The 1153433-nt window shown below is 46.2% G+C and overlaps 1 protein-coding gene and 1 long non-coding RNA gene across 2 annotated transcripts; one reads left to right on the forward strand and one right to left on the reverse strand.

The window, feature by feature from the left end:
- Positions 1 to 144461: 144461 nt before the first annotated feature.
- Positions 144462 to 237026, reverse strand: DNAJC22 (DnaJ heat shock protein family (Hsp40) member C22). The gene is made up of 3 exons (XM_086964090.1): positions 236924 to 237026; positions 149989 to 151560; positions 144462 to 145707 (listed from the first exon to the last, which is right to left on the reverse strand). Exons 2-3 carry the CDS (start codon positions 150832 to 150834, stop codon positions 145528 to 145530), a joined length of 1026 nt encoding a protein of 341 aa, XP_086820216.1. The 5' UTR covers positions 150835 to 151560; positions 236924 to 237026; the 3' UTR covers positions 144462 to 145527.
- Positions 236909 to 739796, forward strand: LOC147748838 (uncharacterized). The gene is made up of 5 exons (XR_015309778.1): positions 236909 to 236972; positions 427005 to 427072; positions 427892 to 427955; positions 738414 to 738476; positions 739722 to 739796. It is a non-coding gene; the product is annotated as an uncharacterized LOC147748838 (long non-coding RNA).
- Positions 739797 to 1153433: the final 413637 nt, after the last annotated feature.

Below are 1153433 nucleotides of genomic sequence, written 5' to 3' on the forward strand. Positions count from 1 at the left end.
GTAGCGCTATAAAAAATGAAATGTTTGTCAGAAAGGTGCTATAAAGAGATGAGGTGCATTGTTGGTGAGTGGCAGTGAGGGAATTCATAGAGAAGGAGGAAATGGGGGAGGGGCGCCAAAAAAGACTGTTACACCGTGTGCAACCAGTGCTAGGGCCATCCCTGGCTGGGAGTGTTGGCCCTGCCCGCCCCCCCCCCCCCATGTTTGGGTCTAGTTGTGCCCCTGATGTAATCAGACCTATGTATGTGCACTCTCTGACACTTCGTCATCACCCATATGATTGTGCACTCTGCACAATCTGTGATTTAATCTCTAACAGGCACATGCATTAATTGCGACTCGCAAATTGCGAATCGCAATTAAGGAATACCTCCCCATTCATTCCTATGCGCCTAGAGGCCCATAGGAATGAATGGGAAGACATTCTCAATTTCCGATTCTCAATTAGAGAATCGCAAATTGAGAATGCAATTTCAAGGGTGCCAGGGTGTCAAAAGGACACCCTGTTGCACCCCCTGAAATTGATCTGTGCACATATGTTGCGCACACACATACCCTAAGGGCAGGTGTGTGCGCAACATGAAACTTTGAAAAATGCAAAAAAGTGCATTTTTCAAAGTTTTTGCAAATTACCATGAAGTTCAACTTCATGGTAATTTGCTCCCCCTATTTGCGAAATCGCAGATTTTTTAACTTTAATGCATTGCATTTAAGGAATCGCAAAATGCGATTCCTTAAATGCAATCGCAATTTGAGAACTCGCAATTAATTGCGAATTATCAAATTGCAAGGGCCTTGACTCTTGATGCATCGCAGAAGCTAATTTTGTGATCGCATACGGCCGATTTTTGCGATTCGCACCGTTTGCGATCGCAAAAGGCTTTGATGCATGTGCCTTAATGTGTGAGCTCTGTGCAACCTGTGATGTCATCACCACTGTGTTTGAACATTCTATACAATATGTGGTTTCACTACCCATATTGTGAACGCTGTACAATCTATGATGTCACCAGTTATGTGGTTGTGCACGGTTTATAATATGGGATGTCATCAGCCTTGTGAATGTGAGAACTGTACACTATGTGATGTCATCTGGCCTTGAAACGTGAGCTCTAAAAATTGGATACGCCATCTCTGCAACAGTGCACTGCACCTTAAACCTCTTTTATTCGGAACTAGTCTTCCTGGGGTACCAGGCTAGAGCCCCCCCCCCCTCTCCCCCCATAGCCCCCATTTGCCAGGCACTAGCTGCTGCAGGACTTAACAAGAAAATAGCTGTCTTAAGTTCCCGTGTGTATCAAGCATCTTGGAGTAAGAAGAAACGCAAGACACCTCGGAGCCCATTGTCTTTATTTCTCTTCACAAAGCTTTTAGCGCCGCCTCCTGGTTACATGTGAGATTGCAGCTCTTATATGCTTTTCTCAAAATTCTCCTCAATAGAAATTCATCATCTCCAAAGAAAAGGGAATTTTAAACACTCACTCTTGGCCATAAGTTGTCTTCCACTACGTAACCTTCTTTCATAGCCAACAGGCGTATCTCCATTTACAATATCAGGAAGACAAGGATTCAGGCTGCTGAACATAGCATTAACAACTGTCCTCCGCTTCAAAACCCTCCTCAAATCCTTCCAGTATCTCTCATTTTCGTCTCCAGCACCCCACGACTCTTCCTTTTTACCTCTACTTCTTCAGATGAATCGGAACTTATTCTGGACTCCTGTCTCAACCACCGTACCTACCTCCCCCCCCCCAACCAGTTCATTTAGATTTTTGCTTCCTCCCCACCAGGCTCCTTCACATCTATTTCTTCACACTAGAACCTCCCATCCATCTCCTTTACCCCATCTCTTCAGGTACCTCCTCCACTCAGCCCATCCTGTCTCCTTGCCAATATCCCCATTATCTCTGATGCTCCCCCTCTATCACCGTTTCACCACTTCACCCCTTAAGAGAAGCATCACCAGTACTGCCACCCAGGCCCGGTTCTAGAGGGTGAGCCGGGTGGGCCAGGCCCACCCAAACATGAGCCTGGCCCACCCAAACATGAACCTTGGCCCTCGCAGTGACGTCAGGCTGACCCCTTCAGCTGTTTATCAGATCCGGCTGTGGCACAGAGTTTGAACAGAGCAGGTAAGAGAATGTGTGGCTATTGCTTCGTTTTTCTAAAATCTGTGAAGGCCCAGCTAGATATATACTTTGTGTATGCTTCGAGGATGTGTGTATATTAGTTAATATTCTAAAAGTCCGTGAGGGCCCAGCAAGACACATACTTTGTGTATGCTGCATGTATTTAATTTATATTGTTGTATCGTTATCATGACGGATGCAAGACATAACTACTAGTCAGCCAGTCAGTCAAAGTACTTTATACGGTTCATAGCAAAAACCATAAAAGTATGCTAAACATCAAAAGTCAAGACCACAATTAAAAATAAAAAGAAAATTATGCAAGTTTAACAATTCATACAGTACATTATCATATGTAAAAATATACACCAATGATATGGGTAGGAGAAAATGTCTGCAAATATCATATATAAAAACCATTAAAACAGACACTAACAATATAGGTAAGGGCAATATATCTGCAAATATCGTATAAAAAGACCATTAAAACACGAAGAACAATTTAAAAAAACGGAAAACAAGTTCATCGATCGCAATCCAAGAATTCACCGCTATGTACAATTGGTCCACTTAATTTTCCTCTTAAGTCTCATCGCTATTGTCAAAATATTTGCTATGTTAAAAATCTCCCAAATGTTCGACAACAATTGTAGATACAAAAGGGCAGGTTTAACTTGTCTAAAGCCCTTGTCTTTAATAAGAGGAATAATGAACCTTTTGCGAATGGGACGAAGGTGTTCACAAAAGAAGATAAAGTGCACAGTGTCCATAATGGAAAATCCGTCACGTAACTACTAAAAAGCAATATTTTGTCTGTTCATAATTTTTATGTTGAAATTTTGTTTATTGTGCTGCAAGTCCAGTTCAAAATACACTTTACACACTGGGTTAGCGTCATGATTCGGCCCACCCAGCGCTTATACAGCTTTTAGTATTAAATCAGGTTATTGACATTAAAGAACAGACATAAGCAGTTAGTTGCATTTTCCGGGACCATAACATTTGTACCAAGTGCGGAGAAAAGAATTCCGGAAGACAGCTGGCGGCAGTGTAAAGTGCGTACAATATCATTACGAGCCAGTTGTTATGCAGGCCAGGTCCATGTAATGCTTCATGGTGGTGTCCATTAACCCCTTCAGCGCGGCGCGAATTTTCGCGCTGTGCTGAAGGTTCTATTGAGCCAACGGACTCATGACGGAACGGTTCCGTCATGAGCACAGGCCAACCGACGCTCATGACAGAACCGTTCCGTCATGAGCACCGAGGGGGTTAAAGAAAACAACAATTAAACACTTTACCCCAAACCCCTTCACCCCCGAGCTACCCACCCACTACCCCTGTTCCAGGTTCAATGCCATCCACTTGAGCACTATTGTCTAGCTAGATGAGTCTGTTACATCGCTTTGCGACAGTCGCAGCAGGCGTAGATATCTAGGGCAGGTCACTTCCCTAAATTCTTTGGCTAAGAGCGTCAGGAAGGGTTGCCACAATTCTGGGTACTTGTCCCACTCCCCTTTCGCAATCAGAGACAGCTTCTCCATTCCCAAGACATTCCAAAGACGGTGCAGCCAGCCCTGAAAGGTGGGAATGTGTGTTGTGCGCCAATAAGTGAGAACATTCTGCAGCGCGGAGCCCAGGGCTATGGCCATCAGTCTACCCCGATGGGAGCGTAGGGGATAGGTAATGGGATTAGGTAAACCCAGCTGCACATAAGCAGGGAATCTCGGAAGTGTCGCGTCAAAGTGTGAGTCCACCTTATCTAATACTTGTTTCCAATAACCCTGTAAGTGAGTACAGTCCCACAATAGGTGCACCAGTGTACCTCTCTCTACACAGCCACGCCAACATAGTGCGTCGCGCCTGCGATCCATCTCATTGAGCTTCTCTGGGGTGTAGTACCAATCTGTAGCGATTTTAGTGAGGGTATCTGTCAAGCCCATGTGATGGGCGAAGTGACGGGCCCTGTAACAGATGCCTTCCCATTCTTTATTACTGAGTGTGCCTCCCAGGTCCCTTTCCCACCTCGCTCTCCCTGAATTGTGGACATGAGTGTATCTACCTAACAGCATGCGATATAGATCTGATATTAATTTTCGGTCAGACTTCCTCGAGATCAGCCAATACTCGTACTCACTGAGTCTGCGGTTTGCTCCGCCCTTAATACGTGCATGGAGTGCCCAGTGTCGCACCTGAAAATAGCGGAGGCGTTCCTCCTCGGGCAAGTCAAATTCTCGTTGGAAGGCGTCAAAGGGAATAGCCCCTTCTGCTGCATACATGTGCAAGAGCACCCTACATCCCGCCGGACCCCAACGTGCAAACGCCACTGCATCCATACCAGGGCCAAAGTCTGGATTGTTCAGTAAGGGTGTCAGCGGAGACGGGAAGGATGTCAGCTCGTGTGCGACACCCACGAGGTCCCACACCTCCAGAGGCGTCCTCGTGATAAATAAAGCGTAGAGGTTAGGGGGTCGATGTTGCCGCTGCAGGAAAGGAACCTCCTGTAGTGTGCGGCCCGCTACTGCCTGGTCTTGAAAGAGCCAGTGCTTCTCGGACTCCCATTTGCTCCATTCCACCAATGTTCGCAGTTGCGCCGCTTGGTAGTACAACAACAAATCTGGTAGGCCCAGTCCCCCATTCTCATGAGGCAGCATAGCCAAGCGAAGCTTCATCCGTGATAAATTATGCTAGTTTGGATTGGGTCTGACGTATCCATCCCTCTGGGGGTCTCATAGGGATGGCTCGGAACACGTAAAGGACCTGTGGTAGGATCGTCATTTTTATAGCCGCACCCTACCAAGCCTAGATAGCGGAAGGTGTCTCCATCTGCCCAGTTCTGACCGGATCGTCTGTCGGAGTCGTGTATAATTGAGGTGGAACGTGCCCTGTAGGGTGGCCGCCAGTTGAACACCTAAATAAGGGATAGCTTCCGAGGCCCACGGGAAGGGAAAGAGCCCCTGCAGGTGTGCCCTCGTGGGCATCTCCAGGGAGAGGTCGAGTGCCACTGATTTGCTCAGATTGACTTTAAAGCCTGCCACCTCAGCGAAGGTGTCTAGTATAGCCACACAGGCCTGTAGCGACTCCCTGGGAGAGGATAGCGATAGCAGAACATCGTCCGCATATAAGCTTATGGTATGTTCGAATGCTCCCATTTTGATTCAATGGATCTCGGGAGCGAGTCTCACGGCCTGTGCTAGGGGCTCCATATAGAGGGCAAAAAGCAAGGGCGACAACCGGCATCCCTGTCTCGTGCCACGCTCTATAGGGAAGCGGGGCGAGGAGCACCCATATACACGGACCATCGCTGATGGCCTTGAGTAGCAATTCAGGATCCAGGTGCGGAATCGGTCTCCCAGTCCGGCCCTCACCAAGACCCGCTCCAGATACGGCCAGTGGACTCGATCGACCGCCTTTTCCTTGTTGATTGCGAGCATCATATATTCCCCTTCTGTACGCGTGGCTTTCTCGATTAGGTGTAGCGCCCTCTTTGTGTTATCTACGGTTTGCCGCTCCGAGATGAATCCGGCTTGGTCCGGAACAATTAGTCTCGGCATAAGCGGGGAAAGTCTCGCCGCAAGGATGCTTGTGTATAATTTCAAATCAATGTTAAGCAGCGAGATAGGTCGATACGCTTTGCACCTTTAGTGGTCCTTCCCTGGTTTGGGGATCACGGAGATGGTGGCGTCCAGTAGATCCCCCGAGATCGCGCCCGGCTCCGAGAGGGAGTTAAAGAGAGTGGTGAGCAGTGGCACTACCTGTGCGCAAAATGTTTTATAAAAAATGGCTGTGAAGCCATCAGGCCCCGGGGCCTTTCCTAGCTTGAGCCTGGAAATGGCTGAGATAACCTCCTCGGGTCTGATGTTGCATTCCTGGGCTGCAGCTTGATCTGGTGTGAGTACCGGTAGTTGGGAAGAATCCAGGAAGGCTTTGCCCGCTGCATGGTCTAGTGTTGACCCCGCATATAGTGAAGTATAGAAGTCGCCGAAAGCGGCTGCGATCTCACCATCCTCTGTCGCCAGGCTCCCTCACGGTGTTCTGATTTCTTTCACAGTGTGACGCTGCCTCTTCTCCCTGAGCGCTCGTCCCAATAAACATCCGCACCTGTCCCCCCCATGTAGTACATGTGTCGCAACCTCACAGCAGCGAATGCCGCCCTATCCTGGTCTAGCGCGCTCAACTGTTTCCTAACCGTTGTTAGTTGCCTCCATATCCTGGGGGCGCACGTCCTTTGGTGCATGCCTTCCAGCTCCTTAACCTTTTGTGTCAGCTCGTCCATTTTCTCCGCCCGTGCTCTGTTCTCAGCCGCAGACAACACTATGAATTCTCCTCTTAGCACTGCCTTCAACGCCGCCCAGTGTGTCGCCAGAGAGGTGTCAGAGGTGTCGTTATGGAGCAAATAATCTTTTATCGTGCTTATTATTTTTTCAGGTACCTCTTTGCGGTGTAATAGCGTGTCCCTGAGTCGCCAGCAACGAGACGATCGCTGCACCGGGGGGAAAAGGAAAGTCACGGAAATAGGGGCATGATCAGAAAGAGACGCAACCCCTATATCCACAGCGGATGTCAGTGCCTGGAGAGAGGTAGAAGCTAAAAAGTAATCCAATCTGGCGTATGTGCGATGTGCGCTCGAGAAATATGAGTATGCCCTAGTGCCTGGGTGGAAGCTGCGCCAGAGATCTACCATACCTAGTTCCCCAAGTCTCGCCAGCCCCCCCCCCCCCTCCCCCCCCGGATAAGGTCCCAGCCTGTGTAGTGCGCTGCGCCGATCTATCTAAAGTAATGTCTAATACAAGGTTGAGCTCCCCTCCTACAAGGATGTGTCTATTTTCGGAAGCTGCCATTACGCTGAGCGCCTCGTGAATAAATCGTTCCTGACCCTCATTAGGGGCGTACACTGAGCAGATCGTGAACTCAGACCCTCCCAAAGAGAAGTGGTAAGATAACAACCTCCCCTTTATCTCCGCTCCCTTCCGTAACACCTGCCCTCGAAACGTCTGTGCAACTAAGATCGCAACCCCAGCTTTCTTGTTCGGGCGGATGAAAAGAACTGTTGTGGAAAGTTACGCGCCCTCATCCTTGAGCAGTCCTTCTGCAATAGATGCGTTTCTTGTAAGAGGCAGATGTCAGCCTGCGTGTGTTCAAGGCAAGATAGCACCGCTCTCCGTTTGACCGGGTTGTTGAGTCCTCTCACATTCAGTGAGATGATGCGCAATTCAGTAGGGCCCATGTTTCACCCTCACCCCCTCCTGCTCCATATTCCCGAGGCCAACACCTGAACCTGTCCCCCCCCAGTATGGCTCACCCACCCGTTCGGATCGTAACCTGATGCGACCTGCCTCAAAATATTGGGAACTCGTGTCAGCCTTCCGTAGTGGACCCCCCAGGACCAGGAACCCCTCCCCCTCCCTGCCACAAAATTGTGCGCCCCGATCTCTACCCTCTTTCTGACCCCAACTCCCCTCCCACCCCCACCCCTACCCCCTCGCCAAAACCCCTGAACTATCAACTGAAAGACAAAAAGACAGAGAAATACCCAATTGTCCATCATCTCTCACAGATGACTGGTCACACCGTATCACGGGGAAATTGAAGTCTAGTCTCTCAGTCATCCCCCCCTGCCGTCGACCTCTCAAAGAGCACATGAGACCCCAGGCAATGCAAGTCTTCAACTGATAATGAGCCCGGCTGCTGTGAGGTTAAGTCCGTGGATACTGCTTCCACTGCCGCCCTGCGGCCGCTTTCGATCTCCGTCTTCGGGGGCTTCTTGACGCGGCGCCGATTCTGTTGTTGGCGCCATTGAGATGAAGATTTTCCCGCTTCTTCTTGGCAAGATGGGTGCTCATCCTCCTCTTTCGGCAGATCTATACCCAGCACCTGACAGGCTTCCTTTAGGGAGCGAAGTTGATAGAGCTTGTTATTTAGTTTGAACACGATCCTGAACGGGTGCCCCCAACTGTACGGTATAGCCTGCTGTTGGAGATAGGCGGTGACTGGTTTGAAGCAGCAGCGTTTCTGCAGTGTAAGTGCAGAGAGATCCTGGAAAAGTGTCGGAGAGTGACCGCGAAAGGAGATGGGATGCATATGCCTCGCCTTCTGAAGGATCTCTTCCTTAGTGCGGAAATCCTGGACACACACCAGAATGTCTGCGGGGAAGGCCGACCCAGATCGCTGGGGTCCAGCCCTGTGTGCCCTGTCAATCGGGAGTGCTGTGTCTTCCGGCCGGCCCAGGACATGGTTGAAGAGCTCCCTGGTGAATTTGAAAAGGTCTTTATCTTCGTCTGAGCGAGCCACTCCCCGAATACGCACGTTATGCCGCCTTGAACGATTTTCTAGATCCTCTAAGTGTATCTGCAGATCCACTTGTTGGTCATGTAAGCGTATAATTTCCTGTTGGAGCGCCTCTGTTTCGATGTTGCGGTTGTCCTGTTTCGTCTCGAGCTCTGCCACCCGCTCTCCAACGCCATCCAGATCCGATCGCACTGCTCGGATCTCATCCATAAATTCTTTTTTGAGGGTGTGTATGTCCTCCCTTAATGACCTGAAGAGCGACTCGAGGAAGGCCTTTGTGATGGGCTCCGTGCCGTCCGTCTCCGGCGCGCCCCGCATTGCGCCAGCCGTCGAAGCGTCCTTAGCCATCGTGGGCGATTGGGCTTTAGTGAACATTTCTTTCATCGTCCTGTCCTTACGGATCTTTGATCCCTGCGACATGGCAGTATCTCAGCGGCAGGCTCTCCTCCGGGAAAGTCACCAAAACCGATGTCAGGGCGTATGAACACCCCAATAGTAGTATGTGTAGGCTGCACCAGCTGCCAGGCCGCGTATTAATGGCCAACTCTCACCGCTCAACAAAATGGCGCCAAACCAGGCCCTCGACCTGGATAATTGCGTTGGGACTACACTTCACTCTGTTGCGGGCCCCGTCAGTAGGACCCTCTCAGGTTCCAATGAGCTCTATCTGCTCCGGGCAGGGACCGCGTCCCCTCTGTTATTTACCAGTTCCCTCCTCTTCCCTGTGGCCACGTCGCCGCCGGTACTCTTAGTCGTATCCGCCGCTCAACACCCAAGTCCACGGCCCCCACCACAGGCCACCCCCCGTGTGGCCCAGTCCGGGGTCGCCGGTATGCCCGGCGGTGAACACTATGGGCAGCGACGTGGCCCTCTCCGTAGCACCGGGCTCGGGCTCTGTGTTCACATTCACCCCAGGGCAGTCCTTGCGGCAGGCCCCTTTGGAGAGAGGAGGGGCGCTGTTGGAAGGTGATAGGGAGGGATTCCGAGGAGGAGGTCATGAGGAGGAGGGCCTTTGGAGGAAGGAAGGGCACTGGTGGAGGTTGGCAATGAGGGGATCCAAGGAGGAGGTCATGGGAGGAGGGCCTTTGGAGAGAGGAGGGGCGCTGTTGGAAGGTGATAGGGAGGGATTCCGAGGAGGAGGTCATGAGGAGGAGGGCCTTTGGAGGAAGGAGGGGCACTGGTGGAGGTTGACAATGAGGGAATCCAAGGAGGAGGTCATGGGGAGGAGGGCCTTTGGAGAGATGAGGGGCGCTGTTGGAAGGTGGTAGTGAGGGAATCCGAGGATGAGATCATGAGGGAGGGTGGGAGATACAGAGAGATGAGGGGCACTGGTGGTGGGTGGTAGTGAGGGAGTCTGAGGGGTAGGGGCTACGAAGAGATGGAGTGCACGGTTGGAGGGTTGTAGTAAAGGTATCTACAGAGAAAGAGGTCAGTGGTGGGGCACCAATAAATAACTCTCCACATGTTCTGTATACACACAGAAGCAATCCTTGTATCATAGTGACTGTTGGCAAGTAGATATGATGTAATCTATGGCTTGTAGACTACCTCCAGAAGCAACAAATTGGGACGGTAGTGGCCCACCCGAATGTACCCTTGGCCCACCCATATAAAAATTCCTGAAGCCGGGCCTGCTGCCACCTTACACCCTAAAATGATCTTCCCAGTCGCCTTTCTACAGCTCAATGGAGCTAAATCAGTTGGTACACCTTCTTTCAATGTCTATGAACTTCTTTTCCTCTCAATGTATGAAAATGTAGCAGAGATGGCAATTTTGATCGGATTACTACCTGTAAGAAAGTGAACTATTAAGGGTTTGGATGGGGCCACCAGAAGAAATAAAGCCACTAACCGGTTCGGTGTAATCAGAGGATTCAGTCATTTAAACCTGAACTCAATCGCTGGTAGCTGAGGCACAGAGCAGACAGGCTTAACTTAAAGAAAATATGTGAACCATTTAGAAGTACTAAAAACAGTAAAAAAGTCAAAAACATAACACAATAGAAATAAACTTTAGAATAGTAGAGAAAATTAGGAAGCAAAATGGCACCAAAACTACACAAATCCGACTGGAGTCATAAATATGAGTTTTAGAAAATTTAAAGTAAAAAGTGCCATGCAAAAAGTAAAGCACCAATGATTTACTATGGATGCAGTTGACTGGAGCCTATGTGCGATTTCAGGCTGACCCCGAAGGGGCATGGGTCAGCTATACCAAGCAGGTTCGTCTCAGTTAGAGATTGTGCCATTGGACTTAGTTGAAAGTCGAAATCCTTCAGCAGAGCCAGGTTGGAGGTTTTATCCAACAATGGGTTCCATGAAACTAGATTCCTTTTTGTGCCAGCGCAAGGAGAGAGCAGAAATGTGTCATATCTTTCTAAATATGTAGCATTTCTGCTCTCTCCCTTTCATGCAATGCAGTGCAGCAAGTTTCCTTGGCACTTAGCGTTATGTGAAAAAATGGTAAATGTGGCCCATGGGTAATTTCTGCTCTATCTTTGCGCTGGGGCACTGTGTGCTGCCTAGCGCCGGTGTCTGCATTTATTTATTTATTTATTTTTAGAGTTTTCTATAGCGCGAACTTGAACCGATTAGGTTATCAGAGCGCTTTACATAGCACCAGTTCCGTTACATGTTATCACAGCAGTTTACATAGAATCAGTTACGTTGCACATTTCAGGATCTAGAACCGATTAGGTTATCAAAGCGCTTTACATAAGACAGCATTCGATGTCCAGTGCCCTCCTCCGCCGTGTAGCGGGGGACCTCTTCCAGCCCTCCGAAGTCGTCGAGCTGTCGGGACTAGGCTCCTGGAATTTCAGCTGCCCCTTTACAACTAATTTGTTTGAAGTCATGACGGAAATCTCAATCCCAGCAGCAACCAAGTGAGCTCTCTGTCTCCAAGTTTCTCTCCGCGCTTGGTGATAGTCTAGTATTTTGGATTTAGGCGGCTCGCACTGGTCATGTCACGTGACAGACTTCAGGAAACCTCGTTGTTTTGAAAGTTTTTCTCAAGGTCATAAATTCCCACAGCACAATATTTCCATCTTAACCCCTTAAGTGCTGCTGACGGCCAACGGTCGTCAGCAGCGCTACCTCCCCAGTGCTGCGCACGACCATTGGACGTCCATTCAGCACTGGTTCCAATGGACAGCGCAGCACTGGGGAGGGATGTTTACACGCAGCTAAGGTGTTAATTCTTATGCGTGGAAATAACAGGAAACTAGCAGCAGGTCGGGAGGCAGGCCAAAAGTCCAAGAGAGGGCAACACAGGATTAACAGGAGGCCGGGGAAAGGTTGGGGCGTGCCAGTGGAAGCGGCGATCGCCATCAGAAGTCGCCTCCGGCCGCCATCTTAGGGTCAGGCAGGCGCTGGGAGGATTCCCTCGGTGGGGGTCTCCACCGAAGTGAAGGTAGAGGAAAGCAGGATTGTTTTTGTTTGGGAGGGACACCTTCCTGCACAAACGCTATTCTTAAATGTACATTCCTAATTCTGTGTGTGCCGATGAGGAAAGAGGAATTTAAGAGGAGCAATAAAGATATTGCTCCTTGTTATGCCTCTGTTGAGTAGGTGCACCATTTTGGCACAAACACAGGTTTGCAAGTCTTTGTAAATCTGTATTTGCATACAAATCTATGTGTGAATGCATGAGAGCACCCATGTACCACCCATGTAATGCCTCCCTGACGCAAAATAACACAAGGCAGTGCAATGTGCTGACGTGCAATACTTTGCATTTACTAAATCACACAAAGTAGCTTTGCATGGCTTAGTAAATGGCAAAAATGTTTCTGCGTCGGGACTGCGCTAAAAAAGTAATGCAACCCTGATACGAATTCATAGTAAATCTGGCCCAAAGTTCTTGCTCTGCTGAAACCTGCAGTACTAAGGTCATAGAGCAGTCTCCATCAGCCCTCACCTCAATCAGATGGAAAGCTGTTGATTGCACCCACTGCCGAATCAAACAGGGCACGTGAGCAATGCCTGATCCACAGGCAATATTAGGGCAGCTGACTTAGGGCCCCACTAAAAGAGGATACCATAGTACGATAAATTGATTCAAACATAACCATCACTAGAGCAGGATGAGCACTGAAACAGCAAAAGGTAATTTTGCCATGGCTTCCAAAAATATTTTCACCCGAGCTGGTCTAGAGGAAAAGTTAACCAAGTGGTGGACCTGGCAGGCATTGCATCAGTGACCCTAAAATCACCAGATGGTCCTTAGAGGTCTATTCTTGTTTTTTACTTTGTCTCTTCACACATTTTTCTTAAAAGATATATTTTGTGTTTTTCATCAATTTTATAGCAAAGAAAAATCAACATCCACTTAAGAGTTGACTTACAGATACATCCACACAAAACATCCACAGTTCATTAGTTCAGTGGCATACAGACCCCTGAAAAGCTGCATCTTTCCGCCCTCTTGCCTTCAGTTTCCATGTGAGAATGCTGATGGGCAATATACCACAGGCTAGAGTAACTAGAAACAGGCAATAGTCTGATCTGCAGAGAAGTTTCCCGAAATGTCTGTGCCACCACCAATTGCCAATGAGTTGTCTCCTGAAACACTGATGCCAGCCATGCTCTAGATCCATGGAGTGCCAGCACTGCTACAGCAACCCTCTGAGCTTGTGCAGAGCAGAGGAAGCTCTGCCAACCTACTGCGGTTTTCCCCTTGATTGCGATCTCAATTGTGCTCTGTAATGGGATTGGCGCATAGGTCTTTCACGGTTTGTCAGTGCTACAGCCCATGTCAACCCCGCTGATGCATCTGTGAAGAAGTGAGATTTCCTATTGCGGAGGACTTTCAGGTCTGCTGGGAATTATAACATGTACTTGAGGTGTGATTAAGGGAGTAGTTTCTTAACTTCCAGAAACAGTCTCTGGAACAATCCATACTTCTGCATCACCAATTGTAAATGCAATCTATGCAAGTCAGAGGTTTTTGTGGGGCCTAAGGCAAAAACTAGTTGTGGTGCCCTGACCGGAGGAATCTAGTTTCCCAGCTTGACCAAACCATGTGAGTCTGAAAATTGCTTTCCTTCATTGTTACCCCTTTTCATTATCATCACATTTAGGAGCACCTTGAGATAATTGACTTCAGGATGCACACTGTACCAAAACCTTTTATGTATATGGTTTAATTGACCATACATTTTCTCCAGGTATAACAACAATAAAGATCTTATGCTGGAGGCATAAGATCTTATGCTAAGAGGCAAGCCTCTTAGGACTTGCCTCTTGGGTCAATAATAAAAATGTCATCAAAGCAGAAGACGAAATAAATCGATAGCCATCCAGTGTCATAATTGTACACTGCACAATATGGAAACCCTGTTTCTATCCCAGCTTCTCAGTTTGACCAAAATATGTGACCTTAGGCAGTTATTTATTTAATTTCCCCTCGTCATCATCCGTAGAAATCCCCCCCACAAAACCCGGCCCCACCGCTCTTACCTGCATGGGCCGCTGCTGGGAACAGTTATCCTGCACCACTATTAACAGGCAGAAAGGATGTTGGCATGATGAGGTGCGTATGAGAGCTGTTCTCCGCTCTGGCACTGTTCTGTTGTGGGAAATCATTGGACCCGTCACAGCCTCAGAACCAACTCCTGGCGCTGGCTGATAGTAAGGTGGGAGATCCTTGGATGTTGGTCAAAAGATCTATGAATGCTTGCCCTGCACTTTTTTGCAGGGTGACATCTCTGTCACTAGTTTAATAGTTTAGCAATTATATGTGTGATTGGCGCTCCAGGCCCACTGGTGATACCAGGGTCCTGTGTGCCCATTCAACGGAAAATAACTTTTTGGGACATTGGTTGAAACTGTTGTGCGCAGTTACTCTTCCAAAAGCAGCTCAGTGCTAGGGATCTCTGCTCGCTCAGGGAGGCCCATAATCTGATTGTTTCTCCTCATACCTCTTCTTTCTCGATCTTTGGCACAGCATTTAAGAAAATGAAATTATGTCTTAAAGTGCTTCCTCAGGGCTCAAATGCCAGGTGTCAGCATTGTCAGTTTTGTTTCAGCTTCTAATTTTAAGCCTGCCAATTTCTTCTGATCTGCTCCAAGTAAACCCTGTATCAAGCATTAGAACATACATTTTTGCTTCTAGTGCTGCACGAATATCCCTATTGCAGCAATATGTGGCTCAATCTATCAGCAGTGTCCACAGCTGCAGGACGCTCTGTGACAACAATCTTTGATGCTACAGTGGTGAGTGACTGGCTCTGAAAATCTCCAGAAAAAACGGAAATGGGTGGCTTGATCAAGGACTTTTTTGGATTGCCATGTGTCTGATCTATGCAGATGTTCAGTAGTGCTTTACCTCTCCCCAGTCTCTCATCTTCTGTAGCTGGTTCTGCTCATCATGCACCCATCGCTCCCTTTCCTCGTTCCCTCTGCCTATTACTTGTTAACCCTGGCTCTGCTCCTCATACACTCATCTCCCCCCTTGACCCTTTCCTCGCTCTTCCAGCTTCTCACTTTGTCTCAGTGGTCCTGCTCCACCGACATCCAGTTTTTCCCTCGATGATGTACTCTTCCCATAGGAGTGCCACCTGCACAATCTAATAGTAAATGGATTGCATTTTTAAATGTAGGCAGATAAAAGATAACCTGGAACCTCAGCAAAAGCTGGCATTTATTTCTGCTTGAAATAAAAGGTTTATACAGTTAATATAAGCATAAATCGCGTCTAAATTATTTCCAAGAAATATACATAATCACTAAAGGATTATTAAAGCTAAGAGAGGCAGAATTGGGAAATAAAAGGCATACATATTTCCACAAATTGATGCTCAATTAGCAGCTCTGTGCTCATATTTTGTATGAAACTGGTGCGTATAGAACGAGTATCCATATATTCGTATCCAAGTATGAGTTTAATGGATAGCAAACAGGTACACCTTATCCTGTCAGGCTTCGTACAATAACTGACTACTAACTCTACGTTCTGGAGTGTGGTCGTAGTGCATCTTCCAACACTATGGAAACCGGAGAATGCATTACGACCAAGACACCACATCTTCCCTCTTTACAATAATAGAAAAACAAAAGCAACATAATACCATACATAAATAAACATTGCATATTGACAATAGCAATATTACCCACACCCTCTCCTTACAATAAATAAAAAAATAGAAAAAAACAGTAGTAAGGCAATGACTACTAAAAACATAATCAAACTTACATCACATAGCTCCTGAACCGAGCAGGGACTTTTATCTGTCTACCAGTGCGTGTTGTATTCTGATTAAGGCAAGCAGATGAAGAAGGCAGCAGTGTGGAAGACCTAAAGGTAGGTAACTGTGTAGAGGTTGCAGAAGCAGGTAACTGTGCAGATGATTCCAAAACATCATTGGAAGAAGCTCTAATTACTACCTTCCCCTCAGTATCACCCTTCATGACCTCATCCCACATCCATTCGAAAGATGGATCAGACTCAAGGTTGGCTTTTGAACACGAGAAGTTCCCTTTACATTTCGCCATTCTATTATGATGCCAAACCTTGTTATCACTCAATCTAGCAGACTTTGCATATAGTTCTACTACCTGCAAAGGATCTGAAAATTTGTTCTCACTTTTCTTGACCTTAGTATCAAGTTTAATTCTGACCCAATGCCCAACTTTGAGTTCAGCCTCTTTAGTAACATTTTTCCTTCCAAATTCTCTAATGTGTGAATTCTGGATCTTTCTTAACCTTGAACGTACTAGAGCTGGCGACCACTTCCCACAAATCTTCTTTGAGTTCCAAGCAACATTATCCTTAGTGAATGGCTCCCTTCCTCTAAGGATCCTAAACGGGCTGTAGTTGGTACTAGTGGGAGTAATTCTATAAGTTCAAATGGTTTCTAGTAATTCCTTTTCCCAATTCTTATCTGCACAAATGGAGGCTTGGATGCTTCCCATGACTACCCTGTTGAATCTCTCAACGATGCCGTTCCCAGCAGGATGATAAACAGGTGTTTCTTTAGGAGTAATGCCATTCTTTTCTAAAAAAATTAAAAAACACTCAGATCTAAATTGTGGTCCATTATCAATCAAATTGTTCCTCGGAACACCCTCTTGTAGAAACAATTTACAAAGAAAGGCAACAACAACCCTGGTATCATACTTCTCAGTTATTTCAACCTCCGGCCACCTGGAGTAATTGTCAATAACAACTAAGAAATGTTTAATATTACCATCACAGTCTTCTACTGGACCTAACCAGTCCATGCTTAAATCCTCCCAAGGATAAATGGGAATATGTCTAAACCCAAGATCAGGTTTAAATACACACAAGGATTTATCTGCATTAGCACAAACAGTGCAATCCTGAACAAACCTTTCAACGTCCTTATCCAATCCAGGCCATCAGTAAGATAACTTTACTCTTGACTTCAATTTCATGATACCCAGGTGACCTTCATGGTTGATAGAAAGAATTCTATCCCTTAAGGCACGAGGTACAACGACTCTTTCACCTCTACACAAGTGATTAGCATCATCTATACAAAGCTCATCTTTGATTTCCCAAAATGGTCTTAACTCTTCCTTCAAATTTGATTTATGTGGCCATCCTCTAATGATATAACTACTGACAGAGCTTAAAATCTCATCTTTGTCACAACTCACTTCCCAGTCTTTTTTAGAAATGGCCACTAATCTTTGGTCATTGACCTCATGGATAATAGCAACTTCATTACACTCAAATGAATCATACGAGTCGTCATAGCCAGGTAAAGGAGAACAACTTAAATAATCAGCAATTAAATTCTTTTTGCCAGGTAGATATTCAACATCATATGTATATCCTAGTAACTTAAGACTCATTCTTGCAAGTCTTGGAGTGGCCTTCAACATCCCCTCTGAGGTAAGAATTTTAAGCAGGGGCTTGTGATCTGTTCGTAAGGTAAATCTAGTGCCCCACACGAACTGTCTAAACTTCCGAATACCTCACACAACAGCTAGCATCTCTCTCTCAATAACTGAGAATTTCCCTTCAAGAGTAGTTAGAGACCTGGACGCGAAGGCAATTGTAACTTCCAACCCTTCACTCCCAGTCTGTGAAAAAACAGCCCCTAATCCTTTACCACTAGCATCTGTGGTGATTATGTTGTGCAAAGTGTGATCAAATGCTTGGAGAGGGAAGGCATTGACAATTTATTTCCTTATATTATTGAAGTCATCCTGTAACACATCATTCCAAATGAATTCCTCTCTTACTTTAAGTAATTGCCTAAGATTAAAAGTTTTATCCGCAAAATTCCTCACGAATTTTGAATAAAACTCAACCATCCCTAGGAATGATCTAAGGTCATCTTTTGAATTGGGAATAGGAGCATTTTCAATTGCTTCAACCAACTTTTTTTTTAGGAAATATACCCTTTGCACCTACTTCATGTCCTAAATAGGTCAAAGAGTTCATTCCAAATTTGCACTTTTTTAACTCAGCTGTCAAACCATTTCTTTCAAGGATTTTTAGAACAGAAACCAGTTTTTTGTCATGATCTTCTCTGACTTTACCCATTACCAGTATATCATCCTGGAAATAAGTTACTCTTTCCATACCCTGGAATAACTTATGCATTAGGCGTTGAAAGACTGCCGCTGCCGATGCCAGTCCAAACGGCATTCTTATAAACTGATAACACCCGAAGGGAGTTATAAAAGAGTTCGTTTTTGCTTGACTCGTGCAGGGTAATCTGATGGTAAGCTGATACCAAGTCTATAGATGAGAACCATTTTATACCGCAGCTTTGTGCCAGAAGTTCATCAATCCCGGGGAGAGGAAATTTATCAATTACAATGTTTTTATTCAGGTCCCTTAAATCAATGCATAAGCGGAGACGGCCGTCAGATTTCCTTGCGACGACCAATGGTGCCAACCATTCTGAGCTTTCTATTGGCTCAATGACTCCCTTCTTTTCCAGGGTGTCCAGTTCTTTCATGACATCACTCCTGACACTCAAGGGAATATTCCTTGCTTTATGGCAGATTGGTTTGGCACCATCCTTTAAGATAATTTTGTGTGTGAAACCAATCAATGTCCCAATTCCACCTTAGAAAAACTTTTGGGAATTGCAAGGTTATTTTATCTAGGAATTCCTTGTTATCCTCTTCAAGAATCAAAACCTGAACATCACTGCTTGCATTTAGGATAATGCCTAATGCACCTTGATCGATCCAGCCAAGGACGGAGGGACCTACCTCAGCAACATATAACTTCCCCATGCATTTCCGCCCTTCAAATTCAAAAATTTCCTCAACAAACCCCACCATAGGAATTCTTTCACCAGTAAAAGTAACAGGTTTAATATCAGGTGGCAATAACTCTTTTTTTAAAACATCTGCGAATAACTTTTTCCATATTTCACGTTTAACAATTGTATAGGGTGAGCCAGAATCAGGTACGATGTTAATCAAAACCCCCCCTATTAAGATGTCACAAGTAGGTTTTTTAGATCTATAATTTACATTTAGTACAGTGCTCTCATCCTCCCAATAATCAAGGATACAAAAGATGCTATCATCACTTGATGCATCATAATTCTCAGTATTCGGCTCACAAGAGTCTTCAATGCATTTCACCACTTTCTTATCCTTGTCAGATTTAAATTTACAAACTTTAGAGAAATGTCCAATTTTATTGCAAAAATTGCATTTTGATTTTAAAGCTGGACATTTTGGGTCATTAGCATAATGTCCATTGAAACCACTTCTAAAACAATTAGGAGTGTTTTCTTTTTTGTCTTTAAAAGATGGACCAGGATGAACGTTCTTTTTATAAGAGAAGGAGGTTTTATAATTATTCTTTTTTGGATAATTATGAGATACTTTGCTTACTGTTAATCTGTCTTCTTTATCATTATCTTTAAGAGCAACTTTAGCACACCTCTTAGACATCTCTGCCTTCCTAACAATTGCAAATATCTCATTAAGTGGAGAATCTCCACAAGTCCAGAGTTTTTCTTGAATGGAGGGGTTGTTGCAATGCATCACTAACTGGTCCCTAATGAAACTATCATGAAGGGTGCTAAACTCACAATTGATGGCTAACTTCTTTAGAGAAGACATGTAATCTTCAACAGACTCTGACTTCCCTTGTTTCCTTTTGAAGAACTCGTATCTACTTATTCCTAAACAAACTGGTGGATGGTAATGCGTATCTAAATCCTCCAGTGCGTCTAGGAATGCAGTATTACCATCAGGTCTAACCTTTTTTTCCATCTGGTTAAAAATTCTATTGCCCTCCGGTCCAAGACTATGTAGAAGCATTTTTTTCTTTCTATTTTGTGAAAATTCATCATCCTGTTCTTCTTCTAAAGCTTCAATATAATTTAAAAAATACACTTTCCAATCAGACTGAGGTTCCGTGAATTCTGAACCCATTTCATAAAGGTCATGGTTTTGTGACGAATTTGATAGTAGCGAACTGTAACTAGTGAGTGCGGCAAGTAAGAGTGTTTTCGCCATGTTAGACCGATGGATTCACTACGTATTTAGGGATTTCGTTCTGAACCCTTGGGTTCCATTTTGTGTATGGCAGCCATTTTGTGGTTGCCCTCACATAGGCCGATGACTACGGCCGAACGAGTCTTTAGTACACGTACACGTTAGCTGACTTCTGAATGACCTGAGTGAACTGACCTCGTTGCCTGAAGCTGACCTTGCTAAGCCAGTTCCTTGCCGGGTAGCTGATCAAGATTAAGGATCAGAGCACAGGAAATTGTAAAGTTTGGTATGCACACACACACACACCCCTTATCCTACTTCTCATCTGTTTCTGTTCCTTCCTTTATGGCCTATTTATGGTATGGGTTGTGGTCTTTTATTATGAGTTTGTCCGGCCTGTTCGAGAAAGAATGTTGGGCTTTCCTGTGTAATTGATGGTGGGCTGGACAAACTGAAAAGTGGGTTTGTCGATATGCGATACCTTTTGCAATGTTACTTATGATTGGACAATTCGTAAATAGTGGGTGTTTGTTCGGAATGTGATTTTTAGCATAAAAGACGATGTCTCGCAATACGAAGATAGAGCAGTCTCTGACGAACCTACTTGTGTCGTACTTCGTAGACTTCTGTTCCTGGTTGCAGCCAATAAATGTGATCTCTGACGTCACCGAGAAGTATCCCGTGTCTCTGTATTCTAAGACAGGTGAACCCGAAGACTTTGGGCGTGCCCCTGGCGCCGCTGGGTTCTAAAACCCGGTTCTTCACTTGGCGCCCAACGTGGGGCGACTTCAGGTCCAAGCCTGAAGATCGTGAGGAGCTTCGTGAGGAAATTCTGGAAGAGGGCCCCCACTTCATCGACCCCGGCATGTCGAACGTGGACTGAAGGTTTTTGCTGCGAGGCTTCCCGCTTTCCGACGGCTACGAAGGACTGCTGCCCTGACTGTCGCCCTGTCTTGGACCCTTCGTGACGATTTGTATGGCGAGACGATAGACGGGTCTTCTGGTGACGTGATTGATACTTCAGATAAGTATAAGTGGGTCGCTCCCAGTCCTTAGTTTTTGGTTTCATTTGGATCTTTGATTTGGAACTTGCAAGTGCCAAAGCCGAGGGACTCGTATATTTGCGAGACTATCGTTTTTGGTAATCCCTTGAAGTTTGAAGGTAGATTAGTGAACGAAGATGCCTGGTCTTAGCAGAATTAGGAATTTGTTTTGTTGTAGTTGTAACAGGGATTCCCGATTGGAGAAATCGTGTCCGATACCTCCGGTTGGAACTCCGACTTATGAGCTTTATTCTAAACATGGGGTGGGCCCCATTACGTTTAATGAAGTATGGGTCCGATAAACTAGGAAAGATGGTGTCTTAAAATGGCCACAACATGGTAGTTTCAAAACAGAGATTTTAGATAATTTGGAAGTTAAACTATTTAAGAAGAAAGCCCGGCCGGCGATGTTTGACACTTTCCGCCTTTGGCGTAAGGAAGCCAAACAGAGAGCAATTAAACAAGCTAAAAGAGATAAAAGAGAGAAGGGTATATTGATAATGCAAGCTGCTAGGCAGTTTAAAGATAATGAAGAAGATCAAGTGAGTGAAGAGTTGCATAGGCAACATAAAATGGCCATTGATAAATGTTATCCAGCCTTGCCACCTCTTCTACAAGGTGCAACGAAGGACCCTGAATAGGATCCTTTGATGTCACATTTGTTGAGTTCACCACCCCCTTATGTGCAGAGTGCTACGGCACCTTCGCAACCTCCAGCTGTTCAGCCTCCTGTTGTTGCTCAGCCGCCAGCTCCTCTTCAGCTGGTTCCTCCTCCTCTGGGGCAGCCTTCTCTAGGGCCGCCAACTTTGCTATCAGTTCCGCCTGAAACTCCTATGACTTTTTCTCCTGTACTTGCTACTTCTTCTGTTACTACTCCTACGTTTGTTTCATCTCAGTCTGCTTTGTCTCCTGTCCTTCTGACAACTTCTCCTTCTGTTCGACAGAGAATGACTAGTACTGTTACTTGTCTTTTATCTCCTTTCTTTCGGTCATTGAATGTGACCCCTGTTTCTGCGGGTAAACAATTGCGTAGCCAGTTTCCTGGTCCCGAAGAGCGGGCAGTGTTGGATCATTTGGCTCGTAAATGGGTTACTAATTCTTTGAGATATGATTTAAAGTTGTTTATGGATGTCTTCCGTCAATGGGAAGCACCAAAGCAGAGGTATGTCTTCGATATCATGTGTACTTTCCTCCGTGAGGAATGGAAAGATAGTGAGTTGGGTCAGACCCCATTGGAGTTGTTTAATGTACAGTCCGAGTTTGCGAAAGGGACGATAGTGGGTTCCGATGTCGAGAAAGCAGTTGCGACATTGCTTGCGTTTAGGAGTGTGTTTCCTTCTCAGTCGTTGTTTGAGCCTGATCCTTCCGTTAGGAGAAAAGCGAGACAGTACCCTATGAGAGAGGTTCCTCCGGTATGGAAGGAGGCAGTTCAGGCTGATGTCGTTAATGGTATTCAAGCTGTACCGGCTCATTTTCAGCGTGTCTGGGTACATGTTCCGTGGAAGAGAGCTGAAGTTTTGGCCCTTAAGCAGACTCTACCTGACCCCTGAAAGAATCCTGCAGAGTATTACAAAGAGTTGTCACAGACAGCTGACGCATGCATTATGAATTTGGCCGATATAGACATGTTGTTTGGTAATGTGGTTCCTCAACCATTATGGGCGAAGATTCGTCACGAGAATCATGCGCAAGAGTTAGGTGATACGTGAGCTAACATTACAGCTGCAGATGGTCTTGAAGGTGGAGGGACTAAACCTGAGGCTTTAGTTGCAGAACTCCCAGGTAGGATTATTAATTATATGAAGACTTTGATGCCTGCAATGCGAGTGAATTGGAATAAGTTGTCTGCATGCAAGCAGAAGAAAGATGAAAGTGTGTCTGACTTCTTCACTAGGTTTGAAGAGACGTTTATCGATCACAGTGGTCAAGATATGAGTACAGAAGGTGGCCAAAGGTTGTTTGTAGATAAGTTTGTTCATAACTTGCTTCCCGAGTTGTGTAATAAGTTGAAGGATTCAGAGAGTTCATGGGCTGTTTCTTCGTCGGCCCAGATATTGGCTACTGCACAGTATTACGAGAATAGAGATAAGGACGAGAAAGAGAAAGCAGAGAAAAAGACTAAAGATTTAAAGACGAAGGTTCTTTTGCAACAGGCGTATCCACCTCGTTATAATCAGCACGAGTTTCAGCAACCTCAGCAGTTTCAGAGAGGATCGCAAAGGCCCGAGTCTTTTCAGCAGCGTGTTCCTGTAGGTCCTAATCAGTGTGCGTATTGTAAATAAGAAGGCCACTTTAAGAATAGTTGTCCGGTTCTGCTACGGCGTACGAATGGTGTGTCTGGTGTGAGAGGTCGAGGTGTTCAGCAAGCTCCTAGAGGTAGAGGACGTGGTGTGTTCCCCCAGAATGCACGATCCTTTCCTCCACAGAATTCTATGAATTGTTTTGATCAACAGAATGTTGCGTCTGGTCAGTCGACTCAGTACTATGCTGATGATTACTATGTTGAGAGTGAGAATGCTGACGGTAATGATTGCTAGGATAGCCATAGACAAAGAGAGGGAGTAGTGTCAGTTCCAGTAGATCAGAGTGGACCTTATGTTGAAGTGATTACATCAGGTGTGTCAGAGCCTTTTCTGTTGGATACTGGTGCAGCGAAGAGTTCTATCATGCACTCTAAACTCCCTGGCGCACCTTTGTCTGGCTTGACGAATGTTACAGTAGGTTTTTCTGGCGCCCCAGTTCGTAATCCAGTTTCTAGTCCTTTGTCTATTTCTGTTGGACCTTGTGAATTGGAAGCACCCCTAATTCTGACGACAGGTTGTGGTAAGAACCTGTTGGGATTGGATTTGTTGAAGAGATTGTATGCGACATTGCATTGTTCTCCTTCAGGAGTACAGCTTACATTGGGTAAGAGAGTGATCTCTCCGATGTATTTGTCTAAAGATCGGCTTCCATTGGAATTGCGTTCTCTCCGTGATACTCTTTGGGCTACTGGTCCTAATGATGTGGGTCTTTTGGAGATTCCACCATATGTCGTGACGCTGAAAGCGAATGCTAGATTGCCACGTATTCCGCAATATAGGATTTCTAGTGATGGTGAAAGAGCGCTTTTAGCGATCATCTATGATCTGATTGAGAAAGATGTGATTGAAGAGACAAGAGGTAATGTGTGCAATAGTCCGGTTTTGCCTGTCTGATTCTTCTCAGCCGCCTGTATATAGGTTTGTGATCGATCTTCGCGAAGTGAACAAAATTGTTGTGCCACAGTTTCCTGTTGTTCCGGATATTACTGCTTTGTTGACTATGATTCCTGCTTCAGCTGCCTAGTTATATTTTTGGCTTCTCTTTAGGAGGACGAAGCTTCCGGTTTAAGCGCGCTCCTCACGGCTATTGTGAAAGTCCATCCATCTATAGTCAGGCTTTGAAAACACAGCTTGATACGATTGTCTTGCCTGATGGTGCTGCTCTTATTCAGTATGTAGACGATTTGTTAGTTGCTGCTGATGATGAGGAGTGTATTACATTGTAGGTTGTCTTTCTAGTCTATTTAGAATACTTGTACTTGATGTTCTACATTCTGTATTCCTTGTATGTTTGTTCGTTGGGTTCTTCACTGTGGCAGTTGGTTAGTTGCTGCTGCTGTGGAGGGTCTGCTCTTACTCCACTGCTTAACCTATAATAAAGAACTCTGCCATTTACCTCTTCTTGATCAATGGACTTATTTACCACAATATTTTGGCGACTTAAAACCGAACCCGTCAACTGGTCAAAGAAGTAAGAGCGGACCAAATAGAGGTGAACCTGATATCGCATTAATTTGCGCAACACTACCACTCCTCAACAAGGCGTCTACAGAGGTCTTCCGTAAGAATTTCATTATTCCTCCAACTACGGGCAAGTAACAAGCAGTTTCGTACTTGTTCTCTCCTCCTTTCACCTACCTTACTCCGCGGCATCTATCTCTCTCCGTCTTCTGCCCTCGTCTCCTCCTCTCAGAGAATGATGACGTGATAGAATGCTCATGGGGAGTTGGTGAAAGATTGCTTGACGTCTTACTGCTCGTCGAACGTCCAGCGTCAGCCTGACGCCACGCAGGAAGCTTGTAAGCGACGATACGACAGGAGCAACGTCCTTGCTGCGTCAACACGCAATAGGCAGCCATTTTGTGTTACCGAGGAAACCGAGGAAACCGATTCACCCGATTCACCTCCAGCAATGCAACGACGATGCGCACGTCTTTTGCGCATTCATACTGAGTAAATATTAATTATTTATGAATTTCACTTTCATGTACTTTGAATCGCACTGTACGTTTGTCAACATTTCATAGATTTTTTTTTTCTTCTTTCTTCATACAAACTTGTTCTTCTGACTGCTTCAAATGTTCTAGAAACTACTAATCGCCACAGCTACTTCAACTTTATTACAACCAGTGACTTTACATATCTAATCAATTTACCCTTTTATTCAACGATGTCTGAACAAGTTGCTTTACAAAGTGGCGCTGTAGTCCTACCACCTAGCTTTCTTCCCATGCCAGGTCAACCAAGCATTTCATGGGAAGATTGGTTTCCAATGTTTGAGAACTATCTAGATGCGTTAGATGCTCAGGAGTACTCTGCTAAACGGAAAAAAGCTCTACTTTTGAGCTTACTAGGTAAAGAGGGCCAACGTGTTTTGAAATTATTACCACAAGTCCTACAAGCAGGTGCACAAGCTTCTTTAGACAAGTATAAAGAGGCTGTTACGCGATTGGAAGTAAGATATGCCAAAGAAGAAAATCTAGTGATGAACAGATACAAATTTTACACTAAAAGTCAAAAAGTGGGTGAAACTATAGATGACTTTGTATCTAGACTGCGAGAAATGTCCGTCAAGTGTAAATTCGGCAACATGACTGATGAGTTAATTAGAGACCAGCTCATAGTACAATGTAACAATAAGAAAATTCAAGAGCGTCTATGGGCAGCGAAGAATCCCAACCTTCAAACAGCAATTGATTTAGCTAAGATTGTTGAACAATCAGAAGGTTGTATGAAGGAACTAGAAAAGAGAGCAATCTCAAGTGATGTCAGTGAAGTGTCCGGTCATTCTCACATGTGTTGTCCACATGAAGAAGATGATCAAGACGATGTTGCTCTCATTAAGCCGAAGAAGTTCTCTAACAAGAAAATGGGGAATGTGAAAAGTCAGAACACTTTTAAACCAATTGTTTCTAAACAATGTTTGAGATGTGGTAGTTATGGTCATGCTTCCGATTCCAAATTCTGCTTTGCAGCCAAACAAGAATGTATGAAATGTGGCAAGTTAGGGCACTATGCTAGAGTGTGTAAAAGCAGACCTCGTTCTTCTGTATCTTGTGTAAATGATACACTAGAATTGGTTGAAGACTCCAACAAAATGTTGGTAGTTGGGAGTGACGATAGTTCTCAATACGAAGAACACAAACGGAAAAACAGGCCTAAAGCGTTGTTTACCATAAATGAGAAAGAGGTTCATTTAATGGTGGACACTGGTTCACGCTACACTATCATTCCCAACTGTGCTTATGTAGAGGTGTGGGGCATGGGTCCTCTTCTCCCAAAGGATATTTCTCCAGGTGGGTATCAGGGTGAACCTTTAGACATCCTAGGGTATTTTGAAGCTACCATCTAGTTTTCAACGAGACAAATTCATGGGAAAGTCTATGTCTCTGAGTCTGGTCCTGCTATCCTGGGGTGGGTTCACCAGTACGACCTTTCTATTATTGTCAATCCACGTGCAGATCCTCAAGTCATGGTTGTTGATGACATAGAGTTATATTCTATACTTTCAAACTTCAAATCTGTCTTCAGTGAGTACTTAGGCCATCTTAAGGGTTACTCCCATAAAATCATACTTAAAAAAGACTCAATTCCTGTCCAGCACAAAGTGAGACGTATTCCCATTGTTATTAGGGATGATGTAAAAAGTCTTTTAGATGAATTGTTGGCTTCTCGAGTAATTGAACCAGTTGAAGCTTCTCCTTGGGTTTCGCCTATTGTCGTCACGAAGAAATCGGATGGCAAGCCCAGTTTCTGTGTCGACCTCAGGTCCCTTAATCAGTGTGTTGTGGCCGATACCTTCCCCTTACCCAATATAACTGAGCTTGTTACCACGCTTAATGGCGCAAAGTTTTTTTCCAAACTAGACCTCAGGAGTGCATACCACCAAATTGATTTACATAAGGATTCCAAATGTTTGACAGCCTTTATCACTCCATGGGGTACCTATCAATTCACTCGACTCCCTTTTGGCCTCATTTCAGCAGCGAGCGTCTTCCAACGAATGGTTTCTAGCATTTTTGAAGGTGTACCAAAGGTTGTTTATTTTCAGGATGACATTCTGATCTATGGTCAAACTGAAGATCAACATAATTCCACACTCAAAGTTGTTTTGGAAATGTTATCCACTGCTGGCCTTACCTTGCGTAAGGATAAATGTTTGTTTGGAGTAGATCAAGTGGATTATTTGGGTTATACCATCACTTCCTCAGGCATTAAACCAAAAAAAGACTTGTGTGAAGCCATCCGTTCTGCACCTCAACCATGTGATAAAGATCAGCTATGTTCCTTTATGGGACTGATCGAATATTATTCAAAATTTGTTAAAAATTTCTCTGATAAGACTGTTGGTATCAGGTCTTTACTTAAACGTGGTGTGAGTTTTATCTGGGGAGTTCAACAACAAGAGTGTTTTGAAAACATTAAGAGAGACATTTGTGATGCCAAAGTGTTGTCTTCATTTGATATACATAACAAGTCAATTGTCACTGTGGATGCCAGTGCGCATGGTTTGGGGGCTATGCTTTCCCAAATGAAAGGAACATCTGAAGTTACTATTGCCTTCGCATCAAGGACTCTCACAGATACTGAGAAAAACTACTCAGTCATTGAAAGGGAGGCGTTAGCTGCTTCTTGGACTGTTGAATACTTTCGTACGTATCTTTGGGGCATGAAATTCATTTTAAGGTCTGATCACAAACCCCTCATCAAAATTCTTTCACCTGGAGGGGCAGGCAAGGGTTCAGCCCGACTTATGAAGCTTGCAGCCAGACTACAAGAATTTCAGTACTCTGTAGAATATATTCAAGGTTGGAGGAATGTTCAGGCCGATTTCCTTTCAAGGTTGTCGTTGGACTAGCGTTCTTACCATAATTCGGATGTGTCCTTAGATTTGGATGATATTGCTGTTGCTTGGGTTGAGGATGCTGTTTTTGTTGGTGAAGGTGTGTTTTCTTCTAGCGATTGGTTGAAGGAAATGGCTGTTGATGTAACCCTTCAAGAAGTCATCAAACTCATTAAATTGGGATCAAGGCGTGAGAGTTCTGTCTCTACTTCTGTGAGACCCTATATCAAGGTTTTGGATGAACTTTCGATTGTGAATGACTTTCTCCTGAAAGGCGAGAAATTTATACCAGCAAATCAAAATGGAGAGAGAGGACTAGGTAAGCTAGTCCGGATCCCCTGTTTTATATGTAGTATCAAGAAAGGACTAGCTTAGTTGTGTTTTTGGGAGACTCAGTGTGTACGTCTGTCGGTAAACCAATTGGTTTGGTTGTGAAGCCCTCACCCACCAACCTAGTTGGTGGCATGCTTCATCATCGGGCCCACCACAGTGACACCGAATGTGTCCCTGGTGTGCTTCGACTCCAGATTACTGAGGAGCTGGTGTACTTACTGAGTGTGCTGTGTTGTGGGTGTGAAAGTGATTTAAAAGCTATGCAGTGGGTCCCAGTTCCCGAGGGTATATGGATAACTTTAATATCTGGGCCCCTGCTAGCAGATAAAAAGGCAAACGGACGCAGTGGAGTGAGTTATGGGCTCCCACGTCCTATGTGGTCTACATGTTTCAGCCAGGCCTTTTATTTACATCTGGCTTTCCTCAGGACCAATGAGTATGTGTGGGTGAAAATAAATAAATTATATTAAGTGATAGGTGTTGTTTATAAAAGTGTCGCACTCGCTAAGGTGCTATACGTGTGTAGAGGGGGATTCCCTCTGCTTTACTGTACACATAACATAGATACACAAACAGACATACAAGGTATAGTCAATGAGAATGGTATTCTTATAACACAACATGATGCCGGCTTCTAAGGTGTGTGAACGACCTAGACCGGCAGGTAGAACGTGGCCATGTGGGTTACATGGCAAGTGCGGTTATATAGCGGTTAAAACGGGGTGGGAGTGGTGGGCTAAACAGCGAGGTGAGCATAGGGTGAGATACAGGTAAGTATTATACATTTTCCTCACACTTGCTGTTTGCTGTTAAAGCCTCCTGGGTCACCTGGCAGGGGGAGAAGACCCTAGGCGTGGTAAAAGGCATTGGTTAGAGCCGAGCCTGTAGGGAGAAAGATTCTGCTGCTTACCTAGATGTCAGCGGTGAATCAGCTTAATTACTCACGGATTTGCCGATCTACGTGCTCCTTTGACCTATCGTCCTGCTGTGGTGTCCCGAGTGAGAGTGTGCATCTCTCGGTCTGGTATAAATAGCCCCTTTAATTCACAGCACCTGTAGCAGGGTAGGAAAGAGTGGGCGCGGTCGCGCAGAAAGTGCCCAGTCATCTGCTACACTGAGCATGTGTGTGCGATTAGTGCCGGTTCAGCGCATGCGCAGGTTCAGTGCATGCGTGGGGACAGTGCAGTGCGTAGGCGTCAGCGCATGCGCGATGTGTGCGGATGGAGCGCTGTTGAGGCGCATGCGTGATGGCAGCGCCGGGGAATGATGGCCATGTGTTGAAGCCAAGTTGAGATTAAAAGAAGGAAATTAAAGGGATAAAAAAGGAATAAAAGGACTACAGACTGGGGACAGACCATGAGTCGAAACGGGTCTGAGGATTCAAACACATGGGTTCAGAGTGTTCTGTATAAATCTCGCTGATTAAGTTGTCAGTGAATTCCAAGGGATGGAATCATTGAGCCCATTTATGTGTGTGGAAAGGCGGTATATCCACCGTTGTTCTTTGGTGAGGAGGCCTTTCTCATTGCAATTTTCAAATTGTTCAATCACAGTCCATGTAAAATCATTTGGGGTGTGATTGTGGGTGAGAAAGTGTTCAGTCAGTTTGCTTATGTTTTTGCCGCAGCGCATAGTGCTCCTGTGCTCAGTCATTCTGGTTCTTACTTTCCGTGTGGTCATACCGATGTATCTGAGACCACATCGGCATGTGATAAGGTACACCAGGTTGGATGAATTGCAATTTGTGAACTGGCGCTGTATCCAGGTTTTTCCGTTTTCTAGGGCCAGTGTCTTAGAGGGGGAGGTCAGATGGCAGACACTGCAGTTGTTACACGGTTGGTGCCCAGTCATTTTTGGTAGGCCCCAGGCATTCAGGATCGTGTTGCCTGTGGGGCGGGGGTTTGTTCTTGGTCTCGTGGACACCAATTGGTCTTTTAGATTCTTTGCTCTTTTATAAGCAAAGCGTGGGGTTTCCCACTCTCTTGACCCTGAATTAATGATTTTCCAGTTTTTACGGATTATGTTGGACACTTGATTTGAGGCAGTGTTGTAGGTGGTGACACACGTTAGGATAGGTGTTTCAGGTGGTTTGATGATGGTGTCGAGGAGTGCCTCTCTGTTCTGATTGCGCGCCCTCTTGCAGGTTTTGGAAATGATTCTGGTGGGGTAGCCGCGTTCTTCAAGTTTGTGGACTAGTGCCTTGGACTGTGATTTGTAGTCTTGAATTTTACTGCAATTGCATTGTATGCGTAGAAATTGGCCAAAGGGTAAGTTTTCCCTAAGCGGCCTCGGGTGGAAACTGTCAAATCTCAGCAATGAGTTCCGCGAAGTTGGCTTGTAATGTGTGGTGGTAGTCAGGCCATTTTGTTCTGCTCTGATGTTGAGGTCCAGGAAGGCGAGTTCAGTGGGGCTGCTGGTGCAGGTAAACCGGAGGTAAGTGTCACGGTTATTGAGAAATTTATACCACCTTTTGGGTTGAGAAACAAGTTGCTAGCTTTGGCACATGAGGGGCACATGGGTCAGACACTCACTCAAAGACGCATTAAGGATCACTTTTGGTGGCCAGGCATCGATTCCCAAGTGGTTGATTGGGTTGAAAATTGTCCAATGTGCAGAGAGGGTGAAAAACGCTTGAAAACTGGTCCAAGGGTAGCTCCTGATGCGCACGTACAAAGTCCAAGTCTACCTTGGCACACAATTTGCCTTGACTTCATTGGTCCCATGGGTGAGTTAAATGAGAGGGACAGATTTGCTATAGTGGTAGTCGATATTTTCACCAAGTGGTTGGTGGTCCATTTTACCAATGATATCACTACACCAAATACCATAAGATTTTTAGGTAATCTTTTCAAGGAAGAGGGTCTACCTTCTGTAATTATTACAGATAATGGACCTCAGCTCACATCCAGAGACATGCAAGTATTTTTGAAAGATTGTGGCATCTCTCATCATCGCACGTCCTTGTATAATCCCCAGGGCAATGCGATATGTGAGAGGGCGAACAAAGTGGTCAAGGGCATTATTCAGATGGCTTCTAGTGGTGGGTGTATTGTCAGAAAGATGGTTGATGAAATGTTATGGGCATACCGCACTACTCCCTTAGTTGTTGGGGATTTGTCACCATTTCAATTGATGAGAGGACGTGATCCTGGTCTGAAGTTGTTTCCTTCTTGGATGAGAGATGTGGTTACTTTGCAGACTCAGTGTAGTTCTTTTGAAGGGAAACAGGTTAATCCTTCCTCTTCCTATGTTCCTGTTACCTCTCCTTTTTCTGTGGGAGATTTGGTCAAAGTTAAGTTGGGTAGGCTGCAAAAAGGTTTGTCCAAATTCAAGGGGCCTTTCAAGGTTAAGAAGATACTTAAGCATTGTGTTATTCTAAATAATGGAGAGTGTTGGAACTTCAGGAGGGTTGCTCTCTATAAGAGAGTGAAATCTGCTTTGTCTACTGTTTCTCTGCCTAATTGTGTTTCCACTTCCCTTGTTCCTGATGCTAGTGCTCCTTCCATGAGTGGTTACTTGTTGGCTGATAATATGTCCTTTGAGTCTCCAATACATAGTGAGGTTACTAGCTCTGGGGGTGGTGATGCTCCTGTTCCTTCACAAGTTCTTCCTTCCACTCACAATCATATTGTTTGTACACGTTCGCTTAGGTCTCGGCGACCTCCTGTTTATTTGCAAGATTTTATCTGGTAAGTTTTTTTTGTTGTTTTTTTTTTCACAACAGAAAGGGAGAAGATGTGTAGTACATTGTAGGTTGTCTTTCTAGTCTATTTAGAATACTTGTACTTGATGTTCTACATTCTGTATTCCTTGTATGTTTGTTCGTTGGGTTCTTCACTGTGGCAGTTGGTTAGTTGCTGCTGCTGTGGAGGTTCTGCTCTTACTCCACTGCTTAACCTATAATAAAGAACTCTGCCATTTACCTCTTCTTGATCAATGGACTTATTTACTACAAGGAGGCTTGTAAAGAAGCTTCTCTTTCTTTGTTGCGACATTTGTCTGACCTTCATCATAAAGTGTCACCTTCGAAGTTGCAGTATTTTCGGCAAGAGGTGACCTACTTAGGTCATCTCTTATCGAAGGAGGGAAGAAGGTTGACCCCAGAACGAATTCAAGCGATTGCGAAAATGAATGTGCCAACCACACAGAGAGAAGTGCGTGCTTTCTTGGGTATTACTTCGTTCCGTAGGCAATGGATTCCGAACTTTTCGCTACTTGCGAAACCTCTGTTAGCACTTACTCTTAAGGATACTCCGAATCCTCTTCCTTGGTCTAACGAATGTCAGAAGAGTTTTTCTGAATTGTGTGATGCTTTGTGTTCGGCTCCTGTGTTGGGTACTCCCGACTACAGTAAGCCTTTTACACTCTATGTCCACGAGAGAGAGGGATGTGCATTGTCAGTCCTGACACAGCAGTTCGACGATAAACAGCATCCATGTGCGTATTTTTCGTCGACTTTGGATCCGGTAGCTTGAGCGTTGCCGAGTTGTTTGAGAGCTACAGCGGCAGCGGCTGTTTCTATTCGACAGTCTGCTGGTTTGGTGATGGATAATACGTTGATTGTGATGGTTCCACATGCAGTGGATACTTTATTAAACAGGACTAAAACACAGCACTTGACTAGTGCTCGATTGTCAGGTTATGAGTTGACGCTTTTGGCGAGTCATGTGCATATAAAGCGATGCAACACGTTGAATCCAGCTACATTGTTGCCGATTTCTGTAGAGACGGATGTTCAGGAACAGCATGATTGCTTTCTTAGGACAGAGGAAGAAACAAAGGGTAGAATTGATTTGAAAGATACTCCTCTTGTGAAGTCTGATGGTACCTTATGGGTAGATGGTTCATGCTTTAAGCTTCCGAATGGCGATACGACTGCAGCATATGTGGTTACGACTTTGCATACGATTGTTGAAGCTGCACGTATACCACAAAATTCAGCTCAAGCAGCAGAGTTGATTGCACTGACGAGAGCGTGTGTGTTGTCGAAAGGAAAAAGAATGACTCTGTATACCGATAGCCAGTATGCGTTTGGTGTTGCTCATAGCTTCGGGCGTTTGTGGAAAGAGCATGGATTTCTTACTTTGCATGGTACGAAGATTCAGCATGGTCAGTTGGTGAATGAGCTTCTTGAGTCACTTACGTTGCCGATGCAAGTTGTGATCGTGAAATGCAGTGCACCTAAGAAGGTTACCGATGACGTTGGTCGTGGTAATGCGTTTGGGATGAAGTTGCGAAAGAAGCGGCGAAAGATGTGACGAGTCGAATGTATGTTGCGGGTCCAGCGAGATGGGCTCTGGATAGAGGAATGTGTGAGGATACAATAGAGAGTGTGAAGTCAATTCAGGCTGAAGCTACGGAGAAAGAATTGAGTGTATGGAGAGAGAGTACGGGACAATTGGGTTCAACTGGTTGTTGGATTGAGTTGTCGGAACATCAACGATGGTTGTTACCAGATACGTATGTGCTTGCCGTGGTTACGATGGCACATGGAATGGCTCACATTAGTGCGAAAGGGATTTGTAAGTTGTTGGCTCCAGTATGGCAGAATGCTGGAATTCCTAAGTGTGCGGAGAATCTGGTCAAGAATTGCATCGTTTGTCTGATGTATAATCCTGACAAGGGAACTCCAACTCCAGCTGGTCACTTTGCACCTCCGACGTATCCGTTCGATGTGCTGCAATTGGATTTTATACACATGGAGAGATGTAATAATTTAAAATATGTCCTTGTAGTTGTTTGTGCCTTTTCGAGATGGGTAGAGGCATACCCCCTGAAAGATAATACTGCCTTGTCCACAGCCAAAGCCCTACTCAAGGAATTTTTCCCTAGATTCGGATTGCCAAGGATGTTGTGGAGTGATAATGGAAGTGAATTTGTGGGTCAAGTTATGAAGAGTGTGTGTGAAGGTTTGGGCATTAGGCAGAAATTCCATGCTGCAAATCATCCCCAATCAGCTGGTCTAGTCGAATGCTACAATGGTACTCTGAAGTTGAAATTAGCCAAGATTCAGGCGAGTTCTGGTCTCCAATGGCCCGATGCTTTGCCGCTGGCACTTTTGTCAACAAGAACTACAGTACATTCTCGAATCGGTCTTAGTCCTTACGAGATAATTTTTGGTCGCCCGGCTCACATATGGGGAGTGCCGAGGCCGACAAAATTTAGCGAAATTGAACATCCTGTGCTGATTGACTATTTGTATGATTTGACGGCTAAATTGCGTGTCTTACACCAACAGGTTTACGATACACTTCCACAAGTATCTGAAGATCCAGGACACGCCATTGACCCTGGTTCATGGGTGTTGGTGCGCAACTTTCAGTGGACAAAGAATGATCAGCCCCGCTGGACTGGACCCTTCCAGGTCCTTCTGTCGACGCGTACCGCAGTGAGAGTTCACGGCAAAAAGAACTGGATCCACGGCGTACATTGTAAGAGGGTATCTTTACCTCTGCCGTACGACCAGTGGGTCCAGGAGGGTGTTGGTGATTCAGAGACTGATACAGTGCCACGTTTCGTTCCATTCAGGAACGCATCTTTGGTTGGGACAAGCTCTGAGCGTGAGGACGACAATATTTTGCAAGAAGCTGTGCCCCCTTCTTTTTTTTGTAAAATTGTTATTTATAGTATGCAAGGTGAAAAATAGAAAAGGGGAGGGGAACAGAGCAAGGGGATCAAGAAAGAAAAAAAGAGAGAAGAAACAGGCGACATTCCGCCACAGAACCCCACACAGGGGGTGCCAAAAACATGATCGCAGAGGGAGGGGCAATAGGGCATCAAAGCCTGCATCAAAAAGGGCGGTAGTCAGGTAGAGCAGCAGAAGTGCGGACAAGAAGGCCCGTCCACCACAGTGTCCAAATTGTGCCTGGAAATTCCAACAGGTGATGCAATGTCCCCAACTCGGGAAGAGCAACCCAAGCCCCATCTTAGTCATAGTGTCCATTCTCGGGAGTACAGCAAGTCGCAACAAGAGAAAAAACAACTTCCCCAACTACCACCCCCTACCCTCCTTCCCTCCCCACCACCCACCTACCACCCAGTGGCGGCGACCAACATTCACACAATCCGCAACAGTCACATCTGTAATCAAATTTGGAAGAGATGAAGTGCCCGCAGCGCTGACGGGCAAACTGCCGAAGGCAGGCCTCGGGACAAAAATCTCACCAAGGGGCCCCAGTTAAACATAAAGTTTTTAAAATTCCCCAGGAAGATGTCTGAGAGCCGCTCCAAACTCAAAAGGCGCCACAAAGAGACGGCAGGGGCAGATGGGCTTTTCCAAGCAGCTGCCAGAGTCAACTTGGCCGCTCCCAAGCATAACCACATAATGCGCTTATCAGCCCTAGTCTGGTGTTCAAGCAGTGGGTCTCTAAGGCCCAGCAAAACAAAGTCCATGGAATTTGGGAGTGGGTACCCCAGTACATCTTTAATGTGGGAGAGAACCTCGGCCCAGAACGGCCGGATGGTGGGACAGTCCCACCATATATGGCTGAAGTCCCCCAACATCCCACATCCCCGCCAACACCTATCTGAGGCCGTTGGAAATATGCGGTGTAGTTTAGATGGGTACAAGTACCAGTCGAATAGGAGCTTCATATGGGCCTCCCTGAGGTCGGTAGAGTGGTTATGCGCTGTCACGTCCCGCCATAAGCTCCTCCACTCGCTGTCGGAAATGTCCCTTCCCAGTGTGTTCTCCCAGTGATCCTGATATCGAGGCCGTGGGGACATAGCAGTGTCTAACAGCAGCCCATATAGAAAGGAGATCGCCCCCTTCATGGTGGATGTGCGGAGGAGGAAAGTTTCGAATTTCGTCAAGGGTCTGGTAGCGGCATCCACCACTCCAGGCGGCGTCGCCCAGTGCAGGAGCTGAAGGTGTCTAAAGCGCTCCGTCGGCAAAACACCATAATCCCTCATACAGTTATGGAAAGTGAGGGGTTCGGCACCATGGAACAGGTGGGTGAGGGCTCTACAGCCACCCTCCCTCCAAGTCTCAAAGGGACCCTCCGTCAACGCCGGGGGAAAGGCCGGATTGAAATGGATCGGGGTGAACGGGGACGGGAATGTGGTCCACCGGTCATCGCTACTCACCGTGTCCCAGACCTTTAATACCGTGCTGGTAGGAGTGCTAATGTACGCGTTTCTGGGCCGGTCCACCTTAGGCTTCCAGGCCAGGTCCCAGATGGAACGACCCGCAACGCTCCGATCCATGTGGAGCCAGTGCTTCTCCGAAAGCTGTTGGGACCACTCCACGAGGACTCTCAGTTGGGCAGCCTTGTAGTATAAATGCATGTCCGGAAAGCCCACTCCACCCTTCATTCGTGGGCGTCGGAGAACCGTAAACGGAAGCCGCGCCCGACCGCCTTGCCAGACATACTTCAGCATCACGGTTTTAAGCCGACGAAAGTAGTCCAGCCCTATCGGGATAGGCAAGGCCTGAAAAAGATAAAGGAGCTTGGGTAGGAGAACCATTTTGAGTGCATGAATCCTACCCAGCCACGAGATAAATTTGGGCTTCCACCGGTCCAGTTCCGTACGAATCGACGCCAGCATCGGGGGGAAGTTAGCCTGGAACAAGGCGCCTATGGTAGAGGTCAGCCGCACGCCCAGGTAGAGCAAAGAGAATGACGTCCATGAGAGCGGAGTAAGCAGCCGGATCTGTTGCACCTCCCCCGGTGGTAAGGTCAAATTCAAGATGTAGGACTTGTCAAAGTTAACCTTAAACCCCGCCACCGTTTCATACTCAGAGAGCACCGAATGGACATGGGGTAGTGACAGCGCCGGGTCTCGAAGGGACAACAGGACATCATCGGCGAAGAGCGAGATCTTATGCTGCTCGCCCGTAAAGGGGAGCCCTAGGATCCGCTCATTTTCCCGTATCGCCAGCGCCAATGGTTCTATGCTAAGGGCGAAGAGAAGGGGCGAGAGTGGACAGCCCTGGCGCGTTCCTCGGGAATGACGAAAACTCCCGGACCTATGGCCGTTAACCAACACTCGGGAGGTAGGGTTATTGTAATTGGCCTCAATCATTCTTTAAAGTGGGGCAAGAACCCGAAGGCTACCAGCGTTCGGTGCAGGAACCCCCAATCCACGCGGTCAAAGGCCTTTTCCGCGTCCAGCCCCACCAACACCGCTGGTATGCGGAATCGCTCCGCTTTTTCGATTAAGTGGACGACGCGCCGCAGATTGTCATGAGTTTGCCTACCTTTAATGAAGCCAGATTGATCAGGGTGGATCAGAGCAGGCATCAGGTCTTGCAGCCTGCCCGCCAGGATGGAGGAATACAATTTAGCGTCCAGGTTAAGGAGCGCTATCGGACGATAAGATGCACAGGATGTAGGGTCCTTGCCTGGTTTGGGGATAACAGTAATCAAGGCCTCGGCCATGGAGTCCGTGGTTCTACCGTCAGTGGCCATCACGTTGAAGAGGGAGACTAAGTAGTCGCAGATGTCGAGCGCAAACGTCTTGTAGAACAAGGCCGTAAAGCCGTCAGGCCCAGGTGCTTTATGCAGTTTCAAGGCCTTGATAGCATCTAAAACCTCCTCCCTAGAAATGGGGGAGGACAACAAACTCCCAAAAACTCGGATTGAGCCTCCGGATTGAGAGCGTCGCTCGAATAGAGCGCTTCATAGAAGCGACCAAATATGGCCGCCTTGTCCGCGTCTTTATGCTGAACAGAGCCAGCGTGGTCACGCACGCCCACTATATAATCCCTTTCGCGTTTGTCACGAAGCTGCCGAGCAAGGTGGCGCCCAACCTTATTGCCCTGGGAGTAGGAGGCACGACGAAGGCGCAGAAAGGTGAATTCCGCCCTGTTGTTATAATGGGCCTTTAGTTTCCCTCGCACCGCCGTCAGGGGGCGCAGGGTCACCCTGGAGGGGTTCGCCTTGTGCACCTGTTCCAAAGCGGCAAGCTCCGTCTCCAGAGCTTCCCTCTCTTCCCGCCGAAGTTTATTAAGGTTCGCGTTGAGGGCGAGGCACGTGCCCCGCAGGGAGGCCTTGCACGCGTCCCACGTGTTATACACCGACGTGTCAGAAGGCGGATTGAGGACAAAAAAATCACCAATTGCCTTACCACTTTAGCCAGTCGTCTCCCCGCGGCCCAATGCAGCCCCAGGACCACCAAGCTATGATCCGACAGCGAGAGCGGAAAAATATCAGTCATTCGTATATCCCCCCTGAGAGCCTGGCTAACCAAAATATAGTCTATGCGGGAATACGAGCGATGAACGTGAGAGAAGAAAGTATAGTCCCTGGCCTGTGTGTGGACAAAGCGCCAGCTGTCTACCAGTCCCATTTCCCCCACTTGACGCTGTGTCTCCTCCGAGAAGACGCCAGTATCTGCCCTGCGTGCCCCAGAACTATCCAGGTCCCTGTCCCACACCATGTTGAAGTCTCCCAGCATGATTAAGTGCCCATCCACAAAGTCCCCCATCTTATCTAACAAACATTGCAAAAAGCCATTTTGACCTGCATTCGGAGCATACACCACGACAAAGGTACACAAGCGACCATACAGCGTCCCCTTCACCATTAGCCAACGACCCTCCTTTTCAACGCTCACCCCCAGGGGCTGAAAGTGGAGGGAAGCCCGGAAGAGGAGGGCCACCCCTCTATGCTTTGTGGGCGCGGACGCCCTGTAGATAAGGGGGAACTGCCTATGGTGAAGTCTCATTTCGTCCCTCCTAGCCAGGTGGGTTTCCTGAAGAGCAACCACGTCCAGGTGGTGGTCCGAAATGTACTTCCAAAGCTTCTGCCACTTCTGCGGTGAATTGAGGCCCTTCACGTTCCAGGTGCCTATACTAACAGGCATAATGGGGATCTAAAACTCCACGCTATGTACGCGCCCAGACATCCACACTCCACCCCTAGATCCCCGTCACACACCGGATCCCAATCACATCGAGGGCAACTACTCATAGGGAACCAAGGAAAAGTCCCTAGCCACAACCGCACAGGAGGGACCACACGCAATCCCCCCCAGCATCCCAGGAAGGACTCTCCTCTATAGAGCACAAGAGCTGAAGGAGCACCATCATAGAACCAAGGAAAAAACGCAAAGGTGAATAGCACTGAAGCCACCAACATCACGCATCCATCACACACGGTCGCCACCACACCACCCCCTCCCCCCAACCCCAACCCCAACCGCCCTGCCACCGTACCCACACTCAGAGCACCAACTGTCCCACCCCCCTGCAACAACCCGAGAACCAAAAAAACAGAGCACAAGGCCCGTAACCTGAACCAAGCATTCAGCAGTTCCAATGGGCCACAGGTCACAAGGTCCACATCAGACTGGAATCGGGGTGGGGGCACCAGTTCGGGGGCCCCCAGGGCCAAGGCCCGGGGTGTCTTCTCCAAAAGTACCATAGTACCCCAGGGCCGTAGGGACAGAGACCCTCCGGCGCCCGACCATCGAGGAAGTCAGGGATCATGCCGCTCCAGAGCTCTGCTGAGTATCTGCAAGCATGGCCGAGGCCACCGACGCTACCGCTGATCCTCTCTCCTGCAAGCTAACAGAGTGGTCCGGACGCAACCGGTCCGGGGAAGAGCCAACCCGGTGCCATGATGAAGAACGACGCCGTCGTCGCGATGGTGAGGACTGTGCCGTTTGAGAAGCAGGGTCGTCCTCCAGCCCCAGCAGCTCCCTCGCGGCCTTCAGGGAGCGAATCTGTGCCAGTCTGTTCTGCCACCGAAATATAATATGGAAGGGGTGTCCCCAGGAGTAGGAGATTCCACGCTCCCTCAGAAAAGCAGTCACTGGCCGGAATTCTCTCCTTTTTTGAAGCGTGGACGCCGCCAGGTCCTGGAACAGCTGCGGCCGATGGCCACGAAATTGCAAGGTGGTGATGGCCCTAGCCTTCCGGAGGATGCGTTCTTTTGTTTGGAAGTCATGTACACACGCGAGGATGTCCGGGGGGGGGGCCACCTCCTCGCCTAGGCAGGCCAACTCTGTGCACCCTATCCAACTTGATCTCCTGAACGTCTTCCTCATCCAACACTTGTAGGAATAGGGCCTGCACATATTCTCTCAAGTCTCCAGCCTCCCCCTCCCAAGGGACCGCTCTGATACGGACGTTGTTTCTTCTGGAGCGGTTTTCCAGGTCCTCGGCGTATGCTTGCAGATTCAGCATCTGGTCAGTAAGGCGAAGAACATCTTGTTGCAATTGGTGAACGTCATTCGCCATACTTAAGTCATGATCTTCCAAGGTGGCCACCCGCTCACCAATTCCGTCCACATCTCTCCGGACCTCCCGTAGATCCGACGCCAGCTGAGCTCGAAGCTCGGAGATATCCTCCTTGATAGAGGCAAAGAGCTCCGTCATGAACGCCTTGGTGGCGGGCGCCTCCTCGTCCGATTGTCTAGTCGAACTACTAGCTCCGGGGGAAGATGGCGGCTGCAATGTTTTAGAAGCTCCGTCCTTCAACGTCCTCCCCTTGCGCGGCAAGTTCGACATCTCGGCGGAGTCGTGGATTCAAGGCCACTGGGGATGTAGGTCGCTCAGGAGCACCTGCGTCACTGGCCGCAGCCGCCCGATTACGATGGCGGCGTGGGAGCTTCCCGCCAGAGACCCAGAATGACAGCGGCAAGCCCGAAGTCCCCGTCAAAACAGCCGGGCCACGAACGCAGCCACTCGATACCGCCAGAGCACAACGTAGTCCACCAGCACCGGACAACGTGGGCCGGGCAGTTAGTCCGCAGGGCAGGGTAGGCCTCTGAATCCAACCAATGTCCAGGCCTGGGTGCTCTGCGCAGGGCCAACAACTCCGAGTCGCAGGCGGTGCAGGGCACGGGTCCACACCAGGCGGCACGGTACACACAGGGACGAGAAGGACCCTCCGACCCAGCAGTGGCCGCCGAGGGCGCCGCCGCGCCGTCCAGAAGTAGCCGCGATCAGATCGCACGGCTCCGCTAAAGATCCGGGGCTCACCCTCCACGTGGTCGGCCGTCTGCGGGGCCTCTCAATCCCTTACAGCAAGGAGCTCGCTATCAAACCAGTGTCCCGGCGTAGAGGAGGGACCTCGATGGCGAGGGGAGGCGGAGGGCGACCGCCACTCCGTGATGCCACGCCCAGCCGGCGCCGAGTCACTGCACTCCAAGGCGGCTTCTCTCCCACGCAAGGCCGGTGCGCAGCAGGCCCGAAGATGAAGTGCACCTAGCGGCGTTGTACGGTCACTCTGGAACCCGCCGGGAACACCGGACCACTCCGCTCGATGCTGCTGGCCCCTGCGACCGTTTCAGAGCCGAGTGGCGCCCCGAAGGCGATGCTGTACAATGCTTAGCAGGTCGGGCGCTGGAGCGACTCGAAAGCACGTCTTACTCCGACGCCATCTTGGCCATGCCCCCGTGCCCCCTTCTTTGAGACTGGACACTACTAAGCCTGAGTTGTTGTTTCGTGATCAGACATTGCCTGGCAAAGACCACTATAATCTACGACCGAGAAACAATGGACAAATAAAGTAATTTCTTTCTATTTTTGAAACTACGCTCTCTCATCCGAAAAGCTGTTTTGACCTATTTTTCTTTTTCGAACCGCCATCCGGGTTCAGCTGTACGGTCGCGGTATAAAGCCTTGGAGTGTACAGCCGTGTAGACACAAGGTCGACGGTTCTGGTTTGTTCTAGGGCGTTCCCTGGACTTACAGACGTACATCTGAGCGAAGAGAACCACCTGCCGCGATCAGCTTGGTTAGAGTATGGAGTTTTTTGAGATCGAGAGAGCTGTCGTAGAAATGAACTTTAAGACGAGACTAGGCAAACTAATGAGTAGCAAATGTTTTTTGATAACGTGTCTTTTAATGTTACTTAGTATGACGATGTTTTTGGTGGGATATCTTGTTCTTTCTTTCCAAGTAACTTTTGCACCCACCACACAACCTATGTCTTTTCCTACTACTACTTCTTCGCATTCTTTTCATCCTTTACCTGAACATGAATCTATTAGAAGATTGGAATTCGCTAATAATTCCTTTGTGCAACTTCTGCATCAGCATCAGTTAGTAGTGAACACCACTAATTGCTGGGTGTGTGGTCTTATGCCTCATACTACGGATAAGGGTATTCCTTATTTGGTTCTGCCATTTAGCTACAATGGATCTGTATGGGCATATAGGACGATGTTTATTTATGCCCATGAAGTTTACCCCCTGGGTTCTATGAAAGATAGTCCGAGTAATAGTGCTCTAGTGAAGGGAATAGTGGATATGATTAGAGGAATCGATTCCTATGAGACTATTCCTGAAGATGAAACACTAGCTCATATTGGATGGAACGTGACTGGATATGGTGTTAGTCTGAGTGAAAAGCAGCGAAGGGAAAGATCATCTCCGATTTGGATCGTACCCCATCGTAGTCATTTTTGTCTGCAAGGTAGTGGCAAGAATCCAAGAGCTCAGTTAGGAAAGAGTGTTTGCACTGAGACATATGTTTTTGTGTCCTAGACTTCCCAACGTTTTTAGCAGCTAAGGGTACGTATTTTGTTTGCTATGATAGAGCATACACATGGTTGCCCCCTGATTTTTCGGGAACATGTTATGTTTCGTATCTGTTGCCCCCTACGTATACTGCAGCCGCAGATTATCACAGAACGAGAGTAGTTAGAGGTGTCTTCAGTAAGGAAGATACTGCAAGACAAGAATTGAGAGATTTTCTTAAGGGGTTCCTGCCGTTTTGGGGACCTATGGTTAATAGTGGGAACATACGGCAATTGACGAGAGTGGTTGAGTCCACCATAGTTGAGACTGCCGGTGCCCTTAGTAATTTGACTGCTGAGCTCCAATCGGATCGTCTTATGACGTTGCAGAATCGTGTTGCGTTAGATGTCATACTTGCAGATAGAGGAGGGGTATGTAAATTGATTCAATCGAGCTGCTGCGTTTTCATTCCAGACAATGCTCCTACAGTGTACCAGGCCATTTCCAAGCTACATAAGATCTCCAAGTCTGTACATATGGACGAAGAAGATTGGCCGTTGATGGGATGGTTTTGGGGATTGTTATTCACCTGGGGAAGGAAGATTCTGATGTTCATTGGGTTGGCTTTAGTAATTCTTTTCCTGTTCTGTCTTTGTGTACAGTGTGCTCCTGCTATATGTGGCCTTTGTGCTACTACGTGTGCAAGGAGACCTGTCTCGACAGAGTTACTAAGTAATAGGATTATGCTCCAGCAACATCTTGATGATCTGATGAATATAGACCTGGATTCAGATTGATGTGAGTTTAGGTTATTGCCTATGTAAGGGCAAAAGGAGGGTCTGAGGTTCCGTGAATTCTGAACCCGTTTCATAAAGGTCATGGTTTCGTTACGAATTTGATAGTAGAGAACCGTAATTAGTGAGAGCGGCAAGTACGAGTGTTTTCGCTATGTTAGACCGATGGATTCCATTTTGTGTATGGCAGCCATTTTGTGGTTGCCCTCACATAGGCCGATGACTACGGCCAAACGAGTCTTTAGTACACGTACACTTTAGCTGACTTCTGAATGACCTGAGTGAACTGACCTCGTTGCCTGAAGCTGACCTTGCTAAGCCAGTTCCTTGCCCGGTAGCTGATCAAGATTAAGGATCAGAGCACAGGAGATTGTAAAGTTTGGTATGCACACACACACCCCTTATCCTACTTCTCATCTGTTTCTGTTCCTTCCTTTATGGCCTATTTATGGTATGGGGTGTGGTCTTTTATTATGGGTTTGTCCGGCCTGTTCGAGAAAAAATGTTGGGCTTTCCCGTGTAATTGATGGTGGGCTGGACAACTGAAAAGTGGGTTTGTCGATATGCGATACCTTTTGCAATGTTACTTATGATTGGACAATTCGTAAATAGTCGGTGTTTGTTCGGAATGTGATTTTTAGCATAAAAGACGATGTCTCGCAATACGAAAATTGAGCAGTCTCTGACGAACCTACTTGTGTCGTACTTCGTAGACTTCTGTTCCTGGTTGCAGCCAATAAATGTGATCTCTGACGTCACCGAGAAGTATCCTGTGTCTCTGTATTGTAAGACAGGTGAACCCGAAGACTTAGGGCGTGCCCCTGGTGCCGCTGGGTTTCAAAACCCGGTTCTTCTAGACCATTTAATTGATGGTTCACCAGGCCGGGGTAAAATGGGAACAGAAGTATTCAACCCTCCCTGTGATGCCATTTTAATCACAAATGTAACTTCTTTTCCTTTTAAAACAACCTGTAAATAGAAGGTTTGTATTAGAGATGTACACTACTAATAACAATGACTGAAAGCATAATAAAGAAAATAATGAAATATTCTTAATACTAAGGAAATACGAACAATTCCACAATACGTAGAACTATAAGTAGAACTGTGAGGTGTGCCTGTCACCGAAATCCCTCCGATGTAACATGCAACAATGGTGTGCACATCACCGCAGAATAAAATCTTTCAATTACTTTCTCCAGTTTTCAGTACTTCACAAGGAAAAGTTTAGAATAGTTCCTTCTGTGTCTTAGCGAACCAGTACGTACCAATGAAATCCTTCCGTTCAAATAATGAAAAAATCTTCTGTTTAAATAAAGCTGAAACACAGAGAACTTGTAGATGAATTGACAAAAGTGTAGTGAAATTGACGAAATAAACAAAATGGAGTCACGTAACGTGACCTTCATCACGTGATGACGTGGAGCATAACGTGGGGTGAATTCGATTCATCTTCAATGTTCGGTAGAACTCGCATAGAGACTCGTCACGGAAGAACGGAGAGCTTCACAGCACGAACATGTCTCTCGCTCAAGAACGCTCACCACATTTGAAGAATGCACAAAGGTACCGTTGCTCTTGATCAAGTTAACTAAGTTTTTAATGTAACTTGAATTGGCCATAGTAGAATCACAAGATCTCTAACCAAGATAGCAACGTCGAAGAGGAAAGTAATATAAGCCTTGTGCCAATCAAATACACTTTAAATTGTTTTAGCAAATATTCTTGCGATCGGTGTTCCGAGTTAACTCCAAGGAACAATTGCAAAATGAGTCAATTCTAAGGAACGATTGCAAAATGAATTTAAATATCATCCACAGTATAGAAATTCCAACATCCACTCAGTATGTAGAACACTTTCACGACGTTAAGATTAATTACGTTTCTAAATTCCACAGGTTGTATCCCGAGTGTTTTCCAAATAGTCAATTCTTTTTTTAAACACGAACAAGTCAAGCTATTAGTACTCACAGTACGCAAATGTTCCCAGTAGAATTTCCGATGCTCAATAATACGAAGCTTCTTTTTTTTAAATCCAGGAAAGTAGTAAAAAAAAATCCTTGCGTAGATTCTTAGATCATCCTGCTTGCTTCGAACAAATCCCGAACTCTGTCGCCAAAATGTAAAGAACGAGTATCCATATATTCGTATCCAAGTATGAGTTTAATTGATAGCAAACAGGTACACCTTATCCTGTACAATAACTGACTACTAACTCTACGTTCTGGAGTGTGGTCGTAGTGCATCTTCTAACACTATGGAAACCGGAGAATGCATTACGATCAAGACACCACATGGTGGTAACTCGAAATATGTGTATCATCACTGTAAAGATGGCAAACAGTCCAAATGATGATACCTTTTATTGGTAAAAGATAATCCTTATATACAGGTGAGAGCCAGGTGAGACGCTTTACAGGCAAGTGCTCTAGTACAACTGACACTGAATAGAACATTACTTCATCATACATGTCACGTACATTCTAACAATGTCCTAGCCACGAGCATTAAAGAAATACCATACTAATAGCAATTAACAATACAACAATCACCCCACTTTAAATTCGCCCCCCCACCCTTCAGTCTGTGTAAAGGAAGCAATACCCTTGCGGATGGAGCATAAGCCCTTCCTTTTCTGTGCAATTTGCAGGATACTCCATCGTTCTTTCCTGGATGGGGATGTCTGCCTGAACTTCTTGGTAACACCCACTGCCTAGCTAACTTTGAGCCCATCTCATCGTGGTTGTCATGAAGAGACGCAGCGATTAAGCCACAAAAGGGCTCAGCAGGGGGAACTGCTAAAAGAAAGAAAAAAAACATAAATGCCTGCGTTGTGAACACCAGGGCTTTCTTTACAATGGTGTGGCATCTGAGACTTGTTAGTATCTGATGTCATGGTACTACAATGTCATGGTTACGCAAGGTTCTATGACATGTTTGTATTCTGTTTGTAGCGTTCTTGGTGTTAGAATGTATTGCTTCAAATGTGAGGAGCTGGTATCCTGACTGACTGTGGCCTGGATGGGTTCCTTCCTTCTTCTTAGTATAAACCTGAACAACTTAACTTCATCATTGTGCCCAGTGTCTTCTTTTCAGCTGCCTAAGGATTCTACACTGGCGTAGTTGGCAGCTGAAAAAAAGAAGGAGGACCCAAAAGCCTCAACATCCCATCAACCTTATGCAAGGTACTGTGCTGCTTCTCTTCATTTTGGGGACTGGGAGCTTTCGCTGCGTTTATACACCTTTACTTCATTGGGGTTTCAGAGTCGACACGGGCTCGTCCCTACCTCGACTCTTTCTACTGGCTTCTGGCACCTGTGGGTATTACAGCTTGGTGCTCTACTTTAATAGTTTTACTGGAGCTGAAGCTGCACTACACTTTTGAATGTACTTTTATAACTGCACCTCGTTCTATGCCTGATATACCCCTCAATGACTTGAGGTGCTAGTGTGGATGCTGCTCTTTGTGTAACACTTTGGTGTCTTTTGTCATTCGGGCGGTGCTGCACTTAATTGCCGCATTTGTTGTTATTTAAAATCTCTTTCAACGGCCTCACTCACCTTGTCTTGTGTCACAAGTCATTTGGAATCCTGCACTCTTCCATGATAGCGCGTTTCTTCGTGCTGTGTTCCTTCACTTAAGCTCCATCACGCTGGATTTCGTCATTTAAGCTGCGTTCCATGGTGGTCTTGACGTTTGACGGCACGCTTGTCACGCAGCGTGCCACCATTTTGTTTTCCACAATCAGCTCCTAGCTTCTATGCATGTCAACACTGTGACACGCACACATTAACGCGTCCTGTCCATTTCACGTTTACCTTGACGTCTTTTCTTTCTGCTGCAAGACATCCTATGGCTGTCTGAGAGTTGTTTTAGCTCTCACTCTCACCAGTACTTGTTTTACATCAGCAGTTCTCAAGGTAAGCCCCGCCTGCACACCGGTGACAGGCACACCTTAAATTATTTATTACTACTACTCGCTGCCTGAGCTTCGGTGACAGGCACACCTTTATTTTTACTTGCCAGTTTATTCAGTGACTGGCACACTGTTATTTCAGGTTTTACATATTTTTGAGTCTGACACACATACATTTCTACTCTTGGTTTGTGACTGTGCCTGGAACTCTGTTATTCTCTTTTTCAACCACATATTCCTGCACTTGATTTCTGCCTGTTAATTCTGTCATGGACATTCTTGTGTCTCTTTTGATTTTTGTTTACACTTTTTGTGACACTTTTAGAAGCCATGCAAAATGTGACAGCCCCTCCCTTTTTCCTTATGTCACCTGGTGTACCAGCCATCAAATGGAAAAAGTGGAAAAAATTATTTGAGCATTATACTAGGGTTTGTGGTGTAAGTCTCAGTGCCGAGCGCAAAACCTCCCTTCTTTTGCATTGTCTCGGCTCAGAAGGGCAAGATGTTTTTGATCACCTGCCGGAGTTAAGTGATGCAGTAAGCAAAGATCTTAATGAATATGAAATCTGCCTATTTAAGCTTGACAAGCATTATTTACCTAAAGTGAGCACTACACTTGAATGGTACCAATTTGTTAAGAGACATCAAAATGATGGTGAATCTGTTAAGGTGTATGTCACTCATCTTGAAAACTTGCCTCTTCTTGCAAATTTGCTGAGCTACTTGATGAGAGAATAAGGGACCAGTTTATGCAAGGGTGTAATATTGAAAAGGTTCGTGAAGAACTGTGGATCGGAGATGAACCTTCTGTGGATGAAGCGTTGCAAGTAGCAAAAAGGATTAAACACTCTCTAAAGTGTGTTGATACTTTGAAGAAAGATAAGAAAATTACTGTTCAAGTTGTCAAGAGGCTGAAGTGGTATCTAAAACTGATAGTGTTGTTAAATCAAAGAAAGGTACGTTTGTTCCCAAGTGTTTCAGATGCAACAAAGTAGGACATTTCGCCAATGATAAAAAATGTTCTGCCTTGAATGTGGTCTGTTCCAAATGCAAGAAGAATCATCAACTCTCTGTTGTTTGTAAGAGTAAGGGTTTCACATCGAATGTTAAGCGCGTTGAAACAGACATTCCTGCGGAAGATTTGGTCTGTGGACAAAATGTTTGTCAAGTTGATTCTGCATTAGAACGAAAATCATGTCCAGTTGACACAATTCAAGTAGAAGGTGAATCTACTAAAGTTTTATTTGATTCCGGGTCAAAGATTACTATAGTCTCCAAAGCATTTTATCAAGCTAATCTTGTCTTTAAGATTTCCCTTCTAAAACCAGACATACGTCCCTTAGCCTTTGGTGGTGAGCCTACACCATTATGTGCGTACTTTTTGGGTCTCATAGAAAACGGTGGGCATTAAAGTTTATGTCTCTCAAAAAGGTGACAGCATCATCAACTAGTTTCACCAGGGGGACTTAGGTGTTATGCTGGATCCCAGTAGTTCATCTCCTATCATTATAAAACGTGAAGTTCAATCTCTTTTTGTTAATTCTGATGTCACTGTTGAAACACACATTAGACAAAAATTTCCAAAGGTTTTTAGAGAAGGTCTTGGTTGTCTTTAAGATTTTAAGTTAGACATTCCCTTACGCCCCAATTCACAATCTTCTTGCTGTAATGTTGGAAATGTGCCGATAGCTGTGAGGGGAGAGATGAAAAAGGAGTTACACAAGCTCAAGGCTGGTGGAATAATTGAAGAAGTTACTGGTATAGATTGGCTTGCTCCAGTTGTGGCAGCACAAAAGGCCAACGGGTCACTTTGTTTGTGTGTGGATTTAAAGCAACTCAACAAGTGTGTGGTGGTGGATCGCTATCCCCTTCCCAATCTAGCTGAATTGTTAATGTTGTTGGGTGGTGCCAAAGTCTTCAGTTCCATCGATTTGGCATCCGCCTATCACCAGATTGAGCTGGCAGAGACCGCAAGGGATTTCACCTCCTTCATTACCCCGTTTGGAACTTTCATATTTGTTTGGATGCTGTTCGGACTGGTGTTGGCATCTTCCATCTTCCAACGTGCAATGGAGACTGTTTCAAAGGTTGTGATGGTGTTTGCGTCTATCAAGACGATATCCTTGTCTTTGGGAAGGATCATGAAGAACATAGAAATTGTCTTGATGTTGTTTTGGGTAGGCTTGAAGAAGCCAATCTCACTGTAAAATTGGAAAAGTGTCAGTTTGCCACTTCTTTAATTCATTACTTGGGACACACGATCTCAGGGGATGGTATTGCTCCCAAGTCCAATCTTGTGGACACGATTTCTCACATGCCTCCTCCCTCATGTCGAGAGGAACTTATGAAGTTCTTTGGCATGATCGAGTACTACAAAAGGTTGGTTGAGGGTTTTGCTGAGCATTGCGTCTGTGTGAGGGGGCTTTTAAAGAAAGGCACAGAATATAAGTGGAGCAAAGAATGTGACCTTGAATTTGTTTCTCTCAAGGAAAAACTCTGTGATGCTCCCAATCTTAGAAGTTTTGATCCCTCCAAGACTTCCATTGTTACCACTAATGCAAGTCTGAAGGGCTTAGGAGCTGTACCCCAACAGGAGGGTGAAAATGGCATGCAAACCATCACATTTATCTCACAAGGCCGCAAGGACCATGAGTCACGTTACTCCGTGATTGAGCGTGAAGCTCTTGCGGTGTTTTGGGCCATCAGAAAATTTCTTTGGGGGACGAAATACTTGGTTAAAACTGATCATAAACCTCTATGTGAGATTTTCTCAAAGAAAGGTATAGACTTGGTCTCTGGTATAATAACAAAGTGGGACATAACTCTCCAAGAATATGTTTTTGACATCAGGTACATTCCTGGGTGGAAAACTGTGTGGCTGATACGCTTTCTAGATTAGTTGCTGATGAACTCCTTGATTATGACTCTGATGATGAATGGTGTACAAGCGATGTTCATGTGTGCCTAGTTGGAGAAGCAATCATTGACAAGGACCAATGGCGCCTCAAATTATCCCAAGATCCTGTTTTGTCTGAAGTAATGGACCTCATCCACAATGGCTGGCACACTAAAAAGCAGGCTTCTGAAGAGGCTTCGAAATTCTGGGGAGTCAAAGATGAATTGGCCGTGTGTGATGAGATGCTTTCACGTGGGACATGTCTCATATCTCCCTTTGGGCTGGGCAAAGAGTTAATAGATTTAGCTCATTAGTCTCACTCACGTATGTCTAAGACCAAGGAGAGACTCCGATCTTCTTACTGGTGGCCCGGCATGGACCTATGTTTAGAGAGGGTCATAAGGGACTACATGGTATGTGCTACGAGTGATAAATCAAAGGTTTTGAGAGTTCAACCTATGGTTATTAGAAACTCCCGCATGGCCCTTGGAAAGAAGTGTCTCTTGATATTGTGAGTCCAGGTCATTCTAATGAACAACAAATTTTCATTTTTGTACTCTTGGACTTATTTTCTAGGTGGCCGAAGATCCACTTTACCTCCAGTATTGAGACGGTTCAGGTGATAAAATTTTTGAAGGGTCTCGTAACCAGAGAGGGTTATCCTGAATCGATTCTCACTGACAATGGGGTGCAGTTAATCTCAAAAGAAATGTCCTTTTTGAAGAACAGGGGCATTAAACACAAGAAATGTTCCCTTTACCACCCGGAAACCAATGGCATGGTTGAAAGGTTTAACAAGGTGTTAAAGGAAACTATTTCCTGGGCCAATAACTCTGGACTTAACTGGAAGGAGGAAGTTCTAAAAAAAGCTGAAAAACTATAGAGTAACTCCTCACAGTTCTACTGGTCAGTCGCCTTTAGTTCTCTTCAAGGGAAGGGCTCCATGCACCTTAATCGAACCCTCGAGGGTGAGGCGTCTTGAGGAGTCTATGCCTTGATCCTTTTCTCAAGAGTCTGCATTGCACTGGCGCAAGAAGGACATTTTGATTTCAAGAAATCCACTAAAGAAACGATGGTCAAAGTTGGTGACTTGGTGGTTGTCAGACTTTCAGGTCACAAAGTTAAGTTCTCGAAGCCCATACTAATGGTTAAGGTGTTTAAAAATGCTGTCAGAACTCAGGATCACAACATTTGGAATTTGAGTAGAATTTCTGTGTGTCCTGACCCAATTTTAGGTAAAAATATTTCCTTTGGACCTGTTTCCACTTCTAAATCTTTTGCTACTCCACGCATATCTTCTAGGGTCGTTGTGAAACCTCGTTACTTAACTGACTATGTTCCTAAATTATTGTATTAACCAATGTACTTCTTTGTTTATTTTTATTTTTTTCTCTTTCTTATTCACCTTTTCCTTCTGTGTTTACGAAGGAAGGTGTGTGGCATCTGAAACTTGTTAGTATCTGATGTCATGGTACTACAGTGTCATGGTTACGCAAGGTTCTGTGACATGTTTGTATTCTGTTTGTAGTTTCTTTGGTGTTAGAATGTATTGCTTCAAATGTGAGGAGCTGTTATCCTGACAGGCAGTGGCCTGGATGGGTTCCTTCCGTCTTCTTAGAATAAACCTGAACAACTTAACTTCATCATTGTGCCCAGTGTCTTCCTTTCAGCTGCATAAGGATTCTACACATGGCCAATGCGATCCACTTGGGCCTGATTTACAAAGATCCTCCGCACTCACGGCAGAGGCTTCGCACTGGTAGGGCTGGGAACTCGGCACTCGTGGCGGGATCTCCTCAATGGTAAACAGCAGTGTAGTGCTGCAGAGCCTCTGCCTCAACTTCATAAATAAATAAACTGTGGAGGCTCTTTGTGAATAAGGGGCTCGGTTACGGCCTGGCACTTCAACATAGGTGCAGTGGGAGCCCCATGGCAATTGCACACCTGTATAGTGATAGCTGATATAGTGGTTGACATGTTTTAGATGAACATGTGCTACCCCTATACAATATAGTACAATCGATTAACAATCCTGTCCATCTTTTTTTAAAAATTATTTTATTTATTGCCATTTCAAAAAACAACATTGCATACAAGTACAAAGGAGGGGTAAACTACAATCCTGTCCATCTTTAACCTGTCTATCTTTAACCTACAGCTATAGGATGGTGACCTGGCGACCCTAAGCAAATCATACTTGCCTGCCTCTCTACATTGTTATTTCCTTATAGATCTATCTAATAACCCCTGGGCGACACTTAATTATATCGAACAGATCTATAAAGCGATCCCAGTTTTGGAAATAGCAAGTTTTTCTTAGTCATTTCATCTTTTAAACCAATTATTGCCACACAGATGAGTAATGAACAGTATAAATATCCCTGTATATGGGATACATCTCCTGTATCCCATATTGTAGTTTTTCATCCAACAGCACTCTTTACAGAAGAAGAGCACTACAAACCATTGTCCTGTGTTGTCATGGAGCGATATATTGGTTTGTGGAGCGTGGAGTGCTGTCGTGAGCTAGATAAAGTCCAGCTGTATGGTGTCTTTGAGGTGTGTAAATGTGTGCATATTGTGCTGAACATTGTTTTTTGGTTTGGGGCTGGAACTGACTGTATAATATTAGCAAAAAGAACAATTGATGGACAGAATGCAGAGCAATGTCATACATTCACCACAGTACAGAGATATGGGTCTAAATCCATAGTTTTTTTGCTCCCCATGCCATTCCAGTTTAAACCCAGCCATATGCAATCCAGTCTTGACCCTGCACCCAATGGGAACAGTCCAGCCTGAACTGCCAGGCCAGGTGCTCCCTGTACTGGAAGCAAGCATCCTAGGACCGGTTTCGGGCTTTCAGCCCTCATCAGCCAGGACAGCTTGACTCCAGTTGCATGGAGTGGAGAAGTGTGGCTCAATGATTAGAGCAGTTTGGGAAAACAAGGGTACCCCAATAATTAAACCCGGGGTTAGAGAAATTTTGAGAGAAAACAATGGTTTTTGGTGGCCTAAAGAGGTCCTTGTGTTTATGAAATATAATTAATGTTATTTGAATTAATCAATCCTGGGAGAGAGGCTTTTTAGTAGGATAGCATATAAAAGGGTACTTTATTCTATTTGCAAACATATATTTCAAGTGCTCACACTGGTGACAAAGTGCATAGGGTGACTGAGTGAAAAAATACAATAAAAACTATATACAAATGTCACACAAACAAGGATATATTCCACAAAAATATATACAATGGGGCAAAGGAATTTCCTTGGTAGGGTCAACGGCGTTTCGATCTATTTCATTTTAGATCATCATTGTCATGAAACAACAAGTCGCAACTCCTCCTGTGGGCATATCACAGATTTCCATTCCTCGCAAGGAGTAAATCACCTCTCTTAAAACCCACCCCTGTCCCATGCATCCTGCACTCCAGTTATTTCAAGTACATAGTTTGTATAGTAATTTATGTTACTGCCTGTGCTTGACTGTATTTGGTAGAGGGATTATAGGTCTACTGTTTTCGGAAATGATTTGAAACTCAATCAGGGCATTTCGAGTCAGATTTCAGAAAGATCAATAAAATCGGTAAAAGAAAGACGCGTTTAAAAAAGTAACACTCGTCCGCTTGGAAAGTCCTCGCGCTGTGTGTTGTTTAACACAGCGTGAGAAGAACGTTACTCTTACGGCGCCCAGAACATCTCAGGGTGTGGCGCGTACAGCTTCCAGGACGTCCCGGGGTGTGGCAGGACTATAAAAGCCACACCCGGGATTCTGGAAGATGCTTAGTCTTCTTGTGCCTTCGAAGAAGCATCACGTCAGAGGAATCTTATCGGTGGACTTCGAATTCGGAATCCAGGCCTGAGTCTTCGGTTGCAGGAAATCTCCATGCTTCTGTTTACAGCACGAAAGAGAAAGAGCTAAGTACTTAATTTAAGAAAAGGCGCCCAACGCTAGCTAAAAAGTAATTTTTGGACAATCTTAGTAAAGAGGGAATTTTGGACTCAGATTAATTCAGAGACTTTATTTATTGTGAAATATTGCAGCGCTTGTTTTAAGAAAAAGATGTTTAACTAAAATAGCAATGTTTTAAAAAGAAATGTTTTGAGAGTGAGAATTTAACTCTTAAACCCCAAGAGAGAAGTCGTTTGGACAACAAGAGAATAAAGAAAAGTGAGTAAGTTTTCAAAATAGATTAGTTTAGCACGGATAACCAAAGATAAAGGAAAGTGCAAATGATTTGCTGTTGTTTATTTTAGAAACATAAAAATTCTGGGGCGGACAGTCCAACCACCTTCGACACTAGAGAACAGCAACTCTTCAAAAGACACCATCAGACAACGACTTCCAGGACGCGAAGCCAAGTCTAGTAGATCGCAGGTAGGAGTTTATCGACAAGACATAAGAACAAGTAGAAAGAGGTAGAGAGTAAAAGAAAAGGGTAAAAGGATGCAATCTAAAGAGTTTCTTGTTGCTTCGCAGGTCGACTACAAGAACATAATAGCGTCAGATCCGGCCTCTCTCCCTGACTGCTATCCATCACCCTAGTGTATAAAGAAAGACCACAGGTTGTAAGGTAGGGTTCTGGTAGTTTGGCCCATAGCATCTCTGCAAAATCGATCAAGCACCTTACAGGTAAGGGTTTGTGTTCAACACAGGTAAGAGTGCTTGATCTCTCTGACAGAATACTAAGCCCACGAAAAAGGATTTTGCCCAGACGCTATGGATGAAAGTCCGCAGATCACTTTGCAGGATATAGCTACAGTGTTATTTGAAATTAGAGCAGAAAATGCTGCTTTAAGAAGGGATTTAACTGCAATTCAGAGTAGATTACAACCTCCTAGTCCTACAATTTGGACCTTCAGTTCAGACAAAAAATCTTATTTAAAACCACCAGTTTTTCTACCAGCCATGCAAACCTTGTATAGTGGGAATACCGCACCTAATACTTCAGCTAATACTCAAATTCAGGTAGTTACTCCAGTTGCGGTACCTTTAGCACCCCCAGAGAGATTCTATGGGGACTGCAACAAGTTCATGATATTTTTAAATCAATGTCAGTTACATTTTGTGGCAAAGCCCACAACATTTCCCGATGATTCCTCCAAGGTTGCTTTCATTTTGTCTTATTTAGGAGGTGATGCTGCCTTGTGGTCTGTACCATATGTGAAAAGAAATGATCCGATTTTAAATGATTTTAGATGGTTCAAAAGAGCCATGAAAAAATTATTTGCCAAACATGTTTTCGTTCAAACAGCAGATCACAAACTATTAAATCTGAAGCAGGGTTCTTCTGATCTCTTGCATTATATTTCTACCTTCAATAGATTGGTCATTGAAGCAGAATGGCCAGAAGAAAAACGTGTGTCACTGTTCTATCGTGGTTTACGCGAAGATTTAAAAGATATGATAACACAAATTTTAGATCCACCAACAGATTGTGAGGACTTTATTGACCTTGTAGTAAAACTTAACCATAGGATTTCAGAAAGAAAGGGAGAAAGAGGAAAATCAGATTTCAGGATGATGATGTTCAAAGAAAGGGGGAATTCGAAAACAGAATCTTCCTCAGCTAAGTTAGACCCAGTGGAACCTATGCAGATAGGGACAGTTAGAGGACCTCTTTCTAAAGATGAGAGGGACAAGCGTAGGAAATTAAATCAGTGTATGTACTGTGCAAAAGCTGGACATTTCATAAAAGACTGTCCCACACGACCTGTAAGACCGAAAGTCAAATCCTCAGAGATAGCAACAATGCAGCAGTCAGAAAACTAACAAACTCGGTAGACAATGAGGTCAATCTATCGAGTTCACATATCACCTTGGCCTCCTTAACTCCAACTGCCTCTCATTGTCATCTCAGTATGCGTATTCTTCTCCAATCTCAAGAAGATAAAAATCGGTCTTGGTCCATAGATGCTTTGATTGATTCTGGGGCTACAGGCAATTTCATTGACACTCAGTTATTCCAAAAACTAGGTTTACAAAAGGTAGTAAAAGACTCCCCTGAAATGGTTAGAGCAGTAGACGGAAAAGAACTCACCTCAGGACTAATTCAACACCATACTGAAATCTTAAAAATGACTTGTGCTGAGAAACATGTAGAAAAAATAACATTTGACATAATTGATGCTCCTCAATTTGGTTTGATTCTGGGCATTCCTTGGTTAGTGCTTCATAATCCTTATATTGATTGGACAAATAGAAGTATACTATTTAAATCTGATTATTGTCATGCCAAGTGTTTTCAACAATTCCCAGGTTCAGAGTTGTTAATACAGGGTTATGATTTCCCAAAGAATTCCAAAAGTGTTTTGGTGGTTGCTGGAGTACCTGATGAGTATCAAGATTTGGTGGATGTTTTTGATAAGAAAAAGGCCAACACCCTACCACCGCATAGAGATTTTGATTGTCAAATAGATTTACTTCCCGGGGCATCTTTGCCTTGTAGCCGTATTTATGCCCTAACTGAGAAAGAGAATGAACATTTACGCAATTATCTTGACGAATATTTAGCCAATGGTTTTATTAGGCACTCCAAGTCTCCGGTCTCTTCTCCTCTCTTTTTTATTCCAAAAAAGGGAGGTGAATTGCGTACATGCATAGACTATCGTGCAATTAACAATGTGACTGTAAAAAATCGACACCCCTTACCTTTAATTCCAACATTACTAGACCAAATCAAAGATGCCACCATTTATACTAAACTGGATTTGCGTGGAGCATATCATCTGGTGGGTGTCCGGGAGGGAGATGAATGGAAGACAGCATTCCGTACCAAATTTGGATTATATGAATATCAGGTTATGCCTTTCGGGCTTTGCAACGCTCCAGCCGCATTCCAGTTTTTTATAAATGAAGTGCTAAGAGATTTCTTGGATATTTGCTGTATCGTCTACATTGATGATATTCTCATTTACTCAAAAGAAAGATCTGAACATGTAAAGCAAGTACGAGCCATTCTTCAGCAGCTTTTACAAAATTCTTTATTTGTAAAACTTGAAAAAAGTTTATTTCACGTAACCACAGTAGACTTTTTGGGATACATCCTTAGTCCAGCTGGCATTGAAATGGATCCAAAAAAGGTTTAAGCAATTATAGATTGGCCCAGTCCTACTTCTGTGAAACAAATCCAGAGTTTTTTGGGATTTGCAAATTTTTATAGACGATTTATAAATAACTTTTCGCAAAAGATAACTCCCATCACAAAATTGTTAAGAAAAAACATGAAATTCGAATGGACCTCAGAAACTGAATTAGCTTTTCAGGATTTAAAAAACCAATTCGTAACAGCCCCAGTTTTAAAGCATCCTGATCCCTCTCAGCCTTTTATTGTAGAAGCTGATGCCTCCCAATTTGCAATAGGGGGCATTTTGCCCCAGAGAAGTAAAACTACTGGACAATTACATCCAATTGCATATTATTCCAGAAAATTATCCCCCACTGAACAAAATTATGCCATAGCCGATAGAGAATTATTGGCCATAAAAGCTGTGTTCAAAGAATGGCGACACTACTTGCTAGGGGCTCGTCATCCTGTAACTATATATACTGATCATAGAAATTTACAGTCACTTAGATCCGCTAAAGCTTTGACTCCTCGTCAATTGCGTTGGACTCTATTCTTTAATGATTATGATTTCATCATCACTTATCGCCCTGGAAAAGATAATAACAAAGCTGATGCATTGTCAAGAATAGGTTTAAGTGATGATTTGAATGCAAAAAAAGAAACACTACATGCAATTATTCCTGAGGAACGTTTTAGGATAGGACTTATTGACTCCGAAGTTTTGTCAGACATTGAAAAGGCCCTAGAAAAGCAATCAAAAGAAGAGTCGAATAAGCTTTACCCCTTATTGCAATGGAAAGAAAACATTATGTATGAATGATCAAGTATTTGTTCCCAACGAATCATTACAGAAAAAGGTGTTACAAATTTATCATGATTCAATTTTGTCAATCCATCCTGGGGTAACAAAAATGTACCAACTTATTAAAAAACAGTTTTGGTGGCCGAATATGTTAAAAGACATTCAGAAATATGTAGAAACTTGCGCTGTTTGTAGTCAAAACAAAGCAGTTCATCGGTCACCGCATGGTTTACTTTTGCCTTTACCAGTTCCACCTCAGCCTTGGCATACTGTGTCTCTTGATTTCATTGTAGAGTTGCCTGGTACCAAATTCTGGTTTTACCAACATTCTCACTGTTGTGGACCACTTTTCTAGATACGCTCATTTTATTCCCCTGAAAAAGCTCCCTTCAGCTTTTGATTTGGCACACATCTTTGTAACACAAATTGTCAAATTGCATGGGATTCCTTCAGTGGTACTCTCGGATAGGGAATCTCAGTTTGTGTCAGATTTTTGGCAAAACCTTGGAAAGTCTCTAAATATGGAAGTGCGTTTATCATCTAGTTATCATCCACAAACTGATGGGTTAACAGAACGTACGAATCAAACAATTGAACAATTCTTGCGATGTTTACTAGCCACCTATGATCAGGAATGGTCAGAAATTATTTGGGCTACAGAATTTGCGTACAACATTTCAGATCATTCTTCAATTGGTATGTCTCCTTTTTTTTGTGTTCATGGTTTTCATCCAAAAGACATGTTAGGTGTTGGTAAAAAGGTTACAGTTACGCCAGCAGTCACAGATTATGTAAATCATTTGGTTTCTATTCAACAAAAAGCCCAACAACATTTAGTTCTTGCAAAAGAAACTCAAAAGAAATTTGCTGACAAACATCGTTCTGAACAGCCAACCTATTCAGTAGGTGACAAGGTTTGGTTAGCCACCAAAAACTTAAAATTGAAATGCCATAAAATTTTTCGCCCACGATTTAGAGGTCCTTTCACTATAGAAAAAGTTGTTAATCCTGTCAGTATGAAATTGAAGTTACCAACTACGTATCGAATTCATCCCGTATTCCACGTTTCTCTACTTAAGCCATGTAATCCAGAAACCCGAATTTTGAGTCATCCTCCAGCATTAGAGATAGACGGAGTACCTGAGTATGAGGTAAAAGCAGTTCTTGATTCCAAAAGAATGAAAGGCAAATTGTTCTATCTGGTAGATTGGAAAGGTTACGGTCCTGAAGACCGCTCGTGGGAACCTCTTGTTAATTTAAGAAATTCTCCTCAAATCCTAAAAACCTTTCATAACAGATATCCTGAGAAACCAAGACCAGTTCCAACAGTATTAGGGGGGATTCTACGGGGAGGGTACTGTCATGAAACAACAAGTCGCAACACCTCCTGTGGGCATATCACAGATTTCCATTCCTCGCAAGGAGTAAATCACCTCTCTTAAAACCCACTCCTGTCCCGTGCATCCTGCACTCCAGTTATTTCAAGTACATGGTTTGTATAGTAATTTATGTTAGTGCCTGTGCTTGACTGTATTTGGTAGAGGGATTATAGGTCTACTGTTTTCGGAAATGATTAGAAACTCAATCAGGGCATTGCGAGTCAGATTTCAGAAAGATCAATAAAATCTGTAAAAGAAAGACGCTTTTAAAAAAGTAACAAGCGTCCGCTTGAAAGTCCTCGCGCTGTGTGTTGTTTAACACAGCGTGAGAACAACGTTACTCGTACGGCGCCCAGAACGTCTCAGGGTGTGGCACATACAGCTTCCAGGACGTCCCTGGTTGTGGCAGGACTATAAAAGCCACACCCGGGATTCTGGAAGATGCTTAGTCTTCTTGTGCCTTCGGAGAAGCATCACGTCAGAGGAATCTTATCGGTGGACTTCGAATTCTGAATCCAGGCCTGAGTCTTCGGTTGTAGGAAATCTCCATGCTTCTGTTTACAGCACGAAAGAGAAAGAGCTAAGTACTTAATTTAAGAAAAGGCGCCCAACGCTAGCTAAAGAGTAATTTTTGGAAAATCTTCGTAAAGATGGAATTTTGGACTCAGATTCATTCAGAGACTTTATTTATTGTGAAATATTGCAGCGCTTGTTTTAAGAAAAAGATGTTTAACTAAAATAGCAATGTTTTAAAAAGAAATGTTTTGAGAGTGAGAATTTAACTCTTAAATCCCAAGAGAGAAGTTGTTTGGACAACAAGAGAATAAAGAAAAGTGAGTAAGTTTTCAAAATAGATTAGTTTAGCAGGGATAACCAAAGATAAAGGAATGTGCAAATGATTTGTTGTTGTTTATTTTAGAAACATAAAAAGTCTGGGGCGGACAGTCCAACCACCTTCGACACTAGAGAACAGCAACTCTTCAAAAGACACCATCAGACGACGACTTCCAGGACGCGAAGCCAAGTCTAGTAGATCGCAGGTAGGAGTTTATCGACAAGACATAAGATCAAGTAGAAGGAGGTAGAGAGTAAAAGAAAAGGGTAAAAGGATACAATCTAAAGAGTTTCTTGTTGCTTCGCAGGTCGACTACAAGAACATAATAGCGTCAGATCCGGCCTCTCTACCTGACTGCTATCCATCACCCTAGTGTATAAAGAAAGACCACAGGTTGCAAGGTAGGGTTCTGGGAGTTTGGCCCATAGCGTCTCTGCAAAATCGATCAAGCACCTTACAGGTAAGGGTTTGTGTTCAACGCACGTAAGAGTGCTTGATCTCTCAGGACATGGTGAGCTTGTTTAGAGCGGCGCCGGAGCAGCAAGGTAGACACTTCGGACCCGCGGACGCGGTGATCAACTCCCGCCGGGATGATGCATAAATAACGGATTGTGGCCGTCATTAAAGACTTAGACCTAAGAAACTAATAAATATATTTGTTTGAAGACACTGGATATCAATCTTCAGACTCGGCAATCAAACTAACAATCAAACTATCCATTTGTTTAATTGGATGGAAATGTATTCCACCACTCTAAACAAGCTCAGCATGTCCTGATGATGATCTAAAATGAAATAGACCGTTGACCCTACCAAGGAATTTCCTTTGCCCCATTGTATATATTTTTGTGGAATATATCCTTGTTTGTGTGACATTTGTATATAGTTTTTATTGTATTTTTTCACTCAGTCATCCTATGCACTTTGTCACCAGTGTGAGCACTTGAAATATATGTTTGCAAATAGAATAAATTACCCTTTTATATGCTATCCTACTAAAAAGCCTCTCTCCCAGGATTGATTAATTCAAATAACATTAACTATATTTCATAAACATAAGGACCTCTTTAGGCCACCACCAAACCATTGTTTTCTCTCAAAATTTCAATGATTAGAGCGGCAGACCCTGATGCAGAGGTCTAGCCCGGGACCAGGGTTCAATTCCCCGCCTCGGCGGGTCTTGGGCTCAAAATTCCATGGACCTGATAATTCTCGCCTCGGTGCCTATTCCAATCATGGAGTCCCACTCTGCAACTCTGGGCAATAGCTTGCTTAATCTCCACAATGGCCCCCACAACGCTAAAGATGCCTGGCCTCCACCTTGGGGGTGCACAGGAGTGGACGCCTCACAGGGAAAGCCAGGATGGGTTCCACAGCGGTATTCGTACAAGCGCCTTGAGACCCTTACGGGTGAGTAGTGCGCTATACAAGTATCAATTTACAATTTACATGGAGAGCAAACATGTCAAAATGTTAGAAGAGGGAAGTGGGAGATTTTAGAAAAATAATCAGGAGATTGTTTATCTCCATTGACTTCTATTGAGTCCTGAACCGGGCCTCCTGTCAAGTATGGGACTTAGTGTGCTGCTGCAGGATCGGATATTAGAAACACAGATACATATTTTATTCGATTACCTGTCAAGAGCACAGAGAAAGTGCAGGCAGAGAGGCCTTGACAAAAATGTTGTGTACTGGCATGCAGGAGCAGGCTACTGCAGTGAATACTACGAGTCTCACTAGGCCAGTGCCGGCTTCAGCCTGCCGAGAATCTGTTTTTTGAGTGCACGAATCGGGAGGTGGAATACTAGCCTTGAATTCTGCAGTCTCCCGTCAGGATGGTTGGCATATATGTATTAGGGTTGGTACTTATAGGTGCTGAGTGCTACCAAGTAATCTGAAACATCAACACTGTGTTGGATGTGACCCATTTAAAGAGATTCAACTTTTTCAGAATAGTCCTTCAATTTGGGATCATCAGCTTTAAGGTTTCTTGTGCCTTTGGACATTTTCCTCATACAGCCTTTAAGTGGGGCATCCTTTTTTTCGTTTCTGGTACCCCGGACTGATGCTGTAAGACACGGCTCTTCTCTGGACACATTTCAAGACAAACATCTAATACTTTACCACGATATGTGGATGCATTGGCATGAGAGCACCATATAATGTATCAAAGTATCATGTACCCCTTTGAATGTGAAATGCGTCAGAGAATAGCGAAGGGAGACAAAGATGGCAGCCGCCGCATGTTAAATATCAGTTTAAAAATTTAGAAACTTTCAAGAGGTTACAGTAGAAACAAGCATTTACAATGCAATAGGTCTCGCAGTGACATTATTTTGAGCTATTGATATTGTAAATGACATTGTTCTTTTTTTGTTTTTCTTTCGGAAAACATAAATAAAAGGCATTTGCTATTGACATTGCAAATGACTATGCCTTTTATTTGTGTTTTCTTTTTTAAAATATTAATAAAAGGCATTGGTATTAACAATGTCAATAGCTTAAAGTAAACATTTAGCTATCGGCATTTTAAGTTACAACACCTTTTATTTATGTTTTACAAAACAAAAACAAAAACAAAAAAAATGTCATTTACAATGTCAGTAGCTCAAAATAAAGCCAGTGCGAGACCTATTGCATTGTAAATGCGCTGCCCAGTACCTGCAACCACCGGCACAAATTAAGCACTGTATAGCTTCCTAGTACATAGGCTGTGCTAGTTTGGAAGTGTGTGGGTTCATAGTGCGAACCATGTGAGAAGTGTTACTCCACAAAAGTAAGAGGAGAATGGAAGGGCTTAGCTTAAGCTGAGACATAGACTTTTCCACCCATCAGGCATTGTGCTCCCTCGAAGCCTTGCAGTGTAAGACCTGAGCCTTACAATAGGTAGCCCGCCACAATGAACATTTATGCCTCTGGGCTATGAGGCCATTCTTCATCCTTGCCACGGGTATTCTGTAGAGCTGAGTTCGACAGGCTGCAATCTTGCACCTGGGCCTGTGTTCCTTGACTCGGCAGATGGCCAGGTGTCATTAAGGTAGTGGGAGCCTTACCCGCTGTGCCTTTTCTTATCTTTTCCCACCAATCAAGGAGGTGAGGATTACAACAGTGACGCTATCTAATTACTTCACTCGCCCTTTCCACCACCTGGTCCTGCAGACCCAAGCCGTTTTGACCTTCTGCTCTTAGCAGAATCCCACACCCCCTCCCGCTGCTTCCTGAAAAGCACATCTGTCAAACTCAGAGGATTGTCATAAACATGTGGGTGGGGGCAGCAGATATGTTTGTGTGGGGAGGGGGTGTCGGAAACCTGGTGATGAGAGGAAAAGCGGGAACAGGGGATGCCAAGCTTTGCTGACTAAGCGTATTTCATGTATGGCTTTTGACTCTCCTCGTGTCATAATAGGGGATTTCGGACAGTGCTGGTTTTAGAGAAAAAACACAACGCATCCTGGGAGCTGTTGAGTAATCATTCCTATTGGTAGAGTTAACAGGTCCCGATAAGCCCAGACTGTCTATATCTCATCCTTGTGACCTGTGGCCTTGTTAACAGTCACACACTTCTAGGCTGAGCAGCAATCCTTGTGTGAAGTCACGCACTCTATAAAACTCTTTACAAAAAAACAGTATTAAGCACAAATGCATGCCTCTCATTACTGCCAAAACACTTATACAGGATGTGGCATAAGGACCGCAGCTGCTACAGAGTCGCAGTGTCGGCCCAACATCCTGTGATTCTAGGCAAATCTCTTATTCTCCCCGCGCCTACCAAAAATTTATGTAACTGATGCTCATGTACAGCGCGTAGAACTCGGACTAGAAGTGCCCAAGATCAGAGTGTACTAGCCGACAGCAGGGCAATGATAAATGCTCACATCAAAGTGAGACAGGAGCATAGTTTCAGATTGACACACAACTTCTGCTGCGTCCTGAAAGAGGTCCGAAGAGCTTGGATTGCATTCAGTCTCTATCAAAAGCTATATTACATATGAAGGTTCCCCTTCCGGGCCCCTCCCACTTTTTTCCACCACTAGATATACAGCACCAAAGCAGAACACGGTTGTATGGTTCAATATCTGCGTTATGTCATTGATTCTGGTATCTCTCCCTTCAAACATGCGTGTTTTTACAGTATGAGACCCGCACCCGTTAGAAGCGCAACAATCACTTAGCAAAAACTGGTATGTTGAATGCAAAGCGCCTGAGGGAAACCTGAGAGTTAATAATAACATTTCATCAAACTGAATAAATAGTGTAAATGGAAAAATGAAAACCTGAGTTGTTGAAAGGATGGACCTGTGCACCACGCGTCTGTGATCACAGCCCTTTGAACTAAATGAATTGCGCAGAAAAAATGACACACAATCTTAAAACAACAAGCCCCATGTGGAGAAATCAAGCAGGGACATTCACTGCCTCTTTGTATGAACTGCTCAGAACTCCAGGACAAGCCCGCGGTGAGGCAGAGAAGAGACACCATACGCCTGCACATCGCCTGTCCGTGCGCACACATGGTTTGTCTCCCTTCGCTACCAAAAGCCACAACAATAGATTTGCCAAGGCGAAGCAGCGCATGCGCTGCGTTCGCTAGCCGAGACCGAATAAGGGGCTGGTTTGAGCACTTTTGTCAGGACTGCTTTTGGTTCCCTAGTCTAGCCCTGTACATAAAAGGAAGCGCTTCTCTGACTGCTATTGTCAAGTCACTTGTATGTTATGACAAAATAAGACACAGCACTTAATAGTGTAACGTGCAGATATATCAGAATAAAAACGTTCTTTGGAACTACTCATCAGGTGATGCTTTCTAACCTAAGAATAAGGGAGCAGGAGACCATATACCAGGTCTTTGCACAGTTGCAATTAGAACAGTGAGCATTCACTGGTTGTACATTTGGAGAATATAACTCTATTTGCACTAGGGCAAAACACAGAGGAAAATCATGTCACATCTTTGGTGATGTTGATAAAATACCTCTACTTTCAAATTTGTACAATGGATCCATGTTTGAGGCACAATTATTGTTTTGTTTTTCTCTTACATAAGTACTTATGTAAAGCTGCAACCTAGTGTAGCATCAGTTTATGGGATCAAGATTATAAATTCCTTAATGAATCGGGTTCTACATTTAGTTTTTCCCTTTTGTCTCTTTTGTCCTTCTGCAACAACTTTTATGGAGGAATTACGATCCAAAAATGACGCCAATTTATTTACCTTTTTTTTTTTTACCACCAAATGGTTTCTCTGTTAGGTACAGAGCCATTTCAATTATGCACCAGAGGAGGAACAAATTTTGCGCTTGGCTGACTAAATTCAGCAGGAAGTAAAAGCAAATGCAATGTGATGTGGTACATTTTGTGTTTTTTTACAGAGTTTTATGTATCGCAAACCTGACCCGAAGGTAGCAGGTATCAGAGCGCTTTACATGAGCACCAGTTGCGGCACATGAGGAAACATTTGTTTTTGTTAGACTCGGGGAAATGAAGTGATTTGCTCCAAATCACAGGATGTTGTGCGTCCGTGCCAAAACTGGAACCTGGCTCGCCAGATTTGAGAGCGACCTCCCTAGCGTTAGGCCAACTGCTTGCCTCTGTTGGTATTACTTCATCATTTTGCCATGTGTGCAAATGAAAACACTGTATTGCCCATTTTTTGACCTTGTTCATATCAGTTGACCACCTAAATGAAGCATTCTGCAACTGAAAGGTGAACAGTTAACCTTTACAAAGGGTCTTCCACTACGCTGCAACACACGTGGCAACGTTTTTAGTAACTTTGGTGCATGTGAGCGAGAAACACTTTTTTTGTTGGTTAAACTGCAATTTATGCAACAGATGATAGATGATCTAGCCATAAATAGGCAAAAACTGCAGAGACCGTGGAATAGCATAAAACCAGTAAACATACTTATATGTACTTTGGCCATTAAGACAAATGTTAGGGTCCTAACATGTAAAAATACATATTTTCAGATATAGGAGCAAGTTTTCAAAACAGTATGAGAACGCAGAACATTTGGTCGTTGTTGAATTAGCAGGGGCTTTCCTTTGCACACAAGAATAAAAAAAAAGAAATGAACCATGAGTGTAAAGGACGTGGCTAAGAGGCTGGGAAACTGTTTATCTTTGAACAATACAAGGAATCTCAGCAGGACAGGAAAGTGTATTTAGAAAAACAGAGGGATGTAGGAAAGGCAGTTATGGGAACTAAGGCTTACATGGAAGACCAATATATTGCAAATAGAAAAACAATCAGTATTTACGAAGGACAATGAAACAAGGTAATGACAAATATGGGCAAGGAGTATGCGGGGCTTCAAGTCCATACTCCAATATAGTAGTCTTTGCAGAGCAGCACATGCGCTGCCCACTTTCGACCTAAAAACATCAGTATAATATAATTCACTAACCATGATGACACACTAAATTTGCAATTGAATGAAATGTAATTGCAGCCCTCCTGGGTTAAGGGGTCAACGGGTCAATGGGTCAACTATCAAACTCGGCTTATACTCGCCACTGCAGTACAAACAGGAACGATGTGGGAATGACAATTGGCTAATGAGGTGATGATGACCAGTGATGCCTAAAACAGGAGAGGGAGGTGCACAAAAGAATCAGCAGCTGATATGTGTACAAAGGCCGCAGTGCAAAATACTCGGGCGTATGCCAGTTGTCTTTATTACATTATGCTTTGGTACGCAATGTGAAGATGTCTGACTTAGAAAAGGCCTCTGAGGCGCTATTGCCACGCTAGAGGTTTGCCGTACTATTGAGAAAACTGCAATAAAATGTGTTTAAAACAAAAAAAGTAGTGCAAAATGCAAAAAAGTGTATAACCTTTGAAAGGAAGATGAGAAAGGAGTCTGAATAGTGCTAAATGCAGACAGCCCGCCTCAGAAGCAACTGAAATGCAAAATGCAGAAAAGTTCATAACCTTATAAAGGACAATGAAGAAAAGTGTCTGGATAGTGTTAAATGCAGACAGTCCGCCTCAGAAGCATTTGAAATACACGTGCAAGGCCGATTAATACAAGCAGAGGATTCAGATATCAGGACTGAAAGAAAGCAGGCAACATGACCAGAATTAAAGCAAGACTTTAAACTGCAATCCATTAAAGTGCCACTTGAACACGGATATAACAAGTAAGTGTTAATTGTGGAGAGCGACGAGTTGTGTAGTTGATGTGTCCTGCACTCTCAAAAACACATATTTTTGCCATGGGACATATAATTGGCACCCTTGGCTTACTTGGTTCAGTCGGGTTTGAGCCAGCTCTGTAGGTTGTCCAATCCGCTGTCGGTGCGGCTTGTAAACACTCCACATGTGACGTGTCACCGCTCGCTGTACACGTAGAGCCTCTAAATATGATGATGAGATGGAAAAGCAGAAAGTGAAACTTGGACTGGATCGACTGCACTGACAGTTGTAATCCTTCCCCCCATTATTTTAAAGAAAAAAACGTTTTTCAGAAAATGCTTATACTCTTATTAAGTATGCGTTTTGGAACCCTGAATAGAAATTCCAAATTGACATAGCCAATTAACCCAGCTGGAAAGAATGCAGCAGCCACGGTCACATGTTTATATTGTTTGAGCAGTGAATCCTGGATACTATGGCAGACCTTCTGTTTCCCTACAGACAAATCCAGGGGCAGCGCACAAAAGCAGAGAAGTGCTAATAAATCAAGCGCTCGGTGGGCGCGTGTGAAAGCTCCTATCACTACAAAGGAGACGCCAGAGAGGAGACGCCATGCGCGCGCCCATCGCCTGTCCACGCGCACATGGTTTGTCTCCCTTCGCTAAGGAAAGTGACGACAATAGAGGCTTGCCAAGCGAAGCAGCTGCGCTGCGTTCGCTACGCGAGGCCTAAAAATAATGTGGTCTGGTAATTCTAGGATTTTGGATTGTGGGCCAGTCACTGTCCAGAATGACGTATAGCACCTCTCCTTTATGTTATGTTATGTTAATTATTTATTTCTATAGCGCACGGCTACTCAAAAAGAGTGTCCCGGCGCTTTATTGGAGAAAGAGACAAAGCTGCAACATACTAACATAACACCAGATAAAAAAACTAAAAGAAGTGTGGGCCAGAGATTCACGGAAGACCGGCTACTGAGTGAACAGCCAAGTTTTAAGGCCTTTCCTAAAAGCCAGCAGGCTGGTGGCTCCCCGCAGGGCCAGTGGTAAAGAATTCCATAGCTGAGATGCCAGCAGTCCGAAAGAGCGGCCTCCGAGGCGCGCTTTCTTTACCCGGGGGACAACAGCAAGGTGCAGGGATTCCGACCTCAGAGACCTGGTCGGATGATAAAAGACCAGTCTCTTATGGAGGTGCTTAGCTCCCTCCTTGTGAAGAGCTTTATAGGCCAAGGTCAGCGCCTTAAAGGCGATCCTCTTGCGGATAGGAAGCCAATGTAAAGTTGCCAACAGGCCCGAGGCCCTGGAGCGCCTACTAAGGCCAAAGATCGCCCTGGCAGCGGCGTTCTGCACCACTTGAAGCCGCTGCAGCAAGTACTCTGGAAGGCCCAGGTAAAGAACGTTGGAATAATCCAACCTGGACCCAATCAGAGCCTGGACTGTCAGCGTCCTATGTTCCACGGATAACAGAGGAAGGAACCTCCGCAGCATCCTAAGGATGCCAAAGCAGATGCCCGATACCCCCAGGATCTGGGATTTCAAGGTAAGCCTGTTATCCATCTTCTTTATATATATATATATTTTTTGAGTGATAAGCAAGTATGGAACATGCCTAAAGAGTTGAGGAATCGCATGCCCATGGCACCATCCAGTGAATTTAGTGAGAACTGCGCATGCTTAAAATTCTTGCCATGTATTAGTTCCTGCGTGCTTACAGAACGCACTTGTCTGTTTAGGTGTTGTAGAGGTAGCGACCTAAAAAATTATCAGTAAGAGCCCAACCAAAGCGAAGACAGTGATAGGTTCTGGCTCTAAGAGCCTGTGCACGAGAGGGGCCCTGAAAATATTTGCCATGAAAATAAACGTCACAGAGTGAGTATGGCAAGGTGTCTTCAAAATTCAAGAAAGCGTACTACTTTAACACGCAGAAGCTTTTGAACTTAGTACATCGATGTACTTGAAAAGTATTTCTTAAAACTGTTTTCAAACTTGAACTAAGAAACGTTCCTCACCCTGTCCTGATAACAATGCTATTAGTGAACTAAAAGGGCAGTCGTTTTCATGTATACCTTAAATGCTACTTAGATTCATATTCTAGAACAATAAATATTATGACTATTAAATAATAATAATAATAATACTGGATTTTATATAGCGCGAACAGCTACCTCGGAAGGAGGTGTCCTGGCGCTGGTAGAACACAAATGAACCTGGGCTAAAGAGTAGGAAAGCTAGCGTGGCTGGGTGAATAGCCAGGTCTTAAGTAATTTCTTAAAGCAAGGTTCAGAAGGGGCCTGTTGGATTGCTTGAGGCAGTGAGTTCCACAGTGCGGGGACGTTTGCTGAAAAGGTACGACCGCCTAGTCAGGCCTTTTTTGCGCGAGGGACGATCAGCTGGATACGGTTGGACCGTAGTGAGCGACTTTGGAGATATCTCGGGAGGCGATTTTTCAGGTATTGTGGGCAGGAGCCATGCAGAGATCTGAACCCCAGCGTCAGAGCTTTGAATTTTATTCTGTTGGCTACTGGCAGCCAGTGCAGGGTACGGAGATGCGGAGAGACTGACTGCTTGAACGGGATTCGCAGTAGTAGTCTCGCAGCCGCATTTTGAACTACCTGAAGCCTGTGAGTCAGGTATTTTGGGAGGCCAAGGTATAAACCATTGGCATAATCCAGTCGGGAGGTGACAGTCGCGTGGACAACCGTTTTTCTGCAGCTTTTAGGTAGGAGATTTAAGATTTTTCGGAGGTTTCTCAGCTTGCTCAGGCAGCATCCGGCGACTTGTTGGATATGGGATGAGAAGGACATGTTGTCATCCCATCTCACACCAAGATTTTTTGCCGAGTGACTGGGTGAGGGGGGGGGGGGCCATCTCCGTTGGCCACCAGAATTCTGGGGGGGGGAGGGCCCCCTGCTGAAGAAGATAACTTCGGTTTTATTGGCATTAAGTTTTAATTTATTAGTGTTCATCCAGTGTGCTATGTCCTGGAGACAGCCTTTGAAATTGGAGAAAGACTCCTGTGTTATCTCAGAGTAAGGAAATACCAACTGGGTGTCGTCGGCATATGAAATTGCCTTGACCCCCCAGTTGGCAATAAGCGTAAAGAGAGGAGCTAGGTAGATGTTGAACAAAAGGGGGCTGAGGGCCGACCCCTGCGGGACTCCACAGCGCAGGGTTTTAGGTGTAGACGAAGTCGTTCCAAGTGCCACCTTCTGCGTTCTCTGAGATAGGTAGGAGTTTATCCACCCCAGCGCTCTGCCCTGAATACCTATCTCAGCCAGCCGGCTGAGTAGTCTGGCATGGTCCACCGTATCGAAGGCAGCCGACAGATCCAGGAGTACCAGCATTGTTGAGTTTCCTGCATCCATCGACCACCTCACAGACTCGGCGACTTCAATGAGCGCTGTTTCGGTGCTAAAGCCGGGGCGGAAGCCAGATTGAGTTTCATGCAAAATGTTGTTGGTTTCTACAAATTTGCTGAGTTGGCGCTGAATAACTTTTTCCAGCATTTTTCCCGGGGCCGCTAATAAGGATATTGGGCGGAGATTCGTAAGGTCATCTGGGTCCCCATTAGGTTTTTTCTTTAGGGGTAGGAGAGTAGCGTGCTTCCAGATGTCCGGGAATATGCCCGACATGAGGGAGGAGTTCCAGATACCTTGAAGTGTGGGGGCGACCGAGTCCGCTATGGCAATCCATAGTTTGGCTGGGCAGGGGTCGTCCGGGGAGCCGGATTTGCAGCGTATAAGTTCCTGCCTTACCTCAGTCAGGGGGATATGCCTGAACTGGGTGAGGGTCTCGTCTGGCCCACCATTATTCGCCCGGTCCTGCTTCACAGTTTTTATTATTGGACCAAAGGAATCATATACTTTCTTAATTTTTTGGTCGAAAAACTCTGAAATTTGTTCGCATAGCGTAATTGTGGGTGCGACCTCTCTTTCAATGCATTTAGGTTTGAAGAACGATTGTACCACTTTGAAGACCTGTTTGCTAGACTGTTCTGCCTGAAGAATCAAGTCCGCATAGAAACACTTTTTACTTTTTCTGATAGCTTTCCGAAATTTTTTGGAAGCTTCTTTATACCTAGCCTTTTCTTCCAGACCGTAGCTTGCTCTCCATAGTCTCTCCAGTTTTTTACAGGCTGCTTTCTCATTCCTGAGTTAAATAAGACACAATACATTTTTTTTGTCCAGTGCCCATCTTAAACTCATATAGTTGAAGGTACTGTCATCACGGATAATGACAAAAAAGGAGGCTTGCTGAACTAAAGCATTTTCCTAAGATCACACAATGTGGTCAAGCGAGTTTTGATCTCAGATTTTCCAGTTTCACACTAAGCAATTGATTCAGTAGATGGTATATCTTTCTGACATCAAAGGTTAATGCTTTATTCGTAATTCTTGGAGGATGAGATTTAGAGTGTGGGTGACAGGCAGAATTCACATTTTATTTAAATAGCGCAATCGTTGCCCACAGACATAGCCATGCTTCACTTCAGGCACAGGCTGCGTTACAGGATTTGTTTGGGCACAGGGAGAATTGCTGGGATTCTAACCCAGTTTCTGATTTTTTTTTTTTTTTTTAAATATATTTTTATTGCAGGAATCAGTACAACAATACAGTAACGACCAGCATCATATTATAGCCAACTCTTACAAGATATAGCCCACCGACCCCCTTCCATAGCATTGCTATCCAGCCAAGCGGCCCATATTCCTGGGGTTGGGCGGCGAATGTAGCTGGGGTCAGTAGGATGCTGGAGCTGGTCCGGATAACACACTGTCCGTCATCTGCTTTTCTAAACAAACCCCAACCCCCAAAAAGATACCCCCCCCTCAAACTACCAGTCATTGTGAAACTCCCCCCTCCCCCCCCCCCACCATCAGCGCCAGGGAGTTTTATCACTGTAGGATCCACTGCTTGACCCTCGGGGAAGGTAATAGTGCTGTTAATGCTAGTGTCTAACGGGACTCGGGTCTAGTTGCTTCTTCGCTTTCGGAGTCGCTGGGGGTACAATAATCCCTGAGGGCCTGCACCAACGTTTCCCATTCTAACGCGGCCTCCTGCGCCTTCTCATTGCTTTGCCTCCAAGCCAACTGATATCGCAGCGCGCTCTCACCCGCCGCCCATTTCAAAAGTTCACCGTGCCATCTGCTGCCCGTAGGACCAGCACGTGCCTTCCAGTTCCTGGTCACCTCTCGCTTAGCCAGTAGGAGCCCCAGGTCTATAAATTTACTGGTGATTTTATTCCGAGGGGTATGGGGGAACCAGTGCAGTAGCCCTACCGCCGCATCGAACGATAAGTGCCTCCCCGTCACCTCTTCCAAAGTCGCCGCCACCTCCTGCCAGTAGGACGTCAATCCGGGACAGGCCCATAGCATGTGTAGGAGGTCCGCCTCCTGAGCCGGGCACCTAGGGCATTCCGCCGAGGCTGTGGCAAAATAACGCCTGATCTTAACCGGGGTCAGGTACGCCCTATGGAGAACATAGTAGTGGACCAGTTGGAAACGGGCGCTACGTGTACCCTTCCATGCTCGCCTCACCAGCTGGGACCAGGTCGTCTCCGGGATCTCCCTACCGATGTCCTCTTCCCAGCGGGACTTCAGTGTGGTGAGAGGGACCAACCCCTCGGTAATCAACCTGCCGTAAAGGCAAGTGACCGCCTTCACTGTGCCCGCCGACATCATTACATACTGGCACACCTGAGACAACTGAGGTTCCTCTGGTCCGTTTTGCCAGTACGCCTGGATCACTCGCACAATGGCCGAGTGCAGCAGAAAGTCGCCCCGGGGGATCCCAAAGCGGTCAATGAGATCCTGAAAGGACAGGAGCACTCCGTCCTCATACAGGTCCCCGACGAGCTGTAAACCCGAATCCTCCCAGTCCGCCAGTCGCGACCAGTCTCCTCCGTGGGGGAGGGCCGTCAGCATCCCTAATGGTATTTCAGGTGCATATGGGGTCCGCAGGTGACCTCTGTTATGAGCCCGATTCCAACAGAGTCGGATAGTCCGCTCCTCCATCGACAGGTCCCGAAGGACTAAACGCTGTCGCAGCGCGATAAAGGAGAGGACGTGCCTGGCTATACCCGTCCCTCTACCGTCTTCCGGGCCTCTGAACTCCCTGGCTATCTCCTGGGTGTATGTCTGGAGCTGCGCCGCCAGGTAATACTTCTCAAAGTCCGGCACAGCGAGCCCCCCTTCGTCCTTCGGCCTCATCAGGGTATTGAGGGCCACCCGCCGCCGGCCCGTGCCCCAAAGGAACCCGACCACCATAGAACGCAAGCGGCGAAACGTAGCCGGTGGGACCCAGATCGGCAAAGTCCTAAAGTAATACAATAGTCGGGGGAGCGCCACCATTTTGAGCAGGGCGATGCGTCCTGCCACGGAGAGCGGCAGCGTGGCCCAAAAATCCATGCTGCCTCGGAGTGCTCGTATGCAACGGGCAATGTTTCCGTCTAGGAGGTCGGGCTGGTCGTGGTACACAAATACCCCAAGGTATTTAAAGCAGTCAGGTTCCCATCTGATCTCCCTACTTAGCGCCGGAGTGGGGACACCCCTACGCATCGGGAAGAGGCAGGTCTTAGACCAGTTCACTCGTAGGCCTGAGACTTCTCCGAACTCCGTTAGCGCTAATTCCGCTCCCCGTAATGCGTCGACCGGGTCCTCCAGGAAGAGCAACAGGTCGTCCGCATAGAGCGAGACGTAATGCGGGCCCGCCGCTGTCCATAAGCCCGTATAGTGGGCTCCCGAGCGAAGATGCATCGCTAGTGGCTCCACCGCTAGTGCAAAAAGAAGCGGGGATAAGGAACACCCTTGCCGCGTGCCACGCTCCACCGGATATCGCGATGAAATCAAAGGGCCTGATCTAACCCTGGCTGAAGCGGAAGCGTAAAGAACTGCTGTCCATTTGATAAATCCCTCCCCGAGGCCGAATTTCCGCAATACCGCGCTTAAGTAGTCCCACTCCAGGCTATCAAACGCCTTCTCCAGGTCCACCGACAAAACTACCGGGGACGGGGCATCCACGAATGGTTCCCCAAGCAAGCGAAACAACCTTCGGATGTTCATGGTCGTATTTCGCCGTGGGATGAAACCGGCTTGGTCCTCGTGTACTAGGGAGCCCATATGTCCTAACAGCCTCGAGGCCAAGATGCTGCTCAATATTTTGTAGTCCACCGTCAGCATTGAGAGGGGACGGTAGGACCCCGGGTCAGACGAGTCTCGGCCTGGCTTGAGGAGAGGAACCACCAACGCCTCACACATCGAGCCGGGGAGGCGACCCAGCCTCTTCGCCTCCCTGTAGACCACCAGTAAACGAGGGGCCAGAAGGTCAGCATAAGCTGCATAGAACTCCACCGGCAGGCCATCTAGGCCCGGGGTCTTGTTCCTCGCCATCCGTTTGATGGCCCCGCGGATCTCCCCCAAGCCTATGTCAGATCCCAAGGTGTCTGCCACTTCTTGTTCCACTGTGCGGAGTTCCAGCGGGCGAAGATAGTTATCGAGCCGGTCTGGGTCACGCGCGGAGCGACTGCGGTATAAACATTCGTAATAATGCCGGAAGCAAGTAAGAATCTCCGGTTGGGTGCACACCTCGGTCCCATCCGCCCTACGCATCCTAGTCGTCGTTTGGGACTGGCGCGTAGGGTTGGCCAACCACGCCAGTAACGCGCTCGACCTGTCGCCCTCCGCTATAGATCGGACCGTGTAGGCCTTATAATCGAAACAGCGGAGCCGTTCGACCTCCACCGCCACCTTCTCCCTCGCCTTTGCCGTTTGTGTTTGCAATTCCGGGCGTCCGGGTCGGCTAATTTCGAGCGCGCGGAGCGTTCGGTCCGCTGCATCCAAATCAGCCAGGATAACACGCCGCATGCCCACCCTCTTAGAGATACAGTACCCCCTCACCACCACCTTGAAAGCGTCCCATTCGAACGCCCTAGTACTCGCGGAACCGCCGTTGGATGCAAAATAATCCGTGATTCTCTCCCCTAGGTCCGCCTTGAAGACACTGTCCTCAAGGATCTCGGGACGCATCTTCCAGGTGGGTACCGCTGGCGTCCCAGGGAACCAGCGAATGTCTAGCAGGAGGGGGTTATGGTCCGAAATGGTCCGCGATAAATACTCCGATCGGACCGCTGCCGAGACTAATTCGGACGAACCAAGAAAGCCATCCAGTCTGACATGCAGCTCATGAAGGCTCGAAAAGTACGAATAATCTCTAGACGCGGGGTGATGCGCCCTCCATATGTCCGTCAAACCCCAGCGGGTCTGCCAATCTTGACGGCCCTTTGCCGTCCGCCGGACCGGGGAGTCGGGGAGCGGGGGATGCGAGCGGTCTATGTCTACATCTACCACGGAGTTAAAGTCTCCCCCCAGCAGGAGGGGACCGGTGAAAAAATGGGCCAACGAGCCCGATAACCCGGAAAGGAAGGCAGTCTGGTCCACATTAGGGGCATACACACAGCAAACATTCAAGTCCCTCCCTCCTAGCGTGCCTGATATGGCCACGAAGCGCCCCTCTGGGTCCAACACTGTCCTCGTGACCTGGAAGGGGACTCCTGCCCTGATCCATATTAGCGCCCCCCTGGCATAAGCAGAGTACGCCGTGGAGAAGACCTGCCCCCGCCACCTACGCTGAAGCGCCGCCCCTTCCGCCTTGTTCAGATGCGTTTCCTGCAGCAGCGCCATTTGCACTCCCCTACGCACTAAATAAGCGTGGACCTTGTGACGCCTAGACATAGTGTGAAGCCCCCTCACGTTCCAAGTAATACATTTCAAGTTAGCAACATCAGCCATTGTCCCAAAGTGTTCTTGCACAGTCTCCCCGTCCGGGTCCCCACAAAGAAAAAACATCAATCCTCCCAGCGCTGTCGGCGGCCATTTTCCCCAACCAGAACCAAACCCCCCAAAAACCAACAAAACCCCCTCCCAACCACCCCAGAACAGGACCCAAACTGCACCATCTAGATCCCATCCAAACTTCTACGGAGAACAACCCCAAAAACCCCACTAGTCCTACGGTCGCCACCGTAGGAAGGCCTTATGGGCCAGGTGCGGGCTGAGCGGAGGCAGTGGGCCCTCGTCGCCCAGGCTACCAGGACTAAAATAAGCCCCCCTGTGTCAAAATCTTTCGGGGCAAGAGTAGAAGCCTCCCAACCCTCCCTCTTCCATTGTCAGCAATAAAGAACGGCAGCCGCCTCCCCCCTGCCGGGCCCCCACCCAAAACAAGGTAACCTATCCCATTACCCTTGTCCGTCCAAAAGGTCCTCCACCGATTTCGGTGTGATCACCGGTGTGTGGGTACTGTCTGCCACTGAGTCTTCCGAGTCCGATGGTGCCCCCCGAGCACCCGGGTTTTCCTCCTCCTCTTCGACGTCTTCGCCCCTTGCTCCCGACAGTTCCGACAGAACTTCCAGCACTCCCCTCCGCTCAGATGATGTCTCCGCTGTCGAGGGTCCTCCCGTGCGGCCGCGGCGGTTCCTGACCCTTTTAGATCGCCTCCTTTGTTCCGGCTCCTCCGCCTGATGGGTCGAGGCGTTGTAACCATCCTTCCCTGTTCGGTACAGTTCGAGCCAGTCACAGGCCTCCTCCGGGGTGTCGAAGAACTGGGTTTTGTCGTCGACAATGACTCGGAGCCTCGCGGGAAATAGGAGTGAATATTGGATGCCCTCACTCCTGAGTTCACGCTTAACCGCCAGGAAGGAGAACCGCTTGCGCTGCGTCTCGTAGGTATAGTCAGGGAAGATATTCACCTGGCTGTTCGCAACCTGGAACGGGCCATTGTGTCTGGCGGCATTTAGGATCAGGTCTCTGTCCCGGAAATGTAACAACCGCGCCACCACCGGCCTCGGGGCTCGTCCCTGCTGTGGGGGCCGCGCTGGAACTCTGTGGGCCCGTTCTAGAGTGTAAAAGGAGGACAGGCTCTCCGGGACCACCGTGTCTCAGAGCCAGGTCTCCAGGTAGCGCACCATATCGCCTTCCTCAACCTTTTCCGGCAGGCCCACTACCCAAATGTTATTCCTCCTGTTTCGGCCTTCCGCATCCTCCGCCCTCCGTTCGAGGGTCTCGATTCGGGACATGGCATCCTTTATCGTCGCAGCCAGGGTTCTCTGCGCCGGTTCGATAGTCTTCACCGTGCTCTCCACCTCCTTGACCCGGTCCGAGAGTTTACCGTGGTCTGCCCTAAGGAGGCCCAGGCCAGTCGCCACCTGGGCAATGTCCTGTTGTAGGGCCGACCGAGTTGCTTCTATGGCTTCCAGTACACGGTCGAATTGTTGCTGGAGTGGTGCGCCACCAGGTCTTTTAGGATCTCCATGTTCTTCCTTGTCCTGGGCCTCAGAGTCCGAGGTGGCCTGGCTGGATCCCTTGGCTCCTTTAGGTTTCCCCATGCTGCCAGGGGCTCTCCGCAAAGGTCCCGGAGTAGTCGCCTCCGTGTGCAAGTGTCCAGCACGACTTTCCCGGGGTTTCGCCCTCCGGTCCGGAATGGGCGATCTCCTTCTCCAGAGCCTGTGGAGACTCCGCCGTTTCGGCTCACGCCACCGCCACGGCGTCCGAGGGCACCGATAAGGGGGCGGAGACACCCGTCTCCGAGTCGGGCAGGCCCGTTCACCCACTATAGCTCCGGGGGAAGGGCCACCAACTCCCCCGGTTGTCCTGTGGCGCCCGAGTGTCGCGCCATCCATGTAGTTGGGGTGGCCAGGAACTCGCAGCTAGCTGCGGAGTCGCGGTGCCGACCACTGCCTAGAACTGAGTGCACCCGTGCCCGGTGCCCTCTAACGCGTGGGCACCCGCACGGTCGTCTCAACGAGTATGGTCCCGCTGTAGAGGGTCCGAACCAGCCAATGTCCAATGTCTAAAACAACTGAGGCTGGTGAAGCTGGGTGCCGGGCGACACCCGCGAGACCTCCTCAACTCCGTAGGTTCGATCAAGGGGACAAAGGGGTCCGGGCGCCATATTGGGTCGCACTCCGCCACTCCGCGAACCTCGGCACCTCCTCAAAGCCACCTCCGTCCAAACTCCACCAGGGCCCTCGGGAGGGTGTCGTCGCCTCGCTCAACCGAATGCGGGGTCTGGGGTGCCCCTCAGCCTCCGATGTTCAGGATAATTCCGGGCTCAGTCCCGGAGCCGAGCTCTCAGGCGACCATCGCCATCGGCGCCCAAGCCACGCCCCCCCTAACCCAGTTTCTGATGATATACTGTTGGTAGATGTAGCCCCTGTGCCATGTTGCGTCCTGTCAAAGCTCAGCTTATTCTGGCCATTGAGGTTCCTAGAATATCTTGAGCTGAGCCAGAGCCAGGCACCTGACTTGAGCCTGGCTCAAGTTACAGTGGCTCACCCACCTCTAGTTTTATATAATGCTAACATGCTGCTGTTGAATATTTGAAAACACTATGAGACATTCTAAATATACTGAAATGTCAAAACAAAGAATTGACCAGAAAGATACTTTTAATTTTTTTTTCTGAAAGACGTTGATCATAGTTATATGAAAAATCCCTTGACATTCCATGAAACTACTCTAAGTACCTTACTGAAACAATAATTTAAAACCTACAGGACTATACTTCAAAGAATTGATAAAGAACAAACATAAACATTAAACATATCCATCATGAATTCATGACTATGATAAAATAAAAGCAAAGTAGAATTAGCCTAGATGTAAATGGGAGAAATTGGTAAAATAGATTAGAAAGGGTGATATAAAAGAAAAGAGAAGAGAATGAAGGATAAAGAAAAGCAGTAAATGCAAGAAGGAAAGGCACATATCTACAAACATGACAAAAGGTGAGGGTGGTGAGGCCACATGATGAAAACGACACGTCTGCACTCCATGATGGATCAGGATGTCACCATCTATGACAGAGCATACAGACACAGTGACTAAGTTTAAAACTGAAATTACCTGCACGAAAAAGGAGAAAATGTCATCATCATGTGTGTGCACAAAATTAACACAACTATCAGTAAATAGCATTCAGTCAGTGACAAACTTTAAACTTATCCATGTTTTTTCCTTTACAGTTCCTCAATTTGGTAGGATCTTCATATGTTTTAATTTTGTTTTTATATGTAACTTTGAAAAGACATTAATGAAAAAAGACCAAATCTGGCATTAAGAGCTCTTAGTTCTTGTCACATTCTTAAGAATTGCTTTAGTCTGTCAGCAGTGGCTTTAGCAATATCTTGAGGGAAATATAAGTTGCAGCCATAATGACCTTGAGTAAGTCAGTATATTTGAGAAAAACATGAAAAAATGTCTGGGCCTTTTAGATGGAACAACAGAATTCAGTTTATGCCCCAATCCATGTGCTCTTTAAATATTTAAAGAAACTGATGATGGCAAGTATTACACCTTAGGTATAATGGTTTGAAAAAACTGAATAGGATCACTCCTTTTTGATCCTTCTGCCAGACCTTAAATTCTAAGATTATTCCTCCTGTTGCAATTTTCCAAATCCTCTGTTTGTTTTTGAAGATATTTGTGACTGCATTTTGATGATCTTTGCATTAGAGTCCTCTAGGTGGCTCACCCATTGTTCAACATCATTCACCCTTTTTACAAGTGAGTTTATTTGTCATCCAGTATTTGCAATCTCTTATTAGTTTCTTCAATACATGGTTGCAAAGCTTTGATCTCTTCTAGGAGTAATTCCATTGATATGGGGGGAAGGTGTTTTGAATGGTGAAGGAAGATCACTTTGGGTGGCTTATGCGTAGAGCTTCTGGGGTTTAGTGACACTTTAGGTATATGGCAGCTGGAAGTATTTGCTGCTAGGGATACTTTTGGGAATAAGGAAGAAACATTTGCATTTTGCTTGCGTACTTCCATATTTTCAGAGTTCAAAGTATTTCCAGAAGATTGAGGAGAACAAATAGTTTTAGTTAATATTATTTTTCTTGTTTTCCCCATGTAGAAAACTGGCTAACAAAATGTTGGTAAAAATCTCAGAATTTGAGAAATCACAGGCTGCAAATGACAAAAGATATCTAATTTGGAGCTAAAGTAATCTGAAAGTAATGCCTAGAAACGTGTTGATATTATCAGCTCTCACTGAACCAATGTCATCCACATGAATAAAGGTGTTTGTCAGTAAGCATGGGCGTAAAATCCGTTCCGCTCGAGGAATTTGCGGATTTTCGGTAAATTCGCAATCCGCGAACTCTCGCGAATTTGCCGAAAATTCGCAAATTCACACGCAGCGGACATTTTTGCTTGGTGATACAATATTGCGGCGTGCGGCGTTTACTTACCGTCATTCAGCGTTTGCAGAGTTATTTTTCTCGATATTTTGCATGTGCTGCGCCATTTTGGATCTTGCTGCGGGATCCCGCGGGAGTTTGGCGACCGCGATTACGTCATCGCGGCTTGCCACATCGCACAGCACGCATCGCGAGAGTTCGCAATTGAGAACACGTAGATGCGGCGGGCAGCAACAATCTCGCACTCGCGAAATTGCAAAATTTGCAATTCTGCACAAGAAATCCACCAGCAAGTAGCATAAACCTTCTGAAAATGATGATTTTTATCAGAATAACTCCTCAGGTTGACATTTGCCTGCACTTTTTTTTGCAAGGAGTCCATTTGGGGGGCGGGGGTGGGAGGAAGGAAGTGCCCCACAGTCTCCAACTTCCTGTTCCTGTCCAGCAGGCTCCTCCCAGTGCTTTCTTCATGTGTTGGTCACTTTCATTTGGATCTTGACCTGGAAGGATTACTTTTTGTGGATGCTGCTGTATATTTGGATTTGAGGCCTTTTTGACTTTCTTTGGATCACTTTTGGATTAGAAATTTCACAAGTAAGTTTGTTTGGGGCATTACAGTTGCTGCAACTACAATTTTGGAATTTTTGATTTTTGGGCTGTTGTTGGGGATTTTGCCCAGGGGTAGTTAGTGGTGCATGGACTGAGTCTTTCTGTGGGGTCTCTTTAATGTAAACATCATGGAGGGCATGGATGGCATGGGATTGTGCTGTTTTTTGTGTGTTTTTCGATTTTCTTGGCTGCTGTTGGGGACTGGCCATGTGGGTGGAGGCCATTTTGAGTGCTAGTACAGGCAGGCCCTGGCCATGTGCTGGGGGGCAAGGGGCCATTTTGAAGGCAGGCAGTGTTCTCAGGCCTGCACCCATTTTACCTAGCTTTCATCCTTTATGCCCAGGGGTAGTGAGTGGTGCATAGGCCTAGTCTTTCTGTGGGGTGTCTTGAATTTAAACATCATGGAGGGCATGGATGGCATGGGATTGTGCTGATTTTTTTGTGTTTTTCGATTTATTTGGCTGCTGTTGGGGCCTTTTGCCCAGGGGTAGTGAGTGGTGCATGGACTGAGTTTTTCTGTGGGGTCTCTTTAATGTAAACATCATGGAGGGCATGGATGGCATGGGATTGTGCTGATTTTTGTGTGTTTTTCGATTTTTTGGGGTGTTGATGGGGACTGGCCATGTGGGTGGGGGCCATTTTGAGTGCTGGTACAGGCAGGGCCTGGCCAATGGCTGGGGGGCAAGGAGCCATTTTGAAGGCATGCAGTGTTCTCAGGCCTGCACCCATTTTGCCTAGCTTTCATCCCTTATGCCCAGGGGTACTCAGTGGTGCATGGGCCTAGACTTTCTGTGGGGTGTCTTGAATTTAAACATCATTGAGGGCATGGATGGCATGGGATTGTGGTGATTTTTATGTGTTTTTCGACTTTTTGGGGTGTATAACTGATGTTCCTCTGTCTTCCATTGCTTTTAGGTGCACAAGAGAACCACCAGTGCCAGGAAGAAGCTCCTCTAGCAAGAAAGTTGCCAGTAAGGAGCAGAAGAAGCAAGTTACCAAGGAGACTGGTGTGCCGCCCGCCACATTTTTTGGGAATAAAAAAAAAGTACGCCTGCAGCAGCAGCGGGATCTGCTGGGGACCACGCTGGGAGCAGCATCCCGCTCCATTGGGCTCAGTGCCACCACCACCACGCCAACTTAAGTCCAAGCCCTTGAGTGCTGCAGAGGCACTTAGTCTAGTTGTTCAATCACCATCGACCAGTGATGTTGGCTCATCGCAAGAAAGTAGCAGCAATGTCCCTCAATCAACACAGGTTGTTGTAACTCATCTCATGAGTGTTCAACAACCACAGTCGCAACAACAACCACATGTGCAAGTACAAGCCCAAGTACATGTGGAAGGAGAGGCAGCGCAAGGAGATGCGCAAGCAGAGGTGCATGGAGGGGCACAAGTGCCCACAATAGTTGTTCTTCCCGAAGTGGGGGCACGTCAGGAAATCGACATTCAAGCCGAGCTATCATTTGAGGAAGCCACTCCTCCTGATTATTCATTGTCTTCCACATCCCTAGCAAGGAAAAGATCAAGGATGGTGTCTACATCTTCTTCAAGCCCCCTTCCTTCTGATGATATGGATCCAACTTGGGAACCACCACTGCCGTCTGAGAGTGAGGCACACCATGATCTGACAAAGGTAGCTAAGCGTAAAAGGAAGGTCCCCGAAAGACTCATAGTTATGGGGTGTGATGATGATGCTGAAGAAGTGGTGTATACTACTCCTGCTGATGAAGACTCTCACGACGACGACGCAGTCATCATACACGCCACTCCATCCTCAGCGGGCATGCAGCAAACAGACATTTTGACCCGAGCCCGAAAAGCTGCTGAGCGTGATGTTGTCGACGAGGAGGCAATGGGACCACCATCATTGGAGTTAACTAGCACACCACCACCTACCGCTTCCATATTTTTTTCTCGCCAGAAGGGACCTACATCCACCTTGAAGAACCGGGTTTTAGAACCCAGCGGCGCCAGGGATAACGCCCGATGTCATTGGATTCCCCTGCCTCGGCAAACAGAGACACGGGACACTTCTTGATGACGTCAAAGACCAGATTTATTGGCTGCAACCAGGAACAGAGGTCTACGAAGCACAAAACGGGTGGTTTGCTAGAGACTGCACAAATTCAATGAGCGGAGCATGGTCTTTTATGCCAAAAATCCCATTCCAGGCTAGCATCAATTACGTACAAACTGACCAATGGAGAAACAACATTTCAAACATATCGCATGACGACAATCCCACTTTCCATTGTCCAGCCCACCAGAAATGACCAAGCAAATTCCAATATCCTGTTCGATCAGGCCGGACAAACCCATCATAAAACCTCAACCCAAATCAGTGATTAAGCCATAAAGGAAGGAACAGAAACAGATGAGAAGCAAAATAGAAGGGTGGGTGCAGTGTACCATAAACTCGGCAATGTCCTGCTCTTTGATCTTTATCTGACCAGCTGCTTAACAAGGCACTGACTCAGCGAGGTCAGCCTTGGGCAAGGGAGTCAGTTCGGCCAGGTCACACAAAATTCAGCTAAGGTGTACGTGTCCCAAGGACTCGTTCGGCCATAGTCATCGGACTATGTGAGGGCAACCACACAAAATGGCTGCTGCACACAAAATGGAACCCGAGGGTTCAAACGAAATCCCTGAATACGTAGTGTTCTCATTGATCGATTACGACGAAAACACTCGTACACACCGCACTCGTGATTTGCGGTCCGCTGATACCAAAATCGTCTATATCCGATGACCTTCATTGCACGGGTTCAGAATCTACGAACCACGGACCCATAAACTACGGAACCACAGACCCTCCTTTTGCCCTTACATAGGCAATAAACCCAAACCTATGTCAGTCTGAATCCAGGTCTATATTCATCAGATCATCAAGATGTTGCTGTAGCATTATCCTAGTACTTAGCAACTCTCTCTGGACAGGTCTCCTTGTACACGAAGTAGCACAGAGGCCACATATAGCAGGAGCACACTGTACACAGAGACAGAACAGGAAAAAGATAGCTAAGATCATCCCAATGACCATCAGAATCTTCCATCCCCACGTGGATATCAATCCCCAAAACCATCCCATCAACGACCAATCTCCCTTGTCTATATTTACAGAGTCGGAGATCTTATGTAGTTTGGAAATGGCCTGGAAGACTGTCGGAGCGTTGTCTGGAATGAAAACGCAGCAGCTCGATTGAATCCGTTTACACACTCCACCTCTGTCTGCAAGTATGACATCAAGAGCAACTCTAATCTGAAGGGTCATAAGTCGATCCGACTGGAGCTCAGCAGTCAAGTTACTAAGGGCACCGGCAGTTTCGACTATGGTGGACTCAACCACTCTCGTCAACTGGCGAATGTTCCTGCTGCTAGCCATCGGTCCCCAGAATGGCAGAAAACCCTTAAAGAAATCTTCCAACTCTTGCCCTGTGGTATCCTCCTTACTGAAGACGCCTCTAGAAACTCTCGTCTTATGGTAATCTGCAGCAGCTGAAAAAGTGGGAGGCAACAGGAAAGAAACAAAACACGTGCCCGAGAAGTTAGGGGGCAACCATGTATACGCTTTGTCATAGCAGATGAAATAGGTACCCCTAACTGCTAGAAACGCTGGGGAAGTCTGAGACGCACATTCATAAGTCTCAGTGCAGACACTCTTCCCTAACTGAGCTTTCGGAATCTTACCATTACCTTGCAAACAATAGCGACCCTGATGGGGCACTATCCAAATCGGTGGAGAACTTTTCGCTCACTGGTTAACACTCAGACTAACTCCATATCCAGTATTGTTCCAACCAATGTATGGTTGTCTCTCATCTCTCGGAATAGTCTCATACGAACTAGTTCCTTTAACCATGTCGACTATACCCTTGGCCAGAGCACTATTCTTCGGATTATCTTTCGCAGAACGTTGGGGATAGACACTATGGGCATAAATGAACATCGTTCTATATTCCCAAATAGAACCATTAAGACTGAAAGGCAAAACCAAGTACGGAATACCTTTATCAGTCGTATGGGGCATTAGGCCACAAATCCAACAATTTGTCGTGTTCATAACTAGTTGGTGTTGGTGCAAAAGTTGAATAAAGGAATTTTTGGCAAATTCCAATCTATTAACGATTTCATGTTCGGGCAGAGGGTGAAAAGAATGAGAAGAAATATTGGGAGGAGGTGTAGGTTGCACAGTGGGAATGAGCGTCACTTTAAAAGAGAATGTCACATAACCAATTAAAAATATCATTAAGCTCAGCAACATAAATAAACACAGTATTAAAAATCGTTTACGGGACATTCATTTACAGATTTTGCTCTTAAAGCTTATTGTCTCAACAGGTCTCTCCATCTCAAAAAACTCCATCCTCACTAATATGCTGCTCGCGGTGGTAGGGTGTTCTATGCTAAGGAATGCCTCTGTCAGCCCAGGGCAACTCCCTTAGGCCAACCAGAACCGTCGACCGAGTGTCTCCGGCTTGCACTCCAAAGACTTCGGCAACCGCAACCCTACAGCAGAACCCGGATGGCGGTTCGAAAAAAACAAAAATCAAAGTAGTTCCTCGGAGGAGAGTTAACCTGCAAACAAAAATCATAAAAAAACTTTATTTCTTTATTAGTCCCGCGACTCTCGGTCGCAAATTATAACGGTCTTTTCCAAGCAATATCTGTTCACGGAATAAAAGTTCAGGTTCAGTAGTGTTCAAACGGTTCACTGGAGGCACAGCTTCTTGAAGAAGATCGTCGCTTTCTTTCTCAGTGTTTGTTCCAATCAAACGGGCATCGCTGAATGGCAGAAAACGAGGCACGATCTCAGTCTCAGAATCTGGAAGTCCCTTCTGGACCCACCGGTCGTACGGCAGGGGCAAAGGAGCCCTTTTGCAATTCTTTTTACGGTGCACTCGTACTGCTGAACGTGTCGACAACAAAACGAGGAAGGGTCCTATCCAGCGGGGCTGCTCGTTCTTGCTCCGCTGAAAATTCTTGATAAGGACCCAGCTCCCAGGTTCGATGGCATGACCTGGATCTTCAGAAGCCTGTGGTAGGGTATCGTGAACCTGTTGATCCAAAACACGCAATTTAGCCGTCAATTCATACAAGTAGTCGAGCAACCCAGGATGTTCAATCTCGCTAAATTTTGTCGGTCTTGGCACACCCCAAATGTTCGCCGGGTGGCCAAACACAACCTCATACAGACTCAAATCCATTCATGAATGCACAGTCATTCTAGTGGACAAAAGGGCTAGAGGCAAAGCATCTGGCCATTGTAAACCAGAGCTCGCTTGAATTTTGGCCAACTTTAATTTGAGGGTGCTGTTATAGCACTCGACTAAACCAGCTGATTGGGGTGATTTGCAGCGTGGAACTTCTGCCGTATTCCTAACCCATCACACACTCTCTTCATCACTTGACCCACAAATTCACTCCCATTGTCACTCCAGATCATTCTCAGCAATCCAAACCTAGGGAAGAACTCTTTGATAAGGGCTTCGCTGTGGACAAGGCAGTATTGTCCTTCAAAGGGTAAGCTTCCACCCATCTAGAAAAAGAGCAAACAACCACTAACACATACTTCAGGTTGTTGCACCTCTCCATGTGGATGAAATCTAGCTGCAAAGCCTCCAACGGAAACGTTGGAGGAGCAAAATGACCAGCTGGAGTTGGAATTCCCTCACCAGGATTGTACATTCAACACACCATACAGTTCTTAACCAGATTCTCTGCATATTTAGGAATTCCAGCATTCTGCCAAACTGGGGCCAAAAACTTGCAAATCCCTTTCACGCTGATATGTGCCATTCCATGAGCCATTGTAACCACTGGAAGCACATACGCATCAGGTAACAACCATCTCTGATGCTCTGACAAATCAATCCAACAACCATTCGAGTCCAATCTACCCTTACTCTCTCTCCATTCATTCAACTCTTTCTCTGTAGCTTCAGCTTGGATGGATTTCACACTCTCGACCGTATCTTTACACATACTTCTATCTGGAACCCATCTCGCCGGACCTGAAACATACATTCGGCTCATTACATCTCTTGCAGTTTCTTTCGCGACTTCATCTGCAAACGCATTACCGCGACCAACATCATCCGTAACTTTCTTATGCACACTGCATTTTACAATCGCTACTTGCAATGGCAAAGTAAGAGATTCAAAGAGTTCATTCACCAACTGTCCATGCTGGATCTTCGTCCAATGCGAAGTCAGGAACCCACGCTCTCTCCACAAACGCCCAAAACTACGAGCCACACCAAATGCATACTGGCTGTCAGTGTACATAGTCACTCGTTTACCTTTCGCCAACACACATGCTCTCGTTAATGCAATCAACTCTGCTGCTTGCGCTGAATTATGTGGGATACGTGCAGCTTCAACAATCGTATGCAAAGTCGTAACAGCATATGCAGCAGTCGTATCACCATTCGGAAGCTTGAAGCACGAACCATCAACCCACAAAGTACCATCACACTCTGGAAGAGGAGTATCCCTAAGGTCTATCCTCTCTTTCGTTTCTTCCTCAGTTCTAAGGAAACAGTCATGTTGTTCTTCGGCATTATCTGTCTCAGCTGAAATCGGCAACAACGTGGCTGGATTCAACGTGTTGCATCTCTTAATATGCACATGACTCGCTAGCAAGGTCAATTCATAACCCGACAACCGAGCACTAGTTAAGTACTTTGTCTTGGTACGATTCAACAAGGTATCCACTGCATGTGGAACAATCACTATCAGTGTATTGTCCATTACCAAACCAGCAGACTGTCGAATCGAAACAGCCGCTGCTGCTGTAGCTCTCAAACAACACGGCAACGCTCTAGCTACCGGATCCAAGGTCGACAAAAAATAAGCACATGGACGCTGATTATTGCCAAACTGTTGAGTCAAGACTGACAATGCACATCCCTCTCTCTCGTGGACATACAATGTGAAAGGCTTACTGTAGTCGGGAGTACCCAACACAGGAGCCGAACACAACGCATCACGTAATTCTGAAAAGCTCTTCTGACATTCGTCAGTCCAAGGAATAGGATTAGGAGTATCCTTGACAGTAAGAGCTATCAATGGTTTTGCTAACAACGAAAAATTAGGGATCCACTGTCTACAGTACGACGTAATACCCAAAAACGCACGTACTTCTCTCTGTGTGGTAGGCACACTAATTTTCGCAATCGCTTGAATTCTTTCTGGGGTCAGTTTCCTTCCCTCCTTCGATAAGAGGTGACCTAAATAGGTAACTTCTTGTTGACAATATTGAAACTTCGAAAGAGAAACCTTATGATGGAAATCAGACAAATGGCGTAACAACGACAAGGTAGCTGCTCTACAAATCTCCTCATTGTCGGCAGCAACTAACAAGTCGTCAACGTACTGTATAAGAGCAGCACCATCAGGTAAAACCAATAAATCAAGTTGCGTCTTCAAAGCTTGGCTATAGATCGATGGACTTTCACAGTAGCCTTGAGGAGCGCGCTTAAAGCGAAAATTCGTCCTCCTAAAGAGTATCCAAAGATATCTCTACTTTCCACGGCAATCGGGATGCTGAAGAAAGCGTTCTTCAAGTCAATCACCGAAAACCACGTGGCTGTAGCCGGGATCAAAGTCAGTAAAGCGGTGATATCAGGTACAACAGGAAATTGCGGAACAGCTATCTTATTCACCTCGCGGAGATCGATCACAAACCTATATACAGGAGGTTGTGAAGAATCAGTTCTCTTCAGAACAGGCAAAACCGGACTATTGCACACATTACCTCTCGTTTCCTCGATCACACCTTTCTTAATCAGATCATAGATGATCGCCAAAAGTGCTTTCTTGCCATCACTCGAGATACGATACTGTGGAATGCGTGGTAACCTAGCATTCGCTTTCAACGTCACAACATATGGCAGAATCTCTAAAAGGCTAACATCGTTCAGACCAGTAGCCCAAAGAGAATCAGGGAGAGAAGACAATTCAGGTGGAAGTCGATCTTTAGATATATACATCGGAGAGATCACTCTCTTACCCAACGTAAGATGTACCCCTGAAGGAGAACAATATAGCGTCGCGTACAATCTCTTTAACAAGTCCAATCCCAACAAGTTCTCACCACAACCAGTCATCAGAATGAGGGGTGCTTCCAATTTACGAGGTCCAACAGAAAGAGACAACGGAGTAGAAATCGTATTCGTAACCGGGGCGCCAGAAAAACCTACTGAAACATTGTTTAAGCCAGACAAAGGTGCACCAGGGAGTTTAGAGTGCATAATAGAACTCTTCGAAGCACCAGTATCTAACAGAAAAGGCTCTGACACACCTGATGCAATCACTTCAACATAGGGTCCACTCTGATCTACTGGAACTGAAACAACTCCCTCTCTTTGTCTATGGCTGTCCTAACAATCATTACCATTCACTTCCTCACCTTCGACGTAGTAATCATCCGCAGAGTACTGTAGCGTCCTACCAGACGCACCATTCTGCTGATCAAAGCTATTCATAGAATTCTGTGGAGGCAAAGAACGCGCATTCTGACCATGACCTCTACCTCTAGGAGCTTGTGGAACACCTCGACCTCTCACACCAGAAGCACCATTTGTGCGCTGTAACAGAACCGGACAACTACTCTTGAAATGACTCTCTTCTTTGCAATACGCACACTGATTAGGACCAACGGGAACACGCTGTTGAGAAGACTCGAACCTTTGCGAGTTTCTCGGATATTGCTGATTCTGCTGATAATCGCGCTGATTATTACGGGGCGGATAAGCTTGCTGTAGAAGAACTTTAGTCTTCAATTCCTTAGTCTTCCTATCCGCTTTCTCTATCTCATCCTTGTTCCTATTTTCATAGTACTGGGCAGTAGCTAAAATCTAAGCTGACGTAGAAACAGCCCAAGCACTCTCGGAATCCTTCAACCTATTGCACAATTCCGGAAGCAAATTATGAACAAATTTATCAACGAACGAACAATCTCTGACCACCTACAGTACTCATGTCCTGACAGAGGTCTATGTTAATGCTGACCCATTGGCGTATTGGCATGGGAAAAAAGAATTGTGGGCACAGATCTCCAACCTGGCTATAAACTACTTGTCTTGCCCACTCGCAAGCGTGTCTTCTGAACGTGTTTTCAGTGCTGCTGGTGGCATTGTAACTTCCAAACGGTCCCGCCTCTCGCCCAAAAATGTGGAGAGGTTAACAATGATCAAGATGAATCAGCACCTCATACCACCAGATTACAACGTACGAGATCAAACGCCGGATGAAGATGAGGAGGACAGCAACTTAGATGAGGGAATTTGTTCTCTGTTAGGTGACACTGACCTACTCCTGCCTAAATTCGCAGAGTATGAGGACGAATTCTTATTCTTATTCCCTGACACCGAGCCCTGAAAATGAGCCAATGAATCAATCACTTTTATTCCTGTGTGTCTGTCTTTCTTTGTTTTGCACAGTTAATATAATTAAAACTTTAATCACCTAATCACAAAAACAAGCCCATCAGCAGAACTGTCTTCACTTATTTGCTTATTGATTTGAAGGTGCCGCAGTCTCCATTCCTCAGGTTCACAAGCTCACAAGAACATGCTCCTCTATCCTCCTCCTCCAGACTCCTATTTCCCTCAAAGCAGAGGGCTGGATTACGCCCAATGAAGAAAGACTCTGCACTTGTGGGGGTGTTCTACTTCTTTGCGGGTGAGTTGACGGCTCTGGGGCCATTGCTGGGAAGGTCTATTACCGGATAAAAGTGGTTTGGCGAAAATCAGACTTGAAAACGTTTTTGTCTGTTTGCTAACTATCATGTTTTCGGGGGCCTGTTTGGGGGGCTTCCTGGTGTTTGTGGGTGGGTTTCGGGGTCTGGGAGCACTGCTGGCACAGTCTAATGTTGATTGCATTTGTTTTCTAGGACATCCATGGTGGAAAAGTGGAGTCATGACCTAGCTGCACAGCGCGTTTGGACAGAAGGCCGAAAAATATTGTAAGTATGAGATTTTCCATTTTTGCTTTTTGCCTGTTTGGGGGTGTTGTGCTTTTTTGCGGGTGGGTTGGCGGGTCTTGGGGCATTGCTGGGAAGGTCTAATACCGGATAAAAGTGGTTTGGACAAAATCAGACTTGAAAAAGCTTTCGCCTTTTTGCTCACTATCATGTTTTCGGGAGCCTGTTTGGGGGGCTTCCTGGTGTTTGTGGGTGGGTTTCGGGGTCTGGGAGCACTGCTGGGTATGGATACTTTTGATTGCAAGAGATTTGAAGAAAATCCATGGTGGCAAAGGGGAGTTAGGGCCTAGCTGCAGAGCGCCATTTTTGAAGTTTTGCTTTTTGGCTGTTTGGGGGTCTTCTACTAGTTTCGGCCTGGGTTGACGGCTCTGGGGCCATTGCTGGGAAGGTCTAATACCGGATAAAAGTGGTTTGGCGAAAATCAGACTTGAAAAGGTTTTTGCCTTTTTGCTCACTATCATGTTTTTGGGGGCCTGTTTGGGGGGCTTCCTGGTGTTTGTGGGTGGGTTTCAGGGTCTGGGAACTTTTCTGGGTATAGATACTTTTTTTTTGTCCTCATATATGCCACCAGATGGTATGACTCTAGATGGGATCTCTCAAATCCGCCAGCATAAATCATTACTGTGCGCCCTGGGATTTTATGCTTGGTGGTTAAAGATCACCCAGAGGTAGGCTGTCTACTAGTCTAACTCCCATATTCGATGTCAGTAAACCTTGCCTCAGGGAGGACCAGACCACAAACCCCTGGCATAATCATTGGACTTTTCATCGTCTATCTGTCGGACCATTTTATCAACGGAGCCCAGATCTTCGCCGCACCCTCTCCACTACACAACAGATCTAATTTACTTATGGCCATGATATTTCTTAGGCAGTCTGCAAACCTTGGGGGGGTTGGAGATTTCCATTCTCTGCACACCTCCCTCCTAGCGATGACAATCACCTAAAATATATACTGAAAGATACAGTCTCTAATATCGTAATCATATGGTAGACCAAAAAAAAATCAGTCTTAGACTGCAATTAACTGGTCTTGACAGTACCTCCTCTAAGAAGCTGCAAACCTGTTGCCAATAGTTTTTAATTTCTGGGCAGTCTGCAAAAATGTGTCAGTCATCTGCAGCTAAAAGCTTACATCTAGGACAGAAATATGATTCTCCAGATATTTTTGTCAATTTTGAAGGGGTCCAGTCAACCCTATGTGCTGTGTAGAGATGGTTCCTTCTAAGATTGGCAGGTTTTATTGTGTTTTGGGATATTATAAATGAATCTATCCAAACCTCCAGCTTCTTTTCTGTGCTATCTACCAATAAGTCACCCCAGAGTTTAGAGATTTCTTCCTCCTGCCATCTTTTACCCCTATTAGTAAAATGTACCAAGAAGAGATCTCCCCCTTCCATCCTTCCTGTCTGCTGGCTAATTCTAGAAATTCACTTCCCTCTTCTTCTAGCTCCCAGTTTTGACTTCCCCACCAAGATGATAATTGAAAGTATTTAAACCTTGTAAGAGATCTTCCTGTCATATTAGATAAGGATGTCCAGTATAGGAGATCTAAATTGTCATGCAGGTCACCCCATCTTACAAAGCCTGCCTCCCTCAAAGGGGAAGAAAGGCAATCTGATAAACATTCCGGTGTTCCGGGGGAGTCCCAAATTGGTGCTAGGGAGTTGTAGTAAGGAATTTTCCAGATTTTACAGACTGCTTGCCACAACTTAAGAGCTGTAAGTAGGATTTTTAGGCGAACTTTCTTATAAAACTTCTGGGCACCGAATTTAAACAAAAAAAATTCAAGGCCCTGGGGGAGGTCGGATAGCATTGCTTGGAACAAACGGCCATGTGAAGATGAATCCAACTTGTTAGCCAGGAGTCTGACATTTTTTAACTGGAACGCATAACAGTAGAAAAGTAAGTCGGGGAGGGCCAGGCCACCTATTTTCAACCCCCTTCTCAGCTTCCTCCAAGCAATTCTTGGTGACTTAGTAGCCCAAATAAATGAGCCTATCTTGCCCTGAAGGCTGGAGATGTCTTTATTATGGAAGGTCAATAGGATACTGTTAAATAGGAAAGTCACTTTAGGCAATACTACCATTTTGATTAAATTGACTCTACCATATATACTAAGAGGTAGACCGGCCCATCTAAGTAAAAGTTTAGTTATATCTTTAACCACTATTTGCTAGCTTATTTTGGGGACATCAATCAACTTTTGCGTAATGTAAATACCCAGATACCTAATCTTGGTTTTCACGCCTGGTATAGGGACAGGACTATTCCAACTCATTATATCTGTTTTGTTTTGCTCTTATTAATGCTGTATCCCGAGACTGCTCCATATTCCTCTGCTAATTGTAATAACGTAGGAATAGCCTCTAATGGGTTGGTGGTATACAGCAATAAGTCGTCAGCATATAATGCGGTTTTTAGCTCCAGCCCACCCATTTTAAAAGGAATGATTGTTGGATCTGATCTCAACAATGAAACAAAGGGCTCGATGTACAGATCGAAAAGGAGAGGAGACAGGGGACAACCCTGTCTCGTCCCTCTTGATATCGTAAACCAGTCAGTCAGGCAACCATTAATCAACACTTTCGCCCGTGGATTCCCATACAATATTTTGACAGCCTGAATAAAGGATGATGGAAAGCCAAACCTGGTCAAATTACCCAAAGGAACATCCAATTGACCTGATCAAAGGCCTTCGCGGCATCAATTGCCACGATGGCCAATGGCAGTCCCTTTTCTTCTGCAAAATCTATTGCTCCGATGACCTGAAAAGTAAACTCATTTAATTGTCGACCTGGCACAAAGCCCCTCTAATCGGGATGGATAATGGTTTTAATAACTTTAGATAGTCTCTCAGCCAGAATTCCAGAGAATATTTTAAGGTCAGAATTCAGAAGAGAGATAGGTCTGTAAGACTCTATTTTCACGGGATCCTTATTAGGTTTAGCTATTAAAGTAATAGCCTCTAACCATGAAGGTGGAATACCCCCTCCTGTGGGCCTGTTTGGGGGGCTTCCTGGTGTTTGTGGGTGGGTTTCGGGGTCTGGGAGCACTGCTGGGTATGGATACTTTTGATTGCAAGAGGTTTGAAGCAAATCCATGGTGGCAGAGGGGAGTTAGGCCTAGCTGCAGAGCGCGCGCGGAGTGATTTTGGAAATTGGCCTGAAAATGACTAAGTCCCCATTTTTGTAGTTTTGCTTTTTGGCTGTTTGGGGGTCTTCCACTTGTTTTCGCCTGAGTTGACGGCTCTGGGGCCATTGTTGGGAAGTTCTAATACCGGATAAAAGTGGTTTGGACAAAATCGGAGGCAAATTCTTTTTGCGTTTTTGCTGACTTGCTTGTCTTTGAGGTGCTCTTTGGGGGGGTTCCGGGTGTTTGTGGGTGGGTTTTGGGGTCTGGGAGCACTGCTGGCACAATCTAATTTTGATTGCATTTGTTTTTCAGGAAATCCATGGTGGAAAACGGGAGTTATGGCCTAGCTGCACAGCGCGTTTGGACAGAATTGAAAGAAGGCCGAAAAATATTGGAAGTATGAGATTTTCCATTTTTGCTTTTTGGCTGTTTGAGGGTGTTGTGCTTTTTTGCGGGTCGGTTGGCGGGTCTTGGGGAATTGCTGGGAAGGTCTAATACCGGATAAAAGTGGTTTGGACAAAATCCATGCTGAAAAGCCTTTTGGCATTTTTTGTAACTTAGGGTTCATTAGGGTTAGCACTAGCAGCAGTATTCCATGTGTTTGGTGGTGTTCTAGATTTTTGCAACTGGGTTATGGGGTCTTACAGCACTCGTGGGAATGTGTAATCTTGGTTGCAAGTGGTTTGAAGAAAATCCATGGTGGGAAAGGGGGGATTTGGCCTAGTTAAAGAAAACGTTTGCCACTATTCTTAACTTAGGTCTCGTTAGGGTTAGCAGTATTGTATTGCATGTGTTTGGGCGGGGGTTATAGATTTTTATGACTGGGTGGGGTCTTGGAAAACTTGTTGTAATGTCTAATTTTGATTGCAAGTCGTTTGAACATAATCCATGGTGGGAAAGGGGGGTTTTGGGCATACTTTCTGAGTGCGTTTTGACACGATTTGAAATTAGGCCTCTGTGAGGTAGCAGCAGTATTCTGCACGTTTTTGGGAAGGTAATGTGGGGTGCTCTAGATTTTGGGGATTGTCATCTTTGAAAGTGACAGTATAATTTTTGCACTACACAGCGTGCCTTACATATTTTTTTTTCCGAGGTGTCTTTAACACTTACTGTTGTATTTTTCCATCATCAATTACAGGCAGGCTTTTACCCTGTGCCATCGATGTACTACTCAGGCTTACAATTAGTGATCCGCAAATCCGCATCAGGCAGGCAGTGGACAGTGTGTCTGGTCACGAAGATTGATCGACGGAGCATCCGATGGAATGAAGGAGTTTCGCGAATGAGAGGAATGGCTGGATGCATCGACTTCACAAATTCAACGGGACAACTACAAAAAACAGTAACAGTTTCCAAAATTCTCCTTATCTTTTAAATGATATTGTTGTGAACTTGAACTTACTTCTACGAGTGTGACTGTGAGTTTGTTTGATCTCTGCTTCCAATTCATCCCTCCCTCCAGCAATTAGATACAACTTTGCTATGTTTAACACTAATTTAATGCTCTAAGTGTTTATTCTCTCTGAGGGTAGAGAGGCAAGTGAAATTGCGTAATGACTGCATCCCTGAACTGTCAACTTGTTTCTTCGTAGTTACTAGTAAGTTGCAGTAAGTAGTAGTACTACTTTTCAGTAACCTAACCATCCATTTACTACTTATGGCATGCAGTAGTGCACTTCCTTTATGTCCCTTTCAAGATTTATCAATATCTTCTAATCCAAAGATTTGTTTCTCTTCATTTGGTGTTTGACTGTCCATGCTGTGTTTTTTCCTCGCTACCAAACTTTCCCAAAAACCCGCATTCCCACCCAATTTTCAAACCCTAACCCTCTTCCCCCCGGGCTGTGTGGTATTTAATTGAGGTGTGACTGACAACAACAATAAATTCCACACACTTGCTGGGGAGGATAAGGTCAAAGTAACCAGAAGTTCATGTGCGCCATCGTGGATTGATAAGAACATCCTCCTCCTACACGACGTTAACAACAATGAAATGATTAATGCTTACCTTACGTTGGCACTGCTTAGGCTAGGGCACTGTTCTGTACCGTACTATCTATTGTACTGTTTCTAATGCTATGCTCCGGCCACAAATGTTTAATTTCCTCTTTTTTTCATATGGTGATACTGCCAGTGTGTACCACTACTGCTACCAGCACAACAATGATATTGCATCCGTCAAGGATTCAAGTCAACAACCAACCTTATTCACCAACCGTGATTCGCAAATCACAGGTAAGATAAGCATATTGTGGAGGTAGTAGAATAATGGGCTAGGACTAAGTTTGGAGGAGAGCAGAGACTAACAGTACTACTAGTAAAGTACAGTAGTAGGGCTACTGAATTGTCTAACTCGGTTACTTGCATTTTGGTACATTTCAGGACAAGATGTGTCATTCATGCTGGTAAGTTTGAAAAACCAAACGTTCAGTAACCACCGCCAACCCCCACACAAAATAATATGAGCGCGTATACTGTGTTTTTGAATGAAAAATATAATTATTAAGAAATATAAATTATGGATGTTGTTGTCGTCACAAAAATAGAATTACCCTAACTCTCCCCCCCTCCCTAACCAAACCAATGTCCAAAAATCAAAAAGTACCCTTTCCCAAAAACCCAATTCCCCCCCCCCCCCAACAGTCTTTAAAAAAGGGACAAGGGACAGTCACTTCCTCCGGTGGCGTTTGGACAGCTGGTGCTGCACATCCCGCAGCTCTTTGCGGAGGTCCAGGAGCTGGCGCTGATGTTTTTCGGCCAACCGCTCCACGTAGTCCACTCGCTTTTGGAGGCGGTGCTGGTGTACCATCCAGGCTCTGGGGGGGGGGCAGCTGTTGTTTTCGCTGCTGTGCGGCGGTGGCGGGAGGCTGTCGGGCCACGGCTCAGTTTGGCTGGAGGCTTGTGGCTGGTGGACCCGGGGGCAGTGGAGGAGGATGTACTGGAGGTTGTTGTAGTTTCCTCCTCATGCTCCCGAGCCCACAACCGTCGATACTCGACACAAAGTGCCTCCAGCTTACGGGCCCTGGCCCGGACAGCCATCTCCTTACGGGTGAGCTTTTTGGGAGTAGCATCTATGAAAAAAGAAAGAAAAATACTGTAGCCAAGAGTCTTTAACATAAAGTCAAAATAATTCAACAGCAAGTTGACACTCAGTAACACCAGCATCAGTAACATCAGCAAGTAGCAAACACAGTATAACATTTTGAAGATAACGGACCAGGTTTTTTTTGATTGTCGATCCACAACTGGCGCCTCCCGTATGTGACGTTATTTATAATTTCTAACCACTATTTTGAGGGTGCCCCAGATAGGAGGAAGAACCTAAACCTCCAATTAGGACCAAGATCCAAACATAATTGATACAGCAGGTATCTGTGCACACGTCGCCTTTTACAGAGTAAATGCTGTTGGTAATCAAACAACACAACCAATAGACAAACAATGTGGAAGTTTTTCTTCAATTCAGATTTTATCTACCACGCCCAGCCAACACGTGTTTCGTCAGGGCTAGTAGCCCGCGACTTCATCAGGGCTCCCGCGGGCAGCGGTTCCAAAGCTATTGCCACAATGGCTAGGTGCTCTGAGCCGGTTCTAATTCCGACCCGGCTACCGGGTACTGTCGAGGTTCTAGCTGATTCGTCTCAGCCGTCTGTGTGATTGTTAATACCAAAGATGCGACACACCATAGTATCCGTGTGAGCGGCAGGTTAAGCCGTACTGCTTTCCAGCGTCTCCGCGTGTAAATGCGGAAGTCATTTACAGTTTACACGCGGAGACGCTGTAAAGCTGAGATGGCTGAGACGAATCAGCGAGAACCTCCAGAGTACCTGGTAGCCGGGTCGGAATCGGATTCAGAAAAGGGGGTGGTGATGAACAGAGTGTCTGAATTAAGCAGACCACTCTTACCCAGTCCAAAGATCAGGGCTTGATCCATCACCGTTATTTATCTAACTGCACCATCCCAGCTCAGAACCTGGCTATATGCAAATCAGTCTGTCCCTGGCCCAGTGCATCATGGGAACAGGGCAGACTAAACTACCAAGCCAATTCTTCACCAGAAAGGAGACAAGCTACCGGGGACCGGTTTCTGGCATTTCAGCCGTCTTCGGCCCGGCTTGCTTGAATCCTGATGGTGCAGTGAGAAAGGGACTCATGTCTGAGTATACCCTGCCACACCTATAGTGGCCAAAAACGATTCAAAAAAGGGGGTGGTGATGAACAGAGTGTCTGAATTAAGCAGACCACTCTTACCCAGTCCAAAGATCAGGGCTTGATCCATCACAGTTATTTATCTCACTGCACCATCCCAGCTCAGAACCTGGCTATATGCAAATCAGTCTGTCCCTGGCCCAGTGCATCATGGGAACAGGGCAGACTAAACTACCAAGCCAATTCTTCACCAGAAAGGAGACAAACTACCGGGGACCGGTTTCTGGCATTTCAGTCGGAATTGGAAGTGGCTGAGAGCACCTAGCCATTGTGGCAATAGCTTTGGAACCGCTGCCCGCGGGAGCCCTGATGAAGTCGCGGGCTACTAGCCCTGACGAAACACGTGTTGGCTGGGCGTGGTGGATAAAATCTGAATTGAAGAAAAACTTCTATCAAGACTAGTTCCACATTGTTTGTCTATTGGTTGTGTTGTTTGATTACCTACAGCATTTACTCTGTAAAAGGCGACGTGTGCACAGATACCTGTTGTAACAGTATAACATTTTGGCATGTATCTTTCCGCCGTCTTTGTAAGCCTGTGACATTACTGGGAGTTTCAGGAATTCCACTAGCAGCACTATGGGTGGACTCACTACTACATACATAGTCAGAGAGTACTAAAAAAAGGCCTTTTTTTACTTTTTTTCTCTTGGGTTGCAAAAGAAATCACTGGTACGTGAACTTGTGCTCGCCGCCATAATGGCAGCTCACTCTGCTTTCACCCAAGAAATACAGACACAGGCCATAATGATAGAGACTCGCAGTACTTTAAGCAGTACATGCAAGTGGGGATCTGAATGTCTTACTTTTCTATAGGGGTGGCACTGCCACTGGCCATACTTCTTCCACTCAGCGTCTGCTCTACTACATCATGCACCTCTGCTATCGACGAGGAGGATAAAGAAGATAACATCCAGGCTTCGAAAGTATGTCTATGATTCTTCTTGATGTTTCAAATGTACCAACATTTATTTTTGTCAAAAACCAACTAACAACCTTTTCATTATATTTTGGAAAGAGCTGTCTTCTTATGTTGAATTGCATTCAACAAAACCATTCTTTACAGTCATAAATATTAGGACTCGCTCGTCCTTCGTTTCACCCTTCTTTAACTTTTCGTTCTTCACATCCCTAAACTTTATCTGATATGACTTGGCTTCACAAATCACAATAAAAATTTGCCAGCTGAGTTGAAGTGAAATAGAGGGGGGCATTGGTTACCAGAGAAGTACCGCAGCTAATGCTATTAAAAGTCAAGGTTGACTGTCTTCTCCGTGATAGCCCAAAAAGTAGTTCTAAATTAGTAAATGTTCTTGACAGTACAGTGTACCTATACTAGTGTACTGTGTATTACTGTACAGTACATCATACACTCCTTTGTGAGGCTACTGAAAAAAATTTCAATAAGTAAGGAGTATATTAACTTACCACCGTCCGCCGCCGCTGAGTCTTCCCCCCCAGCTCCTCCTGTTGGCGCCGCCGCATTCTGAGTGGACCCCTCCTCACTGCTGGCCCCGGCACTGGTTGTAATTTGTGCCGCGTCAGATGTTGTGACGTCTAGGAAAAACATATCATATTTTCAGATGCCATACACAACCCCCTATCTTGTCTCGTAACGGAAGAAAATGTTACATAACACATTTTTTTTATTACTGGGATTGAAAAAAAGTAACGGTTTTGGGGAGGGTGTTAACCTTTTATATGCTTATTCCATTAAATGCTACACTTGTTCTTATGACAACTGATGAATGCTTGCTTAACGGGCACCATTTTTCTCATTACAGAAAGAAGATTCCATTGCCCTTCTGCCAGACAATTCTCCAACTACTAGTAAGTCATCACCAGCAGTACTTTATGTACTTTAAAGAAGGTGGGGGCTCCCGCACAGTTATTCTAATAATTTCATGTGTCTGTTAACTATTACTAATTTTGAGTCATACTAATTTCATTCATGGGAATGTTGTTGCAACTTTAACGTCATCTTCATCCATCAGAATATTACGCCATTGAAAATAAAGAAATAGTGTTTTCATTTCTTAATTGAAAATAAAACTTTAAAACTAACAAACACTGTGTGGTTTTTGTTTACGAGTAAGTGAGCGGAAAGGTTTGAACTACTGCAATTGGCAGTCATGTTTCAGTGACTCAGATAGGCCGGGACTCGGAGGTAGTCTTCTTCTGGGTCGTAAAAATAATTGGTCAGACATTCTAGATAGTCGGTCAGGGGATTGGGGGTTCAACTTCTGTTCGGACTGAGATCGAAAGACAAACTGCACCTATCATCTTGTCCATACTTCTTTGTGTGCAGAATAGTCCCTGAAACACTAGCGGTATGGGATGGACTCCTCTCAAATCAAAAAGGACACTGCTACCTTTTACTTGGTGTAAACAATTACATTTTGTTGTTGAAAATTGTCAAAGCACTTACATTAAGAAGACTGGAATAGACAGCAAGGGCAACACAGAGGACTACACTCAGTGCCTAGAGCTATTGCTGTATCAGAGTTTTGTTTCACAACGTTTGCCGAATGGGCAAGCTTATCTACCTACGCAGACCGACTCATAATTGTAAATAGTAGTAGCACAGAGAGTGATGGTAGAGGCAGGATAAGAATGTAGAAAGTAGTCTACATTAGAAGAAGATCCAAGACTATTTTGTAAAACATAGAATTATTAGGAACCAGTTTATAATAAATAGGAGCTGTAAAAGTTAGGGAAGTATAAGTATTAAGATAACAATAGGACAACTTACTGGGGCCAGCAGAAGAGCCAGGAAGGGACTGCTCCTGTCCAACTTCTGCCACCGGAGTCTCTGTCGCCGCTGTCGCTTGCCCCTGGGAGTTGCTGGTGATCATGAAATAAAGAAACACAACATGGATGATTGTTTTTGGGGAAATATTTGATTTCTTTGTACTCAATCTAAAATTATGTCGGGGAAACAAATTAACATCAATTGCATCTGATCTGGTCAACTAAGAGGATAGTAGTACAGTATTGCAGGATTCGCAGACCGTCTAATAGGAAAGTTATGTAATTCACTAACTACATCAACAACAAAAAGGTTCTACTACGACTGCCATCACTCAGCAGCATGAGACGTCGCGTGACAGACACAGTCCGTCATCATGATTGCAGACCACTAACAAATGTCCTAGAACAAGTAATAAATAGTATACTCAACGTATCAATCCACCACTATCTCTTCAAAGTGGCAGCAGCAGGAGTACAAAGAAGGACTAGACTTGAGTCTACTGTCTCTAGCATTACGTAGTAATGCTCTCAAATGACTAAAAAGTTGCAAACAAGTAAGCATAGTAGCAACGCCAATAACCAGGCGAGCACCTGCAATGACAGAAGCTATTTAAACATTAATTTACCTGCAATGTAATCTAATCAGCAGCATTCGTACACTTCAGGAAAAAAATAGATTAGCAATATAACAGAGCAGAAGGAAAAAAAGTAGTTATTAAATAGCTACTTACCAAGCCCAGGGATCTCTACATCAAGCAGGTCGAGCATGTCATGCTCCCGGTCCAAGATGTCAGTCCACCGGTGCGTCACTTGGTGGTAGGTGCGCCGGACCCCAGACTCCTTATACATGCGCCGGCACACCTTCTCCCACAGCTGGCGACGCTCCCGGAGGCCGTAACCGGAAGCAATCCGCCCACCTGCTGCCACGGTCTTAGGGAGGTGGACCTGGACAAAAACCAGCAAGGAGGACACCTCCACCGCAGAAAAGATCTCCCTGGGCTGCACTTCCTCCCCCCTCCAACGTCCGCAAGGGAGCCGGGTATGTGGGGCTGGGCCCTTCCCCTTGCCCTTGTCGCCTCCCTTAGCCATGGTCCTGGGCACAAGAAGAAGGAAAGAAAAATAGGTGTGAAAAAAAATAAGAGAGAGAGCAAAAGAAATAAAGTAGGTAATAAAGTAACAAAAAGTAAAAAAAACACAAAATATAGATGTAGGAAATTGAAGAGAGAGATAATAAGCAAAAAAAAAACCCAAAAAGTTCAGAAAAACATAGGATTGCAAAGATGTATGGTGGTTAGAAAGGTAGCATGCCCAAAACCATAGCAGTGAATGAAAAACAAGATGGCCGCGCCCAAAGAGGTCCGCGTGGGTAAGTTTGCGCGATATTTCCCCCGCGAGCACGCAAAAACGCCCACGAATACGTCATCGCACGCCACATACGACGCGAACTTGCAACGAGCGCCCGGAAACGGAAACACGTCACGCAAACAAGATGGCCGCTCCCGTACATGACTTAATGGGCAACCTCGGGGTCGGTGCGCTGCAAGCGGCCCGCGAATAAGCAAAAAAACGCCCGAACACGCAAAAAAAAAGAAAAACCGCCCGAACATGCAAAAAAAAGAGAAATCAGCAAATTCGCACAAATTTGCGGATTGCAAGTTCAATTTCGCGTCCCACAAATCTTGCGAAATGGAAGAAAAACACATTTTGGAAAACTGAAAGCACTTAGCAGGTGCAAAAGTTCAAACTAATTTGTAATCATTCCCTGTAGTGCTTCCTGGGGGGCCCCTCCAGAGTTCAGTTGCCTACTTACAACTATTCTCTGACCCTGCTCTGACCCTCAAAGCAGGGTCAGAGAATAGTTACAAGTATGGCACAATGCTCCTGTAAAAAAATAACTGCAACAGGAAGGTCTTACAGCTAAGGAAGCAGGTGTCAGACTTTTTTTTTTTTTGGGTAAGACATTTATTGCACATTGTCATAGAAATAGTACAGTCAATATCGCCTACAACCTGAGAAGGCCGGCTGTGCAAAGTACGCAAGAGTAAATCAGCGACTTATCCAGACACAGCCCATCAGCCGACAACCATAGGTCCGGCGGCGCGTGCTCGGTATCAGTGTAGGCTAGGTTTTCGACAATGCATCTGCATGGTGTATATGCCTGATCAGCCTTACATTTTCAGTATTTTCAACCAAAGCCCCCATAACCTAGGGGGGATGCTACAAACAACAAAGCAATAACCCCCTGTAAAACTCAAAGCACTGTGTCACAACATTCTCCCCCCCTCATTGCCCCGCCAAGTGTAGCCCAGAGTAGCAAGCAACCTGTAGCAGTTGAGCGCTCAGCACGCATCGTCGTCAGGGGCCACTGACACCAGATATTGTTGAAAGGGTTCCCAAAAGTCTCTGGGGCGGGACCCCATAGGCAACTCTTCCTCATACGTGACTAAAGTGTCTCTACAATAGGTCAAATCCTCTAGCCAGTTTTTCACTTTTGGTTTCCGCTTACTGTTCCAATGCAAGGATATTCTTCTTTTCGCCATCAATAGTGCAATCACACAAAGTTTACGTCGTCTCGCTCTCAAGTGCAGCACCAACCCCAGGAGACAGACTTTGGCAGTACACGGCAATTGTGCCCCCAAAATAGTGTTGAGTGTCCGCATCACCTGATCCCAGTATTGTGCCACCGCATCTCAGTGCCACGCCAAGTGTATGAAATCCGCGTGTTCCTGCCCGCACCTAGTGCAGTTAGAGTTGTCCCTCAGACCATATCTGTGTAGTCGTTCAGGCGTGTGGTACATGTGGTGCAAATATTTGTAATGAATCAGTCTAAGATTCCCGTTTGGTGTCAGCATCCCCGTTAGCATGCAGGAGGCCTCCCATTCCTCTTCCGTGAGGTCATCCCCCAGTGCTGCGTTCCATTTCTCCCTGGCTCTTGCAGTGTTACCCCCATTGCTAGATTGCGCGCTACAGTACAGACGAGACACCAAGTGTGACGCAGAGGGGGTGTTGAGCACGAGTGTCAGTGGTGCGAGTGCTTGTGGTTCTGCTGGGAAAGTCACAAAATGTTCCTTCACCGCCCTCTGTAGCCTGTAGTAGTTGAAACTAAACAACAGAGTTGGATTCTGGATGTATGTCAGCTGGTTCAGCGTTACAAATTGCCCGTCTCTATACAAATCCCCTAGGGTGTCTATGCCAGCGCGTTTAAGAAGATCCATCCCCACCTGTTCTTGTGTGACAGACAGTGCCGGATGGTGAGCCAAGGGGAGTGTTGGTGCGTAGATTGGTGTGCAACGTGCCATCTTACTCAGTGTCCTCCATGCTTCTATCGTGGTGTTCACTGGGTTGATGTCATGATCGTGTAATCTGGGATGTTTGTGCGTTAATATACTCGTCAGTGGGATGGGATCAGCATCTCCATGCTCTACAGCTACGTGCGTTAAAAAAGGAATCTCGTGAAACCAATAATGCGCGAATTGCGCCTGAGCGCACTGATAGTATAGGTAAATGTCTGGCACCTTGAAACCCCCTTTAGCGTATGGGAGTGTCAGAGTCTGCAGGTCCAATCTAGCCTGCTTCCCCGCCCAGATTAAGGAGAGCATGAGAGATTTAATGTTACGAAACACCTCCGCCGGGGGCTTAATAGGTATATTATTGAAAAGATATAAGAATTTGGGCAGGAGTACCATCTTCACAATGGCAAGTCTGTCTGCCAGTGAGAGCGGCAGACCAATCCATCTCTTGACCTTATCCTCCAGTGAGGAGACGGTTCTCCCGTAGTTGGTGCGGATGACTAACTCCGGATCTCTGTGGAACCAGATGCCTAGATATTTCGTCGGCTCCTCCTGCCATTCCAGGGGGTAGTCCAGCGCTGTGGGCTGGGTGCCGTCCGTCAGCGGGAGTATGAGGGATTTGCTCCAATTAATGTGGAGACCCGAGTATTGGCCGAATTTAATGTATTCCCGCAGTAGTGGGTTGAGATTTGTCTCCGGGTTTTTCACGTATAGGACCATGTCATCCGCATACAAGGCTATGTGTATGGGCCGTGTAGGTAACTGAATAGCTGAATAATGGTGGTGCTGTCTTATTTTACATGCCAAGGGTTCCAGTATAAGGGCAAACAGCATTGGCAATAGAGGGCATCCTTGTCTGGTGCCACGCCCGATGTCTATTGGGAATGATAGATGTTTGTTTACCCGTATGCGGGCCGACAGGCCCGAGTACAGCATTGTGATCCAGCCGATGAATAGTGGGGGGAACCCCATCCGGATTAGGACTGCGTGCAGGAATGGCCAGTCAATCGTATCGAATGCCTTTGCCGCGTCTAACAAGACAGCAACCGCTTTGATATTCGGGGCCAAGTAGTGTGCCAGAGCAAAAAGGGTGCGAGTGTTGTGCGTGGTCGACCGGTCTGGGATGAAACCTGCCTGGTCTGGTCTTATTAACATCGGCATTAGCGGCTTCAGTCGGTCCGCTAGAATGCTAGCTAAAATCTTAGTGTCTACGTTTATCAATGAGAGGGGGCGGTATGAGTCGCAGTGTTCTTCGTCTTTGCCAGGTTTCAGTATAGCGATGATCAACGCCTCTCTCATGGACGGTGGCAGTGTCTGGGCTTCATGTGCGGCCTCGTACAGATTCACCAAATGTGGTGCTAGCGTGACGTCATATGTTTTGTAGAATTCTATGACGAAGCCATCCGGGCCCGGTGCTTTGCCATTAGGGAGTCTTTTGATAGTATCGATGACTTCTTGTGTTGTGAGGGGCCTTGCTAAATATTCCCTGTGTCCGTCCGCCAGCCAGGCGATCTCCACGTCAGCCATGTATTCCATTATCTCCTCCCGTGATACTTGAGCCCTGGCCTCATACAGCGCCCCATAGGTTTCTCTGAATTCACCCATAATGGTCTGCATGTCGTGTGCACGTGTGCCGTGTTTGGTACGTATAGTCGCTATATGTTGTGGCGCCCTTCCTGAGCAAATCTTTTCTGCTAGGGCCCTGCCCGGCCTGCCCCCCTCCCCATACCTCCTAGCCGTGACCTCTTGAAGATGTATTTGAGTTCGTCATCAGCAAACGTGTTGTATTCCAACAGTAGTGTTTGAATGTCACTTAGTAGTGCCGTGTCCCCAGTGTTTGTGTATCGCTGTTCCAGGTCTCGGAGCATCTCCTCCCTCCTTTTAAGTTGGTGACGAATATCTTTCAGTATGCCAGCGGATGTGTTAATGCACACGCCCCGTATTGTCGCTTTAAAAGCTTCCCATAGGAGGCACGGGTCCTCCGTGGTGGGGGCATTCAGTTCAAAGTAGTCGGTGATCGCTTTTTGGACTGTATCTACATATAGTGGATCACGCAAGGCCTGCGCGTTAAATCGCCAGGTGTAGGGCGGCGGGACATAGTGTGGGATCCGTAACCTTAGGAGTACAGGACCGTGATCTGACAGTGTTCTCGGGAGATGTGTTATCTGCTCCACCCATGTAAGGACGTCCTGTGTGGCTAACCAAAAGTCTAATCTGGACCAGCTCCTATTTGCAGCGTTAATGTGCGTGGCCACCTGTTCCCCCGGGTGTAGTATCCTCCACAGGTCATTGACATGCAAATTAGACATTGCGTCCAGCAGCATTTCCCTCGCCTTGGTATGTTGCTCAAGTGTGTGTGTTGCTCTGTCGAGCCCATCTCTGAGTGTGACGTTAAAATCCCCCCCCCAGACGACATTGTCCGCTTGTATATCAGCTATAGTGTGCCATAACCTTTCAAAAAACCCTGCATCATCCACATTCGGGCCATATACATTCACGAGAGCTAGTTTTTGGTGTCTCGTCTCGCCTACCACTATAACATAACGCCCCCCTGTGTCAGTGTACGTGTCTTTGATTTTGAAGTGAGTTCCTTTCTTGATCAAAATACTGACGCCTCGGGAGTACGACGAGTAGTATGAGCCAGTGGCGGATTCTGCCCATTTGTTCCCCAGCCTGTATGTGGAAGTGGGTGCCATGTGTGTTTCTTGCAGAAAAGCCACATCCACCTTAAGTCTGTCAAAGTACGCAAACATTTGCCTTTTCTTTTTTGGGTTCCCCAGCCCCCTGACATTCCATGTGATGAAGTTGAGTGTGTCAAAGCGTGCCATTAACACGTGGTCAGGTGAAATTGTGCGCCACGTGATCTGTGTGGCCACCTATGAAACAGCGCATCCTTAACATGCGTAGTATAGGCAACAAAAGAGGTCGCAATGCTTCTCAGACACAGTGCAAACATATGAACTATATTCAGCTCCCCCAACCCCCCGCCTCCCACTTTAGCGCCCAAACTTTGCCAAAGCCATTCCCCCCCGAACTTCAAAACTGTGATTGAACTTTTTGTGGGGAACACCCTCCTGGGGGTGCCGCCCGAAGCACACATCTCCATCCACATAGTGGATGTGGACGAGCGCGATTTGTACATAATGACATCGTCAAAATTTACCCCCTACCCCCCCACCCCATCCCCAACCCACGGCAAGTATTTTATGACCAGCGTTATCCCCCCCGTCTCCCTCCGAGTTTCTAGAACACATGTAGGCAGTGCCGTACACCCTCATAGTCAGTGTCTCGGGGTTTCACAGTAATGGTGCAGGTAGTACAGCCTGCCGGCTACATGTCTTTAGTCAGTTGAAACCCAGAGCTCGTGTGCGGGTTCTGCATCAACGCTCCCCCAGTGTACTCACTGCGTTACTGCCATGTACGACTCCCTTCCAAAGTTCGCCAGCAGCGACGACCTCAGTCTCGTGGTTCGCCACGTGTAGATTCACTCTAATCGTAGTGTCCATCGTCCGCTGCCAGCTTTGAAGAAGCAATCCAATGTGACGCACATGTCAGCCATCGCGCTGTCAGTCGTTGTCGCTCATTCTGCCCGCATTCTCCTGATTTTTCCGACGTTTGGTGAGGGTCTTGACGTAATCCTGCGCGGCTTGCACCGTCGTGAGAACCACCGGCTTGCCATCCGTTAGGATTTTAAGTTTTGCTGGGTACAGCATCGCGTATCCAATGTCCAGCTCACGAAGTTTCTTCTTCACTGGAGCAAACTCCTTCCTAGCCTGCTGCACCGCCATGGTGTGGTCTGGGTAAAACTCCAGCGAGTTGCCCTGATGGGTAATGGCGCCCTTTTCCCTCGCCAGTCGAAGTATAGTGTCCCTGTCCCTGTAGTTGAGTACTCGGGCGATGATTATTCGAGGCGTAGCTCCTGGTTTCGGAGTGGGGGCCAGGGAACGATGTGCGCGTTCGATCAGGAAGACTTCAGAGAAGCTGCCAGCCCCGAAGATATCCTTCAGCATGTTCTCCACGTACGTCTCCATCCTGCCCGTGTTGGTGGATTCCGGCAGGCCCGAGATGCGCACGTTGTTGCGGCGGGACCTCGCTTCCTGGTCTTCCACCTTCGCCTTCAGGGTTTCCAGGGTCTTCTCAATGGCGCTGTGTGTTTTCGCGATGTCTCTGGAGTGGTCTTCCACCGAGGAGATCCTCTGCTCCGCCTCCACCAGTCTCTCCTCATGGTTTTCCAGCTTGTTTGACAGAGAGTCCACCCGTGCCACGACACTGTCCATTTTGCCATTCATATCGTGCAGACTCTGCTGGATAGCCCTTAGTACTGCCTCCATGCCGGCGCCATCCCCCAGAACCTGGTCTCCGTCAGCTTCTTGGGCAGCTCCCGTTTTTGCCGTTTGCTTTCTTGCCTCAAAGGGCAGTTTCGATTGCTGCTTGTCAGGCTTCCCCATCGTACCCGGGGATTCAGCTGGGCTAGCGACTAGCGGGCTCGTTGGGGCTGCTGGCTTGGTCGTTGTCCGTGTGCGTCGCAACTGTGCTCCAACCGCCCCCTGCGTTGAGGATCTACTCATTAGTTTGTCCACTCAGCCACATACTGGTACAGGTTAGCCCAGTGTGCTGCGTAGGAGTGTCCTGTGATAGTACATGCGTTGCGGGGTGATTGCTGTGCCTCTGTATCTCCCTGTCCGTGTGGGGCGGTCCCGTGAGTGATGGCGGGTCTGGTTCGCGCCTTCAGGTGCGGCGCGCAGCAGCGATGAGAAGTCTCGCACCTCCGCGCACTCCCCGGCGTGCCCCCAGCCACCTCTCACCCTTTTGCGCCTCAGCAGCTGCTCAATGTAGCGTTCCCGTACCTGGTGTCACGCTGGTGCATTAAAACGGGGAGCTGGCAGCGTCTGGAGCAGGGTCGCCGATTTTGCGTTTCACCGCCGCCGCCATTTTGGCCGTCTTGGAACGCACATAGTCCGCTGAAAGATCTACTTGCAGGACAGGCACATCGTACCTGATTTTCGCCGGTTCTTGTTCCCCACAGCTAGCGCGTTGGGAAGAGGTCTGCCCTGTGGTCGTCCGAGGGCGGCATCGCTCGGTTTCAGCTGCGGTCGCCACGGCCGCGCGCCGCCATTTTGGTCAGCCTTTCAGCGCCGTGAGGATATTTGCTGATTTCTTCGGCGTGCGGCACATCTTCTGGCTGATTTCACCACATTGCGGAGTTGAGACTATCAGCCGTCCATTCTGCCGATTTGTGCGGGAATCGGGGCGGATTTAGGGCCAAGGGGTCCGAGGAAACGCGCCCGTCCGGCGGAGCCGACTTAGCAGCCAGCCATCCCGCAGTGCGCCCTCTAGCGCCCCCCAAGCAGGTGTCAGACTTGAAGCACAAATTCAGTGACACATTAACCAGCCCCAAATTAATTCATCTCAGTTGAGGCTGGGAAGGTGTGCTTTGCTTTCCCCCCATAATCTACAGTGGTGAACAAGAGGGTGGTAGTGGTGAACCAGAGGGTGCTGTGATAAACCAGAGGGGGACAGTGAGGATCCAGAGGGTGGCAGTGGCAAACCAGAGGGTGGCAGTGATGAACCAGAGGATGGCAGTGATGAACCAGAGGGTGGCAGCCTTGAGCCAGAGGGGGACAGTGATGATCCAGAGGGTGGCAGTGGCAAACCAGAGGGTGGCAGTGATGAACCAAAGGGTGGCAGGGATGAACCAGAGGATGGCAGCGATCAACCAGAGGGTGGCATTGATGAACCAGAGGGTGCTGTGATAAACCAGAGGGGGACAGTGATGATCCAGAGGGTGGCAGTGATGAACCAGAGGGTGGCAGCCTTGAAGCAGAGGGTGGCAGGGATGAACCAGAGGATGGCAGTGGCAAACCAGAGGGTGGCAGTGATGAACCAGAGGGTGGCAGGGATGAACCAGAGGATGGCAGTGATGAACCAGAGGGTGGCAGCCTTGAACCAGAGGGGGACAGTGATGATCCAGAGGGTGGCAGTGGCAAACCAGAGGGTGGCAGTGATGAACCAAAGGGTGGCAGGGATGAACCAGAGGATGGCAGCGATCAACCAGAGGGTGGCATTGATGAACCAGAGGGTGGCAGTGATCAACCAGAGGGTGGCAGTGGCAAATGAGAGGGTGGCAGTGATGAACCAGAGGGTGGCAGGGATGAACTAGAGGATGGCAGTGATCAACCAGAGGGTGGCAGTGATGAACCAGAGGGTGCTGTGATAAACCAGAGGGGGACAGTGATGATCCAGAGGGTGGCAGTGGCAAACCAGAGGGTGGCAGTGATGAACCAGAGGGTGGCAGGGATGAACCAGAGGATGGCAGTGATCAACCAGAGGGTGGCAGTGATGAACCAGAGGGTGCTGTGATAAACCAGAGGGGGACAGTGATGATCCAGAGGGTGGCAGGGATGAACCAGAGGATGGCAGTGATCAACCAGAGGGTGGCAGTGAGGAACCAGAGGGTGCTGTGATAAACCAGAGGGGGACAGTGATGATCCAGAGGGTGGCATTGGTGAACCAGAGGGTGGCAGTGATGAACCGGAGGGTGGCCTCGATGAACCACAGGGTCGCAAAAAGGCTGGACACGTAGAAACAACATGGTCGCGACCGTTGAGACCACACAAGTAAGTTTGCGTTTCCGAACTTGTACAAAACCCTCACGAACTGGCAAAAACAGTAAATTCGCAAATTCGCACGAATTCGCGAATTTTGCGAATTGCGAGTTCGCAAATCCGCAAAATTCGCGTACCGCGAATTTGCAAAATTCGCCCATGCTTATTTGTCAGTAAGCAAAAATGAAAGAGTATAATCCCTCATGCAAAGAATCACTGAAGGGATAATAGAAAATGAAAGAGCATTTGGCATTTGTAATTCTCTAAACTTGCTGCAACAACAGGCAAATAAGAGGAAAAAAATAATGCTTACAAGCTATATCTTTCATTTTGGCACATTTTACTTGCGTACCCACAAATAAAATGCCATGTTGCCAGCCAAAAACCAAAATACATTGCCACATTATCAGCCAAAAAGCAAAGAAATGTAACAAGTATGTGAAGCGCCACAGGCAGCAGGTAACTCCAGGAGCTGACTATTACATTTCATTCCTTTCTTTCCTGGTTGTTTTTTTTAGTGTGAACTCATTGCAATTTTTATTGTATTTGTAGCTAGAAATGCTGTATCCACTGCTGGAGAATTATGGCCTGCTATGTCATTTAGTCCACAGCTTGTGAATATTACAATCTTTTATGTCTGGCCATATTTGCTTTTTAATTAGACAGCATATTAATCTGAGTAGTGTCAGAGCTTTCAATGTGGATGTCTAAAGCAAACAAAGTAGGTCAAAAGCAGTAATGCTTCAAAGAAAAATATTGGCAAGCTCTCAATGTATCATAAACAACATGCCGACATGAAAACACAGCTGATTGCTTCATGCAAAAGGCCTTTCACATAGGAGCAGCACTTAAAAACAGTTTCAGTTTCAGAATTAAAGAAAGGAATGACTTCAACCTTGTTATCTTCTAGTTTTGGTATGCAGAAAATAAATTCACTGTTGTCATTATCATTTCGGTACATGGAGCTTAATCAGCAAGCGACCATCTTCTCTCAGCGTCAAGCCACGCCCCGTCAAATATATTTGATGGAGCAATGTGTACCAAATGGTTTGCACCGGAAGGGGCTGCTTTTTGCCTACTATCTCCTGAAGATCTTCTGGTGACCTCGGAAAGAGTCAAAGGACCATCAACGGGCAGGTTTTATGTCAGTGAGCTCAACTGCAATATTGACTTGTGCAGCTGATGTTGATCTTTAGTCTGAGGGTCCCCTTAGAACAGATGCCATGACCTGGAGTCTGCATGGGGCAAAAGTGTGTGCTGGCAATCTTTGTGGTGACAGTGGGCAGTTTGGGTGTTTATTGTATCTGGGATTAAAGTTGGGTTCTTAGGCTTATACCAGTTCTTGGTGACTTGTGAATGCAGTTATGAGGTGATGATGGAGGCGGCTGAATTATGAGACATCTGTGCAGTATTTGATGCCATTGTTGATCCCCCCAAACAAACTAAGAATCATTTGCCCACAGTGAAGTTTGAAGGAGCCCTCAAAATACATTGACCATTACTAAAAACCTACTAGTTGCACACACACACACACACACACACCCACACACCCCCACACACACAGCCACACACACACAGCCACACACACACCCCCAACACACACACACATTTGAACAAAGGAGGGACTAGAGAAGGACAATATTTAACGGGCCCAGTGTACAAGTCTACCAGCTGCTCTGCGCCTTGATCGGACGCTGTTCGTGGGGTAGGTTCAATGGCAAGGACCGTGCGCCGCCGAAGGTACCATACCTTAACAGCTGGTCCCACGGGAGCAGACTGCGAGGTACCTTAGGGATTTCTCTGGGGTCGCAATACTTCAGCAGGACCAAACGGCCTGCGCCCCGGTATTACCAACCAAAAAAGGTTGTATACCATATTACAAGTTTAAACAATCTCTTCACTGTGTGGTACTATCTACTGAGGTCCTGAGGAATTGCCATCACGGCAAGAAACATGTCAACCTAATTAGAGGGTAGTAGTTAATATGCTCAGATAGTTTTAGGGCATTTATCTCCCCTCCCACCTTTTAATCAAGGGAGTCGACCACGTGAATAAATTAGATTGTGGACTGACCTACCTTTTTTAACTTCACCTTTTTCACGTCATTACCACACCCCCCGCCCTCTCACACGCATGCACCATATGGCCGGAACAAAAGATCTCCGATAAAGAGCCCCGGTTTCGGGAACCCGTCAGACATTGCAGCGCCAGTCTGACGAGGAGCAGAACCCATATGATGAAGCATGACACCTAGCTTGCTGGGTGTGTGAGGGTTTTAGTTCCAACAAGGGGATTCCCCCCTCCTTCTAATACACGCACTTCTTCACTCTTCCCGGGGAACTTTGTACCCTCTTTGTGTTACAGACACACACAGCCACACACACACAGCCACACACACACACACACACACACTTACTTCACGGCTCACCCTGCATGTCCACAAAGCAATGCAAACATGCAAATCTTGGAAACTATTTCAATGAAAAGTCCTTTCTGTCTTTGCTTCTTACCATCCAAATAGTATATACCATCGTCTCACCCTTATGCAATCCTGCATCAGAAAATCTTCTTATATGCCATCCTGAAGCTATGTGAGAAGGGCAACCAAACCTTAGTAAACATACATCCAAATCCTTTCCTTCTCCAGCGCCTCTCAGAGCGTTGGGTGCAAAGAAACCTGGGATGTGTAAAATCCCTCTGACGACTAGAGCCAAGTAAGCGTCTCTCTCCCTCTCTAAATCAGATTTTGAAGGATATTCTACCACAATATCAAGTGACAAAAAATTATCCTGCAGCAATATCGAGTGCAGGGTATTGAAAACAACCATATCATCAAGGTATATACATAGGTAAGTATAGATTTACTACTTTTAGATCAATATCTTTGTTTCTTGATATATTTTCAAGGTATGTAGAGGTTAGGGGGTGAAGTGTCCATGATTTGAAGCTGTCAAATGAAGGGTGCCCCACAAACCAGCACTTTTCTGTACTTTAAAGTATAGTATTATGTTGGGGCTTCAGTGGATGACACCCACATTCCACCCACTCACAGCCTATCCTGACTTTGAGAGTGTCTAGATCACTCTGCGGCTCAAACCAGCTCCAGTCTCTCCATCGTCACAAAGTGCAGGGGTGTTCATCATAGGCCCAGGAAGACCGGATTCATTGCAGATTTCCAGGGTATCCACATACAATATATTTACTTATAATTAATCAAAATGGACATCATTTACATAGGCAGTAGTTATCCAGAAAACCTGGAATAGATCTAGCTCTCTTGGACTTGTTTTGGACACCATTGACATTGAGAATGTTAGCAAATTTTCTCAAGTTCATTTGCAGAAAATAAAACATCCTTCTCATCAACCCTGGCTTGAATTTTAAGGATAATTGTTTTTTGATGGGGAATTCAAAGCACTAGGCTACGGCTATTGGTAAAACAAAATAATTTTGGGCATATTTAGAATCCCCTATCACCACATGAATGTCACCTTTAGTGACGTTTCTGTGGTGATAGGGGCTTTGCCTTATTCACCAGGCGAATGTGGCTTAAAGCCGCCTTTTGAATAAGGCCCCCTTTCACGCTATACTTAGGGTGTTGTGGTGGGCGTTCCACTGCAACACTCATGGATTTTGACGTTGCCACATATTTATAAGGGCGGCGTAAACTTGGGGCAGTGCCAAAATTAAGACCAGGGAAAACCTGGTCTTACCCTGGCGAAACGAGGAGAATTGCTTTATTTCTCCTCGTTTTTGCTGTTTCTATGTGTGCTGCTTTGTGCACCACACAAAGAAACAGCAAAATGCCATTGATTGTTTGTGTGCAAAAAGATGTCCCTTCCTGCACATAAACAATCATTTAAAAAAAAATGACGAGCTGCAACTTCTATGTGTGCTGCACAAAGCAGCACACGTAGTAGTTACAAATCATCATTTCAGACTGTTTATGTGCAGGAAGGGACACCTTTCTGCACATAAAAAATCCTTCCCCTCAACGCAGGCCCCCTTGTACTATGGTGCAAGGGTGCCTGCGTTGGTGCTAAGCAGCTGCAATTAGCACCAGTACAGGGGGAAACACTGGGCTGCACTGTAATCTAGTAAATATGGTGCAAACAGGCATTTCAGAAATGGCGGAGCGCAGTGTTAAGCCAACAAGGCTAACGCCACGCTCCGCCACTTCACTTGTAAATACACCCCTTTGACTAAGCCACACACGTTTTAAAGTTATTTCAGTGTCTTTCACTGTTCCAAGTGTTTTTTTGCAGGTGGCTTCTATAACACAGCAGCAGTACTCAAAAGTTCTTCCCGAGAAAAATGCAAAAAACTAAATATATCATCAATTAAACTATGGTCCATCCAGCACTGTGCATATACCCACCTCAGTTCAGCATATAAGCACTTTAATTATCTATAGGATCTATTTATGGAAACTCCAACTGCCCCTACGGCAATTTTGCACTTTACACATTAGGGAAAAAAATCAGACCCGATCAGCCATTTTGATCCATTTAATATCTGGATTTGGCATCTTTTCTTATATATTTAGGGAGGAAAGTTAAAAAAATGAAGGACAAGCAATAAGATGCACAATGGCGGAAGTAGAAGTATGACAAATGTTTTAGTCTTTTTTATATGCATATTTTTTTAACCTTGCTGACTTGTATGTTTGATCATGGTTATGGTTTTAATTGACTAATAAACTATTATTAATTATTATAATGAAATATGTCATCAATTACGATTTTAAAAGATACAAAATCAACTTCTCTTTGACGGTAAATGTACTGTTTTTTGGTGACTGTGAGGCACTTCGAGACCACCTCAGAGTACCACTGCCTGTGATCCTAGATATAACAGCACAATGTCACAGTAGAGTGGGTACGGATGTCACAAGACTTAAAGGGAGCATGCCATGGTGGCATTGGGTGCCACAGGTAAAGATACAGGGCATGAGAATGTGAATGAGATATGGAATTCAAAAGGAATATCCAAAAGTAACCAGAGAGACACCCAGAAACACATGTCCAAAATTGCACCGAGCACTGACTTTGCAAACAGTGGTGGCAAAAACTCAACATGTGAATAATTCAAATACACTGTAAATAGCAGCTACTATATTACTTAGGGAGAGCTGGTGTTGACTTGTGGTGGTGTGCTCCCCCAACCTTGCTTAGTGTAGCCCAGTCAGGTTTATTATTAATTTATTTATTTATAATTCTCATACCAGTTCAGTCAGGTGGCGGCGTTGACCATGGGTCTGCACTCAGTGGAATTATTGTAATCCTGAGGTGTTTTTTTTGATGATCATATTTTTATTGCTTTTAAAAACACATAAAACAATTCAGCAGTTACACGGAAATCAGTGGGTTGAATCTATTCGTAAAAGCAATGTAACCCCCAATCACGAACCCCATAACATTTACACAGATGGGATATAGAACCAGGTTAATCAGGACCCTCCACATTCCCCAACCACTTCCCCCACACTCTACGGTATTTCTTAATGCACCCCTTGGCCTTGTAAAGGGCTTTCTCTTGGGTTGCGCACCAGTCCACCTCACTAGCCACCTTTCCAGGTCAGGTGAGTCAGGGCTTTTCCATGCCGCCGCTATGTCCCGCTTGGCCACCATCATAGCTGTATTAAAAAATAACTTTTCGTTTCTGTACCCGTCCAGCCCGTCTGTGATCCCCAGCAATGAGTGGCGTGGATCGTGAGGAACCACCCAGCCCAATACCTCTGTTAGCTCCACTTCAATAGATCCCCAGAATTGCTCCAAGCGTGGGCACAACCAAACCATGTGGAGGAAGTCAGCCCGGGCATGGGAACATCTCGCACATGACGCATCTGGGCACAAGTCCGCTCGATAAAGGCGCAGGGGAGTGAGATACGCAGCATGTAGATAGTAGAGCTGAATCAGCTTGAGTTTGGCGGAGACGGTGACTATTCTGGGGGCCATGAGGGCATCGCGCCAATCCACATCGTCGAGGGGGCCCACCCATTCCACCCATTGCTCCCTAAACTTATCTAGGGATGTAGGGGTGTTGGTAACTAGGGTGCTATAAATGCAGGAGACCCCCCTTACCTAAGTCTCTCATCATCGTCTGAGCCTCAGTGCGGCTATATTCGTGGAGCCTCATGTCATCTGCAATATGCATATGGAAGACATGTCGCAACTGAAAATATTTATAAAATTAGGATGAATGTAAAGAATAGTGGGTTTGGAGCTCCTGGAAGGACAGCCCCAGCCCATATGTCCCCTAGCTGGGAGATGCCAATAAGGTCCCAAGTTTTAAACCCCTGTAGTCCGCTAACCTCCCGGAGCCAGGCCCCATGCCAGAGGGGAGTAAATTGGGTCAGCTTGCACGTCCATCCGGTGTGACGCAGCAAGGCCCGCCAGGCCAATAACACGGAGCGCGTCACATCAGGAAATCGGGTTGGAATGGGCCCCCCATACCTCATGGCCTGGATGTTAGTTAGACCTAGGTCGCTCAGTTCAAGCCTGTAGGCTGGGTCAGACCAGCCCCCATTGAACCAGTCATGGACTACCAAGAGACGCACCGCCAAGAAATACAGATACAGGTGCGTCATTCCCATACCCCCATCATAGGAGGGAATCTGGCAAGCAGACAGAGCTACGTGGGCCCTTCCTCCGCTCCAGAGAAACTTGGTAATTAGACTGTCCAGTTCCTGGAACCAAGTCCTGGGAAAACAGAACAGGGTATTCTGTAGAACGTAAAGGAATCTGTGGAGGATCAGCATTTTAAACAGGGCCACCCTCCCCAGGGGATTCAGAGGCAGCTCTTTCCCATTTATGGAGGTCTTTCTTGGCTTTCATGGCCAACGGGGCCACGTTGAGAGACCAGCCCAGCTCGGGAAGAAGGGTAATCCAAAGCCCCAGGTATTTAAAGGATTGCCTTTGAAGTGAAATGGTGGACTGCCAATCAAAGCATTCCCTAGAAAGATGCAGGGGGACCAGCACTGATTTCCTGGGGTTTAGCCGCAGCCCTGACGCCTGCTCATAAGAATGCAAGATCTGGAGGCAGTATGGCCCGGAGGAGGCTGGGTCAGCCAGGAAGACAAGGACGTCGTCCGTGTATAATGTTATCTTGTCCATTTCAGTATTGGGCCATTCCCATCCGCGGAGTTGAGCTTCAGCCCACACCAGGGAAGCCAAGGGCTCCATCGCCTGGGCGAATAGCAAAGGAGAAAGGGGACACCCCTGCCTAGTGCCCCTGGGAATGGGGAAGGCCTCTGACAGTACCCCGTTGACCAGCACTCGTGCTCTCGGGTGAGTGTACAGGACACGAACCAAAGAACGGAAGTGGGGCTCGACCCCCATCTCGGCCAGCACGCCCTGTAGGTATGTCCAGTACACCGAGTTGAATGCTTTTCAAAATCTATGGACAGGAGTGCCAAGTATGGGTTAAGCTGGTGTAGGTGGGCTAGAGCCAACTGCTGCCTCCGGAGGCAGTGGCGGGTCCCATGTTGATGCATGAACCCACATTAGTCCGGGTGTATCAATAAGGTTAAGTAGGGTTTCAATCATTGAGCCAGAATGGTGGCATACAGCTTAATTTCGGTGTTGAGGAGGAAGATGGGACAATACTCTGCGCAAATGCGGGAGGGAGGCTGGGATTTCAGGAGAACCACAATGGTGGCGATGTCCGTTTCCGGCGGAAAGCAACCTCTCTCCACAGCTTCATGAATAAGCTGTCCAGGTGGGGCGCTAGGGTTCTTGGTATGCCGCGTAGTACTCCTGAGGAAGGCCATTTTGGTCCGGGATCCTACCCGGGGAGGCCAGGGTTATCGCCTCTTCAATTTCTTTCAGAGAGATGAGGCGCTCTAGGTCTTTCTGAGCAGCCATTTCCAGCCTAGGAAGACGCCCCCTATCCTGGTCAAGGAGAGCGGAGAGAGACAGCTCGGGGGTGTGTGCTGTGTACAGCCTCCGGTAGTAGGCAGCAAAGGAATTTGTCATTGCCGTGCAGGCACGTTGCACAGCTCCATCCTCACCAACCACCTCTGGGATAATACGTTTCGCCCTGGGATATGTGGCCAGCCTGTGCAAGATCGTGCCATTCGTGTCCCCCCAACGATAAACTCTTGCCACCAAGGACTTCCAGAGGAGCTAAGCCATGTCCAGGGATAGTTGTCTAATGCCATCCCGAATGTGGGCGAGCTGTCGGGCCTGGGCGGCATCCTCTGATGTGGATAATAGCTGTTCCAAGCGGAGCGCCTGCGCTTCCTTGGAAGAGATCTTTTGCAACTACGATTGCCTCTGGATCGTAAGATGCCCTTTAGCGACACCCCATATGGTCACCTTTCCCGCCTACCATAGGGTGCCCGGGGAGGCTACAGAGCCCTCATTAGTAGCGAAGTATTGTTTAAGTTGTTTTCCCACCACCTTTTTTAATTCTTTATCTTGGAGAAACCAAGCGTTCATCCTCCATGTTTGGCGGGCCAAAAGAGGGGGAACCCCTGTGCTAAGGAGTATTGGAGAGTGGTCGGAAATACCTCTGGGCAAAATACAGACGTCTAGAATCACAGTACAGTCGAGCGCGTGGACAAAGATTGCATCTATGCGTGCTTGAGTGTGGTGAGCCGCAGAGGTATGTGTGAATTGGGTGCTGCGGGAGTGCCATATATGCCATGCATCGCAGAGGCCCAGAGATTCAGACCAGTTCTTCAGCTGTTTCGAACTCGGCGTTTGAGCGGCAGATGGAGGACCCGTTGTGTCGAGGGCTGGGGCCAAAACTGTATTAAAGTCACCAGCAATAACCATGTTGCTAGCAGGCATATTATTCAACATGGCTGCAGTGTGTGCAAATGTGGAAGCGAGCACTTAGGGGGGCATATACACACATGAGAGTGAGGGGGAACCAGGTAGCGATCCACAAACTGTCACAGATGAACCTTGAGGATCATGGATCACTTGGGAGAGGACGAAGGGCAGGGTGCGCCTCAGGATGATGGCCACCCCTCGTGAGCCCCTGGAGAAGCCGGAGTGCCATACTCTATCATAACCATAGCGAGCTAAGAAGGGGCAGCAGTTACCTAGGAGGTGCGTTTCCTGGAGCATGAGGATATCTATGTGGAGACAATGCACGTACCTTAGGACTGCTGTGCGTTTGTGCCGGTCCAACACGCCATTGACATTCCACGAGAGCACATGGAGATACGCCCTAGGCAAAATGTTATCCGTCATGGTAGGTGTTGCCTGGTCTAGGCCGTGTGTATTGATTTGGGTATGCAGACGCACTCGGGAGCCCCGCGGTGATGTGTGCGTTCCCTTGCTACAGGGGCACACCCTTCCCTTCCACTGGTAGCTTGTCATTACGTGGTAGCTGAAACAAAAAACAACAAGAAGCATAACAACGTATGGGAAAAAACCTTCCGAGACCCCCCTTATCCCCACCCCCACCCAACACTTCAGGAACAGAAGCATCTGTCGACCCCCCATTTTAACAATACCCAAATAAACAGGGTGAAGAACCAAACTAAAACGCTTGGGAATGGGGAAGCATGGAGGACCCCTCCTCATGTTTGGGTCGGGAAATTAGGAACTGTTCTGAGTCAGAGCGCTGTCTCCGGCCGCAGAGCAAGGCCTGGCGGGCAGAAACCAGCTCAAGCAGGGTCCTTCAGGAGCATCGGGCTACAGGAGAGGTCTGTGTCTGGGAGGAGGTGAAAAAACATTACATCATCTGAACGGCAATCAACTTTTTCTTTGAAAGTACAAACATACTAAAGGAGAAGCACATAAAACTGAAGCCCCCCCCTCTGACCCCCATCCCCGCTACCCCTGCCCCCCAAATCTCCCCCCAACTCCCTCCCTCCCGAGTCGCACAAACCCACCAGGTTCTACCCACACACAGTGATAAAAACACATGAAAACACATATTCGCAGTATATGCACACCCTCCTCCCAGGCCCCCATGCCCCTCTCCCCAACACTATCCGCAGCCATCATCCCACCCCAGGAAAATCAACCTGCTCCATGGGGGGTTCAAGCCACAGGCCCCTATAATCCGCCCAGCGCTTCCAGATTTTATAATGTTTTCGCGGGCACCCCCTAGCCACGAAGATCGGTTGCTCCAACCCCATACAAAAATCTAACCCCTTCTTCCAGACGACCACCGACGGGGCTTGTGGATCTTTCCACCCTTTAGCAATGTCTCTTTTGGCCAATATAAGGGCAAGTAACATCAGGTGTCTTTTATAGAGGTTGCCCCCCACCCCCTCCATAACATGCAGCACTTGTCTGAGGAACTGTTGTTGCTGCCTTGCCACAGGACTAACTGCTGCTGCTGTTCTTTGCCCCTCCACTTACAACACCTCCACTTACAACACCTCCACTTACAACACCTCGCCGGACCTGCTTCGCGGGTCCCGCAGCGCTGAATCCTTCAGCTGGAGTTGAAGCTGCAGAGGGGCTGTGCTGCCTGAAAGGTCCTCGGGGTGTGCTGAGTTAGGGCTGCGAGCATAGTATCAGGGACTCCATATCCCAGGAGTCCCTGTGAGCCCATTGCTTCCACCTGGGCTGCTCTCCCTGCCTGCCCCGCCCCCTTACCGACGGAGTAAAAGCGGATACCTGTGGCTTGTTCTGGATATTCTCCACTTGTCTGAGGATCTGTTGTTGCTGCCTTGCCACGGGACTAACTGCTGCTGCTGTTCTTTGCCCCTCCACTTACAACACCTCGCCGGACCCGCTTCGCGGGTCCCGCAGCGCTGAATCCTTCAGCGGGAGTTGAAGCTGCAGAGGGGCTGTGCTGCCTGAAAGGTCCTCGGGGTGTGCTGAGTCAGGGCTGCGAGCATAGTATCAGGGACTCTATATCCCAGGAGTCCCTGTGAGCCCATTGCTTCCACCTGGGCTGCTTTCCCTGCCTGCCCCACCCCCTTACCGACGGAGTAAAAGCGGATACCTGTGGCTTGTTCTGGATATTCTCCACTTGTCTGAGGAACTGTTGTTGCTGCCTAGCCACGGGACTAACTGCTGCTGCTGTTCTTTGCCCCTCCACTTACAACATCTCACCGGACCCGCTTCGCGGGTCCCGCAGCGCTGAATCCTTCAGCGGGAGTTGAAGCTGCAGAGGGGCTGCACTGCCTGAAAGGTCCTCGGGGTGTGCTGAGTTAGGGCTGCGAGCATAGTATCAGGGACTCCATATCCCAGGAGTCCCTGTGAGCCCATTGCTTCCACCTGGGCTGCTTTCCCTGCCTGCCCCACCCCCTTACCGACGGAGTAAAAGCGGATACCTGTGGCTTGTTCTGGATATTCTCCACTTGTCTGAGGAACTGTTGTTGCTGCCTAGCCACGGGACTAACTGCTGCTGCTGTTCTTTGCCCCTCCACTTACAACATCTCACCGGACCCGTTCGCGGGTCCCGCAGCGCTCTATCCTTCAGCGGGAGTTGAAGCTGCAGAGGGGCTGCGCTGCCTGAAAGGTTCTCGGGGTGTGCTGAGTCAGGGCTGCGAGCATAGTATCAGGGACTCCATATCCCAGGAGTCCCTGTGAGCCCATTGCTTCCACCTGGGCTGCTCTCCCTGCCTGCCCCGCCCCTTTACCTATTCTTCCTCCCTATATACTCAGGCCCAGTCCCCCGCCACGCGGGAGCGTCCCGGGAGAAGCCGGGACAAGGGCGGGACCGTCTGCGGCCGTCAGAGGCTGAAGTAGGCTGGGCCCGTCCCTTTGGCTTGTTCTATTAATTTGCCACACTTAGTTTTTTGCATTTTAAATCCCCTAGGCACTTCAGCACTCTTAGCCGTCACTGTATTTTGTCTTCTTATTTTTTTTCTTTGTTCATTGAACTTATCCTATTTCTGGTTAAGAGTGATATATTACTGTTTTGCTCTTTCTGTTGTGCTCTTCTGTTTTTTAATATGACGGCAAAAAAACTTCGTTCAGGCCGAGTATTAGTGGGGAGGTCATGTTCTAAAACGAAATCTAACCCCCTGCGGAATAAAATTAATTCTACCCTGCAATTGAAAGGTCAATGCCAACTGTACAGTTTATGGGAAAGGGAAAGGATAAAGTTGTGTCTGATGCCCTAAACTCTGATGAATTAAAGGGCAAAGAGTCAGAGGCAGTTTCTCTCCCTGTTAAGGATAATATCATTTAGATCGAGGTTCCCTTAATGCCCCATCCTGGGAAACTCTCCTCTGAAATAGTGGGGGGTCCGCCTCTTGTTTTGATAGATTTACAGAGGCAAATAGCAGTGCTTAACCCAACACATCCAATTAAGGAGGAATCAAAAGTCTCTCCTGGCTCACCTCATACCCCCGTAATCACGGAATGTGATTTTACATTACCTGATAAAGATTTAGAGTCCCAAAAGAGGTATTCAGAACTTGCTCATGCTAAAGCTCTGGTGAATACAAATGCTCGAGAAGTTCCTTTAACCCCTAGGCTTCATCTCTACAGCAGCACTCCCTCTAACAAATTAGATTTTTCACTATCTCAGCTAAACCTCACCTCTAGTCCTGGCACTAATATGAATAACATTCTCCCTAGTTCTCTTATTGGCAACGATCATTTAATTTCTAAATCCTTGTCTTCTTTAGAACACTTGTTATCATCCATTCTACTTTTACTGGAAAAATTTGTTGGAGGCTCAGATTGTGTCCTTGATACGGTAACCCAAATTCTTAGGGTGCTATTACATAATAAAGGTGGGACCGATTTCGGGTCGCATCTTGAGTCTGCCAACTTATTGGTGAACACGAGTAAAGACAAGAGGTTAACAAAGGAGATGGAAATTTTAGACCCAGTTAAAATGGACCTGAATCTCGTTTCCGAAGGTCGGATTGGAAATAAGATAGCGGCTATCCCGGCGAGTCTCATAGTCGACAATGCAGTTTCACCTGGAGGCAATTGTATCGCCATCCTTGATGAAGAGATAGAACCCTTGATTGACTCGGTTGATATGCAAAACACGGAAACGCCTCCTGTATTTCCTATATTTACCCCTCATATAAAAAAAGAAAAAGAGGCAAGTGCTGATCCCCCAAATAATGATGAAAAGGTAGTATCCTCAATGCAAAAAAAGAATAGAGCTAACAAAAGGAAACCCATCCGAAGCTTCTATAAAAAAAGACAGAGGAAAATTAATTTTGAAAGCAATTTAGAGGCCTCGCCAGAAAAATCCTGCCCTGAAGAGTTGTCACCTAACCTACCTGATGACACAACTGGTGCATCCAAAGGGGGCCATGCGAATATTATTATTGAATCTGCAGGACCCTCGAGCTATTCTCGAACTGTTGAATCAATTTTTCCGGTAAATGCTTTACTCCCAACCCTTAATCCTCTGGCTAAGCCATTTCAGGATTTACCTGTAATTGAGCATGTCCCCATTCTGCCTATTCAGCAGAAAGAAAGTGTAGATACCGCCTTCTTGGATTTTATTCCTCTTTTTGATACCGATCTTATCTTAAATAGATCAGTACTTCTCAAATGTTTCCGAGTGATCGAAAGTCTAAAACTAATTCAATCTTCCGATTTAGACTTGGTATCACTTCTGAACTCCACTATAGGGAAAACAGCAAGGGTTACATTTCATTCTAAACTGGTATTAAATCATATCTTTCACTGGACAGAGGAATTACAAATAAGAGGGATAGATGTTACCCCTTTCTTCATTGAGGAACGGGGTAACAAATTATCCATTAACTTGTCAACAGTCCACAGAGTAAATCCGGTTTCTACTGACTGGTCCTCAGCTAAAACTGAGGATTTAAAAATATGTGTATCAAAAAACGAACGACAAGTAATCTATAAAAATCCTCCTCCTTCTAAACCAGTTTTGAAGGATGACATTTCTAAATGGAGTTGGTTGCCTGGCGTTCTTTCAAGCAAATCCACCTCTACCCTTAAACCGCATTTAAATTTTTAATACTGATTTAAAAATTATTTCTTGGAACATTGCGGGTTTGAAGAATAGTCCGGAAAAATTGTCATTCTTGCAATCCCTAGAAGCTGATGTTATTTGCCTTCAGGAGACCTGGGTGGAGGGGAACTAACGATGGAAAAAGATTATTATGTTTTAGATGGTAGTCCACTCCCCTCTAGGAGAGGCCATGCGAAGGGTGGATTAGCTTGTTTACTCTCCAATAAGATTAATTGGAATTTTTCCCATTTTTTAGAGCCAAATAAATTCTTCCAGGCAGTAACTCTGAAACATTTGGTTAAGGATGGCCCAACTAAATCGCTTGTCTTGATAAACACTTACATTCCACCTGACACTTGCTTTAATGTTGACCTAAAGTCGCTCTTCTCCTTTATACTTAAGCTTATGGACGCTACATCCCCTCCGCATAAATTGTTATCAGGGGACTTCAACTGCAAAATTTCTAATTGTGGCCTCGACTTGTTCAGGAATAAGCTTAAGGAAGAATCTCTCCATATTCCGCAAGCTCAGTTCCCGGCGAATATTAAGTCCAACAAAAGAGGGAAATTTTGGAAGGTCCATCGAAGGTGGATTGCCTAGTAATAAATGGCAGGCTCCCCTCTGACATCCCTGCAGCTTTTACACATAAATCAAAAAAATTGAGAATCAATTATTGATTATGTAATAGCAGATAGCTCCTTCTTCCCTTTCCTGAAGGATGTTTTGGTTGTTAATTCGGAACTAAGCGACCACAAGGTGTTGACTGTCACAGTTGATCTCAAGCCCCCTCTGTCGGATTCCTGGTACATTGATACTGATTTGGTGAATTTTGGAGCAAAGTCAGGGAAATGTTACTGGAATTTTGGGTCGATCAAGAGTCTGCTGAGTACCTTTGTATCTACTGTGGGGAATTTGTCTCAATGGGATGGGAGGGAACTCCTAGGTTTTTCTGATTTTTTTAAATTAGTAACCTCAATAGCAAAGAAAGCCCTTCCTGCCAAAACCTACAGTAATCCCTAAACCCCTTCGGCAATTAAATATTGAAATAAATAAATTGATAAGAGATCAATATTTATTATTTAACCAGGAAAGGTACCATAAATTAGTCCTGGCAAAAAGAAGGAGAAGAAGGTTGAAGGCTAGACTGAAAAGAGATAAGTAAGATTCTTTATGGATCAAACTCCGGGAATCCTCTCATAAGGGTCAAGCCAGGACATTCTGGTCATTAATTGGCGAAGGTTGCGGTTCTAGCTCCAGACCCACGCCAATTTCTATTGATGAGCAGATCAGGGTGCAATATATTAAGCATTTGTATAGCAGTAATGGCTCGCAACGGGATAATGATTCTCTTTACGAGGACAATCTTCCCTATGATCCCCCGTCCGAAAAGGACATCGAATTAGCTATCAAGGGCAAGCGCTCTTCTGGCGCGATGGGTCCGGATGAGGTCCCTATTTCTGTTCTAAAACATCAGAGTGAATTATGGAGTAAAATCCTTTACCCAGTGTTTAAATTTTGTTTTATTAGTGGAAAAGTTCCTCCATCTTGGAAAGGGAGCATACTAGTCCCTCTTTTTAAAAAAGGGGCTAGAGACCTACCTCAAAACTACCGCCAAATCGCTCTACTAGATGCTATTGGCAAGGTCTTTGTAAAATGTCTTCTTACTTTAATTAACGATTGGGTGTCTAAGGCCGAAATTCTACCCTATGAACAAACCGGTTTTAGGCAAAGACACGGTACCCTAGATAGTCTGACTGCACTCCAGGTAATAACGGAGAAATATGTTAAGGTTCGTGGAGGGCGAGTTTATGGCGCCTTTATCGATTTCTCCACAGCTTTCGACAAAGTGGATAGAACATTGCTGTGGGGAAAGTTATTCGATTTTGGGATGCCATCAACTCTTATCAGATTAGTCCGAGCCTTGCATTCAGATACCTGGTGCAGAGTGTTGTTGGGTGGGGAAAGAGGACTGTCTAGAATTATCTCCACAGCTAATAGGTTAAAGCAAGGCTGCCTATTGGCTCCTTTGCTGTTTTCCCTATATATAGCCGATCTACCCCAGGTTCTTTTTGCAAGTACAGGTATTGTTCCGAACTTGGGGGGCTCCCCAATCGTATGTCTTATGTATGCTGATGACATTTTGATTCTTGACCTAACGCCTAAAGGGTTGAATAATCGCCTGCATGCTTTGTACAATTATGCAGGAAAGCATCATCTGCTGATAAATCTTGCAAAAAGTAAAGTGATGTGTTTGACGGGTAGGAAGAATTCTAAATATGCGAACTTTCACTGGACCGTGGGGGGCCAAAAGTTAGAAGTAGTGCAATCTTATACCTTTCTTGGCAAAATTGTTACGAGCAACTTAAGTGAAAAAGCTCACATAGCTAATAACACCCGCAAAGCTATTGTCCAGGGAAAGAGTTTGGTTTCACTATATAAGGCCACAGGTAGAAGACATTTCTCGATACTGCTGGAGGTATATCGAGCAAAAATTCCTGTCTCTTTACTTTACGGAATGGAGTTAATCGATATGAAAAGCTGGAGTTTCTTGAACTCCTCTGAAGGTAAAATCCTACGTAGCCTTTTATCTGTCAACACAGCTAGTTCTACAGCTGCTCTTAGACAGGAATTCGGATTACGTAGCAGCTGGGTTCAAGGTCTAGCGGGGAGTGTGCGCTGGGTCTTTAACCTGGCAAAGGGTGAGCCTGGCACATTAAGACATCTTCTAAAAACTGAACTGCTGGGAAATTTTAATGATTACTCTTTAATTCTGAATTTTTTTAGATGTGCTGTGAGCCAATTACAACTAAATGAAGCTGTTTTGTTCTCTTTATCTGCATATCAGCTAAAAACCCTCCTGAAGTCCGCATCTTGGGAATTAGGGTTTAGACTGGATAGAGAGACTCGTATTCTAAAAAAAGCCACCACTCCAGTTATTGATTCCTTTCTGGCGAGGAAGGCGCAACCTTATGTTTTTTGGAACATTCCTCATGGAGTCAGGCGTCTGTTGTTTTTACTAAGGCAGGACTTACTTCCTTTGAAATCTCTCTTATCCAGATGGTATGGTTCATCAGCCTTATGTGATCTCTGCAATATGAAAAATCAGGACTTGCTCCATGTCATCTTTGTTTGCCCAGCTCTAATGTCGCACAGGCGAAAGTGGCTAAGACCCATCTGTCTCCAATTGAATATTATGTCTGCTACTGCTTTTATTGCAGCCATTAACAACCCCCCTAATGAAATGTTCTGTTTTAAATTGTATAATTTTTTTAATGTTTTTTTGACTCTGTATTAGGTGGTTGTTTCGACGTCCAGTTCACTCTGTATTTTTATTCATTATTCTATGTAATGTAATATCACTTATTCAAGATTTTATGGCATGTAATGCTATGTCTTTTATGTGGATCTCATGAGAGTTCCGTAATCATAAATAAAAATAAACTTGAAAAAAACTTGAAACATGCAGCAGGGCAAACTGTGGCGTACGGGGAAGCACCCATCCCAACACCTCAGACATGCAGGCCGGGACCCAGCAAGACAGAAAGGTCCATAGATTCCCAAGTTTGAACAACGCTTATATAAGCTCCTTTTTGTAGGTGATTGGAGACACACTCGAAGCCCTGGACCTCTTGAGCTTCATAAAGGGAAACAGGTTTGAGAAAAGGAGAGTGTGAACTCCAAAAGAAATCAACAAGTACTTGTTTGGATTAATATCCGTTCTTTGAAGTCGTCATACAAGACCAGAGCTACTTTAGATTGCAATGAGACATCTTTATTGTTTGATGATAAAACATGGACAGCCAGGACCCCCCTGCAGAACCGATTCAGGGATTCGCAGCTACACACTGTATGCAGAAATGTCCCGTCCTCCCTGTTACAGCAGAGGCAGACCGGTGAGGCAATCACCCCCGCCCTCCACAGCCGAACCCTGGTAAAGTATACTCTATGTAAATATTTAAATTTGATAAGATGGAGACGCATTGCTATGGCCGCGCCCCTGGGGGCGGCCAGAGCTTCCCTCTAGTCCTCTTCCTCCAGCTCACCTACATCCTCTTCCCACTGCTCCCGGAGCCTCTGCAGTGTAGGAGAACAGTGGGTGACCAGTGCCTGATAGATGCAGGATATTTTCTTTGTCTCTAAATCCCCATGAATACTCTCGCTTCCAACGAACTAAACTCGGGGAGGGCCTCCAACCCCTCCAGGCTGGGGGATAATGCATGGCGAAACTAGAGTTATCTAAAGAACTGGGAGCGAGGCATATCAAATTCTTCCCGAAGTTCCTGAAAGGACTTAAGAGTCGTACCCCTCAGCACATCTCCCAAGGACGAGATACCTATGTTGTCCCATCCCCTAAAGCCCTGCAACACCGCCAGTCCAGGTAGCCGCCCATTGTGCCACAAGGGGGTTCTACCATCAGGGTATTCCACCACCACATCCGGCGCAAAGCCTGCCGCCAGATGCGAAACACCAGCTGTGTGGCTGCTGGTAACGCACTCTGTACCGACGCCGTATATAGAATGGTATAAAGTGTATGGGAGCCCATCAGGTAACGTCCCATAGCGTATGCCGGATCCCCCTTGTCACCATACCACCACTCATTCAGGACCAAAAGGTGGGAGGCCTGGTAGTAGGAAAGGATGTCCGAGGTCGCCAACCCACCACAATACGTGGAGAGGAAGCATGTGCATATAGCTACATGCACCGCACCCCCCCCCCCCCCAAAAAATTGTCCTAAGGCGGAGTTCACCTGCCGGAACTATCGGGCGGTATAGGATACAGGTGATTTTGCAGCTGATATAACAAACGGGGGAGTGCCACCATTTTAAAAATCGCTGAGCGTCCATAAATAGTAAGCGGCATATGTGACCAGATTTTGAGATCTGCTCAAACTCGCTCCCATACCGGCACCAGGTTCTGCTCCGATGATACAGCCAGGACCTCCGACAGAAAGACACAAAGATACTTGAGACCCCCCACTGCTACCTGTAATGCGGTTGCCCAGTCACCTACCCGTGTTCGCTCCCCCAGCACCCATAACGTGGACTTGCGAGGATTCATGTAGAGCCCCGATGACTCGTCGACGATCTGCATAATTTGTAGGAGATGGGGCCCCGACCTGTCTAGATCTGTAAGGAAAAAGAGGACATTGCCTGCATACAGTGCGATCCTATCGGACGGCCCCTGCGCCCACTCAAGGCCGCACAACTGCGCATCCATGCGTACCCACGCTGCCAGCTGCTCCATAGCCAGGGCGAGAGGGGGCAGCCCTGCCAGATACCACGCCAAATTGGAAAGGAGGATGATACTCCCACCACCTAAACCGAAGCCATCAGATCAGTGTAGAGAAGACGCAGATAGGACAAGAAGCGAGACCCTAGATTGAGCCGCGGCAGCAGTGCGAACAGATAAACCCAGCTCAGCGAGTCAAAGGCCCTGTCTATGTCAGCGAGAAGAAGCGCGGCCCGTGTCCCCGTGCCTCGTATAGCCTCTACCGCCACATGCGCCCGTCAAATATTGTGCCTAGTCGCCCTCTGGGGCAGAAAGCTGGCCTGGTCCGGGTGTACAAGCGTTGCAATATGAGGGAGGAGTCGGTTGGCTAGCGCCTTGGCCAGGACTTTGGCTTTAACATTCAAGAGGAAGATCGGGCGATAAGAGGCATGAAGTTCCGGCGGGCAACCCGGCTTGTGAAACACCACTACCTCTGCATGTCTCCAGTCCAGGGGGAGTCTGCTCCGCTCCCTGGCCTCCTCCAATGCCGCCCGATAATGAGAAGCCAGCTGCAAATTGTATTTTTTGAAGAACTCACTGGGGAATCCATTCGGACCCGGGACTTTCCCTGAGTTGAGCTCGCCCAGGGCCGTGGCCAGTTCCTCATCCGTCAGGGGAAGCTCTAACCGTCAATCTGTCGAGCCTCATCCAGTAGGAGGGCCGCGTAGGACTGTTGCGCCAGGAGGAGCTGACCCACACCCGGCTCCTATCAGCCACCCGACTCTATCGCTCTAGTTCCTCGATCTCTGCCTCTGAGCGCACTAGGTCTGCTCTAGGCTGCTTTTGAGTCCCCACACACCAAGCAATATCTTCCCCCCGTAGCGTGGGTTTCAATGCTTCCCATAGCGTCCCAGCGCTAGCAACGGAGCCTACATTCCTGACCAAGTAATCAGCTATTGCCTCACTCATATGCCTTCCATAATCTTCCTGCTGCAAGTGCCGCACTGAAAGGCGCCAACAAAATGGTTACCTTCCCTTGCCCATCCGGAGGTCCACGGAGATAGCTGAATGATCCGAAAGGCCGCGGGGGAGGATCGCTGCCGACTCAACCCTTCCTGCCACTTCCCTAGGGACAAAGATATAATCCAGTCTAAAAAAGGATTTGTGTACGGCAGAAAGGAATGTGTACTCTTGTTTGTCCCCGTGTATGCGCCACCACGTGTCCACCCAATCCAACCCCACTACCATGTCTCCCAGCCTTGTGGAATGACCTACACTCGGGCCTACCCCGGCCTATGTGTCTCTTTGGCATGGTCCAGAACATCGTTCCATTCTTCCCCAACTGCCTGGATCACGAACAGTTTCTCGATCAGCGACCACTGTAAGGGGGGCGGAGCGTAGACACAGCCCAGCACCAGGTGGTCCTCCCCGACCATGCCCCTAATAAACAAACATCGCCCCTGTGTGTCAGCCCATTGTTTGGAATGAATGTAGGGAATTCTGTGGTGCACTAGGATAGCTACTCCCCTAGAACCCCTCACAAACTCTACATGAAAGACCTGCTGAAATCCATAGCGCTGTAAGCACAGGGACTTAGTACCCAGTAGGTGGGTTTCTTGTAGCAAAAGTATGTCAGCCCCACCTCTCTTCGCCGGGCGCAGCACTGCTCCCCTCTTGATTTTATCTAAGAGTCCCCGCACATTCCAGCAGAGGATCCGAAGGGTTCCATGGGACCCTGAGACCTTTTCCGTGGGATTCGCTATCAGGAAACGGCCAAGGTCATCGCACCGACATCAGGCCATGCGGGCGTGCACAGAACAAATGAAGGGAACCCCTCGTGGTATCGCGACTCCTGCCCAACCAGAACAAACCCCCCTCAAAAAACTGACCCCCCCACTCCCCCACCCCATACCTCAAAACTGTTGAAGTACCTGTCGCGGCCATGTTGGCTCCCGACCCCCAAGGTGAGGCCCAGAGTCCCCCATGCCAATGGATCCCTACCCTACAACCTGTAACGCCCTAGCCAACCCCCCACGAGTACCAGACTGAAGGGGAGTCAGCCCATACCAGAACTCCCTCCCTCCAGAGACTGCATACATAGCAAGTGACCCCCCATGAGGAACAACAAAACATCATATAACAGTAGGTAACACAAGTCAAGGGTCCGCTATTTGTTGTCCAGTAGCTGGAGCCCCACGGACAGAGGCCTCACCAGACACAGAGCGTCGCCGGGATTGGGACCGCCAGTTGCCCCTTCGGCATGATCCCCTGGAGGATTTCGACTGTGCCTCACTCACCGAAAAGTCTGAGTCCAGCCCTGGCGGCGTGTAAGCCCGTACCTTTACTGTCTCATCCGTCCACTTAAAGACTTCCTCAGGCGTATCAAAGAAATGAGTGCGTGATTGGATCACTACTCGCAGGCGGGCCGGGAACAGCAAGGCATATGGGAGCTTGAGATCCCTGAGAAGGGATTTAGCGGCCATACACCACTGGCGCTGTTGCTGCACCAGGCGTATGTAGTCTGGGAAAATCAAGATGTGCCGGTTCTCATACAGCAAGGGTTCCTTGAGTCTGGCTTGCTTCAGTATGGCATGGCGGTCATGGTCATTCAGAAGCTTCGCAATCACCAGTCGTGGGTGGGCCCCAACCGGGGGGTTCTGAATAAGTGCTCTGTGGGCCCGCTCAATCACGAAGCCCCGGGACGTAGCCTCAGGGGGAGGCAGCTTTCCAGCCATGTGGTTAAGAAGTTCTTCATGTTTTCCTTCTCACAGCCCTCCGGAAAGCGGACGAAACGTAGATTGTACCGCCTCGCTCGCCCCTCTGCATCCTCGGCGCACAGCACCAGGCCCTTCTGAGTACTAGCCATGCTGGCCACCTGTCGCTTCGCAGCCGCCACGTCATCCTCCACCCAGGAGATCCAGGACTCAGCCTCCGTAATGCGGGTCACGGCGTTCCGTAAGTCTGGCCGCAGTAGGATAACATCGGAGCCCACTGCACCAATCTCGGCTTGGTGCACATCACGACACTGGGTGATCGCCCCCATCAAGGCCGCATTGTCCGAACCGGGCTCCTGCTGTCCTCCCGCAGCCCCAGCCCCGCCACCAGGACCGGTGAATTTGTCTATGGACCCATGTTTTGTGGCTCCACTATTGCCCTTGTCCCTCGTTATATCCACCAGCATCTGACCCCACACCGACGCAACTCAAGCCCGGCCCACTGTCCCACCAGTTCTCGCCAGCACCCTCACGTTCAGTGCTAACCGTTCTCCCTAGGAAGGTACCCCCGATCAAGGGCCCGCAATCCACCTGTCGTCAGCCAGCACTGCAGATATCTTCATCCGGCACCCTCCTCTCGCCCGGCTCACTGCAAGGATGATGCCTGTGCCGAGACGGGGCTATGGGACACTGCACGTGCCCCGCCTCCCGGCTCCGCTTCTCACCTGTGCAGCCGAACTCCTTCACTCCAGGGCTCCCTCTAGGCCTACGCCACCTGCAGGGCCTCCTCACGACCAGCACCAGGCCCCGGATCGCTGTCCTGAAGTCTCTTGGCTCTGCGGGCACCAGCCAACCAGGGAGGCCGCTATCCCCAATGCCGCCAAAACCACCGGGCTCCGCCACTCCACCTCCAACTACTGCGGTCAGCGCCAGGCCCAGCCAACAGGATCCGTGCAGACCGCCCAGCACGGCGCGACCCCGCCGCCGATCTGCGGGGAGGCCACAGACCCAAAGGAGGGGGCCCTCTTTCCCCTGGGGAAGCCGCCGACTGTTCAAAGCCCCCCTGCAACCTCCGCTCAGGATGGTATGACGATGTTCTGGGCCGGCACCCCGGGCCCAAATTCCTCCTCAGACTCCTGATTGCCCTCTGGGCGCACGATGAAGGCGGAGCCTGCCCCAGCTCGCTCAGCTTCAGTCGCACCACAGGATCCCCGGGGGGGGGGGGGCATGTGTACCGGGCCTGGAGACCAGTCTCCAGGCCCGCCGCCTCAGACACTCACCGGGCGAATCTGGTTACGGAGATGTTAGTCCACTACGGTCACAGGGAGCTCCAAAATCCACTCCCTGGCTCCCTCACTGCGCACCAGGCCTCTCCACGCACAGGACTCGCCAGCTCGCCCAGAGCCGAAGGAGTTGTCACGTCCAGCAACGGGCATCTCGCTGCCTCCCCTTGGGACTGCTGGGACACCGAGGGAAGACCAATACAGCCGCAGTGCAGGGACCTGTGTCAGGCGGCCGCGACCGCTACCTCGGGCCCCGGTCTCCGCTGCTGCCGCCCGATCTTTCCCGGGCAGCGTGACCTACCACAACTTCTTCCTCGGATCGCTACCTCTCTGGTATTACCGTTGGAGATCTCCCCTGGGAGCCGATATGCCCCCGACCTCCTGCCGCTGAGCCCGCCGCCACAGGGGCCAACCGTCCAAAGCGTCCGCCCCCGGTCCGCCTGAGCAGCAAGACCACCAGGATCACCAAACTCGAGGCCCTGGCTCCACTGCCTTCACCAGGCCGCACCACGCGGGAGGCCCCAGCACCGGCCTCCGAGCCCACCAGACAACTCAAAACCCCGGGGAAACGATGCAGCAGGCTACCAGTAAGTAGATGTCGCCCCCGGGGCCACAGAAATGTGGAGGAAGTCAGGTTAGTAGTAGGATATTTATCGGCCTGGACGCAGCACAGCTAAAACACCTCCGCCATGCTGGCCCGTCTCGTATTCAGTCCTTTTGAACTTTTGTTTGGTAGAAAACCCTGCACTCTTCTAGAAATGGCTGCTGAACAGTGGCCCAAAGAAGAGGAGAAGGGGAAACTCCTGTTTGGATACACCGCCTCTTTAAAAAAAACTTTATCTACACTTTGGGAAGAGGTACACCACAACATGGAGAGGGCTCAACAGAAACAAAAGGAGTACTATGACGAGGCGCCAAGTTAGGAGACCTAACAGTGGGAGATAAAGCACTGATCCTTCAACCAACCTCTGAAAAATACCTACCAGCAACCTGGCAGGGGCCTTATGTAGTCAGAGAAAAAGTAACCCCTGTCACGTATAGAGTGGCTGTACCACAAGGAGGATGAAATGGACAAATTTACCATATTAATATGTTAAAAAAATGGGTAGCCCCTAACCATCAGGGTGAGACCTCCTTAACGACTATTAGCCAGATCACTCTTACAAAACCCCTCGAAATATTTTTGCCACCCGCTACTGAGGTAAAGCCAAAAAGGCCACAAATCAACAGGAATTTATCGTCTCTGCAAAGGCAGCAACTGTACGACCTACTAGATCAGTACCCTGGACTGAGTTCCAGTAACCCAGGGCACACTTCCATGGTCACCTACAATATTAACACAGAGGTGGGAAAGGTAATTAAACTAAGACTTTACCGAATCCCTGCCGCCAGGTGACAGGCTGTGCAACAAGAAGTAGAAGCCATGTTGCAGGCCGACATCATTGAACCGTCCCAATGCGACTGGTGTTCACCTGTACTGCTGGTTCCAAAACCTCATTTGACAGTTATCCCATGCCACAGGTGGATGAGCTTGTAGAAAGACGGGGGGCGAGGGTAATGTCCACCATTTATCTAACCAAGGGATATTGGCAGATACCCCTCAGTCCCATTGCCAAGGAGAAAACAGCCTTTTCAACACCCTCAGGTTTATACCATTTTAAGGTCATGCCCTTTGGAATTCATGGTGGTCGTACCACCTTTCAACGACTAATGGATATCGTATTAAAACCCCATCAGGAATACACTGTGGTGGGGGCGTGGCTTAGACGCTGATGGTGATGGTCGCCTGAGAGCTCGGCTCCGGGACTGAGCCCGCATTTATCCTGCAGATCGGGGACCGCGGGGCACCCCGACCCCCATAAACCGAAGATCGGGTCAGAGGGGACCTGCTGGGACACCCGGAGACACTCAAAAATCAGTTGTTCCGACAAAAAAGCGAAGTTGCGAGGAACGCGGAGCGGAGCCCAAGATGGCGCCCGGACCTTCTCGATGGCTTTGCCGAGACCACAGACCCGTGGACGCCTAGCAGAGCTACATGCATCTTCTCCGCATCCTCTCTTTCCGAGCAACGATTGTCCGGTTGATGATGGTTTGGAAGAGTCTGGACACCGTGGCCATCCCTGGAAGATTGTTAGTCGAATTTTTCGGAGCAGGCAGATCATGGATGGCCGGAGGCCCTGAGCGGAACGACGATGCCGCGAGAAACGCCCGGCTGCCACCCACTGCGTGCCTGAACTCGCCGGAGTCCCGAGCACTTTATGGGCAGCACGGTGACCTGGCGCCATAGAGTCTCCGACAGCACTGGTGATTCTCATTCGAGGTCTTCCTCGACCCGACGGGCCTACCCGGATTGGCGCCGATCGCCCCCGCCTCCCCCTCGTTGGCCTCCGGTGACACGGCGGTGGCACGTCCCAAAGAGTCGGAAGAGTGGTAGGCCTTGGCGAAGACGATCGAAGGCCCTCTTCACAACGGCCACGTACCAGGAGTGCCATAGTCGACGCCCACATTTGGTAGTGACTCTACCGAACTTTCCCCCACGAGACTCAACCGCCATGGGGAAACCAAGGGGGCCCAAAGGGACCACCCCGGCCGCCTCGGACACAGAGGCGCCGGATAAGGACGATCGAGTGGACCCGGAGAGCTCTGGTGGTCCCCACCTACAACAACAATTCGACCGGGTCCTGGAGGCGATCGCAAATACGAGATCAGCCCTGCAGCAAGACATCGCCCAGGTTGCGACGAGCTTGGGCCTCCTCAGGGCGGATCACGGCAAGCCCTCAGACAGAGTTAAGGAGGTAGAGAGCTCAGTGAAGGTTCTGGAGCCAACACAGAAGACTCTGGTAGCGACAATGAAGGATGCCCTGTCCCGGATCGATGCCTTGGAAAAACGGGCGGAAGACGCTGAAGGGCGTAACAGACGGAACAATATTCGGGTGGTGGGCCTGCCGGAAAAGATCGAAGATGGCGACATGGTGGCCTATCTAGAAGCTGGACTCCGGGACACGGTAGCTCCAGAGGGTCTGTCCTCCTTCTACACCCTGGAACGAGCACATAGGGTGCCGGCGAGGCCGCCGCAACAAGGTCGCTCCCCACGCCCGGTGGTGGCGCGTTTATTGTATTTTCGGGACAGAGATCTGCTCCTCAACGCCGCCAGGCATAATGGCCCTTATCAGGTGGAGAATAGCCAGGTGAACATTTTCCCGGACTATACGTATGAGACCCAACGAAAACGGACCTCTTTCCTAGCGGTCAAACGTGAGCTCCGGAGCGAGGGTATCCAGTACTCACTCCTCTTCCCTGCGAGGCTCCGTATTATCATTGACGATAAGACCCAGTTCTTTGATACCCCGGAGGAAGTCTGTAATTGGCTTGAACTATATAGGGCTGGCAAAGATGGTTTCGGCTCATCATTCCAGTTGGCTATGGAACCTGGACAGCAACGTCGTTCCAAGAGACTCCGAAGCAGCCGCATCAAACCAGGCAAGCCTTCGACTGTGGAGACTATGGCAGAGCGGCGGGGAGTACTAGAGATGGTTTCTAATCTGTCTGGTTCACAAGGCGGCCCCATTGTTGAAGAATCGGAACCCGGTGGCGAGGGGGCGCAAACGGACACAGAGGAGTCAGAGACCGATAGTGTTCGCTTGCCAGTGGTTACTCCAGACTCGGCTGAGGGCATACTGGACGGGCAGGGATGACTGGGTGAGCTACTTCCATTTGGGTGGGGGTTTGCAGCGGGGGATGTAGGGGATGCGATCAATGCCAGGATCCGCTAGGGGGGTTGGGGGGCCCCGATCGGGCTGACGCCTTTTTCTTTTGACTTAGGGCTCGAATTAGTCTCGGTAGTCCGAGACTCGAAGGCCCACGACTGGCGCCCGGCCCGCACCTAGCCCTTAAGGCTTCCCTGCGGTGGCGACCGCAGGATTAGTCGGGGATCGAGGGGTTGCTGGGGACACGGTTTGGATGGGAACTAGATGGAGCTATTTGGGTCCTGTTCTGGGGTGGGTGGGATGGGGTTTGTTTCAGACGGGTGTTGGGTCTTTGTTGGGGAAGATGGCCGCCATCAGTGGTGACTTGACTGTAGCTTGTTTTTTGTTTGAGCATTGGTGGGAAAGCCCGGGACAAACAATGTGGGACAATGGCTGAGATCGCTAATGTGAAATGCATCACTTGGAATGTACGGGGGCTTCACACTATGTCCAGACGTCACAAGGTTCACGCTTATCTAGTGCGTAGAGGGGTGCAGATAGCGCTGCTGCAGGAGACTCATCTCACCAAGGCGGAAGGGGCGGCGCTGCAACGTAGATGGAGAGGGCAGGTCTACTACACTTCATACTCAGCTTACGCGAGGGGGGCGCTAATATGGATAAGGGCTGGGGTTCCCTTGCAGGTTACAAAATCGGTGGTGGATCCGGAGGGTCGCTATGTAGCTATTTCCGGCACACTGGGGGGTAGGGACCTGAATATTTGTTGTGTTTATGCGCTTAATGTGGACCAGCTTGCCTTCCTCTCCGGGTTGTCGGGCTCGTTGGCCCACTTTCTCTCGGGCACCCTCCTACTAGGTGGTGATTTTAACTCAGTAGTGGATGTGGAGGCCGACCGCTCTCACCCCCCCCCCGGACTCTCCAGTCCGTCGAGTGGCTAAAGGGAGGAAGGAATGGCAGACGCACTGGGGGCTCACGGACATCTGGCGAGTGCAGCACCCCGACTCTAGAGACTATTCCTATTTTTCTGGCATACACGAATTGCACGTGCGACTAGATGGGTTTCTGGGATCGGCAGAGTTGGTATCCGCAGCGGTGCACTCTGAATATTTGTCTAGGACCATCTCGGACCACAACCCCCTCCTAGCGGTCTTCCGTTGGTTTCCCGGGATCCCTAGTGTGCCCACCTGGAAATTGCGCCCGGAGATCTTAGAGGACATAGTCTTTAGGGCGGACCTGGAGGACAAAATCTCTGATTATTTTGCGACCAATGGGGGCACCGCTGGTTCGAGAGCGTCAGAATGGGACGCGTTTAAGGTAGTGGTCAGGGGCTATTGTATTTCTAAGAAGGTGGGTATGAGACGTGTCATCCTTGATGACTTGACCACGGCTGATCGGAAGCTCCGCGAGATGGAACTTCGCCGCCCCGGCCATCCTGAACTCCAGGAGCGTGCGGCGAGGGAGGCGGTGGCGGCGGAAGTCGAAAGACTGCGCTGCTTCGATTATAAGGCCTACACCACTAGGTCGCTCACGGAGGGGGATAAGTCGGGCGCGCTGCTAGCGTGTTTGGCCAATCCCTCACGCCGGACCTCTCTGACGACGTCCATGCCCACAGCGGAGGGCTTTGAGGTGCACACCCAACCGGAGATATTAGCCTGTTACCAGCGCTACTATGAACGGCTATATCGCAGTAACCCGACCAGAGACCTCGCCCTGATTGATGAGTATTTGCAACACTTAGAGATGCCAGCGCTGGAGCCCGATGTGGCGAAGGCCCTGGGCTCCGATATCGAACTAGGGAAAATCCGCAGCGCCATTAAGGGAATGGCGAGGAATAAGACCCCGGGCCTTGACGGACTTCCGGTCGAATTCTACTCCACCTACGTAGACCTATTGGCGCCCCGACTGTTGATAGTCTACAGAGAGGCGAAGCGTTTGGGACGTCTCCCCGGCTCGATGTGTGAGGTCTTAGTAGTTCCCCTCCTCAAACCTGGTAGAGAGTCAACTGACCCGGCGTCTTACCGACCGTTATCAATGTTAACGGTCGATTATAAAATCCTAAGCAGCATATTGGCATCGAGGCTGCTAGGACACATGCGCTCTTTAGTGCACGAGGACCAGGCAGGATTCATACCCAAGCGTAACACAACCATGAATATTCGCAGATTGTTTCGCTTGTTGGGGGAACCGCACACGGAGGCCCTGTGCCCGATGGTCCTTTCGGTTGATCTGGAAAAGGCCTTCGATAGTTTGGAATGGGATTACCTGCGCAGAGTGTTGCTGCGCTTTGGTCTAGGAGAGGGCTTTGTCAGGTGGACCACGGTGCTTTATGCCTCGGCGTCGGCCAGGGTGAGAGCAGGCCTGCTGATTTCCCAACAATATCCAGTGGAACGAGGCACGAGGCAGGGTTGTTCACTGTCCCCATTGCTCTTCGCGCTAGCGGTGGAGCCACTGGCGCTGTCGATCCGGTCCGGAGTTTCTTTCGGCGGTTTGCAGACCTTATCTGGTCAGCATTATATTTCGCTATATGCTGATGACCTGCTGCTCTTCCTCGAGGATTCGAATACCGCTTTGAATGGGGCTGCTGCGGCACTGACGTCTTTCGGGGAGGTCTCGGGCCTTCGGGTGAATTGGGCCAAGACTTGTCTGTTCCCGGTTCGCAGGGGAACGCCCAGGCCTGACATCAGCAGAGAGATTAGGTGGGAACCCAGCTGCCTCAAGTACCTGGGGGTATACATATACCATGACCCCGCCGACCTCCTGGATGGCAACATAGCCCGTTGTACTCGTGCGTTGTGGGGTAGTATGGAATTTTGGGCTACCCTGCCGCTTTCGGTGGCAGGTGCGGATTGCACTACTGAAAATGGTGGCACTTCCCCGGTTGCTATACTACTTTCGAGCGCTTCCGATTTGGATCCCGCCGGCCACCTTTCGGCTATTGCGATCCATGGTGGTGGGGTTCCTCTGGGGTTCGGGCCGCCGGAGAGTGGCTCTCAAGACGCTGATGAGACCAAAGTCAGAGGGAGGCCTTGCGGTGCCGGATTTTGAGGAATATTATCTTGCAGCTCAATTTCAGACCTTCACCCAGGAGGTCGCGAGGGAGTTTCGTGGCCCGGAGATTGGGAGGGGTACGGGAATGCCTAGGCATGTTATTTCTTTCATCGCACTGCGCCAGCGTCTGGCCCTGCAGGACCTGACACTCGAAGAAAAGACCATTAGATTATGCTGGAATCGCGCACACGCCCGGGGACAGCTGAGGCTTCCGTATGCACCAGAAATACCGCTGGGGATACTGACGGCCCTGCCTCACGGGGGAGACTGGTCACGCCTAGGACAGTGGGAAGACGCGGGATTGCAATTGGTGGGGGACCTTTATGAGGACGGGGTGTTACTGCCCTTCCAAGAGATTCTTGACCGTTTCGATGTTCCCCGAGGCGACTTCCTCTTGCACACGGCTCTGGTTCGTGCAATTCAGATGTACTGGAAAAGTGGGCTAGAGGAACCGCCTACGTCTCCGGTGGGCCAGTACGTTATGATGTCCGCGGGGACGGTCAAGGCAGTCACGTGCCTGTATAACAGATTGATTAACGAAGGATTGCCCCCCCTCACCACATTGCGGAATCGTTGGGAGGCCGACGTAGGGAAGGAGATACCGGAGACGACCTGGTCACAACTCATGCGCCGAGCCTGGAAGGGAGCACGCCATGCCCGGTTCCAACTGGTTCATTTTTACATACTCCACAGGGCCTATTTGACCCGGCGAAGATTCAGCAGTACTTCGCCACGGACTCAGCAGATTGCCCCAGGTGCCGAGCACCTGAGGCAGACCTCCTTCATATGTTGTGGTCCTGCCCGGCGCTGTCCTCCTATTGGCTTTTGGTCGAGGATACTCTAAATAGGATAACGGGGAGAACTTTGTCGGTCGACGCGGCGGTGGGGCTCTTACACTGGTTCCCGCATACCCCTAAAAATAAAATTTCGAGTAAATTTATTGATTTAGGGCTTGTCCTCGCTAAACGGGAGATAACCAGGAATTGGAAGGCAAGAGTTGGTCCGACGGGAGCTAAATGGCACAACGAACTTCTGAAGTGGGCTGCGGGGGAGAGCACTCTGCGATACCAACTGGCGAGGCGGCAGCATAACGAGAGAGCGCTAGAATCGGCACTGGAATGGGAGACTATAGTGCAGGCCCTTAGAGATTACTGCGCTTCTAGCGATTCCGAGGGTGACGATGCAGCACAACCTGAGTCCCGATAGTTGTCCACGATACGGATATAAATACTGTCATCTGGGGTTTTTCCCATAAGCTCTTCCTACACATACTACTACACACTGATGGCGGGGTTGGGTGGGGGGAGGGAGTTGAATCACTGGACTGTTGGGGGGGAGTTTTTTCTGTTAGGTTGATCTAGAAAAGCAGATGAAGCCCGTGGGATTATCTGGATCAGCTTCGAAGTTCTATCAGATCCCCACCTGTGTTCTCTACAAGAAGGCGCCGCCCGACCCTTGGGTTGTGGGCTGAATGGCTGTGTACCCACAATGTTTTCTCACGGGGGATCGGATGTATTTACCCTTTTATTCCTGCAAATGTGTTGCTGATCCGACATGTAACTTTGGCTAATTCCTGCAATAAAAATATATTTAAAAAAAAAAAATCAGGAATACGCTGTGGTTTACCTTGCCTTGATGACTCAGTGGGACTACTGTTTGATGGAGACCTTCCCCAAATGTGGGGAATATGGTAGCATGCCTCAGTAATAAAGGACATCTGCATATACAAGTCCCTCTTTCTTGCCCATAGTGACCACACCAAACTTCCCAGTTTTCAGTAGAGCCATTATGGTGCTGTGGAGTTCCTAATGACAAACTCCAGCACTATATACTCTTAATGGCATTACTGCACTTACAATGTTTACAAATTGGTCTAAACACTGTAGGGGTACAGGGCTCATGCACCTGTGCTCTCACCACTGGTATAGTGCACTCAGCTAGAGGGGTGGCTGACCTATGCCAGGGCAGTTGGTTGCAGAAATGACACACAGGGATGTGTGCCATGTTGACTCTTCACTTTATCCTGCACCCAAACAAGCAGCCTGCAATGGCAGTGTGTGTGTGTGTGTGTGTGTGTGTAAAGGTACAGGGCCTCTGAGGGTGACGCAATAAGTGCTGCACCCCTTAGGGGCCTTCCCTGGCCACAGTGCCCTTGGTACCCATGGTACCTTTTACAAGGGACTGACATGCCGGGTCTGGTGGCTCAGTGGACTAATGCGTCTACTTCAGGGGCCTGTGCTCGACCTCATGGTCATAGGTTCAAATCGTGGCGGGTCCACTCAGCCTTTCATTCATCTGAGGTCGATAAAATAAATGAGTACCATGGAGTTGGCTAACAACAAACGTCTGTTATTCAGTGCCAAGATACCCGTAGTGGTGAATGTGCGCTTTACAAATACACATGTTATGTTATGTGTCCAGAGAGGTGCCAATTGGGGGTGCAAGGTACAGTGTTGGGGGAAAAACACATGCCTATCTTCCTTAAGCACATATGCACTTTATATCACCTATTTTTGCAAAGTCACTTTCTTCTTTTTGTTTTACCATTTGTGTATGATACAGCCATATATAATCTCAACCATCATAAATAATACATACAACTTTTTTAAGCTAACTGATTTCTCGTTTCTGGTGTGTTTTGATCTGTGTTTTCATTTATAAATTTCTGTCTAGAGTAATGATTAGACTGTTCCTTGACATCTAGTATCGTCTAGGGCAAATACCGCCAACTAGTAATTAGTTCTGCTAAGCAATTGTTCTTACCTAAGAGAACTCACTATAGTTTTTATTGATTATTTACATCTTGACGGATGGAATACTTTATCACAAACGTGACTGACATCTCGTCCACCGTACTACGATCTCCATAGGATATAATGGAATTGTAATACGGTAGATGGGATATCCATTACGTTTATAACGGAGTATTCCCCTCCACCAAGATCTATATCAGGCCCTTAGTTTGAACACTCTAAAACAATAACCAAACTGTAAAGCATAGAGAGAAAAAAGCATTAGCAAAGTAAAGGTCCACCAGACCTGGCCCTGTAGTGATCTTTTTAAGCAGATGTGCGCATGAGATCAGGAGAAATGCCATGAACGACAGCGCAAGAAAGGCTATGCCAGATTTCGGATGTCCCTCTACTACCCCATGCTGTACACTGTGTAGGGTGAAAGCAATATGTGAATTTCAACTGAACAGACCAATGGCGGAAGAGAGTTGACCCAAAGACCCTCGATATATGTATTTTTATTTATGATCTTTTTTTAAATGTAGAGGCTGAAGAGATAACCGAAGCTCTCTGACCAGACCTAAAATCAACAATGGATTGCTCATTGTGGTAAATACAACTGTGGACAGAAAACACAAATTCTGAACTAAACTTAAGAAACCCATTGAATTCTAGTAAATCAGTTAAACTGCAGATGTTAGAACACTGTCATACACTTAATTGTTGTGTGAACTATTGACATTCAACAATACCTTTAACTTCTCACTCATCTGTGTGAGGCAATGGAATCAATAGTGGCTTTTTTGTACAAAAGATATCTTTAAAAGAAAGTATAGTCTTGGCCGAATTCCTTTTTATTACTTTAAAAAGGGTGAGGTGTTTAGGGAACAGGACGTGTGGATTGGAGTGCCTTCCCAGAACATTTCCGGGGCTCCGGTGGGGGTGAGAGATGGGTTACTCTTCAGTGTTGCAGAAGTGGGTGTCGCCATTTTCTTCTCTTCTGGCCTGTCTATTTGTTGTCACTTTTCTTTAATGTGTCTCTGTCGTGTGCCCGTTCATACATTAATACAAGCAGTACTTCACCAATACACTCTCCAGCTTCCCAAACAGCACTTTGCTTTTGAATTTGCGAGCACCTCACACAACAACATTAATAGGTGTTCAGGATTTTCTCATTCATCACAGTCAAGTACTTCTTAAGTGTTTTTCAATGTACACTATTGAGCTGATGTTATTTACCGTTAATCACAGGCTCTTTTTTACCACTTTGTTTTTCCCCACAAAAGGTTAAGTGGGCTTTTGTATCCTTACATTCAATATTTCTGCAAGTGCTAATTATGGCTTGGAGCACAATTCTCCAACAATTGCTGCTGTCTGAAGAACTGCTGGGAGATTCTGGGCGTCCATTTCCTTTTGGCTTGGAATGCAGGAAATGTTCTCCCAGCATGCTGCATTGCTGCCCAGGGGCACTAACCAGAAGAAGGTTTGCTTAGGTGAACCTCTTGCAGCCCTGGGAATGTTGAAGGCTTCGCTGCCGTGGACTACGGCTCAGAGGTTCTCGATGGCCCCTAGGATGGCTTAGATTTGCGCATCTGTGAGAGCATCTCGTAGGCCTCCTGGATCTCAATGAAGCGCTGCTCCGCCTCCTGCACCCTGTGACGGTTGTGGTCCGGGTGCCACAGCTTCACAAGCTCCCGGTAGCTGTGCTGGATGTCCTCAGGGTTTGCGGTCTGGTCTAAACCAAGCACCTACACAAAAAATAAAATTAAAAAATGAGCGCCATGATGGGAACAATGGTGTCCTCCCCCCCTCCCAGCGCCCCCCCCTCCCCAGCATCAGATTTCTCTCTGCAGCTCGCTTTGCATGCATGGCTCTGGTGAGCCTGGTCCTGTGCTTTCTGTTCCCCCTGAAGGCAAAGTCAATGATGGGTTTTTGATTTTGTGCCTCAATGAAAACGACAACCACACAGATTCACGGTTTCATGAAAGGCCTCCCCATCAAATGGATTAAGCATGGCTCAGAGATCAGGATAGTCCACATACATCCTTGTTGGAATTCCTTTGTCTACATTATAACCCAAAATGGAAGACAGAGCAGGGCCTGCCCAGATTCCTTGTTTGACCTGCAAGCGGAATTTGAATCAGTTCCGAGTCTTCTCTAGAGGTGGTACTGCACCTGGATTCTAGTAACTCGTGGGCAATGATAAGAATGATTCTGATCCATTAACATTGTGAGGCTATAGTAGTGAGCATTTTGCAGTACAACGAAAAAGCTGCACTTTGCATAATCATATTTTCCTTTGGTTGACTAAACTAGGCCCGATCTAGGACTATACTCCATCTTGAATTCTAAAACAGCCATGATGTGTGTTTTAATTTCTCCTGTCGTCATACATAGCAAAATGTGCACTGCTATAATGCTCTGTGTTGACATCCTGCAGTGGTGTAAGACAAAATGGTGCCCCCCCTCCTTCAAGATATAATGAGGGACCCCCGAGTCTCCTGTATCCTAGACATATTTAGTGGCTTTTGGCGGAATAGGGCCCCCCTGGAGATTTGGGGCCTCTCTGCGTCGCAGTTGCTGCCGGGCATATATTATGCACCTGTTGACATGTTTTTCTCAAGAACTAAGGAGGAAGCCTTTTACTTCTTTCAAGGCTTTTCCTGTTTGTGTAACTATGGGCCTATTCATAATATGAGACTGTCATTTTTTTAGTGCAAAGAGATTTTTACTGACATATTCAAAGACATTAGATCAAAATGGGTTGTTTTAATATTAATTTGATGATGCTGTATTACATTTTGTATTCTGGTTTGTCAAATTATGAAATGACACGACCATCTCATACTGACAATGACATTTTTCTCTGTATTTTCCTATAAAAGGTTTTTCTTCTGGAGGTGAGCTTTGAGTCTAGACCTATGTCAGTCTGTCACTTGCATTGTATTAAAAATATTATACTCTGAGACTTGGCGTCTTGTCCTTCTCTTTGCTGCATTTGATTGCGCCTTATGCTAATTCCCGATAATGATTTACAATGCAATTGACTGTTATTTGTGCCTTCTGCTTTGCACTTTAAATATTTAATAAAAAATTAATGATTTCAACCTAAAAGAAGTCTCAAGACTCTTCTTGTTACAAGACTTTTTTTTAACAAACTATGGCGATTTATTCGCTTTTAATCTGATATCTGTAGGGACACATTGCGTTATGCAGTTTGAAGTTAACCTGGTCTCCGATCCTGAGTTGGAGCTTTATCTTGGATTATCAGGTAAAAAAGCATCAACAGAGTCATGCTAAATCCTCTCCTTTGCGGTTTGGGATCAGTTATCAAACCTCCTGCCCACTTCTTCAGATGTTTCCCTTGTGGCCAGATTTCAGTAGCTACAGGCGAGGATGGCATATCCTTCCCTTTGAAGCCAAGCCTCCTATAGGTAGGCTATCAGGGCAGTCCTGCCTCTGTCCCTCTTTCTACAGCATCTACATAACAAAGGTTGTGCTTAATCAGCCTGAGCCCAATATACAAAAAAATAAGAAAATGACTCAAACCGCTTTAAATAGAGTTCCTGGAAATAACACAATGACTCCTCATGCCATGATTGGGGGATCCCCCAAAATTTGAACAGGGAGCAGAAACTGATTGGTCAGCCTGAGGATACATTTTGGGCATATACCCGACGGATGATGAATGGAAAACTCATTGATCAGGGACAATCTCCCAACACCAGTGTAGATAAGCGTCTACCGTCTCTGATTGCGAGCTCCCCTGCCGGATTGGGAACTGAACCAGAGGTTTTGTGTTGTACCTCAAGGACTGCATGATGCAGCCTTGAACGTTGGAGCCTCGTTTGCAGCGAAAGGAAATACTGGAGATGCCCTTGCAGAAGAAGACTTCATAGAAGAGAAGCTCCACATCCTAGCTGCTTTGTCTTGAAGGACTTATGCAGAAAGGAAATAGAATTACCACCATGAATCCTGCATGTGGCCTAGAGGAAGAACTGGCTCTGATAGGATATCTGTTGTGAGCTGCCTTTGTCCCTGAACACCAGACAGCCCTTCCTTCTGGCATGAGCTTGTTGATGTGGTTGCTAGACAAGGCTTTGCTGAATGGAACCTCATAATCTACATGAAAATCCATGCAGTGGCGGCGGAGATATTCAACTTTAACGACCCGACTCATGAGTCCTTTTGCTTTTGCCCATGTGCTCCTGCTTTGAGGGTCCAATCGGCATAGGGAAAGCCAACCATGAGTAGGACTTTTCCTGTTGGATGTCTTTGGAACCGTATGATACAAGACACCCCAATTGTTTTCAGCGGTGCGAGACACCCCAATTGTTTTCAACAGTTTCTCACTTTTGTTTTTTCACCACAGAAGCTCAAGGACTCCATTATGTTGGCACCTGAGAACATTTGTAATCCCCCATCAGACTCCTGCCCTGCCCCACTGTTGTGTCCTCCCCTTTTGACTCACTACCTTTGTGGTGCAAGGATCAGCGGATGGTGAGCCTCTCACTCTCGGTGGCGGGTTGTGCCTGGGCTTGAGAAAAGACTACAAGATCTGGTCAGCAGGGTGCAGGGCTTGACCATGCTGAGGGGACTTTCGTAAGACGCACAAGTCCACAGCTGCAGTGTGACACCATGGAGCTTGCTTGCCTGCCACTGTGACCACCAATCCTGATGGTGAACCTTATCTTTCCTTCCCCCTTGAGGATCTGTGATACGGTCAGCACGAATGGGACTTATAACATAGTGAAGGACCTGTGACAATGACAATAAGCAGGGCTTTTCAACTGCAAACATCCTGTGTTGATAACCGCAGGCAAGGGCTTGTAATATTATATAATCCCGTGCCAAAGACTGCAGGTACCGACAAACATATAGTGATAACCCTGTCTCAATTGCCATATATGAACTGTGTGGACTTTTGTTTCAGAAAACAGAAGGGGGTACAGTGTTTTATTCCGTTGTTCCTTATGTATTACTTCAGGTGTAATATTTAGTTGTATGTGTCGGCCAAAGTACTTTTCCAAATAAAAGGACTGACTCCACATTGATTTATTACTTAATATCGCGTGAAGTTACCGAGTTAGAAATTTGAGCCCATACCACCTCCCCGAGAAAGCCCTGAGCTGCTTTGCTGTCCTGAGGGTCAAGTGCGAAAAGGGCGTAGTTGATGCTCAATGGTTGGTCCAATAGAAAGTGGGCCACAGCCAAAGAGTTCTATCTGCACAATTTAAGCCCAATTTCCCCTGATTGCAGTATGACCCTTCAAACCATCTTACCGCAAACCATCATGTTTGTTTGTGGTTGTATCTTTGTATATAGTGTTCTTCAAGAACTGTGAAGAGTCAAGCTCCTTATTACTATATGCAGGACACGGAAGGTTTACTATTACATCCTCTTTCCTTTAATTCATATAATTAATCAAATTGATTAACTTACGTTTAAATCCACGTTTTTAATTATGCCAATGACTGCCTACTTTTGTTGCAGCAATCCTTTAACCTGCCAAATGAAACTGCTGCTAACCCTGGATTTCCATTTGGTAATCCTGTCACTTTCTTTACTGCCTCTAGTTTCATGGGTCAAGACAGTGCCAAGAACATAAAGTAACCAGAGTTCTTAGAGCCATGTTTACATATTATAGTGTACACTCATTGCCTTCCCCTGTCCTTTCTGCAGCAAATGAGAGGCCTTAGAGGGCCCGAGGGAGGTATAAGGCGTCAAACCTGTAATGGCATGGGGTCAAAGGGTACACAATGTCAATTCCGCTATCGCTGGTATTTTGGTAAATTGGCAATCCTGCTCGCAGCACTAGGAAAACGTACAACCCCATTTGAACACATCAGAAATGTATACATCAATATGGACCCAGGTTGGACAATAGGGGCCCAGATATCACCTATACCCAAACATTTCTTTTTCATCTATAATGTATTGGGGAAACAGTGGTATATTTAGTAGCTGAGATCTGCAAAGACAGGGCTGTGTAGAAGTGTGGAAGGCAATATCAGAGAGGCTGGACTTACCTTGTAGGCCATCTCTTTCTTCTCCTGCTGAAAACTGTGCACAAACTGATAGATGTTCTCCCACTCGCGGAAGTAGCCTGTTCCGAAGCCCCTGCCCCCAGTTATCAGCATCCAGCAATGGTAAGGCAGCAGGAGGACCCCCTCCAGCAGAGCACTAAGTGTAGGGAACACGCTAAGCCAGTCCAGGATGGCCCCAATACTCTCTGCGATGTAGTTGATGGTGACTGTGGTGTTATAGAAGGCACTGTATGCCAGTGGAGTGGTGAACGCCAGGTATGCTAGGCCGAGGCGGTAGAGGCGGAGGCTCATGTTTTCCTCAGTGCCAGTTCTGGGACGTTTGTAGCGTCTGCACTGCTGGGCTGTGGCAGAGGCCACAATGGTGATGGGCAGCATGGCGATAATGCGGCCATAGAATATCGGTGATGTCAGAAATGCAGCCACCATGGTTTTCCACAGGTCAGAGGTTTGGTCACCTAGACTGGCCACTAAGTAAACACCAAGCCCCACAGCCAGGGGCAGAGCAATGAAATAGAAGCTACCCAATGAGGATAGGACGATGACTGCCACAATTCCAAAGTAGATGCCAACAACCATCTGGCCAAAAATCCGTGTCACACTCATCTCTGGCACCCCATTCTGCAGTTTGCTCTGGTGTGCAGACTTCCTGTTGGCTTGGGCCACAAAACCAGGAATGCGCCAGAACTCCCACATCCAACCCATGCCAAAACCACCAAAGGTTAGCATCCAGAGTAGGGCATGACTGTCCCTGCCCAGGTATATGTGGTGCAGCCCGAAGGGTCCACCAAAAGACCAGAGGGCATAGGTCTTCAAGAGGCTCTTAGCCATATTGTATTCTTGAAGTAACTTAAATCATTAGCTTCTAGAGGCAAGATTGAATATTATAGGTGCAACTGGTGGTTCATGACGTGTAGAACTTGAATGATCAGGTTTAGACCTCAATGGCACATCTATGGCTCTTTAGGGATTTTCATTGCCTTGACAGAGTCCTGTGAGCTCTGGTGGATCACCTACAGCCCCCAATGAATAACAGTAGACCTTTACAGATGATCTTTGGTTTTTGATGGAACAACAGTTGGCCTGACCTATAGTCTATGACCCTTGGTGGATCAATTATAGCCCTCAATAGATCACTAGTAGTCCATGAAATATCACCCAAGGCTCTTGCCGGATCAGCTGTAGTCTCACCTGTAGTCTTGATGGATTATCAATGTCCACTGATATGCTGCTCTTGAAAGATCCCCTGTGCCACCTGATCCCCTGTGCCACCTATGTTCCCTTATGGATGAGCTATCACTGTTTGAATAAACAAATGTACTCTTTTATCACTTCAGACTGGAAACTCAGCGAGACTGTTTGTAGAACAAGGAGCATGAAGAAACACTTTGAGAAGAAAGATCTACCAGTCTATGACGACCCTGTGACACTTGTTTTCAATAGATCCAGAGTATTTCCTAGGTTTGGAGACTGGCTCAGGGGACCCACTCTGCTCTGCCAGTCCTGTGTGCAATTCGTCCGTACATGTGATCAAGGCCCCATTAGCTTCTGTACAATCTGCAAGAGAAAGAAGTGTGGATTCCATGAGTGACTCATGGTGTAAGATAGTCAACTTGGTGGCATAGACAATGGGTAACAACAGAGGGTAGCTTACAGGGTGAAAGAGGACTCCAGTGCCATGGAAAGTTGCTGAAGAGTGGCAGAAGGAGGACTATACCCTAGAACTCACACAGTAGAGGAGGAAGACAAACAGTGAAAGTTCAAACACATGGGGCAGATATGGGATACCTTGTTATACAATAGTGGGGCAATTCATTATGTGCAATGGCTCATGTCATATGCCACTCTTAGCAAAGCACTATCAAGTCTTAAGAGAAACTAAACTACTATGAAATTTAGAGTGATGCATACATTATTCAAAAGCAAAGAAGAAACTGTGGGTAAATTCAGATTTGTGGCAGAGATGCATGGTGATTGAGGTCAAACTGAGTCCCAAACTTGCTTGAGGAAACAAAGTCCATTTAACAAGTTACAAATGTAACGATAGGAGAGGCAAAAGTCACTAGCAAATGAGCAGACTCCAACTTCTAACTGACACAATAAAATGGTATTTATATTTTGACATTGTCGTCTGTATTTATACATATTTATTTTTGCTGATTTAATCTGTTTTTATCCGTATTTATTTTGTGATTAGTGTTAAAAACGAAGCTGCAATGAGTATATTTCGAATTTATTTCACCAACAAATGTTTACTCATGTTTTGGTGTCCAATTGGTTTAGCTATTTATAGTACACTGTAGTCATCTGAAAACATTTGTATTGTAGAACAGCTTATCTAGCTGTGCATCTGTAGTTATTTAAGCTTCACTAGGAAAAATATATATATTTTTTAACTACCCTACCTCTCTATGTATACAACTATTGACGTATATTTATACATACCACAGCATTCCTTCCACATCAACAAAAGAAATGGCACTCTGGGATGGGAAAAGATCAACTTCGGTTTATTGAATCAGGCTGCTCCAGACAAGGTGCGTTTCGGCTGTACCACAGCCTTTGTCACCCAAAATGCGTCCTGTCTGGAGCAGCTTGATTCAATAAACCGAAGCTGATCTTTTCCCGTCCCATTGTGGCATTTTGCAAGCGCTAGTGCTTTTATGTGCACCACTAGCGTTCTGGAAGCACGCTGACAGTAACCACAAACTTTGGCATTATTATATATGGCGGTGCATGGTGTTACTGGAAATAAATGATTTCATGCACGCAACTTACTGGGTCCGTGTTCGTCTTTGCCTTGCGATTTGGTATCCTGAAGACGGAGTTCTGTTTATATATATATTCACACAAAAAAACAAAGGTTACAGGTACGTTACAGTTAGGCTGACATTTCACTTGTACAAAATGAAATAAATTCAGTCGTTATAGTTAACTATAACTTGCGCTCCCGCAATGCACTGCTTATGACCTCACATATTACATCACTAATGACATGGTCAGTAACATCACTAGTGACATTACTGATTTTCATTTCTATTACCGAACTATAAAGTACCTGTAACCTTTGTTTTTGTGTGAATTTCTAAGTTTTTTAATTAGCAGTCACATTTGCAGAGTGGTGGAGAAAGCGGGCTGAGTCTACAACCAGCTCTCAGCAATTCCACTGCGTAGGACTTCCAGGAGGTACCAGGAGGGATTCTTTGCTCTCAAGGTCCATCTGGAGCCAAAGGGATTTTATCCTCCACCTGGTAGTGCACAGGGAGGCACATTTACAGAGTGATGGAGAAAGTGGGCGTGGCCTCTGATAACGTCTCCCCAGTCCTGCTGTGTGGGACCTACTGAAGGTAACAGGAGTGGTAGTTTGCCCCCAAGGACGTCCTTGGGGGCCAACTAGCCCTCCTATTACCTCCAGTAAGTCCCACACAGCAGGATTACTGAGTTCTGATAGCAGGCCACACCCCCTTTCTCCACCACTCTGCCAACGTGCCTCCTGGCATCCTCTGGATTGGGGGATGAAGTCCCCTCCACTGCTAAGGGTCCTAAGGGACCAAATAGCCAACCTGTTACCTCCAGTAAGCCCCACACAGTGGGATTGCTGAGGTAGTCACAGGCCATGCCCCTTTCTCCACCACTCTGCTAGTGCACCTCCTGGTGCACTAATGTTTGGTGGATGAAGTACCCTTGCCTCTTGAGGGTCCCTGGGGACCAACTAGCCCACCTGTTACCTCTAGTAAGCCCAACACAGTGGGATTGCTGAGAGGTGGTAAGAGGCCATGCCCTCTGTTAGACGGACCGGAAGGGTCGGCCGAGATTACGGGGAGAGGTCTCCGGGGAGAACCGTCTCCAACGACTGTACAGACAAGTAACTTCCCCCCCACAGACGGACACCACACAAGACTGAAGGTTAACGAGACTTTATATGCAATTCTTAGGTTACGATGGTATGATACAAGGAGGTCTGGACTCGGGGGTCCCCTCGATTCTAGTCTTTGGTTGAGGAAAGGGGTAGCGGGACAGTCTTAGTTACCAATGAGTACAAAATAGCTCTCAATCCTCGAGCTCGGCGTTCTAGATGATCGGGCCGTGGCGGAGCCAAGCAGGTCCCGAGATGGACGAAGGAAAGACGACGGTCCGCGGCGGAGCCTGCAGGTCCCGGTGAAAGATGACGGTTACAACGGTCCGCGGCCACGCCAGCAGATCCCGACGACGATGAAGGATGAAGGTTACGACGGCTGTGGCAGCGCCAACAGGCAGGACGATGGTGCACAGGACAGAGCTACGGCAGCGCCAGTAGTCCGTCCAGGATGAGTTCCTCTTTACGTCTCTCGACTCCAAGATACAACTGCCTTCCTGCTCTGGAGCTGCCCCAGTTATAGGGCTGGTGTCCTTTGATGTCCGGACCCTCGCACTTGGAGGTCGGGAGGTCCGGGATGGGGGAGTCCAGACACCCAGCAGGGGGGTGGAGCCAGCGCCCGGGGAGGCGATGGGCGAGCGGCCCTTGGCGGGGGAGAGCCATCGACACCTCTTTCTCCCATTGACTCGCCAAGTAGCCCGCTCACCTCCTGGGTGGAGGGTGGTGCCGGAATGTCTGAGGCCGGGCCAGGCCCAGGGTCGAGGTCGATCGGGGGCCAGGCGGCCTCGTGGTGGAGTGTCCAAGATGGCGCCCCAGGTTGGGCGCGTGGGCCAGCAGTGGATCGGACCCACGAGGTCGGCATGCTCGAGGGCCGGGGTCCCTGAGGGGACGGAGGACGGCAATGGTGGTGCGTGGTACTTGTGTGACGGGACTCGGGCCTGGCTGGGCCGGGGGAGAGTGGCCCTTCATGTGGCCTGTCCAACATGCGTCCCCCCCAGCTGAAGGCGGGGAGAGTTACCCATCTTCTTGGGGACTCTCCTCGTCGAGGCGGAAAAACCGGGACAGGCCGTCCGCGTTGGCGTGGTCTGGCCCAGGCCGGTGTTCAACAGTGAAGTCCATCCCTTGTAGGGAGATGGACCAACGTAGCAACTTTGGGTTTTCCCCCCGCATGTGCATCAGCCACTGCAGGGGTCGGTGGTCGGTCTGCACCCGAAAGTGGGTGCCAAAAAGGTAGGGCCGGAGCTTCTTGAGGGCCCATACCACAGCGAAGGCCTCCCTCTCTATGGTGCTCCAGCGTTGCTCCCGTGGTAGGAGTCTCCGGCTGATGAAGGCCACCGGTTGATCAAGGCCTTCTGTGTTCACTTGAGACAGGACCGCCCCAATTCCTTGGTCGGAGGCGTCCGTCTGAACGACGAATTCCCGGCTGTAGTCTGGGGCCTGGAGCACAGGGGCGGAACACATGGCTGCTTTCAACCGTTCGAAGGCAGTTTGACACTCTGGGGTCCAGTTGACTTTCCTGGGCTGATTCTTTGACGTTAGTTCTGTGAGGGGCCCCACGATGGTACCATAGTCTTTCACAAACCGTCGGTAATAGCCCGTGAGGCCCAGGAAGGCTCGTACCTCGGTTTGGGTGATGGGGGGTTGCCAGTCCTGGATGGCGGCAATTTTCAGCTGTAGGGGGGCCACTAGGCCGCTTCCCACCTGGTGCCCGAGGTAGGTTACAGACCCTTGCCCAATTTGACACTTGCTGGCCTTGATCGTGAGACCAGCTCGCTGAAGGGCTTGTAGCACTGCTCGGAGGTGGTGGAGGTGCTCGGTCCAATGGTGGCTGTACACAGCGATGTCGTCTAGGTAGGCGGCGCTGAACCCTTCGAGCCCCGCCAGGACCTGATTGACGAGCCGTTGGAAAGTCGCTGGGGCATTCTTCATGCCGAAGGGCATGACCGTAAAATGGTAATGGCCATCGGGGGTGGAGAAGGCAGAACGTTCTTGTGCTCGGGGTGTGAGGCCGATCTGCCAATAACCTGCTGTCAGATCGAAGATGCTGAGGTAGCGGGCAGCTCCCATACGGTCGACCAGTTCATCTGCCCGGGGGATGGGATGTGCGTCTGTTCTGGTGACTTCATTCAGGCCCCGGTAGTCGACGCAGAACCGGAGTTCTGGTGTGGTTCCGGGGGCGGCTGCTTTGGGGACCAGTACGACCGGGCTGGCCCATGGACTGTCGGAGGGCTCGATGACCCCGAGCGTGAGCATCTTGGCCACTTCCGCCTGGATGCAGGCCCGTACCCGATCAGGTACGCGGTAGGCCCGGTGGCGGATAGGGGGGCTGTCTCCGGTGTCCACATCGTGCACACACCAGGAAGTGACACCTGGGGTGAGGGAGAACAGACTGGCGAACTGTGACAGGAGGGCTTGGCACTCTTGGCGTTGTTCTCTGGTGAGGGTCTCCGAGAGTCGGACCCCATCCACGGAGCCGTCTTGCTCCTGAGTCCGCAGGAGGTCAGGGAGAGGCTCGGAGTCGTCTTCAACCCCATTGTCTGTGGCCATCAGGAGGCTGAGTTCTGTTCGTGCAAAGTGGGGTTTCAGTCTGTTGGTGTGGAGGACCCGGAGTGGGTTCCGGGAGGATTCCATATCGATGAGATAGGTGGCAGGACCCTTGCGCTCGATTACCTTGAAGGGCCCCGTCCATTTGTCTTGGAGAGCGCATGGCTCCGTGGGGGACATTACCCATACCTGTTGCCCAGGTTCGAATTCAATAGATGAGGCGTTCTGGTCATACCATTTTTTCATGTCCTCTTGACTGGCCTCTAGGTTGGCTTTTGCTAGGTCTCTGAACCGCCGGGACTGGTTGCGGAGGGTGAGGAGGTACCGGAAGACATCTGGAGGGTTCTTGGCCGGAGGCATCTCCCAGCCCTCTTTGATCAGGCTGAGCGGCCCCCGCACTGGGTGCCCGTATAGCAGTTCAAATGGGCTGAAGCCTAGGGATTTCTGTGGGACCTCTCGGTAGGCGAAGAGGAGGCACGGCAGCAGCACATCCCACTGGCGACGGAGGGGCTCTTCCAATCCCCCGATCATCCCTTTTAGCGTGCGGTTGAACCGCTCAACAAGTCCGTTCCCTTGGGGGTGATAGGGGGTCGTGAATCGGTAGGTGACCCCGCACTGTTGCCAGAGGGATTTCATGTATTTAGAGATAAAGTTCGTGCCTCTGTCGCTGACGACTTCTCGGGGGAACCCCACACGGGAGAAGATCCCCATCAGAGCCCGGCCGACCACTGGGGCTGTCACGGTCCGGAGAGGAACAGCCTCAGGGTAGCGGGTAGCGTGGTCCACTAGCACCAGGATGAAGCGATGGCCTTGTTTTGTGCGCGGGTCCAGCGGTCCCACAATGTCTATTCCGACCCTCTCAAATGGGGTCGTGACTACTGGAAAAGGTTGCAAGGGGGCCTTTAGTTTGCGGCCGCTCTTCCCACTGGCTTGGCACGTGGGGCAAGATCGGCAATGCTGGTGCACGTCGTTTCTCATTTTGGGCCAGAAGAAGTGGGTCACTAGGCGACTGTAGGTTTTATCTTGTCCCAGGTGCCCTGCCAGGGGGACATCGTGGGCCAGGTTTAGCAGAAAGTCTCTAAAGCGGAGGGCACTACTAGTACTCGGTTGGCCCCCAGCTCGGCGATTCTTTGCTCGCTGTACAACAGATCATTGTCCCAGTAGACCCAATGAGTTCCGGAGGTATCCCCTGCGCTTTGGGCGAGCGCTTGCTGGCGGAGTCCCTCGAGGGAGGGACAGGTCTTCTGTTCCTGGCGAAATTGTTCTTGTGTGGGCCCCCCCTCTTGGGCCCACTGGTCAAGGTTAGCGAGGTCGGAAGGTTGAGCAGGTTCGAGGGGGGTGTCATGGTCGGTGGTCTCGGCTGGGGCGACCGGAGGCGGTGGCGCCGGCCATTCTGGTTCTTCTGAGTGATGGTTGGCACGGGCGGCCATGGACCGGGTGGTGACGCACGCCCAGTCCGGGACGCCTAACATCCCCAAGTGTTCTCTTCGCTCCACGGCTGCCCACGGGGAACTCTCCAGGTCATTTCCGAGGAGGCAGTCCACAGGGGCGTCATCTCGGACCGTTACCTTCAACATGCCGGAGACCCCTCCCCACTCAAAGGGGACGCAGGCCATCCGACACAGACTTTCCGAGTTGTCGGCTGATCGCACAGGGCAGAGAATGTTCGGTAGATATTGTTCTGGGGTCACCAGGTGACAGCGGACGGCTGTTACACTGGCCCCGGTGTCCCGAAGGGCTTCGGCCCGTCGTCCATTGATGCTCACCCATTGGCTGTACTTCTGGGTGTTAGCGGGTAGGGGGACCCGCGGGACCAGGTCTCTTCCCCCTAAGCACGCGAGAGTCATGGCGGCTGGCTCCCACTCTTGATGCTCTTGTTCGTCTGTTTCTTGTTCCTCGGAGATCTGTTCTTCCCCTAGTGCCGCGGCGGCCACTTGGCGGGGTTTTGGACTCTGATACTGCGGGCAGCTTGGGTCGTTTGCATAGTGGCCGACCCGTTGGCATCGGTGACACGTGACATTGGCTCTGTACCCCGGTCGCGCCGGGGTGCTGCCCCGGTTGGCCGGGGGGGTGGTGCTGGCAGCGGGGGTGGCCGGAGTGTTGTCTCTTCCTCGTCCTTGGCCCCCTCCTCCTCCTCTGGGTCGGTGGTGACCATTGTTGTTCCTGTTCTGCTCGTAGGACCCATTCCGGCCCACTCTGGTGATCTCCCACCGGTCAGCTTCGGCTGCGAGCTGCCGGGGATCGGTTAACTTGCTGTCGAGGAGGTGTTGGCGTAGTTCAATGAAGCAATTGTTGGACAGATGCTCCCATACCATCAGATTGAACAGCTGCTCGTAGGTCGTGACGTTGTTTCCTCTGATCCAGCCTTCGAAAGCTCGGCTAAAGTACGTTACATAGTCCACCCAAGTTGTACCCGGGATGCGTGTGCAGTCTCGGAACCTCTGACGGTACATCTCGGGCGTGAGGCCATAGCGGGTGAGGAGGGCCGCTTTCATATGGTCGTAGGAGGTCATCTGGTGGTCTGGAAGCTGTAACAGGGTATCGCGGCCCTCATTGAGGAATCTGCCCCATAGACCGGCTCCCCAATCGTTTCTATCGATCCGGTGCGCCGTCATGGCGATTTCATAGGCCTTAAACCATTGCTGGATGTCGTCCTCTCGGAAATATTCTCGGACAACATCCTTGGGGATGTGTACTTTTTTCTCCGTGGTCCCTGGGGTGTGCGGTCTCTCGGGCACCCCTAACTCTTTATTCTGCTTGCGCAGGTTGATCTCGGCTAGGTTCCGTTCGTGCTCGTACGCCAGTTTCTTTTCCTCGAGCTCCCTTTGTCTCTGTTTCTCCTCTCTTTCTTCTCGGAGACGTAGGTGCTCTAAGTTGATTTTTTGTTCGGCCAGCTTGAGTTCTACGTCCATCTTGAGTCGGGCCATTTCTAGCTCGTGTAGTCGGGTTTTTTCTCTTTCTTGGATCTCGTCTTGCGAGAGACCGGTTCTTTGCCCTTCAGGGGTCGTGTTGGTTTTTTTCGCGGTGCTTTGCTCAGGGGCTTCGGCATCCCCGGTCTCTGCCCAAGATTCTAGGGCATGCTTAAAATCGTCCTTGGTGCTTAGTCCGGTGGTAGCGATACCTAGTTCGATGCAGAACTGCTTTAGTTCACGATGGCTGTACTCCTCTAGTTTTTCCATTTGGAACTTCTCAGTTGATCCGCTTTCTTTAGTTGTCATTGTGGTTCGTTGTGGGGTGAGCTACTCTCTGTACGTTATGCGGTGATTCGGATCGCGCCGCTGGCCACCAATGTTAGACGGACCGGAAGGGTCGGCCGAGATTACGGGGAGAGGTCTCCGGGGAGAACCGTCTCCAACGACTGTACAGACAAGTAACTTCCCCCCCACAGACGGACACCACACAAGACTGAAGGTTAACGAGACTTTATATGCAATTCTTAGGTTACGATGGTATGATACAAGGAGGTCTGGACTCGGGGGTCCCCTCGATTCTAGTCTTTGGTTGAGGAAAGGGGTAGCGGGACAGTCTTAGTTACCAATGAGTACAAAATAGCTCTCAATCCTCGAGCTCGGCGTTCTAGATGATCGGGCCGTGGCGGAGCCAAGCAGGTCCCGAGATGGACGAAGGAAAGACGACGGTCCGCGGCGGAGCCTGCAGGTCCCGGTGAAAGATGACGGTTACAACGGTCCGCGGCCACGCCAGCAGATCCCGACGACGATGAAGGATGAAGGTTACGACGGCTGTGGCAGCGCCAACAGGCAGGACGATGGTGCACAGGACAGAGCTACGGCAGCGCCAGTAGTCCGTCCAGGATGAGTTCCTCTTTACGTCTCTCGACTCCAAGATACAACTGCCTTCCTGCTCTGGAGCTGCCCCAGTTATAGGGCTGGTGTCCTTTGATGTCCGGACCCTCGCACTTGGAGGTCGGGAGGTCCGGGATGGGGGAGTCCAGACACCCAGCAGGGGGGTGGAGCCAGCGCCCGGGGAGGCGATGGGCGAGCGGCCCTTGGCGGGGGAGAGCCATCGACACCTCTTTCTCCCATTGACTCGCCAAGTAGCCCGCTCACCTCCTGGGTGGAGGGTGGTGCCGGAATGTCTGAGGCCGGGCCAGGCCCAGGGTCGAGGTCGATCGGGGGCCAGGCGGCCTCGTGGTGGAGTGTCCAAGATGGCGCCCCAGGTTGGGCGCGTGGGCCAGCAGTGGATCGGACCCACGAGGTCGGCATGCTCGAGGGCCGGGGTCCCTGAGGGGACGGAGGACGGCAATGGTGGTGCGTGGTACTTGTGTGACGGGACTCGGGCCTGGCTGGGCCGGGGGAGAGTGGCCCTTCATGTGGCCTGTCCAACATGCGTCCCCCCCAGCTGAAGGCGGGGAGAGTTACCCATCTTCTTGGGGACTCTCCTCGTCGAGGCGGAAAAACCGGGACAGGCCGTCCGCGTTGGCGTGGTCTGGCCCAGGCCGGTGTTCAACAGTGAAGTCCATCCCTTGTAGGGAGATGGACCAACGTAGCAACTTTGGGTTTTCCCCCCGCATGTGCATCAGCCACTGCAGGGGTCGGTGGTCGGTCTGCACCCGAAAGTGGGTGCCAAAAAGGTAGGGCCGGAGCTTCTTGAGGGCCCATACCACAGCGAAGGCCTCCCTCTCTATGGTGCTCCAGCGTTGCTCCCGTGGTAGGAGTCTCCGGCTGATGAAGGCCACCGGTTGATCAAGGCCTTCTGTGTTCACTTGAGACAGGACCGCCCCAATTCCTTGGTCGGAGGCGTCCGTCTGAACGACGAATTCCCGGCTGTAGTCTGGGGCCTGGAGCACAGGGGCGGAACACATGGCTGCTTTCAACCGTTCGAAGGCAGTTTGACACTCTGGGGTCCAGTTGACTTTCCTGGGCTGATTCTTTGACGTTAGTTCTGTGAGGGGCCCCACGATGGTACCATAGTCTTTCACAAACCGTCGGTAATAGCCCGTGAGGCCCAGGAAGGCTCGTACCTCGGTTTGGGTGATGGGGGGTTGCCAGTCCTGGATGGCGGCAATTTTCAGCTGTAGGGGGGCCACTAGGCCGCTTCCCACCTGGTGCCCGAGGTAGGTTACAGACCCTTGCCCAATTTGACACTTGCTGGCCTTGATCGTGAGACCAGCTCGCTGAAGGGCTTGTAGCACTGCTCGGAGGTGGTGGAGGTGCTCGGTCCAATGGTGGCTGTACACAGCGATGTCGTCTAGGTAGGCGGCGCTGAACCCTTCGAGCCCCGCCAGGACCTGATTGACGAGCCGTTGGAAAGTCGCTGGGGCATTCTTCATGCCGAAGGGCATGACCGTAAAATGGTAATGGCCATCGGGGGTGGAGAAGGCAGAACGTTCTTGTGCTCGGGGTGTGAGGCCGATCTGCCAATAACCTGCTGTCAGATCGAAGATGCTGAGGTAGCGGGCAGCTCCCATACGGTCGACCAGTTCATCTGCCCGGGGGATGGGATGTGCGTCTGTTCTGGTGACTTCATTCAGGCCCCGGTAGTCGACGCAGAACCGGAGTTCTGGTGTGGTTCCGGGGGCGGCTGCTTTGGGGACCAGTACGACCGGGCTGGCCCATGGACTGTCGGAGGGCTCGATGACCCCGAGCGTGAGCATCTTGGCCACTTCCGCCTGGATGCAGGCCCGTACCCGATCAGGTACGCGGTAGGCCCGGTGGCGGATAGGGGGGCTGTCTCCGGTGTCCACATCGTGCACACACCAGGAAGTGACACCTGGGGTGAGGGAGAACAGACTGGCGAACTGTGACAGGAGGGCTTGGCACTCTTGGCGTTGTTCTCTGGTGAGGGTCTCCGAGAGTCGGACCCCATCCACGGAGCCGTCTTGCTCCTGAGTCCGCAGGAGGTCAGGGAGAGGCTCGGAGTCGTCTTCAACCCCATTGTCTGTGGCCATCAGGAGGCTGAGTTCTGTTCGTGCAAAGTGGGGTTTCAGTCTGTTGGTGTGGAGGACCCGGAGTGGGTTCCGGGAGGATTCCATATCGATGAGATAGGTGGCAGGACCCTTGCGCTCGATTACCTTGAAGGGCCCCGTCCATTTGTCTTGGAGAGCGCATGGCTCCGTGGGGGACATTACCCATACCTGTTGCCCAGGTTCGAATTCAATAGATGAGGCGTTCTGGTCATACCATTTTTTCATGTCCTCTTGACTGGCCTCTAGGTTGGCTTTTGCTAGGTCTCTGAACCGCCGGGACTGGTTGCGGAGGGTGAGGAGGTACCGGAAGACATCTGGAGGGTTCTTGGCCGGAGGCATCTCCCAGCCCTCTTTGATCAGGCTGAGCGGCCACCGCACTGGGTGCCCGTATAGCAGTTCAAATGGGCTGAAGCCTAGGGATTTCTGTGGGACCTCTCGGTAGGCGAAGAGGAGGCACGGCAGCAGCACATCCCACTGGCGACGGAGGGGCTCTTCCAATCCCCCGATCATCCCTTTTAGCGTGCGGTTGAACCGCTCAACAAGTCCGTTCCCTTGGGGGTGATAGGGGGTCGTGAATCGGTAGGTGACCCCGCACTGTTGCCAGAGGGATTTCATGTATTTAGAGATAAAGTTCGTGCCTCTGTCGCTGACGACTTCTCGGGGGAACCCCACACGGGAGAAGATCCCCATCAGAGCCCGGCCGACCACTGGGGCTGTCACGGTCCGGAGAGGAACAGCCTCAGGGTAGCGGGTAGCGTGGTCCACTAGCACCAGGATGAAGCGATGGCCTTGTTTTGTGCGCGGGTCCAGCGGTCCCACAATGTCTATTCCGACCCTCTCAAATGGGGTCGTGACTACTGGAAAAGGTTGCAAGGGGGCCTTTAGTTTGCGGCCGCTCTTCCCACTGGCTTGGCACGTGGGGCAAGATCGGCAATGCTGGTGCACGTCGTTTCTCATTTTGGGCCAGAAGAAGTGGGTCACTAGGCGACTGTAGGTTTTATCTTGTCCCAGGTGCCCTGCCAGGGGGACATCGTGGGCCAGGTTTAGCAGAAAGTCTCTAAAGCGGAGGGCACTACTAGTACTCGGTTGGCCCCCAGCTCGGCGATTCTTTGCTCGCTGTACAACAGATCATTGTCCCAGTAGACCCAATGAGTTCCGGAGGTATCCCCTGCGCTTTGGGCGAGCGCTTGCTGGCGGAGTCCCTCGAGGGAGGGACAGGTCTTCTGTTCCTGGCGAAATTGTTCTTGTGTGGGCCCCCCCTCTTGGGCCCACTGGTCAAGGTTAGCGAGGTCGGAAGGTTGAGCAGGTTCGAGGGGGGTGTCATGGTCGGTGGTCTCGGCTGGGGCGACCGGAGGCGGTGGCGCCGGCCATTCTGGTTCTTCTGAGTGATGGTTGGCACGGGCGGCCATGGACCGGTTGGTGACGCACGCCCAGTCCGGGACGCCTAACATCCCCAAGTGTTCTCTTCGCTCCACGGCTGCCCACGGGGAACTCTCCAGGTCATTTCCGAGGAGGCAGTCCACGGGGGCGTCATCTCGGACCGTTACCTTCAACATGCCGGAGACCCCTCCCCACTCAAAGGGGACGCAGGCCATCCGACACAGACTTTCCGAGTTGTCGGCTGATCGCACAGGGCAGAGAATGTTCGGTAGATATTGTTCTGGGGTCACCAGGTGACAGCGGACGGCTGTTACACTGGCCCCGGTGTCCCGAAGGGCTTCGGCCCGTCGTCCATTGATGCTCACCCATTGGCTGTACTTCTGGGTGTTAGCGGGTAGGGGGACCCGCGGGACCAGGTCTCTTCCCCCTAAGCACGCGAGAGTCATGGCGGCTGGCTCCCACTCTTGATGCTCTTGTTCGTCTGTTTCTTGTTCCTCGGAGATCTGTTCTTCCCCTAGTGCCGCGGCGGCCACTTGGCGGGGTTTTGGACTCTGATACTGCGGGCAGCTTGGGTCGTTTGCATAGTGGCCGACCCGTTGGCATCGGTGACACGTGACATTGGCTCTGTACCCCGGTCGCGCCGGGGTGCTGCCCCGGTTGGCCGGGGGGGTGGTGCTGGCAGCGGGGGTGGCCGGAGTGTTGTCTCTTCCTCGTCCTTGGCCCCCTCCTCCTCCTCTGGGTCGGTGGTGACCATTGTTGTTCCTGTTCTGCTCGTAGGACCCATTCCGGCCCACTCTGGTGATCTCCCACCGGTCAGCTTCGGCTGCGAGCTGCCGGGGATCGGTTAACTTGCTGTCGAGGAGGTGTTGGCGTAGTTCAATGAAGCAATTGTTGGACAGATGCTCCCATACCATCAGATTGAACAGCTGCTCGTAGGTCGTGACGTTGTTTCCTCTGATCCAGCCTTCGAAAGCTCGGCTAAAGTACGTTACATACTCCACCCAAGTTGTACCCGGGATGCGTGTGCAGTCTCGGAACCTCTGACGGTACATCTCGGGCGTGAGGCCATAGCGGGTGAGGAGGGCCGCTTTCATATGGTCGTAGGAGGTCATCTGGTGGTCTGGAAGCTGTAACAGGGTATCGCGGCCCTCATTGAGGAATCTGCCCCATAGACCGGCTCCCCAATCGTTTCTATCGATCCGGTGCGCCGTCATGGCGATTTCATAGGCCTTAAACCATTGCTGGATGTCGTCCTCTCGGAAATATTCTCGGACAACATCCTTGGGGATGTGTACTTTTTTCTCCGTGGTCCCTGGGGTGTGCGGTCTCTCGGGCACCCCTAACTCTTTATTCTGCTTGCGCAGGTTGATCTCGGCTAGGTTCCGTTCGTGCTCGTACGCCAGTTTCTTTTCCTCGAGCTCCCTTTGTCTCTGTTTCTCCTCTCTTTCTTCTCGGAGACGTAGGTGCTCTAAGTTGATTTTTTGTTCGGCCAGCTTGAGTTCTACGTCCATCTTGAGTCGGGCCATTTCTAGCTCGTGTAGTCGGGTTTTTTCTCTTTCTTGGATCTCGTCTTGCGAGAGACCGGTTCTTTGCCCTTCAGGGGTCGTGTTGGTTTTTTTCGCGGTGCTTTGCTCAGGGGCTTCGGCATCCCCGGTCTCTGCCCAAGATTCTAGGGCATGCTTAAAATCGTCCTTGGTGCTTAGTCCGGTGGTAGCGATACCTAGTTCGATGCAGAACTGCTTTAGTTCACGATGGCTGTACTCCTCTAGTTTTTCCATTTGGAACTTCTCAGTTGATCCGCTTTCTTTAGTTGTCATTGTGGTTCGTTGTGGGGTGAGCTACTCTCTGTACGTTATGCGGTGATTCGGATCGCGCCGCTGGCCACCAATGTTAGACGGACCGGAAGGGTCGGCCGAGATTACGGGGAGAGGTCTCCGGGGAGAACCGTCTCCAACGACTGTACAGACAAGTAACTTCCCCCCCACAGACGGACACCACACAAGACTGAAGGTTAACGAGACTTTATATGCAATTCTTAGGTTACGATGGTATGATACAAGGAGGTCTGGACTCGGGGGTCCCCTCGATTCTAGTCTTTGGTTGAGGAAAGGGGTAGCGGGACAGTCTTAGTTACCAATGAGTACAAAATAGCTCTCAATCCTCGAGCTCGGCGTTCTAGATGATCGGGCCGTGGCGGAGCCAAGCAGGTCCCGAGATGGACGAAGGAAAGACGACGGTCCGCGGCGGAGCCTGCAGGTCCCGGTGAAAGATGACGGTTACAACGGTCCGCGGCCACGCCAGCAGATCCCGACGACGATGAAGGATGAAGGTTACGACGGCTGTGGCAGCGCCAACAGGCAGGACGATGGTGCACAGGACAGAGCTACGGCAGCGCCAGTAGTCCGTCCAGGATGAGTTCCTCTTTACGTCTCTCGACTCCAAGATACAACTGCCTTCCTGCTCTGGAGCTGCCCCAGTTATAGGGCTGGTGTCCTTTGATGTCCGGACCCTCGCACTTGGAGGTCGGGAGGTCCGGGATGGGGGAGTCCAGACACCCAGCAGGGGGGTGGAGCCAGCGCCCGGGGAGGCGATGGGCGAGCGGCCCTTGGCGGGGGAGAGCCATCGACACCTCTTTCTCCCATTGACTCGCCAAGTAGCCCGCTCACCTCCTGGGTGGAGGGTGGTGCCGGAATGTCTGAGGCCGGGCCAGGCCCAGGGTCGAGGTCGATCGGGGGCCAGGCGGCCTCGTGGTGGAGTGTCCAAGATGGCGCCCCAGGTTGGGCGCGTGGGCCAGCAGTGGATCGGACCCACGAGGTCGGCATGCTCGAGGGCCGGGGTCCCTGAGGGGACGGAGGACGGCAATGGTGGTGCGTGGTACTTGTGTGACGGGACTCTGGCCTGGCTGGGCCGGGGGAGAGTGGCCCTTCATGTGGCCTGTCCAACACCCTCTTTCTCTACCACTCTGCGAACGCGCCTCCTGGCACACTGCTGCTTGGGGGATGAAGTCCACTATAGTCCTGGGGGCCTCAGGAGGCAAGAGGTGTGTTTGCAGAGTGGTGGAAAAAGGGATGTGGTCTCCGATCACCTCTCAGCAATCGCCCTGTGTGTGTAGCCAACCTGTTACAGGAGGCCCTGAGCCTTATTAGGCCCTGGGTACCCCATTCCCCAGGGCCAGTATTTTTTAATGAAAGGGGAGGGGGGTCGAGTAACCCCCCTCCCTGAGCCTTATTAGGCCCTGAGCGCTTTTTTTTATTAAAGGGGAGGAGGGCCATGTGGTTATGCTGTTCTCCTCCCTGAGCCTTGTTAGGCCCTAGGGACCCCATCCATTGTTATCCCTAAGCTCCCAAGGCCCCAGCTGGCTCCCTGCATGCAGAAGGAGCCGGCATTGCTCCCACCCGCAAGGTGAAGCTACTAATGCTGCTCCCTCTGGGCAGCAGCAATATTTTGATCTGTTCCCCTGCCCGCATCAGTGGGGATAGGAAAATGGATCATGAGTCTGCTCCCAGCTGGCAGCAGCATTTTTAAAGCTCCCGCCCGCTGGGAGCAGACATTGTGTTTCTGGTGCAGGCAGGGAACCTGCTGTGTTCTGGGGTGGGCTACCCGGGACAAAGCATGTGAGATGGCCTTGGAGATTGAGGTCCTCAGGGACATTAATGGCTCAGGGAGGGGGGGTCACATGGCCCCCTCCCCATTTCCAGTAATTTCAGCGCCATGGGTGTGCTTCCTGGGGCTTTTCGAGACTCAGGGAATGCAGGCCGTGCAGCCCCCTCCCCATTTTTTGACATTTCGGCCCGCGGTGGGATGACCCTGGGGCCTCCGATGGCTCATCAAAAGGGGGGCACATGGCACCCCTGCCCGTATACATGATTTTTGGCACCTGGGATGGACTCTTCTGGCCTGACTTGGCTTAGGGAGAGGGGGCCCCTCTTCCCTTTATTATGGAAATCGGCCCGGGCCTTTAGAGGCTCATGTCATGGAGGGTGGGACACGTAGCCCCTTCCCCTTATTTATTATGGCCCCAGGGTTGGGCTCCTCGGGGCCTAAAATTAATGAATGCCTCCCAGCTGCCATTTTGTTCTTTTTTATTTTTCAATCCTGCGAGAGTCTTTCTGGATCGTGGCAGTTTTTGCTGGTGTTTTTTGTCTGGACCAGTTGGTTCCTCTGGATCACCCCATGCGGCCTAGGGAGTACCTGGGTCCTGTAATGGCTGCCAGCAACATTTTTTCTGATGTTGCTGGTAGACAATCAGAGCAGTTGCTCTAGTTGGAGTCTGACTCCTGTGGAAACAAGATGGCCCAAGGGAAATAAATCTCCCTGGGCCAATCAGAATGCTCTATTTTTATTTATATTGGCGCTACTGTTAGAGTCTCTTGAGGCTCTCATTGACCCAACTGTCCAGATATACATTTATTTCTTAACCTTAATTTCTCAAAAGCTACTGAACAAATTTACAACAAATCACAAAAATCTCAATCTGTGGACCAGGATCTAGCTTCCTGCCAAATATGGTGTAATTTCGTTCAGCAGTGTTTTCTGTAGCCCTTCTTAAAGAAGTCTACAGAAAATGCTTGGGATTTTGTGTTTTGGGATGCCCTTTTTTGGCCCCTGCTTTACAGATCACCCTGAAACTTTAAATGCACAAACTAGTCAAAAAGTAGCATCTTTTTGTAATGTTTTGTGGAGATTCGTCTAACGGGGCCAAAGTTATTAAGAACACAAAAAAGGCTTTTTCTATGGAAATGCAGACCTAACTATAACTGCCAGATGGCAACTGCCACTGGGTTATCTCTCTATCTATCTATCTATCTATCTATCTATCTATCTATCTATCTATCTATCTATCTATCTATCTATCTATCTATCTATCTATCTATCTATCTATCTATCTATCTATCTATCTATCTATCTATCTATCTATCTATCTATCTATCTATCTATCTATCTATCTATCTATCTTTCTATCTATCTATCTATCTATCTATCTATCTATCTATCTATCTATCTGTCTGTCTGTCTGTCTGTCTATGTGCACTCACGTGTGTAATTTCAGCAAAAATGCTTTATTGTGCAGACACTCCCTGCACTGACAGACGTGTTTCGCCTTGCAGCTCTTTCGATGTCAGTTTCCCCGCGCAAAACCAGTCGTATTTCATCAGTGTGTCACATGATTAAACAATGACATAGTTGATGGACTAACAATTAATTACTGTCCAAAAGCGTGGCGGCCATCTTAAATTATATTTTTTTAAATACACTGGTATTATACTGCCATAAAGTGAAGTATAAAGTGCATAGTGGGTAAATATTAAAACCTTTGGTTCCACAAAAGGGACTACAATTCATATATTAAGTAAGTGCTAATCAATCTCGACTTCATTTCATATTATTTTGTTGTTTAGCAGCATTACATGATTATACTTATAAGAAAACATTTCCTACTATAGGAAAGTTCCTCAACGCCCCTGAATGGGCAAATGTCAGCGATATTATTGGAGGATTTACAGCAAGCTGGATTTTATAAATTCCTACCCCAATATTACATTTTCACAGTTTATTTTAGACGATAAATGGTAGATACTCTTTCATTTCAAATTAACCCATAACTCCTTGTTGTTAGTTAATCCTGTCGGAGTCTTTCTCTGGAGATTTAATGATATATTTGGACTTTAAAACCCATCATTTATTCAGTGGCGTAACGAAACTTGAGGGCGCCCCCCTGCAAAGAATATGGAGGGGGCCCCCCATACTCCGGATTCAGTCAGGAGCCCTCAGGTCAAGGGCCTGCTGCGCGTGCACCAGTGGCGGCCGGTGGATCCCAAAAGTGGTGGAACGAAAAGCAGAGATCCAAGCCGAAGGAGCAAGTGAGTACAGCAAGTATACCAAAGTGAAAGAGGAGTTCCCAGGGCTGTCCTTCCCAAGTCGGCCCCCCAACCACTCAAATCTCAGCTCCAAACAAATTCAGTCATTTGTCTCCAAAACATCAGCCCGTCAGCCCATGAACGCAGACACGCCCTGCCACCAAACACTAGCTTTGCATTTTGAAAAACAACCCAGATTCCCTAAATCAAGAAGTCATCTGCTCTGTGAAAAAGTTCAACCACTGGCATGAACCACTGCAACACATGGATAGACTCTGCCCTGAACATCTATGTGTCAAAGTCGCATGTCATATGCGCCAATCCCAAGCCAAGAACCACCACCATCAAGCCGAAGCTAGCACGAGGGCTGTGCACCACCACGCAATCAGACAGGAACCACCACTATTATGCCAGGGCCCGCGTTCCACCCGGCCGGGGCACCACCATACCATGGCTGAGCACATTGGGCCGACATGTACCACCACCATGGCAGGGCCAACACTATGTCATGTCATTCCATCTATCAAGTACACAATCATGGAACATCGCTGGTGTTGAAATGGGGCAGCTCTGCAGAATCTCACTAGCGGCCGCGACAAGCTCCCCTCTCTAGCCAGTGATAGCCCTTTCCACACAAAGGCATATCGCAGGTACTATGGAAAAGAGAGAACAAGACATGAATGGCTTCCTAGCCTGTCTCTAACAGTCTACCCACTCCCATCACAGCCCCCCCACAGTACACAAGGTCACCCACATGTCACCTGTACCCCTCCACAGGTCAAATGCATATCAACCATCCTGGAATGGCTACCCACCTAGAAAAGTAAGGAAGACATCACAGAGAACAAAAACAGCTTGACCCATATGCGAGATGCAGGGTCTGCAATAGGCTATGGGGCACTGGCGCACAGCTCCCTGCAGGACAGCCGAGGTCACGACTTCAGAGCCCACCGCGTTTACTCCCTGCCCCATGCCAAATCATGGTCTATGTAGTCCAAGCCCATCTACGCCCTGTAGTATTTCATTGTCTTCCACTCACCACTGTCCACCCACTGTATTTACACCCTGTATTTCATTTTCTCGTACACCGCTGCCCATCCACTGTATCTACACCCCGCAGCACCTCACTGACTCTCATCCACCACTGTCCACCCACTGTACCTACACCTCACTGTCTCATACACCGCCGTCCACCCACTGTATTTACACCCTGCACTTCATTGTCTCTCACACACCGCTGTCCAGCCACTGCATCTATACCCTGTATCTCATTGTCTCCCATACACTGCTGTCCACACCCTGCAGCACTCAATTGTCTCTCATACACCACTGTCCACCCACTGCACCCACACCCTGCATTTCATTGTCTCTCATACACAACTGTCCACTCGCTGCCTCCACACCCTGCAGTGCCTCAATGTCTCTCATTCACCACTGTCCACCCACTGCATTTACATCCCTTCGTATTTCAATGATTTCTTCAGGTCTCTCTTTTCTCAGCCTCCACTAGCCATCTTGGAACAACAAAGTCACAATAAACTACAGCAAAAGAAACATACTTTGGCACAGTCAATAGCTCTGCAACCAACGTCAGACCCATTGGCTTTGCCAATGCTTATTAGATATGACATTCCACATGGATCCTCCCCTTCCGACCCACAATGTCCTTCCCTTCCCATGTGTGTCCCACTCTCTCCCATATGACTCCGGCGACAATTTGCTACACTCCAGGCCCATCCACTTCCCCGAATATATCTCTATCATTCTTGGTACACTGTTGCTGCTCTGTGGGCCCACTCCACGCCCCACTAGACTTTAACCACCAATCCATAACAAGCTCTCTATTGGATTCCTCAACAAAAAAACATTACCAATTTGAACACCAAGAATTAGAATTCATAGGAAAACAAACAAAACAAAAAGTGCACAGCATGGGCGGAAACCGAGTACCCAAAATGCATTAAAAAAAGAGAAAATGTGCTGTGGAACCAGGGAACGACCCTCCCCAACTCCATAGCACTCCGGAGGCCCCCAAAATGTGAGCCTCTCAGCCAAGCTGGAGTCAGTGGCGAAGCACGAGCCCCACGCGCCCAGTCTTCATGATTCAACAAGCGTCCTGCTGGCGAAAGTTACAGATCTGTGCGTCTTTCAATCCATGCTGCTGCTGCTGCGCCCTGATTGCTGAGCGTTAGAGAGGTCGAAACTTACTTAGCCACACATCATCCACAGCCAAAGCCTTACCTGTGAAGCGGAAGCAATTCCAGGGGCCTCCCAGGTCCGCTTTTATTTCATTTCAACTGTTGAATTCATCATCTTGGCCCTCGGCGCGCAGCAAGAAGTCAAAGTCCCTCGTGGCCCCGCCCGCCCGGGGCCCGGGCATACGCGTGTGCACCACCACTCCACCATTACCAACCAATTGGAGGAACAATGCATAATAAAGATGCTTTGCGGCTGGCCGTGGCGTGCGCTGTGAGCACCATTTAAGTTATGATTGAACTTCAATCATGAATTAAATGATGCGTGTGGCGTGCGCACACGGAGTCAGAGTCAGACTCGAGGCTTGTTGGGCTGAGTGAGGGGCCCCTGTCTGGAGCGTGGGGGCCGAGGCCCCCCCGCACTGCGGGGTCTGCGGGGGCCTGTGTTACGCCCCTGAATTTATTGACTCTGTCCCCTCCTCTCTCATCTTTTGCTACCTGATCTATACAGTAGTATTTCAAGAAATTTCGGTTGCTTTGGTGCAATTGCTCAAAGTGTTGCAAAACCGGATAGTTGGCATCTTTATTTGTTATGGCGTGCATATGTTCGAGGATGCGCTTTTTTTGCCGGGTGTATCGTCTTCCCAATATACCGTTTGGAGCATGGGCATTCCAAACAATATACAACGAAGTCTGAGTTACAATTCAAAAGTTTTTTGATTTGTCTGAGGGCCCTAGGATCCCCCGGTCTTCCCTTAAAATTACTGACTTTATTGCTGTTTTTACAGGCTTTGCAGGTAAGGCAAGGATAAAAACCCACAACATCAATTCTGTTTTTGGCTGTTGTAGAGTCTTCATAGTGACTATGTGTTAAATGGTCATTTAGAGACTGGCAGCATTTGTATGTTATTAAGGGGCGACTGGGAAGATGTTTCTTTAAGATGTTATCTGTTTGCAAAATATGCCAGTTCTTCTTGAAGATGTTCACAACTTAATTAGATTTGTTATTGTTGGTTGTGATCATCCTGGCATGCTCCTTCTCTGTTAGAGCCTTAGTTTTGGTGACCAACAGGGTCTTTCTGTCTACCTTTTCAACCCTTTATTCAGCTTGCTGGAGAGTGGTATTACTGTACCCTCTTCTTTTAAACCTCTCTATCGTTTTTAGCTGATACAAAGTCACTTTGGTTGGAGCAATTACATTTAAGACGCAATAACTCCCCAAACTTGATACTTCTTATGAGACTTTTGGGATAATGGCTGGCTGCGTGTAACACAGTATTTCCAGCGGTAGGTTTTCTGTGGAGGCATGTGGACAGAGCATCATTTACAACGAAGACCTCTAGGTCCAAATAGTTTACAGATTTGTCACTTATATGGCCTGTGAATGATATTCATTATCATTTAGAGAGGTTATGTAGTCCTCAGCTGAGGAGCAACTCCCTCTCCAAACGATAAAGAGGTCGTCAATGTACCTCGCCTAATTGACAACTTCTTTATCGCAGCCAGCCATCAACCCGCAAGGCGAAATACGTCTGTCAGTGCAGGGGAGCTCTGCACAATAAAGCATTTTTGCTGAAACTACACCTGTGAGTGCTTTCCATTGGGAGTAAGAGATGGTTGCTTCTGTTAATGAATGAGTAGCGACAGCAGGAGTGAGCACCCAGGGCGAGTAGAAGTGGCAACGGTGGTCTGTTTTTTGAAAAGAAATATATGTATGGATAAATATTAATTGAAAAAAAAATCAAAGGTTAAAGGGATGTTATAGTTAGGAAATAGAATTTAAAAAACCTTACAAATTCATTGAAAAAAACAAAGGTCACAGGGACGCTATAGTTAGGCTGACATTTCACTCGTACAAAACCAGAGAAATTCAGCAGTTATAGCTAGTTGAGCTAACTATAACTCACGCCCCACAATGCACTGCCTATGACTTCACATATTACATCACTCATGACATGGTCAGTGATATCACTGATGACTGCTGAATTTTTCTGGTTTCGTACGAGTGAAATGTCTATAACGTCCCTGAAACCTTTGGTATTTTTCAGTGAATTTTTAAACTTTTTTAAATTCTATTTCCTATCTATAACATTCATGTAACCTTTGTTTTTTCCAGTGAATTTCCAAGTTTTTTACATTCTTTTTTATAATTATAACATCCCAGTATTTTTTTTCTATAATTAGATATTGAACATTATATCTGCAGGGTGCACCACTTATTGTTGTAGTTGTCATCTATTTATTTAAAAATTACATTAATCATCTTATTTCGGGGGCGTGGCTTGGACTGCGATCATGGCGGCCGCATAGCTGCGAAGCTCCATCATGGCCCCGCATTAATCCTGCTGGAATGGGAGTGGGGCATCCCTGCTGTCCCACATCCTGTGGCCAGAAGGACAGGCTAGTCTCCGCTGCCGGAAAGATCCTGGGCCGGGGCTCGGAGGATCCGCAGACTTGGAGAAAAGAGCCGTGACCGAGCCGGAGTGGGTCTGGAGAAAACGGAGCCGACATGAAATCGAGGCCCTGATCGGAGGCCCTGGATGAATAAATTGGGTTCTTTTTAAAGAAGATGCATTGCAAATAAACACAAAAAGTTACTCCAAAAAAGCATTTGAATTTTTTCTTCTTCCTTTGTTTTTCCCGAAAATAAATGGAGGAGTACTTACTCAAAAAACTGTTTGGAGGAATTATTTTTGAGGCTTAAGAGGTCCCGAGCCTCGAGTAAATCTCCTCTGAAACTATTTTGTGCACGAATTTGGGCAATACTATCCAGTACTGGGATCCAAGGACCTCTTCATTTCAATATTTAGATTCTTAGGTATATTTCTAGCTTCTGTCCTTACTGTTTTGTTTGTTTTATCCATTTTCACTTTTTCATTCTTGTTTTTTCCTAGAACATTCTTAAATATATTGTCTTTGTTATACTTTGAATTGCGTATGCAATTGAGATGTTCTCTGTTAGGATTTGCGTATATTTATGTCAGATTTGCACATGACTTAATGTTGCAACTGTTCTATGTTGTTGGATGGTTTGCCTGGATGATTATCTTCTTCATTCATCCACATCACTGCCCATATGACCGTCTGGACCTGTGCCAACGCAGTCGCTCCCTGACTCGAGATCCCTGGACGTGCTCAACTGTGCAGCGCCCACAGCTGAAGCGCATTGCCGAGCACGCTGCTGCATGTGGTATCGTAGCCTAATTTATTCAATCAGCTTATGCAATACCGCAGCCTAATTTATTTAAATCAATAGCGCTTCTACTCGAATACTGCGCCTAGTTTCGTAGAGCCACCCTCACTGCCCTGCCAAGCTGCGCGTCATTTCACTGTCTCTCACTTTGGTATTACCTTCTGCATACTCTGTGTTGTGTTTACGTTTTGCCTGTTGACCCGATCTCGCTTCCCATTCCGACCACCATTTTTGCTGTTGTGCTTCCTACTGGCCCGCCTCCCCTCCACGCTACCGCCTCCCTTCTGCCCCTCCCACCCACGAATAGAGGGCTCTCCTCCTCCTACGCACAGCTGTGACCGTCTGGACCTGTGCCAACGCGGTCGCTCCCTGACTCGAGATCCCTGGACGTGCTCATCTGTGCAGCGCCCACAGCTGAAGCGCATTGCCGAGCACGCTGCTGCATGTGGTATCGTAGCCTAATTTATTCAATCAGCTTATGCAATACCGCAGCCTAATTTATTTAAATCAATAGCGCTTCTACTCGAATACTGCGCCTAGTTTCGTAGAGCCACCCTCACTGCCCTGCCAAGCTGCGCGTCATTTCACTGTCTCTCACTTTGGTATTACCTTCTGCATACTCTGTGTTGTGTTTACGTTTTGCCTGTTGACCCGATCTCGCTTCCCATTCCGACCACCATTTTTGCTGTTGTGCTTCCCACTGGCCCGCCTCCCCTCCACGCTACCGCCTCCCTTCTGCCCCTCCCACGCTCCGCCCCCTCCACTATCCATTTATGACAGATGTCCCAACGTGCAGCGTCCACGCGCTACGTCCGCGCCGAAGGTGCGCCAAAGGTAAGCCCGTCTACGCCTGTCCGCGCCTGGCCCGCGCCCAGCGCTAGACCCCCTGGCCCTCGTACCACCCTCCCCACCCGCATTACATACGACGCCACCACCCTCTTAGCCCTAAACCCCGACCGTCTCCCCAACTGCATCCAAGCCGCTCCTGGACACATCCATGGACCCTTCTCTTGCAACTCCTGCAAGTTCGACGGCACCAAAAACAACTCCTCATCCACGAATACAAAACAGTTATCTGACACCAATCACCTAAAATGCATCCTGCTCAACACCCGCTCGGTCCACAGGCACGCCATCGACCTCTGGAATCTACTAGACACCATCTCTCCGGACGTCGCCTTCCTAACAGAAACATGGATGAACGCCTCATCAGCCCCAGACATCACCATTGCCATCCCGGAAGGCTACAAGATCATCCGTAAGGACTGCACCGACCAAACAGGAGGAGGCATCGCTATCGTCCATAAGATTTCCATCCGCATCTCAACCAGCTCAGATGTCAACCTCGCTAGCGCCGAACACCTTCACTTCCAGATCCACACCGACCCCAAGACCACACTCAGAGGCACCCTCCTCTACCGGCCTCCAGGACCCCGTGCACAATTCAGTGACGACATCACTGACTTTATCACCCCACACGCCCTCCCCTCCGAGGATTACATTCTTTTGGGAGACCTCAACTTTCACTTGGAAAAGAACAATGACAGCAACGCCACCACCCTTCTGGACAATCTCTCCAACCTCGGACTTAAACAACTTGTCACTACCCCCACCCACATTGCAGGTCACACACTCGACCCTATCTTCACCTCCTGCAAACATGTCTCCTTCAGTCACACCACAGCTCTCCTTTGGACGGACCACAGCTGCGTTCACTTTATCTACAATAAGACCACAACCCACAACCATCCTCAACCTACTCTGCGAAGAAACTGGAACAAAATCACCATCGACCAGATCTCCTCATCGCTTCTTCAAAACCCCCCTGCCCACTCCTCAAACCCCGACCAAGCAGCAATTAACTTCACCCAATGGCTATCCAACAGCGCCGACATCCTAGCACCGTTGAAAAAACATCAAATCAAACTAGGCAGCAAAAACGCCCCCTGGTTCAACGATGATCTTAAGAAATCTAAGAAACTCTGTCGCTACCTCGAGAAGGCCTCGAAAAAAGACCCAAACACCAGCACCAGGGACACCTTCAAAAACGCCACCCGCATACACCACCAACTAATCCGGTCTGCCAAGAAAGCCGCATTCAAAGACCGACTAGATAACAACGCACACAACAGCAAGGAATTATTCAACATCGTCAAAGATTTTACCAACCCCTCAGCCAGCTCCAACGACATCACCCCTTCTCAAGCCCTCTGCGACTCCCTAGCTTCGTTCTTCCAAAACAAAATCGCAGACATCCACAACAGCCTCGACAACAGCCCCGGAGACCAACCCACCCAACCCTCTGCAGGACCTTCACCCCCCTTGAACATCCTTAATGACTGGAACCCAATCTCCACTGAGGACACCATCCGACTGATGAACTCCATCCACTCAGGATCCCCCACAGACCCATACCCTCACCACATCTTCAACAAAGCAGACTCCATCTGTAATGGCTGGATTTTCTGAGTAGGTGGGATCAGCCCCCAGGGGCCCCTCCAACCCAGCCAGAACGTACTCACCTTCCGTCCCCAGGACCACCTATATCCAGGCACCTGGTACCTACCTGAGGATGGGGAACTCGCAATATACAAGCTCATATTATTAAGAACACCACTAAATCTATAGGGATACTAAGAATACTCACTGATTACTAGGGATATCCATACCCTACACCACACTTATTCACATCAGTTGGTCTCGCGGCCACCCTGACCCAGACCGTTCTACCCTAGGGCAGATCTGACACACAATCTGGTGCGTCTACACACGGGCCTGCAGAACCCAATGCTCCCTTTTCCAAATTGTTCGCGATCCTGCGAAACTACGCGCCAGTATCCTTCCTGGCGTTCTCACTTATTCAAGCCACAATCCGGTGGGTTTCCACGTTGGTATCCCCCCCAACGCTCTCATTAACGCCGCATATCAACGACGACCACATTCCTATGAACACCTATACATATATATATATATATATTGGGATATTATCTCAGCTGTCTACTCAGGATGAAACTACAATAATAACTTTGAATATAGTTCCAGATTATATAATGTACTCTCTGCTCTTGGCATCAAAGGTCCACTCACTCCCTATTTATGTGATCACCACTTACCTGATTGGGATTACTCATCCATTCACATATCTAGTACTCACCTAGGAGATATGTTTACCTTCAGTGAACAAGAATAGGGGCTACACACCAGTTTGTTATAAACTGGGGATCGTTTATTATAGTAATATAAACATTTATACAAATCTAACAAAGGCTATAGGTAGAACACACCACTTGAAAGAGAAGGATTACACATAACAGGAACACTCCGCTAAAAGGGAAAAGATTAGGCATAAAGTGTAAATGTAGCTAATGTGATGAAAACAATATCACCTGATTAGTGTGAAGTCTTGTTCTAGCTGTCATCTGGGTTCCTCTCTCGTCTGTGCCTTGGCTCATCTCAGGCTCTCTCTCTCTCCTGCACTCTTGGGTACACCTCTGCGCTGATCACTCTGTCTCTGGACTCCTCTCCCCCACACGAACTGTCTCTCCACCTTCCGTCTTCAATCTTAATGGTTCCTGCCGCTCTGATCACCGTTCATTCCACTATCTTATTCACTCTGTCTCTGCGCCAATGTCCAATTCCATCTGCTCCCATAGGTTAATCCACGAGCTCTCCTCTATCTCTTCTAAAAGGCATTACTTCAGACTCCAGCTATTCACACCTCCTCCTGATAAGCAACTGCTTCTGACTGCTTCCTTCGGTTCCAGCTCACTATTCAACTCAGCTCTTCTCCAGATTGAACCCTCTCTCTCTCTCTGCCAACTCCACTCCACTGCTGGACTCTCTCCTCGACTGCCCTCTGCTTGACTCCCCTCTGCTTGACTCTCTCCTCGACTCCCCTCTGCTTGACTCTCTCCTCGACTGACTCTCTCCTCGACTGCCTGACTCCGCCTCTGCACTTCACAAATATAGAATGCTGTTTCCTCATGGAAAGTTCCAGCCAGCAGCTTCTTCCCACCAATCCCATGCACCAGGCTCCTTGCGCTAGACGCTCCCACAGTGACCAGTCTGCTTGTTTCGTCTAGAGACCTGAGCCCGGGAACAATTCCTGATTAGATTCAGCTCTGGCCGGTTCTCTCCGGTCCGCTTAGGGCGAACAACAGTTATAACTATAAACATTGCTTTTGCCCTAAAAAGCCTCTCTGCTTCCATCAAGATGGAGTCTCTCTAGCTTTAGGCCTGTAGGCCTGAAAGGGGTGAAATGCTCCTTAGCTCTGTCAGAATACCTACATAAACCATACCAATATGTCTAATATGTCAAAGCCAATAGGCAATAGACAGGTTAAAGTCAAGAATAAAGGCATATTAAGCAGCTATCCTCTTCTAGGTCTGGAAAAAGGGCTTAAAAGGGCCAACACAGGCTAAGAATACCTATACTAGATGCGAGCAAGACTAATGATCTATATCACTGCTAAATAAAGCCAAAAACTCTGCCATAACACCATCATAGCACCACACCTCCGAGACGTTATCAACTGCTCCCTCAACTCCGCCACCTTCCCGGAAAACTGGAAACACGCCGAACTCAGCGCACTTCTGAAAAAAACCCACAGCTGACCCCACCGAACTCAAAAACTACCGCCCCATCTCGCTCCTTCCATTCCCGGCCAAAGTCATCGAGAAAGCTGTCAACAACCAGCTCGCCGCCTTCCTCGAAACCAACAAATCCCTCGACTCCTCACAGTCCGGCTTCCGAGCCAAACACAGCACTGAGACCGCCCTCATCGCAGCAACAGACGACATTCGAACTCTACTGGACAATGGAGACACAGTCGCCCTCATCCTCCTCGACCTCTCCGCAGCCTTCGACACAGTATGTCATAGCACCCTATTACAGCGCCTCAGAAACATCGGAATCCAAGGAAAAGCACTGGAATGGATCACCTCGTTCCTCACCGGAAGAACCCAAAGAGTCCGCCTCCCACCATTCAAGTCAGAAGCCACTGAAGTCATCTGCGGCGTGCCACAAGGATCTTCCCTCAGCCCCACCCTCTTCAACGTATACATGATCCCCCTCGCGGCCATCGCACGCCAACACAACCTCAACATCATCTCCTACGCTGATGACACTCAACTGATCCTATCACTCACCAAAGACCCTAACACTGCCAAAACCAACCTACATCCTACATGAAGGAATGAAAGAAGTAGCCGAGTGGATGAAGCACAGCCGTCTAAAACTGAACTCAGACAAAACAGAAGTCCTTATCCTAGGTACCTCCCCCTCTGCCTGGGATGACTCTTGGTGGCCAGAGGCCCTTGGAAAAGCACCCATCCCGACGGACCACGCACGGAACCTAGGTATCATCCTGGACTCCTCACTCTCTATGAACAGACAAGTCAACGCCGTTTCATCATCTTGCTTCAATATTCTTCGCATGCTCAAAAAAACATTTCGCTGGATCCCCACCGAAACTAGAAAAACGGTCACCCACGCACTGGTCACGAGCCGCCTGGACTACGGAAACACCCTATACGCCGGTACCACCGCAAAACTCCAGAAAAAACTCCAACGCATCCAGAACGCTTCAGCCAGACTCATACTAGACATCCCACGTAAAGACCACATCTCTGGTCACCTGAAAAACCTCCACTGGCTCCCCGTTAATAAGAGGATTACTTTCCGCCTCCTAACCCTCGCACACAAAGCACTTTACGAACTTGGACCCGAATGCCTCAACACACGACTTTCCTTCTACACCCCCTCCCACCAGCTACGATCCTCCAACCAAGCCCTTGCTACTGTACCTCGCATCAACAAAACCACCATGGGAAGTAGATCCTTCTCCTACCTAGCAGCCAAAACCTGGAACTCACTTCACACTCACCTTCGCCTCACTCAGAACCACCTAGCATTCAGAAAGCAACTTAAAACTTGGATTTTCGACAAGTAATCCCCCACCCTTCTTCAAGCGCCTTGAGACCCCCTGGGTATGTAGCGCGCTATATAAATCATTTGACTTGACTTGACTTGACATATGTCTCTGAAAATTGTGTCATGGAATGTTAGAGGTTTGAACTCCCCCATTAAATGACGTGTTTAACACACTTATCCAAGTTAGAAGTGGACATTACTCTTTTAAAAGAGTCTCATTTAACGGCAGCTGAGTCCTCAAAACTAAAAAGAAATTGGGTGGATGAAATGTTCTTTTCACCAGGAGATGGTAAGCTTAATGGTGTAGTGACACTCTGCCATAAATCGATTTCTGTTAAACTAATCTCTCAATCATCTGATGATGATGGTTGTATACTAGATTGCAAATTGGAAATGCTCTGTTTTATTTGCTGAATGTATATGCTCCCACTAATGGTGGCCTTCCTTTTTGGTCCTCTCTATCCCAACAAATTTCATCTTGCATTGATGATAAATTTATCCTCGCCGGAGATTGTAATCAAATTGTTGACCCTTTCATAGATCGTAATTAATTAGTCTCCTTTAAACCACACTGGTCCCACAACATTTTTCTTGATATCATACATTAATATAGGCTTATTGATCTTTGGAGGATTTGTAATCCTGTCACAAGGGAATATACTTTTTGTTCTCCTTCTCACTAGTCACAATCTCGAATAGACCACTTTTTTGCCTCTCACAATATAGCTCAATCCTTGAGAGATGCAAATATTGGGACAATTTTAATATCTGATCATGCCCCTATTTCTATCAAATTGTACATTTTGTCGAAATCTAATATACCCAGGAGATGGCGTTTTAATAACTCTCTCCTTCTAGATCATAACTTTAATTCCTCCTTTACTTCTTTTTTTAATTAATATGTCTCTTTAAATCAGACCAATACTTTACCTTTTTCTGTTATTTGGTATGCATTTAAAGCGGCTGCTAGGGATTTTGTTATGGGTTTTGTGTATATAAAACATAGAATTTCACGTGAAATGACTAGAAATCTCTTGACAAAAAATAAAGAAACTGGAGCATTAATATTATTCCTCGAAATCCAAAGAATGTTTGTCTAAGCTTATTGAGGCCAAGCTTCAATTTAATAAAGATTCGACTGACAATGCTTCACTCTACTTTTGAAAGTCAAGTGCAAAATTTGATGGTGGCCAAAACAAGGCTGGTAAACTCTTGGCAAACTATTTGAAGTTTAAAAACAACAAACTTGATATCGAAGCAATTTTTGATAAACAGGGTACATTAAGATTTTAAGATTCTGAAATATTTGATGAATTCCTTCTTTTTTACAAAGATCTATACACACCAGAATGTACCTCCTCAAAGTTGGATATTTCTCATTTCCTCTCAGGCATTCATTGTTCCTTTGGTTCCCAAATAGATTATGATCCTTTAGACTCTGACATCTCACAACAAGAGCTTCTCAGTGCACAGTAGAATTTTTTACACACTTCTCTCCATTGCTCCTCCCCAAGTTGCATGCCCTCTTTAATTCTTTTCTGCAGAAAGGCAAATCTTCTGGTTCCTTTTCAGAAGCATTAATTTGTCTAATTCCAAAAGATGGAAAGGACTTGAAATATTGTAAAAATTATAGAACTATTTCTTTGGTTAATGTTGACTAAAAAATCCTTTCCAAAACATTAGCAATGGGGTTGCAATGCTTTGTTCCTCAATTGTTAGGTGCAGAACAGTCTGGTTTTATAAAAGGACGTCTCATCTCAGACAACACTCTCCTGTTTTTTTGACATCTTATCTAAGTCCTCACATATACCTCATTCCTTAGCAGCTGTTTCCTGGGATGCGGAGAAGGCATTTGACTGTATTAACTGGCCATATCTTTTTCAAGTGTTCAAATAGTTTGGGTTTGTTCCAAGGATCATATCTCTGATTTCGCTCTTATACTCTAATCCTTGAGCTGCAGTTTTTGCTAATGGTAATACATCCTCTTATTTTGACCAGGGAAGAGGCGTATGTCAAGGCCGCCCATTATCTCCACTCCTTTTTAATTTAGCTTTAGAACCCTTCTTATCCAAAATATGTTATAAAAACTGATATCCAAGGCTTTAAGGTTAATGATAAAAAAATTAAATTAGCAGCCTACACTGAAGACATATTATTATTTATATCCAACCGCAATCCTCTATCCCTGCCTTCTTAAATGAGGTGGAGCTATTTGCTTCTGTCTCTGGTTATAAATTAAACAGAGATAAACGCGAAATATTACCTCTGACTAAATATACCTTCAAAGAAGATTTTGCTGTTTCAAATTTTACTTGGAATTCTAAACATATAAAGTACTTGGGGTTACTTTTTGCTCCTTCCATTCCAACAACACTTTCTTTATGTTTAGAAACTTGCATACAATGAATTCCTGCATTAACTTTTAGATGGCACCCTCTTTGTCTGGCATGGTGGGGGCTTCTTGACACCATTAAAATGATGCTTTCCCCTACAGTATTGTATACAATTTCTAATATTCCAATTTCGATCCCCTTAAAATATTTTAGGAACATAAACTCTATATTGTCATCTTTATTATGGAGTGCCAAAATACCTTGTATGTCATTCCTACGACTCATAAAACCAAAGTCAGAAGGTATTTAACAACAAGGGGTGGTGATGAACAGAGTGTCTGAATTAAGCAGACCACTCTTACCCAGTCCAAAGATCAGGGCTTGATGCATCACCGTTTTTTAGCTCATTGCACCATCCCAGCTCAGAACCTGGCTACATGCAAATTAGTCTGTCCCTGGCCCAGTGCATCATGGGAACAGGGCAGACCAGACTACCAAGCCAATTCTTATGCTGGGGAGGAAACAAGCTTCCGGGGACCGGTTTCTGGCATTTCAGCCGTCGTCGGCCCGGCTTGCTTGAATCCTGATGGTGCAATGAGCAAGGGACTCACATCTGAGTATACCCTTCCACGCTTATGGTGGACAAAATATTTAACAACAAGGGGTGGTGATGAACAGAGTGTCTGAATTAAGCAGACCACTCTTACCCAGTCCAAAGATCAGGGCTTGATCCATCACCGTTTTTTAGCTCACTGCACCATCCCAGCTCCGAACCTGGCTACATGCAAATTAGTGTGTCCCTGGCCCAGTGCATCATGGTAACAGAGCAGACCAGACTACCAAGCCAATTCTTATGCTGGGAAGGAAACAAGCTTCCGGGGACCGGTTTCTGGCATTTCAGCCGTCGTCAGCCCGGCTTGCTTGAATCCTGATGGTGCAATGAGCAAGGGACTCACATCTGAGTATACCCTTCCACGCTTATGGTGGACAAAATATTTAACAACAAGGGGTGGTGATGAACAGAGTGTCTGAATCAGGCAGACCACTCTTACCCAGTCCAAAGATCAGGGCTTGATCCATCACCGTTTTTTTAGCTCACTGCACCATCCCAGCACAGAACCTGGCTACATGCAAATTAGTCTGTCCCTGGCCCAATGCATCATGGGAACAGGGCAGACCAGACTACCAAGCCAATTCTTATGCTGGGAAGGAAACAAGCTTCCGGCGACCGGTTTCTGGCATTTCAGCCGTCGTCGGCCCGGCTTGCTTGAATCCTGATGGTGCAATGAGCAAGGGACTCACATCTGAGTATACCCTTCCACGCTTATGGTGGACAAAATATTTAACAACAAGGGGTGGTGATGAACAGAGTGTCTGAATTAGGCAGACCACTCTTACCCAGTCCAAAGATTAGGGCTTGATCCATCACCGTTTTTTAGCTCACTGCACCATCCCAGCTCAGAACCTGGCTACATGCAAATTAGTCTGTCCCTGGCCCAGTGCATCATGGGAACAGGGCAGACCAGACTACCAAGCCAATTCTTATGCTGGGAAGGAAACAAGCTTCCGGGGACCGGTTTCTGGCATTTCAGCTGTCGTCGGCCCGGCTTGCTTGAATCCTGATGGTGCAATGAGCAAAGGACTCACATCTGAGTATACCCTTCCACGCTTATGGTAGACAAAATATTTAACAACAAGGGGTGGTGATGAACAGAGTGTCTGAATTAAGCAGACCACTCTTACCCAGTCCAAAGATCAGGGCTTGATCCATCACTGTTTTTTAGCTCACTGCACCATCCCAGCTCAGAACCTGGCTACATGCAAATTAGTCTGTCCCTGGCCCAGTGCATCATGGGAACAGGGCAGACCAGACTACCAAGCCAATTCTTATACTGGGAAGGAAACAAGCATCCGGGGACCGGTTTCTGGCATTTCAGCCGTCGTCGGCCCGGCTTGCTTGAATCCTGATGGTGCAATGAGCAAGGGACTCACATCTGAGTTTACCCTTCCACGCTTATGGTGGACACAATATTTAACAACAAGGGGTGGTGATGAACAGAGTGTCTGAATTAAGCAGACCACTCTTACCCAGTCCAAAGATCAGGGCTTGATCCATCACCGTTTTTTAGCTCACTGCACCATTCCAGCTCAAAACCTGGCTACATGCATATTAGTCTGTCCATGGCCCAGTGCATCATGGGAACAGAGCAGACCAGACTACCAAGCCAATTCTTATGCTGGGAAGGAAACAAGCTTCCGGGGACCGGTTTCTGGCATTTCAGCCGTTGTCGGCCCGGCTTGCTTGAATCCTGATGGTGCAATGAGCAAGGGACTCACATCTGAGTATACCCTTCCACGCTTATGGTGGACAAAATATTTAACAACATGGGGTGGTGATGAACAGAGTGTCTGAATTAAGCAGACCACTCTTACCCAGTCCAAAGATCAGGGCTTGATCCATCACCGTTTTTTAGCTCACTGCACCCTCCCAGCACAGAACCTGGCTACATGCAAATTAGTCTGTCCCTGGCCCAGTGCATCATGGGAACAGGGCAGACCAGACTACCAAGCCAATTCTTATGCTGGGAAGGAAACAAGCTTCCGGGGACCGGCTTCTGGCATTTCAGCCGTCGTCGGCCCGGCTTGCTTGAATCCTGATGGTGCAATGAGCAAGGGACTCACATCTGAGTATACCCTTCCACGCTTATGGTGGACAAAATATTTAACAACAAGGGGTGGTGATGAACAGAGTGTCTGAATTAAGCAGACCACTCTTACCCAGTCCAAAGATCAGGGCTTGATCCATCACTGTTTTTTAGCTCACTGCACCATCCCAGCTCAGAACCTGGCTACATGCAAATTAGTCTGTCCCTGGCCCAGTGCATCATGGGAACAGGGCAGACCAGACTACCAAGCCAATTCTTATACTGGGAAGGAAACAAGCTTCCGGGGAACGGTTTCTGGCATTTCAGCCGTCGTCGGCCCGGCTTGCTTGAATCCTGATGGTGCAATGAGCAAGGGACTCACATCTGAGTTTACCCTTCCACGCTTATGGTGGACAAAATATTTAACAACAAGGGGTGGTGATGAACAGAGTGTCTGAATTAAGCAGACCACTCTTACCCAGTCCAAAGATCAGGGCTTGATCCATCACCGTTTTTTAGCTCACTGCACCATTCCTGCTCAAAACCTGGCTACATGCATATTAGTCTGTCCCTGGCCCAGTGCATCATGGGAACAGAGCAGACCAGACTACCAAGCCAATTCTTATGCTGGGAAGGAAACAAGCTTCCGGGGACCGGTTTCTGGCATTTCAGCCGTCGTCGGCCCGGCTTGCTTGAATCCTGATGGTGCAATGAGCAGGGGACTCACATCTGAGTATACCCTTCCATGCTTATGGTGGACAAAATATTTAACAACAAGGGGTGGTGATGAACAGAGTGTCTGAATTAAGCAGACCACTCTTACCCAGTCCAAAGATCAGGGCTTGATCCATCACCGTTTTTTAGCTCACTGCACCCTCCCAGCTCAGAACCTGGCTACATGCAAATTAGTCTATCCCTGGCCCAGTGCATCATGGGAACAGGGCAGACCAGACTACCAAGCCAATTCCTATGCTGGGAAGGAAACAAGCTTCCGGGGACCGGTTTCTGGCATTTCAGCCGTCGTCGGCCCGGCTTGCTTGAATCCTGATGGTGCAATGAGCAAGGGACTCACATCTGAGTATACCCTTCCACGCTTATGGTGGACAAAATATTTAACAACAAGGGGTGGTGATGAACAGAGTGTCTGAATTAAGCACACCACTCTTACCCAGTCCAAAGATCAGGGCTTGATCCATCACCTTTTTTTAGCTCACTGCACCATCCCAGCTCAGAACCTGGCTACATGCAAATTAGTGTGTCCCTGGCCCAGTGCATCATGGGAACAGGGCAGACCAGACTACCAAGCCAATTCTTATGCTGGGAAGGAAACAAGCTTCCGGGGACCGGTTTCTGGCATTTCAGCCGTCGCCGGCCCCGCTTGCTTGAAACCTGATGGTAAAATGAGCAAGGGACTCACATCAGGATTCAAGCAAGCCGGGCCGACGACGGCTGAAATGCCAGAAACCGGTCCCCGGAAGCTTGTTTCCTTCCCAGTATAAGAATTGGCTTGGTAGTTTGGTTTGCCCTGTTCCCATCATGCACTGGGACAGGAACAGACTAATTTTCATGTAGCCAGGTTCTGAGCTGGGATGGTGCAGTGAGCTAAAAAACGGTGATGGATCAAGCCCTGATCTTTGGACTTTGTAAGAGTGGTCTGCTTAATTCAGACACTCTGTTCATCACCACCCCCTTTTCTGAATCGTTTTTGGCCACTATAGGTGTGGCAGGGTATGCTCAGACATGAGTCCCTTGCTCACTGCACCATCAGGATTCAAGCAAGCCGGGCCGACGACGGCTGAAATGCCAGAAACCGGTCCCCGGAAGCTTGTTTCCTTCCCAGTATAAGAATTGGCTTGGTAGTTTGGTTTGTCCTGTTCCCATCATGCACTGGAACAGGAACAGACTAATTTGCATGTAGCCAGGTTCTGAGCTGGGATGGTGCAATGAGCTAAAAAACGGTGATGGATCAAGCCCTGATCTTTGGACTGGGTAAGAGTGGTCTGCTTAATTCAGACACTCTGTTCATCACCACCCCCTTTTCTGAATCGTTTTTGGCCACTATAGGTGTGGCAGGGTATACTCAGACATGAGTCCCTTGCTCACTGCACCATCAGGATTCAAGCAAGCCGGGCCGACGACGGCTGAAATGCCAAAAACCGGTCCCCGGAAGCTTGTTTCCTTCCCAGTATAAGAATTGGCTTGGTAGTTTGGTTTGCTCTGTTCCCATCATGCACTGGGACAGGAACAGACTAATTTGCATGTAGCCAGGTTCCGAGCTGGGATGGTGCAGTGAGCTAAAAAATGGTGATGGATCAAGCCCTGATCTTTGGACTGGGTAAGAGTGGTCTGCTTAATTCAGACACTCTGTTCATCACCACCCCTTGTTGTTAAATATTTTGTCCACCATAAGCGTGGAAGGGTATACTCAGATGTGAGTCCTTTGCTCATTGCACCATCAGGATTCAAGCAAGCCGGGCCGACGACGGCTGAAATGCCAGAAACCGGTCCCCGAAAGCTTGTTTTCTTCCCAGCATAAGAATTGGCTTGGTAGTCTGGTCTGCCCTGTTCCCATGATGCACTGGGCCAGGGACAGACTAATTTGCATGTAGCCAGGTTCTGAGCTGGGATGGTGCAGTGAGCTAAAAAACGGTGATGGATCAAGCCCTGATCTTTGGACTGGGTAAGAGTGGTCTGCTTAATTCAGACACTCTGTTCATCACCACCCCTTGTTGTTAAATATTTTGTCCACCATAAGCGTGGAAGGGTATACTCAGATGTGAGTCCCTTGCTCATTGCTCCATCAGGATTCAAGCAAGCCGGGCCGACGACGGCTGAAATGCCAGAAACCGGTCCCCGAAAGCTTGTTTCCTTCCCAGCATAAGAATTGGCTTGGTAGTCTGGTCTGCCCTGTTCCCATGATGCACTGGGCCAGGGACAGACTAATTTGCATGTAGCCAGGTTCTGAGCTGGGATGGTGCAGTGAGCTAAAAAACGGTGATGGATCAAGCCCTGATCTTTGGACTGGGTAAAAGTGGTCTGCTTAATTCAGACACTCTGTTCATCACCACCCCCTTTTCTGAATCGTTTTTGGCCAATATAGGTGTGGCAGGGTATACTCAGACATGAGTCTCTTGCTCACTGCACCATCAGGATTCAAGCAAGCCGGGCCGACGACGGCTGAAATGCCAGAAATCGGTCCCCGGAAGCTTGTTTCCTTCCCAGTATAAGAATTGGCTTGGTAGTTTGGTTTGCCCTGTTCCCATCATGCACTGGGACAGGAGCAGACTAATTTTCATGTAGCCAGGTTCAGAGCTGGGAAGGTGCAGTGAGCTAAAAAATGGTGATGGATCAAGCCCTGATCTTTGGACTGGGTAAGAGTGGTCTGCTTAATTCAGACACTGTTCATCACCACCCCCTTTTCTGAATCGTTTTTGGCCACTATAGGTGTGGCAGGGTATACTCCGACATGAGTCCCTTGCTCACTGCACCATCAGGATTCAAGCAAGCCGGGCCAACGACGGCTGAAATGCCAGAAACCGGTCCCGGGAAGCTTGTTTCCTTCCCAGTATAAGAATTGGCTTGGTAGTTTGGTTTGCCCTGTTCCCACCATGCACTGGGACAGGAACAGACTAATTTGCATGTAGCCAGGTTCTGAGCTGGGATGGTGCAGTGAGCTAAAAAACGGTGATGGATCAAGCCCTGATTTTTGGACTTTGAAGGGTGGTCTACTTAATTCAGACACTCTGTTCATCACCACCCCCTTTTTTGAATCGTTTTTGGCCACTATAGGTGTGGCAGGGTATGCTCAGACATGAGTCCCTTGCTCACTGCACCATCAGGATTCAAGCAAGCCGGGCCGACGACGGCTGAAATGCCAGAAACCGGTCACCGGAAGCTTGTTTCCTTCCCAGTATAAGAATTGGCTTGGTAGTTTGGTTTGCCCTGTTCCCATCATGCACTGGGACAGGAACAGACTAATTTGCATGTAGCCAGGTTCTGAGCTGGGATGGTGCAATGAGCTAAAAAATGGTGATGGATCAAGCCCTGATCTTTGGACTGGGTAAGAGTGGTCTGCTTAATTCAGACACTCTGTTCATCACCACCCCCTTTTCTGAATCGTTTTTGGCCACTATAGGTGTGGCAGGGTATACTCAGACATGAGCCCCTTGCTCACTGCACCATCAGGATTCAAGCAAGCCGGTCCGACGACGGCTGAAATGCCAGAAACCGGTCCCCGGAAGCTTGTTTCCTTCCCAGTATAAGAATTGGCTTGGTAGTTTGGCTTGCCCTGTTCCCATCATGCACTGGGACAGGAACAGACTAATTTGCATGTAGCCAGGTTCTGAGCTGGGATGGTGCAGTGAGCTAAAAAACGGTGATGGATCAAGCCCTGATCTTTGGACTGGGTAAGAGTGGTCTGCTTAATTCAGACACTCTGTTCATCACCACCCCTTGTTGTTAAATATTTTGTCCACCATAAGTGTGGAAGGGTATACTCAGATGTGAGTCCTTTGCTCATTGCACCATCAGGATTCAAGCAATCCGGGCCGACGACGGCTGAAATGCCAGAAAACGGTCCCCGAAAGCTTGTATCCTTCCCAGCATAAGAATTGGCTTGGTAGTCTGGTCTGCCCTGTTCCCATGATGCACTTGGCCAGGGACAGACTAATTTGCATGTAGCCAGGTTCTGAGCTGGGATGGTGCAGTGAGCTAAAAAACAGTGATGGATCAAGCCCTGATCTTGGGACTGGGTAAGAGTGGTCTGCTTAATGCAGACACTCTGTTCATCACCACCCCTTGTTGTTAAATATTTTGTCCACCATAAGCGTGGAAGGGTATACTCAGATGTGAGTCCCTTGCTCATTGCACCATCAGGATTCAAGCAAGCCGGGCCGACGACGGCTGAAATGCCAGAAACCGGTCCCCGGAAGCTTGTTTCCTTCCCAGCATAAGAATTGGCTTGGTAGTCTAGTCTGCCCTGTTCCCATGATGCACTGGGCCAGGGACAGACTAATTTGCATGTAGCCAGGTTCTGAGCTGGGATGGTGCAGTGAGCTAAAAAACGGCGATGGATCAAGCTCTGATCTTTGGACTGGGTAAGAGTGGTCTGCTTAATTCAGACACTCTGTTTATCACCACCCCCTTTTCTGAATCGTTTTTGGCCACTATAGGTGTGGCAGGGTATACTCAGACATGAGTCCCTTGCTCACTGCACCATCAGGATTCAAGCAAGCCGGGCCGACGACGGCTGAAATGCCAGAAACCGGTCCCCGGAAGCTTGTTTCCTTCCCAGTATAAGAATTGGCTTGGTAGTTTGGTTTGCCCTGTTCCCATCATGCACTGGGACAGGAACAGACTAATTTGCATGTAGCCAGGTTCTGAGCTGGGATGGTGCAGTGAGCTAAAAAACGGTGATGGATCAAGCCCTGATCTTTGGACTGGGTAAGAGTGGTCTGCTTAATTCAGACACTCTGTTCATCACCACCCCCTTTTCTGAATCAAAGTCAGAAGGTGGCATTAATTTCCCTGACTTTCCCAACTATCATAAATCCCTCCTACTTCGTCAATCCTCGAGATGGCTTTCTGATATTCAATTGGATTGTCCCTTGTGGGTGGGACTTGAAAGTTCATATCTTTCTCCTTTCTCTTTTAAGGAATATATTTATTTTATTCGCAAACCACAATCTTTTTCCACTTCTATTCTCAAACATTTTTGTAAACTTTTAGAACGTAGCTCGAAATCACCTCCCACAGATTTTCAGTCTGTGATGCGGACGGAGAGTCAGTCAGGAACGACAACTGGAAGTGGGATATGTCAGGAAGAGACACCAGCGCCCACCCGGAAGCAGCTTACGGTGTAGCTGTTGTTCGGGACAGGCGGTCACGGACAGAGGGATGGGACAATAAAAGCCTTCCCCCAGCAGAGGACGGGCGGCGTGTGCAGGAAGCGGTATCTTGGAGCCCGGAGAAGACAGAGAAACTGAAGGAGCGGAGCCTAGCAGTCTCGGCGGTGAAGGAGAGGAGCCCAGCTGTCTCGGCGGTGGAGGAGAGGAGCCCAGCAGTCTCAGCGGTGGAACGGAGCCCAGCTGTCTCGGCGGTGGAGCGGAGGCCAAATGTCTCGTCGGTGGAGGAGAGGAGCCCAGCTGTCCCGGCGGTGGAGGTGCAGAGCCTAGCTGTTCGGGAGGAGGAGCTGAGACAGGAGGGAGCAGGTTCAGCGGGGACCGATGTCCAAGAGAGAACCCTCGAGGCAAGTACCACTAAGGGGTGCTTTTTGGTGGGGGTGGTGGGGTGGCGAGAATTAGCTCAAACCAAGGCACGTCGGCCACTTTCGTTCACGTACCATTCTCCCCCCCTTCCTTCACTACGTAAGATGGCGGTAGCACCAGTATTGTTTTATGAGAGCGGTCACAACCGAAGAAGACCTACCTGAGGACAACGCAGAAAACAACCCCGGGGGAACATCTGCTTATACATGTTATGTTTCATCCATTCTTCTGTTAACCCTGATTCTTGACTAAAACAGTCTACTTAACCCATTAAGACAAATAATAAAGATACCTGAAACAAAGATAACCCCAGACATCCCTCGACTCATTGTTAACCACGCGGACCAACCTTACACAGTCCTTTCTTAACACCACACTTTGGCATAATGATTATTTGCCGATCCGGGGCAACCCTTTTCATTGGAAGACATGGAGGCTGAAAGGTTTAATTTGGGTACATCAACTGTTAATTCAAAATTACATTATGTATTTTTCACAGGCTAGTCGTCTTTTTGATTTTCCACCCTCTTACCAACCTAAGTACATACTCTTAAAACAAGCCCTGCTGAGAGCTTATACTTAAGCTTTGTCTCTCAATCACTCCACGCCCCATTCAGTCAATAGGTTACATACATTTTTACGTTCATGTCCTAAAGCATCTACTAATTATACCTACCTTTGTACTTTACACGTTGGCAGGGAAAAAACTAGGGTAGAACTTTCCTGGGAAGAGGATTTTAATAATGGAATGGCCAATTTCCTTTTGGAACAAAATATGGTCTAAAACTAGGAAATCATCCAGAGAAGCTAACACCACCCAGACATTATTATTTATTTATAATAGACTCTTATTACATCCGGTTGTCTTACATGAGAGATACTCAAATGTCCCTGATACCTGTTGGACTTGTTCATCCCCGTCTGCTGATTTGAAACACTTGCTCTTTACATGCCCATATGTTCATACTCTCTGGAGAAGCATCTGGTCTCAAATTAACTCAATTTTTGGTACCAGTTGCCTTTTTCTATTGTTAACATATTTTAGGAAGTATCTCACCTGCTTGGGATAATCATACTCTTAATGTCAAGATTGTAGACTTGTTAATAGCTGCTGCCTTCCAGGAAATTACCAAAAATTGGAAAGATCTAACCAAGCTGTCTTTTCAGGCATACGTCCTTTGTGCATCCTATTTCCCTAGCTACATAGCGCTTAATTTTGTCGGCTTCAATCACAAGATATATTGAAGCAACTGCTAGACTATTTCTTACTAGGTCTACCATCCAGCAAGAATTTGCTCCACCTATGTGACATTCCTCAATATATTATAACATTATTATACATCTGTTTATAGTTCAACAAAACTACAATATTTCATGAATGATGTGATTATTTCTTATCTGTTTATTTAGGCATTCCATTCCAGTCATGTGTATTTGATATTTTTGCTTAAATAAGGTTTTATCTAATGTTTAATTGCTCTCTTATATGACTATATTGTAATTACTGTATTATTGTATATGTTTACTTTATGTTTTCTCAATAAACTCTGTATAGAACTGAACAAATACTAAGCAAGGTGTTCGCGGCCCGGCTTCTGTCCCAGATGAAGAGATTGGTCCATGCTGACCAAAACAGGTTAATCCCCTCACGTTCAACATCCAATAATCTGAGGAGATTATACCATGTGCTATTCCACCAAGACCTACGGAAATATACTGATGCGATATTGATGGCTGTTGACCTGGAAAAGGCCTTGACTCCCTGCGATGGGGCTTCCTACTAGTAGCAATGGGGAGAATGAGATTGGAAGACGACTGATTGAAATGGGTCCACCTTTTATATGAGAGCCCCAGAGCTGGAGTGCGTACGGGTGACAAGGTGTCTGCCCAATACTCCATTTACAGAGGAACTCGGCAGGGGTTCCCCTTATCACTGCTGCTCTTTGCCCTGGCCATTGAGCCATTGGCGGAGTGGCTTAGGTAGGAGAGTAGGAGCCTTGGAGTAGTGCTTGATGTGACAGAGCATAGATTCTCGCTTTATGAGGATGATATCTTGGTCTATCTCCCAAATGGATCCAGCTAGGTCCCAGCGGTGCTGTGCATACTGGAGGAGTTTGTGAAACTGTCGGAAGTGCGCGTCAATAAAAACAAATTGCCTATTCACACTCATACCTGACCTGAACAGGCCGCTGGACCTCTCGATGGATTTGGAGTGGACCCCGGGCTCATTCATGTGTCTAGGAATACAGGTGTACCATCGACAGACAGACCTGTTGGAGGGGAACCTGGGAAGTGCCTGGAAGGCTTTGCGGATGAATGTGTCCTTCTGGCGCTTGCTACAGTTACGAGTTATGGCCAGAGTAGCACTATCTAAGATGGTGGTGCTACTGAGACTGCTATATTTCTTCGTCAACCTGCCGGTAGTGATCCTGAGGAGCTGGTTTAAATCCCTGGACACTCTGCTGAGTGACCTGGTGTGGGACGGTGGACGCAAGAGGGTATCCCTGCAAACCTTAAGAATGCCTTCAACAGGGGGAGGGCTGTGCGCTCCCGACTTTGAAGCTTAATATTTGGTGGCGGAACTCCAGTGGCGACCAGATGGCTAGATGGAAGAGGGTTGAAGATGTTGACGCTGCTGGCCCATACTTCACGGGGGCATTGCTCCCCAGGATGCTCAACCCCCGCCAGAAGATCAAAAACATGGGCATACCATTCACAGTGGCAGTGGAGTTTTGGGACAGATGTATAAAGAGTGCTCCAGAAGCGCCGCTATATTCACCGGACCTACCACTCACGGGAATACTGCAGATGGGAATGGGTCCTCCCCTCACACAGAGGCAGCTACAGGGCTGGGAGTAGGCATGAGCCCTGTCTGTCCGAGACTGTTAGACTGTTATAAGGGTGCTGAACTACTTCCCCTAGATGAGTTTCTGGAATACCGCGACCTACCACAGAGGCCATTCTAGAATTATCACAACATAAGGGGGCACTGGCTGCACTATGGGGAGGCAGCACGAGAGAGCCGGACACTCACAAGGCGCTCCAGGCAATGGTAAAGTTGGGCTCCGCAGGGCATCTGGTGAAGTGGTTATACCTGGCAATAACTGAGCTGTGTAACCAGACTATCCCCAGGGGTCCCTGGGGGAGGGAACTAGAGGCACAGGGCACTGGGAGCAGGCCAGCTTCCAACATATAGGGGCATATTTACATGTTCTGACGCATCTCTGCAAATCAGCAGGGATGCGCCAGAACAGATGCGTCATGCAATCCTCTCCTTCCGCCATCACAGATGCGCCGCATTTACAATGCGGCGCACCATGGTGCAAGGAAGGGAAGATGCGTGACGCATCTTGTGGCGTATGGGCGGCGCATTGCTGGAGTCGCGTCGCAAGCGCTATGCAACTCCTGCAATGCAAAGGGGCCACCCATACTCAACGTGGTGCGCCACTCCTTATGCCTGCTTCAGGCAGGCATAAGGATTTGACGCAGCAGCGTCGTAAAACTGACTCCGTGAAATCTTGTAGATTTCACTGCGTCAGTTTTACTGGGCTTTCCTGTGAGGGAACGCCCACCCCGCGACAGAACGCCCACATGAAATCTGATGCAGGTTTCATGTGGCGCAGGGCTTTACAACGTGACGCATCTGCCTAGATGCGTCACGTTGTAAATAAGTCGCAACATGCGGCATTGTTTACGCCGCTGCTGCGTCTCAAAAGTGACGCAACGACGGCATAAAAGTGTCGCAAGGGGCTTGTAAATCTGCCTCACAATGTTCAATAAAAAATGGGGCCACTCTCAGGGTTGTGACCTAGGTGAAGCTTGAATTGTGAGTGTTGGCATCTCACAAAATGTGACGGACTGGTCTCACAGACCAAATGGTGTTATGCTTCATCATTGACCAATCCCCGCCCTCCAGAAACTCGGTTTGGTGGAGGGCGGGCATACACCTAACGACAGGGATGCACTTCTAAACTAAGTGGGGGCCCGTGACAACTGAGTGAGATTTTAAAACCGTTATAGTTATAAAATTAATTTTAATGTGCCTATATGGTATTAAAAACAAAATGAACGGTGCAATGGGGAAATTACTGTCCCCTCACCATTGTAGATGCGGCTGGCATGTTTCTGCCGTGTGGCCCATTAGGGTCCGTGGCACTCATCAGGACCTAAAATTAATGTAGGGCTCTATTCTTATCAGCCTTGTGGTGATAAGATGCCACTAGGTGGGGTGACCTATGTCGCACTCCACAAAGGAAAGGACTCTTACAACGTCTGGAGAACAAATGAAAAATGAAAATACAATGAAAAACCTTTATGGTCACTTTGCCAATATTCCATTCAACCACATGCACAATTCAATAATAGTGGGTGGCTATATGTGTTAGAGAAAGAAGAGAGGTGGGACCAGAAGCCAATCTTTAAGCAGGTCCTCCACCCGTGGCTCCAAGTGGAACATATTGAATACGTAGAGTACAGTTCCTAAGGGGGTGGTGAAAGGGGAAGGGAGGGGGGAGGCAAAACGTTTGTCTTGTTGTCCTCACACACCCTGAGAGCTGTCATGCTTCATCATTGGGCCTTGCTCCTTGCCGGGCCGGCGCTGCAATGCTCGATGGGCTCACCGTTTCCAGGGCTCTTTGTCAGAGATCTTTTCTGGAGAAGCCGTTGGGTGCTTGCGGGTGTGGGGGCAATGGGGGGTGGTGTGCACATGTAAGGTGGTTTAAAATAGGTCAGGGTCGATCCTAATAGCAATCAGTTTTAATGGTGAAGGTAGATCCTGCCTAACTAAAACTGGCCCTATGGGAATGTAATGTTCCTTAACAGGCCGTCTCTATAGTGGGGTCGACATGTTTTGTGCCTATTTGTTCCAGAGGAATCGGTTGGCACTTCATCAGGATCAATGTGAATTCAGGTGCACAAAATTAAAATTGGCAAAATGGGAGAACAGGTACCAAGACTTTTGGAAGTAGCCTGTTGTGGGGCCCTAGTAGTCCCGTTTCTGAGTGAAGTTGACACCTGTGAAAAGATTAAGAAACAGATTTGTAGGGCTGGAAGGGGCGGGGAGAAGAACAGGAGGGGTGGGGGTTGGGAGAGGTAGGAGAGAAGGGGAGGGGTAAAGCCTCAATTAAAAACTCACAATACATTATTGTAAAAGTTACAATGGACTGGGTAGCCCCTAAATGTAGGTGGAACCAAGGTTGAAGGCATATGTACAGGGTGCTTTATCTTTTCCAACCTATGGGGTAGTGGGCATTAGGTCAAATGTAACAGGCCCTCAATGGGCAATTACCCATTAGTGGTAAATCACATAGATCGAGAGAGTTCTATGTACATTTAATTCAAATTTCAGACAGCCGTGTTTAAGCAACAAGGCAAATCACAACATGGCCGCGTTATTGGTGCGTTCGGGAAACAAGAGGGGGGCCCCCTAGAGACCAGATAACTGAGATATGGTGATCGGTTGGTAAAAGAATATTTGTGACTGACTGACGTATTTGTAAAGCGCACTACTGCCGAGGCGTCTTGGCGCTGGGGTAGAAATGAGCTGAGACATAACATGCATACATTAGAGTTGGCAAAAGAGCCATGTTTGTACCAAAGTAATCCTCCTATGTTGTCGGGGCATTTAACGTGTTCATTTCTGACCTTACATGATCGATTGTCACAATGCGGCTGCGCCCCTTGATAAGACCTGTCCTCAACCAGACGAGCACACACACCTAAAAGGACAAGATCGAAACAGGTGCGATGCATAATGTGAGCAAAAATTTATAGATAACACACGTGGCAGTTGGCGGCGTAATCACATTTTTACATTTTGAAAAGCCCACTTTGAAGGTTGCAGGTGGGTGGCTCACCGCATGAGATTTAATGGCAAAGTAATTAACCCCATAAAAATGTCACACGGTAAGTTAACATGAAAGCAAAACCTTCCCGAGAGTACCCCATTCAGTCACTCACCCGTGGAACAGCAACTTCGGCCTGACGGGGTTGACAAGGAGCACGTTGTTGCTCCACTCCTTCGGAAGAAAGAAGAGTTTGGTTAAAACAGTAGCAATGTGAAGGTTCACCAGAGGCTTGCCGTGCCAAGAAAAGCAGCAAAGCTGGAATACTCACTGGCGGGTGGCGGCAAATTGCCAGTATGCCTACCCTCGCTCCGTTTCCCCATGGATTGTCATTGCAGGAAGCTGAGTAAATGAGTCCAAGTTCCGGTTTTTAAACTTTCTACACATACACGAGGCCTGAACTATGATATCCTGTGGGCAACATCTGTTCTACGAGTGAGTGACTGAATGCTTCCATTTCTAACGATAATGGCATTACTCCTAGTCCTACTCCCTCGCCTTCCTTCAGTACAATTGAGGCCCCGCCTCCCACCCAGACCCACCCCCAGCATAAAAACTCTGCCCGCCCCCACCTCCACCTGTACACAAACAAGCCGAGCTAGCACTCAGTTGAACCGCACCGGGAGGGAGGGAGGGTCCTTGAAGGAAGGCGAGGGAGTAGGACTAGGAGTAATGCCATTATCGTTAGAAATGGAAGCATTACCTCCCGTCCCTCCCTCGCCTTCCTTCAGTACAATTGAGGACATAGCAAGCAGAAGAAAACAGGGACGGACAACTGAGTGACAAAGAACACAAAACAGTGCCCCAAACCCAGCAGATCAACATCCCCGGCCTCGCAAAGAGGACAAGACTCCGAAGCCCGAACCCCCACCAGAGGAAAAGCCACCAAGACAGGGGACCGAAACCAACAACCCCACGGAGCAGGGGAAGACAAACACCAGAGCCGGACCAAAACGAACAAACCGAGACCTCCACCCGGAAGGACACCACAACCAGCAGGCATCACAGAAAAAAGAGGCCGGACAGTCAAAACGACCAAAGGAGCCACAGCCAAGGAAGGAGCAGGACCGAACACAGGCAAAACCAACCCGCGACAGAGCCAAAACGCCGAGACACCGGAGGGACAAAGGACGGAACCAGACCCAAAACCAACAGATCCGAACAGCCCAGACAGAAGGGAAACGTCCCTGACAGGGCCCACAAGACCCCCAAGCTCCCCACAGGGACGACGACAGTCCAAAGCAGATTCGCCGACCACGCCGACCCCCCAAGGAGGAAAGGCCAAGAGGACACGAACCGGGGACCAAGAACCGGAACACAGGCCGCCACAGTGCATGCAGCAGGCCAGACAGCCACCCGACCAGGCCCACGCGGGGGGGCAAACCCAAAAGGCAAGAGCCGAAACCCAAGACCCGCAAGGGGCCCAGAGGGAAGACCGGACAGGACAACCAACCCCAGGAGCAAAGACCCCGAAGGGAAGGACCGGACAAGGTGGGGAAACAAACACAGCAGACCCGGAAAAACAACCAGATAACAGACCCCAGGCAACACGCAAGGAAGACAGGAGCACCAAGAAGCCGGAAAGATGCCCACCGCACTCGCAGAGGGGCCACCGACAACCCCAGAAGAGCCCCAGCAGGAGGGAACCGCCCCACCAAAAGGAGGCCAGCAGCACGGGAACAACACCCAGAGCAGAACACCAGGCCCAAAAGGACCACACACACCAAGCACAGGTCAGCCAAGAGGAGGACCGACGGGAAGCCCGCAAGCCACCACCAACCAGACCGGAACCCCCAACACAATCGAATCCAGGCGCACAACCACCAGGCAGCAGGCACAAACCCCGCACAGAACCCAGGGGAAGAGCCCGAAACCCCAAAGGGCACGGAGCCACCGGAAGGAACCTCCACCGAGCGCAACACAGCCCAGACAGGAGAGGAAAACAAAGAGCCCAAGGCCAACGAGGAGCAGCAGCAACCCCCGAGAACAGACCCAGGGAGGCCGCACAGGAAAGGCCAGAGCAGCGGAAAAAAACCGGGAAGGGGAAGTCGTGAGAAAACCCAGGACGAAGCAAGAAACCAGCAAAGCAGAACAGCCAGCACACAGGTCACCCACCAAGGCAGAGAGCCGACAGATCCAGCACCCAGCCCACAGAAACAGGACCCAGGCAACCAAGGACAAGGACCAGAAACAGGACCCATCCAATCGAGGCAGAGGACCAAGCCACCAGAACGACCACGGAGCCAACATCCACAGAACCGCAGAGACCCCCGAAAGGGCACCAGGGCAAGCCCCAATGATACAACAGTCGCCAGCAAGAGGACCCTCGGGAAAGCAGCAGGAGCCAGAACCGGAACCCGAACCGACCTCAGCCAAGCCCAGAACAGGCCGGTGACCGAAGCCACCACAAGCGGAGCCGGAAGAGCCAGCGAACACCCATTCAGAAGGCAACAGAGGCCGAGCCACCAGGAGAGCACCCCCGGGGACGGACCGACAAGGGCAGCAGGGACATCAGACCCCGGAGACCAACCCAACAGGAGCCAGACGGACAGGCAGAGAAGAAGAAAACGAGCCCAGGCAACCAGAAACACCACAGAAGGCAGGAGCCCCAGCACCCGCAGCCACAGGACCGCCCGAGGAGCCCTGGGACAAAAAGGCCCAAACCCACGAAGGAAGAGAGACCAGGCACCCGGACAAGGGAACGGGGCAGAGCACAGCCCGAAGACGGCACCCCGACAAACCCCAGGCCCAGAGAGTGGATCAGCGAAGACACCCCAGGCCACCAAAAACCCGATCACCAGAAGAACCACAAAGGACCTCCTGAACAGACCGAGCAAAAAGACACTCCAGCCGCAAGTCGCAAGAGGCTGACCAGAGAAGGAAGAGGGAACACCCCCGCCGTAAGACGGAGAACCACGAGAGCAACCGGACATGCCGGAAGACCCAGGTTGAAGGCCCGAGGCCGAAGGGGAAGGACGCAACCCAGAAAACGTGCGTACCACACAGAGAACCACAGAAAACGCAGAAAAGAAGCAGCGTCAGGGAAGCGGAGAGAAGCGCCCCCCCCCAAAAACCCAGGGCACGCCAAAAACCACCAGGCAGAGCCCGCGGAAAAGCCGCCCGAAAGGCCAACACACGGAAGGGAACCGGCCGAAGCCAGGAGCAGACTCCCAGGAGAACCGGGACAGGCACAAAGCCGCCGGACACCCCAGCCCCAGCAACAAATCGGGCCGAAGCCAGGAGCAGACCCCCAGGAGAACTGGAACAGGCACAAAGCCGCCGGACACCCCAGCCCCAGCAAGTAAACGGAGCGGGCCTCAAACCCGGGCCCCACCGACAGGAACCCAGCAGAGGGAACAAAAGGCAAGCAAACAGGACACCCAGTCCAGGAGAGCCACCCAGCAGGAACCGGAGACGGGGCACCGGCAGAGGAACCCCCAACGAACCGGAGGAACCGGCACCAAGCTGACCCAGCACCCATGAACCACCGCACACAGGACCCCGCCAACAGAAACGTCCCGCAGCCACAGAGGAGGAAATGCCAAAGACGACCACCCACCGACAGGGAATCGACCAGACAGCAGTGACAGGAACCCAACAGGGCATGGCACCCAGAAAAGGAGGTAGCAAGCCCGGGCGAATAAAAGGCCAAAACCACAAACACCCGAAAGCCAGAGGAGACACCCACAGCGGGGAGAACGGAAAGGCCCCAGTGCAAGGCACGCGGGAAAGGCAGGACGCCCCAACCCAGGCAAGGCAAACAGAGGGCCCAAGGTGGCGACACCCAGCCACCACGAGCCGCCGACGCCAACTCCATGAAACCCAACAACAAGGAGGGCACAGAAGAAGCAGAGAACAGGCCAACCAGCGCAAAAGCAGCAGCCAAGGCTCAGACCCACCAAGCAGCACGGCCAGGACAGAGTCCGGCAGCACAACGGGAGGAAAGGGGCGACCACCACCAAGCAGCAAAGCCACTGGAGGAAGAGAGGGATGAGTAGCACAGAAGCGAAGCCCCAGACACCAACCGAGCGCGTAAAGAAACCTGAAAACCCTCCAGGACCAACACAGCGCAGAAGGAACACAGAGGGCAGAGGAGAGACCGCCCCGGCACGTCACACAGGCAACCGCCAGCCGGGCAGGCCACCGTGGATAGAGCAGCGCACAACAGTGGGAACAGCACGGAAAAATACCACGCACAGGCAACGCATGCCACACCCACAGCACCACACACCACACCGGGCATTAAGGTCAAGCCCTAACCAGAAGGGCCGGGAACAGCAAAGAAAGAACCCCACAGTTCCAGCCCGGCAGGAAAAGAGCAAAGCCCCCCCAACCCCCGACCAGCGCAGGAGTTCAGCGAAAAATCCATGACAAGAACCCAGAGCCCAACGCAACGCCAAAGGCGGCAGAAGGACCCCCCAAATCCCAGGAACCAGCCCCGAACAGGAGCCGCAGGACGAAGATGGGAGGGAAGAGAAGCCACCCGCCGAACCCCAGAACACTGGACAGAGCAGCCTCATCCAAGTCAAGCAACAGAAGCAGACACGAGAGGCAGAACACCCCCACACGGAGCCCATGCGGCCAGGGCACCCCAGGGGGACCGGAGAACCAGCAGTAGGGAAGAGGCAGCAGGCCCCAACAACCCCCAGCGACCCAGGGGCAAACAAGCGCCAAGGGTACCACCCAAGGAAACATGGAGCAGTGGCCGGAGACGCACCCCAGGCAGCGAGAGCCCGAGCCACCAAAGGCACGAGAACAGCCGCCAAGCCACAGCACCAAGGGCCGCCCCGCAGGCAAGAGAACCACCCAAGCAGGAACAAAATCGGAAAAACGGGCCGAAACCCGCCCTACCTGGCTTCCGGGAGGACAGCATACCGGGAGGAGGCAGCCACACAGCCCGACCCGGAAACGCAGCCCCAGCCACAGGAGGACCGCCGGACACCGCCGAGGATTCCTGAGCCACCACTCCGCCCCCACACCACGAGGGAGACGAGGAGAGGAGGCACCGCCAGGAGAACGCTGCTGAAGGCACCGCCGTAGCAGAGAACCAGACCGAAGACTCCCCGGCACCGCCACAGGGAGGAGCTGAAAGGTAAGTCCCACTAGGGAGACAGAAAAAAACAGGTGGAGGTGGGGGCGGGCAGAGTTTTTATGCTGGGGGTGGGTCTGGGTGGGAGGCGGGGCCTCAATTGTACTGAAGGAAGGCGAGGGAGGGACGGGAGGTAATGGGTGTTGGAAGGGGAGGTTCTCTGGATGGCAGGGGTAGCTACCTCTGACCACCCAGGGACCCACCTCCTCCAGGAACGTTGCAGAGTGCTTGGAGTCTGACCCTCAGAGGGGAGGGTTAGGCATTTATAGTTGTGCACAGTAAGGTCTCACCACCCCACAAAGGGACACCACACCGGTTGATGATATGAATAAAAGGGTTCTTTTTTAAGTTCAAGTAAAAGTTTATTAGAATAACAAAGGTGTCATTATCAAGCTCACACTATTCTAGAGTCTACTATACACTCAGGTCGGGGGTAGGGATTTCCCCAGGCACGTAGGGACTGTGGGGCAATTCGGTCGTGTCCTTTCCGTGGGAGCGTTGGCAGTACTCACAGTCCCAAAGTGAGAGGGGGGTCCTCAGTACACGGGCACGAGGTGTCCAACATTGGGCTCAGTTCTCTCGAGTGTAGCGGGGACGTGGCAGAGGGAGATACGAAGCGTACCTGGCAGCCGGCTCTCAATCCTCGAGGCACGGGGGAGACCAGGTGTACGGCCCACACTCCGGGGTCTGCGGTGATCTTTCCAGGCAAAAAGTATGTGTTGCACCGCCGGCTCGGCTCGCACTCCTCGAGCCACAGGACACGATGATTTGACCAATGCGGGGCGTACCACGTGTACAGCTCGCACTCCGGGGTCTGCAATGATTCTTCCAGGCGCACGGTACGTGTCGCACCGCTGGCTCGGCTCGCACTCCTCGAGCCACGGGACACGATGGTGGGACCAGTGTGGGGCGTACCACGTGTATGGCTCGCACTCCGGGGTCTGCGATGATTCTTCCAGGAGCACGGTACGTGTCGCACTGCTGGCTAGGCTCGCACTCCTCTTAGCCGCGGGACACGATGGGGGGGGGGGGGGGGGCCTGTGCGGGGCGTACCACGTGTACGGCTCGCACTCCGGGGTCTGCGAGGATTCTGTTAGGCAGAAAGTACATGTCAGGGTCAGGCCCAAGCCGCGACCAGGTCAGCAGGGCTCGAGTAGGGAGACATAGAGGGTCCGTAGTGGAGAGTGGAGCCGCGACCAAGTCAGCAGGGCTCACTTTAGGTGCCAAAAGTCCAAGTCTTCGGATCCAAAACGATCGAGCCGCAACCAAGTCAGCAGGGCTCACTCTGGGTTCCAGGAGAGATATATTCTCATCAACAGCAGGACGAGCCGCGACCAGGTCAGCAGGGCTCCCTCGTACCACAGTCCAGACCAGCCCACGAAGCAGACGGGCTACCAGTTATAGCCTTTTTAGGTCTCGTGACCTATCAATGCGCAAGCATTGAGGTCACGAGACTATAGGGCTTTAAACAGACTTTAACTGACTGGCGATTTGGTCCTGTGCCCGTGCGCTTTTAGGTCAATGCGCAAGCGCATTGACCTAAAATGCGCGTGCACAGCATCAAATTGTCAGCCATCTGTTGCCCAGCTTGGTGCCGCTCCACCCCCTGCAGCATCAAAGGCTTTCACGGCCGGCCAGCCGTGCTTTCAGTTTCACGGCCGCCCGGCCGTGTGAAGAGCTGCTGTGTCGCATTTCTCCTCCCCCCTCCCCACAGCAATGCCCTCCCTCTTGTTTCTCTCTCTCTCTTCAGCTCGTCGTGAACTAGAGGGGGCCAAGAAAATGGGTTCATTTGCTTCCTGAAAACACAGTGCCTGTGAACCGCACTCTCAATAAATTCCAAAAAACTATTCTTTCTGCTGAACTCTTTTTCAGTCTCTGTTACTTGATGGAATAAGTAACTCGCGGGAATGTCTCGAAACCACATATTTAATTGCGAATAAATCGCGTTCTACAAATCTCAGTTTGGCTCGCTTCTCCCCCTTCCTGTCACGCAGTCAGGCACATCTCTGGGATCTGGGAGGACTGTTCACTTCTCGTTGTTTTCTTTTGCAGCTTCAATCCGTTTAGTTATGGTATGCCGAGTTGAGGAGATTCCAGGGGGCGCACAAAAGGGAAACGAGTTTGACACTTTACGTAGCTGTTGCTGGGGGTACACCCCCTCCCCCACTGCTGTAGGTATCTGCACCCTCCTTACCCTTCCTGTTGCTGTCTGCCCCCCATTGAGAATGGTCGTGCACTGCTTCTGCATCAGAGCAGAGTGCCGGGAATGACCTGGAATCAGGTACCTGACAATGACAAGCAGTTTGTGCCAGACTATCAGGCTGAAAATAGTAAGTACCCCATTCAATGATGTCAGTGCATGGTCCCTCCGAAGTGGCACTGCACCCGCCTGGGTACTATCCCAGAACAATGCTGCTCTCTGCTTGCCACATTGCCGCTGTGGGGTCATTCTTCTACATTAGCCACAGGCCATGCCACGCTTTACCTACGTGGCCACAGTCTCGCTCTGCAGATGCTCTCTGCCGCTCTCTATCCCTCTTTGTCTCCCTCTCTTCCTCTGTACCTTATCTGCATTTTTTTCTCGGCCTCTACCTACGAACTGCGCTTGTTCTCCAAGTCTGTCCGCGTTTGCAGGGATTCTAGCAAAACCACCATGCTGTCTCGGTCTGCAGCCTCTCTAGCAACTCTTCACCTCTTTACCTTTGTGTTTTTTTATTTCTCTTTCTAGCTTTTTCAGCCTCTTTCCCTCTGTCCGCCTTTGTTTCTCCAACATTTTCTGTCTTGCTTTCTTTTCTCACTTATACGTTATCTTTGTTTGTTTCTTCCTTTGTCTTTTCTTCTCTTTTTCTCTCTCCGCTAAGCTGCCTCTGCGTACTATGAGTATGTAGCAAATCTTCTTTTCTTTGCGTCTCATACTGTCTCTATTTTACTTTATTTCTTAGTTGTTCTTTGTCTCCCTCATTATTTTTTCTTTTTCCTCTATTTTTTCTTAGTTTTCTATCTTGCTACTTTGATCTCTTGCTATTTTTTCTGTTCCACTTTTATCTTCCATAATTTGCCTCCTACTTCTTTTTTTCATCTCTCCATTCTATTTTAATTTTTCCGCTTTCATTCTCTACTTTAAATGAGAATTATGATGAGTGATAAAACATTTGTTGGCAATTTGTTAATCCTGTAAGCATCCCTATCGTTTTTCCGTTAAATTGTAAAATCTAACCTCTAATATGTACTGTTACATGTCTTTCCATTGATTTACAAATGGGGAACTCCAAGTCTAGCCCTAGACCTTAGCCTACACTTATCCTTTACCCTTATCCTGTTTACCAGGCCGGTCGCTCCCCTCACCGCCACGCAGCCCCCTGTGTGACCACTGACCGCTGCTGCATTGTGTCTGCCTGCGTTAAGATTGACTGTGCCCTCCTTCTCTTCTGTACCCACGAGTGAGTGATTCTAATGCCCAGCTCTGCTGATACAAGGCTTCTAGACAATATACACAACCACCCCATCCACCACCGCATCCACCATCACCACATCCACCGCATCCTCCACCATCACATCCAGCACCACATCCACCATCACCTCCACATCCACCATGACATCCACCACCACCACATCCACCACCGCATCCACCACCACCGCATCCACCACCACATCCACTACCACCACCACTCCATCCACCACTACCACCACCACCGCATCCACCACCGCATCCACCACATCCACCGCATACACCACCACATCCACCGCATACACCACCACATCCACCATCACCACCACATCAACCACATCCACCACCACCACATCCACCACCACCACATCCACCATCACATCCACATCCACCACCACATCCACCACCACATCCACCATCACCTCCACATCCACCGCCACATCCACCACCACATCCACCACCATCACATCCACCACCGCCACATCCACCACCACATCCACCACCGCTTCTACCACCACCGCATCCACCACCACCACTTCCACCACCACCACCACTGCATCCACCACCACCACATCCACCACCACTACATCCACCACCACCACCACCACTACATCCACCACCACATCCACCACCACCACCACCCCATCCACCACCACCACCGCATCCACCACCACCGCATCCACCACCACATCCACCATCACCACCACATCCACCACCACCACCACCACATCCACCATCACCTCCACATCCCCATGACATCCACCGCCACATCCACCACCACCGCATCCACCACCACCACCACACCCACCACCACCACCACACCCACCACCACTACATTCACCACCACATCCACCACAACCACCACCCCATCCACCACCACCACCACATCCACCACCACATCCACCATCACCTCCACATCCACCATGACATCCACCGCCACATCCACCACCACATCCACCACATCCACCACCACATCCACCACATCCACCACCATCACATCCACCACCGCCACATCCACCACCACCGCCACATCCACCACCACCCCCACCACCACCGCATCCACCACCACCGCATCCACCACCCCCACCACCACTACCCCCACCACCACTACATCCACCACCACCACAACCACCACCCCATCCACCACTACATCCACCACCCCATCCACCACTACATCCACCACCACATCCACCACAACCACCACCCCATCCACCACCACCACCGCATCCACCACCACCACCGCATCCACCACCACATCCACCGCATCCACCACCACCGCATCCACCACCACATCCACCATCACCACCACATCCACCATCACATCCACCACCACATCCAGCATCACCTCCACAACCACCACCACCACCACCACCACATCCACCATCACCTCCACATCCACCATCACCTCCACATCCACCATGACATCCACCACCACCACATCCACCACATCCGCATCCACCACCACCGCATCCACCACCACCACCACACCCACCACCACTACATCCACCACCACATCCACCACATCCACCACCCCATCCACCACAACCACCACCCCATCCACCACCACCACCGCATCCACCACCGCATCCACCATCACCACATCCACTGCATCCACCACCACTGCATCCACCATCACATCCACCATCACCACCACATCCACCATCACATCCACCACCACCACATCCACCACAACCACCACCCCATCCACCACTACATCCACCACCACATCCACCACAAACAACAACCCATCCACCACCACCACCGCATCCACCACCACCGCATCCACCACCACATCCACCGCATCCACCACCACCGCATCCACCACCACATCCACCATCACCACCACATCCACCATCACATCCACCACCACCACCAAATCCACCATCACCTCCATAACCACCACCACATCCACCATCACCTCCACATCCACCATGGCATCCACCACCACCACATCCACCACATCCGCATCCACCACCACCGCATCCACCACCACCACCACACCCACCACCACTACATCCACCACCTCAACCACCACCCCATCCACCACCACCACCGCATCCACCACCACCACCGCATCCACCATCACCACATCCACCGCATCCACCACAACCGCATCCACCACCACATCCACCATCACCACCACATCCACCATCACATCCACCACCACCACCACATCCACCATCACATCCACCACCACCACATCCACCATCACCTCCACATCCACCATGACATCCACCACCACCGCATCCACCACCACCACCGCATCCACCATCACCACATCCACCGCATCCACCACCACCGCATCCACCATCACATCCACCATCACCACCACATCCACCATCACATCCACCGCCACATCCACCACCACATCCACCACATCCACCACCACATCCACCACCGCCACATCCACCACCACCGCCACATCCACCACCACCGCCACATCCACCACCACCCCCACCACCACCGCATCCACCACCACCGCATCCACCACCCCCACCACAACTACCCCCACCACCACTACATCCACCACCACCACAACCACCACCCCATCCACCACTACATCCACCACCCCATCCACCACTACATCCACCACCACATCCACCACAACCACCACCCCATCCACCACCACCACCGCATCCACCACCACCACCGCATCCACCACCACATCCACCGCATCCACCACCACCGCATCCACCACCACATCCACCATCACCACCACATCCACCATCACATCCACCACCACATCCACCATCACCTCCACAACCACCACCACCACCACCACCACATCCACCATCACCTCCACATCCACCATCACCTCCGCATCCACCATGACATCCACCACCACCACATCCACCACATCCGCATCCACCACCACCGCATCCACCACCACCACCACACCCACCACCACTACATCCACCACCACATCCACTACATCCACCACCCCATCCACCACAACCACCACCCCATCCACCACCACCACCGCATCCACCACCGCATCCACCATCACCACATCCACTGCATCCACCACCACTGCATCCACCATCACATCCACCATCACCACCACATCCACCATCACATCCACCACCACCACATCCACCACAACCACCACCCCATCCACCACTACATCCACCACCACATCCACCACAAACAACAACCCATCCACCACCACCACCGCATCCACCACCACCGCATCCACCACCACATCCACCGCATCCACCACCACCGCATCCACCACCACATCCACCATCACCACCACATCCACCATCACATCCACCACCACCACCACATCCACCATCACCTCCACATCCACCATGGCATCCACCACCACCACATCCACCACATCCGCATCCACCACCACCGCATCCACCACCACCACCACACCCACCACCACTACATCCACCACCTCAACCACCACCCCATCCACCACCACCACCGCATCCACCACCACCACCGCATCCACCATCACCACATCCACCGCATCCACCACAACCGCATCCACCACCACATCCACCACCACCACCACATCCACCATCACATCCACCACCACCACCACATCCACCATCACATCCACCACCACCACATCCACCATCACCTCCACATCCACCATGACATCCACCACCACCGCATCCACCACCACCACCGCATCCACCATCACCACATCCACCGCATCCACCACCACCGCATCCACCATCACATCCACCATCACCACCACATCCACCATCACATCCACCACCACCACATCCACCACAACCACCACCCCATCCACCACTACATCCACCACCACATCCACCACAAACACCAACCCATCCACCACCACCACCGCATCCACCACCACCGCATCCACCACCACATCCACCGCATCCACCATCACCACCACATCCACCATCACATCCACCACCACCACCAAATCCACCATCACCTCCACAACCACCACCACATCCACCATCACCTCCACATCCACCATGGCATCCACCACCACCACATCCACCACATCCGCATCCACCACCACCGCATCCACCACCACCACCACCACCACACCCACCACCACTACATCCACCACCACATCCACCTCAACCACCACCCCATCCACCACCACCACCGCATCCACCACCACCACCGCATCCACCATCACCACATCCACCGCATCCACCACCACCACCGCATCCACCATCACCACATCCACCACCACCGCATCCACCACCATATCCACCATCACCACCACATCCACCATCACATCCACCACCACCACATCCACCATCACATCCACCACCACCACATCCACCATCACCTCCACATCCACCATCACCACATCCACCACCACCACCACACCCACCACCACTACATCCACCACCACATCCACTACAACCACCACCACATCCACTACAACCAACACCCCATCCACCACTACCACCACCATCGCATCCACCACCGCATCCACCACCACATCCACCGCATCCACCACCACATCCACCATCACCACCACATCCACCATCACCACCACATCCACCATCACATCCACCACCACCACCACATCCACCACCACATCCACCATCACCTCCACATCCACCATCACCTCCACATCCACCATGACATCCACCGCCACATCCACCACCATCACATCCACCACATCCACCACCACATCCACCACCACATCCACCTCCACATCCACCCCCACATCCACCATCACCACCACCACCACATCCACTACCACATCCACCACCACCATATCCCCCAGATCCACCACCACCACATCTATATGTGTGTGGCTCTGTGTGTGTTTAGGTGCAAATGCAATGTTCTTGGATTTTCGTCACAATAAAATACACTGAACATAATCTTCACAAAAGTTATTTACAAACGTTTAAGCTATTGCCATTATAAATTACAATAACTTTTATTTAAGTATTAATTATTTACAAAATTAAAAGCCATTGTTATTTGTAATATCAATACATCTAAGTCACGTAAATACAACACACATTGCATTACAAATGCTATAGGTGTCACATTTGCAAAAGTTAAAACTATTGACATTGTAACTGACAAAGCTATTAATTTTGCTACTTTCAAAACCAACACATAAATAAAAAAAGTGTCATTTAGAATACCAATAGCTCAAACTTTCCTAATGCGAGACCTATTGCATTTCCAATGCTTGTTTTCTTTTGAAGTCCGCAGCTGTCGCAGGCAGGTCCCTTGTGCCCCAGTGCTGATTGAGGGCTTCCTGCCAGCTGGTGTCTTGCCCCCTTTGAAGTTTTGCCACCGGGTTTCCAGACGGCCCGCGGGGAGCAGGGCCATCCCTGTGGGAGGCAGGAGGTGTGATTGAAACTACTCCACCCCCCTCATTTGGGAGAGGCTCGCTACTCTCAGCCTGGCATGGGGCGTTTGGCACCCAGGTTTTCCTTGGTTCGGGGCCCTGCATGGGGGGTTACAGAGTCAGGGGTCTTAGGACCGGATGAATCCTAAGCTAGGCCTTCTACTCTTCGGCTCTATGGCTAGGCTTTTTGAACCCGGGGGATCGGCGGTGCTACGCTGGGGTGTCTATTCTTTCCCTGGGGTCATTGGGGGTCGGTGAGGGCAGAGGCCCGGGGTACATCAGGGGGACCTCGCACGGGATTAGTGTGGGGGGCACAGGGGCGTCTAGCCTGAGGAGTGGGGCAGCACTGGGGGGCTAGCAGAGTAATGTAAGGAGACCCACGCAAAGGATGCCAGGTCTAACACGCGTCCCCCCAGCTGAAAGGCAGGAGAACTACCCATCCCCTTGGGAGTTCTCTTCACTGAGGTGGAAAAACCGGGACAGACCATCAGTGTTGGCGTAGTCGGTACCAGGGCGGTGTTCTACGGTGAAGTCCATCCCCTAGGGAGAAATGGACCACTGCAACAGCTTGGGATTCTCCCCCCTCATCTGCATTAACTATCTGAGGGAGCGATGGTTGGTTTGGACCCGGAAGTGAGTTCCGAATAGGTAGGGCCTCAGTTTCTTCAGGGTCCAGACCACCGCAAAGGCCTACCGCTCGATGGTGCTCCACCTTTGTTCCCTGGGTAGTAACCTACTGCTAATGAAGGCTACTGGCTGGTCTAGGCCCTCCTTATTCATAAGGCGGAGAACTGCCCCTATGCCATGCTCTGAGGCATCTGTCTGGACAAGAAATTCCTGGGAGTAGTCAGGAGCCTGGGGTACTGGGGCTGTGCACATGGCTGTCTTCAAGGTGTCATAAGCCTTCTGACAGGTGGGGGTCCAATGCACCTTCTTAGGCTGTCTCTTAGAGGTCAATTTGGTCAGGGGTCCTACTATGCTGCCATATCCTTTGATGAATCTCCGGTAGTAACCGGTGAGGCCGAGGAAGGCCCACTCCCCGGTCTGGGTCGCGGGGGTTCCCAAGCCCGGATGGTGTCGATCTTGGGTTGGAGGGGCGCCACCTGGCCGTTCCCTACCTGGTGCCCTAGGCAGACCACTGACCCTTGCCCAATCTGGCACTTACTGGACTTTATGGTGAGCCCAGCCCGTGCAGGGGCATCAACACTTCCCAGAGGTGTCACAAGTGTTCTCCCCAGTTGGTGCTGAACACTGCAATGTCATCCAGGTACGCAGCGCTGAAGTCTTCCAGCCCCTCCAGTACCTGGTTGACCAGTCTCTGGAAGGTGGCTGGGGTGTTTGTCATGCCAAAGGGCATCACCCGGAACTGGTAGTGCCCTTCGGGGGTGGAGAAGGTGGATCTCTCCTTTGCCCCTTCTGTGAGGGCAATTTGCCAGTACCTTGAGGTCAGGTCGAAGGTGCTAAGGTAGTGTGTGGATCCTAGGCGGTCAATGAGTTCATCCACTCGGGGAATGGGGTGTGCATCAGTTTGCGTGACAGCATTGAGCCCACGGTAATCCACGCAGAACCTCAGTTCGGGGGTGGTACCCGGTGCAGCCGCTTTTGGGACCAGGACCACTGGGCTGGTCCACGGACTGTCAGAGGACTCCACTACCCCTAGGGCAAACATTTTGAAGACTTCCTCCTTAATGCAGGACCTAACTCTGTCTGGGACGTGGTAGGCTTTGTGCTGCACCGGGGGGCTGTCCCCAGTGTCTACGTCGTAGACACACCAATCGGTGACACTGGGGACCAGGGACAATAAGTCTGAGAATTGTCTCAATAACTGGCGACAGTCTTCGTGCTGTTCAGGGGTCAGGAAGGGAGAGAGAACCACCCCCTCCATGGAGCCATCCTTTTCTTTAGCACACAGGAGATCGGGTAGAGGCTTGGTTTCCTCTTCCACCCCATCATCGGTGGCTAGGAGCATGCTCACCTCAGACCGCTCAAAGTGGGGCTTGAGGCGGTTCACATGGAGGACCCTTAAAGGGTTCCTGGGGGACTGTACATCCACTAGGTAGGTGACCACTACCTTGAAGGGACCGGTCCATTTATCCTGGAGGGCGCAAGGTTCCACCGGGGCCATCACCCACACCTGCTGACCAGGCTGAAACTCTACCAGAGTGGCATTATGGTCATACCAGAGTTTCATTTCTTCCTGGCTATCCTCTAGATTGACCTCCGTGAGTTCCCTGAATTTCCGAATCTGATTCCTTAGGGCCAGGATGTATCGGAATACATCCTGGGAAGGGTTCCGTGGGGCTGTCTCCCAGCCCTCTTTGACTAGGCTTAGAGGTCCTCGGACGGGGTGACCGTAGAGAAGTTCAAAAGAGCTGAACCCTAAGGACTTCTGGGGAACTTCCCGGTAGGCGAACAGGAGGCAGGGCAGGAGGATGTCCCACTTATGCCTCAGAGGCTCTTCGAGGCCCATGATCATTCCCTTGAGGGTCCGGTTGAACCTCTCAACCAGGCCATTGCCTTGGGGGTGGTAGGGGGAGGTGAATTTGTAAGTAACTCCACATTCTTTCCACAAGGACTTCATGTATTTGGAAATGAAGTTGGTCCCCTTGTCGCTGACTACCTCACGGGGGAATCCCACCCGGGAGAATATTCCCATCAGGGCCTGCCCCACCACGGGGGCCATCACAGTTCGGAGGGGGGTGGCTTTGGGGTACCTGGTGGCATGGTCCACCAGGACTAGGATAAATCGGTGGCCCATGGCGGTCCGGGGATCCAGAGGTCCCACAATGTCGATTCCCATCCGCTCGGACGAGGTACTGACCACTGGGAAGGGCTGGAGGGGGGCCTTGCGCCTTCCCCCACTCTTCCCACTTGCCTGGCAGGTCAGGCAGGACTTGCTACGGGTTTCCACATTTTGGCGCATCCGGGGCCAATAGAAATGGGTGACCAGCCGGTGGTACGGCTTATCCTGTCCCAGGTATCCTGCTAGAGGCACGTCATGCGCCAGGCCCAGTAGGAAGTCCCTGAAGCAGAGGGGCACCACCAGCACCCGGGTTGACCCTAGCTCAGCAGACTTAGGCTCGCTATATAAGAGGCCTTTTTCCCAGTATATCCAGTGGGACCCAGACTGGTCGCTGGCCGCCTAGGCAGCGGCCTGCTGCTGTTCGCCTATGAGGGAGGGGCAGGTGGTTTGTTCCTGGCAGAACTCTTCCCGGGAGGGTCCACCCTCTTGTCGCCACTGGGCTAGTCCAGGTAGGTCACTCAGTTCCGTGATCTGCTTGCCTGTAGGGCCCAGGGCATCCCCTTCAGGGCTTGCCTCCTCCCGGGTGGCGGGACTTGGGGGGTCTGGTTGCCCGTGCTCCCCCTCTTCCTCCTCTAAGGCGGGGATTTGGGCCATTCTCTCTGGTACCAAATCCTCGTGAGCACCCATCTTGGCAGTCATGGACCGAGTGGTGGCGCACACCCACTCGGGCAGTCCTAGCATTCCCAGGTGAGCCTTCCGCTCCACCTGCACCCACGGTGAACACTCCAGATCGTTGCCCAGTAAACAAACCACAGGCATGGCGGGTCTGACAGCTACTTGCAAGGTGCCTGAGACTCCTCCCCACTCAAAGGAAATTAGGGCCATTTTGCAGAGACTCTCAGAATTGTCTGCCAAAAGGACAGGTCAGAGGACGTGAGGTATAATTTTTTCCTCCGAGACCAGGTGACAGCGGACAGCCGTGACACTGGCACCGGTGTCGTGGAGGGCCCCTACCCGGTGCCCATTGATGGTCACCCACTGCCGGTATTTCTTCGTGTTGGCCGGCAGCGGGGTTCCGGGGACCATTTCTCCATCCCCTAGGGAGACCAGGGACATTGCTACGAGTTCCAACTTCTCGTATCCTCTAACTCCTCTCCTAGGCTGACATTGGCTACCTGGCGGGAGGGGGCACCGGAGGTGACTGGCTTTTTTGTTTCGGGGACACTGGGGATCGCTGGCATAGTGGCCCGGTTGCTGGCATTTATAGCAAGATAGGGTTGTTCTGGGTCCAGGTCTGCCTGGTGGGGCCCCGGGACTTGTTACTGGGGGAGACTGTGAACTTTGCTGTTGGTTCCCTTGGGGGATACGTTGGGGCCCAAGCTGGAATTCCCGCTGCCTACCTTGGCCTCCCCCTCCTCGCTGTCGGGGACCCTGCCCATTCCTGGCATAGTCTCCCACTGGGCCCCTGGGGACCCGGGTGTTCACCCAGCTGTCTGCCTCCACAGCAAGCCTTCTAGGGTTAGTAAGCTTGCTGTCAAGGAGGTGCTGGCACAGTTCTACAAAGCAATTTAAGGACAGGTGCTCCCAGGCTATCAGATCAAATAATTCTTCGTAAGTAGTGACATTGCTGCCCTTGATCCACCCCTCTAAGGCTCTACTGTAAAAGTTGACATACTCTACCCATGTGGTACCAGAGAGCTTCTTGCAATCTCTGAATCGCTGCCTATACATCTCTGGGGTGAGCCTATATCTAGCTAACAAGGCCTCCTTCATGTGGCTGTAGGAATTCAGTACCGTGGAGGGAGGGTCTGGCAAGGTATCCCTCCCCTAGCTCAGGAACCGCCCCCACAACCCGGTCCCCCAATCCTTCTCAGGGACCCGTGAGAGGTCATAGCTACCTCATAGGCTTTAAACCATTGTTGTATGTCATCATTTATAGTATTCCTTTACTACGTCTTTGGGGATGTGTACCTTGGCTTCTACAGGGGGGGGGGGGCCTTGGTTCCCTGGGGGCCCAGCTTCCTCACTCCTAGCCTTGAGCTCAAGCTCCCTCGAGCTCTGTTCATGTTCTAACTGGAGTTTCCTATCCTCATGTTCCCGCTGTAGCTTTTTCTCTTCCAACTCCCCTTGCAACCTCAATTCCTCCATAGCTAACTTCCTCTCGCCTAATTTTAGTTCCCCTTTGATTTTGAGATTAGCTAGCTCTAACTCGTGGGCTCTGCTTCTCTCTCGGTCTGCCAGCTCCTCTGGGGACAGGCCTCTCTCTGACGCGCTGCTACGCAAGACTCTCTCTCTCAGGGGCCCCGGGTTCGTCCTGCCGCTCATCCCCCAACGCCGTTCCCTTTTACATGGGAGGGGGTGCCCTGGAGTCTACAAAGGCCCTCAGGGCCTTTTGGAAATCTTCCTTGGTGCTTAGGCCAGTGGTCGGGATTTGTAAGTCTTTGCAGAATTGTTTTAGCTCCCTATGGGCGTAACTTTATAATTGGTCTTCCTGAAAGGTCGGGTTCACGTTGGGCCCGGTAAGACTCATGGTTGTCGGGGGGAGGCTCTCCTTCGGCCAGTTTTGGAGCGAGGGAGACAACTGAGTTTAGTTTCCCAACCTTAAGGCTACATTAGGGTCTGTCCTCGCTATGTGTTAGATACGTCACTCACTGTACAGTCACTACAAATGCCTGTTCTTATGCTTCTGCTGCTACGAGTGTTGGAAGGGGAGGTTCTCTGGATGGCAGGGGTAGCTACCTCTGACCACCCATGGACCCACCTCCTCCAGGAACGTTGCCGAGTGCTTGGAGTCTGAACCTCAGAGGGGAGGGTTAGGCATTATAGTTGTGCACAGTAAGGTCTCACCACTCCACAAAGGGACACCACACCAGTTGATGATATGAATAAAAGGGTTCTTTATATCACACTTATTATTAGGCTCACACTATTCAAGAGTCTACTATACACTCAGGTGGGAGTAGGGATTTCCCCAGGCACATAGGGACTGAGGGGCATTTCGGTCGGGTCCTTTCCGTAGGAGCGTTGGCAGTACTCACAGTCCCAAAAGGAGAGGGGGGTCCTCAGTACACGGGCACGAGGTGTCCAACGTTGGGCTCGGTTCTCTTGAGCCGTGAAGGGTAGCGGGGACGTGACAGAGGGGGGTACGAAGCGTACCTGGCAGCCGGCTCTCAATCCTCGAGCCACGGAGGAGATCGTTGGATGGCAGATACGGGGCGCACCCAGCATAGGGCTCTCAATCCTCGAGCCGTGTGCTACGCTGGTGCTTCCAGTGCGTGGCGTACCAGGTGTACAGCCCGCACACCGGGGTCTGCTGTGATCTTTCCAGGCAAAAAGTATATGTCACACCGCTGGCTCGGCTCGCACTCCTCGAGCCGTGGGACACAATGGTGGGACCAGTGTGGGGCGTACCATGTGTACGGCTCACACTCTGGGGTCTGCGATGATTCTTCCAGGCGCACGGTATGTGTCGCACCGCTGGCTCGGCTCGCACTCCTCGAGCCGCGGGACACAATGGTGGGACCAGTGCGGGGCGTACCACGTGTATGGCTCGCACTCCGGGGTCTGCAATGATTCTTCCAGGCGCACAGTACGTGTCGCACCGCTGGCTCAGCTCACACTCCTCAAACTGCGGGATATGATGGGGGGACCAGTGCGGGGCGTACCACGTGTATGGCTCGCACTCCAGGGTCTGCGAGGATTCTGTTAGGCAGAAAGTACGTGTCGGGGTCAGGCTCGAGCAGGTCAGCAGGGCTTGAGTAGGGAGACACAGAGGGTCCGTACATCTCAGTCGAAAAGCTAGGTCTTGAGTTTCTTCCTGAAGTTGGCCAGGGAGGGTGCTGTTCGGAGGTGGAGGGGTAGGTCATACTAGGACTTGACCGCGATGTAGGAGAAGGACCGGCCCCCGCTGCGGCTGTGAAGGATGCGGAGGGGTGTGCATGGGAAAGCGAGAAGGAGCACAGGTATCTATCAGGTAGATGGAAATTCAGTTGATGGTTGATGTAGGATGGTCCTTGATTGTGCAGGGCCTAATAGGCGTGCTTGAGGATCTTGAACTGGCATCTCTTCTGGATGGGGAACCAGTGGAGGTTTCTGCGTGAGGGTGATGTGGGTCCACAAGGGGACATTCAGGATGAGTCGAACTGCAGCATTCTGTTTGGTCTGGAATCTTCTGAGCAGCTGCGTGGAGATGCTGGCATAGAGAGCATTGCCATAGTTGAGGCAGCTGGTGATGAGGGCCTGAGTGATGGTCTTTTTAGTGTCAACTGGAACCCACATGGAGATTTGGAGGAGCATGCAGATGGTGTGTAAGGAGAAGGAGGTAACTGCATTGATCTGTCCTTTTATGGTCAGTTATCTGTTGAGGATAATGCCTAGGTTGCGTGCGTGGTCTGACGGTGTGGCTGTTGGTCTAAGTTCTGCTGGTCACCAGCTGGGGTCCCAGACAGAATGTTGCCTCCCGAAGACCTGTACTTCAGTCTTGTCAGAGTTGAGTTTGAGGCAATTGTCTCTTATCTCTTATGGCTATGTTGGTCATGGCGTAGTATAAGTTGGTTTGGGCTTCGGAGGGGTCTTCTGTGACCAAGAGGATTTTTTGGGTGTTGTTAGCATAGGAGATTATGTTGAGGCATGGGATCTGCCTACATCTGCAAGGGGGGTCATGTAGGGGTGATTACTCCAAGGACTACTCGGTATACAGCTTTTGGTGGAGAATGCAAGCAGAATTTCCAGCCGATAACGGATGGAGAACCTTATAGCCCAGATCAGAGAGAGCCAGACCAAACTGGAGTGGGCTACGGAAAAGAATGCCAGTCAAGCAGAGTTGGATTGGGCAGTTTTTTCCTCAGCTATACAAACCCAAGCAGACAATCTGACCAAGCTGGCCCAAGGACAGTCCCAACTTATGTTAGCACTCACTCAAAGTAAAAGACCTACACTGCCCGGAACAGTTATACCATTCCAGAAATTAATTCCAGGGGATTATCCTGTCTCTTTCTTTTTGAACATTGAATGGGCAGCCAGGGCCAGCGCATGACCAGCAGAGAGATGGCCATTCTATTTGGCTCCCCTACTCACGGATGAAGCTCAGGCCGCGTATCAGATGGCCAACAGGGATGGTACCGCCGCATATGGTCACTTGAAGCAGTTTATTTTGGACAGGTTGGGGGTTGACAATGAATCCCACCACCTAAAGTTCCGCTAAGAATGGGGTGCACCAAGAGACACCCCAAAAGCACTATTTTATAAGTTAAAAGATGCAGCAGATTATTGGCTCAAACCCTTAGAGTCTACCCCAGAACAAATCATGAGTAAGATTTACCTTAAGCAGTTTCTAGAAGCCTTACCTTATGGAACACAAAGGTGGCTTCGACTACATGCCAGGCTAACGATTGAACAGGCAGTGGAAATGGCCACCTCCTACACCAGGGCCCAAGGTCAGAACATAATGCGAGAACCTGAGAAAATCCTTTAGACCCCTCTTGCCACAAAAAGTGAAAGAAAACAAACCAAAACCCAGTCTGAACCCCTAAGATCACATTTTAGGAGAACTGAAGCCCTACCCTCTTCGGGACCTCAGTGCTATGAATGTGGCGAGTGGGGACATATCGCTAGGTTGTGTAAAAAGAAAAGAGAAAAAAATGAAGAGCCATGGATGTCAGCTACTTGCCTCATTCCGTCGTTTATGCTCAGGAAACGGGTCCAGTGTTCTATGTGAGTCCAAGTATGAATGGTCATCCGGTAACTGCCCTACTAGACTCAGGTTGTAGGCATTCGGTAGCAAGAAAAGAGTTGATTCCCCATAAGTATCTGGTCCCTGGGAAAATGGTAAGGATCAGTTGTGTTCACGGGGATATAAAACCATACCCAGTAGCTAGAATCAGTCTCCGAACTGAACTCGGCATAGAAGTTTTGACCGAGGTAGGAGTCCTGCCTTTTCAACCTGAACCTCTTATAATAGGCATAGACAACCCCTGCTTCTCTGATCTCTTGTTAGGGAACCTGCAGAATAACCCCGCTCTGAAGAACCCCTATGATGGCCTGTTAGCCTCCGAGCCCTGGACCATAGTGTCACAGACCCCACAAGCCTTACCGTCTGCCTGTAGAGTGGTCTTGCAGGGATGACATGAATAACCTCCTCCGTCTCTTACCTACTCCCCTGTCCTACCTTAATAGTACCAGACCGGGGGCGTGGTGACAGCCGGGGGAAGGAATCCTGGTAATGAGGGGTCTGAAGGTGTGGTTAAACAATAAGGGACCCTCCTGGGTGAATACTCCTTCCTGCCTCGGAACCTGAGGGAAGGACAACAATTACAATCCGTACAAGAGCACGCACATTGTTCTCAGGCATATATTTGAACAGGAGGGTAAAGTGAAACCATGATCACCTGAAGGAAAGGAAGGGTCAAGGCAATCCTTAGTTGTGAAGAGGAAGGGAACAATGCGCTCCTGCGCTTGTTGTGCGGCTGAACGGTAGAAGAAATGGGTAAGGTACCTTTGATACCAGGAAAATAAAATTCAGGGCAAAGAAAGACAACACGTTCCTGCACTACCAATTTTAACAAGACAAAGTACAGTCTTGTGCTCCTGCGCTCACCGTGTCTATGAGATACTAAAAAAGGGCAAAGTATAGTGTTGCGCTCTTGCGCTCACCGTGGATTCAAGACAAGAAAGGTAACGCGCCCAGCGCTTACCGGAACACTATGGTCAGGTACGGTGTTGCGCTCCTGCGCTCACCGTGCTGATAAAGAAGAAAACAGAAAAGCAAGGTGACGGTAACACGCTCCAGCGCTCACCGTGCTGTGCCAAGAAAACCCTAAGGCAAGGTGACGGTAACGCGCCCATCGCTTACCAGAATACCATGGCCAGGTACAGTGCTGCGCTCCTGCACTCACCGTGCTGCGCATGCAGGAACAGAAAAGCAAGGTGACGATAACGCGCTCTTGCGCTCACCGTGCTGTGCTGAGACAGCCCAAAAGAAAGATGACGGTAACGCGCTCCTGCGCTCACCGTGACTCGAGAAGCGGATCAGGCAAAGGTAATGGTAGAGCACTTGTTCGGGTACTAGGAATAGGGTCCGAGTGGAGTCAGAAGCACTGGGGTGAGCGTCCATCCGTTACTTAATGGCGCGACACCAGGAAGTGGTTTGGCGGTAACCCGTGCTACTGCGCTGCTGTAAGCGCTAGACCGCCAATCCACCATGTTCATCCGTAGTACGTTCGGGAACATGACACATAGACACACATTTTATGGTAGCCCAATTAAACGATAGCAGTCTCGTCAATGCCTGGCCAAATGCTAAAGAGGCACAGGACTCACCTCGACAGACCTACCCATGTTTTAGAAAACGTAATGACTGCTATATAGAATAGCGAAAGAGGGGGAAGAGCCACAGTTGGTAGTACCCACCGACTTCAGAGACCAGGCCCTTTTTTTTGCCCATGCTCATCTCCTTGGGGGGCATTGTGGGGCAGAAAAAACAGCCCAGTCAATACTTCAGAATCCATGCTCAAGTGAAGAAGTATTGCCAGGAGTGCTCAATATGCCAAAAAAAGAACCCCTACGTCCCTCCGAAGGTCCCACTAAACCCCCTCCCCATCATTAGTAAACCTTTTGATCACATTGGAATGGACCTTATAGGGCCTCCTCCTAAATCCACCAGAGGTTATCAGTATGTCTTAGTCATAGTGGACTATTCAACTCGGTATCCGGAAGCATTTACTTTACGCTCTGTTACCTCCACCACAATAGCACATCGACTGATAGAGGTCTTTTCACGGATGGGGTTTCCCAGATAAATCGTTACTGACCAAGGGACCCCATTTGTATCCCGTTTGATGAGACAGGTGTGTAGACAGCTAAGTATAAAACACATCAAAACATCTATCTATCACCCCCAGACTGATGGCCTTATAGAGCGATATAATGGTCATCTTAAAATTACCCTCAAGAAGATGTTAACTGGGGATGGGAAAAACTAGGACCAACTTCTCCCTTTGACCCTGTTCGTTCTCCAAAGCCAAGTACAAAGCAGTCTTGGGGTTTCTCCCTTCGAGCTTCTCTTTGGGAGAAAACCCCGCACACTTCTTGAGATAACTAAGGAAAGCTGGGAGACCGATGGAGCCCAGGATGCTCGTGCCCTACTGAATTATACTAACAGATAAAAACGTGATTATACAAACTCAGAACCCTGGCCTATGATTCTCTGGAAAAAGCCCAAGAAAAACTAAAATACTTTTATGATAAAGGAAAAAAATGGAGAGAGCTGGATATTGGGGATTGGGCTTTGGTTTTATTACCCTCCTCCACACATAAACTGAAGAAGGAGTGGCAGGGTCCTTCCAAGTTAAAAAGAAAATAGGAAAGACTACATATATATTAGCCCTTTCTAAAACACAAATGTACCACATCAATCGTCTAAAAAAGTGGTTAGGTCCCCTCCCTAGTAATACGCATAATTTATCCACTATGAAAGACGTTCCACATATGGTTGATGCCACAATCATTAATACCCAGCTGACTGAAAACCAAAGTAATGAAGTACACACACTTCTACTTTCCTTTAAGGACATATTCTCAGACCAACCGGGAAGAACGTCCCTGACCACACATTCCATCCCCACCCGAGAAGGAAAAATAGTCAAGCAAAAACCATATAGAGTCCCAGAATCCCGGCGTGTTGCTCTTAGGAAGGAGGTATCCCAGATGTTGAAGATGGGTGTCATAGTGTCCTCTCGCAGCAACTGGTGTTCTCCTGTGGTACTGGTACCGAAACCGGATGGTAGCCTCCGGTTCTGTATTGACTTTAGAGCTATCAACCGGATATCAAAGCGGGATGGATATCCCCTTCCTAGGGTTGATGAGGTGACAGAACGCCTTGGGGATGCCTGTTACCTCTCCACAACCGACCTCACCAAAGGCTATTGGCAATTACCCCTGAACCCAGAACCCAGACGACCAGGAAAAAAAACACTTTTGCAACTCCTGATGGGCTCTATCACTTCACAGTGTTACCCTTTGGGTTACACGAGCCCCAGCCAGTTTTCAACGGCTAATGGATACACTCTTGGCACCCCACCTGAAGTATTCCTCAGCATACTTGGACAATATAATCGTCTTTAGTAAGTCATGGAAGGACCACCTAATTCATCTTGAGGTGATCCTTTCTGCCCTCCAAAAGGCTGATCTGAACATAAATGTCAAGAAATCCAAATTTGCTTTTCAGAAAGTGAGGTATCTGGGTTACATCCTAGTAGAAGGCCTAATAGAACCCCAGGCAGAGAAAGTACAGGCGATACAGGATACACCTTTTCCCAATACAAAACGCGAACTTAGAGCCTTCCTGGGATTGGTAGGATACTACCGGAGATTTATTCCCCAGTTCTCAGAAGTTGCGGCCCCTATCACCGACATGCTAAAAAAGGGGACCTCTCCGAGCCACCTCCGATCCTTGAAAAACAAGCATTTCAGGACCTCAAAACAGCTCTAACCACCTCTCCTGTGTTAACCACACCTGACTTCAATACACCATTCATCCTCCAAACCGATGCGTCGGGGGTAGGCATCGGAGCAGTTCTATCCCAAGAAGATAGTGAGGGTGTTGAAAAACCTATCCTTTTAATCAGTAGGAAGTTGTTTCTTAGGGAGAGAGTCTATCCTACAATTGAGAAGGAGTGCCTGGCAGTCAAATGGGGAATTGAGAAACTTCGTTATTATCTCAAGGGTAGACCCTTTTTTGCTATACACTGACCATGCCCCATTAACTTGGCTCCAAAGGAACAAAGGCTGTAATTACCGTATTCTTCGCTGGTTCCTGGCCCTCCAACTGTTTCAGTTCGAGGTTCGCCACCGTAAAGGCATAGATCAAGGGAACGCCGACTATCTATCTTGTTATCCTCTTTCCCCCGATCAGGGAAATCCTAGGGGGGGGGGGGGATGTGTCAGGAGGTCCTTGGGGATCAGGACCAGTGCCCTGATGAAGATACTGATATGTTCCCGCTTCGCACACAGGGAATGAGTGGCCCCTTTAACCAGAACTGCGAAGGACAGGAGGAGGAGTGCCCAGGGATGACGTCACCAAGAACCGTCCTACCATGGAGTGAGACGGACCTCAAGGCAGAAGACGCCGCATATGGAAAGACGGTGGTAGAAAGTCCAGCGCAGAGAGCTTGGGGAAGATGCCAGGGGAGCTGGAGAGAGGCTGCCAATATGTCGGAGGAATTGAAGAGCCCACGGAGGTATCAACCAACTTTGAGAGTACCGGATGCCAAGTACACAGCACGACGCCCCGCTACTCTCCAGGAGGAACGTGGGTGGAGCAGGTACGTCGCCGCATACGGGGGTTTGTCTTGCCACAGGGAGGGAGCATGTAAAACGTTGAGGGTGGTCACCATTTGTTTTCTCCTGATTATTCACTCGGTGGTGGAGCTCGGTGAATCCCTCACAGTCCCTTCCTTACCATAACTTGCAAAAGGGGTTCCTTACTAACTCATGACTATCTTTTCTTTCATGCACCGCTTAACCAACGGAGGAAAAGGAAGCCTGAAACACCCCACGTGGACACTCAACTACGGGAAGAGAACACCAAGGAAGGAAAACCCCAAGCCTGTTTACTCCATTTCAATTCTTTAATTGTTTGGCACAATAAAAATCTAAATTCCAACTATTTAGTACTGTCGCCATATTTTTTAAAAGGGGACCTTATTTCTTGAAGGGAACCAGGATAGTGAATATTGATTACTCCAAGGACTACTCGGTACCATTGAAATGTTTCCACTTCCAAAGTTGGGGTGGTAACTTATTCGCAAAAGGGATGGGGTCCCTTATGGAAACTCTCATTTTTAACTTTGTGTAAAATTATTCGGGAGAATAGGCAGTGGTCCAGGGAAACCACTGGCAACTGTAAGTAAAACTTTTAAAAAAACAAAAAAATATTTTTTCAAAAGTAGCACCATTTCCTTTAAGACTGCTTTAAAAAAATGTGTTCTTTATTTAAAAGCATTCATGGTGGTCTGAAGACCCTTGCAGGCCACTATCGCTAATTGGATTGAATCTCGCAGTGAATATTAATTAAACAGGTCAGACTGTGAACCATTCTGATTATTTTGGGAACCAACCAATTAGTACAAAGTTGGATTTACAAAATAAGTTTGAGCTGCAAAAAGAATAGTGACCAGTTTTTTCGACCTGAGGCTTAGTACTTCTAGCACCAGATCTCCCCAAAACCCTGTTATCTTTTTTTGCCTGCTCCTCCTAACATGCTCACGACCTACCCATGTTTCTTCTTGGCCCTCCCATATCCAGAATTGCGAATCCGGGCATTCAGTATAGGACGCTCTGGGGTGAGAGGGGCCGTACAGGAGGTTGTTGTGGGGAGACAGAAAAGTACGAACTCGCAGCTGTGGGTTACAGTGAGGAGAAGAGACATCTCCAGGTGTACACGGTCAAATGTTGACTGCTCATGTGGGCCAGGAATCGAAAGCAACACAGATAGCTCAGTGGGTACTGGTGCAAGTACAGGCGGCTTTGGGGAGGTGAGGGGAGGGGCGGTAGCGCCAGGTACAGATTTGTATCCGGAATTTCGGTAGACAAGATGCAATAAAGACCAGTCTAGAGAGAGTGAGACAGAGCCTGAATACCCAAGTCTAGGAGAACAAAGACCGGTACAGACACCCGCTGTAGTTCTGCAGCTGCCCAAGGCCCCCGCAGGGGGCCACCTCAGAGGGCGGCCCCCCTTAGTTCCATTTGGGCACTTCCCCACCCCCACTCTCTACTATGGGACTCCAGAAGGAGTCCCCTTACAGGGCGGTGGATATGTCTTTTGACTTTGAGGAGCGATTCATTCAATGCTTTTCTTTCAAGGAACTATTCTTGCCAATTTAATTCAGTAGTTTCGATGGCGCCTATGTCTCGAATCCATCAATATTTCATTGACGTTCTGGTGACTGGCATTTAAGGGGATGTCCATAGTTCTTAGTGTGGTGAATTAATGTTTCCAGCCACAAAGACACCCGTTGCTTAAGGCTTCATGCTCCCATTGCTTCAGCCTTGGTTTGGTCATACTACAAGGGGGGCAGCACTTACGTAACGTATAAACCATTGGTTGGCTACGTTAGAAAGCCGGTTCTCACAATTGAGATTATCTGGAGCATCCATAGCTGAAAATTCAGAGGATAATTAGACAGACCACTGCCCCCAAGGGGTGGCCGCTCATTGCAGCAATAGGTAGATAGGGCATGGGTGCATGTGGCACATCTGTTAATGGTGCAGGATGATTATGGTTTTACTTAGGATACAAGGATCCCAGGCCCAGGTTCTGTCTTTTGGCGGTCGGTTACCAATAATAAATGCTTTGGGGCACCTGCAGCAGTGAGGGATGCTTTCTGATTGCCTAGGACTTGAGGGTTAGTAGCACTCCCCTCCCCCAGGCTCACAGGGCTTTCAGCAGAATGGCCACAGGTTCGAGCAGATCAAAGGGGGATTTATGCACAGTGATTGTAGAATGTCACATACCATTAGGGGCATGTTGCTACTAAAGTTGTCCCAAAGTTTTTGGGTCGAACTGTGGGGGCAATAAGTTAAGGCACAAGTAGGCCACAATGTATTAAGAACATTTGGCCTTCCCAGTATTCAAGAAAGGGCAGATATTGATACATAATGTTGCCCTCATGCTCCCATTGTCTTGTCTGCTCCCTGGTATACTAGCAGATGTTTTGGAGGGCAAGACCTCACTAAGGGGGTGACTGTCTTAAAGGGATGGAAAAATCCAATATGTTTCACATTTACTAACGTGTGAAAGTTTTCAGCTGCTGGGGCATAGTTTTATTCATATGCACAGTATTATTAATTTAAATAATCGCTGTATGGAGTAGTGCAACTACCAGGCATTTACGCACCAAGGCATCAAGCAGCAGTGAGTGTTGCCATGCTGTAAGGATATAAAGTTTCAACCTCATCTATGCTAATGGTTTTCCCCTCCTGTGCTGAAAAACGCAAATACCAGTGTTACATGACGAGCTGGGCTCGTCATCAGCGTGCGAGGAGGCTACACCATGACGAGCCCAGCTCGTCATCAGCCTGGAAGGGGTTAAAGGTTTAAAACAAAATGATTCCCTTGGGCCGTGTGCAGGAGAAGCTTAGATTTAGCTGTAACCACAATCAAAAGTACATGTAAATACACTAACTAAAAACATTAATCAAAAGGTTGAATTACATACCAATTTATTGAAGCAATAAAAAGACAATTTAAAAATTACACTGGAGAAGAATTCTAAAAAACAATTGAAGTTAAAACAATACTGTATAATTTTGTGACCAGCACAAAATGGAGGACAGACAAAACTCAATTGTAAAACATAAAGATTAGGATTTACAAAGCGTACATTCACAATTGAAATTTCACTGATCCCTGGTATTATAACCTTACAATCTTATATACACCAGGGGAGAACAGGAGGGTGAATTGTACTAAGACTTGCGTCGACGCGTTTCGGTGGTTTGAGTATTATTGTGTGCCACCTTTATCAAGACAATTATTTTGTTGTCTGTCGTATTGCTGGATCCTTATGGGTGTCCTGTTTTATCAGGTGGGATTCCTTGTTGTTTAGAGAAGATAAAATTCTTACAGGATGCAAGAAGATATTCTTATTAGATGGTAACTGTCTTTAAAATACTAATTATTCTCCTATCCGAATAGAATTTTGAAACGAAGACCCGACATGAACAGACGCTATCGTTAGAGCAGGGGATTTATTCAAACCATTTTAAAGACACTACCCCAGCGCTCTACTGAGTACAGGCAGCTCACCGCGCCTTACTGTTATATCCCACAGCGAGATCATCTTTCACCAATATAGCGAGATCCGCTCTGGTGCCTAAAGCTAACCGCGATTAATCGTCATCCCAGCAACAAATCAAGAACAATCGGATGAACAGTAAAATAGAAGTGTCTGAAGATTGACAAAGTCATATAATCCTATTCGGATAGGAGAATAATTAGTATTTTAAAGACAGTTACCATCTAATAAGAATATCTTCTTGCATCCTGTAAGAATTTTATCTTCTCTAAACAACAAGGAATCCCACCTGATAAAACAGGACACCCATAAGGATCCAGCAATACGACAGACAACAAAATAATTGTCTTGATAAAGGTGGCACACAATAATACTCAAACCACCGAAACGCGTCGACGCAAGTCTTAGTACAATTCACCCTCCTGTTCTCCCCTGGTGTATATAAGATTGTAAGGTTATAATACCAGGGATCAGTGAAATTTCAATTGTGAATGTACGCTTTGTAAATCCTAATCTTTATGTTTTACAATTGAGTTTTGTCTGTCCTCCATTTTGTGCTGGTCACAAAATTATACAGTATTGTTTTAACTTCAATTGTTTTTTAGAATTCTTCTCCAGTGTAATTTTTAAATTGTCTTTTTATTGCTTCAATAAATTGGTATGTAATTCAACCTTTTGATTAATGTTTTTAGTTAGTGTATTTACATGTACTTTTGATTGTGGTTACAGCTAAATCTAAGCTTCTCCTGCACACGACCCAAGGGAATCATTTTGTTTTAGGCCTAACACCCTAATTCCCTTGTACACTTCAAGGGGTTCCTCTCTCTATTTAAAATAGGGGTTAAAGGTTTCACAGCAACTGCCCGTGGGAGAGTGGCAGTTACCTGTGCATAGTTCTCGCAGATACACCGTATCATATTAATTTAAATGATCGCTTTAGTTGCAAGTGGTAGGCGTGGGTAGGCGTGAGATTCACTCAATTTTAGCTACTGGTCACATTGTCAGCAACAAAGCTGTCTGGGAGGTCAGGGTGCAGTCACCACAGATTAAACTGACCAGGCAACAGCTTGGTGAAAAAGATGGGTGTTTCTGGCCTTACGGCATTGTAGAGTATACAAAAAACCTGTTGCACACTAAATTATGAAAGTACAGAAAATGGGTGTCTCAATGGACACTTAAAAGTTCAAATTTCCGCCATTGGAAAAAAGACCACCAGTAGTTCGGCTCCTCTTTTATTGTGTTTGAATGGCCAGCCGACACGTGTTTCGTCGCAAAGGAATGCAATACTTCCGCGACTCCTCAGGGCTGGGGAGGATACAAGATAAAACAGATGGAGTGCATGGTAGCATCACAATGTACATAACGATTGCTTTGGTGACCTCATTTTGTGCAAGTACTGGGTAAGAGTGAATATTGTGACAATGAGCAAACAAAATGTAGTGGATGAACACAACACCGTACCCTTATTCCAGTGTTGATGTGGAGAGGTAGAGACACAAGCAGGATTGTGGTTCGATGGTGGATACGTATGTGACATGGTATAACATTGGTTCACAATGGTGAAAACGTTGGGTTTTAGTGACGCAAAAAGGGGAAAAGGTGAAAGTTTAAGTGCAAACGTGTATAGTTGAAGAATCCTTATTTTAAAGGGGCGTAGAAGTCACGATTTCAAGGAATACGAGGGAAAATTTTGTGAATGACTGTTGTTCATTCTAATCAGTATCCTTAAGTATACCAAAGGGCATGCGTCCTACCTGAAATTAATGGGTGGTAAACCGCAGGTCTTTAGAGTTACCAAAAAAGAAAGAAAAGAAGGGGAAGGAGGTAAAACAAGGGGATCCGGAAGGAAAAAGTGAAAGTTTTGAGACCCGATTAAAAATCGTGTCCAACATTCAGTGTTTACGCATGGTTGATTAAGTACTATGAGGGACCTCACCGCTGTGCCGGTGATAATTCCGACCCAGCCCCGGAGACCAGGTTAAATGGGTCCAAATCGTCGTCGATATTGATCCAGTGTTGTTCCTGCCCAATGAGAACAGGGAGATGCTAGAAAAAGGGGATTAAAAGTCGAAATTCAGGGGACTGCGACTGGTTGCAGACTACATGTTTAGAGTACCAAATCACCCAGAATTCAAAAAAGTTTTTTAGCATCTTACCTTCAAAACCAGGTATTGGTGCAGTGAGGTTTCTTCTGCAATGAATTATTTTGAATGGTATAGGCGTCCACTTGACAAATCACAGGGAGTGTGGAAGCTCACCAACATTAGATGCCCTGGATGAGTAGGTAAGTTGGCCAAGAAAGGGAATAGAAAGAAAAGGCGAAAGAAAGGACAAGAGCGTAAAATTGGATGCTCTTGCTGGTCATAATAATACATTTATGTATTAGATCGTTCAATCGATCGTGACACTTATAACTCTCTACTTGGTGTGGATTGCGGAACGATTCTGCTATACGATATATTCTATTTAAATCTAAGGTATATCCAAATGTATATTGTTGTATAGAATCATCTCTTACCCGTAATACGGGGAAAGCCGGCAGGACGAGTATTCCTGTAGAGTGGTTCCAGGTGCGGACACGTGTTCATTGACCCGGAAATGGCTAAATAGCCTGAGAAAAGGTCCCAGATTGATATGACTAGAACGTCAATCATGCCGGTATTGTGTATGGGTTCCCTAACCATTATGGCGGTGTCGTCGTAAAGGTATAGACAGCAAGGAAAGTATAAAAGCAGAAGAAAGGGAACCTGTCATGGGGAAGTGAAAAGTTTCATGCACGAACAGTTGGTTCACGTGTTGTGCGTGGTGCACATACCATGCAGAGAGCAAAAACGGTCATGCATCCGATCTGCAATTTAAAAACATGTTGATTGCCATATCAATTCGATTTACAAATCATACATCAAATTACAGTTTCCATTTGAATGGCAATTCTTTACAGAAGTTTCTGTGTTTTTTGATGCGAATTAGTAGAAATTCAGCAGTACATTTCTTAGTAATGGCATCTTAATAGCAAAGTTTTCAGTCGCCTTGTGTGGATGCTCAACCATTATACAAGTATTATAGTTATTAAATTGACATTACCTCATAAAGGTCATTCTTTAGAAACCACTCTAGGTGGTTGTGTAAACATTTCCTCACATGTCTCATTGAGGGTACATTTTAGAGTAGGGGAGAAAATTGGTTACAGTTTCAAAATTTGCTTGTTGACTAAAGAGTTGTTAATTCACAAACACAGAGGATGACAAATGTTATTGCATATGTAACCTGAACAAAGATATATGTGTACAGTTGCATGGTTTATACTACTGAGGGAGATGACGGGAAACGTAATATATTAGTCCCCTAAGAAGTATTGCATCTCCTGGTCAAAATTTAATACATGTTCCACCGTGCGAAGGCGGAGAATCCACATTGCCTCCAGGCGTCTTAGTTTCAATTCTCTATTCCCGCCCCGTATCCCCGGTGGTACAGTATCAATCCCAAAAAAGGAAATTTGTTTGTCCATACTTTGATCATAACATGCAGTCGCATGCAATGCTACCGGATACTTGGGGTACTGTTTGTGGATGGCTCTTATGTGCTCGGCTATTCTTTCCTTGAGAGGGCGGATGGTGCTGCCCACATAGAATTTCTTACATACACATTCAATAATATACACTACAAAGCGTGTTGTGCAATTGATATTAGTCCTGATAACATATGTTTCTCCTTTAGTGTCATGGAATTTGAATGTTTTATTGTTTAGCCCACCGGCACATGGAACAAAACCCACATTTAAAGAAACCTGTGTTGTGTGCCGTTAGCCAGGTATTGGTCATAGTGCCTCGGGTAATAGTGGGACTGAGACTGTTTTTAGGGTCCTGCCCCTTTTGAAAGGGATCTGTGGGTATTCTCCTACATATTCTTGAATGCTTTTGTCTGCTCTGAGAATGTTCCAGTGTTTAGCGAAACTCCTACGGATTGATTGGTGTTGACTATTGAAGTCAGTGATCATTCGAATCGCTGTGGAATTGATCTTTGTGTCTGTTTGTTTCTTCTTGAGTGTGCCAACTCTTTTGATTTTTTTTTTTTTTTTAAACCTTTCTTTTCGGTTTGCACAGTACACAGCGTCTGCCTACAACCCAATCGGGCCGGCCGCTATGACAATAACCATCTGGATGCCAGATATAGAGGCAGTACATCTAGGACAATGAATAGCAGCTTAGTGGTGTACCGGCACCAAAACACAGAAACAGAAAAGGATAAAACAGGTTTTGTTTTATGATTTTGACGAAAACATATAACAAACACACCACACAATCACATGGTAGGAGCGATTCTAAGGGCTCAAGGGGAGAGGGCGAGGGAATCAGACTCTAAAGAATATTGCGACATATGTCTAGGGACGGGGGAATGGTGAAAAGAATTACGCAGAATATCACTATAGACAATCATCTGGAAGGTCAACTACGGGGACGAAGGGACATCAATAGTATACTCAAGTGGAGGAGTGCAGATATCTCCATGATACGCATTCCACTGGGACCAAATCCTGCCCCACTTCCTAGGACGGCCGGAGCCTCATAGACCGTCTTCTCCCGAAACATGCACCAGTCCATGTTCTCCTTCCAAGCTGTTATCCCAGGCGGCCTATGGGAACCCCAGAGTTGAGCTATGTCCCTCTTGGCAACCATGTTACCAAGAGTGACCCAGAAAGTCTGATCGACTGTACAGTCCGTAGGCTCCCAGACGTTAAGCAGGCAACGACGAACCTCAGGCAAAAGAGAGACCCCGGTGACCCGTCCCATAATATCATGCACTCTGGACCACAAAGCGGATACCACAGGACATTCCCAGATGATGTGCAGAAAGGTACCACTCATGCCACAACCACGCTTACACAGCCCATCAATCGAGTAACCCATTCGCACCAGTCGCGTGCCAGTCATGTAAACTCGATGGAGGATCTTCAGTTGCACAAAACGAAGGCGAGCTGGAATGGCCACCTCTTTAGGGGAGGCGATAGCCATCTGACAATCCTCGTCGTCTAATTCCAGGCCGTCCGCGGTCCACGAGGCCCTAAGCCGTACGAGGAGGTCAGCCCTGGTGTTTATAAGCTTTTTATAAATCAAGGAAATCGTGCTGTCAGGCACGTGGCCATCCAGAATCCGGTCCTCGAGTGGAGACGACTGGGGGATCTCCGTCCCCGGAGGGAACACGGAGATCAAAGCATGGCGCACCTGAAGGTAGCGGAAATACTCATTATCGCCAAGCTGGTACTCCACCTTAAGGGCGTCGAAGGACTTAACTGTGCCCAACATACCACTGTTCACTCCAGCCTCTGAAGGTAGTCTGTTAGCAGAGGCGTAGAGCGGGACGTCTTGCGCCAGGGTGTGGTTATTGCACGGGCAATACTGCAGATTGTCTGCTGTCAGACGAGGGTGCTTGCGGGCTAGGAGGCCAGGCAATGTAGCAGAAACAATGCTAAGGACCCCCTCCCCCACTGGACTGCCTGAGAATGTGAGTGCAGTGGGATTTGCAATGTTACAGGTATTTTCTTGCCCATACAGGGGCAGAAGGGTACATTGCAGGAATCTGCATAAATAAGAGTGGGGGCAAGACCTATAGAGCATCAAGGGTGACAGCTGGTTAGCAGGTATGTGGGTATCTGTGATCGAGCCTAGTTAAGCAAGCCTGGTAGTTGGTGTAAGTTGTTGCGCCATATGTTTGCTGGGACTTCAATGGTGTGCGCTATGCGAACCTTCTTGTTCGCCATGTTTATTAATCGCAAAGTCTGTGCACATGTCTGGTCAACCCCAACAAAGTAGCAAAGTAGGTGCACTCTGCTCCCAGGGCAGGTTACGGGCTGCTTCAGTGATGCATGACATGCCTCGTCCGCATAGCCAGAGTATATAGGTTGGTTTGTGGAAGTGGTCTTCTAAGCAAGTGTGCTGCTGTTCCATAAATAGGGGAAACAGGCATTAGGGAGCACAAAATGGTAGAAGGGCTGCAACTACAGGTTACAAGAGGTGGGAGCCACATCAGCTTGCAGGGTACTATAGCGATGTTTAAAAGAGAGCTCCCTTCTAGGAAGCCATCACCATCTTGCAGGTCATGTGAGGCACTGGTACATTCCCAGAGAAGGATAACCCGCTCCATGCGCACGTTCGCTGAGCAAGGGGCTTTGGCTTCAGCAGGCAAGGGCTATGCAGGGCAAACACCAAAGGTTATTTTGACTAAGTTGGGGTGCACCTGGCTCAGGTGGGCATGAATCTGTTCTTACTGGACATGAATGAGGCCCGGGAAACTGCAGGTGGCAAGCAAGAATACAATTTGTTGGTGGGGTCTCTGTAGGCGACGGGGGTCACCTCCAGAGCTGTGGCGGAGTTAGAGGGCGATCTGGAAGCAGCTTGGGCATTCGGGCACTTCCCCACCACCCCCACTCTCTACTGCGGGACTCCAGGAGGAGTCCCCTTACAGGGCATGCAGGTCACGTCATGTCTGGCGCGCCGGGGGATGGGGAGGGTATTTAGGCCTCCCCCCTCCTCTTTGTTGCCTGTCACGCCGTCTCCCACCCTACCGCATACCCGGCATGGGACAGGCAGGCGAACTACAGAGGACGTTGTAATGTTTTCTTTGTCGTTGCAGGCGGAGTTACAGGGCAATCTGAACGCAGCTTGGGTACAGAAGGATACCTCTGCAAGAGCACAATAGGGCTGCCAGATACAAATCCCAGGAGCCTCATGGGAGGGTCATGGAACAATGACGTTGGCGACCCATTAGTCCTTCGGGCGGTTATGGGCCTGAACAACTGGGGGCTTGCTTTCCTACGCTCCGCCCTGAAAGGGGCGTGAGTAATAAGGGATCAATGTGTCACGTGATCCAGTAAGGGGATCACCCCTATAAGGGTAGCGCTGATTGGGTTTTCCACAGTGCTTGGCTCATCAGTGGACAGGGCAACATAGGTTGGTACAGCTGCCTGCCCTTGGATCGCCCGTGAGATAACCTACCGTATTTGCATACATTTGTATGGAATAAACCTGCAGCAATATTTTCTCCAAACAAAAGTTGTGTTGTGTATTTATTCATGCATACCCTTTCTGCTGTGGTGTGCGTGGGGTCTTGCGCCTATAATGGAACAAAGGGCCTGGTACCAGCGTCGGATTGGTAACAGGGGCATTCGGGCAATGCCCGAGGGGCCGGGGTCCGAGTTCCACCTGAGGGCTGCTTTTGAGCAGCTTGGGGGCTGATTTGGGCGGTGTCTCTGTTGTTCGACTATACTGCCAGCGGCCCAGTGGGTGTCTAAGTGGCCTTTCTGGAGGGAGATGGGCGATCATTACCTCCCTTATAGCAGCAACAGGTTGAGGTGTCACCCCTTTTCTCTCGCTGGGCCTCCCATTAATGTAGGCATACTGAGCAGGGCAGGGGGCCTGAGCAGAAGTGGCCTCACTTGTTTTCAGGGGTGTTTCACTAGTGTAAACTGATGCGTGCATATTAACCCCCCCCCCCCCCCCCCCCTCCCCTTTTTTGTAAAATTACGCTGAAGCAGTTAGTTGAGGGAAGGCATTATGCAAATGTGGGCCGATTTTTTTATGCGTGCACGGTTCGATTTTTAATGCGAATCCAACCCTGCCTGGTACACAGAGCTCTGCTGGGAAGGCAGTGGCGCAGATTGAGGTCGTGACGAGTCTCGGGGCAAGAATCGCTGCGGCTGGGTCCAGGACCGCTCTGAATGAGACACACATTACAGGGCGGGGGAACTAAAGGCAGCCCGGAGGACGAGAGGGTTCGAAAGACTCATCTCTGATGGGAGCAGTCTCGTGCAGGGACTTCGGCACAGGCAGCGGACAGAACCTGCCACACACGGGGCGTATGGACAGACAGACAGGTCTGGAGACATTACTCAGTGTATACAGCTCGATGCAGATAGAGCCCATGACAGAGAGCACTATGGGGAAATGCGGTCACAGAAACAGGGACCGCTTTAAAACTCAGGATATGTTAGGCGAAGCTCAAAGGCGCGTACGACACCTAGCACAGACATCTCTGGTGAGACAGAGCCCAGAACAGACAACGGACAGGGAGAGGGAGAGACAGACGGGACACAGTACAATAGGTCTGGGACGTCAGGGCCCTGTATATACAATCCTGGAAGAACGGGCCCCGCCCCCAAAGAGGCCTTGGGAGACAAGGTTCAATATATAAAATCTGGGAGGGGAGGCATGGGCAGTACAGTCAGGTCAATGGAGAGAGGTCCCAGTACTACACAGGAATACAATCAGGAAAGGGGACTGACGGGTCAAGGTCAGGGTGACACAGTCTGAGACAGACGTCTCTGGGGACATGGTGTTCAGTACAGTGGGTTCTGGTGGTCAGAGCCTGGTATAAATAGCCGTAGGCGGACAGTGTCAAGTACGGATGACGGGGCAAGTGAGATGAACTGACAGAGGCCCCGGTTCAAACAGGGAAACAGGAGCAGTGCCAATTTCCTGTGCTGCAGATATGGGGGATAACGGTTGTTACTAAAAGGGTGGCGTGGCAAGGTTCAGTATAGTCGCCATGCTGTGGATCACTTACTCTGCCCTCCTGTGCTCCGTCCTCTCCGCCATGCCACCTTGCAGTACAGGTGAGAGTCTACTGAGGTGTGCGCACTCTGGCCCCTCCCAGCAGGCATCTGTCAGCAGACTTTGCCCCTCTCTAGAGTTCAACGTCACAAGCAGAGATTGGGTCAAAGGGCATCGGCATCAGGCACCACATAACTCCCAGCTCCCCCCCTTCCCCTCTCGCTCTTCTGCACTAGACAGAGCTCCCTGTGTCTGTGCTCGCGACTGCTTCACTGTACCATTCCCAGCACCACCCGTCCTCCGTACTCGCCTATCAACCTCGTGTTTCTGTATTCTGTACTGCTTGAGCCGCTCTATATTTCCTGTGCCTCTCTATGTTCACTATGCCTCTCCGTACTGCCTGAAGCCCATCTGTACGCCCTGCGCCTCACCATATTAACTCTGCCTCTCCTTGCCGCCTCGAGTCCCTCTGTGCTCCCTCTGCCTCGAGTCCATCTGTGCTTCCTGCGCCTCTCTGTGCTCCCTCTGTGCTTCGTGCCTCTCTGTGCTCCCTCTGCCTCGAGTCCACCTGTGCTTCCTGCGCCTCTCTGTGCTCCCTCTGCCTCGAGTCCCTCTGTGCTTCCTGCGCCTCTTTGTGCTCCCTCTGCCTCGAGTCCACCTGTGCTTCCTGCGCCTCTTTGTGCTCCCTCTGCCTCGAGTCCACCTGTGCTTCCTGTGCCTCTCTGTGCTCCCTCTGCCTCGAGTCCCTCTGTGCTTCCTGCGCCTCTTTGTGCTCCCTCTGCCTCGAGTCCCTATGTGCTTCCTGCGCCTCTTTGTGCTCCCTCTGCCTCGAGTCCCTATGTGCTTCCTGCGCCTCTCTGTGCTCCCTCTGCCTCGAGTCCATCTGTGCTTCCTGCGCCTCTTTGTGCTCCCTCTGCCTCGAGTCCACCTGTGCTTCCTGCGCCTCTCTGTGCTCCCTCTGCCCCGAGTCCACCTGTGCTTCCTGCGCCTCTTTGTGCTCCCTCTGCCTCGAGTCACTATGTGCTTCCTGCGCCTCTTTGTGCTCCCTCTGCCTCGAGTCCACCTGTGCTTCCTGCGCCTCTCTGTGCTCCCTCTGCCTCGAGTCCACCTGTGCTTCCTGCGCCTCTTTGTGCTCCCTCTGCCTCGAGTCCCTCTGTGCTTCCTGCGCCTCTTTGTGCTCCCTCTGCCTCGAGTCCACCTGTGCTTCCTGCGCCTCTTTGTGCTCCCTCTGCCTCGAGTCCACCTGTGCTTCCTGCGCCTCTCGGTGCTCCCTCTGCCTCGAGTCCATCTGTGCTTCCTGCGCCTCTCGGTGCTCCCTCTGCCTCGAGTCCATCTGTGCTTCCTGCGCCTCTCTGTGCTCCCTCTGCCTCGAGTCCATCTGTGCTTCCTGCGCCTCTCTGTGCTCCCTCTCCCTCGAGTCCATCTGTGCTTCCTGCCTCTCTCTGTGTTCCCTCTGCCTCGCGTTCCTCTGTGCTTCCTGCGCCTCTCTGTGCTCCCTCTGCCTCGAGTGCCTCTGTAGTTCCTGCGCCTCTCTGTGCTCCCTCTGCCTCGAGTGCCTCTGTGCTTCCTGCGCCTCTCTGTGCTCCCTCTGCCTCGAGCCTGTCTGTACTTCCTGTACTTCTCTGTGCTACCTTTGCCTCGAGTCCCTCTGTGCTTCCTGCGCCTCTCTGTGCTACATCTGCCTCGGGTCCCTCTGTGCTTCCTGTATTCTCTGTGCTCCCTCTACCTCGAACCTGTCTGTACTTCTTGTACTTCTCTGTGCTACCTCCACCTCAAGCATGGCTGTACTTCCTGTACTTCGCTGTGCTACCTCTGCCTCGGGTCCCTCTGTGCTTCCTGTACTTCTCTGTGCTCCCTCTACCTCGAACCTGTCTGTACTTCTTGTACTTCTCTGTGCTACCTCCACCTCAAGCATGGCTGTACTTCCTGTACTTCGCTGTGCTACCTCTGCCTCGGGTCCCTCTGTGCTTCCTGCACCTCTCTGTGCTTCCTGTGCCTCTCTGTACCCATCTGCCTCACGGGCACTCGTGTCGTGCTCGGTACAGTTGGACCCATCTTGCACTAGACATTTGGCTCTGGCTCCTGCACACAGAAGCCTTGCTCCTGAGATATACGTCATACACTGGAGAGTTGGGCCGACAGTTGGGTCAAACTCTGGAAAGTTGCGTCTAGATTTGTACAGTTGAGTCGTGCCTAGCCAGTTGGGTCTTGCCCTGGAAATTTGGGTCTTGGCAGAAAGGACCATTGGGTCTGGCTCTGGAACCGTTGAGCCTTACCCGACTAATTGGATCTTGTTCTGCCCTATTGGGGCTTGCCCTAGACAGAACCTCATAGGGTGGGTCATTCCAGAATCCACACACAGCTCAGTGGCACTGCATACAGCGTGGTCTTGCTCAGGTCACTGGGCCTTGCTCCATACAGTGTAGTGTGTTCCTGTCCCAACAATTGGGTTTTGCTCCAGGATTTTACTGCTTCGGACAGTTGGGTTTTTCTTCACAGCTACTTGCCACTCCAGGCAGATGGGGTGATCTCGGGAAAGCTCACCTTTGCTATGAAAAGGTGGGTTTTGTTCAATTTGATTTTTCAGAAGACATTTCACCGGAAATGTGAAATTCCACCAGGACAATTGGCTTTTCCATTTTGATTTTGCCCAGGATAGTAATACATGCTTTGGCAGTTAGGTCGTTAGCCAGGCAGGCAGTTGGTGGGTCTGGGGTGAAGTCACTTGTTCAGACAGGTCAGTCTGGGGCCGCTGTTGTCTTTTCTTGAGAAAAGGCCTTTTGTGGGAACACAGCCTTTGATTTGACTTAGAACACGCCTTTCACACAAGGAAAAACCCACCAGACCCCATCCAATGAGGGAAGATTCAGAGCTTTGATTGAGAGCAAAGCTTCAATTGAGGCTTCGATCGGGAATTTATCTCCGGCCTGGGAACTGCGTAACGTGACTATAGATTTATGGGATGTGAACACAGCGGGCTTAAAGGGACCAGAGCCCGATCGATAACCCGATCTACGGGCCTTGTTAATCAACCTCTTTACAAACAGCACGGACAACACAGCATCAGCCCCCGGGGGATGTGAGGAAGGGTTGATCTCAGCGCCCCAGGCCTAGCAGCCACTGAGGCCTGCGCTCAGGCCCTGGAGCCCAGGGGGTCTCTACGGGTGCCGGGCCTGAAGTTTGAGCCAGGGCCGGACTGGGAACTCAAAGCAGCCCTGGCAGATTTATCGGACCAGCCCTTGGGGGTGTGGGGGGCAAGTGTGAAGCACTGATGCTTTTATCACTGGCGGCCGATATAGCAGCACCACTGCAAAAGGGGTCCCCAGTAAAAAAAAAGAGAACACCCCCCCCATTGCTGTAAAATCGCCCCGATCCTTCCAGCCTTCTGGCCTGTAACGGCCAGTCGGCCCTGGTTGGGACAGAGCCCATGAAAACGCACAGTTCCTCCGGACACGGCGCTTCACGGCGCTTCAAGCCCACTGTGCCTCTCACCGTCGCTGTCTGAGGCCTGGCCGGAGGCACTGTAACCCGCGGGGTGTCCGAGGAATCCGCTGGGCCCGGGTTTACCTCCTGAAGATACACATACATGGTTTGAATGATGATATACCTTGGCTCGAGATTGGTTAGCTGTAACCTCTTGACCTCCATGTTATGGACGAACGCTTATTGTACATGGTAGACACATACCCCTTTATTAAGGCAGCCCTCTCTAGCCCATGCAGGGTCTCATGAAGCCCTGGACCCCCTTATACAGAGCCCTGGGATGAGATAACTATCCAAGAGATAGGGCTAGGCAGGGCTTTAAGTGGGATGAAACATCTGGGGGGGTGGGGGGGGGTCTTTTCTTGGGCCGTGGCCGTTGTAATTAAGGGCTTGGTTTAAAAGCACTTACCCTAAAAATCTGTGCTTAACATAGTGTGCCGCCCAACTTGTATTTTGCTGTTTCTGTTGTTGCATCCAGATATATGATACAACAAGTAACATTACACCTACAAGAAGCCAGGACTATTGTCTTTGTCAATGGTTGTTAGTTGCATAAGAAAAATAAGCAGCAACTATGGCTTTGTTGTATATAATATTGAAAATGCTTCAGTTCTGAAATTACCAGACTGTGAAAAAACGAAAACGAGTCACTTTCAAGTCACATTAAAGGCTTTGAGCACTTTCACAGCTGCAAAGTTGAGAATTTTTTTTTTACCCTGAGGATGAGGGCAAAAATGGAGAGCCCGATAGGGACCCTTCTCAGCAACTGCTTTTAAGAACTGCCGGTGCTCAGCACCAGCAGGACCTGCCCTACTTAAAACCTTGGGGCTAGGTACTATTATGATTTATCTTATTTGTCACCCTTTATCGCCCCAGATGTATCTTCACAAGTATCTATAAATATATTGATTCCACTCTTGGGTGGGCTTCCTGAATAGAGAAGATTGCAGTATAATTTAGCTTGTACTCCTTTGTTTAAAAGAAAAAAACAACAACACATAGCTGTTTATACACATGGGCATACACCTGGAACAATCCATAACACATTGGGAATGACCGCGTAATTACATATGACTTCAATACCCAACGCCCTTGCCAGGTGCATAGTTATGTCATCACACACAACACAGTCACCTCCACAAACACTCATAAATAAACTAGGAGGGGGCTCAATCTGTTCTGGCCCATTCCAAGTCTACTAATTCGTATTGGATACCAGTATTCACAATGAATCCCTTCATGCTATACATACGCCATGTGACTTTCAATGACTAAATTTACCAGTCAGCCACGCGGGGTACATAGTGACGCTGCTTAAACGCCGCGTTGCAGCATACTCTCAAATAGTGGAAGCATACAGGGCCGGACTGGCCATGGCAGGCACCGGGTGTTTCCAGCGTGGGCCGGTTTTGTCACTATGGGCTGGGTTTGCAGCAGTGGTGCAATATCGGCTCCTTGTAACAAAAACAGGAGTGTTGCCTCTTACTAGCACACACCCCTAACCCCACTCCAAGGGCCAGTCGAGCAGCAATCTGCCAGGACTGGTTGCTGTTCCCAGTCCTGCCCTGGAAGAATACCGGCTTCAGTGACCGTCGGGAGGAGAATAAATGCACAAGTAGGTTGGCAAACAGGGAGAGAACTTTGAAGACGTAACTGGGTACATACAAAACATAATATCCATGTTTAACTACCTACATTGCCCTGTCTGGGACTAATGCAAAAACAACAGTTGATGGACAGAACGCAGAACAATGTCATACATTCACCCCAGTACAGAGATCTGGGTCTAAATCCATCGTTTTTTTCCACTCCACACTACCCCAGTTCAGACATGGCCATATGCAAATCAGCCTTGACCCTGTGCCTCATGGGAACATTCCAGCCCGAACTGCCAAGCCATGTCTTTCCTGGACCGGAATCAAGCATCCTAGGACCGGTTTCTGGCTATCAGCCGTCTTCAGCCAGGATAGCTTGACTCCAGTGGTGTGGAGAGCATGGGACTCATGTCTGAGCATACCCATCCCACTCGGGGTGACAAATGCAAAAACAACAGTTGATGGACAGAATGTCATACATTCACCCCAGTACAGAGATCTGGGTCTAAATCCATCATTTTTTTGCACTCCACACCACCCTGAAGAACCGGGTTTTAGAACCCAGCGGCGCCAGGGGCACGCCCAAAGTCTTCAGGTTCACCTGTCTTAGAATACAGAGACACAGGATACTTCTCGGTGACGTCAAAGATCAAATTTATTGGCTGCAACCAGGACCAGAAGTCTACGAAGTACCACACAAGTATATTCGTCAGAGACTGCTCAATTTTTGTATGGCGAGACATCGTCTTTTATGCTAAAAATCACATTCCGGACAAACACCCACTGGTTACAATTTGTCCAATCATAGGTAACATTGCAAAAGGTATCGCATGACGACAAACCCACTTTTCAGTTGTCCAGCCCATCATTAATTACACGGGAAAGCCCAACATTCTTTCTCGAACAGGCCGAACAAACCAATAATAAAAGACCACAACCCATATCATAAATAGGCCATAAAAGAAGGAGTAGAAACAGATGAGAAGTAGGATAAGGGGTGTGTACATGTGCAATAAACTCAACAATGTCCTGTGCTTTGATCTTTAATGTCGATCAGCTACTGGGCAAGGAACTGGCTTAGCAAGGTCAGCTTCAGGCAACGTGGTCAGTTTGTTCAGGTCATTCAGAAGTCAGCTAAAGTGTACGTGTACTAAAGACTCGTTCGGCCGTAGTCGTCGGCCTATGTGAGGGCAACCACAAACTGGCTGCCATGCACAAAATGGAACCCAAGGGTTCAGAACGAAATCCCTAAATACATAGTGAATCCATCGATCTAACATGGCGAAAACACTCGTACTTGCCATACTCACTAGTTACGGTTCGCTACTATCAAATTCGTAACAAAACCATGACCTTTATAAAACGGGTTCAGAATTCACGGAACCTAAGACCCTTCTTTTGCCCTTACATAGGCAATAACCTAAACTCACATCAATCTGAATCCAGGTCTATATTCATCAGATCATCAAGATGTTGCTGGAGCATAATCCTATTACTTAGTAACTCTCTCGAGACAGGTCTCCTTGCACACGTAGTAGCACAAAGGCCACATATAGCAGGAGCACACTGTACACAAAGACAGAACAGGAAAAGAATAGCTAAAGCCATCCCAATGATCATTAGAATCTTCCATCCCCAGGTGGATAACAGTCCCCAAAACCATCCCATCAATGACCAATCTCCTTCGTCCACATGTACAGACTCGGAGATCGCATGTAGCTTGGAAATGGCCTGGTACACTGTCGGAGCATTGTCTGGAATGAAAACGCAGCAGCTCGATTGAATCAATTTACATACCCCTCCTCTATCTGCAAGTATGACGTCTAACGCAACTCGATTCTGCAACGTCATAAGACGATCCGATTGGAGCTCAGCAGTCAAATTACTAAGGGCACCGGCAGTCTCAACTATGGTGGACTCAACCACTCTCATCAATTGCCGTATGTTCCTACTGTTAACCATAGGTCCCCAAAACAGCAGAAAACCCTTAAAAAAATCTCCCAATTCTTGTCCTGCAGTATCTTCCTTACTGAAGACACCTCTAACTACTCTCGTTCTGTGGTAATCTGCGGCTGCAGTATACGTAGGGGGCAACAAATACGAAACATAACATGTTCCCGAAAAATCAGGGGGAAACCATGTATATGCTCTATCATGGCAGACAAAATACGTACCCTTAGCTGCTAAAAACGGTGGGGAAGTCTGGGACGCAAAAACATATGTCTCAGTACAAACACTCTTCCCTAACTGAGCTATCGGATTCTTGCCATTACCTTGCAGACAAAAATGACCACGATGGGGTACGATCCAAATCGGAGATGACCTTTTCCCTCGGTGCTTTTCACTCAGACTAACACCATATCCAGTCACGTTCCATCCAATATAAGCTAGTGTCTCATCTCTTGGAATAGTCTCATAGGAATCAATACCTCTAATCATATCCACTATTCCCTTCACTAGAGCACTATTACTCGGACTATCTGTCATAGAACGCAGGGGATAGACGTCATGGGCATAAATAAGCATTGTCCTATAAGCCCACACAGATCCATTATAGCTAAATGGCGGGACCAAATAAGGAATACCTTTATCCACAGTATGCGGCATAAGCCCACACACCCAACAATTAGTGGTGTTCACTACTAACTGATGCTGATGCAGAAGTTGCACAAAGGAATTATTAACGAACTCTGATCTTCTAATTGATTCATGTTCAGGCAAAGGATGAAAAGAATGCAAAGAAGTAGTAGTAGGGAAAGACATAGGTTGTGTGGTGGGTGCAAACGTCACTTGGAAAGAGAAAACAGCATATCCTACCAGAAACATCGTAATGCTAGGTAGCATTAAAAGACACATTATCAAAAAACATTTGCTACTCATTAATTTACACATTTTTCTCTTAAAGTTTATTTCTAAAACAGTTCTCTCGATCTCAAAAAAACTCCATCCTCTAACCGTGCTGTTCGCGGCAGGTGGTTCTCTTCGCTCAGGTGTACGTCTGTAAGTCCAGGGAACGCCCTAGAACAAACCAGAACCGTCGACCTTGTGTCTACACGGCTGAACACTCCAAGGCTTTATACCGCAACCCTACAGCTGACCCCGGATGGCGGTTCGAAAAAGAAAAATAGGTTAAAACAGCTTTTTGAATGAGAGAACGCAGTTTTCAAAAGCAAAAAGGAATTACTTTTTTATTAGTCCATTGTTTCTTGGCCGCAAATTATAACTGCCTTTACCAGGCAATGTCTGATCACGAAACAACAACTCAGGCTCAGTAGTGTCCAGTCTCAAAGAAGGAGGCACAGCTGCTTGCAAAATATTGTCGTCCTCACGCTCAGAGCTTGTCCCAACCAAACGCGCGTCACTGACTGGAACGAACCTTGGCACAGTTTCAGTCTCTGAATCGCCAACACCCTCCTGGACCCACTGGTCGTACGGCAGAGGTAAAGGGACACTCTTACAATGTACGCCGTGGATCCAGTTCTTCTTGCCGTGCACTCTCACTGACGTACGCGTCGACAAAAGGACTTGGTGAGGTCCAGTCCAGCGGGGCTGGTCATTCTTCGTCCGCTGAAAGTTGCGTACTAACACCCATGAACCAGGATCAATAGCGTGTCCTGGCTCTTCAGATGCTTGTGGAAGTGTATTGTAAACCTGTTGGTGTAAGACACACAATTTAGCCGTCAAGTCATACAAATAGTCAATCAGCACAGGATGTTCAATCTCGCTAAACTTTGTCGGCCTCGGGACTCCCCATACATTAGCCGGGCGACCAAAAATAATTTCATAGGGACTAAGGCCTACTCGAGAATGCACTGTAGTTCTAGTTGACAAAAGTGCCAATGGCAAAGCATCGGGCCATTGGAGACCAGAACTCGCCTGAATCTTGGCTAACTTCAGCTTCAGCGTGCCATTGTAACATTCAACCAAACCAGCTGATTGGGGGTGATTCGCAGCATGAAATTTCTGCTTAATGCCCAAACCTTCACACACTCTCTTCATGACTTGACCCACAAATTCACTTCCATTATCACTCCACACCATCCTTGGCAATCCGAACCTAGAAAAGAATTCCTTGAGTAGGGCTTTGGCTGTGGACAAGGCAGTATAATCTTTCAAGGGGTATGCTTCTACCCATCTCGAAAAGGCGCAAACAACTACAAGGACGTATTTTAAATTGTTGCATCTCTCCAAGTGTATAAAATCCAATTGCAGCACCTCGAACGGATACGTCGGAGGCGCAAAGTGACCAGCTGGAGCTGGAGTTCCCTTGCCAGGATTATACATCAGACAAACCATGCAATTCTTGACTACATTCTCCGCACCCTTAGGAATTCCAGCATTCTGCCATACTGGAGCCAACGACTTACAAATCCCTTTCGCACTAATGTGAGCCATTTCATTTCATGCGCCATCGTAACCACTGCAAGCACATACGCATCAGGTAACAACCATCGCTGATGTTCCAACAACTCAATCCAACAACCAGTTGCATCCAACTTTCCCGTACTCTCTCTCCATACACTCAATTCTTTCACCGTAGCTTCAGCCTGCATTGTCTTCACACTTTCTCTTGTATCCTCACACATTCCTCTATCCGGAACCCATCTCGCTGGACCCGCAACATACATTCGACTCGTCACATCTTTCGCTGTTTCTTTCGCAACTTCATCCGCAAACGCATTACCACGACCAACGTCATCAGTAACATTCTTATGTGCACTGCATTTCACGATCGCAACTTGCGTCGGCAACGTAAGTGACTCAAGAAGTTCATTCACCAACTGACCATGCTGGATCTTTGTACCATGAGAAGTAAGAAATCCACGTTCTTTCCACAAACGCCCAAAGCTATGGGCAGCACCAAACGCATACTGGCTATCAGTATACACAGTCACTCTCTTTCCTTTCGACAACACACACGCTCTCGTCAGTGCAATCAACTCAGCTGCTTGAGCTGAATTTTGTGGGACACGTGCAGCTTCAACAATCGTATGCAAAGTCGTAACCGCATATGCTGCAGTCGTATCGCCATTCGGAAGCTTAAAACATGAACCATCTACCCATAAGGTACCATCAGACTTCGCAAGAGGAGTTTCTTTCAAATCAATTCTACCCTTCATTTCTTCCTCTGTCCTGAGAAAGCAATCATGCTGTTCTTGAACATCTGTATCTACAGAAATTGGCAACAACGTAGCTGGATTTAACGTGTTGCATCGCTTTATGTGCACATGACTCGCCAAAAGCGTCAACTCGTAACCTGACAATCGAGCACTAGTCAAGTGCTGTGTTTTAGTCCTTTTTAATAAAGTATCCACTGCATGTGGAACCATCACAATCAACATATTATCCATCACCAAACCAGCAGACTGTCGAATAGAAACAGCTGCTGCCGCTGTAGCTCTCAGACAACTCGGCAACGCTCTAGCTACCGGATCCAAAGTCGACGAGAAATCAGCACATGGACGCTGCTTATCGCCGAAGTGCTGTGTCAGGACTGACAATGGACATCCCTCTCTCTCATGAACATAGAGTGTAAAAGGCTTACTGTAGTCGGGGTACCCAACACCGGAGCCGAACACAATGCATCACGTAATTCAGAAAAACTTTGCTGACATTCGTCAGACCAAGGAAGAGGATTCGAAGTATCTTTAAGAGTAAGTGCTAACAAAGGTTTCGCAAGTAGAGAAAAGTTCGGAATCCATTGCCTACAGTACGAAGTAATACCCAAGAAAGCACGCACTTCTCTCTGTGTGGATGGCACATTCATTTGCGCAATCGCTTGAATTCGTTCTGGGGTCAACCTTCTTCCCTCCTTCGATAAGAGATGACCTAAGTAGGTCATTTCTTGTCGACAATACTGCAACTTCCAAGGTGACACTTTATGATGAAGGTCAGACAAATGTCGCAACAACAAGAGAGTAGCCTCGTTACAAGTCTCCTCATCATCAGCAGCAACTAACAAATCATCTACATACTGAATAAGAGCAGCACCATCAGGCAAGACAATCGCATCAAGCTGTGTTTGCAAAGCTTGACTATAGATGGATGGACTTTCACAATAGCCTTGAGGAGCGCTCTTAAACTGGAAGCTTCGGCCTCCTAAAGAGAAGCCAAAAATATCTCTACTCTCCTCGGCAATCGGGATGCTGAAGAAAGCATTCTTCAGATCTATCACCGAAAACCAGGTAGCTGAAGCAGGAATCATAGTCAACAAAGCAGTAATATCCGGAACAACCGGAAACTGTTGCACAACAATTTTGTTCACTTCTCGAAGATCGATCACAAACCTATGCACAGGCGGTTGAGAAGATTCAGTACGTTTCAGTACAGGCAAAACCGGACTATTGCACACATTACCTCTCGTCTCTTCTATCACACCTTTCTCAATCAGATCATAGATGATCGCTAAAAGCGGTCTTTCACCATCACTAGAAATCCTGTATTGGGGAATACGTGGCAATCTAGCATTCGCTTTAAGCGTCACAACATATGGTGGAATCTCCAAAACACCCACGTCATTAGGACCAGTAGCCCAAAGAGTATCAGGGAGAGAACGTAATTGCAGTGGAAGCCGATCTTTAGACAAATACATCGGAGAGATCACTCTCTTACCCAATGTAAGCTGTACTCCCGAAGGAGAACAATGCAATGTCACATACAATCTCTTCAACAAATCAAATCCCAACAAATTCTCACCACAACCTGTCGTCATAATGAGGGGTGCTTCCAATTCACAAGGTCCAACTGAAAGAGACAAAGGACTAGAAACTGGATTACGAACTGGGGCGCCAGAAAAACCTACCGAAACATTTGTTAAGCCAGACAAAGGTGCGCCAGGGAGTTTAGAGTGCATGATAGAACTCTTTGCCGCACCAGTATTCAACAGAAAAGGCTCTGACACACCTGATGTAATCACTTCAACATAAGGTCCTCTCTGATCTACTGGAACTGACACTACTCCCTCTCTTTGTCTATGGCTGTCCTAGCAATCATTACCATCAGCATTCTCACTCTCAACATAGTAGTCATCAGCATAATACTGAGTGGACTGACCGGACGCAGCATTCTGTTGATCAAAACAATTCATAGAAGTCTGTGGAGGAAAGGATTGTGCATTCTGGGGGAACACACCACGTCCTCTACCTCTAGGAGCTTGATGAACACCTCGACATCTCATACCAGACACACCATTCACACACTGTAGCAGAACCGGACAACTATTCTTGAAATGCCCTTCTTCTTTACAATATGCACACTGATTGGGGCCAACTGGAATTCGCTGCTGAGAAGACTCGGGCCTTTGTGAACCTCTCTGAAACTGCTGAGGTTGCTGAAACTCACGCTGATTATAACGAGGCGGATACGCCTGTTGCAAAAGAACCTTCGTCTTTAAATCTTTAGTATTTTTCTCTGCTTTTTCCTTCTCATACTTATCCCTATTCTCGTAGTACTGTGCAGTAGCCAATATCTGAGCCGACGAAGAGACAGGACATGAACTCTCTGAATCCTTCAACTTATTACACAACTCGTGAAGCAAATTATGAACAAACTTATCTACGAACAACCTTTGGCCACCTTCCGTACACATATCTTGACCACTGTGATCGATAAACGTCTCTTCAAACCTAGTGAAGAAATCAGACATACTTTCATCTTTCTTCTGCTTGCATGCAGACAATTTATCCCAATTCACTCGCATAGCAGGCATTACAGTCTTCATATAATTAATAATCCTACCGGGGAGTTCCGCAACTAAAGCCTCAGGTTTAGCCCCTCCACCTTGAAGACCATCTGCAAGAAAAATATTCGCCCATGTATCACCTAACTCTTGCGCATGATCCACATGACGAATCTTTCCCCACAAAGGTTGAGGAACCACATTAACAAACAACATGTCTATATCGGCTAAGTTCATGATGCACGCATCAGCTGTCTGTTCCAACTCCTTACAATACCCTGCGGGATTCTTGCGGGGGTCAGGTAGAGTCTGCTTAAGGGCCAAAACTTCAGATCTATTCCACGGAACATGTACCCAAACACGCTGAAAATGAGCCGGTACAGCCTGAATACCCTGATTAACATTAGCCACAACTGCCTCTTTGCATACCGGAGGAACCTCTCTCATAGGGTACTGTCTCACTTTTCTCCTAACAGAAGGATCAGGCTCAAACAACGACTGGGAAGGAAACTCGCTCCTAAACGCAAGCAACGTCGCAACTGCTTTCTCAACATCGGAACCCACTATCGTTGCTTTCGCAAACTCGGACTGTACATTGAGCAACTCCAATGGGGTTTATCCCAACTCACTATCTTCCCATTCCTCACGGAGGAAAGTACACATGATATCGAAGATGTACCTCTGCTTCGGTGCTTCCCATTGACGGAAGACATCCATAACCGAATCCAAATCATATCTCAAAGAATTAGTAACCCATTTAAGAGCCAAATGATCTAACACTGCCCGCTCTTCGGGACCAGGAAACTGGCTACGTAACTGTTTACGCGCAGAAACAGGGGTCACATTCAATGACCCAAAAAAAGGAGACAAAAGACCAGTAACAGTATCAGTCATTCTCTGTCGAACAGAAGGAGAAGTTTTCAGAAGGACAGGAGACAAAGCAGACTGAGATGAAACAAACATAGGAGTAGTAGCAGAAGAAGTAGCAAGTACAGGAAAAAAGTCGTAGGAGTTTGAGGCGGAACTGATAGCAAAGTCGTGGCCCTAGAGAAGGCTGCGCCAGAGGAGGAGGAACCAGCTAAAGAGGAGCTGGCGAGTGAGCAACAACAGGAGGCTGAACAACTGGAGGTTGCGGAGGTGCCGTAGCACTCTGCACATAAGGGGGTGCTGAACTCAACAAATGTGACATCAAAGGATCCTTTTCAGGGTCCTTCGTTGCACCTTGTAGAAGAGGTGACAAAGCTGGATAGCATTTATCGATGGCCATTTTATGTTGCCTATGCAACTCTTCACTCACTCGATCTTCTTCATTATCTTTAAACTGCCTAGCAGCTTGCATTATCGATATACCCTTCTCTCTTTTATCTCTTTTCGCTTGTTTAATTGCTTTCTGTTTGGCTTCCTTACGCCAAAGGCGGAAAGAGTCAAACATCGCCGGCCGGGCTTTCTTCTTAAATAGTTTAACTTCCAAATTATCTAAAATCTCGGTGTCATAGCTACCATGTTGGGGCCATTTTAAGACCGTCTTTCCTAGTGTATCAGACCCACAATTCATTATACGTAATGGGGCCCACGCCATGTTTAGAATAGAGCTCATAAGTCGGAGTTCCAACCGGAGGTATCGGACACGAGTCCTCCAATCGGGAATCCCTGTTACAACTACAACAAAATATCTTTCCAAGTTTGCTAAGACCAGGCATCTTCGCTCACTAATCTAGCTTCAAACTTCAAGGGATTACCAAAAATTATAGTCTCGCAAATATACGAGTCCCTCAGCTTTGGCGCTTGCAAGTACCAAATCAAAACTAAGGAACCAAGACAAAGGACTGGGAGCGACCCACTTATACTTAACTGAAGTATCAATCACGTCACCAGAAGACCCGTCTATCGTCTCGCCATACAAATCGTCACAAAGGGTCCACGACAGGGCGACAGTCAGGGCAGCAGTCCTTCGTAGCCGTCGGAAAGCGGGAAGCCTCACAGAAAAAACCTTCAGTCCACGTTCAACATGCAGGGGTCGATGAAGTGGGGGCCCTCTTCCAGAATTTCCTCACGAAGCTCCTCTCGATCTTCAGGCTTGGACCGGTACCACTGAAGTCGCCCCACGTTGGGCGCCAACTGAAGAACCGGGTTTTAGAACCCAGCGGCGCCAGGGGCACGCCCAAAGTCTTCGGGATCACCTGTCTTAGAATACAGAGACACGGGATACTTCTTGGTGACGTCAAAGATCAAATTTATTGGCTGAAACCAGGAACAGAAGTCTACGAAGTACCACACAAGTATATTCGTCAGAGACTGCTCAATTTTTGTATGGCGAGACATCGTCTTTTATGCTAAAAATCACATTCCGGACAAACACACACTAGTTACAATTTGTCCAATCATAGGTAACATTGCAAAAGGTATCGCATGACGACAAACCCACTTTTCAGTTGTCCAGCCCATCATTAATTACACGGGAAAGCCCAACATTCTTTCTCGAACAGGCCGGACAAACCCATAATAAAAGACCACAACCCATATCATAAATAGGCCATAAAAGAAGGAACAGAAACAGATGAGAAGTAGGATAAGGGGTGTGTACATGTGCAATAAACTCTACAATGTCCTGTACTTTGATCTTTAATCTCGATCAGCTACCGGGCAAGGAACTGGCTTAGCAAGGTCAGCTTCAGGCAACGAGGTCAGTTCGTTCAGGTCATTCAGAAGTCAGCTAAAGTGTACGTGTTCTAAAGACTCGTTCGGCCGTAGTCATCAGACTATGTTAGGGCAACCACAAAATGGCTGCCATGCACAAAATGGAACCCAATGGTTCAGAACGAAATCCCTAAATACGTAGTGAATCCATCGATCTAACATGGCGAAAACACTCGTACTTGCCGCACTCACTAGTTACGGTTCGCTACTATCAAATTTGTAACAAAACCATGACCTTTATAAAACGAGTTCAGAATTCACGGAACCTCAACCCCAGTTCAGACACGGCCATATGCAAATCAGCCTTGACCCTGTGCCTCATGGGAACAGTCCAGCCTGAACTGCCAAGCCATGTCTTTCCTGTACCGGAATCAAGCATCCTAGGACCGGTTTCTGGCTATCAGCCGTCTTCAGCCAGGATAGCTTGACTTTAGTGGTGTGGAGAGCATGGGACTCACGTCTGAGCATATCTATCCCACTCGGGGGGACAAATGCAAAAACAACAGTTGATGGACAGAATGCCGAACAATGTCATACATTCACCCCAGTACAGAGATCTGGGTCTAAATCCATCGTTTTATTGCACTCCACACCACCCCAGTTCAGACATGGCCATATGTAAATCAGCCTTGACCCTGTGCCTCATGGGAACAGTCCAGCCCGAACTGCCAAGCCATGTCTTTCCTGGACCGGAATCAAGCATCCTAGGACAGGTTTCTGGCTATCAGCCGTCTTCAGCCAGGATAGCTTGACTTCAGTGGTGTGGAGAGCATGGGACTCACGTCTTAGCACACCCATCCCACTCGAGGTGACAAATGCAAAAACAACAGTTGATGAACAGAATGCAGAACAATATCATACATTCACCCCAGTACAGAGATCTGGGTCTAAATCCATCGTTTTTGTCTGGGTCTAAGGCACTAATTAAACCTTTTCTACATTGTGTGAATACAAGGCTCCCCTCGATTCTCCTCCATAAGGCGTGAAAATTCCATAGTGCAAGGAAACATGTGGAATGAGTGGCATTTTTTTAAAGCTTTCTTTATACTTTTTTAGTTATAAAAGCCAGTCAAGCAGTACATATTATACATTGATATAAGTGAAGTTACTATTTCTGAAATCGATCGGTAATGCCCGGGGGCCCGGAGTGGGCCGCTAGCAGAACATCGCAATTATAAACAGCGGCGAGGCGTTGGTGATCGACGAGGCCCTGAATCGAAATAAACTGTGCACATTTCATCCCATTAGTGCTGCCTGGGATGCACAGTCTTGACTCCTGCACCGATCTCCCTGTCAAACCCTGCCATAGTTGCTGAATTAAGCGGCCGCCATTTTGACTCGCCATTGCGATAATACCTGAGGCAAGGTTACAGCACCCTCGGATCTAGGCGCAGCTGCTTGCTGCACAAGGACATTGCCCCACGGCTGCCTCACGCTTGCACAAATTTTCGGCAGTGCCACGCGCAGCTCCGTGCCCTGTCATGCTTGGGCATACTTGCTGCCTCCGGCAGCCATTTTGAGGAGGATGAGTGGTGTCCTCCATCAGCGGCACTCAGCCTCAGGGCAGACGCAATGCTGTGAACCCTTTGATATAACGCCGCCCCTGATGCTTATACTTTGATGCTCCTGATGCTTATACTTTGATGCTCCTCTGCCCCCTCAATTCAGCTGCCTGAATCCTAGTGCTCTTCAGTGCGCCCTTGGGACTCATTACCTCCTTTTATTGTTGCGCAGGTCTGAGTTTACTTTCACTTATGGACACCACGTGCAAGCGCTTGTAACTACCCAGCGAGGAGGTGGATCAGTGTGTATTCCGGTTGACGCAGGGGGAATTACAACAACGTACAGGTCTGCTGGAACTGCTCGCCCTGACGTCCACGTGGGAGTTGCACTCAATCTTTATCTCCTAACATTGTGCCGTGCTCGTGTGCTGGTGACCCCTCAGGAGGATCTGCCCTTTACTGCTATTCACCCCGCTGGCCTACGACATGGAGCGCACAGACACAAAGCAAACTAAGATCCCATTCGAAACGCGTAAAACACCCAGATCGCACTCATCGGAACAGGCTGAATTTGGTACCACTGATGTGCCAGAGCGGAGGAGGATTGGAGAGCGCTCCTGTTTGGAATGAAACAAAGTCTTACATCTATCGACGCTAAAATGGACACGATGAACTTGTGAATGGAAGCGGTGGTCAACAAACTTGATCAGCATGAGTTGCTACTTAAGGAAGCAGAGACCAGAGTGTCAGACCTGGAAGATGGTGCCACTACCAGTAAAGGGCAAATCACACAAATGGATAAGCTGCTCAGGATTATTGCTGAGAAAAATGAGGACTTGGAGGCTCGCTCCAGAAGATACAATGTACGCATCCTAGGCCTGGCGGAGTGTACCAACGTGGGCCGTATGGAGGACTTCATCGAAAAACTGTTTGTGGACTTGTTCGGCAGGGAATCCTTCTCAACACACCTTACGGTGGAAAGGGCGCATAGATCTCTGGCGGCCCACCCTCCCCTGGGGGTGACACCACGACAGGTGATTACCACTTTTTAAACTATCGGGATAGGGATGCAGTACTGCGCATGACCCATGAAAGGAAACAGTTTCACTATGAGAACACAACACTGGCATTTTCTCCAGATTTCACACCGTCAGTACAGGACGCCAGACGGAAGTTTTCTGCAGTCAAGAAAAAGCTCCAATTGCAAGAAATCCCCTACGCCATGCTGTATCCGGCGAAATTGAAGATCACTCATCAAGGGAGCAGCACTACTTCCAGAACCCGCAGCAGGCTAAAGACTATCTCAAGCTACAACGCAAGGCAACATCTGTGGAGTTGGGGGCACAAGAGCGCTCCAGATCTCACTCTCCTCTATTGGACCCGAGCTGAAGTACCTAATCCACTATGAACCTCCTAAGATTCTCCCAGACACTCTGCTTTTGACGGACTGACCTACGATGGTGATGTATAACTATGTTCATTGTATTACCAAATAACCTGCTCTGTAACTTACCTCCGTCCAGCCGTAGCTGTCCGCCTCATGGCGGTGCAGTGGGTGGGTGTGAGTATGGAGGTCAGTGGGCGGGTCATGTACCCCTGGTGTATTCCCTGCGAGGACGCACCCCCTAAAAACTCGTTAAGGAGGGAAAGTAATAGTTGGATTATGAAGGTTATGAAGGTGTTGTACCTCAAGTGCAAAGTTGCAATTTATTCAATCGCTAATGGTTAATGATGCATGGTTGAGATCTACACAGTGAGAAGAATGGGAAGCGTGAGCAGTTGATAGTGCCAATATTGAATTGAAGAACTGATGCAGTGGCTAAGTACCAATATGATGACGTAAAGTAAAGTCCTAGATAGTGACTTGTGATATAATGGCGATGTTTGCCCTGTATTGTGTGCTATGTTACAACGCAACCAATAAAAAAAATATGTTAAAAAAAACTAAAAAAAGGATGCATGGTTGAGTACAGTATATTAGAGTTATAGCAATGGCAGACAACACACGTGCTATGAATAGCATCAAGTTAATGTCGTGGAATGTGCGGGGACTGAATAACCAGAGAAAAAAAGGCAGGTACTGGGTTATTTAGATAGGCACCACATTGCAATTGCAATGCTACAGGAAACACACCTGTGCCCTGAAGCAGCGCCTTTGTTTGCCTCAAGATGGGCCTCACACTGCTGCTCTGCATCTTATTCTACCTATTCCTGTGGTGTCGCTATCTTGGTTAAAAGAGGGATGACATTTGTGCCTGGTGGGGCAGAGACTGATGCGGGTGGACGGTTTTGTCTGCTCTGGGGGAGGCTTCACTCTTATGATGTTACTTTTGCCAATTACTATGGCCCCAACACTGATGAGCCTCAGACTCTCCTCCGATTATGGAGCAGAATTCAGGAGATAGACACAACTTATGTAATATGGGGGGGGGGATTTCAATACAGCATTACTGCCCCAAATGGATAGGTCCCGAGCTTCCCCAGCACACTACACTAACTTGTGTAAAGCGCTGCAAGATCTCTTAGCTTACAATTATCTCCTCCACTCTTGGAGGCACATGCACCCTACATTGCTGGAAGGCACACACTACTCAGCAGTCCACACATCTTGGGCTAGGCTGGATTACGTGTTCATATCCGCGAAATGGTGCACTGGCTGAGACATGTAGTACATCTTGCCTTCACGTACTCAGACCATTCCCTTGTAGTGGCGGAGCTGCATGCCCCATTAAAACAATCCCCCTACAGTAGCTGGCGTCTTAATCCTCTACATCTACAGAACACAGTGTTTAAGGCAGAAATGGAGCAAGATATACAAGATTTCTACGAACGTAATGTGAAATCTGTCTCTAGCATCACAATAGTATGGGAAGTGTTCAAGGTCACGGCCCGAGGGTGGTGCATTTCCAAAGGGGGAGGCATCCTTAAAACGTTGCGTAATGACCTTTCCAAATTAGAAAAGAAACGTAAAAAGCTGGAAAATGACATCAGCACCAACCCTGACGAACATGCACTTAGAGCCACCATGCGCAATACGCTAACGGAATACGAAGAACTGGCTGACAGGGAAGGTACATTTCGGGGGAACCACAGATGGCAATTGTTTATGGTGAAGGCGACCAACCAGGGAAGGCTCTGGCAACTGCGACCAGGCCCCCAGAATTTTCCAACTGTGTAACAGAAATTCAAGATGCGCAAGGTATCATACATAGGAACCTCCCTGAACAACTGAATACATTTAGAGACTTTTATAGTAGCCTGTACTCTTCCCAGAGAGGCGCCCGCTTCCCTTGGCTGACTATTTAGAGGACACTGCGCTGAGCTGGTTGGGGGATACCCAGCGGAAATTCCTGAGCCTTGATTTAGAGTTGGACAAATTCACAGATGCTATCATGCAGATGAAGTCCGGGCGAGCCCCAGGGTCTGACGGGCTGCTGATAGAATTTTATAAAACATATGCCCCAATTTTAGCTCCCATTCTGAAGTAAGTATTCTATGCGGCATTGGAAGAGGGATGCTTGCCCGGGACAATGCGTGAAGCCCTAATTACCGCCTTACTAAAACCAGGGAAATCCCCAGTGTGTTGCGACTCGTATCGGCCCCTATCATTGTTAAACTGTGATACTAAAATACTTGCAAAAGTCCTGGTGACTAGAATTAACTTGCTGATGCAACGGCTTGTGCTACCTGACCAGGCGGGGATTATCCCGAGTCGGGCCACGTCGCACAATCTCAGAACCCTTGCCGCAGTTGTGCAGGATATTGACCCCAATTGCTCTGCGGTGGCAGTATTCCAAGACGCTACCAAAGCGTTTGATTTCCTGGAATGGGACTACCTGCTGTGTATATTGGGTCATATGGGGATACCCGTTACCTTCCTCCAATGTATACAATTGCTATATTGTCAGCCGGTGGCATCAGTACTTCTGAATGGTATCAAGTCCTCCCCTTTCCTGTTTACAGAGGAACGTGTCAGGGCTGCCCCTATACCCAATTTTATTTGCCCTAGCCATAGAACCCTTAGCTGCTAAATTGCGTCAACATCATAACGACAAGGCGCTGATCTACCCTTCCAGGCAGCTGCTTATTTCCCTATACGCAGACGATATGACATTATATGTTAAAAAAACCCAAGAGAAAATCTAAACCCCATATTACGAGAGGGTACTAAATTTGGTGTTATATCGGGAATACAAATAAATTGGTCTAAGTCTGTGATTTTCCCTCTTAAGGATAATACCCCGCCACACCAGTTAGACTATACGCTAGTCTGGGAATCGGAGGAACTCAAGTACCTGGGCATATACGTCACCAGGGACATGGACGTGCTAATGAGACTGAATTATGGTATCGCTATGGATAAGATTACTGACATCATTACTAAGTGGCTGCTCCCCTTTCCATGGCGGGAAGGATCTCGCTGATCAAGATGGTGTTGTTGCTGAAGCTGCTGCACCATTTCATTAATATACCATATCACCCAGGTAGCTTCTTCTTTAGTACACTCAGATCTCAACTTACGAGGCTTATATGGGGCGGGAAACAGGCACATCTCAATCTACATACAATGATGTTACCTTATCACCAGGGAGGGTATGATGTGCCTAACTTTGAAGTTTATTATTATTGTGCGCAGGCCCACTTCGCAATGTTTTGGTTCCACCCGCCACCCTTTGTGCCCCATCTGGGGGTCGATGATGGTTACAGGGCTACGACTCCCCCGGCAGCCTACCTTTCCACGGCAGTGAAGGAGTGCGAGCGAGACCCATCTAGTGTAGACTGTACCGTTGTGGCATGGCAAAGAATAGCCCATAAGTTAGAGTCCCCTATGTTATAATCTCCCAAAATTACCTTGCTGGGAAACCTCTTACTGCAGGTTACGTGCGAAGGGATTTGTCGAAAGATGCTTGAAGGCCTCAAATACTCTACCTGGGGGGACCTTTACAAAGGGGGGAAATTCTGCACCAAGGAACAGTTTTTTGCTACACGCTCACCAACAATAATGGACACATTTCTATAAACTTGACTCCGTCAAAGTATAAAGGCTGCCACCCCTGCATTTCCAGAAGAGCCAACTACGCTAGATCCCTTGCATGCCTTTCTGCAGGCGGGGCTCCCTAAGCATGCCATATCCCTCCTATACAAACATACACAGGCTGCAGCACCGTCTCACCCTGTTAGAGCCAGGCAAAAATGGGATAAGGATTTAGAAGCTCCATTAACAGATGATCAATGGGAACGTAGCTGTACGCACACAGTAGCCATCACTGGCAACAGTAGGTTATGTCTCATTCATTTTAAATTCTTGCACCTGCTATACCATAGTCCGACCAAGCTCTATAGATTCCGTCTCAGAGACAATGATAGGTGCGCTAGATGTGGCGGGGAGGGGGTGGATTTCCTGCATCTGGCGTGTAGTTGCCCCAGGGTGGCAGCTTTTTGGACACAGACGTTTGATGGGCTCTCAGTCATGTTAGGGGTCCAGCTGGCGCCATGTCCACTTGTGGCTCTCTTGGGGTTGTTATATAACAAATAGAAGGAGTACCACCAAAGATGAGGCTGAACAGCCAGTATTGGTGGAATGAGACCCTGATGTGGAAGAAGAAGTCCTTCTTTGTTTTTTAAGGAACCCCTCACTCACCGACCTGGTCGGTGACATGCTTCATCATCGGGGCCACCTTGACAGCCGAGTGCCGTCAAGGTGTGCTGCGACACCTGAAATACAGTGGAGCGGGTATGTGAGTGATGAATGTGAAAAAAAGGTCAGTGGGTTAAAAATTGTCCTGGTATGACTTATCCAAATATTATTTATTCTAAGGCTACTGGACAATGTTAAAATAGTGTGTGTAGATACAATGAAGGCTTTAATAAGACCTAGTGTATCTGAGGTATGTGATAGGTCTACATGTTTCAAACCAAAGGTGGGAGTTACCGGTTTTTCTTCAGGACCATAAAAAATTAAAGGAGTTGGGTGGTCAGGGTACACTAACGCCCTGCCATACCTGCAACCCTCTCAGGACCCTAGATAGCGAATTAGCTAAATGGGTAAAAAGAATTGCAACCTAAATGTGGTTACAATAAAAATAGCAAGAACCTGTGAAAGAAATAAATGATTATAAGTCACAAAAGGTTGTTTACATGCCTGTAACGTAGTGAAGTGACGTAGTCCGTTCTATCTCTGAGTCATTCCACAATCAGTAAAAGCGAATTATCCAAAGTGCGGTGTACCAGTATAATTCATAAATGGGAACAGAATGTTCCTAGGAAAGCACACCTATCAATGCTGGTGTGAAAGTGCACATATAATTCTATATTTAAACCAGTCATACACAGGCTACATTGTGCGTGCCTAAGTCATGACTATGTTTGACTAGTGTCAGGAAATTACCGACGTGATAATATGCCAACTTGATCCAAAATCACAAAAAACACAAGACAAAACAACACACAACACATATATTGCCAGAAATTCAAGGTTAAAAAATGCTCACTCCTCAGTGGAGAAATGTTTGCTGCACGGGGATTGAAGGGAGGCAGCAGAGCTCAAAAACGTATTCTGTGGAGTCAAGGAGAAAATAGGGGTAGAGAAAGTATCAGAATACCGACTGTTCTCCTACTCTCTTGGTGGAAAAAGTCCGGAAACGGACGCGTTTCCATAAGCGAGGGTTCTACTTACAGTTTTTCAGCATTGAGAACGACTTCTCACCTAGTCCGCCCCTCCGCGCACCCGTGTTTGGCAGAGGAGCAGCGCCGAAGTTAAAGGCAGCTGCCATTGCGGGCGCGGAGGGCGTGGCTGGCCGGCGTCGCGTGATGACGTCACGTGGTCACGTGAGCGTCACGTGCGCGCCGGGTTTCTACGGGGACCCAGTGTAAACAGAAAACTCCGTGAAACGGAGTGAGCCGCTTTCTGTAATCTGATTGGAGTATGGCGTAATGGTGGGAAAAGAAAGTATATTTCAGCATATTTATCTTCTGATTTTTTTGCACAAAAATAGGGAATGAAAGATTATTTCAGCAAATGCACCTTCAGATTAAGCTCACAGTTGGGGAACAAAAACGGAAGTATTCTACTTGTGCACTTCTGAACGAGGTGCCGATTATTCCATACTTAGGAGTCAACACGAGCACAATGAAAAGGGGGGTATTATATTACTGCATAAATATGTATGCTTAGGTGGTTAAGGAAAGTGCATTAGTACCTTATGAGTTTGGGAAAAGACAGAACACGAGCCAAAAGAAGGGGGAAATGTATTCTTCCTTATTCTTGTGAAGAGTCATAGGGGGGTGAAAGGTCCGCGCTTAGCGACTATTGTGTACCAGAATTCATTAACAGTGGGAACTGAGTCTTTTAAGAAAGTACAGAGGCCCAAGGGATATTGTCATTTAGACCATGTTTGTTGGTGGACAGTCTGTACACCCATCTTTGTTCTTTTTCATACAGGCGTTTTTGGATGTTCGGTCCAGGGGTGATTTGCTCAATGACAGTCCAGAACATATCATTCGGAGTGTGGCCTTTTTCGAGGAAATGGTCTGTTAGTCGGGTCGCATTTTTCTTGCAGCGAATGGTGCTGCGATGCTCACAGATCCTTTGTTTTACCTTCCTGGTCGTCATCCCAACGTATCGTTTTTTGCAGGTACATTCGATCAGATATACTACATTCTCGCTATTGCAATTAGTGTGCGCAATTTGCTTCCAAGTTCTTCCAACCTCTAGATCTAGAGTCTTTGTATTTTTGGTTAAATGGCACACACTGCAGTCGCCACAGCGGAAGTGTCCAGTCACATCAGGTAGGCCCCAGGTTCTGGTGATTGAAGCTGTGGACGGAGTCTTTTTTATCTTTGGTCTAGTATTGACAAGAGTATCTTTCAAGCTTTGCGATTTTTTGAAGGAAAAGAGCGTTTTTTCCCAGTGTAGATTTCCAGTGTTTATGATATTCCAATGCTTGTTTATACTCTTCGTTACTTGATTCGATATTGAATTGAAAGTAGTGACACAGGTCAGTGGTATCTCTGCATCACTTCTGGTTTTCTCTTCAAGAAGTGCCTCTCTGGGCTGGTTCCTGGCCCTCTTTTGACATTTGTTCACTATTCTCTTAGGGTATCCACGATTGTCTAATTTTTTTGAAAGTTCATCTGCTTGTGTTTTATAGTCAGATAGTTTGCTGCAATTTCTACGCAGTCTTAGAAATTGTCCGTAGGGCAAGTTCTCCCTAAGTGGTCGAGGGTGGAAGCTCTCAAACCTCAAGAGGTTGTTCTTTGAGGTTGGTTTGTAATGGGTTTTTGTTTCCAGATGAGGTTTGAGAGCTTCCACCCTCGACCACTTAGGGAGAACTTGCCCTACGGACAATTTCTAAGACTGCGTAGAAATTGCAGCAAACTATCTGACTATAAAACACAAGCAGATGAACTTTCAAAAAAATTAGACAATCGTGGATACCCTAAGAGAATAGTGAACAAATGTCAAAAGAGGGCCAGGAACCAGCCCAGAGAGGCACTTCTTGAAGAGAAAACCAGAAGTGATGCAGAGATACCACTGACCTGTGTCACTACTTTCAATTCAATATCGAATCAAGTAACGAAGAGTATAAACAAGCATTGGAATATCATAAACACTGGAAATCTACACTGGGAAAAACCGCTCTTTTCCTTCAAAAAATCGCAAAGCTTGAAAGATACTCTTGTCAATACTAGACCAAAGATAAAAAAGACTCCGTCCACAGCTTCAATCACCAGAACCTGGGGCCTACCTGATGTGACTAGACACTTCCGCTGTGGCGACTGCAGTGTGTGCCATTTAACCAAAAATACAAAGACTCTAGATCTAGAGGTTGGAAGAACTTGGAAGCAAATTGCGCACACTAATTGCAATAGCGAGAATGTAGTATATCTGATCGAATGTACCTGCAAAAAACGATACGTTGGGATGACGACCAGGAAGGTAAAACAAAGGATCTGTGAGCATCGCAGCACCATTCGCTGCAAGAAAAATGCGACCCGACTAACAGACCATTTCCTCGAAAAAGGCCACACTCCGAATGATATGTTCTGGACTGTCATTGAGCAAATCACCCCTGGACCGAACATCCAAAAACGCCTGTATGAAAAAGAACAAAGATGGGTGTACAGACTGTCCACCAACAAACATGGTCTAAATGACAATATCCCTTGGGCCTCTGTACTTTCTTAAAAGACTCAGTTCCCACTGTTAATGAATTCTGGTACACAATAGTCGCTAAGCGCGGACCTTTCACCCCCCTATGACTCTTCACAAGAATAAGGAAGAATACATTTCCCCCTTCTTTTGGCTCGTGTTCTGTCTTTTCCCAAACTCATAAGGTACTAATGCACTTTCCTTAACCACCTAAGCATACATATTTATGCAGTAATATAATACCCCCCTTTTCATTGTGCTCGTGTTGACTCCTAAGTATGGAATAATCGGCACCTCGTTCAGAAGTGCACAAGTAGAATACTTCCGTTTTTGTTCCCCAACTGTGAGCTTAATCTGAAGGTGCATTTGCTGAAATAATCTTTCATTCCCTATTTTTGTGCAAAAAAATCAGAAGATAAATATGCTGAAATATACTTTCTTTTCCCACCATTACGCCATACTCCAATCAGATTACAGAAAGCGGCTCACTCCGTTTCACGGAGTTTTCTGTTTACACTGGGTCCCCGTAGAAACCCGGCGCGCACGTGACGCTCACGTGACCACGTGACGTCATCACGCGACGCCGGCCAGCCACGCCCTCCGCGCCCGCAATGGCAGCTGCCTTTAACTTCGGCGCTGCTCCTCTGCCAAACACGGGTGCGCGGAGGGGCGGACTAGGTGAGAAGTCGTTCTCAATGCTGAAAAACTGTAAGTAGAACCCTCGCTTATGGAAACGCGTCGTTTCCGGACTTTTTCCACCAAGAGAGTAGGAGAACAGTCGGTATTCTGATACTTTCTCTACCCCTATTTTCTCCTTGACTCCACAGAATACGTTTTTGAGCTCTGCTGCCTCCCTTCAATCCCCGTGCAGCAAACATTTCTCCACTGAGGAGTGAGCATTTTTTAACCTTGAATTTCTGGCAATATATGTGTTGTGTGTTGTTTTGTCTTGTGTTTTTTGTGATTTTGGATCAAGTTGGCATATTATCACGTCGGAAATTTCCTGACACTAGTCAAACATAGTCATGACTTAGGCACGCACAATGTAGCCTGTGTATGACTGGTTTAAATATAGAATTATATGTGCACTTTCACACCAGCATTGATAGGTGTGCTTTCCTAGGAACATTCTGTTCCCATTTATGAATTATACTGGTACACCGCACTTTGGATAATTCGCTTTTACTGATTGTGGAATAACTCAGAGATAGAACGGACTACGTCACTTCACTACGTTACAGGCATGTAAACAACCTTTTGTGACTTATAATCATTTATTTCTTTCACAGGTTCTTGCTATTTTTATTGTAACCACATTTAGGTTGCAATTCTTTTTACCCATTTAGCGAATTCGCTATCTAGGGTCCTGAGAGGGTTGCAGGTATGGCAGGGCGTTAGTGTACCCTGACCACCCAACTCCTTTCATTTTTTATGGTCCTGAAGAAAAACCGGTAACTCCCACCTATGGTTTGAAACATGTAGACCTATCACATACCTCAGATACACTAGGTCTTATTAAAGCCTTCATTGTATCTACACACACTATTTTAACATTGTCCAGTAGCCTTAGAATAAATAATATTTGGATAAGTCATACCAGGACAATTTTTAACCCACTGACCTTTTTTTCACATTCATCACTCACATACCCGCTCCACTGTATTTCAGGTGTCGCAGCACACCTTGACGGCACTCGGCTGTCAAGGTGGCCCCGATGATGAAGCATGTCACCGACCAGGTCGGTGAGTGAGGGGTTCCTTAAAAAACAAAGAAGGACTTCTTCTTCCACATCAGGGTCTCATTCCACCAATACTGGCTGGTCAGCCTCATCTTTGGTGGTACTCCTTCTATTTGTTATATAGCTACTTAACCAGGGGACTGGGAGTACCCTTCCGTCCACTCCAGTGGATAAAATCCCTTTGCTCTCTATTTCTTGTTAAATATATCTCTTGGGGTTGTCCCAGGACATTAACACACCACATAAAAAATTCCTAGCTATGGGGTTACTACTCGCGAAACAACACGTGGCATGTCGGTGGGGGAGAGGACGTGCTCCCAAGTTCAAATGCTGGGTTCACACAAAGGCCACTTGGGAAGAAAATATGAGCTACTACGCAGAACTGCTGCCCAGTAAGTCACACCCAAAGGATATTTGGGGCCCCCTCACCTCCTACCTGCTCATGCAGGAGGCAAGTAGTGAGGAAGGGGTGGAAAGAGCTGATTTGTGGACGGGAGATGATACTGGGCCTGGGACTAGGTCCCAAACTTCCTAGGTGGGATTGGCTAAGATATGGTTCTGTACAATGTTAGTATCATGGGACTTTAGCTACAATTCTGAGGCGATAAAGTCTTCTCTACCACACTTGCAGGGGTGAGAGTCGGGGCTGGAGGTGGAAGTTCTGTTACAATTTTGCTCCTGTGAATTGTATTGCCTAATCCTCGTATATTATGCAGTTGATTGTTGCCTGTACTACACAATGACATGCTCTTCTAGTAAGGTCTGGACTGTACTACAAGACTTCTCAACCTGCATCAGTGACACTTGGGGGGAGGGAAGTTAATGTTATAGACACATTGTTACGGGAAGGTGTTGTACACATGTAATACAATGTGACTTACAATTTGCTGATTTAATATTGCACTGATGTACAGTACAATTGTTCAATAAAGGTTTTTGAAACTTAAAAAAAACTACAAAAAAAAACATGTGTCTAGAGATACACAGCACTGGCTGCATCAACAAGGGTGAAAACCTAAAGCCTGACACTTAATAAAGTGTTATCATGCACTGCATTTACTATGATGCGTCGGGGCAAACTGAGTGCTGGGATGTGGTGCAGTGTGCGCCCACCCTCCTCCTGTTGGAAAAGGCTCCCTTGAGCTAATGAGCTGACGAGCTCTGGTTAATGCACCTGCACCCAGCGAGTGGTACAGAGACCTGAGAAGACTTTGGGCAGCATTTCCAGCACCTCCAAAAAGAATGTGTTGCTCTCCACTGAAGGAGGACAACTATCCTGAAACACGTGTCTAGAGATACACAGTACTGGCTGCACCAACAAGGGTGAAAAACTAAAGCCTGACACCGAATCAAGTGTTATCACGCCCAGCATTCCCTATGATGCATCAAGGTAAACGTAGTACTGGGATGTGAGGCAGTGTGCGCCCACCCTCCTCCAGGTATTGAGAACGCACTGCGTTACCTTGTTTGCATTGTCTACACATGTGTTTGCAATTCGCACGAAGTTAGCACAGCATGTTTAAAGGAAGAGACACACGCTTCTCATGTTTTTGTTTGTCTGCACGTTCCTTCTGTCATTTATTATTATTTCTGCCTCAATGTCTCCATTTTATTTTTATATTTATGTAACAGGCCCTCACGAATTCTAATTGATGAGCAAATGTCCACTCCTTAGCAGAACTTTGTCTTCGGTACTATATGCATGTTTGCTGGTGATGTATGCATGTAGCTCAGATTAGGGAAAGTAGGGTCTAGACTCTTGGTAGGCCACTATGAGGGCTGAAACATGTTGACCCAGTTGATTGTAGGGACCAATAATGTCCCTTACACATCCTATATCCCCCTTTTAACAGTCTCTTCACCACTCGCCTAATGAAATAGAACAGCTTTACGGTAGGTGAGCAGGATTTTTATTCTCCATCTGGATCCTTTCACCTCTTCTTCCCTACAAGTACCATCAATGCAGGTTGAGAGTCGTCTGCCGTTCGAGGATTCTTTGGTGAACGCGGGATGACTGATGAGGAAGCATTATGTTTTTTATATAAATATCCTAGGGTCCTGTATTTTAGTATTAGGGGCATAGGATCTTCCTCGAGTATAGTGATATTATCCTATAATGAGGATATTGAGGCGAATGATTTAGCCTCATACTGGATAATTTTGCCTGGTGTGAGAGTGATATTCATTTGGGATAATACAAATGTAGTAAGTCTACACTTCCTCTCCCATTCCCTCTACCCTTTGATTGTAAGGGTTTGTTGTAAATTGAACAGACCAGTAAAGCTCACAGTGTGTCTCAGTGCATAGTATAGTAGGCCTGGGCAGTCACATTAGAGTACGCAGTGCCTCTCAGCGTGCACTGTCTGAGGCCTGGCCAGAGTCATTGTATACCTCAGTGTGTTTCACTGCATAGTTTCTGAGGCCTGGCTAGTGTCCTTAGCATACACAACGCCTGTCAATGCATGGTGGCTGAGGCCTGGACAGTCTCATGAGAACACACAGTGCCTCTAAATACATAGTGTGTGAGGTATTTACAGTCTCATTAGAGTATACAGTGGCTCTCAATGCATAGTGTCTGAGTCGTGGGCAGTCTCATTGGAGTACATAGGTTCTCTCAGAGACGCTGTCTGAGCCTAGCCAGAGCCATTAAAGCCCATAGTGCCGCTCAAAGTATAATGTCTGAGGCCTGAAGAACTCGTTCCTGTGAGAGCAACTGCCCCCCGACTCTTCGATGGCCATCATGTACTCTGCATGATGCCTGGGAAGAGCCCCTTAGAGTCTGCAGTACACCCTGGTAACTTTCATGTTTTTTCATTTCAGGCGCAATAAGAAACAGGCACTGGCAAACCCAATAGGTCTCACCTGTGCAAGAGCTATTTGTTTTACCATTGTGTTTCAGCTGGGTTGCACAACTGTGAGGCTGCTCTTCACCATAGCTAAAAGTTAGTCGCATAGAGAAGTGTGACATGGAGAGCCATAGGGTGCAATGGCGAAGAGTGGGAAGAGTGTTGTAAAGTGGAGTGGCAGAGAGTGTTGTGTACTGGAGTGGCATAGAGATGAGTTATGTAGAGTGGCGTACAGTGGAGTGGCATAGAGTACAGTGGACTGGTGATGAGTGCATTGGCGCAGAGTGTTGCAGAGTATAGTGGCGTGGAGTGCAGTGGTGTAGAGTACAGCTGCATAGAATTAAATGGCGTGCAATGCAGCCTCATAGAATGCAGTGGTGTATATTAGTGTTTCACAGTTGAGGTCTGTGCAAGTAAGAGCAGTGGGGCAAGACAGGAGTGGGGGGTGGAAGTGACAAATGATGGAATAGTGAAAATAAAATCAGATAAATAAATAAAATAACTTACCTTGCGCTCGCCACATCGCAGAGTCGTTGATGCAGCGCGCGCAGGGTGATTGGTTTTATTTATTTTATTTTGACTAATAAGTCGTTTGTCACTTCTAGCCCCTCAGCCCCACCTCACCACATTTACCTGCACAGGCCGCCACTGGTGTTGCGTAGTAGAGTGCAGTAGAGTAGAGTGCAGTGGTACAGAGTAGAGTAAAGTGGCGTAGAGTATAGTGGTATAGAGTACAGTGGCTTAGAGTATAGTGGCATAGAGTGCAGTGTCATACAGTGGTGCAGAGTAGAGTGGCATAGAATGAAATATGTGGAGTAGAGTGCAGAGGCATATAGTGCAGTGGCATAGCAGAGTAGAGTGGACTGGTGTAGAGTGTATTGGCACAGAGTGTTACAGAGTATAGGGAAATAGAGCGCAGTGGCATAGAGTGAAGCGTTATAGAATACAGAGGTATACTATGCAGCATTGTAGAATGCAGCACTATTATTAGACTCGTACATATTAGAGTGCAATGGTGCAGAGTGGAGTGGTGCAGAGTAGAGTGGCAAAGAGTGAAATGAAATGAAAATGAAATGAAATGAGGGTTTTTATAGAGCGCCTGTATGTCGTGGCATCTTAGCGCTTAACTATCAAAAATACAGAGTAAGGAGGAATGCAGCTGGTTATGTACAGTTAAAACAGCCAGGTTTTGAGGTCCCTCCTAAACTGAAGTAGATTATTTTGGGTTCTAAGATGCAGGGACATAGAGTTCCATAGCTTCAGAGCTAAAAATCGGAAGCTTCTACCTCCCCACTTCAGCGTCTTTATCCTTGGAACTATAAGTAAGGATGCCGAGGTGGAGCGGAGAACTCTCTGTGGAGAATAATGGTCAACATATTGTCTGATCTGTCCTGGTCGTTTTTCGTGCAATGCCTTATGTAAGATACACAAGGACTTAAAATGGATCCTAGCTAAGATAGGGAACCAGTTCAGCTGTTCTCGAATTGCATGACTAATGGCGCTGAATTTAGGTAGATTCAGTAGTAGTCGCGCAGCAGCATTCTGTAGAGTCTGCAGTTTATGTGTCACACTTTTTTTGGCTCCAAGGTAGAGTGAGTTACAGTAATCAATTTTCGACAAAATCAGCGCTGTGACTACGCTTTTCCTGAGGGGCATTGGGATGAAAGGTAGGATTTTCAGGGTATAGAAACAGGAAGAGGTAATGCTGTTGACCTGGTCTGATAGGGAAAGATGATCGTCAATTAGGACTCCAAGGTTTTTTACCTTTTTTACGGGTTGAGGGCAAGATCCCGCTGTATCAGGCCACCAAGCTGAGTTCCAAAGTGAAGAGTCCCTGCCAAACGTTACCACCTCCTTCCTCCCGGTGTTCAACTTTAAGCAATAGCTTTGCATCCAATTGATAATATGGCTCAAGCATGAGTTAAAACACGATGCCACGTCCTCTGATATAGCAGTCAGTGAGACAACAATTTGCGTGTCGTCAGCGTAGCATATGGCTGTAAAGCCAAAGGAGCGAATAAGCTTTGCTAGTGGGGCTACATATATGTGAAACAGGGTGGGCGAGAGTGCCGAGCCCTGAGGTACCCCACATGGTATAAAAAAGGAGGGAGATTTGTGCTCATCTAACATCATGTTTGTTGTCTATCGGCTAAGTAGGATTGAAGAATGTCTGCGGCCCTATCTGTGATACCTATTTCTGCCAGCTGATGAAGAAGTATATGGCGATCAACCGTGTCAAACGCGGCGGATAAATCAAGCAATAATAATATACGCCTTCCCGCCCTGATTTAGTTGCGCACGTAAGCTTTCAGTGGCTGCAATCAATGCAGACTCTGTGCTATGTCGTGGCCTGAAGCCGTGCTGTGCTTGGTCTAGTATATCGTTTGACTCTATAAAAGTTAGCAGTTCTTCATTTACTGCTCTTTCCAGAACTTTAGAGGGGAATTGTAAAGAAGTAATAGGCCAATCGTTTGCCATTTCCGAAGGGTCCAAAGTCGGCTCTTTCAGAATAGGTTTTATAATAGAGTTCTTCCAATACGTCGGGGAATGTTCTTGATCTAGAATGTTATTCAGAAGGGGTGTCAGGACCTTGGCAATGGCTTCCGGGGCCATATGAAAGACCATGGCTGGACAAGGGTCCAAAGGGGAATCTGAATGAGTTGTCAAGATTGAAAGTAATTTTCAATCTGTGTCTAAATCTATTTGTAGTGACACAGTCAACTTGCGACTCAATCCGTGTCTAAACCTATTCGTAGTGACACAGTCAACTTGTGACTCGAAGAGCTTTCCTTCATTTGTGCTGGATTGCTGACCTGAACCATTCATTGCTGACCTGAACCATTCATTATTGATTTGAAGAATCCAACAGGTATGAAAATTTCCAAACCTGATATAAAGTTGGCACACAGTAATACAATCACAATATGACACAATACCTTGCATTCTTCCCGACAGATCTCTGCTGTGATTTATATCCACTTATTAGCCAACTGATGTTAACAACCTTTTCAGCATTGTTAAGTAAGTCTATGTCCATTCCACAAATGGTATAATGAACGTTGGTGGTGTTCTTTTTTTAAAGGTTGGCCAGCTAGAGGCACCAGTATAAGCTCAAATTTGATTCATGAACCCCAAGACTGTCTAGCGATAATTGGCATATCTACCTTATTTATGAATGGAAGAATACTTGGGAAACGTCATTTTGATGTTATGCGCACGTTTTTTTGATAAATATTTGTCTGTTTATGATGTCATTAAATTTAGTTGGCACATAATATAATATTATTACATTGTTTCTATATAGGGGGCTTCCTCTGCAAATATACAATTGTCCTGATGATGGTCTTATAGACACCTGCAACAAAGACCGAAACGTCGACCTCGTCATCATCTCCAAAGCAATTTTTTTTCCTAAGAGTAACTTTTGTACATAAATGGACTTAGTTATTCACTGCTATTGAAAGGAGTTGATGTCCTGTTATGAACTGATTTGCTGATTTGCACACATATCTGTTTGTGACTTTTTTTGCTTACATTGATTTGTTTGTTGTATCCCCGTGAATTAATTTTTTTCTGACTGATGAAATACAATATTTTTTCATATAAATAGATTTTTACGTGTGCTTATTCTTCCTCTTTCATTCAATGTGACCAATATTAATAATTAGTTTGGTTATCCTATGGATACATTTGGGTTAGATTGTTGAAAACGAACTCCCAAGACTCATGCTAATAAATCAATTCAAGTAGTGTATAAACAAAATCCCTTGTAGCTATTCCCTACTCTATATTCTTCTTTGGTTGGAACACTCCTTTTATGTTGGAGGGGATAAATCAGGGTGGTTATTGGCTAGCAAGTTAAGGGCTCAAAGACAGCAGACCAAGGTCCACTCTCTTAGGTCCCAGGGGGACAGAGACCAGAGGGACGACAAACAGATAGCGCAGGAATTCCGGGACTTCTATGTGAAGCTGAACACAAGACAAGATTTGGAACCTCAGAATATTACCTCATATTAGGAGGGGGTGAATACCTCCTGTCTCGCTTCAACCCAGGCAGCCTTCCTAGACGCTCCCATCAGAGTTGAAGAAGTCATCTCTGTGAGCTTACTCCTTAAACTACTTAAATAATCCCCAAGCATGGATGGATGGGTACCCAGCAAGATTCTATCAATTATTTTGCCAGATCCTGGCCCACGTTTTAACTTTACTGTTTAATTCCTTTGTGGGTCTGGGGTTGATCCCTCCAAACACGCTAGCTGCATCCATCGTAGTCCCTAAACCTTGGAAAGATAGGCAGCTATGCAGTTCCTATTGCCCCATATCACTGCTAGATGTGGATGTCAAACTCATTATGAGTATTGTTGCAACACAGTTGGGCCCAATGATGCCGGGCATCATTGACCCTATCAGGCAGGATTCATTCAGTACCGGCAGAGCAGCAATAATACAAAACAAATCTTACTTAATCGACAAGGCTGACTATACGGATATGGAGGCTTTCATCCTAAGAGTCGACTTTGAAAAGGCATTCAACTGTGTACATTGGCTGTACATGGAACAAACCCTTTCCCAATTTGGAATAGGAGACCGTTTTTGGGCCTCGATAACGAGCTGCTATAGCTCCTCCACAACCACTGTTAGGGTTAACGGCATCTCGTCATCTCCCTTCCCTATAAGTAGAGGTACCAGACAGGGTTGGCCCTTGTCTCCTCTCCTTTTCGCTTTATATGTGGAGCCTCTGGCCCAGTGGATTAGGGACAACCCAAAGATCACAAGCATCCTCTTTGGTGGGGAGAGACACTCAGTTAGCCTTTATGCAGACAATGTCCTGGCCTCACTGGACGATCCGGACACATCTTTGCCAGCTTTCCTCAAGGAGCTCTCCACATTTGGTTTGGTTTCTGGGTTCCGAATAAATGCCGGCAAATCCCAGGCCCTCATATTGTCAACAACGTGTGAGGGCTTATCCACGTTAAAAGATAGTTTCCCAGTGCAGTGGGTTACAAAGGCTCTGCCCTACTTAGGGATCCTCCGCGCCCCTTCGATCCCACAAACCAACAAGAAAAATTCTAACAACCTACTTCGCCAAACTATTGGGGACCTATGTAGTTGGGAAGCCATCATCTCTCTCTACTTGGGCGCATTGCCGCCTTTAAAATGTCCACCCTACCGAAGATCCTATATCTTTTTTAGACATTGCTGGTCTCCCCCCTCCAGAGAGATGCTTACTACAATGCAGAGATCGATACACCGGTTTGTCTAGTTGGGGTCCCAACCACGTATGAGTAGGGAATTCCCAATCTACAAAGTTTCTTTCAAGCGACACAGGTGAGATACCCAATGGAGTGGAGTAGAGAGGAACCTGAAAAGCACTGGTTATTCCAGGACAGGACATTGCGAGGCTCCTCCAGTGGAAAGTACTGTTCCTTAAGAGATATACGAAGCCCCCAAAAATCTCCCTTCACATAGATGGGTATGGAAGTGTGGGTTTACGTTTCCTCCCGAAGGGGGCTCACCAAATTCCCTTCTCCCATCACACCTGTTTGAGAATGGAGATTTCACCCTGGACCTACAGAGTGGAGTGTTCGTGATTGGCTTCGGACGCTGTGGTGCGCTGCAGGCCCTATGTTTGACGAAGAGGGAACCATCCCCATCACACAATTGCGCCAACAATATAATAAGTCGGAGGCTGAGTGGCTACGCTATTTTCAGGTGTGTCACTGGCTTCTACACCCTTCTAATCACCCTTCTGTCGGTAGACAACTTACTCGTTATGAGAAGTGGTTGGTCACAAAAACCACAAACAATTGACTTCTGAACCCTATGTATTATTGCGCAAGCCAGCCCCTTCGCAGCCCTCACCCAGTCAAAAGCGAGAAGTTGGGAGAGAGTTATCTACTGAAGAGTGGGGCAAAATTTACTATAGAGCTAGACACACAGCCCAGAACACCTCTAGTATAGAGATGGCTAGTAAGATAGCCACCTATTGTTATCTGACCCCAGTGCATCTCAATAAAGGGAATCCGATTTGGAGTCCAGTTTGCATGGGCGGATGCGGTTCAACAGGCATGCTTCTACATCTGCTTTGGAAGTGTCCGATCCTCGCAACATACTGGACCCAGATATTAGATGAGGTCAATATACATTTTGACACGCTGACACCACGGTTCCGTGTATACACAGTCCTGGGCTTACCCAACCCATTAAATTATCCACTCAAATCCCGCAAAGGAAGAAAGATGGGACTGGCATTAGGGGCAGCGCTCCAGAATACCCTAGCTCATTGGGGGACCCCTACTATTCCTACACACCTAGGTTAGCTCCACAGATTATGGTAAATCCTGGGGATGCCACTCTTATGACCTCTAAGACCTCTTTCTACGAGGGGTGGCGCCCATTTTTCGCTCTATTTTCCACAGAATTTAGAGAACTAACATGCCCTAGATACTTACGTACCCTCTGACTTACTGAGCTAGATTAGGTCTTATCATAAGCAATGGAGGGGAGGATCGGCTACCTCTCTAGGCAACTGCCATGCGTTGTGTCTTCTCATGAGTCATGAAGGGAGGGTGGGAAGGAGGGGGGTTTGGGTTGTTCTGAGTTTATTTGGAATTTGTATTTGAAAATCCACACGGCGAGTGCTGAGACGCTCATAGCCTTGACTTGTATGTACATAGCGAGCAGTGAGCAGAGTCATATGTTGGATGTACTTTTATGCTCTTGATACATGTGAATAAAAGATTTAATGAACTGAAGCATTGGAAATGAAGCGTCGCAAGATGGCCGCCGAGACGCCGTAGAGGAAAGTCGTGCCTAGGCTCTCCTCCTGATGACAGGCTAATCAATCTACATGGTGCTCAACTTTTGGCTCGTTTCCTCCACTTTATCAGCCCACCAGATCACCAGATCACCAGATTATCAGCCCCGATTATTGCAGACAATGCACTAAAGAATACGAATTGTGAACAGCGTGGGCTGTGCTAATATCAAGACAAGTATCGGAGTAAACCAGAGAAAACGTACAAGGAGCCGACAACCGCTGGTCATTGGTGGATGAGCGTGATGTTTGGGGTGTCCACCCTCTGGCCTATGCACGGTGTAGATTTGCCTCAGATAAAGACAAAGACAAAGACAAAAGAAAAGACCTTATTTGAAATTATTTCCTCCTTAGTAGCTCGATCTCTTCAGTCCGGACGGGCTCATTGGCGAAATTTGCCAAAAGCAATGGCTCCTAAATTATTGCGATCCCCCAAGAAACCCTGTGAACGGGATGGCTGGGATAATGAGGAGGAAGAATCAGATGATCTCGGTGCTCCAGCCTCCAATCTGCGAGGCAAAGTAAGATCGAAGGCGCAGCAGAGACGAGAGGCTGCAAAAGAAATGAAAATGCGGAAACTCCGCGAGAAAGAAGCTGAGAAGAAGAAACCAGCGGCTTCAGCCTCGACTAGGAGAAACAACGAAGCGCAATTTGCCGTAACTGAAGCGTCAGGAAGAGACGTCGCACTCCGGCAGACCACGATTGTTGAAACATTCTCACCTGTGCCTGTGCCTGTGCTCACGCCGAGCGCTCAGCCGAGCGCTCAGCCCGCTCTGCAGCGAGTGGTTCCCACTCTGGCGTCCCTGTGCGGGGGGAGGCAGCTAGCTGAGCCCATGGAGGCGGTCGATCTAACTGGAGCCGCCGAGAGTGTGGAGCGCGCAGTGGAGAGGTGCATCACAAATGAAATTACAGAGCCCGAGGGGTCACCTGACTCTTCTACGGTCACGGTAGGGGGCGGGGCTGAGCATTTAAAGGGGAACGAGACGCTCAATAATATTGTCTTCGCAGCTAAAGAATCAGATATACCCTATGAAACAGTTACATATATCGATCTGAGCGATGGGAAACTCAATGAAATTGGAAGTGCGATGGCAGAACAGACTCAAGAAAAAGAGAAAGTAACCGATGAGATGATACTTCTTGAACCAGCAAAATCAGGAGTTGGGATCTCTATAGAGGCAAATACAAACGCTAGTCTAAACATAGATCACAACACAGACAAAATGACACAAGGGATCCCTGGTTCTATTCTCGCCTCCCCTGGTGAAGAGGTATTTTTCACAGGTAACGATGAGGCAGATGATGAAGACGAGAGTGAAAATCGCGGTTTGGACTTGGAGTCTATTTCCGACTCTGAGCAGGGTACATCAACAAGCTCTACAGAGGGTACAGGTTCAGAAAGTTTAGAAATCAACTTGACTGAATCAGATAGCACCTCAATTTCATCAGGTAGTGACACGGAATCTATCGTGTCGGCGCAAGAGACAGTTCAAAAAATCGCAAAAACAAGACCAAAAACAGCTGCTGTAGAAAACCAAAACTAAACACAAGAGCAAAGTTAAGAATAATTCTAGACGTAAGACTTCGGCTAGAGCATCTCGTGGAGCCCCTGCGAAGTCTGTTGTAAAGAAACTCGACTGGGACAATACATTGGAGAGTGGTGCACCATCTATGGGGGGGCCCGAGAATGCAGATAGAGGAACTCATGAGGCTATCTCTCAAGGGTCTGAGGAGGCCACCTCTAACTTTGAAGTATTATTCCTGACTCTAAAGCAAATGCAAACTGAGGCTAGTGCTGAGAGCCAGAAGGCAAGCAGATGGGCCAGACGTGCAACCAAAAAAATACAATCATCTTTGCATAAGGTTAATAAAATGTATGAAGAAATGGTCGGGAGAGTTTCTGAGGTGGAAGTCAGAACGGGAAAATTGGAGGATGACTTCATCAAAATGAAAGATGCCAGTCGAGACCAGGATAAGACAACGGCGGACATGCTCTGGAAACTAGAGGATTTTGAAAACAGACAAAGGCGCAACAATGTCAGATTACTGGGGATCCAGGAGGGAAAGGAGGGGGGGGGATGTACGGGGCGTTGTTGTCGATCTATTAAAAGGTGCCTTCCCAGAGCTGTCTTCTTGGGATTGGGAACATGAGGTGCAAAGAGCACACCGATTCCCGATGATGCCGAAGGAGACACAGGGTAAACCACGCGCAATACTGTTATATGTCGGGAATTTTCTGTTGCGTGAAGAGATAATCAGTAAGGCAAAACCCCAGGCCAAGCGCAGTAATAAGGATGTCGAGTTTTTCGCCCGCCCCGACTTCTGCCACACCACCGTGGAAAGACGGTGGCGGATGAGGCAACTCATCACCCCCTTTCAGAACGTAGGTTGCGAGGCCTACCTCATGTTCCCAGCACGACTGAAGGTTGGTTTTAATGGGAACTTCAAAGTTTTCTACTCTGAAATTATGGCACAAGAATATCTTAGCTTTTTGCGCGAAACTAGAAATCAATCCAAGCCTCACCATAAGGACCCTGTGGGGCATGACACTCAAGCTGTCGCTATTCGAGACATTCCCCGTAAAAAGTAAAATGAAAGAGAGAGGCTACTAATAATATTATTGAATAGCAGAATGTCATGGTATGTTTAAACCATCTGATGTTGGGTCCAGAGAGTTTATCTTCTATTTTTTTTTTCTATTTAAGGTCTTGCAGATTTGTAGGTTTGTCTTGGTGTTATGGCAGGCAGTATTGGTTACAGTCTGGTGGTTAAGGGTTACACAAGTTTTCGGAGTGAGCACCTAGAGGAGCATTATCTGGCTTAAGTAAATCAGGAGAGGGAGGGAGGGCGCGACATCCTGTAGGCAACGTCGCCAAGACATAGGTCCTTCGGACCTATTTGCCTGTAGGGGGGGTGGGATCCTGTGGGAGGGTTCTCTGGGGTGGGGGAGGGAGGTAACAAGGGCAGGGCACAAGGACATCGGAAGATACTGGGATTATGAAGATCTTATTTTGGAACGGTTGCATGAGAATGAGTTTTGTATTGAATGGATCGTAATCATGAAAACGTGAATCTGTGTAATCTGTGAAAATTATGTAACAGCTGCAGCGAAAAGTGAATCTGATAGTTTGATAAATAAATGTCTACAGTTAGACGGTAGTTTCTTAAGACCTAGATAAGTCTCTTAGATTTGTAACGTGGAATGTATGTGGCCTAAACGATGCTCAAAAGAGGCAAAAGATAGGAGTCCGTTTGCGACAGATGAGCGTAGACTTTGTATTTTTACAAGAGACACACATAATGAGCACCCAGGAATTCTGTCTCAAACAGCTGGGATTTCATGTAATAGCAAGAACCAAACAAGGGACAAAAAACAGAGGGGTAGCTATTCTCTCAAAGAATAAAAATGTGATAATTGGAAAAAAATTAGAGGATCAATGGGGTAGGTGGGCTATGGTCGAGGTCCTGATAGAATGAGTATGGACGACACCAGTGGCAGTGTATGGTTCAACCCAGGATGATCCAGAAATATTACAGTTCTTAGATTCTGAGCTGACAGCCTGGTCCCCTCAGGTTATTATAGGAGGTGACTTGAACATTAATGGGGCGGAAGGACTGGGAGTAGGCTCGACTGGAAGCTACAAAGGTAGAAAGAAAAAAATTCATAAAGCCTTGGTGGATCTTATAGAAAATAACACTCTGCGAGATGTCTGGGGCACAATTAGAGCGGAGCAAAAAGGCTTTACATATTATTCTGCACCACACCATATCTGTGTCAGGTTAGATTATTTTTTGATATCTAATGATTTAATCTCCAGAGTTAAAATTGATAGGCTCCCACGAATCTTTAGCGATCCCAATCCTCTAGTATTGACGATGAAGTTAGAAGGGAGAACAAGACTAAGTAGGGTGTGGACATTTGAAAGAGGTCTTCTTTTGGATAATAATTATATATCATATATGTCCAAATGGATTAGCGAGTTTTTTTAAAATAACAGAGGGAGTGCCCCGGTGGGTGTTATATGGGATGCTTTTAAGGCGGGTGCCCGTGGAGAGACATGCAGCTATAGTACGTATAAACGGAAGGCAGAACGACTTCGGCAAAGCGAGATAGAGAGAGCCGTATCAGAGGCGGAGGAACAGCTTAATAATTGTGTCATAAGAGGTGAACCAATTGAACAATATATTATAGATTTAACGAAAGTAAAAAGTGAAGCTGAGGAGGAACTGGCAAAAAAGGCAGCACAATACTACACTATTAGAAGGGAGAGGTGCTACGAGTTTAGCGAAAAAGTTGGACATGTTCTCGCTATGCGCAATAGACAAATAGCAGCAGACGGGACTGTCAAGGAAATCAGGGATGAAAATGGAAGATTACACTCAGACTCTGAGGGAATTAGAGAAGTGTTTAGGAAATTCTCTCAGACACTATATGATGTCCCACACCCGAGTAGTGCGGAAGAAATAAGGGAATACCTGCAGAACGTTCCAGTCGAGAGGATTTCTACTGAAGATGCAGAAGGATTAGAGAAGATGTTGGACCATATCGAGATTAAAGAAGCTATGGGCAATCTCCCCTCAGGAAAGGCTGCTGGCCCGGACCAGCTACCATTAGAGTTTTACAAAACCTTTTGGGGAAGTCTAGGGCAGGACTTAAGTAAAACGATCCAAGCTGCCCAGAGAGGTGAGTCTATCCCAAAATCTTGGGGGGGTGCAGATATAGTCTTAATACTAAAAAAAGGGAAGCCGGCGACTGAGCCAGGGTCCTACCGACCAATTACGTTGATAAATAACGACACTAAAATATATTCAAAATCTCTGGCAATGAGATTTGCTGGAGTAATTAGCACCCTAGTTAGCAGTAACCAACACAGCTTTATCCCCGGAAGAGGGACTACTCACCACACTAGGAAAGTCATAACTTTGTTTGACGCCGCTGAGGTCACAGGAGACCCGATGGCAGTACTACTGTTGGATGCTGAAAAAGCATTTGATCGGGTCTCCTGGGACTATCTGTGGCATACCCTAATATGAGCTGGGTTTAAGGGGGGTTTCGTGAAAGTCTTACAGACTTTGTATAAGGCACCGGTCGCTGCCTTAAGAGTTAATGGGTGCATCACGGGACAATTTATGATTAAAAGAGGTACACGGCAGGGGTGCCCATGCTCTCCACTGCTATTTGCCAGGTACATGGATCCACTAATTCGTAGGATAGAATCATGTCCAGAAATCACCCCGTTATATACATTATTGGGTCCCTGTAAGATACTTGCATACGCTGATGACGTGGCGGTGTTAACATCCAGCCCCACTGAAGCGACTGTCTTGGTAGAAACAGAGGCTCGTAGATTTGGACAAGTCTCGGGCTATGCCCTGAATGCTTCAAAGACCCAGATTATTAAAAATTCAGTGACCTTTTGCGATGATAATCGAGTGGTTCAGGCAGGGATGTACTTAGGAATCAAGATAGCAGCAGACTTGAATACACTGGTGGAAAATAATATTGTTCCGATTATAGATAAAGTGAAGAAAGACCTGGACCGATACGAGAATCTCCACTTGTCGCTAGTAGGACGTGTTAAGATCATTAAAATGTTGGTCTTGCCAAAATTTTTGTATATTTTTAGGGCAGTTCCACTCTTAGTCGATAACAAATGGTTTAAAATCTGTGAAAAGATGATTAATCGCTTCATTTGGGCTAAAGGCAAGACACGGAGAGCACTGAGGTATATGTCGTTACCACGGGAAAGAGGGGGCTGGTCACTACCAGATTTAAAACTATATTATTGGGCTGCAGCACTACAAAACATGGTGGGAATGATTGGAGGGGCTGAGATGGACGGCTGGGATAAGATTGGTTCACTCGCTATTTACGGTCTGGTTTTGGGTAGAAATGCAGAAAATGTATTCCTAAGATTCACGGAGGAAAGTTATTTTAAAAGAACACGATTCAAGACTATAATAGCTGCTTATAATATATGGAAAGGATTTTCTAAAAAGGTTGGAATTGGGAAGTATAATGCATATACTAGATTCAAAAATAACCCTTCCCTATCTAGTACGATTTTCTCTGGAGGTGTATTTCAAGAATGGGAGAGGCGGGGGATAAGAAAGATTGGAGATATGGTGGGCGGGTATGGTATACTACAATTTACGGAATTGCAAAATAGATATACCTTGAACACAAAGCATTTCTTCAAATACCTCCAAATAAGAAGTTGTATATCGAACAGAAAAGGGGGACCATTGGGCTTTGAAAGAACTATAATGATGGATCTTATAGAAATTGGTTCTGATTGTACTATAAAGAGGTTTTATTTGGAAATGACAAAATTAAAGAAAGATGATTTGGAGAAATGGATGGATAAATGGTCCGTAGACTTGGAAATAGCCAGGGATATCTTCATTGAGTCACTTGAGATGGGAAGTAAAATGCTGTGTTCATCGTCTCTTCAGGCCCAACATTATAAGACTTTATATCATTTATATTACACACCTGGGAAAATTGCTCAATGGGGTGGCTTATCCGGAACTACCTGTTTTAGGTGTGGCAGTGCAGAGGCGGACCTGATACATGTTTTTCCGGCCTGTCCACACCTAGATAAGCTGAAACAGGATATTGGGAATTTTTTCCAGAATGCACTATATTCAAAAATAGAACTAAACCCAGCTGTTATTTTATTGGGGGTCAGTCCTGACGGACACTTAAATTGTAAAAACTTTATATTCGTAGCCATGGTGATTTTTAGATTGTTAGTGGCTTCGGCTTGGCTTGACCCAAATCCCCCTACATACCATCAATGGCTGGGTAAAGTATTATCAGTACAAAAACTGGAAACCGCTATCTATGCTAGGAAGGGAAAAAAGGGTAAGAAATTGGGTATGCAAATTAGGGATCCTTTTATTCGGTGGAAGTTAGGAACCGAATGTTGAAAGATGAAGAATTTACTTTATTGTTTATTTGAGTTTTTGAATATCTAGGCCCGATTTTGTATTCTATAGTACTGTATTCTTTTTTTTTTTGTCGCATATATGAATTTGTGATCCATGATTGTGTATTCTATTGTGTTCTATTGTGCCCTGCTCATGTCTAAGGGGGGGGGAAAAAAGGGGGAACATTTTTTTTTTGCAATAAAAATACTTAAAAAAAAAAAGGAAATGAAGCGTCGCACTTGTGGTTAATCTTAGTGTAAAACAATGGCAAAAAAGTGATTTGGTGCTATATGAGTTCCTCCTTCTGAGTCTAGGAGGCAATGATTAATAACGTAGTAGCGTTATTCCAATCGGGAATGACGTCCTTAAATGCACACAGAACAAGAAGTTACCTTTGTAATTTGTACTTTCGAATAAAGTTTTATTGAAACATTCAATTCAAATGATTTTCATTGTTGCTTTCACAATGTCATTATTATTCATGTATCAGGATTTTAGTACATAGCCCAGAATTTTAGTACATGGCCCAATGCATTTCAAGCATTCTGCCCTTCCTCAGGGGAATTATTCAACTGTCGAAGGAAAATAAACACAACTGTATTATATTTGTTGAAATATCAAACATTAATTCGTTCAAATAGCACATGAATTTAGAAACCTTATATCCCTTAGGATCGTTGTGCACAGGACTTTATAATACATCACATAAGTATTGTGTCTTGAAAAATATATAGTTGACATCTCAATCACCCGTAGCTTCATATAATGTGTACTGAACATGCATTGTCAAGTAATGGATGCTGATGCACACTAATAACATTGTTGGTTAAATCATATAGCAACCATTCATATAACATAGTCCCCTGCGGGTATTTGAAAATCGTACCTTCCAAAGCTGTCAAATGTGTGGAAAATGCATTCGTGACAATATTAATTCGATGCGCGTGGCCACTCGGAATTCACCTAAAAAATAATCGTGATACCCTTCAAGTTGCAACGAAAATGTTACGAGTCTAAAGAGTATGTTTCCGTTAATATGGTCACAAACATACCTGATGTTTAACAATGTCTGAGACAGTTCAGATTCTTTGCGGTGTCATCAGGGTTCACGGACCGCGTTCTACAAAAAAGAACCCAAATATTGCTATATAATTGAGTCAGATCATATTGACTTTCTTAAATTACGTGTTCGAACGGGAACACACTCACCGGGCTGTATTGGTTTTGTCAAACGGCGATTCGAATCTCCGTGCCAAAGCGTGAAGATGCGATGCGAAGTGTTTCAAAGGTGCCGGATATTATCGCTCTTAACCCGGAAGTGTTACTACTCGTTGTTTCAAAACATTAGAAACAAAAGAGATACTGCTGAATATGTCACCCGAGGCAAAGTTAATAATATTGTGTAATATTGTGACAATGCCTGCATATGAAGATCAATGTTCGCTCGATCAGAACGGTGCTTTAAATTAAAAAACGGGCGTTCTGTGTGCTTGGAAAGTGTACTGATTTGTAAATACTTCTCGCATGTCAAATACACATAGTCAATTCATAATAACATTAGAACCATTATATTGCATATTTTTAGCTGAATATTAATAAGCCATTACAAATAACATTTGAAATGAGTCAAAAGACATTACTGTGCTCAAAAATACCAATGTAGTTACATATTCAGTGTATGAAGCCAGCTAGTCCATTTCATGATATGAAAATGTCCTTTCAATGTATAAAAAACAGTTCAGGTCAATTCGATCATTAAGGCCCCTCGGTTGTGTCGTATTTAGATGGGTGATCCAAAAAACTTCTCTACGTAGTAGATGTTGAGTGTTATCTCTTCCAGGTAACATGGGTACAGTTTCCAAAATGAGAAATCGTAACTGACTGGGAGAATGATTGTGATTATTAAAGTGAGATGCTAATGGAGATTTTGCATTTTTGGTTTGAATGTTACTTTTATGTTCAATAATGCGTGTCTTTATTTTGCGTTCCGTTTTCCCAACATATGCTAGGCCACAAGGGCATTTGATCAAGTAAATTACGTTTCGACTGTCACAAGTCGCGGTAACACGTAGCTTGATGGTAAAGCCTTGACTTGGATGTTTGATTTCTTTCCCTTTTATTATGGCGTTGCAATTGCCACAATTGTGGCAGGGTAAGGTACCTTTGTGTTTTTCAGTGTGAACTTCTGTTTTCCTGTTCAACATTTCCTTAATGTTTTGGGACCTTTGGAATGCAAACCTTGGGGTGTGTTGGAAAATGTTGTTGAAGTCTTCCTCCAATGTCAATAATGGCCAATTTCTCAATATAATTCTTTTGATTTTCGTGCTCTCTGTTGAGTATTTGGAAACAAATACCATTCTATCCTCATTTGATGTTTTCGGTTGGGCCTGCAGTATTGACCGTCGATTGAGTTTCATCATTTTTAATTTGGCTTCTTCTAGAATTCCCATTGGGTATCCTCGCTCTTTGAATTTGTCAATGCAAGTTTGGGTGATTTCTTTCAATGACTGTTCTGTGGAGGAGATCCTCTTTAGTCTTAACAGTTGTGAATACGGTAAATGTCTTTTTAGAGAGTGTTGGTGGAAGCTCTGAAAGTGTAATAGATTATTTCTGTCTGTACTCTTAGTAAAAACACTAGTCTCTAGTTTGCCTTCATTTTTCTGTATTAACACATCTAGAAACGGTAATTGGTTTGTTTGAATGTTGTAGGTGAATTTGATCGGGTCATTTACTTGATTCAAATCTTCAATGGCTTGCTCCAACTCAATCCGTGTTCCCTTCCACAAGACGAATATGTTGTCAATGTATCTCTTGTATATTATTAGGTTTTTTGACCAAAGATCTTTACATAAGATGTTATCCAGCTCAAATCTGTACATGAAAAGATTTGCGTATGCCGGTGCGGCACAATTGCCCATAGATGTACCAGAGCTTTGAATGTAATATGCCTCTTGCCGTGAAAAATAGCTGTGGTATAATGTAAAGTTCAGGAGCGCCATTATAAATATCTTCAATCCTTCTTCCATGTCAGACAACATTAGAAATTATGCAGTCGCATCTAATCCCAAGTTATGGGGAATTGAAGTATATAATGATTGGACATCGATGGTACAGAGCAACATGTCACTGGTGAATTGGGCCTCTTGTTCCTCAAGAATAGTTAAAAAATTAGTTGTACCCTTAATGTACGTGGTCATTGATTGTACTAATAGCTGTAGGTGCCTATCAATATATTTCCCAATCGGTTCATGGATGGAATTAACCGTTGATACAATTGGTCTACAAGGTGGATGGGTAGGATGTTTGTGCACTTTTGGTATCATATAAATATATGGCACTGAAGGATTTGATTTGATGAGGTATTGTTTTTCCTTGTGTCCGATTACACCCAATTCAACAGTCTTGTTTATAAGGGTAGAAAGTATCTCCATGAATTGTTTGGTCGGATCTCGCTATACTTTGTAGTAGGTGTTTGAGTCATTGACATGTTCATTCACGCGGTTGTTATAAAAGTCAGCATCCAATATGACAAGGGCTCCTCCCTTATCTGCTTGACGAATGATAATCTCTGGATTCCCTGCCAATTTTTTAAGGATGTTTTGTTCCTTGATGGAAAGATTAGTGGCTTTGGATTTCGGCTGTTTGTAAATTTTCTCTACCTCCTTACAAATGACTTTCTCAAATGCATCCAGAACCTTGTGGCTCACAGGGGCGATGGATTTACTCTTATTTCTGAGTCCCTTCAGAGTGTCTTTAGACGGCTCTTCCGCAACTGGAATAACATTACTAAAGAAATGTCGCACTCGTAGTCCTCTCATGAATTTATAGATACATACTTGTGTATCCAAAAGTTTAGAGTGAAATGTAGACACAAACGTAGTTCCTTTTTGTAAAACATTGGTTTCTGAGCGTGATATTCGGTGATTGGAGAGGTTAATGACTAAGGTTTTTGACTTCTGATGTTTTTTGCTATCGAATCCTTTGTTATTTGACCTTTTGCCCCTCCTGGTTCGTCTGATGATTTTTTACCTCTCTCTAAAAAAGTATTCCCGGTGTTACTTGTACCACTGGAGGTGGTTGGTTGTCCTTGCATTGTTTTACTTGTGGTGGTGGTTGGTTTGAATCTTGGAGGTTGTCTCCTATATTGTGAATCATCAGAAAGATGATGTTTCATCCGAGGGTCTATTGGAATTAGATGTTTGTTGCCTTCTCCTTGCATATATGTCGGCCCAGTTGTAGACCTCTCCAAGCTTGTAATCAAGCGTATCCCGTTTAAATTTCCTGATTTTACGTTTGTTTATGTCCTTTGTGTATGACTCCAGTTGTTTGGTGATGTCATTCAACATTTATTCCATTTCCTCAGTTGTGAGCATGTTACTAAGGTCCTATTTTAGTTGTTGTGTTTCTTTTGTTAAATACTCAATTAGTTTAGCCAGCTCTTCTACAATTAGAAGGAAGAGGTCGAGAGAACACTTATTTAATATCGCCTGCCATCTTTCAGTAAATTTTGAATTATTTTTACATAGTGTAGATTTGAGCGAGATGCGTAACCCTCGGGGAATTCTTTGAACTTTGTGATATCTTATAAGCGTACTTGCATGTAATTTTTGATTGACTATTTTCTTTGACATGTAGAGGAGTTGCTTAATATTACTTTGTTTGGATCCTGTGCTTGGTAATAAGGTTTCACTTTACTCTATTAGAGAATATATTTGTTGTGTATCCTCCTCCGTAAATCTGAGAGTGTCTGCTTTTTCATCAGTTATCCTTGTTATATCCTCAAATTGAATTTTGTTAGTTGATGATGCATTGTTCAATTGACTCGGAAGAGGTACAATGAACTGACGTATTGGAAATGAACCGTCGCACTCGTGGTTAATCTTAGCGTAAAACAATGGCAAAAAAGTGATTTGGTGCTATATGAGTTCCTCCTTCTGAGTCTAGGAGGCAATGATTAATAACGTAGTAGCGTTATTCCAATCAGGAATGACGTCCTCAAATGCACACAGAACAAGAAGTTTCCTTTGTAATTTGTACTTTCGAATAAAGTTTTATTGAAACATTCAATTCAAATGATTTTCATTGTTGCTTTCACAATGTCATTATTATTCATGTATCAGGATTTTAGTACATAGCCCAGAATTTTAGTACATGGCCCAATGCATTTCGGGCATTCTGCCCTTCCTCAGGGTCATTATTCAACTGTCGAAGGAAAATAAACACAACTGTAATATATTTGTTGAAATATCAAACATTAATTTGTTCAAATAGCACATGAATTTAGAAACATATCCCTTAGGATCGTTGTGCACAGGACTTTATAATACATCACATAAGTATTGTGTCTTGAAAAATATATAGGTGACATCTCAATCACCCGTAGCTTCAAATAATGTGTACTGAACATTGTCAAGTAATGGAGGTTGATGCACACTAATAACATTGTTGGTTAAATCACATGGCAACCATTCATATAACATAGTCCCCTGCCTGCTGTGAGAAGTTGGCCTGGTATATGATGCTCACTAGTTCTAGTGATCACCTTGTACCATGCCAAGCAACCCTTATGATGATTGGTTGTAAGTCAACCTTATAGACCAGCTATCCTAGTGGTAGCGTGGACAAAGCAGACTTAGGCTAAACTCTGAAAGGCATGTGAAGCAAGCTGTTATACCCTATACAACCCCCTTGAATACCAAATGAAAGGACACCACACAGATATATATTGAAAATATATATATATTTATTAACTACAAATATCCCCTATACTCTTTATGAGCACAGAAGCACAAGCGTTAAAACAAAACACAGTTAAAATACACAAAAGTTGCACAATATGGATGAGCCCTAGGGGCCACCTAAACCATATACTAAGAAAGTGGTATAAGAGATACCAATCGAAAAGGAAATAGACCTAGGGCCTTGGGAATCGCTGGAGCTGATCGGGACTAGCAGTGACTAAGTCGGGAAAGGCCCGCGGGACTCGGGTGCAGTGTTTAAAGTGCACGCATTCACCAATGCATTGTCTATGGTGCGTAAAAGTTACAAAGTTAGTGTTTTAGGAACCTTCCAAGTGACCTAGAGGAGTGAAACTTTAGACACAGACACTAGAGGTGTGTACCAGTGTAGGAACACCGGCGTTGTTGAGTTACCTCACCCACAGGAAGCGGGTGCACAGGTGCGAAGTAGTGTCGGGTTTCGTCACGCAGGTCGATGGTGCTTGGAGATGAAGATGCAGCAGGCGGCTCGATGTGAAGAGTTCCAGTGGATCCAAGGGTGGATATGAAGTGGTGAAGACCTGAAAGCAGAGGGGACAATGTCAAAATCACTAGCCAGTGACTACCGTGGAACCAGATTGGAACCAGGCGATGTCGGGTGCAAACAGGCGATGAGGTGTAGCTTCTCTCTGCAGCCAGGTGGACACGAAGAGGTCGAGGACGTCCAGACATCGGTCACGAGCTGTCCCACAAAGGTTCTAGCTGATGGCGGTGTCGGCAACTTGATCGGAGCAAACAGGCCTTGGCTAATGCAAGCCACGCAGGAATCAAAAAAGGCTTATCATTGATTGTAATTTTGAAATAAAACTTTGTATTACAACCAACATAGAACACATAACACTGAATGATATCATAACAAATAAAGAATAGAAGAAACCCATTGATGTTCTGTTATGTTAAGTGGTCTTGTTAAGTGCTCAAATGCCCTCCGGCATCTTGGCGCTGGCTGAGAAACGCAGAAAGAAGATCCAGGAACAATTTTAGCTGGTCATGAAGAGACACGTTTTTTTAGATTTCCTAAATGGCAACAAATTTGGCATTGATTTGATATGCAGAGCAAGAATATCCCAGGCTTTTGCAGCTCCCAACACAAAGCCTCTGCCTCCCCAAGAGGAGTGCTTAAACCTGGGTACTGAAACCAATTTAGCTGAGGTAGAGCGCAGTGATCTGGGAGGTGAATGCCACGAAAAGCTATTCTTAAAAAATTCAGGCCCTTGTTGATGCAAAGCTTTGCAAACAATGCAGAGAGCCTTACAGAGCACCATCTGCCTCACAGGAAGCCAATGATGCTTTCTTATGGATCCAAAAATTGAGTGGTATTTAGGAATTTTTTGAAGAGTATGAGCTGCTGCATTCTGCAATGTCTTTAGCTTATTTAGGGCATGCTTATGGGCATTAAGATACAGTCCATTTGCATAGTCAAACCTTGATAGCACCAATGAGGTGACCACTGTTTTTTGCAGATATGATTGTATATACGGGCTCATTTTTAAAATTAATCTCAAGGTGTAAAAGGCAGCCAAGGTGACTGCTTCTGCCTGATCATGAAAAAATATGGTATCATTTATGAGGACGCCCACATTTTGTTTGTTTTCTTCACCAGAGTGGGAAGTGGGCCTAATTCTACGGGCCACCATTCTGGGGACCAGAAAGATGGCTGTGAGTCGAAGATAAGAACTTCAGTCTTCCCTGAATTCAGTTTCAGGCCACTCCTGGCCATCCAGACACTGACAGCCAGCATACACTCACAGAACCTTGCCCCAAAAACATCAGCTTTACTATCTAGTGAGACAACTATCTGTGTGTCGTCTGCATAGGAGGTAAGGGTGAAACTGAAGGATCTGATTAAGTCTGCCAGTGGGATGACGTAGACATTAAACAGCGCAAGGCTAATTGCAGAACCCTGTGGTACTCCACAAGGTGAGGAGAATTTATGAGAAGAGAAATCGCCCATGCGATTGTTCCCCTCCACTGAGAAAGTAGTGTAAGAAATCCCATGCTGCATTTGTTAACCCAATCCTGCTTAGCCTCTCCATCAGCAGCCCATGGTTTACAATATCAAAAGCTGCTGATAGATCAAGCAAAACAGGAGCCGCTCTACCCAAATTGTCCAAAGGGCTTCTGATTTGATGAGAGTGAATTCCTTGCTATGGCCTACCCTAAAGCCAAATTGAGTGGCATCAAGAAGATTATCTATCAATCAATCAATCAGGGGGCTTAAAGCCGCCACTCACCCGTGAGGGTCTCAAGGTGCTAGGAGGGTTGTAACTCCAATTCAGCTGAAAAGCCATGTCTTGAGGTGTGCAGAGTAGGGGAGCGCCTGATGTTGACTGGGAGTTCGTTCCAGGCTTTGGCTGCGATGTAGGAGAAGGCTCTTCCTGGTTCAGCAGATTCGCTGGGTGTCTGCTAGGGCGAGGTCGGTGGAGCGGAGGTTCCTTTTGGGGATATGGAAGGAGATTCTTTTGTTGATGTATTTGGGTCCGGTGTTGTGGAGGGATTTATTGGCGTGGGTGAGTAGCTTGAAGGTTACTCTCTTCTCAACCGGGAGCCAGTGGAGGTCTCGCAGGTGTTGGGTGATGTGCTCATGTCGTGGGATGCTGAGGATGAGTCAGGCCGTCGAGTTCTGGATGGTCTGGAGTTTGCGTAGCAGGGATTTGTTGATTCCAGCGTAGAGAGCGTTTCCATAGTCCTGTCTGCTTGTTATGAGTGTGTGGGTGACGGTCTTTCTGGCTCCGGGGGGTTTCCACTTGAAGGTCTTGCGGAGGATGTGGAGGGTGTTGAAGCAGGTGGATGCGACGGTGTTAATCAGTCGGGTCATGGTGAGGGATGAGTTGAGTATGATGCCAAGGTTCTGGGCTTGGTCCGTGGGGGTGGGGGGCTGCTGAGGGCGGTGGGCCACTAGGAGTTGTCCCAAGCGGAGGGGGTGGGCCTGAGGACGAGGACTTCTGTCTTCTCCGAGTTGAGTTCATCCAGGCTGTGATGTCTTTCATTCCTTCTTGGAAGCTGAGTCTAGTGGTTTTGGGATTCTTTGTGAGGGAGAGGATGAGCTGGGTGTTGTCGGCGTAGGATGCAATGCTGAGTCCATGCTGTCTGGTAATGGCGGCGAGAGGGCCATGTAGATGGGAAAGAGTGTGGGACTGAGCAATGGCGTTTGTGGTGTCGCTTAGCCTGAACATGACTGACCTATTGCTCATTCATGATCTTTTCAATCAGCTTAGCTGGGAGGGGTAGCAGGAGATAGGGCGATACTTGTTTGTGTCCAAAGAGAGTTTTTTAATAAGAGGCAGAACTTGTGCCTTCTTACAGTCTGATGGAAACCGCCTAGAACAGCATATGCGGTGAAAGATAGGATTGAGCTTGGGAGCAATGGTATCAGCAAATAAGGCCGCAATCTTGGGTGGATATGGGTTGCAACCTCATCGGTTGGGGGTGGAGTGAAGTGACTGAGGGAAGTAATCAATGGTTGGCACGGAGGGACACTTAGGTCGGAAAGATGAGATGGCAGTGAGGAAGAAAAATTATTAAAAACACTCTCGACTTTAACTTGAAAAGCTTCGGACACTGGGTTGCAAAAGGGCTGGCTAAAGTCAGTACAATTATTGATGGTATTGGTGGTCAGTTTCTGAACTGTCGTGAAGAGCTCTTTGGTAGAATTGGAAGCTTCTTCCACCTTAGTGATAGAGAAGGCTCACTTTTCCTGTATTATCAGGATTTTATACTTGGCTAAACATTTTTCTATATGGATTTCTCCTCGTCTGAATAGTTAGCCCTCCATTTTATTTCCTATTTATGACAACGCTGCATCGCTGCTCTTAATTTATCCAAGAACCAGGGGGTAGATGGTTAAAGTCTATTTATTTTTTACCTCTCACCGGCGCTAAAGTATGAACAGCGCGTGTACTGCACCACTTCAAGTTCAAGATCTTCAGATTGATTGGGAATAGAACTTTGTAGCAAACTGGCCATCTTGTCTGCTTGTATATTATGCCACTGGCGGGAAGAGATCCATTTAGGGCGGGCTGCCAGTGCTTGGCCAGAATGAGTGTAGCTGATATCAAAGAAAATTGCCATGTGATTGGACCACAGTAGCTGCAGAATAGCGGCATTTGCCAATGATGTCTAGTTGGAAAAAATTTCATCTATGGTGTGACCCGCTTGATGCCTGGGCCCTAATATCCTCTGAGTTAAGCCCAGGGCATCTATATTGTGGAGCAAGGCGGCTATAGCTAAGCCTGCATAGGTGTCCAAATGAAAATTAAAATCACCTAAGATGGTAAAGTTATTAAGTAGAATATTTGCCTCCAAGAGGCTGTCGCATTCGTGAGTAAAAACTGGTGTGAGGGGGAAAGAGCCATTACAATGCAGCTGTTTCCCTGCATGCCGCTACATCATAAGCGTTATAACGCATGCGATGTACCAACATGTAGCAATTACTACGCATTTTATTACATTGCATGCGCTTTTACAACGTATGCGATGTAAATGAAAAATGGTAATCCACCTCGTTGTGAGGAAATAGAGGCTCTTCTGCTTCCTCACAACGCTGTGCACTGACTCTCAGAACCGACGGGAAGCAGGAACCAGGAGGAGAGAGGAACCATGAGGACAGAGAGGTATGGGGGATTGGGCCTGGGGTGGGGGGTACTTTTTTAGGGTAAAAGGGGGTGTGTGTGTGTAGTGCAGGGTAGTGTTTTAGGATTTAGGGTAGTGATCGGGAAGGTTGTGCAGGGTAGTGTTTAAGTGTAGGGAGAAGACTGGGAGTCGGGGAGGGTGGTGCTGGAGGTAGGGGTAGCTTTTTAGGGTGTAGGGTAGTGATCGGGAAGGTCATGCAGGGTAGTGTTTTAGTGTAGGGAGAGGACTGGGGGTCGTGGTAGGGTTATGCTGGGGGTAGTGTTTTAGGGTTTAGGGTAGTGTTAGGGGGGTCGTGCAGGGTAGTGTTGAAGTGTAGGGAGAGGACTGGGGGTCGGGGGAGGGTTGTGCTGGGGGTGGTGTTTTAGGGTGAAGGGTAGTGTTGAGGGTCGTGCAAGGTAGTGTTAAAGTGTAGGGAGAGGACTGGAGGTTGGGGGAGGGTCGTGCAGGGAGTGGTGTTTTAGGGTTTAGGGTAGTGTTGGGGGGTCGTGCAGGGTAGTGTTTAAGTGTAGGGAGAGGACTGGGGTTTGGGGAGGGTCGTGCTAGGGGTAGTATTTTAGGGTTTAGCGTAGTGTCAGTGTCATGCAGGGTAGTGTTTTAGTGTAGGGAGAGGAAGGGGGTCGTGGGAGGGTCATGCTTGGGGTAGTGTTTTAGGGTTTAGGATAGTGTTGGGGGTTGTGCAGTGTAGTGTTTTAGGGTAGAGAGAGGACAGCATCGGAGAGGGTCGTGCTGGGGGTAGTGTTATAGGGTTTAAGGGTAGTGTTGGGGTTTGTGCAGGGTAGTGTTTAGGTTATGGAGAGGAATGGGGGTTGGGGGAGGGTCGTGCAGGGGTACTAAATTAGGGTTTAGGGTAGGGCAGGGTAGTGTATCTTACCTTTCATACATTTGCCATGAGTAAACCTTTACCAGGCATGCCTTTGCATTGTAATGGCATGCGTGGTAAAGGCATATTTGTGGTAAAAGTATGTGATGTAATGGTAGGTCATTGTAATTGACAGCACGTAGTAATACCTGCATTGTAATGGGTCATATATTCGGCGTGAGGACCCGGAGGGCGGTAAACAAGCATGCCATTAAAATACTGGTTATCGGTTATTTCTACACCAAAGGATATGGCTTCACAAAAGGAGGGAGCAAGGGAGTCGCAGCAGACTTTTACATGAGATTTATATATAAGCGCAATACTATCCGTCGTGTCAAGTTTATAGAAAGCTTAACCTTCAGAGATAGCAGCTAGAAAATCAGGATCTGATGGCAGATTTACCCAAGTCTCTGTAACAAAGACCAGAGAAGGAAGAGGGGTATCAATTGAAGAAGAAACAACTGTTGTATCCTCCTTCTCTGTTGTACAATTAAAATAGATTGTTAGCCATATATTGGGCATGTGCTGCCTGGCCACGCAGTAGCAGAGCTTCAATATAAAGTCGTTTCTTCGAGGTGCGCCGTGCTGCATAAAGGACTTGCCTGAATTGCCAGTTCTCTCCCTCTCCATAGATTTATTTCAACAACCTACTCATCCACTACTTTTGTATTTATGTACATTTTCCAATACAATAATCATACAATGTACCATAAATAGCTAACAATGAAAACCGTGGTGAACAATCAACTTGATGGTGATGTCATAAACCATGGACAAGTAGAACTCGTCATTGAAACAAATACATACATGAATTTGCAATGTTCTGCATGTCACTTCACCCCTCTGAGTGACGTTGTCTCCATATTAAGTGCTATGTCATCTTGCTAAGCCATCTCTTAAATTCTCCCTCCTACCTTCCTCGAGTGGAGCAGCCCTATCCCACTAGGTTCTTCCCTGTAAGTGTGCCTGGCATTATTACGATTTCCCTCCATTACTGTTACTCAACTCATGCCATTGGAGTTTTTCCCTCTGAGCGGTATGCCCTTAGGAAGATCTGTCAATCCTTGTGTCATTACGGTCTATTCTCCCCGATCCTTCCTCAGCTTGTCCCGTCTGGAGACCATCCCTTGTCCCACCTAAGCCACTGTCCATTGTACCATGTCTATCCTCCGGGCATGCTTTGACGGTCCTTGTGGCTTCAGTCAATCCTTGTATCATTACGGTCTATTCTCCCCAATCCTTCCTCAGCTTGTCCCGTCTGGAGACCATCCCTTGTCCCTCCTAAGCCACTGTCCATTGTACCATGTCTATCCTCCGGGCATGCTTTGACGATCCTTGTGGCTTCAGTCAATCCTTGTGTCATTACGGTCTATTCTCCCCGATCCTTCCTCAGCTTGTCCCGTCTGGAGACCATCCCTTGTCCCACCTAAGCCACTGTCCATTGTACCATGTCTATTCTCCGGGCATGCTTTGACCGTCCTTGTGGCTTCAGTCAATCCTTGTGTCATTACGGTCTATTCACCCCGATCCTTTCTCAGCTTGTCCCATCTGGAGACCATCCCTTGTCCCTCCTAAGCCACTGTCCATTGTACCATGTCTATCCTCCGGGCATGCTTTGATGGTCTTTGTGGCTTCAGTCAATCCTTGTGTCATTACGGTCTATTCTCCCCGATCCTTCCTCAGCTTGTCCCGTCTGGAGACCATCCCTTGTCCCTCCTAAGCCACTGTCCATTGTACCATGTCTATCCTCCGGGCATGCTTTGACGGTCCTTGTGGCTTCAGTCAATCCTTGTGTCATTACGGTCTATTCTCCCCGATCCTTCCTCAGCTTGTCCCGTCTGGAGACCATCCCTTGTCCCACCTAAGCCACTGTCCATTGTACCATGTCTATCCTCCGGGCATGCTTTGATGGTCCTTGTGGCTTCAGTCAATCCTTGTGTCATTACGGTCTATTCTCCCCGATCCTTCCTCAGCTTGTCCCGTCTGGAGACCATCCCTTGTCCCTCCTAAGCCACTGTCCATTGTATCATGTCTATCCTCCAGGCATGCTTTGACGGTCCTTGTGGCTTCAGTCAATCCTTGTGTCATTACGGTCTATTCTCCCCGATCCTTCCTCAGCTTGTCCCGTCTGGAGACCATCCCTTGTCCCTCCTATGCCACTGTCCATTGTACCATGTCTATCCTCCGGGCATGCTTTGACGGTCCTTGTGTCTTCAGTCAAGGTATTGCCAGTTGTCTTTTTATAAGCAGTAAACCCAGTGAGGCAAAAAAAAAATTCAATTCCTCTTTTTGTAATTATTTTGGAAGTACCCCAATAAGCATTGCTTGATAATGAGAAAGGATACTTCTACTATTATTGAATGCAAGGTGGCAAGTGCATCTACCCAGACTTCCCTAGTACCCATAAGTTCACACCACATGATTAAAAAAGGCCACTGGCTTCCCGTAGTGCAGACAGGAAGATGGTCTCTTGGGTTAAATTTCATTGGGGTTAAATATATCCTGTGGAGATACTCTAATTGTACGAGCATAAAGCTGGATTTGCTCGAAACCCACCGCATGTGTGCAAACGCTTTCTTCCATTAACTATCTTCAAGGTGCTCCAGGTAGTCAGTGTGTCATTCGACTCTGGGTTTTAAGGGCTTACTACGCTTATCCTGCTGTAGGGTCTTATATAAATTGGTCAATTTTCTAAACTGTGACAGAACAACACAACTAGTGTCTCCGTCACCTCTGGGAGTCTGAGACCACAGTCTAGGTCTTTATTGTAGACTGTGCTAGCTTAGCATACTGCAGAAAGTGACCCGGCTGCACTCCGAAAGTTTCTTACACCTTCGCAAAGGTGAGGATCATATCCCTTGGGTATAGGTCACCTACATATTCACACCCACCTTACTTACGTTGCTCTAACAGAATGATTTTGCTAATGCGTTTAAAGTACTGTGACTGCCACAGATTGTTAAAGGGTGGTTTTCTGGACTAGCTTAATTTGAGCAGGGGTGCTCTATCTAAAATAAGGAAACACATGTGTGAGAGCAGGAACTGAGTCATAACTGAGTCAGAGTGGCACTTTAATAAATAACAATTTTAAGCATTAAATGTCAAAGACACATTGTTAATAAAAAATAGCATTGTGTAATCTAGAAGATAACAAGTTTCAGAGACACCTTGCTAGATGAAGAAGTAAATCATGCAATTTTGTAAGTTTAAAATTCACTGCAAATGCAGAGGAGAGAGAAAGAGACAGTTTCAATATATAATAAGCATTATAGCATCAGCCAAAGCCAAAGATGTTAGAGAAGATGGCTGAGGGAGACCACACACGTGTCATGACCCAGGGGATCAATTGTGCAAGTTAGTCCCCCAAATGGACTGAAGAGCAGATCTTTATACTCTTTTAATGAGGAACTATTGACCACAGAATCACGTCATTATCAGGTGCGTTGACTGCAGAACATGATGCACTTTGGTCACTTCACGGAAATATTAGGAAAACAGAAGTGACACTACATTACAAACGTTTACCAAAAGGTCACTTGATGTTTGACCGTAAATCATAATGAAATTGAACATTTATCTAAAAGGATTAGCGTCACTTCTCTGAAACTTTTTATAAGAAAGCAGAAGAATAAAATTTTTTAGACGTCACTTGTAATTTCTAAAGCAGTGGAAAGTCCCAGTTGGCCCAGTTGGCTCCCACTCCTACGCTTGGCGAATTTTGTTCTCCTAAATGGCAGACACACCCTGTTATTGCTACATCTTGATGTTCAGAAAGGCCAGTCTCCTCGGACGCATGGGGCCTACTGCCTCCTAGACACTTAATGCAGTGTTGACAATTTTCAACAAAACCATGTCTATGGGCTGGCAGGGAAAATTTAGACTCTTATACTTCAGATGTGGACAGAATGGGCCTGGGGCACTATATGGTAAAACTAGACCCTGCTTCAAGATCCATTTCTTTGGCCGAAGTGGGCCCTCCAAGACTTTTTTGCTGGTTCCTTCTCGTGGGTTTCGCACTTGCCTCACTATGAATGGTTGTTGACGTGATATGCTGCCACCCATCGCAAGAGGCTCCTGTTTGGGCACCTGCATGTGTTCCCATCAGCAGCCTTTTCTTCCAGTTGTCCTCTTCCTCTAAACTCTTTACGGCATGTTGGAGCTAAGCTGCTAAGAGGTATAGCTCCCACATAGGCACCTCAGCCGTGTGTCATTTCACTGCTTTGTCAGTGTTTTAGCTGTATTCTGCTACACTAACCTGCCCAGTCCAGTGAGATCAACGGTTTATCCAGCTCTGAACAGGTTTGCTGGTCCTGTCCCTATTACATTTTGCATTACATAAGCCTTTCAGCATGAAGATCATTCTAGCCATGGAAACCCTTCCCATGACCAAGAGTGGGAAGGTGTTCCAAAACTGCAGTCAACCTTCTGAACTAGTGAGACTCTACACAAGTTTTATTGAAACTGATCTGTCGTATGCACCACCTGCATACCCAGACAACAGACGCGATCCACATCCCATTGCTTCCACGCCCCTAGTATTGCTCTCTGGCATGGGAGTCCTGTTGTGCTCTCTCCAAACACCGCAGAGGCCCAACTAGTTAAGTGCAATTTCTAATCTACAGGAAAGTTCGTTGTTACACTTTTTGTTATTGATGCAGATGCTTTAGTTATGTATCAACTTGCGTCCCTAAATGTGTCTTTGTGATCAAAGGGGATCGAGGGAAAGGCTACTATTGTGTCGTTTGGTATAACCTTTCCCTCAATCCCAAAAGTAACATCTCACCTGCAATCATCAAATTGCACCAATCCTTCTTTCGTACATTTGAGATCAGTAAACATTCTAAGCCATCCAATCCTACAGGTGAATAGTTCCCATACATTACAATAAGTAAACCGAATCAAAGAGGCCATACTAATTGTGTTAGATTAACAGTACGTAGCTCTTCTAAATATTTATTGAATGAAAAGTACCTCAGTCTGGCTAAGGACCTAAAATAGGTATTGTAGCTTATTATCAGCAATTAGTTAAAATTGTAATGTGGTATCATGAATTCAAATAGTCCACAACTAGTACCAACAATAGTGTCTACTGTGCTAATGAGTCCTCTGTAGTGCCATGTGTTTGTGGCGTCCTACATGAACGCCATCTTGACTTGCGTTTAAGTACAAAGTAAAGGTGACGGCTTTACTAGGTACTGATGTCTATTCTGCTCAAGACTATCGGCCCCACCTTCAAGTGGCGTCTCAAAACCATTTTCTGTAGAAAGTAATTGCATTATCTATTTTCTCATTATGTCACTACCGAAAAAAAAGCACAATTTGGTCACCTATCCTACCACTATAATTCCAAAACGTTATCAAGATAAACACATTTTTGCACAAGGGCTCTGGACTAATGTAGATAACCTTCCTGATTCATTTAGTCTTCCCATGCCACATAACACTGATGCCACATTACGGATGGTAAAGAGCAGCAGAGACGTTTTGTTTTGGGGGCTGTCATTGTGATGATGATATCAATTTTCACAGTAAACCGTGAAATCTTTTGTATACATTTTTTCTAGAACTCACAGTTTTGTGTGAAATATGGATGTTATACTACTAAAATGGTCCACGCATGTAATATAATGCACTGCAATGTTATTTTATTTTTTATTTTGAAGGTTTTCTATAGCGCGAACAAGACCATTGTGGTTATCAGCGCGCTTTACAGGGCAAATGTAAGTGATAGAAACATGCATAGAAAAATATAGGTTAGACTAATAAAACACGCATAGAAAAATTTAGGATAGACTAATACATACTCTAGTTACTCATTCTGACTAAGCCCTGTCCTTTGGCATCACCTGGGATTTACAGCTTCTTTTTAAAAGTGCCCCTCTGCACACATCTCTCCCTATTATGCATCTCTAATTTGGCTTCCTTTTACTGGTTACTTCAAATTTTTCTTGTGAGCTGATAAATTCAATCACGATCTCAGCCCTTCCCCTCCCAAATCTCTCATCAATATCTAGGTCCCACTCTGCAGTCTTCACACTGCATGCTAGTTGTCCTTTGCCCTCCTTATTCACAGTCTGGCATTAGCTAAGACTGTTTAAATTTACTAAAATGATATATATATAATATACTACTCATAGAAGCTTTCAGCCAGCCCACTTCAACCATTGATGTGTTGTGTAATCCACATTTTTCTTCTTCCCACCACACTACAGCATGCAGCATGAGGCAATGGGTCAGCCCACTTCAGCCATTGACCAACTTCACTGTGAGTGATGGCATTCTGCTCTTTCACTAGGAGCACGTCACACAAAGTAGTTCCCTTCAGTACACAAAGTAGTTCCCTTCAGTACCAGGGAGTGATATGGTAAATCGTGTTTTGTGTGGCCAAAAATCATATTTTTACGCTTAGTCAATTCCTTTTATATATATTGACAAGGGGGCTGACAGTTCCTCAAAAAATTCAATTTGACTAAAAACAAGACAAAACAAAACAAGCTTTGACAAACCCAAAAGACTGTCAGACAACGTCTTCTCATCCCCGGGCTCTTTTCTGGCTATCTCTCTGCCTTGTTTTCCTTTCATTTCCTCCTTAAAGATACTTCAAATGATGCTTCTTGTTGGATGGTTAATCCCTGGCCATGATCTTGTTAGTTTTTCATTCCTCATTTATGTATCATTTTCTATATGAGTATGTACAGAGGTTTTGTGGCACAATTGTACCAAATTCAGTAATACAAGAAATAAAAAAGATCTAATTCAATTGTAGGTCAAAGATTTCTCACTGGTAAGCAGGAAATTTAATGTGAAAACCACGAAGGAGCGGATGTGTGTGACACTCTGGTTGCTTAAGTACTTTGAATGCGCTTTTATATACATTAGAGAGGCAACACAAAGAGTGTAAAGAAGGAATTGAAGAAAAAATTAGCTAAATGCACAATAATGATCAATAATGATCAGGCAATTTTCTTTTATCCTTTATATTCTTCTTCAATGTAGGGCGCAGCCAACACGTTTTGCCCTATCATGGGCTTCCTCAGGTCATAAATCAATTCAGATAATGTCCAAAAACTGACTATAGTCATTATTATTATTATTAGCGGGTTTATATCGCGCTAGGATCATCTCCCGGAGGAGTATCTCCGCGCCTTTGAGAAACCTTTCAGCTTGTAACAATGGGTAGGCAGATGGTAGTAATTAATTAGGAAATAAAAAGGTTTTTAACTGTTTCCTAAATAAGAGATACTCCTGACAGAGTCTCAAAGAGAGAGGAAGGCTGTTCCACAATCTTGGTCCGGCAATGGACAAAGCTCTTCCACCTTGTCTGGTCTTTCTGGCTCTTGGAACTTGTAGGAGACCTTGTTCACTGGATCTCAAGGATCGAGCGGGCCTATAGAGAGAGAATCTATTGTTTAGATACTCTGGGCCTTTGTTCTGGAGACTTTTATGTATAGTGCATCCTATCTTGTATTTCACCCTTTGTTTGATAGGCAGCCAATGTAGGGTGTTCAGGAGAGGCTTCGATGGTGTACGGGGAGGCTGATTTAGGACAAGACGGGCCGCCGTATTCTGGACTACCTGCAATCTCGCGATGACTCCCTCGTTGACTGACAGGAGCAGCCCGTTGCAGTAGTCCAGTCGACTCAGTATAAGGGCCTGCACTAACGTTCTCCTAGTTGTGTCAGGGAGCAAGGGGAAGACTTTCCTCAGCATAGCGATCACATGGAAACATGAACCCACTACTTGATTGCTGTTTTGTTTTAAAGAGAGTTCCTGGTCCAGTCGTACACCGAGATTTTTTACCACCTGCTTTGGCTCTGGGACTGGGCCAAGGTCTTGCGGCCACCAGTCTGGTGACCATAGGAGCTTTGCCTCACCGAACAGCATCACTTCCGTTTTTGCCACATTGCATTGCAGGAAGTTTGATGCCATCCAGTGGGCTACTGCCTTCATCCCCAAGGAAAAAGAGTTCCTGACCGTATCCGTAAGATGTTTAAACGGGAAGAGGAGTTGAGTGTCATCCGCGTATGACATAGGGATGAACCCATGGGATCTCATGATGTTAGCCAGGGGGGCCACATAGATATTAAACAGGGTCGGGCTTAAGCAAGACCCCTGTGGCACCCCCTTTGAGATCCCCAACTCCTCTGACCGGTAAGCACCCAAGGTGACAGTCTGGGTGCGGTCGGTCAGGAAACTCCTCAACCATGCCAGAGCTACACCTTCCAGACCGATGTTAACAAGTCTGGTGGTCATGATGTCATGAGACACGGTGTCGAACGCCGCAGACAGATCCAGCAGAACCAGGATGACGGAATAACCCCCATCCTGGTACATACGTAGATCGTCTGCGACTGACAGCAAGGTGGTCTCGGTGCTATGTCTCGGCCTGAAGCCCGACTGAGAGGGATCCAGTCCATGTGTCTCCTCAACAAATCTGGACAGATGTCCATTAACGAACTTCTCCATCATCTTGCCCATAAAGGGGAGGAGAGAAATGGGTCGCAGGTTGGCAAGATCCGTCCAAGGAATGGTGGTGTTTTTCCTTAGCGGTCTTACCAATGCCCGTTTCCAATCTCTCGGGACTTCTCCCGTGCTTAAAGACAGATTGATCAGTTTCTGTATATCTGGACCAAGAATATCAGCCAGCATAGGCATGATCCGGGCGGGAACAGTATCCTGCGGACTACCGCTCTTAATTACTTTTATAAGGGAGGTGACTTCTTCCAAAGAAATAGGGGGAAAGTTTTTTAAACGATTGGCCAGTGTGTTCTGCTGAATACTATTATGAGGGAGGTTGTTAGGATCGGCCACTTCCATAGATTTAGTGGCTAATATCTTAGCATAAATCGTGTCAATTTTATTCATAAAAAAGGAAGAAATCCTATCACATAATTCTTGGGAAGCAATCTCCGCCGTCTCGCATGCTACAGGCTTGGTAAAAGTTTGCAGGATTTGAAAGAGAACTTTAGAGTCCTTCCCAGCCTCTGCAAGTTGCATCGCAATGTGGCTTTTCCGAGCCATCCTTATTGCCTTATAATAGGATCTAAGGGATGTTAGGTAGCATTGTTTATCCTCCGGCTTCCGAGAATGTCTCCACACTTTTTCAAGCTTCCTGGTCTTTTGTTTCATGTGTCTCAGATCTTCGGAGTACCAGACTTCTTGTCTGGCTGCTTGGCGGGGTTTATACGTTTTAAGTGGTATAGTACCATCAATTGCTTCATTTATGGCATTTGTAAAGCGATAGAGCTCAGTTGGCATTATTCCCTCATGCTCATTAATTATAGGGGCTTGATAGGCCTCTCGAAAGGTGTCCTGTGTAAGTTTGTGCCATGGTCTTCTTTTGGTCGGCAAGGCAGTCGGTACACTTGATTTACACATGGGCTTAGTATAAAATTTTAAAATATAATGATCAGTCCATTCTGCTTGAATGGGGGATGGGCACATATTTAAAAATGAGTTGGAGAACACCAAATCCAACGTATGGCCTGCCTCATGTGTAGGTCCCTGATTCATTTTTTTCAGACCTAAATGTTCCATATCAGTGAGAAGTGTCCTGGCCTCCATGCAGGTCTCCAGTTCACTGTGGAAGTTAAAATCCCCAACTAATAGGAAAATCTGATTGTTTAAGATGAATGGAGCCAGGACCTCCATAAGTGTGATCGAAAAATCCACACTCGAGCCAGGGGGTCGATATAAAATCGCACCCCTTCTGTTCTCCCCGGAGGTAGAGCTAAGTTTAAAAATCATTCATTCCATCAGGGGAGTGCTAATTTCCTCCAATGTTGTAACAGTTAGATCCTCCCTATATACAATTGCTATTCCTCCACCTATTTTATATGGGCGGTCCAGTCTAGAGATCTTATAGCCCATCGGGATGCCCAAAGTAACAGCTGGGGCAGAATGAGGCTTGAGCCAGGTCTCCGTTAGAAAACAGAGATCAGGCTTCTCTGTAGATATCAGGTCCCACACCTGAGAAGCATGCTTTGATAGTGAACGTACATTGCATAACAAATGTTTGCTTCCTATGGGATTGGGATCCTTGGTAATCTTTACTGGGCCAGTATTAGATATTAGACAAGACATTGCGGGTGACACTCGCAAGGGGCTCTTGGCCACTAACTCAGAGCTGAAATGTATAGAACAAATAGGGCAAGTAAAAGAGCCTTCTAATTTCGAAGGGAGGGTAACGGCACATGTATAGGGCATACTGGGACATAAATCCCGTAGTACCTTAGATGGATATGTAATGCGGGCGACATCAGGAATCCTCGTAGAGATTGATGAAACAGCCATGGTGTCCCGCCCCTAGCCACGTCCAGGCACGGACGGGCACAGACGGGCTTCTCTCTGGCTTGTCTCAGGCGCGTCCTCAGGCACTCCCCTGCGCGCGACCGCTGCGCGCTCAGGGCGACGAGAGGGCTAAATAGCCCCTCCTTGTGGGAGGCTAGACCGCTACCTGATCCACTAGCGGAAGTGAGGAAGTTTGTCAGGCTCTTACCTGTCCGCCCTCCGCTCTACGGCAATAATTGCCGAGTCGGACCGGGGCGGGCAGGCTACAACATCGAGCACTGACTGCAGAGTGCAGGAAAGTATTTAAAATCACCCCCAATACACTACATAGCATACATGAGTTTCTGCAAGAACAGCAACCATCCAAGGTACACATATTTAAAAATAGAATCTCGAATTATAATAAAGGTAGAGGCACAGTTCGCAATATTGGTGCTCCGTACATCGGAGTGAGTACTTCAATCGTCCAGGCTGTATTTTGCGACGTGTCCAGAGTCGGTCTGGAAGATGCTGTCTCGCTAATGTAAATAAATGTCTTTAATGTTGGGCTGTCTGGTAGCTGGCCTATAGAGGCGGGCAATACATATGTGTACTTGTTGGATACTACAGGTGGCGCAGTAATAAGTTCCTAGCTGCCAATATTTGTTAGTACTTTAAATGTGCTGAGGTTGATATGTTGTGAAGCTGCACGAAGATCACAGTGAAAGGACTTCAAATATTTTCTTTTTATATAATTTTTTTAATTATTTTTGCATTGTGGGGCCTTTTCACGCCACGTGGTAAAAACAACAGTACTGGTGTTACAAGAAAAGTGGGGCCTAGGGTGAAAATTGGCAAATTGTAGAATCGATGAAGCCTCTGAAAAAGATGCCAGCACTCATGTGTATCATACTGCAGTTCTCATCAGTGTGAATGAAAATCGATGCTTAAGAAAACTAAGAAATAAGCTTTGCTCTGCTGTTCTTTTTGCATCAATAATCTTTAAGTGAAAACATCTTTATATCCCAATTGTTCTTCCCAAATATTCAAAGAAACTATATTTGTGAAAGATAAATAATGTAGGGCTGGTCGTGTTTTAGCACAGGAGCAACTGATGCAATAGCAGGGCCATAAAGCTAAAGGGAGAAGACATTTATTGTTTCAAGTTCAGAAGGTCATAGACCATAAAATGCAAACATAACTTCATTAACGCGCCCCTTTAAATGATGTTGGAAAGTAGACATCGATTCTGATATCTGTCTGAACCTTACACCCTGTTGTTGGGGAAAGGAGATGCTCATTTTATGATATTCAATTTAATTTCTTTGGTGGCTCTCAGACTTCCTGCGTGTACAGCCCATGGTTTCCATCAACCCTTGTGAGTGAATATGGGCAGGGTTTCAAACGAAATATAGAAGTGCAGGTACTCTTTGTCCCAGAGTACCCCTTTGCAAGGGCTTTAAGTGAGATTTTAAAAACTGGGGGCCTCATTTATGAGGCCTTGCGTCAGTTTTGCGCTGCGGATGCGTCACTTTTTGTGACGCATCTGCGGCGTAAAACATGCGCCTTGTTGCGCCATATTTAAAAAGTGACGCATCTAGGTAGATGCGTCACTTTTTAAACCCCTGCGCCACATTATACCTGCGTCAGGTATAATGTATGCAGAGGGGGCGTTCCCCCGCAAAAAGCCTCGTAATAGTGACGCAGTGAAATCTATGAGATTTCACTGCGTCACTTTTAGGATGCGGTTGCGTCAAAATCTTGCGCCTGCCTCACAGCAGGCGTAAGACTGACGCAAGCCCTTTCACATGGGGCTTTCCCCATGTGAAAGGACGCGTTGCTGGAGTTGCGTCACTTTTGTGACACACTCCAGCAATGCGTCACTTTTGCGCTTACAGATGCGTCAGAAATACTGACGTATCTGTAAGTCCTTGCGACATGATGCGCCATACATTAAATATGACGCATCATTGGTGTCACAAGGAGTGCGCAGTGAAAAGTGACGCATCGCTGTTTTCACGCAGCGATGTGTCACTTTTCATAAATGAGGCCCCGGGGGTCTATCAAAGGGGCGTGGCCGATGAAGTTAAGGGTGTGGCTTAAAAACGTGTAAACTAAAAATCTGTCCTTAGAATAGTGTGTCGCCTGACTGTCATTTTGCTGCCTCTGTGATTGAATGCAGCTATATAAAACAAAAAGTAACATTACACCTACAACAAGCCAGGACTATTATCTTTGTCAATTGATGTTAGTTGCATAAGATAATTAAGCAACAACTACGGCTTTTGTATAGAACATTGAAAACGCTTCAGTTCTGAAATGATGAGACTATGAAAGAAATTGACCGAGTCTTTTTGAAGTGACCTCAAAGGTAGTGAAGGGTGGTACTGATGCAGAGTTAAGAATTTGTTTTTCACCCAGATAGTGATGGCAAAAAATGGAGAGCCTAGCTAGCTACCCGTCTCAGCACCTGCTTTTAAGAACATCTGGTTCTGAGCACCGGCAGGACCCAGCCCACTTAAAGCCTTGCCCTTTGCTGATAAAAAGTGCCGGCACCCTCCCGTAAAAAAGCATTAGAGCAGTTCCGAAAAGTGCCAGTACTATCCCTTACAAATTAAAGAAGTGCAGGTAGTGAGTAATTGATGTTACCTGCTCATTTAAAGCACTGAATTTGAAGCTGTGCAATGCGCTAAAATTAATTTACCGGTGGTTCGAGGAACATCACAGTAAACCCCTTTTAAATGCTTTTTTGAGCAGCCTGGGAGGAGGAGGGGGGGGGGGGGAGATTGGAGGAGGGGGGGGGGGGCGGATTTTGGACCGGGTGGCTTCTGTGTTGTTCGATGCCGCCAGTGGGTACCTGAGTGGCCTTTCTAGAGGCAGATGGCCGTTTATTACCTCCCCTGTATCAACCGCAGAGGTGTCACTCCCTTTCTCTGGCTGGGCCGGCCCATTAATACGTGCATATTGAGCGGTGTCAGGGGGTCTGAGTAAAAGTGGTCTCACTTGTAATCAGTTGTGTTTCCCCAGTGTAAACTAATCCGTGCATTATTTTGAAACACTCTCCCAACCCAGCCCCCCCCCCCACCATTATTTAATAACATTTCGCCGAAGCAGTATTTTGCGGAAAGGCAATATGCAAGTGCGGGCCCCTTTGGGCCGATTCGTCATCCCAATACAACCCTGGACTGCCCAGCAGTGACAGATTCTTACATTGCCCACCATGGCTTTTCTGATAAAAGTATAGTTTTGTTCAGTTACTCTGAATCAAACACTTACGGGGTTTTCCGCTCGCGTTTTCTAGCAAGCGTTCGGCTTTGGGTGTGAATGAATGAATTTCCTGTTTCGTGTTACAGGTCAATCGCAGTCTCGAGACGGCAGGGGGCGCCCCTGCTCCACAGTCAAAGACGCAGCGACCAAAACATGCTGCTAAGGATGTTGTGCGGGAAGTGGAGAGAGGACCTGCTTGGAAGGAAGGGGCCTTCTCAGGTATGTGAATCTGTTAACTACAAGTAGGCGAGCCAACACATTAATAGAGAGAGCCGAGCCAAGCTTTTAACAGGCTGTACACGCGCCGAGCAAGAACATGTTTGGCGTATATATCGTACAACAAACGTCGTGTAAATATGATATAGTTAATCCAAAAAAGTGTATTTGCCATGTGGGAGCGTTTAATGTTAGTGCATGTGATTATAGCACTTAATTTAAAAGTGTCTGTTCAAAGGGATAGCTTCTAAACATGAACGTAGAAACATTAATTCGTCCCCTCACCCTGACGACAATGCCATTAGTGAACAAGGAGGTAAGCCGAATGTCATGTGCACCCTAGGATATATGTGGCCTAGATTCATATTATGTAAATGTTTGGAGTAACATTGCAGGCTATCAATTCACACATCAGGGTTTTTTGCACGGTGCACCACCTGAGCTTACGTATTTCAAGGTGCTCTCGCATGCAAATACGAAGAAACAGGCATAATACTTGATTAGGATCACACATCTGGTCAAGCAGGGAAGACTTGAGCAATTCCACCACTAGATGTGTATTACTTTCTCTCTCTAGGTTTACATCAAAGATTAAAGCTTTGTCTCAGACCTTTGATGGCAAGCAGCCGCCAGATGAAAGCTGGGCTCTTTTTATGGTTGACGGTCCAAGAGAAACGAACCAGAGCCAGACAACCGACTCAAGCCTCCAGTGACTCACCCACTGCTAATGCTAAATAACTCTAGCCTCAACGCCCCTCATTCATTGCGGGATACTTTAGGACACCGAGACAGACAACCGACTCAAGCCTCGAGTGACTCACCCACTGCTAATGCTAACTAACTCTTGCCTCTACACCCCTCATTCATTGCGGCATACTTTAGGACACTGTGAGAAGTTGGCCTGATATATGATGTTTCCAATTCTGGAACCACCTTGTATCAGTCCAAACAATCCCTTATGGTGTCTGGTTGTAAGTCAACCTTATAGACAAGCTATCTTAATGGTAGCATAGACTAAGCAGCCTTAAAGGCTAAACTCAAGAGGTCGTGTTAAGCAAGCTGTTTTACCAATCACAATCCTGTAATATCAAATGAAAGGACACCACACAAGTATATATTATAAAAATATATGTATTTATTTCTAAAATAATCCCCAGTACTCTTTATGAGCAAAGGGGTACAAGCATTAAATCAAAAGCACAGTATAACATGAAAGTTGCACAATTATGGATGAGGGCGGGTGGCCACTCAAACCATATATTAAGAAAGCGGTATAAGAGATACCGATTGAACAGTGGTTAGGCCTAGGGCCTAGGGAATCGCTGGGAGCAGTCGGGACAAGCAATGCTGAAGTCGGGAAAAGCCCGCCGGATACAGGTGCAGCGCTTAAAGCACACGCTTGCACCAATGTTAAGTCAATGGTGTGTAAAAGTTACACAAATAGAGTTTAAGGATACTTCCGCTGAACCTAGAAGGACAAAACTTTCGACACAGACCCTAGAGGTGTGTACCAGTGTGGGAACACCAGCGTTGCTGAGTTACCTCACCCACAAGAAGCCGGTGCATAGTGTCTAAGTGGCGTCGGGTTTCGTCACGCAGGTTCTTGGTGCTTCAAGCTGAAGATGCTGCAGGCGATGTGAAGGAGAGGTGTCCGGTGTGATCCAAGGTGGATCAGAGTAGAAAAGTACCTGAAAGCAGAGGGGAAAGAGTCTGGGTCACTCAGCAGTGACCAGGGTGGAACCAGGACGGAACCAGGCAATGTCGGGCGCAATCAGGTGGTTGTCGAGGAGCTTCTCTCCGCTGCCATGTGGGCTCTGGGGCATCTGCGACGTCCAGGAGCGGGTCACGAGCTGTCCCACACAGGGTCTCACCGTCGGCGCTGTCGGCTTCAAGATCAGAGCAAACAACACTTGGCAAGAGCAATCCACGTGGGATTGGAAGATTGCTTCTCACTCGAACCAGGAGGGTCAGAGCGGATGCTCCTTTTCAGAGGAGCGGGTGCAAGTCTGGAGCAACCAGAATCACAAGTCGTATTTTTGGTTTCGCCGGCACAGGGGCAACAAGCCTGCTGGCAAGTGACCGGGCCAACGCGTTGAGCCAAAGAAAGCAGAAGGGCCCCACGCAGCACTCAAGTGTAGAGGGGTGAGCTTCAGTGCAAAAGTGGCTCTGGGTTGGGGCTTCTCAAACCCCAGTGTACAGCTTCGAGGGTCACTCGTGGGCTGCACAGTCAGCGTCTCGTGGTCTTTTCAAGATGGCATGCCCCACGCTTTCGGTCGCCTCCACGGGTCTCAGCTCTGCAGGGACTGTGGATCGGGCTGTAAGAAGGCAGGCAAGCTTGATCTCATCGATCTCTGTCGCTCGAGTTCCGGCGGGAACGGCAACAAAGCAGGCGTCGAGGTGCTGGATGGTGCCTGTTTGCACAGGGTGGTCACTCCTTGACCACAAGGGAGATTCTTCAGTCTTCTACGTTGAGTAGGATGTCGAAGGGTCCAGAGTTTTGTTTCAAATGTTTTATCAGGATAATCTGAGTGCGTTGGCACTGCTCCCATTCTTATACCAATCTAGGGGGCTGGATTACCTGCTAGGTCCCCTCCTATGGGTGGGACCCAGGAAGGGGGTGGATACACCCCTTTCCCTTTGATCCGGGCCGCGCTGGGACAGGGGCTGGTGTGCCCCAGAACCGGTTTGGCCGGATTATGGAAGGGGCAGCCTTGTGCGCCCCAGGCAGTGTCTGGTTTCTTTCAAACCTCCTTGCTACAATCCACTATCTCCTGTCTGGGGTGGTGTAACACCTCCCTGCGACAGGAAAGCCTTTGTCCAGGCCTCCTCTGCTGAGTTTCGGTCAGCAGCAGGAGGTCAGACTCGTGTCTGTGGCAGAAGCATCCATTTTGTGGATCTGAGGCTCTTTTAAAATCAACCGCGTTTTAGCAAAGTAACATGTCGTCTCCCTCTAGAGGGGTGGAATGCTACCCCCGTCGCCAGGACTGGCGAGGGGGTAGTATTCCAAAATGTATGACACCTTACACAACATGTTTTGATAAAGCCAAACCAAAGTTAACATATAACCGCGAGGATTATAATGCACTTAATAGTATATGGTATGGCATTATCCCGGACCATCTTAGGGAATTGGTCCCGACAGCTGGAGACAGGCTCAGCTCATGCTAGAGCACCATCTCACATAAAACCAAGCACTATGCCTCCAGGATTGTTAAGGCCTTCCATAGGAGTGACTGATAGGTATATATGTGTCCAGTTAGGTTTAGATATAGGCATACTATATCTAAGCAAGGAGTGATTACACCACCTTGCCCCAGCTGAGTGATCAGCCAGTTGTGTCAATTTTAGATAGCCAGCCAGGGGTGTCAAAAGATATGCTGCAGCCCCTGGTAGGCCTTGGATGCACCTATGCCCTGGGCACCTATAGTGCTCTGTACAGGGGCTGATAAGGTGACCCAAGCCAATCTAGTTATGCACCTAGGGTACATGGAATCCATTTTACAGAGAGAGCAGATAGCCTGGGCCCTGATTAGCAGGGAACCAGGCCAGGCGTGAAGTAGTGTGGCTCACTGGTTAGAGGCGGCAGACCCGAGAGCAGAGGACGGCCCGGGACCAGGGTTCGATTCCCGGGGCGGCAGGTATCTGGACCAGGGTCAGCGGACTCGATAATTCTCTCGCCTCGGTGCCCACTCTGATCAGCGTTCACACTCGGCAACTCTGGGCATTAGCTTGCCTCATCTTCACTAACGGCCCCACCAGACCGCCGGGGATGCCTGGTCTCACCCTGGAGATACCCATTAAGGGACCATCTCTCAGGGAAGCCAGGAAGGGTTTCGCAGCGGTCGAAGCGCCTTGGGACCCTACGGGTAAGTAGTGCGCTATATAAATGCCTATACATACAACTAAATCGAAAACCAGCTAAACACAAGGCAAACAATCTGGGGTAACCATAGTCAGGTAGCCACCTTCCTACACCCCCCCCCCCCCCAAACGAAAGGAGATAAGGCTATCCCTGGCCAGGTAAGCCTATATTGCCCGAGTGGCCATATAAGGAACTACCTGCACTAGCATGGGTACCCCCTGTCTCATGGTCCACTAAGCCGTCCCTCACCCTTGGGGTATTAGAGGGTCTCCACCATAGGGAATCACTACCTTGGGTGTGTTTATGCAAGGAAAAAGGTTGGTTTGGATATGGAGTATTGAAGTGAGGCTCCACTAATTTAGGGCTCAGCTTCCTCCAATTATCTTCCACGATGTGTGCCTTTCTTTCTTCAACTGAGTTGCACTGTGCTCTCAGGGTCAGCCTCTGGCTACCTAAAGCTGGAGGCTGGGTCCCTCTGTTTGGCTTGCTGGAGGGACAGTTCAGGTTTGGGCCCTTTGGGTCCCAGGTTTGGCTGTGCCCAACAGAATCCATCTCTGGGAGGTCCCTAACTACTTTTAAGGGGGCTCCCTCAGGAGTTTTTAAAGTTTTCACCTTACTAGGGCTACTAGTTTTGGTGCCCCTAATCTGTTGATGGGGGTGCTTTATTTGACAGGGGGCCCTCTGGGTCTCACTGTCCTTCTAGTCCTCTGCAGCCCTGGGCTGACTAAGGCAAGGTAGAGAGGGGCAGGTTATCTGCTCCAGACTGGGTCCCACCTGAGAAGGGTCCACTGCCATCAGAGGCTCTGTCAGGCCAGACCTAACAACCTCTGGGGCAGTTCCTTCATCAGGGGTAAGATCAGTTCCCTGAGGAGGCTGATCCTGTCCTAATGTCTGGTGAGGGGGAGATTTCTCTTCCTCCTCCATGCTCTCAGTTTGGGTGGAGCGATCCATCATTTCAGGCTTCACAACACACATATCAGTTTGAGTTTGGGCTGTGGCCATCACAGCCCCACCAACCTTTTCAGGAGGAGACTCAGTTTGGGTTTCTGCTGTTATCATAAAAGCTTTGCTATTCTGTTCAGGAAGAGCTTCTGCTAAAAATGGGGCTGAGTCTTGCACAGCCCTACCAACCTTTTCAGGAAGGACATCTTGGGTTGGGGCTGTAGCCAGTACAGCCCCACTAACCTTTCCATTGGCATTTACCATTCTAGAATGGATTTCCTGTTCAACCTCAGCCCAGGCTGAGATTTCTAAATCGTTACCAAGTAGGCAGTCTACAGGCAAGTTTGGTGACACTGCCACTCTCTTTGGGCCAGTGACACCTCCCCAGCTGAGACTTACTACTGCCATGGGATGATTTATTTGGATTCCATCAATGTTTGTTACCTGGTATGTGGCACCAGGTAAAAGTTGCTTAGAGGGGACTATACAGTCAGCCACCATGGTGATGCTAGCCCCTGTGTCTCTAAAAGCTTCAACTTTCAAACCATTGATGATGGGTTCTTGTCTATATTTGCTTAAGGTATTTGGGCAATCAGAGAAGTTGGCAAACCCCATGCCAGTCTCATAAACAAGATCATTTGGTGATGGGGACCTGGATAGGCCAGGGTCCACCTGTGCTCCAAAGGTAAACCCACCCAGATTCCTGGGTGTGCTCCCACTTCCTGGGCGATTACTGCTGACAGTAACAGGAGGTGTTGGAGCTGGCTTTGGAGATATATTCTCTTTATTGCCATTCTTGGGACAACAGCTGTCTGTTTTCCAATGCCCAACCTGTTTACAGGCATGAGAATAAGGCTTTTTTTGAGTTGAAGAAGTGTCTTGGGACCCACCCCCATCCTTGGAGTTTTGGGGCCCTGGGGAAGTCTTTTCTTTACTTTTATCCCCACCCTTATCTTGAGGCTTGGTAGACTCCTTATTCTGGTTATTGTCCTGATTCTTAGCCCTAATCCTGGTTCTGACCCATTTATCTGCCCTCTTTCCCAATTCTTGGGGAGAGGTCAAATCAGATTCCACCAGGTGCTGGTGTAAGAGCTGGTTCTGACAATTACTTAGGATCTGCTCCCTCATAATCAAATTATACACTCCTGTGAAGTCATGTACTTTGCTGCCATGTAGCCAACCCCCCCAGAGCCTTAGTAGCACAATCTACACAATCAGTCCAGTCCAGAGTCTGTGTCTTCTGGGTGTCTCTGAACCTTAACCTGTATTGTTCAGTGGTTAAGCCAAACCCATCTATTAGAGCACTCTTCAGGACTTTGTAGTTTTTAGCATCCTCATGTCTGACAGTGAGGAGCTTATCTCTCCCTTTCTCTGAAAAGGAGTACCATAAGATTACTGCCCACTGTTCCTCAGGAACCTGCTGTACCATGCAGGCTCTCTCAAGAGCAGTTATCCACTTGTGGATGTCATCCTCTTCTGTGTAGGGGGGCACAATCTTTGTCAGGTTTCTAGTATTATAGGACCTGTCTTTCTCTCTAGGTATATTGTTGCTGCCACCAGTGGCATCTAAGCCACACATGTTCTGTTCCCTTGCTAAAGCAAGTTTAGCTTAAGCCAAGGCTATCTCTTCCCTCTCTATTTGGAGTTGGACAGCCCTCATCCTGGCCCTATGCTCTTTCCTCTTGGGGGAAGTCATTCCCCTTTGAGATTCTCTTGAGACACTAGAAATATGAGAGTCCCCTGATGGAGACCTCACCCTTCTGTTGCCTGGGAGAATTATGTTATGGGATCTGGGGAGGTGCTGGCCCTCTCCATTCCCATGTAGGTCTAAGTTGGCCTGGTTAAGCCTGGCAACTACAACCTGGTTACCCCTCTGATCCTGCTCATCAGGCTCATCTACTTCTGAGCCATCTTCCTCCTCTTCTTCTTCCTCTTCTGGAGTTTTCTCATTCTCAGGGGTGTTCACTCCATCTCCTAATTCTAAGGGAGCTGCACTTGCCTTATCTAAGTCATCCTTTTCCAGGATGGCTATCAGGGAAGTAATGGTGGGGTTTCTGCCCCTTTTTAGCCCCCTTGCAATGCCCAAGGCACCCAGGTCTTTGTGGCTAAGTTTGTCATAGCTGGAAGTTGCCTTGGTAAGGTCAACTGTCACAGGGGCAGAGCCTGAAGCTCTTCCTGTGTCAGACATGACTGCTAGTGAGGTGCAAGTGGTGCACTTACCTACACTAAGTGTTTTCCTACTGTACCTTGCTAGTGAGTTGTAGTCAGGGTGTGCTAATCCCTTTAGTCTACAACTACTAAGTTCAGCAGAACTTAAATATGCTAAGCTTTTGGTTTATATGTACCTAAGGTACTTGATGTGATCTTTCAATTTGATAAAAGATTGCAATGGCAAAACAACAGCAAGCTCAAATCCGCACCGCTGCACACCAATGCACACCAATGTGAGAAGTTGGCCTGATATATGATGTTTCCAATTCTGGGACCACCTTGTATCAGTCCAAACAATCCCTTATGGTGTCTGGTTGTAAGTCAACCTTATAGACAAGCTATCTTAATGGTAGCATAGACTAAGCAGCCTTAAAGGCTAAACTCAAGAGGTCGTGTTAAGCGAGCTGTTTTACTAATCACAATCCTGTAATATCAAATGAAAGGACACCACACAAGTATATATTATAAAAATATATGTGTTTATTTCTAAAATAATCCCCAGTACTCTTTATGAGCAAAGGGGCACAAGCGTTAAATCAAAAGCACCGTATAACATATGAAAGTTGCAGGAGTTGAGGAGCTTCTCTTCACTGCCATGTGGGCTCTGGGGCATGTGCGACATCCAGGAGCGGGTCACAAGCTGTCCCACGCAGGCTCTCACCGTCGGCGCTGTCGGCTTCAAGATCAGAGCAAACAATACTTGGCAAGAGCAATCCATGCGGGATTGGAAGATTGCTTCTCACTCGGACCAGGAGGGTCAGAGCGGGTGCTCCTTTTCAGAGGAGCGGGTGCAAGTCTGGAGCAACCAGAATCACAAGTCGTATTTTAGGTTTTGCCGGCACAGGGGCCACAAGCCAGCTGGCAAGTGACCGGGCCAACGCGTTGAGCCAAAGAAAGCAGAAGGGCCCCACGCAGCACTCGTCGAGTGTAGAGGAGTGAGCTTAAGTGCAAAAGTGGCTTTGGGTTGGGGCTTCTCAAACCCAGGTGTACAGCTTCGAGGGTCACTCGTGGGCTGCACAGTCAGCGTCTCGTGGTCTTTTCAAGAAAGCGTGCCCCACGCTTCCAGTCGCCTCCACGGGTCTCAGCTCTGCAGGGACTGTGGATCAGGCTGTAAGAAGGCAGGCAAGCTTGATCTCGTCGATCTTTGTCGCTCGAGTTCCGGCGGGAACTGCAACAAAGCAGACGTCGACGTGCTGGATGGTGCCTGTTTGCACAGGGTGGTCACTCCTTGTCCACAAGGGAGATTCTTCAGTCTATTACGTTGAGTAGGATGTCGAAGGGTCCAGAGTTTTGTTTCAAATGTTTCATCAGGATAATCTGAGTGCGTTGGCACTGCTCCCATTCTTATACCAATCTAGGGGGCTGGATTACCTGCTGGGTCCCCTCCTATGGGTGGGACCCAGGAAGGGGGTGGATACACCCCTTTCCCTTTGATCCGGGCCGCGCTGGGACAGGGGCTGGTGTGCCCCAGAACCGGTTTGGCCGGATTATGCAAAGGGCAGCCTTGTGCGCCCCAGGCAGTGTCTGGTTTCTTTCAAACCTCCTTGCTACAATCCACTATCTCTTGTCTGGGGTGGTGTAACACCTCCCTGCGACAGGAAAGCCTTTGTCCAGGCCTCCTCTGCTGAGTTTCGGTCAGCAGCAGGAGGTCAGACTCGTGTCTGTGGCAGAAGCATCCATTTTGTGGATCTGAGGCTCTTTTAAAATCAACCGCGTTTTAGCAAAGTAACATGTCGTCTCACTCTAGAGGGGTGGAATGCTACCCCCGTCGCCAGGCCTGGCGAGGGGGTAGTATTCCAAATCGTATGACACCTTACACAACATGTTTTGATAAAGCCAAACCAAAGTTAACATATAACCGCGAGGATTATAATGCACTTAATAGTATATGGTATGGCATTATCCCGGAACAGCTTAGGGAATTGGTCCCGACAGCTGCAGACAGGCTCAGCTCATGCTAGAGCACCATCTCACATAAAACCAAGCACTCTGCCTCCAGGATTGTTAAGGCCTGCCATAGGAGTGACTGATAGGTATATATGTGTCCAGTTAGGTTTAGATATAGGCATACTATATCTAAGCAAGAGGTGATTACACCACCTTGCCCCAGCTGAGTGATCAGCCAGTTGTGTCAATTTTAGATAGCCAGCCAGGGGTGGCAAAAGATATGCTGCAGCCCCTGGTAGGCCTTGGATGCACCTATGCCCTGGGCACCTATAGTGCTTTGTACAGGGGCTGATAAGGTGACCCAAGCCAATCTAGTTATGCACCTAGGGTACATGGAATCCATTTTACAGAGAGAGCAGATAGCCTGGGGCCCTGATTAGCAGGGAACCAGGCCAACTAAGTCGAAAACCAGCTAAACACAAGGCAAAAAATCTGGGGTAACCATAGTCAGGTAGCGACCTTCCTACAGACACCGAGACAGACAACCGACTCAAGCCTCCAGTGACTCACCCATTGCTAATGCAAACTAACTCTAGCCTCAACACCCCTAATTAATCGCGGCATACTGTAGGACACAGAGACAGACAACCAACTCAAGCCTCGAGTGACTCACCCACTGCTAATGCTAACTAACTCTAGCTTCAACACCCCTCATTAATCATGGCATACTTTAGGACACAGAGACAGACAACCGACTCAAGCCTCCAGTGACTCACCCACTGCTAATGCGAACTAACTCTAGCCTCAACACCCCTCATTCATTGCGGCATACTTTAGGACACAGAGACAGACAAAAGACTCAAGCCATCATTGACTCACCCACTGCTAATTCAAACTAACTCTAGCTTCAACACCCCTCATTAATCACGGCCTACTTTAGGACACAGAGACAGACAAACGACTCAAGCCATCATTGACTCACCCACTGCTAATGCAAACTAACTCTAGCCTCAACACCCCTCATTCATTGCAGCATACTTTAGGACACAGAGACAGACAACCTACTCAAGCCTCGAGTGACTCACCCACTGCTAATGCGAACTACCTCTAGCCTCAACACCCCTCATTCATTGCAGCATACTTTAGGACACAGAGACAGACAACCGACTCAAGCCTCCAGTGACCCCCCCCCTGCTATTGCTAACTAACTCTAGCCTCAACACCCCTCATTCATTGCGGCGTACTTTAGGACACAGAGACAGACAACAGACTCAAGCCGCCAGTGACTCACCCACTGCTAATGCTAACCAACTCTAGCCTCAACGGATGTATGTCGTTACAACGCATACTTTTACTCCGCGTACCATTACAACGCGGTATTTACAACGCATACCGCTACAACGCATAGCGCTTTGGGGTGCTGGATAGTGGTAAGTATAATTTACTATTCTAACTCCAGTCCCCGTGGACCCTAGGGAAGGTGTTGGATAGTAAATTAAACTTACCTCTTATCCTAGAGCGCCCCCCAGCGCAATGCGTTGTAACAGTATGCGTTGTAATGCCTGCGTTGTAGTGGTAGTGCGGAGTAAAAAATGCGTTGTAACAGGTGAATACCAGCCTCAACACCCCTCATTAATCGCGGCACACTTTAGGACACAGAGACAGACAACCGACTCATGCCTCCAGTGACTCACCCATTGCTAATGCAAACTAACTCTAGCCTCCACACCCCTCATTCATTGCGGCATACTTTAGGACACAGACACACAACCGACTCAAGCCTCCAGTGACTTAACCACTGCTAATGCTAACTAACTCTTGCCTCAACACCCCTCATTAATCGCGGCATACTTTAGGACACAGAGACAGACAACCGACTCAAGCCTCCAGTGACTCACCCACTGCTAATGCTAACTAACTCTAGCCTCAACACCCCTCATTCATTGCGGCATACTTTAGGACACAGAGACAGACAACCGACTCAAGCCTCCAGTGACTCACCCACTGCTAATGCTAACTAACTCTAGCCTCAACACCCCTCATTCATTGCAGCATACTTTAGGACACAGAGACAGACAACCGACTCAAGCCTCCAGTGACTCACCCACTGCTAATGATAACTAACTCTTGCCTCAACACCCCTCATTAATCGCGGCATACTTTAGGACACAGAGACAGACAACAGACTCAAGCCTCCAGTGACTCACCCACTGCTAATGCTAAATAACTCTAGCCTCAACGCCCCTCATTCATCGCGGAGTACTTTAGGACACAGAGACAGACAACCGACTCAAGCCTTCAGTGACTCACCCACTGCTAATGCTAACTAACTCTCGCTTCAACACCCCTCTTTAATCGCGGCATACTTTAGGACACAGAGACAGACAACCGACTCAAGCCTCGAGTGACTCACCCACTGCTAATGCGAACTAACTCTAGCCTCAACACCCCTCATTAATCGTGGCATACTTTAGGACACAGAGACAGACAACCCACTCAAGCCTCGAGTGACTCACCCACTGCTAATGTGAACTAACTCTAGCCTCAACACACCTCATTAATCACGGCATACTTTAGGACACAGAGACAGACAAACGACTCAAGCCATCATTGACTCACCCACTGCTAATGCTAAATAACTCTAGCCTCAAAACCCCTCATTAATTGCGGCATACTTTAGGACACAGAGACAGACAACCGACTCAAGCCTCAAGTGACTCACCCACTGCTAATGCGAACTAACTCTAGCCTCAACACCCCTCATTCATTGCAGCATACTTTAGGACACAGAGACAGACAACCGACTCAAGCCTCCAGTGACTCACCCCCTGCTAATGCGAACTAACTCTAGCCTCAACACCCCTCATTCATTGCGGCATACTTTAGGACACAGAGACAGACAAACGACTCAAGCCATCATTGACTCACCCTCTGCTAATGCTAACTAACTCTAGCCTCAACACCCCTCATTCATTGCGGCATACTTTAGGACACAGATACAGACAAACGACTCAAGCCATCATTGACTCACCCACTGCTAATGCTAACTAACTCTAGCCTCAACACCCCTCATTAATCGCGGCATACTTTAGGACACAGAGACAGACAACCGACTCAAGCCTCCAGTGACTCACCCACTGCTAATGCTAAATAACTCTAGCCTCAACACCCCTCATTCATCGCGGCATACTTTAGTACACAGAGACAGACAACCGACTCAAGCCTTCAGTGACTCACCCACTGCTAATGCTAACTAACTCTAGCCTCAATACCCCTCATTAATCGCGGCATACTTTAGGACACAGAGACAGACAACAAACTCAAGCCTCCAGTGACTCACCCACTGCTAATGCAAACTAACTCTAGCCTCAACACCCCTCATTAATCGCGGCATACTTTAGGACACAGAGACAGACAACCGACTCAAGCCTCCAGTGACTCACCCACTGCTAATGCGAACTAACTCTAGCCTCAACACCCCTCATTCATTGCAGCATACTTTAGGACACAGAGACAGACAACCGACTCAAGCCTCCAGTGACTCACCCCCTGCTAATGCGAACTAACTCTAGCCTCAACACCCCTCATTCATTGCGGCATACTTTAGGACACAGAGACAGACAAACGACTAAAGCCATCATTGACTCACCCACTGCTAATGCTAACTAACTCTAGCCTCAACACCCCTCATTCATTGCGGCATACTTTAGGACACAGAGACAGACAACCGACTCAAGCCTCCAGTGACTCACCCCCTGCTAATGCAAACTAACTCTAGCCTCAACACCCCTCATTCATTGCGGCATACTTTAGGACACAGAGACAGACAACCGACTCAAGCCTCGAGTGACTCAGCCACTGCTAATGCTAACTAACTCTTGCCTCTACACCCCTCATTCATTGCGGCATACTTTAGGACACCGAGACAGACACCCGACTCAAGCCTCGAGTGACTCTGCCACTGCTAATGCTAACTAACTCTAGCCTCAACACCCCTCATTCATTGCGGCATACTTTAGGACACAGAGACAGACCTTTCAAAGTGCTGGTCTAACACTGGAATGTTTTGGGCAGCATTAGCTCTGAAAGAGGGAGACAGAACGGGCTATTTCTGGAGGAAATGGGGCACGGAAGAGGCTTGTGGGAACTTTAGCAGGAGAAACAGTCAGAGGTTACTAGACTCGGATAGTATCAATCAGACACGTTCACCTCTGTGTCCTGGGGCTCACCCCTCCTATTATTACCACAACAGAGCAAGTACAGCCCTTTCGAACTTGACCCTCAGAGGAGGACGAGCAGTCCAAGGCTTACTTTGGGAGGTGGTATGGGTTACTGACTCAGAAACCAAGAAATCAATTAATAAATGTTAATCACTCGATGTCCAGCCAGTACTGAACACTAAATCACATACAACGTACTAATGTACATATGCTGGGTATACTTATGTTCCACTGCGTTTAATTGGTCCATAGGATAACCTCAAATGGTACCCTTGGTGCAAACAGTCCTGAAGAGTTTCTGTGATTGTTCTTTGGGGGAAGGGGCTGCCAACACTATGTCCTTGGGATGTCAACTTAGTAGAGGCCAGCTCCTCAGATTATCCCATACCCATTTGCATCAGCTTCATGTCATCCCGTTCAGATGTTCTCCCGGGTTGCATTGTACCGTCGTTCTTGTTGGTTTCTGTTTGTGTTGTAGCTCAGTCTTTGCCAACTTTCATCTTTATGCTGGTTTTTCAGCCCATATTTAGTCCCTAAAACTATAAGAGTCAGAAATGTTTATAACACCAAGTCTTACAGTCTAAAGCAGGTCTAATTCTTCATGATTTTCATAACAGCCATTGTGTGACCCCCTCAGCCGATAGTCCATCCAGAGCTTGAACCTGCAACCAGGAAAGATAATGAGCACTTGTCTTCATGTTTATTGATATGTACCAGAGCTGACTATGAGGTACTCTACTATATGAGAACGGCTGTGAATATTCTTATTTCCCACTTTTTAGGACCCTTTATCATCATGAAGCAGCCCAGTAATTCAGTGTGGGCTGAAATGCACCAGACATTTGTGGAGGACAACAATTACATGGATTTGAAGAGGAATTGCGATTTTGTAGAAAAACAATTTAGTGGCTTATTTACAAGCACATTGCGCCACTGGTGTGTCACTTTTTCCTTTATTAACCCCTTGTCTGCTGACGACGGAACTGCTCCGTCATCAGCTGCGGTGGCGCTGTGCTGATGACGGAGCGGTTCCGTCATGTCCCGCTCGCTGCTCATGCGCGGCGCGAATTCCGCGCCTGCGCTGAGCGTTCTATTGAGCGGGGCGGGCCGTGATGGAACCGCTCCGTCATAAGCACAGCGCCACCGACGCTGGTGACGGAGCGGTTCCGTCACCAGCATGGGGCCGCCGCGCGGCCGCCCCGCCCCCTTAGCACTGCGGCGGAATAGCCGCCACAGTGAAGAGGTTAAAACTGACGCACAGGCAGCACATACGTGGTATGAAAAAAACTCCCAATTCAACTAATACACACAAATATGATATTTTGCTCTGATAATAAGCCACAGAGAGACTATTATAGAATAACAGTTTATGCATGTGTATAGCAAAATATATGTACATTGGCAGTTGGAGTTTTAAATATATGCCAGTAAAAGATCAAATTGCATTTGTAACATGTGATACTGTGTGATTTTGCGTTATCAATATTAATGTGGGTGATGCTCTGTCAAATATATAAAGTTGTTATCAATTCTTCAAGTTTGAGTTTTTATGGGAAGATTAAAGGTACTATCTTAAGTATATATCAGTGGTCCTGCTGAGACTAGTAACTCACCAGACGGGGTGGCCCAAGAACCGGCCTCATACAATTATATACTTACCCTGTAATGCCTTCAGGTTTTAGAATAAGTGGGGATGCATTTTAACAACTCTCAACTCACCAAATTTTAAAAAGTTGTTTTAAAATTACGATTTAGTATACAATGTATCCCAAAAAATGAAAAATTTCTTTTCACATGCCATGATATCACTGTACAGTCCGATGCCATTGATTTTTACAGAAACTGCAGCAATAATTATCCCTACTTTCTTTCACAGTAGATCAGACAAAACAGGCTTTGGAGTAGCTTCAAACAACAAACAGGAGCACCATGGGGTAAGTAACCAGGTCGCCCCCCACTCAACAATCTATTTCCATAAGACCTGACCAACTCAGAACAGTATCTCATAATTCCAAGGACCAGGAGTATAAATTCCCTTTACAAGGCAGTACAATTATTATTTGCCTGTATATCCTACTGCTCATACTTTCTATCCAATCTCCCACAGCTTCCAACAAGCCAAAAAACAAAGACAAACTTATTGTCTCACCACATAATTTTGTGGAGTAGCTTCGACAGCCAACACATACTTTGTGGCATGTAGTTCACCACGTCTTCAGGGATGGATTAAAGAATCACAAGATAAATACACATCAAACACTCAAAAAAGGACATCTATACAACTAAGAATACAGACTAACTCATCTTGAAAACAAAAACAATACGTAATATAACCCAATCACAACCCTATATAAAATCTATCAATGTTCATGCAGTTATATATATTACCTACTGGCAATAGCCAGTAGGTATATATAGTTAGGATTATTTCTCTATGGAACTTTTGAAAATTCTATGTCTAATAACTTTGTCGTTTGTGGACGGAATCGGCTGAAATTTTCAGGAAAATGGCACATTTTGTTTCTGAGCAGCCCCTGAAAATTTGGGGGGGGGGGTTCGTCAAGGGGGGGCTGAGAAAAAAGGGGGGTCCCAAAACGCGTTTTTCCCATGTTAATTTCCATAGGGCGTTTGGCCTCACTTTTAGCTCGAACGGCTGAATGGATTTGTACGAAACTTGGCAAAATTGTAGGGACTGTTAGCCCGATGTGCCTTTGCTGGGTCTCGATATATGTGCTCCAGTGGATTTTGAGAAATTAACGTTTTAAAAAATTTATATATCTGTGACAGCGTCCCAGATAGCGCTCCAGATCGCGTACTTTTCGCGTCACGGAGCGTTGCGAAGCGATGCTGATTGGCTCTCCGGTGTCTGTCAACATTCTAAACAGTCCGGTGCGGCCGCCATCTTGTCTCTCGGTAGGATCGAGAGACAAGAAGAGGTGAAAAACGAAGGGGGAATTTAATGAAAGGGAGCAAGGTAGACCCCTCTTGACCCCCTAGGAATGATGTTGGGGTTATTAAAGGGTCCCGTGGGGAAAATAAAAAAAATTTGATTTTTCACGGTAGAAGCGGTTCTCGGTTCGCGAACCGGGTCGCAAACTAACGGCTGAATGGATTTGCACGAAACTTGGCAAAATTATAGGGACTGTTAGCCCGATGTGCCTTTGCTGGGTCTCAATATATGTGCTCCAGTGGATTTTGAGAAATTAACGTTTAAAAAACAGATATATCTGTGACAGCGTCTCAGATAGCGCTCCAGATCGCGTACTTTTCGCGTAACGGAGCTTTGCGTAGCGAAGCTGATTGGCTGTCCGGTGTCTGTCAACATTCTAAACAGTCCGGTGCGGCCGCCATCTTGTCTGTCGGTAGGATCGAGAGACAAGAGGAGGAGAAAAACGAAGGGGGAATTTAATGAAAGGGGGCTAGGTAGACCCCTCTTGACCCCCTAGGAATGATGTTGGGGTTATTAAAGGGTCCCGTGGGGCAAATAAAAAAAAATGATTTTTCGCGGTAGAAGCGCTCCTCGGTTCGCGAACCGGGTCGCAAACTGGTAGCGAAACGTGAATTCGCCATTTTGTGTTTCGATTTCATTAAATTACTAGGTATAAGGGGGTACGGGAGACGTATCCTGACCCCTTTTGTTTTCTGAGGGTGGCTGAGGAGGCTCATATATGTTGATACATGTCTTCCAGCGGCTGTGCGTGAGCGTTTTTTTTTTTTGCTGCGTGACGTCTGTTAACGTTCGATTCGATGGGCGGGTGATGGAACTGGGATTGTTAATGGAAAAAGATCTACAGAGAAAACTATTGGTGAATTATACTTCTCCGGAAATTTAAAACTCACAAATGTTTTATTTGTGTAATCGTTTCAGGTCAAACGGATTGTGGGACAATGTTCACAATGGAAGAGTCACCAAAAGGCATTTGGATCGATGTTGCAGCAGGCTGCCATTTTTATAGTTATTTAATAAAACGTTTTACCCTGTTACTTTGCTGGTGTGTTGTATATATTTATAATATTTGCATAGGGTTTGTCGTTATTTTGGGTGGGGTGGGGTGGGCGGCGGAGTCGAGCTGTCTTGCAGCCATCATGGTGTGGAGCTAAGTTCATCTTACTAGTTTCGTATTTCTCATGAGGGGTTGTTCTTAATGTTTCTATTTTAGCGAGGTCAAAAACAGATCCCATTAGTGGCCTACTGATTTTGCTCGATTCCTTTTGTTTTTTTAAACGATTTTTCACTATCTGCAAAGACTAAACAGAGTATTGCGACTCTGTGCTTGTTTGTAAATACAGAATGAACCAAAGAGAACCAATTCTAAAACAGTAAATGCTTGGATAGCAATCAATCAAATAGAGAGAGAAGCAGGCACGACGGATTACAACGGGGGCAAAGGCCTGCGTTAACTACCCTTCACTATCTGCAAAGAGAGAGTACTGCTAAGAGAAAAGAGGGGGGGAGGGGGGCAGCGTTCAAAGCACATCAGCGTGCATAAACACGAAAATGTTTTTACCTATCATGTACTTGACATTTGACAGCTTTTGATATTTGCTATTAAAAAACCATTGAAATTCAATGAAAAAACCATAGGTTTTAGCCCATATATAGTTAGGGATTAGCATTTACAAAACCTTATTTTACTCGCATAAAACCATTGAAATTCGCATATATAGTTAGTTGCGCTAACTATATATCGCGCACCCGCAATCCACTGCTGATGATGTCACATATTACATCATTCATGACATGGTCAGTGACATCACTGATGACATCATCCAGTGGCTGTCTGTTTCTGTAAAGTTAAAATATGTCTTACATATTGAAGAATGAGTGGATGTATAAGTGTCTGGATGAAGGATTTAGTAGGTGCATGACTGACTGTATGAGAGAGTGATTAAATGTGTCTCACTGAGTGCATGGGTTAGTGACTAAACTATCTTAATTTTAGCCCACTATATATGGGCTAAAACCTACGGTTTTTTCATTGAATATATATATATATATATATATATATATATATATATATATATATATATATATATATATATATATATATATATATGTATATATATATATATATATACGACATGTAAAAGCGCTGTTTACTTATATCAGCAATTTCAGGTACAGAAATTCGAAAGTGCATTGAGTGGCTGACGAAAGGCATGTTACACCAATAGCTCAACAAAACAACAGCATCTGGAGAGAGACTCATAATGGACCAAAATATCGGACAATTGTGAAAGGCATGAATATCTGATCCATCAAGAGGGAGGAAATTTATTTCCAAAGTCGACAATAAAAAGAAACATCAATTTAGATAGGACTTAAATGCACTTATTCACTTTCAAAGATGGCGCCGTCAAAACAACAAACAGGACCACGATGTAAATGCAGTCCTCTCTTGCTTGCCATGACACAGAAGCTGTGCTTCCAGAGCTACTTAAACCGTGGAATACGAACAATCGGTTTTCATCACACAGCATTTGATAAAGGCCTGGCGGCTGAAACGCGTCATGCGAGATGAAATAAATGTGTTATAAATCAAGCCTGCGTGTGCTCCTGTGGCGTTCCTGGGTGAAGGGACAATTGTAAGAAGTTAAACACGTGCAAGCCAAATGCACGAAGGAGGCACCCGTCACGTAAGGAGTTCGGCAGTTTGTTTGGCATTTGTATGAACATAATGGTAAACTGCTCGAACCACCCGAGCAAAAAGAATGATGTGCCTGCTGACCTTGGAGTTAGGACATGACGACATGTAAAAGCGCTGTTTACTTATATCAGCAATTTCAGGTACAGAAATTCGAAAGTGCATTGAGTGGCTGACGAAAGGCATGTTACACCAATAGCTCAACAAAACAACAGCATCTGGAGAGAGACTCATAATGGCCCAAAATATCGGACAATTGTGAAAGGCATGAATATCTGATCCATCACGAGGGAGGAAATGTATTTCCAAAGTCGACAATAAAAAGAAACATCAATTTAGATGGGACTTAAATGCACTTATTCACTTTCAAAGATGGCGCCGTCAAAACAACAAACAGGACCACGATGTAAATGCAGTCCTCTCTTGCTTGCCATGACACAGAAGCTGTGCTTCTAGAGCTACTTAAACCGTGGAATACGAACAATCGGTTTTCATCACACAGCATTTGATAAAGGCCTGGCGGCTGAAACGCGTCATGCGAGATGAAATAAATGTGTTATAAATCAAGCCTGCGTTTGCTCCTGTGGTGTTCCTGGGTGAAGGGACAATTGTAAGAAGTTAAACACGTGCAAGCCAAATGCACGAAGGAGGCACCCGTCACGTAAGGAGTTCGGCAGTTTGTTTGGCATTTGTATGAACATAATGGTAAACTGCTCGAACCACCCGAGCAAAAAGAATGATGTGCCTGCTGACCTTGGAGTTAGGACATGACGACATGTAAAAGCGCTGTTTACTTATATCAGCAATTTCAGGTACAGAAATTCGAAAGTGCATTGAGTGGCTGACGAAAGGCATGTTACACCAATAGCTCAACAAAACAACAGCATCTGGAGAGAGACTCATAATGGCCCAAAATATCGGACAATTGTGAAAGGCATGAATATCTGATCCATCACGAGGGAGGAAATTTATTTCCAAAGTCGACAATAAAAAGAAACATCAATTTAGATGGAACTTAAATGCACTTATTCACTTTCAAAGATGGCGCCGTCAAAACAACAAACAGGACCACGATGTAAATGCAGTCCTCTCTTGCTTGCCATGACACAGAAGCTGTGCTTCTAGAGCTACTTAAACCGTGGAATACGAACAATCGGTTTTCATCACACAGCATTTGATAAAGGCCTGGTGGCTGAAACGCGTCATGCGAGATGAAATAAATGTGTTATAAATCAAGCCTGCGTGTGCTCCTGTGGTGTTCCTGGGTGAAGGGACAATTGTAAGAAGTTAAACACGTGCAAGCCAAATGCACGAAGGAGGCACCCGTCACGTAAGGAGTTCGGCAGTTTGTTTGGCATTTGTATGAACATAATGGTAAACTGCTCGAACCACCCGAGCAAAAAGAATGATGTGCCTGATGACCTTGGAGTTAGGACATGACGACATGTAAAAGCGCTGTTTACTTATATCAGCAATTTCAAGTACAGAAATTCGAAAGTGCATTGAGTGGCTGACGAAAGGCATGTTACACCAATAGCTCAACAAAACAACAGCATCTGGAGAGAGACTCATAATGGCCCAAAATATCGGAAAATTGTGAAAGGCATGAATATCTGATCCATCACGAGGGAGGAAATTTATTTCCAAAGTCGACAATAAAAAGAAACATCAATTTAGATGGGACTTAAATGCACTTATTCACTTTCAAAGATGGCGCCGTCAAAACAACAAACAGGACCACGATGTAAATGCAGTCCTCTCTTGCTTGCCATGACACAGAAGCTGTGCTTCTAGAGCTACTTAAACCGTGGAATACGAACAATCGGTTTTCATCACACAGCATTTGATAAAGGCCTGGCGGCTGAAACGCGTCATGCGAGATGAAATAAATGTGTTATAAATCAAGCCTGCGTGTGCTCCTGTGGCGTTCCTGGGTGAAGGGACAATTGTAAGAAAATATATATATATATATATATATATATAAAACAAGGTTTCTCTCATTGAAGAGGCCACACAAGGGGGTAAATTCGCACATACACCAGCGGTGGAAGGGATAACATCAAGACCTCCCGCTCTCCAAATTGGCTGCCAAACGCGTTTCGAGCACGCCACGTGCTCTTGATCACTGGCTTAGAAGAATGAGAGAAGCAGGCGTGTTTGGCATACAGATATTTATTTAAATGTAGGTCCCACCCCAATGGGCGTCTGCAGCATTGCCTTGTGGGCATGGTAGTCCCAAAAATCTTCCTGCAAAGACCCAATGTGCCGCAAATCTAAACCCAAGTGGGTGCCTATGCCTCCTCATTAAAATGTTCTCCACAGTGTGTAAATGTTCACAATGTTCATAAATGCAGAAAGCGGCGCGGTCACTGCAGCTTCCCCTGCAATATATACCGCAGGCAAGGCACCCTCTGTTCAAGTAGGTGCGCGTGGTTCCACACACCCAGGACCCGCCATAGCAGTGGGGCATCTTCGCGGCAGGACCAGCCGCTCTACATCAAAAAACCAAGGTTGCCCTCATTGAAGACGCCACACACAGGGGTAAATCCGCACATACACCAGCGGTGGAAGGGATAACATCAAGACCTCCCGCTCTCCATATTGGCTGCCAAACGCGTTTCGAGCACGCCACGTGCTCTTGATCACTGGCTTAGAAGAATGAGAGAAGTAGGCGTGTTCGGCATACAGATATTTATTTAAATGTAGGTCCCGCCCCAATAGGCATCTGCAGTATTGCTTTGTGGGCATGGTAGTCCCAAAAATCTTCCTGCAAAGACCCAATGTGCCGCAAATGTAAACCCAAGTGGGCAACCTTGGTTTTTTGATATATATATATAAATATATATATCTTCACACAATTTCCCCAGATACGAGGCCGCACTCTGTCACAGGTAGGATAACAACCCTTTTTATTTAGGAAACAGGCAGCTTCTCATTCCATCATGGTGTTCCCCGACCTGACGCGTTTCAGGGAATCCTTTCCCTTTCTTCAGGGGCCAAATACGAGCAGCCTCAACATTGCGTGCAACTGCACTGTCCCCTGCATGCTATTTGAATGTCATTAGCCTCCGGTGTGCCAAGCAGTTAATTCATCCTGAAAATGCATATATATATATATATATATATATATATATATATATATATATATATATATATATATATATTACCTACTGGCGGTCGCCAGTAGGTATATATAGTTAGGATTTTTCCTCTATGGGATTTTTGAAAATTCTATGTCTAATAACTTTGGTGTTTGTGGACGGAATCGGCTGAAATTTTCAGGAAAATGGCACATTTTGTTTCTGAGCAGCTCCTGGAAATTTGGGGGGGGGTTCGTCAAGGGGGGGCCGAGAAAAAAGGGGGGTCCCAAAACGCGTTTTTCCCATGTTAATTTCCATAGGGCGGTTGGCCTCACTTTTAGCCCGAACGGCTGAATGGATTTCAACGAAACTTGGCAAAATTGTAGGGACTGTTAGCCCGATGTGCCTTTGCTAGGTCTCAATATATGTGCTTCAGTGGATTTTGAGAAATTAACGTTTAAAACAAGATATATATCTGTAACAGCGCTCCGGGCTGCGCTCCGGTCCGCTTACTTTTCGCAAAACGGAACTTTGCGATGCGAAGCTGATTGGCTCTCCGGTGTCTGTCAACATTCTAAACAGTCCGGAGCGGCCGCCATCTTAACTCTCGGTAGGATCGAGAGAGAAGAAGAGGCCAAAACAAAGGGGGAAATTACCATAAGGGGGCATAGTAGATCCTCGTTGACCCCCTAGGTTTTATGTGGAGGTTTTAAAAGGGCCCAGGAAGGTCAAAAAAAAAATTTTTTTTTTTTTTTGCGTGGTGAGCGCCAAGTTCGCGAACCGGGAAGTGTTCTGGGCAGCGGACTATAAGGATAAAAGAATGATAGACTTTTCTAATACTGTATGTTAATTGTTTGTTGTTTTTGTTGTTTTTTTTTGTTTTCTTTATTTTTAAAGTATTTTTTTTATTTTGATTGTGTTTCATAATTCATTAAATTTTCTAACATTTCAGTGTCAGAAATTTCAAAATTGAATATAGGGTGTAAATTGTCCTCATTTTGAAGCAGGTTATCCACTGCTTCAACACATTGTAGTAGTTCCTGGTCTCTACTTTGATCCATAAAATCATCAATTTTTTCTTGGCTGCTCTCCTCCAGTACAATTGTAAATTTAACTTGTTGCTCGCCTTCCATTTTGCCTGAAATTTTGATTAAAAAAATATATATTAGTAGAGATAGGGCACTGTTGGGAATAATTTTAGATAGGCAGTTTTTATCAGTGAATTTATCTTTTGGCAGTGTATAGTATCAGAGTGGAAATAGGACTATAAAAAAGTGTATGTGATTTAACCAAGACAAGCCTAACTCCATTCATAACTATAACAGAGAAGTCTATCTAAATCAATAACTACTATAGAGGGATAGTATATATCTATCAGAAAAAGTCTACCATATTAAGTTATAGTGCACAATATACTTCAGTTTTAAAAATAACAACTTACCTTCACAGTTTGATAGCTATTCAAATGTGATGTACAAGTACAACAAGAAGTAGCAGTCAAAATGGCTGTGTTTTCTTCTCCTCCTTTATATATATACAGGTATATAACCAATCAAATGTTAGATAATAAAAGTAGAAAATGAAAGTAACATTTTCATTGGTTGTCAATTCCAACACTTCAGATGTGTTTTGTGAAGTAATTTACCTCACGGTACTTAGAGAGGTCTACAGGCTTAATGGCTAAATGGAATTTCAATCAAATTTGTGAAAATGAAAGGGATTGTTATGTAGTATGAGCAAATCTATATTTGGTGAGAGTGTCTCTAGTCGTTTTTCTGTAAATTACTTTCCCACCTTTTTTTTGGACCGCTTCCCAGGAAGCGGCTCGGTTCGCGAACTTTAAGCGTCACGGGGTCCACCATTTTGTGTTTCGGTCGCATTAAGATACAAGATGGAGGACAAATAATGTTTAGAATGGGTAGAAGGGGTCATGGTAGACTTATCTTGACCTCCTAGGTTTTCTGAGGGTGGCTGAGGAGGCTTATATGTGCGGAAAAAAAACATTTTTTTTTAAAATTCCGCGAGGTTAGCTTTCGGTTCGCGAACCGGGTAGCGCCTCGGGGAGCGTAATTTGTGGAAAATTAGTGAAAAAAGTTAGAAAAAAATAATAATTGTGAGTGATCAGATGAAGGGTAGCTCTGAGAAGAGCTTTTGGGTTTATGGTACATTTAGGTACTTATAAGTAGGTACCTATGCACAGTCTTAAATTCAGAATGAAAATTCTGTTGCCCTCATCTGAGAAGTGAACTCCATCTCCTCTGTAGATATCTTGCATGTAGTAACGCAAGTTATTGTTGTACAAGGAGCCCATTCCATGGTCTCTCATGTAAGCTGAAACAGATTTGTTTACATGCTTCCTCGCTTTCTCAATTTGTGGACAAAATTGGTTGGACCACCTCCATTTCTGTCTTTGGCATATATTGGAATATACCAAGGCAGTTTGAGGTAAAAGTGCCATTAATTGCTCAAAGGTGTCCTTTAAAAGCATTTCCAGACCTACTCCAGTCAAAGTGCCCAAATCATTACCTCCACAGTGCACAATTAACAGGTCAGGTTTTGGCAAATGCATAAAGGTTTTCACCAATGGTATCAATTGGTGACATTTTAATCCTCTTTGGCCCAACCACTTAATTTCCACATCTTGTAAATTGAGGTTAGGTAAATTTCTGTTCTCAGCATACCTTTGAGCCCAGTGGATGTAACTATGTCCAACAATCCAGACTTTAAACATGGTGAGAGAAGGTTGTGCTGCAGTCAGATGAAGTGTGGTAATGAAAGGGCAGTTGAAACAGTAGGAGTTTGTAAAGAAAAAAAACTGTGGAGTTTCAGTGCTAATGATTCATTAGCAGTGATTGGTGGATTTCCATTTCTGAAAACAGAAGGTTAGGGTGCATGGATGTGTTCTTTGAAAGATGCAATTTGAATGGTCAAGGAAAAAACATTTAATGAAAGATTGCACTGGATACGCAGGTGCAGTGAGAGTTCAGAGTTCAATTGAAACATTGTTGTGTGAATTTGCAAACATGAGAGGTCTTCCAGGAGGTTGTTGCTATGGAAAAAAGGCAGAGAGGGCAGAGGGGGGAAGGGTTTTGATTTGAAAAAAGTGAGGGAAGAGTTATGATTGGCTAATATGAGAGATATGTGTAATGAATATCTGTATTTCTGTGCTTTCAATAGCTGCAGCCTCTGGAGTGCATCCTGTTTGATCTGCTCAAGACAATTTGGTGTACTTCTGAGACTGTTTTGAAACTCAAAAAGTATTTGCTAAGGTGAGAAAAGATTTATTTAATTTAGAAAGAGAATAGTATGATTTAAGGAAAAAATGATGAAGAAAGCTGTGTTTTTAAAATGTGGCTTTGTCTCAAGTGAAATACAAATAGATTTTGTTTCTTTGAGAAATTGTAATTGCATATTCGGTTTAGCATTCTGGCATGCAGTAACACAAGTTATTGTTGTACATGGAGCCCATTCCATGGTCTCTCATGTACGCTGAAACAGATATGTTGTGTTTAAAAACGATTTTTGAAAAGAATTACATTTTTGGATATGTTCTGCTAGAGCTTCATAGGTTGTTTGGGTCATATTTATAAGGCATTTGAGTGTCTAGGATGTCATTTTTCCCTTTTTAAATGGAAAGCGTTCTTCATGGGGCAAGTTTGTTGTAAATATGCTCCCACCTTTGCTTTGCAAATTTAGATTTTGATTATGGGAGTTACATAGCCATGTTAATAATGTCCCAAAAATGGTGCAAGGGCATTCAATAAAACGCTTTCATGTGTCTCAAGGACATTTTCAGTCATTACTTCTTGAATGCAGGTATACAATTGATTTATATGCTGTGTTTAAAAACTATTTTTTCAAATCAATTACATTTCTGGATATGTACTGCTAGAGCTTCATAGGTTGTTTTGGGTCATATTTATAAGGCATTTGAGTGTCTATGATGTTATTTTTCCCTTTTTCAATGGAAAGCGTTCCTCATGGGGCAAGTTTGTTGTAAATACGCTCCCACCTGTGCTTGGCAAATTTAGATTTTGATTATGGGAGTTACATAGCCATGTTAATAATGTCCCAAAATGGTGCAAGGGCATTCAATAAAACGCTTTCATGTGTCTCAAGGACATTTTCAGTCATTTCTTCTTGAATGCAGGTATACAATTGATTTATATGCTGTGTTTAAAAACTATTTTTTCAAATCAATTACATTTCTGGATATGTACTGCTAGAGCTTCATAGGTTGTTTTGGGTCATATTTATAAGGCATTTGAGTGTCTATGATGTTATTTTTCCCTTTTTCAATGGAAAGCGTTCCTCATGGGGCAAGTTTGTTGTAAATACGCTCCCACCTGTGCTTGGCAAATTTAGATTTTGATTATGGGAGTTACATAGCCATGTTAATAATGTCCCAAAAATGGTGCAAGGGCATTCAATAAAACGCTTTCATGTGTCTCAAGGACTTTTTCAGTCATTTCCTCTTGAATGCAGCTATACAATTGATTTATATGCTGTGTTTAAAAACGATTTTTTGAAATCAAATACATTTGTAGATATGTACTGCTAGAGCTTCATAGGTTGTTTTGGGTCATATTTATAAGGCATTTGAGTGTCTATGATGTCATCTGCAACCGTGTGTTGGCCTCACCTCAAACAAACAAAACAGGTGATGGACCGAATGTGGATCAATGACACCCATTTACCCCAGTCCAAAGATCTGGGCCCAAACAAACCTTTAGATAGGCCACCCTTTATCGTCAACCTGAATAAATCATTTAAAATGTTAGGGAGAGATTTATGATTGTTGTATGCCTGTTTTATACCACTGTGTGTCATTTTTGTGACGCAGTGGTGGTGCCAAAGATTTGCTATGTTATATAATAAGTAGGGTGTTAAGTTTATGATGACTGTTATTCATTTACTGTTTGGTAATAGTGGTTAATAACAGTTTTTTTATTATATTTTTCCACAGATTCAACTGCACATCATTTATAAATTGAAAAAATGCCAATTAAAAATCGTATTACAAAGGCGAGAAAACGTCAAAGACAGCAAGATCATGTATTATTGCAGCAGTCCTCTATCCAAAATACTTGTGAAATCACCAAGAAAGCTCCGGGTAAGAGCACGAAATCATTCATAAGAAATATTTGTAGTAAAAAAAGTATTTCTCCCAAAAATGTTTTAGTCCAGAAAAAGAAAAGCAATTTAAATGGAAAGGAAAGACCCATCAAAAATGTTACTGGTAGAGGAAGAGATAACTCTGTGCATGATAGTAGAAGGAAACAACAGTTTAGGGACATTCGAAAACGAATGTTCGGCAACAGAATAATAGTTAATTTATTAAAAAATATTAAAAAAGGCCAACAGAAAGTGGCATTTTATAAGAAGAAGAAAAATGTAGAGAAAACTATTGATCATGCTTTTGAAATTAAGCGAAAGTTGTTTATTTTGGTAATCAATAGAATTAGGACACTAAGCAAGGTAATTTCTGATTTCAAATCAAATAGTAGATGGAAGAGAGTAGTAAATCGTAGTAACTTTTGTGAAGTTTTTTCCGGAGAATGGATGCATAGTTCAAGTTGTGAGGCATTTTTTAATGAGGAGAGTTATTTTCAGGATAATGATTTGGTGTTTGCAGTTGACACCAGTGGTCGAGCTTATGAAGTGAAGGATGGTTGTCCAGTTGAAAAAGAAAAACTTGTGACAACAGAGACAGACGAGGTGTTAGGTAATGAGGTTTTAGGAAGACGTCCTAAGCGTCCTGTGTACACCTGGAAGTGTAGTTTTATTTGCAGTGTGCGACAGGATTCCATCAATTTGCTTTGTGATTTTGTATGGACATTTAATAAGAAAAGTTTGAAGCAGAAAATGAAGTTGTTGCAAGAATTAGATCCTTGCAGAGTGAGACAAGTGACAGGTTTGCGTGGTCATTCACTGGCTTGTCTTTCCAGGAGAGTATGCCAGAGTGTTTTTCATCATTTCAGGATGCTAGCAGTGCATCATAATAAAGTCAGGAAAATAGTGAGAATGTTGTATCATGCTAAGAGTCCAGCAATTATGCTTAAACAATTATGTGCTGCTCTTTTGCATGGTTCTGAAATAGATGTCAAGAATATTTGTGAAGAAATTGAGTTTTGTTACTTTGGAAATAAAGATGAGAATGTTCAAATTGACCCAGAAGTAGAGGATAATGTTGAAGATAATGTACAGGTTTCCAGTACAGATAATTTTCAGAAGGAAATTGCCACGTTTCAGATGAAATCAAGTGAGAGGCCTAATTTCACTTGTGTGTGTTGTCGACACACTTATTATAAGAATCAGACTAAGTTAGTGGATTTATATGCAAAAAGTGAAAGGGAAAATAATAGTGAATGGAAGGATTTTGCCACATACTTGATGGTAGAAAATTCTTTTAATTTGGGATCGGATCAACGTGTGTGTACTTATTGTTGTAACAAATTAAACAAAAACCAGATGCCTGCTAGGGCGGTTCATAATAATCTTAAATTAGTTGAGATTCCTTCTGAATTGAAGGATTTAAATACTTATGAATCTATTTTGATTCAAAGTATTCATCCCTTTCAGGCTATTGTAAGAATGGAGCCAAAGACAGGGAAGTTACCTCCATCAGATTTACAGAGAGGATTAAAGGGAAGAGTTGTTTATTTGCCTCTAGATTTGAACAAAAACATTAACACAATTGGAGTAGAAAAAGTTGAAGAGGAACCTTTGGTTATCTTGGTTAATGGTGTTCCGACAAAGAATAAGAAAATATGGCAAGATTTAGTGGATGTTGGGAAAGTCAAAAAGGCAACATTGTATTTGAAGAAAAATAATAAGTACTATATAAATGTATATGTTGCAGAAGAGGAAGTAAGTGATGAAGAGGATAGCGATTTGTGTGCTGGCCAAATTGAGAAAGTAGAGGCCTCTAAAAGTGAAGAAATATATGAACATTATAGTGTTCATCCTTTGCATTCCAAGGAAGTCATGGGGAATGCAATTGAGTTGTTTCAAATGAAACAAGCCAAAGGGAGTCCCATTAGTGTTTGGGAGGAAAGTTTGGAAGCTCGGTGTTTCCCACAGCTATTTCCAACAGGTCAAGGAGGAAGATATGATGAGCGGTCTCATCAAATTCCTGCGTCTGAATACCGGACTTTACGATTGTATGCAGAAGATCCTAGGTTTCGTCAATGCATTCCCTATTTGTTTCATCTCCTGTTTGAAAGCGATCTGTCTTGACTGTCATATGCAGTGAACCACATCTTAAAAAGTGGTATACAGATGCGAAACATCTTGGCAAGTGACTTTATGCATAAAGTCAATGTCCAAGACAGTATTTTGGATTCTCACCTAATTAATCTCATGGCGTGTCAGCGTGGTACTAATGAGTACTGGTACCGTCGTCATGGTGATTTAAAATTTATGCTGAGGAACTTAGGAACTCCAACTTGGTTCCTCACTCTGAGCTGTGCCGAGTATGGCTGGGAAGACTTACTTGAATTTCTACGAGAGGCAAATGGAAATATTGAAAACATTGAATTCAAGACACCTGGAGAACTGTGTTCTTTGGATCCAGTGAATGTATGCAGGTACTTCAATCATAGATTTGAAGCTATGATGTCTTTCATCACAAATAAGAAGAATCCACCTCTTGGAGAGGTGTTGGATTTCTTCTGGAGAAAGGAGTACCAAGCAAGAGGTGCTCCTCATATACATATGTTGCTGTGGATCAAGGATGCACCTAAATTTGGAACAGATCCGGATGAGTTAGTGATGAACTTCATAGAACAGTATTCTACGTGTGCTGTTCCAAACGCAACGGAGAAGAAAAGCCTAAGAGAACAAGTTCTACGTTTCCAAAGCCATCGTTGTGGAAAGTACTGTCGTCGTAAATTCAGAAACAAGGACAAGTTCTACACCAAATGTCGTTTCAACTTTCCACGACCGGTGATTTCTAAAGGAAGAGTGAACAGTTTGATGTCTTCACTGCGACATAATGTCACGAGGAAATCACCCAAAAATACATACAGTTTGAAAAGGAACGAAGAGTCCAAGTACATCAACGACTACAACCCAGTGATTTTGTCCATGTGGAATGCTAACATGGATATACAGTTTGTGGCTGACAACTGTATGGCTGTGGCTCGGTATGTGACATCTTACATCACCAAAAAAGAAAAGACAGAACTGAAGGATATGTGGGAGGACATTTCCCATGAAAAGAGCCTCAGCAAGAAGTTGTACAGTTTCAGTCTGAAGATGTTGTCGCATCGAGAAATTGGAGCTTATGAATGTTCTGACCGGTTGTCTTCAGCAAGTCTCTATGCCAAATCCAGGAGTATCGTTTGGGCGAGTCTTGGTCTTGCTGCAACGCGAAATCGAGTTCTAAAACCTGTCCGGGAAATTGAGTATTTGGCAGAAAAGGAACCAAACAGTACCGACATTTTGAAGACCAACATGTTGGATACATATTATCCAAATCGAAGCAGTCACCTTGAGAATGTTTGTCTATATGAGGTTCTACAAAATTATATATTCAAGAGGAACATCAAAGAAGATATTGAGAATGGAGTGTATGCTGTAATTGGAAGTGAGGGATGTCTGGTCAAGCAAAGAAAATGCCAATTAGTAAACCATCGAAAATTGAGTGGCGAATCTCCAGAAAAAAAGGAGTTTTTCTATTTAGCACTTTTGCAACTTTTCAAGCCGTGGCGTGCAGAAGAGGAACTGCTTGGAGATTTCCTCTGTTACGAAGACTCTTTCACTGCTGCTAAGGAGACCATAGAATGTCCTGCTTTTCCCAAATATCAAGAAATGCTAACTTTGGAAATTGAGCAGGAAGCAACGATTGCAGCCGAGATTGCGAGAGACAGTTCTCAGGACAGTCAGAGTTCTGTTTCATTGAGTCAAGATCCACTTGGAGGACCTATTATCGAAAATGAAACTGCCACTGCTATGAATGAAGTGGAAAGAGCCATGTCACATGCTCAGGAGGATTCAGTTAACTTAGAAGACTTGGAAAAACAACTCAACGTTGAGCAGAGGAAAATATATGATGAAGTTACCAAGCAAATTGAGCATGGATTAAGTTATGAGAAAAAAGAGTGCTCATGTACATCGTTGAAGCCTGTCCGACTGTACGTGAGTGGAGAAGCGGGAACTGGAAAAAGTTTCCTCATTAAAGCAATTTCTTGTTATTTGCAGGAAAGGACTGAGTCATCGCTGTCTTGTGTTGTCACCGCTCCAACTGGACTGGCAGCACATAACATTAAAGGTATTACTTTGCATCGTCTACTGATGCTGCCAGTGGAGCATGACAACAAATTACAATACCACAAGTTATCTGGGGATGCTTGTTTTGAAGTTTCAAGAGTCTTGAGGAAAATGAAACTTCTTATCATTGACGAAGTAAGCATGGTTTCCAATGTCATGCTTGCCTTTGTGCATTTGAGAATGCAAGAAGTTCTTAAAACTGAGTATGATGTGTTATTTGGTGGCAAACACATCATTGTTTTCGGAGATCTTCTGCAGCTGACACCAGTAAAAGGTCAACCTGTGTTCAAAATACTCACGCATGAAGATACCAGGAAGTGCCTAGGGAGCATTGGCAACGTCAATATATGGTTAAACTTCAATTATGCTGAACTGCATGAAAATATGCGTCAGGCGAAGGATGAAGATTACAAGAATATTCTACAAGATATTAGAATTGGAAAAGTGACCGAGCATGGGAAAGAAGCTTTAAATGCACAATTACTGTCAAATTTATATCCAGAAGAAGACGTTGTGCCTGAGAATATTTTTCAGAAAATTACTGAGAAGAAATCTGGAATATGTTTGATGCCAACTCTTGCAGAATGTTCCATCTTCAACAACAAAATGTTGAATTTAGAAAAGCAAGAGATTGTGAAACTTGAAGCTATTGACAAAATAGAGCATATGGGATCAACAATTATTTTGTCAGAGAATTTGAAATCAAAATTGGATTCATTAGAGAAGACTATATCTAAAACAGCGGGTTTTGAAAAGACTTTAAATGTGTGTTTAAATTGCCGAATTATTTTGAGAAGGAATTTACATGTTGAAAGAGGTCTGGTAAATGGATCAATGGGTAATGTTGTTGATTTTGAGAAATACAGAAATAGAGATGGAATAGAATTTTTAAAAATTAAATTTGATGGCATTGAGGAAGTACAGCTAATTGGTCGTTGTTCTGCTAGGTTTTTGCTTGTTAAAGACTTATATGTTCGCCGTAAACAGTTTCCTGTTTGCTTGGCATATGCGGTGACAATCCATAAATCACAAGGTTTAAGTGTAGATAGTGCATTGGTGAATATTGGCAGTTCTGTGTTCAAGGGGGGTATGGCATATGTGGCATTGTCATGAGTTAGAACTTTATCGGGATTGTACTTGATTGACTGTGATGTCACAAACATTTGTGCGGATCTAGATTGTGTTAAGGAATACAATAGGTTAAGAAGAGAGTATGCGCCACATTTGCCTCAATATCCTTTGATTGAGAAACGTGTGGTAGGCCGTAAACGAAGAAATATCAGTAATAGTAGGGAGGTTGTAGCAAAAAGCCAAAAAGTCGATGAACCGAAAATTGTAAGCAGAAAGAAAGTGGATTCTGTTGAAGATGTTGTCGGTTTTCAATTTGAAAACAGTTCTGGTGTCAACTGCTATGCAAATGTAGTGGTTAATGTTCTCTTTTCACTAGAGACTTTAAAAGAACAGATTGTGTTCAATTCGGAACAAAGTTTATGCTGTTTGTTGAATTCTGTGTTAGAGAAATGTAGCACTGATCGAACAAAAGTAGAAAGTGTGTCTGAAGTTCGTTATCTGTTAGATGAATGTTCAGGTCAAACAGACTTCTCTGAAAATAATCAGCAGGATTGTCGGGAGTTTTTAATGTATATGTTTGATGTATTGAAAGATGAGGGTGTAGATGTAGATCACCTGTTTGGGCTTTCTTATCAATGGCAGCATGACTGCGAGAACTGTAGGGTATCAAGTACTACTAGTGTAGACTCAGAAAGATTTATATATTTAACTTTGCCAGACAGTAAATCAGTCTCCTTTAATAAGCTAGTAAATGCAGCGGATCACAACATGGAGTGTAGCCAATGTAAATCTGAAATGCTGTCAACATTATTTATTCGAAGATATGGCCAGTATGTCATTTTAATGATCCAACGATGTAGGCCTGATGGATCAAAATTGTCAACTTTAATAAAAAATGTTGTTGCTTCTCAGCTGTCAATATCAGGAAGGACTTTTGTAACTGTAGCAATTATCTATCACGATGGTCCTTCAACAACATCAGGACATTACACAGCTTATTTAAAGTCTAAAAACGGCTGGTCATTCTGCAACGATTCTGTTGTAACTTTCAAAAAAAAATTGCAGTTTGACCTTAAAAATTCTTACCTGGTGTTTTTAAAACCAAAATTTTAATGAAAGAATCTCGGGATTTCCTCTGAGGAATTGCAAAAGGTTCATCAAGTAGAGGGAATGTAAGTCTGCAATGCTATCTAGATTATTGGTCCAAAACTTTTAATTATAATGTCGATTTAAAAATTCAACTATATAAACCTGATGCAAGTAAGTCTGCTTCATAGTAAGCAGTATCAGTGTCATAGGAAAAGGAGAACATGAGTGAGAAAGAAGGGTAAGATATTAGTAGTCCAGGATTGTGAAAATAATCTTAAATGTTTTCTTTTTGAAAGTTGCGAAAATAGAAAATGACGGGATTTGATTGGAAGAATTACAAGAGTTGTGAATCGCTGCAACATGATTTGGCCAAGTGGAAACATGTGGTAGAATGTGAGAAGTCTTTTCTTGTATGTAACATATTTTTCAAAACGATGGAGGTTTTCTTTCAGAAAGTGGCGGGCTGAAAATATTTATAGCACAACAGAGTGGACGCTGTTCATAGGACATCCTTCGACGTCATTGAAAGTAAGTTAATTTTAAGGAGTTTTGAATTCAGATTTCTTAGGTTGAATGGGTTTTTTAAACACAATCATTTTGATTGTGTTTTTTTTTCCCCGCTGTTACATGATGAATACCTTCAAGTCACTGATTTAAGTGAAATTTGATACATTCTGAGAACAGCAAAAATAAACCATTTAACATGTATAATTAATGTTCTGCTTTTTGTACTTATGATATACATTTAGAAATGTGAGGTAGATATGGAGAAACTGAGTCTTCTGTAAGTGTCAAAGTTAATGCTTACAGTGCAGTACTTCTGGGTACTGTTTTCTTAAAAAAAACTGAATATGCCTCACCTCAAAGAAACCTCTTGAAAGGACACATCTTATTTGCATCCTGAAATAATCATTTACAATGTTAGACACAATTTTATGATGGCTTTACATCTCTTTTGCGCTGCTATTGCATCACTATTGTGAGACATCAGCAATGCAAAAGAAGCACCATATTCCAAAATAGGCCTCACTTCATCAGCATGAAGATACTGTTTGTTTAAAATAAATATCTTTAGGATTGTGTAGGGGACGTAGAGAAGCAGAGGCTTCTGTAAATGTCAAAGTTGTTGAAAAACTGTTTCTTCTTGAACCTTTTCCCTTCTTTTTTCTAATTTTTAAATACATGTTTTAATATTTTTGGAAATGTTTGTTCTCTCTTTTACAGATTGAAAGTATGAAAAAATATTTTTAAAAGTTAACAAGAATTATAAGGTAAATGTTTTCTACTCTTTTTACCCGCAATGCACTGCTGATGATGTCACTGACGATGTCATGAATGATGTAATAAGAGGACATGACTTACTTCATTGGTAGGCCTTCACATGTATTATCTCCTCTGTATTCTTCAACAAGCGTAAAATTGATATGCAACCCTGAGTAGGCCTCACCTTAAACAAACCTCAGGAGACACCACACCTTATCGTCATCCTGAATTAATTATTTAAAATGTTAGGGACAGATTTATGATATATGTATGTATGTTTTGCGCCACTGTGCGTCAGTTTTGTGACACAGTAGCGGTGCAAAAGATATGTTATGAGGCGTCGAAATTACAAATTGATGCATTTAGGCAAATGTGTCATGCTGTTTTAAAATCGTGCCACATGAAACCGATGCAGCACTGATGAAAAAGATGCACCATGTTGCAAGACAGGCCTCACAAGGAGTCATATGTATCAAGCTAATTAGAATACTTTGGCGACATATTTCTGCTGATAAAAAAAGCAAAACTTTTATTGCCTATGTTGATGATATGGCTCTATGTTATTTACATTTCTTTGCTGTTTCAATTAATCTTTTTCAGTTATTTCTTCTTTTCTGTTTTCTATTTTTTCTCTCTGTTATTCCACATGTTTTAATCTTATTTTTAACATTCACTCACATTCTCCAAGAAACTCTTCTTTGTTATTGTTCTACTCTCTTTTTTTTCTTTCACTTCCTTATCCATTTTGTTTTTCGCAATTATACCCTCTTCCATCTTTTCTTCGTTAAATAGATCTATTAAACAGTATCTCTGGTTTACTCCCTATAGCTGTCTTTCTTTTAACATTACTCTCTGTTTACTTCCCTTATACTAACTCTTCTTTTTAAAAAAAAAAATTTTTTTGGTTCGCTTCTAGTTCGCGAACCGGGCAGCTAACTGGAAAGCGAACCAAAAGAAATAGAGCTTGCCAGAGTGCTAAACATTCTAGCAATTTTATTTGAAAGGGGAGGTAGTTCTGAAAATAACTTTTTTAATGTTTTTGTTGTTTTATTATTTTTTTTTTTTTTCTAAACATTTTTTGATTTTTTTTGTATTTTTGCACAGTTTTATATATTTTTTTGTTTTTGATGGAGAAGAAACAACAAAAAACAGGCATTGAAAAAGGCTCAACAGGAGCAAAAAAAAAATTACTGTTTGGGTGGGTTAGGGCAATTGTGATTCTCGTAAGCAATGTTCATTAAGTTTACGCTCATGTTCCCACTGAAAGCAATGCCCCACAATACAAGCAGGTTAGCTTCATGTGTTTGAAGTTCTTTTGAATGTTTGGCACGGTTTCCTGTGCCTCTCCTCCAGTCAGAGAGATATGCAAGGTTGACCTGGCCACAGGAGTTGTTGGGGGATTATCCTGCAGGTCACGCAACTCTGCACGGCTGTAGTTGAGTGGATGCCACCTGGTCATATGGCGATGCATGGTATAGTTTCCCATGCTATACTTTTTTTCAGTGCCTCTTGATAGCCTTTTTTTACAGATAAGGCAGGTGGCATATTTTGCATTGACTTTCTTCTCCCCTCGAGGGATTGAAAAAAACTGCCAGATAAACCTAGTTTTCCGACGGGAAACACGGGGCAACTCCTGTAAGAACTCTTGTTCTTCTCTCTCCTCTTCTTCAAGTTCATCCTCTTCCTCCTCCTCTGTGTTGGCAATAAACCGAGATGATGGTTCTCTCTTCTCATGAGGAGGTGAAGGTGGTGGTGGGGGTGCACCAGCTGAAGCAAGTACAGAAGCCATTGCTCAATTATAGGTAAATGGTCTTTCTCTCACCAAGATGAAAGTCAGAGTGAGGAAAGAAGGAGGGGTTTTCATCATTTGGGAAAAGCAAAAGTTATAAACCAATGAAAAGTGTTAATTTTAGATCACATGACCTAGTATTACATCATTAGGAAACCAAAAGTGAAATGAACCAATGAAAAGTTTTATTAACAAGTCACATGACCTGTTCCGCTCACGTTGCGCGGTGCGCGCCGCGTCCCGGATCGTTTCCGGTTTGCGGTCCGGAGCACTTCTGAGAGCGCTAACGCGGCGCGTCATAAGACGCATTACGCGACAAAGTGATACGTCGCGCTTCCGCAAAACGTCACAGTTGCGCAAACGAAACGTTTACCGGTTTGCGGACTAGGTCGCGGCATCAAGATGAGCTAACGGAAAGCTTCCCAGTTCGCGAATCGAAAGCAAAGCAAAAAAATATTTAAAAAAAAATTATTAATAAACATCTAAAATATATTTTTGGATTTAAAGAAGAATACATTTTACAGCTTCAGATGTTAGCTTTTCAAAAACCAATCAAATTCACTGAAAAAACCATAGGTTATAGACCATATATAGTTAGGAATTAGCATTTACAAAACCAATGAAATTCACTGAAAAAACCATAGGTTATAGACCATATATAGTTAGGAATTAGCATTTACAAAACCTTGAAAATTCACTGAAAAAACCATAGGTTATAGACCATATATAGTTAGGAATTAGCATTTACAAAACCTTAATTTACTCGCACAAAACCATTGAAATTCGCATATATAGTTAGTTGCGCTAACTATATATCGCGCACCCGCAATCCACTGCTGATGATGTCACATATTACATCATTCATGACATGGTCAGTGACATCACTGATGACATCACTGATGACATCTCAAATGACATCACTGATGACATCACTGATGACATCTCATTTGACATTACTTATCACATCACTGATGACATCATTCATGTGATTATACGATGAACCTCTTCAGACTCTGATATAACCTTAGATACACTCAGTGTAAACAGACACTCACAGACTGTCACTCATCCATGGAGTTACTCACACACCTAGTCAGTCATGCAAAGAATCAATCACACCTCCATTTCCTCAACTATACAGTTATACACACCTTACTTATTCGAACATATACTAACACATATTTACTCTTTTATACAATCCCTGATACAAGTTCACAATGATCCATACAGCCACTCACACATTCACTGGCTCTTATGCACAGTAATTTATATATGTGAACTCTCACATGTACTGTGTTTTACATATGTACTTACTTTGACATGTAGCACTGAGATATCCATTCACTCACCAATACACTCGTACACAGTCAACCACCCATACAGCTGTTTCAACATGCAGTTTTGAACCCATAGATCTAGTGAATAAACTGTTCACACATGTATGCACAGAGTCACACACCTCCCAGCCACCCCCACACACACACTCACTCTCCCATACAAATACTTGGACAACCAATCAATAACCCATACAGTTACTCATATAGCTACTGATCAACACATGCAGCAGTTTGTAGAACAACAGATATAATGATGCACAAATTAAGACAGTTTAGTCACTAACCCATGCACTCAGTGAGACACATTTAATCACTCTCTCATACAGTCAGTCATGCACCTACTAAATCCTTCATCCAGACACTTATACATCCACTCATTCTTCAATATGTAAGACATATTTTAACTTTACAGAAACATACAAACACTGGATGATGTCATCAGTGATGTCATCAGTGATGTCACTGACCATGTCATGAATGATGTAATATGTGACATCATCAGCAGTGGATTGCGGGTGCGCGATATATAGTTAGCGCAACTAACTATATATGCGAATTTCAATGGTTTTGTGCGAGTAAATTAAGGTTTTGTAAATGCTAATTCCTAACTATATATGGTCTATAACCTATGGTTTTTTCAGTGAATATATATATATATATATATATATATATATATATATATATATATATATATATATATATATATATATATATATATATATATATATATATATATATATATATATATATATATATATGCTTTTGTACTCCAAAAAACGCCACTTCCAAATCCACCCAGGACCGGCGAAGCAAGGTAGGAGACGGACCACTGAAATTCACAGATCCTTTATTGCACTGTCAGCTGGCAAAACAGGAGGGCAATACGCGTTTCGGGCTCCACGAGCCCTTGTTCACATGCAAAGATCTAGTCAAACTTTTTTGTTTTTATAATGCTTAGTGACTTGTTTAAGCCCCACCTTCAATGTCGTCACATGACCATAGACATAGAAAACATGATATGTTTTGAAATATTCCTTGTGCAAATACGCAAAATAAGTTAGATATATATATATAACTTATCAAGACAATTTTAAATTCATAAATGAATTTTTTTTTTTTAAAGAAACATGTCTTGTCGCGAAGTTTGTAAACATATGACTGGATAAATCCATAGAATTTTATATCATAGAGTATATAGTGAAGGTCTTCAACATTTACAGAGGCAAAACAAGATATTAAAGTGCAAATAACAGTGCTGCTAGATCAAAGTCTAGTTGTGCAAAAAGCAGTGACACCCGTGCTTCAGAGAGAACAAATATATGTAGTGTGCACGAAGCATGATAAAGTGACCTGTGTATAAAAATGCAATGATGCTTATTTCAGCAATTAGGATAAAATCACAATTTTGTCATTTAAAAAGCAATATTAAAACATTCCATACAGGTATAAAAATATTATCATGTTAAAAGTGCTAAAAACACCCCATAAAAAAGTGCTAAAATGTGTAAAATGTGATAAATATGAATATACAAAAGGAAGTGAAGAATTCATTGAGTTGGTTGCCGTGACTAACAAGAAACTTGACTAGCCACGGAAACTGTTATATGTAGAAACAGATATCATAAAGATCAATACAACGGACAATATGTCAATGCGAATGTTGTCTAGGTAACAGGGAACCTGACTACCTAGACAGATGTTAAAGGCAGCACTGTACAATCCAGCATCAGCGCTATATAGTAGTCAGAGAAAATTGCGTAGATCCTCAGTATTGTTTAGCCCATTCGGCCATTTACTGTCGTATTCGAGGATCATACTGGACTCTAACTGTCTGAGTTTCAGCTCTCGATTGCCTCCCCGCCTAAGTATAGGGACGGAGGCTACAACATAATAAGTTAAACAATTAACATCTTTGTTAAGTGTGCTTTGGAAGTGCCGAGCCACCGGGTACGTTTGATCACAGTGCAAAATAGCCCTGATATGCTGCAAGATCCTGACGTGCACCTGTTGTTAAGTGCTGCCAATATAATTCAGGCCACAGGTGCACGTCAGGACATAAACAGCATATTCAGTTTTACAGGTATGGTAGCCCACAATGGGGGTATCAACTAGCTTGAATGGGGTGCTGTAATGAGTTTTATTGATGCCAAATTGACATGCTCTACAATTGGAGCATTTGCGGAACCCCGATACCGGTTGTAGCCAGCTAGCTTTCTGCTTTAGCTCTGGACTGCTTTGGTCCAGAGCAGTTCCCATACTCTGTGCTCTACGAAAAGTTACCAGTGGTTTTTTTGGTAACATGCATCCCAAAACAGTATCCGTCAAAACCGTAGGCCAATTACGGTTGATAATTTGTCTGATCTTTTTGTCTTGGCTCCTGTATGCTGTAATGAATCTGGGGCACTCATTCGCTACTGCATCTATTGAAATGACTGCTTCCTGATCATTACTGGTCTGTTCTGGGAATAAGCTAGGTCTAGATCGTTTGTCGGCTTTAGCTAAAGCCCGATCAAACACTGGATCAGAGTACCCTCGAGCTTTCAATCGTGTTCTCAATTCCCTGATACATTTGAGATACTCATCTGGAGAGCTACATATTCTTTTAATTCGTAGGATTTCTCCTAATGGTATGCTTTCAATGGTGTGCATAGGGTGGAGACTAGAAGCATGCAAGGTCGTGTTTCCTGCAGTGGCTTTTCTATGTAGGGTCGTCTGTAACCTATTATATTTATCTATATAAACGCTGACATCTAAAAATTCAATTTGTTTGGCACTAATGTGAGACGTAAATTTAAGATTAAGGGCATTGTTATTAATTTCATCGATGAATTGACAAGCTTCCTTTTCATCTCCTTGCCATACTATAAAGATGTCATCTATGTAGCGTAAATATTTGTCAATTTTTTCTCTGACCCATACCTGGTGTGTGACATTAAGAACCTGCTCCTCCCACCAGCCCACGTGTAAAAACGCGTAGCTGGGGGAGAAGCAGGCTCCCATTGCCACACCTCTAAGTTGTCTCCATACCTCTTTACCAAAAGAAAAGTAATTGTTTTGTAAGCACCATTCCATTAAGCTAATAACCATTTTATTGTGCTCATGAAAATCCAATGGCCTTCGCCCTAAAAATTGAGCTGCTGCATTTAAACCACAACAGTGGGCTATGCTGGTATACAATTGCTCAACATCTAAGGTTATGAGAAACATATCATCTTGCCATTCCAGGTTTTCTATTTTTTTCAAGAAACCACTAGTGTCGCGAACATAGCTAGGCAATTCGCGTACCAAAGTCTGCAAGAAAAAGTCAATGAAACGTCCCACATTTTCCCCGCTGCTGTTAATCGCGGAGATGATTGGCCTGCCAGGTGTTGGCAGGATTCCTTTATGGACCTTTGGTATTAAATAAAAAACCGACAAGACAGTATATTCATATATCCACAAAAAAAGGTTGCCCCTGTAAGCACGACCACTTAGGAGAGTACCTCTTCCAAGAACGAGGGCAGCAGGCAGGTAAGCTTCAGACATTTATTCACAGGTGATAGCTTTACGCGTTTCGAACTACAAGTCCTTGATCACAAGCCATTTTTAAACAAGACAATTCCCAACTCTTGTCGAACTACTGCGTGATTTAAATATTAAAGTTCTTGCCTGGTGGGCGTGACTTCTTGCCCATGTGGGCTCGCTAAGCCTTCTGGAATCTGCAGTTAAACAAAAAATAAAGTGAAAACCCCAGTGGGTGTTGAAGTGTCCAATACAAAAGAGTTCATAAAGAAACCACAGTGGGCTGAAAAACGTTCATGAAAACTTCACAGCTGCTCTTGAAACCTTCGTGCGTGAGCTCTCCGTTCTGTTATCGGTGCCTGAGATCATCGCCGCAGAGCCGCTCACAAGCGGCGGGTCCGTGCTTGCGGCTGAGCAAAGCCGCCATTAAATCGACAAAAAAAAGGTTGCCCCTGTAAGCACGATCACTTCGGAGAGTACCTCTTCCAAGAACGAGGGCAGCAGCCAGGTAAGCCAGGTAAGCTTCAGACATTTATTCACAGGTGAGGGCTTTACGCGTTTTGAACTCAAGTCCTTGACAGTGATGTCATTTGAGATGTCATCAGTGATGTCACTGACCATGTCATGTATGATGTAATATGTGACATCATCAGCAGTGGACTGCGGGTGCGTGAGTTATACTTAGTACAACTAACTATAAGAGAGGAATTTCAACACCCCTAAAACCTATGGTTTTGTCAGAGAATTTCTAAGGTTTTTAAAATGCTAATTCCTAACTATAACATATCTGAAACCTATGGTTTTTTAAGTGAATTTCCAAGGTTTTTTAAATGCTAATTCCTAGCTATAATATGTCTGAAACCTATGTTTTTTTTCAGTGAATTTCAAAGGTTTTGTAAATGACAATTTTTAAATGTATTAATTGTTATATTTATTTTTTTGATACTGATTTACAAAATTTTTTTAAACAATTTATTTTTAGATATTTTATTTTTTAAATTACATTATAATTACACTATACATTACATTACAAAATATACTTTCTCAGAATGAATTACTTTAATTTAAATACTTTGTAAATACTCATTAGACTTTTAAGTACAGTAGTTACTGTTGTTGCACCGGGCAACACAATTTCAAACACTATGCAACATTGAGCTCAATGTGAATTTCTAGTTAAATGCAATTAGTTACTTTATGGATTACTTTTCTAACCACAGGACTGGATCCTAGATTCCTTGGACATCTCCTGTAAACAGTTGAGTAAAAGCGTTTTGGTTACAGTAGTGATTTTTAAGGAATATTATTGTATTTTCAAAATTGACACTTAGAAACTTTTTCACATAGAATCACCAATGTTATCCTAAGGGAGGAAATTCACTTAGCAGGTAAGTAGTGTTATCGTTACTTTTTCTTACTCAGTGAAGGATCCTGGATCCAGCACTTGTGCAGTTCTTGTAAACAGTTGAAAGAATGCGTTTAAGTCATACAGGCGATTTTTAAGGAATATTTTTAGTTTGTGAAAATAGACACTTAGAAACTTTTCTGGCGAAAACCAGACAATGGATTCCTTTGGAAGGAAATACAAGTTACTGGTAAGTACGTCAGTGCTGGGCTAAAAGATGCAGCACTGGGTTCTCTCCTGATAACAGGTGAGTAAATCGGAATTCGTTGTTCGGATGATTTTAGGTGAATATATTAAAGTTCCAAAACTCCACACTTTAAAGAATTTCCAAGTGAAACCAGTCAATGTTAGCCTATGGAAGGAAATTCAAGTTACTGGTAAGTATAGTTAGAATTACTCTTCAGGATCAGTACTGGGCTCAAAGATGCAGCACTGACGTCTCTCCTGATAACAGGTGAGTAAATCGGAATTCGTAGTTCTGCTGATTTTATAGGAATATTTTAAAGTTCCAAAACTCCACACTTAGAAGAATTTCCATGTAAAACCAGTTAATGTTACCCTATGGAAGGAAATTCACTTAGCAGGTAAGTAGTGTTATCGTTACTTTTTCTTACTCAGTGGTGGATCCTGGATCCAGCACTGGGGCATCTCCTGTAAACAGTTGAAAGAATGCGTTTAAGTCATACTGGTGATTTTTAAGGAATATTTTTAGTTTGTGAAAATAGACACTTAGAAACTTTTCTGGTGAAAACCAGACAATGGATTCCTATGGAAATAAATACAAGTTACTGGTAAGTACGGTTAGAATTACTTTTCAGGGTCAGTGCTGGGCTAAAAGAGGCAGCACTGAGTTCTCTCCTGATTTTTTTTTTTAACATCGTTTTTATTGCAGTACCAAATCTTTGCATATACAGTACGGTTTCAAGTATGCCATAAATGCAGCAATTAAATGGAGAGTCTGCCTGAGCAAATCATTTACACAGCCAATAAGCCCACATCCCGAAGGCCGGGCGGCGTCAGTTATACACTCAGTCTTCGCAATTACCCCAATTTCTTGTAGTCCGGATATCAGGATAAAAGTGGCCCGCTTTTGTATTTTCACCCCTCCCCCTCACCCTTTCCCCCTCCCCCTAACAACGAACCCGCCCCGAACTCCCAACAGCCCCCCCCTTTCCACCTCCCCCCGTGCCTGCGCCTATGCTTGGATTACTAGATAATATATGTTCTGGTGTTTGCAAGGAGGAATTTACCATTTGCTAAGAGTGTGTACCCGGTGTGCTAGTGGGATCTTCCATATCGGTGCCTGTTTGTCCCCCCTCCTCCTCCCCAGTACCATCGCGGAGCGCCTGCACTAGTGACTCCCATGCTGTCGCCCTTTCCAACGCCTTTTCGTCTGCTGCGTATCTAGCTAGTTGATATCGCAGGGTGCTTTTGCTCGCCGCCCATTTTAGGCATTCATTGTACCACCGCTTATATGTGGGCCCCCTCTTGGATTTCCAATTCCTAGTGATTTCCCTCTTCGCAAGTATCAACCCCATGTCTATAAACTTACTGGTCGTCTTATTCTTGGGCGTGTGAGGAAACCAGTGCAGTACTCCTACCGCTTTGGTGTATTGCAATTCCCTATCTGTAGCGTTATTCAGTGCCTCCCCGATCTCCTTCCAGTAGTCCCTCAATTGGGAGCAATCCCATAGCATGTGTCCCAGATCTGCCTCGATTGTATTGCATCTAGGGCAAGCCGCTTGCTCAACTCCAAAGTATTGCTTTAGTTTCCCTGGGGTGAGGTACGCCCTATGGAGGATGTAAAAGTGTATCAGTTGAAATCTGGCGTTTCTCGTGCTCTTCCTCGCCCTCCGCAGCAATTGTTCCCAGGTGGTGTCGGGGATCTCCATCTGGAGATCCAGTTCCCATTTAGCTTTCAGAACGGTGAGTGGCTGCAGAGTTTCTCGCAACTATAGGCAGGTCACGGCCTTATAAGTGCCGGCTGCCATCATCGTATATTGGCAGGCCATAGAGGTGGCAGGTTCTTGCAACCCCTCCCCCCAGTGTTCTGGCATGGCTCCGGTTACAGCAGCGTGCATCAAATAGTCTCCTCTAGGTAAGTTGAATCGTTCCTGCAGGGCTTGGAACGGGAGTAACACCCCGTCCTCATAGAGGTCACCCAGCATCTGTAGACCTGCTTCTTCCCACCCCTGCAGTTTCGACCAGTCCCCGCCGTGAGGAAGTGCCGTCACCATCCCCAGCGGAATCTCCGGTGCGTACATTCGCCGAGTCCTCGCTCTTCGGCGTGCTCGGTTCCAACAGAGTCTAAACGTCTGCTCCTCCATGGATAAATCTCTAATGAGAAGTTTTTGGTGGAGGGTAATGTATGCAAGCACATGGCGCGGAGTGCCCTCGTCTCTGCCCGGTTCCGGACCTCGGTAGACCCTCGCTATCTCTTGAGTAAAGGACTGGAACTGTGCCGCCAAGTAGTAGCACTCAAAGTCGGGCACCGCCATACCTCCTTCGTCTTTGGGCCGTAATAAAGTGTTGAGCGCTATCCTGTGTCTTCCTCCACCCCATAGAAATGCTATCACCATTGATCTTAATCGTCGGAAGATGGAACTCGGTATCCACACTGGTAGCGTGCGGAAGTAGTATAGCAGCTTCGGGAGCGCTATCATCTTTAACAATGACACACGGCCCGGCATCGAGAGCGGAAGAGTGGCCCAAAAGGTCATGCTCCCTTTCAATGCATTGATGCAACGGGTAACATTGCCGTCCAACATATCCGTAGCCGTATGGTATATGTACACACCTAAATAATGCAGACAGTGGGGTTCCCATTTGAGTGCCTGGAGGTTGGCAGGTTGCGCCTTCCCTTTCCGCAGCGGGAATAGACAGGACTTGGCTCAGTTAACCTTCAGGCCTGACAGTCCCCCGAAAATTCCGAGGAGTCGTTTCGCCCCCTCTAATTCCTCATCCGCGTTCGCAAAAAACAACAGAAGGTCGTCCGCGTATAGCGAAATGGCTTGAGGTCTGGCTCTGTAAATGAGGCCCTTATAATATCGCCCTGACCGGGCCTCAGCCGCAAAGGGTTCCATTGCCAACGCAAACAACAGGGGGGAAAGCGAACAACCCTGTCTAGTTCCGCGGCCCACGTGATACTGGCTCGAAATGAGAGAGCCCACACGGACTCTCGCCATGGCCGCCGTGTATAACACTTTGGTCCAACCGATATAGCCTTCGCCCAGCCCAAAATGTCGCATCACTCTGTAGAGGTACCCCCATTCCGGGCTGTCGAACGCTTTCTCAATATCAATTGAGAACACCAGGGGCGCCGATGCCTCCGGCAGCTGGTTTCCGAGTAACCGAGTTAGCCTACCGATGTTGTTCGTAGTATTCCACGTAGGGATGAATCCCGATTGGTCTTTATGTATCAGGCCTGTCATATGGCTCAGCAGCCTGTTAGCTAGTATTTTACTCAGGATTTTATAATCCGTCGTCAACATGGACAGCGGGCGATATGAGGACAGGTTACTGCTCTCCCTTCCAGGTTTCAACAACGGGATCATTAGAGCTTCCCGCATGGATTGAGGTAGTCTCCCTCTCGACTTCGCTTCATTATATACCTCTTGCAATTGCGGAGCTAGGAACTCCAGGTATTTATTATAAAACTCTATTGGTAGACCATCGAGTCCCGGGGTTTTATTCCGAGCCATCTGTTTCACCGCACTCCCTATTTCCCCTATCGTGATGTTTCGGCCCAATGCATCTGCTTCTTCTTGTTACAATTGTGGTAGTTGCAGCCCTCCAAGAAAGGCATCAAGTTCAGCCTCTCCGCCCTCCGTCCCACTCTCATACAAGCCTTCGCAGTACGCCCGAAATCTATCTAGGATCTCTGTTTGGGTGTGATAGACAGCACCCCCTTCCTCCTCAATAGACAAGATCGGGTGCCTGCGCCTAGTCGGATTGGCAAGCCAGGCGAGCATTGTCCCCGCCTTATCGCCCTCTGCATGCGTCTTAGTTAAGTAGACCTTGTGGGCAAAACTCCGCATCCGTTCCAATTCCACCGCCACTGCTTCCTTAACCCTACCAACTGTTTCCTGAAGCTCGGGATGATTTGGGCGCTCTCGTTCTAATTTCCGCAGCTCTCTTTCAGCTCGTTCGAGATCATCCAACAACGTCCTACGGGCGCCCGCAGTAGCTCCTATGCAATGACCCCGGACCAGTATTTTGAAGGCATCCCACTCCGTTGCCCTGGAGGACGCCGTACCACTGTTTTCCTCAAAATAGCGAGTCAGTCGCTCGCCCAAGGCTTCCCTGAATAGTAAATCGTCCAGGGTATCCGGTCGTAGTTGCCAGGTCGGGACTCGTGATATATCAATCATCCAGTTCAGGGACAGTAATAGGGGGTTGTGGTCAGACAATGAGCGGGTCAGGTACTCCGCGTTCGCCACTGCCGGGAGTATGAGGGAAGAGCACAGAAACACATCTAATCGGACATGTAGGTCATGTATACTGGAGTGAAATGAGTAATCCCTCACCGTGGGGTGCAATGCCCTCCAAGCGTCCTCCAGATCCCATCTCTCCTGCCACTCCAATCTGCGTTTCGCTAGTCTATGCACTGGTGATGTATGCAGTGGTGGATGAGACCTTTCCAACGTGATATCTGCTACTGAATTAAAGTCCCCTCCCATGAGTATGGGGCCTGTCAAATAACTCGCCAGCTTGCCTGAGAGCTTCGTCAGAAAGGCGGGTAGATCTACGTTAGGAGCGTACACGCTACACAGTGACACGACCCGGCATCTGAGCCTCCCCTCCACGGCCACAAATCTACCCTCCGGGTCTATCACCTGTTTAGTCACCTGGAAGGGAACCCCAGCCCGGATCCATATCAAAGCGCCCCTTGCAAATGCAGAGTACGTCGTATTGAACAGCTGCCCTCTCCATCTCCTTTGCGGCGCTATGCCCTCCTGCTTCGTAAGGTGTGTTTCTTAGAGCAGCGCTATGTGGGCCCCCCACGGACCAAGTAAGCATGTATCTTGTGCCTACGCACCATGGTGTGTAGGCCCCGTACGTTCCAGGTCACACATTTCAAAGCTCCCGTATTAGCCATTGCCCCCTGCATTCCCGAACATGTCAATAACATTCTTCGTCCATGCGCATAAAAAAAAAGAGTTTTATCATCCACCACTATCCTGAGTTTGGCTGGGAAAAGGAGTGAATATTTAATGCCCCCACACGCAGCTCCCGTTTAATCGACAGGAAGCTAGCGCCGGAGTTTTTGTGTCTCAAACGTGAAGTCCGGGAACAGGGTCACCTTGTTGTTGCCAACCTGAAAGGGGCCTGCCTCCCTGGCTCTCTGCAATAGCCAGTCCTGGTCCTTGTAATGTAAAAGTTTGATCAACACGGGACGGGGAGGCAGGCCAGGGGCGGGCGGCCGGGCCGGAACTCTGTGTGCTCGTTCCAGCGAAAAGAATGGGGAGAGCCCCTCCGGTGCTACTTCAGTTCGCAGCCATTGATCAAGATAACCCACCATATCGTCGCCCTCCGTTTTTTCCGGAAGGCCCACCAGACGGACGTTGTTGCATCTACTACGGTTTTCAGCGTCCTCCGCTCGCCTCTCCAGCGCCTGTATGCGGTCCAGGGCATCATTCAGCCGCCCTTCCGTAGTTTTGTGCGCCGGGGCCAGCTCCTGTAGGGTTATCTCCGTGCTCTTAACCCTATCCTTAAGCTTATCATGTTCTGCTCTCAGGAGCCCCAAGCCTGTCGCCACCTGGGCAATGTCCTGCTGCAGGGCGTCCTTTGTGGCTGAGATAGCTTCCAGAATGCGGTCCTGCATTTGCTGTAGGTCGGTGTGGCCTTGATCTGCTCCGTCCAATGTTTCAGAGCTAGCGGCCCGTCCCCCTTTCCCTTCGTCTTCCCCATCTGGGTTTGGTCTATGGGTAATGGGTGGGGGGTGCTCGTCAGGTCAGGGCCAAGGGCAGGGCCCGTCTCCGATAACAGCTAACGGTGCGAGCAGCCGTAGGCCTCAATGGTCGGGTAGTTCTTCACGCTCGACCTCTTCTCCGCTTATCGCCCAATTCTCGATCGGCCTTTTTGCGCTTCAGCACCGGCTGTCCCGGATAGTCGTCCAGGACGGTACAAGCTTTAAAGTCGGGTTGCTCTCAGGGTGCAAAGCACTGCGTGGACCGCTCTTCTGGGTAATCAGGAGGATAATTCAGCCCTCTCCAGGCTAAGCAGTGTGATTGGGATCTCCACAACCCCGGTGGGTCCACAAAGGTTTCAGCTTTCGATTCTGGTTCTCGGGACCTCCGCCATCTTGGGTGCGTCCTGAGGAAAACCACCACTCGGCCGTCACTGTCTCCTCAAAGCGGATAGTAGGATAGCATGAGCTACCCCTCAAGTATTGACCCTGGGCATCTCCTCCAGCGATCGCTGCAGGTGCCGGGCCTTTGGAGGTGAAGATCGTCAGGCCTCCTTTGTTCGCGGCATCACCGGGTCAGGTCTTGAGCCGCCATCTTAGATCTAGGTGTTTCGTTCCGCAGGCACTCTTCAAAGTCAGTTTTCGCGGTGATTCACGGTAGATATCTGCTAACCCGGGGCGCCGATGCCTCAGCGGTGTCTTCAGCCAGTAGATCGATCGCTTTCTGTCGGAATTCGTTCAAGTTAACAGGATTTTATCCGGGATCGGGCGCGGAGCTCCGGGCTCACGCTGCCTAACTCCTCGGCATCCAAGCCACGCCCCCCTGAGTTCTCTCCTGATAACAGGTGAGTAAATCGGAATTCGTTGTTTGGATGATTTTAGGTGAATATTTTAAAGTTCCAAAACTCCACACTTAAAAGAATTTCCAAGTGAAACCAGTCAATGTTAGCCTATGGAAGGAAATTCAAGTTATTGGTAAGTATGGTTAGAATTACTTTTCAGGATCAGTACTGGGCTCAAAGATGCAGCACTGAGGTCTCTCCTGATAACAGGTGAGTAAATCGGAATTCGTAGTACATCCAGTAAGCGCCACAGAGCTGCGTAGCGGAGAGATGTAAAAAGGGGCGCGGCCTGCACTACCTCTCTGCAACGCAGCGCAGTGGCGCGTCCTGGAAGCACCTGGTGGACGACTTGGCCTCCATGGTCCCTCAGGTTTGAAGTTGAATTTTTTCCTCAACCTAAAACGTGCCACAGGGCGTGTTCGCACACATCACGTCAGGCCCCGTCCCCTCCCTTCACCACTATGTAAACGCGCCCTGTCACCGTTCTAAGTTGAGAGATTAAGTCCCCTTCAATCCTAAGGGTCCCCAGGGTCAAACTAGCCCACTAGGTACCTCCAGTAAGCGCCACAGAGCTGCATTGCAGGGAGTTGTAAAAAGGGGCGTGGCCTCTGAGCACCTGTCTGCAACGCAGCTGCCTGGCGCATACTGGAGATACCTGTTGAGCTATTTTGCCCTCAGGGACTCTCAGTATTGAAAGAGAATTAATTTCCCAACTTAACACGCACCACAGGGCACGTTTGCACACTGGTGAAGGAAAGGGGCGTTGCCTGAGGTGACATGTCTGCAAACAAGCCCTCTGGCACGTTTTAATTTGGAGAATTAATTCCTCCTCAATCCTGTGGGTCCCTGGGGGCCAACTAGCCCACCAGATACCTCCAGTATGTGCCAGGTGGATGCGTTGCAGAGAGGTGTGAGAGGCCACGCCCCTTTTTACAAAACTCTGCAACGCAGTTCCGTGGCACTTACTGAAGGTACCTGGTGAGTTAGGTGGCCCCCAGGGACTCTCAAGATTGACAAGGAATTAATTCCCCAACTTAAACTGCGCCACAGGGTGTGTAAACTCAGGCCCTGCCCCCTCCCTTTACCACTGTGAAAACGCGCCCTGTGGCGTATTTTAAGTTGGGGGATTAACTATCCTTTAATACTGAGGGTCCCTGGGGTGCAACTAACCCACCAGCTACCTCCAGTAGGAGCAACAGAGCTGCCTTGAAGAGAGGTGTAAAAAGGGGCGTGGCCTCAGAACACCTCTCTGCAACGCAGTCCCACAGCGCATACTGGAGGTTGCTGGTGGGCTAGTGTGCCTCCAGGGACCCCCAGTATTCAAGGGGAATTATTTCCCCCTATGCAAATGCACCAGGGGGCGCGTTTGCAGAGTGATGCTGGTAGAGGCGTGGCCTACGGCGCAATGCCGTTTTTTTTAAAGAAGGGGGCTGTGTGGCCCCCCTTCTTTTCCTTATATTTTGGCCCTTGGGACCCCATCCCCCAGGGCCTGACACCTCTTTTTTTCATTTTTGCATGGGGCCTCGTTGCCCCCCTACTAAGGCCATAATTGGCTCCGGGGACCCCATCCTTAGGGTCTGGCCTTTTTTGAACATTTATTTTAATTTTAGGAGGGGGGCTGCTTTGCCCCCCTCCCAGGCCACATCTAGCCCCGGGGACCCCATCCTCAGGGGCTGGCCCTCTCCGTTGGGGACCGTGGGGGCCACAATCCCCCCACGGTCCCGCCGGCTCCCGGCCTCCTGCGGGAGCCGGCATTGCTTTTCCATATGGGGAGCAGCTAGCATGCTGCTCCCCATATGGAAAGGCAATCGTCTTTGGTATTTGGAAGAGAGAGCAGGTTTCCCTGCTCTCTCTTCCAAATACCAAAGCAGTTTGCTATGGCAGGGTGGGAGCTGCGAGGCTCCCGCCCTTCCATATCAAACTACAGTGCATGGGCCTGGCCCCTGTAGGAGCTGGCCCTGGGGGTGGTGGTCCCCAGGACCATCAAGAGCTCCACGAGGGGGGCAGGGCGGCCCCCCTCCCACCATTACTAAAGCCCCGGGGGGTGGTGGTCCCAGGGGCTGGGGGGTCCGTCACGGGCCCCCTATTTTGAATATTATAGCCCCGGGGAGGTGGCGGTCCCTGGGGCGTGTGAGGGGGCTTGGGCCCCCCAAAGGTTACATTAAAACAAATTTAAAGTGCATTACTAAAGCCCCAGGGGGCGGCGGTCCCTGGTGCTATGGGGGGCGTGAGCCCCCCGCCAATATTGTGATGAAGCCCCGGGGTGGCGGTCCCCAGGGCTTGGGGGGGCCTTTGTGCCCCCCCACCCATTCCTTATTTTAAAAGCCCCGGGGGTGGTGGTCCCCGGGGCTTTGGGGCCGCTTTGGACTCCCCACCCAATTCTTTCATTGCCCCCGAGATTTAGCCCCCCCGGGGGCTAATTACCACTGAAACGTGGGAGCCCGCGCTTCTTTTTTTGTTTAATTTTGGCCGAAATTTGCTCTGGCTGCGTGAATCTCGCTCATTTGTTTTTTAAAAAAATGCTTTTTTTGGCCCAGGGGGGTCCTTGTGGGACCCCCTGAGCAGGCATAGGGGGCCAGGGTGTGTCTACCCTGCCCCCTTTTCGCATTTTGCGGTGTTCGTTTTTGTTTTCTTCGAGGCACAAGATGGCTGCCAACACTTCCTGATTTTGACAGTTGTCAGCCAATTAGCATTAGGCTCGTGCACGGCAGGGTGCTTGTAGGCTGCGCTTAGGGTACGCGGATCCACCGCGCCATTAGATATATAAATGACTTTAACTGTCATTTTCTCAGGAACTACTGAACAGATTTACACAAAATGAGCAAAAGGAACGAGTCTGAACTAAGGACTATCTCTTTGCCAAATTTGGTGTAATTCCGTTCAGCCGTTCGGGCTCTAGCCGTGGCTAAAGGTCCTTTGGGAAATTGTATGGAGAAACAAGTTTTGGGACCCCCTTTTTTCTCGGCCCCGCTTGACCAATTACCCCAACTGAGCTGGCCAAAAGTTTGGAAAATTTCACGCACATTCATCAACCGGTGCCAAAGTTATTCCAAATAGAATGTTGCGGATTTCCTATGGATAATAGGTTCTAACTATATCTACCTACTGGCGACCACCAGTGGGTAATATATATATATATATATATATATACTAGCAGCCCGCCCCGGCTCGCCTGGGGCAGAAGGGGGCTGGGTGCAGCATTATAAGCCTCTGTGCACCACCCCCCCGACATTGCCCAGACCTCATCCCTCCCGCCTCCCGCCCCTACATTGGCCATACCGCCTCCCGCCTTCCGCCTTGCGCCTTGCGCCTTGAGCCTCCCGCCCGCCTCCCGCCGCCCGCCTCCCGCCTCCCGCCTCTCGCCTCCCGCCTCCCGCCTCCCGCCTCTCGCCTCTCGCCTCCCGCCTCCCACCTGCCTTTGCCTTACCTGATCCGCCCGCTCCGGACTTCACCGCCACTCCTCGCCGCAAGTCACCGCTCCTCCCCGCATATCGTCATTACGTTACGTCTAGGTTGCGATCAGCGCTACGTCGCGGCCAGCGCTTGTTTTAGGGGACTACTTTGTTTACAAATTCTAAGTTTTTTAATTTACGTTTTTTTTTTTAATTTAATGTTGCCTATGTCCATCTACACACCCTGACATTTTCATAGATGTATCGGGTGTGTAGATTGGCGCTGTGGTTCCCGAGTTTACCAGGCCAAAAGGTGCAAGTTCTCTCTTTATAATAGTAGTATAGATATATATATATATATATATATATATATATATATATATATATATGAATTCCAACCGGAAGGTTAGTGCAACGCCTTTTACACCAAACCCAGTGCGCAGACACAGCTGAATAAATCCAAGCCAGACTTTCTTCTGATATTCTTCCTTTTATTTCATAAGGTGCAGAGGTGCAACACACTGCCAAACAGACGCGTTTCGGGCGTGAACGCCCTTGCTCACTGTCAGCGGGTTAACGGTACAACATCGTGTTAAATACATCACTTAATTGCAACAACGCGCCAAAAACGTTCCTCAAACAAGTCAGTGCAATCGAAATAGGACTATAATAGGGACCCATTCTCAAAACCCACATATATTAGTTCCGCAGTTTTGGAATGGTGTGTGATTGAATTGAAACACGCCATGCTTTTGGATATTGACAACTATGCTATTTTCGTTGTCGAAAAATGGAATCAAGGGTTGTTGACTATGACAACGGCACATTCTATGAAAGAATAGTAAAATGTAAAGTGCAAATGCATAAACATCCTCAAAGTGCAAATCTTGGCATGTGCAAATACGCAAAGATTTATAACTGTGCAAATACGCAACATACTACCTGTACAAATACATTAATAGTCAAATGAAGATATTTCATATATATACACAAATTAAAATCTATTCTTTACACTTATTATCTTGTGCCACAATTCGTAGTTTGTCATACAAATAAAACCAAAATTCAATCAACAATTATGCACAAAAATATAGATTCCATATCGTACTGTATCATCCATGCCATGATTGGCATATTGTAGGCTCTGTAAATGTTTTGCATTGACTGGGTTCCGACAAATTTAGACTTAGAGGATCAATGCATGTACGCGATAGGTATAAAGCTGGTTGATGTTAAAGTATTGCTGTACCGTAAAAAGTGCAAAAATAATGTGAAGGTGAGGGAGTGCTGTGATGTCCTGCTAAACTCAACAGGAAAACATCAGGGTTATGTGAAACAAAACAATCAAAAAATCTTTAGCTTCGCTGCTTCAGTTACATTTAAAATATGCTACTGCATAGAATTTCAACATTGCCCAATAGTTGCACAGGTGGATATAAATGATAATGACCCATGATTAAAGCCTAAGGTCCCTGCCACAGACCCTAGCCATGCCTCTGATTAATTGGAATCATAAGATGAACAATGGAATGGCGTATACAGTGATAATTTCAGAAAGACAGCAAGAGAGCAACTATATGTACATTCAAAAGAGGTAGCCGGACTGAAACTATATATATATATATATATATATATATATATATATATATATATATATATATATATATATATATATATGTCAAAACGCCACTTCCAGATCCACCCAAGACCGGCGAGGCAGGCAAGTAGGAGACGGACCACGGAATTCACAGGTTCTTTACTTTATTGCAGCTGGTACAGCAGGAGAGCAATATGCATTTCAGGCTTCAAGAGCCCTTGTTCACATGTGTATATGTATATCCAAACCATTTGCCCTGATACGGGAACAGACAACAGCAGCTGTCAGGAAAACCTTTATTTCTCAAATACCGGCAATTTGAACTTCGTGAAGCAAAGTAAAATCAGACGCGTTTCGGAGCTGGCAAACGCTCCTTCCTCATGGATTGATGGCTTGCTGGTATGCTGAAATGCTCATAAACTGAACCTTCTTTGCATGCTGAATAAATAGTCCCTGTGGACTTCCGGGGTGGAACAATGCAAAGCATGCTGCTATCCGTGGTCTATAAAGTCTGTGAGCACGATAATTTCCAAGTGGAACCAGCCCACAACAAGTCAATATATCTCGCGGGGAGCAGACCACCAGATGAACTTTTTGAGGCCAGAAGGTTCAGAAAGTTCTTTCCCTTGGAGCGCATCTGCTCATTTATCGCACCGACAAAATGAACTTTGAGACCCACTGGGGGGATACTAAAGATATGCTTAACTACTTGTTAGCCTATGGTGATAGCCCTTCAAGTGAACAATGGGCCAGGAAAGGGAAGTGGAAACTTACTAAGCTTCAAAAGGCCTCGGTCTCCTCTACTCTTTGGCAAGCAATCTGACCCACTACAAAGGCTCCTTAAATGCCTTTGAGGAGCCCTGAAATTCTCTGTCCGTTATCTGGTCTGCTCATCTTAGATACCACATGAAAGATAGACACAAAATAGATTCCAGTGTGGCTATGGCCTCATGGCCACATGTGTCATGCACAATCCGACCATGTCTTGTTCTTGTAGCAGTGAGGTATACACATCCAACATCGTTATCCCATACAGAAGGGTCAAAGACCAGGTTGTAGGAAGCTACCAAATCAAATTTAAAACTATGGGAGAGGCCAGTGGAGAACTCTGCCTGACCGTGTCATGTAAAAAAGCTCGCCTTATCCCTTTAATCTAGGTCTCTCTTACAGATGGAGCGCTTAATTGCGGCATTACGGAGAGACCTCACAGAACAGAAAGATCGCAATCGTAGAAGTAATCTGCGCATTTTTGGTCTACCTGAGGATTCAGAAAAATCAGCTCCCTCGATGATAGACTTCCTGTACCAATGGCTTCCATCTAGTCTGCAGATTTCGTTTCAGAAGGATTTTGAAATTGAACGGGCTCATCGTGTTCCTACCTGTAGACCCAAGTCCTCGCCTCATCCTAGGGCGATCATTTTTAAACCGTTACGACACCAACACTCGGAACACATTTTGGCTCATATGAGGAAGGTTAAAGCAGTTCATTGGGAAGGCCATCGGATTTCTATATCACAAGACTTTGCCAGAGATACGGTCATTAGAAGGAAAGGTTTTCTTAACTTGCGGAAACGTCTCTTCGACATGAACATCCCCTTTTCCTTTGCTGGTCCTTCAAAATTCCATATTACCTTTAAGGGCCGTCACAGAATCTTCGACGAGCCTTCTGACCTTTCTTCATTCCTGGATAATCAGATGGAATCTCAGATGGACTCTTCTCCTGCCCTGGCCCTTCTGGTTCTTTACATCTTTCAGTTTCTCTGTGGAGTTTTTTTTCCTCCTTATGTTTAGATGTGCCTCTTGTTTTAGAGTTGCATGCTAGGATTTTTTAGTCTCCTTACTTCAGTTACGATTTCCGTCAGTTTTACAGTTGATATGTTGTAATTTGCTGGTGGACCGCTTTGCCCTTGTTGGTTGCTTTTAGTCATGTTCAATATTGTTACTTTATGTTGGCCTTTGGATTCTTTGTTCTTCTTTATGTTATTCTTCCTTATTGTTGTTTATTATTTCTGTTTTTGGCAGTGGTTCTTTTTCTTGGTACTTCTCTAGTAGTGTAATGTCTGCTCTTCTTTTCTTTTTTATGTAGCGTTTTTCTCTTATTTTTCCTTCATGCTTTCTTGTTGCGTGGTTGAGCTAGATATATAGTGATATTTTTTTGTGCTTGAAGCTCTGTTTTCTCATGTATGTTTGTTCCCTCAGTTTCTATATCTCTTTTTGAGTATTCATTTGGTTGTTCTTTTTTCCTGAAATAGGGAATGTATTACATGTTGGATGTTCTTTGTGATGATTATATGTTGTCTTCATATGTCTCTATTTCAGTTCAGTTCAGTAAATTTTATTTTGATGATTAAAAACCATCATAAAAATACATGATACAAAGTCATCAATTACATTACACTTCTGAACCATACATATTAAAAACGAGATTGATATAGTTATAAAAAATTATTAAATGCATCCTAAATCAGCCTCTGGTGTTTCTTAGTTTAACAGCAATTTTAAAAAACTCATAATAGAGCATAAAGTGCGTGTGTCAGTGGCTCTTTGAAGAAATGATAGAGCAGTTTTAGCATGACGAAATTTTGACTCTTTTAAAATTCTTACAAGAAATGTACGGCGAGGGATTCGATAAAAGGAACATAACAGTACAAAATGGAGGGTGTCCTGCGGAGACCTATTGTCGCAGCCGCAGGCACCCTTCTGCTCAATTGTTAAAGTAAAACCAGATGGGTAAGCTAAGATATTAGGTAACAAATTGAGCCTAAAACGACACATTAAAAATCTATCTTGCTGATTATACATTAAAAATAAATATGGCTATATACCCTCTCCGTTGCTTACTAAAGAGTGTGCAGCTACAGATGTTTTTGTGGAATCCAGCTGTTTCCTGCCCAGATCATATTTGCCTAAAAGCAGTTTTTGGATCCGATATTTACAAGAAGTGTCGATCAGAGACGGATCAGCGAATAATATTTGGTGGTCTATGCTCCCTAAAGTTTCTTTAACATATTTTATCCAGGGGATTTGTAGGCACTTGTCTCTCTGAAGACAGTCTTTGACTATTTGCCTACTGAGCTCTGCTTCTGGGTTTACCGAGATTCGCAGCCAGGTCAGGATGGGTCTCACTTTTATCTGGTCGGTAATGTATGGGATACCAAGCTCTGTATGAGCAATTGCTGATGGGATGCTCTGTGGTGTCTTCAGCATCTTACGTAGAAACTTATTTTCCTCTACTTGTAACTGGTGGACATCCCTGAAGCCCCATACCTGTGCCCCATACGTGGCTTTGGCGGTGCTAACAGCTCTGTACAATGTCATTATTTGCTCTGGTGACCAGCGACCCAGCCTGCGTGCAAAGTTTAAAATAGCACCGTTTGCTGAGACCAATTTCCTACACCTTTTCTCCAGCAAGGAGTCAAACCTAATCTTTCCATCAAACAAAAGACCCAAATAAGAAAATGTACTACCAGTTTCTAGCACATGAGTTCCTATTTTAAATATAAATTTCTTAGGGTTTTTTTTCCCTGCCACCATTACGAAGGATTTGGTCAGGTTCACGGACAGATCCAGATTCTCCATGAACTTTACAAATCCATTAACCAGATGTTGCAGGCTCAGTGCTGTTCGTGCAAGCAGGACCGCGTCATCCGCGTACAGTCGAACTGGTATTTGGCGCGATCCTGCTTTGGGGCAGTCAGTCTCCAGAGCCGTCAATGTGCTTTCTAGGTCGTTTATGTAGGGAGAGAATAGAAAAGGTACCAGGATACACCCCTGCTTCGCTCCGCTAGTCCACGGGAAGGGATCGGTACCCACCCCCGCGCTATAGGGAACCTTGGCAGTGGTGTTCCAGGGTAGTTCTTTTAAGATGTTTATAAGTTCAGGGTCAATTCCCAGTTTAAACATGAGGGCCCAGAGTTTATTTCTATTTACGTTATCAAAGGCCGCCGCCAGGTCCATAAACCCCATATACACCGTTCTGTTACTGGCTTTAGTGTATTTGGCAACTAGGAGGTAGAGATTGAGACATTGATCACTAGTTGATTTGCCCGTTCTGAATCCATATTGGGTGTCTGCTACGGTATGGTGCTCTTCTGTCCACTCAGTAAGGCGGTTTAAGACTGCCCTACCTAATAGTTTAGCTGACACGTCTATCAGCGAGATTGGTCTATAGCATTGCGGGTTGTCCCTACTCCCTTTCTTGTAGATAAGGATGATCAATGCTGTAGACCAAGATCGCGGGAGCCCAGATTTTATCGCTGCATTTAGTACTCTGGTCATGATCGGTGCCCAATAGTCAATATTGCTTAGATAGAGATCTGGGGGTGTGCCATCCGGTCCTGGTGCCTTATTTTGGGTCAGACCTTAAATTGCCTTAGTAATTTCCTGTAAGGAGAATTCTAATTCCGTGGGTCTCGCCCCCTCCCACGATTCAACCCTAGCTGTCTCACCCTGGTGGTTGTATAAACTCTCAAAGTGGGTAACCCATTGTTCGGGGAGTATATTAGTGCTGATAGCAGGGGAACTGGAATCTTGAAAACAGGGGCTATTGATGATTCTCCAAAATTGGGTATAGTCCCTATTTTCACCTGCTTCCTTCAGGTCTGCCCAGACTTCCTTTTGGAGCGTGAGCTTTCTCTGTTTGACCTGCATTTTATAAATACGCCTACACAGGGCAACTTTATTCTTGTCTCTCAGGAGCGTCTTAAGGCACAGTTTTAGCTCCCTCAAAGCCTGCGAGCAGTTAGAGTCAAACCATCGTGGATTTGGTGAGTCCTTTAGAGGGCGTTTGGTTTTTAATAGTCCATCAAACACCTTGGTTAAGGACTCAAATGCCAGGACCACATCTCTGCCCTCTATTGTAAGTTCAAGGCAGGCCTCTATTTGTTCTTTCCCTCTTTCCATTAAAGTGCTATAGAATTCTTGAGCATTGATCTTAGCCCATCTTAGGCGCCTCCCCTGATCCGTTGGGCGGATTTCATTGTCTTTGAGGGGGTTCCTTACTGTCAGCCCGTTGTATGGAATTTCGAGAGTTAGGGGATTGTGGACACTGAAGGGGCTCCAGTCTGTTCTTACCTCTTTAACCTGCTCTTTTGCAAAGGTGGATATTATGATACAATCTATGATGGATGAGCAGCCTCTTCCCTTAAATGTTGGTGTAAGAGTGTCTCCTACTCTCAGAGCCAGCAGGTCAATAGTGTGGGTAAGAGCTAACCTATCAAGTAGCTTCATAAGCAGTGTTCCCTCTTTATTATGTTTAAAGTGTGGGCCACTTTCTTCAGGGCAAGAGGACCAATCAGGACCCACGGGGAGAAGTTTTTGACACAGATGGCAGGACTCTCCTCCTTACAAAATCCAGTTAAAAAGTCAACCAACTGCACAAAGGCAGTACCCAAATAAACAAGAAAAACACTACAGGTCAGGGAGATTTTAGATCAACTTGAATACCAACGGGTGATTGAAACATGCACCTCTCAAATGAACAATCCTTTGTTTCCTGTCTCCAAACCGGACGAATCGTACCGTCTAGTCTTGGACTACAGACACCTTAACTCATGTTGCAAAACATTTGCAGTACAAAATTCGCATAGTGCTGCACTAATGAATAACATAGTTCGCAAAAAGTACAAAACGACATTAGACATATCTAATGGGTTCTTTTGCCAAAACATTGCACCAGAAAGTAGGTACTTAACCGCTTTCTCAATAATGGGGTCACAGAAAAATTTCTGTAGGCTCCCATAGGGATTCAAGAACAGCCCAGGACTATTCTCAGCCAGAGTAACAGAGTTACTACAACTATGTGATGATGAGGCATTATCTTATGTCGATGACATCTATCTCACAGACGACGACTTGGATACTCACTTGAAAAGGGCGAACACCATAATACTTGGGTTCGCAGCAGAGGGTTACAAATTCAACTTTAAAAAAGTCAAGAATTGCCCATCTGACAGTCTTATTCTTAGGATACAAATTATCAAGTGAAGGAAAAAGCCTAGCTGACAACTTCTTAGAGAAGTGCGCTGTACTCCAAGCACCGAAAACGCTGAAGAATTTACAATCGATTCTAGGCTTCCTGAATTTCTGAAGAACTTACATTATAAACTATGCAGAGAGGATTAAACCTCTCTACGAATTAATTAAACCTGATTTTAAACCAATCAACTGGACTCAAAAACACACGGAAATTTTGAGATCACTGCAAACAGACATGTTAGCAAAAACAAAATTAGAAGCACGTGACAATACACGCAATCTTGTAATCCGGGTCATCCCAGGAAGATGCGGATTCACGTACCTGACCTCTAATGAGGGAGAAACGGTACCAATAGCTTACAAATCACATTTGTACAAACAAGCAGAAAAAACATTCATTCTCACAGAAAATACTGTGAAGGCAGTGCAAACTGCTATAGCGAAAGAACGAGCTCTAGCACAAGGCAAAAGGATCACTGTTCTCACAGCAGAATCCGCCTTCGAGGCACTATTCAGCCCAGTGAACCTGCCTACAGTGTCACTGGATCCGAAATGGATACAGTGGGAAAATTCTCTTGCTGCAGAAGACGTGAAATACCATTTCGCCCCGCACATGAAAATGATTTAAAATATGAAAAAGAATATCCTCTGCCAATCGAAATTCTCCCTCTAGAACAGTTCTCCTGTATAATCTATACAGACAGATTTGTACAGCATTACAATGTAGAAGATAAATCCTACGATGCAGCCTGCGCGATTGTTAAAGGTCGCTGGCTTTGCAGTAAATTCAGACCGAAAATAACAAAAACTGAATCACTGAGAAAATGTTCGGCTCAGCGAGCTGAAATATGATCTTTAAAGATGGCGCTTGAAAATGCCGAATGTGAATTCCCGACACTAATCGTGTGCGATTCGCATTTTTGCGTCAATTCTTACAATAATGATTTGCAGAGCTGGGTTCAAAATGATTACAAGGATGACACAGGTGCCACAATCAAGCATAAAATGCTTTGGAAACAAGTAGTTCTTTTACAAAAAGAACTACAAAAGACTCACGTGATACACACTCTGAGTCATCGACGCAATGGCGTTCAGGTTGCAGGGAATTCATTGGCTAATACAGCCATAGTGGAAGCAAGAAAACCGGCTTCCGTAGCCACAAAAAAGCGTTCAGAAAAATACATAGACGGGGAAACCATGCTGGCAGTAAAAACGTCTTCAAAAGGCAACTGTGCAGCATTACCTGTGAACTATCCACTCAATTATACATACGTAATTGATGCAAACTCCGTTCCTTTTGCTCGAATCCCTGGAGTGGGGGATAGGGTAATTACAAACACGAACCGGAGAATCTTATAGTTAGCAGACGCATACATGGGTGAAGGTCCAAGGCACAAACAGATGAAGGAATCTCTGACCGAATTACAATCAGTATACTGGTGGCCGGGGGTGAGCCTGCACCATTATAAATTTGTAAAGAGCTGTCCAGACTGCGACAGAGACCGCAGTAACGAGTCAAGCGGAGTAATGCCATGGCCATGTATGAGGGTAGCATACGACATTAGACATATCTAATTGGCCACACTCTTGTGCCTCCATACAGCGCTGGTAGCCGCCTCCCATTGTAGCAAGGGGGTGGTAGGCATTTTCGGCACTTCCGGTCCCACTAGGAGCGGTTAGCGCTCTAGTGGCTGCACACAGGGCTATTTAGGCGGAGCACCGGAGGAGCTTGCTGCGGGAAGGAGACGGTGGCAGTGTCTCCGACCCGCTTGCCGGCCAGCCTCGCTCCAGAGGGTATTTTAAAACAACGACATAGCAACTGCATCGCTTTTATAAATTGTGTTTACATTGTGTATTTTAAATATTGTGTTTTGCTGAAACATTTAATTTCGCATTTCCCCGCATCACACTGCACCAAAACTTGCCTTTTGGCCACACTCTTGTGCCTCCATTGTCGCGTTACAGCGCTGGTAGCCGCCTCCCACCTCCCATTGTAGCAAGGGGGTGGTAGGCATTTTCGGCACTTCCGGTCCCACTAGGAGCGGTTAGCGCTCTAGTGGCTGCACACAGGGCTATTTAGCCCTCGCACCTTCCTGAGTGCGCAGCGATTGCGCACAGCCCCGCCGAAGACCCGCCAAAGAGCTGCCCGTCTGCGCCTGTCCGCGACAGGACGGGGCACAGGGGCCATGGACTCTGCCTCAGCTCGCCCAGCTCTAACAGGTATGAGCATACAATACATAACATATTCCGCTCAAACACTATTGGATCTAAAGCTACCAATTGAATGCTGCACCAAAATACCATGGCAGAGAGTAGAGGGAGGTTTCTCCTGTCTACAGTGTCGGCGTCATTCTATCAATAATATGACCCAATCAGAGGTAAACATTCCTTTAGATGGATTAAAGAGTTTCCTCCTAAATGTACGATCCCTACCGAAACCACAGCACCAGGTTTGGGATTTAGTTAACACTACTCAGCCGGATATATGTTTTCTCACCGAGACATGGATGAAACCCCATACAATCACAGCAATAGCAATGGGGATCCCATCTGGATATAAGTTTAAACATCAAGATAGAGAAGTGAAAACAGGCGGTGGTTTGGCCATAATACACAAGGACGAAATAAAGGTCACAATACTCGAGCAACATCACAGTCCACAACTAGAAATCATGATCTTTAAAATCGCCCTAACTAGCCACACTTCCTGGAAAGGCGCTCTGGTCTATCGCCCACCAGGATTAAATCCTGACTTTGCGCTCACTCTTCAAGAGCTTTTAGCTCCCCGTCTCAAATCTAAAGAAGACTTTATCCTCCTGGGAGATTTCAACATCCATGTAGATCAGCCAGCATTATCCAAATCCATTTCCCTGGTTACGGATCTTTCAAATTTAGGTCTAGAATTACAGAATAATGGACCTACACACATGGGTGGCCATACGCTAGATTTAGTTTTTTCCAACTGTACCAAATTAACTTGCCTTCCAGCAAGAGAGATTCTATGGACAGACCATTTCCTGTTAGAATTTAAATTACTGACTCCAAAGAGAACCACTAATAAAGTACCATCTCCTCCTACCTGGCGCCGTCAATGGCATAAAATCTCAGCTAACAAACTACAGGAAATCTGGATACAACCTGCCATATTGGCAGTGGACACAGCAGAAATAGCGTTAGCTAAACTTAATGATTCAATCAAGCGAGCCATTGATATCTTGGCCCCTTTAAAACTGCATAAACAGTATCCTCCCTCTAAGCAGGAAAGTTGGTACACACATGAGCTAAGAGAAGAGAAGCAGAAATGCAGACGAGCAGAGAAAATATGGAGAAGAAGTAAAACTGAGGAGACCCGAACAGTTTTCCTAGATGCTCAATCAATATACTATAAAAACATAAAGCAAGCTAGGAAACACCGCCTAATGCAACAACTTGCAGAAGCGGGTAATTGTCCTAAGGAGCTCTTTAAAATTCTGCAAAATTTTATAAAACCCGCCGCATGTGAGAGCTCTGATGATTTCTTGCAGACTTTATGCGATGAAATCTCGCTATTCTTTGAGGATAAAATAAACATCATTTACGAAAGAATAGTGGCGGCTAACAACAACATGGGTGACATTAATAAGCCCCTATCCCCGATCCCGCTAAAGCACAATAAACATCTTCTGCTATCCTTCCCTCCAATTGATAATGCAGAGCTCCTTCCTCTCATCGTCCATATTAAATCTGGGTCCCCAAATGACCTCCTCCCTGCCAAGATGGTTGCCCCTCTGATTTCTCTCTTGGGACCCTCTATACAGAGCGTCATTAACATCTCTCTTGCGAAAGGACAGGTCCCGGCAGACTGGAAAAGTACGGTGGTAAACCCAATAAGGAAAAAAGCGGCATCTCCATGGACAGACCTCTCAAACCTGCGTCCTATTTCACTCTTGCCTTACATCGGCAAGATAGCAGAGAGGCACGTGAACACCTATCTATCAGGACATCTAGAAGCAACGGAGGGCCTAGACTACTCACAATCTGGGTTCAGGCCCAACCACAGCACCGAATCAGCCCTTCAAACAGTGACCAATAACATCAAAATGGCACTGGATGAGGGCAGTTCTATGATTATGGTGCTGTTGGATCTCTCCGCTGCTTTTGATACGGTGTCTCACACAGTGCTTCTTGATCGTTTAAGGGACGTAGGCTTGGAGGGAGTGGCTCTGTCATGGATGAAGAGTTTTCTATCTGGCCGCTCCCAAGAAGTTAGGCTGGGCTCCCACAAATCCACCTACAGGGAGCTCAACAAGGGAGTGCCACAGGGCTCACGTTTAAGCCCGACACTATTCAATGTGTACGTGGCCCCCTTGGCCAACTTAGCAAGATCATTTGGGTTTACCCCGGTGTCGTATGCCGACGACACCCAACTCCTCTTTCCTTTTAAAAGTCTGACACCTGCAATAAAAAGATAATTTGCAGACGGAATGAGAGCAATATCAGAGTGGATGTCACCAAACTGTCTTCAGTGTAACGTAGGGAAAACAGAGGTCATGCTGTTTGGACAAGCGGCAACACACTGGTCACCTGAATGGTGGCCCTTAGAATTAGGACCTGTTCCCAGCCCCAAGAGCACGGTAAAAAACTTGGGAGTGTTATTAGATCAGACACTCACATTTAAAGACCACGTAAACCAAGTGGCTGGTACCTGCTTTTGGGCAATTGGGATGCTAAGAAGAGTGTTTCCCTATCTGCCAGATTGCCACAGGAAAACACTTGTGCAGGCGCTAGTCATCAGCAGAGTGGATTACTGTAACGGTCTTCTTTTAGGAGCTAATGAAGGTCAATTTAATAAGTTACAAGTAATCCAAAATACGGCTGCAAGGACTGTCCTGAATGTTCCCCCTAGGACTCCTTCTCGCCCCCTGCTGACCAGACTCCACTGGTTACCAGTGAGGAAGTGAGTACAGTTTAAGACTCTATGTACCATTCACAAAAGTGTGATAGGCGAAGGCCCAAAATATCTGGCCAAAATCTTTCAGCCATATGCTCCTGGGCGTTCCCTGCGATCCAGTAATCTGCAGCTATTGCAGGTACCCAGAATAAAGAAGTCCAGACAAGGAGGCCGAGCGCTGGCCCATGCGGGACCAGTGCTCTGGAACTCTCCACCTCTTGAGTTGAGATCACTCACTAGCCATCTGGCCTTTCGGAAGACCTTAAAAACACACACACTTATTCACTAGTAATTAACTCTTCCTTTGCAATATGTACTATCCCCCCCTGAACACGGCTATCTGGAGTCATATTCTTACTGGCAAAAGCGCGGAGATACCCCTTCGGGGGTCTATTCAGGCGCTATATAAGAATATAAAATAAAATAAAAATAAAATAAATAGAGTTATCTACACATGCAATCCAGCGTCCTATTAACTGTTCAAGATTACATTCACTTTAAAAATGTGGCCCCAGCGCTCGGCTGATGCCAGAACTGTTATTAAAGATTTGCGAGTCTTTATCGGCACATACGCAATTGCCATGCTTCATTCTGACCAGGGTCCTGCTTTTAGCTCTCGAGCTTATAAGGAGGCCATGACCAGCATGGGCATTGGATTGCGATTCTCTTGTCCCTTCCATCCTGAGGGAAACAGCGTAGTGGAAAGATAAAACCGAGACATAAAGCAATCTATAACAGCAAAGGTATTAGGTTCGGGTGATGGGTGGGTCAAACATTTAATAAGTGCCCAACGTAGTCTTAACAACTTGCCAAGAAATTCTCTAAAAGGTTTCAGCCCGTACGAACTATTGTTCGGAACTAGAATGCATGTTCAGGACTTAGATAGTCTTGCTTCAGTGGTAGAAGATAAGAATAAAGACTTTGACATCAAAGATTGTTTGGCTGTTTTACAGGACTTAAATGAAACAAGAAATGCCCTGAGCAACATAAAGTTAAAACAACAGCCAACCACCACTGAAGACACACCACCTGTCCCAGCAAGACTTGTCTGGATTCCAAAGATTGGGGATCTGGTCAGAAAGAAAATAGCAGTGAAGAAGGAATTTGGGCCTTCTTACAGAAAAGCAGTACCTGTCTTAGCAATCAACGGAACAAGATCAGTAGTACTACCGCCCCTTGCTGGTAAAAAGGAGAACAGAGTTGTATCAATAGACCTGGTAAAACCACAATCATGTGGCCTATAATCAACAGCAGGCCCAGTGGACTCCCAAGAAGTAACAGAATACCCAAATTTGCAAGTATCCAAGAGGTTCAAACTGAAAGACTAATCACATTTGATAAACCTGCAGTGAATAAAAAAGGACTATGCAGAAATGCCATGGAACTTATGCCTCTTGAAACACAAATTGAAACGGTTCGTCATGAAACACCAGTCTACAATGATGTGGCATCGGAATGTGCCAATGAAAGCCAAATGGGAAAAACAATTCCAACAATCGACAGAACTGCATGTGGCTACTTTATCAACTTCGACAACTTTTCTGAAGATCAAAGCGACCTTGAAGTGACGCCAGAAACAAAGACTTTTAAAGAAAAAGCAACAGAACTCTTTCATCAACTCAAAGAAACCTATCTTATTTCTCCATGGTTAGAATTTTGGATTGGGCTAGGTGTATTTTTCCTCCTGCTTTGGCTCATCATGGTACTTTGTTTGGGAAAATTAATTGAGGGAAAATACAGTTCAATGGACACAGCAAGTCAGAACATCAACTTAGTTCTGAAACCTCACAGATCATCTCACGTCAAGAAAAGAGAACTATCATCAGTAAATGTCACAGCCATTCCAATACCCGGCGGGGTAGTTTGGGACAAGACAGACTATGAAATATATGGCCCGGTCGAGATCTTGAAATATCCTCACCAGTTTAAGGTTTCATTAAGTGACTTTGTAAAACCAAGTACATTCTCTGATGATTGGGACTTTAAAAGTATAAATGATATGATGTCAGATTTGGTGTTGTCAGAAAAATTTTCAGAACATGATTATTTACAAGGTTCATCTAATTATGAACAGATGCACTGTTTTTCACATTACGCAGACCACTATTTACATAAATCTGCTCAACCTAGAAATGTTTTTAAATATAACCAATGGGAACATTGTGCTACTCCACCTAAAAGCAGTTCAAAAACATTCTATGAGAAATTCCAATACTTCTCAGGGTTTAACACGAGTAATGCAGAATCATTTTATTATAAACTGTTGGATAAAACAGGGACGAAAACCATGCTGACAAATACTAAATTGATATATTCAGAAGCATTTTATGAAAAAATGATTACATTTGGTTTTGATTTCTGGAAAAATAACATTGAAACAAAAACCATCTGGGATACAAAAGATTGGCAGGTACATGGCCTAGAAGCATTATTTTGAGCCTGCATGATCCCAGAACAAATAATGTTCTTGAATGACACAATTCAACAAACAACCTGTCTTGGTCTAGCCAAGATTAAAGACCTTAACAAACCGTCTATTCCAAAGCCAATACCTGATAATGCAACCACAGATATTGAAATAGACGTATCCCAAATTTTAAATGAAAATAGAACACATCCTGATTGGAAAAAGTGGTTAATCTGGCCTACAGACACGAATAACTGTCAAGATAGATTCCTGAACAAAATACAGGGGGTAAACATGTCCAGACCAGACCCTAGATACTCCCAGAGACAACATCCAGGGATAGTAACAACATACAGTATAGGGAAACTCTGCCTTGAATGGCTACAAACATTCTCACTGGCTCAAATTAAGCAACACTTGTCTTTACTTAAAGATGGTGCTGACTTGTGCGATTTCATTATGGGACCACGCAAACAGCGTCAAAAAAGTTTCATAGCGGCCAGCATATATGCGCATACAACGAGGCTTGGAAAGAAACTCAAATTGAAACAGCCGAGAAAATACGAGAAATTGATCGTATTAATTTGGAAAAATCCCTTTCTGTTGTGGACAATGGGTTAATGACTCTGTCCTCCAGAATATATTCACTGGACAGTATTGTATCATCTGCTATTGATATAATAGACCAGGACTTGCTAATGTTACAACATGGCCAGTCCCAATTACGTTCTATTGTACAGCTAGGCTGGACGTTGCAAAATCTCCGTTCGGGCTATGTGCCATGGCGTTTAATCAACACAACGTCATTATTTTCCATCTTTAACCTTACTGATAAACAAATCAGTTTGGCACAGAAAGGAGCAGACTATACAATCCTGAGCATCGAAAAACATGAGAGATTGCCATTGACAATGTCAGAAAGACCTGTCATTGAATGGATAATACACGGGATTATCACAATTCCGATAACAACTTTCCAATTTAAAAATTGCCTTGAGTATATACCGGCAGGCCAGTATGAAAAGTTGGGTAAAGGATACATTAAGTCATCATGGAAATTACCTTATACACACACATGTTATAGTGACAACAACAAAAATGTATTTCTTAGTGGTAATGAGTGTAAACATTCACTGAGCGGTATACTTTTGTGCCAAGGTATTAACTTACATGGGGCCTGTGAGGGTACTTCAAACAACCTTTCATGCCACCAGCATGGCACACCTGCAGCACAAATAGAGCCATTCTTTAGGCAACTTTCTACGTTACGTTCTAATAACGGATCACAGCTGTTGTGGCTTGGTTCCAGGGAAAGCATATCTCTTAAGCGTGAGTTCCATGGTCACTTGCTGTATGCAAGCATTGTATCCAAACGGCCCTGGAGACTCAGTGGCTGCGATTTGGCCTAATTTGAATATCTCTTCTATGCGAACTGATACTTTAAGCAGAATGAAGTCTGTACTTTTGCAGACAACAGTGCCCATCTCGTCATCAAAAGAGACGTATGGTCTCCAAGTTGCAAGGACGGCGGCAGAGATACATACACTTTTATCAACAAATTGCCCGGTGCATTTCACATAAATGCTCAGCCAAATCCTAAATATGTCGAATGCCAGTGGTATCTCGAATGTATTTAAGACAGTTTTTTCGGGACTGTTAACACCATTTGAAGCGGTCCTGGGTATCTTTCCAAATTTTGTACATTCGATTTTTGGCGGCGTACCACTACTTTTGGGACTCGTAGCAGGTATTTTATTTTTGACTCTCCTGCTCCGATATGGCAAACCAAAACGCAGACATGACTCCGGCACGGATGGAAGAAACGATCCTAGCAATACGCTACCGGGACCGCATAACTAAAGTCCTTGGGATATCCCGGCTACGAGATCTAAATATGACCTGGTTTCTTTCATTCAGACCTATATGGCAGACCTGCATCTTACCTGTGCTTCGATGTATGCTATGCGGAGAGGAATGCGTGTTAGACACCTGTCTTGCACTACCATCAGCAATACCAATGGACGTCGATACTTTGCTAAGTCCAGAAAACGGCTCACGCATCGTGTTGTCCCCAGCGGTTACCAATCCTGATGACGGCATTCGTTGAGACTCCTGCACTACGACTAGGTGGTGGCAGTGAAGCAAGAAATGAAAGCAGCATCACCCAGGTACGACCTTCTGTGAGCATTGCTGATCCTGAAATCGATGATAGCAATCATTCTCACAACTGCCAAGTTACAGCATTATCGAACTTGGTTGAACTGTCACCTGAATATATAGACCAATTCTTTGCGAGCCTGTCTGAAATGATGTTCTCCCCTGAACAGAAACAATAACTTTTTGGAAAAACATTCCGGCACACAGCGTTCCCATGAACTCTGAATTCGGCATTCAGCTTTGATAAACAAAAGCTACTGAAAAGCGTTTTGAACTATTTTTTTTTCCGCTCTCCATGAAATTATTTTTTTCCAAAATTTCCAAAATATTTACCTTTTTTTCTGGCACATGTCCTTTACTTAAAGTAGAACTATTCATAAAGAACAGATCTTCTATTTTTAGTAGATCTAGAGACAAAATTTTACCTTAGCCTCTAGCACATTTTACAGCAATTGTATTTATATGTGATGAAATAGTCTCGCCCTTCTTTTCTGTATTTAGAGACTTTTTCATGTGTAAATCTTCGCAGAATCGTTCAAATGATTACATATGCAATATTTTTTGAATGATTACTTTGCTTGATAACGTACAGTACCAATTCATTTCCATGTATTTCAAGTACACCATTTCAAATGCAAAATGTATTTTGGGGTGGGTAGGAATACACGTGCTTCTTATTGCTTTAGTTTTTAGTAATTTGATGGACATAAATTCGTGGAGGGGGTGTTGTGTTTTATCTAGGACCCTGATCAATATTGTGACCTCATGCCCCTATACGGCTATAATCAATACATATCCCTATAATGGCATAACGATCAGAGCCATATTTCAGTAACTCGTCTCTGCAGTTCATGACAGTCCATGACACAGCAGAAGCCACTTCCTTAGATTCCTAGATAGCACACCGAGTTCTTTCGACATCTTAAACCCCCAGCAACCTGGGAAAGCCCCGCTTGCTTTGTTTTGATTAGTAATAGAACTCCTGCGAGCACTGTAAGAACGACCAGTCCTCAGTGACATCTTTATTAACGTCTTATGTCCAAAAACTTACGTCAAACTCGGCACCTTTCAGGTATAAATATACCAACGTTGCCTTAAGCAAGCACACGGTGGTGGTGAATACTGGAGCAGATCGGCTGTCCCCTTGCAGAGCCCAGCAGATGCGAGAAGCCCACGGACGCCGCCCCTCCTCCTTCACGCGCTGAGAAAGACGCTGTCTTTTCTCCTGCCGGGAAAATCCAGCTCCGGCGTTTCCAGCCAACCCTTGTGGGTGACTGGGATATCAGGTCCTAAAGAGGAGATACCAGACCTCCTGCATTCTATTCCAGAGGTACGGTGCTGACTAAACCCTTAGAGAGAATTCTTGAAACAAACTCTTGGCAAAACCAACTTAACTTAAACTACTACTTACTCCCTCCCTTGTATTAGGCTTAGGTCAGGTACACTGGGGCAGGCGTAGTTAGAAGCACCAGTTGAGGTCGTTAGCCAATGTATATATGAATGTATATATTTTATTCATTTTAACTATCTTATGGCTAAGAAACCATATCACTGCTTTTACAGTATTATTTCGTAATACTCCTTTTACTGTACGCACTTTTCATAATAACAAGTCTTGCAATTTTGGCAATTCATTTCTCTTGCATGAGAAGGAAGACTGCTCAATAAATAATATCTTTTATTGAAAACGCCCATCTCTCTATTCTCTGCATCCTGGTGAAAGTAAATCTGCACAACTGACTGAGTGAAATAGCTGTCTATTGTTTCACACGACTCTAGAGATTGACTCTTATTCTGAGGAGCAAAGTTGTCATGTTAATGCGGTTGTCGGAAGCTGAATCCCTTCTTGTCTGAGCCAGGGAAGCTGATCACTTCCTATTCAGTCAAGAAAGTTTCCAGTGACCTCTGAGCTAGCTGGCGCAAACCTAACTTAAGTCTAACATAGTCAGTAGAGACCTAGAAGACCGCAGTCCTACGTCTACACTGCTGTTTATGTTATTCCAATGTGCAGGGCCTATAGGGAAAATAGGAACTACACTACAGTTCGGTCCCGGGGCCTTACTGGGATGCAGGTCCCCTAAGGCGGCTCCAAGGTAATTCTCCGTGAGCTGGCGATCTATCTCTACACTCATTTAATCGGAGAGGGCCTTAGGCAGAAGGTAATCTAAGAAGTGACCTATTACCTCTGCTGATGAGCATTCCTTACGAGCATAGAGACCTGATTAATACATAGCAAAGCTCTCAGCAATAGCTGTAGAGTTGGAAATAGGTGTCCCATTCAGTCCCACACTGCCAGGGAGAGCCAGGGGGCGAAGTTACCCCTGACACAGTCTATGCGGCAACTTACTAGATATATCCCCCACTGGTAGATCCTGCTACGGGTAGCTAGCCACGCCTGGCGGGCCTCAACCAGGAGAAGATGCGAATAGTCCTGTTGTGCTAGTGTCAGGACGAGTCGCCCCCCCTCCTGTCTGCTGCGCGCCCAAGGATTTCAGCTTCTGCTCGTATGAGGGCCTCCCTTCGCGATCTGCGGGCCGCCACACAGAAGGAAACATCCACCCCACGAATTGTGGGCTTCATTGCTTCCCATAGAGGTACAGCCCCAAGTACCGGGTGTAGGAAGGTGGATACCTGACTATGGTTGCCCCCAACTTTTTGCCTGGTGTTTTGCTGGTTTTTCGACTTAGTTGACCTGGGGACCTGCTATTCAGGACCCCAGGCCCACTGCTCTCTCTGTAAAATGGATTCCATGTACCTTAGGTGCATATACCAATTGGTACTGGGCCACCTTATCAGACCCTGTAACTCAAGGCATAGGTGTACCCAGGGCCTACCAGGGGCTGCAGCATGCATTATGCCACCCCTGGCTGGCCATCTAAATCTGACACAACTGGCTGCACGACAGCTGGGGCAGGGTGGTATAATCACCCTTTGTTTTAGATAGAGTATACCTATATCTAAACCTAAAATGGACACATGTATTCCTGTCAGTCACTCCTATGGCAGGCCTTAACAATCCTGAAGGCAGAGTGCTTAGAATCATGTGATATGGTGCTCTGGCATGAGCTGAGCCCGTTTGCAGCTTGCGGAACCAAGTCCTAATAGCTGTTCCACTGCCCGGGTCTAGTGACAGAGCCCTCTATTGTTCTTCCATGGACAGATCACCAACTTATCCCACTAACCTGGTGCATCCCTAAACCACCTGTTTTTCCGACAGGTTTACGGGAGGCTAGAGACTGGCCGAAATTATCATCTGACGAGTGGGCTCGCGAACTTCAAGCCACAATCCACCTAATTACTACTGATCCCATAGGAGCTAATGACACTTTCAATGACTGGATAACCCAGTCATTGGATACTATTCTCCCAATAGTAAAATCACGGACAAAAAGATCTAGGACATCAGCCCCTTGGTATACCATAGAGCTTAGGGAGACTAAACGTAAGTGTAAAAGGCTGGAGAGAAAATGGCGTCTGGGCTATACAGACCCTGATAAAATAGCATACAGAAACTCTATCAGGAACTATAAACTAGAGATCAAAAAAGCTCAATCCCAGCACTACACGCAAAAGATCAATGATGCTAGGTCCAATTCGAGGGAAATAAACAAGATAGTAAAAAGTCTCACTGTCCTTCCCCAGCCTCCTTTAACTAGTGATGATTTACAAGCTCGCTGTAATGAGCTAGCAGATAATTTTTTTAACAAAATTGATTGTATTTTTTCTGCTTTCCCAACTATCCACTCAAAGAATCAGGTAGCCATCTCTGGCTCTGCCAGTCATGGGGTAGTAGATAATAAATCACCAGTATTGGAGAATTTCCCTTTACTGCAGCCGGACCTATTAGATAGTCGAATGACCCAGGTAAAATCAGGCTCCCCCAGCGACTCGGCTCCTCCTGGCTTCTTAAGAACCGTGAGTCAGACTATTCTTCCGGTTCTGCTAAAGGTACTCAATGCCTCAATTTCCACTAATACAGTTCCCCCTAAGTGGAAAGAAGCCAGGGTGAAGGCACTCGCTAAAAAGCCTAATTTGAGTGTTACCAATCTTAGCAACTACCGTCCAATCTCCCTGCTCCCCTGGGCCAGTAAGCTACTGGAAAAATATATCAACAGCCTCCTGACCAATTTTCTGGAGGAAAATAATCTCCTTGATCCCTCGCAGACCTGCTTCCGCCCCAAGCATGGGACGGAGTCAGCTCTGTTGGCAGTCCTGGAGGAAACAAGGGGCATCTTGGATTGGGGAGGATCGGTGGCAGTCATCCTCCTCGATCTCAGTGCCGCTTTTGACACTGTAAATCATACCATCTTGTTGCAGTGCCTCCGTGAGATTGGGATTCAAGGAGGAGCGCTGGAGTGGATTTGTTCATTCCTATCCAGTAGACAATTTCTGTTCTTTGAGGGAGCAACCATCTCCTCAAGCAAGCCCCTGGACTGTGGAGTCCCGCAGGGCTCCTCTTTAAGCCCGACGTTGTTTAACGTCTATATGAGGCCACTGGCTGGTGTTGTGCATCTGTATGGTATTAAGATCGTTACCTACGCAGACGATACCCAGCTGGTGGTTTCCCTCACGCGGGCTGGAGACTCTGTGAGTACAGTGGACCTGGCGGGATGTCTGAGCGAAGTCAGTAGATGGATGACCCTGCTTGTCTTAAACTTAATGGGGACAAGACAGAGGTCATGATGCTGGGACATCTAGCACCATCTTCAATTAATCAGATCTGGCCCGCGTGCCTGGGCACCCCCCAGTCCCAGGGATGCTATTAAGAGCTTGGGGGTTTGGCTGGACAAGTCCCTGACGTTCGACCACCAGGCAGTGGTATTATCTGCCACTTGTTTTGGCCTCATTAGAGTACTGAAGAAGATTCTCCCTTTGTTACCGTTTGAGGCAACACAAATTGTGGTCCAGGGACTGATACTTGCGAGGCTGGACTTCGGAAATGCACTTTATCTTGGGGCTCCAGATTCCACACTAAAAAAGTTGCAGGTAATTCAGAATTGTGCGGCCCGGACCCTGCTCCAGCTCCCCCGCAGGACCTCTATGAGAACCGGACTGATAAAACTACATTGGCTTCCGGTGAAAGAGAGGGTTAGTTTTAAATCTCTTTGTGTTGCCCATCAATCCTTTTGGGAAACTGGCCCACTGATCAGTCGCCCGTTAATTACTCCCTATCTTCCTAGCAGACAGCTCCGGTCTACTAATGCCTTATTGGCTGTTGTGCCAAAGGTTAGGAGGTCTAGATCGGGAGGTCGTTCCTTCTCTCTGAATGTGTCTAAACTATGGAACAGTTTACCTTTCTATCTCAGGTCCAATCCAGACCTCACCTCTTTCAGAAAAAAACTAAAAACCTTTTTGTTCAATAAATAGCTGTCACCCAGTATCTAGCCTCACTGAGAACATCTGTTAGCTTTCAGCGCTGGGACGCCTCAGGGCAGCTATTATGCGCTTTATAAAACACATTTTCATTTCATTTCATTTCATAACGCATACCATATACTCTTAAGTGCATTATAATCCTCGCGGTTATTTGCCAACTCTGGTATCGCTTTATCAAAACATGTCGAGTAAGGTGTCATACGAATTGGAATACTAACCCCTCGCCAATTCTGGCGACGGGGTTAGCATTCCACCCTTCTAGAGGGACACGACATGTATGTAACTGTGAGCCCCGGTTAAAGTTAACTCAAGCCTCAGCATCACAAAATGGATGCTGCCACCACAGACACAAGTCTGACCTCCTGCTGCTGGGAGTCCTTTCAGCGAGGAGAGCTTGGACAAAGGGTTTCCTGTCAGGGGCGGTGCTAGCACCATCCCAGACAGGGTTTTGTGTATCCTAGGTAGGCAGGGCTGAATAGGAAGGTGACTGCAAGTGGCACCCCGGTGCTCACTATGCATAGGCCGGCTTGAACCAGTTCCAGGGGCACACCAGCCCCTGAGCTGGGGAAAGTCCGGACAGGGGAGAGGGGTGTAACCACCCCCCTTCCTGGTCCCACCCATGGGCAGAACCTAGTCGCGTACCAGCCCCTTTCTTTAGAATAAAAGGAGGAGCGGGGACCCTTCCAAAGTAGATCATCTGTGAATCCTGAAACTACTTTCTACGAAAGGAACTCAAGACTTCTTCTCAAGATTTCTCCCTTGTGACTAAGGAGTAGTCACCCTGCATCAGCGGGCACCAATTAAGTAACCTGCGATTTGCTGCACGTCCTTCCTCCGGAACCAGACCGACCAGCACGACGAGACCCGGCTTCCCTGGCACCTCTGACCTCTACCTACATCGTCAGCAACGCTGAGATTCGTGGGTGTGACGAGACCTCGAGGGACCGGCCATCTTCAGAAGTGCACTACGCTTATCCAGCACGACCGCCGAGGGATCCTCGAGTAAGTACTTTGGGGTTTGAGAAGCCCTAACCCTGAGCAGCTCCAGCACCGAAGTCCAGCCCCCCAGCATCCACGAGATCTGCGTGGGGCCCTTCTGCTCTTTGCTGCTCACTGCGTTGTCCGGCCACTTGCCTGCTGGCTTGTAGCCTCTTGACGACGAACTACGACACTTCCATCACTGGTCTGGTTGCTCCAGGCTGGCCCTTGCTCCCCTCCAATAGAGGAGCACCCCGGACCCTCCTGGTCCACTCCAGACGCCATTTTGAGTCCACCGCGTGGGCTTACATTTGCCAAGAGTTGTTGCCCCAATCCTGGGTCCAGCATCGCCGACAGCAGATACCTTCGTGGGACAGCTTGCACCTCCATCCTGGTCGCCGACAACGCCTCCTGGTCCGAGAGACTGCAGAGCCCAGCGTCGCCCACTCACCTGGTCGAGGTGACTTCATCCGGTGCCATCCTGGTGCCCATCTAATCACTGGCTAGTGATTCAGAACTCGGTCCCCTCTGCTTACAGGTATCCTCCATCATCGATCCAGGCTTGGATCACATCGAACATCTTCACTGGTCGCCTGCCAGCAACTTCTTCTTTCAGGCTCCTGGTTCGTCAACGAAGATTCCCGACGACACTTGAACCCTATGCAGCCGCAGCCCCTGGGCTAGGTAAACCGAGTACCAAAGTGCTCCAGCGTAGATCCACTCTCTAAGTGTCTAGATCCACTTTCGTTTTTGACCTACCTAGTCGGGTTCGCCCGAGAACACTAACTTTGCATTTACTAGTATCCATAGACTTTGTCCCGCATTACGCGTGAGAGTTTCCACTCTGCACACGACGTCCCTAGGCCTCCTGCTCCTAATCTAAGGGTTCAGCATTGTAGGCCTAGCGTTTCTAAAGTCTCTGAGAGTAGTACTTACCTGCTAGTAATTTCGCATTCCACTTCCATAGTATATGGTTTTTGGTGCCCCTCGGGCATTTGTGTAAATTGTGCGACTTTCAGTATTTCTTTAAGAGTTTTGTATTGTGCTTAGCGCCCTGTTCTCATAAAGAGCCCTGGGCTGTTGTGTTATAAATAAATATATGTTTATTTTCATAACAACTTGTGTGGTGTCCTTTCACTTGGTGTTCAAGGGGTATATGTGATGGTATAACAGCTGGCTTAACACGCCCTCTAGAGTTTAGCCTAAAGACTGCTCTTGTCCATGCTACTAGGATAGCTGGTCTATCAGGTTGACTTACAACCAATCATCAATGAGGGTCGTTTGGAATGATACATAGTGATCACTAGAATAGTGAGCACTGCATATCAGGCCAACTTCTCACACCGAGCCAACATTGAATGCCAAATATTGATCAATGGCATCCTCCATCCATTCCCTATAGTCCTCCTTCTGGAGGTTCCAGGCCAAGAGGCGCAACCTGAAAGGCCCATGAGCCCTTCCTGCCTGTATAGTGATGGCCACCGGCGAATGATTCGAAAGCCCGCGTGGAAGAATGTCAGCCGCCTCCACCCTGCTATCCACCGACCGGGGGACAAATAAATAGTCAAGGCGGGAATATGAGTCGTGCACCGCCGAGAGATAAATGTATCCGTGTGTTGTGCCATGTAACCTGCGCCAAGGGTCCACCCTGTCATGGCCTGTCACTAGGGAGTAAAGTTTATTGGGGTGTCGGGCCTCCAGTGGGCCCCCCGGCCTCCACCGATTTCTGGCCATGTATCCATCACATCGTTCCAGTCCCCATCCACAACTACGAGGCCATCTGGAATATCTGCCCACTGAGTCATAATTCTCTCCCCCAACCCCCAGGACAGAGGAGGGGGGCATACACACTCCCCAGTACCACATTGTCGCCACCCACTGTGCCCTGTACGAACAAGTATGTGCCCTGAGTGTCCCCCCATGTCTTGACATGTGTGTAGGAAACCCAGCGATGGATAAGGATAGCAACTCCCCGGGACCTCCTCACAAACCCTGAATGGAAGGCATGGACATAACCAAAACATTGAAAGCACAGCGCCTTCGTCCCCATGAGGTGCATCTCCTGCTACAACAGAATACCTGCTTTGGCGCGCTTTGCCAGTTTTAGAATAGCCCCACATTTAATCTTATCAAGCGCCCCTCTAACATTCCAGCTAAGTATTCGAAGGGACCCAGAGATATCTTGGGGTCTACCCAACATAGCTGCCATTAAAGGGCTCCATGTTGGTCAATGACACAGATGACAATATGCAATACGTGCAAGCTGTCTCTGGAATAATGTAAGATAGTGCAAACAAGAAACAAAAAAAAAACAAACACAACCCAACAGTCCCCCCCCACCCTATACCTCAATAACAGTGAAGTACCTGTCGCGGCAGGCAGAGCAGGTTGACCCCAACAGGAGGTCCCTGACCTGCCACTGGATCCCTAACTACCAGCCCATTGTCAGCTGGTCCCCTCTCTGTTCATCAAGTCCCACTGAGAGACCAGCCTTCATCTGTTTTTCTGCGGTCTAAGCAGTATATTCAGGACCTGTGGACCATATGTCCAGCGTATGGCTAGTCTGCCGACGCATGCAGTCGCGAGACCGAACCAGCCCGAGAGGAGGCACCACATGACTGGGAGCGCTGCTTGGACCTGGAGTGCCTACTACCTCTCCACTTTGGTATGGCATGATTCCAGGCCGCCCCGCTAGAGGAAGAGTCTGACTCCCTCCCTGGCAGCGAGTGGGGACGTAGTCGTACTGTCTCATCAGTCTATAGGAGCACCTCCTCTGGTGAATCAAAGAACTGGGTGTGGGACTGATACACCACACGCAGCCTAGTGGGATAAAGCAATGCATAGGGGAGTTTGAGCTATGGAAGGCGGGCCTTGGCCGGCATAAAAGACTCCTGCCGTTGCTGGACCTGTTTTGTATAGTCTAAAAAAATCAAGATGTGGGCATTGTCAAACAGTAGCGGTTCTTTGGCCATAGCCTGCTTCAAGATATCGTCCTGGTCATGATAAATAAGTAAATTGGCAATTATGGGCCTTAGGCGATCTCCCGGTGGAAGTTTCTGCATTAAGGCCCTATGACTGCTCTCCACCACAAAACATTTAGATAATGCCCCCGGGGGGGAAGTCAGCGCTCCAGCCACTCAGGGAGGAACCGCTCCATGTCTCCATTTTCACAACCCTTCGGGAATCCAATGAGATGTAAATGATTGCACCGAGCTCTCCCTTTGGCATCCTCCATTCGCGATGTAAGGCCTTGTTGAGTGGTCTCCAGAGAAGTCATCTGCTGATGCAGAGTGGCAACGACATCCTCCACACCTGAAATCCTTGTCTCTGTCTCTGTGATGCGTGCGACTGCATTCTGCAGGTCCTGTCGCAGCACCATAACATCGGAGTCAACTGCCCCAATCTTGGCGTCTAAAGCATACCTGGACTGGGTGATGGCGTCATGAGGGCGGCATTGTCAGGCACAACACCCTGTGCCTCCCCGGATTCCACAGCAGATGCCCCAGGGCCTGTAAATTTGTCGATCGTACTCTGCTTGGCCGATCCTCCCCCCGGTTTATCTCTCTTCATAGTGGACTGCACACCACCTCCCGCCCAGGACAATGGCCTGCCTGCGATCAGCATATCACCTTTCGGGTATTGGAGGCCATCCAAACTAGTCAGGAGCAACAGTTATAGGGGAGCATGGCCCCAGTAGTCCCACCAGACACCCGCGACCGGAGAAAGCACCACAATCTAAGAGGGGAGCTGAGAACCTTCCACCAAGGATCTATAACCACCCCAGGGAGCGCAGCGGCCCAGTTCTGCCACCAGGAGCCCTCGTGGATGTCTGCGCGGCCCGATAGAACGCTGATGGAGTCTCTCCGTGTAGTGGGGGGGGAGGACGGAGTGCAAGCTCAGCCTCGCGCCGGGCAGCAGGATACAGTGGGAGCCCGTCCTGCAGCCTCAGGCCTCATGTGCCCACCTCACAGCAGCCCCAGAGGGAACTCCTCAATTTGCACCCCGCAGAAGGAGGGAGGGGGTGGGCCGAGATGCCCGAATAGAACGAAGGGCGCTGCCAAGAGCCAGGCCCCGATCTTCAAGGGACACTGATGGTGCTCGGGTGGCCCTATTAGCCGCCGATACGAGAGTACTGCCAGGCCAAGGGGAAGGCACACACACGTTGGCACTCACTGGGGCCACCGACCCCACTGTCCTCACTCCTGGTGCCTCTCCCCACACCATTGCTGTTCAGTGCAGTTTGCTCTGCGGGCGCTAAATATATGAATGTGTAACCTGCCCCCAGCTGGAGACGTCAGTGTGGCCTGACTGACCGCTGATGTGTGCGCCCCGTGAATCGGAGGGAGGGAGGGAGAAAGCATGGCATCCGTCCCTCGCCCAGCAGAGGGATAAGTTGACGAACACTCCCGTCACCCGCAGGCCACACGCGCCCACCTCATGGCGCCTCTAGTTGGCTCACCCCACGGCCCGATAAGACCGCCGAACACCCTTCCTTATGTGTGCAGAGGGAGTGGAGGAGTAATGCAGAAGCGCCTGATGGGCAAGAGAGGCGCCGGCAGATGGTAGGCCCCGCTCTCAGAGGGCTCAAAGGTGTGCGCGTGTCCTGGCCAGCCACCAAGACAAAGACGGCACTGGGCGGGGCGGAAAACAGGCTCACATGTCGGGACCCAGCCGGGCTGGTGCCACCAGCACAGCCAGGGACCGGCAGCCTGCCGACTCAGCGCACCTCACCGCTGCGGCCCGAAACAGCCGCCGATCAGCACGGCTCTCCCTGTTGTTCGTCATGGTCACAGAGGGACCGTCCAGAGGCACCCACCAGGACTCGGTCTGTCTCGTTCACCCCACACACCAGCTCCACCACAGCAGGGTCGCCCCCTGCTGGAGGACCCAGGCAATGTCCCGGACTCACGCAGGGCCACAAGGCCGCGCCTCCAGCATGCCCCGTCTTTTCAGTAACACCTCACACCCTCCACAGGCCACTCCAATAAGCTGAATTCAGACCAGGTGAGTGACGCCAGTCCACGATGTCTGGGGGCAGCTTTGGGGCACAGAAATCGACCAGAGAAGCAGGATGATGCAGGATTGATTTAAGGCTTGGCGGAGCTCACTCAGCACGCGTCCGCCATGATGACTATCCAAGCCACACCCCTCTAAGGAGTCAATGTTTAGTTTTTCAAATGAGTCTTTATTTTCAATTAGTTCGTTCTCACAGAATTTAAGATTTTTTGTTCAGCCAACGCGTTTCGTTCTCATGAGGAGAACTTCGTCAGGGCTCAGTAGGCGAGTATAATTCCTTTGATGTAAAAAGTAAATGGTGAGAATTCCACACTTCACAAGTAGACTAGGTAACTTTGGCCTAGTTCCAACGTGACCTTTCATGTAGGATTCAAATACCCGATCCTTTAACCAAGTCGGTGTTTCAGGTAAGTATCATGGAAACACTCAGGATATCGCAGGGCCTCAGTCGGCCTAAGTCGCACATCTCAAATTCCGGGTTCTCCTGCCAGAATGAGCGAGCTAATGTGGGGTGCAGAAACAGCAGTCCGCCGTCAAAGTATCGTTGTTAATACCTGTTGGTTTGTGTTTACAGGCAGTATTCCAGGAGGGGTTCCTACATATCTAACCAGGCCTTCACACAGAAAACGAACCCACCTTCTTTTAGGATTCCTTCCCCTGGCCTCCACCGGATCACTGACATAATATCGACAGTCAAAATATCGACTTTCAAAAATATCGAGGTAAAAATATAGAATGCCAGAATATCGACTTCCTATCTACAAACAGGTAAGTACAAAAATTTCGACTCCAAAATATCGATAGTAAAAATATAGACTTTTTTAAATATCTTAAAAGTAATTTAAAAGTAATATAATAAAAAATATAATTAATTTAAACCTGCTTAAAATACTTAAATAAACTTAAAATTAATAAATAATTAATGTAACTTTAATAAAATATATCTATTTTTAAACATATATTACTTCCTGGCGGTCGCCAGTAGGTAGTTATAGTTAGGATTTTTTTCAATGTTTCAATGCAAAATCTCAAAATTCTATAGTGAATAACTTTGGCGCCGGTTGATGAATCTGCCTGAAAATTTCCTCAAATTTGCCTCGCGAAGCTCCGGTCCTTCCTTGAATGTTTGGGGGGGGATTCGTCAAGCGGGGGCCGAGATAAAAGGGGGGTCCCAAAACGTGTTTTCCCCATGTTAATTTCCATAGGACGGTCGAACTCACTTTTAGCCCGAACGGCTGAATGGATTTCCACCAAACTTGTCAAAATTGTAGGGACTGGTAGCCCGATGTGCCTTTGCTATGTCTCAAGATATGTGCTCCAGTGGATTTTGAGTAATTTAGGTTAAAAAAAATATATAGATCTATAGGCGCGCCCCGGTACGCGCACCGGGGCGCGTACCGGGTGCGCCACACGAGGTGCGCACGGAAAGCTGATTGGCTCTCGGGTGTCTGTAAACATTCGAAACAGTCCGGAGAGGCCGCCATCTTGTGTCTCGGTAAAATCGAGACACAAGACGTGACAAAAACAAAGGGGGAAATGACCATAAGGGGGCAGAGTAGACCCCCCCCGATCCCCTAGATTTGATGTGGGGGGCATAAAAGGGCCCCGCGGGGCAAAAAAATAAATTTTTTTTGATTTTCGCGGGGGGAGCGCCCGGTACGCGCACCGGGGAGCGTACCATGGGGAAAAAGAATGACAGTTTTTAAAAAATGTAGCTGTTTTAAAAAATATATATTTTTGTTATTTTTTTTATATATATATATATACATACACATACATATATATATAAATGCATATGCATATATGTGTATATGTGTGCGTGTAGAGAGAGGTAGAGAGGTAGAGGTGTAGAGGTAGAGAGGTAGAGGTAGAGAGGTAGCGGTAGAGAGGTAGAGACTAGTAGAGAGAGAAGTAGAGAGAGGTAGAGAGGTAGAGAGTAGAGAGTGAGTAATAGAGAGTAGAGAGTGAGTAGTAGAGAGTAGTAGAGAGCAGTAGAGAGAGTAGCAGAGAGTGAGTAGTAGAGAGTAGTAGAGTAGTAGAGTGAATAGTAGAGTGAGTAGTAGAGAGTGAGTAGTAGAGAGTAGTAGAGAGTAAGTAGTAGAGTGAGTAGTAGAGAGCAGTAGAGAGTGATTAGTAGAGAGTAGTAAAGAGTGAGTAGTAGAGTAGTAGACAGCAAGTAGTAGAGAGTGAGTAGTAGAGAGTAGTAGAGAGTGAGTAGCAGAGAGAATAGTAGAGAGTAGTAGAGAGTGAGTAGTAGAGTGAGTAGTAGAGACTAGTAGAGAGAGAGTAGTAGAGTGAGTAGTAGAGAGTAGTAGAGAGTGAGTAGTAGAGTGAGTAGTAGAGAGTGAGTAGTAGAGAGTGAGTAGTAGAGAGAGAGTAGTAGAGAGAGAGTAGTAGAGAGTGAGTAGTAGAGAGTAGTAGAGAGTGAGAAGTAGCGAGTGAGTAGTAGAGAGTAGTAGTGAGTAGTAAAGAGTGAGTAGTAGTAAAGAGAGTTTTAGAAAGTGAGTAGTAGAGAGTAGTAGATAGTGAGTAGTAGGGAGTGAGTAGTAGAGAGAGAGTAGAAGAGAGTAGTAGAGTAGTAGAGAATGAGTAGTAGAGAGTGAGTATTTGAGAGTAGTGGAGTAGAAGAGAGTAAGTAGTAGAGAGTAGTGGAGAATATTCCAAAGTTTGGCACAGCACCACTTGCACAATAAGTCCAATCAAATCATATTACTTAGAGTCCTTATTGAAGCGCTGAATATTGGTGTATAATCAAATGCTTTTCTTTTCCTAAATTTTATGTACCACCGCCAGCCGAAACGTTTCGTTCTGTACAACAGAACTTCTTCAGGGCGTTCTTATTTCTTTCAAGTTATGTCGGTATCCTGTTGTCATATAACTAGATATTTCTTCCAAATGTTAGACAAGACGTAAGTACATTCTTATTCAAAGTGACTAGGTATCAATTTTACCCACACAATTCGGGCAGACTTGAGTAATTTATAGCATCCTCAAAGTCAGTCTTTCAAAAATTCCAAAGTATAGGACATGATAATCCAAATCCAAATGTTTCTCAAGAAAAGTCATTTTCAATCGTTCGGAATATCGGTGTTTGGGCAGATATGACCCAGGGACCCCCAGTATGCAAGGGGAATTAGTCCCCCCTCTGCAAACACACCAGTGGCCTGTATTGCAGAGAGGTGTAAAAAGGGGCATAGCCTCATTACACCTCTGTGCAATGCAGCCCCCTGGTGCATACTGGAGGTTCCAGGTGGGCTAGTTGGCCCCCAGAGACCCCTAGTATGCAAGGGGAATTAGTTCCCCCTCTTCAAACATGCACGGGGGCTGCGTTGCAGAGAGGTGTAAAAAAGGGTGTGGCCTCATTACACCTCTCTGCAATGCAGCCCCCTGGCGCATACTGGAGGCTCCTGGTGGGCTAGTTGGCCCCCAGGGACCCCCAGTATGCAAGGGGAATTAGTTCCCCCTCTGCAAACGCGGCAGGGGGCTGCGTTGCAGAGAGGTGTAACAAGGGGCATAGCCTCATTACACCTCTGCAATGCAGCCCCCTGGTGCATACTGGAGGTTCCAGGTGGGCTAGTTGGCCCCCAGGGGCCCCCAGTATGCAAGGGGAATGAGTTCCCCCTCTTCGAACATGCACGGGGGCTGTGTTGCAGAGAGGTGTAAAAAGGGGCGTGGCTTCATTACACCTCTCTGCAATGCAGTCCCCTGGCGCATACTGCAGATTCCTGGTGGGCTTTCAGGTCTTATATAGTTAGGAATTAGCATTAAAAAAACCTTTGAAATTCACTGAAAAAAACATAGGTTTCAGGCCTTATATAGTTAGGAATTAGCATTTAAAAAACCTATGAAATTCACTGAAAAAACCATAGGTTTCACACCAGTTATAGTTAGGAATTAGCATTTAAAAAACCTATTAAATTCACTGAAAAAACCATAGGTTTGACAGCAGTTATAGTTAGCTGGAAATTTTACTGACATAAAACCATTGAAATTCCCACGTTATAGTTAGTTGGACTCACTATAACTTGTGCGCCTGCAATGCACTGCTGATGACGTCACATATTACATCACTCATGACATGGTCAGTGACATCACTCATGACATCACTGATGGCACCATCCTTGTGACAGAGTGACAGACCTCCTTTCAGTGTAATGTAACCCTTGAAACACATATTCCAAAATAGAAACTAAAATTTTCAAAAAAATAGAGATACCCATACCAGTTACAACAACCAATTCAGTAATACCACCATCTATGTACACATCCACTCATTCACCAACAGTTCTATATAGTCACTCATACATATATTCACTCATCATATGTAGTGAAACACCTATACATCCTGTTACACACTGACAGTCATCCAAAAGTTACTCACACACATAATCACACATGCAAATAAACTATTGAACATCCATCTATTTGCATATACAGCTATACACACACTACCACCTTACTTCTAAGGAAACTTACACATACTTACTCTCTTAAACAATCACTTATAGAAACACATACTTATTTAAACAAGAACTCTTTCAATCTCTCACTCTCACATATAATCACTTATATACATCGATACTCACATATACTAGATTAAAACATATGTAGTTACTGATAAAGACACTAGTGAGACAGTCATTCACTCACTAACACACACATATACACACTCATCCACCCATACAGTCCTGCACATATGCTGTCTTCAAAACACATACAAACAGTGAGTCAGTCATTGATGCATCTATGTGCTAAGTAACACCCCCACCAAAACCATACAGACACTCATACTGATACTAAAAAAACATCTAATAACCCATATACACACACATGTAGCTACTCACCAACCCATGCAGCCACTTATACACAAAGTGAAACACTGATACAAACGTTTAAATATTTAAACAATAATCGCTAATATATGTATTCACTAAGATACACTTAATAAGCCAGTTAACCAATCAATTTTCTTTTTTTTAAAACATCCATTAAGACACTTATTTAAACATTTATTCTTCCATCGACCTTTACATATACATATATAAAACATATTTATTTTTCAGAAAGACACACATTCACTGGATGGTGTCATCAGTGATGTCATGAGTGATGTCACTGACCATGTCATGAGTGATGTAATATGTGACGTCATCAGCAGTGCATTGCAGGTGCGCAAGTTATAGTGAGTTCAACTAACTATAACATGGGAATTTCAATGGTTTTATGTCAGTAAAATTTCCAGCTAACTATAACTGGTGTCAAACCTATGGTTTTTTCAGTGAATTTAATAGGTTTTTTAAATGCTAATTCCTAACTATAACTGGTGTGAAACCTATGTTTTTTTCAGTGAATATACATTGCAGCGTGAACAAGCGCACCTTTGCCCGAAACGCGTCGCTGGTTCTGTGGATGAATAAATAACATCTTGCTGACTTTGCTGGTCCGTTCCTCATTTTTGCTGGCGTGGAAGCGGTGTCTGCGAGCGCAGAGCGTGCTGAGGAGGAGCTTTGTTTTCCATATATATATATATTCACTGAAAAAACCATAGGTTATAGACCATAAATAGTTAGGAATTAGCATTTACAAAACCTTATTTTACTCACACAAAACCATTGAAATTCGCATATATAGTTAGTTGCACTAACTATATATCGCGCACCCGCAATCCACTGCTGATGATGTCACATATTACATCATTCATGACATGGTCAGTGACATCACTGATGACATCTCAAATGACATCACTGATGACATCACTGATGACATCTCAAATGACATCACTGATGACATCACTGATGACATCTCATTTGACATTACTGATCACATCACTGATGATATCATTCATGTGATAATACGATGAACCTCTTCAGACTCTTATATAACCTTAGATACAATCAGTGTAAACAGACACTCACAGACTGTCACTCATCCATGGAGTTACTCACACACCTAGTCAGTCATGCAAAGAATCAATCACACCTCCATTTCCTCAACTATACAGTTATACACACCTTACTTATTCAAACATATACTAACACATATATACTCTCTTATACAATCCATGATTCAAGTTCACAATGATCCATACAGCCACTCACACATTCACTGGCTCTTATGCACAGTTATTTATATATGTCAACTCTCACATATACTGTGTTTTACATATGTACTTACTTTGACATGTAGCACTGAGATATCCATTCACTCACCAATACACTCATGCACACAGTCAACCGCCCATACAGCTGTTTCCACATGCACTTTTGAACCCATACATCTAGTGAATCAACTGCTCACACATCTATGCACAGAGTCATACACCTCCCAGCCACCCACACACACACTCAGTCTCCCATACAAATACTTGGGCAACCAATCAATAACCCATATAGTTACTCATATAGCTACTGATCAACACATGCAGCAGTTTACAGAACAACAGACATAATGATGCACAAATTAAGACAGTTTAGTCACTAACCAATGCACTCAGTGAGACACATTTAATCACTCACTCATACAGTCAGTCATGCACCTACTAAATCCTTCATCCAGACACTTATACATCCACTCATTCTTCAATATGTAAGACATATTTTAACTTTACAGAAACATACAGTCACTGGATGTTGTCATCAGTGATGTCATCAGTGATGTCATTTGAGATGTCATCAGTGATGTCACTGACCATGTCATGAATGATGTAATATGTGACATCATCAGCAGTGGATTGCGGGTGCGCGATATATAGTTAGTGCAACTAACTATATATGCGAATTTCAATGGTTTTGTGTGAGTAAAATAAGGTTTTGTAAATGCTAATTCCTAACTATATATGGTCTATAACCTATGGTTTTTTCAGTGAATTTTCAAGGTTTTGTAAATGCTAATTCCTAACTATATATGGTCTATAACCTATGTTTTTTTCAGTGAATATATATATATATATATATATATATATATATAGAATTTATATGGCGAAATGAAACCCCTCATTTTGTTCCTTTTCAAATTAAATGTATTAAGTGTTACCACTTTATTCCAATCAAGATGACTTCAGGTGTGCCATACTTTTGTCATAAGTAAGACTGTTAGCGCTCTAGTTGTTCTTTAGGACACTCTGGGACATTCTGTCATTGGGCTATAGTTGGGCTACATCCGGCTGATATTTGGGCTACATTTGTTTTTTTTGTCTCTGGTGGCCATCTTTGGGCTACATTGGGCTACATTGGGCTACATTTGGGCTCTAACATATATATAGCCCAATGTAGCCCAATATATATTTTTCAAAGTTAATTTTCGGAAAAACCACTGGAGCATATATCTTGAGACATAGCAAAGGCACATCGGGGTACCAGTCTCTACAATTTTGCCAAGTTTGGTGGAAATCCATTCAGCCGTTCGGGCTAAAAGTGAGTCCAACCGCCCTATGGAAAACTCAATGTTAAAAACACGTTTTGGGACCCTCCTTTTTTCTCGGCCCCCGCTTGACGAAACCCCCCCAAACTTTCAGGGGACGCTCAGAAACAAAATGTGCCATTTTCCTGAATATTTCAGCCAATTCCGTCCATCAACGCCAAAGTTATTCAACAGAGAATTTTCAGAAATCCCTATTCAAAAAAATCCTAACTATATATACCTACTGGCGACTGCCAGTAGGTTATATATATATATATATATATATATATATATATATATATATATATATATATATATATATATATATATATATATATATATATATATATATATATATATATATATATATATATGTATATATGTATCATTTCTATGGCAAAATGAAACCCCTCATTTTGTTCCTTTTCAAATTAAATGCATTAAGTGTTACCACTTTATTCCAATCAAGATGACTTCAGGTGTGCCATACTTTTGTCATAAGTAAGACTGTTAGCGCTCGAGTTGTTCATTAGAACACTCTGGGACATTCTGTCATTGGGCTATAGTTGGGCTACATCTGGCTGATATTTGGGCTACATTTGGGCTCTTTTGTTTCTGGTGGCCATCTTGGGAGACTGCATATCAGAATTTTTTTCATGAAATATAAGAGGATTTGAGAAGTCACTCAAAATGTGCCCTAATTTTTCTTTCTTCAGCAATAATCATAATTTCTATGGCAAAATGAACCCCCTTATTTTGTTCCTTTGCAAATTAAATGTTTTAAGTGTTAACACTTTATTCCAATCAAGATGACTTCAGGTGTGCCATACTTTTGTCATAAGTAAGACAGTTAGCGCTCTAGTTGTTCTTTAGGACACTCTGGGACATTCTGTCATTGGGCTATAGTTGGGCTACATCTGGCTGATATTTGGGCTACATTTGTTTTGTTTGTCTCTGGTGGCCATCTTTGGGCTACATTGGGCTACATTGGGCTACATTGGGCTACATTTGGGCTCTAACATATATATAGCCCAATGTAGCCCAATATATATTTTTCAAAGTTAATTTTCGGAAAACCCACTGGAGCATATATCTTGAGACATAGCAAAGGCACATCAGGGTACCAGTCCCTACAATTTTGCAAAGTTTGGTGGAAATCCATTCAGCCGTTCGGGCTAAAAGTGAGTCCAACCGCCCTATGAAAGACTCAATGTTAAAAACACGTTTTAGGACCCCCCTTTTTTCTCAGCCCCCGCTTGACGAAACCCCCCCAAACTTCCAGGGGACGCTCAGAAACAAAATGTGCCATTTTCCTGAAAATTTCAGCCAATTCCGTCCATCAACGCCAAAGTTATTCAACATAGATTTTTCAGAAATCCCTATTCAAAAAAATCCTAACTATATATACCTACTGGCGACCGCCAGTAGGTAATATATATATATATGAAATACAGGCACCTCCTTGGATTTCACAGCGTTTCACACAGCAGCGCACGCCGCCAAACGAGGGAGACGGACCACAGGAATCAGCACAAATGGTTTATTGTTGCAACCACACAGAGAACAGCTACGCGTTTCAGGCTAACTCGCCCTTGTTCACACATATACATATTACTAACAAAACATATACAATATTTTTTCCGTAGGATAGCGAGAGGGTTAAATTTACTATTCACACTCCAGAGAGTGCAACAGTAGGAAAAGCGTTGGATAGCGTAGGGGTAAAAATTACTATTCCCACTCCAGAGACCGCAACAGTAGGGAAAGCGTTGGATAGCGTAGGGGTAAAAATTACTATTCCTACTCCAGTGAGTGCAACAGTAGGGAAAGCGTTGGATAGCGTAGGGGTAAAAAATTACTATTCCAACTCCAGGGAGTGCAACAGTAGGGAAAGCGTTATATAGAGTAGGGGTAAACGTTGGATAGCGTAGGGGTAATAATTACTATTCCCACTCCAGTGAGTGCAATAGTAGGGAAAGTAAATACTTCATATATAAATATAAATAACATAAATATTAATACCAATTACAAAATATTTAAAATAGTTTACATTTTTATAAAACATATTAATTAATCAATTAAAATTACAAATAAAAATTAAATAATAATAAAAATTACCTACTAATACTAATTATTTACCAATTACCAATAAATTAATTTACAATATAAAAATAAATAAGAATTAGACACAAAAAATAATATTAAAAAAATGCAATTACTTCCCAAGCTATTCCCCTATAACACACAACCCACTACAGAAAATAATGTAATAAAAGTAACATATTTATCAATTAATCAATTACAATAAATTACCAATTATATTCTAATTAATTACCAATTTATAAATTAATTAACAATTAATTCTAAATAAATACCAATAAATAAATTAACATATTTAATTAATTATAAATAAATTACTTCCCACCCTATTCACCTATAAACCCACAACCCGCTACAGAAAATAAATTACTAAAATTAACATATTTATCAATGAATCAATTAAAATTAATTACCAATTATATTTTAATTGATTACCTATTAATAATTAATTAACAATTCATTCTAAATAAATACCAATAAATAAAGTAACATATTCAATTTATTATAATTAAATCACTTCCCACCCTATTCCCCTATAAATCCACAACCCGCTACAGAAAATAAATTACTAAAATTAACATATTTATTAATTAATCAATTAAAATTAATTACCAAATATATTTTAATTAATTACCAATTAATAATTAACAATTATTTCTAAATAAATACCAATAAATACAATAACATATTTCATTAATTATAATTAAATTACTTCCCACCCTATTCCCCTATAAACCCAAAACCCGCTACAGAATTATATTACACAAAAATAAAAATGTAATATTAGCTTATCTTAAATTCGATATTTTTGTTGTCTATATTATGTTTTTTTTTTTTGTCCTCATTTGCCACAATGATCTCTGTTTCGATGATGAAGTTCAGTGGTGTACGAGCGGGATACTGTCTCAGCAGATATCTTAGCTGGTGGGGTTCAAAATCCACTATCCAAACTCAACCCTCAGCTCCTCATTCTCGACCAACTCCATTTCACCAGACGGAAACCGATCATTAAAAATAAGAGTGGAAGATTCCACAATAGTACCAGGCCCTGGGATGTATCCATGTGGCTTAATCATTGGACCCGGGGAAAAAAAAAACCCCGGGAGATCAATGTGCCCAGTTTAGTAGATGCCAAAACGCCTTTTTCTTTGAGTTACTAGACCTACCCAGGTCTAATCTGGAAACAGATAGAGTCGAGGAATACCAGTCTTCTATTGTAGGGGGCAAAGGGTCTTTCCATCTTCTGCATATCTCCCTCCTAGCAAGCAAGATAGAATAGAAAACTTGCTTCTTCTCTGAGCTTTGAACATTTTCCATAATGCCAAAGATGATCAGTGGGAGATCGAGGACTATGCTCGAGTTCAAAGATAAAGATAAAGTTCTTTTTGGTTCAATTTGTTCAAGTTCAATTTGGTATAACTTGATTATGGAGGAAAGAGACGGAGATTTCTCACTACCAGAGGACCTTTGGTCATCAACTATAATGGGACGGAATCTACAAACCCTCTGGGGCCTATCTTGTGGAATGTTGTGGGACGTAGTGAAACCATCTTGGCTCCGTAGAAATCACATCTTTACTATTCATAGGGCCTACTACTCCCCATTAAGGCTTTCGAAATTCACACAGGGGAGCCAGGTAGCATGTCCTAAATGTGGTGAGGTAGCTGCTTCGGACTGTCACATGTTTTTTGAGTGTCCCGTTCTGTCAACTTTTTGGGAGGGCATAAAAAGAACTTTGTCTCTATCTGTCTATATTATGTTTAGTCGATATTATGTCCATTCTATATTTTTGATTCGATATTATGTCCATTCTATTCGATATTAAAATTTTCTAGTCGATATTTTGGTAGTCTATATTATGTCTAGTCGATATTTTGTCTATTCTATATTTTTTACTCAATATTATGTCTAGTCGATAATTAAAACTCAATATTTTGTCTCTATACCGCCTCCACCACCACCCCAGTCAGGTAAAATACTAGGTCAGGGGAGAGGTGGGAGACAGTGGAGGTTGTTCATGTCATCCCTGCGAGACTACTCTACAAGCAGAAAGTAAGACTTGTGGGGTCCTGACACTGTTCAGTAGAAGCAACAGGTTTTTTTTTAGGATGCATTTACTTGTATGTACGCATGTATGTATTGGGAACTTGCATAGTGCATACAGAGCCAAAAATGTGCAGGGATACGTGTCATGCATCCAACATGTAGCTCGGATACACAACTTAAACTCTGCCAGATGGAATAAAGGCAGTCAGGGTGGCTGAGAACTTTGCCTGCAACCTTGCATTTACTCTGCCCACCACATTTAGGGATCACAGCCAGACCTACTCTGAACTCTCACCATTTGCATGAACCGTCAGACCTTTTACATGCTTGATGTGTCGCAATCATTGGTGTGGGACACTTACACGAAACTTTGGAATGTTTTTCTCTTGTTCAAAAACCAACTTTCAAAGTGGAAGTTTGTTTTGAAAAAGAAAATACTTCTACAGCAAGCATTGGCATAGCCAATAGGTCTCGCCTTTGGGACCTTATAAGTGTTTAGCCATGCAACAGTTGATGTTGTTGCACCAAGGATATTGTGCAATGGCTATGCCAATGCTTGTTTAAAGGGGCCCTCGAAACGGTTCTATATCAGGCTCTGTATTGTGCCCTGGCACAGGCAGTACCTTTTTTTCTGGACTGAAGTGGCAGCAGGCACATCGATGTGCACAAGTTCACACAACTCACTTCTCACTAGTGGAGAAGATACGGCATGACGTGATGCAAGTTGAGCGTTATAGGGGAAGGGAAATCCTTAAAGAGGATCATTTTCTCTCTGGATTTCCTTTCTCTTTATGAAATGCAGGAGCAACAGCATTGTTGTGGTGTCACCAGGGCTTTAAGTGGAAGCTTTTTCAATATTATATATAACAAGCCATAGTTGCTGCTTATTTATTTTATGCAAGTAACAACCATTGACAAAGCCAATAGTCTTGACTTGTTGTACGTATGATGTTACTAGCTGTATCATATATCTGGACGCAAAGACAGAAACAGCAAAATGCAAATCGGGCAGCACACTATGCTGAACACAGATTTTTAGAATGCGTGTTTTTGAGTCATGCCCTTAATTACATTGGCCACGTCCCATAGAGAAACCCCTCCAGTTTTTTCATCCTACTTAAAGCCCTGGTTTAGATGATGAAGTGTGAGAGACAGACGCAAAGTTTTGTTTTATGGTCTTCAGTGTGCTAGTAGCTTTGCACAGTTCTGCAGGTCCCTTTTCCCTTTATGATATTTTATATGATATAGTCGGCTCAGCTGGTTACTGCACTGGGGTGTCAAATCTGAGAGTGTGTGTATGGTTGTGGTTTTGAGTTGGCTTAGTTGTAAGGAGAGCGAAGTGACGAGATCTGTTCGGATGGGCATTTTAATTATTATCTCATATCAGGTTGTGTTTTGGGAAATGTAAAGTGAGCTTGGTAATGTAAAAATCATCACTGCAATGAATGAAAGCACCAAATCAGTTAAACCTATTAGCGTAGGTCCATCTTGGAAACTGTAGGTTGTAACAACAAAAAATGTGATGTGACTACTGCCAGCGCTGGGTGTTTATGGAATAACTCTAGTGTCTCCTCTTTTTTGGCTGCTGTTGCAACTTCAGTGTGTGCTGCAGTCTCCGGCTCCCTGCTCTTTCCTGGGGAATATTGGGGATTCGATTGACTAATTGGACTGCTCCATGCCCGGATTCATCGGGGTATGCTTAAACTGCAACATATCTCGCGTGCTATTATTGATTAATATGTGTCGTGCTTGGAAGCCTCTCCAGCCCTACCACAGAGGTGAAGCCAATAAAAAATTATTAGTACAGTAGTCCCGGGGATTTGGAGGGGGGACTTTAGCTCTTGTGGGATTTTTAGGCACTCATGTTCTTGTCAGTTACCTAACAACAATCTAACACAGGCGTAAACAGCGAGAATCAATCCAGAGTAGATTCACGGAGCGCGGACGCCTTTCAGAACAGCAGACATTGTCATATTTTCCAACAGATGCTCAGAGGACAGCTTCTTTCCACAGTCAGAGGGAGAATACAGATTTACTAAACACAGTGACGTAACTTTTTTTCACAGTGCTTGCTTGGTGACGTTTGTTTTATTACCTTTGCTGCCACCGTGTTAGCTCCTGCAGTCGCTCAGCGAAGGATGTATGGAAAGGAGAAAAACAGACAAAACCAGGTGAACAAGCAGAACAAGCCTTAGAAAGACACCAAAATGGCAGAAGGGGTAGAGGTGCGGCATGCGGTGTGGCATCGAATTCAAAGGCAACTGACACAGCCTTCATCCCAGACACACACAGCGTTCCCCTTGGGGGAGTGAGCAGGGGCACCATCTGTTTTCAAGATAATTACAAACAAATGGCGCCAAAGCTTGCTCCCGCAAGGGAAACCTCAAACGTGCACGTGTTGCAATAGAAAGCAATGCAAAACGTGCACGCTTTTTGCCAAAATTCTGATCAATTCCAAAAGGTCCCCTCCTATGCAGCGCATGCGCGATGCGTAGGCGAGACCTAAAAAACTAATAGCTCAACACTGTGGGAGATCCCTGCCATGGTATGAGGGTATTTCATTTTTTCCTGTCCATGAGGATGATGGACAGTAAACTAAAAACAAAATAATTCTGACCACCCACTCTAACTAGGCTCTACATCAGATGGCCGTTTCTACCCTGGGCCATCGGTGGAAGGTTTACATGGACGGAGTAAATTTTACTCATTGGGCATAAACTTGGCAGTGTGCCCAACCCTTTGACAGACAGGGCACTCCGTTGCAAGTAGTGAGGAAGTTTCCTTTCCACCAAACTCTAAATCAAACTCTTTGCTCTGGCATAAGTGATTTGGTTCTGCTTAAAAAGAGACCTTGTGTAGCAAGTGTTCTCTTATAGAAAGCCTATGTTCTGTACAGAAAGACTGAGTTGCTTATGGTGGCAACCAATGATTAAAGCTATAGGCCTTAACTGTTTATTAGGAAAAGTTACAAGAAAGACAGCAGGCCTGATGTACCTATTGGGAAAAGCATATGCAGAAGTTAGTGTGTATTTAGGGATGGGTTGTTATTACACAGTGTTAAAGCCTGCAGAAAGGTGTCAGGTGGAATCTCACTATTACTGTAGCAGGCAAGGGTTTTGGTGTTGGTAATCCTCTTCGACAAAACCTGGAGGTATCACTGTCAGGCCCACAAAGGAGGGCCTTACAGGTTGAGTCGTATTATATATATATATATATATATATATATATATATATATATATATATATATATATATATATATATATATATATATATATATATATATATATATATATATATATATATATATATATATATATATATATATATATATATATATATATATATATATATATGTAGATGTATATATATATGATTATTAATATTTTTTTCTGGCAAAACAATACCCTTGCAGGCATAGAGTGAAGCATAAGTTATGCAAAATAAGAAGCAGAGAACACTGGGTAGTTCCCAAGTTAAGGCACCTAAACTTGGGAACTACCCAGATTCACCCACTGAGTCACCAATACATCTTGGTATTTATATTTCACACCCATAAACTTTCTAAATACACTCAGTCACTGGATGATGTAATCAGTGATGTCATTTGAGATGTCATCAGTGTTGCCACTGACCATGTCATGAGTCATGTATTATGTGAGGTCATAAGAAGTGAATTGCGGGGAGCGCGAGTTCTAGTTAGCTCAACTAACTATAACTGCTGAATTTCACTGGTTTTTGTATGAGTGAAACCTGAGCCTAACTATAACGTCCCTGTAACCTTTGTTTTTTTCAATGAATTTTTAAGGTTTTTTTTTTAATTTCATTTCCGAACTACAAAGTTCCTGGAACCTTTGGTTTTATCAGTGAATTTCTAAGGTTTTTTAAATGCAAATTCCTAACTATAAAGACCCTGTAACTTTTTTCCCCCAGTGACATATATATATGTTTTTCCCCAGTTACTATATATATATATATATATATATATATATATATATATACTGCTTATGACATCATATAGGATGGAGTATGAGTCAGACCATTGCAGCCTCTGGCCCTATTGTACTCTGACAGCACTTTGCCTGATCAAATGTACGTAGCCACCTAAAAATGACCGCTTCATTGCAGGTATGGTGAACCAGTTCTTCAGTTTTCAATATCTTCTTTATATGTCCTTTTTTATTTCTTTCCATCTCCTTTCAATTGTTGGTGTGCTTTTTATAGAGCGTCCTGCAGCTCCTGAGAGTGTGCTACTGGATCACTGGGTTACCACTTCACTTGCTGGGCATTGCAATTTGTGTGGCCTAGTCTTATAAACCAGGCAGCCATCTTGGAATGTATTGTCCACAGTGCATCATTGTTTTACCTTTATAAGATGCCTGCCATGTTTAGAAGCATTATGTTAGAAATCTTGAATCCATGCAACAATTAGAAGTATGCAAAACACTATTTCAAGACTGCCGCCTATTGAGGTATTTACTGAGTGGCCACCAGGGTCGGATTGAAAGAGAAAATAGGCCCGGGCACCAAAATAAAAGTGCCTTATTAGCGCACTAGATAGCTAAAACAGTGGCCTGTGTCATCTAGCCGGAGCAGTTTTGAACTTGTAACGACACAATGTATGTGTATACGAGACTGCATGATGGACTTGAGCTTGCTGCAGGCACCGTTTGTGGCAATTTCAGAAAATCAGCAGTAAAAACTGGCCCACCAGACAATAAAATAGGCCCACTAAGGGCAGTAAAAACAGCCCACACACTGAGCTGTCAAACCAGCCATTCGGGCACTGCTTGATTGCCTTATAGGCCAGTCCGACCCTAGTGGTCAACTTGCACCAGTATTGTTCATTGTGAATCACTCTTTTACTGCTTCAAGGTGCCAATACATTGCTCTAACTTGGCAGTCATGTTGAAACTTTAAAACAATAATACACTATGTACAATTCCATTGTAAATGATCATCTGCTGCCTCTTTTCATTTTGTTGTTTATTACAAGTATATATATGCACCATGTTTTGCCAGCAGTATGTTTTCTTATTTCTACTTTCATTTTTTATCTTGCATACGCTTGCTGAATTTGTGTGTTTTACTGTGAATAAATGAGTTATTGCAGAAATAAGTCAGTGCGTGGATGAATGAATAAGTACAAGAATGACTTACAGAGTGCACGGATAAGGTTGACGTATCTAAACTCACCGGTCACCGAAGAGGCGGCTTCAATTACAGATAAGACATACACGCTTAGACAATCCTTGTTAGCCTGTGGGCCTGTAAGCGCATGTCTGTGATGGTAAAGAGCTAGGCAAAAAGAAGCAAAAATCGGGGTAGTGAAATAAAGAGGAGGGAGAAGGGAAGCAATGGCATAGAAAGAATGAAAAAGATGGGAAGATTGAGATGGCACGGAGATAAAGAAAAAAGTAATTATGCAGAAAAAAGTGACTAAGAAAAGATAAGTCAATGGGAAGAAAGAAAAATACACAATAGAGGAGAAAAAAGTGAGATGCAATGAAGGCCAGAAACGTAGAGTGAAAAGACGAAGGGGGGTAATAATATCAAGATTAACGAGTAAAGAATATATAAAGCAAAGGGGAAGGAAGACAAGAAAGACATGAAAAAGAGGTACTATTGGATTGAAATAAAACAAGAAGGAAAAAAGTAAGAAGGGGGAAAGAAAAAAGAAAAAGAAAACAAAGGAAGGGGGAAATAACAGAACATATGAACGACTGAGAATAGGGGCATGTAGCACAGAAAGAACAAGAGAGAAGGGCGGGTGAATGGAAGAAACACCAAGCAGGTAAAGAAGTACATGTAAAGGAATGAGAGTTAAGCACTGAGAAATCAAAAAAGGAACTGGACAGAGCTACGTGTAGGAAAAAAGAGGCAAAGTGACAGAAGTTCAGATGGGGATGAAGATGGGGATGAAAGAAGTGTGTACGACAAACCCTGGTTGATGGAGGAGGGAAACAAGGAAAGGGCTACTGAGGGAGCGGCAGTGAGGCTAAAAGTGGACACAAGATAGAGATGATGCGAGGTCAGAGATAGGGAAGAGAAGGGGGTGGAGCACCCAGGTGTGAGGGAATAAGCGCTGGAGATTAGAGGGAAAGGGGACGGGTGACGGGGGAGCGGTGAGAAGTAGAAATGATGCTGAGGGCGGAAGTGGGGGGGGGGGCAAAAGAAAAACTGAAAAAAGACCGAAACTGTAAGGAGATGAGCAGAGTTTGAGAGGATTGAGTGTGATAGACGAAGGTGAGAGAGAAAGGTGAGAGATGGTGGTGAGACCCTGTGGGACGTGGCACAGAAGAGTGATAGGAGGAGGAAGAGAGGACAATGGAACTGGCAGACAGAGAAACAGCTACGAAATGTGGAGAAGTAGAGGGCAGAGCCCCGGGGACAAGAATGAGGGACACTGGAAAATATGCAGGTGACAGCGCAAGAGTGGAGATGAGGGAGAACCAGGGAATAAAAGCGGTGCAGAGCAGAGGGAAAACGGGAAAGAGGCGGAGTGGCCAGAGCGGAAGTGAGAGCCAACGGCCACCTATTTCTTTATGGGAGATTTGGGAGGGAGGGGTGGGGGGGAGGCAGACCACAGACAGCTTTTTTGTGTGTAAAAGGCCGCTTTATTTGAACAGGTGCACATCACAATTAAAACTCCTTGGCCAATGTCTTACAAAACGAACCTCGCTAAATAAAAGCACATACCTAACCCTGACCCCCCTCCCCTGCCCCTAACCTTTATTCGAACCCGCCCCCCCACCCAAGCATTACAACATTGCAAAATTACAAAAACTATAATTCAATGCATAAACATATAAGCCTATAAGTCTAACACATCTATATCCAAAATCCCCTGCCTGACCCTTCACCCCTTACGATCACCCGACCTCTGTAAGTACCCCAACAATCAACCTGCCCAAACAATCCCTGTTGATGACCCAACTTTAAACTAAAGAACCAAAAAACTCTGCCAACCCTGGCAAACTTTCAATAATCCCCGCCACCCAGAAAGCCGGGGAGGGGAGAAACACTATCCCCCCTTTCTGCCCCCAAACCAAAAACACCCAATTATGCCTCTCTGGAACGCTCTTCTACATTAAGACACCTGGATAGAACTTCCCTGACCTCCAACAGATAAAGGTCCTTACCCATCCTGGATAAGTGGACCCCATCGCTCCTGAAAAACTCAGCTGACTCAAACCGAATGTCCCTATGAGACACTCTCCCAAAGCCTAAATTCCTGCAAAACCTTGAAATCTCCCTATCAATCGCCTTGGGATTCCGTGTGCCCCTCCAAATTCTACACGGCACTAGCTCCGTCCACAAAACATGGCAACCAGATCACTGTTCCCGCAAAAGTGCCAAGTCCCTCTTCATGGCCCTTAACAAAACAACACTTTTTACTCCACAAAGGTCATTCTCCTCTAAATGGATTAACAAAACATCCGGGCACTGGCCCCCAACTAACCACTTATTTAAGGCAGGAACCAACTTCTTCTATAACATCCCTCCCTTCCCTTTCCAAACAATTTTAAACAAGCGGTCATTAAAAGCCAACATTTTCCCGAAATAACAACTGCCAGCCTGGACTGCAGCCCATTTTACAAAGGAGTGCCCCACTATCCATATGGTCAATTCCGAGGAGCGAGGACTCGCTACCGAACCTGAAACAAGAAAAAACAATATGAGAATCATGTAAAAGAGGATGAAGCAAGAGCTTCTTCCGCAGTACTCCGCACATAGCGTTGAAAACAATTTGATGACCAGCGCCTAGCCACCTAATATCCCCCCTAGATCAGCCTCGATTGCAAGCTTCCATTGCTGCCCCTATCCTAAAAGAATGTGTCCCAAACTGAGACCAATCCATACCAATATGCCACAAGGCCTTACCCAGCACCATGCGCAGCTGATAGTCTGTAACCCGGCCCCCATCAGCATGACGAAAAAACCCTGTCACTACCATCCCCTCCAGACAGAATCCTCCACCACCTGGCCCAATGTAATGGGCATGTCGACACCGGAGTCGCTGCTTCCAGCCATACTCCCTTTGCAGAACCTCTCTGGTCTGTTTTAGCACTGGACAGCCAAATATGAATCCCCCTCTCTGAGAAGAAAACCTCCTGCCAAGTGAGTCCTATTTTCAACCTGGAACCTTAAAGTTCGGAGACCCTGAAGGCTACAAAAAACATCCAGACCATGAGAGTAGAAAACAAACATACTTCAAAACTATCACTACAAACAACAGGTAAGGCCTCTAACAAACATGCCAAAGTCTGCCAAGATAACGACCGGTGTGCTAAACGGTCCCCGCCCCTCTCCCTAGCCCAACCTTCCACCATCCTTCTCCCTACTTCCCCCCCGGAAGGGGAGAACCCCCAGAGCAGTTTCCCCATAAAAGAAATACCTGCCAATTTCCCTGCAATGGTCACCTTAGAAAGACCCGTCTCAATGAGGTCCAGCAAAAACTGTATCACATCTTCTGACTGCCTCCATACCTCCTCCCGCCTGCAGGCACCTGATGCTAGGAATTCTCTCCAGGCCAGAGCATAAGCTGCACGAGTGGAAGCCGACAATGAATCTACCACCAACTGTATAACCCTATGTTGCCTACATACAACAGCTGCTCCGGCATTGGTGTTGGTGTCCTTTCCGCCTCCTTGGCCAGCCCATGGAATCTCTCCGACTGCGAACGAGACAAAGCATCCGCAATGTCATTGTCCACACCAGGGATATGAAGTACCCTGAAAGCAATATCATATCTAAGACAGCCAAGAACAAACACCCGCAGCAACTTCAAAATCTGCTCGTCCCTTGCCGACTGCCTGTTGATGATTTCCGCCACTGCCATATTGTCAGTCCTGAACAACAACTTCTTATGTCCCAGTTCCTTAACCCACAGAGTCAATGCCACTAGCACCGAAAAACGCTCCAAAAAGGCGATGCTCCTTCCACCATCCTTCTACTGTTCAGGCCACTTTTCCGTACACCACCTACCCAGCCAGTATATACCAAAACCATCACTGCCAGCTGCATCCGAGAAAATGTGAATATCCCACTGAAAATCCTCCTCTCTGACCAATGGTATTCCATTAAAGGAATGCAGAAATGTTTCTCCACATACGCAGATCCTCCTTCACTCCAGCCGACCAGCGGACATGGTGGTGAGGCATATGGTGTCCTGACAATGCACATCCCAGTCTCCTGCAAACCTACCTGCCCTGACTACCCTGCAGGCGAAATTTAGATGGCCCAACAAAACCTGGATGTCTTTCACCGTTACTTTATATTTTGCAAGCATTTCTTCTAACATATCCAGCATTTTTTCTTTCTTATCTGGCAACTGTGCCTGTATTCCAGCTTCGATCGACCGGCCACGCCCTCGCCGCCGTCCCCCGCATCCGAAGAGCCACCACAGGGGGACGGTCCTTCTCCTACCTCGCCGCCAAGACATGGAACTCCCTCCCGACCCACCTCCGCCTGAACCAGGACCACCTCGCCTTCAGGAAGCAACTCAAGACCTGGCTGTTCGAGCAGTAGCGGACCCCCCTCCCCCAGCGCCTTGAGACCCTCTGGGTGAGTAGTGCGCTATATAAATGCTTTGATTGATTGATTGATTATTCCTACTGAATCAATTTCAATGCCTAAGAATGACATGGTCGTATATGGACCCATTGTTTTTTCTGGCGCTAAGGGCACACCCAGCTCTCCCATAAGCTTATGGAGCGTGTCCAGCACTACCTGGCACTCCATGGAGCCTGGGGAACCAACAAAAAAGAAGCCATCTAAGTAGTGTGTTACCAGCCCATGACCAGTGTGCTGTGTGAAATACCACAGTAAGAAAGTGCTGAAACACTCGAACAAAGCACAAGACATTGAACAACCCATCGGTAATGCCTTGTCCATGTACCATTGCCCTCGAAATGGATTCCCAAAAGACTCTAATCATCCGGATGTATGGGAAGCAAACGAAATGCAGATTTTATGCCGCATTTCACCATCTCTGCAGTTGCGCCGGCGGTCACAACCAGTGACATAGCAACATCAACTGAGGAATATGACACTGAGGCTGCCTCCTCATCAATAAAATCATTGACTGAAGACCCCTCAGGCCACGATAGGTGTTGTATTAGTTTGTACTGTTCAACTGCTTTTTTGGGAACCACACCGATTGGAGAAACAATCAAATCGTCCACAGGCCATTCATCAAAAGGACCTGCCATCCTTCCTTCACGAACTTCTTTGTCCAACTTGTCTTGCACCACTGACTTATGTTCAAATGCTGACTTCAAATTTTTTGCCCACCGCCTCTGCCGAGGCCCTTTGTAACCCAAACCAAACCCCTCTTCAAAGCCCTCCAACAGTACCTGTTTTGCTTCCAAATCCCCATAGTCCCTCAAACCTGTTGCCAATGCTGCCAGTCTAACTGAAGTAGGAGCTCCTGGGCCGAGGCCCCTGAGATCCTTTACTTCTCCTACCACTCTGGAATTGCTGTGATGGCCCAGATGTGCTAGCCCCTGTCTGTTGCCACTGCTGACTTCCTTGCGGCTTGACTCCCCAACATGGGGTGTTTCTTTCCACACTGAGAGCACTCGTGTCTGAACTTATAATACTCCCTTGTGCACATGCCTTTATTAAACTGCCAACACGCTCCTGACCCAGATGGTGTCGCTGTTGCACTCCCCACCCCTCCCCGGGTGGGTTTCCCCTAAAAGGGTTGGTACACTAAAGGTAAATCACTTGCTGTAAATATAGTGTTACCCCCCGCCGGTGCCCCATTGTGTGCTGCCATAAATCAGAGTCTAATTTCCCCCACTTTGCCTCTGGGTCCCAAGCCATACGGGCCCTGAACTCCTCATCATATTGCGCCCATTCATACCCACTACCCGTAATCTGCGCTTTCCAAATGACATCCATATATTTAAAAATAGCCACGCTGCTCTCAGGAAACTTTTCGCAATATACGCTGGCATATATCAAAAACGCTGCCGTCCAATTCTCAATTGTCAAGGCACCTTCGGCCGCTTGGCCAGCTCATACTCCTCCTTAGGCCCTTCCTTGGACCGCACTTCTCTGTGAAGTAACTTTAAAATTTTCACGCATTCCCCTATCCAAATGCGCTCTTTCGTGGCTAACTTCAAATGCGCACCCAGGGGCTTCGTCACAACCATGTAAGGCAGCTTTTTAAACGTTAACTCTTTACTCTGTAAAGGCTTTTTGCCTGGCACGTCTTGTTCCGTATTCATTCCACTCTCCACTTTAGCGCCCGGTGCAACTATGTCACCAGTCCCCATCCCTTGATTTTTAACATATTTACCCCTATGGAGCTTACCTCCCAGCTCCTCCCTTACTTCTTCGCCCCCCCGTCCCCACCGACACCATTTTTGGTTTGGTCCGTGCGACAACATTCTCGCCTGGCTCCAACAAGGCTGCCTGACCAGGCGCCGATCTCCATGCCACTTGCTCAACTGGGTCCACCGTCCGAGGAACCCTCACCGAGGGGCCGTGCTCTCTTCTGGGTCCCAAAGATACCGCCCTCCTGAGCTGCACTGCCTCTGGTGCCTGTATAACACTAGGAAACGTATGAGAAGGCACCCCCCCTTCCTCATCGTCCCTCAACTCCCCTTCTTTGGGGCTGTCCTCATCATAATCCAGAACAATTGCTTCCTCTATCTGTAGAGGATCCGTCACAAAACCAACACTGCGGGCCTTACCTGACCCCACATTGCTTACACCAGCACCAGCGGCCCCTAAAAAACCTCCTGGCGGGGGAGCAGACTGTACTCGCCGGTACTCCCCCCTGCGTTGACTGTCTTGAGCGTTCCTGTCCAGTAGCCCTGCTGACCATGGTGTCTGGCTTGATGTTGGGGCCAGCGAGGTCGCGCCAAACCTTCATGTGCTGGCTGTGCCGGGATCCCCCGCTGGTACGTAATGTGCTGCGCAAGGCTCCACCCTCCCTTCTCCTCAGCGCAGTTGGGCCGCACTTCGCCATTCCGAATCTGCTATCCCACGACGCTCCCTACCCTGTGAAGAAAAAGTTTGGACTGGTGTGCCGGGAGCTCCCAAAAAACTAACTGGCCTGCTGTCCCTCCTAACCCATAAACCACTGTCTGAAAAACCTATCACCCCCCTGGTCCGTGTACCGAGAACTCACCTTACTTACCCGGGGGGAGCCGGGGGGTAGGTGTCCCCCTTGACTTCATCCCCACTCCACTCCAACTCCGCCTGTACCCCTGGTGCAGAAGGGGCCAAAACTTGGCAACCCCTCCCCACCCCCCACAGCCCCAAGGGACCCAGACCTCACCCCTCCTCTCCCCCTATCCTTCCTGCGCCCCTCAAGGCAAGCTCGCTCCGCAGGGGAAAATAATCACACTGTGGCCCCCCATGCCCCAAACCCCCTCCGCCCACGCCGGAAAAACATCCAAACCCTCCCATGCTTGCCCCCCTACAGCCGGATCCAACTCTACCTCCGACAACCCAAAAGGCCTCACATTGCTCACCCCTCCCTCAGAGACCTGCCTCTGTGCCCCCCAAGAGGTTGCAACCCCGTCACCCCCCAACCTGTGCCCATTCCCCCTCCCCTGGAGAGCTGCCACCCCCCCCCCGCCAACACCTCCCCTCTGAAAGAAGAAGAAGGGGAGAAAAGAAGAGGGCTAATCAAATCCCTCCCCCTACTGCCTCCACACCAAACCCAACCCCTTAATGCCTGCCCCCAAGCTCTGACAAGGCGGAACATACCACCGACGGGGCCCTCACCTCTGTGGCCCACTCCCCCCCTCTCTCATGACATCAGAAGCCCTCATGTGCTACCCCATGCCTGTTGTTCACCCACTCTCCCCCTGCTCGAAGTAGACGGAACCAACCCACCGCCAAATGGAACCACCTGTCGGTGCTGCTCCCCCTCCCTTGTCTGGCAGAAATCAGGGGGCGCGCGGAGTCCCTCGTCAACAACCCCCTCCCCCCCCTCCCCCGCTGCCGCAGACATCTCCGGAGCAGCGGACAAAGAAGCCGAGCGCCTTTTGCTGCCCCGCCCCCGCGCTTACTAACGCGTGCGGGGGCAGACAACGCCCGCTGACCGCACAAAGCCTCATAACGCACCTCTGCCGGCACAGTTGAACCACTCCCACCGACCGCACCCCTCCCCCTTTCCCCACTCCCGGGCTTACCTCCGAGACAACGCCCTCATCGCCGGGCTGCACCCGCTGTACCGAGGCCGCCTTCCTCAACCGTGGGCGGCACCGCTCCACCACGGAGCTCATTCTGGGCCTCTTGGGCGAGGTGCAAGCAGCCACCGCTGCTGCCATGCCAGCCGAGGCCTGCCGCGCCAGGCGCGGCGGCCCGACCACTTCACCGAGGACTAGGTCCATGTGCCCAGCCTCGCTTAAAAGCCTGAGGGCTTCGAGCACACGAACATCTTCCGCGGCCATGAGGAAAAAAGGGGGCACAAATTATAGAATTAAGTGACAAATAACTGACTAAAGCTAAGGAAATTTTTCCCTGACTAAAGCTCCCAGCCACCAAAACCAAAATGGTGGCTGGGAGCAGTAGCCCAAAGTACAAAATTGAAGCCCAAAACAAAATGCCTGCCCGTTTGCAGCAAAGCCCCCCCCCCCTCCCAAACCACCCGGGGGGGGAGACCTCCCGGTGGTCATCCGCCGCCCCCCCCAAATCTCCTTTCTTGTCTGTGAGGGGAGCCACTCCAATGGGGTACGAGTAGGACACTGCGGCCTGTGAATGAAACGGAGCGATAGGTGAGGCAGAGAGGTGTTGAGTAAGTGGTGAGTAAACTGGCCCAGCTGGAGTGGGTGGAAGAGTGAGTGATGCAGGCGGTGGCGAGAGAGAACCAGAGAGACGAGTGTGAGAGGATGAGTGGCGGAATCAGAGGGAAACTGTGAAAGGGGAGGTGAAGTATGAGAGAGAACTCGGTGATAGCAGAGAAAAAGAAACTGGGACGTATGCATGGAAATGTGGCGCTGGTACCCGTACATGCAGCGCTGACTTGAAGTGCAGCGCCGATGTGAAGTGCAGTGCCAGGTACTTGCGCATCCCTGAATGTGTTACCAGGCACATGTCTCCAAACGCAGGATCCAGCATCGAGCGCATGTGCAGCACACGGTGCATGCTTAATAGAAAGGCTTTCAGTGGAATGATAAAACTAGAGGGTCTCTCAAAGCGGCATGGCCGATGTAATTAAGGACGTGGCTCATAAATAAGCATGCAAAAAATCTGTGGTTAGCATAGTGTGCCGCCCGACTGGTATTTTGCTGCTTCAGTCATTGCATACTAATATGTAATACAGCAAGTAACATTACACCTACAACAAGTCAGGGCTATTGTCTTTGTCAAGTTTTCAAGTTTCAAAAGACCTTTATTCGAATTTGTTAAAATTCATAAAAGTACCGACACATCAAAGAACATATACATACACATAATACAAAACAGTTAAATAATTTACATTTCATAGTAACAAAGCAATTCATACAGAGGTTAGACAATAAATTTCATTAACTTATAAGGTTTTAGCAGTAGTATTTTTTGACTGAATCTGATTACAAGGACTTTCCATAGTCTTGCGTGCACGTATGGCTAGTCTTAGAAAAGTGCTAGTGCGAAATGTCAGTTCATCATTGTCCAGGGTGAGCAGCAGCATATAGGATTCCTGAAGTGTAAGAGGTCTGAGTTTTCTAAAATATGGGGTTAAAAGCCATTTGGTATATCTCACATAAAATTTACAGAAAAACAGAAAGTGCAAATCGTCTTGAGTGCTTGTACCGTCACAGGGGCAGGGGGTAAGGTCGGTATGGTGTTGATACCCCAGAGGAAAAGAGAGCAGAAATTTAACAGTTCCTGCCCTTAGACGAAACAATAGAGATCGTTCCCAATTTGACATAGGCAGTGATAGGTAGGGTGGCATGATTTGCATACAGAGACCATTACCAATGTATTTTTTGACCCCTGATTTCTGTAGTTCAATTCCAAGCCGTTCATTACGGTAAAGTGCATAGAGTGCCTTTTGGACCTCATGTTTGTCCTTTGGTTCAATAGCCGTTGGGTCAGTAAACAAAATACCTTTTCCAATTTCATTAAATATTTTAAAAACTTCTTTAAACCAGGGGATCTGAATACCATTATCACTATTAAGGCAGTCCCTAATGATGTTTTGCGTAAGGGCAGCAGCCTCATTCCTCCAGATTCTGATCCAGAAGAGTGCTGGTCTTGCTTTAATAAAGTCGTTTATGAATGGGAGGTTGAGTTCGTTATGACAGATGAAATTGGAAGAGGAAATTGGTGCTCCCAGCAATTTCCTGCAGAAACGGTTTTCCTCTCTTTGAATACCAATGCTGCTGGCCGATCCCCAAACTTCGGCTCCATACGTAGCAACAGGGGAACACTGTAGTTTAAAAATTTTTAAAATAGCTTTAGTGGCGCCGATTTTCTTAGGGCGGGGGAGACTCAGGACAGAGTTGTTGGCTTTCGAGAACTTGCTCGTGGCGTGGGCCACATGCCCACTCCAGGAGCCGTTCGCAGCGAAAACCAACCCCAGATAAGGGAACTTATGGACAGATTCAAGTTTATCTGTTCCAATTTGAATAGTGCCGAGTTTCCTTTTGCCCGGCCCACAAGGCATAATAAAAGACTTTTTAAAATTAACTTTCAAATCCAGTCCCTCCATAAAATTTACAAAACTATGTACAAGCAGACGTAAGGCGTTAGGTGTACGTGCCATAAGGACAGCGTCGTCTGCATATAAAAGTACGGGCAAGGGATTTCCTAAAATGATTGGGACATCGGGGGTAGCTTTCTTTAAACAGTTGGACAGGCCATTAATATAAATGATAAACAGCAGGGGTGCTAAAACGCACCCCTGTCTCACCCCCCTCCCTATCTTGATGGCTCCCGATACCTCTCCGCCCATACCAATACGTACCCGAGCTTTCAAGTCAGTATGGAGATAGGCTAAGAATCTAACAAGAGTGGCATCGAGACCATTTGACAGGAGAGTTAACCATAGCTTGGATCTATTCACAAGATCGAATGCGGATGAAAGATCCATAAAAGCTAGGTAAACGGGGGATGAGCGAGCAATGCAGTATTTATCTATTATCAATTTTAAGTTTAGGCATTGCTCGACTGTTCCTACCCCACTCCTAAACCCCATCTGGCAGGGGTCTAAAAAGTCAGAATCAGACGCCCATTCCAGTACCCTATTATAAATTATTCGTCCTAGTATTTTTAAAGTATTGTCCAGGAGGGAGATGGGACGATAGTTTACTGGGTCAGATCTGTCTCCCTTTTTGTAGATGGGGACAATAATACTAGTAGCCCAGGTGGCAGGCATGGCTACATGTGGAAGACTATTAAAAATGTTTAAAAGTATTGGTGTCCAAAGATCAACGTTAAATTTAATGATATCAATAGGGAGGCCGTCTGGCCCGGGCGCCTTGTTGCCTAGGCTCTCTTTGATAGCTTTCCTGACTTCTAAGTCCGAAATCACTAAGCCTGCTGTTTGGTTCAGGTTAGGGAGAGGTTGCTCATCAGAGGGGGCGGCATAAATATTAGAAAAATGGGTCTCCCAGGCTGTACTGGTTATGTTGCAACTAATTTTTGTAAGCTCTTTGCCCATTTCCCTCGTTCTCCTAACCGCCGTCCAAAATGGGCCGCTGCCACCCAGATTGGCGCTGATAACCAGCTTATCCCAGTGATCGGAGAGCAAATTTGCCTTCCTTTTCGATGTTTTATCTTTATAGTTTTTCCTGGCAGCTCGAACAGCGTCCTTACACCTGGGATTGGCAGAGAGGGCCTTTCTTAACTCTCTATTGGCCACGGAGCAAGATGTATCAAACCACCGTGGCTCTTTATGGTCAGTAGAGAGTGGGACTGACAGGAGAGTTTTTATATTGGTGCATAAAGCTTCAAAATCAGTAATCAGTTCTTCATTATTTGTACTAGGGGAGGAGAGACGTTTCAATAGATCCGGGTGTGCCTCCTGAATCGTATCTATAATGGCCCCACAATCAATTCCTCTCCATTTAAGGCGAAGGCCATCAATTGAGGGTGTGATATCCCTTGCTCCATTTAAATTCATAAAAATCGGACTGGGTGCGAGGTTAAAAATAGCAAACAAAGGATTATGATCGCTGAAGGACGTTTGCACCACAGAAGATTTGATTAAACAATCCGTTAGCACAGGTGATGTAAAAATGTAATCGATAATTGAACCGTTATCCCTGCCCTTAAACGTAGGGGCATAGGGAAAATTCATATCATACCCTACACTCATTATATCAACAAGATTAAAATCAGAGAGTATGCTAATCAGTTCCAAACCCCTGCGGTCATTACAGTGATCAAAGTTAGTGGATCCATAGTTATCTATAAGTTTCACATTAAAATCTCCCCCGATCAGAATACTAGTCTTAGTATCTACTGACAAGGAACAATCAATCATATTTAAAACCTTGGATAAAGCAACAAAATTTTTGTTCGGTACACCATTAAAATCATTGTTGTAAAAATTGATTAAATAAATTGTGGTCTTTGATTTCAATTTATATTCCAGAATTTGAATGTTGGAATTAGCAAGGTTGTCTGACTTCAAAACATTAATTGTACCGCCTGCCAAAATTCTAATCCCCGTGAAGAGTCCACCCACCGCTCGGCCAAAACTGGGTTTTGGAGATGTCAGGCTGAAACAGTGGTAGCCTTCAATATACAGGTTATCAACAGCCCAAGTCTCTTGGAACATGAGTATGTCTATGTCCTTAATTAGTTCGGTCCAGGCAGGGTCAGAGAGCTTAGATTCTAAACCTGCGACATTCCAGCTTAGGATTGATAGGCCGTGTTTGAACCCCTGGTTAATAAATGTGCACCTAATATTCCCATTATCATAGATAGTTGGTTCGTTTGAAATGGCCGGAATGCTATCCGACAATATGATTTCTGGAACTACTGTTTTAGCATGGAGCGATGCAGGTGAATTTATGATTGTGGCATCCTCTTGGTTACAGGCTTTTGCATTCTTGCATAATTCATTATTAAGGGGTGTGCTCAGTCAATCCTGTTCGTCTAATGATGATAGATAGTCGAACCGATTGAAAGTTGGGATATTGTACATTGGCCTGACTTGTGTCATCTGTGCAAACTGGAATGGGTTAGGGATTGGGTAAGACCTATCCCTGTGATTGCTCTGGTGCATAGATGGGGCTTGAAAATGCTGCGGATGGTTGGGGGTAAGGATTGGCATTAGAGGTTGTGGATGCCAATTGGGGTTGTTGGAAAAGGCGGCATTTAGGTTCTGGTTTTGGGCAAAAAGGGGTGATTTGACCCTTGCACCAAAATTCATCTCTTGGTATGAGTTAATGGGGAAATTGTTGGGAAGGTTAACCGTGGCTTGTTCTGGGGGTATCAGGTGTCGGTAAAAATATCCTAAGGGAAGGAGCGTGGTGTTAAATTCCCATGGCGATGGTAAAGGGGCGTTGGCTAATGTTTTCTCTGCCCAATGTGGTTTTCTAAAACTAATAATGACACAGTCGCCCTCAAATTTTTTCCTAAGTGGTCCAATCCAACCCACCCGCTGTGTGTTAATAATCTCCCTTGCACCATCAATCGGGTAATTGCAGTTAGTAATTAGCCAGTGCAGGGTTTTATTTTTGAGTGATGTGGGATTTTCATCCTGATCCTCTCTTAGTTTAGTAACGTTTACTAACACTAATACATATGCACCGCATTCCGGAGGAAGATTAATGCGGGCCGGAACTTGTCTGGGTGGTTTTGGGATGGGTTGGGTCAAGATAGGATTGCTTGTAGAAATTGAAGGGTGACCTGTGGTACTCGCAGTTGGGAGTGTGGTATTCGCGGTGGTATTGGAGCCAGGATCCTTTCTTTTATCTGTGGATTTGCTATTAGTGTGTGGTGTTGCTGTTTTTTGTTTAGTAATTGGGCCATTGGCCAGCGCAACAGGTACGACTTTATCTGCATTATTTGGGGCGACTGGGGGTACTTGTAAGATAGTTGTTTTGGGACCTACTATATTGGTGGGGTTACTATTTTTTGTACTAGTTGCAGGACCTCCCTTTAGGAAAATCTTAAGAGGGTTGCTCAATTCATCTAGCTGTTTTTCTAATCGAGCAAGCCTATTTTCGATTGGGGATAGATAAATGCTTAATAAATCCCCCAGTCTTTCCAACAGGGGGTCATATGCCTTGTCTATATTTCCGTTAGTGTTCGTTGTTCTGCCCTGCTGAACAGTTTCACTATCATCCCTCTGGGATATTACCGTAACCTTAGTCGCGTTATGATTATTGTCAGGGTCAAAGTTGGTATTTTTCCCAGGTTTCCTTTGTGCCCGACCATATTTCCTGATCGTAGTTACCCGGGGCTTGGGTGCGTGTAACTTCAGTTTTTGAACTGCCCCCTCTCGCCTACCTCTAGCATGCCTGGTGTTATCAGCAGATTTTACTTTGGGAGAGGGGTTAATTAGTAAGTCAGGCGTTTTTTCCAGGTCTGTGCTAGTGTCGGTATCTGTGTCTAACAGGGGAATTGAGGCTGAGAGGTTAACCTCGCTGGGAATGGTGTGTATGTCAGCACAAACATCAAGTAGGGGTCTGATGTTATTAGGCATAGCTTGTGCAGGTGTAGTGGCGGTAGCAATGAGGCCAAGCGAGGAACGTTTGGCATGCGCCAAGTCTTGTGATACCCTGCGTTCTAGTAGGTTTATGCCCTGATTGATGGCATCATTGGCCTTAGAAATAAAAAGGTCAATGGGGCCAGTCACAGCGGCAGCAGTTTTGCTGCGGGTGCCTCTTGGGGACATGCTGACAGATAATAACCCCTGTTCTGCGGTTTGGGTTGTTACGCAGGACTACAGATACAAGTGTCAATGACACATAGCAAACATAATAGTTATAAGGCAGATAGTCCCGGAAATGATAGCAGTACCCACAGTTCCCAAATGAGGAATGGCCAGTGGACCAATGAACAGTACCTTCAAGTTGTAACGAATGGGTGAATAAAAGGAGGTGGCCCCGTCCCGTCCTCCTCGTGCCTCTGAGGGCCACAGAGGGCCCGCCCTTTGCCCGGGCTTAGCCCGGCGCCGCCCGCGCGCGTCCCGCGACGCGGGGGAAGCGCCGCTGTTAAATGCGCCTCCGGGCGCCAAAGCTCTCGTGTCGGTGGGCGTGTCTGTTTCGCCTGAGATTCTGGGGGCTGTGGTCCTCCCGCTCCGCTGCCGCTGAAGGTGTGTTTGGCGGCGGCGGCGAGGTCCCGCTACAGCTGCGCCCTCCTTCTGCTCCCAATCTGCCTCCGTTCGTCTGCAGTCGCCTCCAGGCAACCAGCAGGAATATCCGGTGAGTTCCCCGCTCTGCCGGGGAAGCGCCGCTGTTAAATGCGCCTCCGGGCGCCAAAGCTCTCGTGTCGGTGGGCGTGTCTGTTTCGCCTGGGATTCTGGGGGCTGTGGTCCTCCCGCTCCGCTGCCGCTGAAGGTGTGTTTGGCGGCGGCGGCGAGGTCCCGCTACAGCTGCGCCCTCCTTCTGCTCCCAATCTGCCTCCGTTCGTCTGCAGTCGCCTCCAGGCAACCAGCAGGAATATCCGGTGAGTTCCCCGCTCTGCCGGGGAAGCGCCGCTGTTAAATGCGCCTCCAGGCGCTAAAGCTCTCGTGTCGGTGGGCGTGTCTGTTTCGCCTGGGATTCTGGGGGCTGTGGTCCTCCCGCTCCGCTGCCGCTGAAGGTGTGTTTGGCGGCGGCGGCGAGGTCCCGCTACAGCTGCGCCCTCCTTCTGCTCCCAATCTGCCTCCGTTCGTCTGCAGTCACCTCCAGGCAACCAGCAGTAGTTGTTAGTTGTGTAAGATAAATATTCAACAACTATGGCTTCCTTGTATAGACTACTGAAAATGTTTGTGTTCTGAAGTGATGAGACTATAGCAAATCTCTTTTACAGTTACCTCAAAGGCAGTAAACAGTGGTACTGCTGCAGAGTTAACATTTTTTTCACCCGGAGGCCAAACATGGAGAGCCCGATAGGGACCTTCTCAGCAGCTGCTTTTTAGAACGCCAGTGCTGACCACCAGCAGGACCCAACCCACTTAAAGCCCTGCTCAATAGTACATGTCAAGTGAGAAGAGGTTAAAATCATGTGGTTCTAGGATATACTATGTACCAACTGTTTCGCTGGCCCAGAGTACATGCCTAGCTAGCATTTGGGCACGCTCCCAGCACAGAGAACGCGCAGGCACCAAGGATATGCCAGACATGAGGTACCAAGTGTAAGCCTGACACAGCACATGGGCTTAACATGCCCAGACAGAAATAATGCCTGGCTCAGACTATACGCACAACTAAAAATTACCTCTGTCACACAACATGCATGCCTGTAACAAGTGTGAGGGCCACGCTCCAAGTTATGTGGAATAACGGGGGCAATTATACTCAGTTCAAAGCTGTTCTGCAGGGTATTGGGCAGTAATGAAGCCAGAGTGTCATGAGCCCTGGTGTGGGGACGGAAATGTACCACTGGTTGCTGTTTTAATGATTAAAATCAGCCATAGAGAGGGCTCTGTGGGCCCCAGTGACACCTCACCTGCTGCGCCTACGGAAGCTGCGCCCCTGGCATCAGTTTAGTTTTTCCACAATCATATTTGTGGGAACAGCGGGAAACTGCTCCCAAAAGTGTTATTTTTGACTGTTTTTGCACATGGCTTTACCACTGCCCTACACGTCACTTGACCTTGCTGCAATATCCTTCAAGCAGAAACTGCAGAAAATTGAGGATTAAAAGGACGCTATTAGCGTTCATCCAGTAATCGGCGGAACATCAAAATCCGGCGCAAACCAGTGTTTCCGCCTACTCGAATTATAGCCATGCGTGTTTTTTGTTTTTTTAAACAAACTTTATTCATTTTCTCCAATAATAGTACAGAGGAAAGCAAGGATCGAAGATCCATTTCTACTAGCAGGATCATATACATATACATGGCGATGACAAATCGCGTACAAACATAACTTAACAATCATATCATATCTCAGCGGTGTACCACAGAAGCAGTCTCACCTTCTTGGTATCCAACATTACAGTTGTCATCCTAACATAACATCACTTCCAGTCGTGTTTATAATAATTATACTGTTGTCCTGGACAAATAACGAATCATTGATATACATTTTATTAACTCCCCACCCCTGCTGATGAGCCGTCACAAAGTATTGGAAGTTCTGAATGATAAAAGCATGTCTGGGATCTAGAGTACACACACTAAAAGAGTTGAAGCAAATCCTACGTAGGAAAAATCTTTATATATGGGGGGGGGGGGGGTAATTGGGAATAATGGGAGCATTGGACCTGACAGTTACCTAATCTAGGGTGCAATAGTAATGTCTATTCTTTGTGTAGGGGCTAGATAATGGAATACAACACCTTATTTGGAGTCCTATAGTGCGATCTGATCTGAGCTCATTGCGATTTGGTCCTTTCTTGGGCCTCTTTTCTCCTCTCTACGGATCACCACACTCTCCGCCAGACGTCACCTTTCCACCTCCTCCTTCCAACTAAGTAGTATAGGAGGCAATGGGGATTTCCATCTATACCTCGTTTGGCAAGGAGTAAAGCCAGATCTGCAAATCTCACTTGTACTTTACGTCACCTGTATAGCCCCAGTATACATGCTTCGACTTTGCGCCATCCTGGGTCCCCTACTACCTCTTTTAAAATAGTGGCTATTCCACCCAGTGCTTTAAATGGGGAAAAAGAAGTGCAGGTACTCATTAAAATAGAGGTGTGGCAAGTGGGCGGGGCTAGGGTCCGGGCTAAGGCCTAAATATAATCATACATAATGACTTCTGTACCAGTTGCAGCACATATTAAAACACATGAGAAATGCTTTTATGGTAAAAAAAAATACAGATTAACTCATTACACAAAATGAAAGTCATGATAACACTTTCCCCTAAATGGTCGCTGCGCACCTGATTGACAGTGCAGGGTCTGTCTAGAGACCCTGTCCTGTTAGGGACAGCGTCACATAAGCCCTGTCAACCCCCTGCAGCTTTGGGCCTTTCAAATGGGCGCTGCTGGAATCTTTACCAGCAACTCTGCAAATGTCAGCCGAGTTAATTACAAGCTCCTCGGAAGCAGAGCACTCTCTGCCCTGGACTGGAGGAGAAAAGTAACCTGTGCCGTCCATGGATCAGGGTACCGGTACTCTCCCTGGCTAGAGCAGTGCCGGAACTGATGGCAAAAAAAAATCGAAAGTGCCGGTACTAAGTACCGGTGAGTACCGGCCCATTTAAAGCACTGATTCCACCCCAGTATCGTCCCAGGTTGGGGCAGGCCCAGAACATATGTAATAAATCTGCATCTCGGTCAGGGCATCTAGGGCAGTGTGATAGAATGGCAGGGAAGATGGCATGTAGTGCATGCGGGGTTAGGTACGCTCTCTGCGTAATCATGTACTGAATGAATTTGAAGCAGGTATTACGGGAGGTTAGTTTTGGGTATTCCAATTTTGTTGCCTATTCCTTGTCTGATAGCAATCTATTGATGTCCCGTTCCCAATCGACACCTATTACAGTGAGGGGAGTTGGACGGTGTGTGCGAATACCTCGATAGAACCACTGTGTTAAGACCCTTCCCCCGTACATAAGGTGGGCTAGTTTGTGTATGTTTGGTTCAACCCTGTTAGGCGCCCAGTATTTTTTGACGTACCGCAACAGACTCACATGGGTCATGAACAGTATCTCCGTCACACCCGGTTCACTTTCGAAATCAGTATGCGTGAGTAACATTTTGTCCCCAAATAAATCCCCTATCGTTGTCACCCTAGAAGGCCATGCGTGTTTGCACGTCACAGATTACATGCCTAGCACAGACTAAGCACATACACAGCACAAAGTACGTTTCAAGTTGTGCCAATTTGCCAGACACGGAATGCATGCGGCACATCGAGTATTTATTTTAAACTGCACCGAATATATCCCGCTCATCGAGTGCATATGCACCACTGAGAACTTGGACTAACTACGTCGAGTTCGTGCCCGGTGCCGCGCAACGCGCAGCATGGAGTGCTTGCACTGCACCACAGGACATGCACCTGCAGGATCGTGCTGGTGCATTCAACGAGTACGTGCGCGGCATCGGGTGCACGTGCATCATCGAGTACTTGCACTGCACCAAAGTCATGTCCGACACCGGTGCACGTGAAGCCTAGAGTCCTTGAAAAGCACCGAACACGCGCCCTGTGCATGTGTAGTGCGGCACCGGTGCACGTGCAGCGTCGGTTACTTGTGCACCAAACACGCCCGGCACCTGCACAGTAAATCGAGGCCCCAAGCTCTCGCCCGACGCCAGCGCACGTGCAAAGTCGACTCGAGTACGTGGAGTGCACCAAACACGCGCCGAGTGCCCGGCAGCGCTCAAAGGGAACGGCAGCAGCACGGCTCCTTCCCGGCCCCTCCTCTCGCACGCGGGCCCGGGAGGCTCGCCCCGGCCCTCGGCTGTGACAAGGCCCTGCTCCGCTAAGCGCACGGTAATTTAATGCGCCCGCCGCCCCATTAAAATTAATGCCAGCGTACACTCGGCCGCGGCACCCACGGGAGCAGCCCTGCCATCCCCGCGCTCGAAGGCTTCGATGTTTGCCCAGGCCCGGCCCCCTATTTGCATAGATTAGCATGGCCGTCGCGGCCCAATCTGTCCTAATTTATTATTAATCACAGCAATTTGCTGCGCTCGCGGCCGCAATGTTGACTTGCTGGCGCTGGGCGAGGTGGGGTTCATTATTTTACGCTCTCTCTCGCGCGACCTTCTCCAGGTGGAAAAGTTTGGGAGGTCGGAGGCGATGCCTTGTACGTACTCCTGCCAACGCTCTAATTTCAGTCCCCAATCCTCTGTGGTGCTCGTGCCAATAGCTTATCCAGTCCATGTGTTTCACTTTGGATTCTGGTACTTGTAGTCTTGTTCCTCCAATTACAAACCAAGGACCTGTATTGTATATATTATTTCTTACCTATGTAATCGGGAAACCTGCTGTCTCAGGGGTCTGGAGAAAACACCAGACACAATGGACCTATGTCTAAAGATGACCTCTACTCTGTCGTCGTAATATAGCGCCTTTAAGCAACAGGTAAGTATAATGTATTTAATATTTATCAATCACACATATGCTGGAGCTTCTTAACAGTACAGATAAAAAAGCACGTAAGAAATCAAACTAGTGAAAAGTGTAGGTTTTCAGTGCCTTACAAAAGCAAGCAGTTGAGTAGAGTAATCAAAAGAATTTCACTAAGGACCCTGTTCTATTTTTTTGTGGCGGATGTACCATGGAACAACGCATGCAGTGGCGGCCACTACATATCTAAAGTGGTAGGACGACCGCAGGTGGAGAGGGCGAGGGGTTTGGGAGGCGGGAAGAAACCAAATAGAAGTAAAAACAAATAAAGGAAACTTACCAGCTGCTCCAGTCCTGCTGATGCCAGCCATCGTTGCTCCTCTCGTCAGGCTGGAAGAAATGGGCCCTCAGGGCACAGGCTCCACACCCAATCCAGACACTACTCTCATAGCATGAGAGCAATGCCAGGATAGGTCTGAGCACACTTGTTTGCAGCTCAGATGGTGCATTGTAGTCTGTGGCTTTTCTCCAGCCCGGCTGTGTAACACAGCCAGGTTGGAGAAACATAAGTGTGCATGTTTGTTTGGTCGGTCTAGGCTGGTCGGCCAAACACACATGCGCACTTATAAGTGCACACTACTCCTCCTCCTGCCATTCCCGGCCTATACTTATTGTATTGTATTGCATGGTTCAGCCAGCATAAATAAAATGCTACGTTTTTTTTTATCGTCTGCTGGTGCGGGCTGTGGGGCAACGCTTCACTGCCATTAGGGAGGAGCTGCCCCTGAATGTATGTGTTTACCACGCATGCCTTTAACCCACAGTATTTGCAACACAATGCCTTTACCATGCAAAGTTTACCACGCATTGCCTTTAACATGCAGTCTTTAGAACGCAATGCCTTTACCATGCAATGCCTTTACCACGCAAGTCTATACCACGCATGCCATAACAACATGGTAAGTATATATCAGGTAAGGGAAACCCCTATATACATATATAAGTTGATTTTTATTTTAACAAGCCTTCAACAAACTCATCCAAAGTATATAAGGTGCAAAATACAAAGAAAATAAATTAATGGTATATATATATTTATATATATATATATATATATTCACTAAAAAAGCAAAAGTTATAACGAAGTTATAGTTAGGTTCAGATTTTACACACACAAAACCATACAAATTCAGCAGTTATAGTTAAGTAACTATAACTCGTACCCTAAGGTAACTATAACCCACGCCCCCACCATGCACAGTTTTCTCATCAATAATTTTATAACAAATGTTACAATGATATCACGAGGGTGCGAGTCATAGTTACCTTAGGGCACAAGTTATAGTTACTTCAGAGAACTATAACTGCTGAATTTCCATGATTTTATAGACAAACTGTATACACTTACCTGATATATAATTACCATTTTGTTGTAAAGGCATTTGTGGTAAAGGCGTATGCGTGGTAAAGACCTGTGTGGTAAAGGCAATGCATAGCAAGGTATTGCGTAGTAAAGGAGGCGTGGCAAAGGCATTGTGTGGCAAATGCTGTGTTGTAAAAGCTGTTTCCCTGGTATGGCTATTACTTAGAAGGCTCTGTCACCAAAGGCCTTGGTACAGTTTTATTGATGATTAGTATCCAGAGAACAGCAGCAGCTGCTTACTAAATTAATTATTCTTGTGCTCCTGCAGTAGGATTTTTTTGCCAAATTACTCATAAATATGCAAACTGACGTAATTGCCTAATTGGCAGAAATTTCACGTAAAAAAAGTAACATGAAATCACCGAAATTACTCCGGCATAATTACAAATTTGCATATGCCTACTGAAAAGGTGGACTGTCAGTTAAAAAATGTTAGGCTGCATTTTATATTATGTGGAGCTGTTTTAGGGACTGTTCTGCTATAGGTAGGTAGCAAGCATTCCCGTAGTCCAGCACTAATGCTAGAATAACAGGCACATCTAACTACTATTCATAAAGGGGAAAATCTGTTTAACCAATTTGAACTACCAGAAGCAGGTTCTGTCATGCTATCAGGTCCTCCTGTAAGTCTAATTAGTTTAAAGAGAGTAAACGAACACTACAAACACCCTGAACACAACAAGCTACACATAAAATCCCAGGACTAAAGACCGAAGTCTGGGATGATAAGAAGTGAGGTAACAACCTAAGGATGGCCCGGACAGATTAGATCCTGTCAACGTGGTGATATCAAGTTGATAAAGTCAGACCCCCATCAAAAGAGCCGGTACGTGGCAATCAATGCTTAATTTGACCCAGTGCTTAGCACCGGAAGTTAACTGTCAACTCTGGCACGTATAATAGTCTGCCACATGGTGGCACTATTTTTGTAATTTAGAGATGAACATAGTAACGGTTGTTAAACGTGCATTATACTTTCAAAATGACTAATTCCTGCAGTGTAAGACATTCTTATAGCTTTGGGGGCCTGGAATAGGCTGCATTGTCTAATGTGCAGTTCTGTGGTGCTTCGTAGTTGGGTAGATGCTGTCATTTGCTGCGCTGGCAGGGGCTGTGGGTGTTGCAAGCAGAAGTGGCCTCCTGACGAGGGCCCTGGCCCATCGTTTTTACAAATTAAGCACTGAGGACAATGATGCATTGTGTTTTCCTGAGTGTTCTATCTGTCCCTGCTCTGCCATGAGTTAAGAGACTCCAGTTATTTGTCCACATGCCACTTAGGTAATTTATTTTGGAGGTATACCATCTGGGAGGGATGGGCGGAAACAGAAGCGAGGAGGCCGTCTAGGTGTAATATTGATGTATGTTTATTCTAGCTGACAAATTAAGGTGGACATTTATGGACTCCTTTTCACTTTGCTCTTCTTCCTCTTCTAGGTGTTCCAGTTCTCCAGAGGGGGCCTTGGGAGGCTTGAGGAGAGGAGTAGAACAACAAAAAAGGGCCGGTAAGTACAAGGGTTTTTCCCCACAGATGGTTTGAGCAGAAACCTTCACCATACTATGGTAGGACTAATGGTGCGAATAGCAGTATATAAAACAATCAGCCATTTGTTTTCCCCGGTTTCTATTTCTCTGTTCCTGTCTTTTGGAACCTAATTTCTGTCATCTGGATATCCTTTTCTCCTTGACACTTTTTATGGGAGATGAGGCACCATCATGCAATTCTGGCCCTCTGTGAAGAGATGAGGGGTGTGTTTAAAGCATGCAGCCTGCTTGTCTGTCTCTCTCTCTCTCTCTCTCTCCGACAGTCCAGATAGTGAGGTCAGCAGGAGGAGAAAATAGAATAATAATAGAAAAACAAACTCCAAAGGAAAAAAAAGAAGGAAAGAAAACAAAAAGTACAGTGATAAAGGGTTAACACTCTCTAGTCCCCAGCCTTCCTCCCAGTCTCCCCACTTCCCCCTTTCCTGCGCCACGTAGCACCTCTGCCGCAACTCTCCTGAGTTACGGTGGTTCTTGCGCGTCCTCTCTGGGTGACTACCACTTCTCATACCAATCGTCTGGACTTCCCTTGGCTTCGGCGTTGCTTCCCGGTGGTTCGGGCAGGTTGGTTCCTTTGATCTTTCCGGGTATTTCTCCTGGCTCCTGGGTCGGTTCCTTCTCCTTGGTGTCTTTCACCCCGCAGGCCTTGTCTTTTTTTCTCTTTTTCCGGTTCCTATTCTCCCCCGCCTCCTTCTCATGTTGTTGAATGGTTCGTCCGCTTCACGCTCCCACTCTCTACCTGTGTGTATGAATGGGAGTCCGTTTTTAATTTCTACTCTTAGTTCCAGCTCCTGTTGACGTCATCGGGAACTAGAAGAAATGGAGACCATCACGGAGAGTCGGGAGGTGAGTCAGGGTTTTGTGTTGGGGTCTTGGGTGTTTCATGACACCCCCCTCCCCTACATTTCTTGTCTGCAAGAAAAAAATTCCTGGGGGTACCTGGACAGGTAATGAGCATTTGCTTGTTCTTTTCCTTTTCTAGGTAGAGTGGTGAATTGGAAAGTTGTACTGTTAAGAACCATTGTAGTATTCTGTTGTGGCCACCTTTGTTTCATGATAGCCATTCTAAAGGGGCATGATCAGTGTACAGCATTAACTCTCTACCCTCCAGGTAGTATCTCAGTGACTCAATGTCCCATTTAATGGCTAACACTTCTTTCTCTTTGACAGCATATTTAGTTTCTCAGGGAAAGAGCTTGCGGCTGATATACATGATAGGTCTTTCTGGGTTTTGGTAATCTTTCTGGGATAGAACAGCCCCAGGTCCACTTTCAGATACATTGGTTTGTCATAAAAACGGTTTATTATAGTTGGGGCTCAGTTTGAAAGGCTTTGAGGTAATGGTCTGCTTTAATCATTGGAAGGCTCGTACCTCTATACGGGACGGCTGTTGAAGACGTTTTTCTGTTTGTACATTCTTTTTGAGGTGATCAGTTAAGGGGGCAGCTATGCATGAGACGTTTGGGATAAGCCTCCTGTAGTATCCCAAAATACCCAAGAAGGCCCTTAGATCTTTTCTGGATTTAGGGAAAGGAATCTGAGAAATAGCGGCCTTTTTCTTCTTGTGGTTTAATGTATCCCTCCCCTAGAAGATACCCCAAGTAGTTCACTGATTTCGCAGGTAAATGACTTTTTGCAGGATTAATGATTAGACCACTTTCACCTAAGGTTTGGATTACTTTAGTTAGGTGGTCCAGATGTTGCTACCAGGAGGAACTATAGATGATTATGTCATCTATGTAAGCAGCTGCCAATGCCTCAACGGGTTGTAGCACTATATGTATAAGTCTTTGGAATGTCGCTGGTGCCCCGTGTAGCTTGAAGGGAAGCACCTTGAGCTGATTTAGTCCCCTGGTGTAGAGAAAGCATTTTTGTCCCTGTCCTGTTCTCTTAACAGGACTTGCCAGTATCCTTTTCATAAATCCAAAGTGCTTTGTCTCAAAGTGACTGGACAAGTCGAGAGTGAAGAGGGCACTGACGACAAGTTCCCCCTTACGTCTCTCCTCTCCTCTGTTTCCAATCTCCTGTAGAGTCGGCCGCTCAGGGACTGGAGGGTGCCTTTAAGAGACTGGACCTACTGGACTCCACCACAGCTCAAGTGACGAGATCACATGAGCCAATCAGGATTCCTATGGACACGGCATCCAGCTCAAAATACGGATTCTCTCACTGTGAAGGCGGCAACGTTGTGCACTCGCCGGTGGATGACAAGAGAAGCCCTGGCAATGTTTCCGTGGGGCAAAGAGGTCCCAGATTCCAGAAAGACAACAGCGTACGGACGGCGTGCAGGTGATTCCAGCTGCGGAGCCAAGGAGGGAGCCTGACCCTATCCGGCACCACAAAGTGTCCCGCCACGTCCCCAGAGGAACGTTGCTCTCCAAGGTACGTGCTCGGCTCAAAGGCCTATTAGGGAAGGGTCCGTAAGAAGCTTGGACGTCTGACATTGAGAAAGGAGGGGGTTGAGGCAGGCGTACGCATAAATTGGTGCGGCAAGCCACATGAGTTTTTACTTAGCAGCAACGGCGAGCCGCATAAACCTGGCATATTGAGAGCAACACTGGTGATGGTAACTGGGTGTTAAGCAACCCCCCCTTCACTCCTATTCCCCACTAAACTAAGGAATGGTAACTTCACTGAAGACCGCTTTCCCCTTTCTCAGAGGGACGACCTCTGCGAGGACCCGAGGAAGAACCAAGACCCCTACCTAGGATAAGGAACACAAAGAGAGTGAAGGAAGTGACCCGATTTGGGTCACCAGGGTCACTCGCGACCACCTTTCAGCCTTCCATACAAATAAAGAGTCCGTCAGACAGTAGAGAATACAAACCAAGTATATTCATTCAGGTACACTCGAGCGGAGTCCAGTCTGACCAGGTCCCTGGAATTGCTGCAGAGGGATTGACTTCAGCAAACATAGAGATAAATTATGTACATTTCTGAATCAAGGAAGTCCCGCCCATGATGGAATTTTACTAGCAGGTGCAGCTAAAACAAAGAAGTTTAGTAGGATGAATTTCGACTCCGAGGCCGGGCACACATTATCTCTATGCCAGCGTGTGGCACGGTGGAAAGGCAGACAAGGACACAACAGTTAAGTTTTTCTTTTAGGGAGTTTTATTTACAAATTGAAACAAAGAATTATGGGAGTTTTAGGCCAGTTTCCGGTCTTCTTTTACTCTTTGCCCTTTGAGAATATGAGGGGTTGGGCTTCTCCCTTCTTCTTTCTTTAGGCTTTGGTGTATTTACTAGTTCATACCCAGTGAAGCATGGGGGGGCAGAAGAAAACAAAAAGAAAACACCCGGGAAGGATAATGTCCTTATCTTGATATCTGTGCGCGGGAAGCAGGGGGGAGTGTCAGGGGGTAACACCCGGTACCCTCTCCAGTGATACAGTCGCACTAGAAGCAAAAAGAGCTCTGGGCGTAGAGGAGTCCTTCAGTCTCCTGTCCTTATTACGGTTCTCACCCGTGTGGCACCAGACCACCCCAAGGCATCACCGTACCTTGTTAAGCCACAACTCTCCTGGGCCCTGGCGGGATTCCTTGTGTTGCCGGATGGGGTCCGGCGTCCCGTCTGTCGCTCCTCCTGCTTTGGTTCCCGAGTGCCGAGTTCCTTCTTCCTGGTGTGGATCCTCTCCCAAAGTGGTTCTCCGTTCTCCCAGCTTGGGCCTCATGACGAAGGTCTGAACATGGCGGCAGTCTTCCTCAAATCCTCGGTTCTCAAAACGAAAACAACCCTTCTGTGGTTTCTTTCTTTTTCAATCCGGGCAAGTCACCGGACCCGCTCACGTGACCCGGGACAGACACAGGATTAAAGAGACAGTGTCCCGGCGGCACATTCTGTGAATAAAGAAAGGGACAGGGAGAAAGGTGAGCAGGAAAGCAATCCGTCCCCTGTGTATCTGCCTCCGTGGGCTGTGCTTCGTCATCTCACACCAGTCTGTTCACGTTTGGGGAACAGTGGGAGATGGGAAAGGAAGTGCGATTGTGTTCCCATTGTCCGTACCTTTGCGGTGGATAACTTCAAAAGAGAAGGGCTGAAGGGAAAGGAGCCAGCAGAAGATACATAAGCTGCTCCCCTTGTTGCGGCTCATCCAGAGCAGTGGGGCATGGTCAGTGTATAGAAGAAAGTGGACACCCTCCAGATAGTATCTCAGTTTGTCCGCTGCCCACTTAATCGCAGGACACTCTTTCTCTATAATTGGGTATCTCTGTTCTCTAGGGAAGAGCTTGCGACTGATAAAGAGGATTAGGTGTTCTATACCGTCGGGAGAAGTCTTTTAGAGGACCGTCCCTAGTCCATGGTCAGAGACATCTGTGTGTAAGATGAAGGGTCTGGAAAAGTCCTATGAGCGCAATATCGGGGCTGAAGTTAATGCAGCTTTTAAATCTAGAAAAGCTTTCTTTGCTTCTGGTGGTGGATGTTGAAGGTCTTTGGGCGTAACATGGTTTTGAAGCAAATCTGTAAGGGGGGTGGCCAGTTCTGAATACTGTTGTATAAAACGTCTGTAATAGCCAAGGAGGCCCAAAAACGCCATGACTTCTTTTTTTGTAGATGGAAAAGGGGCCTCTGCTATTGCTTTTATCTTTTCGGTCTGTGGTTCGATCAGTCCATGTCCAAGAAGGAACCCTAGGTATTTCACCTTCCCGAAACATGCCCTTGATTGCATTGATGTGTAGTCCTGCGGACTGAAGGGCCTGTAGGACCTGACTACAATGTTGGAGGTGTATTTCCCAAGTGGGACTATAGATGACTATGTCATCGAGGTATGTAGAAGAGTAGTCCTGATGTTTTCACAATACCCTTTTCATGAGCATTTGAAAGGTGGCAGGTGCGCCGAGTAAACCGAAAGGCAAGACTGAATTCATATAAGCCTGTTGGTGTAGAAAAGGCTGTCTTTTCTTGATCTTCTGGGTTAAGGGGCACCTGCCAATAGCCTTTGGTAAGGTCAAGGGTTGTGATGAACTGAGCCTCACCTAGATTTTCAATCAACTCATCATCATGGGGAATGGGATAAGCGCCACACTTGGAAATGGAGTTGACTGCTCTAAAATCAATACAGAAATGGACAGATCCGCGAGGTTTCGGGACTAGGACAAAAGGAGAGGAGCACTCCCTTTGGGACAGTTTTATGACACCCAGAGCAAGCATGCTTTCCACCTCCTGTTTTATGGCTTCTATGGCGAGCAGCAGGTATGCGGTACAGTTTTTGTTTCACGATCTTCCCTGGCAGGGTATGAATGGAATGTTCAGCCAGAGGAGTCCGTCCTGGGAGGTCGGAAAATAGGTGGGCAAAGGAGTTGAGGGTCTCTTTTAGCGATTTTTCCTGTTCATCAGACAACTCTGGGTTTACGACTAGTTGTTGTAAAATGGTGTCCGAGTATGTCACTTGATCATTTGTGTGTACATCTTTGGGAGGGGGACCAAGCCACTTTTTAAGTAGGTTTATGTGATCCAGCTGTGTGTTGTTAGGACTGATCTGTATTCCATACGAGGTCAAACCTACTTTTTGTACAACTTTGTATGGTCCTTGTCACACAGCTCTTGTCTTTGTTAGTGCGGACGGCATGTGAACTAACATCCAGTCTCCTACAGCTAGGTGTCACCACTTTTTCTCCCTGTTATAGAGCAACTGTTGTTTTACCTGGGCCTTTCCTAGATTGGTATCTGCAAACTCCCTCAATTATGTAGTCGAGTGTAAAGGCTATTAGTGTGGTCAAGAAAGGGCCTGGTCTCTTCCTCCTTTTCATTTTCCCAGACCTCTTTGGTGATTTCTAATAATTTCTCTTCCATGAATAAGCTTAAAAGGAGAACATCAGAGACTAGTTTGGGTTTGACTTCGCATGACTTACAGAGCTAGAGGGAGCAACATGTCCATTCTCTGCCCTCTACGGTCAACAGTTTTTTTAAGGTCAATTTTAAGGTGACGTTGTAGCGTTCACATAAGCCATCCACCTGTGGATGGTAAACAGAGGTTTTAATGTGTGATATTTCTAGTGTTTTACAGGTCTCCTTCATCAATTTCGAAACAAAAGGGGTCCCCTGCTCAGTAAGTATCTCATGGGGAAAACCCACCCAGGAAAACAGTTCAAGCAACTTCTCAGTGATGTTCCGAGTTGTGGGGTACGTAAAGGGAAGGCCTCTGGATAACGTGTGGTATAATCCACCACGACCAAGGCATACAAATGTCCTTTCTTGGTTCGCGGGAGAGGACCAATGAGATCCATGCCTATCCTTTCAAACTGGATACCCACAACTGGGAGTGGTTGTAGAGGGACGGCTGGAGGTTTATACAGGTTTTTCTTCGGGCACACTTCGTATTCCTGACAGAAACGGGTGGCATGGGAAAATATCCTGGCCAGTAGAAGTGCTGTAACAACATCTGCAGGGTCTTTTGTGCCTCTCTGTGACTTGCCAACTGATGCAAGTGTGCAAAGAAAAGGACCTGGTCCCAAAAGGCCTGAGGTACCACCAACTGCGGCGTATCTCCCTGTCTTCTGACCCTGTATAGTAATTTGTTCTTAATCTGAAACAAAGGGTAAGTGGGAGTAGCCTGAAGGGTGGACTGATGGGCATGGTCTCAAGCTGGTTGGAGGGTTGGATCGTTTCTCTGAGTGTACATAAACCCTCTGTCTGAAATCCAGGTGGCCTGGGTTAAGATGTACTGGTGTGCCTGGTCTTGGGGCTTTAGGAACTGTAACTTATCCTTTAGCATGAGAAGGAAGGACGGGATATTGTGACCTATGATCATCTGTTCCGGAAGGGAGGGCACAACGCCAAGCTTGGCTTCTAGCGTTTGTTCATCCGGTAAGGATATTGGGAGTTTTACTAGGGGATAGACACGGGTATCACTATGTACACATCTAATAGGTACAGTCTCCCCTGTCAGTATCGTTCTAGGTAGAATAACCAACTGTAGGCCCACAGATTGTCTGCAACCAGAATCGAGGAGAGCCCTCAACTGCCTTCCCTGTACTGTTAGACTTACATTAAAACTATGTCCGAATTCTGTCTTGTACAATATGGAGCGTGGTATGCAACCAATATCCATTGGTTCTTCTTGGGGTTTTTTCCGTGAACAGTTCCGGGCAATATGACCCCAATCCCCACACTCAAAACATTGTGGGTTTTTTAGGGGAGGTGCATCAGGGCAGAACTCTTGGGGTTTCGGTATCTCTGGGTTGGGTTTCACAGGTTTTCTTTCTTGTTTCACAGAAGGTCCAGTTGAACGTGTGGCCTTCTCGGTGTCCCAGGGTAAAGTACGTGGTTGGGCCCTATAAAATGAAGTAGCCATCTCTACTGCTTGTTCGGCTGCTAGATTGTTGTGCTGCTTAAGCCACCGCTGGATGGGGAAGGACAGGGCCTCAATGAACTGCTCTAAATATATTTAATGGACATGATTTCTTCCTTGGTATGGGTCTGTGGTTTCAATTTAAAGTACAGGGTTTTCGGATTGTCCGTAGAGGAGCCCCGCTCCTTTCTGAAGCGAACCCTATATGTCTCTGCATCCATGCCCATGTGGTCTAGGATAATCTCTTATATTTCCTGGTAGGGTGTGTGGCCATTAGGGTTAGCGAACTGATAGGCCGCCTGGGCTTCTCCGGTAAGGAGGGGGGGCAAAAAGAATGGCCACTTAGCTTTGGGCCAACCAAACGCTCGAGCAGCCCTTTCGAATTTAATAAGAAAGTGTCAGGGTCCTCACCCGACACGTATTTCTGCAATGATACATTTGGGCCATTCCCTGCGCTGATTTGTAGCTGCGTGGTTAGTTCCAAACGATCGTCAGCTACTTTCAGCATTTGTTGTGCCTGATTCGCCATACTGTTTTTCAATAATGCCCTGTCTGCTTGGATGGAGTTCATCTGTTTCTCGACCGCCCATTCCAATTTTTCTTGTCCCCGAATCAGCTGCTAAATTAAGTTTTCCATGACTAATAGGTGGAGGCGTACAAGATCCCACTTCTGACATCACGTGTGGCGCAGTGGAGAAGCAGACCAGAACACAACAGTTATGGGAGTTTTATTTACAAATTGAAACAAAGAATTATGAGTGTTGTAGGCCATTTTCCGGACTTCTTTTACTCTCTGTCCTTTGAGGATAGGGGGGTTGGTCTTCTGCCTTCTTCTTTCGTCAGGCTTTGGTGTATTTACTTGTTGATACCCGGTGGAGCATGGGGTGGAGAAGAAAACAAAAAGAAAACACCTAGTGAGAGTAATATCCTTATCTTGATATCTGTGCGCGGGAAGCAGGGGGGAGTGTCTGGGGGTAACACCTGGTACCCACACCAGTGATACAGTCTCGCTAGAAGCAAAAAGCGCTCTGGGCGTAGAGGAGACCTTCAGTCTCCTGTCCTTATTACACCGCCTCCCTTACGGTTCTCACCCTTCTGGCCCCAGACCGTCCAACGGCGTCCCCGTACCTTGTTAAGCCACAACCCTCCTGGGCCGTAGCGGGCATCCTCGTGTTCCCGGATGGGGTCCGGCGTCCCGTCTGTCGCTCCCCCTCCTTCGTTTCCCGAGCGTCGAGTTCCTTCTTCCCGGTGTGGATCCTCATATCCCGAAGTGGTTCTCCGTTCTCCCAGCTGGGGCCTCACGACGAAGGTCTGAACATGGCGGCAGTCTTCCTCGAATCCTCGGTTCTACTCTTCCAGTACTCCAAACAAGAAGAACCCTTCTTTGGTTTCTTCCTTTTTCAATATTTGCAAGTCACCTGACCCGCTCACGTGACCCGGAACAGACACAGGATTAAAGAGACAGTGTTCCGGCGGCACATTCTGTGAAAAAAGAATGGACCGGTAGAAAGGTGAGCAGGAAAGCATCCCGTCCCCTGTGTATCCACCTCCATGGGCCATGCTTCATCGTCACACACGGTCATTCTGTCCGTGCCTACTGCTAAACTAGTGAGACAAAGCCTCTATCTATGGGAAAGGTATGCGTTATGAGAACAGTGTATTCATTAGCAGAGCAAGGCCTAACCTTGGAGAAATGGTAACTTTCCACTGCCTGCTTCTCAAGGAGGGAATAAGCAGTTGACAACATGATTCAAAATGGCAGCTAAACATAAAATGGTGCAGGGAAAGCTAACTTAACATAAGTACAGTGCCATGAGCCGCCCAAAATTATGGGCAACTCCAAAGGCGTACTAACTGACAGTATAAATATTGACTGCTAGTTCCTCACTCATTTCACAGGCTCGAATAAGGGCGACAAGCTCTGCAGCTTGGGCTGACTGATAGGGAACAAGTGATGTCTCAACTACAGTACGCAGTGTAGTAATGGTGTACACAGCAGTTGTAGTGCCATCTGGTAACTTAAAGCAAGAGCCATCAACATATAGTTCTCCTTGAGGATCAGATAAGTGAACATCAGTCAAGTCTACCTGTCCTTTCGTCTCTTCTTCTGTCCGGAAGATACAATCATGTATGTCGATTTCCTCATTCTCAGAAGGGAGGGGCAGTAACGTGGCTGAATTTAGAGTATCACAGCATTTGATTGTAATTTGCTTTGCAAAGAGTGTTGGCTTGTAACCTGTCAGACGTGTACTGGTGAGGTGCTGTGTCCTTGTCTCATTCAAAAGTATATCCACAGCATGGTGTACCATAACTGTGAGGTCAGTATCAAGTTCGAGTCCAGCCGATTGTCTTATTGAGACAGCCACAGCCTTGACCGCTGTTAAACAGCTCGGTAGGGCTTGTGCGACAGGGTCAAGCACAGCAGAGAAATAAGCACAGGTTCGTTGCTTATCCCCGAATTTTTGTGTTGAAACAGAAAGCGCACAACCACCCATTTCATGGATATACAATACGAAGCATTTTGCGTCGTTAGGGGTACCAATCACTGTGGCTGAGCAAAGCACAGTTTTTAATTGCGCAAAAGACTGCTGACGCCCTGGCATCCAAGGCAGGGGTTCATGCACATCTTTTAGTGTTATCGCAAGCAGGGGCTTAATAAGCAGCGAATAGCCAGGTATCCACTGCCTGCAATAGGAAGTGATACCTATGAAAGCGCGCACATCTTTCTGAGTTTGCAGAATGGGCATTTTAACAATGGTACTGATGTGCTCATGGGTCAATCTCCTACCCTCCTTCGACAGTAGGTGGCCTAAGTAGGTGACCTCCTATAGACAATACTGAAATTCAGAAATCCATACCATATGGATTTCCGAAGCTAAATGTAGCAGCAATTTAACTGTACTTTCTCTGCAACCTTGTTCTGTATCCGAGGAGATGAGCAAGTCATCGACACATTAAAGCAGTACAGTACCTGTAGGGAGCAACAAGGAATCCAGCTGACTTTTCAATGCCTGACTATAGATACTCGGATTCTTTGTATAGCCTTGAGGAGCGCGACAGAATCTAAAACCTCTACCAGCCAGGGTGAACCCGAACAGATATCTGTTAACAGGGTGAATGGGAATACTGAAGAATGCATTTTTCAAGTCAATGACAGAAAATAATTTAGCAGAAGAAGGAATTATTGTCAAGAGAGTCACAATGTCAGGGACCACCGGAAACTGGGGAATCTCTATTTTATTAACTTCACGCAAGTCAATGTCAAAGCGATAAACATCTTCTTGAAACTCAGAGGGACCCAAAGGTGTCCGTTTTTAGAATGTGCAGAATAGGGCTGTCGCAAACATTAGCAGTCGACTCCTCAATCACTCCTTTCTCAATCTAATCCTGCACAATTTGTATCAAAGCTTGCTCACCTGCCTTCAGTATTTTATACTAAGGGATACGGGGTAAAGTAGCACCTTCCTTGACACGTATCGAAACAGGCGATATCTGCAACAAACCCACACCTGTGTTGCCCATTGCTCACAGTGTGGATGGCACAACTTTAAATTCAACAGGGAGGGGGCGCATCTTTGGATAGACACTGCTTAGCACACACCACATCAGGACCCATCGTTATATAGACTCCTGCTGGGGAGCAATAAAACGTAGCATGCAATTTCTTCAACAAGTTCAACTCCATCAAATTCTCTCCACAATTGGACATCAACAAGAATGGCGAATCCACTGTGAAAGGAACATTAGTCAACGCAAGGGGTTTTGCTATGGTGCTCACAACTGGTACACCAGAAAAACCTACCGAAACATTATTATGGCCAGACAGATCGACCCCAGGGGCCAAGGAATGAGAAATAGAGCAGTTTGTAGCACCTGTATCCACCAAAAACTCCGGAGCCGAACCATGAACATCTGCACCAACATACGGACCGCTTTGATCTACAGGTATCAGAACTGGCCCCTCACTCTGTCCCTGGCTGTCCTAGCTGTAAGACATTCCTGTCACCTCATCCATATCATAACCATCATGATAATACTGTCCACTCCGAGCTTCATCAAAATAGTTCTGATCTGAGCAACCCTGAGAGGTCACTGCATTCTGAGCCCTGCCCTGTCCACCAGCTCCACTACCCCGTCCACGAGAACCTCATCCTCTAGGGGCAGCGACCTTCTGCAACCGCACCGGATACTCACTACACCAGTGTCCCCCCTCCTTAAAGTTAGCACACTGATTTGCCCCTAAAGGCGCAGTATTCACGGACCTGCTAGTGCATGGAAGCTGTCTGGCCAAACCACCACGTCCTCTACCATTACCCCTAGAAGCCTGCTGCAACAAAACCTTTGTCTTCAAATCCCTATGCTTCTTTTCTGACCTCTCCTTTCCTCATTTTCCCTATGTTCATAATACTGTGCCATGTTCAGAATAACGGAAGGTGAAGAGGTGGACCAGGTGCTTTCGGAAGCTTGCAATCGGGTCGCAATCTCAGGAATCAAATTGGAAACAAACCTATTAACAAACAGCTGTACACCACCTTCAATCGACAAGTCCTGTCCTCTATAATTTAAAAACACACCTTCAAACCGAGTGAAAAAATCTCATCTTTCTTCTGTTGACAAGCCTATAACTTGTCCCAATCAACTTCCTCAGAGGAATAAGAGAATGCATATACGTAATGATACGGCCGGGCAAAGCAAGTATCTCTGCCCCCTGGCTTATCACCTGGCTTCCGTTCCTGATCCCATGCTTTAATTTGGTCCCAGGTACCACCCAATTCCGCAACGTGATCCTGTGTGTGCACTTGCCTCCAAAAATCGACCACAGCTAGGAGACCAAAAAACATTTCAATATCAGCAAGTGTCATTACTGTTGAAGAGGCTGCTTCAGTCACTTCCTTATAATAAGCAATAGGATTTTTCCTAGGGTCAGGTAACTGAGTCTTAAGAGACAAAACCTCACTCCTTTTCCATGGAGTATAAACCTATTGTTCTTGTAAATGGGCCTCTACTCTGGGCCTAGTAACTTGACCATGCTGATCCCTTAGCTCAGGTATCTTAGGATGATAGATAGGATGAACATCCCGGATCGGAAGCTGATGTACCGGGGTGGGGCGTCTTCCCCCAGCAGACTTCCCGGATAAGCAACCAATGTCGTAACATTACCAAAGACATGAACAGGCTCCATATTAGTTACACACATGACCCCTAATATCGTATATCATCTGCATGACTGCACCCTTGAAATACTGCTCCTAAAGACTGATCAAAGTAGCCGACATGTGTTTAAAGGCATGTTGTTCTACAAAAGACTCATACTCTTTCATCACACTTCACACGTCTTCCACACTGCAAATGGGATTACAAGTCCACTGCGCTGCCTGATTAGCCAGCAACTGTTTCCCTGCATCTCCCATATCAGATCGGACCAACGTCTGCCCCTTATGTTCTTTAAATTTCGTTCAATCTCTATCTCTCTATCCTCAGGGCCGCGTACCGGTGTCCCATTACTCAGTAATTCAGGAAATAGAGAAACACAGTGGGGGTAACAACAGAGGGAGTGGGCACTAACGCCATTGTCGGCTGCGTCGTGGGTGTAAGAGCTGGAGAGAGAGACGCTGAAGCAATAGGCATTGCAGGAGTACTAACAGTTACTGTTGCCACAGATGGCGAGGGCAAGGAAAGGACAGGAGGTGCCGTGGCCAAGGCAGTTTGATCAACAATAATGGAGGCAGAAACAGCAGAGACAGAAGAACCGGGTAGCTGGGCCTGTGAGGGAAGAGCAGGATATACCCTCTGCGGGGCATACAGAGGTGGGGGTTGAGTATCTAACAATTGTTCAACAAACTTATCATTCTCTTCTTGGGCCACATAAGATTTATCAATCTGTAACCATAATCTCCTATCATCACGATCATTCCCTATCTCCTGCTTCTCTCTATCATGCGCTACAGCTTTCTGAGTCAATGTTTGCATTCTCTACTTCCTGGCCTCTTTCTCGGCTTTCATTAGCCTCTGTTTAACCTCCTTTTGCCATGTTCTGAGAGAATCAAACATAGACTGCCTACTTCTCCTTGCAAACAACTTCTCCTGTAAGAAAGCAATTTTTGTACATCAAAAGGGCCCCGTCAGTGGCCACTGCAACTCGGCATTGTCCCTTGTATATTTGTACCATAGCGTACTAAACATAATGGCGCCAGAGCCATGCTTCACATACATATCAAAATTCAGAGTGCCTTCCAGAGGCGCTGGCTGACTTTCTTCCAGTCGAGCATCAGCAGAACAACAACGACAACAGGAAACCAAAAACCGGCTGAACGCAGGTATTTTTAAAAGTAAGCCAAATTTGTTATGTTGCCGGGCAAAGTGTTCACAAACACTTTGTATCCAAATCGGTCCTGAGACTGTACCAAATGCAAACCAAAATCGGTCCTCAGACTGTACCATAGACAAACCAAAATGGTACGATATCTACAAAGAACCAAAACAAACTCACCTGGTGCACACTCTTCGGACCAAAAAGTCAGATCCAAGGTTTTTGCCATTCAGGACCCCAGTCGGGATGACCACTGGGCGAGGCACCGACCGCTCAGACAGACGGGGCAGCTGCGAGTTCAGGAACTCTTGTGTGCAGGTGTCCCTGGTCCGCCCGTCCAACCTGACGATGGCCTTACCTCCTCACCCGTCCACGGGTGATGTTGGGTCACCCTATGGAGTCCCTATTCGGGCGTCAACTGAAGAAACTAATCAGATTAGGGTCACCCGGGTCACTTGCGACTACCTTTCAGCCTTCCATGCATTTGAAGAGTCTGTCAGACGGAAAACAACCTTTACAACGCAGTCATCACATCGCACTACATTTACAACGCAGTCATTACATCGCAACCATTACATTGCATGTCACTACAAAGCAGGACATTACAACACATGACCCCATAATGCAGGCATTAATATCGCATGTCATTACAAAGCATACCATTACAATGCATAGTACCCCTACACTATCCAACACTTACCCTACTGTTGCACCCCCTGGAGTTAGAATAGCATTTTTTTACTCCTACACTATCCAACACTCTCCTTAAATGCAATGTAATGGTATGCAATGTAATGGTATGCATTGTAATGATATGCGTTGTAAGGGTATAATGTGATGTAATGGAATGTGTTGTAAGTGTAGTTTAAAAAAAATATTGTAATTGCAAGCAATAAAAATGTATGCTTTGTAAGGGATGTTGTGGTGTGAAAACTGTGTTTTAAAGGCTTGCGTTGTAAATGTATGCGTTGTAACTTCATACATTCTGGTCAGGCAGTTGAGAATAAAAACGAAGTATATTTATTCAAGTACACTCGAGCCGAGTCCTGTCTGACCAGCCTCCTGGGACTGACTTCAGCAAACTTAGAGATACATTATGCACATTTCTAAACCAAGGAAGTCCCGCCCACGATGGAATTTTACTAGCAGGTGCAGCTACAAAAAAAGAAGTACAGTAGGATGAATTTCGACTCTGAGGCTGAGCACACATTAGCTCTATGCCAAGCTTATTCTGTCCGTGCTGAAGGACTGGGCTCTTTTGGACCCAGCGGTGCCAGGGCACAACACCTGAAACCTTCGTGGGTAACCTGCTCCGGCGTACAAGTCACAGAGACACGGGACACTTCCTTCGGCGTCAAAGAGTCAAGGTTTATTTACTGCAGGGAACACAGAAGTCACAGGAAGTACATCGAGTGTAGTTCGGGGAGACTGCTTCAAATTGGTTTTGTGGATCGCTCCTTTTATACAGTTTTTACCCATAAGATAACATGAGACACAATAGTTTACAACCCGGTTCCCACATTTAGCTCTCAGAGGGGTCGCTTTGGTCACTTTGAAACACATAAGGTCCGGAACATAAGTGCGGAAACATTTGGCGGTTCCCAACTGTAAAAACCCATCTTCCCACCATTAGCAAATTCCAATCAGCAGTAAAGTAGATCTAAATAGGAACGAAGACAGGTGCAGAGGAAGACGGAGACAGTGGGGAGATCGGAAAGGGTGTAAAAGGGGAGGTACCGAGAAGCACGAGATACAGGCATCAAAGGGACGTGCCTAATGAGATGCACGGCTGAGACAATAAGTCCGTGCGGCAAGATGAGCCTTGAGCGGCGCCATCTGCCTTACAGTAGCAACCCCCTCATCATAAAGACACTTTCAAAGGACATGTGTCTTCCGCAAATATCTTGGGAGTCCCAGGGTCGCGAAGCGGACAGCGTCCGTTCGCTGACTACTTGAGGGCAAGAGACAAAATGGATGCCGTATCTAAGATGGAACCCGTGGGTACAGATGAAAAACCCACGTAACAAACGAACGGTTTAAGTTAGCACAGCGAAACTGCGCACACTTACTAAACTCGTCATTTGCGGTTCATAGATACTAGACTCGACCATATTCGTGCGAGTCGAAAACACCACTTACAATTGTCACGGAACCTCAGACGCTCCTTTTGCCCTCATGTAGGCAAGCACTAGTCGGAATCATATTCGATATTCATCAGACCATCAAGATGTCGTTGTAGCATAGCTCTGTCCAACCGAGTCCCCTTGGTAACAGATGGTTGTCTCATACACGTTGTAGCACAGAGGCCACATAAGGCAGGACCACACTGCACACAAAGGCAACACGTGAACAGGAACACTACCACAACCCCGATGATCATCAGAATCTTCCAACCCCAAGTCGATACCAGGCCCCAAAACCATCCAAGTAGTGTCCAATCCCCTACATCCACGTGTATGGATTCGGAGATCTTATGCAACTTCGAGATGGCTTGATAGACAGTAGGAGCATTATCAGGTATGAAAATGCAACAGCTCGAATGGATCACTTTACATACCCCACCGCGATCTGCCAAGACGACATCTAAAACCATACGGTTTTGCAACGTCATAAGTCTCTCCGCCTGAAGTTCTGAGGTGATATTACCAAGGGCACTGGCAGTAATATTAGCTGTCGATTCTACCACGCGAGTCAAATGTCTCAGGTTCCTACTATTAACCATAGGTCCCCAAAACGGGAGGAAACCCTTGAAAAAGTCTCCTGCCTCTTGACCGGCAGTATCCTCTTCGCTAATTACGCCTCGTACAACTCTAGTCTTATGATAATCGGCATCTACAGTAAACGTCGGAGGCAACAGATTTGCAACGAAACATGAGCCCATGAAGTCTGTGGGCAACCATGTGTATGCACGATCATGACAGATAAAGTATGTACCCTTGGCAGCCAGAAACACAGGGGTCGGGGACATTGTCAGAAGGTAACTTTCAGTGCAAGCACTTGCTCCAAGTGAGGCTTGCGAACCACGACCCACAAGACAAAGATTACCAGTGTGGGGTACGACCCATATTGGAGACGAGCTTTTAAGCTGCTTTTCATTAGTGAACGTACTATATTCCCCTCTACTTAGGACCCTATAGGCTTGTACCTCTTCTTTAGGGATGAGAAAAGCATCATGGATCTCATCTTCCATATCCGCTATTGCCATCGATAGCACCCACTGATACGAGGTAGGACCAGGGTTGGGGGTACGTTGTTCTGGAGTGGGGTGGAAACCCAGTGCGCTTCGAAGCATTGTTTGAAATGCTCGAGCTGACCCTTGGGAACTATACGGTAACACCAGATATGGAATTCCCTTACCCGTAGTATGTGGCATCAACCCACACACCCAACAATTAGTAGTGTTAACCACTAACTGATGCTGATGGAGGAGCTGGATAAAGGAATTGTTGCGGAATTCTACACGTCTAGCCTGTTCGTGTTCCGGTAAAATGTGAAAGGAATGAGGAGAAGCAGTAGAAGTAAGGTTAGGGTAAGGAGTAGGAGTAGGGGTAGGAAGTAAAAAGTAAGACATAGTGTAATACACCCCACCCGCCAAGAATGCAGAGGCAGTTAAAAACAATACAAACAATTGGAATACAACACATTTAGTACGACTGAGTTTCTGCAGTTTGACTCTATACGCCTGAGCTCCTTCCAAATCGTTCAGCTTCGAAAATGCCATTTCCCTACGACCGTCCGCAACGTTTCTTGACGCACTTCGTTCTGTGCAGCAATAGTCAATCCCCAGGAGTTCCTAGGAACCGACGGCCTTTAACCTAGCGTCAAGACCTACTGTTCAGAAGGAAGTACGCGCGCGGCCCTACGGCCCTCAATACACAATATGTATTTATTTAGCACAATAATTCTCAGCTGTGGAAGGAAAAAGATACAAGGAAAAAGCTTAATATATGTACAAAACAAGTTTCAATGATACGAATTGTTCAAAGTTGATCAGGGGAAACGAGGATATTGCAGTTATCAATTCAGCAAAGCAAGAAAATTTTATTTGTCCTTAGTATGAGAACGCAAAGAATATCGATGTTTCCCGGGACGTGTCTGCTCGTCGAACAAAGGATCCGTTGAAGAGACAACGTCCTGTTGATCAATTGGTTGATTTGATCTTGAGTCTTTTGCTGACAAATGTTCAACAGTGGCTTTCTGCTGCGCTGAGTGTTCACCAACAAGCTGTGCGTCGCTAAAAGGTACAAACGCCGGCAATGTCTCTGCTTCTGTTGACGCAATGCCTTTCCTCACCCACGGGTCTGCCGGCAAAGGAATAGGGACTCGCTTACAATGGGTAGCATGTACCCAATTCTTCCGCCCCTCAAGACGAACGGCAGTCCTCGTGGCCAGGAGCACCTGGTAAGGTCCAACAAAGCGGGGGTCCAGATTCTTCTTGCGTGAGAAGTTACGGGTAACTACCCAATCACCGGGCTGGAGCTGGTGGCCTGGACCCTCCGTCTGCGTCGGCAAGGCGTCGTAAACCTGTTGATGAATTAACCTCAGTTTAGCAGTCAAGTCATGTAAGTAGTCAATCAACATCGGATACTCAAGATCAACGAATATACCTGGCCTAGGAACCCCCCACACATTCGCAGGACGGCCGAACACTATTTCATAGGGACTAAGCCCTATTCGGGAGTGTACAGTCGCCCTAGTTGACAGTAATGCTAGAGGCAAAGCGTCAGACCACGAAAGTCCAGTCGTAGCCTGAATCTTCGCTAGTTTTAGTTTAAGGGTGCCATTGTACCCTTCAACCAATCCAGCTGACTGGGGATGATTGGCGCTGTGGAATTTTTGACTAATTCCAAGGCCCTTACACACACTCTTCATCACACTTCCAACAAACTCACTTCCGTTATCTGACCACACGACTCTAGGCATTCCATACCGAGGAAAGTATTCCTTCAGTAGGATTTTCGCAGTAGACAAAGCAGTATTATCTTTGAGGGGATAGGCCTCGATCCATCGGGAGAATGCGCAAACCACAACCAAAACGTATTTCAGGTTATTGCATCGCTCCATATGGATGAAGTCCAATTGGATCACCTCAAAGGGATACGAAGGAGGAGCAAAACTGCCAGGGGGAGTTGGGGTTCCTTTGCCAGGATTGTACATTATACACACCATACAATTCTTCACCAAGCGTTCAGCACATTTCGTAATGCCATCATTCTTCCACACAGCAGCCAACAACTTGCAAATACCTTTCGCGCTAATATGTGCTAACCCGTGTGCCATTGTCACAACGGCCAGCACATACGCATCAGGCAACATCCATCTTTTCTGATCTGACAAATCAATCCAGCAACCATTCACATCCAACCTTCCCGTACTTTCTTTCCACTTCATCTTTTCAGTGTCGGTGGCCTCATTCTGTATTGCTTTCACACTCTCTATAGTATCCTCACACATACTCGATTCTGTAGGCCACCTAACCGAACTCGTCACATACATTCGAGTGCTAAGGTTCCGGGCAGTCTCCTTAGCAATCTCATCTGCAAACGCATTACCACGACCAACATCATCCGTCACTTTACGATGCGCACTACACTTAACAATTGCAACTTGAGCAGGCAAAGTCAATGCATCCAAAAGATCGTTCACGAGCTGGCCATGCTGTATTTTCGTGCCATGTGACGTGAAGAAACCACTCTCTCGCCACAACCGTCCAAAGCTATGCGCTACACCGAAAGCGTACTGACTATCGGTGTACACATTCACACGTTTACCTTTTGCTAATACACATGCTCTAGTAAGAGCAATCAGCTCTGCAGCTTGGGCAGAGTTCTGATTCAATCTCGCAGTTTCAACAACAGTATTCAACGTCACAACAGCATAAGCAGTAGTCACATCACCATTCGGCAATTTAAAACATGACCCATCCACATACAGAGTGCCCTCCGGGTCTTCCAATGGGGTGTTTTTAAGGTCCACTCGACCTTTTGTTTCCTCCTCTGTCCGCAAGTAACAGTCATGTTCTGCTACTTCATCTGACTCTGCACTAATTGGTAACAAAGTTGCCGGATTTAGGACATTACAACGTTTTATCTGAATATGGCTTGCCAAGAGCGTCAATTCGTACCCAGATAACCTCGCACTCGTCAAGTGCTGAGTTTTCGTTCGATTCAAAAGAGTATCGACTGCATGCGGAACCATCACCGTAAGCATATTATCCATGACCAATCCTGCTGATTGTCGGATGGAGACCGCAGCTGCCGCAGTTGCTCTCAAACAACTCGGCAATGCTCTAGCTACTGGGTCTAAGGTCGAGGAAAAATATGCACATGGACGTTGCTTACCACCAAAAGGTTGCGTTAAGACACTCAACGCACAACCTTCCCTCTCGTGAACATATAACGTGAACGGCTTACTGTAATCAGGGGTACCTAACACAGGAGCCGAACACAATGAATCACGCAATTCAGAAAAACTTTTCTGACATTCTTCCGTCCATGGTAAAGGAGTTGAAACATCCTTGCACGTAAGAGCCACCAGTGGTTTCGCTAGCAATGAAAAATTAGGAATCCACTGCCTGCAGTACGACGTGATACCTAGAAAGGCACGCACATCTCTCTGGGTTTGTGGCACAGCCATTCGCGCAATCGCTGCAATTCTCTCTGGGGTCAATCTCCTTCCCTCCTTTGACAATAAGTGACCTAGATAGGTTACTTCTTGACAACAATATTGGAGTTTAGAAGGTGACACCTTGTGATTTAACTCACAGAGATGTTGCAGCAACGATACCGTAGCAGTTTTGCAAATGTCCTGAGTATCAGCAGCCACCAATAAGTCGTCGACATATTGGATTAAAGCCGCACCAACCGGCAACCTAAACGCATCCAGTTGACCCTTCAAAGCTTGACTGTAAATCGATGGACTTTCACAGTAGCCCTGAGGAGCGCGTTTGAACCGGAAGCTACGTCCACCAAGAGAGAAACCGAAAAGGTCCCTGCTCTCTTCGGCAATCGGGATGCTGAAAAACGCATTTTTCAAATCAATCACCGAGAACCACGAAGCAGTAGCTGGAATCAGAGTCAGTAGCGCCGTGATGTCAGGCACAACAGGGAATTGAGGAACCACAATTTTATTTACCTCCCGTAAATCGATAACAAAACGATAAACAGGCGGTTTGGTAGGGTCAGTACGTTTAAGAATGGGCAGTACAGGGCTGTTGCACACGTTTCCCCGAGTCTCCTCAATAACATCTTTCTCGATCAAATCATAGATGATCGCTAACAAAGCTCGTTCACCATCAAGGGAGATACGGTATTGGGGGATACGTGGCAATCGCACATTCAATTTCAACTGAACAACATAAGGGGAGATATCAAGTAGGCCCACATCATTTGGACCCGTCGCCCACAAAGACGCAGGAAGAGAATCCAATTCCGGTGGAAGCTTATCGAGAGACAAATACATGGGAGAGACTACTCTCTCTCCGAACGTAAGCTTTACACCCGCAGGAGAACAATACAAAGTTGCATACAAACGTTTAAGCAAATCCAGACCCAAAAGATTTTCACCACAACCCGTGGTTAAAATCAACGGAGCTTCGAGCTCACGAGGCCCAATTTTAAGGGGCAAAGGGCATGAAACTGGATTGCTAACGGGGGCGCCAGAGAATCCAACGGAAACATTTGTTAAGCCAGACAAAGGTGCGCCAGGGAGTTTCGAATGCATGATAGAACTTTTCGCTGCACCAGTGTCCAACAGAAAAGGCTCAACGACGCCCGATGTAGCAACTGCGACGTAAGGCCCTCTCTGATCAACCGGAACTGATACCACTCCCTCTCCTTGTCTTTGGCTGTCCTAGTAATTACTATCGTCAGTTCCCTGATCGACGTAATAATCGTCTACATTGTACTGCGCAGATCGTCCTTGTGATGATCCACGTTGATCGAAACAGTTATTAGAATTAGATGAATTGTCAGAACGGTCGTTCTGAGCACCACGACCTCTACCACGTGATGTATTCTGTGAACCACCACGGCCTCCTCTAGACGAATTACCACTATTACGGTCATTTAAAGCAGGACAATCAAATTTAATGTGTCCCTCCTGTCTACAATAAGCACATTGATTGTACCCTAACGAAGATCTTTGGAAAGAGGAATCATTACGCGGCTGCGCTCTATTCGATTGCGACTGTGGTCTATTCTGTTGAGACGCATTCTGATTAGAACGCGGCGGATATGCTTGTTGCAACAACACTTTAGTTTTCAGCTCTTTCGTCTTTTTATCAGCACGGTCAGTTTCCTCTTTTTCTCTATTTTCGTAATATTGTGCCGTAGCCAATATCTGAGCTGAGGTAGAAACGGCCCACGCACTTTCTGAATTCTTCAATTTATTGCTCAAGTCGGGCAATAAGTTCGATACGAATTTATCCACAAACAACCGTTGTCCACCCTCAGTACCCATATCCTGTCCACTATGATCAACGAATGTTTCCTCAAACCTCGTAAAGAAGTCTGAAACACTCTCATCCTTCTTCTGCTTACAGGCTGACAACTTGTCCCAATTCACCCTCATAGCTGGCATGAGCGTTTTCATTAATGTAATGATTCGCTGGGGAAGAAGTTCAATCATCTGCTCAGGCTTAGCGCCACCAACTTGCAACCCATCTGCCGCTACAATGGCCGCCCAAGTACCACCTAGTTCGTTTGCGTGATTCTCCTGACGAATCTTCGCCCATACCGGTTGCGGTACGACATTGCCAAACAACATGTCGATATCGGCAAGATTCATTACCGTAGCATCCACGAGCTGCGATAATTCTTTGTAATACCCCGCAGGATTTTTGCGAGGATCGGGCAAAGTTTGTTTCACCTGAAGCACTTCCGATCGTTTCCATGGGAGGTGTATCCACACTCTCTGGAAGAATGGCGGAACCGGGGGATTCGCCCCAGGATTACCTGGCATCCAAACGGGCGGAACTTCACGCATAGGGTATTGGCCAGACTCATCTCCTTTCTCAATGTCCTCAACGAACAATGCATGAGGAATAGGAGCGGGACGAAGAGATAGTAACCGTTCAATAGCACGTCGGACATTAGTGTCGACTATCAGTCCAGTTGCGAACTGAAGCCGAAGTTCAGACAGGGCGCTCAGCACCTCGTCAGGCGCAAAGGCCACTATCTGATCATGTAAGAACTTGCACATTTCATCAAACACATATCTCTGAGTAGGTATGTTGAATTGATCAAACGTTTCGAGGACAACACGAGGTGGATTTCTAACAGGGTTTACTATCCAACCCATCGCCATATTGCATAGCGCAACACGTTCTCTATTAGCAGGAAGCTGGCTACGTCTCTGAGGACCATCAGAACCAGCAGACCCAAAAACAGGTCCAAGCGACTGAAAGAAGTTTGGCACACTAGGAGAATTACGGTTACGAGTAGAGGGACAAGAATAAGACACAGGACTAACAAGAGAAGGAGTAGAGACATTAGCAACAACAGGGGTTAACAACACAGGAGCAGTAGTGTGAGCAGGAGTATGTGGAAGCGGAGGAGCAGTAGGAATAGAAACAGGCAAAGGAGCAGGAACAGTCGGAAGAGCGGGTGCAGGTTGAGGAACTGGTGGAGGAATAACAGGTGGAAGAACAGGTACGGCAGGGACCACAGGAGCTGCGATACCCTGTACGTACGGAGGTGGCGACTTCATAAGATAGGACATTAAGGAATCCTCAACTGCCTCTTCCTTCTTATCCGACTCCGTAGGCAAAGCAGGATAGCATTTATCTATGGACATACGCTGTAGCCTCTCAAACACTTCCTTATCCTTATCCTCCTTATCACGCTGAAACTGCTCAGCTTTCTTCACTATGGTAGCAACATTATCTCGCTCACTACGTTTATTCTGTCTGATCTCTTTCTGTCGGGCTTCTTTGCGCCACAACCGAAAGGCATCAAACATGGCCGGCCTAGATTTGCGTTCGAACAACTTTATTTCCAAATTATCTAAGATCGACGCTTCGAAGCTACCATGAGGTGGCCAACGAAGATCGCCGTCTTTCTTTGTATATTTTATCCAATAATCGTTAAAAGCAATCGGGCCTAGCCCATGTTTGCTATATAGGTCATAAGTAGGAGTTCCAACCGGAGGTATCGGACACGAGTCCTCCAGCAGGGAATCCGCACCACAAGGTCTAAAGCAACTGAACAAAGTACTGCGACCAGGCATCTTGCACACTAGCCGAGTTTCACAAACTTCAAGGGTTACGGGATTTACCAAGTCCCAGCAAGAACAAAACCCTCGGTCTTTGGCGGCTGCAGTCGTCAAACAAATACAACAACAAAGTACGCTAGAAAAGTGTCACCGACAAAAACACTCACACAGCGTGCACAACAAAAACACTAGTGTTTACAACAAAGACACTCGCTAAAGTGTCTACAACAAAAACACTCGCTAAAGTGTTTACAACCAAGGACTCTGGGAGCGACCCACAAATACTTAACTCAAAGATCAATGGCGTCCTCAGGAAGGCCCGTCTATCGTCTCGCTATACCAAGGTCTACGCCAGGCGCCAAAACAGGTCTACAGTCAGGGCAGCAGTCCGTCGCAGCCGTTAGGAGGCGGGAATCTTCGCGGGAAAAGTCTTCGGGCCACTTATTTCGACAACAGGATCGATGAAGCGGGGTGCACCTTCCCTCGGAGATTTCACACGAAGTTCCTCACGATCGTCGGGCTTGGACCGGTACCACTGATGCAGCCCCACGTTGGGCGCCAACTGAAGGACTGGGCTCTTTTGGACCCAGCGGTGCCAGGGCACAACACCTGAAACCTTCGTGGGTAACCTGCTCCGGCGTACAAGTCACAGAGACACGGGACACTTCCTTCGGCGTCAAAGAGTCAAGGTTTATTTACTGCAGGGAACACAGAAGTCACAGGAAGTACATCGAGTGTAGTTCGGGGAGACTGCTTCAAATTGGTTTTGTGGATCGCTCCTTTTATACAGTTTTTACCCATAAGATAACATGAGACACAATAGTTTACAACCCGGTTCCCACATTTAGCTCTCAGAGGGGTCGCTTTGGTCACTTTGAAACACATAAGGTCCGGAACATAAGTGCGGAAACATTTGGCGGTTCCCAACTGTAAAAACCCATCTTCCCACCATTAGCAAATTCCAATCAGCAGTAAAGTAGATCTAAATAGGAACGAAGACAGGTGCAGAGGAAGACGGAGACAGTGGGGAGATCGGAAAGGGTGTAAAAGGGGAGGTACCGAGAAGCACGAGATACAGGCATCAAAGGGACGTGCCTAATGAGATGCACGGCTGAGACAATAAGTCCGTGCGGCAAGATGAGCCTTGAGCGGCGCCATCTGCCTTACAGTAGCAACCCCCTCATCATAAAGACACTTTCAAAGGACATGTGTCTTCCGCAAATATCTTGGGAGTCCCAGGGTCGCGAAGCGGACAGCGTCCGTTCGCTGACTACTTGGAACTGTCCACAGCCTGCTTCTTGAGAAAGGAATATGCAGTTGACGAAATGATACAAAATGGCAGCTAAACATAAAATGATGCAGCGAATAAGAACATAAGAACAATGCACAAACAAAAGAGCAAAAACATATTCATTTAATCAAGAGAAGGATATAACTGTATACAGCTTGAATCAATAAGACTCGAACATATGGCCTAAAGTTTATGGTTATTGACTCTCAAGTGCCACACGTGGTGGAGAATGCAGGCACTTGCTCCATAGATAAGCAATATGGAGACCCTAAGTCAACAAATAATCAGAGGACAAGAAAAGCTAGAATGGGCACTAGAAAAGCAGATGAGTCCGCCCAGGCAGATAGGGACCTTTTTAAGGATACAATGACACAGCAGGTGGAATGTACCCAGAAAGTGACTGAAGACCGGGGTTAAGTTGACCTCCCGGCTACAGCCCCGCCTGGGAAACCAGCCAGGTTATCCTAATATAGCCCTGCAGAAATATGTCCCATGGGAAGACCCTGATGCCTTTCTATTGAAATTTGAGAGAGTGTCCAGGGCTTGTTGGTGGCCAGAACCACAGGGGCCTTTCTTTTTAGCTCCTTTATTGACTGGGGAGGCCCAGTCCGCCTATCAGGTTGCCAATGCTACTGGGAATACCCAAGGGTAGTAATGGACCTTTATAGGCCCTCTCCCAAAGTCAAAGAAAGGAAACCAATATATGTTAGTCCTAGTAGACTATTCTACCATGTGTCCGGAGACCTTTCCCCTAAGAGGCCCTACCACCAAGAACATCAGTAATAAGTTGGAAGAGCTGTTTTCTCGAGTAGGATTTCCGAGAGAAATCCTGACGGTTCAAGGCATGTCCTTTGTTTCTTGCCTGATGGGCCCGATCAGCAAGTCCTTGAGCATCACATATTAAGACCTCCGTATATTATCCACAGACGGATGGATTATGTGAGAGGTACAATGCCACACTCAAGTTAACTCTAAAAAAGATGTTAGCGGTTGAAGGAAAGGACTTGGATATGCTTCTGCCCCTGGCCGTGGCCCTCTTTGTCATTGGGGGTCAGGTACAGAGCAGTCTTGGATGTTCCACCTTTGAGCTCCTCTATGGGAGACAGCCACGTTCCCTATTAGAAATGGCAACAGAGGTGTGGGAACAAGAGGAGCCGAACAAAGCTAAAAATCTCCTAGACTAAACCCAGGGCTTAAGGACAAAGCGCAGGTTAGGCAGTAGACATTCTATGATAGGGGAAAGAAGTGGCGCCACTTAAATGTGCATGACTGGGTACTGGTACTCATACCATCCACTTCTCCTCGCAGAAGTGTGGCTCACTGGTTAGAGGAGGCAGACCCAGAAGCAGAGGTCAGACCCGGGACCAGGGTTCAATTCCCAATGCGGCAGGGTCTTGAGCCCAAATGTCCATGGACTCGATAATTCTTGCTTTGGTGCCCACTCGAATCATGGGTTCACACTCTGCAACTCTGGGCATTAGCTTGCTTAATCTCCACAACGGCCCCCCGCGGCGGGATGCCTGGCTTTCACCTTGGGGATGCCCAGTACGGGTTATCTCACAGGGAAAAGCCAGGACGGGTTCCCAAGGCAAGCGCCGAGATGCTCCAGGGTAAGTCGAGCGCTATATAAGACTGTACAATAATAATAATAATAATAATAAGATGTTGATCCCTTTTTCCTCCATGTTTTCCGATTTCCCGAGGAAACCACACTTGTGGAACATACCATCAGTACTTTCCCCGGGAAGCTTCCTCCCATATTATCTCCAGTCTAGCCGACCTCTCTTTTACGAGCATTCTGTTAGCACTCAATAATCTGACCCTTGAGTATTTTGCTTTTTTAGGTTGGTTTCATATCTTCAGTTCCCATTTCATTTATGAAATATCAGTCAGTCAGTCAGTCAAAAAAGCTTTATTATCGGTTAAAAACCACAAAAGCACAACATACAAGATACAAATAAAAACATTTACAATAATAAACTACATTCATAAGAGCATATATTCATAAAATGGATAAAAAAATAACTGTAGTAATACAGACATAATAAAAACCCATTCAGATTAAAAATAGAGCAATCAATGAGTAGACCCAGGGCGATTTAATTTGTGGGCAACCTTCTGGGTTACAATATACCAGCACAGTAGCAACTGATTAACAGTTATTTAGATTGATTATTGCTCTTCTTGTGCACCACATTGACAACAAATATCTAGCGGTCGCAAACACAATCACAGGGGTGGTATCATATTTTAACAATCTAAAAACCTCCCTGTAATCCCTGAGTCTCCTGGGTTTACAAAGTTGGATGATCCATGTATCCCTTGCCTTGGAGTTGGAAGGGCAGAAGAGCAGAACGTGCAGATCTGTCTCCTCATTACCTTCGCACCCAGGGCAAGAAGCCGATGTCTGGGGAGCGTTAGACCACTTATTTGTCACTGCCCTCAATGGCAATGTTCCATGTCTGAACTGGACATATAGTTTCTTGGCCAGTAAGGGCTGGATGTCATTCAGAAATTTCTCAAAGTGAGGAACAGCTTTGATATCCAAGAAGGTGTTGGTCAACCTACCCAAAGACGAATTCGTTAGTGTGAGTTCCGTTCGATATTGCTCAAGTACAGAGCTCAACGACAATTTATGAAATATGCCACTCAGAGGTCTCAACGAAAGGCAACTGAGTCACTTGCACAAGAGGACATGCAGAAATCTGCTTCTGCAGAAGAACTTGAGCAATGGTCTAAAGAGGGAACATTGGAGGATGAGGGCTGTTGGCGAAATAAAGACATGACCAGGTGGAAACTGCCCACAGCCTATTTACAACCTATGATTCATATGGCACATGGGCCGGCACATGTTAGAGCTTCCTCAATAATGAAATTGCTTACCCAAGATTGGGAACATCCAGAAATTGCCGGCACAGCTAAAAAGACAGTACAGTCCTTCTTGATTTGTCTCCAGTACAATCCTGGTAAAGACATACAAACTCCTACAGGAGGGTTTGCTACACCAACTGCACCTTTTGAAGTTTTGCAAATGGATTACATGCAGCTTGAACACTGTATTAATCTGAAATATGTTCTAGTAGTGGTATGTGCCTTCAGTAAGTGGATAGAGGCGTACCCTACTAAAAATAATACAGCTCTTACTACAGCAAAGGTGCTTCTGAAAGAATTCTTCCCCAGATTTAGTGTTTGCAAACTTTTGTGGAGTGATAATGGACCCCATTTTTTGGGCAAGTTGTTGAGTATGTCCTGAAAAGATTAGGGATTAAGCAGAAGTTTCATGCTGACTTCCATCCACAATCAGCAGGGCTAGTGGAGAGATACAATGCTACTCTTAAGCTGAAGCCAGTGTTACAATGTATTTTATATTTTATTAGTTTATCTTACTTTCCCTATTATGTTCCTTTCCCTTTAAGTATGCTGTGTACTTATGACTGCAGCGCATGCCATCCAGTTTGCCTCATTCTCTTTGGAATGAGTATCTGTCATTCTGCAACTGGATATAAATCAAAGGAGAGAGTAAGGGAGATTGCACAGGCTATGTGTGGTGTGAACTCCTGGTCCCCTGAGATAGATTAAACAACAATGGAGGAGTACCCCCTTGGAAGGAAAATACAAAGAAGGAATTCTTCTGTATCTGGAGTTTAAGGCTCAGGTTAGCACTAGGTGCCCCAACCCTTTACCGGACAGTGATTGTCCTTGAAGAAGACCCCTCACTCACCAACCTGGTTGGTGACATGCTTCATCATCGGGGTCCCACCCCATAGGCCGAGTGCCCATAGGGTGTGCTGCGACACCTGATTACAGTGGAGCGGGTTTCTTGTTTTTTTATATGTGCAGAAAAGTTATTGTGATACGTGTATTAAAAAGGGCCAAGACTACTCACACCAAGACTTTATTCTTGAGTGCTTGAACCCTGCTAAAAACAGTGTGGCACCTGTGCCTATTTAGGAAGGCTTTGGTGTCTCGAGAAGTGTGATAAATCTAAAAATAGCGTAGTGTGCTATGTGATTTAGTTAAAAGTAGGTCTACATGTTTCAACCATATGGAAAAATTATTTGGTTTTCGTCAGGACCGTGTGTTTTGAGCGGGGTGGTCCGCACACGCTAAGGCGCGTCCAGCCCTCGTTCAAATAAAGACCACAAATTGTGGTCTGGTGTAAAAAAGTGTCTTTTCCTGGTTCAGGAGAAAACCTGTAAGAAAAAACGTATAGGGTTGGGTTTACGTACTGGGGAGGACAAAACAAGGGTACACACTTAACAGATAATGTGCTTGGTGGGTTCACCAAAACTAAGGTGGTAGTAGAACCCCTTATGTATCAGGTCGTACCCGTGGTCTGTCTGTAGTGAAAGACAGCAGTGCTCAGGCGGTAATTACCGGAGCGTGGATGTGCTTAAGTAAAGAAACAACCCAGTATCTAGTTCATATGCTGTTTCCTGGGACAGGTGATAGGGAGGAGGAGGTGTGGGAGAGCGATCGCCACTGAAAAGCGGCGTCAAGCACGCCCAGGCACTGCTGGAAGTGATCGGCAACTAAGGGATAGTGCCGCAGATAAGCGGGTAGCTTTGTTGTTAAACTAAAGAGAAAATGACATTTTTGCACTGCTTACACTTGAAGCGGTAACTATCGCTTCATGGGCATCGAGTTATCCAAGACGGCAAGTATCCGTCACCTACAGATTGTGAAAAATGAAGGGCGAACACATAGTTAGAATATCGCCTCTACTCAATGCTTATAGTTCACGACCGGCGTATTATGCCGCATGGTATGCATCGTACATCTGTTTAAAAAAGCACTTACTTGCGGCTTCTGCTCATCTTGAGTACAAACCTACTTGGTTGTCACTCGTGAATGCCCCGTGGAGTGTTCCGATGGATCAGCGACGCCGAGAAGTAAACTCTGAGTTACTTCCTGACTAGGCGTGGCGCTGGTCTGGGGTTCATAAGGTTTTCCTTTTATTTGAATTAAGGAATGACTAGACCCGGTTCCTTCCAGAGCCCCGTCTTTTCATTTAGACGTGGTTCCTTTAAGAGCCTCGTCTTGCCAGGCAGTTGCTGTAACAACCGCTACAACAGATTTCACGTGATCAGAACGTCAGCGGGTACTGCCCCTGAGCCCCGTTCTGATTGGCCCGCATAGAGCCCCAGACCAGCGCCACGCCCAGTCAGGAAGTAACACAGAGTTTACTTCTCGGCGTCGCTGATCCATCGGAACACTCCACGGGGCATTCACGAGTGACAACCAAGTAGGTTTGTACTCAAGATGAGCAGAAGCCGCAAGTAAGTGCTTTTTTAAACAGATGTACGATGCATACCATGCGGCATAATACGCCGGTCGTGAACTATAAGCATCGAGTAGAGGCGATATTCTAACTATGTGTTCGCCCTTCATTTTTCACAATCTGTAGGTGATGGATACTTGCCGTCTTGGATAACTCGATGCCCATGAAGCGATAGTTACCGCTTCAAGTGTAAGCAGTGCAAAAATTTCATTTTCTCTTTATTTTAACAACAAAGCTACCCGCTTATCTGCGACACAATCCCTTAGTTGCCGATCACTTCCAGCAGTGCCTGGGCGTGCTTGACGCCGCTTTTCAGTGGCGATCGCTCTCCCACACCTCCTCCTCCCTTTCACCTGTCCCAGGAAACAGCATATGAACTAGATACTGGGTTGTTTCTTTACTTAAGCACATCCACGCTCCGGTAATTACCGCCTGAGCACTGCTGTCTTTCACTACAGACAGACCACGGGTACGACCTGATACATAAGGTGTTCTACTACCACCTTAGTTTTGGTGAACCCACCAAGCACATTATCTGTTAAGTGTGTACCCTTGTTTTGTCCTCCCCAGTACGTAAACCCAACCCTATACGTTTTTTCTTACAGGTTTTCTCCTGAACCAGGAAAAGACACTTTTTTACACCAGACCACAATTTGTGGTCTTTATTTGAACGAGGGCTGGACGCGCCTTAGCGTGTGCGGACCACCCCGCTCAAAACACACGGTCCTGACGAAAACCAAATAATTTTTCCATATGGTTGAAACATGTAGACCTACTTTTAACTAAATCACATAGCACACTACGCTATTTTTAGATTTATCACACTTCTCGAGACACCAAAGCCTTCCTAAATAGGCACAGGTGCCACACTGTTTTTAGCAGGGTTCAAGCACTCAAGAATAAAGTCTTGGTGTGAGTAGTCTTGGCCCTTTTTAATACACGTATCACAATAACTTTTCTGCACATATAAAAAACAAGAAACCCGCTCCACTGTATTCAGGTGTCGCAGCACACCCTATGGGCACTCGGCCTATGGGGTGGGACCCCGATGATGAAGCATGTCACCAACCAGGTTGGTGAGTGAGGGGTCTTCTTCAAGGACAATCACTGTCCGGTAAAGGCTATTGATACACTAGGAGGGTTTGAAGTATTCCAGAATTAGGACAGGCGCACTCCCTAGTAACCGCACAGTATCGTGCCACAAAGTGTCAGACTCCAGGCAAAGGGGCGGGCGGTAATCCCTCGTAACCGCTCAAACGTGGATTACAAATCCACACAATTTAGTACAAAAACAACAATTGCCCCTGCTCTAGGAACATATCATAAAGGCTTTGTAAGTCATGGTAGTGATACAGTAGTAAACCGTGCACATCAAATGTGTATCAGAATCAAAAGCAAGAAAGTTCAAAGAGGTGGAATCCTTGTTATGGAATATAAATTTATTGTTCCTCTTGTTCTGGCCAACACGTGTTTCATCGCAGGGAAACAGACTGCGAATCTTCAGGGCCTTTCGAGAGAGAAGCCGGAAGTAGTGAAAAGGCCACGAGTATTGGTAATGCGCTAGAAAGCGTAATCAGGAGATACCTTGAATAATTTTAAAGGAAAAACCTTTCCCGGGAGGAGAGTTAGAGGCTGTTGCGCCAGAAAGACAAGTCTGCAGGCGCAACAGCCTCTAACTCTCCTCCCGGGAAAGGTTTTTCCTTTAAAATTATTCAAGGTATCTCCTGATTACGCTTTCTAGCGCATTACCAATACTCGTGGCCTTTTCACTACTTCCGGCTTCTCTCTCGAAAGGCCCTGAAGATTCGCAGTCTGTTTCCCTGCGATGAAACACGTGTTGGCCAGAACAAGAGGAACAATAAATTTATATTCCATAACAAGGATTCCACCTCTTTGAACTTTCTTGCTTTTGATTCTGATACACATTTGATGTGCACGGTTTACTACTGTATCACTACCATGACTTACAAAGCCTTTATGATATGTTCCTAGAGCAGGGGCAATTGTTGTTTTTGTACTGTCCGGTAAAGGGTTGGGGCACCTAGTGCTAACCTGAGCCTTAAGCTCCAGATACAGAAGAATTCCTTCTTTGTATTTTCCTTCCAAGGGGGTACTCCTCCATTGTTGTTTAATTCTGCAACTGGACTCTGGATGTAACAGTACTGTGCCTTCTCAGGTTAAACCTCATCTTGGAATTTCTCTGTTTTACTTTATCTTTTATTGCTGAATTCAACACTGGCGATGAGGGAGAACTGTACCTGCTACTTTTCAAGGCACAGGAGTGGTACTGTATGGTATTTTTATTTTTTCTACAAGTTTTGACGGAAGAGATTTGATTTTCTTTTGGCACCTGATGGCACCTGATCCCTGATCTCTTTTGAATATGTGGGCTGAAACTACAGTGACTTCTACTTGCTCTACAAGTTATTTATGAAATTTCTACTATTTCATCAAAATTCACATTCAGCATCTTTTGAAAGAACCGCCGATCGCCGTTGATGCTGACGTTCCACTCGCTACCCCGACGTCATTGAAACTAGCGTCTGGCTGTGTTCTTCGCGTCCTGGATACAGATTTCTTCTTCTGCGGAGTTACAAATTCACGTGAGAAGTCGTCACGTCACCTGTGACGTCACCGCGCTACGCAGTGTGACTCCATTTTGATTCGGGAAAAGACTCCATTTCTACCAAGTGTGGAAGTATACATTGGATCAAAGCGCTTCGGTTTATCATATTGCCCAAGATTTTTCTTTGTTATTTACGTTGATGTCCACACTATGTTTATTAACTCTTCTTCATTACCAGTACTACACTGACAGTCAACGAGCTATTTTCATAAGCTGTATTACTCCGATGTGCACAAAGATAGGTTGCTACAACAGATAACTTTGTGACTGTAGACATTTGTCCTATACTTTTAACAGTGACCATACTAATATATATACTATTTTTGAATTTTAGAATTCATTATTTTCTTACCTTATTTTCGTTACTCATGTTATTAAGCTGAGTATTTTTCGAACAAGAGTGTTAGATTTATCCCACGCCATTTCTTTTACAATGCAATTTGAGCCTCCAGCAAAATTTTTAAAATGGAAGAGTGAACCCCCTATTCCTTGGAAGCTTTGGAAAGAAGAGTTTATTACTTATATAAAAGCTATAGATGGTTAACGCATGGGGAATGAAAGAAAAAAAAGTTTTTTACATTGTTTGGGGTCTGAGGGGCAAGCAGTTTTTAGAGCTCTACCTATTGTTCAAGGTGATTTGAGTGTTTATGATGAAGCACTTTTGCGCATGGAAACTAGATTTAAACCTACGACGAGTTTAGTTCTCAATAGATACAAGTTTTATACACGTGCGCAAAGAGAATCAGAGTCATTTGATGATTTTTTGACTGCTCTCAGATCTCTTGTCATTTCGTGTGAATTCGGAACTATGGCTGATGAAATGATCAGAGACCAGATTATTGTGAATGTTAGGAACAAAAAAACACAAGAACAATTATGGTTTCTTGTCAATCCAAATTTACATGATAGTATAGCTACAGTAAAGTTATAGAACAATCTGAAAAGTGGATGAAAACTATAGAAGATGTAAATGCTAAAGGTGACAAGAATAATAAGAGTGTTGATGAAGTTTGCGACATGAATAGTACTACCAACTCTTATAGTGCTAATAGAAATGTTAACAAGAATGTTGTATGTTTTAGATGTGGTAGACCCAACCACGTTGCTTCTTTTAAATTTTGTCCGGCAGTAGGAAAAGAGTGTACAAAGTGTGGGAGAATAGGACATTTCGCCAAGGCATGTAGAGGTGACAGGAGAAGAAATTTTGGCAAAGGAAAGAATTTTGTTAAAAATAGTGAAGTTTCTTGTGTACATTGTGCTCAATACTCTGATGCAGAATGTTCTGAAGAAAAAGGGATGGTAGTTTCTCTTATAGATCTTGGTGCTTTAGAAGGTGAAACACTTAATTCTCCGAAATGCATTGTGGAATTTTTAGAAAAAGATTTGGAACTTATGGCTGATTCAGGGTCTCCCTGGACAATTATCACGGAAGTTTACTTTAATGAAAAGTTCTCTAGAAAAATTTCTATCAAAGATTTAAGTCCACCAGACTTTAGTGCACAGTGTTTTGATGGATCTTCCATTGATTTTGTGGGTTTTGTTGCCTCAGTTATTAAGTTCAAAGAGAGATCTGACTACATAAAACTTTATGTTGCTAAGAAAGGTGTGAATGTGTTTGGTTGTAGAGACCAATGGAAACTTGGTATTTTTTTAAATCCCCGTTATAAAGAACGTGTCATGGTTATAGAGGAAAAAGAAGTGGTTAACCAGTTTGAAAAAGATTTTTCGGATGTGTTTTCTGAGAATTTAGGAAGACTTAAGGGTTTTATTTATTTATTTATTTATGAAACTTGTACAGCAGCAAATGCCCGAGGGCGTCTCCGTTCTGTGAACGTGGCAGAAAAGAGGGTGTGAGAAGAGGTTTATTGATTGAACAGCCAAGTTTTTATTTTTCTCCTGAAGGCGGTAATTGTAGGACAAAGTATCCTTATCCAAGGAGTTCCAGAGCTTGGCTGTAGAAACCGTGAATCGACGATCACCCCAAGAAGCGGTTTTGGTCCGTGGCACAGACATCAGGAGTGCATTGGTGGAACGTAATGCTCTGTTGGGGACATGAAAGGCTAGAGATTTGAGAAGGAAGCGTGGTCCTTGCCAGGGCCGGACTGGGAACCAGAACCGGCCCTGGCAAAGTGCTCGGCCGCCCCCCCCCCCCCTCTCCGGGAGGAGAGGGGAGGGGGGAGAGGTGCGACCGCGCTCTATGACAGGGACGGTTTTCGGCTGGTTTTGTTACAGGGCCGTTTTTGCAGCATCACAGCCCTGTAACAAAAACGGCCCCAGGGGCCCAAAACCGGCCCCCAACCATGTGGCCCACCGGGGGATTGCCCGGTGCCCACAACGGCCAGTCCGGGCCTGGTCCTTGCTTGCGGGAAGCTTTGTAGGCAATGCACAATGCCTTAAACTTTATACAGGTTTTCACCGCAAGCCAGTGGTAGCCTTTGATGACTTGGGCAATGGGTTTGAACTTTGGGGTTCCTGAGAGCATCCTTGCTGCGGCGTTTTGAACAGACTGTAGTTTTCGAATGACTTTTTGCTGGGCATTGATGAAGAGTCCATTCAATAGTCCAAAGAGGACATTACGAATGCGGTGACCAGTGTTTTTCCTGAGTTAGGGGGGACGTAGGGAAGGATTTTTTAAATAGTTTTAAGTTTATAGAAGGAGGCAGAGACAATTGTGTTTGCATGAGCGGCAAATGTCAATTTATCATTCAAGAGTATTCCAAGGTTTCTAACCTTGGTGACAGGGTTGGGCGGAGGACCTAAATCTGTGGGCCACCAAGAGCTGGGCCAAGTTGGGTAGAGCTTACCAAAAATCACCACTTCCGTTTTTTCAAGGTTTAATTTAAGGCAGTTAGTAGCCATCCAGTTACTGATGGCCAGCATTCCGAGCTGAAAGTTGGCTGCTATTTTCTCTCCGTTGTTCTTTATAGCCAGGACTAGCTGAATGTTGTCCGCGTACGATGTTAGGCTCATCCCATAAGACTTGATGACTCTCGCTAGGTCTGCTACGTAAATGTTAAATAGCGTAGGACTTAGCGATGAGCCCTGTGGGACGCCACATGGTAATGTCATCTGGACAGAACTGAAATTGCCCAACTTAACCGTCTTGTCCGGGTGTTTCACCTGTTAAACAAAACTCAGGAATGTTCCTATAAATGTAAGAGAAGATTTGAGTAAAGCTTTAAAAGAAATGGCTTTCTCCATTTGTTTTGCGTAAAGCTGATAAATCCTTGAGATTATGTGTTGACCTCAGGGCTCTTAATGCTAACAAATTAATAGATTGTCATCCTTTGCCTAATATAAATGAGGTAGTTAGCATGTTAGGTGGCGCAACGATTTTTTCCACTCTAGATCTTCGATCTGCATATCATCAGATTGAGCTGGCCAAAGAGTTGTGCCATTTAACTGTATTTATAACACCACAAGGTCTGTACGAATTCAAAAGAATGTCTTTTGGATTGGGATCTGCTGCTTCCGTCTTCCAAAGGTCTATGTGTCATCTTTTTAGAGATATGCAATTGTATGTGAAGTGTTTTCAAGATGATATTTTAATATTTTCATCAGATAAGGAAACACACACGAAACATCTTAACAATGTGTTTAATGTCCTGAAAGAACATGGTTTAACTCTAAAAAGTAAAAAATGCAAATTTTTCCAAGATTCAGTGGAGTATTTAGGACATACTTTGTCTAAAAATGGCGTTGAACCATAAAAAAAAATATTGTTAAAGGTATCTTAAAGGCCCTGCTCCAGACTGCAACGACAAGCTTCTTTCTTTCTTAGGGCTATGTGAATATTACAGCAAGTTTATCAAAGACTTTGCCTCTAAGATGGAAGTCCTGCGAGAATTAACAAGAAAGAATAAAGAGTTTGTTTGGGGACAGAGACAACAGAGAGCTTTTGTCAACATAAAAGAAGAAATGATTGCTGCCCCAACTTTAAAACCTTTCCGTATCAACAAAACTTGCATTCTTACAGTAGATGTGAGTCTTTATGGATTGGGTTGTGTTTTGTCCCAACATGCTGGAAATGAAGAGTGGAATGTAGCTTTTGCATCCCGAACACTTAACATGACAGAGAGTCGTTATGTAGTAATTGAAAAAGAGTTATTAGGTTGTGTCTGGGGTGTCAAGCACTTTCATAATTATATTTGGGGTGCACGTTTCATTTTGAGAACAGACCACAAACGTTTAGTTCCAATTTTGTCTCCTGGTGGGGGACAAAATGCCACCGCTAGCATTGCGAGGTTGATGTCTCGTTTGCAAGAATATAATTTTTCTGTGGAATATGTGCTGGTAAAAATTAATGTTACAGCTGATTCTCTTGAGACTTCCTTGTGTTGAGAGTGATGAAGGTGAGGTTGAAGAAATTGTTGCTAGTATTGAGGAAATTCTTTCAGGAAGTTTCAAATCCATAACTAAAGAGATGTGGAACCAAGCAATGAAAGATGATACACACTTTGTCAGAGGTAATTAACTACACTAAAGTGGGGTGGCCTGTAAAATTTGATATTTCTGCTGAACTTTCTCCTTATTGGAATGTTTCTGATGAACTTGTGGTGGAGGGAGAGTTGATTTTCTGCAAAGGAAAATGTATTCCTCCAATATCCCTGCGTGAACATATTTTAAATGTAAGTCATGAAACTCATTTAGGTATGTCTTCCATGAAAAGACTGATTAGAAATGCTTTTTGGTGGCCAGGTTTAGATTCTAGACTTGCCCGTGTCATGGTTGATTACCATTCCAATTGGCCTGAGGTGAAGTTGGTACCTCATGCCAACACTGAAGCTGTCATTTCATTTTTCAAGGAGATTTTTGCTCGTGAAGGATATCCCGAGGTCCTTATTACTGATAATGGTGTGGAGATGAAGTTGTGTGAAATGTCTGGTTTCCTTACATTTTTGGACATTCACCACATTACTACTGCCTTGTATGAACCACAAGGTAATGGGCAAATGGAGAGATATAACAGAGTTCCTAAACAAGATATTTTGTGGGCTAGGAATTTTATAGCATTGTGGAAAGATAAGTTGAGGCAAAAGTTGTAGTTGTACAGAATAACACCACAATCAAGCACTGAAGTTTCTCCTTTTTGTTTACTTAAGGGAAGAGAGCCTGTTTCGAAACTATGTCCTTGGTGGTTTAAAAAAGCAGTACAGAACCAAAGATCAGTATTTGATAAAGATATGGTAGCACAGAGAGTGGATAAGAAACAACTTGCAAGTAAACTTATGTATGACGTTCGCATGAAAGTGAAGGAACCCAGTTTTACAATTGGAGAATGGGTCAGGATACGTAAATCTGGAATTTTACTTAAAGGAGAAGCAAAGTTTGGAAGACCTTTGAAAATTATAAGAATTAATCGTAACAGTGTAGTCACACAAGATGGTAAGGTGTGGAATGTTAAACGTGTAGCAAAATATGCTAATGTATAGATGTATAATTTACATTCTTACAATGTAGTTCTTTTTATATATTTTCTTGTTTTCCTTTAGGGAAGAGATGTGTTACAATGTCTTTTATATTTTAATAATTTATCTTAGTTTCCCTATTATGTTCCTTTCCCATGCTGTGTACTTATGGCTGCAGCGCATGCCATCCAGTTTGCCTCATTCTCTTTGGAATGTGTATCTGTCATTCTGCAACTGGACTCTGGATGTAACAGTACTGTGCCTTCCCAGATTAAACCTCATCTTGGAATTTCTCTGTTTTACTTTATCTTTTATTGCTGAATTCAACAGTAGTGGTATGTGCCTTCAGTAAGTGGATAGAGGCGTACCCTACGAAAAATAATTCAGCTCTTACTACAGCAAAGGTGTGTCTGAAAGAATTGTTCCCCAGATTTAGTGTTTGCAAACTTTTGTGGAGTGATAACGACCCTATTTTTGGGGCAAATTGTTGAGTATGTCCTGAAAGGATTAGGGATTAAGCAGAAGTTTCATGCTGCCTTCCATCCACAATCAGCAGGGCTAGTGGAGAGATACAATGCTACTCTTAAGCTGAAGCTAGCTAAAATCCAGGCTTCCACATCCTTGAAATGGCCTGGTGTACTACCTTTGTCATTGTTGTCCATTAGATCAGTGCCACATTCACGATCTGGTCTTACACCATATGAGGTGGTATTTAGAAGGCCTATGAATATTTGGGGAGTTCCTAAGCCACGCCCTATACATGATGTATCATGTGTCTTGATGAGTGACTACCTATCCCAGTTGACTGACAGTTTGATTTCTATTCATCAACAGGTTCGAGAAGCTCTTCTTGATAGGTCTGAGGGTGAAAGCTATGGACTACGGCCCGACGACCATGTGATGGTCGATCCTTCCAGAGGTCGATTAGCTTGGAGCCTAGGAGGCGCGGCCCAGAGCAAGTCCTCCTTGCGACGAGAACTGTGGTTCGAGTGACGAACAGGAGAAACTGGGTGCATTCTACCCTCTGCAAGAAGGTGCCGTCTACTCTGGTGGAACCTGCTGCCCTGATCGACCATCGAGACATCCTGTATATGGAGAAAGGCCAAGCCATATCACCTAAAGGACTGGAGGAAGTCTTTCGGACCATACGATCCCTGGTGTATCCCGATATCAACTGCGGTCCCGGAAAGAAACTTCATTGTTGAAAAAGACTGGTTGAGCAACCGTCCTGGGTGAGTAAGAAACTGAGCTGACGAGTGGGGGGGGGGGTCTTTTGTGTAGTGACACCCGTCTTAACCCTCAGTGAAGAAACCAACGGATGCCCAGGACTTTAGAGCTCCAGCAATTTTGCTACTTCAACACCGAGATGAATATGCCTATGGAGAATACATCAACTGCTGCGAGGATCTGTGATAAAAAGATAATGTACATTGTTGGATTTATTGTCACTGTGGTTGCTATAGCAGTGATAACTTGGGTTGTAGAGGAAGTGGCTCCTGCTTTACAAATACTGACTGCCACCACTCCAGCACCCATTGAACACCACTATTTTACTCTCCCGTATCATGAGCAGAAGCATAGACAGTCTTATCTGAACAATACGTTCATCCACATGTTGCACCACACGCACAATGCTATGAACATTACTAACTGTTGGGTGTGGAATGATGCCAGCTCATCAGAAAAAGGGAGGAATGCCTTTCATTCCTCTTCTATTTTTCCCACACCGGCTCTTGTCAAGCTTGATTTGCAATTCTATTGGCTTTCCAAGAGGCTAATATTACTGATATGGCTGTAGGAAGAATAAACTATTATCTTAATAAAGTGTGTTATCCTGATGCAGAAGGTGATCCACAAGTTAAAGGGACTAAATGGGAGTGGGAGGAATACCAACCAGGAACTACTTCTACACATTATGTTTACCCAAATACTTGAACTGCTAAGGGTAATGGAGTATTTGGTATAGCTGTAACTAGAGCCCGAGCAGATTTGTGTGTGAGTAGTGTTGGGAAAATTCCAGTGGGAAGAAGCAAATGTACTCCGGTTTTGACTATTGATGGTACCAATAACAGCAGCTTTACGTCCTCACATAATACATGCTTTATCTAGGGAAACAAAGGATACTACCATCTACCTGTGTGATGGTCTGGAGTCTGTTATATGTCCTTTTTGCTACCTCCTGTGTTTCTGGCACCTGCATCATATCACAAGGACTATTGATTTTCTGATTACATCTCTAAGAACAGATAAAAAAGAACAATAAGTAATGATGAGGTGGACCAGACTGAAACTGCACTACAGCAATATACAATACGTTGATTTCAATTTGGGGCTGTTCTTTTTTGTTGGTGCGGCCTTGAACAGCAGGAAAATCAGACAATTGATTTCTGTCATGGAAGCTGTGACCAACCAGTTATGGCACTTGGAGACATCACAGAGGAACTGCAAATTGCAAGGATTGTGGCGCTCCAAAATCGTATGGTTCTAGATGTGGTTGTGGCTGATCAAGGTGGTGCATGTCGCATCATCGGAAGTAGCTGCTGTGTATATTCCAGATCATGCCCCTTCAGTTTTTGATGCGATCTCCAAACTTGCTGCTGAGATCCACCCTGATACTGGCACATGGACTTTCGCCAGTTGATTGTGGACACTGCTTGCTACCTGGGGCTGGAAATTAGTAACAGTTCTGTGTATATTATTTGCAATTCTACTGACATGCTGCCTTTGAATACAATGTGGTTCAATGCTTTGCTCCATCTGTATCACTGCTTGTACACCTGCCAGACGTGTTGTTAAACAAGTGAATGTCCTGCATATATTAGACAAAGACGTTGATGATATGATGAATATTGATATACATGATGTATTCTTAGACTCCTCTAGATTCTAAATGTCTTCAGCTAAAGCTAAAAGGGTCGTCTGTGGCAATTTGGCAGAGATCGATGTTAGCATTTTAGCTGAAGCCATCTTGTTCCGGGAGCAATTTTGTCAACCATGTGCTCGCCATGTGCTCTTTCCTTCTCTGTCATTTGCACTTGTGCTCTGCTCAAAGAACTAGCTATATTTAGCCTCTGCTACTCTGCGCATGCTCAGAAGAACTTGTAGCTGCCCCTGCACCTGTTTAGGTTTGTTACTGTCAGGATGTTTCTACTAAAGTCAGCAACTGTTAGCTCCTCCTTCTTTGTTGATTGTGCATTTCTGTATGACCATTTATGTATGTAACTCTCCTATGTGTGCTTGTATAGCCTTCTGTTGAGCTCCTGTGTGGGTATAAAAGACCCCATGGTTCCTCTTCTCCTGGTGCTTCTTCATACACTACCAAAGGGTGTTGTGTGAACGTAGTTCCACCTCATGAGGTTTAATAAAATATCTCTTTGCAATTTCAGTTTCCATGCCAACTTCTATTTACTGGTCTGAGGACTTATGTGCAGAGAAGGGTGAACCCCTAGCACTGATAGGCCTTGCTGAGGTCCACCTCTACACTAAAACCTTCCCGGATGTATTTAAACCAAGGGATGTAAATGGCGTTGTCAAGAGCCTTATGTGAGAAGGTGGCTTGGTATATGCTGTCCACTAGTTAAAGTGGGCACCCTGTACCAATCCACACGACCCTTATGATGTATGTATGAGGTCAAAGATAACCTTTATGAAAGCTATCCTAGTGGTATCTATGGAGAGCAGCCTTCAGGCTTTTTCTTGAAGGGATGTAACACAGCTTGTTTTACCAGAATATCACCTCCTGAATGACTAAATGAAGGAGAACCACAAAGTAGTTATATAAAAATATGTATTTATTAATATAACACTCTCTACTATCTTCTACATCAGGATAGAACACACAGCACACAATACTGGATCAATGTAACAGTTGTAAGTAGCACAATACACAGCGGGCTCCAGGGGGAGACCGAACCATATACTAAAATAGTGGTATAACAATCACTACTTGACTAAACACAGTGCCTCATGCATAGAGAATCGCTGGGACTCCAAGGAACCACGCAAGGTGATGACACTGGAGACCCACGGAGGATGGGTGCAGTGAGGAAACACGACTGCGTGCTCTACAACTCTATAGGAAAGTCGTGGTTACAAAGTTAAAGTTTAAGGATCTTTCTAGAAGGACTTTGAGCAAACCCTTCGGAACTTAAGAGTTTAAAGAGCCACCCTACCGTGGATACTGTAGTATCAGACTTACCTATCCCAGGGTAGCCGGGTGCATAGATCTGAAGTGGCGTCGGAAACTCTTATCATGCTCTATGGAAGGAAGTGAAGAAGCACTGCTGCCGTGAAGGTGAAAAGGGTTTGGTGGAATCCAAGCCTGGATTCTGGATGAGAGGAACCTGAAAGCAGAGCGGACAGAGTCTGGGTCACTTCAGAATGATCAGGGGCTCCGTAGACGAATGCCCGACAATGTCGAGTGCTTTAGGTGCGAAGAAAAGATGCTTGACTCTGCAGCCACGAGGTCTCGGAGGTGTTGAGGATGACCAGGAGCTTGAGGTGAGCTGTCCCATGAAGTCTGTCGAGTACTGAGCGGTCAGTGTCCAGAGGGAGCACTGGCAAGCCTTGGCAACAGCAACAAACACAGGAAGGACAAACAGGTTACAGTGTGGACCAGCAAGGTCCAGGGGACTCACCAAGGAATGGGGAGTCAGGGCACGTCAGGAGAAACCCGGAAAGCCCAAGAACAATCAAGATGACCATCAGGGATCCCACAGGCTGAAGGGCCACGAGTTGTGAGGGGACCTCGGGCAAGATTGCAAAGCACCAGCCCACGGAGCACTCCATGTGAGGAGGCTGAGTTCTTTGGTGCAAGTAATGCTCAGGGTCAGGACTACACTGAGTTCAATGCACAAGCTCAGGAATCACCAACAAGCATATGCACTTGCAAATGGACACAGTGCACAGGGGTTTGGGTTACTCAGCCCCCATGAGCGATTCTGGCCTCAAACTCGGTGAGAGGGCAGATCGACCTTGGGGACCTTCAGAAACCCACCTACTGTGTTGCTGAAATCTTTTGAGTCCACAGAAGTTTAGGAGCAGCTATCGGTCAGTTGCACTTTAGGTGCCTGCGAAGCAGGGGAGTGACTCCTTCACTCCAAGGGAGATTCTTCTGTTGTCTTAAGTGCTCCACAGGTCCTGCACGGACTCTGTATGGAGTCACGGCACCAACTCGGCTTTGAACGGAAAGGGGGATGAAGTCAAGCGCAGTCGAGGTCCAGTGAAGTTCAAGGTGTCCAGACGGTCGAAGGTCAGTGGTTTCTTCTTGTAGAATCTTGTCCACGTAAAATCTAATGTCCTGTAGCCAGGTAACCCATTTTAAACCCACAGGAGAGGGTTGAGCAGATTCAGGGGACCCTCCTAGGGGAGGGGCAGGACAGAGGGGTGGCTACACCCATGTCTTTTGTCCAGTTTTGCGTCAGAGCAGGAGCCAATGGCTCCCAAAACTAGTTTGAGCTGGATTATGCACAGGGACACCAAATGTGCCCCCAGTGCAGACTTTCAGGCACTCTCAGAGTGTTCCCACCAAGCCCCAATTCACTAAAAACTGTCTGTGAGGTGGTCACACCTCCCTGTGACAGGATGCCTATTGTGCAGCCTTCCTCTGCTCAAGCGTGGCTCAGCAACAGGAGGGCATAAATGTGTCTCTGGCTGGCAGCATCCACTTTGCGCTGCTTGGGTCAAGAAGGCTGGGATCAGGTAGACCGGTGACCCCACGAAACTAGCTTCAGAAGGGTGGAATCATACCTCCCACACCTGTTACTAGTGTGGAGGTATGATTCCAAGGTGTTTGATACCAAACACAATATGTTTCTATGCAGCCGTTTTCGAGATAGCATTTACCGCGAGGTTATAATGCACCTTTACCTATATGTCCGGTTGAGTCACAGACAACCCGGTAGAATGGCCTCCGAAGGCTGCAGAGAGGCTCTTCTCATGCAGGGGCCCTCCCTCACATAAAACCCAGCACCCTGCATTCAGGGTTGATAAGCCTGCTATTGTGGTGACTTCTAAATTTTAAATGTAGTGACCATTAGATATAGTGAACCTATATCTAAAGTAAGTGGTGCATGCACCATCTTACACAGGCTGCAGTAGCAGACCTAGAGTTCCATTTTGCATGACCTCTCATGGGTGGCATAATGCATGCTTCAGCCCAGGGGTACCTATGCCCTGGGTACATGGTGTACCATATACCAGGGACATATAAGGGTACCCCAGTATCCAATCTGGAGTGTACCAAATGACATGTATGTCAATTTAAGAGAGAAAGCAGATAGGCTGGGGTCCTGATTAGCAGGATCCCAACCAGAGTAGTCAAAAACAGTGAGACATCAAGCAAAAAAGTGGGGGTAACATAAGAAGCAGATTCTACTTTCCTTCTCAAGCCCCCCCAAACGAAAGGACATTAAACTAACCTTGGCCAGTTGAGTCTTCATATTCTAAGTGGAAATATCTGGAGAGTAGATCTGAATTGGCATGGTTACTCCCAGGTCTATGTTCCACTGTGTAGTCCATCCCCTGTAGGGAAATGGACGACCTCTAAAGTTTGAGGTTGTCACCCTTCTTCTGTTTAAGCCACAAGACGGACTTATGGTCTGCCGGAAGAATAAAGTGAGTGTCAAACAAGTGTGGCCTCAGATTCTTCAGACCCCAAACCACGGAAAAGGCTTCCCTCTCAATACCTGGCCAACGTTTCTCTCTGGGAATCAGCATTCTGCTTATAAAAGCTACTGGCTGATCCTGACCCTCTTTATTCTGTTGTGATAACACAGCCCCTACCCCCAACTCAGATGCATCAGTTTTAACAATGAATTGTTTGGAATAGTCAGGACTATGCAGAATGGGAGCAGTGCACATGGCCTGGTTCAGGCCACCAAATGCCTTTTGACAGCTAACTGTCCACTGACCTTTCTTAGGCACTCTTTTGGAAGTTGTCATTCAAAGGGGTCACTATGGATCCATATCCTTTGACAAACCTCATGTAATACCCAGTCAGGCCCAAGAAAGCTCTGACCTGAGTTTGCGTAGTTGGAGCAACCCATTCCATTAAGGTCTATATTTTGCTCTGCAATGGTTAAACCTGACCTCCACCCACAAGATGGCCCAGGTACACAACCTTACTCTGCCCTATCTGGCACTTAGTGGCCTTGATAGTGAGGCCTGCCTTTTGCAGGGCCTCCAAAATGTTTCTCAGGTGGACCATATGATCCTCCCAGGTGGAACTAAAAACAGCAATATCATCAAGATTAGCTGCACTGTAGTCTTCCAGGCCTGTGAGAACTTTATTCACCAACCTTTGAAAAGTGGCAGGTGCATTCTTCAAATCAAAAGGCATTACAACAAATTGATAATGCCCACTAGGTTGAGAATGCTCTTTTGGGCTTAGCATCCTCAACTAATCTGATGTGCCAGTAGCCAGCATTAAGGTCAAATGTACACAGAAACTTGGCTGAGGCCAAAGTATCTATAAGTTCATCTGCCCTTGGAATAGGATGAGCATCAGTCCTAGTGACTGCATTTAGACCCCTGTGGTCTTCACAAAATCTCATCTCTCTGTAACCAACCTCGATGTGAGGTTTGGATACTAGGACTAATGGACTAGCCCAAGGGCTAATTGAGGGTTCAATCACTCCCAATTCCAACACTTTTTGGACCTCTGTCCTGATGCAGTCACTGACATGGTTAGGTTGTCTGTAAATGTTATTCTTTACAGATACGCTCTCCCATGTCCACTTCATGGGTACAACAGGTGGTCTGACTGGGAGTCAATGAGAACATGTGTCTCAACTGATTGAGGACTTTCCTGCAATCAGCCTGTTGCTGCTCAGTGAGGCTGACTGCCAAGGCTACACCATCTACTGAACCATTATCAGGGTTCTGTGAGAGGAGGTCAGGGAGTGGGTCACTCTCTTCCTCCTGTCCCTTATCAGTAGCCATGAGCAAGCCCATGTCTGCCCTGTCAACATATGGCTTGAGCCTGTTCACATAGAGCACCCTGTGGGGCTCCTGGGAGTTCCAAGGTCCACCAGGTAGGTAACCTCTCCCTTCTGCTCAAGTATAGTATGAGTTTCACTCCACTTATCTCGGAGAGCTGCTGGTGCCACAGGTTCCAACACCCATACCTTCTGTCCTGGCTGGTACACAGTCAAAACAGCCTTTTGGTCATGCCAAGCTTTTTGTAATTCTTGGCTAGCCTCAAGGTTTTTGGATGTCTTCTTCATGTACTCAGCCATCCTGAAGCGGAGACCAAGTACATAGTCCACTATGTCCTGTTTAGGTGATTTGAGAGGTAACTCCCATCCCTCCTTCACTAGACAAAATGAACCCCTCAATGGATGTCCAAACAGAAGTTCAAAAGGGCTGTAACCAACCCCCTTCTGAGGAACCTCTCTGTAGGCAAATAAAAGGCAGGGCAACAGGACATTCCATCTTAGACTAAGCTTTTACTGGGAGGCCCATGATCATGCCCTTCAGGGTTTTGTGCAATCTTTAAACCAACCCATTGCATTGTGGGTGATAAGGTGTGATGAATTTGTAATTGACTCCACACTCCTTCCACATAGCAGTTAGCAGTTATGTAACTTGACATGAAGTGTGCATCTCTGTCAGTTAAGACCTCCTTAGGAAAACCCACTCTGGAAAATATTCCCAGGAGGGCCCTGGCCACACCAGGAGCTGTGGTGGTCCTAGGGGGTATTGCTTCTGGATACCTAGTGGCATGGTCCACCACAACTAGAATAAATCTGTGCCCAGATGCAGTTGGAGGATCCATGGGACCGACAATGTCAATCCCAACCCTCTCAAAGGAAACCCCCACCACGGGTAGTGGTATCAGGGGGCCTATGTGGTACCACCTGCCTTACCACTGGCTTGACAGGTAGTACAGGAATGACACAACTCCTTTGTGCCTTTTACATATGAGGCCAGTGAAAGCGAGGGATATGCCTGTCCCAGGTCTTACTTTCACCTAAGTATCCTGCTAAATGGATATCATAAGCTAGTGATAGGAGGAAACCCCTAAACCTCAGAGGTATGACCAACTTCCTGGTGGCACCAGGCTTAGGGTCTCTGCCCTCTGAGTAAAGGAGTCCATCATCCCAGTAGATCCTGTGGAACGCACTGGCACTCCCAGCAGTCTCAGCAGCAGCTTGCTGTCTGAGGGGTTCAAGAGAGGAACAGCTATGCTGCTCCAGGCTCAGATCTGCCCTGGAAGGGCCCCTGTCCCCAAGAACTTAACCTGATCAGGCTCACGTTCCTCTGATAGTATTACAAAATAAGTGTTTCCTTTGGAATGCACTTGAAACTCAATATATATTGTGATCTGTACACTCACATGCTAGCCTCATTCATCCACATTCAAGTTCTCACCACTCTTATGAGAGAGATATACATGTAAACCCAAGGTCAACAGTCTGGAAAAAGTTATTTTAAAAAAAAATATAGATCTATTCATTCATAATGATATCATACAATATATAAATCATGTAACACCTAGTCGTTGACTTGAAATATTCCTAACATCCAATCTAAAATAAATTCATAACATTGTATATATTGTAAAAAACAACTGGGTTAAAATGAGAGTACATCAAAGAGACAAAGAAATATGTAATAAAAATGCACACATCCGTGATCTCACAATAGTTAAGACTGGAGTCCGAAACTGCAGTAGTTATAATTCTGTAATTCCAACCTTTACACGGTTTGTGTTTCTGTAAAGTGCGCCGACGCGTTCCGATGGTAACCCTTATAACACCATCTTTATCAAGAGTGTTATTTGTGACTCTCAATTAAAATAATGTTGCCAGGAACCTTAGTCCACACCTGTGTAGTAAAGCACATGTATTAATGTGTATCTATATTGTTATAAAGTCTTACATTGTTTATATATTTATTAAAACATTTTCCAAAACCATCACAATTAAATGAACATTGTCTGTTCTTTCATTTCTTATTTATAATGGGACTAATGAAGCAAGATAACAATTGCACCCATTAAGAATTTGACCAATTACAGGTGAAATAAAAATTGCCTCCATTCCTTTTTAGTCTACCAAGTTAGTCTGACAGGCAGGAACCACCAACAGTCCCCTTATGCCCAAATCCACCCCCAGGGTTTACTTAATGCAAAAGTTGTTTTTAAAAAATGTATAGATCTATTTATTCATAATATACAATACATAAATCATTTAATGCCTAGTCTTTGACTTGAAACATTCCTAACATCAAATCTAAAATAAATTCATAACATTGTATACACTGTAAAAACAACTGGGTTAAAATGAGAGTACATTAAAGAGAAAGAAATATGTCATTAAAATGCACACATCTGTGATCTCACAATAGTTAAGACTGGAGTCCGAAACTACAGTAGTTATAATCACTGTTCCCAATAAGCTGCGCGCATGAGCGCGCACACACAGAAGTCACCCTAAGCGCAGGGTGTGCTGTATTTAGCGCGCACTCCCGCCGCTTTTAAAATGCGAGCAGTGCAAAACACTGCCATTTCCTCGTTGCGGGAGGCGACAATTCTTACAGTGCACAGCTGCGGGTTGATTGTGGTCCTTTGAATTAGTATTCGTACAATTAATTGTAAAAACAACTTGGTTAAAATGAGAGTTCGTCAGAGGCAAAGAAATATGTCATTAAAATGCACACATCCATGATCTCACAATAGTTAAGACTGGAGTCCGAAACTGCAGTAGTTATAATTCTGTAATTCCAGCCTTTACACGGTTTGTGCTTCTGTAAAGTGCGTTGACGCGATCCGATGGTAACCCTTATAACACCATCTTTATCAAGACTGTTATTTGTGACTCTCAATTAAAATAATTTTGCCAGGAACCTTTGTCCACACCTGTGTAGTAAAGCACATGTATCAATGTGTATCTATATTGTTATAAAGTCTTACATTGTTTATATATTTATTAAAACATTTTCCAAAACCATCACAATTAAATAAACGTTGTCTGTTCTTTCATTTCTTATTTATAATGGGACTAACGAAGTAAGATAACAATTGCACCCATTAAGAATTTGACCAATTACAGGTGAAATAAAAATTGCCTCCATTTCTTTTTAGTCTACCAAGTTAGTCTGACAGGCAGGAACCACCAACAGTCCCCTTATGCCCAAATCCACCCCCAGGGTTTATTTAACTTGCCCAGCTAAAATTCTCAACTGCCAAGGAACGATCTGTCCTGACATTCCTTGCATTGGTCACTTGGTACATCTCAACAAGTATGATCTGTTCAGGTGTCACAAGGTCCTTAGTCCCCATTGTGACACTGGCTCCTGTGTCCGTGTATGCCATGGTTGGCCTCCTGTCCATTCATTGAAGGCTCTGGCCTGTATTTACCAGATTACTGGGACTGACAAATAAAGAGGCAATATCCATGCCCCTACAACAGACTAGAACAACCTGAGCTGGAGTTCTGACTAAGCCAGATCCCATCTCAATTCCCAGGGGCAACCTTACTAAACCCTTGTTTCCAGCAATACCACGTATAGCTGTACTAGGGGGAACAGTTGCCTTAGGGGCAGTGGTGTTGTTAGGAGGATCCTTGGCTCTGTCTTGTCCTTACACCAAGGCTTCTTTCTGCCTTTACCCATGTTGTATTGTGAACCACCCTCAAATGAAGGTTTATGGGGCCCTGAAGAAGACTTCTGGTCTTTACCCATCTCCCTACCATTATCTGCTGGGTTAGAATCAGACTTCTTTTGGTCACCACCTTGGTTCTGAGTTTTCTGGTTCACCCTGGTTCTGACCCGTCTATCTGCCTTCTTTCCCAAGGGAGAAGTCAGATGAGGGTCAGCCAGGTATTGGTGCAACAACTGATGTTGTCAATTATTAAGGCTCTGCTCCCTCATAATTAAATTGTACAATCCCTTGAGATCATTCACTTTACTGCCAAGTACCAAGCCTTCCAGAGTTTACGTAGCACAATCTACATAGTATACCCAGTCCTGAGTCTGTGACTTCTGGGTATCTCTGAACTTAATCCTGTATTGTTCAGTTGTTAAGCCAAACCCCTCAATGAGAGCACTTTTCAGAACTGAATAATTATCAGCATCCTCTTCTCTAACAGTGAGGCGCTAATTTCCACCTTTGTCAGCAAAGGAGAGCCACGAGATAGCTGCCCAGTGCTCTTGGAGGACCTTCTGTACCCTACAGGCCCACTCCAAGGCAGTTATCCTTTGGTGGATGTCATCCCCACCATGGTATGGAGGGACTATCTTTGCTCAGGTTCCTATGGTCATAAGTATATTCCTTAACCCTAGGGACACTGTTGCTGCCACTATGGGAATCTAGTTCCAATCTCTTTGTAGCCCTTTGGAGCTCTAGGGATTCCCAGTCTAGGGCCAATTGCGCTTTCTTGAACCTAAGCTTTACTTTCTCAAACTCTAGAAATTGGCACTGTCTATCTCTCTTATTTGATATGGAAGTCGCTACAGATGTACCAGAGTGTCAAGATTCTACAGAGGGAGATCTGGATCTCCTAGGTAAATTCTGTACTCTTCCTGGTGGAAGATGTACAGAATTTGTACAGATAGTGGAAGATGTAAGTTGTCCAGGTTAGAATCATCTTGATCCCCCTAGTCAGGGTTTGAGTCCAGGTGAAAGAAGGTTTCACTTCTTGACCTTTCCTCATGCCCTGCACCACCCACTCATTCTACCTCATCAGACCCTGGGTTCTTTCTAAGATCATCTAAGAGTGACACCTCAATGAGACGTTGGGTGTTTGCATTTCTCCATGTCCTCAACTTCCTAGACACACACATGGTTTTCTATTCCTGTAATGAGAGGCCATTGTGCCTATTTGGCAGAGAGCCACTGGCTTCTCTTCTACACGATATACTAGTGTTATGTGGTGTAGGCACCTACCTAACCTAGTGGAGACTAAACTCTCTTGAGTTGGAGAAAGGGTGTGCTAGACCCTTGACTAATACTTTTAAGATTTATCTGGCAAAACAATAGCAATCTTGAATCCCACCCGCTGCACATCAATGGGAAAAGGTGGCTTGGTATATGCTGTCCACTAGTTAAAGTGGGCATCCTGTACCAATACACATGACCCTTATGATGTATGAGGTCAAAGATAATCTTTATGAAAACTATGCTAGTGGTTGCTATGGAGAGCAGCCTCCAAGCTTAATCTTGAAGAAATGTAAAGCAGCTTGCTTTACCTGAATTTCACCTCGTGAATGACTAAATGAAGGAGAACCACAAAGTAGTTAGATAAAAAGATGTATTTATTAATATAACACTCTCTACTATCCTCTACACGAGGATAGAACACAAAGCACACAATACTGGATCAATAGAACAGTTGTAAGTAGCACAATACACAGCAGGCTCCAGGGGGAGACCAAACCATATACTAAAATAGTGGTATAAGAATCACAACTTGACTAGACACAGTGCCTAGTGAACGTAGAATCGCTGGGACCCCAAGGAACCACCCAAGGTGATGACACAGGAGACCCACGGAGGGCGGGTGCAGTGAGGAAACACAACTGCGTGGTCTGTACAACTCTATGGGAAAGTCACATTGCAAAGTTAAAGCTTGAGGACCCTTCTAGGAGGACTTCGAGCAAACCCTTCGGAACTTAAGAGTTTAAAGCCATCCCACCCGTGGATACCATAGTATCAGAGTTACCCATCCCAGAGGAGCTGGGTGCATAGGTCTGAAGTGGCGTCAGACACTCTTGTCGTTCTCTATGGAAGGAAGTGAGGAAGCACGGCTGCCGTGAAGGTGAAAACGGCTAATCCTGGATTTTGGATGAGAGGAACCTGAAAGCAGAGGAGTCAGAGTCTGGGTCACTTCAGAGTGACCAGGGGCTCGGTAGATGAATGTCCACCGATGTCGGGTGCTTAAGGTGCAAAGAAAGGATGCTTGACTCTGCAGCCACGAGGTCCCCGAGGCGTCAAGGAAAACAAGGAGCTGGAGGTGAGGCTTCCTACGAAGGATGTCGAGTGCTGAGGGGTCAGTGTCCAGTGGGCGCATCAACAAGCCTTGGCAACAGCAACCCACGCAGGAAGGACAAACAGGTTACTGTGTGGACCAGCAATGTCCAGGAAACTCACCAAGCAATGGGGAGTCAGGGCGTGTCAGGAGAAACCCAGAAAGCCCAAGAACAATCAAGGTGACCCTCAGGCTGAAGGACCAGGAGTCACGAAGGGACCTCGAGCAAGATTGGAAAGCACCAGTCCATGGAGCACTTGGTGCGAAGAGGCTGGAGTTCTTTTGTGCAAATACTGCTCAGGATAAGGACTACACGGAGTCCAAAATATACGCTCAGGAATCACCAACAAGCATATGCACTTGCAAATGGACACAGTGCACAGGGGTATGCCCCATGAGGGATACTGGCCTCAAACTTGGTGAGAGGGCAGATCGACCTCAGAGACCTTCAGGAACCCACCTCCTGTGTTGCTGAAATCTTCGGAGTCTGCTGGAGCTTGCCTGAGAGGTCAGCGTTTTGCTCCCACATCCTGTTGTCTATTTAAAGTACTCCTGTGAGTCATTGAGCTGACGAGCTCGTGGATGAAGCACCTGCGCGCCAGTAAGAGTTACCGGACCTGATATAAAGTTTGGCAGCCGACTCAGCAAACCCCAAAATACAAGACTGTATTCTCTACTGATGACAGTTAATAAACCAGAAAAATATGTGTAGAGATTAGCACTATCTGTGCCAACCTTGGCAAAATACTTGAAAATATCGGAGCGAGCTACAAGAGACTGCATTTCCAAGAATGCCAGGGGCGAACTTTGCCTGAGAGGTCAGCGGTGTGCTCCCACATCCTGTTGTCTAAGGACTACATGGAGTCCAATGCACAAGCTCAGGAATTGCCAGCAAGCATATACACTTTCGAATGGACGCGGTGCATAGGGGTTCAGGTTACGCTGCCCCCACGAGGGATACTGGCATCAAACTCGGTGAGAGGGCAGATCGACCTCAGGGACCTTAAGAAACACACCTCCTGTGTTGCTAAAATCTTCGGAGTCCACAGGAGCTCAGGAGCAGCTACTGGTCAGTTGCACTTTAGGTGCCTGCGAAGCAGGGGAGTGACTCCTTCACACCAAGGGAGATTCTTCTGTTGTCTTAAGTGCTCCACAGGTCCTGTACGGAGTCTGTATGGAGTCAAGGCACCAACTCGGCTTTGGACGGAAAGGGAGGCGAAGTCAAGCCCAGTCGAGGTCCAGCGAAGTTCAAGGTGCCCAGACGGTCGCAGGTCAGTGGTTTCTTCTTGTAAAATCTTGTCCACATAAAATCTAATGCCCTGCACCCAGGTAACCCAATTTATACCCACGGAAGAGGGTTGGACAGATTATGGGGTCCCTCCTATGGGAGGGGCAGGTCAGACGGGTGGCTACACCCATGTCCTTTGACAAGTTTTTCACCAGAGCAGGAGCCAATGGCTCCCAGAATTGGTTTGAGCTGGACTATGCACAGGGACATCAAATGTGCCCCCAGTGCAGACTTTTAGGCACTCTCAGAGCTCACGCACCCAGCCCCAATCCACTTATCCCTGTTTGGGAGGTGGTCACACCTCCATGTGACAGGATGCCTATTGTGCTGCCTCCCTCTGCTCAAGCGTGGCTCAGCAGCAGGAGGGCAGAAATGTGTCTCTGGCTGTCAGCATCCATTTTTTGCTGTCTGGGTCGAGAAGGCTGGCACCGGGCAGACCGGTGACCCCACGAAGCATGCTTCAGAAGGGTGGAATCATACCTCCCACACCAGTTACTAGTGTGGAGGTATGATTCCAAGGTGTTTGATACCAAACACAATATGTTTCTAGGCAGCCGTTTTCGAAATAGCATTTACCGCGAAGTTATAATGCACCTCTACCTATATGTCCGGCTGAGTCACAGATAACCCGGGAGAATGGTCTCCGAAGGTTGCAGAGAGGCTCTACTCATGCAGGGGGCCTCTCTCACATAAAGTCCAGCACCCTGCCTTCAGGATTGATAAGGCTTGCTATACGGGTGACTTATACATTTTAATTGTAGTGACCATTAGATACAGTGAACCTAGATCTAAAGTAAGTGGTGCTAGCACCATCTTACACAGGCTGCAGTAGCAGACCTAGAGTTCCATTTTGCATGACCTCTCATGGGTGGCATAATACATGCTTCAGCCCATGGGAGGCCTCTATGGTACCAGTACCCTAGGTACATGGTGTACCATATACTAGGGACTTATAAGAGTACCCCAGTATCTAATCTGGAGTGTACCAAAGTACATGTATGTCAATTGAAGGGAGAAAGCAAATAAGCCGGGCTCCTGATTAGCAGGATCCCAGCCAGACTAGTCGAAAACAGTGAGACATCAAGCAAAAAAGTGGGGGTAACCATAAGAAGCAGATCCTACTTTCCTACACCATACAATCCCTTAGGATATCTGTATTTAAGGCAGTCCCCTTGTGCAATCAAATTTTGAGCCAATAAGATAGGGGCGAAATGACAACAAATCGTACAGGTAAGACAGACCCAATTCTTCATGTACGATAAAAGTGGAGGTTCCCTGGGGTCAACATACGAGACGTCTCAGACAACATTTTGATTCTTTGTAGCTCCTCATGAGATATGTGACCCCAAATTTCACTACCATAAGTTACTTCTGCTAAACACTTAGCTCTCTGGATCTGCAAAATTGCACTTATTGTTTTTTTTCCCAACCATGAGGTAAAGTAAAAAATTGCAGCGTTGGCCCGTGAAAAAATTCCCCTTGCTTTTTACTTTTCAAAAGGCCCCAATTTAGATTGGCGTCCACCATAACCCCCATGTAAGAGAAGGCACTAGTCTTAAAATTTAAAGTCTTCCTTGAACTCCGCCCTACCTGAATCATGCATGACTTTGAGTTGTTAGACAACAGGTCCTGGTCCTCCAAACCCCTTGCGTTCTGGGCCACAAAGACAGCGTAGTCCGCATACAATAATACCCGCAAATACCTTCTCCAAGTTATTAATATATAAATTAAATAAAAAAGGGGCCAGTATGGCACACTGACGGACCCCTCTCTGGATTGGGAATTGTCGAGTGACCTTACAGTTGTTTGAGTATATCGTACCTCCGCTTTTGTATCCCTATGAAGCTCATGTAGGAAAAGGACCATGTCTTTGTCCACATCCAGGCACAATAAGGCCTCCCATAACTTGTTTCTGTTCACACGATCACAGGCAGAAGACAAGTCCTTGAAGGCCAGATATATGCTACCAGATCAGGCAATGGTATCTTTGTTGACAATCATATACAAATTCAAACTTTGGTTGACTGTTGACCTCCCTGGACGAAAACCATATTGGAAGTCAGCTAGAATGTTATTATCGTCTGCCCATGTAGACAACCTATCCAACAGGATACGTCCCACAACTTTGACAGAAGAGTCCAGTGGGGATATGGGCTGTCCCTATTTCCTTTTTTTAAAAACTGGGACAATAGCGGATAGGGGCCAGGTACTAGGCGGGTCCTCTCTTATAGCTATCTTAATAACAGTAGTGAGGATTGGCACCCACAGCTGTGGGTTAGATATATAAAGGTCTGGGGGATACCATCTGGTCCTGGAGCCTTGTTTCTAGAAAACCCTACAATACCCTTACTAACTTTGTCGGCTGTGATACAAAGAGCCGACTTCCCTCCACCTTCGCTGATGGCTATATTGGCATCTAATGGGCTTCTGAAAATGACCAACCCATTCCTCTTCTGTGATATATGCGTCAAGAACATGTGTGTTTTCTCCTGACAGAAAATGACAGTTACCAATACTCCAAAACTGGTTACTATTTTTCAAGGTACGGGCCTAAATGAGCTTACTCCATGCCCCCTACTTTAGCTCGGCCTTGTGCCTTGCTAGTTGCCCTTTGTATATCCCTCTGAACTCTTTTACCAAAACATGGTCCCTTGGTTTGATGCCTAATGCCCCCCTCAAGTTCCTAGCCACACGGGAACAGTCCTGTACAAACCATCTTGTTGCCAGATCCTTCAGATACGTGGGTGGCGCCTTAAGTGGATGTCCAATTATACGTGAAATGGCCGAGAATGCCTCAATGACTGCCCCTGCCTCTTCGCACCCAGTTGTACATATATCAATTCCCCTCTTACACTTAGCTAGAAGGGACTCATAGAAAGCGTCTGGGGTTATCTGTGCCCACCTTAGCCTTCTACCCTGATCTAATTTCCTAAGTTCGGGCCATATGGTAGAGCTACACGGTGGGTTGTGATCACTAAAGATGCTATCTTCAATGGAAAAATCCAGATGAAATTGGTAGAAGGGGCTGGAAGCAAATATAAAGTCTATGAACGTTGCACTCCCCCTCCCTGAGAAAGTCAGATTAATGGAGTTCATACAGTGGAGCAAACTACTGGTGGTCAAAGTTATAGTGAACTTATCAACTAGGGAATTTAGAGTGTCTCCCTGCAAGGTGTGTTCCACGTGCATGCCCGACATACGGGGGCAACCTGTGTCAGTTAAAATTCCTGCTGTTGGATCCCCGCATAGGCGAATATTAAAATCTCCTGCGATCATAAGGTGACCATTGTGAGGGGCCTTAACAGTCACTTTCCTGAGAAAAGAGCTCATCCTAGGAATGTTTCAGGCATCTAAAGAAGCGGGAATGGCATTATAAAAATTCAACAACAACAAAATAACAGACCCCTGGAAAAAGGATAAAGCCTGCAAGCAAGGCTTGTCAGTTGGTAACACCTTCAAATGACAATGTACATCCAAGGAAACCTAAATTACCAGCCCACCCTCTTCCCGCCAGTGAAGGGGTGGCTGGTACAAAAAAGGTCTTAAATCCCTCTAAAAAAACTATTTGTGTTGGTTCATATCTCCTGAAGCCAAATCCCATTAAATCCTTTTATAAAAGTGATCCATCTGGGTCAGTAAACTGGCTTGCTAATCCAACTACATTCCATGAGATACATTTACAAGCCTTGCCATCCCCTAAACCTGTAGGGAGAAGCCCCTGTTTTCATTTGATGGAAGGATGATGTCCCTGTTGGTTCTAAACAAGTGAGTCAATCACAGGAGTCTAATGTTACCAAAGGTGTAAAAAAGTTATAAAGGGGTATGTCTTGTGTTACCATCTGCCGATCCGGCTGGGTCCGAACGGGATAAAGGGGGAGCCTCCATGAGTCCCCCTTGTTAGACCTCAACGCACTGCTAAAAGATCTATAAAAATGTCCCAGGGGAAGAGTTGTTCTGTAACACTGCATGTAAAATTCTCACTTCCAGATGAGGTCTATTAAAGTTGGTGATTTCACAGTCCCCTGCCAAGTTTTTTATTGACCTCTTGACCCAGGAAACTGTGCACCATATTTATAAATTTCTCCTACCTTAGACCACGGATGGTATTACGATCCAGCCAATGCAGAACCTTGTTCTTAAGTTGGTCAAAATATTCAGCGCCACCCGAAGGGAGCACAGGGACATTTCCAAGTACATATGGGGAAGATTCTGGTGGTAGATGTAAAGTTGGTAGCCTCTGTCTCTCCCCTTTGGGGTCTGCTGCACGGGCCTCTATGACAACCCCCTCCTCCCGTTGTGGATTTGACTGGATCAGGACAGGCTATGGGGCACTGTGGTTTTGATGCCACCACTCCTCCCAGTACGTCCACCACCCAGGAGTTTGAATCCACCAGGGGCCAGAGAGGAAGATTGGTGCTAGCTTGCACAGGCAATAATGGTGGCATATACCCACTAAGACCTTGCTCACCGATTATATTGTTCGCTGACCGGGGACCGGTTAAGCCCCCCCTGGGCTACTTTGAAGATCAGTATTCCAAGATGGCCTATGTTGGCAAATCCTCGTAAGCTCCAGCTCCATTGTGGCTAAACATTGCCTAATATGGTCTAGTTTGGGATCTATATGTGTCAGCAAGGAACCCATCAATCGAACCATCAAAGCCTCCATATCATCCTTGGACATTGGTTGTGGTTTGCTGACACATTATCCTGACCCTCTGCCCTTGGACGCTTTGCTTTGGCCCCTGTCAGCGAGCCTTTCCTTTTTACTCCCAGTCCTGCCCTCGATCCTTCTGGCTTGACGTTACACCCTAGGCCCTTAATTGGTTGAATTGGACCAATAGTCTCTTTGGTAAAGCTGGATATCCTGTGCAGACTGTGATAAGCTACCCCCGATGTACATAATGGGCTGGAAACAGTGCGAGGTACAGGGGAACGAGAGAGTTGGCGGGCTACCAGCTCAATTTCATTGTCTATAATCCCAGCTGCTCTCAATAAGAAACCGCCCATCGTAGAGGGTGGTGGTCCTGGGGGTACCGGCGTCGGGCCTTTACGTTTCCCCATGGTTCCCAAGCAGGAGTAATTACTAACTAAGTGAACTAACCGGCAGGCTGGGTACACAGACAAAATATCAATTTTTAAATATCGATATACAAAAATATTGAAGTTTAAATATCGATGGGACTAAATATCGAAGGTAAGTAATATCGACAGTCTTAATATCGATATTAGTATGATATCAGTAATATCGAAGTTGTAAATATCGATAACAATAATATCGAAATTAATAACTTCGATGTTACTAATATCAATTTTTAAATAAATTTAGTGTATATTATATTGTATTTATTATGTTTTATTATTTATTTTTAATGTAATTTAATTAAATATTGTCTTTTACTACTGTAGCGGGTTGTGGGTTTATAGGGGAATAGGGTGGGAAGTAATTTAATTATGTTAAATTAATTATTAATTAGTAGGAATTATTAATTAATTAATTGAGAAATCATTTTAAATTATTTTTAATTAATTGATTAATTGATAAATATATTCTGTAGCGGGTTATGGGTTTATAGGGGAATAGGGTGGGAAGTAATTTAATAATAATTAATTAATTGATATATGTTTGTACATATATTAATTAATAATTAATTGGTAATTAATTTCTATTAATTAGTTAATTAATTAATATAATTTTGTACATATTTATAGTTATTAATTAGTTGGTAATTATTTAATATTAATTATTTAATTACATTAATTATAGTAATTTTTTATATATAATTTATTGTTATTCTTAATTAATTAATTGGGGAAAATAATATCAATTATTAAATTAAATTAATTACAGCAAATGTGCTAATATATTTACTTTATTGTTAGTGTTAATTAATAATTAATTGGTAAATAAATAATATTAATTAATTTTGGTTAAAGGAGTATTTTTAGGGTTCAGGGTCAGTTTTCAGTTTTTGGGTAAAGGGGTATTTTTAGGGTTCTGGGTCAGTTTTCAGTTTTTGGGTAAAGGGGTATTTTTAGGGTTGAGGGTCAGTTTTCAGTTCATGGGTAAAGGGGTATTTTTAGGGTTCAGGGTCAGTTTTCAGTTTTTGGGTAAAGGGGTATTTTTAGGGTTCAGGGTCAGTTTTCAGTTTCTGGGTAAAGGGGTATTTTTAGGGTTCTGTGTCAGTTTTCAGTTTTTGGGTAAAGGGGTATTTTTAGGGTTCTGGGTCAGTTTTCAGTTCATGGGTAAAGGGGTATTTTTAGGGTTCAGGGTCAGTTTTCAGTTTTTGGGTAAAGGGGTATTTTTAGGGTTCAGGGTCAGTTTTCAGTTTTTGGGTAAAGGGGTATTTTTAGGGATAAGAGTCGGTTTTCAGTTTTTGGGTAAAGGGGTATTTTTAGGTTTCAGGGTCAGTTTTGGGTTTTTGGGGTACAGGGATATTTTTAGGGTTCAGGGTCAGTTTTGGGTTTTTGGGGTACAGGCGTACAGGGTAAAAACAAAAAAATATTACATTAACCCCTTCCATGCTGGTGACGAACCCCAGCCGTCATGCACTACGGTGCTCGTGTGCTGATGACGGCTGGGGTTCGTCATGGCCTGCCCCTGTTCGTTTGTTTACCGCATGGGGGCGGAAACGGGCCAGCAGGGAAGGGGTTAAATCAAATAAATTACATGAAAAAAATTTAAATTACATTAAATTATTAAGTGAGTTTATTTATTTTAAATGTATATGTATTAGTTTTAATTTTATTTTAATATTTTTATTTAATATTTGTAAAATTATATGTATTTTAAATTTATTTTTACATTATTATTAATACATTTAAAAAAACGATATTTTTGATTCCGATATTTTTGTACTACGATATTATTTTTTCGATATTTTTGTACTTACCTTAATGAAGATAGGATTCCGATATTTTTGCTGTCGATATTTTTGCTCCGATATTTTTGCATTTCGATATTTTGTCTGTCGATATTATGTCAGACATTCGGCAGGCTGCGCTAAAAAGGACTAAAATATGACCATAATCAAACCAGACACACCTGTCACTCCTGGGAGGAATTCAAAAGTTCAAGATGCAGAAGAAAACTCCTCCTACCTTCCCTTACTTGAAGATGGTAGTAATCGTCCATGGGGGCTCCTTTGTCGATACTTTCCCTACCCTAAGGCTCGTCCCCAGGAGACCACACAATCAGGCCAAGCTCCTACCAGCGAGTGCCAGGACCAAGAGGGGTGGCCCAGCCCAGCCTCTTCCGTGTGCCGCGGGGGACAACCAGTGCTTTTCAGCCTGTGCGGGCTTGCGACCCCCCACCTCCTTGAACGCAGCCTACTCTGGGACACCGAGTCCGGTTGATGCAGGAAGTCCAGCGAGTCAAGCAATGCAGGTAGAAAATCGTCCCCTCATTCAAGTTAGCAGGTTAGCAGCGGATTTGGAGGTTTTGCAGGCAGTCTTTTTACAGGGCTAGTTGTGACTAGCGGCTAGGAAAGCTGTAAGACTTCACAGCCAGCTCTGCGATGCAAGAGGGAGCTGATGCGCTACTCTATGCTACCAGGCCTCAGCAGCCGGTTCCCTGGGCACCTTATAGTCAATGCGTCTCAGCACCTGAGGGCCTTACCTGCACTTCTCACTGCTCCATTCCGGATCCCATCTGTCTCGTAAAGGCTGCAACTGGCCCTGCTGCTCCTAACGATCATGTCCTGACTAATGCTGCACAGCCGCCGTCACTACTCAACCCGCCCGATTCTGCTTCCGAGAAGGGGGAGCGGGTGCACCAGTTCTGTTGGCGGCTGGCCGGCAGCGGGTGGCTGGTGGTGGGCGCAGGCGAAGTACTGGCTGGCCCACTCCCGACCTCAGGGACATTTTAAGGATTTGAGGGGCCCTGGGCCAAACGTATTATGGCGGTCCCTGTTCGGGACAGCTTTGAATTTATGATCAATTTTCAGCTCTTTCATTCCCTCTTTGGCTAGGGCACTGACAGTGGACAAGTACGCTGGTCTATATTCTAAATGTGTTTACATCTAATAATTAGGGATAGTGAAGTGACACAGCAGCAGCACACTTATATTACTGCGAATAATCTCTGGGACATATAATTATGTGAGGCCCTGCTTTGATATGAAAGAATGAAACAAACACAACTTTTCTCTGCAAAATGTCTTTAGGGCTCGCCTGCTGATGCGCTTGCGCATAGCTGGCGAGCTATATTGCAGCTTAAACAGAGTTTACCTAACTCGGCGATTTGTTGAAGTGCCCGAAGCGCGTGCATATCAAAGCTACCACCCTCCTCAGGCTTCTCAAGCTTCCCCCAGCCGGTATTTCTCCTCCCCTAATTATTCACTGCACGGCCAGCCAGCACATCAAGGCTGCTGCTCCCGGCCCCTATTCTTCCCTTCTTGCCTCTCCCCGCCCCCCCCCTTCCCACCACAGCAATGCCGAGGGATTGTTTATATTGCAGCCTAACCATCTCCCACGCTGCTCTTGTAACAATAACCGTTGTTGGTCATGATATAATTAAACGCTCTAATTATTTTATCAGGGCCACACAGAATTTTATAAAGTCTTTTACTGGCATTTTCATTTTATGCTGATTGCTATTATTCACCTTTCACATGCTGGCGATTTGCTTCAAAGGAATACATTCATCCTGCATCCCGTTACTAGAGCTTTCTCCTCTTCTGCTATATATGGGTTTTAGTTGAATTTCATTGATCTCTTTTACTAATGATTTATAAAAAAGTGCCACCCACCACACAGCTCCACCTACACAGCTCCACCGATGCACCCACCACACAGCTCCACCGATGCACCCACCACACAGCTCCACAGAGGCACCCACCACACAGCTCCACCGATGCACCCACCACACAGCTCCACAGATGCACCCACCACACAGCTCCAGCGATGCAGCCACCACACAGCTCCACCGACACAGCTCGATCCATGCAACAACCACACAGCTCCACCCATGCACCCACCACACAGCTCCGCCCAGGCACCCACCATACAGCTCCACCGAAGCACCCACCACACAGCTCCACCGACACAGCTCCACCGATGCACCCACCACAGAGCTCCACAGATGCCCCCACCACACTGCTCCACCGATGCACCCACCACACAGCTCCACCGATGCACCCACCACACAGCTCTGAGGCACCACCCACACAGCTCCACCGAGGCACCCACCACACAGCTCCACCGAGGCACCCACCACACAGCTCCACCGATGCACCCACCACACAGCTCCACCGATGCACCCACCACACAGCTCCACAGATGCACCCACCACACAGCTCCAGCGATGCAGCCACCACACAGCTCCACCGACACAGCTCCATCCATGCAACAACCACACAGCTCCACCCATGCACCCACCACACAGCTCCGCCCAGGCACCCACCATACAGCTCCACCGAAGCACCCACCACACAGCTCCACCGACACAGCTCCACCGATGCACCCACCACAGAGCTCCACAGATGCCCCCACCACACTGCTCCACCGATGCACCCACCACACAGCTCCACCGATGCACCCACCACACAGCTCTGAGGCACCACCCACACAGCTCCACCGAGGCACCCACCACACAGCTCCACCGAGGCACCCACCACACAGCTCCACCGATGCACCCCCGACCCAGCTCCACCGATGCACCCCTAACCCAGCTCCACCGATGCAATCACCACACAGCTCCACTGATGCAACCACCACACAGCTCCACCGACACAGCTCCACTGATGCACCCACCACACAGCTCCACTGATGCAACCACCACACAGCTCCACCGACACAGCTCCACCAATGCACCCACCACAGAGCTCCACAGATTCCCCCACCACACAGCTCCACCGATGCACCCACCACACAGCTCCACCGACGCACCCACCACACAGCTCCACCGAGGCACCCACCACACAGCCCCACCGAGGCACCCCCACCCAGCTCCACCGATGCACCCACCACACAGCTCCAGCGATGCAGCCACCACACAGCTCCACCGACACAGCTCCATCCATGCAACAACCACACAGCTCCACCCATGCACCCACCACACAGCTCCGCCCAGGCACCCACCATACAGCTCCACCGAAGCACCCACCACACAGCTCCACCGACACAGCTCCACCGATGCACCCACCACAGAGCTCCACAGATGCCCCCACCACGCTGCTCCACCGATGCACCCACCACACAGCTCCACCGATGCACCCACCACACAGCTCTGAGGCACCACCCACACAGCTCCACCGAGGCACCCACCACACAGCTCCACCGAGGCACCCACCACACAGCTCCACCGATGCACCCCCGACCCAGCTCCACCGATGCACCCCTAACCCAGCTCCACCGATGCAATCACCACACAGCTCCACTGATGCAACCACCACACAGCTCCACCGACACAGCTCCACTGATGCACCCACCACACAGCTCCACTGATGCAACCACCACACAGCTCCACCGACACAGCTCCACCAATGCACCCACCACAGAGCTCCACAGATTCCCCCACCACACAGCTCCACCGATGCACCCACCACACAGCTCCACCGACGCACCCACCACACAGCTCCACCGAGGCACCCACCACACAGCCCCACCGAGGCACCCCCACCCAGCTCCACCGATGCACCCACCACACAGCTCCACCGATGCACCCACTAAGCTCCACCGATGCACCCACCACACAGCTCCACCGATGCACCCACCACACAGCTCCACTGATGCACCCACCACCCAGCTCCACCGGTGCACCCACCACACAGCTCCACCTACACAGCTCCACTGAGGCACCCACCACCCAGCTCCACCGAGGCACCCACCACACAGCTCCACCGATGCACCCACCACACAGCTCCACCGATGCAGCCACCACACAGCTCCACCGATGCAGCCACCACACAGCCCCCCCGATGCACCCACCACACAGCTCCACCGATGCACCCACCACACAGCTCCACCGATGCACCCACCACACAGCTCCACCGATGCACCCACCACACAGCTCCACTGATGCAGCCACCACACAGCTCCACCGATGCAGCCACCACACAGCTCCCCCGATTCACCCACCACACAGCTTCACCGATTCACCCACCACACAGCTCGACCGATGCACCCACTGTCAGGAACAGCCAAGGCGCCTGCCTAAAAGGTAAAAAACTACATCTCCCAGAAGTCCTGGAGGTGGGCGTGGTCCTATAAAAGGCTGGGTGGGACCATTCCACACTGTTCGTGATTTTGTGACTAACAGTGCATTTGGATTCCAGTCGCTGGTTACTGGCAATCGTCTTCTCCCTGTTCCAGCAGAGGGAAGCTTTAGACGTTCTTTGTTTTCTACCAGCGTGCGGAGGAGGAGACGCGCTTCTGTTTACTTCCTGTTGTCTCGGGTTCAACCGAGTAGCGTTTGTGTTATGGATTCTTGCTGCTAAGTCCTGTAATGCGTTCCTGGTAGACGCTGTGAGTCGGCGTGTGGAGGAGCGGAGATCTAGCAGAGGGAGAGCGGACCCTTATCGGCATATTCAAGTACTGTGAGTTAAAAGCAGCGCGTGGCGTTAACGCGTTACTTGTGTGCAACTGAGTTTACTCTTGACAGAGCGAAAGAGAAAGGCTCCGGATTTAGAGACTGGCACGGCGGTGTTCAGCATTGGTGTATATTTAATACAGAGAGAGTGGAGTGTAGTGGAGATACCTTTTCTACACATTACCGCTACGAAGAAAGGCACTAGTGTCTCATTGTTTAAGTGCCAAAGCGGAAGGTAGTGGGGTTCTACACCTTGCCGTGTTTGGAGCATGTTTCATTGATGATACGGTGGATTACCATATTGTAGAGCGGAAGACAGTAGTAGGAAGCTACGTCTTGCCGTGTCTAATTAAGAACCTTTTTTGTACATTTTCTAAGAAATACTTTTGGCTATCAAGTAACCGACTCTTTGATTGGATTCACTTGGGATTGTGGTGTGATACACATTTATCTTAGGTATATGAACTAACACAAGGCGGGGTACGTTACAAGCAGAAATAAGAAATTCCTATAGGTGTTCTCTATAGTATATGAGTTTAACCTGATATTTGTATTCCTTAGGGACCAGAGGTTCTGTTATTCGACACTTGATACAACAGGGAAGAGGTGGAGTACACTTTCTTCACAAAGGTGAATCATTTGATCAATTTAGCGAGAATGAAATGAGTGTAGGATTCATCTGTGAACATTTGTAACCTGTGTACTTATTTTCTTGTCTTTCAGCTATCCCTTCCCTGCAGTCCCCTTCCGTCCCCTCCTTGTTCTGTTTATTTTCCCTCGCCCTATCCCTCGAACACACTGTGTTTTAAGCAACAGTGTGTTGGTGAGGTCGGGAGGTGGAGTTTTATGTGCATCAACCGGATCCTGCAGCGTGGAGTCTGACACCCACCATACAGCTCCACCGATGCACCCACCATACAGCTCCACCGAGGCACCCACCATACAGCTCCACTGAGGCACCCACCACACAGCTCCACCAATGCACCCACCACACAGCTCCACAGATACACCCACCACACAGCTCCACAGATGCACCCACCACACAGCTCCACAAATGCACCCACCACACAGCTCCACAGAAGCACCTACCACACAGCTCCGCCGAGGCACCCACCACACAGCTCCTCTGAGGCACCCACCACACAGCTCCGCCGAGGCACCCACCACACAGCTCTGCCGAGGCACCCACCACACAGCTCTGCCGAGGCACCCACCACACAGCTCTGCCGAGGCACCCACCACACAGCTCTGCCGAGGCACCCACCACACAGCTCTGCCGAGGCACCCACCACACAGCTCCGCCGATGCACCAACTAAGCTCCACCGATGCACCCACCACACAGCTCCACCGATGCACCCACCACACAGCTCCACTGAGGCACCCACCACCCAGCTCCACCGAGGCACCCACCACACAGCTCCACCGATGCAGCCACCACACAGCTCCCCCGATGCACCCACCACACAGCTCCACCAATGCACCCACCACACAGCTCCACCGATGCACCCACCACACAGCTCAACCGATGCACCCACCACACAGCTGCACCGATGCACCCACCACACAGCTACACCGATGCACCCACCACACAGCTCCACAGAAGCACTTTCCACACAGCTCCACAGAAGCACCTTCCACACAGCTCCGTCGATGCACCCACCACACAGCTCCGCCGAGGCACCCACCACACAGCTCTGCCGAGGCACCCACCACACAGCTCCACAGATGTACCTACCACACAGCTCCACAGAAGCACCTACCACGCAGCTCCACCGATGCACCCACCACACAGCTCCACCGATACACCCACCACACAGCTCCACAGATGCACCCACCACACAGCTCCACAGAAGCACCTGCCACACAGCTCCACAGAAGCACCTTCCACACAGCTCCGCCGATGCACAGACCACACAGCTCCGCCGAGGCACCCACAACACAGCTCTGCCGAGGGCACCCACCACACAGCTCTGCCGAGGCACCCACCACACAGCTCTGCCGAGGCACCCACCACACAGCTCCGCCGAGGCACCCACCACACAGCTCCACCGAGGCACCCACCACAGAGCTCCGCCGAGGCACCCACCACACAGCTCCACCGATTCACCCACCACACAGCTCGACCGAGGCACCCACCATACAGCTCCACCGATGCACCCACCATACAGCTCCACCGAGGCACCCACCATACAGCTCCACTGAGGCACCCACCACACAGCTCCACCGATACACCCACCACCCAGCTCCACCGATGCACCCACCACCCAGCTCCACCGATGCACCCACCAGACAGCTCCACTGATGCACCCACCACACAGCTCCACCGACACAGCTCCACCGATGTACCCACCACACAGCTCCACTGATGCAACCACCACACAGCTCCATCGACACAGCTCCACCGATAAACCCACCACACAGCTCCACTGATGCAACCACCACACAGCAGCTCCACCGTCACAGCTCCACAGATGTACCCACCACACAGCTCCACTGATGCAACCACCACACAGCTCCATCGACACAGCTCCACCGATAAACCCACCACACAGCTCCACTGATGCAACCACCACACAGCTCCACCGTCACAGCTCCACCGTCACAGCTCCACTGATGCACCCACCACAGAGCTCCACTGATAACCCCACCACACAGCTCCACCGATGCACCCACCACACAGCTCCACCGACACAGCTCCACCGATGTACCCACCACACAGCTCCACTGATGCAACCACCACACAGCTCCATCGACATAGCTCCACCGATAAAACCACCACACAGCTCCACTGATGCAACCACCACACGGCTCCACCATCACAGCTCCACCGATGCACCCACCACAGAGCTCCACTGATAACGCCACCACACAGCTCCACCGAGGCACCCACCACACAGCTCCACCGATGCACCAACAGAGCTCCACCGATGCACCCACCACACAGCTTCACCAATGCACCCACCACACAGCTCCACCAATGCACCCACCACACAGCTCCACCAATGCACCCACTAAGCTCCACCGATGCACCCACCACACAGCTCCACCGATGCACCCACCACACAGCTCCACCGATGCACCCAGCTCCACCGAGGCACCCACCACCCAGCTCCACCGAGGCACCCACCACACAGCTCCACTGATGCACCGACCACACAGCTCCACCGATGCACCGACCACACAGCTCCACCGATGCACCCACCACACAGCTCCGCCGAGGCACCCACCACAGCGCTCCACTGATGCACCTACCACACAGCTCCACCGATGCTCCAACTAAGCTCCACCAATGCACCCACCAAACAACTACACCGATGCACACACCACTCAGCTCCACTGATGCAACCACCACACAGCTCCATCGACATAGCTCCACCGATAAAACCACCACACAGCTCCACTGATGCAACCACCACACAGCTCCACCGTCACAGCTCCACCGATGCACCCACCACAGAGCTCCACTGATAACCCCACCACACAGCTCCACCGAGGCACCCACCACACAGCTCCACCGATGCACCAACTGAGCTCCACCGATGCACCCACCACACAGCTCCACCAATGCACCCACCACACAGCTCCACCAATGCACCCACCACACAGCTCCACCAATGCACCCACTAAGCTCCACCGATGCACCCACCACACAGCTCCACCGATGCACCCACCACACAGCTCCACCGATGCACGCAGCTCCACCGAGGCACCCACCACCCAGCTCCATAGAGGCACCCACCACACAGCTCCTCTGATGCACCGACCACACAGCTCCACTGATGCACCCACCACACAGCTCCACTGATGCACCGACCACACAGCTCCACCGATGCACCCACCACACAGCTCCGCCGAGGCACCCACCACAGCGCTCCACCGATGCACCTACCACACAGCTCCACCGATGCTCCAACTAAGCTCCGCCAATGCACCCACCAAACAACTACACCGATGCACATACCACTCAGCGCAACCACAGCATCACTCAGCGCAACCACAGCATCACTCAGCACCACCACAGCATCACTCAGCGCAACTACAGCATCACTCAGCACAACCACAGCATCACTCAGCGCAACCACAGCATCACTGGTTCAAATATGTTCTTTCAATGTTTCAAGCTGTTTTCAAGCTTTCACGCTTTATTACAAATCACAAAAAAATGTTAATATTTCACTTCTGTTCTTGGATTTTCGTCACAATAAAAAACACTGAACATAATCTTCACAAATGTTATTTACAAAAGTTTAAGCTATTGCCAGTACAAATTAAATAAAATATTTAAGCATTAATTATTTAAAAAAATTAAAAGCCATTGTTATTTGTAATATCAATACATCTAAGTCACGTAAATACAAAACATGTTGCATTACAAATGCTATAGGTGTCACATTTGCGAAAGTTATAACTATTGGCATTGTAAATGACAAAGCTATTAATTTAGCTATTTTTTTTTAAAAAAACACATAAAAAAAAAAATCAGTTATAACACCAATAGCTCAGACTTTCCTAATGCGAGCCCTATTGCATTTCCAATGCTTGTTTTTAAATACTGTTTTCCTTTAATTTTTTTTGAATATGGGTGATGTGTGAGAGTCTATTACAATCTGTGCAAGAATTATTCAGGGTCACCAGGGCAAGACACTCTGCAGAACCGAGCTGGCTCTATGAGTGGGCTCCCTGAACGGCTGGGGCCCTGGGCCAGAGCCCACATTGCCCATGCCTTAAAACGTCTCTGCCCGACCTCTCTCTTCCACCTGCGGCTGAGATCTGAAGCCTAGAAGCCAGCCAAAAGCCGTTGAGCTCCCCCACTGAACCTCCAGGACTCTCGCTCACAATGCAGTTTTGTTCTTTGCAGCAGGCATATTAACCCCTTCGATGCTGATGACGAGCTGAGCTCGTCATCAGCCACGGGTGACGTGTGCGGATGACGAGCTGAGCTCGTCATGTATCGCGGTTAATCGAAAACAGCCGCACAGCGCAAAAATCACCGCAGCAGCGATGCGGTTAACCCTCTGAGCTACTCTATTGCGAGTCTAATCTGCCACTAGACAAAACACGAATCTCTCTCTTTCTCTAGAGGGGCATTATTCACAAGTTATCTTGACATTTTTATTGCTGCCTAAAAGCTGGAACCACAAGGAACTCTGTAGCAGGTGCTTTTAAATCGTATGTTATAAATAAACACCGTTTCCCCTGAGGTCAGTTCCCCCTCTCCAGGTCAGCGCCCAGCATGGCCGCACCGGTCGCACTGCCCTAAATCTGATTCTGCCCCTTATGCCCCCTAATATGCCATCAGCAGAATTTTCAGTTTGGATGAGTGATCCTGGACATTTTAGGTTGGTGGAATGTTTTGGCCTCAGAGATTCTTCTGAGACCTTGAGGCAGTCTGGTGTCCCTTTTGAGTGCCTCAAGCGGCATGCAACCTCCTCTTGGTGCAGCACATGGGTAGTTTCCCATCATCCATCTACAACTGTAGTCTGTGACTGTGGAGTCGCTTTAGATTAAACTAAGTATGTTCGCATTTTTTTGTTGTGGTGCGTTGTTCCAAAGTGAATTTTATGGTTCCAGTTTTCAAGAGATCCGTAGGAGAACACTGATATTTGTGAAAAGTTACCTAAAGCATGGTGTTTAGTATTCAAACACTATTAAGATGTTTGAACATAGAACTCCAGATAGGAAGGGGCTATGGACTTCTGATATTCACCATGCCTCTCCATATTATGAGGCAAGGTGGATGCTGGGAGATGACATTGACCCCAAACACATCCATTCTGCATATCATGGTGTCTGATCCATTTGGCCCGGGGCTCTTCGGCTTGGCGAAGGGGACAGCACCTTCTGATGTCCTACCGAACCAGGTAATGAATGGGTCAGATAAACCTGCACTGAATTTACTACTGATAGCTACAAAGTGTTGATCAACTATTTTGTGATATATTAAATTGGCAAGTGTTTTCATAACATGTTTATATGTGTAGTTTGTGAACTGTAGCAACACTTCATAGTATTGAATGAACTGCTATAGTAGGTATTCACAGGCATCCTTTCTGTGTCTACATGCATTTATTGCATCAACAGTGGGGTGATGTACACAGGAGCCTTCTCAATGGCGTTGTCAAATGGTAATTACAGGTTTGAGGATGTGCTTAAATGACTTGCACTGCTTGATAGTGGCTCCTAAAAGGGTCTCAACAAGTACTGGGGTTGCTTTTGCAGCGAGGAAAGTATCTGCCATTTTTTTGAAAGTTAGAGTGTCTCTACAAGGAAAGAGCATTAAATGCCATATGCCTTTGGAGCAGAATTTAAAACTGTTTCCTCCTTCAGGTTTACATCCACAGACTGCATGCTATCACAAAATATCCCACCTGCCATATCCCTAAAACCCTGCTAGAAGAATTTGCAGTGGCTTAAACTTTCAATTGTCTCTCCACTATTAATTTTGAATGCCCCATTTATCCATTCTGCATACCTCTTTTGTATATAGAATACTCTAAATCATATGGCTGTCTGCCTTAATGACTTACTTTCAAACTTATCCATGAAATCTAGTAGTATCTAGTTAGCAATCAACCATTTACTAAAAGCAAAGTAATTAATGGACCAGAAAGAAACTACAATAAACGCATGGAATGGTTTTGTTGAGAGCACAAGACCAATCCCAATAACCAATAGATGGGCCACTATCTTTGAGCTTCTTAGGAGGGTGCCTCTCGCAGTAAAGTTCTTCAATGCCTCGTCAGGGGAGTAGGCGCTATATAAGTACAATCACGATATAAATTCAATATTATGTGTAGTATTTAATTTTGTGAGAATTCAAGTATTTTTATTTTTCCATCAGTAAAGGACGGAGTGTCTAACTATCATCACCTCCCTGAGTAAGCCTGGGGCTGCTCAGTCTCGCTGCCCTAAGAGCCAAGTGCAAAATGGGTGAACACGGTATTCAAGTTCAGTCCAGTAGTTAGCAGGCCATAGAACCCCAAAGGTTAATGACCCTAATTTAATCCAGTAATTCCTAGCTGCATTTGGGCCCACTGAAGCAGGCCTTACAGGTGCCAGTTCGAAATTGGTTACTGCAGAGCCATACATCAGGCTGTTAGTATGGACAAGATGTACATGGAGTGCAGAATGGATGACCACAGTGGAGCTGTGGACAGAAACAAGATGATGCGAAAACTGGGTCTGTCCAGTGATAGGAGTTTTTCCACCAACTCTGAAATCAGAAAAGGTGCCAGGAAATAAATCAAAAGGCAGAGAGTGAGGTCATCTCTTCTACAAGCAAGACAAGTGTAAATGTGTGTTAGACCTGGCACCTTGGCGTGAGTTTCCCTTCCACTTTTTGCTGATGTGCCTCCGATGTTTTGCTGGTTTTCCTATACTCAGGGCACTGCGCCACGGCCGACCCGTGCCGCAGTGCAAGTGCTCCCTACTGTAAATTGTACATGTGATTGGTATCCATGATTGGTTCATTGGATTTACTGTTAGTCCCTAGTAAAGCGCACTAGGAGTGCCAGGGCTTGTGAATGCCAATACTGCTAGTGGGCCTGCAGCGCTGGTTGCGCCACCCACAGAAGCAGCCTTAAGATGTGTCTGGGGTCTGCCACCGCAGACCCCGCGTGCAGTCTCGTACTGTCATGTCGGCTGGGCAAGTACACCCACTCGCCAACCCCTGAACCTTCCCTTGACTGCATATTAGTCACCCCTATGGTAGGCCTGCGGGCAGGGTGCATTGTAGGTGTAAGGTAGGACAAGCCCTGATGTGTGTGGCATGTCCTAGTAGTGAATTACAACTAAATTCGTATTTCACTATTGAAGGCTACCTGATTCCGTTAGGCCAGAATGGGCTGCTGGAATTATTACACCTATAATCCCAGCAGGCCCAGGGAGCATGGTAGAGAGTCATGTTTAGTATGCCTGAACTCAGGATGATAAAATATTTCTTTTAGTAAAGTTTATTTTAATATCCTGTGTTTGCAAATGCTACTTTTAGAAAGTTAGCATTTGCTTGCCTAACCATTTCAGCCCGCCTCTGCTGGTATGTGTATCTGACTGTCTGGGATGTGTGAGTGACAGGGCTGGGGGATGACAGGTGGTGAATGCGCAGATTACACTTTAGTGGGAGGTAGGAGTGGCTCTTGACTCGGAATCTTGCTGTGCTCTGCCACCACAATGCCGGCTCCACCCTCCTGGGGAGCGACTGATGACTCAGCCGACACTTGGCCCAGGAAGGGCGAAGCCCCATCAACAAGGTACTTCTGGCTGCCCCTGTCCACACAATTCTGGCTCCACCTCCTGTGGAGCGTCTGATGTGCCTGCCCCTCACACTGAAAGCAGAAGCCGGATTGCACCCAACAAAGTACTCAAGGACTGAAAGTGGCTATGCAAAGGCCCCCCTGGCCTGTAAGAACAAAAGAAATGCATTATAAAAGTAGGAGCCCTGCTCCTTGTAAATTAGATCCTGTTTGTGCTACAGAAGGAACTCTGCCCGACGAGAAGGACCTGGAAGGACAAGGAAGGGTGCTGACTCTTGCCTGTGTCTGGTGCCTTGCTGCAGAAGGAGAAGAGAAGGAAAGACTACAAGAAGACTTTTGCTTTGTAAAACTTTGTGCCAAACTCTGCTAAAAGATCTCCAAGGGCTTGCGGCTGAACTTGCCCCCTGACCAGCGCCCCAGGACTAGTGGGCGCTACACCCTGAAGAAAGCAACTGTGTGTGCTGCTTATCGCTGCAGTACTGACGGAGGAGTCTGGGAGCGCTGGGCAATCCTGCCACGCTCCCCATAACCCAAGGCATCGACATCCCCCCGAGCACCGTGACCGGGGCCCCAAGCAACAGCGAGAGCAACGTGAGGTCCAGCCGCCGCTGGCCCGAACACCGTGACCGCATCTGCGCCGGGAGCCCAAGAGCAACGTGAAGGAGGACCCGTCCGGTCCAAGCTCCCGAATTGACTGCGCTTCGAGCCGTCAATCCACCTGCGAAGACGGACAGCCGCCTTGTGGTAACTCCCCCCTGGTCGGTATCCTGCCCGACAGCTCAGCTGTGAGCGCACAGCTGCAACCGGCACTTTGGCTGGGTACGTCCTGCACTTGGGGACCGTACTGCCACTTGCCGCCACCACACAGCCGCCACCTCCAGGGTCGGAGCGAACGACGAAGGAAGGACCCTGCCGCCACTGAACACCGCCGCCCCGGATGACCCGTGACCTGCCCGGCTGAGAGCCGCAGCGAACAGCGACCCCGGAAAAGCAACGCGACGTGGGACAGCTCCCCTGGAAGCCGCCCGCTCCACAAGAATTTGAAAGGTACTGTGTTGTATCCTCACGGTGCGAGCGTCCTGCAACTCGAGCTCGCACCGCGCTATCTGCTCCCAACGCGAGCCGCCTCTGAAACCGAGGCTCGCACAGCTCCTGGTCCTCGAGGCCCGATCTCCTCTCCGAAGCGAGCGGAGACAGCGGAAGGCGCATTGAGGCGCTACAAGACACTGAACCTTACTGAACCCGGGCAGAAGGCCCAAAAGATTGCTTATTGCTAAGAAAGAACTGTGGCAACCTGAACTCAAGTAAACTGGAACCGCTATTGAAAGTTTGACAACTGTATTTACAAGCCTGCTTGAAATCTATATAAAGATATATATTTTTACAAATACAGTTTGGTGTCATTGTGTGGTGGGTTGGTTGTGACGGTGTAATATTGCAAATGTTTAACCCTATGTGCCCCAAAGATTAGCCTAAGACTGCTTAAGCCACACTACCTAGAGGGTAAGCAGAGGTTGTCTGGAAGGTAACCCTCAGCCCTGACGAGGAAGAGAGAGTCCCTGCTTGTCGTTAGTGTTGCACTGCGCCAACTAGAGACTCCCCCTTCCTACAATGTGTAAATAAATGTTTTCAGTGATTGGTGGTCCAGCTGCCTATCCTAACTGTGGCAGTAGCAGTGGAATAACCCAGTTGCCCAAAATGAAGGCACTTGGTGACAACTTCACATGTTACAGTTTGAAGTTAAAAGGCAATCGGTCAAGAGCCTGTGCTAGCCACAGGTGCTCCATACACGGGCTTGCTATTGGAAAGGCTGGCTTTGCCTGCTGTGAAAATTGCAAAAAACACAGTTGATGGACAGAATGCCGAACATTGTCTTACATTCACCCCAGTACAGAGATCTGGGACTAAATCCATCGTTTTTTTGCACTCCACACCACCCTAGGTCAGACACTGGCTATATGCAAATCAGCCTTGACCCTGTGCCTCATGGGAACAGTCCAGCCCGAACTACCAATCCATGTCTTTCCTAGACCGGAATCAAGCATCCAAGGACCGGTTTCTGGCTATCAGCCTTCTTCAGCCTGGATAGCTTGACTCCAGTGATGTGGAGAGCCTGGGACTCACGTCTGAGCATACCCAGCCCACTCGGGGTGAAAATTGCAAAAAACACAGTTGATGGACAGAATGCAGAACAATGTCTAACATTCACCCCAGTACATAGATCTGGGATTAAATCCATCGTTTTTTGCACTCCACACCACCCTAGGTCAGACACTGGCTATATGCAAATCAGCCTTGACCCTGTGCCTCATGGGAACAGTCCAGCCCGCTGTGTCCACTGCTCCTTGGGGCTGAAGACACCGGCAGCATGATGCTGCCACTGGGAGATCCAGAAGTCACAATTTGGGACTTAAATACCTTTAAAAGAGCCCAAGGGTACTTGGGTGTGCAGTAGGCTGTCTTGCTTATTTACATTTATTTTTCTCAATTTAGCTAGCTTCATGGTAGCAGCTGGAGTGCCCCCTGCTTGGAGCCCAGCCACCCCATTTCCCACAGTGACATGGCATTAAGCTGCTGTTAACGTCCAGCCATTCCAGCAAACTATTTCCATTGGCAGGATATCTGACCCTGCATGGGCTGGACGCCCAACGCCAGGAAATCATCCCTACAAGCAGGACAGACTGCCTAGTGCGCACCCACCTTTGAGAAGGGTGATGTTTTGTGACATTACCAAACTTCCAATGTGCAGTTAAAACCGTAGCCTCTCCCTACTCATGGGGTGCAGCAAGAGTCATATCAGGGCTTGTTGGAGTACGTAGGAGGCCATTTTCGTATATACAACCTGGAGTGAAGGGATTTGGTACAATTGGTGTTCAATGGCTGCTTTGATTTAACAGGTATGATGATCACTATAACTTTACAGTTCAAAGTTCAAAGACTCACAGGTGTCTTTAGCTACAGGCACTAAAGCTGGCTGATAGCACTGGTCAGCTCTATCCAGTGTTTAATTTGTAAAAGAATGAGTGCCAGTGCTAAAAGCTCTGCCCAGAAGCCCATGGCTGGCGCTAAGCACGTGTAAACGTTTTGTGCCCTTCAAAGGGAGCAAACAGGATGCTAAGACAATTCTGGTTGTTAAAGGAGCCTGCTTTTATCCTACCAGACTTGGGTCTCTGAGTTTTTTTGTGGGTACAGTGCCTGCTTGGAGCTGGATTTTAATATTATACGTGGGAGGACTCTGATGACTTCCCTATGACACTCCTACAAACATCCCTACCCTTGAAAGCCCAAGACTAGTGGGGTCGAAGGCTTTCACTGTTTGGAAAATGCCCGGGTACATGGCATTTTGGGCCTGTTTGCAGTGAGCCCTACAGGAACTTCTGAAAAAGTGGGTTGGGTTGACACCGGTAACTTTTACCCCATTGGTTAGGAAAAGCGCAGGACTCACCACTCACCCACTATCTGGTGCCAAGCACCTCCAGGCGCCTTCATCAGAACACAGCTGGACTTGTGAAAGGCTGCCAAGTGGACTGAACCTGTTGAGCTTGGTATCTGTGAGCTATGAGAAGGACTTGAGGAGATTGTACCTGCTTCCACTTGAAATCCAAGGACAGGGGGAACATAAAAAAGCTGGAGACATTCCTGTGAAGTATTCCAACTGACCAGTGGCAACTGGACCTGGACTTGACTTTACTATTGCCCTCTGCCTGACACCCTGAGAGTCTTAGAGGTCCCTGTGGCCTGTGTGTGCCTGCAGTTGTTTAGGCACCAAAAGAAGTTTAGGAACTTTTTCAAGATCCAGAGCTCCAAGGGGACAGACTGTGAAAAGTATCTGCCTGGCAATTCCACAAAGTTGAACTGAATTTCAGGGTTGTAGTACGCAGAGAAGAGTTTTTCCTCAGAAAAACATCAAAGTCCCTTTTCAGGTGGAGGCTTAGAAACTTGTTTTTGATCTTTCCTACTTCCAGGCCCTAGTGGAGCCAACAGCGTACAGTCAAAATATCGAGTTTTTAATATTGAGTAGCAATAATATCGAGAAAAAAATATACAATAGACAGAATATCGAATAGACAGAATATAGACTACCAAAATATTGAATAGACTAGTATTAATATCGAATAGAATAGCATTAATATCGAATCAAAAATATAGAATGGACAAAATATCGAATGGACTAGACATAAAATACAAAAATATCAAATGGACAGAATATAGACGACAAAAATATCTAATTTGAGGTAAGTAAGTTTATATTATTTTTAATATTTGCGTAATATAATTCTGTAGCGGGTTGTGGGTTTATAGGGGAATAGGATGGGAAGTAATGTAATTATAATTAATTAAATATGTTATTTTATTTATTGGTATTTATTTTGAATTAATTGTTAATTAATTATTAACTGGTAATTAATTAAAATATAATTGGTAATTATTTTTTATTGATTATTTGATAAATATGTTAATTTTAGTAATTTATTTTCTGTAGCGGGTTGTGGGTGTATAGGGGAATATGGTGGGAAGTAATTTAATTATAATTAATTAAATATGTTAATTTATTTATTGGTATTTATTTTTAATTATTTGTTAATTAATTGGTAATTAATTAAAATATAATTGGTAATTAATTTTAATTGATTAATTGAATAATATGTTAATTTTTGTAATTTATTTTCTGTAGCGGGTTGTGGGTTTATAGGGGAATAGGGTGGAAAGTAATTTAATTACAATTAATAAATATGTTAATTTATTTATTGGTTTTTATTTTGAATTAATTGTTAATTAATTATTAATTGGTAATTAATTAAAATATAATTGGTAATTTATTTTAATTGATTATTTGATAAATATATTAATTGTAGTCATTTGTTTTCTGTAGCGGGTTGTGAGTTTATAGGGGAATAGGTGGGAAGAAATGTAATTATAATTAGTTAAATATTTTAATTGATTTATTGGTATTTATTTTGAATTAATTCTTAATTAATTAATAATTGATAATTATTTAAAATATAATTGTTAAGTAATTTTTAAATAATTGATTAATTGATAATTATGTTCCTTTGATTAATTTAGTTTCTGTAGTGGGTTGTGGGTTTATAGGGGAATAGGGTGGGAAGTAATTTAATTGTAAGTAATTACATTTTTTAAATTTGTATTTTTTGATCTAATTTTTGATTACTTTTAAATTGTTAAATAATGTATTGTTAATTGGTAAATAATTTGTATCTGTAGGTAATTATTAATAATAATTAATTTTTATTTGTTTTAATAATTGATTAATTAATATATTATATAAAATTGTTAATTATTTAAATTAATTTGTAATTGGTATTACTATTTATGTTATTTTTATTTATATATGAAGTATTTAGTTTCCCTACTGTTGCACTCACTGGAGTGGGAATAGTAATTTTTACCCTCCCTCCCTCCAATGCTTTCCCTACTGTTGCACTTACTGGAGTGATAATAGTAATTTTTACCCCTACGCTATCCAACACTTCCCTACTAGTGTTACACTCTTTGGAGTGGGAATATTAATTTTTACCCCTACGCCATCCAACGCTTTCCCTACTGTTGCACTTTCTGGAGTGGGAATGGTAATTTCTACCCCTACGCTATCCAACGCTTTCCCTACTGTTGCACTCAGTGGAGTGGGAATAGTAATTTTTACCCCTACGCTATCCAACGCTTTCCCTACTGTTGCACTCTCTGGAGGGGGAATAGTCATTTTTACCCTCCCGCTATCCAACGCTTTCCCTACTGTTGCACTCACTGGAGTGGGAATAGTAATTTTTACCCCTACGCTATCCAACGCTTTCCCTACTGTTGCAGTCTCTGGAGTGGGAATAGTAATTTTTACCCCTACACTATCCAATGCTTTCCCCACGGTTGCACTCACTGGAGTGGGAATAGTAATTTTTACCCCTACGCTATCCAACGTTTTACCTACTGTTGCACTCTCTGGAGTTGGAATAGTAATTTTTACCCTCCCGCTATCCAACGCTTTCCCTACTGTTGCACTCAGTGGAGTGGGAATAGTAATTTGAACCCTCCCGCTATCCAACGCTTTCCCTACTGTTGCACTCACTGGAGTGGGAATAGTAATTTAAACCTCTACGCTATCCAACGCTTTCCCAACTGTTGCACTCACTGGAGTGGGAATAGTAATTTTTACCCCTACTCTATCCACGCTTTCCCTACTGTTGCACTCACTGGAGTGGGAATAGTAATTTAAACCTCTACGCTATCCGACGCTTTCCCAACTGTTGCACTCACTGGAGTGGAAATAGTAATTTTTACCCCTACGCTAGCCAACGCTTTCCTTACTGTTGCACTCTCTGAAGTGGGAATGGTAATTTCTACCCTCCCGCTGTCCAACCCTTTCCCTACTGTTGCACTCTCTGGAGTGGGAATAGTAATTTCTACCCTCCCGCTATCCAACCCTTTCCCTACTGTTGCACTCACTGGAGTGGGAATAGTAATTTTTACCCCTACGCTATCCAATGTTTTCCCTACTGTTGCACTCTCTGGAGTGGGAATAGTAATTTTTACCCCTACTATATCCAACGCTTTCCCTACTGTTGCACTAATTGGTGTGGGAATAGTAATTCTTACCCTCCCGCTATCCAACGTTTTCCCTACTGTTGCACTCTCTGGAATGGGAATAGTAATTTTACCCCTACTCTATCCAACGCTTCCCCTACTGTTGCACTAACTGGAGTGGGAATAGTAATTCTTACCCTCCCGCTATCCAACGTTTTCCCTACTGTTTGAACTCACTGGAGTGGGAATAGTAATGTTTAGTGCTACGCTATCCAATGTTTTTTCTATTGTTGCACTCACTGGAGTGGTAATAGTAAATTTAACCCTGTCGCTATCCTATGGTAAATATATTGTATTTTTTTATTACTACTATGTTTATATATATATATATATAAAGCGCTCAGAACCTCGAACAGTTTTTCGAAGAGACGACACAATGTGGTGGAAAAAACCTTCTTTTATTTTTCAGTCGCTGTCAACGCGTTTCGCCTGACCCAGCAGGCTTGGTCACGATAAAGTTTCAACAAACATTTAAAGTGCTCAGCAGTCACGTGATGTATCACGTGACAACCAAAATCATAGAACTGAAAGAAATATTTACATTGGTTTTCATGATGCGTGTTTCCGTGCATTTTGTTTATACAAGACATTGCATTACGAGGTTATTCGTAACAAAAATTAGCACCAAGTGTAAATAGCAAAGACCTTCAAAATTAGTAGTCAACACTGCGGTAGTTTAAACAAGAGAGCATAACAAATTATTTTTCGTGCTCATTTGTTCAGACCTCAATCTTAATTAAAGATACTTTCGCAGTTATTGTGCATACGTTCAGCCCAAGTGGGCAATTAACCTATCTTTGAAGACTACAAAAGGCAAGTTATATTCAGTGATTACCGCCATGTCCCATGATTCCCAAATATTAACAAGGGTGCACGTAGGTAGAAAACCAAAAAAGTTTTTCAAAATAAAGCCCTAGTGGGCAAATCTACTCAGTTCTAATATTCAAATGTGAAAACAAAAAATTCTAAAACCAATAACACAAGTTATATAAACTCTTACCAAGAAAAAATGAATCTCGCTATGCAGGAAGCTAAATATACCACACAAAAATATTCTTATTTCAGTTTAGTCAAAATTCATAGGTGTGTATACAGGTCTTCTTCGATATTCAATCCATACGGGCTTTTTGTATTCAATTCAACTATGTACCATGACTCCAGTTTGCGTAGCTCTTTAACCCTATCCCCCCCTCTCTCATTCAAGGGTACAGAATCAATCACAAAATAGGACAGACTGCTCGGATTTTTATCATGGAATTTTTCGAAGTGTCGGGCGACTGGGTACGATCTATCCGCATTCTTAATCGCCCTTAAATGTTGTAGCACCCGTTGATGAACGGGTTTAATTGTACTACCTACATACTGTAGGTTACATCCACAACATAAAACATAAATCGAAAAACCTGTCTTGCAGTCAAATTGACCTTTAATCTTTTTTGTTCTGTTGGAGAGGCCTGGTTGATATGTACTTGTATTTCTCCCATGTTCACAAGCCTTACATTTATTGCATTTTAGGAACCCATCCTTTCTGGACAACCAATTGCTCTTTTTGTTTTTTACTTTTTTCTTTACCTTAGTCAACGTGGTCTTGACTAGCATTTGCTTAAAGGATCTTGCCTTACGGAAGGTAATGAGAGGTCTGTTAGTTAGTGAAGGACCTATAATTGGGTCATTTTTAATGACATGCCAATGGTGGGGCAAAATCTTCCTCACTGATCCATGCAATTTGTTGTAGTTTGTGATCAACCTGCATTCATTATCTACTTGCTTTTTCATCTTTTTGTCTTAGAAAAGAACTTCCTCTCTGGTTTTCTGCTTGACTTTATTAAAAGATGAATTAAGACAATTATCACTGTACCCCCTTTGTTTGAAACGCAGTTGGAGCTCAGATAATGCACATTCCCTGTCATTGGGGTCACTACAATTTCTAAGGACCCTTAGACCCTCCCCATAAGGGATACTGTTTACTAAACAGGTAGGATGAAAACTACTGGCATGTAGCACAGTATTTCCAGAGGTCTCTTTCCTGTATATTTTAGTTTGTACTTTATTATCCTTTATGTAAATTGTAAGGTCTAAAAAGTTGACAGATTCTGTGCTGACGGTACTCGTGAACCTTAAATTCAAGCTGTTTTTTTGTATTTTTGCCAAGAAGAGGTTAAGGTCTGATAAAGGGCCTTTCCAGACAACAAACAGGTCGTCAATAAAACGGCTCCAATGCAGGATGTTGCTCTCCCATTCAGTTTGGCACTGCTTCCGGATCACCTGCTCCTCCCACCAGCCCATATGCAAATTAGCATAGCTGGGGGCAAAGCAGGTGCCCATCGCAGTGCCACAGGTTTGATGGAATAATTCATCATTGAAGATAAAAAAGTTTTTCTTCAGGCAGGTGGAGACCATTGACAACAACATTTGCATATGAGCCCACAATTTGATTGGTCTTGTCCCCAGGAAGTGTCTTATAGCGTTCAGCCCATCACTGTGCTTAATGCTTGTGTATAATGTGGTGACATCAATCGTTACCAAAATTAAGTCCTCCTCCCAGGGTATGTCATAGATAGATTTCAAAAAATCCCCTATGTCTAAAATGTATGACGGGAGTTGTGCAGCCAAGGGATTCAGGAATGAGTCAATAAACTTAGAGGTATTTTCTAGCCCACTACCTATGGCTGAAATAATTGGCCTGCCAGGGGGGTTACGCACATCCTTATGCACCTTCGGGAGCAAATAAAACACTGGAGTGACAGGGTTGGTTATCTTAAGGTATTTATACTCATCATGAGTAATCAAAGACTGACCCAACCAGTTTTCTAGTTCTGAGTTGTACTGTGCATGCCTATTAAACATAATCTCCGGTTTAATCCTTACATAGCAAGTTCTGTTTGTTTATAAGCTTCAGATAGATATCTCTGCCTGTCCCAGAGGACCACATTCCCGCCCTTATCAGCACTTCGTACTATACAGTTATCATTCTGCTTAATTTTCTCAATAAGGGCTGTCTGAGCTTTTTCTTGCTTGCTAAACTTTTTATTGCATACACTAGTACACTTCTCCAGATTTTTTAAGTCATTTACCACCAAATCATTGAAAATGTCAATGTTGTCTCGTGCAGTATAGGGAATATACCGAGATCTTGGACGAAAACCAGTCGGGTCACTGGCATTGATGACCAGTCCTTCAGATCTCGCTACCTCATCCGCATGGCTCATAAGTTCCAAAGATTCAACTGTTCTCTGTTCCCCCGAGTTTTCTCCATTGGTATCATTCTCATACATTCCGCCGGAAGGTTGAAAATCCAACATGAGGTCCATATCTTGTACATTGAGTTCGCCCACCAAGGCCTCGCTATCACCAGGGTTAAGAACTCCACTCCTAGAACCAGGGTTCATAGAGAAATGTTTTTTTAGTTTCAAAAGTCTAGCAAATTTGAAGATGTCAATGCGAGTTTGGACATAGTTAAACTCAGCTCCTGGGCAAAATGACAGTCCCAAGTTGAGTGTTTGTTCTTCCTCAATAGAGAGTTCCATATCTGTCAAATTAATTATTGATGGTGGTTGTTGCGTCGTAGTTGGGACATTGACCGGAGACAGTTGTGCATTATTCATTGCTCTTTGTTTTGCACCTTGGCGCCTTTTGCGCCTTTGCCTTTTCCTCTTGGCGGCTTGGCGTAGTTTACCTTGGTTCTTGGGCGGAGATTGAATCGCCGGTCCTCTTGAAAAAAACCAAATTCATCGATAACTGTAGGGATTCGTTCTTCCATTTCCCCACTAGGACCTTCTTCCGCTGAGGTAACTACATCCGAGCTTGGTACGCTGCTGACCCCAGATTGAGCTATCTGTTGCTTTTGGGCTGCGCCGCTCATTTTCAGTCTCCTTACATTCTCGAACTTCTTGGCAAACGTGTAAATCTGCCCACGGTCATAATCTTTTTTGTCCCTTATAAACTTTTGCGCTTTTCTTTCTTTGATAGAAGTACCCAACTTCTTCAGTCGTTCCCCCATCTCCTTTTTGTAGAGGGTTATCGGCTCTTGATTATCCTCTTTAGCCAACATATCATTAATTTGACTTATCTCTTCCATCATTTTTGCACGATCTTTTTCCGCATATTTAATTAAAATTCTTAACATGCGGCAGGCTGATTCCTGATTATTATCCGCCCACTCCTGTAACATTAGGGGATCGGGGTCTTCATAGGTCGGAGCTACAAGTATTCTTAGCCCCCTTGGAATATATATATATATATATATATATATATATATATATATATATATATATATATATATATATATATATATATATATATATATATATATATATATATATATATATATATATATATATATATATATTCAATGAAAAAACCATAGGTTATAGGCCATATATAGTTAGGAATTAGCATTTACAAAACCTTATTTTACTCGCATAAAACCATTGAAATTCCATATATAGTTAGCTAACTATAAGCGCTAACTATATATCGCGCACCCGCAATCCACTGCTGATGATGTCACATATTACATCATTCATGACATGGTCAGTGACATCACTGATGACATCACTGATGACATCTCAAATGACATCACTGATGACATCACTGATGACAACATCCAGTGACTGTATGTTTCTGTAAAGTTAAAATATGTCTTACATATTGAAGAATGAGTGGATGTATAAGTGTCTGGATGAAGAATTTAGTAGGTGCATGACTGACTGTATGAGTGAGTGATTAAATGTGTCTCACTGAGTGCATGGGTTAGTGACTAAACTGTCTTAATTCGTGCATCAGTATGTTTGTTGTTGTGTAAACTGCTGCTTGTGTTGATCAGTAGCTATAAGAGTAGCCAAATGGGTTATTGATTGGTTGCCCAAATATTTGAATGGGAGGCTGAGTGTGTGTGTGGGTGGCTGGGAGGTGCGTGACTCTGTGCATAGATGTGTAAGCAGTTGATTCACTAGGAGTATGAGTTCAAGAGTGCATGTGGAAACAGCTATATGAGCGGTTGACTGTGCATGGGTGTGTTGGTGAGTGAATGGATTTCTCATTGCTACATGTGCAAGTAAGTACGTATGTAAAACACAATACATGTGAGAGTTGAGATATATAAATAACTGAACATAAGAGCCAGTGAATGTGTGAGTGGCTGTATCGATCACTGTGAGCTTGTATCAGGGATTATATAAGAGAGTAAATATGTGTTATTATATGTTTGAATAAGTAAGATGTGTATAACTGTATAGTTGAGGAAATGGAGGTGTGATTGATTCTTTGCATGACTGACTAGGTGTGTGAGTAAGTCCATGGATGAGTGACAGTCTGTGAGTGTCTGTTTATACTGAGTGTATGTAAGGTTATATTAGAGTCTGAAGAGGTTCATTGTATTATCACATGAGTGATGTGATCAGTGATGACAAATGAGATGTCATCAGTGATGTCATTTGAGTTGTCATCAGTGATGTCATTTGAGATGTCATCATTGATATCATTTGAGTTGTCATCAGTGATGTCATTTGAGATGTCATCAGTGATGTCATCAGTGATGTCACTGACCATGTCATGAATGATGTAATATGTGACATCATCAGCAGTGGATTGCGGGTGCGCGATATATAGTTAGCGCTTATAGTTAGCTAACTATATATGGAATTTCAATGGTTTTATGCGAGTAAAATAAGGTTTTGTAAATGCTAATTCCTAACTATATATGGCCTATAACCTATGGTTTTTTCATTGAATTTTCAAGGTTTTGTAAATGCAAATTCCTAACTATATATCCACTATAACCTATGGTTTTTTCTGTGAATTTCATTGGTTTTTTAATAGCAAATATGAAAAGCTTTAAAATGTCAAGTACGTGATAGATAAAAACATTTTCATATTTATGCACGCTGATGTGCTTTGAACGCTGCCCCCCCCCTCCCCTCTTTTGCCTTTGTTAGTACTCTCTCTTTGCAGATACAGAAGGGTAGTTAACGCAGGCCTTTACCCCCGTTGTAATCCGTCGTACCTCCTTGTCTCTCCATTTGATTGATTGTTGTCCAAGCATTTACTGTTTTAGAATTGGTTCTCTTTGGATCATTCTCTATTTACAAACAAGCACAAAGTCGCAATACTCTGTTTAGTCTTTGCAGATAGTGAAAAATCGTGTAAAAAAATAAAAGTAATCGAGCAAAATCAGTAGGCCACTAATTGGATCTCTTTTTGACCTCGCTAAAATAGAAATATTAGGAACAACCCTTCTTGAGAAATACGAAAATAGTGAGATGAACTGAGCTCCACACCATGAGGGCTGCAAGACAGCTCGGCTCCATCACCCATCCCGCACAAAATAATGACAAACCCTATGCAAATATTAAAAATATAGACAACACACCAGCAAAGAAATAGGGTAAAACATTTTATTAAAAAACTATTTACATAACGTTGGTTTATAAGATGATGTCAGTAGTGGACCGATGTGTGAATAGATCGAAAACAGCACAAGGCTCCAAGATCCGGATAGCAAGCTCCTGGATGTTGGGTGCCATAGTTTAGAGTTCTGAATTTCAGCCTTTTTCAATGCCTGTGCTTTGTTGAATCAAAATGGCGGCTTGACACAAAGCTGACTCAAGCGTTGTTACTGATGCTATGCAGACCAAAACTGGTTTTCAGTTTGTACATTTTTCTAGATTTTTCAATCCAAGTTTGGTTGACTTTGTAGAACGATGGCTTCAGATTTTCAACATACGGTGTGGTGGCGCTGACTGGGAGGGGGCGCTTCGCTCCTGCCCCCTCCCCAAGTAAGATTTTCATACGTGAAAGTACGTTAATGGTTTTGGTCCCCGAGATGCTTCGATGTCACTACCATTCTCAAATAGCATAAGTTCTGGATGTTGGGTGCCATAGTTAAGAGTTCTGAGCAGCGCTTGTAACACTGTCTGAAGCTTATTTCCTCCTACTGCAGCTTCACTATTCTCAAAGTAAGTGAGTGTCGTTTGTGGACCTGACTGCATTAGAAAACAATATGATATGTTACCTTCCTAAACAGCTTGACGGAGGCCCCTGAGGGGCGCTGTGATGGCCATGGACTCGGAGAAGACGCTTGGCTCCGACACCCTCCCCAAGTCTTATAGCACTGGTGTAGCCTGAGATCGCCCCCGACATAGGCGGCCGGCTCCCGGGGTCCGGCGGTACTTTTTGCCTTTTGATGACTCTTCAATTCTGGACCTTGTCCCACAATCCGTTTGACCTGAAGACAAGCTGTAGTGAGGCGCCCCTTTATCGTTTTAGTTGCCATTCCGCCCGCTTTTGCTACACTGTGCCTCTTCCGCCATTCAGCTGTTTTCCGCCCGCTCTTGCGACTACAGCGTCTCGCTCACCATGTAGTTGAGATGCGCCCGCTCTAGCGGTGCAGCGATAGGCGGCTGCCACAGGACTCTCAAAATGGCGGCCGGCTCTTCGGTTTTGGGCCTGGTCCACTAAAATGGCCCTGGGACACCTTGGAACTCGGACGCTTGTCTGCTAGGGCTTGGATCCCATTCTCGAAAAGCGTCCCCTCAGCCGTGAAGATTCTACAAAAGTCATGGGGGCCTCCGACTCCCGCAGGCTTCTGGTGGGGAGCGGCTGCCATGATTGCTCGTGGAATGGCCACGACGGAACTACGAGATGGTAGTGGTCTCATGCTGACGCCAGCTTTAGTCTGAAACATCCAGAAACACTGTAGACTACCAATTCGATCAGTTCCGGTAGCGCCCCAACATGACCCGGAAGAGAAGAACTTGCCCTCCCCTCTTTGACTGATGGTTCTTGTTGCCTGTCCCCTCTGTTGTCATTTAACAGAACTTTTTGGACTGCTGAAAGGGGTTGTGTTCTGAACGCTGGTTGGTGGAGACATTTAGACTATATTCTTGACCTACGTTGTCGCGTAATGCGTTTTATGACACGCCGCGTTAGCGCACCCAGAAGTGATCCGAGGCGCGGCGCGCAGCGCGTAACGTAAGCATAACAGGTCATGTGACTTGTTAATAAAACTTTTCATTGGTTCATTTTACTTTTGTTAATTTAATGATGAAAAGCTTGGTCATATGACCTAAAAATTACGCTTTTTATTATTTTCGAACAATATTTTTTTTTCAAACATATGTTATAATATTCCAGGCTAATGTACTTTCCCGGAAAATTTACAACTGTCTGGCAAGTAAAATATATTCCTTTTTCGAGAAAAAGGGCGTTTCTTCCTTCCATGACGGAGCCGTTGAGTAAAAGAGATTCGGCCTGCTGTCTTAGTCGCCGATGCGCCTGATTATCAGATTCTTATCGATCACTTTATGTTGCAGACATGAAAAACACAACTGCCCTTGACCATTTATCTTTACTGCGTTCCTACATATTATACCTTTTATCCGTCATGTAATTGGACTGCTTTATTTCACTTGCCTTTTACTGATTCGAAAACAGTCACTAAAAGTAAAAACTTTACAAATGAAAATACTACTACCGTGTTTTGTTTTAAAAACCTTTATTGTGAAAATGTCAGTATACAAATACGGGCCTATAACCACGTGGGCCGGCCACGGAGCAAACTCAAATCGTATATGATGAGGAGACATTTACACTGTAGAAGAACGTAACGAGCGGGCCATTAGGTGACAAGAACAAAGGTGTCTAACAGTTGCGGTATCGGTGGACGTACATTTTGTAATTAAAATACGACAGGGCCACTTACAATAACATTTTCTAGATATACATTTGCGGGCAAAGAGTTACGAGTCCCATTTATACCGGCGCCATTTTGGGCGAGGCCGGGCAGGTCCAAGATATAGTCAAAATGTCTCCACCAACCATCGGCCAGACCAGAACCCCTTTCGGCCCTTTATGTTACAAGATGATGTCTTCCATTCAGAAAATATTGGTGGCAGCATTTTGAAAGGAAACAGAAACAGCCGTTCTCCTAGTGAGTTTCACATTGTTACATTTAGGAAGAATGTTGAAGAGTAGTATGTGGAAAATCTGAAGCCATTTTTCTACAAACTCTCAATCAGACTTGGATGGAAAAAAAAACCTGAAGAATGTACAAACTGAAAACCAATTTTTGTCTGTATAGCACCAACAGTAACGCTTGAGTCAGCTTTGTGTCAAGCCGCCATTTTCATTCAATCAATAGCGTCCCCCTGCACACATTCAGGGACCTGGTCGTGTCTTCAGATGAAACGCATTGTAGGAAAAGAAGCAGAAAGGAAAAGGAAAAAAGTTCCGCCGGACCTAGTGAAGCTGCAGCAGGTGCAAATAAGCTTCAGACAGTCTTACAAGCACTGCTCAGAACTCTCAACTGAGGCACTCAACATCCAGGACTTGCCATTCGGATCTTGGCGCCTTGTATTTTTGTTTTGTTTTTGATGGAAGGGAAAGAACAAAAAACAGACATTGAAAAAGGCTCAACAGTGCAGGGCGCCTTGTGCTGGTTCCGACCTATTCACACATCGGTCCGCTACTGACATCACCTCATAAACCAACGGGGCACCCCACGCCGACTTTCGGCGCAGCATTGTAGGATGGACACACCAGTGCGGCAATTTGATGGACACCACCTCGGTGCCATCCAGATCTCGGCGCGTTCATTCATTCAATAGCGTCCCCCTGCACACATTCAGGGACCTGGTCGTGTCTTCAGAAGAAACGCATTGTAGGAAAAGAAGCAGAAAGGAAAAGGCAACAAGTTCCGCCGGACCTAGTGAAGCTGCAGCAGGTGCAAATAAGCTTCAGACAGTTCTACAAGCACTGCTCAGAAATCTCAACTGAGGCACTCAACATCCAGGACGTGCCATTCGGATCTTGGCGCCTTGTGCTGGTTCCGACCTATTCACACATCAGTCCACTACTGACATCACCTCATAAGCCAACGGGGCACCCCACGCCGACTTCCGGCGCAGCATTGTAGGATGGCCACACCAGTGCAGCCACTTGCTGGACACCACCTCGGTGCCATCCGGATCTCAGCGCGTTCGAGTCACTGTGCCGGAAGAGTGACCGGAACTCAGCTGAACACGCCGTCTTTCGGCGCAGCATTGTAGGATGGCCACACCAGTACGGCAATTTGCTGGACACCACCTCGGCGCCATCCGGATCTCGGCGCGTTCGAGTCACTGTACCGCAACAGTGACCGCAATTCAGCTGGACACGCCGTCTTTCGGCGCAGCATTGTAGGATGGCCACACCAGTGCGGCAATTTGCTGGACACCACCTCGGTGCCATCCGGATCTCGGCGCGTTGTGCTGCCTTTGGCCTATTCGCACATCGGTCCGCTACTGACGCCGCCTCACGTGCCAACGGATTTTCTACGCTTTTTGTAGCCCTATGTCGCATAACAGGTCATGTGACTTGTTTATAAAACTTTTCATTGGTTCATTTTACTTTTGGTTTCCTAAAGATGGAAGGCTTGGTCATATGACCTAAAAATAACACTTTTCATTGGTTTAGAACATTTTTTTTTCCCAAACGATGAAAGCCCCACCTTGTTTCTGGATCATTCAGACTGAAGCTGGCGTCAGCATGAGAGCACCACCATCTCGTGGCTCCGTCGTGGTCATTCCGCGAGCAATCATGGCAGCCGCTCCCCACCGAAAGCCTGCGGGAGTTGGGAGCCCCCAAGACTTTTATACAATCTTCACGGCTGAGGGGACGCTTTTCGAGAATGGAGCCCAAGCCCTAGCAGGCAAGCATCCGACTTCCAAGGTGTCCCAGGGCCATTTCAGTGGACCAGGCCCAAAACCGAAGAGCCGTCCGCCATTTTAAGAGTCATGTGGCAGCCGCCTATCGCTGCACCGCAAGAGTGGGAACAACTCAACTACATGGTGAGCGAGACGCTGTAGTCGCAAGAGCGGGCGGTAAACAGCTGAATGGCCGCCACCTGGGGAGGCCCGTTCACGCCGCCTCCCCCCCCCCCCGGGCCGCCGCACGCCAATTTTTGGAGCAGCATTGTAGGATACCAAAACCAGTGCGGCAGTTTACTGGACATCACCTGGGTGCCTGTCGTACATGTTGTGTCAGCCATGTGACACTGGACACAGACCGCTACTGACGAGGCCTCCCCCCGCACCACCCGGGACGCCCCACGCTGTTTTTCTGTGCTGCATTGTAGGATCCCTAAACCAGTGCGGCACCCAGGCGACATCACCTGGGTGCCGTCCAGAACTCTGCACGTTGTGCTGCCTTGGGACTATTCGCACAACAGACCGCTACTGACGAGGCCTCCCCCCGCCCCACCCGGGACGACCCACGCCAATTTTCGGAGCAGCATTGTAGGATCCCTAAACCAGTGCGGCACCCAGGCGACATCACCTGGGTGCCGTCCAGAACTCTGCACGTTGTGCTGCCTTGGGACTATTCGCACAAAAGACAGCTTCTAACCATTGTTGCTTTTTGTGTTAATAAATGTTTAAATGTTTTTAGTTTTTGTTCTGTTCATTATCGTTAAAAGTTAATAAAGTTTTATAACCTTACTTTGTTGGAGTGTTATCTATTTTTTGAAAAACGGGTGAATGGGGCCTTGAATCGGGTTATTGTCATGTGTGGGCTTTGGAAGTGTGCTGCTGCAGGATCGGACATTTCAAACTCAAATGCACGTTCTTTTTCTTACCTTTCCGAAGCATGGAGCGCAATAGCAAGCAGAGAAAGGGTGATGCACGTGTTGAACACTACCTGACCTGGCAAGTTGCTGGCAGTGCCCCCCCGCCCGCTCCTGAAAGAGGGCACACACACACCGCCGCCCCGAGTACTTCAGAAATCTTTAAAAGACCATGCGCTTGTTCATGAGGCTTAAATGGTTTATCACCTCTTCTAGAACCCCTACATCGACCCTCTGACGTTTCATGGAAAAATTACCATGTAACACAATACCAAGCCCTATCAGCTGAAACCCCCAAGGAATCGTGGGGCATATTAGCAAGGGGGTTTATCTCCGCTTTTTTGGCTTTAAAAACCATGAAAGCGGAGATAAAATTATTTCCCTATTATCAAGCTGTCGCTAACACCAGTTAGTGACACCTAAAAGGAGATAGCGACCATCTTGGGCCCGGCTTTGCATGTCAGTGATACTTATCACTAATGACATGCAAAGTGGCGTGCCAAGATGTTAGCGACTGGAAACAGTCCCTAACATCGCTACCTTCTATTACCAACTTTTGGAGATATTCGCACTAAGCGCGAATATCTCCAAAAGCTAACACCTGCCCTGAGCAGGTTTTAGCCATGTTATCCAATGGGAGGTGGATAACATGGCTAAGAGCATTAGGTCGATAATACATGAATATCGCTGACTTTTCTGCGATAATAGCAAGGTTTATCTGCGATAAAAATCGCCGATGTGCGGCGATAATTTTTGTCTCTAAACAAGTTATAGACAAAAATTATCGCTAGTTGTTAGTAATATGCCCCCGGGTTTTTGCTTGCAGAAATCGGGAGGCGGGAGACTAGCACTGAAATCAGTACTCACACGCCTGAATCAGGAGGATTGGCATGTCTGAATTCTCTACAGCTGGGGCCATAAACTACATCCGCAGGGGTAGGTGATAGCCTGGGACCAGCCTGGCATCTAAAATGGCTGCCGTGCACGACAAAATTGTGGCATTCGAAAAAAGGCAAGATGGCGCAGCCGCTGGAAGAGATATATCAACATATATCAGCCTCCTCAGCCACCCTCAGGAAACATAGGGGATTAGGATATGTCTCCCGCACCCCCTTATACCTAGTACTTTAATTAACGAAGCACAAAATGGCGAATTCCCGTTTCGCTACCAGTTTGCGGCCCGTGAAGCGCTTCTACCGTGAAAAATCATTTTTTTTTTATTTTCCCACGGGACCCTTTAATAACCCCAACAACATTCCTAGGGGGTCAAGAGAGGGATACCTTGCCCCCTTTCATTAAATTCCCCCTTAGTTTTTCACCTTTTCTTCTCTCTCGATCCTACCGAGAGACAAGATGGCGGCCGCTCCGGACTGTCACGCAGCAAAAAAAAAAAAAAAGCTCACGCACAGCCGCTGGAAGAGATGTATCAACATATATCAGCCTCCTCACCCACCCTCAGGAAACATAGGGGATTAGGATACGTCTCCCGTACCCACTTATAACTAGTAATTTAATTTACGAAGCACAAAATGGCGAATTCCCGTTTCGCTACCAGTTTGCGGCCCAGTTCGCGGCCCGTGAAGCGCTTCTACCGTGAAAAATCATTTTTTTTTTCTTTTCCCCACGGGTCCCTTTAATAACCCCAACAGCATTCCTAGGGGGTCAAGAGGGGGATACCTTGCCCCCTTTCATTAAATTCACCCTTCGTTTTTCACCTCTTCTTCTCTCTCGATCCTACCGAGAGACAAGATGGCGGCCGCTCCGGACTGTTTAGAATGTTGACAGACACCGGAGAGCCAATCAGCTTTCTGCGCGCAAAGTTCCGATAAGCGAAAAGTAAGCGGACCGGATCGCTGCCCAGAGCGCTGTTACAGATATATATCTTGATTTAAACGTTAATTTCTCAAAAACTACTGGAGCACATATATTGAGACCTAGCAAAGGCACATCGGGCTAACAGTCCCTACAATTTTGCCAAGTTTCGTGCAAATCCATTCAGCCGTTCGAGCTAAAAGTGAGTCCAACCGCCCTATGGAAAACTCAATGCAAAAAACGCGTTTTGGGACCCCCCTTTTTTCTCAGCCCCACCTTGACGAAACCCCACCAAATTTTCAGGAGCTGCTCAGGAACAAAATGTGCCATTTTCCTGAAAATTTCAGCCGATTCCATCCACAAACGCCAAAGTTATTAGACATAGAATTTTCAAAAGTCCCATAGGGAATTTATCCTAACTATATATACCTACTGGCGAACGCCAGTAGGTAATATATATATATATATATATATATATATATATATGAAGAAATCCCCGCCTGTCAATGGATGACAGGCAGCAGCAGGGTGCAGACCTCGCAGCGCCACAGCAGACAGGCAAATGAAGCTCTCCAATAATCCAACTCGAGTGAGTAGCAGGTTCAAAACATTTATTAAGGGGTAACGCGTTTCACTCCACTAGGGAGCTTGATCACACAAAGGCACTCATAAAAGTGGGGATATATATACAGCAAGTGGGAGGGGCTTGATTGGGGAGAAAAAACGCCCAAAAATAAAAAAACAGCAAAGTAAATAAAGCAACAGTGTCTACATTAATCCAACATGTTAAGCACACATGGGAAACAGCATGTACCACATGGAAAATTACATATTAAAGATAACACAATGCAATGTGATGAGAAAGCAAATCTGGGAAGTATTAAGGCAGATCAAGAGTAAAGCAGCGCTGCATGGTTCATGAAGGTTGCGAATGAGTAGCATGTAAAATAACATGGGAAGTCACGACAAAGTGCCAAAATAAGTATTTACATGGAAACAAAATTAGCAAACCAAAGGGTCAAAGAGCGCGCTGAAAACAATTACGGCATAGTGCCTGAGTCAAATATCTGCACATTAGAGTAATTAAAACAAAGGCAATATATCAAAGAGCATATTAGTGAAAATTTAGCGTGGCATAACATAGCAAGCTGAGAGAGACATGTGAGCTCAAATAAGGGTAAGGGAGGAGAATACAAAGTGCTAGAAAATAATCATAAAAAAAGAGTGAATAAAATATATTAGAGAGCCCAACCACAGATGTGAAAAGTTAAAAGTGAGAGGAGAGGGAAAGTAACAGAACAATAAAAGAGTAAGACAGCGGCAGCACAAGAAAATAGTAGAAAGCATGGCAACAAATCCTATTCAAGTTACAAATATAACAAGAGTCATGATTTTAAGGTTACGCCATGCATAGCATGTGGCAAATGAGCCAGCAGTCAAACAAAGAGCCTAAACTGAGCGAGAGAGAGGAAAAGACTGGAGTAAGGAATAGAATAATAATGACCAGACCACCTAACTAAGGACAGAAGGAAGCATTATAAGAAGCTTTTCAAATCTTCAGTCAAGTTAAGACCATTAGGGGCTTTGGTGTCGAGGGACAAAATCAACTGGGTTTCACGCTGCCTGAGCATTTTTTCACGGTCACCTCCACGGCTAGGTGGAGGTACTGAACAGAGAACCGTGTATTGGAGGTCTTTAAGCATCTTGTTGTGGACCAACCCAAAGTGTCGAGCAACCGGATAGTTGCTATCGCTATTTACAATGGCCCTTATGTGTTGCAAAATTCTCTGATGCACTGGTAGTTTGGTGCTGCCAATGTATTCTAGGTTGCATGTGCACTTAAGTTTGTAGACCACAAACTCTGATCTGCAAGTGAGGTATTCCTTGATGGGAATAGGAGTGTCACAAAAAGCAGTCACATAATGGGTAGCATTAGTAGCAAAATTGCAAGCACGGCAGGAGGTGCATTTAAAAAAGCCCATTTTGGTGGTTTTGTTAGGTTTAGGAGGATTTTCAGGTGCAATTCTATCGAGTGCATCGCGCATGGACGGTGCACGTCGGAAGGTAATGGTAGGGGTATCATTTAGTAGTGGACCGAGTACTGGGTCAGTCAAAATGATAGGCCATTCAGTGCCAATGATGCGTCTGATCTTACGCTCATGTGTGCTAAAAGTAGTTATGAGCCTGACAGTGCATTGTGAATCATCCTGATTATCATTACTAGTGGTAGTACAATGCTCTCTGGGCTTTAGTAAGGTGGCCCTATCCAGTGATGAGGCTTTAGCCAAAGCTTGATCAAGTATGGCCCTTGAGTAGCCCCTTTGCAGGAAACGTTGCTTAGATTCCTCAAGGCAAGTGGCAGTCGAATCAGGGTCACTGCAGACTCTGCGAATGCGAATGAATTCGCCAAAAGGGATACTGCGGATAGTATGGGCAGGATGAGAGCTCTGTGCGTGCAGGATGGAATTTCCCGCCGTACTTTTTCGATGCAGTCTGGACATGAGGGTATTGTCCCTGATGAACAGTTGTACATCCAAAAATTCAGCTTCAGTGCTGCTGAGGTTAGCAGTAAATTTCAGGTTCAGGCTATTGTTGTTGCAATCTGATACAAATGAGAGGGCTTGGTCTTGAGTGCCCTTCCAGATGATACAGATGTCATCTATGTAGCGCCAGTAATGGGCGATACAAGGCGACCAGTGAGCATGTGTGACCCTGAGCTCGTGCTCCTCCCACCAACCAACATGCAAACATGAGTAGCTGGGAGAGAAACACGAGCCCATAGCCACACCGCGTAATTGCTGGTAGATGTTATTCCTGAAGCGGAAATAGTTGGAGGTTAGGCACAATTTGATCATAGCAATTAGCATGGAATTGTGTTCTCTGAAACAAATGGCACGTGAGTTTAAAAAATATTGACATGCATTCACACCATGCTGATGGTTTATAGAAGTGTAAAGGGATTCAATATCAAGAATCAAAAACAGATAGTCATTGCACCACACAATATCCTCAATCTTGGTCAAAAAGTCAGTGGTATCTTTGAGGAAAGAAGGAAGATTCGCCACATGGGGCTGGAGAAAGAAATCAACGTATTTGGAGATATTTTCCGTCATACTTCCAATAGCTGATATTATAGGTCGACCTGGTGTAGGGGTAACAAGTTTGTGTACTTTGGGAAGAAAGTACAGGTGCGGAGTCACAGCATGATCCTTGGAGAGGAAGTTGCACTCATCCTTAGTTAGAAGACTCAGTCTTTTCCATGAAGTTAATTGTTTGCGTATCAGGTTATGATTCTGGACCATCGCAAACTGAGATGAGAGGGTGTAGCAAGTAATGTCAGACAAATGTCTTTCAGCTTCCAGGATGTAGTCCGAGGTTTTCCATAGAACAGTGTTGCCCCCCTTGTCAGCACTTTTTATGACGACATTGTTATCGGACTGTAATTTGCTTATGAGTAGATTATACTGCCGGTCATTGTACTTAAGCTGTTTCCGTTGTGTCATGATGGACCTATTGAGAGCCTTTAGTTCAATGATGACACGGTCGCTGAAAATATCCACTGCATCACGGGGCATTAAAGGAAAGAAGGTTGACTTGGGTCTGAAGGATGTGGTTGCTGACTTGTTGACATTAAACACTTGACTGACAGTGGGCGTAGTTTGTGAAGTGCATTCGAATGCGAGGTCGTACAAGTCTTGTAAACCAGCATTGTCGTTGACTTGGAGGTTAGTTTCCATGTTAGAAGGATTAGCTACAGCCCCACTTTGTTTACGTTTGGACTCTAATTTGAAATACTTGATGAGTTTGATTTTTCTGACAAATTTATACAGATCGATCCTAGTTTGATTGTAGGAGAATTTGTTGGGAGGGCAATAGGAGAGACCAAGGGACAGAAGTTGTTCCTCTGCTTTAGTGAGGATGGTGTCAGATAGGTTAATGACAGTATTATCAACAGTACCAATTATCTGCGCCAGTTCTTGTTTGTTTTTACCTGCGAGGTATTTCTTTTTGTGGTGCTTACGCCGTGAGCGCCTGCGCTGGCTGGCTGATTGCCGGCTTGGGTTGGAGGATTCCGGGAGCGCAGGGAGTAGCGCCGGTCCTCGTTTACAAAACCCAATTCCTCCACTACGGTGTAATTGATGTCTGGGTCTAGGGCTGCAGATGTAGAGGTACCCTCGTCTTCGCTGTTTGAGGTTAAGGAGTTGATTGATATGGTGTCACTGTTATCAATTGGAACGCCAGAGCTTTGGTTGGTTGTTGCCGTTTTGTTGCTTGGTATTTTGCCACTTTTGGATAGTGCTTTGCGCTTCAAATTGTCATATTTCCTTGAGAAGGTAAAAATCCTTCCAGTGGCGTAGTCGTTCTTATCTCTCGCAAATTTGGTTACCTTGCGCTCTATAATGCTGTCTTCCAATTTTTTAGTGCGGATGTCAATCTCCGCTTTGCTTTTCGCGATGAAATCCGTTTCACCAGTGGCCTCCAACAGTGCAAGTGTTTTATCAATTTCGACTAGCAGTTTGTCGCGGTCTGATTCAGCATATTTTATCAGAATATTCACCATATTCATGGAGCTTTGCAAGCTGTTGTCTGCCCATTCCTGTAGCATCTGAGGGTCAGGATTTTCATAAGTAGGTACTGTGAGGATTCTTAAGCCCCTTATAAACTTTTGCGCTTTTCTTTCTTTGATAGAAGTACCCAACTTCTTCAGTCGTTCCCCCATCTCCTTTTTGTAGAGGGTTATCGGCTCTTGATTATCCTCTTTAGCCAACATATCATTAATTTGACTTATCTCTTCCATCATTTTTGCACGATCTTTTTCCGCATATTTAATTAAAATTCTTAACATGCGGCAGGCTGATTCCTGATTATTATCCGCCCACTCCTGTAACATTAGGGGATCGGGGTCTTCATAGGTCGGAGCTACAAGTATTCTTAGCCCCCTTGGAATATATATATATATATATATATATATATATATATATATATATATATATATATATATATATATATATATAATATATATATATATATATATATATATATATATGTGTGTGTGTTTTAAAAAAATATTTTTTTATATTAATTATCTATTAGTTTTGATGTTATTTAAGTATTTTAAGTATTTTTAAGTTAGTTATATTTATTATTTTATTAATTTTAAATTACTTTTAACTATTTAAAAAAGTCAATATTTTGACTGTCTATATTTTTAACATCGATATTTTTGATTCGATATTTTTTTACTTACCTGTTTGGAGATAGGAAGTCGATATTTTGGCATTCTATATTTTTTACTCGATATTTTGGTATATTGATATTTTTTACATCGATATTGTTTCAGTGAACCGGAGCCAACTTACTCGGTGCATCTGACCCGCGCTACTTCGAGGTTGGCCTCAAAGCCTGCCTAAGTCTCTGTTTTCTGCGATCATTGAGTACCATTGGGGCTAAATGCTTTTTGGCAGTATTTCCACTCAAATTATATCTCACATTGCCCGTTTTGGATTGTTATCATTTTTGTGTCATTTTGCCTAATAAATGTATCTTCATTTGTAAAAATTAGAGTAGAATTTTATTTTTTCTAATACATTTTTATCCTTATTTGCCTCTAAAACATCATTCCATTTGCACCTGTGAATGGAGTATCATGCCCTTTTGTGCTGGAAGCACAGGGAGAAAAAATAAGAAAAGGAGACACTGGCTTCAACCTTTTCCGCCCTCGTTTGTTTGAAGCGCCGTCTTCCATCTTACGCTTCCTCGCTATCACTCCCCTGCTCTCCCCTATGAACCGAAGCACAGAATGGGAAGCAACGGGAGACCAGATAGCCAGACGAGGCAGAGAAGGCGTAATCGTTGGACTTCGTTGTTCATTTGTTGCTCACATCACTCTGTTAAGGGAGACCAGAAATCATGCTTTTTAAAGGCCTTCATATACAAACTGGCAACATAATTAATAGAGGTTAACCAATCAGAGAACCTGGGAGGCAATACAGCCATCCTCTGTTTGCAGATTTCTCTGCATGCCAACAACATAGAATAGAAAAGCAGCCTTGCTTTGTTATCTGTATACATCAAACTTCAATATAAAAGGTTTCCGAAGTAAACCTTGTTCCTATTGCTCTTTTTCCATATTTTCAGTGACCATTTTGTGAATTCAGTTTTCTTTGGGAAATCCATGATCAACATAGTCAAATTTCTCCCAGCTGAATTCAGAATTTCTCTCATTTTCAGAAGTGTTTAGCATTCAGCCTTCATTCTTGGCTTTCACACATTCTTTCCCCACAAATTACAAGAAGCTAAAAACCGAAAAAGACGTAATATCGAGTGCCACTTACAAATGCGTTGAAATACGGAGAGAACATTTTTTCCCCTTATTTCTAGTTTCAGAAAGCTGTGAATGGGATACATTTTTCCCAGCAAACCATTTGTTTATGTGGTTTAAAATAAGGCTGCACTTTGTTGCTCAACACTTTTTAAAATAAAAAAAGTCATATTTTGGTTATTGTCTTTGAACCCTGAGACTAAATCAGAAACCACGGGCATTTTTAAAAGACCCATCAACAAGAAAAATAGATTGCAACTTTGGCTTGGTTCTACAAAAGCCCCGGAGAGTGTGGAGCAAATGGTGGAGTACCGTGGATTGGGTGGGTGGGATCGATAATTTTTGGTTATGACGCACAGAGGTTGTAGGATGACTACCGGCGCTGTAGCCCTGTATGTTTGTTGTGTCTTGTTACCTGTGGGAACTGTTTTTTTGGGTGTAAAGGAAATTATGAAGACTTCAGTGTGAGTGTCCCAAATGCCAACGGGCTTAGCGCTAGAGGAAAAGTGAGCAGCAGCAAGTGGATCATTTGTTTACCGAGATGTTATTTATTGAAATATCACAACCGCGAATGCTGCAGATTTATTATTTGGGAAATCTGGGACTAATATAAAGCACTGTAAATAATACTATTGATAAACTAAAATAACAGCAACCACTTCACCCCTGATAAAATACTGCCAGAACAAATCTGTTTACCTAATACACCATTTACATCTAACAAATAAAAATACCACTAACACAAAACTCTCTTTATGATGTGAACTAAGAGACACGTTTGTAGGGTTTCACCCTAGGAGACCATCTTGCATGTCCAGAAATGATAAATACACAAAAATATGAACAACGTTGGTTGGTGTGTGTGTCATTCTTTTTTTGTCCTATTTGATGTTTACCACTGTTTGGGGTTGTGGTGGCATAATGTTTTTCCAATTTTTTATTTTGTATGTCTAGGTTTTTTTTCTGTTATGTCCATGTGACATCTGAATTGAAGTTGTTTTATATATAATAGGTGCAAATTTAATCGGCATATAACAATCTAGGAAATTACTCAGAAAAAGTGCCCGCCATTGACGCGTTTCAGTCGCGTCCGCATGCTTGATCACATGACAACCTTAGTGACTGGAAGTGCTACATAACAGCGCCAGGGAGCTGCGTTGCAGAGAGTTGTTCAGGGGCCATGCCGCTTTTACACCTCTCTGCAACGCAGCTCTGTGGCACTTACTGGAGGTACCTAGTGGGCTAATTGGCCCCCAGGGACCCCCAGGATTGAAGAGGAATTAATTTCCCAACTTAAGACGCACCACAGGGAGTGTTTCTGGGAGGGGCGGGGCCTCTGGCACGATCACAGTCTTTTTTTTTTGTTAGAAGTGGGGCTGTGTGGCCCCCCTTCTTTCCCCTTTTTTGGGCCCTCGGGACCCCATCCCCCAGGGCCTGATCCCTTTTTAAAAAATAAAATAAAAAATGAACGGGAAGGGGACACGTGGGCTCCCCTTCCGTGGCCAATTCCGGCCCGGGAACCCCATCATCCGGGGCATGGCCAAACATCGTTTTGTGTATAGGAAGGGGGGCTGCATGCCTCTTGTTGGGGACCGTGGAGGGACCCCCAAGTCCCCTACGGTCCCTGCTGGCTCCCTGCATCCTGCGGGAGCCGGCATTGCTTTTCCACATGGGGAGCTGCTGACATGCAGCTCCCCGTGTGGAAAAGCAATCTGGTTTGTATTTTGGAAGAGAGAGCAGGTTTCCTGCCCTCTCTTACAAAATCCAAACCAGTGTGTGCTATGACAGGGCGGGAGCCGTGAGGCTCCCACCCTGTCATAGCAAACTGCAGTGTCCTGGGGGTGGGCACCCGGGACACTGCAGGAGCCGGCCCTGGGGGGTGGCGATCCCCAGGGCCATCACAGGCTCCAGGAGGGGAGTGTACACAGCCCCGGGGAGGTGGTGGTCCCCGGGGATCAGGGGTCCTCAATGGACTCCCAAATGTACATGTTAATGCCCCCGGGAGGTGGCTGTCCCCGGGGCATGTGGGAGGTTTGAGCCCCCCCACACAGGTATTTTTTTTAAAAGAAACCCTGGGGGTGGCGGTCCTCGGGACAGCGGGGGGCCGTGTGCTCCCCACACAATAATTAATGAAAGCCCTGGGGTGGCGGTCCCCGAGGCTTGAGGGGCCTTTGAGGCCCCCACATACATCAAAAAAAGAAGCCCCGGGGGGTGACAGTCCCCGGGGCTACGGGGTCCCCCCGGACCCCACAAATATTTTTTCACATGCCCCGGAACTGACCCCACCCGGGGGCTAATTAATAATGATTTACAAAAAGTGAGCAACCCAAGTATACCCTTGAGGGCTTGGGTAATGAAAATGAATGGGTGAAGATGCCTTCAAGGGAATTTATTTCATGCGTACTTGATTATTTAGACTAATTTTAGGAAGGATCGGTTAGTGATCCTTGTTAAGAATCAATCAAAAACTGTGGAATTTCAATTCAATTTAAACAATTTGTTTCAACAAGACACAACATACAAAAAACAACACAAGGTGTATTAGGAAAATATAATTTTATCCAAAAGAATTTTTCAAGAAATCACTTCATATACAGATAAGTGAACAGACAGAAAATTAGGACTGTGGGTACACACATAAGTAAATTAAGTACGCATGAAATAAATTCCCTTGAAGGCATCTTCACCCATTCATTAATTAATAATGAAGCGAGGGCTCCTTTTATTTTTTTTGCTTTGCGGCCGGATCCGCCGATTCTCCGTGCATCTCGCTGATTTTATTTATTTTTAAAAATGCTTTTTTTGGCCCTGGGGGTCCTTGTTGGACCCCTAAGCAGGCCTAGGGGGTCAGGGTGTTTCTGCCCTGCCTCCTCATCTTGTTTTATGCGTCTGTTTCCATGGTTTCTTGTGCCTCGGTTCTACCGAGGCACAAGATGGCTGCCAACACTTCCTGGTTTGAAGTATTGACAGCCAATTAGCATGTAGCTAGTGATTGGCTGGGTGCGCGGATCCTCCGTGCCTCTATATATCGATATTTTTATTTTTTGATTTTCTCAGCAACTACTGAACGGATTTACACCATTTAATAAAAAGACTGCTCTCTGAACCAAGCACTACCTTTTTGCCAAATTTGGTGTAATTCCGTTCAGCAGTTCAAGCTGTAGCCGTGTCTAAAGTTTCCTATGGGAAATACATTTTTTTACCACTTTTTCTTGAATTTCTCAGGAACTACGGAACGGATTTACACCATTTAACAAAAAGAGTTCTTTCTAAAACAAGGGCTACTTTTTTGCCAAATTTGGTGTAATTCAGTTCAGCAGTTCGGGCTGTAGCCTCGTCTAAAGTTTCCTATGGGAATTAACATAGAGAAAACATGTTTTGGGACCCCCCTTTTTTCTTGGCCCCCACTTGCCGAATCACCCCAAAACTTTCAACATAGGAGCTGACCGTAGCGCCCCAATAGTTTAAAAAATTTCGCGAAAATTCATCAACGGGCGCCAAAGTTATTGGGAAAAGAATAAATGCTTTTTGACTAGAAACACAGTCCTAACTATAACGACCTACTGGCGACTGACAGTAGGTAATATATGGAGACACCCTCCCCACAGGCATCAGCACAGAGGGAGGCAAGTTCTGAAGCCCCTAGAGAGTTGAAGTGCTACTCAGACCTAGATATGCACATGCACTGTGTGCGCGCCATATGAATGAGCGGGTTATTAGTCATAAACCGGCGTACCTTGTGTGTACTATTCACATTAAGGTATTTAGCAGCGTAAAGATGCACCAATTGAATCACAAATATGAGTTGAGCAGCGTACAGGTCTGTAAGACATACGCCTTTGTCAATGTAACCCATAATATAGGAAAGACAACGCCTGTATGCTCTGTTTATCAAAATGTATGAGAGACACTCAAAATCTTGTGCAAAATACATGAATCTTTACGGAAATGTTTTACATTTTTTTTGAGGCAACGAAAGTTAAAATCTGGTAGGAGCATGTATATATATATATGAAATGTGCGGAAATGAGTGGGGAGTGGATAGTAATTAATTTCTGCTAATTAATGATTTAAATAATAAAAAACAGCAAACAATAGTAGTTATATTCATTTGGATTATTCCAGAGAGTTTTGGAAACAAGCTGATTCAAAAATGGACACATGGCTTGTCATCCATCAAGTGTTATCTGGTCCTTCTCGCACCTGATCGTAGCAACTGGCTTTTTTCATAATGGTGAAGACTGGAATACCCAGCAACTTAAAGGACATCCTTGGCAGAAGTGTGGTAGATATCAGAGGACACCTAGGAAGATGATGGATTTGGTGGTCAGTGCAACTTTAAAGTCAAAGGGCGAGTGCAGTATTTCTTGGTTCAAACCTTTCTCTGTGGGCTTTAGATGCGTAATTAGACTCCGACAAGACTTAGCCCCTGCCCTGTACTTCTGACCTGCTGGACTGGCTGCATACATAAACATTCATTGGCAAGAGACCATAAACTAGAAAAGTGAAAGTGCACATGTTCGCGTCCTGCTCAAACGCTGCAAGCCGTGAGACCATAAACTAGGAAAGTGAAAGCGCGCCATGCGCGTGTCCTGCTCAAACACAGCGAGCCATGAGACCATAAACTAGGAAAGCGAATGCGCTCTATGCGCCCGTCCTGCTCAAACACCGCGAACCGACACGTGCACACCGTCTGGCCGGGCGCGTGCACATCTCCTGTCCCCCTTCAAAGCTAAATTGACAACAATAAACCTCGCAAGCGTGCAGAGCATGCGTGCGTCGCTAGGCGAGACATGAAAAGGGTGTAGAGGTCTGAATGCAGTCTACACTCAGAAAGAAAGGGGCATATGGCTGTTGTTTCACAGGGAAGCCTCAATGAGTGCTAGGGGATCTCCCACTGCTGACATTTCTTCATCACTTATAATGCTGTCTTAACAAGTTGCTGGAAATAAGATGCTCCGTTTAGTGTAAAACTTGTCCAATCATAGAGTATAGAGTTACGATAAATTCATGCAGTGCAGAACTGATGTAAACTGATGGAGTTTAGAATTGAGTGATATTCACAAAGTAGAGAAATGTCTCTATTGGTGGTGTGTGTTGTTGAGAGAAAATGTATGCATTTTTTAACATCCCAGGGTTTCCGGAATTCAGGAAGTTCAAAATTAGAGTAAACACATGCAGTGCAGTATTGGAGTTAACATACAAAGTACACTGCATGCCTCTCCATGTGTGTTCTACTGTGGCAGACACATCGAACGGTCGTTATGGAAGTTGCATGCAGCCCACAATGCAGTGTCGTGTTTTTTGGTTAAAATCTGTAGAAACTTGCCACAAATCCATTATTATGCAGAAAACACGGCGGCTACAGATTCGCATAATTCCAGTGACTCCGATTGTGACAGAAAGAAGTAGATGAAAGTATTGCAGCTGGGTAAGAAGGGGAGAGGGGGGGAGTTAATGCAATGGAGGGGGCACTCGGAGGGAGGTGAGGAAAGAGACACATCTTCAGCAATTGTGATGCAGACAGAGCCCTCCAGGGCAGCCCACTCTGTCACAATCTGAGCTGTCACCGGGCCCAGCGCTTCTACAAGATTGTTGTGCTGTAAACTGGCTGCGGTGATTGTTTGTGGGAGGGGGAGAGAAAAACATGCTCAGTGCAGTAATGGAGCTGTGGGTGGTAAGGCACTTGGTGGTAACCTTGAGAGCTCTTTTTGAGGCGGGGGTGGGGGGGCAGGTGGGAAGGAGGGGTCAATGAGTGCAGCTAAGGTTATATGGCATCGTCAGCTGCTCTGCTGTCAAGATGTGTGAGGTGAATTATGGTGGGTGGAGGGTCAGGACATGAGGCAGCGGTTAGGACGCGAGGCACCCTCACATGCTCTGAAGGTTCGAGGGAGAGGCAAGTTTTAAGGCTGGAAAAAAGCCCCTGGTGCAAATGGCGTTGCAGTGTGTGCAATGTAATTCGTTTTATTTATTTATTTATTTGTGTACTTATCTCCGGCCCACCTATGCCGGAGTTTGCTACCCCTCACCCTGCCCCTCCCCTCACCACGCCCCACTGCCTCACAGCACTCCCTCGAGGAGCCGCTACTGGAGAGAGAGAGTTTGGTCAAGTGGACGTTTTACCTCATTTTATGGTAGCACAAAGGGTTAATGTGCCTGCTGCAAAGAACATGTACCATGCAGATCACAAAGTGCATACAGTTTAAATGGGTCAGTGATTATGTCAGAGAGATCCTTCTGTTACTAGCAGTGTAGATGTTAAAGTCCTAACATAGAACAGTGAGCTAATAACTGTCATCAAAGAGCTGCATGCAAACTGCAAGGTATAGATTAGAGCATTATGATGTTTTACTCCGTCCTTCATTATTCTAATGTTTCAAAAAGGGTTCATTTGGTTAAAAAAATAAATCCTTATTATTAAATGTCACCCCCAACCATGGTGCTAAGTTTTAAATTCCGAGTTTGGGCTTCTCCACACCAAGTACTCTTAAACTATACTGCCTACCAGTATGGATGACGTGCAACTCCCACACCTTCAAAACCTCTGTCTGATGTAACATTTCCTATCCACTGATTTACACACCTATGATTGATTGTCTCTGTGTAGTGTTTGTGATGTAAAGTGCTCTGACACCCTACACTGGTACAGGAGGCCCTATTAAATACATCTGAGAGAGAGGACTTATGGAGACTTGAGGGGGCACTGTTAACCCCTTCGCTGTGTGGCTAATTCCCCCACGGCGCGGGGGAGGGGGTCCGCGCACGGCACGCGGTGCTGATGACGAGCCCAGGCTCGTCATGCAGCACGGTGCTCGTGTGCTGGTGACGAGCCTGGGCTCGTCATGAGCCCGCCCGCGCAATGGAACGCTCAGCACAGCGGGGGAATTATCCCTGCGTGTGAGCGTTCCACTTCTCATGGCGAGCCCAGGCTCATCACCAGCACACGAGCACCGTGCTGCATGTCGAGCCTGGGCTCGTCATCAGCACAGAAGGGGTTAAAGGGTATTAGTGAGGGAGTCTGTGGGGAGCGCCCATGGGGGGCGTCAACAAATATTGTCGTACAGGGCGCCACCAGCGCTAAAGCCAGTCCTAGGCCGCACTGACGGGCATCTGAAGTTCCTATTACCCAGGGTGCATCCGAAATATTCAGTTTTGAACTACAGGACAATTTTTCCCGTTTGTAGGCACAGCTTGTAACAGACATCCAGGGTCACTGAAATTATGCTATTATGCAGCCATTGCATTTTCCTGCATAATTATGGATTTGTGACAGTTGCAACATAATCCATCATCTGCTGCATAATTTGCAGATTTTAACAAACAACAAGCATTTGCAATGCGATAGGTCTCGCTTTGATTACGTTTGAGCTATTGGCATTGCTAACTATTGCAACTCCAATTGCAATAAAAGTCTATAAATTGTAGGCCAAAAAAATCTGTATTTATTTTTGTAGCAATGGTTTCATGCTGCGCTTTAGATGAATATGTTTAAAAGTAAAGTGCGCCATACTGCGATTGCTATAATAGTTAATTGTGGATGCGGTAACAATTGATGTGTGCACTGATGGCTGGTGGTGTGTGTGCCTGTAGAAATTGTGCACTGATGGCTGGTGGTGTGTGTGCCTGGTGGAAGTGTGCAATGGCTGCTGATGGTGTGTGTGCTTGGTGGAAACGTGCACTGAAGGCTGGTGGTGTGTGTGCCTGGTGAAAGCGTGCACTGACGGCTGGTGGTGTGTGCCTGGTGATAGCGAGCACTGACGGCTGGTGGTGTGTGGGTGCCTGGTGAAAGCATTCACTGATGGCTGGTGGTGTGTGTGTGCCTGGTAAAAGTGTGCACTGACGTCTGGTGGTGTTTGCCTGATGGAAGCGTGCACTGACAGCTGGTGGTGTTTGTGCCCGGTGAAAGCATGCACTGACGGCTGGTGGTGTTTGTGCCCGGTGAAAGTGTGCACTGATGACTGATGGTGTCTGTGCCTGGTGAAAGTGTGCACTGACGGTGTGGTTGTGTGTGCCTGGTGAAAGCATGCACTGATGGCTGGTGGTGTTTGTGCCCAGTGAAAGCGTGCACTGACGTCTGATGGTGTCTGTGCCTGGTGAAAGTGTGCACTGACGTGTGGTTGTGTGTGCCTGGTGAAAGCATGCACTGACGGCTGGTGGTGTTTGTGCCCAGTGAAGCGTGCACTGATGACTGATGGTGTCTGTGGCTGGTGAAAGCGTGCACTGATGGCTGGTGGTGTGTGCCTGGTGAAAGCGTGCACTGACGGCTGGTGGTGTTATTGTTATTGTTATTTTGTTATTGTTAGTTTGGATTTATAGCGTGCCCAATCACCTGCAGGTCTCTAAGCGCTTGGAAATCGGTGTTATTACAATAACTTGGCTCAACTCCTCCGAGAGACACAGCTACAGGACTACATTGCGATCAGGGCTCTTCCGAACAGCAGTGTTTACAGTGATTTCCTAAACCGTAGGAGATTCACCTCCCTGCGTAGCCCCTCAGGCAGCTTGTTCCATAACTGGGGGGCCAAAACAGAGAAGGCTCTCCCTTCCTTAGTCACTAATTTGTAGCGGGGGCAGACCAGTAGCTGAGAATCCGATGATCTGAGTATTCTCTTTGGGTTGTATACTTCCAGACGAGCTTTGATATAGGCCGGCGCATGGCCATAGATCGCCTTATGCGCTATACAGAGGCTCTTAAACTCAACCCTCTCTTTAACAGGGAGCCAGTGAAGGTTTTGGAGTAGAGGGGAGGCTTTTGTTCGTCTGGGTAGTCCGAAGATCAGTCGTGCGGCGTCATTCATTACGACCTGGAGTCTGTTTGTCAGTGTTTTTGGGAGGCCAAGATAACGGTTGCTGCTACAATTGAGCGCATCATAGAATGAGAGAGGAGGGGGGCTAGCTTTCTCAGTTGTCTAATGATGTTCGTGCAGGTTCCAACAACGGTGGTGTGTGCCTGGTGAAAGCATGCACTGATGGCTGGTGTTGTTTGTGCCTGGTGAAAGCATGCACTGACGTCTGGTGGTGTGTGCCTGGTGGAAGTGTGCACTGACGACTGGTGTTGTTTGTGCCCGGTGAAAGCGTGCACTGATGGCTGGTGGTGTTTGTGCCCGGTGAAAGCGTGCACTGGCGACTAATGGTGTCTGTGCCTGGTGAAAGTGTGCACTGACGCTGTGGTTTTTATATGTGGTTGTGTGTGTGGTTGTGTGTGTGTGTGGCTGTGTGTATGGTTGTATGTGTGGTTGTGGTTGTGTGTGTGGTTGTGGTTGTGCATGTGGTTGTGTGTGTGATTGTGGTTGTGTGTGTGGTTGTGTGTGTGGTTGTGGTTGTGTGTGTGTTTGTCGTTGTGAGTGTGGTTGTCGTTGTGAGTGTGGTTGTGGTTGTGTGTGTGTGGTTGTGTCTGTGTGTGTGTGGTTGTGTGAGGTGTTGTGTGGTTGTGTGTGTGTGTGGTTGTGTGTGGTGTTGCGTGTGTGGTGGTGTGCGTGTGGTGTTGTGTGTGGTTGTGTGTGTGGTTGAACGGAAATGCTGAATCAGAAGAAAAGGGCAACGTGGCAGAAGGGTGCCAAAGAGAAGAAAGCACTTTGATGCCCTACTCATCGAGCGCATGTGCCTAATCCCAATAAGTAGTGCTACAAAAAGGGATGTACACTGAAAGATGGAGGTGGGAAGGGCACCTGGGAGGTATGATATTATAATGAGGGGTGATGTAAAGAGGGCCTGTAGAAATTGTGCACTGATGGCTGGTGGTGTGCGTGCCTGGTGAAAGTGTGCACTGCCGGCTGGTGGTCTGTGTGCCTGGTGGAAGCGTGCACTGACAGCTGATGGTGTGTGCCTGGTGAAAGCATGCACTGACGGCTGGTGGTGTGTGGGTGCCTGGTGAAAGCATGCACTGACGGCTGGTGGTGTGTGTGCTTGTTGAAAGCGTGCACTGACATCTGGTGGTAGCATGCACTGACAGCTGGTGGTGTTTGTGCCCTGTGAAAGCTTGCACTGACGACTGATGGTGTCTGTGCCTGGTGAAAGTGTGCACTGACGGTGTGGTTGTGTGTGCCTGGTGAAAGCGTGCACTGATGGCTGGTGGTGTTTGTGCCTGGTGAAAGTGTGCACTAATGACTAATGGTGTCTGTGCCTGGTGAAAGCATACACTGCTGGCTGGTGGTGTGTGCCTGGTGAAAGCGTGCACTGATGGCTGGTGGTGTGTGTGCCTGGGGAAAGCGAGCACTGACAGCTGGTGGTGTGTGCCTGTTGGAAGCGTGAACTGACAGTGTGGTTGTGTGTGCCTGGTGAAAACGTGCACTGACTGCTGGTGGTGTTTTTGCCCGGTGAAAGAGTGCACTGATGACTGATGGTGCCTGTGTCTGGTGAAAGTGTGCACTGATGGCTGGTGGTGTGTGCCTGGTGAAAGCTTGCACTGATGGCTCATGGTGTGTGCGTGCCTGGTGAAAGCGAGTAATGACTCCTGGTGGTGTGTGTGCTCGGTGAAAGCGTGCACTGATTTCTGGTGGTGTGTGTGCCCGGTGAAAGCGTGCACTGATGACTGATGGTGTCTGTGCCTGGTGAAAGTGTGCACTGACAGTGTGGTTGTGTGTGTGGTTGTGTGTGTGTGGTTGTGTTTGTGGTTGTGTGTGTGGTTGTGTGTGTGGTTGTGTGTGTGGTGTTGTGTGTGTGGGGTTGTGTGTGGTGTTGTGTGGTTGTGTGTTTCGTTGTGTGTGTGGTTGAATGGGAATGCTGAATCAGAAGAAAAGGGCAATGTGGCAAAAGGGTGCCAAAGAGAAGAAAGCACTTTGATGCCCTACTTGTTGAGCGCATGTGCCTAATCCCAATAAGTAGTGCTACAAAAAGGGATGTACGCTGAAAGATGGAGGTGGGAAGGGGACCTGGGAGGTATGATATTATAATGAGGGGTGATGTAAAGAGGGCCAGGAGGAGGGAACAGTCAGGCGATCTAATGAGACATTCTGGTGGGCACAGGAGGGAGCAGGAAAGAGGCAAGATTTAGGGGAAAGAACTGAGATAAGAATAAGAGAGAATAGAATAAAACTGTTAGGACAGCGAAAAAGGACATTTCCAAACAGTCGAGTGAGAAAGAGTCAAGAAACAGTGTCCAAACTTTAGAACAAGGAGGGGCGAAAGGATGAAAAAAAGTCTATAACGATTTAGAAGCCATTCTAGGGAAAGACTCAAAAATAAGGCGGAATCCACAACGAGACACATCATTAATGAGGTAGAAGGATTACACATTTAGCAAAATGTGACATAATGAGGCAGAACCATCCCGCAATGAGGCTAAAATAGGCACAAATCGGAAGAAGGCTCTGGTGGCCGTTCGTATGAGGCAGAGAGAGGTAGAGGGTGGAACAAAAAGACACAAAGATGTACAAGGCGGTGTACGAAAGCATGTAGAACCGGAAGGAGGCACACTACCCAAAGGGGCCGAGAAAGCTTTAAGAGGGCACACAGAGTTAGAAGGGGGTATAGAGAGCCACAACAAGACACAGACCCTCAAGGAGGTACCGCGAGCCATGACGAAAATCAGAGAACCACAAAGCATCAAGGAGGTACAGAGAGAAGCACAAAGGCATAAAGACCCCTAGGTGAAGCACTGAGAGCCATAAGGAACAAGCAAAAGTGACGTGGCCGCGCGCCCGCCCGCCAGTGAAAGTGATTGCGATCAAAGACAAAGACAGATGGCTGCGAGATCGCGATCAAAGACAGACAGATGGCGGCGCGCATGCATGCTCGCGTGCACCCAAGCTTCAGGCCAGTCAGGCCAGCAAAACCTTCTGGTAGCACTTTCAAAAGCCACTAACTAAATGTCTCGAAGAGACAACTTGCGCTGTCTCAAGCGAGACCTAAAAAACTTTGTAGCTCAAATGGATCAAAGGTTACTAAAACACGCCCATGCATGTTGCCGCTCAATGGAAGGCCCTTTCTAAAGGTTAGCTAGTCTTCTTTCAATTGCCGATTTCTCTATTTAGGTGTTAAACTAATACTAAAAAGGTGAAATAGAGTGCGGGTCAGGTCACACAGCATAGCTCAGCAGGTACCCTTGCACCTCATTTCTGAAGGTGGAAGTAAAAAATCTTGATGAGTGGTGGAGATCAGAACATTCTGCTGGGGTCAGCAGGCCCCCTCGCATCCCAGGTGAAGGTGGGTGGTTAAGAATAGTGGAAGATGGTTCATTCATGGAGCAGTGGGCATCAGGCACCCTCACTTGCCCTGTTATGAAGATGGGTGGCAGATTAAGAAAAGAGGTCAGTTCATGATGAAGGGGTCAGGAGGCACCCTCACACAAGCAGCTCGAGGCAATGGAGACAGAACCCGAGGTCCTCATCACAGCTGACTTTGCAGACTTTAAACGTGGTTTATTAGGTCTAAAAATGTATTACTATAGAATCAAACAAACTGAATAGAAACGCTTGTAAAATAAGCCCTTCTAAAATAATGTAGCATTTTTTGTAACATTTTGCGTTCCTGCTGTCTCCAAATACGTCACCACAGACATGTATTCCCTCTAGCTAAATGGCTATTCCCCATGCAAGGTCCGAAGGAAGCGCAACCTTCCCAAGGGAAAGGCCTACTGCCCAAGCCAAGAGCCCCCTCCCCAGCCAAGGACCAATTAATTCCTCCTACCCATGGACTTTTTTTCCCAGCCAAGGGCCAGCCAATTGCCCCAGACCTAGGCCTGCGAACACAGGAAACTATTCCTTCCTTCATCCAAGGTCCACTCCAGAAACCAAAGCCTTTCTTAAGAGGAGGGCCTGCCTCTTGAACCGAGGACTCGTCAGTAGCGAATCAATCAATCAATCAAAGACATTTATAGAGCGCACTACCTACCCGTAGGGTCTCGAGGCGCTTGGGGGGGGGGGGGCGCTACTGTTCGAACAGCCAGGTCTTGAGCTTCTTCCTGAAGGAGAGGTGGTCTTGGGTCAGGCGCAGGTCGGCCGGGAGGGAGTTCCAGGTCTTGGCGGCCAGGTAGGAGAAGGACCTTCCTCCTGTAGTGGCTCTGCGGATGCGTGGGACGGCGGCGAGCGCGTGGCTGGCGGATCGGAGGTGGCGTTTGGGAACGTAGAAGTTGATTCGGTTGTTGAGGTAGCTCGGGCCTTGGTCGTGGAGGGCTTTGTGTGCGTGGGTAAGGAGGCGGAAGGTGATTCTCTTTTTGACTGGGAGCCAGTGCAGGTCTCTTAGGTGTCCGGAGTTGTGGCTGTGTCGTGGGATGTCGAGGATGAGTCTGGCTGAGGCGTTCTGGATGCGCTGGAGTCTCTTCTGGAGCTTGGCGGTGGTTCCGGCGTAGAGGGCGTTGCCGTAGTCCAGTCGGCTGGTGACGAGGGCCTGGGTGACGGTCTTCCTGGTCTCTGTGGGGATCCACCAGAAGATCTTCCGAAGCAGGCGCAGGATGTTGAAGCACGACGAGGAGACGGCGTTGACTTGCCTGGTCATGGAGAGGGAGGAGTCCAGGATGAAACCCAGGTTGCGTGCGTGGTCCGTCGGTTTGGGTGCGGTGCCCAGGGCGGGGGGCCACCAGGAGTCGTACCAGGCGGAGGGCGAGGAGCCCAGGATGAGGACCTCCGTCTTATCTGAGTTCAGCTTCAGGCGGCTCGTCGTCATCCACTCGGCTACCTCTCTCATCCCTTCGTGTAGGTTGGCTCTGGCGGCGGCTAGGTCGTTGGTCAGGGAGAGGATCAGCTGGGTGTCGTCGGCGTAGGAGATGATGTTGAGGTTGTGTTGGCGTGCGATGGCCGCGAGGGGGCTCATGTAGACGTTGAAGAGAGTCGGGCTCAGCGAGGATCCTTGAGGGACGCCGCAGATGACTTCGGTGGCCTCTGACTTGTACGGTGGTAGGCGGACTCTTTGTGTTCTTCCGTCGAGAAAGGAGACGATCCATTCCAGCGCCTTCTCCTGGATTCCAACGTTGCTGAGGCGCTGTACTAGGGTGCGGTGGCAGACCGTGTCGAAAGCCGCGGAGAGGTCTAGGAGGATGAGGGCCGCTGTTTCCCCGTTGTCCATCAGGGCTCGGATGTCGAATGACCTAAAGCTTGCACGCCCCTCCAAGAGCCTGTTCCTAAGCCAGCAACCTGCCAAGCCAAAGGGCTTCCCGAGCAGTTAAGGTTAAATACTGAATCCTCGTGCCCCCCATAGAACCCCCCCCCCGAACCTCAGGACCGTTAATGACGAGGAATCAAGTGCCTGCATTCCCTGCCGAGGGCGTATTCCTAAGCGATCGCCTTCTCTCTCAGCCAAGAGCTCATTCCTAAGGGTTTGTCCTAATAGCTAAGGGCCCATGCTTCGGCCAAGAACCTGCCCTCCTCACCAGAGCCCGTTCGACCAACCGATGTACTGAAAACTCGGAGGCACTTTATACGTCAAGAGCCAGCTCTTCCCAGCCAAGAGCCCATTCCACCAGCGAAAAACCTGCTCCTCTACTCAAAAAACAATGTCCCAAGCCAAGTTCCAGTTCCGTTTAACCCAGAGTTCCTAGCCAGTAGCCACCTATGCCCCACACAGCCATCCAAAATCCCTTTAAAGGGAAAAGGCCAGCTCCAAAGCTGAGAGCCTGTTTTTCAATGCGTGGGTCTGTTCCGAGCTAAGTCACTGCTCCTCAAAATGTGTGTGCCTTCACCCCCATCCAGGAGCTTATTCGTCACGTTGGTAATCTGCCCTTCCTAAAGATAGCCCTTCCGCAAGTCAATGGTGTTTTTGTGAAGCCTGCCCACCCAGACAAGAACCAATTCCTTAAGCCAAGGGCTAGCTCCCCCAGCTAAGGGCCCCATATCATATCCTGGGGAGACTCCAAGGCCAAGAGGCACACCCCAAAACCAGACACTATTCAGCCCGCCAAGAACATGTCCTTTTCCTCAAACTAGGCCCACTATTTGTGTAATGGCATTATGTATATATGCATTCCTCTCGCAGACTGGGTTGTAGGAGATATGGTGACAGGCCTTTGCAAGGAGACGATGGCATGCCAGACCTGTGTATGGACGTGCTGGGGTTGCAGGACGGGCAACTCTTACCAGGGTGAGAGGACATCAGAAGGAGGGTGCCACACCTGTGCTCTCCAGGGGACCCAGGGTTGACAGCACTGCAGAGAGGAGGGACACAGACTGAATCCCCTCACATCACTCTAATAAGTCCATTCGCCTCCACATCAGGAGCCGGGCTGCGAAGGTGGGGCGTGGGGGGGCCGGTAATGGCAGAGAGATATTCCACGCAGGGAGGCCGTGCCCGCCGCACTCCATGCATCATTTATAGACCAGTCTGCAGAGAGCCGGGGTCAGTGTTTAATATTAATTTATCTCTGTGTGTTCTGCTGCCTCCCCTCTTCATTTTCAGTTAAAGGAGGGGGGGGGGGGGTGCGAACAGCATACACAGGCTTGGAAAACTTGCACTCTTTCTTAACACTTTTATGAATCTTGAAATTAAACTTACCCACTCTACCATCCAAAATCACAGTTGTGCCCCCCCTTTATAAAATCACACCTTCTGCACATACCATTTGTGTAGGACACACCCCTTTTGTACAGTCACATTCATTGTACACTCTTCTGTCCTCTGTTCAAAGAGACCACTCTGTGTGGTAACACCCTTCTATAACAATACATCCCTGCGTAAAGAAACAATTCTCTGGTAGGCCTGGGAGAAATGTAAATCACGATGGCGTAATGTGCCCGCCTGTAGGAATTGCATGTCACCCTTGTTATGCATAATTCGACTGTTACTCCTGCACGCATTTTTACGGCCCATTTGCGGTAGACATTTACAGCGAATGCACCCAAACAGCAGAACACGAGGAGCTGCTGTTAGCAGTACTCTTGTTAAATTCGTCCTTGCACCGAAAATTGAGGCAAGAAACATTTTGCACTGAAAAAATAGCGCAAGAGGTTGGATTTGCATTTCGCATAAGTATGCATAATTTAGCTTCATTTTGCCAAAACTTTCCATAATCAATCAAAACCAAATTAAACAAATGTGTTCCCTCCTGGTCTCTGTACCAATACTGCCCTCTGTTCTAATACCTCTCCCTCTATGGCACAGCGTTTACGCCTACAGTCTGTGTAGCGACACTGCTCTTTGATACATCATTTTGTGCCGGCACAGTCCACAGTATTGACAAGCATCCATCTCTATACCAATCCACCCCCATCTACCGACACAACTCTCTGTACCAACACACGCCTGTACACCCGTGCACTCCTATGTACCGATACAACCCTCTGTAGCAACACACGCCTCTACACCAGTGCACTTCTATGTAGTGACACAAAACTCTACTGACACAGCTCTTTAAACCTACAGCATTCTTTCTAGACAAACGCCTCTATGCAAAGCACCTCTTCCATGTCAATACACTGATTTATAAGTATAACACATGTCTCTCTACCAAAAACCTGTTCTACCAATACACCCCTTTCACCTTCACAAAGCTCTGTAGGCTTATGTCAGAATATGGAAGATAAATATCTATCTGTCAAAAAATTGTAAAGAAAGTATCAACTTGAACTATATCGTGACGATACACTTTGTCTGTCGGCAAAAGAGGGGTAACACTTGCGTATTTAAGTGGGCACACAGGAAAAGCCCCGAGCTGGTGGAAAGAAGGTTGTGAGAAAGTAATAGGCAGGGCTGCTTTAATTATGCAGCAAGGGAGGACCAAATTATTTTACCACGTTATTTAACTGATAAATACAGGCTCACTCTTAAAGGTCTTTAGAGTTTTAGTACCAAAAGTAGCTATACAAAATAAAACAATATAATCGCCTGAAAACATTAGCAATGCATTGCTAGTAAATGTTCACCTATGCAGCTGTTAAACTTCACAGGAACTCTTGTCCCTTTTTTTTTTTTAATTTGTAAGCAGTCAACAATGCACATTTCTTGGCTTAGCAGTAGTGACTGATAGCATGGGGAGAACCTGAAAAGAATATCTAATTGCTATAGTTCTACATTTTTGAAACTAATTTTAGAAAGGAAACATATATTTTCCATCAGTATATACAGAAAGTGTGAGTCTTAAATATATGGTGAGGTAAGGCGCAGTGTGGCGGGATACGATGTGGCGCAGTCCCTGATGCTGAGGAAAGGTGGGGCCACGTTTGGTGTGATGTGGGGTGCTGTGGGTGGTGTGATGCAGAGCTGACCCTCGCGGTTTCATGTGAAGTGTACTTTAATGTGCACTGTAAGGTGTAATGTGTTGAGGGATTGTATTATCCATAGTGCAGTACATATTTAAATGGTATGTTTTGGATGGATATTTAAGAACAACTAAAGTTTTGGGGCAGTGCAGAATATAGAGGAAATGATAAAAAGGGATGATTACTAATCGAGAGAAATGAAGAGAAAGAATAAATAGGGATAAAGCATGAATCAAAATGGAAACTGGAGAGAAGTGAATGAAAGGAGACAATAGCAAATTACACGAAGAGAGAAATGAGAAGAACAAGGAAGGCCAAAGGATAAAGAGGCAGGAAGAGAAAGAAAGAACAAGGGAAAGAGAGAGCAAAACCTGGAGAGCGCAGAAAGAGGACAGAGAAGAGAGAAAGGTGGCTGGAGATGGACGGAGGCTGCTCGGACCCGGGCCTGTCTTCCTCGGTGACAGGCCCGTGTCTTGGCTAGTCCCTCAGGAGCGCAGAGAGGAAGCTCCGGCAGCAGCTCTGAACGGCTGGCTGCCCGCACAGAGCACAGGGCTCGGCAAGCCGTCATGCAAGGCTTGCGACACCGGTGGGCGCTGGACTGTCTGGCCGTGGATGGTCGCATGGGCTCTGGGCAGGCTAAATCTTATCTGGACAGAAGCGCCGAGGGAGGGGGCAGCTTCATCTAAACTAGGGGTGCAGCAGAGGATAGTCAGACTATATGGGACCCTTTGTCACAATCGATGACTAATTAAGACACTGGTCCCACTGGACACAATTACCAGGGGAAAGTGTGGTACCGTACATAAAGTCCTAACTGCACACCTGCATGAACTCACTCTAATAATTATACCTAACCCATAATAACTTAATACACCACTAGAATTTGGACTAAATTATTTTAGTTTCGTCAGAGCACAATACTAACCTACTAACCAACACATTTACAATAATGAGTAATTACTGCTGGGTTAACCATTTACTTTGGATTATGGAGAAGCATGCTAACACCATATGAAGTGTTACAACGCATCGTCCAGGGTGGCAAGTACTAAATAAATGCTATTGCAATACAATACGGGGTCTGAGTTGACCAAAGCATTTTGTGCTATTTGCTGGCGTTGATGATTAAATACAAAGTTGGAAACAGAGTTTGCATTTTTTCACTTCATTAGAAGACTTGTGCTCCCCCTAGTTCCCTTTAGACTTTTAAGGTTCCCGGGTATGAATTATATTTCTTCGTGTCACGGCCGGGGCAGCTCGTGACTTCGTACCCAACCCTTCCGGGAGTCTAGTGTCTTTTTGAGGGAGTGCCATCATTTTTTGTGACTCTCGGGGTTGCCCACAACAGGGACCTCGTCCTAAAAGAATTCCAAACAGTAAGAGGACCCCAGAATGCTGCTCTACATGTGTATTTTTGGAGCACACGAAGACCCCCAAACCAGAGAAGATGGCTCAGCACACTTTGCCCAATAAGTCCAAAGGCTGCACAAATGACATCCCAAAATAATTAGAGATGTGTGAAGTTTGAAATGCTAAAGTTCAACATTTTCTTGACTTTATTTAAATACTGTCGAACGCTTTTTTTTAAAAAAAAACAAACAGAAAAATACATTGGAAATCTGGTTTTGCAAGCGTAAACACCCCAAAATCTTTTTTCCAGTAAATTTGTCTGCAAGTTGAGTTTCTCACCTTCACAAAACTTTGCCAGTGGAATTATATTTTCACACTTTGCCAACAACACCCCCCACACACATCCACAATGCAAATTAAATTAGCTCACTGAGAAATGCTTTAGTAACTTGCAGGTCTTTGAGCCCATTCTTCCATTCATCCAGGGTCTGATGACATTGTAATGTAATGACATTATGAGCATTGAGGCCTCCAAAACACAAGCTTTCGACAAGCTTCATCTACTCTCCGATGTGCTCATCTCGCATGCCTAAAGAACAGTGAATTTCTTGCATTTGTTGGGCAGAAGCATGTTTGAACCCATTTTTAGCCAGGCCAGAATAAACAAAAGTCATATCTCTATTCCACAAGGAGAAGACTCTTTTCAAATTAATTAAACAGCTCTTTTTCACATCCAAAGAATAAATAGAAAATTCTTCCGGAGAACCAGGACATGGAAAAGTCCGGTAAAATAATCCTCTCATTCTAAAGAAAAGCAGCAGAGGTCTTAGGAACAAACAAAGGCATATCCTTAGAACACCCAGAAGTAATAATAGATCCGAGCTAGGGGTCAATGAGCTAGTAATAATACCCTTTGGGCCAATGAGCTTGTAGAGAAACCGTTAAGAAGGCAAAAACCAAAATATTCACAATCCTTTATGTTTCCCTGATATTTTTTAAATGCTTCAATTGATGCCTATTTGATTATTACAGTAGCCACTTTTGAACCCAAGTAGAAACCATCTTAATGCATTTGCAAAATAAAGAATCAAACCCGTGGGCTCACACCATTTCACAGATGATACCCAGTGTTGTGGATAAGACCTAAGAGGGCGCTGTTTTCTGGAAGCATGAACCGCAATTGTTAGTTCTATTTATAAATCCCTTCTTTGTAGACCAAACTGTACAATTCTAGCCTGTAAGGCAGAGATGAAGAAGAAACCCCTGGGACAGTCCTGGTAAAGCTAGGGGAGAAGAAACGGTTGGCAAAACCGACTCTAGCCAAACAATCATCTAGGTCAACAGAAGAAATCAGAACCAGCGGGCACAAAAGGGAGTAATGCTCTTATTACATACCGGTATTTTTCATTACTCCGGGTACCGTTGTCCTCGTCCCATTCATAAATATATGGAGATAACCATCTCTCGACAGAAAAAAACGATCAAAAGAATGCTGGGACACTAAACCCAGCCCCTCCCACCGGGAGTACATAAGGGGTACTTACCCAGCAGTCTCCCTGCACAACCAAGCCCAAAACAGGAAGGCCGGCCGTCCGGGAGGGAGGGCGAGGCGTATGAATGGGACGAGGACAACGGGACCCGGAGTAATGAAGATTACCGGTAAGTAATAGAGCATTACCCCCAGGTCCCTTATGTTCTCGTCCCATTCATAAATATATGGAGAATACCAAAGCAGAAAAGCCGGCCTTCCCAAACCAAACAGAAGCCAACTCAGGAAACACCCCAAGACAGCAACCGCAGGAAGCAAGTGGCAGAACCGGTGAAACTCCAAGCAGGGCCCCCGACAAGGAGGAGCCCCCACCAAACTAGGAAGCACCTAACCAAAACAATGGAGAAGCAACCAGAGGACCGGAACAACCACCACAGGGGGCAACCAGGCCAAGCAGGAACACCCCACCGCCAACCAGAGAAGGGGAGAGGACGGACACACCAGCCAACCGAGGCAAGAAGAAAAATCCGTGAGGAGGCCACCCAAAGAAGAAACAGGCCAAGAACGACAAGGCCATGAAGCCAGAACCGGGCAACCGAAGCCAAACCCAGGCACAGAGAGCCCAAGCCAGCAAAAACCCAGCCTCGGAAAGAAAAAGGAACACCCAGGGGACCAGCGGGTCAGAATAACGCCAAGACCCAGCCAAGAACAACAAAAGGCAGTCCCTGGAAAGAGGGGGCTGAGAAGGCCACCAAGGGAAGGACTAAACCAGAAGAGTAGGGAAGCACCAGACGCGACCACAGAGCGACCAGAGGAAAACACCCCCGGTAACACCCAAAGAGCAGCAGGCCGAATAGAAAGGGCCAGCAACAGCAGCCAGACCACCAGCAACCAACCCGGAAGGTGAGACAGAGCCCACGAACAGGAAAGAGGCAAACCCCAAGGTCACAAGGGACCCATCACCCCCAGGAAACCCGAGCCGCAAAAAACGACAAGGGCAACCAACCAGGACCAAGAGACCCAGAACACCAAGGAGGAAAGGGAACAGGAGGAACCACAGGAACCCCAGAACACAGCCCCAGCCAACCGGAGGAAACCGGAGCAGGAAGCAACATCCCGAAGAAGGCACACCCCGAACAACAGAGGAGGGGAGCAACCAGACAGACAAAAGACCCAGCGAACCCAAGACCAAGCAAGGGAACCCAAAGGGGCCCACACCAACCACAGCCAAGCCCAACCAAGATAGGGCAGGCAAAAAAGACCCCAAACAGCCAAAGCAGAGGGCCGGGGAAAAAAACACAGAGGGCAGTGAGACCGAGGGCCAACAACCCCCAGAGCGCCCACAAGAGCGGGACAGGGCTAAACAGCACAGCACGGAACCCCAACCCAACAGGGGAGAGGGAACACAGAAGCAAACCGAAACCAGCGAGGAAGCCTAGCACGACCCAAGGCAGGGCAGGCGCAGGGGACGAACCCCACAGGGCAAAAATGGCAACCCAAGACACACCCCGGAAGCCAAGGCCAAGCAACCCGCAGGACCCGAAGGACCCGAAGGCCAAACCCAAAATGTGGGAAGGCTCAAATGAAAGGAAGGCCCCAGAAGAGCACAGGCCCCAGAGCAAACAGCCCAGGCAGCGCCCAAACGAAACCCACGAGGAGGTAAGCAGGGAAACAGGAGCCAGAGCCAGAAACAGAACCAAGATGCCAGAACGGCAGGAACACACCCCACGCACAAGGGACCGGAACCCGAAAGCAGAGGGACCAGCCCCCCCTCCCCACAGGGAGGCAAAGGCACCCGCCAAGAAGCGCCATGTCCAAACAGGCAGGCCAGAACAGCAGAAAAGCGCAACCAGGCAAACCCAAGCAGGGCGCCCCACAGACCAGCCAAGAACAGGAGCCAATAGGGATCAGAAGCAACCACAAGCCCGCAGACCAGGAAGACCGAAACACGGCCCCCGGAACAGGAGAACAGGGAAAGCGGAGGCACAACTCCGGCAAAAGGACCACCAGAAAGGGAAGGGACAACACCCGCCCTGTGAGAAGTTGGCCTGATATATGATGTTTTCAATTCTGGAACCACCTTGTATCAGTCCAAACAATCCCTTATGGTGTCTGGTTGTAAGTCAACCTATAGACAAGGTATCCTAGGGGTAGCATGGACTAAGCAGCCTGAAAGGCTAAATTCAAGAGGTCGTGTTAAGCGAGCTGTTTTACCAATCACAATCCTGTAATATCAAATGAAAGGACAGCACACAAGTATATATTATTAAAATATATGTGTTTATTGCTAAAATAATCCCCAGTACTCTTTATGAGCAAAGGGTCACAAGCGTTAAATCAAAAGCACAGTATAACATATGAAAGTTGCACAATTATGGATGAGAGCGGGTGGCCACTCAAACCATATATTAAGAAAGTGGTATAAGAGATACCAATTGAACAGTGGTTAGGCCTAGGGCCTAGGGAATCGCTGGGAGCAGTCGGGACAAGCAATGCTGAAGTCGGGAAAAGCCAGCGGGATTCGGGTGCAGCGCTTAAAGCACACGCATGCACCAATCCAAAGTCAATGGTGCGTAAAAGTTACACAGTTAGAGTTTAAGGATACTTCCGCTTAACCTAGAAGGATAAAACTTTAGACACAGACCCTAGAGGTGTGTACCAGTGTGGGAACACCAGCGTTGCTGAGTTACCTCACCCACAGGAAGGGGGTGCATAGGGTCGAAGTGGCGTCGGGTTTCGTCACGCAGGGTCTTGGTGCTTGAAGCTGAAGATGCTGCAGGCGATGTGAAGGAGAAGTGTCCGGTGTGATTCAAGGGTGGATCAGAGTCGTAAAGTACCTGAAAGCAGAGGGGACAGAGTCTGGGTCACTCAGCAGTGACCAGGGTGGAACCAGGACGGAACCAGGCAATGTCGGGCGCAATTAGGTGGTTGTTGAGGAGCTTCTCTCCGCAGCCATGTGGGCTCTGGGGCATCTGCGACATCCAGGAGCTGGTCACTAACTGTCCCACAAAGGTTCTCACCGTCGGCGCTGTCGGCTTCAAGATCGGAGCAAACAACACTTGGCAAGAGCAATCCACGCAGGACTGGAAGATTGCTTCTCACTCAGACTAGAAGGGTCAGAACGGGTGCTCCTTTTCAGAGGAGCGGGTGCAAGTCTGGAGCAATCAGAATCACAAGTCATATTACAAGTTTCGTTGGCACAGGGGCCTCAAGCCAGCAGGCAAGTGACCAGGCCAACGCGTTGAGCCAAAAGAATCAGAAGAGCCCCATGCAGCACTCGTTGAGTGTAGAGGGATGAGCTTCAGTGCAAAAAAGGCTCAGGGCTGGGGCTTCTCAAACCCCATTGTATAGCTTCGAGGGTCACTCCTGGGCTGCACTGTTAGCGTCTCGTGGTCTTGTCAAGATGTCGGGCCCCACGCTTCTGGTCGCCTCCATGGGTCTCAGCTCTGCAGGGACTGTTGATCGGGCTGTTAAAAGGCAGGCAAGCTTGATCTCATTGATCTCTGTTGCTCGAGTTCCGGCGGGAACTGCAGCAAAGCAGACATTGACGTGCTGGATGGTGCCTGTTTGCACAGGGTGGCCACTCCTTGACCACAAGGGAGATTCTTCAGTCTTCTACGTCGAGTAGGATGTCGAAGGGTCCAGAGTTTCATTTCAAATGTTTCATCAGGATAATCTGAGTGCGTTGGCACTGCTCCCATTCTTATACCAATCTAGGGGGCTGGATTATGTGCTAGGTCCCCTCCTATGGGTGGGACCCAGGAAGGGGGTGGATACACCCCTTTCCCTTTGATCCAGGCCGCGCTGGGACTGGGGCTGGTGTGTACCAGAACCGGTTTGGCTGGATTATGCAAGGGGAAGCCTTGTGCTCCCCAGGCACTGTCTGGTTTCTTTCAAACCTCCCTGCTACAATCCACTATCTCCTGTCTGGGGTGGTGTGACACCTCCCTGTGACAGGAAATCCTTTGTCCAGGCCTCCTTCGCTGAGTTTCGGTCAGCTGCAGGAGGCCAGACTTGTGTCTGTGGCAGAAGCATCCATTTTGTGGATCTGAGGCTCTTTTAAAATCAACCGCGTTTTAGCAAAGTAACATGTCGTCTCACTCTAGAGGGGTGGAATGCTACCCCCGTCGCAAGGACTGGCGAGGGGGTAGTATTCCAAATCGTATGACACCTTACACAACATGTTTTGATAAAGCCAAACCAAAGTTAACATATAACGCGAGGATTATAATGCACTTAATAGTATATGGTGTGGCATTATCCCGGAACAGCTTAGCGAATTGGACCCGACAGCTGCAGACAGGCTCAGCTCATGCTAGAGCACCATCTCACATAAAACCAAGCACTCTGCCTCCAGGATTGTTAAGGCCTGCCATAGGAGTGGCTTATAGGTGTATAGGTGTCCAGATAGGTTTAGATATAGGCATACTATATCTAAGCAAGGGGTGATTACACCACCTTGCCCCAGCTGAGTGATCAGCCAGTTGTGTCAATTTTGGATAGCCATCCAGGGGTGGCAAAAGATATGCTGCAGCCCCTGGTAGGCCTTGGATTCACATATGCCCTGGGCACCTATAGTGCTCTGTACAGGGGCTGATAAGTTGACCCAAGCCAATTTAGTTATGCACCTAGGGTACATGGAGTCCATTTTACAGAGAGAGCAGATAGCCTGGGGCCCTGATTAGCAGGGAACCAGGCCAACTAGGTCGAAAACCAGCTAAACACAAGGCAAAAAATCTGGGGTAACCATAGTCAGGAAGCCACCTTCCTACACAACCCCCCCCCCCCCCCCCACGAAAGGAGATAAGGCTATCCTTGTCCAGGTAAGCCTATATTGCCTGAGTGGCCATATAAGGAAGTGCCTGCACTAGCATGGGTACCCCCTGTCTCATGGTCCACTAAGCAGTCCCTCACCCTTGGGGTATTAGAGGGTCTCCACCATAGGGAATCACTACCTTGGGTGTGTTTATGCAAAGTTAAAGGCTGGTTTGGATATGGAGTATTGAAGTGAGGCTCCACTAGTTTAGGGCTCAGCTTCCTCCAATTATCTTCCACCATGTGTGCCTTTCTTTCTTCAACTGAGTTGCACTGTGATCTCAGGGTCAACCTCTTGCTACCTAAATCTGGAGGCTGGGTCCCTTGTTTTGGTTTACTGGAGGGACAGTTCAGGTTTGGGCCCTTTGGGTCCCAGGTTTGGCTGTGCCCAACAGAATCCATCTGTGGGAGGTCCCTAACTACTTTTAAGGGTGCTCCCTCAGGAGTTTTTTAAGTTTTCACCTTATTAGGGCTACTAGTTTTGGTGCCCCTAATCTGTTGATGGGGGTGCTTTATTTGACAGGGGGCCCTCTGGGTCTCATTGTCCTTCTTGTCCTCTGTAGCCCTGGGCTGACTAAGGCAAGGTAGAGAGGGACAGGTTACCTGCTCCAGACTGGGTCCCACCTGAGAAGGGTCCACTGCCATCAGAGGCTCTGTCAGGCCAGGCCTAACAACCTTTGGGGCAGTGCCTTCATCAGGGGTAAGATCAGTTCCCTGAGGAGGCTGATCCTGTCCTAATGTCTGGTGAGGGGGAGATTTCTCTTCCTCCTCCATGCTCTCAGTTTGGGTGGAGTGATCCATCTTTTCAGGCTTCACAACACACATATCTGTTTGAGTTTGGGCTGTGGCCATCACAGCCCCACCAACCTTTTCAGGAGGAGACTCAGTTTGGGTTTCTGATGTTATCATAACAGCTTTGCTATTCTGTTTAGGAAGAGCTTCTGCTAAAGATGGGGCTGAGTCTTGCACAGCCCTACTAACCTTTTCAGGAAGGACATCTTGGGTTGGGGCTGTAGCCATTACAGCCCCACTAACCTTTCCATTGGCATTTACCATTCTAGAATGGGTTTCCTGTTCAACCTCAGTCCAGGCTGAGATTTCCAAATCATTTCCTAGTAGGCAGTCTACAGTCAAGTTTGGTGACACTGCCACTCTCTTTGGGCCAGTGACACCTCCCCAGCTGAGACTTACTACTGCCATGGGATGATTGGTTTGAATTCCATCAATGTTTGTCACCTGGTATGTGGCACCAGGTAAAAGTAGCTTAGAGGGGACTATACAGTCAGCCACCATGGTGATGCTAGCCCCTGTGTCTCTAAAGGCTTCAACATTCAAACCATTGATGATGGGTTCTTGTCTATATTTTCTCAAGGTATTTGGGCAATCAGAGAAGGTGGCAAACCTCATGCCAGTCTCATAAACAAGATCATTTGGGGATGGGGACCTGGATAAGCCAGGGTCCACCTGGGCTCCAAAAGTAAACGCACCCAGATTCCTGGGTGTGCTCCCACTTCCTGGGGGATTACTGCTGACAGTAACAGGAGGTGTTGGAGCTGGCTTTGGAGGTATATTCTCGTTATTGCCATTCTTTGGACAACAGCTGTCTGATTTCCAATGGCCAGTCTGTTTACAGACATGACAGTATGGCCTTTTCTGGGTAGATGAAGTGTCTTGGGACCCACCCCCATCCTTGGAGTTTTGGGGCCTTGGGGAAGTCTTTTCTTTACTTTTATCCCCACCCTTATCTTGAGGCTTGGTAGACTCCTTCTTCTGGTCATTGCCCTGATTCTTAGGCCTAATCCTGGTTCCGACCCATTTATCTGCCCTCTTTCCCAATTCTTGGGGAGAGGTCAAATCTGAGTCCACCAGGTGCTGGTGTAAGAGCTGGTTCTGACAATTACTTAGGATCTGCTCCCTCATAATCAAATTATACAATCCTGTGAAGTCATGTACTTTGCTGCCATGTACCCAACCCTCCAGAGCCTTAGTAGCACAATCTACAAAATCAGTCCAGTCCTGTGTCTGTGTCTTCTGGGTGTCTCTGAACTTCAACCTGTACTGTTCAGTTGTTAAGCCAAACCCATCTATGAGAGCACTCTTCAGGACTTTGTAGTGTTTAGCATCCTCATGTCTGACAGTGAGGATCGTATCTCTCCCTTTCTCTGAAAAGGAGTTCCATAAGATTGCTGCCCACTGTTCCTCAGGAACCTGCTGTACCATGCAGGCTGTCTCAAGAGCAGTTATCCACTTGTGGATGTAATCCCCTTCTGTGTAGGGGGGCACAATCTTTGTCAGGTTTCTAGTATTATAGGACCTGTCTTTCTCTCTAGGAATATTGTTGCTGCCACCAGTGGCATGTAAGCCACACATTTTCTGTTCCCTTGCTAAAGCAAGTTTAGCTTGGGCCAGGGCTAACTCTTCCCTCTCTATCTGGAGTTCCACAGCTCTCATCCTGGCCTTATGCTCTCTTCTCTGGGGGGAAGTCATTCCCCTTTGAGAGTTTCTGGAGACACTAGAAATGTGAGAATCCACTGAGGAAGCTTTCACCCTTCTATTGCCTGGAACAGTTCTGCTTTGTACTCTGGGGAGGTGCTGGCCCTCTCCATTTCCAAGTAGGTCCAAGTTGGTTTGGCTAAGCCTCCCCACATGTACCTGGATATCCCCTTGATCTGAATCTTCATCAATATGTGGTTCAGTGTCCACCTCATTCTCTTGGGGTTTCACTCTATCTCCTGATCTTAAGGGAGCTATGCTAGCTTGCTCAAGGTCACCCTTCTCCAGGATGGCTATCAGGATAGGAATAGTAGGGTTGTGACCCTTTTCATCCCCCTTACAGTACACAAGGTACTCAGGTCTCTGTGGCTGAGGGTGTCATATCTGGAAGTTGCCTTGGTAAGGTCAACTGTCACAGGCTGAGAGCCAGAGGCTACACCTGTCTCAGACATGACTGCTAGTGAGGTGCAAGTGGTGCACTTACCTACACTAAGTGTTTTCCTACTGTACCTTGCTAGTGAGTTGTAGTCAGGGTGTGCTAATCCCTTTAATCTACAACTACTAAGTTCAGTAGAATTTAAATATGCTAAGCTTTTGTTTATATGTACCTAAGGTACTTGATGTGATCTTTCAATTTGATAAAAAAGATTGCAATGGTAAAACAACAGCAAGCTCAAATCCGCACCGCTGCACACCAATGTGAGAAGTTGGCCTGATATATGATTTTTCCAATTCTGGAACCACCTTGTATCAGTCCAAACAGTCCCTTATGGTGTCTGGTTGTAAGTCAACCTTATAGAAAAGCTATCCTAGGGGTAGCATGGACTAAGCAGCCTGAAAGGCTAAACTCAAGAGGTCGTGTTAAGCGAGCTGTTTTACCAATCCCAATCCTGTAATATCAAATGAAAGGACACCACACAAGTATATATTATAAAAATATATGTGTTTATTGCTAAAATAATCCCCAGTACTCTTTATGAGCAAAGGGGCACAAGCGTTAAATCAAAAGCACAGTATAACATATGAAAGTTGCAAAATTATGGATGAGAGCGGGTGGCCACTCAAACCATATATTATGAAAGTGGTATAAGAGATACCAATCGAACAGTGGTTAGGCCTAGGGCCTAGGGAATCGCTGGGAGCAGTCGGGACAAGCAATGCTGAAGCCGGGAAAAGCCCGCGGGATTCGGGTGCAGCGAATAAAGCACACGCATGCACCAATGCAAAGTCAATGGTGCGTAAAAGTTACACAGTTAGAGTTTAAGGATACTTCCGCTTAACCTAGAAGGATAATACTTTAGACACAGACCCTAGAGGTGTGTACCAGTGTGCGAACACCGGCGTTGCTGAGTTACCTGACCCACAGGAAGCGGGTGCATAGGGTCGAAGTGGCGTCGGGTTTCGTCACGCAGGTTGTTGGTGCTTGAAGCTGAAGATGCTGCAGGCGATGTGAAGGAGAAGTGTCCGGTGGGATCCAAGGGTGGATCAGAGTTGTAAAGTACCTGAAAGCAGAGGGGACAGAGTCTGGGTCACTCAGCAGTGACCAGGGTGGAACCAGGACGGAACCAGGCAATGTCGGGCGCAATCAGGTGGTTGTTAAGGAGCTTCTCTCCGCTGCCACGTGGGCTCTGGGGCATCTGCGACGTCCAGGAGTGGGTCACGAGCTGTCCCATAAAAGTTCTCACCATCGGTGCTGTTGGCTTTAAGATCGGAGCAAACAACACTTGGCAAGAGCAATCCATGCAGGACTGGAAGATTGCTTCTCACTCGGACCAGGAGGATAGGAGAGGGTGCTCCTTTTCAGATGAGCGGGTGCAAGTCTAGAGCAACCAGAATCACAAGTCGTATTTCAAGTTTCATCGGCACAGGGGACACAAGGCAGCGGGCAAGTGACCGGGCCAACGCGTTGAGCCAAAAGAAGCAGAAGGGCCCCACGCAGCACTCGTTGAGTGTAGAGGGGTGAGCTTCAGTGCAAAAGTGGCTCAGGGCTGGGGCTTCTCAAACCCCATTGTACAGCTTCGAGGGTCACCCGTGCGCTGCACGGTCAGTGTCTCGTGGTCTTTTCAAGATGGCGGGCCCCACGGTTCCGGTCGCCTCCACGGGTCTCAGCTCTGCAGGGACTGTGGATCGGGCTGTTAGAAGGAAGGCAAGCTTGATCTCGTCGATCTCTGTTGCTCGAGTTCCGGCGGGAACTGCAACAAAGCAGACGTCAAGGTGCTGGATGGTTGTTACATTAAGGAGCTAAGGGGATAATTGGAACAGGTCGTCCCCCTCTCTAAATACTCGCAACAACACAGACCTGTTCCATTTGGTGCTACAAATATGCCTGGTCAACCCTCCTATATGTTTTTAGGATTAGGTAATAGCCAGCATTTCAAGCTATTCATTTCTCTAGACCAGGTTCACCACTTGGATGCACCTATGCCCTGGGCACCTATAGTGCTCTGTACAGGGGCTGATAAGGTGACCCAAGCCAATTTAGTTATGCACCTAGGGTACATGGAATCCATTTTACAGAGAGAGCAGATAGCCTGGGCCCTGATTAGCAGGGAACCAGGCCAACTAGGTCGAAAACCAGCTAAACACAAGGCAAAAGATCTGGGGTATGTATGTATGTATGTATGTATAGGCATTTATATAGCGCACTACTTACCCGTAGGGTCCCAAGGCGCTTCGACCGCTGCGAAACCCTTCCTGGCTTCCCTGAGAGATGGTCCCTTAATGGGTATCACCAGGGTGAGACCAGGCATCCCCGGCGGTCTGGTGGGGCCATTAGTGAAGATGAGACAAGCTAATGCCCAGAGTTGCCGAGTGTGATCGCTGATCAGAGTGGGCACCGAGGCGAGAGAATTATCGAGTCCGCTGACCCTGGTCCAGAAACCTGCCGCGCCGGGAATCGAACCCTGGTCCCGGGCCGTCCTCTGCTCTCGGGTCTGCCGCCTCTAACCAGTGAGCCACACTACTTCACTAGTCAGGTAGCAAACCTTCCTACATGCCCTCACCACAGTGAGCCAAGCCGGAGAAAACACACCACAGGCCAAAGAGACCCAGCAGACCCCAACCGCACTAGGGGAAACCATCCAGGCAGCAAACAAGGCCCACCCATCAGCAACACAGACCCCAGACGAGACCCGAAGAAGCAGGGAGGAAATGACACAGGCAGAAGCCCAGCCAGAAGGCGAAGAAGCCAACCCAAGACACCCCAGGGTAAGCCACCCCAGGGGAAGCCAACTCCACCAAGGCACCAGAGCAGGCGAGCCTCCCAGAACACCACGCAGCAGCGAGGACCAGAGAGGAGCGACCAGCGCAACCCAAGCACACCGGCACAAGGGAGACAGACCCTGAAAGGTGGTCAGACCAGCAACACAGAGCCAGAGGAGCCCGGGGAGGGAACAAGACCAACCGGAAGCCAAGTGGGAGACCTCAACGGGGAGATAATCCAACCGTAGGGAGGAAAGGCCAAAGGCAACAACCCACGGAAGACAGGATCGCAACACCCGGCCCAGGGCAAAGCCAAGGAGCACCCGCGCCAAGCCCCAACGACAGGGCCAGAGGGCGAGCCGGGCGAAAACAGCACCAACAAGCGTGACCGCAAGCACAACGCAGAAGCGCAGGCAAGGCAACATGGAATAGGACCAGAAGAGGCAGAACAGCAGCAGGAAGCCCGAAACAACCAGGCACCGCTGCCACAGGTCCCACAATCCAGCAAAGGCAGAAACCCCCCGAGGCACGGGAGCCAAGAGCAGCAACCCAAAGACACAGGCAAGGCGTGAGAAACCCAGAGAGGGACCGCAGCAAAAAAGGAGGAAGGGTGTCACGAAGACCCCCCCCCCCACCCAGAAACAGGGAAGCACAGAGCACCTACAGGAGCAAGAAGGCCACAGCCCCCAAAACCCAGAGGGCAGGAAGGGCCACCACCAAAAACAAGGCCCTCACCCGACAGAGAGCCCCAGGCAACCAGGAAGGCAAGACCAGAGCCGAGAAGACAACCACAGCCCGAAGCACAAGGAGAAGACCGCAGCGCAAATCCACCAAGCAACAGCACCCCTGACAAAAAAGGCACCAAGAAGGCAGAAACCAGGACCAGAGTCGCAAAACACAACCAGGGAACCAAGAGAGACCGCACCAAAGGTACAAACCTCCAGGCCAGCACACACAGCTCCCAATAAAGCCCCGAAGGGTGAAACGGAGCAAAAGTGGGAGCCAACATCGCCAGGGAGCACATGGAGACACAGCACACCCTCCAGCAAGGCAGAAACACGAGAGACGCCCCAAGCAAAGGCGTGGAGAACAACAAGGGACACCAGGCACCAAAACAGACAGCAACAAGAAGCACAACCACAATGGAGTGCCCAGAGCACGGGGACAACCAAGCCGCAGATGAGGACACGCCGCAAGTGCAGAACCAGCAAAAAGCAGGAAAGCCACCCAGAAGCCCCGGGTCCAAGTCCCGGCTCCCCAGACCAAAGCCACGCACAAACAACAAGTGGCCAAAACAAAGCCACCAAAGCAAAAACAGCAATGGAGCCAACAAACCACCAGCGCAGAGACCAACCCTGCAACCGCACACATCGAAGAGCGCCCATCGCCAGTGCCATAGGGAAGCCCGAAAGTGCACGACGGACACCCAACTCCATTTAAGAGCCGAGGCCCCGACACACAGAATGCCACAGCAGCAGCCAACACCCATAGCAGCACAAGACAAGTCCCCGAAGACAAGAACAAGCACCACAACAGGAGGAGACCACCCCCTCAAGAGGGAGGACACCCAAATAAGAGAAGCATGAGTCGCAAAGAATCGCTAAAGGGGCCCAACCTAATTGCAGCACACATCAGGGCGAGCGACCAGCAACAGCGGAGAACAAACGAAAGAACCCTTTGTGACGGGGAGCAGCAGCACTGAGCAAACCTCTCCAACAGCTGGCGCGATAACAGGGAACCGCGAGAAGCCCGCACCAGGCGAGAGAACCCTCGACAACTAAGGAAACCTTTGCCCTAAGAAAGGACAGAGGACCCCCAGCCAAGGCAGGGGAGCTGCCGCAAGCTGCTGATGGGCTGCGCCAGACCCGCCTCCGGGAGGCCCCCCCTCTCTCGGCTGGCCGAGGCAGCCCGGGAGCAGGGGGCCGCCGAGACAGAGAGCCGGGCCAGTGACATGAAGGGGCCGGGCCCGGGAAAACAGGCACCCCAGCAGCAAATCGGCCACACCACCCCTGAAGCCACAACCAGCCAGCGCAGCCAGAGAGGAGGGCAAAGCAGCGCGGGTCAAAACAGGCCTGTAAACCAGCGTGAGACGGCCTCGCACCATCCTAGTGGAGTGAGGCTTAGGGACCTCAGCCACCCGACAGGGACAGAACCGGAGGCAGAGGAGCACACGTCCGAGCTGCAAGGGGAGAAAAACAAGGCAGGCAGCAGGACAAAGACAGGTAGGGCGAGCAAAAAAACACCGCTATGCGGAACTCACCCAGAGCGGGGGCCGAAACACCCACAGGAACGAGGCCCCCACTCCAATCATCCGGCATCGGAAATCCCAGGGAGAGAAAGCGCAGCGCATCCTCCACCCGGCCAGGCCACAGGAAGACACGCACAGCGACCCGGAAGGAACCCTCGGGAGGCGGCGCACCAGCCGCAAAGGGCCGGCCAACAGGATTCCCCAGCCAGGAACAGGCCTGACACCCAGCAAGCCCGGCAGGCCAAGTGGCAGACCAAGGAACCCCCCCCCCCCCCCCCGCCCGCAAAGCCAGGCAGCCAGGCGGGGGGTGAGAAGAGAAGAAGTGCACACCACCCCAGCCCAGCAGGAGCAGCACCAGCATCCAGACCAAACTGTCGACAGACAGAAAAAAGAACAGGGAGACTGCTGGGTAAGTACCCCTTATGTACTCCCGGTTGTAGGGGCGGGGTTTAGAGTACCAGCATTCTTTTGATTGTTTTTTTCTGTCGGGAGATGGTTATCTTAAATCAACAGAAGAGTGAATCAAATACATAAAGGGCAACCTCGTAGTGAATGTCCGAGGTACAAAGGAAAGAAAATGGATATAGTTAAACATACATAGAGGGGTGGGACACAACACAGTGATTTTAAGAACCCTCACTCACGAACCTGGTGGTGACATGCTTCATCACTGGATTCCCACTGGAAAGACAGAGTGTCTTTCCAGTGTGCTTCAACGCCTGGTTACAGCGGAGCTGGATCTTGTGAGTGTTGAGGGTGTGATTGAAGCCAAATTAAGCTAAGTGAGTGCAAAACAAGGAAAAATTAAAAAGTGCAGATTCGTGACTTTCAACTATTTTATTAATAGTCCGATTTGCACTGGTTAAAAACAGATATACATGGACACATAGGTGTGGTCTCGGTTATTAAAGACCCCTAGTCCATAGTGAAAAAATTGGTCGACATGTTTCTGCTTAGTAAGAGCCCGAGCCGCTCAGCTTTCGTCAGGACCATAAAGTGTGATCCTCCGGTGGTGTACACGCCCTAAGGTGCACCCTGCCGTGAGGAGTTTGTGTGAAAAAGAAAAAAGTTTTTCCTTTCCGGTAAATATTATACTTACGGCTAAAAAGCCGTTCAAGACCCACGCAGCAATTTTGCTGGAGTCGTGTGCCTGTAGGGAAAGAATGTTTCAGTGATTAGAGCGATTCAGTCCCAACATTGTATTACAGTACCAAATAATACTACTACGTCCCATCACCCGGGTAGAGAAAGGCACCCATCTGGTGACTTAATCAAAGTGGGTATAATTTAAAAGAGTGTTCCCCTTTATCAAGACATGCATGTTTTATCATAACAGTCTACTAGGAGTTTCATGGATCACAAAACTTAGTATATCCTCACGTATCCTGAGGGTTCAACAATCTGCCTGACCTGTTAATTATAGTGGCAGATTGGGAGTGATAAAAACAATAACAAGAAGCTAGTGCTTGCACTTGATTACTCATTCACACAGAAATTAAAGTCATTAAAAGCTCTATAAGTGGGAGGAATAAAAGAGCAAAACAACAGAAACAAATGGAAGACAGGAAGGACCTTCCTTTAACTCACAAGAGGTGCATCAATGCGAGACCCCGTGGGCAAACGCGGTGTGGGGCGATTCTTCACGCCGCAATTCTAACCAACCGGAGAGAACAAAGTATGAAAAAGGGCTCCGATTACTACAGACCATTGCAATAGCGATTTCATAGCGGCCCCGAAAAAGCGGGCCGTGTTCGTATTGTTAGATGGTACTTACATGGTTGCAGGCGACTCCCCTCCAAGTACTTATCTTTGCACCACCGCGGCCCGGACTGAACGCCGAGCTGGCGGTGGAATAGTAATGATACTTCCTGGTGTCACCACGTGACCGAGTGTAAGGTTACGTGATGTATGACGAAAGACCTAAACATCAATTAACATATATTTATGAATGGGACGAGGACATAAGGGACCTGGGGGTAATCAGGATGACTGTTGAACTTTTTCCTGCCCTATCCTGTTCATAGCTTTCAAAATTAGACAAAATGGGAGACATTCGTAGAGCTCCCCCTTATGGCAGGAAAGAGCATCCAAGCCCCAATCCTTGAGAAGAAGATGGCAAGAACCACATTCTTCTGAGTGCAAAGAAATCTAGGACTGTAAATCCCATATTTGACAAGTCTGCCAAGAGGAAAGGATTCGAATGAGAATCCTGAGTAGTGAAAACTTCTGATAAGCTGATCTGCTATTCCGTTCTGCACTCACTGAATGTAGTCTCAGAAAAGGAAATCAGATGAGCCTCTGCTCACAAAAAAATGATGTCACTATTTTGAACAGCAATTTCACATGGGTCCCCACTGCCTGTTTATGTATGATTGGGCTGTTACTGTTTGTTCAAATTAAGGCAGCGTTCCCCTCCAACAGAGGACAAACTCAGTGACAGCCAGTGGGATTGCCTCCAGCTCCATCTAATTGGAGGAATGATTCTGCTCCTGAACGGACTCCTTTGCTGTTACCTTTACTCTTCCATATAGTAACCCCTGTTAACATCTGAACCTTAAATAAAATTCAGAAGCATGATCGTTTTTTTGAGAGCACGTTTTTATTCAGCTGGATGATATGAGAGCTCCTGGAGCTCCAGAAAAGTGTTTGACACAAAGGAAATTGTAAGCATACGTAGTTATCCCCTCTCGCCCAACAACAGAAATGTACTTAACAGGTCAGGTCTGAGGCATGACAAACATATGTGCATTCATTATACATGTAACAAGTCCTGCCTGGTACATTGAAAACATTTGTTAAACAGTGCGGTCATCTCACTGCAGCTGCAACCTTGAGTGATACTTGCACATGCCAGAACGAGAACATCACATCTTACTCCCTTAGTGTTCCCATGACAATCAGAGCTCAGCTCTGCAATATACCCTTAAGTATTAGTTGTTCAAGTTTGAACATTTATTTGTGCTGTAGCAATGCATTCATCTGATATAAGATGGAGTTAGTCTCGTTTTTAAATTTGCAGCCTACGTGCCTGTGGGAACAAGCATTTACAATGCAATGGTCTCGGCATCATTAAAGGTGGAGCTATTGGCATTGCTCATGACATTTCTTTTTTTTCTTTAAATCATAAATAAATGGCATTGTCATTTACATTGCCAATACACACCACTCTGCACTCAACAGCACACACCACTCTGCACTCAACAGCACACACCACTCTGCACTCAACAGCACACACCACTCTGCACCTGCACTCACTACTCTGCGCACTCACTCTGCACTCACTACTCACTACTCTGCACTCACTACTCACTACTCTGCACTCACTACTCTGCACTCACTACTCACTACTCTGCACTCACTACTCTGCACTCACTACTCACTACTCTGCACTCACTACTCTGCACTCACTACTCTGCACTCACTACTCACTACTCTGCACTCACTACTCACTACTCTGCACTCACTACTCACTACTCTGCACTCACTACTCACTACTCTGCACTCACTACTCACTACTCTGCACTCACTACTCTGCACTCACTACTCACTACTCTGCACTCACTACTCACTACTCACTACTCTGCACTCACTACTCACTACTCTGCACTCACTACTCACTACTCTGCACTCACTACTCACTACTCTGCACCTGCACTCACTACTCTGTGCATTCACTCTGCACTCACTACTCTACACTCACTACTCTGCACTCACTACTCACCACTCACTACTCTGCACTCACCACTCACTACTCTGCACTCACTGCTCACTACTCTGCACTCACTGCTCACTACTCTGCACTCACTGCTCACTACTCTGCACTCACTACTCGCTACTCTGCATTCACTACTCGCTACTCTGCACTCACTACTCACTACTCTGCACTCACTACTCACTACTCTGCACTCACTACTCACTACTATGCACTCACTACTCACTACTATGCACTCACTACTCACTACTCTGCACTCACTATTCACTACTCTGCACTCACTACTCACTACTCTGCACTCACTACTCTGCACTCACTACTCTGCACTCACTACTCACTACTCTGCACTCACTACTCACTACTCTGCACTCACTACTCTGCACTCACTACTCACTACTCTGCACTCACTACTCACTACTCTGCACTCACTACTCTGCACTCACTACTCACTACTCTGCACTCACCACTCACTACTCTGCACTCACCACTCACTACTCTGCACTCACTACTCACTACTCTGCACTCACTACTCACTACTCTGCACTCACTACTCACTACTCTGCACTCACTACTCGCTACTCTGCACTCACTACTCACTACTATGCACTCACTACTCTGCACTCACTACTCACTACTCACTACTCTGCACTCACTACTCACTACTCTGCACTCACTACTCACTACTCTGCACTCACTACTCACTACTCTGCACCTGCACTCACTACTCTGCGCACTCACTCTGCACTCACTTCTCTGCACTCACTACTCACTACTCTGCACTCACTACTCTCCACTCACTACTCACCACTCACTACTCTGCACTCACCACTCACTACTCTGCACTCACTACTCTGCACTCACTGCTCACTACTCTGCACTCACTGCTCACTACTCTGCACTCACTGCTCACTACTCTGCACTCACTGCTCACAACTCTGCACTCACTACTCACTACTCTGCACTCACTACTCACTACTCACTACTCTGCACTCACTACTCACTACTCTGCACTCACTACTCACTACTCACTACTCTGCACTCACTACTCACTACTCTGCACTCACTACTCACTACTCACTACTCTGCGCACTCACTCTGCACTCACTAATCTGCACTCACTACTCACTACTCTGCACTCACTACTCACTACTCTGCACTCACTACTCACTACTCTGCACTCACTACTCTGCACTCACTACTCACTACTCTGCACTCACTACTCACTACTCACTACTCTGCACTCACTACTCTGCACCTGCACTCACTACTCTGTGCATTCACTCTGCACTCACTACTCTGCACTCACTACTCTGCACTCACTACTCACCACTCACTACTCTGCACTCACCACTCACTACTCTGCACTCACTGCTCACTACTCTGCACTCACTGCTCACTACTCTGCACTCACTGCTCACTACTCTGCACTCACTACTCGCTACTCTGCACTCACTACTCGCTACTCTGCACTCACTACTCACTACTCTGCACTCACTACTCACTACTCTGCACTCACTACTCACTACTATGCACTCACTACTCACTACTATGCACTCACTACTCACTACTCTACACTCACTATTCACTACTCTGCACTCACTACTCACTACTCTGCACTCACTACTCTGCACTCACTACTCTGCACTCACTACTCACTACTCTGCACTCACTACTCACTACTCTGCACTCACTACTCTGCACTCACTACTCACTACTCTGCACTCACTACTCACTACTCTGCACTCACTACTCTGCACTCACTACTCACTACTCTGCACTCACCACTCACTACTCTGCACTCACCACTCACTACTCTGCACTCACTACTCACTACTCTGCACTCACTACTCACTACTCTGCACTCACTACTCGCTATTCTGCACTCACTACTCAGCACTCACTACTCACTACTCTGCACTCACTACTCACTACTCTGCACTCACTACTCACTACTCTGCACTCACTGCTCACTACTCTGCACTCACTGCTCACTACTCTGCACTCACTACTCTGCACTCACTACTCTGCACTCACTACTCACTGCACTCACTACCCACTGCACTCACTACTCACTGCACTCACTACTCACTGCACTCACTACTCTGCACTCACTACTCTGCACTCACTACTCACTACTCACTACTCTGCACTCACTACTCACTACTCTGCACTCACTACTCACTACTCTGCACTCACTACTCACTACTCTGCACCTGCACTCACTACTCTGCGCACTCACTCTGCACTCACTACTCTGCACTCACTACTCACTACTCTGCACTCACTACTCTCCACTCACTACTCACCACTCACTACTCTGCACTCACCACTCACTACTCTGCACTCACTACTCACTACTCTGCACTCACTGCTCACTACTCTGCACTCACTACTCTGCACTCACTGCTCACTACTCTGCACTCACTGCTCACTACTCTGCACTCACTGCTCACTACTCTGCACTCACTGCTCACTACTCTGCACTCACTACTCACTACTCTGCACTCATTACTCACTACTCACTACTCTGCCCTCACTACTCACTACTCTGCACTCACTACTCACTACTCACTACTCTGCACTCACTACTCACTACTCTGCACTCACTACTCACTACTCACTACTCTGCGCACTCACTCTGCACTCACTAATCTGCACTCACTACTCACTACTCTGCACTCACTACTCTCCACTCACTACTCTGCACTCACTACTCTGCACTCACTACTCTGCACTCACTACTCACTACTCTGCACTCACTACTCACTACTCTGCACTCACTACTCACTACTCACTACTCTGCACTCACTACTCACTACTCTGCACTCACTACTCACTACTCTGCACTCACTACTCACTACTCTGCACTCACTACTCACTACTCTGCTACTCTGCACTCACTACTCACTACTCTGCACTCACTACTCACTACTCTGCACTCACTACTCTGCACTCACTACTCTGCACTCACTACTCACTACTCTGCACTCACTACTCACTACTCTGTCCTCACTACTTACTACTCTGTCCTCACTACTCACTACTCTGTCCTCACTACTCACTACTCTGTCCTCACTACTCACTACTCTGTCCTCACTACTCACTACTCTGCACTCACTACTCTGCACTCACTACTCTGCACTCACTACTCACTACTCTGCACTCACTAATCACTACTCTGCACTCACTACTCACTACTCTGCACTTACTACTCACTACTCTGCACTCACTACTCACTACTCTGCACTCACTACTCACTACTCTGCACTCACTACTCACTACTCTGCACTCACTACTCTGCACTCACTACTCACTACTCTGCACTCACTACTCTGCACTCACTACTCACTACTCTGCACTCACTACTCTGCACTCACTACTCTGCACTCACTACTCTGCACTCACTACTCACTACTCTGCCCTCACTACTCTGCACTCACTACTCACTACTCTGCACTCACTACTCACTACTCTGCACTCACTACTCACTACTCTGCACTCACTACTCTGCACTCACCACTCACTACTCTGCACTCACCACTCACTACTCTGCACTCACTACTCACTACTCTGCACTCACTACTCACTACTCTGCACTCACTACTCACTACTCTGCACTCACTACACACTACTCTGCACTCACTACTCGCTACTCTGCACTCACTACTCGCTACTCTGCACTCACTACTCACTACTCTGCACTCACTACTCGCTACTCTGCACTCACTACTCACTACTATGCACTCACTACTCACTACTATGCACTCACTACTCACTACTCTGCACTCACTACTCACTACTCTGCACTCACTACTCACTACTCTGCACTCACTACTCTGCACTCACTACTCTGCACTCACTACTCACTACTCTGCACTCACTACTCACTACTCTGCACTCACTACTCTGCACTCACTACTCACTACTCTGCACTCACTACTCACTACTCTGCACTCACTACTCTGCACTCACTACTCACTACTCTGCACTCACCACTCACTACTCTGCACTCACCACTCACTACTCTGCACTCACTACTCACTACTCTGCACTCACTACTCACTACTCTGCACTCACTACTCACTACTCTGCACTCACTACTCGCTACTCTGCACTAACTACTCAGCACTCACTACTCACTACTCTGCACTCACTACTCACTACTCTGCACTCACTACTCACTACTCTGCACTCACTACTCTGCACTCACTACTCACTACTCTGCACTCACTGCTCACTACTCTGCACTCACTGCTCACTACTCTGCACTCACTACTCTGCACTCACTACTCTGCACTCACTACTCACTGCACTCACTACTCACTGCACTCACTACTCACTGCACTCACTACTCTGCACTCACTACTCTGCACTCACTACTCACTACTCACTACTCTGCACTCACTACTCACTACTCTGCACTCACTACTCACTACTCTGCACTCACTACTCACTGCTCTGCACTCACTACTCTGCACTCACTACTCGCTACTCTGCACTCACTACTCACTACTCTGCACTCACTACTCACTACTCTGCACTCACTACTCGCTACTCTGCACTCACTACTCACTACTCACTACTATGCACTCACTACTCACTACTCTGCACTCACTACTCTGCACTCACTACTCTGCACTCACTACTCTGCACTCACTACTCACTACTCTGCACTCACTACTCTGCACTCACTACTCACTACTCTGCACTCACTACTCACTACTCTGCACTCATTACTCTGCGCTCACTACTCACTACTCTGCACTCACTACTCACTACTCTGCACTCACTACTCACTACTCTGCACTCACTACTCACTACTCTGCACTCACTACTCTGCACTCACTACTCACTAATCTGCACTCACTACTCACTACTCTGCACTCACTACTCTGCACTCACTACTCACTACTCTGCACTCACCACTCTGCACTCACCACTCACTACTCTGCACTCACCACTCACTACTCTTCACTCACTACTCACTACTCTGCACTCACTACTCACTACTCTGCACTCACTACTCACTACTCTGCACTCACTACTCGCTACTCTGCACTCACTACTCAGCACTCACTACTCACTACTCACTACTCTGCACTCACTACTCACTACTCTGCACTCACTACTCACTACTCTGCACTCACTACTCTGCACTCACTACTCTGCACTCACTACTCTGCACTCACTACTCTGCACTCACTACTCTGCACTCACTACTCACTGCACTCACTACTCACTGCACTCACTACTCACTGCACTCACTACTCTGCACTCACTACTCACTGCACTCACTACTCTGCACTCACTACTCTGCACTCACTACTCACTACTCACTACTCACTACTCTGCACTCACTACTCACTACTCAGCACTCACTACTCTGCACTCACTACTCACTACTCTGCACTCACTACTCACTACTCTGCACTCACTACTCTGCACTCACTACTCACTACTCTGCACTCACTGCTCACTGCACTCACTACTCACTGCACTCACTACCCACTGCACTCACTACTCACTGCACTCACTACTCACTGCACTCACACTCTGCACTCACACTCTGCACTCACACTCTGCACTCACACTCTGCACTCACTACTCTGCACTCACTACTCACTACTCTGCCCTCACTACTCTGCACTCACTACTCACTACTCTGCACTCACTACTCACTACTCTGCACTCACTACTCACTACTCTGCACTCACTACTCTGCACTCACTACTCTGCACTCACCACTCACTACTCTGCACTCACCACTCACTACTCTGCACTCACTACTCTGCTCTCACTACTCTGCACTCACTACTCTGCACTCACTACTCTGCACTCACTACTCACTACTCTGCCCTCACTACTCTGCACTCACTACTCACTACTCTGCACTCACTACTTACTACTCTGCACTCACTACTCACTACTCTGCACTCACTACTCTGCACTCACTACTCTGCACTCACCACTCACTACTCTGCACTCACCACTCACTACTCTGCACTCACTACTCACTACTCTGCACTCACTACTCACTACTCTGCACTCACTACTCACTACTCTGCACTCACTACACACTACTCTGCACTCACTACTCGCTACTCTGCACTCACTACTTGCTACTCTGCACTCACTACTCACTACTCTGCACTCACTACTCGCTACTCTGCACTCACTACTCGCTACTCTGCACTCACTACTCACTACTATGCACTCACTACTCACTACTCTGCACTCACTACTCACTACTCTGCACTCACTACTCTGCACTCACTACTCTGCACTCACTACTCACTACTCTGCACTCACTACTCACTACTCTGCACTCACTACTCTGCACTCACTACTCACTACTCTGCACTCACTACTCACTACTCTGCACTCACTACTCTGCACTCATTACTCACTACTCTGCACTCACCACTCACTACTCTGCACTCACCACTCACTACTCTGCACTCACTACTCACTACTCTGCACTCACTACTCACTACTCTGCACTCACTACTCACTACTCTGCACTCACTACTCGCTACTCTGCACTAACTACTCAGCACTCACTACTCACTACTCTGCACTCACTACTCACTACTCTGCACTCACTACTCACTACTCTGCACTCACTACTCACTACTCTGCACTCACTGCTCACTACTCTGCACTCACTGCTCACTACTCTGCACTCACTACTCTGCACTCACTACTCTGCACTCACTACTCACTGCACTCACTACTCACTGCACTCACTACTCACTGCACTCACTACTCTGCACTCACTACTCTGCACTCACTACTCACTACTCACTACTCTGCACTCACTACTCACTACTCTGCACTCACTACTCACTACTCTGCACTCACTACTCACTACTCTGCACTCACTACTCACTGCTCTGCACTCACTTCTCTGCACTCACTACTCGCTACTCTGCACTCACTACTCACTACTCTGCACTCACTACTCACTACTCTGCACTCACTACTCGCTACTCTGCACTCACTACTCACTACTCACTACTATGCACTCACTACTCACTACTCTGCACTCACTACTCTGCACTCACTACTCTGCACTCACTACTCACTACTCTGCACTCACTACTCTGCACTCACTACTCACTACTCTGCACTCACTACTCACTACTCTGCACTCATTACTCTGCACTCACTACTCACTACTCTGCACTCACTACTCACTACTCTGCACTCACTACTCACTACTCTGCACTCACTACTCTCTACTCTGCACTCACTACTCTGAACTCACTACTCACTACTCTGCACTCACTACTCACTACTCTGCACTCACTACTCACTACTCTGCACTCACTACTCTGCACTCACTACTCACTACTCTGCACTCACCACTCTGCACTCACCACTCACTACTCTGCACTCACCACTCACTACTCTTCACTCACTACTCACTACTCTGCACTCACTACTCACTACTCTGCACTCACTACTCGCTACTCTGCACTCACTACTCAGCACTCACTACTCACTACTCACTACTCTGCACTCACTACTCACTACTCTGCACTCACTACTCACTACTCTGCACTCACTACTCTGCACTCACTACTCTGCACTCACTACTCTGCACTCACTACTCACTGCACTCACTACTCACTGCACTCACTACTCACTGCACTTACTACTCACTGCACTCACTACTCTGCACTCACTACTCACTGCACTCACTACTCTGCACTCACTACTCTGCACTCACTACTCACTACTCTGCACTCACTACTCACTACTCAGCACTCACTACTCTGCACTCACTACTCACTACTCTGCACTCACTACTCACTACTCTGCACTCACTACTCTGCACTCACTACTCACTACTCTGCACTCACTACTCTGCACTCACTACTCACTACTCTGCACTCACTGCTCACTGCACTCACTACTCACTGCACTCACTACTCACTGCACTCACTACTCACTGCACTCACACTCTGCACTCACACTCTGCACTCACACTCTGCACTCACAACTCTGCACTCACAACTCTGCACTCACTACTCTGCACTCACTACATCACACTCTGCACTCACTACTTCACACTCTGCACTCACTACTTCACACTCTGCACTCTGCACTCGCACTCTGCTTACTCACTCTGCACTCACTACTTCACACTCTGCAGTCTGCGCACTCTGAACTGTGCGCACTCTGCACTCACGCTATAATAATCCTTATGCAGAATTCCTCTACAGTATAAGCAGCTTGGGTTTTTCCTATAAGCGCAAAAGAGTCAATGATAGGAAAAGAGGGCAGAGAGTACTAACCCCATCTCCCCACCCACAGACATCCAAAAATTATCTTCTGCGTTGCTTTGTTCTAATAAATCAGGAATAAGGAATTTAAAGTATATGTATGGGCGAGTGGAAGGTGATCTATCGTATTCAATATATTTTAACACAATTGGTGTTCATGGTTACCTTTACAAACGTGAGATGAAGATGATGCTCAGTTTTTAGTTATATAAGGATATTTTGTTGAGTACGTTCAAGTTCAACCCACTGGCTGTAAGCAACAAGCTGAGGATCAACAGGCGCGAAACAGCGTGGTGGGCGCGCACGAGATGCAGCGTGGGCGTGCACATCATCTGAAGATCCCCGGAGAAGACACCGAGTCCGCCTGCTGCCATGACTTTCCCGCTGCGAGGGAAAGAGCCCGGTGAGTGGGGGTAGAGGGGGGCGGCAGAGAGGGAGTGGGCAGAGAGGAAGGGGGTGTGTGTGCGTGTGTCTGTCTGTCTCTGAGTGTGTGTCTGTGTGTGCACGGCTCGTGACTGCCTGCCTGTGTGCGGGTCCACAGAACCCGTTCGGCTGGGGGGGGGGGGGAATGCGTGTGTGCATGTGTCTGAGTGTGCCGCTTAGTTGTAAGGGGGGGGTGGTGTCTGTGCGCTCCTGTGTGTGTGTGTGTGCGCGTGATTGAGAGGCGAGAGGCTGCCTTGCTGTGCACAGTTGGAGCAAGAGATGTGCACGGCTGGGGGGGGGCGGGGCTGGGCTTGCGCCTTCACGAAGGGCAATCGGCGCTCGTCCCCCAGTCTACGTCCCTTCAGACCCATCTCGGCAACAATAGGTCTCGAAGCCCGAGACCTAAAAAGGAGTGTATTATATGGTATGGTTGTGCAACCTCACCGTGTAATGCACTTGCCAATCCCTTTAGGACCCTCGGCTTTGTTTGTTAAACCTTCAGCGCAACCCTGGGTCGGTGTGGCTCTGAGCAGCAAGGATTACACAAAGGAACAAGTGTAAAGTATGTATACAGCAACAAAACAATTGAAGAAGAAATCAACACAACACTCACGAAATCAGACACCAATTTATAAAAATAGACTATATTTTTATACTTTAGAAACATGTAGCGCGGTGAAGGAGACGGGGAAAACGTAATGAAGTTTAAACAGTATGTTGTTTATTGGGTGAGTTGAAAAGGAAAAAGAAAAAACAACAAACGAGGAAATTAAGTCTATCCAGAAGCTCTTCTCTCTCTTCCTTCGGAGAGTAGGAGTGTTGTTGCTGGGGTTCCACTCTTTTAGGCACAGTCCACAGGGTTCTCCATTCCTCGGAGATAATTCAAAAAGAAACAAACAAAAGAAAACCTGGTAAGGGGGACGTTTCTGTTGTCGTGTAACACAAAGGGCAAGGAGTGAGGGGATTGACAACCGACCGTCACCGTGAAAACCGCACTATTTCTTCTAGAAAAGTTACGCGCACTCAGTCAGATTGTACACCCCTCTCTTCAACCCTCCCCCTGTTCCAGGTAGTTCCCAAATGGCCCGTACCTTTAGAAGCCACTACTCTCCTGATCCGTGGATGGTTCTTGCACTCTGCCAGAAGGGGTCCGGCTCCTTCTTTTCCTTGCTTCGGCTTGACTCCTCTTCGGTTCCTTGTACTTCCCCTTCGGTCTCGGTAGCGGTTTTCGGTCCTCCGAATCACGGGAAAACAAAGGTCTCCGGTCTCCTCTCGATCCTCCAGGATGCTGATACCTCATGTGAAGGGGACGGTGACCAGCAACCCAGCACCTCCGCTTCCTATTCTTTGAAGAGCAGGGATTCAGCTGACACAGGATCACATTTTCCTCTTCGGAAGCCGGTGGTGCTGGAAATTTAAAGGGCCAGGACATCCGGCTCGTATCGGTGGAAGACTGAGAAGAAAGTAGCGGACAAGGCAACAAGTAAGGGGGCAATTAGTCAGTCAAGGTATCAGAAGAGGGGTCCATAGGCAGCTCTTTGTCACAAAACCAAAATGGAGAAGATCCACTTGAGTGTTCTGGAGATATGGAACTTTTACAAGAGATTGTCAGAAAGTGCCCTATTTCTTGCATGGTATGCCCCCACTTGTTGATGAATTGCTGATGTGCTTTGACTGAGTGTGCCCTGGGCTTCTGCCAATCAGGTACCCAGGGCCTGTGTTCCTTTCCTAAAACTGCATTGAAGCCTAAACCTAATTGCATTTCTGGCCACAGGTAAGCCCCTGGTAAATGGTAACAGAGGTACCCAGGGCACTGTGACCAGAGAAGGCCCCTAAGGGTTGCAGACTTATTGTGCCACCCTTAGAGGCCCTGTACCCTGACAAACACACACACTGCCTTTGCAGGCTGTGTGTCTTGGTGCAGAACAAAGTGAGGAGTTGACTTGGCACACATCCCTGTGTGCCATACCCACAAACCACTGCCCTGGCATCCATCAGTCACCCCTCTAGCTGGGTGCCCTATGCCAGTGGTGAGGGTACAGGGGCCTGAGCCCTGTACCCTTAAAGAACCCAGGTCCATTCCTGGGCACTGTAAGTGCAGTGCTGCCACTAAGAGTATGTGGTGCTGAGAGTTGGTCATCACGAACTCCACAGGACCATAATGGCTAAACTGAAGACTGAGAAGTTTGGTATCAAACTTCTCAGCACATTAAACCCACACTGATGCCAGTGTGGGATTTAATGTAAAATGCACAACAGAGTGCATCTTAGAGATACCCCCTGAAACTCGACCAACTCCCAGTGACCTGACTGAGTGGCTTCTGAGGCTGTCACCCCCAGACATGTTTCTGGACCCCTGGGCCAGAGAGCTTGCCCCTCTTGGGGGCCTCAAACAATGCACATCCTGGGACGAGATGCCAAGCCTCCTCCCCCAGGATGGGCAGGGTTCATGAAGGAGAAGCTTCAAAGGCATACTGCCTTTGTGAGCCTCTCCAGACCACGCAGGCCGGAAGTTCTGGTGTACAACTAGGACGGTAAGCGCTCTAGTTTCAAGCGCTCCTGTATAAAATGCGATGCACACCTCGAGGCGCAGCCGACGCCCTAGAGGATATTGATCTGGGTAATTTAGTTCAAGGTAGGAGCGCCTGGTAAAGGGCTCCTGAATTGCACTATTTACTTGTTATATTGCCAATGGTTACTGCACTGTACCAGCTTTGATGTAATTATACTGAACCTCTGCCCTGCACAAAAACCTCACGGTCAGCTTATTCTTGTTTTTAAAAGCGTCGCGCTAGGTTTTTAACTTCACTTACCACTTGCTGTCTTCACACGGGCACCAGGTTGTGTCTTCCCCGGTCCACCACGGAGTGTTCATGTTGAGTGGAGGGAAGGCCACGCAGACTGGAAGTGCTGGTGTGCAACTAGGATGGTTAGCACTCTAGTTTCAAGCGCTCCTGTATAAAACCCGATGCACACCTCGACGCTCAGCAGACTCGCTAGAGGATATTGATCTGGGTAATTTAGTTCAAAGTAGGAGCGCCTGGTAAAGGGCTCCCGAATTGCACTATTTACTTGTTGTATTGCCAATGGTTACTGCACTGTACCAGCTTTGATGTAATTATACTGAACCTCTGCCCTGAACAAAAACCTCACGCTCAGCTTATTCTTGTTTTCAAAAGCGCCGCACTTGGTTTTTAACTTCACTTACCACTTGCTGTCTTCACACGGGCAGAAGGCTGAGTCTTCCCCGGTCCACCACAGAGTGTTCTGGTTCAGTGGAGGGAAGACCACGCAGACCGGAAGTGCTGGTGTGCAACTAGGATTGTTAGTGCTCTAGTTTCAAGCGCTCCTGTATAAAACCCGATGCACACCTCGACGCTCAGCGGACTCGCTAGAGGATATTGATCTGGGTAATTTAGTTCAAGGTAGGAGCGCCTGGTAAAGGGCTCCCGAATTGCACTATTTACTTGTTGTAGTGCCAATGGTTACTGCACTGTACCAGCTTTGATGTAATTATACTGAACCTCTGCCCTGAACAAAAACCTCACGCTCAGCTTATTCTTGTTTTTAAAAGCGCCGCACTTGGTTTTTAACTTCACTTACCACTTGTTGTCTTTACACAGGCACCAGGATGCGTCTTCCCCGGTCCACCACAGAGTGTTCCGGGTGAGTGGAGGGAAGGCCACGCAGACCGGAAGTGCTGGTGTGCAACTAGGACGGTTGAGCTCTAGTTTCAAGCGCTCCTTTATAAAACGCGATGCACAACTCGATGCGCAGCGGATGCGCTCAGCAGGCACGCTGCCACTGATGCGCCAAAGGCAAGCCCATCTGTGCCTGTCCGTGCCAGACAGGGCCCAGGGCCAGAAACCTCTGCCCCCTCTCCCACAGTCCCCCTACGCTATTCCAGGAATAATTTACTCCAAATCAGGCAGGCCCCAAAGCCACAATGCTCCCATTCAATCTCCCTGGAAGAATTGCAAAGCCATTGCACCCACTGCCCTTATGTTCTTTCACCAAAGAGAACTCCTCTCCCTGCAGGGAACCTGGTTAGCATAGCCCTGCTGAATTGCAGATCCCTGCCTAAACATTCCCTGGAAATTTCCATATTTCTTCAGGACACAAAACCGGATGTCCTGTTTCTGACAGTGACCTGGCTCTCCCCAAGCTCTGATCCTGACGCTGTACAGGCCCTCCCCCGGAATACCTGATTTAGCGCCTTGACAGAGCCTGTGGTAAGGGCGGCGGAATATGTTATGTTATGTTATTTGCATTTTTAATGCGCACAGCTGCTCCAGCGAAGGAGCGTCCTGGCGCAGGGAAAGGTAAACACAACATAACACTAAATCCAGTAACAAAAAAGCAGAAACATTTAAAACAGGGAACATTTAAAACAGGAAGGTTTTCAGAGCCCTACGAAAGGAATAGCAATCATCTACAAAAACCACCTTTCCTGTAGCATCCTGGATAGCCCTATCCTAGATTGTGAGAACGCCCATTTTATTATCCAACTCTCCCCTTCGAAATCATTCTCGGGCATTCTCTTATACCGCCCTTCGGGAGCACAGGGACAATTCTGTAGCTCCCTATTGGAAACTATCATCTCCTGGGCCAGTACCTCATCCAACTTTACTCTTCTGGGAGACGTAAATCTCCATTTTGACGATCCTTTGGACAAAGTTGCTGGAAAATTAGCACTTGACCTTGCTGCCTACCACCTCCACCTCAAGAGCCTTCAAGCTACACATGTAAAAGGTCACCTTTTAGACCATATTTTTTCAAACATTACTGAATTAAACATTTTGGAACCTTCACCCGTCCTGTGGTGAGACAACTTTTTAGTACCATTCATCTGGCAAACTCTTACTGAGGACCCCCACGTGCCAGCCCTATGCATCCTAGAACTACCTTGGTCCAAACTAGCCCCTGATGACTGGAGACACGAACGTGAACTAGCCACTACCACATATGATTCAGACCCATAAGTAGCAGATAAGAAATTCTCATTATGGATCGAGAATTCTCTGGACCTAGTACTGCCAAGAAAAATCTTACAAAAAAAAGCGCAACCTTCAAATCTCCCTGGTTTGCCCCTGAACTCCGTAATATGAAAAAACAATGCAAAAAACTAGAATACAGATTAGCCATCATATCTTTTAAAGCCGCCCTTAAAACACCTCAGGCGGCTTTCTTTGAAGAAAAAATTAAATCCTCCGCGAACTCCTCTAGGGAAACATTCCGCATTGTCAAAAACCTCTTGAAAGTCCCCGACCCCTCTAGTCGCTGATGCGATGAACTGGCAGAATGTTTTGCCACCAAAATCCAAAATATCCTAAAAACTCTCCCAAATAATGACTACTTACCAGAGCCCTATTTACCAGAACCTCAAAATAATGTCCTCTGTTTAGACAAATGTTCCCCCCTCACAGTGGAGCTGCTCCCCCTAATTTTAGAACCAATCAAGAGCGGTTCTCTCCTGGACCCGGCACCACTCAACATCTTGAAGTCAGTGGCATCCATCATCAACTCCCCCATTTCCAACTTAATTAACACCTCCTTAATACAGGGCACTGTTCCCCCGAACTGGAAAAAAGCCATAGTAAAGGCACTGTTAAAAAAAACACCTTGATCCAACTGAGATGGGTAACTACCGGCCCATCTCCTTACTACCAGGAATTAGCACGGTGGCGAAAAAATTTGTCAATTGACAGCTCTCCGCTTTCCTTGAGTCCGGTGGACTTCTACACTGCTCTCAGATGGGCTTCCGCCCTGGCCAGGGCACTGACACTGCACTGATGGCAGTTGTAGAAGAGGCGAAAAAGATTCTTGACTCAGGAGGATCTGCTACTGTGATCCTCCTGGATCTAAGTGCAGCCTTCGATACGGTGAACCACCGTATCCTGGCTCACCGGCTTAGCAGAGTAGGAGTTACAGGGTTGGCCCTATCCTGGGGCTGAAATCATTCCTAGAAAATAGGACCTTCCAGGTCTCTGAAGGCAACATTAGTTCCAGAGCTATTCCACTCCAATGTGGGGTTCTTCAGTGATCGTCCCTGAGCCCTACACTTTTTAAAGTGTATATGTCCCCACTGGAGGAAATAGTAGCCCCTTTAGGAAATAAACTGGTCACTTACGCGGACGATACCCAACTTGTTGTTTTGCTGAAGCAGTTGGACCATTCCCCGGAAAACCTGTGCTCCTGTCTCAAAGAAATTTCTAGTTGGATGAACAGATCTCACCTTAAACTCAACGGCGAAAAAAACTGAGCTTCTGGTGCTTGGCAACCAATCAAAATTCATCCCTAATTCTATGTGGCTGACCTGTATGGGGCCAGCTCCCACTCCTAAAAAAGAGATAAAAAGCCTGGATATCTGGCTCGCCCAGGATCTCACCTTTCAAACCCAAGCAAGGAAAACTGCAGGAGCCTGCTTTGGCCTGCTACGAACCACACGGAAAATCCTCCCCCTCTTACCTGCCCATTCTAGAAAACTCCTTATTCAGGGTCTCTCCAGACTGGACTATGGCAACGCCCTCTATCTTGGTGCACTTATAACAGTTATTTCTAAACTTCAACTAGTCCAGAATTCGTCAGCCAGACTTCTCACAGGCACTAAAAATCGGTGTTCTGCTAAATCCGCATTAAGCACCCTCCACTGGCTCTCGATTCAGGTGAGAGTCAACTTCAAATCCCTTTGTATTACACACAAAATCCTCCAGGGTAAGGGCCCCCAATCCTAAGAGCTCTGATTAAACATATAAAGCCAACAGAAAGCTACGTTCCAACCACTTCTTCTTAGCCGACACTCCCAGAATCAAGAAGGCGCGGGCGGGGGGCCATCTCTTCTCCTACAACCCCTCCAGGCTCTGGAACTCCCTTCCCCCTGCCATCCGTAGGGAAACTAACCTACTACAATTCCGCAAGCTCCTGAAAACCTGGCTTTTCATTTAAATCTCATCTGTTCTCTAGCTAACTCCGCAGCGCTGGGATGCCCCCAGGTAGCCATGCGCTATACAAATCCCATTCCATTCCATTCCACTCGCTGTACTCAGCAACTGGTCCCCACTGGTTCTTCCCCCTACTTTGGGTGGGAGACCCGGCGAGAAAAACAAAGTGAGGAAGAGAGGTGTGCCCACCTCTGCCAACTCCACCCCTAAGGTGGGGGAGGCGAAGTGAAGCACAGCCTCGAGTCTGCCATCCTGAGGATGGGGGACCCAGCCAACCAGGTACAGGTTCCTGCCCCTCTCCCACTGGAGTGTGGCAGAACAGGGGGTGGACCCACCCCAGGGAAGGGACCCATTGGTCCCTGATCTTTACCTACCTGTAACTCCCTTAAATTTAGTATTTAGGGGCACCCTGAATCTTCCTTCCTCAGAACCAGCAACCACAAGAAAAGAAGGATGAGAAGCCGTGCAGAGCTAACAAGAGGACACGCCCACTGACTTGGCCCCAGCCCTACAGGCCTGTCTCCCCTTGAACCTGGTCCTGCGAAACCCCGGCGTGGCAAGCACCAGCAACCTCAAAAACCCCGGAGGACCTGCCTGCATTCACTTTCCAAGCAGATTCTCCCGTGAACACCGGACGTGTTTAAACTGCAGCTTCTGGTGCCAGCCAGGAACCGCAAATCCAGCACACTCTGCACCCGCCGAGCACGGCCCGTGTTTGAGTGAACAAACACCACGAGGAGGTCCCCCCGGGGATCCTGACCCGAGATCCGGCAACCCCTGACCTGCCTCAAGCCTCTAGACGATGCCTTCAGCCTCAATCCGGGGGCCCCTCCCTACCACGCGCAAAGCAGGTAAGAAAATCCGACGTCCAAATGCACCCCTGCACCCGACGCCCGACGGCCTTGTGGGCTCAACCCAGTGGTGCCTAACCATCCATCTACATTCCAACTTACCCCTCAAAGTGGTGGTAACTCCTGAAAGATCCTCGTCCAGAGCCTGCAGTGTTTCTTTGTCCCGGAGAATCTACATGAAATCAACAGGGCACCTGACCTCAAAACAGCACCCTAGCACCGCTGAGGGTGCCCCTTTTGTGCTAACTTGGTCCTCAACTTGCCCTGAGCTTAACCCTAGCAGATTCGCTCCCACAACCCTGTGGTCCGCTTGCCAGCCGCCGCCAACCGGAACCCCCCTAGCCTCCATAGGATAACATTGGGTCACGACACTTTGCACCTGGCCGCCCGAGTGCCGCTGAGGGTGCAACAACAGTGCATCACTGACCCTGGGAGACCCCTGAGTCTAACCCCAGAAACGTTACTCAAAAGACCGATAACTTACCTTAAAACCGATAACTAATTTTTCCTCATAGGACACTTTTTCTCCCAAAACTTTTGAAAACTACAAATATTCCTTAAAAATCAGCTGAATAACCAAAACACATTTTCTCAACGGTTTTCAGGAAATGTCCCAGTGCTGGATCCAGGATCCATCAGTGAGTAAGAACAAGTATTGATAACATAACTTACCTGCTAAGTGAATTTCCTCCCATAGGATAACATCTGGTGATTCTATGCGAAAAAGTTTCTAATTGTCAACTTTTGAAATGCAATAATATGCTTTAAAAATTGTACCTTTAACCAAAACGAATTTACTCACCTGTTTTCAGGAAATGTCCTAGGGCTGAATCTAGGATCCAGTCCTGTGTTAGCAAAAGTAATCTGAAAAGTAATTAACAGCATTTTACTTAAAAAGCCCATTCAATTGAAAGTAATATACCTGCAATATGTTGCAAACTGCTTACTCAAAACTGTAACCAAAACCAGTACAATTAACACTGCAATTTTGAACTGTGTTCATACAAGTAATTTACTACTGTAAAGTATTTGTATGCTTACCTGTACCAGGCTTGCTTGGTTCTAGAAATAAAACAACAGTATATTTTTTTATACAAAACAATTGGCCTAGAGTTCAGTTCCTTAGTGTGTGAATTCATTTGCTGACTGAGTGTGTACATCAAATGCTTAACACTGTCCTCTGATACTGCCTTACTGCTTGACCAAGCTACCACTTTAGAGAGTAAGGTTCTATCTAACTTAGGCCTCTGCCAAACTTCTGGAGACCCTTGGACTCTATACACACTATACCTCACTTTGGTGCTGTATATATAGAGCCAGCTTGTTACAGAGGTAGGACATTTTAGTATTTCATTTAACAGAGAACAAGCATTGGCAAATCCAACACATTCGACACTTAGAAAACTCTTCAAGGAAAACTTAGGCAAGTGTCAATGCAGTGAGGTAGAGTTATTTGGGGTGACTAACTCCAGTAGGAAGCTAGTTGAGGTCCTCAGAAACAGTTACCTTCACAGAAGTAGCAGTCTTTAAGCAGTTCCTTCCAGGCACATCACCTGAGTTGCAATTGGTTCCTATTGAATGGCCCCTTATGCAAGGGATGATTCATTCTAATCAACACTGACCCACTCCACAAGCATGCCAGCAAAATCTGGGACACCATCCCCTCCCTCAGGCCAGACATCAACTTTCTCACTGAGACGTGGCTCAGCCCGGCATCAGAACGCAACATCATCACCTCCACTCCACATGGATACAAGATATTCCATAGCGACCGCACCAACAAGCAAGGCAGTAGAATACCCATAATTCATAAAGAGAGCATCCACTGCATGGCAACCGCAGACACCACAACCTCATCATGGAGCACCTCAATTCCCAGATCAACACCAACTGCAAAACCACTATCAGAGGCACCCTCCCCACCCCGCTTTCTGCAAGAGCATCACTGACATTATCATCCCACTAGCCATTAAGTCTAAAGAAGTCCTCTTTGTAGGGGACCTCAACTTCCACCTAGAAGATACCTCAGATACCAACACAGCTAACCAAGAGATGATGGATATCCTCAGACTCTAACATCAAAGCACAAATAACCCTGAACTCTATCCGGGGTAGAGAGACAAAGGCTATGGGGCCTCAATGGTGAGCTGGCCTCCAATAGCATTGATTGAAAAAAATTCTCTGGTGCCTCTGTTGTATTTAAAACATCCTCTGACTCTCCCAGTGAGTCACTGACCCCACCCACGTCGCGGGACACACGCAAGACCCCATATTCTCAGGGAGCAAATAGAATCAGGTACAGCCACCCGACCAAAGTCACCTGGATCGACCATTGAAGCATCCACTTCTACATCGCCTTCACCCCAGCCCTCCTGCATCCCCACCAGCACCACCCACAGGAGCTGGAGGAAAGTAGCAGAGGACCTCTGGACTCTCACCCTCAACTACTCACCACCTGGCCCCTCCTCCAACCCAGAGGAAGCCATCAAAAACTTCAACACCTGAATCACCAACTGCGCTGACAAAGTCACACCCCTCAAACTCCCTAAACCCAACAGACCCCACACCCACATCAATTGATTCAGAGACTAACTCAAAGCCTCAAAACGTAACGCAAAAGACTGGAGAGGATGCTGCGCACCAGCAAAGCACCCTCCGACAGAGAACAATTCAAACAGACGCTAAACAACTACCACACACAACCGAAGAATGCAAAAAAGGATGCCCTTAACACATGCCAGCTCCACCCACAGCAAGGAACTCTTCTGCATCATCAACGAGTTCTCCAACTCCACAGCAACCGAGAACGCCGTCACCTCCTTCAAGGATCTCCGCGACACCCTCGCAGAATTTTGGCACGACAAAATCACAACCATAATTAAACACTTTAACCCTCAGCCTACCCTTGCCATCCTCTAATGACTCCCCACCAACAACGACCACATCCTAACCCCCATCACCACGTTGGACCCACTCAGGCCCCAGTTCACTGCCACCATCATGGGTTCCCTTAACGCAAGAGCCCCCAAAGATCCCTGCCCCATCACATGTTCAACAAGGGAGTCAATGACATCAGCAAGGAACTCACGACCATCATCAGCACCTCCATTGATGCCACCAACTTCCCAGCTGCTTGAAAGCACACAGAGGTCAATCTGCTCCTAAATAAATGGTCTGCAGACCCGACAGAACTCAAAAACTACTGCCCAATATTCCTACTCCCTTTCCCAGCCAAAGTCCTAGAAAAAGCAATAAACATTCAACTGACCAAACATCTGGAAATCAACAAACTCCTAGACCCCTTAAAGTCTGGCGTCTTTGCAAACTACAGCACTGAGATGGCCCTTAACTCTGCCACTGATGATATCAGAGCTCTCATGAACAGGGGAGAAACCTCAGGCCTGATCCTGCTTGACCTATCTGCAGCATTCAACACCGTCTCCCGCTACTCCCTCCTACTTTGCCTCCACCAGATGGGAATCCAAGAGAAAGCCCTCAAGTGGATCACTTCCTTTCTTACAGGAAGAACCCAAAGCATCCGCCTCCCCCCTTTTTCCTCGGGCTCAAAACACATCTGTGGAGTCCCCCAAGGATCATCATTAAGCCCACTGCTCTTCAACACTTACATTGCTCCTATGTCTATCCTGGTCAAAGTGCACAATATGAACACAATTTCCTACGCTGATGACACACAGCTTATGCTGTCACTGTCCACACACCCCACCACCACCAAAGCGAACTTCCACAAATACATGACCAATGTTGCTAGTGGGATGCAGAACATGTGCCTCAAGCGCAACTTTGACAAAATGGAGGTCCTCATCTTCAGGAGTACCAACCCCCCTGAAATGACACATGTTGGCCAACCAAACTTGGCCCCCTTCCCACACCCACACAACATGCAAGAAACCTAGGCATCATCCTCAACAGCAAGCTCTCAATTGGCATGCTATCACATTCTCCGCATACTGAAGAAAATCTTCAAGTGGCTACCCACTGACACTAGACGCACAGACACCCAGGCACTCATCACCAGCTGCCTGGACTATGGCAACACCCTCTATGTAGAGATCAGCACACAATTTCTGAAGAGACTCCAGATCATATAGAATGCAGCTGCAAGACTCATCCTCAATCCCCTGGGACAAACCCACATGACCTCCCACCTCAAAACACTACACTGGCTCCCTGTAAACACAAGGTGGCAGTTCAAACTACTCATCCATGCCTACAAAGCCATCCACAACTCAGGCCCTGCCCACCTCAACCACAGGGATAATTTCCACCAGCCCACCAGGCAACTACATTCCGGTTCCCTTGACCTGGCCCAAACCCCTGTATCCAAAAGAATGGGAGTAGATAGTACTGTCAATACTATATAGGCAGTTGGACACCTAGCCTGCCTCTTGCCTATTTCCTCCAGTTCCTACTTGTTCCACCCTGATCCAATGACACAGCTGCTGCCCTGCTTTCCCCACTCCCTGTTCTTCCAACCAACAGAAGCCCCACCCATCCCAGGACCTACGCAATGCAGGTTGCAGGGGGACCACATCTGTAGGCACCTGGACAACTAGCCTGCCACTTGCCTGTGGCCCCCAAGTCCCGTTTGTTCCAGCCTGATTCAGTGACACCGCCGCCACCCGGGTTTTCCCACTCACCAATCTTTCCACCAACAGTAGCACTGCCGACCCCACAACCTACTTTATTCAGGCGGCAGCATGACCGTTAGCATGCGGCGTACCAAAAACAAGCCCGTCTGTAACCATTTGCAGCTGGACGTGCTCAGTGCTGTGACCCCTGGCCCCCCACGCCCGAAGATACACCATTACTGAGCTCTACATGCTCGACCCTGGATGCTGCAACAAACACATGCCCCAGCATTGACCCACGCTCCACTGTAGGACCTTTGACCTGCACCCACTGCCACTTCACCTGCCACAGCACATACACTAGTGCACCTACCAGCCCCACCCGAAACACACTACAGACATCACCCAGACAAAAACACCAACTCGCCTGCACCCTTCTCAACACACGCTCACTATGCAAACACACTACCGAGATTTGAGACCTCATCTCCACCCCCACACCCGATGTCCTCTTCTTCACTGAGACCTGGCTCAACCCCACTTCTGCACCCGACATCCCCATCGCAATTATCGAAGGATACATGATCACCCACTGTGATCGTATCAATAAGCCTGGCAGAAGGATTGCCATCATATACAAGAAATCCATCCAATGAACCACCACAGATGACAACATCACTCCAGCCATGGAACACCTCAACTTCCGACTCCAAACAGACAGCAAAACCACCATCAGAGGCAACCTCGCCTACCATCCTCCATGACCACGTCCAGCATTCTGCAGCTTCATCGCTGACTTTATTGCCCCCCTCGCCATAGACTCAAACAATTACATTTTCCTCAGCAAACTCAACTTCAATCTTGACAACCACTATGACAAAAATACTACCAACCATCTCAACAGCATGAACAGCATCAGACTCCCCAAATCTCCCATGACCCCAGGCACCCCGTTGGCAATACGCTAGATCTGATCCTCACATCTAGGAACCGTATCAGGTACAGCCACACCACGGAATTCACCTGGACTAACTACTTCATTATCCACTTCCACATCACCAGCTCATGAACCTCTGCTCCCAGTCTGCCCAATGCCCCAAACCGCAGCCGAAGCAAAGTCTCAAAGGACGTATGGATCAATGCTCTCCACGCTACTCACTCCCTCCGAAAACCTAGACCAGAACAAGAGCAACTTCAACAAATGGATCACCAACTGTGCTGACAGCATCACTCCCATCAGCAACAACACCCACAGAAGGTCAACCAACCTGGCTAGCAGGTACAATCAAGACCTTAGCAACTGCTAAACAACACTGGAAACAACTGGAAGGGAGATGGCACACTAGCAAGGACATGACTAAAAAGACCGTCCTCAACATCTGCCACAGACAGTTGAAAGTATCGAAAAAAAAGGCCTTAGCCTCATGCATCAAATCAAGCTCCAGTAACAGAAAAGAACTCTTCACTATCATGAAAGAATTCTCCAAACCCTCAGATGCAACAAACAAGATTACCCCCTCACAGGAACTTGCGACAACCTTGAATTCTTCTTCCATGACAAGATCGCCAACATCTACATAAACTTTAAACCCAAGGCAACCGACTTCTTCAAGCAACCCCCTGCTACCACCATAGACATTTGACTAACTTAATGGAGCTAGCTCCCCCACAGAACACTGCCTTGATCATGAACTCGGTCCACTCAGGGGCCCAACCAACCCATGCCCTCACCACATCTTCAACTTAGACAAAGCCTGAATCATCTACCTTCTCAACACATCAATTGCCATGGCCACCTTCCCCCAGGGGTGTAAACGTGCAGAAGTCAACGTCCTTCTTAAGAAACCATCGGCAGACTCCAACTAACTGAGCAACTACTGACCAATCTCCCTGCTCCCATTCCCGGCCAAAGTATTAGAAAAAGTCAGCAACCAACAACTCTCCTAACATCTGGAAAGGGACCTTCTACTAGACCCTCCCTATCCTGATTCTGCAGCAACAACAGCACCAAGACAGTCCTCATTGCAGCTGCTGACAACATCCGAGCCCTACTCGAGCGAGGAGAAACTGTGGCTCTGATTCTCCTCAACCCCTCAGCAGCCTTCGATTTGGTCTCCCACCACACGCTTATCACAAGTCTCCACAACAAAGAGCTGCTCTCAGATGGATCCCTCCATTCCTCAAAGGAATAATGCAGAATGTCCACCTTCCCCCCTTCATTTTTGAACCCAAGGAAATGATCTGTGGAGAAGCCCAAGGATCCTCACTCAGCCCCACCCTCTTCAACACTTATATGACATCTCTGGCCTGCATTTCTAAAGCTCACATTCTCAACATCATATCCTACGCCAATGACACACAACTCATACTCTTCCTCTCTGAAGAGCCCACCAAGACTAACTTCCACAACTGCATGACAGACTTTGCCAACTGGATGAAGGACAACTGCCAAAAGCTCAACACGGACAAGACAGCGATACTGATTTTTAGAAACAAAAGCTCACCATGGGACGCATCCTGGTGTCCCTCAGCACTCCGACCTACTCTTATTCCCATTGACCATGCTAGGAACATAGGCGTCATTCTGGACAACAAGCTAACAATGATGACTCAGGTCAACTTCTTCTCCTCCTCCTGCTTCTTCATCCTCCGCAGGCTTCATAATATATTCAAATGGGTAGCGCAAAGTTCAAGGCGCACCATCACACAGGCCCTCATCTCCAGCCGACTGGATTACAGCAACACTCTCTAGGCAGGGATTGTAGCTCACGTCCTGTGATGACTTCAGACTATACAGAATGCTGCAGCCTGTATTATCCTGGCCCTCCCTAGACGAACACACATCACCCCCTACCTTGGGGAACTCCACTGGCTCTCTGAACAGAAAAGATGGCAGTTCAAGCTCCTGGCCCATGCATACAAGGCCCTACACAACTGCGGACCTGTTCACTTAAAACACTGCCTGAACTTCTATCAGTCAACCAGACACCTCAGCTCCACGCCCCTTTCTCTTACCATCAACCATTGCATCCAATGTGTAGGCCGCTCATTCTCCTATCCAGCAATGAAGACATGGAAAGAGCTACACTTTTATTTATGGACCATCCCTTCTCCCAGAGTTCCGAAAGTCCCTGAAGACCTGACTATTCGGACTGCCAGCACCTGGATACCCTCACAAGTGACAAGTTGCGCTCTTCAAATCTACTGATAGTTGTATATCCTTACTCTGTTATCACAGTCCTGTAACTTCAGATTCTATACAGTAGTGAAATGAATAATTAGAATCCCTAGAGCAGAGGTCCTTAATCTGTGGGGTGTGACCCCCAGGGGGGTTGTGGAGTCCTGGGAAGGGGGGGTGTGCATTCCCTGGCCTCACTTGCTCACTTCTGTCTGGAATCCAAAACGTTTGCTTTCGTTTTGAAAAAAGACAACCATCCAGGGACGGCTAATTTCAATTGTTAAAATGCTTCAGCTGAAGTTTCATTAATTGAGTTTCCTGTGCTGTGAAAAGCCTTCGTGCCAGGGTGCCTGCTTGCCTGAATGAAATGCAAATGTGCACTATGAGTTACATAGGGAAGGTTCAGAGTACATGTCCAGGAGGAAGAGCAGGGTCAGGTGAGGGATGTGGCTAAGCTCAGGACGCTGACCAGTTCTATTGTCCGGGAACATTAGAGCATTGTGGAGAGACCAACTGATGCTGCCAACTTAAGGTCAGGCAGGGGGGCTGAGACCTTGGTGTTAAGTTCAGTCGGTCCCCAAAATTCCCAAAGCATAGAGGGTGTAATCTATGCCGTGAAGCGGCAGGAGGACATGGCCAGTGTCCGCACGTCTTCAGAGGGGGTGAGTGGCAGGTCTGGCGTGGCGTCTCCAGAGTCATTCTGCAATAATCAGTGAGCCCTCCCGTTCTGCAGACCCAGCGAGCATACAAGCTCCTCGAGTACATAGTTACATCAAAGAACAGGCACAGTAGCATATAAGGCGAGAACTCTATTCTGCACCAACCTCATAAGCCTAAATCTAGTAGACCACAACTCCTAAACATTACTTTCATTAGGAAATAAACTTAAACTTAATAACATAACCTGCAGTAGGGAATAAATTAAACCTAGACAATAGTAGAAAACATAAGACAGTAGGTAAAACCTAGTAAGCATAAAAGCACATCTATAAGCATAAATCAAGGTGCATAAATCTCACTACAAACATTAAATTTCCTAGTGCCTATAAACAGTACACTAGGGCCTTGCGCCCTACAAACCTAATAGTCCCCTGGGCCAATTGGCCATCTATAAGGGGCTCAAATGCCCTCTGTCCAAAAATTCAGGGCGCGCTGCCAATGCAGCGACGGTCACGGGGGGCGCACTTGGCGCAAACCTAAACGTGGCAGCTGCCCACTACTAGCTGGGCAGCTGGAAATCTTCAATGAAGGGTCATTACGTTGCAGCTGGCACTAAGTGCTGCGCAGATGTGCAGGCCAAGGTAGGGATGGGCAAAAGAGTGTGTCTCACTCCTAGAGTAAAAAGACATGTCCCCTGAAATAAAGAAGAACCTAAACGATGCAGCTGCCCACTATTCGCTGGGTAGCTGTGAAAGTGAAAATGCAGCATGGGCTCTCAATGGCCCTCAAGACAAATGTGTTCCCCTTTGTTGGAGCCACTCGGGCTCTGTAAATAATTATTAAAACGCTGGAGCATCTGGCTCTGACGCTAATGTTGCCAAACGTTGGAGCCACCTGGGCTCTGTAGAACAAATTATGCCCCCAAGAACGTGGAGTGCACTAGCGCTTTTTAAAATGAAGTATGCCCGAGGCTGGGGCAGTTACGGGAGAAAATCATGGGTCCCTCTGGGCCAGCCATAAGATAATAGTGCCATTGTTGGAGCCACTTGGGCTCGAAAAGCGATTGTACCCCACGTTGGAGCCTCAAGGGGCTCTGTCGCCAACTACGCCCCCAAGCACAATGAAAGAATGGGCTCCTCGGGGCCTGGGTAAGCAGGGTGGGCCCGCTCAGAATCTGTCCCTTGATCGGAACCCCCCGTCCCCATGAGCCCTCACTCACCGGCTCTGGGGGCAGTATCTCCTTCCCCGGTCTCTTCACCTGCGGCAGCGCTTGTGGGGCTCTCTCTCCTCACGAGAGCCCCACCTTACCCAAAGGTGTCAGAGCGCTTCACAATAGGAACAGTAATGATACATGAGGAGAACATTACAAGTGAACAAATTACAAAAGCAAATGATAAGTTACATGAGACAAAAGTGACAATTGTGAGCAAACAAAATACAAGAGGTAGCAAACGGTGCATTACAGGAGGAAAAAGTGACATGTGTGCAGGTTACAAAGGCGTACTAAGTACAAGTAGAGGTGTAGTACTGCAATATATGGCAGACACTCAAACACAAGAACAAACGTTACGTAAGCAAGGGAGGCACTTGTGCAAGTGTCTAAAGCAAACAAAATGTAAGAGGTAGCAAACAGTGTGTTACAAGAGAAAAGTGACATGTGCATGTTACAAAAGAGTACCAGACACAGGTAGAAGGGTAATACTGCAATAACTGGCAGAACACACTGGGAAGGCACTTCCATAGTCATCGAGAAAAGGATTCTCTATAATGGAGGGTCTTCCTTCAGATTGCAGAGAGGGCGTGAATTAAATTTGGAAGTGTCTTTGAAGGAGGAGAGCTTTGAGGTCAGAAGTCGTTCCAACAAAGGTTTCTTTCTTTAGTTCACCAAGGCGGGCTCCGACAGGCCGGGGGCAGTGAGTAGCTCCACCTGTGAGTGATCAGTGCAGGTGGGACGCTGTCCTTGCAGGGACACAAAGAAGCTCAACAATGACAGTGTTCGCGCGGGGCCACAATGAGTGAGATGCAACAACTGCCTCGTGCCACAACAACACTATACAATGAAAGGCCAATACCATGACAGGACATACCATACTATACTATGGCACGCCATACCGTATCATACCATACCATACAACAGGTCATATAATAGTATACAAGCCACACCATACAATGATAGGCTATACTACACAATAGCATACTATATAATGACAAGTCATATCATACTACACAATGACTAGCCATACCATAGTATACGATAGGCCATAGCACGCCATGCTATACAATGAAAGGCCAAACCATACCTTACAATGATAGGCCATGCTACACCTTATGTACAGCTGTCACGCTATTGTGCAACATGGCAAAAAAAACATAGACACAATCAAAAGACGTCAAGAAAGCTCCACTATTGGTTTTGCCAATGATTGTTTAGCTATGTGTTTCGCTAACGGGGGTGGGACCTTGGGGGTTCACTTATTTTTTTGCTGCTTGGGCATATACCGCAGCTAGCCGAGTGGGGCCAACCTTATTTTCCCCCACCTCCTCCATCGCCCTCCCTTCCTCTCCGGTCTCTTCCCATCCAGGAACGTAGGTAGCGTGCAGTTTAGCATGACCTCTCCAGCCTGGTCCAGCCAAAACACGCCATCACCACTTGCTCTGTGACTTAACCAACAAAAGTAGAAGTAGAAGCTCAACCTATAATCTGTGTTGTTACAGAAATACTCCTACACAGTATATATGGTTGGCTGACCCCCCTATTCCCTGCCCCGTTAGAGAGTATATGTGAGTGGAGTGGGAATGCAGCAGTTTTACTAGTAAAGCAGTTACAGCATGAGCATTCATGGCTGTAAACATTGTGAGTTTCCCGCCAAAATTGATTCTGTTCGTAGATATAAAAATGTTGGTCTTCTTGGAGCAGTAGGAAGAGGAGAGGAGATGTGTCCTAATGGCCAGAGCCGCCAGCATTGTAAATCCAGTACTTGTAAAGTGCACGAATCACCCCCGAAGGGGTATCTCGGCGCTGGGGGCCGTTGGGAAGATTAAGCAAGCTATTGCCCAGAGTCGCATGGTGCTGGGCAGACCCCTGCTGCTAGAGCCGGGGATCAAACTGTGATCCCCAGCGTCCAGCGTCAGTCGCCCTGGCCGCGGCGCCACACCTCTCCCCTCCTGGAACTGGGACAGCAGGTCTGACTCTTTGTGGCACATCAACAGCCTGTGATTCTAAGCCAATCACTTAATCTCCCCATGTCTAAAAAAAAGTAGTCTGACGTTGGTGTAATGTCTGGCGCTCATGTAAAGTGCTTTAATACCATTGGGCCAAGTTCAGGCAATATAAAACTAGCAATATGCATATATGATGAAGAGTTACACATGAACAGAATTGTCTGACGCTTCCCTGGTGCTGGAGCTTCTGCCCTCCCTCACCACACCCTCGAGCTGATTGGAAGGGCTGGGCCTGTGCCTGGGCCCCAACCAGTTGCATAGCAAGGGCATCATAGGCCCTGTTGCAAGTAAGTAATATTGTTCCTTTCACTGCTGTTGGGGTAGGAAAATACAACATTTATCGGAGTCAACTGGCCCCTTCAGGGGTCTTAACCCTGTTGACACTGCAGCAGCTGAACCAATGGTAGAAGCAAAGCCCTCAACACCAACCCGACATGCAACTGAGGAGTATGTCTGCAGAACTGAATCATCTCAGCAGGAGGAGGGCTTCAGGGAACACATGCCTGCCCTGGTCCCGTTAAACCTCGCGGAGGCAGAGGAGCAGGGAGACAAGGACAGTGTGCAGGACTGTAGTGAAGAGCTGATAATCATATGGAAATCGCAATAACGTCTCAGAAAGTGACATTACATGAAGTGATACACGTAGGTATAATAATTGTCTCCTAAAAGATCAAAGACCTAATCACAAAAACTACAACGCATCACAAACAAAAGTGAAAACAAAATGTTTTGTTTTTATAGTGTATATATCAACAGTATATGATTTTACACATATCCATTTGTAACTAAGCTTAGAAATGGCTGAAAGCGACAATATGTTTAAACAGACCAGTAGACTTTGGAGCGTACATGTTTAAACTACTTTAAGTGAGTAAACTAAATGTGCTAGGGGTATCTTTTAAACATTAAAACTGCTGTTGATGCAGGTTTGTTTACTGCTGGCATCCTTTATCCAACTCCAAAGCACAAACGCTTCACATTTCACGTTTTTAAAGCAATAGACCTGTTAATTTTGTCAAGTTTTCAGAAAATACATTCAAAGATGATCTCTCCTTGGCCTTTGTCACAAATGAACTTGAAGCTACAATCGGGATGGAGGTTTACAAAGACCTTCAGGCCAGGTTACATGCATCAAAGTGTTGGCAAAGGCAAACAGCAGCAATGCTCGGGGACAAGGTGACACTTCTCAGCATTGGGCTAAGGGCTAAGGGCGACTGAGTCTTCTTTCTAAAAACAGTTAGGGGCACTCCGTACACCTGCTTCCAAATCTGACTTGGGCCATGATAGTGTACCTGTGAGCACATGCAATTATGAGTCTACCTGGTGAACTCACTTCCCTGTAGCAAGAAAACACCAAGGTCATCTCTGGGTCCATCACCATCCTAACAAAAGTTCCCAATTCTAGCTTCTTGGCATTGACCTCGTGTCTGTGGCCCTAGTCTTATTTGCTGGGGCTGTGTTTGATGGCACTCAAAAACACTCAACCCAACCCAAATTGGAACAAACCAACTTGGAGTCAGGGTGCAGCACCAGGTAGTTAAGTACCAAATCAGGTTTCGGAACGTATTTGTCACCCTAGAGAAACTGAAGTTTCCCTTAAACCTGGAGGCCACATTTTTCCAAAGGTCGCCTAAATACCTTGGCCTGTGGCCATTTGAAGTTACCTCGGTATTCCTAGCTAAATACACAAAATTCCCCATAATCCCAACAGAGCCAAAAAATCTTCCTACGATTAGCCCGTTCTAAAATGCATGCAGAGCAACGGAATTATATGATTCTACAGCCGTGGACGCAGCACTTTCAACATAATTATAGATTTACCTAATTTTGCCACATAATCCATAATCCATCATCTGCTGCATACTTTACAGATTTACCAAAATATATAATTGTTCTAGCTCAAACAGATCAAAAGTTATCGAAAGTGTGTAGGCACGAGTTACCTCGCAGAGGAAGGCCCTAGCTGCGCAGTTCGACTTCTTCATGAGAGTGTTAAACTGTTACTAATAATTCGGAACCTTTGCCCATATAGTGTTAGCATGTGGCAAACAAGATGTCCCAGTTTGCCCACTCTTTTAAAACAATCCCCCTGAACATAGAATTCTCACAGGATGGCCCGTGACTGTAAATGTCCAGGTGACACACAGTCATCTGGTGAACTTAATGGTGATGCTGGCCCAGCCGTCAGGTGTCCAGGCTGCCAGATATCAGTATCCAAGCGCAACTAGCCACCCCAACTCTACTTTAACCACAAGCATCATCAAAACCCGTGTGTGCCCAGTCACCAGTGCGTTCTTCGTCCAGACATCACTGTTCACCTCTGCTATACACTGCCATGGGCACCGGAGGCTGTTCGGCAACTACCCCACCCACAACCATCAGCACGTGAATGGGGTCAACATCATCGCCCATCCAGGTGCCCGACTCTCCCCTGACTGAGCCTCCTCTGCCCTGAGTCCTCGTCTCACCGCCCCTCCGGGTCAGTCCTGGCCAGTACCTGAGCTCCTAGTCCTGCTGATTGGGGTCCTGTTTCTTGCAGAGCTGCCGCACCTTGGGCAGGTCCCTGGCGTAGGCAGCGCGGTGCAGCTTGCTGAGGTCGCGGTCGCGCAGTTCGTAGCCACCTGCGGAGGTCAGGCTGCCAGTCTCGGAGGTGCTGGGGGACGCGCCCCTCCTCCTCTTCGCAAAGTTTAAGATCTTCTTCATGGGGGCGGCTGTCGCGGCGAGTCCAAGGAGCACACGTAGGCGGAGGCTGCTGGAAGGAGGGCGGCCGAGATGGCTGGCTCGGATCAGAGTCTCTGCAGACGGGCATCGCCGCTGAGGTCCACTCTGGAGCGCAAGTGGTCGGCCACGATTGCTGCTGAACAGCTAGATTACAAAGAGCAGCCGGCTCGCAGCATCAGGTGGTTCCGAGTGCGCACTGCATGGAGTCGCGGTTGCTGGGCACAGCTGAGGGGTGTTACAGGAGCACGGCTGCCCCTGCCGCGGCCCAGACGCGACAGGAACGGTATCTTGGCAGACTGCGCACATTCGCAATTGTGCCAGCACTTCTACATTTTGTCAAACTCAAGCAGCGCCTCATGTTGACAACTGAATAGCGTCTGCTTGTGCCTGCGCGCTCATTAGTGAGAATCAAGCAGCGAATGCGCTGCAACGAAAAAGGAGTGCTAATTAACCAACCAATCCCACACCAAACAAGCCTTTAAAATGCAATGAGACTCGTATTTTCGCGAGCCCTACTGCATTTTAAATGGAAATGCGAGCGTAAAAAAAAGCACACACCGGTGGGGGTTAGGTGGTGCTGCTGGCCTAAGAAGTCACAGACTGCAGGAGGGAACGGGAGGAGGCAGGGAAACAAAATGGTTGTAAAGGTATTAGGGCCGATAGCTGTAAAAGGACAATAATGATGACATGGCCGTCAGGAGGCGGGCTTAAGTTTACAAAAACCAATCAGCATGCAGCATTTAGGATTTCGGCCAATCACAAAGCTAGGCGGAAAGTGGGCGGAGCTTCCCCCACTATTGTGTATACAGCATCTCTCTGACGAGACAGCGCATGCGCTGCCTAGTCCGAGACCTAAAAATGGCAAAATAATGAATTAATACTGACACAAAATGGGACGTACAATGCTGTATAATTTGACTTTTCTTGCTGTTTAATTTGCTTAACCCTGCCACATAATTTGACTGTCCCCTGCCGCATAATTCAAGTGGCCCTGGCTATTGGCCATCGATATGTTCAGAACTGCTTTTGTGTCCTAAATTACTTGGGACTTGGATTGGGAAGGAATCCTCCAGTCTTCTAGGAACAAATTAAGAAACCCAGCTCTCGTATGAAGAATACTCACCAATAGAGCCAACATTTTAAAAAACACTCCGGGGGCTGACTTCAGACCAAATAGCGAAAATACAAAAAGGGAGCGGCCCCACACCCAAGAGAAGGGGTACCACTGGTAAGTAGAAAAAGAAGATTTCTCCTGGGACTATTATGTTACCCTCTAATCAATGTTAGCGATGGGTAGTGTTCATATCAGACAACTCTCATTTTCTTACATCATACTTCCATTCCTCACATGTTCAGTTCCTCAAGGGGGATTAAGTAACATCAATACAACAACAAAACTAATTAGAAAACACAGTTTGTCTTTAACCCCTTCACTGCGGCGGCTATTCCGCCGCAGTGCTAAGGGGGCGGGGCGGCCGCGCGGCGGCCGCATGCTGGTGACGGAACCGCTCCGTCACCAGCATCGGTGGCGCTGTGCTTATGACGGAGCGGTTCCGTCATGGCCCGCCCCGCTCAATGGAACGCTCAGCACAGGCGTGGAATTCGCGCCGCGCAGGCGCTCCGAGCGGGCCATGACGGAACCGCTCCGTCATCAGCACAGCGCCGCCGCAGCTGATGACAGAGCGGCTCCGTCATCAGCAGACAAGGGGTTAATAAAATTAATAGTTAAATATAATATGACATCAATAAAAAGTTTTTTACAGAAATAGGTAAAAAGTTCTATTGACTATTCCTTTTAGCTGAACGTGAAATTAAAAATACAAACTATATAGAAATGACACTATATAAAACAATCTAAATATCGGAGAGCTAACAACCCAATGAAGTGCAAAGAAAGTAAAAAGCATCTCAAGTTTTGTTACTCCATATTGAACTCAATGTATATTTTTAAAACAGGTGTCCATTAATCATTTCATCAAGGGAGACACCCATGTAGTTCCTTGGATGTAACATTCAACGATGCGTCGACGCGTTTCGGTAGCTCATGTATTTCTCTATGCTACCGTCTTCAGGACAATGACAAAGATGATACACAACCCACAGCCTTGAAAGAAACCACACCAGCCAAACTTAAGTTATAATCCTTAAAGTAAGGAAACTACAGAAGAGATATTGGGACCATTAAATCAGGGGCCCCATTTGATCCAGCCCCTGCAGATATATTGGGGAAAGGGGGTTGTATAATTTCAGCCACACTGATGAATATTTAACTGCTCCCTTCATAGTGGCTTGGTTCCAGTGGCATGGAAACATGCTGTGGTAAAACCACTTTTAAAGAAACCCATGGCAGACCATCTTAAAGCAGAGAACTACTGTCCTATTTCACTACTCTCGGGGAGAGGAAAAACACTCTAGAAATATGTGAATAAACTTCTGTCTGCTTTTTTAGAGGTCCACTCCATCTTGCATCCCACACAAACAGGGTTTAGGCCGGCCAGCAGTACAGAAACTGAACTGAATGGCATACAGTGCAGTGGCGTAGAGTAAATTGTTTTATAGTAGAGTGAAGTGTCGTAAAGTGGAGTGGTGCAGGGTAGAGTACAGTTGCGTAGAGTGGCGTAGAGTATAATGCGTAAAGTAAAGTGGTGTAGAGTGCAGTGGTGCAGAGTAGATTTGAGTGGTGTACAGTGGATTGGTGTAGAGTGCCGGGGCATAGATTTGAGTGTTACAGAGTAAAGTGCATTGACGTAGAGTGTATTGGCATAAGGTGTAGTGACGTAGAGTGTGGTTTTGCAGAGTGGCATAGAGTACAGTGGCATTGAGTGGTGTTGTGCAGAGTGGATTGGTGTGGACCAGACTGGGGTGGTGTAGAGTTCATTAGCGAAGAGTGCAGTGGTGTAGAGAAGAGTGGCAAAGAGTGCATTGGCGTAGAGTGGTACAGGGTAGAGTAGAAAGGCGTAGTGTGAAGTGGCATAGAGTGCAGTGGCGTAGATTTGAGTGGTGCAGAATGCAGTGATGCAGAGTAGAGTACATTGGTGCAGAGTGTGGTGGTGTGGTGTAAAGTGGAGTGGTGCAGAGTACAGTGGAATGTGCTTCATTTGCGTTCCTAATTCTGATCTATTATGAAAGACTTACAGAGTTCATTTAAATTGTGTTGTGTGCTAGAAAAAAACCTCTTTCTTACCTACCCCCACTATCCAGCAAGATTGTCACATAAATTATCTTTCTTTGAAGTCAGAGAAAAACAAGCCTTTGCAATGCAATTGGTATTGCCTTTGGGACCTTAGAAGTGTTTAGCCATGCAGCATATTATCCTGCGCAATGTTCCGCTAGAGATTGAATAGCTATAAAATTACTACACACTGAGTTATTTAGTGTGAGTCAGGAATACACATTTGGCTCTGCTGCGTGCAGGGGTGGCAAAATGGTGAACATAAACCAAAGTTGTAAGGGGTCTAGGGGGGCAAAAGGCACCTGTTAGAACAAAAGTCTGTGGCTAAGTATGGTAGCTGAGGCCTGCAAACAGATTCACTGGAAGCTGTGGCTGTAAAGGATCATGGGCACTGAGGAACTGTTGCAAATCTATTCACCGGAGGAAAGGTATATATGTAGGACCACTGGAATTATTTGATTCTGTGGTGGCGGTATTTTCTGCATAATCATGGATTTCACACTGTTCTGACATGGTTTTTGGCTCTATTTCGGAGTGATGAAGACTTTAAGCTTGCTCACATCCATAATCTGTATTCTTACCTTGTGTTGGCCCTTTTAAGCCCTTTTTTCCAGACCTAGAAGAGGATAGCTGCTTTATATGATTATAGATCCCTTATTCTTGACTCTAATCCATCTATTGCCTATTGGCTTTGACATAATTATGTTTCCTTTCATTATCCTGCCTATAGTAGAGGGTGGATCCTGTGGTCCTGACTTTATTTTACACATTGGTATGGTTTGTGTAGGTACTCTGACAGAGCTAAGGGTTATTTCATCCTTCTCAGGCCTACAAGGCCCAGAACTAGAGAGACTCCATTTTGCTTTCTATCCCTGCAGAGCTGAGATGCTTGAAGGGTAAAGGTAATGTTTATAGCTAAGCCTGTTGTCTGCTAGGGGAAAACCAGCCAGGACTGGTTCTTATCCGAGGAATGTGTTTGTCTCTTGGGTTCAGACGTAACATGCGATGCGCACTGCGGTTGCGCGAGGGGCCCTGGAGCTGGCACTGGAATTCGGTGGGAGGCATCCCTCTGTTGGAAATTTCCAAGAGGGAAGTGCATTCCATATTAGTGAAGGGCAGAGGCGGAGTTAGTTAGTTGAGCTGGAGTTGCAGAAAGAGTTCGAGCTAGAAAGAGTTGAGCTGGAGTTGCAGTGAGTTGAGCTGGAGTTGCAGAAGCAGTTGAGCTGGAGTTGCAGAAAGAGTTCGAGCTAGAAAGAGTTGAGCTGGAGTTGCAGTGAGTTGAGCTGGAGTTGCAGAAGCAGTTGAGTTGGAGGAGCGGAGAGAGTTCGAGCTGGAAAGAGTTTGAGCTGGAAGCAGTTGAGGTGGATTGAAGCAGAGGAGAGGAGTGGAGTTGCAGAAGGAGTGGAGAATCAGAAAGAGTTTATGTTGAATTGGAGCAGAGGAGAGGAGTGGAGTTGCAGGAGGAGAAGAGACAGAAGATGCTTGGAACAGAGAGAAGACAGACAGACAGACAGTGAGCTGGAACTGAAGGAAGCAGTCAGAAGCAGTTACTTATCAGGAGGAGTTGTGAATAGCTGGAATCTGAAGTAATGTCTTTTAGAAGAGACTGAAGTTATATAGTGGATTAATCTGTGGGAGCAGCTGGAGTGAATTGGACATTGGCATGGAGACAATCAGATAGAGTGAAGAAGCTAGTGGAGCGAACGATTATCAGAGCAGCAGAAACCATTAGACTGAAGTTGGAAGGTGGAGAGAGATCGTGGGGGAGAGGAATCCAGTGCAGAGTGATCAGCGCAGATGTGTGTCCAAGAGTGCAGGAGAGGATCTAAGACGAGCTAAGGCACAGACGAGAGAGAAGCCCAGATGACAGCTATAGCAAGACCTCATACCCCTCAGGTGATATCTTTCTGTATTTCCAAACATTAACCTTGTCCTTATACTGTATGTCTAATCCCTTTTCTTTCAGCGGTGTGTTACAGTTCCTGTTAGTTACAGAGACCCCGCAGATCTGTGTATGTGTCTATTCCCATTCTATTGTTATTGTAATAAAGATACCCCAGTTCTTAGTGAACCAGTGTGCATGTGTTGTTCTTATGATAGAGAGCGTTTAAATCAGGGAATAACTCTTGCATACAGTGTGTGTCTCTTGTTCTTAAAGCACAGGTAACCTTTCCTTCTAGTCAGGTGTTACAGCCAGAACAGATGCTGCCCCTGATCAGGTAAGTAGCCACTGAATAATTAGGGAGAGAGAGGAGCCCTTGAGCTAAGAAAATAGATAGACACTAAGTAATTCGGCCATTCCATAATATTATTGTAGTAGTGAATAGTGAGAGAAACTTCCCAACATAGAGAGAGAGAGAGCTGAAGGTATTCATAGGAAAGTGATCGTTGTTGGTAAGCAGCGTTAAAGAGAGCATCAGGTGGAAGCCTGATGTGTAGGTCCGCCGGATTGTGGACCGGGCTGTGAGTTAGAGAACACTGGGGAGGACACCAGTGCTTAGGTCCGCCGGATTGTGGACCGGGCTGTGAGAAAGAGAGCACTAGGGCTGCAGCCCAGTGTGTAGGCACGCAGGATTGCAAAGGTGCCGAGCGAGCATTGACTGTAGTCAGTGTGTAATGGTAAATAATCAGAACTGCCCCAGGGTAGATTAGTCTGGACCCATGTGGTCGCGAGACTACGAGGTATGAGTGTGGTGTAGGGCATGGACGTCCTTAGTAATCAGTGAGTATTCCTAGTAATCCCTATAGATTTAGTGGTGTTTCTAATGATATGAGCTTGTATATTGCGAGTTCCCCATCCTCAGGTAGGTACCCAGGTACCTGGATAGATGGGTCCTGAGGAGGGAGGTGGTTACGTTTTGGCCAGGTTGGTGGTGCTCTGGTGAGCTGGTTCTATCTGGTCTGAGAATCTGGTCATAACACACACACTTGCTACATAATCCATCATCTGCTGAGTAATTTGCAAATTTTAACAAAAAATTGTTTCATTAGCTGAAACAGATTAAAATTACTAACAGGTTAAAATGCCAATGAAATACCACATGGAAGTAATAAACCCATTGCAGAATTGTGCATCTAAACTGCACGTCATAGATTTTAAAACGTATGAGATAGCATAACAAATATGTATTTTTGTATCCTGTAGGTAAGAGTCTACTCTAAGACTGTTCAAGAGAATAATAAACGCACTGCACAGTTTCAATTCAAAGCGATTTCCCTTATAGTTATAATGCAAGTGAGGTACGTCAGTGGGTTAAAAGACTTTACTGCAGAGAATCTCGTATTACAAATGTCAGAGGTTCCAACACTAGCGCGATAACTCGGAACCAATTGGCAGAACAATACCAGTGTGAGCTCTAACACATCAACATACAAATCATTTAAAAGGTCAATTTTAAAAGATTTAATGTTTAAACAAGTGAAGTTTCAAATCGTAAAAACATTTTTAAAAAATCTTGCCTTGTCTATCCCTAAAAAAGTAAAAACTTGCATTTATAAGTAAGACTTTAAAAATGTTGTGGTAGCCCTAGTGTTAAGAGAATCAACTATGGTGATGCTCTCTTGCCTGGCCTCCCCGAAGTCAGGCTTTCAGCCTTTCACCCCTAAAGCAATTAGCATACACCTGCATATCATGTGGCAGGCACCTGCAGTAAAAACCACTTCACCCCAGGACTAACTTATCTCTGATGGCTCCTCATTGAAGCAAGATGCTCTTTCAAGCTCACTTGCATCACATATAAAGCGGTCTGTCTAAAAAAACGAAAGATCTCTAGGGTTGCTCACTCCTCCAGAAGCAAAATGTGTTCGTGTGTTATAGTCCAGGCAAAAATTGCAATTGTCTTTTTCCGGAGAGATTCCAAAACGATGGATTTCCCTCACTCTTCATCAAGAAAGCACCCACACTCAACTCATTCAGTTGTGAAAAAAATGTGACAAAGAGGTAGTAAAGTTGTTAAATTGTGAATGTCACCACCTGATGTAGAGTTTGGGAGGACAGGGTACCCTGCCACAAACGTATTATGTGGTGCAAATGGTCAACATAAGGACCCAAAAACGTGTGATAGTTGGGAATTTGAGTGCAGATATTGGCTTGAATCAGTAACGCACAGTCTGGTGGAGCTTACCTGCTCTTCCATCGGTGGGAGTGTCCCCGTGAGGCTCTCAGACCGCGGGCTAAAATTGCGGCTGCCGATCGACCCGAGCATTGGATCTGGTGAGGACGGCGCTCCCGGTACCTGGGTTTCTCCTTGCCGACTCTCGCACTCAAGGTGAGCCGGTTTCCAGCGCAATGTGTAGAGAAGAGCTCCCTGCTCTTCAGCGAGAGGCTTACCTGGCAGGGACACCTTGCGGTCGTTCGCCTGACTCAAAGATGGCGGCGCCCTTGCGACATTGGGCCGCTGACTCCCGCTGTTCGCCTGGCGAACTCCTGGAATCTGGCAGTGTATGGTCGGATCCGGGGGCACCAGCGCGAGTAACAATGCGTACCCCTGTTCTCCTCTGCGGAACTCACCACATGGCGCTAACTCGTAGCCTTCCTGGTTCCAAGATAGCGGCGACTACAGACCACCAGTACCACTGATTTTGCCGGATCGATCTGCGCACTGCTGAACCTTTGCATCAACTGGTGGGCCCTGCATTGCAGCGCTCACCCTTCACTACTTTCACTTCCAGCCGTCTCGCCCTCAGCATAGGGATGCCAAATAACTAAGAGGCGATATGAGGACGCTTCATCTTACAGCCACTCCGCTGCTGTGTCCTTTCCGTATTGCAAGGTACAGGGGTGCAGTTTCGGGGAGAATCTCAACACTACTGCTGTCTTAACCTGGGGGTGCGCGCCTTCCTGGACTGCGTCTCTGACACCCTCGCAGACTTTCATAGACATTTGGCGTGCTGCGTGCAGCCTGGGGGGCACGGCTGCCCTTGCGACCCAGAGACTGTGCCTTTGAACATCCTCAGCGACTCTGCTGCCCAGTGGCCCCTGAGAGTTTTGCCCATCTAATCGACTAGTTTTGGGTTCGGTGGTCCACCAATCCCTTTCCCTCCTTGCTCCAGTGGCTGCCCCCCTCTGCACTGCTCCTCTATGGCCGCCATTTTGCTGCTTCTCTCAGCCGCTTCCTTCTCCTGACCCTGGCCCACCATCTTGTCCGTTTCCTCGGCCTTTACCCTTCTTCCTCGTTCCCCCTTGATGATCCTCAGATGTTTCTGATTTGCCTTTTTTCCATACCCCAGTATCCCTCCCACCCTCCCTACTCCCACCCAATTCTACTATTTGTATATATTTATATGTATATAGAGATAACTCTAATCACTAGTATATGCTGTAGACCATTGTACTCACTACCATTCCTATGTGACTCTTAGAGTATATCCATTTGTATCCCTTCCCTATGTATAAAGAGATAACTCTAATCACTAGTATATGCAGTAGACCTTTGTACTCTCTACCATTCCTATGTGACTCTTAGAGTATTTCCATTTGTATCTCTTCCTTGAGTGACTTTACTATCTGTACATTTGCAATTTTTCTTTCTGTTTATATCTCTTCCTTGTGTGACTTTACATCTTGTACATTTGCAATTATTTCTGTTTGTATCTTTTATGTAACGCATGTAATCCTAAGTGCTTTTGTTTTGCAACTGGTTCTTATGTAAGGCGCTCTGATACCTTTGGGTAAAGTTTGCGCTATATAAAATCGCATTAAATAAAATAAAATAAACTACGGCCATGGTATTATCAGCCCCAAGTACTGACCATCTCATAATGGGGGGTGTTGGACCCGGCCTCGTGGCGTGGTCCTCGCGGATCTCCGCCGCTCCAGAACTATGGGTGGAACTGATTCCCGTCCACCCAGAACTGTACAGGACACTCTTACTCCGGACCTGAGACGATCTCCAGACCGCGTGCCTGCACCCGTGCACGTGACCATCAGACTCCATGTTTGGCCACCCCGGCTGGCCGGCCGCCTTCTTTCCTTTCGGCAGCTCCTGGCCTCTCCTGGCTACAGCTAAGCCTGGGCGTCCGGTGCGCCCAGCTCCACCCGGGGGGTGAACGACTCACCAAGTACCCGAAACCAAGACTTCCATCACACCTCCGGCCCCCTCCCGAGGAACTGGTTCCCCTCACACCTCGGAACTATCCCTGAGGGCTGGTTTCGATCGCACCTTGGGCCTCCTAGTGAGCTGGCTCCAGGTCCTGATGGGCGTCTGGGATTCCCTGGACGCATGGTCCAAAGCATCAAAGAACCAACCGCCCAGACAATCAGGCGCCTGGCCCTCGGACCTCCGGCCTCCTGCCTATGAGGGTCCGGACATCAAAGAGCTCCAGGACTGTAAGACAGCCTGCCTTCCCTCCAGTCGGCAGTTGTATCTTGGACAAGAAAGCCCTGCTGATCTGATCGCGGCTGACCTTGAGGAGAACAGACTCTGACCCACTGAGCCCTGCTGACGTCGTCGCGACTCATTCTCAAATCTGCAAGACCTGAACCACCGGATCCCTGCTGACGCTGTCGCGGCCCCCTCTTGAAGCACAAGACCTGAACCACCGGAGCCCTGCTGACGCTGTCGCGGCCCCCTCTTGAAGCACAAGACCTGAACCACCAGAGCCCTGCTGACGCTGTCGCGGCCCCCTCTTAAAGCACAAGACCTGAACCACCGGAGCCCTGCTGACGCTGTCGCGGCCCCCTCTTGAACCACAAGACCTAAACCATCGGAGCCCTGCTGACGCTGTCGCGGTTACACCTGCTTACGAGTACGACGGAGTACTCCTGACTAAGCCCTGCTGACCTCGTCGCGGCTTGACGAACTCTCTGGTCCGGCTGGACCATCAACGCTACCCTCACGATCATCTTGAACAGAAGTGAGTAGGACGGCAAGTCCCATCGCCAGCCCCCGTACCCCCCAGTTCGAGGATTGAGAACTGTGCGCTGGGTACGTGGTGTACCAGCTGGCCTCCTAAGACTGTCCCGCTTCCTGAGCCCTCATTACGAGACTTTCGCGATCCCTCGATCGCTGTGTAATTCTCCCTACTTTATATCTTGATAAAGTCTTTTCTGATAAAGAATCACGGTGTGGTGTCCGTTCATAAGTGTGTTGTGTCGACAGTGGGTACGATCAGTCCTCCCCGGCGAGGACTCCCCCTCGATAAGACTCGGCAGTAGTTGTGGGAGAGGAGGTTCCAGGCGGTTAGGAGAGACCTCTTGACCCCTGGGGTCACCGCCCTCCAACATTGGTGGCAGCGACGAGATACGAACCTACGTCTAAAAAGATCGTACCACTGACACACTACCTGAACCCACACGCAGCAAAAGCACAAGAAAAGAAGAGCAACAATGACGGCTACAGAATCTAGTGTAAAGACAACCTTCGACAAGGACCTCCTGGAAGACTACACCCATAGAGAGCTGAAACAGTTCTGCAAAGAACTGAGTATCCCGAGTACCGGACTAAGCACCAAGGATGATTTCCAGAAAGCGCTTACCGCTTGGGTCGAGTCCGGAGCACCTCTTCCCCCGATCGAAGACGAGGGAGGAAGATCACAGACCGAACCCGGTACACCGACCGGTGAGAGAGTCCAACAACCGTCCCGGAGCCCAGCAACCGGGAGAGAGCGGTCATCGGAGGAGATGGCCGATCGAGAACGTGACCGAAGCCATGAGCTCGAACTGGCACGCCTCAAATTGGAGGGCGAACTCAAACTCGCAGAAAAGAAGTTGGCGGTGGAGCAGTTGCGGCTCCAAGGAGAACTAGAGGAGAAGAAGCTCCAGAGGGAGCATGAAGGACGGAAACTTCAGCTCGAGCACGAGCGCAGCCTCAAACAGCTCGAATTAAAAGCAAGAAAAGACGCAACCGGATCACCGGGCATTGGGGAGCAGGTGGTCCCCAAAGAAACGAAGGTGCATATCCCCAAGGACGTTGTAAAGGAATTTTACAAAGGGGACGACATCCAGCAGTGGTTCAAAGCCTACAAGGTGGCCATGTCCGCTCACCGGGTCCCCGAGAAGGATTGGGGGGCCGGCCTGTGGAGCCGCTTCCTCAGCGAGGGGAGAGACACCCTGCTGGACCTACCGACGGCACACATGAACGCCTACCCCCACATGAAAGACGCCCTCCTATTCCGCTACGGCCTCACACCGGAAATGTACCGCCAGCGGTTTAGGGAGTGCAAAAAGATTCCTGGCACCACCTGGGTAGACTATGTGAACTACTACACCCGGGCCCTAGACGGGTGGATCAAGGGCAGCAATGTGACCACCTTCGAAGGCCTAGTTGACTTAGTGGCTTACGAGCACTTGTCCGCCAATTGCTTTGCGGAACTAAGACAGCATCTCCTAGACAGCAAGCTCGCCAACCCACGGAAACTGGCTGTGGAAGCCGATCGATGGGTGGCCATCCGAGTCCCGAAGGGGCCCGGGGGAGACACTCAGCGGATCGACCAAGGATCTTCACGCCAGCGGGGTGGGGGAGGTCGGGGCAAGCAACAAGGTTCCCAGTCAGTGCCCCAGCGCAGTCCTCCCAGAAACCAGACCCCACGCTCTCCTCCCGCTACGAGAGCCGTCCCGAGTGCAGGACCCCCGGGGCTCCGTCCCAACTCCACGTGCTTCAAGTGTCAGCAACCCGGGCACTATGCCGGTGACCCCCGATGTCTCCTGACCCCGAAATCCACTCCCACTGGGCCCTCCACTAGACAGATATCGTCAGTAGCCTTAGAAGAGGAAGAAATAGAAGAACAGGGGGAGTGGGAACCCGCAGCCATGGTCCTAGCCTCCCTGGGGAATAGTGAGATGATCCCCGGAGATTATCTGCCCGACAACACCGAAAAGTACCGCCAGACAGTAAAGGTTAACGGGTGCAGCATAGGAGCCCTTCGGGACACAGGAGCCAGCATCACGTCTGTTAGGTACGCGCTAGTTCCTGAGTCCATGATCATCCCCCACACCTCCTGTCGGGTGATAGCAGCCGATAATTCCGTCCGCACCTGCAGGATAGCCCAGGTCCCGTTCGAGTGGGAGGGGGTCTTGGGCGATCTGCAGGTCGCGGTCCGCACGGACATGCCTGTAGACTGCCTCCTGGGGAATGACTTAGAGAGTTCCCAGTGGAAAGAGGTAGAGAGAAGGACCCATTTAGCAATGTTAGGACTGCCCCAATGGGCCTGTGTGAGCACCCGGGCCATGACCGCCAGAATGTCCAACCCCGGGAACGAAGAGCCTGAGTTCCCCAGTTCAGCCCCTGATGTCCCCGAGGGCGGCGAGCACCCCACGGTCCTCGACCAGCCCTCCCTTGAAGAGAACGCATCCGATGAAGGTCCCCACGGACCCGCTGTCGAACCAGTCCCGACCCTAGCAGATCTCCCCGAGTTGGCCCAGTGGGCCAAGAGGGAGGACCGTCCCAAGAGGAGTTCTGCCAAGAGCAGACCTCCTGCCCTGCCCTAGAGGGGCTCCGCCGACAGGCCGCAGCCCAGGCCGCTGGAGACGAGTCCGGCTCCCATTACCTTTACTGGGAAAACGGCCTACTGTACAGTGAACAGAAGACCGCAGAACTAGGGTCAGCCCGTGTGCTGGTGGTACCCCTACATTTCCGCTGACTCCTCCTCAACCTGGCCCACGATGTGCCCCTGGCAGGACATCTGGGCCAAGATAAGACCTTCCAACGACTAGTGACCCATTTCTACTGGCCCCACATGCGGGCTGATGTGGAACATCACTGCAAGTCCTGCCCCACGTGTCAGGCTAGCGGCAAAAGCGGAGGCAAGCGCAAGGCTCCCCTCCAGCCCTTTCCAGTTGTCAGTACCCCCTTTGAGAGGGTGGGGATCGACATCGTCGGACCTCTGGACCCCCGGACCTCCTTAGGCCACCGGTTCATTCTGGTTCTGGTCGATCACGCCACCCGATACCCCGAAGCCATCCCCCTCCGGACCGTGATGGCCCCGGTCGTGGGCCGGGCCCTCATGGGGATATTCTCACGGGTGGGATTCCCCCGAGAAGTGGTAAGCGACCCAGGCATGAACTTTATATCCGGGTACATGAAGTCCCTCTGGCAACAGTGTGGGGTGTCATACCAGTTTACCACCCCCTACCATCCCCAGGGCAACGGCCTGGTTGAGCGGTTCAACCGCACCCTGAAAGGGATGATCATGGGTCTCGAGGAACCCTTGCGACGCAAGTGGGACGTCCTCCTACCCTGTCTCCTGTTCGCCTACCGGGAGGTACCCCAGAAATCCTTGGGGTACCCCGCCACCTTCCAGCGACTGGTCAACCAGGTCCTGGCCGGGTTGGAAGGTTTCAGTGCGGCCTAACTAGACGACATTGCGGTGTTCAGTGCTCACTGGCCCGAGCACCTGCACCACCTTTGGGAGGTGTTGGACGCCCTGCGTCGAGCCGGGCTCACCATTAATGCTAGTAAGTGCCAAATCGGACAAAGCTGCTCTATGGACACCCCGTCCGGGGCCCCCTCAGAACTGTACAGGACACTCTTACTCCGGACCTGAGATGATCTACAGACCGCGTGCCTGCACCCGTGCACCTGACCATCAGACTCCATGTTTGGCCACCCCGGCTGGCCGGCCGCCTTCTTTCCTTTCGGCAGCTCCTGGCCTCTCCTGGCTACAGCTAAGCCTGGGCGTCCGGCGCGCCCAGCTCCACCCGGGGGGTGAACGACTCACCAAGTACCCGAAACCAAGACTTCCATCACAGCTCCGGCCTCTCCCGAGGAACTGGTTCCCCTCACACCTCGGAACTATCCCTGAGGGCTGGTTTCGATCGCACCTTGGGCCTCCTAGTGAGCTGGCTCCAGGTCCTGATGGGCGTCTGGGATTCCCTGGACGCATGGTCCAAAGCATCAAAGAACCAACCGCCCAGACAATCAGGCGCCTGGCCCTCGGACCTCCGGCCTCCTGCCTATGAGGGTCCGGACATCAAAGAGCTCCAGGACTATAAGACAGCCTGCCTTCCCTCCAGTCGGCAGTTGTATCTTGGACAAGAAAGCCCTGCTGATCTGATCGCGGCTGACCTTGAGGAGAACAGACTCTGACCCACTGAGCCCTGCTGACGTCGTCGCGGCTCATTCTCAAATCTGCATGACCTGAACCACCGGATCCCTGCTGACGCTGTCGCTGCCCCCTCTTGAAGCACAAGACCTGAACCACCGGAGCCCTGCTGACGCTGTCGCGGCCCCCTCTTGAAGCACAAGACCTGAACCACCGCAGCCCTGCTGACGCTGTCGCGGCCCCCTCTTGAAGCACAAGACCTGAACCACCGGAGCCCTGCTGACGCTGTCGAGGCCCCCTCTTGAAGCACAAGACCTGAACCACCGGAGCCCTGCTGACGCTGTCGCGGCCCCCTCTTGAAGCACAAGACCTGAACCACCGGAGCCCGGCTGACGCTGTCGCGGCTCCACCTGCTTACGAGTACGACGGAGTACTCCTGACCAAGCCCTGCTGACCTCGTCGCGGCTTGACGATCTCTCTGGTCCGGCTGGACCATCGACGCTACCCTCACGATCATCTTGAACAGAAGTGAGTAGGATGGCAAGTCCCATCGCCAGCCCCCGTACCTCCCAGTTCGAGGATTGAGAACGGTGCGCTGGGTGCGTGGTGTACCAGCTGGCCTCCTAAGACTGTCCCGCTTCCCCGAGCCCTCGTTACGAGACTTTCGCGATCCCTCGATCGCTGTGTAATGCTCCCTACCTTATATCTTGATAAAGTCTTTTCTGATAAAGAATCACGGTGTGGTGTCCGTTCATAAGTGTGGTGTGTCGACAGTGGGTACGATCAGTCCTCCCCGGCGAGGACTCCCCCTCGATAAGACTCTGCAGTAGTTGTGGGAGAGGAGGTTCCAGGCGGTTAGGAGAGACCTCTTGACCCCTGGGGTCACCGCCTTCCAACAGGGGGCCAATCCTAGGGCGGAGAAAATTCCACTGGAAGAATCTCTTGCTAATATAACACTTCCTCCTCAAAGTGGGAAATTTTCCATTACTGCACAAAATAAAATTCATTAGTGTTTGAGAGAGGTGACATTTGATGATGGAGCAGGTTGAGGGTACTGGAGATGCATGGGGCAGGACAGGGAGGTGTGCTAGGGTGTTGGAGTGTATCAGTGTATCAGGCCGGCCCTCAATAAAACCAGGCACACTGGAATTATGTAATTCTGTGGGTGGGGCCTTTTTTTGCCGAATTGTGGGGTTGTCGCATTTATTACATAATCCATCATCTGCTGCATAATATGCTGATTTTAACAAAGAAAATATTGTTTCTAGCTCATACGATCAAAAGTTACTTAAAACATGTTAATTAAAAACTTAGATTTCCCTATACTAATCACAACTAATCCACTTTGGGTTCAAAAGTAGCGTGCTACTTGCGAAAAGTGCTCCAATGCCTAATTAGCGGTAGTAAGTGGAAGGCCCTTTGCAAAGGCTAACTCGTCATCTTTCTCATTGCTAATTTCTGTATTTGATTGTTAAACTAGTATTAACGAAGTGAAATATTTGCCAAGGCCCTATTAATATGTGTAAAAAAAATCCAAAATAATAAAGTAATTCTATCTAAAAAGTGCTGCATTAGGCCACATAGATTGGCTTTTCATGCCACATGATTTAGTCAATATTGTTTTGTGCATGTATGGAATGTGATGAGGTAATTGGAATCTTGAGCACCGGAGTTTGGCATTTGTACGGGGCTAGAGGAGGAGATAACCTGCCACCGGTTGTTATTTCTGGACTTGTGTTGAATAAACATGGACCAATAAATGATATATAAAAGTCAACCCTGCCGCATAAATTGGTTCTCCCCTGCCACATAATTGCGGTGGCCCTGATTAAAACCTGTGACAACCCTGGTCACAAACCCAGCGCCCACAGATCCAAGAAAGAAAGGCTCTGCCATCCTCGGTGGCGATGAGAAAATTCACAATCCCTTTAATTTATTTTGTTGGCTTGTGGGATTGAAGGCGCACAAGCGGGCTCCTCCTCGGTGGCCCGGCTGGCTATCAGGTCCCTTGATTTACAGCTCCCCCCAGGCCTGGCTAACCCCGGAATCACAGCATCGACTGCTGCCGCCGCCTCTCACGGCCACATTGATTTTTTTTAAGTATTTGGATTTAAAAATGTCAAATTTGCCTTTTCCATCCGCAGCCGGATCGTGAGCCTTCAGCCTGAAATACAAATAGGCCAATCAAGGCCCCCGTGCTCCCACTCGGCTGACCGTGCTGAGAATACGAAGGCGACTCACTCGATGGCATTCATGGAACCGCTTGCTGTACACCGTCCCCTGCACCCTCCCTTCCACCTACCACCTGCTTCGCCAGATGCGTAGCGGTGGCTTGCAGTTCAACTGGGCCACAGCCCTACCAGGTATGAAACTGACGACCTCTGACTGTACCCTTCCGCTACATCAACCATGCCCCCAGCATCCCCATGCATGACATCCTGGGACGTAGCTTTCATTGGTGCAGAGTCACGGGGACCCAGAGGCCTGGGGGGTGCACTGAACCCTGATTATTTCTGTATTTTATCATTCAAACAGCAGCCAGTGGGCCCATTTCCTTTCTTGCAGTAAGGCGAATGACACACTTACTCTTGAATTCCCTAAGAGTAAGGTTTTTTCCAGGATGCTGTGTTTCTGTAGTTTCTTTCATGCAACACATTATTCATGTATTGTGAAAAGAGTCACTTCTGTATGTTTGTGTGAGTTCAGGGTGTGGGTAGGTGTTTATAATGGACAACGATTGAGATCTGTGGAGTTCATGCCAAAAGCAGAGTGAATCAATTACAGAACCTGTCAGTAGGTCATAAAGGGGTTCTGAATACATGCTCATCCAATTCTTGGCCTCTCTGCTCAGGTGTGCCAATTGCAAATATGATTCAATACAAAGGTGTGTGAGGAAGGTACACATCTGTCTAAGCACTGCCTGGATGATAGACAAAGAAAAGGCAGTGCTTACATGTCAGCTGGTGCGTTGTGTGTAGTGGAACGTGAGGGGAGAAGGGAGGAAGTACGTGCAGGAAAGAGTAAAAAAGAAGGTTCTGAAGAGTAAAGAGATGAGGTGTGAAATATGCAGATGGAGGGTTTCAAAAGATACCAGGAGAAAAATGACGTGTCTAGCTGTGAGAGGCTGCAGAAGAATGAAGAGTGAAGAGGAAAACTGGAGTGATTGAGACACTCTGAAGACCACTACCCCGCCACACACATGAGCAATGTTTAATTCAGTCTGCTTGAAATGTTTCAATGACTTTGTATGCGCTAATGTCGGTCGGACTGCGGAATCAAAAGAGCCCTGGCAAAAATGCTCAAACTGGCCCTGATCCCCTCATCTCCTTGCAGTCTTTCTTCTTCCTTTCATCCATCCATTCTCTTTTTCTCTCCTCTTTCTCTTCTCCCTCCCTGATCACTTTGCTACTACTGTTCCCTTCCCTCCCTCCTCCTCTTCCTCATTTAATTTACCCCATGACTGCTGCAATCAACCTCAGGCAGCTACAGAAAGTGACAGGGGTACCAGGAGTACCCCAGAGCTTTCAAAAGAGCTTTCAGAACTACCTCCAAGGGCTCCAACCTACCAGGGGAATGACCGATAGAATAAAAGGAATGTCCGGCCATGGTTGGAGTGTGTATTTTTTACACATATGCACACGTTTTGTGATTGTCTTTTATATGTGTCCCCACAGCTTTTATCTGGGGCCTATTTGTCTGCCTCTTAAAAAAATATCTTGTGACACCACTGACAGGGCCCCTAGCCTGTATAGACCTGTTTGGCATCGACCCAGGACGGTTCCACAGCACTCTCAGTATACGTCCAAGAGTGACCCCCTACAAACACCGTGAACGAGTTCACTCATCATCCCCCAGCAGTTTGGAATGGTTTGGCACTCAACTTTGACCACACTCATAGTACTGCCAGTTGAGGAATTACTTAAACAGCAATTGTGCAGCCCTCAAATCACCCCCAGGTAAAGTGCCACTCCTAATTAAATCACCCCCAGACACACACACACACACGTGTCAGTCACCCAAGCAGTCTTCCACCTACCTTTCCCATGCATGTAATCACTGTTATATTTGTATCGTTTTTATATAGCGCTAGCCATACCCGAAGGTATCAGAGCGCTTTACAGAAATTGGAGCAACGCAATAATCCAGTCACTGAGTATATGATGCGTTGATTCAGCCGGGCCCCCCAAACATTTATGGACGAGCTGCTGCCAAACATCTGTGCTCGAGCCCCCCTCTCTGAATTCACTGCAAACAGCTCGGCCTTCACCCCCGCCCAGTGATGAATCTTCCCCATTCAGCCCCCTGATCCTACCCCAAAACCACCATCTATGAAACCTTTAATCTTCCACCCATGCCCCAAACAACCTTCTATAAGGAATCAATCCACATCCAGCCAGAACCGCTCCCCACCTAACAATGCCTCAAACCAGCATTTTTGGGATAATAAAGATATAACCAGGTCTGTCAGCACATCCTACCACAAGCCAACCATGAAGAAGCAAGTGTCCAACACCCAACCGTGCTGCCAAAACCCCCCGTGCAGAATCATTCCACATGCAGCCATGCCTGAGTAATGGAATGGAATGTATGGACCACTTCTATGGCCCCTTAGACCTGTTGGCATCTGAGCTATGTAAGAAGCCAGGACTGATGAAAGATGTCACCCATAACATGACCTCACCGAGCTGCACTGTGTTCACACCCATACGTGGAGCGTATGACTGATAGTTTGCATGTGCACCAGTGGGCATCAGCCTGCATGTTTGTGATTGTACTTCTATGCACCAATGTACATGTGCATGCACATTTTTAATTGCATTATAACACCGGTGTGTGGGTGCAAAAACGTGTGCGTCCGTTGTGAGTTGGAGGGCCCGGGCATGGTGTGCGCTTTCATGATTTTCCTGCTCTCTCCTTAGTCTGTTCATTCTAGTGCACTGAGGTGGCGGTCATCTGTAGATCCCCAGTGACACTATAGACTCTGTTGAACTCAACTGCACCCCAGGACTAACGTAACCTAAAGCAGAGGATGTCCTCAACATACTAAGAGAGACCCCCAGGTCCTGTCTCTAAATCTGTACATTCCCCCATAACAGGAAGAACCTCAGTTCACCCTGAGTGTGCACTTGTGCGCTGAGTTTTTGTGTAAGGTTGGGCATGTGTACAGCCCATGTTCTGCTTGAACTGTGCACTGTACGAGTACACACTGGAGGTAACACGGGATCAGGGGCACTGGAAATATGTGCCAGAGTTAACTAAATTATCCAGCTTGGCAAATTATGCAGCGCAATGCAGTTTATTTTGTGATAGTTCTACTTTGTCAATTTTTACACATGGTAACACTGGGCAAAGACTTCGCCTCTTTAGTACCAGTTTAACAACAAAACACGTCGATAGGCAAATGAAAGATGATCAGTCAACCTTTGCATGGGGCCATCCACTGTGCGGGAACACGTGTCGGAACCATTTTCCTCTCATTTGATCCATTTGAGTTTTGTTAAAATCTGAAGATATGCAATAGAGGATGCATTATGTGGTAAACACAGCAAATCCACACGCCCCAGTTGCAGAACCCCATGATTCCATATGCCCTGCATAGGATGGAGGTTCTCTGCATTAGGTCTGAGGCCGCTGGCCTCCCTATCCTTGGAGCAGTCCAGGGCAGCTACTTTGCAGAGATCTTGTAGCAGTTTTATCCTTATCTGGGTTCTGCACTATGATATACATCTGACCAGAGATCTGACCAGCAACCACACCTGGAGAAGGCCTGTTTTAGTGCCCTGTGCAAGGCAAGCCCTGTAATGCCTAGTAACTTTCTGCCTAGAGTTGGCAAGTCTGGCATTGGCCTTTTTAATCCTCATTAGAGACTATCAGATGTTCCCTCTCAGCGTATAAAACCTGAATATGTGAGCTTGAAAACAATTCCTGCTTGGTTTGTTGGCCCCAAGGGTTCTGAAGGTGGCACACCCTCTGAATGGGATCTGCCGTTGTGCCTGGGCCCCAGTGCCAAGCAGTTCAGGCTTCTGGATCCAGTACTTTGCACTTTTTTGGACATTAAGAGCTCTGAAGCAGCAGTTGAGCAACCACGTTCCAGGAATAGGACAGCCCGTTACCAGTCCCTGGTGCTAAACTTAGGACTAGAATTAAAGGCTGAAACTGCTGCCACCTTGCTTGGGAGACAACGAGCCCCCACCCTCTTTGTTAGGGTTCCTCTTTGAGACGTGGTTCCCGATGCATGAAAGAGACTGGCCAAAGGAACGTCTCCAGAGGCTTCCATCTCAAGGGCCTTCTTGTGGAGTGACATCCGACGGAGGCCCTCACTCAGCCTCTCACCCCCTCAGACAGAAGGGACAGATGCCCATGCTGGTGGGGTGGGGTGGGAGAGCACGTTATGTCTTGCTATTTTTGTTATATAAAATGCACAAAAAGAATTTTAAACTGAGAAGTAATATGGGGCTCATGGCCCACAACTAGCAAAACCAATATTGAAATGGCATGAGCCAGTCTTTATGTGCTTTGGAAGGTCAGTGAAAGGGTAATAATTGCGATGAGCTGCACAGAGGAATTGACACACCTGCTTCCATGATTTTCTTCATCTCTTCACAGTTGCGCCCTGAAGAACTGGTTTGGGGCAGCTCACCTTTTGAACATTTGCTTCAAGTGGAAGACTTAGGAAGTATCAATTGGGTGACCTCGCAGACCAGGAAGCATGGGTACTAAAGGGGGTACTGTAAGGGCACACAATAGCCTTCTTGAGAGGTACAGGTGGTGTGTAGAATCATTGGCAGGGTAGTCCTTTTAGGTTTAAGGTGGGTGGATGTATGTATCACTGTGTAAAAACGAGCCTTCCTTTGTATAAACACACCCTCACTCACCCTCTCACCCTCACACACCCTCTCACCCTCACACACCCTCTCACCCTCACAACCTCTCACCCTCACACACGCTCTCACCCTCACACACCCTCACCCTCAACCTCACACACCCTCACCCTCACACACCCCCTCACACACCCACCCCCTCACCCTCACACCCCCTCGCCCTTACTCACCCTCACACACACTCACACGCCCTCACTAGCATAGCACAACAAAACATAGCATAGCATACCAAGACAAAGCATAGGATAGCAAAACAAAACATAGCATAACAAAACAAAACATAGCATAGCAAAACACAGCAAAGCATAGCATAGCATAACAAAACACAACAAAAAATAGCATAGCATAACAAAACATATAATAGCATAGCAAAACATAGCATACCAAACACAACAAAACATAGCATAGCATAACATAACATGACATAGCAAAACAAAGCATAGCATAATAAAACACAACAAAACATAACATAGTATAACAAAACATAGCATAGCATAGCATAACAAAACATAGCATAACAAAACATAGCATAGCAAAACAAAGCATAGCATAATAAAACACAACAAAACATAGCATAACATAACAAAACAAAACAAAGCATAGCATAACAAAACATAGCATAATATAACAAAACATAGCAAAACAAAACATAGCAAAACATAACAAAACATAGCATAGCTTAACAAAACACAACAAAACATAGCATAGCAAAACAAAACATATAATAGCATAGCAAAACATAGCATACCAAACACAACAAAACATAGCATAGCATAACATAACATGACATAGCAAAACAAAGCATAGCATAATAAAACACAACAAAACATAACATAGTATAACAAAACATAGCATAGCATAGCATAACAAAGCATAACAAAACAAAACATAGCATAGCAAAACACAGCAAAGCACAGCATAGCATAACAAAACACAACAAAAAATAGCATAGCATAACAAAACATATAATAGCATAGCAAAACATAGCATACCAAACACAACAAAACATAGCATAGCATAACATAACATGACATAGCAAAACAAAGCATAGCATAATAAAACACAACAAAACATAACATAGTATAACAAAACATAGCATAGCATAGCATAACAAAACATAGCATAACAAAACATAGCATAGCAAAACAAAGCATAGCATAATAAAACACAACAAAACATAGCATAACATAACAAAACAAAACAAAACATAGCATAGCATAACAAAACATAGCATAATATAACAAAACATAGCAAAACAAAACATAGCAAAACATAACAAAACATAGCATAGCTTAACAAAACACAACAAAACATAGCATAGCAAAACAAAACATATAATAGCATAGCAAAACATAGCATACCAAACACAACAAAACATAGCATAGCATAACAAAACATAGCATAGCATAACAAAGCATAGCATAGCAAAATGTAAATGTACAGGTATTTATATAGCGCAAATCACCAACCGGCCTCTAAGCGCTTGCTTAGGGAACCCGTCCTGGTATTCCCTTGTGAGATAACCCTGGCAGGGTATCCGCAAGGTGAAAGCCAGGCATCCCGCTGCGAGGGGCCGTTGTGGAGATTAAGCAAGCTATTGCCCAGAGTCGCAGAGTGTGAACCTGTGAATCAAGTAGGCACCGGAGCGAGAATTGTCGAGTCCATGGACATTTTAGGACTCAAGACCCCACCGAGCCGGGAATTGAACCCTGGTCCCGGGCTGACCTCTGCTTCCAGGTCTGCCTCCTCTAACCAGTGAGCCACACTTCTCCATAGCATAGCATAGCATAACAAATCAAAGCATAGGATAGCAAAACATAGCATAGCATAATAAAACAAAACATAGGATAGCAAAACAAAACATAGCATATCATACAGCATCACTCCGCACCACCACAGCATCACTCAGGGGCACCACAACATCACTATCTACTACCACAGCACCACTGAACGCCACAGCATCACTCGTTCGCCATCACAACAGCATTCAGCGCCACCACAGCATCAATCTGTGCAACCATTCAACAACACCTGGTTCAAATATGTTCTCTCAATGTTTCAAGCTTTATTATAAATGTAACAAAAAGATGTTAATATTTCACTTCTGTTCTTGGATTTTCATCACAATAAAATACACTGAACATAATCTTCACAAAAGTTATTTACAAAACTTTAAGCTGTAGCCATTATAAATTACAATAACTTTTATTTAAGTATTAATTATTGGAAAAAAATTAAAAGCCATTGTTATTTGCAATATCAATACATGTAAGTCACGTAAATACAACACATATTGCATTTCAAATGCTATAGGTGTCACATTTGCTAAAGGTATAACTATTGGCATTGTAAATGACAAAGATATTAATTTAACTATTTTCAAAAACAAAACATAAATAAAAAATGTGTCATTTACAATACCAATAGCTCAAACTTTCCTAATGGGAGACATATTGCATTGCAAATGCTTGTTTAAATGTTGTGCTGCTTGGCTTTCTAGTCATGTATACATAGCACTAGATGTAAAGTGAAATATAGACTGCCATAGGGTGTTTTGCATATAGTACATTTTCCCTGCCCTTGGAGTCCTGATTACTTGCAGAGGGTCTTGTTTTTGCACATTGAATAATAGGGAAATCAACTGTTAAAACTGGCCCACAAGCACATAAAACAGGCCCACAAACAGCCAAAAAACTGGCTTTCACAATGACCTGTCAGACCAGCCCATCGGGAACTGCCTGATTACCCCATAGGCCGACCCCTGTGGAGTTTACTTGGTACCACCCGAAAATGTTTTTTAACATTTCGCATTACATAAATATTGTAATAAAAACTGCGAATTAGCTTCTTAAATAAAGCCACGTCCCCCCCCCCTCCCCGTTGTCATCCAAGCCAATTTGCTATTGTAATTCCACTTATTGCACATTTGAAGGAAAATGTTTCATAGTAGGCTTAGATGTAAGGCAACATTTTTACTGAAAGTGATTAATGTAAAGTCGATATTTTGGCAGTCTATATTTTGAGAAGATTTTTTGGGAAGTCTGTATTTTTTCATTTTATTTTCCCCTTTGCTGTTGTTTCTTTTGTCCCTTGCGTCAACTGCTATTTTCTAACAGAACTTCAGAGTCTCCCTATAGACTGCGCACGACAGTCTCTCCTGTACAGTGCCAGGGAGACCCCCGGCAGCGCAGGGAGATGGCTGCGGCAGGGCCAGTCGGTGTCTGCCAACCTCTGGGAAAGCACGGGATGATTGGCACATGGGGGTCGGCGCAAGGGGCTGGGATACGCGAGGCCCCCCGCCTCCCCGAGCCCCTTGTTTTCGGGCTTGTCATAGATGCATGCAGTTGGCATTTCCTGCTGATTGCGGCGCTATCGAAGGACAGGTACCTGACAGCCAATCAGACGACAGGTTTATGAGCTGTCAGACAGGTGGAGAGCAGCAGCAGAGAGGGTGGGAGGGATGAGGGACGGATAGTGGAAGAACGACGGAGAGACGCGTGGTCCGCGCTATATAAAACTTCAAAAATAAATAAATAAATACATGCATGATGGACAGGGAGGCAGCGCGAGGGCTCCCATGGGCTCTCGGACTGCTCGAGTTACCTACCATGAGGCAGCTAGCCGCGGAGGCTTAGGAGACAGAAGCTCCCTCGCTCCCAAACCAGCGCATATTCAGCCGGCCAGGCTATGACTCTGGAATATGTATCTGCGCGGGCCCCTGGGGGTGGTTGGAGCCAGCCCAACGAGCACGGATAATTCGCAGCCCCTGCGCCATTTTTCTTGGGTCCTCGACGGCCGCCTTGTCAAGGAGATCCAAATTAATCAGGCCGGCTAATTTTTTTTCTCTCTCTCACTTTGAGGCGAACACGTTGCGCATGGAAGCGCCGCAGCCAGTTAAAGGTCAGAATTATTGATTTCTTTCCACGGGCGCGCGGGGAGCGCGCTGAGCCCGTCCGTCAGCGCCGTCCTGGACGCCCAACCTTGTCAAAGGCCCTGGCAGGAGAGGCGCTAAAAAGGATCCCGGGAACGGGCACGTGGGCGCCGAGGGGGCCTGCGTCACGGATGCTCGTCTTCCCGAAAGATCTTCGGGCGGTGCCCGTTGCGCCCGCTCCGCAGTAGGCCGGCCTACTGACTTGGCACATCCATACATACCCACGGACCCTATTCAGGCGAGAGACTACTGATTTTAACCCCATAAAACGGCTTCAATGTAGCTTTCTCACACCTGAAATTAACCTCACCTTACTTCAATTACCCCCAGATTGCTTTTGCACCCCCCCCCCTTCTGCAGGTGCTTTCTCCCTGCGCAGTCACCCGTATTTGGTAGGTCTCACTCTTTATTTCTGTACACCGTGACCCGCATGATGGACACAAGAACTCCATCGACTAACGTAGATTTAGCAGATTATGAGATTCCCACGACTTTGTTCAGGTGCACCTGCCGCACTCCTTAACTATGGTATGAGGTACTCCTACCTTGTGTCACAGGTAAAGCATTTCACTTGGTGCACCTACGGTACGGTATGAGCAGGGCCACTGGAATTATGCGTCAAGAGAGGAACAATTATGCTGCAGTGTTGAGCAAATTATGCGGCGAGAAAAGCAAAATTATGCAGCACATTTTGTTATAGTTTCACTTCATTATTTCTACATTTTTAAACTTGCTAACAGTGTATGGTCATTGCTTGCACATCATTAGTCCTGGTTTAATACCCAAATATAGCAATAAGCAACAGAAAGGTGACCAGTCCGGCATTATAAATGGCCTTACACTGCACGCAATATGTGTTGCTGCATTTTTAGTAACTTTGTTAAAATCAGCAGATTATACAGCACATGATGGATAATGTGACAAATGCTGCAAATCTATACTTATGCGAGAATCGCAGCACACTCGCATAATTCCAGTGGCCCTGGTTATGAGGTTGCTTTACCTGTGACCTTGTGTCACAGGTAAAGCATTGTACTTGGCGCACCTTCGGCATGGTGTACTTACCTCAGACTGTTGATATGGTCTCAGGGCTTACTTGATATCACAGACATGGAATTAGGCATGCGTGAATGGCTTAGAGGTTCAAGTATGGTATGAGGTACTTAACCGCATCGCTGCTGCGGCGATTTTTGCGCTGCGCAGCTTTTTTCACTTTTCCGCGTTACATGCACACGCCACCCGTGGGTGATGACGAGCTCGTCATCAGCATTGAAGGGGTTAATGTGTCATTGTATGGGATGATTTGAGACTCACTCCAGCTAGAGGAAGGTATACTTACCTCACACTGCGGTTTGGGCATGAGGAACTTGCTTGGTATTACAGGCAGGGTATGAGGTGTAAAGAAAGATGTGTATACCTTACTCAGCACTTATATTACTAGGTACAGACCTCATGTAACAAGTAGAGTATGACGTTTGTCACAGTTATAGTAAAAATAATTCATCTCACATCATTGGTAAGGTATGAGAGCTCGGGTAACAGTCAGACCACGGGGTACTCCACAGTCAGGGTGAAATGTACGTACTTCATATTGTGACTTAGATATTTATTTATAAAGTTTTATATATGATGGATTTCTAATTAATCAATCATATAATCTTTATTTGATCATTTCCTAGATGATCATAAAAGACGTACATGATTTAAAACACTCACAGATTGATATAAAACAGTCAAATAATTTTTTTTTTTAAATACAGCAATAAAAATTGGATTCATACCAGGCACAAAAACATTAAAAAAGACCTATTCTAAAACCGTGAAATGATATAAAACAATACAGTCACAAAAGCCAGGACATAAGATATAAGTAGAATTGAGCATTCGTTGGTTAGAATAACATTGCCTTTCTCACACTTAAAATACCCCTTGAAAAATGGCCAACTAAATAACAGGTGTCTTGGTCATTTAGCTGCTGTAAGAGGCAATATACATTTCCTGGTGAAGGAAGATAGAACTTGCAAAAGAAAACAATGTGCAATAAGGTCTGGTTTGATTGCTCGTCCCATGGGCAAAATACAAATATCGTTTAAGGAGTATTTCCCTTAAATAAAACACAACATCCAGCGTATCGTTTCTAACCTAAAGCGAGTCAGTAAGTTGGGTTTGTACACGTTATGCAGAAATAATAGGTATGGGGCAATCCTGGCTGTCTTCTGAACCAAACAATAATCTCTTACAGATGACTTCACCACTTCCACAGCCACCCTAGAGGCTTGTCTGTGTGAAGAAAAACATTCATAGGTCCAGCTTTTATCTTTCTTGGTGATACTTTCCAGGTTCTCAAACAAGTGTGTGCAGCTCAGAGCCAAAGTGGTATCTCTAATATACTTTTTTTAAAAAATATCTTTTTACTGATTTTTCACATCAAGTATCCATGTAAGGAAAAGGCATGATATTAACATCTCACTTGTACGTCACATATCGTATACAGTTACATCAGTTAAGCAACGTGTCTCAACAACATCCCGAAGGGTCTTATACAGTTTGTAAATAGCATTGCAACCGTTCTTGAGTACAATATAATTGGTTTGTGTTGTTAAAACAATGGGTAAGCTTGTGACGCACTCGCTTCCAACAGAAAACAGTCATTGTATATCATTTTAACACCATCGCGGCTGCACCAATTCCGCTCCTGTGCTGAGTTTTTTCAAACCGCACTTTACGTGACGAGCTGGGCTCGTCATCAGCGTGCGAGGAGGCTACGCCATGACGAGCCCAGCTCGTCATGAGCGTGGAAGGGGTTAAGTTTACAAAATCAAATCTATCTCTAATATACTTTAGCCATGGAATTTTCAATCCATGGTCACAATCGAGTCAATCTCTCACAACTGCATGGTTGAGCTCAGCTTCCTTTTTTGACCAAATACAAAATGCAATACAAAAGATCAATAACAGAATTTGATGCTCAGAGAAGAGTTTCTGGTTCCCTCTTCTATACATGTGTTAAACCCGGCTTCCTGAGAACCAGGGCACTCAGGGGTTACTGTGCTCCAATCGCATCAACTGGAGTGTTCTCCGCTGGTGTCCTGGGGCCTCAGTACTGGTGGACCCAAAACTGGATAACAAAATACTCCTCTCCAGCACTTGACTCTCTCAGGGTAGCGAGGCAGAGTAGTCCAAGGCTTACTTAAGGAGGTGAGGGGGTAGACATTCAGAATACAGTGCATTCTGTACTACCAGCTGATAAAATCAATGTCCAGAGAGTGCTGTACCTTTAAAAAAGAAAAGTACTTCAATTCACACAAGAGTATTATACTACACATAAAACTAGGATAAACAGTGAAAACCAGATTTCTCTACAACCCTCTGAGCCATAGTTCTGACCTTAAACAGTGTTATAGCACCTAGACGCTAAGCACTATAAAACAAACACAGTTAACAAGTAGATACACAACTAGCATTGCATATTACAGACCATGTTTCACAGAGTTGCTTTCATTTGCTAGAGCCATGATACCAATCCTGTATTGAAATTATATAGTTCCAGAATTTGATGTGAAATCAGACGTTCTTGATCAGCCCTTAACCTGCCACACAAAGAAACATAAGCGAGGACACAGGTCTAGTGACATCAGAGATCTGATCATACGTACTTGATATCTAGGCACAGTTCACTGGAGTTCCACTAGTCCAGTAGCGACTGGCTAGCTATAGGAGGGTAGTGGCTGGCCACATTACCAGAATAACCCAATATCCTATGATGTCACAAAAAGGTAGGTGGGGCCTGTACCACCGGACACTCTTCACCAGCTACAGGCTGTAACTGGAAGTACCACACAGGCTCCCACAGCACAGGAGTGGGGTCCGGGCATAGTGATCTCATGTTCAAGGACTGGGATCAAGCATCCCCATCGCCCTCTGCTTCCGTTGATGTGCTGCAAGCTTCTTTATCTTGAGCAGCTGTCTGCAGTTTCCTGGTGTTCCCAAGCGGCCGCTCCACAAGTCTCACATGAACAGCAAGTCCGCTGACTGATGCTGACCGATGCCTTTGCTTTTTCATCAAACTGGCGAATTCCTTTGCAGAATAATCCATCAGTCATAGAGAAAACTTCTTTAAGTTTCAGACGTAGTGAGCACGTTTCTAATCTTGCCGTCACACCACGGGTCGTGGCTGGCTTCTTGGACACACAATGTGTGGATCTCCTTCATAAGTAGACCAGTCTTGAACAAAAACTGACCGTTAGTCAGACTATTACCACCTCTTATTGATAGGCTGATCCAATCAGAGGGTCTGCTACTTTTGAATCCTGGGTGCCCCTCCAATCATGAGGCACTCATTGTGTCATGTTCACTGCATGTCCAAAACATGCAAAGGGTGACTTACTGTCTTTCCCCGGACAAGCGCTTAGTGCCAGTCCTGCTATTCCCAAGAGAGGAATTTTAATTAATTCCAGAGTAGGGGGCCCTGGCCATCACCCAACATAAAGACGAAGGGTCGCTCCTAGCAGAGTTAGTGCAGCTAAACACAGATAAGAGCGAGAGTCTACCCCCAGCCAGCAGGCTTCTTCAAGAAATAGGGAGGGGCCAAGGGGAGCTGGAATGTCAGCAGAGCAGCTCACAATGGCTCAGCTCACCATCCTGACTCAAACACACATTCCAGGTATACAAAGGCAACCGGACCACAGGCAAGGGAGACTGCACAGACTTGATCAAGAGGGTGGCTAGTAACCTACCCTTCTTAGAATACAGGGATACCTGACTATATATTTATTGCTGCCACCACTATCAGTCTACCACAGCTTGGGTAGAGAGGGCAGTAGTCACCCTCTGTGAAATCAGGGTGCACTAGGCATGCTCCCCTCGACCTCAGAGCCCAGCTCTAGGGTCTCAGTCCATGTAAACTTGAAAACCCTCAGTGGACATGCATGATTTTCATGCTCACTGAGGTAGGGATCTAGAGCCCACACAGAAACTTTTAAGTGACTTGCCTGGAGATCAGCCTAAGGTAGGGGAAGCACGTTCTCCAGAGATATGCAGAAGACTTCCTGTCCAACATATGCCCCCCAGATCAGAATGGCTCATACTTTCTCCCAGGTGGGAAAGACCGATCATCTGATTGGGTAACCAGGCAGGAAAGGCAATCTGCATTACCGTGCTGTAAGCCTGCATTATTTTCCACAGTGAAATCTAGACCCTGCAGAGATATGGAACACCTGAGCAACTTTGGGTTTCCCCCTTCATTGCCATGAACCACTTGAGGGGCTGGTGATCTGGCTGTACCACAGACCTTGCGCCAAACAAGTAAAGCGTGACTCTTTGAGGGGCCCACAATATGGCAAAGCATTCTTTTTCATCAGCAGGTGTTGGAAATGGCCCTTTTTGCAGGGTTATCCCCAAACGTTTTGCTTCTTCCTCCTTTATTTTTTCTGACTTGTGGTTGTTGGCAATAGGACTCTGGGCACTTTACCACTGTTGATTAGTTGCCGGCAGTGATCGTCCGTGATCAACGCCAGAGCCTCACATCGACTCCGGGTCCTTGCTGTAGGCGGGCCTCCTGTTACAGCTGCGCCGATAACCGCCAAGGGTGACGCAAGAAGCTCACCGACGTCGCATCGACGCCGCTCATTGACTCCGTCGCATCCAGTGGATCTACACATCGTACCTGTGCATCACCTGCGCATCGGACCCAGCACAAAGACTCAACACCCCTCTTCCCCTCGACGCCGCCTCGCTTCCCCAAGGTCTCAAGAGTGCCGCACCTCTTTGTTTTTTGATGCTGCAGCTGTTTTTTGGAACTATTACTACAGATACAGGCACTTTGGGCAACACATGACGCCTCCGTGGATTATTTTGGTGCAAACCCTTGAACTCTTTTTAAAGTCTTATTTTGGAACAGTGTATGTTGGATTTTTGTTGTTTTGGTCTTGTGTAGTCTAGATTAAAATATTTAATTTTTTAAAACTGATGTGGGGTCCATTTGTGGTGTTTTCACTGTGTTACTTTCAGTGTTGGCACAAATACTTTACACATTGCCTTTGATAGGCCTGTCTGCTCGTGCCAAGCTACCAAGGGGGTGAGCAGTGGTTATCCAAAGAGTGTATCCCCCTTACCCTGACTAAAAGCAAGAGTCCCTATTTGGACATTGGTACCTACCGCTGCCAACTAGAGACCCCCAGATCTAACATTGGTGGCAGCGCGGGGATTTGAACTTGCATTTGTACTTCGTTTTTTACAGCTTTATTTTCAGTTTTACACATATATATGTCAATAAACAATGCACAATTTGGTACAATGGTAAGAAGCCTTCACACATATGAGGTGACGAAAAACATTACCTGGTATCACCCCAGGCCACAGAAACAAGTGGGAAAAATAGTCAGGTTAAGCCACTATGTCTACGATCCGTCATGAACGTTCTCATTTCCCGGACCCAACCCGCCGCCCCCTCCCAATTTAAGTCTCAATCCACAGCGACCCATTTAGGTAGCACATTAGTAAAATCATGTCTAATGAATACAAATATTTTAACGGCATTCCTAGCCTACTCCTTCTGGAACAATGCCACTGGCAACTTGTGTATCTGCTTCGCCATGCCTACGGGTAATGTACGCTCTATATGGACCCCAAATGTCCACCTGGCGGGAGGAGCTGGGCACGAGAGTAGCATACTCCTCGCAGTTCACATTACAGTACGCCAAACTGTGAAGCCACGCATGGGAAGTAGGGGCTTTCCTGCAGTTACCCCAGAGCAATGCCACCTCCCGTTTGGCCAGTAGGAATCCCAGTGCATCGAGCTTTCTGACTTTTTTGGGGAAGTTAATCATATATCCCAACACGCAATTTCAGGAATGCGAACAAGTGTCATAGCAAGTATATCTCCCAGCGTGTCGTGCACCCGTACCCAATAGTGCTGTAATTTGGGGCAGGTCCAGGAAAGGTGAGCGAAGTCAGCGTGTGTAGCATAACATTTCCGACAAATGTGAGGTCTAGAGGGGTCTATCTTGTGTGACCAAGCCGGGGTATCGTACATCATGCGAAGAAATTTGAAATGCAACAGCTTGTGCCGACTGTTCAGTGACACCTCTTTCGTGACCCTGCAATACTGCTCCCATTGATCATCAGTTATAGGACGGCCCAGATCGCGCTCCCATGCCGTACTGACCCTAACGTCAGAGAAGGAAAGATCCATAATGCACTGCTTATACATTTTGGAGACCAAATGTGCACCCGTTGGACTTTCAATTATTACCGATAGTGGAGTGAATGGTGTAGGAGAAATCGGAAATGTGGGGAAGGTAGCCCGCAACATGGAAAGCATGCAACGCAACACCAAGACATCCATAAAGGAGCAGTCCTGAAACCGGGCCTCCTCAGACACCGAGAAAACATGATTGTTGGGAAAAAGGCCCCCAATTAGAGAAATCTGAAACTTTGCCAGCGTGCGTTGCACCAAAACCTCACTGGTGATGGGATGCAATGTGGGATTCGGGAGTGGGCATTGCAGAGAGTATAATAGGTTGATTCCTAATAGCCTACGCAACTTGTCCCTCGCCCAACTAGTGGTACAAACAGTTTGAATATCTAGTGGGTCCCTCGGGACCCCTATAGGTAATACTGTAGACAATTTCTGCGGCAGTACCAGGTATGCCTCTGGCTTCAAATAAGGGATTCTGGCGTCTGGGTGGGACCAAGCATAGGTGTAACAACACTGTGCAGTCAAATAGTATAAATACATATCTGGGATTCCCAGTCCGCATCGCTCCGGTGGCAGTGTTAAAACCCTCCAAATCACCCGCAGATTTTTTCTACCCCATACCAAGCGCAAAAGAAGTAGGCGCAGTTTAAATAAAAGGACTGGTAAGAGGAAGGGGAATGTTATTAAAAAGATACAAAAATCTCGGAAGGACTACCATTTTTATAATGGCCACTCTGCCAGCTATGGATAAAGGTAGCCGCAACCACCTATCCACCTGTGATTCCAATGAAAAGCAATGGGGACAGGGGCAACCCTGTCGGGTGCCGCGGGACAGATGGAAAGGTGGGGAGATCGTGCCTATATATTCACCCTGTTCACGAAGGTCCCCGGAGAGCCTAGTGGTGTATAGAGCTTTAAAATGTGACAGAAAAGTGTTGCATATCTCCGGAGTAGAGTTCATCAAATGATCGTCTGGACCCTTGATTTCTGTAATATAGGCATTACTATGTGGGGGGCAAAGTGTATGCGCCAATATCTTGCCAGGTCATTCACCTTCACCATACCGCCTGGCCACATGCTGCTTGCTGAGAAATAAGAGTTTGCGTTCCGCGGCCTCCCTAAACTCCATCATTAAAGCCAAACAACGAGCCTCACCAGCCTCCGACAGATGGTCCAGCAACTTCACATCCAGAGCGGATATGTTGGATTCCAGACGGCTCAAAGTGGATCGTAGATCCCTCAGGACCCCCGCATTCTTAGCAATGCAAAACCCCTGATATAGGCCTTCAAACCTTCCAAAAGGACCGCCCAGGTATCCACTGACCCAGTGTTAATCTCAAAATAGGCCTCAATGGATTCTCTCAACTTCCCAAGAAGCACAGGATCTTGCAGTGCCCTACCAGGAAAACGCCATTGCCTTTCATATCGTCCAGGCTGAGGAATGTTAATGCGAAGTATGACCGGAGAGTGATCTAAAAATGTACGTGGCATCGTATCTAAGCCACGGAACCAACCAGCGACTCCCGGCGAAATTAACCAATAGTCTATCCTAGTCCAAGTGTTGTGGAACCCAGATTAGTGCGTATAAGCTGTGCGGGCTGGGTGATGTGTGCGTTCAATATCCACCAATGAGAACCATTTACAGATGTCATGCATGACTAGACGCAAGCGATGCTTAACATCTGGAAAGGAGTAAGTGCTTTCTCTAGTAGGATCTAATAGCAAATTAAAATCACCCCCCATTACTAACAGACAACTTGTATTTGTACTTGACCCACAGTAACTGGTGTACATCACTAGTCTAGTGTAGACCACTACGCAACCACATACTGTGTTTTGTTTTGGTTCTATTTTTGATCTGATCCTCGAGTCATCGACCCATCATGTCTCAGAAGGGTAAACCAGCAATTGATGTTGCAGAACTGGAGTTTGATATTGAAATGTAAAGCGATTACAAAGTAGGTTAACTCAAGCAGTTCTGCAGGAGCTTTGGATGTCCCATGGAGAGCAGCTCCAGGAAGGAGGAGCTACGGAAGGGCTTAAGGGCCTGGTCGGAGGCCAAAGATGCTGGAGAGACAGATAATGCAGAGGTGGATGAGGATGACCAAGGGAATGGTTTCAGGTCAAAGGATCTGCCTGTGTCCAGAGCAGCTTCCAGGGCTGGCAGCAACCATTCCACTAGACGTTTTTCCCCAGAGGAGTTGGAGGAAAACCAAAGGGTTAGAGATCATGAATTAGAAGTCATTAGGCTTGAGACAAAGCTGATGGAAATAGAAATCCAGAACAAGGCAGAGGAGAGCAAGAAGATGTATGCATCGGAAGAATTGAAATTGACCTTGGCCGATGCATTGAGAATGAGGGAGCTTGATTTGGAGCTTGAGATGCTTGAGGCCATAAGTGTCTCAGCCCAGGAAGTTAGTTTTGTTGAGTTGGGGGTGGAGTCCAGCTCAGATGGTGGCAGCATGATTATGGTATCTTGTGCTGAGAGAAAGGTACAAAAACCCAGAGATGTGGCACCTGACTTGAGGGAGGGGGTTGGCGTACACCAGGGTGTTCAGGTTTATGAGGTAGCTCCAGTGGAGTGCAGTGTCCCTGAAGTACATTGGGGTACTGACACAGGGGACCATATTCCTAGTGGTGAGAGGGACACTCTACTGACTCTAGATGAGAGGTGCAGGGAGAGGGGTTCCCCCATGGTAGAAACCTTGGTATGTGAGTGTGAAGACTGCCCAGAAGAGTGTGGGTTGTGTGACAGAGACAGTCAGATACTGTTTTGCCAGTTTCAGGAGAGTGGTGTGGGGTATGTGTACAAGGCACTGGATGGTGAGGTGAACGATGGTTTGGTTAACCCTTGTAGGGAGATGTGTGATGCATTTGTTGGAGAGCATATTTTAAGTCCCTGTTTTCCAGAGCTATGCCAACACCCGGTGGAGTGTGAGTTCTCTGAGTCCAGGGAATTTGCGCAGGAGGCAGACCAGTGGATTGGTGGATTCCAGAGAGTCTGAAGAGGCATTGGGGAGTGATCCCAAAAGGAGTGGCGCAGATATCTTCCAGACCTATGAGGTGGAAGAGGGTCTGTGTAGCCCAGTTAGGTCCCAGTGTAGTGGGAGGAGTGTAGGGGCTCAAGTCCTGCCTCAGTGGAGCAGTAGTGAGCTTGGGACTGTGGGTCCCAAGGTGGCCAAAACCCAGTCTCAGGGCCTGGAGGGTTCCTTAAGGGAACATCAGGTTGGGGTAACTAGGCTATACTTGCAGGGCATTTGAGGGGGACCTCCTCATGTCAGGAGAACCAGGAGCATCTGGAACCAGAGCTCCAGTAGTTCTGGTGTCTGGCGGCACCGCTCCAGTTGGGAGGGTGCAGAAGTCCAGACTGAGGGATGAGAGGGGGATGTGTTCCCCAGTGGGAGAACCAGTGGGTCAGGGACTAGCCAGAAGGGCTGAGTCTCCCAGAAGTGACCATGGTGACACCAGTTCTGTCCTGGGGGATCTTCGCGCACTGTCCGGTGGACAGGGGTCGGTAGAGCTGCGCCAGACGGACTGTCACAAGACACATGAGTCATGTGTCACCAGCCTAGCATGCCAGGCAGGTGTTCAACCGCACAGGTTAGTTCCTGAGTTGGGAGGCCAGGTTCAGGATCTGCCTGATCTGAAGGTAAAGACATCTGTAACCAGGGTCCTGACCGGTTTGGCTTCCAGGGGTACCTCTCCAGTTGGGGGGGTGCAGCCCTCTGGAAGGGGGTGCAGAGAGAGTGAGTCCTCGCCTCTGACCCCGGTGCAACCCGAGGGTTTAGACCCTAGGTTGGGAGACCAGTTGCTGGAGAAAGGTCATGAACTGGTAGGACAGTTGTGTTCTGAGGGTGCCTCTCCTGGGAGGAGAGTGCGGGAACCCAGAAGGTGGGGTAGGGAGTGGAAAGCCTCGCCCATGACCTCTGGTTAGCCTGAGGATACAGACCCTGGGCTAGCGGGCCAGTGTCAGGATGCCCTACCTGACTTGGCAGGAGGGAGAGTGAAGGAAAGGAGCCAGGCACCTGGGGCTACTGCCCCCCACTCTCTGACGCCACAGAGGTTAGAGAGGCCTGACAGGCATGAGGCCTGGCTCTCATCACTGGCCGATGTCAGCGGCCACTGTGGCTGGTTGTCCTGGTGGACAGTTGCCCCAGGGAGGGGGGCAGAAGTCACATCCTGGGGATGGACTGGGCCACACCTCTGTGTTGGCCATCTGGGTACTGTCTACCAGTGTGGACCCATCTGTGAGCAAAGTAAGTCTAGGCACTACACAGATGGGGTCCCCAGGTGAGGAGAAGGGTCCCTCATGGTTTTGCCTAGTGGGCCCTAAGAGTATGGATAGAGGGATCCAACTGGTTCAGGAAGGCGTAGAACAGGAAGATTTCCCTGCTCTTTGGGCCAGTTTCTGTGTTCTATTGCCCTAAGCAGGGAATCCCATTGAGGTATCGTTTGGTCTACCCTGGCTTTAGGCTGGAAGGGGGTTGTGTTGGAAATGGCCCTTTTTTTCAGGGTTATCCCCAAACTTTTTGCTTCTTCCTCCTTTATTTTTTCTGACCTGTGGTTGTTGGCAATAGAACTCTGGGCACTTTACCACTGCTGATCAGTGCTAAAGTGCATATGCTCTCTGTATAAATTGTTATTGTGATTGGTTATCCATGATTGGCATATTTATTTTACCAGTAGGTCCCTAGTAAAGTGCACTAAGTGTGCCAGGGATGGTGATTCAAATGCTACTAGTGGGCCTGCAGCACTGATTGTGCCACCCACATGAGTAGTCCTAAAATGGTGTCTCAGGCCTGCCACCGCAGTGCCTGTGTGCAGTTGCTAACTGCCATGTTGACTGGGCAAGTGCACCCACTTGCCAGTCCCTAAACCTTCCCTTTTCTGCATATTAGTCACCCCTATGGTAGGCCCAAGGGCACGGTGCATTTTAGGTAAAAGGTAGGACATTCCCTGATGTATGTGGCATGTCCTGATAGTGAATTACAGCCATTTTAGTTTTTCACCTTTGCAAGGCTACCTGTTCCCCATAGGCCAGAATGGGCAGTTTGATTATACCATCTTATAATCCTAACTGACTCAGGGAACTAGGTAGAAATTCGAGTTTAGCATGCCTGAACTCAGAATGATAAAATACATCTTTTAGTGAAGTTGGTTTTAACATTCTGTGTTTGAAAATACCACTTTTAGAAAGTAGGTATTTTCTTGCCTAACTATCCAAACCTGCCTCAGCTAGGTTGTGTATTCCTTGTCAGGAGTTTGAGTGACAGGGGCTGGGGGATTCCACGAGACAGGGTGAGTCAGCAATGTGCTGAATAGAGAGTTCTACATGTAGATGGGTGGGAGGAGTTGCACGAGGGACCTGAATAGGGCTGTGCCTTCCCTCCACAATGCTGGCTCCACCTCCTGTGGTGCGTCTGATGTCTCTGCCCTGCACTGTGAAAGGAAAGAAGGAGTCATGTAAACAGAGGGCTCCAGGACTGACCAGGACTGGTTTGGACTAGGCAAAGGCCTCTCTGCCTTCAGAGAACAAAGAGAATATTGGTATACATACTGGGGCCCAGACCCCAAGACTTTATATCATCCTGGAATCAAGAAGAAATCTCTGCCAAAAAGAAAAGTTTGAAGACTGAAGAAGAAGGACTGCCCTGCTTTGTGTTTGTGGGCTGACCTGTAGTTGCTATTCTGTCAAGGAGAGGGGAAGGACGTTTGCTGTTGCTGTGTCCCATGCTTGAAGAGATATCCAAGGGCCTGAGAAGAGCTGGCCTCCTGTTTTGAAGGCCCAGGCACAAAAGGACTATACCCCCAGCTTCCCTCAGAACTCTGCTGTGTGAGTTCCGACCTGCCTAGAGTGCTTGATCCAGTTGTGGGGCCTATGGAGGTTGTTTGGGAGCTGACCAAGAGAAAAGCAGCCAAAGAACTTTATTTCCGAGGACGTCGCAGCCGCTGCTGTGACGCGGTGACCTGCACCGAGGCTGGGAGCTGCTCGAGAAGTCAATGGCTCAGCGCCTGCCCCGCTCCTCAGCTCCGATGCCCTACGACGTCCGCCGACGCCGGCAGTGATCGGCCGTGATTGATGCCAGCGCCTCTCATCGACTCCGGGTCCTTGCTAGAGGCTGGCCTCCCGTTATCGCGGCACCGATAAATACCGAGGGTGACGCAAGAAGCTCACCGATGTCGCATCGACACCAAAGCCGACACCGCTCATTGACGCCGTCGCATCCCGATGATCTACACATCATACCTGTGCATAACCTGCACATCGGACCCAGCACAAAGAATCAATGCCGCTCTCCCCCTACAGCACGGACTTGGCGCCACCTCACCTCCCAAGGTCTCAGGAGTGCCGCACCTCTTTGTTTTTCGGCGCTGGAGATGTTTTTTGGAACTCTTACTACAGATACAGGTACTTTGGGCAACACATGACGCCTCTGTGGATCATTTTGGTGCAAACCCTTGAACTCTTTTCAAAGTCTTATTTTGGAACAGTGTATGTTGGATTTTTGTCGTTTTTGTCTTGTGTAGTATAGATAAAAATACTTTCTTTTTCTAAACTGGTGCGTAGTCCATTTGTGGGGTTTTCACTGTGTTACTGTGAGTGTTGGTACAAATACTTTACACATTGCCTTTGATAAGCCTGTCTGCTCGTGCCAAGCTACCAAGGGGGTGAGCAGGGGTTATCCAAAGAGAGAATCTCTCTTACCCTGACTAGAAGCAAGGGTCCCTATTTGGACATTGGTACCTACCTCCGCCAACTAGAGACCCCCAGATCTAACAGCAGGCCAGTTCTGATTGATGAGTAATAGTCGGAGACTAATGAAGGCCACCAAATGCTCCCTTCCCTTCCCGTTGAGCTGGGCAAGAACTGCCCAAACTCCTTTGTCTGAAGCATCTCTCTGCACAATGAAGGTTTGACTGTAATCAGGGGCCTTCAACAAAAATGCATTGCACAGTGCTGTCTTCAATTCATCAAATGCCATCTGGCACTCTTTGGTTCAGTTCACCTTCCTGGGCTGCTTCTTAGAGGTCATGGCTGTTAATGGAGCAACTATTGTCCCATAGTTTGCTACAAAGTTCTGATAGTAACCTGTAAGGCCCATCAAGGCCCTTACCTTGGTCATGGTTGTGAGAAGTTGGCCTGGTATATGCTGTCCACTAGTTAAAGTGGGCACCCTGTACCAGTCCAAATAACCCTTACGATGATAAGGTTAAAGATTACCTTTATGAACGCTATCCTAGTATTACCATTGGAGAGCAGCCTTCAGGCTAAGTCTTGAATGAATGTAAAGCATCTTGTTTTACCAGATCAGAACCTCCTGAATAATCAAATGAAAAGGAGAACCACACAAGTGTTATATAAAAAATATGTATTTATTACTAAACACTGTCTACTAACCTCTAAACGAGATTAGAGCTAAACGCACGCAATATTTAATCAATAAAACAACAGTAAATAGCACAATACACAGCGGGTTCCAGGGAAAGACTGAACCATATACTAAAAAAATGGTATAACAACAACGATTTCACTAGACACAGTGCCTAGAGCACACAGAATCACTGGGACCCCAAGGAACCACCCAAAGGAGTGACACAGGGAGCCCACAGAGGACGGGTGCAGTGTGAGAACAAAGACACGTGTTCCGTTCAACTCTATGGGAAAGTCGCGGTTGAAAAATTACAGTTTAAGGACACTTCGGAGAGGACTTCAAGCAAACCCTTTGGAACATAGAAGGTTCTAAGGCCAGCACCCTTGTGAGTACCGAGGTACCCGTGTTTCCTATCCTAGAGGAGCCGGGTGCATAGGGGTTAAGTGGTGTCGGAAACCCTCGTTGTTTTCAATGGCATGATGCAAAGAAGTGCAACTGCTGGGAAGATGAAAAGTGTCCGGTGGAATCCAAGCCTGGATCCGATGTGAGAAAAACCTGAAAGCAGAGGGGACAGAGTCTGGGTCACTTCAGGGTGACCAGGGGCTCGGTCGACGAATGCCCACCGATGTCAGGTGCTTCAGGTGCAAACATAGAATGCTTGACTCTGCAGCCACGGGGAGCAGGAGACGCCGACTATGACAAAAGTCCGGAGGTGAGCTGTCCCACGATGGATGTCGAGTGCTGAGGGGTCAGTGTCTGGATTGAACACCAACAAGTCTTGGCAAATGCAACCCACGTGGGCAGAGTAAACAAGTTACGGTGAGGATCAGCAAGGTCCAGGAGACTCCCTAAGCTATGGGGAATCAGGGCATGTCTGGAGCAACCAGGAAAGCACACAGGAAATCAAAGTTACCCTCGCTAGGACCCACAGACCGCAAAAGGACCTTGAGCTGAGTCACAAAGCACCAGCCCACAGAGCTCTTGTGGAGTGGAGGCCGTAAATCCTCAGTGGAAATACTCCTCGGGGCCAGGAGTACACGTAGTCCAATGCACAGCTTCAGGGATTGCCAAAAATCATATGCAGCTTCAAAAGTACACAGTGCACAGGGGTTCTGGTTGCATGGTCACCACAAGGGATACTGGTCTCAGGATTGCTGAAAGAGCAGATCTACCTCAGAGACGCTTGGTAACCCACCTCCTGTGTTGCAGAAATCTTCAGAGTCCTCAGGAGCTCGGGCAATGCAAACCGGTCAGATGCGTTACGGTGCCTTCTGCTGCAGGGGAGTAACTTCTTTACTCCAAGGGAGATTCTTCTGTTGTCTAGCGAAGTGTAGACCCTTGACGTACTTAGTTTCTGCTTGCAGAATTTAGTCCAGGTAAAATCCAAAGTCCTGTAGTCAGGTTTCCCACTTTATATTCAGAGAAGGGGCTGGACTAACTCTGGGGACCCTCCTAGGGAAGGGAAAGGACAGAGGGGTGGCTACACCCATGTCCTTTGTCAAGTTCCGCACCAGAGCAGGAGCAAATGGCTCCTGTAACTGGTTTGAGCTGGACTATGCACGGGGACACCAAATGTGCCCCCAGTGCAGACTTTCTGGCACTCTCAGAGTGCACCCAGCCAGCCCCAATACACTAAAGCCTGTCTGGGAGGTGGTCACCCCTCCCTGTGACAGGAAACCTATTGTCAGGCCTTCCTCTGCTCGAGCTCAGCTCATCAGCAGGAGGAGAGACTTGTGTTTGTGGCTGGCAGCATCCATTTTGTGCTGCCCAGGTCGAGAAAGCTGGTACCGGGTAGACCGGTGACCCACAGTAATGGTTCTAGAAGGGAGGAATCATACCTCCCACACCAGTTACTGGTGTGGAGGTATGATTCCAAGGTGTTTGACACCAAACACAACTGTTTCTAAGCAGCCGTTTTAAAGTTAGCATTTAGCACAAGGTTATAATTGACATAATATATATGGTTGGCTGCATCATAGACAGCCCCGGAGAAAAGGCTCCGAAGGCTGCAGAGGGGCTCTGCTCATGCAGGGGCAGCCTCTCACACAAAACCCAGCACCCTGCCTTCAGGGTTGAAAAGGCCTGCCTTAGGGGGTGACTGATAGGTTTATATGTGCAGTGATTTAGAATAGATATAGGTAACCTATATCTAAGTAAAGGGTGCATGCACCACCTTACACAGGCTGCAGTAGCAGATATGTGGTGCCATTTTGAATGGTCTCTCAGGGGTGGCACAATACATGCTTCAACCCCTGGAAGGCCTCTGGGGTACCTATGCCCTGGGTACATGATGTACCACATACTAGGGACTGATAAGGGTACCCCAGTATCCATTCTGGAATGTACCTAAAGTACATGCAATCAATTTAGAGGAGAAAGCAGATAGACTGGGGTCCTGGATAGCAGGATCCCAGTCAGTCTAAGTCAAAACAGTGATACATCAGCAAAAAATGGGGGCAGATCCTACTCTCCTACAAGGGTATTGCGAATCTCTGAGTCCAGCATGCTTGGACTTTAGCCTCCAGGGGGCAAACCTTCCATTGCCCACCTGATGCCCAAGATAAACAACAGAGGACTACCCAACTTGACACTTGGTTACCTTGATGGTCAGATTGGCCCACTGCATCCTTACCAACACCTACTCCACTTGTTCTATATGGTCCGCCAAGGAGGTCTGACAACACATGGTTGACTAGGCACTGGATAATAGCAGAGAATTCTAAAATCGAAAAGGCATACATTTGAATTGGTAAAGCCCCCTTGGGTTGAAAATGCTGTTTTCTTCATGGCATCAAGGGTTAAGGCAATCTGCCAGAAACCGCTGGTTAGATCAAAAGCACTGACATACTTTGCAACATCCAACCAATCCACCAGCTCAGGGAATAGGATGGGCATCAGTTTTTTTCACAGTATTTGGACTGCAATAGTTCACACAGAAGTGCCGGTCAGCTGACACTTGTTTAGGTACTAACACTACTCTGCTGGCCCAGGGACTATGGCAGGGTTAAACAACACCCAGATCCAGCATCTTGGACTCTTCAGTCTAGATGCCCTCTTGGACCCGGTCTGACATTCTGTACTCCCTGCTCTTAACAGTCAGGGTGTCCCCTGTGTCTATGTCATGAACATAGACAGGCATCAGCCCTGGGGTAAGTGAAAAGAGATGGGAAAATCTCCCCAGAAGCTCTTCACGCTCCACCTGCTGTTCAGGTTGTCAGATTGGAGGTGAGCTTAACTCCCTCGCCATTGTAGTAAATAAACCGTGCAATCCCTGCAAAGACACGGCTTCAGCCGATGAAGATGAAATGTTCTTTGGGGCTTCCATGCAGCACCTGTGGCAAGTAAATAGTTGACATCAGAAATCTTCCTAACAACTTTGTAGGGGCCACTCCACTTGTTCTCCAGAGCACGGGGACTAATCGGCCTCTGGACCCACACTTCCTGTTCCTCCTGATACCCAGTCAGCATAGCCTTTTGGCCATACCACTCCTTTATCAGCTTCTGGCTAGGTTGAAGATTGTTCTTTGCTTTCCTCATGAGCTGGGCCATCAGTCTCCAGGGGCCCAGGACAAAGTCCGCCGAATCATGGGCAGGGGACTTAGGGTTGCCCTCCATAACCAAGGTTAAAGGACCTCAGATAGGATGCTCAAAAAGAAGTTAAAACAGACTGAACCCTACTCCTTTCTGCAGTTTCTCCCTGTAATCAAACAACAGGCTTGGCAAGAGGAGCTCCCACTTTCTCTTGAGGGTATCAGACAGAGTCCCCATCATACTCTTTAAGGTCTTATTGAAGCATTCCACCAAACCAATGGTCATGGGGTGGTAAGCGGTGGAGAAGTGGTAAGTCACACCTATCTCTTCCCACATGACCTTCATTTAAGACAAGATGAAGTTGGTTCCTCTATCGATAATCACAGTCTGCGGAAATACAACCTTGGAAAAGAGCCCTAGCTACCACCTCCTTTTGTACCGCTAGCTACCACCTAGGCAGTAGTGCTCCTCAAAGCCACCACCTCAGGGTACCTGGTGGCATAATCCACCACAAGAATGTATTTGTTGCCTGAGGATGATGGAGGGTCAGACGGACCAACTATATCAATAGCCACCCTTTCAAAAGGTACCCCCATAACAGCTGGCCTGAAAAGCCAGATAGGTACAGCTAAACTTCTCCACATCCTGACCAACTCCTGGCCAGTAAAACAGAGGTGCTAACCTGTCCTTTGTCTTTTTGATGCCCAAGTGACCAGCTAAGGGTACTTCATGGGCTAGCTGCAACAGGAAATTCCTGTGCGCCTGAGAAGCCTCCGATCTTCTGCTGGCTCTGGGTCAGTGGGCTCACTGTAAATGAGTCCATCTTCCCAAGCCACCTTGTGCCTTCTGACTACTCCAGTAGAGACCTGCTCATAAGCAGTCTTCTACAGGCCAAGTTTAGGACACTCAGCCTGTGCCATATAAAACTCCTCAAAAGACTTGTCCCCTTGCCACAAGCAGCTGCTGCAGCTCTGGCAGAGACGCAGACTCCAACACCTTATCCACCTCTGGATGTTCACCCCCTCTCCACCTGGAGCAGGAGGTGCAGACACCAGGACAGGTGCCTTCTCAGAATCGGCCCTTGGTTCTCGTTCTGGACTGTTAGAACTGGCACTATTGGCATACATTTCCCCTTCATTTTTTGCCTTTGCCTCCTGTATTTTGCTGTGTGTTGGATTTCGTTTTGCTGTTCTAGATGCTTTGGGCAATTTGCCACTGCTGTTCAGTGCCAAAGTACAAGTGCTCCCTATGTAAATTATTGTTATGGATTGGTGATTCCATGATTGGCTGTTTGATTTACCAGTCAGTCCCTAGTACAGTGCACTGTGTGAGTAAATCAAATGTTGCTAGTGGGCTTGCAGTACTGATTGTGCCTGTAAATGTAACTCAGGCCTGCCATTGCAGTGCCTGTGTGCAGTCTAGTACTGCCATGTCGACTTGACAAGTGCACTCACTTGCCGGGCCCTAACTCGTCCCTTTCTTACATGTTAGTCACCCCTAACCTAGGCCCAAGGCACCCCTGTGGGCACGGTGCTGTGTATGTGAAATGTAGGACATGCCCTGATGTGTGTGGCATGTCCTGATAGTGAAATACTGCCAATTTCGTTTTTCATGATTGTAAGACTATCTGTTCCCATAGGATAGAATGGGAGTTAGCTTATAACCTCTAATAAGCATAACTACCTTGGGACAAAGATGGGAAAATAAAGTTTGATATGCTTGAATGTTAAAATGCATCTTTTAGTGAGGGTGATTTTTACATTCTATGTTTGAAAATACCACTTTTAGAAAGTAGGTCTTTTCTTGCTTAGCCAATACAGTGTGCCTCTGCTAGGATATGTATTGACTGTCTGGCTTTGAAGTGACAGGGGGTGGGGAGGTGCAGTGGCTCCAGAGAGTCTGGATGAGTCAGGGCTGGGCTGAATAGACCTGGGTGGAATTTAAAGTAGGGGAGGAGATTTCTTTTCACCTGAATGGGCCTGGTCTGCCTTCCACAATGCTTTCTCCACCTCCTACCAGGAAGCTGCACCAGAGAGGACAGAACTGGTTTGACTGAGCGCAGAGCCTCTTTGCCACAGAGAACAAAGGATTTTGTAGTAGAAAAAGAGGGGTCTAGACCCCAGACTTTTAGATCACTTCTGTGAATCGAGATGAACCTTTGCCAAGGAGAGAGCCAGAGAAGCTGAAGAGAAATGCTGCCCCTGTGCTGTTTGCTGTCTGAGGTCGGCCTGTAGTGGCTACTTGCTGCCAAGGAAAGAAGAAAGGACATTTCTGTCTGCTGTGTCCCCTGCTTGAGAAAGATCTCCAAGGGCTTTAAATTGAGCTTGCCTCCTGTTCTGAAGTCTTATGGACACAAAAACTTCACCACCCGCTCCCCTGAACTTCCTTGCTGCGAGTTCTGACCTGCTCAGAGGTGCCTGCTGTTGTTTTGGACCTCTGGAGGCTGTTTGCCACTGGGAGCTGGAAAAGTAACACAACTTCAATAAGTGCGACGCATCCGCACCTGTTTCAGACGCATCGCCGGAGAAAATCGTCCCTGCGCCTGCCCGCTGCTCGAGAAATCGCTGCCCGCCACATCGAGTGCACGGATCTCTGAAGTCCGTGATGACCGCTCTTATTCCAATGCAAGGCTTGCCCTGGGGCTGCAAGAACCCACGCATCGTCCCAGATCATCGCATCGAGTTGCCAAGTGTGTCACATCATTGGGGGACACAGTAAGAAAGCAACACATCACCTCCCCACGCAGCAGTAAGGAACCGACGCATCATCTCCTCTCCGATTAGGAACCAACGCATCACCTCCCCTGAGCAGCAGTAAGGAACCGATGCCTCACCTCCCCCGGAGCAAGGACCCGATGCATCACCTTCCCTGAGTATAAAGAACCAACGCATCACCTTCCCTGTGACCCTTTTTGCTTGTGTGCGTGACGCATTTAAGGTACTTTGTATGAAAAGGGTTGCATCTGCAATCTGCTTTGAACTGAACTATTTTTATTACTGTATTGTGGATTTTTTGTTTTTTGGTCTTGTTTTGGTTTAGATAAAGAATACTTATTTTTCTAAACTGGTGTGGTGTCCATTTGTAGTGTTTTCACTGTATTACTGTTCACAAATGCTTCACACACTTCCTCTGAGATAAGCCTGGCTGCTCGTGCCAAACTACCAAGGGGATGAGCAGGGGTTATTTTAGAAGTGTATTTCCCTTACCCTGACTAGGAATAAGGGTCTCTACTTGGACAAAGCTACCTACATCTGCCAACTAGCTACCCCCATTTCAAACATAAATTACTCTCCTATAGTCTCTCTTTCGCTAGAGTGGTCCCCGCTTCACTAGGAAGCGGTTTAACAGTCTGTGCCCTAGTAAGCACATCTAATGAAATCTAAGCCATATAGGCCTCAGGGCCTGGTACTAACCCTGGTTCAACCAGATCATTCCACAGAGAGCCCCCAGTGCCCTGTTTCTCCTACACCCCCATTTTTACCTTAGCCTTCTTCCCATTCACCTCTACCTCCACTCTGGCAACATGTTACTCCACGTCATCACTGCTAGCTACGAGTCCATAACACTAGGAACCAGGGATGATCTCCTTGGGTTTGAGATATTTCCATTCAACCATAGTCCTGTGGGCACCAGTATCCTTATGGTATGAACCTTCTTTCTATTGATACTTGTTACGCTCATATATCCCCTTGAGTTAGGGTGAATATGCTTAAAGGCTTCTGGGTCAAGTTTCCAGAGGTCCCTGGTGCCTAAGTTAAACTCATACAAGCCTCCCTTCAGGTCAGCCCCCACTGAAAGCCGCACACTTGCTATCACAGGTGCCATTGGCACCGTGTCTTTCACTGGGGAGTCCTGCTTTAAGCGTACCTCTCAGTGACACATAGCATTTAACCACCTTGGGAGAGGAGGGATTCTTCACCCTTTTCCCGTTCTGGTGATGACTAGAGGCCCCATTCCCTTTATACTCCTGTACTGGCTGAGAGCCTGGGGAACTGTACTGGCCCTTGCCCTCTGGTGTAGGGCCAGGCTGCTGGAAGTTCTTCTCCCCCTTGGGTTTGGAACTTTGTTGTTCCTGCCCCTTGTTCACTCTGTTGGCAAGCCACTTATCTTCCAACATTGCAAGTTATTTGGGATCCCTCTCAGCAAGGTATGACAATTACTATCTGAGTTGTTTAGAGTACTCCTCTCAGAGACTTGCTGCTATCATCGCCTGATGTAGGGACTGGTAATCCTTTGCTTCCATCCTGCTCACCCACACATTCCAGTCTCTCACTATGTCATGGACCCATTTCTCAAAAGGAACTCCATCCACCTTCTTGCTCTCATGGAGCCGTAGCAAGTGCTGAGCTAGTTTCAACCTAAACTGCCTAATCAAGGCATCCTTCATGAACTCATATGCCAGACTGTCTTTCTCAGGCATCCTTTCAACGACTTCAGTCCCTTCCCATGGGAGGCGACTCAGTAATGTTGCTGCTCTGGACTGACCATTCAGACTTTGAGCCATACATGCGATATCAAAAGCACGCATCCAGCCCTGAATATTAGTGCCTGGGACATAAATGAGTATCGACTCCTTTAGTATCTTGGTGATGTTTTCCTTGCCCTGGGACTTTGAAGCGGACTCACCATCCAGAGAGCTAAGCACTCAATCCACTGCTAACTTGAGCTTCTCTTTTTCCAGGGCTATCCTCTCTTTCTCCAATTCCCTATCTTTCTCTTTTACCTGCCTCTCCCTCTCCTTCTCCTTCCAAGCCCACTCTTCCTGTTTGACCCATCACTGCTCCTCTTCTGCCTGGCGGGCCATCCTTGCCTTCTCTGTTATTGTTTTTCCTATTTTGAAAAAGGCTGGCCTCGATCCCTCCCTTCCATCTAACTTCAGGCCGATTTCCCTTCTCCCCTACCTAGGGAAGATTCTTGAAAGCTACGTAACATCCTGCCTTTCCGCCTACATTGAGGAGAATCATCTTCTGGCCTCCCACCAGGCGGGTTTTCGTCCTGGCCACTCCACTGAGGGAGTGGTCCTCGCGGTCCTCGATGAACTTAAGGGCAAGGCCGACAGCAACCTCCCCCAGGCCTTGGTCCTTTTGGACTTGTCCGCTGCGTTTGATACTGTCGACCATGCCATCCTTCTCGACCGTGTCAGCGCAGCGGGCATCCAAGGCACCGCCTTCTCCTGGATCGCGTCCTTCCTCCAAGGCAGGTCACAGGCAGTCCACCTTTCTGATTTTTCTGCTCCCCCACTCCCGGTCACTTGTGGGGTCCCTCAAGGTTCTTCCCTTTCCCCTCTCCTCTTCAATCTTTACATCCGTCCCCTCATCTCCTCTCTTCTCGAGCTGGGGGTCTCTGTGTATAATTACGCTGATGACCTCCAGCTCGTCTTCGATCTTTCTTCCCCAGCTGACTCTCTTCCTAAGTTCTGTTCTACTCTTCTTTTCATTTCCCAGTGGATGAGCTTCAATCATTTGAAGCTAAATCCCGATAAAACAGAGCTTGTCCTTACCGGTGGTTCATCTAATCCCTGGTCCTCTGCTCATTGGCCCCTTTCCTTTGGTCCCCCCCCCTCTCCTGTCCCCTCAGTCCAGACTTTGGGCATCAAGATCAGTAATGATCTATCCATCCACGCCCAAATCAGTTCCGTTGTGTCTTCTTGTTTTTCTTCTCTCCGCCTCATTCGCAAGATTTCCCGTTTTTTTTTCTGTTGATGCCCTCAAAACCATCATCACGGCCCTTATTACATCCCGCCTGGATTATGGCAACGGCCTGTACGTAGGCATCCCTGCCTACGAAATTCGCCGTCTCCAGGCCATCCAAAACCAGGCGGCCCGTCTTATCCTTTGTCTTCCCAAATTCTCCCACATCACCCCAGCCCTCAAATCCCTTCATTGGCTCCCGGTTCTTTTCAGGTCCCGGTTTAAATTAGCATGCCTTGCTTTCCGAGCGCACGCTCGTTCTGCCCCGCTTTTCATTAACTCTCTTATCTCCCCCCATGCTCCCAGCCGCTCTCTCCGTTCTTCTTCTCTTTCTCTTCTTCATGTCCCCCGCTTCCGCAAAACCCGAACCGGGGGCACCCGATTCTCTGTCCTGGCCCCCCAGATCTGGAACAATCTCCCTCTCTCCATCCGTTCTATCCCCATTTTTTCCCACTTCCGCAAAGCCCTTAAAACTTTTCTTTTTCTTCAGGCTTTCCCCGACTAACCTCTCATGGGACCCTCTGTAGAATCTGTTGTGTTCCTCAGCGCCAGGAAGCCGCTTGGCCGCAGTGCGCTTTAGAAATTTCTTTTTCATTTCATTTCATTTCATTTCATTTCATTTCTCCCTCTCAAAATCTCTTGCTTTTTCCTCTGCTAAATCATTAGTTTCCTGGAGTTTCAGCTGGACTTTCAGGGTCTCTGCTAGGTCAATCCCTTCTAAGGAGGCAAATCCTGGGGCAGGGGAAAAGTTAGATCTAGAGATAGAGGAAGATGAAAGTCTAGGGGCAGGTCTAGGGGAAACCCTAGGGGCAGGTGTAGGTGAAGCCTGAACTGACAGACTTGGCAGGCTTGTGACAACAGTGCCCTCCACCTCCTGCATTACAGTGACCTCTTCCTCAAACATTTTTTATTTATAACAACTGTTCCCTGTTTTCAGACCATGGGACCTTCCTCCCCCTTTCAGCACACATATGCTTTAATTCCTCTATAGTCAGGTTCTGCAGTTCACGTTCCTCTCCAATGTTATCTGACATTTTACATATAGCTTATGAGTATCTGCTGGACTTATCAACTGGCTTCAGTGTCCACTGAGCCTTAAGTGTAGTGTTCCAACACCACTTCCTACCAATGTTAGACCCAGCTTCCTGGGCACCAGGGCACTTGGGTTACTGTGCTCCATTCACATCAACTGGAATGTCCCCCGCTGGTGTCCTGGGGCCTCAGTACTGGTGGACGCAACACTGGGTACTCCTCTCCAGCACTTGACTCTCTCAGGGCAGCGAGACAGCGTAGTCCAAGGCTTACTCAAGGAGGTGGGGTTAGACATTCAGAATACAGTGCACACCGTACTACCAGCAGGTAAAATCAATGTCCAATTAGTGATTTACTTTAAAAAAATAAAAGTACTTTAATACACACAAGAGAATTATACTACACATAAAACTAGGATAAACAGTAAACACCAGATGTCTCTACAACACTCCGGGCCAGAGTTTGACCTCAAACAATATTATAGCGCCTAGACGCTAAGCCCTATAAAACAAACACAGTTAACATGGAGACACACAATTAGCAATACATATTACAGACCATGTTGCACAGGGTTGCTGTCATTGGCTAGAACCATGATACCAATCCTTGTATATAAATTATATAGTTTCAGCATTTGATGTGAAGTCAAATGTTCTTGATCAGCCCTTTACCTGCCACCCAAATGAACAGAAGTGTCCTCCTGTCCCGAGTCAGGACACGGCTCTAGTGGGGTCAGGGATCTGATCACATGTGCGTGATGTCTTGGCGCAGTTTACTGGAGTCCCACTTGTCCAGTAGGCACTGGCTGGCTGTAGGAGGGTAGTGGCTGGCTAGAGTGCCAGTATAACGTGATACACACAGGGAAGGCGGGGGCTTGTACCACAGGACACTCTTTGACAGCTACAGATTGTAACTGAAAGTACCACACAGGATCCCATAGCACAGGGGAGTGATCTGGGCAAAGTGATCTCACCTTCAAGGACTGGGATCAAGCTTCCCTGCCTCCCTCTGCCTTCGTTGATGTGCTGCAAGCTTCCTTATCTCGAGCAGCTGTCTGCAATTTCCTTGTGTTCCCAAATGACCGCTCCACAAGTCTCATATGAACAGCTAGTCCTCCAACCAATGCTGACCGAAGTCCTTGTTTCTCGCCAAACTGGCAAAATCCTTTGCAGCATAATCCATCAGTCATAGGGAAAACTTCCTGAAGTTCCAGATTTGGTGGGCAATTTTCTTATCCTGCCTTCATACCACGGGCCCTGGCTGGCTTCCTAGGATGGACCCTGTGTGGGTCTCCTTGTTAGACTGTTTGGAACAAAAACTGACCACTAAGGCTAGACTTTTATCACCTATGATTGATAGGCTGATCCAGTTTGAGGGTCTGCTAAGTTTGAATGCTGGTTGCCCCCCATACCCCCTCCCCCCCAATTGTGAAGTACATTTATGGCATGTACACCATGTGTTCAAAGCATGCAAAGGATGACTTACTGTCTTTCCCCAGACAGGCTCCTAGTGCCAGCCCAGGCAATTCCCAATAGAGGAATTTTAATTAACTCCAGAGCCAGGGTACCTGACTATCACACAACAGAAATGCGGGAGGGCCCCCCTAGCAGAGTAAGTGTAGCTAAACCCAGAGAAGAGCGAGTGTCAATGCCCAGTCCACCAGTTTTCTCCAGGGAATAGTGAGGGGCCCAGGGGAGCTGGAAAGTCCAGCATAGCAGCTCACATTACACACAATGGCTCAACTCACCATCCTCCCCCAGTAAACCTACTCGCTCGCAAACACATATCCAAGTTAGACAAAGGCAACAGGATCACAGGCAAGTGAAACTGCATAGACCTGATCAGGAGGGTGGCAGTAACACACCCTTCTTAGAATACAGGGATACCTAACTATAGATTTATTGAGGCCACCACTGCCAGTCTACCACAGCCTGAGTAGAGAGGGTAGTAGCTACTCCCTGTGAAATAGGGATGCTCAAAATGCATGCCCCTCTTTACCTCAGAGCTAAGCTCTAGGGGTCTCAACCCATGTAAATAGGGAGACCCTCATTGGACATTCATCATGGCATGATCACTGAGGTAGGGATCTAGAAAGCATACAGTAACTTTTTAGTGACTTGCCTGGAGATCAGCATAAGGCAGGGGAAGCGTGCTCTCCAGAGACATGTAGAAAACTTCCCCTCCAATAACATGGGTGAAGTCTAAAATCATCTATATTCAATGAGTCCACGGGCCCAGATGAGTTTTCTGCATTGTTTTATAAAACATACTGCTCAGTTCTAGCCCCTCTCCTGACCAAAGTTTTTAAGGCTGTAGTGAGCACTGCTACTCTCCCACCTCCCAAGCTACAGGCCTCCATCACAGTTATACCAAAACCAGGGAAGGGTAAAACGGAATGCAGGTCCTATAGGCCCATCTCACTGTTAAAATTAGACGCTAAGTTGCTCACAGGGATTCTAGCGTTGTGCCTCGCACCTCTCATGCTAGGCTTAATCGAACTGGACCAGTCAGGCTTTGTCCCCAACAGACAATACGCAGATAACACCAAACACATCCTCCATTTGATTGACAAGGCCACAAGCACCAAGTAGGAGTGGATGTTATTAGCTATCAATGCTGAGAAAGCATTAGACAGGGTGTACTGGCCGGACCTTACGGCAGTGCTCAAGCACTTTGGGTTCGGCTACAGGTTCTGTTCATAGGTGTTGAGTGGCTAAGAGCTATCTACAGCTTCGGTCAGGGTTAATGGCAGGTCATCAAACACCTTCCCCATCAGGAGACGTACAAGGCAGGGATGCCCCCTCTCCCTGTTGCTATTCGCCTTGTTTATGGAGCCATTCGCTCTGCACGTCCGTGATAATCCAGCGGTGAGAGGTGTGCACTTCAGGGTGGAAGATCACAGCATTACCCTATAAGCAGATGATGGCAATGCTTTGCTGCTTGACCCGAGGATGACACTGCCCCCACTTCTAGCAGAAGTCGAACAGTTCAGCGAGGTATCAGGCCTTCGCATTAATATCTCCAAATCTCAGGCACTAAGCTTAACGGTTACCCCAGAGACTCAGGAATATCCCTCACATGCGTTCTCCATTGCATGGCGACCAGACATTACATATTTAGGGATCCGCTTAGCCCCAACCATAATAGGAACCACAAAACTTAATTATACCAGTTTAGTAAGTCGAATTCAAGCAGACTTTGTCCAATGGCACCCCTACGCGCTCTCGTGGCTGGGGAAAAATTGTGGCACTGAAAATGACCTCTCTCCCAAAAATAATATATGTGTTTTTGACTTTGCAACTCTGGCTTCCATCAGGGATGTTGCAGGAGCTTCAGAGGGTGTTCACCTCCTTCGTGTGGGTGTATAAAAAGCCCTGAATGCGAAGGGAGCTTGCTATCAGGGACCCTATGGCGGGAGGCCTAGGGATTCCATCCATAATCACTTACTTTCAAGCAGCGCAGCTTCGATTCCTGGTCGAATGGTCTAGACCAGAATCGTAGAAGTAAAAACAGCAATGGACCGCACACCGCTAGCCCCTCCTCCGGGTCGCCCCTAAGCACTCTGGTATGCAAAGTGCTTGAAATTCGAAGAATTACTGAAAGTTCGTAAGTGGTTCCCCAAGGAGGTGCAAGTAGGTACTTGTTATTCCCGCTATCTCTAGACCCGGGACATGGCCCGGGTTTCGGGATATCTTCCCTCATCAGTAGAGAAAGTCAATAGGGGTGGAAGAGAAGGCCGCCTCGTAAACGTCACGGGCCTTGTTGCCCAGCACGCAGGTGTGTCGTCCAGAAGCTCGTCAGCTTGGGAGGCTTATGGGAGCCCTTATGTAGAAAAAACAGCAATGGACCGCACACCGCTAGCCCCACCTCCGGGTCGCCCCTAAGCACTCTGGTATGCGAAGTGCTTGAAGTTCAAAGAATTACTGAAAGTTCGTAAGTGGTTCACCTATGTAGGTGTAAGAAGGTACTTGTTATTCCCCCGAGCTCTAGACCCGGGACATGGCCCGGGTTTCGGGATATCTTCCCTCATCAGTAGAGAAAGTCAATAGGGGTGGAAGAGAAGGCCGCCTCGTAACCGTCACTGGCCTTGTTGCCCAGCACGCAGGTGCGTCGTCCAGAAGCTCGTCAGCTTGGGAGGCTCAAGGGAGCCCTTATGTAGAAAAAACAGCAATGGACCGCACACCGCTAGCCCCTCCTCCAGGTCACCCCTAAGCACTCTGGTATGCGAAGTGCTTGAAGTTCAAAGAATTACTGAAAGTTCGTAAGTGGTTCACCTATGTAGGTGCAAGTAGTTACTTGTTATTCCCCCAATCTCTAGACCCGGGACATGGCCCGGGTTTTGGGATATCTTCCGTCATCAGTTTAGAAAGTCAATAGGGATGGAAGAGAAGGCCGCCTCGTAATCGTCACGGGCCTTGTTGCCCAGCACGCAGGCGCGTCGTCCAGAAGCTTGTCAGCTTGGGAGGCTCATGGGAGCCCTTATGTCGAAAAAACAGCAATGGACCGCACACCGCTAGCCCCTCCTCCGGGTCGCCCCTAAGCACTCTGGTATGCAAAGTGCTTGAAATTCGAAGAATTACTGAAAGTTCGTAAGTGGTTCCCCTATGTAGGTGCAAGTAGGTACTTGTTATTCCCGCTATCTCTAGACCCGGGACATGGCCCGGGTTTCGGGATATCTTCCCTCATCAGTAGAGAAAGTCAATAGGGGTGGAAGAGAAGGCCGCCTCGTAACCGTCACGGGCCTTGTTGGCCAGCACGCAGGTGCGTCGTCCAGAAGTTCGTCAGCTTGGGAGGCTCATGGGAGACCTTATGTAGAAAAAACAGCAATGGACTGCACACCGCTAGCCCCTCCTCCGGGTCGCCCCTAAGCACTCTGGTATGCGAAGTGCTTGAAATTCGAAGAATTACTGAAAGTTCGTAAGTGGTTCACCTATGTAGGTGCAAGTAGGTACTTGTTATTCCCCCGATCTCTAGACCCGGGACATGGCCCGGGTTTCGGGATATCTTCACTCATCAATAGAGAAAGTCAATAGGGGTGGAAGAGAAGGCCACCAAGGTGTTGCCAAGGTGATATACTTTGAACTTTTCGGTTCTTTGTGCTACTCGCACTACAAATACCAGGATGCAGAGGGGCGATCCGGTGGAGAGGCCAGCAGTGTCGCGCCCATCTTTGTTTCTACTTAAGGGCTTTTGCGAGCCCCCAAAGCTGACTAGCTTTTTGGAGACGCACCTGCATGCCGAGCAGGCAACGAAGCCCTTGACGGTTCTACAGTGGCTTTCTTCACCACCCCTGAACTTTCTCTACTGATGAGGGATATAAATCCCGAAACCCGGGCCATGTCTCGGGTCTAGAGATGATTGAGCTTTCTAGAACAGACTTGCACCAACCAAGCTGATATACTTTGAACTTTCCGGTTCTTTGTGCTACTCGCACTACAAATACCAGGATGCAGAGGGGCGATCCGGGGGAGAGGCCAGCAGTGTCGCGTCCATCTTTGTTTCTACTTAAGGGCTTTTGCGAGCCCCCAAAGCTGACGAGCTTTTTGGAGATGCACCTGCGTGCCGAGCAGGTAACGAAGCCCTTGACGGTTCTACGGCGGCTTTCTTCACCACCCCTGAACTTTCTCTACTGATGAGGGATATAAATCCCAAAACCCGGGCCATGTCTCGGGTCTAGAGATGATTGAACTTTCTAGAACAGACATGCACCAACCAAGGTGATATATTTTGAACTTTCCGGTTCCTTGTGCTACTCGCACTACAAATACCAGGATGCAGAGGGGCGATCCGGTGGAGAGGCCAGCAGTGTCGCGCCCATCTTTGTTTCTTCTTAAGGGCTTTTGGGAGCCCCCAAAGCTTACGAGCTTTTTGGAGACGCACCTGCGTGCCGAGCAGGCAACGAAGCCCTTGACGGTTCTATGGCGGCTTTCTTCACCACCCCTGAACTTTCTCTACTGATGAGGGATATAAATCCTGAAACCCGGGCCATGTCTCGGGTCTAGAGATGATTGAACTTTGTAGAACTGACTTGCACCAACCAAGGTGATATACTTTTAACTTTATGGTTCTTTGTGCTACTCGCACTACAAATACCAGGATGCAGAGGGGCGATCCGGTGGAGAGGCCAGCAGTGTCATGCCCATCTTTGTTTCTACTTAAGGGCTTTTGCGAGCCCCCAAAGATGATGAGGTTTTTGGAGAAGCACCTGCGAGCCGAGCATGGAAACGAAGCCCTTGACGGTTCTACGGCGGCTTTCTTCACCACCCCTGAACTTTCTCTACTGATGAGGGATATAAATCCCGAAACCCGGGCCATGTCTCGGGTCTAGAGATGATTGAACTTTCTAGAACAGACTTGCACCAACCAAGGTGATATACTTTGAACTTTCCGGTTCTTTGTGCTACTCGCACCACAAATACCAGGATGCAGAGGGGCGATCCGGTGGAGAGACCAGCAGTGTCGCGCCCATCTTTGTTTCTCAGAATCATAGAAGACTTGTCTGTTTATGGACAGGGCTCTGGGAGGTACCTCTTTGTGGAAAATCCCCTTTTTGGATAAAATGAGCTGTGCGCCTAGCTCATATTCCTAGGCAGTGGCGGCTCCTACGCTCAGGGTTTGGGACTCAGTGGGGTTTTTGAAGGGGCTAACGATGCAGCCGTTTCCACTGGCTCCTATCGTGGGGAACTTAACTTTTACACCGTGGATGTAGCCACAGGAATTCAGGGCCTGGCAACAAGAGGGGTGTAGATCTATAGGACATATTTTCGATGTAAACAGGCCCATCCCGTTTAGCTCCCTGAGGAGGGAAGGGTTACTTCCGGAAATTGACAGAGTCCAATATGCCCAAGTCAGGCAATGAGCTCTAGGCAGTGGGACTAGAGAAGCAGTGCATAAAAAACATCTCACTACATATGAGAAGTGGCTCCTTAGTAGGACCTCGGACAAACGTTTAGTGTCAGACCTTTACAAAATGCCAGGGGGGAAGTCTGCATCTCAACGGAGATGGGAGCGAGAGCTGGGCAGGGAACTAACCCCGAAGGAGTGGGGGGATATTTACCACAGAGCATGGCATACAACACCTAAAACAGCAATTGCAGAAACAGCGGTGAAAATAGCCACATACTGGTACTTGACTCCAGCCCACCTCTATCAAATTAATCCTTCAAGGGACGGTAAATGCTGGAGATGTCTCACAGGAAGTGGCACACTAACACACATATACTGTGGGATTGTACGAAGTTTGCACGATTCTAGGAAAGGGGACTTAAAGACATTGACACTTACTTCTCCATACAGGTGCACCAGATTTCCCTCATACACGGTGCTGGGACTTCCGAATCCACTCACGTACCCATTTCGATCCCAATGAGGTAGGCACATTACATTAGCACGCCAAGCGAAACATCAAGTAATTCTAGCGTGCTAGGGCACTGATAGACTACCACACAGGTCAGACTAGCTGCACAGGATCTGGGGCCTACTGGGCATGGAACGCCTGTCCTCAGCACTAAGCCCAGGGGATGATACATTTTGGGACATATGGGGATCTTTTTTTGCCCTTCTATCACAAGAATTCACTGAGTTCACATGTCCCCAATACCTTAGAGTGTTGAGGCTGAGGGGAATTCCCCAGTCCAGACCCACCCCCAGTGAAGCAACAACAGCAGAAGTTACCTAAATCTTTCTTGAACCCGAAGTGAGCAGATACCTAGGGGAAGACTAGGAGGGGGAAGAGGGTGGGGGGAGTTAGGGGGGGGAGGGGGTTCTTTACTTTCCATAAGTTCATTTGGTTATATAAAAATAGTGCAATGCGCCTGACAAGGGGGAATGTTGATGCCGAGTTAGGAATATATTTCCATGTTTTTAAACAATATAAACATGAAATCATCTATATTAAGTCTACACTAAAGAGGATGGTTTAATACTCTGAAAGTATCTAAAAACTCAGTTAAATGCAGAAAAAAAGGAAATGTGGGAAAGTACAGGAAGGTGTCAGCATTTCAGTAGCTCAGTCACAAGTCTTCTTGGGACAGCGAAATGAGTGTTAGCCTAAGCTACACGCTGCAAGAATCAAAGGGAGAAGCATAGAGACATACACCTCTAAAAGTCCAAAGGAACATGGTAACCTCAGACAGTGTGAACTCAAATTATTTCCATCAGAATCTCCAAAGTAACACCCCTCTGTGCGCATCATCAGGGGCTCCATAGTCCTTTACATTCTTACGTTATGAGCTGAAACTAATGATTTCTCCCAGTCCAGACATGGTAACTGTATTGTACTTGGTCACCTGTGAGTCTTTGCAACAGTACTGAATGGACACCTTCAATTGATGCTCTGGCTCTACATGCTCCATAAGAAAACATACCGATGGAGAAAGGGTCTGAGGGAATTTTAAAGACCTAGCCTAGGTTAGCACCCCCTTAAACAGTATAGAAACAACAAAGAAACCTAGGGGTCTAGAAAAGAGAAATGATCTCAAACAGTCATAAATAGTATTTAATACATTGATTTAATTTCTTCACAGATAAACATTTAACCTACAATTAAAAATGTACATAATATCAAAGTAGGGTAAAAGACACTTACCGCATTCAGCAGCTAGACAAGTTGGCTGAGAGACAAGCGCCTCCTGCAGGGGCTAGAATGACCTCTGCTGAACTCATGTCAAAGATAGGGTAAAGATAACTCTCTCTCTCTGCGACTAAAATGAACCGAAGTTCCCCGGTCTCTGCAACGATGCTGGAGGCAGCACACCAGCTGTCACTGCGGATGTCACCCGTGTCCGGCGCACAGTCCGTGTCAGACGCCCGCCACAAATGAAACATGGCAGCCAACATGATGAGAGCGGGAAAGCAGGCGGGCGCGAGCACCAGGGCCTCGGTCTGGGCCGCACTGATGGATTACAAGACAAGGGCCGAAGTCAGGGTGCGCGTGCTGTCGCCACTTACACCTGTCACTGCCTGACACGAGTCTATTGCTACTAAACTGGACCTTGTCACTACATTTCGCCACTAGGACTTGAGGCCACCAAGTGCTTAAATAGGCTATTCCTGTCAGGTATTAAGTGCCCGCACTTCTTCAATTTGAATGTGAGAGTACTGTCACTCCTCAACAGGTGTGCAATACTGCTAGTGGGGGAGTTCAGACATGTAGTTTTGGCAAACAGTTACTCAGAAATAGTGAGTGTCTACGCCTGCAGATTGTAGTTGAGGGACAGGGTGTTACACTATCAACTTGAGAGCGTTTAGCTACTGACACAAGTCTGTTGTTACCACCAGGGCACAAGTCCTAAAAAAAGAAGTGGGGGACGCTGACGTCACGACAGGAAGTGACGTCACGAAATGAGGTCAACGAGTGAATGTGGGGCTCCATTTGCTCCAGTTATCAAGCTCCTGAAAAAATAAATAGGGTGACACCGTCCACCCGCGTGGTACCCCGACTCGAGCCGTGGTTGTTACTTACCCATTAACTAGTCACTATCATGGTAAGAGAATGTCGCAAGAAGCCCATGGCCCAACACTTTCAACACGTGAGCCTGTTATCACCAGCACCTGAGCGGGCCATCACTCACACCAGTTTTGTTGCTGCTAACCTGTGAATCTGTCGCTATCAGCGTATGAGCCTTTCACAACCAAGACCTGAGTCGGTGAGCATGTTGTTAGCAACATTTGAGCATACCACCATCAACAGGTGAGCCTTGCACTGATAATTTGTAGTTCACTACCAGAATTTCAGTGTGCCACTACCAACATTTGGGCTTTGTCACTACCAACGTGTGAACCTGTCACTACCAGCCAGGGTATGGTGATCAATTGTGCAGCGAGTGAAGTAGCACCAGCCCCAGGGCTCTGAAGGGCCCACTGTACTCCAATTATTGATGCTTGGTCCCGTCGAAGTACGGCTCAGTGACCCATTTGCCTCGCTTGCGTTACATTCCATGGTGAGCATGTGAGCTCATTGCCACCAGCACGCGGACTTGTCCCTATCCCTATCTTCATGTAAGCTAGTCACTACACAATCAGACTTTGTGAAGCCTGTTTCCCTTCAACCTGATTTCATGTAATATTTCTGCGGTTTGTCTAACGTTTTTCAATACAAGAGGGGTCCAATCAGCCCTCGGGAGCATGTTTTGAAAGCTCCAGGCTTCCATAATCACTAGATACCACTCTGCGATGCTCCCACTAAATCTGAAGGTAGTTTCAGCAATAACTTAAGATGAAACATCGAAGGAAGGTTTTACTAAATTCTACATTGCTGTGTTGACGAAAAGAAAAAAATTGAAAAGCACAATTTTTACACAGAAATGCGTGCCAATGATGTAATCAGCAGTATTCGTGGGGAAAAAATGTCATTTTAGTGTAACACTACGGATTGTGCCATGGTGTAAATAGGAGAGATTGGCATCTTGCGTGAGATTTGTACTCGAGGAATACGTTCCAATACAAAATTCTGTGCGCAGGCAACCATGCATGGTTAAGCCCTGAAAAATGTCCATTGTGTCACAGATATTACATGTTCCTGTGAAAATATAACATGATATTCCACTTGCCCATTGTTTGTGCGGGGTTTAATTTGGTGCTAGGTGTCAATGCAAAGCCAGCTCATGCTACTGTAGTAGATTTGGCTTTGTGTGAAATCCATGAGTGTTTGCGCTGTGTTTCCAGATACTCCTACTTTATTTCGATCAACAACGAAAAGGCAATTGGGGCAGTGCTCATGTCAACTTTATAATACAAAAAATCCTTTTGTTTATGAAAGTTGATTGGCATTGCCGTTAGAGTCACTTTGCGTCATGAAGTGCCACTGAGCCTTACATGAGCAAAAATGAAAAATAAATCTGGGCATTGGTATTGATATTGGCGGACCAGCGCCTGCCTGTGCTGTAAGCCTTTCTTCTCTCTCTATTACTGAGCCTTATTGCATGTGCGTCAGCCAGGGCCTGGGACAGCCGGGGAGCATTGGGCAGTACCATAACACGAAAGATACCAAGGGTCTAAATTAACTAAATTGCTGATTGGAACCTGTATAGTATCCCAAAGAAATATAAATACCAAGAGGTTATTGACGAAATAGACACAGGAGAGAGGAAAGTAAGAAGTGAGGTTCAGAATAAACAAGAAGAAGATGTACCCATCAGCCCACTCAATAGTGGAACTTCGTCATCTGGGTTTTCACGTTGGAAGCTGGTGTCCAATACGCTTCTCCTCAGGAAGAACCTGAGGCTAGCTGATCTTGGACCCACTGGTTGAACCCTCAACCGAAGGAGATGAGAATATAGAGGCTGAAGGGGCAAGTTGCAGTGCTCAAAAATTGTGAAAAAAGAAGAAAAAGAGGAAAATCAATCTAAGTGATTAAAAATACCTGTCTTGATGTCTTTAAGAAACTTTATTAGGTTTGTCCATCAAGACGGTATGATTAAAAGCAGAGTGACAATAGCATGTAACCACCACCTCCCCCTCGGCTCAGCTTCAAAACCGAGGCAACGACGGAGAGTGCGTGGCCTCCTTTATCCTGAGCGAGTGCCAGGTGAGGTGAGGCTCTTCCTCCCTAACATTTGGGAGAAGGTACACTAATTCAGACATACAACTGAACAATGTCTGTAAATTATTAATCACAGCACGTGGTAAGTGTTGCAGTAGTGCATCATAGGTCCTGACGAAAGCCCGGAAGGGCTGAAACATGTTGACCAGATATCATTCATGGTGAATAGTAATTCCTTACATGCTATTGTCACTCTGCTTTTAATCATACCGTCTTGATGGACAAACCTAATAAAGGGCCCAGGGCCCCCCATCATCCCCCTTTTTTCCTGTCAGTACCATAACACAACAAATGGATACCCACCGTTCGCTTACAAGGTCTGGATCCCACACCATATTTTCTGGACAACTACTCACATTTATATTAAATGTAGGGAATGTAACTATTGCGGATATCCCGTAAATCTGGCAAGGATCTGGCCCATGTGGACCAATGTTGAAAATCATTTTTATAATGCAAAAGTGTGCACAAAGATTGAAGACGAATGGTTAGGCAGAGGTATTTCCTATGTTAAAAAATAAACGTAAACAGTATTGTGTAACATTTTGGAGTTAATACTAAGGGGCCCATTAGGATGTCGGGCAGATTGCCTCCGCCAGGGTAGCGGTGGCCACCGCCACCCTGGCGGAGGCAATCCGCCCGACATCCTTCCCTGCATTCCCCCCCCGCCATATTACGATGGCGGAGGGGACCGCAGCGGTGGGAAACACCGCCCGCCTGTTTTCCGCCCCGGTCGCCTTGCGGCCGGGCCGGAAAAAGGATAACATGGTGGCAGTGTCTATCAGACTCCGCCAGCCATATTAGAATAGGCATTTTTCAATGCCTTTCCGTGGTGGCAATGCCGCCATGGAAAGGCATGCGGTGTTCACTCTGGGGGGCCCCTGTGTGCCCCCAGAGTGATGGCCAAAGGGGGGTGGCAGACGGGGGGTACCTGTGGTACCCCCCTGCATTTGCATAATCGCAGCGGCAGGCACCGCGTGGTGCCTGCCGCTTCGAATATGCAAATGCGTGCATTTGTTTTTCACATTGTGGCTGGCGGTGCAGTGAGCGCCGCCCACCACAATGTTAATTTGAGGAATGCGCCCGCCACTGTGGCGGGCGCATCCTAATGCCAATGTCGGGACCCCCGCCCTTTATTAGGGCGGTCCGATCTCCGTTAGGGTGGCGGGCGGACTTTTTCCGCCCGCCATCCTAATGGACCCCTAAGTACAAATGGCAAACCCCGGAAGTGCAGAACACTAATGGGCGAGAAGCAATGAGCCAAAATTTGAACAGTGCTTTTAAAAAGGGGACAAAATGCACCTTCATGTAACTCCATGGATTTTTTTTATTTTAGCTCTGTAAAAGGCAAGAACTTCTGATTTACTGCTATGTTCTTGTTTACAAATTCCAGTTAGTGCAGGCTGCATAATCCCGGATGGCTGGACGCTCTTTTAACTTCTTAACCGCCACCCCCTGGAATAAGCTCCCTCAGGATCTACGTACAGTGCCAGATTGACTAACTTTTAGAAAATAATTTAATACATGGCTATATCCACTTTAGTCATATTAAATAGGAATCAGTGAATGACTCAGACTAGTGCTGGGATATCCCTCTGGGGATCAGTTGTGTGCTTTACAAATACCAAAGATAATGTCACAATCTTATAGGCATGCTCTAAGTCAAGGTAGCTCAGCGGGCTAAGACTCCTGCTGCTGTACACCAGGAAAAAAAAGATGTATCGATATCCAGATAGTAAGGTGTAAAAGGATAGAGGTTTGTGCTTTCTCTCAAGCTGTCTTCGGGCACTGCTTGTCTAGGGTTCACCAGCACCTAGGAACGTCCTTCAGCTCAGAGGTGACAGATTCAATAACAGATTGACTTCAGAAGCAGTAGAACTGAATTGACCGGGTTGGTTACAAGGTGTGTTAGTGCCTCAAAGGTCTGGAGGTCCAAGCAAATTTGATGGAAACTGCAAAGTCTATTGGAAACCTCAAAGCTGTATATCTCAGGAACCACTGGTCGCAATAAAAAAAATTTATTCAAAGGGTTCCGGCAATTTAAGAGGCATCTGAGACAACCTAAGCGACCTGAATAAGTGCCCAGATAGGATCTAAGGAGACCACAGTATCTACAGAGTGACACTCTAACACCCCCTTCCCCCCAGGAGGGAGATCATCATCCGGGTACTGTCCTTGGTCCAGTGGCAGGGGCTGTATGCCAATACAACGCAGTGTTTGCACCGCACTACCATTACAACGCTGGTTTTACAACGCAAGTTGTTACCACAACTTGCGCTGTAGGGTGCTGGACTTAGGAATAGTAAAATTTACTATTCCAACACCAGCCTACGTACAGTAGGGAAGGTGTTGGAATAGTAAATCTACTATTCCTTAGACTAGAGCGCTCTCCAGCGGTAACGAGTTTCGTTGTAAAACCAGCGTTGTAATGGTAGTGCGGTGTAAACACCTCGTCGTAATGGATGTTCTCGTGGCAGGTGGGGGCTGCCGGGCAGAGCTTCACATGGTTCCCTGTGCGGACATAGATGTTCTTTTGATGGTTCTGATAAGCCAGGGCCAACATTAGGGTGGTGCAGCTGGTGTCACCACATGTGGCGCCCAGATCAGGGGGGTGTTTTGAAATACCATATTTATTTAAAAGCACCTACTGCAGAGTTACTTGTGTCTCCAGCAATATTCAGGCAACAGTAAAAACGTCAAGATAACTCTGGTGATTAATGTATCTGCTGGAGAGAGATGAAGTTTTGTCAGGTGTCAGATTTGATTCAAAATAAAGTAATGCAGATGGTTAGCACGCCTGCTGTAAAGAGCATGTACCATGCAGATCAAAGAATTGTATTTTAACTAGATACCTCAGTGCGTTACTGCTGTAGTCAAGGAGATCCTTTTGTTACTTACTGTTTATTAGTCACAGTCCTAACATTACACAGAGCTATGAACTGGCATCAAAGAGCTTCATACACAGTGCAAGGTATAGGCTAGTACATTGTGTTTTTTTCTTAGCCTTTAATTGTCTTAACCTTTTCCATGCTCATGACGAGCTGAGCTCGTCATGAGGCACTGTGCTCTGGTGCTCATGACGAGCTCAGCTCGTCATGGGCCGTGGAACGCTCAGGTGCAGGGAGAATTCCCCTGCTGTGCTGAGCGTTCCATGGGAGCCAATGCACCTGTGACGAGCTGAGCTCGTCATGAGCTCAGGAGCACTGTAGCTCATGATGAGCTCAGCTTGTCATGAGCATGCGGGCGCTGTGCGCGCCCCCCTCCTCCCCAGCACAGCGGGAGAATTACCCCCGCAGCGAAGGGGTTTTAATGCTGCTAAAAAGTGTTTGGGGAGAAGTACATTCCTATTAGTAAAGCCAACGCCAACCACTGTAGTGCATTTTAAATCTAGAGTTTGTGCTTCTCTATATGAAGTACTCTTGAAATATACTGCCAACGAGTATGGATGGCGTGATTCCAACACCTTGTAGTCCCCTTTGTCTTATGTAACATTTCCTATACACTGATTTACACACGTATGTTCATTATCATTATATAATGTGTATATGATGTACAGGGCTGTGACACCCACCACTGGTATGAGTAACTCTATAAAACAAATGAAATACATTTGAGGGGTAAGAGAGGTGCTATGGAGAGTTGATGACACTATTGAAGGGTGGTAGTGAGGGAATCAGTGAAGAAGCAGGTCGTTGTGGGTGATGGGGTGTCAACAAAAGTTGTTGCACCTGGCACCAACAATGCTAAAGCAAGCACTGGGATAAGCAGTCCTCTAGGAAATTTCAATACTCAGGGCTGTCGATGTTTTTGTTACTGTTAAGGGCCTCCTGGTCTGGTTTTTTTTTTCCTCCACTGTCACTTGTGCCTTTTCGAGGATTGATCAGAAGAGAATGTCCCAGGACCGTATCACATAAAATGTCAAATTAGGCAGTTGGAAATACTTATTTCTTACAGGAAGTTTATAAGCTTTGCCTGCTTGTGCCTGGAAATGCAGAAGCTTTCACTGACATTATCTAAAGAATACAACAGAACACAAATCAATAACGTAGATCAAGCAACATAACACAATTAAAACTTAATAGGGCACAAAAAACTGTCAAAACAGAACTCAACTCAACAACCCCTGTACAACACATCACATTCCAATGGCGCAGCACAAATAACAACAGAGTATGTCAGCACCACAACAAACTATCATAAAACAAACCTGCACAAACATTCGTAGCACACATTATCAACTCCAAAAGCCTGCTTTCACAATACCCTGGTAAAAGATGTTTGCCCAAGCATTCCTTATCTTACCATCAAGGAAATTAAATAGCACTAGTCAAAAATGATCTGTCATCTGGGCACTTGTTTCTTACTCACACCATTACACTCAGGGCACTTTCTGCTTCTCCATTTGGTTCTTCAGCCAACAGGCAGGAAAAAAGCAGGCAAAGCTGAATCCAGCGTGGTCCCAGCTTTAAGGGAGATGGGACATTTTACAATCTGAGGAGCACCAGGATGTATGTCCTGCAGTGCAGGTTCAGTTAAACGCTCTCCTGATGTATTTAACCAAAGGACTCATAAAATATACATTTCTGCTCATAGTTTGGCTGGAGTTGCTGGTTGTGAAATTTGAAACTGTTGGACTTTGGAAGGATTATATATACTATGCTGACTCCAATCAAAGCAACAGTAGAGGGGAGTGCTGGACTTTGGAGGGGTCAGATTTATTATTCCCACTCCTAAATTCCTTAAATAAAACATTTAATAATAGACCAAAAACAGAAAAGCTATTTAAAAGAATTCATATATTAATTAAATATATGACAAATACAATTATATTTTAAAAAAATGTAAATATTACATTACAAATGAAAAAGTAAGATTTAAAAAATGTATACAGATATTTTATATTAAAACACTTTCCTCCCTGCTACCCTTAAAAAACAAACACAGACATGCTTTTTAAAGTATTAATAAAAAGTATTTTTAAAAATGAAATATTATTATCAAATTAATTATTTCAAATAAAAAAACATGTACAAGTAATTAACACAATTTACTAACTACACTGATGAACCCATTAACATTAAAAAATCAACAAACATTTTAAATGGCAATTCGCCAATTAATTTACATGATCAATGAAATCTTAAATTATATAAAAAATGAATTACAAATTACAAAGAATAATCTAGATTAACAAAAAAATTCCCACTCTAATCCTATAAAAACCCAATAATTTGCTAATAAATTAAGAATTTCTAATTACATTTAAAAAAAAATAAAACTTACAAACTATAAAAAAAGATTAAAACAGATATTGCTACAATACTAATAACATAATAATAAAATAACTAATATTTACAAACAAATTAAAAAACAATATTTTACACATCTATATTAAGGAAAACAATATTGTATACAACTATAGTTTGGAAAACACTATAAATTACAAAAAACCCAATAGGCCCAATTCACAAAGGTAAATTTACACTTTTGTGGGAGCTTACTCTTTTTCAGTATTCACAAACAAACAATTTAATAGTAACTTTACAACTGCGGAGTCTCTACATTCGGGTTGGATAACTCTATGCATAAAAAGATAGGCCTGTTCTATCCTTTTATTTGTTTTTGAATACTGAAAAAGAGTAAACTTTCACAAAAGTGCAAGTTTTCCCTTTTAAAAAGGCCCAATATTCTCACTTTTTATATTCAGTCCCATAGTATGTTTGACATCACAATACATTTTTAGATGATATTTGTGACCCATGATATTTTTATATAATATTTGTGTTGGAATACCACAGAACCATTGCTGTCTTGAAGTAGCTTCCACTAAATCCCACTTCCTTTAAATCATCTAGAATTACGTAAAGCCATTAGAGCTTGACGTCGTACTCTGGTAATCTTTCAATATACACCATGATACCAAATTGGTGCGGAAAGTTGTGCTTTAGAAATCCCAAATATCATAACATAAGTAACAGAACATGTTAGACCTGGCACCATTGGCGTGGGTCTCCCTTCCATTTTTGCTGTTGCCTCATGTGTTTATGCTGGCGTTAGATGCTTTGGGCACTGTGCCACCGCTATTCTGTGCCACAGTGCAAGTGTTCCCTATTGTAAATTGATGTATGGATTAGTGATTGCATGTTTGGCTTTTTTGGTTTACTTGTCAGATCCTAGTTTAGTGCACTGAGTGTGCCAGGGCGTGTAATCCAAATGCTGCTGGTGGGCCTGCAGCACTGGGTGTGCCACCCACAGAAGCAGCCTTGTAAAATGTGTCTAAGGTTTGCCATTGCAGAGCCTGCGTGCAGTCTGATACTGTCATGTTGAATGGGAAAGTGCACCCACTTCCCAGTCCCTAAACCTTCCCTTCCCTTCATATCAGTCACCCCTATGGTTGGCCCAAGGGCAGGGTGCATTGTAAGTATAAGGTAGGACAAGCCCTGATGTGTGTGGCATGTCTTAATAGTGAATTACAGCCATTTTCGTTTTTCACTATTGCAAGGCTACCTGTTCTCCATAGGCCAGAATAGGCTGTTAGAATTGTTACATTTTATAATCCTAACAGACTCAGAGAACATGGTAGAAATTCGAGTTTAGTATGCCTGAACTCAAAGTAATAAAATACATCTTTTAGTAAAGTTTATTTTAATATTCTGTGTTTGCAAATACCACTTCTAGAAAGTAGGTATTTGCTTGTCTAACCATTCAAACCTGCCTATGCTAGTTTGTGTATACCTATGTCTGGTTTCTGTGAGTAACAGGGCTGGGGAATTCCAGGAGACAGGCTGAGTCACCCAGTGGTGAATAGAGAGATCTGCATCTTGATGGGAGGGAGGAGTGCACCTGAACCTTGAATAGGGCTGTGCCTGCCTTCCACAATGCTGGCTCCACCCCCTGGGGAGCGGCTGATGTCTCTGCCCTGCACACTGGAAGAAGAGAAGGAGACCTGTCAACAGAGTGCTCCAGGACTGTTCTTGCCTTCCACAATGCTGGCTCCACCTCCTTTGGGGCGCCTGATGTGCATGCCCTGCACTGTGAAAGGAAAGAAGAAGTCTGGTAAACATAGTGCTTCAGAACTGGTTTGGACTGGGCAAAGGCCCCTCTCCCCTCAGAGAACAAAGGATTTCTGGATATAAATATTGGGACCCTGCTTCCATGAGATTAGATCACTTTGGACTACAAGAAGAAACCTTTACTGAGGAGAGGAACCTGAAGAAACTGAGGAGAGACTATTCCCAAGCTGAAGTGCTGCTTGGGGGATTGGCCTGCAGTGGTTTCCTTACTGCCAAAGGAAGGAGAAAGGAACTTTGTGTACTTTGCTTTCAACTTGTGAAGGATCTCCAAGGGCTTGGAAAAGAGCTTGCCTCCTGCTGAAGTCTCTGGGACAACAGACTTCACCCCCCAGCTCCCCAGAGTTCTTTTGGAAGTGCCTGCTTCTGTTTTGGGCCTTCTGAGGAACTGCGTGTCGCAAGGAGCTGGAAGCACGCCTCAATGAGAAGAAGCGTGTTGCCGTCGCTATGCCTGCCGTCGCAACTCCGGAGAAAGGAGGGTGGGCCACTGGCACTGTCGCACTGCACCGCATCAGAGAGAAGCGTGCCTCAATGAAGAGGAAGCGTGTTGCCGTCGCTGCTGCTACCGTCGCAACTTCGAAGAAGGAGGGTGTCGCCGCTGTGGTTGTTGCACTGCACTGCATCAGGAGAAGAAACTCGCAACGAGGTTGGAGCGTGTCGCTGTGCCTGCCGTCGCAACTCCGGAGAAGGAGGGTGTCGCCGCTGGAACTGTCGCATTGCACCGCATCGACCAAGAGCACCTCGCATCCCAGAGAAGCGTGCCGCCATCGGAGCTGCTGCCGTCGCATCTTGGATGTCGCCGCTGTAGTTGTCGCATCGAGCGGAAGCTTCACGCATCGTGGGAGAAGAGCGTCGCCTATGGAGCTGCTGCTGTCGCATCTTGGATGTCGCCGCTGTAGTCCACACATCAGACCGAGAACTTCTCGCATCCCCAAGAAGCGTGCTGCATCTGGAAGATCTTCCCGTCTTTATTTCTTTGCACCTGATTCTTGCCACATTTCCCATCGCTGCGACATTGCTTGTCGTGGAAGCGCAACGCAACTTAAGGTAATTGACGCAGAGTGTCGCATCTAAGAACTGAACTGAACTAAGCTTAATCTACCATCTTAAAGTAATCATAGTGTGTATTTTTGTTGTTTATGATCTTGTGGTAACTCTATATAAAGTCTACATATTTTTAATATAAAACCTGTGTGGTGTCCATTTGTAGTGTTGTCACTGGGTTACTGTATGTGGTCACAACTGCTTAACTTACAACGCCTCTGAAATAAGCCTTGACTGCTCGTGCCAAGCAACCTAGAGGGTGAGCAGGGGTTCTTTTAGGTGTGTAATCCCCCTTTCCCTGACTAGAGGAGAGGGTCCCTGTTTGTCACAAGTACCTACCTGTGCCAACCAGAGACCCCCAAATCTAACAGAACATAACATACCCCTGGGAAACCCTATGATCAGCACAGTGATTTCAGATAGGGGCTCCGAAAATAAAAAGAAAGTCAGGACTGGGGGCATAAAATGTTCTGCTGTAGCTACATAGAATGATCTTTTGCATGGAAGGGTCTTGGACCGCCCTGACCTCTGTCGTAGGTATCTTAAAGCCTTTGTGTGCTCATTCTAACCCTTGCAGACAGCAGCAGTTCTAACTTCAATCAACCAGTTCTGTGTGAGTTAGGTAGTTTAAATCTCAGGCTATCAATTTTTATTAATTGAGTTGGGTAAAAATAAACGTCTGTTATTCATCGCCAAGATACCCTTGGGTGAATGTGCGCTTTACAAATACACGTTATATTATGTCATTCAGTGGCAATAATCACCGTTTGACATACACTGTGCTTTAAAAATAAAGTAACATAACTTAGCAGGTGGAATGACAGAACAGCAAGGTGGTGGGCCAACAGTGAAAACCAAAAAGTGCCTAGCACTTAAAACGTCTGGGATAGGACCTATGATGCACATAGAATAGTCTAACATTAAATAAAATGGCTGCTACACTTACTTCTCTCTCGGGGGGCCCTGTGGGCCCCCAGAGTGAAGGAGAGTAGGGGGTGCACACGGGTACCCCCCTGCATTTGCATAATCAAAGCGGCAGGCACTGCGCGGTGCCTGCCGCTTTGATTATGCAAATGCAAAAGTGCTTTTTAAGCATTGTGGTGGGCGGTGCTGAGAGCACCGCCCGCCACAATGCTTAACATGCAGGATGTGCCCGTCACTGTCGCAGGCACATCCTAATGCCCCCCCAGGGACCCCTGCCATTATGGCGGGCGGTCCCAATCCCCGCTAGGATGACGGGCGGACAAAGTCCACCCGTCATCCTAATAGGCCCCTTAGACTTCCATCAGAATTCCTAGAGACAATTGAATCTCTTACATATCTACCTATGGGACACGAAATTTAAGGGTCTCCATTTTTAACCATTTCCGAGGGCGCCCAAGAAGGAGCCCCCTGGAAGAGATTTGTGCGTGGAATAACCCAATGCCCGTCTCTTGCTCAGCACTGAAGAAGAGAAGCAGTACTCCTTAAAAAGCTCACCATGAAGAGTTCCAAAAGCCACACCAACCAGTTGCTACAGAGAGAACAAAAGAGGACTTGGGAATAGCATGGCAAGTGACGTCAAGAAGGTACGATTAACGTATCCTAGGAGGTGATCTGCAGTCAAGCTGCAGTGCTGTGCACCATGGACATTGCTCATTAGTGCTACGAAAAAGATTACCTCTTTTCTTTTCCTGTCTGCACTGCAGCTCAGGCAGTGACAATGGCATATTACAGATTTACTATGACATGTGTTTCCTATAACACAGGGTCCACTACTTCCTTGCACTCCTTTAATCTTTCATTCAATTATTACTCAGTGTTTCCAATGTTGTTTGCTAATTTTATTTTCATTTCCAAACATTTCATTTTAGCGAGTTTTTCATTCTTTATATTTCTTTCATCATTATTTTGTGTTTCATTTCACAAAAGTATTTAGTCTGCTCAGCAGAGAGGCGGCGGGCACGGTCCCGGGGCATGGCGGCGGCGCGGGGGCCTTGAGGCGGGGGGAACGGCCACACGAGCGGCCATGGTGTCCATGAAGATCCGAGACCAGATAAAGGAAATCCCCTGAGGAAGAGCTTTATGCTTGAAATGCATTGGGACTAAATACTTTTGTGAAATGAAACACAAAATAATGATGAAAGAAATATAAAGAATGAAAAACTCGCTAAAATGAAATGTTTGGAAATGAAAATAAAATTTGCAAACAACATTGAAAACACTTAGTAATAATTGAATGAAAGATTAAAGGAGTGCAAGGAAGGAGTGGACCCTGTGTTACAGGAAACACATGTCATAGTATTGATAAATCTACCCTGACTGCTCAGCAGGATACCTACCGATGCACCAACGACATTTGTGACAAAAAAACAAATCCGAAACAAAAACAAGCATTGGAAATGCAATAGGTCTCGCACCATTAGAGTTAGTGCTTTTAGAATTGTTTATGGGTTTTTTTTTTTGTAAATGTTTAGCATTTTTGTTTCCTGTAGCCAATGCTAAAGAATTACAAATAAAAAAAAGCCATAAACATTTCTTAAAGCTCTAACTGAAATGGTCTGAGATCTATTGCACTGTGTGAGGGTGAGGGGTTGAGGGTGAGTGAGGGTGAGGGTGAGGGTGGGTGAGGGTGAGTGAGGGTGAGGGGTTGAGGGTGAGTGAGGGTGAGTGAGGGGTTGAGGGTGAGTGAGAGTGAGGGTGAGTGAGGGTGAAGGTGAGTGAGGGTGAGGGGTTGAGGTTGAGGGTGAGGTGTTGAGGGTGAGTGAGGGTGAGGGTGAGTGAGGTGTTGAGGGTGAGTGAGGGTGAGGGTGAGTTAGGGTGAGGGGTTGAGGGTGAGTGAGAGTAGTTGAGGCTGAGTGAGGGTGAGTGAGAGTGAGGGTGAGTGAGGGGTTGAGGGTGAAGGTTTGAGGGTGAAGGTTTGAGGGTGTGGGTGAGGGGTTGAGGGTGAGTGAGGGTGAGGGGTTGAGGGAGGGTGAGTGTGGGTGAGGGTGAGTGAGGGTGAGGGTGAGGGTGAGTGAGGGTGAGTGAGGGTGAGGAGTTAAGGGTGAGTGAGGGTGAGGGTGAGTGAGTGTGAGGGGTTGAGGGTGAGTGAGGGTGAGGGTGAGTGAGGGTGAGGCTGAGGTGTTGAGGGTGAGTGAGGGTGAGTGAGAGGTTGAGGGTGAAGGGTTGCCAATAGGTCTCGCAGTAGGAAAGTTGGAGCTATTACAATTGCAAATAGCAATGCCTTTTATTTTTGTTTTAATTTTAAAAACATAAAGGGCTTTGTCATTTACAAAAACAATAGCTCCAACTTTCCTACTGCGAGACCTATTGGCAACACCAGTGCAACACACGCTCTTGCGTACATGCAGGCACACCACCCAAGAGCATCTGACATCTCTGAGAAAATATGTAAGTACATTCATATTCTGTTCACAGTATGTTATGGTCAGGCATGTCTGAGGACATCTTAGGGCCAGGCATATGAAAGAACATGCATATGTTAAGGTCATGCATACATCTGAGAGGGTTCAGAATAAAAGACAACCTGTCTTCACGATCTTGGGACATCTACTGGGCACGTGACCTTCCTCATCGCCTCAACCCTCTGCATAGGGGCTAAATACAAACATCTAAGAATTAAGCAAGTGCAGGTCATGTTCATATGGTGCATAAAAGGGATGTCACATGGAGTGTGGCCTTAAGGCTGTGAAGTAACTGCTCTCATAGAACCAACATGTGTGCACATATAATAATGGGCGTTTTCAGGGTGTGGCAGAGGGGTCCCTCGAGGGCATTGTTCTAGGACCTCATACTTTCCACTATTTAATTAAAAAATGTAGGATCTCGAATTCACACGCACACAAATTAACACATTCCACTTGCAGGGTGTTGAATTTGTGATAACTTAGGGATTGTGAGCGCATCCTGAGATGTATGACTTTTGCTTGAAATAAGATTACACACTGTCCTATTTTCACACAATGGTAGGCACTGGCTTTGGTTTGCTTCACTTTGATGAATGCCGATCTGAACGCAGTGATACAGAGCGAGTTGCCCAGGATCACACAACTGAGGCAGTTCCTCAGAAGACTGCCTCTGCAGCAAACCCCCTGACCGACACAGCTAAAACCCTGGTATGAACCAACGTTGTCAGACACTCGCAAATACCGAGATATACACAATAAGATTAAATTCAAGTAAAACAGAGGATGACCTAGTGGGTTGAGAAGGCCACCTTAAATGTACATTGTATTAGAGGAAAGAAAAATCCGTATATATGTGTTGTGGCCTCTAACCATTATCGAAAATGTGTCTAAGAACAGGTCCGTGTTAAGCGGAATTAATTAAATGGCAGCAGACCTTCGGTGGGCAGTGTCCTTGTTTGTGCAGGAATCCCGTAGGTAAAAAGTACAGACCAAAATCAAATGTCAAAATGCCTCAGGGGTGCAGGTTGCAAGAACCGGTCACAATAATCAACATAGCTGTTAGCTGCAGAGGCCTATGTTAATCTGATACAGCGAGCTCCCGCCGAGTCTAACGGCTTGAAAAAACAATTAAAAAAGCTCGAGGCTGCCTGAAAAAAGGAATCACGCTAAATGTGACAAGCGTTTGGGACAACATTAAATTCGAAACACACCAGTGCTCGATATAATTGCCAAAAAGAATGGTCGGAGTCTCTTACCGCATGTCTTGCCAGAGTTCAACCGAAGGAGGACAGCCGGCAGAGGTGGAGCAGTTGTTTACTTGAAGGGAATCCCTACGCCGGAAGCGTGAACACTGGTTTGTCTGCATGATGTCGCCGGAGAGTAGGGAGTTTGGAGAAATTACTGTGAGGGGCTGAATTTAGGAAACAAGGACGTGTCTGCAAACCACTGTGCTTTGGAAATAGTTAAGAATTGTAAATAGTGAGCACACATAATTGTGATTAGCCATTGCCAACGAGTGCACATCAAAATAGCAACTTGACATTTTTAGATAATTGCAAAAACGTACAGCTGTTAATAAAAAGATTATGATATTCCTGGCACAATTCAGTGGTTTGAAAAAGTCATTGAAAATTTTTAAAAAAATGCGACGCGGCGGGCAGGGGAGGGGCGGAGCGGGGAGAGGGAACAGACGGAGGGAAGGCCAGATAAGGGGAGGGGGGAGGAGAAATGCGACACGGCGGGCAGGGGAGGGGGCGGAGCGGGGAGAGGGAACAGACGAAGGGAAGACAGATAAGGGGAGGGGGGAGGAGAAATGCGACACGGCGGGCAGGGGAGGGGGCGAGGGGGGAGGAGAAATGCGACGTGCGGATGAGGGAACTGATGTGCACGCGCTTTTAAGCTCAATGCGCATGCGCATTGAGCTTAAAAGTCACGGGCACTGCAAGGAATCGCCACGATTCCTTGCAAGTTGGACAAAGAGTGGATAAGCCCCCATAGTATCGCTTGCTCGATGCGCATGCGCATCGACAGGCGAGACCTAAAAATCTAAGAGCGCGTTACCACCACAAACATTTTTTGAGACATATTACAGATTTACGCCATAAGCAGGTGCAGGGTCAGTGCTACATTAAGGCCACTGAAGGCAGCTGCTTTGTGGCGGCAACTCAAATTGCCAAGTGGGGGCACCAGAATGCAACAACTGGCCTAAAAATGCCAATGTTGCTTCTGAAAAGGAATGCCCAAATTACAACATATTGTCGCTGGGCCTTCAAAAATCCATGCAACCTGGATCAGCGTGTGACAATAAGCCTACGGTGCGAGTGCATAACAAATGTTTAAAGTGGTCAATCGTCCCTCTTTGTGGGTCTACCACACATACATACAAATAAAAATAAAAATAAGCCTTTCTAGTCTTGCAAAACATGAGCCCGTTTTCAAAGTCACTTGTGAGTTTAAGTTTCAGGAACGACTTGTGTCATGGGTGATCAACCAGGTTGAGATTCACTCCACAACGAAGTAACATTACGCACCGATGAACCATACATCAGGGCACAGAGAGGGGGATGGTTAGAAAGCTTTGCCACACTCACAAGTTTATGAGTTTGTGGTACTAACAAACTTGTTTCTAGCCCATTCCAACCTGGAACTGGCTGGATATTTCTTCTGGACCGGTATCGTGTTTCTTTACAGGTTGGAAATAAAGCTGGACCACCACAAAATCTAGTAGAGATGTAGGGGGAGGGATCCTATATGTGGAAAATATTTTCCCTGTGGAGAGAACAGAAAACTATTCAATTGCATCCATGTGTAGTCAGCTTGTCACCGTTAATTTACACTATGTACCATGAACACCATTTAGGGGTCGCCAAGGGTCACTACTGCGACCCCTAGCATGCCCCTTGTGACCCCGGCACTGCCTTAGTGACCCCTAGCGGCAGCAGTGGCAAAATCAGTGCCAGGAACAGAAGCAGCTCGTCCTTATGGACGTTGGTGGGGGGCTTCACTCCTTGTTTTTTGTCAATTTTATATTATGCCAATAGAGAATAATATTACTTTATTCACTGTTGGTTTAATAAACAATGGAGTACACATAGCTGGAACATGAGTTTCCCTGACAGCTGAGGTAAGTAAAAAACATTATTTTAAATGTATGTATGTTGCGTGGGTGCTTGCAGTTTTAAGTCTGTTAATGTAAGAGTGTGTATGTGTAGGCTGATTGTGTGTGAGTGTGTGTATGTGTGAATACGTGTATATGTCTACGAGTGTGTATGTGTAAGCATGTGTCTGTGTGAGTGAAAGTGAAGGTCAAAGGGCATGTGAAGTCACTTCCATTACCCCAGGCTTTTGGTGAATGGACGTCCATGCTGTGTATTACTGCGCAGGCAAAAAGCCTTATACAAATAGGGGTTTTAAGTATTTTCTTGATGAACTAGTGAAACCCCTGCAGCTGTATCATCTTTCAGTCGTGTTTGTAGAAGATTCGAAAATCCAGAATTCTCAGAAACATGCGCCCCTGTGAAGTAGCACACACGTGGGATTGCACAATGTTTTTGTCAATCGGTCCCACTGTGTGCGGGTGGGTACCAACGTATCTTCCTCCAATGCAGGGCCACTGGAAGAATGCAATTGTACGGCGACTTTCGCATGATAGATCTGTCGCATTTGCCACATAATTCATCATATGCCGCATAATTTGCAGATGTTAACAAATACAATGTTGATTCTAAATCTAACGGTTCAAAACGTACTAATAATGTAGCACCACATAGTGCCTCACACTAAAAGGCCCTTTGCAAAGCTGGACTGATCACCTTTTTAATTTCTTACTGCTTTATTTGGGCATTAACATTGTACTAATGAGGTGCAGCCAATGCTCAGACAGGGTTACCAAGTTCAAAAATGCCGAAATAATGAATTTAATACTTTTACAGAATATGCCGCATTATTTGCCTTTTCCTGCACCATAATTTGCTGATCTCTGCCGCATATTTCCAGGGGACCTGCTCTTATGTAGAATTTAAACTTTGCACTTTAGAAAACACGGAGGAAGACTGTGTCAAACTAAAAAAATTAACAGCAGATAAGTGTTACAACAATGTGAATGTTGCAGCAAGTGAGATGGTACATGCTCTGGAGACTGGGAACTACATGCTACCGTATCAGAGATCTCAGATATGTCTTTCTAATGTTTCGGGAGCGATGAGCGATGGAATGCCGACCCACGTGTCTATTCTCGCACGTCGCCCATGTGGGGAACAGTAGGGGGGACGGCTTCACTCCCAGAAGTGCACCCCCCATGGTGAGTCTCTGGTAGATGCCGGAAAAGCGAGATTTCTGCGGACAGCCTGAGCATCCTGTAGGGGAGCAGGCTCAGGCGAAGGAGGTGGGGCGGCTGATGTGACAGACAGCTGACAAAACCCACAGCGAAGAGGGACCAGAGACAACTGCGGGCATTTAAATGAAGAACAAACTGCGAGGGGGAGAGATGTGCGGCGCGGAGGGGAGGGGGAAAAGGGGGGTGTGAAGCTGAAAAGGAAGTTGAGGGAGCTGCGATTGAGACGTGAGGAAGAGAGGGAAAAAGAGTGAGGGGACGCGAACGGGGGAGGTCTGGAGGATGTAGAGGTGAGGGAAAGAGAGATTGGGGGAGGGGGGAAGTGAAGAGACAAGAAGGGGAGAGAAGGGTGAGATGCGAAGGAGCTAGAAAGGGGAAGGGCGGAAAGAAATGGAAGGTGTGAGTTTGAGATGGTGGGAAGGTAGATCGAGATGTCAAAGGCGAGATGGAGTAGAAAAACTAGGTGTGCGAAAAGAGGCCAAGGCTAAAGAGGGGAGGGAAGGGAGAGACCTGGAGGGGGGCAGAACGAGATTGAGATGGGGAAAAGAGGAGCGGAAGAGGTGGGACAAGAGAATAGAGATGCGAGGAGAATGAATAAAAGGTTCCCCGAGTGGAAATTGGGGGGGGGGGGGGGGTGAGAGCTTGAGAGCTGAAAGGGGGGGGGCAAAGAGCAGGGAAGAGAAGAAGAGGAGAGGTGGGGAGGTGGAATATAAACAAGAAACAAAGATAGAAGAGATGGGAAGACAAAGGAGAAGTGCAGGAAGTGAATGCGTGAGAGAGGCGCGATAGGAACAAGTGAAATGATGGGGAGGGAGGGAACAGAGGATGCAGAGGGAATGGGAGCCAGAAAGTAAAGCGGAGAGGGGAAGAAAATTAGAGGACTAGAGAAAGAGTGAATGGAAGGCTGAAAGAGAGAGGAAGAGGAGGGAAGCCTGGGAGGAGGGATAAAAGGGGTAGAGGGAAAGCTAGAGAGGCGGAGACGTGGAGAGAAGAAGAAAAGTAACCCAAGGAGACAAGAAGAGGGAATAAGAAAGGGCAGGGATAAGAAGGATGAGTTAAAGAGAGAGAAGGAAAGAAAGACTGACCCAAGGGGGAGAAAAGAGAAAATGCCCGGTTACTTACCGGTAATCTTTATTACTCAGAGTAACGTCTTCCTCGCCACATGAGTTAAATAGTGAGCTTTAGCTCCACACCAGAACCCTCCAAAGCAAATTAGCATACCATGCCTCCCATCCCTTCCTAACATGGCCGACCACCGTTACCCCTGCCCCAGTATAAGGCGTGGGTCGACCCACCCCACTTTCAGTAGAACTACCAAGCCCCAAGAACCACATGAAGCTGTTAGCTAAACAGGAAGGGAAGGATGGGAACTCATGTTGCGAGGAAGACAATACTCGGAGTAATGAACATTACCAGTAAGTAACCAGGGCATTACCTCCTCGTAAGACTTTCTCAACACCAGAGTTACTCAGTGAGCACATACCGAAGCCCAGCGGCTTCATGGACACTCCCAAGAAACCACAGACAACGGGAGAAGGCAAAACAGCCTGTTGAATCTAAAAAACTGTGGTAAATAAAATTACCGGACTATTTTTCCATACATTAAATATCAATAAGGATAGCTCAATCAAATGAGAGGCAGAGTCCGTGGTATCTGAGTCATACGGGCTTTAATTATGATCCTCGAGGAACAGGACATCATGTTCCATCACCACTAAGGTTCAGGAAGGGATATTCAACGTTTAATTAACATCACACATTATATATAGTAAAACAGTATAATTGAATTGAATACAGTAGGCGTAACAGGTGAAAAGAGAGAGATAAGAACACATGTGCGTAACAGGAGGCGTGTAAGAAGGCGTACACGTGGGCGTGCACTTGACATGTCAGAGAAACGTCACAAGAAACGTCACAAGTGGGTGGATGCTTAGAGAAAGTTTGCAGGATCAGCAGAAACTTTTGGCCTAGATGCGCGCGCAACTGAGTATGGCGTGTAACTGGGGAGAACTGGGGGCTTTGACTTTAGCACTAGTAGAGGAGACTGGTGTCTGGGATGTCAGAACGACCTGTACCTATAGCATATCTGGTATCTCATGTTTGGAGGGTGTAGTGTCTGAAGTAAAAGGTCTCTCGGACAGAGGCCGTTCAATACTGAATGCTAGTGCGTGCATACGTGTCTTGGTGCAATGCGCGGGGCCATGGGCCTACCATGGTAACGGGTTCTGTAAATCACTTGCAAGGAGGACAGGAAGGCCGGGCCCTTTGCTCTGCAGCCGGGAATATGTTTACCTATTTCACTAGACTGGAATGTGTTTTTCGAGGAGGCTGAGCAGATAACTTGTAGGCAAAATACTATTTTGGCAGGCAGGCCAGGCTGAGCCGGGCACCGCTTCGCTGGGCAGGAAGTAAGGCAGAGGTCAGGGATGCATACCTAAACTGTAGCTTTCAGAGACAGAAAAGACTCGGAGCCTCAATTAAGGGCCTAGCTCGACGGAGCCAGGAAACATGGAGAAAACGTGTGCGAGATTCAAAAGTGTACCATGTAAAGACGTTGGCACCATAGGCCTAGAAGCCTAATTAACGGGATTTTCTTGGGGAACTATATTACTGACATGTTAACGTTGGACGCAAATGCATATGTGTCTTTCTAGCATGCACGGAAAAGGAATCACATGACATACAAGGAACATGAGTACATGGATCGGGTGCGAGTGGGGGTCATATTGGCTACCTGAAAATTTCTATCACCTCATTCCCTCCTTGGCCCCTACGACACCCTTTAGGATATATCTATGTTCATGAGACCATCTATCTGTTCATATAGCATCATTTGTTCTTCTTTCTTTATTCGGGAACGGGAACGTGTACTTGGACGGGGAATACAAGCTGTGGCGCACAAGCTGCAAATCGCTGGCCCACATTGCAGACAGAGACAACAACTGAATACTATGAGCAGTATTATTCCTAGGAATGACAACAATTTCCATCCCCAGGCGGAAATCACACTCCAGAGCCAACCGGACCAAGTCCAAATGCCTGGATTCTGGTGTATCAGGTGAGCAATTTCATGGAGCCGTGTTATGGCCTTATACACGGATGGCGCGTTATTAGGAATAAACACGCAACAACTAGATCCGATGACTCTACAAGCCCCGCCCCTATCGGCCAGGATGACGTCAAGGACAAGGCGATTTTGAAGACCAACAAGTCTCATAGCAGACTGCTCTTCGGTCAGGTTACCTAAAGCAGAAGTAGTCTCATTCACTACTGCTTCAAAAGTTCTGGTTAATTTGCGTATCAATTTACTATTCTGGACTGGATCTACAAAGAAAAAGAACCCTTTATTGAAATCTGTATATTGCTCCCATGTTGTTTCAGTCTGGTCGACAATCGGGGTCTTGATCTCCCTTCTATGTCTTACATGCACAAGATGTGGATTTCGATGATAATCAGGCGGGACTAGGAAAACAGGTGGCAATAGGAACGCAATATAACACGTTCCATCCCAATCCAATGGCAGACATACATAAGCTGTCTGACCACATATAAAATAAGAATGGCGGGAGGCTTTGAAAGTAGACTTTCCTTTATCACTGAATTCGACCACAGTATTACAATCACTGTGTCCTAGATGTACTGAACCATTCTTTCTGACGCATAATTCGCCTTTCACTGGCAAAACTGTAATAAACGGCAAGTCCGAATTAGTCTCAGACTGCACATTCAGAATCATGAGGTTAAGTGTAAAATTACCTAATCCATATACTTCATTTTCTAGATCGGTCCCTGTCCTTTGGGGAAGACCTTCCTTGTCTGGGAAACATATTTTATTCATAACTGTATTCAGGTTCCCCCAAATCCAATTGCCTTGGGAAACTGTGGACTTACTATCTAGGGAGGACATTAAAGTAAACCATGCACCACACGAACCATTATGTGTAAACGGATAAGGGAAGAGGGGCAGAGCTCCCTTGTATTTCTGATAGGGAGGGAGTCGGCCACATACCCAGCAATTGGTGGCATTGCTGGTCTGGTGAGAATGATATAACATACGAATGAATGTATTGTTGCGCATTGCTAATCAATAGGACAGTTCGTGGGGGGGCAGGTCGCTGAAAGTGTGCTCTACAGTGTCATTAGAGGAAGTATGTACACGAGAATCAAGAGGAAAGAAAACATGTAGCATTAAACTTATGCATATGATCGTAAGACTCAGAAGAAGCATAAAAAGTAATGTAATAACGCATCGGCTATGCAGATTTTTGCAATATTTTTCTCTCTTTTCAATTCGCCTATCTCTCTGACTACTTGGGTCTATCTTATACATGTCAGAAACCTGTCTAACCGCTTCACCCGAGGGGGACTTAAACAATTAAACGCTGTCTGACTTACTAGACCTCAACTTGGCTCGGTATTCCTGCTGTGGAGTTTTCTCTAACAGGGGGAGTTTAGAGTCAGTGTCTGAAAGGGGGCAGTCCTTGATTACAGTCTCTGGACACAATCCATGAAAGCGCTTAATATGGCTGGAATGCAACCAGCCTTTACGTCCTTCCAGTTTCACTGCGGTCCTCGTGGTCATCAACACCAACTTTGGCTGCTTCCACCTCGGCTCCAGAGGGCTCGATCGGTCAAAATTTCGGACGTAGACGTGATCCCCTGGGACGATTTCATGCGGTTTTACTTGGGTGTTGTCCGGGAAGGCAGCCGCGACCTGTGAACGACAAGATAGTAGTGCGGACATCAAGGAAGCTAGGTAATCTGTCAGCATAGTACTGTCAACATCAGTGATTCTTCGGGGCATAGGCGTACCCCACATGTTTGGGGGACGTCCAAAAACTATTTCATACGGGGACAATCCAGTTCTAGAATGGGCTACCATTCGCATGTAAAAGAGGGCAACTGGCAAGGCTACTATCCAATCTACACCTTTTTCTGCACAGACCTTCGCTAATCGTGTTTTCAGGGTTTGATTATGTCTCTCAACGAGACCAGCGGCTTCAGGGTGTCGTACACAGTGGAATTTCCACTGGTAACCTAACAGGAGTGATACCTGTTTCATGAGCTCGGACGAGAATGGCTGACCATTATCAGAATACACGACACGGGGCAAGCCGTATCGCGGGAAAAATTCACGGACCAGTTGTTTGGCAGTGGTTACAGCAGTGTAATCTGGGACTGGATATGCTTCTGTCCATCGGGAAAGGGCACATACAACTACGAGGACATACTTGAATCCTCGGCATCTGTCCATCTGGATATAATCCATCTGGAGGACTTCAAAAGGATGATCAGGAGGATGAAATCCACCTTGTTCCACGGGGATACCTTTGCCTGGATTGAACTGACAACAGATCATGCAGGTACGCACTTTCTGTTTCGCTGCTGCACGTAAATGCTTGTTGAACCAAAGATTCTGTAAACTGTCTAACATGGCTGTCTCTCCTAAGTGTGCTGGACTATGTGCTGTGTTAATGATAACTTGAACCATAGAGTCGGGGAGGAACCATGTGGCTCTTCCCTTCGTCATCCATCCCTGATCTGTCTGGATCCCTCCTTGTTCAATCCATTTCTTGATTTCGTCTGGGGTTGCATGTGTCTGTATGTCGAGTACTTCTAGTGTGGGATCCTTAACTGTCATGCAATGTGTCAGTGAAGTGACGTCAGTCTTTGTCGGATCAGACGGAATGTCTGTCTGAGTCTGAGCTGTGAGTTTGGCTGTTCGATCTGCCAGGTCGTTACCCTGGGAAATAGTGTTGGTGACTTTAGTATGTGCTTTGCACTTCATGATGGCTATGGCTGTAGGCAAATGTATTGCTTCCAACAGGGCTTGAATGAGGGGACCATGTTGTATCTTGGCACCGTGAGAAGTTAAAAAACCTCTTTCTTCCCAAAGAACACCGAAGTCGTGAACGACTCCGAATGCATACTGTGAATCTGTGTATATGTTTACTTTCTTGTTCTTGGCTAGTATACAGGCTTGGGTCAGAGCGATGAGCTCTGCTGCTTGAGCAGATAATGTGTCAATACGATGTGTTTCTATGACTTCAGTTTCAGTGGTCACTGCATATGCGGCTACTAACTCTCCTGTGCTTGTTCTCATACATGAACCATCCACATAAAGTGTCAGGTCTGGGTCGGTTAATGCAATGTCGGTCAAGTCTTGTCGGGGCTTTGTCACGGTATCAATGACTTCTACACAGTCATGTGGTGCTGGATCAGTTGTAATGGAGGGTAACAATGTGGCAGGGTTGAGTATGTTGCAACGTCTGATTTCTATGTGTGGCTGAAACAGTGTCAGTTCATATCCTGTCAGTCGGGCTATGGTCAAGTGTTGAGTCTGGGTTCGGTTTAGGAGAACTTCCACTGAGTGTGGAACCTGTATTGTCAATGGATGTCCTAACACTATTGAATCGCTTTGTCTGATAGCTAGAGCTGTTGCTGCAACTGATTTCAAGCACGCAGGCAAGGCCTGGGCTACTGGATCCAATGTACTAGAAAAATAAGCACAAGGCTTATGGTGTCCTGCTCGATCTTGTGTGAGAACAGATAATGCTGTGCCATCGCGTTCTGTGGCAAAAAGTGTAAAAGGTTTGCTGTAACATGGTGTCGCTAAAACTGGTGCTTGACATAAAGCTTTCTTCAAGTCATTAAAAGCTTGTGTATGTTCCTGAGTCCAAGGGAGGACAGTCGAAGTCGCTGCCTCCTGTGTTGTCAACTGTATGAGTGGCTTGGCTAGATATGCGTACTGGGGAATCCATTGTCTGCAGTAAGAAGTGAGGCCAATGAAGGCCCGTACTTCCTTTTGTGTCTTGGGTTGTGGCAGATGTGCAATTAACTGGATACGATCTGGTGTCAACTGTCTACCCCTCTTGGACAGCAAGTGTCCAAGGTATACCACTTGCTGGGCACAGAATTGTAGCTTCGAAGGGGACACTTTATGCCCCTTTTCGGCCAGAAAATACAAGACTGTCAGTGATGCGCGTTCGCAGTCACGTTCGGTCCGTGCTGTCATCAACGTATTGCAGCAGTGCAGTATCAGTAGGCATGTGAATACTGTCTAGTTGTCGTTTCAGTGCTTGGCTGTAAATACTAGGACTTTCCGTGAACCCTTGAGGTGCACGAGCAAATTTGAAGCTTCGGCCATTTAAACAGAATCCGAAAAGATACTGGCTTTCTGGATGAATGGGGACACTAAAGAAGGCGTTTTTGAGATCTATTTCGGTAAAAAACGCAGCTTCGGAATCAATGGCAGTCAATAGGGAAGAAATATCTGGGACCACTGGGTACTGTGGTATTATGCATTTATTCAGTTCTCGAAGGTCGATCACCAGTCTGTAGACTGGAGGTGCATTTGGGTCAGTTCGTTTAAGAATCGGAATGATTGGAGAATTACATACATTGGAGTCAGTTTCTACAACTACTCCTTGTGCAATGAGCTCGTCAATAATTTTCAGTAAGGCCGCTACAGCCTCAGGGGGCAATTTGTATTGTCGGATTCGGGGCAGTACAACACCTTGCTTGAGTGTGACACGATAGGGTGTAATGTGCATACAACCTACATCAGTTGGACCTTGCGCCCATAAATGCTGTGGTACATTCTGCAATCTTGGATCAAAATCTCTCAACACATAATGACCTTTAAAGTCACGTAAAAACAATCTCACTCCTTCCGGAGAACAACATATCACTGCTCCTAGTGCTTTCAACGTTTTAATACCAAGCAAGTTTTCAGGACATGATTTCGTAAGTAACAAATCTGTAGTACGAGTCGATGGACCAACTGCAAGGGGAACTGGCTTTGACACTTCGTTAACAATAGGCTTTCCTGAAAATCCAAGGGAAACATTCTGTGAGCCTGAGAGGGGTGCCCCTGGAACCTCGTCGTGACTGATGGTAGTTCTGCTCGCCCCTGTGTCAATCAAAAATTTTCTGTCTTTCCCTAATACCTGACTATGTACATAGGGACCATCTTGATCTACAGGAACCTCGATAAGGGGCAAGCCAACCTCCCTCTCTAGGCTGTTTCATGTATACTGCTGATAATCGGGGTAATCTGACTGTGCATACTGGTACATTTGCTGTGTGACATGTTGCGTGGCAGCAATGGGTTGGGGCCGGGGTACAGCTACTGTCTGTTGTTGTGCATTCTGGGGAGGTTGCATATTCTGTGGAATATTCTGTGGAACATTTTCTGGTCTAGGTGGTGGACGCGGTCTTTCTTTCGTCCTGCCTGTAGCAATATTGTATTTCAGAACCGGACATTCGTTTATATAGTGACCTGGCTGTTTACAGTAGTTACAATTCCCTTTAACAGGAGCTGCAGGATGACTAGTCTGTGCCGTACCCCTCTTCTGACCATCTGCGGGGACAGACTGGGCAACTAGTACTTTCATTTTCGTATCTTTCATACGTCTCTGTTCATGTTCGTGTTCCTCTCTAATCCGGTTCTGGTGGTACTGTAACATTTGTAACATTTGGGACGGAGTATTAGCTTGCCATGTACTTTCGACTTTCAGTACTCTGTTTTTAACCTGTGGTAAGGAATTCTCGACTAGTTTGGTCACAAAGAGATGTGGATATGATTCACTACTTGTTTTCAGGCCGCTATTAATAATGAAACATTTCTCGAATCTAGAATAAAAATCACTAGTGCCTTCGTCTTGTTTCTGTTTGCAGGCTGAGATTGCATCCCAGTCTTCCTTTTTAACTGTCAAAAACCTAGGCAAGACTTGTACTAATAATCCTGGTAATGCTTTGGCTTTGTCCCCAAGACCTGTACCTGGGATTCGCCTATTTTCTTCGTCTTCTAATTCAGTCCAAATAATCTTTTTATCTCCCACCTCCCATTCTTTCTCTTTAAGTTTTTCGTAAATGCCGGCAGGCAACAATACCTTTAACATTTTAAGAATGTCGGGATACGTATAATCCCCCATGAGTAACATGTCTTTTAATTCACGGTGGAATCCTGCTGGATCTTTATCATGACAGGGCACTAATTTCTTCATTTCCAATAATTCCATTTTAGTCAAGGGAGTGTATACGAATACTCGCTGGAGCGCACCCCCTGGGGTCTGGACGGGATGAACTTCTCGTAAGGGATTCTGTCTGTCTATGTAAAATGGTTGTCTTACTGGGGGTGGAACAGGAACGAAATGTGGAGTCAGGAAAGTTCTGTATTTGTGGCGTTGTTCTAGAATGGTATTAATTAAATCGGTACCTAGGCCTCTCCATCTTTTTAGGAGTAATTCTTCCAGTATATTATATAGGGGACCTGGATCAGAATGCTGACTTTCATATAGTGTAATGAGATGCTGGATCATGTACATACCAGCTAATCGCTGTTCATCTGGGGAAAGACTCAAAAATGTTTGCGCTACTGAATCGTCTTTATATATACTAGTATTTCCAGCCTATTGTACTGCCGACCGTGCTAGTTCCTGATCACGCATGGTACTAAGTTCACTGTAACCTATTCTTTCTTTCAGTATTCTATCAGTGGCTTGGAATACATGTTCAAGAGAACATTGTTCTGGTATGGGAGAAAGGAAACGTTTCTTGTTTTCTAGACGAATGGGTCTGTCGAAAGGTCTTGCTCTACCTACGTACGCTATTCTATCTGGGTCTTCATGTGCATCATCTATATCGTCATCCTCTGTTTCATTCTCTTTCTCGTCTTCCCTAGCTGCTTTTTCTTTTTCGTGTATTAGTACAATTTCTTTACGGATCTTTCTGTACATGGATTCTATACAACTTTGTTTATTATGTTTACCATCAGCTATATTGTTACTCCAATTTATCAGGGCGTCCATCTCTTCTTTGCTCGTACTTGGCCGATCTCGTTCCCTTATCAAACAATTTATCAAAAACTGTAAGATCATTCTTTGTGTCTCAACCTTGTGGTGTTCCATGGCCTCCTGAATACTTTCTGATCTCTCCCCTGTTCTAATAAAATGATATATATTGTCTAAATGGTCAATCATTTCTGGTAAAAGAACCAAATAGTTTGTAACACGTCGTAAACATAATGAATATAACATCATATCGTCTTCGCCTGGTACTGGATCATATCTACAATCTGTAATGTACTGTCTAAGGGTTGCGAATGTCGCAGCTCTGGGTGTACGTTGTAATGCTGCTTCTCTAAGCGTCATTCATTTTACTTGAGGCGGGGTGACAGGGCGACCTCCTACGGCGCCCCCTGAAGCGGAAGCGTAACCATCAACTAGATGTGTTGATACTACTGGTGTCATAGCTTGAAAAGTAGGTGCAGGTAATGTAGGCAGACTCTGGGTTGTAAGTGTAGCAAAAGGATTGTTAGGACCGACAGCAGGAGAGACAGTAGCAGTAGTAGTGACAGGGACAGTTGTGACAGGATGGGAAATGACAACGGGTGGGGGAGTCGAGTCTTCAGGGAGTGGTGGTAACGTGTCTTGTATAGACTGAATAGGCTGCTGTACATTATTAGCAGGTGGTACGCGTACATTGGTATATGCTGGAGCTACATCATCTAAATAGGAAGAAAGGAAAATGTCCGCTGTGGTCTGTTTGTGACGGAGTTTAGTCGGGACCAATGGTGGTGGCAAGTTACGGGGTACTTCCGGGGTCGCCTTGGGCAGGCCCTCGGCAAGAACAGGATACATGCCTGTAATAAGGGCATTTCTTTGTCGGTCTAATTGTTCTATTCTGACTCGTTCTCCTTCTTCTAGTAACTCCTTTTCTTTAGCTTTTTCAGATTCTTCTCTACTTTTCTCTGCTTTCCTGATTTCTTTCTCTGTTCTTCTATGCGCTTCTTTACGCCACAATTCTATGGCATCTTTCTGGGATTGTCTGGCTTTCTTCTTCCATAATGCTTCTTCTACTCTCATGATGCAATCAGCATCCCATGTCCCTGAGACAGGCCATCTATACTTCTCTTCCAGATCTTTAGTATAATCCACCCACAAATCTAGATACAGTATGGCATCTAAGCCGTGCTTGTGGTACATAAAATGTCCGGGAGTGTCCCTAGGCGGGACGGGAACTGCTTCTTCGAGTATCCCTTTCCTAGTTCCTATCTGACGTAATTTCGAGAACAGCGGCATTTTTGAACTGACTTGAACGTGAACACAATAAACACAGTAATGAGTAGCAAACAATCATTCATACCACGACATTAAACACATTGAAACATGTCAGACTGATATTACCTGGTACATAGAAAACACAAATTCTGGAAAATTTCGAGAAACAATACTAGAATACTGGATTACTAGATGCACTGCTAAAACAGTACAGACAATACCGGTCCCATTAAGAGACACGTCATTACCGTATTCACCTAAGTGAACACGTCTGGACCAGGTCTGTGTACCCAGACCTGTCTTGACCGGGCACAAATTAATGAACCCGTCTAGATGCGTTCCCAACAACGGTACTCACCGGGAAGCAGAAACTGAAGGCCTCGGAAACTGGACTGGACTGGACTGGACTGCTACGGCGTCTGGCTGTTACTACGCATGCGCTTCGGAACAGGTGGGCCTCCGGATACCTCGGACCTTGCTCTCTCGACTTGGGGCTCTGGTTGGGATCCTCCGCATTCCTCACCGCCTCGTCTGCATGCCGGACCGCAGTCTCCGTCTCCTCCGTGGGCCTGAGGGAGATAGCAGGAAAACCCGCAGGTGTGCACTGGATCCCTCACGGCTGTAGAAGGGGTCAAGGCCTGCGTTACATCGCCGGCGAGTGGGGAAGGGGGGGTCCCTGTTCGGGCGCCAGAATATGTGGTAAATAAAATTACTGGACTATTTTTCCATACATTAAATATCAATAAGGATAGCTCAATCAAATGAGAGGCAGAGTCCGTGGTATCTGAGTCATACGGGCTTTAATTATGATCCTTGAGGAACAGTTCATGTTCCATCACCACTAAGGTTCAGGAAGGGATATTCAACGTTTAATTAACATCACACATTATATATAGTAAAACAGTATAATTGAATTGAATACAGTAGGCGTAACAGGTGAAAAGAGAGAGATAAGAACACATGTGCGTAACAGGAGGCGTGTAAGAAGGCATACACGTGGGCGTGCACTTGACATGTCAGAGAAACGTCACAAGAAACATCACAAGTGGGTGGATGCTTAGAGAAAGTTTGCAGGGTCAGCAGAAACTTTTGGCCTAGATGCGCGCGCAACTGAGTATGGCATGTAACTGGGGAGAACTGGGGGCTTTGACTTTAGCACTAGTAGAGGAGACTGGTGTCTGGGATGTCAGAACGACCTGTACCTATAGCATATCTGGTATCTCATGTTTGGAGGGTGTAGTGTCTGAAGTAAAAGGTCTCTCGGACAGAGGCCGTTCAATACTGAATGCTAGTGCGTGGTTACGTGTCTTGGTGCAATGCGCGGGGCCATGGGCCTACCATGGTAACAGGTTCTGTAAATCACTTGCAAGGAGGACAGGAAGGCCGGGCCCTTTGCTCTGCAGCCGGGAATATGTTTACCTATTTCACTAGACTGGAATGTGTTTTTCGAGGAGGCTGAGCAGATAACTTGTAGGCAAAATACTATTTTGGCAGGCAGGCCAGGCTGAGCCGGGCACCGCTTCGCTGGGCAGGAAGTAAGGCAGAGGTCAGGGATGCATACCTAAACTGTAGCTTTCAGAGACAGAAAAGACTCGGAGCCTCAATTAAGGGCCTAGCTCGACGGAGCCAGGAAACATGGAGAAAAAGTGTGCGAGATTCAAAAGTGTACCATGTAAAGACGTTGGCACCATAGGCCTAGAAGCCTAATTAACGGGATTTTCTTGGGGAACTATATTACTGACATGTTAACGTTGGACGCAAATGCATATGCGTCTTTCTAGCATGCACGGAAAAGGAATTACATGACATACAAGGAACATGAGTACATGGATCGGGTGCGAGTGGGGGTCATATTGGCTACCTGAAAATTTCTATACCCTCAAAACAACCAAAATGGTTGGACAACATCCAAGAAGAAGCGCAGAAGTTGCAACAAACAAAAGCCGGCAGAGCCATCCCCAAGAACCGCTACAGCAAAGCCCCCTGCAGAAGGCTCCACACCACCCAGTAGGGAACCAAGAACACGAGCGGGGAGGACCAGGAAGCGGCCCATAGAGAACCGCAGTAGAGAACTCTGAGAACGAGGCCCAGGAGACAGACAGACCCCTGGTAGACCAACCCAGCACCCAGGCAGACACCCCAGAACCCAGGGCAACCTCTGCCAGACAGAAAGACAGCCAAATCCAACCACCCAGGTGGGGAGAGAAGGTTCATAGCCGGAACCGGACAGAACCAACAGTGACCAACAGGAACACAGCAGCACAAAGATGCAGGCCGTTCCAAATACATCAACATCGCTCGACGGACGAATGTCTGACATAATATCGACAGACAAAATATCTACATACAACAATATCGACACAAAAATATCGAAATCAAAAATATCGGACTTATATCTTTATAAAGCTAAGTACAAAAATATCGGGAAAAAAATATCGTAGTACAAAAATATCGAAATTAAAAATATCGTTTTTTTAAATGTATTAATAATAATGTAAAAATAATTTAAAAATACATATAATTTTACAAATATTAAATAAAAACATTAAAACATATTTAAACAATAATAAGTAATACATATACATTTAAAATAAATTAAAAGTCTACATATAAATTAATATATATACTTACTCCACATATTGCAACAGTAGGAAAAGCGTTGGATAGCGTAGGGGTTTAAATTACTATTCCCACTCCAAAGGGAGCAACAGTAGGGAAAGCATTGGATAGCGTAGGGGTTAAAATAACTATTCCCCCTCCAGAGGGTGCAACAGTAGGGAAAGCGTTGGATAGCGTAGGGGTTTAAATTACTATTCCCACTCCAGAGGGTGCAACAGTAGGGAAAGCGTTGGATAGCGTAGGGGTTAAAATTACTATTCCCACTCCAGAGGGTGCAACAGTAGGGAAAGCGTTGGATAGCGTAGGGGTTTAAATTACTATTCCCACTACAAAGGGTGCAACAGTAGGGAAAGCGTTGGATAGCGTAGGGGTTTAAATTACTATTCCCACTCCAGAGGGTGCAACAGTAGGGAAAGCGTTGGATAGCGTAGGGGTAAAAATTACTATTCCCACTCCAGAGGGTGCAACAGTAGGGAAAACTTTGGATAGCGTAGTGGTTAAAATTACTATTCCCACTCCAGAGGGTGCAACAGTAGGGAAAGCGTTGGATAGCGTAGGGGTTTAAATTACTATTCCCACTCCAGAGGGTGCAACAGTATGGAAAGCGTTGGATAGCATAGGGGTAAAAATTACTATTCCCACTCCAGAGGGTGCAACAGTAGGGAAAACGTTGGATAGTATAGGGGTTAAAATTACTATTCCCACTCCAGAGGGTACAACAGTAGGGAAAGCGTTGGATAGCGTAGGGGTTTAAATTACTATTCCCACTCCAGCGGGTGCAACGGTAGGGAAAGCGTTGGATAACGTAAGGGTAAAAATTACTATTCCTACTCCAGAGGGTGCAACAGTAGGGAAAGCGTTGGATAGGGTAGGGGTAAAAATTACTTTTCCTACTCCAGAGGGTGCAACAGTAGGGAAAATGTTGGATAGCGTAAGGGTAAAAAATTACTATTCCCACTCCAGAGGGTACAACAGTAGGGAAAGTGTTGGATAGCGTAGGGGTAAAAATTACAATTCCCACTCCAGAGGGTTCAACATTAAGGAAAGCATTGGATAGCATGGGGGTAAAAATTACTTCACACACTACTCCCCCTTTAACACACAACACAGTACACATACAAAAAAATACAATTAATATAATTATCAATTAATCAATTAATAGCAATTAATATTATTAAATTGATGTAATTTTAATTGAACTAATTAACACCTATTAATTACCAATTAATTAACAATAAATACCAATAAAGAAATACAATCTCTTTAATTAATTACTTTTAATTATATGACACCCTATTACCCTATAAACACACAACCCACTACACATAAAATATTCATATCATTTAATCACTTAATATTATTAATTAACAATTAATTATTAATTAACAATAACAAAAAATTAAATATATTAGCACATTAACCCTAATTATTGTGATTAACTAATTAATATTAATTAATTATCAATTAATTATTAATTACGAATAACAAAAAAATCAATATATTTGCACAATAACTCGAATTAATGTAATTAACTAATTAATATTAATTAATTACCAATTAATTATTAATTAACAATAACAAAAAATTAAATATATTAGCACATTAACTCTAATTAATTTAATTAACTAATTAATATTAATTAATTACCAATTAATTATTATTTAAAAATATTTAAATAAATATATAAATTAATTAATTATTATTAAATTACTTCCCACCCTATTCCCCTATAAACCCACAACCCGCTCTGATACTAAAACGCAAAATGTAAACTAAATTACAAATTTTCAAACATACATTTAATAACATATTTAACAAACATATAAACAACATAATAAAATAAATAACAATGAACATAATTTCGATATTAGTAAATTTCGATATTTGTAACATACATACCATAAAAACGATATTCTGTCTGTCGATATTTTGGACATCGATATTCTATACCATCGAAATTAAAACATCGATATTATTGTACATCGATATTTAAATTTCGATATTTTGTCTCCCTACCTCGACGGACAACCAACAGCGAGAGAGCAGAATCCATCCCACACCCAACGACCGGAGGGAAAGGAGGAAACACAACCTACCGGGACCGGATGACAACCAAGGAGACCGTAGGCAGAACACCAGGATCCGGATGCAGCACAATACGGTCCGGTAGGACCAGCAAGAATGGAGGAGAGCGCAGAAAAGAACCCAGCTCCTCAAGCCGACCAGCAGAAACGAAGGCCACCAAAACACTACTATCGTGGTGAGGAACCAGAAGGCCACAGACCCCTGGGGCGCAAACAGACCCCCCAGGAGGGATCGCAACCCCTATAGAATATCACAGGATGATGTAAGCCAAAAATCCCTAGTACACTACAGGAAACAACCCTGAAGCAACCCGCAGCACCCAGCACTGCCAGGCGGTCTCCCATTCAAGCACCAACCTGGCCCGTAGAGTATGTAAATACCCAGAACTTTTGGGAATTGAACACAGAGCCTAAAGAGTAAGAGGCTGAGGCATCAACCACTAGGCCACAAGGACTCTCCCAACAGAGGACGGCGGAACGCCTGCAAGGCCTCCAACCGAGCCAGAAGAAGAGAAGGGGCCAGGACCTAGGCAAAACCACTAGAAAGGAAAGCTAAAACCCCTCGCAGGGCCACAGAAATAGAAGCCAACTCCACAGAAAAAAACACCATTGAGCAAAAGACCCCCAATAGCGAAAATAAGAGAAGAGAAGCCGGGCGTTGTGAGCCCTGAAGCAATGCCACCGCCTCCCGGAAGCAACCCAGAACCAGCAGGCTCAAATATATCAGAGCCAGGCCTGAAGATGAAGACAATGCCGAACCCCCACAGAAAGTAGAGGGCCCGCAACAGACAAGGACGATCCGGGAACGCCCCAAACAAAAAACACTCATCACTGGGAAGCCTCACGTGTCCGCACCTGCTGTTCCTGAGCCAGCACTGGGACCCGGGTGATGGACTAGAAAAATACTTCTAATCGACTCCTCCTATTAGCATTATGCTTAAGTTAGCATTTGCTGCACCATTTTGCATTTAGCCGCCATTTTGTGTGATGATCGAAACTGACTTCTATCTCATTTTGTCTGCCTCATTAGAAAGCAGCTACAATGTTTTTTTTGTATTTCTCCAAGGCTAAGCCTCGTTGTTTCAATGAATACATGAATGTGCCTTTGCATACCTTCCTTGTTAGATATACCTGTTCTCGTGCTTACAGTGGTGGGTGTTGGAGAGGAGGGTCTGCTTCCTATGGTTACCCCCACTTTTTGCTGTGATTCTCAGTTTTTTTTTACTTTAGTGTGGCTGTGGACCTGCTAATCAGGCCCACAGCCCAGCTGTTCTCTCTCTAAATTGATACCATGTACTTCAGGTACATACAGATTGGTTACTGGGTCACCCCTGTGAGCCCCTGTATAGTGTACCATAGGTACCCAGGGCATAGGTGCACCCTAAGCCTACCAGGGGCTGCAGTATATATTGTGCCACCCCTGGTTTGCTTTCCAAACTGACACCACAGGTCTGTTCACACAGCCTGGGTAAGGTGGTGTAATCACCCTTTACTTATAGTATACCTATATATATACATATAGACACATATACACATATAAGTCACTCCTATGGCAGGCCTTAACAATTCTGGAGGCAGAGTGCTTGGTTTTATGTGAGAGGGTGCCCTAGCATGAGCTGAGACCCTCTGTAGCTTTCGGAACCATATCCTTATAGCTGTTCTATTATATAGCCATACCATATACTCTTAAGTGCATTATAATCCTCACGGGAAATGCTAACTTTGGTTTGGCTTTATCAAAACATGTTGTGTAAGGTGTCAAACACTTTGGAATACTCCCCCCCCCGCCAGTCCTTGCGGCGGGGGTAGCATTCCACCCTTCTAGAGGGAGAAGACATGTATTTACTGGTTTACCCGGTTAAAGTTAAACAGAGCCTCAGCATCACAAAATGGATGCTGCTGCCACAGACACGAGTCTGACCTCCTGTTACTGGACTAAACTCCGGCAGGAGAGGCCTGGACAATAGGTTTCCTGTCCAAGGAGGTGCAGGCACCTCCCCAGACAGGCTTTTGTGTATTGGGGCAGGGAGGGCTGCATTCAGTGAATGTTTTCCAGACAATGCCTGGGGCACACTAGGTGTTCCATGCATTTCCCAGTTCAAGCCGGTTGCTGGGGCACTCTGCCCCAGCTCTGGCACGAAACTGGACAAAGGGAAAGGGGTATAACCACCCCCTTCCCAGACACCCATAGGAGGGACATTAAGGGTAGTCCGGCCCCTAAACTTAGTATAAGTAAAGGAACCCAGTCACTAGGACTTTAGATTACCCTGGACAACATTTTGAAACATATATCCTGGACCTTCGACATTCCATTTTGACTGGAAGAATGAAGACATCTCCCTTGTGGTCAAGGAGTGACCACCCTGTTCAAACAGGCAACAACAGCAACTCTCCCAGTCTACATTTTTGAGGCTCCCGCCGGATCCCAAAGAATCTGTGACACAGGATATAAACTTCCAGACATCTCTGACTCCGACCTTCGCTCACAGCAAAGCTGAGACCCGTGGTGGACACGAGAGACGTGGGTCCGGAACTCCTGAATATCCTGCATTTTGTAAGCTGCACTCACTTCATGAGGTACCTCAAAGTCGTGCATTAGGGTGCTTGAAGCCCCAGATCTGAGTACCATTTTCAATGAAGCTCAGAGGCCCCCACTCCACGAGTGACCCGTGGGCCCCGCTCTTGCATTTCACTTTGACGCGTCTTTGTGGTTCCTAGTCCATTTGCTATTGAGCCCCCAAAGACTGTCTTTTGAATCTAACTTGCTTTCCTGGTTGCTGCAGGCTTGCTCTAACTTCCCTACAAAGGAGAAGTTCCTCGGGCCTTGCTGGTCTGCACCGAAGCCAATCTCGACATCCTACATGGGTTGCGTTTGCCAAGGCTAGTTGGGTCCAGTCCGGATACTGACTCCGTAGTCAACTAGATCCTTTGTGGGATAGCTTGAATCCAGCTCCTGGTTGTCGTCGACGCCTCCTGGTCCTTGTGGCTGAAGAGACAAACTTCACATCTTCACCTGAAATCCCCCGACATCTGGTGGCATCTTCCTATCACCGCCCTGGTCACTGGCAAGTGACCCAGACTCTGTCTCTTCTGCTTTCAGGTTCTACAGATCTTTGATCCAGCCTTGGATCCATCCGGACACTTTTCCTCCGGTCGCCTGCAGCACTTCTTTGCAGCTCTCCATTGAAAACGACAACCAAACCTGACACAAAAAGACACCTATGCACCCGGCTTCCCTGGGTGAGGTAACACGAGTACTCCGGTGCTCCCGTGGGTCTTGACTCTCGAAGTGTTCTATTTCAAAAGGGTTCCATCGTAGTCCATCCGGAAGTGTCCTTAAATTGTAAATTTGTAACTTGTTTGTTTCCCATAGAAAGTCAATGGTAACTCGCGGAACTCCTGGACATCCTGCATTTTGAAAGCTGCACTCACTTCTCGAGGTAACTTGAATTCATGCATGGGGGTGCTTGAAGCCCCAGACCCGAACACTAATTGCACTGAAGCGCAGAGGCCCCCACTCCACGAGTGACCCGTGGGCCCCCCTCTTGCATTTCAGCTCATTGCATCTTCACTGTTCCTAGTCAATTGGCTAGTGAGCCCCCCAAAGACTTTCTTTTGAATCTAACTTACTTTCCTGGTTGCTCCAGACTTGCTCCACCTTTCCTACAAAGGAAAAGTTCCTCAGACCTTGCTGGTCTTTACCAAAGCCAATCTCGACAACCTGTATGGGTTGCGTTTGCCAAGGCTTGTTGGGTCCATTCAGGATATCGACACCTCAGTCAATTAGATCCTTTTTTGTGCAGCTCGAATCCAGCTCCTGGTCATCGTCGACACCTCCTGGTCCTCGTGGCTGAAGAGACAAACTTCACATCTTCACCTGAAATCACCCGCCATCTGGTGGCATCTTCCTATCGCCGCCCTGGTCACTGGCAAGTGACCCAGACTCTGTCCCTTCTGCTTTCAGGTTCTACAGATCTCCGATCCATCCTTGGATCCACCCGGACACTTTTCTTCCGATCGCCTGCAGCGCTTCTTTGCAGCTTTCCATTGAAAACGACGACGAAACCCAACACGAAAAGACACCTATGCATCCGGCTTCCCTGGGTGAGTTAACACGAGTACACCGGTGCTCCGGTGGCTCTTGACTCTCAAAGGGTCCTAGTTTAAAAGGGTTCCATCGTAGTCCAACCGGAAGTGTTCTTGAATTGTAAATTTGTAACTTGTTTGTTTCCCATAGAAAGTCAGTAGTAACCCGCAGCTGCGCTTACACACTGCACGCGTCTCCCGTGGACCTCCTACTACCTAACCTTTGGTTGTTTAGAGTATCCCCAGCGATTCCACAGGCCCCAGGCCTGCTTTCTAACTCTCACGTGGTTCTTATACCACTATTTTAGTATATGGTTTTTGAGGGCCCTAAGACAAAACGTATACTGTGCAACTTATCGTATGCTAATTGAGTAACTTATATTGCACTTGACCTCATAAAGAGTGCAGAGGGGTTGTATTTAGAATAAATACATATATATTTGATATATACCTTGTGTGGTGTCCTTTTATTTGGTACTCAAGGGATTATAATTGGTAAAACCACTTGCTTAATAAGCTCTCTGAAGTCTTAGCCTTATGACTGCTGGGCCATGCTACCACTAGGATAGCTTTCTATAAGGTTGACTTTACAACCACCATCAATAAGGGTCGATTAGACTGGTGCAAGGTGCCCACTAGAACTAGTGGACATCATATGCCAGGTTAACTTCTCACATTGGTGTGCAGCGGCTGGGATAAGAGCTTGCATTGTTTTACCAAATAATCTTGAGAATATCATTTGAAAGATCACATCAAGGTACCCGTAGGTACATATGAATCAAGTCTTATATACATAAGTTCTACTGAACTTAGAAGTTGTAGGTGGTAAGGGCTTAGCACACCCTGACTACAACTCCTAGAGAGGTTCTAGTAAGAAAACAAGTGGTGTAGGTAGGTGCACACACCACACCACACTAGTCATGTATTTAAGAGCAGGAGGTAGTGCCTCTCTGCCAGATGTCAGCCATGTGCAGACAGCTAAGTATGACAGTTTCACTTTTCAAGATTTGAGAAGCTTGTGTGTTGTCAGAAAGTTAAGACAAGGACAGAGTCCAACCACCCAGCACCTAGTAAATCTTTTAGTGGCAGATGACTTGGAAAAATCATCAGACCCAGAGGCACATATTAGCAGGGAGAGGGCCATCCCTCATCAGAAGAAGATCCTAGTGGTAATCCCACCCAGGATAATGATGCTGATGATGAGGATGCAGACCAGGATGAGGTTGATGAACCTAACCTGGGAGACACAGGACAACCTGAGGGTGGAGAGGGCCTAGGAAGGCCTCCCTCTATCCCTCCATTTAGGCCTAATGATGTGCACAGAAGAAACAGATCTCTAGCAGATGAATATGGACATTCTGGCTCATCAGTAGGGCCATCTGCCTCTCCTCAAAGGAGAATGACTTCCCCTTAGAGAAGAGAGCACAAAGCTAGAATGAAAGAAGTCAAGCTTAGGATCAGGAGGCAAGGAGTTGCCCTGGCCAAAGAGACCCTAGCTCTTGAAAGAGAGAAGAAATTGTGTGGGCTAGAGCCCACTGGTGGCAGCAATATCCCTAGTGGTAGGGAAAGGTCTCATGGCCATAGAAACCTGAACAAGATTGTCCCTCCCTATCAGATTGGGGATGACATCCACAAGTGGATAACTGCTTTGGAGAGGGCCTGCAAAGTACAGCAGGTACCCCAAAGTCAGTGGGCAGCAATATTGTGGCTCTCCTTTGCAGACAAAGCAAGAGACAAGCTCCTCACCATTAAAGAAGAGGATGCTGACAACTACACTGTCATGAAGAGTGCTCTGATAGATGGGTTTGGCCTAACCACTGAACAGTACAGGTTGCTGTTCAGAGATACCCAGAAGACACAGACTCAGGACTGGACAGATGTTGTAGATTGTGCTGCTAAGGCTCTGGAAGGTTGGTTACTGGGCAGTAAAGTAAGTGACTATACAGGATTGTATAACCTTATAATGAGAGAATACATTATAAATAACTATCAGAACCAGCTATTGCATCAACACCTGGTTGACTCTGATTTGACCTCTCCCCAAGAATTGGATAAGAAGGCAGACAAATGGGTCAGAACCAGGGTGAAGCAGAAGGTACAGAACCAAGGTGGTGAGCCAAAGAAGCAAGACCAAAAGGGTGGGGAGAAAACAAAAGACCAGAAGTCTTCTCAAGGTCCCCAAAAAGCTTCTAATGGTGGGGGTTCCTAGCAATCTAAGAAGGAAGAAGGCCAAAAGAAACCCCGGTGCAAAGTATATAAGAGTAATACTCATTGGACCAGTGATTGTAACAAGAAGGAGACAGCTCCAGCCACCATTGCCCCTAAAGTAACTGTTCCCCCTAGTTCAGCTCCAAGTGGTGGTTCTCAACAGAAAGGTGTAGTAGGGTTAACCCTGGGAACTGAGATGGATTCTGGCCTAGTCAGGATACCAACCCAAGCTGTGTTGATCTGTGATGGGGACATAGCCATGTCCTCTACTGTGAGTCCCAATAACTTGGGCAAGTACAGACAAACTCCTTTGATTAATGATAAAGTGGCTCAGGCCTACAGGGACACCTGCGCTAGTGTCACAATGGTGACACCCAGCTTTGTGGACCCTGAACAGATCATACTAGGTGAAAATTACCTAGTGACCAATGCTAATAATGTCATAACCACACACAGTATGGCAAATGTTAATTTCTCCTGGGGAGGTGTAACTGGCCTCAAGAAGGTTGTTGTTAGCTCAGACCTCCCTGTAGAATATTTGCTTGGCAATGACCTAGAGACTTCAGCCTGGTCTGAAGTGGAGTATAGGACACATGCAGTAATGCTAGGCATCTCAGCACTTGTACGTGTAGTGACTATTTCACGGGTCAAAAAATTGCAACACTGAACAGGCACTGGATACTGGAATAATGGACCAGTTGCCTTCCAGGAAAGGAGCAGTAGGGTTAAGGCTGTGCCTTCCCCCTGCCTCAGGAAGAGTATCAGCCTTCTGAGAAAGCTGATTGTGAGACCCAAGAAGCAACTGTCCTAGAAGAGCTGGAACCTGATCAGGTTGAGTTTCTTGGGACAGGGGGACCATCCAGGGCAGATCTGAGGCAGGCACAGTTCGACTGCCCTTCTCTTGAACCCCTCAGACAGCAAGCTGCTGATGAGGCTGCAGGGAATGCTAGTGGAACCCATAAGGTTTACTTGGATTAAGGGCTCCTGTATTCAGAGGCTAGAGACCCCAAGCCTGGAGCTTCCAGGAGGTTGGTCATACCTTTGGCCTTCAGGGGCTTCCTTTTAACACTAGTCCATGATATTCCCCTTGCAGTACAACTTGGCCAGAACAAGACTTGGGACAGGCTTGTCCCTCACTTTCACTGGCCTCACATGTCAGAAGATACCAAGGAGTTTTCTCGCTGCTCTGTCACCTGCCAAGCCAGTGGCAAATCAGGTGGCACCACAAATGCCCCCCTTATACCACTACCTGTTGTGGGGGTTCCCTTTGAACATGTAGGGATTGACATTGTTGGACCAATGGATCCCCAACCAGCCTCTGGGCACAGGTTTATTCTGGTGGTAGTAGATCATGCCACCCGATACCCAGAAGCTATTCCCATTAGGACCACAACAGCACCTGTTGTGGCAAGAGCCTTCCTGTGAGTTTTCTCAAGAGTGGGTTTCACTAAGGAGGTTGTCTCAGACAGAGGTGCAAACTTCATGTCTGGATACCTGACTGCAATGTGGAAGGAGTGTGGAGTGAACTATAAGTTCACCACACCCTATCACCCACAATGCAATGGTCTAGTTGAAAGATTCAACAAGACCTTAAAGGGCATGATTAAGGGTCTCCCTGAAAAGCTCAGGCGGAGATGGGACATCCTGCTGCCCTGCCTTTTGTTTGCTTACAGAGAGGTCCCACAGAAGGGGGTCGGCTACAGCCCTTTTGAACTTTTGTTTGGACATCCTGTAAGAGGACCCCTTTGTCTGGTGAAGGAAGGATGGGAGTTACCTCTCAAACTTCCCAAACAAGACATTGTGGACTATGTACTTGGTCTTCGCTCCCGGATGGCAGAGTACACGAAAAAGGCATCCAAAAACCTTGAGGCAAGTCAGGAATTGCAAAAGACCTGGCATGACCAAAAGGCTGTGCTGACTGTTTACCAGCCAGGACAGAAAGTGTGGGTGTTGGAGCCTGTGGCCCCAGCAGCTCTCCAGGACAAGTGGAGTGGACCCCACACCATTGTTGAACAGAAGGGAGAGGTAACCTATATGGTTGATCTTGGAACTCCCAGGAGCCCCCACAGGGTGCTCCATGTCAACAGACTGAAACCATATGTTGACACGGCAGACATGGGCTTGCTCATGGCTACTAATGATGGACAGGAGGAAGAGAATGATCCTCTCCCAGACCTGCTCTCTCAGAACCCTGATGATGGTTCAGTTGATGGTGTAGCCTTGGCAGGCAGCCTCACTGACCAACAGCAACAGGACTGCAGACACGTTCTGCAGGCCTACAGATATATGTTTTCTCTGACTCCAAGTCAGACTACCTGGTGCACTCATGAAGTAGACACTGGGGACAGTCTGCCTGTTAAAAGTAAGATTTACAGGCAACCTGATCATGTCAGGGACTGTATCAGGGCAGAGGTCCAAAAGATGTTGGAGTTGGGAGTCATTGAACCCTCAGAGAGCCCTTCGCAAGTCCAGCAGACCTTGTGCCTAAACCTCACACCCAAGATGGTAAGAGAGAGATGAGGTTTTGCGTGGACTACAGAGGTCTCAATGCTGTCACTAGGACAGATGCCCATCCAATACCCAGGGCAGATGACCTCATAGACAGATTGGCATCTATCAAGTTTTTGAGTACATTTGACCTGACAGCTGGCTACTGTCAGATCAGACTAGCTGATGATGCAAACCCAAAGACAACATTTTCAACCCCTGGTGGACATTATCAATTTGTGGTAATGGCTTTTGGTCTAAAAAAATGCACCGGCCACATTTCAAAGGTTGGTGAACCAAGTTCTCTCAGGCCTGGGTGACTACTGTGCAGCTTATCTAGATGATATTGCTGTCTTTAGCTCCACCTGGAAAGATCACCTGATCCACCTGAAAAATGTTTTGAAGGCCCTGCAAAAGGCAGGCCTAACTATCAAGGCTACCAAGTGCCAGATAGGGCAGAGTCAGGTTGTATACCTGGGCCACCTTGTAGGTGGAGGCCATGTTCAACTATTGCAGAGAAAGATCCAGAACATAATGGACTGGACTGCTCCAACCACCCAGACTCAGGTCAAAGCTTTCTTGGGCCTGACTGGGTATTACAGGAAATTTGTCAAGGGGTATGGTTCCATACTGACAGCCCTTATTGACCTAACTTTCAAGAAAATGCCTAAGAAAGTTCAGTGGACAGTCAGCTGTCAAAAGGCATTTGATGACCTGAAGCAGGCCATGTGCACTGCACCAATTCTGCAAAGTCCATACAACTCCAAAGAATTCATTGTTCAAACAGATGCTTCTGAGTTGGGGGTAGGGGCTGTGCTATCACAATTGAATACAGATGGTCAAGACCACCCAGTAGCTTTTATTAGCAGAAGGCTGACCCCTAGAGGGAAACGTTGGTCAGCTATTGAGAGGGAGGCCTTTGCTGTGGTTTGGGCCCTGAAGAAGCTGAGGTCATACTTGTTTGGTACTCACTTCAAAGTTCAGACAGACCATAAGCCCCTCTTGTGGGTAAAATAGATGAAGGGTGAAAATCTCAAATTGCTCAGGTGGTCCATTTCCCTAAAGTGGATGGAGTTTACAGTGGAACATAGACCTGGGAGCAACCATGCCAATGCAGACGGACTCTCCAGATATTTCCACAGAACATGAAGACCAAACTGGTCAAGGTTAGTTTAATGTCCCTGCGGTTGGGAGGGGGGGGGGGGTTGTGTAGGAGAGTAGGGTCTGCTTTCTATGGTTACCCCCACATTTTGCTGTGATTTTCTGGTTTTTCAACTCTAGTGTGGCTGTGGACCTGCTAAGCAGGCCCACAGACCAGCTGTTCTCTCTCTAAATTGATACCATGTACTTTAGGTACATACCAGATTGGTTACTGGGTCACCCTTTTGAGCCCCTGTAGAGTGTACCATAGGTACCCAGGGCATAGGTGCACCCTAGGCCTACCAGGGGCTGCAACATGTATTGTGCCACCCCTGATTTGCTTTCCAAACTGACACCACAGGTCTGTTCACACAGCCTGGGTAAGGTGGTGTAATCACCCCTTATTTAAATATCGTATACCTATATCTATATATACACATAGACACATATACACCTATAAGTCACTCGTATGGCAGGCTTTAACAATCCTGGAGGCAGAGTGCTTGGTTTTATGTGAGAGGGTGCCCTAGCATGAGCTGAGCCCCTATGCAGCTTTCGGAACCATCTCCTTATAGCTGTTCTAAGATATAGCCATACCATATACTCTGAAGTGCATTATACTCCTCGCAGTTAATGCGAACTTTGGTTTGGCTTTATCAAAACATGTCATGTAAGGTGTCAAACACTTTGGAATTCTACCCCCCTCCCGCAAGTCCTGGTGGCGGGGGTAGCATTCCACCCTTCTAGAGGGAGAAGACATGTACTTACTGGTTTACCCGGTTAAAGTTAAACAGAATCTCAGCGTCACAAAATTGATGCTGCTGCCACAGACACGAGTCTGACCTCCTGTTGCTGGATGAAACTCCAGCAGGGGAGGCCTGGACACTAGGTTTCCTGTCCAAGGAGGTGCTGGCACCCCCCCGGAAAGGCTTTTGTGTATTGGGGCAGGGAAGGTTGCATTCAGTGAATGCTTTCCAGACACTGCCTGGGACACACTAGGTGCTCCATGCATTTCCAAGTTCAAACGGTTGCTGGGGCACTCTGCCCCAGCTCTGGAATGAAACTGGATAAAGGGAAAGGGGTGTAACCACCCCCTTTCCAGGTCCACCCATAGGAGGGACCTTAAGGGTAATCCAGCCCCTAAACTTAGTATAAGTATAGGAACCCAGTCACTAGGACTTTAGATTACCCCGGACGAAACTTTGAAACATATATCCTGGACTTTCGACATTCCATTTCGACTGGAAAGTGGAAGACATCTCCCTTGTGGTCAAGGGGTGACCACCCTGTTCAAACAGGCACCAACAGCAACTTTGCTGGTCTGCATTTTCAAGGCTCCTGCCGGATCCCAAAGAACCGTGACACAGGACATGGACTTCCACACATCTCTGACCCCGACCTTCGCTCACAGCAAAGCTGAGACCCGTGGTTGGCACGAGAAATGTGAGACTGGAACTCCTGGACATCCTGCATTTTGAAAGCTGCACTCACTTCTCGAGGTAACTTGAATTCATGCATGGGGGTGCTTGAAGCCCCAGACCCGAACACTAATTGCACTGAAGCGCAGAGGCCCCCACTCCACGAGTGACCCGTGGGCCCCCTCTTGCATTTCAGCTCATTGCATCTTCACGGTTCCTAGTCAATTGGCTAGTGAGCCCCCCAAAGACTTTCTTTTGAATCTAACTTACTTTCCTGGTTGCTCCAGACTTGCTCCACCTTTCCTACAAAGGAAAAGTTCCTCAGACCTTGCTGGTCTTTACCAAAGCCAATCTCGACAACCTGTGTGGGTTGCGTTTGCCAAGGCTTGTTGGGTCCATTCAGGATATCGACACCTCAGTCAATTAGATGCTTTTTTGTGCAGCTCGAATCCAGCTCCTGGTCATCGTCGACACCTCCTGGTCCTCGTGGCTGAAGAGACAAACTTCACATCTTCACCTGAAGTCACCCGCCATCTGGTGGCATCTTCCTATCGCCGCCCTGGTCACTGGCAAGTGACCCAGACTCTGTCCCTTCTGCTTTCAGGTTCTACAGATCTCCGATCCATCCTTGGATCCACCCGGACACTTTTCCTCCGATCGCCTGCAGCGCTTCTTTGCAGCTTTCCATTGAAAACGACGACGAAACCCAACACGAAAAGACACCTATGCATCCGGCTTCCCTGGGTGAGTTAACACGAGTACACCGGTGCTCCGGTGGCTCTTGACTCTCAAAGGGTCCTAGTTTAAAAGGGTTCCATCGTAGTCCAACCGGAAGTGTTCTTGAATTGTAAATTTGTAACTTGTCTGTTTCCCATAGAAAGTCAGTAGTAACCCGCAGCTGCGTTTACACACTGCACGCGTCTCCCGTGGACCTCCTACTTCCTAACCTTCGGTTGTTTAGAGTAGCCCCCGCGATTCCACAGGCCCTAGGCCTGCTTTCTAACTCTCACGTGGTTCTTATACAACTATTTTAATATAGGGTTTGTGAGGCCCCTAGGGCAAAACGTATACTGTGCAACTTATCATATGCTAATTGAGTAACTTGTATTGTACTTTATACCTCTGACCTCATAAAGAGTGCAGAGGGGTTGTGTTTAGAATAAATACACATATATTTGATATATACCTTGTCTGGTGTCCTTTCATTTGGTACTCAAGGGATTATAATTGGTAAAACAACTTGCTTAATACGCTCTCTGAAGTCTTAGCCTGATGAGTGCTCGTCCATGCTACCACTAGGATAGCTTTCTATAAAGTTGACTTTACAACCGCCATCAATAAGGGTCGATTAGACTGGTGCAAGGTGCCTACTAGAACTAGTGAACATCATATGCCAGGCTAACTATTCACAGTGGACACGGGCAGAGTAACCTTGAGGCTGAGATAACATGTACCCGATCCCAGGAGTGAAACTCATCTTATGTTTACCTGCTCCAATTGGAAATTTCCAGTTTTGGGAGGGTCTTGCTGGGCATTGGGACTGTATAACATCTAAATGTAATGTTGGTGAGGGTCAGTCCCCTTGGAAACATCTTAGGAGGCTAGCCAGACTGAACTCAGCTCAAGAGCAATACTAATAAATGACTTGGTTTGTATTCTCTACTGTATGACCGACTCTTTATTTGTAAGGAAGGCAGAGAGGTGGTCGCGAGTGACCTGGCTGACCCTGATCGGGTCACTTCCTTCATTTGGTGCCCGAATAGGAACTCCATCCGGTGTGACCCATCCTCGCTCGCGGGCGGGTGGGGAGGACGGGGCCACGTCGGGTCGGATGGGCAGTTTGGGGATCCCTGCACGGTAGAGCCTAGTACTCGCAGCTGCCCCGCCTGTCTGATTGGGCAGTGCCTCATCCAGTGCTTATCCTGACTGGGATCCTGTAAGGCGAAACCCTTGGATCTGACCATTCGGTCTGAAGAGTCAGCAGTGGAGAAAACATTTGTTTGACCTGTGTGCACCAGGTGAGTTCGCCTTTGTTCCTTGTGATTGTTGTACCACATTAGCTTAAATTGGATACGGTCTGCGGATCGTTTTTGGACAAGCGCTTGATTTTGTTTGCGCTCTTGAGTATGGTACCATTTGAGAATTGTATTTGATGAGGTCTGTGGCCCAATTTTGGGGAAGGCCTTTGCAAAATATTTGTTTGGTATATATAGTGAACGTGCGTCTGTGGGAGAGAATACCTTGTCTGAGCAAGTTGTGTTGTTGTTGTTCTACTGATGCTCGATTGGAAGAGAGTTAGCCTGCGCCTCTGGAAGGCACGCCAAACTTTGAAATGTATGTAAAGCATGGTATTCACCTTATTATGTTTAATACATTATGGCACAAATATACGAAGGACAATGCCAAGTTGCAGTAGCCGATGACCGGCACCTTTGATGTCCAAAAATGTTATTTTTTGAAGGATAAGTTATTTGTCAAAAGAAGTAGGCAGTTGATGTTTGATTCACTCCAAACTTGACAGAAAGAGACTAAAAGGAGGCTGTTGAAGGCAGAAAAAGAGGCTTGGAAAGGGAGGACACAGACAGTAACTCAGAAAGCTATAGCGTATGATAGACAAAAAATAGAGAAAGGGATAGAGTGCGCAGATAGGAAGTTTTGATTACAATGCGATAAGTAATATTTCAAGGGAGGAAGATGACCAGTTCATGGAGGAACTATTGGAGACCCGACCTCCACCTCCATACGCCCCACAGAGAATACATCCTGCTATCACGCAGCCCCAGTCATCTGTTCCTCCTGTCTCTGCGGCTCCTGCTTCTTCTGCTAGCGACCGGGCTGCTTCGGTCATTGCCTCTCCAATCTCTCTTATGGCTTCTCTCCCTGCGGCTACTATGACTGCCAGTCTTCCTGCTACGCCTGTTGCTTCGGCATCTCTTTCCCCAGCTCTCTCACCTACTTCACAGCCTCTGATAAATTTAGTACTGGATGCTTCCGTTGCTACTGCCTCCCCGCTCTCCCATACCCCAACATCCTTGAGTATTGGAACGCCAATTTGACCACTACCAAAAAGTGTAGGTAGATCCTTCTGGTCCTGACGAATCGCCATCCAATAGGTTGAAAGGCGAGAAACATGTTGACCCCATTTCACAAGCACGTAGACTCCACATCCTTAGAGTGAAGATACGAGTCTTGTTGTATTTTTAACTAGGATGGGGGCCACAGTCATTAAAATTGTTCTGAGTGGACCTCCTGCCCTATTTTACTAAACCTCACTCACACTTCACTCACACCTACACTGTCCTAGGGCCCTCAAACGCACCTCACCCACCAGCATAAAGGAAAAAAGATCTCCGCCAAGTAGGCCCCATCATGGGTGCCTGATCGGGTATTGCACCGCCGACCCGATAAGGAGCAGACCCGATGATGAAGCAAGACACCTAGCTGGCTGGGTGTGTGAGGGTCTCTTTCCGAAGGAGAGGTGCCCTCTCCATACCATTTTGACTCTGCGGATCCCCTTGAGCATTTGCATCAAACACTTTTAAAAAAACCCTGCACCCACTGTTAGGAACTGCATACTGGTTTTGTTCTATTGTTAATCCGGACATGTATGCTGGACCTGGTTACATAACAGTCCGTTCTACCCCTTCTTTGTGTCCTATCTATTTTGAATTGCCATAGCAGGCAGAAGCTTTCGATTCTGTCCTGCTCCTCAGGGCTATACTGAAAGTCCTAGTACATATAGTCAAGCTTTAAAAGGCCAATTGGATTCCCTTACACTTCCCCCAGGTAATGTATTACTGCAGAACGTAAACTATCTCTTGATTGCTTCCGACACTGAAGAAGGTTGCAAAGTTGCAACAGTTAAATTATTGCTACATTTGGCACATCACTGACATAAGGTGTTCCTTTCAAAATTCCAATATTGTTGACAGGAGGTCACCTACCTAGGTCACCTGCTGTAGAAGGAGGGAAGGAGACTAACACCTGAACGCATTAGTGCTATTGTTAAAATGCCCACCCCTAAGACTCAGAGGGATGTGTGAGCTTTCATTGGCATTACTTCGTATTGTCGGACCTAACATTTGCTTACTAACAAAGTTGCTACTGCAGCTAACCACTAAAGATGTGCGTAAACCCTTGCCCTGAACACCTGAATGTCAACCAGCTTTTGGACAATTAAAGGTTGCACTTTGCTCTGTGCCTGTGCTTGGTACGCCAGACTATGCTTAGCCGTTCGTGCTGTATGTACACGTGAGATGACTGATTGCAGGCTTTCTGTCTTAACACAAGCCTTTGTAAGTAGGCAGAGGCTGTGGGCCTATTTTTCTGCTTTACTTGACAACGTCGCAAGAGCCCTCCCGAGCTGTCTAAGAGCTGTCGCAGCCGTGGCCGTCTCTATCAGACAATCGGCAGGACACGTCCTTGATTCCGATCTCACAGTCATGGTACCTCATGCTGTGAATACACTTTTGAACAAGACAAAGTAACCCCACATCACCAGCGCACGTCTGACTGGTTAAGAGCTGACCCTCTTTGCTCCACACGTCACAATCAAAAGATGTGCCACCCTGAACCTAGCCACGTTACTACTCCTCCCTTCTGAAAGTAAGGAAATAGACATACATGATCGCATTTTTCAGACTAAGGAAGAGACGAAGGGATGGGTAGACCTGACTGATGTTCCCCTATCTGAACCACAAGGATCAGTACAACGAAGAAAAGAACAGAGCGAGTAAGGATGAAAGAGAATTTGAAACAATGATAAGAAGCACTGGAAGGAGAATTATAGGGATGAGAAGTGATGGAAGCAGGAACAAAACTGAAAAAGAGAGAAGAGAAAGGGGAGGAAGGATATAAGAAAGGGAAGAAAAAGGGAAGGGGCAATGGAAACAGAGTAAATGAAGAAGAGTGACTAGGATTGGGAAAATTAACTGAAACGTTAGAAAACAGAGAGAGAAAAGGAATGAGTCAAAGATTAAAATGGAAATAACAGAATTATTGAAAGAAAGGAGAGAGAGAGAAGGAGAGAAAATGAAGAGAATGAACAAGGGAACTGACTGGAGAATGACATTGCGAATGAGAAGCAATAGAGATAGAAATGAAAGAAAAAAGGGAGACGAGAAAACATGGGAGGAAGAAGATAGATGCAAAGAGGGCAGAATGGATGTAGAGAAACAAGAAAAGGAGTAGAGAGGGCGAATGAGGATGGAGAGACTACGAGGGCAGATAAAGAAATGATGGTAGGAAGAAAATAAAAGGGAACGAGAAAAGGAATGAGTGGGAGGACAACACAGTGGGCAAGAGTAGGAGATGTGAGGAGACTGAAAGGGGAAGGAGGGAGAAGAAATTCCAAGAAGAACATAGAATAAGAGAAGGGAAGGAAAGAAGGGGGTGGTTAAGAGGAAAGAAAAGACTGGCAAGAGGGAGAAAAAGAAAAGAATGGAAGGCAGAAGAGAGAGGGCAAATAAAGGATGATTTGGGGACTTCAGAGGGAATCTAAGTAGGAACATTTTGAGATGTGGTCTACTCTACCGGCTAAATTGTTGATCACAGAACTTTGGCGCCTGGTTTCTAATCCTGGCTTCAGCACTTGACCAATAAAATGTATGTTTTTGGGTGAATAAATACAGTTCCTCCTGCCTCAGATTATAAGTACATGTACCATTAAATCTGACCACTGTGAGCTGCTTAGTACAGTGCAATTATATGCTCTGGTTACCCATTGCTCTACACATACATATGTCTATAAACTAACTGATGCTGCCCACCATACTGGTCATGTTGAGATTGCTCCTGCAATATAAAAAATATTATCTGTAAAACATTTAAAAGGTTTGTTTGTTCATTCCAAATGTAGGGAAATCTGCATTCTTTCACACAGTTCCTGTTGGTGCTCTGACTTTGCACATCGAGAATTCACTAATTTGGTTCTCACTGCGAGGGCTTCTCTTCAAAAGTGAAGAGAGGCAGAGAGGCTGTTCAGATGAGTGCTTGCAGTTGCATTTAAATGCTCTGTTTAGCATCTTGGGTACAGGCAAACAGCCTGCTGTGTCTTTTGTACTGAGGTGACCTCCCCTGTGAGCTTTAGGAAAGAGAACTCATGAATGGTAGCATGCTGGCCAATTAGATATAGTAAAGGAACTTGTAGGGAGGAGGCTTGGCCAGTCTGGTGCTGCAGAGTATCTTCAGTTGGCTCATTGTATGAGACTCAGTAGACAAGATGTTAGAACCCCATGTGGAGGACCATGGGGCAGGGGGGAACTACTGGGCCCAACCATGGGGGTTGAGGCCTTTTTCTCCTGATGTCCTGGGGCCTGACCTAGTATGGATCCTGAACTACTGGGCAAGAACCAATTCAGCACTTTACTCTCAGTGGTAGCGAGGGTGGAGCAGCCTAAGGCTTCTTGTGGGGAGGTAGACACAGAGGGTTGACCAAAAGCTCACAACTCAAAATACATTAGGAAGAAGGGGACTCCAGCATGGCTTTTGGTCCAACACAAGCCGTGACAGGGGAAAGCACTCCAGTCTTTCTGGAGGACAGGGCATGTTGTAGTTGGCCATGCCCCCTTTTTTAACATTAAGGAGTACGAGAAGGAGGTGTGGTGCGTGCGACAGGAAGGGTGCAAAGACAAATTCGCACCAGATGCCGGATGGGAAGAAGACGCGAGAACAGAGAAGGCGGCCACGAAAATGGAGGCGTTCCTTATGGGAGCTCCAGCCTGCACCGGGCACTCAGCTGAGGAAACATCAGAGTGACCCGAGAAGGCCAAAGAAGATGACCCAAAGGAGAAGATGATCTGCGGTGTCAGCTACAGGACCAGTGAACGGAGGAGTGACACCAGCGCTTTATCTCCAAACCACTATGACCCTCAAGACAGTTCGAGGTTCAAGGCAAGTACCGCAACAAAGATGGTGCTTTTGGTCGGGCTGGTGGGGCACTACAAAATAGAGAGCACACTAGTGTCAGCTGGAATACAAGAAAAGGCACGAGAGGTCTGGGTGGCCTGCTCAACCCTTCACCTCAATTCCCCTGCTGTGCATTCCCTACTTGGTGACGGTGGCACAAAGGTGAAGCATGCCATCATGGAATAGCCCATTCCAATTAGTTGTTTCAAATCCTTTCTTTTTAAATTTATTTCCTCAGTGATGTGCGAGGAGTGAAGTTTACTGTAGACAAAAAGGAGATCCCTCAACACCCATCTGCTGACACGAGAGACTAATCAGGGCTTATTCTTATTTTGTTTCCGTTTTGATTGTTTGGTTCTCCAATAAATAGAGTATTTATATTAACTCCAAGAACCATATTACCTGTGTCCCTGCTTTGTCCTCTACTACAAAGCAATAAGTGATTGCCCAGTGAAAAACTTGCTTTTATGAAAGATGGAGTAGTTGTATACCAACACAAAGTAAAATACGGCATGCACAAACAATACCTAGTCCCCAGAGGTCAGGGATCTAGTGTTTCCATAGGGGGTTCCTGAGTTCCAACCCCCTCTAAATAGCAGTTATTCCCCATTCACTATAGGCGACATTGATGTGAAGTCCCACTAATTGTCTGTGTCTCAGAAGTCCCACTCAGACTCTCATTAAATTCTAAAGGGTTCCAGTGCCAAAGCGCTATATGGCAGGCAAGTTCTAATAGGGCCTTCTTGCCATTAATCAGTCTTACCAGCCCCAGCAGGACCTGCATGACCGAAGTCTCAGAGAGCGCCCCCTGACCAGTGCTGAATCTGCAGCAGCTTTATTTTGGTCAGTATAGCACATGTGGCCCTGCAGGGGCAGTGGTTGGGTGTACTCGAGTTCCTCACACTCGGTCATGTGAGGACAGCGTCTAGGTGTTCTTGTCGCTCCTCTGATGCCAGTAAGTTTCCTTGGGTCCTCCTTACAGGTCAATGTGAGGGAGGGGAATTTGATGCTCATGGTGCAGGTCCTCAATTGGGGCTCGGGTTACCACTGCAGTCTCTTCCTGTCAATGATGGCCTCGACCAGACTACACTCCTTGCATTTTTGCTTGGTGGACTCACCTGGCATAAGGGATCACCATTTTTACTCTACACACAGGCTATGCCCGATCGGCACAGCAGTAATCTTCATGGCATGGGCGAATTTTGCGGATCTCGCGTTCGCGAATTTTGCGGATTTGCGAACTCGCAATCCGCAAAATCCGCGAATTCCCGCGAATTTGCGGATTTTTTTTTTGTGTGTTCGCAATTGTTTCTGCCAGTTCGCGAGTATTTGGTACTAGTTCGCAATTGCGAACTTACTTGTCGGCTCGCAACGGTCGCGACTATGTTGTTTCTACGTCTGGTTCATCATCACAGGCTCCCAGCACCCTCTGTTTTACCACTGGCACCCTCTCTTTGACCCATGCCACCCTCTGTTACATCAATGCCACCCTCTGGTTCATCATCACTGTAGAAGATGGGGGGGAAAAGCAAGCCCACCTGCCCTGCTTGAACTGACATGAATTAATTTGGGGTTAGTTTATTAACAACACCTGCCCTGCCCCAACTGACAATAATGAATTAGGGGCTAATTAATGTGTCACTGAAAGAATTTAAAGTTCCAGCCTGGCACCTGCTTGTCTGCTCCTTTAGCTGTAAATCAGGACCTTTGTGGCATACAGTTAAGGTCAGAGCAGGGTCACACAATAGTTGCAAGCAGGCAACCGAATTCTGGAGGGCCCCCTCAGGAAGCACTACAAAGAATCGTTACAAATCATGAGGTTGACCTTTTGCACCTGCTCATTGCTTTTGCTTTTGCTGAAATCGTTTTTCGGTTTTTTTCGCGCTATTCGCGGGGCGCGGCGTCGTGCGAAACCGACCGCGGAAGCCGCCAATTCGTGCGAATGAGCATTTTATTTTTTTGCGGCTTGTTGTTTCGCGAGTTTTTTTGCAGTATTCGCGAGCCGCTTGCAGCGCAACACGCGAATTTACCCCAAGGTCGAGTACGGGCGCGGCCATTTTGTTTGCGTGACGTATTTCCGTTTCCGCCCGCTATGTATAATCTCGCGCAGTAAGCGCATTGCGAGTAGAGGTTCGCACGAGATCGCGCGGGAAATCTAGAGGTTCGCACGAGATCGCGAGGAAAATCTCGCGCGAACTTACTTTCGCGCTCGTGAACGGGCGCCGGCCATCTTGTTTTTCATTCATTTCCTGTGTCTGGGCATGGTGTTTAATCCTCTTGGTATCTTTGCCATCCTTTGCTTGTTTTCAGTTTTTTTTTTACGATTTTGCTTCTTATCTATCCCTCTCTTTTCCTAGCTGTATATTTTTGTCTTTTCTGCTATTTTTCTTTACTTTTAAACTACTTTTTAAACTCTTTTCTTTTCTTCTTCCCTATCCTATTCTTTCTTAATTTTCTACTTCTTCCTACCTTACCTGCCCAGACCATGGTCAAGACAGGCGCCGTGAAGCTGCCCAGGCACTTGAGGGCCGCAGCGGCGGCGGGGAGTAGTGCTGGACCCAGTGGCAGGACAGCATGCGGGAGATTGAGGGGGGAGCAGGTGACGCGACGGGAGATATTCAGCCCGGAGGAAGTGGGCGCGCTGGTCTACTTCGTCCAGCGCCGCCTGCCCAGGACCATCGCGGGAGGCGGCAGGATCGCGGCCGGCGGCTACAACATGCGGGAGCGCCGGAAGCGGTGGGAGAAGGTGTGCTGGGCCATATCCCACCTCTACGGGGTCCAGCGCACCTACAGCCAGGTCACCCATCGCTGGACGGACCTCCTGGACCGCGAGCGCGACCTGCTGGACCAGCTCGGCTTGGAGATCCCCGGGCTTGGTGAGTAGTAGTAGCCATTTAATCACTTACTACTATGATGTTTTCTCCTGCTCTGTGTTGTTGTATTGCAAATATTTGTTTTTTACATGGAGCAAGCCAATAATGCCGCTGATGACGATTACATTGTAGTTAAATTATATTTCAAAATCTTCTGTGCATTTCAGGTGCACTGCTCTCCTTCTCAGTGGCGTTGCTACTATGCTTATTTGTTTTCTATTTCGTGGTCTCATTGGCCTGAGTAACTATTATGTATGAGTGTACTTTACAGAACTGCGTAATGCTAGACACTAGACGGCAGATTACATTTACAAGCCCCTTGCGCCACGTTTACGTTGCCTTGCGTGACGCAACAGCGGCGTAAACGTGCCGCATCCCTGCGAGTCATTTACAGCATGACGCATCTAGGGAGATGCGTCACGTTATAAAGCCATGGGCCTGCACCACAATGGGTGCGTTCCTAGTACGCAGGGTGGGCGGTCCAGCGGCTGTGCGCCTCGCAAAATTGCCTGCGTGAAATCTACAAGATTTAACGCAGGCACTTCTGCGACGCTGCTACGTCAATTCAATTCCTTATGTCTGCTCGAAGCAGGCGAAAGGACTGACACAGCATGTTAAGTATTGGGTGGCCCTGAGCATTACTGGAGTTGCATTGCGTTGGCGACGTGACTCCAGCGATGCGCCGCTCTTACGTGACGAGATGCGTCACGCAAGTGCCTACCCTTGCGCCAGGGCGCGCCGCATTGTAAATGAGGCACATCTGCCGTGTCGCAAGGGTAGTTTTGCGTGACGCATTTGATCTGGCGCATCTCTGGAGATGCGCCAGAACGCGTAAGTAAGTATGCCCCTAAGGGGCAGAATTGCAATTACCGTCGCATTCCTGCAAAGTAGCAGGGATGCGCCATTAATTGTGCGGCCCGCTACCACCACCAAACATGGTGCGCCGTATTTGCAATGCGGCGCACCATGGGCCCAAAACGTCACCGAAGCTTTACTGCTGGAGTTGCGTCGCAACGATGGCGCAGCTCCATCAATGCTCTGGGGTACCCTATCTCCCCAATGCTGGGTCAAGCCGTACGTCTGCTTCAAGCAGGTGCAGGGTTTGTGTGACGCATCATTGTCCTAAAGGTGACTGATTGATATTTTGTAGATTTCCCTCAGCCACTATTAGGATGTGTTCCAGCGCAGGAATGCCCTCCCTTGCGCCGGAATGCCCCCTGATGGCGCAGGGCTTTATAACGGGATGCATCTCCCAAATGCGTCACGTTGTTATAATATTATACGCCGCACCATGGCGCCCTTTTTTGTTTAGCTGCTGCGTCACAAAAGTCACGCAAGAACGGCGCAAAAGAGCCGCAAGGGCTTAAATCTGCCCCTTCCTTTGTACCCCTGACAATAAGAAAAATAGTGGCGGTGGATTGATAGTTTGACTATTTAAATGACTGGTAATGTAGCAGGCAACTGTTAGTGTTGTCACTGATCTGACTGAAATCACAATGGAGTTTGTCTGTCACTTTGCGTCTTGCCTGCGGACTGCTGCCTGCCAGTCCTAGGTGAACGTTTCAGTACTTTGTTTAGTGAGTTACGTGACTTTCGAAGTCACAGGTCCGCAAATAAATGAAAAGTAACCATAATCAATATAATTTCGCGGAAATATTTTGTTATTGTTCTTTTGAAATGTTTGATTTGGTTGACATTGACAAGCAACAATCATCCATGTTTTCTGTTCTTTCTTTCATGTTGTACGTCAGCTCCCCCCAGGGGCGAGAGGAGGACACAGGAGCAGCAGGCGGCGGATGCTGTTCAACAGGGCCAGGATCGGGCAGGCGAGGGCTCCTCTGCTGGCCCCAGTAAGTTTTCATTTTAGACTAGTACCTATTTTTCCTAGCGTTCCTCATTTGACTTTTTTCAAAATTGTCTTTGCTCTTCTTGTAGACTGTATCTAAATTCTTATCCTGCCTCTACTATGACTCCCTGTGGTATTACTAGATTATTCTTATTAGTCTGTCTGTGTAGCTAACTAAGATTGCACGGTTGGCGAAACTCCCATGATTCTAGTCAGCAATAGCTCTATCAACTTAGTGCAGTCCTCTGGGATTGTCCATAATGTCTTTTGAAGTGTTCTATCTGGACTCATGCTTGCAAAAATTGCAAAACCTTTCGCTCAGTCACTCTAGTCTGGACCAAAAAACACAGATTGTATTTAAGTTTAAAAGCTTTATTAAAAGTAAACACATTTATTAAAATGAAGTCATAATAAAACTAAACGTTTAACTGATAATGGAAAAGTGGTTAGTGCTGACGATTAATTGAAGACATTTCTTGTGGTCGAGCCGAGCTCTCACCTGGTTTCAACTTGATCTTGTTGTTAGAAGTCCATCTTCTGTCTGTGTGGAGAAAAATGGTGCGTGTTAAAAAAACAGCCTTCATCAGTTGTGCCAAAAAGTGCAGCAAGACAACCTTCCCTGGAAAAAGGGACATTTTTTTTAACTTTAACGTAGACAGTCACAAATTACATTGTTTTCACATGTCTTCATTCCTAGACCAAAGACTAGTGAGTGCTTTATTCTAACATTCTTAAATGTACTTTGTAGGTGGAACATCTGGTGGCGGGGCCAGTGTGGAGGTGGTGGTGCTCGACACGGAGGCGGAGGGCGATTCTTCAGGGGAGGAGGCGGCGGCTGTGAGAGTTGAGACGGTGGTGGTGGCGGCCAGAGGTAAGCTCTTATATATTCCTTACTTATTGAGATTGAAGACTAGCTGGGAAGGCAAGAATATGAGATGCATGGCTGGGTGAATGATGAAGCAATGATGGGTGGAAGGACAACAGCCTGGGTGGGTGACACAGAAACTGTATGTGTCCATATACCTGGATCATGCTACTATCTGACTCTTAGATAGCATATGTGTATCTAGAGCAGGGGTACTCATAGTACGGCCCGCGGGCCGGTGGTGGCCCGGCAAGCCTTCCTTGGCGGTGCGCAGACCTTGCAGACAATCACTGCTCCCCCGGCCCCCACAGAGCAGAGGCTTTTTTGTATTTCACCTGTTAGCGCCCCTGCATCTCCACTCTGACAATCACTGCTCCCCCGGCCCCCACAGAGCAGAGTGGAGATGCAAGGCCACAAAGAGGTGAAATAGAACAAAGCCTCTGCTCTGTGGGGCCGGGCAAGCAGTGATTGTCAGGGTGGAGAAGCAGGGGCGCTACAACAAACAAAGCCTCAATAATATGTTAATGGTCTTTTAAAGACCTGTTAAGTACTTTGGTGTTGTTGTCTGTGTGTGCGCGTTGAGGAAGCGGTCTCAACCCGGGCTGAAGGCTGACACAGATAGACACACACACAGTGAGATGACAGAGGGGGAGGGAGAGGGAGGGCAGGAGGGAGAGAGAGATGGAGGGAGGGCAGGAGGGAGAGCAGGAGGGAGAGAGATGTATGTAAATGCTGGGTCTGGTGGCTCAGTGGATGAGGGCATCTGCTGCAGGGACCTGTGTGCAACCTCATGGTCACAAGTTATCGTTTTGCTTTAGCCCCGCCCCCTCTGACTCCGCCCCCACCAGTGCGGCCCTCGGCCCCAAACTACACTGTAAATGTAGCCCCTGAGAGAAAGTTTGTGAGTACCCATGATCTAGAGAGAGTAGACGGTCAGTGGATGAACTAAGTGTAACTTTGAAGAGCATGTAACACTGCACCCGCACGTCCGTTCCAGTGTAGGAAAGGCAAGGAAAAGAACTTTTAATTTTGTCCAAATACTACCATAAATAGTAGCAGTAGTTTGTATTGCAAGCACTGCATAGATCCGGTTATTATGGTGGCCACTCCCTACCTCTCTTAATAAGTTTAGTAGTACTCAGTCATTCATGTGTGGATGTATCACTGGTCACTCAATAAAAAGCAAAGCACCTAAAGTCATCCCATATATAAGCAAAAACATCCCATGTGAAGTGATAGATAATCAGATTATTTATCTTCTTCAATTTTCCATTTCTAGTACTCATTTCCACTGTAGGGTGAAAGTTAAATTAATTAAGCAGTAGCCCTTGAGTTGTAACAGAGTATTCTCAGTGCCACCCGTAATAGAAAAGTAAGAGCTTCACCACCTGCATGTACTGGACGGGTACAGTAACGCAACGCAAGTCTAGGTCACTCCTCATGGCGTGCGTCTCTTTTTCTCGGGTGCAAGTTTACTGCGCTGGCATTATGCCGGCTTGCAGAAAATAACGTACCAATTTTCCAAAACAAGAGATAAGAAGAAGAATAAGACTGGTGTACTTTCATAGTCGACTCCAATGGAAGTCCACAGTGCTCGTAGAATTTGTTCCTTAAACTCCCACTAATGTTAGAGCAAGGATGAAGAAGTGTGAGGTTAGATAGATACTGGCCTCAATAGTTATGTAATGCGCTTGCAAGTTGCTAGTTGTACTGCAACACAAATTTCTGCTGAATGATTGAGTTAATCTTAAAGAGCATTGGTTACAGACTATGTCTTTCTTTCTTCATATAGATGCTCCTTCCAAACGAACAAGGAGGAAGGAGCTGGCTAGAGCGGCCCGGCAACGGAGGATCGAGGCCACTGTTGCGGAATATCGGCGGCTGGTGGCCCTGGAGGACGAGGAAAGTGTGCAGTCGACAACAACAACAACGTCGTCTGCATCGGCCTCCGTGGCCCCACGGGCTGCCACCCAGCACAGTGGTCCACCCAGACTGAGCCGGGCTGCCAAAGGCAAACGCCACCGCCGAGCAGCAAGGCCAACAGCTGCCTCTCACAGGCATTGCACCTGCAAGGCAGTGAAGGCACGCCTGCGCCGCACTACCCTGATGGTGTCCCGCCTTCATCAGGAGCTCGCCTTGCTCCGCGAGGAGCATGATGCCCTGGCCCAAAAAGTTAACAGCATCCACCCATAGTGTCCCTTGCCCCTTTTTTAGAGACTTTTGGGGGGTGGGAATTGGGAGTTGGGTTTTTGGGGACTTTTGAAGGACAATCGTTGGGGTTAGGGAGGGTCTTGCGGGAGATTATTTTGTTAGGGATATAAATATACTTTTTCAAACTTTATCTGAGCATACCTGTTTTTTACTGCTTGCCTGGTGGGTGGGGGTTTAACGTTGACTGTTTTCCTGAAAGTTTAGTTCCATTTTCTTCCTTTAAGTGTAAATGCCCAAATGTTTTCAACACTAAGTGCCTCTCACAGACTAAGTGAAGTGAATCCAAGAGTCCTAGGACTTTAGTAGTACTACCTTCAGTCTCTCGTCTCTCGTACTAATACTCCATTATACCCCCAAACCACCAAACGCTTATCTTACCTGTAATTTGTGTTTGAAAGTAGGGCTAGACCCAGGGCTGGCTCCACGGGAAACACCGAATAAGGTTGGCAATCTTGGTCGGATAAAATTTCCTCATAGCGGTGGTACTAGTGGTGTGACACAGTGGCAGTTGCATGCCTATGAAAAAAAAGTAAATGAAATCTGGTTTGTCCTCCTGAGCAATTCAACGGTACAACTGAGAATATAGCAGGTGACAGAAGTACAGTAGAGCAGTGCCACATTGTAGCCTAACAAATGGTAAAGTATAACTACTAATTCGGTTGAAGTTCTTTCACATTAGCAATGGTTCTTTGTCAAGCAGAGTAAGAATATATCCTCGGATTTCTTCACCAGCCTGTTGCTATCACCTTATCCTCCCCAGCAAGTGTGTGGATTTATTGCTGTAATAATAATTTAGTCACACATCAATCAAAACCACACAGCCCGGGGGAAGAGGGTTAGGGTTTGAAAAATGGATGGGTACGGGGGTTTTTGGGAAAGGTTTTGGGAGACAAGAAAAAATAGCACAGCATAGACAAACAATTGTGAACATAAACAAATCTTTGGGTACAAACCTATCCATCAATCTTTGAAAGTGCATGCACTACTGCATGCATGTCAGTGAAAAGTAAGTAGTACATTCGACAACTGTGGAAAGAAAGAATGCGCCAGTACAGGGCCTGTGTGGAATTATTGATAACGATATTCAACATAAGGTCTCTGTAGCCAGATACCCGAGAGCCTTGCTGGTCACTATAAATCCATTCACAACAACACTCAATGGGGTTGGTCTGGAAGGTGTCAGGTTTACTCCCCGTGATCCAGTCGATGCAAATATGGTTCCACCTCCAAATGTCACCAACACCCAGAAGTGTAAACACAGGGTGTTCGAGCCATTAGGCGGGGGAGAAAAATAACAAACTGAAATAAAAAATGTGGGATGGGTAAAGGTAGGGTCAGCAGGGAAAGGATACCTGTAACAGAAGACAAGACAGGCATCAGTGAAGTGCTGTCCTAACATACAAGGCTACTCTCATATAGTCTCACTAAATAACCAAGGAAGTAGACAAGTACCTGAGCACCAAGAAAACATGACCTTGGATAGGAAATACTATAGCCCTTCTGCCACAATCTGTGAGGAAGGCCTAAGAAACACATAAACATATAGTTAACGAACACACTCCTGTCGCACCAAACACACTCGCGTTATACTAAGACATCAAACCCACTACTCACAACATACCACAAACATGGTAGAGGACTCAATGTACAAAGGGGGTTCCAAATAGTCAAAGCAAAGATGTATGGTCCAACAAAAAGGAAGAGGGAAACGGTAGTGTGTAGGAAGCAAGAACTACAACACTGCGCTCTCTAAGTAATGACCCAGTAGAGAATCTTTGGTGAAGGTCAAACAGAAAAACGTAGTTGCGACCACCACTGAATTCTGCCAACAACACACCCCACGGTGCACTACACAAAGAGAACTGGGGTAGCCTGTAGTTACCTCACTACATGCCCAGTTATGGAGGTCCTTTGAAATACACAGTTATACAACGGAGACGCGTAGTTGTCCTTACTACCGCGCTCCGTTTTAATAGTACAAAAACAATCCCCGATGTGAACGCTAACACGTGGTATAGACCGCCACTGTGCTCCGCCACACACAATTCAACCAAACAGGAATTCAGCAAAGGTAGAATTCTGTTAGAAAACAGTCACAGAACCTCCCTTAACAATCCGTTCAGGCAGTAATCAGCTGACCGCACGGGCGGCCGAAGAGTTTAGAGCGGCTTTACCTGAAGACGCGTGAAGTCCGTCTACCGCCAAGGACAGAACACGGAAGCGCTCCCCACTGAGCCTCAGGGGGGGGGGGGAAGGTGATAGTCCACAGGAGACACGATAGAAAAGCATGCAGAGCGTCCGCTCTCATGCCGGTGCAGAACAGAAACCAGAATAACGCGCAACAGGAAGCACGTCTGTTCCCCAGATAAACTTCCTGCAAGTCTCCCGCCTACTCATGGGAAATGTAGTTTCATAGTACGGTAGGCGCTTAGGGGCTGCGTAACCTGACAGAAGGTATAGTAGATAGAAAAGGAGAAATTGCTTTTTTTCTAGGTGTCCCCTCACTCACCAGGGTTGCCCCTTGGTGACATGCTTCATCATTGGGGCCATCCCAGTCCTCTACGGCCTGGGGCGTGCTGCGACTTGCGAATTACGTAGGAGCACTTACAAATGACTATGTGTGGTGCAGATGTGATAGTGGAGTGGACTAAGTGATGTGTTAAGGGATCAATTTAGAAGCCGAGAGAGAGCCAAGAAATGCAGTCACAGTCAGAGAAAAAGGCAAGGGATACTGTATCTATGTGGTTGTAGTGGTCCTGTTGGAAGTGGTAAGTAAGTTGCCTGCAGAAAAAAAATCCTCCTATTAGCGGCACTCCTCCATTGCAGCCGACGCTTCGTCCATCGGTGTTGGTCACCAGAAGACACCCTGTCCACTGCCTGCCTGATGCTGAATTGTGGCTCGCTACTGTGAAGCCTGACTCCATCCTTTTTTCCCCATTGCAGAGACTGAAACCCGGCCTGTAATTATTCAACGAAAAACAGGAAGTGATATAATATTACAACACCACTGATAAATAAATATAAGGTATGTAGGCTGTGGAGTGCAAAAAGTCACAATTTGACTTTCCTAGTTAACAGTACAATATTTTTGAAAGTGCGTACTCTAAGTCACCTTTTGAAGGATAAATAAGTATGGGCAAATTGATGTAGCGGATCTTGCCCCTCAAGCTAGGTGTACTGTAAACTGTGTTTTAGAACAAAATTAGATCTTCCTAGCAGTGCTCCCACCCAGACCCTTACTAAAGCCAGTCGCAAAAATGTAGAAGACCCCCAATCAAATCTCAAAAAACGAGGCCTAGCAGAAAACTGGTGACAAAACTTACTTTGAAAGTAAAAGTAGGCCGAAGTACCCCCTTCCTAATTACCCATTACCCACCGTGGATTGCATTCAAACCACTTGCAAGCAACCAAGCAAAAGTAGCCATAGCCAGCATCGCTCCAAGACTCGAAATCCCCCCCACTCAAACACATGCAATAGAAATACTGCTAACCCTAACGAACCCTAAGTTAAGAATAGTGGCAAAGGCTTTCTTTAACTATGCCAAATCCCCCCTTTCCCACCATGGATTTTCTTCAAATGACTTGCAACCAAAATTACACATTCTCACGAGTGCTCTAAGACCCCAGAACTCAGTTGGAAAAATCTAGAACACCCCGAAACACATGCAATCCTGCTGCTAGGGCTAACCCTAACGAACCCTAAGTTACAAAAAGTGCCAAAACTAAAGGCTTTTCCGCGCAGATTTTGTCCCAACCACTTCTACCCGGTATTAGACCTTCCCAGGAATGCCCCAAGACCCGGCAACCCACCCGTCAAGAAGCATAACACCCCCAAACAGGCCAAAAGCAAAATCTCATACTTGCAATATTTCTGGGCCTTCGGTCCAAACGCGCTGCGTAGCTAGGCCATAAGTCGGGGTTGGCACGACGGATTTCCTGAAAAGCAAATGCAATCAAGATTAGAGTGTCCCAGCAATGCTCCCAGACCACGAAACTCACCCACAAAGAGACGGAACCCCCCCTAAGAGCACCTCAAAGGCAAGCAAGTCATCAAAAACACAAAAAAAATTCCGCCTGGGATTTGGTCCAAAACACTTTTATCCGGTATTAGAGCTTCCCAGCAATGGCCCCAGAGCCGTCAACCCAGGAGAAAACGAGTAGAAGACCCCCAAACAGCCAAAGAGCAAAAGTACAAAAATGGGCACAGTCAATTTTTCACAAATTTCCCAAATCACTCCGCGCGCGCTCTGCAGCTAGGCCCTAAGTCCCCTCTGCCACCATGGATTTGCTTCAAACCTCTTGCAAAGTAAAGTATATATAGCCAGCAGTGCTCCCAGACCACGAAACTCACCCACAAACACCAGGAAGCCCCCCAAACAGGCCCCCGAAAACGCTACATAGAGCAAAATGTCAGAAATAGCCAAAAAAAAAATCGGCCTGGATTTTGTCCCAACCACTTCTACCCGGTATTAGACCTTCCCAGGAATGCCCCAAGACCCGGCAACCCACCCGCCAAGAAGCATAACACCCCCAAACAGGCCAAAAGCAAAATCTCATACTTGCAATATTTCTGGGCCTTCGGTCCAAACGCGCTGCGTAGCTAGGCCATAAGTCGGGGTTGGCACGACGGATTTCCTTAAAAGCAAATGCAATCAAGATTAGAGTGTCCCAGCAGTGCTCCCAGACCACGAAACTCACCCACAAACACCAGGAAGCCCCCCAAACAGGCCCCCGAAAACGCTACATAGAGCAAAATGTCAGAAATAGCCAAAAAAAAAATCGCCTGGATTTTGTCCCAACCACTTCTACCCGGTATTAGACCTTCCCAGGAATGCCCCAAGACCCGGCAACCCACCCGCCAAGAAGCATAACACCCCCAAACAGGCCAAAAGCAAAATCTCATACTTGCAATATTTCTGGGCCTTCGGTCCAAACGCGCTGCGTAGCTAGGCCATAAGTCGGGGTTGGCACGACGGATTTCCTGAAAAGCAAATGCAATCAAGATTAGAGTGTCCCAGCAGTGCTCCCAGACCACGAAACTCACCCACAAACACCAGGAAGCCCCCCAAACAGGCCCCCGAAAACGCTACATAGAGCAAAATGTCAGAAATAGCCCAAAAAAAAATCGGCCTGGATTTTGTCCCAACCACTTCTACCCGGTATTAGACCTTCCCAGGAATGCCCCAAGACCCGGCAACACACCCGCCAAGAAGCATAACACCCCCAAACAGGCCAAAAGCAAAATCTCATACTTGCAATATTTCTGGGCCTTCGGTCCAAACGCGCTGCGTAGCTAGGCCATAAGTCGGGGTTGGCACGACGGATTTCCTGAAAAGCAAATGCAATCAAGATTAGAGTGTCCCACCAATGCTCCCAGACCACGAAACTCACCCACAAAGAGACGGAACCCCCCCTAAGAGCACCTCAAAGGCAAGCAAGTCATCAAAAACACAAAAAAAATTCCGCCTGGGATTTGGTCCAAAACACTTTTATCCAGTATTAGAGCTTCCCAGCAATGGCCCCAGAGCCGTCAACCCAGGAGAAAACGAGTAGAAGACCCCCAAACAGCCAAAGAGCAAAAGTACAAAAATGGGGACTTAGTCAATTTTTCACAAATTTCCCAAATCACTCCGCGCGCGCTCTGCAGCTAGGCCCTAAGTCCCCTCTGCCACCATGGATTTGCTTCAAACCTCTTGCAAAGTAAAGTATATATAGCCAGCAGTGCTCCCAGACCATGAAACTCACCCACAAACACCAGGAAGCCCCCCAAACAGGCCCCCGAAAACGCTACATAGAGCAAAATGTCAGAAATAGCCCAAAAAAAAATCGGCCTGGATTTTGTCCCAACCACTTCTACCCGGTATTAGACCTTCCCAGGAATGCCCCAAGACCCGGCAACCCACCCGCCAAGAAGCATAACACCCCCAAACAGGCCAAAAGCAAAATCTCATACTTGCAATATTTCTGGGCCTTCGGTCCAAACGCGCTGCGTAGCTAGGCCATAAGTCGGGGTTGGCACGACGGATTTCCTGAAAAGCAAATGCAATCAAGATTAGAGTGTCCCAGCAGTGCTCCCAGACCACGAAACTCACCCACAAACACCAGGAAGCCCCCCAAACAGGCCCCCGAAAACGCTACATAGAGCAAAATGTCAGAAATAGCCCAAAAAAAAAATCGGCCTGGATTTTGTCCCAACCACTTCTACCCGGTATTAGACCTTCCCAGGAATGCCCCAAGACCCGGCAACCCACCCGCCAAGAAGCATAACACCCCCAAACAGGCCAAAAGCAAAATCTCATACTTGCAATATTTCTGGGCCTTCGGTCCAAACGCGCTGCGTAGCTAGGCCATAAGTCGGGGTTGGCACGACGGATTTCCTGAAAAGCAAATGCAATCAAGATTAGAGTGTCCCAGCAATGCTCCCAGACCACGAAACTCACCCACAAACAGACGGAACCCCCCCTAAGAGCACCTCAAAGGCAAGCAAGTCATCAAAAACACAAAAAATTTTCCGCCTCGGATTTGGTCCAAACCACTTTTAGTGCTTCCCAGCAATGGCCCCAGACCCGTCAACTCACCTGCAAAGAGGTAGAACAACACCCCCACAAGTGCTGAGTCTTTCTTCATTGGGCGTAAACCAGCCCTCTGCTTTGATGGAAATAGGAGTCTGGAGGAGGAGGATAGAGGAGCATGTTCTTCTGAACTTGTGAACCTGAGGAATGCAGACTGCGGCACCTTCAAATCAATTAGCAAACAAGTGAAGACAGTTCTGCTGATGGGCTTGTTTTTGTGATTATCTGATTAAAGTTTGAATTATATTAACTGTGCACAACAAAGAAAGACAGACACACAGGAATAAAAGTGAATAAGGATGAAAAAGAAAGTTATTGATTCGTTGTCTCATTTTCAGGGCTCGAAGTCGGTATCACGGTCCAGGAATAAGAATAAGGCTTCGTCATCATACTCTGCGAATTCAGGCAGGGTGAGCTCAGTGTCACCTGACAGAGTAGAAATTCCCTCATCTATGTTGCTGGCCACCTCCTCTTCATCCGGCACGCTCTCTCGTACTCTGAAATCTGGTGGTATGAGGTGCTGATTCATCTTGATCATTGTTAACCTCTCCACATTTTTGGGCGAGAGGCGGCTCCGTTTGGGAGTTACAATCCCACCAGCCGCACTGAAAACCCGTTCAGAAGACACGCTTGCGAGTGGGCAAGACAAGTAGTTTAAAGCCAGGTTGGTGAGCTGTGGCCACAATTCTTTTTTCCCATGCCAATACGCCAATGGGTCAGAATTAACATAGACCTCTGTTGAGTCATTCAGATAGTCCTTCACCATCGACTCAAGGTCCTCATCCAAGGTTCCTCCACTTTCCTTAGCTCTTGCTGTGCCTCTGACCTTTTGAGAACCAAACCCACGCAGAGCTAGCCAATCCTCTTCAGCCTCCAATGTTTCTGTTGTCTTTCGTGCAGATGATCCGGTTGCCGGTGTCTTTAACGGCTGAGAGGTCACTTGTGCCACAGCCACAGGTGCAGAAGTGGATTGTTTTGACTGGGGATGGCCTGCTGATGTACTGCCATTTCCTTCAATTTCCAGCCGTTCTGTTTCAAACATCTTGGCTGACAAGGCTAGCCAACGTTTGTACTTTGGAACATGTTCATCATCAAAAGGAAAGAATGCTTGGCCTGCCAGCGCCTTTTTGTAGCGTGAATCCAGAATAGTAGCACAAATGTAATGCTGTTCTGAGTGGATCTTTTTAAGACGTTCATCACCTTGTAGGAGCTCTAATAATTGCTCAGCCAGAAGCAAAGAGTCTTGGTTTTTATCTTTTCCAAACACAGAACACACCTCCTTCAGTTGGTCCTCCAGCATGTACAACAATGGGATAGCTTTTCCCAAATTAGAGTCCTCCTTGCTGACTGCACGCGTGAAGAACTCAAAAGGACGAAGCATGCGTGTCAGGCTTTCAACTATGTTCCATTGCGGCCCACCCATCCTCAGCTCCTCTGCACCCTCTTTAAGGAAATATTGATCGAGTTCCGTATACTGCTCATACAGACGCTCAAGCATGTAGAAGGTTGAGTTCCAACGTGTTACCACCTCCTGGATGAGTGCTTTCACTGGCATTTGATGTTGATATAGCAGGCTCCTCAGCTGCTTCCGGGCCTTAAAAGAATGGCTGAAATGCTTGCACATTTTTCGGCAGGTGTCCAATACACTGTACGCTGCACTGCCTTTATTACCCAAGAATTTTTGGACAACCAGGTTTATACAGTGCGCCAAACACGGCACTCTGAAATAGTAACCGTCCCTCATGGCCTTAACTATATTGGCGCCATTGTCCGTGGAAACATAACCAACCTTGCGTTTTAGTGGGGACAGCCAGTTAAGGACCTTTGTGTTAAAGACATCCAAAATGTTTTCTGCCGTGTGACGTTTCTCCAAACCAAACATGGCTAGTGTTGCATGTTTCCGAGCACCTTTAAAAACAATGTTCGTGTCAACACCTGCGTTTAGCTTTGCTTTAGCCCCTGAAAAAGAGACCCAGTGTGCAGTGATGCACATGTAATCAGCGCCTGCGCCACTGGTCCACATGTCTGTTGTCAGATGTATAGTGTGAACAGCACTCTTCTGCAAAGCTGCCCCAATCACCTTCAGAACATCTTCATGTAGTGCTGGAACCGCAACTCGGGCAAAATAGAACCGGCTAGGAACCTTCCATTTAGGGCAGAGCGCTGTCACTAATTCTAGAAAACCAACCCCTTCTACAAAAGAAAAAGGGAGAAGGTCCAGAGCTAGCATTTTAGCCAGCTTAGTGTTATACAGACGGGTCATTGGTTGCGTTCATATTGCGCTTCTGTAAACAACATCTTTTTAATGTTGCCCTGGACCAAGGATTTACGATATGATGATGATCTCTTCGACCCAGTTACGCTCGCTGATGAACTTTTCCGCATTGATGTCTCACTCTCTCCCACACTCTTAGTGTGGCTCCCATGGGGTGTGCTGCTGACATGGGAACTGGGTGTAAGTGAAGTGTTTGAATCGTCTTCTACCTCCTCGTCATCAGCAGATGAAAAATCAACGTTTTCATTACGTGCAATTCCGGCTTTCTTGACCACCTCTAGGTGCGGAAACCATTGGACAGGGTGCGCTCTCTCAAGATGACCTCTCTGGCCTCCGGTACCATAGTTAGAACCAAGCTTACCACGACTAAATCGAAGCTTACAAAGGCTACAAATGGCTACGTTTTCCTTTTTTGGGCAAACACTAAAGAAGTCCCAAACTGGAGACTTGAAATGTCTTCGGGGGCCGGAGGAGGCGGCGATACTGGTGGTGGTGGTCCTGCTGCTAATGCCAGATGAAGTGGAGGATGTGGATTGCCGAACTTCAGTACGTTTTGCACTTTCACCACCACGAATTGAGGTCGAGGATGAGGTGGGTACCTTCTTGCGAAGAAATATGGAAGCGGTAGGTTTTGGTGTACTACTTAACTCCAAATCTAATGATTCCATTTCCATTGCCTCCTCGCCGACATCATCATCACGCTCAGCAGCTTCTCGGGATAGGGTCAAAATGTCTCTTTGCTGCATGCCCGGTGGGGCTGCAGTGACCTTTGTGATGACTGGCTCGTCGTCATCGTGAGAGGCTTCATCACCAGCAGTATCTGTCACTTCTTGTTGAGCCTCATCACACTCCATAGGTTTGAGTTTTTGGACGACCTTCCTTTTACGCTTAGGTACCGGTGTCAGATCATGGTGTGCCTCACTGTCAGACCGCAGTTGTGGTTCCCAAGACAGATCACTTGCATCAGAACGAGGTGGGCTTGAAGAAGATGTAGACACCCCCCTTGATCTTTTCCTTGCTAGGGATGTGGAAGACAATGAATGATCATCAGGAGGAGTGGCTTCCAATGATACCTCGGCTTCATTGTCGATTTCCTGATGTGCCCCTACTTCGGGAGGAACAACTATTGTGGGCACTTGTGAACCTCCATGCACCTTTGCTTGCGCATCTCCTTTTGCTGCCTCTCCTTCCACATGTACTTGGGCGTGTACTTGCACATGGTGTTGTTGTTGCGGCTGTGGTTGTTCAACACTTGTCAGATGAGTTACAACAACCTGTGTTGATTCAGGGACATTGCTGCTACTTTCTTGCGATGAGCCAACATCACTGGTCGATGGTGATTGGAGAAGTACACTGACTGCCTCTGAAGCACTCAAGGGCTTTGACTTAAGTTGGCGTGGTGGTGGAGGCACTGAACCCAATGGAGCAGGGGTGCTGCTCCCAGCTTGGTCCCCAGCAGATCCTGCTGCTGCAGGCGTACTTTTTTTTTTGCTCCCAAAAAACGTGGCGGGTGGCACACCAGCCTCCTTGGTAACTTGCTTCTTCTGCTCCTTACTAGCAACTTTCTTGCTAGAGGAGCTACGGAGAACTTTCTTTGGGGGCGGGGCCATCTTCTTCAGAGCAGGTCAGACAGCAGGCCGCAGTTGCACGAATTGTAGAGTTGTCTGAGGCCAGACGTGACGTCGCGTGACGTTATGCTGCACACACACACCGCTGCAGGACTTCTTCCTGGCACTGGTGGTTCTCTTGAGTCTTGTGCACCTAAAAAAAATGGAAGACAGAGGAACATCAGTTCAGTTATAGAGCACAAAAAAATCGAAAAACACTGCAAAATCAGCACAATCCCAATCCATCCATGCCCTCCATAATGTTTAAATTCAAGACAACCCACAGAAAGACTAGGCCCATGCAAGACTCACTACCCCTGGGCATAAATAAAGGTTGAAAAGTAGGCAAAATGGTTGGAGGCCTAACAACAAAGCCTGCATTCAAAATGGCCACTTGCCTGCCAGTGCCAGCACATGGCCAGTGCCTGTAGCTGCACTCAAAATGGCCACCAGCCACATGGCATGTCCCTCCCCATGAACACCCCCAAAAATCGAAAAACACTGAAAAATCTATCTGCACAATCCCATTCCATCCATGCCCTCCATGTTGTTTAAATTCAAGACAACCCACAGAAAGACTAGGCCCATGCAAGACTCACTACCCCTGGGCATAAATAAAGGTTGAAAAGTAGGCAAAATGGTTGGAGGCCTAACAACAAAGCCTGCATTCAAAATGGCCACTTGCCTGCCAGTGCCAGCACATGGCCAGTGCCTGTAGCTGCACTCAAAATGGCCACCAGCCACATGGCATGTCCCTCCCCATGAACACCCCCAAAAATCGAAAAACACTGAAAAATCTGCACAATCCCATTCCATCCATGCCCTCCATGATGTTTAAATTCAAGACAACCCACAGAAAGACTAGGCCCATGCAAGACTCACTACCCCTGGGCATAAATAAAGGTTGAAAAGGAGGCAAAATGGTTGGAGGCCTAACAACAAAGCCTGCATTCAAAATGGCCACTTGCCTCCTAGCACATGGCCAGGGCCTGCCTGTACCAGCACTCAAAATGGCCCCCACCCACATGGCCTGTCCCCATGAACACCCCCAAAAATCGAAAAACACTGCAAAATCAGCACAATCCCATTCCATCCATGCCCTCCATGATGTTTAAATTCAAGACACCCCACAGAAAGACTAGGCCCATGCACCACTCACTACCCCTGGTCAAGGCCCCAACAACAGGTCAAAAATCGAAAAACACAGAAAAATCAGCACAATCCCATTCCATCCATGCCCTCCATGATGTTTAAGTTCAAGACAGCCCACAGAAAGACTAGGCCCATGCTAGACTCAAATACCCCTGGTGAAAAGGCCACAAGTACAGGCCCAAAAAACGAAAATCACTGAAAAATCTGCACAATCCCATTCAATCCATGGCCTCCATGATGTTTAAATTCAAGACAACCCACAGAAAGACTAGGCCCATGCAAGAATCACTACCCCTGGGCATAAATAAAGGTTGAAAAGTAGGCAAAATGGTTGGAGGCCTAACAACAAAGCCTGCATTCAAAATGGCCACTTGCCTGCCAGCACATGGCCAGTGCCTGTAGCTGCACTCAAAATGGCCACCAGCCACATGGCATGTCCCTCCCCATGAACACCCCCAAAAATCGAAAAACACTGCAAAATCAGCACAATCCCATTCCATCCATGGCCTCCATGATGTTTAAATTCAAGACAACCCACAGAAAGACTAGGCCCATGCAAGACTCACTACCCCTGGGCATAAATAAAGGTTGAAAGGTAGGCAAAATGGTTGGAGGCCTAACAACAAAGCCTGCATTCAAAATGGCCACTTGCCTGCCAGCACATGGCCAGTGCCTGTAGCTGCACTCAAAATGGCACCAGCCACATGGCATGTCCCTCCCCATGAACACCCCCAAAAATCGAAAAACACTGCAAAATCAGCACAATCCCATTCCATCCATGCCCTCCATGATGTTAAAGTTCAAGACAGCTCACAGAAAGACTAGGCCCATGCACCACTCACTACCCCTGGTCAAGGCCCCAACAACAGGTCAAAAATCGAAAAACACAGAAAAATCAGCACAATCCCATTCCATCCATGCCCTCCATGATGTTTAAATTCAAGACACCCCACAGAAAGACTAGGCCCATGCAACACTCACTACCCCTGGTGAAAAGGCCACAAGTACAGCCCAAAAAAACGAAAATCACTGAAAAATAAGCACAATCCCAAGCCATCCAGCCCCTCCATGATGTTTAAATTCAAGACACCCCACAGAAAGACTCAGTCCACCCACCACTGAGTACCCCTGGGCAAAAGGCCCCAAAACAGCCCAAAAATCGAAAATTCCAAAATTTTAATTGCAGCAACGGTATTGCCCCAAACAAACTTACTTGTAAAATTTCTAATCCAACAGTGATCCAAAGAAAGTCAAAAAGGCCTCAAATCCAAATATCCAGCAGCATCCACAAAAAGTAATCCTTCCAGCTCCAGACCCAAATGAAAAGTGACCAGGAGATGGACAAAGCACTGGGAGGAGCCTGCTGAACAGGAACAGGAAGTTGAAGACTGTGGAGCACTTCCTTCCTCCCACCCCCCTGCCCCCCTCCCCAAAATGGACTCCTCGCTAAAAAAGTGCAGGCAAATGTCAAACTAAGGAGTTATTCAGATAAAAATCATCATTTCTAGAAGGTTTATGCTGCTTGCTGGTGGATTTCTTGTGCAGAATTGCAAATTTATATTTTCGCTCGCCGCATCTCAAATCTCGCAATTGCGAAGTACCGCGAGACGTGATCTCGCCGTACTCGCGTTGACAAACTATTGCTGGCAAGCCGCGATGACGTAATCGCGCTCGCCAATTCCCGCGGGATCACACAGCAAGATCCAAAATGGCGCAGCACTCGCAAACTATCGAAAAAAACAACTCGGCAAACGATGATAAACGCCGCGCGCCGCAAAAATTGTATCACCAACGCCGCGCGCCGCCAAAAAAATCCGCTGCGTGCGAATTTGCGGATTTTGCGGGAAATCCGCAAATCTCGCGGATTGCGGATTTCCCGAAAATCCGCAAAATCCGCGAGCGTAACGGATTTTCCGCCCATGCTTAGGCCCTACCTGGCATACACCTTCTGCATACAGGCTATTACCCGATCAGTGCTGAAGCTGTCTTCTCACATTGTGCATTAAAGATCCAATCACCAGATCTCCCACTGGACTTTGCTCCCTCCAGCTCTCTCCTCTTTCTCACAGGGCACACTGGTCTTGGCAAGCAGGCAGGCACTAGTGCTCCAGAATTCAAGGGCAGGTGACCTTCAATTCCCTGGGTAATTTCTCTTCACCCTGCTGGGAGACTGGCAGGTCTTAGCCTCCAGTCCTGGTCACAGGCAGAAGTCTTGCAGAGCTTCTTCTCCCCACACAGCCCGACTGGCTAATTGACAGTTTTGAGGGCCTCAAGTTCCTGGTCTTATAATCCATTTCCAGATATCAAATGTAATAAAGGCTCAGAGTCTTTGAAGTTTTTGTAAGAGTCTGATTCCTTCTTTATGTGGGGCTCTGCCTTCTCCTGTGCCTTGCAATCCTCCAGAAAACAGTCTGTCACAGCAAGAGTGACTCAAAGTCCCCACTGTCACACCTGCCGACCTGGTGCTGCTAGAATGCCTACGAACGACTAAAATGGCCAGCTACTGCTAGCATGCATGCTCAGGATCTGGCCGGGGAGGTCAAAGGCTCCTGTTCCCGAGCGGTCATGCTTCGGGTACCAGCTATGGGCAGTGAGCACCTCTTCCGGTTCACCAACCTTTGCAGAGCATCCGCGTTCGGCAGTATTGGAGTCTGCGTTTTCCTCATTTCGTCGGGTGGCCGTCTTCTCTGCACTTGTCATTTCTTCAGGTTCTGGTCACATCTATTGCCTGATTCATTTCCCTGAGGTTGGTCCTACAGGGAAAGAAAACAAGAAAGACACACAGCTTATACTCTTCATTTTTATGGTAACAGTGCGGTAGTGCTGACTTTTCTAATTTGCCTTTAGTTTACTTATCTGACATGGGCTCTGCATATATGATGGTCTGCTGAGTATTATTTCGAGTCCAGTAGATTCCTGAAAATTCAAGGAATAGTGTTAGGTCTACCTGAAGTAAGGTGGAGTACAAGTCATCACAGAGAGTTTTACAGATTACCATATTTTGTCTTCAGTCTTTATACAACTTTAGGTGGGTAATGTACATTTTTAAATGTTTCCCTTCCTAATCATTGCTCTTTGAAACCCCATACATTGTCTCTTTACTTTTTCCCTTCTAGATTAAAAAACCTTCTTGCTGTCACCTGTCACTGGGATTCATGGAAGAAGGGAATCACCCGGGAAGTCTTGTGCAGCCATAAGATAGAACTGATTATAGAATTAGAATTAGTCTACATACTTACCTTTTCTTTCTGTCCTTTTCTCTTAACAGAGCTTTCTTGGCTGACAAGTCGTTTTACCCCAGAGTGGGGTGTGACTTAGGACCTTTTGTTTTCCTCCTTGTTTCTTTTCTTCTTCCACTGGTTACCATTGGTACTTTGACTTGGTTGGGTACAATAGGTGGCCAGGAGAGGTTGAGGACTTTTCAGCATTTGCATGACGCTCGTGCGGAAAACGTGAGTAAGGACCTGACACCCACAACACAGGCCATGGAGTGACTAGAGGTTTACACCAAGATGTCAACCGCCGCTGTGATATCGAAAGATTACCCCAGGGCCTCAGCCCTACTCTTTATGATTCTCTTATCAGCCCTATCTCTTTCCTCAGATGTGCCTAGGCCCCTCTCCAGGGACCACTCTCTGAATCAAAAAGCACCCTTTGAAATATACTAAAGACCCTGTCTTTCCTTTCCTTCAGTGTGTCCGGCCCAGCTCACAGGAATGCAGCATTCTGCAAATCTGTTTTGAGGGGATTCCTCTACCTCTTCATGCTCCTCCAGTCAGCCCTGGTTCTCCCAAAATGGAATCAAGAATCTTTCCACACTACATCTTCCTTGTATTGTACCATTCACAGGCAAACATACACCAGGCACATACATATAACACACATGCCCTGCACTACATACTAACCTTATGTAGGACAAGGGCGAGTTAAACACCCAGCAATGGATCTTTACGCGAGTGAGCCTTTAGGCTTCACTCCAGTGGCACAAGTAGAAAGCCCTGCTCACTTCTATTGATCACTCTGTGGTATGCTGCCACCACCAGGCTCGAGCTACTTAACTCCTGGCAAAGCAGTGACCTTCCACCACTGTAAAAGGAGCACTTTCGGCACACCTCCCTGTCAAACAAGAGCAGAGTCCCTGAGATGGGCCTATGTCATGTGGCAGACATACATTACCTTCGTTCACCTATGACAACAGAAATCAGCACCAGGGATCCAGACATCTTTACAGTTCTGGGCTCTCAAGGAAGGGGTACCTATCCATCACGATGTGAGGGACCTGTCCATCCCAACACAAGATCTATGGGGTAGGCGTGTTTTTCTAAAGCGCTTGCCTTCATGGATGATGAAACTAAGGAGCATTAGTTTACACATTTTAATGGCCTTTACCAGGGACGTCCCATTTTAACAGTATTTGAAAAGCTTTACATTGCCCACTCACTTTGCAAAATTTTAGATGCACGTGTGACTCCCGGGTTAAACTACGTAGTGGCTGGGGTGGAGAATCAACCTAGGGACATTTCTCCACCTGTGCTAGGTTTACTATATCTGATGGCGTCTCTGGTCAAAGCTTCAGAGAGAGGGAAAGCAGAGTACACCTGCAGCCCTCGTGTCTTAAAAACGGTATGCCAGCTGATGTCAGGACAACGACGGAGCAAACATCTCACCCTGAAGAGAGAGAACGGGGCTTGTATGTGGCTAGTGGCTAACAGAGCTACGTCTCGTGTTTTTTGTCAGGAGAAAGAACACAGTTGAAAGGCCGAGCATAGCAGGACGATAGCCAGACGACAAACATTTGTGGCATGCAGTATGGAAGAGGTTGGGAAACTGCTGGAAGTATGAGAGAAGGATGTGAAATCCTGACAAGGAATTGTGTGTGTTTCCAAAAGAGGACCAGCTTCATCTAATCTCCTGATAACCCAGAGGGACACATAAGGGTACTAAAAAGGCAGTGCACTGCACAATATTTGTCATCCAGAGTGTAGCGGTCTCGCCCCAGCTAGCTAGCTGATATGGAGTTGAAACCAGTGGCGGCATGCAGATATCAGTTAAGCAGAGGCAGCACCAGCATCAGAAGCAGGGACCCAAGAAGGCCAGGGTACTCGCTCCTGGATAGATCTAGCAGCTTGGAAATCTTCTTTGGATCCAGGCACTATCCCACCACCTAAGCAACTAGGTCCACACCGCAGATGAATACTTAGTTCCTGATGGTGGCCTCAATGTCACTGTAATTCTCGCCCACCACATTGTCTTTTAAAGAACATGGTTTGCTATCCAGTTTGTTGTAGAGCATTGTGCCTTTGAGGCATTTGGAAGTTGTGGGGAAAATTGAACAGACCTTTAGCTCCAAGCTATGCTCTGGCCATGTGGGTACGCAAGTGTGTCACACAGTGGAGAAGTGTGGCTCAATCGTTAGAGCGGAAGACCCTGATGCAGAGGTCTAGCCCGGGACCAGGGTTCAATTCCCCGCCTCGGCGGGTCTTGGGCTCAAAATTCCATGGACCTGATTTCTCACCTCGGTGCCTATCCTAATCATAGAGTCCCACTCTGCAACTCTGGGCAATAGCTTGCTTAATCTCCACAACGGCCCCCACAATTCTAAGGATGCCTGGCCTCCACCCTGGGGGGTGCCCATTAGTGGACACCTCACAGGGAAAGCCAGGACAGGTTCCACAGCGGTATTCGTACAAGCGCCTTGAGACCCTTGCGGGTGAGTAGTGCGCTATACAAGTATCAATTTACATTTACAATTTACAGTACCTTAACCTGAAAGCTTCCCGGTGCAAAGCAGACATCTTCAGCTCATCCTGCTTCGACTCCTTCACTGCCCCACTTTCTTCTGAGCAGCATTTCCCTTATGAAAAGACACCAACAATGTCTCTCCCGAACAGTTGTTTATCTCTCTCTCACTCTCTCTAAAACTGGAGTCCAGACAGCCTATCCTGGCATTTCAAAGTAGAGTTCGAATTTTCTGGTGCTGAAACTTGCAAGGGGAGTAGGTGGTGGATACCCTAACCTTTTCAAGAAGTTTCTTGTTGCTGCTGTCTTGGAGACCCTGGAATCCCAGGATCCGGCAGGTAAATTTTGGAACAATGGCATGAAGATTCTGTACCATCTTTATACTAAAGATGCACACAGCATTTATGTATTGCAGCTGTCAGTTCTGAGACCAGTACTGAACAGTTCTGCTCTTTTCAACTATTCCACTGAGACTGGTCCAGCCAAGGTCTTTGTAATAAAGTCTGACCATTGCCTACGTAATGTTTGTTCTTGTGTTTGAGTGTCCTCCATTACTAAATACCTCTACTTGTACTTTGTACGCTTTTGTAACCTGCACACATGTCAATTTTTCCTCCTGTAATGCACCGTTTGATACCTCTTGTATTTTGTTTGCTCACGATTGTCACTTTTGCCTCATGTAATGTAACGTTTGCTTTTGTAATTTTTTCACTTGTAATGTTCTCATGTATCAGTTCTGTTCCTATAGTGAAGCGCTCTGACACCTTCGGGTAAAGTCCGCGCTATATAAAAACGCATAAATAAATAAATAAAGGTTGGGTGGAGCTGGGAGTCTCCAGGTAGGGAAAACTCAAATAAAGGATAGAAGGGCAAAGATAGGCTGCCCCACTTTCACTTCTTGTTAACCTGTGTGGTGGTAGTCCTTCCAGAAAACAATAAACTAGAAAAAGGGTAGGGGAGGGTCACTAGCTTCAAAGGGGCTCTCTATCTCCTTTCCCCTCCACTCCACAGTTTTAACCCACTTTAAAGGATCCCTGGAACGTTCTGTGGGGAGCCCTGCAATTGACCTCTGTTGTACGTTCTTTCCCTCCAACCATCCATTGTGGGTGCCACTAGACTCTCGCAAATACAAAATGAATCCCATTGTTGCTCTAGCCACATGGCTACACATGCTGCAGACGCACACCCTCTACACACAAAATGGTACACACATGCAACATCCATGTCCCTGATGGACTGAGGAAGGGAACAGTTACAGGGCAGTGGCACACCACTTATAAAACACAGGAGAGGCCAGTAGGCCACTCTTCCTAGCAAGCAACAGGTTCACATTTATGTCCTGTTACTGAAATCGTATCACTGAGGACACTATCCGTTCTTTACAGACTGTTGACCTGTCAGTTGCCTTAATCCTCAAAAAAGGGTGCACATGACTTGCACATCTGACCACAGATGCTGGGGGTGGGTCTCAATCCTTGTCTCAAAAGATACATCCATGTATGATCTTCGTGTGTGCTGAGGAGGGGGACAAAATGCTACACGTTTCAATGGGGAGGTCGAGGCAGGGGCACACACAAGAGGGTATTACCTCAGTTAGTCGAGTGATCCAGCACCCCTCTCTTTATCTCAGGACTTAAGTTCAGTAAGCAATCCTTCCTCTACGGGCTCAAGTTGAAGTCTGTGGAATATTCAGAACTCTATAATGTCCCAGTGCCATGCATGCGTAACATATTCAGTCATTATGTTTCTTTGCAAGCTGGGTCTTGTAGTACTGATTTTATGATGGGAGCAACAGGGATGCCAATCCCACTATGACATGAGAAAAAACTGGATTGAATGAGCAACTGTCACATGGAAATGGGAAACCTGAGAGCTCTGGAAATGAAACAAAGTTTATTAGTCCAAGTGTTCCAAGTCTTGTGAACATCAAACGTTGTGTGATTTATTAAAATCTATTTTCTGTTGGTGGTAAAATTATTGATATGGTCTAGCCTATGAACTCTTCCTCTCCCACCATCACTTTGTATGCCTATACAAATGTAAATCATGAATCCATGGTAGAAACTCATGAAATATTTTTCAGATAATATCACAGGTCAGGTCCCATTCAGTTCTCACCTTTGTCCATTACAAGGAGACCGACGGCCACTGGCCAATATTTAGACAGAACTTAGCCAGTGAATATGGTAGTCCCAGACCTAAGGGGGCAGATGTGTCATGAGCCATATGTAGCTGAGGTCAGTTCAGCATCAGTTGCATAGCTGTCAATGCCAGTTGAGACACTCTGAGACAGTCCTGGTTTTCGCTGGTACTGCATCCGAAGGATGCGTCCAGCTGGAGACTTATAGCTGCCTGTCTCGGGGAATGAGGGACAAGAGGGTGCCACGCGCTTCTCTTGTGCTGGATTTGACTGCGTGCACGCGCACCCACACTCACGCATGCGCACATACACAGCCACACGCATACACAGCCACACGCATACACAGGCACACCCCCCCCCCGTCGCCGCCGCACCTACACACACACTAGCGCACCTACACGCACACATAGAGACCCCCCACACACACCAGCGCACCTACACACATGCACGCACACATACAAAGACCCCCCGCCGCCGCCATCGCACACATACACACACACACACACACACACAAGCGCACCCCCCTCCCCCCTAGAACTAAGCCCCACTTACCGCCATTCGGGACTTCTGTAGCCCGGGCTCTCCCTCTGGCATGGGAGCCCCGCTCTCAGGCACTCTGTGGGCGCGTGCGCGGGACTTCCGAAGACGGAAGTCCCGCCCAAAGGAACTGGCTCAAACGCGCATGCGCAGTGACCAGACGCTCCAGCCAAAGCAGCTCTGCGCCTCCTCGCACCTGGCCCATACGAAACTTGTTTTATTGCTTGTGCACCAGACACCTTGAGGCACCGGAGAAGAGACCGTGTCAGATTCAGAATCTGGATGTGTGTCTTTCTCTGTTGTGGGATGATTTTGTCAGCACTGCCAAGTTTCTGGGAGTTCATATTTTTGGAAAGGTTCATGCAGTTGTATTTTCAACAGGGTTTAAAGTCTCAGATAACATGGGATACCTTGATACTCCACATGAGAGGCTTCATTTCGATTCAGAGAGAGGTGAGCTCACTGCCTTTGCCAGGAACGGCATTTCCCGAGTAATCTCGGCGCCTCTCGCGTCGCTTCATGTAACAGTAGCTGAAATAGAACTAACCACCAGTCTAGTAAGGCTAACTCGCCAGATCCTCCCCACGCTCATAACGCACTAACCGCTCAAACTGATTCCCGTTTTCTGACCTCAGGCGGGTGAACAATGAGTTGGATTCAGATTTCTGATCTACAAAATACATACATCAGGTACATTAACCCGCTGAGCTAACCCACTGAGATAATAAACTCTGACAGGCAGGTTGTGAGATCTCTCCAGCGAGTGATTAACCCAGTGGGCATTCTTACAAACGGCGGAAACCGGTTTTCTTCAGCCTCGACAAAGGTGAACCCAATCATAAATTCAAGAGATTGCCCAGAAGCTAAGACTTCTGAAATAACAGTAGGGATGGGCCCCTGCCTGTTACTGGGGAGGTGTACCTGACTGTGCAGTACTCTAACATTATATTATAATGTCAGGAAGCGAGCACAGGACCTATCGCCCAAACAGTGCTGATATCGGGCATACTTTCAATTTCTGTCCTCCCACCTGTTTTAGGCCGTTTTAAATATTTACTGTGTTTTTTGTTGTGTGTGGTTTTTTGTTGTTGTTGTTCTGGTCTGTGACTCAACTGATTTCTTAATGTTTAAAGTGTGTCATTGTCAACCTCAGTATGTCACAAAACACCAGTGTTGGAAAACAATTAACACAAAGTGAAGATGGCGACAAAGAATCCCAGAGATATGTAATGCCTGTGCCCTGCTGAGTATTTTTGACGTTCTACTGTAAACCATATGATGACCGCCATGAAGTGGTGTTCTGTGTTGAGCATATCTTTAAGGTACTCTAATGCAGTGTGTCCATCGATCCATGTCACATTTTTAAGATAGCCATGTAAAAACAAGCTATCGGAATAGAACTAGTTTATTCTGAAAATATGGCATGGATCGGCAACGCCCGCATGCCCCCCTTCCAATGTGTACTTTAGGGTGGTAGTATATGGTGCATGTGGTGGTAAGTGTGGCATTCAATATATGCTTTGTTCTCTTGGATGTTGACTGTCCTGTGGAAACAAGTCCAAGAGTGTAAACTTTTATCAAGCTTAAGCATCAAGTTGAAAAAAGATGCATATTGCATTACATTGATGTTTATTGTGAATGCACTTAAGACAATTCATTATAGATTTTTCATGATACACCAATTTCTGGTTTAACATGTTCTATAGACGAGTGCAGTGTTTTATTGTGTTAATCGGAGAGTATTGAGGTTTAAGTCAGTTTGTACGTTGTAAGCCCTTTCACATTCTAGTGGGCGTTAGCTGAGTAACATCAGCATTCTTCAATGAGGTTTAAGCCTGTCTTCTCAAAGAGGGTTTTACTTCTAAGCTAGGTGAGTCGGCTCAGAGGTGGAGGATAGGCGTGTAGGAGGGTGGAGTCACTGGAGTCTTAGGAAAGCAGTCTTAGGAAAGCAGCACAGCTGCGCATCTTTAACCAACAAGGAAGTTAAGCAGCTCAGTGGCTGATCAGTGTATGGCAGGTTTACATATATTTACATTTTGTAGTTCTACGTGCAGTGATATGTACATGTAAACATGTTGGGTCATTTGCTCTGTGTGAGGATTTGGGTGTGTTATATGGTATGACTGTGCAGCCTTACTGTGTAATACACTCACAAAATCTGTCTTGGGTCCTATCAGACTTGTTTGTAAAACCTTAAGCTCAGCCCTGGGTAGCTGTGGCTTCAAACAGCAAGGCTTAAACAAAGGAACTGTAAAGCATTTAACAGTAATCAAACACTGAAATAAACAAGCATTTGCAATGCAACATGTCTCGTTTCATTGGTGTCATTTATTTTTCACCTCTCCTACTTCGTAACCTATTTCCCATTTCCTGGTTCTCCAGTGCTGTGAAGTCATATGAATGTCAAAAGCTTTATGCAAATATAATCACTGCACTGAAAGCAAAAAGCACAAAAGTAAAAAAACATTGTCATAAGCTCTAACTTTCACAAATGCGAGACCGATTGCATTGCAAATGCTTGTTTTTACTGCTGGGTATTATCAGCCCATCAAGTGCACATGGAACTGTTCAAGGAATTATTGTTGTAAATGTTGTTCTCTTGTTCTGTTTTGTATGATGCTTTACCTGGAAACGTCCCAAGTGCTGTTTAATGGTCTGATTTAATCTTTTCATCTGTTCAGCTCGGTGGATGTTAATTTTAAGGTTTACAAAGTGATACTAATTAGTTTAATTAGTTCTTTCCAAGCCAATGAAGTCAATATTTTTGTTCCTGAACTATGTTTAGCATTTTTTATGGGTTGGGCAATTTCTTGAGGGATATGAAATGTTCCAACATGGTGAAGTAATGCCCTAGCACATTACAATGTTGGTCAGATCGCAACCGACATCTGCTGCAGCAGCCCGACCACTGCATTAGGATGCGTGTTGGTTGGATGCAGGGTGTAGCGACCAACTGATTGAGTGTTTCGAGAGCCTCAAGGAACCAGTCCGACCATTCAGCTGAATGTTGTTCCCTACAATAAGAGCGGTGCCTGCTCAGCTACTACCATATGGATTTCAGACAGCCTTTAAATGGCGGTCCAACTGAAAAGCTGTTGGAAAGGGACTTTAGGGCTCCCATCCCTCCACGGTCTGCGCTATGAGGCCTGGGGGGGCACCTGTGGTGCCCCAAAATATCCATACCTTGCGTGCCAGGAACCACATGGTGCCAGACACATGGATGTTTGAAAACATCCATTTTATCAATGCAGCTAGTGCTGTGTCCCTTTTCCAAGCCCAGGACAAGCCTCAATGGAAAAATGGATGTTTACGACCTCCTGATGGGTGGTCGCATCCTAATTTGTCGGTTGGAAGAGACGACTACTAGTTGGTCAGTTTCTATTCTGACATGATGTTGGTCGGTTGCATAATAAGCCCCTAAGTGTGGTAATCAGATGAAACAGGGAATTCCACTATGAAATACATGAAAATCATGACCCTAGGCTGTTGCAGGGTGGGGAGGGGTTTCAACAATCCTGCTAGTCTTGTGTGAGAATTCTTAGGGGGAGCACAGGTGGTACAGTGGAAGGTAAAAATAGTTTTTTTTTTAAATTCTTTTTATTGAACATGTTCTTTATACATCACTAGGCTAAAAGGGTTTGGATGTACATCACCAATTTGAATTCTCATATTCTGTTACATCACAGTTGGTTCAAGCAAGGAATCGTGCGAAACACTCTCTTTTGTCACTGCATCGTGCCTGGGGTGTGTGTTGTACCCAGCTTATCCTTTCTCATGATTCAGTGAGTGAGGTACTGTTGGGGAACTCCCAGCCCTCCCTACCTGCCCCTGTATGCCTGCCAGGTAGACCATATCTTCTCCCACTTCTTGATGCATCCCCTGCTTTTGTATAATACTTCTTCTGCTCGATGGCACCAATCTAGGTTGGCCTCCAATTCGGCCACTGTTGGGACGAGGGTATCCTCAACTGCAGCGCCATGTTGCGCTTGGCTACTGCTGCAGCTAATGCCAACCAGAATCTGGTATGCCGGGGCCAGTCCTCTTCTCCCTTGATCATCAACAGGAGCCACCTGGCGTCCATTGACACCTCCTTACCCAATACTCTCAATATCACTGCCATCACCCCTCTCCAAAACGAACCAATCATTGGGCATTCCAATAAGATATGAACAAATGATACCTCTTGCTGACAGCCCCTCGTACTTCGCAGCGTCTGTATATTTCCCCATTTGTGTAGCAATGTGCGGAGTAGTATGAATGGTGTAGGACTCTAAGCTGGATCAGCCTGAACCTTGCACAGATCGCTATGTCCCGGGGACTCTGTAATGCTTCTGTCCATTGTTCCTCATGAATATTGTCCGGATCGTCCATTCAAGCACCTCTAAGAGGGGCCAGTGGGTTTTCTGCGTTATTCATTAGTTTCGGGTATACTGTTGATGTCCCTTTGTCAGGAATGAGGTCCACTAATAGTCTGTCTTCTAGATGAGGGGAATCAGGGAGGACCCTACCTTGTTGTATGAATACTTTTAGGACATGTATAAGTCACATGAAGGGGAACCTCTGGAAGAGTGCCAGGTCATATTCCTGTCTCAAATCATCGAAAGGGAGGGGCACCCTGTCCCTCCGCACGTTCCCCAAATGTTCGACAACTATGGTTTGCCATCTTGAGAAGCCGTCCAGAGTGGTCACCTCTTTCAGTTAGTCCCCGAATCATAGGGGCGTCATACCTGACAGCCAAGTGTGCCAGCCCAGATATCTGTTTGCTTCTTTCCAGCATTTTGCCACCATTGCCGTATGTGATGGGCAGTCTTGATGCAGGGAACTAGCGTATAAGAGAGGTTCATGATTCCCATTTGGCATCACGTCTCTGTCCATTCTATAGGCCGGTTCTTCCCTATCTGCGAAGACCCAGCCTTTTATTACAATAAGTTGTGAGGCCCAGTATTAGAGTTTAATATCTGGGGCTACCAGTCTGCCCTCTTAGACCCCTATCTGCAGTTTATTCAGGGCGATACAGGGCGCACCCCCTGCCACAGGAGAGTTCGGAGTTTCTGGGCCACCTGTTTAAAAACAGACTCCGGGATTGGGTAAGGAGTATTTTGGAAACCATACAAAGGAAGTAGTAGGGTTATCAGAGGTCAAATTCTTAATAGAATGTGAGAGTTTTGACCAGCAAAAGTAACGGATTACCATGTCTTTCATCTTTCATTGTCTAGGGTGTCCAGTGGCTGAAGAATTATGACACCAACTCAGGATGTGTCTTTGAAGGCTGTCCTCGGGTACGTACAAAGCATTCAGTTGAAATGAAGCAAAGTCCTCTCTGAAGGTTTACAATGGGCCTATCCGACACTCTTACTTTTCAATTGTTTATGGTTCCTCTAACAATGTGTGCTCCTTAACCCCCACGCTGATCAAAATAAGTCACACATCTTACTAAAATGTTTTTCTTGATGTTATGTTTTGAAAAGTACTTCTAAGTTACTTTGATTTATAATGCATTGGTACAGCTGTATCCGCCTTGAAACCTTTTCTGTTTAGTTAAATTGCGACCGGTGGGGTATTTCTGGGCTGTTTCAGGTAGAGGACAGCAGGGCCCTTGTAGCCGACCCCAACTCTATACTAAAAGGGCAAGGTCTCCATGTTGCAGGTCTTCACTTAAACATGGGGTTTGAGACTTATGGGCTTATCACCTCTGTTTTTGGAAGGGTGACCTAATATGGGGTTTGTCATATAATTGTGTTATTATGAAACCTTGTAGGTTTGGGAAGAGTTTGCTAAGCGTGTACAGCAAACATGTATTGCTCAGAGCTTTGCTTACTGGCATGCATAGGCTGCATGGGAAGCAGAGTTCAGTTTATTTATTTATTTATTTTTGAAATTTGTAAAGCGCAAACAAATGCCCTTGGGTGTCTCGGCGCTTGCGAACGTTGTGCCTTATGAGTGTCTATTTCTCAGGTGATTTTCTCATGAGCATGTTTTTTTTATTCAGTGTAACACTGCATTAAGAAAAACTTGTATTTGGATGGAGGGGAGGATCACTGTGGTGGGGGGACATTCTGGGGGAGAATTGCTACATTTCTCAGCCATTGGACTTGGACTCGAGTCGAAACAAATACGAGAGTTTAGCTCACAGCAGTGTAGGAGAGGCATATGGGACTGAGTACCTTTTTCACTCTAGCAGAAATAATACAGGATTTCTTGTAGACCGTTCCATAAGATATTAATAAGATATCATGTATTTTCTTCATAGTTTCCGTTTTAGTATTTACCCCTGCAATGCACCATATCAATAATCGTTGTTATAAGCATTAGTATAACTTCTGACATTTTTCTACACTAGGTTAATGGATAATAAAGAGTTGTAGGTACTATGTTATCATGCTTCTTGACTTCTCAGAACCATCTTAAGGAGGCTACCACCTAAAAAAACCTTGCTAAGGTCTCTGGCAGATCCGAAAAGTCTTCCTATGTAAAAGTCCAAAGTTTGGTCAGTAAGACTCCTGTCTGCTTTCTCCACTCCACAGATCTACAAGACCCATTCAAGGGTCTTGGGGCCAAGAGAATACTATAGGAGGGCTAACACAAACCAGAAGTCTTCTTTATGCAGGTAAGAAAGGAACTCACCATTGTTAACCCAGAGACGGCATTGCATCATGCTAGAGCGAGGTCTAAAGAGTCCACCATATATGAAAGGTTCATAGTACAAATGTGAAAACAGGAGCCTACCCCATTAACTGAGTATGTTTCCAGAGACAAGACAAGATTGTAATAGAATGAGATCCAGATTATTGTCCTCTGCTACCTTTAAATTGATGGCTAGCTCAGCGCCGCAGCTAAGGCTCTTAGTACCATGAATTACATATATTTAGTGGATGTATTCGATATGACTTAGGCTTATTTAAAGCGTTGGATCTCATAAGCTGTGTTCTGCAGTTTGCCAGTGCATGTTCAGACTTTTTCTTGGACAGAGCTGTTTTCGACTCCTGGTTGCAGAAAATTTGCTTTGTATGTCAGATAACAGTTTTATTAAAACACGTGTTGGTAATACCGTGTTTTTCCCGTATCATAATTTCGTTTTTTCTGTACCTCAGGGGTCCTTCAGCCTAAGACAGCTCATGATTGGTGCCAGTGAAAAGAAAATCAGTCCCTGGAAGTCGTGGCTGTAGTCCCCAGAAGTAGGAAGGGTCTGACACTCCACCACCAGAGACTAAAGGCAACAGAATGAGATAGAAGTTCCTTTTCAAACTGTCAAGTGTTTCGTTTGGTACCTCTCACTTCTGTAGCTTTACGGCTGTGGCCATCTGTCTGGGCAGTCCCAGGATATGTGTGCATAGAGTACTGGCATTTGACATCAATAACTCTTTTTAATTCCCTGCAGTGCACTCTTGCATCTCAAAGAAGGGGAGTCACAGGCCCTATTGAACACACACTAAAACAGAGTACTCAAACTGCATGATGGTCCAAGGAAGGAATCAGTTCAAGACAATAGTGCTGAGCTCAACGCTCTTAGGAAAATGTCGTCTAACCATGAAAAGTCCAGTTTTTCGATTCCTCCCCTCCAGCATTCGGACCACTGTGTTTGGTGAGCATCCTTAATGGAGGCTCACACACTGTCAGCTCTGTTTACAATGGATTAAGTGGAGATTGAGATGTGACCTGCAGTGTCCGTCTTTTAATATATGGTCAGTTACCTGTGAACAGCATTACTCAGTTTCAAAAAGGGGAGCAGCCTTTTTATGTTTATCAGCATATTTGTCTTCAGCAATTAATTTTCAACCTGTTAAACATTTCCAAAACTTTTTATTTTCTATCACAATCCTGAAATATATCTCATATTATACCAATTCTTTTTTTTATTTCACAATGTCTTCAAAATTCTGTTATTTCTATTACAGAGAGATTCTTTTAGTTATATATAACTCAGTCCTGTAGTCCACCAAATCGATTGTGACAAAACATTATACATCTTCCTTTTCTTCTTCCTTACTGATTTTCATAAAGATTTGAAATTATCTCTCAAGACATTTATACTGCCAAAACGTGTTTCACAGTTTCCTACCGCTTCTTTAAAGTTATAAAGAGATAGTAGGAAAAGTTTCAATTTTGACTACATATCGAATTCCAAATTAATTCACAACAAATCCCTCAAAATCGAAAATTAGGAAATAGATTAGTTAACAGACAAATTTATATACCTGACATTTATTGTTGCCCTGCTTAAAGCACTATTCTTTCTTCTAATCATCCATAAAACCCCAAAATACCTTCTCATAGCTATAATGTACATTTATATTCTTCAAATGTAATATTGTTATCTTGTTCCAAATTCGTTGTGCACAATTTTATTAAAACGAGTTATATTTAAACTAATGTCCTATTACTTACAGGTAATCTTCATTACTCCTGGTCCCGTTGACCTCGTCCCATTCCTTAAAATATGGAGATGACCATCTCCACGACAGAAAAAAGAAAAGGAGCATGCTGGGATACCCTACCTGCTCCCTCCCACTGGAAGTACATAAGCGGTACCATCCCAGCATGCAGCCTGAAAACACCAAGCCAACAACAGGAAGGACGGCTGCAAGGGAGGGAGGGAGGGAAGTAAGGAATGGGACGAGGTCAACGGGACCAGGAGTAATGAAGATTACCGGTAAGTAATAGGAAATTACCCCAGGTCCCTCCTGACCTCGTCCCATTCCTTAAAATATGGAGAATACCAAAGCAGAGAACCCGGCCTTCCGGAACCCCACCAACAACAAGGGCACCAGACCAAAAAACAGAACCCCACAGACCCGAACCAAGACCCCAAAGGCCAGAAGGGGACTGCCACGAAAACAAGAACCACCAACCAGGCAAGCCGGAAGTGGGGGATGAAAGCAGAGCCAAGCCCCCAAGGGAGCAAGCAGAGGGGCCAAAACCAAGGCCCCCCCCCCCCCCCACGACCAATGGAAGCCCAGGAGAAGCGCGCGCGCCCCAACTAAGAACTGAGCCAGGAAAGGGAAACCAACCAGCGAGAAACCCCCAAGGGCGAAGCCCCCGGACCCAGGCCCCACCAAGCCGCCAAACAAACAGGGACCAACAGGCCAACCCTGCCCAAAGGACAAGGGCAGAAAGAACAGCCCGCACAGGGTGGAGGAGCCGAAGGACCAGGAAGGAACAAAGCAGAAGGACAACCCCCACACAGCAGGGGAAGCCCCCAGCAGAACTGAAAGAGGGCAGCAACAAGGAACCACAGAGGAACCAGGCCATAGGGCAGGGCCGACCAAAGGCCAACCCCAGCAGAGACACCGAAGCCAAACAACCGGGAGAAGTTCCCGGCGCCCTAGAAATGACCAAGACCAGGGCAAACCCCCAAAGCAGGAGGCACCTGGACAAAAAACCAGCAACCACCATAACAGAGGTCAGGGAGAGCAAAAAGCCCAACCAAAAACAGACCCGGCAAAAAACCAGGGCACAACCAAGAAAAACAACAAAGGCCTACACAGAACCAGGGAAACCAAAACCCCAGAACCGGAAAGGAGGACCGACCCCCAGGAGGAAAAAGGGAGACACCACGGAACCACCGAAGGCGAAACCCCAAAGGCAGAGGGCCAACAACAAGGCCCACAGCCCAACCTCAAGAAACCAGCCTCAGAGCAGGCAGGCCAGCCAGCCAGGAGGCACACAACACCTCACCACCAGGACCCAGAAGGAGAGCCAAAAAAGGAACCACCAACCAGGAAGGGGCCCAGGAAAGGCACAACAGCTGACCATAGCAAGACCTCCCCAGAAAGGAGAACCAGAGGGAGGAAGCCCAGAGCCCACAAAACGGACCCAGCGCCATAGCCAACCGAAGGGAGCGGACCCGGAAAGGACCGAAGACCAACCCAGGACCGCGACAAAGCCCAAGAGAAGGAGCAGCCAAGAAAGGACCCCAGCAGGGACCAAGAAGGACCCTAAGCAAAGAAGGGTCCCACAGCACAAAGCCCAACACAACCCAGCCAAGAGGAGCACCAGCGACCCAAACGCAAAGCGAACGGGACACCAAAACCGGGTCCGGAAAGGCAAAACCACAGAGGCAGAGCCCCGGCCCCCAGAGCACACGGGAAAAACCCCGGAACCGAAAGCAAAGGAGAGGAGCTCGAAGAAGCCCAAGGCGCACCACTCAACAAGGGAGCGAGAAGGAACACCCCAGCACCAACAAGAGAGCAAAAGGGCACAGGCCGAAAACAGTCCCGCGGGAGCACAGGGCCAACGCCAGGCCCCCCAAAGCCCCAGACCCACGGAAAGCCAGACTGGATTGGAATCCTGATGAATGGGATGGTAATATCTGGGACTTGAATGATTCTGGCTCCTCAGCTGAGGAGTCTGACAGACGCGAGTATTCTCATACCGGCCGTGACTGTAAATCTAATACTTTTGACAAACTTGACAGTTCCGACGACCATGGTCGGTATTCTCAATCTGATGACATTTCTCAATCTAAATGTCCTTCTAAATCTGTGGATCGGGCTTCTTCTGATGCTCGTCCTAAGGTTTCGGCACATCCGGTTTTCCGACGAAAACTACAGCAAGCTCCTGGTAATCCAAATAGTATTCCTTTGGATAGTTTGGAAGATGTTACGCAACAGGAAGTTAGTGACATTTTGCAACGTTTTCGGCAACGGCCCGGTGAGGCCTTGCTTACATGGATGGTGCGCCTTTATGAACTGGGTGCTGCGGGTATCATGTTAGACGCGGGAGATGCCTTAAAATTTTGTTCTTTAAGTTCTGATTCTACTGTTCAGGATCATTTCCGTAACTATAATGTTGCTGGTCAAATTAGTCTGCTTCAGTTAGCGACTGATGGTTGTAATCACAAATACCCTACTGAATATGATTGGCCTCTGAATGACAAGCCATGGTACACATTGCGCGATGCGGCTCAAAGGCTGAATGAGGAAGTGATGAAAACTGCGATTTTTCTGAGTACGTCTGACAGATTGTTGGATGGTTTATTGACATCTTCTGTGCGGAATCGCATTATCCGTTCTTCCCCTGTTGCTTATAAACAGGTTATGATGACTTTGTTGATTAATCAGACTGGCAATGCATTGTCTATGGTGCTTGAATCTGTACGTCAGCTTGGTGAACTGGGCGAATGGCTTAAACCTGAGAGACAGTCCAGACCTGAGGGTCGTACTGCTGGGAATTATAAGTTCTCTAGACGTGATATGTTTCTTGCTTTACTGGCTGATGGTGTGAAGAGTGAAGACATTGATGGTGAACCTAATAATCACTTGTGGGACATGTTTCGCAAGCGTCGTTTGGATCGGAAGGAGGGTGCTCGACGTGTGCGAAAGAATGACTGTGATTGTGAATATTCTGATGACAGTGGGGATGATCGATGTCGTGATGATTCGGACCAGCGTGATGGACGATGGAATGAGCGAGATGTGTCCCCTCGGCGTGAAAGAGAGAGGGGGAGAGAGGGGGAAAGAGAAAGGGGGAGAGATGACTGTGTTAAAAGTAGATATAGAGATGAAAGGGATCAGTCCCCCGAGATGAGGAGAAGGGAGGATCGACATAGATTTTCTGAACGAAATTCACAATACCATGCAGATGACAAGAATCCATTTCGTAATAGGGATGGTTATGAACAAGACAATATATCGTCCAAGAAATTTGAGAGCATTTACCCTGATTTGTCTTGGTTGTTAGAACGTAATAAGAATGACTAGGAAATAGGTCAAGCTCCAGTACGCTGTTGGGCTCACAAAGACAATAGACCCTATGTAGATATTGACATTTTTTGGAGACATCGTAATATACAAAGGGCCCGAGCATTGGTAGATACAGGAGCGGAGGCCACTCTAATTCATGGAAAAGCGAAGAAATTTAAAGGACAATTTATCACATTTACTGGTTTAGGTAGAAAGAAAACCCCCGCAGTGCAAACAAAAGTTGAAATGAAAATAGGTAGAATTCCTCGAAAAGAATATTCTGTTCTAGTTGTGCCACTTTTGGAATACATAATTGGAATTGATATTTTAAAAGGTATGAAATTGCATCTAGATGATGGTTGTTATCAATTTGGGAGTAAAGGTTATATATCATCCAGACCTGTACGAGTTGGTCGTTTGAGAATGCCCCCTATAAAAATTTCTCAGGCTACAAAAGTTGTTTCCCAAAAGCAGTATCGTATCCCAGGTGGTCACGAAGAGATTAGTTCTACAATCCAGGATCTAGTGAATGCAGGAGTTATAACTCCGGTTACTTCTGCTTGGAATAATCCCATTTGGCCTGTGCGTAAAAGTGATAATTCTTGGCGCATGACTGTTGATTACCGCGAATTGAATAAACATACACCCCCTTTGACTGTTGCAGTACCAGACATGATTACTTTAATTGAGAGAATTCAGAAGCATCCAGGAATATGGTATGCATCTATTGATATTGCTAATGCTTTCTTTTCAATCCCAATTTCCCCTGAGTGTCAGGAACAGTTCAGTTTTACGTGGAATGGCGTTTAGAAGTCTTCCTCAAGGCTATGTACATAGTCCTACGATCTGTCACCGGCTGGTGGCGGAACATTTATCTGAAATACCCATAAACCCACAAATTCAGATGTGTCATTATATTGACGACATTTTGATTCAAAGTAAGACACAGGATCAAGTTCAGTCTCAGTTGGATCAGGTCATTGATCATTTACGTGAAAAAGGTTGGGAAATCAATCCCGACAAGTTGCAAGGTCCGTCACAAAGTGTGAAATTCTTAGGCATCAATTGGCATAAAGGTAATAGAGAAGTGATTCCACAAGTAAAGCAGAAAATTCTTGATTTTGCGGTTCCTCGGAACCGAAAAGAAGCCCAAAACTTGATTGGTTTATTCGGGTTTTGGCGTCAACACATCCCACATTTGAGTCAGATATTGGCCCCTTTATACAGAGTTACTCGTAAAAAGAATGTGTTTGAATGGAGTAAACCGCAGCAAGATGCGTTTGATTTGGCGAAAGAAGCAATTCAGTATGCTTTGGATTTGTGGCCCGTGCGTGACAGTGATGTGGATCTGAATGTGTCTGTGCAAGGTCTTTATGCAAATTGGAGTTTGTGGCAGAAACAAGGCAGAAATAAAGTACCATTAGGTTTTTGGACTAAAAAAAGTTACCTGATGCTGGTGAGCGTTATACACTTTTTGAGAAACAATTACTTGCATGTTATTGGGCTCTGGTGGATACCGAGCAATTGACTTTGGGGCATGATGTGGTATTGAGACCTGAAATTCCTATTATGCAATCGGTTTTGAGTTCACCGAAAACTCATCGAATCGGACATGCTCAAGAGGCGAGTGTGATTAAGTGGAAATGGTACACACAAGACAGGGCACGCGTGGGACCGAAAGGTGTTGCGTCGTTACATGAGCAAGTGGCGCAGGCACCATCGAATGAGACTGGGAGTGATTGCTCCGTACCTTTAGTACAGGAATCCCCTGTTTAGTGGGGTAAGCCATTTGATGATCTGTCCGCGGAGGACAGAAACCATGTGTGGTTTACGGATGGTTCAGCGAGGTACATAGGGGAGAAGAGGCATTGGAAGGCATTGTCCTATAATCTTATCACACACAAATTGCTGAGTACAACTGGTGAAGGAAAAAGTAGTCAATTTGCTGAATTATATGCTGTTTACCAAGTTTTGAAACAGGAATTACCCGGTACATGTCACATTTTTACTGATTCCTGGTCCACTGCTAATGGACTGGCGGTTTGGTTACCAACCTGGTATTCTCGTAATTGGGAATTGCATTCTAAAGAACTTTGGGGTAAAGAGTTATGGCAAGAGATTTGGGAATTACTCCCACAAAGTACTGTCACCATCTTTCATGTGGATGCTCATACATCGATAGACTCTCTTGACAAATTTTTTCACAACATTGCAGATGAGAAATCTAAAATTGCTGAGGCAGTGGTGGACATGCAGGATTCTAATTTGGCGGGATTGGTGAAATGGGCCCATCAGAAAGCAGGACATTTTGGAGAAAGAGCCACTAGCAGGTGGGCAGCTGATTGAGGAATTTATATTCCCTCAAATTTGATTAAAGACACTATACTGCATTGTCCTATCTGTCAACATTCTAGACAGCGAAAAGTGCCTCAAATTGTTAAAGGACATTTACACCGAGGAAAATTACCCGCTCAAATTTGGCAGATTGATTATATTGGTCCACTCCCTATGAGTAAAAATTGCCAATATATTTGCACCATCATTGACACATACAGTGGCCTTTTGGTGGCCTTTCCCTGTAAACGAGCTACCCAAGTAAACACCATTAAAACATTGGAATTGATTATGCTCTATTATGGTGTTCCATTTCAATTTCAATCTAATAATGCATCCCATTTCAAGGGAAAATTGGTGCAGGAATTTTGTGTGGAGAACAACATTGAATGGGTGTTTCACATACCGTACTATCCACAGGCAGCAGGCCTTATAGAGGGAATGAATGGTTTGCTAAAAGATCAATTGCGTAAATTAACTGACAATAAATATAAGAATTGGAGAGAATATTTGTTTCAAGCACTGTTGATTTTGAATAATCGTCCCTTTTTAAATGCTGAATCTCCATTAATGCGTTTATTTCCTTCAGCTGTTGACGCAAAACCGAACACAGTTAAAAATACTGTAATGTATTGGGAAATTTCCCCTGGAGCCCTGGCTCCATGCAGAGCAACCCCAGGTTCCGCAGGCTTAGACCTGCATGCCATGAATGATATTACTGTATAAAGCAGAGATCGAGTTATCATTGAAACTGGCATTGGTGTCTGTATACCTACTGGAAATTGTGGATTGATTGCCCCTATATCGGGCCTGCCCTTAAAAGGCATTCAAGTGCTTGGAGGAGTCATTGACCGTGATTATCAGGGAGAGATTAAGGTACTCCTGCTGAATAGTAGTGAAATTGATCTACCGATTCATAAGAGTGACCGAATTGCTCAGTTGCTAATCATGCCTGTTTTCAGTGGTGAGATTCAGAAAGGCACTGCCCCAACTTTGTTAACTGTTCGAGGACAAAAAGGTTTTGGCTCCACTGATAATCCAGGAGCAAGAGTGTGGGTTCAATCGCCTAAAAATCCCCCTGAACAAGCTGAAATTATTGCAACCGGTCATGATAACACAGTACTTGTCATGAGACCAGGGAAAGATAGCTGGGAAGCTGTCCCGGCTGACAAATGTTACTTACGAGAATGAATAATGCATGTATTTGATTTTCTTTCAGATCATTCTCTGGACTGCTGTTGGAGGATGTGCCAGCGTTGGACTCCTTTTGGCCTGCTATGTCGGGAAAGAAGGGAACCCACAGACTTTGGTTGATTTGATAATCAGAGTACAGCGTTCCTTTGCTGCGTTGGATTCATCATCTAACTTTTGGACTACCTTGGCACGAAGTGTGACAAATTCCCCACATTTCTGTTTAACACCGATGCGTTCGGTGACTGACATATTAGCGACCTGTTTGGTTGCCGTCCCTGCTTCGTTGGAGACTCTGGCCCATATTTTCAATATATCAAATGCTCGTGCTAATATTATTCTTGGAGATTTCTCTACGCACGAGTATTGCCCTTTATGTACTGTGCTTTCCGATCCAGTACCCCCAATTCATTCTCAAATAATTACATATAATATCACGCAAGGTGATTTATGTTTTTTCCTTACCTGTGATCCAAATGCCATAACTGAATGTATTCGTTTAAAATTGAAAGGTGCTACTTCATTCACAGTTCATGAAAGGATTTTATTTTCCCGGAGATCACCGAAGTCATGCATTTCAGTTAAGAACAATATGACCTGTAAAAGTCTTGTAGTTACCCCTAGTCACTATCGTACAATGCTATTACCTTCTGGATGGCTTTTCTCTTGTGGCAATACATCTTGGCCTTATATTCCTGCAAATATTTCTGGAGGACCTTGTGCCATTACCAGACATAGTTTATTAATGTTTTCTTCACATCCTAATATGCATTCCCGTGTTGTTCGTGATGCAGTAATGTTACATGACAATTGTGACTCTACACTACATTTATTTTCTGAATCTGAATATCTTATTTTAGCTTTTTCAATTCTAGGTGTCCCTGCCTTAGCGGTCTATAATGCTAAATCCATCGGGAAAATGGCCTGTTGGATGGTTAAATCTATCAATCATGCTTCTACAATTCTATCTGACATGCTACTGGATGCCCAGGGTGAACGCAGAGCTATTTTGCAGAACCGGGCTGCCATCGACTATCTTTTACTGAAACATGGACATGACTGTTCTGACTTTGAAGGCCTTTGTTGTTTCAATTTATCAGATCATACTAGATCCATTCAGGCTCATATCGACAAACTTCATGACTTGACCAAAGAGGTTAGAAAACACATTGATCAGGGCTGGTTTGATTGGCTCTTTAACTGGTTACCTGATTTGCATTCTTTACGTCAGATATTAGGGGGTATCCTAATTACTATCTGCATTTTAGTGGCTATTTGCTGTTTTATTCAGTGCATTCCTTCTTTACTCCAGACCTGTAGATGTGGTACTAGAAATAGATCAGTTAGTTTTGTTTCATACTATTCCTCAACGGATGTTAGTTCCATTTAGCGAATGATTAGTAGCCTAAAGTCAAGGGTGAAGTGTTCTGACAGAGTTTTTGCCCCTTTTCTTGAGTGAAGGTGACTGAAGGTGACTTTAGCCTGCTATCATTCTAATAGGAGGACTAGAACCTTAGACCGGGCCTATTTACAAGGCGTTTGATGCAACCCCCTACCCTTTTATTCATTCTAGGGCTTATAAACCTATGTTAAGGGATAGATTCCTTAGTATTAGTATTAATCCGTCCTTTTGTAAGAGTGCTAGTAGATTCCTAATGGAGTTATGCTCATTTCGGGGCTTGTAGGCCTCGAACGGGAGATACTCCATCTTTCTTTCTGCCTCGGCAGCTTGAGATGCTTTTAGGTCAAATGTAATGTTTTAGTTATGAGGTGTTGTTCGCTTGGAGAGAACCGGCTCAGGCTGGCCCTTATCGAAAGACTGTATTTTTCTTCGTGACGAAGACATAACATCAGGCCGGCCGGCTGAGAACGTGTCCTTGGTACGGGGTGGTACAAGAATTTGGTGGGCGGCAGGTTACTGGCCGTAACTTTCCATGCATGAACAAGGTTCCATATTAGCGAAAGCACGAGGAGTTCAGGAGTCAGTTTTTGTGAGTTAGTTCGTAGGGGGCAGCTAGCCGTTAGCATCATTGCAATTAATCATCTTAAGGCAGACAGTCACCATTTTGAGGTCCGAGAAAGACCGAGAAGCTAATACTCTCTTAGAAAGATTGAAGTTATTTTAGTTGGAGCAGCTGGCGAGCTTTGACATTAAGATCAGAGCATACAGAGTGAAGCAGTTAGTAGAGAGAACGAATACCAGAGTGGTAGAAACTGATTTATAAGATTGAAGCTGGAAGGTGAAGATAGTCCGTGATTGAGAGGAGAGAGGAGTAGTGCAGAACAGAGAGAGAGAGAGAGAGAGCAGCTGATGAGACATAGAATAAGAAGAAGGTTCCAGTGACTTGGAGGGAAACGGAGGAGACAGAGAATAGCAGTGCAGACGTGTATCCGTGACTGCAGAGGTGATCCTAAGACGAGCCAAGGCACAGACGGGAGAGGAACCCAGATGACTACCGAGTCCAGACTTCATACTCATAAGGTGACGTCGACCCTTTCTTATTAGTGTGCACACACCTTCTAACCTTTCCTTTTGCTTTTCAGGCTATGTGTAATATTGTACTGTTATATTGTTGATGTTATTAATGAATAAAGATACCCCAGTTCTTAGCGAACTAGTGTGTGATCGTTGCTTCCTTATGATAAAGTTAACCTTTCTTCTAGTCAGATACTGTTATGTGAACGGATGCGACTCCCGTCCAGGTAAATGTTAACTGAGCAAGGGAGTAGAGGAGCACTCGAAATAGGGAATAACCTTTACACAGTGTAATTTGGCCATTCTTGTGTGAGGGAAGATTGACCTGTCTATCTGTCACATAATCTATAATATTGTAGTATTGTACTCCTAGTAGATAGAGAGATTTCCCAACATGGAGAGCTGAAGGTATTCATAGGAAAGTGATCGTCGTTGTGTAGCGGGCGTTAATGAGAGCATTGACCGTGGTCGATGTGTATACCCACAAGCTTGTGGCTTGCGAGAGCACCGGAGGGACCCGGTGTGTAATGAGATCGCCTCTTGGGAAAGCGGCGTTATTGAGAGCATTGACTGTGGTCAATGTGTATACCCACAGGATTGTGGCTTGTGTATGAAATAGTGAGAGCACTGGGAGGATACAGTGTGTATACCCACAGGATTGTGGCTTGCGTGAGCACTGATGGTGATCAGTGTGTAATGGTAAGTAATCGGAATTGCCTCAGGGTAGTCTAGTCTGGGCCTATGTTGCCGCGAGACTATAAGGTATGAGTGTGGTGTTGTAAAAGATCCAAGCTTGTATATTGCTAATTCCCCATCCTTAGGTAGGTACACAGGTGCCTTTTGTAAGTAGGTCCTGAGGAGGGAGGTGGTTACGTTTCGGCTGGGTTAGTGGTGTCTTGGTGAGCTGATTCTGTCTGGTCCGAAAATCCGGTCGTTTCAGGGGGACACCACCAGAAGGCAGACACCCCGAGCACGGGGCAAGCAAAAGCAAGAAGCTTCCAACAGCGAAAAACGCAGGCTGGCAGGCAAGCAGGCAGACGGGCACCTAGACAGGCACACACCCCGGTCAAACCAACAGAAGGGCAGGAACCAAGGGGCGAAAGGAAAGTTGCAGAGAGGCCACACACCCGGGGAGACTGACACCCAAAACCCACCAGCAGGGAAAGGGCACAGCCCAGCCAGGACCGGCAAACAGGGTGGGGCACAGGAGCCTGGCACATGATGAACAAGCGCCCATCCAAGGCAGAGCCAACGACCTAGCCACCACCGGAGGCAAAAGCGGCCAGCGAAGCAAAGCCCCAAAGCACAACCCACCACCCAGAGAAACAAGAGGGGAGAAGGAAACCACAACAGGAAACCAAACCCCACAAGGCAGAAGGCGAGAAGCAAATCCTACAACAATAGGACCCACCAGGAGCTCAACCACCCGGCCTGGAGCCAACAGCCGAACAAGGACAAGGCGCCACCAGGACCGAGGAAGGGCCCAACAGCCCCTGACAAGGAAACAAGGGGAGGACACAGGAACCCGCCAGAAGCCCCGAGCAGGGCCCAAGCAAGGCACCCGAGAGGAAGCAAGAAGCGACCAGCAGCGGAAACCGCAGGAACCAGACAGGCACGCAGCAGGATCGAACCCACAGGAACGCCAGGAACCAAAGGGCAGCAGGCCGAAGAAAGCGAGCCACGGCCCAGCAGGAAGGCACCCCACCAGGGACGGCCAGGCAGCAGGAAGACCAAAAGCCAAAGCCACAGGGCAACACAGCCGCAGAGCACAGCACAAGCGGAAATTGACCAACTCCAAGCGACAAGCACCAGAGGGACATGCCAGATGGTAACAGCAAAGAAAACAGCAAAAACCCTGGAACCAGAAAGCACAGGGAGCCGCAGCAGCCGGAGCAGGCCAGAACACGAGCCCGACAAGGCCCAACCGGAACCCCCAAAACAGTACGCAGGCCAAGGGGAAAAGGAAGGAAAAAAAAACAATCCACGCCGCAAGGGCAAGCCAACCAAAGAGGCATGCCAACGGCACACAGGAGAAAACAGAGGCGCCCGAGGAACACAGAGGACCAGGGCGCAGGCAGGAAGTGAGAACCGCCCAACCCCAAAGAAAAAAAGGGGGAATGCACACCACACCAAGGGCACTAGCGCACCCCACCAGGGGCAGAACAACCGCAGTGCAGAGGGGCCCGAGCAACAGGGGACCACCCCCCCCCCCCCCCAGCAAGAAAGACGGGCCGGAGAACCCCAGAGAGAGCCAAAAGGAGGGGACCCACCTGAACGAAGCAGGGGTCCCAACAACAGGAGAAACACCCCAGGACCACTCCAAAGTCGAAACCCCAGAGGAGGAGAAAGGACTATAAGGAGGCAGGAAGAACGCACCCCCAGCCCACCGCCTCGACCAACAGAACACAACCAGCCGAGGAGGCACGGGGAGTGCAAACCAAGGCAGCAAGCATGTAACAGCAACCCCAGCAGCAGAAGAGCTAAGGCAGCACAGGAGACCAAGTGACATGCGGATACCAGCGGAGGAAACTGAGGAAAACAGCACACACCCCACACAACCGGCAGGGAGACGCCCAAAGGACGACTCCCACCAGCAACAGTCACGGACAAAGGCCAAGAGACGGAACCAAGTCCAGCAAGGCCAACCCGCCCATACACAACCTATCCGCCACACAGCACATAAGGACAGTGAACTGGAAAGAAACAGGGACGAACTATACATGGTACTCACCAGGGGGCAGGAAGAGGGCCCCAACAGTACCCCCCTTACCCCCAACAGACTGGCCAGGCGCCCACCAGAACACCAGCGCCGGGCAGAGAAGTCCCCCCCCCACAGAGGCCACAGCAAGAACCACACCGGCCTCAGGGAGGGAGCCCAGGACCAGGCCCAGGAGGAACCTGCAAAAGAAAGACAGCAGGAAACACGGGGACACAGAAAAAAAAAGGAAGAAACAGGAACCGCTACGCGGTACTCACCAGGAGGGCAGGAGGTGCGCCCCAACAGCCCACCGCCTTCCAAGAGACTGCCCAGACGCCCTCCAGGACATCAGCACCAGGCAGAGCAGACCACACCTCGGAGGAAGGCCGTAATGAGACAGCCCCAAACACAAGGGAATTGCCAAGGCAAAGGCCCCACAGCACGAGGGGATCGTAGCACAGTGGCACGGCACAGCACATCCAGAATCCAGAGAGCCAGCCAGCCACACGTCCAAGCTTCACCAACACATCAAGAAAATGCGTGCGGCAGGCACTGTAAGGAACACGTATGCAATGCCAGACTACACAACAGAGCAAACGCCTGAAGCGCTGAACCGCAGGACAAAGCAGCATGCCAATTACCACACCAAGCATGATCTGCAAAAGTCCGGAGAAATTCGCCGGGGGATCGAAGTAGGTCAGCAAAAGCCACGGAGGCCGGAAACCTAGGAGCAAAGCCTGGCAGAGCACCCCAGGAACCGCCAACACTCACAGCAGCGAGTCTCCCACCACCGGCTAAGCCCCAGGGAGACGCGCATAGCAACCCGGAAGAGGACTGGGAGAATCAGCGCCCAGCCGCAAAGGGCCGGGCGGCATCCAACGCGGCTCCTGGCAAGCCCGGCAGGCCAGGAGAACACGGAGCAGGACGTCGAGAAGCCCAGCAGCACGACGTGATCTACAGAGAGGAGGACTTCAGGGACGGAGAGGACAGCCCAGCAGCCCGACGAGACGACCCTGAAGCCTCCACAGGTAAGAGTAAGCAAAACCTCCATCCACTCTGTCGGAAGACAGAAAAAAGAACAGGCTGCATGCTGGGTTGGTACCGCTTATGTACTCCCAGTGGGAGGGAGCAGGTAGGGTATCCCAGCAAGCTCCTTTTCTTTTTTCTGCCGTGGAGATGGTCATCTCCATATTTTAAGGAATGGGACGAGGCCAGGAGGGACCTGGGGGTAATAGCTTTCTCAGGCATCAAGTATCAACCTTTTGACAAACATTTTATTTAAAATTTCTTTCATTTATTCACTACTTTTTCTTCTTAACTCATACACTTAGAAGATGTTTACCTCAATTTGTTTTCACAAAATAATTATCTGAATCTGTTTAGATGTTTTTTTAATAGCATTTACTATTCTTATTGTTTTGGCTCAATTGTGGATAAAGAAAAGCTGTATAAGAATAGAAGAAACCAAATATTCATATAATCATATTTCAGAACGTTAGTGTTCCCCAACTATTTTACATTTAAAAACAATACTTATTGTGCTTATCTCACATCAAATTTAGCCTTTTTTGTGGACTTTTATATAGCAGAAACCAGACCCGAAAGTATAGGAGCGCTTTCCTTTACACGAGCACCAGTTACGTTATAGATAGACACATTCATTTTTGTTAGGCACAAGGAGATTAAGTTATTTGTCAAGAATCACAGAATGTGGAGTGTCCCTACCAAGACTGGAACCCGGTTCTGCAGCTCAGAGGTCGATCATTCTAACCGTTTAGGCCACATTATCCTTCGATAGAGGTTAGTGTTTTACCATGTCCTATCCATTTTGAGCCAAAGACTTCAAATACAAGTTAAGACATCAGTCCCTACATTTTTTTAACCCACAATAAGGCGGAGCCTTATAAGGTGGTTTCTCTAAAATGCATAAAAATGCAATAAACAGAAGCTTAGTATGTTTTATTTGATTATTACAAAAATACAATTTTACACTATACACTTGCTCAAGTCAGATCTCCAAAGCCTCTGGCATAGTGCATAGCTCATTTTCCAATGCACTATCATTGCTGTATAATTCTATTTAAGCTCCAATCTACATATTATGAGCACCTACTAAAAAGTAAGGGCTTACTTATATCGTGATCCACAAAGTGTCCAGTAGGTGGGCACATGTTTCAAGATGATGCATTTCTAATTTGACAAATTGATTTAACCACTAATCCCAAACTCCCACATTTCTCTCTGAAAATCCCACCAAGAATCTCTGACAAGTGAAAGGAACCACACCTCACATCTCTATTAGTTGTATGACATATATTCGCTGACTGGCAACTGATATTGTCAATCTTTACCCAATTCTAATAAATAGTCTCAGATTCAACTCCCTGTAAAACGATTTCACCCACTAATACAATTACTTACAAAGGGTATGAGTTTAATTCCACTTATTTTAAATGCATAAAACATAGTTGTATCGTGTTTGTTAATAGTGTTCAAAGAACGTTCTGGCCTAAAACCATCTACCATTGCCAGATGCATATTTTCCAATGAGCCATTAATACTGTTTGTAAAGTATGAAGAAACGACCCATGTATTATTGAAATCGTATGCAGGGTCTATACATTCCTCAGCTTTATCAAATTTATTTTACAATGAACTTCACACTTCTAAGTTACTCATCACGACCATCCATATAAAAAACAAATAAATAATAGAAGCCACAAACTAATTGCTATATTATTTTCATAAATGAAAGTTGTTAAACTAGTATCTGACACCCTCAGTCAATATCGTATTTCCACCAAAATCGTTTCAAATTTTTCCCAACTCTATTTGTGAAAAACGAACATGACTCAAAAATATTCAACTTCACCAAATAATCCTTGCAGCCAATGTACATCAAATCACACATAAATAATACATATGAGAATCGTATCTAGTTTGTTGTAGATTTTTATGAAAACTTCCAAATCAGGTCTCAAACCCTTTTCATGAGCTCTTTCACAGCCAATAAACTCACTTCCCAGTGTGCTATTGCTATTATGGACAAAGCACCCAGATTATACACTGAGACTCTGATTAAGAGTAAGGTGTAGAGGAATTTCTGCATGGAATTTCCCTCTGCCTAATTCTGAGAGGACCAGTGTTCCTTCACCCAATTTTCTTGGGCCAACGTTGGAACCCCAGACATGACTTTACTGGATGGGAATTCCATCCAAAAAACGCATGTGCTTTGACTGCAGTACTGTGGCACTGGTGTGATGTTACCAAATGGTAACGCAAATTCCACATAAAGAGTTTGCATCATGGAAAGAGCAAGTCTTAATCAGGCTGAGGATCCCCAATCAGGGCAAAAACAGTCTTGATTTCTTGTGTTCTGGTACGGGGAGGACCTGGCCTTGCAGTCTGGGCTGTGCTGTCGTGCAGGATCAAGTCTGGTGTGCATGTGGCTGGGTGTATACTGAGTAGGCATGGTGTGCAAAATAGACATGGACTGGCATGCAGCCCGGGTACTTACCCGTGGCTGAGGGTAGTTCAAGCATTCCAGCCATCACTTTTTTTGTATACTATATTAATGCTATATGGGTGAATCTGTGCTTTACAAATGCATATGTTATGTTATATCAAAGCACTGTCTCGAGAGCCACTCACCATATGCTTTTGATGGGAGCAATACACAGCCACCAATCAAAAAGGAGCATTTTAGAGTGAGGTTAAAGTACTTCTCACTATTCACGGAAGAGTTTACTTTCACTGGCGTCTTCCGCCGGTAACAGAAGCGGTCAAGCTTGAACAAAAAAACACTCATTATTTAGCCATTGGCATTTCAGTAGTGGCTTGAAGAAGAGGGTTGCTTGAAGAGGAGCTGCGTTTCTTTGAAATGTGCTCTTAAACTCTATTTACACTCACGTGGCCCTCTAAATGGAAAGCAAAGCATTCCATTTAGAGGGAATCTTCAGTGAAATGTAGTTAGAATAAAACAAGGCAAGGGAGGTGCCAGCAAGATGCACCCCAAAATCAATAGCCTCTCATCAGCCAGGCAGTGTGCCACACTGATCCGGGCGAGGTTTCTTATACACAGAAGTAGGGGTGTTTGGTCCCATTTAAGTTGGTCCCAATCCAATTAGGGGCGTGGCCTAAATCATGAGAACTAACATTGTGTGCCACTTCAATATAATGGTGCAATTGTTGATGCACAGTTTGGCTAGCCCTAGAGGGTACAGGTAAAGTCCTCAAGAAGGATGTATGTCGTTACAACGCATACTTTTACAACGCATACCTTTACAACGCATTTTTTACACCGCAACATCCATTACAACGCATTGCATTACAACGCATGCCATTACAACAAATTCTTTGAAACTAACTTTACAACGCATTCCACTACAACGCATACTACATTTACAACGCATACCAATCAATCAATCAATCAGTGACACTTATAAAGCGCGCTACATACCCGTGGGGTCTCAAGGCGCTGGGGGGGGGGGGGGGGAGCCGCTACTGCTCGAACAGCCAGGTCTTCAGCTTCTTCCTGAAGGAGAGGTGGTCTTGGGTCAGGCGCAGGTCGGTCGGGAGGGAGTTCCAGGTCTTGGCGGCCAGGTGGGAGAAGGACCTTCCTCCTGTAGTCGCTCTTCGGATGCGGGGGACGGCGGCGAGGGCGTGGTTGGCTGATCGGAGGTGGCGTTTGGGAGCGTAGAAGTTGACTCGGCTGTTGAGGTAGCTCGGGCCTTGGTCGTGTAGGGCTTTGTGTGCGTGGGTGAGGAGGCGGAAGGTGATTCTTTTGTTGACGGGGAGCCAGTGAAGGTCTCGCAGATGTCCGGAGATGTGGCTGGTTCGTGGGATGTCGAGGATGAGTCTGGCTGAGGCGTTCTGGATCCGCTGGAGTCTCTTCTGGAGCTTGGCGGTGGTCCCGGCGTAGAGGGCGTTGCCGTAGTCCAGTCGGTTGGTGACGAGGGCCTGGGTGACGGTCTTCCTGGTCTCGGTGGGGATCCACCAGAAGATCTTCCGTAGCATGCGTAGGATGTTGAAGCATGCCGAGGAGACGTTGTTGACTTGCCTGGTCATGGAGAGGGAGGAGTCCAGGATGAAGCCCAGGTTGCGTGCATGGTCTGTCGGTTTGGGTGCGGTGCCCAGGGCGGGAGGCCACCAGGAGTCGTCCCAGGCGGAGGGAGAGGGGCCCAGGATGAGGACCTCCGTCTTGTCCGAGTTCAGTTTCAGGCGGCTGGTCGTCATCCACTCGGCTACCTCTTTCATCCCTTCGTGCAGGTTGGCTCTGGCGGCGGCGGGGTCGTTGGTCAGGGAGAGGATCAGCTGGGTGTCGTCGGCGTAGGAGATTATGCTGAGGTTGTGTTTGCGTACGATGGCCGCGAGGGGGCTCATGTAGACGTTGAAGAGGGTGGGGCTCAGAGATGATCCTTGGGGGACGCTGCAGATGACTTCGGTGGCCTCTGACTTGTACGGTGGTAGGCGGACTCTCTGTGTTCTCCCGTCGAGGAAGGAGGTGATCCACTCCAGCGCCTTGTCCTGGATTCCGACGTTGCTGAGGCGCCGTACTAGGGTGCGGTGGCAGACCGTGTCGAATGCCGCGGAGAGGTCTAGGAGGATGAGGGCCGCTGTTTCTCCATTGTCCATCAGGGCTCGGATGTCGTCGGTGGCGGCGATGAGGGCGGTCTCGGTGCTGTGGTTGGCTCGGAAGCCGGACTGTGAGGGGTCGAGGGATCCGTTCGTCTCGAGGAAAGCGGCCATCTGCTTGTTGACGGTCTTCTCGATGACTTTGGCTGGAAACGGGAGGAGCGAGATGGGGCGGTAATTCTTGAGGTCGGTGGGGTCCGCTGTTGGTTTCTTGAGTAGGGCGCTGAGTTCGGCGTGTTTCCAGCTCTCGGGGAAGATGGTGGTGTCGAGGGATGTGTTGATGATGTCTCGCAGGTGGGGTGCGATGACAGCGTCGGCTTTGTTGAAGACGTGGTGAGGGCAGGGGTCGGTCGGTGATCCGGAGTGGATGGAGTTCATCGTGCGGATGGTGTCTTCGGTGCTGATCGGGGTCCAGGCGTGGAGGGTGGTGGTGGGGGGTGGTTGTTCGGTCATGGTGTGCGTTGGTTGGTTGTTGAAGCTGTTGTGTATGTCCGCGATCTTGTTGTGGAAGTATGAAGCCAGGGAGTTGCAGAGGTCTTGCGATGGGGTGATGTCGTTGTTTCCTGCGCTGGGGTTGGAAAGCTCTTTGACGATGTTGAAGAGTTCCTTGCAGTTGTGTGCGTTGTTGTCCAACCGGTCCTTGAATGCTGTTTTCTTGGCGGCGCGGATCAGCTGGTGGTGTTTCCGGGTGGCAAGTTTGAAGGAGGTCCTGTTGTCCGGTGTCGGTTCCCTTCTCCAGACTTTCTCGAGGGCTCGGCAGTTCTTCTTGGAGCTCTTGAGTTCGTCGGTGAACCATGGGGCTTTCTTGCTGCCGGGTCTGCTGGGCGGGGTCCTCAGTGGGGCGAGTTCGTCCGTGCAGTTGCTGATCCACTTCGTGAGGTTGTCGGCGGCCTGGCTGGGGTTCGCTGAGCTGGCAGGAGGGTGCTGGCTCAGGGAGGTGGCGAGCTGGTCTGCTGTGATCTTGTTCCAGCTTCTGCGGGCGGTCTGTTGCTGGTGGTGGTGGGTCGTTGTTTTCTTGAAGGTGAAGTGGACGCAGCTGTGGTCCGTCCATTGAAGCTCTGTGGTGTGGCTGAAGTTGATGTCCTTGCTGGATGAGAAGACAGCGTCGAGTGTGTGTCCGGCGAGGTGGGTGGGGGTGGACACCAGTTGCTTGAGTCCCAGGTTGGTGAGGTTGTCGAGCAGGGTGCTGGTGTTGCGGTCGTTGTTGTTCTCCAGATGGAAGTTGAGGTCTCCCAGGAGGATGTAGTCAGCGGAGGGGAGGGCATGTGGGCTGACGAAGTCGGCGATGTCCTCGCTGAATTGTGTGCGTGGTCCAGGGGGTCGGTAGATCAGGGTGCCTCTGAGGGTGGTGTTCGGGTTGGTGTGGATCTGGAAATGCAGGTGTTCGGCGGTGGTCAGGGAGTTGTCGGTGCTGGTCGTGAGACGGATGGTGCTCCTGTGGATGATGGCGATGCCTCCTCCCATCTGGTTGGCGTTTCGGTCCCTCCGGACGATCTTGTACCATTACAGCGCATACCATTACATTGCATGTATGGAAAGTATTGGATAGTGTAGGGGTAAAAATTACTATTCTAACTCCAGGGGGATGCAACAATAGGGTAAGTGTTGGATAGTGTAGGGGTAAAATTACTATTCTAACTCCAGGGGGTGCAACAGTAGGGGAAGTATTGTATAGTGTAGGGGTAAAAATTACTATTCTAACTCCAGTGGGTGCAACAGTAGGGTAAGTGTTGGATAGTGTAGGTATGCGTTGTAATGGTATGCGTTGTAATGACTGCGTTGTAATGACATGTGTAGTAGTGGTATGCGTTGTAGTGACATGCGTTGTAATGGATGTGTTGTAATGGCATGCGTTGTAATGGATGTTGCGTTGTAAATGTTTCGTTGTAAAGGTAGTGCATTGTAAAAGTTGCGTTGTAAGTGTTGTTTCCCCCTCAAGACTGTATTGCTTATCGAATGGTAATATAAGGACTTTTTTTCATCTCTGCATTGACTACAACCAATTAAAATAACAACAAATCAAATACGCTTAAATATGTCACTGCCATTAATAAAGAATGCACACAGTAGGGATGTGGAGTTTAACATTATTTACGCATGCCACTTTTCCCCCTGCAGCGGCTGCTACCGGACGGGGGTGGTGGGGCGGGGGTGGGAAGAGGATTATAATAGAAAAAGGACTTACCTTTAACAGCCAGCCGCCGCCTCTCCTCCGTCCTCTTCATCTTCCTGTCCCGGCAGGCAGCAGGAAGCAGGGCCGGACTGGGAACGAAAACCGGCCCTGGCAAAGTGCTCGCCCCCTGTTGGGGGTGTGACCGAGCTCTTTGCCCGGGCCGGTTTTTGGCCGATTTTGTTACAGGGCCGATTTTGCAGCTATGCTGAAAAATGGTCCTGTAACAAACACAACCCCTAGGGGCCCAAAACCTGCCCCCGTCCTTGTGGCGCACCGGTGGATTGCCCGGTGCCCGCATCGGCCAGTCCGGCCCTGGCAGGAAGCACCCAGGCACACAGGCTCCCCTGAGCCAATCACAACGCTGCAATTCCACGTTGTGATTGATCTGAGCACCCAAACAGTTCATGCTTACTTAGGGAGTGTACACCACTCCTCTCTTGCTGTGGCCAGCCCCACCCGCCCCGCCCCTTACTGCAAGAGGGAAAATAAAATGATAACAACAATACGTTATTTTGAGCAATGGGGCGACACTCCTCCGTCTTAGCGAAGGAGCGGCCACTTTATTCCCCACTGCGCCAACTAGGAGTCAGGTTTGTGTTTCTCTGGCAGGACCACTGAAAAGATGCAATTCTGCGGCACTTTCCGCATAATTATGGATTTGCCGCATTTGCTCCTTAGTCATCTGCTGCATAATCTGCAGATTTTAACAACAATTAAAAGGTATTAAAGATGTAGTCACACGTGTTGGCATGCAGGAGGCAGACAGCTCTTCGTAAAAGGTGATTAATCACCTTTCAATTCTTTGTCGGGATATTTCGGTGGTAAACTGGGTGAAGTTAAATCTTTGCCCAGACAGTAATCACATGTGTATAAATGAGAACATAATTAAATACTATCATCAAATTTGCCAAATTGAGCAGTAATATCTGGCTTTTCTTGCAACAGAATTTATTCAACCCTGCTGCATAATTTTGGTCCTTTCCTGCTGCATAATTCTAGTGGTCCTGCTTTGTGGTCAAACACAGTTATCTGTCTTGCTCGCATTAGGTAACCAAGGTTTCATAGTAAAATTGATTTGTATAATTTGCATTTATTTTCTATTTAATATGTGCACATTTTGTATGCAATTACCTGAAGGTTAAAAAATAACAAACCTGTTACAGAATATATTATTATTTTTAGCCACATCCAGGACCCTGCCACCCCACCCAATGACCTCCATCTCAGGGCATTCAGGATCACAGTTCATACTCTATTTTGATGCCCTTTAACTGCTGTATGTAAATCAAGATTGCCTGGAAATACACCAAATGCACAAAAGTGGCATTCCCATTCCTTCCTCGTTTACTAGTACTTCAAAAGCCATTTGCACCCCTCCTAGGAATGCCGTCACGGATCCCCAGGGGGATGCGCTCCACAGTTTGAAGATCTGTAAAGCACAGAGGGGATATGAGGAAAGGAAGTCTCACCACGCCACCACCTCAATGGCTGACACACAACGATGTTGCTTCTCCTGCACTGGGGAAATCCAGAGAAAAAATGACTCTCTTTAACCCTTTGCATGCTGGTGACTGCTCCGGTCCGTCATGGCACACAGTGCTCGTGTGCTGATGACAGCCGGGAGCCGTCACGACCACGCCCGCGATCGGAATGTGCCGCACAGGAGCGGAATTCCAACCACAGGCAAGGGGTTAAAGGATTTCCCTTCCCCTACAACATAACTTCTCCATTAGTGGGAATGAGCACGCGCACTGCAAACAAAAGCTACGTGGGCTCCATTGTTTGTGTGTATTTTTGGTAGACTCATTTGCGGTAAATCTGTAGAGCTAAATGGCACATTATTTTCAATGTGGCATAATTGTGTTCTTTTGGGAATTTAGCATAAGATGCATAACATAAAATTCCCAAAATAAAAAAAATTATGCCACAGTGGGGGCGTGACCAAGCTGCCAACCATGATGACTGTCCAGCATTGAGGCTCCCAACATACGTCGTCCATCCTGCCGCCAATCCTACCTCTTGCGCACCTGAGAGACAGCCTGGGTCACATGAGGGCTCCTGCACGACCTGGTGAAGTTTTGATTACCGATAGGGTGACCAGACGTCCCGGTTTTCACCGGACGGTCCGGGGTTTTGGAGAAGTGTCCCGGTGTCCCGACACTTTTCTCCAACTTGGAGAAATGTCCGGGTTTTTGGGTAGTGCCTGGGTTATTAAAAGAAATGTCCCGGTTTTTAAGCAAGGGTCGGGGGAACCTGCAAGTTAATTAGTGTTATGCAGGCTCACATTGCGACCCGCCCTCTAGGAAACGGCGGCAGAAGTTCAGTTCTTTACCTCTCCTGCTGTGCTGCTTCGCCTCACTTGAGCAGCACAGCGGGATTTATTGAGGTGTGAATCAGGGCTGCCGAGGCCACAGGGCAAGGCCAGACCCAGCAGTAGCTGGAGAATGGTGCTCTTTACAGAACGGGAGGTAATGCAAAAATACATTTCTTTAAAAGAGCACAAATATATATGTTTGAGTTCTTGAAAAATGTATTTATATATACGTGAATTTTATAAATATATATATATATATATATATCCCTGAAACCTGACAGAACATTTAGTCCTTTTTTCTATGTTTGTGCCCGTCCCAGTTTTTAATTTTGAAAATCTGGTCACCCTATTACCGAGCACCCGAGACCGCCACAGATCGCGGCCTTCGAGTATCGAGGCCGATGTTGGCGCGGTCAGTGCGGTGTGGCCGAGACTGGACTGCGCCGCACATTGAGTTGCGAGGACAATTCGGCGATCCAGTCAATCAAGGAGGGGAGCACATGGGCTCCGAGTACCTGATGTGAGCTCGCTTTGCTTGCGCCCCCCCCCCAGTCTGCACCACAATATATCCTCAGCCCTGGTGGACTGTTTGAGACCGGCCTGGCTTGACTCTGGATGCCCCCTGAAGAGAGGAATCATGACAGGCCTAGGAGCCAGCTAATGGACGGCTTGGGCCGGGCTCAGGGTGGGGGGGGGGGGCGTAGGTGAGGTCAGGGGGTCCTTGGGGCAGCAGATTCCTCTAGGCACTGCTTGATGCTGCGGTGGGAGACTCTGACACTGGTGTATCCAGGTAACTGAACATGGTGCTGCTGAGCCTCCCATCGATTTGCAGCATACGTCCTGGGTCTGGATTCTTGGATGTTGGCCCGCACCTGCTTCTGGGGACTGCCTCGGGCATATGGTGTTCTGCTGTGCCCTTGTGAGCTACTGCCGCTCTGCTGCTTTGCCTGGCTGGTCAGTGAATTGGTGCTGTTAGTTGGTCCAGTGTGGTAGTGGCCTCTCCTCTAGCTTGAACTGTCCTGACCATAGCTGGTGCCCTAAGAATAGAGGACCGCCGTGATTCAGTCTCCGGGGCCAGTGGGGCATAAAGACTCCAAGCAACGTTTGCTACAGTTCGGCAGACCCACCGGGCACACCTCTGAAACCGGCAGCGATATGGCGGAGGGCAGACAAGATGATGCAGGCCCCAGTGAGCCTCCTGATGCGACGGGGACACTGCTCCAGGAAATGAGGGCGGGCTTCAGGGCACTGGATGGCCATTTTAACATCTTGGAACAACGCCTTGACACTATGGGCGCCAAGTTAGACACTCATGAAAAACTCCTGGACACCGTAGAAGGTAGAGTGTCCGACCTGGAGGATGGCGCAGCTCTGTCAACCAAGCGTGTAGACTGCAGGGAAAAGATACTGAAAGAAGTAGTCCTCAATAATGAGGATTTGGAGGCGCACAGTAGGCATGCCAGAAATCTGGGTATCATTATGGACGACGCCCTATCCATGAAGGACCACATAGGATCACTTTGGGGCAAAGGCTTCGCAATACTTAAACTCCTGGCAAAAATCTTTTCCTGGATACCTCTGGACTGCCGACGTACAGTCACTAAGGCCCTACTGGTCAGCCGCCTGGATTATGGCAATGCCCTGTTCGAAGGGATGAACGAACAACTGTTCTCCCGACTACAGGTCCTACAAAACCAGGCAGCTAAACTGGTTTGCAATAAAGGCAAGCGAGACTCAGCATCCACATGCCTCAGGAAACTCCACTGGCTACCAATGCGCCAGAGGGCTACTTTCAAAATACTCTGCCACGCGCACAGAGCTCTTAATAAAACTGGCCCCACTATCCTCCAAGGGAAAATTGAATTCTACACCCCCAACAGGAATTTAGGATCAAACCAACTGGCTCTGGCTAAACCCAAGCGCATTTACAAGGCAAGGACCGGCGGACGCGCCTTCTCATATCTGGCCGCCAATAGGTGGAATGAGTTACCTGTAGAACTCAGACACACCACAAACTACCCTCAATTCTGAAAAAAACTAAAAACTCACCTTTTCCCTAAAAACTAACTCCCAGCACAGTCCTCAGCAGTCTCTACTGTTTACAGCGCCGTGATATCCCTTGGGATGAGTGTCACGCTTTATAAATACCAGAAATAAATAAATAGGCGCAATAATGTCAGTATTTTGAGCCTTCCTGAGCCCTCCAACACTGGGCGCATGGACCAATTTGTTGAGTCCTTGCTCATGGACAGCCTTCATGTCCACCTTCCTTGTAGAGAGGGCACACTGCTCGCTTGGTCCTCTCCCTAGCCCGGGATGTCCACCTAGACCCATTATCAACCACCTCTTAAATTACTGCGACAGAGACACCATGTTGAGGCTTTCCAGAGAGAGGAGGTTAATCTCCTGGGAGGGTTTGACCTTAGCCCTGTTCCTGGATTTTACAGCGATGGTTCAGGAGGCCAGGCGTAAATACACTGGGGTGAAGGTGACTCCAAGAAATTTGGGGTTGGGATATTAAATGCTGTGTCCAGCCTGCCTCCGTGTGGACAGTGAGTGCTGATCTTGTGTTTTTGATACCCCTTCCACAGTGCAGTAATTTTGCAGAGACTACAAGGGGAGCAATAGTGGTTAAAAAAACAAGGATTTTTCCAGGTCATCCCCCTCTCATAGCGGTTCAGTGGCCAGTGTTGATTTGTTCTCTAATGAGTGATATATTGTAGCTCTGGTATATGATGTGCAGCTTTATTCACTGTGTGTCAGTTAATGCTTTATTTTTAGGGGAGAATACTGCTTCTGCACTGTTCCTGCAGGTCGAGAAACTGGTGTGGGGTTGCCACCCTCCAGGTGTGTATAACTTTTTATTGGTTTAACTTTTGGGGAATGTATTTAATGTTAGTCCAGTGTTGGATATGTGAGCATTTGCCTGATGTTAGAATACAATTAGAATACAATTGTTCACTCTGACACTCCCTGTCGAGATGCGGGTAGGGATGGGTGGGGGGGGGGGGTATGTCAATTTTGTTGGGCATGCAATAGCAATAACCTAATTTTTTCACTACAGCATGGTATGGTTTGTTTACAATGCACTAGTAAAAACATGTTCATTATGTTGGTATGGCGGTAAAGGGTAGGCTAGCACCATTTTCTGATCTAACATTGATCACCTGGAATGTCCGTGGGCTCAACAACCCAGAGAAAGGTAAACATGTCATCCATTATTTACAACGCCACGGGCCGACATTTTGTTCTTGCAGGAGACCCACCTTCCCAAGACTCTCCACCACTTCTCCAGCAAGCTGGCTCCCAAACCGCTACTTTGTGGGATACAGCACTTATGCACAGGGTACAGCAGTCATGATTCATTGACAGCTACTCTTTCAAGTCACGGAAGCTTGCAATGACAGCGAGGGGCGGTTTACTATTGTGGAGGGCTACTTAATGGGACATAAAATTGCGTTCATTAGCTTGTATGTGCTTAATGTCGATATTCCTGAATTTTTCCAGAGGCTTCACATGCAGCTTCTCCAATTGTAAGCCAAACTATATATGTATGGGTGGCAACTTTAACCTCCTCTTGGATCCGGCGCGCGATAGTACATCCAAGACTTTAGACACTAAACACAGCGCATTGAACGTTCTGTTAGATATTTGCGAGTCGGTTGGTCTCATGGATGTGTGGGGCTGGCGTAACCCGGCAGAACACCTAATCTCGAAACTATATAAATCTTGCATGTCTTTCATTATAAGCAGAGAAACCAAGATACGGGAGGCTTGGAGCGGGGCATTGGGCACCCCTTACAGGACACACATTGATCAATTTGTTGTGTGCAAACCAAAGAGATTTCCTTAAACAGCAGAGATAAGCTTTTTCATTTTAAGTACTTGTGGAGAGTCTACTTGACACCGGCTACGATTCATGCCATTGACCAAAATAGGCCACACATCTGTCTTAAGTGTGGTGGCCCACAGGCGGACTTTGCCATCTGGTGTGGAACTGCATTAAGATTGGGTTCTTCTGGAGATCCATCTTAGAATTATAGAGCAAATGACCCACCTTGAATTGGCCCCCACCCCGGAAGTGGCCTTCTAGCTTCATCTAGTTTTTTTTCTGCCTTATCATCAGAATATGTATCTTGCTGTAGTGTCCTTTCCAACCTCCCTATCTCCTCCTCCAAATGTTGTAACTCGACTAGTTCCTCTTTGTTCTTATATGCCTCAAGATTTTGTAACACCCCTCTGATATAGGCCTTGTAAGTATCCCTGACAATGCTTATTGGTGCTGAATTGGCATTAATGCTGAAAAATTCTACAATTTTTTCCTTCAAAGTGGAAGCGACTCTTGGATCTAATAGAATTGCTCTCTTCAGGGTACATCTGCCAGGTTTCCTTACAGTGATTCCCCCCCAGTGTAATACTGACCATACTATGGTCGGATATATGCCTGGGGGATATACAACCGTCCTTTATTTTCCCTGCCCATTCTCTTTGACCAATATGTAACCTAGCCGGGAAAAAGAATGGTACTTCTTACTATGGAAAGTGTAAGCCCTTTTACCCTTCCTTAAATGTCTCCAGGCATCCATCATTCTTAACTCTGAAAGCATGTGTTTTAGGGCCTGTCTTGTTTTCGGTGCTTGGGCCTGTGCCCCCTCCTGCTCTTTGATCTATCCACCATTGGGTCTAGTAATGTAATGAAGTCTCCTCCTATTACTATGGGGGATGATTTCTCTATCAGCCTCATATGCAGGTCCACTAAATACTGGGGGTTGTCTATATTTGGGCAGTAGAAACCAACAAATATGAACTCTATACCTAAACATCGAAGCGTGGCCATCACCCATCTTCCTGAGTCGTCGGTGCTAGATGTCATCAGCTCCATCCCTGACCCTTTCCTCACTATTATGGCAACTCCTTTTGTATAGTCCGGTTGGTTGGATGAAACATAACTTTCTATCCAATTATATTTAGAAAACACCCCTCTACTGAGTCTACTCTCATCTGCTGTAATATGAGTTTCCTGTATAATACATACTTGGGCTCTTGAAGCTTCTAAGTGTCCCAATACCATCCTCTGTCTTTTCTTTGATCTTAAACTATTCACATTCCATGTCATGATTTTTATTTCATTGCTCACACCTATCATTATTCCCTGTAACATTACCCCTTGTACCAAAGGATCTTTCGGTTTCTCGACGTCCAATCAGGCCCATGTAAGATATATGTTATATCAACTCTGTCTAATGAAGACTTATTTTTAGTTTTTTCCCACTGCTCCCCACACTGTGCTACCTTTAACCCAATTTATTAAGCTCACCCATTTATTACCCAGCTCCCACTGTGTCTGGGTGGTTGCATGGCATATATCTGATCTAATGGTTAACTGGGTATCTCAAATTGCATAGGGACCATTTTTGAATGCAGATGACAAGATGACATCTTTTACCGCATAGGAGAGCAAATTAACGTGAATCTTCATTGGCTTAAGAAGGTGAGGGTACTTCTTAAAGGGGTCTCTATGAAACCCTCTATATTTCTGTATCAGGTCTATGTCCGGTCTATCCTTCAAGACTATCTCCGATAGTGATTTTACCATGAATTCTTTTAGATTTAGAACCTCTTCCACCTCTGGGATATTTAAGATCCTTAGATTATTCCTCCGGGCATGATTTTCTAACCTCTTGAGGTCGTCTCTAAGGCTTGTGTTCTCTTTTGTAAGAGTCTCTACTCCCTCTGTATTCTTCAAAATATCGTTCTTCATGGAACCAACTTCCTCTTCAAGGTTGCTTGTTCGAATGGCCACATCATCCAGTTTTTTAGCTAGCGCTGAACATGATGCCTGTATATCTGCCTGCTTCGCTGAAGCCGCATTTTACCGAATTTGGGAGCCAGCACGTCTGCAACTTGACGGGACTAAAAGTCCCAGGGACCCTTAGTGCAAAGCGCCCACACCTGTGCTTGCCTGCCGCCAATGAAGGAGAACAACGGAACTAACAGAAGCTCAAATAACACCAGAAACATGCCCCTTGTCCCATATTGAGGCCACGATTGCGCCAAATCTGGGTGATGTTCAACATTGCCAGACTGGAACGGATTTTTTGGGTTAAAATGGAGGAGGTATTGGCTACATCGTTCTCTCCTCTTCTGGAAAGACTCTCTTTATTGGAGGAAATGCTCCTACACTGTGAGACACTATATGCTCCTGACCACATTAATACTGCCAACCCGAGGGGGCGGGATGACGGGTCTTCTGAAACTATAGCAAAAGCATTGTGTATCCCTTCTGTCCCCCCTAGCTCATCCCTCCCAGTCCTGCCCAACCTACCTCAAGCCTCTTGTAGCAGGAGCCTTGGGGCTCCAACAACAATATATCCGCTAGTATGCCATGTGTGGGGGTAACTAATACTGGGAAGATGGATAGAGTGATTTTGATCGAGGCGGAGGGTGGTTTAGCATCTGTAACCAGGCATAGAGCTGAAAGCCATGCTCCGCACACAAGGTCGTCGAGCCTGGGTGCAAAGAAACCAAGCTTGCAAAATATAGATTTAGCACCTGCATTGACCCCATATGTTGTTGTGTTAGCTGGGGTCCCTGCCTAGGATCATGGCAGGGAGGAGTCGTACTTTGGTCTCAAAAACAAAATGCATCCACTGATAAAATTCCAATAGGCCACTTCCACATCAGGTACACAGTGAAATTCTATTTGCCTGCAGGGTCAATTGGGTGGGCCAAAGATCAAAAGATATTGAGGGCGGCTGTATCCTGATTAATTTTAGGGACAGGCCGGTGGTAGAGCATATATGTCATTGGAAGCCGATGCGGGCCCCTACTCGGATACACTCCCTCCTGTTACTTTATTTCAATCCCCCAACTCCTTTTCAGCCATCAGCCGAGGGAAGGAGTGGGCTATGGGAAAATTGGGCAAGAAGGGACTTGAGAGCGCAGGTAGAAAGTTCCTTTAATGGGCATTGCACTTATGACTCCACCTTACCAGCTAATTTCCCCATCAGCAATAGATTTAGCGTTTTAGACCAGGTTGATTGACAATCCACCAGAAGTCACCATGTAATTCCTGAGGTCCAACTGCTATGTTCCAATATTTTGGGAGAGGGGGTTGTGGCCCATGAGCAACCACCAATATCAAATAGGGAAGTGGCGACTAAGAAATTGTCTATGGGATTGATTGATCAAGGTTGTGTACTGCTGGGCACGGTGAGAACTTATTTCACTGGGATTTATAGTGGGAACCCCGCTCCCTTAGACCAGGTTTCAGAAGCCAGAGGGCAGCAGGTAGACGAGGTTCCTGCTCATCTGGTGGAGTTGGCTAATGACTTGGCAGCAATAGAGAATTCCAACGGGTCAGACGCCTCTTATCTTGAAGATATTGTTGAAACTATTGTTTCTTATGACGAGGAAGATGTGCTCATGCAGCAAGAGAAAGGGGATTCCACCTTAGACCCTCAAAGTAATAAGGTACCCATAGCACAGGGGTTAAAGATACTTTCCTGGAATATCCCTAGCTTCAGTGCCAAAATGGATCTTCCTGATTGGGGTGAATTTGTGGATACCCATGAGTGGCAACTGGTGCTTCTAAATTACGCCTACCCCAATGTACCTAACCTAGGTCTAGTACCAGGGAAGAAGTAGGTGCTGTTTAGCATAAGTTTTAGTTCTGCCAAGAATTGCCAAAGGTTTCTCTAGGTTCTAATCAGCTCCATACCTTAGAATGAGAGAGGTTGGTATCTCTTTCACAGGACTCGAATTCCCAACACCCCACAAGGGGAGTCAGAAACAATGGAGCTGGATCTTCGGCAGGAGGATGTCAGCGTCTTGTCAGTGCGTCAGCTGGAGAGTTGGCTTCCTTCGGCACTTGCTGTAGCGAGCTGCGTCGTGCAAGTAGGTAGTCGAACTACACCGAACCACACCGTACTTTGCCATAGCAAGTGAAGGTATATTTACACCATGAAGGTGCTTAGGAATGCCAGTATTGACGTGAAAGACAGGCATATGAACGTCATGAATGAACCCCTAAGGAATAGTTGTTCATGCATAATAATGAGTTCTTGTAGAAATCAATATCCAGGCAAGGGGAAGTCCCTAACGGCTTAAGAGTCTTGTTTTCCAAGAAATCGTTGTGATGTAGAGGAACGGATGGAAGTAGCCATGCCTGTATTTGGGTAGCATGGGCTACACCTAAATAAGGACTGGATTTCTATGCCTATATAAGGGCAATGTGAATTATACCTATATAAGGGCGTGAATCGGGAAATTCATTTGGAATCTATAATCAAACACAACACCCACTCCACTTTCTTATGTACGACGTTACTAAATACTAAACATGTTTGAACATATCTACACATGAAGTGTGAAAAACCCACCCGAAATACATAAAAATGCATTTCAACTCGTTGTACACATAAAAGATGCATTGGTGCTGTACGCATGAAAGCAATGTTTCATTATAAGCGTATATTAACATCACTCATGCTAAATGAATGAAGCATGAAAATATACATTTATGAAATGGCTCGTAAATACAGAAGAAAAAAGGTCAAAACCTTTTCATGTCAGGTTACATAACACTGTTTGTTTGTGGACAAGGTCAAATATTATCTCTTGGAAGAGTTCAAAGAATTCTTGTTCTCTATTAATAGTTCTACTTTAAGCAGATTACTTGTGCCAAAAAATGAAAAATACAAATTTGGAAAAGAAAAGATTATTCATAGAAAAAGGTTCATTGTTTTTAAAAAATGAAGGTCAAATTCAAAGTCTCTCAGGACACTGTGTGCTCAAAAGTCAGTGTTACTGCTTGGAGAAAACATGAAACCTTCTAAGTCTGTAAAAAAGTTGTCTATCAATATAGGTGACAGTTGGATTACCTTGTTTAGAAGATTAACCGCACATTGATGTGAAGCATTGCCTTCTGCATTGGTCGCATTAGCAAAGTTCGAATCAGTTGTTACCTGCGTGCCTGTAGTTTCCTCTCGTACCTCAGCATCAGCATTTTGCGTCTGTGAGATCTTAATGAATTCTGTCAGCAGAATTGGTAGCCGCTGGGTACAACACAGAGCATGGGTCGTTTCCGGGTCCAGCAAAGTATCAACATCCGTTGTCATGACTGATAGTGTAGTTCCTATATTCCCAATAGGCTCTGTGCATTGGAATAATATATACTATAGTTTTGACATAGGACTTATGTCAGTATGTCTCTATCGAGTATATTAAACTTAATTATGTGCGATGACTAGCTCATTGGTCACTAGAAACTTTCTTGAATAAACAAGAAGGGATTCGTTTCTGACAACAGCATAAACATGACAACTTTGTTTCCCTAGGACTGGAACAAAATCTTCAGAGTCGTGGAAACAATAGATAACTATTTCACTCAGTCAGTCGTGCATGCTTTGTTTCTACAGAGTTGCAGAGAAATAGTGAGACAGGCGTTTTCAATAAAAGGGTTTATTGAACAGTCTTCTTTCTCATGCAAGAGAGGTGAACTGCTATAATCATTAGACACAATGCAAAGTATAATGTGTACAGGGAGAACAGTAGTATAAAATAATACTGTAATAGCATTGTCTGTTGCTATGACATATATAAAAATACATACATAAATAACATAGGCTAAAAATGCTCAAATGGTGCTTCTAAAATACGCCTACCCCAATGTACCTAACCTAGGTCTAGTACCAGGGAAGAAGTAAGTGCTGCTTAGCATTAGTTCTGCCAAAGGTTTCTCTAGTTTCTAATCAGCTCCATACCTTAGAATGAAAGAGGTTGGTATCTCTGTCTTGGGACTCGATTTGCCAACACCCCGCAAGCGGAGTCAGAAACACTGGAGCTGGATTCTCGGCAGGGGGATGTCAGCTTCTTGTCAGCATCAGCTGGAGAGTCGGCTTCCTTCTGCACTTGCTGTAGCGAGCTGCGTCAGGCAAGTAGGTAGTCGAACCGAAGGTGTATAGGAATGCCAGATTTGACGTAAAGTCGGACATATGAACGTCATGGATGAACCCCTAAGGAATAGATGTTCATGCATACTAAATGACTTCTTGGAGAAATCAATATTCAAGCAAAGGGAAGTACCTAATAGCTTAAGAGTCTGGTTTTCCTAGAACTCGTTGTGACGTAGATGAACAGATGGAGGTAGCCATGCCTGTTTTTTGGTAGCATGGACTATGCCTAAATAAGGACTGGATTTCTATGCCTATATAAGGGCAACGCAAATTGTACCTATATAAGGGTAGGAATCTGAAAATGCATTCAGAATCTAAATCGATACACAACACCAACTCCACTTTCTTATGTACAACGTTACTAAATTATAAACATGTTACACATATCTAAAACATAGCTACACATGAAGTGTGAAAAATCCACCTGAAATACATAAAAATGTATTTGAACTGGTTGTACACATAAAAGATGCATTGGTGCTGTACGCATTAAAGCAATGTTTCATTCTAAGCATATGTTCACATTTTGAAATGCTAAATGAATGAATCATGAAAATATACATTTATGAAATGGCTCGTAAATACAGAAGAAAAAAGCCGAAACCATTTCATGTCAGATTACATAAACTGTTTGTGGACAAGGTCAAATATTGTCTCTGGATGTATTCAAAGAATTCTTCTCCTCTATGAATAGTTCTACTTTAAGCAGATTACTTGTGCCAAAAATGAAAAATACAAATTTTGAAAAAAAAAATGTAATCATAGGAAAAATAGTCCCAAAGTTCGAACTTTGTTTTGGAAAAATGAAGGTCAGATTCAAAGTCTCTCAGAACACTGTGTGCTCAAAAGTCAGTTTTAGTGCTTGGAGAAATCATGAAATCTTCTAAGTCTGTAAAAAAGTTGTCTATCATTGTAGGTGATAGTTGGATTACCTCATTTAGAAGATTAACCACACATAGATGTGAAGCATCGCCTTCGGCATTGGTTGCATTAGCAATGTTCGAATCGGTTAGTACCTGTGTGCCTGTAGTTTCCTCTCGTGCATCAGCATTTTGTGTCTGTGAGATCTCAATGAATGCCATCATCAGAATTGGCAGCCTTTGGGGACAACATTGTGCATGGGCCATTACCGGGTCCAGCAAAGTATCAACATCCGTTGGCATGACTGATGGGAATGTTAGACAGATGTCTAGCACTCATTCTTCTCCGCATAGAAGGCAGCGTAGAACAGGTAAGATGCAATCTTGCCAGATTGGTCTGAATGACAGAAACCATGTGGTATTCAATTCTCGTAAACGAGTTAATCCCAAAATGTGGATGATGCGCTCACGACACTTCATCTCCAATAGAGCTCTCTCTATGGTGCTTAGAGTGGCGCTGGAGATTTGGCATGCCATATCGTAGCAGAAGGAGCAAAACTAGAATCCCCACAACGAGTCCCAAAAGAAGGGGCAGTCTGTCAAACACAGAGTGCACGAAGTTTGGAAATATTCCGAGGACTGCTTGAAAAGGGGCTAACAGTCCGGAACATACGTTCTTAAATAGATGTACAATACCGCTCGTATTAGACATGCTTAAGATACGACTTAACATTTCTCAGACATGTATAGGGAAGTTTGTAGTTAAGAGGGCATGTATCTCGGCAGAAGTCCTTGCGACTTGCAGATCATAGGTCTCTTTGGCCGAGGTCAGTGGCACAGTTTTTTGCAGAAGAATGGCTTTCATTCTGCTTAAAGTATCAATTCGTATAGAAGAGATGTTCAGTGAAGGCCATAAAGGTGACTCCCTGTCTGTCTTGGTTTTAGGAAACAATGCTTGCGTACAGCAAGTGACCCTGGCTGACACAGTTACTAGATATGGTATGCCTGGCAACATGCCACAAAAAACACAGTTGATGGACAGAATGCAGAACAATGTCTTACATTCACCCCAGTACAAAGATCTGGGCTTAAATCCATCGTTTTTTTGCACTCCACACCACCCTAGGTCAGACAATGGCTATATGCAAATCAGCCTTGAACCTGTGCCTCATGGGAACAGTCCAGCCTGAACTACCAAGCCATGTCTTTCCTAGACCGGAATCAAGCATCCAAGGACCGGTTTCTGGCTATCAGCCTTCTTCAGCCTGGATAGCTTGACTCCAGTGATGTGGAGAGCCTGGGACTCACGTCTGAGCATACCCAGCCCACTAGGGGTGAAAATTGCAAAAAACACAGTTGATGGACAGCATGCAGAACAATGTCTTACATTCACCCCAGTACAAAGATCTGGGCTTAAATCCATCGTTTTTTTTGCATAATCGCCTTGAGATCATAGTCCCGGCTTGGGGGAGGGTCCATCGTACCAGCGGAGTCGGCGCCGTCTGAACCCACACCATCCTGGCATGAGGACCTTCTGAGTTCGAAGGCAATCTTGGGCTGCTTAGGATCGGATTTCCCCATAGCGATGGACACTCCAGACAGGCGTCAGACTGCATGGGGGAGGAGAGGAGCAGACCAGGAGTGGAGTCCATTATTAGCCAGCGGCCAATGCCGTAGAGCCAGGAGGAGAACCAGGCCAGGATACAGAGGCTGCGCAGGTGCAGCAAGTCAGGAGTCGCTTCCCACACAAGCAGAGCAGGGGACAGACAGCGGCCAGATATGGAGAATGGGAGCTGGTACAGAGTCTTTAGCCCAGTCGTCTCCAGCAGATGGTAGAGGAAACCGTGTGCAGAGCTTCAGGCACAAACAGCATGAAGATGGTGATGGGGCAACAGCAGAGGTCAGTCCCAGAGGTGATGCTTGGGCAGATGGCGCAACTGTCCAGGGAGCAGAGGAGGAGGGAGGGTCCCACTCCAGAGACAGAGACGTAGAAGTGTGAATCAGGCGTGAAACACCAGGCTGGCGGTGAAAATCCACTGCAGGAGGCCTGGGGAGTGTCAGCAAAGCAGTGCCCCTGCAGACAATTCCTTAGGAGAGGTGCGGATAGAAGCAAGGAGATCAGGCATCAGCGCACCAGGCCCAGAAGCCACTAATGCATGCCAGGCCAGACTAATGTGGCGAGAACAGCAGGCTCAGGGAGGGGGAGGCCTCTGCATATCCAGGGCTATGTACCCGGGCCCAGTGAAGCTTGTCAGAGGTGTCAGTGGCGGCCGGGGCAGCAGAAGGCCGGAGATTCAATGAAGTTCTGCCCCACCGTGCCCCCAGGAGCAGGCCGCCGAGCTGGTGGCAGAGACGCCCAGGCCGGCCTTAATGCAGGGCAAACACGGCAGGCCGCACGTCTGCAAGGCCGCAGAGACGGGTGCTCAGCAGGGCTGTGCCAGGCAAAAGCGTGACAGGGCAGATAGAGAGGGCACCTCCAGGGGGGAGAATGCCGACGGGGGAACACGGGGGGTCCGCCGCTCCCCCAACCAGGCCTAGGTGCCGCGGCACTCGCGCAAGGTGGAGAGGAGATGCGAGAATGGAGCTAGGCTGCGGCACACCCCGGACCCGGCCGCAGAGCTGATGGCTCCCCAAACCCGTCATCGACCACACAGAGGGAGTGTGCGCCACTCACCCCACACAAGCAGCACCAGCGACGGGCAAACCAGCAGACCCAGTGAGGTGCCCTGAATCCACGGAGCACAGGAGACAGCAGGAGCTGTCCTCTGGAGGCCGAAGCGTGTGCACAGCGCCGGTCACGTGATCCGCAGCTCCGCAGGGAAGGCGGGTAGGAGAGCGGGAGTTAGGGCGGGCGATTCTCTTTGCCCCAGGAAGACCAAATATCCTTTTTGGTGTGGGAAGAGTGCGAGTGCCAGTAGGATAATGGCTGATTAGAAAGCTTGGCCTGCAGAGCCCACTCAGACTGTGGCCATCTTGCAGCCAGCAGAGCCACGCCCCCCCCCCCGGTGGCGCTGCTCCTGTTTAAACCGCCGGATCACAGACCTGGAATCCTAGACTCTATTAACACAACCGTGCATGCATAGCTGCACCTCCTGAAACTGCAAGCAGGAGCTATTTTATATTCCCCAATAATGCCACTGGAATGGTGCCTCTGGCATGCACAGATAGAGGGGTAACCGGGCACTGCACACTGTCCAGATCGAGACGATAGGTGATATGTTTTTAGAGGGTATAGTAAAATCCTGGGAGGAGGTGGATACGTCGGGACAGCACGTCATGCCACTTGTCAAATTCCAGTTTCATAGGTTAAGGCAATCCTTGAAGGGGACACTGGGTAATGACCTTGCCAAGCCACCGGTAATGGCAGCTCTCACATTCCTGATCAAAGCCGACACACCAACACAGAAAGTATCTAAGCTATACAAAGAGGCACAGAGATACCTTGCAAACCACTACACAAAAGCCAGGCTGGCTTGGCAGGTGGACCTGGGCATAGTCATAGATGATGATATGTGGAAATATTGCTGTGAGACTCCCTGAACGGACGCCACAGATTGATCCATTTTAAGTTCACAGAGTATATTACACCCCTGAGAGACTGCACAGGGATGGGTTGCGAGACTCAGCTCACTGCTAGCGCTGCGGGGCTAGTTCGGCAGACTTTCTCCATTTGGCCTGGACATGCCCTGGGATCGCCAACTTCTGGGACCAGATCTTCAAGACTATTGGGGATATTACAGACACTCCTATTGCACCAGAACCCAAGCTTGCCCTATTGGGGTTCTCCAAACACTTGTCTAAAACTATTAGACGATTGGTTGACATGGGGGTGTTAAAAGTGAGACGCAGGGTGGCGATATGCTGGTCCCGGGGCCCGACTCCTACCATTGCCTGCTGGTCGAGAGACCTGATATATTGTTGTACCCAAAAGATTTCTGGCAATTGTACAGAACCTATCTGACCCTTAAGGAAAAGGAAGCAGGGAGTGATGATGCCTCTGTATAGCTGCTGGTTTGGTCATTGTATGCTGGGACACTGCAGCTGGCGGGGGGAGGCCATTGCAGGTGATGATCCCCATGGGACTGGGGTGCAGGTGGTCACTGCCTGCCTGGGAAATGTGCAATTTAAGGGAAGCTAGGTTGAAATGAGTAAGGCTTTTTGGCCTCATCGGTACCCAGGAAGCAGGCTGTAAAATGTGAATGCATTTTGCCTCCACTCGGTAGCACTGTTAAGATATGCTGTAATATCTTATTATGTTCTTGCCTGCTTTAATATCCTCAACAGAGGTCTCCGTTATGTATTGTTTTCGATTTGCTTTTTCTTGTGTTTCAAATAAAATGTAAATACATTAAAAAAAAAACATGTAAAATCTCTTCAAAACTTGAAAGAATATATTTGACATTAATAAGTCACATCATAGCCCTGCACTTAGAAGTACTTATTAAAAGTGAGTTTTTAAACTTGAGCTTACACCCATTTATGCGCCCATCCCCACACTAATGACAGTGTCATTAGAGAACGTAGAGGCAAGACAGTTATCATGTCTGCCCTGTTTAAGGCCGAGAACATTATCGAGCAACATTTGAGTCTATTAAATCAAACAATAGGATTTCGACTCGTATTTGAAATTACTTTCATACACAATTATGAAGAAGAAAGAGTTTTGGTGAAACAAAATAATTGGCTACGGTCACACAATTTAAGCAGAGAAGCTGCAATTTATCCAGTTTCCGGTTTCACTGTGCAAAAATTAGCCACTAAACTGGTATCTGTGTAGACATCTTGAGGACATTCAAAAAGCTTTCCTGGAAATGCATTTTGCCTGTTGCTTACTATTGGCTTTATTGTTTGTAACTGACATGTTCTAGCTTTCTATTTGCTGGCTTTCATTGTTTTAGAAAGTCCAACGTGAGTTGGTCCCTCCCAGGGGGTAACATCAGTTCACCCTACCTCTCCTTGTAGTCTTCCAAGAGTGCTCCTTTCTGTAAACAGGCCTGCAAATCTTGTTCTTACCTTGTCCCATTTGCTGTGCCTTCAAAGACAGAGGCCAAATGTCAGGCTCTGTCTTCCAGGGAGTTTGGTGTTTACTTGTCTTTCTCTGATTTCAAAGCAAGAGGAATTGTGTGACAATCTTGCTGGATACTGAGGGTAGGAAAGTTTTTTTTCTATCACACAGCAATATTCAAATGAACTGAAATGTGTTGGAACCAAATACTTTAATATGATCAAAACAAATAAATACAGTACGCGGTGCCATTTCCACACATTATAGTTTTTGCGCTGCATAGTTTTATTATTAAAACTGTATGTCTGTGAAAATGTGATGGTAATTTCAATTGAAAATGTGTTGTCCTTAATGGCAGTGTGTTACCACAGCATGCACACCCCACTCTATGGCACTCCACTCTATTCTGCACCACTCAATTGCACTAAATTCTACACCACTCCACTGTACACCACACCACTGCATTCTGCATCACTGCCATCTACTCCACTCTGCACCATTCCACGCCGCTTCCCTTTATGCCTCTCTACTCTGGACCACTCTACTCTAAGCCAATGCACTCCACACCACGGTACTCTAAACCATGCACTCTTCGCCCCTGCATTATACTCCATTCCAGTGTAGGTGACTCCACTCTACTCTGCACAACTCCACCCTATGTCACTTCACTCCACCTCACTCTGGAACATTTTACTCTATGCCATTGCACTCTGTGCTGATACACTCTATGCCAACACACTATACTCTGTACCACCCTGCTTTGTGCTTCTACCCTCTACACCAATTGCCCTGTAAGCCGCTCGAATCTACTCTGCATTATTGCACTCTGTGCAACTGCACTCTACACCATTAAACTCTGCACCACTTCACTCTACCCTGCATCACTCCATTCTATGCCACTTCACTCTTCTCTGAAACAGTCTACTCTATGCCACTGCACTCTATGCTGCCATGCTACTCCACCCTGCACCACTCCACTATATGAAACTGCATTTTACATCACTCTACTCGAAACCACTGTACTCTCTGCAAATGCACTCTACGTCACTGCACTCTATGACACTGAAATCTACTCTGCAACCCTGTACTCTATGCCACTGCTCTCTACGCCACTCTACTCTATGCCAGTGCACTCTACAGCAATGCTCTCTACGCCACTCTACACCACTGCGCTCTACAACACTCCAATCTGCAACACTGCACTCTGCCATTGAACTCTGCACCACTGTCCTCTGCATTACTGTGGTCCTTGCTAATGCATTCTATGGCATTCTACTCTGCACCACTGCACTCAACGCCACTGCACTCTAATGTATGCAACTGCATTCTACGATGTTGCATTATACACTGCTGAATTGTTTGCCGCAGCACTCTACGCCAATACACTCTACACCACTTTTCTCTGCAACCGTCTACACCAGTCCATTCTACTCTAGGCCACTCCACGCCACTGCACTATGCTCTACACCACTGCACTTCATACCACTTCACTCTATGCCACTGCACTCTACTCTGCACCACTGTACTCACAGCTACTGCACACTACACCATTGCACTCTATTCCACGCTACATATCTGCACTCAGATTCAGATTTATTAATAAAGTGTATAGTCAATTAAAACAAATATACATAAATTATTATAAAAACCATTGTAATAAGAACCAGCCCAATCGACAATTAATAAATAAGAATAGAGGACGAAAATGGCCGATAACCACAGGCTAATTACTTTGTTCTGTGTGTTATTCCTGTGCATGATTTTCAGTCTTGTTCTCGCGGGTGTGTGAATTTCATAGGTGAAACGTATTGGCTTTTGCAAAACTGACTGTACATATTTAACAACCCTTATCTTCATGTGTGAGTGTTCGGGGTTGAGGTCCTGCATAAGTGCCTGTTTACAGGTTCTTTATGCCAGCTTGAATGAAGAGGCCCCTCAGCAATTTCCTTCTTTCACAGAGTAACACCAGGCAGAACCTGATTCTGAATCCACTGCACTCTCCGACACTCTACTCTGTAACACTGCACTTTATGCCACTCTAATTTGCACTACCACATTATATTCGAATGCATTCTATGCCACTGTAATTTACAACTCTTTGGCCTAGATGTAGGTAATAGCAATTTACCGAATGGTAAATACCGAATTTTACAGATTCGGTATTCACTATTCGGTAATTGCTATGTAGGTAAAATATTCGGTAAAAATACCGAATCTGTAAGATTCGGTAATTACCGATTCTGTAATTACAGAATCGGTATTTGCCATTGATTCCTATGGGCCTTGAAGCCCATAGGAATCAATGGCAAATACCGATTCTGTAATTACAGAATCGGTAAAATTACCGATTTTGCAAGGGTGACAGGGTGTCACTTTGACACCCTGTTGCACCCCTGTTTCTGGCTTGTGTGCCATTTGACACACAGACATGCCCTGTGCCACATGGCACAGGTGTACATGCACAGATGTGCATGTACACTGGAATTCGTTATTTACCATGGAATAGTATTCCATGGTAAATAACGATTCGGTAAGGGCCTGTGGCACTGATTACAGTGCCACCTACATCTTGATTTACAGAATCGGTATATTTACCGATTCGGTATTTTACCGATTCTGTATATTTACCGAATCGGTAAATATACCGATTCTGTAAATAAAATGCCCCCTACATCTCAAAAGCCAAATACCGGTCGGAAACGGCCGAAATTGGCCGTTTCCGACCGGTATTAAGGCTCCTACATCTGGCCCTTTATCACTCCACTCTATGCCACTGCACTCTCCAGCACTCGTCTCTACACCACTGCACTCTATGCCACTGCACTCTACAGCACTATACTCTACTCTGCACCATTCTATGTCACTCTACACTGCATCACTGCAATCTAGGCCACTGCACTCTACTGTGCAACACTCTAATCTTTGCCAATACATTCTACAATGCTGCATTCTACACTACTTTCATAGGTGAAACGTATTGGCTTTTCCAATGCTTGCTATGTTAATGCTTTGTATTTACCTCTTTGTGCATTTTCATACAGCATGAATTCAACCCGTAGGTATTGGAGCATTTTACATAATAAGCATAAGTTGGATTGCACAAGGTCACATTTATTTTTAAAAGCACCCACAGATCAAGTAATTTGCCTAGAATCACAAGATATTGAGCCGGCGCTGAGACTTGAACCTGGTTTCCTTGGTCCAAAGACGGCAGCTCTGCCCATAAAACCACCTATTGGATAGAGAGAAGGTTGCAGGGAGAAGCCATGTGAAAGCTCAGTTCGTTATGGCTCGGGATTCCAACAGCTGAGTCAGAGCCAGGCTTCAGCCTTGAACCTGGCTCGAGCTTTCAGTGGCTTACCCACCTTTACCTAAAAGTTATTACAAAAAATAATTTAAAACAATTCCTTCAGTAGTTTCTTGTTGTTCACGTTCACGGTATCTGGAGCCATTGATCAAAGCAATGCGCGGAGCGGACCAGGCGTCAATCTGTCTCAATTCCTTTTTTGTCAGCTCTATCACAATGGACTGGTACCTGACTGCACAGATGTAGCTCAATTGTGGCACTAATACGGGAAGTTCTCAATGTGGGGTTCTAACAACAACTCTTTCAGTTTTGGTTAGCATGGCACATATTTCTATTATTGTAACCAAAAGGCAACAATATTGCCAATTCACTGTCAATCTTTAAATATCAGGAACAGTGAAATGTAAGGACTCACACCTGCGAGTCTTCACTCACACACCTGTTTTTAAATGGTTTATTGGCATTTTAGAAAAGGAACATCAACAAGGTAATCAATCACAGGTATGAATAGGAAGGGGGTGGGGGTATGGGAAATATGGGGATATACAGTATAGATCCGCTTATACATTCTTGCGATGTAAGGAAGGGTGAGAACAACACCATATCACAGGGACTGTCCAGATCAAACAGGCATGCAATCTTTAGATGTCGCAGAGCCCAGCCACTCCACCGGCAAATGCATGGATGCACCTCATCTGGGGGTGGGGGGAGGACCGAGTGGGGCATAGCCAAAAATGTATGTATTGGGCCTGTGGGCAGCATGCGTATAGGTACATTCAGGCCTCCTTTTTGGAAGGGCAGGGTAAGCACCTTCCAAGCGATCCGCTGCTGTTTGCCTGCCAAGCTGGGGGAATCAAATTTGAGCGCACTCATTTCACAAATTATGTTGTGAGTGGGAGGTTAAGGAAAAGATAAAGAAAGTTGGGTAGGACAATCATTTTAGCAATGGTTATCCTTCCCGCCATGGAAAAGGGTAGCCGGGACTAGGCTGGAATTCGCTCCTCAAGTCAAGCCATAGCCACCCATAATTCGCCCTCCAGAGTTCGTCTGTTTCTCAGCTAAGCCAAATTCCTACATAGTGAACTGGGGCATTGGCCTACTGCAGGGGGTATTCAGACTAAAATGGTTGTGTACCTGAGGTAAGGAGGAATAGGGTGGATTTAGCCCAGTTTATATTGATACCAGAGTACCCACCGAATCTTACCACTTCGCGCATAATGGGGGACTGATTTTTTGAGGTTCTCATACATATAGTGTGATGTCGCCCACATACATTGACACTAATATACTCCTGGTGGCAAAGTTGCGGCCCCTGTGGGCATGGAGGTGTCACAGCCTAGTTGCTAGTGGCTCCATCACTATAGCAAATAGAACAGGGGATAAGGGACACCCGTGCCTAATCCTGTGGGTAACTGAGAATGGGGCAGAAGCTGTGCCATTGAGGCAGAGGCACGCCATCAGGGAAGTGTATAGAAGGTGGACCAAGCACAAGAACCTCGAGCTGAGCCCGAGCCGCAGGAGGAGGTGAAATAAGTATTAAATTATTGAGTAAAGTATGACCATTCTAGGGAATCAAGGGCCACATGTACGTAGGTTTCATTTTGCAATCTCTTAATAGCAAATGTTTGCGATTCGCTAATAGGATATCGCAAAAACCTATTCAGCAATGTTTCTTTGACGGATTTAACAATTCCTAATGGGGTTGCAATTGACCTACCTCATTAATATTCATGAGGTTTGTCACAATGTACGACCTATTTGGAAATTATAAAAACACTGGAATGGTGACCTGCTGGGGACAGCAGACCACCATGTATTTGTTTGATCTTAAATAAAGCAACATTTTTGTTTAAATGCAGCCCGTTTTCCTTAATGGAAAATGGGATGTGTTTCAAAAACCAAAGTGAAACATTTCAGTTTCATTTTTTTAAGAATGAGCAGTGGTCTGTGAGACCACTGCCTGCTCTTAAAAAACGTTTTAGCATGCATTCACAAAGGGAAAGGGGTCTCCTGGGTACTCCTTCCCGTTTGCAAATGGATTACCACTTACTTGAAGTAGGTGGTAAAATGCTAATGTTTTGCGACCACATTTCGGTCACAAGACATTCGTACATAGCACTGTGAGTCACTTTTCGAAAGGAACTCCCTTATGATGTCCCTAACTAATACTGAATCGCTAACCTATTTTGCGATTCGGTAATAGGTTACTGAATCGCAAAATGGGTTTGGTACATAGGAAAAAGCCTTTTTCCGTTCGCAAATGGACCAATTCCTTATTGCGGGCTGTTTGTAGTCGTAAAAAACCTATGCACATGTGGCCCCTAATGACTTAGTGGCATTCAGCAAGTTAGTGACCGCAGCCAGCTGGGGATCTATGGTGTGCATGAGAGAGAACATTTTGCGGAGGTTATGAGCCGCGGAGTGGCCCGACATAAATCCAGACTTGTCCGGATGAACAACGTCTGGTAGTAAGGGAAGTAGCTGATTGGGAAGGAGCTTAGCAAATATTTTGTTGTCAACATTTATAATTGACAGTGGTCGGTTGGAGTCACAGGGATTGATGGGTTTATCAGGTTTTAGTATTGCAACAATGACTACATCCCAGAGGAACGGTGGTAGCACACCTGATGTCAGGAAGTCCTCATACACAACCAGGAGATGGAGCGCTAGGATTGTAGCATATTCCTTGTAAAAGGATATGGTGAGTCTGGCTAGCCCCACTGCTTTGCCTCCGGGGGAGGCTCTGAATCACCTGAATTACCTCCTCTATTGTGAAGGAGACATCTAGGTACAGACGGTGGGCTGGGTCAAGCCACAGTAGTTGTATTGTGTAGATGAAGTCGGCCAGGGCCACTGCGTCAGGTATTACCATGGCGCTGTACAGCTGAGAATAGAATGATGTCATGGTCTAAAGCAGGTCATTGGGTTTCGTGTGGCTAAACTGCTGGTTGCCCACAAAATAGGCAGTGGCCCAAGGCTCTGGAGCATAGCTGCCGGTGTCTTCCCAGGATGATCGCCCTCGCCCTAGTGCCATGCAGTCGCTTTCTAGAGGAAGCAGCGGGTTTCCATCTGAGCCTCCTCGTCGTTGCCTAGAGTTTCTCCATAATATCAGCTAGGGCCTGTACATTATGTGTCACAGAAGTCTAGTTCATGGATGTGGATTTCGCCCTCCAGGGCGGTCAGTTGCGCTTGCATTGCTTGATTGTTTTGTGATGCAGACTCAGAAAAATTATGACTTTAAAGGTCTCTCCAGTGTCGCCTGGGAAGTAACGAGCTCTCATTGTGGCGTAGTAGTCAATGATCTCTGTTTGAACTTCATCTCAGAAAATGAGGCCACCGAGGGAGTTGGATGCTAGACGCCAGGTGAGAGCATGCAGGGTGGCCAGCAGGGGAAGCATCTTTAACAGGACAGGGGTGTAGTCAGATAAGGTACGAGGTAAATGCACCATATCCATTGCCCAGGTGAGGGCATCGCAGCTGAGAAGCCAGTAGTCCGTTCTGGACCATTTACAATAGGCGGATGTAATGCAGGTGCCCTCCTCACTGTCAGCTTGTTTCAGTCGCCAAACACCAGTTAGGCAATTGTCACGCATATGTGTGTGGAGTTGCACCATATCATTGGAGTGCGGTTGTCTGGAGGTGCTAGATTGATCTGCAGTATGATCAAGGCCGACCTTGAAGTTGCTTCCCCAGATAATGGCTCCAGAGCCTATGAGAGCAATTAGATGCCAGACTTCTGCAAATAACTATGGACTCTCCGTATTGGGTACATATATTGAGACTGAGATGACTCGGTGCACGTACAAAGTGCTGGTGACTAGTGCATATTGCCCATTCCTATCACATAGTGCCTGTCGTGTGCACTATAGCAGCCTTTGCGGATAATTATGGTAGTTCCCCAAGCATAACAGGAATACAGGGATGCGTGGGTCTCAGCAATCCACCCAGAATGAAGGCGGTGCCAGTTGTCAGGGTTAAGTGAAGTTCCTGAAGGAAGCAGATGTGTGTGCAGTGTCACTTGATGTATGCGTGGACTAGCCTGGTTTTCGACGGGTTGTTTTGTTTACAGATGTTCCAGGTCAGGCACCTACTGTCGGTTATCCCGTGTCTAGGTGAGTGATACGTGACATATTAGGGACGATCAGAATGCCGTATGCAAGCCGTAGGGACAATGTGATGGCTTGATTCTCGCCAGATGTGGGTCAGGTAGGAAACAAACAGGGAAAAACAAATAGGCTAACATAGCCACCCCTCCCACTTCAACCCCTAAACAAGCATTGGAAATGCAATAGGTCTCGCACCATTAGAGTTAGTGCTTTTAGAATTGTTTATGGGTTTTTTTTGTAAATGTTTAGCATTTTTGTTTCCTGTAGCCAATGCTAAAGAATTACAAATAAAAAAAGCCATAAACATTTCTAAAAGCTCTAACTGAAATGGTCTGAGACCTATTGCACTGTGTGAGGGTGAGGGGTTGAGGGTGAGTGAGGGTGAGGGTGAGGGTGGGTGAGGGTGAGTGAGGGGTTGAGGGTGAGTGAGGGTGAGTGAGGGTGAGGGGTTGAGGGTGAGTGAGAGTGAGGGTGAGTGAGGGTGAGTGAGGGTGAGGGTGAGTGAGGGTGAGGGTGAGGGGTTGAGGGTGAGGTGTTGAGGGTGAGTGAGGGTGAGGGCGAGTGAGGTGTTGAGGGTGAGTGAGGGTGAGGGTGAGTTAGGGTGAGGGGTTGAGGGTGAGTGAGGGTGAGGGGGAGTAAAGACTGTTGCGCAGAGAGGGCCAGGAGCGGCCCAAGACAAAAAAATTACCAGCGCTTTTCACCCCACATACAAACTACGGATATTTGTCGACAGCACTCAAAATGAGGATCCGAAGTTAAGCAGGACTGACACTTTTCTGCAGTTCTGCAGTTGAACATAATGTGAATGGGAAGCACTGCCATACTTAAATGGAACAGTACTGACACCTTTCAGCGGCGCTGCTGTACTTTCAAGGAAACAGTGAGTCACACCTCAGCAGAGCGGCCACACTAGGAAAGGGCAGTGCTGGCACTATTCTTTGGCAGGGCAGCACTCGTCCTCCCAGGAGCACCCTCTCACCAGTGCAGTGTCTTCTATGGGTGGCTCGCTATATATGCAGATGAGGCAGATGTAACGATCCAAGCTTCTGAAATCATGTAGTAAAGTTCACCTTTACACCACGCCACTCTCTCAAGTCAGCTGGTTCGTTCTTGGCGATCAGTGTCTGGAGGAGGCGTTTCACGGCGCTGTCTAGATTGCCATATTTAGCCGTGGATTTCCTGCACCTATATTTGTAGACCACACTTTATGAATTGTACACGCGAAAAACTTGGTTGTACAGTTCACCTGCACTGGCATAGTAATTTAGCCAAACGGTATGATAACAAGCACTTTAACGCTTTTAAGAGGCACAGAAGCAGCACTTTGAAGGGAGCGTGCAGCGAGTACTCGCACCCAGTGCTCCATGTCAGACCGAGGCTGCTGGCTCGGGATGTCCGGTCTGTGCTCTCGGCCTCAGCTCCGCCCGCTGACTCCTGATAGACAAAGTGGCCGGATGACCCACTGGCACCTTATATCCTTGCTAATTTGCTAACTATTTTCAGCACAGCCTGCAGCACTTCCGGGAGAGTGTCACATGCTGTCAAACAAATTGTTGATGCCCAGAGCATCCCAGTGGGTGGCGCTAGCATTCCACGGTGAACATGAAAAGGCCGATGCGTCGCCCTAGGAATGCGTGGATGAATCAATAGCCTTCAAACATACATTATTGGAGGAGGGGGTGGGAGCGAGGACATCCGGCTATAAGCGGCCTTTAGCATCATCTCTTCCCAGGAAGGCGTTTAACATGGTTAGAGCCCTGGCTTTGCTCACGGCCGGAGCCCAGCAATGAATCGGCCATTGTTACTCTGCAAAGTATTCAACGGCCACTAATGCTAAAAGTGCACGAAATGTCACCTTGCCAAAGTGTTCCACGGTTCCTGCTGGAGAGAGTTCAGCGGTCTATACAGGACATTATCCTATGGAGCCAGTGAGATGCTTTTCAACTCCTTGCAGGGAAGCAGCCACTGTTTTCTGTAAAGGGCTAAAACGTTTTAAACCCAAAACGAGTTCGAGGCGCATAGAAACAGACTCCGATATTCCATTGTTCCGTGGTACAAAGTATTAGATGATCCAAACTAGAATACAAAGTCCTCTGATGCAAGTCGTTCAAGGGTCTCATACAAGAAAAGATTACAACGGTCCCATCATGGAAGCTTTCCAGGGTCAATGGACGGAGGCTTTCTCTCAATGGAACCCATTGGTAGACATGGCAGGCAGGGGAGGGGGCGGAGCGGGTGTGTGGGAGGAGTGCGGGAACAGACGGCGAGGGGAGGAGAGTAGGAGGAGGAGAGTAGGGGAGGCACGGCCTAGCGGCCGTGCAATCAAGAAGTGAGGGGGCGGGAGAGTAGGCAAGGCAGGCGGCTGGGGGCATGTGCACGCGCTTTTAAGCTCAATGCGCATGCGCATTGAGCTTAAAAGTCACAGGCACTGCAAGGAATCGCCACGATTCCTTGCAAGTTGGACAAAGAGTGGATAAGCCCCCATAGTCTCGCTTGCTCGATGCGCATGCGCATCGACAGGCGAGACCTAAAAAGGGTGAAAGATCCTATCCCACCCTCCTCCCAAAATCAACCCCCAACACTACCAAAATACTTTGGGAATCATCTTGTGAGGCATCAGAGACCCAGGCGAACTGGCCAGTTATGGACCAACTGGGTAGCCGAAAGACAGTGAAAGGATCTCCAGTGGAAGATGGTGCGGGCACAGCAATGAATGTTTTATGGGCTTTATCGAAACAGGACATATCATGGATTGTTAGTAACAGCAAGAGCCATTGTGAAATCCAGAGGTGTATGGACTTATGGCACTGATGTCAACAGCAGGACTCCCGATGGGCGGTCGTGTCAGTGCGGGCGGCTCCAGTGAGCTTCTTATCCATTATTACTGAGGCGGCTGTCGTCGTGGGAGGTGGATTCCGCTTGGGAGCTGGCCCTGGAGTTTGACAGCTGTCAGGGGAATTTCATCATTGCTTTAGGGTCAGTAACATAGTGAGGGTTGCCATCATGTTGGATCTGTAGTTTGGCCGGATACAGTAAGGAGCAGGTTATCTCTGCTTTCTGGAGTAGACATTTGACAGGGAGGAATTCATGGCAGGCTGCCTGTACCGCAAGTGTGAAATTGTGATAAAAGGAAAGATTGTTGCCTTGGTACTAAGTGCTGCTGTGCTCTCATTTAAGCCATAATACTGTGTCCCTGTAATTGAAAAGTCTGGCGACTATGAGCCTTGCGGTCCTCATTTTTCAGCTTACACTCTTCCAGCATTTTGTCCATATAAAGAAGGTGTTCTCCCGCTGTAGTCTGTGTGAGAAGTTTTTCTGTCCTGGCTGGTAAACAGTCAGTACAGCCTTTTGGTCATGCCAGGTTTTCTATAATTCCTGGCTAGCCTCAAGGTTTTTAGTTGCCTTTTTCATGTACTCAGCCATCCTGGAGCGAGACCAAGTACATAGTCCACAATGTCCTGTTAGGGGGTTTGAAAGGTAACTCCCATCCCTCATTCACCAGACACAATGGGCCTCTTACAGGATGCACAAAAAGAAGTTCAAAAGGGCTGTAGCCAACCCCCTTCTGAGGAACCTCCCTGTATAAAGTGTAAATCCATGAAATTCCTACTACCCTGTAAATAAAAGGCAGGGTAGTAGGATGTCCCATCTCCGCCTAAGCTTTTCTGAGAGACCCTTGATCATACCCTTTAAGGTTTTGTTGAATCTTTCAACTAAACCATTGCATTGTGGGTGATATGGTGTAGTGGATTTGTAATTCACTGCACACTCCTTCCACACTGCAGTCAAGTAGCTAGACAAAAAGTTTGCATCTCTGTCAGATACTACCTCCTTAGGATACCCACTCTTGAGAACACTCCCAAGAGGGCTCTTGCCACCACAGGTGCTGTAGTGTTCCTAAGGGGAATTGCTTCTGGGTACCTAGTGGCACGGTCCACCACCACTATGATAAACCTGTGCCCATATGCTGTCTGAGGGTCCATTGGTCCAACAATGTCAAACCCCACTCTCTCAAAGGGAACTCCCACCACAGGTAGTGGTATCAGGGGGGCCTTTGTAGTGCCACCTGCCTTACCACTGTCTTGACAGGTGACACAGGAGCAACAAAAACTCCTTTGTGTCTTCAGACATATGGGGCCAATGAAAGTGAGGGACAATTCTGTCCCAAGTCTTGTTTTGGCCCAGGTGTCCTGCTAAAGGAAAATCATAGGCTAGTGTCAATAGGACGCCCCTGAATTTCAAAGGTAATCCCAACCTCCTGGCTGCACCAGGCTTGGAGTCTTTACTCTCTGAGTACAGGAGTCCATCATCCCAATAAATCTTATGGGTGCCACTAGCATTCCCAGCAGCCTCAGCAGCAGCTTGCTATCTCAGGGGTTCAGGAGAAGGGCAGCTCTGCTGCTCCTGACTCAGATCTACCCTGGAAGGGCCCCTGTCCCCGAGACTTCAACTTGATTAGGCTCAAGCTCCTCTGGGACAGTTCCTTCTTCAGGAGCACAATCATCTTCATCAAGAGATTGATCATCACTCCGAGTCAGGGGTGAAGGCACTGCCTTTTGCCTACTGCTCCTTTTCGTGGAAGGTACCTGGTCCATTATTCCAGAATCCAAGGCCAGAGTCCATCTCAGTACCCAGGGTTAACCCTACTACACCCTTCTGCTGAGCACCACCACTCTGAGCAGAATTAGGGGGAACCGTTGCCTTAGGGGCAATGGTGGCTGGAGTTGAGTCTTTATTTCTAGTGCAATCACTAGTCCAATGGCTGTTCTACTTACAGATTTTGCAACATGGTTTCTTTTGGCCTTCCTTCTTGGAAGATTGGGAATCCCCAGGGTTAGAAGCTTTTTGGGGGCCTTGTGAAGACTTCTGGTTTTTACCCTTCTCCCCACCCTTATTAGGATTTGCTTCTTCTGGTCACCACCTTGGTTCTGTACCTTCTGCTCCATTCTGGTTCTGACCCATTTGTCTGCCTTCTTTCCCAATTCTTGGGGACAGGTCATATCAGAGTCTACCAGGTGCTGATGCAACAGCTGATTCTGTCAGTTATTAAGGATCTGCTCCCTCATAATCAAATTGTATAATCCTGTATAATCACACACTTTACTGCCCAGTAGCCAGCCCTCCAGAGCCTTAGTAGCACAACCAATAAAGTCAACCCAGTCCTGAGTCTGTGTCTTTTGGGTATCTCTGAACTGTATTCTATACTGCTCAGTGGTTAGGCCAAACACGTCTATTAGAGCACTCTTCAGGACTTTGTAATCATCAGCATCCTCTTCTCTTACAGTGAGGAGCTTTTCTCTACTTTGTCTGCAAAGGAGAGCCACATGATTGCGGCCCACTGCTCCTGGGGGACCTTCTGTGCTTTGCAGGCCCTCTCCAGTGCAGTTATCCATTTGAGGATGTCATCCCCACTCCTCTGGTAGGGAGGGACAATCTTGTTTAAGTTTCTTTGGTCATGAGATCTATCCCTACCAGTAAGGAAGTTGCTGCTACCATGGGACTTTAGTCCCATCTTTTTTCTTGCTATTTCAAGCTCTAGAGACTCCCTTTCTAAGGCTACTCTTTGTTTACTTATTTTCAGTTGGGCTTCTTCAAACGTCAGCTTATTCTCTCTATTCTCTTGGGAGGTGTCCCTCCTATGAAAAGAGACATAGGTCCTTACAGATGTGTCAGAATGGTTAGAATCCACTGAAGGAGATCTTGGCCTTCTAGGCACACCCCCAACTCTTCCTGGTACGACAAACACAGGGCCACCTTGACCTTCTTCATCTTCAGTTGGAGCTGGTTGGTCCAGGCCTAGGTCCTTGTCACCTGCCTGGTCAACATCAGAGTCTGGGTCCTGGTGGTTATTACCACTGGCCTCTTCTCCCTCTGTTGCTTCCACCCCATTGCCTACTGTTTGAGGCTCTGTAGCCTTCCTATGGTCATCCAGCAATAACACTTCTCTGAGGTGTTGGGTGGTGGCATTTTTGCCCGTCTTCAGTTGTCTCATAGTACACAGAGCCCTTCATTCTGAAAAAGGGAATGTGTCATACTTGGATGCCTGTAATATACTGACATCTGGCAGGGACCCACTGGTTCCTGGCCCTGAAGGCATAACTAGTGAGGTGTGGTGTATGCACTACCTACTCTAGTTGTTTACCTACTAAACTCTCTTGAGTTGTAGAAAGAGTGTGCTTAAGCCCTTAACACACAACTCTAAGTTCAGTAGAACTTACTGTATTTAAGCTTGCATTATATGTACCTTTGGTACCTTAGTGGTTTTCAAATGATCAATCACTTGAGATTATCTGGAGAAACAAAGGCAAGCTGGAATCCCACACGCTGCACACCCATGTGAGAAGTTGGCCTGGCATATGCTGTCCACTATTCTAGTGGGCACCTTGCACCAGTCCAAACAACCCTTATTGATGGTAGGTTTAAAGACAACCTAGATAGAAAGCTATCTTAGTGGTAGTTGTGGAGAGCAGCCTTCAGGCTAAGTCTTAAAGGAATGTAAAGCATCTTGTTTTACAGGTCTATAATCTCATGAATGACCAAATGAAGGGAGAACCACACCAGGTATATATATAAAATATATGTAATTATTCTAAAAACATCCCTCTAGTCTCTTTATGAGGATAGAGGCAAAAGTACATTCAGTAAACTTAATAAGCACACAGTAAATTAGCACAATATACGTTGAGCCCTATGGGCGTACCAAACCATATATTAAGAAAGTGGTATAAGAACCACGACTGACATAGATACAAGGCCTAGAGCCTCTAGAACCGCTGGGGCCACCAGGAACCACCCAAGGTAGTGACACAGGGGACCCACGGGGGACGCGTGCAGTATCTAAACACAGCCGAAAATCACCATTAACCTCTATGGGGTAAGTCGCAGTTGGAAATTTAAAGATTAAGAACACTTAGAAGAGTTCAACCCCTTTAGAACTAGGAGGTTCTAGAGCCAACACCCACGGGAGCACTGGAGTACTCGAGTTACCTCACCCAGGGAAGCTGGGTGCATAGGTGTCTTTTTGTGTTGGGTTTCGTCATTGATTTCAATGGTGAGCTGCTACAAAGTGCTACTGGCGACCAAGTGGAAAGTGTCCGGGTGGATCCAAGGGTGGATCAGAGATGTGAAGAACCTGAAAGCAGAGGGGACAGAGTCTGAGTCACTTGCCAGTGACCAGGAAGGCGATGAGCGGATGCCCACCGATGTCGGGTGATTTCAGGTGAAGAAGGTGAAGCTTGACTCTTCAGCCACAAGGACCAGGAGATGTGGACGATGACCAGGTGCAGGATTCAAGTGGTCCCACGAAGGATGCAGAGTGCTGCAGTGTTGGTTTCCGGATTGGACCCAACAAGCCTTGGTAACAGCAACCCACGCAGAAGGCAGAGATTGGCTTCGGTGCAGACCAGCAAGGTCTGATGGACTCACCCCTTGGTGGGGAGTCAGGGCACGTCTGGAGTAATCAGGGAAGAGTTACCTTCATGGGGACCCACCAGTCGACGGACCAGGGATCGTGAAGGGGCCTTGAGCAGAAATACTAGAAGCGGGCTCACGGAACACTCATGGAGTGTAGGCCCACAATCTTCGGTGCAGATGGTGCTTGGGGCTTGGACTACAAGTAGCCCAATGAACAACTTCGGGAAAGCTTAGGAAGTGGATACACTAGCAAATGTGCACTGTGTCCAGGAGTTCCAGTCCCACGTCACTCATGAGGGCTGCGGGTCTCAACTTTGGTGGGATCTCGTGTCAGCCTCTGAGAAGTCTGGAAGTCTGTGTCCTGAGTCGCAAATACTTCGGGGTCCGGCGGGAGCTTGGAAATGTAGACAGGCAAGATGCTTCTTTGGTGCCTGTTTGAACAGCGGAGTCACTCCTTCACCCCAAGGGAGATTCTTCCGTCTTTTAGTCATGTAGAATGTCGAAGTTCCTGACTATATGTATCAGAGTTTCGTCCAGGTGTAATCTGAAGTCCTAAGGCCTGAGGTCCCATACTTATTCTAAGAAAGGGGGTTGGACATACTCTGGGAAGAGGGGTGGTTAAACCCATTCCCTTTGTCCAGTTTCATGCCAGAGCAGGGGCTGAGTGCGCCATTTAACCGGGTTGAACTGGGATATGCACAGGAACACCAAGTGTGCCACCACACTGTCTGAAAAGCATTCTCTGAATGCACCCCCCCCCAGCCCCAATACACTAAAGCCTGTCTGGGAAGTGGTTACAACCTCCTGTGACAGGAAACCTATTGTCCAGGCCTCCCCTGCTGGAGTTTCGTCCAGCAGCAGGAGGTCAAACCCGTGTCTGCAGCATCCATTTTGTGATGCGAGGGCTCTTTTAAAATACTACCAGTTAGGTCAGTGTGTACATGTCTCTCCCTCTAGAAGGGTGGAATTCTACCCCTGCCACCAGGACTGGCGGGAGGGGGGTAGGATTCTAAAGTGTTCGACACCAAACACAACACGTTTTCATGCAGCCATTCCAAAGTTAGCATTTACCGCGAGGTTACAATGCACTTAAGAGTATATGGTCTGGCTGCATCACAGAACAGCCTGAGAATAGGCTCCGAAAGCTGCAGAGGGGTTCAGCTCATGCATGGGCACCCTGTCACCAAGCACTCTGCCTTCAGGATTGATAGGTCCTGCCATAGGAGTGACTTATAGGTTTATATGTGTCAGTGATTAAAGGTAGATATAGGTAATGTATATCTTAGTAAGGGGTGCATGCACCACCTTACCCAGACTGCAGTTGCAGACCCGTGGTGCCATTTTGGAAGGCTTCCCAGGGGTGGCTTAATACATGATTCAGCCCCCGGTAGGCCTCTGGGGTACCTATGCCCTGGGCCTAGGTACTTAAGTTACCATATTTTAGGGACTCACAAGGGTAACCCAGTAACCAATGTGGAATGTACCTAAAGTACATGCAATCATTTTAGAGAGTAAACAGCTAGGCTGGAGTCCTGGTTAGCAGGGCGTCAGCCAGGCTAAAGTCAAGAAACAGTGAAACATAACCATAGTAAGCAGATCCTACTCTCCGACAGTCTGCATGTCTCCATGTTGGAGTTGCAGGTCTCTAGTTGGTCTAGGCTTTGTTGTGCTTTTCTACTCTCTCCATTATACAGTTGATGCGGCTGGTTAAGAGATCAATTTTGGCATTGATAGTGTGGAGGCTGTTTTTGACGTCCACCAGCATCTCTTTAATACCTAGGTACTGCACGTTGGCAATTTGGGATGACTCCAAGAGGGAGGTCTCTACCTCTGTCATGGTCTGTGTGTCACATTTGGCAATTCCCATTGAATGCTTGTTTGGACTGGTGAGCCTCCAGCTTCCCCATGTTGTGCCCGTAAAGGAGAGAAGGTATTTGCTGAGTCCTGCTGAAGGAAGTATCCCATTTAGGGTCACCCAGGTCACTAATGACCACCTCTCAGCCTGCCGTACAAAATGAAATGTCGGTCAGATAGTAGAGAATACAAACCAATAACTGTTTATTCAAATACACTCAGAGCGGAGCCCCATCTGCCCAGTCGCTAGGAATGCTGAAGAAGCGAACTGAAAGCAACAAGCATAGAGATACATTATGTACATTTTATAACTGGGCAAAAACACTCCCACAGTGGAATTTTCCAAGCAGGTGCAGCTAAATAGCGAAATACAGAAAATGTGGTTTCAGCACTCATATCTTTACACAAAGTAACAAAATCCAAGGTTATTCCATCTGGAGCCCGGGAGAGGGCCTCTATCTAGGGTGAAAGAAATGCGCTAATATGAACAGTGCACTCATTACTGAAACAGAACATGAATGAAGAAATGAAACTCTAAGGGAAGCATTTCTCGGAATTGTACTAGATCAGTTTTGAACAGCCTAAAATTGCGCCCAAATAGAAAATGGCTCAACAAATGCTAACTTAATTAAAACAACGTAAGCATAAACGATTTCTATTTTAACAGACCCTCCATTTAGCATGAGCTAAAACATTTTCTAACGGCAATAAGAGGAAACAGAACTCTGAACAGTAATAAGAAATCTCGTTTCAATTCAATATGTCTTTATTTCAATTAGAAATCATAAAAGACGTTGACATTTAAAACATAATTATCCAGTTCATTTTTGTAGGAAGTTACATAGTTATACATCAAAATAATGGTCACAAGAAGAATAGATCCACAATGATAAAGTGCTTTGATATATGATAAAAAAAATATTTTAAAATTAATAAAAACTTCTGACGGTTGTACCGCAAAAATCTATAACAGTAGATTCAGCTTGTTAGTAAAATTTGACCAAGTCAGTACACTTAAAACAAAATAAAATAACCTCATCTTTTTAGCTTGTATAACCCACATCCAACTTAGAAACTTGACAAATGCAATCACTACAGGTTAGTCAGTTTCTGTTTTTAAGATCCTGAATGCTTTGTTGCCAGAGCTAATGCCCAAAGACAAACAAATAGGTTTAAGCCACTTGTGTCTAGGAAGTTTATAAAGGGGGCAAATGAATAAAATATATACTAGAGATTCCTTCTGAGTTGGACAAAAAGGGGCATTTGCTGTGATTCGTGGCATGCCATTTACTAACAAACAAATTGATTGGGAGTGAACCCGCTCTTAGTTGGTGATAATGTTTCCTATCATTAAAAACAGTGATAAAATCCCAGTACCCTTCATACTCTGTATCATGTTTAAGCTCTAAGAACTCCCTTGTTAGTGATGGCCTTGTTAAAGAGGAGAAGCGCTTCATTTTGACCATGCTCCAATACATCGCCTTGAATTCCTTCTTTGAGGGAAATACATTATCAACAGGGTTTTCCCACAGTCAGCTCATCCCCATCTCGCTCAATAGGACTTTAACCTGTATATGCATACGGTCTGCCTCCCTGACTTCGAGAAGGGCCTGAGTGTACAGGGACAATTCTGGTGTAATCCAAAGCCTTCTCCAGTATGCAACTGGTCTATATCGTGCCGTATCCTCAATAAGATGACAACCCATATCTAAATAGAGGGGCAGCAAAGGAGTTGATTGGGGAAGACCAGTTATGCCCCTCAGGAATTTATTTTGGGCTATCGCCAAAGGGGCTAGTTTGTCAAATCCCCATAATTCTGCCCCGTATAAAACAGAGGCGCTAATTTTGGAGTTGGTAGTAGTATGGGAAAGACGTTGTTCCTTTTAAGGGCATCAAACAGTTGGGCGTGTTTCAGGACCATTTGGTCAATGTGCGGTTTCCAATTGAGTTTTCTACCTAGAGTAATGCCTAAATATGTACAAAACATGAGTCTGCTCTACAGTGAATTCATTCATGGATACTCTACCATTTATGATCTTATATTTGTGTAGAATCATAAATTTGGTTTTCTCCACATTAACTATAAGGTTGTGGTCCTGACAAAACTCCTCAAATCTAACAATGGTATTCTGGAGACCTTTTTGAGTCTTAGAGATTATCAGAGTATCATCCCCAAACAAGAGCAAGGGGATCTTCATGCCTGCTAGGATATGAGCGTCAGTGGGATGATTCTTAAAATACTGCACTGCCCTATTGATGTACAGGGAAAAGAGGGCTGGTGCTAAAACGCACCCCTGTCGCACCCCCTTTGCAATAGGAAACCTATCAGTAATACTCTCCTGCTGTCCCAACCGTACCTGTGCAAAATTGGAATTGTGTAGTGTAATTAGAAAAGCCAGTAATTCCAATGGCATGCCCTGTTCCTCAAAAGCTCGCCACATTTTGGAACGTGGGACTAGGTCGAAAGCCGACTTAAGGTCTATAAAAGCCACGTAAATGGTACCACCTCCTCTGATCACAACATGCCAATAAATTAAAATAAACCTAAAAACCTGGTCAATGGTGCTGGTATGTGAGCGAAACCCCGCCTGCAATGCAGATAGAATATCAAATTTGTCTATACAGGCCTGGATTCGACTTAATACCAGCCTAGCTGTGACTTTTTGTATACAGTCAATGAGGCTTATGGGCCTATAATTGCCTAGGTTGGAGCGGTCCCCTTTCTTAAAGATTGGGAGGATTTCTGCTCCTGACCAAGTGTCTGGCATGAGGGCACCACTGGCAATGGTATCCGCAAGTAACTGGATATATGTTACCCAGATCGCGTTATCATGCAGGCACAGCTCAGCTGAAATCCCAACCCAACCCAGGTGCCCTGCCTCTCGGGACTGAGTTTAACGCCAATTCTACCTCTTGCCTAGTGAAGTGCAAAGAGGAGTTGACTAGGGGCATTACATACTGTTCTGGATCTTGTTCCCCTATAGTGAACTGGGCCTTATAGTAAGATCTCCACTGTTCGGGGGCTAAGTGGTTGACTGGAGCCTGACTTGATATGCCCCTGCCCCATTTCACAAGATGCCCAAAAGTGACCATATTTCTCCCTTTACTAGCCTTGAATAACTCATCCCAGTATTGCTCATCCCAGGCCCTTTAAGCTTCCTGCTTGGCTAACTTGTACCCAACCCTTGCCCTTCTGAATATCTCCCATATTCTTAGATTTAATTGCCCTGGCTAGGGCTCTATAAGCCTCTCTACAAGATTTTCCATACCATGCGGTCACCTTAGGGCCAGAATTTTTCTGGGATTTTTTAGCCTTTGTAATAAAAAAGCCTTTAAGCTTGTTAAACAATTCCTTATGGACCTGTAGGACCTTGGAGTTAGTCTCCTCTTGTGTAACACAACTTTGAAGTGTAGCTGTTGCACTTACCACCAGCTGCCTCATCTGCGCCAATTGCTCCTCTTTATTAATACATTTAGCCCATTTAACTCTCCTGGTGTCATTAAAGAAATCTCAATAATAAAGGCTGCACCAGGGGCCCTCCTAAGCATGTTACAGGGTCTTCAGATCACAAGGGGTTTTGATATGGGGGCCCAGCCACTCACCACAGTGAGCGGCAGCCCCTGTACATACCTGCCGCCTCAAACGTTATATGGTGCAATGTCCAAATAGAAAAATATCTTCAGTCAACCATTGGGCTGGAGCGTTGTTCTTGACTTGCAATGATAAATATATCACAATCACATTCCCGTGCAACCTGGCAAAAAGTGTTAGAGCTCTAAATATTTTTCCCATACCTGGTTTTAACTATGCTTTGTCTTGAATTTGATTGAAGTTGTTAATGCCCTTCATCCTCTTTTCAGCTGTCACTGTCAGCAGCCTAATAAACTGTGCCAAATCCCCCAAAAAAGAGTTTATCGCCACAGGAACTTCACTTTTTATGATGTTCTGTGGTGATAAACCGTTTGGCTTATTTACAAGGCGGCGTTAAGCCACTTAACGTGGCTTAACGCCGCCTTGCGAATAAGGCTCCCTTTCATGCAGCACTTACCGTGAAAGGGGCAGGCAATGGGTGTTGGGGTGGGCGTTCCACCGCAACACCCTTTGCTTTTTGATGCTGCCCCTTATTTACAAGAGTGGCCTATATATGGGCCGCACCAAAATTAAGAGCAAAAAAAACCTGGTCTTAACATGGCGAAATGAGGAGAAATGAATCATTTCTCCTCGGTATTGCTATTTCTATGTGTGCCAAGAATGATTGTTTATGTGCAGGAAGGTGTCCCTTCCTGCACATAAACAACCATTGATAGACCCTGCTACCTGGGTACCAGGGCACTCAGGGTCCAATCGCATCAACTTGAGTGTTCCCCACTGGTGTCCTGGGGCCTAAGTACCAGTGGACCCAAAACTGGATAACCAAGTACTCCTCTCCAGCACCTGACTCTCTCAAGGTAGCAAAATAGAGCAGTCTGAGGCTTACTCAAGGAGATGAGGTGGGGTTAGACATTCAGAATACAGTGCACACCATACTACCAGCTGATAAAATCAATGACCAGTCAGTGCTTTACTTTTTGTAAAAGAAAAGTACTTTAAAACACATAAGAAAATTATACCACACTTAAAACTAGGACAAGCAGTGAAACCCATATGTACCTACAACCCTCTGGGCCAGAGCTCTGACCCCAAAACGGTATTATAGCGCCTAGACGCCAAGAGCTATAAATACACAGTTCACATGAAGACACACAATTAACATTACATCTTATAGACCATGTTGACAAGGTTGCTCTCATTGGCTAGAGCCTTGATACCAATCTTTGGATTGAAAGAATATAGTTACAGCATATGATGTGAAGTCAAACGTTGTTTACCAGCCCCATAAACCCCACCCAAAGTGCCCTCCCGTCCTGAGTCAGGACACTGTTCTAGTGGCGTCAGGGATCTGATCACAGGTGCTTGATGTATTGACACAGTTTACTTGAGTCCCACAAGTCCAGTAGCCACTGACTAGCTGTAGGAGGGTATTGGCTTCACAGAAGGCCAGTTCATCCTGATACCCCCTGATAGCATGTGCTGCACCAATGGAAGCTACGTCCCTGAGGCTAGGAGCTCCCACCACAGCAGGTGGAGGCCTGTGAGACTGCAGGCACCCTGCAGAGACCGGCTTGGCTTGATGGCAGACATTGTTAAAAGAAATGCAAAGCGTCATTTCACCCACACTGGGGATCTGTAGACGAACGTAGATTGGGTAACAACTAGCACTCATCCTAGGCCCCTTTCTTTGTTCAAGCCCCAATCGCAAATTGCTAAATTATTAATGCAAAATGATACTGCACAATCATTTAAATCAGTTCTGCATGGCAGACGCAAAGACTACAATGGGGCCGTGTGGTATGTGTGGGGCACAGTTCGCTTCCTTCTCTGAAAGCTGCCCCCTGCCTACAGCCCACCGTGAAAATGCCAGGGGATAGACCGTAGACACAAAGCCCTCAATAGACAAAGATGCTGGGTTTCAGCTCTTCTTCGCCAAAGAAAGGGCACGGGACATAGGTGTTGTTTAGGTGGAGGGCCCGTCCGCAGGGGCAGCGGCGTTCCCTCCATAGGAATTAGGGTGTGACTGCCACCCTGGCAGTCACATCCTGTATATTTAACATTGCGGTTAGTTCAAAATGCATGCTTTGCATGTGCTTGGACAAAGCGGCAGGCACTGCTCGGTGCCTGCCGCTTTGTGTATGCACATGCAGGGGGGTACCATAGGTACCCCCCATGTGCGCCCCCCACCCCCCAACATCCTGGGGACCCGCAAAGGGGCGCGAGGATACCCTCTGGGTGGCAGATTCGCGCTATACAAGTGTACAATACATACATGCATACATACAGAAGCAAAGGTCCACATGCTTTTCCACAGCGGAATATCCGCCGCAGAAAAGCATGTCTCCACACCCATCATAATATGGCTGGCGGTGTCTTGCAAACACCGCCACCATATTGTGGTCCACACCCTGCGGATCAGCGGCGGACGGACCTGCCGTCCGCCGCTGATCCCACCGCCATCATAATCTGGCGGTGGGTGTTTTCAAGGACCGCGTCGGTGAATCCGCATCCTCCGGGCCGGCGGTGGCTTCCACCGGCCCGGAGGATGCAGATTTACCACCATCATAATCGACCCCATAGTTCATGCAAGGACGCCATTGACCTGGTTGCAAGGCGGGAACCGGACCCTCTTTCTGCTGATCAGCTAGTGAAATACATCATTAAACAGGGCTCAGTGGGCCCCCAAGGTCATTGGGCCACTAAGGCCACTGGGCCCCGGTGCTGAAGCAGCTGCTGCATCATTGGTTGGTTTCCCCCCCTGAGTTTAAGCACGGTGACCATGATGCACTGCCAACATGCCCAGAGGGCCATCCTATATAGGCCGCTCTCACTGGGAAGAGATGCCCACCTGGGCACGAACCCTGACATCTGTTGCTCTCACGAGCATCTTTGGAATGCCCTGCCTGGGGGCACTAGGGACCTATGGCCACCGTGGACACAGGCTACTGTTCCACCAATGGTGGCTCACCCTGCACACTGTGCTCCCGTGGTCACGAGCACCAGGGCTCAGACACGCCCTGCCAGGCCCTGCTTTCACTGTCAACTGGAGCTGGTGATGGCTACTGGAAGGGGCACCCCTGGATTACTTCAAAACAGGATCCAATCACAAAGCCATTCTCCGATGGGGACCCGGAGGGCCCCTCTAAGGGCCTTCCCTGTGGCCCCAACCTTGCAGAACGACCTATGCGGGTTCGCACACCTTTATACGGACGACGTCAATTAACCCCTCTCCCTGCACCCCAGGGCGGCAGGAGTGATATTTAATGCCAGGATTGAGCGTCAAGCTCACAGTAATTAATGCAGAGTCAGGGTCCCAGGGCCCCTCCGGAGCCGTCTGTCACTGCCAGTGTCAGCTGCCCTGGTCGCCCGGCGCCTTTATTAGGGCAGTTTCCTATGTATTAGCCATTCTCGCACATTAATACATTAAAAATGTCAGCAGAGCCGGCCGCTAATTGTCTGATTTCAATGTCTATTTGTCATCGGGGCGGCTCAGGTGCATGAGTCGAATATGCAATGAGGCCGCGAAGGCCTGTGCGCGAGCCAAGGCATGCAGGCAAGCATCGAGTCAAGGAGGTACTTACCAAGCAATGCGCAAGCCAGACCTACGCAAGCAAGCACCGAGTCAAGGAGGTACCTACCCAGCTGTGCAGAGACAAGACCAATGCAAGCAAGCACTGAGTCACTGTGGTACTTACCCAGCTGTGCAGAGACAAGACCAATGCAAGCAAGCACTGAGACAAGGAGGTACCTACCAAGCAATGCGCGAGCCAGACCTACGCAAGCAAGCACCGAGTCAAGGAGGTATCTAACCAGCTGTGCAGAGACAAGACCAATGCAAGCAAGCACCGAGTCACGGAGGTACTTACCCAGCTCTGCAGAGACAAGACCAATGCAAGCAAGCAATGAGTCACTGTGGTACTTACCCAGATGTGCAGAGACAAGACCAATGCAAGCAAGCACTGAGTCACGGAGGTACCTACCAAGCAATGCGCGAGCCAGACCTACGCAAGCAACCACTGAGTCAAGGCAATATCTGCGCAGCTATGAGCAGGCCAGACCAACGCAAACAAGAACAGTCAAGGAGGAATCTACCCGAATGTGCGGAGGCCAGGCCAACTGAAGCAAGCACAGAGTCAAGGTCAAGGAAGTATCTACCCAGCTGTGCATGAGTCAGACCAGCCCAAGCAAGCACTGAGTCAAGGTCAAGGAAGTATCTACCCAGCTGTGCATGAGTCAGACCAGCCCAAGCAGGCATCGAGGCATGCAGGGATCTACCCAGCTATGTATGAGCCAGAGAAGCTCAACCAAGCCCTGAGTCAAGTAGGCACTTACTCAGCTGAATGTGAGCCAGACCACCGGAAGCAAGCACCAGTCAAGAAGGCACCTGGCCAAATGCACGCGGGCCAGACCAGCCCAAGCAAGCACTGAGTCAATAAGGTATCTGCCCTGCTGTGCTCAAGTGAGAACTGTCCAAGCAAGCACCAAGTCATTAAGGCACCTAACCAGATGTGTACAAGCCAGACCTGTCAAAGCAAGCACCGTCACTGAGTCAAGGAGGCACATACAAAGAAGGGGGCAAGCCAGACGAGCCCAAACAAGCACTGAGTGGGTGAGGCACACACTCAGAACTGCACGAGTCAGACTGAGACAGGCAAATAATGGATCAAGGTGGCATTCACTCAGCTGTGCTCAAGCAAGGACAAGATGCACGAGTACTGAGGGAAGGAGGCACTCACCCAGCTGTGCACTAGAAATGTCAAGGCAGGCAAGGTATGAGCCAAGGAGCAATCTATCCAGGTGCCTGTGAGTAAGGCCAAGGCAGCCTCGCACGAGCCAGGGAGTCATTCACCCAACTGGGAACGAGCCTGGCCAGCCAATGTTAGCGTTTAGTCAGGGAGATGCCCACCCTGCTGTGCCAGTCATACTAGCTCAAGCAAGCACCAAGGAACTGGGGGCATTTATGCAACTGTGCCTGAGTAGGCCCAGCCGAAGCAGGCAACTTTAAGGCGGCACTCGTTTATCATTCCATGAACCTGGCTACCCTAATCGAGCACGAAGTCAAGGAGGCCCTGATCTAGGTGTGCGTGAGTCATCATGGCTCAACCAATCACAGAATCATGGAGACACCCATTGTGTTGTGCACGAGCCTGGCTAGTCGAAGGAAGAACCGGGCCAAAGAGGCACTCGCCTATGGTGCTTGAGCTAGGCCATTCCAAGCAAGCACTGAGTCAAGGAGGCACTCATCAAGCATTGCGTCAGAAAGACACACAGACCAGCCAATTATCCAGCCCATGCAAGCACCCACCCAACTACAGAAGCAAGCAAGACAGGCAGGCCCCTTCATGGCAAGCAGTCACACAAATAAGGCGCTTTCTATTACAAAGGATGTACCCATACTGCTCTTCCCATGATGCTTGCCAACCCTCTGCTTTTGGTGATATAGCTGATATATGGCCTAAAACTTACACTCATTAGTGACGCTATACTACTAGAATAACAAGTTTTAAATATTGTTCTACAAAACATTGACTACAAAGTATTGATTACAATAGCATTTTCCCAGTATCTATATACAGGATCATAGATGCGTAGTTAAGAATAGTACTCATCTATATATACTCACCTTCGTGATATTGTGGTGGTCAATATTCGGGAGTTTAAATTTTTGTGGGATGATATTATGTAGAAATATTAGCAAATGGGCGACATTTGCGATATTTACTTCTACTTCTAATACATGCATTACATAATTAAGTTGTCATAACAGCAATAGCATGATCTGGTACTCTCAAATCCTATATATATATATATATATATATATGTCTAAGTAAGAGAAAAATCGGGATTTTTCCCAGATTCCCGTAAAAGGTATGCTTCCATTCTTTGCAGTAAACGTCACCCATCCAAGGTTGCTACCTTATTTAACTCATTCAACAAACTCTTGGAGATCCTTCGCAGGGCCAATTTTCATTTTTTTCCCCTCAATTACTGTTTTTGAATCAACAGAGGATTTTGATTCCGTACCTTGCAGACATCATGGAAAATAATCACAGTTTCATCCACAAGTATTGGTTCTTCGCAGGTGACCCTTCACTGAAACTGCCATGTCTGATCCTGGTGTGCAGAGGAGTAGTATCCAAAACATCTCGTCTCCAGATAGCCTTCTTGGGTGCGAAGGCCTCTGCACATCACAGTTCTGCCTTCTCCTTGAGCAGGATGTGAATGAAGGTCAGGAGTAGGGGGACCAACTTATCCCAGGTCAATGACACTTACTCCAGACCTGAACCTTTCTCCTGCAAGCCATTGTTTTCACCGTGTTAGTCTAAATAGTTCAAAGTAAGTAAAGCAGGAATACAACTCCCAGAATGCATTCGGCTATCACACAAAGGTCCCGGAGGGGAAAGAGTGTGCATAATGACGCGGATGGAGTTAGTGAACCACGCTTGTAAGGGCTGTTTGTTAGAACACAGTCACATGAAGTATCGACCGGCAGGTATATTGTGATCGTAAAAGGGACTCCTGAAATGTCATCACAGTAAATGTAGAATTACTATTATTAATTCCACTGCGATATTTCTGTTGCCGATGTTATGGTTTTGATATACCTCGTAACCATGATCTATTTGGATCTAACATCAGCCTCGGCTCAACAATATCATCACACACCACTGTCTGAGACACAACTGCCCTTCAAAACCCCTTCCTCAGACAGCTCACACTTGTCCGCACCCTCTTTCTCTCATGCACACTAGATGTCGCCAAAGCATTGTATTTGGCAAAGCACTGCTAAAGCAACAGATCTCTTCTGAACCACACCAACATACACCCTAGAAACACCTACCTGGAAAGTACCAACAAAAATACCCCACCCTCCCAACTACAAGGCCGCTTTGGACATTTGTATCTGTGAATCTGAAGGCTGCATTTGCTCCTTCCGCATTACTCCAACAGCACAGCCATAGATGAATACACACCTTCACAAGATATCTCCCAAAAGCACACTCATTTAAAAAGCGTCCTTAATTAGTTTTGGAGAAAATGTGTTCTGGCTACTCTCACTGTCCAAACTCAAAATCCATACACAACCGGGCAATCAATACTATGTTGGCATCCCTTACCACATGCATCCAGCTCACCATGGCCGACTCTTATGTGCACCTTCATCGGATCTCCAACCGTACTCTGCAGTCACCTGAAAGTAGTTCGGTTCTCCTCATCCTTTGTGCAGTCATGCTGGGTTCTTTTGCTGTCGCTCAGTCCTAGACAGCATGATTGATCTCTGGTGGTGTTTTGTTTGGTGAAGCCACCACCTTCTCTGCATGACTTGCAGTCGTGCATGGCCACAGCAGATATACAATCGCTGGTCCAAGTGATTACAACACCTGTGGATTTGGGAGCTTTATCGTTGGGGATTGGTGGATGGGGGAAGGCAGTGCTCTGACTGGCCTTTGCGAAATGTAAATCATGCCGGCCTTATTTGCAAAATTTTGGGAATTCTGTATTATGCTTCTTACTCAAAATTAATGAAATTATGTAATGTTGCATAATTATGTGGCGTTCGTGGTAACATTTTACCATGAGTGCTCGGGAGTAGTGAGAACTACCAAAACGCGAGTGGCTATTGCTTGGCCCACTTGAGTTTTTTCTGTGCAATTATTTACCGCAAAAAATGCACCAAAATTTGCCACAAGGAAGCATTTCACGCTAAAATATAGCACTAAATTATAGATTTGCATTTCATGTAGTTATGCGTAATTTCACGTAATTTTTCAGAATTTCTGTGTTATTTCACCAAAACGAATTATGCAAATTTGACACACACCTATTCTGTAGCACAGCATCTGCTACTGATGGCAAGGGTAGCTTTGCTGTCTGTCATTCTAGCTTGTTTTACATTCTTACCATGAAAAACCTGTTTGCTTGATAGTGATTGATAGACAATTTGGACATTGTTTGTTGCAAGCGTCGTCCTGCCCCACACCACCCTCCAAGCGTTAGCCTTGATTGCTTTGCTTTGCTAATTCCGAAACTGAAGTGGTGAACAGGAGATGGTTAGCACATACACAAATACAACTAGCATAATAACACACATTTATGTGAACAATATCGAACTACACTTCCCTGGCTTGGGATGCATATATAGAAAATTATGAAAATACCACTTTGGTCACAATCAGCCCATGGATCATGTGAAAAAAACAAGAAAAGTCCTTGGACACACCGACCCATCCAAAAGGTCTTCCGAGAATCAGCTCACTTTACTTCTACACTAGCTCACACAAGCCATTTTAAAAATAGAAATTGAACAACTCTGTGAACTGCACACACACAAATACTAAAAAAACAACACACAATCGAAGGATGTTTCCTCGAGTTTCATGGGCTTCCCAGATCTTTAGAAAGAGGTGCAAAAGCAAGATTGGCCGGGACGCCACAAGCAGAGGTGTAGCTACCACTGGTTCAGCAGGTGCAGTGGCACCGGGGTCGGTGCCCCGAGGGGCCCATTTAAGCCTGAAAATTGCTGTATTTTAATTCTTCAGCAGCAGTCAAAGGGGCCGATTTAGTTGCTTGTACCGAGGCCCTTGGCATCCTTGCTCCGCTACTGCCCGTTACAATGGTGGTTGACGTTGTACAGTTAAATAATGAAACAATTAAATTGAGTGTGTGTGTGTGTGTGTATATATATACTTGAACCCTCCTGAACCAAGAAGGAAGAGGCCACACGGGGACATTCCTCAGGAAGCACTTTATTGGACCTTTTGCTAGGCATAATGCATTTCGGCTTTAAATAACATTCCTCAGATGCCCCTAATGTCCGGATGCTGTCACATCAACATTTAAACATTTAAAATAGTCCCACCACTCCAATTGGTGCAAGCACTGTTCACCCCGGGTCACGTGATCGCCCATCAGTAGCAGCCTAGTGCTGACTACAACTCCCAGAGTTCATCTTTCTTGGGACCATGTTCTGCGGGGAACCTGTGTTGGAATACTTGTTGCAGTGGACTGGTGCTGTGTGGGACTCGCCGTGATGTGTGCGATGGCAGGAGTCCGGTCAGGTAAGTGTCCTCAGCACTTCCTCGAGTCCCCGCTTACGTTCCAGCCCCTAGAGCAAGAATCCGTCGGGCCGGGAGCTGGAAATAAGTAAGACCGACTCCTCGGACAGTGACGATCTGCACATGGCAGCAGCCCTTACTTCACGTGTTCCCTGAGGCGGGCCGGAGCTGTGCCAATACCTTGGCGACAAAAGACGACTGCAGATGCAGATTCCAGTAAGGCTCCAGCCTGCTTGAGGAAGGAGGCCTCATGTGACCTCTGGCCGGCGTGACAATATCACACGGACCCCTTCTGAAACAAGAAGGAAGAGGCCACACAGGGAAATTCCTCTGGAAGCACTTTATTTGACCTATTGCTAGGCATAATGCAATCCCGCCAGCCAGCAAAGGAAACTCGGACACGGACCAGATAGGCATTTGCTTCTTTATTGCAGAGGTACAGTCAAAGACATATATATATACTCCTCCAACCGGTTACCGTGCAGTGAAACGTCCAATGCACTTTTCCCAGTACGCAGACACAAAATCAAGGTCCGAAGCCAGTCTTCAAGTTGTTCTTGGTTTTATTTCATAAGCATAAGGTGCAGGGGTACAAAAAAGAAACGTCGAACAGACGCGTTTCGGGCATGAACGCCCTTGCTCACTGTTGGCGGTAGTATGGACTGACTAGCATTTAAATAATACAACATTGATTTGGAAAAAGCACGCCCAAATGCGGTATATATATATGTGACCAGCTCAAAACTCCTCTCGTGTGAGAGGTGAAGGACTCCATTTATTCACCGAGTCACACAATAAACAGGACGCGTTTCGTTTTGCGCCTTTTTCGACTGTTAGTGCTTTAAATGGGCCGGTACTGCACTTTTTATTTTGAGAGGGAGAGTACTGACACTTTTTAAGAGTGACATAATACGTTTAATTGGAGAGTACTGGCACTTCTCAGAAACAAGCAGGTACTCTGCTTGTTTGCATTTTACCCCCCCCCCCCCCCCCCCCCCCCCCCCCAGTGGGATGGGTATGCCCAGACGTGGGTCCCGTGCTCTTCATGCCACTGGAGTCAAGCAATCCTGGCTGATGAGGGCTAAAACCCCGGAAACCGGTCCAAAGATGCTTGTTTCCAGTCCAGGGTGGACTTGGCCTTGCATTTCGGGCTGGACTGTTCCCATTGGGCGCAGGATCGAGACTTATCTGCATATGGCTGGGTCCAAACTGGAATGACATGGTGAGCAAAAAAATGATGGATTTAGGCCCAGATCTCTGTACTGGGGTGAATGTACAACATTGTTCTGTATTCTGTCCATCAATTGTTCTTTTTATTCTGGTTCAGATTACCTGCACTTCTATATTTTAAATTCACGTTTTACAATGTAAGATGCATGCCTGCCGTTTGTGAGAAAAAAAATACTTTTACATACAATTGTTATCAGCATTTTTTCTTTTGAAATTTGGAGGGACTGGATTTTTGACAAGTGTCTACTTCATCCATTGCCTTATTGGCATTCTTCAATTGATATAATGTCAAAGCTCGCAAACATAATCATGTTCAATTCGCATTTTTTTTAAATCCATGTTTAAATTCATATGTATTTACAAAAACTCACACAACTAAAGGTCCTTACTTTTGTCGAGATTTCATATGCGATTTAGCAGCTATTTTGATACAAATAAAAAAATAAAAAATATAATATACCATGCTAAACATGTTAGAACTTTCTAGAATCCACCAAGTTGGTCCATAATTACAATAAAACCAATAGGCCAGCCTCAAGAAAAAATGAGCAATGAAATAGACTGTTGAATATAAAGTGCTAGTGCATGGTTCAAAATGCAATGTGCAAACATAAATGATACACTACATTTGATAATGACTCCATAATATATATATATATATATATATATATATATATATATATATATATATATATATATATATATATATATATATATATATATATATATATTTATATATAAATATATATATCACATATAGTATGGAGTCGTTATCAAATGTACTGTATCGTTCATGTTTGCACATTGCATTTTGCAACATATATATGTGTGTGTGTGTGTCTTGCACGACCCTGACGGCCGCGTGCGCACATCTCGAGCAGTTTACGTGATGAGGGCGCCTAGCAGCGCTCCTATCGGACTCCCGGAGCTCCTTAACCGGCCTGTAATGGCGAAGCAATCGAAGCCATTAATAAGCGGCTGTCGCTGACCCATCGTATTTAACGTCTGGCTGGCCTGAGGCGCCCACCGCCCACCTCACCTGTCCGCCCCCCGCCCCTCCGTCCCTAATTGCCATAAGATGGATAAATCACCGCCCGACAGCCTCAGAAATCTTAATAAGCCGGCCCGGACCGGCATGGATCGCCCTGCGCCCGGCAGGCGTTGGCAGACAGGTGATGGAGGGCTCGGGTGACGGGGGCCGGTGATGGAGGGCGCCGTGCCATTTACAGCGGAAGGGGGTGGGGTGTTGGAGCTGAGCGGTAAATCAGGACAAGTGCCAAGATCTACATGCCTGCCCCCCTCCGCCGCCTTTCTACACTCCCCTCTAAATCTTCCACTCCCCTTCCCTTCTATCTCATCCTGCTCCGCTTTTTTTCCTCATCTCATTCGTTCCTCTTCCTCTCTGGCATTTTGCACTCCTCCCTCGTCTATCTTTTGTTTCCTAATCTTCGCCTTTTCCCTACCTTCCCAACCCTTTCACATTTTATACTCATTTCACTCCTACCATTTTCTTCTTTCTCTTCTCCCGATCCTACCGTTCATTCTCTATAGTCAAGGTTCTCTTCACCCTCTTCTTGCTTCTTCTTGCCTTCTTCTTGCCTTCTTCTTACCAGTCCAATCCCCAACCTATCTCCTCGCTTGTAAAGCCGCCCTCCTATTCACACTCCACCGTTCTTGCTGTAGAACCCCCTCCCTCCCTTGTCTTCGCCTCTTCTCTCCGTGCTCCCCCATTTCCACCACAAAGGCAGGGCAAACCCACCGCCTACGAAGAACGAGGCACCTTATTTTAGACAGCAAAGCACTCTACCTTGCTGCTAGAGGGCTAGGCCTGGCAGGGCTGAAGTACATTTCTATGGGGCTATGAATTTCTGTCACTCCGCGGGAAATGAAGTATAAAAACTGTACCTACCCCCAGTCTTGTGCAGGAGCTGCAATGTCATCTGACTGGTTTTCTTGACAAGGGCGTGAAGTGACCTGGCGCACACAGTGGTTTACCGTTGGCGTCCAATGGCTTAGCAAGGCTCGAGTCGGGGTACCACGCGGGTGGACGGCGTACTCCCACTTATTTTACTGGGTTTTTACCGGGTGGACGCCATCCCCCCCTGCCCAAAAGATGGAGCCGTAATCTGGCACCTTTAGCACCAAAAGCAAGGGTTCAGGGCTTGTGAGGCACCAATTGTGGTTCAGGACTCACTCACTCGGGTGCAGGTTCAAGATGGTAGGAGCCTTTTATATCCCTGTGGCTAAAACAGGAGGCTGGTAAACTAGTCCTAGAATCACTCTGGTAGTCCCGAGTTCAGGTAAAGAAGAAAAGCTCAAACCGCAGGGCTGGCCTCTAGGGATTCAAAGTAGGCTCCAGGTAGCAAAGCAGTCCCTCCAGGTTCAGCAAAGCAGTCTTGTGGAGAAAGCAGCAGACCACAGCAGCAGGCAGTCTCTGAAAGACCCTGGGCAGGTCCAGAAAGTGAACTGAAGAGTGGGTCAGAGGGCCCAATTTTTATACTTGGTGCCTTACTTGAAGTTAGGGGAGGTTTTGCTTTGAAGTGCTTCAAATACCCTGACTTCCCTGCCCTGGCTCCAAGCTGTCTAAGAGCGACGTGGAGGTGGCAAGCCCTTTGTGTGAAGGCAGAGCATAGGCTACTCCGGTGCAAGTGGTGCTGTGCCCAACTCTACCCCCCATCCTGCCAGCAGATAGTTCATTAAGGCACATTTAATCCCTCTATTGTGTGACTGTCTGAGAGGAATTCATAGAGTCTGTCAGTTACACCCAGATATGTGACCATGGGGAGGCTACAGGCACCTAATGGCTAAGGACAGGAAAATGCCAACTTTCTTAAAGTGACATTTTCAAAATTGTAATTTAAAATCCAACTTTATGCTTATCTGTCCTCAATCAAAATTTTGCATTTATTAAATGTAATATAGCAACCCAATGTTATTGTATGGGACAGATAGGCCTCACAGTAGTGAAAAACGAATGTACTAGTTTTTCACTACCAGGGAATGTAACACTTAAAAGTACATGTGCAACCTCTTAGTTACAAGTCACACTGCCCTATGGTCTACCTAGGTCTTTCCTTCGGTGTAACTTGTATGCAATAAAAGGGGAGTTTAAAGGCTTGGCAAGGGGTTATTTTGCCAAGTCGCTTTGGCAGTTTAAAATTCTCTCAGGCTGCAATGACAGACCCGGGTCTTGTTTTAAGGGACTACATAAGTGGGTTGCACAATATGTGCTATAGGTCCACCAGTAGTATTTCATTTACAGGCCCTGGACATATGGTATACCACTCTACAAGGGATTATCCCCAAATTGAATATGTCAATCAGGTTTAAACCAATGTAACTATATTTTGGGGGGTGAGCACAAGCACTTTAGCACTGGTTAGCTGGGGTAGAGTGCACAGAGTCCTAAGGTCAACAAAAATGAGTTCAGAAAAATAATGGAGAGAGAAAGGCAAAACACTTGGGAGTGACACTGCAAAGAGAGCCAGGTCCAACAAATAGTGTGTTGTTCTTATGTCTTTGACTCTGCCACCACAGGGCTCAGGTTCACAGTTCTCTTCATTTACAAGTACTTAAAGAGGCATTTGCGCCCACTGGGAATGCTGCACGGACACTCTGGGGGCGCCCCAACCCACTATTAAGACCTCTAGTTTAAAGCCTGTATTTTGGGTTTTTTGTTGTTGCTTTTTTCTGTAAATTTTCCCCCAGTCACCATTTTAGGGCTGTCCTCTCTGAACCTCAGAGACCACCAAGAGAATAATTCTCGTGCTCCATAGAGGATGCCTAGGATCCTGATAGTTCAAGGACACCTACAATGAGTCCACGAGAGAGAAGAGTCTCTGGCCTGGTTTTGGGGAGTGTTGTACGTCAAAATATCATATACAGAATTAGCATCTGACATCAATATTTTATTTTATCATTAAGAAACATATCGCCCAATTTGGGTGTTGATTTTCTGTTAGTAACATCATATCAACGAGGCACTATTTTTAGTAAAGGATATTTAGACATGATATTTATGTCACAAGATATTCTATGATATTCTGGTGCAACACCTTGTGAAAGTCTTCCTGGTTGGTCAATCTTTTGAAATATTGGTGCAACACATATCTGGGATAGAGGCTACAATGTCCCTGGGATCATTCAATTGAGCTGGTCTACCTGGAACTTTCCTTCCAGCCCTCCCTGCTCCAGCTCACACCGAATGGGTGCCAAGAACAAGAACTTCATTGGGTGAGGGGGAGGGCAGAGCAGCCATTATGCGCAAAGCAATGACCTTTCCAGGGCCTGATGCTGAATGAAATTATGACGGTCATCTTCTTTAATTAAGAGGTAGCTAATGTGTTTATAGCAGTAAATGGCATCAGATATCAGATTTTCTCTTTTCTTCCAGTATATTTTATAATACATTAAAACAGGTGCTTCAGGTATCTGGCAATAAAGGACACATCCAGAGGACTCCACAATAGAGACCAGATTAACCAAGGGGTTGTGTTGCCCTTGCGTCATACAGGGTGTCACGAGGGCAACACAATCCCTAAATCAGATTACCAAGCAACGCAAGCCCACCTTGCGTGGCCCCGAGTTGCTTGGTAAATCTGGAGTAATTAAAGGCAGCCCAAGTCTCTGCCTTGCGTTACTCTGCCCTGGCAAGGCGTTCCATGGGTGGAGCGTGGGTGTTCCCTTACATGTACTCACGTATTTTGGTGCATTCCCAGATTTACCAACACTGGTAAACCTCAGAATGAGTCAAAATGCTATGCCTTCCCGGGGTTTGCACCACGAGGAGAAACACATTTATTTTTCCTTGTTGTCTCCTCTTTCTGAGTGTGCTGCATTCTGCAGCACACATAGGAGGAGGGAATGCCCCATGGGATTGTTTTTGTGCAGGAAGACGTCCCTTCCTTTCGTGAAAACAATCCTGCATGTAATGCTGGCACCCTTGCTCCATGGCGCAAGGGTCCCTGCATCGGTGCTAGGCAGCAGAATGTGAACCAGCTCAGGAAGAAGGCAGGAATGCAAAATACAATGCTTAATATGAGCTAGGAGTTGCCTTGGGGAGCACCAGAACTTATTTTTGGGGACCGGCATTTATTTCCTTCGTCAGATATTTACTGAGTGAAAAAGAGGGAAAATCACACAGATCAGAAAGATTGAGGAAGAGAAAGACGGCAGGAACCTTTACGTGTGAAGAAAAGGAATATGGTAATGGATTAAAGACTACCAGCCTTCATATTCAGCATGTTGATGTTTAACTCCTTCCATGCTCGTGATGGAACCGCTCCGTCACGAGCATCGGTTGAGCTGTGCTCATGACGGAGCGGTTCTGTCATGGCCCGCTCGGCGCGTCTGCGCGGCGCGAATTCCACGCCTGCGCTGGACGTTCCATTGAGCGGGCGGGGCCATGACGGAACCGCTCCGTCACGAGCACAGCTCAACCGAGGCTCGTGACGGAGGGGTTCCGTCACGAGCATGTGAGCGCCGCTCGGCCCCCCCACCCCTAGCGCTGCGGCGGAATTGCCGCCGCAGCGAAGGGGTTAACTGGACCGGACACCAGCTTCTCAGCAGAGCTTCGGGCGCCGGCACTCTTTCTTTCCCAAACTAAGCACTGGCACCATATATTGGTAAACATGGCACATTCCTGCTGTCTCCCTTTCATGCAGCGCAGCAAGTTGTCATGCTGTGGTGCGTTGTGTGAAACCTTTACAGATCTTTCCCCTTGGTATGTCCCCCAGGCCACACGAAACCTTCTGACAAGCCTACTGTAAGAAAAGGTTAAGAATAAGATATCTTTTCGAGGATTTCGTATCTTTCTTTATTACAAACCCCAGAATGTGGTGCTGCTGTCTTCCACCAGCTTTCAGAAACTCTTATTAAACTGTCCACTAGTTTCATAGAGGATCAATTTCCAAGTTCTTCCGGCCTATCAAACTTTAACTAGAAAGTTCAAAGCAGATGTTCATCTAAATCACCATTTCGTCCTCCAATTGTCATGAAGCTGCCCGCGGTGTTAATAAACTCTCTCGGGAAGCTTGCCCTTCTACCACCGCTGCAACGTTTGTTATATTTATGTTTAACCTGCATGCAGTGTTGCGTGAAGCATTATTCTTTGTATACATTTCTGAATTTATGTACAACACTTCGAGATACGCAATGGTATTTTTCACACTATATGAAACGTACAAAATAAAGAAATACAAATGTGTCTGTAGTACTGTGGGACGCACCCAGCCCCTTATAGGGCCTCCCAGTGCCCAAAACCCTCTTGAAGCCTTTAACCGGCGCACCAGATATGCTATGTTCTACAAAGAAGTCGGTTTGGAGATTACATCCACATTTCCTCCAATCAGACTACCGTCCTCCATTTTCTCAGGAAGATGCCCTGTTCCTGAGTGACTGCTCATCTTAACTTTCAAACAGAGCAGGTGTGTCACTGAGAGCGGGATGATTGTCCAGCTCTCCTGAGCTGAAGGGAGTCGTGGCCCCAGGAGCAAGGGCTTTCCAGAACAACATCCTGAAGGTCTGTTAGGGCCTGACTGATGGTAGGGCCGGACTGGGAACAGCAACCAGCCCTGGCAACAAGCACAGCTCCTGCTTTCGGCAGCAAAACCAGCCAGCCCCCTGTAAGAAAAGCGGACCTGCAGCCACAAAACCAGCCCCAAACCCTCCGGCCAGCCGGGAAATGTCCAGTTCGGACCTGGTGTGTCTGTGGAGCGTCCCTGCATGGTACCTGCATCATCCCAGGAGCAGTCTTCCACACACCATAAAACCGTGGTGCTCCCCAAGAACTTTCCCACAAAGGTACGGTGAATAGGTCGCCAGACTGGCCAAGGTCACTCCAAGAGCAGCCGAGCAGTGACCCTGTCTGGCAGTGATACTCACCTGTGGAGATCCATGTTCTGGCCAGAGACTCAGTCTGAGGTGACTGACATCAAGCCGCACCCCGGATGCCACCGCAAACAGTGGGCGTCGCGCTTTGTCAACATCCCTCCTCCCAGGCCCCTGCAACTGCGTCGCCAAACTCTATGATCCCAGTGGCGGGGGAGGTCCGTGGGCGCGAGAAAAACATCTCCACAAGAAACCAAAGTGACATGCAGCCCCAGGTCCGCGGCATGTTACCAAAGAGGAGGTCTGCAAAGGCTGGGCCTTGAAGCGGGATCCGGCTCCACGGATCCGGACCGGGCCTACTCCATGACAGTTCAGTAAACGCCTCAGGCGCTGGTTTATAGCAGAGGCCGCGCGTCACGGAGCTCTGCTCGACCTACCCATCACTGCAGCCACATCCCTGGCTTCTTTTGATTTATTTTATCTATTCCAAAAAATGGAATTGACGTTTTCACATGGCAAGGTTAGATTTCGGGTACCGAGATAAACATTAGACGAAACCACCCAAAACGTCGTTGCACAGAGATGCGTCCTGCATTTTGGAATAAAAAATGAACATGTGCATCCTGCGAAGCCAGCTTAGGCCTGGATTGTATTTCGACTTTAGCTGGAAATAACATTGATTACCATGAGCCAGTAGAAATGAAATGCACAACAAGACAGCACTACGCTCTCCGCGTTAATGGCATGTGCCTCGAAGTCTCTTCGAGGCACGCGGTTGATATATATCTGTGTATATTCCTTCATCTGCACTTGCCTTCTTTCTCTCTAAAGAAAGGAATGTTCCCCTGATTATCGCCATGCGTGCCCAGTGAGTCCCAGGCCTGTGCCTACACCGCAGTAGGGCCAGTGACTCTACCCTTACTAGAAAGGCCTTGCATTCTCTCCTTCTCTCCAGTGCCTCAGCACCCACTTCCATCCTTTCATCCCCACTCCTACCATCTCCTCGGCCCTCTTCTGCTTTTCCATCCCTCCCTCATCTCCCAGCCCCCCTTTCCCTCCTCCTCCCCGCTACCCCCTCCCTCATCTCTCCCCTCTCCACTCACTCTTCATCTCCTCATCTCAGATTCTAATATCTTCTCTCCACATTTGGTCCCGGTGCGGGCCAAGCTGCTGTCCATCACTCTGAGCCCAGTGCAATATTTCCGCACATTTCATTAACTTCTCCTGGGGACGCAGCCAGGCTTCTCCAGGGGGTGCGCTTCACTCCCCCCCAGTGTCCCCTTCCATCTTCATTGCGGTGGGGTTTGTGTGGATGTCAGGTGTGATGTGCGGACGTTGACAGGTGCGCGGCGCGGGCGCGCCGGTCTCGCGCCTCTGCCTGACACATGGACCCTATTCTCTGGAGGCCAAAGAAAATGAAAACCTGCTCTCGAAGGTAGCCAGAGCATCGGTCATTCAGCAGCTCAACACGGGGCCTCGACTGAACCATTAGATAGCACTAAGGCCCGAGCGCCTAGAGGTGGCTTGGACCACTGCGCGCGAGCTATGTTAAAGTCATGCTTCGTTATCACCTATATCTCCCCCCCTCCCCCTCATGCGGTTAGGTGTGCAACACCAGCACAGCCAATGTCACTGGAATTATTGCATTTTGTGACTGTGGCCTTTTCCACATAATTATGGATGTTGCAAGGGTGACACTATCCTTCTCAAGCCAAACAACTGACTAGCATATCCACCGCTCAAATTACTTTCATATTTTCACTATACTAATTCCCCACTAATCCTTTATATGTTCCGGAGTAGCGCGCCACTCGCCGAAAAGGCGCTTTAACTCCTCGTCAGGGGTAGTAAGCGCTATATAAATGCAATTAGAATATAATACATAAAGAACACATTTGCTGCACCAGCTGCAGAATTTAGAATAAAGTACTTTTGTAGCTGAAATGGATCAAAAGTTACAAAAAAAGAGTGTCATACGTGATACAGTACAGTGATTGACCCTTTTCAAAGATGTCAACATAATGGATGGTAGCTGTTCCTAAGAAAAGAATTGTTCTCTACAACCTATTCCGCTCAAGATATAGTGTGTCCAGCTTCATAGTATAACGGTGGTGTTAGAAATGGGGGGTCTCTAGTTTGCAGTGGCTGGCCACAGTCCAAGTAGGGACCCTTCTTCCTAAGTCAGAGTAAGGGGGCTACACCTTTGATAACCCCTGCTCAACCCTGTGGTAATGTAGCACAAGCAGCTGGGCTTATCTCCGAAGCAGTGTGTAAAGCATGTATAATCATACACAGTAACACACTGAAGGACACTACAAAGGGACACCGCACAAGTAGTTATAAAAAATAAGTATCTTTCTATATAGACTTAACACAAGACCAAAAACGATAAAAAGCCATAATACTGAAAAATGAGGGTACTCTTGAAAAGCTGGAAAAAGAGTTTAAAGTGTTCAAATAGGGGTTCAGGGAAAAGCAGGGGTCTCTGCGACCCTTTTGCTTACAAAGTACTTGGATTTCGTAGCAAAACAAGCAAAATGTCGCAAACGAGCTGTAGCGATGATTTTTCCCACGCTGGGCCGGCGATGCGTTGAATCCTTGCTGCAAGGGAGGATGATGCGCCGGTCTGTGGGTGCGTGCGGGAAAAAGCGACTGACTTCTTCACGCTAGGCCAGCGATGCATTGAATCCTTTCCGCAAGGGAGGATGATGTGCTGATCCTGTTGCGTGTGTGATCTGGTTGCGATGAAAGAAAATGGCGCCTGTGAGGGAGCGACGATCTGGGTGCGATGCGAGGAAAATGGCGGACGCGCGGCATCCGCTCTGCGATGTCGTGATGCGATGATCTTGATGCGATGATCCGGGGTTAGCGAGCCGTTGACAAAGCCCCCAATGTGCGATGCGATGATCTTTGGGGTTAGCGAGCACTTTGTGGCCCGCAAGCGTGCGATGCGATGATCTTTGGTTTGCGAGCACTCGGCGGCAGCAGCGCAATGATTTTTCTTACGCTCTTCAGCTGCGGCGGCTCGCAAATGGACTTAGCGACGATTTCAGCACTCTCTTCTCTGTAGTAGAACTAGAGGCCCTGGAACTCACAGGGGCCGGACCTGCAGATAGAAATCCTCGCTGGGAAGAATCAGGAGGCTGGTGGGGGAGTCAGATGGGCCTGTGACTCCAGCAGGAGGCTAGCTCTCTTCTATCCCTTGGGTGATTGCTTAGCAAAATAAAAGTCTCTCAAAAGTCCTTTTCCCTCTTCTTCCAAGTCCAAGGGGAACTACTGCAGGCCAATCCAAGAAATAGCGCACAAGCACAAAGACAGTCCTATCCTGCAGATTCCTTCAGTGAAACGGACAGAGGTTCTTCTTGACATCCAGGAGCAATACAAAAATCAGGGGATTGGGCACAGATATTTATACCCCAAAAGTCTTTGTTCTCAAAAGTCTCTAGTCACTGAACCCAGCTAGAACCAGTTCTGCTCAGGCCTGGACCACTTTGTTTACCGGGCCGCATCCTTCCTTTCAGAAAGAGGGGGTGTGCCATCAGACGCACAAGGAGGTGGAGCCAGCATTCACCTTGCCAGGCACAGCCCTATTCAGGTCAAGGAGATACTCCTCCCCAGTACTCAATTCAGATCTCTCTATTCAACCCAGGTATGACTCAGCCTGCCTTGCCCCTCTAAACCCAGACAGCCAATACACACAACAGCAGACCACACTGGAAGGTTTAGGCAAGAAAATACCTACTTTCTAAAGTGGTATTTTCAAACACAGAATATTAAAACCAACTTTGCTAAAAGATGTATTTTATTATTCTGAGCTCAGGCATACTAAACTCGAATTTCTCCCATGTTCCCTGGGACAGTTAGGACCATAAGATGTAATAGCCAGACTGCCCATTCTAACCTATGGAGAACAGGTAGCCTTGCAGTAGTGAAAAACAAAATGGAGGGTAATTCACTACCAGGACATGCTACACATATCAAGCCATGTCCTGCTTAACACATACAATGCACCTACCATAGGGGTGACTGACATGATGCTAAGGGAAGGTTCAGGGGCTGGGAAGTCAGGGCACTTCACAGCCAAGATGTCAGTCCTGGACTGCACACAGACACTGCAGTGGCAGGTCTGAGGTACAATTTACAAGCTGCTTCTGTGGGTGGCACAAACCAGCCCTGCAGGTCCACCAGCAGCATTTGGGTTACCAGCCCTAGGCACACATAGGCCACACTACTAGGGACTAATAGGTAACCCAAATAAGCCAATCAGTGATATACCAATTCACAGTTACATTTACACAGGGAGCATTCGCGCTGTGGCACTGAATGGCAGTGGCACAGCTCCCATAGCATCTAATACCAGCAAAAACGGAGTAGACAACAGCAAAATATGGAAGGGAGACCCACGCCAATGTTGCCAGGTCTAACAGGTGGGATCTAAGTGAAGGGGGGGGATTCCTCCTTTTAGAATTGGTGCCCCACACATCCTTGCGGGTGTTGCACTTCTTCATCGGGCTTTGCTCCTCGTGGGGGTGGCGCTGCAGTCCCCCACGGGCCCAACTAGAGGGCTCTTTATCGGAGAACTTTTTTAGGAGGTGCCACAGATGTGCATGCGCGTGTGTGGGGCTTGTGAAAGTGTGTGTGTGTGTGATGATAAAATTATCCAACCAGATCCCCAAGGCAATTTTAGTTCGGGGTCCGGAAGATACATTAAATCATTAGGGACTGGAGCTAATCCTAAACCACAAATAAGTAGGGGGGATAAGTATGCTCCTTCTGCTATCAGTCCGTGAAATTGATGTGCAAGTGAACATGCACATTCATTATGCCGGTGTAGCTAGCATAATTTTGAATTATTCATGTTCCGCAAAATTCCAGAATTTACGCAAATATGCCAAATCATGTAATTACCCAGACAGCCAATACACACCACAGCAGACCACACTGGAAGGTTTAGGCAAGAAAATACCTACTTTCTAAAGTGGTATTTTCAAACACAGAATATTAAAACCAACTTTGCTAAAAGATGCATTTTATTATTCTGAGCTCAGGCATACTAAACTCGAATTTCTCCCATGTTCCCTGGGACAGTTAGGACCATAAGATGTAATAGCCAGACTGCCCATTCTAACCTATGGAGAACAGGTAGCCTTGCAGCAGTGAAAAACAAAATGGAGGGTAATTCACTACCAGAACATGCTACACATATCAAGCCATGTCCTGCTTAACAGATACATTGCACCTACCATAGGGGTGACTGACATGATGCTAAGGGAAGATTCAGGGGCTGGGAAGTCTGGGCACTTCACAGCCAAGATGTCAGTCCTGGACTGCATCCAGACACTGCAGTGGCAGGTCTGAGGTACAATTTACAAGCTGCTTCTGTGGGTGGCACAAACCAGCCCTGCAGGTCCACCAGCAGCATTTGGGTTACCAGCCCTGGGCACACAAAGGCCACACTACTAGGGACTAATAGGTAACCCAAATAAGCCAATCAGGGATATACCAATTCACAGTTACATTTACACAAGGAGCATTCGATGTGGCACTGAATGGAAGCGGCCCAGCGCCCAGAGCATCTAATACCAGCAAAAACTGAGTAGACAACGGCGAAATATGGAAGGGAGACCCACGCCAATGTTGCCAGGTGTAACAGGTGGGATCTAAGTGAAGGGGGGGATTCCTCCTTTTAGAATTGGTGCCCTCACACATCCTTGTGGGTGTTGCACTTCTTCATCGGGCTTTGCTCCTCGTGGGGGTGCCGCTGCAGTCCCCCACGGGCCCCGCTAGAGGGCAGAAATTTTTTAGGAGGTGCATAGATGTGCATGCGGGTGTGTGGGGCTTGTGAAAGTGTGTGTGTGATGATAAAATTATCTAACCAGATCCCCAAGGCAATTTTAGTCAGGGGTTCGGAAGATACATTAATACATTAGGGACTGGAGCTAATCCTAAACCACAAATAAGTAGGGGGGATAAGTATGCTCCCTCTGCTATCAGTCCGTGAAATTGATGTGCAAGTAAACATGCACATTCATTATGCAGGTGTAGCTAGCATAATTTTGAATTATTCATGTTACGCGAAATTCCTGAATTTGCCAAATCATGTAATTACCCACCATTCACAGTTAAAATTTACAACAAATTCAGCATTCGGTAAAAAGAATGCAAGGGAGCAACACGAATGGCAGAGCACAAGCGGCTATTGCTTGTGGTGCTTCTGTTTTTTTGCACTATTTTTAAACACAAAATTCACCCTCCCATTCAAAAAGGATGTGAGGAGGAATATTGCAGTAAAACAGCTCCAAATATTATTATTATTAAACATTTGTAGAGCGCGTAGCTATCCTTAGGTATCCCAGCGCTAGCAACTGAACAGAAGCAAATGAGGTTAAAGTGCTGATTGTTGGAATAGCCATGTTTTTAAAAGTTTACAAAATGGAAGAAAGATGGGGTTCAGAATGGAGGTGTGGGGGTAATGTGTTCCAAAGTTTCTCCACATTGTAGGTTCTCATTGTAGGTAAAGGATCTTCCTCCACTTCTTGTCCTCCTTATTTCTGGAACGACTGCCAGATTAAGAGTGGCTTACCGCAAGTCCTTCTTGATGCGATAGGGTGTAATAAGGGATTTGTTGATAGCAGGGCCCATTCCCCACATGATTTTATGAGCGATGCAAAGGGCCATAAATTTAACTCTTTCTGGGATTGGCAGCCAGTGTAGAGTTTGTAAAGCTGGCTTGGCTGATTTGGTTTTTGATTCTGGCAGCACAGTTCTGAGCTACTTGGAGCTTCCTTAAAAGTAGATCTGATGAGCCCCTAAGTAGGGGGAGTTGTCATAGTCCAATCATGACAGGACCAAGGCCTGAATCAGGATTCTTTTTGTAGCCATTGGAAGGAGCGGGAGGACTTTCCGAAGAAGTCTAAGTGTGCCGAAGCAGGCCCCTGTCACCCTCACCGCTTGGTGGTCAAACTTAAGAGAGCTGTTTACCCAGACACCCAGACTCTTTATCTTGGTTTTAGGTGTTGGAGGGGAGCTTAGGCACTTGGGCCATATCATGTTAAAGTCCATGCTTGAGTAGTTGCCTATGAGCATTAGTTCTGTTTTGCCTCAATTGAGTTTGAGACAGGAGTGCTCCATCCAAGAGGCAACTTTCTCCAAACATGTTTCAAAATCAGAGGGAAAATTGCGAGGCCCATTGAGAGTTATGACCAGCTATGTGTCATCCACGTAGGTAACGATCTTAATCCTGTGAGGTAGAATGATGTCAGCAAGTGACCGCATATACACATTGAATAGTGTGGGGCTCAAGGAGGATCCCTGCAGAACTCCACAGCTGAGCTCTAATCTCCTGGATTTTGCATCCCCTGAGAAAACCTGAAAAGTTCTATTATCTAGGTAGGATTGTATTCAGGAGATTGCCTCATCTTGGATCCCTACTCTCCTGAGTCTCTCCACTAAGATGGTAAGGTTGACTGTGTTGAAGGCTGAATTTAGATTGAGGAGGATGGTGGCGACTGCTCCTCTTTGATCTAAAATTTGTTCAGAGTCCTCCACCACAGCAAGTAGAGGAGTCTCCTTTCCGTGCTTAGGACGGAACCCAGTCTGGGTGGTATGCAGGAGATCATGGGTTTTCAGGAAGTTGGAGAGGAGAGGGTTCACATATTTTTCTAGTATTTTTGCAATGGCCGGCAGCAGCGAAATAGGGCGATAATTGCCCAATTCCTCTGGGTTATGGCTAGGTTTTTTAATAGTGCCTTTACCATGGCATGTTTCCATGGTCCAGGGACAGATCCTGTGGAAATGGAGAGATTTATGATTTCCAGTTTGGCATTTCCCATAATTATATATCATTTCACATAATTTTACTTAAATGTTACATAAGTGTACAACAGCAAATTACGCACATTTAAAACACCAAGTAGTGACTACTTGCACATCTTAAATATGAAAAACAGAGAGTCTCGGCACTTCTCATTACTGGTGCAATACTTTTCATGGGAGATTACTTCTCTGTAGGAGCAACTGCTCTTGAATAGTGAGTATCTGCACTTCTAGATTGCCATTTCAAGTACTGGTGGTTCTGTGAGCTTGCTGCTGTGCTTAACCTTCGAGTGAAGCAGAGATGTACGGTAAATACATTCACATATCCGTGTACTTTCCATATTCATGTAAGCGGCCACAGTACCCCTGCTCTATGGCTCAAAGACATGTTTACCGCTGGGAAATATGACGTCTACTGGTCACCAATTTGAATCCTAGAAAGGCCGACTCAGCGGACAATCCTTTCGAGGTGGGGAAATTGAGGACCAATAAATTGGGTAATAGAAATAGCCGGTACTAATAGTGCTTAGAAATATCAGATGTTTAGTATGACTGCTATATAAAAAAAGAAAGTTATTCAGAATTGTCCATACGACCTGCATGAGACAAGTGAGGTCATTCTACAAATGTCAAGCCTGTTCTTGCTTTCTCTGCTCCAGAGAGGTGAGTTGTGTACTCACGGGCCCAGCACTTCTTGACAGGAGTCAGGAGTCTGAGTCAAAGTGAGAGCCTGTGAGTATACAACATGGACAATTCTGAATAACTTTCTTTTTAGGTCTCGCCTGTCGATGCGCATGCGCATCGAGCAAGCGAGACTATGGGGGCTCATCGACTCTTTATCTAACTTGCAAGGAATCGTGGCGATTCCTTGCAGTGCCCGTGACTTTTAAGCTCAATGCGCATTGAGCTTAAAAGCGCGTGCACATGGCCCCAGCCGCCTGCCTTGCCTACTCTCCCGCCCCCTCACTTCTTGATTGCACGGCCGCTAGGCCGTGCCTCCCCTACTCCTCCTACTCTCCTCCCGTCTGTTCCCGCACTCCTCCCACACCCCCGCTCCGCCCCCTCACTCTCTCTGCCCCCTCTAAAAAGAAATACAAAACAAGCGCTACCCGTTCTAACATTGAAGACTTTCTAAAAAAATATTATATTATATATACGTTTCTGACTATTAATGCATGATAGAACGCAGGCCTCGTTTATCCGAGTGCAGTCGAAGATGTTCGCTAGGACAGATTTAAAATTGTGAATCAAAGTATGGACAGACTGTTCCAAAAATTATAAACAAAGTAGGTACGGACCATTTAAAATCTGTTCCAGCTGGAAAGTTCGCCAAAGTAGACAGGCTCTAGGACCTCGCAAGAGAGGAATGTTCCGTTCCGCCGCAAACTCCAAAGTGGCCAATCTGTGCTGGATCTAAAGTGCTGACTCCGCCCCGGGCGTGTGTTCTTTTGTTGCTATTGTAACGCCGAGTCAGGCCCCCGGCTCAGGGTTGATTCCCAGGCGTGGCTCCATGCAGTGCGGGGCATTGCAGCTCTTGCCGGAACCGACTCTTTAGGAAAGCCTGCCTTACAGCAACGTTTCGATCATCAGGTGCTTTAATTAAAGCTAGTCCAATTTTTACCATAAGGTAAAGTGAATATCTCGATCGTATGCCTCCTAGTGTGTCTGTAACACGTGTTATTGTGTAGAACAAAACGATACATATATATTTACAGATTATTTTGAATGGTTACCCACCATAGAAACATTTTTTTTCATTTTGTTGTGTAGTTTTTTGCTATCAGTGTTACAACCTTCGCTGAAGACGGACACCAGCACAATATAATTTCATTAGATTTATTAATGTTTTCCAGTTCCATAATTAAAACACATGTACGCAAAAGTAGGCATCATCTGTCAGTCATGTACTAATCATCATTGTATACACGAGGAGACATATAGCATAACAAAAAGCTAAAATAATATACCCATGAAATGAACAGTCATGGGTTCTGGGGTAAAAAATACCAATTCCCAAACATGTGCAGTGCAAAGGTGGAAGTGCCGGAACTCATAAAAGCAAATGCACTTTTTGTGAAATTGTTTTAACTTGTATTCTTTATAATTTTTAGTATCATGCTTTACGGTTGTAAAAAAACAAATATTTTTCTGTCTCTCATATAAACAAACTCTGAGAAGTGCTGAAACGCGCTCATCAGAGGTACTGCATTCTTGTGTGGAGTGCTAGTGATCTAGGGAAACCAGGCATACCGGAATAACTGTGACAGTCCAAGGTTACCATTGGCTCACCCTCAACACCTCACCCTCAACCTCAACCCCTCACCCTCACTCACCCTCACCCTCACTCACCCTCACTCTCACTCACACTCAACCCCTCACCCTCACTCACCCTCACTCACCCTCAACCCCTCACCCTCACTCACCCTGACCCACCCTCACCCTCACTCACCCTCAACCCCTCACCCTCACACAGTGCAATAGGTCTCAGACCATTTCAGTTAGAGCTTTAAGAAATGTTTATGGCTTTTTTTATTTGTAATTCTTTAGCATTGGCTACAGGAAACAAAAATGCTAAACATTTACAAAAAACCCCATAAACAATTCTAAAAGCACTAACTCTAATGGTGCGAGACCTATTGCATTTCCAATGCTTGTTGTTTATTAGGTGTTTGATTTATTTATAGGCACTTTCTATCTATCGATCGCCCTATCTATCGCCCTCACTCTTATCTATCTATCTATCGCCCTCACTCTTATCTATCTATCTATCGCCCTCACTCTTATCTATCTATCTATCGCCCTCACTCTTATCTATCTATCTATCGCCCTCACTCTTATCTATCTATCTATCTATCGCCCTCACTCTTATCTATCAATCTATCGCCCTCACTCTTATCTATCTATCTATCGCCCTCACTCTTATCTATCTATCGCCCTCACTCTTATCTATCTATCTATCTATCTATCTATCTATCTATCTATCTATCTATCTATCTATCTATCTATCTATCTATCTATCTATCTATCGCCCTCACTCTTATCTATCTATCTATCGCCCTCACTCTTATCTATCTATCTATCGCCCTCACTCTTATCTATCTATCTATCTATCGCCCTCACTCTTATCTATCTATCGCCCTCACTCTTATCTATCTATCTATCGCCCTCACTCTTATCTATCTATCGCACTCACTCTTATCTATCTATCTATCGCCCTCACTCTTATCTATCTATCTATCGCCCTCACTCTTATCTATCTATCTATCGCCCTCACTCTTATCTATCTATCTATCGCCCTCACTCTTATCTATCTATCTATCTATCTATCTATCTATCTATCTATCTATCTATCTATCTATCTATCTATCTATCTATCTATCTATCTATCTATCTATCTATCGCCCTCACTCTTATCTATCTATCTATCTATCTATCTATCTATCTATCTATCTATCTATCTATCTATCTATCTATCTATCGCCCTCACTCTTATCTATCTATCTATCTATCGCCCTCACTCTTATCTATCTATCTATCTATCTATTGCCCTCACTCTTATCTATCTATCGCCCTCACTCTTATCTATCTATCGCCCTCACTCTTATCTATCTATCGCCCTCACTCACTCTATTGCCCTCACTCACTCTATCGCCCTCACTCTTATCTATCTATCTATCGCCCTCACTCTTATCTATCTATCTATCTATCTATCGCCCTCACTCTTATCTATCTATCTATCGCCCTCACTCTTATCTATCTATCTATCTATCGCCCTCACTCTTATCTATCTATCGCCCTCACTCTTATCTATCTATCGCCCTCACTCTTATCTATCTATCTATCTATCGCCCTCACTCTTATCTATCTATCGCCCTCACTCTTATCTATCTATCGCTCTCACTCTTATCTATCTATTGCCCTCACTCTTATCTATCTATCGCCCTCACTCTTATCTATCTATCGCCCTCACTCTTATCTATCTATCGCCCTCACTCTTATCTATCTATCGCCCTCACTCACTCTATCGCCCTCACTCACTCTATCGCCCTCACTCTTATCTATCTATCTATCGCCCTCACTCTTATCTATCTATCTATCTATCTATCGCCCTCACTCTTATCTATCTATCGCCCTCACTCTTATCTATCTATCGCCCTCACTCACTCTATTGCCCTCACTCACTCTATCGCCCTCACTCTTATCTATCTATCTATCGCCCTCACTCTTATCTATCTATCTATCTATCTATCGCCCTCACTCTTATCTATCTATCTATCGCCCTCACTCTTATCTATCTATCTATCTATCGCCCTCACTCTTATCTATCTATCGCCCTCACTCTTATCTATCTATCGCCCTCACTCTTATCTATCTATCTATCTATCGCCCTCACTCTTATCTATCTATCGCCCTCACTCTTATCTATCTATCGCTCTCACTCTTATCTATCTATTGCCCTCACTCTTATCTATCTATCGCCCTCACTCTTATCTATCTATCGCCCTCACTCACTCTATCGCCCTCACTCTTATCTATCTATCTATCGCCCTCACTCTTATCTATCTATCTATCTATCTATCGCCCTCACTCTTATCTATCTATCTATCTATCGCCCTCACTCTTATCTATCGCCCTCACTCTTATCTATCTATCGCCCTCACTCTTATCTATCTATCGCCCTCACTCTTATCTATCTATCGCCCTCACTCACTCTATCGCCCTCACTCACTCTATCGCCCTCACTCTTATCTATCTATCTATCGCCCTCACTCTTATCTATCTATCTATCTATCGCCCTCACTCTTATCTATCTATCTATCTATCGCCCTCACTCTTATCTATCTATCGCCCTCACTCTTATCTATATATCGCCCTCACTCTTATCTATCTATCGCCCTCACTCTTATCTATCTATCGCCCTCACTCACTCTATCGCCCTCACTCACTCTATCGCCCTCACTCTTATCTATCTATCTATCTATCTATCGCCCTCACTCTTATCTATCTATCTATCTATCGCCCTCACTCTTATCTATCTATCTATCGCCCTCACTCTTATCTATCTATCGATCGCCCTCACTCTTATCTATCTATCTATCGCCCTCACTCTTATCTATCTATCTATCGATCGCCCTCACTCTTATCTATCTATCTATCGCCCTTACTCTTACCTATCTATCTATCTATCGCCCTCACTCTTATCTATCTATCTATCTATCTATCGCCCTCACTCTTATCTATCTATCGCCCTCACTCTTATCTATCTATCTATCTATCGCCCTCACTCTTACCTATCTATTTATCTCACTCTTATCTATCTATCTATCTATCGCCCTCACTCTTATCTATCTATCGCCCTCACTCTTATCTATCTATCTATCTATCGCCCTCACTCTTATCTATCTATCTATCGCCCTCACTCCTATCTATCTATCTATCTATCTATCTATCTATCTATCTATCTATCTATCTATCTATCTATCTATCTATCTATCTATCGCCCTCACTCTTATCTATCTATCTATCGCCCTCACTCTTATCTATCTATCTATCTATCTATCTATCTATCTATCTATCTATCTATCTATCTATCTATCTATCTATCTATCTATCGCCCTCACTCTTATCTATCTATCTATCTATCTATCTATCTATTGCCCTCACTCTTATCTATCGATCTATCTATCGCCCTCACTCTTATCTATCTATCTATCTATCGCCCTCACTCTTTATCTATCTATCTATCTATCGCTCTCACTCTTTATCTATCTATCTATCTATCTATCTATCTATCTATCTATCTATCTATCTATCTATCTATCTATCTATCTATCTATCGCCCTCACTCTTATCTATCTATCTATCGCCCTCACTCTTATCTATCTATCTATCTATCGCCCTCACTCTTATCTATCTATCTATCGCCCTCACTCTTATCTATCTATCTATCTATCGCCCTCACTCTTATCTATCTATCTATCTATCGCCCTCACGCTTATCTATCTATCTATCTATCTATCTATCTATCTATCGCCCTCACTCTTATCTATCTATCTATCTATTGCCCTCACTCTTATCTATCTATCTATCTATCTATTGCCCTCACTCTTATCTATCTATCTATCGCCCTCACTCTTTATCTATCTATCTATCTATCTATCTATCGCCCTCACTCTTTATCTATCTATCTATCTATCGCCCTCACTCTTATCTATCTATCTATCGCCCTCACTCTTATCTATCTATCTATCGCCCTCACTCTTATCTATCTATCTATCTATCGATCGCCCTCACTCTTATCTATCTATCTATCGCCCTTACTCTTACCTATCTATCTATCTATCGCCCTCACTCTTATCTATCTATCTATCTATCTATCGCCCTCACTCTTATCTATCTATCGCCCTCACTCTTATCTATCTATCTATCTATCGCCCTCACTCTTACCTATCTATTTATCTCACTCTTATCTATCTATCTATCTATCGCCCTCACTCTTATCTATCTATCGCCCTCACTCTTATCTATCTATCTATCTATCGCCCTCACTCTTATCTATCTATCTATCGCCCTCACTCCTATCTATCTATCTATCTATCTATCTATCTATCTATCTATCTATCTATCTATCTATCTATCTATCTATCTATCTATCGCCCTCACTCTTATCTATCTATCTATCGCCCTCACTCTTATCTATCTATCTATCTATCTATCTATCTATCTATCTATCTATCTATCTATCTATCTATCTATCTATCTATCTATCGCCCTCACTCTTATCTATCTATCTATCTATCTATCTATCTATTGCCCTCACTCTTATCTATCGATCTATCTATCGCCCTCACTCTTATCTATCTATCTATCTATCGCCCTCACTCTTTATCTATCTATCTATCTATCGCTCTCACTCTTTATCTATCTATCTATCTATCTATCTATCTATCTATCTATCTATCTATCTATCTATCTATCTATCTATCTATCTATCGCCCTCACTCTTATCTATCTATCTATCGCCCTCACTCTTATCTATCTATCTATCTATCGCCCTCACTCTTATCTATCTATCTATCGCCCTCACTCTTATCTATCTATCTATCTATCGCCCTCACTCTTATCTATCTATCTATCTATCGCCCTCACGCTTATCTATCTATCTATCTATCTATCTATCTATCTATCGCCCTCACTCTTATCTATCTATCTATCTATTGCCCTCACTCTTATCTATCTATCTATCTATCTATTGCCCTCACTCTTATCTATCTATCTATCGCCCTCACTCTTTATCTATCTATCTATCTATCTATCTATCGCCCTCACTCTTTATCTATCTATCTATCTATCGCCCTCACTCTTATCTATCTATCTATCGCCCTCACTCTTATCTATCTATCTATCGCCCTCACTCTTATCTATCTATCTATCTATCTATCGCCCTCACTCTTATCTATCTATCTATCTATCGCCCTCACGCTTATCTATCTATCGCCCTCACGCTTATCTATCTATCGATCGCCCTCACTCAGCACCACCACTCAGGGGCACCACAGCATCATCTGTGCAATCATTCAACAACTGGTTCAAATATGTTCTCTCAATGTCTCAAACTTTATTACAAATGTCACAAAAAGATGTTAATATTTCACTTCTGTTGGATTTTCGTCACAATAAAATACACTTAACACAATCTTCACAAGTTATTTACAAAAGTTTAAGCTAATGCTATTTTAAATTACAATAACTTTTATTTAAGTATTAATTATTTTAAAAAATTAAAAGCCGTTATTTGTAATAGCAATACATCTAAGTCACGTAAATACAACACACATTGCATTACAAATGCTATAGGTGTCACATGTGCGAAAGTTATAACTATTGGCATTGTAAATGACAAAGCTATTAATTTCGCGATTTTCAAAACCAACACAGAAATTTAAAAAAATCCCATTTACAATACCAATAGCTCAAAATATCCTAATGCGAGACCTATTGCATTGCAAATGCTTGTTTTATATAGCAGTCATACTAAACATCTGATATTTTTGTAATCCCAGGAGCGACCAAATTCTGTGGCCACCAGTCGCTTGGCATAGTGCCGAATTACAAGTGGCCCGTTCGATTGTGATCTCTGTGCCAACACCTTTTGCCCAGGTATTGCAGTTATAAGTGATGCAATGTTTTAGCACCTAGTAAATACCAGGTGCAATAAAGTTTGAGTGAGATTTTTCAATGCGGGCGGTCGCGGATGTTCGCCTCCGCTCGCGTTGAGAAACATTCCATTTGCGTTAAGGAAGCTGCCGCTCGAGTAGAACTTCTGCTAGAGCAGCAAAAAGAAGCAGCGCCCTGTTGCGCTGCACATGAGGGCGTTTGCATTGATTTTACAGTGCGGAAAAACACCTGGTGCTAAACATCAGCGTGAACGGCTTGAGTAATGCACTCCGCCACTCGTGAAACTCCCCATAGCTTGATGGAGTCTTTTTGTCACTTCGTGGAGATCCACATAGTGGAACTCCGCACAGGCCTAGATGTTATTGAGCCTGTGTCTGCATTCTGCAATTGCCTATCCAAGGTTAAAGAACAGATGAGTACCAATCGTCTCATGTTGAATCTGAACAAGACTGGGATACCCTGTGCAGCTCTTTCCTGGCTTTTCCAGGACCTCTCTTTCTGGCCACCCTCCTTCGGTGTGAAATCAGTATTGTCCGCCTGCATAAAAAACGTTGGCATAAAAATGTACTCAATACTCGCGCTGGTGCACCAAGTCAACGCATTGGCAAACAGCTCTAATATTCAATTACGTTCTTTGAAGCTTAACTTATATCTGTTTCCATTTTCTCACATGGTTAAGAAGATTGTCAATGCCTTTGTTTCATCGCATCTTAATTATTGTAATTCAATGTACCATGGTCTCCCTGAGTATTTAATTGATAGGCTTCCATTCATTCAAAATTATGTTGCTAGATTGATGCTTGAATTGAATTTGAGAGACCATATAACTTCAGCACTTGTTTCCTTGCATCGGTTGCCTGTTACAGGACACATCCTATTTACATCTATGTGTCTGGTACAGTCTTTACCAGGCAGCGAGATCAATAACAACCTCCTCCTCATTGCTCTTAAAGGCTGCCGTGAAATGTTTGGGGGTCGCGCTTTTTCTGTTTTAGCGTCACAGTTACATCTTAATCAGTGGTTTAAATGGGAAATTAGAAGTGACACTCGCTAATTCGATGGGGTGGGCAGTTAGGGGGGTGTCTGGAGGCGTGGCTGTGAGCTGGGGATTTAACAATAGCCACCTTTTTTGGGGGTGGATCAGAGGTTGGTGAACTTTGAACCATTCAAACAAACATCGTATAGCACAACAAGAGTTAAATATGTAAACTGTCACGAGACCCACATTCTAATCCTTCTGCCTCTGGAATTGGGCGTGAGAGAGAGTTGTGCCAACTTGTCTCTTCCAGCTCTGCCGCTACATGTGGGCATGTGACAGCGGGCATAGGCACATACGCATACATTTAAGAAAATTGAAGTCCGCATTTGAGCCGACCTTCAATTTATTTTTTGTTATTCATGTGGGTGCGGTCCGTTTCTGTGTTCTGTGCCTCAGCTCACTACCTCTGTACTCACGTGCATTTGGAGACATGGAAAGCATCAGCTTCTATGTCATACATTTTTGTCAGTTTGATGTAGCGCAAATTTGGCCTATGGGCTTCAGAGGCTTTACATGACAATCAGAACATTTGCATTAAAGCTTACTTTTTTTAAGCACTGTTGGTTAAGTGAGTTGCCCAGAATTACAGGATGATGAGCCGACATTGGGATTTGAACCTGGTTCCCCACTTCCAATATCGGCAGCTCTGGCCACACCCGTATTCTTGTTGGGATGCCAACACTGCATCTTATTGGGATCCTAACACTGCAGGACAAACCCAACGCCACAATATACTACCCGTTGCCTCACAGCGCACATAAACACGCTCTATCTGAAAGCGTCATTTTCAGTCAGTAGTTTTTGCGTTATACGTACCTGTACTTCAGGGCTGAGCCCTGCTGCTTCTGGGAGTACTGGTACTCTCCTTGCCCAAAAATAAGCTCCGGTGCTCAGGGGGAGAAAGCTAAGAAGTGCCGGTACTCAGTACTAGTAAGTACCGGCCCATTTTAATCACTGACCTTAGTCATATTGCTGAGCTCTGTAAATTTAGGAAGGTCTAAAAACATGATTGTTTTGACATAATTTCTAGCTCTTCTTTTATTGCCTTTTAATGTCTTCCGATGTCTAAGTTAGTTTCTTAGTGCCATGATATTCCACTGGGGTGAACACCACACTTTATAAAACACCTAAATTAAACTTTGTTTTTGTAAGGTTGAGATTAGGAGGATATGTGTACTTTAGAAAGTTATGAGATGTCCATTCCATTTTGCTTTGGAACTTTTTTCCAATAGTCACGTTCACTTGCGAAAATTGGATTTGAAGTTTAATTTTCAATTAATTAGTGTTACATTAGATGTTACATTTTGTTGGAATATAAATCTGCTGAAAGGAAATTTGTTGGGTTTTCTCCCACACAATTCATTTATTCTTTCACTCACATTTCTAAAAAAAAGATTTAAATCTTAATCAATTTTAAATATTTTGCAGCAACCATTCAAAGATATGACCCAAATTGTGCAGGATGTGTTGGTGAGAACACCACGACTATAAATAACGATGGCGACGAATAAAATCCTGTAACCTAGGGTTAAAACAGGAGGGTTCTGAAGTGTGTTTGTGGGCATTTTTCAGCGATAATCCTTTAAAGTTGGCCCGGGTCTTAAAATATTGTTTTGAACCCCAAAGCTGGCTCTGGGGTAAAATTGTTGGCTTTCCTTACAGTGCCTGTTTTCTGTTGTAGGAGCTACCAGATCCAAGTCAGAACTAAGACCCCTGGACGCAGCACGAGAAATTCCAAGCGTCTCCTCAGAGGGTCTTTAGTGCTTGTCCGTGTCCCTTCCACGCAGAGTGATTTCAAGCGGCTGAAGAATGGCTTCTGAGGGGCAAAGCTGGCTTTATGCATGGGCGAGCTGGGCAGCTAATTTCAGAGGGGAGCACTGATCTTACCTAGAACACTTCTTTTCATAATTAATGCTATCTCCAGGCCGCTGGTGCCTCTCTCTCAAGTAACTCCATATATTTATTGCTCTTTGAGGTGAGATAGAGTCGGGCCGAGGGGAAAAAGACACGTGAAGGGCACCAATTTTGGTTCGCCCAGGCCAGGGTACTTACTTAGCAAAGGCCCACTCTGACTGGGGACATTGGCTTTTTAGCAATGCCTCAACCTTGGTAGCTCTTTCAGTGACAGAAGAGCAAATAGAACGGTACCCAGGCATGTCTGGCAGCAGGAGCGCACACCTGCAGAGTGACAGTGAGATTCGGAGCGGGAGGCACCGGGTTCCACGGGAATCTCGCAGGCAGTCAATAACGATGACGCAGGCAGGCACAACATCGCTGTCTAGGGTCTCAGACCAGCCAAGGTATACAGGTCAGCTTCTACCATAAATCATCACTCTGGAGCCAAGGGGTGGTGGATACTGCTTTTATTCTACTGAGCGCCGGGGAGAGCGTCCAATGGGCTCGGGAGTCGCGGCTCGCTAAAATGGCCGCTCTTCCGGTTCCGCCCGCGGCGCCCGCCCCGAGAACAACTAGAGCGTTACCACATATCTCCCCCCTTTAACACCCTTACAAGGAATACATCCTGAACATGATACTTCTCAGTCCAAGAGCACGAGTCTAGGGAATGGGGAATAAAGGAACAGTCTTACTTGATCTCCATGCTGAAATCTTCGAATTTCTTGGTGGTCTTGACCGCTCTGCCCGACCTAGTTCTCATTGGCACCCGGCCGGTGTTTTCGCCTTGGGTCTTGACAGGGCTTCCTTCCTCTTTAACCGTTGTCGTTCTTGTTTCTCGACTGAGTCTGTCACATCCTTGGCCCCTGGGCGTTGGGGGCTGGGCCCTTCCGACTTCTTCCTCACAGTAGTGCTGGTCTTCATTGCCTTCCCAACGTGGTTGATCTCCTGACCTGTCCAACTCTGCTGTCGCTTCGAGTCTCTGTTCCTCCCCGTTCGCTCCACTTGGAGGACTTGTCTCATCAGGAATTTTCCACTTTAGGATTTTGCTGCACCTCGCCATCCTGTCCTGCGACCATACCTTCCCATCGCTGAGCAGAGCCGATATGGCATATGGCTCTATTACTTGTAGTGGTGGTGTGAATTTACTGTCACCCTTCTTTTTCATCACTGCCAGCTTTACTCTCACCCACTCGCCCCTTTCCAGGGCCACGTCCTTGACATTCCGCCTTTTGTTGTAATGTTCTGTGTACAAGGCTTGTGCTCTTTTGATGTTTCGTCGCACCACTGCAGGGGACCATTTGCTCTGGACAATTAGATGTTTCCACGCCAGATTATCTTCGTGAAAGGGTCTCGCCCTCACAGTATTCGGAAGGGGCTGTACCCCGTGCTGGCTGGAGTTATGCGGTACGCCCACAACATCTTCAGGAGCTCTTTTTCACAGTCTTGTCCGGCACTGATTGCAGCCTGCACCGACCCCATCATTACTCTGTTGAATCGTTCTGCCAATCCGTTCCCCGCTGGGTGGTAGATGGGGGTATGTTTGACTTCAATCCCGTTGTGGACCATGAAAGCGTCCCATTTCGCGGACGCAAACTGCGGTCCATTGTCACAAGTGATCACCTTGGGGATCCCTTCCCTCACAAAGGTAGAGGTTAAGAAAGAAAGCACTGCTTCTGTGTCCACTGTCTCTTGCACCTCCACTTCCGGCCATTTGGAATACCGGTCCACCAAGACTATGGTATACTTCGGCACTCCACTGGTATTGAGGATGGGTCCTAAAATGTCCACAGATAGCATTTCCCACGGGCTGGAGGGAACAGCCAATTTGCCCAGGGGTGGCCTCAACAGGACCTGCGTTTTGTCCGCTCTGCCACATGGTTCGCACGATCTTACGTGTCTTTCAATTTGGCTGTCCATGGCAGGCCACCAGTAAGCTTGCTTCGCTCTGGCCTTGTTTTCATTATGCCGAGGTGTCCCTCATGGAGGATGGTTAGGAGATGTTCCAACAAAACCTGTGGGGAAATTACCTTGTCCCCTCTCAGTAGGAATGCTGGGTTGTCTCCAATCGACAATTCCTCTTGAACTTCCCAGAACTTCTTCATCTGACTGTCAAGGTGTTTCTTATCCGGCCATCCATGCATCACGTAGCCTTTTACCGCTTCTAAGGCCTCATCTTGGGTGTACGCCTCTTCCCATTCCTTTTCGCTGATCACGCTTTCATGATCTTGTGTTAACGCCACCATGTAGCTTTCCCATCCGGAGGGTTCTTGGTGTTCCGCCCGTTCCATAGCCGCTGCTCTGCTTAGGAAATCGGCTACTCTGTTTTTGTTTCCTGGAATGTATTCTTCTTCATATGCATAGTCTAGTAATCTCAAAGTCATCTTGGCTATGCGGGGCGTCGCATGGGCATGTCCGCTGGAGGTGAGGACTTTCGCTAGTGGTTTATGGTCCATGCGAAGTAGGAAACTGGAGCCCCACAAGAACTGTTGGAACCGCTCCATGGCCCACACCACTGCTAGCATCTCTTTTTCGATTACGCTGAATTTTTCTTCGTTTGGTGCTAGCGACCTTGAGGCAAAGCTGACCGTAGAGACTTCTCACTCTTGTGACCTCTGCATCAATACAGCTCCTAAACCTTTGTCGCTAGTGTCAGTGGTCAGTATGGATAGGGCTGCTTGGTCAAATCCCTTGAGGGGTACTGCATTGCAGATCTCTTTTTTCAGGGCATCAAACTCCGCTTGTTCCTCACTGGACCATTTGAACGTGTTCTTCTCCTTCAGAAGTTGCCTCAGGTGATGGGTCTTGGACGCGAAATGCGGAGCTAACTTGCTGTAGAATTCAGCCATTGAAAAAAACGAGCGTATGTCCTCCTTCCTCGTTGGTGTTGGTGCATCTTGGATGGCTGTCATGTTTGCTCTCTTAGGTTCTATTCCCTTCTCGCTGATCTCGTGACTCAGGTATGTCACAGATTTTACTCCAAATTTGCATTTCACCCATTCCGCCGTGAGCCCACTTTTCTCCACTATGGACAACACCGGGTGTAGCTTTGTGTCATGGTCGCTTTTTGACTTCCCCATTACGAGGATGTCGTCCTCAAAGTATTGCACTCCTTCCACCTTCTGGAATAGTCTATGCATCAGTTTTTTTGAATACTGCGGCTGCCAACGCTAGGCCAAACGGCATTCTTAGAAACTTATAACACCTGAACGGGGTTATGAACAATGTTAGGTGACTACAAGATGGATGTAATGCGATTTGATGATACGCGGAAGAGAGGTCCACTGTGGATAACCACTTTATTCCCTTAGTATTAGACAGCATTTCATTGATCCTGGGTAGAGGGAATTTGTCTACCCATATGTTCTTGTTCAGTTCCCTGAGGTCCACACACAGACGCACCTTCCCTATGGGCTTCTGTGCCAGGACGAGAGGGGCGAGCCATTTGGCACTCTCAATGGCCTCTATGATGCCGCTCTTTTCCAGGCACCCCAACTCCTCCTGTACCGCTTCCCTGCTTCGGAACGGTATGTTGCGGACCTTGTGGCTCACTGGACGTGCTCCTTCTTTTAAGCATATTTTGTGCGTGAACTTGGTCATCCGACCTATAGTTCCTTTGAAGACCTACGGGTATTCTCTTCTCCACGCATCCTCTTCATATCCATGCTCTGTGTCCGTCATTAACACTTTGTCGACTCCTCCTGGGTTGAGCTGAATACCCAAGGCGCCTTGATCCATCCATCCCAATACCGACGGTCCTTTCGTGGCCACATACAGCTTGCCGTCTGCCTTGCGTCCTTTGAATTCGAATGTGAGGGGGCCATACCCTACCATGAGTATAGGTTCCCCTGTATATGTGACAGGGCGTATGTCCGGGGAAATTAGGCTCGCCTTCGTCTCATTTTGAAAGTTTCTTTCCCACACTGTTCGTTGCACTATCGTGTACGGGGAACCCGAGTCCGCCACTATGCCTATCTCTACTCCTCCTATTCTCATTCTCAGTACTGGCCCCTTCTCTCTCTTCTTCCAGGGCCGAAAGATAATTCCGAAAATACCTCTTCCAGTTTTCCCATGGCATTGTCGGTTCGCCTCTCTTGGGTAGGAACGGGACCAGGTTGGTGAGAGAGGATGACTGCGCACTCATTCTTCCAGCGTTGCGTTGGACTTGGTTTTGTGGCGCGACAACGCTTGTCGGGCTTCCTGATGCTTGCCTCTCTTCCTATCTGCCTTCTTGCGTGGGCACTGCACTTCCTTCCTAGCTGCTGGACGTACTTGGGGAGTCCAGGGCTGCGTTTGGGACACATGTGATGGGCTTCGGTTTGCCCCTTTCTTCGGTAGGCTCGGCCTGCGGCTAGAACTTTCTGGGGTATAGCTCACCCCCCCCCCCGTTTCGACTTCACTCCTATGTCCTTCTCTACTGTATCGCTGTGGACCGAGGCATTCCTCCTCTTCCTATGCGGCCTCTTCCACTGTCAATAGTGGCCACTTGCTCTCATCGCCCTCTAGGCCCTCCTCTGTGTCCCTGTATGCTCTTTGCTGGGTGCCTTGGTTGGCACTGCGCACTCACCAGCTGTTGCAGGGGTAGTGGGTTCTCTGGTGACTTATGCCTGTGCCCATGCACCACACTCTCTCCACTGGGGCCACGTCCTGTGGGTGCACTCCTATCCCTCTGCCGCGCTCAATGTTTAAGGGCCACCGGGTGTGCAGCGTCGATTCTGCACGCTGTTAAACCATCCCGTGCCTCATCGCCATTTATACAGGTCAGCTTCTACCACAAATCATCACTGTGGAGCCAAGGGGTGGTAGATACTGCTTTTATTCTACTGAGCGCCGGAGAGAGCGTCTGACGGGCTTGGGAGTCGCGGCTCGCTAAAATGGCCGCACTTCAGGTTCCGCCGTGGCGCCCGCCCAGAGAACAACTAGAGCGTCACCACATGAGGGAGCTGGAAGCCACGTGGCCCAATCGCAGAATGTTAACAGCATCCTCTACTTATAAAAGCAGGGCCAGTGGAATTGTGTGATTTTGTGGCTGCACCGTTTTCTGCATAATTATGCATGTGTTGCATTTACCATATCATCTATTATCTGCTCCATAATCTGCAGATTTTAACAAAAAAAATGTTTTAGTGCAAAGAGATCAAAAGTTACTAAACACGCAGAAACACCTGTTGCTGCTCAGTGAAAGACCTTTTACAAAGGTCGACTGGTCATATCATTATTTCAGTTGCTTATTGATATGCTTGGGTGTTAATCTGGAATGGAGTGGAACCTTTGCCCATACAGTTAACATGAGTAAAACAAACAAAATATTGAAGTAATCCCATCACAAAATGTGCTGCGCTCTGCTGCATTAGTTGCCTTTTCATGCCACATGATATAGTCAACTCTGCTGTATAAATGGGACCATCCCTGACGCACAATTCCATTGGCCCTGCATATACCTTCCAAAGGTAAATTACAAGTATTGACCACAACGCAGCACATTTTGTGGTGTTATAAATGGGTGGAGGTACCATCACACCTTCAGAAACACCAGTCAGAAAGGGGGAGTGTCTGATTAAAAGTGCCAATCGCTCCCAGATTGGGAAGGATGCTTTGCAGGGTGGGAGAAGTGTGGGGGCCTTGTTTTCATTCCTGCACCCCTACATATTCATGGGAATATATAGGGGTGCAGATGATCCTTTGTGCTTGTAACATTAAGCAAGTGTTTGTTAGTCATGGCAGGTGATCCTTCTCTACCAAGCATGGTTTCCTCTCAAAGAGACAGGTCGCCCTTTCATTGTACATTTCCCCAGACAGTAAGCAAACCCTTCGCTTTTTTCTCTTATTACAAAGGAGACGTAGGCGAACTGACATTGTCTTTGCAGATTTTTTTATTAAAAGTATTGCAACAACACTGCACTTCCCCCAGTTGTAGTGCACACACATGTAACAACCAAAATGATAGAGAAGTCAGTTGCTACCACAAATCTGTCATAAGTAGCCAGGCTGGAATGACTACTGTCAAAGATGATGAGATATTCTTTACACCCAAATAAGCAAGATCATCAACAAACATGGGCACATTGTGAATAGTGGTACTCTTCAGTTTCCTAGAACCATGTTCTCACACAAAAGAGAAAAGAGTCTCAGAGACATGCTGGTCCACACATGACCGCAGAAAACCAACACCAGCAAAACCCAGTCCCGGCTTTCCCAGTAAAAGGCCATCACCCATGCAGCTTTTAAAGCGTTTGCCGCATTTGCCATCTGACCCAAGCAGCACAAACACTCACATTCAATGATAATACTACATGGGATTTGAGACAATTAACAAATTGCAATTTCGAATTGGTGTATATATGATCACCTGCCCATGCAATCTACACTACATTGGCATTACCAGTAGAAAAGCGAAAGTGAGAATAGGGGAACGCCAAAGTAGCTTAAGATGTAGACAAGCCACTTCTAAAATGATCACATGACATGGGATTGAAACACGCCATTAACGATTGCCGCTGGGTCATCCTTGAACGAGTAAATCTCGAATCTCAACTTTTAGAGAGAGAGCATTGCTGAGTGTTTCCTTTTGAAGACACACCTCAACGGCCTGAATGAAAATATACGATGGGGCTTTTTTTTATGTGCCCTTCATCATCACAATGAGTAGTTTTATTTTGAATTCTATTTTCTTTCCATTTTTATCCAACATGGCAAACAGGAAGTTACATACCAACAATGTAACCCACCTTACACTATTTTAACTATTTCTAAAAGTTTTTAAGTTTTTCACATTTTACTTCACATTTTCATCCCATTTATCATTTTATTATAAAAGATTATTTTGTTCCCCCCCTAATCACCCTTTCCTTGTCCCAAACCTGGCACCTGGGGTGTTACACCAAGGTACCAGGAAGTGGTTCCGTTACTGCAGCCATTTTGTGCAGTCAGCATCCCAATCTTTTTCCAGACAAGAGGATGCGGACATCCCACCACTGCGGCTCCACCAAAATGCCTGCAGAAGCATAGAACAGGCACCTACGGAGCCAAAGGCGGGTGCCACCCTCAGCAAGGGCGTAGCCTCGACACTGTATGACAGGAACAACCACATAACGCAGCCCCGATTGGTAGTGCTAATCACTGTATACCTGTGGAGCTCACCTGGTCTCTCTGTAGAGGTGAGGGGGATGAATAGACGTCGGATCCCAACTTCTCTCACCCACCAAATCAGTCCAACACTGTCAAAGCCAAAGAGGTGAAAGTGGCGAAGTGGGGAAAACAAAACAAGGAAAGGGAGAAGGAGTCGAACACGATGGCACGGTATTCCTATGGGGTTGACTGCGGATACATCCTATGGGAAAATAACATAAGGTAAGTATATGCATGCATGCAGAGGTAAGTCGTATGAATAATAATGTGACATATATTAGAAATGATATACCTGATGAACATCCCTCTTCCTATTCATTTTCAGGTATAGATGTGCAGGTATTAACTCAGAACTGTTGCGTCTATAAGCATAAAAGGCACTAAGCATTAACGTTAGGGCCGCAGAACCTGGTATTCAATTTATGAAAAGCGTGAATAGTACTAACCTTAACGGAGGCCACCATAGTATCCACATGACCCAAAAAATGCATCTATCCTGATACTTCTAGGAAAAAAACAATAAACATATTTTCCTAGACAGGATAAATTTAGGAGAAACGCTACACAAAAAGGTGCTGGGTCAAAATTAGAATAGGCTATCCTTAATATTCAGGAAAATAACCTATTACAACTTTCTTATTTTTCAGCATAAGAGAAGATGCTGAAAAATCCAAAGAAGAGGCTCCAAACCCCACTGTGTGGCAAGCAAGACATCAGATAAGTAAATTAAATTATAGAAATACTATTCCTTGATCCTACAGTGAGTTAGGAGGCGAGGATTCTTTAAACTAATTCTTCTCCTTCTTTTTCTCCCAACAGGTTTAGAGAAGTGGAAGGAGTTCTGAGAGCCTGTTCAGGAGAATCTATAATGTGCAAGGAATAGCCGGCGAGGGAAACGCCAAGACCAGCTGACGCCCCGGAAGGGAGAATGCGACCCGAAAGAGAAGACTCCTCCCTTCGCAGCAAGAATGTTCCGGAGATGTCTCCACGACCCGACAGCGTACAAAAAGAGGAAAACAGGTAAGTGCAGCAGAAACTGGAGTGTGGTAAGGCTCAGTGGGAATGTGTGATGGAACGAGAAGCGTGTTCCATTCACAGACCTCCTCCTTTATTAGGTACCACCCCGCCAGTTGGCATACATCAGCGAGCGGGGCGCTCATGACAGTATACACCCTCTAATTCCCTCCAATCGGCTTAGGTTTAGCTAGATAACGTCTATGGAACAACCGCAAAAGCCTAGGGGTGTGAACATGACGAGCGGTATCCCAAGTCCGTTCCTCAAGCCCATACCCTTTCCCATGTATCAGATACTGCAGTCTGCGTTGCACTCTATGGGAGTCCATAATATAGTCTGCTTTGTATTCAGGCTCGTCTTCGACCAATACAGGGGTAGGCTGTATAGGGATCACAGTTCCAGTAACTAAAAGCTTTAGTAGAGAAATGTGAAAAACCAGATGGATCTTCAAAGAGGCAGGTAACTATAAATTTCATGGCAACAGGGTTCACCACTTTGGAGATAACATAAGGACCAATAAAGCATGGTTTAAACTTTCTTCTTCCTTTTATATTGATGTTTCTTGTGGACAACCATACTTTATCTCAGATGCATAATTAGGAGGTGGTCTCCGATGTTGATCGGTGTTATCTTCATTCCCTGGGCCTGTATATGTATTCTCAGAAGGTGATTCACAAATTCCAAGGCTGCAGGAGTGTAAGAGGTAACAGAAGGAGTCAAGAGCCCACAGCGAGGGTGAAAACTAAAATTGCAAAAAAAAGGAGAGAGACCAATGGAAGAGTGTTCACCATTATTATACGCAAATCCTGCAGTCCAAAGAAAGGTATGCCATTCTTCAGAATTGTGCAGCAGTTGACACCTCAGGTATTGTTCAATGCATTGATATACCCTTTCAGTTTGCTCATGATGTGTGGAAGAAAGTCTCAATCTGTTTGCAACAGTGTACCCAAACCCTTCGAGAATGTAGACACAAATTGAGGGTCTCGATCTGATGCAATATCGGATGGAAGGCCATGAATCCTAACTACGTGCTGTAGAAAGACAGAAGCTAGTTCCTTAGAGTCAGGTAGACTTTTCTACTGTATAAAATGGGACATTTTGGACAACATGTCTACAACCATAAATATGACGGTATGTCGCTGCTTAGTGGGTGGAAGCTCAACAATAAAGTCAATAGAAATGGAGTCCCATGGTGTAGGAGGTGTGGAAAGGAGAGTTAACAGCCCCACTTGTATTTGGTGGGAGCTCTTGCTTTGGGCATAGATATGACACTGCTGAATGTATAGGTGATTGCCCTGACCTATAGATGGCCACCAAAAAGATATTTTAAGTATGGCAATGGTTTTCTTATAACCTGGGTGTCCTGCTAAACATGCAAATGAAACCAATCAAGAGCCTGTTGCTGTAAGGCCCTAGTAGGAAACACTACATACTTGTATGTATAACAGATTCTGACTTCTCACTCCCTTGTCTTTGTTTTCAAACTCTTTTGTTTCATCTATGTATTGTGCATGGAGTACCTCTCTCAAGAATGAATCCTCTGAACATATAACCCCCAAGAGACGTTCGGGACTTAAGGGTATGCAGTCTAAATATCGAGTTTTTTTTATCGAGTGGACATAAGATCGAGTCAGGAATATCAAGTCTGCAATAATATCGAGGTAAGTAATATCGAGGTAAGTTATATCGATTTTTATAGTGAAAAAAAAATATCGAAGGTAGTAATATCGAGTTGTTAATATTGAGTGTGTAAAATATTGTTTATGTTTGTAAGTAATTAATATCGAAAGTAAAAATATAGAGTGTTAGAATATCGAATGTAAAAATATAGAGTGTTAGAATATAGAATGTTAGAATATTGAAATTTAAATATAGAGTGTAAGAATATCCATATTTGGATTTTAGATTGTTAAATATGTTAGTTAAGTTATAAAAATATATATATATTTTTATACAATTTTTAATAAATAATTTGAAAAAATTATTTATTTGAAAAAAATGTATAATAAAATTTAGGAGCGGGATGTGGGCTTTTAGGGGAATAGGGTGGGGAGTGTTTTAAAAATGTGAATTTAGAATTTCTTTTATATATGTTTTTTTATTTAAAATAAGTTAAATAAATGTATAATACAATTTAGGAGCGGGATGTGGCTTTTTAGGGGAATAGGGTGGGGAGTGTTTTAAAAATGTGAATTTGTAATATTTTTATTTTAATTAAAAAATAATAATAATAATTAATGTAAAAAATGCATAATAAAATTTCGGAGTGGGATGTGGGTTTTTAGGGGTATAGGGTGGGGAGTGTTTTAAAAATGTGAATGTGTAAATGTTATTTATTTATTTTTTCAAACTACATTTTTAAAATTTCTAAAAAAAAGTATATTAAAATGTAGGAATGGGATGTGCATTTTTAGGGGAATAGGGTGGGGAGTTTTGGTAAAATTTGTATTTTTAAACACTTTTTAAAAAAAATTTAAACATTTAAATTGTTTACAAAAATTAACAACATTTATAATAAAATGTAGGAGTGGGATGTGGGTTTTTAGGGGAATAGGGTGGGGAGTGTTTAAAAAAGTGAATTTAAATAAAAAAAATAACTTTTAATAAAATTTAGGAGTGGGATGTAGGTTTTTGGGGGAATAAGGTGGGGAGTGTTTTAAAAATGTGAATTTGTAATAATTTAATTTTTTTTTTAAACTAAATTTTTTTAAATTAAAAAAAATGTATAATAACATTTAGGGACGGGATGTGTGTTTTTAGGGGAATAGTGTGGAAAGTGTTTTTAAAATGTGTATTTAAAAAAAATGTAATTTTTAAAAATGTAATTTGTTTAAAAATAATTTAAAAATGTATAATAAAATTTAGGAACTGGATGTTGGTTTTTAGGGGTATGGGGTGGGGAGTGTTTTAAAAATGTGTATTTGTAAATTTAATTTTTTTAATTTTAAAAATATTAAAACAAAATTAAAGTAAATAGTAAATTATATTGGTTTTGTGTCCGGTATCTCCCTGAGTTAATACTTGGTGGAGTGGGAATAGTAAATTATATTGTTTGAGTGTCCAGCACCTTCCCTGAGTTTATACTTGTCGGAGTGGAATACTAAATTATATAGGTTGATTGTCCAGCACCTTCCCTGAGTTTGTACTTGGTGGAGTGGGAATAGTAAATTATATGTGTTTTGTGTCCAGCACCTTCTCTGAGTTTATACTTGGTGGAGTGGGAATAGTAAATTATATGGGTTTGATATCCAGCACCTTCCCTGAGTTTGTACTTGGTTGAGTGGGAATAGTAAATTATATTGTTTGAGTGTCCAGCACCTTCCCTGAGTTTATACTTGGTGGAGTGGGAATAGTAAATTATATAGGTTGATTGTCCAGCACCTTCCCTGAGTTTGTACTTGGTGGAGTGGGAATAGTAAATTATATTGTTTGAGTGTCCAGCACCTTCCCTGAGTTTATACTTGGTGGAGTTGGAATAGTAAATTATATGTGTTTTGTGTCCAGCACCTTCCCTGAGTTTATACTTGGTGGAGTGGGAATAGTAAATTATATGGGTTTGGTATCCATCCCCTTCCCTGAGTTTGTACTTGGTGGAGTGGGAATAGTAAATTATATTGTTTGAGTGTCCAGCACCTTCCCTGAGTTCATATTTGGTGGAGTTGGAATAGTAAATTATATGGGTTTTGTGTCCAGCACCTTCCTTAAGTTTATACTTTTTGGAGTGGGAATAGTAAATGATATTGTTTGAGTGTCCAGCACCTTCCCTGAGTTCATATTTGGTGGAGTTGGAATAGTAAATTATATGGGTTTTGTGTCCAGTACCTTCCTTGAGTTTATACTTTTTGGAGTGGGAATAGTAAATGATACTGTTTGAGTGTCCAGCACCTTCCCTGAGTTTATACTTGGTGGAGTTGGAATAGTAAATTATATGTGTTTTGTGTCCAGCAACTTCCCTGAGTTTGTACTTGGTGGAGTGGGAATAGTAAATTATATTTCTTGAGTATCCTGCACCTTCCCTGAGTTTGTACTTGGTGGAGTGGGAATAGTAAATTATATTGTTTGTGTGTCCAGCACCTTCCCTGAGTTTATACTTGGAGTTGGAATAGTAAATTATATAGGTTTTGTGTCCAGCACCTTCCTTGAGTTTATACTTGGTGGAGTGGGAATAGTAAATGATATTGTTTGAGTGTCCAGCACCTTCCCTGTGTTTATACTTGGTGGAGTTGGAATAGTAAATTATATGTGTTTTGTGTCCAGCACCTTCCCTAAGTTTGTACTTGGTGGAGTGGGAATATTAAATTATATTGTTTGAGTGTCCAGCACCTTCCCTGAGTTTATACTTGGTGGAGTGGGAATAATACATTCTTTGGGTTGACTGTTAAGCACCTTGGTAGAATATATAGCTGATGGAGTGGGAATAGTACATTTTAATATATGAATGTTTAGTATTTTGTGAGAGTATATTAATTAATTATTGTAATTGTTAGTAATTAAAAAGAAATTAATCAGAGTCACAGCCTGTTTTAAAATTTTATTATTTTTAAAAAGAGGGTAATAAAATAAGAAATCAGAAAATAATTTTATTGACATTTTTTAATGTTATCTGTACATTTTTATTTTCATGATATAAATTAAAAACATTTACATTTTCATCACAGTTGTACATTTGTCTCAAAAATGTATTATTGCAAACATAATTTATTACAATTATTTTTAAGTAAAGTAATATTTATTGAGTGTACATTTCTTTGTTTATTTCACAGTTTTTAATGTAAACATAAAGATGTATTTGACAAGTCATATACAACAACTATTTTTATAATTTGTTAACACTGTGGTAGTATTTTTAAACATTTTTTGTAGTACACATATTTATAAACAATAATAAAAAAAGGTAGGTTTTAATAACATTAATATACAATTTACATTTGTGTTTTTAAATAAATTATTATTATTAATATTAATATATAAAATATTATTAATAATAATTTTTACAGAGGTAAAGTATTTTTACATTGGTAATGTTTTTAGGTAAATTATTGGTTTATGCAAACAGTAAATAATAGTAATATTATTAACAGTATTGTATATTCAGACAGTCATGTAAGTAATTTTTTTTAAGGTAAATGTTTGTTTATTTAATATGCAGTCATTGAAAATAACATATAGTACATTGTAATAATTTTTATAACAATGTTACATTTTTGTTTAATTAAAAAAAATACAATAGTTACATAATGTATATTGTAACGTGTAAAATCATTTTAGAATGTTATTTAATGTTAATATAAATGGGACTATTTGTTTGGGACTATTTTGTTACCGCGTCATGTTATTTTGGGTCATTTCGACTTGGAAGAGCTCCCGGTTGGAGGCTGCTTCGCGTATGGAAGGGTAAGTTTAATTTTAAGTACTTTATTTAAGTTATATGTTTAGTTTGAGTGTTTGTGGAGTGTGTTTAGGTTTTCTATTGTTTGGTAGTTGTAGGATGTGTGTGTTTTAGGTGGTAGTTACAGTTATCGTTTTGGTTCCGGTTTACTCGTTTTGTGTTAGTACGTTGATGAGGTAGGAATAGGGTTAGAAATATTACTTAAATGTTTTGTATTATATTTAATAATGTTTTAAATTGTATGTTGGTGTGCATTGTGTGCGGGTGGGTATGGTTTTTTTCTATTTTACAGGTACTTCGTGTGGATGTCGTTTTTGGGAGAAGATTGCGTTTTTTTTGGAAGAAGGGTGTCTATTATTTTTTAATATATTAGACACACACTTTCTAACATTTTCGCTTTTTCCAGGAGCGTTTTTTATCTTTTACACTATTTTCGGGTTTTTAATGGGTTATCGTTGGATCTATTATGGAGAAGAATCTTTATGGATGTGTTTTTTTAATTTTATTTATCTTACATTTCCATGGAGCGTTTTTTCTGTTTTTGGAAACTATTTTTGGGTTTTTAAGGGTTTTCGAGTGGATTGTGTTGGAGAAGAACTTTTTTGGATTTCGTGTTATTTTTGGATGATCTAGTTTGGATTGTTTGGGTGGATTACTTCTAAAGAAGGATTTATTTGGTTACAAAGGTTTCTCTTCAGCAACAAAGTGAGTAAGTATTTTTCATTTTTGTTGGGTAGGATTGTCATGTTATTTTTTTATGTAATTTTATAGTATATGTTAGAAATTGTAAGGAAATTATTTAGATATATTTAAATAAATATATTAAATATATTTGAATAATTTTGTTACAGTTTCTAACATGTGTTTAATATATATATATTATATGTTTACTATTTGAATAGTGTAGGTATGTGAGTTATGTTTAAAGAATTGTTTTAGCTATGGTAGATAGGTATGGTAGGCCTCTGGTAGTTGGGTATAGGGTTACCTGGCTTTGTAAGGTGTTGTACATTTGTTCGTTTCTTTAGTTAGTTTAGGGCCTATTTGTGTTATAGATTGCTCCATTCGGAGTTCTTGGTAGCTTTGCTCCTTCTGTAATGCTTGAAGGAGTTTATGTAGGGTTAGGGAATCTCTGCCTGTACCTGCTTGGAAAGCATTGTGCAATCCTTTGACAGCGGTGTTGCTTTTAGCTTGTTTATTTAGTGTACTTAGGTAGACATTCCGACAGGGGATTTGGAATGTTGGTTGCCTTCTGTGTCCAGATCTGTGTAGTCTCCCTACCCATGTATCTTTGAAATAATCTAAGAGAGGACTTAGTTTTGTTTCATTTTTTTATAATAGGGGCTATCTATTAATAGGTTGTAATGTTCCGCTACGTCTGTAACTGGAACGTAGGCCAGTGCAATTAATTTTTTTACCTGGTAGGCAAAAGTACTGTCAGTGCAGTATTGGGTGCTTAGGCAGATTTTTGTATATGTTTCCATATACATTTGTTAAAGTGGTAGTAGCAACCTTGGATTGCTGTGTGAGGGTAGGTCTTTAGAATTGTATTTAGCATTGCTTTCTCAAAGTCAATGATAATTTTTTGGGGGAAGTAATTATTTGTTAGGTCTTTTATTTTATTTAGAACCTCAGTATAGGTTGTTTGCTGTTTGTTGGGTAGTAGGGCATATATGAAGGGGATATTGCAGTTTTGATAGTGTCCATGGATGGTGTATAATTGGTAGAATGGTTTGGGGCATACTGAGAATGTGCCGTCCATCATCCATGTTTCGCATTGGTGTAATTTCACCATATTTTTTGCTGTAGCAAACATTATAATTCTTTTTTCATTAGATGCATTGTCATATATGATGAAAGGTTCGTTATTATGGGTTATAGTTAGTTCAGGGGGAATTTGGACTTGCTCAGAGGTTTTTGGGGCAGGTGGTGTAGCTGTAGTTGTTCTTTTTTGCCTAGCTATTGTCCTTTTTAGAGAATCTATAGAAGGGAGTTGGCTTGCTGCATGTTGGGGGAGAGTTCTTATATGGTCTTTAAGAATAGTTGTAGATGGGTGGTCTGTGTTAGTGCTTGCTTCTTTTAGTGAGTCAAGCATTTGTCTAATTTCTATTTCTGTCAAATTCAAAATTAGCTTTATTCAGTGTTTTGACAAAAAAACATAAAAGCATACAAAATACAATTTCTGTCACGTTGGGAGGATGGTTATGTTCTGTTGTGTTAGTTACAGTTGTTTCCTGAGTTATAGCACAAACATAACATTTATTACTGTAATATTTGCTGCATTTCCAAAACCCTTTCAATTGATGTTGTTTTTCTTGGGTATATGTATAGCCCATATAACAAAGAAGCATTTTGCCTTTCTGTGAAGTTACAAATTTAGCTTCTTCTGCCATTGTTCTGTTTTCTTTCTACAGTAAATACATGTTACATAGAGAAATTTAGATTTGTTTTACGTTTATCATTACATTTATCACATTTTCACAGTATATTTACCAGTTTTTCTGTTGTTTGGAGGGCTGTGCTCTGTTTTATGATGCGTTTCTTCTCTGTTTCTTTTGTTGATTGCTCTGTTGGTAAAAGTAAAATTATTTATTGTATATAATTTGTTTACCATTATTGGATTCCTTTTCATTTGGATGTTTTCTTTCTAAGATTTGTTTTATAAGTTGTCTCTGTTATTTCAGTTTGTATACTTACTTTGTTTTTAGAGTTGATAGGTTTGTAAATGTTGGCTTTTTTTCTTTAATTGTGGTATATCTGCAGTACATGGTAAAAATGAAAGAAAATGCTTAGTTTATTGTTTAATTTATTAGTTGTAGCTTTTAGTGCTAAGCCTAGTAGTTAATGTCAGGTATTGGCATTACTTTTGTTTTGTTAATCCTTTGTTTGATGGTAGCAGCTTTCTCTTCTGGTGAAAATTTGGCAGAGTATCCCCTCCTTCACGTTTTGTAGCACCAAGTGGTATCTAATTGGGTGTTTTCTTTCTTTATATAGTGTTTCAATTATGTGTTGGTTGATTTCATTGGTCTATTTAATTGTTTGGTGTTTTTTTATTGGTTGTTTGAGATATTTTGAATTTTTTTGGTAGTTATGTGATTCATTTTGTAGACGCCAGGTAATGGTTTTATATTGTGGAGCATTTATTTTTCATTCTTTTTATTTAATATTGTATTGTAATGTGAGCTGTATAATGTTGTATATGATTATATTATGTGAAGTTATTGTATTATAAAAATGTTTTATATTTATAAATGTTGCTGTTTATTTATTGCTTGATTGTAGTATGTTATATTTATATAAGTATGCTGATTTATGTTACCATTTACTGTGTTTTTGGCCTGATATATTCGTATTTTTATTATGTATAGTGAAGTCGATAATTTGATTTAGCGATGTTTTAGTGGTCTATATTTTTGTTTTCAATATTTTTGATTGTCTTTATATGTGTTGAAAGTCGATATATTTTATTTGCGATATTTTTTAGGGTCGATAATGTTGTTTTCGATGTTTTTTTGGTGCAATATTGTTGAGTCGATATTTATGTAGTTTATTGTTTAAGTATTGGGAGTCGATATTTTTGTACTCGATATAATTACATCGATATTTTTTGTACTCGATATTCGGTCCGTCGATATTGTTTCAGTGATCCGGACTTAAGATAAGGGGTTGGTCGTGAGTGTTCTGAGTATCGGGTATATCATAGCCATAGTGTGACAGGATGCCTGCCTTACCATGTTTCTTGCCCACCTGGAACTGTATGAAGTAATCACAATTTCTGAAATAATGTGTCCATCATAGCTGTCGCATGGATAAAGCCCTAGCTGCTGTCAAGAACTGTAGGTTTCTGTGATCAGTGATGACGGTAACAGTATGCAAAGCCCCTAGCAAATACTGATGCCATTCTTCAAAGGCACGTTTAATGGCTAATAACTCCCTAGCTCCCACCGAATAGTTCTGTTCAGTAGGTGTGACTTTGTGTGAATAAAAGGGAACAGGGTGTAGTTGTCCCGCTTGTATGGCGCTCTGGGAAAATACGCCTCCAATGGCCACCTGAGAAGCATCTGCTCCTACTGTAAATGGCTGAGAGGAATCGGGATGTTTCAAGATAGGGGTAGTAACAAAAACAGTTTTTACAAACAAAAAGGCATCCCTTTTCTCAAGAGTTTTGTAATGGGAGATGCCAAAGATGCAACGCCTTTGATGAAACATCTGTAGAAATTGGCAAAACCCAGGAAACTTTACACTCTCTTCACAGTGCTAGGAGAAGGCCAATACATACTAGCTGCAACCTTTTTGGATCCATGGGGTCCCCTTTTGAGGATTAGAGAAAAATCAAAAAGGTTACTTCAGGAAAGTGGAATTCAAATTTGTCCAGCTTGACACAGAGATTGTTGTCTCCGAGACGTTCTAACACAATTTTCACATGTCTTATGTGTTCTCTGATAGTAGAGGAGTAGATCAAAATGTCATCAATGTATGCAATGGCACTCACATCCAATACCTGCCTCAATACCTCGTCAATTAAAAATTGGAAAGCAACAGGGGCATCACAAAGCGCAAAGGGCATGACCAAATACCCATGGAGTCCAAATTTGGTGCGAATGGCTATCTTCCATTCATCTCCTTCACTGACCCTCACTAAGTGGTAGTCACCCCTCAAGTTCAGTTTTGTAAAGACAGTAGCATCTTTCACATGATCAAGTAATGACTATATAAGTGGCAGAGAGTACTTATTCTTTATTGTCACATTGTTTAGGGCTCTATAGTCAATGCAACATCGAAGACCCCCTTCCCGTTTTTTGGGTATAAAAAAAAGAGAAGATGAAGCAGCAGACCTAGAAGGCCGAATAAACTCAATTTTTAACATGTCATCCAAGTACTGCCTCAAATAGATGTTTTCTTTCTCTGTCAAAGCATATATATGACTGCATGGGATCCTAGCTCCAGGTACTAAATCAATGTGACAGTCGTACGGACGATGAGGCAGTAGAACAGAAGCCTTTTCTTCATCAAATACCTCTTGTGGGGGTGATAGCAGGCAGATACTTCAGGTAAGTTGGAGTCATTGGTAACGGCTATGTGTTGTGATGGTATGTCATTCTTCATGCAATGTAGCATACAGAATTCCGAAGTGAAAACCAAGGATTGATCTCGCCAACTTATATCTGAATTATGTTTTATCAACCAAGGAATTCGTACAATAGCCTGGAACTGAAGCGAGGAAATAAGAACAAACTGAATAGTTTCATGGTAACTATTATGAATACAGAGCTCTAATTCAGTAGTGGTGTGCGTGACTGATCCTGATGTTATGGTCCTCCCATCAATAGTTTTTACTGTCTCTACTATCTTTTCGGGTTCTACAGAGATTGCTAGATGCTTAACCCATGTAGAGTCTATAAAATTTCCTGTAGCCCCAGAGTCTAACATGATTTGGACCGCTACAGATTTATTTCTCCAGTTTACTTGTGCTTTCATAAAGAAATGGTGAAGAGGAGAAAAGGCATGATTCTTAATCAAGAATTGGGAGACCATCAAACCTGACCTACCCGAGCAAACTGTCTCTACAGATCTCGGATTTGCTAGTTTACAGACTCAGAGCACCTTTTTGGTTTTACAGGACAGTCTCATAAGAAGTGTCCTACTTTGCCACAATATAATCTTAGTTTTTTGTCTCTGCGTCTCTTTCTTTCTTCTTCACCCAAGGGCCCTTTGATACTACATGGTTTCAGGATCTTCAATATTTTTGTCGAGGTCTGGCTTCCTTTCTTTCTTTAAACGTAAGGAACCTGGTCTCAGAACAACCTTTTTCTCTTTTTCGCTCATGTAGTTTGTGGTCAAGTTTGACCACCAAGTAATTAGTGTGTTACAGGAGTCGGGGGGTCCCCTACTTGGGCTAAAACATCTTTTAACTCATCTTTCAACCCTTTGTAAAACAGGGCACTGCGCTTGGTATCAGGCCACCCTGTCTCAGCAATTAACCTGCAGATATATGTCATGAGATCCTTTGGTCCTTGTTTGAGGTTCAACAATTCGGTTTCCACTGATTGCATGAATGAGTGTCTGTCAAACAATCACCCTAACTCCTCTTTGACGACCACGTAATCATACAATAAGGGGTCAATACGATCTACTAAGGGGATAGACCATGTAGCAGCCGTTCCTCCCAAATAAGATAACACAAAGGCTACTTTTGATTGCTCTGTGGGGAAACAGGATGCCTTGCAAATAAAATGCAACTGGCATTGGTTAATAAAGGTAGCAAATTTGGCAGGATCTCCTAAAAACCTTTCTGGTTGCGCTAATGGTATAGAAGAGGGGGCTGTTATGTGATATACTGGTGACACATTACTGGAAGAGGATGGCTGAGGTAAAAAGAGATTACCATGCAGGGCCGGTCCTAGCCATGGGCGGTATGGGCAGCTGCCCAGGGCCTCGCGCTCAGGGGGCCCCGCCGCCGGCCCCGCAGTTGCGGGAATAAATAAATGATGATGGGGAAAAGTGCTGCGCAGTGAGCACAGCACTCGCGCAGGGGCCGGGCCGCAGGCTGCAGGCAGTAACTAACTAAGGCAGGGAAGGAGGCCTGGGAGAAGTCAATGTTCCGGTTATGAAGGCAGTGGGAGAACAGTAATCCGATGGTGCTAGGACAGGCGTGTCCAGCTCTGGTATTAAAGATAGGGGCATAGAATGCGAGGCCCCTAGGACAGGCTAGTCCAGTCTTTATTATGAACGATGGCTGGTGCTGAAGGTAGAGAGGGCCCGCTGCTTCGGCGGAGCCTGGTATTAAAGGTTCAGATTTATTTCTGCATTCTTCCGTCCAATAATATCAAGTGTGTTTATTTTGCAGACAGTTCCCAGGCCTCGTTCTCCACACTCTGTTGCACGTAGCCCCGAGGTCGAAGTGCCTGACTGAACACATCGCTCACTTACTTCCAGACCGTCCTTGCCTGCCCCGCCTCTGACTTGACATTGGGGACATCTGTTACCGCCTCTGACGCGTGTGCCTACAATCGGCATTTCTGTGATATTCAATTCAAGGGTGTCTGCTGGCTGCAAACAAAGTGCGAGAGGAGACTTCTTAGAGCTTAGAGCTCTGTATTCATTCAGCCATTATTCATTAGGCATCACTGCCCCCTGGGCCCCCTCTCTCTCTCTTACTTCACCTAGGGTCTCTGCGTCCCATCTTTGGCAAGAGCCTGCTGCTACTTTTAAGTCAGCATCTGCTTCAGTTCAATTCATCATTGAGAGTCTAGGGCCGTTAGCCCTAATTATATGAAAAGCCGGAAGATGACATAATAGCCACGGAAGGTGACATAGTTAAATACATTTCTGCAATGATTAAAACAAAATAAAAACGGATGACAGGCTACATCAATAGAACTGCTGTGATATACAAAAATTATAGGCTTGAATGACAGGCCTTTTCCAGGAAAGTAACTATAGGTTGGTACACATTCATGCAAATCCCAGCACAGCAGAGCTGAACATTCCACTGTTTCTGTACAAGGGAGCACCAGAAATAAAGTCAATCTAGGTATTGTAAAGATCAGTGAAGTTTCCCCCTTCTTTTTCCTTTCGCCAGGCACTACATTTTCAGAATTTCTCAAAAAAGCCTTTTATGTGACAGAAGTGTGATCCGAACCCCTTTCATTTTCTCGTAACCACTTTTTGATGTTTCCACCAAAGGAAGTATATTGCAATGGATGGTTATTTGACAGGGTATGATGTGTATTTTAATTCTGATAACTACAGTGAAAGCTACAAATACAATTTGTATGGTGTGAGGTGTGTTTTTCTACAGTAAGATGTAGTACATGATGAATAGGGCTTCCGGTTTTATGGTATTTATTTTTTTGGGCATTTCCGTCTGTATTTATCCACATTTATTTGTGGCCAATTTTATCTGTATTTATTCATATTTATTCATGGTTTTGTGGAAAAATGAAGCTGAAATTACTATATTTCCACATTTATTTAACCAGTAAATATGCTGTCATAATTGAATGCCTTTCATGTTTCAATGCTGTAAACACTGGCTGCAAAAGATAAATCAATGCACTTAAAAGGAAATATGCTATTTTAAAAATGAACCTTGTGCATATCTACTTCTGTTAAAGGCTATTTACTAAAATTCCTTTCTTTTTTAGCCCCATAACCTATCAATCCACAGGCCTGGCAGCCATGGCAGACAGTATTTAGAGTTACTCTAAAAGCAACCCACTTTCCGTTTTTATCCACATTTAAAAATAAATACAGACAAGAAAAGAAATGTTTTCTGTCTGTATTTATCTGTCAAAATCAGTAAAAACGGAAAACAGGAAGCCTTAATTATGAACAAGATGAGTCACCAAGGGACGTGTTCCTAGTCAGATACGTCCTGTAGTGTTACTTTCTTCTTCACCTCCTTTTCATGTGTGCTCACCTTCTCCGCCAGTGAGGTCTTCTCTCACTTTTTCTGCATTGGTATGAGTTGAAGTGTGGTGGTGGTGGTGTCTGATCATGATCCTGTGACTTTATGGTGCTTATGCCATTCGATCACCTATTGCTCAATGATTATTACACTGAAGGTGTCTCTATTTTGTAGCTCTTGCCCTACTTGATTTGTGCACTTCCATTCCAATGTGTATTTATTTGGCACTTTTGCCAAATAACTAAGATCAAAAGTCCTGCGAAGTCACTTTCTGTGATGTCACTTGGAGGGGCCTCACATCTTCCCTTTCGCCCGGGGCCTCAGAAGGCCTAGGACCGGCACTGTTACCATGGGCGCCTGACACAGTATCTGGCGAAGGCGCAGTGTGAGTGGCGTGTTGTAAGGCATCCACTCTAAGAGTCAGGGCCTGTGTTTCTTTTTGCAGGTTCCTTATCATGTGTTCGACATCCGGCAAAGTAATCTTGCGTTCCTCCATCCCGCCCAGGTGGAAAATACACATGGGTTTCGCGTTCTGTGGAGCTCAGCTGGTGTTTCCGTAGAGGTGAGGGGGATGAACAGATGAGGGATCCCAACTTCCCTCACCCACCAAATCAGCCCAACACACACAGTAAAAGCCAAAGAGGTGAAAGTCGGGAAGAGGGGAAAATGAAACAAGGAAAGGGAGAAGAAGTCAAGCACGATGGCATGATATTCTTACGGGGTTGTCTGCAGGTACATCCTATGTGAAAAGACTATCCTGATACTACTAGGAAAAAGCCCAAAATATATTTTCCTAGAAAGGATAAAATTAAGAGAAATACTACACAAAAAGGTGCTGGGTCACAATTAGAATAGGCTATCCTTAGGATTCAGGAAAATAACCTATTACCACTCTCTTATTTTCCAGCATAAGAGAAGATGCTGAAAAATCCAAAGAAGAGGCTCCAAACTCTACTGCATGGCAAGAAAGACATCAGATAAGTAAATTGAATTATAGAAATACCATTCCCTGATCCTACCGTGAGTTAGGAGGCGAGGATTCTTTAAATAAATTATTTTCCTTCTTTTTCTCCCTACAGGTTTGGAGAAGTGAAAAGAGTTCAGAGAGCGCTGTTCAGGAGAATCTGTAAAGCGCAAGGAACAGCTGACGAGGGAAACGCCAAGACCAGCTGTCGCCCCGGAAGGGAGAATGCAACCCGGAAGAGAAGACTCATCCAGTCACAACAAGATTGCGCTAGAGACATCTACAACACACGACGGCGTACAACAAGAGGAAAATAGGTAAGTGCAGCAGAAACTGAAGTGTGGTAAGGCTGGTTTGATTCTGTGATGGAACGCGAAGCGTGCTCCATTCACGGACTGCCCCCTTTATCGGCCGTCGTCACCACCCCACCCGCTGATGTCCATCAGCGAGCAGGGCACTAATGACAATACTGCATCTGATTTTTTGGGGTCTTTTTCCTTCTTCCTCCATGCAGAGTTTGACTACAGTCGCCCCTTCCCCTGTACGGCCTCATGTTGCACATTGGCAGTAACTGATGTGTATGTTTATTGAATCTACATTATATTTTCAAAATGTTTGTGTTTTATCCTGTGTTTACCTTAAGTTTCTCCATTCAGTACAAAATATGTTTTGGGTGCACTAGAAGTTTGTCACCACTACTGCGAGAAATATATCACATTTGTTTTCTCATGCAGGTGACTATGGCATGCCAATGCACATTTAGGGGGAATATTTTGACAACCTAACTTTCGTTCATTTTTTTCTACAGAATATCCTGTATGTATTTTACTATATATATTTCTTCACAGTCTGTTTCTCTTATTTAGGAGAGGATATCAGAGTGGTATCAGGGAGTATCCTTTTTGGTCCTGAAGAATATAACCTTGGGGTAGGATTAGAAATATGTCGACCGGCGGAACTAAGGCACATTGTGCCCCCTAGGTTCCCCCATTTCCCCATATTTTCATCATACCGGATAAAGGCACTAAGCAAAGTATTTTAACATTTTCTCCTACTTTTCATATACTTCATCTGAAAATATATATTTTACCACCTATAAGTGCTCACACGTAACGTGTAGAACCGAATGATGAAGCATGCCAGCAAGGGGAAACCCTGGTGGATTAGGGTAATTTAAGGAAAACTCACCATTTCCTAACTAACTTTTGAGTGGAAAGAAAAACAACCCCTCCTTTCAGACAGAAGGGCTCTTTTTGATAAAGACATATCTACAAAGGAGGACGAGCCCCTTTTGCATTTTTCCTCCACCTCCTCCTTGTTTTTGGAAATGAGATTTTCTTTACCTCAGCTCATTTCAAGTTAAAAAGTTCTTCTGCGGTTGCACATTTGTTCGCACATAAAAATGTCAGCCTCTGGGTTCCAGAAACCGAATGGTCGCCAATGAATAGTCATGAAAAAACTGAAAAGTTTCACAGCAGTGAGCAGGTACCTAGCACCCAATAGGCTAAAGCTGCAAACTGGGGGTGGGCTTCTCTACCGGGTTAGGTTCATTATGGGCCCTGGCACGAATAACAAGTTTTCTCGTTTCTTCTGGGATCCAGAAAGTCTTCAAGAATCGTCAACTGGTGCAAAGTCAGTGGCCTCATTGAGGCGCTATATGTACAAAACGTATATTTCTCTTAGTTAATTTTTATGCCTACGTTACACTGACGTTAATCATACCCTCACTCTTACAACAACATGAACTCACCCAATTCTTGTGGTGGTTGGTTCAAGAGCCATTCCATCCCATATTTGTCTTTCCCTGAATTTCAAAATGGCGGAGGGCTGTAGACAATAGCAACAGCACACCTCCCCACTGTTCTTTCAGGCTCCTGAATTCAAGGGGGTTAGGCGTGGTTGTTGTATAAATTATCCAAGAAATTAGTACGTTTGTAGTGAGACTTATCCATGAGATAAGAAGCAGGTCCGTCCTTGTCAGCAGCAGTGGAGAAACTGACTCAGGACAATTCAAGCACAGAATAGAACACTGAACATTCTATTCTCTCACTTAAAGGTATACAAAGATAACATGACACATAACACATCCCCCTTTGATACAAACAATTTGATTAAGAATTCGCATTACATGTTTCTCTACAGCAGCAATACTTCCGCTTACATATTTTCTTACAGCAATAACACTTACAATAATAATACAAGATTAAAAAAAATGTAACCTAAACCTTCCCCCCTTTCTTAACAAAAAAATAAAAACAAGACTAACTTAATCTACTACATAATCTTTTAACCACATGGGTAGATTTTTCTGCCTTTTACTACCAATTCCAGAACTACCCTCTTCAGATCCAATATCTCTCTCACAAGGCTCAACCACCTCATGACAAATTGGCCTTTATTGATCAGATCTATTAATGTCTTCAAACCAAAGGGGATCCATAAGAGTATTTTGTCTAGAACCCTCATTCAATTTGCCTTTACATAATGCCACCATTTTTAAATTCCAAACTCTACCATCGTCCACACGAATGGCATTGTTCAAAATTTCGACAACTTTTATGGGATTAGAAAACCTACTCATTCCCTTTGTTACCTTCTTAAGTTTCTTAATCCTAACCCAATCCCCAATTTTGATCATGGGGTTTGATACTTTTCTCCGTGAATTATAAAATTCTTTTGTTTTGTTCTTTTCTGAACAAATCCTTTCTTTAACTTCCTGGACTGACCACTCTGAAACAGAGCAATCTTTCAACCAAGATGGAGTAAACTTGCATCAGTGAGATCTACCCCGCATCATTAGAAAAGGTGAAATCTTAGCCACATCATTCTTAGTAATTCTGAATGCCCCTACTGCCTTCTTCACAGCAACTTTCCAGTCAAGACTGCTACTAAAAGCACCTTGAATTACACCCTTAAGTACCCGGTTAAATCTTTCCACAGTTCCGTTCCCGCTAGGATTATATTAGGCTGTAGTTTTGTGTTTTACACCTACTCTGTCAAAATATTCTCTAGTGGCATGAGAGGTAAATTGTACTCTGTTTTCACTCAGAAGCGTAACAGGTATCCCTTCTGATATAATGTCTTATCCAGAAATTTTAGCACAGAATTGGTATCAGCTCTATCCACAATCTCAACAACGGGCCATTTGGTCAATAAATCCATTAAAACAAGAACATACTCTTGAAATTCACCAATAGGTCCCATTATATCGAATGCTACATTATCACAAGGTTGATTCGGAATGCTTACATCAGACATAGGAAGATTCTAAGTATGTAAAGTCTTATCAGAGCTAGAACAAAATGTAGTCATTTACAAACTTTTCAATTTCTTTGTCCACAGAGGGCCACCAAAATAAATCTTTCACAACATTCTTTGTCCTCACCATAACAAAATGACCCTCATGGCAAAGGTTTAAAATGGTATTCCTCATTCCAACAGGAGGAATGATCTTATGACCCCTCAAAATTATGTCATTTTCAGTAGACAAATCAGATCTGACTTCCCAAAAAACTCTGCATTGTTTTGATAACAATTCTTTCATTGGCCAGCCAACAGACATGTTTTTCCTTACCTTCAAAAGTTCATTGTCTTTTGATTGTTCCATTACCCAATCCGTGTGCTTAATAGCTGACAACCCAGAATGGATGTATGATGTTACAACGCATACTTTCACAACGCATACCATTACAACGCAACTTTTACAACACAGGATCCATTACAACGCATGTCTTTACAACGCATGACATTACATAGCAGATGCTATTACAACGCAAGCCATTACAACGTAAGTGTAGGCAATTATATTATTTTTTTTAAAAATTTAATTAATAAATATTTACTTATTTTTTTTAATTAATTTTTTTGTGAACTTTTTTTAATTAATATTAAAATAACTTAAAGTAATTTATTTAAATTATATAAAGTACTATTTTAAAAACTAAACCCTTAAAATACCCCTGTACCCCAAAACCCAAACCTAGCCCTAAACCCTAAAAATGCCCCTGTACCCCATAACCCAAACCTAGCCCTGAACCCTAAAAATACCCCTGTACCCCAAAACCCAAACCTAGCCCTGAACCCTAAAAACACCCCTGTATCCCATAACCCAAACCTATCCCTGAACCCTAAAAATACCCCTGTACCCCATAACCCAAACCTAGCCCTGAATCCTAAAAATACCCCTGTACCCCATAACCCAAACCTAGCCCTGAACCCTAAAAATACCCCTGTATCCCATAACCCAAACCTAGCCCTGAACCCTAAAAAATACCCCTATATCCCATAACCCAAACCTAGCCCTGAACCCTAAAAATACCCAAACACCTCATAACATATACGTCAGTACCCAAAAACATATACTCCTATACTCATACATATTTTTTTAAATTTCTAAAATTAATATATTTAATTTATTTTATAAAAATACATAAATTAATATAGATATATTTTTTTAATATTAATTAAATTAATTAAATAATGTTATGAATTAAATTAAATAAAAAAATAAAATTATATACTTACCTATACTTATGTTGTAACGGCATGCGTTGAAATAGCATCTGCTAAGTAATGTCATGCGTTGTAAAGGCATGCGTTGTAATGGATCCTGCGTTGTAAAAGTTGCGTTGTAATGGTAGTGCGTTGTAAAAGTTGCGTTGTAATGGCTGTTTCCCACCCAGAATCATGTACTAAAGCAACTTTGAAGTCACACCATGGGTCATCTTCACACGTTTCTAGAGGGTTAAGTAAGTGAGATAGAAAATCTGCAATTAAGTTATCTCTCCCTGGCACATAAACAATTTTATATATATAATCCTTTAGTCTCATTGAAAGGCATGCCAGTATTGCTGACGCAGAGGAAATGCCTTCATTTGAAAGTATCTTGACTAATGGCCTGTGGTCAGTTCTTTAAACAACTGGTATACCCCAAACAAAAGCTCTAAAATGATCTAAGGCCCAAGCACAAGCAAGAGCTTCACGTTCAATTATGGGATATTTCTCTTCTGATGGTGATATTGATCTTGAAGCAAACAATATAATTTTCTCCTTACCCTCACCATCAGCCTGAGTAAGTACGGCACCCAGACCTTTATTACTCGCATCAACCGTAATTAAACTTTTTGAATGTGGGTCAAAATTTGAAAGATGAGGAATTCTATTTAGGTACTCCTTAATATTTTGAAATTCCTTCTCGCACAGTGAGTCCCAGTTAAACTTTGCATGTTTCTTCAGAAGTTGTCTGATGTTAAACACTCTCCGAGCAAAATTTGGTACAACTTTTGCGCAATATTCCGCCATCCCCAGAAAGGACCTTACCACATCTTTGTTACTTGGAAATGGAATATTCAACATTGTGTTAATTAACTCTGGCTTGGGTTTCACACCATCTTCCGAGATTATATGACCTAAAAATGAAACACTTCTCACAGCAAATTTACATTTACTTAACTCTACAGTAAGACCGTTAGACTCTAAAATACTTAAAACCTTCTCAAGAGTTTTGCCATGTTGATCCTTACAATCCTTGTGAATTAAAATGTAATCTTGAAAGAAAGATATCCATTTTTCATTCCCAAACAGATTGTACATTAGTCTCTGAAATACAGCGGCTGCTGATGCCAGCCCGAATGGCATACGTTTGTACTGGAAACACCCGAAAGGTGTAATGAATGCTGTTATCTTCCTAGATTTTTCAGATAACAAAATATGATGGAATGCTTTTGATAAATCAATGGTCGAAAACCATGAACAACTGTTGAGACATGACACCATTTCTATTATCTTTGGCAAGGGAAATCTATAGATAAGAATAATGTTGTTTACATGGCGAATGTCCACACACAAACGGATTTTGCCGTTACTCCGACGTGCCACTACAATCGTAGTAATCCAATCTGAGGACTCAATAGTTCAATTATATCCAATTCAACTAGTTTTTTTAGTTCTTTCTCGACTTCATCCCGTAAAACAATAGGTACCATTCTCATTTTGTGAATTTTAGGAATAGCATCGTTTTTAAGAACAATTTCATGTTCAAATCCTTTTAGGGTACCAAGGGGGTCATTAGGATGGAGGATTTTCCGCATCCTCCGGGCCGGCGGAAGCCACCGCCGGCCCGGAGGATGCGGAAAATCCTCTGCGGACCCACCAGGACCCACCGCCACATTAGGATGGCTGGTGGGTCATGGTTTAGGTCCACAGCTTTTCCGCCGCGGCTGGCTTACAACCGCGGCGGAAAAGCACTAAAATGGTGAAGGTGTCTCTTAGACACCGTCAGCCAGATTAGGATGTGCTTGGGAACATGCTTTTCCGCGGCGGCTTTTCCGCCGTGGAAAAGCATGTGTAACTGCACTGCAGGGGCCCATTGCGGGCCCCCTAGATGTAGTGGGGGGTGCACAAGGGGGGTACCTATGGTGCCCCCCTGCATTTGCGTGCACAATGCAGCAGGCACCGCGCGGTGCCTGCCGCTTTGTGCACGCAAATGCTGTGCATGCATTTTTAACATTGCTGCGGGTGCAGCTTGAAGCTCCACCCGCAGCAATGTTAAAAATAGAGGATGTGACCGCCACCCTGGCGGTCACATCCTAATCTGCACAGAGGGAACGCCGCAGCCCATGCGGACGTTCCCTCATGCTCTGGGGTCGCGGACGGACTCAAGTCCGTCCGCGATCCTAATGACCCCCTAAGTGTCTCTTTAAAAACTTCAGGAAATTTTGTTTTCAAATATCTCCCAGTTGATGCTACTTTATCAATCACTAAAACTTTTTCAACGCTATTTCGATCAAGAATAATATGTAGGTTTCTTTGGTCCATCCAACCAAGTACTGATGGACCTCCTTTTGCTACATAAGGTTTCCCTCTTGCACTCCTGTTTTTAAATTCAAATATTAACCATCTATATCCAAGTATATCGATGCTTTCCCCAGTAAAAATTTCTGGGTTTATATCTGATGGAGACAAATACTCACCAATCGTATCCTTAAATTTACTAGCCCAAACCTCTTGATTGATTATGGTAAAAGGTGAGCCTGAATCAGCATATATTCTTACGTTGACTCCTCCAATACACATATCACATTCTCGTTTACCTTTAGTACTTTTTCCATCAATGTTTAAAACTAACCTTCTTTCTCTGAGGTTTAAAACAGTGGATTTTTGGTCTTCATCATTTTCGTCGCTATCACTACTGCTAGTGCTGATTTCTTGCACACATTTTACTTTTATTTTCTTTTTGCTGCAACTTTTCGCGAAATGACCAATCATGCTACAATTCATGCATAGTTGTTTGAGAGCAGGACATGTTTTACTATCCGCCATGTGGTCTTTGCTACCACAACAATAGCATCTCCATTCATAATTACTTTGTTTCCATTCTGATTTTTTTTTTCATTTAGGATCATACCTTTTATTTTTATCAACCTTCTTATGACTGACTTTGAAAATTTCAGTTCTCTCATTATTAGGCTGTTGTATCTCACTCGCGCACCATCCAGACATTTCCGCTTTGCGTACTAAATTAACCACATCAATTAAAGGGTTATCCCCATTGATCCATAAGCGATCTTGTATGGTACTGTTGTTGCTGTGCATTACTACTTGGTCTCTTATGAAATCATCATGGAGTTGACCAAACTTACAATCAATAGCAAACTTTTTTAGTTCTGCTACGAAATCATCAACAGTTTCTCCTTTAAGCTGTTTACGCTGAAAGAATTTGTATCTTGTAACCCCTATACACACTTTTGGGGTGGAGTATTTATGTAAATCACTTAATGCAGTTAGATAAGGATTCATATCTCCACTGACAGCAGTTTTTGGCATTCTGTTAAATGTTTTCAGTCCTTTTGGGCCTAGAGAAAGTAACAAAATTCTCTTCTTTTGATCTGCTGACATTTTTTTATTCTCATCATTTGCCAAAATGTAATTGTCAAAGTACTCCTTCCACTCTGCTCATGCCATTGTAGGTTCATTTCCTGACACCCAAAAGTTGTGAGGAGCACTAATTGTGAAATTTTGTTGAGCCATATCTGTTATTATCAGTGTTCACAATTCTTTGTAAAACGGAATACATATATATATATATATTGTAATACAGTTTAATTATCTTCACAGGACTGAGTTGTTTTACAGGTACACATACGCATTTCTCGTAACCCCCCCCTGATATTAGAGGCAATGAACAACAAAAATCACTTAAAAAAAAAAAGAATAAAAGTTTCATAAATCGGAATTCCACCTGCTTCTTATATTCACTGCTGTTTCTTTGTAAGATGAAAATGTTTTAAAAATCCTCTTTGCGATTATCGTTGCACGAAATTCATTGACGATTCCGGAAGCCAAATTAAATCACTTCATTTGTTTGCTCGATGACGCGCTAAGCATTGTCACGAAGATGAAGACAAAAGCTGTGCGTGATGAGGATCGCGTTTCGAATAATGCCGGAGTAGTGCGGTAAGTTCTAAACTGCTGCGCTTGAAAGATGCAGGCAACGGTTTCAACGGACCGATCGTCCCACGCTGAATTCACACAGTTAATCTTTTCCAAAACACATTAACGTTGACAGAATAGTAACTCCCACAAAAGCACGACATTGATTTATGAACTTCTCACGCTGTCGACAATATTAGAAATACCTCCCAGATAACAGAAAAGTATTAATTCTCACGCGAATAGGCGAATAACCACAGTACCTTAATATTTCTTCTGAAATCGAATTTCAAAGTTTTCAATCTCCAATTTGTTGATGTATGGTAATTCGGAAAACATCAAAAAATCCTTTATAATGGGAAATTTCCTCCAACTCGTCGCCAATAAATTGTTGTATAAATGATCCAAGAAATTAGTAAGTTTGAAGTGAGATTTATTCATGAGATAAGAAGCAGGCCCGTCCTTGTCAGCAGCAGTGGAGAAACTGACTCCGGACAATCCAAGCACAGAATAGAACACTGAACATTTAATTCTCTCACTTAAAGGTATACAAAGATGGGGGGCGTGGCTTAGCGACCGATACGGATGGCGGCTCCCGTGTAAGCGCTCCGCAAACGCCGAGGGGTTCACCCCTTCCTACCTGTGCCGGCCGCCTGGAAAACTGAGCTTTCCCTGCCGGAATGTAAGGGGCACATCGCGACCCGGCGGCAGCTCCTCTCAGCTTCTTCCAGGCTTTGTTTCGGCAACTACGAGCGGCCGCGGCTCCCTGTCAGCCGTGACCGCCATTTTGTCTGCCCCTCGCGCGTCTGACGCGCACATTATATCGGACACTGCCACCATCATCTGCTGCTTTGGACCACCGCAAATGCTCTTGGTGAGCTTACTTCATCAGACTTTAATATGATAATGCTATTACTCTGCCTATTTTACTCTGCTTAAGTATTATTTGCGCATTTCACGATCTTGGCGGCCATTTTGTTCTCCTCAACTGTTTTCATCACAATGCTCCTCATTCTTCTCGCTTCCAAGGCCTCCTATTGATTGCGCGCATTTTCCAGACTGTTTTACCTTATCACGACGCTGGGACTCTTATGTTGGATCCTTTTCCTTGCTGCACACATATGCTAGTACCTCACCTCTCACTTTTTGAACACTTTGCGCTTTAATTACTAGCAGGAATGCTTCCTCACTTCTGCAAATGGATACTGCTGCATATCTCCATGAGTATTTTTGCGACTCCCACATGCTGTGAAACGGCGCCTCTAAGTCTCCTTGCATCTCAACGTTCTCTGCTAATTAACCCTCCTACATTTTACTATTGATTTTGGTAGACAAGAGCTCTCTCAGCTTCCAGCCTTTCTACTGATTTCTGCTTGGTGGTGACTTTTATCATATGGAGAGGAGCGCACTTGGTCGTATTTCCAAAAATCCACGACGTGTTTTCATCAAGAATTCCAAAATCTTTTCTGCACTGGCGCACCTGGAAGCGTCTCAAGCACTCGCCGCTCCAATGTCGCAATCCAACACAGAACGTCCTGTCCCGGCCCCGGGAAAGGTTACGTCGAAACGCCTCAAAAAAGACCCTCCATCACCGTCAGGCTCTACTTCAGCTGTCTCTATGGAGCTATTGTTAGAGGAGATCCGTGCTCTACGTCCTTTCATGGAAGAGACCAACTCTAAGTTGCAGGTCTTAACCGACAATTGGTCACAGATGGATGCGAGAGTGACGACCGTGGAACACTCCATATCTTCTCTCCAGGAATCGTCCTCCAAGGTGACACACATGCAGTCGCAAATTTGCTCTCTCCAGAAGCAGGTTGAGGAGCTTGAAAATCGTAATCGACGCAACAACCTTCGTATTTACGGCCTGGCGGAGAATTGTGAGGGGAATTATCCCGTTGCTTTCTTCAAATCTTTCCTGCCTAAGCTCCTCCACTTACCTGAGGGAACTACGCTTAACATACAATGAGCACATAGGCTTGGTCGCATATCTTCATCTTCTTCAGCTTCTCCTAGACCACGAGGTGTCATTATGTACTTTTTGGAATATACTGATCTCCTCAAAGTTTTATCGGCGGCCCGAGCTTCTCCACGCCTCACATGGTCAGGTTCTACCCTCTTCTTTGCGCAGGATTATGTCAAAGCCACAGCCAGCCGCCGTAAAGCATTCCTGGATATGCGACCGGAGCTTCGATCCATCGGCGCCAGATATGGCCTTTTTCACCCTTGCCTTTTTAGAGTCACTTACAACAATAAAACAACGACCTACGAGGATCCTGTTCGCCTTCGGAGCTTCCTTAATTCTTGCCAAGCATCTGAAATGGACCTCTCCAGCTCCTCATCGGCTTTCCCTCCATGACTTTTATAACCCATTATTGTGTTTTTTTAACTAGGCTGCATAGTTGTTGTTGTTTTTGCGCATGCTTGTTCCTATCATGTTGTTTCTATCCTTCTCTTATCTGAACTCTCTCCCTTTATACTTGTTTTCCTTCATACTTGTTCTCTTCTAGTTCTGTAATATGTTCACTTTTTTCCCACTTACTTTGCTATTTTATTTCTATCAGTAACTTTTTTGATGTTTCTTCCTCCTCAACTATTTTGTTTTTCTATTCTCTCCCACAGGTTTCGTAGTTTACAGTATGTACTCCCCTCGGCTTAGCGGTTCGTTTGCACCGGTTGGACCGCCTCCCCCAGTGGGCGCTCCCCCCTCCGTTCTATCTTCTCGTCTTCCCTTCCCTGTGATCGCCCTTCCTCAATTTCACCCTTCGTAAGTATGTTTTCCCTCCTTCCCTTGTTCTTCGTTATACCCTTTCCATCTTCGATCCTGTGTTTATCTCTAGTCCTTCTTTGTTCAAAGGTGTCTTCTCTACTTCTCTCTCACTTACTTCTATGTCCTTTTCTTTCCTTGTATTTTCTCAATCACCTAGCATTTTTCCTACTTACTCACCTGTATTTTCTCTTCACTGCTTTTCAACTCCACGTTACTTCACCTCTTTTTGACTTTCATGTCTTTTTTATCCATTTTATTATTCTGGGCATTTATTCTTCTCCTTTCTTTATTGACATATTCAGTTTCATTTACATGATATGTCGTTAAAAATAGTTACATGGGATCCGGTGCCCGCTAAGTATTTTGGGGAGATTGAGAATTTGCAGCGCACCTTGCTGTGGGACGGTAGGCCAAGGATATCCTTGGTGAAATTGACCATACCCTGCTATGATGGCGGCATTGCCCTACCGGATATGCCTCGATATTATTGGGCGTCCCAACTGGCTGCCGTTAACCATGGCCTCTACGGCCCAGCAGTTAGCCCCGGCTATGCAATGGACCGATGGCTTATGAATGATGGAAACTACTACAGGGCGTTGTATTCGAGGTCTCTGGATCGGAAGCTGACGGGTCCCACTAAGACGGTGGTACGGTTGTGGAGGGCGGTTACCAAGACCTTGGGATGGCAGGGCAGGATCTCTATGGCCACTCCACTGTACGACTCCGACTTGTTGGGGAAATTGTGGCATACTAAAGGGTTCGACAGATGGGATGTCATTGGGATATCCAAGGTGGGAGACGTGATGGCTGGTGGGGCGATCAAATCCTTTGATGTATTACAGGCCGAGTTTCAACTGGGCGCGACGGAATACTTCCGATACGCGCAGCTTCATCACGCTCTCTCGTCCTGTATACCGATGGGGGAGGTAGTGCCTGAATCGTCCCCGCTGGAAGATAGAGTTTTGGACGGTCACATGCCAGATAGTGCCATCTCCCTGACTTATAAGAAGCTTGTTAATGTGAGGTCTGACTTGCTGGTGAAACTGAGAGAACTTTGGGTGAATGATGGAATTGAGGTGGATGATGAGGAGTGGCAGTCAGCGGTCTCCTCCCCCAGGGAGGTGGCCATATCGGCACGGCTTCGTCTTGTTCAGCTGAAGATTCTGCACAGGGTTTATGTCACGGGCTCCAGGCTTGTACATATGGGGTTTTCGCAGGATGGTATGTGTCGGAGAGGGTGTGGAGTGCTTGCTACCTTCATGCACATCCTTTGGGAATGTCCTGAGGTGGCTCGATTCTGGAACCGGGTGCATGAGGTGATGAGAGATGTAACTGGGGTTACCTTGCCTGCGGAAGCCCGACGCTGCCTTCTCAATATTTGGGGCCCGAATGATTACAATGTCGCTCAGACCCGCTGGGTCACTCTGGGCAACATGATCGCTAAGAGGGACATAGCACAGAGGTGGGGCGCGCCTGCACCCCCCACGATTGGTTTGTGGGAAACTAACATGGACTGGTGCATGCTCCGCGAAAAAACTGTGTATATGGCCAGAGGCAAGCCTAGAATGTGGAGGTCTGTGTGGGGAGCGTGGAATTCGTACCGAGGTGATATTTGTGTACCCCCCGAGGCAGTGACGCCAGACGCACGTCTGTCCCCATAGTGCCCCCCTTCCCATAGTTCCATGCTTCCTATCCTGTACTACAACCCCCCATTTGTGACGCTGCTATTTATTGCATTGCTAGTATAACAGGGTGTGCTACCCCGGATCTCTCCCCGTGATGTCAGCCCAGGGTACTTTACCTGTCCTCAGCCTAGGTTCTTTCTCCATTTCTTTCGTTTTCTCTTCTTCTTTCTTCTCTCCTTGACCTTTTCTGGAACTTGGTTTATTTAGTGTTTCAAGCTTCTTTTGAAAATTAAACCTGACTGGTCCTGTGTACGGTTTTGTGCACGATTTTGAGGATTGCATCGATGCTGCCTGGCCTCCGGGATGTATGGCTGAATAGCAGTGTACTTTTTACTATAAATAAAGGTTTTCCAAAAAAAAAAAAAATAAATAGTTACATGGAATGTTAAGGGCGTTAATTCTCCTATCAAGCGACAGAGAATTTTGTCACATCTTGCACGCTTAAATGTTGACATTGCTTTTTTGCAAGAGACTCATTTATCTGCTGAAGAATCTGTTAAGTTGAAAAGAACTTGGGTGGGTGATGTATATTACTCTCCAGGGGATGGCAAGCGCAATGGAGTAGCTATTTTATGCCACAAACGTCTCTCTCACTCTTTGCTTACTCAGGAATCAGATGATGTTGGTCGCTGGACATTTGTTAAGCTTTCCATTAAGAATGTTCCAATTTCCCTTCTAAATGTCTATGCCCCCACTGCTGGCGATCCTACTTTCTGGTATACCTTTTCTCATCACGTTACCAGATTTATTGATAATAACTTTATTTTAGCGGGAGATTGTAACCAGCCTCTCGACCCCTTCTTAGATAGACATTCCAGGGCTCCCTTCATTCCTAGTAAGTCACATAAACTTTTCTCTCAAGCCATCTCTCAGCATAAACTCACAGATGCTTGGCGTTTATGTAATCCGGAGCTGCAGGAATTCACTTTTTACTCTCCCTGTCATCACTCCCAATCCCGCATTGATTACATTTTTGTTACTCATGACATTGCCCAAACCCTTAGCCATGCAGAGATTGGCCCGATACTACTTTCAGACCATGCCCCTACTTTGGTTCAACTTGATATCCTCCCTAAATCAGTTGGACCCAAGCGATGGCGCTTTAATAATTCCCTTCTCTTGGACCCTAAATTTACTTCATCTTTCACTGAATTTTCTGATGATTTTTTTTCTCTCAATGATAATCCCTCCATTCCCAAGCATACCATTTGGGATGCCTTCAAGGCTGCATCAAGGGATTTTATAATTGGCTTTGTAGCAAAAAAACTGAGAGCTGCTCGCAACTTTACAGCTGCTCTCCTTCTTGACATTAAGAAATTGGAGCATTCTTATTATACCTCACGTTCGCAGGACAGCTTAACAGCTTTGGTTAATGCCAAAATGAAATTTAACAAAAGTCCACGGATGATGCATCTTTATTTTTATTAAAATCGAGTGCAAAGTTTTACGGGGGTAAAAATAAGGCTGGGAAGATTCTTGCTAACTATTTGAAAGTAAAGAACAACAAATTAAATATTGAATCAATCTATGACAAACACTCTGTTCTCAAACACAAAGATTCAGATATTCTTGCTGAATTCTCTACCTTTTACAAAACCTTATACTCTTCCGAAACCCAACCCTCCCCTCAATCTTTAGACCGCTTTTTCTCCAACATCCAAAAACCAGCTCACGTTCCAATTGATCTCTCTCATTTGGAGCTTAATATCTCTCAACAAGAGTTACTTACAGTGCTTCAAAGTCTTCAAAAAGATAAAGCCCCTGGCCCGGATGGTTTCACTGTTGAATTTTTCCTTCATTCTCAAAACTTCTTATCCCTAAACTACACTCCCTCATTGATGCTTTCCTTGCCTTGGGCTCATCCTCAGGTTCTTTCTCTGATGCACATATCTGCCTCATACCCAAGGAAGGGAAAGACGCTCAACATTGCAAAAATTACAGACCAATCTCCTTGGTTAACATCGATTATAAAATATTTGCAAAGTCTATTGCTGCACGTCTTGATCTTCTTCTCCCGGATCTTCTGGGCGAAGAACAGTCAGGCTTTGTTAAGGGACGCTTCATTACTGATAATACTAGATTACTATTTAATGTTTTATCCAAGTCCCGTCATTTGCCCCATTCCCTCGCTGCCATTGCCCTTGATGCTGAAAAGGCATTCGATAGAGTTGAATGGACCTATCTTTTTCACACTCTTCATTGGTTTGGTTTTGGCCCTAAATTTATTTCCCTGATCTCCTTACTCTACTCCAATCCACGTGCAGCTGTTTGTGCTTATAGTCAAATATCCTCCTTTTTTGATTTGGGAAGAGGTGTCCGTCAAGGGTGCCCCTTATCTCCCTTTCTTTTTAATTTGGCCTTAGAACCCTTTTTGTCTAGACTTCGTCAAAACCCTACCATACAAGGCTTTCACACATCAGATTCTCAAGTTAAGCTTGCCGCATACGCGGATGACATCCTTCTTTTTATTTCAAACCCTGCTGATTCGATTCCCGCCTTCCTTACTGAAGTGCATGAATATTCCCAAATATCTGGCTATAAACTCAATAATGATAAGTGTGAGATCTTACCTTTAACGAAATTCACTTTTAAATCTGACTTTATTGCTTCCAACTTCACATGGAAACCTTCCCATATTAAATACCTCGGCCTGCATATCACTCCTACTATCCCTGACACTGTTTCCCTCTGTTTATCCAAATGCACCCAAAAATTAGAGGACCTGACGTCCAAGTGGCATCCTCTTTACTTGACCTGGTGGGGCCGCCTTGACACTATTAAAATGATGTTGTCCCCCATAGTTCTTTATACTATTTCCAATATTCCTGTATCCATACCCTCGATTTTTTTTAAAAAAATCAACTCCATTCTGATGTCCTTTCTTTGGAATAAGAAGAAGGCTAGGATGTCTCTCGCCCGACTGATTCGCCCTAAGGTGGAGGGTGGAGTTAACTTTCCAGACTTCCCTGCTTACCATAAGGCATTTTCATTGCGACAAGCTTCTTTTTGGCTGCAAGATCCCAGCACTCCTTGTCCTATATGGGCTATATTTGAACGCCTTCTTCTTTCTCCGTTCTCCTTTGCTGAATATCTTTCCTTTTCCCGTAAACCCTCTTCCATTTCTACTCCCATTCATAAATTCACTACTAAACTGCTCCTGTCTTCTTCCCATTCCCCCCCTGCGACCGTTGCTGACTTCCTCTCTTCCACCATTTGGCACAACAATGCCCTACTTATTCGCAACAAACCCTTCTTTTGGAGAGCATGGCATCACAAGGGGTTGCTGTGGGTCTCTCAACTCTTTTCTCAATCTTCTTTCCTGTCTTTTACCACTCTCCGTTCCCTCTATGACTTACCTACCTCTTTCACCCGTAACTATCACTTACTTAAGGAGGCTGCATTAGCAACTTACAATCACCTCTCTCAGCTATGTCCATCTCCTGCTTCTCCTACTCCTGTCTCCTCACTTCACTCATTTTTGCGCAAGGCTCCAAAAGCCTCCTCCATTTATAAATATCTTTGCACTATTGATTCGCCTAGACCTAAATCCAAAGTAGAGGAATGCTGGGAACATGACCTTTCCACATCCTGGCCAACTTCCTTGTGGGATAAAGTTTGGATCAAGATACGTAAATCTTCAAGAGCGGCAACCTTAACGCAATCCCTGTTTTTTCTTTATAACAGACTTCTCTATACACCTATTGACCTCCATAAGCGCTTCCCAAATACTTCCCACACATGCTGGTCTTGTTCTTCCCCACAAGCGACTTTATTTCATATGTTGTTCTTATGTACTCCTGTTCATACTTTTTGGTTGCAGGTTTGGGCTCAAATCAACTTGATTTTTCATACAGATATCCCTTTCTCTCACATAAACATTTTTTAGGTAGCCTTTCCCCTTGTTGGGACACTGTTGAACTAAAGCCTCAGATTATTGACTTACTACTAGCCGCTGCATTCCAACAGATAACGGTAAATTGGAAGGATTCCACCAACGTCTCCTTTAAGGCGTGGTGGTTCAATGTATGCCATAACCACAGACTTGACACTGCTTTTGTTTTTCCAGCTCACATGGCTGTAAAGCGTTTGGACTTATGGCTCCCTGTCACACTTTACTTAGATGCTTGTGCCACTCGCTCGATTTGTCCACTGCCCTCACAACAAGAAGTCCTCAAACCTCCTTAAATGCTCACTGCATTCCATTTTCTTTTTCTTTCCCTCATTTTATCATTTTTACATTTCTTTCAGGTATTTTCTTGCTACTATGTTTAATGTTTATATGCCTTCTCTTTTACATTCCACTGCCCGGATTTTCCTTTTGACGTTACGTACAACCTTGTGCTTGATTTATTTATCGTAATTTTCATTGTTTTATATTTCCATTGTAATCTGTATTGACACCTTGCTTTTTCTTTTTCATATCAAATAAAAATTTTCTTGAACTTAAAAAAAGGTATACAAAGATAACATGACACATAACAGTGGTGTGCCAAAGGTCGCAAAGGACCACCATGTTTGGCTTGGAGCCAGCTAGGGCGCCCCTCTCCCTGCACGGTCACATGATCCTTAACTGACTATCAAAGCTATACCATAGATATGAAATATCACTTGCATTTCCAAGGAGACCCACTAATATCTAATTGCCTTTATTTATCTTATTCCTGAAAGCTGAGCATCCAAGCTCAGACAGCTGCTGTAAAGTAGCTTAGGTGTGCCAAGGTTTTTAAGGAACATTTATTGGCAAAAAATATCAAGAAGCATTACATTGATTTTTCAAAAATCCTACCTACAAAGACATTGATCTCATAATGTATATAAACTAGATTGTCTGACTGATGTTTGACAAGAGGAACCATAATCCCCGAAGAGTGGAATATAAATATCTGTATGCCTACGTTAAGCCACACAGTCAATTATTCAATTATTATAATCACATTAGAAATTCAATTAAAGCGCACTTGGTGATGTCCTGAATTTAATATATTGTAATTAATATTTACACCGTTATGTAGCCAGATCTAGACTGGCTGTTTTTGTCGGTCACCTCGTTGCTCCTCCGAGATTGTGCTTATCCTGTGCCCATTATGAAGAGGTTTCATTCATGGAACTCAGGCCATTTTTTGCAGTACCGTAGAACTGTATTTATCGCGCCAGTGGCGTAACGAAACTTGAGGTGGCATAATGAAAATTGAGCCCCCCCTTTCAAAGTACATTCCGAACCCCCCAACATGACCCCCCCTATTGCTCCAGATCCAGTCCGGATTTCTCAGGCCAGGGACTTGCCAGTGCTGGAGGGGTGCCTCCCAGAGTTCGGGGACCTCCTCCTCCCACACCACGGGGACTGCGGGGGCTTTTGTTGCGCCACTGTATCACGCACCCAAATTCTGCAATTTCCTTTCTTTGTCAAGCCCCAGCATCCTTATGTATCTTTGCTATAATCCTTCAGATCGTCCAGTCTGTGGCCAACCGATTTGTAATGGCTGACCAGTGGATCATTGGGTGTCTGGCTATGAATTCCAAGCCTCTGCTGCGTCATATGTTTCTTCCCCTCTTGTACCACAAGGTAATGTTGGAACGAGAATGTCCTCACAGTAGAGAGAAATGCACCCCTGACCTGAGCTACTCGACTGCAAGTGAATCTGGTATCCCGACTTGTTTTTGCAAAACATTCATGAAGTCTTTTATGTGCACTAAAGTCTAGGCTAGAAATTCTCTGGGAGACCCAGAGTCTGGCTCAGGATTTGAAGTGGGGAATGCCAAGAGCTTACCCCTTAACCAAGTCAAGTCAAGTCAAGGATTTGTATAGCGCGCTACATACCTGGAGGGTCTCAAGGCGCTTGAAGAAGGGTGGGGAATTTCTTGTCAAATATCCAAGTTTTAAGTTGTTTTCTGAATGCTAGGTGGTTCTGAGTGAGAGGAAGGTGAGTGGGGAGTGAGTTCCAGGTTTTAGCTGCGAGGTAGGAGAAGGATCTACCTCCCATGGTGGTTTTATTGATGCGAGGTACGGTAGCAAGGGCTTGGTTGGAAGATCGTAGCTGGCGAGAGGGGGTGTAGAAGGATAGTCATCTGTTGAGGCATTCGGGTCCAAGTTCGTAAGTGCTTTGTGTGCGTGGGTTAGGAGGCGGAAAGTAATCCTCTTATTGACGGTGTCAGAACACCAAATGCGACCTCCCCAGGAACAGACGCTAGTCCCCAACACCCCCTGACCAAACACAGGAGACAGAGATTGACAACACTAATCTCCCGAATTCAATCAGAAGGGAAAGGGGAAGTGGAAGACAAACAAGAGAGACTTCAATGGTGATGGTATCAACCAGACTCGTCTTTCTTCGGTTATTCTCTTCTGGCAATACCTGTAACAATGACAATAATGTAACTCTATTCTCAAACTATAAAATTCAGACTCTAATTATTCTTTAGATATTACTCTCATTACCTTTTTCACCAATGACTTTGCCCCACTCTATGTTTGCCTGAGCTTTTCTTTGATCAGTTGTAAGAGCTTCAGTTCCCGCTCAAGAACTGAAGAATGAAGTTGGAATAAGGTTCTTTCTCATTTTCGTGACAGGAAGGTTGAAATGTTGGTTCGATTCTCACGAAAGGTTTAGCAGTCTTAAAATTGAACACCAAGTCTATATGTGCTTCAGTGCACTTAATTCCTTGAGGCAAGAGGATTTGAAAAGTCTCTTGACAGTTGAAACTCAGTCACTGAAATCCTCACAGAATGATGAGGTGACGCAGTATTCAATTATAAACTGAAAGTCTTACTTGGTTCTGAATAATGGAAACCTTCTCTTCACAGAAGGCGTTCCTCCAAATGATTAAGCATATTTCGTATCCTCGACTTCGCACTTGACAAATACAGTTCTCTGACGACCAAAGGACTCTGAAGATGAATTTCGTAAAAAGAACAAATTACCACAAGACTCAAGTGTCACTCTAGAAATAGTTCTGAATACTTTCCTGGACAAAACTGCTCTGAAACTCTGAAGGTGCGCACTAGAATTCAGGCGCGCTGAGGAAACGCTGCTCTCTCCGTCGATCTATACAGTTGAAGTGCGCAGTTACCTGGGCGCGCATGCGCCAACTCGATGTTACTGATCTCGCGCTCTGGAAGACTAGAGCGAGAACCTTTGTCTTCTCGCCGTGGCATAGCTGGCGCAACTGAAGACAGATTCAAAACCCTGAGAATGGATTTCAGAGTGGTTTTCCAGGTAGGTCCTTGACGTAACCAGTGTGGATATTTATTAAATGATCTCTGGTTCAGGCATTTTCGTTTCTTGACCTTGCCGACAGTGGGACTATGCAGCGGGGTCATGACAGTACTCCCCACCAAAAGGCGTCCCTTCATTCTTGGCTTGTTTGGATTTGACTGATGAAACTCTCGCACAAGTCTAGGAGCATGAACATTGTCAAACGGCTCCCAAGAGTTCTCTTCAGAGCCAAAACCCTTCCAACTGATCAAATAATGCAATTTACCCTTTCTGATTTGAGAATCTAAAATTTTATGTACCTCAAACTCATCTACAGAATCTACTTCTATAGGTTTAGGTGTGGATTGCATTCTTAAGTGCTGTGGACTCTTCTTTATCAAAGATACGTGGAAGACTGGGTGAACCTTCAAATATGATGGCAAGTGTATTTTAACTGAGACTGGGTTGATCATTTTTTCTACCTTAAAGGGTCCGATAAATCTGGGTTGAAACTTGCGGTTTTCTTTTAACCTAAGGTGTTTGGTGGATAGCCAAACCTGGTCTCCTGTTCTGAAGGGGGAATTTTTTCTTCTCTTCTTATCAGCCTGTGCCTTATAACTGTTCTTGGCTTTTTCGAGATTTTCTTTGGCTTGACTCAGGGAATTCTGCATCTTTTCTACAAAACCCTCAACTGCTGGAACTGGAGCCTCTTCCCTACTTAGAATAAAACTAGGATGTCTACCATAGTTCAAGTAAAAGGGGGAAAACCCGGTGGAGGAGTGTTGAGCATTATTGTAGGCAAATTCAGCTGACCAAACTAGATCTGACCATCCTCCCTCCTGATTCATCAAATAAAGTCGCAAATATTGTTCTAACTCTTGATTGACTCTCTCGGTTTGTCCATCAGTTTCTGGGTGGAAACTGGTCGAAAAACGAGCGTCTATTCCCAATCTTTTGGTGAAGGCCTTCCAAAAGTGGGAAACAAATTGTGACCCTCGATCTGTGACTATGACTTGAGGAATGCCATGCAGTCTGACGATATGCTGAGTAAATATTTGAGCCAACTGAGGAGCTGAAGGGATACCTTTTAGGGCGACAAAATGGGCCATTTTAGAAAAAGTGTCCACCATCACTAATATCGTATTCAACCCTTGACTCATTGGGAGATCTACAATAAGGTCCATGGACACCGTATGCCATGGATGAGGGGGGGTTGGTAAGGGCATTAACTGTCCCAAAGGTGCCCTTCGATCAACTTTGCCTCTCAAGCATCGCTCGCAGGTGGTAACATACTGTCGTATCTGTGATCTCATTTCCGGCCACCAGAAATTTCTTTCAATTAACTCAGTGGTTTTCTGGATTCCCTTGTGACCAGCTAAGGCTCCATCATGGCAAAACTTCAAAGCCTTTTCCTGTAACTCCTTCGTAGGAAGATAGAGGCTATTCTGATGATAAGGCAACCCTTTTCGAATATCTCTATTGGAGTCTTCTTTGGACCACATCTCCATTTCATCTGAAGATAATGCCTTCTGTATCTCTTCGGTGAAATTTGTTGTAATGGAAAGAGCAACAATTTTCTCCTCTGGAATGATTGATTGATCTTTTGGATTAACATCTCTGGAATTAGAGTCAATTCTGGAAAGCGCATCTGCTTTTACATTACTGGTACCTGGTCTGAAAGTGATAACAAAGTTGTAGTCCGCGAAGAACAGAGACCATCGAAGCTGACGTGCTGTCAATGTCTTTGCTGACTTTAAAAATTGCAGATTACGGTGATCTGTGTAGACAGTAACCTTGTGAGCTGCGCCAAGTAAATAATGTCTCCACTCAAGAAAGGCCGCCTTAACAGCTAACAATTCTTTGTCCGAGATGGAATAGTTACATTCAGGAGGAGTCAATTTCCGAGAGTAATAAGCCACGGGGTGCAACTGACCTGTAGACGGATGGCGTTGAGATAAAATCCCTCCTATGGCAACATCTGAGGCGTCAGCCTCCACAAAAAATGGTTCTTCAGGCCTGGGATGCAATAGAATGGGAGCCTGAGTGAAGGATCTCTTTAAAAATTGGAAAGCTGTTTCCGCTTTCTCATCCCACTCAAACTTAGCTCCTTTTCTCAATAAGCGTGTAATGGGGCTAACCTTATGAGAAAAGTCTGGAATGAATCTCCGATAAAAATTGGAGAAGCCAATAAAACTCTGAATTTCTTTCACACTAGAAGGGGAAGGCCAGTCTTGCACTGCCTTGACCTTGGACACATCCATGCTGACTCCATTGGGAGATAATACAAATCCAAGGAACTCCACTTCTTCCACATGGAAGGCGCATTTCTCCAGTTTTACAAAGAGATGATTTTCAAGTAGTCGAACAAGAATTGATCTGACATGGGAAATGTGTTCATGAACATTTTTGGAAAAAATTAATATGTCGTCAATGTAGACCACAGCTATTCTGTCCAGAAATTCTCGTAGGATGTCATTCACAAAATGTTGAAAAGCTGCTGGGGCATTACATAAACCGTATGGCATCACCTGATACTCAAATAATCCATGTCGAGTTCGAAAAGCGGTTTTCCACTCATCCCCAGCAGCTACTCTGATTAAATGATATGCTCCACGCAAGTCTAGTTTGGTGTAGATTTTGGCATCTTTTACTTGGTCCAGGAGCACAGAAATAAGTGGGAGAGGATATCTATTTTTAATTGTCACCTGATTGAGCGCTCTATAATCAATACAGGTTCTCAATTCACCATTCTTCTTTGGAATGAAAAATAAGGGTGAAGAGACAGGCGACTTGGATGGCCGAATTAATCCATTCTCTAAATATTGCTCCAGATATGTCTTTAAGTACTTATTCTCATCTTCTGTCAATGCGTAGATGCGACTACACGGAAGCACGGCTCCCGGTTCAATTTCTATCTTGCAATCATACGGGCGATGAGGAGGAAGTTTTTCCGCCTCTCTCTTATCAAAAACTGCAGATAAATCCCGGTATTCCGCTGGAATCTCTTGGGTTTCAATTGAACAAATCAAAGCTGGATGATCGGCCAATTTCCGTGCTGGGGAGTCATCATCTACAGAGGGGGATTCAGAAAAACAATTCTCCTTGCAAAAAATGGAGTCCATATCCACTGTTCTCTTCTCCCAATCAATGCGTGGATTGTGCTCCGTTAACCACGGAAGCCCCAATATAAGCTGAAATTGAGGAGCATCGATAAGGTTAAAAATTAAGGTTTCAGTGTGACCCCTCAACCCAGTTAATTGAATCTTCTCTGTTTCATGAGTGATTGGGCCAGATGATAAATTAGTTCCGTCCACTGCTCTCACCGGCTCTACAACCTTCTTCCGAATGAATTGAATCCCAATCCGTTGAGCATACTTAATGTCACAAAAATTGCCCGTTGCCCCCGAGTCAATCATCACAGTGACTTCACTAATCTTGGAATTCCGAAACTCGATGGTAAATGAAACTACTAAATGAGGAGCAGAGGATTGAAGAGTATTAACAATCTGTTGAGAATTAGAAGCTGACTTTGGTTCTGCTTCCACCTGTGCAGCTCCGACTACAGGTGAAGCCGATCTTTTACCTGCTGCGACATCTTTGGTCTCTTTGGACAGTCTTTGACATAATGGCCCGATAATCCACAGTATAAACACAATTGCCCGGCTCTTCTTCTTTCTTTTTCTTCTTTGGATAAAGGCCCCCTGATAGATCCAATTTGCATGGGTTCCTCTGACTGAGAACTTTCGTTGACCCTCTGGCTCTCAGTTTTCATGCGATCGAATCGAGGTGGAGGAAGACGAAAATCTCTTCTCTTTTCACTCTTCCGCTCGTTGAGCCTATGATCCATTTGTAAAACTAAATCAATAAGCTCGGAAACTTCTGTGGGTCTTTTTGGAATCTGCGCTAGAGCGTCCTTGAGTTCATCTTTTAACCCTCGATAAAAGATGGCCGCTCTCTTTGCTTCCGGCCATTGAGTCTCCACAATCAATTTATTGAATTGGGCTAAATATGCCACCAAGTCTCTATTGCCTTGTTTTAGATCGAGTAATTCGTTATCTGTAGCTTGTGACGCTGAACGTCTATCGAAGATTCTCAGAAACTCCACTTTAAATTCCTCAAACTTGTACAAAATGGGGTCGTCCTTAGTAACTAGAGACATGGACCACGCAGCTGCGTCACCAGTCAGATACGACAGAATGAAAGCCACCTTTGATTGATCCTTAGCAAAAATTACGGGCCTACACAAAAAATGTAAGGAACATTGTGTGAGAAAGATTTGGGCTTTCTGAGGGTCCCCACTAAATCTCTCAGGAGAGGCTAATGGAATGATGGGCGAAACTGCATGAATTACTTGAGTTGAGATATCTGAGGGTGATGAGCTACTAATTTGACTTGTCGATGACTTAAAACTTGGACCTGCATCTAACAACTCATCTAATCTTAATTTTATTTGCAAATTTTCTTGACTAGTTCTTTCTATCTCTGCCCTGAGATTCTTATTGTCTTCCAATGAATTATTTAATTGTTTTTGCATACTATCAAGGACTGTGGCCAAAGCCTTGACATCTAAACCTTCAGCCATGTCTGCTCGGGGAGAGGTCTGTGCACCTCAGAAAGAGGCCTCTTGGCACTTCAATCTGTCAGAACACCAAATGCGACCTCCCCAGGAACAGACGCTAGTCCCCAACACCCCCTGACCAAACACAGGAGACAGAGATTGACAACACTAATCTCCCGAATTCAATCAGAAGGGAAAGGGGAAGTGGAAGACAAACAAGAGAGACTTCAATGGTGATGGTATCAACCAGACTCGTCTTTCTTCGGTTATTCTCTTCTGGCAATACCTGTAACAATGACAATAATGTAACTCTATTCTCAAACTATAAAATTCAGACTCTAATTATTCTTTAGATATTACTCTCATTACCTTTTTCACCAATGACTTTGCCCCACTCTATGTTTGCCTGAGCTTTTCTTTGATCAGTTGTAAGAGCTTCAGTTCCCGCTCAAGAACTGAAGAATGAAGTTGGAATAAGGTTCTTTCTCATTTTCGTGACAGGAAGGTTGAAATGTTGGTTCGATTCTCACGAAAGGTTTAGCAGTCTTAAAATTGAACACCAAGTCTATATGTGCTTCAGTGCACTTAATTCCTTGAGGCAAGAGGATTTGAAAAGTCTCTTGACAGTTGAAACTCAGTCACTGAAATCCTCACAGAATGATGAGGTGACGCAGTATTCAATTATAAACTGAAAGTCTTACTTGGTTCTGAATAATGGAAACCTTCTCTTCACAGAAGGCGTTCCTCCAAATGATTAAGCATATTTCGTATCCTCGACTTCGCACTTGACAAATACAGTTCTCTGACGACCAAAGGACTCTGAAGATGAATTTCGTAAAAAGAACAAATTACCACAAGACTCAAGTGTCACTCTAGAAATAGTTCTGAATACTTTCCTGGACAAAACTGCTCTGAAACTCTGAAGGTGCGCACTAGAATTCAGGCGCGCTGAGGAAACGCTGCTCTCTCCGTCGATCTATACAGTTGAAGTGCGCAGTTACCTGGGCGCGCATGCGCCAACTCGATGTTACTGATCTCGCGCTCTGGAAGACTAGAGCGAGAACCTTTGTCTTCTCGCCGTGGCATAGCTGGCGCAACTGAAGACAGATTCAAAACCCTGAGAATGGATTTCAGAGTGGTTTTCCAGGTAGGTCCTTGACGTAACCAGTGTGGATATTTATTAAATGATCTCTGGTTCAGGCATTTTCGTTTCTTGACCTTGCCGACAGTGGGACTATGCAGCGGGGTCATGACAGACGGGGAGCCAGTGGAGGTTTTTCAGGTGACTAGAGATGTGGTCTTTACGCGGGATGTCTAGTATGAGTCTGGCTGATGCGTTCTGGATGCGTTGGAGTTTTTTCTGGAGTTTTGCGGTGATACTGGCGTATAGGGTGTTTCCGTAGTCCAGGCGGCTTGTAACCAGTGCATGGGTGACTGTTTTTCTGGTTTCGGTGGGGATCCAGCGAAATGTTTTTTTGAGCATGCGAAGAATGTTGAAGCATGATGATGAAACAGCGTTGACTTGTCTGTTCATAGAGAGTGAGGAGTCCAGGATGACGCCCAGGTTCTGTGCGTGGTCCGTCGGGATGGGTGCTTTTCCAAGGGCCTCTGGCCACCACGAGTCATCCCAAGCGGTGGGGGAGGTACCTAAGATAAGGACTTCTGTTTTGTCTGAGTTCAATTTCAGACGGCTGTGCTTCATCCACTTGGCTACTTCTTTCATTCCTTCATGTAGGTTGGTTTTGGCGGTGTTAGGGTCTTTGGTGAGTGATAGGATCAGTTGAGTGTCATCCGCGTAGGAGATGATGTTGAGGTTGTGTTGGCGTGCGATGGCCGTGAGGGGGCTCATGTATACGTTGAAGAGGGTGGGGCTGAGTGAGGACCCTTGGGGTACGCCGCAGATGACTTCAGTGGCCTCTGAGTTGAATGGTGGGAGGCGGACTCTCTGGGTTCTTCCGGTGAGGAACGAGGTGATCCATTCCAGTGCTTTTCCTTGGATTCCGATGTTTCTGAGGCGTTGTAGAAGGGTGCTATGGCAGACTGTGTCGAAGGCTGCGGAGAGGTCGAGGAGGATGAGGGCGACTGTGTCTCCATTGTCCAGTAGAGTTCGAATGTCGTCTGTTGCTGCGATGAGTGCGGTCTCAGTGCTGTGTTTGGCTCGGAAGCCGGACTGTGAGGAGTCGGGGGATTTGTTGCTTTCGAGGAAGGCGGCGAGCTGGTTGTTGACGGCTTTCTCGATGACTTTGGCCGGGAATGGAAGGAGCGAGATGGGGCGGTAGTTTTTGAGTTCGGTGGGGTCCGCTGTGGGTTTTTTCAGAAGGGCGCTAAGTTCTGCGTGTTTCCAGCTTTCTGGGAAGGTGGCGGAGTTGAGGGAGCAGTTGATGACGTCTCGGAGGTGAGGTGCTATGATGGAGTCTGCTTTGTTAAAGATGTGGTGAGGGCAGGGTTCCGTGGGGGATCCTGAGTGGATGGAGTTCATCAGGTGGATGGTGTCCTCAGTGGAGATTGGGTTCCAGTCATTCAGGATGTTCAAGGGGGGTGAAGGTCCTGCAGAAGGTTGGGTGGGTTGGTCTCCGGGTTGGTTGTCGAAGCTGTTGTGGATGTCTGCGATTTTGTTGTGGAAGAACGAAGCTAGGGAGTCGCAGAGGGCTTGAGAGGGGGTGATATCATTGGAGTTGGCTGAGGGGTTGGTAAATTCTTTGACGATGTTGAATAATTCCTTGCTGTTGTGGGCGTTGTTGTCTAGTCGGTCTTTGAATGCGGCTCTCTTGGCAGATCGGATTAGTTGGTGGTGTATGCGGGTAGCGTTTTTGAAGGCGTCCCTGGTGCTGGTGTTTGGGTCTTTTTTCCAGGTCTTCTCGAGGGAGCGACAGAGTTTCTTCGATTTCTTAAGATCATCGTTGAACCAGGAGGCGTTTTTGCTGCCTAGTTTGATTTGACGTTTTTTCATCGGTGCTAGGATGTCGGCGCTGTTGGATAGCCAATGGGTGAGGTTAATGGCTGCTTGGTCGGGGTTTGAGGAGTGGGCAGGGGGGTTTTGAAGAAGCGATGAGGAGATCTGGTCGATGGTGATTTTGTTCCAGTTTCTTCGCAGAGTGGGTTGAGGATGGTTGTGAGTTGTGGTTTTATTGTAGATAAAGTATACGCAGCTGTGGTCCGTCCAATGGGGAGTAGTGGTGTGACTGAAGGAGACATGTTTGCTGGAGGTGAAGATAGGGTCGAGTGTGTGACCTGCGATGTGGGTGGGCGTAGTGACAAGTTGTTTGAGTCCGAGGTTGGCGAGATTGTCCAGAAGGGAGGTGGCGTTGCTGTCATTGCTCTTTTCCAGGTGAAAGTTGAGGTCTCCCAGTAGAATGTATTCCTTGGAGGGGAGGGCGTGTGGGGTGATAAAGTCAGTAATGACGTCGCTGAATTGTGCACGGGGTCCTGGAGGTCGGTAGAGGAGTGTGCCTCTGATTGTGGTCTTGGGGTCGGTGTGGATCTGGAAGTGAAGGTGTTCGGCGGTAGCAAGGTTGACGTCTGAGCTGGTTGAGATGCGGATGGAGTTCTTATGGACGATAGCGATGCCTCCTCCTGTTTGGTCGGTGCGGTCCTTACGGATGATCTTGTATCCTTCTGGGATGGCAATGGTGATGTCTGGGGCTGATGAGGCGTTCATCCATGTTTCTGTAAGGAAGGCGACGTCGGGAGAGATGGTGTCAAGTAGATTCCAGAGGTCGATGGCGTGTCTGTGAACCGAGCGGGTGTTGAGCAGGATGCATTTTAGGTGGTTGGTGTCAGGTCTCTGTTTGGTGTTAGTGGATGAGGAGTTGGTCTTGGTGCCGTCATACTTGCAGGAGTTGCATGTGAAGGGTCCATGGGTGTGTCCAGGAGCGGCTTGGGCGCACTTGGGGAGTCGGCTGGGGTTAAGGGCTAGGAGGGTGGAGGCATCGTAAGTAATGGGGGGGGGGTGGGAGGGACGGGGGCCAGGGGGTCTGGCGCTGGGCGCGGTCCAGGCGCGGACGGGCGTAGACGGGCTTACCTTTGGCGCACCTTCGGCGAAGCCGTTGCGCGTGTGGACATCTGACATACATGGACAGTGGAGGGGGCGGAGCGTGGGAAGGGCAGCAGGGAGGCGGTAGTGTGGATGAGGGGCGGGCCAGGAGATACCAACAACAAAATGGAGTGTCAAAGGGAAAGGCAGACAGGGGCAGCAAAAACACAAATGCGTCGAGTGAGCAGTACAATCAAAACAAATGCACAGACACAAGCAAAAATGATCGAGTGAGCAGTACAATCAAAACAAATGCACAGACACAAGCAAAAATGATCCCAACAGCCTGAGCGAGGTCGCGCTAAATATGGCAAATAGTAACAGCGGCGCTATGCGTGAAAAGCGCTACAATGCAATGGTAACAACAGTGCTGTATAAAACACACAATAAACGATAGAAGGGAGCGTTTCAGCTGCTAATGAGGAGGAGCGTGGTGGAGCGACCGTTCTGAAGCTGGTCCAGGTGGTCACAGTTTGGCCGGGGGAGAGGAAGGCTCGGTAAACGTGGGTGGGAGGGGCAGCAGGGAGGCGGTAGTGTGGATGAGGGGCGGGCCAGGGGATACCAACAACAAAATGGAGGGTCAAAGGGAAAGGCAGACAGGGGCAGCAAAAACACAAATGCGTCGAGTGAGCAGTACAATCAAAACAAATGCACAGACACAAGCAAAAATGATCGAGTGAGCAGTACAATCAAAACAAATGCACAGACACAAGCAAAAATGATCCCAACAGCCTGAGCGAGGTCGCGCTAAATATGGCAAATAGTAACAGCGTCGCTATGCGTGAAAAGCGCTACAATGCAATGGTAACAACAGTGCTGTATAAAACACACAATAAACGATACCAGGGAGCGTTTCAGCTGCTAATGAGGAGGAGCGTGGTGGAGCGACCGTTCTGAAGCTAGTCCGACACAAGACTCCTGTCTGTGTCCCTCAGATATGTACCGTAGGAGTGGTGCCATCATATCCGTGGGAATCATAGTGATCGCACAGTCCTTTTCCCCATGCCAAGAAAAATTGTGATACCTACTGACCCGCTCGTTTACTGCTTGTGTCGTATCCTAACTGCAATGACATCCCTGTGTATGTTCAGTGAATCTTGTGTGTACACTGGCTGCCAGTTGGACTCCATGATATTATTTTTGAGTGTGTGTATTCTGAAGCCACTGAGATCCATTTTAGATTACCCCTGGATTGACATGGCCCATGGTGAAGTTGATGATGCAGTCTCCCCCCACCAATGGAAGCATAATGCCTGCAATCCTGAGCAGGAGGGTGTAGCTCCAGCCACTAAGTGTGGAAGAGAAGGAGACAGACTGTCTTTAGAACCTATATTGACCTAGTTAGTAAGGGTTTGCTGATTAGTCCTTTCTGGGCGCTGCAGTTTGGGTGATGGTTGGGTAAGGGGGGTGAGTCCGAAGATTCAGTAGTTGTAAAGAGGTTCGTTTTTAGGCAGGTCCTGTGCCTTTTTTTTATTTCACTGAGTAGCTAAATCCAGGAAGGTTGAAATCCAGGTGCAGGGTTCATACTTTTTGTATTTTTGATATGGGTACTCCTTCTTGGAGCACACTTCATCATCACCTTGTGTGAGAGCTGTCACTCTACACTAAGACTTGTCTGCACTGCAAAAAGAAAATGAAGCTATGAAAAACAACCTTTTCAGATAAGTTCCTGAACTGTAGACGGATCTACAAGGCAGATTGAGTTTTCTCTGGACACTGTGATTAAAAGTAGGGCTGAAAAGTTCCAACTTTCCAGTTCCATGCTGCTTCACCGATCAATGACGGACGGGGGTACTCAAAGTGCTACAGTCATACAGGATTGGTATAGCTAATAGCTAATCTCTGAGATGTGAGTGGACATGCCTGAAATCTGCATATCTTGATGAAGAGGCTGTGAGTCTGACTGCGACCTGGGAGCCTGCCTGCCTGTTGAGATGGGAAAACGGAGATCCTTGTCTTGCCCGAGGAGAAGCCTGTCCTGCCCAAGGAGATCACTATCCTGCCCGAGGAGATCCCTGTCCTGCCCGAGGAGAAGCCCAGGCATGGAGCCCAAGGGTGAGTAATGGCACAGAAGAAGCCAGTCTGTGCCTGTCCGTGCCTGGACCGCGCTAAGCATGGGCGAATTTTGCGAATCTGGCATTCGCGAATTTGCCTATTTGCAAACTCGCAATCCGCAAAATCCGTGAATACTCGCGAATTTGCGGATTTTTTTTATTTTGTGTTCGCAAGGGTTTCTGCCAGTTCGCGAGGGTTTTGTACCAGTTCGCAATTACGAACTTACTTGTCGGCTCGCAGCGGTCGCCACTATGTTGTTTCTACGTCTGGTTCATCATCACAGGTTCCCAGCACCCTCTGTTTCACCACTGCCACCCTCTGTTTCACCCATGCCTCCCTCTGGTACATCAATGCCACCCTCTGGTTCATCACTGTAGATTATGGGGGGGGGAGCAAGCACACCTGCCCTGCTTCAACTGACATGAATTAATTTGGGGTTGATTTATTAATGTGTCACTGTTTTAAAATTCCAGTCTGGCACCTGCTTCCTTATCTGTAATTTGCTTTCTGTTGCAGTGCAAATTTTTTTCCAGGACTTTTGTGGCCTACTTGTAGCTTTTCTATGAGCCTGCTGTGAGGGTCAGAGCAGGGTCATAGATTTGTTGCAACTAGCAACTGAACTCTGGAGGGGCCCCAGTCAGGAAGCACTACAGGGAATGGTTACTAATGATGAGTTTTAACTTTTGCACCTGCTGAGTGCTTTCAGTTTTGCAAAACTCGTTTTTCTGCAGAACAGCAACTGTAATGCCCCAAAAAAACATAGGCAACTGAACTCTGGAGGGGCCCCTCAGGAAGTACTACAGGGAATGGTTAATAATGATGAGTGAACTTTTGCACCTGCTGAGTACTTTCAGTTTTGCAAAACTCGCTTTTCTGCAGAACAGTAACTGTACTGCCCCAAACAAACTTACTTGTGAAAGTTGATTTCTAATCCAAAAGTGATCCAAAGAAAGTCAAAAGGCCTCAAATCCAAAAAAGTGCAGGCAAAAGTCAACCTGAGGAGTTATTCTGATAAAAATCATCATTTTCAGAAGGTCTATGCTGCTTGCTAGTGGATTTCTTGTGCAGAATTGCAAATTTTGTAATTTCGCGAGTGCAAGATTGTTGCTGCCCCCCGCACCTACATGTTCGCAATTGCAAACTCTCGCGATGCGTCGCCAAACTCCCGCGGGATCCAGCAGCAAGATCCAAAATGACGTAGCACTCACAAAATATCGAGAAAAACAACTTGGCAAACGCTGAATGACGGCAAGTGAACGCCGCACGCCGCAATATTGTATCACCAAGAAAAAAAATCCGCTGCGTGCGAATTTGCGGATTTTAGGTAAATTCGCGAGAGTTCGCGGATTGCGAATTTACCAAAAATCCGCAAAATCCGTGAGCAGAACGGATTTTCCGCCCATGCTTAGACCGCGCCCAGCGCCAGAACCCCTAGACCCCGAAGACACCACTACACCCGAATACACTACGACACCAGGACCCTCCACGCACTCAACCCCGAACGAGAACACACCTGCTACCGGGCCACCCCGAAGTGCACCCAAGGGCCCTTCACCTGCCAGAACTGCAGCTTCACCAGTATCCGACCCGCGAAACCACCAACCAACAAACCCAACCACCTGAGGTGCATCCTCCTCAACACCCCCTCCGCCCGCAAATACGCCGTCGAAATCTGGGACCTCCTCGACTCAACCGCCCCAGACGTCGCCTTCCTGACAGAGACCTGGCTATCGCTCAGCACCTGATATCGCCTAGCCTTCCTGGAAGGCTACAATATCGCCCGCAGAGACCGCACCAACGGAACAGGAGGTGGAATTGCCATCGTCCACAAGAACACCCTCAGCGTTTCGACCACCACCGTCGACACCCTCAGCACCGCCGAACACCTGCACTTCCAGATTCACACCAACCCCAACACCACCCTCAGAGGAACCCTCATCTACATACCCCCTGAACCCAGACCACAGTTCAGCGACTCCATCACCGACCTCATTAGCACCCACGCCCTCGCTTCCACAGACTACATCCTCCTCGGGGACCTGAACTTCCCCCTCGATAACAACAGTGACGTCAACTCCACCACCCTGATCGACAACCTTGCCAACCTCAGACTCAGACAGCTTGTGACATCACCCACCCACGCCGCCGGTCACACGGTAGACCCCATCTTCTCCGCAAGCCCCCACGTCTCCTTCAACAACACCACCGAACCCCAGTGGACCGACCACTTCTGCGTCCATTTCACCTTCAGGAAGCCCACTGCACATCGCCGCACCCAACAGAGGCCTCGTCGCTGCTGGGGAAAAGTCACAGAAGAGCCGCTAGCTACCCTCCAACCCCAGCTCCAACACCAACGACATCCCCCCTTTGCAGGACCTGTGCGACTCACTGGCCACCTACTTCCACCGCAAGATCGCAGACATCCACAGCAGCTTCAATGCCACAACCGCCCTGCCAACCACCGAGACCCCCACCGCCGCAACCACCTGCCGCCTGATCGAATGGTCCAACGTCAACGACGATGACACCATCAAAGTCATGAACTCCGTCCACTCTGGATCCCCGTCTGACCCATGTCCACACCACGTCTTCAACAAAGCCAGCACAATCATCGCACCCCATCTCCGGAAAGTCATCAAAACATCCTTCGAGACAGCAACTTTCCCAGAGAGCTGGAAGCACGCCGAGATCAACGCCTTACTCAAGAAACCCAAGGCGGACTCCAAGGACCTCAAGAACTTTTGTCCCATCTGCCTGCTTCCATTCCCGACGAAGGTCACAGAGAAAGACGTCAACAAGCAACTGACCCGCTACCTCGAGGACAACAACATCCTGGAACCATCCCAGTCCGGTTTCTGCAGCAACCACAGCACTAAAACTGCCCTCATCGCCGCCACCGACGACATCAGGACCCTGCTAGACAACGGAGAATCCGCAGCCCTCATACTCCTGGACCTGTCAGCCGCTTTCGACACGGTCTGCCACCAGACACTACGAACGCGCCTATACGACGCCGGAATACAAGAGAAGGCCCTGGACTGGACCACATCCTTGCTCTCCGGCAGAACATAAGCATCCGCCTCGCCCCCTTCAGCTCCACCGCCACCAAGATTATCTGCGGCGTACCCCAGGGCTCCTCCCTCAGCCCAACGCTGTTCAACATATACATGGCACCCCTCGCCTACATCGCCCGTCAGCATGACCTCAACATCATCTCCTATGCCGACGACACCCAGCTGATCACCTCCCTCACCAAAGTCCCTCACACCGCCAAAACCAACCTCCACAAAGGAATGAAGGCCATTGCCAAATTGATGAGGAACAGCCGACTGAAGCTGAACTCGGACAAGATGGAGGTCCTCATCCTCTGCTCCACCCCTTCAGCCTGGGACGACTCCTGGTGGCCAACATCACTGGGAACAGCCTCGACACCCACTGACCACGCACGCAACATGGGGGTCATCCTCAAGTTCACCCTCTCCATGACCAAACAGGTCAACGCCATCTCCTCATCCTGCTTCAACACCCTACGAATGCTCCGCAGGATCTTCAAGTGGATCCCCACCGAAACGAGAAGAACAGTAACCCAGGCCCTCGTCTCCAGTAGACTGGACTACGGAAATGCACTCTACGCAGGAACATCAAACATACTCCTGAGACGGCTGCCACGCATCCATATGCCTCGGCACGACTAATCCTCGACATCTCCCGCCACAGCCACATCACACCGTCATACCCAAGCCCAATCCCATCAAACCATTAATATTAAAATCCCCACAACAAATGATCGGTTCGGGCCACAGCGATAACTCCTGATCTAAAAATTCGAAAACCTCTGGGTCATCATCTGTGGAGCCGTAGACAGAAACAATAGTACAACATCCTGCCGTTGTTTCTCCCTCGATCATAACCCATCTCCCCCACTGATCCTCTTTGTTTTGAAGGCACCTTTTTTGGCTAATATGGCCACCCCCCTTGTCTTAGTTTCTTGTCTGGTATAGGCTAGTACCTCAAAGCCCATTTGATCTAACACATATTTGTTGTTTCCCTCTATATGCGTCTCTTGGAGACAAACTATGTCTAATTTCAGCATTCTTAACATAGCAGACACTTTCTGTCTTTTCCCCCGTCATTTAAACCACAGATGTTTATAGAGGCAATCCTTAATGCCATCTCAGATTATTACGGCTTGCCTTCCTGTTATTCCAGTTAATCTTCCCATCACCCCCTGCGTGCAGTACTCTCACCCCAAAAACCTTGAGTCTGTGTAATTCCTCCTCGCGTGCTGTATTTACCAAGCATGCATCCTTCCCCCCCTGTCCCCCCCTCTCTTCCCTCCTCCCTCTGAGTCCCCACCCCCCCTTCTTCAGGTAAATAGGTCAATTATGACCTATGTGTAGCCTCTATAGGCTGTAGTGTCGCCTCTCTCTCCTACCCTTGCCTACAGCCTTATCCAGTCATTTTGATATGGTAGTCTATATGTATCCTATGGTGTTTTAGGTGGGCTTCTCCCTCTGTTATTCCTCCCCCTATGCTGCTCAGTAAGTTCTACTAGGAATTCCCCTGCTTTGATTTCCGAAAAAAACATCCTGGTCTGCCCCCTATTGATGATCTTTAATCTTGCTGGATACAGTAAATATGCCTCTGCACCTTGTTTCTGGAAAGGGTAGATCAGTTGCCTTAACTTCCATCTTCTCTCAACTGTAACATGACAGAAGTCAGGCCTGGCAAAGAATGTAGCACTGTTGTATGTTTTCCTAGACTCTAGCCTGGCTCTATCCATGATCTCCTGTCTTGCAAGAAAATTCCCTAAGAACACAAGCATTGCCCTAGGTAGTGCATTCTGTTGACCCCCTCGATTCTTCTTCATTGTTAGTGGAAATCTATGGGCTCTTTAGACTTCCGTCTCCCACTGTCACTGGGACTCAGGGAAGGCCCCCTTCAAAAGTTTAATAACATACCCTCTCGGATCTTGCCCCTCCACCCCTCCTTCTAGTCCAAGGAGTCTCACATTGTTCCGCCTTTGACGGTTTTCAAAATCTTCGATCTTCCATTGGAGATCTTCCACAATCTTCCCTTGCTCATTTTTGAAGTCCTGCCAGTCCGTTACCTCGTCTTCCATTCTCCCCGTTCGCTCTTCCACCTATGAGACCCTCTCCTCGACCTCTTCATACTTTCTGTTTAACTTTCTGAGTGATGCCTGAATCTTTTTTGTATCACGCCTTGCTCTCCGACTTTCCACCCTGGCCTCAGACTGTATCTGTTTTAGTGTGCCAAACATCATCTCCATTGTTACATTCTGGGGTGTAGTTCTTAATGTTGGCCCCCCATTAGCCCAATCTCCTTGACCACTTTCTTGGTATATCCCTGAGGTGGCTGAATAGTCCCATGATAACTTTTTGTTCATACTGCCCAGAGACCCCCCCGTTTCTTCTTGCCCCCATTTTCTTTTTCTTTTGCGTACTTTTGTCCCTGGAGCCTCTATTTGTGTCTGAACCAGTGGTAACATCCGTCGAGCTTTCTCCCTCATGTTCGCTTATATCGGTAGAGTCTGTCCCTTCGTTAACGGAAAAGAACTCGGGCGAACCCCCTCTGGTGCCTTTGCTCCCAGCCCGCTCCTGCTCCTGCTGCGAGTCTAAGCTTAACAAGCTCCCCCATTTTGGTTTCTGAGCTTGGTTAATGTCAGTATTAAGCCCAGCTTCAACTGACAATAAGGCATCTAGCATTTGCATGTTGTTATGCCTTTCGAGTGCCCCCAGAGCTTCCTCAGCCATCCCCGTTTCTCCCCTGCTCACCGTGGGTACAGACCTCTCCTTTTCTGTGAAGCCGGCGTTCCCCGCAAAATGCGTGGTAGATTCGGATGTCTCTGCCGGTTGCCCGGCAAATGCGACGCTTGCGTCCTCGAGGACGGCTTCCTCCGTTTCCGCGTTCAGCGCGGCTGGACGATGCATGCTGCCGGTTGTCCCCTCGTCTAGAGTCGGGGGGACGGGGGCTATTTTGGTGGAAAAGGACTCTGTTAAGGTAGGCTGCCTCATGGCGGTTACATCTTTGTGTGGGGGGGGTTCACCCGTTGCGATCGGTGTGTCTCTTTCGCATTTGCAGCGCCGTCCCGCTGTATCTCTTTCTCTGTTTTAGCCACTCCAGCCGTGGAGAGCCTTGTCTTCGGTTTCTTTTCGGCTTTCTCGGCTTTCTTTTGTTGAGCCTTTGTAAGTAAGCTGGCAGCAGGTATCTGTCTTTCTTCCCAATGGTATATTTGGTGTTGCTCCCGGACGTGGGTCATCTCGCAATGCCGGACCTTTAGTCGTACCGGCTGCGGTCGGAGGTTTCTCTTTCTCCTTATCCTGCTTGTTGCGTTGTGACATCGCAGCGGGTATGGTGAGGTCTCTGACTATGCTCCTCCAGTATTTTCTCCAACCTTGAAAAGCCGCTAGAGTCACTTGTTTGAGCCGTCCCTCACCGATGCCACCACCTGTGATAATGTGAGTCAGCCCGTCCAGTAACAGCATAACTGCATTCAGACTACCAGCATCTCAATGTCTAGGCAGGAGAGAGAGTGATGTGCGACTTCACTCTACAGGGCTGTAGCGGCCATCTTGCCCCTTCCGCCGACGGGATCATATTTGGTTTCCAGTAGATGATTGAGTCTCAATTTTCCCACTAGCTCTATTCAGATTGGATATGGGGAGCACCTTCAAACTCTGTGTCACCAAAAGTCCCAGATATCTGTTCTGGTCCTTGTCCCCTTGGTTCCCTTTGATGCCCTGTAGACAGTTGTGTTATTGCTCCTCCGTATTTTCAATGGTTGTCTATAAAGCCTTCTTTCAGTCTAATGTAATGTAATAAGAATGCACCAGGTCACTGTCTCCAGAGAACTAGATTCTTTAATGTGTGTATGTCATTTACTGCCTTGGTGCCTGCAGGAGCTGTTGTGGGTCTCTGCTACCGGAATAAAGTTCTCTTCTTGAAACCTACATGGAGCCTCACTCATCATTTTAAGAACGCTTCTTACATTTATTGGCTATGATTCTTACAACGTAGCGGACCCACCGACCACCTGAATCAGTTCTATTTCTTTCATCTCTTCACTTGATTCTGTGTTGGACCATTGTGAATATGACCTTTTCTGTGTGTGTGTATTTTGGGCTTTTCTTATCTCCTGCTAGACCTTCCTATCACTTTTTACGGCTTTATTGCTGTGCCTGGACCATTGGTGGATACTTTTATTTATGCAGACTGTACTTCTGCTCTACATGTGGTTTATGGATATGTGCTGAACACTTTCTGAGTGCACCTGGAAGAAAAAGGTCTAAATTGGACTTTATGAAAAGCTGTGAGTAATCTCCTACCTTTGATGGTTTGTCAGCACAGTTGGAGCCTTGTTTTCCCCTGAATTGGTTCTGCGTTCCATAGCACCCGACCTCTTCTTTTCCCTGCCAGCATCCAGCTTCTGCTCCTTTATGACCTCTGCAACTCCCTGGCTTCATACTTCCACAACAAGATCGCGGACATACACAACAGCTTCAACAACCAACCAACGCACACCATGACCGAACAACCACCCCCCACCACCACCCTCCACGCCTGGACCCCGATCAGCACCGAAGACACCATCCGCACGATGAACTCCATCCACTCCGGATCACCGACCGACCCCTGCCCTCACCACGTCTTCAACAAAGCCGACGCTGTCATCGCACCCCACCTGCGAGACATCATCAACACATCCCTCGACACCACCATCTTCCCCGAGAGCTGGAAACACGCCGAACTCAGCGCCCTACTCAAGAAACCAACAGCGGACCCCACCGACCTCAAGAATTACCGCCCCATCTCGCTCCTCCCGTTTCCAGCCAAAGTCATCGAGAAGACCGTCAACAAGCAGATGGCCGCTTTCCTCGAGACGAACGGATCCCTCGACCCCTCACAGTCCGGCTTCCGAGCCAACCACAGCACCGAGACCGCCCTCATCGCCGCCACCGACGACATCCGAGCCCTGATGGACAATGGAGAAACAGCGGCCCTCATCCTCCTAGACCTCTCCGCGGCATTCGACACGGTCTGCCACCGCACCCTAGTACGGCGCCTCAGCAACGTCGGAATCCAGGACAAGGCGCTGGAGTGGATCACCTCCTTCCTCGACGGGAGAACACAGAGAGTCCGCCTACCACCGTACAAGTCAGAGGCCACCGAAGTCATCTGCGGCGTCCCCCAAGGATCATCTCTGAGCCCCACCCTCTTCAACGTCTACATGAGCCCCCTCGCGGCCATCGTACGCAAACACAACCTCAGCATAATCTCCTACGCCGACGACACCCAGCTGATCCTCTCCCTGACCAACGACCCCGCCGCCGCCAGAGCCAACCTGCACGAAGGGATGAAAGAGGTAGCCGAGTGGATGACGACCAGCCGCCTGAAACTGAACTCGGACAAGACGGAGGTCCTCATCCTGGGCTCCTCTCCCTCCGCCTGGGACGACTCCTGGTGGCCTCCCGCCCTGGGCACCGCACCCAAACCGACAGACCATGCACGCAACCTGGGCTTCATCCTGGACTCCTCCCTCTCCATGACCAGGCAAGTCAACAACGTCTCCTCGGCATGCTTCAACATCCTACGCATGCTACGGAAGATCTTCTGGTGGATCCCCACCGAGACCAGGAAGACCGTCACCCAGGCCCTCGTCACCAGCCGACTGGACTACGGCAACGCCCTCTACGCCGGGACCACCGCCAAGCTCCAGAAGAGACTCCAGCGGATCCAGAACGCCTCAGCCAGACTCATCCTCGACATCCCACGAACCAGCCACATCTCCGGACATCTGCGAGACCTTCACTGGCTCCCCGTCAACAAAAGAATCACCTTCCGCCTCCTCACCCACGCACACAAAGCCCTACACGACCAAGGCCCGAGCTACCTCAACAGCCGAGTCAACTTCTACGCTCCCAAACGCCACCTCCGATCAGCCAACCACGCCCTCGCCGCCGTCCCCCGCATCCGAAGAGCGACTACAGGAGGAAGGTCCTTCTCCCACCTGGCCGCCAAGACCTGGAACTCCCTCCCGACCGACCTGCGCCTGACCCAAGACCACCTCTCCTTCAGGAAGAAGCTGAAGACCTGGCTGTTCGAGCAGTCGCGGCTCCCCCCCCCCCAGCGCCTTGAGACTCCACGGGTATGTAGCGCGCTTTATAAGTGTCACTGATTGATTGATTGATATGTGCTGCGTTCCTATGTCATCTCAGCACTCACGCTAATTGTATGTGCCCAACTTCCTTCTGCAAAGACATGCACAGCATGCTAGCTCATCAACACGTTGGTCACGTTTACGGCGGCCATCTTGACACTTTGGCATCATTGATTGCATACCTCCGTATGAACGACCATTTGATTGATTTGATTTTTGACTGCTGCTTGTTTCTGTGACAGACACACGCTCTCTACGATTAGCTCTTGATTGCTGCTTGTCCTCCATGACACGCACACGTTCTACATCATCCAATATTTTGAATATTCACATCGCAACTTCCACCTATTTCAAGTTCGTCTCTCAAGATTTATTGCGGTGGCCTATGATTAATTTATATGTTATTTACTTATTTAACTTGATCTTTCATATGTGACTACCTAACTTTTGTTTTACTTGTCTGCAACTCTGCTACTTGCTATTCACATTGTGGCAACTCCAAAGACTTCATACATTCAACACTAATGTTGGTATTGTACCTTATCTGACTAATCATTATAGTGGTTTCTTCTATAGGCTTTATTGTTCAACTGTGCGTTCTGTTTGTATATTCATTTCGATATGTCTTCTTCTAATAATGTCATGCAACCACCTCCTTTCCTACAAAATCCTGGCAAACCCTTTACACCTTGGCACAAATAGTATAGCGATTTCGATAATTACATGGAAGCTATTGATGCTACCAAATGTTCTGCTTCTAGAAAAAGGGCACTTTTGTTTAACCATTTAGGTAGTGTAGGTCAAGAGATATTTGACAATCTGCCTATTGTTCCAGCTCCATCTGGTGATGAGATGTGAAATGTGTTTTCAGAAGTATTGGCACGAATGGGCAAACATTATGTCGGCGAACCATCTGTGATGGTTGAACGACATATGTTTGTAAACGCAAACAAACACAAGATGAATCTATCGAAGATTACTTAGCTGTTTTAAAAGTGTTGGTTTTCAAATATCAATTTGGTTCCAATTTCGATGTTTCATTGCGTGACCAAATAGTTTTTAATTGCTTCAACAAAGGAATTCAGGAGCGGATTTTAAAATATAAAAACCTTTTACTAGAGGAAGTGATGGATATTGCACCCAGCATTGAACGTTCTGTGGTCTCTTCAAAAATGTTAACACAAGATAGTGTTTGCACACCTCTTAAAGGTTCTAAGGTCATGCAGATTACTGCTAATTGTAAATCAGATGACGCTGATATACACATTGTCTCTTCCAAACCTAAAGCACAAAAAACTTTTGAAAAAAAGGTGCATGTTACAGATGTGGATCAAAATATCACATGGGTAACAGTGTGAATTGTCCGGCACAGGGTAAAACATGTAACACTTGCAAATAAATCGGACATTTAAACAATGTGTGCAAATCAGCCAAAGGAAAAGGTAGGTTTAATCTTCTCAATGTTGAAGAGGATGCTCTTTGTGAGGCCATGAGAAATGCTTTATCCACAATTGAAATTAATACTTTAAGTAACAATGTTAAAAGATATAAAGGACCTATGTGTAATGAATCCATTGGTTCTGTTGACATAAATGTCCTGGCCGACTCCCGCTCTCCGATCACCATACTGAATGAAAAGACTTTCAAGACATTTTGGTCAAAGGTACTACTCAAACCAACAGAAGTTATTCCCAAAGCATTCAGAGAATATGACATTATCATGTCTGGCTATTTTTCGGAATCCATCAAATTGAAAGGTAGAGAAATATATACTAAGAGTTATGTGGCACTCAATGGTCATGACATCTTAGGTTGGCAAGATCAAGCAAATTTAGGTATCATTTTGAAACCTGCTCATCTTGAACCTGTTGATTTGGGAGATCTAGCAGTTCTCTCTGTAGAACAAAACCAGGAAGTGTTATCCAACCTAGTTGTAGTAACAATTCAATTTTAGGTAATTTGTGATCCAAATTTTCCAGTGTGTTTAGCAACAAAGTAGGCTTGGTTAAAGGGTTCCAACACACCATTAAGCTGAAAAAGAATTTCACTCCAGTAATTCAGAAATGGAGACCTAATCCTCTCTCTGCCAGAGACAATATAAAAAATGGTTGCATGAAATGTGTTTACAATATATTATCACACCTGTAGAATCTTCTGAATGGGTTTCCGCTGCTGTCGTCTTTCGTAAGAGTTCAGGGAGCATTCGTCTATTTGCAGATTTGGGCGTGCTTAATCGCAATATAGTGGTAGACTCTCATCCCCTACCCAGAATTCAATAAATGCTTGCCAAGCTTGGGGATAGTAAGTATGTTACCACTATCGCTTTACGCTCAGTGTACCATCAGATTCACCTTTCCAATGAATCGCAGCCACTAACAACATTTGTCACTCCCTTTGAGGGATGTATTAGCAGATGCCCTTCGGATTGGCAGCCGCTGCAAGTGTTTTCCAAAGGTTGATCGACCAAATGTATGCACATCACCAAGGCATCCAGAGACATTGGAGTCACATTATGTCCTGCTGGAAAAAGTGTTAGAGATACTAGAATTATTTGGCATGACTGTTAATAGAAACAAGTGCAAATTCATCACTCAAGAATTTGACTATTTAGGTCACACCATTTCTAGTGAGGGAATAAAACCTAAATTGTCTTTACTTAATGCCAAAAGGAGGCACCAAAACCGCCAAAGATTCTTCTTTTTAGGTCTGAGTGAATATTATGCCCGGTTTGTGCAGGGTTATGACATCGTAGTTCAACGGCTCAGGAATTTATTAAAACAAATGCAAAGTATTTATGGACTGAGGAAACACAACTTTCGTTTGATTCACTTAAGAAATTACCTTTAGAAGCCCCTGCTATCCGACCTTTTTGCATAGTCAAATGAGCATTGGAACAGTTGATGCCAGGTCCAATGGTTTGGGAGCAGTGCTAAGTCAAATGATTAGTGGGCAGGAATATACTGTAGCTTTCGTTTCCAGAACCCTAACTGTGCAGAAGGTAATTAAAGCACAATTGAAAGGGAAACTTTGGGATACTCATGGGCGGTTGAGAAATGTAAGATGTATATTTGTTCCAGTTATTCACTGACTATAAACCACTGGGTGACAGTTGCTCGAGCAAAGCTTCTTCTAGACTTATTAGACTACTGGCGAGATTACAGGAGTTTAACTTTAATATCGGGTATATTCCTGGGGGTAAGAATGTCAGGGCAGGTTGTCTGTCAAGAATGCCGCTAGAGAGAAGTGACTTGGATGATACTACCATGAATGATGATGGCGAGTTCATTTTTACTGCAAGTAATCTGATGATCTCTAAATTCTCTGAAAATGAATGGTTCGAGAGTTGCGATAAGAACATGTGCTTAAAAAGGGTGAAGAGATTTTTAGTTAATGACTGGCCATGTGACAAAAGCATGTCCATTCAAGATAGATAATTTTCCCAAGTTCCTTCTGACCTATCTATAGTCAATGATATCTTGGTTAGGGAAGACACATTTGTTCTACCAGAGGGCCTAAGGAGCAAGATTATCTCCGTTGCCCATGAGGGGCACTTAGGTATCTCAGGCACTGTTCACAAGATTAAATAAACCTATTGGGGGCCTGGTATCGATGGACAAAACAAATCCTTCGTGGACACGTTTCCTGAGTGTTTATGCTTAGATACACATTGGTGCACGTCCACTGCTCCTTTATGCCCAGTTGAATGGCCGAAAGGTCCCTGGCAGAAGTTAAGGTTAGATTTTTCTGGTCCGTTCAACTTGCTAGGCAGTGGTAGGAGGTTTCTTGTGGTAAATATTGACTACTTTTCTAAGTGGCTGTACTTTTCTTTTGTTCAATGTGCAAACTCTACCTATGTCATTTCATTTTTGCAACGTGTATTTCTAATTGAAGGTTTGCCTAAGGAGATTTTCATATTGTTTCAAATAAATTGGAAAACTTTCTGGGAGAGAATGTTGTTAAACATATCTTGGTACCTTTGTATAGCCCCGCTTCTAATGGTCTTGTTGAGAGGGCTAACAAATTGTTGGAAGAAGGTGTACAAAGAGCCATAGCGAACAAGGTGGATGTTTGCAAGTACGTGAATCAAAAAGTGTGGAGTTACAAAACTACACCCCATTCTACCAATGATGTTTCCCCTTATGTGTTACTAAGAGGTAGGAAACCCATTTCTCTCCTAAATCCCTTGTGGTAGATGGATAAAGTTGAACTAGCTCATAATCTGGACCTGCATAAAGTAAGAGAACATGTGAAAGAGAAACAAGCTTTGTACAAAAAAAACGATGGCAAAAGAATGCATGTTAAAGGATTTTTTTAACTCCTGGGGACTGGGTTCTTATTAAGAAACGTGTTAAGATTGGCAAAGGACAATCTAAATTTACTGAACCAGTCAGGGTACTCAAAGTTTCTAAGATTGTTGATTTATTACAGGATCGTGGATGGTGGAACCGCAACACTTTAATTAAATTAAGTAATGAACAAGCCAAAATCATCTACCATAGACAAAACTCAACCTGACACCTATTGGTTTGGTTTTGGTGATCTTACTCTTGTTTGCAACAATGGTGAGAGCATTGCACGTCATTCTGGTTCTTTAGGGGACAGAGGGGATGGCAGTGTTACTTCCCATTCAGGTAATTTGATTGAGGTTAATCAAAACGTCTCCAGCGGTTCTGGAGATTGCAGACAATTAAGGAGTAGTTGCCGTGTTAGAACTGCTCCTTTTCGTTCTGATGATTTTGTGGATTTTTTTTTTTTAATTTCTTTTGTTTCATTTTTATTTTAACATAGGGGTGTGTGTGTAGAGAGTTGTGCTATTGTACCTCTGTATTTTCCTTGGTTATATATAATGCATTCTTTCATTCTAATGTGATGCAATAAGAATGCATTAGGCCACTGTCTCCAGCGATCTAGATTCTTTAATGTGTTGTAGTATGTTGCTCAGCCAGGATGTGTGTGTGTTAGAATGTTTGAAGTAAGAATGTTGGAATGGTTTGAGTCAGTTGGTCTATGGGCTGAGCAGCATACATGCTGTTCCTGGTGAGGCTTGCTTTCTATGTACATTCTTACTTGTAACTTCAATCTTTAATAAATATACTTGAAGTTACCAACAACGAACGGACATTCATTTATCTGTTCATTACAACTGGTGACGATTGGAAAGAACCTGAACTTCTACCCTCAAGAAACTTCAAAATAAAGAACCTCAACATAAAGGAAATTATCTTAGAAGCAGCTCAAGCTTACTGGCACCAAGAGCCCCACCAGTGACCTCCCACTGGTCGCTCTCAACTCCAGATGTGCTAGCCCTACTGTGTTTTCCTCTCTACTGCCTGCCTGCCTTGCTTCGTCCCACTGCTGCCCTTGGAGACCTGCCTGCTTGTTTCTCCTTACCGTCACCACGTTATTGCCAGGTACCCCAGAGATCTACTCGTGACATGTTCTACAGACTACTGGGTTATGAGTAACCGGCTTGGCTTTTGAGGCACGGATTGTGTCTACACTGTGAGTAACCAGTGCTTCAGCTTCACGATCGATGCCTGCCGTGATCTGCCTTGGCATTATTTCACTCTTTGCATGATCAGGAGCATCAGATTACAACGTGTGTTAAGAGTCCTCTGTGTCAATGCCTACAATGCGCCTGCCCGAGGCCACGCAGTGGCCATCAGGAGGGCGGGCTCCTAGTCACGGAGGGCTGTCCCGCCCCCGCATGACACGGTAGTTCCTCTCCTGAGGCAGTCTCCCCTGGTTGGTGGAGACTGGTAGTGATGCACGTCCGGGGCGGTGGGGAGGAGCCGTCTGGAGTACATCAGACCCCTGCCCTGCTGGGGAGGCCTCTTTGATGTATCAGTGGCTCCTTGGCGCACTTTTCTGACGCTCAGGGGGAAGGAATATGTTGGTGTCCCAGCGGCTTGCGCTGGACAGCCTATTTCATGTTACCTAGGGCCTCGGCAGTAGGGGCCCCTTCCTATCCCTTTGTTTCCCTGAGGGGTTGTAGGACAGGTTTATTGGTGCCTGATGGTGGCACCCCACGCCTATGGGCGTTGCCTTGTTCCTCCTTTGTCTGGAGGTAGCAATTCTAGGTGTAGGTTGCAGGTAAAGAGCAGTAATTTTGGTGGGGGGCCCGTGCGGCAGCGGGAACCACCTCACGGGCTGTGGCGGAGTTACTGGGCGATCCGGAAGAAGAGAGGTGCAAACGCTGGACGTCAGCGGGCACATAGGGGTGCCAGAGCATAACCTCAGAGCCTAACCTGTAACCTCATGGGAGGTGCAGGAATCCGTGTCGGCGCCCCAGTAGTCCTTCGGGCGGTTGTGGGCCTGCGCAACCGGGGGTTTGCCTAGTCACGCCCCGCAATGGGCGTGACATTATAATTATGGTAATTGTACAACAGTTGGGTGGTTCGCCACTGTGTTGTTTGGCTCAACAGGCGGGCAGGTGGCGAGAATGCGGCCTGCCCTAGGATCGCCCGTAAGCTAACCCACCGTCATTACATATGTTGTATGTAATAAACCTGCAGCAATTTTTACCCAAACCTAATACTTGTGTCTTTGTGTTATTTGCGGGTTTGGGCATGTGGGGCGGGGGTTCATGTGGCCCTGATGTGACTATGACTTCGGACATGATATATCTCCTCTTCCCCGTGGCCGCCCACCGGCACCCCTTTAAACTAATGTCCGTGTTTGTATTGGGGAGGACATGAGGGCGCCTGTGTTTTGGGTCATTAACTGGGAGCACTTAAACATTTTATTTGCATTCTCACAACCCGCCTCTCTTCTACGGCAGTTCAACCGCTACCAATATTAAAACTGCCATGCATCTTTTAAACATGACACAACCTGTCTACAGCACACATTTACACAGCGCCTGCAGTCTTAACCCGTGCCAGTCGTTTCTTCTTCTGTGATGACTCTTAGCGTCACCACAGCTGTTTGGGGATCTTTGGAGCATCCTTCTGCCATGGCCCACTCTGCCCTACGTCGTCCTGCGTGCCACCATTTTGATTTTGACGTGTTTTTTCAGGTCGCTTACAGTTTTCCCACCAGCATTCTATGTACACACCCAACCACGATGTTATTCTTGTCAATAAAGTTTTATTGAACATGTCACCTGCTCAGTCTCCGTCTCACCCTCTCTAGCATCAGCACTCTTCTCCATACCCGGACATCGGATTGGTCCTGCAGATTCCTTCAAGTACTGTGGGCCCCAGGGGGACTGGCGAGAGCCGATGTCCCCTTGGGGTATTTCGCGCGAGGGATCTCCTCACGCGACCTGATTGGGGGATTGGGAGGGTGGGAGGGGCTGTTTCTAGGCGCGGAGAGGGAGGGCGAAGTCACTCTGAGTGAGTGAAGGAGCGGTGGTGTCCTGTTTGACAGGAACAGCTATGAGGTATTCCTGTCAGCGTTTTCAAACTGTATTTGCGAGTGGTTTTTCAACGAAGTTCTTTTTAATTGTCAAACCATGGCGAATGAAGAGATTGCCAGAGAGGCGATTAGAGCGTTAGTGGCTGTAGGACGTGGTGATTTACTGCGGCCAGGCGCTATAATGGACACTTCTGTGGAAGCAAAGCATCCTCATCGCCTAGCAGCTGAAGGTGTGGGTCGTGCTGTAGCTGCCTGCAGGTCCACAGCAAGTATTTCCACTGAAGTTATGGGTGTGTTGAAAGCGCCGGCTGTGCGAGCGCGAAGAGCGAGATCCTCAAGTAGGGGCAGTCGAGTGAAGAAGCCCCCACCTCTTCGTTCTGTTTCTGCTCCGTGTGTGGTGAGTGGCAATCAGATGGCAGGTGCGCAGCAAGCCAGGAAGTGGGCTGGGAGGCGTGGAGGTAGAGCCAGCTGTTACTTTGATACTCGAGTGAGCCACATACAATTGATGGAGGCAGTTTCTGGCAGTGGGAGCAGTGCTGGATTTGGAAACATGTCTCAGTCATCAAATGTGGCTGTTTTGCATGGTGACAAGGAGTTGTCCAGAGTAATGCCTCAAAGGTCCTTTGCAGTATCCCAAGTGAGCAATAGTGTAGACATTGCACCTCAGCTTTGCTCTATTGGGCAGAAAGCTAATTTGGTAGACTATTAGAGCGACAGTGAGGAAGAAGATTATGAGCAATTGGAGGTGATGGAATGTGAGGGCCTCATGGGAGAAGAGCGAGCGCCGGCTGACACAATGCGACAGAGGGAGTTTGCAGACTGCCAAGAGGTTATAATGCCTCAGCCTAGAGGCCTACCAAGAGCTTTCAATGACTCAGACTGTAACTTTGAAGAACTCTATGCTTCTGGTGATATATATGATTGCCAGGCGGTGCAGGGAACCTGTTTGGGTCAGCAGGTTGGGGAGAATCAAGGTGTGGGGGGGCAATGGGTGGGAAGGGTGCTAAAAGTCATGTCAGGGGTCAGGGTGTGGTATTTCCGGAATCTAGGCCCCCACCACAGCACCCCCCAATGGACTTTGAGTCTGGTTTGGGTCCACAGCAAGGGCAATGGGTGTGGGTAAACCATACAGACATACATAAACAACAAGTGTCTGGTACCCCAGCACAGCAGGTAAGAGGTAGGTATGGAACGGTTTCACGCTGGAGCGGCGGGAACTGTATGGCGGACTCTGAACGTATTCCTACGGTTCAGAGTTCTTTTCATAACACAGCGAAGCAGAGTGCGGCTTTGGGGGGGAGGTGTATTTCTCACAGCGGATCTAGTGCGGATTTTAGGCCAGCGACTAGGCATCTTCCACGGTGGCCTGAGTCTGATGTAGTATGTCAGGATGTAGACATGGCGTCTGGTGCTAGGCCAGGTACAAGTTTTGAATTTCCGGACTTCAGAAATGTGCAGGATGATAATGTTAATGACTGGGATAAAGAAAATGACATATACCCAAGATTTGGTGGGGTATCTTCAGAAGTGGCGGCTGGTTTGGGCGACCAGGTGTCAGGAGGGAGGGGGAAGGCCAATTCACCTCTGCTAGTGTTTTACAGAGATCTGGAACGGTTCTCTCATCGGAGCACAGGCAACATGGCGGACATCATCAGCGTGATGGTCTGGAAGAATTTCGTCAACGTGCTTCACAGCTACCAGCAGGTAAGGCAGACTGGTGGGCTGCGTGGACTCGGCCGTTGGCAACCGGGCCAGGTGTTGCGCCTGTGGAAGGGAGAAATGGGGAGTTGGCAAAAGGTCAAGAGTTGGGTGCAAAGGTATTGGAGAGACCGCAGTCCACTTTGGGGCGCGAGGAGCAGAAGGATAAGGAAGGTAGGGTGAGCCCGGTGTCATCGGTATCTAGCTCAGTACACAGTGAGAAGCCTAGAGTTAGCCGTACAAAATTGCCATATATGGGGGTAGCTATGCCCTTGGGCACCCATTTGTCTCAGAGAACTAGGCAGAGAATTTGGAGCCACGATTATGTGGATATTTTTCGCCTTTTGCATAGGGATTTACAAGCCAGGGAAGGGTCTAAGGAGGAGGAGTTGGAATTGTCTCGCCGCCCCAAAGTGCCGAAAACAATTGAAAATTGGACGGCTGCCTTCATTATCAATGCCAGTGTTTACTGTGAGCGTTACCCTGAAAGGGCAGTTTCACTTTTTAAATATATAGATATTATCAGAAGGGCACACCTGCAGGCGGGAGGCTATGCTTGGTTGAATTATGACGAGGAGTTTCGGGCTAGGGTGAGTCTCTTTAATGATAAACCATGGGGAGAAGTGGATCAGGAGTTGTGGTTGCAATGGTTGTCAGGACACGCTGCTTCTAACACAATTCATACGGCCAGTGGTTTACCAATAACTTATCGGCCCTTTCTGCAGCGACCCGCCACGATGGGGGCGGGGGGGATTGGGGAGAGGTCAGTTGCCTACCACAGGAGCTTGTTGGGGTTTCAATAGAGGCTCCTACGTACGTCAATATTGTAAGTTCAAACACGAATGTGCTCAGTGTGGGGGTAGACATGCTATCTTCCAGTGCTTTCCTAACCAACAACACGGTGACCATGGGAGGGGACAGAGGGGACGTGGGGCACTACCGCCTCTTATACCAAAAGGCTCCTACCCCAATTAAGTTGCAAGCGATGATGAGTTAACTGGAGAGGTACACGGATGTCGAGGCGGCAGTTAAATTGATTTGGGGTTTCAGGCTGGGCTTTCGAATTGGGTATCAAGGTCCGAGAGTGTTGCGCTGGGCTGATAACCTCAAGTCAGTGAAGGAATTGCTTAAGGTGGTACAGTGCAAGTTGCAAAAAGAGTTGGAATTAGGTAGAATAGTTGGACCTTTTTCACACTGCCCTTTGCCAAATTTGATGGTGTCACCCCTTGGAGTTATTCCGAAGAAGGCCCGAGGTGAGTTTAGGTTGATTCATCATCTGTCTTGGCCAGAAGGGCAGTCGGTCAATGACTTTATTTCGACAAATGACTCGGCTGTGTCATATTCGTCAGTTGACGATGCTCTGCAGATGGTTCGCAAGGCTGGGACAGGAGCAGAACTAGCAAAATGCGATATTCAGGCAGCTTTTCGTCTTTTACCCATACATCCCATGGATTTTGAATTAATGGGTATGTATTTTGAGGAAGCATATTATGTGGACCGCGTGTTACCAATGGGCTGCGCTATTTCCTGTTCTCTATTTGAAACATTTAGCAAATTTCTGGAGTGGTGTGTCATTCGTCGCTCCGGGCATGCAGCAGTCTGTCATTACTTAGATGATTTTTTGTTTGTTGGCAAGGCTGGTACTGAACAGTGTTCTAAAGTCTTGGCTTGTTTCCAAGATATGGCAGGCGAATTTGGAGTGCCATTGGCGGAGGATAAGACGGAAGGTCCGACATAAACATTGGTATTTTTGGGTATAGAGATTGACACCATACCGATGGTGGCTCGCTTGCCTTTGGCTAAAGTGCAGGAGATCAAGCTTTTTATACAGGAAATAATTGGTGCTAAGAAAGTACAGCTGCGTCAAGTCCAGAGGCTTCTGGGCTACCTGACTTTTGCATGTAGAGTAGTTAAGGCAGGTAGGACGTTTTGCAGGCGCCTTGGTTTTTGAATGGCGTGTGCTGTATTGCCTCATCATCACATACGCCTAACAAATAAAATCAAAGAGGATTTGCGTATATGGTTGAGATTTTTGGAGGACTTCAATGGAGTGTCTGTCAACTTTGTGGATGAAGACACGGTGTGGCAAGTGCAAATTTTCTCAGACGCCTTCGGAGCCTTAGGTTTTGGGTTGTTTTGGGAAGGAAGGTGGTGTGCGGAGCTTTGGCCGGCACAATGGTTGGAACAAGGTCGTAGCATCGCCTTTTTAGAATTCTTTTCACTTTTGGTTGCACTGCTTGTCTGGGGTAATGAATTCAGGGACCGCTGCGTTTTGTTTCACATAGATAACATGGCGCTAGTGAGTTTGGTCAATGGCCAACGGGCAAAAGATGTGAGGGTTTTACAATTGTTGAGGGCATTCATGTTACGAATCCTTCAGTTGAATATTGTTTTTAAGGCAAAGCACATTCCTGGAGTGAACAACTCAATTGCTGACGCTTTATCTCGTTGCCAGTGGCAGAGGTTCCGGGAGTTGGCACCCAGAGCAGACAGACACAAGACAGCGATCGCTTCGAACATTTGGGACCTGGGGGACTGAGGATTGCAGAGCTGGTTGAGCAGTCATTAGCGGACTCCACGAGACGAAGTTACCAGCAGGCGTGGTCTGGCTTTCTAGGCTATGCTTTGCAGCGCGGGATGGACGGTACAGTGGTGCAATGTGAACAGTTTATGTTAGAGTTTTTGCTAGATTTGATGGACAAAGGTTTGTCCCATACGACGATTTCAGGCAAGTTGGCAGGTATTTCTTTTTATAGCCAGCTGTTGTTGGGGAGTGAGGTTCGGATAGGTTCCTTTTGAGAAAAATGTTGAAAGGTTTTGGAAAAACCAATTTGCAGGCAAAACAGTTGAGGGACCTATTACTTTTGATTTGTTACAACGAATTTTAGGTGTCCTGCCTGTTTGTTGTTACAATGAATGGGGATTGTTTAGTTTTAGGTTATGTATGGTGTGGTTGTTTTTCGGAGCGTTTCGCACCTCGGAATTACTGGGGTTGTGGAACCAAGTTGGGATTCAGACATCGGATATTCACATTCTGGGGGAGAGTTTTTGCAGATCAAGTTGAGACAGTCAAAGACAGACCAAATGGGGAGGGGGATGTGGGTGAGGTTGGGAAGGAGTGGGGTGGGGGGTTGTTGCCCTGTAGAAGAGTGGGAATCTTTTCTTAAGCCGGTAAGGTTTCGGGAGGGTTCAATATTTTGTCACGAGAAAGGAGATAAGTTGACTAGTTTTCAAGTTTTGGCAGTCTTGAGAAAAACTTTATCATTGGTAGGGGTGAATCCAAGAAGTTTTGGTACACACTCTTTTAGAATAGGCGCAGCTACAGAAGCTGCTAGGTTGGGTTTGGGGAAGGAGGAGTTGCAACAGATAGGGAGATGGAAATCTAACTGTTGCTACAGATATGTGAGATTGTAAGGCAAGTGTTACTGTTCATCATAGTAATGTTCGTTTTTGTATCATAGGTCGAGTTCTGGATTTCCCTCGCAAAAAGAGAACGTGGATTATTGGACATTCCATAGTTAAATGGGCGGCAATTTTTGCTGAACAGCAAATTTGTGGAAGAGGTTTAGGTTTGTATAGCAAAGACCATGAGGTGTTATGGAAAGGTGTGGGGGGCATGAAATGGAAGGATTTATTTCCTTCGCTATCCAAGCTAGCAGTGTCTTTGGGGATTCCGTATTTGTTAATGATACACCTGGGTGAGAACGACCTAGTGGACTTTTCTGGATTAACGCTCATCAATCAAATGAAGCTGGATTTAACAGTCATTAAGGACAATTGGGTGGGTACGCGGGTGGTTTGGACGGAATTTTTGTACAGAAATCATTGGAGAGGTGCACGTGTGCATGCGGCTGTTGAGAGAGCTCGCCGCAAAGTGAACAGAGCGCTAAAAAATTTCTGCACAGCTATGGGTATCACGGTACTGGCTCATGAGCATTTTAACAATGAAATGCTGCATTTATTGCGAAGTGATGGTGTACACCTTTCACAGATGGGACAATCATATTATCTCATGGAGCTGCGGGATGCATTAGCTAACTTATGGTGCTTTGATTTATGGTGCTCACAGAAAGAAATTAAAAAATAAATTTAAAAAAAGTGAACTTTGCGCAAATAATATGTTATGAAACACATTTGATGCCAATTGGGGTTGATAAGGTTTGGGTGGGGCAGGAAAACTCTGAAGGTTTTCCTGGGTGGCGTGTTATAAGGGATAGGATAATCTAGAGCGGATTAATCCTTTCTCTAGGGGGAGGGGTTGGGAGGGTAGGTGGGGAAAGAAAGAGAAAAAGGGAAATAATACTGATGGGTATGGAATAACAAGTTATGGATTGTTGCAAACAATAAAGCATTGGGGAAAGGAAATGTATACAATGGGAAAAAAAGTTGGGGAAATAGTACAAAGTTTGTTGGTAAAGTTAATGTTGCGGGTCTGTCTTTGGCTGTCCTAGTATAATAAAAGTGACCTTTTATGCTAATAAAGCAGAGTCGTGTTGGAGTCCTTATTTGCGCGATGGGCCCCAGGGGGACTGGCGAGAGCCGATGTCCCCCTGGGGTATTTCGCACGAGGGATCTCCTCACGCGACCTGATTGGGAGGGTGGGAGGGGCTGTTTCCAGGCGCGGGGAGGGAGAGGGAGGGCGACGTCACTCTGAGCGAGTGAAGGAGCGGTGGTGTCGTGTTTGACCCACCCTGCCTTTTGAAGAAGTCGGGGAAGGTGTTTTTTGTTCTATGTTGGAATGTGTTGGTCTTGTGGTATTTAAATTGAAGAAAAGTTGTCACTTTAGGGCGCTATAGGCAGACTCTCTTTTGTTATATGCTGTTGGCGTGTTTTAAGGGATAGGATCATCTAGAGCGGATTATTCCTTTCTCTAGGGGGAGGGGTTGGGAGGGTAGGTGGGGAAAGAAAAGAAAAAAAGGAAATAATACTGATGGGTATGGAATAACAAGTTATGGATTGTTGCAAACAATAAAGCATTGGGGAAAGGAAATGTATACAATGGGGAAAAAGGTTGGGGAAATAGTACAAAGTTTGTTGGTAAAGTTAATGTTGCGAGTCTGTCTTTGGCTGTCCTAGTATAATAAAAGTGACCTTTTATGCTAATAAAGCAGAGTCGTGTTGGAGTCCTTATTTGCGCGATGGGCCCCAGGGGGACTGGCGAGAGCCGATGTCCCCCTGGGGTATTTCGCACGAGGGATCTCCTCACGCGACCTGATTGGGAGGGTGGGAGGGGCTGTTTCCAGGCGCGGGGAGGGAGAGGGAGGGCGACGTCACTCTGAGCGAGTGAAGGAGCGGTGGTGTCGTGTTTGACCCACCCTGCCTTTTGAAGAAGTCGGGGAAGGTGTTTTTTGTTCTATGTTGGAATGTGTTGGTCTTGTGGTATTTAAATTGAAGAAAAGTTGTCACTTTAGGGCGCTATAGGCAGACTCTCTTTTGTTATATGCTGTTGGCGTGTTTTAAGGGATAGGATCATCTAGAGCGGATTATTCCTTTCTCTAGGGGGAGGGGTTGGGAGGGTAGGTGGGGAAAGAAAAGAAAAAAAGGAAATAATACTGATGGGTATGGAATAACAAGTTATGGATTGTTGCAAACAATAAAGCATTGGGGAAAGGAAATGTATACAATGGGGAAAAAGGTTGGGGAAATAGTACAAAGTTTGTTGGTAAAGTTAATGTTGCGAGTCTGTCTTTGGCTGTCCTAGTATAATAAAAGTGACCTTTTATGCTAATAAAGCAGAGTCGTGTTGGAGTCCTTATTTGCGTGATTGTTATTTCACTAAACTCCATCCTCTCGGTAGGAGTACAATGTTTATCGTCAAAGCGCGAGGACCGTGAATACAGCATTTGCACTATTGTCTACATAACAGTGCCACCTAGCAGTCATCAACCACCACTACACCTCAACAAGGAAAATAAAACATTATTTCAAATTGTCTTCCTGAAACTGGGTTATCTGTCTTGCTTGCATCAACATCAGTTCTCTCCTTCGTAGATGCCACCATCAAATAATATGCTGTATACTTTTCTTTAAAGATACCTTTATGTCCATTTTTCATATAAGTACTTCATGATGCCTTTACGCTTATTTTCTAAAACAAAAGTACTTCATGATTCCTTTACGCTCATTTTTAACATAAGTACTTCATGATATATTTTGGCAGTCATATTTAAAATAAGTACTTCATGATATCTTTACAGTCATATTTAAAATAAGTACTTAGTGATATATTTTTACAGTCATATTTAAAATAAGTAATTCATGACATCTTTACGGTCATAATTACAATATTTGCATGTTCAGTTTTTAGAAAGTATTCCTACATGCCTAACCAAACCCCTTCTGTTGCTGCAAATTGCATTTATACTGTGTTGTATTTTTTAAAAGAAAGGGGTAGTTCTTCAATTATGTTCTTCATGTACAAATTGTACACTGTACTGTGTGGTACCTTGCTCAACATCTACTTTTACATACATCTTACTTTTTTACGTGTGGTGCCTGCCCACATCTCTTTTCCCATCATGCTTTGAGGGAGGTTTTCACAATTTCATGTGGCACATTGTGCCTTGTGCTGTTTCCGCACACCTTTCAGCTCAACCTGCTCTGAGGGAAATTTCTACTGCCTCATGTGGTACTACCACATCTCAGGCACATTTTTATAAATTGCATTTACTTTGTTTCATGTGGTACTACCACATCTCATGCACATTTTTAAAATTGCATTTACCGTGTTTCATGTGGTACTACCACAACTCATGCACATTTCACATAGTGCAATTACATTGTTTCATGTGGCACTACCACATCTTGTGCACAAAATATTGAATTGTGTTATGTGGCATTCCCACATCTACTTTTTTTTCCTTGTTTAAAGTGGTACATCCACATCCTATCCGCATTTTTAAATTTTGCATTTACGTTGTTTCATGTGGTATTACCACATCATAAGTGCATTTTACTTATTGCACTTACATTGTTTCATGTGGTACTTCCACCTTATGCGCATTTTCTACTGTTTTATGTGGAGCATCCCCACATCTGTTTTATGTGGTGTGTCCCCACATCTATTTAATGTGGTCAGCCCACATCTGTCATCGCAAATTGTTTTTATTGCGTCATGTTGTGCGTTTTGCTTTCCTTGTTTTCTACTTCACTCTCTTGATTGTACTCTTGTACTTCCTTTGTGTCTGCCCGGCCAACTTTCATGATCTTTGTACCCGAGTCGGTTGTTGTTTTTATTGTGGGAGTGTGTTCGTTGCTTTGTGGGATAAAGGGAGATGGGTGATTTAGTAGTCTGTTGTGCCTCCTGTCTTCCTTACTATTCCTTCCTACTTTCTCTTGGCATTTTCTATCAATTTTCAATTATCATCATATCTTGCCATGTTTTCGCTTAATTCTTTTAATGTGACTTTTGTTATACCTTTTTAGAGTTTCTCCCTTCTCATTGTAAAGAAGGGAGATGTTGTGGTATGCTGCTCAGCCAGGATGTGTGTGTGTTAGAATGTTGGAAGTTAGAATGGTGGAATGGTTTGAGTCAGTTGGTCTATGGGCTGATCAGCATACAGGCTGCTCCTGGTGGGGATCGCTTTCTATGTACTTTCTTACTTGTAACTTCAATCTTCAATAAATATACTTGAAGTTACCTGCAAACGGACGTTCATTTATCTGTTCATTACATGTGTGTATGTCATTTACTGTCTTAGTGCCTGCGGGAGCTGTCGTGAATCTCTGCTACTGGAATAAAGTTCTCTTCTTTAAACCTACTTGGAGCCTCACTCATCATTTTAAAGAGAACGCTTCTTACATGCCCTCTGTGTCTGCCCATGTCACAATCTCTGTCGTATCCTTTTTTATTTGGTAGCCCAAGATATTTCCAAATGTTTCAGCATGGGCTGCTAATTTTGAAATCGAGTATCCGGGGTTGGCTGTGTACAGGATAATATCTTCTACATAAAATGTGATCTTCACATCTAGCCCCAGGGCACAAACAGTAGGCTGTAGCTATCCTGGCTGGTACACAGACAAAATATCGATTTTTAAATATCGATATGCAAAAATATCGAAGTTTAAATATCGATATACAAAAATATCGAAGGTAAGTAATATCGACAGTCTAAATATCGATATTGGTATGATATCAGTAATATCGAAGTTGTAAATATCGATGTTAATAATATCGAAATTAATAACTTTGATGTTACTAATATCAATTTTTAAATAAATTTAGTTTATATTATATTGTATTTATTATGTTTTATTATTTATTTTTAATGTTATTTTATTAAATATTGTCTTTTACTACTGTAGCGGGTTGTGGGTTTATAGGGGAATAGGGTGGGAAGTAATTTAATTATGTTAAATTAATTAATAATTAGTAGGAATTATTAATTAATTAATTGAGAATTAATTTTAAATAATTTTTAATTAATTTATTAATTGATAAATATGTTCTGTAGCGGGTTATGGGTTTATAGGGGAATAGGGTGGGAAGTAATTTAATAATAATTAATTAATTGATATATGTTTGTACATATTTTAAATAATTAATTGGTAATTAATTTCTATTAATTAGTTAATTAATTATTATAATTTTTTTCATATTTATAATTATTTTGTTGGTAATTAATTATTATTAATTATTTAATTAAATTAATTAAAGTAATTTTTATATATATAATTTATTGTTATTCTTAATTAATTAATTGTGCAAAATAATATTAATTATTAAATTAAATTAATTACAGCAAATGTGCAAATATATTTACTTTATTGTTATTGTTAATTAATAATTAATTGGTAATTAAATAATATTAATTAATTTTGGGTACAGGGGTATTTTTAGGGTTCAGGGTCAGTTTTCAGTTCATGGGTACAGGGGTATTTTTAGGGTTCAGGGTCAGTTTTCAGTTCATGGGTAAAGGGGTATTTTTAGGGTTCAGGGTCAGTTTTCAGTTCATGGGTAAAGGGGTATTTTTAGGGTTCAGGGTCAGTTTTCAGTTTTTGGGTAAAGGGGTATTTTTAGGGTTCAGGGTCAGTTTTCAGTTCATGGGTAAAGGGGTAATTTTAGGGTTCAGGGTCAGTTTTCAGTTTTTGGGTAAAGGGGTATTTTTAGGGTTCAGGGTCAGTTTTCAGTTTTTGGGTAAAGGGGTATTTTTAGGGTTCTGGGTCAGTTTTCAGTTCATGGGTAAAGGGGTATTTTTAGGGTTCAGGGTCAGTTTTCAGTTTGTGGGTAAAGGGGTATTTTTAGGGTTCAGGGTCAGTTTTCAGTTCATGGGTAAAGGGGTATTTTTAGGGTTCTGGGTCAGTTTTCAGTTCATGGGTAAAGGGGTATTTTTAGGGTTCAGTGTCAGTTTTCAGTATTTGGGTAAAGGGGTATTTTTAGGGTTCTGGGTCAGTTTTGGGTTTTTGGGGTACAGTCGTACAGGGTAAAAATTAAATAAATTTAAATTAAATCAATTAAATGAAATTACAAAATATAAAATCACATTAAATTATTACGTTTTTAATTTATTTTAAATGTATATGTATTAGTTTTAATTTTTTAATTATGTTTTAATATTTTTATTTAATATTTGTAACATTATATGTATTTTATAATTATTTTAACATTATTATTAATACATTTAAAAAAACGATATTTTTAATTTCGATATTTTTGTACTACGATATTATTTTTTCGATATTTTTGTACTTACCTTGTTAGGGATAGGATTTCGATATTTTTGACTTCGATATTTTTGTCCCGATATTTTTGTATGTCGATATTTTTGATTTCGATATTTAGTCAGACATTCATCCTGGCTAGTCTAGGGGGCAAAGGGTTCAATATAGAGATCAAATAGTAATGGAGATAAAGAGCATCAGTGTCTGATCCCCCTCGTGATGGAAAAAAATTGAGTTAAGCTCCCATTTATTTATATGCTGTCTGTTTGCGATCTATACAACAGTTCAATTGTACTAATTAACTTACTACGGAAGCCAGAAGTACTTAAAACCTCCCAGAGGTACATCAAAATTACCCTATGGAAAGCTTTGGCAGCATCCAAGGTGGCTATCGTCAAGGGGCTCTAGGTTGTTTCCGCTATATCAATCGCTCCAATCAAAAGGTGTGTCAGTTCATTGAGCTGCCTACCCAGAATAAAACCTTTTTGATCGGGGTAGATGACTGAACTCATAACCTTCACTAATCTCTTTGCTATGATGCCTGCGAAGATCTTATAATAGCAGTTTAGCAGTGAGATGGGCCTATATGAGTCTGGGATAGTTGGGTCTTTCTTTCAGAGGTTTTATAGTCATCCCTATATGACTTTTGGAAAAGGGGCAAGTATGTCTTCTACTTTTTATAGAGCCCTCCTGGGATTAATTCTGGGCCAGCTGCCTTCCTATTTTTGAGTCAACCCAACTGCTTTAAAAATTTACTCCTCTGTGATGTCCCTTTCCAAATATGACTCTTCTTGTTCCCCGAGTCTCTGCAGATGTATAGCCAACACCCATCCCCAGATTATCGAGCAATCAGGTTCTATGGCCTCTGTATGAAGAGTAGATGATGACAACATGAACTCCTGTATCCCCATTTCCTGGGTCGATTAACCAATCCATATTATTCCTGTACAGATCTAACTTTGATTTCCAGGCTAGAATAGCTCTACTCTTTTCTACAAATTCAAAATGCTCTACCTTCCCAGCTATTCACCATTCCTGAATTCTTTAATCCAGACCCATTCTAAATCAACCCTGTAGTAGTTTTAGCTCAGATCTCAGATGATGAATTCTTGTTTCAAATCTTTTTTATTGAAGATTGTAATATAGAAACAACAAAGGACAAAAAAAGGAAGGAAAGAGAAAAAAAGAAAAACAAAGTAGGAGTTCAATCAGTCATAGCACTAATGTCCAATATCAGCAGTTGCTCTATATGTGGTCTACTGTACAATGCCACATTTCCCACAGTTGATGAATAGTAGGTATACTGTACTTGGTTTTAAACTTTTAACCATGTGTCTAGGCTAATCAATTGAGTATAAAAGCAATACATTGTCTGTGTGAAAATAAAATCCCCGGAAGCAGGAGAGAGGGGAGGGAGAGAAAGGGAGACTGCTTTGGTGAGTATGTTGGGCGGTGTATACCAAGTCGGCTGTGCGTGTCACAGCTCTAACCCCAAAGTTCCTCTGCACAGGAGGGTAGGAGGTTATCCTCAAAGAGGTGCAAGGCTTGGGGGTTTGGTAGCTGGAAGGAGGCGTATTCTAGTTTACATAAATAATCTAACAGTGGCTGCCAGGTGTTTGTGAACTTGTTCTTACAGAGAGTTAACAGTGCTGTGAAAAGTTCCATCGCTATTGTATACGGGTGAACTATAAGGCGACAGTGGGAGTGTCTGCCCTCTTCCAGTGCAGCGCTATTATCTGTGTGGCTGCTCCAAGCATTTCCAAGATTATGTGCCAGTCCGCTTGTGTCATGGTAAGGAGGGTCATAGGTTTAAGTCCAAGAATGGTTACTGTTGGAGTCTCAGGGATAGGGTAGCCAATTACCTTTTTAATATGGCTAAGGATCTCTTTCCAGTAGGTGGCCAACAATGGACAATGCCACCAAATGTGGAGGAATTTCCCAACTGTGCTCTTGCATCACCAGCAGACCCGTGAGGTTTTAGAGAACATTTTGTGAAGCCTTAGGGGAGTGTAGTACCACTGTGTCATGACTTTAAAGGCAGCCTCCCTCTGGGTATGCTTTTTGATCCCATTGCTTAGGGTTGATCTCATCTGTGTTAGTTCATTGCCAGTGTGACTGACACTTGTGGGTTTATCTGGGATGAGTGTTGAAGTACCTGGTATGTGTGGGAGATCAATCCTCTAGATCCGTCATATGAGCGGAATAGTGACTCAAATGGGGTCAAGGGTCGAATTGCCCCCTGGGTAGTGGATGGTTTCTGCAGCCAGTGTCTGAGTTGAAGATATTGTACTCGCGCTTCCACCGGGAGATGAAATTCACGTTTACACTGCTCGAAAGTCTTGAAGAAGTCCACCTCAAAGAGGTCTTGAATTGTCTGGCATTCACCTTCCGCCCATTCTGGGAAGGAATGAGGCTTCATTGCTGGTGGGAAGTTCGGGTTGCGCGCTATAGGAGTGTTAGGAGATGGGAAGGAGGTGAGGCCTTTGGATATGGCGATTTTATTCCAAATTTCCAGTACTGTTTTTGTGGGTATGGCTATATATGCACTACGCGGTCAGGCCCCTCTTGGAAGCCACGCAGGGTCCTACAAGGGTCTACATGCCACTGCTCTGTCCATGTGAAACCAAGTTTTCTTGCTTTCTCGTACCACCCATTCCGAGATATGGCGTAGGTGTGACGCCCAGTAGTATCCTAACATGTTGGGACATGCCAACCCTCCCCTATCACGTGGTAGCATGAGTAATTTATTGGAGAAACATGGTCTTTTCGCTCCCCAAATAAAGGTAGTGAGCTCACGTTGTAGGTGGATAATTTGGGCTTGGGTCATTGATGTGGGTAGTGTTTGGAATAAGTATAATATTTTCAGTAACACCGCCATCTTAACTGCATTAAGACGTCCCAACCACGATATTGGTAAGGACTTCCACATTCTCATAGTTGCTTTTTTATATTCCTGCCAATTTGTCTGCGCCCATGTGCGTACTGTAGAGGTTAAGTTTAGCCCGAGGTATCTAATTGAGTGTTTAGTCCATTGATATGAGACCAGGGATTGGATTACCGGGATCTCTGTTGCCAGAATTGTAAGGTTTAGGGCCCATGATTTAGTATGGTTAATTTTAAGACCCTCTGCTGCTTCAAATGTTTATAATAGGGTGTGGAGGGATGGCACAGAGGTGTACGGGTTTGATAGGGTGAGTAGGAGGTCATCTGCGAATAGAGCTATTTTATGCTCCACTCCTCCAAGAGTGATGCCACTGATGCCACTTGACTGTTGTATTGCTATGTCGAAGGGTTCCACTACTAGCGCAAAAAGCAAGGGAGACAGTGGGCAACTTTGCCTAGTGCCTATATGTATGCGTATGGGGTTCATGCGTTGACCAGTTACCCTAACCTGAGTTAGAGGGGAGTTGTATGATGCCATTATCCTAGAGGTCATCATAGGTCCCAACCCTATTTTCTGTAATTCGGCAGTCTAAAAAATTCCAGTCTACTCGGTCAAATGTCTTTTCCGCATCTAGTGACAGCAGACAGGTGGGAATATCCCAGTTGCGTGCCTTTTCTACCAGGTGCCCTATCCGTCGTACATTGTCGGCTCCCTAGTGGTGCCGGATACAGCCAACTTGGGCAGGCTCTATAAGCCCCGGCATGTGTGGCTCCAGACATTTAGCTAGGATTTTGGTGAATATCTTTAAATTCATATTGAGAAGTGCAATGGGGTGATATGAGGAGCATAACGTGTGGTCTTTGCCTGATTTGGGAATGAGTGCTATTTCAGCCATAGCCATAGAAGCTGATGGACCAGTGATGTCTGTGAATGAATTGAAGAGGCGCAGCAGGTGTCTTGTATTTGTGGGAGGAAGGTGCGGTAAAAGTAGACCAGTAGGCCATCTGGCCCGGGGTTTTTCCTAGTGGCAGGGCTTTCAGTGCTCATTTGAGTTCTTCTAGTGTGAGTGGCTCCTCAAGGAGCTGTGCATGTTGCTTATCTATTGAGGTCCATTTACTGTCAACCAGCGCTGCTTGTATCTGGCTTGCATAGGGGTTCCAAACCAAAAAAGGGAAGCGTAGAGGTACTGACAGAATCACCCTCCAAAGCGAGACTTGTTCAACCAAAAAGATTCTATCAAAAAAAGTGAAAAAGTGACGATTTTTAATTTCTAACTGTTTTGGAAGTGGTACTAGGCTCTCTCTTAGAGAGAGCCTAGTACCACTTCCAAAACAGTTAAAAATTAAAAATCGTCACTTTTTCACTTGCATAGGGGTTCTCCTGCGCGTAGAGAGTAGTGTAATAGTCATGAAAAGCTGCTAGTTTAGCTTTTTCATTTGAGGCCCATGTGTCAGCAGTCATTTTAATTATCGCAATGTGTGCCTTCACTGTCCTCTCTGTAGTTAGCGTGCTAAGATTGTTCGCATTTTATCCCCCGTGTCATAGTACTTCTGCTTTATTGCCATTAATGGTTGCTCCGCTTTGTTTGTTCTGTCCTCCCTTGGCTGGCCCCGAAGCATGGGCAAGCGTTGTTTATTAACAGCTGAAGGCGTCTCTTGATCTTGCTTCTCCGGCATTTTTAAGTCTTTAGTCAACTTGTCCTCAACCAGACGGGCTTCCCGGTTGCACACTATCTCTATGGATGTTATTAGACCTCTAATAGTAGCTTTAAAAGCGTCCCATATGACTGGGAATGGGGTTTCTGGGAGGTCATTAGATGGAAATATGCTGTGATTGCTTCTCTTATTCCTGTTACATTTACCGGGTCGCGTAGAATATGTGGAGGGAGGCGCTAGTGGGGTGAGCGTCGTGGAGAGTGCGTATGGTTTTGCAACAGCAGCTCTAGCTGCGTGTGGTCCGAGATTGAAACATCTGACATGGATACCGAAACTACGTTACACACCAGAGAATGAGAAATGAACAGATAATCTATGCGAGAGTAGGAGTGGTGTACATGCGAATAGTATGTGTAGTCTCGTGTATCGGGGGAATGATAGCACCAGGCAGCTTTTCGCCCCAAGTCCCCAAACGCTCTTTTCAAGGAGGCAGTCATGGCCCCAGTCCCCTGGAAGGCATTGGTACTCCGATCTAGCACTGCATCCCATGCTAAGTTTAGGTCTCCCCTAAGACAAGCTGGTGTTCATTTTGGGATATCTGTTCTTTTAAAAGGTCCCTAATGAAGGTAGATAATTAGGATGGGTCATGCAGTGGGTATCTTCCCTCAGACGTTGTGTCTCCTGTAAAAAGATAATGTCTGGGTCCTGTTGCAGCACATAGCGCCAAACCTGACGTCTTTTGTTAGGGGCGTTAAAGCCCTTCACATTAAGTGAGAGGATCTTCAAGCAGGAAACTGTGGTCATCTTGAATATCTAGTGTATCCATCCGCATTGCGGCGATGTACTTTGGGAAATACACACCTGGTGTCAGGATTACAGGTACCAGGGGTCATATTTTCAAGAGACACTTGAAGAGTGACAGAAGGGAGCCTCAGTTGTCCTGCCGACAATTGGTGGCTCACCGTTTTATGAAGGCCATTTAGATTGCGGCTGCTGTTTCTCGCTGTAATCCAACATGGCGGCTAAAGCGATCATTTAGTTAGCGCTCTAGTGTTTTTCAGCGCTTCAGGTGACAGTTAGGTGCGTGCACGAGCGTCTATGCTCTGCGCACTTCAACTGTCAAATTGCCGGGAGTAGCAGCTTGTTTCCTGAGCTCTGGTTTATTCCTGTCAGAGTACTTCGCGAGGGAATCTCCGCTCGCCTATTTGTTCCTTTCTGTTTTGAAAGACTTCCAGCAAGGAGGTCGGAAAGCAGAAAATGTCAGACTTCGTGGGACTACAGGTATTGCGGTGGCTGGTTGTAGGAGAGACTTGTAAGTGTCTCTTCTCCTAGCTTGCCGCTGACCTTTTTCATTCATTCTCGTAATAATTTTGGAAGGAGTTTGGTTCCAGTATCCGGTACTTCTTCCTAATCTGCAGAAGCCTCTCGAGTGTACAGGAATTCTTTAGTTGCTTCAAAGTTTAAGTGTGTATTAGTTTCTGAATGATATGCGCTTTAAGAACTTCCCATAATTCTTAAGAATAGAAGAATAGCCAGTCAGTGTTTCAAGTGACTTTGAGACAATATATTGTGTGACAATCTAAAGGATATTAAGGGCAATTTACCTTCAAGTAGGTGTAAATATATATATATTTTTGTGCTTACCAACTTACCTGCGAAGACCTTCATTGCTCATGATACAACGTTCACTCGAACTAAAATATAGAAAGACAGTTGAATAAAGTAATTAATCTACAAACAGGCAATAACAAGACAGAGACAATCACCACTGTGAGCACAGGTAAAGGAATAGGAAAAGACTGTTTAGGTAGGCATGTATTTTCTAGTCTAGTTCTGAAAACTGTTGTGAACTACTAATTTTGTGCTTTGTGATTACAGGTGTAGGAGTTCCCTCACGGAAATTCCAGCTGAGCAAGACACCGCAGTGGCAGTCTCTCTTTCTCTCCAATTCCCCTTTCCCCCTCTTTACTGTTATTTAAAAGAGATTTTGGCTGCAGTGGAGTAGGGGAGCTGGGAAAAAGACTTCTGATCCTGTGGAAGCCTAGTTCTGGAATTCGGCGCTCGACAGATTGAAGTGCCAGACAGAATCTTCCACCTGGTCAGAATGGCCGAAGGTTTAGATGTTAAGGGGTTAGCATTAGTTCTAGAAGGTATTCAAAAACAATTGAGTGATACTATGGAGGAGGTTAGGAGGTTGGGTCAGGAGGCTGGTGCTCTAAGTAGAAGGTTTGATGAGTTTGTGGCAGGCTCTAGTACATTACCTAGGGAGTCTAGTTCGCAACCATTCCCCCCCTCTCCATCCACCACTGAGTTATCCACACAGGTTATACATGCATTCTCCCCCACTATTCCTTTGGCAGCCCCAGAGAGATTCACGAGTGACCCCCTCAACGCTCAAACATTTCTCAAACATTGTTCCTTACATTTCCTATGCAAGCCTATTATTTTTAAAGAGAACCAGCCTAAGGTGGCTTTCGTTCTGTCCTATCTGAGTGGAGATGCGGCTGCATGGTCCATGCCCCTGGTATCTACCAGTGATCGAGTATTATACAACTTTGAAGTGTTCAAGACAGAGTTTTTACGCATTTTTGATCGTAGAACCATTTCCCAGGCAACAGATAACAAACTTTTGGATTTGAGACAAGGTAATAGGGATCTGGTGGCGTATCTGGCACAATACAACAAGCTAATAGTGGAGACTTGGTGGCGAGAAGAGAAAAGAGCGGCAATTTTTTACAGAGGCCTAAAGGACAAGCTTAAGGATGGTCTTGCTCAGATTCCAAAGAGACCCACGGATGTTTCCGAGTTAATCGATTTGGTTCTGCAAATTGATCAGCGTCAGTCTGAGATAAAGAATGAACGGCGAAAAGACTCCAGACCTTTTCCTCCTCAATTTGATAGGGCAAGATCCGAAGCTGTCAAGAATAATGAATCGGGGTCTGCCGAAGAACCTACGCAGATAGGTACGGTTCGAGGTCCATTAAACAAAGAAGAACATGAGAAGAGAAGGATTGGGAAATTATGTATGTATTGCGGTAATGCCGGACATTTTGTTAAAGAATGTCCCAAGAGACCAAAGACCAACAATTGGGTAAAAGACCGGCCCCATCAGTAGAAGGAGTTGCTTTGGTGGGTGCTGCTGAGGAGACAACTCTGAATGTGCAGTTATTGGTAAATACTCTCCAATCATTTGCTCCACATTTGAATATTTCTAGTTCAATCCAATTTGGAAATCGTAAGGTTAATGAAGTTTCAGTCATGATTGTTTCCGGAGCAACGGGAAATTTTTGTGACATTAAATTTGCTAAAACCCTTGGAATCCAGTTCATCGAGAAAGATAAACCAGAGCCGGTCCGAGCAGTAGACCGTACTAATCTCTCCTCCGGACCGATTGCTTATGATACCGAGGAGATCAGTTTGATGAGACCTGGTCTTCATCGATCAATTTTGAAGAGTTGTTTGATTGATGCTCTTCAATTCCTGTTTATTTTGGGATTGCCCTGGCTCACTGAGCATAATCCGAGAATAGATTGGGCTAAAAGAACTATTGAATTGAATTCTGATTTTTGTCTGGAACATTGTTTCAATTCCTTTTCTTTGGAGCGTCAGCCATCTCCATCTTGCCATCTGGTGGAACAATTGCAAATGATTTGCGCTGTGGATATTCCGGAAATTCCCGAAGAATATTTGGATCTGTCACCCGTCTTTGATGAACTAGAAGCCAAAAGCTTGCCTCCTCATAGGGAGTATGATTGTCGAATTGAACGTGAACCTGGAGCTTCATTGCCTTGTAGCAGAATCTATGCATTGTCAGTAGCTGAAAACCAACATTTGAAAGAATATTTGGAACAATATTTAGACAATGGGTTCATCCGTCCTTCACAGTCACCAGTGTCATCTCCTTTGTTCTTCATTCCGAAGAAAGATGGAAAATTGAGGATATGTATTGATTATCGCACATTAAATCAGGTCAGTAGAAAAAATCGTTATCCCCTGCCCTTGATTTCTGAATTATTGTACCAAGTTAAGGAAGCCCGCGTTTATACCAAGTTGGATTTACGGGGAGCTTACCAATTGGTATGAATGGCAGAAGGAGACGACTGGAAAACCGTGTTTCGCACTAGGTTTGGCTTGTTTGACTTTGAATACCTTTTTTTCCGGACGCCAGAGGTCAGCAGTGAGCAGTAAGCTGAGCCGAGCTGAGGTGAGCAATCGCCTGCCGGAGCCCGCCGGAGCCGATCTCGGTGTATTTCAGTTCCTTCGTGCCGTAGAGCCGGGAGCCAGGAGCCGTTGAGCCGGGAGGCAGGAGGGGGCGAGAGGGGGCTCGAGAAATTCAATCTGCTCTGAGCTGCTCCCGCTCCTGTATCTCTCTGTCTGTCTGGTCTCCCTTGCGGCCGCAGCCGTGGTAAATGCGGTAATGACCCGGCGGGGCGGGCCCTCGCGGTTGCTCAGCCCTGCGGTGCCTGAGGGGGGCCAGGCCACGGACAAAAAGCGGACAGGATGCACAGGACCTCAGCATATAGTACTACTGGTGAGAGGGGCAGCATTGGTGTTTTGGCAGTATCGGCGCAATGTATTCTTAAAATCATTCCCAAAACATTAACAAAGGTCCAGCAATTGCCCATTTCAAACGGCTATTTATGAACTTTATGAATGCTAGATAAAGCTGATTAATGGCAGATTAACGGCAGTGATAGAAGGACAGCGCGCTATCACTGTATTAACGACTCAGGCGGGGGCTGAAGCTCTATTATAAATTGGTATATACTTGGTGAAACCTGGTGGAGCTTGGTGGAGCTTGGTGAAACTTGAGTAACTTACGACCACGCGCTTTTGTAAACACTAGAGAGAGTAGCCTTCTCGTCATACCGCAACAACACCACGCTATTTCTCCCTGACGGCAGCTGCTCCAACTCTGAGGGGGCAGACAGGCTTGGGAGGCGGAGTGGAAAGTAACTTGTCGGATCTTATCAAACAAACTGTAAAGAATGAGATCTGGGAAAGTGCGGCACAACATAAGTTCAAGGTCACAAGGAGACGAAGAAGACAAAATCCAGGGCGCGCAAAAGTCAAGTAAAAAAAGGAAGAGGGCTGTGCAACAAAGAGAGAGATGAGTTTCGGCACCTGATCAAGCAATACCAAGTTCCAAACAAAGTAACATTGGGATCCAAAAATTCTTCTACTTAAAGGACCCCATGGCGGCCGTCTATGGGCAATCGCAGGAACAGAATCACCAACCCAGCCCAATTTCACCAGCACCAAGGGTCAAAGAGAATGCGCAGCTGCAATCAAATATCGAGACGGATAAAAATATAAAAATAAACAATGAAGTACAAGGAACTCACAGCGAGTATATTCCAACAAATACTTCAATAGACCAGCTACAAACCTCTCGGACCCTTGGCAAGTTTGTTACAATACAAGACCAAATAAATAAGACCGACTCCCAAACTCCCCAGGAAGATAAGGAAACAACGATTAAGGCCAAGGACAAAAGCAAGCCCAAAGAAAAAAGAACGGGTAATAAGTTGGGGGCTGGGCACTCTGACTCGCAGGAGATCTCATGGCTAAAATCCTTTTCCCTACCCGACGACATAAGTTTGAACATACAAACAGGAATAGAAAAACTCACCCAATCTCAGTCTGAAGAACATCTAAAGACCAACCAAGGTCAGCAAGAATACATAGTAGAAGAAGACCGAGGATTCAGACTAGGTGGAACAGAAAGGCTAGAATCTACACCACTGCAGTCATACGAAAATCCCGACGAACAGGGCAAAGGACAAAAAGAATCTAAAGGATGGTCAAAAAAGAATCTAAACCTAGAATCCCCAATCACGATATCATCCATGAGTAGGCTAGAAGAAGACACAGACGTCCTGGAAACACTACCCAGAAAGGACCACCAGGACCACAAGGCCCCATGGAGTAAAACACTACTAAACACCCTGGACCAGGCAATAAAGGCCTTGAATTTCCAGTCAGACAAAATGGACGTTCAAATTGAGTAAATAAATCTTATTGCAGGCCACATTTCAGGCATAAATACCAGGCTGGATCACATGGCAACCCTGCCCTTAGGGAGGATAGATAAGGGTCCACACACCGAGACCATCCAGCCAAGCTGTGTATGTGGCAAACTTGTGGACAACATGTCAAACTTACCGGTCATACTAAAAGATATCCTAGGGGCAGTTCAATCATCAGTGGTAACAATTCAAAACAACGAAACCACGAGCCCCACCGGCGAAACTAAATCAGAAGAGGAAATCGGGAGTCAGCACATAGTAACAAACCACAACCAAAACAGTGACCCAGAAGAAGAGATAAGTAAGACAAGCGAAGAAAACTCAGACCACGGAGTTGGTCAAACAGAGGAAGCACAGAGCGCAATGATCGATACAAAAGTCAAGCTAACCAAAAGACAAAGAATACGCACAAGGAAAGGCACAACTTAAATTCCAACCTTCAACTCACATGCATACGTATCCCATCTTTCGTCATATCACCTAAAAAAAAACGAAATCAGACTGGGAAGTAATCATTTTAAAACATACAGTCAACACCCCAGGCCGACCGGCGCAGCCAAGTGCAGCGAATGGGAATAGCCTTATTATACAATCATAAACCTTCCCTATCTCTGAAACACTAAAACACACACAAGGGAGTAACAATTTAAATACCCTATAACAAACAACTAAATGTCCCCAGGACAAAGACAAGACCCAAGATGAGGTTAATGAAAGTGTTTTAGTCCAAGAGGACTGCGTAAATCGGATAGTCATGATTCACCAGTCAGATGAAATCCAAATCCCTGTAGACAAGTTAGCAAATCAAGATATGCGATCCCAAAAAGTCACAACTGACATGGATACAAAACAAAATGTAAGCAATAAATTTAACCAAAGGCAATCCTTAAAAAAAGTCGACAAAAATGACAGCAAAAGAACACCGATAAAAATCAACTTAAACTACCACGGCCGAAATTGCAGCATTCAACAAGCAGATCAACTAACAGCGTGCACACAGATAATACAACATACAAATAATGATAAAATGAAAGACAAAAAAAATAACAAGGAGCAAAGGCAGAGTACGGTCAAGATAAACGAATCTGCCGCTCATTATAAAAGAACAGATAAATCAATCGAAGAAATAACAATAATTACACAGAACCAAGGGAGAATAATAAATGTAAAGGGTGAAATAAGTCCAGAACCAAAATCGGAAGATGATAATAAAGCAAAATTGGGTCCTCAAACACAAGTAGAATCCGATGAAAAATTTTCATTTATACCCGAATACCAAACATCAGGGGGTCAGGATTTTCTGAACAGAGGCAACATAATGCGGCTGCTGAGAGAAATACCTGAACTGGACGACATATCTCAAGATCTCCTGTCTGTAGAATGTATATGCACAAAATACAATCCAGAGGTAGAAGAATCATTAACCACCTGGTCGTCTAAAGAAATAGTAGATAGAATTCTTGCTATGGGTATGTCCTTTGAAGCCTGGGGCATAGATTTAAGGCGACAACAACGGAAAAAATATACATTTCCCCTATCAAAAAGCAAAAACACAGGAGATACGAAAAAGGAAGAGGGGAATACCCAAAAATCATGCCTACAGAGTGCCTGTCCAGCAACTCTGCAAAAAAGACCACAAAACACAAGGAGACAGGTAAATGCAGCGGAGCTAGGAGGGTTTCAGGAACAGATCACTGACTGGTCTTGGGTAGCAAAGGTTCTGAGCAATAAGTGTCCCTAGCAAGTCCGGATATTTAAAGGAGGATAACAAATTACCCTTACAGATAACAGTTGACAACCAAAAAGAATCCATCGCTCAAACCACAGTTCATAACCAAAAGGAATCCATCGCTCCAACCATACATACGATCAGCCTCTGCTCCTGGAACGTCCATGGTTTTAACAACATGGGGCACGACCATGAAACCGCAACTTTCTTGGAACAACACGACCTAATATTATTACAAGAAACCTGGAACCTGTCCCTAGTTTCCATCCCTGGCTACATAGAGTTTCATGTCCTGGCAGAAAAATTCTCAAAATTCGGACATCCGAGAGGAGGCTTAACAACGTATATCGCCCAACAATACAGATGGGAAACAGAAGAAGTAGATACTGGACTAAAATGGATACAAGCATTAAAACCTATGGATAAGCTGAACCCAAGTTCGCTTATTCAAAACCTATTGGTGCTCAACGTTTACATACACCCGGAAAAAAAACATAAAAAGGAAAAGTTGTTAACATTACTAACCATAATCAGGACTTTGAATATCAAGTCATGCCCTTCGGCCTGTTCAACGCTCCCGCTGCCTTTCAGCATTTTGTGAACGATATCCTGCGTGAGTACATGGATCGGTTTGTTGTCATCTATATAGATGACATTCTAATTTTTTCTGCTAACATGCAAGAGCATGTGGGTCATGTGCGGACCATTTTGAAAAGATTGTTGGAAAATCAACTTTTTGTCAAATTGGAGAAGTGTGTCTTCCATGCCAATCGGGTGGAATTTTTGGGTTTCATTCTATCTGCGGAAGGAGTGGCAATGGATGAGTCCAAAATAAAAGCAGTAAAAGATTGGCCTTCTCCGCGAAATGTAAAAGACATACAGAGATTCTTGGGATTCGCCAATTTTTATCGGCGTTTTATGTGTAATTTTTCGGTAAAGGTTAGTCCCATGACTCGCTTATTGAGGAAGAACACAAAGTTTGAGTGGAGTCTGGAAGCTTAGAAATCCTTTCAATTGCTCAAAGAAACCTTTACTTCCGCACCTGTTCTACCGCACCTGATTTTGGAGAAACTATTTTCTGTAGAAGCTGACGCCTCCAATTTTGCTATTGGAGGTATACTCTCCCAACGACACAAGGAAACTGGGCATATTTATCCGGTAGCATACCGTTCTTGGAAGTTGACTCCTGCAGAAATCAATTATTCTATCGCCGATAAGGAATTATTGGATGTAAAGGATGCTTTTCAAGAGTGGAGACACTATCTGATGGGAGCAAAACATGTGGTTACAGTTTTCACTGATCATAGGAACTTGCAATTTCTGAAGTCAGCACGGACCCTCAGTCCTCGACAACTAAGGTGGTCGCTTTTCTTTGCTGACTACGATTTCGTTCTCACTTATAAGCCTGGATCCACCATTGGAAAGGCGGATGCTTTGTCCCGATTGAATACTGAAGATGAGAGTGAGATTCACAAGAAAGGATTGATAATTCCAGAAGAAAAAATTGTTGGAACCATCCAGTATCCTGAGTTGGAAGAGAACTCCAAGGTCTTTGTTCAGAAGAATAATTAGAAAAATGGGTTGAGAGTGGATCAAACAGAGAAGTTAAGGATGGGAAACCATTCTATATGGGAAAATTATATGTCCCAGATTCTGAATTACGCTTGGAAGTGATTCAGCAGTTTCATGACAACCCATTAGCTGGTCATAAAGGTGAAAAGAAGACTTTGGATTTAATAAAGAGAAATTTCTGGTGGCCAAGCATGGAAGCTCGGGTGAGGCAGTATGTTGCTCCCTGTGAAGCTTGTGTTAAGGGAAAAGTAATCAGACAGGCTCCCCAGGGTTTGCTTATGCCGCTGCCCCTAGCCCCTTACCCGTGGTACATAGTATCCATGGATTTCATTGTAGATTTACCTTCTGGTCAGGGCTATACCACCATATGGGTAGTTGTGGATCACTTTTCTAAGATGAGCCATTTCATTCCACTGAAATCCCTCCCAAATGCTTCTCAATTGTCCACGCTGTTTGTAATACACATAGTCAAGCTCCATGGAATCCCTAAGGTGGTCTTTTCTGATCGACGCCCGCAATATATTTCTCGTTTGTGGAGATTTTTTTTACAGAAATTAGAGGTAGATGTTCGTCTGTCCACCAGTTTCCACCCAGAGACAGATGGGCAGACTGAAAGGGTCAACCAAGATCTAGAACAGTACTTGCGATTGCATCTCCTGGATCAAGAAGGAGATTGGTCTTCCTTGCTTTGGGCTGCTGAGTTTGCTTATAACAATGCGGTGCACACTTCCACTGGTTTTTCACCATTCTTTCTTAACTCAGGTAGGCATCCAAATATGCTTGTTGGTAGGGAAGAAGGTGATGTTCCCGCAGTTGAAGAGGTTGTACAGGAGTTGCAACAAGCATTTCAGATTGCTAATAAAAATTTCGGAAAGGCCAAAGATTTCTATAAGAAAAAAGCAGACAAGAGAAGGAGAGATAACCCAGTTTTTGAGGCTGGAGATTTAGTTTGGATTTCTACTCGAAATTTTAAACTGAAGGGACACAGGAAATTTCAACCTCGTTATGTGGGACCATATCCAGTTGAAAGGGTGGTAAATCCAGTTAGTGTCAAGATTAAGCTTCCAAGTAAGTTTAAAATACATCCAGTGTTCCATGTCTCTTTACTCAAAAGAAATCCACCAGGTTTGAGAAGAGTATTGCCACCAGCCCCAGTTCAGGTACATTCAGAGGAGGAATTTGAGGTTAAAAGGATACTTGATTCAAGGGTCAAAAGAGGAAAGTTGTTTTACTTGGTAGATTGGAAGGGATTTGGCCCAGAGGAAAGATCATGGGAGCCTAGTTCCAATGTATATGCTCCTAGGTTACTCAGGAAGTTTCATAAGACAAATCCAGACAAGACAAGAGAAAGTAGAGGAGGATTTTTGGTGAGGGGTACTGTCAGTATTACAGGTCCCAGGCGGGAAACATCCTTTACAACGCAACTTTTATCACACAGTGCTTTTACATCGCAACTTTTACAAAGCAAACCATTACAACGCATTGCGCTGGGGGGCACTCTAGGATAGGGAATAGATTTAATTTACTATCCAACACCTTCCCTACTATCCACGGGGACTGGAGTTGGAATAGTAAATTAAACTATTCACTATCCAGCACCCCTCAACACTTTGCGTTGTAAAGGCATGCGTTGTAAAAGTTGCGATGTAAAAGCATGCGTGGTAAAAGCATGCGTTGTATTGTCATACATCCGTCCCAGGCGTCATATTTTCAAGAGACACTTGAAGAGTGACAGAAGGAAGCCTCATTTGTCCTGGAGACAATTGGTGGCTCACCGTTTTATGAAAACCATTTAAATTGCGGCTGTAGTTTCTCACTGTAATCCAACATGGCGGCTACCGCGATGATTTAGTTAGCGCTCTATTGTTTTTCAGCACTTCAGGTGACAGGTAGGTGCATGCGCGAGCGTCTATGCCCTGCGCACTTCAACTGTCAAATTGCCGGGAGTAGCAGCTTGTTTCCTGAGCTCCGGTTTTTTCCTGTCAGAGTACTTCGCGAGGGAATCTCTGCTCGCCTATTTGTTCCTTTCTGTTTTGGCAGAGTTCCACCGAGGAGGTCGGAAAGCAGAAAATTTCAGACTTTGTGGGACTACAGGTATTGCGATGGCTGGTTGTAGGAGAGACTTGTAAGCGTCTCTTCTCCTAGCTTGCCGCTGACCTTTCTCATTCATTCTCGTAATAATTTTGGAAGGAGTTTGGTTCCAGTATCCGGTACTTCTTCCTAATCTGCAGAAGCCTCTCGAGTGTACAGGAATTCTTTAGTTGCTTCAAAGTTTAAGTGCGTATTAGTTTCTGAATGATATGCGCTTTAAGAACTGCCCATAATTCTTAAGAATAGAAGAATAGCCAGTCAGTGTTTCAAGTGACTTTGAGACAATATATTGTGTGACAACCTAAAGGATATTAAGAGCAATTTACCTTCAAGTAGGTGTAAATATATATATATATATTTGTGCTTACCAACTTACCTGGGAAGAACTTCATTGCTCATGATACAACATTCACTCGAAAAGAAATATAGAAAGACAGTTGAATAAAGTCATTAATCTACAAACAGGCAATAACAAGAGAAAGGCAATCACCACTATGAGCACAGGTAAAGGAATAGGAAAAGGCTATTTAGGCCGGCATGTATTTTCTAGTCTAGTTTTGAAAACTGTTGTGACCTAGTAATCTTTTGCTTTGTGATTACAGGTGTAGGAGTTACCTCACGGAAATTCCAGTTGAGCAAGACACCTCAGTGGCAGTCTCTCTTTCTCTCCAATTCCTCTTTCCCCCTCTTTACTGCTAGTTAAAAGAGATTTTGGCTGCAGTGGAGTAGAGGATCTGGGAAAAAGCCTTCTGATCCTGTGGAAGCCTAGTTCTGGAATTCGGTGCTCGACACCTGGCCCCATTCCCAACCCCAGGGAACAATTTGTTAGGGATGGTGATGATGATGAATTCTTGAAGGGGTATCTACTCAGTCAGCCTGATTCTTCTGCTCTTTTCCAACTAAATAATGTAGTCATTTTTTCTCTTCTGCCCGCCACTTTACATTTGGTGGTATGTGAGATTACCGCTCTGATGAATGCTTTATTTGGGTCCCATATTATATTATTATTAGCCGTAACTACATTTACCTCGAGGGACTCTTTTGTTTTATAAATTAGTTCCCTGCTGTTAAATCCCATCATGAATTAAAGTTTTGTCAAGCATCCACCTGGTCCTCTCTTCAGCTATTGGTAACTCTAGACACAAGCTAATGGCAGAATGTTCTGATAATGTTGCTGGAATATGGGTCACAGACTTGACCATTCTAGTAATTTACTTATCAACCACAAAATAATCAGTACCTGAATAGTGCTCATATTTTTTGCTGTACAATGTTAAACTTTTCTGAGCACCTGCCCTCACTTGCAATAAGCTAGCCCTAAAATATACATCATGCTTCCCAGCTGTCTCCTTGATTTCGGACTTGATTTATAACTACATTTGGAGGTTCCATCAAGCTCCTTTGCCAATGATCATATTATTGTCTTCCACCACTAAAATTGGAACTCAAATGTCTAGGTGAGACTCTAAAAACTTAAATATGAGGGTTTCCTCAGAGTTAGAGCTATAAAAGCCCACACGGGTCCACTTTAAGGTCTCCCTTTCCAAGTTAGCCCCAATCCATTTCCCTGAGATGTCAGGTTTGTAATCAAATAGCCTAACCTCCACACTGCTTTAAATAAAAATGGCTACTCCCCTTTTACCTCCAATCTGGTCTGAACATATATTGTTGGACCTATCTACAGCTCACCTCTAGATAACCCCAAGTCTGGCTTAGGATACCACACAGGCTGTTGAGGAGATCAAGCGGGGGGAGGTAAGGATGGGGACAGCAGGGAGGGAGATCTGAGGAAGAGCAAAACACAGGATAAGCACAACATCTCATATATCATAAGTGACTTAGCAATAAACTCCCTTTTCACCCATCTCCTATCCTTCACCTGAAAAGGAAAATAAGTGAGCCTATATCAGAGAGGAGGGAAGAGGGTAACGGCATGTCCATATCCGTATGTTCTAATAGTAAAACAAAAGGCAATGACAATAATACGTTACTAATTCATTGGTGACACGTAACAACATACATTCAAGGACTATTTCTCAGTGGCACCTACCCGAATAGTGCTCATATTTTTTGCTGTAGAATGTTAAACTTTTCTGAGCACCTGCCCTCACTTGCAATAAGCTAGCCCTAAAATATACATCATGCTTCCCAGCTGTCTCCTTGATTTCGGACTTGATTTATAACTACATTTGGAGGTTCCATCAAGCTCCTTTGCCAATGATCATATTATTGTCTTCCACCACTAAAATTGGAACTCAAATGTCTAGGTGAGACTCTAAAAACTTAAATATGAGGGTTTCCTCAGAGTTAGAGCTATAAAAGCCCACACGGGTCCACTTTAAAGTCTCCCTTTCCAAGTTAGCCCCAATCCATTTCCCTGAGCTGTCAGGTTTGTAATCAAATAGCCTAACCTCCACACTGCTTTAAATAAAAATGGCTACTCCCCTTTTACCTCCAATCTGGTCTGAACATATATTGTTGGACCTATCTACAGCTCACCTCTAGATAACCCCAAGTCTGGCTTAGGATACCACACAGACTGTTGAGGAGATCAAGCGGGGGGAGGTAAGGATGGGGACAGCAGGGAGGGAGATCTGAGGAAGAGCAAAACACAGGATAAGCACAACATCTCATATATCATAAGTGACTTAGCAATAAACTCCCTTTTCACCCATCTCCTATCCTTCACCTGAAAAGGAAAATAAGTGAGCCTATATCAGAGAGGAGGGAAGAGGGTAACGGCATGTCTATATCCGCATGTTCTAATAGTAAAACAAAAGGCAATGACAATAATACGTTACTAATTCATTGGTGACACGTAACAACATACATTCAAGGACTATTTCTCAGTGGCACCTACCCATGTGATGAAGAGAACTTCGGCGCCTAGCCAACCTGGCTTAATACCCTCTAGACCTCTCTTCTAAGGTAAAACAACAAAAGGCGGTATCTTACTATGAGGAAACCAGGAACAATGACTCTCTTGTTCTTAGCTCAGTTTTGTAGCAGATTATCATGCAGCCCAAGGATCATCATATTATCCCTCCACCAAATAGGAATCCAAAGGTCAGCCTTTCTTAGACGGATTTGTAACAGGCAATGAAGCAGGATTCCGAAACAAAAGGTACTCCAACCCGGGTACCACCAGAGTAATCACGTTGCCACAAATGTACAAATGAAACCCAAAAAGATATCAAAGAAAGTGACTGTGAAACTTGGTCACATCCAGCAAGTCAAAGAATAAAGCACCCACTCCTCTGCAAGAGACCCAGAGTGGTCTCAGCCAACAGAGGAGCTAACCAACAGTATTTTCTGTCTCAGTAAATTTTGAAGTGAGTGAGGTGGAAAAAGCGATTAGAGACATTTCAAAAAACAAAGCTCCAGGCCCAGATGGGGTTCCTGCGGATTTATATAGTCTGTATCCAAATTTTTGGGCCAAGATTTTGACTAATGTCTTTAACGCCTCGTCCTTAATGGGCTTCCCTTCTTAATGGGCAAAATCAGTTATAGTCCCGATATTTAAAAAGGGGGCTAGAGGGGACCCCGCCTGTTATAGGCCAATCTCTTTGCTAGACTCTGCAGTGAAAATCTTGGGCAGAGTCATTTTACATAAATTTAGGGGTTGGCTAGAGGGCAGGGGGTCCTCTCCAACCTCCAATATGGATTCAGAGAGCATAGGAGTACCATGGACCAATGTTTAAACCTTCATCTCCTTATAAGTAAATGCATAGTGGCTAAGGAAGGGTCTTTATACATGGGTTTCATGGATCTCTCCTCAGCTTTCGATTTAGTTAATCGTTCAAAATTATGGCTAATCCTTCGAGAAATAGGCATAGACCCATCACTGGTTAATTTCTTAAGCGATCTGCACCAGGACCTCTCTGCAGCAGTGAGGGTTACCCGGGAAGGACGGTGCACCAGCCACTTTAGTTCAAAGAGGGGTGTCAGGCAGGGATGCATTCTGGCACCCCTCCTTTTTACAATCTCTATTAATGCCTTGGTAGAAGACCCTGGGAGCGGCCACCCTGGATGTTCCGCATGTAGGAGAATCGGTTGTTCCGGTTCTCCTAAACGCGGATGACGCAGTGTTACTGGCACGTACGGGAGTAGGCCTCCAGAGGCTGCTGGACCATTTCAGCAGGTTCATGGACTCCCTGGACTTAAAAGTTAACAGTAAAAAGTTGCATGTTATGGTGGTAGGGACAAGAGGCAGGAATGTTAAGACAAAATCTTTCTCTTGCAATGGTGTGGTACTGTCAAAGGTCCCGGTTTTTACCTACCTCTGGGTCCTTTTTGATGAAAAAGGAAACTGGGAACCACAACAAAAGCTTAAGAGCAATGCCGTAGCAAGATCAACAACAGCTCTCCTGGGTTCCGCTAAGAGGTTGGGAGCTAGACCCATTGAGGCAATACTGAAGATATACAAATCAAAATGTTTGGCGATTGCCTCTTATGGTGCATCTATATGGGGTTTTACATCTCAAAGCAGGATACAAGTAGCATAAAATAGGTTTTTAAGATCACTTCTGACCATTCCCCAGTCAACACCAACCTATTCCTTACACACAGAATTAGGATTCGGTTTCATCACAGATCAATTAAAAATGGCACCACTGATCTGTTGGGTGAAAATGTGGTTGAACGAGGAAATTACTCTGAACCATCAGATCCTAAGTGACTGCGTAGTTCTTGACAAGGCATATAGGGTCCCTTGGCTGATGTACGTTAGAGCAGCGTTCATCAAGCTGGGACGACCTGAATTGTATACATCACCAGATTCTATAAAAAAGGAGGATATAGACTGGATTAGGCACAACTTTCTGAACATGCTAGAAATGGAGAGGGAGGAGCGGGAGTTAATGATACCATGTGTCAGAGCTAATTATCTCTTATTAACTTCCCCTTCCATCGAACCTTACCTAAAAATCGTAACCAAGCCATTAAATTTGCTACTTGCTGGTCAGATTTCGGTTTAATTTAATTCATCTCACCCTAGGTGCCTTTCCAAATTGGGGAAAAAGATAAAATTCTGCTCCCTGTACATGTGACATTTTTTCTACACAAGACACCATGCACTTTATTATGTTTTGTGAATTTTACTCTGAGATTAGGAAAAAAACTTTTAACCCCTTTACTGCGAGAGGCCGGTTTTGCACAAGTAAGGCGCGCCCTACTTTATTTGCAAATGCTTAGTAGTACACGTGATATTTATAGCGTTGCAAGTTTCTTGGTGGCAGCGGCCCGGATCAATAACAAAAAAACTGTCTGTGCTTAAACGTCCAGTTGGTCCCATACCCGGATAAATTGTTTTATTGGATTCATTTGATCTTGACAATAATATTGATGAATTAATGTTGTAAATAGGCTGTATATTGATCGTAACTTTTGTAGACATATTTATTCGAATATTTAAAATTTTTATGTACTATGTTTTTTATTCTGTCTTTTATGATTTTAATTAATCGAAATAAAGAGTTTTGACTGATTGAACTAAGCTAAAATACCTAGTGTTAGTGCTAAGTACTGTGCCTTAAATTAAACTAAGTGAACCTATATTAGCCAACTTTATGATCTAATTCTGAGCTCTGCCACACTCTGCACTCTAGAGCAATATCAGGAGTTTAATTTAATCTTCCTGATCAACATTTCTACCTCTTTGCCCTCCCTCAAACTGTGCATTTCTTCTTCCACATCACCTTTAATAGGGATCGGGAATTTGAGTTGTACCTTTGCTCCCAATTTTCATTATCACATGTAAGTATCCCTCCCTTCAGGGCTGTCGTCAAAATGAATTCCTTCAATGAATAAGTTAGGATTTACAGGAATAATTTCTTCTATATGGGTCTCTGTGTATGCTCTTTATATGCCTGTCTAGATTGAGATCTTGCTTGTCTTTTAGAAGGCCTTATTTTAATACTTTCACTGTGAATTCCTTCAAGTTGCTACCTACCATCCCTTCGGGATCCCATAGAATTCTCAAATTGTTCCACCAGGTGTGCATTTCTAATCTTTCCACATCTATCAATTGTATATTCAGTTGTTGAGGCACTCGATCTGTTGTGTGTTTTCTGATAGGCCAATATTTTCCTTGACGTCTTGGTTCTATGGGCCAAGTCGTCGAGTTTAGTATCTAGAACCTGACAGGCTCCTTGAATGTCCTTCTGATTCCACTCCGAGGTCTCAAATTTCAACATTATGTCATTCTTGAGGCTCAATATAGTACTCCTTAACTCCAAACCATACTCTCCAAGTGAGGGTTGTGAGGTTTGAGGATTTTTGTAAGCACTATTTTCCTCTGACACAAGCTCTGGATCCACTTCCTCATTCTGACGTTCTTCCCCACAGGCTGTAGCCTCTGGTGCGCTTAGGGACTGGAGGAACTCAAACTTGTTCCCTTATGAGATAGATGGACCTGTGGCTGTTAGCAACTCTAAGCTCCCCCATGACACACTGGATACACTTTCCTCCATTTTCTTCTGCATCTCCTAACTGTTTCCATCTATGATCCTAAAAAAGGAGTTTAATGAGGGCGATGATATTCAAATGACAGTCCTATCCCCCAGTTTTCTTTTCCTATTCTTAGGTTTAGTGAAGGCTTGCTTCTTGACGGACTTAGTCGGCTGTACTTTCCTTGGTACAATACCCTTGATTCCCTCCCTTTCTTGGACTCTTTCCCCTACAGACCATCTCACAAGTGCGGACCTCAAAGAGTATCTGTTAGGTACAGAGGCCTTCATACTTGTACTAATGCCTCCAATCCTTAGGGGTGCGGCTTGGGATACTACTGTTGAGCAGGCAGAGGTGTGGCACAGGGGTTAGGGCGGCTGACTCCAGAGCGCAGGGCTCACTGTTCGATCCACGTGCCAGCAGCAGCTCAGCACCATGTGACTCTGGGCAATAGGTCACTTCATCTCTCTCATGACCCCAGCGCCTTGAGACCCTTAGGGGTGAGTAGTTTGCGCTTTACGAATACTGGATATAGATTTAAGATTTATTTTCTATCTGGTGGCCCTATGCTTTTTCAATTCCTACCTCCTGCTTCTCTCTATCATGCGCTACAGCTTTCTGAGTCAATGTTTGCATTCTCCCCTTCCGGGCCTCTTTCTCTGCTTTCATTCACCTCTGTTTAGCCTCTTTTTGCCATGTTCTGAGGGAATCAAACAAAGACTGCCTGGTAAAGTTTTCACAAACACTTTGATCCATATCGGTCCTCAGACCGTACCAAATGCAAACTAAAATCGGTCCTCAGACTGTACCAAAGACACACCAAAATTGGTAACATATTTACAAGGAACCCAAACAAATTCAAGCGCTTGTTCCACAAACGGTCCTCAGATGGTGTCAAATACTAACCAAAATGGTGCCATATCTACAAAGAACAAAAGCAAACTCACCTGATATATGCAGGTCAAACGAAGTTATTCTCCGCTGCTGACTCTTCAGACCAAACGGTCAAATCCAAGAGTTTCGCCGTCAAGGACCCCAGTTGGGATGACTACTAGGTGAGGCACCAACCGGCCAGACAGACGGGGCAGGTGCGATTTCAAGAACTCTTTCGTGCAGGAATCCCTGGTCTGCCCGATGATGGCCCCGACCTCACCTGTCCGCAGGTGAGATTGGGTCACCCGATGGAGTCCCTATGCGGCGCCAACTGAAGGAAGGGACCCGATTAGGGCCACCCAGGTCACTCGCGACCACCTCTCAGCCTTCCATACAAATGAAGAGTCGTTCAGAAAGATGGGAATACAAACCAAGTATATTTTATTCATGTACACTTGAGTGGAGTCCAGTCTGACCAGCCTCCTAGGATTTCTGCAGAGGGACTAAATTCAGCATGCATAGAGTAGCATTATGTACAATTAAAAACCAATGAAGACACACCCACATGGAATGTTTTAGGCAGATGCAGCTAAAACAAAGTACAGAGAATAAGTTTAGATTCTGAGGCCGGGCACAAACTATCTATAAACCAAGGTCATTCCAGCTGTGCCTGCCACTGGACAAGTGGGAGCAGGCCTCTATCGAGTGGGAAAGGTGTGCGCTAGCAAGAACAGTGTATTTATTAGAAAAGCAAGGCTCAACCTTAGAGAAATAAACTCACCAGAAACCATTTCTCAAGCTTGCAGACATTAGTTTCAATCATGACTCACAATGGCGGCCAAAACTGAAAATTGTGCTGCGAATGCTAACTTATCATAGAACAATACACAGGCAATGTTAATAGAACATTTGCATTTTAACAGGGGGTTAGTATCTGAGTTGAAGAATGAAAGATTTCCTAGCTAACAAGAAGGAAAGTTTCAACTCTATTAAGGACTAGGAGGCGAGGATTATGCATATCTTTCTTCACTTTATTTGCATAGCAGATTAAAAGAACATTAAACAAAAATACCAGTAAACATTACAGACTACACATCCCACGAACCAAAGTGGAGCAGTCTCCAAGGCAACCATAGTCCATTCAAATAACAGTCCATAGTATATAATCGAGTGGCGTCTGTTCCGCTTCCTCTTCTTCACTGGAGAATGTTAAAATGGGATTACTGCTTCATTCGAACTTTTGGTCATTCCCTGCAACACAGAGATAATTCTGTTATCCAATTCCTCAGTATACTGAGATCTTCACAATGTTCATGAAAACAGGAAATTATGCAGACAGCAACCTTTCGACTGTACCAAAGTTCAATGACATTACCATTTCATCAATGACAATAGCATGGAAGCAATTACTTACTGATAATGAAAACTCCAGGGTGGGGAGAGATTAAAATTGATCTCAGGGTGGGATAATCCTTGCCTCCTAGTCCTTAATAGAATTGAAACTTTCCTTCTCGTTAGCTAGGAAATTTTTCATTCTATGTCAGGACGGAGGCGAGGATTATGCATGTTCAAAACTTACTTACGACCAGAGACATCCAAAATGGGATTGAAGTAAAACCTCTTGAAGGTAGAATCAGACGACCAATCAGCTGCATTCATAATATCTTTCAGGATACCACCTACCTTAATGGCTTTTTATGCCATAGCTCTTGTGGAATGTGCACCAAATTTACTCACATCCACAACTGCCTCAGACATGATCCATTGTATCCACCTGGCAAAGGAAGGGGAGGAAACCGCCTTGAAAGGTTTTTGCATGGCGATAAGTAGTTGCCTGTCCCCAGGAGGTCGGAGCTCTGAGGTCATCTACTCGTAGGCCTTAATGCATCTCACCACACACAACTTCGAATGCTCCGGAAAGGAAGGATAAGATACTGACCTGGTATTGGTTTTTGTTCTTTGTGATATGGTAAAGGTGATCCCTTCCGGGGTAAAAACTCTTGCTGTGATATCCAGATCTCTGAAATTCGAAACTCGCTTACATGATATGAGGCATAGGAAGATGGCTAGCTTAGCCGACTGCTACTTGCGGAACAGATATTGGTTATCCTGCCAACCCCGAAGAAGTCTCTGCACTCGATTAACGTCCCACAGGCTGGAATATCTAGGTTCTGGAGGCCTAGACAGTCGGATGCCTTGCATCAGCTACAAACCCAGGATTCTCCCCTGCCGGGCTGCCATCAATCTCACAATGCCCTGCAGAGATGGCCGAACAAAAGGAGTTAATCGTTCGAAAGGCCAGACCATCTTGGGATAATTCCGTAAAAAAATTTAGAATGTGAGTAACCTTTGCCCCCATGGGATACACGTGTCTCTCCAGACACCTACGGTGCCATCTTCTCCAAGCTAAGCGATACCTCTTGACTGTACCTGATGCCCATGTCTGCTGGATGAGGTTTGCTGTGTCTGATGAAAGTTGTTCATCTTTCCAACGTCCCCTGAAATCCTCCATGCCGTTAGTTTCAAATGCCCCTGAAGCACCAGGGTCCTTGAGAATTGAAGGGAATTAAGGCAACTGTATCGGGCAATCGCACAACAGCTCCATCAACGTTGAGAGCCAAGCTTGTGCCCTCCAGATCGGCGTGATCAACACTATGGACGCTGCCTTCGATCGAACTTGGGCGGCAACTCTGGGTATCATCATGGAAGGGGGAAATGCATAAAGGTACTCTCTTGACCAGTCTTGGAGAAAGGCGTTCACTGCCGTGGCTTCCAGGACCTGTCTCCAGCTCACGAATTGTGGAAGTTGATGGTTCAATTGTGAGGCAAAAAGGTCGAAACTGCAGGGACCCCATCTGTCCATCAAAGCCAGGAAGGCTGCATGATCTAATTGTCAATCGCTGTAGTTGGAGACGTTCCTGGAGTTCCAAACAGCTACCATGTTTTGCAGGCTGGGAAGGTATTCCGCCGGAGGCAATAGTGCCAAAAGTCATTTGCCAAGTTGGATAAGGCCGGCGATCGAGGTCCGCCCAGGTGATTGATGTACTGTACCGCCTAAATGTTGTCCATCCTCAACAGGATGCAACAAGAGACCCTGTCCTTGGTAAGGGATTTCACCGCAAAGTATCCCGCCAACAACTCTAGACATTTGATGTGCAGCTGTAATTCCTCCTCCGACCATCTGCCTCCCATCGAGACTTCTCCACATCGGGCTCCCCAGCCCAATCTACTTGCGTCCGACTCTATCACCAAATCGGGGGTCGATCTGAAGATTGCCTGTCCATTCCCGGCTGCCATGTGATCGATCCACCACAGGAGTTCTGTCCTGGCTTCCTCTGTCAGGGAGATGATCTCTGAGTAGGTAAGACCCCTCAGTAGATGCTGAGCTTTCAATCTCCGAAGGGCCCTGTAATGTAATGGGTCCGGGAATACGGCCTGGATCGAAGAGGAGAGAAAGCACACGATCCTGGCCAGTTTGCGAGATTCTGTCCCTCCGGAGAACCTGCAAGAGTTCCTTCCGTATCTTATTCACCTTTGAAGCTGACAAGCTCAGGGATGCTGAGACGGAATCTATGAGAAAACCCAGGAAGACCAGCTGTCGCGCTGGGCACAGTTCCGACTTCCGTGCGTTGATGACAAATCCCAGGTCCTAGAGTAATACAATAGTCATGTTCATGCTGCGGGTGAGATGCACCAAAGACTGATCCATAATAAGGATATCCTCCCGGTAGATGATCATTCTCACTCCCGCTCTATCAGACTCTCATCTTCTGCTGAAAAAACTAGTGGTCGTGGGCGCACCACCTGAGTGAGGGCACCGTAGAACTCTATGTGGAAGCCCCTTACAGTCTGCAACACCCTCAGGTCTGTTATCTTTCCCCAATTGTGTGAGAAGAGTAGGAGCCTCCCCACTTGATCTTGAGGGGAAGAAAGGGTAATTCTTACCAGAGGGTCCTACAGGAGCATTGGTGCCTCCTCTGTTGTTCCGTCCTTTCCCACTTCCAGAACCTCTGCTGGGATAAAAGGTTCCTTTGCGGCCGTCGTTCCAGCCATTATTTCTTCATTGTTGACCTCTGTTGGAAGGGCCTGGCTGATGGATGCGGCCGGAGGAGCGACACCTGCCTCTTCCGACCCCTGCAAAAACCCAACCTGGAAAAATCTTTTTTATGGAGGCCTGAGACGTATCCAGGGCTGAAAAGGTGGTAACAAATTTGTTAAGCTCCTTAACAAAAGGTTCACCAAAGAATTTACTCTGAGCTATGGGGCCCGCTTCAAAGGTAGCTAAGTCCCCTAATTTGGGGTCGATCCTTATAAGGAGAGACCTTCTTCTTTCAGCGGCTAGGGCACAATTCACGTTGCTGAGAAGGCATATCACCTGTTGCGCCCAACCAGCTACAATGTCCGTAGACAAAGGGGATCCAGACTCTTTCGAACGTTCTGCCAGTTGAATGATTTGGGTCATGGGACCTACCGCGTTCAGGAGTTTGTCCTGGCAATTTCTCCAGGATCTATCAATTTCTTTTTTGGTATCTCTCATATATTTTGAGAAAAGGGTACATAGCTTCTCATCGATCTCTGGTGTGTGTAGCACTTTTCCTTTGAGCGAGGGCCTGGGGCATTCTCCCCTCATCCCAGTCCTGACTTCCCTCTCTAGGGGTTGATGGGTTTCCCCCCCCACATACTCTGACACTTTGGCGTCAGAGATCCACTCTGACGACTGAGGGTGGTAAATCTGGGTAGGTTCGAACATGTACAAGTGGCCCCCGTCCCCCTCCGGGGACTCAAAGGAGTGGGAACCTGGATGCCAGGGGCGACCTGAGTCCTTATCAGCGTTGGAGGAGAGATCTCCCTCCGATACACCCTCCACCTCAAAAGGAAGACCGCCATTGGGGTCTGAATTAGGGACGACTGCGTCGTAATTTCCCCCGGACTCATCCTCCTCCCGCAGGTGCATTTTTTAGCATTTGCGCTCTCTTAAGGAAGGTTTCTCTGAGTTTGTCAGACCCTTCCAAGTGCCCCACGTTATGCTTCATGGCCCTTCTATTCCCCACCTGGGAGCCACCTCCATGAAATCAGGATCTGTGAATACCCCTGGGATGCTTTTCGCCAGCCTATCCACCTGATCCCTAAGGGTCCTAGACATAGCATGTGAGAGAGCCTGGTTCACTGCTGGTGGAAGGTGCTGGGGGACCATTACTCCTCTACTTCCTGGAAAGAGGAATAAAAGCGGTCCTCAGATGAAGACATGGCAATAGAGGGTGGGAGCACAGGAAATGCCCTTTGGATATATAAGGCAGCCCCCTCGCCAGTGCTCTAACAGCTGGGCTTCCCCGAAGCTGTCAAATTGCTCCTTGAACAAGAAAGAGATAGGCACCACTAGGTGGCGCTGCAGCCATAAATCATGACCGTGTGGGGGCAATCACCGCGTAGCGGTGTCAAACACGTCAAGGGTTGGTCAGGAATGGGGCCGGCTCGAGGTTCAGCAACTGAATTCCTAAATGCACGTAAAAGCCAGCGGGAGTGCCCGAGGCAGTCAGATCCGGTCGCTCCACCCGCTCCTGGCCGTCCTGGCATCTCACCCCCACTCCGTGCCATGCCAGCCTGTGCCCCGACCTCGCTTTGCGCCTTGGTGGGACCGTATGCACTGCCTAAATTAAGCTTCTGTGCCAGCCTGTGCCCCGACCTCGCTCTGCGCCTTGTTGGTATCGTATGTACTGCCTAAATTAAGCTTCTGTGCCAGCCTGTGCCCCGACCTCGCTTTGCACCTTGTTGGTATCGTATGTACTGCCTTAATTAAGCTTCTGTGACAGCCTGTGCCCCGATTTAGCTTTACATTTCTTTCTGTTGCTGATATCGTTTTTGCTGCCTTATTTAGCATTTGTGCCAGCCTGTGCCCCGACCTCGCTTTGCACCTTGTTGGTATCGTATGTACTGCCTTAATTAAGCTTCTGTGACAGCCTGTGCCCCGATCTAGCTTTACATTTCTTTCTGTTGCTGATATAGTTTTTTCTGCCTTATTTAAGCATTTGTGCCAGCCTGTGCCCCGATCTCGCCCTGCATTGCCTTTTGTTGTTGTTGTTGCCATTTGGTGTCCCAGCCCATCTCTCCTCCCCGCCGCTGCTCCCCCGCGGCTGCTCCCCCGCGGCCCCACCCCCGCTCCCTACTGCATCCTCAAGCGATCCCTTCCCCACGCGCCACAACGCTTCCGCCTCCCAGCTGCTCCTCCCTCGCTCCGCCCCCCTCCACTCCCCACTTATGACAGAAGCTCTAGCACGCAGCGTTCACGCTCAGCGGGCGCGCCCCATGCGCGCCGAAGGCGCGCCAAAGGTAAGCTCGTTTACGCCCGTCCGCGGCCGGACCGCGCCCAGCGCCAGACCACCAGGCCCCCGCAAAAACCTCTCCACCGGCCTAACGTACGATGCCGCAACCCTCTCTGCACTTAACACCGGCCGACTCCCCGAGTGCCACCAAGCCGCCCCCGGACGTACCCATGGACCCTCCACCTGCCAATCCTGCAAGTTCTGCTGCATCAGGACCAACACTACAACCACAAATACCAAACTGAGCTCAAACAACAACCACCTGAAGTGCATCCTGCTCAACACCCGGTCGGTCCACAGACACGCCATTGAACTATGGAACCTACTCGACACCATAACACCGGACGTCGCCTTTATTACAGAAACCTGGATGAACGCCTCATCAGCGCCCGACATTGCCATAGCCATCCCGGACGGTTACAAGATCGCCCAAAAAGACCGCATCAATCAAACAGGAGGAGGCATCGCCATCGTCCACAGGAACATCATCCGCATCTCGACCAGCTCCGACGACACCCTCAAAGCAGCCGAACACCTTCACTTCCAGATACACACTGACCCCAAGACCACACTTAGAGGCACCCTCATTTACAGACCCCCAGGACCCCGCACACAATTCAGCGAAGACATTGCTGACTTTATCAGCCCACACGCCCTCCCCTCCGAGGACTACATTCTCCTAGGAGACCTCCACTTCCACCTGGAAATGGACAACGATAGCAACACCACCACCCTTGTGGACAACCTCGCCAATCTCGGACTCAAACAACTGGTAAACACCCCCACCCACTACGCCGGACACACGGTCGACGCAATCTTCTCCTCCAGCAAGCACGTCTCCTTCAATCATGCCACAGAACTCCACTGGACGGACCACAGCTGCGTCCACTTCAACTTCAGAAAGTCCACGACCCACCACCACCCTCAACAAGTCTCCCGCAGAAACTGGAACAAAATCACCACCGACCAGCTCACCACATTGCTAAACCAAAATCCTCCCGCCAAACCAATGGACCCAAATCAAGCATCCATCAATCTCGCACAATGGATCACCCATTGCGCTGACGAATTAGCACCCTTGAAAAACCATCACAACAAACCAGGAAGCAAAAAAGCCCCCTGGTTCAACAACGACCTCAAGAACTCCAAAAAGAACTGCCGCTCCCTAGAGAAAGCCTGGCGAAGAAACCCAACCACAGACAACATGACCGCCCTCAAGGACGCCACCCGCAAACACCACCAGCTGATCCGATCCACCAAGAAATCAGCATTCAAGGATCGACTCGACAACAACGCCCACAACAGCAAGGAACTCTTCAACATCGTCAAAGAGCTTATCAATCCCAGCGCCGGCACCAACGACATCACTCCCTCTCAAGACCTCTGCGACTCTCTAGCATCGTTCTTCCACAGCAAAATCACTGACATACATAACAGCTTCGGCGACCAGCCCACTCGCCTTACCTCCGAACTGAAGCCCCCCACCACCACCCAGAGCGCCTGGAACCCGATCAGCACCGAAGACACCATCCGCTTGATGAACTCCATCCACTCCGGATAGCCAACCGACCCATGCCCCCACCACATCTTCAACAAGGCCGACTCCATCATCGCAACCCAACTCCGAGATATTATCAACTGCTCCCTAAACACTGCTACCTTCCCGGAAAGGTGGAAACATGCCGAACTCAGCGCCCTCCTGAAAAAACCTACAGCAGACCCCACTGAACTTAAGAACTACCGCCCCATCTCGCTCCTCCCATTCCCTGCCAAAGTCATAGAGAAGACCGTCAACAGTCAGCTCGCCGCCTTCCTCGAATCTAACAGCTCCCTCGACCCCTCACAGTCCGGCTTCCGAGCCAAACACAGCACCGCGACCGCACTCATCGCAGCAACAGACGACATCCGAACACTACTCGACAATGGGGAAACAGTTGCCCTCATCCTCCTAGACCTCTCCGCAGCGTTTGACACGGTCTGTCATAGCACCCTTGTCCAACGCCTCAGCAACGTCGGGATACAAGGAAAAGCATTGGATTGGATCATCTCGTTCCTCGCCGGAAGAACCCAGAGAGTCTGCCTCCCCCCTTTCAGATCAGAGGCCACCGAAGTCATCTGCGGCATACCACAAGGATCATCACACAACCCCACCCTCTTCAATGTCTACATGAGCACCCTCGCATCCATCGCACGCCATCACAACCTCAACATCATCTCCTACGCTGACGACACACAGCTGATCCTCTCCCTCACCAAAGACCCAAACACCGCCAAAACCAACTTACACGAAGGGATGAAAGACGTAGCCGAGTGGATGAAGAACAGCCGTTTTAAACTGAATTCAGACAAGACGGAAGTCCTCATCCTAGGATCATCCCCCTCTGCATGGGACGACTCATGGTGGCCGCCAGCCCTGGGCAGCGCACCCAAACCAACGGACCATGCTCGCAACCTAGGATTCATCCTAGACTCCTCCCTCTCGATGACCAGACAAGTCAACGCCATCTCATCATGATGCTTTAACATCTTACGCATGCTCCGAAAGATCTTCCGATGGATCCCCACCGAAACAAGAAAGACGGTCACCCAAGCACTCGTCACAAGCCGACTGGACTACGGAAACACCCTCTACGCCGGAACCACAGCCAAATTACAGAAAAAACTCCAATGCATTCAAAACGCTTCCGCCCGAATCATCCTAGACATACCCCGCCACAATCACATATCCGGTCACCTGAGAGACCTTCACTGGCTCCCCGTCAGCAAGAGAATAACGTTCTGTCTCCTCACCCACGCACACAAGGCCCTCTACGACCTAGGACCCAGATACCTCAACACGCGCCTGACCTTTTACACCCCCACCCACCACCTACGATCGTCCAATCAAGCCCTCGCCTCGATTCCACGCATCCGAAAAGCCACCATGGGAGGAAGATAATTTCCTACTTAGCGGCCAAGACCTGGAATTCGCTCCTCACCCACCTCCGCCTCACACAGAACCACCTCTCCTTCAGAAAACAACTCAAAACTTGGCCATTTGATAAGTAGCGAACCCCCCCTCCCTCAAGCGCCTTGAGACCCTCTGGGTGAGTAGTGCGCTATATAAATTTCTGACTTGACTTGACGGAGCTGCTTCGCTCAGCCCTGGCGTGCCTGACAGAATCCTCATCCTCACAGCGTGCGAAGCGCACACCGTGAGTCTGCGTCTGCGGGGAAGAACGCGCTCGGGCAAAAGCCTGCTGCGCAGTGAGCGATTAACAGCACAAGCCAACAGAGCCAAAAATGCTAACAGAACTGCAGTACTAACACCGTACTAAATGTCAGATAAGTGAAGAATGTAAGGAATGCATTTAACTGACAAGCAGTGAAGAAAGAGGAAGTCACTCGATTAAATACTATGGACTGTTATTTGATTGGATATGGTTGCCTTGGAGACTGCTCCCCTATGGTTCATGGGATGTGTAGTCTGTAATGTTTACTGGTATTTTTGTTTAACCTCCTCGCTGCGGCGGTAATTCCGCCGCAGCGCATGGGGGGGGTGTGGGGGGGGCCGAGCGGCGCTCGCATGCTCGTGACGGAGCCGCTCCATCACGTGCCGCGGTTGCGCTGTGCTCATGACGGAGCGGTTCCGTCATGGCCCCGCCCGCTTAATAGAACGCGCCGCGCAGGCGCGGCGGCAGGGCCATGATGGAACCGCTCCATCATGAGTACAGCGCAACCGCGGCTCATGACGGAGCGGCTCCGTCATGAGCATACAAGGGGTTAATGTCCTTTTAATCAGCTATGCAAATAAAGTGAAGAATGATATGCATAATCCTCGCCTCCGTCCTGAAATAGAATTCCTCTCTTGCCTGTTCATCATTCGAAATACTGGAGTAGCTGCGTAGTATTCCGACTCCAGGAACCTCTTCTCCCTGCACCTGCTTCAGCGTCCCATGCACTGGAACAGGGCTGACTCTGCCTACAGCAACCCTCGTTGCTACCATGCAGCAGCCGCCCAAGCTCAATGGGAGTCTGGTGAGCTGTTAGGTCGCGTGCCCCTGTCTCAGTCGAGTTCCAACATCCTCCATCGGCTTTTACGTCTTGTAAAGGTATCTTCCCCCTCCTATTCCAGAAACTCTAATAATTATTAGCCCGCTCTATCAAAGTCATAACCTCTCCCTCGTGTGGTCCATCGCGGCGTCAGCCAGCCGCCATATTCCCCCAATCTAGGGCCAGGCCCTGGTGGGTTGAGTGAAGTATAATATTTATTTTTGTATTAGCATTTCTTAATAGGCAGGTATTCTTTATGCACAATGATCCATGAGGGCGCATATATAATCTAAATTATTTTTGACCGCATTAGCGTTAAAGGACTGTGCCTTTTCTGGGGATGTTTTGTCACAAATCCATTCAAATAATGTTTATATTCAGCTATAAATGGTCACAAATGAACAGTGTGTTTGTATGATTTGCCATTGTTTTTTTTATAAAGGGCTCTACGCGAATAGCACAGTTTTTTCCACTATGTAACAATTTCGATGTTTTAAATGTAAAGGCAATTGTCATGTGGATGAATTTAATCTAGAAAAGGGGCCGAAACATGATAATATTTTCTAAAGGGGACCCAAGTTAGCAATTGAAACACAATGGAAAAGTATTATCGAGCCTAGCAACAAAACATATCACTTTTTAAAATGTAGTATGCTTTTGTATTTAAACAGGAAATGTATATCTTACGTATTTCCTTGATTTAAAAATGAATATTGTTTAATCTATTGACAAAAACATCCCTTTATTATCCTAAACGCGTAGCCCTTTGTTTCAGGTTTGATACATAATTTGAAGAAATGTAAACTGTAAGTAACGACAATATAGAAGCTGTAATAAAAGGGAGCCTCCTATTTAGTTGAATTGTTAATTTGAAATCTAACCCCAGAAGAGACATTTTTGAGATTGCAGAAATGGAAAACATTTAGGAAAATTTAGTTGGGCAGATGAAATGACTCACAGCTATCATTCCATCTTATCTTTCCACACTATTGCAGTAACTCGCATCTATGTTTCTGTGAGAGAGACAAAAGGGTGCTTGACTTCATTGTCCCTTTGCAGGGTCAGAACCACATAAAATGGGAATTTCTGTGGGCACCTGTTCAGAACACTTACACAGGTAAAAAAAAAAACACCTCTCAGAAGTGTAGCAAGACCCCTACAGCTCGGTGTCCTAATTGGTTTACATTCCCCGGATTGCTTTATATGTCACATTTGGTTCTTTCCGCCTTTGACGTCATGAGCATTGACCAAAGGGACTTCATCGCTGGAATGGTGGTGGTGGTGTGTGTGCGCGTGTTGTGTGTGCGTGTGTTGTGTGGGGGGTTTAGTTGGGGGTGTCGGTATTAAAGGCCACCTGTCCACAATATTTTTAATGAAAGTTCAGAGCTGCCGTTAAACGCTTCATTCCAAAAATAATTGTTCCCAGAGGAAGAGAGGAGCCCCAAGATCAATGAGCAATGAAAGCATGTCACTGCAGGCGCACTGGGGAGCGGTGGAGATGCGGGGCCGGGGGCTGGCAGAAAACCCGATCCCTCTCTTGAGCTGCCTGTAGTCACACACAGACACTCCACCCCATCACTGCCTGTCCCCTCATACCAGATCACATCACCCCTGCCCGATCCATGCCTGGCCTGTACCCAGCTCTATCCTTGCACATTTCCTCACTTTCTCCCACTGTGTTCCCCAACCCTACCCTTCAATGTCCCAATCTCTGCCCCCGCCTTGCACCTCACCTCTAGCCTGGACACCCACTTCCTTCCAGCACACTGTTAAACAGCCCTACGCCTGCCCAACTAAATGCTTCTCTCTGTTGTCCATCATTAGCACTGCACACCTCAGTCCCTGAGGTTTGCCCCATGCTACTCCAGCCCCCTCACTCTCTACCTTACCCCACCCCACATCCCATTCTACCCCAGTACACCTCATTGCCCCCCCTCGCAGTATTCCACTCGATCCCTGTACACCCCATTTCTGATACCCAACTTGGAGCCACCCATAAACCCGCACAGCCCTAGCAAACCCCCCATTCCACACCCCCTTTTCCTGACCTGTCAGCCCCTTCATAGCACCCCTTCCCCTTCCCACTGCACTGCAGATACAAGCTCCCCATTGTCCTCCTCCCATACTAGACTTCTTTACATCATCATCATCATCATCATCATCAAAGCTTTATTTCGATATACAGAATATCATAAAAGCACATAAAAATATAAAACCACAATTCATTAGCATTACATTTTTTTAAATAGATTATAATAAAAGACCATTCATATTTCAGTCAATATTTTTAAAAAACATATTAAACTTTAACAGCTTTGTGAATATTTAAAAAGATTCAGCTAAAACTAAAGTCATCTAGTAGCCTTCAATCTAATCAGCCAGGCCCAACTAAGAAATTTGGCCACCCCACACACTAAGGTTGTGCTAGTGTCAGCCTTGAGTATTCTGAGTGCAGAGGAGTGGTCCCTGGTTCCAAGCAACAGACACACAGGTTTGAGCCATTTCTGCCTGGGTTTTGCGTACACTGGGCCTACAAAGAAGACGTGAGGGATGTTTTCAGTGACACCTTCACAGATTGGGCAGTCAGAAGAGGTTCGGTAGGGGAGCTTCCACTTGCAGGTGTAAACGCGAAGGGGGAGTGTTCCCAACCTAAACTGGATGAAAAGGGATCTATCTCTTGGTTTCTTAAAGAAATCCATGTAGGGCTCCAAGCGAGGCTTTAATTTGTGCTGTCTGAATGCATCAGTCAGCCTACCTTGGTTTGGGTCCCTATGTTCTTGATCATCAACCCATGTCCAGTAGGCTCGCTTAGTTTCAGTCTTGGATAAAGAGACCCCAGGCTCCCAGTCAGTTGGCAAGCCAGATTCGAGCAAGAGCTTCTTTATATTACGAATCCAGCTAATTTTGTGAGCACCATGGAGATTCATAACTTCTCTCAATCCATCTAAATACCTTGAGAGCTCCGGGTCCGCCATAACCGAGCCCAATATAAAAGAGGGCGTAACCTGGCGAGTTCCTTAATAGAGCGGCGACCCAGATCACCCAATAGTGGTTTAATGGGAGTACCCCTTGGAAGCGATACTAGCTCCCTAAAAAACGTATTCTCGGAAGTGACCAGGGCATCAACACACTCAAAACCCACATCTCTGCACCATAAAGGGCGCAGCCTACAGCTTTTGCAGCGTAGATATCCAAAGCAGGAGCAATGGGCTTAGAGATGGATGTACGATGTTCTCGCCCTAATGCTCCAACTACCCTTTTATGGTTTAATGCCAGTTTATCATTGTGAGGCTGCCACTTTAATTTATCCGAAATTCAAATTCCCAAGTAGTCGAATTCTTTTACGCGTTCCAGTGACACCCCATCCAACGAAAGGGTGGATCTGGATGACTTACTTGGGTTGAGATAAAGGAGCTAAGTTTTCGAGGTGTTTATGACAAGACCCCTGAGCTTACAAAACAGACAAAAGCGGTCCAGCAACTTCTGCAATCCTGCAGGAGTTTTTGATACCAACAACGTATAGTCCGCAAAGAGGAGAGCCAGGACTTTGTCACCTGCCAGAACCGGGGCATCAGCGTTTATTTTGAGCAAAAAAGAGACTACACCATTCACAAATAACGTGAAAAGTGTTGGGCTAACACGCAGCCCTGGTGTACCCCTCGATTCACAGGGATTCTATTGGTTTTTTGCTCTTGTGATCCCCATCTAATATGGGCGTAGGTACCATCATGCATGCGTGCCAGGAGATTCAAGATTGGTAAAGGAATCCCCATCTCCTCCAAGATCAGCCAGAGGTGGTCTCGGGGGACCAGGTCAAAGGCGGTCTTCAAGTCAATAAATGCCAAATAAAGACCGCCTTTGCCAATGGTAACCACCTTCCAGTGTAAGAGCACCAGCCTAAACGCTTGATCTACCGTGCCTGTACAAGCCCTAAAGCCTGCCTGGAAGGGTGACATGATGTTATTCTCCTCAGCCCAAGAAAGAATCCTCTCCAAGAGTACCCTGCCAACCAATTTCTGCCCCGCATCTATAAGACGAATTGGGCGATAGTTGGCAGGGTCCTCCCTCGGGCCCTTCTTGTAAATAGGGATCACCTTGGCCGCCTTCCATGAGTTTGGAACAGGAGAACCTTCCAGCAGTGCATTTGTCAGGTTTACAAAGTAAATGGCCCAACCATCAGGATTGGCTTTAAAAAGGTCGCCCGGTACACCGTCCTGCCCTGGGGCTTTAGCAGGTACAATTTTAGCTATTGCAGCCAAGACCTCTTTTTTATCAACTCTAATGAGAGGAACCTGTCCAGAACCAACGTCCAGGGCACCGCTCAAATGCCCTGGGGCTCCGGGCAGTTCATTACCACCATAGAGTTTACTAAAGTGCTCAAACCACTCGCTATCTGTAACATGGTTAGGGATATGGTCCGGATCACAACCATTCGATCTTCTGACTAAGGCCCAAAATAAGTCACCATTCTTGGATTTACTTGCATCTCTAAGGCTTTCCCAATGGATTCTTCCCACTCCCTTTTAGCTGTTGTTATAGCTTGTCTATAATGCAGTCTGGCCAGCCAAACAGCTACTGAATTACATGATTTAATTGCAAGGATTAAGTTATTTTTCATCATTCTGCAATTGCTATCAAACCATTTCTGCACTGGTTTGACAGTTGTCAAACTCTTTTTCCCTGGAACTATGAACAGTTTACCAATCTGATCCATAGTAACAATGTGGAGGGCTTCTACCTCTCTACAGGCCCCGCCGCGCCATTACGTACTGCAGAAAGCCTTAGGGACTGCTCGCTAAGGATTTCATCCAGCGCTCTCAGTCTGGTTTCGTCCATACTAAACTTAGGCCACTTGAGGAATCTATTGCAATTGGATGGTATAGTTCGCTTAGTTATTAGCCTTGCGTTATATAATGAGGTATGTTCCCTCCTCTGCCACAAATCCACCAGTGTGAGGGACAAAGGGTTATGGTCACTCTCCACAGATGGTATAGTGACCATATCCACCACTGACTTCCAAGCTCTCCTGTCTACCATTATATAGTCAATTCCACTCTCACATGATACTCTGTTGTATGTATTTGCCCCCTGAGCATCGGAGATGGTATGACCATTTACAGCTCTTAGCCCTGTTTTAATCATTAGAGCATTCAGTTGAATAACTACTGGAGACCATCTCCTCACAGGCGAGAGGGAAAGGGGCGGGACGCCCCATTGGGCATCGTCTTCTTGCACTCCAAGAATGTCATCTACTGCCAAAGGTTCAAACGAGCAGTTAAAGTCCCCAGCAACCAATATTACAGAGTCAGGAGAACACAATTTAAGCAGATCAGTTAAAGTATCAATAGTAGAGGATTTGGCCCCCCTTGGGTACCTCTAGTGTATACATTGAAGAATTCCCAAGTGGGGACACCATTCGTACCCCCAATGGAAAGTCTCATAACATCCAGAGATGAACAAGTGTAGTGAGTTATTTTAAGATTAAAATCAACCCTTACCCATACCATAAGCCCTCCAGAGGGACGACCACGCCCCACTGTAGTAGCAGGTACATAAAACAAGAAAATCCCTGCTTATATAGAGGTTCAAGGCTCCATGTCTCCTGAAACATACATATGTCATACCCATCAATAAAATTATTCCAATCTGGTAATGAAAGCTTGTTTCGCAGACCTGCCACATTCCACGAAACAAGTTTGAGATTATTAATATAAACCTTATCGGAAATTGAGACACATGAAGTTTCACCTTGGTCCTGGCTAGTTACAATATTGGAGTTTTTCAAAATTTCCGGGGCTAAATTTGAGGACTCGTGCCCCACAGACTGTCGTGATGTAGATAAGTCGGGAGAGCAACCACCCGAGGGGGAAGAGGGATTATTCAATTCTCTTGCTCCATCATCGAGACAATCAACAGCCTCCAGACAATCAAAGCGGTTGTGACTGAGGAAAGTGTCCATGTGAAGGGAGGGCCTATGCCATCCCCCCTGAGGTGGTCCCCTCCTGCTCCGCTGTACCATTGTCCAACCATCTAGCTGTGGGATAAAATAACCTGGGGGATAAAAGTAGGTCAATGGGAGCGAGTGACTAGTCGTTCCTGTACTAGGGTATCTCCAGTTACAAATATAATCAACAATTCTTGGGTTGTTAAAATTGATCAAAATACAATCGACCCTTATATTTTTGGCCAGATGACCAACCCATGGTACCCTCCGAATCAAGATGTGGGGGCAGGGGTCTATTCATATTTAGCCAATGTACAACCATATTCCAAAGTTTTGTGGGGTTTCCACCTCATCTTTGCCCAACTTTGGTACCCCGGCTAAAACTACCACAAGTGGACAAACCTCTGGGGGTAAGTTTAAGGTTTTTTCCCTATATTAGATTGGGTGGTAGGGACCTCCCCACCTGGCAAGTCTTGTGGTGGATTATGTTTTTGCTGACATGAGCTATTTATATTGGTAGATGCTATGTCCTTAATAAGGGGTGTAGCTACAGGAGCAGGTGAAACCAGATGGGCTGTATTTGATACTATTATTTCTTTATGGGTGGCTGGAGCGGCAGCCTTTTCCTTGTGCGTTTTAACTAATGATTTAGTGACTGTGGAAGGATTATCCCTTATGGTGGGTTCTACAATTCCCTTGATGTCACGCTCAATCCTTTTTAAATGAACCTCGTTCTTGCTCAGCCTATCCTCTAATGGAGCTAAAAGGAGCCTGAGAGTCTCATAGATGGCGTTTGACTCAGCCTCCAGCACCCCCTCCCGTTCCCCTTGACTGGGCAAACCGTCTGTTACCTGGCTCACCCTGCACGGCAGGGAAGAATCAGCTAAGCCCGGGGCAGGGTTTGCAGCAGGCTGCTCCAGGGTGGCTGGATTTCCTTTCATGACTTTTCGGGCTTTCCTTTTCCTCCCACCAATGTTATTTACTAGCCCTTGCTTATTTTTTGAGATTGCCCCCGGGTCTCTCCTGCACTGTTGCCTGGTATTGTGCACTTTAACTGTGTTAGGCACAGGAGGAAACCTTTGGGGGGATAACAACAATGCTTCTGAGGCCGTGGACTGACTACTAAGTGAAATCACCAGTGGGGAGCTGTGGGGTGGGGAGTTCTAAAATTGGGGAAGCACTTAAACCACTATTAGCATTTAGGTTAACAGGAGTCTGCACATTCACAATGTGTCTCATTGAAGACCTTCTTGCAATAGCCAATTCCTGAGAGACATGTCACTCCATTATTGTAATCCCCTCATCAACAACACTGTTCATCCTCATTATGAACTCTGGTCCATGGCTCCCGTAAAAATTGGCAGAGTCCAATCTCCCCTTAACCTCTTTAGGAGGCATTGCAGAATTCCCAATAAACTACAATAATGTACATAAGCAAGGTACTCACAGGGGTAAGCTGTGCGGTAGATGAAAGGGGGATGGCCCGACCCGGCCTTTTCCGGTCTTTAACGGGCTTAAACGGGCCCGCCCTTGTCCCGAGCTTCGCCCGGGTGCTCCCGCACGCGACTCGCGGGACAAGAGGCGTTCCTCTCTTTTAACGCGCCTCCCGGCGCTCTGCTGACGTCACTCGCGCCACAACCGCCGGGGCACCTGGGAATTGGAGTTCCTGCGGCGGCGATGTCACTGGTGCGGCGCGAATGGTAGCAGCCCCATAGGTAGCCTGTTGGGCGGTTCCCCTCACGACAGCGGGTAAGTTATCACGATCCTCTGTCACCTTCCAAAACGCTCCCAATGAGCGCTCGGCGCTCCTCTCTTTTAACGCGTCTCCGGGCGCTCTGCTGACGTCACTCGCGCCACAACCGCCGGGGCATCTGGGAATTGGAGTCCCTGCGGCGGCGATGTCACTGGTGCGGCGCGAATGGTAGCAGCCCCAAAGCTAGCCTGTTGGGCCGTTCCCCTCACAGCAGCGGGTAAGTTATCACGATCCTCTGTCACCTTCCAAAACTTCTTTACCTAATCCTAGCCTGCCACTATCTCTGGATGATCCATTTATTTCCCTCTCCCAGCACCCCCTCGAGCCCCCCACGTGCATCTCCCTACCCCCACCTGGTAGCACATCCTGCAAACTACATTCTTCACCTATATTCTCTACACCGGCCCATTGCTCACCCACCATGTTTCCAACCCTGCACTTTGACCCGTCCCAGACCCACTCCGTGCATACATAGGACCTGCGTACAGGAAGTAGTAAGGCAGTCGAGGGACAGCAGAGCTGGGTGGAGAGGGCGTCAGATGCACTCGCAGGCATTCTGTGCGCCTAGTGATTACTGCCACCCGTTGAAGGGCAGTTTAGTGTTTTTATGATTGCTGATCATGCTATAGCTCGCATTGATATCTTGTCCGTGCAGTTTGGTGAATGAAGTGTACAGACATTCCAACTCGCACAGCTCAACCGAGTGTCATACAGTATTGATTCCCTTCACACTGTCACCTGGTAAGCAGATGAAATCACACGGTGTGCACACAATTAACTGGAAAGCCCTGCAGAGAGCAGGTTTCTAGGCAATTGTTTCGGGGAGGGGGTGGGGGCTCCTCCGCTATGACAAAGGAGCATCACTCCCCTGCCAGCAGCGCAAGATGAACAAACAAGCCTTGGTATAGCCAATAGGTCTCGCCTTTGGGACCTTATAAGTGTTTAGCGAGAGATATTGGCAATGTTTTTGAGGTACTTTGTAGAGCAATGTCGCTGCTGTGTTTAGTACTGTAAAATTTGTGTGCAAGTTGTGCTTAGTATAGTGACGTACGGGCACTGGCATGGTGTGGAATGCAGTGGTGAGTTGTGATATGACAGGTTTTGGTGGGATGTAACTGTGTACATAACAAAACAGACTTTGAGATTACAACGCTGAGTACCTCACATATTTCTTTATTTAATGATGTACTTTTAGAAATTAAATCTACAGCGAAAATAAAAATGATTGTGATTTGTCAGGCTGGACACAAGATAGCAAGGAATAAACATTAAAAGGCAGTAGGGCACCCTATAAGGTACTGTACATCTCAGGGCCCCATCTTTCCCCCCAAATGTTGTATTATTATTTGAGCGTTTGTGTTGCGCACTGCAAATATTTCTGTTATCTGTAGTGATTTTGTAGCATGGTAACTCATATGAATGTGTTCGCTTTTCAAGCAGGCTATAACATTACATGACAAAAAATTGAAATTCATAAATTACGTTTTTTAAATTAAATCTCATAACTAATTTGGAGAGAACATTAATACTATAGAACACATAACATGATTCCATTCAAAGCATTTTTATTGAAGAGCTGAGTTATTTTTATTGCGCTTCGAATATTTAAGCTCCTTAACAGATAAGTTTAAATAACTTTGTGATGTTTTCCTTTAGAATATTTTGCAGTGGCCATAGGCATGACTTAAAATGTCCCACAGGGCCACCCATAGGCCTGCTCCCTACCCAGAACGTGAAACCCTAAGAACACAGAGAAGGCTCTCATCCACAGGAATGGTATTCATCAAAAGCAGATGCCCCATACAAAATGGAATCTATTCACAAAACGAAACAGAACAGGGGAGAAAGCCTGCAATCTTTACTCCTCATTGTTCACCTCATGGCCCAGGCACAGATTTGTTTAATGTAATGTCACATCACATGGGCCTATCCCCATGGACTGAAGTATATGGCACTGCCGGAAGTGGAAATCCGAGTACTCATGCATTTCCTTGCAGCGCTGCTCAACGCCCTTTACAAAGCCTGACTGGTCACCTATCTGCTGCTTATTGCTATATTTGGGTGTTACACTGGTACTAATGAGGTGAAGCCAAAGCTCGGACACTGTTAGCATGTTTACAAAATGGCAAAATAATGAAATAATACAGTCACAAAATGTGCGGCATTGTGACTTGTAACTTGCCTTTTCTTGCCACATAATTTACCCAACCCTGCTGCATACTTTGCCCTCCCCTGCCACATAGTTCCAGTGGTCCCGATTATTACCCTCTCACACAGTAGGAACCTATTCACGTCGGTCCAATTTGTTTTAAAAACAGGCTGTACTACAGAAATGCAATCACATGCATATTTAATAATTCAGCTGTTGCTGTGCAATTAGTCTTACCAATACTGGCCACAGAGAAAAGCAGTTCATAGCAGACTGCTGCAATGCTAGCGACAGCAAATAGACTAGAGTGGAATATGTATGTGGTGAAACTGTCTGACTTCGCTCCCTCCAGCAGCGTTAAGCAGCATCTTTCTCTTTGAAGGTGAAAGCGTAAGATGCTGCTTAAGGCTGCCGGAGAGACCGGGGACAGTGGCTTGTGCTCTTGTTGGATTATTACATGAACAGCCCCATGGAGTGTACGGATTGCTGCTTTTTACCAACTTCCCGGTACCTCACCAGCCATGGCATATACACTGGTAATGCTCCGGAAGTGGAAGCATAATGTGGCCTTGGTATACACACGGGAAATGCTCCGGAAGTAAAAGCCTAGTGTGCCATGGTATACACACTGTAATGCTCCGGTAGTCGAAGCGTAGTGTCCATGGTATACACATGGGTAATGCCCCAGAAGTAAAAGCCTAATGTGTAATGGTATACAAACCAGTAATGCTCCGGAAGTGGAAGTCTAGTGTACCACTGTATACACACCGGCAATGCTCCGGAAGTAAAAGCCTAGTGTGCCTTGGTATACCTACCCATAATGTTCCAGAATAGGAAGCATGGTGTCCATGGTATACACACCGGTAATGCTCCCGAAGTGGAAGCATAGACTGCTATGGTATACACACCGCTAATGCTCTGGAAGTGGAAGCGTAGTGTGCCATGGTATACACACCAGTAATACTCCGGAAGTAAAAGCCTAGTTTGCCATGGTTTACACCTGTAATGCTCCGGAACTGAAAGCGTAGTGTGCCATGGTTAACACACCGGTATTGCTCCGTAAGTGGAGCATTATCAGTAATCGGAAGTGGAAGCGAAGTGTGCCATGGTAAACACACCAGTAAAGCTCTGGAAGTGGAAACATAGTGTGCCATGGTATAAACAGAGGTAATGCTCCGGAAGTAAATACATACTGTGCCGTGGTATTCACACCGGTAATGCTCCGGAAGTGGGAGATTAGTGTGCCATGGTATACACACTTGTAATAATCAGGAACTAAAAGCCTATTGTACCACGGTAACCGCTGGTAATGCTCCAGAATTGGAAGCATAATGTCCATGGTATACACACTGGTAATGCTCCGGAACTCGAAGCGTAGTGTGCCACGGTAAACACACCAGTAATGCTCCGGAAGTGAGGCATTTTTAGTAATCGGAAGTGGAAGCGTAGTGTGCTATGGTAAACACACCAGTAATGCTCCAAAAGTAGAAGTGTAGTGTGCCATGGTATACACACGGGTGATGCTCCGGAAGTGGAAGTGTTATGTCCATGTTATACACACCGGTAATTCTCCGGAAGTGGAAGCATAGTGTGCCATGGTATACACACCGGTAATGCTCCGGAAGTAGAAGTGTCGTGTCCATGGTATACTCATGGGTAATGCTCTGGCAGTAAAATCCTAGTGTGCCATGGTATACACACCAGTAATGCTTCGGAAGTGGAAGCGTAGTGTGCCATGGTATACACACCGGCAATGCTCCGGAAGTAAAAGCCTAGTGTGCCTTGGTATACCTACCCATAATGTTCCAGAATAGGAAGCATGGTGTCCATGGTATACACACCGGTAATGCTCCCGAAGTGGAAGCATAGACTGCTATGGTATACACACCGCTAATGCTCTGGAAGTGGAAGCGTAGTGTGCCATGGTATACACACCAGTAATACTCCGGAAGTAAAAGCCTAGTTTGCCATGGTTTACACCTGTAATGCTCCGGAACTGAAAGCGTAGTGTGCCATGGTTAACACACCGGTATTGCTCCGTAAGTGGAGCATTATCAGTAATCGGAAGTGGAAGCGAAGTGTGCCATGGTAAACACACCAGTAAAGCTCTGGAAGTGGAAACATAGTGTGCCATGGTATAAACAGAGGTAATGCTCCGGAAGTAAATACATACTGTGCCGTGGTATTCACACCGGTAATGCTCCGGAAGTGGGAGATTAGTGTGCCATGGTATACACACTTGTAATAATCAGGAACTAAAAGCCTATTGTACCACGGTAACCACTGGTAATGCTCCAGAATTGGAAGCATAATGTCCATGGTATACACACTGGTAATGCTCCGGAACTCGAAGCGTAGTGTGCCACGGTAAACACACCAGTAATGCTCCGGAAGTGAGGCATTTTTAGTAATCGGAAGTGGAAGCGTAGTGTGCTATGGTAAACACACCAGTAATGCTCCAAAAGTAGAAGCGTAGTGTGCCATGGTATACACACGGGTGATGCTCCGGAAGTGGAAGTGTTATGTCCATGTTATACACACCGGTAATTCTCCGGAAGTGGAAGCATAGTGTGCCATGGTATACACACCGGTAATGCTCCGGAAGTAGAAGTGTTGTGTCCATGGTATACTCATGGGTAATGCTCTGGCAGTAAAATCCTAGTGTGCCATGGTATACACACCAGTAATGCTTCGGAAGTGGAAGCGTAGTGTGCCATGGTATACACACCGGTAATGCTGCAGTAGTGGAAGCATAGAGTGCCATGGAATACACACCGGTAATACTCCGGTATTAAAATCCTATTGTACCATGGTATACACCGGTAATGGTCCATAATTGGAAGCATAGTGTCCATGGTATACACACCGGTAATGCTCCGGAAGTGGAAGCGTTGTGTGCCATGGTATGCACACCGGTAAAGTTCCAGAAGTGGAAGCATAGTGTGCCATGGTATACACAAGGGCAATGCTCAAGAAGTAAAAGGCTGGTGTGCCATGGTATACACACTGGTAATGCTCCAGGATTGGAAGGATAGTGTCCATGGTATACACACCGATAATGCTCCGGAAGTGGAAGCGTAGTGTGCCATGGTATACACACCGGTAATACTCAGGAAGTAAAAGTCTATTGTACCATGGTATACAATGTAATGCTCCTGAATTGGAAGCATAGTGTCCATGGTATACACACTGGTAATGCTCCAAAAGTAGAAGTGTGGTGTGCCATGGAATATACACCGATAATGCTCCAGAAATGGTAATGCTCCAGGATTGGAAGGATAGTGTCCATGGTATACACACCGATAATGCTCCGGAAGTGGAAGCGTAGTGTGCCATGGTATACACACCGGTAATACTACGGAAGTAAAAGCCTAGTGTACCATGGTATAGACCGGTAATGCTCAGGAAATTGGAAACATAGTGTCCATGGTGTACACACCGGTAATGCTCCGCAAGTGGAAGCATAGTGTTCAATGGTATACACACAGGTAATGCTCCGGAAATAAATACATACTGTGCCATGCTATACACACCGGTAATGCTCCAGGAGTGAAAGCGTAGTGGCCATGGTATAGATACCAGTAATGCTCCGGAAGTGGAAGCGTAGTGTGCCATGGAATACACACCAGTGATACTCAGGAAGTAAAAGCCTATTGTACAATGGTATACACTGGTAATGCTCCGGAATTGGAAGCATAGTGTCTATGCTATACATACCGGTAATGCTCCAGAATTGGAACCATAGTGTGCCATGGTATACACACTGGTAATACTCAGAAAGTAAAAGCCTATTGTACCATGGTATACACCTGTAATGCTCCGGAATTGGAAGCATAGTGTCCATGATATACACACCAGTAATGCTCTGGAACTGGAAGCATAGTGTGCCATGGTAAACACACTGATAATGTTCTGGAAGGGAGGCATTTTTAGTAATCGGAATTGGAAGCGTAGTGTGCTACAGTAAACACACCGGTAATGCTCCAAAATAAGAAGCTTAGTGTGCAATGGTATACACACCAGTAGTGCTCCAGAAGTGGAAGCGTAGTGTGGCATGGTAAACTGACAGGTAATACTCTGGAAGTCAAAGCCTAGTGCGCCATGGTATGTACACGGGTAATGCTGCAGGAGTGGAAGCGTAGTGTCCTATGGTATACACACAGTAATGCTCCAGAAGTAAAAGCCTAGTGTGCCATGGTATACATAGTGATAAATGTTCCGGTGGTGGAAGCGTAGTGTGCCATGCTATACACACCGGTAATGCTCCAGAAATGGAAGCGCCGTGTACATGGTATACATGTGGATAATGCTCCAGCAGTAAAAGCCTAGGGTGCCATGGTATATGCACCGCCAATGCTCCGGAAGTGGTAGCGAAATGTGTCATGGTATACACACCAGTAATGCTCCGGAATAGAAAGCATAGTGTCCATGGTATACTCACCGGTAATGCTCCAGAAGTGGAAGCATAGTGTGCCATGGTATAAACACCGGTAATGCTCCGGAAGTAAAAGCCTGTGTACCCTGGTATACTATGGTAATGCTCTGAATTTGGAAGCATAGTGTACATGGTATACAAACCAGTAATGCTCCAGAAGTGGAAGTCAAGTGTGCCATAGTATGCACACTGGTAATGCTCCGGAACTGGAAGCACAGTGTGCCATGGTATACACACAGGTAATGCTCCAGAAGCAGAAGCGTAGTGTCTAGGATCTACACACCGGTAATGCTCCAGATGTGGAAGCGTAGTGTCCATGGTATACATATGGATAATGCTCAGGCAGTAAAAGCCTAGTGTGCCATGGTATATGCACCGCCAATGCTCCGAAAGTGGAAGCGAAATGTGCCATGGTATACACACCAGTAATGCTCTGGAAGAGAAAGCATAGTGTCCATGGTATACACACCGTTAATGCTCCAGAAGTGGAAGCATAGTGTGCCATGGTATAAACACCGGTAATGCTCCAGAAGCAAAAGCCTGTGTACCATGGTATACTATGGTAATGCTCTGAATTTGGAAGCATAGTGTACATGGTATACACACCGGTAATGCTCCAGAAGTAGAAGTCAAGTGTGCCATAGTATGCACACTGGTAATGCTCCGGAACTGGAAGCACAGTGTGCCATGGTATACACACAGGTAATGCTCCGGAAGCGGAAGCGTAGTGTCTAGGATCTACACACCGGTAATGCTCCAGAAGTGGAAGCGTAGTGTGCCAAGGTATACACACCTGTAATACTCAGGAAGTAAAAGCCTATTGTACCATGGTATACACCGGTAATGCTCTGGGATTGGAAGCATAGTGTCCATGGTATACACACCGGTAATGCTCCAGAAGTGGAAGCGTAGTGTGCCAAGGTATACACACCTGTAATACTCAGGAAGTAAAAGCCTATTGTACCATGGTATACATCGGTAATGCTCTGGGATTGGAAGCATAGTGTCCATGGTATACACACCAGTAATGCTCCGGAACTGGAAGCGTAGTGTGCCATTGTAAACACACCGGTAATGCTCTGGAAGGGAGGCATTTTTAGTAATGCTCCGGAACTGGAAGTGTAGTGTGCTATGGTAAACGCACCGGTAATGCTCCAAAAGTAGAGCGTAGTGTGCAATGGTATACACACCGGTAATGCTACAGAAGTGGAAGCATAGTGTGCCATGGTAAGCACACAGGTAATACTCTGGAAGTAAAAGCCTAGTGTGCCATGGTACACACACAGGTAATGGTGCAGAAGTGGAAGCATAGTGTCCTATGTTATACACATAGGTAATCCTCCAGAAGTAAAGGCCTAGTGTGCCATGGTATACACAGAAATAAATGTTCCAGTAGTAGAAGCGTAGTGTCCATGGTATACAAACCGGTAATGCTCTGGAAATGGAAGTGTAGTTTGCCATGCTATGCACACCGGTAATGCTCCAGAAGTGGAAACTTCGTGTCAATGGTATACAGATGGGTAATGCTCCGAAAGTGGAAGCGTAGTGTGCCATGGTATACACACCGCTAATACTCAGAAAGTAAAAGGATATTGTACGATGGTATACATTGGTAATGGTGGACAAAAAAGGAGGCTGGGCTGTTCCTAAAGGAAGAAAAGAACGGTCACTAAGGTGAGAGGGGTAGTACTAAATGGAGAGCTAACCCTGGATATCGATTGTGTTGGATATAATGGCATCACACACCCTTGCGAGTGTCATGCTTCATCATAGGCAATGCTCCTCGTTGGGTAGGCGGTGCAATTCCCAACGGGCACACCTCAAAGAGGGGCTCTTTATCGGAGATCTTTTATCCAACTGCCTATTGGTGAAGTGTGGGTGAGGGGCCAGAACAAAGTAGATGGTGTGGGTGAGGATAAAATGAGGCACAAGGTACCGGAAAGAAATTTTATTCTGGTGGTCCTCTGCCGCAATTAAAATCAAGAATAGTCTGTACTCGCTGGAACTTAAGTTTCCAAAGGCGATACAGTACTAAGATGTGAAAAGTGTGGTTTATTTTATTTATTTTTATTTTTAGAGTTTTATATAGCGCGAACTTGAACCGATTAGGTTATCAGAGCGCTTTACATAGCACCAGTTCCGTTACATGTTATCAAAGCATTTTACATAGAATCAGTTACAAATACATAAAGAACACATTACTTTTTGTTCTAATGAATAGGGTATCTCTTCACACGAGGGAAGGTATACACCTGGCTTTACTCCGACAGTCACATAGGCAACTAGTCGTTAAAGCTATATCTCTAAACACAGGGAGGGGAAACACTTGGATAGTTCTAGTGAATAGGGTATCTCTTCACACGAGGGAAGGTATACACCTGGCTATACTCCGACAGTCACACAGGCAACTAGTCGTTAAAGCTATATCTCTAAACACTGGGAGGGGATACACTTGGATACAATCTACAAATCACATAGGATCCTAGTCATTAGAGTTATCTTCAGACTACACAGGAGGGATATGACTGGAAATACTCTAAGGGTCACATAGGAGTGGCAGAGAGTATAAAGGTCCACGGTACACACTGGTGATAAGAGTCAACTAAATACACAAAGGAAGGGATATGACTGGTTAAACTCTAATAGACGCATATGGGTGGTATATGGTGTAGGGACTTCAGCGAATACCAAAGCTTAGCATTGTTGCAATAGGTCAAAGATGCAATCACAGCATAGAGGAATGGTGGGTGGGATGCAAGGTATGGAGGGAAGGGCTAGAGTCCAGCGCGAACTGTCCGAAGAACAGCAGCAAAGTGCCATTCAGGGTAGCACGCAAGTCGAGCAGTCCCGGAGGGAAGGTGGGAACCCAGGGGGGAGATGAAGAAAGAAGTCCAGGAGAGAAGGTGGTAGCCCAGGTGGGGGACGAAGTTGGAAGCCAGCCGCAGGTGCGTCGCCATCCTGGAGAGCCTGCGGTCATCCGGCTCGGTGGGCGCGAGATTGCGCAGGGTGGTGGAGGTGTTGGTGCGGTCCCGCGTTGGCCATGGGGCGCTGCCCAGGCATGTTAAGAGCAGTGGTGGCCATCCTCGCTCTGCGGACACTGGCGGCCGCCTTCCAAGGTCCAGGCGAGTTGCTAGGAGGGTGGTGCGAGGGGGAGCCGCAAGAGACACAGAGAGAGCCTGCGGGGTCGCCCCTGGGAGAGGCAGCAAGCGCTGGGGCCAGATGGTCAAGCAAAGGCGCCGATCGTTAGCTGGGAGTCACACCGGGCCGCCATTTTAAGGTCAGGCAGGCGGGGGAAGGCAGATTCTAGCCGGGGCCACCCCCGGTGTCTTGCCGCTACAGAGGCCCCCAGAGACTATCCTCAAATAGAGGCAGCCCCTGCGTTCCTCAGATTTCGCCCATCAGCGTACCTCACATAGAGAGTTGAGGGCATCGGCGTTCTCGTCAGGGCTCCGGCCGCCATTTTGCCCGCGGCCGTCCTCTCCTCGCGTCTCCTCCTAGATCCAGCTACAGCAGTGCCAGGGGCGATCGGAGCAGCCCGCAGGTGCCCTGCACCTTCCGCTTCCTATGGGTGCCGAAAGCAGCCCCCGGGCCACTGGGGAACCGCCAAACCAAGCTCCCGGGCAGCGCCGGAGCCGGGAGCCGAGATGGAACACGATCGCTTAAAGTTCATTAACTGCGATTCTTCAGGACCTAATATATCAAAACTACTATCTACAGGAACATGACCTATAAAAGTGTCAGTTTACAAAAAGCACACAAGTTGTACTACCTGTTTAACACCTGGTCTTGCCTAAATTGGGAGACAAAAGAGACCGTTACCACAGGTAAGTGACAATGCGTAATCCCTATGGTGACCGTGAGCACACAGTGACATGGTGACATACTAGTGATATGTCACCATGTCACTGTGTGCTCACGGTCACGGTTACCAAAGTGGTAAATCCAATGATGGATGTCTTAAAAACAATAAAAACATTAGATTGCAGCAGCATTCATACCTAGAAGGCTATCCAAATGGCTAGGAGCAAATTACTCACCTAATAGTTAGAGTAAATAGGTGTCAACAGTACCCAGCAGGTCTGACATCAGGGGAGAAACCATTGTAGAAAAAGAATGGAGGCAGCACCAAGTATGAAGTAAACCAGGACCACGTTGTATCAAAAATATATTTTCTTTTATTTTTTCATTTTTAAGACAGCCAACGCGTTTCGCTCCCCAACCGTGGGAGCTTCGTCAGGGCAAAGATGTTGGTAGATCTTGAAGCAACGAAATGACGTAGATGAAAAAGTTTGACCAATAAAGTAGTATAGATGCCGATATCAAGATTCCGATATCCGGATAAAGTTATAGACACACGTCAAGGGCCTTTGGATAAATGACACCACTAACCAAGGAGGTAACATTTCCAACATCAACACCTGTTCGACCGAATCCGTCATGGGGCCACTGCTGTAATAGGAAGCATGGAGCATTTGTGGTAGCAGCTTATTAAGGCCTGCACACGTGCCCTCCGTTCGACGTAAAGTCCACAATATTTTTTGGACATTTAGTGTCCATGCAAGATTGTACCATTTTTACCTTATATAGTGCAGTTTATTTCCTCCCTATATCCAACCCCAGGTTTAGTTTTAGTTTTTTTTTCAAGCACAGTAATTTAGTGTCATCCTGTGGATGGCCATGGCAGGTGCAGGAATGAGCCAGCCTCCACCCTTCCTAAATGAACTGGGGTAGCCAGAAATACCATGGAAGATGTGGGAAGGGATTTTTAAGTCCTATCTCTTTAGCAATAGGAGGAGGGAATTATAACAATGTGAGGAAACAGCACATTTTGTTACACAATTTGGGCATACATGGGAGAAAAGTGTTCGAGGATATAACTGGCAGACTAGTTGATGATGAACAAGAAGAAGTTGAAGGGGTGAATGTATATTAGTATACTTTGTTGAAACTGGAGGAACACTTTAAAATTAAACTAAATGTTGTGCTGGAGAGGCAAAAGTTCTACAAAAGGGCCCAGAAGAAAGATGAAAAAGTTACAAACTACGTAGCGGGTCTGAGGGGTTTTGCAGCTACGTGTGAATTTGGGGCACTGACTGATTCAATGATAAGGGACCAAATTGTGAGGTGCACTAATGACCACAGGATACAAGAGGAACTCCTTACTAGGAATCCTGACCTGGAAGAGGCATTGAGTATAGCTAAAGGGTTGGAGCATACAGCCATGTGTATGAAAGAGATGAAAATACATGAGGGAGCAATCAGAGAAAAAGTAGAGAGCAAAGGATCACACGAGGGGGAGACTATTTGTAAAGTAGGAGAGAAGGCTAAGGTTGGTCAGCGCAACAACCCTCAGGGATTATTTTGTTACAAATGTGGCAGCCCAAGTCATCTAGCGAACAACTGGAAGTGCCCTGCCAGGGATACTCTGTTTAGGAAATGCAACAAAAGTGGGCATTTCTCTAAGGTGTGCAAGAATTTCAACCAAAAAGTACATATGGTGGAAAATGTAGAAATTGAAGATGGGAGAGAGAAAACATATATTTTCCAGGTGGGGGATGAGGAGGAAAATGAATGTAATGAATATCCTAAATGTGAAATTACTTTGGATGGAGCAAAAATTGTTGCTTTTGCTGATTCATGCTCCCCTTACACACTCATAGACAAGAGGGAGTTTGATGAGAAGTTTGCAGGACGAGGAATAGTGTTAGAGAAGGCAGACATAAATCCAGTAGGATACTTTAAGGAGCGTATACCGCTTGAGGGTATGACAAAAATGAGAATAACCTTTAAAGATAGGCACACGGTAGGGAAAGTGTATGTCTCCATGAGAGGTTCTAATCTGTTGGGTTGGAAACATCAGAAGGAACTAGGCATTAAGCTAGACCCCAACAACAGAGAACAAGCGCTTTTAGTGGAACCCACCAGTGTAGCAGAAGATGTCACCCAGGAGTTTAAGGAGGTGTTTAGTGAAAAGCTAGGGGTGCTAAAGAACTATGTGCACAGGATTACACTCAAGGAGGATGCCGAGCCAGTGATACACAAGACACGCTCCATACCTCTACGCATGAGAGAGCCCTTGAAAATCGAGTTAGACAAATTGGTCAGCCAATGGGTGATTAAAGAAATAGAGACATCTTCTTGGTTGGCTCTGGTTGTTCTCACGACCAAGGATGGAGGAAAGAACATTAGGTTGTGTGTAGACCTAAGAGACTTGAATGCAAACATCCTGATTGACCGGTACCCACTCCCGAGAATTGGAGAGATGTTGACCACCATACAGGGTGCCAGGTACTTTAGTGTGCTGGATCTGTCCTCGGCGTACTATCAGATAGTGCTACATCCGGAGTCACAGTCTCTGACAGCGTTCACTACTCCGTTTGGCAATTTCAAATTTCTACGGATGCCTTTCGGCTTGGCGTCGGCGGCAGTGGCCTTCCAACTGGTGATGCAACACGTCCTCAGGGAATGCAGGAAAACCATGTGCTTCCAGGATGATATACTCATCTATGGCTCCAATGAGGAAGAACATAGCGAGAACTTAAAAGGGGTGCTAAGGAGACTGAAGGAAGTAGGATTCACCACCAGGTTGAGCAAATGTAAATTGGAGAGTGAGCTCAGTGGATTACTTGAGCCATACCATCTCCGAAGAAGGGATCAAACCAAAATGTGATTTGGTCAATGCCGTCAGAGATGCACCTACGCCAACCAACAAAGAGGGAGTGTTGTCATTTTTGGGACTAGCAGAATACATGGCGAAGTTCCTAAAAGATTTTGCCATCAGAACACATGCCATGAGGGAATTGGTGAAGAAAGACAGCAACTTCGAATGGGGTGAGAAACAAGAAATGGCGTTCAGAGACAAAAAAAATGCCATAAGTCAGGCACCTTCCATTGGCAAATTTGACCAAGAAAAAGAAATAATAATAACCACCGATGCGAGCAACAGGGGAATAGGAGCAACCCTGTCACAGAGAGCAGAGAAGCAACTTAGGGTAATTGCTTTCGCATCAAGAACGCTGACTTCCCCAGAAGCAAACTATTCTACAGTGGAAAAGGAGGCACTCGCTGTATACTGGGCCATCAAACACTTCAAATTCTACGTGTGGGGAGTACCATTCGAGGTGCACACGGACCACAAGCCGTTGGTTCCTCTGTTTTCAAAGAAGAATATGGAGGAAATTACCCCACGCATTGCCAAGTGGGTATTGGGCCTACAGGGTTATAATTTCCGAGCAGTGTACATACCAGGACAACAGAACAGAGTAGCGGATTTCCTCTCAAGAGCTCCGGTTCTCAGTGAAACAGATGAGGAAAAGGTGGAAGACACCATCTTGGAGATAAGTGTAGCAGCTGTAATGAAGGAAGATTGGGAAAACCACATGGAAAGAGATGAGACTTTGAAGAAGGTGGAGAAGTACATTGTCACGGGGTGGCCAAAGAAGTGCAAAGAGTTGGAAAGGGAGATCCAACCATATTGGAATGTAAGAGAGGATCTCTCAGTTGAGGTGAACTTTGTCATGAAGTCGGGAAAACTAGTTCCTCCAGAGGGAGTGAGACAGCAAGTCATTACCTTAGCCCATGAGGGTCATCTGGGCAGAAGCCTGTGCAAATCCAGATTAAGAGCAGACTATTGGTTCCCGGAGATGGACCGAGAAATGGAAGAGAAGGTACGCGACTGTTACGCATGCAGTATCAGTGACAAGTCCAAAGTTACCAAGCATTCCCCTCTGATACCAGTGGAAGTACCTCTGGCTCCGTGGAAAAAACTGGGATTTGACATCACGGGACCCATTCATGGAAGAGGCTCACAAGATTGGTACCTATTGGTACTGATAGACTACTATTCCAACTGGATTACTCACAAATTTGTATTGAACATCAGTACTAAGTCCGTTATTTGTTTCTTGAAAGAGGTGTTCTCGAGAGAGGGGATCCCCGCAACGCTAATAACGGACAATGGGGTCCAGCTGACCTCGGACGAAATGAAAGAATTTTTAAAAGATTGTTCAATTTCCCATATCCGCACGCCGTTGTACTGTCCCAAGGCCAATGGCAAAGTGGAAAGGGCGAACCGCTTACTTAAGGAGAGCATCAAGCTAGCAGGAAAGTCGGGGAAAATATGGAAGAAGCTGTAATGGAAACATTGTGGGCCTACCATACCACCCCCAACTCCACCACAGAACGTTCACCTTTCGAGCTAATGAGAGGAAGAAAGGCGGGATCTAAGCTGTCCCCACAGTGAATGGGGAGAGGAAATCATCAAGAAGTAGATTCGGAGGACATGAAGGGGAGAATTGAAGAAAAGCAAGACAAGTACAAAGAGGGGTACGACAGGAAGTGGGGTGCGAAGGAAAGGAACCTCAGTAGAGGACAGATGGTGTACATCAGGAGGCCAGACAGAGTGGGTAAAAGTGAGGACAGGTTCTATGCCCCAGGAAGGATAAGGGAGGTCAAGAGCAATGTCGTAGTTATGCAGGATGGAAGAGCGTGGAGTCAAGATAGAGTGGTTTCTGTCACTACCAAGAGAGATTTGTTGGGGGAGGATAGTGCACAGTCAGGCGACAGAGCGGTGGAACTGGGGCAGCGTAGGGAAAGTCACAGGAAAAAGACCACCCCGTCCTGGCACCGGCAGTATAGCATGAGGTGACCCCACATGTCAGAGATGGTTGGCCCTGCATCTGTTAACTAGGCTTGGTTTTAAAATAAATGTCCGCCTTGCGGACCAATGTTTGCCAATTTCATTGTTCCCCCTTTCTGTCTCTATTCCCCTCCTCTCCTGTTCCCTCAGGGAGGAAGATGTGTTGTAACTTTACAGTGGTCCCTCCCTCCCGGTTGTCCCCCCCTCCCCTTCCTCGGTTGTGGTTCAGTCCAGCTGTCAGCCTAGAGGCAGCCTTAGAATGTTGGTGATTTGATATTCCGCCCAGCTGGGAGCACCTGATGTAAAACCTCACTTATTAAACTATACTAACTCTTCACCTTGCAGAGTGTATTTACTACACCTACTCTTTTCAATATCTACATGAGACCCTTAATTGGAATTATAAAGGCGCATGGTGTAAAAGTGGTGAACAGGGCCGACAACGCCCAACTCTTCTTCTCCTTAAAGGTAAATCAGTAGATTTCTTTGGCAAACTTCATGACTGCATGCGGGACACTGCCCAGTGGTTAAGAATTAACTCACTTCAAATTAATTCAGATAAGACCGAAGTCTTATACTGCACTGTGGGGAAAGTCCCTCCCTCCTTTCCGGACACAACCATGTCTACGCTTGCTCCGGCCAAAACAGTACGTAATCTGGGAGTCATGCTTGATGCCAACCTAACCATGGAAATGCATGTAAATGAGGTGGTGGGGAACTGTTTTTCCCTGATTAGAGCTTTAAGGAAGATGCTCCCGCTGCTGCCAAAGGTGGCTGGAGCGTTGGTGGTGGGTAGTATCATTCTTAGTAGACTGCACTACTGTAATGCCCTACTGTTAGAGGCTGCTAAATTTTTGATTGAACGACTCCAAAGAGTTCAAACTGCGGCAGCCAAATTGGCATTGATAAACCACGATGCTCATCAGGCTTATTGGCCCTTGCAGAGCTTCATTTGTTGCCTATAATGCAGAGGATCCAGTTTAAGTCTCTATGTTTGGTCTTCAAGGCCCTTCATGGCCTTGGACCCATACCTCTTCAAGAGAACTTTACATGGTATACTCCAACAAAGTGTCTTCGCTCTGCCACCGCTTGTTTAGTGAATGTTCCACAAATTTGAAAAGCTAAGTCAGGAGGCAGGGCGTTCAGTTCGTCTGCTACCAAGCTCTGGAATAGCCTCCCTTTGGAATTTAGACTGCTCCATGATCTACTGCAGTTTAGGAAGAAGATTAAAACATTGCTGTTTCCCAGAGCTTGACAGCTTGGGAATTGCCCTGTATAGCCTACGCCCACTCCCTCCAATGTCTGATGAGGATTCATGTACTATAGTGCCAAGATACCCGTTGGGTGATAGCTGCGCTTTACAAATGTCGTATACAATACAATACACACCGATAATGCTCCAGAAGTGGAAGCATAGTGTGACATGGTATACCCACCGGTAATACTCCAGAAGTAAAAGCCTAGTGTACCATGGTATACACCGGTAATGTTCCGGAAATTGGAAGCATAGTGTCCATGGTATACACACTGGTAACGCTCCGGAAGTGGAAGCATAGTGTTCCATGGTATACACACTGGTAATGCTCCAGAAGTGGAAGTATAATGTGCAATGGAATACACACAGGTAAGTGCCATGGTATTCACACCGGTAACACTCAGGAAGTAAAAGACAATTGTACCATGGTATACACTGGTAATGCTCAGGAATTGGAAGCATAGTGTCCATGGTATACATACCTATAATGCTCCCGAATTGGAAGCATAGTATGCCATGGTATACACACCGGCAAAACTCAGGAAGTAAAAGCCTATTGTACCATGGTATGCACCAGTAATGCTCCGGAATTGGAAGTATAGTGTCCATGGTATACACAGCAGTAATGCTCCGGAACTGGAAGTGTAGTGTGCCATTGTAAACACACCAGTAAGGCTCCTAAAGTAGAAGAGTAGTGTGCCATGGTATACACACGGGTAATGCTCCAGAAGTGGAAGCGTAGTGTGCCACAGTAAACACACAGGTAATACTCTGGAAGTAAAAGCCTAGTGTGCCATGGTATGCACACGGGTAATGCTGCAGAAGTGGAAGTGTAGTGTCCTATGTTATACACATGGGTAATGCTCCAGAAATAAAAGCCTAGTGTGCCATGGTATACACAGAGATAAATGTTCCAGTAGTGGAAGCGTAGTGTCCACGGTATACACACTGGTAATGCTCTGTTAGTGGAAGCGTAGTTTGCCATGCTATACACACCGCTAATGCTCCAGAAGTGGAAACATCATGTCTATGGTATACACATGGGTAATGTTCCAGCAGTAAAAGCCTAGTGTGCTATGGCATATGAACCGGTAATGCTCTGGAAGTGAAAGCATAATGTGCCATGGTATACACACAGGTAATGCTATGGATTTAGAAGCATAGTGTCCATGGTATACACACGGGTAATGCTCCGGAAGTGGAAGAGTAGTGTGCCATGGTATACACACCTGTAATACACAGGGAGTAAAAGTCTATTGTACCATGGTATACACACGGGTAATGCTCCGGAATTGGAAGCATAATGTGACATGGTATACACACAGGTAATGCTCCGGAAGTGGAAGCGTAGTGTCCAGGGTATACACACCAGTAATGATTCAGAAGTGGAAACGTAGTGTGCCATGGTAAACATGCCGGTAATACTCAGGAAGTAAAAGCCTATTGTACCATGGTATACACCGGTAAGGCTCTAGAGTTGAAAGCATGGTGTCCATTGTATACACACCGGTAATGCTCCGGAACTGGAAGCGTAGTGTGCCATGGTATACACACTGGTAATGATCCGGAAGTGAGGCATTTTTAGTAATCAGAAGCGTAGTGTGCTGTGATAATCACACAGGTAATGCTCCAGAAGTGGAAACATAGTGTAACATGGTAAACACACTGGTAATACTCTGGAAGTAAAAGCCTAGTGTGCCATGGTATGAACCGGTAATGGTCTGGAATTGGAAGCGGAGTGTGCCATGGTAAACACACTGGTAATGCTCCAAAAGTTGAAGTGTAGTTTGCCATGGTATATACACCGCTAATGCTCCCGAACTGGAAGCGTAGTGTGCCATGGTAAACACACCAGTAAAGCTCTGAAAGTGGAGCATTTCCAATAATCGGAAGTGGAAGCATTGTGGGCTAGGGTATGCATACCGGTAATGCTTCAGAAGCATAGTGTGCCATGGCAAACAAACCAGTAGTGCTCCAGAAGTGGAAGCTTAGTGTGCCATGGTAAAAACACCGGTAATACTCTGAAAGTAAAAGCCTAGTGTGCCATGGTATACACCGTGGTAATGTTCCGGAAGTGGAAACCTAGTATGCCATGGTATACACACCGGTAATGCTCCGGAAGTAAAAGCCTAGTGTACCTTGGTATGCACTGGTAATGCTCTGGATTTGGAAACATAGTGTCCATGGTATACATACCGGTAATGCTCTGGAAGTTGAAGCTAAGTGTGCCACTGTATACACACTGGTAATGCTCTGGAAGTGCAAGCACAGTGTGCCATGGAATACACACGGGTAATGCTTCGTAAGTGGAAGCGTAGTGTCTTGGTTCTACACACCGGTCATGCTCCTGAAGTGGAAGCGTAGTGTGCCATGGTATACACACCTGTAATACACAGGAAGTAAAAGTCTATTGTATCAGGGTATACACTGGTAATGATCCGGAATAGGAAGCATAGTGTCCATGGTATACACACTGGTCATGCTCTAGAAGTGGAAGTATAGTGTCCATGGTATACACACAAGTAATGAACCGGAAGTGGAAGCGTAGTGTGCCATGGTATACACACTGGTAATACTCAGGAAGTAAAAGCCTATTGTACCATGGTATACACCAGTAATGCTCAAGAGTTGAAAGGATAGTGTACATGGTGAACACACCGGTAGTGCTTCGGAACTGGAAGCGCAGTGTGCCATGGTAAACACACCGGTAATGCTCTGGAAGTGAGGCATTTTTAGTAATCAGGAGTGTAAGTGTTGTGTGCTATGGTAATCACACCAGTAATGCTGCAAAAGTAGAAGTGTAGTGTGCATTGGTATACACACTGGTAATGCTGCTGAAGTCGAAGCGTAGTGTGCCATGGTAAACACACCGGTAATACTCTGGAAGTAAAAGCCTGGTGTGCCATTGTATAAACCGGTAATGCTCCGGAAGTGGAAGAGTAGTGTGCCATAGTAAACACACCGGTAATGCCTCAATAGTTGAAGAGTAGTGTGCCATGGTATACATCCCGGTATTGCTTCAGAAGTGGAAGTGTATTGTACCATGGTATACACACCGATAGTACTCCGGAATTAAAAGTCCAGTGTACCATGGTATACACTGGTAATGCTCCAGAATTGGAAGTATAGTGTCCATTGCATACACACCGGTAATGCTCCAGAAGTAGAATTGTACTTTGCCACGGTATACACACTGCTAATACTACGGAACTGGAAGCGTAGTGTACCATTGTAAATACACCCGAAATGGTCTGGAAGTGGATCATTTCCAATAATCGGAAGTGGAAGCATAGTGTTCTATGGTATGCATACCGGTAATGCTTCAGAAGCATAGTGTGCCATGGTAAACACACCAGTAATGCTCTAGAAGTAAAAGAGTACTGTGCCTTGGTAAACACACCGGCAATACTCAGGCAGTAAAAGCGTAATGTGCCATGGTATACACTCTGGTAATGCTCCAAAAGTAGAAGCATAGTGTACCATGGTATACACCGGTAATGCAAGGAAAGTCAAAGAAAGATCCCTGGAGAGATTACTATACTATTATGCTCGCTTTACTGCCTCATTGTTATATCCCATTTATTTATTTTTCCAATTTGTAGGGCGCAACAGCTACCCAATAAGGGTTTCCCGGCACCTAGACACAGCTAGTTAGAAAGACAGGAGAAGGGTTTTGGCTATTGAGATTATTGTTCAAATAGCCAGGTCTTGACTTGCCTTCTAAACCTGGCATAATTTTCCTCCTTTCGGATGAAGGGAGGGAGTGTGTTCCAGAGGGATGGTCCCAGGTGGGCGAAAGATCTGCCACCTACTCTTGCCAAATTGAATCTCGGCACACAGAAATTGGCCGCCGATTGCGACCGCAGGTTACGCTTGGGAGTGTAGGGGTGGGCTAGAGCTAGAAGGTATTTAGGTGCCGTGCCCGCCTTAATTCTGAACATATAGTTCAGGGCTTTAAAGCGGATTCTGTTTTCAACCCTGAGCCAATGGAGTTCCCGGCGGTGACTCGAGACTCCGGAGTTTTTAGGAATTTTGCACAGTAGACGGACTGCTGCGTTCTGGACCAATTGTAGTCGGCCAACTACTGATTTGTTAGCGCCCAGATACAGAATGTTGCCGTAGTCAAGCCGCGATGTTATAAGGGCATTGACTACGGTCTTTTGCGTGGGAAGAGGCAGCATCCAGAGGATTTTCCTCAACCATTTGACTATGGTGAGGCATAGACCAGTAACTTTACTGGCCTGTTGATTCATGGAAAGGGAATTGTCCAGAATGAATCCCAGATTCCGAACATGAGTTACCGGGGTAGGAAGAGCGCCCATCTGATCAGGCTAGTGTAAGGGATTCCACAAATCTCGATGTTTTCCCAGGACCAAGATCTCTGTCTTGTCGCCGTTGAGTTTTAATTGGTTTCTCGTCATCCAATTCAGGATGTTTTGGAGTCCTGCTTTAAGTAGAGAAGGGGAATTTGGACAGGATTCGGATAGGGAAAAAATGATTTGGGAGTCGTCGGCGTAGGTCATAAGGGTGAGACCAGATTGTTCAACAAGGTCAGCCAGGGGTCTAAGATATAAATTAAAGAATAGAGGACTAAGAATAGATCCCTGCGGCACTCCATGGGGTGCCGACAGGGTATCCGAAGAGGCTCGTGAGGAAGTAATTTGGAAGGTTCGTTCCGCCAGGAAAGACCGGATCCATTCAAGGGCCTTTCCGCGTACACCATTTTTATGCAGTTCCTTGATGAGAGTTTCGTGGGAAATGGTGTCGAAGGCCGTGCTTAGGTCTAATAGCACGAGCGCGACAGTCTGACCTTGGTCAAGGAGCTTTCGAATGTGTTCAGTAACTCCAAGCAGGGCGGTTTCTGTGGAGAAACCAGCCCTGAAGCCCGACTGTGAGGGGTGCAGAAGTGAATTTTCTTCTGCAAAAGTGGATAGAACTGAAAGCACGTGCCTCTCCAGACATTTGGAGAAGGCAGGGAGAAGGGATATGGGTCTGTAGTTGGCAAGGATTTCCGGGTTTGCTGTAGGTTTTTTAGAAGAGACGTGACCATGGCATGTTTCCATATGGCTGGGACAGTGGCAAGGTCAAGAGAGGAGTTCAGAAGATTTGCAATGATTTCCAAGGAGCTGTCGTCAAGTTGCTTGATGATTTTGATTGGAATAGGGTCCCTGGGGGAGCCGGATTTGATGGTCTTAAGAATCACTTTCAGTTTGTCTACTGAGAAGGCAGGCCAGGATTCCAGTATATTGGCACAGGAGGGAGTTAATTCTGAGTCAGAGGAAGGGGGTGGTTCTTTATTGTTGGCATTAATGTCTAGGATGATTTTATCAATTTTTTCCGTGAAAAAACATGCTAAAGCCTGGCATTGTTGAGTGTTTAATGGGGGTGCTGCAGCTATAGTGTGAGCGCCAGCCAGTTCTTTGACTTTGTTGAATAGGGTTTTAGGCATATTAGTGGCTTCCATGATGGTTTTTGAGACGAATGCAGCTCGTGCTTTTGCACAGGCCGTGTGATAAAGATTCCTAGCTTCATGATAGCTTTTTTTAGCGTCAGGGGCGTAGTTTTTTCTCCATTTGCGCTCAAGCGCTTTACAGTTAGATTTTTCGGTTTTTAAGATATCTTTGAACCATGGAGCCGGGTGGCGGTGTCTGCTCCCTTTAATGCGAGAAGAGGGCAAGCATTGGTTAGCGGCATCGCTAAGCCACTTTTGTGCAGCAGCCGCTAGGCTGTCCATATTTTGGCTGTTACTCGGAGCATACCTTATTCTAGTGCACATCAAGTATAGTTACCACACTAAAATGTAACGTTTACAATCTTTTATTTTTCCATAAAACGGAAGAAATATATCCTTCACAAGAAAATTGAAATTTCAGAAAAATTCCTGAAAACATATACAATAAAAAAATTATACAATACAATGCATGGCATTCAGACCAAATGTCCACTATATTTCATCAAATACAGACAGTTTAAAGTAAAAACATCTGCAATGACCTACTCCTCAGAAAATCACAACATAATTCTTGATCAAACAACCCCCTTCATTCAGTAGCTTAAATGCTATTGCTACACATTGACCAGATCCAATCGCCTTATGACCTTTGCTATGGGATCTGCAGTACCAAAAATTCATGTATATCTGAGGCTCCCTAGGCTCCACTTAGATTCTATGTTAAAAAAAAAAAACACCAGTAATGCTCCAGAATAGGAAGCATAGTGTGCCATGGTATACGCACCGGTAATACTCTGGTAGTAAAAAGCTAGTGTACCATGGTATACACTGGTAATGCTCTGGAATTAGAAGCATAGTGTCCATGGTATACACACCGGTAATGCCCTGGAAGTGGAAGCATAGTGTTCCATGGTATACACCAGTGTGTATACCGTGGAACACCATGGTATACACACCATTAATGCTCTGGGAATGGAAGCATAATTTGCCATGGTATACACACGGGTAATGCTCAGGAAGAAAATGCCTAGTGTGCCATGGTATACACACTGGTAATGCTCTGGCAGTGGAAGCGTAGTGTGCCATGGTATGCACACAGGTAATACTTAGGAAGAAAAATCCTACTGTACCATGTTATAACCAGTAATGCTCCGGAATTAGAAGCATAGTGTCTATGGTATACACATTGGTAATGCTCCGGAACTGGAATCGTAGTGTGCCATGGTAAACATGCTGGTAATGCTCTGCAAGCGAGGCATTTTTTGTAATCAGAAGTGGAAGCGTAGTATGCTATGGTAATCACAATCGGTAATGCTCCAAAAGTAGAAGTATAGTGTGCCCTGGTACACACACTGTTAATGCTCCAGAAGTTGAAGCATAGTGTGCCATGGTAAACACACCGGTAATATTCTGGAAGTAAAAGCCTAGTGTACCAAGGTATACATCGGTAATGCTCCAAAATAGGAAGCATGCTGTGCCATGGTAAACACACTGGTAATACTCCGGAAGTAAAAACTTAGTGTGCCATGGTATAAACCGGTAATACGACAGCAAAGATAATGGGACCCCCTCTATAGTATTTTAAGGTCAGGGAAAAGAGAGGAAAGCAAAACACATAAATATCACAAAATTTCCCTCACTGACCAACAGTATATTAGATATACCAGTGACCAGAAAATGAATTTTTATATCAAAGTTTTAATATATTTTTTTGTTTTTATAACATATCATTTTTTCATAAATAGAAAGTCACTTTTTTCACTTTAAGAGTTCATTCTTTATACAATTCATTATATCATTGGTACATTTCTTTTATAACCATGATAATTGTAGAACAAGATCCTAAAAATAAATACATATACAATAATCTTACTCAACGTCCTCTTGATTGCAGACCGATACAGTCACTCCAATCATAGAAAACCATTCACTCTCATACAACTATCAACATACAATATCTGAAGATGATAGAGGATAATGGTCAGGAAAAAACAGTTTTTCTCCTGTCAACATTACGGGTCTCAAATAAGGAGAAATGTTGAGACTCGGCACTGGGTCGACGCGCGTTTCGGTGGAATGCGTGTGTTAGACACCACCTTCCTCAGGAACACTGCAGATATGACAGAATATCAGGGGACCTATAAATGTAATAATATTAACATTTACAACATTGGTCTATCCAAGAATATCTACATTGAAAAAGAAATACAACACATTTTTACGATTTTCTCTCATTTGTTTGACCAGGTGCAGACACGCGGAAGATACTGATGAGTACATTCTAGCATAACCTGAAATACATATTTTTTTCCATTATATATTCCGTTCAGTGATAAGGAACATCAATCCAAATTTCCTACAAATTTATAAAAAGACATCCAACAGAGAGACCGACAGAAAATGTCTGATACTCTCTAACTCTATGGACACTGTTTGAAAGAAACACATCACCATGACCCAGTGTAAAACAAGTATATATAGTACCCACAATTCACAAGTCCAATCCAGATTGCAGAACAAGATATAAGTTTCCATAAGTGTCTATTAGACATTCACAAGAGCGTCAGTTCAATAACCTGAAATATGGGGAACATATATATAAAAACTCAATTTTCCTTGCAGCCAAAGGACAGAGGAAAGATGTTATATCTGTCAATTCATGTAATTACCCAAAATTGAGTAGAAAGAAATGTATGTCTGGATTACTGGTTTGAATCGCTTCTCCAATACTTATAGGTGACAGAGGGAAAAAGGTTGAAATAAAACAAACAAGGCCTCATCAATATAAATACAGTCATTTAAACCAATAATGTGTGAACCCTCATGATAGTGAACTAACCTCATCATGTAAATCGTTAGTATAGTAACTTCGTTCCACCTTGCATCTAATTTGGTAAAGTTTGTATAGACCGGTAATGCTCCAGAAGTGGAAGCGTAGTGTGCCATGGTGTACACACTGGTAATGCTCCAGAAGTGGAAGCACAGTGTGCCATGGTATACACACCGGTAATACTCCGGAAGTAAAAACCTAGTGTACCATGGTATTCACCGGTAATGCTCTGGAATAGGAAGCATAGAGTCCCTGGTATACACACAGGTAATGCTCTGGAAGTGGAAGCATAGTGATCCATGGTATACACACCGGTAATGCTCCGTGAGTGGAAGCATAATGTGCCTTGGTATACACATGGGTAATGCTCCTGAAGTAAATGCCTAGTGTGCCATGGTATAGATACTGGTAATGATCCAGCAGAGGAAGAGTAGTGTCCATGGTATACACACTGGTAATGCTCTGGAAGTAGAACTGTAATGTGCCATGGTATACACACCAGTAATACTCAGGAAGTAAAATCCTATTGTACCATGGTATACACCAGTAATGCTCCAGAAATGGAAGCCTAGTGTCCATTGTATACACATTGGTAATGCTCCAGAACTGGAAGCGTAGTGTGCCATGGGAAACACACCGGTAATGCTCCGGAAGTGAGGCATTTTTTGTTATCAGAAGTGGAAGCGTAGTAAACTATGGTAATCACTCCGGTAATGCTCCAAAAGTAGAAGTGTAGTGTGCCATGGTATACACATTGCTAAACTCCAGAAGTAGAAGCGTAGTGTGCCATGGTAAACACACCAGTAATACTCTGGCAGTAATAGCCTAGTGTACCATTGTATACACCGGAAATGCTCCAGAACAGGAAGCATAGTGTGCCATGGTATACACACCGGTAATACTCTGGAAGTAAAAAGGTAGTGTACCATGATATAAACCGGTAATGCTCTGTAAGTGGAAGCGTAGTGTGCCATGGTAAAAACACCAGTAATGCTCCAGAAGTGGAAGTGTAGTGTGCCATGGTATACACACCCGTAGTACTCTGAAATTAAAAGTCTTATGTACCATTGTATAAACTAGTAGTGCTCCGTAATTGGAAGCATAGTGTCCATGGTATGCACACCGGTAATGCTCCCGAAGTGGAAGTCAAGTCAAGTCAAGTCAGTAAATTTATATAGCGCGCTACATACCCAGAGGGTCTCAAGGCGCTTGAGAAAGGAAGGGGAATTACTTGTCAAATAACCACGTTTTAAGTTGCTTTCTGAATGCTAGGTGGTTCTGAGTAAGGCAAAGGTGAGTGGGAAGTGAGTTCCAGGTTTTAGCTGCTAGGTAGGAGAAGGATCTACCTCCCATGGTGGTTTTGTTGATGCGAGGTACAGTGGCAAGGGCTTGGTTGGAGGATCGTAGCTGGCGGGGGGGGAGTAGAAGGACAGTCGTGTGTTGAGGCATTCAGGTCCGATTTCGTAGAGTGCTTTGTGAGCGTGGGTAAGGAGCCGGAAAGTAATCCTCTTATTGACGGGGAGCCAGTGGAGGTTTTTCAGGTGACCAGAGGTGACGCGGGATGTCTAATATGAGCCTGGCTGAAGCGTTCTGGATGCGTTGGAGTTTTTTCTGTAGTTTTGCGGTGGTACCGGCGTAGAGGGTGTTTCCGTAGTCCAGTCGGCTCGTGACCAGAGCGTGGGTGACTGTTTTTCTAGTTTCGGTGGGGATCCAGCGAAATGTTTTTTTGAGCATGCGAAGAATGTTGAAGCAAGATGAAGAAACGGCGCTGACTTGTCTGTTCATTGAGAGAGAGGAATCCAGGATGACGCCCAGGTTCCGTGCGTGGTCCGTCGGGATGGGTGCTTTTCCAAGGGCCTCTGGCCACCAAGAGTCATCCCAGGCGGAGGGGGAGGTGCCTAGGATGAGGACTTCTGTTTTGTCTGAGTTCAGTTTCAGACGGCTGTGCTTCATCCATTCTGCTTCTTCTTTCATTCCTTCATGCAAGTTGGTTTTGGCAGTGTTAGGGTCTCTGGTGAGTGATAGGATCAGTTGAGTGTCGTCGGCGTAGGAGATGATGTTTAGGTTGTGTTGGCGTGCGATGACCGCGAGGGGGCTCATGTATACGTTGAAGAGGGTGGGGCTGAGTGAAGATCCTTGTGGGACGCCGCAGATGACTTCAGTGGCCTCTGACTTGAATGGTGGAAGGCGGACTCTCTGTGTTCTTCCGGTGAGGAATGAGGTGATCCATTCCAGTGCTTTTCCTTGGATTCTGACGTTTTTGAGGCGTTGTAAAAGAGTGGTGTGGCAGACCGTGTCGAAGGCAGCGGAGAGGTCGAGGAGGATGAGGGCGACAGTGTCTCCATTGTCCAATAGAGTTCGAATGTCGTCTGTTGCTGCGATGAGGGCGGTTTCGGTGCTGTGCTTGGCTCGGAAGCCGGATTGTGAGGAGTGGAGGGATTTGTTGGTTTCGAGGAAGGCGGCGAGTTGGTTGTTGATCGCTTTCTCGATGACTTTGGCCGGGAAAGGAAGGAGTGAGATAGGGCGGTAGTTTTTGAGTTCGGTGGGGTCAGCTGTGGGTTTTTTCAGGAGGGCGCTGAGTTCGGCATGTTTCCAGCTTTCCGGGAAGGTTGCGGAGTTGAGGGAGCAGTTGATGACGTCTCGGAGGTGCGGAGCTATGATGGAGTCTGCTTTGTTAAAGATGTGGTGAGGGCATGGGTCTGTGGGGGATCCTGAGTGGATGGAGTTCATCAGACGGATGGTGTCCTCAGTGGAGATTGGCTTCCAATCAGTGAGGATGTTCAGGGGGGGTGGGGGTTCTGCAGGGCGTTGGGTGGGTTGGTCTTTGGGTCGGATGTCGAAGCTGTTGTGGATGTCTGCAATTTTGTTGTGGAAGAATGAGGCTAGGGAGTCGCAGAGGGCTTGAGAGGGGGTGATGTCGTTGGAGTTGGCCGAGGGGTTGGTAAATTCCTTGACGATGTTGAATAATTCCTTGCTGTTGTGGGCGTTGTTATCTAGTCGGTCCTTGAAAGCGGCTTTTTTGGCATTCCGGATCAGTTGGTGGTGTATGCGGGTGGCGTTTTTGAAGACGTTCTTGGTGCTGGTGGTTGGGTCTTTTTTCCAGGCCTTCTCGAGGGAGCGACAAAGTTTCTTGGATTTCTTAAGATCATCGTTGAACCAGGAGGCCTTCTTGCTGCCTAGTTTGATTTGACGTTTTTTCAGAGGTGCTAGGATGTCGGCGCTGTTGGATAACCATTGGGTGAGGTTGGTGGCTGCTTGGTCTGGGTTTGAGGAGTGGGCGGGGGGATTTGAAGAAGCGATGAGGAGATCTGGTCCATGGTGATTTTGTTCCAGTTTCTTTGCAGAGTGGGTTGGGGGTGGTTGTTGGAAGTGGGCTTGTTGTAGGTAAAGTGAACGCAGCTGTGGTCAGTCCAAAGGAGAGCTGTGGTGTGGCTGAAGGAGACATGTTTGCTGGAGGTGAGGATAGGGTCGAGTGTGTGACCTGCGATGTGGGTGGGGGTAGTGACCAGTTGTTTAAGTCCGAGGTTGGCGAGGTTGTCCAAAAGGGTGGTGGTGTTGCGGTCGTTGTTCTTTTCAAGGTGAAAGTTGAGGTCTCCCCAAAGGATGTAATCTTCGGAGGGGAGCACGTGTGGGGTGATGAAGTCTGTGATGTCTTCACTAAATTGTGCGCAAGGTCCTGGTGGCCTGTAAAGGAGGGTGCCTCTGAGTGTGGTCTTGGGGTCGATGTGGATCTGGAAGTGAAGGTGTTCAGAGTTGGCGAGATTGACGTCTGAGCTGGTAGAGATGCGGATGGATTTCTTATGGACGATAGCGATGCCTCCTCCAGTGTGGCCGGTGCGGTCCTTACGGATGATCTTGTAGCCTTCCGGGATGGCAATGGCGATGTCTGGGGCAGAAGAGGCGTTCATCCATGTTTCTGTTAGGAAGGCGACGTCCGGAGAGATGGTGTCTAGTAGATTCCAGAGGTCAATGGCGTGCCTGTGGACCGAGCGGGTGTTGAGCAGGATGCATTGTAGGTGGTTGGGGTCGGATATCTGTTGTGTGTTCGTAGATGAGGAGTTGTTCTTGGTGCCGTCGAACTTGCAGGAGTTGCAAGAGAAGGGTCCATGGGTGTGTCCAGGAGCGGCTTGGGCGCAGATGGGGGAACGGCCGGGGTTAAGGGCTAGGAGGGTGGTGGCATCGTAAGTGATGCGAGTGGGCTGGGCATTACGGGAACCAGGGGGTCTGGCGCTGGGCGCGGTCCAGGCGCGGACGGGCGTAGACGGGCTTACCTTTGGCGCACCTTCGGCGCGAATGAGGCGCGATCGCTGCGCGTGAACGCTGCGCGATGTGTCATTGGACATAAAAGGTGTAAGGGGAGGGGCGAGGCAGGGTCAGCTGGGAGGCGGGCGCGGGGTGGAGCTACGTCCTGGGAGTCACAACAAGGCACAAAATGGATGCTAAAGGGGAAAGTGAAACTCGGCGAGCCTGGGTGCAAACACAGTCCAAATGGAGCACTATCGCTTCAAAGCGCTACTACAATGCGTGTTCTTACAGCGCAGCACAGAGATGCATACAGGGACAATGCACAAATAGCGCTACAAGTATTACAGATCGAACAATGCAGGCAGCGGAATTATTGCGGGAGAGGACGCGCTGAGGAGTCAGCTGGAGGCGCTACGATACCGCAGGGTGGTTGAGAGGCGCTTCTGAGTCAGCACTCTGTTAGGAGCGTGGAGCGAGGAGGGGAGCGACCTCTTGCCAAGCAGGTCAGGAGAGTCACGGCGGGGGGGAAGGTGGGTTACGGCTATCACAGTCTGTGGGAGGCAGGGTCAGCTGGGAGGCGGGCGCGGGGTGGAGCTACGTCCTGGGAGTCACAACAAGGCACAAAATGGATGCTAAAGGGGAAAGTGAAACTCGGCGAGCCTGGGTGCAAACACAGTCCAAATGGAGCACTATCGCTTCAAAGCGCTACTACAATGCGTGTTCTTACAGCGCAGCACAGAGATGCATACAGGGACAATGCACAAATAGCGCTACAAATATTACAGATCGAACAATGCAGGCAGCGGAATTATTGCGGGAGAGGACGCGCTGAGGAGTCAGCTGGAGGCGCTACGATACCGGAGGGTGGTTGAGAGGCGCTTCTGAGTCAGCACTCTGTTAGGAGCGTGGAGCGAGGAGGGGAGCGACCTCTTGCCAAGCAGGTCAGTGTAGTATGCCATGATATACACACCTGTAATGCTCTGGAACTGGAAGCATAGTGTGCCATGGTAAACACACCGGTAATGCTCTAGAAGTGGAGCATTTCCAGTATTCGGAAGTGGAAGCATAGTGTGCTATAGTATGCACACTGGTAATGCTTCAGAAGCATAGTGTGCCATGGTAAACACACCGGTATTGCTCCAGAAGTGGAAACATAATGTGCCATGATAAACACAACGTTAATGCTCGAAAAACGGAAATGTAGAGTGCCATGGTAAACACAACAGTGATGTTCCAGAAGTGGAAGCGTAATTGCCATGCAATACACACTGTAATTCTCCAAAATTAGAAACGTATGGTGCCATGACATACACACTGGTAATTCTCTGGAAGTGGAAGCCTAGTGTGCCATGGTATACACACAGGTAATGCTCCAAAAGTGGAAGGGTAGTGTACCATGTTATACACCCGGTAATGCTCCAGAAGTAAAAGCCTAGTGTGCCATGGTATACTCACAGGTAATGCTCCGGAAGTGGAAGCGTAGTGTCCATGGTAATTTTACTGGTAATGCTCCGGAAGAGGAAGCATAGTGTGCCATGGTATACACACCGGTAATGCTCTGGAAGTGGAGCATTTCCAGTAATCGGAAGTGGAAGTGAAGTGTGCTATGGTATGCACATCAGTAATGCTTCAGAAGCCTACTGTGCCATAGTAAACATACCAGTAATGATGCGGAAGTGGAACCATAATGTTCCATGATAAACACAACAATAATACTCCAAAAATGGGACTGCAGTGTGCCATGGCAAACACACCAGTAATATTCCGGAAGTGGAAGCGCAATGGCCATGTTATACACACTGGTAATGCTCCAAAAGTAGAATCGTAGGGTGCCATGATATACACACTGGTAATGCTCCGGAAATGGAAGCCTAGTGTGCCATGGTTTACAGACGGGTAATGCTCCGGAAGTGGAAGGCTAGTTTGCCATGGTATACACTCCGGTAAAGCTCTGGAATTGAAAGCATAGTGTCCATGGTTATACACACTGGTAATGCTCCAGAAGTTGTACCCCCTTAATTCCTTTATTTCTGGATTTAGACATACGTCATTCTGACGATTATGCTTCCCTACGCCCATTGTTATACTGGATCCGCTTGTGGACCACTGACGAGTTAGTGGACTACAGGAATGGACTAAGGGAAATCATGCGAATAAAGAATACTACAAGGCTAGCATGGTTAATTCACATCGAAAACTGGCTGGAAAAATTGCGTACCCGACTGTCCGAACATAAATCGTGCATTAGAAATTCCCGGTTGGGAGCTACCCTAGTTGCACATTGGAAGGAATGTAGACACGAAATTGAGGATCTCAGATAGCTCATACTTGAGAGGATCCATTGCCCCAAGGATGGGAATTCTGATACACTACGTGGCAAAAGGGAAGTCTTTTGGATTTTCCTCCTTGAGACGGCTGTCTCAGGATTGAATGATTCCATTCCCTGGGAGAATGCGATTCACTAACTGCGCGATCCTTTTAATATACTTGGTCTATTTATGACAGAGATATTGTTCTGCAATCGTTAGTTTAGACTTATTTTTCGCTCTCTGAGCTTATTTTTGTCTTTTTCGTTTTATTATGTATTGTTACCAAGTTTTGTTGCTTCCGTAATGCTTTATATAGATAATTGTTTTCTGAGGGTTTTATAATGTCCTCTTTCTACTGCTCTTACTCTCTATACGGTTTCCGGATGTCGGAGTAGAATTTCTCTCAATAGGGTGGCCCCAATTATACGCCCGGGGTATCTGGATCCTTAGTTGACGGTCTAGCGGCTATCCCGCCTCATTTCCTTACACACAGGTGCTGTGCATTAGCCTAATAGAACGTAGAATATATACCTTCAGGCCCGCTATCTGTTTCGTTTCCATTGCGGTGCGGAGCCTGTTCTAAGCGGTCGTTTTTTCGATCCCTGCGTCTCTATATGCCAAGTAAGTCTGCCCCTATGTAGCGGTATATTCTCTGTTAGGTGTTAATTTTTTCCGTTATCTGCTCGCTGCGCTAAGACGCTTTTTCCTTCTCCTTAGGAAGGTCTAAAAGATGCCTGCTCGCTGTTTATCTAGCCTAAATTATTGAAGCGGACAGATCCATCCATCACCGTATTGCTAACTGGCAGGAGACTTTAGGTAATTGCTTTTAGCTGTTCCGCTAGTTTCTTGTATTTCTTAGTGACTGGACGTATGTCGAAATACCCGCCAGACATATAAAGCGTGCTAGATCCTCCTGGGTGCCTATTTTCCTTTTTTGCTGCACTGAGACGCTTCTTTTCTTTTTTCCTATCAGGAAAGCTTTTCTAAATATACCGACATGCTGCGATACTAGATAAAGGAACGGAAGCGGCCTTTGTTAATGCTATATTTTAAAACGAATAACCCAGAAACTTTAGGTAAATATTTGTACCTTCCACCGCATTTTTTGCTCTCAAGATCTAATGGCCTTACTTTGTATTACTCTGGAGTATTCTATATTCCTGTCCCTGGTTTCTTGGCGGATATTAGTATTGTAACCTGCTACTGTGTCCAGACCTAGAGATCCAATATGGTCGAGCCTCGCCTCGTGGCCTTTTTTCCAACTTGCAGTACCTTTGACACCACTTTGTTTCTTATGCCTAGTATGTTTAGGTTGTTTATCTTTACTTTTATCCCTTGTTCTTTAAAGTTCAGTCTTAAAATAATAATAATCCACATTTGTAAAGCGCACAATCAACCGTAAGGGTCTCTAGGCGCTGGGGGCCGTCGGTAAGATTAAGCAAGCTATTGCCCAGAGTCACATGGTGCTGGGCTAATCTGCCGCCGGCCCTGGGGATCGAACCGTGATCCCCAGATTCCGGAGTCAGTCACCCTGGCCGCGGCGCCACACCCTGTTTATTATGTCTTTCTAGGATATCGCTACATATGTAATTACCCCTTTTTTTTGGAATCTGATTCTTCGAGACCAGGACCTCTGGGTTCTCTCGTCTTCCTACAGTATTATTCATCTATCTACACAGGTCAGCATTTGACTCTAGATAACTAAACCAGGTCTCTAGTAAACCAGGTCGCTAGTAAATTTGGATATGTATGTAAAAATGAAGTAGAGGAACATTGGTTTAAACGTTTTCCTCTGTATATACTCTTTACATGATACTGTACTGCAACATAAGAACTGTCCAAATTACTATTTTGAGGATATATGTATATCTATGTTGGTTTATTCATATATATTTTTTTGAGAATTTATGCAATTTCTGTTTATTCTGTCCCCTTTTCTCTTCCCTCTGTCTATGTTTTGATTTATATATGTTTCCAGAGATCTACATATGTGTGCAAATTACTTCCTCACTGTGACTGTCTCTAGTTGGACTCTGCCTAGCTCTTTGCTATTGGTATGTATAGCATCTATTTCCTTCATAGTTTCAATGACTAGTCTACACATGCACCCAGGAGATTCTATACTGTAAGATCTGAAACGCTCATTTGATCAGGAACTGTATCTATTTCCTTTTTGTCACTGTCTTAGAGATATTCATCTCTTTATTTTATAAGTAGGTTTGTTGTTACATGTTGACTGAATGTTACTTACCTGCAGCTACTGTTTGACTCCATTCAATAACTAAGACCGTTTCTCTCCCCTCTTCCCTATCTAATGGGATGTGGTTTTGACTCATTTTGTCCTTGCCCACAGATTTGCTGTATTAAGAAGTTGTCTGCCCAGAAAGTTTTGAAATTGGGATTCCTCTATTCACTTTGAAAGTCTTGAAGGACCTGGATGGCTGCAATAAACTAAACGACTGGGGCCCTGATGAAGGAGTTCCCCACTGTGGCATTTCCGAAACGCGCGTCAGCGCTGTTTCTGTCTGACTAATGAGAGTGTGGGTGTTTTTTTTTTTTTTTGCTTAGTTGTTGATACTTACATGAATGTTTTGCTGTATGAGTATGACTGCTATGTTCTTGCGTGGATGAATGAGTCTGCAGAAATGTTTTTAATGTTCCTTTGAGTTCTGGGCTAACGCTATATCTATTATACATGTTGTGTGATTCACTGAAATTATGAACTTTTTATAAGTAAAAATGAAAATAAAATAATTTCAAAGATTATCAGCTTTTCTGTGGGCAATTGTTAATTTCGGAACCTACTGGTCCGTTTTAGTTTTGGGAACCTCCCTTTCATGTTGTTACTTATAATTACTTCCCTGGTGGGTTGTTCCCCTCCTGTATCCTTCTCTTGGGTTCTGGTTCAGGGTCCCTCTTCTGTTTTTGTATGTATACACAAGGGAAGATGAGGCTCACATCCTGTTCCTTTGCCCTGCATATTTACAGGCTAGGAAAAAATGGATCAAACCTATTTGTCTTCTCCTAAAACTTAGGAAAATAAATGACGGGGAAAGAATTTTTAAGGGAGACACATTGCAGACTGTAGTTTTCAGTTTGAGCCGTTTCCTCTTTGCTGTGGCAATAATCAGAAAAAGACATGGCCTAAAAATGTAAATGTAATTGTATCCCCAGGTCCGCACAACTATTATATGTACTGGTCTTGAAAAATTAACTCACTGACTCGAAGTATGATGGCTGTGAACCACAATAATTTTACTGTATTCTTTGTCTTAATTGTTTTTTTGATAATGCTGATAGACTGCCATGAGATGATTAGTTATTGACCTGAATATTTATTTTTTAATAATACAGCTTTTGGTATTTTTTAAAACATTTTTTAAACTATTGTATTAATCTATATTATCAGGAACTTCCTCGCTAATTAATTTGTATCTTACTTGTAAAATTTCCTGGTTTTTAGACATACCCGGTGCCCCCAACTGTCAACCCCTCCAGATGCTTTATGTATGGTTGTATAAAGTCCTATCTTATTCCATCTGGTCTTTTAACATATGTTAAAAGTCAAATATTGTACTGTATCTTTTATGGTTTGTTTTTAACCGAAATAAATATTTAATGAATGCTCCAGAAGTGCGGCGGTCTGCTAGGCTGAAATGACTATGCACGAGCTGCCTTTTTAGACGATGACTTTTAATTAAATAACATACTTGCAATCAAATAAACCCATAGGCGATAGCATGACAAATTAAAAATGGCGAGAAACAAATAAAGCATGTGTGGCCACGATAGTGAAAGCCACCGCGCTATGTTTAATTTGTAACATGATACACGGCAAGGGAGGAATGCAGCTGGCAGCCTGCTCGCTGCTCCTCACTACCGGCAGCTGGAGGCTATGGGAGAGAACATTTGGAGAAAAGGTGTGACATGCACCCACCTTTGGCCAATTCTTTGCTTTCTTTTTTGGAAGCCACACGCAAAGGCCAATAGAATGTGTGGAATTTGAAAAGTTTGGAGTGATTCCAAGAGGCCTCCCCATAGGGCAGCGCATATGCGCTGCGCTAGGTGTGACCTAAAAAGGTAGACTTAGCCCGGTTTATTATCATTATTTTTGGTTTACAAGAGTCTTGGGATCCTGACAGGCACCCACGGGGTGTGGTATGCACTGTTTTCAATGCGCATGCAGTTTAGCCGTCCGTCTCAGGCCAGCCGGACCATCATGTGCTCATTGATGCTTTCTCTAATCCAGCTACATTGCTGGGTTGAAGACCGCAAAGCACTGTGTTTCATATAGGTACTCTAATATAGGTCCAGGGAACATCGTACCCTTTCCCTACATCACCTCCCCTACATTTCACATGAACGAGTCTAATAAGGACATAACTCTTAATAAGGACAGAACTCCTTATATGGACTGAACGCCTTATAAGGATTGATTTCTTTTATGGACTAAACCTTTCACCTAGTTCCATGCAGGGGAAGGGTTTTCCCCAATCAATAATGCTAAGAGGTCATCCTTACAGCACCTCTTGCTATCAGAAGTCGGAGGGAACCGAGACTTCAAGGCCGACACACTGACAGATGACGCTGAGGCTCCTGCATGCAGTCGATCCAGCTGCCAGCGGTCTAAGCATCCCTTGCAGGGTGTCCAACCCGAAACTAGGACGAGGTTCCACACTCTCATTATTCAGGTAATGGGGTTTGACTAAATCCTGGCAGGATTCTTGGCTCCTAGGATTGTTAGCTCTTTCGTACCTACTCACATGCTAGGTACACTTAGGTACATCTAGACAGGCATCGTAGGAGTATACGCTTTATTTTATAAATGCATTTTATATTTATGTATATGTTCATGACTATTGCAAAATGGTAGAACTGTACTATTCCTTTTTATTTACTGTACTGCTGATCCTATATTTCTGCTACTGTGTAACAGTTGTCGCAGCACATATTTTACAGTAGAAGAACAACGGTGCAATAAATTCTTATTGTAAACACACTCTACTGTTTTTTCTGTGTATCTCTCTGGGACCAAACGAGCGAGCGCGAGTGACTGGGTGAAAAATAGTATATTGTTTCCACCAGTCTGAGGAATCAGCATTGTTATGTTCTGAGGTTGCCAACTAATCTCTCTTATAAAAGGAGATTCTAGTGTCACTGTGAGCTAGCTAATGCAAACAAGGCCAACATACGCGGTGGGGGTGCACCGAATCAATCTACCACCAGACCCACAGTGTATGTTATCCAAAAGTGCAGGTCCTACAGGGGTACTATAGGAACTACACTACATGGTGCCACCAACGTTTGGTCTGGTACTTATTTAACAGTAGAATCTGAGTAGCTCAGTTGTGCTTATTCTCAGAGACCCCACCTCACAAAAACCAGAGACCTCTGGAGTGGGTGGGCACAGAATTCCACCACAGCTGAGTAGGCGAAATATCCTATTTATTGACTGTTGGTTAATCAAGCTTACAGGACATTTTTCCAAAATTGTGCAAACATTGCATCTTAATTTCCTTGGACAGTTATTCAGTGTCTTAAACACAATGACTACTGTAAACGGAGAGTTAGACCCACGGACACAGGCACTTACTCAGTCAGAAGATGCTGATGCAATACATATAGCAGCCAATATAAGACACACATTGACAGTTAAACTCATCAAACATGGGTTACTACTCAGAGGAGGTGTAGTAATAGTCGTGACAGAGGCACACGAAGATTTCCAAACAGAGGTGTTCTATTCATGGGTACATTCCCAGGAGAAAATGCTGTAACAGAAGCTTTTCATTATTATACACATGTAGAAGTCCCAGTGGTCTATACTCCATTCTAGGAGATTGAAATTCCACTTACCTACCAGTAACATATTTTCTGGTTTAATGGCGCCCTATCCCACTCAAGAAAATGAACAAGACTCAGTCCTTTAGGAAGAGACCAGGAGCAACATGGCCGATGTTAGTGACCTATTCACCACATCCTGAAAATGACACAATGCCAAATGATGAATTGCTTGTTCAACACAAAGAGTTGATAAAACTTTACACTTGCGGTCCAACCAACAGTAATTACACCAAATGCAGTTCCTACATGGAGCACAGCTACTAAAATAACTCCACAAACATTACACAGGGTAATGGGTAAATTGCCCACAAAACGTGAACAATTCCTTTCTGGGTAGCTAAAAAAACCCAGTTAAAAGCAGTATTCCCAAATACAACACCATTTGAAAAACACAGAATGTTAACAATCTGTTTGCCCATGGGGATTACACCACAATTAGAAGATTGTACATCTTGGGGTACAGTCTTTGCTGCCATATATACCAGAACTCATGGTATTCCTTCAATAGCACTGATACCAGATGTATTAAGACAAATACAAAATGAGTACAGAGCAGAGCCTGCTCTAAACTTAGGGATGAAGTTATTAAATAACTACGACCAGGTATCAGCCATAATAATAGCTCACATTAAAAGAAAAGCAGCATCAGTGGCAATAAACCAACGCCTACTGGAGTTCTCTCCATTAGAAAAGGAGAATGAACTACCCAAAATAATTGAAACTGCATATGCAGAATGAGGCAGGGATAGTTTGGGGGGAAAAGCTTTAAAACCTCAACTACTGGGAAATCCCGAAAAGGACACTTTTAAGCAGACACATACATTTTCTAAAAAGAAGTGGGATAATAAAAAACAAAATTTTAAAGACAAGAGGTCTCGGTCTCAAGGTAGGTCTCCTCCAAAGGAGCCCTCTGAAAAGAGGTACAACCTTAGGAATAGGGATAACATTAGATACCCTGACAGGTATCAGAATACTGATACACATTCCTCTCGTTCCTTTCAGGGCTCGGAGTAAAACTCAGAAAGAGAAGGACAGTCAGAACATAGAGAGAAGCGCTCAAAGTCCAGAGACAAGCAGCGCACTCAAGTTTTCACTTCTAAAAAAGTAGATAAGGCAAAATCAAAACCTCAATTTAAGAAAAAGAAAGTTGCTGGTCTGAAAATCAGACACACCCCGAATTCTGAGGACACAAATTCTGAATGGGGAAGGGGTTATGACGATGCTAGACAGTGCAGAAGTAACAATAGCTCGCCAGAACCTGAAGGAATTTTTAGTGACAGCGGACTTGAATAATTACATTATGGTGGAAACACCAGACACCAGGGTGAGCGTCCAGCATAAGTTACACAAAATAACACTCTGGATGGAGGGGGACAAGCCCAGGAAAGTAAAAGGTCTTTTTTGGAAAAACTTATCATCCGGTTATGACATCCTGTCAGCAGAACAATATTGGCACAGCACTCATAATGGAGTGCCGCAGGAGAGAAAGTATAATTTTTCTTGCATTTTCTGATTATGTTACCGTTCGCCTTAAACATACATATGCAAGGTAGTGGGCAGTAGGCCAAACTCCAGCATTGTATAAAAATCACGCTGGGTAGTATGAGTATTAAAACTACCACATGATCACGTTACATTTTTACCTAATGCTCGGAGACAATTCCCAATAAAGCAAGAAGCTAAAAAACAGGTCAGGGAGATCTTAGATCAACTTGAATACCAGGGTGTCATTGAAAAATGTACCTCTCCAATGAACAATCCTTTGTTTCCCGTCTCTAAACCCAACAATACATATTGTCTAGTTTTAAATTACAGACATTTAAACTCATGCCCAAAGACATTTGCTGTCCAAAATGCACATAGTGCTGCATTAATGAATAAGATTGTGCTAAAAAAACATGTGATGTCTCAAATGGATTTAACTGCCAAGATATAGCGCCTGAAAACAATTGTCTGACCGCATTCAATGCATTAGGGTCCCAGCGACAATTTTGTTGATTAGCTCAAGGGTATTGGAATAGCCCGGGGATCTTTTCAGCAAGGGTAACAGAGTTACTTCAAAAATTTGATGAAGAAGCGTTGTCCTATGCAGACTTGGAGAGGCACTTGACCAGGGTAAGCACCATTATTATGGGATTTGCCACTGAGGGTTACAAATGTAACTTTAAAAAATCAAAAATAGCCCACCTCAATGTCCTATTTGTGGGAAATGAGTTGTCAAGTGAAGGGAAAAGTCTGGCAGCAAACTTTTTAGAAAAGTGTGCACTGCTCCAGCCTCTAAAATCATTAAAAAAAATACAATCAACACTAGGATTCCTAAATTTTGGCAGAACATACATTTTAGATCACGCACAAATGGTAAAACCTTTCTACGACTTAATAAAACCTGACTTTTCAGCCAGAAATTGGACACAAGAACATAATAATATGCTTTGTTCACCTCAGGAAGACATGATAGCTTCCAAACCCTTCCAAACACGCGTAAAACGTATGCCACTTGGTGATCCGTATTATTGCCGGTCAATGGGGGTACAGTTACTTGACCTTCAATGAAGGAGAAACATGTACCAATCGTATACAAATCACACCTGTACACAAATGCAGAAATGCGTTTCACTTCAACAGAAAAAATCCTGACATCTGTTTAGACGGCTGTAGCAAGAGAAAAAGCACTGGCTCAGGGGAAACGCATTATTGTCTTAACCCTTAAGCTTAAGCCTTAAGCTTTGGAAGCTTTTACAAATGCCAGCATTCTAAATGCGAAAGCGAACATCCAAGATGGATACAATGGGCTAGTTCTCTTACTGCAACAGACGTTGAATACAGATTTGATCCAAGTTTAAAAACACAAGTATTCCTGCAATACGAACGGAGAATGTCCTCTACCAAATGAAATCTTGCCTCTCGTTCAGTATGAATATATTATTTATACTGATGGATCAGCACAACCGGCCATAGGAAGTAAGCAGTAATACAGTTCATGTGTGCTATCATTAAAGGTTGCATGCGTGATGGCAAGTTCCATCCTAGTTGCACAAAAATTGAATCTCTATGAGACTGCATAACTCAGTTGGCAGAATTAAAAGCACTGATACCTGCACTTGTAAATACGCATCACAAATTCCCCACACTAATTGTGTGTGATTCTTTTTACTGTGTACAGTCGTACAATGAGTACATACATCGTTGGGAACAAAACGGGTTAAAGGATGTGAAAGTTGGCAAAAATAAGTATAAAATGCTATGGGAACAGGTAACAGAGTTAAAAACCGAGATTCATGTGATTCATACACTGAGTCATCAACATGATGGTGTTCACGTTGCAGAGAATTCATTGGCTGATAAAGCCGCAAAGGGGGCGGTTTACACGGTTTCTGTAGCTGCACACACTCGTTCAAAAGCAAGAATAGACAGAGATATAATGGTAGCTGTCATCGCATCACGCAAAGGCAGCACAGCAGTACCTAAAACATTTCCACTCAAATACTCCTACAAATTAGATGCACAAAACATTCCATATGCTCAAACTTCTAGAGTAGGGGATAGAGTAATACCAAATATGGATTGAAGGTAAGTTTTAATACTATCTGCACACAAGGGTTTGGGCTCTGCGCACAATGGCTTTACATCAACTAATTCTTTCGTGAAACAGCGCTATTGGTGGCCAGGGTTAACTAGGCAAACTAAAGACTATAGGCCATATGTAGGTGGCCCAATACCGGTCCGTAACAGTGAAATTCTTTATATTTCACCGCTACCGACCGGCATGTAGGCATTTGAGATGTAGGGAGGATTCGGTATGAAGGAATCAGTAAATACCGATTCCTTGATATCGATTTCTTATCGCCTTGCATTTAATGAATCAGTAATACCAATCCCTTAAATTCAATGTAGGTAGCACTTAAAACAGTGCACCTCAGCCTTAAGGAATCGCTATTTACCACCAAATCCAAGTTGGTGGTAAATATCGATTTCCTTTCAAAAAGCACTTTTTTGCTTTTTGAAATGTGCCATGTGGCACACATCCATGCCCTGAGGGCATGCATGTGTGCCACATGTGCACACATGCACATTTCAGGGGTGCAACAGGGTGTGGCACCCTTGAAATACCCCCCGGTATTACCGATTCGGTAATACAGAATCGGTAGTACAGAATGTCTTCACATTCATTCCTATGGGCCTCCAAGCCCATAGGAATGAATGGGTAGGTATTCGTTATTACCGAATCTCAATTACCGATTTGGTAATAACGAATATTAAGAATTCGGTATTTATTACCAAATTCTTACCTACATCTGAAATACTGATTCCTAAATTCCGAATTATTAAAATTCGGTATTTAGGCATCGGTATTTCCAAGTTACCTACATCTAGCCCTATGTCTTGAATTGCGACATCTGCCAGCAGATGAAAGGCTCAACGATAGCAAAACCTGTGCAGATGCCATTATTAAAATCAGACAAACTCTGGCATGTGTGTACTTGGACCACTTCGGCCCCTTACAAAAAGACAGGGCTTACAAATATATCACGGTTTTAGTAAATTCATGCTCGAGATTCCTATGTGTATGACATCAGCACTCGGCTGACGCTCGAACTGTTATCAAAGATTTGCAAGTCTTTATTGGCACATACGCAGTTAGCACATTACATTCTGACCGCGGCCCCGTGTTTAGCTCTTGGGTTTACAAAGAGGCCATGGAAGGAATGGGAGTAGCATTCCGATACTCCTCTTCGTACCATCCTGAGGGAAATTTGGTTGTGGAGAGGAAAAACTGGGACTTAAAGCAATCTTTAACAGCTAGGGTATTAGGCAAGGGTGGTAGTTGGGTCACACACCTTTATGGGATACAGGGGCATTAAACAACCAGCCAAGAAACTCTCTAGGGGGTGTCACTCCATATGAAGCCCTTTTTGGGAGATGAATGTGGGTACCTGATCTTGATTGTGAAGGCACAGTGGTGGATGAAAAACCATTTGATATCTATGATCGTTTGGCTGTTTTACAGGATCTAAATGAATCATGGACAAAGCAAAGCAATGTCCATCTAAAGGATACCGCCACCGGGTAAGTCAAGGTAGTCACGGCAAGACCTGTCTGGATCCCAAAAGTCATGGATCTGGTCAAAGAGAACACTGTGGACAAAAAGGAATTTGGGCCTTCATACAGAAAACCTGTACCAGTCCTAGCATTTCACGGGACAAGAACGGTGCTGCTCCCGCCTCTTGCCGGAAAAAAGGAGAAAAGATTTGTCTCAATCGACTTAATCAAACCACACTATGTGGCCGATACTAAACAGTAGGCCTTGTGGACTCTGCAGTAGCAGACGCTCCTACTAGCTACAATCCAAGAAGTTCAAACAGAAAGACTCATCACATTTGAAGAGCCACCTGTAAGGAATGATGGACTAAGCAACAATGCTATGGAACTTGTTCTACTTGAACCAGACATTCAAATTCAAAATGAACATCAGAATAATTCACAAGTTGCAATTAGATCTAATACATATGTCTACATCAACATGCCTCGTGGAGAGGAAAATAATATTTCAACTAATCCAGATGCAATTCCTACAATTGATCGAACTGCTTCTGGCTATTTCATTAACTTTGATACGTTGTCTACGGATCCAAGCGTGCCGGAAACAATGCCAGCCAAAACACCCTTCAAGCAACAATTAAAGAACTTTCTTCCGTTTCTTCAAAATACATACTTGGTATCACCTTGGATTGAACTCTGGGTAATTTCTGGAATATTGTTTTTCTTTTCTGGCTAGGCTTCGTAGTAACTTATAGTATGCATAATAATGGACGCTATCTTCGACAAAGTTCCACAGCCTAAAAGGTCAACATCCCACTGAAGCCACATCCATCATCACATCGTGAACAAAGAGACTTGTCATCAGTGAACATTACAGCAGTTCCTATACGGGATGGTATAGTATGGGATAAGGTTGATTTTAACATACTCGGACAGACCGAACGTTTAAATATTAACCATGTATTTAACATTTTATTAAGTGTTATCACTACCTCAAGTACATTTTCTGATGATTGGGACACTGAACCAATCAATAATATGTCTGATTTAGACAAAACTGCAGAAAATCTCAAATAATGTATTGTTAGAGGGTTCTTCAGATTATGACACATTGTAGTGTTATCAACATTATGGTCATCATTTCCTACACAAATCAATTTCAGCTGGGAATGTTTTTTTTGGGTACCATCAGTGGGAACATTGCCCAACACCACTAAAAAGTAGTACACAAGCCTTTGCACAGATATTCTCATGCTTTTCAGGGTTTAACAAAACAGATCCAGCCTCATATTACGATAAGGTTGCACCAAAATCAGCACTGAAAATTATGTTGACAAACACTAAACAGATTTGCATCCTTTTTGGCCCAATTGTCTGAACAGGGTTTCAACCTATGGAAAGACAAAATTGTCTCAAAATAAATTTTGGGGTTCGAGGGGCTGGCAAGTACAGGGTACAGAGGCACTATTTAGACCATGCCTCATTCCACAGCAGATGATCTTTTTAAATGATACTGTGCAACCAACGACTGTCTTGGACTAGCCAAGAACAAGGACCTGAACACTACTAGGTTTCCAACACTAATACAGGGGTGGCAGAATTATTCAACTACAAAAGAAGGAGCAACAGTAGATGACATCTTAAAGCACAATAGCACAGACCCAAATTGGAAACAGTGGGTGGTTTGGCACGTAGACATGAATAGCTGTCATAAGCGATTCCTGAACATCACCGAGGGACTCAATATCCATAGGCTAGACCCACGTTATGTACAGGGAGAAAATCCAGGGGTGGTGACAGCCTATAGTGTTGGGAAGTTGTGCCTCGATTGGCTAGAAACCTCAACACTTGCAGAAGTGTAACAACACTTACCTTTACTCTCACACAACATGGATCTTAGGGACTTTTTACAAGGACCCAGGAAACAATGTCAGAAACGTTTCATATATGCAGGCATTTATGCTGCCTATAATGAAAACTAGAAGATTTCCCAACAGAAAGCTGAGGAGAGAATACGGGAAATAGACCATATAAACTTAGAAAAAGCTTTAGCTGTGGTAGATAATGGGTTAACAACTTTGACCTTGTAACGGCCGGATTCTCGGACCAGATAGGATCAGCTCCTCAGAGCACCACCAACCCAGCCGAAACGCAACCACTTCCCTCCTCAGAACCCATCTGTCCAGGCACCTGGGTACCTACCTGAGGATGGGGAACTCGCAATATACAAGCTCATATCATCAGAAACACCACTACATCTATAGGGATTACTAGGAATACTCACTGATTACTAAGGACGTCCATGCCCTACACCACACTCATACCTCATAGTCTCACGACCACATGGGTCCAGACTAATCTACCCTGGGGCAGTTCTGATTAGTTACCATTACACACTGACCACAGTCAGTGCTCGCTCGGCAAATCGCAATCCTGCGTGCCTACACACTAGTCTGCAGCCCTAGTGCTCTCTTCCTCACAGCCTGGTCCACAATCCGGCGGACCTACACACCAGGCTCACCCCTGGTGCTCTCTTACTCACAGCCCGGTCCACAATCCGGCGGACCTACACATCAGGCTTCCACCTGATGCTCTCTTACTCACAGCCCGGTCCACAATCCGGCGGACCTACACACCAGGCTTCCACCTGGTGCTCTCTTACTCACAGCCCGGTCCACAATCCGGCGGACCTACACACCAGGCTTCCACCTGGTGCTCTCTTACTCACAGCCCGGTCCACAATCCGGCGGACCTACACACCAGGCTAACACCTGGTGCTCTCATTAACGCCGCTTACCAACGACGATCACTTTCATATGAATACCTTTGGAAGGAATCTCTCATTGGCTACTCGGGATATGATACTACAATATTAGGAATTATACCACAACTTACCAAATTAGAAGATGTGCAATCTATTCTCCACCTCAAGGGGCCCCTCTCTCCCTCATTGCTCAGTCACTACTTACCTGACCGGGAATTACATCCGTTCATGAAAACAATGCCTGACTAGAAGAACAGGTTACCCTGATTGAACAAGAATATGAGGCACATGCTGGTTCACTAAGAACTGGGGTATCTTTATTACAATAACAATAAAATGGGAATAGACACATACACAGATCTGCGGGGTCTCTGTAACTAACAGGAACTGTAAATAGACTACACAACGCTGAAAGAAAAAGGATTAGCAATACAATAGCCTAGGAAATAAAAGACAAGATTAAGGTGTAAGTGTAAAGCAAACTAGTTCAGACTACCTCACCTATTAGAAGGAATGTTTCTCTCTCTCTCTGGTGGAATCAGGGCTCTCTCTCTCTCCCTCCGTCACCACAGCTTCACTCCTCTGGCTCAACTGCTCTAGCTGGCAGCTTCAGCTCCTTCATCTGACTGGTAACTGCTTTAATGCATTCTGATAAACTGGCATCTCCAGCTGATAGTTCCAACTTTGTTCATATGACTGCTCTCTCCAGCTTCAGCAATTATCTGCCTTCTCTCTCCATTTCAGAAAACCAATTGAACTGAACTGTACTCTTCAGCTCCAGCAACCATCCTACTTCTGTCTCTTCAAGAACCAAACTGACACCCCTCCTCTCCTGCAATTCGCTAATATGGAATCCTCTCCCCTCATGGAAATTTCCAACAGAGGGCTGCCTCCCACCGAATTCCTGTGCTAGCTCCAGAGTTCTCCGTGCAACCGCAGAGGCCATCTGCATGTTACGTCTGGGCCCAAGAGACAAACACATTCTTCCGATAAGAACCAGTCCTGGCTGGTTTTCCCCTAGCAGACAACAGGCTTAACTATAAACATTACCTTTACCCTGCAAGCATCTCAGCTCTGCAGGGACAGAAAGCAACATGGAGTCTCTCTAGTTCTGGGCCTTGTAGGCCTGAGAAGGATGAAATAACACCTAACTCTGTCAAAGTACCTACACAAACCATACCAATATGTAATATAAAGTCAGGACTACAGGATCCACCCTCTACTATAGGCAGGATAATGAAAAGACACATAATTATGTCAAAGCCAATAGGCAATAGATGGATTAGAGTCAAGAATAAGGGATCTATCATCATATAAAGCAGCTATCCTCTTCTAGGTCTGGAAGAAAGGGCTTAAAAGGGCCAACACAAAGCAAGAATACAGATTATAGATGTTAGCAAGCTTAAAGTCATCATCACTCAGAAATAGAGCCAAAAACCATGTCAGGACAGACCTCCAGGATATATTCATTGGGCAACATTGTATCTTCTGCTATTGACATACTGGAACAGGATTTAGCCATATTAAAACATGTCCAATCTCAGTTATGTTCTATTATGTTATGAAGCCGGTTGCCTCTCCACCAGCTGTTGGCAGCACTGAATTTAATCTATCTACCCTTGACGTGCTATGCAGGATATTACAATGTTTCTTCCCGGTGGCAGCAGGCAGCAATGATGTTGCATCTCCCAGCCAGGACATAACACCGCCACCGCCCACCACAATGCCAGGAAGGCATATCGTGCACTTCCATGCACAACATGGCAGGCACCGCGGTGACTGCCATGTTGTGCATGGAACTGCAGGGGGTACCATAGGTGCCCCTCCATGTGCACGCCCCACCCACAGAGTCCCTGGGGACCCGCAACTGACCCCCACAAGCAATTCCCGCATGCCTTTACGTGGCGGCAATGCTGCAACGGAAAGGAATGTTTCCGCCCGCATAGTAATATGGCTGGCGGTGTCTAACAGACACCGCCACCATATTAAACTCTTTTCCGCCCAGTCAACTTGTTGACCGGGCAGAAAAGCGGCAGACGGTCTTTCCGTCCGCCACGGTCCCCCCGCCACAGTAATATGGCAGGGGGAAATGGGTGGCAGGCGGGGACGGATCTCAGGCGGATCGCCATGTGGCGGGGCGATCCGCCCGAGATCCTAATGGGCCCCTTAATCTTAATCTGGCTCATCAAATGCTGGGAAAGAATTCGGATTTTACCCTTTTAGTCAACAAAATTCCTTTAATTGACACTTTCAATAACAAAACCTGGCCTTCTGAGTACCCTTGTAGTAGTTCAACGTGTATGATTGAACTCATTTAGGACTGTGATTTGCGGAACAAAAATCATATTTCAAGAGAACATTTTTTCTCTGCTCGTTTTTTAAACACTGTTTTTAAATGATTTTTAACATTTTTAGAAACATTTTAAATGGCTCATCGATAATTTTATACACTGACACCTAGTTAAAATATGTATCTCAATTGTGTATTATTATTGTTGAGTATTAGGAGGAGTGGGTGTTATGTTTCATATAGGTACTCTAATATAGATCCAGGGAACATCGTACCCTTTCCCTACATCATCTCCCCTACATTTCACATGAACATACCTTATAAGGACATAACTCCTAATAAGGACTAAACGCCTTTTAGGGTCAGAGCGCCTTATAAGGATTGATGCCTTTTATGGACTAAACCTTTCACCTAGGTCCATGCAGAGGAAGGGGTTTTCCTAATCAATAATGCTAAGACATCATCCTTAGCATATATGAATAACTTATTAGGACACTTCCCAGGGGTTATACTTCACCTCTCCTATCAACTCACAAGGTATAATCCCATACATAATTCTCATATTAAACAATAGCTAAAACACGCACAGGGCAAAGGGACTCTGTATACATACTGCACCTCTTGCTATCAGTAGTTGGAGGGAACAGAGAATTCAAGGCCGACACGCTGACCAGAGACGCTGAGGCTCCTGCATGCAGTCGCTCAAGCCGAGAGTGATCTAAACATCCCTTGCGGGGCTTCCAAATCGAGACCAGGACAAGGTCCCATTCTCTCATCTATACTACTATTATAAAGAGAGAACTCAACCCTTTTGGCAAGGTAAACTCGGGAACCACAGCGCCAATCCACACACCCGATACATCCTTGAAATTGTCAGGGTGTGTAGATGGACATAGGCTACATAAAATAAAAATAAAACGTACATTTAAAAAATTAACTTTAAAAACAAAGTAGTCCCCTGAAAGAAGCGCCGGCCGTGACGTCTGCGTCATGACATCGAGAGTGCGGGGAGGAGCGTCGTTCAGGAGCAACAGGAAGAGCTGCGGAGGACATGATCGCGGGGAGGAGCTGCGGACAAGCGGTAATGACCAGCGAGAAGCAGCGCGAGGAGGAGCGGCGAGTAAGGTATGTGAACCTGCAGGGACGGGCCGAGGGACGTCACCAGTGAGCAGCGGAGGAGCAGTGGAGCAGGAGCGGCGAGTAAGGTAAGTGAACCTGGAGGGACGGGCCGAGGGACGGGCGGAGGGATGGGCGGAGGGACGGGCGGAGGGATGGGCCGAGGGATGGGCGTAGTAACGGGCCAAGGGACGGGCGGAGGGACAGGCCGTGGGACAGGCAAGCCTGATATGCTGACCCCAGCCCCCTTTTGCCCCAGGCAACGCTGGGGCAGGCTGCTAGTTATTTAGGTAATGTGGTTCGACTAAATCCTAGCAGGATTTTTGGCTCCTAGGCTTGTTAGCTCTTTCACACCTACTCACATGCTAGGTACACTTAGGTACATCTAAACAGGCATCGTAGGAGTATGCGCTTTATTTTATAAATGCATTTTATATTCATGTATATGTTTATGACTATTGCAAAATGGTAGAACTGTACTATTCCTTTTTATTTACTGTACTGCTGATCCTATATCTCTGCTACTGTGTAACAGTTGTAGCAGCACATATATTTTACAATAGCAGAACAACACGCTTGACTGTTTCTTCTGTGTATCTCCCTCAGATCAAATGAGCACTGGCTCAGACTCTCTGGGAGTGCAAATCATTGGCCCTGAGGCCAACTCTGAAGCCTCTCTCATGCGTGAGAGCAGCTTCAGAATTGGCCGCAGGGGAGTCTATGCCTGCAGTGGAGCCATGAAAGGAGCAGAAGCCGGTGATGCGGTGGGCTGCATGCAGCATTTACGTTTTTTTTAATTCCTTTTTTTATTGTTTGCCGTCTTTCGCCACCTCCTCTCCCTACAACCTCCCCTCTCCTCTGACACCGGACAGTTCTGTAATTGTTCGGAAGTTCTGTGCAGCCTTACGCAATGTCCATTCTAGGGTGTGAAACTTCCCCCAGATGTTGGCGGGAGCCTCAGTGTAGTATAGTTCCTATAGTCCCAATAGGCACTGCGCATTGGAATAATATATCCTATAGATTTGACGTAGGACTGAGGTCAACTAGGTCTCTATCGAATATACTAAACTTAAATGTGTGTGTGCCAGCTAACTCAGAGGTCACTGGAAACTTTCTCGAATACACAAGAAGGGATTAGTTTCTGACAACCACATAAACATGACAACTTTGTTTTCAGAGTCATGGAAACAATAGATAAGTATTACACTCAGTCAATCGTGCATGCTTCGTTTCAACAGAGTTGCAGAGAAATAGAGAGACAGGGGTTTTCAATAAAAAGGGTTTATTGAACAGTCTTCTTTCTCATGCAAGAGAGGTGAACTGCTACAATTGTTATGCAGAATGCAAAGTATAATGCATACAGCATAAACAGTAATATGAAATAAGACTGTAAGAGCATTGTATGGTTTCTAAGCCATATAAAAATACATACATAAATAACAGACTAAAATACTCAACTGGTGCTTCTAAAATATGCCTACCCCAATGTACCTCACCTAAGTCTAGTACGAGGGAAGAAGTAAGTGTTGTTTAGCATAGGTTTAGTTTTGCCAAGAATCTACCAAAGGTTTCTCTAGGTTCTAATCAGCTCCATACCTTGTTAGAATCAAGGAGGTCTGGTATCTCTGTCTCAGGACTCGATTTCCCAACACCCCGCAAGGGGAGCCGGAAACCCTGGAGCTGGATTCTGGGCAGGAGAAAGGCAGCTTCCTGATCAGTGCATCAGCTGGAGAGTCGGCTTCCTTAGGCACTTGCTGTAGCGAGCTGCGTCGGGCAAGTAGGTCATTAAACTGCTCCGAACCACTGTATCTTGCTAGAGCAAGTGAAAGTATATTTATACCTTGAAGGTGTTTAGGAATGTCATAGTTTGACGTAAAGTCGGGCTTATGAACGTCAGGAATTAACCCCTGGGGAATAGTTGTTCATTGTAAACTAACTGAGTTCTTGGAGAAATCAATATTCAAGCAAGGCGAAGTTCCCTAACTGCTTACGCCGGTTTTCCAAGAAATCGTTGTGACGTTTGGTGAATGGATGGAAGTAGCCATACCTGTATTTGGTTAGCATGGGCTATGCCTAAATAAGGGCTTGATTTCTATGCCTATATAAGGGCAACAAGAATTGTACCTATATAAGGGCATGAATTGGGAAAATTCAATCAGAGCCTAAAACGTCACACAACACCCACTCCACTTTCTTATGTACGACATTACTAAGTTCTAATCATGTTAAAACATATCTAAACATGATGTGTTAAAAACCCACCCAATATACATAAAAATACATTGGTACTGGTTGTACACGAAAAGAGCATTTGTGCTGTACGCATTTAAAGCAATGTTTCATTCAAAGCATATAGATTAACATTTGAATAATGCTATCCGAATGAATCATGAAAATACATTTATGAAATGGCTCTTAAATACAGAAGAAAAAGTTGAGACCATTTCATAGCAGATTGTATCAACTGTTTGAATGTGGACAAGGTCAAAGAGTGTCTCTGGAATTTTTCAAAGAATTCTAGTTCTCTATGAATAGTTCTACTTTAAGCAGATTACTTTGTGCCCAAAAAAATGAAAAATAAAAATTTGGAAAAAACAAAAGTTGAATCATAGAAAAAGAGAGTCCCAAAGTTAGAACTTTGAAAAATGAAGGTCGAATTCAGAGTCTCTCAGAACACTGTGTGCCAAATTCAAAAGTCAGTGTTATTTTTGGAGAAAACATCAAATTATCTAAGTCTGTAAAGAATTTATCTACCATTGTAGGTGAAAGTTGGATTACCTCGTTAAGAAGATTAATCGCACGTAGATGTGAAGCATTGTCGTCAGCGTTGTTCGCATTAACAATGTTCGTAGTGGATGATACCTGTGTACCTGTTTCCTCTCATACCTCACAGTCAGGATGTTGCGTCTGTGAGATCTCAATGAATGCCATCATCAGAATTGGTAGCCGCTGGGGACAACACAGTGCATGAGCCGTCACTGGTCCAAGCAAAGTATCATCATCGGTTGGCATGACTGATGGTAGTGTCAGATAGATGTCTAGCACGCATTCTTCTCTGCATAGCATGCATCATAGAACAGGTAAGATGCAATCTTGCCATATTGGTCTGAATGACAGAAACCATGTGGTATTCAATTCTCTTAAATGAGTTAATCCCAAAATTTGGACGATGCGCTCACGACACTTCATTACCAGTAGAGTGGTCTCCGCGGCGAGCTGGGTGTCGGCTGTAGATTGGCTTGCCATATCGAAGCAGTAGGAGCAAAAATAGTATCCCTACTGCGAGTCCCAAAATGAGAGGCAATCCGCAAAACACAGAGTGCATGAAGTTTGGAAATATTCCTAGGACTGCTTCAAAGGGTGCTAACAGTCCAGAAAAAATAATCTTAAATGTACAATACCACTCGTATCAGACATGTTTAAGATACAATCTAATATTTCTGAGAAATGTACAGGGCAATTTTTAGTTAAGAGGGTATGTATCTCTGCAGAAGTCCTTGCGACTTGCAGATCATAGGTCTGTTTGGCCGAGGTCAATGGCACAGTTTTCTGTAAAAGAATGGCTTTCATTCTGCTTAAAGTATCAATTTGTATAGTTCAGTGAAGGCCATAACGGCGACACCCGGTCTGTCTTTGTTTTAGGAAACAATACTTGCATACAGCAAGTGACCCTGGCTGATAGACTAAACCTGGCAACATGCCACAGCAGCTGTGATCATTCAACATAATGTAACTTCCATTAGAAAGTTGCCTAAAAATTGGATCAATCACTGCAGCTAGTGAACCTTGCAGGTGACAGGATAAGTTTTTAGAGGAACCATCGCAGGCCCTGTGTAAATTAATACCCTGACAAAGGAGAGAACCTCTTAGTGCGTTTTCACAATTTTTACCACTAAGAAACACTTCTTTCCCCCACTCCAATATTTGTGTGTGTACGGTAATTCCTAGGATGTCTTGATGTATTATTTACCCAACCTTTCATATGTGCCTGCTGGTATATGTTTTAAGCAATACTGAAAATGGAACATTGTAACAGGCAGAGTGATTGTTCCGTGTATTATCCATTCAATAGCTGGCTTTTCAGTGACTGTAAATGGCAATCTTTCCAGTTTTTCAATGCTCAGCACCGTATAGTCTGCTCCCCTCTGTGCCAATTTGATCTGTATATCAGCGAGATTAAATTCTGAAAACAGTGACGTGGTGTTGATTAAAAGCCAAGGCACATAGCATGAACGAAGGTTTTGCAACGTCCAACCTAATAGCATTATAGAATGTAATTGCGACTGACCATGTTGCAGCATGACCAAGTCCTGTTCCATTATGTCTATGGCAGAGGATACTATGCTGTCCAAAGAATATATCCTGGACGACAGAGTCATCAAGCCAATGTCAACTACTTAGAGGGACTTCGTTCTGCAGTCTCTGCTTGTGTAATCTTCCATTGTTCATTATTCAATGCATAGATACCGGCATGTATAAAATGTTTATGACGCGGTTTAGTAGGTCCTTGTAAGAAGTCCCTTAGATCAGCGCCATCTTTAAGTAAAGATAAGTGTTGTTTTACTTTCTTTAGTGTAGATTTGTGTAGCCACTCAAGCAGCGACGGCTCGTGGAGGGAGTTACGGTGGGGCAGGAGGGCGGGGAGGGGGAGGGGCAGGGCGGAGGTTGCTAAGAACCGGCATATGGATAATTGCAGGTAAGTAAACAATTTAATTAATAAAACGAATTTCGTAGCTCGCACTGCATTGCATTTTGCGATGCAAGGCGCACTACGAAATTCGTTTTATTAATTAAATTGTTTACTTACCTGCAATTATCCATATGCCGGTTTTTAGCAACCTCCACCCTGCCCCTCCCCCTCCCCACCCTCCTGCCCCACCGTAACTCCCTCCACGAGCCGTCGCTGCACTCAAGGCACAGTTTCCCTACACTGTATGTTGTTACTATTCCTGGATTCTGTCTCTGAACATATCTTGGATCTGGCCTAGTGAATGTGAACACTTGTGTCTTATTCAGGAATCTATCTTGACAGTTGTTTGTGTCTTTGGGCCACCTTAACCATTTTTTTCCAATCTGGATCTGTTCTGTTGTGAAGCAAAATATTATGTACGTCGACCTCCCCCTCTGAAGTGTTACTGCTATCAGGTGTAGGTATGGGCGGTTTGTTTAACTCTTTGATCTTGGCTAACCCAAGACAAGATGTCTGTTGGACAGAGTCATTCAAAAAACATTATTTGCTCTGAGATGATGCAGGCTCTAAATAAGGCTTCGAATCCCTGTACTTGCCAGTCCTTTGCGCCCCAGATAGTTTTTGTCTCAATGTTGTCTTTCCAAAAGTTGAAATCTAACAAAGGCAGGTGTAACGACCATAAAGCGCTTCCCCTGTGTGAGGGCTCTCTCTTTTGCTACTGCCGTTTGAACCGCTGTCAGAATTTTTTCTGTTGAAGTGAATTTCATTTCTGCTTGTGTGTACAAATGTGATTTGTAAGCTATTGGTACTTTTTCACCTTCGTTAAAAGTTAAGTATGTGAATCTGCATTGTCCTGGAATGATTCGGATCACTAAGTTGCGTACAATTACGCATGCTTGTAAATGTTTTATTGCTAACATGTCTGTTTGCAATGAACGCAAAATTTCTGTGTGTTTTTGTGTCCAATTAACTGTTTTGAAATCAGGTTTGATTAATTTGTAGAGAGGTTTAACCCTTTCTGCGTAATTTAGAATGAAAGTTGTTCCGAAATTCAGGAAACCTAGAATCAACTGTAAGTTTTTCAGCGTTTTTGGAGGTTGGAGCAGCGCACATTTCTTTCGAAAGTTTGCTGCCATGCTTTTGCCTTCACTTGATAATTCATTCATATCCTAGGAAAAGGACATTTAAATGGGCAATTCTCGATTTTCTTAATTGAATTTGTACCCTTCAGAGGCGAATCAAAGTATGATGGTGTTCACCCTGCTCAAGTGCCTGTCCTAATCATCGTCTGTTAGATAGATGTCATCTACATATGATAATGCTTCATCATCATAAGTTTGTTGTCACTCTGTTACCTTCGCTGAAAATAACCCAGGACTATTCTTGAATCCCTGTGGGAGACGACAGAAGTGACGCTGTATCCCCATAATTGAGAAAGCGGTGAAATACCTACTTTCATGTGCAATGTTTTGACAGAAGAAACCGTTAAAAATATTTAATGTGGTTTTATATTTTTTCCGCACAACGTTATTCATTAATGCTGCACTGTGTGCATTTTGTACTGCAAAAGTTTTGCAACAAGAGTTTAGATGTCTGTAATCCAAAACTAGACGATATGTATTGTCTGGTTTGGAGACAGGAAAAAAAGCATTGTTCATTGACGAGGTGCATATTTCAATCACCCCCTGATATTCAAGTTGATCTAATGTCTCCCTGACCTGTTTTTTTTAGCTTCTTGCTTAACTGGGTACTGCCTTTGTGCAGTTGGTTGATTTTTTAACTGAATTTTATGGTGAGGAGAATTCTCATCCCATCCTACATGATTTTTATATAATGCAGGAGCCTGGGCCACTTCCCATTTCCTGGCATAGTTATATTTTAAATGAATTGGAATGTGGTTGGAGAAAGCTGGCAAAATGATTTCTTTGCCATGTGGGCACTCTCTGACAAATTCAGGTAGCCAGTCTGGTTCAGCTAGAAGAATGTCATAACCCTGGGAGAGCCGCTCCCAAAAGAGTGCTCTTATTTTTCTTGGTATGTCCCCCTCCATCCGGAGTGTTACTTCATATAAATTATGTGGGACACTAACCCTGGTATCTGCAGTCTCAACTTGGATGAATTCATTCAAGTCCACTGTCTCCAGAAGATCCTTCAAGTTCTTGCGAGCTATGGTGACTTCTGCTGCGCTGTCCAACATTGTCTGAGCCCATTCCCCGTTCTTGAGTTGTGTCCTCAAGATCCTCGGCATGTCTGATTTTTAGACCTGCTACCTTCTTTTTGGTGAATTGAGTTTTCTTATTGTTTGGAACTTGCTGATCGTCTTTGGCCTTCACACGTTCTTCCTTTTATTCTGACCGTCCTCTTCTTTCGGATTTCTGTGAGGAAGTCTGAAAGGTACGAGAAGAACGTGTATGAGTATCTTGATATCTATCAGGTTTTCTCAAATTATACCTATTCCTGAGGTTATACCTCCTTTCAGAGGGCTCCTTTTGAGGAGACATACCTCGGGATTGAGAACGCTTCTCTTTAGAAGTTTGTTTAGTGTTCTCCCACTTTTTTTTAGGAGAAGTAGGAGTGTTTTTATTAAAGACCTTTTCAGGATTTTCTGACAGTTGGGGTTTAACTGGTTTCACACCCAAGCTGTCTCTGCCTAATTCTTCATAGGATTTTTCAATTAATCTGGCCAGTTCATGTGGTTGCTCAGTTACATCAAATTCTCTTAACTTTTGGCGGATCGTCACGGATGCTGCTTCACCTTTAATATTAGCTAATATTATTGTTGAGACCTGTTTGAAATCTTTCAGTAATTTCATACCTAGGTTTAGAGCAGGCTCTGCCCCGTACTCATTTTGAATCTGTTTCAGGACGTCTGGTATTACCGCCATAGACAGAACACCATGTGTTTTAGTGAAGATTGCAGCAAAGACTGTACCCCAAGTGTCACAGCCTCCAGGTGTGGTGCGATCCCCATTGGTAAACAGATTGTTAGAATTCTGTGTTTCTCATGAGGGGTAGTATTAGGAAATACTGCCTCGATTTGAGGAATTTTTTGAGCTATCCAGAATGGAATTTGTTCCCGCTTTGCTGGTAATTTACCAACGACTGAATGTAGAGTCTGTGGTGTAATTTTATTTGTGTTCCCCTGATAAAGGGGATGTTGTGGAATCGTTATTGCTGGTTGCACGGTAAGAGACACCACATGACATATTGAGCCAATTGTCTATAGATTTTGATTAGCTCCTCTAGTTGAGCTGATAGTTCCGCATCTGTCATCTCATTCATTTCAGGATGCGGTGTATAGCTGACTAATACCGGACATGTTGCTCCTGGTCTACCTAGTGGAGCGAGCCTGTTAATGTGATTTATATGTTTTTGGGCTCCTTTAAACCAGAGTGCATGCTCCTGGTAAGTTAGTGGAATTTCAATATCCTCTAAAGGAATGTATTCCTCTGGTGGTTCATCTTTTTTGTAGAAGTGAAAAACTTTTGTTCTTGGATCTGCTTCAGGGAAGAGTATCCATGAATAGAATGCCTCTGTCTGATGATGTTCATGTGCCTCTATCACAAAAACTACCCTATCACCTCTTGTTGATAGGCCATCTTGTATAAGTTTTATAGTGATGGCTTTCCTTAAATTTAGAGAAATGATTATAGCATCCTCATCGGTTTCATTAAAACCTGTTTGATTAAAAACTGGTATGGCTTTTTCCCTGTAGCTCCATTGGCCTCAGTATTTTTATTGAGGGACATTTTTTTTTGACTGAAAGTTTGGAAAAGCAACTTTGAAGGAAACAAAGATAAGATGCACAATATTTTGGAACACTGTATCCTTCAACGTTGAGAAACCAAAAACTAAATCATAGGATTTTTCGTCCTACACAGCTATGGCGGATATTATCCCTTTACCTACTCCAGATGTCTATTGGAGTATTTACGGAAAAAGTGGTCCCTGAGAAAAGCACAACTGAGTTACTTTAGTATCTAGTGTTAAATTAGTGCCTTACCAAACGTTGGGCGCCATGTAGTGTAGGACCCATATTCCCAATAGGCTGTGCGCATTGGAATAATACATCCTATGATTTGACATAGGACTGAGGTCAACTAGGTCTCCATCGAATATACTAAACTTAATTGTGTGTGCCAGCTAACTCAGAGGTCACTGGAAACTTTCTCGAATACACAAGAAGAGATTCGTTTCTGACAACCGCTTAAACATGACAACTTTGTTTCCAAGAATAAGAATAAATCTCTCAGAGTCATGGAAACAATAGATACGTATTTCCCTCAGTCAATCATGCATGCTTTGTTTCAACAGAGTTGCAGAGAAATAGACAGATGGGCATTTTCAATAAAAAGGGTTTATTGAACAGCCTTCTTTCTCATGCAAGAGAGGTGAACTGCTACAATCGTTATGCAAAATGCTAAGTTTAATGTGTACAGCATAAACAGTAATATGAAATAATACTGTAAGAGCATTGTATGGTTTCTAAGCCATATAAAAATACATACATAAATAACATAGACTAAAATACTCAACTGGTGCTTCTAAAATATGCCTACCCCAATGTACTTAACCTAAGTCTAGTACGAGGGAAGAAGTAAGTGTTGTTTAGCATAGGTTTAGTTTTGCCAAGAATCTACCAAAGGTTTCTCTAGGTTCTAATCAGCTCCATACCTTGTTAGAATGAAGAAGGTCTGGTATCTCTTTCTCGGGACTCGATTTCCCAACACCCTGCAAGGGGAGCCGGAACACTGGAGCTGGATTCTCGGCAGGAGAAAGGCAGCTTCCTGATCAGTGCTTTACCTGGAGAGTCGGCTTCCTTAGGCACTTACTGTAGCAAGCTGCGTCGGGCAAGAAGGTTTTCGAACTGCTCCGAACCACCGTATCTTGCTAGAGCAAGTGAAGGTATATTTATACCTTGAAGGTGTTTAGTAATGCCATAGTTTGACGTAAAGGTGGGCATATGAGCGTCAGAAATGAACCCCTGGGGAATAGTTGTTTATTGTAAAGTAACTGAGTTCTTGGAGAAATCAATAATCAAGCAAGGCGAAGTTCCCTAACTGCTTAAGCCGGGTTTCCAAGAAATCGTTGTGACGTTCGGTGAACTGATGGGAGTAGCCATGCCTGTATTTGGGTAGCATGGGCTATGCCTAAATAAGGGCTTGATTTCAATGCCTATATAAGGGCATGAATCTGGAAAATTCAATCGGAGCCTAAAACGCCACACAACATCAGAAGCTTGTTTTTTTTTTTTGGTGTGGGTGAGAGGGAAGTTGTGAGAGGCTTGCCTGGTACACTGAAAAATATTGATGCAAAAAGATAGAATGCAAAAATATCCACTCCCTATACATAAACATGTAAGTACAAACATATAAAAAAAATCGATGTAAAAATATATTTGTACAAAATATCGAATTTGATATATATATATATACAAATAAAATAATACATATAAAAAATGTTAAATAATAAAATTAATATAAAAACGAAAGTAGATTTAATATAAATTTAAAAAAAATACAATAAACTTAATTTAAAAGGTTCAACACACATAATAACTCATATATATTTACTTTAAATTAATTAATAAACTCTTAATTTTTATTAATTTATAATTTTAAAATTATATAAAAATTTACAAACATATACATATATATCTATATTTATCTATAAATATATTTTCTGAAAAAACCATATGTTTCAGGGGAGTTATAGTTAGATGAACATACCACTCGCACAAAACCATAGAAATTCCCCCGTTATAGTTAGTTCAGCCAACTATAACTTGCGCACCCGCAATGCACTGCTGATGACATCACATATTACATCACTCATGACATGGTCAGTGGCATCACTCATGACATCGCTGATGACATCTCAAATTACATCACTGATGAAATCTTCCAGTAAATGTGTGTTTTTCTGAAAATTAAATATGTTTTATATATGTATATCTCAAGGTTGATGGAAGAATAAATGGGTATATATGTGTCTAAATGGATGATTTTTTGGGAAAATTGATTGTATAACTGACTGATTAAGTATATATTAGTGAATACATGGGTTAGTGAGTAATGTTTAAATATATAAATATCTGTATCAGTCTCTCACTTTGTATATAAATGATTGCATGGATTGGTGAATAGCTATATGAGTGTCTATGTGGGTTATTGGTTGGTTTTTAGAGTATCAGTATTGGTGTCTGTATGGTTTGGTGGGGGTATTACTTAGTGCATAGATGCATGAATGAGTGACTCACTGTTTGTATGTGTTGAAGACAGCATGTGTGCAGGACTGTATGGGTTGATGAGTGTGTGTATGCGTGTGTTAGTGAGTGAATACCTGTCTCAATAGTGTATTTATGAGTAACTACATATGTTTTAAACTAGTATATGTGATTATTGGTGTATGTGAGAGTGAGAGATTGGAAGAGTTCCTGTATAAATAAGTATGTGTTTCTATAAGTGATTGTTTAGGAGAGCAAGTATGTTTAAGTTTCTGTAGAAGTAAGTGTGGTGGTGTGTGTATAACTGTATATGCATTTAAATGGATGTTTGATACTTTGTTTGCATGTGTGACTATTTGTGTGAGTAATTATATGGATGAGTGTTGGTGTGTTACAGGATGTATAGGTGTATGAGTACATATGATGAGTGAGTACATGTATGAGTGACTGTATAGGACTGTTGGACAATGAGTGGATGTGTGTGTAGATCTTGAATTTACTGAATAGGTGTGTTGTAAGTGGTATTGGTATGTCCATTGTTTTGAAAATGCTTGTTTTTATTTTGAGTGTGTATATCAAAGGTTATATTAGGGTGAGAGGAGGTCTGCCACTCTATCACAAGGATGATGTCATCAGTGATGTCATCAGTGATGTCATTTGAGATGTCACGAGTGATGTCATGAGTGATGTCACTGACCATGTCATGAGTGATGTAATATGTGACGTCATCATCAGTGCATTGCGGGCGCGCAAGTTATAGTTAGGTGAACTATGGTTTTTTCAGAGAATTTTTAAGTTTTTTTAAATGATAATTTCTAACTATAACGTGCCTGAAGTCTTTGGTTTTTTCAGTGAATTTCAAAGGTTTTTTAAATGCTAATCTCTAAATATAACATGCCTGAAACCTATGGTTTCTAAGTGAATTTAAAAGGTTTTTTAAATGCTATGCCTACAGAGATAGGACATGTGAAGAAAGAAGATAAAACGCACAGAAAGAAAAAAAGAAATGCAGACAGAAGCAACAGAAATCCACAAAGATGAAGAAAAGTGCAGGAAGAAGAGATGTACATAAAGAACCAACAGAGGAGCAGAAAGTCCTCCTGTAACCACAACTTTTTCTGACGCGTACTGATGGTAACCGAATCTGACTAACCAGGCCTAGAGCCAGTGCTATGCTAAAAGATACTTAGAATACAGTGAAAACACCTACATACACTAGGGAACACTTTGCGTTGGGGTACCCCTGTGATTACCATGACCTTCACTGTAAGACCCTAGTATATAATAGGGCAGGGGGATTAAAACTACCTCTTAAAATGCACCACGGGGCACGTTTGCACACTGGTGAAGGGGGGGTGCCTGAGGTGACATGTGTGCAAACATGCCCTGTGGCCGTTTTAATTTGGGGGATATAGTCCTCTTGAATCCTGAGTCTCCCTTAGGTCCAACTAGCCCACCCAGTATCTCCTGTAAGCACCACAGAGCTGCGTTGCAGAGAGGTGTAAACAGGGGTATGGTCTGGACCACCTCTCTGCAACTTAAAATGCGCCACAGGGCGTGTTTGCACACATCACCTCAGGCCCCGTCCCCTCCCTTCACCACTGTGTAAACACGCCCTGTGGCTGTTTTAATTTAGGAGATTAACTCCCCTTGAATCCTGAGGGTCCCTAGGGTCCAACTAACCCAGAAGGTACCTCCAGTAAGCACCACAAAGCTGCGTTGCAGAGAGGAGTAAAAAGGGGCATGGCCTGGACCACCTCTCTGCAACGCAGCACAGTGGCACCTACTGGAAGCACCTGGTGGGCTAGTTGGCCCCCAGGGGCCCTCCGGGTTGAAGAGGAATTATTTCCCAGCTTAAAACATGTCACAGGGCATGTTTGCACACGTCACCTCAGGGCCTGTCCCCTCACTTCCCCACTGTGTAACCACGCCCTGTGGCCGTTATAAGTTGGGAGATTAGGTCCCCTTGTATCCTGAGGGTCCCTAGGGTCAAACTAGCCCACTAGTTACCTCCAGTAAGCACCGTTGCAGAGAGGTGTAAAAAGGGGCATGGCCTGGACCACCTCTCTGCAACGCAGTGCAGTGGCGCTTACTGGAAGCACTTGGTGGGCTAGTTGGCCCCCAGGGGTCCTCAGGATTGAAGAGGAATTACTTCCCCAATTTAAAACGCGCCACAGGGCGTGTTGGCACGCGTCACCTCAGGCCCCGTCCCCTCCCTTCCCCAGTGTGTAAATACGCCCTGTGGCCGTTTTAAGTTGGGAGATTAAGTCCCCTTGAATCCTGAGGGCCCCTAGAGTCCAACTAGCCCACTAGGTACCTCCAGTAAGCGTCACAGAGCTGCATTGCGGAGAGGTGTGAAAAGGGGCATGGCCTCTAAACACCTCTCTTCAACGCAGCTGCCGGGCGCATACTGGAGGTACCTGGTGAGCTAGTTGGCCCTCAGGGACCCTCAGTATTGAAGGGGAATTAATTCCCCAATTTACAACTCGCCAGGGGACAAGTTTGTACAATGGTGAAGAAAGGGGGTGGTGCCTGAGGAGTAATGTCCGCAAACACGCCCTGTGGCACGTTTTAAGTTGGGGAATTAATTCCCTGGGGGCCAACTAGCCCACCAGGTCCCTCCAGTATGTGCCAGGAGGCTGCATTGCAGAGAGGTGTTCAGAGGCCATGCCCCTTTTACAACTCTCTGCAATGCTGCTCCGTGGTGCTTACTGGAGGTACCCGGTAGGCTAGTTGGCCCCCAGGGGACCTCAGGTTTGAAGAGGAATTAATTCCCCACTTTAAACACGGCACAGGGCATGTTTGCACACATGTCACCTCAGGCCCCGTCCCCTCCCTTCACCACTGTGCAAAAGCACCCCGTGGCACGTTTTAAGTTGGAGAATTAACTCCACTTGAATCCTGAGGGTCCCTGGGGTGCAACTAGCCCACCAGGTATCTCCATTAAGCGCCACAGAGCTGCGTTGCAGAGAGGTATGAAAAGGGGCATGGCCTCTGAACACCTCTCTGCAATGCAGCTCCCTGGCGCATACTGGAGGTTCCTGGTAGGCTAGTTGGCACCCAGGGACCCCCAGTATTCAAGGGGAATTAGTTCCTCATCTGCAAACGCACCAGGGGGCACGTTTGCAGAGTGCTGCCGGGAGGGGAGGGGCCTCTGGCACGATGGCTTTTTTTTTTTAAAAAGGGGGGCTGTGTGGCCCTCCTTCTTTTCTTATTTTATTGGCCCTGGGGAACCCATCCCCCAGGGCCTAACCCCTATTTTATTTATCTATTTTTTTTATTGGAAGGAGGTCGCATGACCCCCCTCCCGAGGCCATAATCGGCCACGGGGTCCCCATCCCCCGGGGTATGGGCAGTTTAAAAAAAAAATTATTTGGAGGGGGGCTGCGTTGACCTCCGCCTCAGGCCCCAGGGACACCAACCCCGGGACCGGCCTTTTTTAAAAAAAAAAATGGAGGAGGGGGGCCGCATGGCTCCTCTCCCGGGCCACTTCTAGCCCTGGGGACCCCATCTCCCGGGGCTGGCCCTCTCCGTGGGTAACCGTGGATTGGTCTCCAATTCCCCCACGGTCCCGCCGACTCCCAGCCTCCTGCAGGAGCCGACATTGCTTTTCTACTTGGGGAGCTGCTAAGATGTGTTTCAACCGGGTCTCCCCGGTCTTGATCACATATGATAAGCTCCCTGTTTATAAACGCATCTTGCAGCACATCAGGGCCATCGCAAATTCGGATATTAACTATCCGGTGGCTAGACATTTCAAGTCCATCCATAATAATCAACTCAAGGATTTTGAATATACTGTCCTATGTCCTGTTGCCAACCCCGGATGGGGTGGCAATCGCAAAAAACTTCTTAGACAGAAGGAAACACATTTCATTTTGTCCCTCGATACCAGAGCCCCCAATGGATTAAATCTAACTGAGGATTTACATAATTATTTATAAATCTATCCTCAACATAGGTCTAATTGTATCTTTCCTTATATTTGAAATGTTTGCTGTATATAGCTTCATTTGCAGGACAAATGTTGGTCTATGAAATAATCCAATTAAGAGTAATGTATGTCACACTTGCTCTATTAAGTTTTGCATCCTCTTTTTTGTACATATTGATAACTGTAGAATTAGCACAGTATGATTAGAAAGGGAAGGTTTTTCAGTTTTTAGTTGCCATTATGCTGCTGATGATCTGTCAACTACTCTTTTAATGATTAGTTTTGCACTTAATCTTACATCACTATTTTCTACTTATGCACTTAATTTTTTTAACATAGGTTGACGCCTTTTTAGGCGTTATATTGACATGTATAATTAGATTTTGGTTTGAATATTAACTTTGTTGCAAGACACCATGAACAATTGATTTTGATTAGGTGTATCCATATGATTTTGGTTCACCGTGTATTAATCTGATGAATTCATATTTCATTTGGCTTGCCTCTATGGGACATCTGTATATTTATAATACACAGATTCTTCCCGAGAATAGTTTTTCCCCAATTACTATTGGGTTTATGTACATAATGTCCTGAATAGTTTAATAACATTTGGGTGTATTCTAATTTCGACACTGGTCGGTAATTCTGTTTGATATACACTTTCAAATATGATCACACATTTGGTTAAGCCCTGTGTTTTTGAATTCTGTCAGAGTTAATTCAAATGGCACTTGTCAAAATCTACTACATTATCATGAGTTTAAATGAATTTAGAATGTATTATTTACATGTTTTTAGGTATTTTACCTTGTGTAATATTTTGTACTTTTTTTAAGGCGCAATCCTATTCAGTCTGTTGTCTATATTCATCATTGTGGGTGTGGTGTTAATTAAGTTTTGTTTACTATAAAAATGAAATGCATTTTGGGGCGCATCATGTGACCAAGCTCCTTCGAGGAGCGAAACGCGTCATGGATGGAAAATAAAATTCTTACTCTGCTTGCTGCACTTTAATTCTTGTTTGCTGGTCCTTGAATTGAGGCGGTTACAAAGCGGTCTGCACCTGATTTTCTCCGTCTTACATTGACGGTCAGGAACCTATTGTGATATATATATATATAAATATATATCTATATATATATCTATATATATATATATATATATATATATATATATATATATTATATATATATATATATATATATATATATATATATCACTGCTCCATTTCCTGTCCGCTCGTAAAGAAATACTGCACTCACAATGGAGAAAATGGGCTACCAGCAAAAAAAGACTGTTTATTTTTGTGCAAACGGACAAACAAACTTTTCAGCACAAGGCTTTCCTCAGTGTCAACACTTCGTTACACAAGGCACGTTTTTAAAGCATTGTCAATTCAAAGCTCAAAGGGTTCACGTAGTTTCAGGCATTGAGATCGAGAAGGGACATTTTCACTCCCTGTGACAATGGGCGCCATATTGGAGTGTCTAAACACCCTAGGTTTACAATGAATATTCATCATCACGTAGTAGGGTGCGGCGTGTAGCAAATGAAAAAAACGCCTATATTCATACAAATGTAAAGTTTAACATATACAGATACATTTGATAATAATTTTCACAGTTGTTACGTTTTTTTAAAAACACTACATTACCTATGTGTTATCTCGCCGTGGATCGGCAAATATCCCTTCATATTTCCCTACTTTATGCCTATACCTTCCTTTCTCTGAGTTTATTTTGACAAAATCTCTCCTCGCTAGATTCTTTTTGGCATGCTATTATTTCAACTTATTTCAGGTCATTCTTGTTCAAGTTAAGAAAGTATTTTCTTTTTCTTCCCTCTTACTATCATTTTGGATTTTATCGTGAAATTGAACACATGATTTACAAATTGGAGATTAAAAATGAGAGTAAGCAGCTCTCCATCATTCTATTACCTTTCCAGATTTCTCATCCTTAACAGAACATTGGATTCTTAACCTATCTATTTACTCAAATATACCCGCAGTTCTTCACCACAGTTCAGGCCTCTTGAGGACTTAGTGAGAAGGCTGATTATGTACCTTGATTCTAGACGTCTTAGACTACGCAGTCTGTCGCCTCCCCGCGGACTCAATGGAGCAGTGTCTAGGCCATAGTAACGTATCTTGTTCCTGTCACTGTTGTGAAACTCGGCAAAATGGCGAGCGACAGGATATGCCTGATCAGCCTTATCTATGACTCTAAGATGTTCCAGAATTCGTATTTTCAATTGATGGATGGTACTTCCAATATACTGTAGCCCGCAGGGGCAAATTAGACAATATACTGCGTATGTGGTACAACAGGTTAGAAATTTCTTAATCTCCTTGCTCTCACCTGTATCAGGTAGTGTATAAGTAAGAACCCTTCTGCTATTCGTACATTCCTTGCATTTACTGCAAGGAAAACATCTTTTCATGTCTTTTAGTGTGTTAGATCGTGGCTGCACAGTATCCAAATGACTCTTGACCAACATATTTCTTAGAGATCTCGCTTTGCTGAACGTTACTAGGGGCTGATTAGGGATGTCATCCTTAATGATGTTATCCGTTTTAAGTATATGCCAATTTTTCTGAGTAATTTCTTTAAGAAATTAGCTTCAGAAGAATACGGAGTGATCCTTCTAAATTTTCCTTTATTTTCATTTAGTTCCTTAGTTTTCCTATTATCTTCAAGCAAAAGTGATTCTCTTGGAATGCGCCTTACCTTACATAAGACCTTTTCCAATGTAGTATGATCATAACCCCTGATACTAAATCTCGCCTTGCTCTCCGAGGCAGCCTCCTCGAAGTCTTGATCTTTGGTGCAGTTGTGCTTAAGTCTAAGAAACTCAGGTTCAGTTAGTCCAGTGGCAGTGGACTATCTGGACCTGAAAGTGTTTGTGGATAATAACAACATTTACACCACACTGTTCTGAAAAAACATGGCTGGGAATTCAGTTTTATTTGCCAACAGTAATCACCCCAAAGCTCTTATACAGAGCATCCCCTATGGGGAGTTTCTTAGACTTAAGCACAACTGCACCAAAGATCAAGACTTTGAGGTGGCTGCCAACCCTCCCTCTTGGACACATTGGTCTTCAATATAGCTTTGTAAGCTCGTGGCTTCCCACCACTTCCGAACTTCACGTTCGTATAATCTCTCTATTTTTGTGAATTTGTCCTTTAATTTATTGCCTTGTGATTGCATTGCTGATGTTGAGGGTGCGGATAATGTACCATGCGGCTTAAACATATCTTTCGCCGCCTCGCCGCGAGTGGTTTCGCAAAACATACTGTCACGCTGGGTGTCTTCAAACTGTATGAAGATAGAAGCCCGCTGCCTGCCCCCCCTAAGACGCCTTACCGCTAATGCTCACTGTTCTTTGTGGAAGTAAAAGGGGCTCACCGTTCAGGATACGATCACTGAACTCATGCCACTCTCCGTAGATTATTGCAGCGGCAGTCCTCTGGTTCAATCCTCGCGTTGATGATGCATGCCCAGCAGCTACGACGGTGCTCCGGAAATTTGAATTCACGCTCACTCTCCACCTTGTATCCGGAGCACTCTCAGGCGGGTGCTGGTTAGCGGCCGTGGACAGCTGTGTTATGTTGTGCTCGAATCCCTCATACTCGAGAACAATAACCGCACTCTGGGGGGGGCATTTCAACAGGCTTCTTTATTTTTCAATGCGAACAAACGCGTTTCGGCTGCAAGCTTTCGTCGGTGTTCGTGACACCGCTTGCGTGACATGCTGATAAAGTTTCCTAATTCGGAAGCAATCAAGAAGGGAATCAGACCCCAAAGCAATTCATGGGCGCCATTGTGAAATGTGCAGTGTCAGATACATATCACATTCAATCAACAGAATCATACCATTGCTAGTATAAACAACAACGTTATTCAGCCATAAATCGGCATAGCGCTGACCGCATATAATTACACAATGCAAAGGGGTATAACAACCTGTAAGTGTATACCATTACACATAATCGTGCAGTGGATCGGCTTAAGTCCCTCACTGGAAAGCTACACTCATGATAATTGCGAAACTCTAAATTCATAACACAAAAACAAATCAATAATGTCAAAATGTACAAATTAAGAATTAAACAATTAAAACAATTAAATAATAAAAAACATGAAAGTACCTACAGCATGCACAAGTTTACATATTAGCACCCTCAGCTGCCTATTAACATCATAGACCTACTGTGACTGGTACAGTATTTAATCAAAGACAATGGATACCTGGCAGATACAAGGCAGATACAAGACAGCACTAAGCATGGGCGGAAAATCCGTTTCGCTCGCGGATTTTGCGGATTTTCGGTAAATTCGCAATCCGCGAGATTCGCGAATCTCCCGTAAAATCCGCAAATCCGCGAGCAGCGGATTTTGCTCGCACTGCTTGCACTGTTCGCGTGAGTTCGCGGCTTCCCAGTACAACTTCGCGCCCCGCGAATAAGTGCAAAATTGCAGAAATACGATCTTAGCAAAACTGAAACTACTTACCAGGTTCAAAAGTTCAGGCTCATCATTAGTAGCCATTTCCTGTAGTGCTTCCTGAGGGGCCCCTCCAGAGTTCAGTTGCCAGTTGCAACTATTATGTGACCCTGCTCTGAACCTCAGAATAGTTACACATATGCCACAAAGGTCCTGAATTACAGCTAAGGGAGACAAGCAGGAGCCAGGCTGGAGGTTCAAATCCATTAATCAGCCCCTAATTCATTATTGTCAGTTGGGGCAGGGCAGGTGTTGTAACTAATTTTGCAACAATGAAAGCACTTAGCAAGTGCAAAAGATCACTAATCAGGAAGCACTAAGGAAGCAGGTGCCAGCTAAAAAAATATTCTGTGACACATTAATCAGCCCCAAATTAATTCAGGTCACTTGAGGCAGGGAAGGTGTGCTTGCGTTGCCACAATAATGTACACTGACTGGACAACCAGAGGGTGCTGTGATGAAACAGAGGGTGGCATGGGTGGGCCAGAGGGTGGCATGAGTAGTCAGAGAGTGGCAGTGGTGACAGAGAGTGGCAGTGATGAAGAAGAGTGTCCCAAACAGGCTGGACACGTAGAAACAACAAGTTCGCGAAACTTGCGACCCGACAGGTAAGTTCGCAATTTGCGACATTGTACAAAACCCTCGCGAACTGGCAGAAACCCGCGCAAACACAAAAAAAAAAAAATCGCGAGAATTCGCGGATTTTGCGGATTGCGAGTTCGCAAATCCGCAAAATTCGCGAACGCGAGATTCGCAAAATTCGCCCATGCTTGGACAGCACACCTAGGAATTTTTGTTTATTGTTTAGCCACCACAACCACCATGACGTGTTTTGGCCTGACACAGCCTTAATCACGTGTGGGTACCAATAACATAAAATCTAATTTAAAAAAACTTCTATTATAAATTAAAACATTAAACTATTTAAAAATCTTTAAACTTAAATTTCCCACTCCAGTTAGTTCAACAGTAGGGAAAGTGTTGGATAGCCGAGGGGTAAAAATTACTAACTCCACTCCAGTGAGTGCAACAGTTGGGACAGTGTTGGATAGCAGAGGGGAAAAAATTACTATCACCACTCCAGTGAGTGCAACAGTAGGGAAAGTGTTGAATTGCAGAGGAGTAACAATTAATATTCTCACTCCAGTGAGTTCAAAACTAAAAACAACAATAAAAATATTCAAAATAAATTAAAAATATATAAATATAATAAAAATTCAAATACAAATATATTTAATATTAAATAAATAAAACATATTATAAAACATAACAAATACCTACAAATATTATAATAAATAAATTGCAACATATTTTCCAAACAAATACATATTTCTGATTAAAAATGATTTAGAAACAAAATCTTTTTTTTATTTCCTACCCTATAACACCACATAATTCTCAACCCACATCTACATTTAAAAAATGTATTCCTCAACTAACATAATTAATTACTAATTAAAGAAATATGAATAATTACAAAACAAATAAAACTTATAAAAATTACTTAACTTCCCACACTTTAACCTTATAATCATAACAATCGCCAACTAAAATTAAACAGTAAAAAAATGAATTACATAATTAACACTTATTTTCAATTAAAAAACTAATAGTATTTAACAACTAAATTCAAAGTAAAATACATTTTCTCCCCACACTGTACACCTATAACAATAAAACCCACCCACAAACAATATATACATATACCCTAATTAAATAGAAATGAATTATTTAATATTAATGATTAACACATTTTTAAATAATTAAACTAAAATTACTTCCCACCATTCACCCCCATAAACCCCACATCCCACACCTAAAATTAATTACACAAATTCCATATTTAGTTTTCAATTAATTAATTAATACTAATTAACAACTAATTATTAATTGATTACATATACATTACTTCCCACCGTTTACTAACCCTGGGCGTAGTGTGCGGAGTGGGGCTACGCGGAGCTACGCTAAGTGGGCACAAAACTACGCCCACCCGCGCACTCCTCGTAGCCCTACTACGCGCCGCCCGGCTCCCTCCCGCCCTCCCTAAATACTTAAATAAAAGGATAGAAAGCTTTTAAAAACACTTACCTTGTCTGCCGCGTCCCCGGGGCTCCCTCTCGCCGTCCCTGGATTCGCGCCGCCATTTCGAATACTAATGCGCATGCGCGGGCGCATTAGTATTCGAAATGGCGGCACGAATCTAGGGTCGGCGAGAGGGAGCCCCGGGATGCGGCGGACAAGGTAAGTGTTTTTAAAAGCTTTCTATCCTTTTATTTAAGTATTTAGGGGAGGCGGGTGGCGGCCGGCTACGCACCGTCTGCGGAGTGCGCGTAGTGCCGCCTGGCTACGCCCGCTACGCAAAATGCATAGGAGACGGCACTACGCGCACTCCGTGCACAGAGCGTAGCTGGCCGCCCACCCTTACCCTTTACCCCATAAACCCCACAACCCACACCCAAAAATATCACACAATTACCATAATTATCAATTAATTAGTTAATATAAATTAACAACTAATTATTAATTAATTCAATATCAATTATTTCCCACCCTTTACTCCTTTAAACCCCACAAGCTGCACCTAAAATTAATTACACAATCTCCATAATTAATTTTATATCTACTAATAAATATTAAATAAAAACTAATTATTAATTAATTAAAAATAAATAACTTTCCACTCTTTACCCCAAAACCCCCACAATCCACACCCAAATAAAATTAGGTAATTACCATAATTAATTATCAATTAATTAGTTAATATAAATTAACAAGTAATAATTAATTAATTAAACATAAATTACTTCCCACTCTTTACCCCTATATACCCCAGCCCGCACCTTTCCATTATTAATTTTCAATCAATTAATTAATATAAATTAACAACTAATTATTAATTAATCAAAAATAAATTACTTCCCACCCTTTACCCCTATAAACCCCACAACCCACATCTAAAAAAAATCCAATTACCATAATTAATTATCAATGAATTCATCAATTTTACCAACCAATTAATAATTAATTGCAAATAAATTACTTCCCACAGTTAACTCTATAAAATTTAAATTAAATAAATAAAAAATAATCATTAATTTATTATAATTAAATTACTTCCCACCCTATTCCCCTGTAAACGCACAACCCGCTATGGTACTAAAAACTGCAATATTTAATTAAAATAAATCCATAACTTCAAAAAAATACATCACATACATTTAAAATATAAACTAAAATACATAACACCAAATTGTGAAACACATTATAAACGTTGTACATACAGGAACCATAACAATATAAACAAACAAATATATGTATGGCTGTGTTGGGAAAATATAAAGTGATAACATGGAATGTTAGAGGGATGGGCTCAGTGCACGAACATCATCGGATCCATGCCTCATTAAATAGATGAAAGATACAGATAGCCTTTCTCCAAGAAACCCATCTAACTGACTCTGAGTTAATAAAGCTCCGCAAGAAATGGAGAGATCAGATATTCACCACATCATATTCCGCATTTGCGAGAGGAACGCTCATATGGTTCAGACACGGGGTATATGAATATAGAACAGCGAATAGATGCACAGAGAAGATACACGGTAGTGCATGGGTCACTAGACAGTTTACACATAGTCATAGGTAGCGTATACACTTTGAATTACGAACAGGATAAATTCCTTACCCACATTAACACAACCTTGTCGGACTGGGCTGATATCCCGTAGACACTGGGAGGGGACTATAATTCCAACCTTGATATACACCTTGACCATTCTCATCCACCTCCGTTAAACACGCAGAGTTCCTGAGGTGTTGGGCAGAAGGTTGGGTGATTAAAGATGTGTGGCGTTTCTAAAATCCTACAAATCGCGAATACTCTTTCTATTCACCAACACACCAACTACAAACTAGACTAGACAGAATATTCTGTTCCTCATCTATTACACCTCAAATATCCCAAACTACATACCAGGGCAAAACACTATCCGATCACAATCCACTTGAAATTCTTCTAGAATGGGGGAAGGTGTCCACCCCGATCCCAACTTGGAGAATATGGCCCCTGATGTTGGAAGATGCGGTCTTCCGAGGTAAATTAGGCACGACTATTACTAATTATTTTAATGAAAACTCAAATTCGGCCTCTTCTCGCCTAAAAGAGTGGGATGCATTTTCAAATCGATATTTGTGTAAGTCGACATTTCCAACTGGATATTCTGTCTCAGCCCCGTCTGGCATGGTATATGCTGTCTATAATGTTAAGTGGGCACCCTGCACCAACCAAGACAACTCTTTTGATGATTTAAGAGGTCTCAGACAACTTTAGAAAGCTATCCAAGTGGTAACTGTGGAGAGCAGCCTTCAGGCTTAGTCTTGAAGGCTTGTACAGTAGCTTGTTTTACCAGACTGCAATCTTATAGTATAGAATAAATGAAAATGAACCACACAAAGTATGCATAAAATATGTGTTTATTACAGAACACTCTCTAGTACCTTACAATATCTCCTACACAGAGACAGACACAAAGCACACAATATTAAAGCAAATAAATCACAGCAAATAGCACTAATACAAAGTGGGCCCCAGGGGGGTGACCAATCATATACTGCAAAAATGGTATAAGAACCACGACTCGAGTCAGGACAATGTCAAGAGGATTTAGAATTGCTGGGGCCCACAAAACCACCCAAGGTAAGTAGATAGGGACCCCCGGAGAGCATGTGTAGTGTGTGAACACCACTGCGTGCTCCGTACAAGTCTATGTGTAATTTGCGGTTGGAATTTTAAAGATTAGGGACCCTTCCCAGTGGATCCTGAAGAAACCCTATGGAAAACAGAAGGTTGGAAAGCCACCCCTCCCGTGGATACTGTGGTACCCAAGTTACCTATCCCAGGGAAGCCGGGTGCATAGGTGTGAAGTGGTGTTGGAAATCGCCGTCAAACCCAATGGAGGACTTCAGGAAAGTGCCGCTGCTGGAACAGGAGAAAGTGTCCGGAGGAATCCAAATGTGGATTCACGAAGAAGAGTACCTGAAAACAGAGCGGACAGAGTCTATGTCACTTGGGAGTGACCAGGAGACTTGGAAGATGAATACCCTCTGATGTCGGGTGCTTCAGGAAGGATGACTGTGACTCTGCAGCTGTGAGGACCAGTCAACGTGGAGGATGACAAGGACTCAGATGCAAGCTGTCCCACGAAGGATGTCAAGTGCTGAGGGGTCGTCTCTGGAGGGAGCACAACAAGCCTTAGCAAATGCAACCCATGCAGGCAAACAAGAAGGTGCATGATTGGGACCAGCATGGTCAAGGAGTCAGGGCAATCACGGGAGCCCAAGGAAAACAAAGATGATCCTCGATTGGACCCACAGGCCGGAGGCACAGGGATTGCGAGAGGACCTTGAGCAGCTCAACAAAAGGAGCAGGCCACAGTGCCCACAAGGTGGTGTGGCTGATGATCTTGGTGCAAGAAGTTGTCGGTGGTTGGGGCTACTTGGAGCCCAATGCCCTTGTCGCAGAGTTGCCAACAAGCATATGCACTTCCAAAAGTACACGGTGCACAGGGGTTCAGTTAATGCAGCCCCCACAAGGGATTCTGACCTCAGACTTGGTGAAAGGGTAGCTCGGGCCTCGGGAAATGTAGATAACCATCATCTGTGTTGTTGAACCCTTCGGAGTCCGCAGTAGCTCGGGATCAACAGACTGGTCAGCAGTGTTGAGGTGCCTGCGAATGCAGGGAAGTGACTCCTTCACTTCAAGGGAGATTATCTTCAAGTGTCATGGATACTCCATAGGTCCTGCATAAATCCAGTATTCTGCACTAGCACAGACGAGGCAGCAGACTGAAACTGAGACAAAGTCAGGCCCAAACGAAGTCCAGAGTCCCCAGATGGTACAAGTGCAGTGGTTTTAGTTCTGAATCTTGTCCACGATGAATCTAGAGACCTACACCCAGGTAAGCCCTTAAGTACCCTAAGGAGAGCCTTGGGAAGATTCAGGGGACCCTCCCAGGGGAGGGTCTGAGAAGGGGGGGTTACTCCCATGTCCGTTGTCCAATTTCGCATCTGAGCGACTGGTCTGAACAGGACTATGCACAGGGACACCAAATGTGCCCCTCACGCAGACTTTCAGGTGCTAGCATGTGCACCCACCCAACCCTAATACACTAAATCCTGTCTGGGAGGTGGTCACACCTCCCTGTGATAGGATGCCTATTGTTCTGTCTTCCCCTGCCCGAGCTTGGCTCAGCAGTAGGCGGGCAGAAATGTGTCTCTGGTCAGCAGCAACCATTTTGTGCTGTTTGGGACAAGAAGGCTGGTACGAGGTACACTGCGACCCTAACTGAGGGCTCTCCTGGTGGTTGGAATTATACCTCCACACTGCTAACGGTGTGGGGTTATGAGTCCAACATGTTTGAGAGCAAACACGAAAGGGTTCGTTGCAGCCGTTTTCGAGATGGTCATCACGCGGTCACGTAATGCCCCTCGATATTAGTATGAGGCTGCTTCACTGACAACCTGGACTCCGTAGGCTGCAGGGGTGTCCTGCTCACACAGGGGAACCCTCTCACTTAGTACCAAGCACCCTGCCCACAGGTTTGCAAAGGCCTGCTAAAGGGGTGACTTATAGGTTTTAAGTGCAGTGACCCTTAGATATAGTAAACCTATATCTTTCGTAAGTGGTGCATGCACCAACTTACACAGGCTGCTATGACAGCCATGTAGTTCCATTTTGAATGGTCTCTCATAGGTGGCATGATACATGCTGCAGCCCATAGGAGACCTCTGGGGTGCCTATGCCCTAGGTACATGGGTACCATATACTAGAGACTGACAATGGTACCCCAGTATCCAATCTGGGGTGTACCTAAGTATATACACAAACGTTTTAGGAGAAAGCAGGTAGACTTGGGTTCTGATTAGCAGGAACCATGTCAGACAAGTCAAAAACAGTACCACACCTGGCAAAAAGTGGTGGTAACCATAAGAAGCAGATCCTACTTTCCTACAGAGGTGGTGAGTTTGAGTAAGTGCTTCAGGCTATGCACAGCAATAAGTCCCCCCTCCAAAGCCCCGGTGTGAGAAAGTGCCCTCTTTCTGCATGGGTGCCCCCACTTTTTGCTTAATTGCTGATGTACTTTGACTGAGTGTGCCTTGGGCTCCTGGTAATCAGGTACCCAGGGCCTATGTTCTTTCCCTAAAATTGCATTGAAGCCTAAACACAATTGGCTTCTCTGGTCACAGGCCAGTCCCTGGTAATGGTTGGGGTGGGCGGAATTTGTATAGCCGCGCTACGCAAAGTTCAGCGAAACTGTAAAAAACTATCCACAAACATGCAGAATTGCTTGTTCGCAATACTTATTTCCTGTTCGCGATCGCTGTTTGCATGCTTTGGGAGAAATATCTCGTGAACACGCATTTTGAGAACGCGTACAAGCAAAAAATTCAGCGAAATGGTGGAACGCAGAATTTTGAGTAATTACCCAAATTCCGCAAATTCCGCGAGCGGAACGGAATTTACCACCCAGGCCTAGTAAATGGTACCACGGGTACCCAGGGCACTATGACCAGAGAAGGCCTCTAAGGGCTGCAGCACCTATTGTGCCACCTTTGAGGTACTGTATCACTACACTCACACACTGCCTTTGCAGGCCGCGTATTTTGATGCAGAACAAAGAGAAGAGTCGACATGGCACACATCTCTGTGTGCCATGCCTACAGCCTCCTGCCCTAGCAAAGGTCAGTCACCCCTCTAGCTGGATGCACGATACCAGTGGTGAGGGTACAGGTGTGTGAGTCCTATACCCCTACAGTGTCTAAGTCCATTCTTAGACATTGTGTGTGCAGTGCTGCCATTAAGAGTATATGGTGCTGGGACTTTGTCATTATGAACTCCACAGCACCTTAACGGATACACCGAAAATTGAGATGTTTGATATCAAACTTCTCAGCATGTTAAACCCACACTGATGCCAGTGTGGGATTTAATGAAAAATGCACACAGAGGGCATCTTAGAGATGCCCCCTGAAAACTAACCTACCACTAGTCTCCAGGCTGAGTGGCTGCTTTCACCTGTCACCACCAGAAATGTTTCAGGACCCCTGAGTCGAGAGCGTGCTGCTCTCTGGGGCCTGAAACAATGCACATCCTGGGACGAGGTGCCAAGCCTCCTCCCTCAGGATGGGCAGGGTTCACGAAGGGGAAGCTTGATAAGTTTGCCCCCTTTGTGAGCTTCCACAGGCCACTTGCTGCTTTCAGCAACTGGTCCCCACTGGTCCTGACCCCCACTTTGAGCGGGAGAACCGGCGGGAAAAACAAATGAGGAAGAGAGATGTGCCCGCCTCTGCCAACTCCACCCCTCAGGTGGCGTAGGCAAGGTGAAGCACAACTCTCAGTCCACGCCATCTTGAAGATTGGGGACTCAGCCAACTAGGGACAGGCACATGCCCCCTCCCACCTGAGGGTGGCATAATAGGGGATGTACCACCCCAGGGAAGGGACCCACTGCCTTTTGTCTACCTCTACCGCTCCTAAATCTAGTATTTAGGGGCACCCCTGTACCTTGCTTCCTTAGACAAAAACCTGCAACAAGAAAGGAAGAAGGACTAAACAGCAGTGCTGAAGCTAACACGAGGAAGATCCCCACTGACTTGGCCCCAGCCCTACCAGCCTGCTCCACCTCGAACCTGCTCCTGCAAAATACCGGTGTATCCTGTAGCCAGCAACCTTGAAAACTCCGGAGGATCTGCCTGCCTTCAAGCACAAAGACTTTGTCCCCTGTGAACACCCGATTTGTTCACCTGCAACCTCTGAGTCCGGCTTGACAGCGAATCGCCCCACTCTGCACCCGCCGTCCACGGCCGAGCTCAATTGGGCAAACACCACGATGTGGTCACCCTGGCAATCCTGACCCAAGATCCGGTGACCCCTGACCTGCCTCAAGCATCCAGCCGACGCCTGCAGCCTAAATCCAGAAGGCCCCTCTGAACGCGACCAGGAGCTGGTAAGAAAATCCAACCCCAAAAGGCACTCCTGCATCGACGCCCCACAGCCTTGTGTGCCCAAACCAACGGTGCCTAACCAACCCTTAACTTCCCAACTTACCTCTCAAAGTGGTGGTTGCACCCAGAAGACCTTCATCTCCCAGCCTGCAGCGCTTTTGCAAGCCGGAGGTTCTCTATTGAAACCAACAGTGAGTCCAACGGCGAAACAGCACCCTGCACCCGGTCGTCGTAGTGCCGCTAAGGGTGCACCTTTGGTGCGAATTTGTTTCCCCATTTGCCTTGAGCTAAATTCCAGGAGCTTTGCTTCCACAGCCGAGTGGCCTGCTAGCCATGAGCCACCAACCGGAGGACCCCTATCCCCCATTGGATAACATTGGGCCTCAGCACTCTGCCCCTGGCCGCCCCTGTGCCACTGAGAGTGTAGCAAGAGGGTACCCGTGACCCTGGGGGAACCCTTGTTCTATCCCCGGGACCTCAACTACAGAGACCGATTGCTTATCTGGTAACCTTTAACTTAATTTCTCTCCATAGGAATCCATTGACTGTTTCTCTCTGAGAAATGTTTTGTGTGGAGTTGATTTATATGGAAATCTGAAAAATAACAATTGTGCAAAACTGATTTTACTTACCTTTTCTCTAGGATATGTCCCAGTGTGATATCTAGGCATATCACACTGAGTAGAAAAAGTAATCTAAAAAGTAATCTCAAAAGTAACGTAAAAATAACTTACCTGTAATTTTCATTGCAAAGTCGATACAAAGTATATGTACAGTATTTCACAGTATTGCATTATCAGTAATTCAAACTGTAAAGGTTTTAACCCCTTCCATGCTGGTGACGAACCCCAGCCGTCATGCACTACGGTGCTCGTGTGCTGATGACGGCTGGGGTTCGTCATGGCCCGCCCCTGTTCGTTTGTTTACCGCACGGGGGCGGAAACGGGCCAGCAGGGAAGGGGTTAAAGTACATTTACAATTGCATTACAAACTGTATATTTACTGCAAAGTATTTATCAACCTAGCTGTGCCAGACTTGCTTGGTTCTAGAAAATAAAAAAACTAAAATAATATTTTTATACAAAACCAATGGGTCTGAAGTTCAGTCTTTGGTTGTGTGAATTCATTTGCTGACTGAGTATGTACAACAAATGCTTAACCCTGTCCTCTGATACTGCCTTACTGCTCGACCACACTGCCACAAATAGAGTAAGGTTCTATCTAACTTTACCTCTTCCTACCTTTGGGGTTCCACAGGACTCTGTGCACACTATACCTCACTTTGGTATAGTATATACAGAGCCAGCTTCCTACACCCGGCCCTTCTCCCACTGTAACATTTTTCAGATTCTGGCAGGTCTGTGTATGTTTGAGCTACCAATGTCTGTCATGATTACACTGGGTATTAAGTGCTCCTGCTACATACGTGCCAGATCACCTAACCCCTCACCTACTTCCTGCAGAACTTTGGTGCTGCCCATTATGAAACAGGGTGATATGTCATCTGAAGCGGATCGGAAGGACCGCAGGTCAATCACAGAAAGGTTTTAGATGATGTCATTACTGCTGAAAGAGCTGTTGTTTCTTGCTCTGTCTATTCTGACTTTGGGATAGGCTTGCAACAAACAGCACTCCAACAAGCTAGACTATTTTGGTGCATTCAGATATGACTTTCAATCTACATTGACAGTCTGGATATTGAAAATGAGAAGAACCTCAAAAAAGAAATGAAAGAAACTATGGCATTCCAAATTGTCTGAACTATTGTGACAGCATTATTGTCTTTTTGAAGAATGATAAAGAACATAACCCGCTTGAAAAATGTGGAGTGCCTTCTTGATCAGAATTTGATGCTGAACATGGGTATATATGGCTTTGGCAATGATCCACTCAAGATTTATGAGCAAATTTTCTCGAAACATGGCACTCACCCTAATGTGACAAGGTTAAAGCCTGTACTTTGGTGCATTGTCCTGATAGCCTGTCAATACTTAAATAATTTCTGGGTATTGCTATTTATTGCACCAGTACAATCTGGACTTTGCTTCAATAAGTGCTCAATTATATGATTTTACCTAGGAAGGTCAGTGTACAGCTGACCATAGCCATGTTAGAATGCTTTTGAAACAATAATATTTGAGAAAGATGACAGGGCGTACTTTGACCATGTTCTAAACTGAAATAATTGTAGATGATAGTCCAATTGTGTAAGAAACTGGCTCTATGTAAACAACACCAAACTGAGGTATAGTGTGTATAGAGTCCAAGTGTCCCCAGAGGTAGGCAGAGGTTAAAGTTAGATAGAACATTACTCTCTAATAGTGGTAGCTTGGTCGAGCAGTAAGGCAGTATCAGAGGACAGTGTTAAGCATTTGATGTACACACTCAGTCAGCAAATGAATTAACACACTCAAGAACTGAACTCTAGGCCTATTGTTTTTGTATAAAAATATACTGTTGTTTATTTTTAGAACCAAGCTAGCCTGGTACAGGTAAGCATTGAATACCTTTCAGTAATAAGTTACTAGATTGAATACAGTTCGAAAATGCAGTAGAAATTGTACTTGCTTTGATTTACAGTTATTGTAATAGATTGCAACACTCAGCAAACACAGTACATTGAAATGTATAGGATTTTTCATCGAATTGCAGGTAAGTTACTTTTACGTTACTTTTTCTTACTCAGTGCTGGATGCCCAGATTCAGCACTGGAACATTTCCTGGAAGCAGGTGAGTAAATGCGTTTTTGTTATTCATGCGATTTTAAAGAATATTTTCAGATTTCAAAACTCCACACTTAGAAACTTTTTGGAGCTGTACATTGAAATGAAAAGGATTTTTCAACAAATTGCAGATAAGTTAGTTTTGGGTTATTTTTTCTAACTCAGTGCTGGATGCCTAGATTCAGGACTGGGACATGTCCTGCAAACTGGTGAGAAAACACGTTTTGGTTATTTGTACAATTTTTTAAAGAATATCTTTAGTTTTCCAAACTCCACACAGTTGTTTTTTGGAAGAAAAACTGTCAATGTTATCCTATTGAGGGAAAAGAGGGTATCAGTTTGCTGGTAAGTAATCGACTGTGGGAGTTAAGGTTATGGGGTTAGACTCAGGGGTCCCCCAGGGTCAGTGATGTACTGAGATTTCACCCTCAGCGGCACTAGGGCGGCCGGGTGCAGAGTGTTGAGGCCAAATGTTATCCTATGGAGGATAGGGGGTCTCTGGTTGGTGGCTGCTGGAAGCAGGCCACAAGGTTATTGCAGCAAAGCTCCTAGGGTTTAGCTCAGGGCAAGTTGGGTACCAAAGTAGCACCAAAGGTGCACCCTCAGCGCCCTAGGGCGGCCGGGCGCAGGGTGCTATTTTGATGTTGGGTGCCCTGTTGTTTTCAATAGAAGACCTCTGGTACAAAGCAACACTGCAACTCGGGGACTAGGATCTTCTGGGTACGACCACCACTTCAAGGGGTAAGTTGGGATGTCGTGGGTTGGTTCGGCACCGTTGGTTTAGGCACACAAGGCCGTGGGGCGTTGAGTGCAGGGATGCCTTGGGACGTCGGATTTTCTTACCTGCTCTGGTCGCGGTAGGGGGGGGGTCCTTGCGTTAGGGGGCGTCCTCTGGATTGAGGCTGAAGGTGTCATCTGGCGGCTTAAGGCAGGTCAGAGGTCACCAGATCTCGGGTCAGGATCACTGGGGTGAGTTCCTCGTGGTGTTTTTCCACTCAAGCTCGGGCCGGGTGCAGGGGGGCTGGATTAGTGGTCTCTGGCTGGCACCAGAAGCTGCAGTTTGAACAAGTCTGGTGGTCACAGGAGATTCAGTCTTTGAAGTGAAGGCAGGCAGGTCCTCTAGGGTTTTTGAGGTTGCTGGCTGCATGACACACCGGGATTTCGCGGGAGCAGGTTTGATGGTAGACAGCCCTGTAGGGCTGGAGCCAAGACAATGGGCGTTGTCCTCTTGTTAGCTCTGCACGCCTCTTCAGTCCTTCTTCTTATCTTCTTTTCTTGTTGTTGCTGGATCTGAGGAAGGAAGGTTCACGTTTCCCCCTAAATACTAAATTTAGGGGCATTACATGTAGGTAGAGGGCAGGGACCAATGGATCCCTTCAAACTGGGAAAACCCTACTCCTTTCTGTGGCACATCTCTGTAATCGAAAAACAAGCACGGTAAGAGGACATCCCATTTCCTTTTGAGTTTCTCAGGGAGCCCCATAATCATGCCTTTCGATGTCTTGTTGAATTTATCATCAAGGCCATTGGTTTGTCGGTGATAGGGTGTAGTAAATTTCTATTGCACTCCACACTCCTTCTACATGTATTTTAGGTAAGCAGACATGAAGTTAGAACCTCTGTCTAAAACCACCTCCTTAGGAAACCCTACCCTGGTGAAAACACCAATGAGGGCCTTGGCATGGCAACCAATGCCAGCTCACAAGTACCTCATTTTTTCTTGGGTGACTTTAACCTCCATTGGAACAATGAAAACGATCATATTGTAGGCTGTCTTAAAGAGTTTCTGTCAGAACAGGAGCTATCTCAATTTTGTGTCAGCCAAACTCATAACAGGGTAGAGACATTGGACCTCATCATTGAAAAAACAGACTTCGTCCTACTAGAATCCATCACCCCATGGAATTGGTCTGATCATTATTGCATCCACTTCTCCATCAATATCGAAGTCACTCAAAAATGGGGCCAACCGTCAAAAACAAGACAATGGAAAAGGAACTTACAAAATATCAACCCCATCACCTTGGTAAACCGTTGCAACTCCGCCCTGACCCTCATGCAGCCGCGGTCTGTAGTGGGTGTACCTGCAGGGTGGTGACATGGGGAGGCGCAGGGCAGGGGGTAGTAATCTATGGATTATGGAGATTTACTGGTAAGTAAACATATAAATAAATAAAACAAATGTTGTTGCATGCACTGCATCCCCAAATGCGATGCAGTGTGCACAACGAAATTCGTCTTATTTATTTATATGTTTACTTACCTGTAAAGCTCCGTCATCAATAGATTACTAACCCACACCCTGCCCCTCCCCATCCCCACGTCACTTCCCTGCAGGTACACTCACTACCAACTGCGGCTGCCCTCATGACACACATGACTGATGTACATGACCTCACAACGTTCTACAATTCCACTTTAATAGAAATCCTGCACTCTACAGCGCCCCTCCAAGAAAAAAACGTCTCCTCCAAAATGTCCAAACCCTGGTTCAATGAGGCCCTGAACTCGTAGCGTTGGCATCTAAGAGTTGCAGAGCGTCCATGGAAATCTGCCCTTCCCTTTGATAACCTTGAGCATCTTAGAAGGTTACGGAAGTCATACAATAGGAATATTCTTAAGGCAAAGGCAGACTTTTTCAGAACCCAGCTGAACCAAGCTATCAACCGGCCAAAGAAGCTCTTTGAAATTGTCAAGCAACAATCATGCAATACAACTAACTCTAGGGAACTAAACGACCTGGCCACAACTATCTGTGATGTGCTGGCCAATTTCTTCCATGAAAAGACTAAGACCATCGAGCTAGATATCCAATCCAAGATGGCGCTTCCGCAATCTATGGTACAAGATTACAAATGTGGCACTCTATTCAAAGTACACTTATGTAACCCAGAGGAAGTCACAAAAAACAATGCCTCATGGCACACCTTCTCGACAATCTCTCAACAAATTATCAACAACACTCTTCAAGCAATCAACCCTTCTAATCATGTCTCTGACCCCCTGCCTCCTGCCCTGTTCAAAATCGTAAATGACTCCCTGAGTCAAGGTGACATTCCGGACTACCTTAAAATAGGGCAGGTCACACCTATACTAAAGAAAGCTGATGCCATTCTATCTGATCTCAACAACTACTCTCCTATATTCAACATCCCCACTTTCGCGAAACTATTGGGGAAATGTATGAGGGGCGCTAGAGGGCGCACTGTGGAATGGCTGACTTCTAAGACAGCTCCGCCGGTCAGGTCAAATCTGCGCTAAACTACAGCGTTCTGCGAACTCCGACCTGACTGCAACTTACAGAAATGGAAGTCGGAATGTCTGGGCCATAAAATGTGCTGATCAACGACCTGCCAGCGAGTGACTGATGCTGTACAAATGAGTGAGGCGGCTGGGCACTGGACGGAACCTGGAGGGTGCAAAATGGCAGCGTCCTGGAGAGCAGAGGAATCGGGATAGAGACAGGGTGTAACGCGGTGAGAAAGCTGGCGGCAGTGTGTCTCTGCAGTTCATGTAATGCGACGGCTGGAAGAAGCTTCGCACCGCGATTACAGAGTCATCACAAGACAATGCACAGCAGGAGAGAGGTATTTCTGGTGTGCGCCCCATGTCCCAGCGCGCATGTAGTGAGCAGCCAAATAGCGGCGCCCAAGACGAAGTGAAGCGTGCGAATACAGAGAGAGCAGCAGACTTTCAATAAATCAACCCAGCCTTCTTTTGCTCATCTCCGCTCACCTAACTATCGGGGCCATGTGACATGCAATGCTTAATTTACACCATTTCTACTCACAGCTTTCCTGGCAATATTGTATGCCTCACGATCACAGAATTGTACCTGAACAACTAGGTACACGGAGGAAATGGCTCACCCTTCATGGAGCCTCTACGGCGGCACCCACTAACTGTCAGCGCTATCAACATATGCATGGTGGTCATGTATAACTGCTCCTGCTTCTGGCACTGCTGATGTCTGCTGTGGCGGCGGTGTGATAAATGGACGGTACCAGTCCTGCGTTTCCTATCCTGCCGGCTCCATAATGTGTGTGCGCATATATAAAGCTGATATTATTGCAGCGCACTGCTGCTTGCGTCAGACAGCTGGGGTGTATAAGCTCGCCTACTCTAAGAATGCGATTTTAAATAGCTACCCAGTTTCTATATCTCTGTGATTGACGACTTTTGTCCCATCATGGCATTGCTCTGTACTCCCTGTAAATCTCCCGCTACTGTTTGAAAGACCAGGCTGCTGTGTGGTGCAGAGGGATTAGTGGCTATGGGATTTTGCCAGCAGAATATCCACATCCAGGAGTGCGGTGTGCCTCACGCCTATGCACACACGCTGTTTGAAAGACCGGCACACTTCGTTCGCGGCGGGAAGGCGACTATCTGCAGAAATGCGGAAACCGGATAAACAACAATCTAAACTGCACTTTGAGACGAAGAGGCCTCCCAGGGGCGCGACAGCGCACTCAGACACCGAGCTCGAATCTGAACCTGCGACACACACTGGTATGGAAAGCGTTCTGCAGGACATTAAGCAGAGTCTGTAGGACATTAACGGAAAATTGGGACACCATTACTCTCCGAGTCAAAAACATGGCGGCTAAACTGGACAAGCATGGATGTCATCAAAAACAAAGCAGAGGATTTGGAAGCGAGATCTCAACGCAATAACGTCAGAATCGTGGGAGTTCCGGAATCCACGAAGACGGGAAAAATGGAAACATACAGAGGACATGCTCCACAACATGTTCGGTGCAGAACATTTCTCAACAGTCTTCCTGATAGAGTGTGCACACAGGTCAGTGGCCGCGAGACCCAAACCCAGTGCTCCCCCATGACCTATCATTGCCTGAGTTCTCAACTATAGAGACCGAGATGTCGTACTGAGACTGGCTCATGAGAAATGTCAGATAAGCTATCAGGGAAATGCACTGGAGTTCTATCGGATTTCACCATGGCTGTCCAACTGGCTCGCAAAGGATTCCACCAAGCAAAACAGAAGCTAAGAGAACTTGACATTGAATACGCTATGCTATACCCGACTCGTTTGCGGGTGACGCATGATGGCCGCTCTACATTGCTCCAGATGCCGAAAGCAGCGCAGGACTTCATCAGAAAATCCAAAGGCATGTGCAGGGACCAGAAGCAGTCCGAACAAACCGGAGACTCAGGATGAACACCAATGTACAAGATAAGTTTACTGACTCTGGTGAATGGTGAGGCTCAAGTGAATCTCAAGTTAGCAGGTTATATTGCTAGTGATCTCACAAACCACGGGGGCCTCCATAGTTTGCACCATTTAAGGACTATTGCAAGCGGTCACAGATGAACCTCTGCTGTACAGGGTCTGAACCTGCGTGGAACCCAGACTAGATGTTGCAGGCTATGCTTAACCAATATAATTGGGAACAGATATAGTATTGCTTCCTGGCTCATATGGAAATGTCTCTCCTGGGTATACTCCCTCTGTCACTTTCTGACATTCTAGATACCGGTAAATCAGATACACAGGTTAACTAGCTATTTAGGATGCCAGGTGCTTGCTGTTCTATGCTCTGTATATGTCTGTGGTGCAGGGCAACACTCGCAAGGATTACAATGCTGTGTTTATCGTGTACATGTGGACAAAGAAATTAATGTATTACTAGGTGCCCCATCTCTTCAACCATATCACATAGTGTACTGTATTGACCATATGGGAGGCATGGGAGGGCAAACATGTCAGTGTAATATGCAGAACAGCCATGTCTAGCCTACTGGCGTTTTTTTCTTTATTTTTATTACTTATGTTAATTCATGTGTTGCAGCAAATGTTGGACTCTGCTACACTAACGTACACCTGACCACATCCACTCTGTTGGATGGAGTTGTGTGCACTTGGCGGACCCCCCAAGCAGGTGTTCCCCTAACAAAGTTTGTTATGTTGGTTCTTGACTCAGGGGTATGTCTTTGGCATGGTTGGGATGCTGAAGTGGGTGGGGGTGGAGGGGCTGGAGTTGGGTTTTGTTGAACAGTCACTTGTACATGAGAAACATCGCTGAAATCCAGAACAACAACGCATTACACAATACAGATAACTTTAGCTTGGAACATGTCTATGGTGCATGCTGCCGTGTTTGCAGTCTCTCTGCAGGGGTTGTGCAGAATCAGGGATGTCTGCTGTGAGGGTACAACCTAAACATCTAAACCTGTTAACTTGGAACATCAGAGGGCTTAATAACCCAAAAAAAAAATCGACAGGTATTTGCATATCTTGACAGGTGGCAAATTGATATTTCACTCTTGCAAGAAACACATCTTGTGCCCAACTCTGCTGCTAACATCGGGCGTAGGTGGGCAGAGGCAGCTTACTGGTCATCGTATTCCTCCTGTTCTAGAGGGGTCATCATATTGATTAAAAAAAGACTGAATTTTAGTATAGACACTACCATGAAGGATGAACTGGGGCGTTACATCATTAAAACAGGTACACTTAGGGGGCAGAGACTCGCTATAATTAACATATATGGCCCCAACATTGACGATCCGGGCTTTTACCAAATACTATAGCGCCAAATCAGTGAATTACCAGACATTCCATTGCTTTGGGGCTTTGACTTTAACATTGCTCTCAACGACGACCTTGACAGATCAGGTATGACAGTTGAACCCCACAAAAGGACGTTGGGTACCATAAAAGATATTATGTCTGACATGCGTCTCACCGATATCTGGAGAAATCGACACCCTGTGTGCAGGGAAACCACTCACACATCGGCTGTGCATAGCAGCTGGTCTAGAATAGATTGGCTGGGCTCTGACGACATACTCCTATGAACACGTTCGGTGTCTCATCTATCTAGAACACTATCTGATCACAACCTGGTATTGCTATCCATCATTATCCCACATTATGTGCCCCCTCCATTTAGCTGAAGGTTTAACGCGACAGCTTTACTTGACTCAGTGTATACTGACACTATCAGTCAGGCTATCACCGAATACTTTGACCTAAAAGCACCTACTGCTGCGGCTCATGGCTTGCTATGGGAGGCCTTTAAATCTACGATCAGGGGTGTCTGTATAAGCACTACTGAGGGCATTCTCAAAGATATTAGACATCAAATATCTACGCTCGAAGACAAACTTCGCATATTGGAACATGCATACAAGCTCACACAAGACCCGAAGATATTGGGGGATATTAGGGTTATGCTATCGTAATACCAAACATATGCGGAAGATGAACTCAAATATGTATTGAAACGACACCTAGCAAGGTCATACGGGTAAGGAGGTAGACCAGGACATGCTCTTGCAGCCAAAATATGTTCAGGCCATGCGCCGCAGGGGGTCCGGGCAGTAAGGGATGCACAGGGGGGACTACATCAGGATACTCAGGGCATATTGAGAGAATTCATGAACACCTATGGTGACCTGTACACTTCACAACCCACAGCCTCACCCGACATAATTATGGACTATCTAGCAGATGTGTCGCTAGCATGGTTGTCTGATACACAAAGAGATTATTTGTCCCTGCCGGTCACAGTGGAAGAGGTCACGGAGATCATAATGTCACTGCCTAATGGTAAAGCGTCAGGCCCGGATGGGTTCACCTGCAAATTTTATAAGGCATTTGTTGATCAATTAGCACCACATTTAGTAGAAATGTTTGGTGATGCACATGATAGGCAAATCTTACCACCATCATTGAAGCCCTGTTAATCACCCTTTTAAAACCTAACAAGGATCCAGAATACTGCGATTCATATCAACCATTGTCCCTAATCAACGTCGATACAAAAATATTAGCAAAAGTCCTTGCCACTAGATTGCAGCCACTGATGACCAATTTAATATTGCCGGTCCAATCCGGGTTAATTCCCTCGAGATCGACAGCGCATAATACCAGAACTCTCTTTAAACTGTCACACTATCTGATCCCCACCACTAAGGCCGCTGCAATTCTGTTAGATGCTGCCAAAGCGTTTGACTCTATTGAATGGTCTTACTTACATACGGTACTGAGGCGCATGGGATTTGCCCCTATCTTTTTGCAATGGGTACAAATACTATACACAGCACCAATGGCGCGTATCAAAGCTAATAAATACATATCAGACACAATACCTATTGCCAGGGGGATGAGGCAAGGTTGCCCTCTGTCCCCTTTATTATTTGCAATAGCACTGGAACCACTGGCATGCAAAATTAGACAGGGACACCATTACCCTGCACTTCAGTTCCCGCAGAGGCCCTTGCATATTTTACTGTATGCAGACGACATGATACTCTATGTCCGAGACCCTGAGTTACATTTGAATCCTCTATTAGGAGAGTATATTAGGTTTGGACAACACCCTGGTCTTAACATAAATTGGTCCAATTCCATGATTATTCCTCTAAAAGACACCTCGCACCCACACTCGACGGAATATCCCCTGGAGTGGCAGTCAGAACCTGTAAAATACTTAGGTGTTTGGTATCACTGTGACCCAGAAATTGTAATCCGCACCAATTATGGCAGGGCAATTAGCGCGATGGAATATAAAATAGTCCGGTGGATTCAGTTGCCCTTGTCATTGGCTGACCGACTGGCTATCGTGAAGATGGTTATCCTGCCAAACTTTTTTTTCCTTTTTAACAATATCCCTATTAAACCCCCGACTGAGGTCTTTTGCAGAATCTCCACCATGGTGCTCCGCCTAATATAGGCAGGTAAACAGGCCCAGATCGAAATGCATACTCTTACACTGCCGTACTCGCGTGGTGGCTTCAAGGTTCCTGATTTTTTGCTTTATTACTTGTGCGCACAAGCGCAATATGCGCATCACTGGTACCATCAAATCCCCTACCTAACACATGTTGCTATTGAGGAAGGCGATGCATTGCCAATTTCGCTGAATGCTATTATTACTCACTGCAGACCACCACTTCATGAACGGGACATAAACACTATAGACGCGACAAATGGTGCATGCATGAAATGGGTCGAAAGGCACATAAACTTCCACTATACGCTCCTGCACTGCTACTACAACATCATCCAGAACTATCAGTGACACAGGAAGAAGTAGGCATGGGGTTATTACAGCAAGTATGTATCACTACTATGGGTAATTTATATACCAATGGTGTTTTTAATTCGATTGATGATCTCTCCTTTATAAGCAATCAAATGTTACTGTTTGGATTTACATATCATAGGTTACAGGGGGTGATCAAGAAATTATATCCGTCCTATCCCGAGGAACCACCACAACTGCATACATTACAATTCATGCTGTCCATGCCTACTGCCAAAAACATGGTATCCAGACTATATGTTAAACTCCAGGAAGATATTGGGAACACTACGCAAAAAGCATCAATAAGATGAAATGATAGCCTGGACGAACCATTGTCAGTGGAAGAATGGGCCATAACATACTCACTAACTGGTTTGCTAACACCCAACGGACATTTACGCATGCTACACTATAAATACCCTCACCAGACCTATATACTCCGGCACGGCTCTGCAGGTATGGATTGCGCACAGACTCTAAGTGTCAAAGCTGCAATGCTTGTTTCGCTGATTTTATGCACCTGGCATGGTCGTGTGCCCCAGTAGCAGAATATTGAGTGATTGTAATGCAAATATTGGGTAAAATGGTGGGCATGACTGTGGACTGCAACACCCGAGTGTGCCTGTTGGGTTTGCTGCCTGAAGTTCGTGCTACTAAGCGCAAGTTTTGTGTAATTGCATTACTCCTAGCCAAGCGCAGAATATCAATGTGCTGGGGGAGCAGGAAGGTCCCTAAGGTCTAACAGTGGCTACAAGATTTAGTATATTGCAAGGACACCCTGTGTACTTATGAAAAGGAATTGCCCACAGGCTCAAAGCCCAGAGGTTACTGGTCATACTTGATTGCATATCTACAAAATGTACCATCTTGAATCATTGTAATAGGCGACTGTACAGTGGACAATGTGATGTTGGGTATTACTGTTAACTTTGCGGACCTGGATAATGGATGTTGTTGTACAGGGGGCTGTAAGTTATTTTCAATGTTAGACATTGTATATCTTTGTAAAATGCCCAAAAATAAATAAAGAAATTAATACTATTGGGGAAATGTGTACAAATTCAATAATGCAACCATATTGAAAATGTCAGGACCGTTGTCTTGAAGTGATCTCTTGCCACGACTTGCACAGGAACAGGGTGGTGCCTTTTTCGCGACTCCACCTCTAGGATGCTCTGAGCCAGTTATGTGGAAACGTGACTCTCAAGAACCCCAAAGGGGGAAGGGGGAATTGGATAAAATAATAAATCAAGAAGAGACTGCTCTGGATCTGTTCGGTTCTGCTTCTTGTGTTAGTCGTTGTTTATCTTTCTGACCAAACACAAAGTCCTAATGCACATAAACAAGGGAGGTTAGTTCTCTTCCTAACTCTAACAACCTCTTCTTTTTTGAGCCCTTATTACTTCTTACCTAACTATCCAGATTCTAGTGTTACTCTTCTTCTTGTATTGTTCTGTCTTCTGTATTTTCTATTCTTGTGCTTCTGGAGATTTAAACTACCATAAGGATTTGGTTAGTTTTCTATACACAACTATCTCCCTAAGTATTAACTTTTATCTCAACTTCTTACCTCCTATTTTATCCAACTAGTGGTAATAATATTATCTTGATGGTCTTATTCTAGTCATTAGGTACTTTTAGCGTTAGTAACTTCTTCTCATTATCTTCTAGATAACAATTGGTCACTGTTGACCTTTCTCAGGTAAGTTTAATCTTCAACTCTTTCTTCACTCTGGTTAATGGTAGTCTTATTTGTATTTGTCTCTCGCTCAGGATTATATTTGCTTATAGACTCTTCCAATACTTTAATCTTGCTCTGATAAGAATTTCCTTATAGCGACTATACTTCAATTAAGTCTTTTATATTTGCTTGTCAGTAACTTAGTTCGTTATTGGTTAAATGTCATTGCCGATGTATTCAAATAAACATTGCATGCATGCACTTATCTGAGTTTCCGCCGTCCTCTTTTCTCTAGGTGACTAAGATGCTGCCGGAAACTTCTTGAGCCTCGGATCAATACGAGGTAAGTCGATCTCGTGGACGCTTCTATCCCTTGTCTTTCACCAGTAACTGGACTTGGAATATAGGGAACTGCTGGACCGGTGCCAGGGGTGTCACGAAGGAATTAGCTTGAGACTAAAACTGAATTAGAACAGAGTTCTAAAAACCAACCGTCTCTCTCACTAACCTTGGTGAAGTGCGCAGTTAATTCAGCGCGTGCGCCTCACCAAGGATCGCACACCTGGAGAAGCGGGCAACAACTAGACCGCAGACTCGTTTTCCGAGTCGACGCCATCTTGAAGTTCCGCTCGTGAACCGCTGAGCTCCAGCGGCAGTTCCAAGTGGTTCTCAATTTGTCTTTTTGAAAATCTCTGTTACTTATAGCACAAACAGAACCTCTTTGCATAATGGAAGGTCTGGCAGCTCTAACAGAGAATTACAACCTTTTAGACAGTCACCAATCCAGCTTCCGCCAAGGTCACAGCACAGAATCTGCACTCACACACATTACGGATAACATACTAAAAATGCTTGACCACAATGAGTCATGCCTATTGATACTTCTTGACCTGTCCTCCGCCTTCAATATGGTAAAGCATGACAACCTCCTGTCCCTATTGGAACGAAGGATGGGTCTATCGTGCACAGTGTTGCAATGGTTCTCCTAACAGATCTCTTTTTTATTTTTATTTTTTTGTTTTAATTTTGTATTTTATTAAACAACTCCAAGTATTACATGTAGAAAAAATAGAGATATACATCAGTAAAAAATATTAAAAAGAAGGATTTTCTTGGAATTTCTTGGTTAATAAAAAATAACTAGAATATACAATTCATTACATTACACTCATTTCATTCCAGGACATCAATATTATACATATTATAATGGGGACAATCTGTCTTATACACCTCTTATATCCCTGCTCCAGGCCACTATTGGGGACCAGATCTTACTGCCACGTACTCTGAAATGTCTTCCTCTAGTAGCATAGATGGCTTTTTCCTGATTATACACCCCCAAAAAGCAAGTTAACCACATTTGGAAGCTCGTGGATCCAGGTCTTTCCAGCGTGCCACAAGTATTATTCTATAAACTGCTGTTCCCACAAAAAGACATGATTCCTCTTCTATGCTTAGTCCGAGAGTGCTATCATAGCCAAGAATGAAAAGAGTGGGTGATTCCGCCACTTTATGCCCAAACACCTCCTCCCAGAATTCTGATACCATCCTCTTGAGTAGTGTTAATTTATCACACTTGTAAAACATATGTATTAGGGTTGCTGGACCCACTCCACACCTGGGGCGCTCATCATTTATTCTTTTGCCCCATGCATGTAGTTTAGCAGGGGTATAGTACAAATTATAGATCGTTTTGTATAACTGGACTTTTAACCTCATAGATGCTATTAAACATTCCTCCCCAGTGCTGCGCTGTCCATTGGAACTAGTGCTGAATGGACGTCCAATGGTCGTGCGCAGCACTGGGGAGGTAGTGCTGCCGTCGGCCAATGCACCGAGGCAGCACTTAAGGGGTTAAGTTAGAAGATAAGAGCAAACGTGATGTTAATAGTAGACTCATGTCAATGTCAATATTGGGGTTAGTCAGTTTGCCAACCCATAATACTTCTGTATGTTCCAGGTCATCCTGCAGTTTTTCGAGAAGCAAGCCATATATTATACCAATTCTGGTCGTATTCTTACTTATAATCTCAAAGAATGGAATCTTATCCAGTATAATACTTTATAAATAGTTTTCAGATTAAGGATAGTATTAACTAGAATAAATGCAAAATAGTCATTATTAGAAACCTCAAAGTTTCTCTGTAAATTTATAAATCTAGCATTTGAGTCATCTCCCAAAATGTCCCATGCTGTAGTAATCCCCATGCTTTCATATTTTTTAGCAATGTCATCATTAGCCTGCACAGGCAATAAAGAGGAGTGCCACAAGGGGGTATATCTACTGAATTTAGGAATTGCCATGTATCTAGAAGCTTTCCTTAATATTTTCCACGCACTACTTATGACTTTGAATTTGATTTTTTTTATAATAACTTGGCTTTAATTGTCTCAGCAAGAGCCCTTGGGCTTTCTTTCCAAATGATAGTTCATAGATAGATAGATGCCCCCTGTGTTCTCAGTGGCAACCGAAGTATTAAAGAGTGGTGCCATTTGATGAAGAAGAGCGGCCCAAAAGTATAACATCATATTAGGAATTGCTAGGCCACCCCTGTTTTGGGACAAAGATAAATATTTTAAAGACCTCCTGATTTTTCCATATTGCCAGACAAAATTAGGCATTCGTGATTCGTCCCTAACAGATCTCAAAGAATCAGGATGAAGAATTCACTCTCGCAACCCTCTGTGGTCACCCTGGGTGTCTCTCAGGGATCAGCCCTATCACCCATTCTTTCCAACCTCCTAATGAAGGTTTGGCAAACGCACTGAAATCAACAAACATTGTATATCACCTGTATACGGATGACACCCAGCTCTATCTGAAAATCTCCACCCCAGAAGACATCATTGCCCTCAACTCGATTCTACTGAACACTCAAAGCTGGCTCATTAACAATCACCTCATGCTGAATACCGAAAAAACGGAATTCATCCTCATCTCGCCACCGAGCCACACACGGAAGTTAGACCTATGGTTAAAACACCTAACCTCCTTTGTCTGTGTACCCCGCATCATTGACTAAACAAAATCCCTAGGAATCATTATAGACAAACATCTGAATATGCATTTGCACATTTCTAATGCCACAAGGGAGCTAATCACAAGCGGAGTATACGAAGGAAAGTCAAACCCTTTTTCCCTCAGGCTGATCTAAAAATGGCAGTGCAAGCCCTAGTGCTGCCATGATTAGACTACGGAATCACCACTCTCTGTGGTCTCCCCAAATACAAGCTGGCTCCGCTGTAATCATCACTGAATGCTGCGGCTAGACTAGAACCAAAAGAAACAGTCACATCTCCCCGACCTTGAAAGCCCTGAACTGGTTACCTTACGAGGCAAGAATTCACCTAAAAGTAGCCTGCATGACGCAAAAAGCACTTCATAACAATACACCCAGTTACTTGGCTCTTAACTTGGAAAGGTCGGGTGGTTGCAGACAACTATGAAGTGCGAGTACTTTCCTTCTGAAACCTCAATCCTTACATAAGAAGAGAACTGGCTGCAGAGCTTTCTCAGGGATTGCTCCAAAGATTTGGAACTCCTTACCTCCAGTAGTGTGTGGAATCTCTTCCTTTACCGCATTCAAAAAAGAAGTAAAAATACTACAAATGAACAAATTCACCTCCTACGACTTAATGCTCGGCTGTCACTGTATTGTCTATAAGACTCGCTTATCATTGCTTACCTCCGGTGGAATGAATGACACTATTTTATGTAAGATTAGTACCACAGCCCTTAATGCTCAGTAACTGTATGTAGTGTAAAGCTTAGTTGGCTTTTATCGTCATCTATTGTTCAATAACGGTATGTTGCACAACATCCTGCAGATTCCCGGTCCTCTATGTTTGTCATCCATATATTTTATATCTCGGTTGTACGAACTGACACATTTGAATGTGTGTATACCATCCCATACATCTATATTCTTGTACTGTATACTGTAAAGCGCTCTGATACCCTCGTGGGTCACGTTCGCGCTATATAAAACTTTATAAATAAAATAAATAAATAGTAGTCCTGTGTGGAATTGCTTCAGGGTACCTAGTGGCATGATCCACTACCACTAGAATGAATTTGTTCCCTGAGGCTGTGGGAGGTTCAAGTGGACCCACTATGTCCACACCTACCCTTTCAAATGGAACCCCCACCACAGGCAGTGGTATCAGGGACCTTTGGGTGACCACCTGCCTTGCCACTGGCCTGACAGGTAACACAGAAGCTGACAAACTCCTTCACCTTTTGGTGCATCGGGGGGGCAGTAAAAGTGGCTAACTAACCTTTCCCAAGTCTTGGTTTGGCCAAGATGTCCAGCTGGGGGGATGTCATGAGCTAAAGTTAGGAGGAAATCCCTTTACTTCTGTGGCACTAACACTCTCCTTGTGGCTCCAGGATTGGGGTCTCTTGCCTCAGTGTACAGTAATCCCTCTTCCCAATAAACTCTGTAGGTACCACTGGCATTTCCATTTGCTTCTGAAACAGCTTGCTGCCTCATGCTTTCAAGAGTGGTACAGTCCTACTGCCCCTGGCACAGCTATTCCCTTGAGAGTCCCCTGGGCCTAAGAGTTCAACCTGGTAAGGGTCAAGCTCCATAGGTTCAGTTCCCTCTGGGGTGTCCAAGTACTCTCCCTGAGGAGAGGGGGACTTCAGAAAGGCCCTAACAAGACTTTTAGTGCTTTGGTAAAAATGCCAATTTGTAAAATTCTGAATTTTAAAGGTAATTTAAAAGTTCTGTTGTGTGATCAGGTGATAACCAAGTAGTCCAACAAATGCAAGTTGTGTATCCCACCACTGCCACCAATGTCCCCAGAGTTAGGCAGAGGTTAAAGGTACATAGAACCTTACTCTCTAATAGTGGTAGCTTAGTCGAGCAGTAAGGCAGTATCAGAGGACAGTGTTAAGCATTTGATGTACAAACTCAGTCAGCAAATGAATTGATACACTCAAGAACTGAACTCTAGGCCAATTGTTTTTGTATGAAAATATACTGTTACTTATTTGTAGACCAAAGCAAGCCTGGTACAGATAAGCATTGAATACTTTTCAGTAATAAGTTACTTGATTGAATACAGTTCGAAAATGCAATAGAAATTGAACTTGCTTTGATTTACAGTTAATGTAGTAGATTGCAATACTCAGCAAACACAGTACATTGAAATGTATTAACATTTTCAACAAATTGCAGGTAAGTTACTTTTTCATTACTTTTTCTACCTCAGTGCTGGATGCCTAGATTCAGCACTGGAACATTTCCTGGAAACAGGTGAGTAAATGCTTTTTTATTATTGGTCCGATTTTTAAAGAATATTTTCAGATTTCAAAACTCCACACTTAGAAGCTTTTTGGAGCTTTTTGGAATAGGATTTTTCAACAAATTGCAGATAAGTTACTTTTGTGTTATGTTTACTAACCTCATCTTTAGTTTTCAAAACTCCACACTAAGGGGTCTATTTGGATGGCGGGCAGATCGCCCTCACCGGGCCGGTGGCGGGGTCGATCCGCCTGCCATCCATGCCTGAATGACCCCCCGCCATATTAGGAAGGCTGGAAGGTCCGCAGCGGACAGGAAGACCGTCCGCAGCAGACGGGAAGACCGTCCGCCGCTTTTTCGCCCGTCAACGAGTTGGCCGGGCGGAAATGGGCTTAATATGGTGGCAGTGTCTACAAGACACCGCCATCCATATTAACATGCAGGCAGTAATGTGCCTTTCCATGGCTGTGTTGCCGCCATGGAAAGGCATGCTGTTTCTGCTTTTGGGGACCCTTTGCGGGCCCCCAGAGTGTTGGGGGTAGGTTAGTGTACATGGGGGGGTACCTATACCCCCTTACATTGGCATGGACAAGGTGGCAGGCACTGCACGGTGCCTGTCACCTTGTGCGTCCCAATGCACAACATACATCCACAGCATTGTGGTGGGCGGTGCTGTGAGCACCGCCCGCCACAATGTTGTGGATGGGGGATGCCACCGCCACTGTGGCAGTGGCATCCTAAGGGCCACAGCGGGACCGCCGCACCTCTGGTGGATGGGCCCGTTCACCATTACGGTGGCGGGAGGATCGTAATAGGGCCCTAAGTCATTTTTTGGAAGAAAAATTGTCAATGTTATCCCATAGAGGAAAAACAGGTTAACGGTTTGCAGGTAAGTAATAGACTGTGGGAGTTAAGGTCTCGGGGTTAGACTTAAGGATTCCCCAGGGTCAGTGATGCACTGAGATTGCACCCTTAGTGGCACTAGGTGGCCGAGTACAGAGTGTTGAGGCCTGATGTTATCCTATGGAGGATAGGGGGTCTCCGGTTGGTGACTGTCAAGTAGTCAAAAGCCTCAAGTAGTCAAAAGCCTCTCTAAGATCCCCCCACCCCACAGCCCCAACCTACGATCCTATTTCTCGCTGGAACGAACTGGCTGAATTTTTCTTTCAAAAAATCAACAAAATATATTCTTCCTTCGCAGCCACCAGCCCGGAAACTATCACTGTCATTTCACCTCCCCCAAGCGCTACAGAACATCCTCCGCGGGTTCACCTGAATGAATTCCCACCGCTAGACCTGGAATCACTCAAATCCCTTGCACTTCAAGTAAAATCAGGTTCCCCCCTCGACCCGGCTCCCCCTCAGATGATGAACATGGCCAAACATGTCATCCTCCCCATCCTCATGGACCTACTCAACAGTTCCATGCAAAGATGAGTGGTCCCCGCCTCCTGGAAACAAGCAATGGTGAGAGCATTGCTTGAGAAACCCAATCTCAATCCCACAGACCCTAACAACTACCGTCCAATCTCCTTGCTGCCATGAGCAAGCAAAATTCTCGAGAAGTACATCAATCTCCTCCTCACCAACTACCTTGAGGAGAACCTTCTACTGGACTCCACCCAAACAGGATTCCGTCCCAAACACGTTACAGAAACTGCTCTTCTAGCCGTCACAGAAGAATCCAGGAGGATCTTGGATCGAGGGGGGTCAGTGGCAGTGGTCCTCCTCGATCTAAGCGCCGCGTTCGACACGATGTGCCATAGAACCCTGTTGTCCTGACTATTCGACCTTGGAGTCTCAGGAAACGCCCTTGACTGGCTGAGTTCCTTTCTCAGCGGAAGAACCTTTCAGGTCTTCGACGGCGGCTCCTGCTCCACGAGCAGACCCCTAAACTGCGGTGTACCCCAAGGCTCCTCCCTGAGCCCCACGCTGTTTAATGTGTACATGAGGCCACTGGCTGGGGTCGTCCAAAAATACGTTATCAAGATCATCTCGTATGCAGACGACACCCAGCTCGTGGTTTCCCTGACACAGGAAAACAGCGGGCTCCCCCAATCCAACCTGGCAGCCTGCATGGAGGATGTTAGAAGATGGATGACAACATCATCCTTAAAACTCAACGGCGACAAGACCGAGCTAATGATCCTCGCCCCCCTACTCTCATCTCCTTCGACCAGCTATGGCCCGTAAGCTTAGGCCCACCTCCAACCCCGAAGGAGGACATCAAAAGCTTAGGAGTATGGCTGGACAAAACGCTCACCGTCAATACCCAGGCAACTAAAACAGCAGCAACCTGCTTCGGGATTATCCGAATGCTGAGAAAGATCCTGCCGATTTTGAGCTTTGAAGCTAAGCAGGTTGTTATTCAGGGCCACATCCAGTCCAGGCTAGACTTCAACAACGCCCTTTACGTCGGAGCCCCTGAATACGTGCTGGAGAAACTTCAGCGCACGCAGAACTGTGCAGCTCGCACCCTTCTCCAGAACCCTCGCAGAGAGTCAGCTAAGGCAGGGATCAGGTCACTTCACTGGCTCCCCGTCAGGGACAGAATAAAGTTCAAAACCCTGTGCATATCACACCAAGCCTTCCATAGAGCTAGCCTTGAGATCAACCACTCATTTCTCTCCCCCTACTGTCCCGGTAAATCTCTTCGATCCACAAACGCATTTCTTGCTGCGGTCCCCAGAATTAAAAGGTCCAGAGCAGGAGGCAGGTCCTTCACGCTCAACGCTGCTAGACTATGGAACTCTCTTCCCCTCTCACTAAGGTCCAACCCTATTCTCTCGTCCTTTCGCAAAGAGCTGAAAACATTACTATTTAGAAATTAGCTCCCCTCCTGGTCTTTCTCCCCCGTCCCTCAGAGTTTCATTTCCTCTAATTAGCGCTTGGACGCCCTCTGGCAGCAGTCGCGCTCTACAAAACGCCTTCACTTCACTGCACTTCACTTCACTGCTGGCAAGCAGGACACGAGGTTATGGGAGCAAACCTCCTAGGGTTTGGCTCAGGGAAAGTTGGGGACCAAAGTAGCACCAAAGGTGCACTCTCAGTGGCACTAGGGCGGCCCAGCGCAGGGTGATCTTTTGAGGTCGGGTGCCCCGTTGTTTTCAATGGAGAACCTCCGGTACACAGAAACTTTGCAGGCTCGGGACGAGGATCTTCTAGCTGTGACCACCACCTTGAGGGGTAAGTGAGGATGTCGTGGGTTGGTTAGGCACCATTGGTTTGGGCGCACAAGGCCGTGGGGCATCAGATTTTCTTACCCGCTCTGGTTGCGGTAGGGGGCTCTTCTGGATTGAGGCTGCAGGCATTGTCTGGCGGCTTGAGGCAGGTCAAGGTCACTGGATCTTGGGTCAGGATCGCCGGGGTGAACTCCTTGTGGTGTTTTTCCACTCGAGCTCAGGCCGGGTTTGGTGGGTGCAGAGTGGGCTGCATTTGCTGTCTTTGGCTGGCACCAAAAGCTGCAGCTTGAAAAAGTCCGGTTTTCACTGGAGATTCAGTCTTTGAAGTGAAGGCAGGCAGGTCCTCTGGGGTTTTTGAGGTAGCTGGCTGCAAGACACACTGGGATTTCACAGGAGCAGGTTTGAGGGGAGACAGGCCTGTAGGGCTGGGGCCAAGTCAGAGGGCATCATCCTCTTGTTAGCTCTGCACGGCTCTTCTTATGTTATTTTTTTGTTGTTGCTGGATCTGAGGAAGGAAGGTTCAGGGTGCCCCTAAATTGTAAATTTGGGGGTGCTACAGATAGGTAAAGGGCAGTGACCAATGGGTCCCTTCCCTGGGGTGGGTACAGACCCTATTCTGCCATTCTCCAGAGGCCGGGGGCAGGAGCCTGTCCCTGGTTGGCTGGGTCCCCCATTTTAAAGATGGCGGGATTCGAGGTTGTGCTTCATCTTGCCTCCCCCACGGGAGGGGTGGACTTGGCAGAGGTGGGCCCACCTCTCTTCCTCACTTGTTTTTTTCCACTGGTTCTCCTGCCCAAACTGGGGGGAAGAACCAGTGGGGACCAGTGCTGAAAGCAGCACATGGTCTGGAGAGGCTCACAAAGGCGGCACACCTTTGAAGCTTCTCCTTCGTGAACCCTGCCCATCCTGGGGGTGGAGGCTTGGCACCTCGTCCCATGATGTGCTTTGTTTCAGGCCCCGGAGAGCAGCAGCTCTCGACCCAGGGGTCCAGAAACCTGTCTGTTTGTGGCAACCTAGGCAGCCACTCAGTCAGGTCACTAGAAGTTGGTCGAGTTTCAGGGGGCATCTCTAACATGCCCTCTGTTGTGCATTTTACATTAAATGCCACACTAGCATCAGTGTGGGTTTAATGTGCTGAGACGTTTGATACCAAACATCCCAGTCTTCAGTGTAGCCGTTATGGTGTTGTGGAGTTCGTAATGACAAACTCCCAGCACCATATACTCCTAATGGCAGCACAGCACTAACAGTGCCCAGGAATGGGCTTGGGCACTGCAGGGGTATAGGGCTCATATACCTGTACCCTCACCATTATCACAGGGCACCCAGCTAGTGGTTGACTGATGTATGCCAGGGCAGTGGTTTGTTGGCATGACACACAGGGATGTGTGCCATGTCGACTCGTCACTTTGTTCCGTACCAAGACACGCAGCCTGCAAAGGTGGTGTGTGAGTGTCAGGGTACAGGGTACAGGGCCTCTAAGGGTGGCACAATAAGTGCTGCAGCCCGTAGAGGCCTTTTATGGTCATAGGGCCCTGGGTACATATGGTACTATTTACCAGAGGCTGACATGTGGCCAGAGATGCCAATTGGGTTTAGGCTTCAATGCAGTTTTACGGAAGGAACATAGGCCATGGGTACCTGATTATCATGAGCCCAGGGCACACTCAGTCAAAGAACATAAGCAATTCATCAAATGGTGGGGGCATACCATGCCAGAAAGAGGGCACTTTCTCATAAATTGGTCTTGGTGCCATTCTGGACCACAGTGATCCTCACTCGGAAGCAGCAAGATAAATCACAGTAGATGCCAATGGCAGCTTGACGAGAGCCGCAAAAGAAGTACTCACACCATAAAAGGAAAGTCTGTAAGCTGAATGGTCCTGCAACCACTTTCATCTATTTGAGTATGGAAGGCATATACTGGATTGACTGATCATCAAGCACCTATATCCATCTTTGGCAATTACAAGGCCAAGATGCCACCCTGCATCAAAAAGTGGTGCCTAATGCTCCATGATTATCAGTCAAACTGCATCCGCAAGCTTGGAAATTATCAAAATCATGCTGCATCCACCACACCCAATGGCTCCACCCCCCAGCAGACTTTGACCATCGGACCACCATCACCTTTAACAACACCTTCAGGATCATGAAGAGCATCCACTTCAGAGCCCACTCGGATCCCTGCCCTCACCACATCTTCAACAGAGCCGGTATCTCCACCGCACCCAAACTCTGTTGCACCATCAACCGCTCCATCAAGTCTGGAAATTTCCCGAAGACTTGAATGCACACAGATCAACCCCCTGCTGAAGAAACCTTCTGCCAACCCGAGAGACCTCAAGAACTACAGACCCATCTCTCTGCTTCCTTTCTCAACCAAAGTTATTAAGAAGGCCATCAACGGCCAACTCTCTGAGTTCATTGAAACAAACATTCTTGACCTTTCCCAATCTGGCTGTCAGAAGCAACCACAGCACTGAGATCCCTCTCCTTGCCGCTACTGATGATATCCTCACCCTCTTCGAGAGAGGCAAGACTGCAGCCATCATCCTCCTGGACCTCTCAGCTGTCTTCGAGGCCGTCTCCCACCACACCTTCTGGGCAAGATTCCATGACTCCGTCATCCGCGACAGAGCCCTAGAATGGATTTGCTCCTTCCTCACCGACTGAACGCAGTGAGTCAGACTTCCACCGTTCAAATCAGAACCCACAGAGACAAGCTGCGGAGTGCCTCAGGGATCTTCCCGGGGCCCCACTCTCTTCTACATCTACAGGGCCCCGCTCGCAGACATCGCCCGAAGCCACAGACTCAACATTGTCTCCTACACCGATGACACCCAGCTGATCCTCTCCCTCACATACGAACCCACAGCAGCCAAGAGCAGCTTCCATGACAGGGGAGGGTAGTCGCCACCTGGATGAAGAACAGCTGCCTCAACTCAGACAAGAACGAAGTCCTCATCCTGGGCTCCTCTGCCTGGGACGACTCTTGGTGGCCCACAGCATTCAGAATCCCCCCACTCCTACGGACCACGCACAAAATGTCTGCATCATCCCGGACTCCTCACTCTCAATGAACCACCAAATCAATGCTGTCTCCTCCTCCTGCTTTCACATACGCCACCTCCTTTGTAAAATCTTCAAGTAGATCCCAACCAAGAAAAATGGTCACACATGCGCTCGTCAGCAGCAGACTCGACTATGGCAACACGCTCTATGCCAGCACCACCCAGCAACTCCGAAAACAACTGCAGCCCATCCTGAACATCTCCGCCAGATTCATCCTGAACACCCCGGCCAGAACCACATCACTGGCCATCTGAGAGAATTCACTTGCTACCTGTCAACAACAGAATCACCTTCAAGCTTCTCACGCACACCTACAAAGCCCTCCACAATGCAGGACCTGCATACCTAAATCATAGCCTCTCCTTCTACACTCCCATCCGACATCTCCGCTCTGCCCAAATGGCCCTGGCAATCGTCCCACGGATCTGCAAAACCATGGCTGGAGGTAGATCCTCATCTGCGAAGACCTGGAACTCCTTGCCTCTGCACCTCAGGCAATCACCATGGCTGGAGCAATTCAGGATGGGCTTCAAGACCTGGCTCTTCAACTAAATAGCAGCCCCAGCCCTCCCACCACCCAGTGCCCTGAGACCCTCACTGGTAAGTAGTCACGCTTTATAAGATTCTGATTGATTGATTACTTGTCACACTTGTCAGTTATGGTTCAAGACCGTCAGTTGTTGATGAATTTATCAGAGATGTGGTAAAGCAGGCTTGCCCGCTAGTCCTGGACAAAGAAGACATCATCAACACTTCACAAGAGGCTGCCTCTCTTCGAACAATGGCTCACACAATCAGCTCTCAGCGATGGTGTGGAAATAGCAAGAATGGGCATCAAGGCTACTGCCTAAGTAAACAGTGTGCATTTCGTCATGGATAGGATACACTTGCCTCTCACAAGATACACTCAATTCTGAAGGGCACATGCTTTGTGATTCGTTGAGCCATAAGAAAAAAAGGTTGATGAGCTGGTCCATGAGGGTCATCAATTAGTGGTGGACAAGCAGAGACTTGTAAGACAAAAATGGGGTGTTCACTAACGTAATTTTCACTTGTGAGTAATTTACATGTGTAATTTACTCATACTTTAGGGAATTTAGGGGGTCATTAGGATGACTTCAGGCCGCCCGCCACCCTAGCTGCACCGGGACATCCCGCCTGCCATGTGGCGGTACCGTGCCTCTGATAATGATGCGACCGCCACCGCAGCGCTCACATCTGGCAATACAACATTGAGGCGGGTGCTTCTGGCTACAGCACCTGCCGCAATGTCCAATGGTGCGGTGCCTGCCACCTTGTGCATGGAAATGCACAAGTGCCCACCACCTGAGGGAGTCCATAACGGGCCTCTGAAGCCGGCCTCCGCCAGCCTTTTCATGGCGGTTCCATCGCCATGGAAAGGCGGGCTGACACCAACATTGTGATAGGGCTTTGAGGCACCGCCCCCATAAACACGGCCATATCTGCACCGCCAGGCAGTCGTTACGGTTGCCTGTGGTGGAAGCGTGGCGGGCGGACTTCGCGACCACCAAGCTTGCAGAACGTTTCCCCCGCCACCCTGATCTTGCAGGGGGAAAAAGGCATGCAGATGGGGAGGGACCGCCACCGCCGGGCCGAAGGTGGCAATCCCTCCGCCATTGTAATCGGGCCCTTATTTTTCATGTAAATTTCTGAAAAAATTTCAATTTAAAATATTTACATTAATTAAAGATGTTTTTTAAAACTGAGTAGTGCTGTAGCATCTGATTCTTTACTTCTACATTTAAAATAAATATATTAAATTAATTGAGATAAATATTTAAAATAGTAATATTTTTATAAGTTTAATGACATTTATTAACTTTCCTTATTCTTTACCATGTGGAAATATATGCCCCACTGTGGAATCTCCCTATGGGAAAATATAGGGATTTTACAAAAAAAAGGTCTGACAACAAAAAAATATTTTTATGTTAAAAATTCATGTAAATCCCTCCACAAACCACTGTAGTACAGTTTAAGGCCTGCTTTTGCACGCATGTTATGTTAGCATGGCTTATTAGAAGTTTAATCGCCATTTTACCTTTTGCTGCTTTTGCACACAACACTGCATAGCTGTTTTTGTACGTTAGAATTCACGAAGGTCGACACATGAGAAAACTTTTGTTTTCGACATCTCTAGACTAACATTGTGCCCCTAGTCTGAGCAGTGAATGCTGAGCCGTCAAGGTTATCAAAACATGTTAGCTGTTTTTCGACATGTTCGTGTAACGCTTTCTAGATACAACATTTTGGCAGCTGTGAGCCAAGTAAGATTCTGGCGCCTTTATTATTCCACACTTGCCATGATTTCACATACTTGGAAGATTTCCGTTTCCAGGGATGCAGAGAGCCTATGCTGATCCAGATGTAATTTACTCTTACTGAGCGGAAAGGTAATGAGGTCCCCCAAAACAAGTCCAAGAGACCTTCTTTAGTTTATAATACATAGTTCCTATATGGGGAGGGTGTTTAAACTAGGCGCTATAGGACCTGTTTTCATCATCATTGTAATATGATTTCTCCTTTTGTATTTTATGGAATTGTAACCATGCTGACCATATTATTTTTAATCATATGTCTGCTTATGTTGGCCAAAATACTGCACATGAGATCACGTCGTTAAAATAAATATTTTAACCTTACTGTGTTTCTTATTTACTTCTGTTGTGGACTGGTATGAGAGTATAACAAAAGAGTCTTCTAAATTCCCACCATTCCTGAGATGGCCCTAAGACGCATGTTCTAGGTTGTCTGATAATTGGTTACTTTGCTATAGGACGAAGAGCTAATGTGACACTGATGCTAGCTGGTTGGGGTTTTTCTAGGTACTGTGGTGAGTTTCTAGTACAACACAATTCACTGATGTCCTAGGTCTCTGTGCACAGTTCTGTGTATGAGCAGGATCCTTGCAACATGGCACCGACAAAGAGTGTGGTCTTATTGTGAGACACTTGACTAGTGCTTATATCAGTCCAGGACACCCTCACTATTGTTTCCAGTTGACAGTGGTGACGGATAAAACCTACCTATAGTTACATAGGTCTTTTCAAGCTCGATAATATAAAAACGGTTTTCTATTGAATTACTACCCAGTTTATATTGCATTGTATTTAGCTTTCACTGTGTCAATATGGCTGCGGTTGATATCCCAGCACACAGTCGCGTGGCTGTGCAGAATCATTTGCAGGATTTCCTTGTTTCATTACAGGGACAGGCAGTTGTGTTTGTTGTATCGGCTGATGCAACGTACCCGTTTGAGCTGTTTTACTCATGGGTCACGTTTCCTGCGGTAGATGCTGTGTCTGGTGTATTTTACACTTACACCTCAGCTGCCACGCCTGCAGATTACGCTCCATATGGGACACAAGAAGTTCCGCTTTCTGCTTGGCAGCACACCGTTTGCTTTAATGTCGCCCTCCCACACGTTACAATGGCCGTCAGACAAAGGCCGTTGTCAATCCCATGCGCTACATGGCCTGTTTTAGCTGCTTACACCCACATCCTCAGGCGGGGCAGTTGACAGCTCCACAACTAAGACCCCTTTATGCCTCTGCAGTGTCAGTAATAAGGGGTCTGGTTCATTACATTTCCCGCAACCTCCCGGGTGGGGCCCCGGCTGGGGCGGCGCAACCAGTTGGGCCGAACGGACTGAAGCTTAGTCCTGTTATGGTTAATGTGGTCATGGGCAAGCGTCCCCAGGATAAGGATGAGATGCCTTTTTGGCTTGCCGAGAAATTTGACCAACTGGAGGCAGTATTTCCAAATAACTCTCCTGTGGAGAAACACAGGATCTTTACAATTAGTTTGCAAAAAGACTTAGTGCCAGACGTAAATGACTGTACCACTTGGGGTGTGATTTTTGCTGCAGTCTATACTAGGTGCTTCGGCACCCAGTCAATGGCTGTCCTGCCCTCCGTCATTGAGCGTATTCAGGATGAACACGGACCGGAGGCAGCTGTGGAATTGGGAATGTGACTCGTGGGAAAGTTTTACATGGTTTGCAATCTCGTCCTTGCTAATGTCAAGCGGGATGCGGTACGTTTCCAGGTCTATAATGCTTTGCGCGGTATTCCTTAGGCCGAGAAACCACGTCTGTTACCGAGAATTATTACGGAGACTTATAAGACTGTTGCCCGTAATAGTTTGGGTGTTAATCCTTTCGCTGAAAAACAAACATATCAGCAAACTCAGCAGGCGTCATCTGATAAGGATGACTGCCCGAAAGTGCTGAAACAAAATTGGAGTAAGAACAAAAAACAGGGGAAACAGCAACAGAAACAGGGGTCCCGTCCTGCTTCACAAACACTTGCCTCTACTGAGCGTACATATGAGTTGCGCGACCGCACTACAATTAAGTCTCCTGATAGATTTAAGGTCCCTGAACAACGTTCTCCTCGCTCTTTGCAGGAAACATCGGTAACACCAACCGGTGGAGGAGGCGGCAGCAGAGGACAAGGTGCCCAACAGAGCTGTGAGCAGCCACGCAAGGCTGACGGAAAAGGGAAGCAGGACGAGTCCCCGCGTCAAAGGCCTCAGTTTCCAAAGAAGAAAGTTGCTGCGGTAACAGCGAGATATGCCACAGATAGTGAGAACGCAGCTTCGGAATCTGACATGGGCGCTGAAGCTGCTGGACAGCGCAGCGGAGATTACCATAATTCGAGAGGCGTTGCGTCCACTACTGAAGGTGACAGCGACTGATACCTTTGTTGTAGTTGAGACTGCTGACACTAGAGTGGCTCCCCCTGAAGGACTTTATAAAATTCTCCTCATATTTGAAGGCAACATAGCACGTACCATAAAAGGGGTATTTTGGGAAAATCTAACTACTACCTAAGATATTTTGGCCTAGCTGCTCCACAAGGGGGGGAGGTGATCCTCCCTGCTTCGCGCACACAGTACCATAGGAGCAGGCGCTGCAGTTTGCAGAAGATTTGGCAAAGGGCTTGCGCCTGCGTTGTACCGTACTCACTGTGGATGGGACAAACTTTCCCCTTGACAAGAGATTCCTTTGCGGTGGATGCCACAGCCTCAACTCCAGTACCTCATGAAGCGAGAAGCGAAAGCTTCCGTTGCAGAATTCCTTGAACAGTTGGAATATCAAGGTGTACTTGAAACGTCTGTGTCTCTGATGAATAACCCACTTTTTACTGTGACCAAGCCAGATGGCTCATACTGTTTGGTATTGGATTACCACCACTTAAACTCACATTGTCGTACGTGTGCAGTGCAGAATACTCACAGTTCTGCTCTTGTGGATAGTCTGTCTCATGCGTAAAAGGTTCAAAACCACACTTGACATATCCAATGTTTTTTTTACCCACAATCTGTCCCCTCTTAGTAGTCAATGGACAGCTTTTACCAGTGGTGGCAAACAACGCCATTTTCTTTGTTTGGCTATGAGCTACAAGAATAGTCCAGGCGTTTTTGCCGCCCGCATAGTCTCTCTCTTGGAGAGACTCATCGCAGATGCATGTTGGTATGTGGATGACATTTATCTCACAGATGATGAATTATGGCCCCATCTGTGCCATGTAGACTGCATAATTTGCCGTTTTGTGGATATAGGCTATAAATTTTACTTTGCGAAATCACACATTGCAGAGTACACAGTGTTGTTCCTGGGCTACGAGCTCAACAATAAAGGTCGAGGTTTAGCTCCTCACTTCCTGGAGAAATGTGCATTTTTGCAAGCTCCCACAACGCTGAAGAAACTACAATCTTTACTGGGCTTTTTGAATTTCGGTCGTACCTACATTCCCGAATATGCCCAGCAATTCAAGCCGCTTTACGCGTTGATACAACCTTCTTTTTGCAAATCGTGCTGGCTGCCTGAACATTCAGCCATCTTGCAATCTTTGCAGGCTGATCTTCTAGAATCTAAATTCTTGTCGACTTGTGATAACCACACCAGCCTGGTGGTACGAATCGTGCCAGCAGCAGTGGGTTTCACGTACCTCACTTTTAATGAGGGTAACACAGTCCCTATCGCTTACAAGTCACACTTGTACACTTCAGCTGAGTTGACAGCAGTGCAAATAGCGATTCTTAAGGAATGTGTACTGTCGCAGGGAAAACACATTTTGGTTGTTACTCCGTATCCTGCCTTGGAGGCAGTGACGAAAGCCAGTGTACCGAATTCCAAAGCTTTGCACCCTCGGTGGATATGACGGGTCACATCCTTGACATCCCCGGATGTCACCTTCATTTTTGATTCCTCTTTGCAGACTCAGGAGTTCTTGCAGTATGAATTTGTTCATCCTGCCCCTCTGACTATGTGCCCACTTGAGGATTCCCGTTGTATCATTTACACTGATGGAAAAGCGCAAGCGGCTACGGGTTCAAAGCACGCATATTCTTCGGCCTGTGCAATTGTGATTGGTATTATGGTGGGCGGTGAATTCAAGTCCGATGTCGTGCATACACAGTCAGTAGGGGACTGTACCACCCAGTTGGCAGAACTCCGTGCTCTGATGCTTGCATTGGAGAACGCCGATCCCGGTGTGACTACTCTTATTGTAAGTGACTCTTACTACTGTGGACTCAAAACGATTACCGTGACTCCAAGGGTCGCACAATAAACATAAACTGATCTGGGTTCGAGTAGCTGAGCTTAAAGAACGGCTGCCACTTGTTTTTGTAATTCATACTCTGGGTCACCAGCGTGTTGGAGTTCACGCTGTTGGCAACTGTCTCGCAGATGAAGCCGCGAAGACAGCAGTTGCAACATTTGCAGTAGCAGCGGATACACGTTCCAAAAGTAAGATTGATGATGACATTTTGGCAGCTATTGACGCAACAGAGAAGGGAGGTAATTACCCTAGGGGTTCCCCTTCTAAAAACTCTTATAATTTAAGTCCTGATAAAGTTCCTTATGTGAGAAATAACTACGTTGGTGACAGGTTGTTTCCCAACGCGGACCGCAGACAGACTATGATTACAGCAGCCCACCCTGGGATGGCTTCATCACATGCCGGGGTGTCAGCTACTGTTTCTCTTCTCCAGCAACGGTATTGGTGGCGGGGTTTGTACAAACAAAAGCGTGATTATGTCCTTCAATTTGACATTTGTCAGTAAATTAAACCTTCTGTTGCTGCCCGCCCGCCCCAAACTCAGTACATATCTAATAAACCACTTGCGTGCGTTTAATTAGATCACTGCGGTCCTTTCTCATCTGATACTACATATAAGTACATCTTAGTAGCAGTCGACTCTTGAACACGCTTTGTGTGGATGTGGCCTCAAAGGAGTGCTGATTCCAGAACTATCGTAAGGGATTTGCGTGTCTTTGTGGGAATTTTTGCTTGTGGCACCTTCCATTCGGACCAGGGTCCAGCGTTTGACTTTAAGGCGACGCCATGAGTTCTTTGGAGGTCCAAGTCAAATTTTCGTCTCCATACAGACCCGAGGGTAATAGTGTTGTGGAGTGGATAAACCGTGACTTAAAGCAATCCTTGACAGCAAAGGTAGTAGGTGCTGGCAGAGATTGGCTAACCCACCTCAATAGCATTCAACGTGCACTAAATAATCTCCCTAGAAGGTCTCTCGGTGGGCTGACCCCATACCAAATGCTCTTTGGCATCAAAATGTTTGTCCCAGACCTTGATGGTCTAGACATGGCGGCGGCCGACGTATCCTTTGCCATAGATGAACATTCTAATGTTTTGCAGAACCTACAAAAGACCAGAGACAGTCTTGCAAAGGAACACTTGCCCTCCACATCTGATGTTGCGTTGCAGATTCCGGTAGTCGGCTGGCTACCCCAAGTTGGAGAAATGGTCCAAGAGAAGATAAAGAACAAGAAAGAATTCGGTCCTTCCTATCGAGCTCCAGTTGCTACGCTTGGCGGGCAGGGTACAAGAACAGTCATTTTACCTCATCTTCCTGGGCGAAAGGGGAACAGGTACATCTCCATTGACAATGTCAAACTACACAGGGTGCCGATTCTTTATAGTATGACGCCTGCGGTTTCGTGTCCAGCAATGGTGCGACACTCTGTTTTGGCCCCAGATCCTGCCATCGGGCCTGATGTTGTCATTAAAATGAATCCACTTATGAATCCTTTATTGAATCTACCTGCTGGTGATCCTCTTAATGACACTGAATACACTTATCCAACTGACTTGTCTTTGCCTGATTTGGAGACCCGTGTGGCAAATCAGTCCCGTTTTTCATTTGACACTGGCTCGTCCACATCTAAGTTCCCTTCAAAAGTTTCGATTTTTGCTACCTGGTTTAAAAAACATATTTTGATTCCCCCTTGGACTTACATTTGGCTGGTACTTTTTGCAATTTTTTTTACTCATGTCCATCGGATTTGTGGTGTATTTTTTTTGTTTTACAAATGGACACTACATTCAATAAAGAACTTCAATTCGATTAATTGATGGAACTTTGGCTCTCCACTCCTCTTCTCACATCATGTGAATATAACTGCTTGGCCCGTATTAGGTGGGATTGTATGGGATGCTGTAAAGTTCCAGGTACATGGGCCCACAGAGGTTATTAATGTTCCCAATGTACTCCGTGTTCTATGGGGGATGTGGTTAAACAAAATATTCGCTCTGATGATTGGGACGTCCAAACCGTACATGCTTTATTTTCTGATTTGAAATATTATGCTGCCTTCGATGCTGAAGATTTAAATTTAGAATCTGCTAACTATGATGATTTGTACTGTTACCAGCATTTTGGCAATCACTTTCTGCATAAGACAAATTAATTTAGAAATGTGGTTAACTACACACAGTGGGAACACTGTCCCGAACCTGTGAAAGGCAGCTCAAAAACGCTTTTGAAAACATTTTCTTATTTTACTGATTTGGAGGAATCAAACCCTAATTCATTTAATTTTAAGATGACTGAGAAGTCCTCTTCCAAGGTTAGACTTACCCACACTAAATTACTGTAATCATAGTCTTTTATTGACCAGTTGGCTGTTGTGGGCTATGAACTGTGGAAAGATACCATTGAGGTTCTAAAAGTTGGCAAGTGCAAGGCACTGAGGCTTTGCATCGTGCATGTCTAATCCCAAACTATATGTTGTTTCTGTATGCCACTATTTCACAAACCACCTGCTTTGGATTAGCTACTTCTAAAAAATTAAATGCTCCTTCATTTCCTGATTTGGGTGAATAATTACACCAGTACTTCCCTAGGCGACTTACAAGCCCTGTTGAGAAATTCCTCTTTTAATGTTTCCAGCATTAAACCCAAAGGCTGGTTGCTATGGCAAAAAAGTGCAGATTCCTGCCAGCACCGTTTTCTGGGTCTGACCCCTGGCTACCCAGAGGTTAGAGTAAATCCCCGTTTTCAGACTCAGCATTCAGTCACCACCTATTCTGTAGGCAAATTATGCCAGAGTTGTCTCAGACATTCATCCTTGGCATCTGTTAAGCTACATTTATCCAACTCACTGACACCGTTGACTTAAATGATTTTGTTAAAGGTTCTGAAGCAGGCACGTTGAAAAGATGGATATATGCTGCTTATAACGAGGTTTGGAAACTGTCCCAGATTGAAGCTGCTTCTAGGTTCAGAGCTATTGATCAGGGCAATTTAGAAAAAGTGCTTGCCGTTGTAGATAATAGCATTAACATTCTTTCTTCCTGTATTTACACATTAGATAATATTGTATCATCTGTGGTTGATACTGCGCAGGAAGATGTTGCAGTACTGTACCATGGGCAGAATCAATTACATTTTGTTATGCAGTTTGCTTGGACTCTTCAAACATTGAAAATTGGGACAGTGCCTTGGCATTAAATGAACACGAGTTTGTTATTTCTGCCTTTTAATTTGACAGTTAAACAACAATTTATGTCAAGGAAGGATGCCACATTTTCACTGTTGCATATTGAAAAACTGGAACTATTACAATTTTCAGTGGCTGAGTCGAATTCTGCAGTTTGGCTCATCCATGGATTAATAACTCTACCTTTCTCCCTGTTCAAGTTTGAGTCCTGCATGAAACACTATGCTATAGGTAGATTTGAACCTTTAGGTAGCGCTTATCTTCATGAAGCTTGGAATATTCCGTTCACATATAGGTGTTTGAGGGAAGGAAAGTGTAACCTTTCGGCACAAGGAGGGACGGAGCCAAGACTAATCGTTTGGGTCAGTATTGTTTTATTTCGCACAGGGCAGGTTTAACACAACTAAATATAGTGGCTTCTGGGGAGCTTCTTCTGTACAGGGCGTCTCCTTCCTGGTCTTCCGGGATATTGCTTCCAGACGCCCACCGTAAAACAAAAGAAACAAACGTGGCAGTAAGGGCACAGCACTTAATAACAGGGGATATGGGAAAGGGGTTGTGAGGAGTACGTTCGTGCAGCACAGATACCACCACCAATATAGCCGTCAGCCCGAAAGTGCAGTGGGATATGTCAATATTTGTCCTCGCCTCCCCCTCTACCCGGTCCCTCCCCTCTTAAACTCCATAAAGGTACGCAAACGTGCACGCACCTGGCTCAGCCACGCGTCCTCCTGCACGTGGCTGGGCGGAGAGCGGTACCGGTGGCCTCCTGGCTTCTCCTGATCGTCCGTACACTCCCGTTCTCCTTGCTCGGCGGCTGCTTCCTTTTCCGCCTCGTCGCGCTTCCTCCCGACCTCCGGACCTTCAGTTGAACAAGCCACTTCTGCTCCCGGGACCTTGCCTTGGATGCCGTTCCACGTCGCCTCGTCCTCCGGGTCCGCTGCAACGTCCCTCTTCCATGAGTCCCAGGACACGAACACCCTGGCATCATCACCGTCCGCCTTTCTCTCCGAGGAGGATGGTTCTGATAGGTGCACTGGACGCCGTGTCAGAGGGGCGGAGCCGGCCTCACCGTAGTCCAGACAATTCTTAAAGGGGCCAGCCCAGTCCTGTAGGGAAGAGGGACAGTCTGTTACGGAGCCCACTTCAGGTGTGCTCCCGACCCTCTGACAGAAAGGAAGTTTATTTGAAAGGTGAAAATTGCACAACCACACCAGATCACTCTGTAGTCTGTAGAAATCTGCAATTGCATGGCTCTTGTAATGTACTTGCACCAAACCTTGCCTGTGTTTTGAAGGGCACTCCCATCCCGGCAATTACACCAACTTTCACGTTGCTTGCAAACGGTAGTTATTTGTTATTAAATAATGAAGATTGCTGTGGTGTGCTGGCTGATTTTCCTTATATCGTTACTGTTTCTCAGCGTGTAGTTGCTGTAAGAGTGTCTTATTTCCTCCTCCACATGGGAGGCTCGATACTTCCATCTGGCCTTCTATCCCGGCCTTGAAAGCAGAGTTGAACAAGATGAGCTGAATAAGAGCTCTTTGCCCCAGAAGGAGGTCCCCTTTACATCTGCGCGTGAGACATTCGTTCTTCACGTTGCAAATACTCATACTGTGGTAAATGCCTGATTAAACACAGACCTGCCCCTGCATTTCGGTGCTTTGATTCACACAATCTTTAATGCCTCGTCGACCACGGGCCTGGCACACTTTTTTAAAGTAGTAAGTTCTGGCCTTGTGACCTCATTCCAAACTATATTTGCTGTGATCCCTGCATTTTTTATTTCGATTTTTTCAAGTGTCTTCGGCTGTTTCCCATTACTTCTTGAATTAGGAGCGGGCATACTGCTGTTAATTTGTTTACTCCAAAATGGATGCACAGTCTGTGCCCCACGACGATCTGCCCCGGCTGCTCCTGCTTCGTAACCGGATGCTAGAATACTATGGATCGCTGCATCAGGCGACTCTGAGTGTGGCGTATGGTTTTATTTTTCTGGTTCTCATTTTTCACTTGCGTGCAGCCTGTTTTACATTGCCTGGATTGTGGATTTGAATGGGCTCTGGATTTGTGTCTCTGCAACACGGTGTCTCCTGACCTGGATTTTAATCTACTAATGAGTCCCTTAGTTGCTCATGAAATAGATCGTTCTAGCTTCGGGTTTATGGCCTGCGCAGCGGCTCATGGGGTTCTAGGCAATTGGAACATTTGGACTGCGTCCAATGACTTTCTTGCGCGTAGTTATCTTGAAGTAAGCCTGAGTTGTCTTCTGATGGTGCTAGAGGCTCCAGCAATTGAAGAACATGTATGTTCATTTCCATTACTTAATTGGATGGCTGAAATGTTCATGGATGATGATAAGGACTTCCTATTGGAGGCAGTTGCAACGTATGGTGCTTATACGTTATTGGATTGAAGTGTGAATTTTTCTGCTTCATAGACACGTACTGAACTCATGAACTGTTTTTTTTCTCTAATGCTTTAATGTTTTTCTTACTTTTTTAGGTCTTTTTTCACACCATGGCCACCCGTGATTGTTTTCACTGACTTGGTTACTTTTTAATTCGGATTTTTACTGCCAATTTTCAAGTTTGGCAAAACTCCTGAACGTGGTTTGGTCTCATTCGAACTTGAACTCTGCGTTCTATGAATCTTGCCCCCTTTATTGTGCGTTCCCCGAACAAGGGAGGGTGTAGTATGGTTTAAGGCCTGCTTTTGCGCGCATGTTATGTTAGCATGGCTTATTAGAAGTTTAAACGCCATTTTACCTTTTGCTGCTTTTGCACAAGACACTGCATAGCTGTTTTTGTAAGTTAACCTTCATGAAGGTCTACACATGAGAAAAGGTTTGTTTTCGACATCTCTAGACTTACATCGTTCCCCTAGTCTGAACATTGAGTGCTGAGCCGTCAAGGTTATCAAAACATGTTAGCTGTTTTTCGACATGTTCGTGTAACACTTTCTAGATACAACATTTTGGCATCTGTGAGCCAAGTAAGATTCTGGCTCCTTTATTATTCCACGCTTGCCATGATTTCACACACTTGGAAGATTTCCGTTTCCAGGGATGCAGAGAGCCTATGCTGATCCAGATGTAATTTACTCTTACTGAGCGGAAAGGTAATGAGGTCCCCCAAAACAAGTCCAAGAGACCTTCTTTAGTTTATAATACATAGTTCCTATATGGGGAGGGTGTTAAAACTAGGCGCTATAGGACCTGTTTTCACCATCATTGTAATATGATTTCTCCTTTTGTATTTTATGGAATTGTGACCATGCTGACCATATTATTTTTTATCATATGTCTGATTATGTTTGCTAAAATACTGCATATGAGATCACATTGTTAAAATAAATATTTAAACCTTACCGTGTCTCTTATAGTTACTCCTGTTGTGGACTGGTATGAAAGTATAACAAAAGAGTGTTCTCACTTACCACCATTCCTGAGATGGTCCTAAGTCGCATGTTCTAGGTTGTCTAATCATTGGTTATTTTGCTATAGGACGAAGAGCTAATGTGACACTGATGCTAGCTGGTTGGGGTTTTTCTAAATACTGAGGTGAGTTTCTGGTACACCACAATTCACTGATGTCCTAGGTCTCTGTGCACAGTTCTGTGTATGAGCAGGATATTTGCAACACCACCCTGTTTCTTAACCAGCATGATATAGCAGGCCCTAGCCCACACACACAAACCCTTGGGTACCCCAAACTGATTAGAACCAGGGTGCTTCTGTGCCCTTTGTTCTGTGGACTATCACAAGACTTCTTCAGTGTCCATTGTTGTTTGACCATGCATCAGTGATTTTAAAAATCTGTGGTCCTGAGCCACTACTAAAGCAGCTCAATCAATTCTGCTTTCCTACTAGGCACTATAGAGGTTTAAAGGCCACGCTTTACCCACCACCACTGTGGTTCAGTATCAACTGCTGTCTAACAAATAATTATAGCTAACAAGAAGCAGTTGTTCTCTGACAGGTACCCGAGCGTCTCAGTGCCTAGTGTTTGTTGAGCTCACACAAATATGTTGAGGATGCCAGTATACCTTGTGCTGGCACCCATGTGATAACTAGGATGGTGTTCTCTGAGCTGGCACTCATGTGGTTAAAATTTAGGAATAGAGTCTAGGGTTTGTTGGGCGTCTATTTAGACCCTATATGATTTGATGCTTGAAGGCCACAGAGTGGGTTAGACCAGTGGTAGTTACTCAGATGGTTAATCGAGTGGGAAAAGGCCAACAGGGACAGTCTAAAAGGCTAGGTCCAGGAACTGTTTTAACAGGTAGTAGGCCCCCGCCTCAGGTGCTGAAATAGCTAATGATAAGTTGATGGAGCTAAGCTGCAGTTTAAGAACCTAGATGTAGGCTTTAAGGGTTTAAAAGTTGATAATAGGCCTTCAGGTATATTGGGACAGGAATGTCTCTGCATAATTTATGATTATGTTCCCTGACCTGTGCACCTGAACTGCATGAACCTGTGATCTTGTATTTTGATTTTTGGTCATGCCACACTCTAATCCCATGTATGCGTGTTGACCTAGGCTAAGCATTGATGATGACAGGTTATGAACCTTGTTCCGAACAGGGAGTGGTGCATCAGACAGAGGACTACCATCCCTGTTGCAGTTTTCATGTGTGGAGCATCATAGTGGCAGCATAACATATTTGGGGGATTATAGTGAAAGGCCTTCTTACCCGGGAGACATGAATGCATGCTAACTGCTAAGTTCTGTTGCTCAAGGTGAACTGAGAATCCTGAATGCCGACATCATGTGCTCTGTACATGTGTGTGTGCTCTAGGATTGATAGTGTGCCATGTATGAGTGAAACAGGCATGCATGTTCCATTTTGGAAGTCTACAGCCTGAACGAGAATACGATATTAAGTATAGACTGCTTTCTCCAGACAGCATTTGTGTTTTGCTGGGATTTCCTAAATGGGATGGGAGAACACCAGACACTATAATATGTAAAGAGGAGACTGGATTTCTTTAGAAGTGCCAAGGCATTTCCTGATATATTGGGCTATAATTGACCATGGCTGTGGCTGCCATTAGGAAGATGGGGCAGATGGAGGGTGATGCCTTCAGTGTCTGTTCTTAGGGAAAGGAGCCCTTTGAAGGGCCACATATTTTTGTTTCTTTTCCCGATCTCTGTGAGAATGGGTCATAAATAGCTGGGAGCAGCCTGCTCACGCCTCTTTGTACTTCTGTGGTGGGCCCTCAGCCTAGAGACTGTCCTGTTAGGCATACAGAACATTATTGCAGACAAAAGTAAGTTTGAAAGGTGGCCTGGCCAGGACACATTTTATTTTTTATTTTATTTATTACATTTATAAAGCGCCTGACTCACCCCAAATGATGTATCTCCGCACTAAGGACAACTGGTGATCACAACACAGTAGGCGCATTAGAGGTTAAAAGAGCTGAGTCTTGAGTTTTTTCCTGAATGTCAGGTAATTAGCTTCTTGATGAAGGTCCAAGGGCAGTTGATTCAACAGTTTAGGGGCTATATAAGAAAAGGATTGTCCCCCTAATCTAGTTTGCTTAATACGAGGGATGGTGAGCAAGCTCTTCCCTTCAGATCGGAGTCAACGTGTTGCAATGTATTTGACTCATTTCTCAGTTAAGTATGTAGGGCCCATCAAATTGCGACCTTTAAACACCAAGCAGTACACTTTAAAATGGATTCTCATACGAATTGGAATTGGAAGCCAATGTAGGCTGTGAAGGAGAGGAAGAGAAGGGGCGCGATAGGGGGCACTGGTCACCAGGCGTACAGCAGTATTCTGCACGACCTGTAAACGTTGTAAATCAGAGTCCTAGGCAGATACTGATAGAGCATTGCTGTAATCCAAGCGACTAAGAACCAGTGCATGGAATAATGTTTTGCGCATACTCATAGGAAGAAAATGGAAAATCTTCCAAAGCAGACTCAGCGCATAAAAACAAGATCTTTTAACTGTTGCAATGTGACTCTCCAGATTGAGATCTCTGTTTACTAGCACCCCAAAGTTTTTCGCCACTGTCTTTGGGGTAGGGGCTGTACCCAATTCTTCAGGCCACCATCCAGGAGACCATCTGGATATGGCATCGTTAAAAAACATGATCTCTGTTTTCCCTGTGTTTAATTGTAAAAAATTCCTCTTCATCCAAAGGGTTATTGTTTTCATGTCTTCCGAGAATACATTCTGAACATCAAGGGTGTATTTGTTATAAGTGAAGATTGTGTATCATCTGCATAGGAAATTGGGAGAAACCCAATTTTCCTAAGCAACGTAGCTAAAGGGGCAACGTAAACATTAAATAAAGACGGGCTAAGACAGGAGCCCTGTGGCACTCCTTTTGTGACATGACTGATCTTAGATTGGAAAGGGCCCAAATTCGCTATTTGCGTCCTATCAGTTAGAAAGTTCTGTATCCAGCTCAAGGCCGAATTCTGGACCTCTATAGGGCCCTAAGTGCGCTGGGGATGCCCAGACGTGGGTCCCAGGCACTCCACACCACTGGAGTCAAGCTAGCCGGGCTGATGAGAGGTGTTACCTCGAAACTGGTCCGGTCCTCGGATGCTTGATTCCGTTCTGGGAAGGACATGGCTTTTGTAGTTCGGACTGGACTGTTCCCATGGGGCACAGGGTCAGAGCTGATTTGCATATCGCCATTGTCTAACCCAGGGTGGCGTGGAGTGCAAAAAAACGATGGATTTGGGCCCAGATCTTTGGACTGGGGTGAGTGTGGGACATTGATCCACATTCGGTCCATCACCTGTTGTTTTTGCATATTCCGCCCTAAGTGCGCTGGGGATGCCCAGACGTGGGTCCCAGGCACTCCACACCACTGGAGTCAAGCTAGCCGGGCTGATGAGAGGTGTTACCTCGAAACTGGTCCGGTCCTCGGATGCTTGATTCCGTTCTGGGAAGGGCATGGCTTTTGTAGTTCGGACTGGACTGTTCCTATGGGGCACAGGGTCAGAGCTGATTTGCATATCGCCATTGTCTAACCCAGGGTGGCGTGGAGTGCAAAAAAACGATGGATTTGGGCCCAGATCTTTGGACTGGGGTGAGTGTGTGACATTGATCCACATTCGGTCCATCACCTGTTGTTTTTGCATATTCCGCCCTAAGTGCGCTGGGGATGCCCAGACGTGGGTCCCAGGCACTCCACACCACTGGAGTCAAGCTAGCCGGGCTGATGAGAGGTGTTACCTCGAAACTGGTCCGGTCCTCGGATGCTTGATTCCGTTCTGGGAAGGACATGGCTTTTGTAGTTCGGACTGGACTGTTCCCATGGGGCACAGGGTCAGAACTGATTTGCATATCACCATTGTCTAACCCATGGTGGCGTGGAGTGCAAAAAAACGATGGATTTGGGCCCATATCTTTGGACTGGGGTGAGTGTGTGACATTGATCCACATTCGGTCCATCACCTGTTGTTTTTGCATATTCCGCCCTAAGTGCGCTGGGGATGCCCAGACGTGGGTCCCAGGCACTCCACACCACTGGAGTCGAGCTAGCTGGGCTGATGAGAGGTGTTACCTCGAAACTGGTCCGGTCCTCGGATGCTTGATTCCGTTCTGGGAAGGACATGGCTTTTGTAGTTCGGACTGGACTGTTCCCATGGGCACAGGGTCAGAGCTGATTTGCATATCGCCATTGTCTAACCCAGGGTGGCGTGGAGTGCAAAAAAACGATGGATTTGGGCCCAGATCTTTGGACTGGGGTGAGTGTGTGACATTGATCCACATTCGGTCCATCACCTGTTGTTTTTGCATATTCCGTTGTTTTAGTACCAGTACTGAAGACTGTGTGGCCTGAGAAATGCACCTGAGTTCTTTTAGGGAGAATCAAGGTCATCACCTCGAGGCACTGTTTGCTGAAGATAGTGCCAGGGCACTGCAGTGCTGAAGACCAGTCACCTGCAGATGTGTTGCCGTCATGCTCAAGAAGATGGGCCATATATTCAATAGAGCGTCGGTGTGAGTTGCACCTTCAGCTGCCTAGAAGAAGGCCACTGTCAGAAGCCTCCACTCCTACTGCAACCCTCTAAGTAATACAGCCGGATGCTGTTGATGGAGCAAGGTTGCACACGTAAAGTGACTTGCTTGTATTCAGCCCTCTCGAAGATAATATTAATGTACTAACTAACATGTTTTGTTATATTAATATTGCATTGCACAACATTTCTAGTATCTAGGGGAAGCTCGACAATGTGCTTTTACTAACTATAATCCGCTTGCATTAAAATGGCTGCTGCTACGTGGGATTTTCTACTGCGCATGCGTCAGTCACACTCACGTGACACGACGTATTACTTCGCTTGGTGGGAAACTTTTGCGCACTAGAACTAAGATGGCTGTTTTGTGTCCTAGCGTGCAAGAAGCTTGCATTGCTGCTTTTGCTAAGCTGTTCGTTTTGCCTAACCTTTAATGCAATATTTAAAATAAAATAATGGGAATAGAATAGAGATAAGTTGTACACAGTGCATTAATTTATTCTGTGCCTCTAAAACTGTTTCTCTTCTATTTTTGCATGTATCGCATTTGGGCCTGAAATGTACTTCTGAACTCCATCTTTGGAGGAACTGCGCCTACGCAAAGAAACTCAAGTCACTGAAGCCATGGCATTGAACAGAATCAGACATGAACTGAGAAACTATAAGAAAATGACCTCCTCACCCTGCCAGAGGAAGCTGAATTGAATAATGTGTTAAAAGAAAACATTGTATGTTATTGTTACATTCACTGCCGGGTGGAATAAAAGTACATGGGAAGATAAAGTCATGGGAGGGAACATTCAAATTCATGATTGACAAGTTAATTCATATTAATATGGTACAATGACTTCTCGTCTTTTGACCAATACAATTGTGGGATTCACATATTTGCAACATTGGGGGATGGTACACTGACCTGGAAAATAGTATAACTAGGGTAAGCTTAGTTAGATTGTCCGACTTGTCCGAATAGCTGACCTGTCACTGACCCAACGCACTCAATAGGCGATCAAGAGCAGAGGTGCTGGCGGAGCACTATGTCAAAAGATTCGATAACCCAATCGGGGTTCTGGAAAGGAGTTCGATAACACAATCAGGGTTGCGACGCAGGCGTTGCACTTTAGCTGTGGGTGCCGGTCTTATCCTCTGGAGGTCCTGTCCTGATTCAATTTGGTCCGTACCTGTCCTGATTGCTGGTATGCACCTTTTCTTACCTGCTGGCACCTGCACTTTGAGGTTCCTATCCTTTATCCCAGCTCGTGGCCAGGGTTGGTCTTCACACCATTCTAGGTAACTATAAGTGTGGGTTTGTCTTTGTACTGTTTTCCCTTCTTCTACCCACCCTATGTTTAAATGCTTAACAATATTTCTTTCCATATTATTACATATCTTGTATCAATCTTCAATCTTTCTAAACTGAATGAGCAATTATTGTTTTAATATAGTTTAAGACATCTAAAATTACAAAGATAAAGAGTTAAAACTGTCCCTGAGTCTGTGGTTATTCAATGAGTGCAAACGTTATTTATTGCCAATTATGCTAACACCCTTGATCCCTTAGGACTCTAGATACCGGTGACTTGGATTGGTAAGTAAAATGGTATAGGTCTAGAATAGTTAAACAAAATTGATTGAGTGTATGGTTATCTGTTCAACATGTATATCATTTATGGGCCCAGGTGAGTATGGTAAAACGAGCAGGTGAGCCCGCGCTCTAGCAGTTAATTTGGTAGCAGCAGTATGGTTAGGGTTTAGTTAAGATAGGTAGTTAGTTGTAGTTAGTTGGTTAATTGAATTGCATTGTGTATTTAAAAATTATTTTGATTTATGTATTAATCAAACTTATTCGTACCTGTTATATGTTTTGTTTTGGAATCCTCGGGGGCAGAATAACAGATGGTAAAGGGAAACCACTCTGTAGTGAGTTCACTTGACTGAGGAAGTAAGTGCATGGTTAGGTAAAACCGGAAGCTCTGTTTTAGGGACTTTTTTGTATAAATGTGGGAATAATTGTTATCAAAGAGTTCGCTAGTGAAACTTTGGTGTGATATTACCTAGAAAGGGTCACACTAAAGAAGTAACAGGTTCTTCTGAGCTTGATTGACAGCAAAGGGGTCGCTAATGAAACTTTGGCCTTATATCACCTAGAAAGGGTAAGCCCGAGGGAGTAACAGGTTCTCCGATGCTTGTGTGAAAGGTAGACAGAAGGGATCTAATTGTAGTGTATAAAGAGTAAACGGAAGGGAGTTACTCGCAGTGAATACAAATCATTCTCTCAGGCACAGTGGCGAATGTTTTACGTCATTAATTAATGAAAATGAACATTTCAAGTGAATAAGACGTAAGTTCTCGTATTACTTTGCAAAGGAGGGAGTCAGTTGTGGAGTTGCGCTGACGTCACTCAGAGCCGGGCTGGTATTGGTTGCAACTGAGGGTGTGTAGCTGAGTTAATATTGTAAAGGAGGGGTGAGTACAGGAGCGTGAGAACTCGTCTCACAAGAAAAGCTGCGCAATTATTGGTTAGATTTATTTTAATTCTAATTGTTGATTGGTTATTAAAAAATAGGAAACGCGTTCGTATTGGAGGTTTACGTAAACAAAATTGAGTGTCATTACAAAAGTAAACAGCATAAAATATATGTGGCATATAGATGTAGGAGTCGTAGGAAATAGACCAGATAGAAAATATCTAGGTTTTGCTAAGGAACAGATGATTAGAGGGAGACCCTATATCATGTATGGAGATAAAAGAAAAATGTCATTTGTCAAGAAAGTTAAAAATGTCTTTAAAAATGATAAACTGATAAAAACCAGAGAAGGGATTATTATTCCACCACCAAATACGCCCGCATCATATATGATGGTTGAAAGGGGCTATCACACCTGAGTGTGGTTACAAACCTGGATAGAATATACAAAAGATGATGGAATTTTGGCATTTCCAGAAAATGGTACCTTCAATGGTAGAGTTTTGTATAATTTAAGAGCACACATGAATGAATTAGATCCTAGACCTAGATTAACTCAATATGAGGCATTAGAGGAATGGGAAACAGGGGCTTTTGAGCGAGATAGATCTTGGAGTGAAAGGAATTTAAATACATTTTATCCCAGATTTCCTAACGAGACAAGAGATAAGCAAATGAAACAATGGAGGCAGTCCATGTTAGTGGAAGGATTATATCCTGTCCGAGCTTTAGAAGAACAAACAGGAAGTAAAAGTACTGAGAAAACGAAAAATCTAATGACAAGTGTAGATCCAGAAGATGATTACTTGGAGGATTTATTAGTGAAAAATCTGCCACCTTATAATGAGGAGAAAAATCAAGGTAATCCTAGTGCTCCATTCTTAAAGCCACCTTTAGTTCCGCAAGTAATACATGAAACATCATTAGAAAAAGTGTTACAGGAAAAGGAACGAGAAGCAATAAATAAACAGAGGAGTGAATTAATTCAGAAAATTTCACAGTTAAATACAAGTCCCGAAGCCTTAACAATTCCAGTGACTATAGGTCCTGTTGTTCCCTTATACGGAGATAAGCAAACTAGTCCTAGACCTCCTGTTCTAACTACACCTGTAGTACAGCCGAGAAAATAAACATTAATGGTGGATGACCAAGCAAGTGAATGTGAGTCAGAAATTTCTTTGATGGATTTACCTATAGGAGAACGAGTAAGTAGCTAAGCTAGGAAAACTACACCTGTAAATTCTAGAGAGGTACAAATAGAAACTTCCTAAGGTACGAGAAGTGCTGCTGTAGTTACCCCAGAAGAAATTGAAAGATGGTCTCGAGAAATAGAAAAACCAAAATCACAGCCAAAGACATTGGATATTTTTAAACTAAGAGTTGAATTAGAAGAACTGCTTGCTGGAAATGTGGGGTTAGAACGATTAAATGCATTAAATGAGGATGAATTGTTGTTTTTATGTTGAAGTATCACTCGAAATACAAAAACGTTTCATGAAAAATTAAGGAGTTTGGCAAATGAAAACCATATTGAGCTGAATTTTCTGACAAAGATTTAGAAAACATGAATGTGTCAGGTCGTAAATTGCAGATTAAAGAGTTGTTATCCCTGTTGCAAAAATGGGGTGATTTAGACAGATGGATAGAGAAAAAGGAAGAAGCTCAAGCGAAAAGCACTGTATCTGAATATGTATTGAAAGAATCAGAGAAAGTAGAGAAATTGTGTCCAATGAGGGAAATGCCAGGAGGAGGTTATATACATGTTCCATGGACTCAACAGGATATTTTGTCATTTACGTTTGATTTCCAAAAACTCAGTGAGAAACCTGTAGAATGGTACAGGCAGGTCGAAAGATTTGTAAAAGTCTCGAAAGTGTTGCTGAAGGATTTGGATGTGTTATTTGACATTGTCGTTCCTGTAGATTTGTGGACAGAGTGTAAAATAGCAGTTGATTGGCCTAATGATGAGTACCCTAGAGATCCAAAAACAGGAGCCCCATCAGATGAAGTGATGAAAAAATATAATAAAGTACTTGAAAGGAAAGGTACCTCCAAAAGAAACAGTTTGGACAAGAATAGACAGAACTACCCAAAATAAGGACGAATCAGTACATGCATACTACGAGCGCCTTCTACAAGTATTTAAGCAGTATAGTGGCTTAGAAGGCATTGATACAAAAGACATGACACATTTTATCTATCGGTTTGTGTCAGGATTAAAACCAGAAATTTCGCAAATGATTAAAGATCATAAGATTTGTTGGCAGTCCAAACCGATAGATGAAATTTTAAAATATGCAAAATATTGTGGAGATAAGTTAGAAAATAAACAAAAGAATTTAGAAGAAAAATTAATGTGAGCACAAGTAAAATTAGCAGAGCAACAAGAACTTCAAATGAAAAATATTCAGATCCAAGGAGATGGAAATGGGAATAAACCTATGGGAAAGTATAACCGAGATGAAGCTAAAAAGAAATGTCCTTGTCATGGGTGCGGCAAGTTGGGGCATTGGAAAAACGAGTGTAAGGCTGTAATAAATAATAACATGCAAACTAACAATTTGAATTCACAGACGCAGAATGAGGTATCGAAAAGGCAGCAACAACAGGTAATACGGGGGCGTGGCTTGGATGCCGAGGAGGTAGGCAGCGTGAGCCCGGAGCTCCGCGCCCGATCCCAAATATCATCCTGATTATCCGTGCGGATTCCAGTAAAACTGGGATAATCTATAATCTGAAGTCATCGCGGAAGCTACGGCGTTCAGAGTGGACGTCCTGGAGCTGTTCCTTGTCCTGAAATTTGACTTTGAAGACCAGCACCGGGTGTGATGCCGTCGATCTAAGATGGCGCCCTGATGCCTGGACAAAGCAACGACGGGGGTACGAGGCCTGATTCTCCTGCTGATCTATTACTGGCAGTGTTTACTAAACTGGAGGGCCCCTCTTGACCTTCTCGGCAGGCACGGGTGATCTTTCCTCACGCTGGTGTGAGCTGTTGGGAAACGCGACCATAATTACGTTCGCCGACGAAGTCCTAAAATGGCGGCGGCTTTGTGACGACGGTCCCGTTCATCCGAGCACAATCTGGCACCTTGAGGCTCGGCGGCAGCGGTGGACCCCCTGGAACTGGACCATCTAGAGCGATCGGAGCAGAGTCCAATGCCCTGAGGACATCCTAGGTCCCTGATCCTATTGCCCGGGGAGTTATCCAGTGGTGGAGCTCTGCAGCGCGGAGACAGTGAGGGGGACAAAGGGACCCTAGGAGCCGCTAACAACTGCAGCCAAGATGGTGAAACCAAAAAGGGAAGGGGGACGGAGCGACTGACACAGAGGCGGCGGATGGAGCGGATCGCGACCAGTCTGCTCTCCAGCGCATGCAGGATCGTATACTGGAGGCCATCGCGACCACGAAAGACGCCCTGCAGCAGGATATCGACAAGGTGGCGACGGGCTTGGGTCTCCTGAAAGCGGATCATGATAAACTTAAGGACAGAGTCAAGTCTGTGGAGATCACTGTTCAGGAATTGGCCCCGGACCACGCAGCTGTGAAAGCGCAGATGGCGAATGCGCTAGATAGGATGAAGGTGTTGGAGAGGAGAGCCGAGGATGCGTAAAACAGTAGTAGGCGCAATAATGTTCGCCTCGTGGGCCTACCGGAAAAAATTGAGGGCGACGATATGGTGGGCTACCTCGACAACTGGCTACGCACTGAGGTGGCACCAGAAGGACTATCTCCTTTCTTCTCCCTGGAACGGGCCCACAGGGTTCCGGCTCGGCCTCCGGCCCCGGGCCTGCCGCCTCGCCCGGTGGTGTTCAAGTTGCTCCATTACAGGGACCGGGACTGGCTACTACAGAGGGCGAGGGAAGCGGGACCCTTTCAAGTTGACAACAACAGAGTCACCATGTTCCCGGACTACACTTTTGAGACCCAAAGACTCAGGGCCAACTTCTTGTCCCTCAAGCGTGAGCTCCGTGGAGAGGGCATAAAATACTCCCTGCTCTTCCCAGCGAAGCTGAGAGTTGTGGTGGACGAAAAGTCGCTTTTTTTCACGACCTCGGCGGATGCTTGGGCCTGGTGGGACACCTATAAAGCTGGAACGGAAGGAGCTAAGGCCAGGGCGGAGGAGGCTAGAGAGACACAGCCGATCAGGAAGTCGCAACGGATTCGTAAAAATCGCCGGAGAACTGGAAAACCATCCTTGTCACAGACAGAGACAGAGAGGAAGGCGGCCCTGCAGGCGGTTGTGGACCTATCTAGCACGACTAGAAGCCAGTCCGAGAAGGGCACGGACTCTGATGAGCAGGGCACGGGGTCGGAGACGGGGCTCTCGGAATTTGGTGGAGCCAAAGGCCCTATAGTGACACCGCAGACGTCTGGGGAGATAGTCGAAGCATGAACCGCTGGACTGGAGGAGCGGCCTACTGGTCAGACACTGGGGCGCTGTGCCCGTGAGCGCAGTTTACTGTTGTATGGGATTTCGTGAATCTATCATGGGGCGGGAAATGCGGGATTGATTTGCTTTAACGAACTCTCTCGACATCGGTCCGCGCCCTACTGGCCCTTACCGTCATCGCAGTGGAGACTGCGAATAATAGTGCCTTACTTTGAGGGGATAGTTGGTTGTGATAGTTTGGATGGGTTTGCTTCCAATTGCGGGGGGGCCTGTCCTGGGGGGGGTGGGAACCGAGAGTAGTTGGGGACACTCAGGTTGTTTTTGGGGGGTCGGGGGGATCACTTGTTTGGAGTGGGAGGGGGGGCAGCTCGTTGTTGGCAAAAGCGCATGGTCGATGGCTTTTATTGTTCTGTCTGTATGTGCAAGGGGACATGGCTAGTACGGGGGCTTTGAAATGTGTGACCTGGAAAATGCGGGGTCTCCATACTATGGTGCGTAGACACAAGGGCCCTTATTTATGAGGCCTTGCGTCAGTTTTGCGCCGCCGGTGCTTCACTTTTTGTGACGCACCAGCCGCGTACAAAATGCGCCTAGTTGCGCCATATTTAAAAAGTGACGCATCTAGGTAGATGCGTCACTTTTTAAACCCCTGCGCCACATTATACCTGCGTCAGGTATAATGTATGCAGAGGGGGCGTTCCCCCGCAAAAAGCCTCGTAATTGTGACGCAGTGAAATCTATGAGATTTCACTGCGTCACTTTTAGGATGCTGTTGCGTCAAAATCTTGCGCCTGCCTCACAGCAGGCATAAGACTGACGCAAGCCCTTTCACATGGGGCTTTCCCCATGTGAAAGGACGCATTGCTGGAGTTGCGTAACTTTTGTGACACACTCCAGCAATGCGTCACTTTTGCGCTTACAGATGCGTCAGAAATACTGACATATCTGTAAGTCCTTGCGACATGATGCGCCATACATTACATATGACGCATCATTGGTGTCGCAAGGAGTGCGCAGTGAAAAGTGACGCATCGCTGTTTTCACGCAGCGATGCGTCACTTTTCATAAATGAGGCCCAAGGTTCACGCGTGTCTCAAGCGTAGGGGTGTGCATATAGCTTTCCTACAAGAGACGCATCTCACCAAGCAGGAGGGAATTGCGCTGCAAAGAAGGTGGAGGGGGCAGCTGTTCAACAAGACATATTCGGCCTTTGCGAGGGGGACATTGATTTGGATACGGGCGCGGGTCCCTTTCCAGGTCACTAAGACGGTGGTGGACCCAGAGGGTAGGTTTGTGGCGGTGGAGGGGAGACTCAGGGGCCGGGTGGTGTCTCTCTGCAGTGTGTATGCCCCAAATGTAGATTTGCCCGCTTTTCTAAGGACACTCTTGGGCAAACTGGCGAGTTATTTGGCAGGGCCGATGCTCATGGGGGGGGATTTTAACTCGGTGGTGGATATTGATTTGGATAGATCTCATCTCCCGCTGCACACATCCCCAGTACACAGGGTAGCGAAGCGCAGACTGGAATGGCAGGAGAGTTGGGGCCTGGGGGACGCCTGGAGAACACTACACCCCACCACGAGGGACTATTCCTTTCATTCACATTTACATGACCTGCATGTTAGACTGGATGCGTTTCTGTGCTCGTCACATATGCTCTCAACAGTGGGTAGCGCGGAGTATTTGGCTCGCACGATGTCGGACCACAACCCTTTATTGTTGTCCCTGAACTGGATGGTGGAAATCAACTGTGTACCAACATGGCGGCTGCAACCTGATTCCTTAGATCACTTGCTCTTTAGGGAGGCCTTGGGGGAGCGAATAGAGCGTTACTTTGAGGAGAATAGTGGCTTCGCCTCTACTAGAGCTGTGGAGTGGGACGCGTTTAAGGTGGTGGTCAGGGGTCACTGTATTGGGAACACTGCAGGGGCTCGTAAAACTTTGCTAGATGATCTCGAGAAGGCGGAGAGACGATTGAGGGAGAAGGAGAGGGAACGCCCAAATCACCCCGAGCTTCAGGAGGGGATTAGTGGCGCCAGGGAAGCGCTAGCGGTGGAGTTGGAGCGGCTGCGTAGCTTCGACCATAAGGCGTATATGACAAAGGCGCATGCGGAAGGTGATAAGGCGGGGTCGATGCTGGCGTGGCTTGCCAACCCGGTCAGGCGGGGCACACCGATCATGGTGATTCAGGCGGAGGGGGGGGGGGCTTTGCCACACCCAAGCCGGGATTCTGGATAGGTTTAGGGCATACCACGAGGGTTTGTATGAGAGCGGACAGACGGGCGGGGCGGACGAGCTAGGCACCTTTCTCGAAGGGTTGCAGCTACCACGATTGGAGGACTCGGAAGCAGAGGAGCTGGGTCGGCCTATAGCGATTGGGGAGATAGGGAGTGCAGTGAAGCAGATAGCTAGAAATAAGACTCCGGGGCTTGACGGTCTCCCGATAAAGTTTTATAGCAAATACTTGGAGTATCTGGCTCCGCAGCTGCAATTGGTTTATAATGAAGCGCAATCACGAGGTAGGCTCCCGAGCTCCATGCGCGAGGCCCTTATGAGCCCATTGATAAAGCCTGGCAGAGAGGACGCTGCCCTTTCATCCTACCGTCCATTGTCTATGCTCACGACGGATTACAAGATCCTGAGCAAAATCATGACAAATAGATTATTGACCCACATGACCGGTCTGATTCATAAGGATCAATGCGGCTTTATCCCGACACGTAACACTACCCACAATATCCGCAGGCTTACAAGGCTGATGGGGGCCCAGTGGTCGGAAGCCACTACTCCATTTGTGCTCTCTATAGATATCGAGAAGGCCTTCGATAGTCTTGAATGGGACTATCTGTATGAGGTGATGAGGCGTTTCGGGCTGGGGGACGGGTATATCAACTGGACCAAAGTCCTATATACAGAAGCCACAGCTAGAGTCAGAGTGGGTTCTTTGATCTCGAAGCAATATCCGGTACGACGAGGCACTAGGCAGGGATGCTCCCTTTCTCCCCTCTTGTTCGCTTTGGCAATGGAACCTTTTGCTGCGGAAGCCAGGTCTGGCCGCCAATGTACAGGGCTGATATACAGGGACAGGCCGCATGTTATCTCCTTGTATGCGGACGACCTACTGATGTTCTTGGCTGATGCGGAAGCAGAGTTACTGGGGGCGAGGCGTTTGTTGGAGCTGTTCGGGCGGCTGTCGGGCTTGAGGGTCAATTGGCCCAAATCTTGTCTATACCCTCTGAAACAGGGAGAGCCGTGCCCTCTCACGGCGCAGGAACTCCGATGGGAACCGCTTTGTCTGCACTATCTCGGCGTTTACATCTACCATACCCCAACGGATATGCTGGATGGCAATATTAATCGCTGTATTACTGCCCTGAGAGGGTGTATGGATTTCTGGGCCACTCTTCCACTCTCACTGGCTGGTCGGGTCTCCCTACTTAAGATGGTGGCTTTGCCCAGGCTGTTGTATTACTTTAGGACTCTTCCGGTATGGATTCCGGGCTCCGTCTTTCGACGCCTGAGATCATTGACCATAGCGTTTCTCTGGGGCACGGGCAGGCGACGAATCGCGCTGGATACCCTTTTGCGACCCAAGGATGAGGGAGGCATGGCGGTGCCCGACTTCGAAGGCTATTATCTGGCGGCTCAGCTGCAGACTTTCACTCAGGAGGTCGCGAGGGTGTATCGAGGCCCGGAGCATTCTAGAGATGAGGGCACCCCGCGGCACGTGCTGGCATACATCACGCTGCATCAGAAGCTCTTGGTTAGAGATTTGACAGTGGAGGAACAGACGTTCCGACTTTGCTGGAACCGGGCGCGCAAACGAGCAGGTGTCCGCCATATGTATGCTCCGGAAATTCCGCTGGGAATGGTTACAGCCCTGCCTCATGGTGGGGACTGGTCGCGATTACTAGGCTGGGAAGAGGCTGGGGTTCAAATGCTGGGCGACTTCTATGAGGATGGTGCGTTGCTTCCGTTTCAGGAGTTGCAGGAGTGGTTCGACCTCCCGCGAGGAGATTACTTGTTACATGCGGCGGTAACAGGCGCCATGCAAGACCACTTGGGGGAGGGTTTGCAGGAACCTGCGACATCCATGGCGTGCCAATATACGATGATGGCAGCCGGGACCTTTAATGCGGTAACCTGCCTGTACTCCAGAATGTTGCGGGAGGCCTTGCAGCCGCTCGCTGCTTTGAAAGCTAAATGGGAGTTGGACCTCCAAATGGAGATCCCTGATACAACTTGGGGTCAATTGCTGCGAAGGGCGTGGAAAAGCTCAAGGAACGCTAGGTTCCAGCTCATACACTTTTATATTATTCATCGGGCATACCTCACGCCTGGGAAAATACGGCAATACTTTGGGGTGGAACAGGCGGCCTGTCCCAGGTGTAACACAGTTGGAGCAGATCTGGGTCACATGTTGTGGGACTGCCCTGCCTTGGGGGAATACTGGTGGGAAGTTGGGAGGGCCCTGAATAATGCCACAGATAGGGAAATACAGTACACTAAGGCAGTGGGGGTCTTACATTGGTTTCCACACACGCCAAAAAATAAAAATACCAGCCGATTTATAGATTTGGGGCTGATCCTGGCAAAGAGGGAAATAACGAGGAATTGGAAGTCCAAAGTGGGACCCACGTATAAACGGTGGTATGGTGAATGTCTGCGGTGGGCAGCCTGTGAAAGCACTTTGAGGTACCAGATGGCTAGGAGGACTGATGATGAGAAAGCCATGGAGAGGGCAACAGCGTGGGAAATGATGGTGCAGGCGCTCTGGGATGATAATGATGAGGAGGAAGGAGAGGAGGAGGACTCGGTAGCAGTTGACCCCACTAACATACCTAGGAACACACCTTAGTGAATGTATAGGACCTCCTTGCACACACCAGACCTTAACCTGACTGGGATTATCACACAGCGCTGCCACGGGGGGGGGGGGGGGGGGGGAGGGTGTTTGGGACTGTAAGAAGTTGGGGGGAGGGTGGTTGATGAGGGTGGGGAGGGGCGAAAATTATAAAAGCAGTCCACTTCTTCCTGTGACTGTGACCACGGACATTGAACTATGCAGCAGGGAATGGACTCAGCATGATGGCAGCTAAGTCTTCTTTCTGGAGACGTGCCTGGTATGGTGGGGGGAGAGAATTGATAATGTGCCTTCCTGCTAAGCTTAATGATCATGCCATAAAAAGATAGATATTGCCTGTACAATTATTTTGGTGCTGCAATAAAAACGATGTTACAAAAGCAAAAACAACAGGTAATACAAAATCAGTTACCATTGGCTCCTATGCCAAAACCTGGAGAGTCAACCTTCCTACAGTGTGGATACCACAAGTTGGGAAGGAAGTGGTAAAAGGGACACAGTAACACCTCAATTTCTTTTGAGTAACACCTATTTTGATGAAGACAGTTTCTAATGGTGCCTGAGAGGGGAGGACGAGGAGTGCGTACTTGGCACATCCTTGCAGGTAGATCAGTCAGGTCCATACATTGAGGGAAAGGTTGAAGGAAATGATGTTGCCTTTCTGTTGGATACTGGCGCTACATGTTCTACTGTGAGAACAGCAGACGTTCCAAACCTACCCCTCTCGGGAGAAGCGATCCAAGTAGTGGACGTTTCTAGTAAACAAGTTAGTACCTCAGTTACAGAACCAATGGAAGTCAGTATAGGCAATTTTACAGAAATGCACAAGTTTGTTGTATGCGACTCTAGTCCACTAAATCTGTTAGGTAGAAATGTATTTTGCAAAATGCATTGCACCATCTTTTGCACACCAAATGGTGTTGAAATTCAAACCCTGGACGAAGACGGAATTTATAAAAATTATGTTAGCAAAACAAGGAACTGAAAACAAAAAGTTTACCTTAGAAGATTTGCCAAAAGAATTACAACATACTGTAAATCCTAAAGTGTGGGATTTCACAGGAAAAGATGTAGGATTAATGACAGATGTTGATCCGGTAAAAGTGATAGTAAAAGAAGGTGCAGTTTACCCAAATATTTGACAGTACAAAATGAGCCCAGAAATAAAAACAGGAGTTGCACTAGAAATAAAACGTCTAGTTGTAGCAGGTATTTTGCAAGAAATAATGAGCAGTCCATGTAATTCACCCATAATTGGTATAAAGAAACCGAGCGGAAAGTAAGGGATGTACAAGACTTCCGCAAAATTAATAAAATTGTTGTCCCATGTTGTCCAGTTGTGCCAAACCCTGCGGTGATTTTGTATCAAATACCATGGGCAGCAGGCTGGTTTACTGTAATAGATTTGTGCCATGCATTTTTATCTATACCATTGCATCCAGATAGCAAGTATCTTTTCTCATTCAAGTTCGATGACCACATCTACGTTTGGAATCGTGTCCCTCAGGGGTACACGGAAAGTCCATCGATTTTTAATCAGATCTTGAAAAAGTGCCTTGAATCCCTGATATTACCCAGACAATCAGTCCTGGTGCAGTATATAGATGATCTATTGGTGGCGTCTAAGAATCAAAATGACTGTGTTGTTGATACCATTGCTCTACTGAATCATTTAGGTAAAGGAGGACGCAAAGTATCACCTGAGAAACTGCAATTTTGTACCACATCAGTGAAATATCTGGGGCACCAGATAGAGAGAGGTGTCAGAAGAGTTACATTTGAAACAATCAGAATAATTCAGAACATGAATCTACCTCAAACCCAGAAAGAAATTAGAATGTTTCTTGGAGTTGTGGGCTACTGCAGGCAATGGATTGTGAGATTTGTAGTCCTAGCAAAACCATTGATACAAATGACAAAGAAAAGAGCAAAAACAACAGTAGAACTGGATGATGAAAGCATGTCATCTTTCCTAAAATTACGAGATTGTCTGTGTTCAGCTCCAGCATTAGGGATGCCTGACTATTCAAAAGATTTTCCATTGTTTTGTGATACACAAGACAATTGTGCACTTTCAGTTTTGACTCAGACCCATGATCTGATGAGACGTCCTGTTGCATATTTTTCCTCTATACTAGATCCAGTGGCAGCTGCATTGCCAGGATGTCTGAAAGCATTAGCAGCAACTTGCATGAGTCTTGAGCAAAGTGAGTCCATTATTATTGGACATCCAGTAACCGTATATGTCCCACATGCAGTTGTGATTTTGTTGACCAGGACTAAAACTCAGTACCTGACTCCTAGTCGGCTGACTAAGTATGAGCAAATTCCTGTAGGTGCAGAAAATGTGACTATTGCTAGGTGTAATATTCTGATATTGCATGGAAGAGACTTACAGATGGTCTCTCCTCTATAGGTAGTTGGTTCTCTAACGTAGGAAAAGGTTTTGTAGGTAGAATACTGCTGCCAATGGTGGGAATAGCCCTATTGATTTTAGGGATAATAACTTGTTGCAAATGTCGCAAGCATAAAAGACATATACAGTGAATTAGAAAGGAAAGAAAATAAATATTAATGAAATTGAATTAGAAGATTGGAATGGACATTTGTACAAGAAAGTGAAAAACCTTCAGATGAAAAATGAAAAGAAACTTAATAAAAAGTTTGAAGAAATTGAGTTGGGTGAAATGTGAAAGTTGGCATCTGTTTCATTAATTGGTGATGATATAAAATATCATCAAAGAGGGGATTGATGGAAAGCGACTTGCTTGTATTCAGCCCTCTCGAAGATAATATTAATGTACTAACTAACATGTTTTGTTATATTAGTATTGCATTATACGACATTTCTAGTATCTAGGGGAAGCTCGCTAATGTGCTTTTACTAACTATAATCCGCTTGCATTAAAATGGCTGCTGCTACACTGGATTTTCTACTGCGCATGTGTCTTTCACACTCACGTGACACAACGTATTACTTCGCTTGATGGGAAACCTTTGCTTCTGCGCACTAGAACTAAGATGGCTGTTTTGTGTCCTAACGGGCAAGAAGCTTGCATTGCTGCTTTTACTAAGCTGTTCGTTCTGCCTAACCTTTCATGCAATAGTTAAAATAAAATAATGGGAATAGAATAGAGATAAGTGGTATACAGTGCATTAATTTATTCGGTGTCTCTGAAACTGTTTCTCTTCTATTTTTGCATGTATCGCATTTGGGCCTGAAATGTACTTCTGAACTCAATCTTTGGAAGATCTGCGCCTGAGCAAAGAAACTCAAGTCACTGAAGCCATGGCATTGAACAGAATCAGATATGAACTGAGAAACTATGAGAAAATGACCTCCTCACCCTGCCAGAGGAAGCTGAATTGAATAATTTGTTAAAACATTGTATTTTATTGTAACATTTACTGCCGGGTGGAATAAAAGCACATGGGAATATAAAGTCATGGGAGGGAACATTTAAATACATGATTGACAAGTTAATTCATATTAATATGGTGTGATGACTTCTCCTCGTCTTTTGACTAATAAAATTGTGGGATTCACATATTTGCAACATTGGGGGGTGGTACACTGACCTGCAATATAGTATAACTAGGGTAGGCTTAGTTAGTTAGATTGTCTGACTTGTCCGAATAGCTAACCTGTCACTGACCCAACGCACTTAATAGGCGATCGAGCACAAAGGTGCTGGCGGAGTACTCTATTAGAAGATTCGATAACCCAATGGGGGTTCTGGAAAGGAGTTCGATAACACAATCAGTGTCCGACTGATAGTTGCAGAGAAGGTTGCGATGCAGGCGTTGCACTTTAGCTGTGGGTGCCGGTCTTATCCTCTGGTGGTCCTGTCCTGATTCAATTTGGTCTGTACCTGTCCTGATTGCTGGTCTGCACCTGTTCTTACCTGCTGGCACCTGCACTTTGGGGTTCCTATCCTTTATCCCAGCCCGTGGCCAGGGTTGGTCTTCACACCATCCTAGGTAACTATAAGTGTGGGTTTGTCATTGTACTGTTTTCCCTTCTTCTACCCACCCTATGTTTAAATGCTTAACGATATTACTTTCCAAATTATTACATATCGTGTATCAATCTTCAATCTTTCTAACCTGAATGAGCAATTATTGTTTTGATATGGTTTAAGACATCTAAAATTACATAGAGAAAGAGGTAAAACTGTCCCTGAGTCTGTGGTTATTCAATGAGTGCAAGCGTTATTTATTGCCTATTATGCTAACACCCTTGATCCCTTAGGACTCTAGATACCGGTGACTAGGATTGGTAAGTAAAATGGTATAGGTTTCGAATGGTTAAAAAAAATGTATTGAGTGTAAGTTTATCTGTTCAACGTGTATATAGTTTTATAGGCCCAGGTGAGTATGGTAAAACGAGCAGGTGAGCCCGCGCTCTATCACTGTGCAGCTCCCTTAAAGACTGCTGTGTGCATCCTGGAAGCTCCCAGCTGCTGGCTAAGTCTTGCTGCCACTGGAGGACAGAAAGCGGTATGATACCGCGTCTACAAACTGGGTGAGAGACTAGAAGGGCCTAGGCCTGGGAGACTGAGTGCTACGACCAAACAAGTGGGGAGAAAAAGCTGCATCTGTAGGCAGTACTTCGAACTCTGGACCTTTTGGTGGGGAGACCCCACAGAACGTGTGGGACCCATGAGGAACAGATGAAGGATTAGATAAGCTAACTGGAAAGGGGAAGCATAAAGACTGGCACCTGTAAACTTGGTATCTTTTTGTTAATGTTTGAGTGGAAAAAAACTATGTTTTCGGTGCAATAAAGTGCTTGTATTTTACACAAAGAGAAGCACTGGGCTGGACATCGATCTTATTACTCTGCTGGGGTAGTAGTGTTGATTAATGAGCCTTAGTACTTCCACACCAACCTCCCTGAGAAGCATGAGACTGCTCGCCCTTGCTACCATTGAGAGTCAGGTGCTGAAAGGGTTGTACGTAGACCAGGTTGCAGAGCCAAAGTGGTACATGCCCTGGAAGAGCAGTAGTAAAAAGCCTCATCCCCCACACTTGTGGACCAATAGGCCCTGCCTGCCCCATGGCCTACAGAATGGGGTCTGACGGGGTATTTAATAGGCTAGTGTTAGCCTATGTAGTGCTTTCAGTCTGATTGCAGACGACGGAGAAGTTAAGAGGTAAGAGATAGTCCCTGGGTCTTTGTGTATCAGGCAGTAGGCCCTATATTTGCATGGAGGGCCAGTGGAAGGCCCTGAGTGGTTAAGAAGTCAGAGGAGACCATTCTGTAATTTAGAAGTTGCTGGTAAGCCTAAGGTTGCAAAGAGACTGGTGAAAGGGAATTGGTGGCAAGAAACTAGAGGTCCAGGCATTGAAGAAGAAAGAGATGCAAATGGTGGTTTAGAAGCTGGCGACGGTTCCTTTGGGGGGCTAAGAGGCCTGTGGTGAGTCCTGCATTGTTTAGGGAACTAGTGAAAGATTATTGGGTGGTGAAAACAGTGGTGGTAGGTCCATGTGCAATTAAGTGGTTAGCGGTAAACAATAGAGTGGTTAAGAGTGAGTTGTAAACCATCTGGAAGTTAAGAGATTATGCTTGGTTGAGGAGCCCATGTTGAGAAGCTGCCTGTGATAAGCATGGTTGGTGTCAGTGAGGATTCTGGTGCTTGCATTAGATGTTTCAAAGGATCCAGGCTGGTGATGTCTGGGTGACCTGCTGGGTAATGCAGATGAAAGCTCTCTATCCACATTTAATCTGTTGCATGTGTCCACTACCTTTCACATGGTAGAAGAGAGAGCAGAAGAAGAAGAGAGGGTTTGGGCGGTAACACCTTACTAGATCGGTTGGAGACCGTGACTGGTGTTTGAGATGAGGTTGTGGTTTCAATCTTTTCATATTTGGAGACAGCAGCGAGTGAGACTTGAAAGAGTTGTGTTTTTGGCAGATTTCCAGTAATTTATGGTTTCCCTCTCTAAACTTAGCTGTTTGTTAATGTTGGCATGGACGTCATTTAGGGGTCACTATTGCGACCCCTGGCTTGCTCCTTGGGACCCCTGCCATGCTAACCTTAGCCTCTGAGGTTGCAAAGGCAGCATCATAAACAAGGGCACTTCGATATATTTACTGTGCAGAAATAAAAAGGGAAGGTTTTTACTTCTACTTCAGGGTGAGTTCACTGGAGAAGTAAATTGTTACAAATTGATTCAATTTCACGATCAGCCAGACCCAGCTGTCACCTAGCAACCAACCTCTAAGGCCTTCCTTCCAGGGGCTGTCCACAGCTAGAACAGATACTTTTGATTTCTTTTCTCTGCTGCTAAAATCATTTTAACTTCACTTGCAAGAACTTTAGACAAGAGGAAACTCCAATGGAATTTAGACGTTAAGGTCTCTCTTGTATTATCTTTAGTGTGACGTGGATCTGGACGCCAGAAGTAGAGCTGCAGTGCCAGTTATGCCAGGTCCTACAAGATTGCTCAGCTGAAGTCACTGACCGCCTCCTCCCTAAGTGTTTTCGTAAGGTAAAATAGTTGCAGATTTGGATAGGTGACGGTCATTGCAACAAGGCTCTGGGTACATAGCAGCTCTTATAGTGATGAGCTTCGAAAGGATTACTAAAATAAAGGCACTGATTGTATCCTGAGATCACTGTACGCTTGAATCTAAAGCTCTCAGATCTCAGTTACTGGTCTAATGAAACATGAATGTACATTATTATAACTGCATTTCACAGCACGTGATTTGTCTTTAAATCCCCCTAATTATACTAGCTTGAATTGGGGGTATACACTGGGAAGATATATGAAAAATATCTGTTTGGCCTTTGCACATTTTTCCTCATAATCTCGCCATGTCTACAGTGGTGGGCAAAGGGTAGTCAACTGTGGGCAGCAAAAAATGAGGTAAGAAAAATATGCAGGGAAAGTCTGGTTCTTTACTTTGCATATTTCCCCTTCCTTCCTTTTTATGGAAGCTGGGTTGTCTTCCATAACCTGAGAACGGGTTTATAAAGTGCCTGCTTTTAGCTGGTGGTATATAAAGAAAAATATGTGAATGCAGAAGGTGCAGTGGCACCAGGGTATTGGTTATGAGAAGCCTGCTATCAAGCACCGAGCACTGGGGCAAGGTGCTGGGAGCAGGTTCAGTAGCACCAGGGCACAAGTGGTGTGAAGAGCCAAAAGAAGTCTGACAGAGGGGCACTGCTGTCAGTGCAACAGGTGTGGTGTGTGGTGAGGGTGTGTGGGTAGGCCTAAGCGACCAGCTATGGCCACGTGCGCAGGGGTGGGAGCGCGGAGCGTAAGCCAGTAAACCACACACTCGTCTCAGTCGGAAGTGACGTGCCCGAGCGCGCGTCCTTCTTTTATTGGACCCCGCAGGCCACGCCTGGCCTGCGGATGCGTGGATGCGTACGTGCGTCTGCTAGAGTGCTAACCGCACTACATCTCTACCCAACTCTAAACAAAATTAAAATGTTCAACAAACTGTTCATGAAAAGTTCGCAATGAAATGGAGGTACTTGCGTGCCCTACGGTTGCTGGATTCAGGGACTTAGTTGACAGACATAGTCGTTGAGTCTTTGGTTGGGGCGAGGGTTGGGCCTCAGATTGTAGCGGGGCGTGCGGCCCGATCCTCGATCTCCGCCGTGGGCCTGACTCCGGACAGGAGTAGAGCAGGTTGGTGTTTCAAGTTCTGGGGCTGGGCCCCCAACGTCTGCTGAAGGACTGCTCACCGCTTCTGGTGCTGCTGCTTCGTGTGTTTCGGTGGTTTCCCCCTGGGCTCCGGCGCTTGCACTGTCGGCAGAAGTGATTATCTTAAACCAGGATGAGTTCCTTGACACTTCTTCTCCTTCTTTGTTGGCGGTCACCATAGTGCCCTTCGTGTTGGTGACTGTCCACGGCCCTGGTTCATAGAATGTCCGAAACTTTCCCCCTGGGCGTCGATTCTTGATAACAACCCGGTCTCCTCGGTGTAGCTGTCTTGGAGTGGCCTTGCGGCGGCAGCTCGTTCGCATGTTGTTCGTGCACCGACGTCTTTGCGCGCGCTCCTGCATCTCCTTCGTTTCCTTGTCTTCCAGCCTTGACCTCGGCAGCATGGGGAGGAAATCCCTACGTTGGCCTTGAAACATTAGGGACCACGGGCTTCTCAGTGTGGTGCAATGGGGCGTTCCACGGTATTCTCTTAGGAATTCATGCAGTCTCTGTTCGGGGTCGGCCTCTTCGACCACCGCAATCCTAAACATTTTATTAAGTGTTCGCATGAACCTCTCCACCTCCCCGTTAGCTTGTGGCCACTGGGGAGTGATGCGCCGATGGGTGATGCCTCACGTTGTCATGAATATGGCAAACTCCGCTCCCTGGAAGGGTGGGCCATTATCGCTTTTAAGTTCACCTGGCAGGCCGAATAAAGAGAACATCTTCTCCAATGCTGGCCCCACGTGTACGAAGGCCGTGGATGGTATTTTCTCCACAAGGGGGTATTTGGAATAAGAGTCTATAACTACCAGAGTATGTCCCTCTCCAGGGAAGCTTCCAAAGTCCACACTAACCTTTTCCCACGGAGCCGTGCATGCTTCCTCCGTGATGATGGGGACTGGCCGTTCCGGGTCGCTGGTTAACTGGCAGGACATGCAGTTCTTGACATACTCATCCACGGTGCTCTCCAGTGCGGGGAACCACACCTTCTCGCGCATGCGCGCCTTCATCTTGGTGACCCCTTGGTGACCCCCATGGGCAAGCTGGGTGGCCCGATGTCTGAGGCGCCTTGGTATTACTAGACGCGTTCCTCTTAATAGTATGCCCTCCTCCGTGGCGCTGAGCTCATGGCGGATCTGCCAATACTTTGTGAGGGCTGACTTGTCCGCCGCTGTCCAACTTGTAGGGGGTCGGAGGTAGTCCGTCCAGGACCCTTCTTGCACCGCTTGCAGCGACCGCATGTAGGGGTGGTCTTCCGCAGCTGCCTCCTTGATTTCCTCCAGAGTCATACACTGGGGGCAAGATGTGAGAGCCACCCAGTGGACATAGCCGTCACACTCCTCATCAGTAGCTGCCGGTTCTCGGGGTAATGGATGCCGTGATAAGTAGTCGGCTGGGTTTTTGGCTCCAGGCCTGTAGATAACTTCCATATCGTATGTTTGGAGCTGGATCACCCATCTTTCGATGCGTGGCGGTGGATGAGGGGCAGTGCCCTTGAAGAGCGGCACCAAGGGTTGATGGTCCGTGACCATAACAAACGATTGTCCGTGCAGGTAGAGGTGAAAGTGTCCACAGGCCCATTTAATGGCTAAAGCTTCGCGTTCTATCTGAGCATATCTTGCCTCAGTGGGAGTTAGCGCTTTGCTCGCGAATGCTAAGGCTGTCCATTTCCCTGGTTCATGTTCTTGTGTCAGAACTGCCCCAAGCCCTACGGGGCTGGCATCCACAATTACCTCGGTCCGCTTAGTTGGATCGAAGTATGAGAGGGTGGCGTTCTCTAGAAGTGCCTCCTTTATGCTCCGGAAAGCGTCTTGTTCTTTGGGGCCCCAAGCCCAGGCGGCATCTGCCTTCGTCAATGCTCGGAGAGGCTCGCTGCGTGTGGCCAGGCCTGGGATGAAACGGCCGCAATACGTGGCCATTCCGAGGAAGCTCCTCACTTCCGTGGGCGATTGTGGTGCTGGGGCATCTTTGATGGACTTCGATTTCCGCGGGTCAATCTGAACCCCCTCCTGGTTAAATACATAATTGAAGAACTCAATCGAGGGCTGAAAGAACTGACACTTCTCCTTGTGGAGTGTTGCTCCATGTGCACTTAGTCTCTTCAGCACATCACGCAGGTGCTTGTAGTGTTCGGAAGCCGTGGCGGAATGGATGAGGATATCGTCGCTCACATTGAGAACCCCCGGCAGTCCAGATAGCAGCTCCCTGATGGTGTTCTGAAACACCTCCGCGGCCGAGGATATTCCGAAGTTGAGGCGCTTGTACCTCCGGAGGCCTAGGTGGGTGCTGAACGTGGTTATGAAGCGGCATTCCTCAGCGAGGGGCAGTTGGTGGTATCCCGCATTGAGGTCGATCTTGGAAAACCACTTCGAGCCATTCACATCTGCTATGATGTCATCCATCGTTGGGGTCAGGTGTCTCTCCCGCTTGATTGCAGCGTTCGGCAGTCTCATATCGATACATAACCGGACCTCGCCCGGCTGCTTGGGTTTTTCGACGATGACCATGGGCGACACCCACGGGGTGGGCCCTGTTACTTTTTCAATGACCCCCAATCTTTCGAGCTTCGCCAGTTCCTTCTCCACCAGCGGCCGCAGGTGAAATGGAATCCTCCGATGGCGGAGGGCGGTCGGGGTGACGGTTTTGTCGATGTGGAGCTTTATCGGTGCGCATTTGATGCATCCGAGACCCTTGAACAGCTCAGGGAAACGCTCCAGGAGTTCTTCTACCTGATGGTTCCGTATGTGGTTGGCAAAGGCAACTAGCTTCAGGTCCTCCGCCGTGTGGCTGCTTATTAGCGTGTCAGCCTCTCGATCAATGATGTGGATTGTTGCGGTTACTTCCACGTCGTCGGCCCGTATGGGTATAACTATTTTCCCTTTCAGAGGAAGTGGGGTGTCTGCGCCATAAGCAAATATCTTGGTCTTGGAGTTTAGGACTTCCGGGCGAGGGCGCAGCTTGTTGAATTCTTGCAGGCCCATAACGTTGACGGTGGCCCCCGTGTCAATAACGGCCTTCACTTCGCTCTCTCCTACTTGGATCACGCAGGTCGGTTGTGGCCGTCGTCTGATCTTTAATTCTCTGGCAAAAGAAACTACATACGCCTCCTCCTCATCCTCTGAGTCCGATTCAACCTGCGATGTTGGCAGAAGCTTATCTGTCCTACCCGGGGATGGGTCTGCTATGGATAGTTGACGAACCGCTTTGGTGGCTCCCCATGACCTCTGCGAGTTCGGGGGTTTGTTCCTCCTGCGGCAAACCGCTGCAAAATGATTTGGAATTCCGCAGCTCCCGCAGACTTGACCTTGGGCAGGACAGTCTCTGGCCGCATGAGGTTCGTGTCCACAGTATCCACACCGGCCCTGTGGTGCGTCTCGCCGGACTCCCTTTCTTCCTGGGCCACGTGGTCGTGACCGTACAGCATCCGCCCGCTCACTCTTTGTCGTTTCCGGTTTGGCGAGAATTTTATGCAATGCTTGCTCCATGGCCGTGGCCCTGGCGTCTGAAAGTTCATGAGCTCTGGCCAGGACGAGGATGTCCTCTAGTGAGATCCCAGGTTTTCTTAGGATGTGGCCCCTCAGAGTTTTGTCCCGACACCCTTGTATTAGTTGGCGCCTGATAGCCTTGGGCTGGTCTTCGTCCGTGGAACTGGCCAGTTCCCGGACCCGAGTGTGGAATTGATCCATGGATTCGCCCTCACGCTGGCGGGCTTGCCCCAGCTTGAAGACCTCAAAGTCTACATTCAGTTGAGGGTCAAAGTGGTTGTTCAGGGCGGTGACTGCAGCAGCATACGTGGTTACCCCCGCCGAGTTGGGCAGGTGTTTGAAGAGTCGGAAGACTTCGTCCCCAGCATAATGAAGGAGCAGCGACCGTTTCACCGCGTCGTCCGTTTCTCTTGTGACAACGAAGTAGTTTTCGAGTCTCTCCAGCCACACCTTCCACCGGGGTGACGCCGTAGATGGGTCACTCGCTTCGCTGAATGGCGGCAGCACTCCAGCAGCAGCGTGCTGGAACGGGATGTTGATGATCGGTGCCGCTGCCTCGTCCACCATGGCGGCGGTACTCGAATGCTGGTGGGCCGACGGGCTGAGGTGTTGTGGTGTCTGTATACGCCTCGGCGTGCGTCTGGCACCACGTGTGCCTCGTCAGGCAGTATCGACTCCTTTCTCCGATGGTCGCTGATGTGGGCACACTGGAAAAATGGCACGTCGGTGCCCTCGCGGTAGGCACCGCGGGCTGGTGCGGGTAGTACCACCCGATGAAAAGGAATGCGGGTCGGTATCCCGCCTTCGTCGCCAATGTGGTGAGGGTGTGTGGGTAGGCCTAAGCGACCAGCTATGGCCACGTGCGCAGGGGTGGGAGCGCGGAGCGTAAGCCAGTAAACCACACACTCGTCTCAGTCGGAAGTGACGTGCCCGAGCGCGCGTCCTTCTTTTATTGGACCCCGCAGGCCACGCCTGGCCTGCGGATGCGTGGATGCGTACGTGCGTCTGCTAGAGTGCTAACCGCACTACATGATGGTATCAAAACACAGGCAGGGGGGAAAGCCAACAGCAGCCCTCTCCCAGCATGCAGCACAGAGGTGCCGCTGTCAGTAATGCAGCAGATGCTGCTGAACCATGGCAAGATGAAGAGCCAACAACAGCCTGCTTCCAGCACAAAACACAGAGGCGCTACTATCAGAAGTGCAACAGCGTAGACGTAATTTAGGGATTGCAGCTGCGACCCCTCACTTGCTCATTGAGACCTTTGGCAATGCCTTTGTGAAACCTGGCTTCAGAGGTGGCAAAACGAGTGAAAAGAACACAGGGCGACGCACCCTTGGGGGCACTGGGGCGCACTACATGTTTTCTGCTAATTTTTCATTACACTAATAGGGAACAAGTGCCTAATATTCCCTGTTAGTGTAATACAATATGGAGCACCGTGAGCTGGTATAGGACCTTCGATGGTATTTGAGTTTTAAAATGTATGTTGAGTGCATGCTTATGGGTAAGAGTGTGTCAGAGAGAGTGTGTGTATTTGTGAGCTTGTGTTACTGTATGTGTGAGCGTGTTTGAATGAAAGTTAGTGAATGAGAGTCAATGACAGGTAAGGAGTGACAATGAGTGGATTGGGTATCAGAAACAGTATTAGTGAGTCTGGGTGAGTGACAATGAATGAGTGAGTGTGAGAAGTGGGCCTGATATGTGATGTCCACTATTCAAGTGGGCACCCTGTATCAGTCCAAATAACCCTTATGGTGATGGTTGTAAAGTCAACCTTATAGACCAGCTATCCTAGGGATAGCATGGACAAAGCAGTCTTAGGCTAAACTCAAGAAGGCATGTGAAGCCAGCTGTTTTACCATATGTAACCCTGTTAATACCAAATGAAAGGACACCACACAGGTTATATATAAAATATATATGTATTTATTTTTAACACAACCCCTCTGAACTCTTTATGAGGTCAGAGGCACAAGCACATAACAAGATACCTAATTATCATACAATAAGTTGCACAATATACAGTAGCACCCTAGGGGCACGTCAAACCATATACTAAAATAGTGGTATAAGAACCACATCACGAACAAAGGATAGGCCTAGGGAATCGCTGGGGCTACACTGTACTACCAAAGGATAGGAAGTAGGAGGCCCATGGGAGGCGTGTGCAGTGTGTTTACACACAAGCGAGTTACCATTGAGTTAGAATAGGAACGAAAGAATTGGAAACTAGTTCTTTTAGGACACTTCCGGATGGACTAGGAGGAAGCCACTAAAAACTAGGACACTAGGATAGGTAATACCCATAGGAGCACCGAAGTCCTCGCGTTACCTCACCCACAGGAAGCGGGTGCATAGGTGTCAAAGTGTGTCGGGTTTCGTCGCTGAATCCTATGGAGCCTTGGAGAAAGATGCTGCAGGCGACCAGGAGAGAAGTGTCCGGTTGGATCCAAGGGCAGATCGAGGATGAAGAGTATCTGAAAGCAGAGGGGACAGACTCTGGGTCACTAGCCAGTGACCAGGAAGGAACCAGGCGATATCGCGGAGCAATCAGGTGATGTCGGGAAGCTTGTCTCTGCAGCCACGTGGACCAGGAGGCGTCAATGACAACCAGGAGCTGGGCACAGACTGTCCCACAAAAGATCTCGCTGACGGCGATGTCGGCTTCCGGATTGGACAAAACAAGCCTTGGCTAAGGCAACCCACACAGGAATCGAAGATGGCTTCTGGATCAGACCATCAAGGTCTGATGGGCTTCTCCTTTTCAGGGAAGCAAGGGCCAGCCTGGAGCAACCAGGCAAACAGTGGAAATTCAAAGGTTCGTCGTCACAGAGGCCACTAGCCAACGGGCAAATGACCGGACAGACGCATCGAGCAGAAAAATGCAAAAGGGCCCCACACAACACTCGTGGAGTGTGGATGGATGATCTTTGGTGCAGACGATGCTCGGGGCTGGGGCTTCTCAATCCCCAATGCACAACTTCGAGGGTGCCTCACAAGTTGCACAGAAAGCAATTCACTGGCTTTCCAAGATGGCTGGTCCCACTGTCGTAATTTGACAATGGCCGGGTTAGCGCTTAGCTTTGCTACACGTTATTCCCCTTAACTTGGCCATATTAGAAAACGCCATTTTGTATGTTACGGCGGCCATTTTAGGGAATAAGCGGCCTCGTGGTCAGCATGCCCTTTTGTCTGTTGTCCGTACCACTGACCACTCGACTTTGCCCAGCAACAGGCTATTTTTAGTAGCGGTCAAGCCTGTACATGCGCAGTCCCAACTGACCAGTCACCCCTCAGGAATGTTCCGCCAAACTGACCAGTGGAGTAGTTGTAACCCCGCCCATGAGTTGGCTGTGCTCCAAAAATGACCATATATGTACATAAAGCTCTGTAACCGTGTACCGCCTACCTTTTATTACCTGTAAAAATGTATAAAAGAAGGATTTGCACCAACGTTCGGTGTGATACTTCTTGCATTGCCGAAGGGTGCTGTAGGAATGTACCACCACCCCATGGGGTCTTAATAAACTTGTCCTTTGTACTTTTCAGTTTCCATGCCAACAGTTCTTTCGGTGTATGTGGGTTATCTACGGAGCATGTAGGCCTTGGGAACCCGATACCACAAATTGGCGACCACGAAGGGACTCATCGGTGACTCGGATGCCCGAAGGAGAGGTCGTGACAAAGGATCGGAAACTCGCCATGGACGCGTACGCTGCCACCGAGTGACCCGAGTCTTGGCACCCACGGTGTTTTCTTCCTTTCCTTCTGATCTGACCTTCCAGGTGGCGCCGGTCTCCGACTGAGTTCTTGATCGTCTGCGTTGCTGGATAGTGCCGTTTGGCTGATTTGATTAAAGACCTTGGCAGTTGGAATCTGGACTTTTGAGATTTGGGTAAGATTTGTGATCGGTAAGGTAGTCTACGGACGCTTACTGAAGTTCTATGATTGTGACTATGATTTGAGTTAGCTAACATTTTGACTTTGTGAACTTTGATATATGTGTAGTGCACTTCACATAGGCAGGCATGTAGAGATGTTTCTCTAATTTTGTTTTGCACTCTGAGCGGCACATTTGTGTGAAGTACTGTAAGTGCCATTTATCTGGTATCACGCTTTCGTGATACTTTTTGAACATGCCTGTTTTAAGCACACTCCGAGGGATGTGCTGTCTTGGAAATGGTACCACAATTAGGTTAGCGGAATCACAGCCCGCTCCCCCAGAAGGAACTCCCAATCGTGAGATCTATGTGAAATTCGGCCTTCCCCCTATACTGTACAGTAAATTATGGCATAAGTATACCAGAAGCGATCCCGAGTTGCAATGGCCACTACATGGGTCGTTTGATTTGCGAAAGGTTCAGTTTGTGGAGCAATGTTTGTTTCAGCGCAGGTCTAGACAAGATATGTTTGATTGTGTGCGAATGTGGGAGAAAGCGGTGCGTGAGCGTATGAAGCGTGAGGTTGCCTTGGCAGACAAAGAGCAGCGCAAGGCTGCTCGGGATAAGGCTTTACAGCTTGAGGAAAAGGAGGCGCAGGAGAAGAAAGAGAGGGAGGCACGGGAACGTAATTTGCAAACGACCGGTCAATTTCCTATTTGTCGTCCGTTTTATCCTGTCCTTAATAATGAAATTGATGATTTTTCATTACTAGATCGCTCCCCGCCTCCGTATGTCCACCCTACGGCTCCGTCCGAGGATTCCGGTGATGAAGGACAGGATAAGTCGGGAAAAGGGGACAAGTCCAGTGTCAGGTTATCTGCGGAGAAAGCCGCGGACTTGCGTAGTTGGGCTCGTAAATTGAATTTGAATTATGTAACTGTGTCTGACGTTGTTGCCGAGAGGAGTAAATGGACAGAGCGAGAATTGATGTGTTTTTTGACTACTCTTGCTGATGAAATTGTTACTACATTTCGTAAATATTCAGACACTTTAGAACCTAAGGCTGTGTCGGTTCATCGTGAGAATTTGGATAAAGGTGTATTTGTCCTTGCAGATGTCGATACCTTTTTCAAGCAACTGATCCAGCTGCGGGATGAGACGTCCAAATTACGGGAAGAACAGAAAAAGAATAAGGTGTCCGTGCCGGGGTCCACTGAGCAGTCAAAGGAGTGTTCTCTTCGGGGTTCAGATAAGAATTCTAAAGTGCATGTTATGCCTATGCGTGAAGCTGCGCCTTTGTATGTTCCCCCTAAGGGGGATGGTACAGATGAGGATAAAACGTCGAAGGATGCGAAGGGGTACTTTATATATAATTGGGTATATACGCCTTGGAATAGAGCAGATGTTATGGCATTAAAAAATTCTTTGCCCGATCTTCGTAAAAATCCAGCTGCATTCTATGAAGGGGTGGAGGGAGCCATTTCCTCTTGTGTTATGACTCTTGTTGATATTGATCTCTTCTTTGGTTTAATTCTTCCACCTGATATGTGGAGGTCGATTCGAAAAACTAATGATCAAACGATGTTTGGGGGAACTTGGAAGGAGATAAATCAGGCTGCTTTAGATAGGGAGCCTGCATGCAAACCGTGTGACATGATTTTAGACCTTCCAGCGGCTATTTTGACTAAACTAAAAATGCTTGTTCCTTCTAAAAAGATTGATTGGACTATGTTAGCTTCGTGCAAACAAAAGTTAGATGAATCGGTATCAGATTTCTTTACACGGTTCGAAGAAGCGTTTCATGATTACAGTGGTCAATCATTAACAGACGATACGGGTAGGCATCTGTTTGTCGATAAGTATGTGGCTAATCTCCTACCGGAGATTGCGAAACGATTGAAAACGAGTGAAAGCTCCTGGACCACGGCGACCCCTGCGTCTTTGTTAACTATGGCTCAGTATTATGAGCGGCAGGAATTAGAGGCTAAAGAAAGTGTGGATAAGAAAGCGAAAGAGTTGAAAACGAAGGTGATGTTAGCGCAGATTCGCGGGACGCAGTCTAGAGGGAATGAGAGAGGTAGACGAGGTGGGAGTAATGCGTCGTATGGTCGTACCGATATTGCTGAGGACCAATGTGCATATTGTAAAGAATTTGGGCATTGGGCTGAAGATTGTCCGGTGCTTCGTGAGCAACGTAGTCAGCGTGGTCGAGGAGGTGGAAGGTCGAGGAATAGTTATTCAGGAGCGAGAGGTAGTGGAAGTGATCGTGGCAGGGGTGAAGCAAGGGGCCGTGGTCAGGATGAGCGAAACGTTTTTGATAGACGGAATCAGTACCAGATATCGGAGGGTGAGGCTGTGGAACACCAGGATTATGTGCATGCATAGGATTGCGTAGGATGGGGTGTGGAATCGGTTGAAGTGCCAGTAGATCAAAGAGGTCCATATGTATCAGCGGACATTTTGGGTTCTACTGATCAGTTTTTAGTTGACACTGGAGCTACTCGTAGTGCTTTGTCTAAAAACTTGGTTCCAAGGGCTCCCCTGTCTGGCAATACGATAACATGTATAGGGTTTGATGGCACACCCTCTCCTAGCCCATTATCACAGCCTCTTGCACTTTGCATTGCTAAATTTTTCAGTTTTTCCCCGTTTTTGTTGTCACCTCACACTCCTGATATTATAATGGGTATTGATTTGCTTAAATATTTTCGAGCAACGATACGTTGCGCTCCCGAAGGAGTGCGGGTCATTTTGAATGACAATTACCCAGACTCACATCGATTTTTTACAATAAAAGACATTGAAGCATTAGCCTCTCTTCCTCACATGTTATGGGCGACCTCGGATACGGATGTGGGACGGATGATTATTCCACCTATTCGAATTACTGTCAAGGAGGGAGTCTCCTGGCCACGTGTCCCGCAATATAAGATCTCTAAGGAAGGTGAAATTGAATTGACGCACATTGTTCAGGATTTGATTATTGCAGGAGTAGTGGAGGAAGTTCCTTACAATGTTTGTAACAGCCCTATTCTTCCGATCCTTAAGAAAGATACAGACGACAAAGTCTATCGATTTATTATTGATTTGAGAGAAATTAACAAAATTGTCATTCCCCAATACCCAGTGGTGTCTGATATCACGACATTGCTTACATTGGTTCCTCCAACGGCGACGACCTTTTCTGTCGTTGACCTCAAAAATGCGTTCTTTTCTATTCCTATCCATCCTGACAGCAGATATTTATTTGGCTTTACGTTAAATAATAAATCGTATAGATTTTGTTGTGTTCCCCAAGGTTACACAGAGAGTCCTAGCATTTATAGCCAGGCTCTAAAACGACAGCTTGATTCTTTTGAATTGCAACCCGGAGTAGCCCTTATCCAGTATGTTGATGACCTTTTGTTGGCTGCAGACACTTATGCACAATGTGAGGAAAGTACGCTTGCCTTGCTGTCCTTTTTAGCTCAGAACAACCATAAAGTTTCTAAGAAAAAGCTACAATACTGTAGACCCAAGGTGACCTACCTCGGTCATCTTTTGTCTAAGGAGGGGCGTGCATTAAAATCAGATCGAATTCAGGCAATTCTAGACACACCAGTCCCCCGCACTCAGAGAGATGTACGTGCCTTCATAGAGATTAACGTCCTTTTGTAGACAGTGGATCATGGGGTTTTCGCACATTATCAAACCTTTGTTAGCGTTACTGTCCAAAACTACACCAATGCCCCTCGAATGGACAGATGAATGTCACAATGCTTTTGATCAATTGAGACAGGCCCTTTGCTCTGCACCCGTGTTAGGTACACCAGATTATACAAAGATCTTCACGTTGTACGTGCACGAGAAAGATGGGCGCGCGTTATCAGTGTTAGTGCAGGCACACGGGGACAAGCAGAGGCCATGTGCATACTTTTCAGCGGTTCTTGACCCTGTAGCACGAGGGTTACCTGGGTGTTTTCGAGCAGTTGCAGCAACAGCGGTAGCTATACGACAGAGTGAGGGAATAGTTTTATCGCACAAATTGTTGGTGTTAGTTCCTCACGCAGTAGATGCCCTGTTGAATCAAACGAAAACACAGTATCTCATGAGCGCACGTTTAACAGGATATGAGCTTACACTTTTGGCGCCACATATCACACTGAAAAGATGTGCTACCCTGAACCCTGCCACTTTATTGCCCTATCCGGTTGAGGAGGGCCAGGAAGAAAAACATCATGATTGTGTTTTCCTGACCGAGGAACAGACAAAGGGTCGTGTCGACTTACAGGATATGCCATTTCCAGATGTGGATGGGGAACTGTGGGTTGATGGATCGTGTTTGAGGCTGCCAGATGGCACGACCTCTGCAGCATATGCGATCACGACACTTAAAACAGTGGTAGAAACAGCACGAATACCACAGAAATCGGCTCAGGCAGCAGAGCTGATAGCTTTAACAAGAGCCTGCGAATTGAGTGCTGGCCTATGTGTGAACATCTACACAGACAGCCGGTACGCTTTTGGAGTAGCGCATGACTTTGGCTTACTCTGGAGAGAACGTGGGTTTTTGACTTCTCATGGAGTACACATTATGCACAGAGAGCTAGTGCGTGATCTCCTAAACGCGTTGCTTTGTCCAAAGAAGGTGGCGATAATTAAATGCAGTGCACATAAAAAGGTCACTGACAAAGTGGGACAAGGCAATGCTTTTGCAGACAGTATAGCAAGACAAACAGCTATGTCACGAAATGACTCCCCCATGTATGTAGCGAAGTCACAGGCCGAGCGATGGCATGATGCTCGAGCAGAAATACTAGATATCCAAAAATCAGCGTCAGAAGCAGAACTCGCAACCTGGGCAGCAGAGGGGGTGCTGGATGATGAGGGTTGTTGGAGGAGTAAGGATATGGCACGATGGAAATTGCCTGCAGCCTACTTGCAAGCGATGGTCCAGATGACACATGGGTTGGCACATGTTGGAGCTCTTGCAATCACTCGATTATTAAAACGGGTTTGGGAGCATCCTGAGATTGCCAACACTGCCAAGAGAGTAGTGCAGACCTGCTTGATATGTTTACAGCACAATCCTGCAAAAGGGACGCATACTCCGAAAGGAGGGTTCGTTCCACCTTCTGCGCCGTTCGAAGTACTGCAAATGGATTATATTCAGCTTGAGCGTTGCAATAACCTGAAGTATGTCTTAGTGGTGGTGTGTGCTTTTAGCAAATGGGTTGAGGCCTTCCCCACGAAAGATAATACGGCTTTGACAACGGCTAAGGTTTTGCTCAAGGAGTACTTCCCTCGTTACGGCGTTTGCAAATTTTTGTGGAGCGATAATGGTCCTCATTTTGTCAGGAAAATTGTGGAATATGTATTGAAGGGATTGGGAATGCAGCAAAAGTTCCACGCTGTGTTCCATCCCCAGTCAGCAGGTCTTGTTGAGCGGTATAATGCTACGTTGAAATTGAAGTTGGCTAAGATTGTGGCGTCCACGTCATTGAAGTGGCCGGATGCCTTGCCGCTAGCATTACTCTCTATCAGATCGGTGCCCCATTCTCGGACTGGCCTCACACCATATGAAGTGGTGTTCGGAAGGCCTATGAACATATAGGGAGTGCCTAAGCCGCGATTGATACATGATGTGCCTTGTATAATGATGAACGACTATTTGGCACGATTAACAAATGATTTGCTTTCTATTCATCAACAGGTTCGAGAAGCGCTCCCTGACAATTCTACTGGAGAGGCTCACAATCTTCGTCCTGGCGATTTTGTGATGGTGAAGTCGTTTGAGAGGGCGAATAGCTTGGAACCGAGGTGGCGTGGCCCCGAGCAAGTCCTTCTGGCAACTCGAACAGCTGTGCGAGTGACCAACAGAAAGCGGTGGGTGCACTCAACTCACTGCCGCCGTGTCTCTCCGGACCTGGTGAATCCTACTGTGCTGACCGACTACAAGGAGATTCTGGATAAAGAAAAGAGCCCAGCTGTGACATCGACCGAAGTTGAGGGAGCCTTCCCAGACCACACTGTTTCTGGACGACAGCATTACAATCTGCGGCCACGATAGGAAGAAGATTTTTGTTTTTCGAGACTGGTTGGTTACCGCTCTGGGGTTTGTGAAACGGACACCGGGAATCTCAAGGGGGGGGGATCAGTTCTGCCGAGAGTAGCGACACCCGTCTTGACCCCGGAGAAGAAAACAACGGCTATCTGGGAGCTCAGCACTGTATTTTTCTTTTTTAGGTATATAAATTTGAGACATTGTGAACTCTTTGAACTATGGCGTCTTCTGCATCTCGAGACAAAAGAATACTTGGTGCCATCTTGTTTGTACTGACAATCGTGGTGATAGCAGTGATAGCCTGGGTAGTAGAACTTGTGGTGCCTGTACGAGAACATTTGCTGCCGACTACCCCGGCTCCATCTGAACATTTTCACTTCACCTTGCCCTACCATGAAGAACGGCACCGACAGACTTACTTGAACAATAGCTTTATTCAGATTCTGCATCATACTCATAATATGACGAACACTTCTAATTGCTGGGTGTGTGGGATGTTGCCTGGTCATCAGAAGAAAGGGGCACTCCGCTCATCCCACTCCCATTCTCCCACAATGGTTCCTGCAACGCCTGGTATACTCTTCTATTCACTTTACGATGGCCAACGAAAGGGGGGGTGCTCTTCCGTTTGAATAAGATCTGTTACCATGACCGGGATGGGTATCCAAGAGCTGAGGGTACTCGATTTGAATGGGAAGAGTACCGCCCCGATAATGCATCTGCACCCCGTGTTTACAGTAATCAAAGGAATGTTAATATGTCTAGCACACACGTAATTAATGTTATAAATACTAAGGCCGATCTCTGCATACGTAATAAAGGTACAATCCGGTTGGAAAAAGTGAATGCAACACCACACTTACATTTGACAGTCCGAATGGCATATCATTTGTGGCATCTCGAAATACTTACTTCATCTGTGGTAATAAAGGCTATCATCAGCTCCCTTTAGGATGGTTAGGCACATGTTACGTATCTTTTGTATTGCCCCCTGTATTCATTGCCCCACCAATGTACCATAATGATTATGTGCTTTACCATGACTTTGTACTAAATCGTGTTAAACGAACTGTGGTTCTGGATGACATAGACCAGACCGATACCGCCTTACAACAATATGTAGACTTTAATTTGGGATTGTTTTCCTTTGTGGGGGCTGCCTTGAATAGTCGGAAAATACGACGACTGACTCGTGTTGTTGAGGCTGTAGCCAATGATACTGCTATTGCATTGGGGAACATAACAGAAGAACTCCAGATTTCTAGGATTGTTACGCTCCAGAATCGTATGGTTCTAGATGTGGTTCTAGCTGACCGTGGGGGGGCATGTAGAATCATCGGAAGTAGCTGCTGCGTGTACGTGCCTGATAATTCGCCTTCTGTTTATGATGCCATCTCAAAGCTCCACAAAATAGCTGCTGAAATACACCCGGACAATGGTACTTGGACTCTTTCAGGGTGGTTCTGGTCAATGCTTACCACTTGGGGTTGGAAACTGCTGACGATTTTATGTGTCATTGTTGGGATACTGTTCTTTGTATGTTTATGTATACAATGTGGCCCTGCTTTATGTTCCATGTGTTTATCAGCTTGTATCCCATCCAGACGAGCTCTTGTTCAAAATGAAATGATGCTTCATAAAGAAGTTGCTCAAATAATGTTAATTGATATTCAAGATGAGTATCCCGACTACGTCCACTATGAGGTAGCTTCAGCTAAACGCTAAAAGGGTCGTCTGTCGTAATTTGACAATGGCCGGGTTAGCGCTTAGCTTTGCTACACGTTATTCCCCTTAACTTGGCCATATTAGAAAACGCCATTTTGTATGTTACGGCGGCCATTTTAGGGAATGAGCGGCCTCGTGGTCAGCATGCCCTTTTGTCTGTGTTGTCCGTACCACTGACCACTCGACTTTGCCCAGCAACAGGCTATTTTTAGTAACGGTCAAGCCTGTACATGCGCAGTCCCAACTGACCAGTCACCCCTCAGGAATGTTCTGCCAAACTGACCAGTGGAGTTGTAACCCCGTCCATGAGTTGGCTGTGCTCCAAAAATGACCATATATGTACATAAAGCTCTGTAACCGTGTACCGCCTACCTTTTATTACCTGTAAAAATGTATAAAAGAAGGATTTGCACCAACGTTCGGTGTGATACTTCTTGCATTGCCGAAGGGTGCTGTAGGAATGTACCACCACCCCATGGGGTCTTAATAAACTTGTCCTTTGTACTTTTCCGTTTCCGTGCCAACAGTTCTTTCGGTGTATGTGGGTTATCTACGGAGCATGTAGGCCTTGGGAACCCGATACCACACCACGTCTCTCGTCGCCTCCATGGGTCTCAGCTTTGCTGTGGCTGTGGATCGGGCTGAAGGAAGTCTGGATGTCTGGGTCTTGTCAGGCTTTGTGCTCGGGCTCCGGCGGGAGCGTCGACAAAGCAAACCGTTGATCGCTTGATGGTGCCTGCTTGTGCAGGGTGGTCACTCCTTGACCACAAGGGAGATTCTTCAGTCTCCTATCTTCAAGTAGAATGTCGAAGGACCAGAGTTTCGTTTCAAGTTTCAGTCAGGATAAATCTAAAGTCTCTAGACTCAGCTCCTACCTATATACTAATCTAAGGGGCTGGATTACCTGCTAGGCCCCTCCTATGGGTGGGACCAGGGAAGGGGGTGGTTACACCCCTTTCCCTTTGTCCAGTTTTGCGCCGGAGCTGGGGCTGGAGTACCCCAGCAACTGGTTTGAACCGGGCTATGCATGGGACACCTTGTGTGCCCCAGGCAGTGTCTCATTTCATTCAGCCCTCCCTGCCCCTATACACTATGGCCTGTCTGAGGTGGTGCTAGCACCTCCCAAGACAGGAAACCTATTGTCCAAGCCTCCCTCGCTTGAAGGACTCCCAGCAGCAGGAGGTAAGACTTGTGTCTGTGGCAGCAGCATCCATTTTGTGATGCTGAGGCTCTTGTTAACTTTAACCGGGAATAGTAGGAACAACATGTCTTCTCCCTCTAGCAGGGTGGAATGCTACCCCAGTCGCCAGAACTGGCAAGGGGGTAGTATTTCAAAGCGTATGACACCTTACACGACATGTTTTAATAAAGCCAAACCAAAGTTAGCATTCAACTGCGAGGATGATAATGCACTTAAGAGTATATGGTATGGCTATATCATAGAACAGCTATAAGGACATGGTTCCGAAAGCTGCAGACAGGCTCAGCTCATGCTAGAGCCTCATCTCACATAAAACCAAGCACTCTGCCTCCAGGATTGTTAAGGCCTGCCATAGGAGTGACTTATAGGTATATATGTGTCTATATGTAAAGGTAGGTATAGGGATACTACACCTAAGCAAGTGGTGATTACACGACCTTGCCCCAGCTGAGTGATCAGCCAGTTGTGTCAATGTGAGTGGCCAGCCAGGGGTGGCATAATATATGCTGCAGCCCCTGGTAGGCCTTGGATGCACCTATGCCCTGGGTACCTATAGTACACTGTACAGGGGCTCATAAGGTGACCCAATGTCCAATTGGTAATGTACCTAAAGTACATGGTATTGAATTTAGAGAGAGCACAGCTGGGCTGTGGGTCTGATTAGCAGGCCCACAGCCACATTAAGTCGTAAACCAGTAAAGCAAAAAGCAAAAAGTGGGGTGACCATAGGAAAGCAGACCCTACTCTCCTACAGTGAGAGTAAGAGTGACTGGAGTGCGAATAAGAGTGGGGAGTGAGAATGAACAAATGTGAGTGAGAGAGTATTAGAGAATGTGAGTGAGAAAAAGTGAGAATAAGTGACCATGATTGAAGGTAACTGTAGGAAATTCAGATTTGCTTTCATGGTTACCCCCCACATTTTGCCTGGTGTTACGTTGTTTCTGAGTAGTCTAACTTGAATCCTGCTAATCAGGACCCCAGTATCTGTTCTTTCACCCCTAATTTGGTATGGTAAGTAATTAGGTATATCCCAGATTGTACAATGGTGTACAATTGTCAGTCCCTAGTGAATGGTACTGAGGTCCCCAGGGCATAGGTGCTCCAGGTCCCCCCCATGGGCTGAAGCATGCAATATGCCACCCATGAGAGACCACGCAAACTATAACTACAGGTCTGCCATTGCAGCCCGTGTAAACTGATGCAAGCACTAACCCAGGGCGGAGTTGGCGTAGTGCCACTATGCAAAATTCCACGGAGTTGCCTAAAAACTCAGTTGAATTCCGCTCTGCTCCGCCCTACATGCAGGTGGTAAACTGGAGAGTTCCTGACCCCAGACTGCCATCTGCTTTACAGCACTTACCTGGGTCTGGTGTTCTCCGCCATGCCCAGGCTGTCCTCCTTTGTCCTGGTCTCCTCGGTGGTAAAGCAATTCCCCTATGCTGTAAGTCTTGGAAGGACTGCGCATGAATGAGGACTATGCATGAATCAGAATGATATTCTAACATGATTGAGATTGAGTGTGTGTGTGTGCAGCGTGCGTGAATGAAAAAATACGAAGGAGTGAAAGAAGAGAAAATGTGGGTGAGATTGGGAATATGTGAGTACCCGGCGAAAACCGCTACAGACGATACCCTGATCTCCTGCAAACCAAGTTCTAAAAACACCGCTGCGACCAGAGACGGCATTACACGCCACCTGCGCAGTCTTTTGGATTATTTTGACAATCTTGTTGTTGACACACAACACGCACCTTGGAGTGCGATCTCTTGTTATGACAAACCCGACCAGGACCGGGTTGGAATTATCACCGGTCCCCCGACCCCTCCCTTCACGACCCGTTAACAGCCCTGAAGAGTCACGGGTTATCACCCTTCTTGACGAAACACGTGTCGGCTGGTTTCCTGTTCCAACTATATGCATTCCAATAAAACAACACAAAAAGAACACATTTGTGCGACTTCACCCTTGCTACTTGTTTGTGATCAATCATATCACACATACTTGTTGTGTGCATCGGACCTTGCTTACAATTAACTACAAGGCAGGAATTCCTCCACCCTTGTTTTCAGAGTTTAGAGTTCTCTCTGACACAGTCGCACCAACCACAACTAACATTTCTTTTGACTCAACCACTACCTGTTTTGCGCCATTTTATTTCTGAATACTCACAAACCCCTGGCAGAACTTGGTCAGCCAGTTGTGTCAATGTGAGTGGCCGGGCAGGCGTGGCATAATATATGCTGCAGCCCCTTGTAGGCCTTGGATTCACCTATGCCCTGGGTACCTATAGTACACTGTACAGGGGCTCATAAGGTGACCCAATGTCCAATTGGTAATGTACCTAAAGTACATGGTATTGAATTTAGAGAGAGCACAGCTGGGCTGTGGATCTGATTAGCAGGCCCACAGCCACATTAAGTCGTAAACCAGTAAAGCAAAAAGCAACAAGCATTGGAAATGCAATAGGTCTCGCAATAGAAAGGTTTGAGTTTTTGGTGTTGAAAATGTTTGTTTATTTTTTGCTAAAATAGAAAAGTTTGAGCTTTTGGTGTGGAAAATGTAAATATTTTTTAATTTTTGTTTATGTTTTTCAAAATATAAAAGTATTAATTTTGTTATTAGAAATGGCAATAGTTATAAAATTAACAAATGTTACATCTATAGCATTAGTAAAGGTATATGTTTAGTTTTCCCCTGTAAGTAAGCGTTGCCTAATCTGTTCCATTCTGTTCCTAAAGTCAATGTCCCTCGCATAGAATTGAGCCAAACGACTTTGTCTACTTTGCAAGTTCACTGCCGAGCCTGCTTATCATGTTGAAGGCACAAGAGAACAAATGTTTGGAGTCTAATTTACTAAGCGAGAGTGGCAGTTCCCAGTTCAGAATCTTAAATCATGCCGGCTACAATCCTGCCATTTTACCTCAAAGCTCATACGTGAGCTGGCTATTTTCAGAAAGGGAATGCCAGGGAAGCATTGTGTATTGGAAACTCGCTGCAAGCCCCCGTACAAATGACGGAATGCTGCAATGTTTAAAAGCTCATACGCGAGCAGATTGTTCAAACAACCCATGGAAGCATTTGTCTTTTCTAACTCGCTGAAATGTGCACACTCCTAGCTCTGACTGAAGAAAAGTAAAATAGAAAATCCTCGTTTTGTTTATTTGACAGCTCCAAAAAAGGGTGTCCGTGAAAATGTCACTGTTGTAATGTAATTATCTATTTACCATAGGTGTGCTCCCACCTGTAGTCCTGAAAAGCGGTAATGCAGCGTTGAACATTAACGCCCAAAATGAATACTCTCACGACATGTTGGTGAAAATACAGCGTGTTAGAGGTAAACACAGTAGAACCGCTGTTTCCCCGGGTAAAAAAACAGTAGACACATCCTCCAGTGTATATGTTAAAAGAGGCAATTATTGTGTTAGAGTGAGGACTAGGTGGCCGCTCCTCGCGCGCGAACTAACTCCAAGTCGACACAGGAAGGACACTCGTGCCGCTGGTTGCAGGTGCACTTGTAAGACAACGTGTTTGGTTGCTCATTGAAAATTTTCATTTTAAAACACAAAAATGATTTCTTTCAGCACAGGTTTACCACTAATGACCAAAAAAACGTGGAGAAGATTTAAAACAGCGTGAACCGCATCATGTACCTGTAATGCCTTGAAAGACTTCCAACTGCTCTTGAACCAGTGTGTGGATTATAGGCTGCATTTGCACAAGTCCGTGTGTGAGCTAAGAGGTGCGGTGTTGTGCAAGTCAAGCCCGCTACATCACCCCGTTTTTCAGTGTTGGCAAGTTGACAGTGCACCTGCATTTAGTGCAAAATACTGGAATGAATGAAAACACGTCTAAAGCGCATAGCTAGCACACGAGTGTCCATTCCCAGAACACCAGAAGCGCGCAAGCACAACTTAAGTTCCATGCTACCTTATGCAAACAAAGAAAAGGATAACACTTGCCCACCATGTGGGTACTAAAATGCAGCAAGGACGGGGCTACAGCGGGAGTTGCTAACCACTCGGCGTCGGTGCCACTGCACCTGCTGCACTAGTGATAGCAACAACACTCGCTGCTGGGCTTCAAAGGGAAGGATTGTGATTCGGGTACGAGAAACGAGCAGTAACTTCAAACACAGATGCTGGCCAAGAACCCTGGGAATCGGTCCTTTCATACACAATCTGAGAATTTGGTATTTTTAGCGCACTTGCAGTCTTATTAAGAAGCAATAATTGAGCTGGTGCCTCATCCTGTGATTGTGAGTAAAAAGGGGACTGGGACATAAAACGGGTGTGATCTTTTAAGGCCAAAGCAGGTGTGTTAAGGGTCTCTTCTACGTCAGCGAGATGATTGATTTTACATGCAGGCACAAGTGCGTGGGATGTTAGGACACAATGACAGAGCAGAGGAAACTGCGGTATGTTCACCTTATATCGTTTTTTTTATTCCAGTTCCTAAAAACGGTATACTTAAAAAGGGGATGGGGTAAAAAATCATAAGAAAAACTTAAACGGTGAGATGCTGAAAGATAGGAGGACCAGAAGAAAATGAGAACGGGAGACAATAATCATAGAAGAAAAAGTAAATCAGCGGATGGATAATAGAAACGGATGATAATCAAAAATATACATATTAAAAGGATAATGAGAGAGTAACATGGCTTACAGAAAACTCAGGGAAAATCGCTTAATGAATAAGGAGAACAGAAAGGGAAAGACTGGAAGAAATGTGTTGAAAACAAAAAAATAGGTAAAGTAGGGTATAAGAAACCACGGACATGTCAAAGACATACCAGCAAGAGCGGGGAGGGTGGGAGGAGGGTGGGAGGAGTCCATGAAGAAGTAAAAAAAAAACGAGACACGGCCTGCCGGCCGTGAAAGTGAAAGTACGGCCGGCCGGCCGTGAATAATTAGGGGAGGAGAAATCCTTTGAAGAGCTGTGGCGGCACCAAGCTAGGGAGACACTGCCTGGCGGCCGTGAAACGGAAAGGGGAGGAGAAATGGCTGAGTCCGAGCGCACGCTTTGTTGCAGCAGGGGGCGGAGCGGGAAGAGCTGCTGGCGGCACCAAGCTGGGCAACAGATGGATGGCGATTTGGAGAGGGTGTGTTAAAGGAAACTGTAGCTCCGACTCAGAACGACCTCATTCGACCCCAACGCACCTATTACAATGACTATGAACCAGCACCGCCGGTGAGCGTCGGGGCGCTGCAAAAATCACATGAAACATGCTGACGAAAAAGATATACTAAACGCAGTGTTTTAACAGTTATCCTTTAAATCCAAAGTGGTCAAATGAGGGACCATATACCTTTCATTCAATGGGTTGTTACTACACTAGAAGCTGGAAAGCTAGGCGGGCGTTGTATTGCCATTATTTTACCCGCAATTTACAGCCCCGATCTGCCAAATTTAGAGCAGTCTGTAAAGTGCCAAAATCTGTTCAACAGCTGTCCAAAGTCCCACTCAAAGAGAAGCCTGGCGAAAACAGTAAAAGTACTTCCGCTACTTAATTTGAATTTTGTAACCATAATAAGGTAGTAGAAAATCAATATTTTCCAAAGATACCCTTTCTAACAAAATACGTGACACTGCCTGGTGTTCGCTGCTGGCACAAACGTCCTCCTCCCAGCCCCAATGTTCCGGCCCCACTACTGTACTCTCCAAGCCTGGGGCTCTGTCTCCTTGGAAATTGTTTGTGGGGGGAGGGCTAGGAATTAGGAATGCTCAGCTTGTTGGGTTTAAAGACCCTTGGCGGTGGGGATGAGCATGCATCCTTCAAATAACAAGCAGTGGGGAAGGAAGAGGCAGACGATAAAAGGAGCAAATGGCAGATGAGCGCGAGTGCTGCTCGAGTGTTGTTAAAAGGTGCGTTCCTCATCGAGTGCCTTTGTGCACTTACTCCTCGCGCTAAAGACATGCACCCAGGCAGACTTCGGCACTACGGTGGGTCGCACGTATACATACGTGTGCATTTGTAGTGGATTAATTAAATAACAGAACGAAAGAAAAGCACCTGAAATGTAAGCATCAATAACATGATTACTTTAACACACTCCAATCGGACCAGCAGAGCAAGAATAAGACACTGATACATGCAAAGCCAAAACGTGGCATGCCGAGTTAATATGCAGAAACAAACAAAAGTGGGCGGCCTCCATATTCTTGCTTAAGTAAAGCATGTGAAATGTAAGCAGGAACAACATGGTTACCTTAACACTTTCCGACCGGGTCAGTAGTGCAAGAATCCGATGCTGATACAGGTAAACATAAAACGCGGCGTGCCGCGCTGATATGCCGAACCAAACAAAAGTGGGCCACGGCCATATTCTTGCAAGGACAGGGTATATGCCGAACCAAACAAAAGTGGGCCACTGCCATATTCTTACAAGGACGGGGTGGAGGGGGGGCAATTATGAGGCCAGCATTGTAGTGTGTCTGTAGCCCTCTGGGTCCGCGTGGACTGCTTAACCGCATGCGCGCTAGCTCAATTCCGCTCCTGTGCTGAGTTTTTTAAAACTGCACTATACGTGACGAGCTGGGCTCGTCATCAGCATGCGAGGAGGCTACGCCATGACGAGCCCAGCTCGTCATCAACATGGAAGGGGATAGGGTAAAGCATGTGAAATGTAAGCAGGAACAACATGGTTACCATAACACTTTCTGACCGGCCAGCAGTGCAAGAATCCAATGCCGATACATGTAAACATAAAATGCGGTGTGCCGCACTGATATGCAGAACCAAACAAAAGTGTGCAGCTGCCATATTCATGCAAGGACTGGGTATATGCCGAACCAAACAAAAGTGGGCCACTGCCATATTCTTGCAAGGACGGGGTGGAGGTGGGGCAATAATGAGGCCAGTATTGTAGTGTGTCTGTAGCCCTCTGGGTCAGCATGGACTGCTTAAGGTAAAGCATGTGAAATGTAAGCAGGAACAACATGTTTACCATAACACTTTCTGACAGGGCCAGCAGTGCAAGAATCCGATGCCGATACATGTAAACATAAAATGCGGTGTGCCGCGCTGATATGAAGAACCAAACAAAAGTGTGCAGCTGCCATATTCATGCAAGGACAGGGTAAAGGATTGTAGCATGTCTGAAGCCCTCATTTCCGACCCGGCCAGTAATGCAACAATCCGATGCCGATACATGTAAACATAAAATGTGGTGTGCCGCGCTGATATGCAGAACCAAACAAAAGTGTGCAGCTGCCATATTCATGGAAGGACAGGGTAAGGGATTGGGCGATAATGAGCTAAGAATTGTAGCATGTCTGAAGCCCTCATTTCCGACCGGGCCAGCAGGGCAAGAATCCGATGCCAATACATGTAAACATAAAATGCAGTGTGCCGCGCTGATATGCAGAACCAAACAAAAGTGTGCAGCTGCCATATTCATGCAAGGACAGGGTATATGCCGAACCAAACAAAAGTGGGCCACTGCCATATTCTTACAAGGACGGGGTGGAGGTGGGGCAATAATGAGGGCAGCATTGTAGTGTGTCTGTAGCCCTCTGGGTCCGCGTGGACTGGTTAAGGTAAAGCATGTGAAATGTAAGCCGGAACAACACGTTTACCATAACACTTTCCGACCGGGCCAGCAGTGCAAGAATCCGATGCCGATACATGTAAACATAAAATGCGGTGTGCCACGCTGATATGCAGAACCAAAGAAAAGTGTGCATCTGCCATATTTATGCAAGGACAGGGTAAGGGAATGTAGCATGTCTGAAGCCCTCATTTCCGACCGGGCCAGCAGTGCAAGAATCCGATGCCGATACATGTAAACATAAAATGCGGTGAGCCGCGCTGATATGCAGAACCAAACAAAAGTGTGCAGCTGCCATATTCATGCAAGGACAGGGTAAGGGATTGGGCGATAATGAGCTAAGAATTGTAGCATGTCTGAAGCCCTCAGTTGCCGCACGGACTGCTGTGTTAACAAGAGAAACAAGAGGTGGAGGACGAGAGAGTAAGCAAGTAGGGGAAAAAAGTAAAAAAACAGGAGACACGGCCTGGCGGCCGTGAAACTGAAAGAGGAGGAGAAATGGCTGAGTCAGAGCGCACGCTTTGATGCAGCAGGGGGCGGAGCGGAGCGGGAAGAGCTGCTGGCGGCACCAAGCTGGGGAACAGATGGCTGGCGATTTGATGCTGTGCACGCGCATTTTAACTCATTGTGCTTGCGCATTGACCTAAAAGCGCACGTGCACCGCATCAAATCGCCACTTTGGTTAAACTCTGGATAAGCCCCTATATCTCTCGCCAGCTCGAATGCGCAAGCGCATCGGCAGGCGAGACCTAAAAAGTGGGGTGACCATAGGAAAGCAGACCCTACTCTCCTACACAACCCCCCCCCCCCCCCCCAAACGCAGGGACATTAGACTAACCTTGACCAGTTATGTCTTCCTGTTCTAAGTGGAAATATCTGGAGAGACCATCTGCATTACTATGGTCAGTCCCAGGCCTATGTTCCACTGTAAAGTCTATCCCCTGTAGGGAAATGGACCACCTGAGCAGTTTGGGAATTTCACCCTTCATCTGATTTAGCCACAAGAGGGGCGTATGGTCTGTCTGAATCTTGAAGTGAGTGCCAAAGAAGTACGGCCTCGGCTTCTTCAGGGCCCAAACCACAGCAAAGCCCTCCCTCTCAATGGTTGACCAACATTTCTCTCTAGGGGTCAGCCTTCTGCTAGTAAAAGCAATGGGCTGGTCTTGGTCATCTACATTCAGTTGTGAAAGTACAGCTCCCAACCCCAACTCAGAAGCATCTGTCTGGACAATACAATCTTTGGAGTAGTCAGGACTCTTCAGGATAGGTGCAGAGCACATGGCCTTCTTTAGGTCATCAAATGCCTTTTGACAGCTTACTGTCTACTGAACTTTCTTTGGCATCTTCTTTGAAGTCAAGTCATTAAGTGGTGTCACAATGGACCCAATAATTCTTAACAAACTTTCTGTAGTAACCAGACAAGCCCAAGAAAGTTCTGATCTGTGTCTGGGTGGTTTGAGAAGCCCAGTCCATGATGGTCTGGATCTTACTCTCCAGTAGTTGAACCTGACCCCCACCTACAAGGTGGCCCAGGTACACAATCTTACTCTGCCCTATCTGGCACTTGGTGGCCTTGATAGTGAGGCCTGCCTTCTGCAGGGCCTCCAAATATGTCTTCAGGTGGATCAGGTAATTCTCCCAGGTGGAGCTGAAGACAGCAATATCATCAAGATAAGCTGCACAAAAGTCATCCAACCAAGAGAAAACTTGGTTCACCAACCTTTGGAAAGTGGCAGGTGCATTCTTCAAGCCAAAGGGCATCACCACAAATTGGTAATGACCTCCTGGGGTTGAGAAAGCAGTTTTGGCTTTTGCATCCTCAGCTAGCCTGATTTGCCAATAGCCTGCTGTCAGGTCAAATGTGCTCAAAACCTTGGCAGAAGCCAATCTGTCTATGAGCTCATCTGCCCTGGGAATTGGATGGGCATCTATCCTAGTGACAGCATTGAGGCCTCTATAGTCCACACAACACCTCATCTCTCTCTTACTATCTTGGGTGTGAGGTTTTGGCACAAGGATTACAGGACTGGCCCAAGGGCTCTCTGGGGGCTCAATAACTCCCCGTTCCAACATTATCTGTAACTCAGTCTTTATGCAGTCTCTGACATGGTCAGGTTGCCTGTAGATTTTACTCTTCACAGGCAGACTGTCACCAGTGTCCACCTCGTGGGTGTACCAGTTTGTCTGACTGGGTGTCAAGGAAAACATATGTCTGAAGGACTGTAGAACTTGTCTGCAGTCCTGTTGCTGCTGGCCAGTGAGGCTGCCAGCTAAGGCCACACCATCAACTGAACCATCATCAGGGTTCTGAGTCAGCAGGTCTGGGAGAGGGTCACTCTTTCCTCCTGCCCCTTGTCTGTAGCCATGAGCAAGCCCATGTCTGCCCTGTCAACATATGCTTTGAGTCTGTTGACATGGAGCACCCTGAGGGGGCTCTTGGGAGTTCCAAGGTCCACCAGGTAGGTAACCTCTCCCTTTTTCTCAACAATTGTGTGGGGTCCAGACCATTTGTCTTGAAGTGCTGCTGGGGCCACTGGCTCCAGCACCCACACCTTCTGTCCTGGCTGGTACACAGTCAGTAGATCCTTTTGGTCATGCCAAGCTTTTTGGAGTTCTTGGCTAGCCTCAAGGTTTTTAGAAGCCTTCTTCATATACTCAGCCATCCTGGAGCGGAGACCAAATGCATAGTCCACTATGTCTTGTTAAGGCTTTTTGAGAGGTAACTCCCATCCTTTCTTCACCAGACATAGGGGTCCCCTTACAGGATGCCCAAACAAAAGTTCAAAAGGGCTGTAGCAACCCCCTTTTGTGGGCAAACAGAAGGCAGGGTAGAAGGATGTCACATCTTCGCCTAAGCTTTTCAGGTAAACCCTTGATCATACCATTTAAGGTCTTGTTGAATCTTTTAACAAGTCCATTGCACTGTGGATGGTAGGGTGTAGTGGATTTTTAATTTAAACCACACTCCTTCCACATTGCAGTCAAGTATCCAGACATAAAGTTTGCACCTCTATCTGAGACAACCTCCTTCGGAAAGCCCACTCTTGAGAAAACTCCCAGGAGGGCTCTTGCCACAACAGGAGCTGTTGTGGTCCTTAGGGGAATAGCTTCTGGATACCTGGTGGCATGATCCACTACCACCAGTATAAATCTGTGCACAGAGGCTGTTTGTGGATCCATTGGTCCAACAATGTCAATCCCTACTCTTTCAGAGGGTACCCCCACCACAGGTAGTGGTATAAGGGGGGCCTTTGTTGTGCCACCTGATTTGCCACTGGCTTGGCAGGTCACACAGAAGCGACACAACTCCTTGGTATATTCTGACATATGGGGCCAGTGAAAGCGAGGGACAAGCCTGTCCCAAGTCTTGTTCTGGCCCAAGTGTCCTGCTAAGGGAATATCATGGGCTAAGGTAAGAAGGAAACCTCTAAATGCCAGAGGTATGACCAACCTCCTGGAAGCAGCAGGCTTGGGGTCTCTAGCCTCTGAATAAAGGAGTCCTTCATCCCAGTAAACTCTGTGGGTACCTGTAGCATTCCCAGCAGCCTCAGAAGCAGCTTGCTGTCTGAGGGGTTCAAGAGAGGAACAGTCTAACTGTGCCTTCCTCAGGTCTGCCCTTGAAGTTCCCCCTGTCCCAAGAAACTCAACCTGGTCAGGTTCAAGTTCTTCTAGGACAGTTCCTTCAGGGGTCTCAAAATCAGCTTCCTGAGAATTCCGATCTTCACTTGCAGGCAGGGGGGAAGGCACTGCCTTAACCCTACTGCTCTTTCTCTCGGGTGGCACTTGGTCAATAGTTTCCGGGTCCAAGGCCTGTCAGTTTGGCAATTTTTGGCCTGTGACCTGGTCACAGCAAGGGCATGTGCTGATATGCCTAACATCTCTGCATGAGTCCTATACTCCACTTCTGACGATACTGAATATTCAAGATCATTGCCCAACAGACATTCAACTGGGAGGTCTGCACTTACCACAACTCTTTTGAGGCCAGTTACCCCTCCCCAGGAGAAATTAACAACTGCCACACTATGTGTAGTAGTGACATTGCTAGCATCGATCACCAGTTAATTATCACCCAGTACAATCTGTCCAGGGTCCACAAAGTCAGGTGTCACCATAGTGACACTGGCACATGTGTCCCTGTATGCTTGAGCCACTTTGTCATTGATCAAAGGCGTTTATCTGTATTTGCCCAGGGTACTGGGACTAACAGTAGAGGACATAACCATGTCCCCATTACAGACAAGAACAGCCTGAGTTGGAATCCTGACTAGGCCAGAATCCATCTCAGTACCCATGGTTAACCCCACTATAGCCTTGGGTTGGGAACTACAACTGTTAACTGTACTAGGGGGTGCAGATGTCTTAGGGGCTACAGTGGTAAGGGCTGTACCTTTCTTGGGGCACTCACTAAACCAATGAGAGGCAGATTTACAATAATTACACCAAGGTTTCTTTGGACCTTCTTTCTTTTTCTTAGAGTTTTGCCCCCCCCCCCCCCTTCATTAGCTTTTTGGGGGCCTGTTGAAGACTTCTGGTCTTTTGGTTTCTGATCCCCACCTTTTTGGTCTGCCTTTTTCTGATCACCACCTTGGACCTGGTTTTTCTGCTTAACCCTGGTTCTGACCCATTTGTCTGCCTTCTTTCCCAATTCTTGGGGAGAGGTCAGATCTGAGTCAATCAGGTATTGGTGCAATAACTGGTTCTGACAATTGTTAAGTATTTGCTCTCTCATGATCAAATATACAATCCTGTATAGTCCATAACTTTACTTCCCAATAGGCAGCCTTCCGGAGCCTTAGTGGCACAATCAACAAAATCAGTCCAGTCCTGAGTCTGTGTCTTCTGGGTATCTCTGAACATCAACCTGTACTGTTCAGTGGTTAGGCCAAACCCATCAATCAGAGCACTCTTCAGGACAGTGTAATTGTTAACATCATCATCACTAACTGTGAGGAGCTTATCTCTACCTTTTTCTGAAAAGGAGAGCCACAAGATTGCTGTCCACTGACTTTAGGGTACCTGCTAGGCTTTGCAGGCCCTCTCCAAAGCAGTTATCCATTTGTGGATGTCATCCCCAACTTTGTAGGGGGCACAATCTTACTCAAGTGTCTATTGTCATAGGACCTGTCTTTATCCTTAGGGATATTGCTGCCACCAGTGGATTCTAATCCACTTAACATCCTCTCTCTTGCAAGAGCAAGCTTCTCTTTGGCTAGGGCAAGTTCTTCTCTCTCAATTCTGAGATTGACTTCCCTCATCCTAGCCTGGTGTTCTCTTCTCTGAGGAGAAGTCATTCCCCTCTGAGAACCCCTTGAGGCATTGGAGTGGAGAGATTCCCCAGAGTGGGATCTTTCCCTCCCATACCTCTGGTTAAGTCCACTTGGAGGCCTGAATGGGGCTGCCCCATTCTCAGCCCCAAATAGGCTTAGGTTAGCCTGGCTAAGTCTCCTAACTTGGGCATGGCTGTCTTCCTCTTCCTCAGAATCTCCCTCAACATCATTCTCATCATGTTCTATGACTGCAGAATCAGTGGCATCATCTGGAGAGGATAGGACCTCATCTACATTACCTGTAGGGCCTGTACTAGAGGCATTAAGAACCTCAGATTCTTCTAGGAGTTCTATCAGGTGCTGAAGGGTAGGGTTAGAACCCTGTTTCAACTTCCTTGTGGTAAACAAGTGTCTCAGCTCTCTGAAGTTGAGTATATCAAATCTGGAGGGTGCCCTTGGAGGGTCACCTCCCACAGGTAGAGACACACTAGGTTCACCTGTGGCAGACATGATCTAGTGAGGTGTAGTGTGTGCAAGTACCTACACTGACTGTTTCCTACTAAACCTCTCTAGGAGTTGTAGTCAGGGTGTGCCTGGCCCTTTGGTCTACAACAACTAAGTTCAGTAGAACTTAAGTATTATAAGTCTTGTTATATATGCCTATAGGTACCTAATATGATCTTAAAAATGATATCTCAAAGATTACAATTGATAAAACAACAGCAAGCTCGTATCCCAACCGCTGCACACCAATGTGAGAAGTTGGCCTGATGTGTGATGTCCACTATTCTAGTGGGCACCTTGTATCAGTCCAAACAACCCTTATGGTGATGGTTGTAAAGTCAACCTTATAGACCAGCTATCCTAGTGGTAGCATTGGCAAAGCAGTCTTAGGCTAAACTCAAGAGGGCATGTGAAGCCAGCTGTTTTACCATATGTAACCACTTTAATACCATATGAAAGGACACCACACAGGTTATATATAAAATATATATGTATTTATTTCTAAAACAGCCCCTCTGAACTCTTAATGAGGTCAGAGGCACAAGCACATAACAAGATACTTATTTATCATACAATAAGTTGCACAATATACAGTAGCACCCTAGGGGCACGTCAAACCATATACTAAAATAATGGTATAAGAACCACGTCACGAACAAAGGATAGGCCTAGGGCCTAGGGAATCACTGGGGCTACACTGTACTACCAAAGGATAGGAATTAGGAGGCACACGGGAGGCGTGTGCAGTGTCTTTCCACACACTCGAGTTACCATGGAGTTATAATGGGAACAAAAGAATTGGACACTAGTTCTTTTAGGACACTTCCGGATGGACTAGGAGAAAGCCACTGAAAACTAGGACACTAGGATAATTAATACCCACAGGAGCACCAGAGTACTCACGTTACCTCACTCAAAGTGAGTCGGGTTTCATCGCTGAATCCTATGGAGCCTTGGAGAAAGATTCTGCAGGCGCCCAGGAGAGAAGTGTCCGGTTGGATCCAAGGGCGGATCGAGGATGAAGAGTACCTGAAAGCAAAGGGGACAGAGTCTGGGTCACTAGCCAGTGACCAGGAAGGAACCAGGAAGGTACCAGGCGATGTTGCGGAGCAATCAGGTGATGTCATGAAGCTTGTCTCTGCAGCAACATGGACCAGGAGGTGTCGATGACAACCAGGAGCTGGGCACAGACTGTCCCACAAATGATCTCGCTGTCGGCGGTGTCAGCTTCCGGATTGGAGTCAACAAGCCTTGGCTAAGGCAACCCACGCAGGAATCGAAGATGGCTTCTGGATCAGACCAGAAAGGTCTGATGGGCTTCTCCTTTTCAGGGAAGCAAGGGCCAGCCTGGAGCAACCAGGCCAGAGGTAGAAATTTAAAGGTTCATCATCACAGAGGCCACTAGCCAACAGGCAAGTGACCGGACAAATGCGTTGAGCAGAAAAATGTAAAGGGGCCCTACGCAGTACTCGTGGAGTGTGGAGAGATGATCTTTGGTGCAGATAATGCTCGGGGCTGGGGCTTCTCAATCCCCAATGCACAACTTCGAGGGTGCCTCAGAAGTTGCACGGAAAGCAATTTGCTGGATTTCCAAGATGGCCGGTCCCACATCTCTCGACACATCCACGGGTCTCAGCTTTGCTGTGGCTGTGGATCGGGCTGAAGGAAGTCTGGAAGTCTGGGTCTTGTCAGGCTCTGTGCTCGGGCTCCGGAGGGAGTGTCAACAAAGCAAACCGTTGATCGCTTGATGGTGCCTGCTTGTGCAGGGTGGTCACTCCTTAACCACAAGGGAGATTATTCAGTCTTCTATCTTCAAGTAGAACGTCGAAGGTCCAGAGTTTCATTTCAAGTTTCAGTTAGGATAAATCTAAAGTCTCTAGACTTAGCTCCTACCTATATACTAATCTAAGGGGCTGGATTACCTGCTAGGTCCCTCCTATGGGTGGGACCAGGGAAGGGGGTGGTTACACCCCTTTCCCTTTGTCCAGTTTCGCGCCAGAGCTGGGGCTGGAGTGCCCTAGCAACTGATTTGAACCGGGCTATGCATGGGACACCTTGTGTGCCCCAGGCAGTGTCTCATTTCATTCAGCCCTCCCTGCCCCAATACACTATGGCCTGTATGGGGTGGTGCTAGCACCTCCCAAGACAGGAAACCTATTGTCCAAGCCTCCCTCACTCGAAGGACTCCCAGCAGCAGGAGGTCAGACTTGTGTCTGTGGCAGCAGCATCCATTTTGTGATGCTGAGGCTCTGGTTAACTTTAACCGGGAATAGTAGGAACAACATGTCTTCTCCCTCTAGCAGGGTGGAATGCTACCCCCGTCGCCAGAACTGGCAAGGGGGTAGTATTCCAAAGCTTATGACACTTTACACAACATGTTTTGACAAAGCCAATCCAAAGTTAGCATTCAACCGCGAGGATGATAATGCACTTAAGAGTATATGGTATGGTTATATCATAGAACAGCTATAAGGACATGTTTCCGAAAGCTGCAGACAGGCTCAGCTCATGCTAGAGCCTCATCTCACATAAAACCAAGCACTCTGCCTCCAGGATTGTTAAGGCCTGCCATAGGAGTGACTTATAGGTATATATGTGTCTATATGTAAAGGTAGGTTTAGGGATACTACACCTAAGCAAGGGGTGATTACATGACCTTGCCCCAGCTGGTGACCAGCCAGTTGTGTCAATGTGAGTGGCCAGCCAGGGGTGGCATAATATATGCTGCAGCCCCTGGTAGGCCTTGGATGCACCTATGCCCTGGGTACCTATAGTACACTGTACAGGGGCTCATAAGGTGACCCAATGTCCATTTGGTAATGTACCTAAAGTACATGGTATTGAATTTAGAGAGAGCACAGCTGGGCTGTGGGTCTGATTAGCAGGCCCACAGCCACATTAAGTCGTAAACCAGTAAAGAAAAAAGCAAAAAGTGTAGTGACCATAGGAAAGCAGACCCTACTCTCCTACAGTGAGAGTAAGAGTGACTGGAGTGCGAATAAGAGTGGGGAGTGAGAATGAACAAATGTGAGTGAGAGAGTGTTAGAGAATGTGAGTGAGAAAAAGTGAGAATGAGTGACCATGATTGAAGGTAACTGTAGGAAATTCGGATTTGCTTTCATGGTTACCCCCACATTTTGCCTGGTGTTATGCTGTTTCTGAGTAGTCTAACTTAAATCCTGCTAATCAGGACCCCAGTATCTGTTCGTTCACCCCAAAAATTGGTTTGGTAAGTACTTAGGTACATCCCAGATTGTACACTGGTGTACAATTGTCAGTCCCTAGTGAATGGTACCGAGGTACCCAGGGCATAGGTGCGCCAGGTCCCCCCATGGGCTGAAGCATGCAATATGCCACCCATGAGACACCACACAAACTATAACTACAGGTCTGCCATTGCAGCCCGTGTAAACTGGTGCAAGCACTAACCCTGGGCAGAGTTGGCGTAGTGCCACTATGCAAAATTCCACTGAGTTGCCTAAAAACTCAGATGAATTCCGCTCTGCTCCGTCCTACATGCAGGTGGTAAACTGGAGAGTTCCTGACCCCCAGACTGCCATCTGCTTTACAGCACTTACCTGGGTCTGGTGTTCTCCGCCATGCCCAGGCTGTCCTCCTTTGTCCTGGTCTCCTCGGTGGTAAAGCAATTCCCCTGTGCTGTAAGTCTTGGAAGGACTGCGCATGAATGAGGACTACACATGAATCAGAATGATATTCTAACATGATTGAGATTGAGTGTGTGTGTGCAGCGTGCGTGAATGAAAAAATATGAAGGAGTGAAAGAAGAGAAAATGTGAGTGAGATTGGGAATATGTGAGTACCCGGCGAAAACCGCTACCGACGATACCCTGATCTCCTGCAAACCAAGTTCTAAAAACATCGCTGCGACCAGAGACAGCATTACACGCCACCTGCGTAGTCTTTTGGATTATTTTGACAATCTTGTTGTTGACACACAACACGCACCTTGGAGTGCGATCTCTTGTTGTGACAAACCCGACCAGGACCGGGTTGGAATTATATTCTAACATGATTGAGATTGAGTGTGTGTGTGCAGCATGCGTGAATGAAAAAATACGAAGGAGTGAAAGAAGAGAAAATGTGAGTGAGAGTGGAATATGTGAGTTAGAATGTGAGAATAAGTGAGAGTTGGAATGAGGGAGAGTAAGGGGTAGTGTAAATGAGTGTGAATGAGTGAGAATAATACTGAGTGCAAGAGAGTGCCAATGAATAAGTGAGGGCAAGTGCATGGAAATGAATGGGTGAAAGTAAGTGTGAGAATGGAAGTGAGTGTGAGTGAGAATGTTGAAACTATGATTGCAACACTTAATACCATTAATCCCAGGATACAATTCATGTATGACATTGCTGAACAAAGCATTCACTTTCTTGATGTATTGGTGAGTAAATCCACCTCAAATAGACATTTTGACGCCCAAGTGTATAGTAAGCCCACAGACCGGAATAATGCTCTGGCATATACCAGTTTTCATCCAAGAAGTTTGATTAAGAATTTGCCTTAATCACAGTTTATTTGGATCAGAAGAATTTGCTCAGATACTACCGTTTGTACACAGAAAATACTTGAATATAAACAACGCGGTTATCCAGAGGAAATATTACAGGATTGCTTAAGACGCTCTCAGACTAAGGAACTTAAAGATCTGTTCAGTAAAAAGGAGAACTGGAAGAAACAAGGATAGTATTTGTGTCCAAATTCTCAACTTCTTCACAAGCAATCAAAAAGATCATTAACAACAGATGGGAACTATTGGAGAGTGAAACAGACTTCAATGGCATCTTTCGGCAGAAACCATTATATGTATATACTAGGGGCAAAAATGTACACACAATTTTATCAACAACGGAACAACCCACTATGCAAACAGACACACGAGGTACTTAGAAATGCAATAATTGTGTACATTGTAGCACAGTGATAATGGGTAAATCCTGACACATCCAACTTCAGGCAAGAAGATACAATTACGACACACCAATGACTGCAACACATATAATGTTGTTTATTGTATTAAGTGTCCCTGCGGTAAAGCATATGTAGGGAAGACAGAGAGCAAATTAAAAGTACTGATTACGGAACACAAAAGTAAAATCAGAACTAGAAGTACAACATCCAGTTTAGCGCTCCTCTGGGAGGACGCTAAGCATACCATATCGCAACTCAGATTTCAAATAATAGAAAAAGTGACATCACAACCAGGGATTGACATAACCAAGACATTGCTCAAAAGAGAAATTTATTGGATAAAATATCTAGGCACAATGATACTGTCAGGACTTAATTATCGGCTAGACATGAGTTGTTTCCTATAACTATTTTGACAGGATCATAGATGTTGATGCAGATTTGATAAGGGGCTTAACATATCTTAGCAAATATACAAATAGGTGATACACTCACTGAGTTGGTGATGGGTCACACACACAGTGACATTCTTCTTTTTTTCTTATAACAACTCTTCTGGCTTCAGTTTCTTAACTACTGGATAGCACATGATAGGATGGGGGGTTTTAGTTGATTAGATTCCCACAGACTGTTGGTTTAGCAGCACGGGTTCTCACCAGTGACTTAGTGGTTCAAAGTATCACTCCTGACCCAGTATCACAGCGAACTTGCTGTTGGCTTTAATTTATTGTAGGAGTACTACGGTTTTGTTACTTAGCATAATCATTATCTCATCAATCTCGTTTACATTCTGGCCCTCATGAGCTTTCTTATTCTTTCTCTCACCTAGAAGGCTATAGTTGACCTGGGATAGTAGTGTTTTAATTATATGCGGTCAGCTCCACTTATCGGCTAGATTGATTACTGGCATAAATGCATTGGTTCTGTAAATATATAGAACCAATTCAATTATTTTCGTTAGTTATATTGCAACTATAGGATCTTTACTTTTTATGTGTTCATTTGATATTATCTTTCATCCCTTTGTCCATGTTTAGTTGGCAGCTCCACCTTCCAGACACGCCCAGTCCTATTTCTATCGCTTAAGGTTCAGTTCAGTCATCCACCGGCAGTCGCAGCGTAAAGATGGTGGGTCTTTTCTGACACGCCCAGTCCTATGTCTATTTCTTACAGTTTTGATTAACTTCCTTTTGGCAAACGCAGCTACATCAAATCAACATAGGTTTTGAACGCGCTGATCATTTCTGATACCTCTGGGTAATTTCTGGTAAGCTAATACCGGGTTCTGTACTTTACTACAGTTTAGAATCATAAGGCATCTCTCTAATAGACATGTTTTGTCTGTAGGATTTCTCTGGGTATCATTGGACTTCACAAGAACTTGAATAGTCATTTAACTTTGCTGCGGTAAGCGCTTTTTCTACCAACACGTAAAGAATATTTACGCGTGTTCAGTCAGCATGTTGAAACTCCATTAATTTGTCTTCAGTTATTACTTCTCATTACGGTGTCCGACCGGGTACAGCCTTGTTTTTAGTCCAGGTGAGCATTCTGGGCAGTATCTAATTTTTACACAGGGCAGAACTCACACATTTTGAATTTCATAGCAACCACTACTCAACTATGAGGTACTTGTCATATAATTAGGATGTTCTTCGTTTTTCTTTTTCTCTAAGGGTTTTGCACACAATCGGTGTTGACACACTTTTATCTAACATCACCTTCTGACCTCGTTAAGAATTATCTCTTACTAACAAGGCACAGAATCATGAACATGAATGGCAAATACAATGAGGAGGCATAGGTATCTGGAATTATTGCACATATAGAAGCCCCACGAGTTGCCACTCACATTGAACATGGCAAACTGAATAATGCCGCTTTTGTGTTATTACTAATCATTGACAGATGAGTTTTTTTTTGTATTTGTTTTTTACAAAAATATGTTTTCTCTTAATTACGACAGATGAGTTTTATAAAAGTATTTTCTCCTTTATAGGTTGGCCCCTGAGGAAGGGACTGTAATGTTCCGAAATGCATCGGGCATACACAAAAATGACGAATTATAATTCCGAAGTGTTGAACTATCACCATTGCCATCCCGGAAGGATACAAGATCATTCGTAAGGACCGCGCCGGCCAAACAGGAGGAGGCATCGCTATCGTCCATAAGAACTCCATCCGCATCTCAACCAGCTCGGACGTCAACCTTGCCAACGCCGAACACCTTCACTTCCAGATCCACACCGACCCCAAGACCACACTCAGAGGCACCCTCCTCTACAGGCCACCTGGACCCCGTGCACAATTCAGCGACGATATCACTGACTTTATCACTCCACATGCCCTCCCCTCCGAGGATTACATTCTTCTGGGAGACCTCAACTTTCACCTGGAAAAGAGCAATGACAGCAACGCCACCTCCCTTCTGGACAATCTCACCAACCTCGGACTCAAACAACTTGTCACTACGTCCACCCACATCGCAGGTCACACGCTCGACCCTATCTTCACCTCCAGCAAACATGTCTCTTTCAGTCACACCACAGCTCTCCATTGGACGGACCACAGCTGCGTACACTTTATCTACAATAAGACCACAACTCACAACCATCCTCAACCTACTTTGCGAAGAAACTGGAACAAAATCACCATCGACCAGATCTCCTCATCGCTTCTTCAAAACCCCCTTGCCCACTCCTCAAACCCCGACCAAGCAGCCACTAACCTCACCCAATGGCTATCCAACAGCGCCGATATCCTAGCACCGTTGAAAAAACGTCAAATCAAACTAGGCAGCAAAAACGCCTCCTGGTTCAACGATGATCTTAAGAAATCGAAAAAACTCTGTCGCACCCTCGAGAAGGCCTGGTAAAAAGACCCTAACACCAGCACCAGAGACGCCTTCAAAAACTCCACCCGCATACACCATCAACTAATCCGGTCTGCCAAGAAAGCCGCATTCAAAGACCGACTTGACAACAACGCCCACAACAGCAAGGAATTATTCAATATCGTCAAAGAGTTTACCAACCCCTCAGCCAACTCCAATGACATCACCCCCTCTCAAGCCCTCTGCGACTCCCTAGCTTCGTTCTTCCACAACAAAATCGCAGACATCCATAACAGCTTCGACAACCGACCCAGAGACCAACCCACCCAACCATCTGCTGGACCTTCACCCCCCTTGAACATCCTTAATGACTGGAACCCAATCTCCACTGAGGACACCATCCGCCTGATGAACTCCATCCACTCAGGATCCCCCACAGACCCCTGCCCTCACCACATCTTCAACAAAGCAGACTCCATCATAGCACCGCACCTCCGAGACGTCATCAACTGCTCCCTCAACTCCGCCACCTTCCCGGAAAGCTGGAAACACGCTGAACTCAGCGCCCTTCTGAAAAAACCCACAGCGGACCCCACCGAACTCAAAAACTACCGTCCCATCTCGCTCCTTCCATTCCCGGCCAAAGTCATCGAGAAAGCTGTCAACAACCAGCTCGCCGCCTTCCTCGAAGCCAACAAATCCCTCGACTCCTCACAGTCCGGCTTCCGAGCAAAACACAGCACGGAGACCGCCCTTATCGCAGCAACAGACGACATTCGAACTCTACTGGACAAAGGAGACACAGTCGCCCTCATCCTCCTCGACCTCTCCCCAGCCTTCGACACAGTCTGCCATAGCACCCTTCTACAGCGCCTCAGAAACATCGAAATCCAAGGAAAAGCACTAGAATGGATCACCTCGTTCCTCACCGGAAGAACCCAGAGAGTCCGCCTCCCACCATTCAAGTCAGAGGCCACTGAAGTCATCTGCGGCGTACCACAAGGATCCTCACTCAGCCCCACCCTCTTCAACGTATTCATGAGCCCCCTCGCGGTCATCGCACGCCAACACAACCTCAACATCATCTCCTACGCTGACGACACTCAACTGATCCTCTCACTCACCAAAGACCCTAACACCGCCAAAACCAACCTACATCAAGGAATGAAAGAAGTGGCCGAGTGGATGAAGCACAGCCGTCTGAAACTAAACTCAGACAAAACAGAAGTCCTTATCTTAGGTACCTCCCCCTCCTCCTGGGATGACTCTTGGTGGCCAGAGGCCCTTGGAAAAGCACCCATCCCGACAGACCACGCACGGAACCTGGGCATCATCCTCGACTCCTCACTCTCTATGAACAGACAAGTGAACGCTGTTTCATCATCTTGCTTCAACATTCTCCGCATGCTCAAAAAAACATTTCGCTGGATCCCCACCGAAACCAGAAAAACGGTCACCCATGCACTGGTTACAAGCCGCCTGGACTACGGAAACACCCTTTACGCCGGTATCACCGCAAAACTCCAGAAAAAACTCCACGCATCCAGAACGCATCAGCCAGACTCATACTAGACATCCCGCGTAAAGACCACATCTCTAGTCACCTGAAAAACCTCCACTGGCTTCCCGTCAATAAGAGGATCACTTTCCGCCTCCTAACCCACGCACACAAAGCACTTTACGAACTTGGTCCCGAATGCCTCAACACACGCCTTTCCTTCTACACCCCCTCCCACCAGCTTCGTTCCTCCAACCAAGCCCTTGCTACCCTACCTCGCATCAACAAAACCACCATGGGAGGTAGATCCTTCTCCTACCTCGCAGCTAAAACCTGGAACTCACTCCCCACTCACCTTCGTCTCTCTCAGAACCACCTAGCATTCAGAAAGCAACTTAAAACTTGGATATTCGACAAGTAATTCCCCACCCTCTCCAAGCGCCTTGAGACCCTACGGGTATGTAGTGCGCTATATAAATCTTTGACTTGACTTGACTTGACTTGCTCACTCTACTACTGTGTTCAAGATAGCCTGGCTGATGAGGATTATAAATCCGAAACCCGTCCCAGGATGCTTGTTTCCGGTCCAGGGAAGACATGGCTTGGCAGTTCAGGCTGGACTGTTCCCATGAGGCCCAGGGTCAGACTGATTTGCATATGGCAATGTATGAACTGGGGTAGTGGAGTGAGCTAAAGAATGGTGATGGATTAAATCCAGATCAGTTGACTGGGGGTGAGTGTTAGATTTACTCAAACGCTCCGCCCATCATCCCCTTTGGTATTGCTTTGTTCGCCCTAAATTGGCAGGGTATGCCCAGATGTGGGTCCCTTGCTCACTCTACTACTAGATTCAAGATAACCTGGATGATGAGGATTATGAATCCGAAACCAGTCCCAGGATGCTTGTTTCTGGTCCAGGTAAGACATGGGTTGGCAGTTTGGGCTAGACTGTTCTCATGAGGCACAGGGTCAGACTGATTTGCATATTGCCATGTATGAACTGGGGTGGTGGAGTGAGCTAAAGAATGGTGATGGATTAAACCCAGATCAGTTGACTGGGGGTGAGTGTTTGATTTGCTCATACGCTCCGCCCATCATCCCCTTTGGTATCACTTTGTTCGCCCTAAGTTGGCAGGGTATGCCCAGACGTGGGTCCCTTGCTCACTCTACTACTGGATTCAAGATAGCCTGGCTGATGAGGATTATGAATCAGAAACCGGTCCCAGGATGCTTGTTTCTGGTCCAGGAAAAACATGGCTTGGCAGTTCGGGCTGGACTGTTCCCATGAGGCACAGGGTCAGACTGATTTGCATATTGCAATGTCTGAACTGGGGTGGTGGAGTGAGCTAAAGAATGGTAATGGATTAAACCCAGATCAGTTGACTGGGGGTGAGTGTTTGATTTGCTCAAACGCCCCGTCCATCATCCCCTTTGGTATCGCTTTGTTCGCTCGAAGTTGGCAGGGTATGCCAGACGTGGGACTCTTGCTCACTCTACTACTGGATTCAAAATAGCCTGGCTGATGAGGATTATGAATCCGAAACCGGTCCCAGGATGCTTGTTTCCGGTCCAGGAAAGACATGGCTTGGCAGTTCGGGCTGGACTGTTCCCATGAGGCACAGGGTCAGACTGATTTGAATATGGCCATGTTTCAACTTTGGTGGTGGAGTGAATTAAAGAATGGTGATGGATTAAACTCACATAAGTTGACTGGGGGTGAGTGTTTGATTTGCTCAAATGCTCCGTCCATCCTCCCCTTTGGTATCGCTTTGTTCGACCTAAATTTGCAGTGTATGCCCAGACATGGGTCCCTTGCTCACTCTACTACTGGATTCAAAATAGCCTGGCTGATGAGGATTATGAATCCGAAACCGGTCCCAGGATGCTTGTTTCCGGTCCAGGGAAGACATGGCTTGGCAGTTTGGGCGGGACTGTTACCATTGGGCACAGGGTCAGACTGATTTGCATATAGCCATGTCTGAACTGGGGTGGTGGAGTGAGCTAAAGAATGGTGATGGATTAAACCCAGATCAGTTAACGGGGGGTGAGTGTTTGATTTGCTCAAACGCTCCGCCCATCATCCCCTTTGGTATCGCTTTGTTCGCCCTGAGTTGGCAGGGTATGCCCAGACGTGGGTCCCTTGCTCTCTCTACTACTGGATTCAAGATAGCCTGGCTGATGAGGATTATGAATCCGAAACTGGTCTAAGGAGGCTTGTTTCCGGTCCAGGGAAGACATGGCTTGGCAGTTTGGGCTGGACTGTTCCCATGAGGCACAGGGTCAGACTGATTTGAATATGGCCATGTCTGAACTGGGGGTGGTGGAGTGAACTAAAGAATGGTGATGGATTAAACCCAGATCAGTTGACTGGGGGTGAGTGTTTGATTTGCTCATACGCTCCGTCCATCATCCCCTTTGGTATCACTTTGTTCGCCCTAAGTTGGCAGGGTATGCCTAGACATGGGTCCCTTGCTCACTCTACTACTGGATTCAAGATAGCCTGGCTGATGAGGATTATGAATCCGAAACCGGTCCCAGGATGCTTTTTTCTGGTCCAGGGAAGACATGGCTTGGCAGTTCGGGCTGGACTGTTCCTATGAGGCACAGGGTCAGACTGATTTGCATATGGCAATGTCTGAACTGGGGTGGTGGAGTGAGATAAAGAATGGTGATGGATTAAACTCAGATCAGTTGACTGGGGGTGAGTGTTTGATTTGCTCAAAGGCTCCGTCCATCATCCCCTTTGGTATCGCTTTGTTCAACCTAAATTGGCAGGGTATGCCCAGATGTGGGTCCCTTGCTCACTCTACTACTGGATTCAAGATAGCCTGGCTGATGAGGATTATGAATCCGAAACCGGTCCCAGGATGCTTGTTTCCGGTCCAGGGAAGACATGGCTTGGCAGTTTTGGCTGGACTGTTCCCATGAGGCATAGGGTCAGACTGATTTGCATATAGCCATGTCTGAACTGGGGTGGTGGAGTGAGCTAAAGAATGGTGATGGATTAAACCCAGATTAGTTAACTGGGGGTGAGTGTTTGATTTGCTCAAACGCTCCTTCCATCATCCCCTATGGTATTGCTTTGTTCGCCCTAAGTTGGCAGGGTATGCCCAGATGTGGGTCCCTTGCTCACTCTATTCCTGGATTTCAAGGTAGCCTGGCTGATGAGGATTATGAATCCGGAACCGGTCCGAGGATGCTTGCTTCCGGTCCAGGGAAGACGTGGCTTGGCAGTTCGGGCTGGACTGTTCCCATGAGGCACAGGATCAGACTGATTTGCATATTGTCATGTCTGAACTGGGGTGGTGGAGTGAGCTAAAGAATGGTGATGGATTAAACCCAGATCAGTTGACTGGGGGTGAGTGTTTGATTTGCTCAAATGCTCCGTCCATCATCCCCTTTGGTAATACTTATATCATTGGCACAAATAAGTCAAAATAAGAGTCTCATTTGTGAACAAATTGTTTTGTGTTGAGCATTGTTTGCAAGAAACGTTTGTAGTATATAATTAGGGTTTGTTTAACCCAGTGAACAGTTCATAGTGCAAACAAGTCCTCAAACTTGTAACATTTCTCATGCTTGCAAGTTTGCCATTGGCCCTGGCATCCCAAGGCAATTTTTGGCCTATTGAAGCAACCATGGCATAATAATGGTGCTGTCATTCTGGACAGAAGTCTTAGATTGATAAGCAACTTTGACAAAATACTGGCACTGCCATACTGGAGGTAATTCTTGGTATAATGGGCACACATGATAAAATACTAGTACTGGCATCCTAGTGAAAATTCCGGCATATGGGACTGCCATGGCAAATTGCTGGCACTAGCACACTGGATGTCATTCTTGGCAAAAGGGAGGACAACCATGGCAAATGGCAGGGGGACAGCCATGACAACATTTTGTCCTTAAAACTTTGGTGGATTTTGGGGCTGGAAATTTTTTTGAGAATAGCAAAATGTGAGGAGAAACACTTTGCAAAGCAATAGAGCTGGCTCTTTGCCTTCATCAGCCAAGATTATAAAGAACTCTTGTGTCCCAAGAGACAATGGGTCATAGGATTTTTTAATGATTCATAACAAGAATGACTACTATTCTATGGTTTTGACAATTGTCTTGCGCGTCCATCACCAATGCTTGACTAACATTTGAACATGCAACAGGAGGATAAAAAAAACGCTGTGGCAAGGTTACTGTGGGGAGCGGCAGGGAGAAGGGTGGTGGGCATGGAGGGGAGGTGGAAGCAGAGACACTCGAGTTGACCAAGGCCTTCTAAATTTTTTCTCTCTTAAATGCTTGATTGTTATTGTTTTGTCGAGGCCTTCAAATGCCTATAAAAATGCATTCAAACTTAAAATGTTGACCCTGATATACAAGAGGTAATTTTTTACTTATGGATCAGCCCTGGTATATGTATGAAATGGGTAAGAGGTGCCTCGAAGGGAGATTTTTCAAGAGAGTATTCTAATATTTTGAAATTATTTATTATATAGGACAATTTAATGGTCCTGGTGGAGTTTTAGTTCAGTTAATCATATATCTTCAATAAACTTCTGACTTTTCATACATAAATACAATAAACATTTAACAATGAACAAAAAAGACAACAAAAAGGTGTATATGCAAAATATTGAATTTTATAAAAAATAGTCAACAGGGGTTTAAAATACAAATATATAGACAGGAATACAGGAAGAATACAATGAATTTCAGTTAGCTTCTCTGTAAAATTTAATGTAGGAAAAAATTATGTCAATTTAATTATGTCCTGTTTAGTCTATGATTCATTTGTCTTGTTAATTTTAGGTGTATAATGCCCAATGTAATCACATGATTTGATTTTATTGTAATTGTAAATATCTCTTGTTTCATTTTACAATAGGGCTTTACAAATATTAATCGATCAGTCCTGATGATGGTCTCACGGAATTATTCATAGGAGACCGAAACGTCGACTTCTACCCTTATCCTCTGGGAATGAATAACATTACATTTTGGATAGATGTTTACAGGTTTTACAGAGAAGCTAACTGAAATTCATTGTATTCTTCCTGTATTCCTGTCTATATATTTGTATTTTAAACCCCTGTTAACTTTTGTTGATAAAATCCAATATTTTGCACATACACCTTTTTGTTGTCTTTTTTGTTCATTGTTAAATGTTTATTGTATTTATGTATGAAAAGTCAGAAATGTATTAAAGATATATGATTAACTGAACTAAAACTCCGCCAGGACCATTAAATTGTCCTGTATAATAAATATTTTCAAAATATCAGAATACTCTCTTGAAAAAACTCCCTTGGAGGCACTTCTTACCCATTTCATAATTTTCTCCCAAGCCCCCAAGGGTATATTGGGTTGCTCACTGTTTGTACCCTGCGGTTTACTTTCCTGGCTACAGCGTCTTTGTGGCAGCAGAACTGACCTTCTCTCCCTCGTTTCAACCAGCAACTTGCGGTACCCGCTGCGCAGGTCCCGCGTCGTGTGGGAGGCATCTTCACAGACTCTTTGTTACAGGAGGGGTTTGTAACTAAGCATACTTGCAGGGCTGCGAGCAGGCGGAGGCGCAGGACTACCTGTCCCAGGAGCGCCCGCCCGCCCTCATTGAATCCACCTGGGTAGCTCTCCCTGCAGGCTCCTCCCCCCGCTCTCTGATCCTATAAACAATGCAGACTAGTCCCGCTGCGTGGGAGCGACCGGGAGAAGCCCGGGACAAGGGCGGGACCGTCTGTGGCCGTCAGAGGCCGGAGGAGGCTGGGCTGGGCCCACTCTCTTTCGCCTGTACTTTCTAAATCCCATTTGGACCCTGATATAGGCTCTGGACATGCCATCACCGACCCTAGCGGGAACACCAGCGAAGATGGGAGGAGGTAACAACGGGACTTTGGACAATTATTTCAAAACGGCAAAGGGGGATGGGGGTAAGGAAACTTTTTTGGAGAAGCGTAGGGCGGAGCGTCGCCGCTCTATTGAGCATATGAAAAATAGGCCTCTTAGCGATATAATCCCCTATCCTATCACCCAAGAGGGAGGTTCCCTCAATGTTAGCCAGGATCCATCATCCCAAGAAGGCGTCCCCCTATTACTGCGGGATAGTACTTCCAATCTCTCCTCATTTACTGAACGGACCTTGGACATCATCCCACTTACAAATTCTAGTAGTATGGCTGTTGACTTAGTCACTCAAACACCCCCCGTAGCTAAAACTAGGAAAAACAAACTAAAGCAAACTGTTGTGGTAGAGGTGCATGGCCCACCACCAAATAAGCGTAGAAGGAAGTTGAAGGGCGGGCAGGGGAAGTTTAGGATCCCCCATTCTGACTTTGGAAAAGCACACAAGTCCGTTTCTACGTCTGATAGGCTTATATCGAATGCCAAGGGTACCAATACTAATACCACTGCTTCCACTAGCCACCAGGGGGGCAATCCATCAAATACATCACCTCCTGCCACTTCCCTGTGGAACATAGAATTTCTACTAAGATCACTCCTGCTCCCCATTAGCGAGAGTCTGAAGAAAGTAGACATCAGACTTACGATCTTGGAGGCAACCATAAGCAGCCTGAAAACCTCGGCCAGCAAACAGAGTAGAACCCCCGAGTCCAATCCGCCAACTAAAACTTCCCTTAACACTCAAAACCTTCCTATAAACGTAGGACCTCCCTTGGGTACGGCTGCCGTCCCCCCTTTGCAGCCACTCATGGCCAACCTAGTTCCAATACCATCTAGCAATCCTAATACCCTACCTCTACAACCAGCAGGCCCAGTTACCCTCGTCACAGCCCCCGGCACAAATTCTGGGGATCCACCTAATGCTAGTATTGCTCCCCTATTCCCTGACAGGCCTGTTCCCAGACCTCGGAGACCCGACTTGCCGCCAGAGGCTAACAGCCTTACGGTTGTAGTGTAGTTCCTAGTTTCCCACTAGGCCCTGCGCATTGGAATAACATAAACAGTAGTATCGACGTGGAACTGCTTATATTCCAGGCCTCCACTGACTATGCTAAACTTAATTGGGTTGTGTTACCAACTAGCTCAGAGGTCACTGGAAACTTTCTTCTCTGCATAGGAAGTGATCAGCTTCCTTGGCACAGACAAGAAGGGATTCAGTTTTCCAACAACCGTGCAACATGACAACTTTGCTCCTCAGATCAAGAGTCGATCTCTAGGGTCGTGTGAAACAATAGACATAGATTTCACTCAGTCAGTCTAGTGCAGTTTACTTTCACGAGATGTAGAGAATAGAGAGACGGGCGTGTATCAATAAAGGGTTAACATTTATTGAACAGTCTTTCTTCTCGTACAAGAGAAATGTATTGCCACAATTGCAATAATTGTTATTATAAAAAGTACGTACAGTAAGATAAGTATTGCGAAATAGAACTGTAAAAGCATTGATATGGTTTCTTAGCCATACAATGGTTTAAAAGTAATAAAACATATATACAGTCATATATACATTAGGCTAACATACTCAACTGGTGCTTCTAACTAAGCCTACCCCAGTGTGCCTGACCTAAGCCTAACACGTGAAAGGGGAGTAAGTAAGTAGCTTTAAGTTAAGTTGGTTTTGCCAAGGTTTGCTTCAAGAATTCTCGTCTAAGGGTTTAGTCAACACCATACCTCTGAATAGAACGATGGAGGATTGGTATCTCCTTCAGGGGTCTCTCTCGATATCCCAGTCACCCGCGAGGGTAAACCGGAAGCGCCGGGACTGGATTTCTCTGCACGAGAAATGCAGCGGTTTCTCTTCAGCGCGTCGAGGAAGGAGGGGTGACAGCGTCCGCGGGCAGCTGGAATCTGCTGGATGTCTTCGCAGAGGACAACTGTTCAGCTCCTTAAGCGTACTGTACCATAGTTCGCGCTGTAGCGGCGATAATGGTAATCAGCAGCTTCACCACCACAGGATAGCAGGCTGCAGCGACAGAGTGCTAGATTTACCAACACAGGGTCATGCAGGCAGCTGGCATCAGCAACAGGCAACGAACATTGCTTAAGGCAACGTTGGTAATATTTATACCTGACAGGTGCCGGGTTTGACGCAAGTTTGCTGGACATAAGACGTCAATTAAAGATGTCACTAGGAAGTGATAGTTATCAGTTGCTCATTAGAGTTCCATTACTAATCAAAACATAGCAAGCGGGGATTTCCAGGTTTGCTAAGTTTTTATCTTGTTGAAGAACTCGGAGTGTTATCTAGGAATATCAGATAGTGACTGCTGCACTGTCATTGCACTAATTGGTCGCAAAGGAAGTAGCAGAGAGTCATGCTGGAATGTGGCTCTGTTCGTGTGAGGCCAGAGATGACTTTTCAGAAAATCGCACTTGAACGGTTATGCCAATATAGGGAATAAATGGATTTATAGCCGAATAGGGGCATAAGGTCACAGTATCGATCAGGAACCTAGATAAACACGCAACACCCACTCCACGGGTTAATGTCCATCAAAATTACTAAAACTAAGCAATCAGATGCATGTGTAACATTGCCCACCCCAAAATACATAAATGCATTCGAAATAGGCGTACTTGTAATACATGGAATTTAGGTACTGTACGTTTTTTAAAGCATAGTAATCATTCAAAAAATTATTGCATATGAAATCAATGAACGATTATGCATAAAGAATCACACATGAAGTATCTCTGACAGAAGAAATGCGAGATAAATCATCACATAAAAATGCATTGCAATAACATGTGTGCTAGAGGCTGGTGTAATGTTGTTATGTCTCTAGATGTGTTTAGAAATAGAAGTGTGAAGCTTCTGTTCTCTAAGAATAGTTTTTACGTTAAGCAAAGAATTGTTCGTGCCAAAAAAGGTGAATTATTAAAAATGTCCAATTCAAAAAAAAAATTTAATGCTTGAACGGGGAAACATAGAGTTCCAAAGCTTATTGCAGTCTTTGTTGATCAAAACTGAAGGCCGAATTCAGAGTTCATGGGAACGCTGTGTGTCGGAAAGCTTCTCAAAAAGTTATTGTTTCTCTGTGGGTGAGAACATCGTATCAGACAGGCTCTCAAAGAATTGGTCTACAAAATCAGGTGATAGCTCAACCAAATTAGATAGCGCTGTAACTTGGCAGGTGTGAGAATGATTGCTGTCATCGAAGGCAGGACCAGCAATGCTCACAGAACGTTGTACCTGGATGATGTTGCTTTTGTCACTCGCTCCACTGTTACCACTTGGCTGTAGTACAGGAGTCTCCACGAATGCCGTCATCAGGATTGGTAGCCGCTGGGGACAACACAAAGCGTGAGCCGTTATTGGACTGAGCAAAGTATCGACGTCCATTGGTACTGCTGATGGAAGTGAAAGACAGATGTCCAACACGCATTCATCGCCACAAAGCATACACCGTAGCACAGGTAAAATGCAATTTTGCCATATCGGTCTGAATGAAAGGAACCAGGTCATGTTTAGATCTCTCAGCCTGGCCAATCCGAGGACGTTAGTTATCCTGTCCCTGTAGCGCATTGCTAGGATTGTCTCTTCCATTCCCATGGGAGCTATGTCTGAGCCGAGGCTTGCCATAACGTAGCAGGAGGGTCAAAAATAGAATCCCTGCAACGAGTCCCAAAAATAGTGGTATGCCGCCAAAAATGGAGTGTACAAAATTAGGAAAGATTCCCAAAATTGCCTGGAAGGGTGTTAGCAGTCCCGTAAAGACTGTCTTAAATATGCCTGGGATGCTTGTTGCACTAGACATGTTAAGGAGTTGGCTGAACATTTCTACGAAATGCACGGGGCAATTTGTTGATAAAAGGTCATGAACCTCAGTAGCCGTCCTTGCGACTAGAAGATCATACGTCTCTTTAGATGACGTTATAGGCACTGTTGTCTGTAAAAGTACAGATTTCATTTTGCTTAATGTATCAATTCGTATAGAATAGAGATTCAGACGAGGCCAGAGGGGAGTCACTATGTCTGGAGGCCCGCTCGGGAACAATGCTTGCATACAACATTTGACCATGGACGTAACTTGTACTAGATAACTTTTCCCTGGCGCCAGGCCACAACATCTGTGATCCGTTCTAAGAATGTAACTCCCGTTTGCGAGTTGCATAAAGAAGGGCTCTATCTGAGTTGCAGGTGTGACTAGCTGGTGGCATGAAAGGTTGTTTGAATTTCCATCACATGCTCCGTGTAAATTAATACCCTGACACAAAAGTATACCGCTTAGTGAGTGTTTACAGTTGGCACCACTAAGAAATACATTTTTGTCGCTGTCACTATAGCAAGAATGAGTGTATGGTAATTTGTGACACGTCTAACTCAATATCTGTGGCTGTATTCTCAGGTATTGGCTTCGGTATAGACGGTGTTTTAAGGTCTTTGATCTTAGCTAGGCCAAAACAAGATGTCTGGTGTATTGTGTCATTTAAAAATAACATTTGTTCAGGTATCATGCAGGTTCTAAACAGTGCTTCAATGCCTTGCACCTGCCAATCTTTTGTACCCCAAATTGTTTTCGTTTCAATATTATATTTCCAATAATCAAAACCAAATGTCATCATTTTGTCATAAAATGCTTCTGAATATATCAATTTAGAATTTGTCAGCATTGTTTTCATTCCTGTTTTATCTAACAGTTTATAATAAAACGTTTCTGCATCACTGGTGTTAAACCCTGAAAAATATTTGAATTTCTCAAAAAATGCTTTAGAACTGCTTTTAGGTGGTGTAGAACAATGTTCCCATTGATTATACATAAAAACATTTCTAGGCTGTGCAGATTTATGCAAGTAATGATCCCCATAGTGGGTGTAACAGAATAACTGCTCATAACTAGATGAACCTTGTAAATAATCATGATCTGTGAATCTAGCTGACATTACTAAATCAGACATCATGTCATTAATACTGTTAAAGTCCCAATCATCAGAGAATGTACTAGGTGTCACAAAGTCACTTAAGGAAACCTTTAGTTGATGAGGATACTTCAGGATTTCGACCGGACCATAGATCTCATAGTCTGTTTTCTCCCATACTACCCCACCAGGTATTGGAATTGCTGTGACATTTACTGTAGACAGTTCTCTTTTCTTCACGTGGGATGATCTGTGTGGTTTCAGGACTAGGTTGATGTTCTGACTTGCTGTGTCCATTCAATTGTAATGAACTTTCCTAAAATTAAAACTAAAATTAGGCATAGTAGGAGTATGAATACCCCTGAGATAATCCAATGCTCAATCAACGGTGAATCCAGATATAGTTCTTTGATTTGTTGAAGGAGTCCTGTTGTATTTTCTTTAGAATACTTTTTTCTTTCTGGCATCACTTCGGGCTCATTTTGATCTTCAGAGAAGTTGTCGAAGTTGATGAAATTACCAGAGGCAGTTCTGTCAATTGATGGGATTGTTCTTTCAATCTGTCTCTCGGTAGCACTTTCTGATGCCACATCATTGTTGACTGGTGTTGTTTCTTGACGAACTGTTTCAATCTGTGTTTCAAGAGGCACGAGTTCCATGGCATTATTGCATAGTCCTTCATTGTGCACTGCAGGCTGACCGAATGTGATGAGTCTTTCAGTTTGAACCTCTTGGATTGTTGCAAGTTTGGGTATTCTGTTGTTTCTTGGGAGTCCACTGGGCCTACTGTTGATTATAGGCCACATGCTTGTGGTTTTATCAGATCGATAGACACGACTCTGTTCTCCTTTTTAGCAGCAAGGGGCGGTAGCACAACTGATCTTGTTCCGGTGATTGCCAAGACAGGTACTGCTTTTCTGTAAGAAGGCCCAAATTCCTTCTTAACCGCGATCTTTTCTCTGACTAGATCCCCAATCTTTGGAATCCAGACAGGCCTTGCTGGGGCTGTTGCGGGTGGTGCCTCGTCAGTGGTACTTGGCTGTTGCTTTAACTTTATGTTGCTTAATGATTTTCTTGTTTCATTCAGTTCCTGTAAAACAGCCAAACGGTCTTTTACATCAAAGTGCGTTGTTTCTTCTTTGTACCACTGACATCTGACTATCGAGGTCCTGAACTCGCATTCTAATTCCGAACAATAGTTCGTATGGGCTGAAACCTTTTAGAGAATTTCTTGGCATGTTGTTAAGACTAGTCTGGACACTTATTAAATGTTTGACCCACCCAGCGCCTGAACCTAATACCTTCACTGTTATAGATTGCTTTATGTCACGGTTTTTTCTTTCTACCACACTATTCCCTTCCGGGTGCGACGGACAAGAATACCGCAACCCAATTCCCATGCTAGCCATGGCCTCCCTATAAGCCCGAGAGCTAAAGGCAGGACCCTGGTCAGAATGGAACGTGGTAATTGCGTATATGCCGATATTGACTCGCAAATCTTTTATAACCGTTCTAGCGTCAGCCGAGCGCTGGAGGCCTCATTTTTTAAGTGCTTTTCGTCTTAACTGTTAATAGGACGCAGGATGGGGTGTAGGCAGCGTTACGCTCTTTCTGATTGGTAGCCGGTAGCAAGGTTCGCTACTGCGATCCCTATTACAGTTTTCACAGTTGTTTGCATATATTTGGTGTTCTACACTCATTCCCGGCCACCAGAATACTGATTGTAATTCAGTCAGTGATTCCTTGATCTCTCTCTGCCTTAGACCCAAACCCATGTGTGCGTCTGCTATAAAAAATATTCTCCTGTTCATGTTTGGAATTACTCTGTCCCCCACTCCAGGGATTCGAGCAAAAGGAACGGAGTTTGCATCGATTATGTATGCATAATTGAGTGGATAGTTTACGGGTAGTGCTGCACAGTCGCCTTTTACGGTCGTTTTTACTGCCAGCATGGTTTCCCCGTCTATGTACTTATCTGTACGCTTTTTTGTGGCTACGGAAGCCGATTTAGTTGCTTCCGCTATGGCTGTGTTAGCCAATGAATTCCCTGCAACGTGAACGCCATCACGTTGAAGACTCTGTGCGTGAATCACGTGAGTCTTTTGTAGTTCTTTGTGTAAAAGAGCTACCTCGTTCCAGAGCAATTTATGCTTTATTGTGGCACCTGTGTCATCTTTGTAGTCGTTCTCGATCCAACTCTGCAGTTTATTGTTGTAAGAGTTGACGCAAAAATGAGAATCGCACACTATAAGTGTCGGGAATTCACGTTCTGCATTTTCGAGCGCCATCTTTAAAGATCTGATTTCAGTTCTCTGAACCGAACAGTTTCTTACAGATTCAGTTTTTGTTACTTTCGGTCTGAATTTACCGCACAGCCAACGACCTTTAATGATCGCACATGCTGCATCGTAGGATTTTCTCTCTACGTTGAAATGCTGTACAAAGCTATCTGTATAGATTATACATGGGTATTGTGGGAGAGGCAGAATTTCGATTGGCAGAGGATATTCTTCTTCATATTCTAAATCATTCAGTTCTTCAAATTGCGGGGCGAAATAGTATTTCACTTCTTCCGCTCCTAGAGAATCTATGCACTGTATCCATTTCGGATCCAGTGACACTGTAGGCAGGTTTACTGGGCTGAATAGCGCCTCGAAGGCGGATTCCGCTGTAAGGATATTAATCCGTTTGCCGTGTGCTAGTTCTCGTTCATTTGCCAATGCGATTTGCAGTGCGTTCACAGTTCTTTCTGTGTGACTGAATGCTTTTTCTACTTGTGTGTACAAGTGAGATTTAATTGAAATTGGTACCTTTTCTCCCTCATTAGAGGTCAGGTATGTGAATCCGCATCTTCCTGAGATGACTCGGATTACAAGATCAATCGTGTTGTCACGTGTATCCAATTTTGTTTTTGCTAACATGTCTGTTTGCAGTGATCTCAAAATTTCTGTGTGTTTTTGAGTCCAATTTATTTGCTTTAAATCAGGTTTAATTAGTTCGTAGAGAGGTTTAACCCTCTCTGCGTAATTTAGAATGTAAGTTCTTCCGAAATTCAGAAAACCTAGTATTGATTGTAAATTCTTCAGCGTTTTCGGAGCTTGGAGTACAGCGCACTTCTCTAAGAAGTTGTCCGCTAGGCTTTTCCCTTCACTTGATAACTCGTACCCTAAAAATAGTACTGTCAGATGGGCAATTCGGGACTTTTTAAAGTTGAATTTGTAACCCTCTGCTGCGAACCCAAGTATAATGGTGTTCACTCTTTTCAAGTGAGTATCCAAGTCGTCGTCTGTGAGATAAATATCATCTACGTAAGACAATGCTTCATCATCATAGATTTGTAGTAACTCTGTTACCCTAGCTGAGAATAGTCCTGGGCTGTTCTTGAACCCCTGTGGGAGTCGACAGAATTTTTCTGTGACCCAAATGCGGAGAAAGCGGTCAAATATCTGCTTTCCGGTGCAATGTTTTGACAAAAGAAACCATTAGATATGTCTAATGTCGTTTTGTATTTTTTCCTAACTATGTTATTCATTAGGGCTGCACTATGCGAGTTTTGTACTGCAAAAGTTTTGCAACATGTATTAAGGTGTCTGTAGTCCAAAACTAGACGATATGAATTGTCTGGCTTGGAGACAGGAAACAAAGGATTGTTCATTTGAGAGGTGCATGTTTCAATCACCCCCTGGTACTCAAGTTGATCTAAGATCTCCCTGACCTGTTTTTTAGCTTCTTGCTTTATGGGATACTGCCGTTGGGCAGTTGGTTCACTTTTTAATTGGATTTTGTGAGGCGGTGAATCCTCATCCCATCCTACATGATTTTTATACAATGCAGGTGCCTGGGCTACTGCCCATTTCCTTGCATATGTGTATTTTTTATGAATCGGAATGTGATTCGAGAAGGCAGGCATAATCACTTCTTCGCCACGAGGGCACTCCCTGACAAACTCCGGGGGCCAATCTTTTTCAGCTAACAGAATATCATAGCCTTTTGAGAGTTTATCCCAAAACAGACCCTTAATTTTCCTAGTCTTATCACCCTCTATACGCAATGTTATTTCGTATATTTTATGGGGCTCGCTAAGTCTGGCGTCGGCAGTTTCAACCTGAATGAATTCATTCGTGTCCACTGTCTCCAGATGACTCATCAAGATCTTGCGCGCTATACTGATTTCTGCTGCACTGTCCAACATTGTCAATGCCCACTCCCCGTTTTTCAACTGTGTCCTCAGTATTCTCGGCATGGCTGATTACTCTAATACTGGCTACCTTCTTTTTCTGAAATTGAGATTTCTTATTTTGAGCAGGTTCCTTGTCTTTGGATTTGGTGTGCTCTCCTGGGTCTGACCGTCCTGAGGTTCCGTGACAATTGTAAGTGGTGTTTTCGACTCGCACGAATATGGTCGAGTCTGGTATCTATGAACCGCAAATGACGAGTTTAGTAAGTGTGCGCAGTTTCGCTGTGCTAACTTAAACCGTTCGTTTGTTATGTGGGTTTTTCATCTGTACCCACGGGTTCCATCTTAGATACGGCATCCATTTTGTCTCTTGCCCTCAAGTAGCCAGCGAACGGACGTCGTCCGCTTCGCGACCCTGGGACTCCCAAGATATCTGCGGAAGACACATGTTCTTTGTGAGTGTCTTTATGACGAGGGGGTTGCTACTGTAAGGCAGATGGCGCCGCTCGAGGCTCATCTTGCCGCACGGACTTATTGTCTCAGCCGTGCATCTCATTAGGCACGTCCCTTTGATGCCTGTATCTCGTGTTTCCCGATACCTCCCCTTTTACACCCTTTCCGATCTCCCCACTGTCTCCGTCTTCCTCAACACCTGTCCTTGTTCCTATTTCGATCTGTTTTACTGCTGATTGGAATTCACTAATGGTGGGAAGATGGTTTTTACAGTTGGGAACCGCCAAATGTTTCTGCACTTATGTTCCGGACCTCATGTGTTTCAAAGTGACCAAAGCGACCCCTCTGGGGGATAATGATGGGAACCGGGTTGTAAACTTTTGTGTTCAATGTTGTACTATGGGTAAAAACTGTATAAAAGGAGCGATCCACAGAACCAATTTGAAGCAGTCTCCCCAAGTTGCACATGGTGTACTTGTCGTGATCTCTGTGTTCCCTGCAGCAAATAAACCTTGAATCTTTGACGTCGAAGGAAGTGTCCCGTGTCTCTGTGATTCGTACGCCGGAGCAGGTTACCCACGAAGGTTTCAGGTGTTGTGCCCTGGCACCGCTGGGTCTTAAAGAACCCAGTCCTTCAGTTGGCGCCCAATGTGGGGCTGCATCAGTGGTACCGGTCCAAGCCCGACGATCGTGAGGAACTTCGTGTGAAATCTCCGAGGGAAGGTGCACTCCGCTTCATCGATCCTGTTGTCGAAATAAGTGGCCCGAAGACTTTTCCCGCGAAGATTCCCGCCTCCGGACGGCTGCGACGGACTGCTGCCCTGACTGTAGACCTGTTTTGGCGCCTGGCGTAGACCTTGGTATAGCGAGACGATTGACGGGCCTTCCTGGTGACGCCATCGATTTTTGAGTTAAGTATTTGTGGGTCGCTCCCATAGTTCTTGGTTGTTGACACTTTAGCGAGTGTTTTTGTTGTTAGCGCTGTGTGAGTGTTTTTGTCGGTGACACTTTGCTAGCGTACTTTGTTGTGTTGTTTGACGACTGCAGCCGCCAAAAACCGAGGGTTTTGTTCTTTGCTGGGACTTGGTAAATCCCGTAACCCTTGAAGTTTGTGAAACTCGGCTAGTGTGCAGGATGCCTGGTCGCAGTACTTTGTTTAGTTGTTTCAGACCTTGTGGTACGGATTCCCGACTGGAGGACTCGTGTCCGATACCTCTGGTTGGAACTCCCACTTATGAGCTCTATAGTAAGCATGGGCTAGGCCCAGTTACCTTTAACGATTATTGGATTAAATACACGAAAAAGGACGGCGACCTTCGTTGGCCACCTCATGGTAGCTTCGAAGCTCCGATCTTAGATAATCTAGAGATTAAATTGTTCGAAAGAAAGTCAAGGCCGGCCATGTTTGATGCCTTTCGGTTGTGGCGCAAAGAAGCCCGACAGAAAGAAATCAGACAGACTAAACGTAATCAGCGAGATAATGTTGCTACCATAGTGAAGAAAGCAGAGCAATTTCAGCGAGATAAGGAGGTTAAGGAT

The sequence above is a fragment of the Lissotriton vulgaris genome, chromosome 1_1 (genome assembly GCF_964263255.1).
Source record: "Lissotriton vulgaris chromosome 1_1, aLisVul1.2, whole genome shotgun sequence".
NCBI classification, from domain to species: Eukaryota; Metazoa; Chordata; class Amphibia; order Caudata; family Salamandridae; genus Lissotriton; species Lissotriton vulgaris.

Excerpts from the sequence above, each read along its gene's own strand:
- DNAJC22 (XM_086964090.1), bottom strand. The coding sequence starts at position 150,834 with ATGGCTAAGAGCCTCTTGAAGACCTATGCCCTCTGGTCTTTTGGTGGA. Across the intron at positions 145,708-149,988 it reads AGAAAGAGATGGCCTACAAG|GTGCTTGGTTTAGACCAGAC; the intron begins GTAAGTCCAGCC and ends TTTTTTGTGTAG.